Genomic DNA, 1,153,433 nt, shown 5'->3' with positions numbered 1-1,153,433 from the left:
CACATTTGCATGTTGCTGCCTCAATATAGAGGCCGTACAAAAGGGGGTGGTGATGGGCAGAGCGTCTGAACCAATCAAACACTCACACCCAGTCAACAGATCTGGGTTTAATCCATCACCGTTCTTTAGCCCACTCTGCCACCCCAGTTCAGACATGGCCATATACAAATCAGTCTGACCCTGTGCCTCATGGGAACAGTCCAGCCCGAACTGCCAAGCCATGCCTTCGCTGGACCGGAAATGAGCTTCCTAGGACCGGTTTCTGGCATTGTAGCCGTCTTCAGCCAGGCTTGCTTGAATCCAGTGGCAAAGTGATCAAGGGACTCACGTCTGAGCATATCCTGCCAACTTATAGTGAACAAAGCGGTACAAAAGGGGGTGGTGATGGACGGAGCGTCTGAACCAATCAAACACTCACACCCAGTCAACAGATCTGGGTTTAATCCATCACCGTTCTTTAGCCCACTCTGCCATCCCAGTTCAGGCATGGCCATATGCAAATCAGTCTGACCCTGTGCCTCATGGGAACCGTCCAGCCTGAACTGCCAAGCCATGCCTTCCCTGGACTGGAAATGAGCTTCCTAGGACCGGTTTCTGGCATTTCAGCCGTCTTCAGCCAGGCTTGCTTGAATCCAGTGGCAAAGTGAGCAAGGGACTCACGTCTGAGCATACCCTGCCAACTTATGGCAAACAAAGCGGGACAAAAGGGTGTTTGATTGGTTCAGATGCTCCGTCCATCACCACCCCCTTTTGTATCAATATAGAGGCCGACGGCTCTAACAAAACAGAAAATAGTAAAGGCGATAGGGGGAAATCCTGCCTTGTACCGAGCCAAATTGGAAATGTGTCAGATGTCTGCCCGTTAACGCACACGGGCCACTGGATCCGTGTATAACAACTTAATCCAGTTGGTGTAAATGTACGGCACCCCCATACGATGTAACACTGCGAACATGTATCGCCAAGAAATAGAATCAAATGCCTTTGCAGTGTCCAATAGGACCGCCGCTGCTGGTAGTGTAGGTTCTAGAAGGTGCATTACTGCAAAAAGCGTCCTTAGGTTGTGCGCCGTGGAGCATATAGGGATAAACCCCGACTGATCTGGGCAACACCATGACGGGTAATAATAATCGTAACCTGTTTGCCAGCACTTTCGCCAAAATCTTGACATTGGTGTTCATTAATGACAACGGCCTATCAGATTCACATTTATCAGGCGCTTTTCCTGGCTTCAATAATGCTATAATTAAGGCCTCGCGGAGCATGTCTGGTAGCCATTGCTGTTCATAGACTTTGTCAAACAGAGCATGAAGATGCAGCACTAATATATCAATATATTCTTTATAAATCTCTACTGGGAGTTCATCTGTGCCTGTAGCCTTGCCATTAGGCAGAGCAGTAATAGTGTCACGTATTTCATCAATCGTCTGTGGGTGCATCAGAAAGTCTTGTTGCCCTTTCGATAACCAAACCAAGGCTATATCTTCTAAGTATTGTGCTATGTCATCTTCGTCAGCAGTTTGTCTACTGCTATACATGGTTTTGTAGTATTGCACAAACGATGCAAGAATGCCTGCTGTGTTGCAAGAATTAATATCTCCCTCTGTAATAGATCGCGCCATACAATTTTTCGCCCATGGCTCTGTGATATTTGTGGCTAGGACCTGTGCCGGTCTGCCTCCCTCACCATAGTATCTGGCCGTCCAGCGCCTTGACATGTGCCTCACCTCTAGGTCCGCCAGATCATTATATTCAGTAATCTTGGAACATATTGAAGCCAGTGTAGCGCGTCATCTGATGTACTTTCATACTGCCGCTCTAGGAGCGTTAATTCTTGTTTAAGCCGTTTCATTGAACCCCGTAATGATTTAAGGACCCTAGCCTGTAGGCCTATTCACACTCCACGTATTGTTACTTTAAATGCCTCCCATAATGTGCACAGACTTTTCACTGACCTAACATTTTCAGTAACATTATTTTCAATGGCTTCCCGCACCCCCTCTCTGAAAACCTGATCTTGCAACGCTGTGGATTGCAGTCTCCATTGGAATTGAGGTGGTGTGTACGTGGGTATGAGCATAGTGAGCAACAACGGGGAGTGATTGGATAGTGTGCGAGGTAAGTGTGTAACCCTAGTGACCCATGCGTTCACATCACTAGCAGTCAGCCAATAGTCAAGTCACGACCATGACAGATGAGTATAGTAGTGACATGTGCCCTCTCGCACCTCCGAGTGTCTCAACCTCTAGACATCTATGAGAAACAAATCCTGCAATACCATTTCTGACGGCTTGCTCGGCTTGCTTTATTGGGGGTTTTGCATTGGAGTGACGATCCAATGCAGGGTTCAATACTACATTAAAATCACCCCTGCAGATAATTGCAGCCAATGGTAACCTATGTATTTTATTCCGCAACATCTCATAGAAGACCGGGTCATCTATATTAGGCCCATATGTATTGACTATGGTCAGCACCATACCGCACAATTTCCCCTGTACTATTATATAGTGGCCGTTGTCAGTAGATTTTTTAAAATTAAGATCATAACTCCCCGTGCATATGAGGAGTAGGAACATGCCAATCGAACTCCAGCCCATCTAGTGGCCAATGCTGCTGCTGCATGCTTGGTAAGGTGGGGTTCCTGCAATAAAGTCACTTGGACATCCTGACGATCAAGGTAGGCCATCACCTGTCTTGTTTTTTTTCGGATTATTAAGACCTATGACATTCTACCTTACCCAATTTAGTTTACCATTTCCAGTTGACATCATTCCTACAGGACATCAATCTATGCATTATAAACTCTGTATTGTGTCTTGCATGCATGTTATCCACAGTCTATGTATTCTGCAGTGTACAAAAGTAGATCTGAACCGTCCCAGAACCAAGACCCCCCACCCACCTCAGCATCCCAATTATGCTAAGGAACCCCAAGTCACTTAACACAAAAAACAAAGAAAACCCCCCATCCAGCTGTAAGCTGCTATTCCGCTCACAGTATGTAGCCCCAACCATTAACTGTGTGGGTTGTACCCTCATGGAGCACACCAGCTGCCCACCGACCCGCTTGATGTAGTAAGGGGGGTCAGGGCAACCACAAAGTTTGTCTTCCAGCTCATCCCATAACAATGGAAGCTTGAATGATAAACACAATGGGACCCCGTATAACCACAATGTCGACATTCTATGCGACCCCTGCATCTGAGCTATCAGCACTCCCAATATGAATTCCGAGACATGACCCATCCCCATACCTTGAAACAGGTCCCAAGCAGTTTTTACTCCCCATTTAGCCGTCCGATTTAGAACACCATTGAAAATCGGACAGAAGTGATCATATTAAACTTTTGCTGTGCACAATACACCCACCAGTGTAACCAACAGAATAACAGATTTACCAGTAGTCATGCATCCTCGCCGCTTGGTATTGCAACCTTATAACTTTGCACATGATCATACGTATACTGAAACTAAGGCAGCACCAGCTTCATAGCCTTCCCACTGAAACGTATCCCCTATGCAGAATATCGCAGACCTTGACCCAGTGATTATACCTTACACATGTGTCCCTGTGTCTTATGACTACTGAGTCAGAAAAAAAACACACGTCTGCACATAGAGAGAGAATTATTGACAATAGTACCAGTCTGGACAAGCTCATAACCTGGTGCGCCAATCTTTATTGTCCGCTTCATCCCCGTCCATTCTAGATGTTTATCGTCGCTCCAGTTGCCTTATAAACTGCATAGCATCTTTTGTGGTTGTGAAGATCCTGGGCTTACTACCATGTTGGATTCTGAGTCACGCTGTGTAAAGCATGGCGTATTGTATTTTAATTGCTTGCAATTTCTTCTTTACTTGCTGAAATACCTGCTGTGCTTGTTGCACCGCTGTCATCAAGTCTGGCAACAGCGCGACCTCCATCCCTTGGTTCTTAGTAGTGCCCATTTCTCTGGCAAGCCGAAGCGCCACCTCTCTGTCGTGATAATTGTGACGTTTGCCAATTATCGGACGTGGGGGCGCCCCCGGGACCGGGCGTGGTGCAAGGGAGCGATGTGCCCTCTCCACAACCAGCATGTTAGAAAAGTGCTCCGCTCCCAACATAGTTTTGAGCATGTCCTCAACGTAGAGTTCCATTTTACCCGTATTGGTGGACTTAGGCACCCCTGTAATACGAAGATTATTATGCCGTGTCCTGGCCTCCAAGTCCTTGTTTTTAGCTTGCATAATCTCTAGCAGTTTTCCCATCTGGGTACAGGACTCTTTATTGGACTCTACTTTGTTCCAGTGTTGGGGATGCGTTGTTCCGCCTCCGTTATGCGTACGCTATGCTTGTCCAGCTTCATTGCCATAGTATCCATGCGGAGATTAAGGTTATCAAATGTATTATCAAGTCGTGTGCAAACTTTGCTGCATGGCCAGCATCATGGCTCCAGTTTACAGCTACCACCAGCCTCCATATCCTTCTGTGTCCGATGCAGCCTGTGTGTGTGATTTTTTAGAGCGTTTGGAGTCAAATGAAAGTTTGGACTGCAACTGTTTATCAGGCTTGCCCATATTCTCTCCTGTCATGTGCCTCCAAGTGCTGAATTACACCCTCGCTCCCGACCACCAGAACAAGAGAACCCAACACGATCTCAGTGTTCCTGCAATGGGCAGAGTTTAAGCAGGGGACTCAATGCGTGATCTTCGTGTGCTGTATTAAAAAATTAGACCACCTTACCTGTAATTACCTGCTTCTCTGTATGTTTTGGTGCTTCTGTCAGTCACCAGGCCATTACTTACCACATCCTTTCTCAGGATCCAGAAAGACACCACATTTAACAATACTTACCCAAGAAAGGAATAAACATTGACAACATATAGGACCATTGCTGAGGAGCTCGCAAATAACAACAAGTCACAACACCTCCTCATCCGAGAAGGTACGCAGCAAGTCACAACACCTCCCCATCTGAGACGGTACATAGCGCATGCTCCTCCTAGCAATGTATTGGATAGAATAATAAGAATTTAGACATCCCTGATGGGAGCCGAATTCCCTCCCGTATCAACAATTACCCATTAGAGGGGAATCACCCATCCCTCTGTAAGTACTTGGTAAAAAAGGGTCCAGACCTTCCCTCACAAGTAATAAAGACAAATTATATTCTCCAAGGTTTCTTTATTACATGATAATAGGATGACTAAAGAAAGAAAGAACTAGACATCACAATAGACACTTGTAGCAATCACCAACACATACATATACATAGAGCCTGAAAATAAAAGACATAGTCAGATACAATAAGTACACATGGAACACCTCACCATGATCTTAGGCGTCTTGCCATCTGAAGAAGGGTCCGTCTCTCTTTCCCTCTCTGGTTGGGTCAGGACTCTCTGTTGCACAAACACGACTGCACGTCTGCACCGTGATGTATCACCAAACCGTCAAACCACCAGACCATTATCTCAGCATCTCAGTATCTCAGCATCTCTCCCTATCTCGGACCCCCTTTCTCTAATATAGAACTCTATCCTCTATCGAAGCTTCTGGGAGAACCCGCCTACCTTTCTCACAAGATTCCTGTACCTTTCCACACCAGGCACCCAACAGCAGCTGGCCTAGCATTTTGTTATGATGCCAATGCGAAGAAGGCACATTCCTCTTGATAAGAACTGGTCTGCTCTGGTTCACTGCCGGTGAACAACACATGTAATCTCAAATATAACCTCTCACCTACAGAGGCTTAGAAGATGGTTGCAGTTTAGAATATGGAGTTGCTCAAGCATAGGCCTCTAATACTTGGAAAGCAGAATGATGTTAGACCACGTCAAAGCCAATAGGCTAAAGTCATAATTCACCTAACACAAATAACACTATGCACTTAATCCCTCAATATCCACTATGGGGCACATGTGTGCACCATCACCAACAACACTGCACCTCGACATCCCATACCTTCTATTTTTTGGCAAGATTATTGTAATGCAAGACCACCCTACATTAAGGCTAAGGTAACATAGCACACTAAAGTCAGTACACAATGGTGGTGATCGAGGGTCATCACAGAGCATCAGACCACTAAAGTGGCTGATTCACTACACTCACCCCAGCTGGATCAGAAGGGTGCAACTTGATCAGAGCCCCCACAGTGCTTCGTAATCAGTGGCTTGCTTTGCACAGTCCAATTTTACCTCACGGGCTTGCAGCAGTCCACCCCTCACTCATTGCACGGCGCCAACGTCAGCAACCCAAGGCCCAATACAGTCAAAATGGCCTGCAGGTCATTGAAATTGTGCACGCTCCCCACGTGTTCAGCACCTCCAACAATGGTACTGCTCTTCAGCCTAGTTTTACTCCATACCTCTCTCTCACCACCGCTGGGTTCCAACAGGCACACGTCCAGCACCCGCGACCACCAAAGTCCCCAAGATGGCGGATACAAACAAAGTACCGAGTCCCCAGGCCCCAACGTGTCAGGCAAGTTCAAAGGGACACCACAGCATACAGATAAAGTTATTTGTACCAATGTCTCTGCAGCACCAGAGCCTGTAATGACCATATAAATGTCTCCTCCGTAGTGCGTTCCCCTACCTGAGTTGTGGAGGCGTTCAGGCAGCTGATGCTGACGGTATACAGAACCGCCTGTGTCCTGAACACTTTAATGGTGGAAGCAGCTGTTCTCTCTCCGCCTCTGCGTCTCTCACGTCGATCCGCGCTAGGGGTCTGACTGGCGCTCCAGAGGCCTCCGCGCCCAGTCCCTGAGCGCACCATGCCAGCAGGCTCATCGCGGTCTCCGTGCTGCCACGATCACTGCGCAACACAGCCGATCCGCTCCTCAGTCGCCTTCTGACATAAGTGTCTCTCTGGCACGACGCTAGCTAAGTTTTTCTCCAGAGACCGCAGCAATCAGCAGTCCGCGGGCGCCGCTGTTTTGACGGCGGTAAACTATAATCGGCGTTTATATTGTAAAACATGCACAATGGCCTTCGCTGCTATATCGCCTTGATCAGTGCAGTCAGGAGGTCCGAATAGGCCGTATCTGGTCACAGGTTGACTGGGGAAAACTCAGGATTTTGTTTGGATAATGGCCCGACCAGCTGAGCTGCACTAACGTGCTGCCATCTTGCTTCGGGCTCGCTAGCGCCCCCTCCAGAAAATGTAAACCTTAAACGAATAAGATGTAACCACAGGAATATAGAGGTAATATCAACAACTGCTAAAGACCTATACAACCAAGGAAAGGGCAACCAAACCCAGCCATTGGAAAGTTGGGGTAAGTTTGTCACGTCCCTTGGTGATACATTTTCAACTAGGTCAGGCCGAAACAGGGGAACACAACAGCCGCTCTAAAAAATACTGCAAAGAGTCCAGCCTCTAAAAAACTAAAGCGTACCATAAATCTAACCTTAAGGCAACTCCGCAAATCACCACACGGCCTGAGATTGCAACGTACCCTCCGCAAATCGGAGGCACTACTAAAGTGGAGGAGATGGGAAAACAAAAGAACTAAGGACTACAAACCATGGGCGAAACTCTTACATGACGCAAACCGGAATAATAGCGCCAAGTTTTGGCAATCAGTCAATAGATTACAGCGGCCTATCATCCCGGCATAAACTCTAATATAACCTATGTGGCCTGGGTGGATTATCTATTTAATCACTTGAATGACGCAGAGCAAAAAACAGTTGTCCCCCCCCCCCCCCCCCCCCCCCCCCAGTTCATACGGGGAACAAAAGTTGTTGCAGCTCCATAACGGAAGCAATAATCCAAAACCTTGCCATCTTCGAGGAAAGTAGTCACCCTGGGTTAACACAACAGCAACAGGAGATGGAACTGTTATCAGCCCTAAACTGCCAACTTAACACAACAGGGGAGCACAACCGCCCGCAGCATCGCTGATAAAGAAACAAATAGCAAGAGGAAGACCGGCAGGAGCTTCTGGCCCTAACGACATCTCATCAATGCTGTACAAACATGACCCAGAATTTTGGAGTAAGGCATTAGTTCCAGTTTTTAGACATGTGCTTAGAACTTCTATAATTCCAGAATCATGGAGAGGCTCAATCATCAGCCCAATTTACAAGCAAAGCGAGATGTCCGCTCCGAACAACTACAGGTTGATCGCCCTCATAGACACTGAGGCCAAATATGCGGGAATCATTTTAAATGAACTGGCTTCCTGGGTTTCTGAAAATCACATAATTTCAACTACGCAAACAGGGTTCCTCCAAGGACAAGGCACCTCAGCTAACATCATGGCCTCAACCATGCTCATGGATGCTGCGAAGCAGAGAAAATACCCCCTATTCCTTTGTTTAATAGATTCCTTAGAACCACGTAGATCAAAATAAGCTCTGGCAAAAATTAAACAGCTGTGGCATACCAATTTTTCTTTTAGATCAACTCAGGCACTTGCATACCGACACTTGGATTAGGATAAAGCTAGGTGCCGAGACACATCTATCCAAAACAATTCCTACTTCAAAGGGGTTAAAACAAGGGTGTGTCCTTGTCCCGTTGCTTTTTCGTCTCTTCCTTGCGGATCTACCGGGGAAATTGGACAGATGCACATCCCACGCCCCTAATCAAGGAAATATGACATTGTCAAATTTATTATACGCCGACGATTTAGTTCTGATAAGCCTGACACCCATCGGACTCTAACATCTACTGGATGTGACTCACAGCTTTTCACAACAGAATGCCTTAAAAATAAATTTTAAAAAACTAAAATTCTGGCAGTAAACTACCACAAGAAGAAGAATCTCAGTTGGTTCCTGGACGGGAACCGCATAGATCAAGCAAAAAGTTATATAAGTATTTGAGAATACTTCACGATTAAAATAACTCCTTTAAACCACAGATGGAATCTCTGCGGAGGAAGGGGGTTATGACATACTTTGCCATAAAGCCCTTGAAAAAGAAGCTGTTGGACCTAACACTCGAACCCCTGTTAAAGGTCCTACAAGCCAAACTACAGCCCACAATAACCTACAGGAGCGAATCACAGAAGGGAAAAGATGCAACAGTACTAGACAAAATAATAGTAAATTCCTATTGAACGATCTTTCAACTCCCGAAATACGTTTCCCCGGCCCAAATACGGCAGGAATTTGGACTACAAAAACAGTCTATTGAAAAAAGGGGAGCCTATGTAAAATGCTGGCATAAAATCAAAGAGGTGAGGAAGGATCCTTGAATAACCACTTATGGACTTAGCTGTTTCACCCTGAAAAATCGCCAGTCAAAGAGTACTTTTCCGAATCCATCAAGCTTCTAGGTCTGACAGATCTCTGAAACACTCCACTGGCTCACTCCTCGTTAAAAAAATTGTTACAAAGGCAACTCGACTAATATCTACCGTAGAGGATAAAAAAGCACTAGCCAAGCAAGCTCATGGCTGGGTAGTACTTAACAACTATGAATCTCATAACCCCCAATCTTATTTTAAAATGGAACAAAAATAGCCACCAAGGAAACATTTTTGAAACTTCGCTTGGGAGTTGGTCCTATCAACTCGTTTTTACCCCCTTGGGAAAGAAGATTATGTGACCAGCCCTGTCGCCTGTGCGGTTGAGCCGCGGAGGACCTTATCCATGTTATTTGTATTTGCAACAACTTAAGAGATATAAGGAATACCTTATTAAAACCAACATTCAGACAGCATGGAGTTAGGCCCTTCAGGCAGGCTGTAGTGCTGTGCTTTAATCCATCGTTAGTGCAGCTACACACCGCCTTACAAAATTCTTTGACTTTACTGCAAAGAGACAGAAAAATGTGCCCTCGCCCGCTAAGCATCATCCAATAACAAAGGATTCGGGCACCACCTGAGCCAGTCCAGCCAAATTTTATTAACAAAACTTTATTGTGACATTAGGACGATAAAACAGGCGTTATTTTAAGGTAGTCATCCTAAGCTTAGGAAGAGCACTCTGTTGTGACCTAGGCACTACTTAATTAACCCAAGTGCAATAAAAAGCCTTGTGGAGGAAATCTGACGGCTTGATTGCCCACAATAACATACTTCATTGATCCGGATACTCAACTGTTTAAGTAATCTTTGTGTAGAAGTATGTAATAACCATGAGACCATCTTTTAGTGTCGTTTTTCAAATTGTTTTATTGCAGTACAATGTGGTGTTTTTTTTATACTGCTTTAATTCACTGCATTTAGCAATCTTATTGTAATGTATTTCAAAGTATGTAACGGTTTTAATTAATCAAGCATAATAAAATGTACTTACTTATTTAGTAGTAAATTAAATGTGCTAATTGGGTGTAAGTCAATTTTACCATATTTAAAGGAATGAGCACATGCAATCTAGCATTGGTTAGCGGTGGTAAAGTGCACAGAGTTCTGAGGCCAGCAAAAATGAAATTCAGATAATAGGTGGGGTGAAGGCAAATGGTTTGGGGATGATCCCACAGAGGGAGCAAGGCCCAACATACCTTTTTACATGAAACATATATTACTGGCTCAGAGGGTCAGGCCTTGGAGAAATAATGGAGAGGTTGAGTGTATTACACTCTATATTTTGCACTCCTCAACTTATACGCTCCTAATGTGGACTGACGAGTCTTCTTTGATAGTCTGGTGCTACTGTTAGTGAGCATGCTTCAACATACTATACTTGGTGGGGATTCTATTTGTGTCATGGACACAGCAGTAGATAGGTCTCACCACCCCTTTTGCGGCACCCCACAAGACTGCCAGGGGATTTTGAGAATGGATGTTGCAGTGGGGTTTGTGGGATACTTGCAGGTCCTTCATCCCAGTAAGGGTCAGTATTCTTACTGCTGTGGGATGCATGCCCTGTATGGTGCCTATATAGTTTTTATGCAGTGTGTCCATGAAGGAGAGGGTGTTGGAGACAGAGCACTTGGCTAGGACTCGCTTGGACCACGCCACTCCTACTACTGAGCATTGGACTGTTAATCCTGTGTTGGAAATTTAATGCTTGTTAGAAGATCCAGTGCTCCGGGAAAAGGTGGGGGTGGCCATTTCACTGACAATGCGGGAACAGTGACTACCTGCCGGTAGAGTGGGAGGTGTTAAATGTGGTAGTACAGAGGAAATGCATAGCAGCTACTGCTGGTGTCTGGGCACAGTTGAACGCAGATACACTAAAGTGGGAGGAATTACTTTAACATTTGGAGAAGAATCTGGATGAAGATCCTACTGTTGAAGTTAGATTGCACGAGGAGCAAGACAAGCTCTTGGCTCTTATTGAGCACCTGGGGGGTTATGCTTACCACCTCTACTTATCTAAAGCTCATGGTGAACAGGATAAGGCCGGAAGAATGCTGGTGTAGCTGGCAAACCATGGAAAAAGGGGTTTCTCTATCTTTAGCATCAAGAGTGCAAGAAAGGTAATCGTTCGCCAGTAGTTAGAAATAAATAAAGTATTTGCAAATTACTACAAACAGCTGAAGGCCTGGGGAAGCACAGAGCATGCAAGCGATACAGGACACCATTATCAAGTTTCAGCTACAGCGGCTACCTGTTGTGGAGGCAGGATCACTGGGGGAGACCATTATAAGCAAAATGTTAGAGGGCCATAAAAGAAATGGCAAGAGGAAGGGTGTCGGACACAGATGGGTTTCCATAGAATTTTATGCGGACTCAAGATCTTTCTGCAAGTGCTGCTGGAATGTCAGTCCTGACGGACGCACTACATCATTCTCTCCAAGATGTATCAAGAGCATGTCTGGGCAGCCCCTCTGTGGTACCAACTTTGTCATCCATGGTAGTTTCGACCCCCATCGTGTCCCCCCTTTTCCCCACCAGAACACCTCATGGTGGCTGCTCCTCAAGCCCAGATTATGTCCATACACCTGTTGGTCTGCATACTTGGAGGCCCCAGTGTACGAAGGAATGTTCTACGATCCAGGTAACCGCCTTGGTTCCTGGTCTGCTCACACATCCTGCAGTATATAAAAGAAGACGAATAGGTCTGGAAGCCCTATTACCTTTTAACTTCCACCCCCCAGCCCTGGTAGTGGATCCTTATTTGCATACATATCTCTCACAACACCTTGGCCTCCATCTCCCAATCTGGGGAATTCTGCCCCAGGAGCACCCCAGATGCCCCACCGCTGTTGCGGCGCCAATTAGGAAAGAATGAGTGCTGAAGCTGGCTGGTTCCCTGCCTACTTTATGCTGCGCAATGCGCAGTACTGCCAATAACTGGAAGGCCGTCACTTTTCCACCTGAAGCATGACAGAAAATCCCCAATACAGACCTCCCCGGTATTGACATATAATTTCTTCATTCCCGTACAGGGCACAATTTGATGCAATCACTCTCAGTCAACCACACTCAACTACCCCTGCCTGCCTGATCCGTCTTAGAGCAACTCAATAAAATCCCCAGCCTCCCCTGGTCCAGGCGCACCTCCCCATATGACACCCCTATTTGCCGTGCTGTCCCCAACTACTCTGCGACCCAGAAAGTCCCTTAAAAATCCAAATCATGCATAATCGAAATTCTGACATATCAAATGAGTCATAACAGTACAATGCCAAACCCGCCAATAATTCTTGCAACAACTCAAATGTAATGGCCTCCCTAGGAACTCCCCTCCCCCCCCTTTCACCCCTTTCGTTCCCTTCCCCAACCCTTCCACATTTGGCTAAAAATTTCGTCCTTGGCTGGGTCAGAACCCAAATATGGCTTGCGGTAAAAAGAGAACCCGGCTAACTTGCCCATAATGGTCGAATGTGATAAACCCTTATCCATGCAACTTAAAACAATACTCAACGCTCCCTACACAGTGACCTGTCGCTCAAGGCTCATTGCGCTAGTGTATCGACCCACAAATTCACAAATGTGGGCCAAGCCAGTCTGTAGCTTCTCCTTGTGGATTCTGCCAAAGATTTCTCGACCATGCCTATCACCTTCATTACCTCCGAGGCCCAGATGTCGTCGGGCAGTTCGATCTTGCATTCCTTGGCTCTGGGCGCCAGTCTGCAGAATCACTGCCACTGCGAATAAGACAATGCATCAGCGATGTCATTGCTGGCCCCCGGTACATGCTTTGCTCTGAAAACAACATTAAGCCGCAAACACCAGCATGAACCTCCGCAACACCTGCAACACCCTCAGATCCCTTGCCTTTTGCCTGTTCATCAGCTCTACCAGTCATGTTGTCCACATGAAAAATCACCGTCTGGTTTTTCAGTTCTTCGCCCCAGACTGCCTTTGCCACCAATAGTGGAAAGAATTCCAAAAATGCAATACTCCATCCCTGCCTCAGCCAGTGTGTTGGCCACCTCTCTGCACACCATCGACCGTCCTAAAACAGTCCAAAAACCAGAGATCCTGCTGCATCCATGAAGATCTACACCTGCCAGGCCGTGTTCTCCTCCAGAAATTCCAATGACACACAATTGAAATCAACCAAGAACTTCTGCCACACTCCCAAATCTGCTCTGACCCTCAATAAAATCCTCACCCTGTGGTGCGGCATCAATGCCCGCTGAGTCCAGCTTGATTCCCAAAAAAGTCAGTCTGCAACTGGGCCCGGCCGTCTTCTCCTGTGCCAGCGGTACCCCAAAGGCCTGTGTTAGGCCTTCAAAATGGTGTAACGCGCGAGCACAGTCACCAGAGGCTCCTTCCCCTACAAACAAAAAGTCGTCCGGATAATGAGACACCCTACAGTGACCACAGCTTTTTGTGAATACCCACTGCAAGAACGTACTGAATATCTCAAACAGTGCGCAGGAAATGGTGAAGCCCATTGGCAGGACTTTGTCCACATAGATGGCACCTCCAATTGCATGCCTAGCAGGGGAAAACATACTGGGATGATAGGAAGTAAGCGAAAGGCAGATTTTACATCACATTTTGTCATTTCTGCTCACTGACCACACACCAGCACCAGACAAATAGCATCAACCACCGAGGTGTACAGCACCCTGGAATCTTCCTCCCCAATTAAATGATATACTGACCTCCTTCTGGCCAAGATAGGTGGTGAATCATTTTGAACTCTCCCGGCTCATTTTTTGGCACCACACCCAAAGGTGAAATTATCAAGTTTTCCAATGGCCAATCTGTGAATGAACCAGCAATTCTACACTCTTCAACTTCCTTTTCTAGCTTAGTTGCCACCCCCTGCAGCAGTTGCTTTGCTGACTTCAGGTTTTCCACCCATCTGTGCTACCTAGGACCCTGGTATCCCACCCGAAACCCCTCAATAAAATCCCACTGTAATCGCAATGCCGCTTCCTTGTCGGGGTAAATTGAGAGCCACAGGCTCATTGCCTCAACTCTATCTGGGGTAGGGGGGCCCTCCGGCCCATACTGCCTTGTCCTCTAGAGGCCTGATTTGCATATGGCTGGGTCCAAACTGGGGTGGCGTAGTGGGCAAAAGAACAATGGATTTAACGCAGATCTTTTGACTGGGGGAGAATGTTTGCATTGCCAGCATTCCATCCATCATTTGTTTGCTGTAACACTTTTCACCCTAAGTGGGATGGGTATGCCCAGACTTGGGTCCCTTGCTCACTGCGCCACTGGATTCAAACTAGCCTGGCTGATGAAGGGTGACATACCCTAAAACCGGTCCCAGGATGCTTGTTTCCGGTCCAGGGAGAACCTGGACTGGCAGTTCAGTCTGGACTGTACCCATGGGGCACAGGGTCAAGACTGATTTGCATATGGCTGGGTCCAAACTGGGATGGCATAGTGGGCAAAAGAACTATGGATTTAACCCAGATCTGTTGACTGGGGGAGAATGTTTGCATTGTCAGCATTCTGTCCATCATTTGTTTGCTGTAACACTTCTCGCACTTGAAGCATTCGTGTATGAACTTACATGGGTGCCAAGAGCAAAATCCCTTGTTAAAATCCAGCATGCCCCGTGGTGGGTCCTGCCAGTTTTGGTGCAAAACCAGACCCCCCACTCCCTGTGGAGCGAGAGCGGCTGAAAAAACCGTAAGGTCACTGGCAAGCCACTGGCAGTATCAGTAGACACTGAGGATTGGGTGGATGACATCCACTGCATCCAGAGCTCCGAATTCCACCTCGCTCCATGGTGTATCTGGGTTAATACTGACCCTGCCCCTAAATCCCTCATTATAACTCAACCAGGCGTACCCCCCAAAATGCATCTGTGCCTTACGGATAATATCTATGTATTACAACAAGTCAATTACCATGCCCAAATGCTACTCACAGTAAATGCTGGCATAAATTAAGAAAGCAGAGGTCCAGTTCTTCATGTTAATGGGCACCCTCTGACTCCTAAACTTCCACTACTCCTCTTTAGAGCCCTCCTTTGCCTGGATCTCCCTATGGAGTAGTTTGAACAATTCAACATATTGTGTTTCTAAACTTCAATTTTTTGTATTGTCTGACTCCGACAGATGTGCTCCTAATGGCATCGTCAAGCACATATACGGTAATTTTTTTGTGATGATTGTTGTCTGTTTTCCCCTCTTTCCCCTCCGCCCCAGCAGTACCGTCTATCTTGACACCAGTGCCCACTAAGCACATCTTTCCCTCTTTTTCCTTGTATGTCGCAGGCACCACAGCTGCAACTGTCTTTGCTGCCCCCAATTTCCTTTCCACCTCGTCTCCCACTCCCACAGTCTGGCAGGCCTTCCCTTTGGAACCTGTATCTCCCCCATCCCATGCGGTCCACCACACCCCATTACCTGAAAGCGCGCTATTAACTGCTTTGTCCTTGCACCGGTTGCTGTTGCTCTGCTGTCCTGTGGGTTTCGCTTTCTCCTTGGCCACACTTGCCATCTGTAATACACCAATTTTCTCAGTTACCTGCGCCGCTGCCCCAGAGCACGCCATGACCTCTCCATCCTCATCACGTAAATCTCCCTCTTCCCATTCATTGCTCTTATCATCGTACTCTAGCACCAGTTCAGCCTCACTCTGAAATGCACCACACACAGACTCCTGCACCACTCTCTTCCTTCCTTGTACAGATGTTTCCTTCCACCCTAGGCAGTCCTTCACTGCTGGTCCAATTGCGCGAGCCCTCTCTGGAGGGTAGGCGGTTGTGAACCCCCCTACTTGCACCCCGCTGGCATCTCCACCTTTCTACTGGCATCACACGCCGGTCTCGCTCGCCCCCTCCAGCCAGGCTGCACCAACCTGGGGGTCCTATGCACCACCGGGCCTCACCGCTGGGCTGGCTGTCCCTGTCACCTTCTCGGGGGTATGACTGTCCGGAACCCAGACCCAGTGGCCCCCACCTACTTGCCCATCTGCCTGTCTCCCCCCCCTCCTCTCCTGCTTGGGGGTCCCACCCACCCAGGTGAGTCAGCCACATCCCGCTCCCTTGCCTCACACAACCTGGCTCACTTCTCCTCACTGTCTTGTATTGTGCGGCTCCTCCCTTTAATTCACGCCTCCAGATCCAACCCCTCCCATCTGCTTAGCAGTGGTGGCATAACTGACCCCCCCACCCACTGGAGCCCTCTATCCCCAGGCCATCCCTCCTGACTGGGGCCTCTGCATTGCTAGTCTCTCCTTGGGCACCAGCCCATCTAGATTTTTGAATTATGGGGCCCAGTCCACCAGCTCCCATTTCCTTGTCAGCATGCGGATGCCAGTGCCAGTACTCAGCAGCGCTGGCTCCACGTAGGAATGCTCCGCCCTCCTCCTTCTTACCGGACTCATTCTGCTTGTGGAGCCACGTGGGAAGGCTCTTCCTCCTGCCCCCGTGCTTGGCTCTATTCGGCACCTTCTTTCCAGCCCGCCCCCGGTCTCCAGATGGTTTCGCAGTGGGTGGCAGATCAGGCATGCAAGCCACCATTGCTGCAGCAAACCCACCCGTTGCGAAGCTTGTCGGGCGACACATTCCAACACAGGCCTGATCAAGGACGCTGGGCCGTTGCAGGTCCGACCGGCCTGCCCTGCCCAGCACGATCAACGTGGCCCGGACTGCCTCCCTGTCCTGCTCAGCCATCGCCTCCGACCACAAAGTCAGGTAGGCCCAATATTCCTCCCTATACAGCAACAAATTCTAGCACTAACTTTTACTAACCCTTCCTTCCTGGTGGTGCTTGGTGTCTGAAAGAGGCTGGATCCTCCTCTCCTAACACCTTTATAGCCCTGCCTACTTCCGCCCTTTTCCCTAGCTATCCCTAACCCCCCACCTTGTCCTTCCGGTGTTGCGCAAAGTATCCCGGGGAAGACTGGTTTGCGACCCTCACTTACCCCGGGGGCCAGCATTCTCCCCAGGCTGCTATATTTCTTTGCAGCTCTTCTGATATCAGTTGCTAGAAAAATATTCAGAGATATTGATGTCTTACTGTTACAGCTTATCTGGGGTCCCACGGGCAGAGAATATCGCTGGTGAAATTGTGCTTACCCACTGTGGAAAAAGAGAATGGCAGTCCCGGACTTTGAGCTTTATTATCTATCGGCACTGCTGAAGTGGGCTGCGCGATGGCAGGATCTCTGGTGGGGTACACGTTATGGAGATGCCTCTGCAAACTCCACCACCACCAAAGGATACCCTGGTGTCCCTCGGGCAAATCCCGCCCACCAGGCAAGGGGATCTTGGTAAGTACTCTCTGGTAGGTGTGGACTCATGCTCTACAATGCACCTGGACACAGGCACCCTGTGCCCTCGATATTCTGCTTACGGTTCTTATGGCCCTACTGCACTTAGGTATCTGGAGTGGACTTCATGATTAGATGGTCCTGGGGTAAACACGCTTGGCGATCTCTATTTGAATGGAAAGGTTGCATACTTTGCTGGGTTGATGGGGCAGCGTGGGATACCAGCGCAATATTTCCTGTTGTATGGGGCAGTTGTAGCAGCAATGCACCAGTGGTGGCAGGCGGGAGCAGCTGAGCAATTAGTCCATGATCCACCTTCATCAGGTCCATGAGATTAGTAAGCACATTCCAAACGGTGGGCTAGAGGCTTTTCTGGAGTGCTTGGCAGTGAATATAGGTTCCTCTATCAGTGACACAGACTGGGCTGGAATACTTTTACATTCCCAAGACGTATCTCGCAATTTGTGCTTTAAGTAGGTAAAGAATTATTTCCTGCATAGGGAGTATATTACGACCAAGCGAGTGAACTTGCTGTTCCAGGGGGTACAGGCGAAGTGCCTCAGATGAGGGAAGGAGAGCGCAGAGTTTTACCACATGGTCCTATAGTACCCTCGCCTAGGACGCATATTGGATACCGTGTTGAGAGTCATTGATGTGGTCCATTGCTAGGACCCCAGGGTTATAGCTTGTTGAGGTGGTACACTAGAATGAAAGCTAATGTAGTCACATCTAGATTTACTGATTTGGCGATGATCCTTGCTAGACACCAATTGGCAATGAGCTGGAAGTTCTTGGGGAATCAGAGGTGGGGAACTGGCAAGCCGAACTCACCGAATGGGCCAGTTGCGAGAGCTCAGTATCGCAGCGGAAAGGAAATAAGCGGGTTGAGGACATGAGGTTGGATTGAAGCCTGGTAAATGATGATACAGGATTTGCAATGCTGGATAATAGAATAATCTACCCTGAGAGGGGGGTGCGGACACAGACTAGTTGAGCATCATGATGGCGTGGAGTTTTGGGGGGCGATAAAACCTGACAGGGTCTGGATCGGACTCCCCAATCTTGCATCTCTGTAGACTGGCATGCAGCTATCATGATATCGATCTTCTTTGTGTGAGGTCTCTGTTATGCACTCTTAAATATGGACTGTCTTGTCTCACCTAGGCACGTTTATATGGGCTTAAGTTTGGAACACAATGTTGCCTGATAGGTTAAAGGTGTACGTCTTCTGCAGTCAGAACAACCATGGTGGAACATGGAGGGGAGATGGACAAAGCGCACTGTGCTGACAAGGCCAGAAGGGAGTGACAGGTATGCGGTATATAATCAAATATTAGTTTTGCACTCAACTGGGGGTATGCAGCTTACTAACGGGCACAGTAAAGCAGTAATGATGTGCATTGATGTCCATCATCATGGCGTGTCTTGTAATAAATCAGCAAAGTACATTTTAACAAAAAAAATTTCTAATACCATGACACAACAAGGCCAATTTTAAGTATGAAACCGGGGAAAGTCCCAGTACCAGATATCATCATAGGCGATCTGTAGAAATCCTAGTGTGTTGTATGTTATCTAAGTCAATTATGAGCGATGCAGGCATTCCTGAATCATGGAAAGAAGCCGAGATCATCCCCATACCTATGAAAGGGGAAAAGGATAATCCAGCATATTATAGGCAAATATGTCTAAGGATAATTTACAACAACAAAAAAATTGCAGGCAAAAATTGGGTAAGCTCAGGGAATGGATGGATAAGCATCACATCTAAATTCTATCTGGCATGGATGGATAAGCATCACATCTAAATTCTACCCGGCAGGGTTTAGGACTAGGATTAGAATGACAGACTAAGTGTTTCCTTCTGCCTTCCTATGTTGGTGCAGAGATTTGGGGTTGTGGTTATGTTCTCCCATTGACCAGGCAGAAAATTAATCTGTAAAATCCTGTTTTAATTCACCTAGAAGCACGCCATTGCTTCCACTATTTTTTTTAGGTTTAAAGTAATTTTATTGCAGCATTGAGAGAAAAAGAAACAATACAAACAGACAACCACAGGTGCCCCAAAATAATTAGTGCAAGTGGTGCGCTATAGACGTGCAATCTGCAAGTACAGTGCATTGGGTACATCATTCTCCAGTTCCTGATGTTAAGTGCACATGCGGTCGGGGCAGACCAACTCCCTCTTCTCCAACTGCCCCCCTCCCACCCCACCCAAACCCCCCCCCACCCTCCGTACTGTGCTAAAGATGTCCCTCTCCCCCACCCCTGCAACACAGTCATCCTTCCCGCTCAACCGTCAACCCAGGCATTTCAGGTGGACGGAGCCATCTGGAACGTCAGCCTTAGCAGTCTGAGGTATCTAGGGCAGGTAATTTCCCTAAATTCCGATTGCAATAATGTATGGAATGGCAACCACAACTCCTCGAATATTCCCACATCCCCCGCCACCACCAGGGACATCTTTTCCATTCCTAGGACATGCCACAATCTGTGTAACCAACCTACAGTAGTGGGAAGCGTGGCAGTGCGCCAGTGGATGAGTATGTTCTGAATTGCTGAGCCCAACGCGATCGCTATCTGTCTACCTTTCTTAGATCTTAGGGGGTACATTAGGCCGTTGGGCAAACCTAACAGAATATAGGCAGGGAAGCGGGGCAACTCAATGTCAAAGCACCGGTCTATCTCATTCAACACCTCCTCCCAATAGGGATTCAGTAAGGGGCATTCCCATAGTATATGAGTGAGTGTGCCAGTCAATCCACAGTCCCGCCAACAGGTTCGTGGAATGTTATGATTCATTTCATGAAGTCTCTCGGGAGTGTGATACCAGTAAGTGGATAACTTGGTAAATGTTTCAGTGAGCCCAGTGTGATAAGCAGAATGTCGTGCCCGGTAGGAGATGTGGTCCCAGTCAGTGTGGCTCAACGATCGTCCCAGCTCTCGTTCCCAGCGTTCCCGTCCGGGATTGTAGATATGAAAGGGGGGGGGGCTGCAGGAGTTTATAGAGGTCTGAGATGAGCTTGGAGTCTGAAGAGCGTGTCGCTAGCCAATACTCATAAGGCGTAAGTTTCCGGTTCGCCAAGTCGCGTACCTGCGGCTGGAGCGCCCAGTGACGCGCCTGCATGTATCGCATGCGCTCTGTCTCGGGCAGGTCGAATTCCCGTCGAAGGTCCTGGAAGGAGACGACGCCTTCCGGGCCATACATATGAAATAGTGCAGAGCACCGAGCCGCCCGCCAGAGGGCGAAGGCTCCAGGCTCCATACCAGTGCCGAAGTCCGGGTTCCCAACTATCGGCGTAAACGGGGAAGGAAAGGTGGTAAATTCGTGTTTGTGATTCACGGCATCCCACACTTGAAGCGGGACTCGCGTGATAAAGGATGCGTAAAGATTGGGGGGGCGGTGGGGTCTGCGCAGGAAATGCACCTCCTGCAGCGTTCTGCCCGCCACTGCCTGATCCTGGAACAACCAGTGTTTATCAGATTCCCACCTACTCCATTCCACTAGATATCGTAGTTGGGCCGCTTGAAAATATTTGTGCAGGTCCGGTATGCCGAGCCCCCCGGATTCAGGCGCCAGCGTGGACAAGGTTCTTTTGAGCCTAGGTTTGCGGCCCTGCCATACGAAGCGTGCGATATCTGACTGAGTCTGTCTGAGCCACCCCTTAGGGGGCTGTAACGGGAGGGCCCGAAAGATATACAAGACCTGCGGCAGGAGGGTCATCTTCACTGCAGCTATTCTGCCCAGCAAAGATACCGTGCCTTTGTCCCAGCGGGTCAGTTCTTCCTTAATTTTCCTGTGTAATTGGCCGTGACCATGACAGGTAGAGAGGGCGCCAAAAGGATGCCCAGATAGGGCACCTGGTCCTTAGACCAGCTCAGGGGGAAGAGTCTCTGCAGATCAGTTCTCGTGGTGGCAGCCAGCGAGATATCGAGGGCCGCCGATTTCCCCAAGTTCACTTTAAAACCTGCTACAGTGGTGAAGGTGTCCAGCTCAGCAATGCAAGCAGGTAGCGACTTCCTAGGATCCTCCAGTGTCAAGATCACGTTGTCTGCATAGAGGCTAAGGGCGTGGGTAAACTCCCCCATGCGGATACCCGTCACATCAGGGTTCTGACGAATCCTCTGAGCGAGCGGTTCCATATAAAGGGCAAAGAGCAGCGGCGACAGCGGGCACCCCTGCCTGGTGCCTCTCTCTATCGCGAATTTCTGGGAGCTGCAACCATTCACCCTCACCACTGCGGACGGGAATCTATAGCAGTTGAATATCAGGTGTCGAAACCTCTCTCCTACGCCCAGTTTACACAGCACCTTCTCTAGGTAAGGCCAGTGCACGCGATCAAACGCTTTCTCCGCGTCTATAGAGAGGAGCATCCGCTCCCCGGGAATCCGGGAGGCTTTTTCTAGTATATGGGTTACCCTTTTGGTGTTATCGACTGTCTGCCTGCCGGGGAAAAACCCCGCCTGATCCGGGTCCACCAGATCCGGTAGATAGAGTGCCAGACGCACCGCAAGGATTCCGGAGTAGAGCTTCAGGTCCACATTCAGGAGTGAGATCGGGCGGTAGGAGCCGCACTCGGTCCGGTCCTTGCCTGGCTTAGGGATCACCGACACTGTCGCTTGGAGGAACTCCGGAGGGATAGCTCCCGGTTCAGAGAATGAGTTGAAAAGACGTGTCAATAGCGGTGCCAAGTCGCTGCAGAATGTTTTGTAGAAAAGAGGTATGAAGCCATCAGGCCCCGGAGCCTTCCCGTGTTTGAGTCGGGAGATAGCCGTGACCACCTCCTCAATCCGAATCTCGCGTTTGAGGTGCTGGGCTTGCTCCGGGGTGAGGGAGGGGAGAACGACCGACTCCAGATAGTCAGTCTCGGCTTGTGTCGAGGGGGGGACACCCGTATAGAGATCGGCGTAGTATCTACGAAAGCCATCTGCAATCTGGCCATCCTCCGTGGCAACCCCACCGCCGGGGACCGACAGTTCCTTCACCCGATGTTGCTGATGCTGTATGCGAAGCTTGTTCGCAAGAAGCCGGCCACACCTGTCTCCGCCAGGGTAGTACTTGTGCTTCAGGCGCAGCACTGCGTACTCCGCTCTGTCCATGTCTAGCGCGGACAGGAGCTTCCTGGCGGCCTTAAGTTGCCTCCAAACACGGGGGGCCCCTGTACGCTGATGCACCTGCTCCAGCTCCCTAACTTTGCATGTAAGCTCGTCCCTTTTCAACTGTCGGTCTCTATTCTTCGCCGAGGAGACTGCAATAAACTCGCCGCGGAGTACCGCCTTTAAGGCGGCCCATTGTGTCGCCCGAGTGGTGTCATCATTATCGTTGTGACGCTGGTATTCAGCAATCGAGTCACGTATATGTTTCACTACCGCCTGTCTGTATAACAGGGTGTCCCTGAGACGCCAGACCCCTCGCGAGGGAGACACAGGAGGTAGTCGGAAAGTGCCCTTCACCGGGGCATGATCCGATAGTGACAGGACCCCTATAGCAGAGGCTGTGGCTAGCTCGTACATCGGACCCGTCACCAGGAGATGGTCCAGTCTCGCGTAAGATTTGTGAGCGTGTGAGTAGTATGAATAGGTACGTGCTGTAGGATGGAGTCGGCGCCACATATCATGCAGATCAAGATCCTCTAGTTGGGACCTGGTCGATTGCGAGAGTTCCCCTGATTGCAGGCGTCTCTGCACTGACCTGTCCAAGGATGCGTCAAAGACCACATTCTGGTCCCCTCCAATAACAATATGTCTGTCGGGGGAGGTTGTCACCTCCTCCAGCGCTCTGTGCAAAAACTGTTCCTGATGATCGTTGGGGCTGTATATCGAGCCCACAGTGAGCACCAAACCCCCCACCTTGACTCTGTAAGCCAGAAGCCTCCCCTTCTGTTCCGTCACCTTGTGTAGGATCTCCCCTTTAAACTTCCTAGACACCATAATTGCTAGCCCCGTTGTTTTGGAATTACATGAAGAGAAGAGCTGTGTAGGGAATTTTGGAGAGCGCAGTCTATGGCAGTCTTTAGCTAGTAGGTGGGTTTCCTGCAGAAGACAAATGTCTGCCTGGGTATCGACTAGTAGGGACAGCAGCGCCTTTCGCTTGACCGGATTATTCAGCCCTTTCACATTTAAGGTGCCAATCTTAAGGGCCATCAGTGAGGAGAATACCAGTAGTGCTCAGCGAGGCGGGCTCGGTCCCGCATGGGCAGCCTCACTGATAGCAGAACGTAAGTGTGGCACACGGTGAAAGCAATTGACATCACAGCACAGTCCCTGTGTCCCTTCCCCCCCAAATGTAGGAACTTTACCCCCGGAACCCAACGCCACCCTCCCTCCCCCCACCCCCAATCAACTCCCCAAACCCCAAACCTCCCTGTTCAACTCCCTCACCCGACCCCCCCATCCCAAACCATGCATAGTACTCCATTGTCCCAGTCTGGTCCTCAGCGGACGAGTCAGTGGAAAGTTATTTAAGTGGACGTCCAGCCACAACCCAGCTCTCCCGCCACCCCTCTGCCCCCGGAACCCCCGCACCTGCAATGAAGATGAGTCTACTGTGATCTCCCCCTGGAGTACCTTCAAGCCGTCAAGGCTACCTCCTCAGCCATCGTGTTTCTGGAGGCCTCCTGTATGGCCCTGTCCATTTCTGCCCGAATTGTAGGTGAGTCTGGTATCGTGGGCGGCGGTGGGGATCGCCGTCCCCCGATCTGCTGCCAGCCGTACCTCGTGTAGCGCCTGCATCGAGGTGTTGGAGTGTCCGCATCCGTTGCGGTGATTCCCAGTATTCCGCAAACATCCTGGAGGGATCGGAGCTGGTGTAGAGCCCCATTCCAGCGGAAGATGAGATGAAAGGGGTGACCCCAGGAGTACTGCGTGTCATGATCCCTCAAGAAGTCCATAGCTATTTTAAAGGCCTTCTGTTTTTGTAGCGTTATCGTGGACAAGTCTTGATACAGAGCCACCTGATGGCCACGAAAGCGTAGAGGTTGCTTCCGTCGGGCCTCCCGAAGAATCCGTTCCTTCAGAGGGAAGTTTGGCAGAAAAGCTAAAATGTCTGGGGGGGGCGCCGAGGCTCTTCGTGGTCGGCCCACTCTGTGCGCCCTATCTATTCGGACCGGGAAGTCTTCAGATTCGCCCAGTATGTCGCGGAACAGGGCCCCCAAGTAGGCGGCCACGTCTTCTCCTTCTTCACTGGATGGAACGCCTCGGACCCGGATGTTGTTACGTCTAGACCTGTTTTCAAGGTCCTCGGCATCGGCCTGGAGGTCGATCTGCTGTTCCCTCAGTCTCAGGACTTCCTGTTGTAGGTGCGTGATCTCCTCATCTCGGGAGTGGTCAGCTTCTTCCACCGTGTTCACCCTTTCCCCGAGGGAGTCGACCTCTCTCCGGACTTCTCGAACCTCCCCGGCCACTTCCTGTTTTAGTGTCTGAAAATCCTCCCTAAGGGAGCTAAACAGCGACTCCAGGAAGGATCTGGTTACTGGAGGTTCTACACCTTCCGCGCCTCGAGAGCGCCTCCCAGCGCAGGTCAGACGCTCCACGGAACCGGTGTGAGTGCTCCACCACCGGTCAATATATCAATCCGCCTCGCCTTCAAGGGCCAGTCACTGCGATGGTATGGTGTCAGCCTCGTCCTCTAGGCAATATGTGCGTTGCACCACCCTGATCGGGCCGAGGTCGTATCTCTCCTGCCACAGAGAGTGGCGCCACAAGTTAGCTCCCCCTCTCGCTGCTCCTCCTCACCGTGGTCTCCGTTCCCCTCTTAGCTGTGCCCGTGGGCAGCCTACGTCTTCCAGGGCCCCCTGTGGTAATCTGCCGGCCACACAATCTGGTTAAAACACCATGCGGGGGAGGTGAGGGGGAGGGGGTCCACTCCCAGCCTGCTCAATTATTCCCAGTCTCAGGGCCGACAAAGTAGGTCTCTCAGCAGCAGGGACCGGATGAGGGTCAAGTTCTGTGGGCAGCGGGAGTGTCTCTGGGTAGCCTCTAGTCCGATCGGGACACAGGGCGGGGGACCGGGGTGAGTCCTTATGGTACAGGACTCGCGGCCTACCTGATCCCCAGGCTCGCGTAGCTGCTCCTCGCCGGCTCCGCCCCCTTCGCTCTCCGCAGACGTGCTCTCGTTCCGCTGGGGGTAGCCGCATCTAGACCGCACCGGAGGCTCGCAGAAGGGCCATCCGCAAGCCGCCGGGTCCCGCTGCGCCTTAAAACCTCCTTCTTGGACCTCCAGCGGTTCGCGGTCGGTGGCTCTCCAGGCCCACGGAAGCTCCTCCGTCAGCTCTCGGCGCAGGCCGGCTCCGTTGCGGCACCGCCGCCGCAGTAAGGCAGTTGGAGGCTTCGGGTCTGCCCCGCCGCGCTGTGGGGTGTTCCAGGCGTCCTACCCGCTCGATCCGGGGGAGATCAGCGGTGCAAGACGGTGCAGGATTCTCAGGGGCTCGGGAGCTCACGGTAAGAGCGACCTCTCAGCCCGCCATCTTGGCCACGCCCCCCCCTTTCACTATTTTTAGCCTTGGGCATGAACAGGATCTTGGATCTTGCCCGGCTCCGCTCTTTATCGTACTGGATCCGTATTTGGTCCACAGATGAGCTTGAGCCCCAGAATGCACGGAAAGATCGCATAGCTGCTGATACAGTTTGTGCTAATCCCTGGTTACTTCATCTAAACTCATGCCCTTGGTGATATGTGATTCAGAAAAGGGGGTGGTGATGAACAGAGTGTCTGAATTAAGCAGACCACTCTTACCCAGTCCAAAGATCAGGGCTTGATCCATCACCGTTTTTTAGCTCACTGCACCATCCCAGCTCAGAACTTGGCTAAATGCAAATTAGTCTGACCCTGGCCCAGTGCATCATGGGAACAGGGCAGACCAAACTACCAAGCCAATTCTTATACTGGGAAGGAAACAAGCTTCCGGGGACCGGTTTCTGGCATTTCAGCCGTCTTCGGCCCAGCTTGCTTGGATCCTGATGGTGCAATGAGCAAGGGACTCACATCTGAGTATACCCTTCCATGCTTATTGGTGATATGTGGGCATGCCCTGACACTATTGCTTCGGATGCAAAGAAATGTCTTCAAATTGAGTACTGGTGTTTCAGCAGAAGAAACTGGATATGTAAAGAAAGGGAAGGGGTCTAACTGATCGATTTTTAAACTTGTGTGTGCCTAAATGTGAAACTTATTTAAAAAAACCTTTACATAAGGTTTCGTCTGGGTATCTAGCTGATAAATACCTTCACAGTTTTTTGTCCTCAAGAGTTGCTTGCGTCCTCTGTAAGGATACCACTGAAACAGAGGACACGCTTGCTCTTTTGCCCAGCCTACCAGCAAATTAGAAAGCGATGGCTCATCCCTCGACGTCGGACATTGGGTATAAGACACGTTTATGAGGCATTCCATATTTCTAATGGTGTCACCAATGCGCTTACAGTTTTCGGACTCTAGATTTTTGTACATATTTTGTGGATTTTAAGAAAACGTTTGCTCTTTATTGCAACATTATGTGAATAATGTGTAATAATGTTCTGGTTTCAGACCCAATTTGATGAGATTCTATATGATTACATTGATCGAATATATTTATTATGTTCTGCAATTTATGATGTTTTATGGGTTGATGCCCGAAAAATAAACATGTATTACTTACTTGCTTTAAGACTGATTTAAGGGCCAGTCAACCATCACATTATATCTTGCTGGTCTGCACATAACAAATAGGATTTAAAAGACAGGGTTCCTCTGGCCCAATGGGCCCCGAAAAGGGAAGTGTCAAAACCGGCTTCTGACAGAATCTTTTTTACCCACCTAGCTAAAATGGGTGCAGAGACTGATATGTGAGGACTGAGAATAGGGATTAGCAGCTGGCCACAAGAGGTGATCTGAGATCTCTTGCCCTGTCCTAATCAGCACGTTGACTCTTTATCACGCGAGGCTTGGAAACTGTTGGAAAACCTGCCTGCAATATCTGTATTTTAGACAAGACTAACACCTTCCTGTGTAAAAAACCTATCTGTTAGATCCAAGGCTCTGATGCCGGACATTTCCGGTAACACGACAAACAGAGAAGCTTGATCACTTTTGCTGACACTTGTTTTCCAGATAAAGAATCATTCTTCTGCTAGTTCTGCAAAAATCTAAGCACTATGGATGCATCCCAAAGAACATGAGACCTGGATTTAGGAGAAGTAAAGCAGATCTTGTGGAGTAGTTTCAATGCTACACTGTATTCACCCATTAGATGCTCTGCTAATTTTATGTGACCTGCCGAAATGGATGATTGGTAAGAACTAACCATTTGGTAAGAAAGACTGTCAGCCGGCAGGCTGGCTAGGAAGTTGCCCACTAAATTCGTGTGGGCTCCCATGGCACCCAGATCCCATTAAATGCACCAAAATGCCCATCTATTATATGCTGAAAGGTAGCATTCGAGGGTGTTAGTTAGTGGAATTTCAACATCCTCAAAAGGAATGTATTCCGCTGGAGGTTCCTCTGCTTTGTAGTAGTGGAACTCGCGTGTCACAGCATTTGCTGCTGGAAAAGTTATCCATGAATAGAATACCTCTGTCTGTTGATACTCATGTGCCTCTACCACAAATATGACTGTACCACCTCTCGATGATACTCCATTATTTATTAGTTTGTAAGTTACGCTCTTTCTTACATTTACCGGGATGATTATTGCATTCGGGTTGTTTTGCTGAAGACTTGTGTCCTCTTCTAATAGTTGACTTGCTATTCTAGCTCTCTCCCTTTCGTCGTCACTCTCCACCATTTTGCTGACAGAAAGTTTGCAGAGTATGTTTTCAAGGAAACAAAGATTAGGTCACAATATAATACATAGGATTCTCGTCCTATTTAGTTCTGGACGATATTAACCTTTTACCCACTCCAGATGTCTATTGGAGTTTTTACGGAAAAAGGGGTCTGTGTGAAAAGCACGACTGAGTTACTGTAACGACCGGATTTTCGGACCAGATAGAATCAGCTCACCAAGACACCACCAACCCGGCCGAAACGTAACCACCTCCTTCCTCAGGACCTACTTACCACGGTACCTGGGTACCTACCTGGGGATGGGGAATTAGCAATATACAAGCTTAGATCCTCTAAAACACCACCAAATCCATAGGGATTACTAAAAACAATCACTAATTGCTACGGAATTCCATATTCTACACCACACTCATACCTTATAGTCTCATGGCAACTTAGGCCCAGACTATGCTACCCTCCTACTCATAGTGAAGGGGGCAGGTCTGATTACTTACCATTACACACTGACCACAATCAGTGCTCACACAAGCCACAATCCTGTGGGTATAGGCACTGTGTCCTCCCTATGCTCTCACTCTCTCACACAAGCCACGATCCTGTGGGTATACACAACGTCTTTTCTCAGTGCTCTCACTCTCTCACACAAGCCACAATCCTGTGGGTATACACACCAGGTTCTCCCAGGGCTCTCACCAACGTCGCTACACAACGACGATCACTGTCCTATTGATACCTTTAACTCTCTCTTTCTCTGTTGGGAAGTTTCATTATATACTACTGGGAATATCTCATATACAGTTTGATCCTTTCACACAAGATTGGCCGAATTATGATATGCAAAGGTTATTTTCTGATTCAAGTGCTCCCTGCTACCTTGCTCAGTTACCACTTACCCTGTCATGTAAATAACAATTACACAATGGTTCACTAAGAACTGGGGTCCCTTTATTACACAATAACAAATTATAACAACAATATAATACTGCAATATAACATATAGCCTGAAAAGCAAAGGAAAGAATTAGAATGTGTGTGCACGCTAATAAGAAAGGGTCGACGTCACCTTATGAGTACGAAGTCTGGACTCAGTTGTCATCTGGGTTCCCTTCTCGTCTGTGCCTTGGCTCATTTTAGGGTCACCCCTGCAGTCACGGATACACGTCTGTACCGCTATGCTCGGTCTCCTCTGCTCCCCTCCAAGTCACTGGAACCTCCCTCTTGTTCTCTGTTTCGTCTGTTTCACTCTCGCTGTTCTGCACTACTCCTCTCTCCTCTCGATCACGGACTATCTTCACCTTCCAACTTCGATCTTATAAATCAGTTTCTGCCGCTCTAGTATTCGTTCGCTCTGCTAACTTCTTCACTCTGCATGCTCTGATCTTAGTATCAAAGCTCACCAGCTGCTCCAACTAAAGTAACTTCAATCTTTCTGAGAGATTATCAGCCTTCGGTCTTTTTCGGACTTCAAAATGGCGACTGTCTGCTTTAAATTGATTAACTGCAATAATGCTAACGACTAGCTGCCGTCTACTAACTGACTCCCTGAACTCTCTGTACTTTCGCTAATATAGAACCTTGTTCATGCATGGAAATTTCCAGCCAGTAACCTGCCGCCCACCGAATTCTTGTACCACCCCGTGCCAAGGACACGTTCTCAGCCGGCCTGATTTTATGTCTTCAACACGAAGAAAAATACAGTCTTTCGATAAGGGCCAGCCCGAGCCGGTTCTCTCCAAGCGAACAACACCTTATAACTAAAACATTACATTTGACCTAAAAGCATCTCAAGCAGCCGAGGCAGAAAGAAAGATGGAGTCTCTCTCGTTCGAGGCCTACAAGGCCCGAAATAAGCATAACTCTATCAGAAATATACTAGTAGCTTTACAAAAGGACGGAATAATACTAATACTAAGGAATCTATCCCCTAACATAAACTTATAGGCCCTAGAATAAAGAAAAGAATAGGGAATTATATCAAACACCTTGTAAATAGGCCAGGTCTGAGGCTCTAATCCTTCTATTAGAATGATAGCAGGCTAAAGTCACCTTCACTCAAAAAGGGGAACAAAAACCCGGTCAGAACAGTTACTTTAGTATCTAGCGTTAAATTATCTCCTTACCAAACGTTGGGCGCCCTGTAGTGTAGTTCCTATATTCCCAATAGGCTCTGCGCATTGGAATAACATAAACGATAGTTTAGACGTAGGACTGAAGTTGACTAGGTCTCTATTGAATATGTTAGACTTAATTGTGAATGCCAGCTAGCTCAGAGGTCACTAGAAACTTTCTCGAATAAACAAGAAGGGATTAGTTTCCGACAACCATATAACATGACAACTTTGTTCCCCAAGAATAAGAAATATATCTTCAGAGTCGCGGAAACAATAGATGGCTATTTCACTCAGTCAATCGTGCATGCTTCGTTTCACCAGGGTTTTTGCAGAGAAAATAGAGAGACGGGCATTTTCAATAAAAAGGTTATTTATTGAGCAGTTTTCTTTCTCATGCAAGAGAAGTGAATTGCTACAATTGTAATACTTGCTATGAAGTAAAGTGCGTACAGTAAAAAGAGTATTATGAAATAATACTGTAAAAGCATGATATGGTTTCTAAGCCATAAGATACATAAAATAGATAAAATACATACAATGATAAATAATGACTAAAAGTACTCAACTGGTGCTTCTAAAATACGCCTACCCCGGTCTACCTAACCTAAGTCTAGTACAAGGGAAGAAGTAAGTGAGGTGTAGCTTGAGTTAAATAGTTTCTGCCAAGAATCTATCCAAGAATTCTCTAAGGGTCTAATCAGCTCCGTACCTTGGTTATAGAATGAAGGAGGTCTTGTATCTCTCTCTCAGGACTCCGTCTCCCAGTAACCCGCAAGGGTAGCAGGGAAACACTGGAGCTGGATTTCTCGGCAGGAGAAAAGACAGCGTCTCTCTCAGTGCGTCAGCTGAAGGGTCGGCTTCCTTCGGCACTCGCTACAGCAGGGCGTCGGGCAAGTAGTTAGTCGATCTGCTCCAAACCACTGTGTGTTTGCTAGGGCAGATGTTGGCATATTTATACTTGGAAGGTGCCGAGTTTGACATAAGGGTGGACATAATAACATCACTAAGAACTCGAAGTTCTTTACACGCTCCAGGAGTTCTGGGACAAATCAATACTGAAGCAGGGGGAAGTCTTGTACTCCTGAAGGCTGGTTGTCTTCAAGAACTCGTTGTACTCTAGGAGCTTAGTGGAAGTAGCCAAGCCATACTTGGACTGCATTGACTGTGTCTAAATATGGTTATGATTCTTATGCCTATATAAGGATATAATAAGTTATATCTATATAAGGGCATGAATCGAGAAAATTACACTAGAGCCCTAGATACGTTTCTAACAATGGTGGGTTATCTTACGGGCGATCCAAGGGTGGGCAGTTGAACCAACCTATGCTGCCCTGCTTGCCTGATGAGCCAAGCACTGTGGAGAACCTAATGCTTTGATTCTGAACTTGCTCACTCTTTACTCCTCCCCTGCCCACTCCTTCCCATCACCCTCTCCCCCGTTTCATTCTCCCTCCCCTCCACTATACCCCCTTTTCTCTCCGATCTTTAAACCCTCATCTTCCCCTTTAATTATCTCTGTTTCTTTGCTCTCATTGTTCTTCTAAATGCATTGCTATATCCCTTGAAAATTCTCTGCACATTGTTAATTGTTTACTATTATGTTTTACCTTCCCTGTAAAACACTCTGATACTCTTGGGTCCAGCAGCGCTATATAAAACCTTTGAAATAAATAAATAAATAAATAATCAGCGCTACCCTTATGGGGGTGATCCCCTTACTAGATCACGTGACACATTGGTCCCTTATTACTCACTCCCCTTTCAGGGCAGAGCGTAGCACGGCAAACCCCCACTTGTTCAGGCCCACGACCGCCTGAAGGATTAACGGGGCGCCGAAGTAGTTGAACCAGGACCCTCCACATGAGGTTCCTGTGATTTGGCTCTGGCACCCCTATTGTGCTCTTGCTCAGGTACCCTTCTGTACCCATCATGCTTCCAGATCGCCCTGCAACGACAAAAAAAACTTTACAACGTCCTCTGTACTTCGCCTTCCAACCCCACGCCGGGTAAGCAGTCGGGTGGGAGATGGCAGGCCAGGTGACAAAGAGGACCAAAAATGGCGGGGGAGGCCTAAATACCCTCCCCACCCCACAGCGCACCAGAAATGATGTGCCTGGCGTGCCAGGTAAGGGGACTCCTCCTGGAGTCTGACTGTAGCAAGGGGGGCGGGGCAGTGCCCAAATGCCACTAAAGAGGTCACCCTTTTAGGGTGGTCCCCTGCAGGGGCAGCCGCATTTTCTGCACCCCAATCGTTAACGTCGAGTGTCTTTTACAGTAGGAAGCTCTACATTAGAGGACAGAAAAGTCTGATGGATGCGACCGGAGCACTTTGTTTCAGAAATGTTTTAAGACATAGGCAAAGTTGCTCTGGCTTAGGGCCCCAGCCTTTCAGGGGTCTCTGATGGAATCAGCTCTGTCCTTGCCCAGATGACCTTGAATAATTTTTAACAGCTTGGTTTGAGTACAGTTTTCCTTTAATATACTTTTAACATGGATGATGTATTGGAGTCAATTACAGACAGTTCACAGAGAAATGTTTGTTTTTAACGTATGTGACAGCCATAAAACAGTGTCTTTTAAATCAAAACAGGACCTCATATATGAGAAACGGCAGGGAGCCACAAAGATTATTAGCAATAATGTTAGTGAGCTGCTGCTGAATTATAATATTGAAAACACGCTTCACCATCCCTGAATATTAAATGTAAATACATTTAGAAATTGGACCAATGTGCCTGTGCCATATCAGAGACCTGTCCAAAGAGGACATATAAGAGCTGAAATTGGATCATAACTTCAAAACTGTCCCGAACATGGCCCCCCAAAATACATTTGGCCGAGGGCCCCCAAAATCCTAAAGATGTCCCTGCCTGATTTAACCTCTTGGGACAAAGCTGCTCCAATGACAGTGGGTACCCTAAAAGGGCTGTCCCTGGTAGGGCTTTAAGTGGGCCAGGTCTCACCGGGTCGGAGCTCCAGCAGTTTTTTACAGGAGTCTTCGAAACGGGTCTCTATCGGGCTCTGTTTTGTACCCTGGCACAGCCGGTCCATGTTTTTTTCCAGACTGCAGTGGCAGCAGGCACATCGATGTGTGAGCTCTCACACTGCTCACTTATCACTAGTGGAGAAGATACGGCATGACGTCATGTCAGGTGAGCGTTGTAGGTAAGGGAAATCCTTTAAAGAGAGTCATTTTCTCTCTCGATTTCCCTTTTCTTTTTGAGACTCAGGAGCAGCAACATTGTTGTGGTGTCACTAGGGCTTTAAGTGGAAGCTTTTTCAATATTATATAAAAGGCTTAATTGCTGCCTATTTATCTTACGCAACTAACAACCATTGACAAAGCCAATAGTCCTGACTTGTTGAAGGTATGATGTTTCTTGTTGTATCATATATCTGGATGCAATGAAAGAAACAGCAAAATACAAGTCGGGCGGCACACTATGCTAAGCAAAGCTTTTTAGCTTGTGTGTGTTTTAAGCCACGCCCTAAATTACATTGCCCACGCCCCTTTAGAGACCCCCTCCCAAAAAAAAAAAGTTGAGGCCTCAAAGCACGAGCTCCCTCACAGCTATAACCGTCTTTTTCAGCTCTGAAAGGGCGCCTGAAAATGTCTATTAAGCGACTTTCTGTGGCTTGCGCGGCCATCTATTTTGGGCACACACCCTCTCTCCTTCCTCTTCAAGCAATACACCTAATGGCCTTTGTGACCAGTGGCATGGGTGGAACACTTGCTGACAGTGGCCTTAGACAGCTTGCTGAGCTCGCTGTCTTTGATATTCGTGTCTTGGTGCTCCATTGCCTGCATTGAATGAATGCCCTGCTTTTGAGAAGACCGAGGCCACTGCAATGTGAAAAGTTCTTAGAATGAACGTTAGACCTTTCAGAATCATGTCAGTGTTCCTATGTGTATCCATTCACAACTCTTCATGAAGCGTGCGCGCCTCGCGAGGAAGATGTTGAAGTGTGAGTGCAAAGTGTGGAAATGTACAAGGTTCTTGGTGTATTAATTTATTTTTGTTATAGTGGCATTTGAATTCCAGACCTCAGATGTGCATCTCTGCATGAAATAGCTCTGGCAGCTTGCAGGTTCTTTGAATTAAAGTTAATTTTTTGATAGCTGACGGATAAACAATTTGTGGATTACATTTTAACAAGCAACAGTTTGTTTGGAGCGTGCAGACAAAGTTAAAGAAACCGAAAGGAGCTAAATGAGTCTGTGGATCAGGTAACAATAAGGTAGCTCAGTGGAACAGTGTGTTTGCTGCAGAGAACTGTGTGCATTGCATGCCAGCAGACCACTCCGTCTCAACCTTGTACTGTGTCTGAGCCAACTGCCTTCCACTGAGTAGAGTAATAGCCACTTCTGATTGGTCAGGCCCCAAGTTATTTAATGTACTAGCCTGATCTTCTTATGTTGTTCAAACTCGTTTAAGTGTGCAGCTCTGTTTGCACATGCGTAGCTGTGACTGAATGTGCGCTTGTTTGTATGTGTTTGATCACTGGTACGTAGACTCAACTTTGGAGCCTATTTGTGAAATTTTTGGGTAGAGACATGTTATTACCTTTATTGATAAAAGTTGTATTATGTGATTAGCAGTACTCTCTATGTATGGGTGATGTATTCTATCTTCTGCCTGATCCTGGAATTTCTTTGTAACAGGGCGGTAATCGATAGACCAGAGTGACTTTGTATACCCTGTCTTTCTTTACTGCCTGGAATGCACAATGTTGTAGCCAACTTTTCTTGGAAATGACATTGGAAAGTTCATGTTTTTTGCCTCCATTGTGTGATGATTTTCTTGGGGAGTTTCAAGACGCCTTGGTGAAGGTAAAGCTTGCTTGGAACAGCACAAAGGTGCCCCTTCAGAACTTCTGTGTTTTTTTTAAACAAATGTATGTTTAAATTGTGTGTAAATGCCCTATTTTGCCATGTTTATTTTCCCATATGATAAGTGCAGAACCGCATTAGCTCCAAACATTCTACAAGGACTTCAGGTTCGCTCACTCCACTTGCTTACTTGTCTATTTGAGGAAGGAATTTTCACGCCACTACTTTTAAAGTTCACTAGCCGCCATTGTGTGGCACTGATGTTGTGGGGAATGTATTTTCCAATCAAAAAGGTAGTTTTCAGTGTGGATAATGTGGTGGCAGTTCATATTGTTGGCGAGACATATGGTTTTGCAATTGCTGAGAGTTTTTGTGCTGGGATGTTTGATTTATATTGAACTAGCTTACCCATCGCGCGTTGCTGCGATCTCAGAAGAAAGGACATTTAAGGAAACTTGTTATGATAACATTCAATTTACATTGTGTCATTTTTATTGAAACTTATTCATTTTAATATGGAAAACATTTTAAAGTGTTATTTTAATTCTAACCAACAAATTGCACCCACAGCTGACTACAAGTTGAGCACCTCTATCCTAAAGTCCCAAAATTATCTCAAGTTCTGTGCAAGAGGCCTCCAGGACCTGCTGTGCTTTGATCCCACTGGATTTCCAGATAAAAAGTTCCAATAGCGTGGAGGCAGCACCAGGTAAATAGTCACAAATCGAAAAGTAGGGATATTTAGAAATTTCTTTAATTTTTCTTCTTTATACGTAATGCAAAAGAAACAGTCAACGCGTTTCCTTCCTACCCGAGGAACTTTGTCAGGGCTGCAAACAGCATAAAACATATATAAATATCCATAAATATGTACAATATATACAACATTGAACAGTACGAATATATCAATAATACATAATACTTGAGGCAAAACTGCACTAACGAAAGAAGAGAACATAAAGAACATATATATATATATATATATATATATGTATATTTACAAATGAAAAGACCGAAAAAACAATACACACATTTACCAATATGTACAAACTTGATTAAACAAAGAACAACATCTTATGTATAGTACACATGTTTTCACATATAGTTACTTCCTAATATTAACTCCAAAATGGAAAAAAATGAAAGGTCAAGTCAAAGGATTTATATAGCGCGCTACATACCCAGAGGGTCTCAAGGCGCTTGACGAAGGGTGGGGAATTACTTGTCGAATATCCAAGTTTTAAGTTGCTTTCTGAATGCTAGGTGGTTCTGAGTGAGACGAAGGTGAGTGGGGAGTGAGTTCCAGGTTTTAGCTGCCAGGTAGGAGAAGGATCTACCTCCCATGGTGGTTTTGTTGATGCGAGGTACGGTGGCAAGGGCTTGGTTGGAGGATCGTAGCTGGCGGGAGGGGGTGTAGAAGGAGAGTCGTGTGTTGAGGCAGTCGGGTCCAAGTTCGTAAAGTGCTTTGTGTGCGTGGGTTAGGAGGCGGAAAGTACTCCTCTTATTGACGGGGAGCCAGTGGAGGTTTTTCAGATGACTAGAGATGTGGTCTTTACGCGGGATGTCTAGTATGAGTAAGAACACAATTTGAAAAGGAATAAAATTTATTGGCATAAACAGGGAAAGAAAAGATAAGGAATAAAGAGAGAGGTAAGGGAGAGAGATGGAAAGGAGAATAGTTTTATCTAAAAGAGGAGGGAGACAAAGTTCAATAGGGTTTACATTGGAAAAGCATATTCAACCATAGGTCAAAACAAGTGTTGCTCACCATAAGAGTATAAGAAATACACCAATTGAGGTTCCCAAAGATGATAATAACGAATCAAACGCGCACTTTAGTAGATAAGTATTTACTGTATAAAAAATAAAAGTAAAGAGATAAACATTATGAAATAAGTGAAGAAAAAAGACATGTGTGCAGCATGGTTAATATTCAATCTTGTGCCAAAAGTGCACTTATGGTAAAAAACGAATTGGTTCAAAGTGAAAAGGCAGAGAATATTGTCATAGTATGGGTCGGTTTCAACCTGAGTAGTTTGACAGAAAATCCACAGGAAAACCACAGGAAAATATACCCAAAACTGAAACGGATCATTTTATAGTGCACCCGTATAAAATAAATAAAATACGAGTCCTTACCAGAGAGTTATATATCGTGGCCAGTTTACTGAAAAAATCGCATACACTGAATATATATAGACCCCTTCGGTAAAATGGAAAGTAAGGGTCGGATCAACAGGGTCTAAGTGAAAGATAAATATAAAAATAACAAAAAGGCTGTAATCACCCAATTCCTTTGATTGGATTGTTATTTAAATTATCTCCATCCGACATACCGATATTATTTGTTGCAAAATAATTCAAGGCCACTTTATATATTGAATCACTCCAATGTAGTATACTGGTTTGGGTCTCCATATGTCACTAGTTTGTACAGAAAAACGCAGTAATCCCCTATAAGCGGAAAGAGAAAATAGGTCGGTGACAGGGCAAAGTTGAATCATCATTAACTAGCGACCTATTGGTATATGTACATATTGCATGTTCAACTTACTATATAATTCAGGGTATCGGCAGTCCAAGTTCACTTGGCAAAAGGCACAACGTTCAAGGCGGCCATAATAAGCCACCAATTTTCCCAATCTGGACAAACGGAAAACCTATATTAAGTGACAATAAATGATCGAGTATAGCATAAAACTGAAAACAAAGCCCCTAAGTTAAAGACAGGTATAACCGTCTCTAAAACTCCATAGTCGTTGGCGTGGACCCATAAACAAGTGTTAGCGAGAGCTTTCCCATTCTGAACAAACGGAAAACATATATTAAGTAACAATAAATAATCGAGTATAGCATAAAACTGAAAACAAAGCCCCTAAGTTGAAGACAGGTATAACCGTCTTTAGAACACCGTAGTCGTTAGCGTGGACCCATGAACAAGTGTTAGCGAGAACGAGAACTACTAAATCATGACCCATGCCATGCGGGTTCAGACTGTCAACAAGTTTAGTCCAATCCTGACTAAACTTGTCCACAAGTTTAGTCCAATGCCTCAAGTATTATGTATTATTGCTATATTCGTACTGTTCAATGTTGTATATATTGTACATATTTATATATATTTATATATGTTTTATGCTGTTGTTTAATTCTGTTTATTTATTCGAGTGCTTGTGGATACACATTATTTTTTGTTTTTCCGTCTGGTGCGTACACGAATAAATCAGAAGGTTTTCCGACGCGTGAGCTGGCCACATACAGTTGTCCATGTGCGAATCACGGATTCTCCAAATCTAGTCCACACACTTGCAGCGATTGTCCTTGTGCTTTGTTGATGGTCATTGCAAACGCGAGTCGCACCGTAAACTGTAAACGTTCAGTATTGGAAAGATTATGAGGGCCCTGGGAAGCTGGGGGGCCGATATTTAACAATTTATTTTGCCAGAAACCTTTGCGGGAGTGTACTCAACAACTTCCCAAAGTTTCATGCTGATCGGATGAACGGTGTAGTAATGCATAAAGGACAAACGGACATACTTTGGTTTTTATATATATGTTTATGTTTATGTTTAAGTTTAGGAAATTTGTATTGCGCACAAATACCCTGGGGTGTCTCGGCGCATAGGACTGTGAACCAGACTAGAGCACACGAAGGACTCACTGATTAAATAGCCAGGTCTTTAGTTGTTTCCTAAAGATTACGAGGGTGGGGCTACTTCTGATGGAAAAGGGGAGGGTATTCCAGAGTCTGGCAGTGGCAACAAGAAAGCGTCTGTCTCCCCAGGAGGAGGTTTTAGTGCGAGGAACTAGGAGACAAAGGGCCGTAGAGGACGGAGTGTTCTTGGGGGGGCGTAAGTGACGAAGGCATTCCTGAGAAACTGAGGCCCTACGTTGTGAATGGCCTTATATGCAATGCAAAGGGCCTTGAACTTGATCCTATTTCTGACCCGAAGCCAGTGGAGGTGGCGAATGGCATTAGTGGTGGATTTAAATTTAGGGATCCCAAGTAGGACCTTGGCTGCAGCGTTCTGAACCGACTGGAGTTTGTTCAGAACCTTCTCTTGGACATTCAGAGGGAGAGCGTTACAATATTCGATCTTTGAGAAGATCAGGGTGGTGACAAGGGTTTTGCCCGCCAAAGCCGGAAGATAAGGCATCAGCTTCTTGATTTTCTTTAGGAGGTAAAAGGAAGAGGATACCACATTATTTACCTGGTGGTTGAATATGAGTTTATCATCAACCATCACTCCGAAGTTTCTAACCTTGGGGACGGGTTGTGGTGGAGGACCCATTTCTTTGGGCCACCAGATGGACGGCCAGACGGGAGATGGATTGCCAAAGATCAAGACCTCGGTCTTATCCGAATTTAACTTTAAGCAGTTATTGGTCATTCAAGAACTGGTGGCCAACATACCTTCCTGCAATCTGGAGGCTACTGCTTCTCCGTTTCTATGTACCGCTAGGACCAGCTGGGTGTCATCAGCATAAGTAGTCAAGCTCAAACCGTAGGATTTGATTATCCTCGCCAAGTCCAAAACGTAGATATTAAATAGCGTGGGACTTAGCGAGGATCCCTGCTGCACTCCGCAAGGGAGAGCAAAGGTGGGAGAGTAGTAGGTACCCATTTTTACGGTTTGAGTGCGGTCCAATAAAAATGAAGCCAGGAGGTCCTTTGCTAGATGGTTAATGCCAAGTGTTGCGACACGGTCGATCAGAATGGAATGATCGACCGTGTCAAAGGCCGCGGATAAGTCCAATGGTATGAGCACAGCTGCTCCGCCCTGGTCCATGATTACCCTGATTTCGTCCGTGGCTTTTATCAATGCAGTTTCTGTCCCGTGGCCTTGCCTAAAGCCAAATTGGATGTTGTCTAACAAATGATTACAATCGATGTAGTCGGATAACTGCCTATTCCTAAGTTTTTCCACTATCTTAGCAGGAAACGGGAGACATGTTATGGGGCGATGGTTGACTGAGGCCGTGGGATCCAAGGATGGTTTCTTCAATAATGGTTTGATCACTGCTTGTTTCCAAGCAGGAGGAAATATCCCGAAGCGGAAGATGGCATTGCAGATTTCCATGAGCGGGGGAGTGATCACCTCTGGGATTGTAGTGTAGTTCCTATATTCCCAATAGCCTCTGCGCATTGGAATAATATATTCAGCAGTGTAGACGTAGGACTGAGGTCGACTAGGTCACTACTGACTATATTAGACTTAAGGTTTGCCAGCTAGCTGAGAGGTCACTAGAAACTTTCTTGAATAAACGAGGAGGAGTTTAACCTCCCTGGATAGACAAGAAGGGATTAGCTTCTGACAACCATATAACATGACAACTTTGCTCCCTCAGAATAAGAGTGTATCTCTAGAGTTGTGTGAAAACAATAGACAGCTATTTCACTCAGTCAATCGTGCGTACTTAGTTTCACCAGAGTGCAGAGAAAAGAGACGGGCGTTTTCAATAAAAAGGTGTAATTTATTGAGCAGTCTTCTTTCTCATGCAAGAGAAATGAATTGCCATAATTGCAATACTTAATGTAAAGTAAAGTGCGTACAGTAAAAAGAGTATTATGAAATAATACTGTAAAAGCATTGATATGGTTTCTTAGCCATAAGGTACTTTAAAATGGATAAAATATATACATACATATATACATTGACTAACGTACTCAACTGGTGCTTCTAAATACGCCTACCCCGGTGTACCTGACCTAAGCGTAATACGTGAGAAGGAGTAAGTAAGTAGCAGTTTAAGTTAAGTTGGTTTTGCCAAGAAACTGACTCAAGAACAAGAATTCTCTTTAAGGATTTAGTCAGCTCCGTACCTGGGTAATAGAATGCAGGAGGTCTGTTGTCTCTCTTTCAGGACTCGATATCCCGGCAGCCCGCGAAGGCGGCTGAGAACACCGGAGCTGGATTTCTCGGTTGGAGAAAAGACAGCGTCTCTCTCAGTGTGTCAACGAGGAGGGGCAGCGTCCGTGGGCTTTCGCATCAGCTGGGATCTCGGGCAAGTAGATAGCTACTCGTCTTCAAAACCACCACCGTGTGTTTGCTTAAGGCAACGTTGGTATATTTGTACCTAAAAGGTGCTGAGTTTGACGTAAGGTGTGGACATAAGACGTCAATAAAGATGTCACTAAGAACTGACTGTTCCTTTAGTGTTCGCAGGAGTTTAATGACAAATCAAAACAAAAGCAAATGGGGATTTCCCAAGTTGCTGGAAGTTTGGTGTGTCGAAAGAACTCGTTGTGCTTTCTAGGAATCCAAGGAAGTAGCTTCTGCCGTTGTTTGGACTGCAAGGGCTATTTACTTAAATATGGCTCTGATTCTTATGCCATTATAGGGATATTATTGATTATAGCCGTACAAGGGCATAAAATAGCAATATTGATTTAGGTTCCTAGATAAAAACACAATACCCACTCCACGATCTAATGTCCATCATTACTAAAACTAAGCAATAGTAAACATTTAAAGGTGCATGTGTATTCCAACCCACCCCAAAATAAATTTTTTGCATTTGAAATGGTGTATGCGAAATACACGAAAATGATTATTGGTACTGTACGCTTTTCAAGCAGTGTAATTATTCAGTTAAACATGATTATATATATTAGCTGAACGATTTGCGAAAATTACACATGAAATGGCTCTTAAAACAGAAAAGAAGGTCGAGACCATTCCATCACATATAAATACAGTTGCTGTAAATGTGCTAGAGGCTGAGGTAATATATTGTCTCTAGAGTTTCCTAAAAATAGAAGCTCTGTTCTTTAATAATAGTTCTACTTTAAGCAGAGTACATGTGCCAAAAAAAGGTAAATATTTTGGAAGTTTGAAAAAATAATTTCGCTTTTAGGGGAAAAAAATAGTTCCAAATGTTTTCAGTAGCTTTTGTTTATCAAAGCTGAAGGCCGAATTCAGAGTTCAGGGGAACGCTATGTGCTTGTTGCTTAAAAAGTTCATCTTTCTGTTCAGGGGAGAACATCATTTCAGACAGACTCGCAAAAAATTGGTCTACGACATCAGGTGAAAGTTCGACCAAGTTTGAAAGTGCCGCAACAGTGCATTCGTGAGAATGATTGCTATCATCGATGTCAGGATCAGCAATGCTCACAGAAGGTCGTACCTGGGTGATGCTGCTCTCATCTCGTACTTCACTGCCACCTAATCATAGTGGTGAAGTCTCAACGAATGCCGTCATCAGAATGGGTAGCCGCTGGGGACAACACGATGCATGAGCCGTTACCGGACTTAGCAAAGTATCTGTATCCAATGGTACTGCTGATGGTAGTGTAAGACAGACGTCCAATACGCATTCTTCTCCGCATAGCATATATCGAAGCACAGGGCACAGGTAGGATGCAATTTTGCCAGATAGGTCTGAATGAAAGAAACCAAGTCATATTCAGATCTCTTAGCCGGGCTAAACTAAGGACTTTAGTTATGCAGTCCCGATAGCGTATAGCTAGGATCGTTTCTTCCATCGTTGCTGGAGTCTTGTCTGCGACTTGGCTTGCCATATCGGAGCAGGAGGGTCAAAAATAAAATTCCTGCTACGAGTCCCAAAAGTAGTGGTAGGCCGCCAAAGACAGAATGGACAAAATTGGCAAAAATGCCCAGAACTGCTTCGAAGGGTGTTAACAGTCCTGAAAAAATTGTCTTAAATATATGTGGGATACCACTGGCATCAGACATATTTAGGATTTGGCTTAGCATTTCTACGAAATGCACGGGGCAATTGGTTGATAAAAGGGTATGTATCTCTGCCGTTGTCCTTGCAACTAGAAGATCATACATTTCTTTTGATGACGTTAAAGGCACGGTTGTCTGTAAAAGAACAGACTTCATTCTGCTTAAAGTATCAATTCGTATAGTAGAGATATTCAAAGAAGGCCAAATCGTCGCCTCCGTATCTGGAGAGCTGTTTGGATACAATACTTGCATACAGCAAGTGACCATGGAACTAACGCCTACGAGATAGGCTTTCCCTGGCACCATGCCACAACAGCTGTGGTCCATTATTAGAATATAGCTCCCGTTAGAAAGCCGTCTAAAGAATGGCTCTATTTGTGTTGCAGGTGTGCCGTGCTGGTGACATGAAAGGTTATTTGAAGTCCCCTCACAGGCCCCATGCAAATTAATACCTTGGTACAGGAGTATACCGCTTAGTGATAGTTTACAATTGTTACCACTAAGAAATACATTCTGTTTCTTTTCACTATAACGTGTGTGTGTAAGGCAATTTCCATGATGACTTAATGTACCCTTTACCCAACCTTTCATACTGGCCCGCTGGTATATATCTTGGCAGTATTTAAATTGGAAAGTTGTTATCGGAATTGTAATTATTCTGTGCATTATCCATTCAATGATAGGTCTTTCTGACATTGTCAATGGTAATCTCTCAAGTTTTTCAATGCTCAGAATCGTATAGTCTGCTCCTTTTTGTGCCAAACTGATTTGTTTATCAGTAAGGTTAAAGATAGAGAATAATGACGTTGTGTTTATCAAACGCCATGGCACGTAGCCTGAACGCAGATTTTGCAACGTCCAGCCTAGCTGTACAATAGAACGTAATTGGGACTGACCGTGTTGTAACATTAGTAAGTCCTGATCTATTATATCGATAGCAGATGATACAATACTGTCCAGTGAATATATTCTGGAGGACAGAGTCATTAACCCATTGTCCATAACAGAAAGTGACTTTTCCAAATTAATACGATCAATTTCTCGTATTTGTTCTGCTGTCTCAATTTGAGTTACTTTCCAAGCTTCGTTGTAAGCAGCGTATATACCGGCCACTATGAAACGTTTTTGACGCTGTTTGCGTGGTCCCATTATGAAATCACGCAAGTCAGCACCGTCTTTAAGTAAAGTCAAGTGTTGATTAATTTCAGCCAGTGTGGATGTCTGTAGCCATTCAAGGCATAGTTTCCCTACACTGTATGTTGTTACTATCCCTGGATGTTGTCTCTGGGAGTATCTAGGGTCTGGTCTGGTCATTTTGAACCCCTGTTTTTTGTTCAGGAATCTATCTTGACAGTTATTTGTGTCTGTTGGCCAGATCAACTACTTTTTCCAATCAGGATGTGTTCTGTTTTGGTGTAAAATATTGGATGCGTCTATCTCCACATCTGTAGTGGTATTACTATCAGGTATTGGCTTGGAATAGACGGTTTGTTTAAGTCTTAAATCTTAGCTAGGCCAAGACAAGTAGTCTGTTGAATGGTGTGATTCAAGAATATTATTTGTTCTGGGATCATGCAGGCTCTAAATAATGCTTCTAAACCTTGGACCTGCCAATTTTTTGTACCCCAGATGGTTTTTGTTTCAATGTTGTTGTTCCAGAAATCAAAACCAAATGTAATCATTTTTTCATAAAATGTTTCAGAATAAATCAATTTAGTATTTGTCAACATTGTTTTTATCCCTGTCTTATTTAACAGTTAAAATTAAAACATTTCTGCATCACTTGTGTTAAACCCTGAGAAGTATGGGAATTTCTCATAAAATGTTTTCGAACTACTTTTAGGTGGAGTTGCACAATGTTTTCATTGATTACACTTAAAACATTTCTAGGATGAGCAGATTTATGTAAATAGTGATGTGCAAAGTGAACGTAGCAGTACATTTGTTCATAATTCGACGAACCCTGTAAGTAATCATGTTCTGTAAATTTTGCTGACATTACTAAATCTGACATCATATTATTTATGCTTTCAAAGTCCAAATCATCAGAGAATGTAAAAGACTCGCAAATCTTTTATAACAGTTCTGGCGTCAGCCGAGCTCTGGTGTCTGTATTTTTAAGTGAATCTAGTCTTAAAAGGAAATTAATGGGACGCTGGATTTTACGTATAGATAGCCTTATGCTAACTACAAGAATGGCCATGGCAATACTACGGTCGGTTCCCTTCTGCGATCTCTGTTACAGTTTGGACAGCTCTTTGCAAATTTGTAATGTTGCAGGCTCATCCCTGGCCACCAGTATTCTGATTGTAATTCTTTCAGAGATTCCTTGATCTGTTTGTGCCTCGGACCGTCACCCATGTGTGCGTCTGCTATTAATAAGATTCTCCTGTTCGTGTTTGGAATTACTCTATCCCCAACTCCAGGGATTCGAGCAAAAGGGACGGAGTTTGCATCAATTATGTATGTATAATTGAGGTGAAAGTTCACGGGTAGTGCTGCACAGTCGCCTTTTGAAGACGTTTTTACCGCCAGCATGGTTTCCCCGTCTATGTATTTATCTGAACGCTTTTTTGTGGCTACTGAAGCCGGTTGAGTTGCTTCCGCTGTGGCTGTATTAGCCAATGAATTCCCTGCAACGTGAACGCCATCACGTTGATGACTCAATGTATGTATCACGTGAGTCTTTTGTAGTTCTTTCTGTAAAAGAACTACTTGTTCCCAAAGCGTTTTATGCTTGATTGTGCCACCTTTTGCATCTTTGAAACCGTTTTGAACCCAGTTCTGCAAGTATTCATTATAAGACAGAACGCATTAATATGAATCGCACACTATTAGTGTGGGGAATTTGCAATCAGTATTTTCAGGCGCCATCTTAAATGCTAGTAGTTCAGCTCGCTGAGCTGTACACTCTCCTAGAGATTGCGTTTTAGTGACCAGTGGTCTAAATTTTCCTTTGTGCCAATGACCTTCAACAATCGCGCACGCAGCACTGTAAGCTTGTTTACCCGAAACTGCGGGATGTGCTGATCCGTCTGTATATATTATACAGCCGTAGTGTTCTAGAGGCAGGATTTCGGTTGGCAGAGGACATTCATATTCATATTGTAGAAATTCTTGTGTTTTAAATTAGGATCAAATTCGTATACTATGTCTGTTGCAGCAAGAGAATTAACCCATTGGATCCATCTCGGATGTAGTGCTTTAGCATTTGGAATGCTTGCTTTTGTTACCGCTTCTAATGCTGGTATCGGTGTAACGATTATTATTTGTTTACCTTGTGCTAGAGCCCTTTCTTTTGCTACAGCAGTCTGAACCGCAGTTAGAATTTTTTCAGCTGAACTGAATTTAATTTCAGCTTTTGTGTACAAATGTGATTCGTAAGCTATTGGTACCGTTTCTCCCTCATTAGAGATTAGGTACGTGAATCCGCATCTTCCTGGGATGACTCGGATTACAAGGTTGCGTGTGTTGTCGCGAGTTTGTAATTTTGTTTTAGCTAACATTCTGTGTGTTTCTGAGTCCAATTGATTGGTTTAAAATCAGGTTTTATTAATTCATAGAGAGGTTTAACCCTCTCTGCATAATTTAGAATGTAAGTTCTTCCGAAATTCAGGAAACCTAGTATTGATTGTAAGTTTTTCAGCGCTTTTGGTGCTTGGAGTACAGCGCACTTCTCTAAGAAGTTGTCTGCTAGGCTTTTGCCTTCACTTGATATTTCATATCCTAAAAACAGGACAGTCAGGTGGGCAATTCGTGACTTTTTTTTTTCAAAACCGTTTTTATTGAGAGTTCAAGCAAGGTTCAGTACAGCCCTCCACAGTCAGGAGGAGACTGCCAACAACACACACAGATAAAAGCATGGCAGTGAACCCAGAGTTTTACGAAAAGCACCCCCCAATTTCCTCCCGATCCACCCATCCCCAACAACACCCCCCAACGCCCCCCAAGCTACCCACCCCTTATCCCACCCTAACCCAGTGCACGTGATCACAGGTCAGCAACATGAGATGGAAATCAGAGTCAGAGTCGGCTAATAGCCTAGGGCCCGGGATCCACATCAAGGGCCAGTACATCATCAATATCAGCCGGGGGATCGAGGTCCAGACCCCTGTAGTCCGCCCACCGCTTCCAGATTCTGTAGTGTTTCCGGGGGCACCCCCTGGCCTCAAATACGGGTAATTCTAGACCCATTAGAAAGTCCAATCCCGCCTTCCATGCACTCAGGGGGGGGGCACGTTCGCTCTTCCATGCTTGGGCCAGATCACGTTTGGCCACCACTAGTCCCAACAGCAGCAAGTGTCGTTTGTAAGCGTTACCCCCAACATTTTCCAGAATATGAAGGAGACCCAGCCTAGGAGTACGGGGAATGTCCCACCCCAATACCTCCGACAGGCAGTCCCACACCCCCGCCCAGAATCGGGTCACCCTCTCACAGGACCATACTGTATGGAAAAGCGTCCCCCTCTCAGCACCGCACCTCAGACATTCAGGAGCAGCTATGAGGCCCGCCCGCCACAGCCGCTCCCTAGTATAATAGGCCCTATGAAGGTACTTGAATTGAATAAACCTAAGACGGACGGCTATAGCTGCGCCACGGGGGGATTCAAGGGCCTCGCGCCAATCATCGTCATCCAAGGGGCCAACATCATTCTCCCAGGAGGCCTTCAATGTCGAGAGGGAGGGGGAGCAGTGTGTGACCAGGGAGCGGTATATCTGAGAGACCTTCTTGTCGCCCAGGTCGCCCATAAACAGTCTAGCCTCAAAAGGACTAAAGTCGGGGAGCTGCTCCAACCCCACCAGGCTGGGGCCAAGGGCATGGCGGAACTGAAGATACCGAAAGAATTGGGACCTAGACAGACTATATTCGGAACTAAGGTCCTGAAAGGACTTAAGTGTAGTTCCGTTAAGGACATTACCGAGGGACGAGATCCCGATCGCGTCCCAGTTGCCAAACCCGGACAAGGAGGCCAGCGCTGGTAGTAGGCCGTTATGCCACAGCGGCGTCTCGGCCGTCAGCCTGCCCCACCACCCCATACGGTGCAAAGCCTGCCGCCAGATCGCGAAGACCACCTGAGTGACCCTTGGCAAAGCCCTCCTCCGCCTGGCCGAGTACAGCAGGGTGTGGAGTGTGGCACCTCCCATCAATGAATGTTCAGTGCATAGGCCGGATCGCTACGGTCCCCATACCACCACTCGTTGAGCACTAGAAGATGTGAGGCCTGGTAATACGATAGCAGATCCGCGGCCGCCAAGCCGCCACAGTAGGTAGAGAGAAAGCAGGTACGCAGTGCCACCCTAGAAGCCCCCCCCCTGCCCACAGAAATCTGCCCAGTACCGAGTTGACACCGCGGAACCATTGCGGGTCGATTTTATATGGGTGATTCTGTAGCTGGTAGAGGAGCCGAGGCAGGGCCACCATTTTGAATATGGCCGACCGGCCATAGATATTAAGGGGCATACGCGTCCAGGTCTTAACGTCAATCTGGACCCTGTCCCACACCGGCTGGACGTTCCGATCCCACGCCACGGTAGTCGAGGCAGAGAGGAAAACGCCCAGGTACTTCATGCCATCGACCGCCACCTGAAGGGACGCAGCCCACCGGCAGCTCACCGAGGCCCCCCCCAATACCCACAGGGTTGACTTGCGAGGGTTAAGAAAGAGCCCCGACGCCTGACCGAACTCCCGCATTATCTCAAGGACACGAGGCCCTGTACTGTGTAAATCAGTCATAAAGAAGAGCACGTCATCCGCATACAAGGCAATGCGGTCCGAATGGCCCGTCCCCCGCACGAAACCCCGATAGAGCGCGTCCTGGTGCACTCGGGCGGCCATAGGCTCCATAGCTAACGCGAAGAGGTACGGGGAGAGGGGGCACCCCTGACGAGTGCCCCTGGCCACAGGAAACCGCGCAGAGATCGCCCCAGAAACGCGCACCGAGGCGGTGACATTAGTATATAGCAATTTCACATAGGAGATGAAAACAGGACCCAAGTTCAGCAGCGGCAGAAGGGCAAAGAGGTAGGTCCAGCTGACTGAGTCAAAGGCACTATCTATATCAGCCAATAACAGTGCCGCTTGGTCCCCAGTCGTCCCGATCGCGTCAATCGCCGCCTGCGCCCGCCGAATGTTGTGTCGCGTCGCCCGGTGCGGCATAAATCCCGCCTGGTCCGGGTGAACAAGGGCCGAGATGTGGGGAAGCAGGCGATTCGCAAGCGCCTTGGCCAGGAGTTTGGCCTCAAAATTAATAAGGGAGATGGGGCGGTACGACTCGTGGCGCTCGGGGGGTCTGCCCGGCTTTTGAAACACCACAATTTCGGCGTGACGCCAGTCCGGGGGGAGGCTGCCCCGCTCCCGAGCTAGTTCCAGCGCCCGCCTGTAATGCGGCCCGAGCTGCAGGTGGAATTTCCGGTAGAATTCGCTGGGGAACCCGCTGGGCCCAGGTGCTTTACCCACATTAAGTTGACCCAGTGCGTCACCCAATTCTTCAAGCTGTCAGGGGGAGATCCAGGGCATCACGGACCTCATCAGGTACCGCTTGTGGGCGGACCGCTGTGAGGTAAGCCTCAATGCAGTCGGGGAGAGGCTCTCACGAGAGGCATACTGATGCTCGTAGTAGCGCGCAAAGCTCGCTGCAAGGATCGAGGGGTCTGTAATTACTACCCCCGCATCGTCGACCAGCCCCGGCAGGGTGATCGGCTGGAAAGTCTGCTGACACAACCGGTGGAGCATGGTGCAAGACTTGTCGCCCCACTGGTACACTCTACTACGTGTAGCCAGCCACGCCTGGCGGGCCTCATCTAACAAGACCGAGGAGTAAGACTGTTGCGCTTGTAGAAGCAGCCGCAGCGTCACCTCATCGGCCGCCTCCCTGTGTCGTGCCTCCCGCCTTTCCACACGTTCCGCAGCAGTAGCAATACTTTCTTGTCGGGTCCGGCGAGCAGAAGCGCACCAGGCAATATCGATATTCCTCAGGGCAGGTTTCATGGCCTCCCATACCGTCACCGCATCAACCCCCTTGGTAAGATTGTCCTGCCAATAGTGGGCGATCGCACTGCGCAGATGCCGGGTGTAGCCCGGTTGCTGCAGGTGCCATGTAGACATCCGCCATCTGAACGGTTGGCGCGCTTTACAAAGGTCAATCTGAACCGCCACAGGGGAGTGGTCGGACAGCCCGCGAGGCCGGATCGCCGCGCCCTTTACCCTGTCAAGGAAGGCCCCCGGTACAAACACACAATCCAAGCGCGAGAGGGAGCCATGCACAGCAGACACATAGGTGTATTCCCGTCGCTCTGCATGAAGATGCCTCCACACATCCACCCATCCAAGACCATCAATCATTGCACTCAGCTTTGTAGGGGAGGTCACAGCCGCGACCCCTCGCCCCCTCTTCCTGTCTAAAGTCACATCCAACACATCGTTCCAGTCACCACCAATCACAGCCAGGGAACGGGGAAGCTCGGCCCACAAGGCAAACAGCCGCTCCGCAAGGGCCCACTGCAGCGGGGGGAGGGCATACACACTACCAAATATTACAGGCTCCACACCAATCTTCCCCTGCACAAATACAAACCGGCCCTGAGGATCGAGCCATTGACGCTCATGAGTATAGGCTAATCGTTTGTGGACCAGGATGGCCACCCCCCTCGAGCCCCTAGCAAACCCGGCATGAAACACCTGGTGGAAGCCAAACCTCTGCAGACTCAGTGCTTTAGTACCCAGCATGTGCGTTTCCTGGAGAAGGAGCACATCAGCCAAGTCCCTTTTTGCCCAACGAAGCACAGCCCCCCGTTTGATCTTGTCCAGGAGCCCCCGGACATTCCAGCTCAATATACGCATAAGAGTACCAGACGGTACAAGTCGTGGAGCATCAGCCATTGTCACGATGGGTCTGTTCCCGCAATCCCCGTAGCCCAACCCAGACTCCCAGCCCTCCAGCTGCCAACATCATACGAAACACGTGCACCCCATAGAACACAACCCCAACCCCCACTACCCCGCTAAACCCGACCCAACCCACCAGCAACCAAACACCCCAGAACCCCCCTCCCCCACCCTTATACCTCAATGAACAATGAAGTATCTGTTGCGGTATACGGTACTTCAGACCCAAAACACAGCGCCTAAAGCCAGTCATACCAATGGATCCCAACTAGACCCCCCTTAAAACTAACTAGGCACACTCCCAGAACCGCCCCCCAGTCCCACCCGGAGGAGGCAGCCCATAAAATGCGCCCCAAACCCACTCTAAGAATATAGCAACATCAGAAGCAAGGCACCACAAACAAGGGGGTACCAGACCGCGAGGGCCCATACACCCGCCAGGGAAGAAGTCAATACTGCACCAGTCAATGTCCGCTCCATCAATCAGAGCTCAGCAGCCACAGGGTATGGTCATCGATGAGAGGCAGCCCCGGCCGGCGATAATCAGGAGTCATCGCCAGGTTAATCTGTGTCAGGTTGTGTGTCCCCCAGCAGGGGATCCCGGGACAGGGACCTCCATCGGGAGCGGGATTTGTGATGACGTTTCCCCTTGCCAGGCGGGTTGCTCCGGTCCTGCGAGGAGCCACGCGGCGACCCGGAGTGCAACCCCGGCTGGACGTGCGGGCGAAGCCTGACAGTCTCATCGGTCCAACTGAAGACGGCCTCCGGTGAATCAAAGAAATAGGTCTTTGAGTTGAAGATCACCCGAAGGCGAGCCGGGTAGAGCAGCGAGTACTGGATTTTCAGACCACGCAGCTTGGCCTTGGCCGCCAGAAAGGAATGTCTCTGCTGGTGAACCAGTTTGGTATAGTCTGGGAATATCATAATCCTATGATTGTCATAGAGCAATGTGTCCTTAAGCCGCGCTTCCCGGAGAATAACATCCCTGTCATGGAAGTTGAGGAGCCTGGCGATGATCGGGCGAGGTCGCTCCCCAGCCGGCGGCTTCTGCGTCAAGGCGCGGTGTGCGCGCTCCACCACGAAGCAGCGCGACAGGGTGTTCGGGGGTAGCCAGCCCTCTAGCCACTAGGACAGGAAGACATCCATAGGCCCTTTCTCACAGTCCTCCGGGAAGCCAACAAAGCGCAGGTTGTTCCGTCGCGCCCGCCCTTCGGCATCCTCCACCCGTAGCACCAGGCCTCGTTGAGTCTGTTCCATGTCGGCAATCTTCTTCTTAAGGGCGCCAACATCTCCCTCCACTGCCGTGACCCTGGTCTCCGTTTCAGTAATGCGGGCGACTGCGTTGCGAAGGTCCTGGCGCAGAAGCATCACATAGACACCCACCGCACCAATCTTTGCATCTAGCATGTGGCGGGACTGGGTAATGGCCGTCAACAGCGCCGCGTTGTCCGGTCCAGCATTTTGGCCCCCACCAGCCGCTCCAGCACCTCCACCAGGGCCGGTGAATTTGTTGATGGGCCCAGTCTTTGTGGCGGCCGCGCCCCTGGTCATGGCGGCGCCAAAAGTAACAGGTTAGTAGCACGCACCTGTAGGGGGTCACACCGCTTGAAAGTCCTTCACCCAGGCCCCAGCCGGGGCGCCCGGAGCACAGCAGGCCACTCAGGATCCACCCGTCTCCAAGCCGCCGGTCACAGGTAGGTACCCAGGTAGCGCGGCCCCGCTAGATCCCAGCGTGTGTAAGCGCCACTCGGGGCACCTCTCCCAAAATGTCCGCCTCCTCCGCTCCGTTCCAGTGCACCCAGCGAGCCCCAACAATGGTCAGACTGTCCAGAGCCCGCAGCAACCTCCCCGGGCACAGCGTCTTGCAACTGCTCCTGCAACGCGATATAGGGGGAGGGGGGCCACACTCACAGGTCGATGACTCCCACTGCGGGCCGGTGCCCGGTCCGCACCGGGCCCACCGGCACTCCTGGCTCGGCACGGGCACTGGCCGCCCCAGTCCAATCCACCTCGATCCGCGAGGGCGGAGGGTGCAGCGCTTGCCGACAGCAGGGCGCAGCGGTCAGCTGCAGTGGAGGGTGCCGCGCCCGCCGGCAGTGGAAAGCGCCGTGTCCCCAAGGGTGGAGGGTGCCGCAGACCGCAACAGCGGAGGGTCCCAGGATCAGCGAGGATAACCTCGAGCGGGGGCCGCCAAACTCGAGGCCCCGGCTCCGCCAAGGCCAGGTAAGCCGCAGCTCCACCGAAGCCCCCCACAGGCTCGGGCCCCCACCGCTGGCAATGTGGGGAGAGATAGGGCACTCCGCGATGGTCCGCTGGCAACAGGTAGCCCTGCAGCGCCGCCAAAGAGCGGCACCGCTGGCCCCGGGTCGAGTCTTCCGGCCCGGGCACGCCAAAATTGAGGCCCCGGCCTGTCCGACGGGCACTAGGCCGCCCGCTGCACCCACTCGCCTCTCCGCTTCAGATGGTCTCGGCGCGTTGTCCCGGACACCGGACGGCTCCCAGTGTCGTCCGCCACGATCACCTCGGTCGTGGAACACTCTTCGGGTTCAGGGGCCAGGATAAAGCAAGGATAATTGTCGGGCCGGCGGGAGCTCTAGCAAGCCACGTCCGCCATGATCGCCCGCTAGGCCACGCCCCAATTCGTGACTTTTTAAAGTTGAATTTGTAACCCTCTGCCGCGAACCCAAGTATTATGGTGTTCACTCTTTTCAAGTGAGTATCCAGGTCATCATCTGTGAGATAGATGTCATCGACATAAGATAATGCCTCATCATCATACATTTGTAGTAACTCTGTTACCCTTGCTGAGAATAATCCTGGGCTATTCTTGAATCCCTGTGGGAGTCGACAGAAATTTTCTGTGACCCCATTATTGAGAAAGTGGTTAAATACCTGCTTTCAGGTACAATGTTTTGACAAAAGAATCCATTAGAGATGTCTAATGTTGTTTTGTATTTTTTGCGAACGATGTTATTCATTAGTGTTGCACTGTGTGAGTTTTGTACAGCAAATTTCTTGCAACATGAGTTAAAGTGTCTGTAGTCCAAGACTAGACGATATGAATCGTCTGGTTTGGAGACAGGAAACAAAGGATTGTTCATTTGAGAGGTGCATGTTTCGATCACCCCTTGGTATTCAAGTTGATCTAAGATCTCCCTGACTTGTTTTTTAGCTTCTTGCTTAATTGGGTACTGCCTTTGTGGAATTGGTTGACATTTTAACTGGATTTTGTGAGGAGGAGAGTCCTCATCCCATCCTACATGATTTTTATATAATGCAGGTGCTTGAGCTACTGCCCATTTTCTTGCATATGTGTATTTTCTATGAATGTGAATATGATTTGAGAAGGCAGGCATAATCATTTCTTCGCCACGAGGGCACTCCCTGACAAACTCTGGTGGCCAGTCTTTCTCAGCTAATAGGATGTCATAGCCTTTGAAAGGTTATCCCAAAACAGACCCCTTACTTTCCTAGTCTTATCTCCCTCTATACGCAATGTTATTTCGTATATTTTATGAGGTTCGCTAACTCTGGTATCTGCAGTTTCCACCTGAATGTATTCATTCGTGTCCACTGTCTCCAGATGATTCATCAGGATCTTGCGAGCTATTGTCACTTCTGCTACGCTGTCTAGCATTGTCTGGGCCCACTCTCCGTTTTTCAGCTCTGTCCTCAGTATCCTCGGCATGTTTGATTATTTTAATACTGGCTACTTTCTTTCTTGGAAATTGTAATTTTTTACTTTGAACAGGTTCCTTGTCTTTGGACTTGACGTGCTCTTCCCTGTGTTCTGACCGTCCTCTTTTTTTTGATTTCTGCAAGGAAGTCTGAAAAGATCGAGAGGGACGTGTATCAATATCTTGATATCTATCAGGCTTTTTCAAATTATCCCTATTTCTAAGGTTGCATCTTTTCTCAGAGGGCTCCCTCTGGGGAGACTTGTGTCCTTGGTCCGGAGATCTTTCTCTCCGCCGAGGAGACCTTCCTCTGGACTGGAATCTTTTTTGTTTGGGAGTGGATTGTTTATTTCCATCCCAGCTCTTTTTTGGAGTGTTTAGATTATTTTTAATAAATATCTTTTCAGGATTTTCAGTTAGTTGGGGTTTTACCGGTTTCCCACCCAAACTATCTCTACCTAGTTCTTCATAGGATTTTTCTATGATTCTGGCAAGTTCAATTGGTTAGTCTGCTATATCTGTTTCTTTCAATTTCTGGCGGATCGCACAGATGCTGGTTCTTCTTTTATGTTGGCTAATAATATAGCCGAGACCTCCTTGAAGTATTTCAGTAATTTCATACCCAGAGTTAAAGCAGGTTCTGGACCGTATTCATTTTGAATCTGTCTTAGTACATCTGGTATTACCGCCATGGACGGAACACCATGAGTTTTTGTGTAAATGGAAGCAAAGACTGTGCCCCAAGTGTCACAATCCTCCACATGTGGTGCGATCCCCATTGGAAGGCAGATAGTCAGAATTCTGTGTTTCTCACTAGGGGTAGTATTTGGAAATACCGCCTCTATTTGAGTTATCTTTTGTGCTAGCCAGAATGGAATTTGTTCCCGTTTTGCGGGTGTTTTACCAAGACATGAGTGTATGTTCTGTGGTGTAATTTTGTTTGTGTTTCCCTGATGAGGGTTCAGCTGTGGAATGTTAATAGCTGGTTGGACTGTTGAAGTCCGCACATATTGGACTAATTGTCTATGTATTTTAATTAGTACTTTTAGCTGGGCTAAAAGTTCCCGGTCTGAAATTTTTTCGATGTCTGGATGTGGTGTGTAGCTGGCTAGAACCGGCCACGTTGCTCCTGGTCTACCTAGTGGACCGAGCCTGGTGATGTGATCATTATGTTTTAGGTTAGGGTGCCTTTGAACCAGAGCAGGTGCTCTTGGTAATTTAGTGGGATTTCAACATCCTCGAAAGGAGTGTATTCATCCAGAGGTTCCTCTATTTTGTAATAGTGGAATTCGTCTGTTGCGGCGTTTACTGCTGGAAAGTTTATCCATGAATAGAATACCTCTGTCTGCCGATATTCATGGGCCTCTACCACGAATATGACTGTACCACCTCGTGGTGTCAGTCCGTTTTCTATAAGTTTAAGAGTTATAGTTCTTCTTATATTTGCCGGGATGATAATTGCACCCGGTTCATTTTCATTAAACCCTGTAACATCGAAACCCCGTTGATTTGCATCTACTGCAGCTTCACCAGTTTCGTTGTTGTCGTCGTTAACTGACATTGTTTTAATGAAAGTTTGCAGAGCAGGTTTCCAAGGAAACAAAGATTAGGTGCACAATATTTTGGAACACTGTATCCTTCAACGTTGACTAAACCAAAAACTATACATAGGAATCTCTTCCTACTAAGTTCCGGCGGATTTTAACCTTTTACCCACTCCAGACGTCTTTTGGAGTATTTACGGAAAAAAGGGTCTGTGTGAAAAAGCACGACTGAGTTACTCTAACGTCTTCCGTTAGTTTTATCGCCTTACCAAACGTTGGGCGCCATGTAGTGTAGTTCCTATATTCCCAATAGGCTCTGCGCATTGGAATAATATATTCAGCAGTGTAGACGTAGGACTGAGGTCGACTAGGTCTCTACTGACTATATTAGACTTAAGGTTTGCCAGCTAGCTCAGAGGTCACTAGAAACTTTCTTGAATAAACGAGGAGGAGTTTAACCTCCCTGGATAGACAAGAAGGGATTAGCTTCTGACAACCATATAACATGACAACTTTACTCCCTCAGAATAAGAGTGTATCTCTAGAGTCGTGTGAAAACAATAGACAGCTATTTCACTCAGTCAATCGTGCGTACTTAGTTTCACTAGAGTGCAGAGAAAAGAGAGACAGGCGTTTTCAATAAAAAGGTGTAATTTATTGAGCAGTCTTCTTTCTCATGCAAGAGAAATGAATTGCCATAATTGCATACTTAATGTAAAGTAAAGTGCGTACAGTAAAAAGAGTATTATGAAATAATACTGTAAAAGCATCGATATTGTTTCTTAGCCATAAGATACTTTAAAATGGATAAAATATATACATTCATATAAACATTGACTAACGTACTCAACTGGTGCTTCTAAATACGCCTACCCCGGTGTACCTGACCTAAGCCTAATACATGGGAAGGAGTAAGTAAGTAGCAGTTTAAGTTAAGTTGGTTTTGCCAAGAATCTGACTCAAGAATTCTCTTTAAGGATTTAGTCAGCTCCGTACCTGGGTAATAGAATGCAGGAGGTCTGGTATCTCTCTTTCAGGACTCGATATCCCAACAGCCCGCGAAGGCGGCTGAGAACACAGGAGCTGGATTTCTCGGCAGGAGAAAAGACAGCGTCTCTCTCAGTGCGTCAAAGAGGAGGGGCAGCGTCCGTGGGCTCTCGCATCAGCTGGGCTCTCAGGCAAGTAGATAGCTGCTCGGCTCCAAAATATATTTTTACCTGAAAGGTGCCGAGTTTGACGTAAGGTTTGGACATAAGACGTCAATAGAGATGTCACTAAGAACTGACTGTTCCTTTAGTGTTCGCAGGAGTTTAATGACAAAGCAAAACAAAAGCAAATGGGGATTTCCCAGGTTGCTGGAGGTTTGGTGTGTTGTGCTTTCTAGGAATCCAAGGAAGTAGCTTCTGCCGTGCTTTGGACTGCAAGGGCTATTTACTTAAATATGGATCTGATTCTAATGCCATTATAGGGATATTATTGATTATAGCCGTACAAGGGCATAAAAAAGTAATATTGATTTAGGTTCCTAGATAAAAACACAATAGGATTTGTTTGAGTATGGAAGGAGGGCATGGATCTAACGGCGACCCAGATCTGGTGGATGAGATGAGGTTCCTAATCTGGTCCACGCTGGCCAAGTCAAAGTTAAGAAACGAAGAGGAAGAAACTTTTAGGGGAAGGGAGGAGGTGGGGTCATTGAGATGGGGGTGTGTGTGGAATGATGTATAGATCTTCGTAACCTTAGTGGTGAAGAAGTCAGCCAAAGAATTGCAGAGAACTTGTGATACCTTAGTAGGCTCACTAGTTTTAGGGATAGAGAGGGCATTGACAACCTGAAAGAGTTTTTTGGATGAGTTCTGAGCAGAGTCAATTTGGGAGGAGTAAAAGATACTTTTTTGTTTAATAATTGCCCGCTTGTAGATAGACCGGGCGTCCTTATAGTTTTGTTAGTCCTGGGGTTTGTATTGTTTCCGCCAGTGCCTTTCAAGGTTTCTGCAGTACTTGCTCTGAAGCCTAAGCTCCTCAGTGAACCAGGGTGCAGAGGGGGTGGCTCGATTCGGAAACATTTTTTTGAACGGTACTACTTGATTACAGGCGTCTAGAATCCAGTTCTCATATAAGTTGGATGCCGTGTCAGGATTAGTGTTGGCCTTAAAACAGGAGTTTAGGAGAGTCTGGGAGAGTAGCAGGATGTCAGCATTGTTCCATGATCGAGTGATCTTGGGAATAAGGGCCTTCGATTGTGGTGAGTTGGGCGTATGGGTCTTAATGGAGAACAAAACTATTGCGTGGTCGGACCAAGTTACAGGAAGAACCGCTGATAGTGTAAGGCCTGGGTCATTGGTGACTACCCCATCTAGCGTGTGGCCTGCTTGATGGGTAGGGGCAGCCACTATCTGAAGAAGTCCTGCGGCTTGAAAATCAGATAAAATGTTAGCGGTGTCTGAGTGTTAATGTGTTGTGATTAGAGTAAGCTACACGGTTTAGGAAACAATAAAATTGCAGATGCGTTGTCTTGTTTGCAGTGGGAGTTTTTTGTGGCGTGGTACCAGAAGCGGAGTTGCAGAGGTCGAGGGAGTTGGAGGAGCTGTGGAGGTTAGGTTGATGAGGATAGCACTCTTAATTCAGAAATCCTTGTCAGCTTCTATAAGTAGAGCACACCATGACGCCTAGCAGGAAGCATGTTGCTGCATGGATGGTGTGGAGTTCTTGGTGGACAGAGGGATGACATGGTTTAGTTTATTATCGATTGTGCAGGCAAAGGTTTGCCCAGTGTTACCTTAGGGGGTAAGTTAGCTGGTGTGACCTTTGATGGGAAGCTCTTTTGGGATTATATGCCATCAGCGTGGGAAATAGGGTAGAGAATTTTGCAGGGGTGGTCAAGGGAGCTTCACCAATGAGGAGGCCTAATACGATGGAGTTGTTGGGTCAAGCAGCTGGGTTATTACTGGTGGTTTGAGCTGTTCAGACGTTGTTTTGTTCCCTTTAGTAATGTTATGGTTGTTCTCTGAGTTGTTTTGGCTGATAGTGAGGGACATGCTTTGTTGAGGTTGGGGTGAAGGTAATGGAGGCAATGGTAGAGATTTGATTGAGGAAGGGGAAAATGATGGGAACATTAGTGTGGTTGCGTAGTTATCTGGTCATGGACATCCGTCCTGTGGTGTGTTTGAGGTTACATGTAGCGGCAGGCTTAAATAAAGGGTGGTGGGATATTTGTGCGTAAAGATGCTTCAGGGCTTCCAGTTTCCAGTTGCTGAGAGAGTTGAGATGAGCAGTGTTGCATTTGAGCATTTTGGCATTAAAGATTGCCAGTCATTCATTTCATATAGGGGTAGTGACCGAGACAGATTTTAGGGGGTGTCGTTAGGACATCATGAAGGAATTATGGTAGATGGAGGCAGTGGCGTAACGAAACTTGAGGGGGCCCCCCTGCAAACTACATGGAGGGGCCCCCCTCCCTTCCTCGAGCAGAGAACTCTTTACCATAGTAAAAAACATTAACAAAAAATGACAACTCTGCGCATGCTGAAATCAGCACCGAGGTTTTTGCAATGTCTTGGGCCAGTTTTTCGTAGACAAAGTAGGTAGTGTTTATGAGTCCTTTAAAAGTACATGCACCAACAGGGAAATGAATGACCACATTACATCACAGACAATTGGACAACCCTTCCAATTTCACCCTCCGTCCATCGATCAGATTCTTCAGGTTGTTAGGCAAACAGTCAGGAGCCACCTCCGATCCATGTCCGATCCATGTCCACCTATATACAATGCACCTTTTTCCCGAACTATTGAGTGAACAATTAGCATTGTTTTTTAAAGAAATAATTAAAACTAACCACTTCCCGTAGGCTTGGAAAACAGCATCAGTACTCCCACTTCTAAAGAAATCCACTCTAGACCCACAAGAACAGGTAACTACAGACCCATTGCAAGAGTACCCTTTTCAGCTAAAGTCTTGGAGAAACTATTGAACAGGCAGCTGTCACAATTTCTCAACGAGAACAACACGTTGGACTACTCACAATTTGGGTTTAGAGAAGGGCATGGAACGGAAACAGCCCTATTGACGGCCACAGAGGAACTTAGGTACATACTGGATGCCGGGTGAAAGGCCGCCTTGATTTTATTAGATCTCTCGGCGGCTTTTGACACAGTAAACCACGATATCCTACTCTTCCGGCTCAGAGAAGCACGAGTGCATGAGTCAGCTCAAACTTTAATAGCCTCCTACCTGTCAAATAGGACTTTCACGGTGGAACAGGGAGAGGCAAAATCCAAACCTTTCAGTTCCCCATGCGGTGTTCCACAGGGGTCGTCACTAAGTCCCACTTTATTCAACCTATATGTGGCACCCCTGGCGGCAATAATAAGGGATTATGGCTTTACCCCAGTCTCGTACACCAACGACACACAAATTGTGGTGTCTATCACTAATAACATTAAAGAGACGGCCGAGAAATTTAAGAATTGCATGCAACACATCTCTCAATGGATGCAGTGCAACTGTTTGAAATTAAATGGAGATAAAAGTGAAGTAATGCTGATGGGGACAGACTTGCAATCTTGGTCGCAGGAATGGTGGCCGGATAGCCTGGGCCAACGTCCCTCCCCGGTCAACAAAGTCAGAAACCTGTGAGTCCACCTGGATGATAAACTCACATATGAGGCACAAACAAACAAGTTAGCTTCCTCCATCTGGTATATTCTTAAAACGATTAGAAAACTCAGATACGGTTAAACACATGCAGGCAGGGGAAGGCCATCCTCCAAATCTGGCAAATACTCCAATCCCGTTTCTACAATACGCTGATGATATTGTGGTGCTGAGCCAAACACCAATAGGGCTGCAAAGAATGATTAACAACCTCGTTATTTATCTAGAGCATGAAAGCCTGGAATTGAACAAGGAGAAATCTAAGATGATACGCTTAGTAGACCATAAAAAAATCAAACTTTAAATGGTATGCAAAAGGATCACGAATAAAAGAGGAAGCATCTTATAAATATTTTGGTCTAAAGTTGGGGATAGGACCGACCCATAAAGAACATAAATTGGACCTAAAGGCGAAAACACACTCCTTGATCTTTGCATACAGGCTACTACACACAAAATTGGATTGCCCAAAGGACATGCACCTTTTATAGGTGATGGCTTCACAGACGTTACCCACTCTGTCATACGCTTTGGTCACCTGGTGTGGTAAAGAGGCTGGGTTGTTGAACAACCTCCAAAGAAAGGTATACAAAGCAGTTTTTAACTAGCCAAATTCAGCTTCACCGGCACAGGTTCGATTGGAATTTGGGTTGCGGAACCAAAAGTTTCGGGGTATGAGTAGTTTTGTGAAATTATGCCACAAAATACGCCTGTCAGCACAAGGTACACTAGAAAGCCTTTTTTGGAAAGTAATTGAAAATCAGTTAGATCAACCCACCTTAAGTGGATGGGGAGATCATTTGTTCAGATCTTTGAAGGAGTTAGAAATTCAATCAATATGGGATACTATTTCGGACAGAACCAGCTTTGATAAAGCAATAAACACTACTGCCAAAAGGAAATCCTTTTTGGAAGATAAATCGGCAATCCCAAAACGCAGACATGGGTGGACAGTGATTAATTCATATTCCGGGATACAACCACAGGCATACTTAGAAAGTCACTTTAATATGATACTAAAGAAAAGATATATAGAATATCGGTTGGGCCTACACCTTTCGAAAGACCTTCAACCATCATGGAAAGGCGTTTATACTGATCTTCATTGTCGCTTATGCTGGTATCAAAAAAAATCTTTACCCCACCTGTTATGTGTATGCTCGGCTCACATGGATCTAAGGATATTGCTTTTAAAGGACATTTTTAATAAATTGAATATCCGCGCATGCCGGCAAGCAGTAATTCGATGGTTGGTGGGATCGTCACCCATTCTTGTTTGTAGGGGGGTTAAATATATGAGGAAAGTACACTCTCATCTACGACATGCTAAACTCTGAGAAAGAAGTAAAGTAGGGAACAGCAGCCACAATGCCTGATAGAAAATTTTATCAAAGATGGAAAACAGGTTAATTACGAGCTGGATTGAATGATTTAACTCCGATGGCTAGCTAACAACTCTTATGGACCATTGGCCTCTTACCTAGCGTTGTATAAAATAAACCTACAAAATTAAATTCATGATTTTGAATACACGGTATTGGGTAAAGTAACCCAGATGATAATTTTATGCAATATGAAGTATAAATTGTTTGAAAATTTTAAGGATGATTTTTTTATTGTGTTTTGTAATGATTTTAAGTAATCAAAAACAATAAAAATTTTGACTTTTTGTCTTTTGATTAGAAAACTCTTACCTTTCATTCCACAAGATTCGCGCAAGACAGTGGTTACTGCACTGGCACTGTCTAGGTTGGACTTTGGAAACGCGCTTTATGCAGGGATTTAGGCCAAGCAACTAACAATACTACAACGTCTACAAAATGCAGCAGCCAGGCTGGTGCTAGATATTCCAAAGTTTGAACCAGTAGCGCACAGATTAATTGGTCTTTACTGGCTGCCAATTGGCAAAAGAGTTAAATTCAAATCCCTCTGTCTGACATACAAGGCCCTCCACGGAACGGGCTGTCAGTTCCTGAAAAGTAATTTGAAATGGTACGAGCCCTCCAGATCCTTGAGATCTAGCAATCAAAAAATTATTCAGGTACCTAGATTCAAACAGGTGCGATGGGGTGGGAGAAGTTTCAGACTGCATGCAGCCAGGATTTGGAACTTACTCCCAATCTCAATCAAAAACAGACCCTCTCTGCTCTATTTTAGAAAAGAGATAAAAACCTGGCTGTTCTCTGTAAGTTTTTAACCGCAAACACAAGCTAGCTGGCCTACTATGTCATATAGCGCCAAGATGCCCATGGGCAATCGCGCGCTTTATAAATCCCAAATCAAATCAAATCCTCCGTGCCAGTCTAGAGCTCTCAGGGCAGCAACCCGCCATACTGCAGGGGATGCGGGGCTATTGTTACGCCACTGTCACCAATACAGCCATTATAAGTAACACTGGATGGTGGAGTCAAAGGTTGGGCTTAGTCTGCCCACAGACTATCATAGGTGGTGGTACATTCATTACAGGGTCCCTGCCATCAGTAGGCCGGGGCAGTTTGCCCAAGTTTAGGTGGGTTTCCTGATGCAGACTCCTGTCATGATATACAACATCGGGCCCACTCATCGTTCAGTTTTGACAAAAGTGCATCCACTGATCCTTCTCGTTTCCGTTTTAAAACATTAGACAATGCTGTATTTCAAAAGCAGATGTAACTACAAAGAGCACATTTTGATAATACATTTTTATTAGTAGACAATAGCAATCTTAAGAGGCATTGCATAGCTTCATACACACTGTGACCCCAATTCCATCACAATCTCTCTCTCTCTCTCTCTCTCTCTCTCTCTCTCTCTCTCTCTCTCTCTCTCTCTCTCTCTCTCTCTCTCTCTCTCTCTCTCTCTCTCTCTCAGTAAATAAGTCTCTCTCTCTCAGTCAGTCAGCAGTCTCTCTCTCTCAGTCAGTTAGTCTCTCTCTTTCTGTCAATCATTCTCTCTCAGTCAGGCAGTCTCTTTCAGCCTGTCAGTCTCTCTCTCTCTCTCTGTCAGTCAGTCTGTCTTTCTCTCTCTCAGTCTCTCTATCTCTCTCTTTCTGTCAGTCTCTCTCTCTCGCTCTCTCTCTCTCTCTCAGTTTCTCAGCCAGTCAGTCTCTCGGTCAGTCAGTATTCAGTCTCTGAGTCAGTCGGTCTCTACTCTCTCTCCACTCTATCTCTCCATTCTCTCTCTCAACTCTGTCCGCTCTATCTCCACTGTCTCTCTCTCTCAACTGTCTCTCTCTCCACTGTCTCTCTCTCCACTGTCTCTCTCTCTCCACTTTCTCTCTCTCTCTACTCTCTCTCTCCACTCTCTCTCTACTCTCTTCACTCCCTCTCCACTGTCTACCCCCACTGTTTCTCTCCACTCTCTCTCTCTTCTCTCTCTCTCCTCTCTCTCCCCCCCTCTCTCTCTCTCTCTCTCTCTACTCCCTCTCCACTCTCTACTCTCTCTCTCTCCACTTTCTCTCCACTCTCTCTCCTCTCTCTCCACCCACTCTATCTCCTCTCTCTCTCCACTCTCTCTCCTCTCTCTCTCCACTCTCTCCACTCTCTCCACTCTCTCCCCACTCTCTCTTCTCTCTCTCTCTCTCTCTCTCTACTCTCTTCTCTCTCTCTCCAGTCTATCCACTCTCTCTCCACTCTCTCTCTTCACTCTCTCTCTCCACTCTCTCCGCTCTCTCTCCACTGTCTCTCTCCACGCTCACTCTCTCCATGCTCTCTCCACTCTCTCTCTCCACTGTCTCTCTCCACTCTCTCAACTCTCTCTCCACTCTCTCTCCACTCTCTCTCTCTCCTCTCTCTCCACTCTCTCTCTGCCCACTCTCTCTCCTCTCTCTCTCCACTCTCTCCCCACTCTCTCTCTCTCCTCACTCTCTCTCCACTCTCTCTCCATTCTCTCTCCACTCTCTCCCCACTCTTTCCACTCTCTCTCTCTTCTCTCGCTCCAGTCCCTCCACTCTCTCTCTACTCTCGCCACTCTCTCTCTCCACTCTCTCTCTCCATGCTCACTCTCTCCACGCTCTCTCCACACTCCCTTCACTGTCTATCTCCAATCTCTCTCTCTCCACTGTCTCTCCCACTCTCTCTAACACTCTCTCTCCCACTCTTTCTACTCTCTCTCTACTCTTTCTCCACTCTCTCTCACTCTCTCTCCACTCTCTCTCTCTACTCTCTCTCCACTCTCTCTCCACTCTATCTCCACTTTCTCTCTCTCCACTCTCTCTCTCTCCACTGTCTCCATCCACTCTCTCTCCACTGTCTCTCTCTCCACTCTCTCTCTCCACCCTCTCTCTCTACTCTCTCTCTCGCCACTGTCTCTTTCCACTCTCTCTCTCTCTCTCTCCACTGTCTCTCCACGCTCTCTCTCACTCCACTCTCTCTCTCTCTTCACTCTCTCTCACAAAGTAGTGTGCGTTGTCATGGGCGTCCGCAGAAATGTTTCCAGGGGAGGGCAAATTTTTTACTTCATCACCATCCCCCTTGCACCCTTCTCCCCTCTGCCTTGCACCCTTCTCGCCCTCCCCCTTGCACCCTTCTCCCCCTCCCCCTTGTACCCTTCTCCCCCTCCCCCTTGTACCCTTCTCCCCCTCCCCCTTGCACCCTTCTCCCCCTCCGCCTTGCACACTTCTCCCCCTCCGCCTTGCACCCTTTTCTACCTTGCACCATTCTCCCCACTACCTTGCACCATTCTCCCCTCTGCCTTGCACCCTTCTCCCCTCTGCCTTGCACCCTTCCCCGCTCTGCCTTGCACCCTTTCCTTTCTCCTTGCACCCTTCTCCCCTCTGCCTTGAACTATTCTTCTTCTCTGCCTTGCACCCTTCTCCCCTCTGCCTTGAACTCTTCTCCTCTCTGCCTTGCACCCTTCTCCCCTCTGCCTTGCACCCTTCTCTCTCTGCCTTGCACCCGTCTCTCCTCTGCCTTGCACCCTTCTCCCCTCCGCCTTGCACCCTTCTCTACCTTGCACCCTTCTCCCCTCTGCCTTGCACCGTTCTCCCCTCTGCCTTGCACCCTTCTCCTCTCTGCCTTGCACCTTTCTCTCCTCTGCCTTGCACCCTTCTCCCCTCTGCCTTGCACCCTTCTCCTCTCTGCCTTGCACCCTTCTCCCCTCTGCCTTGCACCCTTCTTCCCTCTGGCTTGCACCCTTCTCCCCTCTTCCTTGCACCCTTCTCCCCTCTGCCTTGTACCCTTCTCCCCTCTGCCTTGTACCCTTCTCCCCTCTGCCTTGCACCCTTCTCCCCTCTGCCTTGCACCCTTCTCCCCTCTGCCTTGCACCCTTCTCTCCTCTGCCTTGTACCCTTCTTTTCTCTGCCTTGCACCCTTCTCCTCTCTGCCTTGCACCCTTCTCCCCTCTGTCTTGTACCCTTCTCCCCTCTGCCTTGCACCCTTCTCCCCTCTGCTTTGCACCCTTCTCCCCTCTGTCTCGTACCCTTCTCCTCCCTGCCATGCTCCCTTCTCCCCTCTGCCTTGCACCCTTCTCCCCTCTGCCTTGCACCCTTCTCTCCTCTGCCATGTACCCTTCTTCCCTCTGCCTTGCACCCTTCTCCTCTCTGCCTTGCACCCTTCTCCCCTCTGCCTTACATCCTTCTCCCCTCTGCCTTGCACCCTTCTCTGCCTTGCACCCTTCTCCCCTCTGCCTTGCACCCTTCTCCCCTCTGCCTTGCACCCTTCTCTCCTCTGCCTTGTACCCTTCTTTCCTCTGCCTTGCACCCTTCTCCTCTCTGCCTTGCACCCTTCTCCCCTCTGTCTTGTACCCTTCTCCCCTCTGCCTTGCACCCTTCTCCCCTCTGCTTTGCACCCTTCTCCCCTCTGTCTCGTACCCTTCTCCTCCCTGCCATGCTCCCTTCTCCCCTCTGCCTTGCACCCTTCTCCCCTCTGCCTTGCACCCTTCTCTCCTCTGCCATGTACCCTTCTTCCCTCTGCCTTGCACCCTTCTCCTCTCTGCCTTGCACCCTTCTTCCCTCTGCCTTGCACCCTTCTCCTCTCTGCCTTGCACCCTTCTCCCCTCTGCCTTACATCCTTCTCCCCTCTGCTTTGCACCCTTCTCCCCTCTGTCTCGTACCCTTCTCCTCCCTGCCATGCTCCCTTCTCCCCTCAACCTTGCGCGCTTCTCCCCTCTGCCTTGCGCCCTTCTCCCCTCTGCCTTGTGCCCTTCTACCCTCTGCCTTGCGCCCTTCTCCCCTCTGCCTTGCGCCCTTCTCCCCTCTGCCTTGCGCCCTTCTCCCCTCTGCCCTGCGCCCTTCTCCCCTCTGCCTTGCGCCCTTCTCCCCTCTGCCTTGCGCCCTTCTACCCTCTGCCTTGCGCCCTTCTACCCTCTGCCTTGCGCCCTTCTCCCCACTGCCTTGCGCCCTTCTCCCCTCCCCTTGCACCATTCTCTCCTCTACCTTGCACCCTTCTCCTCTCTGCCTTGCACCCTTCTGGCCCTCTGCCTTGCACCCTTCTCCCATCCGCCTTGCACCATTCTCCTCTTTACCTTGCACCTTTCTCCCCTCTGCCTTGCATCCTTCTCCCCTCCCCCTTGCACCATTCTACCCTCTGCCTTGCACCCTTCTCCCATCCGCCTTGCACCCTTCTCCTCTCTACCTTGCACCTTTCTCCCCTCTGCCTTGCACCCTTCTCCCCTCCCCCTTGCACCATTCTCCCCTCCGCCTTGCATCCTTCTCTCCTCCGCCTTGCATCCTTCTCCTCTCTACCTTGCACCCTTCTCCTCTCTACTTTGCACCCTTATCCCTTCTGCCTTGCATCCTTCTCCTCTCGACCGTGCACCCTTCTCCCCTCTGCCTTGTACCCTTCTTGGCCACCCTTGCCCCCCACCCCTGCGGACGCCCATGGTGAGTTCTAACAAGAGTGCTTACCTGAGGACACCATTTTACTGCCTCATCCCTTCTCATATATGAGCTTTGCCCTGGAGAATGCTCTCTCTTGGGGCTCCCACTCCCCTCCTGAGCAGTGGTCTGTGCTGCCTCCTGCTCTCTGGGGCCCCCACCCATTGTTTCTCTTCAGTTAGCGGGAGGGGCTCAGATCAGGCTGGAGACAGCCTGCACCTGCTTTGGAGGGAGAGAGGCTTGCTTTAGCGCAAGCCTCTCTCACAGCTCTCAGAAGAGCTGAGGGGCCCGGGGCCCCCTTCATTTACTGAGGGGAGTGCCCCCCCCGCACCACGGGGGCTGCGGGGTCGTTTGTTACGCCCCTGGGTGGAGGTTGATCTATTTTAAAAGATATGTTCTGCCGGAGTGGTTGATGATGTGGGGTCAAATGAGGCATGGTTAACTTGTTCTTTTTTCTTTCAGGTTGTGTGGCTGGTACTGATACAGACAGTGATGTGTGGGTTCAAGACCATTCATTCATAAAGTGTGCAGCCCGACAGTTGGAGACCAGGCATGGCAGGTAACTAGGTTGATAAAGCAATAGATTTCCAATAACGTGGTGGGTAGGGTGTAGTGGGAGCAGGTGTTGCCAAAGTTTGGTTACTTGGTTAAGAATAGTGGTTCTCTGGAGGTTTCAGTGATTCATGTTGGAGAGAAGGATGTGGCGTACCTGAATTATTTAGCCAGTGGTTAATTTGTAAAAAAAAACATATGGGCCGGCCGGGGCTCTCGTCAGGAGGCAGCTTTCACCAGCCCATTTCTCCTGTTAGCGCCACCTAAACAGTACCAAGTACTAATCATGAAAGTGGGGGGTATGTGGCATAATGGCCAGGGCTGCTGACTTTACAGCTGGGGAACCAGGTTCAAGTCTCGGCATCGGTCCAACATTCTGTGATTATGGGCAAATCACTTAATCTCTCCATCCCTAAATTAATGTTTCCTTAATTGGTGCTCATGAAAAGTGTCTGTGTTGATGATTAAGTGCAGATGCTGAGCACTGGAAACCACTGGCTCAAATAAAGCACTCTGCCTAACACTGCTAAAAAAATATGAAGTGTGATTTAAAGGAGCGTAAGGATTTTTTACCAGAACCTCGCTGTTGTGGACTGAGTTTATTCTAATGAGGTGATGGATAGGTGCCTTTAAGCAAGAGGCAATGGATGGATAGCGAATAGAGAAATTAGGAATATTTGTACAGATGAAGGGATTGGAAGAGTGAGGAATGGAGAAATATGTTATGGGAACAAGAAACATTCTAGGGAGGGCTGGGTACATTTGTCAATGATGGGGTTGAAGTTATATTTAATGGAACTGAGAGACAATGTTGCTACTTTGTTGGGGAGAAGTGATGGGCATAACATCGAAAGAAAGAACAGAACAAGAGGGGCAGAAAAAATCCTCAGGATGGATTTCTTTTTTTTGAGTAGTAGGTTTTTAGGCGTAGGTCACAAGCATTGGTTGGTCTTGCTACTGGTCAGGCAGTCCAGTTCCAGGGAGAAAAATACAATCTGTTTGGAATAGATTTTAAGCTTGGGGCCTGAGTTAGGGATGGGAGGGAATATTTTGAGAAGTTAAGTGAGGAAAATAATATTTTTGTGGTTAAGGGTGAGTTTGTTGGGCAGAATTACATTGTTGTTTAGTGCAGTTAATATTTGCCTGTAAGGCATCTGCCAAGTTTATACGATGTGATATGCATCTGCTTCATTTAGGCAGCCAGTTTCCCACTCATAAAAGTCTGGGTTTCGTGTCATGCGTTTTCACCTGATTGAGTTTGAGTTTAAAATATTTCTTGAGCGCACGTACACCGAGCGGTTTCATGGCGCTATAGAAGTGCTACAGATCCTGAGGGGCAGAAGAAAGGGGGCGCCTAAGGTGCAATTTAGGAAGGAAAGGCTTGGGTGAAGAGGAAGGTTTTGAGTGCCTTGCGAAAAAGAAATTACTGGGTACAGAATCTCAAGTGAACCGGGAGGGAATTCCAAAAGTGGGACCGATGGTGGAAAATTTGGAGCCGCCCCATTTTTTTCTTCTGAAACGGGGAACTACGAGCAGTTGTTGGGTAGAAGAGCGCAGCTCCCTGGAAGGAACATATGGGTGAATTTCGGATGTGATAAAGGCGGGGGCTGACCCAGATCGGGTATTAAAAATAATGCAGCCTAGCTTGAACAGGGCTCGTTCGGTATAGGGAGCCAGTGCAAGGACTTAAGAAGAGGAGTGACGTGGTGTGATTTGGGTAGATTGAAAACCAGGCGAGCCGCCTGGTTTTGAACTAACTGAAGGCGTCTCGCGATGTACGCAGGCATGCCACTATAAAGGCGCAGTTCCATAGTCCAGGCGGGAAATAACCATCGCCAGGACTATGAGTTTGAGTGCGGAGAAAGAGAAAAAGCGAGAGTCTTTACGGACGGTGCGGAGGGAAAGGAACGATGAGGAAACAACTGAACTGACTTGAGAATGGAGAGAGAGTTGGTCATTGAGTTTGAACCCTAGGGTTTTTACAGAGGAAGAAGGGATGGGGGGGGAACCAAGGGAAGAGGGCCAGACGCGAGAGGACCAGGGACTGGTGCAACCACCCGTCAGCACCAGCTCTGTTTTGTCGGGGTTTAGCTTCAGGTGGTTGTGGTTCATCCAGTCTTGGATAAAGGTCATGGCTGAGTGAAAATTGGATATTGACTGGGGGGAGGAAGAAAGGGAGAAGATAAGCTGGAGGTCATCCGCGTAATTATAAACGGAGACCTCCAGCTATTGAAGGGCAAAAATAAGAGGGGAAATGTATAGATTAAATAATAAAGGGGAGAGGGAAGAGCCCTGGGGTACCCCGCAATGAACTTTTCGGAAATCCGCAGAGTAGTCACCCAATTGCACTGCTTGGGAACGGTCGTACAGGAAAGAGGACAACCAGACCAAGGCTGAGCCCTCGATTCCCGCCGCACTGCCACGGGAAAGTAAGATGGTGTGATCAACCGTGTCAAAAGCGGCGGAGAGATCAAGGAGGACCAAGGCCTGGGGATGGTTGGTGTCCATGCCCTCTCTGAGATTGTCAAGGACTGATATGACTACGGATTCTGTGGAGTGATTGGGGCGGAACCCAGCCTGCCTAGGGGCCAATACGTTGTTCGTCTCCACAAAGGTGCTAAGAGTGCTGGTTACATGACGTTCCAGTACCTTCGCCAGGAACGGAAGGAGTGAAATGGGGCGGTAGTTGATGGACAGCGAGGGGTCAGCTCCAGGTTTTTTTTGAATGGGTAGGATGACGGCCGATTTAAGAGAAGGGATGACAATACCCTGTGAAAGGGAGCTGTTGAGAAAGGTGAGAGGTGGAAGAACACAGGTAGAGTAGATTTGTTTGAGGATATGTGCTGGGCAAGGATCCAAGGGGAAGCCAGATTTAACCAGTGGCAGAAGAGATAAAAAAGAGTCTTCTGTAAGAAGAGGAATGGATTCAAGGCAAGCTGCAGCTGGGGGGCACTGAGGGCTAACAAAAGAAGGGGAAGGAGGGGGGATGTTTGCTTTGATGGCGGCTATTTTATCGAGAAAGAAAGAGTTAAGGGAATCGCAGAGGTGTGAAGGGGAGGGTTTGAGAGTGGCCCTATCAGAATATGCGAGATCATGCACAATAGTAAAGATTTCTCTGGGACGATTTTCGGCTGTGTGGATCCTGGAGGAGAAATAATCCTTCTTAGTTGTCAAAATGGCATTTTTATACGAAGTCAGGAGAGTGACAAACTGATTCCTAAGGATAGGGCAGTAATGTCGCCTCCAAGATCGCTCAGCCCGGCGGACACAGAGTTTTTGTGCCTTCAATTCCTCAGTAAACCAGCGATTTGCGTCCTTAAGACGCCTGGATGAGATCCGCCTGAGAGGGGAGACTGAGTCGCAGCCTGCTCGAAGCCACCCGTTGATGGAGTCCGCTTGGCTGCAAGATGAAAGTCCACGGAGGTCCGGGCTGGATGTGGAGAGAGTAGCGGACAGGGAGGCCACATCCACCCGATTCCATGAGCGCAGCCAAATGTTTTTAGTGGGAGGGGACTTGGCCGCTGGGCTGAGAGATAGAGAAAAAGAGATAAGGGAGTGGTCGGACCAAGTGCAGGGGGAAATAAGCAACGAGGTGACCGGGCAGTTGAGGGACCATATCTGGTCTAGGATGTGGCCCTTGCAGTGGGTTGGGGCGTGAACAATGGAAGTGAAGTTTAGAGAGCGAAGAGTTTCCGAGAACTCTTTGGACGTTGCACATTCAGCCGGGTCAGAGGGCCAGAAATTAAAATCCCCCAAAACCACAACGGAGGAGTTGTTTACTGTTAAAGTAGCCAGCTGGTCTGAGAAGCACGAAAGGAAAGATTGGGGGGAAGAGGGAGGACGGTAAATGAGGACGCAGGTAAGTGGACATCTGAAGGAAAGTGAGCGAACCACTAAGCAGTCAGATGATCCAAAGGACGGGCAAGTTAGGGTTTGGAAGATGATTTCCCTGCGAGCAATAAGTGCGACGCCACCACCCGATTTGCCGGGGGGGACGGTCAGGTCGAAGAGCATAATAGGATGCTGGAAGCATAGCCAGTAGGGAAGGGAGGGAGCTATCGCAAAACCAGGTTTCCGTAAGAAACAGAAGATCTGGTTTGTGTAGGTCGAGTAAGACAAAGAGCTCGTGTTGATGCTTGACAGCCTTGAAGAAGAGGTGACAAGTAGGCAGTAGCAGCCCGTTCCCTGCAAAAGTGGCGGGGAGGGCTGGAGGAGGGAGGTGGGGAGGGGGGGTACGGAGACAAACAAATATATAACATATAACTTAACTGAACACCATCAACGCTGCCCGCCACATTCACTCCTTCAGTCTTCTTTTTCTAGGCACAGGCTCCCAGCCTGCACTGCGTCCATCTCTGATGCTGCATGGAAGCAGCATCAGGATTGGCCTGAGCGCTGTCAATTTGCGCTCCCAGACAGACTGGGATCCTGTGCCTGCTGTCTCCAGCCCCAGCAACGAAGCTAAGGATGGAAAGAGCTTCAGTGCACATGACAGTTTTGCCGGCCTGAGACCGCCGGCCAACCCGTAGCAGTGTCCACCACTCCCTCACCAGCAGTGTCATCCCATGTACCCGCCACCAAGACTCGTCAGAGTCCTGGAGACAGTTCCAGGGGGATTAAAATAAAACAATATTAAACAGGTTTAAAACCCGTTTTATTTGAGGTTGGTGGTGGGGGGTAGGGTAGCGCTCCTCCACCCTAATGGAGAGGCCGCCGCTCCAGGTGGGACTCTCCCCCCTCAGCTTTTTGGGTGAGTTGGAGAGGCTAAAGGGCATGCCATGTGTGTATTGTGGGGTGTCCTGGGGATGAGGCTTAGGGGACATTTTAAAGAACTTCCAGGTCCCAGGAGGTCATGTTTCTGGTAAGGTAGTGGCGCTGTTGGGGTTTCCTGCAGGAAAGGAGGGTTAAAGCCCACCACCCCTCTCTTTTGTTGCCTTTCTGATGGGTTTCAGGTTGCTATGGGTAGGTGCAGGTGGCTTGTATGACAGAAGTGCAGAGGCCAGAGGGGCATAGGTAGTAATGGTAACTACTTTGTTGCTGATGAATAGGTGCTGTTGGTAGGTTTTTAGATGCAGGTCACAAACAGTGGTTGTCTTGTTACTGGTCGGGATGTCCAGCTCGAGCGAGGGAAAGGGGCCTAGTGTTGGGTAAGTTGTGACGTTATTGTGTGTTGAAGTGCAATGTGTTGGGAGTGGTTTTTGGTCTTGGGGCCTGAGTTTGGGACGGAAATTTAAAAAGTGGTGATAGTTCAAGATGTTTAGGAGCAAAGTAACATTTGCGTGTTTAGGGGAGGGTCTAGTGAGGTGGGTTGAAATGAAACTGGGGTGCGGGTTGGGGGGGCTGAGATTTCATCCCAGACACTGCGTCCTAATGCTGGTGCCAAATAGCATATGGCACATCCCACTTGCTTGTTTTGGAAATAACTTAATTGCTGCCTCCAATAATAACATGTCTGGCTTTTTCACGACATTCTGCTCTCTGTATCACAAGGGAGCCTTTGTATGTGGGACATGATTTATCTGTAGACTTGGCAGCATGTAGAAACCCATAACATTATATGTTGGACGTTGGTCTGTGGGAGAGGTGAGAAATTGGCTTGTCAGTCAAAACCGATGTCGCATAAACAATGCTCCTCCACATGCACTAAATGAAGGAAAACCGTGTTGGCAATCGAAAATACCTCCATCCTGAAATGTTGAGGATCTCTGCCCTAAAAAAACAATCTTGTTTTGATGTCACTGGGTAGCAGGCACTCACTCTCCAGTGAGAAGAAGCACACTTGGTGTCAGTCAGTCAGTAATACATTATTCGACAATTTAAAACCACATAAAGTCAACAGCCATTAAAACCAAGTATGTTAAAAGAAAATACATAAATACGAATACAATCACATATGATGCCATTTCTTTTCATTAGCTATAAAATTATCCAAATGAACAAACATAGAGGTACCGGTTTAATTGTGAAGATTGCTCGATGTTGGTTTGTCACTTATGAACCTGGAGAAAGGTGTCTTTTTACTGACGCTCCTTGGAAATGTAGCACTGTGAATCTATGTAGTGAGGACCGCTGCTGGGAAGGAGGTGGATCCAGCCAGATCCCAGATCCGGCCGCTGTTATTGAGCCGGATCTGAGCTGCCTCCGTGAAATGTGCTGACTGCGTCCTGGTGCAATTCGCTGACACCAAATACATTCAGCAGCGCCTGCACTTGGTGTGCTTTGAGGTTAGAGCAGCAACGTCCACATGGTGGGGGAGGGCTCTTACTTTCAGCTTAAGTCAGGCCCAAAACAAATGCCTTACTTAAAGGGCCAGTGCAGCACTACTTTTGTTCAACTTACATCCTGGCCAGAGCACGCTCGTGCCTTCCACCTTGATGTCACAAGCAGTAAGGAAACAAACCCCCACATGCATCAAACTCCCGTTTTGCGATGCCAAATTTGCGATTTTTACCGAATCGCAAATATGGAATCGCAAAACGGGATGCATCATTGAAAGTGGATAATATTTGCGATTCGGTAAAAATCGCAATTTTTACCGAATCGCAAATATTATGCGAATTCAAATGTGCGATTTCGCATTTCCCATTGATTCCTATGGGCCAAAAGGCCCATAGGAATCAATGGGAATTGCGAATTCGCAAATTGGAATTCGCAAAATGTTGATGCATTTCATGGGTGCAGGGGGGGGTCCAAAGGACCCCCCCTTGCACCCCTGAAATGTTTTTTCAAATGGATGTTTCACACACACATGTCCTAAGGACATGTGTGTCTGTAACATGAAAGTGTTTAAAATGCAAATTTGAGCATTTTAAACATTTTTCGCAAATTACCACGAGGTTCCCCCTCGTGGTAATTTGCACTTGCAATCTTCAAGATCGCAATTTTTTCAATAAATGATGCATTGCATTTAAGGAATCGCAAAATTGCGATTCCTTAAATGCAATCGCATTTTCCAAAATCGCAAAATTAGCGATTTTGGACAAAAAGCAATGATGCATCCCAAAAAGCATTTTTGGAATCGCAAACAGCCGATTTTAAGGAATCGCACCGTTTGCGATTCCAAAAATGCTTGATGCATGTGGGCAAAAGACACCCAGGCTGTCTCTTCGTGGGTCTTGAAGAGATAAACACGGATTGGGGCAGGTTTTTGTAGTTTTCAATCTCTGTATGTAAGAGCTATGACTGTATTGAAAGAATACAAAATGTAGGTGTCATGGGGCCAGATGTAGCGGCCACATGCATCATCCCCGCCTTTTTGCGAATTCCAAATTGCGAAAAATAGGGAATCGCAATTTGGAATTCGCAAAATGGGATGCATGTATATTTTCGCAAATTATTTGCGATTCGGTAAAAATCGCAATTTTTACCGAATCGCAGATATTATGCGAATTCCAAAGTGCAAATTCGCAATTCCCATTGATTCCTATGGGCCAAAAGGCCCATAGGGATCAATGGGAAGGCTTTAACAAATTGCGATTTTCTTTTTGAAAATCGCAATTTGTTAATGCATTCCAAGGGTGCAGAGGGGGGTCCAAAGGACCCCCCCCCTGCACCCCAGAAATGTAATTTGAAGTGCATGTTTCACACACACATGTCCTAAGGACATGTGTGTCTGAAACATGAACTTTTAAAAAATGCATTTTTGTAGCTTTTTCAAAACTTTTCGCTAATTACCACGAGGTTCAACCTCGTGGTAATTTGCACCTCCTAATTGCTAATTCGCAATTAGAAAAACAATCATGCATTGCTTTTAAGGAATCGCAAATTTGCGATTCCTTAAAAGCAATTGCATTTTTGGAAATCGCTAAAAATAGCGATTTTCACAAAAATGCATGATGCATCCCAAAAACTTATTTTGGAAGTGCAAACGGCCGATTTTACCGATTCGCACCGTTTGCACTTCCTAAATAGGTTGATGCATGTGGGTGCAAGTGTCCATTTACCGACCGGTAAATGGTCATTTGAGATGTAGGGGCCCTTTTTTACCGATTCAGTAAATTTACCGAATCAGTAAATGTACCGAATCGTTAAAATATCAAATCGGTATTTTTACCGATTCGTTAATTTTTAAATGTAGGTGGGACTCTTCTGAGTCCCACAGGCCTTACCGAATCGGTATTTTACCACCCAATCCAATTGGGTGGTAAAATACCGATTCCAGGTGTGCATGCACATGTGTGCATGCACACCTATGGCATGTGACAGACTGACATGCCCTTAGGGCATGTCTGTGTGCCACATGTCACACATGCCTTAAATCGGGGTGCTAGAGGGTGTCAAAGTGACACCCCCGCACCCTTGCAAAAATCGGTATTTACCGATTCGGTAAATACCGATTCTTACAGAATCGGTAATTCAATTACCGATTCTTTCTACATCTCCCCTCTTCTATTTTACCGATTCATAAATACCGAATCGGTAAAATTCGGTATTTATGAATCGGTAAAATTAATTTACCTACATCTTTTACAATACTTTGTAATAATTGTTTATTACTACCTAAATTGAACAATTTTTACAGTGACGTAGCTGTGGGGCGGTCCAGCTCAGGCGGCGCTATTTTTGGGGGCGGCGGAGGTGAGCAAGATGTGCCTGTCGACTACCACCATCACCCTGCAAACAAGTCGCCTGTCCGCCACCAGACCCCCTCCACGAACAAGTCGGCCATCGGCCGCCACACCCCTCTTACCTGCACCGGGTGGCATACTTAGGGTCCGCCCCTGGTGACGTTGGTATAGCTATGCCACTGCATTTTTAGCTACCTTGCACTAACAGAAGATGAAAACAACACCAAGGTCAGGGGCGGCCTTAGGCATGTTCAAGCTGTGCACCTGCACAGGGCCACCAAGCCAATATAAATACTTAATATAATAATCCTCTGAGGATGGATACATATTTGCGTGGCTTGCGTGGCGGCCCCTGGCAGGGATTTGACGGCCTTCGGCTCTGTGTCCACTTCCAAACACCCTGACCCCCCACTTCCACTTCCAAACACCCTGACCCGCCCTCTTCACTGGCCTCTGCGCTCCGCCCTGCCCGGACCCCCTCTTCCGGGGCCCCCTACCTACGCTCCCTGCCCAGGGCCACCATGAGCCTAGAGCCGCCCCTGCCAAGGTTTTAAACTTATGCCTCTCAATTTTTATCCAGTTCATTGATGCTGGGTATTGTCATACAACCCTGCACACAGATCTCGGTTATGTTACTGAGGTGATATCCTGGAATTTAGTAAGCCATTGCAAATAGGAAATCTCTAGTTGTGATTTCCACAGTGGCGTAGCAAGGGGGGTGGTCTGCCCTGGGCAGCAGAGTTTTGGGGGCAGCGGCCTCCCCCCCTCTTACTTGAGGCCGTCACAGGGCGGCGAAAGCAGGAATTGCCAGCACCCTCTACTCTTACTTGCAGCCGCCGCGGTGCGGCAAACAGGGGCCACCGCGGGCTGCAAAAGGTCTAGCTACGCCACTGGGTAGAAATTGCATTTAGTGATTCTTTAAAGGTCTTTGTACATAGGAAAAGGCTGTTTTCCATTACTTAAAGAGGCGAAATTGCAATTCGGCCATTAAAAAATGCAATAGGCCTTTGTACATCTGGCCCTTTGTTACGAGTAGGTGAATCTAGCCATATTATGCCTATAATTATATGCCCTGTCATGTACAGCCCCCGCATATCTATGAGCCATTAGACCTGAATTCAGAGACTCTCCTATCAGCATCCCACTAGAAACTGGTCTACCAGCCTTTGTCTGCTCCATTCACCATTGTCTTTTATAACTGTGTGATTGTGTGGTGTAATGAGATATTCTCTCAACTTGGCTCCTGCACTTGTCCCACAGGATAGCTGAACAATGCCTCCATTCTGGTTTCGGAAAGCACACATAACCTGCTACTGGTTATATGTCCTTTGGTTCCTCTGATACGGAACTGCACAAGGTCATTTTACACTTATGAAGCAGGAGAGGTTGTGGCTCAACGGCCAGAGCGACTGACTTTGAAGCTGGGTAACCAGATCCGAGTCCGGCGGAAGGCTTAAACATCCTGTGATTCTGAGCAAATCACTTAATCTCCCCTGCCTAAAAAATGAATGTGTCCCTCTGTAATTCAACTGGTGCTCATGTAAAGCGCTCTGATACCTTCGGGTCGAGTTCACGCTATAGAAAACAGCAACAGCAACAACAACAAAACTCTACCGCAATTTAATGCTAAATGCTGAGGAGAGCGGAAAATCCCTTCTTTGGCCTGTTATTGTATTCGTAAGTCTCCATAGAACTGGCAAGTTCACCTTAGCAATAAGGACTGTCTTCTTAAAACTCTTCTGCACCCACAGACAGGCTCATGTTAACATACAGCAAGACCCCCGCTACATGTAAATATGTAAATAGCCATGTCTTACATGTCACCCCCAAACTTTGAAGACGTATGTCCCCACTGTGTGAACAGCTTACAAGAGCGTCGAGGTGAGGAAAATATGATGCTTTAGCCCTATGTCACTTCCATTTTGCTGATGTTCAGCGCAAATACGATTATCTAAACTTAAAGTAGTGAAGAGAAGTGACATGCCTGTGCCATGTCTGACTTTTTAAATGTGTAGCACGTGTGAACATGGACTTCTTATAGGTTCAGAGACATCACAGGAATTCGTACTACATGAAGGACATTTCTTTTTTTTTATTTCCAGTAATTTTATTATTGAATTTATATATACAAGGTGCATTGCACTTACAGGGGTAGTAGGAACATGGAAGAGAGCAGGAAATGTACTCATCAGCATGCTGCTGTTTGTGGCCCAGCCTTCTAAGGAGGCCTGGCCAGGCCTTCTCGAGGACACTCCTCTGTAGTGGGGAGAGGCGGGACAGGTGTTTGTGTGGTGCCAGGTGGGCCTCCTCAGGGCCTTCAGAACCTTGACCCTGGATGAGTGGCAAAATCCTTCTTGTACTTTCATAATTCTGCTCTTTTAGTGGAAATCCCAAACGAGTTAGTGGTGTTATATATCTCCTGAAATCCACTCTGAGCCAGCTGGGTTTCAGATCCCCTCTGAGGTCGATACAACCATTCACGGGCCCTCTGACAAATGATAGTTTCTTCCTTGGGGAAGCTGGGCACTTCTCGGTCCTCTCCTCAGGCATTTGTCAGTTTTCCTACCTACAAGAACAGCAGCCTGATGGAGATTGATAGTGTTGTGTGTGTACATGGCTCAGGATGTCCACCCCACTTCCGCCTTATTCATTTCCAAGCATTTGCAGTTGGCAGAGTAAACATTTCCTGCTGCTGGGAAATGGGAGAAACTGGTTACAATCGGGTGAGAGAGGGAGGCATTAACTCTTGATACACAGAGGTTTGCCTAGGAGGTCTAAAACAGCAACCCTACCCACACACTGCATATTGTATTGTATTGTAATTGCATTTATATAGCGCTTACTACCCTTGACGAGGCGTCAAAGCGCTTTTTCGGCATGTGTTACTGCACACACGATGTATACCTTCTGATTCTTGCCACAAACGTAGGTGTGACATGGCACATAGATGATACCGGCTGTTTGACATCTCTTTGAGAGTCCAGCCGTACCCCAGTAAGAACTTAAGAAGTAGACTGCAACCAGTATCTTGACATGAGTGTTGATGACATGGATGTGGGCTGTTGGAAATGTGAGCTCCTGCTCCCATTGTGCAACAAGCATCAATGCGGACATTGTGAATAGTCCAGTCTGTGCTTCGCTTTCGTATAGTGCTGACCTATTTGTGATTGATTGTTTTAATGAAGCGTTGCTGGTGAGGGGATTGATGCAGGTGGTCTCAATGGCCCACCCACTCATCTGGGAGGAGGTCATTTATATCGTGGCTTTCCTTTTCAGGTGCTTTTTCATGTTTGTATACTTAGCAGTGTTCTGATGTTTAATCTGTTTTTTCCTGTGTTATACGGTCAGCGGTGGTACTTGTATTTCTTTGTGTTTGCAAATTCATTTGATAGATAGAGTGGGCTTCACTCGTCACCGGTTTAATTTGTTTTTTTCTTTTGTGTGTCTGTGTGTGCGTGTGTGTCTTGTACTGGTGCCAACTCAGGGTGTGTCCACTGTTCTGTCATTTCATTTATTTATCTCCATGTGCCCCTTCTTAATGTTCCCCTTGCCCTTCATATTTTTCATTAGATTTTCCTGGTTTTTTTATCCTTCAACTGCCCACATTCACATTTAAACCTTGGCACTATTCTTTCATGAGCTGAGTTTTCCGCACTTCTGCCAGATTATTGTGGTGTAGCGGTTAGGCTTCTACTGGCAGTTTGCTTCTGAATGGGTATGTGTAATTTGCAATTACAAACCCCTTTCTGTCATTTGATTAACGTACAATTGCACGCGAACGTAAATGACAAGTGAATGGGGCCCTGTATACAAATACATGTTTTGTCTGCACCTTGGTAGATATTGTTACCTCTGTAAAATACAAGAAAATTACCTTTCTGAGCAAAGACTCCCGCAAAGTAATCTAGGAACACTTTTTATTCTCAATTAAAACAACTCGTCCTATAAAATCACGTGCTGTACTAAATCAAAATAAAACACAAGGACCCTAAAAAGTATAGCTACTAAGTGGTTTAATACTTGGAATGCTGATTCGCTAGCTGTGTGCTCGCTCACCCTTTCGGAGGCGGATCTTCTGTAGACATTGACTGTCACTAGGATCACTTGTTGACGGGCAAGATGGGCCAGGAACACTGCCTCTGCCTCTGTCACCATTACTATATTTGCCTTATCCTTCCTGTGCCTCAGTCCTAAAAAACATGAAATTGTTGCAGCCCCTAGGTTAGGAAAAGCAGAGTCTGACACTGTAGTCAGGGTCACCCCAGGTTTTCAGGTCGAGCCTAGCGTAGCGCGCATGCGCTGATCTAGGAGATGACCTTTTGGAATCGGTCTACACTTTTCGAACACTTGTGCGTGTGGCGGCATCCACATTACAGGAGCGAGCAGCGGCGCGCAGGGGCCATCTGTTTCTAATTAGTGTGGCTGCGTGTGCTTGTTTACATTTGCCTGTCTCGCGGTTGCTTTCACTTTCATGCCCTGTAGTCTATGTGCCTAAAATGTCGCTGTACATGTCCATACTCCTGCAAGTGTGGATTCTAACGAGCCCATATGCCCAAGCTCCTCATCCTAAGACTCAGCATGTTACCGATCCTATGTTGATGAGATGCAGACCATTTCTGATGTACATGCAGTTGCTAACATTTAACTTAATTTTAGTTTGTTGTTTTTCGCTTTCCACTCCCACTCGCCCGTGTTTTTTCTCCCCACCACTCCACTCCAACCATGTTACTTCTTCCCCTACTGTTCTAACTTCTGGGTCTCTACATATTACAAAACGGGAGTAAACACCTGTTTCTTCATTAAAGCTTGACTAGAAAGCACAATTTTAAGTATGCAAACGCTAACGCCGTAAAAGCAGTGTGGTGAAACACTGTGAGAATGAAAACACCAACTTTGCACGAAAATCACCACAAATATAGGGGCTTATTTACAAGCCCCTTGCGCAGCTGGTACGTCACTTTTTCCAATTTTAAAAGTGACCTACCAGCGGCGCAAGGGGCTTGACAGTAAGCCCCATAGCATTTGACTACACTTCCGTATTGATCTTAAAAAAAAACAAATACGCACATACTTACAGCACGTAATAGCAAAACACATGCATACACAAAAGCAAAGTCATGAAGGCACGAGCACACACACTCACACCCACAAACACACACTCTCTCACCTTCCCGCACAGACTTTCTCACCTTCACACACACACACACACGTGCCCGTACAGACACTCACTCAAACACGCACACAAAGTCACACACCCCTGCGCTCCCAAACACTCACACTCTCTCACCTCACCACAAACACACACACACTCTCAAACACACACTTAATCGCAAAACACACGCATACACAAAAGCAAAGTCATGAACGCACCAGCACACATACACAATATAACACCCCCTCACACTCTCTCTCACCACCCCACAAACGCACACACACAACTCCCAAACACACACTCTCGCTCACGTCCCCCTCAAACTAACACACAGAAACACAACACACATAAACACACGCACACACACACACACAAATTCACACACACACAAACACACACAGACTTCGTACAGACTCCATGTACCCATTAGGTTCTCCTCGTCTTGCGTACCCATGCCAACAGCCGACTGTAATAAAATCAAACAAGATATAGTAAAGAAACTCTCTGACAAAAATCTGGTTAGCACATAAGCTAATTAGGTTACTAATTAACTAATATGAAACGGGTATTGCGTAAAAGCGCACGAGAATCTACGGCGGAGGGACGTGCATTCTCCGTTTAACTGGAATTGCTTTACAAGGGTGAAAAGTTCAACCTGAGGCCAACGCTCCCAGCAAATAAAGGTTAAGACATTCCGAGGCTGACACCAAACAAGACGTTGATGCCCAGAGATGCGGCTTCTGTAAGCTCCCCTCCGACATTTGAAGCCTCGGTGATTCAAGGGTTTGGAGACAGCCATCGGCGCTGAAGGAGTCTGTGAGCCTCATTATTCAGGCAGAGACCCATCAGTGTTATCTGCAGCAAGCATCTCTTGTTGACAGTGGGGTCACCTTCTGTGCCCACAGTTCCTGTGGCAGGCAGCAGGCCAGGCCTTCTCAAACAGATTATGACAGGGCCACTGACTGACAGCTCCGCTCCCTCCTACATCAGGTCAGTCGTTAATTAGAGCAGTGTTGAACTGAGCAGGGGACATCACACTATTCCATAAAATGTGCATGTGTTTCCCAGCTCTCTCCTTCTTTAGCTTCTCCACCCTGCCAACTACCCCTCCCCGTGCTGCTCTCTCCCTCGTCTGTTGCTCTGTCTCTCTAGTGTGCCTCTCCCACCAAAACTCCCAACCCTCCATATAGCTCACTTGTTGATATACTTCTCCCCTTAACCCATGTTTCTCTCTCCCTCGTGTGCTGATTTCCCACCCCACAGCTTTTTTTCTTACTTTACCCCCACTCCCGATGACCCCACCCACTGGCTCCCCTTAAGGTCATTATATTTTTTTCTTCAAATTTTGGGCGGCTGCATCAACACACTTTCAGCAGCCCCTTAGCTTTACAAACAAGAATTGGCATAGCCAATAGGTCTCGCCTTTGGGACCTTATAAGTGTTTAGCCATGTAACAGTTGATGTTGTTGCACCAATGACATTGTGCTGCATTAACTAAATACTTATAAGGTCCCAAAAGCGAGACCTATTGGCTATGCCAATGTTTTTTACGTATGTCACGACTCCAGGGATCAATGAAATATCATATCACACTGGCAAGGTACTCTGAAAGTGAGGAAAGCAGGGTGGTTATATTAACCTTGCAGAAATCAGAGGAAAACCCAAGTACGTGAAAGGTCTTAGGGGAGCACAGAACAACAACCGTCAAAGGGAGTCCCGAGGAAAGGAAACCACCCCTCTGTAAAATGGGCACACAGATCGGAGACACAAGACATGCAGGGATCTCAATGTTTGGACAAACAAGAAGGGACTCTTCGGGAAGCAGATGAAGTAGACCACACTTTTGTATTATCTTTTAAAAATAATGATCTTGAAGCAGTTAGTAATAGATATTGTAGTGTGCCACCTGGCACACAGACACCATCAATGATGAAACCATGCTCGCTAATGCGGAACGTGGTGCCAGGAATGGTCACCTGAGTGCACAGGCTCAGATGACACCTGCAGAACGGACTCCATATCATTTGTAGGGTGTAAGTCAACATCACTTTCTACGGTGAAGAGAAAGTGTCGGCCGCACCAATGGCTCAAAGATCCCTTTTCCAAATTAAAGAAGTGCAGGCACTCAGTATGGAACAGTACCTGCCCATTTAAAGCACTGGCTCTGATTCAAGCCCAACACTTCCTGTGGAAACCGCAGGCATATATATGACTGACACTACTCTGTCTGGATGTCAGGATCCCACGCAAGGCCAGTGTTGACCTTGAGGCGGGGCTAGATCAAGCACCCCAGCCGCCATTGAAAGCATTACTGTGACCAGTGCTCAATTTATATTTAAAAAAAAGCATGTGCCAAGGCCCCTCTCAGGAGGCCCTGCAGCTTGCACCTCCCACTGCCCCTGCCAGCACTGCCAATGATTGAACCAACACAACCAGTAGACATCACGGTCCTACAAGTGTAACAATTCAGACTATTCCAGACCACCCACAGCTATATTGGCAAGCATTGACAAAGCCAATAGGTTTTGTCTAAGCAAAATCTAGTGGCGTTGTCAGTGTTGTTTTTTTTACATATTGCACAGCAGTTGATCTACTGTGCAATATGGCTTGAGTGTAAAAAAAAAAGCGCTGTGACTCAGTCAATGCTGGCCACGTCATAGTGCTTTTTGACTGCATCATAGCACATTTTTTTACTTTAAGCCATGTTACACAGCAGCACAACTGCTGTGCAACATGTGAAAAACATAAAGTAGGAAAGTAGGATCTGCTTTCATTGTTACGCCCACTTTTTGCCTGGTGGGTGTGTGTTTTTGACCTAGTCTGCTGGTATCCTACTATTCAGGAGCCAGCAACTGTGGTTTCTCCTCTAAATTGACTTGGTAAATTCTTTTGTGCCTCTACAATTGGCCGCTGGTGTAAACTTATAAGTCCCTAGTATATGATACTAGGCAGGACACCTCTACAAACCCTGGAGTCGATTCTACAGGCTTTATGGTCAGCCATTTTCAGAAATATAGTGGACATCAGTCTTTACAAGATGTCTAACTATATAAATAGAATGGCTGCACTGAACATGATCATATTTGGTATCAGACATGTTGGAATCATACCCCAACACCGATTCCAGTGTTGGAAGTATGATCCCATATATCGGGGTGCTTCCTGGGGGACCCCACTGTACTGCTGGTAACAGCCTTTCAGGGTCTGCCGGCAAGCTGGTGCTGCTGCCGACCACAGACACAATTTTGCCTTCCTGCAGTTGAGCCAAGCTCCAGTACGGGAAGGTAGAACAATAGGTTTTCTGTCACAGGGAGGTGTGACCACCTGCCAGACAGGACTAGTGTAGTGGGCTTGCTAGTGCCACCAGACTGCTTTGAAGGGCACAGATGGTGCCCTGCTTGCATACTCCACTTTGACCCAGTTCAGGAACCCTTGGTTCCCGCTCTAGCACAAAACTGGACTAGGACATGAGAGTATCCTCCCCTTTGTCCAGCCACTCTTCTGGGAGGGAGTACTGAGTTGTTCCAACCCTTTCCTTAGGGTACATAAGGGCTCCCCTTTGGGAGGGTCTTCAGATTCATTGTGGTACAAGACTCAACCCTGAAACAATGTTGTTTTTCAATCATCTGGACACTTTGACTTCTTTGGACTTTGACTGGAACCAAGACTTAACCTAGGAATGCTTCTGCTGCGCCTGGTCTCTCTGTTCTGCAAGTCCTCTTTGTCATATGGGTCTCTGCTTCATCCAGGGTCTTTCAACAGGCCTGTGGGCATCAAGGACACCCAATGCAATCTCCCTTAGAGTGAAGGTTTGACTCACATGCATCTGCAAACCCCACAACAAAGCTGACCTGTCTGGTGCTCCTGTCATCCTACGGAGTTTCCGGGGCCCAGCAACACATGTGGTGGTTCTGCAGCTCCCTAGAAGCCTCACCTGTGTTCTCAGTGATTTTGAGGACAGTAACGCTTGTCGGGGCTGCTGCGACCAAACCCCTGTGCACCACATCAACTTGCCATTGCCGAGGCTTGTTGGCTCTGCACTCGGGCTACAAGAAGCTCCAACCTCCAGTGTCACGTTTCGCTCACTGTGTTTTCGTGCCCGCCACCAGGGGACCGCATAGTGCGACTTTCCAGTGTTCTAATAAGCTTCCAGACACTCCCATGCATGCATATCCTGACTTCCAGCCCTTTGGACACTATTTGGAAATTGACATATATTCTCAATTCATGCCAGGTTTGGTGGAAGTCAGCCTGCTCATGCCTGAAACTCCATTACCTAGAATTCCTTGCTCACTGCTTTGTCTCCCCTCCTGTAGGCCAAGGATGGGTGGAGGATTTCAGCTCACCTGTGGCTGGCCCCTGCTTGCCTGCTCACACCTGATGCATGTGATCTTTTTTAAGCCCCAGCTCCCTTCAGCCCACCATTGGTCATTGTAGCTGTATACCAGTGATACAGACCCTTGTTTAATGAACTTTTGTTGTCCTTGTATCCAGAATTCCTGAGCTATAGCTATTCCTTGTCCCGGAATAAGCACTGCCTGCAGTGCTACCTTGTTTCCTGAGTTCAAGAGCTATAGTTATTCTTTGTTCCTGAGCTGCATCTATTTCTTGTTCCTGATTTGCACTGCTTGCAATGCTCTTATGACTCCTTTCCTCAACTGTAGCTGTTTCTTGAACTAGCACTGCCTGCCAGTGCTACCTAGATTCCAGAGCTATAGCTATTCATTGTTCCTGAATCAGCACTGCTTGCCGTGCTTCCTAGATTACTTGATTCCAGTTCTATTGCTATTTCTTGTTTCTGAACTAGCACCTTCTTCAGTGCTCCCTCTTTTCCTTGATTCCTGATCCAGCACTACTCTAGTGCTCCCTTGAGCTTCTCTCCTTCTGCATTTATCTTTTCCCTGTCCCTGCCTTTCTTCACATTACCTGTGTTCCAGTTCCTAATTCGCTGTCTTTCTATTCCTGCGGTCTTGCTTCTATTACTTTATGTATGTGTTACTTGCTTTCTGCAAAGTGTGCCCTGTGATTTCCTTCTTTTCCTATTAAGCACTCTTCCTTGCTAGCTCCTTGTCTATTGTGCTTGTGTTAAGTTCTACCCCATTGCTGTTACTGCCTTGCGTGTTTCTGTTTAATTTCCAGGATCCATGGGCACAGCTGACAACCTAGGTGGTGTTTCTTGTTCAGTGTGAGTTTTGTCTTTGAGTTAAATTTATAACATCACCATTGGTATCAGCTCCACAGACCCTGCCTCTGCATTCATATCCTATATGTCGATATATGCAGTCAGTTGTGGGTGAGGAACTTACTGAGCTTCAGTCTTACCTTGTGGAGCTGCTGAGTCCTTTACCTCACATTCCCTTTATTGTTAATGTTGTTGTGTGTGTGTGTATATATATGTCTTGCATGTCAGTTCGTGTAATAATTCCGAACACAAAATCGCCTCATGAGTGCCTCTCCTTCACGAGTCTTAGCCATCTTGTTCCTTTTTTGTGCAGGCTTCCCCTTTGGGTCCCTTTTCTCCTCTGACTTACTGTGTGATTTTGGGCAGTAATGTACTCCTCGTTCTGTTTACGTTTTCTACCCAGTCACCGATCCTTGCCCAAGTCCCTGACTGTGTCCTAGACAGTCCTGGACAGTCCCTGACACCCAGCATCTCAATTCCTGAAGAACAGAGTTCTCCCTGCATCTACTGTATATTGGGCCTTCGACTTTGGTGAGCTGCTTAAGGTCCTCTTGTGACTCCTATGCCTTTGGGTGCTCCTCAGGGTCTTCTATTGCTTCAGTGTGCTCACCTGCTTGATTGGGTCCTGCTCTGACTTGCTTACATTTGGTGAGTCCCTTGAACCTTGCTTGTCCCAAGGTTTGCTTCTTTTCATCTTCTGTGCCAGTTGCGGCTACCAAGGCTTGTTGGTGCTTTCGCCAGACACCGACATCCGAGGTGGGACAGCTTGTGAACAGCTCCTGGTCTTCCTCTATGTCACCTGGTCCTCACAGCTGCAGCAATAAGGTCACCATTGTCGCTTCGGAACCACCCAACATCTGTGGGCATTGTGTTTCTGTGCTTCTCGGTCACCCCAGAGTATCATAAACTCTGTCCTCTCTGCTTGCAGTTTCTTCACTTCCAGAATCCACTCTTCGATTCCACCGGACTCCTTCACAATCTTCTCCAGAGGCATCTTCTTTGAAGTCTTCCATTGCTGTTTAAGGCCGGTTCCGATGTCACTTCACCCCTATGCACCCGGCATCCGTGGTGCAGGTAACCTGGTTCCTGTAGCATCTACGGGTAGGGTGACTCTCCGAACTTCTGTCTTCCAAAGGGTTTCTTTGGGGCATCATGGAAGGGTGCTTCTTCTTTAAAACTGCAACTGCCCCTTTTCCATTGACTCCCAATGGGCGCTTGGCTGTGTTTCCACTCTGCACAAGCCTCCGTGGGTTCCTGGGTAACTTACGTTGGGTGGTTCCTTGTGTCCCTGACTCCTCTAGGTCTTCCGGTCCAAGTCTCATTCTCCTTTGCAGTTTGCATTCCTCTTTCTTCATATGTGATTGTTCTCTTCCTGGAGACTAATATATATTTGTACTACTTATCTGATTATTGCACAGTATTCTTGAGTTTTGTGTTGATATCTCTGGGTAGGAGATATAACAATGTGTTAGTGATAGTGTGTGTAATAAGACCTATTTTTATAAACAATGTGTGGTTTTTTTTCATCTAGCCTACACTACAGATAAAAGTTGGTAAAACAAGCTGCTTTACACTCCTTCAAGATAAGCCTGAAGGCTGCTCTCCACAGCTACCACTTTGAGAGCTTTTGAAGGTTATCAAAGGCCACTAAGATCACCATAAGGTTGTCTGGATTAGTGCAAGGGGCTACACTTACATAAGTGTGCACCATTTGCTAAGCCAGACTCCTACACACAACGTTGACAGAGTCGATAGATTTCGCATAGGCAAAAGCTATGAATTTGTCTATGCTTGTTTTTAGGTGTGTCCATGCATAATGCATAAAGCACAAAATTATTGCGATGTGGCGCCAACAAGCATTTGATATAAATACAGGGATAGATGCGCTGTTAAAGCAATCTAAACTCTACACCTTATTGCTAATTTTCTCTGTTTACGAGAATATCCCAAGTGGAACACTAAGGAGTGCAGCAATTTTATTTTATTTTAATGTTCTCCGTGTTTTTAATTTCAGTGGAAGCATCGGTCCAGAAAAGGCAGTGATTCGCAGGCCTTCCACATGATTCTTTTAATCCTTCATAACATTGCACCTCATTCATCCCTGACCTTTCATCCTCTTCCCCGCACATAACTTACACAAGGCGTCCCATGACCTGGCCAAGTCTGCTGGCTGCAGCCAGATATGATATTTTATCATATACACTCGTTAGCCGGCACCATTCCACGATCCTCCCACCGAATATAGGCTCATCATAACCCGTCAGCGTCATCTGGAAGAGAGAGAGGTCTGCCCCTCTGTCAATGAGTGAGTGTTTCGGAAGGTGTCGAGAAGACTGCATAGCATAAAGCAGGAAATAGCGAGGTACAACGGATGTGGAAGAGTTATGTGAACTAACATAGAGGAGATCATGCGATTCGCCTAGAGCTGTAGATAGTCATACATGATTATTGTGTGTAGCATTGTCAGTTCACACACATTTACACGTTCAGTGCCCATCTGCTGTATACAAACACTCACACGTCATACAAACACACAACAGGCTCACATCCTCTTTATAGTCTGTCTACTGTGAAGTTAAAATAAAAATTAAAACAAGCATTTACAATGCAATGGTATCGGCATTATTAAAGGTAGAGCTATTGGCATTGCTCATGACATTTTTATTTATTTATTTATTTATTTCTAATCATAAATAAATGGCATTGTCATTTACAATGTCAATAGCTTAGTCACTCGCAAATGCATGACCTATTGCATTTACACCCACACAGAGCCACACACACAAAGCCATCCAAACACACATACAGATCCACCGACACAATCTGCACTCTGCACTCACAATCTGCACTCTGAATCTGCACTCTGCACTCACAATCTGCACTCTGAATTCGCACTCTGAATTCGCACTCTGAATCCGCACTCTGAATCCGCACTCTGAATCCGCACTCTGAATCCACACTCTGAATCAGCACTCTGAATCTGCACTCTGCACTCTGCACTCTGAATCTGCACTCTGAACTCTGAATCTGCACTCTGAATCTGCACTCCGAATCTGCACTCTGCACTCACAATCTGCACTCTGCACTCTGAATCTGCACTCTGAATCTGCACTCTGCAGCTGCACTCTGCATCTGCACTCTGACTGCACTCTGCATCTGCACTCTGCACTCTGCATCAGCACTCTGCATCTGCACTCTGCACTCACAATCTGCACTCTGCACTCTGAATCTGCACTCTGAATCTGCACTCTGCATCTGCACTCTGCATCTGCACTCTGAATCTGCACTCTGCACTCACAATCTGCACTCTGCACTCTGAATCTGCACTCTGAATATGCACTCTGCACTCTGAATCTGCACTCTGAATCTGCACTCTGAATCTGCACTCTGAATATGCACTCTGCACTCTGAATCTGCACTCTGCACTCTGAATCTGCACTCTGAATCTGCACTCTGAATCTGCACTCTGAATCTGCACTCTGCACTCTGAATCTGCACTCTGCACTCTGAATCTGCACTCTGCACTCACAATCTGCACTCTGAATCTGCACTCTGAATCTGCACTCCGAATCTGCACTCTGCAGCCTCACTCTGACTGCACTCTGCATCTGGACTCTGCATCAGCACTCTGAATCTGCACTCACAATATGCACTCTGAATCTGCACTCTGAATCTGCACTCTGTGCTCTGAATCTGCACTCTGCATCTGCACTCTGAATGTGCACACTGAATCTGCACTCTGCACTCACAATCTGCACTCTGAATCTGCACTCTGAATATGCACTCTGCACTCTGAATCTGCACCCTGCACTCTGAATCTGCACTCTGCACTCACAATCTGCACTCACAATCTGCACTCTGAATCTGCTCTCTGCACTCTGAATCTGCACTCTGCACTCTGAATCTGCACTCTGCACTCAGAATCTGCACTCGGCACTCACAATCTGCACTCTGCACTCACAATCTGCACTCTGCACTCTGAATCTGCACTCTGAATCTGCACTCTGAATCTGCACTCTGAATCTGCACTCTGCACTCACAATCTGCACTCTGCATCTGCACTCTGCATCTGCACTCTGCATCTGCACTCTGCATCTGCACTCTGAATCTGCACTCTGCACTTTGAATCTGCACTCTGCACTCTGAATCTCCCCCTCCCGCCCTACCCCCCCTGGTAGGTGAAAACGCCTAATCACAAACGCGCGTCACCCTGTGAGGTTTTTTACTCCATTTAAATACCTAACAGCGTCAAGAAGCCAGGTCTTCGGGAATGCCGCATATCATAACTGTCAGGATCAGCACTCTGCAGGATTCGTTTGCAGCAATAAGCTCCACCTCCGGACCTCCCAAACACCCTGACTGTACATACACAGGGTATTCGAGTGATACGGTGAGGGAAAAACCCCGAAAACGGGGAAAACCCAAAGGAAGGAAAGGAGGGAACAGCAGGGAAAGGAAGCTGCAAAACAAAGGAACAGGTTAGTACTCTTCCTTTGGCTACTCTCAGTAAGGTCTCACTAAAATGAATTATCACCTGTAGTACATAAGAACCAGTCTCCGCACGACAACCTTCATCCCTTTCCTCCTATACCTAAATAACACAAGGGACACTGTTAGCACATAGGATATGGGAACACCCTACACATTCATCTATATGGTTTAGATTGACATCACATACCCCCAGAGTGGTAACACTCTTCCAAACGTAAATCCTACTGCCAATGAAGTCTTGAACAGTATGCTGCTTCTACAATCAGTAGATCAGGAATGTAAGTAAATAAAGCAAACGCTGAAGAGGCTTATTTCCTTTCATATGATAACAATTCCAGCATTGATATCCAAGAATGGCCTCTAAAGCTCCATAAACCAAATCCAACCAAACACGGTGAGGTGTAGCCACAAAGCCACTGCCACCCGCTTTGGGAATTGTAATCCAAATCCAAAAGGACTAACACTCTTCATGTATTCGTGACGGTAATGAGGAGTAGGTCCTTCCCCTTCATTCCGCCACTTGTAGGACCAAGCCAAGTCACAGTTGAAATAAGCAAATACCAGTCCCGCCCTAGCCAGGGACGTTATGTACACAAAACACCACAAAAGTAGTTCGAGTCCAAAGCGACTCGCATTGCCTCCAAAGGTGAGCGCACCGCGCCCCAAGGAATCCGAATGCAAAACAAGAAAAGAAAACGTTCTCAGCACAATACCCGAACAGGAACCACCAGAGCGTCCTTGAATCCAACCGGAACAACTCCTGGGAAGGTGCACTGGAACCGAGAGCAGCCACTCCCGCGGGGACGACCAGAATCACTAGCCCCGAGCAACCCGCCCACCAGCGCTATATTGCGAGGGCCGCAAAGGATCATGGGAATTGTAGTTCCCAGCCCATGATGGCTGGGGATTGTAGTTCGTCGGGCAGGCGCGAGGGCTAAGTCCTGACAATAACGCCATGTAGCAATCTAGTATAGCATAACATGCCAATACATAACACAGAGAAGTAATAGATAACATGCCATGCCACAGCACAACACAGTTTGCATAAAATAGTCCAGCATTCTCCACCATAGCAGAGCAGAACAGTTGCTGCTTTGCAACCTGTGCTCTGAGGGGACGCGGCGCCTCTGTAATCGAGACCACATTTCCCACAGCCCCCCAGGCAACCCGTGGCGTCTATTAACCGCCACTGAAGTGTTAATAAGCAAGTAGCTCTTTCTTTTTTGGCAAGAGGTAAAAGATAAATTGTTGATAAGTGATTACTCGGAGGGCTGTACTCTGAGTCCCACATCCATCTTCGGAAGTCAACCTGAAATGTAAAAAAAACTGCCCATTTAAAAGCCCGGTCCTCCGCAGCGCAGCTGGAGCAAGAACCGCACATCTTATTTTGCTTGCAAACTGGCCGAGCCTCTCCTTCCCCCTTTCTGGCTCTCTCAGAGCGAGTTTAAGATCCCGCACACGTTTCAGGCAGGATTCCGTGTTTCCTTAGTGAAAGATATGAACCCGACGGAATGTGTACTCAAACGCGGCCAGGGTCCGCGAACTATGGAACCTGCTTCTCGTGCTGTGAAGGGACCGTCAGGACACAGGGTTGCAACAAACAACTTCAGAGTAAGCTCGGATTCGGGGCGTGTTTTTTGCGGAGTGACGGATGACATCACAGATAAAAAGAACGCAAAAAACACGCCCCAAATCCGAAAAAGACGGGCTTGAACCGAGTGACGCCCCTCTCCTCCAATGGCTGGCCTCCGTTTAGGAAGCCAGCCAATGGAGAAGAAGGGCACTCTGAATCTGCACTCTGCACTCTGAATCTGCACTCACAATCTGCACTCTGCACTCACAATCTGCACTCTGAATCTGCACTCTGAATCTGCACTCTGCACTCTGAATCTGCACTCTGCACTCTGAATCTGCACTCTGATTCTGCACTCTGAATCAGCACTCTGCACTCTGAATCTGCACTCTGAATCTGCACTCTGCACTCTGAATCTGCACTCTGAATCTGCACTATGCACTATGAATCTGCACTCTGCACTCTGAATCTGCACTCTAACTCTGCATTCCGAATCTGCACTCTGCACTCTGAATGTGCACTCTGAATCTGCACTCTAACTCTGCACTTTGAATCTGCACTCTGAATCTGACTCTGAATCTGAACTCTTCCTTCTGAATCTGCACTCTGAATCTGCACTCTGAATGTGCACTCTCCACTCACAATCTGCACTCTGCACTCACAATCTGCACTCTGAATCTGCACTCTGCACTCACAATCTGCACTCTGAATCTGCACTCTTCACTCTGAATCTGCACTCTGAATCTGCACTCTGCACTCTGAATCTGCACTCTGAAGCTGCACTCTGACTCTGCACTCTGACTCTGCACTCTGCACTCTGAATCTGCACTCTGTACTCTGAATCTGACTCTGAATCTGCACTGTGCCCTCAGAATCTGCACTATTGTTGGACTTGGCCTGTCTGGTAGGTCCGCCCCTGAAGTTTGGTGCTTAGTATATGTGTCCGGGGAATGGTGATTCCCCCTCTGAGTGTGTGTGTGGTGAGAGAGACCTGCCTCCCATAGGAATGCATGGGGAATGTATGTGGCCCTGGTAGTTCCTGATGCGTGGGGGCGTGCCGGGTCGTGTTTGGTATGTGTGCGCTCGTGAGGTTGAATGCTACAAGATGATGTATGCAGCATGTGTGTGACTAGAAGGGAAGTGCCACTTCTAGACTTTGGTGCCTGTGTGCAGTAGGTGTGCTGGTGTATGATTGGCTGAAGCCGGCTGGGCCTTCCCCACCAGGCTGGCTCCACCCCCTAGGGTGCGTCCAGTGCCCCTGGCCTGGCCAGTAGCATGAAATTCCTTATAACCAGTTCTGGCTGGTTCTCTCCCTGCCTGCCCCTTTTGGAGACAAAGGGAGCTCCTGTATAAAAGGGGGGTGGGCCCTCTTCTCTCTCTCTTCTTCTTCCTGCCTGGGTCCCTACCTGGGTAGTGCTACTGCGTGGGCTCAGGGTGGGCTGGCCTCCCTGGGCCCTGCCCTACTCCTGGACTGCTGATGTTCCTCTTCCCCTTCTAAGAACTGATGTGCTCCCCCCTGAACTCCTGGACCTTCTGTGGACTCTGTTTTCCATGCCACTAGCCCTTGGGAGCGTTACCGGCTGTCCTAGCGCCGTGGGCGCTTCATCTACGCTTCTGGCACTCGTGAGTGTTTTCCTGCTGGCCTAGCGCCTTGAGGGCGCTTCCTTCATACCCTCGAGCTGGGAGCGCTATCCTCAACTAGACCGGTGCCCACCCGGCGTCTGCCCCGTGCTACGGAGGCTCAACAACCTCAGCGAGTGCCTACCTCGCTTTCTCCCCTCAGTGGCTGCCTTATCGAGGGAGCCGGGCCCTCGTCAATTTCCCCTGTTCTCACCGCCGCGGCCCGGGACCCCGCGTGAAGCCCCGCCCCCGGGCCGCGCTCTGATAGGCGGCTGGCCCGATGACGTTTCCCCGGGCCGCGCTCTGATTGGCCGGCGGCCCGGGGAGCTGCCCACCCAGAAGAGATCCGAGCAATGCAGGAGGCAGCGGGAGCCGACTCCGCGCCCCTGCGTCCCCACAACAGAAGTGCCGCTGACCCCCCCCGGGGCCCCCCAGGAGCGAGCGGGAGCCCCGGAGAGCGAAGAGAGACCGGCGCAACTGGCAGATGAGCGGTGAGTGCGCCGGAGGGGAGGCGGGGCATCGGAGCACATTGTCGGTGCTCGCCCCTCCCCTCCAGCGCGAGCCCACATGTGCCTGCAGACCCGCGGGCCCCCCAGTGATGCCGGGTTCCCCGAGGGGGACCCCACCTGCCCGCAATCTTGTCCCTGAGCCCCGCGAGGCTCCGCCCAGCGGTCTCGAGCCCTGAGAGGCTCCACCATTGTTCTTGAGCCCTGAGAGGCTCCACCATTGTCCTCGAGCCCCGAGAGGCTCCACTGTTGGCCCCAGTCCCTACGAGCCTGCGAGGCTCCGCCACTACCCTGTCCTAAGAGCCCCGAGAGGCTCCCACGTGGCCCCTTCCTCCTTGAGCCCCGAGGGGCTCCCCCCATTGTCCCTTGCCCTCTCGAGCCTGCGAGGCTCCTACATGATGTCCCCATCATCCCCGGTTGCCCAGCACTTCGTGGGCAGCCGCCACGTTTAGGTTTGCCCCGGGCCCCTTGCAGCCCATTATGGACATCGAGACTTTAAGGCGCCCTTGCCTCAGGAAGGCCATCTGGCCTAGGGGGCGCTACTGACTATCATCGAAATGTTGCTAGGAATTCTTATGTGTTGCCCTGCTGATGGGGGCCTCTGTGATGTGCTGTACCTTGCCATTCCTTCCCTCCTGTATAACCTTGCCTCATGTATGTCTATACTGGTTAGAGTGAGTTCTATTGCTGGTTCTATGAGACCCCGGGGCGGGACGTATTCTATGCTAAGCTCCTGGTGATTGTGTCCTAGTCCTAGTCCGAGGAAGCTCCCAGTGAATATGTGTTCTAATGCTAGATCGATCATGTGCCTACTCCTGGCAGGGGCCCCTTGGCCCTGCCCTGTTCTTTCCCCTTGTAACCCCTGCCGTACCTCGAGCCCCTTGTAAGGTGTATGTTCCTATGTGTCCTTCGTAATACAAAGACTATTTTCATATATATACTTGGTGTGGAGTTCCTTTTGTGGGGGGGCCCGGGAGGTTGTTGTTGGTGGGTGCGTGCGCAAATGCTTCACACATGTCCTCCGAGATAGGCCTGACTGCCCGCGCCGCGTTACCTAGAGGGCGAGCAGGGGTCGACTTTACATAGGAGTGGTGGTCCCTGACTGGCTGTGGCGCAAGCCCTGGCCGGCCGGGGGTCCCATTTCCTACACTGGTGGCTAGCGGTGGGATCCGGACTTGTGTTTGCGCAGTACCACAATGATAACTGGCCTCCCTACAAAACTCTGCATTGTAAATGGTCGCAAAGAAAGGAGATTATTGCTTTTAAGAGGTTACTTAAATGTCTGTTCTGTGAAAAATGTATTCTGGTACGCTATGGGTTAGGTGGCCCTAGCTCGGGAGGGTAGATCAACTCCCTAGTGCAATGGGTTTTTCTGGATTCACCAGAAGGGTGGGATCCAGTGGTGGCAGCGTAATTGTGTTCAATGTGCATGGTCCCTGTCCCTTCCCTGGAGGAATGATACCTGTGCCACATGGGTCGGGTCAGGTTGCTGAAAATGTCTGTTCTGTGGAAATGTTTAATGATTAATAGAAATACCCGTTCTGTGGAGAGTTTTTTTAAGGTTACTTAAATGTCCGTTCTGTGGAAAAATGTGTGCGTATGCACTGTGAGTTAGGTGCCCCTAGCTTGGGAGGGTAAATCATCTCCCTAGTGTAATTTGGTTTTCTGGATTCACCAGGAGGGTGGGATCCAGTGGTGGTTGTGTAATTGTGTTCAAATGTGAAGGGTCCTTGTCCCTAGAGTAATGGTACCTGTGCCCCGAGGGTCGGGTTGAGGAATCAGGGGCGGTGGAAAACTGTCTTACCAGTCTAGGGGACGGTGTGTGGATGAATGTTGAGGTGCACGGAGTAATGGAGTGTAAGTTCTCTGGGATGGGGAGCTTGCTGAATCACCGATAATCCTGTCCTTCCTTACCCCGTTGAATGTGGTTGACGCATCATGTGTTCCGTATCCCGCTGGATGCGTTTTAGGCGTCAGGTGTCGCCCTGGCTGAATTTATCTTAAGTGGTATCCCTGTTGTGTTCTAGGCGTCAGGTGTCGCCCTGGCTGAATGTATGTTAAGCTGTATCCCGGACAAGGAAGACCTGCTGGCGCGGCCGCGGCTTGCCTTGGGGAGAGCTGAACACTGAGACTCCTCTTGTTGCGTTTTAGGCGTCAGGTGTCGCCCTGGCTGAATTTATCTTAAGTGGTATCCCTGTTGTGTTCTAGGCGTCAGGTGTCGCCCTGGCTGAATGTATGTTAAGCTGTATCCCGGACAAGGAAGACCTGCTGGCGCGGCCGCGGCTTGCCTTGGGGAGAGCTGAACACTGAGACTCCTCTTGTTGCGTTTTAGGCGTCAGGTGTCGCCCTGGCTGAATTTATCTTAAGTGGTATCCCTGTTGTGTTCTAGGCGTCAGGTGTCGCCCTGGCTGAATGTATGTTAAGTTGTATCCCGGACAAGGAAGACCTGCTGGCGCGGCCGCGGCTTGCCTTGGGGAGAGCTGAACACTGAGACTCCTCTTGTTACGTTTTAGGCGTCAGGTGTCGCCCTGGCTGAATTTATCTTAAGTGGTATCCCTGTTGTGTTTTAGGCGTCAGGTGTCGCCCTGGCTGAATGTATGTTAAGTTGTATCCCGGACAAGGAAGACCTGCTGGCGCGGCCGCGGCTTGCCTTGGGGAGAGCTGAACGCTTAGTTCCCAGGTGGAAGACCAGTGGAGGGAGGAAGTTCCAAGACTGGTAGGAAAGTGTGTTCTGAGGGTGTTTCTCCTGGGAGAACGCGGAACCTCAGAAGTAGAGGTAGGGTGGGGCATTCTTGCCCGTGACCTCTGGCAAGCCTGAGGGTGCGGACCCTCGGTGGAAGGAACAGTGGTAGTCGTGGCTACCCTGAGAAAGGGAGTGGAGAAGGGCGATTGTGGGCCCGGGGTTACCACCCCCCACTTCGGATTAGCAGGGACCAGTGGTATCTGGATGGCTTAGGGCCTGGTCCTAGTCATGGACAACTCAGGAGTACCAGGTGGGTAGCCTGGTTGGGCCTATGTCTTCATTTTTTTTGTTTTGTTAATTTCTTTTTTTTTAACTTTTATTATTTTTAGTCTGTGTATGTCTATCGGTCCGGCGGTGCGAGCCGCGTCCAAATTCTATCGCCCTGCAGCAGGGAAGTCCATCACGGTAGTGATTGGTCTGCCCTGCGTTTGGGCTGGGAGGGGCATGTGTTGGACTTGGCCTGTCTGGTAGGTCCGCCCCTGAAGTTTGGTGCTTAGTATATGTGTCCGGGGAATGGTGATTCCCCCTCTGAGTGTGTGTGTGGTGAGAGAGACCTGCCTCCCATAGGAATGCATGGGGAATGTATGTGGCCCTGGTAGTTCCTGATGCGTGGGGGCGTGCCGGGTCGTGTTTGGTATGTGTGCGCTCGTGAGGTTGAATGCTACAAGATGATGTATGCAGCATGTGTGTGACTAGAAGGGAAGTGCCACTTCTAGACTTTGGTGCCTGTGTGCAGTAGGTGTGCTGGTGTATGATTGGCTGAAGCCGGCTGGGCCTTCCCCACCAGGCTGGCTCCACCCCCTAGGGTGCGTCCAGTGCCCCTGGCCTGGCCAGTAGCATGAAATTCCTTATAACCAGTTCTGGCTGGTTCTCTCCCTGCCTGCCCCTTTTGGAGACAAAGGGAGCTCCTGTATAAAAGGGGGGTGGGCCCTCTTCTCTCTCTCTTCTTCTTCCTGCCTGGGTCCCTACCTGGGTAGTGCTACTGCGTGGGCTCAGGGTGGGCTGGCCTCCCTGGGCCCTGCCCTACTCCTGGACTGCTGATGTTCCTCTTCCCCTTCTAAGAACTGATGTGCTCCCCCCTGAACTCCTGGACCTTCTGTGGACTCTGTTTTCCATGCCACTAGCCCTTGGGAGCGTTACCGGCTGTCCTAGCGCCGTGGGCGCTTCATCTACGCTTCTGGCACTCGTGAGTGTTTTCCTGCTGGCCTAGCGCCTTGAGGGCGCTTCCTTCATACCCTCGAGCTGGGAGCGCTATCCTCAACTAGACCGGTGCCCACCCGGCGTCTGCCCCGTGCTACGGAGGCTCAACAACCTCAGCGAGTGCCTACCTCGCTTTCTCCCCTCAGTGGCTGCCTTATCGAGGGAGCCGGGCCCTCGTCAATTTCCCCTGTTCTCACCGCCGCGGCCCGGGACCCCGCGTGAAGCCCCGCCCCCGGGCCGCGCTCTGATAGGCGGCTGGCCCGATGACGTTTCCCCGGGCCGCGCTCTGATTGGCCGGCGGCCCGGGGAGCTGCCCACCCAGAAGAGATCCGAGCAATGCAGGAGGCAGCGGGAGCCGACTCCGCGCCCCTGCGTCCCCACAACAGAAGTGCCGCTGACCCCCCCCGGGGCCCCCCAGGAGCGAGCGGGAGCCCCGGAGAGCGAAGAGAGACCGGCGCAACTGGCAGATGAGCGGTGAGTGCGCCGGAGGGGAGGCGGGGCATCGGAGCACATTGTCGGTGCTCGCCCCTCCCCTCCAGCGCGAGCCCACATGTGCCTGCAGACCCGCGGGCCCCCCAGTGATGCCGGGTTCCCCGAGGGGGACCCCACCTGCCCGCAATCTTGTCCCTGAGCCCCGCGAGGCTCCGCCCAGCGGTCTCGAGCCCTGAGAGGCTCCACCATTGTTCTCGAGCCCTGAGAGGCTCCACCATTGTCCTCGAGCCCCGAGAGGCTCCACTGTTGGCCCCAGTCCCTACGAGCCTGCGAGGCTCCGCCACTACCCTGTCCTAAGAGCCCCGAGAGGCTCCCACGTGGCCCCTTCCTCCTTGAGCCCCGAGGGGCTCCCCCCATTGTCCCTTGCCCTCTCGAGCCTGCGAGGCTCCTACATGATGTCCCCATCATCCCCGGTTGCCCAGCACTTCGTGGGCAGCCGCCACGTTTAGGTTTGCCCCGGGCCCCTTGCAGCCCATTATGGACATCGAGACTTTAAGGCGCCCTTGCCTCAGGAAGGCCATCTGGCCTAGGGGGCGCTACTGACTATCATCAAAATGTTGCTAGGAATTCTTATGTGTTGCCCTGCTGATGGGGGCCTCTGTGATGTGCTGTACCTTGCCATTCCTTCCCTCCTGTATAACCTTGCCTCATGTATGTCTATACTGGTTAGAGTGAGTTCTATTGCTGGTTCTATGAGACCCCGGGGCGGGACGTATTCTATGCTAAGCTCCTGGTGATTGTGTCCTAGTCCTAGTCCGAGGAAGCTCCCAGTGAATATGTGTTCTAATGCTAGATCGATCATGTGCCTACTCCTGGCAGGGGCCCCTTGGCCCTGCCCTGTTCTTTCCCCTTGTAACCCCTGCCGTACCTCGAGCCCCTTGTAAGGTGTATGTTCCTATGTGTCCTTCGTAATACAAAGACTATTTTCATATATATACTTGGTGTGGAGTTCCTTTTGTGGGGGGGCCCGGGAGGTTGTTGTTGGTGGGTGCGTGCGCAAATGCTTCACACATGTCCTCCGAGATAGGCCTGACTGCCCGCGCCGCGTTACCTAGAGGGCGAGCAGGGGTCGACTTTACATAGGAGTGGTGGTCCCTGACTGGCTGTGGCGCAAGCCCTGGCCGGCCGGGGGTCCCATTTCCTACAACTATGCACTCTAAATCTGCACTATGCACTATGAATCTGCACTCTGCACTCTGAATCTGCACTCTGAATCTGCACTCTGAATCTGCACTCTGAATCTGCAGTCTGAATCTGCACTCTGCATCTGCACTCTAACTCTGCACTCTGCATCTGCATTCTAACTCTGCATCTGCACTCTAACTCTGCACTCTAACTCTGCACTCCGAATCTGCACTCTGCATGTGCACTCTGAATCTGCACTCTGCATCTGCACTCTAACTCTGCACTTTGAATCTGACTCTGAATCTGACTCTGAATCTGAACTCTTCCTTCTGAATCTGCACTCTGAATCTGCACTCTGAATGTGCACTCTCCACTCACAATCTGCACTCTGCACTCACAATCTGCACTCTGAATCTGCACTCTGCACTCACAATCTGCACTCTGAATCTGCACTCTGCACTCTGAATCTGCACTCTTCACTCTGAATCTGCACTCTGAATCTGCACTCTGACTCTGACTCTGCACTCTGAATCTGCACTCTGAAGCTGCACTCTGACTCTGCACTCTGCATCTGCACTCTGAATCTGCACTCTGAATCTGCACTCTTCACTCTGAATCTGCACTCTGAATCTGCACTCTGAATCTGCACTCTGAATCTGCACTCTGAATCTGCACTCCGAATCTGCACTCTGAATCTGCACTCTGACTCTGCACTCTGAATCTGCACTCTGTACTCTGAATCTGACTCTGAATCTGCACTGTGCCCTCAGAATCTGCACTCTGCAGTCTGAATCTGCACTCTGAATCTGCACTCTGAATCTGCACTCAGCATCTGCACTCTGCATCTGCACTCTGCATCTGCACTCTGAATCTGCACTCTGAATCTGCACTCACAATCTGCACTCTGCACTCACAATATGCACTCTGCACTCTGAATCTGCACTCTGCACTCACAATCTGCACTCTGCACTCTGAATCTGCACTCTGAATCTGCTCTCGCACTCTGAATCTGCACTCTGCACTCTGAATCTGCACTCTGAATCTGCACCATGACTCTGCACTCTGAATCTGCACTCTGCACTCTGAATCTGCACCCTGCACTCTGAATCTGTACTCTGCACTCTGAATCTGCACTATGCACTATGAATCTGCACTCTGAATCTGCACTCTGCACTCTGAATCTGCACTCTGAATCTGCACTCTGCATCTGCACTCTAACTCTGCACTCCGAATCTGCACTCTGAATCTGCACTCACAATCTGCACTTTGAATCTGCACTCTGCACTCTGAATCTGCACTCTGAATCTGCACTCTGAATCTGCACTCTGCATCTGCACTCTGCACTCTGAATCTGCACTCTGCACTCTGCACTCTTAATCTGCACTTTGAATCTGCACTCACTATCTGCACTCTGAATCTGCACTCTGCCCTCTGAATCTGCACTCTGCACTCTGAATCTGCACTCTGCACTCTGAATCTGCACTCTGCCCTCTGAATCTGCACTCTGAATCTGCACTCTGAATCTGCACTCTGAATCTGCACTCTGCATCTGCACTCTGCACTCTGAATCTGCACTCTGAATCTGCACTCTGCACTCACAATCTGCACTCTGAATCTGCACTCTGCACTCACAATCTGCACTCTACACTCTGAATCTGCACTCTGAATCTGCACTCTGCACTCTGAATCTGCACTCTGCACTATGAATCTGCACTCTGCACTCTGAATCTGCACTCTGCATCTGCACTCTAACTCTGCACTCCGAATCTGCACTCTAAATTCTGAATGTGCACTCTGAATCTGCACTCTGCATCTGCACTTTGAATCTGCACTCTGAATCTGCACTCTGAATCTGCACTCCGAATCTGCACTCTGCAGCCTCACTCTGACTGCACGCTGCATCTGCACTCTGCATCAGCACTCTGATTCTGCACTCTGCACTCACAATCTGCACTCTGCACTCTGAATCTGCACTCTGTGCTTTGAATCTGCACTCTGCATCTGCACTCTGAATCTGTACTCTGAATCTGCACTCTGAATCTGCACTCTGCATCTGCACTCTGAATCTGCACTCTGCATCTGCACTCTGCACTCTGAATCTGCACTCTGAATCTGCACTCTGCACTCTGAATCTGCACTCTGCACTCACAATCTGCACTCACAATCTGCACTCACAATCTGCACTCTGCACTCACAATCTGCACTCTGCACTCACAATCTGCACTCTGCACTCACAATCTGCACTCTGCATTCACAATCTGCACTCTGCACTCTGAATCTGCACTCTGAATCTATACTCTGCACTCTGAATCTGCACTCTGCACTCTGAATCTGCGCTCTGCACTCTGAATCTGCACTCTGCACTCACAATCTGCACTCTGCATCTGCACTCTAAATCTGCAGAATGTCTGACATAATATCGACAGACAGAATATCGAAATGCAAAAATATCGGAGCAAAAATATCGACAGCAAAAATATCGGAATCCTATCTTCATTAAGGTAAGTACAAAAATAGCGAAAAAATAATATCGTAGTACAAAAATATCGGAATCAAAAATATTGTTTTTTTAAATGTATTAATAATAATGTAAAAATAATTTTAAAATACATATAATTTTACAACTATTAAATAAAAATATTAAAATAAAATTAAAACTAATACATATACATTTAAAATAAATAAAACACTTAATAATTTAATGTAATTTTAATTTTTTTCATGTAATTTATTTGATTTATTGTAATATTTTTTTGTTTTTACCCTGTACGCCTATACCCCAAAAACCCAAAACTGACCCTGAACCCTAAAAATATCCCTGTACCCCAAAAACCCAAAACTGACCCTGAAACCTAAAAATACCCCTTTACCCAAAAACTGAAAACTGACCCTTATCCCTAAAAATACCCCTTTACCCAAAAACTGAAAACTGACCCTGAACCCTAAAAATACCCCTTTACCCAAAAACTGAAAACTGACCCTAAACCCTAAAAATACCCCTTTACCCAAAAACTGAAAACTGAACCTGAACCCATAAAATACCCCTTTACCCATGAACTGAAAACTGTCCCAGAACCCTAAAAATACCCCTTTACCCAAAAACTGAAAACTGACCCAGAACCCTAAAAATACCCCTTTACCCAAAAACTGAAAACTGACCCTGAACCCTAAAAATACCCCTTTACCCAAAAACTGAAAACTGACCCTGAACCCTAAAAATACCCCTTTACCCATGAACTGAAAACTGACCCTGAACCCTAAAAATACCCCTTTACCCAAAAACTGAAAACTGACCAGAACCCTAAAAATACCCCTTTACCCAAAAACTGAAAACTGACCCTGAACCCTAAAAATACTCCTTTACCCAAAATTAATTAATATTATTTAATTACCAATTAATTATTAATTAACAATAACAATAAAGTAGATATATTAGCACATTTGCTGTAATTAATTTAATTTAATAATTAATATTATTTTTCCCAATTAATTAATTAAGAATAACAATAAATTATATATAAAAAATGACTATAATTAATGTAATTAAATAATTAATATTAATTAATTACCAAATAATTAATAATTATAAATATGTAAAAAATTATATTAATTAATTAACAAATTAATAGAAATTAATTACCAATGAATTATTAATTAAAATATATACAAACATATATCAATTAATTAATTATTATTAAATTACTTCCCACCCTATTCCCCTATAAACCCATAACCCGCTACAGAACATATTTATCAATTAATCAATTAATTAAAAATAATTAAAAATCATTTCTCAATTAATTAATTAATAATTCCTACTAATTAATAATTAATTTAACATAATTAAATTACTTCCCACCCTATTCCCCTATAAACCCACAACCCGCTACAGTAGTAAAAGACAATATTTAATTAAATTACATTAAAAATAAATAATAATAAATACAATATAATATACACTAAATTTATTTAAAAATTGAAATTAGTAACATCAAAGTTATTAATTTCGATATTATTGACATCGATATTTACAACTTCGATATTACTGATATCATACCAATATCGATATTAAGACTGTCGATATTACTTACCTTCGATATTTTGTCCCATCGATATTTAAACTTCGATATTTTTGTATATCGATATTTAAAAATCGATATTTTGTCTGTGTACCAAATCTGCACTCTGAATCTGCACTCTGCACTTTGAATCTGCACTCTGAATCTCCCCCTCCCGCCCTACCCCCCCTGGTAGGTGAAAACGCCTAATCACAAACGCGCGTCACCCAGTGAGGTTTTTTACTCCATTTAAATACCTAACAGCGTCAAGAAGCCAGGTCTTCGGGAATGCCGCATAACATAACTGTCAGGATCAGCACTCTGCAGGATTCGTTTGCAGCAATAAGCTCCACCTCCGGACCTCCCAAACACCCTGACTGTACATACACAGGGTATTCGAGTGATACGGTGAGGGAAAAACCCCGAAAACGGGGAAAACCCAAAGGAAGGAAAGGAGGGAACAGCAGGGAAAGGAAGCTGCAAAACAAAGGAACAGGTTAGTACTCTTCCTATGGCTACTCTCAGTAAGGTCTCACTAAAATGAATTATCACCTGTAGTACATAAGAACCAGTCTCCGCACGACAACCTTCATCCCTTTCCTCCTATACCTAAATAACACAAGGGACACTGTTAGCACATAGGATATGGGAACACCCTACACATTCATCTATATGGTTTAGATTGACATCACATACCCCCAGAGTGGTAACACTCTTCCAAACGTAAATCCTACTGCCAATGAAGTCTTGAACAGTATGCTGCTTCTACAATCAGTAGATCAGGAATGTAAGTAAATAAAGCAAACGCTGAAGAGGCTTATTTCCTTTCATATGATAACAATTCCAGCATTGATATCCAAGAATGGCCTCTAAAGCTCCATCAACCAAATCCAACCAAACACGGTGAGGTGTAGCCACAAAGCCACTGCCACCCGCTTTGGGAATTGTAATCCAAATCCAAAAGGACTAACACTCTTCATGTATTCGTGACGGTAATGAGGAGTTGGTCCTTCCCCTTCATTCCGCCACTTGTAGGACCAAGCCAAGTCACAGTTGAAATAAGCAAATACCAGTCCCGCCCTAGCCAGGGACGTTATGTACACAAAACACCACAAAAGTAGTTCGAGTCCAAAGCGACTCGCATTGCCTCCAAAGGTGAGCGCACCGCGCCCCAAGGAATCCGAATGCAAAACAAGAAAAGAAAACGTTCTCAGCACAATACCCGAACAGGAACCACCAGAGCGTCCTTGAATCCAACCGGAACAACTCCTGGGAAGGTGCACTGGAACCGAGAGCAGCCGCTCCCGCGGGGACGACCAGAATCACTAGCCCTGAGCAACCCGCCCACCAGCGCTATATCGCGAGGGCCGCAAAGGATCATGGGAATTGTAGTTCCTGGCCCATGATGGCTGGGGATTGTAGTTCGTCGGGCAGGCGCGAGGGCTAAGTCCTGACAGTACGCCCTCCTCCCAAGCGCCTCCTAGGACCAGGTTTGGAAGGACATCTCCGATGGAACGAAGCAACCGCCCTGGGAGCATGAACGTTGTCCCATGGTTCCCACGAATCATACTCACTAGAATATCCTTTCCATGAGATCAGATACCACAACACACCTCTGCGCAACTTGGAGTCACGAATGGACCGTACTTCATACTCAGGACCATCCTCTTGCTCCACGGGTGGAGGCGCCCTTCTCTGGGAGGTGAGAGCCCTCTTCAGTAATTGGACATGGAACACGGGATGTATTCTCAGGGAGCTAGGTAACCGCAGTTTATAAGTCACAGGGTTGATTTGTTTCACAATCTGATAAGGACCAATGAAACGAGGATGGAATATGCTTCTCACCTTGAAACGAATGTACTTAGTGGAGAGCCACACCATGTCCCCCACCTGAAACTGTGGACCTGGTATCCTGTGCCTGTCCTCCCATCGTTTGTATACCTCTTTGGCCTTCAGCAGGTGTTTCTGTGATTCGCTATGCACCCTCCTCAAAGTCCGCATGCGGGCCAGAACAGTGGGCTGATCGCCTACTTCAGAGGGGAGAGTAATAGGCAGGGTGTTGGCATCGTATCCGTAATTAGCCTTAAAAGGGGACACGCCGGCTGAACAGTGCCAAGCGTTGTTGTATGCCAACTCAGCCATCCATAACAGGTTCACCCAGGATTCCTGTGCTTCTATGGAATAACACCTTAGGTATTTTTTCAGGGTTTGATTTAGCCTCTCCGTCTGCCCATCTGTCTGAGGGTGGAAGCTAGTTGAGAGAGCCGAATCAATCCCTAGAGCCTTACACCACATCCTCCAGAAACGAGCAACGAATTGAGGCCCTCTGTCGGACACTATCACCCTGGGGATTCCATGTAACAGTATGACCTGGGAAGCCAGTAACTGTGCTGTTTGCCCTGCTGTCGGAAGATTTTTACATGGTATAAAATGACCCATCTTTGTCAAGTTATCAACTACCACCATAATAGCCGAACACCCATGTTCCTCAGGTAAGCCCGTGATAAAATCCAGACTAATGTTCTGCCATGGTCTAGCGGGCGTGGGCGTGGGCATGAGCATCAGCTTACCTTTTTTCTTTGTATTCTCCCCTTTTGCTCTTGCACATTCCTCACAGCCCTTAACCCACAAGGAAGCATCCTTAACCAACGTTTCCCACCAAAAGTATCTTTGAAGTAGTTTCAATGTTTTAGCTATACCAGGGTGCCCAGCCATTGGAGCTATATGGCACCAATCAAAGGCTTTCTTCCTTATCTCGACTGTGGGTAGGTACAAACTTTCACCCTGGAACGGCAGACCTTTTCTTACAGATCTCCCCGATTCTTTACGAGCCCAATTCTCCCAGGCCTGCAAAGATCGTGCATGCTGCACCTCATCCAAGAACCTCTCAGCACGAACCACACACAATACCTTAGCATCAGGAATTATGGCTTGCTGGACTTCTTCCTGTGGTACGTCTGGCATAACTTGTCTGGACAGTGCGTCTGCCTTCCTATTGTCTATGCCAGGCCTAAAGGTCACCACAAAGTTGTACTCTGCAAAGAAAAGCATCCAACGCATCTGTCTTTGTGTCAGATGCCTGGCCGAGGTCATGTACTGGAGGTTTCTATGGTCTGTGTATACAGTTACAGCGTGACGGGCCCCCCACAGATACTGTCTCCACTCTTGGAAAGCACGTTTGATGGCTAGCAGTGGTTTTTCAGCTATGGTGTAGTTGTACTCAGCAGGGCTCAATTTCTTTGATAAATATGCCACGGGATGAAGCTGTCCTGTGAGCGAATTCCTCTGAGACAACACCGCCCCTATCGCTTCATCAGAAGCGTCCGCTTCCACTATAAAGGGATGTTCCAACACAGGATGTGCCAACACAGGAGCCGTAACAAATACCTTCTTTAAAGCCTGGAAAGCCCCTTCAGCTTCTTCATTCCAGGCGAATTGCACCCCCTTCCTCAACAACCTAGTGATTGGGACGGCCTTTTGCGAGAACTGACAAAATGAAACGGCGGTAATAATTAGCAAAACCCAAAAAGCTTTGCACCTCCCGCACGTTCTTAGGGTTTGGCCACTCCTGCACCGCCTGGACCTTCCGATCCGACATCTGCAATCCCTGCGAGCTGAGATTCACTCCCAGAAACTCCACCTCATGAACCCCAAACTCGCATTTACTCAATTTCACGTACAACCTGTGTTCCTTCAGCTTGTCCAAAACTGCTCTCACTTGTTCGACATGACAGGATTCCTCCTGAGAGTATATCAGTATATCATCGATATACACTACCACAAAGCGATCCAAATAGTCCCTTAGCACATCATTAATGAAAAATTGGAAAGCCGCTGGGGCATTACATAGCCCAAAAGGCATCACCATATACTCATAGAGTCCAAATTGCGTCTTGAACGCCGTCTTCCATTCATCTCCCTCGCGTACCCTGACCAGATGATAAGCCCCCCACAAGTCCAAACGGGTATAGATTTTTGCTTCCCTCACCTGGTCAAGCACAACAGAAATGAGGGGGAGAGGATAACGGTTCCGGACTGTGTTTTTATTCAGGACGCGATAGTCCACACAAACCCTTAGGTCCCCATTGGCCTTCGCTATAAAGAACAGCGGAGAGGCTGCAGGGGAGCGGGAAGGCCGAATGAACCCCAAGCGGAGGTAGTGTTCTATATATTCTTTCAAGTGGGCAGTCTCGGGGACTGACAAAGCATATACCCTGCAAGTAGGAATAGTAGCCCCCTCAACCAGGTCGATGCGGCAATCGTACTCCCTGTGCGGAGGAAGTGTTTCTGCTTTAACCTCACTGAACACATCACTATAAGGACTGTAGACTTCGGGGAGCTGTACATCTTTTTCTGCAGCTGTAGCTGCTACGTAAGGGGTGGATAGAACGGCCACATGAACCGAAGGTCCAGACACCATGTGATCCTGACAATACTCAGGCAAAAATTCAATTGTTTTAAGTTTCCAGTTAACCACAGGGTTATGTCTACATAACCAAGGCATCCCCAATATCACCTCATACTGGGGAGCCGCTTTTATGTTCAAAGATAGAAGCTCGGAGTGAATGATACCTCGCAAAACCACCGACAACCCAACCACACTCGTTTTTTCGATGATTTGTCCTGACTTTAACGGCTTACCATCCACCGCTAGAACCTCCTCAGGGTTCTCTCTCTTGATGCGGGGTAAGTCCAACCTAGACACCAGGCCATCATCAATGAAATTGCCCGTTGCCCCTGAGTCCAACATAACCAGCACTTGATGACACTTATTCTCGCATTCCAACGTCATTCCAAGTACCAAATGGGACTCGGTTTCCCCCACCCCAACAGTCGACAAAGAGGTCAATTTCCATTCTGGTCTCTCAACTGACCCCGGATTAGCAGGTTCCCCTTGTTCATCACTGGGTGTCGTGACAGAAACCGCTACTCTCTTGAATCTACTGTTACTAGAAGTTTTGGGCTTGGAGGGGCAATCTCTCACGAAATGCCCCTTCTTCCCACAGTACATACATAGACCCTGGGTTCTCCTGGCTTCTCTCTCGGCCTTAGACAAAGGGGATCTGAGAGCTCCTATCTCCATAGGTTCTGTACTACTTTCAGGCCCTGCAGTCGGTTTAGAAGAGGTGCAATCAAAATGGTACGTACCTCTATCCCATCGTCTCCTATAATCCCCTCTTTCTGCCAAGCGACCATCTAGTCTCAACGCTAGATTGATCATGTCTACACAAGTCTTGGGCTGAGGATCCACTTGAGCCACCACATCTTTTAAGTCCTCCTTTAACCCCTGATAAAAGAGGGACATTCTCTTTTCCTCCGGCCATTCAGCCTCAGCCACCAATCTAATAAAGGAAGTTAGATAAGTAATCAACTCATTTTTCCCTGCTTCAACTCCATAAGTTCCTTATCCACAGTGAAGGAGGCGGCCCTGCGATCGAATACCTTCTCGAATTCGGCTCTAAAGGCCGCCCAATCAGACAAAATGGGATCGTTATTTTTTACCAGCGGAACTGCCCAATTCGCTGCGTCACCCACTAAATAGGAGATGGCAAAGGCCACCCTAGAATGGTTAGTAGGGAATGAAGCAGGTTTACAAGAAAAGTGAAGCAGGATCTGGGTTAAAAAGACCTGCGTCTTACGGGGGTCTCCTGCATATCTTTCTGGTGTGGCTAAAGGAATGGGCGGGGGCACTGTCACCTGCACTGTTGAGGCAGGAGACGAGGCGTTAAATGGATTCCTAGACAGCTGCTCAACCTTATCGCGTAAGGCTGCTGTCTCTGTCTTTGAGGAGGCCAGCTCCTGCTGAACCAACACCAAAGCATGCAGCACATCCTCCATGGATGCCATTATTGCTACCAACGAACCTGGCAGAGTGTAATTCTTGGGCTAGTGATTCTGTCAGGATCAGCACTCTGCAGGATTCGTTTGCAGCAATAAGCTCCACCTCCGGACCTCCCAAACACCCTGACTGTACATACACAGGGTATTCGAGTGATACGGTGAGGGAAAAACCCCGAAAACGGGGAAAACCCAAAGGAAGGAAAGGAGGGAACAGCAGGGAAAGGATCTGCAAAACAAAGGAACAGGTTAGTACTCTTCCTATGGCTACTCTCAGTAAGGTCTCACTAAAATGAATTATCACCTGTAGTACATAAGAACCAGTCTCCGCACAACGACCTTCATCCCTTTCCTCCTATACCTAAATAACACAAGGGACACTGTTAGCACATAGGATATGGGAACACCCTACACATTCATCTATATGGTTTAGATTGACATCACATACCCCCAGAGTGGTAACACTCTTCCAAACGTAAATCCTACTGCCAATGAAGTCTTGAACAGTATGCTGCTTCTACAATCAATAGATCAGGAATGTAAGTAAATAAAGCAAACGCTGAAGAGGCTTATTTCCTTTCATATGATAACAATTCCAGCATTGATATCCAAGAATGGCCTCTAAAGCTCCATCAACCAAATCCAACCAAACACGGTGAGGTGTAGCCACAAAGCCACTGCCACCCGCTTTGGGAATTGTAATCCAAATCCAAAAGGACTAACACTCTTCATGTATTCGTGACGGTAATGAGGAGTTGGTCCTTCCCCTTCATTCCGCCACTTGTAGGACCAAGCCAAGTCACAGTTGAAATAAGCAAATCCCAGTCCCGCCCTAGCCAGGGACGTTATGTACACAAAACACCACAAAAGTAGTTCGAGTCCAAAGCGACTCGCATTGCCTCCAAAGGTGAGCACACCGCGCCCCAAGGAATCCGAATGTAAAACAAGAAAAGAAAACGTTTGTTGGACAGGCCACGTGAAGGGCTTGCTTCCTCCCCGCATGACAGGGCCCGAGCCCGGCCCTCCAGGTGTTACCCACAGAACCAACCCGCACCCCGTCGCATACGGGACTCCTGCCCCCGGACATCTCCGCATCATGGGGCCGAATCACTACCAGCTCCCTCGCCCGGCCCGGCCGCCATCTTGGACACTGCACCACGAGGCCGCGTGGCCTCAGATCGACCCTAACCCTGGGCCTGGCCAGGCCCCGACATCCCGGCACCACCATCCACCCAGGAGGTGAGCGGCCCACTTGGCAGGTCAATGGGAGAAAGAAGTGTCGATGGCTCTCCCCCGCCAGGTGCCGATCGCCCCCAGCTCCCCCGGGCGCTGGCTCCACCCCCCTGCTGGGTGTCTGGACTCCCTCATCCCGGACCTCCCGACCTCCAAGTGCGAGGGTCCGGACATCAAAGGACGCCAGACCTATAACTGGGGCAGCTCCAGAGCAGGAAGGCAGTTGTATCCTGGAGTCGAGAGACACCGTGACGAACTCATCCTAGACGGACTACTGGCGCTGCCGTAGCCCTGCCTTGTGAACTACTGTCCTGCCTGCTGGCGCTGCCGCAAACCTTCTGAACCCTTCATCTTCACCGGAACCTGCTGGCGCCGCCGCGGACCGTCGCTACCTACGATCATCTCGGGACCTGCTGGCTCCGCCGCGGCCCGACCCTCTAAGAACGCCGAGCTCGAGGATTGTGAGCTATCCATCTTATCATCGCATCTACCAGATTGGTAACAAGACTTTCCCGCTACCCCCTTTCCGCCCAAGAGACTAGAATCGAGGGGACCCCTGAGTCCAGACCTCCTTGTACCATTCTACCGTACTTAAAGATTGCTTATAAAAAACGTTAAACCTTATCCTTGTGTGGTGTACGTCTGTGGGGGGGAAGTTATTCGTCTGTACGATCGCTGGAGACGGCTCTCCCCGGAGACCTCTCCTCTTGTCCTCGGCCGACCCTCCCGGTCCGTCTAACATTGGTGGCCAGCGGCGCGATCCGAATCAACGCGTAATCGTACAGAGAGTAGCTCACCCCACGACAAAACCACAATGACAACCAAAGAGAGCGGATCCACCGAGAAATTCCAGATGGAGAAATTGGAAGAATACAGCCATCGTGAGTTGAAACAATTCTGCATTGAACTAGGCATTGCTACCACCGGTCTGAGTACGAAAGACGATTTCAAGCACGCCATTGAGTCATGGGCAGAAACCGGGGCCGCCAGACCCCCGGACCAAAATGTCGCAGCATCGGAGAGGAGCACCACGGCTCCCGAGGAGCGAAGAAAGGGTCTCTCGCAGGAAGAGATCCAAGAGAGAGAAAAAAACAGACTACATGAGTTAGAAATGGCCCGGCTCAAAATGGACGGTGAACTCAAATTAGCAGAACAAAAACTGAACCTAGAACATCTGCGGCTCCGAGAAGAACGAGAAGAAAAACAGAGACAAAGAGAACTCGAAGAAAAGAGACTAGCGTATGAACACGAGCGCAAGCTAGCAGAAATAGACTTACGAAAGCAGAACAAAGAACTGGGGGTGCCCGAGCAACCGCGCACTCCCGGAGCGACAGAAAAGAAAGTACACATCCCCAAGGATGTCGTTCGAGAGTATTTCCGAGATGACGACATACAACAGTGGTTCAAGGCCTACGAGATCGCCATGACCTCCCACAGGATCGATCGAAGTGACTGGGGAGCCGGTCTATGGGGGAGGTTCGTCAATGAGGGCCGCGATGCCCTGTTACAGCTCCCAGACCATCTGATGACCTCCTATGACCACATGAAGGCTGCCCTCCTCACCCGATATGGGCTCACACCTGAAATGTACCGCCAGAGGTTCAGAGACTGCATCCGGATCCCGGGTACAACTTGGGTGGAGTATGTAAACTATTTCAGCCGAGCCTTCGAGGGGTGGATCAAGGGGAGCCAGGTAACAACCTACGAGCAACTTTTTAATCTCATGGTTTGGGAGCACCTCTCCAACAACTGCTTCGTCGAGCTCAGGCAGCACCTCCTCGACAGCAAATTGACAGATCCCCGGCAGCTCGCCGCCGAGGCTGACCGGTGGGAGATTACCCGAGTAAGCCGGAATGGGCCGCACGAACAGAACCGGAACCACCAAGGTCAGCACCGTCCCCGAGGAGGAGGAGGAGGCCAGGGACGAGGAAAAGACACCGCCCCGGCCGCTTCCGCGGCCAGCACCCCGCCCCCGGCCAACCGGGGCAACCCCCCGGTGCGCCCGGGGTACAGAGCCAATGTCACGTGTCACCGATGCCAGTGAGTCGGCCACTACGCAAATGACCCGAACTGTCCTCAGAATCAGACTCCGAGACCCCGCCAGATGGCTGCCGCCGCCCTGGGGGAAGAACAAATCTCCGAAGAGCAAGAGGAATGCGAGCAAGAACAACAGGAGTGGGAGCCGGCCGCCATGGTTCTAGCGTGCCTAGGGGGAAGAGACATGGTCCCGCGGGCTCCCCTACCCGCCAACACCAGAAAATATGGTCAGTGGGTGAACATTAATGGGCGCAGGGCCGAAGCCCTACGTGACACAGGGGCCAGTGTGACAGCCGTCCGCTGTCACCTGGTGACCCCAGAACAGATACTGCCGAACATTCTCTGCCCCGTATGTTCAGCCGACAATTCCGAGAGTCTGTGTCGGATGGCCTGCGTCCCCTTCGAATGGGGAGGAGTCTCCGGCATGTTAAAGGTGACGGTCCGAGATGATGCCCCCGTGGACTGTCTCCTGGGGAATGATCTTGAGAGTTCCCCGTGGGCCGCCGTAGAGAGAAGGGAGCACCTGGGGATGTTGGGCCTCCCGGACTGGGCGTGGGTAACCACCCGGTCCATGGCTGCCCGTACCATCCCCCGACCCGAAGAACCTGAATGGCCAGCACCTCCTCCCCCGGTCGCTCCAGTAGAAGACACCGACTGTGCCGACCCCCCAGGGCAAACCCCCGAAGGGCTCGCTCAGCTCCAGGACCTTCCCAACCTGGCTCAGTGGCGTCAGGAAGGGGGGCCCACCCAGGAACAGTTCCGTCAAGAGCAGAAGACCTGTCCCTCCCTCGAGGGACTCCGCCAGCAAGCCCTCGCCCAGAGCGCAGGGGACACCACCGGAGGCCATTGGATCTATTGGGACAACGACCTGTTGTACAGTGAACAGAGAATCGCGGAGTTAGGGGCCAGTCGAGTGCTAGTGGTGCCCCTCCGTTTTAGAGACTTCTTGCTAAACTTGGCCCACGATGTCCCCCTGGCTGGTCACCTGGGTCAAGACAAAACCTACAGTCGCCTGGTGACCCACTTCTTCTGGCCTAAGATGAGAAACGACGTCCTCAACCACTGCCGGTCCTGCCCCACGTGCCAGGCCAGCGGGAAGAGCGGCCGCAAACTTAAAGCACCTCTGCAACCCTTCCCAGTTGTCACCACCCCGTTCGAGAGGGTGGGAATAGACATTGTGGGGCCCCTGGACCCCCGTACAGCACAAGGACATCGGTTCATCCTGGTACAGGTGGACCACGCCACCCGCTACCCCGAGGCTGTTCCCCTGCGAACTGTGACAGCCCCGGTGGTCGGCCGGGCCTTGATGGGGATCTTCTCCCGGGTGGGCTTTCCCCGAGAAGTCGTCAGCGACCGAGGCACAAACTTTATTTCAAAATATATGAAATCCCTCTGGCAACAGTGTGGGGTCACCTACCGATTCACGACCCCCTATCACCCTCAAGGAAACGGACTAGTCGAGCGGTTTAACCGCACGCTCAAAGGGATGATTGGGGGGTTGGAAGAGCCCCTCCGTCGCCAGTGGGATGTGCTACTGCCGTGCCTCCTCTTTGCATATCGAAGTGTCCCCCAGAAGTCCCTTGGCTTCAGCCCGTTCGAACTCTTATACGGACACCCTGTGCGAGGGCCCCTCAGCCTAGTCAAAGAAGGTTGGGAGATGCCCCCTCTGAAGACCCCTCCAGATGTCTTCAAGTACCTCCTGACCCTACGCAATCAGACCAGGCGATTCAGAGAAATGGCGAAAGCGAATCTTGAGGCCAGTCAGGAGGACATGAAGAAGTGGTACGATCAAAATGCCTCCTCCATCGAATTCGAACCTGGCCAACAAGTGTGGGTGATGTCCCCCACCGAACCATGCGCCTTACAGGACAAGTGGACGGGGCCCTTCAAAGTGGTCGAGCGCAAGAGCCCCGTCACCTATCTCATCGATATGGAATCTTCACGGAACCCCCTCCGGGTCCTCCACGCCAATAGACTCAAACCCCACTTTGTGCGCTCGGAGCTCAGCCTCCTGATGGCTACAGACACCGGAACAGAAGAAGACTCCGAGCCCCTCCCTGATCTCCTAAGGACCCGGGAGAAAGATGGTTCCGTAGACGGGGTCCGACTCTCAGAGGCCCTCACCCCGGAACAGCGCCAAGGCTGCCGGGACCTCCTGCTGCAGTTTGCAACTCTGTTTTCCCTCACTCCAGGGGTCACCCCCTGGTGCTTGCACGACGTGGACACTGGGGACAGTCCCCCTATCCGACATCGGGCATACCGCGTACCAGATCGGGTACGGGCCTGCATCCAAGAGGAGGTGTCCAAGATGCTCACGCTCGGGGTCATCGAGCCCTCAGACAGCCCCTGGGCCAGCCCAGTGGTACTGGTCCCCAAAGCTGCCGCCCCCGGCACCACTCCAGAGCTCCGATTCTGCGTCGACTACCGGGGTTTGAACGCTGTTACCAGAACCGACGCTCATCCCATCCCCCGAGCAGATGAACTAATCGACCGCATGGGAGCTGCCCGCTACCTCAGCATCTTCGACCTGACAGCGGGCTACTGGCAGATCGGTCTCACACCCAGGGCCCAAGAACGATCCGCCTTTTCCACCCCTGATGGCCACTACCACTTCAAGGTCATGCCATTCGGCATGAAAAATGCCCCAGCTACTTTTCAGTGACTAGTGAACCAGGTCTTGGCGGGACTCGAGGAATTCAGCGCCGCCTACCTGGACGATATCGCTGTGTACAGCCGCCACTGGTCCGACCACCTCCACCACCTCCGAGAGGTCCTGCAGGCCCTCCAACGGGCCGGCCTCACGATCAAGGCCAGCAAATGCCAAATAGGTCAGGGGTCCGTGACCTATCTCGGACACCAAGTAGGAAGCTATCTGGTGGCCCCTCTTCAACTCAAGATCGCTGCCATCCAGTCCTGGCAGCCCCCCATCACACAGACAGAGGTCCGCGCCTTCTTGGGGCTCACCGGCTACTACCGGCGGTTCGTGAGGGACTATGGCAGCATTGTGGGGCCCCTCACGGGACTCACATCCAAAGAAGGTCAACTGGACCCCAGACTGCCAAGTGGCCTTCGAGAAGCTGAAGGCCGCCATGTGCTCTGCCCCTGTGCTCCAGGCCCCCGACTACAGTCGGGAATTCATCGTCCAAATGGATGCCTCCGACCACGGCATTGGGGCAGTCCTTTCCCAGTTAAACCCCGAAGGACTTGACCAACCAGTGGCCTTCATCAGCCGACGCCTTCTGGCCCGAGAACAACGCTGGAGCACCATCGAGAGAGAGGCCTTCGCAGTGGTGTGGGCCCTCAAAAAGCTCCGGCCTTATCTCTTTGGTACCCACTTCCGGGTGCAGACAGATCATCGGCCCCTGCAGTGGCTCATGCAGATGCGGGGGGAAAACCCAAAACTATTGCGTTGGTCCATCTCCCTGCAGGGAATGGACTTCACTGTGGAACATCGACCTGGGCAAGACCACGCCAACGCAGATGGCCTGTCACGCTTTTTCCGCCTCGACGAGGAGAGTCCCCAAGAGGATGGGTGACTCTCCCCGCCTTCAGCTGGGGGGGACGCATGTTGGACAGGCCACGTGAAGGGCTTGCTTCCTCCCCGCATGACAGGGCCCGAGCCCGGCCCTCCAGGTGTTACCCACAGAACCAACCCGCACCCCGTCGCATACGGGACTCCTGCCCCCGGACATCTCCGCATCATGGGGCCGAATCACTACCAGCTCCCTCGCCCGGCCCGGCCGCCATCTTGGACACTGCACCACGAGGCCGCGTGGCCTCAGATCGACCCTAACCCTGGGCCTGGCCAGGCCCCGACATCCCGGCACCACCATCCACCCAGGAGGTGAGCGGCCCACTTGGCAGGTCAATGGGAGAAAGAAGTGTCGATGGCTCTCCCCCGCCAGGTGCCGATCGCCCCCAGCTCCCCCGGGCGCTGGCTCCACCCCCCTGCTGGGTGTCTGGACTCCCTCATCCCGGACCTCCCGACCTCCAAGTGCGAGGGTCCGGACATCAAAGGACGCCAGACCTATAACTGGGGCAGCTCCAGAGCAGGAAGGCAGTTGTATCCTGGAGTCGAGAGACACCGTGACGAACTCATCCTAGACGGACTACTGGCGCTGCCGTAGCCCTGCCTTGTGAACTACTGTCCTGCCTGCTGGCGCTGCCGCAAACCTTCTGAACCCTTCATCTTCACCGGGACCTGCTGGCGCCGCCGCGGACCGTCGCTACCTACGATCATCTCGGGACCTGCTGGCTCCGCCGCGGCCCCACCCTCTAAGAACGCCGAGCTCGAGGATTGTGAGCTATCCATCTTATCATCGCATCTACCAGATTGGTAACAAGACTGTCCCGCTACCCCCTTTCTGCCCAAGAGACTAGAATCGAGGGGACCCCTGAGTCCAGACCTCCTTGTACCATTCTACCGTACTTAAAGATTGCTTATAAAAAACGTTAAACCTTATCCTTGTGTGGTGTACGTCTGTGGGGGGGGAAGTTATTCGTCTGTACGATCGCTGGAGACGGCTCTCCCCGGAGACCTCTCCTCTTGTCCTCGGCCGACCCTCCCGGTCCGTCTAACAACGTTCTCAGCACAATACCCGAACAGGAACCACCAGAGTGTCCTTGAATCCAACCAGAACAACTCCTGGGAAGGTGCACTGGAACCGAGAGCAGCCGCTCCCGCGGGGACGACCAGAATCACTAGCCCCGAGCAACCCGCCGACCAGCGCTATATCGCGAGGGCCGCAAAGGATCATGGGAATTGTAGTTCCCGGCCCATGATGGCTGGGGATTGTAGTTCGTCGGGCAGGCGCGAGGGCTAAGTCCTGACAATAACGCCATGTAGCAATCTAGTATAGCATAACATGCCAATACATAACACAGAGAAGTAATAGATAACATGCCATGCTACAGCACAATACAGTTTGCATAAAATAGTCCAGCATTCTCCACCATAGCAGAGCAGAACAGTTGCTGCTTTGCAACCTGTGCTCTGAGGGGACGCGGCGCCTCTGTAATCGAGACCACATTTCCCACAGCCCCCCAGGCAACCCGTGGGGTCTATTAACCGCCACTGAAGTGTTAATAAGCAAGTAGCTCTTTCTTTTTTGGCAAGAGGTAAAAGATAAATTGTTGATAAGTGATTACTCGGAGGGCTGTACTCCGAGTCCCACATCCATCTTCGGAAGTCAACCTGAAATGTAAAAAAAACTGCCCATTTAAAAGCCCGGTCCTCCGCAGCGCAGCTGGAGCAAGAACCGCACATCTTATATTGCTTGCAAACTGGCCGAGCCTCTCCTTCCCCCTTTCTGGCTCTCTCAGAGCGAGTTTAAGATCCCGCACACGTTTCAGGCAGGATTACGTGTTTCCTTAGTGAAAGATATGAACCCGACGGAATGTGTACTCAAACGCGGCCAGGGTCCGCGAACTATGGAACCTGCTTCTCGTGCTGTGAAGGGACCGTCAGGACACAGGGTTGCACCAAACAGCTTCAGAGTAAGCTCGGATTCAGGGGCGTGTTTTTTGCGGAATGACGGATGACATCACAGATAAAAAGAACGCAAAAAACACGCCCCAAATCCGAAAAAGACGGGCTTGAACCGAGTGACGCCCCTCTCCTCCAATGGCTGGCCTCCGTTTAGGAAGCCAGCCAATGGAGAAGAAGGGCACTCTGAATCTGCACTCTGCACTCTGAATCTGCACTCACAATCTGCACTCTGCACTCACAATCTGCACTCTGAATCTGCACTCTGCACTCTGAATCTGCACTCTGCACTCTGAATCTGCACTCTGAATCTGCACTCTGAATCTGCACTCTGAATCTGCACTCTGAATCTGCACTCTGAATCTGCACTCTGATTCTGCACTCTGATTCTGCACTCTGAATCAGCACTCTGCACTCTGAATCTGCACTCTGCACTCTGAATCTGCACTCTGCACTCTGAATCTGCACTATGCACTATGAATCTGCACTCTGCACTCTGAATCTGCACTCTGCACTCTGAATCTGCACTCTGCACTCTGAATCTGCACTCTGCACTCTGAATCTGCACTCTGCACTCTGAATCTGCACTCTGCACTCTGAATCTGCACTCTGAATCTGCACTCTGCACTCTGAATCTGCACTCTGCACTCTGAATCAGCACTCTGCACTCTGAATCTGCACTCTGCACTCTGAATCTGCACTCTGCACTCTGAATCTGTACTCTGCACTCTGAATCTGCACTCTGCACTCTGAATCAGCACTCTGCACTCTGAATCTGCACTCTGCACTCTGAATCTGCACTCTGCACTCTGAATCTGCACTATGCACTATGAATCTGCACTCTGAATCTGCACTCTGAATCTGCACTCTGAATCTGCACTCTGAATCTGCACTCTGAATCTGCACTCTGCATCTGCACTCTAACTCTGCACTCTAACTCTGCACTCCGAATCTGCACTCTGCACTCTGAATGTGCACTCTGAATCTGCACTCTGCATCTGCACTCTAACTCTGCACTTTGAATCTGCACTCTGAATCTGACTCTGAATCTGAAGTCTTCCTTCTGAATCTGCACTCTGAATGTGCACTCTCCACTCACAATCTGCACTCACAATCTGCACTCTGAATCTGCACTCTGCACTCACAATCTGCACTCTGAATCTGCACTCTGAATCTGCACTCTTCACTCTGAATCTGCACTCTGAATCTGCACTCTGAATCTGCACTCTGCACTCTGAATCTGCACTCTGAAGCTGCAGTCTGACTCTGCACTCTGCACTCTGAATCTGCACTCTGTACTCTGAATCTGACTCTGAATCTGCACTGTGCCCTCAGAATCTGCACTCTGCAGTCTGATTCTGCACTATGCATCTGCACTCTGCACTCTGAATCTGCACTCTGAATCTGCACTCTGCATCTGCACTCTAACTCTGCACTCCGAATCTGCACTCTGCACTCTGAATGTGCACTCTGAATCTGCACTCTGCATCTGCACTCTAACTCTGCACTTTGAATCTGCACTCTGAATCTGACTCTGAATCTGAACTCTTCCTTCTGAATCTGCACTCTGAATCTGCTCTCTCCACTCACAATCTGCACTCTGCACTCACAATCTGCACTCTGACTCTTCACTCTGTACTCACAATCTGCACTCTGAATCTGCACTCTGCACTCTGAATCTGCACTCTTCACTCTGAATCTGCACTCTGAATCTGCACTCTGCACTCTGAATCTGCACTCTGAAGCTGCACTCTGAATCTGCACTCTGTACTCTGAATCTGACTCTGAATCTGCACTGTGCCCTCAGAATCTGCACTCTGCAGTCTGAATCTGCACTCTGAATCTGCACTCTGCATCTGCACTCTGAATCTGCACTCTGAATCTGCACTCGTCACTCTGAATCTGCACTCTGAATCTGCACTCTGAATCTGCACTCTGACTCTGCACTCTGACTCTGCACTCTGAATCTGCACTCTGTACTCTGAATCTGCACTGTGCCCTCAGAATCTGCACTCTGCAGTCTGAATCTGCACTCTGAATCTGCACTCTGAATCTGCACTCTGCATCTGCACTCTGCACTCTGAATCTGCACTCTGAATCTGCACTCACAATCTGCACTCTGCACTCGCAATATGCACTCTGCACTCTGCACTCTGAATCTGCACTCTGAATCTGCACTCTGAATCTGCACTCTGAATCTGCTCTCGCACTCTGAATCTGCACTCTGAATCTGCACTCTGAATCTGCACTCTGAATCTGCACCATGAATCTGCACTCTGAATCTGCACTCTGCACTCTGAATCTGCACCCTGCACTCTGAATCTGTACTCTGCACTCTGAATCTGCACTATGCACTATGAATCTGCACTCTGAATCTGCACTCTGAATCTGCACTCTGCATCTGCACTCTAACTCTGCACTCTGCATCTGCACTCTAACTCTGCACTCCGAATCTGCACTCTGCACTCTGAATCTGCACTCACAATCTGCACTTTGAATCTGCACTCTGCACTCTGAATCTGACTCTGAATCTGCAGTCTTCCCTCTGAATCTGCACTTTGCACTCTGAATCTGCACTCTTCACTCTGAATCTGCACTCTGAATCTGCACTCTAAATCTGCACTCTGAATCTGCCCTCTGCACTCTGAATCTGCACTCTGCACTCTGAATCTGACTCTGAATCTGCACTGTGCCCTCTGAATTTGCACTCTGAATCTGCACTTTGAATCTGCACTCTGCATCTGCACTCTGCACTCTGAATCTGCACTCTGCACTCACAATCTGCACTCTGCACTCACAATCTGCACTCTGCACTCTGAATCTGCACTCTGCACTCACAATCTGCACTCTGAATCTGCACTCTGCACTCTGAATCTGCACTCTGAATCTGCTCTCGCACTCTGAATCTGCACTCTGAATCTGCACTCTGAATCTGCACTCTGAATCTGCACTTTGCACTCTTAATCTGCACTTTGAATCTGCACTCACTATCTGCACTCTGAATCTGCACTCTGCCCTCTGAATCTGCACTCTGAATCTGCACTCTGCCCTCTGAATCTGCACTCTGAATCTGCACTCTGCACTCTGAATCTGCACTCTGCACTTTGCACTCTTAATCTGCACTTTGAATCTGCACTCACTATCTGCACTCTGAATCTGCACTCTGCCCTCTGAATCTGCACTCTGAATCTGCACTCTGCCCTCTGAATCTGCACTCTGAATCTGCACTCTGAATCTGCACTCTGAATCTGCACTCTGCATCTGCACTCTGCACTCTGAATCTGCACTCTGAATCTGCACTCACAATCTGCACTCTGAATCTGCACTCTGCACTCACAATCTGCACTCTGCATCTGCACTCTGAATCTGCACTCCGCACTCTGAATCTGCACTCTGAATCTGCACTCTGAATCTGCACTCTGAATCTGCACTCTGAATCTGCACTCTGCATTCTGCAATGAATTTGCATTCTGAATCTGCACTCTGCACTTTGAATCTCCCCCTCCCCACACCCCTGGTAGGTGAAAATGCCTAATCACGAACGCGCGTCACCCAGTGAGGTTTTTTAGCTCCATTTAAATACCTAACAGCGCCAAGAAGCCTGGTCTTCAGGAATGCCGCATAACATAACGCCACGTAGCATTCTAGTATAGCATAACATGCCAATACATAACACAGAGAAGTAATAGATAACATGCCATGGCACAGCACAACACAGTTTGCATAAAATAGTCCAGCATTCTCCCCCATAGCACAGCAGAACAGTTGCTGCTTTGCAACCTGTGCTCTGAGGAGACGCGGCGCCTCTGTAATCGAGACCACATTTCCCACAGCCCCCCAGGCAACCTGTTGCGTCTATTAACCGCCACTGAAGTGTTAATAAGCAATTAGCTCTTTCTTTTTTGGCAAGAGGGAAAGGATAAATTGTTGATAAGTGATTACACGGAGGGCTGTACTCCGAGTCCCACATCCATCTTCGGAAGTCAACCTGAAATGTTAAAAAACCTGCCCATTTAAAAGCCCGGTCTTCCGCAGCGCAGCTGGAGCAAGAACCGCACATCTTATTTTGCGTGCAGGCTGGCCGAGCCTCTCCTTCCCCCTTTCTCGCTCTCTCAGAAGCAAGTTTAAGATCCCCCCACACATTTCGGGCAGGATCACGTGTTGCCTTAGTGAAAGATATGAACCCGACGGAATGTGTCCTCAAACACGGCCAGGGTCCGCGAACTTTGGAACCTGCTTCTCGTGCTGTGAAGGGACCGTCAGGAGACAGGGTTGCACCAAACAGCTTCAGAGTAAGCTCGGATTCGGGGGCGTGTTTATTGCGGAGTGACGGATGAGGTCACAGATAGAAAGAACGCAAAAAACACGCCCCCGAATCCGAAAAAGACGGGGCTTGAACCGAGTGACGCCCCTCTCCTCCAATGGCTGGCCTCCGTTTAGGAAGCCAGCCAATGGAGAAGAGGGGCGCGTTCAAGCCCCCTAACCAGAAGACATAAAATCTTCGGACCGAACTGCGCAAGCGCAGCCACGGTCCTCGACCTAAAAAGAGAACACAGTGAAGCCTGCGTTGGAAGGACTCTGGCCACCGAAAGCACTACTTAGGCTAGGCTCCCCAGTAGTAGGAAGACTCGAAGTCCAGGAGATAAACAGAGGCAAGGAGGTGGTGCTAACCAATAAGAAGCAAGGAAACAAGAGTGACATGGCAGTCGGGTGGGAGGAAGTCAATGGTATAAAAAGTGATGTGGGAGCCACCAATGGTAAGTAAAGGTAAGTAACAGTAAGCTCCAAGCCCCATTTAAGATTTCTTTTTTTAACTAAAAGAGCATTTGCAAGCACAGAAGCTGCGGTGGTGCTGTGCTGATGACGGAGCGGTTCCGTCATGGCCCGCTCGGAGCGCATGCGCGGGCGCGAATTCCGCGCCTGCGCTGAGCGTTCCATTGAGCGGGGCGGGCCATGACGGAACCGCTCCGTCATAAGCACAGCGCAACCGACGCTGGTGACGGAGCGGTTCCGTCACCAGCATGCGGCCGCTGTGCGGCCGCCCCGCCCCCTTAGCACTGCGGCGGAATAGCCGCCGCAGTGAAGGGGTTAATGCCGTAATTCTCTATGCAGCAAATGAGTGACCCTCATGATGGAGAGCGTGCTCAAACTATGGCCAGCCCAATTACTTCACCTTAGTCTGCCATGTAGAGAAACACCAAGGCGCCACAAGAGCCTAATGCACCACTGACTTGGAGCTGCATATGATCCTAAATATAATCGACAAAGAGCAGCCCTACTGGAGCAGGTCATACCCAGTGATGGACAGAGAAGAGGACAATGAAGTGGAAGATGTGTTCCCGATCACATTTGCAAGTGAAGGCCTGAGCCAAAAGAGAAGGCAACCAATGTATAGAGAGTGACAATGCATGGATTAACTATCATAACACTGGGGCATCTTGTTAGGTTTGAAATTCCCATTCCTACAATGCACTTGTTCCATGCCAGATTAGGTTAGCAGTGAGTGGCTAAATAGATGCCATTTGTATTCACTTTATGCAACTCGCTGAATTATCCCTGTAATGTCCAAGCTTCAGTTAGCAAGTGTGACTCCATTTTGCATTTCGCAATTCCTATTAGGCTGCTTAGACTGGGCCTGAGTTAAGCCTTGTTGCTCATGTTGCTTGCCTCAGCAGAACACTACGTTTCATTATTCTTTTTCTCTGCTGCTCAAGGCTGTTTTCTAACTTGCTAATGAATAGGGTGTTAGCTCTTCCTACTGTGCCTCTTTGTTCATGTTCAGCTCAGGCCAGTAGTTTTCCATTTTGGGCGTGGTGGAGGGTTTCATGAGAGGAATGATTATCCACCGTAGACTGCTGGAAGGCCAGTCCCTCGGCAAACATCTTAGGGTGCAGATCTGATTGGACTCCTCTGCAGAGTATTTCCAATAAACATGTAAGTTTGTATTCTCTACTGTCTGATCGAATCTTGATTCTTGGGAAGGCATAGCAGGTCGTTGTAAGTAGCCTGCGTGGCCCCTAAGGGCCACGTCCTTCAGTTGGCACCCGAATAGGAACCCCACAAGATAATTTGCAGGGTTGGAGGTGCGTTTGGTCAGTCGGGCGGATCGGAGTACCCCACACAAGACCGACCTTGGTTCTCGCAGCTGCCCCACCCGCCTGATCAGACAGCTCCTCGTCTGGTGATCACCGGCTGGGGTCGTGAGAAGGCGAAATCTGTGAAGATGATGAGCAAAACCCAATATGATTGGCTATGACCATGCCCGTAGATAACGCCCACAAAACTATGGTAGTTAGCTTACAATTGTTTGGGTCCCTTAACGCTGACGGTCATGTTCAGCACACATGTCATTCATGGGAAAAACCCGTGCTCTATGGATTTTTTTTTTTACCATCATGGGAGCAGACGCTCTGCTTAGGCACTTAATGGCAGTGGACTTAGGCTAGCTATGCTTTCCCCATCCTCAGCCAAGAAATTAAGAGTAAAAAAAAAATGTTTTCCACCTGTTCCGCTGCCTAAGATGCCTGAAAGAACTTGCTGCAAAACTGAATATATGTCTGTTAGACCTGACATCATTGGCCTGAGTCTCTCCTCCATTTTTTCTGTTTGCCTCCTCTGTTTACGATGTTTTTGCTGGTATATTGCTTTGGGCATTGTGTCACTGCTGATCAGTGCCACAGTGCAAGTGCTCCCTATATTAAATTGATATTGATTGGATTACATGTTTGGCTTATTTGGTTTACTGTCAGTGCCTAGTATAGTGCACCAGGAGTGCCAGGGCTTGTAAATACAAATGCTGCTAGTGGGCTTGCAGCACGTATTGTGCCACCCACAGAAGCAGCCTGGTAAAATGTGTCCAAAGGTCTGCCATTGCTAGACCTACGTGCAGTCTGGTACTGTCACGCGGACTACGCAAGTACACCTATTTGCCAGTCCCCAAACCTTCCCTTAACGTCATGTTAATGACCCCTATGGTAGGCCCAAGGGCAGGGTGCATTGTAAGCATAAGGTAGGACAAGCCCTGATGTGTGTGGCATGTCCTAATAGTGAATTACAGCCATATTCGTTTTTCACTATTGTAAGGTTACCTGCTCTCCATAAGTTAGAATGGGCTGCCAGCATTATTAAGCGCTATAATCCTAGCGGGCTAGGGGAGCATGGTACAATGTCGAGTTTGGTATCCCTGAACTCAGAGTTTAATAACGCATCCGTTTGGGTGGATGGTTTTTGGACTCTGGGTTTGAAAATAGCACTTTTAGAAAGTGGCTATTTTCTTGTCTGACTATTACCGGTCTCTGCTAGTTTGGTGTGTGTGTGTCAGGAGCTGGGTGGCTCCAGAGGTCTGAATGAGTCAGTGTGGGGTGAGTGAGGCATTTGCATTGAGAGTAGGGGAAGAGTAGCTCCTGATAGCCTGCCCTGCCTGACACAATGCTGGCTCCACCTCCTGCCGGGCGACTGATGGCTCTGCTCCTGCCAGTGACAATACTGGCTCCACCTCCTGCAGGGCGGCTGAGGACCCTGCCCTGCACATTGAATAGGCCAGGTGCCTCGGCCTGGCTACACCCACCACAAACCTAGGATGAGGGGAATTCGCCTGCATGGACAAAGGGATCAAAGCAGAATAGGGGTATAAGAGAAGGACCCCTAAACCAAAGAATTTAGATCAATTCTGACAAGGAACCCTGAACCAAGGACAAGAAGCCTGCTGATCCAAGGACTTGCCTACCCCTTCTGCTAGAGTGCTGTTTGCTGGGGGGAATCCTGCAGTCACTTCTTTATTTTTGCCAAGGAACCAGGAGAGAGGAACTGTGTGTGTACTCTCAAGCTTTGCCAAGGAAATCTCCAAGGGCTGGAAGAGTGCCAGCCTCCTGTTGAAGTCACAGGGCTAAAGGACTTCACCATTTGCTGAAAGTGCTTGTTGCTGGAACCTGAAAGTCCAGCACCTCTGAAGAAACCCAGCAATCCCGACACCAAAGGACGCCGCCGAATCCAGCTCGACATCGTGAGTGCAGCTCCCGTGTCTCGCATCTTCGACGCCGGCCGCTGGGCCCGATCGACGCTAGTAGCGAAGCCGCTACCGACGCCTCGACACCGAGCCCTCTCGACGCCGTGAGCGCTGCTCACTCTTGCAACATCGACATCGACGACGACGCCATATCCTGCTTCGCCTCGTGAGCGCTGCTCCTGCCAGACATCTGTCGACGCCGCTGCAGATCGCCCCGACTCTGAGGCCAGATCGACGCTGAAGACTCGACGCCGGGACACCTCGACGTCGTAGATCATCTTTTCTTCGTTTTCCAAGGTACTGTGTTGTGGGGGTCTGTTTCGACTCCGGGCTCGACGTAGCGCTCCTCGCGGTCGACGCCGAACCTTTGGATTAACTTTGCCTCGACGTCGTGTGACTCCTGTGGGGGTTACATTGTTGCCAAGAACTGTGATTTAAAGAAGAAGAGTTGCTTTTTTTACTAATGACTTTGTGCTAAGAAGAAACTACACTTGAACTATTATTATTTTCCTTCCAAGAGTATTTATTAAGATTGTGGTATATTTTTGTCGCTATTTGGTCTTGTGCTAAGCCTTATATAAACATCCTTATTTTTATAATGCTATTGTGTCGTGTCCATTTGTAGTGTATTCACTTTATTACTGTATATGGTCATAAATGCTTAAGGCACTGCCTCTGAGATAAGCCTATCTGCTTTGCCAAGCTACCAAAGGGGTGAGCAGGGGTTATCTAAGGGTGTGATCCCCTTGCCCTGACTAGAGGAGGTGAGTCCCTATTTGTCAGAAGTGTATACCTCTGCCAACTAGAGACAGCCAAATCTAGGTCAGCGGTGAGGATTTGAACTTTGCATTTATGACCCATGTGCAGTGATTAGTGTGTGCTACATAGTGAAAGCAGACCATAGCGCAGCCACAATCTATTTTTGGTAGGATATTCTATTTTTGTTCTCCGCTTTCCTGGAGCTTGATTTTTTTAACACTGCCAGTTTTGACCATGAGTGATGGCGGAGTCACTACCCTTGTTGTTGTGGAGGGATTTGATAGAGCAAAGATAAAGGACTACAAGTCAGGTCAGCTGAAATCCTTTTGCAAGCAGTTTAAAGTTCCTATCACAGGCCTCTCAAGGAAGGAGGACATTTGCAAAGTATTGGAGGCCTGGTTAGAGGCCAGAGATCCCTCTGATCCGGTGGTGGTACCGCCAGGGGAAGGGGAAGAGGAGGTGCCAGTGAATGGGCCCGAGTCCTCTCCCGGTAGCAGTGTGTCCTCTAAAGGTCTTTCTCCTGAAGAAAGAGAAGAAAGGGCGAAGGAGTGAGCATACAACATGGAAATGGCAAAACTTAACATAGAAGGGCAGTTGGAGTTAGAAAATGCAAGAGGCAGGAGAGATGCTGATCTGGAGATCAAAAGGTTAGAGTTTGAAAGAGAAAAGTTAGCTTTTGAACGTGAGAAAATGGTGAGGGAGATGGAGCTTAAAACGAAGAGTTTAGAGTTGAATCCCTCTGGTGGCAGCATCCCATCTGTGTCTGCAGAAATTAGGTTTTATTTTCCTAAAGATTTTATCAAAGATTTTCATAAGAATGAAGATATTGGCCAATGGTTTAAAGCGTATGAGTTAGCATTGTTGGCCCACCGGGTCCCTGAGAAGGATTGGGGAGCCGGGTTGTGGGGTCGCTTTGTGAATGAGGGGAGAGATACCCTGTTGGATATGCCTGTTGAGGATATGATGTCTTATACTAATATGAAAGATGCTTTGGTATGGCCTAACCCCAGAAAAGTACAGACAAGCCTTTAGAGAATGTAAGAAATTGCCTGGTACTACGTGGGTTGAATATGTGTAATTTTTTTGCAGAGCCATGGATGGTTGGGTAAAGGGCAGCAAAGTGGAAAGTTATGATGCTCGGTATGATTTTTTTGCTTGGGAGCACTTGTCTAATAACTGTTTTCCAGAGCTGCGCCAGCACCTTATTGATAGCAAGATATCTAGCCCTAGAAAACTTGCTGAGGAGGCGGACCGCTGGGTCAGTACCAGGGTCCACAAGGGTCCAGTGGGAGACTCAGCCAAAGGTGGGCAGGGTCCCCAGTAGAAGAGTGGGGGGGACAAGGGTAAACAGAGGGAGTTTCAAAAAGGGCCCCAAAGTAATCCCCAAGAGAACCAAGGGAAGGGTTCCCAGCCTCCCCCAGTGAAGAAGCCAGAGGCCCGACAGGTAAACCTGTTCATAGGGGCCCAATGACCTGCTACGTTTGTAAGCAGGTAGGACACCGTTATTATGATCCCCAGTGTCCCATGAAGAACTCTAATGCACCACCACGTGCACCCCCCTGTCAGATGGCGAGTGTAGCCCTGGGAGGGGAGGAGATGGTTGCCCCTGGTGGGCAGGGTCCCGCAGAGATGTCCCTGGTCTCTTTAGGAGACATGGAAATGGTCCCTCCACCCCGCTGCCTAGTAACACTAAGAAATATAGGCAGTGGGTTACCATTATTGGCCATAGGGTGGAAGCTCTCAGAGACACCGGAGCGAGTGTGACAGCTGTCAAGTTTCACTTGGTGTCCAGAGAGCAGGTGGTCCCTCATGCATTTTACCCTGTTATAGCTGCTGACAACTCCCAGAGAGAGCGTGAGGTAGCTCAGGTTCCCTTTGAATGGGGGGTGGGTTTCAGGTACTCTTCAAGTTGCTGTAAAGCCCGCCATGCCTGTTGATTGTCTCCTGGGCAATGATTTGGAGGACTCCCCTTGGGCTCAGGTGGAGCGGAAGGCGCATTTGAAAATGTTGGGTGTGCCAGAGTGGGTGTGTGCAACCACTCGATCGATGACAGCAAGTAAGGGTGTTGATGGGGTCCCGGAGCCTGAAAGTATGGCCCACGACCCAGCTGTAAAGAGAAGAGGCAGGGGACGTGGGAAACCATCCCCCATAGTTCCCACGGTCCAGGAGGAGGCAGACCTCGAGGGGGATGCCCTGGAACCTACAGGGGAACAAGTTGCTGAACTGGGAGCCCTGCCCGAGCTGACCCACTGGCATCAGGATGGTGGTCCCTCCAGGGAAGAATTTTGTGCAGAACAGAAAGTGTGCCCTTCTCTTGTGGGTATGAGGCAGCAGGCCTCATCCCAAACGACAGGTGATCAGTCAGGATCACATTTGGTCTACTGGGAGAACGATCTCCTGTATAGCGAGCCTAAGGCTGCTGAGCCTGGGTCAGCTCGTGTGCTGGTGGTACCCCAGCGCTTCGGAGCCTTCCTACTGGGTTTGGCTCATGGCGTTCCGTTGGCTGGACATCTGGGGCAGGACAAGACCTATTACAGGCTTGTCACCCATTTTTATTGGCCTCAGATGAGAAGGGATACAGATATCAATTGCAAAACCTGTCAAACTTGCCAGGCTAGTGGGAAAAGCGGAAGGAAGCAGAAGTCTCTCCTCCAACCTTTTCCCGTCGTCAGTACCTCCTTTGACCGGGTAGGGATTGACATTGTTGGGCCCCTGGACACCAAGACAGCCCTGGGCAACATGTTCATCCTGGTCTTGGTGGACCTTGCCAGACGGTACCCGGAAGCCATCTCTCTCAGAACAGTGACGGCCCCCGTGGTGGGACGGGAACTGATGGGTGTTTTTTCTCGCATAGGGTTCCCCAGAGAGGTGGTGTCAGACCGGGACACCAACTTAATTTCCAATTATATGAAGTCTCTGTGGAAGGAGTGTGGGGTAACTTACAAGTTCACCACTCCTTACCACCCTCAAGGTAATGGGCTGGTTGAGAAATTCAACAGGACCCTCAAAGGCATGATCATGGGTCTTGAAGAACCAATGAGGCGTAAATGGACGTCCTCTTGCCATGCCTGCTGTTTGCTTACCGTGAGGTGCCACAGAAGTCTCTAGGGTTCAGCCCCTTTGAGATTTTGTATGGACACCCGGCAAGAGGACCTTTGAGTCTGGTCAAAGAAGGCTGGGAGCAATCTCCCAGGAAACCTCCCCAGGATTTATACAGTTACATGCTGGCCTTTAGGAACCAGACTAGGCGCTTCAGAGATCTTGCTCAGGCAAATCTGGAGGCCAGACAGGAAGAGATGAAGCGGTGGTATGACCGGAATGCCACTCTGGTGGAGCTTCAACCTGGTCAGAAGGTTTGGGTCATGCCCCCTGTGAAACCTTGTGCGCTCAAGGACAGGTGGACTGGACCATTTGAGGTTGTGGAGAAAAATAGCGATGTTACCTATTTGGTGGACTTGAAGTCTCCCAGGAACCCCTTGAGGGTCCTGCATGTCAACCGTTTGAAGCCCCACTTAGAAAGGTCCGAAGTGGGCATGCTCCTAGCTACAGAGGCTGGACTGGAGGAGGAGAGCGAGCCTCTTCCTGACCTCCTGTATGCAAAAGAGCAAGATGGGTCAGTGGATGGTGTTGTCCTCTCTGACACACTGACCCCTGAGCAGCAGCAAGATTGTCGTCAACGGTTGGGACAATTGCCTGATCTATTCTCCTTGATTCCTGGTGTCACTCAGTGGTGTGTCCATGATGTAGACACCGGGGACAGCACTCCTGGGAAGCACAAGGCCTACAGGGTGACTGACAAGGTTAGAGCATACATCAAGGAGGAGGTTTCCAAAATGTTTACCTTAGGGGTGGTTGAGTCCTCTAGCAGTCCTTGGGCCAGCCCAGTGGTCTTGGTCCCGAAGGCTGCAGCGCCTGGTGCTTCACCAGAACTTCGGTTCTGTGTGGATTACCGAGGACTCAATTCAGTCACCAAGACTGACGCGCACCCCATCCCCAGAAATGATGAGCTCATAGATCGGTTAGGGGCTGCCCGGTACCTTAGTACGTTTGATCTAACGTCTGGGTACTGGCAGATCGCCTTGACTGATGGGGTAAAAGAGAGGTCAGAATTCTCCACACCAGATGGGCACTACCAGTTCTGGGTTATGCCCTTTGGGATGAAGAATGCCCCTGCCACCTTCCAGAGGTTGGTCAACCAGGTATTGGCTGGACTGGAGGATTTCAGCGCCGCCTACCTGGACGACATAGCAGTGTTCAGCGCCAGCTGGGAGGAACACTTGCGCCACCTCCAGGAAGTGTTGTTGGCCCTGCGCAGAGCAGGCCTCACAATCAAAGCCAATAAGTGACAGATTGGGCAGGGTTCAGTGGTGTACTTGGGGCACCAAGTAGGGAGCGGCAAGGTGGTCCCGCTGCACCCCAAGATTGATACCATCCTGGCTTGGGCACCACCCAAAACCCAAACTCAGGTGAGAGCCTTCTTAGGTCTCACAGGTTACTACAGGAGGTTTGTCAAGGATTATAGTAACATTGTGCACCCCTTGAATTTGCTGACTTCCAGGAAGCAGCCAAGACTTGTGATCTGGACTGACGCCTGTCAGACAGCCTTTGACACCCTGAAAACTGCAATGCGCACAGCACCCATACTCCAGGCACCCGACTTTTCTAAAGAATTTGTTGTCCAGACAGACGCTTCAGAGCATGGCGTTGGGGCTGTTCTAGCTCAGGTGAATGAAGAGGGCCGAGACTTACCTGTAGCCTTCATCAGTAGGAGGTTACTTTCCAGGGAACAGAGGTGGAGTGAGATAGAGCGAGAAGCATTTGCTGTGGTCTGGGCGCTGAAGAAGCTAAGACCCTACCTGTTTGGGACTCACTTCCGGGTTCAGACAGACCACAGGCCCCTCAGATGGTTGATGCAGATGAGGGGTGAGAATCCAAAGCTGTTGAGGTGGTCCATTTCCCTACAGGGGATGGACTTCACGGTGGAACACCGCCCTGGTACAGATCACGCCAAAGCTGATGGTCTGTCCAGATTTTTCCGCCTTAGTGATGAGGACTCCCTAGGTCAAGGGTAGTTCTCCCCACATTTCAGCTGGAGGGGACACGTGTTAGACCTGACATCATTGGCCTGAGTCTCTCCTCCATTTTTTCTGTTTGCCTCCTCTGTTTACGATGTTTTTGCTGGTATATTGCTTTGGGCACTGTGCCACTGCTGATCAGTGCCACAGTGCAAGTGCTCCCTATGTTAAATTAATATTGATTGGATTCCATGTTTGGCTTATTTCGTTTACTGTCAGTCCCTAGTATAGTGCACCAGGAGTGCCAGGGCTTGTAAATACAAATGCTGCTAGTGGGCTTGCAGCACTTATTGTGCCACCCACAGAAGCAGCCTGGTAAAATGTGTCTAAAGGTCTGCCATTGCTAGACCTACGTGCAGTCTGGTACTGTCACGCGGACTGCGCAAGTACACCTACTTGCCAGTCCCCAAACCTTCCCTTAACTTCATGTTAGTCACCCCCTATGGTAGGCCCAAGGGCAGGGTGCATTGTAAGCATAAGGTAGGACAAGCCCTAATGTGTGTGGCATGTCCTAATAGTGAATTACAACCATATTCGTTTTTCACTATTGTAAGGTTACCTGCTCTCCATAAGTTAGAATGGGCTGCCAGGGTTATTAAGCGCTATAATCCTAGCGGGCTCGGGGAGCATGGTACAATGTCGAGTTTGGTATCCCTGAACTCAGAGTTTAATAACGCATCCGTTTGGTTGAATGGTTTTTGGACTCTGGGTTTGAAAATAGCACTTTTAGAAAGTGGCTATTTTCTTGTCTGACTATTACCGGTCTCTGCTAGTTTGGTGTGTGTGTGACAGGAGCTGGGTGGCTCCAGAGGTCTGAATGAGTCAGTGTGGGGTGAGTGAGGCATTTGCATTGAGAGTAGGGGAAGAGTAGCTCCTGATAGCCTGCCCTGCCTGACACAATGCTGGCTCCACCTCCTGCCGGGGGACTGATGGCTCTGCTCCTGCCAGTGACAATACTGGCTCCACCTCCTGCTGGGCGGCTGAGGACCCTGCCCTGCACAGTGAATAGGCCAGGTGCCTCGGCCTGGCTACACCCACAACAAACCCAGGATGAGGGGAATTCCCCTGCATGGACAAAGGGATCAAAGCCGAAAAGGGGTATAAGAGAAGGACCCCTAAACCAAAGAATTTAGATCAATTCTGACAAGGAACCCTGAACCAAGGACAAGAAGCCTGCGGATCCAAGGACTTGCCTACCCCTTCTGCTAGAGTGCTGTTTGCTGGGGAATCCTGCAGTCACTTCTTTATTTTTGCCAAGGAATCCGGGTGAGAGGAACTGTGTGTGTACTCTCAAGCTTTGCCAAGGAAATCTCCAAGGGCTGGAAGAGTGCCAGCCTCCTGTTGAAGTCACAGGGCTAAAGGACTTCACCATTTGCTGAAAGTGCTTGTTGCTGGAACCTGAAAGTCCAGCACCTCTGAAGAAACCCAGCAATCCCGACGCCGCCGGACACCGGTGAATCCAGCTCGACATCGTGAGTGCAGCTCCCGTGTCCCGCATCTTCGACGCCGGCCGCTGGGCCCGATCGACGCTAGTAGCGAAGCCGCTACCGATGCCTCGACACAGAGCCCTCTCGACGCCGTGAGCGCTGCTCACTCTTGCAACATCGACATCGACGACGGCACCGTATCCTGCTTCGCCTCGTGAGCGCTGCTCCTGCCTGACATCTGTCGATGCCGCTGCAGATCGCCCCGACTCCGAGGCTCGATCGACGCCGAAGACTTGACGCCGGAACACCTCGATCATCTTTTCTTCGTTTTCCAAGTTACTGTGTTGTGGGGGTCTGTTTCGACTCCGGGCTCGACGTAGCGCTCCTCGCGGTCGACGCCGAACCTTTGGATTAACTTTGCCTAAGTGTGACTCCTGTGGGGGTTACATTGTTGCCCAGAACTGTGATTTAAAGAAGAAGAGTTGCTTTTGTTACTAAAGACTTTGTGCTAAGAAGAAACTACACTTGAAATATTATTTTTTTCCTTCCAAGAGTATTTATTAAGATTGTGGTATATTTTTTCGCTATTTGGTCTTGTGCTAAGCCTTATATAAACATCCTTATTTTTATAATGCTACTGTGCCGTGTCCATTTGTGTGTATTCTCTTTATTACTGTATATGGTCATAAATGCTTAACGCACTGACTCTGAGATAAGCCTGTCTGCTTTGCCAAGATACCAACGGGGTGAGCAGGGGTTATCTAAGGGTGTGATCCCCTTGCCCTGACTAGAGGAGGTGAGTCCCTATTTGTCAGAAGTGTATACCTCTGCCAACTAGAGACAGCCAAGTCTAACAATGCCCAACAGTGAAATCCACAGCCTTTTGTCATTGAATACTAGCTTTACATTTAAGACCGACAGTCGAGGCCGAGTTCAGAAAACTTGAGGAACTGGGAGTCATTGAAAAACTGTCAGGACCTACACCATGGGCACCGTCAAACTAAAGCATCCATGCATTATTATGGCTATCTGCCAATTCTGAAATTAGCAAACAGGACAAGAAAACAAAAAAGGCATCTCATGCTCACCATCCATGACCTTATCAGTACCCTGAATGAGGCTCACTGGATTTTGAAGTTTACCTCAATGAACAACTGACGCTGAAAGAAAGATGCCAGTATACTACTACTTTTTCTACCTATATTGATCGGAGGCTACACTAGAAGCTACAGTTTGGGATTTCCTCAGGATGGAGGTATTCCAAAATGCAATCAGAGAAATAAATATCCTTGCAGGAGTGTTGAATCTCATTGAAAGTGCTCAAGTCTACACCTGCATCAAACCAGAGCACCATAAATACATGAGAGCAATTTTGCACAGGCCAAAGGACATGGAGTTGACATTGCATAAGAAGAAGTATGGATTCCAAAAATGCAGATGCAGTTTTATTGTTATGTCTTCATCATTGCAGGGCTGCAGAATGTTCCAGACATCTGAGATGCAGCCCCTTCCAGCAACAGAAGTACGAAGTTTCCTGGGGATGGCAACTTATTGTGGGAAATTTGTTCCGAACCTGGCAACTATCTCCGGACCTCAGAAGGAGCTGGTGAAATCGCCCATGCCGTGGAAGTGGAGCGATGAAGAACAAAAAGGGTTGTAATCCATAAAAATGTGTGTCCTTCACAAGACCTAGATGCAATACTTCAACTTAGTAATCAGAGCTCATTGTCGATGTGAGTCCAGTGGGTCTTAGGGCCATTCTGAAGGCAGGCCAAAGGAAGGGCTGAGTGGAAGCACATTGTTTTAATCAGCTAATCCCTCTCACACACGGAGCAGTGATATTTACAAATTGAGAAAGAGGCTTTAGCCACCATTTCGGGTTTCACCTATTGTTATTGTTTTATCTGTAATGACACAACGTTAAAGCTGTCACTGAGACAACTCTCTACTACCACTGTTTGATTGAGCTGTGCCAAGCCCACCCACATGGATTGAAAAATGAACACTACAGTTACAAAAATATCAGGTATTGGTGTCATATAGGCTTGGGTGCAATAACATGGCAGATTATTTGTCACAGTCATCTGCCTGGATACCTCTGGCAGACCTGATGCTAGCACCGAAGCTGAAGGACATACCGAGCTGATAGCACTGAATGCGCTGTCATTAGAAGGCATTGCATAAAACACTTGACATGACTAATTCGTACAAAAAGTGAAGATTGCAGCTGAATCAAATTCGTGGAAATGCATAACAAGGGCGAAACAAGCAAATTAAACCCTTGAACACTGGGAATTCCAGAATAACCTCAGAATCACAGTAAGGGGTGTACTACTTCGGGGGTTTGCCATGTAATTTCCCCATCGTTTCTACACCGAGTGATGCAAGACCCGTGCATCAAGGACACCAAGGTGTAGTGAAAACCAATGCCAGGCTAAGAGAGAAGATCTGGTTCCAAGGGATGAATGTCCTGGTCAACCAGGTGGTAAGTGAGAGAAAGCTCATGGTGTCAAGCTGCAGGAGGTTCAGACACTCGGCTGCCTTCATCACCAATGAAGCAAACACAAGGAGATTATGGACGGAGTGCTGAAACTTTTCAGACACTCACCCACAGTTGTAGATCTTGGTTGAATCCATCATCATTCTTTAGCTCATTTCGCCACCTCAGTTCAGACCCAGCAATATGCAAGTCAGTCTTGACCCTGTGGCTCATGGGAACAGTCCAGCCCGAACTGCAAAGCCAGGTCTTCCCTGAACTGGAAACAAGCATCCTTGGACCGGTTTCTGGGTAACACCCTTCATCAGCCAGGCTGGCTTGAATCCAGTGGCAAAGTCAGTGAGGGATCAATGTCTGGGCATACCTTGCCAACTTATGGCGAACAAAACAAACGCAAGGAGATGATGGACGGAGCGGTGAAACTTTTCAGACACTCACCCCCAGTCAGAAATTTGGCTCTAATTGCGCATCTGTGCAAAACCATCCATTAATGCGCTTCAGGTCTAGTCAGGGAAATGAAGGGCTACATATAGGCAAGTAACAATATAAAGCAGAGAATCACCAAGATAGAGGTGTACTGTGAGAGCTTTTCCTAGATGTCTTAGTACTAGTAAACTAGTAGTTGTTAGAACTGGGGTCTCTAGTTGGGAGAGGTAGGTACCACTGTCCAAATAGGGACCCTTGCTTCTAGTCAGGTTAAGAAGGAAACACTCTTCAGATAACCCCTGCTCACCCCCTTGGTAGCTTGGCACGAGCAGTCAGGCTTATCGAAGGCAATGTGCAAAGTATTTGTACCAACTCTCACAGTAACACAGTGAAAACACCGCAAACTGAGTCAACAACAGTTTAGAAAAATGAAGGTATTGAATCTAAACTACACAAGACCAAAACGACAAAAATCTAACATACACAGTTCAAGAATATGGTTTCAAAAGTGTTCTTAAGGTTGCGTTAAAATAATCCACAGTGGCGTCACGTTTTAGCCAACAGTACCTTTAGATGCGCCAAAGTTCCAAGTGAAAGCTGCAGCGTTGAAAAGCAAGCAATGCGTCACTCCTGAGAACCTGGGGAGGCGATGCGACAACCCAGCTGGATGTAGCGGGCGTGTTGCGGTGACTCCGGTCTGTATGGGGAGAGATGCGATACCTTATGTCGATTCCGGTGCACAGTTTTCGGTGGAAGCGGCTCGTAAAAGGTACGATGCGACGATCTTCGGGGCGGCGAAGAAGCGCGGCTCAGCATCGATCTTCTCCTCTCACAGCCCCTTGATGCGGTGGCTCTGCGACGACTCTCGCAGGGACATGATGGGGTTCGCAAGCAAGCAGTGCGACAATCTCACCCAGTGACGACAGGCTCTGTGACGATACTCACAGCGATGGTAACCTTCCCGCACCGGACTGGTGCATTCCGCAAACGAAGGAAGCGATGACTTTGGCAACGGCAACATGCGCTGCGACGATCTCGGACTTCGTAGCGGCGGGAATTTCCTCACACTGACGGGGATGCGCTCCGCACGTAAACAATGCGATAAACTTTGCAGAAAGTTCTTTAAATCTTGGTTTCCAGCTTCCCAACACAAGTAGAACTTCCAGAGGCACCACAACGGGCCCAAGCACTCTAGGAAGGACAGAACTCTCTCAGCAGGGTTCAGGGAAGCTGGGGGTGAAGTCCTTTTGTTCCTGGAACTTCTTAACAGGGAGCCAGCTCTTCTTCAGACCCTTGGAGATTCCTTCAAGCAAGGGGACACATCACAAAGAAAAGTCCTTCCCCTCTCCTTGGCAGCAAAGCAACTGCAGGTCAGTCCAGCAAAGTGACATATTACAGAAAATATTCTATGGAGCTATACCTACCAATAGGCCCCAAAATCTGTCTTACCAAATAATCAGTCAGTTGGCAGTGAAGAAAAGTCAATCGTTTATTAAACCAATAATACTCTATAGAGGAGCCTGTCCAACGTCACCCAGCCAGTGCGCAGAGAAGACTGCCAATTCACACTCAATACATGGCATATATACTTCCATTGCGGTATATGAGATCACCGTACATGGAAAAATACTGGTTGACACAGTGGTTTAAAGGAAAAACCATATATGGTATACAAAGCTTGTTTAGAAGTCTGCCTCTGCTATTATTGGGGATGGTCAGGAGGGGTGACTCCCTTTCGTCTCGGTGCCTGGGAGCACAGGCACCGCGCCTCCAAGAATGTGCTTATCACCTCTGAGGCCAGATGCGACCTTGGGCCTTAGAACAAGAAAGAATAGTATGAATTCAGCTGTCTGCTGTAACTCAACTTAACCGGGGCCTACTCTACTGCTGGAGGATAACACATGACCGCTGTCCGAGTCTAATACATGTACAACAAAATGGCGTCTGTTTGGTTCTCAGTTCGAGTACAGAAGAATACAACGCAAAAACAGGAAAAGGAATTCCTATATTGTGGTAACTAATTATTCTAAACTAGGATAAACGTAATAGAATATATATAGGATAGATTCATCGTGCTAACAAAAGATTACGATAAGTGCAGGAAATCGATTTTATCCCTCAGAACCACCCTTTTAGCATGATGTAGCTAATCAAAGAATCAGTCCTCAAAAATACCCTTGTTAATCTGCATCACCTCTCGTATTTCTTGTTGGACCATTTGAGCTTTTACCTTAGTTGGGGATGACCTTGTCATAGAGGAAGAGATTTTTGCAGCACAAAAAGAATAGCATGCAGATCCACAGTGCATACAGAGGCAGCAAGTGAAGATAACTCCCGCTATGTCAGCTAATATCATCAAAATCTTCCAACCCCAGGTAGACAACAAACCCCAAAACCATCCAGAAAGGGACCAAGTACCAGTGTCTGCATGTATTTCAGAAGCTAGACGGTGTAGCTTTTGAATAGCCAGATGGACAGATGGGGCGGAGTCAGGGATATATACACCACAGGAGCTGCCGATCACGCGGCAAGCTCCTCCCCGATCTGCTAGGATAACATCTAGCACCATACGGTTTTGAAGAGAGACAAGTCTCGTAGCCTGAAGCTCCACAGTTAAATGAGTGAATATACCAGCTGTGGTATTTATAACCCTCTCATCTACTCTAGACAGGCGCCTTACCTCTTTACTAGTGATAATGGGCCCCCAAATAGAAAATACTCCCTTTACAATGTCAATAAAATGCTGCTCCGGAGTATCAGTCTGATCTACTTCAGATGTATCGAGTTCTCTTCTATCTCTTATTACAGGCACACTTTGTCCATCTAACCGATGATCCTTATGATAATTGGAGGGTGCTATATAAATGGGTGGATACAAAAAGGATAGGTAACAACGACCTGCCGGTCCCCGGGGAGGCCATGTGTAGGTATTCTCACCACATACAAAATAAACATTCGGAGGGGTCAACAAAGGTGGGCTACTAAAAGTACGTAGTCGATAAGTATGATTACAACGACTGTCTCCCACTAAAATATGCCCAGCCCCTTGTAAACAGAATGCAGAAGTACTATTCAATATAGGCACCGGGATAGTTTTGTCATCAGTAACATTTCAATTTGAAATTGCTGGAAGTACTGAGTGAAATTAAATTCTGCAAAGTCTAAAATTTCACTCTTTAACCACGTGACATTTTCATATTCTGTATGAGCATTAGGGTCAAGTGACCCTTCTCCGTTGTTTCCCTGTGGGTCGAATCCCTGATGTACTTCTATATAGGCCAAAATCATCTTGTAGTCCTTTTCGGAATACCGGGATGAATCTACAGTGTAATGCATGTACATCATCAACAACAATTTAAAGCAGGCCTCACAACTTCCCAAATAGGATACAGATAATGAAATGAAAAGATCATGTCTATGCATTACCGACGGCAGCAGGCCACAAACCCAACAATTTGTCGTATTGGTAGCACTATGCTTTTTTTGCAACATCTCTACAAATACATTTTTTAACATAGGTCTGGCGATGCCTTTCCTTATGAGGGCCCAAAGTAAAGAAGAAGTGCTCCGTCTATGTGGTAGGAGTACCTAGTACAGTATGCATGGGATGATGAAATTCTAAATATAAAAATACACCCATTATTAGGACAAAGAGAACTGCAATGGTAATCATAAAAGCAACTTTCACACGTGTTGTTCAAGAAGAAAACATAGGAACATAAGTAGGCATATATCGAGGAGCGAGGGGGCGTTCCTCTACTGGAATAAAATGACCAAAGGAATACATTCTAACTAAAAGTCCAAACTACACTAAGGGACGCAGTCCAACCTGCCAGAGGGTACTTCTTTCCTGTGTCCGTCTAAAGCCTCACAGGCAGGCTCCTATCGTTCATCAAAAAGGGAGCAGATCCTTGCGTTGACTTTTCCATACAGTTGCAACCCGGGCCCCCTTTTTGTTTTCTTAGTCTTTCTCTCCGCAGAGCAATACAATGTTCCAGCTCTCAACGCGTTCAGTCCAGTGTCTCGCTCAGCACCCCCAAACTAGTCTTACAAGGCCCTATTACTCAAGTCTCTCCCTATCTCCTACCATGTTCATTGGGGGTACCGTATTGTTTTCTGGGCCGCAGGTTGTATCGAACATGACCAGGTAACTCCTGGTCGGCAAACAAAACAGATGAAGTGGCATTTGTGATGCCTGACTTAACATGAACTCCTTGTGCAACAATAGGGGCAACCGATTCCGGGCCAATTTCACTGTTGATTGTGAGACCCCTTCTGTGCCCGATGCTCCTTCCTCTTGCCTTTTCTCAATTTCCTGGGCGTCAGAAAAAAGAACAACACAAGGAGCCCTCTCACTCTCCTGGGTCAAAATTCCTTCCGGATTTGGTTGATCAAAAGGAAGCTAGAAAGTTACTTTCTTCAGATGGGAAACATGGATCCAATGTTTCCGACCATTCACCTTCACCGCTGTCCGAGTAGCCAGTAGAATTTGGACTGGTTCGGTCCACCTGGGCTCCAGACTAGATTTCCGCTGATAATTCCTCACCATCACCCATTGGCCGGGTTCCAAGCGATGTCCGGGACCCTCCGGCAGGGGCTGCAGCGTATCTGACACCTGTTGATGGATAGAACAAAGGTCTTTAGTCAAAGCATACAGGTAATCTGTCATCATTGGATAATCAATCTCTCGAAAATTTCTTGGTCGAGGAATGCCCCAAACATTAGCTGGCCGTCCAAAAATAACCTCATATGGTGACAATCCTGATCAGGAATGGGGGGTGATATGTAAAGACATTAAGGCTAAAGGCAAAGTGTCATGCCATTTTAACCCGGTGCTTTCCTGAATTTTGGCCATTTTCAGTTTCAGAATTCCATTATATTTTTCAACCAACCCCGCAGACTGGGGATGTCGAGCAGCGTGAAATTTATGTTTTATGTGTAGCCCATTACAAATATGCTTGATAAGATCTGCATTAAAGTGCCTCCCGTTATCTGACCAATTCACTCTAGGTAATCCATATGTAGGGAAAAACTCCTTAATCAAGGCTTTGGCTGTCGCTAGAGCAGGGTTTTCCTTGGTGAGGTAGGCTTCCACCCATATACTGAAAGCACAAACCACCACCAGAACGTATTTCAAATTATTCACACTTTCTAACTGTATATAATCCATCTGGAGTACTTCAAAAGGTAAAGACAGGGGTGCAAAGTTTCCACTAAGAACAGGTTCCCGTCCCCCCGGATTATGTTGTAAACAAACCATGCAATGCTGAACCAGATGAGCTGCAGTATTGAGAGTATTAGGATTATTCTAAACAGGATCTAACAAGGCACAAATGCCCTTTGCTGCAACGTGCGATGTTCCATGAGTCATGGTCACTACAGCATTGACAAATGCACTGGGAAGCATCCACCTTTGTTTCTCACTTAAGTCAATCCAGCAGCCATTATCATCCAACCTCCCCACCTCATTCTCCCAACAGAACAGCTCTGCGGGGTTAGCTTCCTTCTATCTTTCTCGGACACTTTCCATGGTGTTATCAAACATATCAGTCTCCTCGACCCATCTGGCCGAACTCACGTACATGGGAGACATTGTAGATCTGGCAGTTTCCTTCTCTATTTGATCAGCAAAAGTATTCCCTTCTCCCACAGTATCCACTATTGCCTTGTTTGCACTACACTTCACTATTGCTATCTTTTAGGGCAGAGTTAAAGCAGTTAACAACCTTAAGATCAAGGGGCCATGTTGTATTCGCTGGCCATATCAGGTGAGGAATCCCCTTTCTGCCCACAATTTTCCAAAACTATGAGCCACGCTGAAGGCAAACTGGCTATCAGTGTAAACGTTTACATTCAATCCTTCACTCAATTCGCATGCTCGCAACAATGCTATTAACTCAGCTGCTTGGGCTGAATGATAGGGAACTCGAGAAGTCTCAACTACAGTGCGAAGAGTGGTAATTGCGTATGCAGCTGTCACTGTGCCATCTGGTAACTTGAAACAGGAGCTATCCACATACAACTCTTCTTGGGGGTCAGATAGGGACGTGTCTGTGAGGTCCACCCGTCCCTTCGTCTTTTCCTCAGTCCGAAATATACAATCATGTATGTCATTGTTTGGCTCGTCCGAAGGGAGGGGTAGCAAAGTGGCTGGACTCAGAGTGGCACACCTTTTAATAGTGATATGTAGAGCAAATAAAGTAAATTCATATCCAGTAAGACGTGCACTCGTACGATGCTGAGTCTTGGTTTTGTTCAAGAGCGTGTCCACAGCGTGCGGTACCATCACTGTGAGGTCAGAATATAAAACGAGTCCTTCTGACTATCGGATGGCCACCGCCACTGCAGCAGTAGCCCTCAAACAGCTAGGAAGTGCTTTGGCGACATAATCCAAAACTGCTAAGAAATAAGCACAAGGTCTTTGCTTACCACCAAATCCTTGTGTTAACACAGAATGTGAACAACTGTGTACCTCATGTACATAGAGCACAAAAGGTTTTCGGTAGTCGGGAGTTCCTAGTACAGGTGCAGAACAAAGAACAGTTTGTAAAGAATCAAAAGCCTTCTGACATTCATCAGTCCAAGGTAAAGGTTCATGCACATCCTTAGTGGTTAGGTACAAAAGAGGTTTAGTAAGAAGAGAAAAGTTAGGAATCCACTGGCGACAGTAAGAGGTTATGCCAAGGAATGCACGAACATCACATTGAGTACGAGAAATAGGCCTGTTAAAATTAGTAGACACGCGTTCAGGAGTTAGTTTCCTCCCCTCTTTCCACAGTAGATGACCAAGCTAGGTCACCTCCTGTCGACAATATTGAAACTTGGATAGAGACACTTTGTTACCATTGGCTGCTAAATGGGACAATAATTTAACTGTGGCTTCCTTACAACCTTCCTCAGTGTCTGAGGCCACTAATAAGTCGTCCACATACTGAAGGAGGACGTTTCTTGGGGGCAAAGTCAATTCGTCTAAAATTACTTTCAAGGCCTGGCTATAAATACTAGGACTCTCCGTATAGCCTTGTGGAGCACGACAAAATCTAAAGCTGCGCCCAGATAACGAGAAGCCGAAAATATGACGGCTATCAGGGTGTATCGGGATGCTAAAGAAAGCATTTTTCAGGTCTATAACAGAGAAAAACTTAGCTGTTGGAGGAATCATGGTGAGAATTGTAGTGATATCTGAAACCACTGGATATTGGGATACTACTACTTTGTTGATTTCGCGTAGGACAACTACAAAACGATAAGTATCAGCATAATAAGGGCCACTCCCTGTATGAGCCTTTTTTAATATTGGTAATATAGGACTATTACAGGTATTTGAAACCGTTTCTTCCACTACGCCTTTGTCAATTAAATCCTGTATGATCGCTAAAAATGTTTTCTCACCAGCCGATGAGATCTTATACTGCGCAATACGTGGCAAACGAGCATTTGGTTTTAAGGTGATAGAAACCAGAGGAATATTTAAAAGACCAATGTCCGTATCACTAGTCGCCCACAATGTAGATGGAATGGCAGCAAACTCAGGAGGGAGCGGTTCATTTTTCGCAAAACACTGCCGAGTATGCTGACCAGGCGATTGAACAGTTGAATATACTCCGTCAGGAGAACAATAAATCTTGACATGCAATTTCTTCAATAGGTCTAATCCTAATAAATTTTCCCCACAATGTGACGTTAACAGAAATGGGGAGACCACTGTAACTCGACCTATGGTAAGTGGGAGAGGTTTAGAAATGGGGCTCACTACCGGGATTCCAGAAAACCCGACTTGAGCAGCCCCTGATACCAGTGAACGAGCAATCAAACTATTCATTGCCCCGTGTCTACTAGAAAATCCTCGACAGTTCCCATTAATTGTCCTTTAACATAAGGTCCTCTCTGATCGACGGGTACTGACACTTGGCCCCTACTCTGTCCGTGGCTGTCCTATGCGTAGCTATACCCATCTGTCCTGTCAGTTCCATAATCGTCATTATAGTACTGCCTTCCTCTTGAATGATCAAAACAATTTCCCCCTGCCTCACCTCGTATCAACTCTTTTCTTCTCATGTCACTCCGATCAACCCCTCCTCGTCCTCTTCCTCTGCCTCTTACTGCTCCGTTTTGTGCAAGGAGTAAAGGACACTGAGCTCACCAGTGCCGTTCCTGTTTACAGTAAGCACATTGGTTTGCTCCCAAAGTAACAGCTGGACCTCCTCCTCGTCCTGCTCCCGCCCCTCTCGGGATAAACCTTCTTCCCACTCCGTCTCTGCCCGGTCCTCTAGCTACTTGCTGTAATAACACTCGGGTCTTAACATCCTTCGCCTTCTTGTCAGACTTATCTTTGCTCTCATTTTCCCTATACTCATAATATTGGGCCATACTCAGAATAACAGAAGGAGTGGAGGGGGTCCAAGTACTTTCTGCTGCCTGGAGCCGGGCAGATATTCCGGGCAATAGGTTAGTCACAAAACAATTGACGAATAATCTTATCCCACCTTCCACCGACAAATCTTGCCCACTAAAGTAAATGAACACCCCCTCAGATCGAGTAAAGAAATCAGACACACTCTCATCCTTCTTCTGTTTGCAAGTAGTTAATTTATTCCAATCTACCTTCCGGGGTGGAATTAAAGAATGCATATATGTGATAATCCTACCCGGCAAGGCTAAAATTTCTGCTCTTGGTTTATCTCCGGGTTTCCGGTCCTTGTCCCAATCTTTAATCTGATCCCAAGTTCCTCCTAACTCATTAACGGGGGGATGGTCATGCACCTGTCGCCTTACATCGACAGGAACCAGTAAACCAAAAAATAATTCTAAATCAGCTAAGGTCATCACGGCCGATGAAGCGGCCTCAGTAAGTTCCTTATAATAGGCAGTGGTATTCTTTCGAGGGCCAGGTAGCTGTGATTTCAAGGAAAGAACCTCACTTCTTTTCCAAGGGGTGTAAACCCATTGCTCTTGGAACCAGGCTTCAATGTGGGCTTGAACAATTTGATTCCCCCGAGCCCTCACCTCAGGTATCTCGGAATGGTAAATGGGATGAACTTCCCGCATGGGATGCTGAGAGTCCCAATTCGGACATTTGGTAAACAGCCGTTTTCGTTACTTCATTATAGTCATGAGATTCCCGTATACATCATCTAAACCTAATTCGAATTTATTTGCTCGGTCCACAATGTCATACAGGTCCTGCGGGGCTCTCCCATCCGCGAAACACTGTTCCCAAAGGGAGGTTAAACGATTGGCCATAGTTTCTAAAGCATATTGCTGCATGACTGATTCGTAATTCTTCATGGTCCCCCATATGTCTGGAACAGTATAGATGGCATTCCGTACCCATTGGGATGCTTGATCTAATACCATCTGCTTTTCCCGATAACCCACCGTAGCGAGGGTATACAACCGTCGGGCACCAAGGGTTCCGGAGGCATGTGAGGGGGTTAAATCTATAATAGCAGGCGTCGAAGTGGCCAACAAAGAAGGCCAAGCCGAGGCTGGCAAAACTAACGTTACCGAAGACATAGTGGGGGAGGACAGAGTGCCAGTTAATAGCGTTGCCTGTGTCTGGCACTGGAGAAGCAGGACCAAAAGTTGACCCCATAAGGGCGGGGCCATAGTAACGGCCGGAGCCGTAGCCTGTGGGGCGATCGAGGTGGGAGCCACCACAAGAGGTATCGTGGGGTATACACGTTGCGGAGCATAAGGAGGCGGAGGACGTACATCCAATAGGTCCTCTATTTCATCTTCTGGTTCGGTTCGAGCTGTGTAACTTTTATCTACCTGTAACCTAAACTGTCTGTCTATGCATTGAATGTTTTTCTCAGTTTTCTCCTTATCGTATGCTACAGCCTTCTGAGTTATGGTCTGACCATTTTATATTTTGAGCAACTTTTCTTCCCTTATACGACGGCGTTTCGCCTCTTTCTGCCATAGCTTTAAAGAATCGAACATTGCCTGCCGGCTTCTTTTGGCGAACATCCGATCCTGTAAATGCTGTAATTTTTTCTCATCGAATAACCCAGTTAAGGGCCACTGTAACTCCACATTATCCTTGGTGTCTTTGTGCCATAAATTATTAACAGTATAAGCGAAAGGCCATGTTTTACATACATATCAAAATTTGGGTTGCCTTCTGGCGGAGCAGGCTGGCTTTCATCCAATCGTCCGCTCTTACGGCGGCAACAACACCTGAAACAAAATTTACTAAAACACAACATTTTGGTTATCAACAATACACCCGCTCATCTATAGCACAAATCTTCAAACATGGCCATGTTCATTCGCACTCAATCTTTTCTCAAACAGAGTCATACACAAAAAACAAATGAACAAAACGTACAATATCTTACATTGACATGTCTTTTCCCAGAACCAGAAAAACCAAAGAGCGGAGCCCGTCGACTCTCGCTCGTGGAGAACTCGCAGATTTTAAAACACCAGACCAACAGATACCAAAAACAGGCAGTCCGAAGACTACCAAGAGGCCATCAGACAGGATTTAACCACAGACCGGCCTACAGACCATCCAGCGATCTTCCTGGTTCACCTTCTGGACTATTCTGACTGAGCCCGCTGCCTTAGTGCCGTTTCAGATGTGTCCAAAAGGCTACCCAGGTGCAACCACGGGCCTTTCCGAGAACAGTCCGGCCGGGGGCGTACCGCACGTGCCACACCTAGGCGTCAGATTGAAACCTCTTATTATTCACCAAACAAGTCCGTGGAGCATCTGCCCGTGCAGCCTCAATGCCGCCCCGTTAGACGTCCAAAGTTCTCTAGGGTACACCGACCAGTAAAAACAAATACAGTTAACTGTTTCCAGGCGCCGCTCAAACAGCGTAATCCAAAACATCAAATCAATCCACTCACCTGGTGCACACAGGTACAATTGGGTGTTCTCCACTGCCCACTCCTGAAGACCAACACGGTCAGCTCCTGGGTTACGCCCGTAGGACTCCGGCGAGGGGTCACTGGCAGCTGGGGCTCTCTGATCACGAGAGTGGAGTTCAGCCAGAATCGTTAATCAGTCCGCCCCCTCAACCAGAGATCCCCTTCATTTGTCCTCTCTCACCTCGTGTTACGGGAGGATGACCCCAAACGCGGAGTTCCACCAGAGTCGCCAACTGACGTATTACAGAAAATATTCTATGGAGCTTTACCTACCAATAGGCCCCAAAATCTGTCTTACCAAATAATCAGTCAGTTGGCAGTGAAGAAAAGTCAATTGTTTATTAAACCAATAATACTCTATAGAGGAGCCTCTCCAACGTCACCCAGCCAGTGCGCAGAGAATACTGCCAATTCACACTCAATACATGGCATATTACTTTCATTGCGTTACATGAGATCACTGCACATGGAAAAATACTGGTTGGCACAGTGGTTTAAAGGAAAAACCATATATGGTATACAAAGCTTGTTTAGAAGTCTGCCTCTGCTATTATTGGGGAGGGTCAGGTGGGGTGACTCCCTTTCTGCCTGGGAGCACAGGCACGGCGCCTCCAGGAATGTGATTATCACCTCTGAGGCCAGATGCGACCTTGGGCCTTAGAACAAGAAAGAATAGTATGAATTCAGCTGTCTGCTGTAACTCAACTTAACTGGGGCCTACTCGACTGCTGGAGGATAACACGTGACCGCTGTCCGAGTCTAATACATGTACAACAAAATGGGGTCTGTTTGGTTCTCAGTTCGAGTACAGAGGAATACAACGCAAAAACAGGAAAAGGTATTCCTATTTTGTAGTAACTAATACTTAAACTAGGATAAACGTAATAGAATATATATGGATATAACAAAAGATTACGATAAGTGCAGAAAATCGATTTTATCCCTCAAAAGCAACAGCAGGACAGTCTTCCTTCTTCAGTCTTCCAGCTTTCTCCTTGGCAGAGGTTCCTTCTTTTTTTTTAAATATATTTTTTTATTGAGAGTTCATAGACACAAATATAAGATACAGAGTACATATAAATCTCATTATAGAATTCCAACTATACAAAGTACATACATGGCAAGCTTCAAATACTCCATAATGTAAACACAGTTTATGATCGATAAAGAAAAAGATTCCTTTAAAGTGCAATGTGCAATATACAAGATCTTATTTGTATAAGACATAAAAAGAGACCCCAAGCGATTTAACTAACAAATTATGACCCAGATCATATCTTTAAAAAAAAATTAAAACATTTTATTTTTTGGAAATGTGGAAAATAATACCAGAAGGGCTGTCATTCAAACACACTCCAATATTTCTCATATTGTTTCACTGCCCCTGATCTTAATGCACATTTCTTTTCCATCCCTTGTATCTTTGATACTTTAAATCTCCATGCATTAAGAGTCGGTACTTTATCTGTTTTCCACAGTTGCAGGATAAGGGATCTTGCTACAAGGGCTGCAATAAATAAGGTTTCATCATGGGCAGAGAGAACAGAGGAGCAACCAAAAACCGCAATAGATTTGTTAATGGATATTTGGGCATCTAGTGTATTTCTGATATATTTTTCAATATCCTTCCATAAATTCCGTATTTTTGAGCACTCCCATATCATGTGTTTCCAGTTGCCCTTTTCCTCACATCGGAAGCACTTATCTTCTACTTGAGGATATATGTTATGGAGAAAAGAAGGTGTTCTATAAATCAACCATTTGGAGAAAAATTGCATCCGTTTAAAATTAGCACCTCGGAATATAGTTTTGTTATATTTATTAAATTTATCCCAGGTTGATTTATTAATCCCTATGTCTTCTCTTTTCCTCCATCTCTCCCTAATCTTTTCATACAGAGGGGGTGAGTTGTCCTCTTTAAAGATTTTTATCCAAGTACTAATCTTCCTCTGTATGGGACCATTTAGGGTTTCACTTATAGAGGGTTTGTACAATAAATTACCCATATCTAATTTGGACAATATAGCATAAAGTCTAATAAAGGACCATTTTAATATTGTGTTAGAATGTTGAAGCCCCATTTCAATTTCTTACCAGGTTTTCCAACTATACCCGGCAATGAAATCCTGGATTTTATCATATCCGTTTTCTTTCCAGAAACTCAATGTATTTTTATCTAAAATGCCCATCTCTCCTGTGTGTAAATTCACAAGTCTAGTTGAGCCGTTTATTCTTAATATGTCATAATATTTCAGGAGCTGGGCTCTTTGTTTGAATAACCATTGTAGGGTCTTATATTGTACTTTCTTAGGGTACTTGGTCAATCCTACTGGGTCAAGAATATTGAGTTCTATTAAGATCTTTTTCATTAAAAAATTGTCTGCCCCTTGGTCATCTTGAAAAAAAAAACTAAAACTGTGATGTGCAAATGTCGCATAATAGTAGTCTCTAATATTTGGAAGAGACAATCCTCCCTCCGTGACGAACAATTTAAAGTGCCAAGTGCCAACCTCGGTGTCTTATTTGCCCATAAAAAAGAAGAAAACATACCATCTATTTGCTTAAAAAAAGAAGCCTGTATTGCACAAGGAGCTGCACTAAAGAGGAAGTTAAAAAGTGGAAGAATAGACATTCTGATTAAGGCAGTCCAGCAAAGCAACAGCAGAACAGTCTTCCAGCTTTCTCCTTGGCAGAGGTTCCTTCTTGATTCCAGGATGATCTAATTTTCTGTAGTCAGGGGTCCTGTATTTATACCCCTAAAAGTCTCTGTTTACACAGGGAGCACTTGCACTTTGACGCTGATCAGCAGTGGCAAAGTGCCCAAAGCATCTAAACCAGCAAAAACGAAATCCAACATAGCGTCAAAAGTACAGGAGGCAGAGGCAAAAAGACAGGGGAAACCACGCCAAAGATGCCAGGTCTAACAGTAGTCAAGGAAGCCGGCAAATGAGTAGTATTGTGCCAATCTCCAAATCCCACAGTTTGGATAGTGTCGTGTTTAGCCAGATTGACTAACCTGGATATCCGGTACAGCAGGAGCGAGGCCGAAGCAAACTTCCTTCCTCCCTGGACACGGTACTACAGACGAGCGCAGAACTTGCACTCGCATATAGGACCCCACCCCGGGAAGGGGAAAAGTGGATAAATAAAATATAAAGATCTGGCAGCCAGAAACCATCTACAGGACTTGACAGCAGGAGAAACGCCAGACGTAGAGGTTGTAAATAGGTACCTGCACAGGAATACAAGAGCAAGACAGTTACCTTTTGCCCTCCCACTCTCTGTCTTTCTCTGTATTAAATAGGAGGACTGGCACTTACTCAATGAGGCTTCCACTCTTGCTTAATGGAAAAGAAGGCAAAATAGAAAAAATAAAAGAAAAGAAAAGAAGAAAGGATTTGCCCAGAATCCTTATATCAGGAAAGAAGCACAAGACTTCTACAGTACTCTTCAGTGATGCCACCGGCTGGTGTACCACACCATAAGATCAACAGATCCAATAAGATGTTCCAAAAGTTATACCCAAAGCAAACACCAGGTTACAAAGTTCTGGATCCGAGCCACTCAACAGCTCAAGGGAAATCCACAAAATGTTCAGCAAGGTACCTTTGCCACAAAAACAAATGTCAAAAATAGTAGTGCAAAAATAATCAGAAGGGCTTCAAAAGCACCCTTCTATCTAGCAACTGCTAGAATACATATGGACTAATGTCAATCACTGGAGTCAATAGCGCTAGAAATCAGGGCTCAACTTGAACCCCAGCTCACCCCACGGCTCCACAGCCGATATCCGTGGACTACGCTGCTTGCTTCCAGCGCGGCTCTCTGTCAGCGCGGCTCCCCGTCGCTGCTCTCTCTCTCTCCAGCACCCAGCGCGGCTCTCTGTCAGCGCGGATCCCCAACGCTGCTCTCCGCTGGTCCTAGCGTCCACACTCCAACAAAGCGAGCGCGGAAGAAAGTTTCCCGACTCCGTGTCAGCAAACACAATCCAGGGCATGCACAAGATTCACAAGGCTCGATCCAAAAGTTACGAGGAAACACAGGTGACAAGCACCGCGGCAAGCGCTGAGAAGGCATATATAGAAAACGGACTTCAGCAGGTAGAGACAGAGACAAAGGACTACAACAAGCATTCTGGGATTTGTAGTTCACTATATGGCTTAAATCGTGACAGAACCCCCTCTCAATGACCGACGTCTCGGCGGTCCACCAGGCTTCGTAGGGAATGTAGCGTGGAAACGCCTTAACAACCCAGGACAGTGCAAGTTACTAAGAGGTTCCCAAGAACGCTCCTCAGGGCCATACCCCTTCCAATCAATCAGATATTGTAAGGCTCCCCTCACCCTTCTGGAATCCAGTACGGCTTTAACTTCATACTCAACGTCCCCTTCCACTCTAACCGGCGGAGGTTTAGCTACAGCTCTTGTCCCTTGGATATAGGGTTTCAGCAAGGACACATGGAAAACGGGATGCATGTGCCAGGAAGAAGGAAGCTTTAATTTCATGGCTACTGGATTAATCACAGCCACGATGGGATAGGGACCCACAAACTTTGGTTGTAAACGTGTGTTGCCTTTCACTCTCAAGTGTTTAGTACTCAACCATACCTTGTCTCCCACTACATAGCAAGGTTCTGGGGTTCTCTTTCTGTCTGCCTGCATTTTGTCACGGTTTCTGGCTGCCTCCAATTGCTCTTTGGCTGACTTCAAAACAGATTGAAGATGGGCATGATGTTGTTGTATGGAGGGATGAGAGGAGGGGCATAACTGATCAAATGGCAAAGAATTGGGGTGATACCCAGTGAGACAAAAGAAAGGAGAGCATCCTAACGAAGAGTGAGTTGTGTTATTATAGGCAAACTCAGCCATCCACAACAACGTCCTCCACTCTTCCTCCTGTTGTAATGTAAAGCACCTCAAATACTGCTCTAACGTCTGATTCAGTCTTTCTGTTTTACCATCCGTCTGCGGATGGTAACTTGTTGATAGTCTAGCATCTATTTTCATCACTTCACATAATGCTTTCCAGAACTTTGAAGTGAACTGAGTGCCTCTATCTGTTATTAGAACAGAAGGAAGCCCATGCAACCGTACTACATTCTGTAGAAAGACTATAGCTAATTCACCTGAGGTGGGCAATTTGGGTAATGCAATAAAATGACCCATTTTGGTGAGATGGTCTACCACCACTAGAATGGTGTTGTTGCCGAAACTGATAGGCATTTCCACTATGAAGTCCATAGAAACTGTATGCCATGGATAGGGAGGAACAGGGATAAGACACAACAATCCAGTGCTTCTTTGATGTTGTGCTTTAGCCTGGATACATATGGGACACTTGGTAACGTATTCTTCAATATCTTTCCGCATGGTTCCCACCAAAAATACCGGGAGGTAGACTGGAAAGTCTTGAGTATACCTGGGTGTCCACTCAAAGATGAGTCATGGGTCCATCGAAGGACTAAACTCTGCACTTCATGGTCTGGTAGGAACAACTGATCGTTTCTGAAGAGGAGTTTATCTTTCTTTTGCCGTTGCAGAGGCTCCTTGGCTACCCAGGCTTGTGCGTCTAAAAGGCTGCTTTTGTCTTCGACTAGTTTCAGGAAATCTGCAGGACCGACAACCGCTGCTACTGTTTGATTGAGAGATGCTCTGTGTAAAAGAAAGGGGGGATCTTCCATCTCTGAAGGCTGGTTCTTTAGCACTGATTCAGGTCTTGATAAAGCATCCGCTTTGCCATTTTGTGGGCCCGGACGATACTTGATTATGAAATCAAAATCGGAGAAAAATAACGACCACCGCAATTGGCGAGGTGTTAAAGCTTTTGCACTCTTCAAGAAGAGAAGGTTTCTATGATCTGTAAAGATTTCCACGGTGTGTCTTGCCCCCAACAAATGATGTCTCCATTCTTCGCAAGCTCGCTTGATAGCCAATAACTCCTTATCAGTTATGCTGTAATTCACCTCACTAGAAAACAGTTTTCTGGAGAAATAGGCTACTGGATGCAGCTGGCCTGTATCCGGATTCCGCTGGGATAATACACCTCCGATAGCAAAATACGATGCATCAGTTTCCAACACAAATGGCTGTCTGGCATCTGGATGGCGTAAGATGGGTGCCGAAATGAAACATGTTTTCAGGGTTTGAAAAGCTTGTTCTGCAGCTTCAGTCCACTTGAACGTAGCTCCTTTCCTCAAGAGAAGAGTTAACGGTTGTATAATCCTGGAAAATCCTTGTATAAATCGCCGATAAAAGTTAGCAAAACCAATGAAGCTTTGCAACGCTTTTACACTACCTGGTGATTCCCATAGTGTGATGGCTTGAATCTTTTTATGATCCATTTGTAATCCCTTAGGGCCAATGATGTATCCGAGGAATTCTACTTCAGTGGCATGGAACAAGCATTTCTCCAATTTGGCGTATAATTCATGCCGTTGGAGCCTTTCCAATACTTCCAATACATGCTTAACATGATCCTCCCGCGTGGCAGAGTAGATGAGGATGTCATCAATATAAACTATGCATGATACATCCAATAAACCCCTCAGCACCTCATCCATAAAATATTGAAATGCCGCCGGGGCATTGCACAAGCCAAAGGGCATCACTTGATATTCGTAGAGCCCATATTTAGTGCGGAAAGCAGTCTTCCATTCGTCACCACGACGAACCCGCACCAAATGGTATGCCCCCCTCAGATCAAGTTTGGTGAAGATCGTCGCATCCTTTAGCTGATCCAATAGCACTGGTATTAATGGAAGAGGATATCTGTTCTTCCTGGTTACCCTATTGATGGCTCTGTAGTCAATACAGGTTCGCAAACCCCCTTCTTTCTTCGGGATAAAGAATAGAGGAGATGATGCTGGAGACGTGGAGGGACGTATGAAACCTGAGGCTAAGAGTTTCTTTAGATACTCCTGAAGATAAACATTTTCTGATTCTGTGAGAGCGTATATTCTGCTACATGGAATGTTGGCCCCAGGTTCTAACTCGATCACACAATCGTAATCCCGATGAGGGGGTAGTTTGCTGGCTTCTTTCTCATCGAAGACGTCTCGATATTGGCTATACACCTCAGGAAGAAAAGAGATGGCATTCACTTCGAGATGTATTCCTGCTCCTGCTCCTGCTAGAGTGCTTGCTGGGGTTTCCACGTGTATGGTCTCATGGATACAAGGGAGGGAACAATGGTCCTTGCAGTACGTGGAACTCAAGGTGATAGTACGAGCAGCCCACTTAACAACAGGATCATGCAAAGTTAACCAGGGCATTCCCAAAATTAGCTTGAACTGCGGGGCATCTATCAAATCAAATGCTATATATTCATGATGATTTTGTCCCACTCGCATCACCAACTGACTTGTATGGTAACACACTGGCCCGGAAGTTAAGTCAGACCCATCCACGGCCTTCACAGCTTCAGGGGTCTCTTTTTGGATACAAGGAATTCCAAGTCTTTTGGCATATTGCAGATCAATGAAGTTTCCTGTTGCTCCACTATCCAACATGGCATGTACCATCACAGGTTGACCGCCTGGCCATTGTATCGTAACGCAGACATTCATGTGGGGTACAGCTGGCTGCATTGTATTGGCTACGGCATGGTAGACCTCTGGTTCGGTGTCTGAGCTCAAGCAAGGGGTCTGGGACTCGCTTGAGCATTCTCGTTTCCCGCCACGTTGAGGGGATGTTCCACCACGGAAAGAGAACGGGTACCTTTGGTCTTTGCTCTACATTCTCTAATGAAGTGTCCGGATTTCCCACAGTACATGCAGAGTTTTAGATTGCGTCTGCGAGTACGTTCTTCTGGAGATAATGGTCCTCCTTCACCTCCGATTTGCATGGGTTCAGGGGTATCGGAGGTTGTAGCGCTTTCTGCAACAGCCTTAGGTTTTACCATGGGAAACCGGAAATCATACCGATGTTTGTCGCCCCTGCGTTCTTGTAATCGATGATCCAGCTGAACTGTGAGGTCAATCAATTCTTCACAGGTGGTAGGCAACGTGACTACCTGCGCCAATACATCCTTTAATTCACCTCGCAATCCTTGATAGAACAAGGAGATTCTCTTTGAGGTTGGCCAATCAGTTTCAACAACAAGACGATTAAAATTGGTAATATAAGACAACAAGTCTTGGGATCCTTGTTTCAATGTAATCAACTACCTATCTAATGACAGCATATGTGCCTTACGATCAAACAATTTACGCATCTCATCACAAAACCCCTCAAAGTCGTCTAATACGGGATCCTTCCTTTCAATGAGCGGGAATGACCAACTAGCTGCGTTACCCCCCAAATATGACAACATAAAGGCAGTTTTGGAGTGGTCATCAGGGAATACCGTTGGCTTACATAAAAAATTTAACCTACACTGACCCAGGAAGTTACCGAATTTCTTAGGGTCCCCCATAAACCGTTCTGGAGGCGCAAGAGGCAATTGAATTGGTTGTACTACTTGAATGGTAGAAGGCCCTTGCCCTCCTCCCTGTATAGTGGGGTTCTGAGTGTGCGTCGGAGGTTGGAAAGTAGCTTCTTTAATGTAATGGGCTCCTCTTAAACCAGCAGGACTGGTACGTGCCATTCCTGCTACCTCCTGACGTAGAGTACCCATCTCCTTTCTCATTTCATGATTTTCCCCTCTGACGGCATCTACCTCCACCCGTAAAGCGTTAAGGGCCTCTAACATAGATGCTAAAACATTCTCAGTCTCCATCGCTCAGGCTGTAGTAGAACGTAGGCTTGTCACTCTGTCGTGTTTAGCCAGATTGACTAACCTGGATATCCGGTACAGCAGGAGCGAGGCCGAAGCAAACTTCCTTCCTCCCTGGACACGGTACTACAGACGAGCGCAGAACTTGCATTCGCATATAGGACCCCACCCCGGGAAGGGGAAAAGTGGATAAATAAAATATAAAGATGTGGCAGCCAGAAACCATCTACAGGACTTGACAGCAGGAGAAACGCCAGACGTAGAGGTTGTAAATAGGTACCTGCACAGGAATACAAGAGCAAGACAGTTACCTTTTGCCCTCCCACTCTCTGTCTTTCTCTGTATTAAATAGGAGGACTGGCACTTACTCAATGAGGCTTCCACTCTTGCTTAATGGAAAAGAAGGCAAAATAGAAAAAAGAAAAGAAAAGAAAAGAAGAAAGGATTTGCCCAGAATCCTTATATCAGGAAAGAAGCACAAGACTTCTACAGTACTCTTCAGTGATGCCACCGGCTGGTGTACCACACCATAAGATCAACAGATCCAATAAGATGTTCCAAAAGTTATACCCAAAGCAAACACCAGGTTACAAAGTACTGGATCCGAGCCACTCAACAGCTCAAGGGAAATCCACAAAATGTTCAGCAAGGTACCTTTGCCACAAAAACAAATGTCAAAAATAGTAGTGCAAAAATAATCAGAAGGGCTTCAAAAGCACCCTTCTATCTAGCAACCGCTAGAATACATATGGACTAATGTCAATCACTGGAGTCAATAGCGCTAGAAATCAGGGCTCAACTTGAACCCCAGCTCACCCCACGGCTCCACAGCCGATATCCGTGGACTACGCTGCTTGCTTCCAGCGCGGCTCTCTGTCAGCGCGGCTCCCCGTCGCTGCTCTCTCTCTCTCCAGCACCCAGCGCGGCTCTCTGTCAGCGCGGATCCCCGACGCTGCTCTCCGCTGGTCCTAGCGTCCACACTCCAACAAAGCGAGCGCGGAAGAAAGTTTCCCGACTCCGTGTCAGCAAACACAATCCAGGGCATGCACAAGATTCACAAGGCTCGATCCAAAAGTTACGAGGAAACACAGGTGACAAGCACCGCGGCAAGCGCTGAGAAGGCATATATAGAAAACGGACTTCTGCAGGTAGAGACAGAGACAAAGGACTACAACAAGCATTCTGGGATTTGTAGTTCACTATATGGCTTAAATCGTGACAGATAGCTGTTCACATTGTTGGTCAGAAAATGGCGGCTCCCTTGAGCTCTGTTCAGTGTTTACTGATTGATAAAATAAAGCAATGGACAACACGTCTGCAGCAGAAACCTTTGGTTTTACGGTTGAAGACAGTAATGATGAGGGTTTCATGAGTATTTGTCTCTAATACCGATACAGTACAAAGCAGTTTGCAACAAAATCTGAAACTGGCAGGACTGTAATGTGTATTCATGTATTCCTTTAAACAAGTCAAACATATCAGTGCCTTCTAAAAGACAAATCAGTGGGGCTAGTAGAGCTTTGTGCATGTCTCAGTAGTGCAAGGGTCTTCAAACATTTTATTGCCACGCCCCTCTACGTGTAAAAAAATAATCGGACCTCTTAGAATGACACATGTTTTTTCACAATTATTCTATAAAATTAGCAGCTCCGAACATATTTAACATGTCAAATATTGCAGTTATGTTATCCCTTTAAAAATGCAATCATATTCGTGTTTGCAAATATTCCATTGGCAGATGGGCCTTCTTAAAAACGTAAAATCATCCCGGAGTGATCTTTTTTTTCAAATATGGGGGGTGGACTTTGAGGGTTATTTGGGGTACCCCCCTTGATGCCTATTCACAGCCAGGACGTGAGTTTCAGAAGGCATTACCCATGGTCACTGCCACTTAGTTTTGTTTTGCTTAAGACACATTAGTTTATTCAACATGGTGATGTCTCTGTTCCCAGAGCTATAATAAATGCTCCTCTTAGCCCGATCCTGGCACTCCCCCTAAGTACATTGAAGGTCCTCCAGGAGGCTCGCCCCACAGTTCGAATACCTCGGCAGCAGTGGGACATTGATGCATGGCGCCAGTCACTGCAGACATGGCATCAATGCCACCCTGATCAAGGTGAGTTAGTGAATTGCACAACCACTGCTGACATCAGCGCACGCTGAGCAGGTTGAGCTATTGAGGATACTAAAGCTTCAGCCACTAAAGAAGCACACGCTGAAGGTGCATCTTTTATGAAGGAAGCGCCACAATCCACAAGGAAGTCGTTACTCCCCAAGCCATCCCATCCCTTCCCTTCCCTCCACTTCACTTCCCTTCCCTCCACTTCCCTTCCCTGCCCTTCCCTTCCCCCTTCCCTTCCCTTCCCTTCCATTCCCTTTCTTTCCATTACCCTCCCTTCCCTTCCTTTCCCTCCACTTCCCTTCCGTTCCCTTCCCTTTCCTCCCCTACCCTCACCTGCCCTGCCCTGCCCTTCCCTCTTCCCCTTCCATTCCCTTCCCATTCCTTCCCCCTTCCCTTCCTTTCCCTTTCCATCTCCCTTCTGTTTAATAGATTTGCAAACCACGGTTCCCGAACCTTTGAAGAACGGGTTTCTTTGATCAGCATCCAAATGAACGTTAGACCTCTAGGGAAACTTTCCCACAAGGTGGTGCGAGCCACACGTAACCCCGAAGGGGGTATATATATATACATTAGAGACACACCTGCTTCTTTCTCATCGGCCTTCAAAGCACAGAGATCTTCTCTTTCATCAGCAAGGAAGCGTCTAGTTTCAAAGAGGAGACGCTGAGCAGGAAGTTTACAGATACACATTTTCATTTTAGTATCAGTGTATTATTCAACACCCCCACCCCCTCCCTGTCAATCCATCTGGCAGACCACACACCCAAAGGGCTCTACTCGGATGGTGTCAACAGCAGAATTATCATGCGACTTTGATGATATAGCAGCACTGCTCAACAATTCTAAATAAAAAATATATAGAACGCGTTATACAAATATAGAATGTTACCAGGAAACGTTTAGTGTTAATGTCTGTTTTATGCATCCCATCAAACAATGGCGGTGGGTAGGGATGAGGCAATAGCTTTTTTTCATGTAATATGATTTTTCCTTGCGCAGGATCGCATAGTTTGGTACAAATACAATACGGAAGTTGGGGGAGCTTTGACCGAAACTTCGGGTTTCATATCCCTCCCCCCACCCCCCCCCCCTTGGCAAAATATTAACTATGCAACATCTGGGAGTTGACGAATACACCCGTGTTAATCAACGGACGGTGCAGCCAGTCACATCCAATTGTTAACAGAACCCTTCTGGACACGGGCCTGATGTATAAACCACTGTTTGCAGGTATGCGACAGTGTCTTTAAAAGTACAAAGGCGCTTTTTTGCGAGTCTGAAAAGTCTTACTGACAAAAAATTAGCTCTATGGCTATTGCCAATTGCTATTAAGAGGGGGCATGAAAGTAGCAATCCCCCCAAACCCCCCCACACCCCCCCCCCGGCGATTCGGAAGGCAGTGTATTAATGTTTTGTGTGACGTCAGTTGCCTTTGAGTACCATTGAAAAGTTACCTACTCCGAAGTAGGGCTAGTAATGGATTTGGAAAGGGGCAACTCATGCACGTGAAATCACCAAAATGCCAGGGGTCGCGGAAGTGACATCACACGCCATTTGACCTTCACTTACATTCACACACACATGCTTACATAAACCACACATTCACACTTACACATGCATTTTTTACAGACCTCACCTGCCAGAGTGTGTGTATATATATATATATATATATATATATATATATATATATTTTACCTACTGGCGGTCGCCAGTAGGTAGTTATAGTTAGGATTTTTTTCAATGCAAAATCTCAAAATTCTATTTGGAATAACTTTGGGGGCGGTTGACGAATCTGCCTGAAAATTTCCTCAAATTTGCCTCGTCGAGCTCCGGTCCTTCCCTGAAAGTTTGGGGGGGATTCGTCAAGCGGGATCCGAGATAAAAGGGGGGTCCCAAAACATTTTTTCCCCATGTTAATTTCCATAGGGCGGTCAAACTCACTTTTAGCCCGAACGGCTGAATGGATTTCCACCAAACCTGGCAAAACTGTAGGGACTGGTAGCCCGATGTGTCTTTGCTATGTCTCAAGAAATGTACTCCAGTGGATTTTGAGTAATTTAGGTTCAAAAAAATATATACATCTATAAGCGCGCCCCGGTACGCGCACAGGGGCGCGTACCAGCGCGCTACGCGAGTTCGCGAGCGGAAAGCTGATTGGCTCTCGGGTGTCTGTAAACATTTCAAACAGTCTGGAGCGGCCGCCATCTTGTGTCTTGGTAGGATCGAGACACAAGAGGTGGCCAAAACAAAGGGGGTAATGACCATAAGGGGGCAGGGTAGACCCCCCTCTGACCCCCTAGGTTTGATGTGGGGGCTATAAAAGTTTTTTTTCGTTTTGCGCGGGGGGAGCGCCCGGTACGCGCACCGGGGAGCGCACCAGAGAGCGTACCATGGGGAAAAAAGAGTGACAGACTTTTCAAAAATTGTATGTTTATTAATTGTTCTTTTTTTAAAAATTTTTTTTTATTAAGTACCAACATGTAGGTACCAATGCAGAGTCTAAAATATAATATACACTGTTTCCTTTGTAGATATCTTGCATGTTGTTACAGAAGTTATTGTGGTATATGGAATTCATACCATAGTCTGTCAGGAAAGCAGAAACAACATGGAGGCAGGAGATGATAAAGAGATGTTAAATACACATTGGAGATAATATAGTGGGAGAAAGGAAGTAACTATGAGCAAACTTACTATGTAACACAAAAAAGTTGCACAGTATACTATGTCTCACTTTAAATTATAAACATTTTGGAACTACTTGATGAATTACATATAAAAATGAATAATGTTTCGAACAATTTTTGATTATTAAATATAAATTTATTTTTCTGATTCTTTTTCAAAATGTAATAAAACTTCTAACAATATATTGTCTGGAATGTCCTCATTTTCATTCTGTGATTCTATTGATTGCACACACTGAACTAATTCATGGTCCAGAGACTCATCCATAAAATCAAAGTTATCATTCTCAGCAATTTTTTCTTCAGGGTTGTTGTCCAAAACAATTTCAAAAGAAATATTCTGTTCTCCTTCCATTTTGTTGCTGTAAATTGCATAAAAAATAAATATATCACTAGAGATAGGGCACTGTTGGGTTTAAGTTCAGACAGGTAGTTTTGATTTTTTAACAGTGAAGTTATCTTTGGGCAGTGTATGGTATCAGGCTGGAATTAGAAATATAAAAAAGTGTATGTGATAAAGCCTAAGTAAATTTATAATTATACAAGAGAAACCTAACTCAATCCATAACTATAACAGAGAAGCCTATCTCAATCTATAACTATTACAGAGGGATAGTATATAACTATCAGAATATTTTTTCTCATATTAACTTAAAGTGCACAACATACTTCACTTTCCAAAATAACAACTTACCTTTGAGAAAGCAGTTGAAGTTCTCAGTGTAATTCCTTTTCAAATGTACTTCAGGAAGTAGTAGTCAAAATGGCTGTGTTTCCCTCTCTTTTTTTATATATATTCATGTACATAACCAATCAAATGTCAGGAAATAATCGTAGAAAATGAAAGTAACTTTTTAATTGTTTGTCATGTAATTTACCTCAGGATATTTAGACAGGCCTACAGCCTAAATGTCTCAATGGAATTCCACCAAATTTGGGTAAATGGTAGGGACTGCTATGTAGTAGGGCCTATTCTATATTTGGTGAAAGTGTCTCCAGTGGTTTTTCTGTAAATTACTTTCCCACCTTTTTTTAGGGAGCGCTTACCGGTGCCCGCCCCGGTACGCGCACCGGCAGCGTTTCGGGAGTCCTCCATTTTGTGTTTCGGTAGAATTGAGACACAAGATGGAGGACAAACAACGTTGGGAATGGGTAGAAAGGGACACGGTAGACACTTCTTGACCCTCTAGGTTTTCTGAGGGGGGTTTAGGAGGCCCATTTATGTCCCCTCAAAAAAAACATTTTTAAATTTTTCACGGGGGGAGCGCCCGGTACGCGCACCGGGAAGCGTACCGGGGAGCGTACTTTGGTGAAAAATAGTGAAAAAAGTTAGAAAAAGAAAATCATTATGAGTGATCAGAGGTAGGGTAGCCCTGAAAAGAGCTTTTGGGTTCTGTGGCTGATTTAAGTACCTACAAGTAGGTTCCAATGCACAGTCTTAAATTCAGGAGGAATATTCTATTTCCCTCATCTGAGAAGTGCACACCATCTCCTCTGTAGATGTCTTGCATGTTGTAACGCAAGTTATTGTTGTACATTGAACCCATTCCATAGTCTCTCATGTAAGCAGAAACAGATTTATTCACATGTTTCCGTGCTTTCTCAAATTGTGGACAACATTGGTTGGACCAGTTCCATTTCTGTCTTTGGCATATATTAGAATATTAGAATATACCAAGGCAGTTTGTGGAAAAAGTGTCATCAATTGATCAAAGGTGTCCTTTAAAAGCATTTCCAGACCAACCCCAGTCATAGTGCCCAAGTCATTTCCACCACAGTGCACTATTAAGAGGTCAGGGTTTGGCAGATGCAAAAAGGTTTTCATCAATGGTATCAATTGGTGACATCTCAATCCTCTCTGGTAAATCCACTTGATTTCCACATTTGATAAATCAAGGTTGTGAACATTTGTGCTAGCTGCATACCTTTGAGCACAGTGGATGTAGCTATGTCTAATAATCCACACAGAATACATGATGAGAGAAGGTTCTGGTGCAGTCAGATTAAGTGTGGGAATGAAATGGCAGTTGGAACAGTAGGAGTTTACAAAAAAATAATTGTGGAGTTTCTCTGCTCTTGAATCACAAGCAATGATTGGTGGATTCAGATAGTTGAAAACTGAAAGTTAGGGTGCATGGTTGTGTTGTGTGAAAGAAGCAATTTGAATGGTTAAGAAAAAGTCACTAAAAGCAATAATGCCCTGGATAAGCTGGTGTATTGAGAGGTCAAACATCCTTGCTGACTTAATTTGCAACATTGTAGAATAAACTTTTGAACCTAAGAGTTCAGTTAGGAGGGAGTTGCTATGGTAACAGATAGAAAGATCTGAGAGGTGGAAGGGTGTTGGTTTGAAAAAAGTGAGGGAAGAGTTTTGATTGGTTGAAATGAGGCATATGTGTGTAGAATTAGAGGTTTTCTCTGCCAGTCTTGGTTTCAGTGTATTGAGTGCACACCTTTTGCTCTGCTAAAGATAAATTGGTGTGTGTGTCTGACACTGTTCTTAATCTCCCAAAGCATTTGTAAAGGTAAGTAATGATTCATTTAATTTTGATAGAGACTTATTTGCTCTATGGAGAAGATTTGGAAGCAGATAGTGAAGTTTCAGTAGTAAAATTGAATGCTTGTACATAGGACTTGTGCTGTGTTTGTAAAAAGTTATTTAAAAAACGATTTTGGGGTATAAGAATGGCTTTTATTTTTTTGAGAAGCAATTAATAGTGTCTGCCTCTGTAAAGAAATATATTTGAATGTTTTAGAATTATGTCACCTGCGTTACCTCAAATTAGGAAGCAGATTGAGATTTTTTCTTGTTGGTTTGTGGCGTGTTTTTTGGAAATGCTTGATATTAAAATATGCAAGATAGAGGAATTGTCTTTTGTGAAACAGTGAGGTTTCAGTAGTGAAATGAAATGCTTGTACATAGGACCTGCGCTGTGTTTGTAAAATGTTATTCAAAAAGCGATTTTGGGGGCAAATCAATGGTATTTACATTTGGGTGTTATTTATGATTGCCTTGTGGCGCCGGTGCGTCACTTTTAACATGGGGAAAAAAGTGACGCACCGGTGGCGCAAGGCCTTCATAAATAAGGTCCTGAGTTTCTTTGCTGTTGGTTTGTGTCTTGCTTTTTGATAATGCTTGCTATGAACATTTATAAGATAGGGGATTTGTATTTTGTGAAACAGTGAGGTTTCAGTAGTGAAATTGAATGCTTGTACATAGGTCCTGCGCTGTGTTTTTTAAATGTTATTCCAAAAACGATTTTGGTGGCAAATCAATGGTATTTACATTTGGGCCTTATTTATGATTGCGTTGTGGCGCTGGAGCGTCACTTTTAACATGGGAAAAAAGTGATGCACCGGTGGTGGAAGGCCTTCATAAATAAGGTCCTGAGTTTCTTTGCTGTTGATTTCTGTCTTGCTTTTTGATAATGCTTGCTATGAACATTTGCAAGATAGAGGATTTGTATTTTGTGAAACAGTGGGGTTTCAGTAGTGAAATTGAATGCTTGTACATAGGTCCTGCGCTGTGTTTCTAAAATGTTATTCAAAAAACGATTTTGAGGGCAAATCAATGGTATTTACATTTGGGTGTTATTTATGATTGCCTTGTGGCGCCGGTGCGTCACTTTTAACATGGGACAAAAGTGACGCACCGGTGGCACAAGGCCATCATAAATAAGTCCCTGAGTATCTTTGCTGTTCGTCTGTGTCTTGCTTTTTGATAATGCTTGGTATGAACATTTGCAAGATAGGGGATTTGTATTTTGTGAAACAGTGAGGTTTCAGTAGTGAAATTGAATGCTCGTACATAGGTCCTGTGCTGTGTTTTTTAAATGTTATTAAAAAAACGATTTTGGTGGCAAATCAATGGTATTTACATTTGGGCCTTATTCATGATTGCCTTGTGGCGCCAGTGCGTCACTTTTAACATGGGGAAAAAAGTGACGCACCGGTGGCGCAAGGCCTTCATAAATAAGGCCCTGAGTTTCTTTGCTGTTGGTTTGTGTCTTGCTTTTTGATAATGCTTGCTATGAACATTTGTAAGATAGGGGATTTGTATTTTGTGAAACAGTGAGGTTTCAGTAGTGAAATTGAATGCTTGTACATAGGTCCTGCGCTGTGTTTTTTAAATGTTATTCCAAAAACGATTTTGGTGGCAAATCAATGGTATTTACATTTGGGCCTTATTTATGATTGCCTTGTGGCGCTGGGGCGTCACTTTTAACATGGGAAAAAAGTGATGCACTGGTGGTGGAATGCCTTCATAAATAAGGTCCTGAGTTTCTTTGCTGTTGATTTCTGTCTTGCTTTTTGATAATGCTTGCTATGATCAGTTGCAAGATAGAGGATGTGTATTTTGTGAAACAGTGAGGTTTCAGTAGTGAAATTGAATGCTCGTACATAGGTCCTGTGCTGTGTTTTTTAAAAGTTATTAAAAAAATGATTTTGGTGGCAAATCAATGGTATTTACATTTGGGCCTTATTTATGATTGCCTTGTGGCGCCGGTGCGTCACTTTTAACAGGGAAAAAAAGTGACGCACCGGTGGCGCAAGGCCTTCATAAATAAGGCCCTGAGTTTCTTTGCTGTGGGTTTGTGTCTTGCTTTTTGTGAATGCTTGCTATGAACATTTGTAAGATAGGGGATTTGTATTTTGTGAAACAGTGAGGTTTCAGTAGTGAAAATGAATGCTTGTAAATAGGTCTTGCGCTGTGTTTCTAAAATGTTATTCAAAAAACGATTTTGGGGGCAAATCAATGGTATTTACATTTGGGTCTTATTTATGATTGCCTTGTGGCACCGGTGCGTCACTTTTAACATGGGAAAGAAGTGACGCACCGGTGGCGCAAGGCCTTCATAAATAAGGCCCTGAGTTTCTTTGCTGTTGGTTTGTGTCTTGCTTTTTGATAATGCTTGGTATGAACATTTGCAAGATAGGAGATTTGTATTTTGTGAAACAGTGAGGTTTCAGTAGTGAAATTGAATGCTTGTACGTAGGTCCTGTGCTGTGTTTCTTAAATGTTATTCCAAAAACGATGTTGGTGGCAAATCAATGGTATTTACATTTGGACCTTATTTATGATTGCCTTGTGGTGCTGGTGCGTCACTTTTAACATGGGAAAGAAGTGACGCACCGGTGGCGCAAGGCCTTCATAAATAAGGCCCTGAGTTTCTTTGCTGTTGATTTCTGTCTTGCTTTTTGATAATGCTTGCTATGATCAGTTGCAAGATAGAGGATTTGTATTTTGTGAAACAGTGAGGTTTCAGTAGTGCTTACTTTACCCTGACCTGCACCAGGACCTCGACGCACTCGCTCCGCGGGTGCCGCATCGCCGCTTTTCGAGTAGGGCAGAATCTTTGGAGTTTGCTGGGAGTAGAAGTGAGCAGGACTTGTGGCTAAGGGCTCCAGCAGGGCTGCGAGCGTTGCAGGGACTCCATTACCCAGGAGTCCCTGCGTGACCGTGTGACAGCTTCCGGTCTGCTCTCCCTGTTGGCCCGCCCCCCACCCACTGGAGGGCTTCTTAATCTCCTCTCACTCCCTGTATTCTTGGGACATCATCTCTGTACGAGGCGCATTGTTGGAGGCGCTTACTTTACCCTGACCTGCACCAGGACCTCGCTGCACCCGCTCCGCGGGTGCCGCATCGCCGCATTTCGAGTGGGGCAGAATCTTTGGAGTTTGCGGGGAGTAGAAGTGAGCAGGACATGTGGCTAAGGGCTCCAGCAGGGCTGCGAGCGTTGCAGGGACTCCATTACCCAGGAGTCCCTGCGTGACCGTGTGACAGCTTCCGGTCCGCTCTCCCTGTTGGCCCGCCCCCGCCCACTGGAGGGCTTCTTAAACTCCTCTCACTCCCTGTATTCTTGGGACATCATCTCTGTACGAGGCGCATTGTTGGAGGCGCTTACTTTACCCTGACCTGCACCAGGACCTCGCCGCACCCGCTCCGCGGGTGCCGCATCGCCGCTTTTCGAGTGGGGCAGAATCTTTGGAGTTTGCTGGGAGTAGAAGTGAGCAGGGCTTGTGGCTAAGGGCTCCAGCAGGGCTGCGAGCATTGCAGGGACTCCATTACCCAGGAGTCCCTGCGTGACCGTGTGACAGCTTTCGGTCCGCTCTCCCTGTTGGCCCGCCCCCCCGCCCTCAGCAATTCTCCCCTATATATAGGAACGTCCCTCCCGCAGCGCAGGACGCAGCTCGGGGCGAAGACCGGGCTAAGAGCGGGCCGTTTGAGGCCGTTAGAGGCTGGGAGAGACTGGACTGGGCCACTCTCTTTGGCCCTAACCCTCGGTAATATCTGCACTGCCAGTTTGAATATCTGACCAGCCACCATGTCAACCCGTGAGTACAAAGATAGGGCAGCTAAGTCCAAACTGAAAAATGGTACACTAGATGACTTTATCACCAGGACCCACACAGCCATTGACACGGAGATTGCCAAAATGCAGCACAGAGTGTCCATCGAATTAGACGCTGCAAGAAGATTATCACAGGAGTTAGCAGCGGCCAAAAAATCTTCCCTGGGGTCTATAGCTTTCGCTAAAACACCTGACCGTCCAATTGGTCCTGCTCCTACCCTGATCTTAACCGAGGCAGATATTCACCAGCCACTAGTACTCACTACATCTATACCAAAGGGGGGGTCGCCACTAGTATCCACTAATTCTTTAAAAACTTCAATGGTCGGGGCAGATGGGGAAGAGAAGGAGGGTGAGGGCGGCCCTTTGGGAACGGCGCCAACACCCAAATCTATGGAATTGGGCGGGGAGAATTCTTGTACCCTACAACAAGGGCCACACAATAAAAGGAAGCGTAATAACATAACAGCATACGCAAGGAAAAAAGCCAAGATTGCGAAGGCACAGCTATCCACCAAGGCACCATCTTTGCTACCACTAGATCCATCCCCAGTGAGTAACACACAGCCACCTGAACTAAGACCAGAGCCCAGCCCTGAATCACTGGCAGTAACTTATGAAAATAATAATCTCGTAATAGAGAGCGAAACTAGTGGGGTTCCACTTTGCATCATAAAAGGGAAAGATGTGGAATTTTTGACTGTTGTGTGGGAAACACTCAAAAAACTGTTAATTCCCCTTGAAGTGAAACTCTCACATATAGGATCTCAGCTCTTGGAGATGGAAAAAAGTATTTCGAACCAAGACAAAAAACCAACCTATACACAAGATAAGGATCTTATGGCCAGTCTAGAGAAGCTGGTAAAAAGCATGCTGACTCCCCTGATGGAAAAAACCCAAATTATTAACCTAAAACTAGACCAACTAGAGTTCTTAACATCTAAAAATACGGCTCTACTGGAGAGTCTTGTAGATAATAGTAAACAACCTGCTGCTACTGGGGGTAATAACATTACTACAGTAAAAAAGAGCGCTAAGAAAAGCCAGCCACAATCTCAGCAACCGAAAACTGCAGTATCTGCAGATCCTAACGGTATTACCCCTCGTATAGTGCCAGCTACTTTGTCTAAAACTACTGTGGGATCTCAACTCTTTGGCGGTAGCAACACCAGTAAATACAGCTGCCCCAGCCCTGCTAAATGCTGAGGGGAAAGAAACTCCAGTTAGCAAACCCTTAGCCCCTAGTAAAACACCCCTGCCTGGTAAACAAATCTATGTAAATATACCCCCCGAGGCTGCTCCCTATATGGCAATTTTGACAGGTGTTCCATTAATCGCAGCGAATAAATATGAGAAAATGGAGGACCTTCTAAATAAAACAAAAATTTTGGCTAAATAATAACAGGCCCCTTTCCCAAGACATTGCTACAAAAATTTTAAGTGTGCGGAGGGTCCCCTGGGTTGGGCCAAGCAAGAAAGATCTGGAGGGAGATTGTATCCTGATTAATTTTAGAGACATCTGGGTTAAGGATATGATCTGCAGCAAAGCAAGGTTCGGTAGGATGCGGGACATCCAGTGTGTGGGACTTGAATATTTTTACCCAAATCTTTATCATACCATCTCAAACCCCAACCACCGCGGGCAAAGATCACACGGCAGTAATCACTCGGGTTGGGCACATAACTTGACCATGAACCAAGGCACACAAAATTATTGTGGCCCTTGGCATGAGATAAATGGCCCCTTTATGGGACCACCGAGTATGGGTCCTTTTACACAAGTCCCGTATAACCCACGAAGACCAAGGTATCAGGGTGAGGAACACCCAGGATGGATCTCAAATAATAATATCCCATTGAGAAACCGCTTTGATCCATTAATGGGTATGGACGGTGTAGATTAACCATCATCTAGGTCTGAGGGAAATGCGCCTTCCGCGCTAGACTTGGGAAAGAGTAAAAACACAGGGATAGCCCGCAATAATAACCAAGTTGCGGTGACTGGCGATTGTGATACTGTGAGTATCGGCCCCTCATGTGCAGAGAATGATGTTACTTGTGGAGGAGATACCATCTTGGGTCGTGAGAATCACACACTACCGTCTGGACAAGACCTTTCAAATACAAGAGACATCCTGGGAAGCACTCATGGGAAACCGGGGCTGTCTCTAATATCCTGGAACATTGCTGGACTTGCAGGCAGATTGGAGGATGATGCGTGGTTGGATTATGTAGGAGCCCAGGGGATCCTGTGTCTACAGGAGACTTGGACTAGGACTGCCTATGACATTGAGGGCTTTCAATCATTCAATGTTTTGGCCGTTCCATCGACATCTGGGAGGGCAAAGGGTGGCATAATGACAGCGTTGTCCATAAAACTACAGAAGTTGACAACTTCGAAACTGGTGGACACAAATTGGTATCAACTGTTGTTATTAGAGCATCTTTTTCCAGAACCTGTGTTGTTAGTCAACTGGTATCACAATATCTTTAATGGTCGTGATACATTGATAATCCAAAGTCTGGAGGACGCAGTGGGCAAAGTACGAAGCGAGCATCCTTTATCGTCTATCATTTGGGTTGGCGATTTTAACTGTTCGTTGTGCAGTTTTGGAGATTCGAATGTGTGTGGACTGGAGGACTTAAACACACAGCCCTTGATCCACTTCAAACACACACCCCAGGGGGATGCTTTGAACAATATTATTATCTTGAATGACTTGTGTGTGGTGGAACCTTGGTCAGCCCCCAACATACCGCAAATACCAGCTTTCCAGGGTACAAGGGGAGAGATGAGTACCATTGATTTTGTCCTGGTATCCAGTAGCTTTCTTAAATATGTTGAAAAGCTCGAGGTGGTGGCTAATCCCGCAAGTGACCATAACCCCCTAATGTTGTCATTGTGCCTCCCAGTACAAGAATCACCAAAGACCTGGGACCAGTCAATTAAGTACAGCAAGAATCAGGGAGTTGGTTTAAAATGGGGGAAGGTAAATACGACAAAATTGGAGGAAGATATTTTTGTTAGCTGTAAAACGGAAATGGAATCATGTCTACTCCCAGCACCTGACCCCCATAAGGTTATTGAGAGTTTTGAGAAATTGTGTGGGCATGTAGCAAAGCACCTTAGGAAACCCAAGGGAAAGGGTGGCCAAAAGGCCTTTAGATGGTTTGACTCTGTTTGTTCTGCCACACACCAATCCCTAAAACTAGCCTTGCGCCAAAAACCAAGAAACAGGGAACTTGTAAGAACTAGTAGAAAGGCTTACAAGGAGGCTATTGTAAAAAGAAAGCAGGACCTAAAAAACATTGCTTGGGAAGACCTTGAAAAGGCTGCAGAACTAAAAGACAGTAGACTCTTTTGGGAGGTCCTAAACCGCCCCCTTTTTAAGAATGACAATAAAGAAACTATAGTTATGCAGGTCACCGCTGAACAATGGGTACTACATTTTACTAAGATTTTTTATCCTAATTCTATTCCAATAACGGCAAGTTTGGATAGTACAGGGGAACTGGCGTCATCTCCCTCGGCTTTGACCCTCAGCTCTTCACTTACACTGACAGAGATTGAGGAAGCTATAGGGAAGGGTTTATCACTAAAAGCTCCAGGCCCAGATACTGTCCCCTTGGACCTTTTTAAACATAATGTTAATTTGTGGGCACCCCTATTATTGAATGTATTTAAGGCTGTTGTGGTCGGGCGCATCCCTGGAAGGAGGCAATTGTAGTGCCGATCTTCAAGAAGGGTGATAGGTGCGACCCATGTTGCTATCGTCCTATATCCCTAATAGATGCTTCATGCAAAATCTTGGGCAGGGTTATCCTAGCCAGATTAGAAAGCTGGGCAGACTCAACAGGTCTCATAGTTGATTCCCAATATGGATTTAGGCGAGGAAAGGGGACTGTCGAGCAGTGCCTGAATTTGGCACTAATTATAGGCAAGTACATGAAGGCAAAAAAGTCTGCAATACATCTCGCCTTCATGGACCTGTCAAGTGCATTCGACACTGTTTGTAGACATAACTTGTGGCAGATGATGGATGACATGGGCTTCGAGGAACCATTGGTCACATTGCTTCGGAGGCTACATGCAGCAACAACTGTATCAGTTAGATTTGGCCCTGGAGGCGAAATGACAGAATCGATTCCATCAACTGAGGGTGTGCGTCAAGGATGCATTTTGGCGCCTTTCCTTTTTTTGGTATACACAAACGGGTTAGAAAAGTACTTATTAGACCAGGGTTGCGACTTTCCAAAAATTTATGGCAAAAGTATTCCCATGCTTTCCTATGCAGACGATACCGTCTTAATGACCTTAACTGGGAATAGCATGCAAGTATGTTTAGATGCCTTTAATACTTTCATGCTGGACCTCGACTTAAAGGTAAACTTTGACAAATCTTTTGTAATGTGTTGTGGTCCTAAAGGGTCAAACATCAGGAAGTTTGTGGTAAATAATCGCACAATTGGAAAGGTGGAGAAATTTAACTATCTAGGTAATTTGTTTAATAGCAAACTATGCTGGACTCCAGTTATGAAGGTTCGAGCCCAGAGTGCGACCCGGGCAATAGAGGGCATCTTCCGTTTTTGTAGCAAATTGGGCCAAAAAAATGTTAAGACCCTCAAAACCCTCTATACATCTAAATGTCTATCGGTGGCCACTTATGGGGCAGGGGTGTGGGGGACTGAAACACCAACTGTGATACAGGTGGTGGAAAATAATTTCATTAAACGGGTTTTATCGGTCCCCAGAGGTTGCTCAAACATCTTTTGCCACAAAGAAATGGGAATGGTCAGTGTCTCTGATACTATTCGTTTGTCCCCTTTATTGTTATGGGGCAAAATATGGCGATCTGAAGACTTGCAACTTACTAAAGATATCATCATTGATTGCATGGCCTTAGAAAATTCAAAACAGATCCCTTGGCTGTCCTACGTTTGTAACATGTTTAATAAGATTGGCTTGGGTTCCTTTTATGACAATCCAGAAAAAATAGAGGGAAACCAAAAGGCGGTCATAAAGACAATGTACTGGAAATCATTGAATTCACCATCTTTGGACGATGTCAATGTTTATGTTCGTAAGCCCCAACCTCAGTTTTATTTAACATTTACTCTCAATGTTCAATGGCGATTCTTACTAACAAGGTTTAGATTGGATATTCTGCATTTTCTGCTTGCTTTCCCGAAACAAGGGGGTTGGTGTGAGAGGCTGCCCCCTTGTCCATGTAATAACAGGGTTAGCCAAAGCACCATACATGTGGTCCTCTTTTGCTCCTTATACCAAGAGCCAAGAATCCGGTTTATCAAACCAATTCTGAAGGGGCGGCAACCTTGCACTTATAAGGAAGGGTATGATTACCTGTCATCACTATCCTCTGTTGAAACCTGCTGTGCCATGTTAAATTTTATCAGAGTTTCGCTAAAGAGTAGGAAGGGCTATGGCTAGTACCAATATGTATATAATGTTCTCTGGCCAAAACTATGCACTTATATTCTTATAATGGTCCTTTTATTATGTCTTTTATAAATTTTGGTAAATTATGTACTTAAAATTCTCTTTTCTTTTAAGAGGTACGATGGTTTGTATGTTCAGTACTTTTATGATCCATTTTATGAATCGAATAAAGTTTTGAAAATGAAATGAAATGAAAATGAGTGAGCTTGGGAAAGAAGCTTTACATGCTCGATTAATTTCAAATTTGTATCCAAATGAAAACATTCTTCCAGAGAATATTTTTTTAAAAATGACTGAGAAGAAATCTGGGATATGTTTGATGCCAACTCTGCAAGAATGTTCCATCTTCAACAACAAAATGTTAAAGTTAGAAAATGAAGAAATTGTGAAACTGGAAGCAATAGATAAAATAGAGCATATGGGTGCAACAATTGTTTTGTCAAAAAATTTGAAAACAAAATTGGATTCATTAGAGAAAAGTATTTCTAAAACAGCTGGTTTTGAAAACACACTGAATGTGTGTTTAAATTGTCGTATCATTTTGAGAAGGAATTTAAATGTTGAAAGAGGTCTGGTAAATGGAGCAATGGGTTAGGTTGTTGATTTTGTGAATTATAGAAATAGAGATGGAATTGAATTTTTACAAATAAAATTTGATGGCATTGAGCAAGTACAACAAATCAGTCGTTGTTCTGCTAGATTTTTGCTTGTAAAAGACTTATATGTTCGCCGAAAACAGTTTCCTGTTTGTTTGGTATATGCGCTGACAATTCATAAATCTCAAGGTTTAAGTGTAGATAGTGCTTTGGTGAACATTGGAAGATCTGTGTTTAAAGAGGGTATGGCATATGTGGCAATATCACGAGTCAGAACTTTATCAGGATTGTACTTGATTGAGTGTGATGAGACAAAGATTTGTGCAGATCTAGATTGTGTTAAAGAATACAATAGGTTAAGAAGAGAGTATGCTCCACATTTGCCTTAATATCCTCTGTTTGAAAAACGTGTGGTAGGCCGAAAAAGAAGAAATGAGAATAATTGCAGTGAGGTAGTAGCAAAAAGACAAAAAGTAGATGAAACTGTAATTCAAAACAGAAAGAAAAAGGATTCTGATGAAAATGTTGTTGGATTTCAGTTTGAAAACAGTTCTGGTGTCAACTGCTATGCTAATGTAGTGGTTAATGTTGTTTTTTTCTTCAAACTTTACAAGAACAGATTGTTGAAAATCGGGATCAAAGATTGTGTGGTTTATTGAATTCTGTGTTTGAGAAATGTAGCAGTGATAGAGCAAAAATAGAAAGTGTAACAGAAATTCGAAATATTTTAGATATGTGTTCTGTTCAAGATAAATTTTCACAGAACATTCAGCAGGATTGTCAGGAATTTGTAATGTATATGTTTGGTGTTTTGGAAGATGAAGGTGTAAATGTAGATAATCTTTTTAGCCTTTCTTATCAATGGCAGCATGACTGCCACAACTGTAGTTCATCAAGTACTATTAGAATAGACACTGAAAGATTTATATATTTGACTTTACCAGACTGTAAATCAGTGTCATTTATTAATCTAGTTAAAGCAGCAGATCATAATATGGTGTTGTTGGACCCGGGCCTTTAGGCAGGTTCACCCCTAGACTTTTTGCTTTTTACTAGCCTGTTTCTGGAACCTGGTGGTGGTGATTTTAGGCCTCTGCGCACTTTTTCACTGTGGTACAGTGTAAAGTGCTGGAGCTCTCTGTGTATGTATGGTGAGTGACCTGCCCTCCCATAGGAATGAATGGGGAATATGTATGCCCATGGTAGTTCCTGATGTGTGGGGAGTGCAGGGGCGAGTTTGGTATGTATGAACTCGTGAGAATGAATGCTGCATAATGATATATGCGGCATGACTGTGTCTAGTCTAGAAGTACTACTTTTGGAAGTTGGCATATTTGTGTAAGTTGTTGCTGGCGTGTGATTGGCTGGTGAGCCTGGCCCAGAGTGCCTGGGCCTGCTTGCGGATTGACTGTCTGGTTTAAGTATGACAGGGGCTGGAGAGCCCAGGAGGTTGTCTGAAGTCAGCCCATGGTTGAAAGGCAGCATTTGCTGCCAGGGAAGTGGGAGGAGATGGCACCTGATAGTGAAGGGCTGTGCCTGCCTAACTACAAAGCTGGCTCCACCTCCCGCTGGGCGACTGTCACCTCTGTCCCTGATACTGAAGGGATTTCCCTATAACCAGTTCTAGCTGGTTCTCACACTGCCTGCTTCAAAGGACTTCAAAGGACTTCAAAGACTTTTCACTGCATAAGAAGGGGCTGGGTCCCCTTCCAAAAGGTTCTTGTTTCTAACTTGAATCTGCCAGGGGCATGCTGTTGCTGGGGCTCAGGGGAATCCCTGGGCCCTACCCAGCTCCTGGACACCTGATGTACTGATGGGGGACTCTTCCTGACTGTCCCCCTGCTTACTGGACTCCTGAAGGACTTATTGCTGGGACCTGCTGTGTGCTGTCCTTGCTGGGGGCTGACTGAACTCTGCCCCCTTTGTTCCAGGGGGGACTTTATTGTTGGACTTGCTGTGTCCCTGGGACCCTTCTTGATGCAGGGGTCGTTCCTGTGGGCTTGTCTATGCCCCTAGCACATTGAGAGCGCTCTTTGCGATATTACGGGCGTTTTTAGCGTCTCACGCCCGATGCGTGAGACTTGGCAGGTGCCTACCCTGCGATGCTGCCCGTATTTGGATTATCTATCCTGCGAGTGCCCACCTCGCTTATTTTGGATTTATCGTCCTCTGGCAGGTGCCTACCCTGCCAGGGACCTTGCCGCGATATTGTTTACTTTCCACGAGGGAGCCCACTCCTCGGGAAACTGTGCCCGCCTGCCTGCCTAAGGAGAAGGGCCGCTGTGCTGCCCGCAGTGACCCGGAAGTGGTTGGCCGGCCGGCCAATCCCAGCGCGGCCGGCCGGAAGTCCCGCCCCCGCAGCGGAGAGAAGGAGGGAAGCTGCCCGTGTGAGGAGGCCGCCGAGGGGAAGAGTGAAGATGGCGGAGAGCCGGTGGGTGCAGAGAAGGGGAGGGGGCGTCGGGGCACATTGCCGGTGCCCGCCCCTCCCCTCCGGTGGATCGCTCGTTGTGCTCCCGCGGCCCGGGGCTCCCGTAGCTGTGGAGAGCCCCGGGGTCGCCAACCTGGAGGTGCGGCCTGCCGGTGAGGGGGGCAGACAAAGGGGAGGGGCGCCGGGACACATTGTCGGTGTCCGCCCCCCCCAGTAGCGCGAGCCCGCGCTCCTTGGCAGTATGAAGCCATGAAGGCTTCAAGGGCAGCCCCGGTTGGCAGTGGGTCACCCCAACGTGCACGGAGCCCAGAGAGGCTCCCCGCCCCATTTTGTATTTAGAGCCCTGAGAGGCTCCGGGGGCATTTTGTGAAGTTAGAGTCCCCCGTAGGGGACTCCACCGTGAATGGAGAGTCAGGGCGGCCCCGTTTGCCAGTGGGCCGCCCCAACGCGATAGAGAGCCCAGGAGAGGCTCCAACGCTGGGTGCACAGTAGTTTCAGAGCCTGTGTGGCTCAATGTGGCGCAGTTTGTGCTCAAGGGGCACCCTTTTATTTCAGAGCCCCTGCCACAGTTTGGGATTCCCCAGCTGCCCAGCACTTTGTGGGCAGCTGCCACGTTTAGGCTTTTGTACTTTGTGACTGGCGCTGCATGGCAGCGCGCTCTGACATTGGACTCAGGGCATCCTTGCCCCACAAGGCCAGTTGGCCTAGGGACTGCCACAGGTGGTGGCTTATGTAAGTTATGCGCAATGTGATTCCTATGTTTTTAATAGTAATTGCCTACTGTGTGTTTTTGCGCTATTGACTTATGTTCTGGCACCTCTGAAGGTGTAGGTTTATGCATCATGTGTCTTTCTTTACATGCGCTGCACCTCTGAATGTTTTAGGCATCATGTGTCTTCTTGCGCTGCACCCCTGAATGTATTTTATTGCATCATGTGCTTTATTCTTAACACCTCTGAATGCTTTAGGCATCATGTGTTTCTCTTTATTACTCCTCTGAATGTGGTTCATGCATCATGGGTTATGTGTTCTGGTATACCCCTAAATGTATTTTATTCTTAGGTGGTTGTCCTTTTTAGTACAGGTGGTCCTAGTAAGGTCCTGGTTCCTGTTACCAGTGGATACTGGTTGTGATCTTTTTTTTATTACCATTTTATGTTTAGTATTTCTTATTCTAAAATTACTATATCTGATTCTGACAGTGGTCCATGTGGCCCTGTCTTGTAAATAATCCCTTATGAATGTTGCCGTGCCAGTTGGCACAATGTACATGTGTAATTTTTATCTGATATGTGTTTTTACAATACAAAAGTTATTTTTATAATAGCCTTGTGTGGAGTCTCTTTTGTGGTGTGCCTAGTATGTTGTTGCTGTTGTGCGCTGACGCAAATGCTTTACACATTGCCTCCGAGTTTAGCCTTACTGCTTGTGCCAAGCTACCAAGGGGGTGAGCAGGGGTTATCTTGGCGTGTGACTTCCTTGCCCTGACTAGAATGGTGGTTTCTGCCTGGCTTTGGCGTCAGCCTTAGCCTACCAGAAATAGCCAGTTCTAACATTGTTTGTCAGCGGTACGGATTTGGACTTGTGTTTGCGCAGTGCCATAGCGACAACTGGCTACATTACAAAACTCTGCAATTTTTTTCAGATAGTCACATGTTTGGGATTATTGTTTTGGATTTTTATTTTTCCTCAAAGTGTCATTTTCAAATGTGTTTCTGCACTTTATGTTTTGTGGCAGATGAGAGAAAGTGACAGGGCGGGACGCCAGTAGAGGGGGAGGTTCCCATAGCTTAGGAATCCCTTGCTGGGTCCAGTGTCCAATCCCAAATCCTGTCCCTGTGTGGGTAGATAGGAGAGAGAAGGGGTGTGGAGGAGAAATGGCTAGCTCAGGAGGGTGGTTGTTCCCTGAGTGTAGTGTGTGTGTCTGGGTTCCCCAGTGTGGTAGGATCCAGTGGTGGCAGCTTAAATGTGTCCAGTGCGTGTGAAGTCCCATTCCCAGTTCCCAGAGTATGGTGCCTGGTGCTCAGTAAGAGGGGTACAGGTTGTGAGTCAAAGGCAGTAAGGAACTGTCTCACCAGTCTGGAGGGGGAGCGTGTGGATGAGTGGTGTCTTGAACTGGAGGAGTTGGTGTGAGCTTTTTTTTAAGGAGCTTGCACGTGAGGTGTACCTCTGGTGGTGTGCAGGAGGTCCTGCAGAGGCACTGGACAAGAAGGTGGATGTCTGGCGGTGTGCTAGATGTCTTGCAGAGGCATTAGGAGGTGATTCTAAAAGGAGTGGCTTGTGTATCTGATGATCCTGTGAAGGGGAAGAGGTTCATGTGTAACCCAGCTAGGTCCCAGTAGTATGGTAGGGGTGTAGGGGCTCACGCCCTGTCTCAGTGGAGGTGGAGTGAGTGTGGGACGGTGTGTCCCACGTTGGCCTGAAACCCTATCTCAGGGCCTGGAGGGTTCCCTAAGGGAGCGCCAGGTCAGGGGCCTAAGCTGTACATAGGTCATTTGAGGAGGATCTTCCTGTGTCTAGAGGACGGGGAGTGTCTGTAACCAGAACTCCGGCGGTCCTAGTGTTGGGCAGTACCACTCCTAGTGGAGGGTGCAGAAGTCCTGGCTCGCTGAGCATTTGACCGTCTAGAGTGCTTGACCATTTGTGGGGCCCTTGGAGGTCGTTCCCCGAGGAGGGGGCAAAGCCAGGTTGGGGTGTGGCCTGACCTGGAAGGAGTACTGGAGGAAAGTGTGTCACTGATACGCCGCTGGCGTGTGCTCTGTCTAGCCTGGGACATACTGAGAATTACCCTGTGATAGGGAGTACTGGAGGAGAGTGTGTCGCTGATACGCCGCTGGCGTGTGCTCTGTCTAGCCTGAGACATACTGGAAGGGGGTGCAGAGGGATGGTGTCCTTACTTCTGACCCGGTGTAACCTGAGGGTTTAGATCTTAGGTTGGGAGATTAGGAAACTTCTAGGTCAAGAGGAATCTCCGCCAAAGTGGATCAGCTGAAGAGACTGAGGGGACTGCCCTTGCTGTGTGTTCTGGGGCTCACCTGCAGTTTGTTGTTTCCACTAAGGTAGAGGAAAGGGGGCTTTGCTGTGTGCTGTGTCCCCCCACTTGCTTGAAGAGGGACTGTGCTATGTGCTTTGTACCTCAGAAGTGGAATAGTTTCCAGGTGGTAGACCAGTGATGGAGTGAGGTCCTGATCTGGTAGGAGAATTGTGTTCTGGTGAAGTGCTTCTCGGTGAGGGTGCGGAAACCCAGAAGTAGAGGTAGGGTGGGGCATTCTTGCCCGTGACCTCTGGTCAGCCTGGGGGTGTGGACCCTAGGTTGTTGGATCAGTGGTAGTTGTAGCTACACTGAGAGAGAGAGTGGAGAATGGCTATTGTGTGCCAGGTGTTACTGCCCCCCACTCTGTGGATTAGTTAGGACCTGTGATTTGGATGGCCTATGGCCTGGTCTTGGCTGTGGATGACTAGGGAGTACCAGTGTGGTATCCTAGTTGTGTCAGAGAGTTATTGTTTGGAGGTAACCAGGTGGGTTCAGAGGGGTGTAAAACCGGAGGGTGTCCCTGCCGTGCAGGTCCGTGTTTTGTCGCCCAAAGCAGTGAAGCCCATCAGTGGAGTGATTGGTCTACCCTGCGTTTTGGCTGGAAGGGGGTTGTGTTGGACCCGGGCCTTTAGGCAGGTTCACCCCTAGACTTTTTGCTTTTTCCTAGCCTGCTTCTGGAACCTGGTGGTGGTGATTTTAGGCCTCTGCGTACTTTTTCACTGTGGTACAGTGTAAAGTGCTGGAGCTCTCTGTGTATGTATGGTGAGTGACCTGCCCTCCCATAGGAATGAATGGGGAATATGTATGCCCATGGTAGTTCCTGATGTGTGGGGAGTGCAGGGGCGAGTTTGGTATGTATGAACTCGTAAGAATGAATGCTGCAAAATGATATATGCGGCATGACTGTGTCTAGTCTAGAAGTACTACTTTGGGAAGTTGGCATATTTGTGTAAGTTGTGGCTGGCGTGTGATTGGCTGGTGAGCCTGGCCCAGAGTGCCTGGGCCTGCTTGTGGATTGACTGTCTGGTTTGAGGATGACAGGGGCTGGAGAGCCCAGGAGGTTGTCTGAAGTCAGCCCATGGATGAAAGGCAGCATCTGCTGCCAGGGAAGTGGGAGGAGATGGCACCTGATAGTGAAGGGCTGTGCCTGCCTAACTACAAAGCTGGCTCCACCTCCCGCTGGGCGACTGTCACCTCTGTCCCTGATACTGAAGGGACTTTCCTATAACCAGTTCTAGCTGGTTCTCACACTGCCTGCTTCAAAGGACTTCAAAGGACTTCAAAGACTTTTCACTGTATAAGAAGGGGCTGGGTCCCCTTCCAAAAGGTTCTTGTTTCTAACTTGAATCTGCCAGGGGCATGCTGCTGCTGGGGCTCAGGGGAATCCCTGGGCCCTGCCCAGCTCCTGGACACCTGATGGACTGATGGGGGACTCTTCCTGACTGTCCCCCTGCTTACTGGACTCCTGAAGGACTTATTGCTGGGACCTGCTGTGTGCTGTCCTTGCTGGGGGCTGACTGAACTCTGCCCCCTTTGTTCCAGGGGGGACTTTATTGTTGGACTTGCTGTGTCCCTGGGAACCTTCTTGATGCAGGGGTCGTTCCTGGGGGCTTGTCTATGCCCCTAGCGCCTTGAGAGCGCTCTTTGCGATATTACGGGCGTTTTTAGCGTCTCACGCCCGATGCGTGAGACTTGGCAGGTGCCTACCCTGCGATGCTGCCCGAATTTGGATTATCTATCCTGCGAGTGCCCACCTCGCTTATTTTGGATTTATCGTCCTCTGGCAGGTGCCTACCCTGCCAGGGACCTTGCTGCGATATTGTTTACTTTCCACGAGGGAGCCCACTCCTTGGGAAACTGTGCCTGCCTGCCTGCCTAAGGAGAAGGGCCGCTGTGCTGCCGCAGTGACCCGGAAGTGGTTGGCCGGCCGGCCAATCCCAGCGCGGCAGGCCGGCCAATCCCAGCGCGGCCGGCCGGAAGTCCCGCCCCCGCAGTGGAGAGAAGGAGAGAAGCTGTCCGGGTGAGGAGGCCGCCGAGGGGAAGAGTGAAGATGGCGGAGAGCCGGTGAGTGCAGAGAAGGGGAGGGGGCGTCGGAGCACATTGCCGGTGCCCGCCCCTCCCCTCCGGTGGATTGCTCGTTTTGCTCCCGGGGCCCGGGGCTCCCGTAGCTGTGGAGAGCCCCGGGGCCGCCAACCTGGAGGTGCGGCCTGCCGGTGAGTGGGGCAGACAAAGGGGAGGGGCGCCGGGACACATTGTCGGTGTCCGCCCCCCCCCAGTAGCGCGAGCCCGCGCTTCTTGGCAGTATGAAGCCATGAAGGCTTCAAGGGCAGCCCCGGTTGGCAGTGGGTTGCCCCAACGTGCACGGAGCCCGGAGAGGCTCCCCGCCCCATTTTGTATTTAGAGCCCTGAGAGACTCTGGGGGCATTTTGTGAAGTTAGAGTCCCCCGTAGGGGACTCCACCGTGAATGGAGAGTCAGGGCGGCCCCGTTTACCAGTGGGCCGCCCCAACGCGATAGAGAGCCCAGGAGAGGTTCCAACGCTGGGTGCACAGTAGTTTCAGAGCCTGTGTGGCTCAATGTGGCGCAGTTTGTGCTCAAGGGGCACCCCTTTATTTCAGAGCCCCTGCCACAGTTTGTGATTCCCCAGCTGCCCAGCACTTTGTGGGCAGCTGCCACGTTTAGGCTTTTGTACTTGTGACTGGCGCTGCATGGCAGCACGCTCTGACATTGGACTCAGGGCATCCTTGCCCCACAAGGCCAGTTGGCCTAGGGACTGCCTCAGGTGGTGGCTTATGTAAGTTATGCGCAATGTGATTCCTATGTTTTTAATAGTAATTGCCTACTGTGTGTTTTTGCGCTATTGACTTATGTTCTGGCACCTCTGAAGGTGTAGGTTTATGCATCATGTGTCTTTCTTTACATGCGCTGCACCTCTGAATGTTTTAGGCATCATGTGTCTTCTTGCGCTGCACCCCTGAATGTATTTTATTGCATCATGTGCTTTATTCTTAACACCTCTGAATGTTTTAGGCATCATGTGTTTCTCTTTATTACTCCTCTGAATGTGGTTCATGCATCATGGGTAATGTGTTCTGGTATACCCCTAAATGTATTTTATTCTTAGGTGGTTGTCCTTTTTAGTACAGGTGGTCCTAGTAAGGTCCTGGTTCCTGTTACCAGTGGATACTGGTTGTGATCTTTTTTTTATTACCATTTTAAGTTTAGTATTTCTTATTCTAAAAATACTATATCTGATTCTGACAGTGGTCCATGTGGCCCTGTCTTGTAAATAATCCCTTATGAATGTTGCCGTGCCAGTTGGCACAATGTACATGTGTGATTTTTATCTGATATGTGTTTTTACAATACAAAAGTAATTTTTATAATAACCTTGTGTGGAGTCTCTTTTGTGGTGTGCCTAGTATGTTGTTGCTGTTGTGCGCTGATGCAAATGCTTTACACATTGCCTCCGAGTTTAGCCTTACTGCTTGTGCCAAGCTACCAAGGGGGTGAGCAGGGGTTATCTTGGCGTGTGACTTCCTTGCCCTGACTAGAATGGTAGTTTCTGCCTGGCTTTGGCGTCAGCCTTAGCCTACCAGAAATAGCCAGTTCTAACAGGTGTGTACCCAATGTAAGTGTCCAATGCTATCCACATTATTTATACAAAGTTATGGTCAGTATATCATTTTAGTTTTCCAACGATTTAGACCTGATGGAACTAAATTGACAACTTGTATCAAAAATGTTGTGGCTTCTCAGTTATCAATTTCAGGAAGAACCTTTACAAATGTAGCTATTATTTATCATGACGGTCCTTCGACAACATCAGGACATTATACATGCTACTTAAAATGTCAAAAAGGTTGGAGTTATTGCAATGATTCTCATTTGACTTATAAACAACGTTTGCCTTATGACTTTAAAAATTCTTACCTAGTGTTTTTAAAACCAAAGTTTTAGTAAAGGTAATTGGCCTTTGTAGACGGAGTAGTTAATAAAAGTTAGTTAGTCTAATGTTTAAAATTATTTATCTCATATAGGTACTGTAAGTGGATCTCATAGTAAGTGATATCAGTTTTATAGGAAATGTTGAACATGAGTGATCAAAAAAGGGAATATGAATATTTAAAGATTGTGAAAATGTTATATGAGCTTTTCTTTGAAAACTTCGGGTAAACGGTAATTTCAGAGTTTAATTAGAGAAATTTAAAAAAATACTCATATATCTGACACTATTTGGCCGTAAGGAAAGTGTAAGGTATGATGTTCTTAGATCTTTTTTCATAGGAAGTTGATGAAATGGAAGTTATAGAGAACAGCAGACTTTTTTTCCACCAAAAGGACCTTCACTATCTACTATTTGGCCTCAAGGAAAAGTAAGTGAATCAAAGATTAGTGTACATATATGATTTGTAAGTTTTTATGTTTTTTTTTAAACACAATCTTTCAGATTATGTTTTTTTTCCCGCTGTTATATGATGAAGAGCTTGAACTCACTAATTTAAGTGAAATTCAATATATTCTGAGAACAGCAAAAATAAACAATGTAACATATTGTATAAGTCATTTTATAGTTTGCATTGTGTAATGTATATTGTATTCCCATTGTCTCACACTCATTTTCCTTTTCCCACCCTTATTTAGCCCTCTTTACTCACTTACACTGCCTTTCTTTCACTTTGTTTCATCGCTGTTCCTTTACTCCACTTCTTTCACAACTCTTCAATCCAATTTCAACTGTCTGCATTTCCTCTCTCCCATGCACCACTTTTCAGCTTTCTCACATTCTCTCAGTACCACTGCTTTAGTTCTCTTCCCCTCTCTTCCCTTCTTTTGCTCCTTTACTCTTTTTACTTTCTTCACTCATTGTACTGCAGTTCACTCAGTCCTTCCCTTTGTCTTTCTGTGTACTTACTTTCTCACTCCTTTTTCCTCTATCGTTCTATATTAACCTCATTCCTTTCATCCCTTCACTCTGTGACTCCCCTTCGCTCACTCTCAGTCATCTTCCATTCCTCTTTCTTATTAATGGATCCTCATTTAGACTCCTTTCTCTTTCACTCATTTTCCTTTTACTTTCTTCTCTTTCCTGATTTCTTTTTGGTATCTCACATTCTTTAAGTATCTTACTTATCTTCAGTAATTTGTTCTCCTTCTATTTCTTTTTCCCTCTTTTTTGTCTTTCTACATTACTTTATTTCTGTTTTTGTATCCTTCACTCTTGCTTTATTTCTTAGTACACTTTTTTTGATTTTTTACCTTTTGACCTGTTTCTTCTATTTTAAAATATATATTTTACTAATTATAACTTGTTTTTTCTTTTGTCTTTCACAGATACAAAGTGTAGTTTAAACATGCAAGTAAGTTTTCATTAATTATATGGTAAGTGTGACTACAAAATGTAGTTTGTCATCACCCTTTGCTTTAACCTCACTACTTTTCTCTCACCCTACCTCACCCCTGTTTCCTTACTCTGCTTCCCTCACTTATTCTTATCCTCCCTATTTACTTCTCTTTTCCTTACTTTCCTACCACATTCAACTTCTTTCAGTGCCCCTGCTCATCCACACTCCCTCACTTACCTGTTTTTCTGGTTCACTTAGTCCCTTTCTGACACTCCTTCCTTTACTCTCTCTGTTCGTTCTCTCTGTAACTCCCCATGTCTTACCCTTATTCACTTTTATCCACCCTCCTTCACTCCTCTTTACTTACACTCACTGCTATTTTCTTTCCCTCCGTCACCACTGTTCCTTTTCTCTGGTTCCGTCACTACCTGTCATTCCCCATCCTTTACTCTCCTTCCTTTTACTTTCATCACCCATTCACATTCTCCCAGAACCTCTGCTTTAGTCTTCTTCCTCTTTCTTCTCTTCTTTTGCTCCCTTATTCATTTTCCTTTTCTCAGTTACTTCCTCTTATACCTTTTCTCTGTTTTACTATCTATTACACAGTCCCTCTGTGTTTCTCCCTCTAGGTCTCTTTCTCTTTACACCACTCTCTTTGTCCCCATTCCTCATGCTCACTCCTTCATTATTATTTTTCTTTGGTGCGCTGACGGGACGCGCCCCGGTACGCGCACCGGGGCGCTCACCGGTACGCGCACCGGGAGCGCTCCAGAGTGAAATATAAAAAAAAAAATGAATATACTTTAAAAAAAAAATATTATATTAATATACAATATAGGATTCATTTTTAGAAAAACATACCTTTCTAAGCTATAGATATTTGCGAAAAAATAACCTTAGAAATTCACTAAAAAACACATAGGTATGAGGCCCTATAAAAAAGTTAGGAATTAGCAGTTAAAAAACCTACGAAATTCACAGAAAAAAACCATAGGTTTCACACCAGTTATAGTTAGGAATTAGCATTTAAAAAACCTATGAAATTCACTGAAAAAAACATAGGTTTCACACCAATTATAGTTAGGAATTAGCATTTAAAAAACCTATTAAATTCACTGAAAAAAACATAGGTTTCACATCAGTTATGGTTACCTGGAAATTTTACTGACATAAAACCATTGAAATTCCCACGTTATAGTTAGTTGGACTCACTATAACTTGCTCGTGTAATACACTGCTGATGACATCACATATTACATCACTCATGACATGGTCAATGACATCACTCATAACATCACTGATGACACCATCCTTGTGACAGAGTGACTGACCTCCTTTCACTGTAAAGTAACCCTTGAAACACATATTCAAACATAGAAACTAACATTTTCAAAAAAGTGGAGATACCTTTACCAGTTACAACAACCAATTCAGTAATTCCACCATTTTTATACACATCCACTCATTCACTAACAGTTCTATATAGTCAGTCATACATATACTCACTCATCATATGTAGTGAGACACCTATACATCCGTTAACACACCGACAGTCTTCCAAAAGTTGCTCACACACATACTCACACATGCAAATAAACTATTGAACATCCATTTTTTTGCATATACAGCTATACACACACTACCACCTTACTTCTAAGGAAACTTACACATACTTACTCTCTTAAACAATCACTTATAGAAACACATACTTATTAAAACAAGAACTCTTTCAATCTCTCACTCTCACAAATACTCACTTATATACATCAATACTCACGTATACTAGATTAAAACATATGTCGTTACTGATAAAGACACTAGTGAGACAGTCATTCACTCACTAACACACACATATACACACTCATCCACCCATACAGTTCTGCACATATGCTGTCTTCAAAACACATACAAACAGTGAGTCAGTCATTGATGCATCTATGTGCTAAGTAATACCCCCACCAAACCATACAGACACTCATACTGATACTAAAAAACATCTAATAACCCATATACACACACATGTAGCTACTCACCAACCCATGCAGCCACTTATACACAAAGTGAAACACTGATACAAACATTTAAATATTTAAACAATACTTGCTAATATATGTATTCACTATGATACACTTAATAAGCCAGTTAACCAATCAATTTTTTTTAAAAAAACATCCATTAAGACACTTATTGAAACATTTATTCTTCCATCGACCTTTACATATATATATATAAAACATGTTTATTTTTCAGAAAGACACACATTCACTGGATGGTGTCATGAGTGATGTCATGAGTGATGTCACTGACCATGTCATGAGTGATGTAATATGTGATGTCATCAGCAGTGCATTACACGCGCAAGTTATAGTGAGTCCAACTAACTATAACGTGGGAATTTCAATGGTTTTATGTCAGTAAAATTTCCAGGTAACTATAACTGGTGTGAAACCTATGGTTTTTTCTGTGAATTTAATAGGTTTTTTAAATGCTAATTCCTAACTATAACTGGTGTGAAACCTATGTTTTTTTCAGTGAATTTAATAGGTTTTTTAAATGCTAATTCCTAACTATAACTGGTGTGAAACCTATGTTTTTTTAGTGAATATATATATATATATATATATATATATATATATATATATATATATATATATATATCTCCACTATTAGTGTAATAATATACTGACAGAATACAAAGAGAGTGCAGCCCCAAGTGACGTGTTCCTGGCCCTGATTTTGCTACCTCTGAGGCCAGGGGTCTTAAAGGCAGTGCCAGGGTAGCATAGGGCAAGCCAGGGGCCGAGGCAGCGGCCTCTAAATGACGTCGATGGGTCAGAAATCTCCCTGAGACAGCTTCCCTTTTGGAATCGTATCGGACTGCCTCAAGGAGAGAAGACAATTATCCACTGATCACTTCTAGCTTCACCTTTAGCTACCCAACATTCTAAACAAAATATGTCCCTTTAACGAAGAAGGACCTCTTTAAAAAATATTCCTATTTGGGAATGTAAATGTAGGGGTGGAGGCCTGCTGTACCTTCCAGGCCGCCATCCCTGCATTCATAGGCAATCACAGCGGGTTGCACATTACAACCTACCTAATTAGTATTCATTAAGCAGATCGCTTTGCAACCTTTTATAAATGGGCATTTCGAGATACAAACCTTTAGTGCACAGATTAGATTGCAAAATGACAGACAGGTTGCAAAAAGTCATGGCCAATTTGCATCAGCTAGATGCGATCTACGTTTATCTACATTAGATCCAGCAAATGCTGCATCATTATTTGAAAATGAGCAATGCCAATATGATCATAGTGCCAGCAGGAAATTTGCAATAAACGGGGTGGGGTGTGCGGTGAAAAGAAATGTAACTTTGGGACTGATCTGAGTATTTTCCTACAGCTGCATTGTCGTGTTCTTGGAGTAACTCACTCGGAGACTGGTAGGTGCTTATTATCTTTTTTTCTTTATTTGTTGCGTAACGCAATGCCCACACGCATGTCCATGTCCTCTGCCCTCGTGTCCAGTAATGCCCTCCCCACTCCCTGACCGGTAGTGGTGTCCGGGGTCTGTCCGCACCCCTTGGTCGAGGGAGTGCAGGGTCCTTGTGCCCCTGACCCAGGTCATTACGTACATTACACACAAGCTCACAGGCAAATCAGTGGCCTGAAGGCGTTGCCACAAAGCAACTTTTTATTGAAGTAAAAAAAAAAAAAGATATCATAGCGAACAGTACTGCATTCAGACATTTTTAATTTGACATTTTTAAAATTTTGTTTTAATAATTAACCAGAAAGGTATACAAAGGGAATACCTTACATAAGTAATACTTTCATGAATAAACAAATTACATAATGCTTGCATTATTACATAACTACATATATATCCACAGAAATACAGATGAGACTTTCTTAATTCATCCTATATCTATAAAGTGCCCCGTGCCTAGTATAGAGGAGTGGGGGAGCCCATATGGTATTTAGCCAGACGGTGATTTCCGTCCCCCCAGATTTCTCTGTCGCTTTAACTTCTGGCGTTTCTTATCTCACATGTCCCACTAGCTAAATCACGTATTGAGGGGTTCCTACCATATCAACGATCTCGGGCTTAAACATATGAGTTCGAAACTGGATCCCACAGCAGACCCTTTATCCTGTCGCTTTATTTCTTAGTGATCATAGCTTAGATTTCCCCCCTTTTACCCTGTCCTGTTATTAAGCCATTCCGTCAGGGGTGCCCCGATCTTTCGTCCCCTGTCCCTAGTAAAAATTGTAAATTGATACTTGTATAGCGCACTACTCACCCGCAAGGGTCTCAAGGCGCTTGTACGAATACCGCTGTGGAACCCATCCTGGCTTTCCCTCTGAGGCGTCCACTCCTGGGCACCCCCAAGGTGGAGGCCAGGCATCCTTAGCGTTGTGGGGGCCATTGTGGAGATTAAGCAAGCTATTGCCCAGAGTTGCAGAGTGGGACTCCATGATTGGAATAGGCACCGAGGCGAGAATTATCAGGTCCGTGGAATTTTGAGCCCCAGACCTGCCGAGGTGGGGAAATGAACCCCGCCTCGGGGTTCATTTCCCCGAGGCGGGTCTGGGGCTCAAAATTCCGAGGCGGGTCATTTATACAGTTCTGTTTCTTGCCCATAGACGGTGAAGCCAAGCTTTATATGTAGGGGGATCAGCATCTTTCCATGCAGTAGTAATCAGTAGACGGGCCACAGCAATTCAGACATTTTTCTAATTACTCCTCATTTTGAAAGTTAAAGCCATTCAGGTACATATAAATAAGGCAAATATTTGATTGGTGATAGTACCTAAGTGGGCATTTAAGATGGCTTAGATTATTATAATGATATAGACATGTTATATATATTTATGCAGTTACGTCTCTTACTTTGACAGCACTCTAAGCACTTTGGGCCTGATTGTGAGTTTGGCGGACAGGCACTTCATCACAAACGTGACGGATATCTTGTCCACCGTACGAGTTCCATTATATGCGTCGGACGAGATATCAGTTATGTTTGTGATGGAGCAACCCGTCTGCCAAATTCATAATCAGTGTTTATGAATAAGGGAACCCGGTCACGTTTCAGTTCTGCCTCTTTTTTATTCTGAGCAGATTTTACACCCTAAAAATTAATCCTTGGGTGTTAATGAATATTTTTGTCGTATGCAAGTTACATCACGTTATATACTTTTGAGGTTGTCAGAGGTTTACATGTTGCCATACAAAAACAACAATTCACTACATACAATTATATATACACTTTTAGCACCAAAAAAACCCAATTGAAATATAAATATACATTGACAGTTCACATTACAATTCATACATTACACTTTCTACAAACCTATTCTAAGTTGTACCCTAATGACTAATTTGACACCAGACCTACACTGATTTATTTTTATCTAATAGAGGACTGGTCTCGCAAAGGCATGCTTCTTTTTTATTCTGTTGACTGTGTGCACCAGTAGGTATACACCGTTTTATCTGTTGCCCTCTGCGAGTTAAGTGTTCGTAAGCAAGCCGAACAAGCTAAGCCGATGCGTTTCCAAGCCTGTTTTCTTATACGTCGGGCTTTTCTTCAGGGCTATTAGCTAGGTACCTATGTAAAAACAATAGGAAACACGATTCAGTGTGGGACCTTAACCTTTCCCAATTATGTAGTGTGGATCATTTGTACACAGTGTTACCTTCTTAAGATTTGTGTACAGATATATTCTGGTTGATTGGAGCTCTTGAATGGCGTTTGGGTTGTTCTGCAGAGATAAAGAACACATAATGTGTCTAATCTTATTGTGGGGCATTATATCACTAAGTTCTTGTTACTGTTATGACATCAGGACTTACGTGTGTTAATTTCCATTAGTCGTGACTATGGCCGCTTATCGCTTTTTGTCTTCTGTTGCACAGTTGTTAAAGGAGCGGCGGGAGCTGCGAATTATTAAAAAGTAGATTTTCAATGGGTGTAATTGGTAAACTGAAAGGTCTCTGTGGGGAGTTTCTCCATTGCTGATAACCACTTACTTGGAGTTTCCGCACAGGGGCTAACCGCCGAACTTTCGTTTTAAAGGCGTCACCTCATTTCACCAAGGGTTGTGTTTGACCGCGTTCGCTGCAAAGTTAAAACAATAGTTAAAGCAATAAGTGGCCATAGTCACGACTAATGGAAATTAACACACGTAAGTCCTGATGTCATAACAGTAACAAGACCAGTCCTCTATTAGATAAAAATAAATCAGTGTAGGTCTGGTGTCAAATTAGTCATTAGGGTACAACTTAGAATAGGTTTGTAGAATGTGTAATGTATAAATTGTAATGTGAAGTGTCAATGTATATTTGTATTTGAATTGTTTTTTTTTGGTACTAAAAGTGTATATATAATTCTATGTAGTGAATTGTTGTTTTTGTATGGCAACATGTAAACCTCTGTCAATCTCAAAAGTATATAAAGTGATGTAACTTGCATACGACAAAAATATTCATTAACACCCAAGGATTAATTTTTTAGGGTGTAAAATCTGCTCAGAATAAAAAAAAAGCAGAACTGAAACGTGACCAGGTTCCCTTATTCATAAACATTGTTACGTTGTCCTACCCGGCCCCGGAAAGGACACAACCCCACTTTTTCTCTAAATTCATAATCAGGCCATCTGTGTAACCATAACCTGGAACGCCAGAGTTGTGCTCTAAATTGTGTTTTGTTTGCGTGCCCATGCACGAATTTGAAGCAAAAAGTCTTAAAAGCTAGAACTATGCACTAGATGGTAGTGTATTGATGGATAAAGAGTGTGTGAGCGCAAAGAGCCTATGTGGCAAGTGTGTTGCTTCCATCTATGGCAGAGACTGCACAAACCATATCACTGAAAGATTTTAGCTTCGCCTACATACTGATGTAAGAGACGTGAGAAAAGATGCAGTCGGGCATGCAGAGATACCTGACAATTTTCGATTTGTCTGTATCATAGAGTTTAGACTATATTAAAATGGGTATTAACAAGTGCTCATCAGTAGCCCACCTTGGGGGAGAGGTGCAATTTTGCACCAACTATAATATATGCTCCGGGGCTATATTACGTATTGTCATTGTTTGCATCCGGCGCACCTTTTGAAAGGCACGCCGGGTGCAAACAATGACATGGCGCTCTATTAGGATGTATGCGCTGCAAGTGGATGTCTGGGGGGTCTGTAATAAATGCGCATGCGCAGAGTCAAAGGAATTCTCTCATTTGCATAGGTCACGCCCCAATGGAAATGAGTGCAAGAGAAACAATTGATGGATGGAATGTTTGAAAATGCAGACATTCACCTCCAGTCACAAGGATCTGGGTTTAATCCATAATTCTTTTGCTCATCAGACCACCCCAGTTTGGACCCAGCCATATGCAAATCAATCTTGACCCTGTTCATTGTGGGAACAGTCCAGCCTGAACTGCAAAGCCAGGTCCTTCCTGGACCGTAAACAAGCATCCTGGGACCGGTTTCAGGGTATCACCCTTTCATCAGCCAGGTTAGTTTGAATCCAGTGGTGTAATGAGCACGGGATCACCATTTGGGCATACTCTTCCACTTAGGTCAACATATGCAAAAGAAACAATTGATGAACGGAATGTTGGACAATGCAGACATTCCCCCCAGACACAATAATCTGTGTTTCATCCATCATTCTTTTGCTCACCAAACCACCCAGTTTGGACCCAGTCAAATGCAAATCAGTCTTGACCCTGTTCCTCGTGGGAACAGTCCAGCTCGAACTGCCAAGCCAGCTCCTCCCTGGACCGGAACGAAGCATCCTGGGACCGGTTTCAGGGCATCACCCTTCATCAGTCAGGCTAGCCAGTGGTGCAGTGAGCAGGGACCCATGTCTGGCCATACCATTCCCACTTAGGATGATATATGCAAAAGAAACAATTGATGGACGGAACGTTGGATAGTGCAGACATTCATTTTTGCTCTCCCTAAATTGGCAGGGTATGCCCAGACGTGGGTACCTTGCTCACTTTGCCACTGGATTCAAGCTAGCCTGGCTAACGAGGGTTGTTAGACCATAACTGGTCCCATGATGCTTATTTCTGGTCCAGGGAAGACATGGCTTGGCAGTTCAGGCTGGACTATTCCCATGAGGCACAGGGTCAAGACTGATTTGCATATAGCTGTGTTTGAACTTGGGTCGCAAAGTGAGCTAAAGAAAGATGATGGATTACACCCAGATCTGTAACTGGGGGTGAGTGTCTGAAAAGTTTCAGCGTTCCGTCCATTATCTCCTTGTGTTTCCTATGCAAATGAGAGCAAGCCCCATGATGGTAGTGCTGGTGCTTTAAGTGCGTCAGCGCTATCATTATTAGTGGAGGGGACGCACAAGCGTCTGCACCCCCTTCTATAATACCAAACCTCCGTTGCGCCCCCGGGGTACTCGCCATATGGCCCCTGGATTTCACAACGGAAAGGGAGAGGAGCAATCCATAGTAACGGGCATTATGGAACAAGCCATGCTCTAAGCGATGAGGAGTCCCCAATCTCTGCCCCTAGCGGTGGTGGAGCATCTATAGGAATTGGCATTTTGTATCTAGGCATCTTATGTGATCTGATAATCCCCCCAGCAGCAGGGCCACTTATAGGAATTAGTATTATACAACCAGCTAGGCTATAGGGTCTTAGGAATCTGCCAGAGATTGGTGGCAAGTAACCCTGACAATCAGAAATCTTAGTCGGCCTTAGTGTATGCTCCAACAAGCCCTCCACAGAAGCAGGGGATGAACTCATCCAAATGACCGTTATAATCCCATCCATAGAATATGTTCTTAGGAAAACACCCAGGACTGCTGGAAGAGCAACCCAAGGAATTAGCAGACAACACGCACACATGGGCATGTAGACAGTTGTAGCTGATGGGCTTTGAAAGTAGTGGGTGTAATACTTGCCAGGAAACCCAGTGAGCGGGCAAGTAAGAAAGCCTGATTTCTTCTAGGAGTATTTGAAAGAGGATCGTTCCCTGAGATCATGGATGTAATTTAGGGGTCGCAACCCCTGGCTTGGGCCTTGTGACCCCTGGCACTGCCTTTGCGACTCCTGACTTCAGAGGTGGCAAAGGCAATCCAAAGAGCAGAACAGAAGGTAACAAGCATTTACAATGCAACAGTCTCGCCTTCGGAAAAGTTAGAGCTATTGGCATTGTAAATGACAAACTTTTTACTTATGTGTTGGTTTTGAAAACAGATAAACACATGGCATTGTCATTTACAATCCCAATAGCTTAATCTCTCTCAAATACAAGACCTATTACATTTGCACCCACACACACACACAGAGCCACACACACAGAGAGCCACACACACACACACACAGAGCCACACACACACACAGAGCAACACACACACACAGAGCCACACACACACACACAGAGCCACACACACACACACACACAGAACCTCACACACCCACACACACACACACATACAGCCACACACACACACAGCCACACACACACAGCCACACACACACAGAGTCACACACAGAGCCACACACACACAGAGAGCCACACACACACACACACAGAGCCACACACACACACACACACACACTAACAGCAGGCAGTAGTTACAACAAAGATTGCCCAATTCATCAGTTTCCCATATCATGGAAAAATGGCCTGACACAATCTTCGAGCAGCATAAGTTCTAAGCAAGCAACCAAAATGACACAGCTGCCTTAGGCTACACATAGTGCATAAGAGACCCACGCATGGGCAGCAATGGTCCCGCGCACAACTGAACGGGCATTAACACAGCACTCAAGAGGCCCCCACAAAGCGAGACACCTACACTAACCCATATGTAAGCGCAACATATTCGATACAATCATTCTGCCGCACGCGTTTTACTCGATATTAGAGAACTTGGCATGTTATGCAGTTGTCGTGGAAACAGAAGACTATTAAGAACAGCCACATCAAAATAATAAGTAAAACCTGGCACGAGAAAAACGAATTCCGGAGAACGTTTTAAAGTTCAAACGAAAGGGGGGAGAGAGAGCGTGTGTGTGAAAGAGACCATCATTCTTGTGGACCCAATCTCTCTTGAATCGCTCTGTAAACACCCTCATTGCCCATACAAAAAGTTACGGAACATGGGTACATTTGACCCGGAAGAACAGCTAACGATGAATAACGGGTTTCCTTTTTCAGGTAGAGCTGCGACTACCATTATGGTGATAACTGGCTGTAAGGCAACACTACAGCAGTTCATGGGCGCAGACTGCATATCGACTCTGTTGCCACCACTGGTGTAGCACCATCCCTGAATATGACTGTTATTCCCCATAATCCATCAAAACATATACAGCTGCCTAAAGGAGTCACTTCAACAGTGTGCCACTTCCCGCATGCAGCAACAAAGCGGCGCCCCCGTAGCTGCTCCCCAGTTCACGGACGATTCCCCCTCAACCGACTGCTCTGACTGCAGCTTAGTCATGCCCTGTGAAGAGCAGCAGACGCAGAGCATTAGACGTCACACACCCGGCACACATTTCTGAGGCTGGGCCCGCTGGCATGTTATTGCAGAAATAGGCGGGGGCCTGCGCGCCCCATGCATAAGGGGGGGAGGACACATTCACCCCCACAGTCTTACCTTTCGCCACGTCCTCATTGATCGCCCCTTTAACCTGCGAAAAGCACCACTGGAAGTCGTTGGCTCCACCGATGCCGGTGTGGGGGCAGGGGAGAGGTTAGGGTGAGCGCCGAATATACACATGCCCTAGCCGGCTTCCCTGCACCCTCCCACCCAGGACGGCAGGGGACCTCCAGCCAGCTCACCGACCATGTCTTTCCCGGCTGCTCACCTACTATGGCGTTGGGCGAGCTGCGGCAGGCTTGGTGGCGGCTCTTGGGCCCTTGCAGCACCCGCTCTCCCGCCGGATCCCCTGGTACGGCCGCTCGCTCGCAGAGACTCTCGGGCAATCAGAGCCACTCAGGCTGTTCGTGATTTTTTTTCAAAATGGCGCACATTGCGAGTGTTGGTGTTGGATAAAAAGATGTACAATCTACTATAGTCTTCGGCGGTCAATGAGGGTTGCGTTGTGCAAAACTCTTATTCTCGAGCCACAAACATTTAACAAGGAAACGTCCTTCGTGCACGCCATCAGCTCTGCGGGGGTCATGTACACGCTGACCAGAAACGCAGGTCCCAGTGACGTTTTAAGCCCCTTCCTTTTCAGACTGGGGGCGTGTTTTTAAGTGAGAGCGTCATTAGGTAGAACAAAACTAAAAAACACGCCCCCCAATCCGAAAAATACGGGCTTAGATAGTCACTGGAACTTCTTCTCCAATGGCTGGCTGCCGTTTAGGAAGCCAACCAATGGAGAAGAGGGGCAGGGTTTACCCTCGCTACTAAGAAACATAAAATCTCGCCAGCGAGACTGCGCATGTGCGCAGCCTACGCTAGCGGAGACCTAAAAAGAGCTGTGATGTGTTTACTTTCTACAGTTTCATCTGTGAACTGAGGCATTCAATTTAAAACGAACAAGGATCCAACAGTGCAGTGTATACTCTAACTAAAATTTTAAAAAATTAAATAAAAAAAAAACGTTTTTGAGCAAAATGTTGCATATTTTTCTTATTGTGAGCATAAAGAGAATTGTATGTTTAAATAAAAACCTCGCCCATGTGCTGCAGTGAATCGCAATGCCTTACAAGTGATGCTAATACTAATGCATTAAGAATGCTAAAGAATGATTTATATCAAAAACATTGCTCACATTGGTCAATATAAAGAAATATAAGTGGACAAAACCAATAATGTTTTTTAACATCTTTTCATGCTTCTTTCTATAACTTACCAATACATTTTAAACTTAAGGTATATGCTAAGGAAACTACTTAGGGGCTCATTAGGATTGCGGTTAATCTGCATCCTCCGGGCCGGCGAAAGCCACCGGCAGCCCGGAGGATGCAGATTAACCACTGCAGACAGAAGAAAGACCCCCTGCCAGATTAGGATGGCTTTTTTCCATCCGCCGCTTTTCCGCCAGCCATATTAGGATGGCGGCGGTCCTATGCCTTTCCACGGCGGCATTTCCGCAGTGGAAAGGCATACGGACTTTTCTTTGGGGGCCCGTTGTGGGCCCCCAGGGTTGAAGGGGGGTGGGGTGTACACATGGGGGGTACCATAGGTACCCCCTGCCTTTGCGTGCACGAAGCGGCAGGCACCACACGGTGCCTGCAGCTTCGTGCACGCAAAGGAAAACATCGTTTTTTAACATTGCGGCGTGTGCTGCTTCAAGCAGCACCCGCCGCAATGTTAAATATACAGGATGTGACCGCCAGGGTGGCGGTCACATCCTAATCTGCACGGAGGGACCGCCACTGCCCCTGCGGACGGTCCCTCCTACTCTGGGGTTGCGGATGGACGCAGGTCCGTCCGCCATCCTAATAGGCCCCCAAATTCGGAGTTTGAGGAGTGGCTTCCCCGTGCTATTTTGTGTTTTAGTGGCACTATATTTTCCTCTTACAAACAACAGATATTTTTGGCCAATAAAAAAATAGAAATGTGAATTGTTCCTATCATATCAGCACCCTATTCAAAATTTAAGCAGTATACAAAATCTACATTTATACATGATAGTGAATGTGTTATTATATAATTGTTCCTGAGAGGATTCAATGTCGGATCATATGATGTTGCTTACTTACTGTGATGCCATTGGGTCAAAGGGAAGTTACGTAATGTTACTTTCATTACCCCTGGCATTTCTGCGAATTGATGCCCATGTCAGAGATTTTATTAAATCGGGTCAGACATTGTATTATTCTGCACAATTGTCACATACATTTTCTAAAACACGATAGGCTCTGAAACAAAACACAATAAATATTGAGGTATTTCATGGTGTGCCAATGAGGCCCAACGCGCCTGCAATGTTGACCTGTTTCTTCAAAATGTGTCATGGGTGCCCCCCATATGTCAACAATTACCTCCAGTGAGCAAGGGCCAGCATTTTGTCACTGTCTCATACTCACTCACTCACTGTCACAATCACGTTCAGTCACACTCTCCCACTTACAAAGACGACCTCTGCCACCATGCAGGCATGCATTTACCGTGAGAGCACATTTTTCACTTACTCTCAGTTGTCTTTGCTGGTCCTGCTTTTGCTCCTCTGCTGCTGAGGCTCCATTTTGAGTTGTCACTTCAAACCATTGTCACAGGGTCCATGCTGATGCACTGCTCAGGCTCAAGCTTTCAAGCCTTTTGCTTTGTCACGCTACCTTTTCCTAAATCTGTGATGAGTTGGGAAAGGGTGGGTTGACAGGCTGTTGGTATGTAGCCCCAAGCACTGCAGGATGGAATCTTAAAGCAACCTTGCTTCCTGTCCCAGGGACACTGCAGCGTGCCCTAAATTGGGAGGCGCTGAGGCATGGCAATCCCTTGAAGCCAAAGCTGGGACTTTGCCAGCCCTGACAGTCTCTCTGGTGGCTGGTGCAGGCACCATCATGGATCTGCACCACACAGATGTGACTGCCTACATTACATTGCTGCTTGAGTCGCACCACAATGAGGGTAACTTTTTTTTATACTATACTACTTTTTTTTTATTTGGTGCATGATTACAATGTTACAAATAACACGTCACTTTTCAAGCAAATCATAAATACAGAACATACAATTATTATATCACCGCAGGTAGTTAGTATGTACCAATTATGAAAGCTACAAATCGTAAATGAGAATTCATATTAATCAGCAATTATACATCATGCACACATTTATCTATTTTAAACCTCCTTTCCCACCCTCCCTCCCCCTGGGGTTGGCACATATTTATATCAATTTGAAAAAACAAAAAAACTAAGAAAAACTGGAGTTAGCGTTAAACCCGGTGCTGTCTCTTAAACCATTTAGTCAAAAGCTCCCAAATCTTTAACCCTTTCGTACGGGATCGGATGCCTCTTTTTTCATAGATGGCCTCTCTCAAAGTTATAGTTTGCCGCTAATCGAGTTAGCCATTGGTAGAACCCTGGGGGGGAATGGATCAAGCCAAGCTGAAGCACGGCAAAGTCGGTATATCGCCATTGCTATAAAAATCAAATACTCTCCAGGCTTGCCTTGAACCTCCTGATCTACCCCATGGCAGATCAGGGAGGGAGAAAGGAGAATGTCCCTCCCTAATACTTCTTTAAGAAAGTTCATAATCTCAAGTTTTAAATTGTTTAATAAATCACAAGAGGCAAACATGTGATTGAGGTCCACCTGGTACAGAGAACAACGTGGGCAAAAGGTCCCTCTCCCCTTCCCCATTTCGCTATCTTTTTCGGAGTATAGTACAGCGAAAAGCAGGTTTTGTAACACTGGGCTTGAAGCCGTGCTGGAATTAGCAGGCTTTGTGCTAGCTCTGTTAAGTGGGAGAATAGGTCTTCGGAGATATCAATTTCCTCTTTCCACTTCCTAGCTCGCGTTACCAAATCATCCGGCATTAAAGTGTTAAAAGGGTTGTACACTGTTCCAATAGATGGATGATTCATTTTCAAATTGTGAATAATAGTTATTACTAAATCCTGCTGGACCGCCACACTTTCTTTTTAAAAAACGCGTATTTGCAGATATTTATAGAAAACTTTCCAGTCCAATTGGTATTTTTCTTTAAGATTTTCAAAAGAAACGACATCAGATGTGGAGTATAGATCCCCCAGTTTGGACAGGCTCTTATCTTGCCACTTTTTTTGAGTATTGAATCTTTAAAAATGTCGGGCAGGTTTGAATTGTTATACATCGGAGTATAGCAATTCAGACGACCCATACCTAGCATTTTGCTTCCAGATTTCATACTTTTGAACACAGCAGCCAGTGTCTTAAAGCGTATCTTTTTATAGTGGGAACCATTTAAAACCCTCCAGATCCATACCCATGCATCTTTACCCATTATAAGCTCTATAGGTGTGGGTATATCTCCCAGAGTTCTATCTGTTGGATTATCTGATAAAAAGGTGCGATTGTGAAAAAGAGTGGTTACCCAATAGGAGAGCCTTATGTTTGGAAGAGCCAGCCCACCCCTTTCTTTTGGTAGAGAAAGATATTTATAAGCTCTTCTAGACTTTTCATAAGCCTATATAAATCGTGAGAACAGGTATTCAACCCTTTTTAGACACTTGGTTCTAAATTCTAACGGGATAGCTCTTATAAAATACAGAAATTTGGGGAAAAAGATCATTTTGATTAAATTGCATCTCCCTATTATCGAAAGATGCAGATTATGTAGTCGGGTTAATTCAGGTTTGGTTTTATCAATCAGGGGATCAATATTGCACTCAACTATTTTTTCAACACTGGCCATAACTTCCACCCCTAGATACATTGCCTTTTCCACCTGTCTAGTGTCATCTCCCATATCAACATTCTTGCAGATTATCTGGGTTTTGGACGTGTTAAGGGAATATCCGGATAGGCTTCAAAACCTAGCCGCTTCTAGCTCAACCTCTGCCATGGATATTTCAGGATTAGCCGTCACCAGGGCAATATCATTGGCATAGGCCAATACTTTCGTTTCCCAACCATGTGAAATAATGGGATTCATTTTCGGGTTCTTTTCCAGCGTGCGTAAAAAAGGGGCTATGTACAATGCAAACAGGAGTGGTGAGCTCCGGCATCCCTGGCAGGTACGTCTAGTTATTTTAAAAGTATCGGTAAGTGTGCCGCTTAAAAATAATTTTGCGGTGGATCAATAACACAACATCTTAAATGCCTGTATAAATCCCTGACCTATTCCAACCCTTGACAGGGTCTCCCATAAAAATGGCCAGGAAACCCCTTCCAAAGGCCTTCTTGGCATCGAGAAGGATAAGTGCCATTGGATCTCCAGAAATGTGGGCTGCATCAAACAAAGAGATAGTCCTCCTAATATGATCTATGGTCCCGCGTCCAGGTATAAGATATTACTTTATCTATTACCCCAGCTAGTCGAACTGCCAACATTTTAGAATACATTTGCTATTCCCATTCATTAGGGTTATAGGGCGGTATGAAGCGGGATCTATTGCCGATTAAAGCTTTTTCAAAGAAATAATGATTTTTGCTTGTGACCATGACTCGGGTGGTGTTCCCCCCTTAAACACATGAGTGAATAAATGGAGCATGACCTTTTTTAATTCAGTGGAAAAGCTTTTATAAAATTCCCTTGGAATATTATCCAACCCAGTGGCTTTGCCATTAGGAAGACTATTAATGCACAGCAGGGTGTCAATCCATTGGAGGGGCTCATCAAGTTGAGCCTGGTCCTCTTGCGATAGTTGCACCGCCGGGATTTGATTTAGATGGGTGGCAATCTCATCTAAATGAGCCGTAGTCGTCTCCTAATATAAATCTTGGTAATAAGCAAGAAACTCCTTACGAATGCCCTCTGGTTCTGAGATTATTTCTTGCGAAGAGTTTTTGACAGCAGTAATAATATTCCTAGTTGCTTTTTGTCTCGCCCTAACCACGAGGTGCTGTCCAACCTGCTCACTTATTCATATGCCTCCCTCTTCCAGATTACTAATCTGTCTTCCACTCTTTTAGCGATTACCTCCATGACGACCTATTTTGCTGATATTATTCTTGCTCGAGCGCCCGCTGAGTCCTCACCTTCCCTAAGAGTGATGATTAGGTTTTCTTTGGCCTACGCCAGGAATTTACGCTTTTCTCTATTTAGGGTGAGTGAAAAGCTCAGTGTCGCACCTCTTATTGCTGCTTTTACTGCATCTCAAACCACATTAATTCCTGTGCTGCCTAGATTATCCTTAAGGAATTGTGGGATCCAGTGTCTCATATGTTTGGAATACTCATCATTTAAAAGAAGGGTTCGCTCAAAGGTCAGTCGGTAAACTCTTTATCTGCCACAGTAACCCCCCTAATTTCTACCACTAAAGGGTTGTGATCTACCACTATGCGTGGTGTCTTCTCTATTGAACACTTGTGAAGAATGGGCTGAGATACAAAGACATAATCTAGTCTTACCAACGTATTCTGCGGGAAAGAATAGAAAGTATGACCAGAATGGATGGGGTGCTGTGAGGGCCAAATATCAGTGAGTGCTTGTTCCATACATAAAGTCCTCAGGGCTTTAAAAACATTTGGTTTTCGACCACTATATGTCCAGTTTTTATCTGAGGTTATACTTTTATCTGCTGGTAGGTTAATATTAAAATCCTCGCAGATAACTAAGGGTAATGGCCATTCGGGCAATTCATTATTTAGAAAAATAAAAATTGTGGGTCAGCAATGCTTCCAAATAAGGTACATACAGTGAAAGAGTTCCCATTTTCTCTTTGACACACTGGAATGACCCACCTCCCATTTGGATCATTTAATGTACCTGTAAATTGAAGTGAGCGTTTCGCAGATAGTATTGCCACTCCCCGTATCCTGGCGTTTTGAGTTGTAACCCAGACATATGTAAAACCAAACATATCTAAAAGGTGAATCTGAATTCTTTCTATGTGTGTTTCCTGTAAGCAAAGAATATCTGCTTTCAGTAACCCTAGTGCTACAGCCGTATTACGTCGTTTCTTGATATCGTTAAGGCCACACACGTTGATTGTTGCTATGTATAATTTACTCTTTAACTATAGATACATTTCCCCATATTGCTGCACAAAACTCAGATAGAGAGAAAGAAGTAAGAAGACGGGAAAGCCTAGAATAAAAAGCAAGAATAAAAGAAGAAAAAAGCTCCGAAACAACCATCTTGGTGCCGCCCCCTTCCCCTGGCCTTACACCATCCTCCCTGGATCCCCCCTACCCGCCACCAACCACTGAGGCAACCTGGTTCAACAAGAACCAGGATGAGGACATCTGGGCAATCAGGGTCCCGTGCCCCACTCCCCCTGTCCGACCCCTTCACAAAACGAGCCATTTTATCTATGCAGAGTCAATTTATAGCCATTGACCTCTCCTAGATGCCCACTGTTAGGTGTAATTCAAGGCACAACAAATTTAAGTAGCTTAATCCTTAGCTAAGTCCTTAGCTGGGTCCAATCTCTGTCTCTATATATACAAAATCAGTTAAATCCACTGCCCTCACTGGCCTGCCCCTGCCCTCACTTAGATACCACTAGTTCAAGCATTAAAGCACAAAACTGGAGGGTTCAATCCTTAGTTCTGTCTCTTCCTGGCTCTTTAATCTCCCGCAAGTAGGCTTGGGCCTGGACTTCGGAAGTAAAGCTGTGCGTCACTCCATTAAAGATAATCTTTAGGCGTGCTGGATTCTGTAAGTAAACCGTTGCCCCAGTTTGTTGAAAAGGGGCAAAGAGTTGCCTCATCCTCCATCTTCGCTCAACTGTGGCATGGGCAAAACCAGGGCTGCTAAAAAAGGTAACACCATTAAACTCCCTCTTACTGGTGGGTCTTGCTAGATCAAAGAGTTCCTGGCATAGAAGAAAATTACCAAAATATACTAACATTGCACGAGGATATTGTGCTGAGGCCATAGGACGCTTAGAGGGAGTTAATGGGAAGCAGTGAGCACGCTGAATCTCCTTATCCCAGTCCAAGGATTGGAGCTCGAGAAATGTGCCTTTGAAGGGTGTTATCATATAAGCCCTAGGGTCGCTCCCTTCTCTTTCTTCGAGAACCCCCAGAATGCGAAGATTATTGCGGTGTGATCTATTCTCTTGTTCCTCTATCTTTTGCATTAAATTCTTTACTATGCCGTCATGCATGTCCCCCTGTCCTTTAAGGAAGGAAACATCTTTTTCCAGATTTTCAGTGTGCACTTCGACAGATGACATTCTATCAGCTATTTCAGCACATGTTCGGCCCACCTTCCTTATTGCGTCTTGAAGTTTCTGGGGAGCGTGTAGTTTTTTTCGATTGTCCAGCTTAAACTCTTCTTGAAAACTCTTGATTGAGTGCAAGACTTCGGTGAGGGATGGCTCCTGCTGATTTCTGAGGATTCCAGAATTTCCACTTCTCAAATCATACATGGTTGAGGGGTTGCCGCCTGAGCATACTTTTTGATCTGAAGGGGTTGTGAACTGAGAGGATGAATAATCCGAGCCGAGCTCTGTATCACTTCCATGATCAGTGGTCTCCCCACTCTTGTGCTCACTTCGTCTTTTTTGTTTTCTCCTTTTCTTTTGCAGTTTCTTCTTTTGCGCAATGTCTTGCCAAGAGTCCACTGAATATTTTGAGTCCGTGCTGCTGCCCCAGTTATGCCTCTCGCCATCACTGGAGGTAGAGATACCAGTCTCGTACCTCTCTGACTCACCCGTAACTGAGTTGGGCTTTTCCACTCTATCTGTGGTTTTTAGCTGTTGGGGCGCAGTACTCTTCGGGTTAGCTGAATTCCCCTGTGAAATGCTTTCAGTATTTGCGCAGTTTGGACGCTCCTTGACACCAAACTCTGTCCCACATGCTGATATTTCCTCATTTTAAAGAGAGGCGATAGGGGCATTCAGACTCTGCTCACATCTTGTGCTTTTATCTGGATCTATGGTTGCAGCTGGCCCTGCATTTTCCTTTTCCCCAAAAATCGAAATTGTTGAGGCCAATACTGATGAAACCCCCGGCGTGGGGACCGCAGGGTCTTGGAAGGACTCCCCAACCGCTGCTAAGGTAATTCAATTAGGCTGCTCTTCTGGTTTTTACCTCCATGGCTAGGCCATTATGCATTCCTCCCCCCACAATCGGGCCAAACATATTAGATATTAAAGGCTGGGAGTCGACCATCTGGGCACTGTCCGTGAGCTTAATGATTTTTTTAAGTTGCAGCCTTTTTGCTTGGTTAGCTATCCGCTTAAGCTTTTCTGTGGAGTTCCCCCGTCAGCGTGTTCCCTACTTTTTAATCACAGCATTACTGGATGCCTTGAAAGGGTTTTTGGCAAAGTCTGTTTCCCAGTTTCAGTCGTTATGGACACTGATACATGGGTATCTTTAGCTTTCTTTGCCCCCCCCATGCCCGACATCCTTAATTGCTCTCCTTTTGTTGCTGAGGAGCTTTGGAAGCAGTGTGTCATCCACTTTCAAATTTTGAGCTGGAGTCCACTGCTGTATCCAGCTCTCATCGCCGAGTCTGTGAGAGCTGTCAGGAATTCGCTGAGTGCTGATAGTGCTGCATCGGAATGCTGCGTCGCTGAGAGCAGCCACAGGGCGATGTGTAGCGAGAATGCAGGAGATGGAGCAGCGCGGCTCGTTGTTCGTGGTGCTGGAGGCAGACACCTCTTTGCTGCTCGCTGCTCCCTCTGATCTCTCAAAATGAAGATAGCGACGGCCGTTGGACTGTAATGCCGGTCCATGCGGTAAGAATTGCCCTGTAACCTTCAGTGCCTTAACCGTGATTGCTTTGCCATATAGATCCCCCTATTTGATCTGTTAGGAGTCTGTTTAGTCTGTTTAGAGGCCTGACTGGCGGAGCGGCATGGGGTAGCTGCTACTCAGACGCCATCTTGCCTCTCTTTTTATACTATACTACTAGTGAATATTAATATATTTTCCCCTATTTATTCCACATTGGAAAACAGGGCAAAGAGTAAAGAGTGTGGCGCCCCAATGCCGGTATGATTGAGTCCCTCCTGCCTGTTAGGCTCACCAAGATGTTAAAGAACCAAAGAGAGAGTGTGTTAAGCGGTTATTCTGCATTTAGGTTTCAGAACAAGAGAGGAAGGTGATCTAGCGCCAAAACCAATAATTGATCAGGGATCGATACTCAGCAACATCACTACAATGGCCCATACACATTCACCCAGTATCCCTGATGCGCTGGGGTCAATTTGTTTGTTCCATTAAATATTTCCTTTTATAGATCCCATTGGGACATCCGTTAATTAACTAATCTTGATATCAACTCTTCTTCTACTTGGTAAATGGACAAATTAGTTGAGTGGTTGGTGGCAATGATAATTACTAGCTTACCAACCATTCAGTCAATTATTACAGACTCTTGAAAAGGTTAATAATGAATTTTATCTAGAATTATACGGTCAATACTCAATTGCATTAGGTCACAATTACAAACATCGAATCGCATGAAAGGAGAAATCATGTATAACATACAGACTCTTTACGCAATGACATTATGCAATGAAGGAGTGGATAGGGTAAGAGACAAAGTTTCAACAAAAAGTTATGCCCACATAATATACCTAACGAGGGGATAGATGAAGAGACAATAGGTTCATCTAAAATAACCCATATCAATATATTGTTGACAGAGTGGATAGGTGGAGAGACAAAAGATTCAGAGATAAATACATTATACTAAGATTCTGGGAACGATATAGGCTAAATACAAATCTATTGGTCTATAGGAAAAACCATCCCCTGGACCCAGTAGATGAAGGAGGTTCCCCAATAAGGAAATCAAGGAACAAAGGTATAAGGACAGGAGCAGGATAGGTCAGGAATAGCTAGACCTCTCTGCAAACCGACGGACAGCAACACATCTCCCCTCTTCTCTCCTGTCAGCCTAAGTTTCTAAACCACACCCCTAAAAGGCACCCTAGTTATAGTCTAAAATTGACATGTCCATCCCTCAAATGTTGCATTTTACCCGCTAAATCACAAAGGAAGTGGTGGGCTGGGGAGGTGGCGTTGTCACGCCACCATGACTTCACCTTTATTCAACAACTTTATTGTGTACAACAGTTCCCATGGTATGAATCTCAGCTTATTCGCACGCTCCCCACATAAGTTACAAAATTATGCATTCTCTATTTATGAATTAAAGTTATTCGCAGAGAACATCTCCAGTCCCATGCTCAGGTACAGTAGTTGGCAGGCGACTGACACACTGGCCTTCACTCCTTTCATGTCATCTGTGTTGCACAGCGCGTCTTGCTTTCCTCGTGACAGGACAGAATCACTCCTAGTAGCTCTCCCCCTCCCACCTCGGGCAACTTATGAAAAATGAAGGCTCCAAAACCATCGATCTGATTGCAACCATTTCCGTGTCAATCATCAAGAACCCACCAGCAGTATCTGTAGATAAACGCTCAGTCACTGTGGACAATTCAAATTTTGTGTGAATTCAGAACAACTCCAATTGAGGGTATCAGTGCCCCAAAAATATCACCTACTATTTCTGAGAAACTTTCTTTTTTGTTAGTCCTTGCTTTCTTTCGTTCAGTTTATGATTGCTTCGGTCAATATGATATACCTTACGAAAAACGATAGCAAAATAACAACTTCCATACCAATGTGCAGGCAATCTATAATAGGATTTCTTGCCACACACATAGTAAATTACTGGAAAGACATGATCATGATCAGTTCCACCCTTCAATCCTCAAGCTCCAGTAATTTGGAAGGTATGTTCACATTCACTGGAACCAATTTAGTAATTATTATAATTAGTTTTAGTTCTAAGCAAACAAATCTTTCCTATCTGTGACCAGTCCAGAGACATTGCAGCGTATTTTTCGCCCTTCTCATAATTTCCTTCTCTAAAGTCCCATGGTGGTACGCTGGACTTTTGTTCAGCAGCTTTCTTTTGGAAACGTTCTCCTCTATTTTCTACCATTTCTACGAAAACATTTTCTTCAACCCTTAAACTACAGGTTAAATTATTCTTATAAGCATATTCTATGTGTAAAGCTTTAGTAATTTGGAAAAATTCTCCCATGTATCGTGCATTTTACCACTTAACACCTTGTCTAATTCTTTAGTAACAGGAATTTCAGAAAATACTAAGTCTATATTGGAGAAGTGATACTCAAGTTTCCCCGTTACATAGGACAGGCTGGTAAGTATACTACAAGACACACCATATGTTAATGGAAGGTGGTGATAAGTCACCCCTTCTGAGGCAGACAAAGGTAATTGCATGCACACGTAACACTCACTCACATTCATAGTTTCAATATACTCATAAAGTAATTTGTTAAAGATGTTTAACAAGAAATCACTAATTGATTTATCATGATTGAGAATGCTTCCATCAAAGGGTACTATATTAGTATTTGGGATATCGTTAGTGACATCATTCATTCTTTCACTTGTTACATAATTTATTGTTTCTTTTGTCAGTTACCATTAGATAGGTATAAGGACAGTTAATAACACCCACATAAATGTTAATAATAAGACACCACATAAGCAAGCTTTGATACACCTACGTTTTAGTCACTTCTGCTTCAGCCATTTTCTTTCTATTGATAAAAAAATCTATCTATACCTCTAAATTTCTAAAAAAAAATATTTCAAAATCAAAATCGTAGTGTAATCCTACACTTCAAAGCTTTTTTCTTTATTTCTTTTTCTTCAGTCTGCTTTGAGTCTTTATTTAATTTTCTTTCAATCAACAAGGTTGCATCTTTATTTATCATAGTTCTTTAAGGAGGCCTTAATTTGCTTTAATCAATTTGCCCAGTGTCAGAATTTTCTTTTTCTTCACATGGATCTGAGCTTTCAATTTCTTCCAAAATTACATAAGTCCATTCAGGTGCTCTGCATTTTCTGCTTGGAATTCTTACTCTTCGTGTTTTCCGTACTGATTCTTTTCCTGACTCTTCTTGATTTGTTTGACTTGAAATTTCATTACTTTTTCTTAACCTTCTCTTCACAAGAGTGTATTTTAGTCTTTTCACTCCACTTGGCCAATTATCACCCTTTCTTGGTTTCTTTGCTTTGACCACGTTTTCACCTTTTACCTCTGGTTCACAGGTTCTTTTGTTTGCCCTTTCTTCTGGCTGATGATTTTCTACTTGATTTTCAGTTTCTTCAGGTTCTTCTGTTTCTACAATAACTTCTCTTTCAACTGTGAACTCACTTCCTTCTGGTTCAAACACAGTTTCACCTGTTTCAGGTTCAGCTGGAAGTTCACTTTCTTCTGGATCATCAGTGAACTCACTACTGTCTGGTTCAACGACAGTCTCCGGAACCCTAGTATCTCTCGTCCACTCTACTCGACTTGTGCTTGGCTGTTCACCATCTGTTTATTCATCAGAATCTGTCACTCTAGACTAGATTCATCAGCCTCACACACTTCAGCCTCTGACCTTCGATTTTGATTCGCCAGTTGTGGCTCTTTCGGTCTTTCAGGTGGATCTAGGGTTCGTTTAGTGTGGCTCGCGTGAATCCAATTTGGCAAGCCAGCACACTTCACTGCCGTTGTCGTCACCAGGATGATTTGATCTGGTCCATGCCACATGGGGTCTAAACACGATTTTCCTACATGTTTCTTGACATAAACCCATTTACCGGGACTCGGATCATGAGCTTGATTCCGATGTATTGTTGTGACATCTTCTTCAACCTGGTGAGACACAGAACGTACCAGTTCAGCCAATCCTCTGCAATAGTCAAGCACCAGATCATCAGATATACTCATCAGTTTGTTCGCTGGTATATATGCCTGTCTCATTGCTCTTCCCAAGAGAATTTCTTGGGGACTAAAAACAGTCTTTTTGTAATGAATGCTTCTTAGACTCATCAGCACAAGGGGTAAAGCGTCAGGCCGTCTCACAGATCTGTATGCACATACTTTCCCTAACCTCGATTGTATAGTGCCATTGATTTGCTCAACTACTCCAGATGCCTCAGGTCGATAGGCACAATGCAGCTTCTGTTCAATTTTAAATGCTGCACAAATCAGCTGAATTATCTCATTATTAAATTGTGTTACTCTATCTGTCTCCAAAGTGACTGGAATTCCAAATCTAGGAATCAATTTTATCAAAAGCAGTTTTGCTACTGTAAGGCTGTAATTTTTCTAGTGGGGTAGGCTTCCGCCCAGCGAGAGAACAAGCAAACAATGACTGGTATATATTTCATACCATTGCAAGGGGGAAGCTCAATAAAATCAAGCTGGAGTCAGGTAAATGTCCTCAACTTACAACTGTCTTTCTTCCTGGATTCCGCTGCTGACATATAATACACCTCTGGCAAAGGCTCTCTGCAATGACCCTGAACTTCGGATTATACCATATCTGCTTGAAGAGTCTAATCATTGCATCTCTTCCAATATGTGCATGTCCATGGTAAACCCTGGCCTTGTGAAAAAGCAGAGAGTCTGGTAAAACTGGTCTCTCATCCTGATAATCCCATAGTTCATCATTTGCTCTTTTTCTACAGCCTGAAAGTTTCCAAATTTCCTTTTCCTCAACACTTGCCTTACCTCATCCGAAGTTTCAAATGTTGTTGTAGTTATAAACATAAGATGGCATTCAGTATTTCCCCTTTCAATTGATCTGTTCAAAGCCATTGTATTTTGTGCACAATAACATGCAATTTGGTCTGTATATATATATATTGCCTTTTGTCACATAAACATCTCCTGTTTGATGTGTGGCAAATTTGACTACTGTAATTCTTTTGGGCAATTGTTAAGCCTCCAATAGCTCTTCACAATTTTTCCATTTAGAATAGGGTAACCTGAGGAAGTCAGAAATCCCCTTTGCATCCATAGCTGGCCGAAATTGTGTACAATTCCGAATCCATATTGGCTGTCTGTGAATAATGCTACTTTTAAACTTTTGGCAACTTTGCATGCTCTAGTCAGAGCTATCTGCTCAGCTAATTTGGCGGAGTTTACTCCTTTCAGACAGGATGGTCCAATGACTCCTTCTAAGGTGCAAACAGCATAGGCGGTGCATAATTCACCTCTATCATTCCTCAAACACGACCCATAAACGAATATCTCACAATCTGATTCTTCCAAAGGACTATCTTCTATATCTGGCCTAGGTTTTGCAGCATAACTCTGTAACATCCAGACAATCATGATCTGCTTCCTTGCAATGAGAATTAGGCAATATGGTTGCCAGATTTACTCTAGTGCACCTGACCACAGTCACATTTTCAGCTCTCAGAATCACTCTTTCGTACTTATTCAGCCGACTAGAAGTGAAATACTGGGTCCTGGTGCGAGTCAAAAGAATCTCAACAGAATGTGGCACATATACTTTGATTGGATAGCCCATCACAATCGGCTCACTCTGTTCCAGCCTCATACAAGTAGCTGCTACTGCTTTCAGACATCCTGGCAATGCTGCAGTCACTGTATCCAAAGTAGCAGAAAAATATGGTACTGGACGTCATGCCATTCCATGTTTCTGAGTTAGGACTGAAAGTGCACATCCATCTCGCTCACAACAGTACAACGCAAATCTCTCATTATTTCTTCTTCTGAAAGCTCAACCTGGGTCGTTTGTTTTATTAGTTTAGCCACACACTCTTTAATATTTCCCCCCTCGGCCCCTTCCGGGACTTTCAGGAGGCGCAAATTATTCCTCCTTTGCGCATTTTTTAAGGACTCCATTTTTTCTTGATAGCCCTGCTCACGCTGTCTGAAATCTTCAAGTTTTCTAGAGTGTTGAGTAGCGAGCGCTTTGAGGTCTGTTACCGTGGACTCTAGTGCAGTAGTTCTGGCAACGAGTAAATCAAACTTTTCTTCCAGCTTCTCGCAATACAATTTTATCTCTTGCTTGTTGCTCTGTGAAGCTAGGAACCCACTTTTGACCTCATGACTGAGGGCTTGTAGCATTAATAAGACGGACTGATCCGTGGCCAATATATCTGAGGGAGTAGATAATTAATCATCCTCACTATTAGTTATTGGGATACTGGCCAGCCCTTTCAGCTCATTATCCTTAATTTCAGAACTTTGCATTGTGCTGTGCTTTAAAGCCACTGTCTGCTCCAAACCTTGATCTGATTCTAGGTCTTCCAAAAGCTGATATTTATTAGATGTTTGTAGCTCCCTTGAAGGCTCTAATGTTGAAATCCCACCAGAGTGTTTAAGTTCCAATACCAAGGGCACAGATTTAAAATAAGCCTTCAATGACTGTGGTGGTTTAACCTTTGTAACAGGCTTCTGTGTTTTAGAAGTATTCTTTTTCCCAGCCTTTTTTTATAGATTTTGCCTTAGATTTGGCCACCGCCGATGGTGGAGTATCTATACAGTTTGAGCGTGTACCCGGAAGCCTGGCTTCCTTGAGTCTCTCTTCCTGACATACGCAATGGAGATACTGCTGACACTATCTCTCCATCAACAATGTGGCTGCTATTTTTCCCGTTAAAACATTTTTTTTGTAGCCCAATGCATTGTGGATTAAGTAGTTTTGTTTGCGTAATTCCAAAGTCACCCCCAAAAATGAGAAAGTCTATATCCAGCCCTTTTCCCTTTCCTGAGTTCAGATGCCGCCTTAACCCATCGAATAAGTCCCCCTCCTGAAGTATTTTGCAGTCTTACCTTTGGGTTGGTGAAGGAAATACGTGTTGTGAGGACAGTAACGGCTTTCACCGTATCTGAGTCAGGTTTCTCCTCCAGACTGACTCAGCCTAAAAGGCACTCGAAAATGCATACAAAACCTGAATACCGCTTCTGTTTTTTTTCGTTGGAAAAACCGCACCGCGTCTGCTCTTGGATGCCAGGGCTCAGTCAGCCGCCATGCACTCCGAACCACCCAGCCCCGCCTTCCTCTGTGCGTTTGATACTGTTCTCTTCGAAGTGTGAGTAAGGGACAGTAACCCTCTGAAAAGAGTTTATTCCAGCGCAAGACAGTGCCCTCGATACTCAAAAAGACGAAAAGCAATAGAAAATTAGCTACTTCGAAGCACTAGCAACGCGAAAAGCTGTCCGGACACCCAAGCCTCTGGAGCCTCCCGACTAGCCACGTCTTCTAGCCGCCATGTTCTCCGAGCCTCTGTGTGAGTTCATAGGGATCCATTCAGACTAAATCCAAATAAAAGTAGACCTAGGAAATTTTTAGTTCACTTTTTGATTTATACCCTAAAAGAAGAGATACTTAATATGGCTTTAAAAAGTAGCTCTTTATCGGTGGATGGGTTTACATTTCAGATCAGATCGTATGTATCTTCAATTACAGCATCTAGGCAGTGGGAGCTTGGCAAACTACTCGATCCTCTTAAACAACTTGGCGCTACTGCTCAACTCAAGTTTCCCGCATCCTTAAAAGTGATGTATAAAAATAAAATGAAAGTCTTTAAAAGGCTTGATGAGGCGGAAGAATATCTTCAATTACTCACCGATGATAATAAAAGGGAGCAAGGCAAATAACATTACATTTCACAGATTTATCATTAGATTCTTAGCTATATCAACATTTAAACCATCCGGACATCCGGGGATGGAGACTCAATGGCCTGAGGTAGGCCAAGAGAAAGGAGGGGTGTTCTCTAGGGGAGCACGGGAGGGTCTGTACAGGGGGGAGGGGAGGTCAGGGCACTGGGTGGGGAGCATCTGGGGAAAAAACAAAAAAAATGTCCAAATCGCCAAATATGATACTTAGTCGTTCATACTTAGTAAATACAAAATGTCACAGGACAGGATAGCTTTGTCGGCATATATTAAGATCTTGTCATGGAATGTAAATGGTTTAAGGGTCAAACGCAGAAGAGAGAGGATATTTCAATATTTAAAAGATGCGCCTGAGTATATTTTCATTTTACAAGAGACGCATTCTACGGAACAAGAGTTAAAAGACATGTGCATTAAGAAGAAATGGATTCAGCACGTGATATCCACTTTGCAGCAAACTTCGAATAAAGGGGTTGCTATATTGATTAAATCTAATCCCGAGTTTACGTTGTTAGATTCAAGAACTGATAAAAAAGGGAGATGGGCCATAGCAAAAATAAAACACTATTCATATAAATTCACAATTGTAGGATATTATGGTCCGAATTTAGATGACACACTCCCTCTTAAAGAACTTTTGGTTGAGCTTCTGGATTTTGAGGATCCTGTGATTTTTGCAGGTGATTTTAATTTAGTACTTGATCCACAATTGGATAAATCATATAAACTGAAGCTCCCTCACAATTCTAAAACTATATCTTTATTATTAAATGCAATTAACCAGTTTGGTTGGAATGATATATGGAGGAAGAAATCAGGCATAAAAAGAGAATTTACTTTTCACAATAAGAAACTGCGTCATAAAGCCAGATTAGATTTCTTTTTAATTGCAGAACAGTTATGTGAGCAAGTGGAGGAAGTAAAACATCTAGGAGCGCATATCTCAGACCATTCTGCTGTCTCTTTAGTTCTTAAGTTGTTAGGCCCACTGTGCACCAAAAGATGGACTATAGATAGGAGTATTCTTCTGGACGAAGAAGTAACAGAGAAGTTGCTTGTTGAGTCAAATGAGTTTTTTACAATTAATTTAGGCACAGCTACACTTCCGGTTGTTTGGGACACATATAAAGCTTTTTTGAGAGGGCGATTATTGGCAGTTCAATTCGCTAAACATAAAGCATACAGGGCACAGATTTCGCAGATTGAGTCAAAAGTTAGGATCCTAGAACGGGCTTTATTTGATCCTATTTCAGCAGCAGGAGCCAATATTAAAGAAGATCTGACAGCATGTAAATTGCAACTGGAGGAGACATTAGATGAAAGACTGAGGAAACGATGGCAGGCTAGCTCTCTGGCGCACTTTGAATATGGCAAAGCTAGCGGTAAGCTCTTAGCCTGGAAGACAAAAAAGGAACAGAAGAGGAATAACATTAAAGGAGTACAGTTGAGTAATTCTGATGTGATTTCAGAGAACAGTGCTGATATTGAACAGGCTTTCTTTCATCACTTTGATGAGGTATATAAAGAGGATTTAGTTCCGCATCAAGAACTAATTCAGACATGGCTTAACCAATATCAGGTTCGCAGCTTAGATGATCAGATATCTGAGAATCTAAATAGAGAGATTAGCTTGACTGAAATAGCTATGGCAATGGACTCTGCTAAAAGAAGTAAGGCCCCGGGTCCGGACGGGTTGCCTCCTGAGATCTACAAAGTCTTAGCACCGGTAACTACACCAGTTCTTCAGAAGCTCTTTACATTTATATTCGAGGAAGGCGGTAAAATTCCCGCTTCTTGGAACGAAGCTACAGTTGTTCTTATTCCCAAGCCACTGAAGCCGTTATCGCAGTGTGATTCATATAGACCAATCTCTCTGCTTAATTCAGATTATAAGCTTATGGCAAAAATATTGGCAGAGAGATTGAATGGGGTAGCTGGTAGTCTACTACATTTAGATCAAAAGGGATTTGTTAGAGGACGTTCTATACAAGACCTTACATAAGCGTTAGTTGGTGCAATTGATGTTGCCTCTCTCCACAAAAGTCCACTGGTGGTTATTACATTAGATGCCACTAAGGCTTTTGATCGCGTTAATTGGGAATTTCTTGCTAAAGTATTAGAAAGGTCTAATTTGGGTAGGAACTTTCGTAGATCTATAGCCGCATTTTATCAGGCTCCAACAGCTAGAATATTAATAAATGGAAGTCTATCATCACCCATACAAATTAAAAGAGGCACAAGACAGGGGTGTCCTCTCTCACCCTTTCTCTTCGATCTCTACATTGAATCATTCGCTGAAAATATTAGACAAGACCAGAATATTTTACCATTTAAACATAATAACTGGGAGGAAAAAGTCTCTCTATATGCGGATGATTTGATGTTATATACATCAGATCCCATTAAGGCAATTCCTCTTATTTATAGTGCAGCAGAGCAGTTCGGTCAAATCTCTGGATATCAGATTAATCAGTCTAAATCAGAATGTATGTGCTGGAACATAACATCTTTAAACCCAATTCCAATTCTAAAACATGAAATCAGATATCTGGGAGTAAAAATTAAGCAGGACATACACCAATTGGCCGATAAAAATCTAGCAAAAATTGAGAGGGAAATTGCAGAATCCTTAAAAAGCTGGTCACTTCTTCCTTTGACCTTAATTGGAAGAGTTAACATTGTTAAAATTATGTTGTTACCTAAAATAATCTTTATATTTCAAAACATCCCACTTGCTTTTAAGGAAACCAGATTAAGTAAGATCCAAGCTAAATGGAACTCATTTATTTGGGCTTCAAAGGGCATAAGGATTGCATGGAAGAAGCTTCGAAGAAGGAAAGGCAAAGGAGGGCTATGTGCTCCGGACCTGAGAATATATGCCTGGACTTTATTAATTAAGGCGGGAATAAGGCTATTTGATTCCCCAGCAGGGACCAAAACCGACTTTATGTTTCAGTCTATGTTATCTGAGATCCAGGGAGGCACTCAGGGATTTTTGTTTAAGTTTGGTGATTCGCGTTTTTTTAAGAAGGTGCGTTTAAAGGTCCTTAGAGATATGGCATATGTGTGGGCCAGAGTAAGAAAGGTGCTAAATATCACATATTATTCTGCGATGGCTCCAATTTGGGACTCACCAGGTTCTCCAGAGTGGACTAAAGATTCATTGTCCATTCCACTTCGGATAGCAAATATTAAATCTTGGGGACAATTATTGCCGGAAGGGGCCCTATTGAGGTGGGGGGAGATTTCGAATCTTACGGATAATAATTTATCTAAATTCAAATATCTACAAATTAGAAGTTGGGCCCAGGCTATGGCAGTGGATATTGGTGCTACTTCAGCTCTGGAGGAACTCTTATTGAAGAAAACAAGAAAAATAAAAACATAAGTGCTTTACTGGACAATTCTGGAAGGAGAAGATGGAGAGTTTTGTCTCCCGGTACAAATTTGGAGGGACCAAGTTTTGGATGTTGACTTGCAGAATTTATGGCAAGTATCTTTTGATTTACTACATGTTACAGTATCACCTGCCAATTCAAAGCGAAATCACTTGTTTTCTCTCCATAGAGTATATTGGTCTCCGGCCAGGTTGGCTAAATTTTCTAAGGGGCCTACTCCATGTTGTCCAAAGTGTAACCAGGAAAAGGCAGACGACCTTCACATGTTTATGACCTGCCCTGCGCTAATGAATTTTTGGTCTGAAATAGAAGAAGGTATGAAAGTGCTATTCAACTATGATATACAGGTTAGTGTATCACTAGTTTTTTTTTGAATTGTTTCTAATTATGAGGAATTTCCTCAAGACATTAATAAGTTATCTCTTTATTTAATCATTCTTGCTCGTAGAGAAATATGCAAACTTTGGGTGAGTGCTACTGCACCGCTATATCTAGATTGGATTAGAGCAATCAGGCATACACTCAGGTTGGATAAGGTAGCTTGGAAGAGAAGTAAACATTTCTGGATTCCTTGTATTAATTGGCTGGATAGGTTATGAACAACTTTGTCCAATGATTATGCCTTTTTGCAGTATGGGTCACCCTTAGATCAGTTCAAGGGCCTGGAAAGTTGGAAGAACTGAGTTGAATATACACTTGGCAGTACCGTGAGGTACGCATTGGGTGTCTGCAAAAAGAGCATCCATAAAGATCTTCAGAGCTCCAGAAGGGGCCCCCCCTGCTACAGTGCAGGGGGTGGTTGGAACAACTTACTCTGAAAATATCTTTTTTTGGCGTATGAGGACAAAATAGAAAAAAGAAAAAAAAAACAGTACAACGCAAATTCCTTTGTATAATCTGGCATTCCTAATGCAGGTGCTCGACAAAGACTGCTTCTCAATTTTATAAAAGCATCCATACCTTCATCATCCAAAACAATTGGGTCCTTCACATCTTTTTGTGTCAACCTCTGTAGAGGTTTTGCAATCAGTGAGAATCACATATCCACTGACGACAGTATCCAACCATTCCTACAAACATTCACACCTCTTTCTGAGTTTTGGGTGGATTCATCTGTTTGATCACATGGATTCTTTCTGGGTTTACTTTTCTAACTCCCTTTTCTATTTTGTGTCCAAGGTACTGTACTTCCTGTTTACAAAATTTTAATTTTGCAGGGGACACCTTATGTCCTCCTTCTGCCAAATGGTTCAATAAGGCAATTGTGTCTGTCACACATGCTTCTCGTTTTTTTAGTTCCACCAGTAGGTCATCATATATTGAACCAAAACCGAATTTCCCAGCATGATTAGAGTCTCTAGGCATTTTTTCCAGATCTGATTAAAGATTGAGGGACTCTCTGTGTACCCTTTAGGAACTCTGCACCATGCCAAAACATGGTCTCTGAACCGGAACGTAAATAAATATTGATTTTCCGGATGCAAAGAATTGGAAAGAATGTTTGCCACAAATCAATCACTGTGTACCATTCTGCATCACAAGGTATTTGGTAAAGAATCACTGCTGGATTTGGCACGACTGGACAACAGGGCACTACAACTGTATTTATTTTTTGTAAATTCTGCACTATCCGGTACTTCCCACTGGGCTTTTTGATAACTATGATAGGTGAATTACAAAGACTGCTCATTATTTCTTTTAGGATTCCCTGTTCAATCATTTGATCAATTACTGGAGCAACTCCTGCAATCACTTCTGGACTCTTGTATTGAGGTATGTTTGGATACACAGCACCATCCTTTACTATTACCTGAATTGGATCTACTTTTGTCTTTGGGCCAATTTCCTTTCCTGTAAAGTCCCACACATCTGGATTCACTGCACTCTTTAATTCTTCATGCAGATTCTCTTCTGTGAGAAGTGAAAACAACTCATTCACTTCTGTCCCTTGCTTTGCTAGCATCGTCTTAAATTCAACATCCTCATCTGGGGTCTGAAATGCAATTCCATCTGGGGTACAATAGATGGTGCAGTTCATTTTGCATAGCAAATCTCTTCCCAGGAGATTTACTGGGCTTGAGTCACATACAACAAACCGATGCATGTCTTTGATGTTTCCAATATGAACTTGCATGGGGTTTGTGACTGGCGTTCTAATTTGCTTATTTGAGACTCCTACAACTTGGATAGTTTCTCCCGAGAGGGTTAGGTTCGGAATTTCTGCTGCTCTCACAGTAGAACGGCTAGCACCAGTGTCCACTAAGAATGTAATAACATTACCTTACACCTTTCCGTCAACAAATGTACCTAACTGATCTACTGCTAAGGATGCACCAAGTACTCACTCTTCCTCCTCCCTCAGGCACCGTCATTGAGATGAGTCTGAATTACTTCCATTACATTGCATCCAATTCTGGGGAATCACACCTTGATTATTCTTACCAAGCGGGTGTCCTCCAAGATATCCAGTGTTCACATTGCACTTCTGCACTTTAGCATTCAAATTATTTGGCATGGGAGCTTGTGGCACCTGTAACTGTTGAGTAACTATCTGCTGCTGCTGCTGTTTATTTACACCCACCTCATTCTGCATCTGTGGAATTGAATTTTGATTTCCCCCATTAATCGTTTTATTAGATCTACACTCCTTCCTCCAATGTCCAAGCTTTCCGCACGCATGACAAGGAAATTTCCTCATACCTTCTTCTTTATTCATTTTTCCCTTCCCTTTACCTCCACTGTAATTCTGTCCACTCTATCTCTGTCTATCCGTCCGACCACCTGTTTGATTATTACTGCGTTCTTGTTTCTCTGCTATCTTCACTTGCGCCCACATCATTTTCTCCTTTAACTTTTTATGTTTGCTATCAATTTCGTCACTACAATATTTTGCATACCGTAGGATTTCATCCGCTGTCTTGCTCTGCCAGCCGGTGAAATGTTGCTGTATCATGTTGCTAATCTCAGGCCTCAATCCAAACACAAAATGATACACAAAATGTCCCATGTCTTTATCTCCAATATTTTCAAAACCACTATACTGTTTAAATACTTGTATTAACCGTTCATAGTGGGACTGTACTGACTCCTTTGGTTCCTGGGTAGTTCTGTCAATCTTAACCCAACATTTTCGATTTCAGAAACATGATTACCTGATTGTACTTTTTCATCACCTCTTCAGATGGAGCACCTGTTTTAGCACCCCTCGGATACTCTTCCTTGGGCCAGTCAACCGGGATCTTACATCCTGTCCATAAATCAGCTGGAACAACTATGTCAAACAATTCATCTAAATCCTTTAACAAAACAAAACCTTTGATGCTTTTACAAACATATCTGCTTGCTTGTACCATTCAACCGTTTTTTCTCTTACCCTAGGAAAATCATTTGTGAAAGACAATATATCCTGTCTAGACCAAGGAACACGAACATATCCACCACCTGGTACTTCTCTCATCAGACACACCCTTTCAACCTGTTCTGTTTCTTTCATAGGAAATATGGATGCTCCTTTACTAGCTGCATCTTCCTTCTTTTTCGTCCATCTAACTTTCCAACGATCTACGTCTCCCCATTACTTCAGATATTGATTAACTCCCTTATCTGCAACCTTTTTCCAGATGCATTTAAACTTTCTAAATCTTTGTCAGTAAAAGCTAATCTGTATGATTTCTGCAATACTTTCTACTTTTCTATGTCTACTCCATACTCACTAGCAGCTTCCGATATTTTCTCATGTAGAATCTTAGCCCTCCAAGTAGTACTCTTACACAAAAACAGCAATTCTTCATCACGATAGGTCCCTAATCTGTCTGGATTTATTGTTCCAATAATCATTTCTTCCAAATCAACTTTCAACTGACTCACATTTCTACTCTGTGGTTGAAGTTTTGGCTTCGTCATTTCTTTTATCCAATTAATTAATTCTGATGGACCTGCTGAACTCCCTGCTATTGGAGTGACATTTGACCCTATTCTTCTTGGCTCTAACTGGATATTTCTCTGAGGGGTCTCAATGATAAACTCACTAACTGAAAGATCCAACAATGTATTATTTGCATTTGCCTGTCCATCCTCATTCGTACCACCCCTGATGCTACTTCCTGGCATGGCTAATGCATGCACTTTAGACACATTCTGTCTATCTCCGTACAATGGAACTACAGGACCAATTGTTACCGATACCGTCAATGTTTCTGCAATCAGACTCAACTGATTCAATTTCTGGACCTGTTGTAGTCTGGCCTTATTCAAAATTTTTGCTTCATTTTCTTTCATTACTTTCGCTATATCGTTTGGTTTGATAACTTTATTTTGGTCGAATAGACCATAAAAGTGCAGATAAAAACAAGACATTTCACTGAAAGTTAAAACAATAAATTACTTGTACAGTAAAACCTGAAAGATAAAATAGATTAAACCAAGAGTTATCAACACATACAGTGAGATAAAATGCACAGCATTATAAAAAACTTCTCCTTCTATGCCACATACTCAGCAGGAATCGGGATACAGCTATATCAGAAACTTGAGGAGTCAACAGAGTTCCCATTTGCGGGGCACTTGGAGTCACTACCCCTAAATTCTCTTCATATGGCGGAGGTCTTTTATTCATGATGACCTCTATCAATTCATCATCATCAGAATCATTCATATCACCTCTTACACTTGGAGTCTCTAAATGGTTTATTTTCTCCTTACATTTACTTCCAGTCTATTCATCAACTGTTAAAACTGAGTATAATCCTTCAATTACCATAGCTCTCCTCCATCTTTTCAGCTTTGCTTCCCTGCTCTCAAAAGGGTATCTGATCATCATACTCCTGTAACCTCTGTTACCAATTCTATATTTTTCTCTCTCAAATGCCTCTTCTTCCCATTCTTCTAAGTCTTCGTACTGAGTCAATCTAGGATTTGGAAATAAAGAATTCATTTGGTTTCTCAAATTCCTCAATATCCTCACATTAAATGTACCATGTTGCGGAAAATCTAAAACACCATCACCTTTCGTATACTCAATCCAATTTTCCAACCCCTGCTCCATCAGAGGTGATGATGCATTGTTTATGAAAAGGTTAAGGAAGGGGTTGAATGGGAAGGGGCATCTGAGTGTGGACCCTAACTGTCTGTCCCAAATGGGGCAGATGCCGCAGAAAAATGTCTTAACGTTTTCCATCATCTCGATGCTTGGGCAGGAGGCCATGAGAGAAGATGCTGAGGAGCTATGTGAGACAAGGTGGACATGGGGCGAGGAACAATCAGGAATCATGTGACCTCCATGAATCCATTCATCAACCAAGCACCAGTCAAACTACTAGGAAGAAAGGGGTTTGTGTGGATTCGACTCAGTTGAAAGGGGCGAGGAGAAAACGGCTAGTGAAAGGCAAAATAGACAAGGAAGGCAGAAGCAAAGGGGTGCTCTGATCTCTGTTGGGTCACTGCTTAGTGATATTAGGGAAGGGCGAGTAATGGAAGTGGGTGTTTGAGATTTCTTCACAACCAACTAAATAAAAAGGATGATCAGACATGGGGTGGTTACCAGGAGGAGGGCTAAGTGTGGTTGTCGTAGATGTTAGGTCCATATCCTGAAAAGTATGCGGCATTCTCAGCAACATTACTGTGCATAGTCAGAAAACACAACAGCTGTGAATGCAGGGTTTAGCAAAACTGTCTTTTATTTATTTTCAAAGTCTATTATGACCAGCATTGAAAGCTGTATTTTTATTTGGTTGTTTAAGTCAGAAGAACATTGTAACTTAAAACATCCCCAAGACACTCATACGCATTTTAACCCCTTCCATGCTGATGACGAACCCCAGCCGTCATGCGCTACGGTGCTCGTGTGCTGATGATGGCTGGGGTTCGTCACGGCCCGACCCTGTTCGTGTTGTTTACAGCACACCAGGGGAATCGCGGCCGCATCGAAGGGGTTAAATAAACAGTTATGGCTTTACACCTTAAACTCATTCAATAGATGTCTATTTACCAAACAGACTTCGGACTAGAAAAAAGAAAGTTTGGATCTGCATGTGTGTTGACCTTATCGAAATATTGAATCTGCACAACGGCAAATCTTTAGTTCTAAAAATTGTGTGTAGGGATCCTTGAAAAATGCATCATCTAATCTAATGTTCACTTTAAATATTTTATAAAACTAGTCAAGACAAGGTCAAATGATGTCTCTGTAGGACTGTTGTGAGAGGATGACCTTGGTGAAGCACTGTGAGGAGCCCCTCTCCTCCTTGTTATGGAAGTTCGAAGCCCGTTGTCTCTCACCGAGAGAGCTGTGAACAGCTTTTGTATGCTCTCTAAATGATTTTCTAGAGAAAAATAAACCTGGTGGCTAATGGTGTCAGGTGGGAGAAATAAAATAAGAATTCACTTGCATGCTCACGTTAACGCCTAAAGTTATTAGGACGTTCATCAATTTAAATGAATATATGAAGTAGAAGGATATTCTCAGAATGTACTTTGAATGTAATACACGTCATTGCAGAATAATAAACATAAATGCACCGGCCATTACAACTCCTTGAGTTTCTCTGGTGGAAAGACAACATTCTTGAATACAAACATTTTTACTTTGTGGCCATCCAACAATATAAGTGGCTCATTAAGTCGAGTCATTCCACTTTCTATGCTGCAAGAATTGACTCCATCAATATATCATTATGTGAAGTATTTACAATTGCAAAGGACTTTTGTAATCCTCTTACATGTTCCAATGCCCCCCCCAGGAATTATGCTCACACTTGGCTGACTTTTTAGACAACACAATCAAGAATATTTCTCTCTCTTTTGAGTTTCTTATGCCCTCTCTTTCAGATACTGAAGAGACCAGCTCTCTTTCTCAATTCTCTCCTCTGTGCATGGCTATCTCTCCTTTTTAATTTCCTTACTTCTATCAAAGTTGACCTCTGTCGTCTTCAGGTCTTGCCAGTGGCTATGGGTACTGTAAATTCAATGCTTCTTAGCCTTACTAATATTTTGCTTACTAGTTCAATGGTACTGGATGCCAGGAAACAAACTATAGTTATCCACTTACTAAAAAAATAAACCTCCACCAGCCCTTCTGTTCTCGCCAACAATTAACCGATTTCTCTTCTTTCCTTTCCTGCTAAATTTTTAGAAAAGGAAGTTCACCATACAATTACCACCTTCATTGAGAGCAGTGATCTTCTTGAAGTTTCTGACACTGGCTTCTGTTTTCCCCATGATTCTGAGACTACACGTGTGGCTGTCTCTGTTGACATATGAACCGGGGAGAGGAGTTGGCCTAACGCAGAGCTTTCCAAACTGTGTGTCCCGACACAGTACTGTGTCGCCTGCAAATGGTGGGTGTGTCGCGGGCACTTCGCACATAACTGCTGCTAATTAAGAGGCATTCCTTTGAAAGCTTTACACCAACGCAGCAGCGCTGACTCAGAGACACTCTGCTCTATGGGGGCCGGGCTATTCACAACAAAGCCTCATCAACAAGTAAATGGTTGTTTAAAGACCTGTGAAGTACTCGTGTGTGTGTGGCTGTGTGTGTGCCCTGGAAGATGGAGTGAGGTGACAGAGGGAGACAGAAGGAGACAGAGGGAGAGGGAGACAGAGGGGGAGGGAGACAGAGGGAGACAGAGAGGGAGACAGAGGGTGACAGACAGAGGGAGGAGGGCGACAGGGTGAGGTGGGAGACAGAGGGAGGGAGACATACAGAGGGGGGGGAGACAGACGGAGATAGACAGAGGGAGGGAGACAAAGAGAGGGGAAAACATGGGAGACAGAGAGAGAGGGAGACAGAGGGAGGGAGTCTGGGGTAGACGGAGGGAGGGAGAGGGAGACAGATAAAGGGAGACAGAGAGAGGAAGACAGAGAGAGGGAGACAGAGAGAGGGAGATAGACAGACAGAGGGAGGGAGACAGAGGGAGAGAGACAGAGGGAGGGAGACAGAGGGAGGGAGACAGAGGGACACAGAGGGAAGGAGACAGAGGGAGGGAGACAGAGGGAGGGAGACAGAGGGAGGGAGACAGAGGGAGGGAGACAGAGGGACGGAGACCGAGGGAGGGAGACAGAGGGATGGAGACAGAGGGAAGGAAGCAAAGGGACGGAGACAGAGGGAAGGAAACAGAGGGACAGAGAGAGGGAGATGGAGGGCGACAGACAGGGTGACAGACAGAGGGAGACAGACAGACAGAGGGAGGGAGACAGACAGAGGGATAGAGACAAATAGATTGAGACAGATAGAAGGAGACAGGGTGAGGGAGACATAGGGGGAGACAGAGGGAGGGAGACAGAGGGATGGAGACAGAGGGATGGAGACAGAGGGAGACAGAGGGAGGGAGACAGAGGGATGGAGACAGAGGGAAGGAAGCAGAGGGACGGAGACAGAAGGAAGGAAACAGAGGGACAGAGAGAGGGAGATGGAGGGCGACAGACAGAGTGAGACAGACAGACAGAGGGAGGGAGACAGACAGAGGGATAGAGACAGATAGATGGAGACAGGGGGAGGGAGACAGAGGGGTGAGACAGACAAGAGGGAGACAGATGGAGACAGAGGGAGAGAGGGAGGGAGAGAGGGAGGGAGACAGAGAGAGAGGAAGACAGAGTGAGGGAGACAGAGTGAGTGAGACAGAGGGAGACAGAGAGAGAGGGAGAGAGAGTTAGAGAGAGAGGGAGGGAGAAGAGAGAGAGGGGGAAGGAGACAGAGAGAGACAGAGAGAGGGACTCAGAATTACTCTCCCCCTTCCATACTTCCAAAATATTGTTAACTATATTGCCTGTATATTACAGCACTTAGAAGCGGAGCGCAGTCCCATCTGAGTTCAATGCGCAGAGACCAGCTGATAAGTTGCATGATTGTTTTACCACTCACAATTTCCCCTTCCTAAATGGATTTTTGTATAACTTGTACTCAGCAAGGCAGCAGGAAAACTTTGTGCATGATTGGAAGGGTTTGCAGTGCATGTACCCGCCCTTTTTGTTCCCTAAATCCCTGGGGCATGTGTCACTGTCTGCATGATTATATTCTTGATTCAGGCACAAACCTAACCTTACACCTAGTTTTGCCAGTCACTTTCTTTGTTAGAACATATACACAATTGCTTTATTAACCTTGCTGCATTCCCAAATTTGTTTGAAAATGCACCATTTAACCACTATTTTTTCAAAATTTTCTCCGGGGGGAGAACCCCCCTGCCCCGGCTCACTCGCCAGCTGACGGACTTTGTGCATGGTTGAAAGGGCTGGCTGGCCGTGAACTAGCCCTCTTTGTGCCATAAATCACTGGGGCATGTGTCAGTGTGTGCATGATTATATTCTTGCTTCAGGCACAAACCTACCCTATCACCCAGTGTTGCCAGTCACTGTCTTTGTTAGAACAGATTCACAATTGCTTCAGTAACCTTCCTGGTTTCTCAAATTTGCATGAAAATGTACAATTTGCCCACTTTTATTTATTTTTCCGGGGGAGGACCTCACGAGCCCCCCCCCCCAGGTGGTTTGGGGTTGCTCGCTCACTACACTGCCTTACTGTGTCCCAAAATGATGCATCTACAAAAACTGTATCACCAACATGAAAGGTTTGGAAAGCTGTGGCCTAACGGGGGGTCGAAATCGAATCTGGGGAACTGGGTTCGAATCTCGGCAATGACGCTGAACAGCCTGTGATTCTGGGCAAATCAATCTACCCGTGCCTAACAAAAAAATAAAAATGAATGTGTCCTCATGTAACGGAACTGGTGCTATGTAAAGCGTTCCTGGTCTTGGGAGCTAGGCTAGCTGCCACGAGGTTCTGTAGTTGGGGGCACGAATCTGCCAAAGTACTTCCGGGAAGAATGTTGGGTTGCGTTCGCAGAGGGTAGGTGTTCCCTGAAAACCTGCATCTTGAAGCGAGAGAGTGCATCAGCAGCATTATTCAAGACCCCCGGGACATGTTTAGTCTTAAACTGCATGTTCAGTTTCATACATAACAACACTATCTCTTTCAACAGGCGGAGGATCATTTTACACCGTGCTGCTTATTGGTTGAAGCATTCAACTACAGTCATGTTGTCCGACCAGAAAACCACTGATTGATTACGCACACGTTCTGGCCAAACAGTTAGTGCCACCCATATGGGAGATAGTTCCAGGAAACCAATGTTGGCTGTCACACCATTCTCCGCCCTCCACGCTGGCCAATGTTGAACCACTCACTCATTACCGAGTATGGTACCAAATTCTACACTGCCCGCAGCGTCGGTCCATAAACCTAACTACGCAGAAGTAGTGGGTGGACCAGGCCACACCACCCTGCCGTTCAAATCCTGCAGGAAAGCCATCCAAATATGCATGCCCTGCCGAACCTCAGACGACAGTCTTGTGTGATGGTGTTTTTCTTGGAGACCTGCCATGGCCTGAGAGATGGAGCGGGAGAATGGTCGTGCCATTGGTATGACTCTCAGTGCAACGTTCAACTGAGCCACAGTCTGTTGTCGCTGATGTAAGGTTACCTTATCTTTTGCCAGACATTGCTGTAATACTGTCTTAAATGTCATCATTTTTTCTGTAGGTAACCGTAAACACCCCTGTACGGAGTCTAACTCGATGCCCAGGAATTTGATTGTAGTCGTTGGCCGTACTGTGTTTCCTGGTGCCAGGGGAACCCCAAAAGCCTGCATGAGCACGCAAAATTCCTGCAATGCCCATGCACACTCCCGGGAGCCCTCTGACCCCAGAAAAAGAAAATCATCCAGATAATGCATGACGTACTGATGCCCCGTCGCCTGTCTAAAAACCCATTCCAAAAATTAACTGAATTTTTTAAGTATGCGTAGGAGACGGAGCACCCCATTTGCATGCACATATCCATGTAGAATTTGTCTTGAAATTTAAACCCCAGAAGGTGGAAATTCAGTGGGTGAACTGGCAGCAAACAGAACGCAGACTCAATATCAGATTTGGCTAGCAGGGCCCGGAGGCCCAAACCCCTTAGCATAGCAACTGCCTGTCTGTTCAAAGGAAGCATATTTCACACTATAGATTTACTCACTGATGGCGTCATTCAATGAATTGCCTCTAGAGTCTGACAGATTATGAATCAACCTGAACTCCCCTTCCTCTTTCTTGGGGACCACTCCCACGGGAGAGCAGAGAAAATTGTGTACAGGGATGCAAATAAAAGGCCCAGCTATTCTGCCCAAGCGTAATTCTTTTGCAATTTTTGCTGCTGCCACCCCAGGATTGGTCCTAACAGAGAGTTGTTTTTTGCAGTCTGGTGTCCCTATGTAATCTAGTGCAGGGATCCTCAAACCATACAGAAAACCCTCTTGCAATGTCCTAGCCATGGAATGATCTGGGTATTTGTTCAACCAGGGAGTCATAGCCGTTACCTCAATGGGTGAGTGTGTTATAAGTTGTGTCCCCACCTCACTCTTGTTTCTTCTTTCCCCTATATCCTGATTTTTTGAGGCATTTGGACTCTGGGTGAGATGGGTTAGCGCAGATAGAGTATGCATGCCTGAACCTACACATGCCTGGGGTCCTGGTGCAAGTCCGCCTATTAAAATCCCAACATGTCCCCTTTTGCCCCCCCCCCCCCCCCACCTGGACTAGGGGCAGTGCCCGTGGTTTGGGCTGGCTGAAAGGGCTGAGAAGATTGAAATGTCTGACCCCTGTTGAAGGTTTGCACTGAATTAGCAGGCTGTCTTGGCCCAAACTGATCCAACCATGAGATCGTGTCTACCCGGTCCCAGGAAAGGGATGGGTCAGATGCCCTAGCCTTCCTGAAATTTCTATAATACTCCTTCCACCCTATGCCCCTATATTTGCCATGAGCCATAATTATCCTACTCTGGTAACAAGCCATTTCTGCTTGTATGTTAGGGGAACGCTTAGCTGTTATTGCCATGAATACTGAGAAAGCCCGAATCCAGTTGTTCAAATTCTCCTCTACCCTGAATTTCAACAATTCACTACGCCATTCACTAGGAAGCATATAATCTGGGGGCGTGGCTTCGGAGCCTCCGGAGATGGCCGCGGTCCGGGTGAGCTCCGACGCGACGTGAGGTATCGGGCCAGCTCCAGGAAGCACTTCTTTGTCTGCGCTCTCAAATTTCGGTATAACCGATGTCGGAACTCTTGCTGACCCTTTTGCTGTGCTGGGAACTCTGTTTGGTGAGATTTCTGCCCTTATTTCCACTGTTTTGCTACTGCGTCGCACTGTAATGTTGCAGCCGCCCTTTTGTTTTTCGGCTGTTCCGATTTTTCCCACCAGCAATTAGTGAGATGTTATTTCCTCACAAAATTCACTCGTTCTTTGCTGTGGCACCTGTTTTTTCTATTTTTTAAACATATTAATCATCTATTAAGCTGCCACTCTTGATTTCTTTAGCATTTGAGCAAGGATTACATATTTTTTTCCCTCATACAACGCAAGGGGGTCCTTCCTTTGCTGTTCTTTTGCTGTTCTTTAGCTGCTCCCAATGGTGACATCTCGTAATAACCGCAATGGGTCTTTACCACTCAAGGAAGCGGGTTTAAAGGATTTTAACCCGTTCAATGTTTTACAAGACCCTTCCATGGAAAATATTAGCGAGACTGTTGTGAGCTCTAAAGGGTCTATCAATGCTGCTTCCTGTGTGGGCGCCAAGCAAAATAATAAACTTTTTTCTGCATCGACATCTGCAACTGGTAAACGAGTGATGGTAAATCCACCTTCTCCAACAAATTCATCATCCTCAATTTCCATGGAACTCATCCTTGATGAAATTCGTGCTCTTAAACCTCATATGGAAGAAACTAATACTCGTCTTCACAATTTGGAAATCAACTGGTCTCTTACTGAACAGAGAGTTGGAGATTTGGAAAGCCGTGTTGATCTTGTTCAAGGTCTTACAAACCAAGTCCCTCTTATGTCCAATGAGATAACTCATCTTAAACAGCAGATTGAGCTGTTGGAAAACCGAAACAGGCGTAATAATCTACGCATTTATGGCTTGGTTGAAGGTCATGAGGGCCCAAATCCAATTTCCTTCTTTCAAACCTTTTTGCCAACACTTTTGGGTCTTCCCGACAATCCGCCACTGAATATTCAACGTGCACATCGACTTGGTCCTCCTTCTCGCTCTTCATCATCTTCTTCTAAGACTAGAGGTGATATCCTATATTTCCTTGAATATACTGTTTTACTTCAAGCGGCTAAACAACGTGGCAAGATCATCTGGAATGGCTCCAACCTCTTTTTTGCGCAAGACTATGCCAAGGTAACTGTAGATCGCCGGAAAACATTCTTGGAGATGAGGCCTGCCTTGTACTGCATCAATGCTAGATACGGCTTATTCCATCCCTGCCTTTTCAAAATGACCTATAACAACAAAACGACCAACTTTGAAGATCCTGCACTTCTACAACAATTCTTGAACAGCTGTAGTGTGGATTACATGGAAGTTCCTTGATCCTAATTGACTTTATGCCAAATTTTATTCATGTGTGTTCCTTGTTCTGTTTTCATTGGCTCTTTTTCTCTCTCTTCTTGTATTATTTGTTCATTTTATGTATTCCCCTGTTTACCATGCTTTGGACATCCCCATATTTTATAGTATAAGTCTTTTTTCCTATTTTACCCTAAGTACTCTTCATTTTCCCTTTCTATTTTGTAATAGTGGTTATTCCGTTCTCCGCCAGGTCTTCTGTTTGTACTTGGTGAATAATCCTACTTTTTCTCCCAACCTTCAGGTCGCTGGTTTTGTGCTCCCTCATCTTTTACCTCTTCAATCTTCCTGGAAGTTGTCTCCTTCCTTGCCGTCTCGTTTGGAGTGTCCTGCTCTGCGTACCATCTTCTTATGTGGTTCCACCATCCCCTTTCGTCTGTATTTGTGTGGTATGTCTTTTGTTACAGTATTTATTCACTTTCTATCTTGTTTTTTATTCTCTGTTCTGTTCTTCTTTTTCTTCTTGTCTCTCCTTTCCCTTTTCTCAGCTTCTTTGTTCTCTATTGTCTTCTAATCATCTTATTTAATTCTATATATTCTCCTATCTATCACCATTTTTTCTCCCTTACTCTTCCTTTCTATTTCTCTATTATCTGGATATATTGCTTGCTTTTGTTTCAGTTACACTTTTGCTAGTTGCTCATGCTATGTTGGTTACTGTTTATATTTCTAGATTTTCCCTAGAGTATTAAATGTCAGTTAACTTAATTTCTTGGAATGTTAAAGGCTTGGGGTCTCCCATTAAAAGACAACGTGTCCTTTCCCACTTATCTCATTTGAAGGGGGACATAGTATTATTACAAGAAATTCCATATCAAAGATGTTGACATCTCTAAAATGCGTCGTAATTGGGTGGGCCATGTTTTCGCATCTCCTGGTTCAGGGAAACGTAATGGTGTTGCAATTCTTTGTCATAAACGACTGAACATTCAGCTCCTCAAACAAGATACTGATACAGAGGGTAGATGGGTTATTGTATCATTGTTAGTCAACAAAATTCCTTTAACCATTTTTCATTTATATGCTCCCACTGTACATGACAAACTGTTTTGGCCTCAAATTCTCTCTTCCATGATGCAATACACAGATGATTATTTTATTTTAGGGGGGGGGGGATTGTAATATGATTATGGACCCATTTCTAGATAGGAATTCTACTTCCCGTTTTTCTCCTTCCCAAATCCACACTCAATTCACCTCCACTATATCCCAAAAGGTCTCTGGTTGATTCATGAAGGCTTTGTAATTCTACATTACGAGAGTACACATATTTATCGCCTGTTCATTTCTCCCAATTTAGGATAGATTAAATTCTTATTTCCAAAGCTCTAACTCAACACATCATTCACTCAGACATAGGTTCCATCTTAATCTCTGATCACGCTCCAGTTTCCCTACATCTTGATTTACTTTCCCCTGTTAAAGGGACTAGAAGATGGAGATTCAATAATTCCCTCCTCTTAGACAAAGCATTCACAACTGTTTTCCTTGACTTTGCAGTACAACTTTTTTACCGACAATGAGTCTCCCCTTTTGTCTCCTCAACTAGTTTGGGACACTTTTAAAGCTGCCTCTAGAGATTTCATTATCTCCTATGTTGCCAAGAAAAGACATCACTCTAATCAGTCTTTAACTGCATTAACTTCCCAAATTAAAACGTTAGAACATTCTTATTATTCTTTTTAGTGCAGCTGGATTTATACAGGACCAACATTTTTCTAGAGAACTTTGCCAGATAGTCTGTAAGTCTAATTCTTGGTCCGGCATGTCTTTCCTCCATGTTGCTTCCGGGACTAAGAAATCTTCTTCTCCGGCCCCTATGAAAGCCCAGTACCATTTTGATATTTCTTTCTTCATGGGTGATATTTTTATCATTTCGTTTTCAAGATTCTCGTTACCCTTTTTCCTTTCTAGTAAAGTGTTAGCCCAACTGGTTAGTTGATAGTATTTGAATTTTGATAACTTGGCTTCAGTAATTACATATAGTTCGTCCCACTGTAGTGCAGTGTAGAAGCAGACCAAGACAAATGAGGTGCCTTATATAGTCAGGATTTATTTAACAGTCAAAGAGTATATACTCCAAACCAAACAGGGGAATTCTGGGAGTTGTAGTTTAAGTCCAAAGTAAACGGGGATTCGGGAACACAACTTTGTCCCACTCTGTTCTCCTTTTCAGGTTTCCAATCACAATGGAGATCCCTGGTTTTCAGGCTTGACAGGCTTCCTCGGATACCGTAAAGTAAAACAGAAACAAGAATGGTTGTCAGGTATGGGTTTTTAAATGTGTTAACCGCGCAGGAAGCAAGGGAAGTGAGGGGAAGCAATTCACCAGAACCTTCACCAGTGTGCGTGCAGCTTTCAAAACGGTCCTTCGTGCCCCGTTCTATATGCACAGTATAACCACCAGCTACTGGGTTCCACCCGCTTTCCCCCCTCCTTTCCTGTCCTCCGGTCCCCGACCCCAAGAAAGTTGAATTTTGTCTCGCACCTTGTGCAGCCACGACCCCCGGTGGCCATGGCTGGCATGCTCGCGTTGCCAGGTAGGGTCTGGCTGCCCTTCTGTTCCGGCCCTCAGCTCCTCAGCGCCGCAGGTTTCTTTGGCCGTTGTCGTCCTCTTCCCGATGTCAGGCTCCGTCCCTCTGCTCTCCGATGGCGGAACAAAGAAGGTCCTCACCGGTGTCTCCTCTTGGCTCCCGATGTGTGGTCCCTGTGACCGACGGTCTCCCTCGGCGTCTTCCTTTTTTAGAATGCTGAAACCACGTGACTCCACCAGCGGACCGGCCCAGGCACAGGAATTAAAGGGGCCGCATCCTTCAGTGACGTTCTGTGAACACAGAATGGGAGAGCAATGAGGGGAAAAGTGCCCCGAGTGGGCATCCATAGAGTCCGTATCCTCACACACCCCAACCCCAGTTTGTTCACGTTCGGGGAACAAAGGAAGGCGGGAAAGAAAGTCAGCATTTCCATTGTCAATTCCCTTCCGATGGACCACCTCAAAGGAAAAGGGCTGGAGGGAGAGGAACCACCTCAAGATTCGCAGATTGTTGCCCTTGTTGCGGCTCATCCATTGTAAGGGAACATGATCAGTGTAAAGGAGGAAATGGGCCCCCTCCAGATAGTATCGTAATTTCTCAATCGCCCACTTAATGGCCAAGCACTCCTTTTCTATGATAGGATATTTCTGCTCCCGAGGAAAGAGTTTTCTGCTGATGAAAAGGACGGGATGTTCAATGCCATCCGAAGACAATTGGGACAATATCGCTCCTAACCCATGTTCAGAGGCGTCTGTGTGTAACAGGAAAGGTTTCGAGAAATTAGGAGACCTCAAAATGGGGGCAGAGGTTATGGCCTTTTTCAGGTTCACAAATCCAGCTATGGCGCTCTCGCTGGGGTGTTGGAAGTCTTTGTTTTTAACATTTTTCTGTAGTAGGTCGGTCAGGGGAGTAGCCAATTCAGAATATTGTGGAATGAAACGTCTGTAATATCCCAGGAGCCCCAGGAAAGCCCTAACCTCTTTCTTGGTCGATGGAAAAGGGGCTTCTGCTATTGCCTTCACCTTTTCAGACTGTGGTTCGATAACACCGTTTCCCAAAAGGAACCCAAGATATTTCACTTTCCTAAAGCCTGCTCTGGATTTTTTTGCATTTATGTGCAATCCCGCCGCTTGTAGGAACCTAAGTACCTGAGTACAATGGTGTAAATGAGTTTCCCAGTCTGGGCTAAATATGACAATGTCATCAAGGTATGCGGAGGAATACTCCTGATGTGGTTGTAACACCTTCTTCATGAGGCGTTGGAACGTGGCAGATGCCCCGTGCAACCCAAAGGGCAATACAGTAAACTCATACAGGCCGGTTGGTGTAACAAAGGCAGTCTTTTCATGATCTTCGGGTTTGAGGGGTACCTGCCAATAGCCTTTTGTGAGGTCAAGAGTTGTAATGTATTGAGCCTCCCCCAGTTTCTCTATTAACTCGTCGACTCTAGGGATTGGATATGAGTCACACTTCGAAATAGAGTTGACCGCGCGGAAGTCAATGCAAAAGCGGACTGAGCCATCCGGTTTTGGCACGAGGACTATAGGAGAGGACCAGTCGCTTTTGGAGGGCTTTATGACTCCTAAATCTAGCATGTTCTTAACCTCTTCCTCAATGGCCTGTCTTCTGGCAGCTGGAATGCAGTATGGTTTTTGTTTTACTATTTTTCCAACCTGTGTGTCTATGGAATGCTCAGCTAACATAGTTTTTCCAGGTAGGTTAGAAAAAAGATGGGAAAAGGGTTTTAGGGTCTCCTGAAGGGTTTCCCTCCTTGTTCTTCAGTTAAATCAGGATTGAAAACTAATTCCTTCAGGGTGGTTTCACCCTGGGACAGGAGTCCTACGTGTTGTACATTTTGAGGGGGGGGCCCTAACCATTTTTTTAACAGGTTTATATGATACAGTTGGGTCTTTCTAGGTTTGATCTGTACCTTATATGACGTTAAACCCACTTTCTCTGTGATTTTATACGGACCCTGCCACCCAGACCGTGGTTTCCCTAGGTTGGAGGGTAACAGGACCAACACCCAATCTCCTACGTTGAGGTGGCGCCACTTCTTTCCTTTGTCATATAGGGTTTGTTGGGCTTTCTCTAGGTTGGAATCAGCGAATTCCCTTAATTTGTGGAGTCGGGAGTGGAGACTTTGTGTATACTCGAGAAAATTTTAAGTATCTTCTTCTTTCTCTTGTTCCCACACTTCTTTCGTAATCTCCAAGAGACTCCTTGGCTCCCTTCCGTAGAGGAGCTGAAATGGGGAACACCCTAGACTAGCTTGTACCTGGCTCCGGATTACATACAAAGCTAGAGGAAGTAGCTGATCTCATTCTCTGCCCTCAACAGTTAGGAGTTTCTTCAATGTCAATCTCAAAGTGGCGTTGTAACGCTCACAGAGTCCATCCGTCTGAGGATGATATACTGATGTTTTGATGTGAGATATGTCTAGAGACTTACATATTTGTCCCATCAACTTAGAAACAAAGGGAGTGCCCTGATCGGTCAATATTTCCTGAGGGAAACCAACTCTTGAAAAGAGCTCCAAGAGCTTCTCAGAAATGTTTTGGGTCGTGGGAGTGCGTAGAGGAAAGGCTTCTGGGTATCTTGTGGCGTAGTCAACCACAACCAAAGCGTAGAGGTGTCCCTTCTTGGTACGTGGTAATGGACCAATAAGATCCATACCGATTCTTTCAAATGGATTACCCACAACCGGTAACGGTTGTAAGGGAACAGCTGGTAGCTTGTAGGGATTCTTTTTTTGACACACCTCACATTCTTGGCAGAATCTAGTGACTTGGGAAAATATACCAGGCCAATAAAAATGTTGCAACAACATCTGCATCGTCTTTTTGGCCCCTCTGTGCCCTGCGAGCAGATGCGAATGAGCAAAAAAAAAGAACCTGTTCCCGAAATGCTTGAGGCACTAACAATTGGGGAGTATCCCCTTGTTTCCCAATGCGATACAACAATTCGTTTTTTATGTGAAAAGAAGGATAGCTATCGGGTGTTTGTTGCACTTGAGTCCATGCTCCTTGTAAGGTGGGGTCATTTTTCTGAGCGTATCTGAAGCTTCGGTCAGTGACCCATGGAGCTTGGGTTAGAAGAGTAGGCTGTGTTCTGGGTGGAGAAGGGACGTTCTGTAGCTCGTTTCGTAGCATGTTAAGAAATGAGGGATTGTCTTGCCCTATTATCATTTCCTCCGGCAGACTATGAACAACCCCGAGCCTGATCTTTATGGTCTTACCTTGGGGAAGGGTGACAGGGACTTTGATAACAGGATAAACCTTCACATCCCCGTGAACACACCTAATTGGTACAGAGTCTTCCAGCTCTTCAGGGAGCGGTAGCACAATGGACTGGAGAATGACTGACTGTTTGCACCCCGAATCTAGCAATGCCCTCACCTGCACACCCTTGACCTGGACCCTTACGTGAAAACTGGGTCCGAGTTCCGCAGAATATAGGATGGAACGGGGTATGCATCCGATGTCCATCGGTTCTTCGGGATGTTTCCTCCTGGGACAGTCACGTGCTATATGACCCCACTCTCTACATTCAAAACACTGAGGGTTGCGCAGGGGAGGAGGCTCTAATCGGGGTGTTCTTGGTTTTACCGTCTCTAGCGGGGGTTTCACTGGTTTCTTTTCAGGTCTTACGGGACCACTCACGTGTTTTGTGGGCCTGTTGGAGTCCCACGGTAAGGCCCTAGGTTGTGCTCTATAAAACGTAGTGAAACAAAACAGTTGCCAATGCTGAGACTGACTATTTAGTTTGTTGGATGGAATTCATGATACTAAACATGAAATTCAGCTTTAAGGATTGCTGCTTATTCAGACGTGCACTTTTCAATTCTTATTTATTTTATCGATCCACAACGTTATTTGTGCATTTCAATACAAAACGATCATAAACATTACAAAAGACAAAATATTTACACATTTAAATGTATGTATGCCATCTAAGAAGTCAACATTTGACATAGGAAAATAATTTCCTGTTCATTGAGTGAATCTTTAAAGTGTTTTTGGTTGCTTCAAATGTTAAAAAAACATACATTTAAATGTGGCAAGGAACCTTGCTTGTTCTTTGTTTTGTATTGTAGGATGGTTGTTTGTATGAATGTGATATGAATGCAAAATTGGCCGAATGTATAGAATTTTTGTGGTCAAACAATTTGGTTTAAAACGTTTTCTTTTTCAGGTTGTGTAAATATTTTGTCTTTTGTAATGTTTATGATCGTTTTGTATTGAAATGCACAAATAACGTTGTGGATCGATAAAATAAATAAGAATTGAAAAGTGCACGTCTGAATAAGCAGCAATCCTTAAAGCTGAATTTCATGTTTAGTATCATGAATTCCATCTAACAAACTAAATAGTCAGTCTCAGCATTGGCAACTGTTTTGTTTTATTATCGTATTGGCTCAGCCTTGCTGAGTTGGAGCCTAGACCCATCTCTGTTGTTAGGCTATGAAACGTAGTGGCCATTTCTACAGCCTGTTCAGGACTCAGGTGTTTGTGTTGTTTCAACCATCTTTGAATGGGGTATGGCAAGGCCTCTAAGAATTGCTCTAAATAAATCATGTCCATGATTGCATCCTTTGTTTGGGACTTTGGTCTTAGCCATTTGTCCACTGCTGCTTTTAGCTTAAAATACAGAGTTTTGGGATTATCTGCTGTGGTGCCGCGTTCTTTCCTGAACCGTACCCTATATGCCTCTGAATCCAGGCCCATATGGTCCAGTATCAAGTTTTTTATTTCTGTATAGGAAGTATTGCCATTAGGGTTAGCTACTTGGTAGGCAGCTTGCGCTTCTCCCATAAGAAGTGGGGCTAGGAAGAAAGGCCACTTAGCTTCAGGCCATCCAGATGCCCTTGCCGCCCTTTCGAAGTTAAGAAGGAAGGCATCGGGGTCTTCTCCGGTCGCGTACTTCTGGAGAGACACGTTTGGCCCAGTCCCTGCCCTTATTTGAAGTTGTGTTGTTAAGTCCCTTCTATCATCCGCTACTTTTTGCATTTGGTCCGCATGGTTAGCCATACTATCTCTCATGAGTTCTCGGTCTGCTTGAGCAGAAGTCATCTGCTTTTCCACTGCCCATTCTAGCTTTTCCTGACCTCGTATTAATTGTTGGATGAGGTTTTCCATGGTGAGGTGACTGAAATCCCACTTCTGACACCACGTGTAGCGCAGTGTAGAAGCAGACCAAGACAAATGAGGTGCCTTATATAGTCAGGATTTATTTAACAGTCAAAGAGTATATACTCCAAACCAAACAGGGGAATTCTGGGAGTTGTAGTTTAAGTCCAAAGTAAACGGGGATTCGGGAACACAAGTTTGTCCCACTGTGTTCTCCTTTTCAGGTTTCCAATCACAATGGAGACCCCTGGTTTTCAGGCTTGACAGGCTTCCTCGGATACCGTAAAGTAAAACAGAAACAAGAACGGTTGTCAGGTATGGGTTTTTAAATGTGTTAACCGCGCAGGAAGCAAGGGAAGTGAGGGGAAGCTATTCACCAGAACCTTCACCAGTGTGCGTGCAGCTTTCAAAACGGTCCTTCGTTCTTCTATATGCACAGTATAACCACCAGCTACTGGGTTCCACCCGCTTTCCCCCCTCCTTTCCCGTCCTCCGGTCCCCGACCCCAAGAAAGTTGAATTTTGTCTCGTACCTTGTGCAGCCACGACCCCCGGTGGCCGTGGCTGGCATGCTCGCGTTGCCAGGTAGGGTCTGGCTGCCCTTCTGTTCCGGCCCTCAGCTCCTCAGCGCCGCAGGTTTCTTTGGCCATTGTCGTCCTCTTCCCGATCTCAGGCTCCGTCCCTCTGCTCTCCGATGGCGAAACAAAGAAGGTCCTCACCAGTGTCTCCTCTTGGCTCCCGATGTGTGGTCCCCGTGAACGACGGTCTCCCCCGGCGTCTTCCTTTTTTAGAATGCTGAAACCACGTGACTCCACCAGCGGACCGGCCCAGGCAAAGAAATTAAAGGGGCCGCATCCTTCAGTGACGTTCTGTGAACACAGAATGGGAGAGCAATGAGGGAAAAAGTGCCCCGAGTGGGCATCCATAGAGTCCGTATCCTCACACCCACGTTATTATAGAGTTTTCTAACATCAATTGTCCCCATCTTTCAACTCCTGCTCTTTTTAGTGGTGTTGCCAGGGAGTCTTTCAGACAATCTGGAGTCCCTGGAGAATCCCATATCGGGGCCTTGGTACTGTAATACGGTATATTTACATTGTTTCTGATCTGGTTCCAAAGCCTTACCGCATTATATAAGATCTTTAGTTTTATTTATTTTTTTAATTTTGGGTGGCCAAACTTATATAAGAAGTGGTCTGTTCTGTCCGTCAAATTCTGTAGATAGTTTGGGTAAAAGTGATGTATCTTTAATAAGGGTCTAAAGTTCTTACATTGAAATGATCTGTAGTACTCATATAAATCAGGACTTGCTATTCCACCTTGCTATTTCCTCATCCTTAATTTATTCCAGGCTATTCGCGTGCTTTTAGAAGCCCAGATAAAGCTAGCTATTTCCCCCTGGATTTTTTTCAGTGTATCTTTTTTGAATTCCAATGGGATTGTGTTAAAAATGTATGTAAATTTTGGGACGATAGTCATTTTTAGGTCTCGCAAGACCTATTGTTACCGAGTTCCTTGTCAAGCGACCTAGATCTGGCCACGAGCGCCGATTACACCTCGTGGACGCGCCCCCTGGCCCCGCCCCCCCCAGCCGTGCACATCTCTTGCTCCAACTGTGCACAGCAAGGCAGCCTCTCGCCTCTCAATCACGCGCACACACACACACACACACAGGAGCGCACAGAACCCCCCCCCCACCCCACACAACTAAGCGGCACACTCAGACACATGCACACACACATTCCCCCACCAATACCACACACCCCCACTCACCTGGCTCTTTCCGCGTGTCTCTCTCCCTCCGCAGCAGGTCAGTCTCGGCATCGGCATCAGGCTCCATGTCTTCTCCGGCGATCCTCCCCTGCTTACCTGCACGCTCACGGCGGCGTCTCGAGCTCTTCAACCTCGTGCACTACTCACGCCTGAACCTGGGGAACGGGATCGTTTTTGCGGTGTCTCGCGCTGGTGCGCGTGCAGCAGTTCGTTTAATTCTTGTTAGATTCAGCACCGGCAGGACCCGGCACACTTAAATCCCTTACTTCAAATCCCAGGTTACAAAGAAACCAAGGACTGGATACGCTACTCATACATGGACCTTGGCAACGTTAAAGTTCTGGTTACAGGAGGCACAAGGTTAATGAGAGATGGAGCGTGGGGGGTATAAGAGGCGGAGAGGTTGGTAACGCGTAGGGAGGGTAAGAGATACAGGTGGCTAAACAGGTATGAGGGACACAGGATGGGGGGGTCTCACCGAAGAGCATCCAGCTGTTGTCCGACAGGCAGTCCATTGTCCGGCAGAACTGTTCCAGCACCCAGGCAGGAATGTCCAGTAGCAGCTGGGGTGCGGGTCTTGGCACCCCCGCGGCAGGAGCTGCCATCCTCTCTGCTTCGGACACAGCGCCTCCAGCTGCCCTTACGTGTGCTCCTCGGCTCTGGTCTCACTCTCTGGTCTGTGAGGCACACGGTAATCCTCCCTGTCCTGTCCCACCCTTTTTTCGTCTGTCTCTCGCGCTCTGCCTGCAGGTTTACAGGTTCTGTCACTTTCTTTTTCTCTTCGGTAGTCCTGTTTCCGTCACTCCGCCTGGAGCCCTGCCGTTTCCCGTACTTTCTATGTTTCCCAATGCAGTGAAGGCTCGGCCCAGCTTCCCTTTCAGGCCCCGCCCTCGCGGCTGACGACACGAAAGAAAGTCAAAATCGGAAACAGCTGAACTGAGAGCTCCTCTGGGACTTAGCAGCGGTTCAGGCGAGGAGAGAGAAGTGACTAATGTAGGCAGGTAGGAAGGTGTTTGCTGCGGTCGAGGATGTATGACCCCGGGGCAGGGCGGATGTCTACCAAGACAGGAACCCAGATAATGTATCTCTGCACCCCGGCGTGGTGAAGTTGAAGAACTGTATGTATCCCACTGGAGAATAACAAGAATGAAACTGATAACCAAAAATGCACCAAATACGTATAGTCAACAAATTCAGGGTAAGTGATGGAAGATCGAAAAGAGAGGGATGCAGATACATTCTATGCAACCATGATGCAAACATAATCTTCACGTAGTGCTGTGTGGGAATATAAATTCTAAGCCATAATACAAAATACAAAGCAATGAGGGAATAATATTGCAGAGTTTGAAATGGAAATGACGTATTTTTCGAGAATAAACGAGGCGCAATAGTTACAAATTCCTTAAGATGAAAAGAAGAATATTTGAGTGTAGCCTGGACTTTCAGGGGCAGGTGCTACAACTGACTTGCCCGTCGTGTTCCCCTTACTCTCCTGGGACAAGAAGGCAGAAGTAGGAACATAAACCTGCTTTTCAGACTCGTGTTTACTGCCTCTGGCATTCGCCCATGATACTGCCCTTAAGTGGGCTGGCTGCAGCAAAAAGGAGAATGCTGGCAGGCTTTGTAAAAATAAATAAAAGTGCAAGGATCATAATTTCTTTAGGAGCCCACCTCTGTCCCTGCAGGCAGCCACGTTTTGATTTCTCTGAACGCTTCTTTCTTTCACTGCCCTATACTGCTTGTATTTTAAAGTCACTCATGCAAGTCCTTTAGCATCCTAGCATTCTTGCTTTGTCACTGCTTTCTTATTTCTCCCTCACCTCCTTTCTTCTTATCTTGCCTTTTTTAGGTCTCGTCTGACACTGCACACATGCTGTCGCTTGCAAAACATTTTGTTAGCTTACAGGTGGCTTAGACACTGCTTCATTGGTTACCATTAATTGGCTTCATAGTTCCTGTAATTTCATTACTTCTCTTTGTGAGTGCGCTCCAGCTTCACATTCCTCTTCCTGCGTTTGTCCCTCCCCTGGAGACTGGCCTAAGTACTGCTTCCTAATTCAACTGTGTGTCCTTCCACTGCTCTGGCTTCCATTTGTACTTGTTTTTTAGGTCTCGCCTGTCAATGCGCTTGCGCATTGAGCTTGCGAGAGATACTGGGGCTCAACCAGAGCTTAACCATCGGGCGATTTGATTCTGTGCCCGTGAAAAGCAAGCTCAATGCGCAAGCGCATTGACCTAAAAAGCATGTGCACATCAAAGCCACCAGCCTCCCTCCCACAGGCATCCCCAAGCATGCGCTGTGCCTCAGGCATTTCTCCTCCCCTAGTTTATTCACTGCCCACGGCTTTCACTTTGACGGCCGCTAGGCCGTCTCTCGTTTCGTTTCCTCTTCTTTCTATCAACAACAGTCAGTGTCCACTTCTCTTGCTCTGCCGCTGCCCCTCCCCCTCTCTCTTTCCTCCTCTTCATCTCTGTCTCGCTCCTCCTCACTTGCTGAAAACCATTATTTTAACAAACGGCTCTTACCCTCTCATTCCTCTCCTTTCCTTGTTTAAGGACAGTTACACTCGGACACAATAACCACATCAATACAATGCATTACACCAAGTGCAGCGTTGTTAGAATGAAGCCTTCCCCAGAGTTGGTCCGGAACCACAGACAGGAAACGGACACTGGAGGTACCCAGAGTTCAGACCTGTTGGCGTTGCTAGTGCTTCTCAGCGTGGATAAGCATGCACATGAAGCATACTCTTCTATGCTGCTGTGTCAAAAAATGGCTCACTTCGACGTATTTCCATTGGTGTGACGCGCCCACTTTTAGTCCGTCTTCTCATGCGATGGAAGAAAATTGAAAACGCCCTGGCCTGTGTCACACCACCACACAGTGACCCCCGCCTCCGCTGAGTGTTGCATCTCTGACCTATCGGGCCACCCCCGCCCGTCGCTCTGTGCCCTTCACCAGCTCCTAAAAGGATGAGCACCCTCTCCAGCTTACATAAACGAGTAAAGACTTACACATCTGACACCGCTGCCTTTCATGCACGCTTTAAAACCAATCCTGCTATCAAAACTGCTTTTAGGGTCGGAGGGCGAAGGCCTGACCTCGGATGTGCACAGGGAAAAGTGCTGCAATGTGATTTATAGCACCCCGAGGGTCGATCAAAGCTATCCACAATGTGTGCGCTGATGCGAATGCCAGTTTAATGGGCGGCTCTTAGCGCGTTGACATTGGTGGTTCGGTTGCTGGCCTGCTGCGGCTTCTGTGCCGTAGGGGGCAGGAATCCCCCCGTTTGCAGACGCCCACGGCTGTCCCAGAAAGGCCGTAATCGGTTCCACAGTTGAATTCCATGATGAAGAGGTTCATTTAATGCGAATCAATGCTACCTTTGAAAACTTGCGTTTTACCAGACACCTTTGCATTGTAGAGTTAGCAGCGTTTATCCACAAAGAAACAAAAACCAGAAGCAAGGTGCTTAGCTGCCTCCAACATGCGAAATGGATGTCTGCTGACTGCACTTTAAGCAGCACTACATTTGTCATGCTGCTCAAAGGGCCCATCTCCGGGAGCACTTTGCGTTACTTCTAATTCAGTCATAAACAAAGGAGTTCTCTTGGACTCTGGATTATTCTTACCCATTTAGGTTAGCTCTGTAACCAATAATATGGGTTTTCCACCACTGTTTCTTAGAAGGAGAGGATGTGGAGTAAGCGCCAGAGCTGCCGACTTGTTAGACAAGTCGTCATCTGTCATTCATAAATATTTCACTCGTATCTCATACCGAATTCCATTACTGTTTTTTTACTGACTCCTTTTTATTATATTTATTATTATATTTACTTGGCAGTATTCTCCATCTCCTGAGCCTATTATCGACGCTACAACCCTTTATCTTCTTGTTATTGTTGGTAAGATTTCTTTTGATAAGCATGAAGAGTGAGCGATTTTTTAATATTGGGAGAAGGGTTTTACATTTACATATTATATTTGTAGGGTCATGCTTAACTACTCCTGTGGAACATTGGGTTATTATTGTAGCAGCTACGGCATATTTCTCCTTTTAAGGAATATTTCACATAGCATGGTGTTGAAATACACTATACTTGTCAGTACTTTCATTTTCTTTCGTTAATTTTTTCACAAAGATTATGTTGCATATTTTCTCTACCCTACGCAGGGGTTAGAGGACACTTGAATTGTTGAGGTTACTTTTTTTGTGTACTTGGTCCCCTGCTACCCCTCCCGCGCCCCCCACGCCTCGCACCACACTTCATTGGAATGCCTCCCTCCCTCTTCCAAGACCTGCTGACCGGCCTTCTCGGCTATCAGTCACTTCATTCCAACTAGTTTTTTTTGTTGACTCGACGTCCGTACCGCACCACCTCCTGCTGTGTCACCAATTTGATTAATTCACCTAGGCATCACTCCTTCTAAAATGCCCTCTCCATGCCCCTGCTCGAGCCCGCCAGGTTTGCTCCCAAATGTTTTGTTGAAAAACAACAACATTTCAGTGTTGCTGTCCCTCCCCCACTGGTACTGCAGCTTGAGTTTCACAAGACCGCCTGGGCCCCTCTTCCCCCAGCACCTCTTCTTCCCTCCCTCTCTCCGCTTCCCTCCCTCTTCCAAGACCACACGCTCTTCTTCTCTGCTGACCGGCCTTCTCGGCTATCAGTCACTGCAGAAATCCTGCCTCTCTCTCCCCTCCCCTCTTCCCTCTCTCCTTACTCTCCCCTCTCTCCTTACTCTCCCCTCTCTCCTCACTCTCCACTCCCCCCTCTCTCCTCACCCCCCCTCTCCCCTCCCTCTCTCCACTCCCTCTATCCTCACTCTCCCCTCTCCTCAGTCTCCCCACTCTTCTCTCTGTTCTCCCCACTCCTCTCTCCTCTCACTTCTCCCCTCTCTCCCCTCTTATCTCTCCCCTCTCCTCACTCTTCACACTCTCCCCTCTCACCACTTTTCCGTCTCTCACCACTCTCCCCTCCCCTCTCACCTCAATCTCCCCTCTCCTCACTATCCTCACTCTCCTCACTCTCTCCTCTCACACCACTCTCTCCTCTCACCACTCTCCACTCCCTCCCTCTCCCCTCTCTACCCTCTCACCACTCTCCACTCTCCCTCTCACCACTCTCCCCACTCTACCCTCCCTCCACTCTCCCCTCCCTCTCTTACCTCCCTCTCTCCCCTCTCCTCCCCTCCTCTCTCCTCCCTCTCCCCTCTCTTCTCTACCTCTCCCCTCTTCTCTACCTCTCCCCTCTCTTCTCTACCTCTCCCCTCTCTTCTCTACCTCTCCCCTCTCCTCACTATCCCCACTCCCCCACTTTCTCCTCTCTCACCACTCTATCCTCTCTCATCAATCTCCCCTCACCACTCTCCCCCTCACCACTCTCCCCTTTCACCAATTCCTCTCTCTCCTCACTCTTCTCCTCTCTACCTCCCCCTCTCTCCTCACTCTCCCCTCTCACCTCTCTCTCATCTTCCCTCCCCTCCCCTCCCCTCTCCCCCACCCCTCCCCTCTTCCCTCTCTCCTTACTCTCCCCTCTCTCCTCACTCTCCCCTCCCCCTCTTTTCACTCACCCCTCTTTTCACTCACCCCTCCCTCTCTCCTCACTCTCCCCTCTCACCTCACTCTTCCCTCTCCACTCTTTTCACTCTCCCCTCTCCTCACTCTCACCTCTCCACCCTCTCACCTCTCCTCACTCTCCAATCCCTCTCTCCCCTCTCTCCACTCTCCAATCCCTCTCTCCCATCCCCCTCTCTCCTCACTCCCTTCTCTCCTCACTCCCTTCTCTCCTCACTCCCCTCTCTCCTCACTCCCCTCTCTCCTCACTCCCCTCTCTCCTCACTCCCCTCTCTCCTCACTCCCCTCTCTCCCCTGCATCTCCCCTCTCCTCACTCTTTCTATCGCCCTCACTCTTTCTATCGCCCTCACTCTTTCTATCGCCCTCACTCTAACTATCGCCCTCACTCTAACTATCGCCCTCACTCTATCTATATATCACCCTCACTCTATCTATATATCACCCTCTCTCTATCTATCGCATCACTCAGCACCACCACCGCATCACTCAGGGGCACCACAACATCACTATGCCCCACCACAGCATCACTGAACGCCACAGCATCAATCTGTGCAACCATTCAACAACTGGTTCATATATGTTCTTTCAATGTTTCAAGCTTTATTACAAATGTCACAAAAAGATGTTAATATTTCACTTCTGTTCTTGGATTTTCGTCACAATAAAATACACTCAACAACATAATCTTCACAAAAGTTATTTACAAAAGTTTAGGCTATTGCCATTTTAAATTACAATAACTTTTATTTAAGTATTAATTATTTTAAAAAAATTAAAAGCCATTGTTATTTGTAATATCAATACATCTAAGTCACGTAAATACAAAACATTTTGCATTACAAATGCTATAGGTGCCACATTTGCAAAAGATACAATTATTGGCCTTGTAAATGACAAAGCTATTAATTTCGCTATTTTTAAAACCAACACATAAATAAAAAATGTGTAATTTACAAGACCAATACCTCAAACTTTCCTAATGCGAGACCTATTGCATTGCAAATGCTTGTTATTGCATTGGATCTTCCCAAAAAACTAAGTGGTAGTCCCGTCCAGACTCTGAGTAGTCTTCTCATGTCATTAGCAGCTCCATTCAGGTTTATTTGTGGAATGTTTTCAATTTCTTTATCCAACATAATTCCTAAGTATTTTATTTTGTCTTTGTTATATGAAACATTAGGACTCGTGTTCCAGCTCATCACCTCTGTTTTCTCCTGGTTTATTAGGTAGCCTCAAACCCTACCAAAGTTGTTTATCGTTTCTTCTATTGCCTGATTGGAGTCCTCAAAGTTGTCTGTAAATATCATAAGGTCATCCGCATATAATGCAACTTTTTTGACCAGTTTTGGTGTTTGAAAGGCGTTATTGAGTGATGTTTTCTGATGGAGCAGGCCAGTGGTTCTATGTAAAGATTAAAAAGTAATGGCGACAGCGGACAGCCTTGCCTTGTGCCCCTGTGTATTTTGATGTTACTAGTCAAGTTCCCATTAATTATAATTTTTGCTCTTGGGTTGTTATATACTTCCCTTACCATGTGGCCAAAGCTTTCACCTAGTTTGTTTTTCTTAATGATTTAATTTAAGAATACCCAATTAACTCTGTCAAAAGCTTTAGCAGCGTCATAAGTAATTATTGTTAGGGGTAATTTTTCACATGTGGCTACATCTATTGCTGTATACCATACATAGGGCATATTGGACCCCAAAAAAACAGTCAAAATTTAAAGGAACAAACATAAAGTCCTGCCCCAAATGTAGTGAGAAGAAGACGGATGATACCCACATATTCCAGAACTGCCCCGCACTCAGCTCCTACTGGCATGAGATTGGTAAGACGTTGACCACGGTATTGGGAATCCAGATAACTGTAAGTACTCCTCTTATTATCTTTGGGATATATAACATCAATGAGGTGGGCATGGGCAAGCTAACTAAAAAACAGGAAAACCTCCTATTCGTTCTGATACTGCTAGCGAGGAGGGAGATTTGTATAAACTGGGTTAAACCAACACCACCCTCACACGCAAACTGGTTAAATTCTGTAGTAAGACATAATAAACTTGACAGGAAAGGGAAAAGCTCCAAGAGAGTAAACTTCCTGGAAATATGGGAACAACACTTTCAGACGGGCCATTAACTCCTCTTGGGTCCTCTTGGGTCACCGAAAATTAAATTCCAATGATTAAAGCGATGACAATAATTCCAGGCAGAAATCATTTCTGTCGAGTAGCCAGGAAGGCTAGCTCCCCCTCCAACCTCCGGAATTATTGATGAAGATAAAGAGCATTGGTGTTAACTGATTGGTCACAATTTTCAAAGGGATAATCCCCAAACTCAGTCGAAAATAACGGGGCAGTGAAGGCACAGAACTCGGGACCACTAGACTCCTGAAGCCTCCTTTTTCACACAATCGCATAATGAGGAATAAAAAAAACAACCCCCCCCCCAAAAAAAAACATTCTTATTATTCGACCAAATCTCAATCTGATCTCTCTCAGCTCATATCCACTAAACTCTCTTTCAATAACCTATCTACTGATTCTGCCAATTTATTTTTGCTTAAATCTAGTGCCGAATATTACTCTACTCAAAATAAGGCTGAAAACGTACTTGCTAATTACCTAAAAGTCAAAAAGGAGCAAATGAAAATTGAATCGATAACTTCCTCTTCCAACACTACTCTCCACAAAGATGAAGACATTTTGGCTGAATTTACTAATTTCTTTCAAAATCTTTACACTCCAGAATCCCCTTCCTTGTCCACTGACATTGATCGATATCTGTCCTCCATTCCCTCCCCCTTATTACCTGATGTTGATTTTTCATCATTAGACAAAGATATCTGCCCTAAGGATATTTTGGAAGCCATTCAGAGTCTTAAAAAAGGCAAAGCCCCTGGTCCAGATGGATTTTCAATAGAATTTTACTCCCACTTTTCCAACTTTCTCGTTCCCAAACTTCATCAGTTATTCTCTTTCTTTATATCCGCTCAGAAATCCGAAGGCTCCTTTCAGGAAGCTTTGATTTGTCTTCTTCCCAAAGATAACAAAGATCATACCTTATGTAAGAATTACAGACCTATTTCTTTGATCAACCTTGATTATAAAATATTTGCAAACATTTTAGCTTTAAGATTAGACAAAATTTTACCCCAACTAATCGGTATAGAACAATGTGGCTTCATTAAGGGACGTCATCTTTCGGCTAACACCCGCCTTTTCTTTAATGTTCTTAGTAAATCTCAGGCTTATAATCAATCATTAGCCGCTGTTGCATTAGACGCTGAAAAAGCTTTTGATAGAGTTAATTGGACATTTATTTTTTCCACCCTTACTTGGTTCGGTTTTGGTCCAAAGTTTCTTTCTTACATTTCTTTATTATATTCTTTTCCTAGATCCTTTATTTTTGCTAATGGTCTGGTATCATCTTCCTTTACTCTTTTTCGAGGGGTTCGCCAAGGATGTCCTCTGTTTCCCCTCCTTTTCATTCTTGCGTTAGAACCCTTTTTGACAAAGATTCGAATAAATAATGATATTACTGGCTTCCCTTATGGTAAGAAACATCTAAAGCTCTCTGCCTATGCTGATGACATTCTTTTATTTATTTCTAACCCTCAGACCTCGATCCCAGCCTTTTTATCTGAAGTCTTGAATTTTGCAAAGGTATCAGGTTATAAGCGCAATGTAGATAAATGTGAAATTCTTCCCCTTAATAAGTTTTGTTTTCGTGCTGACTTTTTAACCTCTTCTTTTCATTGGAGCCCCTCTAAAATTAAGTATTTAGGTCTCTGGTTTACGTCTTCAATTAAGGTTACAGTAGCTCTTAATATTAAACATTTGCATACCACTTTACTAGACTCTAGATGTCATCCTTTATTTTTATTCTGGTGGGGAAGGTTAGATTCTATTAAAATGATGTTAGTTCCAATAATTTTATTTTTCCTCTCCACTCTTCCAGTTAATATCCCAAAAAACCTGCTACAAAACCATTTACTCAATCTTTTTTTTTTTTTTTTTTTAAATTTTTGGAAGACCTTTATTGACAAGAAGGTACACATACAATCATGCGCGCAGCCCGAAGGCTCAGGAATGCAATACAGGTCAATAAGGCAAGTCCATCAGGATCAAAGACAGGAGTATTGTGGTCTAATTTTAGATTTAAAGTCTGAAGGATAGTTGGCATCAGGATATCAAAAACAAACCATCGGTTCCGTTCTCATGAAAACAGGATTAAACAGTATGCTATGCAGAATGTCGCCAGAACCACTTCTCGCCGCAGTTAGGAATCGTCATGGAAAGGGCACAGATCAGGAAGCAAAGTGAACCACAAATAGTACTCAAAACACAATGGTCCACCTTCAAGAGGCTACAAATATAACCAGTCCGCAATGTTACACAGTGGATAACCTTCCAGATCACGCAAAACCCCAATCCCACTAAAGAAGAGTATATAAAAGAAAGAGACAAGAAAGAAGAAAAGTAGGGCCATAGAGACAAAGAAACACAAAAAACACGTTTCACCCCAACCCCCCACCCTGCATGCAGCGGAAGGCCACGGCCCACCCCCCCCCCATAGGCATGCTTGGTACCCCAGAAAACCCACAAGAGGGAATGTAGAAGAAAGACTCAACCAAGAAATGGGCCATAGAACAAAAGGAGAAAGTAACCCACAGGTCCCCAGCCCCCCACCCTGCACGTCTAACGAGGCTATGGCCCACCCCCGACTAGCGTGCCCGTCGCCCCAGAAAGGTCCCAAAGAAAGGGAAGAAATGGGGGGGGGAAAGACATGAAAAGCAAACCCCCGCTCCCCCCCACTCGCACAAAGTAGCTCAGGGTCGATCATAATTAAGCCAGCTCGTTAACAGGCAATAGCGGCGTCGCTACATAAAGCAATAATCAAGGTCATCACACTAGTCGTCCGGGGATCAGTCCTGGTTACACAGAAGGAGGGGTCACCCCTGACCCATTTTGACCCTGCCATCTAAGCGTGGCAACTGAAAGGTAGTAGTGCAGTACATCAAAAAATCAGGGTGGCAAGGCAAGCAAGGCAGAACCAGCCGCACGGGTGATCCCGCCATCCAGAGGCTGAGAAGCCAATCTTTCCAAGCGTGTAGGAACATCAGCAAAATACCAGGCCATCTCACCAAGTCACAACACAATAAGGGCAAATCAAATTCGATGGTCACAGGAGCAGTTCCGTGAACGCGATCTACCTGCGGCACAGCTTCAAGTCCCAAAGTCACACTCAAGCAGTCAGCCAGCCCGAAGCCGCCTCCATCGCTGGCCAGGGTCCCCCACAGGGCCACCCGTGAAGGCATAGTCGCTGCACCCATCTCCTGCATAGAGCTGTCTGTGGCACCACTCTCCGTCCGATCATCAGGGCTCTCATCCACCGGCGGAGCTATAATGGCGTCCAGCCGTCTACCAAGGTCTTCGGCTCCCCTTACCCAAGCAACACGGAGGGAGTCCAATGCAATCAGGATGTGTTGAATCGAGGGCTCCATCCTGCGAGGCCAGACCAAGCGCATACCCCCGCAAAGTGACGCCCTCACAAGACAGCGCCAGAAGTTGACGCTGTGCCCCCTAGCCAAAGAGCCCCTAGGGGATTCATCAAACGGGGGCCGGCAAAGCACACATTCGTGGGGTACAGGTCACCATGTCAACCACGGCCGCGAACAGGGCACTTAAACATCAAGCAGTCCATGGGAAACGCCGGCGGTATTCGCGCTTCACGGTACGGGGTCGTGATGCTCAGGTTAGACAACGCAGGAGTACCGATCCCCGTACCACTGAGATCCAGGACACACAAAGCTCAGGGCTTGCTCCAACAAACAAGTTCCACAACGCAAAGTCCGCTCCAAAATGGCGTCCCACCTCCGAGCAGTCAATCTGTACAATCAGCTTCGAGAACAAAGGGACGACCTCGCAAGCCGATGTAGTGGACTTCTCAATGTGTGCGTCCGTTTCTGGAATTGCGCTCGGTCTCCGCGCTCATCCGTGTGGCTCCAATGCCATCTGCAGCATTTCGGACCTCCGGACGTCCCGGCCTGCACAGCCGCGGTCTCCGGTACCATCCACAGCCGGCGTCCGCATCCGGCCCCTCAGCCAGCTGTCCGCCTCCGTCACGGCTCAAGCGGCAGAGAGCAGAGAAGAGGGATGCCGGTCTCGTCAAGCCCCAGGGTTTCGACCAGTTACTCCCCGGACCTTCCGACGCCGCAGAAGATCAGCGCCAAGCTGGTGCGAGCGGGGGAAGGCAGGATAATTCCAGGATTGATGCCGCGGCGAGCGGAGCTCCCAGCCTAAGCGGCCATCTCGCTTCGCGCTCGCCACATCTCCATTTACTCAATCTTATCCAAATTTCTGTGGCCAAACAAAAAGGCTAGGATGTCCTTCTCTAAATTTAAATACTCTAAACAATTGGGTGGAGTCAACTTTCCTGACTTCTCTTCTTACCATACTGCATTCTTTCTTTCTAATTCAGTTTCTTTATTATCAGATGCAATTTCCCCTCCATTGTGGGTTGAAGTTGACTCCTCCTTTTTTCATCCCTTTTCTTTTGAAGAATTTGTTTCTCTTCCGTGTATTCCTCAAAAGATGTCCCTTCCTATTCTTAAAAACTCCAGAAAGCTTTTTCTTCCTTTGCTTCTAGATGGCCTTGATGATCGCGCTCGATTTTTACAATCTCCTATTTGGTACAATCCTCTTATTACAATCAGAAATGGAACTCTTTTCTGGAAAAAATGGCAGGCGTGTGGTCTTACTGGGATACATTAACTTCTTCCTGATGGTTCTTGTGTTCCTTTCTCCTCTCTCCAGTCTCGTTTCTATCTCCCTCTATCTTTCCTTCGCAAATACAATTTATTGCGAACTGTTATTAAACTACTTATGACTCCCTCCCAACTTCCTCTTCTCGTAACACTTTCTCTACTCTTACGATTCCCTTTCTATTATCTTCCTCTTCAGCTTCACAAATGTATAACAAACTACGAGAAACTTCCGCCACGAGAAATAAATAAAAAATTGAGCAAGATTGGGAAATAGACTTAGGAGTTTCGGTGTCTATCCCTTTATGGCATCAAATATGAAACAAAATAAGGAAATCTTCTAGGGCAGCAAATACCACTCAAACACTATTTTTTATCTATAACAGACTTTTGATTACTCCCCTCAAATTACATAAAATAGATCCCTCTATTCCCTCGACATGTTGGTCTTGCTCAGCCCCACAGGCAGATTTCAAACACATGCTTTTTACTTGCCCTTTGTTTCATACTTTTTGGGTCAAAGTATGGCGGCAAATTAATACAATTTTCTCTACTCAATTTCCATTTTCTCCTATCCACATTTTTCTAGGTAGTCTTGCAGACATATGGTCTCCCATCACCTCTAATACCTCCATTATTGATATTTCTTGGGCAGTGGCATTTCAGAAAATTACTGAATCTTGGAAAAGTACATCAAATGTTTCATTTCAAGCTTGGTGGTATGGTTTTTGCTTTAACCATAGATTGGACAGGGCATATGTCCATCCGGTTTCACTTGCTATCAAACGTGATTTATTATGGTTACCCATCACTGCCTTTCTAGATATTTCAGCCCAAACTTCTCCATTACATATTCCTCGTCTTGAAGAAGTTCCCAAACCCCCTTGATATAGATTCTCATAGTTTTACTTAGTATCATATGGAACTATTTATCCCTAGTTATTATATTAATTTTTCCTTGGAGAATTTACATGTTTTTGCTTGTTACATTTTATCTATAGAGATTGTTTACTAATTTATTGCTGATTCCCCTTTTTCTTTTTCTTTTCCTCCTTCTCCTCTTTTTCTTTTTCTTTTCCCTTTCACTTTGCATTGTATTATTCTCATTTATTATTTGTTAAAGATATTTTTATTGAAAGTACAAAAAGGAAGAGGAAAGGAAGTAAGAGAAAGATAGAAACACAATAAGTGCGACAAAAGCCCTCGCAGGAGCTCACTCTGCTTGGCCAAGAAGCGGTAATATTGCTGAAGATTGTGCAACGCGGCCACCCTAGCCAGGATGATTCTCGAAGTTCGCCAGGCAACAACGTTGTCCCCAACGGGAAGTCCTTAGAAAGGCTTCGGTTCACAGCGGCATCAGTCAAAAGCCATCCAAGCCAGGGGGATGTTCAACCAGTCTGATTTGCACCTCCTCGTTTCTCGGCCATAGGAAGAACAATGCAGCGAGGTGAAACATAAAGACCCACCCCCCCTAGAAATAGACCGAACAAAAATCCCTCCCCCCAAACTCCTTCAACCCTCCAACCCCCCTCCCCCCAGTGGTGGCAGCCAAGTGACAGGCACACATCCAAATATTCTCTCACACCTGAAACAAATGAAGTGCTCGTAAAGTGGGCGGGCAGACCGCCGACGGTAAGCCTCTAGAAAGGAAGCGAACTAGTGGGCCCCACCTAAAGATGAAGTTTTTGAAATCTCCTCTGAAATCATCCGCCATTCGCTCCATTCTCAGCAGCTTCCACAACCTAGCATACCAGAGGGAAAGTGCAGGGGCCTCCTTCTTTTTCCAAGCCGCAGCCAAGGTCAACTTGGCCGCACCCATGCAAAGCCAAAGAATTTGTTTATCCGCTTTAGTCTGATGCTCCAGGAGCGGATCACGGAGACCCAAAAGAACGAAGCCTATCGAGTCAGGAATTGGGTAGCCCAACACTTCCTTGATCTGGGACAATATCTCCTCCCAGTAGGAGCGAATGACAGGGCAGTCCCACCAAATATGGCGAAAATCCCCCAAGAGACCACAACCTGGCCAACATCTATCCGACGCAGAGGGAAAAATCTCTTTCAACCGAGCCGGGTAAAGATACCAGTCCAGCATCGTTTTCATATGGGCCTCCCTGAGGTCAATGGAATGGTTAAATCTGTGTAAATCACGCCAGAGGTGAGTCCACTCCTCATCAGAGATATCTCGTCCCAAGTGCTCTTCCCACAGACTCATGTATCTAGGACGGGTCGAGATAGCCGTGGTAAGCAGAAGGCCATAGAGGAATGAGATCACCCCCTTCATGGACGTTGCGCGGGTGATAAAGGATTCAAAGTCTGTGGGAGGCCTTGTCGCTGCATCTCGTACCTCCGGTGACAGCGCCCAGTGTAGCATTTGGGCGTGCCGGTAACGCTCGGACGGTAACACCGCATAGTCCCGCATGCAATTATGGAAGGTGAGCGGCTCATAACCATGAAACAAGTGTGTGAACGCGTGGCAACCCCCCGATCTCCACCCGTCAAAGGGGCCCTCCACGAGAGCCGGTGGAAAGGCCGGATTAAAATGGATAGGGGTGAAGGGGGACGGGAAGGAGGTCCACCTCTCATCGCCAGAAACCGAGTCCCAGACCCTCGGGGTGGTACTCGTAGGGGTGCTAATATAGGCGTTACGAGGGCGATCCCCCTTTGCCTTCCAAACCAGGTCCCATATCGATCTCCCCGCCACACTCCTGTCCATATGCAACCAGTGCTTCTCCGATTCCATCTGGGTCCACTCGACCAGCACTCGGAGTTGCGCCGCCTTATAATAGAGGTGCATATCTGGGAGGCCGACCCCACCCTTCTTCAAAGGCCGTCGCAGCGTAAGAAAGGAAAGTCTGGGGCGGCCCCCTTGCCAAATATAGCGTAGGATCATGGTCTTAACCCGCCTGAAAAAGCCCCCTCTAAAGCAATAGGAAGCGCTTGAAACAGATACAAGAGCTTGGGGAGCATCGTCATTTTGACAGCATGGACGCTGCCCAGCCAAGAAATGAACATGGGCTTCCACCGATTAAGCTCGGTCTGTATCTGGGCCAGCAGAGGTGGGAAGTTGGCCGCATATAAGGTGGTAACTGATGCGGTCAGCCGGACCCCAAGGTACTGTATAGAGGAGCTGGCCCACGACAAGGGCGTGAGCGGCCGGATGCGATCCACCTCATCAGATGGTAGCGTGAGGTTAAGGATGTAGGACTTGCCGGGGTTAACCCGGAAACCCGCCACTGCTTCAAACTGAGAGAGTACCTCCTGCACCCGTGGCAGGGAGCTTCCCGGGTCCGCTAGCGACAGTAGAACGTCATCAGCAAAAAGGGAAATTTTATGTTGCTCTCCCGAAAAGGGGAGACCAACAATGTCCGGGTCCTCCCTCACCCGAAGGGCTAGAGGCTCAATGCTGAGCGCAAAGAGTAGGGGAGAGAGGGGACAGCCCTGCCGCGTACCCCGGGAGTGTGAAAAGAAGGGTGAAACATGGCCATTAACCATGACCCTTGATCGAGGACCATGGTAGTTGACCCGAAGCATATCAATGAATTTGGGGGAAAAACCAAAGGCCTCCAGCGTTCCAAAAAGAAAGTTCCAGTCCACACGATCAAACGCCTTTTCAGCGTCAAGGCCCACCAAGACCGCCGGGATCTTAAAGCGATTAGCCTTCTCGATCAGATGAATCAGCCTTCTGGTGTTGTCGTGGGTCTGGCGACCTTTTATGAATCCCGATTGGTCGGGATGGATAAGAGCAGGCATAAGGTCCTTGAGCCGTGCAGCTAAGATAGAGGAGTATAATTTAGCATCTACATTCAGTAGAGCTATGGGCCGGTATGACTCACACCTCGAGGGGTCCTTCCCGGCCTTGGGGATAATTGAAATCATCGCTTCTGCCATAGTGCCCGTAGTCTGGCCCGCCTCCCTCATGCCATTAAAAAGTGTCACCAGAAAATCCCCCAGTTCAGAGGCAAAGGTCTGATAGAAGGGTGCCGTGAAGCCGTCTGGGCCAGGCGCCTTAAGCGGTTTTAGGGACTTGATTGCAGTCAACACCTCCTCCCTAGTAAAGGGGGCCTCCAGAAGGGCGTTCCATTCCTTGGAAACCTGCGGAAGTGGATGAGCCCTCAGGTATTCCCGTTGAGCTTCCGGCTCCAGGTTATCCGCCGAGTACAGGGCGGCATAGAAGTCGCCGAAAAGCTCTGCCTTGGCCGCGTCTTTATGCTCCAAGGCGCCCGGATGCCGCCTACATATTCCCTCTCACGCTTATCGCGAAGCTGTCGAGCCAGATGTTTCCCCACTTTGTTGCCTTGTGCGTAAGGAAGACGCCGTAAGCGCAGGAGGGTATACTCCGCCCGATTATTATAGTGGGCCCTGAGTTTACCCCGCACTGCTACAAGCGGACGGAGTGTCCTTCGAGAAGGATTCTGCTTGTGCGCAGTTTCAAGTGTCGCCAGCTCCGCCTCCAACGCATCCCTTTCCTCGCGCCTAAGTTTGTTCAGGGCGGAGTTCAACGTGATGCACGTGCCCCGTGTCGTCGCCTTAAAGGCGTCCCATTGGGTGAAAACCGAGGTGTCCCCTTCTTTGTTAAACTCAAAGAATTCTCCAATGGCCGCCCTGAGTTTCTTGCACGACTCCTGATCACGTGTAAGGGAGATAGGGAAATATCATTTGCGGTGGGGGGACGTCTCCGGGACCCAAGTTAGACATACTGCCAAAAGACTGTGATCTGATACAGAGAGCGGAAATATCCTACTGTCCCGCAAATCCCCCTGTAACGACTGATTCAGAAAGATGGGATAGAGACGCGAATACGTGTGGTGAACATGGGAAAAGAACGTGTAGACCCTAGCGTGGGGGTGGAGGGCGCGCCAGCTATCAATGAGACCCAGACTGTCTATAGCATCACGTAATTCAGGGGAGAAGAGGCCCGCCTCCGTCCTCTGTTGATGCGAGCAATCAAGGCCTTTGTCCCAAACCAAATTGAAATCCCCCATTACTATCAAAGCACCCTCCCCGAAGTCTCCCACCTCCCTCATGAAAGCCTCAAGGAACCCATTTTGGCCCATGTTCGGCGCATAGAGAACCACCCACGTGCAAAGCTTGCCAAGGAGCATCCCCTTCACCATCAGCCATCTGCCCTCCTTGTCGCTTCTCACCCCCATGGGTTGAAATTGAAGGGTAGAGCGGAACAGGAGTGCTACCCCCCGGTGCTTAGTAGTGGCAGAGGATTTGTAAATCAGTGGGTATTGCCTATTCTTAAGCCTGGTTTCGTCCCTACGGGCCAAATGAGTTTCCTGCAGTCCCACCACATCCAGATGATGATCTATAATGTATTTCCACGACTTCTGACGCTTTTGAGGGGAATTGAGGCCTTTAACATTCCATGAACCTATCGTAACAGGCATCTTTTAGACGTCACCTTCCCCCATCCCTCTCCACATAGTGCCCCCCGAAGCTCCATAGACAAACCGACCGCACCCGCAATCATACCAGAACCTCTGCCACCACCACTGAGCCCGTTCCAAAGCAACCCTCCCCCAGACCAAAGGAGCCCAAAAACAACATACAAAGAAAACAGTTCCAGAACCAGAAAGAGAACAAAGAAAGCTGGACATGACCATAAGGGTCGGGGGTAGAAGACCCGGGTAATGCCCCCCTCGAGTTCAGGGTCGGGGTAACCCTCCAATGGAGCACAGTCCCTCAATGTACCTGAGGTGGTAGAGCTCCCCCAGCCCCACGGGCCCCTGTTTGGGGAGCCTAGGCTGCCGAAGAGCTATCCATCCGGCCCGGATCAGTCACCAAGGCCACCGAAGCCAGAACCTCTCCCCTCTCACTTTGGCTCGCCGAGGGAGTCGGGCCCTCCGCCACACCATGCCGGCCCACTCTCCGCCAAGCCGGGGAGCGGGAACGGCGTCTTCTCCTTGGGGAGGCGCTGGCGCCAGCCGGCGTGGTCTCCTCCTCCATGCCCAGAAGTTCCCGGCAGCCGCCAGAGATCTCACTTGCACCAGCCTGTTCTGCCACCTAAAGATGAGCCGAAAGGGGTGGCCCCAGGAGTAGGACACCCCTTGGTCCCGCAGGAAAGCCGTGACCGGGCGGAAGTCCCGCCGCTTCTGCAATGTGGAGGCCGCCAATCTTGAAAGAGCTGGGGGCTGTGTCCCCGAAATTGTAGGTTATTGGTATCCCTGGCTTTTCGTAGGATCCTCTCTTTTAATTGAAAGTCGTGGACACAGACTAAAATGTCCGGCGGTGGCGAGCGCGCGCCACGTGGCAGCCCAACTCGATGCACTCTGTCCATGCGGATTTCCGAGAGGTCCGCCTCTGCCAGAACCTGCAGGAACAGGGCCTCCACGTATTCCCGCAGGTTTTCACCTTCTCCTTCCCATGGTACAGCTCGGATCCGAATGTTATTGCGGCGGGACCGGTTTTCTAAATCCTCGCAGTGGGTCTGAAGGTCTAAATTTTGCTCTCGAAGCCTGAGCATGTCCTGCTGTAACTGGTGAACGTCACCAGTGAGGCCTAGATCGTGCTCCTCCAGGGTTGCCCCCCTTTCTCCGATGCCATCCACATCTCGGCGGACCTCGCGTAGATCGGAGGCCATCTGTGACTTCAGCTCCGTGATGTCGTCCTTGATGGACGCAAAAAGTTCAATCAGGAAGGCCTTCGTTACTGGGCCATCCCCGTCGTCCTTAGCAGGGGATTTACTGGAGCTGGGGGGCGATCCGGATGGACCCTTCCCAGGGCCGTCCTTCCCAGGCCTGTTCATGCGGTTTCTCGTCGTCATGACGAGAAGCCTCGGCTAGCCCCTGCGTACTCCGCGATCACCAGAAGCGCCCCGGGATATCAGGCCGTGCTCCCTCACACCTCCCGAGGTCTCCGTTCCACCGTCACTGGGAGGCCGGGGCAATCAGAAGATGGCAATCGCCGTGCATACACAGTGTCCGCCGAGCCGCCCCCGGGTTATAAGGGGCAGGGACGGATCAGCACCTCTTCTCCTCCCGTGCCTCTGTGCTGTCCAGCAGCCGCCAGACAGGTCGGCGCCACCTCCGTCAGGGCGACGTTAGCCAAGGTGAGCCCCAGGGCACAGATAAAGTTCGTGATGGCCCCAAGCGGGGAGTCCTGGAGTCCGATCGTTCCACACTGCAACTTGCTGTGACCCAGGGTCCCCCGGGTGATAAGCCGATGCACTCCAGGCGATGCAATGTAGGCCGCACCAGCGCAGGTGCGTCACCTCCTCGATTCCTTGGCTAAGTCCGCCGTTCTTGGTCGTAGCTCGTCGGGAAAAGGCTCAAAAGCATTCAGGGCACCTCAGTAACCCCATGAAAGTCGAGTCCGGAGCAAGGATCGCCCCAGGTCAGCTACACAAGGCGATGAAAGGCTCGGGGTGCCGGAGGAGCTCGCAGGCACGTCTTACTCCCTCTCATTTATTATTGCATTATATTCATAATGATATTATATTGTATTTTTCTCTATTGCAATTCTATCTTTAATAAAATTACTTATGAAACTTAAAAAAGGAAACATATAATCTTTCTGTTTCCTTGATTCCTCCCTCCCTTTCCCTTTCGTCCACAAGCAGAGAGAACATATTAACGTACCTTCCAGACCATATCATTTCTTTCACTTCACGTGTTACATGCCTGGCCAAATGTTCCCTCCCGGTGCGTGACTCACCCACGCCCAGTAATGGCAATGTCACTTCTTTACCTATTGGAACCACTGCAGCTGGCTCCATCAGCTTCTCCTTCCCCAGGCTGCTTACTGGCACTTCTTTGCTGATTCCTAGTGGGGGAACCTCACCAAATGGTTGGGGAAGAGCTGGGGTACCTGGCCCTTTGCCCGGCGCGCCACCAGGTGTTGCAATAAACTGTGCCACCATCTTTTTTGCCTCAGCCAAAGAGTCGACCCCTACCTCTTTTGCCCCAACTGATGTTGGCAACATCCCGCCCTCCCTAACCAAGGGAGAACCGCCGCTAACTGTGCCACTAATTCCTGTGGGACCTGATTGGCACCTGCCGGGGCACCTGATGGGACCCCACCCTGCGGGCTCACCCCTGCAGGGACCAGTGAGACAGGTGTAGGGACCACTGGGACTGGCGTAGGGACCACTGGGACACGTGTAGGGACCACTGGGATAGGCGAAGGGACCACTGGGACAGGTGTAGGGACCACTGGGACAGGTGGAGAGACCGGTGGGACAGGTAAAACCCCTCCTGCGGGACCCCCCCACAGGGACCACTAGGACTGGTACCCCACAGGGACCTTCCCCCGACGGATCCGCACCCGATGGACCGTGCATTTCCCCGTCCCCACCGAGATGGGGGATGGGCACGGGAACTCCTAGCAGAATCATCCCTTTCTTGGGCTTAGCCCGCCTGGGGATTGGATCCAATTCCACCCTAGTGCGCTTAGGTCTCTCAACCACCCCACCCTGACCCTCGACTCTCTCTCTGAGATCTGCCAGGCTCTGCCCTATTTTATCAACCTTTTTCCATCTCCTATCCACAGTCACCATTTTGCGCATCATTGTCTCCATCATGTGTTCCATGCAGGAGCGCTTCCCGCCACGTTTTGACTTACTGGCCATAACTCCTGTTACCACTTGCAGGGTTACTTATAAAGTTGCTAAACAATAACACTGCATACACAATGCTAACTGCACTTAATTACTCCTGCTATGAGAGACCCCACAATGTATCACAGGCCTGGTACCTTGTCCAGGACCTTACCTTAGTACTGTTGGAGGCACACAAACCGGCTGTAAGCACCACGCAACTGGAGCCGCGCCACAAGAGTTAACCTGGGTGTTGGGCGAGTAATCTCTAGCCTGTGCGGCCCACAGAAGCAGTGAAATGCAGGCCTGTCTGTGTCCTCTTTAGGCAATGTGTTTTTTGCCGCAGCTGACGCCCTACTGCGTTGAATTTCCTTGCTTTTGCTCTACAATGATAAACGGAAAAATGCATGTGCTGACAACACCCCACTCAGCATTCTGTTGCTGTATGTTATTGCAGACTCTATATAACACCAGTAAAGCGCTACATTTGAAAGACACACAGTATTCAGCAGGTCTAATATGCACATTGGCAGTTAATAAGAAATTGGCCCAAAGCAATGCACAATTTAATTAACTGTGCTTGTTACCTTAAACAACGGCACACACTGTTCTCTAAATGTGCCTTAGGTATCAAACAGGAGACTTGGCCCCCCAAAAACATACACAATCTCCAAAAAGAGGGTGGGAAATGACACTCACTCTCACCCCAATGCACCTAAGTCACACCGGTACCTTTTCACATGCTTCACGCGCTTCTTTAAGATGCGAGCTATTTTGCGTCTAACTTCGGCAGCGGGGGCAAACGCAGGTTTGCTTAGTGCTATAAAGCTACCTTCCCCCTTTCGCGGCCCGTTTAACTGATCTGGGGAAAACAAATCCTCCTCGCGGCACCTTCGAGAAGCTCTGTGTGCACTCCTCGTAAACCAGCTGCCTCACTAGCACCCTTCCGTGACGCCGGAGCGGGTCAGGAATCCTGTCTTCTTGCCGCCACCACACGCCCTCGCCTAACGCTGCGTCTGCAGGGAGCGCTGAGTCTCCTGAAGCCAAAACAGGACGCACGGGCGACGTACCCGATCACCCGACACCGCTCCCCTTTATCCGCCACACCTGTAGGGCAAAACAGAAACAAGGAGGGAAATACGCCACCGCCTCTCCAGCGACGCTGTTATCCGACGTCCAACCGCTCACTTGACAACGCACGCCTGTATATGCAGCATCTGCAGGACAAAAAAGAAGAGGGGGAAAAAACATCACCGAAGATGCTCCATAATCCTGCTATGTACCTGAAAAACAAACAGAGAAAATAAATTACAGCCTCTCTAGAGGCTGGTGAGGCAGGCTGTGAAGTGCGGAGTCAAGAGGCAGGCTCTCGCGCTCCTCAGCCTATTAACCCCTACCTGCCAGGCCTTCACTCCTCATGTGACCCAGAAGTGATTGTATCACTTCCGGGTCACATTCCGGGCCGGGACCAACCAGCCTCGAGGTGTGCCTGTCGTGTCATTACTGCGCGACAGGCTTGCCTCCGTGATTGAGAGGGAGTGGGGCCGATGCGCCCACCGTACTTGAGTGCAAAAAAACGATGGATTTGGGCCCAGATCTTTGGACTGGGGTGAATGTGTGACATTGATCCACATTCTGTCCATCACCTGCTTTGTTTGCAATTACCGCCATAAGTGCGCTGGGGATGCTCAGACGTGGGTCCCAGGCACTCCACACCACTGGAGTCAAGCTAGCCGGGCTGATGAGAGGTGTTACCTCGAAACCGGTCCGGTCCTCAGATGCTTGATTCCGTTCTGGGAAGGACATGGCTTTTGTAGTTCGGACTGGACTGTTCCCATGGGGCACAGGGTCAGAGCTGATTTGCATATCGCCATTGTCTAACCCAGGGTGGTGTGGAGTGCAAAAAAACGATGGATTTGGGCCCAGATCTTTGGACTGGGGTGAATGTGTGACATTGATCCACATTCTGTCCATCACCTGCTTTGTTTGCAATTACCGCCATAAGTGCGCTGGGGATGCTCAGACGTGGGTCCCAGGCACTCCACACCACTGGAGTCAAGCTAGCCGGGCTGATGAGAGGTGTTACCTCGAAACCGGTCCGGTCCTCGGATGCTTGATTCCGTTCTGGGAAGGACATGGCTTTTGTAGTTCGGACTGGACTGTTCCCATGGGGCACAGGGTCAGAGCTGATTTGCATATCGCCATTGTCTAACCCAGGGTGGTGTGGAGTGAAAAAAAACGATGGATTTGGGCCCAGATCTTTGGACTGGGGTGAATGTGTGACATTGATCCACATTCTGTCCATCACCTACTTTGTTTGCAATTACCGCCTAAGTGCGCTGGGGATGCTCAGACGTGGGTCCCAGGCACTCCACACCACTGGAGTCAAGCTAGCCGGGCTGATGAGAGGTGTTACCTCGAAACCGGTCCGGTCCTCGGATGCTTGATTCCGTTCTGGGAAGGACATGGCTTTTGTAGTTCGGACTGGACTGTTCCCATGGGGCACAGGGTCAGAGCTGATTTGCATATCGCCATTGTCTAACCCAGGGTGGTGTGGAGTGCAAAAAAACGATTGATTTGGGCCCAGATCTTTGGACTGGGGTGAATGTGTGACATTGATCCACATTCTGTCCATCACCTGCTTTGTTTGCAATTACCGCCATAAGTGCGCTGGGGATGCTCAGACGTGGGTCCCAGGCACTCCACACCACTGGAGTCAAGCTAGCCGGGCTGATGAGAGGTGTTACCTCGAAACCGGTCCGGTCCTCGGATGCTTGATTCCGTTCTGGGAAGGACATGGCTTTTGTAGTTCGGACTGGACTGTTCCCATGGGGCACAGGGTCAGAGCTGATTTGCATATCGCCATTGTCTAACCCAGGGTGGTGTGGAGTGCAAAAAAACGATGGATTTGGGCCCAGATCTTTGGACTGGGGTGAATGTGTGACATTGATCCACATTCTGTCCATCACCTGCTTTGTTTGCAATTACCGCCATAAGTGCGCTGGGGATGCTCAGACGTGGGTCCCAGGCACTCCACACCACTGGAGTCAAGCTAGCCGGGCTGATGAGAGGTGTTACCTCGAAACCGGTCCGGTCCTCGGATGCTTGATTCCGTTCTGGGAAGGACATGGCTTTTGTAGTTCGGACTGGACTGTTCCCATGGGGCACAGGGTCAGAGCTGATTTGCATATCGCCATTGTCTAACCCAGGGTGGTGTGGAGTGCAAAGAAACGATGGATTTGGGCCCAGATCTTTGGACTGGGGTGAATGTGTGACATTGATCCACATTCTGTCCATCACCTGCTTTGTTTGCAATGCCCACCGTACTTGAGGAATGGCCGATGCCGGCCCCGCCTTACTCGCACTGGAATTGCAGGGAGTGCAGCAGTGCATGACTGAGGTTCATTCTCCCAGCTGCATGTGACTCCCGGTACTAGAGTCCCAGGTGGTGCGGCATGTCGAATATGCATTGAGTGTATGTCATACCGACAGGGTTTGGAAGAAATGTTGGGTCTGCCGGAGTCTTCCAAAATCCCATTGATAAGATACATCAGAGATACCCTGAGAAAGTCTGGTAACGGGATTTTGTGGGAAGACCCGATGACAGCGGGGTCTCTTAGTAAGAATACATTCAAAGTCAAATTATGGCCAGTTCGCAATGAACCTAATGCAATCACAACTCTCCTTCAGCCCCCTGACCGACGCTTTCCTTTTGGTGAAGGATGACTTTAAGGCGGAGCGGTTCCTTGACGAGTTTAAACCAGCTGAAGCCGGGAAACTCTATCTCCAGTTTCCTTATGGCACTCTTCCTCACATTCCAGTTCATCACAGTATCTGTACATTATCAATGCCTAGGGTGCTGTTAGAAACTTTATTTTATCCTATGCACTAACACCACTCTTGTGTGCCTTTTGTGACTCGTTTTACTGAGTTTTTGAAAATCTTTTGGCTGTATTGGTTTTATTCAATATTTTATGATGCATGTCTGATCTAAGCAGGTTTTATCTCTCTTTATGGTGTATGCTTGTTTGAACTTAATGTTTTATACTATATTTTATTGCTCTTTTATGGCTTACAGCCAAAAAAAGATTTGAATACTGAATACGCATCAGCATAGGTATGGGTGGGTCTTGGAAACTACTCCCTGTAAGGTGACTGCATGAGCTGTGCACACATTTCTTTATCTGCTGCTCACCACACAAGCTCTCCAGTCATAAAAGCAGAGCAGGGCCATGGCAGTGAATTCCCTATGTTTCCTCACACTGGTGTTGTCAAAATCAGTTTTGTATTTAAGTGTCAAATAGAGGAGGCTGAGTCAATGAACCTACTACGCTGTTCCAGAGTCAAGTCAGAGGTCTGGATTGGCTGCAAGAACCAAAGCATGAACTAAGCCAGAGAAGCAGCTGTTGATCATTAAAAGTGGTTGGGCGTAATCCTTGGTTCAAATTTCAGTGAGTGAACCTGATTTATATTCAGAGAGGGTTCACTCACACTCACTTGCACAAAGTCTTACTCACTCACTCATTGTCACTCAGTCTCATTCACTTGCTCACATTCACACTTGCACTCACCTTATCTTACTGTGACTCACCCTGTCTCACTCCTTTTCACTGGAACCAACTCGGCCTCACTCATTTCCACTTACTCTCACTAAGTCCCTCTCATTCTCACTCTTGCTGATTCACTCAATCTCACTCTGACTCACTTGTTTTCACTTAGCCTCACTCAGTTTCACTCAGACTCACTCATTACCACTCAGTCTCACTCATTCTCGCCTAGTGTCCCTCAGTATCCCCCAGTTTTCCCCAGTCTTCCCCTGACTCACACGTTCTCTCTGATTCACTCAGTCCTACTCTCTCCCATTCACTCAATCACACTGTGACTCACTCATACTCACTCAGTCTCACTCGTTTTCACTGATTTACCCCTGCCTTACTCTCACTCACTCTGTCGCATTCATTCACACTCATTCTGGCTCCATCTCACTATGACTCACTCAGACTCAATCATTCTCACTCATTTTAGTGCAATGAGTCTCGCTCATTCTCACTCTGACTCACTCTATCTCACTCATTCTCTTACTCACTAAGATTCACTCAGACTGTGACTCACTCAGTCTCACAGATAGTAAGACTCAGTTACACTTACTGCCATTCTCCCTCACTCTTACTCATTCTCACTTACACTCTCTTCCCAGTGACATAATAGGTGCACTAAAAACCAAACTTCGTTCATATTTGTTTTCTGTATTAATATTTTTATTAACAAAATTGAACTTTAGGGGTTGAGTGTATGTTCCTCTTACTGACACTAAAAAAAGGGAGTAGGTTTGTAAGGGATGTACTGATGCCAACTTAAATCTAGCACCAAAAGGTGAAGATTAAGTGGGTCATTTACATTTGGCAGAGCAAGTTGATCTACTTGAAATTCATGGAGCTCCCATTCTATGAGACTGGCAGTTCCCCTTCACATGTGAAGCCTAAGTCTGAATTCCTGGATGTAGCAACTGGTAATTCCGGTAATCCAAAAACACACAGAGTATCCCACCTGGTTGCACTATAATTTTGGGCACTATTATCTTATAAAGGTGTGTCGTTTATTTCAATTGAATGCTTGGAGGCAAAACCTTTTTGTTAGATACCCCTCACACACTCTAGTAGTATCATGCTTCATCATCTGGTTCACCCTGACTCCTAAAGGTCAGGGTGGGCTCAGCCGTATTTAAGGGAGCACTCAAAAAAAAAGGCCAGGGGGTTAAAGATTAAAAAACCTCAGGAAACTCCAGGTATCCCTTTATTTTCGAAGTTTATGGGGATATTAAAAATAAAGAACAAATGGGGTTGTGAGGATTTAATGGTCCTATGACCCTTATACAATTACCAGCATGTTTCAGCCTTTTGATAGTGTCCTAGGCTTTCTTCAGGGCAGAAAAGAGAAAGATTCCCTCCCTGGTTCAAAAGTGCGTTGCTTATGTAGTGCACATAGCTGCTCCTACAGTCCCGGTTCTTGGATATACTTATCCTTGATCGGAGATTCTTTTTTAATTTTGTGTCCAACCCAACTAGGGAAGACAATCCGTATCTCTTAGGGATGCAGACTGAGGGGTGGTCCTCTAGTCACACAGTCGTCAAGGATCCCAGCCCCACTCAAAAACCTATTAGGGTCCGCATCCGATGCATGCATGCAATTGAAATAAACGGCACACCTTCATAGGAGAATAGTCCCCAAAATTATAGTGCAGCTAGATGGGATACTCTGTGTGTTTTTAAATATATAGTCGGGAGGATGTATCCCTCTTTTTTCCTTCCAGTACTGTGGAAGACCCTCTCTACGCTTCCGGCATTCAGCCAGTGTTTTTGAATTCCGGTGATTCCCCATCCCAGAGTTACTAATACAAGCGAAACCAGTAATTCTGGATGGCTGAGGTAATGGGTAATAAAAGTTGAGCCCTAATCTGCAGACAGTCTTTCATAGGTGGTGGCCTATCCACAACAGGGTTCCTGCCACCAGTACGTCAGGGAGGTTTGTCCTTTTTAGGTCTTGCCTGAGCCAGCACATGTGCTGAACTGCGAGACATTTAGTAATTGGGGTTTTCAAAGTGCTAACCCCTGTTTTTGCTGGCCTAGAGCTTGCGGTCACGCACGCGCGCAGCCGCCAGCTTTCACCCTCCGAGGTGCCATCTGGACCGTGATCAGTATCGGTTCTGTTGCTGATCACTTTCACTTTCGCGCGCGCATACAATTCCCGTTCCTGGCCGCACGTCTTGTTGTTCTTTGCAAACATTCCTCTGTGGTTTTGTATGAGAAAAACAAGTTTTTAGGGCCCCCGCTGAGTCATTTTGCTCCCTTGCCCAATCAGGAGATATACAACCTGTCAGAAAAATTCCCAAACGCCTTTTCTTTTGAACAATCTGTGCGTGATTGTAAGATAATGCGAGGAAAGAAAACACTTTTCATTATATAAGTGCTACTAAACCAAACCTACAGACTAGACATCCCTGACTATGAGAGAGAGAGGGGGCGGGGGGATGAGTAAGTGTAAAACATGTAACATTTCCAAACGTTTGCCATTTTGTCATGTGTGTTTTTAAATATATAGTCGGGAGGATGTATCCCTCTTTTTTCCTTCCAGTACTGTGGAAGACCCTCTCTGTGCTTCCGGCATTCAGCCAGTGTTTTTGAATTCCGGTGATTCCCCATCCCAGAGTTACTAATACAAGCGAAACCAGTAATTCTGGATGGCTGAGGTAATGGGTAATAAAAGTTGAGCCCTAATCTGCAGACAGTCTTTCATAGGTGGTGGCCTATCCACAACAGGGTTCCTGCCACCAGTACGTCAGGGAGGTTTGTCCTTTTTAGGTCTCGCCTGAGCCAGCACATGCGCTGAACTGCGAGACATTTAGTAATTGGGGTTTTCAAAGTGCTAACCCCTGTTTTTGCTGGCCTAGAGCTTGCGGTCACGCACGCGCGCAGCCGCCAGCTTTCACCCTCCGAGGTGCCATCTGGACCGTGATCAGTATCGGTTCTGTTGCTGATCACTTTCACTTTCGCGCGCGCATACAATTCCCGTTCCTGGCCGCACGTCTTGTTGTTCTTTGCAAACATTCCTCTGTGGTTTTGTATGAGAAAAACAAGTTTTTAGGGCCCCCGCTGAGTCATTTTGCTCTCTTGCCCAATCAGGAGATATACAACCTGTCAGAAAAATTCCCAAACGCCTTTTCTTTTGAACAATCTGTGCGTGATTTTAAGATAATGCGAGGAAAGAAAACACTTTTCATTATATAAGTGCTACTAAACCAAACCTACAGACTAGACATCCCTGACTATGAGAGAGAGAGGGGGCGGGGGGATGAGTAAGTGTAAAACATGTAACATTTCCAAACGTTTGCCATTTTGTCATGTTCTAGACAGTAACAGCACACTTGACCCTTTAGAATTAGGAGTCTCCGTTATGTTTTGCTGCATCACGCCGTGGTACTTCACGAGATACCACACTTCGCGGGCGTGATTGCTCCGGGCGAGGCTTGCCTGAACCATCAGCGAAGAAAAGGTTGCAAACCCTAGACAGTACAAGGTGGGCCATGAGTGACAAGGAAGCAAGCCACGTCACCAGCCTTGACCCTTGACTTACATTCGCTGGTTAGCATGTGTAACCTCCCCTCAGATCACTTGGGTCATGATCTCGTACTTCTGCTTTAAATAACTTCTTGCCTTTTTAACAGTGGTCAAAAACCTCCATTCTGAAATCCCTGTTCTTGAAGGTTCTGGCTTTTCTCCTCAATGTTGCAATTATTTCATTTATGGCGCATTTATTGATATCTTTCCTTGTTATTACTGAGCTCTTAATCGGGGCTACACAAACTGAGGATAATTTGGGAAACTGGATTTAATTAATGGCACGGTTCAGCTATGTATTTACTAATAAGATTGAATTTACCAGGTGCCGGAACCAAGAAGTGGATTTTTCTTTCAAATGATTTCCTCACTGATACACAAGACCATCCCTTTTACTGTACCTCATTGTCACTCAGTGGAACAATGTGACGGCTTTGGTTTTGTGATATCGATTTCAAATACTGGAGGCTGGAAGAGCTATTCTTCCATCCACTGCTCGAAGAGTGTGGGTAGGTGTCGCCTGTGAGGAGAACAGTGCTCCGACTGGCCTCGAGTGTATACCACGGGTATCTCTATCTTTTTTACTGTAGTCTAACAGTATACAATATCTGCCAAGGGAGTTTGCCTTTGCCTTAAGTAAGTAGTTTTGCATCTTCATCAGTAAACTTGCTGATCCAAAGAGAATGACCACATTCTCCTGAGATTCATGGTAGATCCTTGTGTAAAGAACACATGCTTATGGAGTGTTCTTGTTTGTCTAAATCTGCTAAAATGACTTGCACGTTAATGCAAGTGAAGATTATTCCTTAGCTACACAGTGCAAAATGCTTCCTAGCCTGGCTAGGTACGTCAGGTTTGTAGCAGACCATTCCAGGAGAGTATGATTTTAGAGACCAGAAAGGAAGAGGCAGTTTAAAGCTAAGGAGGACACTTACGCTTCAAGGAGCGTCACAGAAAAGTCAAGTGTAAAGTGCTTGCAGTAGGAAAGAAGCTCTGGGCTCTGCTTTTCTTGAGGGTGCAGAATTCATGTGGTGCTTTGTAAGGACTGCAAGGGGGAGGCATGATATATACAACATCTCTCTGTATGGGTACCATGCAACAGTTAATGTTGTTGCACCAAGGATATTGTGCTGCATAACTAAATACTTATAAGGTCCCAAAAGCGAGACCTGTTGGCTATGCCAATACTTGTTTAAGTGGGTTTCTTGATGCAGACCCCTGTCAGGGTATGTGGTGGCATTGTAATCTACCATGTGAGCATCTCAAAGTAATAATTTTAAAATATTTATAAACATCTCTAACATAGTGATCTTTATGGCAATTTACTCATTTATCCGGCCTTCACTCCCATATCTTTTAGGATTCTAAAGTTATTGATTATGCACTTTCAGATGACACAGTTATAGCGTCACTTGCTGATGAGGGATGATAAGAGTTTACCATTACCAGATGTCTGTAGACCTGGGGAAGCCATGGGGAAAGTGTTATCAGGACAGGACTCCTAAAGTTATTGAAGAACACTTGTGAAGCATACCAAGCTTGTTGATGAAAAGGTATGACTTAACTCAAAGTTTGGAGGTATGTATGCTTTTTGCACTTGTATTCTGCACTGTGTTGTAGCATCAACAGTGACTCTTCAGTAGGGTTTCATGAACACTGGCAGATTTTGTGCTTCTAAAAGGCTGTCAGGGCTGGGGTAGAATAATTTATGTGCAGGATCTACTAGGTATACGCTGCTTTGGCAAGCTGCTGTAGTGGAGTACGGAAGAAGTCTCACCCACTCTCTGCCCATATTTGTCATTAGCTTCTGTCTTTGTCCTTCGTAAATGCAGGCTTCTGATTGTTAACTGAGTTGTCTCATTATTTACAAAAAAGAAAACCTTGGCTATCTCATATGAAGGCCCTCACCACCTATGTAGGCTTGCCCCAACAATGTCAGACCCCCGAGTTGAGCTGCCCGAGGACACCTAGGGCACAGTTGCTAATCCTGGTGAGGCAGCAAAACTTACTTGCACTACAACGCTCAACAACTCAGGGCAGGCTGTCTGTTGAGTTCCTCTTAGTAAAATCTGAACCTCGGCGGGAGGAATTCCTAGATGTAGTCCGACCCCCTCTTGCGAGGAAATTATATACTCAATTAAGGAATGGCTGCCCGCCAATCAGGGCATTTACCTCAAAATGGGCTAAAACAGAAAATGGAACCTGCCCGGCATGTAATTACATCCGAGAAGATATCACCCATGTTATGTTCTTCTGCCCAGCGTATATCACAATAAGAAAATGTTGGCTGATCCCACTATGTAGAAACTTGAGCTTCAGGCATTGTGTGCAGGCGTGTAGAGTTTTAATGTACGACACCTCGCCTCCTATTGTCTTTGCTTTTTCCCATTTTTTACATGGTATGTGGCGCCGAAGGAAAGGCTTTGTTTAAAGTTAATGTTAACAATCTGGATCAATTTTTTCTTTAAAAAAAATAATCTTATCTGACTTGTCTTTTGATAACTTTTCGTTTAATTAACTTTTTATGTCTAATACTAATTGCTCATATTTATTGTTTTAACTACTGTGCCGTGTATGTATTTTATCTGCACTTTTATGGTCTTCGACCGAAATAAAGTTATCAACGAAAACCTTGCCACCTCCAACCGATTTTGCATACTTCTTAACAACAGTAGGCATTGCATGCTGGTCAATAATGGTTCTCTTTTTGTTATGACACAAGTATTTTTCTTAAATTGACTGACTCTGCAATTTGCTAAGTAATTTCTCTATGCCTATTGATGACATAGACACCTCCGGTCACCGGCGTTAGCATCGAGCGACTGCGCCTCTAAACGTGAGCACAACCGCATGCACGCCTCCCTGACCTGCACGGCAGGCAAAACAGTTAAGGATTGCGCTGACTGTAAGGTATGTTTTTTCTCGGATCTACTCACACTCTCTTAGCACCTCGGGCGAGCGTTTCAATGACCATATGTCAATCACAATGTCTTTCTCCCCTCATTTCGATGCTCTGTGATTCATTCTGCAACATTGTTACCAGTGGATAGAAGTTGATTTCCAACACAGTTTCTCCAGACACGAGCCTGCCGACTGGCAGGTATTTCATCTTGCAATTGTTTGAAGGTAAGAATTACTTTTATTTGGTGACAAATAATCTTCTAATCACCTTGGTCGGGCCAGAAATTGTCCTCCCTTCACATCATTCATTATGTCCTCTTCTCCCCTTCCTTCTTAGATACACAGAGATTTATTCCAATTGAGGTCTAATTAAATAAACGACAGCAAGCAGCATCCTGAATTTTCTCCTGTGAGTATATTATTAGCACAGGCATTATTTTGTACTTAATTAATGGCCCTTATGTTAATAAAGGATTTTTTCCTCTCCTTTACCCAGACTCCCGTAGTCTACTGATGGGACTGAACTGTGCCTTCTTACCCCTCTGACCTCTGACATAGGAGCATATGGGCCCATGTTTATATCATGATTCCACCAATTGCATGGTGGGATACAAGGTGATCATTCATTGTCCCTGGTTAAAATAATCATTTCACAAGTATGTCCATTGCCAACATTAATTTGGTTTTCTTTTACTTGTTATGTAATTGTAGGTTTCTCCCTTTGTCCTGAAGAAGACCCAGGTTTAAGGACTTAATGCACCTTTGTTTATTGATGGGGTCGAAACGTCAACTGTAATTTAATGCCTGTACTGATTATGTTGCACAACTTCGATAACAGTAATTGTGTTACTAGGTGGCTCATTACCGGTCGGTAAACCCGAAATTCAGTAAATTTCAGGCTTACCGACTGGTAATGAGCCATTTGCTATGTAGGTGAATATTCTGTAAATAACGGATCGGTATTTACCAATTCTGTATTTACTGAATCATTATTTACCGATTCAGTATTTACCGAATCGGTAAATGGCATGTAGGAAGCACATTTAAAAGTGCTTATGTGCTTTAAGGATTTGTTATTTACCACCAACTATAAGTTGGTGGTAAATACCAAATGACTTTGAAAATGCAAATCTGTGCATTTTCAACGGTGCCTTGTGGCAGACATACATGTCCTTAGGGCATGTATGTGTGCCACGTGTGCACACAAGCACGATTATGGGGTGCAACAGGGTGTCAAAGTGACACCCTGCCACCCTTCAATGTGTTCGCCCTTTTACCGAATCAGTATTTACCGATTCGGTAATTCACATTCATTCCTATGGGAGATTCAGTAATTACCGAATACTTACCGAATAAATACATACATCCCATTTACCGATTCTAAAATACAGAATCGGTAAAATTCTGTATTTTAAAATTGGTAAATCTTCATTACCTACATCTGGCCCTTAATCTATTATATGATTGTATTTCCAATGGATTTTGGCTGTGCAGGCTATCATACAGGTCTTCTATTAAAAGACACTGCAAGTATTGTATAAATACCCCCTTTGCACACTTACACACCCTCACAACGAACACTTCCTTAAGCACTATCCCACCTGGAGTTCCTGTGTATAAGTATATCTTAGATTCATGATTATAATTGATGAGATAAAAAAAGACTTGAACTTTCAAAATTGTTTCTCTTAATTCTTTATATTGGTGATGTGATGTTTGTTTACTAGGCTTTCACTGGGACCGCCTTATATTTGTACAAACATTGACCCAGGTCCGGTGGCCTTTTTGGGGACTCTCTATTGGAGTGTAACGTCTGATTGATAAATAGGCTTGTTAGTCCCTCCTTAGTACTGCCTTGTCTTCATTTGTAACCTCCCATGTTTACTGGCCCCTTTACTTCGGTTGTTTCACAGAACATCTTTTTTAGTCTTGTAAGCACTATTTTCTTCATTGAGTTTCTGTTCATGCAGGCATGACAACGTGCTTTGCTAACATTCAGCATGCCGTTTGCACTGCAAATATTTTTTAAATCTTTATTTACGTTGGTTAAAATCGCTGCACATATGTTTATCTTTATTTACTTTGGTTAAAATCGCCGCACTTGCGCTCTAACTGTAAACAACTTAAGCTAAAGCGCAGGTGCTGCGATCACAGGAAGTTGACCCCACGCTGGGATTTATTTGACCTCACCATGCCACACAACAAAAAGCATGCTTTCATGTAGAAAATATGCTTGTCATGTTAAGCGCTTTAATGTCGGCAGGGTATGTTCACGCGATATAAAGCAACCAAAAAGTACCAATTACACACTTCACATATGACTCAAACTTGCCCCCGAAGCGAGTCAGCCGCTGTCACAGACAATAGTAGTGTATTGTAGCACTGCGTTGCAGTCTTACACTTTAACTGAAAGTGGAACAGTTTCCTGCATGGCTAAATACTTACCCCCAGATGCATCAAGCATACTTTGCGATTCCTTATTTGCGAAAAATAAGGAATCGCAAATAAGGAATCGCAAAATGCAATGCATCAAGAAATTGCTAAAAAAATTGGGATTTCTTAAAACTCCTTAATTGCGACTCGCAAATTGCGAGTCGCAATTAAGGAATACCTCCCAATTCATTCCTATGGGCCTAGAGGCCCATAGGAATGAATAGGACGACAATCTCACTTTGCGAATCATAAATAGCGATTCGCAAATTGAGATTACGATTTCAGGGGTGCAGTGGTGTCCAAAGGACACCCTGTTGCACCCCTGAAATTGATCTGTGCAGATATGTTGCGCACACACATGCCCTTAGGGCATGTGTGTGCGCAACATGAAACTTTGAAAAATGCACTTTAGTGCATTTTTCAAAGTTTTTGCAAATTACCATGAAGTTGTACTTCATGGTAATTTGCATGCCCTATTAACGAAATCGCTATTTTTTAAACTTTAATGCATTGCATTTAAGGAATCTCAATTTGAGATTCCTTAAATGCAAGTAATCGCAATTTAGCAAAGTCTCAATTTGCGATTTTTGCATTTGGGATGATGCATCCCAAATGCAAAAATACCGGTCGCAAAGGGGCAGATTCTGAGAATCTGCCCCTTTGTGAGCGGATTTTTGTTTGATGCATCTGGGCCTTAGACCCCAAAGGCGATACCGATTGCATTGCAAATACTTTTTACTGTTAATTTTTTTGATGATCCCAAAAACATTGCCTGTAGCAAGCATAAATGTATGCAGTCTCCCTTACCTGGCAGAGCACCTAAACAACGTGTCTTTACAAGTTCATATCTGTCCAATTTGTATTTGTTGGCCACCTTTCTTTAGCTATCTGATTCACTAATATGACCCATGTTTATTTTGGTGCCAGGGCCTATTTTCTGTTCCAGTCTAACACTGCTTATCAGCTTGGCGTCTGGCTCAAAAGAGGTTAAATGAGGTCAGAGCCATCTTAGCGCATGGGCACGCTGGGCAGTTGCCCTGGGGGCCCCACGAGCATAGGGGCCCCAAGCAGCACATAATTTAACACAAATTTACCGTTAAACATTGTTATTCCTGTAACTGGTTGTTTAGGCAGGGCCCAGTGCACTGCTTTGCCCGGGGACTTGTAAAGCTGTTAAGAAATGCCTGATTGAGGTCCTAGGTCTGTCATTCATATCAGCTACAGGACTTTTGGCTGATCCCAAGGAGTTATTCGTTGTCTAGAATCTCATGTGCTAGGTGCAGAAGAAAGACTGTGCGATTGTTAGTCCTGCTGATGTATACCGAAAATGGAAACAAGGCACAGCTATGGAGGACAGCACAGATTGCCAGATGCTTCAATGTGTTAATGAGTGTTAAATGCCTTTTCACTTCATTAGCAGCCTAAGCTTTGGTTCAGGCCACAAATGTGGGATGAGCAACTATTCTCAGCAGAAGGGAATAATACTTAATTCTTACTCCTGGAATGTTCACATTAGCTTGTCCAATTAGAATGTTTTGAATGTTGGCATTATATTCTGTCATTGGCCCACACATCACGCCTTTGGAAGGTCGATGTGGCTCTGCTCTCCACCCTCTTTCCTCTAGCTCTCCTACCTTTTCGTTTTCCCATTAATTATTCTGTACCGGCTCAATGTGGTGTCACTGTGTGCTCCTCCCACAAGTGAGTGAGTGACCCAGCAGCCCGTGAGATTTGTGGCCTGATCTCACTACAGGTATGGGGGGGGGGCAGAGGAACTGTGGAAGACTGGGTGAGACTGTGGAGCCGAGCTGGAAGAGAGGAGGCGTGGATCAGAATGCATGCAGAAAGTGCTGGGTGGCCAAAGTGTTGGGCAGTTAGGAAGCACTAACCAAGGAGCAACTTAACGGATTACACCCGGTGCTTTATTGGAGCCGCCAACACTCAGTTTTGGGAACAGGTACTTATTTTTCTGCGTTAGACATTTTCCTAGAGCAAGCAAGGGAAAAAGACTCAAAAGACAGAAAAGCTGCCTCAAGTGGAGAAAGCCGGAACCTACAAGTGAGAGATAAAGGGCAGGGAGTGCCTGGCAGTAGATTTAATTGCCCTGAGGTGGATTCAGCATTACGCAGTCTTGGTATTCAGCTTGCGGACATTGAATTGAGAGGACTGCTGGCTTCTGAGCAGTGCTTTGGTCACCATCTCTCGCTATTTTGCAATAAGCAGTGAGTGCACCTTAAGGAAATCTACATACATTTCCAAACTCCTTAAAAGATAATTGCTCCTCAATCTTGCTACTAGAGAGTAATATCCTACCGAGACAACCACTGAGGGCAATAAATAAGACATCAGATCTGATTACCATCAGTCTCACCTTTAATTCCATTTCATGAAACACTGGTTTCAAAAACACTGGCTACAGGTTGGTGTTAATATCGCTTCATACATCCCGAGTTTTATTTCCTGAACAGTTGACAACCAGTTACAGTTGAACCTTTGAAAAACGTGTTCCTTTGATCAGCACCCAGAGTAAACGGCAGATTACAATGAAAAATTCCCCATAAGGCGGTACCAGCCAAATTTAAATGCACTCCTTACCTGGGGGCAAGCTACTTAAGAATCATGCCTGACTGAATAATTCTTCAAAGAGCAGAACTGAGCCCTTTCATCAATGACAGATCTACTGGTTTAAAGGAAGAGAACTGGAGTAGACAGTTTAGAGACACACTTTCAATGCAGCGTCAGTTACATATGAGTAATGTAGAGCAGATACAAATAATGCATTCTTCTATTTTCACATGGCTGTTTGGTAAGAGCCTTGTTAATCAACAAAATTAGCTTTGTCTTCTGATCTGGGCTACTGCACAGGTATGCAGTTCAGGGAGGAGACAGAGGTATCTGACAAATGCACAACTTGTAAACAAAAAAAATAATATTATTAAATAAGCAAGGGATTGCTGGGTCACAAAGTTTTTCATGGAAGCCTGACCAAGTCTTCATTCCAGCTCATGACTTATTCTTCCACCACTCTTTAACCACTTTACACTTCCTGTGTCTTGGTCTCACTAATGCAGTTTTTTTCATCTCTGCTTCTCACTTTGTGACCAGTTTTCCGTCTTTCTCCTACTCCTTTCTCACTTGATAGTCTTTCTTTCTCTCGTTCTAGTCTTGCTGAGTTGGTCTTGCAATGCAGATCAGTTCTCTACTCTTGCTTCAAACCTACTTGCGGTAGCCTCACCCGTAGTTTCCTCCTCCAGTGCCCCTACAGGCTCCTCCCTGGAACTGCACTTCTTCTCTTTGTCAAAACTTGTGGCAAGCCAACACATTGTCATGATTGTTCCTTTTCCGTTAGAAGGCGGATCTATTCTCAATGGAATATACTGAGTCAATAGGTCATTCCCTTTGATGCCCTCAATGACATCTCAGGAAGTGATGTCACATGAACGCTGCCCATGCTGACATTTACAGGAAGTGATGTCACATGACTGTTGCCATGATAACATCACAAGTAGTGATCCAATTGAAGTCAAAACCTAAATAAGTGCAAGATGAAACATTATGTGAAAAATTAATAAAATAACTCAACGGTAAAGGTTACAAAAGCAGGAAAAGGTCCATTTTAGTTAGCACCCATGTAGTACCTACAGGAGGCCATGATTTGCTGTGGGTGTAAGCTTAAGATTTCATTCATTCATTCAAGAATCTTTATTTTGGTTAAAACAAACCTTAAAAGAGTCATAGGCATAAAAACAATACAATCTCTAAAAACAACCAACAGTGAGTCGTGTGCATCAATACAATATCCCAAAAATATCAATTTCCAAGTTAAAACAGACCATAAGAGATTCTCTAAAGGGAACCAACGGTACCAGACATTTTCAGTTACAAGCCCACTATTATAATCAGTCCAAACTGGCTCGCACAGTGCAAGGAAAATGCAGTATTAAAGTTACAAACAAGAATAAATAGTAATAAATACCAGGTACTATTATTAGTTAATTTTACTAGCAATATTAAAAACATATTCAAAACGTCTAAAATTTAAAGGTTATTGCATCCATTGAGTATAGCAGAACTGGGATGTACGAATAGTTCAATTTAGTGCCCTCCACTAAACACAGAACCACTTTACATCAATATTATTTTAGTGTCCAATATCTTGTCCTACAACACAGATTGTTACAGTTTCAGACCTCGTCTTCTTCGCTTAAGATTTCATAGCTGCATTCATTTACTACCAAGATGCCTCCAACATATATCAGACAGTCATTGTAGTGTAGTTCCTAGTTTCCCACTAGGCCCTGCGCATTGGAATAACATAAACAGTAGTATCGACGTAGAAGTGCGGATCTTCCAGGCCTCTACTGACTATGCTAAACTTAATTGGGTTTGTTACCAACTAGCTCAGAGGTCACTGGAAACTTTCTTCTCTGCATAGGAAGTGATCAGCTTCCCTGGCACAGACAAGAAGGGATTCAGCTTTCCAACAACTGTGCAACATGACAACTTTGCTCCTCAGATCAAGAGTCAATCTCTAGGGTCGTGTGAAACAATAGACAGTTATTTTACTCAGTCAGGTTAGTGCAGATTACTTTCACAATATGTAGAGAATAGAGAGACGGGCGTTTGTCAATAAAGGGTTAACATTTATTGAACAGTCTGTCTTCTCGTACAAGAGAAATGTATTGCCACAATTGCAAGACTTGTTATTATCAAAAGTACGTACAGTAAGATAAGTATTGCGAGATAATACTGTAAAAGCATTGATATAGTTTCTTAGCCATACAATGGTTTAAAAGTAATAAAACATATATACAGTCATATATACATTAGGCTAAAATACTCAACTGGTGCTTCTAATTAAGCCTACCCCGGTGTGCCTGACCTAAGCCTAACACGTGGAAGGGGAGTAAGTAAGTAGCTTTAAGTTAAGTTGGTTTTGCCAAGGTTTGCTTCAAGAATTCTCACTAAGGGTTTAGTCAACACCATACCTCTGAATAGAATGATGGAGGTCTGGTATCTCCTTCAGGGGGTCTCGGTATTCCAGTCACCCGCAAGGGTACACCAGAAACGCTGGAGCTGGATTTCTCAGCAGGAGAAAGGCAGCGTCTCTCTTCAGCGCGTCGAGGAGGAGGAGGGGGGACAGCGTCCGCGGGAAGTTGGCATCTGCTGGGCTTCTTCGCAGAGGGACGGCTGTTCAGCTCCTAAGCTCACCACACCATCGTTCGCGCTTTAGCAGCGATAATGGTATCAGTAGCTTCACCACCAACGGGACAGCAGCAGCATCAGCGTACTGCATACAGCATACAACAGCAATGGGACACCAGCAATTGCTTAAGGCAACGTTGGTAGTATTTATACCTGAAAGGTGCCTTGTTTGACGCAAGTTTGCTGGACATAAGACGTCAATTAAAGATGTCAATAGGAAGTGATAGCTATCAGTTGCTCATTAGAGTTCCATTACTAATCAAAACACAGCAAGCGGGGATTTCCAGGTTTGCTGAGTTTTTATCTTGTTGAAGAACTCGGAGTGTTAATCTAGGAATATCAGATAGTGACTTCTGCTCTGTCATTGCACTAATTGGTTGCAAAGGAAGTGGCAGAGAACTATTCTGGAATGTGACTCTGTTCGTGTGAGGCCAGAGATGACTTTCTGAATATCGCACTTGAACGGTTATGCCAATATAGGGAATAAATGGATTTATAGCCGAATAGGGGCATAAGGTCACAGTATCGATGAGGAACCTAGATAAACACGCAACACCCACTCCACGGGTTCATGTCCATCAAATTACTAAAACTAGAGCAATAAGATGCATGTGTAACATTGCCCACCCCAAAATACAGATATGCATTTCAAATAGGCGTATATTGTAATACGTGAAAATTATAGGTACTGTACGTTTTTGAAGCATAGAAATCATTCAAAAATTATAGCATATGAAATCAATGAACGATTATGCAAAAAGAATTACACATGAAATATCTCTGAAACAGAAGAAGGGCGAGATAAATCATCACATATAAATGCATTGCAATAAATGTGCTAGAGGCTGATGTAAGTTATTATGTCTCTAGATGTGTGTAGAAATAGAAGTTTGAAGCTTCTGTTCTCTAAGAATAGTTTTTACCTTAAGCAAAGAATTGTTCGTGCCAAAAAAAGGGTCAATATTAAAAAATGTTCAATTCAAAAGAATTAATGCTTGAACGGGGAAATAGAGTTCCAACGCTTTTAGCAGTTTTTGTTGTTCAAAACTGAAGGCCGAATTCAGAGTTCATGGGAACGCTGTGTGTCGGAAAGCTTCTCAAAAGTTATTGTTTCTGTTCGGGTGAGAACATCATATCAGACAGGCTCTCAAAGAATTGGTCTACAAATTCAGGTGACAGTTCAACCAAATTCGATAGTGCTGTAACTTGGCAGGTGTGAGAATGATTGCTGTCATCGTAGTCAGGAGCAGCAATGCTCTCAGATCGTTGTACCTGGATGATGTTGCTTTTGTCACTCGCTCCACTGTTACCACTTGGTTGTAGCACAGGAGTCTCCACGAATGCCGTCATCAGGATTGGTAGCCGCTGGGGACAACACAATGCGTGAGCCGTTATTGGACTGAGCAAAGTATCGACGTCCATTGGTACTGCTGATGGAAGTGAAAGACAGATGTCCAACACGCATTCATCACCGCAAAGCATACACCGTAGCACAGGTAAGATGCAATGTTGCCATATAGGTCTGAATGAAAGGAACCAGGTCATGTTTAGATCTCTCAGCCTGGCCAATCCGAGGACGTTAGTTATCCTGTCCTGGTAGCGCATTGCTAGGATTGTCTCTTCCATTCCCATGGGAGCTATGTCTGAGTTTCGGCTTGCCATAACGAAGCAGGAGGGTCAAAAATAAAATCCCTGCTACAAGTCCCAAAAATAGGGGTATGCCGCCAAAAACAGAGTGGACAAAATTAGGAACGATTCCCAGAATTGCTTGAAAAGGTGTTAGCAGTCCCGTAAAAATCGTCTTAAATATGCCTGGGATGCTTGTGGCACTAGACATGTTAAGGAGTTGGCTAAGCATTTCTACGAAATGCACGGGGCAATTTGTTGGTAAAAGTTCATGAACTTCAGTAGCTGTCCTTGCAACTAGAAGATCATACGTCTCTTTTGATGACGTTATAGGCACTGTTATCTGCAAAAGCACAGACTTCATTTTGCTTAAAGTATCAATTCGTATAGAATAGAGATTCAGACGAGGCCAGATGGGAGTCACTGTGTCTGCAGGCCCACTCGGAAACAATGCCTGCATACAACATTTGACCATGGATGTTACGCTTACTAGATAACTTTTCCCTGGCACAAGGCCACAACATCTGTGATCCGTTCTAAGAATGTAACTCCCGTTTGCAAGTTGCATAAAGAAGGGCTCTATCTGAGTTGCAGGTGTGACTAGCTGGTGGCATGAAAGGTTGTTAGAATTTCCATCACATGCTCCGTGTAAATTAATACCCTGACACAAAAGTGTACCGCTCAGTGAATGTTTACAGTTGTCACCACTAAGAAATACATTTTTGTCGCTGTCACTATAGCAAGAATGTGTGTATGGTAATTTCCATTCTGATTTTACATATCCTCTACCTAATCGCTCATACTGGCCAGTAGGTATGTACTCAAGGCACTTTTTGAATCGGAAAGTTGTTATCGGAATGGTGATAATTCCGTGTATTATCCATTCAATGACAGGACTCTCTGACATTGTCAATGGTAATCTATCAAGTTTTTCGATGCTCAGGATTGTATAGTCTGCTCCTTTCTGTGCCAAACTGATTTGTTTATCAGTAAAGTTAAAAATGGAAAATAATGACGTTGTGTTGTTTAAACGCCAAGGCACATAGCCTGAACGAAGATTTTGCAGCGTCCAGCCCAATTGTATAATAGAACGTAATTGAGATTGGCCATGTTGTAACATTAGCAAGTCTCTGTCTATCACATCAAAGGCAGAGGATACAATATTGTCCAACGAATATATTCTGGAGGACAGAGTCATTAACCCATTGTCCACTACAGAAAGTGATTTTTCCAAATTAATACGATCAATTTCTCGTATTTTTTCAGCTGTTTCAATTTGTGTGACTTTCCAAGCCTCGTTGTACGCAGCATAGATACTGGTCGCTATGAAACGCTTTTGACGCTGTTTGCGTGGTCCAAGAATGAAATCGCGCAAATCAGCACCATCTTTTAGTAAAGACAAGTGTTGCTTAATTTCAGCCAGTGTGGATGATGTTAGCCATTCAAGGCAGAGTTTCCCTACACTGTATGTTGTTATTATCCCTGGATGTTGTCTCTGGGAGTATCTAGGGTCTAGTCTGGTCATTGTTAACCCCTGTGATTTGTTCAGGAATCTATCTTGACAGTTGTTTGTGTCAATAGGCCAGATTAACCACTTTTTCCAATCAGAATGTGTTCTGTTGAAATGTACAATTTGTGATACGTCTAACTCAATATCTGCAGTTGCATTTTCAGGTATTGGCTTTGGTATAGACGGTTTTTTAAGGTCTTTGATCTTAGCTAGGCCAAGACAAGATGTTTGGTGTATTGTGTCATTTAAAAACATCATTTGTTCTGGTATCATGCAGGTTCTGAATAGTGCTTCAAGGCCTTGTACCTGCCAATCTTTTGTACCCCAAATTGTTTTCGTTTCAATGTTATTTTTCCAATAATCAAAACCAAATGTCATCATTTTGTCATAAAATGCTTCTGAATATATCAATTTAGAATTTGTCAGCATTGTTTTCATTCCTGTTTTATCTAACAGTTTGTAATAAAACGTTTCTGCATAACTGGTGTTGAACCCTGAGAAGTATTTGAATTTCTCAAAGAATGCTTTAGACATGCTTTTAGGTGGTGTAGCACAATGTTCCCATTGATTATACATAAAAACATTTCTAGGCTGTGCAGATTTATGCAAATAGTGATCACCATAATGTGTTTAGCAGAATAATTGCTCATAACTAGATGAACCTTGTAAATAATCATGATCTGTGAATCTAGCTGACATTACTAAATCAGACATCATGTCATTAATACTGTTAAAGTCCCAATAATCAGAGAATGTACTAGGTTTTACAAAGTCACTTAAGGAAACCTTCAGTTGATGAGGATACTTCAGGATTTCGACCGGACCATATATCTCATAGTCAGTTTTCTCCCACACTACCCCACCAGGTATTGGAATTGCTGTGACATTTACTGTTGACAGTTTTCTTTTCTTCACGTGGAATGATCTGTGTGGTTTCAGGACTAGGTTGATGTTCTGACTTGCTGTGCTCATTCAATTGTAATAAACTTTCCTAAAATTAAAACTAAAATTAGGCATAGTAGGAGTATGAATACCCCTGAAATAATCCAATGCTCAATCAACGGTGAATCCAGATATAATTCTTTGATTTGTTGAAGGAGTCCTGTTGTATTTTCTTTAGAATACTTTTTTGTTTCTGGCATCACTTCGGGGTCGTTTTGATCTTCAGAGAAGTTGTCGAAGTTGATGAAATAACCAGAGGCAGTTCTGTCAATTGATGGGATTGTTCTTTCAATCTGTCTCTCGGTAGCACTTTCTGATGCCACATCATTGTAGACTGGTGTTTCTTGACGAACTGTTTCAATCTGTGTCCCAAGAGGCACGAGTTCCATGGCATTATTGCATAGTCCTTCACTGTGCACTGCAGGCTGATCGAATGTGATTAGTCTTTCAGTTTGAACCTCTTGGATTGTTGCAAGTTTGGGTATTCTGTTGTTTCTTGGAAGTCCACTGGGCCTACTGTTGATTATAGGCCACATGCTTGTGGTTTTACCAGGTCGATAGACACGACTCTGTTCTCCTTTTTACCAGCAAGGGGCGGTAGCACAACTGATCTTGTTCCGGTGACTGCCAAGACAGGTACTGCTTTTCTGTAAGAAGGCCCAAATTCCTTCTTCACCGCGATCTTTTCTCTGACTAGATCCCCAATCTTTGGAATCCAGACAGGCCTTGCTGGGGCTGTTGCTTGTGGTGCCTCGTCAGTGGTAGATGGCTGTTGCTTTAACTTTATGTTGCTTAAGGATTTTCTCGTTTCATTCAGTTCCTGTAAAACAGCCAAACGATCCTTTACATCAAAGTCTGTTGTTTTTTCTTGTACCACTGACATCTCACTATCGAGGTCCTGAATGTTCATTCTAATTCCGAACAATAGTTCGTATGGGCTGAAACCTTTTAGATAATTTCTTGGCAAGTTATTAAGACTAGTCTGGACACTTATTAAATGTTTGACCCACCCAGCGCCTGAACCTAATACCTTCGCTGTTATAGATCGCTTTATGTCTCGGTTTTTTCCTTCAACCACACTATTCCCTTCAGGGTGCGACGGACAAGAATACCGCAACCCAATTCCCATGCTAGCCATGGCCTCCTTATAAGCTCGAGAGCTTAAAGCAGGACCCTGGTCAGAATGGAACGTGGTAATTGCGTATGTGCCGATAAAGACTCGCAGATCTTTTATAACCGTTCTAGCGTCAGCCGAGCGCTGGAGGCCACATTTTTAAGTGTGTTTAGCCTTAACTGTGTACAATGGGACGCGCTTCTCTTCTGTGATTGCGCAGATAGACCGCCTTATGCTGTCTAGCAGGGATCCTGAAACTACACTGGCCTGTTCATTACTGCGATCTCTGTTGCAGTCTTCACAATTTTGAGCAAAACATTGAATATCTATGCTCATTCCTGGCCACCAGTACTCTGATTGTAATTCTTTCAGAGAATCCTAAATTGTTTGATGTCTCAGACCCAACCCCATGTGTGCTTCCAGTAAGAGGAAGCCCCTCCTGCTCCTGTTTGGAATTACTCTGTCCCCCACTCCAGGGATTCGAGCAAAAGGAACGGAGTTTGCATCGATTATGTATGCATAATTGAGTGGATAGTTCACGGGCAGTGCTGCACAGTCGCCTTTTACGGTCGTTTTTACTGCCAGCATGGTTTCCCCGTCTATGTATTTTTCTGTACGCTTTTTTGTGGCTACGGAAGCCGGTTTAGTTGCTTCCGCTGTGGCTGTATTAGCCAATGAATTCCCTGTAACGTGAACGCCATCACGTTGAAGACTCTGTGCGTGAATCACGTGAGTCTTTTGTAGTTCTTTGTGTAAAAGAGCTACTTGTGGGGGCGTGGCCAAGATGGCGGGGTGAGCGGACGCTTCTTCCCGCAGCTCCTCCAGCCCGGCTAGGCTCGAGCCCTTTTCTTCAGCTTTTCTCCCGCCGCTGATGCTCAGCGGCTGAGAGGAGTGTGGCGGAGAACCTGGTGCACGCATTGATGCCGCTTTGGCCCTGATCGCTCCGGTGGAAGCACCTCAAAAGACCGATTGAAGATCGAGAGACGACTGAGCGCCCGGGAGGCGGAGCGTATCGGAGTGCTGTCCATGCGCCACGGCTGGGCCTAGTGCTGAAAGTTGGCGATCTGGGTGGAGACCGTCCCGGCGCTCGACGGAGGTCGAAGGAGGGCTACCGGCTGGGGGGCCCGCTAAGCGGGGGACTCTGAGTGCGTGCCCTGGTGCTTGGACTTGAGGCGGTGGCCTCCTGCATGGCGAGGGCCCCGGTCCCGGGGTTGGAGGACGATCGACTTGTGACCGGGGCCAGATCTGCCGACTCTTCTAAGTGACCGAGCGGCCCCGGCTGTGGAACTTTCCGGATTGCCTGGTTTCTGGAGTGGCCCGGTGGTGTCGCCGGGCTCGGGCGATCTGCTTGGCCCCACCCAGCCGCCATTTTGTCCTCGAGAGATCGGTGTCGTTGGCCTCCTCCGGAGTCCCTTGACGGCAGTTTCCTGCACCCTCCGCCTCTGCACAGCTATCTCCCTGTGGAGCGTACTGGCCGGGGGTCCCCCCAGTGTAGGTTCCGGCTGCCATCCCGACTGGGCGCCCACGGCTTGTTGTGCCCGGACCGACCCGCCATTTTGTCGTCTGTGGCGCAGGTCCCCGGTCTTGCCGGGAGCTCCCCATAGCGAGTATTTGCTGGTGGTTGGACATTCCCCGGAGCGGTCGGGCCTGTGCCCGCTCTTCACTTGAGGCGCTTGGAATGTCTGGAAGAGGTGGTTCGAGGAAGGGGGACCGCACCCTGCCGGATATGCTTGGCAGGGCCCAGCAGCAACGGGACAGAGCACAGCCGTCGTCGGGGTCTTCCCGGGCCTCGGCGGACGCGCCCGGGGGAGAACCCCCTGTCACGAGATCTTTCAAGGAAGAGCTGTTCAGTTCCCTTAAGGAGGACTTCCAGACGCTGAAGCGGGAAGTGGCTAGTGAGGTCCGTGAGGTCCGCAGAGAGGTGGAGGGCCTCGGTGAACGAGTTGAGACGGTGGAGACGGCGGCCCAACGCCGGGACGACGAGATTGTCCACTTACAACAGGACGTTCTCCGTCTCCGGGAGCAATGCGTTGAGCTCCAGGCCCACTCCGAGGACCTTGAGAACAGGTCAAGGAGGAATAACATTCGAGTGCGTGGTGTGCAGTCTGCGGACGAAAGGACTGACCTGGTGGGCTATCTGCAGGACTTGTTCCGGGAGATCCTGGGGGAGGCCGCGGACTTTCCTATCCGCATTGATAGAGCTCACAGAGTTGGACGACAGCGCCAGTCATCGGCGCCCCCGCCGGACATCTTAGCTTTCCTGCCCGACTTCCCGCTGAAGGAGCGCATCATGTCTGAAGCCCGTAGGAAACAGCCACTGACTTTCCGGGAGCGGCCTGTGGCGCTCTATCAGGACCTGTCCGCCATCACGCTGCAGAAGCGCAGGTCCTTCAGGATTGCCACCGACTTCTTGCGCGAACATGAGACGCCGTACTCCTGGGGGCACCCCTTCCGCTTGATCTTTCGCTGGAACGGAGTGCTACATCAGCTACGCTCCTTGCAAGACATTTGCGGTGTCCTGGGGCTCACGGCTACAGAGGAGGATGGAGCCACGCCGTCATGGAGGCGATCTGAGAGAGGAGGCCGACGGAGGTCAGCGAGGAGACGATCGACGGCGAGCGCTGGGCGTCCTGATTCCCCTACCATCAGGGCGGACATGGCCAGTGCCTTGAGGGCGGCGGCCAGGGACTCGGCCGACTCCAACGGCGTGGCCTTGACGGCCTAGACTCACTCCGGGGGGAGATGAACATAGCTTCTTCGATGCCAGGTTTGGGGCTGGGGAGGGTCAGGGGGGAGCGAGTGGAGGTGAGTGGCCGGACGTCCACTTTTCTATTTTCTACGGACTTGCCCGTTTTGGGGCTTGACTGAGACAATGGGTTGTTTGAGTTGGCACTTGGCTAGTTGCCGTGGGTGTGTTTGGGGTGGGGTTGGGTGTTGTTCTAGAGTTGGGGAAGTCCCGTCCGATGTTGTCCATGCCCACGCTTGGCCTGCTCTGGCCTGTCCCGCGCGGTTGCCCCGCGCTCCCCACCCTCTGGTTCCTTGCCCGCAGCATAGCGTTCCTGGTCCCTGGGAGACATGTCGTCCCTGAAGGTGGTGACCCTTAATGTTAAGGGACTGAATAATCCTGTTAAGCGCAGGGCAATTTTGTCTCTGCTTGAGGGGACGCAGGCTGACATCTGCCTTTTGCAGGAGACCCACTTATTGTCCCGTGACTGCCATAGATTGCGCTCTGCTAAGTTCCCCACCCAGTTTTTCTCCTCTGCAGCGACCAAAACCGCGGGGGTGGCCATTCTCATAGCGAGCTCCTTCAGGGGGGAGGTGCTATATAAATATGCTGAGCAGAAGGGGAGGCTTCTGGCATATCGCCTCCGCCTGGGAGGTATAGCGTTTACAGTTGGCTCTGTCTATAGCCCGAATGACCACCAGGAACGCTTCTTGGACTCAGTACTGGTGGATGTCACTGCCTCTCCTGATCGACATGTTATTCTAGGGGGGGACCTTAATATCGTCTTTGATTCAATATTGGATAGATCGGTGCAGCGGTTTCCACAGACTGGAGAACTTTCCCAGGCTGTGAAGGCCCGGATTGCGGACATGGATTTACACGACCTTTGGCGCTCCATGCACCCCACGGATAGGGACTATACCTATTTTTCGCATGCGCACCGAACCTACGCACGGTTTGACTATCTTTTGGTTAGTGGGCCGATGCGCACCTCTGCTACGGCGGCGGACGTTGGGGTCCTGACTCTGTCTGACCATGCGCCGGTTACTGGCGCGTTTGCGTGGCCGGCGACCTCCCCCTCTCGGGGGGGTGTGGCGCCTTAGGGACACCCTTTTGCACAAGAAGACGGTGGTGAAACGTATTGAAGAGGTCATACAGGACTATCAGACACACAATAGTAATACCGACACTTCACTAGCGACACAGTGGGCTGCATTGAAGGCGGTTCTTCGGGGGGAGTTCATCTCCATCTCCTCGGCGGAAAATAGGGAGCGGCAACGGAAGAGGGATGAACTGACTACTCAGGTTCGGGAGCTTGAGCAGGTCCACCGCCGTACGGGTGCTCCGAGGGTTTGGAGGCAGCTGAAGGCGGCAAGGAAGCTCCTGTCGGCGCTGGACCTGGATAGAGCGGAATACGCTGCCTTGCGCTTGAAACATGCCTACTACACAGGGGGGGACAGGTGCGGCAAGCTCCTGGCGCATCGGCTTCGGGTCGCGCAACAGCGTAACGTAGTGAAGGAACTCTTGAGTACAGACGGAGTGGCCGTTTCCGGGGACGCGGAGGTGGCGGAAACCTTCTGCAGTTTCTATGAGGCGCTGTACGCTGGGGAGCCCTCCTCGCCGCGGGACACCGAGGAATATCTAGAGTCGGTGCCCCTTCCGGCGCTGGATCCCGTTCAGGCGGAATATCTGGAGCGGGATATTCAAGTTGAGGAGGTGATTTCCGCTATAGCTAGGTTGAAGCACGGGAAGGCCCTGGGCCCGGACGGTTACACGTCCCTGTTTTATAAGACCTTTTGCCCGGTTGTGGCCCCTGTCTTAACTCGGCTATTTAACTCCTTCTCCGACCCGGGAGCCATCCCACCGGATCTCCTGAGTGCGACGGTCTCGGTGATTCCGAAACCCGGGAAGGACCGGGCTTTATGCGGCTCGTAAAGGCCCATCTCGCTCCTAAATGTCGACCTCAAGCTGTACACGGGGATTCTGGCGTCCAGGCTGGCCCTGCACCTCTCCGGTTTGGTTGAGGCGGACCAAGCTGGCTTTGTGCCCGGCAGGCAGACGGTCGACAATACCAAGCGGGTGACGCACGTTTTAGAGAAGGCTTCGCGGATCCCGGGGGAGCGGATGTTGCTGGCAGTGGATGCTGAGAAGGCCTTTGATAGAGTTCATTGGCCGTATCTCGAGCTGGTCCTCAGGAAACTGGGAATTGTTGATAAATTCCGCACAATGGTCTTCAACTGCTATAAGTATCCTTCAGCGTCGGTGCGAGTCAACGGGTGTAGCTCCCGTAGTTTTGCTATCGAGCGCAGCACGAGGCAGGGCTGCCCCCTCTCTCCACTCCTTTTTGCTCTCTACATGGAGCCATTCGCCCAAAGGATCCGCCACAATCCGGATGCTACTGGGATCAGGATGGGCCAGTATGTCCACACGGTCAGCCTCTATGCGGACGATGTCCTGCTGACCCTGGACGACCCTAGGAGGTCCTTACCCGCCTGCATCCACGAGTTGGATGCCTTTTCACGTGTGGCCGGCTTTAAAATGAACATGAGCAAGTCGGTGGCTTTAGATGTGTCTTTGGCTGCGGACACTAGGAGGGACCTTCAGCGACTCTTCCCTATGCAGTGGTCATCGTCCCTTGTACCATACTTAGGGATCCTACTGGCACCCACGTTGCCAGCGATTGTGACGGCCAATTACACTTCTCTCAGTAAAAAGATCAGGGAGGAGCTCGGCCGCTGGAGTAAGGGCCTACTATCCTGGCTGGGAAGGATCGCGGCGGTTAAGATGACGGTATTGCCCCAGATACTATATCTTTTCCGAGCCCTACCTCTCCAGCCTCCAGTGGGCTGGATTAGACAAACGCAGGCCGACATCTCCCGCTTTGTCTGGCAAGGCCGCAAGCCGCGGATGAAGAGGGTTCTTTCCACGCTTGCCCCGGAAGCAGGGGGCCTTGGTATTCCGGACCTCCGTAAGTACTTTCAGGCAGCGCAGCTACGATACCTTGTGGAGTGGAGCAGGTGGGAGTCCGATAAACATTGGCTTTTTCAGGACCAGGCGGTGGCGGGCCGCACCCTACAGGAGGTTCCATTCTTGCGCCGTGCTCACCGCCCCCCAACCTTTACGCTTCTTTCGTTACGCGGGTTCCCTTGAGGGTGTGGGACGCAGTCTGCGAGGCCCGGGACCTTACCACTTTCCCTTCACCATTTACACCCATAGTGGATAATCCTGACTTCTCCCCGGGGATGGAGCCGGGCGCTTTCTCCCATTGGAGGACTGCGGGCTGCCGGGCGCTCTTTCAGGTCTACGGGCCGGAAGGCGTGGTTCCCTTTCAGCAGCTTCAGCAGGAGTTCGGCCTGACGGAGTTGGATAGACTACGTTACATGCAGGTCCGACATTGGGCCCTCCAGCCCCAGGTGCGGGACACCGCTGATCGTCAAATTACACCGTATGAGAGGTGGCTGGTGACCCGAACCTCTGATGCTAAATTGATTACTGATCTTTATAAGCATCTACAGCCCCCACCGTTCCACTATTATAACCCGGGGAGGGAACGATGGCACAGGGAACTGGGCAGGACACTCAGCCACAAGGAATGGGACCAGATAGCACACCGGGCAAGACACTCTGCGTACCATACCGGCCTTACGGAGACATTTACCAAGGTGTCCACGTACTGGTACTACACCCCAGAGAGACTGTATGAGATGAATAGGCACATTGATAAGGGGTGCTGGAGAGGTTGCGGGCAGGTGGGGACCCTCTCACATATTCTTTGGGATTGTCCCTTGCTGGCCGCCTATTGGAAGGAGGTTCTGGATGAGGTGGATAAGCACTTCGAAATTGAGCTCCCGCGCTTTCCGGCGTATGTATTGCTGGGCCTTCCTAATGGCCTAATGTATCCGCTGAAGTCCCGCAGGGGCAGGCAGATCGCAATCACGCTGGGGTCTGCGGTCCAGAATATCCTCATCCATTGGCGCACTACCACTGTCCCCTCTATCACGGGTTGGTTACATAGACTCTGGCACGTGTTGGGAATGGAGAAACTGTCGCTCACGGTGGCAGGGGAGATAGACCAATTTGATGAGCTGTGGCAACCCTTCCTTGCGCTGTTAACCACCGAATTCAGGGAGCTCACCTGCCCGAGGTACCTCAGGCTTCTGAGGCTGACGCCGCCGGCGACTCCGGCAGACTAGAATGAGTGGGGGGCGGGTTCTCAGTGAGGGGGGGTGTGGCTCTGGGGCGGGTAGTACTGGTAATGGGCCATTGGACGGGGGGGTTGGGGAGAGTTGGGGAGTTGTTTTTTTCTTTGGGGCGGGGGTTCTAGAGGGGGATGGGCTGTGCTTTTTTGTGTCAATTTCATGGCCTTCTTTGATCAGATTTGGGGTGCTGGATATGCGCAGAGTGGAGATATAAATTGCATTTCATTTTTTCATCTGCTATTGCTTCTCCTCTGGCCTAACGAACTGTTCCACGAGCACGCTCCTGATACTACGACTTTTCTTTTATTGTACTGTATGTAACCCTAACCTCCTGTTCCCTCTCCCCGTGTTCTTTGTCTTAATAAAATGCTTTAAACCTAAAAGAGCTACTTGTTTCCAGAGCAATTTATGCTTTATTGTGGCACCTGTGTCATCTTTGTAATCGTTTTCAATCCATCTCTGCAGTTTATTATTGTAAGAGTTGACGCAAAAATGAGAATCACACACGATAAGTGTCGGGAATTCACGTTCTGCATTTTCGAGCGCCATCTTTAAAGATCTGATTTCAGTTCTCTGAACCGAACAGTTTCTTACAGATTCAGTTTTTGTTACTTTCGGTCTGAATTTACCGCACAGCCAACGACCTTTAATAATCGCACAGGCTGCATTGTAGGATTTGCTCTCTACATTAAAATGCTGTACAAAACTATCTGTATAGATTATACAGGCATATTGTGAGAGAGGCAGAATTTCGATTGGCAGAGGATATTCTTCTTCATATTCTAAATCATTCAGTTCTTCGAATTGCGGGGCGAAATAGTATTTCACGTCTTCCGCTCCTAGAGAATATACACATTGTATCCATTTCGGATCCAGTGACACTGTAGGCAGGTTTACTGGGCTGAATAGCGCCTCGAAGGCGGATTCCGCTGTGAGGATATTAATCCGTTTGCCGTGTGCTAGTTCTCTTTCATTTGCTAATGCAATTTGCACTGCTTTCACAGTTCTTTCTGTGTGACTGAATGTTTTTTCTGCTTGTGTGTACAAGTGAGATTTAATTGAAATTGGTACCTTTTCTCCCTCATTAGAGGTTAGGTACGTGAATCCGCATCTTCCTGGGATGACTCGGATTATAAGATCGCGTGTGTTGTCACGTGTATCTAATTTTGTTTTAGCTAACATGTCTGTTTGCAGTGATCTCAAAATTTCTGTGTGTTTTTGAGTCCAATTGATTTGTTTAAAATCAGGTTTAATTAGTTTGCAGAGAGGTTTAACCCTCTCTGCGTAATTTAGAATGTAAGTACTTCCGAAATTCAGAAAAACCTAGTATGGATTGTAAATTCTTCAGCGTTTTTGGAGCTTGGAGTACAGCGCACTTCTCTAAGAAGTTGTCCGCTAGGCTTTTCCCTTCACTTGATAATTCGTACCCTAAGAATAGTACTGTCAGATGGGCAATTCGAGACTTTTTAAAGTTGAATTTGTAACCCTCTGCTGCGAACCCAAGTATAATGGTGTTCACTCTTTTCAAGTGAGTATCCAAGTCGTCGTCTGTGAGATAAATATCATCTACGTAAGATAATGCTTCATCATCATATATTTGTAGTAACTCTGTTACTCTAGCTGAGAATAGTCCTGGGCTGTTCTTGAACCCCTGTGGGAGTCGACAGAATTTTTTTTCTGCGACCCAAATGCTGAGAAAGCGGTCAAATATCTGCTTTCTGGAGCAATGTTTTGACAAAAGAAACCATTAGATATGTCTAATGTCGTTTTATATTTTTTCCTAACATGTTATTCATTAGGGCTGCACTATGCGAGTTTTGTACTGCAAAAGTTTTGCAACATGTATTAAGATGTCTGTAGTCCAAAACTAGACGATATGAATTGTCTGGCTTGGAGACAGGAAACAAAGGATTGTTCATTTGAGATGTGCATGTTTCAATCACCCCCTGGTACTCAAGTTGATCTAAAATCTCCCTGACTTGTTTTTTAGCTTCTTGCTTAATGGGATACTGCCGTTGGGCAGTTGGTTCACTTTTTAATTGGATTTTGTGGGGAGGTGAGTCCTCATCCCATCCTACATGATTTTTATATAATGCAGGTGCCTGGGCTACTGCCCATTTCCTTGCATAAGTATATTTTTTGTGAATCGGAATGTGATTCGAGAAGGCAGGCATAATCACTTCTTCGCCACGAGGGCACTCCCTGACAAACTCTGGGGGCCAATCTTTTTCAGCTAACAGAATATCATAGCCTTTTGAGAGTTTATCCCAAAATAGACCCCTAATTTTCCTAGTCTTATCACCCTCTATACGCAATGTTATTTCGTATATTTTATGGGGCTCGCTAAGTCTGGTGTCGGCAGTTTCAACCTGAATGTATTCATTCGTGTCCACTGTCTCCAGATGACTCATCAAGATCTTGCGCGCTATACTGATTTCTGCTGCACTGTCCAACATTGTCAATGCCCACTCCCCGTTTTTCAACTGTGTCCTCAGTATTCTCGGCATGGTCGATTATTCTAATACTGGCTACCTTCTTTTTTTGAAACTGAGATTTTTTACTCTGAGCAGGTTCCTTGTCTTTGGACTTGGTGTGCTCTCCTGGGTCTGACCGTCCTCTTCTTTCCGATTTCTGCGAAAAAGATCGAGAGGGACGTGTATCAATACTTTGATATCTATCAGGTTTTTTCAGATTATCCCTATTTCTAAGGTTATATCTTTTCTCAGAGGGCTCCCTCTGGGGAGACTGGTGTTCTCGAGTCGGAGTTCTTTCCCTCCGTCGAGGAGACCTTCCTCTGGACTGGAAAACTTTTTCCTTGGGAGTGGATTGTTTATTTCCATCCCAGCTCTTTTTAGGAGTGTTTAAATTATTTTTAATAAATAATTTTTCAGGATTTTCGAGCAGTTGGGGCTTTACCGGTTTCCCACCCAAGCTGTCTCTACCTAATTCTTCATAGCATTTCTCTATGATTTTGGCAAGCTCAAATGGCTGATCTTTTATATCTGTTTCCTTCAACTTCTGGCGGATCGCCACAGATGCTGCTTCTCCTTTTATATTGGCTAATAATATAGCCGAGACCTGCTTGAAGTCTTTCAGTAATTTCATACCAAGAGTTAAAGCGGGCTCTGGACCGTATTCATTCTGAATCTGTTTTAGCACTTCTGGTATTACCGCCATAGACGGAACACCGTGTGTTTTTGTGTAAATGGAAGCAAAGACTGTACCCCAAGTGTCGCAGTCCTCCACGTGTGGTGCGATTCCCATAGGAAGGCAGATTGTCAAGATTCTGTGTTTCTCAATAGGGGTAGTATCAGGAAATACTGCCTCTATTTGAGTGATTTTCTGTGCTAACCAGAAAGGAATTTGTTCCCGTTTTACGTTTTTTTTTAACAAGACATGATTGTATGTTATGTGGTGTAATTTTATTAGTGCTCCCCTGATGAGGGGTCAGCTGTTGTACATTAACAGTTGGTTGGACTGTTGCAGTCCGCATTACATATTGGACTAATTGCCTATGTATTTTAATTAGTTTTTTTAGCTGTATTAACAGCTCTTCTCTGGACATTTTTGCAATGTCAGGATGTGGTGTGTAGCCGGCTAGAACCGGCCACGTTGCTCCTGGTCTACCTAGTGGACCGAGCCTGGTAATGTGATCATTATGTTTTAGGGCGCCATTAAACCAGAGCAGGTGCTCTTGGAATTTTAGTGGGATTTCAGTCTCCTCGAAAGGAGCGTACTCTTCCGGAGGTTCCTCTATTTTGTAATAGTGAAACTCTTTTGTTGTAGCGTTTGCCGCTGGAAAGTTTATCCATGAATAGAATACCTCTGTCTGCCGATATTCGTGAGCCTCTATCACGAAGACTACTGTACCACCTTGTGGTGTCAGTCCGTTTTCTATAAGTTTTAACGTTATAGATTTTCTTAAGTGGACCCTGATGATAATTGCACCCGGTACCGTATCGTCGGAATCCTGCTGAGTTGCATTTACTGCGGCCCCAGTGGTTCCGTTGTTTTCTACTGACATTGTATAAATGCAGGTTTTGCAGAGTTGGTCTCCAAGGAGACAAAGATTAGGTGCACAATATTTTGGAACACTGTATCCTTCAACGTTGAATAAACCAGAGCTTTACACAGGAATCTCTTCCTACTAAGGTCGGGCGGATTTTAACCTTTCACCCACTCCAGACGTCTATTGGAGTATTTACGGGAGAAAGGGGTCTGTGTGAAATATGCACGACTGAGTTACTCTAACGTCTTGCGTTAGTTTATCGCCTTACCAAACGTTGGGCGCCATGTAGTGTAGTTCCTAGTTTCCCACTAGGCCCTCCGCATTGGAATAACATAAACAGTAGTATCGACGTAGAAGTGCGGATCTTACAGGCCTCTACTGACTATGCTAAACTTAATTGGGTTTGTTACCAACTAGCTCAGAGGTCACTGGAAACTTTCTTCTCTGCATAGGAAGTGATCAGCTTCCCTGGCACAGACAAGAAGGGATTCAGCTTTCCAACAACCGTGCAACATGACAACTTTGCTCCTCAGATCAAGAGTCAATCTCTAGGGTCGTGTGAAACAATAGACAGTTATTTTACTCAGTCAGGTTAGTGCAGATTACTTTCACAATATGTAGAGAATAGAGAGACGGGCGTTTGTCAATAAAGGGTTAACATTTATTGAACAGTCTTTCTTCTCGTACAAGAGAAATGTATTGCCACAATTGCAAGACTTGTTATTATAAAAAGTACGTACAGTAAGATAAGTATTGCGAGATAATACTGGAAAAGCATTGATATGGTTTCTTAGCCATACAATGGTTTAAAAGTAATAAAACATATATACAGTCATATATACATTAGGCTAAAATACTCAACTGGTGCTTCTAACTAAGCCTACCCCGGTGTGCCTGACCTAAGCCTAACACGTGGAAGGGGAGTAAGTAAGTAGCTTTAAGTTAAGTTGGTTTTGCCAAGGTTTGCTTCAAGAATTCTCACTAAGGGTTTAGTCAACACCATACCTCTGAATAGAATGATGGAGGTCTGGTATCTCCTTCAGGGGGTCTCGGTATTCCAGTCACCCGCAAGGGTACACCAGAAACGCTGGAGCTGGATTTCTCAGCAGGAGAAAGGCAGCGTCTCTCTTCAGCGCGTCGAGGAGGAGGAGGGGGGACAGCGTCCGCGGGCAGTTGGCATCTGCTGGGCTTCTTCGCAGAGGGACGGCTGTTCAGCTCCTAAGCTCACCACACCATCGTTCGCGCTTTAGCAGCGATAATGGTATCAGTAGCTTCACCACCAACGGGACAGCAGCAGCGTACTGCATACAGCATACAACAGCAATGGGACACCAGCAATTGCTTAAGGCAACGTTGGTAGTATTTATACCTGAAAGATGCCTTGTTTGACGCAAGTTTGCTGGACATAAGACGTCATTAAAGATGTCACTAGGAAGTGATAGCTATCAGTTGCTCATTAGAGTTCCATTACTAATCAAAACACAGCAAGCGGGGATTTCCAGGTTTGCTGAGTTTTTATCTTGTTGAAGAACTCGGAGTGTTAATCTAGGAATATCAGATAGTGACTTCTGCTCTGTCATTGCACTAATTGGTTGCAAAGGAAGTGGCAGAGAACTATTCTGGAATGTGGCTCTGTTCGTGTGAGGCCAGAGATGACTTTCTGAATATCCTCCTCCCTTGACAGTATCATTCCTATAAAAAATTGTGAGATCAAAAATAGGATAAAGGGCCATGCCCCATGGTACACCTCTGAACTTCGAGACCTCCGCAAAGAGTGCAAAAAGGCTGAGAGACAGTGGAGAAAAGACTGGCTCCATAGTAATAAGGACACCTACAACAGCTCGGTAAGACGCTACAAATCGGCCATAAAACTAGCCAAGGCCACATTCTATGATAATAGAATAAAAAATGCGACCAATTCTGCTAAAGAATCTTACCTGATAGTCAAGGAACTACTCAACATCCCTACAGCATCCGCTGCTCTCCCCCCTCCCCCGGATAGAAGCAAGGACCTAGCCACCTACTTTGATTCCAAAATCCTGCGGATACTGGACTCCCTCCCCTCTATCAGCTCGCTCAATCATGCTGATATTGACGCCTGCACTAACAGCCCGCGGCTGACCTCTTTCAGAGCAGTCTCCCTCGTTGAGGTCACCGCCACGCTGGCCAAAATGAAAAGCGGATCCCCCTGGACCCGCCCCCCGTCAGACTCTTAAAAACTGTGTCTCCCAGCATAGCCCCCACCATCAGGGATCTCATTAACACCTCTCTTTCCCATGGCACAGTGCCTCCCAACTGGAAGAGCGCTGTCGTCAAGGCCCTGCTGAAAAAGCCCCAATTGAACCCAGACGACATGGCCAATTACAGACCCATATCGCTCCTTCCCTGTATCAGCAAGATGGCTGAGAAATTAGTTAACGTGCAACTTTCTCAATTCCTTGAGGCTAACAAAATCTTGCGTCAGTCTCAAACAGGATTCCGGCCGGGCCAGGGCACAGACACTGCCCTCCTCTCCGTCATCGAGGAGGCAAGATGCATCCTGGATTCAGGAGGATCAGTGGCAGTTATCCTCCTGGACCTCAGTGCCGCCTTTGATACGGTGGATCACCGTGTCCTCCTCCATCGCCTGGCCAGGGCAGGAATTGTGGGAACCGCACATGCATGGATCGAATCCTTCCTATCCGGTCGTTCATTTCAGGTGTGGGACGGCAACTCTCGCTCAGACCCCCTCCCTCTCACATGTGGAGTTCCCCAGGGGTCCTCACTTAGCCCCACCCTGTTTAATGTTTACATGGCCCCAAAGAAGATGTTGTGACCCCTTACGGGATAAAAATAGTAAACTATGCTGACGACACCCAACTTGTCGTTTCTCTTTCTCACCTGGACAATCACCCAGAAAACCTCCTGAATTGTCTGCAAGATATTCACACCTGGATGTGCGAATCTTCCCTGAAGCTGAACGGTGCAAAAACCGAAATCATGCTTCTGGGTAATAAATGGTCCTCCATCCCTCCATCAGTTTGGCCGGACGCCTTTGGTGATATTCCCACGCCTAATAAAGAAATTAAAACACTAGGATTCTGGCTGGAGCAGGACCTCTCCATGAAGACCCAGGCAGCAAAGACCGCTGGTACATGCTTTGGCCTCCTGCGATCAATTCGCAAGATTCTCCCTCTCCTTCCCCCCCTATCCAGGAAACTACTGGTTCAAGGGCTTATACTAGCTCGGCTTGACTATGGTAACGCCGCGTACCTCGGCGCTCCTGAATTCACCTTGGCCAAGCTCCAACGTGCACAAAACGCTGCGGCGAGGCTCATTTTGAACCTCCCTCCCAGAGCCTCGACCAAACCGGCCCTCAAAGCTCTGCACTGGCTTCCTGTGCGCCAGCGAGTAGAGTTCAAGGCCCTGTGCACCACGCATAAACTCATTAACGGGGCTGGCCCTGCCGCTCTTAAAGACATGATCATCCCCTACAAAGCCCCCAGAAACCTTCGCTCTGACAGCGAACATCTGGCCATAGTTCCAAAATTTAAGAAGTCGCGCACCGGTGGCCGCCGCTTCTCGGTCAATGCCTCTTCAAAATGGAATGCACTTCCTCGCAATCTGCGTCTTGAACCCTGTCACGCCCTCTTCCGTAAAAAACTTAAAACCTTCCTCTTCCCCAAATAGTTCCCTGGTCTCCCTCTCCTGGATCTCACAATCATATAGCGCGGGGATGCCTTCGGGTCACCAGGCGCTCTATAAATCATAAAATAAATAATAAATAAATCGCACTTGAACGGTTATGCCAATATAGGGAATAAATGGATTTATAGCCGAATAGGGGCATAAGGTCACAGTATCGATCAGGAACCTAGATAAACACGCAACATCATCATATGCCAATACACTGCATCAAATGCCCAGAGGTGCACCGTGCCTTGGCATGGCTGGCATAGCTTTCCATACAGAGGTACGGATCCAAATGCCTCCGCTCAGCCACAGGTAAGCAGGCACCGCCCTCGGGGATTAAAAAAGGAATTCTAGCGCCAATCCCCAGCACTCGGGCACAACCCACAGTCTCAAATCCAAAGGCACAACTACAAGTAGTGGAATGTTCCACTACACAAAGACCAGGTTCAGCACGGACAGCAGCAGTGCGATTCAACTGGGCCTGATAGAGCAAAATACACGTAAACGTAATAAAGTAACTTCCGTACCTCACCTGAAAGAAATTGATATAAAATGCAAGAGTGTGCGATCCCTCTACCAAGGTTAGTCTTGAATGTCCTTGCTTCAGTCAAGTTGTTGTGTCTGTAGGCATCTGTAATAACAAAATGACGTAGCTGTCAACTGTAATTCGTTATTACAGTTACGTTGTTACATCTTAATGCCTGCTGCCAGAGTGAGCAGCTGAGGTGGGAGACAGGTCTCACTGCATATGTACAGCTGTAAGTTTAAACAACGAAAATGAGAACTGCCTTTTGCTTTTGTAGACTTGCTTTTCTAAAATGAACAGGCACCAGCAAAAAGGAGATATTTATGACTGCATGTTTATTTTTTCCATGTTACAGGTCATAAAACAAAAGCTAGTCTTTCTGCAGGATTCTACACATTCTGAGCTACAGTGTTTTTGAAATCTGATTTGCATTAAAAGGATTCTAATACCGTTTTGCAACACACTACCCTTTGATGAATTTAATGTTGCACTACACATTCTACTTGTGCTCCTCATGCCTGCAAACATCCTGCCTCTTTCATTTGAAAGAGCAAGAGAACAAGGATTTGAGCGTTTTTGGAGATGAGTGATGTTTGATCATGCATTATAAGGAATAAAATACTCTCTGTCACATGCTAAAGGGATATTGCAAGTCACCTCAGAATTCAATGACCTTATAAAGGAACTCGGTCTTTAGCCAGCCGCCGTCCATGCAGGTAAAAGCTGTGGGGCGTTGGGGCTGGGTGGGGGGAGATTTCGACAGACTACGGTGAGGGACAATTCATTATTTATTTAATTTTCCCTCGTCTGCCTCCGTCGAAATCCCACGCCCCACTGCTCTTACCTGCACGGGCCACGGCTTCCTTTAGCCTTGTTCCTCTACATGTTCAATGAACTCTTCAGTGACTGCTATATCCTGAAACTGAACGGCAGGATGTACTTTATCTCATACATAACCTACATATTCCTGTTGGTTACATATAATCCCATTTAATTAATGCAGTTCTTCCCAGATCTCCCCAAAACAAACATAATTGCACCGAGCTTCTGAAAGTCTAATTCTTTGGTGGGTGTGTCAGTCAAGATGCTCACATATCCCTGAAGTTCCCTGAAATGGTATCAGGATGAATATGCATTTCATTGCATTACTGGGCCAAGAAATTATTGTTTTTGGAATAATTGGTATGCAGCATTATGCCTGCATAAGGCACCCATGGACTGCTATGACCCTGCTGGTGCATCATAGAAGACATCCATCATCTTAACAGAACACGGCCAGTCTGCCATTGTACCTGTAAACATACTCACCACCTTTTGTAATGGCCATACCCCTACCAGAAGGCTTTCTCGGTGTGTCCTCCAGGAGAACACTGCCCCAGTGCATCCAGTTGCACTAGTGAACATTCACTGATAAACACAATTGCAAACTCACAATTGTAACTAAGAGATCGCGATACCTTTTTAAAACTAGACATTTGAAGGATTTCGCCCATTTTGAGAAATTTTGCCAAACTGACTCATTTTAAGCTCTTTCATCGACCTTTTTGCGGTCGACAGTGGTTCCCTTCAGGTGAAGGTCTAGAGAGGAGATCATGTATTCATGAATTCCCGAAGAAATAACAAATTAGTTTGATCTGCTGACGCTTTCAAAATTGACAATAGCCCCAAGAGTTCCCTTGGTCGCAAATGGAGGCTCTACCAAGGAACTCTTAAACCTGCTGAAAATTGCGATAAAATGAGTACCACTGAACTGGATAATGATTCTCCAAGACATTGAAAAATATATATTATAGGGCTTTGCTTGTTCAAACTTTGACATAGCATGACTGATATCAGTGAATGAGTACTTTTTTGGTACTTAATAAAAAACATTCAATCTGCAAAATTCAATATACTTGTAATGAAATATTCAAGCATCATTAACATTCGATTAAAACCAGTGCTTAATTTGAGTGGTGCTTTTCAGTGCTCAGCACAGGCACTTAATTGTCAGCACAACTCTAGCGACAGACCACCACATGGTGGCGCTTGCTTTTTAATTTTGAGATTAGCACAAGTATATATAATAAGTCAAAATACATAAGAGTAGCTTGAATTGCATCACTCGTAGGAGTGTAATGGTTAGTAGTTGTGTTGGTACTGTCATTGGCAGGGCTGGCAGGGTAAATGGGTGGTGCAGACTGCCATGGCCTCCTGAGAAGGGCCCTGACACTTACATGTTTCCCCCCACAAATTAAGCACTGAATTTAAAACGTGTATGCAACAGTTATAAAAGTTCCTTTTATTGATAACAGACTGAACAGGTTCAAACTTACTAAAATCATGTATTGTCCAGAGTTTTTCAGACCATGGTTATGTACTGTACACACCTCCTTACTATAATGCCTTCTAAACTGTTAAAACAGGCCCTGATTGCTACTTTACAAGTCCTTGGGCCATATGTATCAAGCAAAATTACGATCACAAACACTGAAATTCACCGAATTTCATCGTTTGAGATCGCACTTTAGCAGTGTGCAACGTATCACACAAAAACCCACTCGCAAAATAAGGAATAGCAAAATTTGCATTTCCCTGTTTTGCAAAATGCATTTAAGGAATCACAAATTGCGATTCCTTGAATGCAATGTAAGAAGCACCAAAAAAAGTGTGATTTGGCCTTAAGGAATCGCAAATTAACACCAACTTCAAGTTGGTGGTAATTTACGGTTTTCTTTAAAAAAAAATGTTTTTTTATTTTTTAAAAGTGCCATATCTCGCACATACATGTATGTGCGCAAAATGTGCACACATGCATATTTCAGGGGTGCAACAGGGTGTCCTCTTGGCAGCCTTACAACCTTGAAATTGCATTCTCAATTTGCCAATCGCAAATTGAGAATGTCTTCCCATTCGTTCCTATGGGCCTCCTAGCCCATAGGAATGAATTGGAAGGTATTCCTTATTTGCGGATCTTAATTTGCGATTCGCAAATAAGGAATATGTAGGATTCGCAACATTTTTAGCAAATTCTACATACATTGCATTTTGCCATTCTCTAATTGAGATTCACAAAAAATTGCAATTAAAGATTCGCAAAATTTGTTTTTGATGACATATGGCCCCATATGTTCATGCAGCTTAAGTGTAACGCTTTAAACTTTTAGAGTTTGCGTAGGAAACCTGTACAGCAGCTTATAGCATGAACTAGCGGTTCATACTTTTATTTAGAACATTGGCAGTTTGTGCCCTGTCTTTCATACTCCCATGATTGGGGAATGTCTTCCATATCAAATAGCATAAAACAAAAGCGAAGGGATTCAGTTTATAATTCCCAAGAGATGGAGAGTTTGTAATATGGTTGAAACGTATTTCTGCTCCAAGCTTACCTTAACCCAGTTGCTGTGGGCCTGGCGTTTAAAGATGGTGAGGTCGTTTTTTCGTATTTTGTACTTACTTCAGTTCCTCAAAAGTTTCTTAACTAACACAAATTATGTTCCCACGGTGGTTCACTATCTAGAAGCAAGGGGGCTGTCTGCCAGCTCCATAGCAAGGCACTGACTAGGAGACACATATATAAACATGAGGGAAGCAGACTTTGTTGTGTCTGTGCCAAGGCCACATTTCTAAAGAACATGAACAATGCACTGACTACCCTATCAGGAGGAAATATATTATCATCAGTGACTTCATTTTGGCTTACTATTGCAAGTAGCCATTCTTGTCCTGGGACTCTTGCATAAACTAAAATGAATCTAAGTAAAACAAGAGTAATCTCGCAGCAAAGCATATTGCATCATGGCTTCAGGTTGGATAAGGAAAGGAAAGTTTTTCATGTACGTCATGCTAATGTCGGTGTGTGCTGTAGTACAGTTTAACGAGTAGTGGCAGCCAGGGGTCCAGCTATCATTTGAGCAGCAGAAGCAGTGGCACCGGGCAGGACAGGATTGTGAGAGGCACACTGCTATGTACTGTCAAACGAGGAATTTGAGCGAAAGGGAGAGAACTGCATGCTGGTCACTGTAGTCTGCCACTGTCTCCACGGTACAGGGGTTTGGCAACTGGCAAGTAACACACCCGTGGATCACCCTAGGTGGTTGGGTCTGAGGTGACGTCATAATCTCGGGTATAAAATAAAGGTGGGGACGGGACGAGATTAGTCCTGATACCAAAAGCACTTGGTCAGCGTCACAATCCTTTCTACCCACTCGAGGGCCTGGTCGACACCAAAGGGCCTCCACAACAGTCACAGGTTCGAATCTGGGAGAGGCTATCTCAGCCAGCTTGGGGATCTCTTTGATTCTGACCCCATAGCCTCCTGAAAAGGCGACACTTTCACCACATCCAAATGGAAATATTACAGTAACTGCAAGTATTCCTGAAATGGCCACAGTGTTCTCAATTGAGCACAAACATGGAGAAATATATTCAGGGATGAATGCATTGTGTGAATTTTAGTAATACTCCTTGTTTACCCTGCTCTCCCTAGAAGGATAACTCCAAACGTTGCCTCCTGACATAATTGTAGATAAAGGGTTAACAGTCAAAATGGCTGACTAAACATTGCTGCTCAATAACCGTTCCCACAATATATTTTCTTTAAAAAATATTTGTCAATATCTTAATATAGTTTTAATAACTGCAAGTCAAGGCCAGACAAGTAAGGTGGGAACAGCTCTCTCACAGTAGAAAGGTAAGCTTTAGTGCCCACGAGATGCAACCATCTAACAAACTCTGAGCTAACACATTTCTAGCAAAGTGCACATTTGTTCAGAGTTCCTAGTTAGCAGGGCCCGTAACATCAATAGTAAGGCCCAGCAAGATGGGAGGGATTGTTCCAGAAGAAGGACAGCCATTACGAGGCAATGTGAACGCCATTGAAGCATGAGTAGTCTGATTTTCTCTAACAGTCCCTGATGGGACAAAAGGCCTCGGTGCTTTGGCAAACCGGAGTGCCAAGGGGGATTTGGGGGGCAGCCGAGCCGCGAGGTCTGCCCTCCGGGCAGATTTGGGAGGGGAAGGGGGGCGAAGTAGGAAGCGGCCATTTTGCCGCTTTTGGGCTGCCTGGGGATAACCCAAAGACAGCCCAAGTATGAGTTAGGCAGCCCAAGGGTTATTTAAGGGAAGCCCGCGTTTCCCCAGCTACCATTTTAGGTACTGTGACCTGGTGGCTGGGAGCAGACAGAGTCGTTTTTGTCGAGGCTGTTTGTGTAGTGGCGCCAGGCGCGAGGTTGAGGGAGGGTGGGGAACTGGGGGCCATGGGGGGCATGGGACCGGGGGGAGGAGCTGGGGCAGGCGTTTTTTTTTTTTCCCCATTATTGATATACTCAGGGGATAGTGAGGAGTGGGAGGGGTTGGATGTTTTCGCGTCTTGGGAGGAAGGGGTGTGGGAGGCGCATTACGGGGAGGGCGGTGAGGCGGGGCATGGGGACGAGGAGGCGGGCATGTGGGGGAGGGAGGCGGAGATGGCGGGTAGCGGTGGGGACAAGGTTTCGGGTGGGAGTGGTTGGGCATTGGGGGAAGTTCATCGGATGATAGGGGTGCGGGGGTAGGGGGGCTGATCTGGAGCGAGAATGAGGAGGATGGGGGCGTGGGGGCAGATGGGGGGAGGGGGCTCGGTGGGGAGGGAGCAGGCAGTTTCAGGGACCCAGCACACCAGTGGTTCCTTTTCTTTTGCAGGGGGAAGGCCGGCGTGGGGACGCAGACTTTATAAGGCTGGGGGCGGCCCAGCGACGCCAAGGAGAAGGGAGGGCGGAGCTTCCTGCGGCAAGCCTGGAGTCAGCAAGGGTTTACGGCGCGGCTGGCTCAAGAAGGCCCCAGGCGGGCTCGCCGGCCCCACCACCCACAGGGCCCAAGCGGCTTGAGGAGCAGCGGAGGTCATGGAACACCGGCACGGAGGACTGTTACGTTTTGAGTGGGGGGAGAGACGGAATGTGGGCCCCCGCCAGGGTGCAGTCGGCGCCGCCACCGGCTCGCCGGAGATATATGTGGGGGGGGAGTTGAATTGGTGGACGTGGGTGATGACAGTTTGGAGGATGGGGAGTTGAGGGATGGCGAGGGTGGACGGGGGTCCGGTAATGGTGTTAGTTCTTTCTTGCAGGTTTCACGGGGCCTGGGTGCTGTGGCGGCCCGGACACAGTCGGGGGACAAGTCGGCAACAGAGCGGAGAGGCGAGGATCGGCGAGGGGATACTTTGGTACCAGGTAAAGACAAGGCCGTGGCGCGCATGGTGTCGGTGGGGGTGGGGGGGTCGGCTATGCAAGGGGAAGTATGTGGTGGATCGGGGTGTGGGGCCAGATGAGACCGCGCTCACGCCCAGGGCGAAGGGATTGGAAGGGGGCCACACAGCAGGGGTCAGTGGTGCGGTGGTCCCGGGGAAGCCCGGGGCTGGCGGCGCGGGTTTGGATGGAGCTCAGGCGACAGGTGAGGTAGTGAAGTCCGAGGGCAAGGGCGGCGCGGGCAGCGTGAACACGGGAGGCCCGCCAGACGCGGAAGGCACCGCGGCGAAACCGTTGAGCAAGGAGCTGATGATCAAGCGGCTCCCGTATATGGGGGTTACAAAGCCGCTGGGAGCGCACTTAATGGCGTCTACTAAAGAGATTTGGAAAGGGGAATATGCAGAGTTGTTGAAGTTATTGCACCGCGAGGTTCGGTTGAAGGAGGAGGAGCATGAGCTGCAGAAGAGGCCGAGGGTGCCTTTGACGATCAAAAACTGGAAGGCGGCATTTCTGATATTCGCGAGTGTTTACTGTGAAAAGTTCCCGGAGCGATTGGTGTCCTTGTTCAAATACATGGACGTCATTCGGAAGGCGCAGATCACGTGGGGCTGGTATGCGTGGGCGCAGTACGACGAGGAGTTCTGGGCGCGGGTGGCGTGGGATCCCGAGGCGAAGTGGGGATAGTTGGACTGCGATCTCCGACAGCATAGGATGGTGTTGGCTGGGGCTGGCAAGACCATCTTTACCGCTAGCGGCCTCCCGATTATATATCAGCCCTTTCAGGGCCGCCCCACCCGAGGGGGGGTGGGAGCCGGTTTTAAGAGCCAGCCCGGAACGGTGGGCGCCTGCTGGGATTTCAATAAAGGTGTTTGCGCCAGAGAGCATTGCCGCTTCAAACACGAGTGCTCCGGTTGCGGCAAGTACGGGCACCCAGTGCTCCGTTGTTGTCGCCCCCCCGGGCAGCAGCACGGGGTCCGCAGGCGTCAGCCGGGAATGCGGGTTCAGGAGCCGCTCAGCCGACGGGGAGCGGCCGAAGTGGTAAGGGGTCTGGGCCGAAGGGCTCGAACTCCGGTTAGGCTGGACCGTTTGACGGTGGCCCTGCGAGATTACCCGGATGCAGGGGCCGCGGAACGGTTGCGGACCGGGTTTCAGTACGGGTTTCGTTTGGGCTACGAGGGGCCTCGACGGCGGCATTGGGCAGACAACTTGCGGTCAGCTTGGGAACACCCAGAAGTGGTACAGAGTAAGCTGGACAAGGAGGTCCAAGAGGGCCGCATGGCGGGACCTTTTGTAGATTGGCCATTGCAGGAGTTGATAGTGTCTCCCATAGGGGTGGTAACTAAATAAAGAACAGAGCACGTACCCCGCCAATTGGTCTAATGGTCCCAAAGCTGGGATCCTGATATATGAGGGGTGACAAATCTAGGAGTTGGCACTGCACCGGACAAAATATATACAATCCAGATATATGCAAGGGAGAGAGTTTTTTTCAAAAATATATGTATTTTTATTTGTTTATCTATACACCTTTAGAATTGATATAAAGAAAAAATGATTTTTTTAAAACGTACATAAATAACACATAATATTGCACAATCAGACATAAAAAGTTGCAAAGGGATAAAAATGACAAAGGTACATTTTCACTACAAGGCCTACCCAGCAACAATCCACACTTCATTCATACTTTCATTCTCTCAGATTCTCACCAAATAATTCTACCTAAAGTTCTATCACTCCACTCACATTCTTCGATACATTCCCATCATTCTGTTGTATGTCACACATAGATGGTAAATATGTGGCATAGAACAGAGTCTTATTCCAGACAAAAACTCATAGTACGGCCCCTTATTTAGTATAACATAATATGCCGTATTTCTTGAGACATGAGCCGACGCGCGTTTCGGTGTACGGGCCCAAAGGGCCACACCTTCGTCAGGGCTGGGGGTTGTTGACTGGGAGGGAAGATGATAATGATCTGAAAACAAAACACAATGCCTTAGTATTTTTCTAAATAAAGAATTCATCTCTCTAGTACAATTTGTTAAACCAATGCAATTACTTTAGACCATGATTATTCTCATTTATTTTATCTCTACGTGGTTGTCATTCTGACCGTGTGCAGTACCCAACTACCTAAGAGCACTCCCACTGACAGACTCCCAAATAGGTGAGATCTGTAAAGGCAATTAGATGGCCAGGGCTAAGTAACCAATCAGGGACACAGTTTTCTTCTTACACACATCACAATATGTCACATTATAACAAACACTCATTTTGAGACACATATTGACCATGGAAGGAAAAGAGAGGTTGTTGCATGTCACTAGAAGCTACAATTTTGAGAAGCCCTACTTTTGGCTGGAAAAACGGGAAATTTTAACCCCAGAAAAAAGAAGTAGGAAGTATGTTTACGGACATTTTTATTTAAAAGGCGAGATAACCTGAGGGCTAGAGTTGATACTAAGACACAGAACCTAATGAATAAGAAGTTTTCTGGGTATTTATGATGTTACTTTGATCTATAGCAGTAATATAAGATCAGGCCTAGTTATACGTCCAAAAATTACCATAATACAATTTACCTGATGATGATATTCACAGGGTTTTCTAATGCAGAGATGTTTTATAAGTATTTTCAGGAAACCAAAGATCTCCTAAATGGTAGAGAGTGAGCTCTAATTATCCACGGTCTATATTAGTTTATTTTAACTAAACAGTGGCAAGGGTTCGCGGTTTAGTTACCTGGGTCCTGAGAATTATATTTCAAAATAGTAGGCTCCACCATGTAGAAATTGGCAGCGGGGAGGCAACTGTAGGATCACTATATTTTCGTAGTTTTGGTGGAATCAGGCACCCTTTCCCTGGGATAGAATTACGTAATCAGTATACAAATAGGTACTCGTTTGCAGGGTAATAGAGGGTATGGTCATTAAAGATTTATACCCACCAGGAATAACAGGAAGATTGAACACTAAGTCTGTGTAGTGTAAATCCGTCAGGAGGTGTGTGGTAGACAGCAGGTTGCATACGGAAATACCTGGTGGGCAATGGGAAAAATTGCGTATAAACAATGTGTGAAATGCGTGTAGGCAATCACGGGTAACCGTTAACTATTAATATCGGGAGTCCCTTGCATATACCCACCTTTTTGGAAGCGAGTGTAAACGGCCACTAAATTTCTTCAATTTGAGAGCGGCGCGTAGCTGTCGAGGGTGCCGCCTGGATGAGAAGTTTTAGGAGTGGCGCGTAGCTGCCGGAGGTGCCGCCTAATGTATAAAAACAAACAGGGAAGGGCACATGAGAAGACGCGACTAAGCGCATTCTATTCCGAGGAGCGAGGGCGCGATAGTTGGACTGCGATCTCCGACAGCATAGGATGGTGTTGGCTGGGGCTGGCAAGACCATCTTTACCGCTAGCGGCCTCCCGATTATATATCAGCCCTTTCAGGGCCGCCCCACCCGAGGGGGGGTGGGAGCCGGTTTTAAGAGCCAGCCCGGAACGGTGGGCGCCTGCTGGGATTTCAATAAAGGTGTTTGCGCCAGAGAGCATTGCCGCTTCAAACACGAGTGCTCCGGTTGCGGCAAGTACGGGCACCCAGTGCTCCGTTGTTGTCGCCCCCCCGGGCAGCAGCACGGGGTCCGCAGGCGTCAGCCGGGAATGCGGGTTCAGGAGCCGCTCAGCCGACGGGGAGCGGCCGAAGTGGTAAGGGGTCTGGGCCGAAGGGCTCGAACTCCGGTTAGGCTGGACCGTTTGACGGTGGCCCTGCGAGATTACCCGGATGCAGGGGCCGCGGAACGGTTGCGGACCGGGTTTCAGTACGGGTTTCGTTTGGGCTATGAGGGGCCTCGACGGCGGCATTGGGCAGACAACTTGCGGTCAGCTTGGGAACACCCAGAAGTGGTACAGAGTAAGCTGGACAAGGAGGTCCAAGAGGGCCGCATGGCGGGACCTTTTGTAGATTGGCCATTGCAGGAGTTGATAGTGTCTCCCATAGGGGTGGTGCCCTAGAAGGAGGCAGGGCAGTTCCGCCTTATACAACATTTGTTGTGGCCGGAGGGCGGATCGGTTAACGACTATATAGATGAGAATGAGACCGCGGTGTCTTACTCCTCGGTGGAGGCGGCCATGGCCTTAGTGGTGGCGGCGGGACCTGGCGCGAAAATGACTAAGTGTGACATCAAGTCGGCTTTCCGGCTGCTTCCGGTCCAACTAGACGACTGGTGCCTGCTGGGGATCCAGTTTAGCGGCCGCTGGTATGTGGACAAGGATTTGCCGATGGGCTGCTCAATGTCTTGCGCGCTTTTTGAATGTTTTAGTAGTTCCTTCAGTGTTTTTTTACGGAACGGATGGGTCACCAAGGAGTTACGCACTACCTTGGATGACTTTTTCTTGGTCGGGGCCCCGGACTCCACGGACTGCCAGGTAGTGATGAACAGGTTTCAGGAGATCATGGAGGACCTTGGGGTGCCATTGGTGCCAGAAAAGACAGTGGGGCCAGGCACGGCGCTGTCATTTTTGGGTATTGAGCTGGATTCGGTCTTGATGGAGGCACTGTTGCCGGCGGACAAGCAACAGCAGATGCTGGGGCTACTGGAGGTGATGGTGGCCAAACATAAAGTGACGGTGTTGGAAATTCATATGCTGTTAGGACATCTCAACTTTTACGTGCAGATGGGTACGCGTTGGGCAGACGTTCTGTCGGAGGTTGGGCCGAGCACTGGCCGGGCAGAGGCCTCCGCAGCACCATGTGCGTTTGCGGGCATTCGGGAGGATTTGCGGATGTGGCGGGTTTTCCTGAACCAGTTCAACGGTGTTCCCTTACAGCAGGACGAGGACATGGTTTGGGACGTGCAGATTTTCTCGGACGCGGCGGGCAGCAACGGGTTCGGGCTCTACTGGAACGGGAAATGGTGTGCGGACAGCCGCCCCCCGAGTGTCTGTGGGGCGGGAGGAGCATTGCCTTCCTGGAACTTTTCCCTTTGGTGGTGGCGATATGGCTGTGGGGTGAGGTGCTGGCCCACCGATGGGTGACTTTCAACGTGGACAACATGGCTGTGGTCCAGGTGGTAAATCGCCAGTCCGCCAGAGATGAGCAGGTGTTGAAGCTGTTGCGAGTGTTTGTGTTGGGATGCTTGCGCCATAACATTGCTTTTCGCGCGGTATATGTTCCAGGAATTGAGAATGCTTTGTCTCGTTCGCAGTGGGGGAGATTCCATGGGTTAGCCGAGGACGGGGAGCGGGACCCGGCGCCCATGCCGCAGCAGATGTGGCACATAGGCAACACCGGATGTTGCAACTGGTTCTAGGATCCTTGGCGGAGTCGACCAGGACAATGTATGTGGCTGCATGGGGGGAATTTGTGTAATCCGGGGCGCGTTGGCGGCCACCGGAGATGGAGAGGCAGGAGGATGTGGTGCAATTTATGCTGTCTTTGATAGGCAAAGGTTTGTCAAGGGTGACCATAGCAGGCAAGCTGGCAGGGATCGCATTTATGGGAAAGCTGTTTTGGGGATACGCCCCATCCGCAGGGGAGCTCAGGACTCGGATGTTGGAGGGTTGGGCCCGGGAAAGTGGGCGGGAGGGGGCGGTTCGGCGGCCTATGTCAGAGGAGATGTTGGGGAGAGTGGTGGAGATTCTGCCTTTGGTTTGCAGGGACGGGCGGGAAGCTTGCATGTTTGCAATGTTGATGGTGTGGATGTTCACGGGGGATTTTTGGGTGTAGGAGTTGTTGGGTTTGAAAGCAGGCCAGGGTTTGGGGTGGTCGGACGTGCAGTTGGGGAGGAAGGAGGTGCGCCGTTGGTTGCGTAAGTCTAAGACCGATCAGCGGTGCGTCGGGGCATGGGTGGTCCTACGGGAGGCGGAGGAGGGAGTGGCGTGCCCGGTACGGTGGGGACGGAAATGGGAGGGGGAACGGCTGCTGGAAGGCTTGGTGTTTCAACACGCGAACGGGAGGGGGATAACGGGGTCTCAGATGTTGGGGGTCATGCGGAAGGCGTTGGCTTGTTTGGGGGTTGATGGTAGTCAGTATGGCACGCACTCGTTTCGGATCGGTGCGGCGTCGGAAGCACATCGACGGGAGTGCGGGCAAGGGGACAGTATGCGCCTGGGGGGATGGTCCTCCAATTGTTATCGGCGGTATGTGCGCAGCGCTGAGTTGTCCTGAACGCGCGATGGAATGTTGGGGGACACATTTACTGACATTTGTTTCTCATTTCAGGTTCGGTGGCGGGTCCCCTGGCCCGGGACATGTTGGTTTGGAGTGTGGGCCATTCCTTTGTGAAGAGGGCGAAATTGCAGGCGCAAGATAGTTATTTTGGGGACAAGCTGGGTTTCAACCCGGCAATGTTTCAGGTGCTTTGGTCCGGGAGGGGGGGGCATGCATTGGAGGAGCTGATCCCTACGTTGAACGGTTTGGTGCAAGGGGGGCGGTGTCTGGAGGTTTTGGTTCTCCACCTGGGGAAGAATGATATGGTACAGGAGACAGGTTTGGTATTGATGCGGGCGATGCGGAGGGATTTGGCGGAGGTGAAGAGGGCCTGGGCAGGATGTACGGTGGTGTGGACCGAGCTAGTACCGCTTAGAGTGTGGCGGGGTGCGGTGAAGCCGCAGGCGGTAGACAAGGCATGTTGGAGCTTAATGTGGAGATGGTGCGTTTTTTGTTGGCATCCGGGTTTCTCACGCATTTGGCACAGGGACATAAAATACGACGCTCCCGAACTGTTCAGGGGGATGGGGTTCACCTCTCCCGTATGGGGATGGATTTGTACCTGTTAGAGCTTCGGGTAGTTTTGGCCCGTTTATTGGGGGTGCGCCGTGAGTAGGGGCCGGCAGGGGAGTTTGGTGTCCGTCACTTATTGGGGGGGGGGGCAGGGAAAGGGGGAGTCGTTGTAATCACCTAACCTCCACTTTCCCTGGGTGGCCGAGTTGTTTTTGATGTTGGCCAAGTTTGGCTGGAGTTTAAGGGAAGCGCGTGTTTCCCCAGCCACCATTTCAGGTACTGTGACCTGGTGGCTGGGAGCGGACAGAGTAGTTTTTGTCCCCGCCCACCCTCCCTGGGTTTTGGGTTTTTGTGGGAGGTTTTTAAGCTAGGGGTTATTTTTGTTAGGGAGACTGCGTTGGGACAGGTGCACAGGGTTTTTTTTTCAGTGTAAGTTGTCACTTGGAACAGGTGCTGGTGGAGTTGTTTTTGATGTTGGCCAAGTTTGGCTGGAGTTCGGTTCTTTATCGTTAAGTTTGGGGAGTTGGGAAACGGGTGTGGGGAAAGGGTAAACAGTTTGGGAGTTACATTAGAGGGTATTTAGTTACAGTTGCAAGAAGGCAGATAGGCTGTAGGTCTTGGCAGGCTTTGGAGTTAGGATGTAGGGGATAAAATTGGATATTATTAGGATGTAATTGAGTTGAAGATTTGTATATTGCAGGGTGGGGGATTTTATCATGTGGGGATCGTAGGGGTGAGGGGAGGAAAAACAAAAGGGGTCGGGTAACTCGATGTTTAGAGAGGTTTTAGTTTCGTAAGGCGGTTGCCACTTTTAATAAATGTGATGTGCACTTGTTTCAATAAAGCGGCCTTTTACACACACAAAATGGTAGTCGGTCGTGCTTGCCCCCCTTCTTTCCTCCCAAGGCTCCTCACGCACAGGGCATTCTCCAAACAAAGAAAGCTCTCTGCCGGCTGAAGCCGTCCCGTCATTGTGATAGGATGACTCAGGTGCTTAGAAGAGAAGTGCAGATAAGGCCTCACTTAAATTAGGTCAGATCAGACTTAATTGCACAGGGAGAAAAGGAAAGGGGCCACTGAGGGGAGAGAGAAATACAAGTTAACTTGTGGAGATGTAAATACAGACTGCTGCTCAGAGAAAACCTGGTCTAAAATTATTTAAAAAAAACTCTACCAAATATGCACTATGCTGGCTTCGTAGCTCAAGCAATGGAAGGAGAGCAAGTCTATTTCCCCCCCATCCTGATTTATTTATTTATTTATCGAGTTTGGTATAGCATGATCTCGACCCCAAAGTATCGGCGCGCTATACAGAGTTTGCACAGCAGCAATTACACAAGTTACATATAGAGTAAATAATACATACTAACAGCAAATACAAGAACTACTTTTTTACCTGAGCTGGCATTCCGTCCTGAACTGAAAGGGTTTAATTTTACCAGGGCACCCAGGATACCTTCTCTGTACGCCAGACAAAGCAAGGGTCTCTGGGATGATAAAATAATCATTTGGTGTGCATGGACCGGGGAGGATGGGAAATAACACCAGCTGAGTCAAGTTAGTCTTGTTCATCAGGTCAGTATGCTGCCAACTGTTTCGTAGCTCAGCTTTACATGTGTGGGGGAACCCAGCCAGGGTTTGAGGGATGAACCGAGAGGGCCCGCCAACCTTCAAGAGTGTTTGGGAGCAAAATAACAGCTTGAGCAGTGAACCACTGCTCAAAATGTACCCTCCTTTAGGCCAGAATAACTTGAAACCTGGGCCTTTAATGGTAGTGTTGATTCTTCTCAATTGGTAACTCGGATTGCGAGTCCAGTCATTACCTCACACCTGAGGTGGATTTGTACAGGAGTAGGCATTATGTTTGCCTTCAAAAGGCTACATGGCCTTTTTGTTTCCATCTTTGATTAATGCTCCAATTGCTATATTGCCCATTTGTTGGCATGTTACTCATTGGCAGAAGCCCTGTGTTGCACATTTTGCCTTATGGATCACTTAGCCTTCTGTAATAATAGTTTTTTGTTTTAAAGGCATACCGCTCCCTGTTGGAAAATTCCCCTTTTGGCATAGTTTTCCCCCAATTTTTGCACAACATCTGATGCAACTTGACTTGATGTCCCCTGGGTTCCTGCCAATCAGGTTCAAAGGGCCTATGTCTATGTTCTTTCCCCAAAACTGTATCTTTGTACCCATAATTAGCACATCTCTGGTCACAGGTAAGCCCCTTGTAAACGGTACCATGGTACCAAGGCCTCTGTGACCAGGGAATGCCTCTAGGGGCTGCAGCACCTATTATACCACCCTTAGAGACCCTGTACCTTAACACCCACACCCTATATTGCAGAATGCATGTTTTGGTGCAGAGAAAAGTGAAGATTCGTCATGGTACACATCTGTGTGCCATGCCTAGGTAAGTAACCCTTCTATCAGGATGCATTAGCCCACAGGTGAGGGTACAGTGGTATGAGCCCTGTACCCCTACAGTGTCTAAGACCATTCTTAGACATAGTAAGTATAGTAAAGCCATAAGGAGTATATGGTCTGGGAGTTGGTCATTACGAACTCCACAGCTCCATAATGGGTTTACTAATACCTAGGAAGTTTGGTAGCAAACTTCTTAGCACATTAAACCCACACTGTTGACAGTGCAGGATTTAATGTAAAATACACTCAGAGGGCATCATAGTGATGCCCCCTGAAAAATAACCAGCCCTGGTGTGGTTCCTGAATGGCTGCTTGCCTTTTGCCACCCCACCACCAGACATGTTTCTGGACCCCTGAGTATAGTGCCTCCGCTCTCTGGGTCCAGAAACAAAGCCCATCTTAGGCAGAGGTATTATGCCTCCCCCCAAGAATGGGCTGGGTCCATGAAGGGGAAGCTTAAAAGGCCTGCCACATTTGTAAGCTGTTGCTGCCCCCAGCAACTGGCTTCCACCTGTTCTGACCCCCACTTTGGGCGGGAAAATTGGCGGGAAAACCAAGTTAGGAGGAGAGGTGTGCCCATCTTTGCCAACCCCACCCCTCAGGTGGGGGAGGCGAGGGGGAAGCACACATCTCAGCCCCCTCCATCTTGAATATGAGGGGACCCAGCCAATTAGAGAGAGGCTCATGCCCCACTGAAGGGTGGTATAATAGGGGGTGTACTCACCCCAAGGATGGGACCTATTGGTCCCAAACTGCATACCTTTTTTAACGCCCCTAAATGAAATATTTAAGGGCAACCGTGAACCTTGCCTCCTCAGATTCAAGGGAGAAAGGAAAAGGACAGAAGAGTTGTGCTGACCCAGGAAGAAAAGGACACCAACTGCTTTTGCCCCAGCCCTACCGGCCTGTCCAGACTCCGACCTGACTACAGCGGAAACCTCGGCATGTCGAGCAGGCTTCAGCCCCCCTGAACCTGGAGGACCTGCCCTATACCCAGCTTACAGACTTTATCACCCGTGAACCCCAGATTTGTTCCAGTTAAGACTTCTAGCACAGAACCTGGACCCAGGCGGCTCTGCGGTTCTGCACCACTCTGCACCCAACGCCAGGGCCTGTGTTTGAGTAGCCCATAACCATAAGTAAGTCTTCCCAGCAATCCTGACCTGGTATCTGGTGAACCCCGACTCCCCTGCACCTAAAGCCCCACAGCCTTGGGTGGCCCAACCAATGGTGTCCAACCATCCCCCAAGAATCCAACTTACCTCTCCAGTCAGTGGTCACCTCCAGGAAGCCTCCCTGACCGAAGCTGCAGCATCTTCACCAAACCGGAGATCTGCATTGAAATCCACAGAGCGCCCAATGCCCCCTTGGCACACGGCCGCCTCCGTGCCGCCGAAGGTGCAGCCCCTGTGCTGATTGTTGGCCCCTTCAGTACTGATCCAACCCCAGGAGCTCTGCTCCCACAGCCGAGTGGCCTGCCCGAAAGCAGTCATTGACCGAAGGCCCCCTTAGCCCCATTGGCTAACATTGGGCCACTGCATTCTGCACCCGGCCGCTCCACTGCTGGTGTTTTTTTTTTTTTCTTTTGAAAATATTCATTGTGCCTGATCCATATCATCCAGCTGTTGTTCTAAGCAAGTTAGCGTTCCTCTTAGATCTTTCAACACGCCTGCATGTTTTGAAATGCTAACTCCCCTAATGAAAGCTTTAAATGCCTCCCAAATTACTTCCCTGGACTCCACCGTTCCCGTGTTTATTTCAAAATATTAAATTATAGCCTCCCTGATTTCATTGAAGAATAGGTCATCATTCAGGGCTCTACCCGGAAACCGCCTCTGCCTTTCGAAGCCCTTGGGCCTGGGAATGCGGAGGTGTTGGACCACAGGGGAATGGTCAGAATATTCTCTGGGGAGCGTCGTGGTAGACATGTACCATGTGGCTATGCACGAGGTTTAGTGTCTGGGGCCATGGAGGAGCTGCCTATGGTAGGTTGTAACAAAAGGTTAAGGTCTCCGCCCATTAAAATGAGGTCTGTGCCCGAGTGAAGAACCGGAGTTGGAAGAGCATGAAAATATTTGTGGCTATCAGTGTTGGGGGCATATAAACATATCAACGTGACAGTGTAGCCCAATAATTTCACAGTCACTATGATGTGACGACCATCTGCATCACAGTGAGAGTTATGTAAATGAAAGGGAAGGGAAGGTGCTAACGGATTAGTATCGCTGTACTACAAGCATATGAACTGTAATTGGAGAAGAAGCGTATGGGCCCCAACTAGCTGCAAAATGAACATCTGTGGGTTTTGGGAGGGGGGTTTCTTACAGGAACGCTACATCTATGTGGTGCCTGTGCAGTTATTGAAGAACATGTTTCCTCTTTTTAATATTGTTTAGGCCCCTAACATTCCAGGTAATTAGGGAGAGGCATGTGTGGTCAACCAAGTCAGCAGGTTTTTTCATTACCTCGATGAAAGCGGTGGAGCAGTATGACAGTTGTGGAGAAATGTAACACAAAATAGCAGCAATCTTTTCTTCGCAGTGTAACCTCAGAGAAACAGACCCGTAAACAATTCCCCACCCCCTCCCCCCACCAAACCTCACACCAGTAGGCATTAGGAAACATCCAATCGAACTATAACTCCATGCATCCAGTAAACATCCTAGGTGTAATTGCCAACATACAATACAGTGCATTACCATGAAAATACAAAGCAACATGAGTAACTCTCATGGAGGTGGCAACGGCCCTTCAGCCTCCAGCATTTTAAATTTCCTGTCCAGGATATACAATCAGTCAATACAACTTATAATAAGACTGGCTTGATTAAACTGCAATTCTGAGCAAATAGGACGTTTTATTCCGTGGAGAAGAGGTCAATACTGGTGACCGACCCACTATGAGGGGGGGGAAGAGCCAGGGTCTGGTCCTCTCTGTTGACTGTTATTGTCTTTGTAGCTCTTGCAAAATTCCTGCACAGCAGTAGGTGATTCAAAAATACGAGAGCAGCCATTGATAGCTACTCGTAAGCGGGCCAGGTACAAAAGTCCATATCGGAGGCCTAGGTTTCAAAGAGTAGCTTTCACCCCGTTGTATTTTTGCTGAGTTTCTTGCACCATGGCAGTGAAATCGGGGTATGGTGCGACTTTTGAGCCCTGCCAAACAATCTCAACTCGTTCACAGGCCAGACGGAGTGCTGTGTCTCTGTCTCTGTACTTCATGAGTCTATCAATTATGGGTCTTGGCCGGCAGCGAGGATTGGTTCGCGGACCCAGGGAGCAATGCTCACGTTCTACAACGAACCCTGAGGTGAACGAGTCTTTTCCGAAGAGATCAGTGAGGAGTGACTCTACGAAGCGATCTATGCGTCCAGTGTTTGTGGATTCGGGAACTCCGAAAATGCGTAGATTATTGCACCTGCTGCGCGATTCAAGATCTTCGGTCTTTATAGCCATGACCTTGAGGATTTTTTCCATCCGGTCCACGCGTTTGGTGGATTGCACGGTGCCGTCTTCGAGATCCAATGTCCTCCCTTCCACGATGTCCAGCAGATGATCATGGGTGTCTAGTCTGGCCCCCAAGGTATCCAGCCTCTTTTTCTATTGCGTCGAATCTGCCATCTAAGGCCTTGAATCCCACCCTTAGCTCTGCGACCAGGGTTGACTGAGTGGTGATTGACGGGGTCAGGGTTGGGGGCTGCGTCCTGATCTCCCTTCACCATGGTGGCGTCGTGTTCACCTATTTTCTCCTCAGGTTTTTCAAAAGTTAGCAGTCGCTGCTTAGGGTCTTTACGGCCCATTCCTCCTAGAGCGCTTTCTTTGAGGGGAGGGACAGTGCTGGTGTGGGGAATTGCACCGGTGACACAGCCCGGAAGAAAATGGGCCTTACCACAAACTGGGCATTGGCGAGAGCACACAGGAGATGGAGCGACCACTGGTTGGCCCCTGGCAAAATCAAATATCTATATGGGTGCGCCACAGGTACCAAAAGAAGCAGCGATTTGCAGGCTGCCGCATGGCTACCCCACAATGGAGACACTCAGGGGATCCGAATTGTTCCAGGTGGCAGGTATAACGTGGCAAGGCTGGTGCTGTGTACCGGGATGTACCCTGATCCTCTCCAGGTGTACGACCCCATCCAAATGGCAGCCGCAGTGCTGGCATCTCTCGGGATGATCCAGTGGCTCTGGAACACAGTCCAAAAGGGCCCCCAGACAGGCCAGAGGTTGCAGACCCCGCCGTGTGTCTTCAAAGTGGCTGGTGGTGTGCGCCAGCTGCCACGCCATCTCCAGCAGAGCATATCAGGCGGCCAGATGGCAGCCTACCCGGAGGCCCTCGGTCCCTCTCACCGCAGGGCCTCCGTGAATTAGAAAGGCCTTGCGCGCATAGACCGGACCCAGCTGGGATCCGAGAAGCGCCGAGGGTAGAGAGTCCGATAAGGCTGTAGGGAAAGGCAACCAGGTGTCTCACTCACCAGGGAAGGAGATAGTGCAGGGGTCCCGCCGTGTCAGTCTCCTCGGCCTCAGGTCTCACTCAATTCGGAGAATTGAAGGGCGCACAAGAGAGGTTGACGGATCGTCCCACGAAGCCCCGCCTCCAACATAAACAGGCTTCTAACATTGCAGTTTTTGGTGCAGTTCTAGTACGGCAGCAGCCTCAGCAAGTCCCCCACACCATCAGAGGGCTGCGAGTTCGGTGCATAGGTGTGTGGGAGTTTAATCAGCTGTGACAGAAGGCATTTAGCTGGTATGGCCAACGGAGCTTCAGTGCAGCGTGGCCATCTCGGTCGGCTGACTGGCCACGCCCCCCCGGTGGTGCAATTTGAGTGTTATGTTATGTTATGTATTTGTTTGAGCGCGAACAGCTGCCCCAGCAACGAGGCGTCCCAGCGCTAATAACCATGAAATAACAGCAGAGGGGAATGGGAGGGAACAGCGAGATGGCCTAGGACAGAGGGAACAAATGAGTTTTAATTGCCTTCCGGAAGGCGGACAAGACAAATGAGTTTTAATTGCCTTCCGGAAGGCGGACAAGTTATTCAGGGAGCGAATGTTCAGTGGCAGGGAGTTCCAAAGTTTTGCCCCCAGAACTTTGAAGGAACGGCCACCCATTCGGCAGAGCTTCGTTCGAGGGATAGTCACAAGATGTTGACCTAGGGAGCGCAGATTGCGCTGAGGGGTGTAAGGTACTAAGAGCGGGCGTAGGAGTTCAGGACATTCTGATTTAAGAATTTTAAAAGCAATAGTGAGGGTCTTGAATTGATTTCGAGATTCGATCGGCAGCCAGTGTAGTCTTTGAATGGTAGCTCTGACGGAGCACCTACGGGGGAGGCCCACCACGGCCCTTGCCGCTGAGTTCTGTACCCGTTGCAGCCGTGCTATCTCTGCTTTATTGGCGCCTAAAAATAAAACACTGGCGTAATCCAACCGAGAAAGAATGATAGATTGAACAATTAGCTGGCACGTTTTTGAATCGAAGAAACCGAGTATCGGGTTGAGACTCCTCAGCAGGCCCACACAAGTAGCTGCCACTTTCTTTGTGTGGGTCTGAAAACTGAGCGAGGAGTCCAGCCAGACACCCAAGTTTTTCACCAGAGTTTTTGGTGAAGGGATGGGGCCCAGCATGGAAGGCCACCAGTGATCACTCCAGTAACAGGAGTTTTTTCCGAGGAGCAGCACCTCCGTTTTCCCTGCGTTCAGTTGTAAGCAGTTGCCCGTCATCCATTGGGCAACTGCAGCTAAGCCATCCCTAAATCTCGTAGCAGAGATTGAAGGGCCCTCAGTGAGAGTGATGACCAGCTGCGTGTCGTCAGCGTACGACACCAGCGTGAGGTCCCACTCTTTGGCCACTGCCGAGAGAGGCTGTACATAAAGGTTAAAAAGGGATGGACTGAGTGCAGAGCCCTGGGGAACTCCTTGGCCGATGGGGTGGGACCGGGAGATAAACAGAGGGGCTGAGACCCGGAAGGACCTGTCCTTCAAGAAAGAACGGAACCAATCAAGGGCAAGATCACTAATCCCTATAGCCTCGAGGCGTTTTAGCAAGATGTTATGGGAGACCGTATCAAAGGCTGCGCTGAGATCAAGTAGAATCAGCGCAGCACTCTGACCGGCATCAAGTATATTCCGGAGGTGTTCGGTGGTAGTCAACAGGGCAGACTCTGTACTATGTCCTGGCCTGAACCCGTTCTGAGATGGGTCCAAGATGTTATTTTGGACCATGTGGTGGGACAAGACATTATTCACATGGGCTTCTGCTAGTTTAGACACCCATGGAAGCAACGAGATAGGTCTAAAGTTTTCCAGCTTTGTGGGGTCTAAAGTAGGCTTTTTAATAATAGGGGAGACCCATGCTTGTTTCCAGCAGGTAGGGACCACAGCCAAAGAGAAGGAGAGATTAAGTAGCGTGGCCAAGGAAGGGAGGAAGAAATCTAAAGATTCAAGAAATTGGGCCGGTCTCATGGGATCTGTAGGGGAGCCGGACTTAACCTTTCTGCAAAGTTTGGCTAGGTCGTCATGGGAAATTTCAGGTATGAGTGACAGCCTAGAGTCCTTGATGGATGGATTAGAGGGGTTAGAAAGGTCGGGAGAGTCCTGTGAAAAGGCACTATACATTTTTCTCACCTTTTCTATGAAGAAAACGGCGAGATCCTCGCACTGCTGTGTGGAGGTAATGCAGGAAACTGGATTACAACAATTTTGAAGTTTTTGCACCAGTTTAAAAATTGTTTTTGTAGGATTAGTGCTAGAATTAATTTCTTTTGCGTAGAAGGACGCGCGCGCAGCACGTATGGCTTTATGATAGAGTTTTGACTTGGACAGGTAGAGAGCTTTATCACTGTCTTTGTACTCCTTTCTCCAACTGCGCTCAGCTATTTTGCACTCTTTCCGCATGGTTTTTAGAGTTTCATTGTACCATGGGTTGGAAGGGGAGTTACGTCCTTTAGTCCATTTAGCTGGTATTAGGGTGTCAAGTCCTTTAGTAATCCAGTCCTGGAAAGCAGCATAAGACGTATTGATATCTTTAGTAGCTATGGGATGGGATTCTCCTAAGGTGCCTACTTGGACATTGGGGAACATTAGTCCTAAAGCCCAAAAGTCATACTTGTAAGTTGTTTACTACTTGTAAACCGTTAACACTCTCTTTGTCATAGGAATCACTTATTTTTGCTCCTAAAAATGTTTTGTCGAGCTGAACTTTTGTATGAAATAAAAGTAACTGTATTTTAAATCTGAAAAGCCTTACTCACCTTTGCATTGTAGGATCCATGGTGTGATATCTAGGCATGTCACCCCAAGTACTTGATGTAATCCAAAAGTAATGCCAAAGTAATTAAAAGTAATTTCTATGTAATTTAAACAGTTTTCGAAGCATAAATAAACCTGCAACAAATGCAAATCCTTTCTCAATTACATTACTTTGTAAAGTTCTAGAATTGCAAGTACATGTTACCTATCTGTACCAAGTCCTGCTTGGTTCTAGAAATAACTGTGAAGCAGGGGAGAAGGCCAGAACCTGTATTTTTTGTGCGTCTTTAAATTAGCGCTAGACCAAACTTTTTATTTCATTTGATCTGGTACTTTATTTATACCTTTTCTTCAACTTCCTTTTACATTTTTTTGTTGCATATTCAAAACAGGAAGAGACAATAAAGTCTATATACAGAAAACGCTTATGTACATGTGATTAACAAAACATTGAACAACAACATTGTGTTTTTAAATACACAGTATAGACAAACATAAATGTGAAGAATAATTAATGAAAAAAATCATAAACAAATCATCCTACTATCTTAGAAGTCGTGTGTTGTCTTTAACTTCTAAATCGAGATCCTATTTCATCTATAGATAATATTTCATAGATATTCTACTAATGTTATACATTTCAACATTTCAATTAAGGATAATTGGGAAAACACAGGGAAAACATTGGTGTCTTATACGTGGGACTTAACCTCTATATATAGACCAAAAATGAACTCATAATTCCTCCATGATGAGGCTTGAATGGTTTTAACAATTATGGCAGCTTCAATAATACAATAGCTCCAGGTGTCCAGAGAGCTTCCACCCATCACATGACATCTAGCGACATCCTGCAAGCAGCTATTTGGCCCTCTACCATCAATTAGTCAGCCTTGATGCCATGTGTGCCAATTAGCACATTTCCCCACAGTCCCACTATCACACCTCTGAAGTTCAATTTTCGTTCTTATCTATTTAATGGCTGTAAGGACACATGCCCACCACCTTTGAGGAAACTGGTCCAGCAGCTGACATCTACTAACCCATCCACAAATTAAACATCCATTGGAGTAGCAGCCTATGTGTTCCCCTCCCTGACTGTACACTCCCGCCCTGAAGAAGGTGCTGCCTAATAGGGCCAACACCGAAACGCGCGTCGGCGCTATATATTGGACGGCAACTCCTGGGTCCCTATAAAATCTTTTCCCACTAGTTTCGCCCGCCCTTTCCACCTTTAATCCATGCAACCATTTTTCATCTGTTGTTGCAGGCACGGATGCACTTGTATGTGAGTGAATTTGAATGAATGAGGAAGTGAATGAATATCTTGAGTGATGATGTATATATGAAATTCTTTTGAGTGTTTGGGAATGTGAGGAACCTTTTGTGTATCATATCTATTTCCCCCATATCTTGGACAGAACATGTCTTCCCCCCAGATGTAATTGTTTTAACATGTATTATGTATCAACAGTATCTCTACTTAAGAACACCTTTGTGAAAAGACAAACCATTTTTTAAGAAATAAAAATATCATGTACTAAAAAAGGAACGGTGAAGTCTATGGCTCTGGTTTTCATGTTCACCCCATTTGTTTATTGATTGGATCCTTTAATAGGACCTCCTATATCCGTGTGGCAGGGCTAATCTTGTTCTATTTTATATACACCCTCCTGATGAGCCTAACTGCTCTGCCACACTCCCACACAGAGATCTGTTAGTGATGATCTAATTTATCCTTTGCTATATACTTGGGATCCCCTGTACTCTGTGTGTGCACACTTTACTTTACTTTGGTATAGTATATACTGAGCCAGATTCCTACACTCCCCACTGCACACCTAACTTGATTAGTGCTTTGAAGATGCCTATATGTTCTTAACATTCCCTCTCCCCACAGGATAACCCTACATGCAGCAGAAGGCAGAGAGGATGGCTGTGCCTCTGTTCACTTCTGTGTGGATCCTGCATGGTGTATAGCCTGGGGGTCGCATTTACAATATTTTGGTGCAGGGCAGTACCACAAGACTTCCTGCTGTGCTGCCGTGCATCAAAAGAAAGGGCAGGAATGCATTGTATCTAAAAGATACAGTTAATTCTTGTCCTTTTTACATAAGCTGGTGTGCAATGGGCTACCATGTACCAACACAGGCACCCTTGCACCTTGGGGCAAGGGTGTCTGTGTTGTAGGGATTCATGTTTTTGTGCAGGAGGGGACACCTTCCTGCACAACAACAATCACAAGATGTGTTCACCTCCTTCTATGTGTGCTGCAGAAGGCAGCACACATAGAAAAAGGAAAAACAAGGAGAAATAAAGGTATTTCTCTTTGTTGCACCTCCCTTACACTTTCACTGGGGAGGCGCAAGAACCTTGTAAATCTTGGAATCCATCAGGTTCCATGGATTTTGTGTGGGAACACCCACAGCAACACCCACGGAACGCCCTTTCATACAGAGTAATGCGTGAAAGAGGGCCATATTTAGAAGGCCATGAAAATGCCATGCAGGGTGGCTTTATGTGGCCTTGTAAATAGGGGCAGGCACACAGCGCCGCCGGTGCATCCAAAAAAGTTATTCACAGGTGGTGCACTGGGCTTGTAAATAGGCAGCTGAGTTTTTAACAATACATTGAGGGGTCAATCAATCAATCAAAGATATTTATAGAGCGCACTACTTACCCGGAGGGTCTCAAGGCGCTTGGGGGGGGGGGGGGGGTGCTGCTACTGCTCGAAGAGCCAGGTCTTGAGCTTCTTCCTGAAGGAGAGGTGGTCTTGGGTCAGGCGCAGGTCGGGAGGGAGGGAGTTCCAGGTCTTGGCGGCCAGGTAGGAGAAGGACCTTCCTCCTGTTGTCGTTCTTCGGATGCGGGGGACGGCGGCGAGGGCGTGACTGGCTGATCGGAGTTGGCGTTTGGGAGTGTAGAAGTTGACGCGGTTGTTGAGGTAGCTCGGGCCTTGATCGTGTAGGGCTTTGTGTGCGTGGGTGAGGAGACGGAAGGTGATTCTTTTGTTGACGGGGAGCCAATGCAGGTCTCTCAGATGTCCGGAGGTGTGGCTGTGTCGTGGGATGTCGAGGATGAGTCTGGCTGAGGCGTTCTGGATCCGCTGGAGTCTCTTCTGGAGCTTCGCGGTGGTTCCGGCGTAGAGGGCGTTGCCGTAGTCCAGTCGGCTGGTGACGAGGGCCTGGGTGACCGTCTTCCTGGTCTCGGTGGGGATCCACCGGAAGATCTTCCGTAGCATGCGCAGTGTGTTGAAGCATGACGAGGAGACGGCGTTGACTTGTCTGGTCATGGAGAGGGAGGAGTCCAGGATGAAGCCCAGGTTGCGTGCGTGGTCTGTCGGTTTGGGTGCGGTGCCCAGGGCGGGGGGCCACCAGGAGTCGTCCCAGGCGGAGGGCGAGGAACCCAGGATGAGGACTTCCGTCTTGTCTGAGTTCAGTTTCAGGCGGCTGGTCGTCATCCACTCGGCTACGTCTTTCATCCCTTCGTGAAGGTTGGCTCTGGCGGCGGCGGGGTCGTTGGTCAGGGAGAGGATCAGCTGGGTGTCGTCAGCATAGGAGATGATGTTGAGGTTGTGTTGGCGTGCGATGGCCGCGAGGGGGCTCATGTAGACGTTGAAGAGGGTGGGACTCAGCGACGATCCTTGAGGGACGCCGCAGATGACTTCGGTGGCCTCTGACTTGTACGGTGGTAGGCGGACTCTTTGTGTTCTTCCAGCGAGGAAGGAGATGATCCATTCCAGAGCCTTCTCCTGGATTCCGACGTTGCTGAGGCGCTGTACTAGGGTGCGGTGGCAGACAGTGTCGAATGCCGCGGAGAGGTCTAGGAGGATGAGGGCCGCTGTTTCTCCGTTGTCCATCAGGGCTCGGATGTCATCGGTGGCAGCGATGAGGGCGGTCTCGGTGCTGTGGTTGGCTCGGAAGCCAGACTGTGAGGGGTCGAGGGATCCATTCGTCTCGAGGAAGGCGGCCAGCTGTTTGTTGACGGTCTTCTCGATGACTTTGGCTGGGAACGGGAGGAGCGAGATGGGGCGGCATTTCTTGAGTTCGGTGGGGTCCGCTGTAGGTTTCTTTAGCAGGGCGCTGAGTTCTGCGTGCTTCCAGCTCTCCGGGAAGGTAGCGGTGTCGAAGGAGGTGTTGATGATGTCCCGCAGGTGGGGTGCGATTATAGCGTCGGCCTTGTTGAAGACGTGGTGAGGGCAGGGGTCGGTTGGAGATCCGAAGTGGATGGAGTTCATCATGCGGACGGTGTCTTCGGTGTTGATTGGAGTCCAGGCGCGGATGGTGGTGGTGGGGGGCGGTGGTTCGGTCGTGGCGAGCGTCAGTTGAGCGCTGAAGCTGTTGTGTATGTCTGCGATCTTGTTGTGGAAGTAGGAGGCGAGGGAGTTGCAGAGGTCTTGCGATGGGGTGATGTCGTTGTTTCCGGCGTTGGGGTTGGAGAGCTCTTTCACGATGTAGAAGAGTTCCTTGCAGTTGTGTGCGTTGTTGTCCAGCCGGTCCTTGAAAGCAGTTTTCTTGGTGGCGCGGATCAGTTGGTGGTGTTTCCGGGTGGCAAGCTTGAGGGGTCAGCATCTGTGTGACTTATTGATGTGCTCCATATAACATACTCCCTGCTGGACTCCACATACTATGCACTTTATGACTGTCTGAATTTTAGAATACTGATCACTCCTAAAATGGTCAGTATGCATAGCTGTGTCTTTCTCACACACTATGCACACCTCATGTTTTGGCGGTTCTTCGGAGCTGAGGAGTTCCAGTTTTCAGACCCCCTGTTTACCAACGCTACTTTGTTGCCACCCGGTACCAGTGGTGAAATCCGGACGTTTGTCGTCGTCTTCTTCCCCCCACTCGCCGAAAAAGATGTTGTAAGGAGCGAGGGTGAATACGAACCGGACACTGTTCGTTTATCAGTTCTAAATTACGGAACTAGGTGACTGAAAAGCGGGTGACTCCTTCCACCCGCCCCCTTAAAGAGAAACTCCTGAAAAAAGTGCACGCTCTTTCTTCCGGGCTATGTGGACACCGATTCGGACGACTAGATATAACGATCCACATGAAGGAACAGCCTATTTAGCCTTTGCATCCCTTCCTACTCAAGCTAACGACTGCCCCCATGAAGAGCATGTTCACCTTGTATACAGCCCCTGGAAACCTACACCACTAACCGGTGCACTTTTTGTCGACACCTGAAAGAAATCCATTTTTACCGCTTCGCTTGTCCCATACCCTTTGGTCCCTCATCGCCCTGACGAAGGTGAGGCCTATGTGGGCCGGAACACTGAAACGCGCGTCGGCGTAATTTCGGCTGGTGGCAGAATCATTAATACTTCTTATGATCCCTTCTCTATCCCTACGCCCCACCTGCCCCCATTTCCCTCTTTTGTCTATGAATTGTTGACGATTGTAACCATAGTCAAAGGTAGTGATGTACCTTGTTTTTTTCTGTATGGATGAATGAATGATTTGTGGAATGATAGCTGTTTTCTGACATGATTGTGACCATGAGTGTATAATGAGATTTGTGTGTATGGGACTATTTCTCTATTTCTGATCATGAAATGCTATTTAGTGTATTCAGATTTTAATATTTGTAAATGTTTTTGTCTCAATTTGAAGAATCATAAAATCAACTAAAATATAAATAATATTAATAAAAAACTCAAGAATGAAAAAATTATACTGTTCATGTGTTAAATATATTGTGTGGCCTTGATGGTACCCAGTGTTGCACATTCGAAAACTTTAGGATCCTGTATTAGGACCTTTTCTATATAGTCCCGGCAGGGTTCTTTTTCTAAATTTTGTGTCACCTCATGCTTTGGTGCAGCATTTTTTCCACTGCTTGAAGCATGTCTTTGAACCTTATGCGCCTCACTCAACACCTCTCACATAGGCAAGACTACATCCAACACATGGGCTTGGGAAGAGATGTGGCCTAACAGCCAGAGCTGCTGACGTTTGAGCTGCGGAGCATCCTGTGATTCTGCGCAATCACTTTAATCTCCTTGTGTCTAAAGAAAATGAATGTGGCCTTGTGTTGTGTAATCTGTTACAATCTGTTGTGTAATCTGCTGCCCAGTTAAATTGCTGTAATCCTTCCTGCCAAGTTTACGCTATAAAAAAACAGCAAAAGAAGCCAAACCTTATGAACTATGTCCGGCACATGGGTGCAGGGATCCAGATGCAAGTTGGAGTGCTTCTTAACCTTATAAAGGGCACAAACCACGATTTGAGTGCTACAATATATATAAAAAAATACTAATAATTTTTAATGCAAAAGGCTCCTCTTTCACATAGTATATGTGGAAACAACTGATGGACCTACAACCAACCTAACACATTCCTAGCCAAATTTATTTATTGTTCAAAATTCCTACTGGGCAGGGCTCTGCAGCACTTTCAACTTTAAAACGCCTGTTGTGATGGCTTTGGAGATACTACAGGAGATGGTGCCACTTTGGAGAGGATGCAAAAAGGGAGGAGGGGGCCACTGTGGAATCTACAAAATTACAGAGCAAGGTGTTGCCTCTAGCTGGATGTGGGTAAAGGTTTTACCCCTGGGTTCTTTCTATAGAGTCCATAGTCAATGCAGCCCCCTTATAATCCACCCTCTGTGCCTTTTTCCCATGTCCCGTCATATCCCTACCTATAATCTCTGGGGTTTTCTGTGTCTAATAAGCCTGTCACTCTGGCTAGGCTTTCTAATTGAACAATTACCCAATCATTCAAATTACCAATCACTAAAGATTATGAGATATGCTTAGCTAGAAAGGGTTTTGTGTGACAGGACCCACATCTATAGTCAGGCCCTCACATTTCGCAGCTACTTGTATGCAAATTAATTAAACTGCTGAGTTGGAACATTGGAGGTATAATGGCCAAAATATGTTTGGATAACCCAACTGAATTTATTAGCCTGGATGATATAATAATAAAGTATTATGACAAAATATCGAAACAAATATCGTTACTCCATAATAGCGTGTCTGAAATATCGTGATATATAAATATAATCGGTGGTAGCAGGGTGGGGGACGGGGACGAGGGGTAAATAAATAATAAAATTCAACTTATCCCCTCGACACGTACTCCCTCGCCACGCCCTACTCGTCCTGTCTCTCCTTTGGTCAGAACAAGGCACAGGAAACACCCAGGCTGAGGAGCCAATCGCAACGCTGCATTGCAGCGTTGTGATTGGTCTGAGCGCCAAACTACAGCACTCAGACAGGGACAGGGAGCCTGTAGGTGGAGAACATGTTAAGTGAGCATGAATGGTTAGCTGGCCCCAAACATTCATATGCACTTTAGGGAGTGCAAACCGCTCCTCCCCTCCCTTGCTCTGTCAGCCGAACCGCCCCGCTTGGATAGCTGCCGTGCCTGCAACAGGAAAAAATAAAATGATAATGACTTTCCGTTATTATCATTTTAGTTTTCCTTCCACTGCTGAAAAGCAATGGTGCGACACTCTGCCTTAATGGAGGAGCTTCCATTGATGTGGGCTAGGATCTCCTGACTAGATTTAGACTTGGGATCATTAGAAGTCCTCTTTGTTTTCCCATGGAACTGTATGACTCTATTGCCATGTTAATTTGTCCGTGTGATGAGTTTGTCACATTTTACATTTATTTTGGTGTTTTACTGTTCATATATGAGAAGATTTATAATCCCTACTCTCAGAAGTACCCTGCTGACAAGATGCAAGCCTGCATTGCTATATCTCCAAATGCTTAGTTCTCCAGAGGCATGTTGCAGTGTTTCCACCTTACTGAAATTCGCCCTGTGCTGTAGAAAATCTCTTTTGTTTTAAAGCTTTCTACAGAGCTGTGGTCTATTTGTGTTTTATTTATGAATTTCGATCTGTATTTTGCAGCATGAATCCTTTTCTGGATTCACATGCTGTGCATTATTCGACCACCTAGTAGTTGGGTCCCGAATTGTCCTTTTTTTCTTTCTATTTGGGTTATCGTCGATCACTATTTGCTGCTAGGTCGATCCCTTTTGTGAAGTCAGATGGCGCCCCTGAAGTTTGTGTGTGTGGTAGCCATCTGCGGATTCCTTTTTCTGATATAGGGTCTGGAAGCAAAGGGAGACACTCTGAAGTTTTGGACAAAATCCCTGAAAAAAACAAGAATTTGAAAGAAAAAAACATTGTTCGTCGAGTAATATAACACAGGAGAGGGAGAGACCTCCGGACACCTTTCCCTGTCGGTGGATCCCGACAGAACAACAACGCAGATGGATCGAAAGAGGGCAAGGTAGGTGCCATTGGAAATACCCCTTTCAAATGTTGCCCAAATTGCCACCACAAGTTTGCACAACGCAATCGACACAATGTTTGTAACCTCTGTCTGCCGAGGGTTCACAAGGATATGGACTGCGAGGCCTGCACGGTTTTCGTGCTGAAGACTCTCAAGGTACTTCGAAAGCAGAGGGAAGACCATTACACAGTCATGCTCCAAAGTCAGAAACAACCATCGCTGAGGGTCTTGGACCTTTCAAGCGACAAGGACAATGAAGGAGTAGCCACAGAATCAAGATCCTAGAAGGGGACGCCGAGAGGAGGCATACCACGAAAATGACGATGAAGGATGCGGACAAGGCAAACACCCCTCATCCATCGGAAATCAAGGGCCCTGAAAAGAAGGTGCTAAATGCAGCCCAGGCGTTGAAGAAAAGAACAGCTGAGGGTCAGCTTGACTGAAAGAAACCCACAGATCCCACACCAGGGATGCAGACGAGGGAAGATCATCGAAATCAACAAAAATAGGTTTCGAACGAGAGGCCGTAAAGGGAAAACCATACCCTCGGAGGCATCCCTAAGGAAGAATGGAAATTACCTCGACACAGAAAGCCCACAAGAAAAGGAGCTATCCAAGGAAGGCTACGCCACCAGACGACATAGCCTTCTACAACAGACTCATCAAGAGAGCAGCCGATACCTTTGGGGTCTCTTAGAGGAGGAGAAAGGAGACTCTTGCTTCCTCCTAGAAACATTAATACTATCCACCAAGGAAACACAATACTTTCCAATGCCACCAACCATTCTAAACCAGGGCAAGGAGGCTTTCAAGGAGCCTGCCTCAGCAAAGGGGGTAACCCCAATGGTTGAGAAAAAATAAAAACCCTCCAGAAATGATCCTAAATACAGTCAGGGGTACACAGTGGCAGACTCCATCATTTTCACCACAGCAAGCTGAAGGAGCAACAACATGGTGGGGTGAAAGATAGAGAAAGAGGCAGCAACACAATGGCGCATTGCCAACTCTAATGCCTTCCTCAACAGGTATGGCCGCCAACAATGGGACGACATCAAAGAACTGATGAACAAGCTCCCAGAAGAGTATAAGAAAATAGCAAAATGTATCATACAGGAAGGAAGAAACATAGCGAGCACTTGCCTGAAATCAGCTCTATATGCAGCCGATACAGCCAGCAGACAAATGTGCACAGGCACAACATTGACACTTGGCCCTGAATTTCAGACTTCAAGCAAGAGGTCAAAATCTCATTAATTAACAAATCATTCACAGGAGACACACTATGTGGAAGAGAAGTAGATACATCTCTACAACAAATAAAGAAGGGCAATTATACAGCCAGGGCTGTTGGAGCCCTTCAACAGAGGGGCACCTTCAAAAGAGGAGGATTTAACCTCAGAAGACCCACAGAAGGGGGTCTTTACAACAGGTCAACAGCAACAACAACATCAAACACAGGGCAGCGGACAGCATGCATACCAGCAGTCCGAATACCAAGCCTGGCAGCAGAAACTAAGGCAGTCCTTTTGTGGCAGAGGAAGAGGCAGGGGACAACCCTCGAATGGAGGAGGAGCAAACACAAAGTCACGTGCCCACAATGGAAGACCCCCACACAACACCAGTGGGAGGCATAATAGCATAGCACCTACTTCAGTGGGAAAACACCACCACAGACAGTTGGATTTTAAATGTGGTACATCATGGCTATTGTATAGAACTACCAAATAAATCCCCACCGAGGACATACCATGGAACAGAACTCTTACAATTAAGACTGAAAATGAAGGAACTCCTTAAAAACAAGCAAAAGAGAGTGTACCAAGGAGCAGGGCCGTTTCTAGGTGTTTTGCCGCCCTAGGCGAGAATTGAAAAATGCCGCCCCTCTCCCTTTTACTACCATCACTCTCTCCCCCTGTCATCCAGGTTAGAGAGGCACACCCTCTACTGCGGAACCCTTCTATGTTACAGTCAGTCCTGCAAGCAACCTCAACGAAAGGCCCAGGCCAGAGAGTTACGGTAGCCATACAGTCACAGAACTATGTACCCGGATGCACAATAGAGCCTTGTGTTTAAATACCACCGAGGCATCAAGTGCACCTTGTTTTCAAAACCAGAAACAACAAAAATAGTAACTTGCACCATCTTCCAAGGCCAGACCTAGTGGTTTTGCCAACGCTTGTTTTTTTCACTGAGGCACCTGATATAGTTATCATCTACCATTGCTCGGGGTGCCACACATTTGGCTAAATGAGGATCCGGGATTACAAATCGGGGTCTCCTGCTCAGCTGCCGTGATTTTACCGCATCAGCTCTCTGTAACACACCAGATTACTATAAAGAAGTTAATGTTCAGTTTCTTGTAAAAGCCAATTTTTACAGGACACTTGATGTGGAGTGCATGTGAGGAGTATTTTAGGAGCTCAGCAGTTTGTCAGGTGAAGGAACAGGGGTACTGGGATTATAAGTGGGTATCCCCAGGACCACACTGTTGATCAAACGGGAAGTGGGGTCTACTTGTTGGCATGTGGAACCCTGATGCTAGCGGGTGCAAAAGGTCTGCTTTTCACTATAAACAGAATCTAAGTATTTAAAATAATGTAATATCTGTTTAGAATCAAAGCATACAAATGTATATAAGGGCGGGTCACACTGTAAAGAAACAATCTTTGTAGTGTCCGAGTGCTAAATTTAGTCTATAACTCCTCCTCACAGCCGAATTTTTCATGAATGATTAGATGGATCCATGAATGGCTGGATAGATGGATTATTCTGTGAGTGAACAGAGGAATGTTAGAAGTGAAGAATAAACTGTGCAAATAAATTAATTCATGGAAAAATAATCATTTAAACGAGAAGTGATTGCATGGCTATATTGTGAATGCATTAACAAATGGGCCCAGGAATGAATATATGGATGTGTGAATTAACAAGATAATAAATGCATGCGCAAAGGAATTTGATGGCACGCGCTGCGCACCATAGTCCGGTTGCTGAAGAAGAGACCCTGTAGATAAAAAATAAACATTGTGCAAAAGCAAAACTATTTAACGAGACTCCTCCACCCACCTCCAGCTGTAACCTGCTTAGCTAACGGCAGCGCTCTCCTTAGTGCTCATCCCTTGTGTTCTGGTTCAGGTAGCCCTGGTCCAGGGAGTAAGGGACCACCCCGAGTGCACCCCCGTCGCAGGAGCACCACCAGGCGACAAGGGCTGCTGCTTCATGTAGGCTCTGCCCCCTAGTAGCTCCAGTGCACCGGAGGGCTGGAATAAGGCGAGTGGCAGTCCATTGCGCTGGCATGGGCAGGCGAGGAGGGCAGGGGGCTGCTGCTGCTCTCTGGCATGTATTCCCCCCGGAGGGGCAGCTGGCCTTGTAGCTGGAGCCCAGGGCTAGGGGGCATGTGGTGGGCGCAGCTGATCCCCTCCAGGCCCATGGAGTTGTAGCTCCCCGAGTGGCAACCCAGCAGGGTCTGTGCGCCTGGAAGTCGAAGGCCCCAAAACCCAGGCCGTTGACTACGCAGATTTTTGCGGCACTGCAGTGAACATTTGCGCCATCTTCAATGTGGGAGCACTGCACTGGTTTTGTTTTCATTGAAGGTAGTGGTGCCTTAGATGGTAACGTCAAGTAACGGAATGTGTATTATTTTCGGCTTCTATGATCTACGCTTTGAGATGGGCCTCTGAAATACTGCTGTGTTTCAGTTTTGGCAATGTGCATTTCAGTTCAGTCATCAGTGCACTCACTGTCACAGCGTAGGTGTGTCTGCAAGTCGGGACGTCTGTGGAGAGCAAGAAGTTTGGACATGGCAGGCTTCAGCGCCTGGCACTTGCGCCGGAAGCCACGGGGCTGCTACCGGATGGAACCCACCTCGTACATGAACTCGTAGGCTGGGTCGATGGTCCAGTAGTGGCCCTTGCCGCCTTTGGCAGCTTGATGAAGCACTCATTGAGGGAGAGGTTGTCACTTGTGTAGCACCGAGTTCTTCCAGCCCTGGCAGTCCCCGGGCAAGAAGGGGAAGCGCGCCTGCAGGAACTGGTAGATCTCACCCAGCGCCAGGCGCCGCGCAGTCACACTCTGGATGGCCATGACAATCAGCGCGATGTAGGAGTAGGGCAGCTTCTCCGACCAGCGCAGGCCGGCACACGGCTCTGGGGTGGGTGGCGGGCTCAGCAGGAGTTGCTACGCTGCTTCGCCAGGGCTGCATAGGGGTCCGCGGGGCAGGTGCTGCTGGTGCGCAGAGGCATTTCTACCATTACGCAAGACTCGGCGGCCACCTAGCTTTACTTTCGTAGGTGCAAATAAAAAAAAATCCCCCTTTTGCCGCCCTAGCCCTTTTGCCGCCCTAGGCAGCCGCCTAGTCTTGCCTAATGGTAGAAACGGCCCTGCCAAGGAGGGAACACAACAAAGGAAACTACTCACCTTCTTTGTACAAAAACAAGATCTCCTATTAAGACCTATCCAAGACCTCAGATTCATAAACAAATACATTTGCATGCAGCATTTATTTCAAAATGTCAACACTACAGGAAGTAATCCCACAGCTACAAAAAGTGAATTACATGGCAACAATAGATCTAAAGGATGCCCATCTGCATATCCCTGTGAACTAAGCACACAAGAGATACCCTCAGGTTCTTCTACGAGGAAACTCACTGCCAATTCAAGGTCCTGCCCTTGGGAATAAAAACAGCACCAAGAGTCTTCCCAAAGTGCCGAGCAGCAGTAGCAGCATCCTTAATAATAAGAAAAATCCATGTCTATCCCTACGTAGACGACTGTCTGGTGAAGACAAATTCAAAGCAAAGATGTTACACACACGTTAAACAATTGATCACAACACTGCAAAAATAGGTTTTTTCAATAAACCACAAAAAGTCATCAACCAAGCCAGAACAAGAAAATACCTTTCTAAGAGCAAGATTAAACTCCAAGGTTGCATGGGCATACCTGACCCATAAGAGAATACAAGCTAGCAGACAACAAACTCGCCTCTACCAGAAGGGTCAGTCTCTGTCAGTGAGGACTATCATGAAACTCATGGGCATGATAGCATCATGCATTCCTCTCATCAGCCATGCACGCCTCCACATGCTCCCTCTACAGGAGTGCCGATGCAACAGTTGGCCACAAGCCACAGGGAGTTGGGAGGATCTAGTGGTTACAAAAGAAAGAGGTCAGATGGAGATACAATGGTAGGCATTCAAGAACATAACACTAGGCAGACCTTTCCAATCCGAGCTCCCTCAGTGACCATCACAACAGATGTGTTCTACAAGGGTTGGGGAGCTCATTCAGGAAATCTGAGGGTACGGGGTCAATGAAACGATGCAGACTCCATAAAGCTCATCAAATTCCTAGAGATGAAGACGGTGTTCCTGGCACTAAATGTATTCCAAGCTCACATAGGAGGGAAGACAGTATTGACCCAGACAGGCAATACCACAACAATGTTTTACCTCGACAAACAGGGAGGAACAAAATCATTTACCCTAAGCAAACTAGCTCAAGAAATATGGAAATGGGCCAATTCAAGGAAAAAAACAGCCTACAGACAATACACCTGCCAGGAAAACACATCTCTGAAGTGGATCAACACAACAAAAAGAACAGCAGCTCATCTGAAATGGGAGATATAGCAAAGGAGCCTTCAACTGGGCTTCAACCTCTGGGGAACTCCAGAAATAGACCTATTCGCAACACTGAAGAACACAAATTGCCAATCCTTCAGCTCCAGGTTTCAATACCACCTATCAAAAGGGAATGCCCTGTCGCTAAACTGGTCAGGGACATTTTCATATGCTTTTCCTCTTATTCCTCCACTGCAGAGGGTACTGGGGAAAGCTAGACAACCAGGAACAAATCTAATTCTCATAGCCCCTCAATGGGCAAGACAAAACTGATACTCAAGCTTACTCGAACTGTCCAGGGGACAGATGATCAAATTCAAGGCAGACAAGAACCTTCTCATAATTCAAAAGGGTCACATTTTTCACCCGGAAACCGCACACTCAGCCTTGCAGTCTGGCGTCTGAATACAAAGAGTTCGGACATCTGAACTTACTACAAAGAACAATGGAGATACTAAAGGAGGCAAGAAAACAGACCACTTGAGAATGCTACGCAGCTACGTGGAAACAGTACTCCACATGGTGTACAGAAAACAATACTCAACATTTGATTTGCACACAGGTACATTGCTCATATATCTTACACACTTGTTTGACAGTAACATCAACTACTCAAGCCTCAAGGTGCACCTGGCAGCACCTGGCAGCAATTGTAGCCTACACCAGGGGAGAAACATGTAAATGTTTCTTCACAGCACTAGCCATCAAAAGATTCCTAGAAGGGTCCAAAAAGGATTGCACCCCCAAGAAAGGCTCCAGCCCCGATGAGGAGCTTAAACATAGTGCTAACACAACTAATGACAGAACCATTTGAGCCCATGCACAAAGCAGAAATCAGATACATTACTATATCGGAAACTGCCGATAAAACGGCGATAATGGGCTTGATAATATGCCCTTGTGAATAACCATAGCAGCCCAGGTTAACATCAGAACTTGGGCTGCTATGGGAATTTACAAGGGCCTATGGTTTTTTATTAATGTTGGGAGGGTGGGCTTGATATTACATCCTTGTTAATTGCCATAGAAGCCTATGTTCTGGTGTTAACATGGGCTTCTAAGGGAAATAACAAGGCCGTATTATCATGGTCATTATCGCTGTTTTATCGGCAGTCTCTTGCCAATAAAACGGCGATAATTGTAACACCGGTCTTTGATAATATGCACCTAAGTTTACTGGTCAAAAAAAGAGCAATGAGCCATAGTTTCCACAAAAGGCGATACATTATCGTCGTTTTTATCGCCAGGAAACTGCCGATAAAGCGGCGATAATGGGCTTGATAATATGCCCTTGTGAATAACCATAGCAGCCCAGGTTAACATCAGAACTTTGGGCTGCTATGGGAATTTACAAGGGCCGATGGTTTTTTATTAATGTTAGGAGGGTGGGCTTGATATTACGTCCTTGTTAATTGCCATAGAAGCCTATGTTCTGGTGTTAACATGGGCTTCTATGGGAAATAACAAGGCCGTATTATCATGGTCATTATCGCCGTTTTATCGGCAGTTTCTTGACAATAAAACGGCGATAATTGTAACACCGTTCTTTGATAATATGCACCTAAGTTTACTGGTCAAAAAAAGAGCAATGAGCCATATTATCCACAAAAGGCGATACATTATCGTCATTTTTATCGGCTGGAAACTGCCGATAAAGCGGCGATAATGGGCTTGATAATTTGCCCTTGTGAATAACCATAGGAGCCCAGGTTAATACCAGAACCTGGGCTGCTATGGAAAGTTACAAGGGCCTATTATCAAGCACATTATCGCCGCTTTATCAGCAGTTTCCTGTTGATAAAAGCGGCGATAATGTATCGCCTTTTGTTGATAATATGCTCCTTCATTTATATGATAGTATGTAAAGCTTACCTTTTTTTGGTGCAGCAGTTGTACTCTCTTTGCATGTTCAGCGTCGTTTCGAAGCCCACGTTTTCTTTTTCTTCAAGTTCAACAAGCAAACCTTTCTTTGTATCAGTTAGTTAATCTGTCGCTTTCTTTTACCGGTTCGTGTGTGTCATCCGCTGCTGTACTTTTGTACAGTATTGATAGTCATATTTTTTATATATTTATTTGAAAGGTAGTGCCATTTTCGTAGTTTCTCACCGTTGTTTTTATTATATCTGTTAGTTAGAACTCAGTAGTTTTCAATCCGAGTCTTGAATATCTTACTATAGTATTTCAACATTATTTTTATTGTGGGCCGTCATACCCCTCCCCCACAAAATAAAAGAAGTATGTCGTTTTTTTAAATTAACTTTTATTAAACAATAAATATAAACGAAACTCAATTATAACTATATTAGAACTGGAAAAATAACTTAAACAATATTATAAACAAATTGTGAAATGGATTCAAAAAGGTGTCCGATTGGTAATCTGCAAAAGAAAAAAGAAAATTAGAGTTTAGAATTATGTAGATGTGAGTAAATGAGCTGAAGCATTACGGGGCATATTATCAAGAACGGGGATAAAATTATCGGCGTTTCAGCGGCAGGAAACTGCAGCTAAAGCGGCGATAATGGGCTTGATAATATGCTGTTGTGAATTCCCATAGCAGTCCAGGTTCTGGTGTTAACCTGGGCTACAATGGGAATTCAGAAGGGCATATTATCAAGCCCATTATCGCCGCTTTAGCGGCAGTTTCCTGCTGCTGAAACGGCTATTATTTTAACGCCGTTCTTAATACTATGTCCCTACAAGTTTTGGTAGATGTACGGTTTCAAGTGTGCAGTGTGACTCGTACATTCCAGTTCTGTCATAGTGCCGCGTTCAAGTGGTGTCTATATGAAAGTGCCTACTGTGTTACTGACGCCCGTTATGATGACTTATTTCTAATGCATTCCTATGAAGGCTTTGTACATTTAGATCTCTGTACTTACTGTTGTATAAACTTTGTGGGTAAACTTTTCAGGCAGTTGGTGGCACAACTTATTCTGAAAAATTCTTCTACACGTCCAAGACAGCAGTGTCTGAGTTTAAGAGAGAAAGAGAAATGATGTCACAGAGAGCGAGAGAGAGAAAGAGAGAGAAAACAACATTAAAACTGTGTCGCAGAGTCTGGAATTGAGATTTTTTCTTGAAAAGTGAGATGCAGATTTACTAGCTCCTTGCATCACTTTACCCATGTTAAAAGTGACTCAAAAGTGGCGTAATAAGGTTGTGGATCTGTTTGTCAGACTGTTGTAACCTATCTGTTGTCATTGCTCAGAGGTAATTATAGATTTTATAGAGAAGGTGCTGTACACTACGCACTCTGGGTCATGATATCAAGCCTGGGCGACAAAATTATCGCCACTTTATCGGCAGAAAAGTGTCTCTAAAGTGGCGATAATGGGTTTGATAATATGCTCTATGGAATTCCAATCGAAGCTCATGTTAGATGTCCTTCACATCTAACATGAGCTTCGATTGGAATTGAATAGAGCATATTATCAAACCTATTATAGCCACTTTAGCGGCAATTTGCTGCCGATAAAGTGGCGATAATTTTGTCGCCAAGGCTTGATAATATGGCCCTCTCTCGTTTCACAAATAAAGCTAACACTACTGTTTTACGAGTGCAGTGTACCTGGTACATTTCACTTGTTATAGTGCTGCGTTCAAGTGGTGTCTATATAGAAGTGCCTACTGCGTTACTAACGCCCGTTATGCTGAAATATTTCTAATGCATTCCTATGAAGGATTTGTAGATCTAGGCCTTTGTGCATACCGCTATATAAACCTTGCGGCCAAACACATACGGAAGTAGACTTCACAACTTCACTTCAACAATTCTTCTACACGTCCAAGCAGACAGCAGTGTCTAAGTTTAAGAGAGAAAGAGAAATGATGTCACAGCGAGTGAGAGATAGAAAGAGAAAGAAAACAACATTAAAACTGTGTCGCAGAGTCTGGAGTTGAGATTTTTTATTGATAAATCGGACGGAGATTTACTAGGTCCTTGCATCACTTTACCCATGTTAAAAGTGACTCAAAAGTGGCGTAATAAGGTTGTGGATCTGTTTGTCAGACTGTTGTAAGCTATCTGTTGTCACTGCTCGGAGGTAATTATACATTTTGCAGAGAAGCTGCTGTACAGTACGCACTCTGGGCCATAATATGAAGCCTGGGCGACAAAATTATCGCCACTTTATCGGCAGGAAAGTGTCGCTAAAGTGGCGATAATGGGTTTGATAATATGCTCTATGGAATTCCAATTGAAGCTCATGTCTGATGTCCTTCACATGTAACATGAGCTTCGATTGGAATTCCATAGAGCATATTATCAAACCAATTATCGCCACTTTAGCGGCACTTTCCTGCTGATAAAGTGGCGATAATTTAGTCGTCCAGGCTTAATAATATGGCCCTTTCTCGTTTCACAAATAAAGCTAACACTACAGTTTTACGAGTGCAGTGTACCTGGTATATTTCAGTTGTTATAGTGCTGCGTTCAAGTGGTGTCTATATGGAAGTGCCTACTGCATTACTGACGGCCGTTATGGCGACTTATTTCTAATGCATTGCTATGAAGGCTTTGTAGATCTAGGCTGCTGTGCTTACCTTGTATAAAGAGTGCGGCCACCGGAATTAACCATTCGACTTGGACTCTGCTTCTGTACTTCAAAGAATATTCAATAAGTTGCAGAGAATTCCATTGCTGTTGCTCGATAGGCCGTGGTTGCTTCTGAACGATGTTTGCTGAAGGAAACAAAAGGACATTTTGATTAGTCATCGTAGACGGAGTTGCGTAAATTTCAAAAGTGAATTTTAATGTGGGTTCTTAATATTCCGTAGTTAAGACTATTGCAGCTCCAGCAAACAAAGGAAGATCGATAAGTTAATAGAGGCCTGGGACGGCCTCGTGACGCAGAAAAAAAAGTACTATCATGGACGCCCAATTAATAATATTAGATGCCTAAGCACGTAGTGTAGTACAGAAATAGGACACAGAAATTTATGCACGCATAATTTTTAAGATTAGAGGTATATAGCACCTTGTGACTTATAAAGAAATATTTCAATTATGTAAGTACAAATTAAAACCATTTAGGGGTAGGAAAGCCATATGAAGGATAAAAAAATAGCATTATGCATATACAATTTACAGTGGAGGCTGATATTGTGACGTCTTCTCTTACCTTTGCTTCTATCGTCTTTTGTCAAGTCTTGAAAGGCTGCAGTTTCGCTGAGTCTGGGGTGTTTTCGACAGTCTGTCTGTCACTACAGCAGAGGCAGGCAAAAGAGAGAGTGCTCACGTCAGTGCCCGCATTATATGGGAACCGCGGGGGCTGACCAAACCAAGCCCAGGGTCGTCATTGGTAGCGTTTTCGCGGTCTGCAAGAATGATGGCCCTGGGGGACATGCCATTGGGTAATGTATTGGTTTGCAGGCTAAATGATAGCAAGCATGCTAGGTGGTGGCATGTGGGTAGTGTGGGGGGGCGGGCACCACGCATGTGCAAGTATGAGTGTGTGCATTAACAATTAACAACAGAGAGAGATGGGGCGGTGGTATAATGTACACAGAGGCAGGCCCAGACTTGGATCTGCAATGAGTCAGCACTTCTAATCATTCTCCATAGCGCGCCCTGAGCTCTGAGTTGTCACTGAGACGGTGATCGCACCATAATTTGTACTGCTTATCATACTCAGCGTGTACCCGCGCATACGGTACGGATATGCTTTGACGTTACACGTCGCATTAAAGCTTTGGTGTGACATCATGTACGGCGTTCTGTATGCGAAAGGGGGCAATGTTTCTACTTGGTTTAAAACATGTATGTATTTAATGTACATACTAAGGGCAGACATTTGGGGTAACTATGATTTTTTTGTAATACTTGTAATAATTATATATTACTTTTAAAAAGAATTACACAAATCGCGGTAGAACATCATGCGTACTCGTATCGAAAGAGCTGCGCAAGCGCATCATAAGCGTACGCAAAGCCATGTCACTTTAAAAGGAGAGATTTGATTGGTTCATAACTTTTCCTATTACGACTGTTAAAAGTCCCGTCCCATAATAGTTATTCGACTTTGACTTTCTAAGAAGAAGCATTTGTTCTGAGAATCTTATCAAATAGAAGGAAGATCACCATAATAAGAGCAATGGATTCATCTTCCAGCAGTTCTTCAGAGGGAGATTTCAGTCCTGAAGAACGTCCAAAGAAGAGGAAAGAAGCTCTAATTTGGAAGTTTTTCACTTTTCCAGAAGGTCAAAAAAAGGTTAATGCTCCAAAAGTAACCTGTAAAATTTGCAAAACAACTCTTTCAAGGGGTGATCCATGTAAAAAATACTCCTTTGGCACAGCAAATATGGTGCGACACGTGAAGAACTTGCACCCCAAGAACTTTGCTCGAGCTGCAAGATGGAGGTTGCACGAGAACCCACCTGCTTCTGCACCAAGCACATCAACTGCGGCAGCAGCATTTTCAGCAAGCAGTCCACACCCACATATTGATTCTGACTTTGCTAAAGTTAAAATTATATGCATTTATTGCGATAAACTTTTGTGTTATGGGGAACAGTCTATAGACTTGATGAAATGCAGGAGGAAGGATCATTGCTGTCCTCGACATTAGTTGTTCTTTTTTTTATTCTTTTGTTCCGCTTGGAATTTGTTGAGAAAACACAAAAAAAATACAAAACAAAAAAAACTGTTCTTTTTAGAACTACCTTCACTGGTCAAAGAAAGAACTATATTTCTATGTTAGTGTGTAAAAGTTTGTCAGAATGAATGCGTAGTTCATAAAGGAATGAATGAATATGTTACTAGTGTATGGAGAATGTGAAAGTACAGAACTATAAGGAACTGCTACAGCATAAATCTATAAGGTGTTTATCTATAATATACTGTAGTATGTCCGAAGCACTTGAATGTATCATATGTACATAAATATGTTACAAGTCTATGTTTCAATTTGCGCTGCTGGTGAAAGTGCGTGGGTGAATTTTTATGTGTTAGGACGGATTTACAATCCCCTTGTGCCTCTTTAACACAGCCGTTTTGTCACTTTTGTGACACAGCGGTGGTGCAAAAGATGTGCCATGGTGTGTGCTATTAACAATGTGAAGCATCTGGAGGGTGTATTACATTGTAAAGCGCTGCGCCAGAAGAGGCTTTCTTGTGCAGAAGGGGGTTCAGCAAGGCCTCCTAAAAGTGACTGAGTGAAATGTATAACATTTTATTCAGTGACTTTTGAACTTATGCTGCATCAAAACCTTACACATGTTTGAAGCAGGTGTAAGGATTGATGCAGCATTGTGAGCATAGGGCCCCAAGAGAATTGCTGGAGCTGTGTTATACTTGCAACCACGTCAAGCAATAATTCATCCAAAAATTACTTTGCAATTTAGTTTTGTTATTATTTTATAATAAGAATATCAAATATTGTGGTGCGCGCGAGTTATAGTTAGCAGAACTAACTATAACAGAGGAATTTCAATGGTTTTGTACGAGTGAAATGTCCAGCTAACTGTAACAGCCCTGAAACCTGAAACCTACGTTTTTTTCAGTGAATTTCTAAGGTTTTTTAAATGCTAATTCCTAACTATAACATGTCTATATATATATATATATATATATATATATATATATATATATATATATATATATATATATATATATATATATATATATATATATTCACTGAAAAAAACATAGGTTTCAGGCCTTATATAGTTAGGAATTAGCATTTATAAAACCTTTAAAATTCACTCAAAAAAACTATAAGTTTTAGGGGTGTTTTACTTAGCTGGACATTTCACTCATACAAAACCATTGAAATTGCTCCTATATAGTTAGTTGTACTAACTATATTTCGCGCACCCGCAATCCACTGCTGATGATGTCACATATTACATCATTCATGACATGGTCAGTGACATCACTGATGACATCTCAAATGACATCACTGATGACATCACTGATGACATCATCCAGTGTATGTGGTTTGCTTTGTTATTTAAATATGCATTATATATATAGCAATTTGCATTGAAGAATGAATGGATATATAAAAATAAATATTTGGATGGAGGATTTAGTAGCAGTGTAATTGACTGTTTACTTGACCAATTTATAGTGTCTCACTAAATATAGTGGATAGTCATTAAACTATGTGAATATCTGTATCATTTTGTCAGTTGTTGTGTAAACTGGTTCTCCAGTTGGTTACTAGCTATGTGAAAGTCTGTATTAGTTATTGATTAGTTAACTGAGTATTTGTATTGGAGAGTGAATGTGTGTGTGGTTCGGTGAAGGGTGTGTGACTGCCCAAAGATGTGTGAATACTTGCTTCACTAGATATATGAAGTTAAAACTACATGTTCTAACAGTTGTTTGGGTGAGTGAATATCTTTATGGGTGTGGTGATGAGCAAATATATTTCTCAATGGTACATGTCCAACAAACTAGAAAAATAAAAGGCAGTGCATGTGTCAGTTGTTGTATATAAATAAGTATACATAAGACTCAATGATTGTGTGAGTGACTGTATGGATAACTGTATACTTGTAATAATGATTTTACAATTCACTAAGTATGACTTAATATCTAAATGAATAGATGAAGTTGTGTTTGTATAAGTGTATAGCTAAGTAAATATGTAAGTATGATCCATTGTTTGCATAAGTGAGTAGGATGACTTCATATGTGAATAGGATATGTGCTGGTGTGTAATGTCGATATAGGTGTATAAGTATTTTTGAGAGTGTTCTATTGTTCATTGACAGCATGTATGAGTGAATCTACAGGTAAGTGATTAGATGTGTGTATACATCTATGAATCACTGAGTGGTTTTTTAGATACTTGTATTGCTGTGACAATGGATTCAAATATGATACTCTGTATTTTACAAAGAGTGATGAAAGATTTTACTAGTGTATGAAAAGGTGTATGTGATTGTCACATGGATGATGTCATCAGTGATGTCATTTGAGATGTCATAAGTGATGACACTGACCATGTCATGAATGATGTAATATGTGACATCATCAGCAGTGGATTGCGGGTGCACGAAATATAGTTAGTACAACTATCTATATAGGAGCAATTTCAATGGTTTTGTATGAGTGAAATGTCCAGCTAAGTATAACACCCCTAAAACTTATAGTTTTTTGAGTGAATTTTAAAGGTTTTTTAAATGCTAATTCCTAACAATATAAGGCCTGAAACCTATGGTTTTTTCAGTGAATTCCAAAGGTTTTTTAGATGCTAATTCCTAACTATATAAGGCCTGAAACCTATGTTTTTTTCAGTGAATTTGCAAGGTTTTTTAAATGCTAATTCCTAACTATATAAGGCCTGAAACCTATGGGTTTTTCATTGAATTTCAAAGTTTTTTTTAATGCTAATTCCTAACTATATAAGAGCTGAAAGCCCACCAGGAATCTCCAGTATGCGCCAGGGGACTGCATTGCAGAGAGGTGTAATGAAGCCACGCCCCTTTTTACACCTCTCTGCAACGCAGCCCCTGGGCGTGTTTGAAGAGGGGGAACTAATTTCCCTTGCATACTGGGGTCCCCTAGGGGCCAACTAGTCCACCTGGAACCTCCAGTATGCGCCAGGGGGCTGCATTGGACAGAGGTGTAATGAGGCTATGCCCCTTGTTACACCTCTCTGCAAAGCAGCCCCCTGGCGTGTTTTCAGAGGGGAAACTAATTCCCTTGCATACTGGGGGTCCCTGGGGGCCAACTAGCCCACCTTGAACCTGCAGTATGCGCCAGGGGGCTGCATTGCAGAGAGGTGTAATGAGGCCACACCCTTTTTGACACCTCTCTGCAATGCAGCCCCCGGGCATGTTTGAAGAGGGGGAACTAATTCCCTTGCATACTGGGGGTCCCTGGAAGCCAACTAGCCCACCAGGAGCCTCCAGTATGTGCCAGGGGCTGCATTGCAGAGAGGTGTAATGAGGCCACACCCTTTTGTACACCTCTCAGCAACGCAGCCCCCGTGCATGTTTGAAGAGGGGGAACTAATTCCCCTGGCATACTGGGGGTCCCTGGGGGCCAACTAGCCCACCAGGAGCCTCCAGTATGCGCCAGGGGGCTGCATTGCAGAGAGGTGTAATGAGGCCGCACCCTTTTTTACACCTCTCAGCAACGCAGCCCCGGTAAATGTTTGAAGAGGGGGAACTAATTCCCCTTGCATACTGGGGGTCCCTGGGGGCCAACTAGCCCACCAGGAGCCTCCAGTATGCGCCAGGGGGCTGTGTTGCTTTGCCCCGGAGGGCGGCGGTCCCCGGGGCAGTGTGGGGGGGATTGGGCACCCCCCACACTTCTTTATTACTATGCCCCCGCTATTTGGTCCCCCTGGGGGGTAATTTTTATAAAAACATATCGGCTTTAAAAAAAAATGTGGGCCTTGGGGGTCCTTGTGAGACCACCTTAACAGGCCTAAGGGGTCAGGGTGTTTCTACCCTGCCCCCTTTTTGTGTTCTACACGTTTGTTTTTTTACTTTCTTGTGCCTCAGTCTAATGAGCACAAGATGGCTGCCAACACTTCCTGGTTTGGAGTGTTGACTGCCAATAAGCATGCAGCTTTCTCGGAAAGGTACGCGCACCGTCCGCATACCGTAGGCATACGTACGCAGACCCGATTTTTCTGAACATTTTATTTATTTTTTTACCTTGGGGGTCCTAGTGGGACCCCCTGAGCAGGCCTAGGGGGTCAGGGTGCTTCTACCATGCCCCCTTTTTGAGTTCTACACGTTTGTTTTTCTGCTTTCTTGTGCCTCAGTCTACCGAGGCACAAGATGGCTGCCAACAATTTCTGTTTTGGAGTGTTGACAGACATTGGCAGCCAATCAGCATGCAGCTCACGCACGCGAAGGTCCGCGCACGTCCGCGCACGTATATATAAATATATATATATATTATAGTTAGCTGGACATTTTACTCATACAAAACCATTGAACTTCCCCCGTTATAGTTAGTTGTACTCACTATAACTCGCGCGCCCGCAATCCACTGCTGATGATGTCACATATTACATCATTCATGACATGGTCAGTGACATCACTGATGACATCACTGATGACATCATCCAGTGAATGTGGTTTGCTTTGATATTTAAATATGTATTATAAATACACTACTTTACATTGACGAATGAGTGGATATATAAATATAAATGTGTGGATGGTGGATTTAGTAACAGTGTCATTGATTGTTTCCTTGACTAATTTGTAGAGTCTCACTATATATAATGTGTAGTTACTAAACTGTGTGAAAGTCTATTGCTTTGTCTTAATTGCTATGTTAAAGACTATATTTGTTATTGGTTTCTTAACTGAGTATTTGTATGGGTAAATGAATGTCTATGTGGTTTGGTGGGGGGTGTGTGATTGCCCAAAAATGTGTGAATAGTTCATTCAGTAGGTATATGAGGTTAAGACTACATGTTATAACAGTTGTTTCAGTGATTGTATATGTTTATGGGTGTGGTGGTGATGAAATATTTCTCTCAATGGTACATCTCCATTAAACTTGAAAAAAGGCAGTGTATGTGACAGTTATATCTAATTAAGTCTGCCTAAGACTTAGTGATTGTACGAGTCACTATATGGATAACTGTATACTTGTAATAGTGATTTTATAACACACTAAGTGTGAATTACTATCTATATAAATATATGAAGTGGTGTTTGTATAAGTGTGTAGGTGAGTTAATGTAAGTTTACTCAATTGGTTGCATAAGTCAGAAGGATGTCTTTATAAGTGAATACAATGTGTGCTGGTGTGTAATGTTGAACTAAGCGTATAAGTATATTTGATAGTGTTCTGTTGATTATTCACTGCATATAACACTGAATCTATAGGTAAGTGATTAGATGTGTGTATAGTTCTATGAATAACTGAGTGGGTGTTTAGAAATTTCTATTGGTGTGTCAATATGGCACTTTCTATTTTACAGTGAGTGATGAAAGATTATACTAGTGTGTGATGAGGTGTATTTGATTTGTCACATGGATGATGTCCATTTGAGATGTCATCAGTGATGTCAATGACCATGTCATGAAAGATGCACTTTTTGTGGAGTAAAATGTCCAGCTAACTATAACTGGTGTGAAACCTATGGTTTTTTCAGTGAATTTCAAAGGTTTTTTAAATGCTAATTCCTAACTATAACAAGTGTGAAACCTATGGGGCCTTTGTTACGAGCCCCTTGCGCCGCCGGAACGTCACTTTTTGTGACGTTCCGGTGGCGCAGAAGACTGAGTGATATTTATCAGGCAGGACTAAGCCACTTTTTTTGGCGTAATCCTGCCTGATGAATATCAGTCCCTTTTACGCAGTGTCCTGCATTAAGGGTGTGTGCAATAGGTGTTGCTGGGGGTAATCCCAGCAGCATCCATGGACTTGAGTAATTTATAGCATCCTCAAAGTCAGTCTTTCAAAAATTCCAAAGTATAGGACATGATAATCCAAATCCAAATGTTTCTCAAGAAAAGTCATAAACCATGTCCGTGGGTCATATCTGCCCAAACGCCAATATTCCGAACGATTGAAAATGACTTTTCTTGAGAAACATTTGGATTTGGATTATCATGTTTTATACTTTTGAATTTTTGAAAGACTGACTTTGAGGATGCTATAAATTACTCAAGTCTGCCCGAATTGTGTGGGTTAAATTGATACCTAGTCACTTTGAATAAGAATGTACTTACGTCTCGTCTAACATTTGGAATAAATATCTAGTTATATGACAACAGGATACCAACATAACATGAAGGAAATAAGAAAGCCCTGAAGAAGTTCTGTTGTACAGAACGAAACGCGTCGGCCGGCTGTGGTACATAAACTTAAGGAAAATAAAAGCATTTGAATATACACCAAGATTCAGCGCTTCAATAAGGACTCCAAGTGATATGATTTGATTGGACTTGTTGTGCAAGTGGTGCTGTGCCAAACTTTGGAATATTCTCCACTACTCTCTACTACTCACTCACTACTACTCCACTACTCTCTAATACTCACTCTCTACTACTCATTCTCTACTACTCTACTACTCTCTACTACTCACTCCCTACTACTCACTATCTATTACTCTCAACTACTCACTCTCTACTACTCTTTACTCTCTACTACTAACTCTCTACTACTCTCTCTCTACTACTCACTCTTTATTACTCACTCTCTACTACTCTCTACTGCTCACTCTCTACTTCTCACTCTCTACTACTCTCTACTACTCACTCTCTACTACTCTCTACTACTCTCTACTACTCACTCTCTACTACTCTCTACTACTCACTCTCTACTACTCTCTCTCTACTACTCACCCTACTCCTCACTCTCTACTATCTACTATTCTCTCTCTCTGCTACTCACTCTCTACTACTCACTTTCTACTACTCTCTACTACTCACTCTGTACTACTCACTCTCTACTACTCTCTACTACTCACTCTTTACTACTCTCTACTACTCACTCTCTACTGCTCTCTACTACTCACTCTACTACTTACTCTCTACTACTCACTCTCTACTACTCTCTAATACTCACTCTACTACTCTCTACTACTCACTCTCTGCTACTCTCTACTGCTCTCTACTACTCACTCTCTACTCTCTATTACTCACTCTCTACCTCTCTCTACTAGTCTCTACCTCTCTACCTCTACCTCTCTACCTCTACCTCTCTACCTCTACCTCTCTCTACACGCACACATATACACATATCTATATGCATATATGTGCATATGCATTTATATATATAGAGAGCGACCACTGTGCCTTACCTAGGCCGGGTCGCCCCCACGCTCCTCCTGCTGCTCCACTGCCGCCTTCTTCCTTTTGGATTTCGCCGCCGCTGCAGGCGACCCAGCCGCTGCTGAGCCGCCCGCATTCCTCTTCCCGCTTTCCCGCCGCTGCCTCCCTGCGGCCTCGCCCCCGCCAGCCGATTGGTCAGCCCGCTCCCGCCACCCAGCGGACCCTCCCTCCCGGCTCCCTTCTTATGACGCCACCACGCACGCGCAGTGGGCGCGCCGATTGTGCGCCAAAGGCGCGCTAAAGGCAAGCCTGTCTGCGCCCGTCCGCGCCTGGACCGCGCCCTGCGCCAGGACCCCTGGTCCCCGAGGCTGCCAACCCATCCGCCGGTCCTACGACGCCGCTACACTCAACGCACTCAACACCGGCCGAACCTCCGGATGCTACTGAGCCACCACGAGACGCTCCCACGGACCCTTCTGCTGCCGAGCCTGCAACTTCTCCTGCATCCGGACCTGCACCGCACCCGCCAAGACGAGCACCAGCAGTAACCACCTGAAGTGCATCCTGCTCAACACCCGCTCCATCCACAGACACGCCGTGGAACTCTGGAACCTCCTCGACACCACATCTCCAGACGTCGCCTTCCTGACAGAAACCTGAATGAACGCCTCCTCAGCGTCCGACATCGCCATCGCCATTCCGGACGGATACAAGATCACCCAGAAGGACCGCGTCAACCAGACTGGAGGAGACATCGCCATCGTCCACAAGAACCCCATCCGCATCACGACCAACTCCGACGACACCCTCTCGGCGGCCGAACACCTTCACTTCCAGATTCACACCGACCCCAAGACCACCCTCAGAGGCACCCTCATCTACAGACCCCCAGGACCCCGCACACAATTCAGCGAAGACATCGCCGACTTTATCAGCCCACACGCCCTCCCCTCCGCCGACTACATCCTCCTCGGGGACCTCAACTTCCACCTGGAGAACAACAACGACCGCAACACCACCACCCTGCTGGACAACCTCGCCAACGTCGGACTCTTGCAACTGGTCAACACCCCCACCCACTACGCCGGCCACACGCTTGATCCTGTCTTCTCATCCAGCAAGCACATCACCTTCAGCCACTCCATAGGACTTCACTGGACCGACCACAGCTGCGTCCACTTCAGCTTCAGAAGAACCACGACCCACCACCACCCGCAACAGGTTCCCCACAGGAGCTGGAGCAAGATCACCGCCTAACAGCTCACCACCTCCCTCAGTCAGAACCCACCCGCCAGCACAACGGACCCCACCGAAGCAGCACGCAACCTCACGAAGTGGCTGTCCGACTGCGCTGACGACCTTGCGCCACTTAAGAACCCTACCAACAGACCCAGAAGCAAGAAAGCCTCCTTGTTCACCGACGAACTCTGAGGTTCCGTGACGATTTGAACCCGTGTTTTCAATATTGTCGGAAATACATAATATTAGTATCAGCGAACCGCAAATGATCCATTTAGCATATCCTGGTGTTTTCGCTATGCTACGAGCAAGAGTACCCCTGTTACAAACACATTTCTGATCTACCCATGGCATCCATCTTAGATCATGGCAGCCATTTTGTGTTTCTTGCCCTCACATACGCAATAACCTCTGATCACTTCCTTTCGATTAAGGACACGTAGCCTTAGCCGGAGATTCACCTCTCTAAAGACACGTGCACCTTAGTACAGAACACGCTGTAGCTGCATGACTCGACAAAAGCTGCCTCCTCTGCCCGAGGCCAGCCCTGCTATACTGGTTCTCGTGTTCGTTGGCCTGATCACGATTAGGCGGCCAAAGCTGGTAGCCTTGCCCATTTACGACCCACAAACATCTCTTATCCTGCTTTTCTATCTTCTGCACCTGGCTCTGCTCCTTTCCTTCTGGGCCTTTATTAGGGGGAGGTAACGAAATTTACGATGAGGCGGTTCGGGTCCTGAATGAAAAGTTGACATGAGATTATGATGGAAAAGTGGGAACCTCTCATTCGTAATGTTGTATCATCAGATATTGTCGACGATTCCTGTGCAACGCCAAATATTTATTGTTTAGGACACAAAGATTTAGGAATGTAGTAACATGTGAAGAATTTGCCCGAAGCCCAATTTTCAGTATATAAGGAGCAGCCCTCTTTGTACAACTCGAACAGGCTCCTAGATACTGCCCATGTGTAGTTTCTGTGACTTCTGTGTCCCTGCAGTAATAAACCTTTGGTCTTTGACGCCACCATCGAGAAGCCCGTGTTTCTGTTCATTTGTGCACCAAGGCAGGTGGAACTCCGGGGTCTTCGGGTGTTGTTCCCTGACACCTCTGGACAGAACCAAAAAGTCCAGAACTCCAATTGGCGCCCCACGTTGGGCGCCAATTGGAGTTCTGGACTTTTTGGTTCTGTCCAGAGGTGTCAGGGAACAACACCCGAAGACCCCGGAGTTCCACCTGCCTTGGTGCACAAATGAACAGAAACACGGGCTTCTCGATGGTGGCGTCAAAGACCAAAGGTTTATTACTGCAGGGACACAGAAGTCACAGAAACTACACATGGGCAGTATCTAGGAGCCTGTTCGAGTTGTACAAAGAGGGCTGCTCCTTATATACTGAAAATTGGGCTTCGGGCAAATTCTTCACATGTTACTACATTCCTAAATCTTTGTGTCCTAAACAATAAATATTTGGCGTTGCACAGGAATCGTCGACAATATCTGATGATACAACATTACGAATGAGAGGTTCCCACTTTTCCATCATAATCTCATGTCAACTTTTCATTCAGGACCCGAACCGCCTCATCGTAAATTTCGTTACCTCCCCCTAATAAAGGCCCAGAAGGAAAGGAGCAGAGCCAGGTGCAGAAGATAGAAAAGCAGGATAAGAGATGTTTGTGGGTCGTAAATGGGCAAGGCTACCAGCTTTGGCCGCCTAATCGTGATCAGGCCAACGAACACGAGAACCAGTATAGCAGGGCTGGCCTCGGGCAGAGGAGGCAGCTTTTGTCGAGTCATGCAGCTACAGCGTGTTCTGTACTAAGGTGCACGTGTCTTTAGAGAGGTGAATCTCCGGCTAAGGCTACGTGTCCTTAATCGAAATGAAGTGATCAGAGGTTATTGCGTATGTGAGGGCAAGAAACACAAAATGGCTGCCATGATCTAAGATGGATGCCATGGGTAGATCAGAAATGTGTTTGTAACAGGGGTACTCTTGCTCGTAGCATAGCGAAAACACCAGGATATGCTAAATGGATCATTTGCGGTTCGCTGATACTAATATTATGTATTTCCGACAATATTGAAAACACAGGTTCAAATCGTCACGGAACCTCAGACCCTCCTTTTGCCCTTACATAGGCAATAACTCAGTCTATGTCAGAGTCTAATTCTATGCTCATCAGGTCAGTGACATGCTGTTGTATCATCATCCTTTCTCGTGCCTTTTCTCCAAACGCAGGTGGTTTCCTAAAACAGGTTGCAGCACAAAGACTACACAGAGCAGGACCACACTGGATAGTCAGGCAGCATGAGAAGAGGAATGCTAAGATGACACCAATGACCATTAGAACCTTCCATCCCCACGCTGATATCAGAGTCCAAAACCACTCCATGAAGGACCAGTTTCCCTTGTCTACATGAATAGAGTCGGAAATCTTGTGTAGCTTCGAGATCGCCTCATAGACTGTTGGAGCATTATTGGGAATAAAGACACAGCAGCTCGATTGGATCATTCTGCATACCCCACCTCGATCTGCAAGTATTACGTCTAGAACCATACGGTTCTGCAACGTCATGAGTCTATCCGCCTGAAGCTCAGCTGTCAAATTGCTAAGGGCACCAGCAGTTTCGGTAATAGTAGATTCAACTACCCGTGTTAGCTGACGTATGTTTCTACTATTGGCCATAGGCCCCCAGAACGGAAGGAAACCTTTGAAGAAGTCTCCAGCTTCCTGACCAGCGGTATCTTCCTTGCTGAAAACTCCTCTTGCTACTCTGGTCTTGTGATAATCAGATGAAGCAGTGTATGTTGGAGGCAACAATCGGGCAATATAACATGATCCTGAAAAGTCAGCAGGCAACCATGTATATGCCCTATCTCGGCAGATGAAGTAGGTACCCCTAGCAGTAAGAAAAGCAGGGGAAGAGTTAGCCGGAAACACGTAAGTCTCTACGCACTCACTCCTCCCTAGCTGAGCTCTCGGATTTCTCCCATTACCTTGCAAACAGACCTGACCTCGGTGAGGTACGACCCAGATTGGAGTTGAGCTTTTACGCTTGCTTTCTCCCAAACTAAGGCGATACTCTGAAGAGTTCCAACTCAAATATACTCGTAATTCGTCTCTAGGGTAAGATGGAGTATTATTGACGTCCTTGATCATGTCAATAATTCCCTGGACTAAAGCTTTGTTGGCAGAGTTATATTTAGTGGAACGTGGTGGACGTGGAGGATAGGTTTCAAGGGCATAAGCAAAGATGGTTTGAAGGGCCTGAAATGATCCATTATAGCTGAAAGGCAAAACCAGATAGGGAATACCTTTATCCATAGTGTGGGGTATCAAGCCACACACCCAGCAGTCTGTAGTGTTAACTACCAGTTGGTGTTGGTGCAAGAGCTGTACAAAAGTGTTATTAATGAATTCTGAGCGTCGAGCTTGCTCATGTTCAGAAAACGAATGAAAAGAGTGTATAGAAGAAACAGTAGAAGTAGCAGGATCAAGGGGAGGTACTGTAGTTACTGGCACAAAAATTAAACTCATACCGAAGACGATTCCGCCCACCAACGTTATCAAAACAATCAAAAACGTAATGGCACATTGTATCAAAAAGCATTTGCTGTGAAGAATTCTGTAAAGTCTGTTTCTGCGAACATAAATCACATTTTCTCGTTGCAGCGCAGGAAGCTCCATCTTCTACAATCCGCTCGCGACCACTGATGATGTGTACGTAGATGAAAATGCCTCTATCAGCCCTGGGAGTTCCCAGAACCAACAGAAAGATCGACCTTGTGTCAGACCCCCGCAGATTCAACTAGGCACACAGCCACGACCCTACGGCTACCCAGACGGCAAGGCAATTTTAAAAACAATAAAACAATAGCAAACTTCCTGGCTGAAGGCAAAAGTTCAAAATTTCAAAATATCACAATAGGCAGTTGCCTGCTTTATTTGTCCATATTACGAGATCGTAAATTGTATCTTTGCTTTGCAGGTACTGTTTGATCGGCAAATAGCATATCACTAGTGGTTGTTGCAGTGTTCAAGTTCGCAGATGACAGAGTTTTTTCTGATGCAGGGGACAAATGTTCAGAGTTCAAAGGAGCCTTTTCAGGAGGAGAGTCAGATTTCGGAGTGTCGGTAATCAATTCGGCATCGCTGAAAGGGATGAACTTTGGCGTTTTTTCAAATTCGGAGGCACCAATTCCTTTCTTCACCCAGTCGTCGTAAGGAAGCGGCAGAGGTACACGTTTGACGTGAGATGCATGTACCCAGTGCTTGCGACCAGCTACACGAACTGCGGTTCTTGTCACAAGCAGGACCTGGAAGGGGCCGACGTATCTGGGCTGAAGGTTCTTCGTCCTTGCGAAGTTTCGGACCACAACGTGGTCACCGGGTTTCAGCTGATGCCCTGGACTCTCCGGAGGCTTTGGCAATGCATCGAAAACCTGTTGGTGAATAAGACTCAATTTAGCAGTCAAGTCGTAAAGGTAGTCGATCAACATAGGATATTCTAGGGAACAAAACTCCTTAGGCCTAGGCACACCCCACACATTTGCCGGGCGGCCAAAAACAATCTCATAGGGGCTAAGCCCCACTCTAGAATGTACAGTTGCTCTCGTTGATAACAAAGCCAAAGGAAGTGCGTCTGGCCAGGATAAACCCGTGGATGCTTGAATTTTGGCTAGTTTTAGTTTGAGGGTGCCATTGTAACCCTCAACTAAACCAGCAGACTGGGGATGGTTCGCACTGTGGAACTTCTGTTTTATGCCCAGACCGGCACACACACTCTGCATAACTTTCCCTATAAACTCACTTCCGTTATCTGACCATACAATCCGTGGCATTCCAAACCTAGGGAAATATTCTTTGAGAAGAATTTTGGCAGTAGATAGGGCAGTATTGTCCTTTAGTGGATATGCTTCAATCCATCTGGAAAAAGCACAAACTACCACCAGGACGTATTTCAGATTATTACAGCGATCCATGTGTATGAAATCTAGCTGAATCACTTCAAAGGGGCAGGAAGGAGGAGCGAAGTGACCAGCAGGAGTTGGAGTTCCCTTGCCAGGATTATGCATCAGGCATACCATACAATTTTTCACCACTCTTTCTGCACATTTACTGATCCCATCATTCTTCCAGACTGGAGCCAACATCTTACAGATTCCCTTAGAACTTATATGCGCTACTCCATGCGCCATTGTCACCACTGCAAGCACATACGCATCAGGCAACATCCAACGCTGTTGCTCTGACAAGTCAATCCAACACCCACTCGAATCCAACTTGCCCGTACTTTCTTTCCATGCACGTTTTTCCTCCTCAGTTGCCTCTTTCTGAATCTCTTTCACACTTTCCATTGTATCTTCACACATTCCAGACTCAGCAATCCACCTTGCAGACGTAGCAACATACATTCTACTCATCATGTCTCTAGCGGTCTGTTTAGCAGTTTCATCAGCAAAAGCATTCCCACGGCCAACATCATCCGTGATTGCTTTATGAGCACTGCACTTTACAATCGCCACTTCAGTCGGCAAGGTTAAAGATTCCAACAAGTCGTTAACTAGCTGACCATGTTGAATCTTAGTCCCATGGGACGTAATGAAACCTCTTTCTCTCCACAACCGGCCAAAACTATGGGCCACGCCAAATGCGTACTGACTGTCTGTGAACACATTCACTCTCTTTCCCTTAGCTAAGACACACGCTCTTGTTAGAGCTATTAATTCCGCAGCTTGGGCAGAATTCTGACTCACTCTTGCAGTCTCCACAATCGTACTCAAAGTCGTTACTGCATAGGCAGCAGTCACATCACCATTCTCCAATTTAAAACATGACCCATCCACATACAACGTGCCATCTGGATCTGACAATGGAGTGTCTTTTAGGTCAATACGTCCTTTTGTCTCTTCCTCCGTTCTAAAACAGCAATCATGGGGTTCGGAATCACTCGACTCTTGATTAGCCGGCAACAGCGTTGCTGGATTCAATACATTACATCTTTTGATCTGAATATGACTTGCTAATAATGTCAGCTTATAACCAGATAATCTCGCACTGGTAAGGTGTTGTGTCTTAGTTCGATTCATGAGTGTATCCACTGCATGAGGAACCATGACCACTAGCATGTTGTTCATCACCAAACCAGCAGATTGTCGAATGGAAGCCGCAGCTGCCGCTGTAGCTCTCAAACAACTAGGTAACGCTCTAGCTACCGGATCTAATGTTGATGAAAAATACGCACAAGGGCGTTGTTTATCACCAAATGTCTGTGTCAGAACACTCAACGCGCAACCCTCTCTCTCGTGAACGTAGAGCGTGAATGGCTTGCTGTAATCAGGTGTACCTAATACAGGAGCTGAACACAATGCTTTTCGTAACTCAGAAAAACTCTCCTGACATTCATCAGACCATGGCACTGGACTTGGAACATTTTTCCCAGTCAAAGCTACCAACGGTTTCGCTAAAAGAGAAAAATTTGGGATCCACTGCCTACAGTAAGAGGTAATACCTAGAAAGGCACGCACTTCTCTCTGCGTGCGAGGAACACTCATCTGCGTAATTGCTTTTATTCTCTCTGGGGTCAACTTCCTTCCCTCCTTTGACAAGAGATGACCTAGGTAGGTCACTTCTTGGCAACAGTATTGCATTTTTGAAGGTGACACCTTGTGATTCAAATTAGACAAATGATGCAATAACGAAATCGTAGCTGCTTTGCAAGTTTCCTTGTCATCGGCAGCCACTAGAAGGTCATCTACATACTGTACTAGAGCAGAACCTGGAGGAAGGACAAAGGTATCTAACTGACTTTTTAATGCCTGACTGTAAATAGATGGGCTTTCACAATAGCCTTGTGGAGCGCGTTTAAATCTGAAGCTTCGGCCTCCTAGACAGAAGCCGAAAATATCTCTGCTTTCCTCGGCTATCGGAATGCTGAAAAAGGCATTCTTCAAGTCGATGACTGAAAACCAAGTAGCTGTAGCAGGAATCAATGTTAACAAGGCAGTAATATCTGGAACTACAGGAAACTGCGGGACCACAATCTTATTAACTTCTCTGAGGTCGATGACAAACCTATACACTGGAGGCTTTGTAGGATCAGTTCGTTTCAAGATAGGTAATACAGGGCTGTTACAGACATTTCCTCTAGTTTCTTCAACCACATCTTTCTTAATCAAATCTTGTACAATCAATAAAAGTGCTCGTTCACCTTCACTAGATATTTTATATTGAGGAATTCGTGGAAATTTCACATTTGCTTTCAAGGTGACTACATATGGTGGTATTTCTAAAAGGCCTACATCGTTAGGACCAGTCGCCCAAAGAGAATCAGGGAGTGAACGCAGCTCTGGCGGGAGTGCATTCATTGACAAGTACATCGGAGAGGTGATTCTTTTGCCCAATGTAAGCTGTACTCCTTCCGGAGAACAGTACAATGTCGCATATAGTCGTTTTAACAAGTCTAAACCAAGCAGATTCTCATTACAACCCGTCGTCAAAATCAGGGGTGCTTTCAATTGACACGGTCCAACAGAAATAGACAAAGGACTGGATATCGGGTTGTAAACAGGGGCGCCTGAAAAACCTACTGAAACATTTGTTGAGCCGGACAAAGGTGCGCCAGGGAGTTTCGCATGAATGATAGAACTTTTTGCTGCACCAGTATCCAACAGAAACGGTTCGACTACACCTGATGTTGCTACTGCGACATAAGGCCCACTCTGATCCACTGGAACTGATACTACTCCCTCTCTCTGCCCATGGCTGTCCTAGTACCCATTTTGCTGAAATCCCTCATCCACTTCACAATAGTCTTCAACAAGATACTGTTGAGATCTATTTTGCTGAGCAGACTGTCCATTTCGTTGATCAAAATGATTGGAAGGACGATCATTCGTCTGTGGAGGCATAGCACCTCGCCCTCGACCTCTAGAATTTTGCACAAAACCACCACGACCTCTCTGAACCGCTGCTGCGTTATTTTGCGCTAGAACTGGACATTCATTTTTATAATAACCTTCTTTCTTACAGTATGCACACTGATTCCACTGATATTGAGGTCTCGGTGAACTATAATCTGTCCTTTGATATGACCCCTGTTGCGTATTAGTCTGATTCGTGCGAGGCGGATACGCCTGTTGCAAGAGAACTTTAGTCTTTAAATCTTTCGTTTTCTTATCTGATTTCTCTTTCTCCCTATTTTCATAATACTGTGCAGTTGCAAGTATTTGCGCAGTTGTAGAGACAGCCCACGCACTCTCGGAATCTTTTAATTTATTGCATAGCTCAGGTAACAAATTATGTACGAATTTATCCACAAACAGTCTCTGTCCTCCTTCTGTGCTCATATCCTGACCACTATGATCTACAAAAGTCTCTTCGAACCTCGTGAAGAAGTCGGAGACACTTTCGTCTTTCTTTTGCCTGCATGCGGACAACTTGTCCCAATTAACACGCAATGCGGGCATCAGAGTCTTCATTAAGTCAATTATCCTACCTGGAAGATCAGCAATTAGGGGTTCGGGTTTTGCACCACCTACTTGCTGACCATCCGCTGCAATGATAGCTGCCCAATCACCACCTAGGGCAACTGGATGATTCTCTTTACGAATTTTAGCCCAAATTGGTTGCGGAACTACATTACCAAATAACATATCGATGTCCGCCAGATTCATTACACAAGCCTCAACTGTCTGTGCTAACTCCTTATAGTATCCAGCAGGATTCTTTCGCGGGTCCGGCAAGGCCTGCTTTACTGCTAACACTTCGGCTCGCTTCCACGGAATGTGTATCCACACTCTCTGGAATTGGGCCGGAGCGGCTGCAATACCACGGACTGCATCAGCTTGCACAGCATCACGCCAAATTGGAGGAACCTCCCTCATTGGATATTGGCGATTCAGCTTCGTCTTACTTTTCTCTAAATCTCTTGGTGAACGAAGTGATGGATCATTTCTATAACTTAAAATCAGTTCCATCGCTTCTTCTATATTTTCACCTACTATCATTCCTGCAGCAAACTCTTTCTGAACCTTAATTAAGTCTTCTAAATTTGATTCAACATCATCTTCTTCTAATTCCTCACGTAAAAGAGAGCACATCTCATCAAAGACATATCGTTGCGTTGGTTCCTTCCACTGCATAAATGTATCTAGCACATCTCTTGTACTATATCTCCTACTCTTCGAAATCCATCTGAGAGCCGTGGAATCTAAAATTCCCCGTTCCTCAGTACTCGGAAGCTGACTACGTCTTTGTACAGAGTCAGAAGTAGGAGTCTTAATTAAAGTTTTATAGAGGGGAGACAGAATGCTAGAGACGGAATCAGTGATTCTTCGATGAACAGAGAGCGGAGTCAACATACTGGCAGATGCAGAGAACACAGTAGAGGTAGGAACAGATAGCGGGACCGTAGGAGTATCAAGGAAGACAGCTTGTGGAACAGTAGGTGTAAGAGATATAGGTATAGGTAAAGAAGTCGGCAACCCAGGAAGAGGAGGTGCCGTAGGAACATGCACATTGACTACAGGAGGTACAGGAGCTTGATTCTGAGGGGCAGGAGCAGGAATACCAGGTTGTCCAGCAACCGGTAATTGAACATTCGGTAAAGGTGGAGCCGTAGCACCTTGAGCATACGGTGGAGGTGACTTTAACAAATAAGACAACAGAGGATCGTTTTCGGGGTCCTCCAGTATCTTAGCTGTTTTCGATGGCAAGGCAGGATAGCACTTGTCAATCGCTAAATTATGCTCTCTAATGGCCACCTCTATGGCCTTCTCGGACTCGTTAACTTGCAGCTGTTTAGCCGCTTGTTCTAGAGTCAACTCTTCTTGCTCTTTCTGTTCTTTCTTCAACCTTTTAATCTCTCTCTGTTTAGATTCTTTTCGCCAATAACGGAAAGAATCAAACATTGCCGGCCGGGCTTTCTTCCTAAACAATTTCGCTTCTAAATTATCAAGGATTTCGGGTTCAAAACTACCATGCAGTGGCCAACTAAGGACACCGTCCTTTTTCGTATAACGGACCCACACCTCATTATAAGATATAGGACCCACACCATGCTTACAGTACAAGTCATATAAGGGAGTCCCAACCGGAGGAACCAGACATGAGTCCTCCAATCGTGAATCACTGTTGCAACCAAAACAGGACAACATACAATTTCTCCGACTTACCATTTTGCAATCCGGAACACAAAACGAACAAACAAGAAACAAATATGTGCACCTGAACCAAGAACTTAGGCCTACCAAAAGCGAACTAATGTATCGATACCCAAACTAAACCAAATAGATTATCGTAACCAGACCAACTAGTGATAATCTTACGAAACCAAACCAAACCAAGAACCAAAAAGGATTTTAACAACCCTTACGAAGTAACCAGCTAGCAACCACTAAATACTTAACTGAGGCACTGAAGACGTCACCAAGGAGAAACCCGTCACGTTTCGCCGTACTAAGGACTGCACCTCGGGTCCAAGACAGGGCGACGGTCAAGGCAACGGCCCACTGCAGCCGTCCTGAGCGGGAACCCTCGTGGAAGAGAACTTCGGGCCACTTTTGCGATATGCCGGGATCGATGAAGTGGGGCGCCTCCCTCAGGAATCTTCACACGAAGTTTCTCGAACTCTTCAGGCTTTTGGACCGGTACCGAATGACGTCGCCCCACATTGGGCGCCAAGGCAGGTGGAACTCCGGGGTCTTCGGGTGTTGTTCCCTGACACCTCTGGACAGAACCAAAAAGTCCAGAACTCCAACTCAAGGACTCCAAGAAGAACTGCCGCACCCTCGAGAAAGCCTGGCTCCTAGACCAGACCACAGACAACATGACCGCCCTCAAACACGCCACCCGCAAGCACCACCAGCTTATCCGCACCACCAAGAAGAAATCACTGAAGGAACGACTGGACAACAAAACCCATGACAGCAAGGAACTCTTCAACATCGTCAAGGAGTTCTCCAACCCCAGCACCGGCAACAACGACATCTCTCCTTCACAAGACCTCTGCGACTCTCTCGCCTCGTTCTTCCACCACAAGATCGCCGACATCCACAACAGCTTCGGGGCACCATTAACGCACCCAACCGTCGAACCAACGCCCTCCACCACCACCACCCTCCACACCTGGACCACGGTGACCACCGAAGACACAGCCCGCACGATGAACACCATCCACTCCGGATCTCCGACAAACCCCTGCCCCCACCACGTCTTCAACAAGGCCGACTCCATCATCGCACCCCAACTGCGGGACATCATCAACGCCTCCTTCAACACCGCCACCTTCCCGGAGAGCTGGAAGCACGCCGAGCTCAGCGCCCTACTGAAGAAACCAACAGCGGACCGCACCGACCTTAAGAACTTTCGCCCCATCCTGCTCCTCCCTTTCCCTGCCAAAGTCATCGAGAAGACCGTCAACAGACAGCTTGCAGCCTTCCTCGAGACGAACGGATCCCTCGACCCCTCGCAGTCTGGTTTTCGAGCCAACCACAGCACCAAGACCGCCCTCATCGCAGCCACCGATGACATCAGGACCCTGCTCGACAATGGGGAAACAGCGGCCCTCATCCTCCTGGACCTCTCTGCAGCGTTCGACACCGTCTGCCACCGCACCCTAGTTCAACGCCTCAGCAACATCGGCATCCAAGAGAAGGCACTGGAGTGGATCATCTCATTCCTCACCGGCAGAACTCAGAGAGTGCGCCTCCCCCCGTTCTGATCCGAGGCCACCGAAGTCATCTGCGGCGTACCACAAGGATCATCACTCAGCCCCACCCTCTTCAACATCTACATGAGACCTCTCGCAGCCATCGCACGCCAACACAACCTCAACATCATCTCCTACGCCGACGACACACAGCTGATCCTCTCCCTCACCAACGACCCTGCCACCGCCAGAACCAACCTACACGAAGGGATGAAAGAAGTAGCCGAGTGGATGAAGAACAGCTGCCTGAAACTGAACTCAGACAAGACGGAAGTCCTCATCCTTGAATCATCACCCTCTGCCTGGGATGACTCCTGGTGGCCCCCGGCCCTGGGCAGCGCACCCAAACCAACGAACCACGCACGCAACCTGGGCTTCATCCTGGACTCCTCCCTCTCGATGACCAGACAAGTCAACACCGTCTCCTCATCGTGCTTCAACACCCTACGCATGCTCCGCAAGATCTTCCGATGGATCCCGACCGAGACCAGGAAGACGGTCACCTAGGCACTCGTCACCAGCCGACTGGACTACGGAAACGCCCTCTACGCCGGAACCACAGCCAAGATACAGAAAAGACTCCAACTCATCCAGAATGCCTCCGCCCGTCTCATCCTGAACATCCCCTGGCGCAGCCACATCTCCGGCCACCTGAAGGACCTGCACTGGCTCCCCGTCAGCAAGAGGATCACGTTCAGGCTCCTCCCCCACGCACACAAATCACTCCACAACCTAGGACCCAAGTACCTCAACGACCGCCTGACCTTCTACACGCCCAATCACCAGCTACGTTCGACAAGTCTCGCCCTTGCCGCCGTACCACGCATCCGAAGAGCCACCGCTGGTGGCAGATCCTTCTCCTACCTGGCGGCCAAGACATGGAACTCCCTCCCCATCCATCTTCGGCTGACCCAGGACCATCTCGCCTTCAGGAGACAACTCAAGACCTGGCTGTTCGAGCAATAGCAGCAGTCCCCTTCCCCCAAGCACCTTGAGACCCTGCCGGGTGAGTAGCGCGCTATACAAGTGTTATGATTGATTGATTGATTGATATATATGTATGTGTATCTATATACATACATATATAATCTGCATATCTATATAAATACAAATATAAATGCATGCATACATATACATATATGCATACATATGCATGTTATTTACATGAAAGTTTGAAAAACACTAATAAAAGCAAAGCTAAAAAGCCACCTCATTACAAACAGAATGGCTTTAACTTAAACAAGGGCGAGATCTATTGCATATGCTTGTTTACTTTGGTTCCATCAAGAAGGCATTCAGATGTGTCACACATTTGCCATAAATTCTGAATGTTAGCACTCTAGTTGCTCATTAGATCACTGTAGTAAAGCTACTGCTCACCAGGGAAGTCTGCTGCTGGTATTCAAAGTGCATGTTTCAGTCTGCATGTCAGAATTTTTTTCAGGAAATAGAAAAGGATTTGAAAAGTCACTCAAAATGTGCCCTATTTTTTCTTTCTGAAGCACTAATCATACTTTCTATGGCAAAATGAACCCCTCATTTTGTTCCTTTTTATATTAAATGTTTTCAGACTTACCACTTCATTCCAATCAAGATGGCTTCTGGTGTGCCATACTTTTGTCATAAGTAAGACTGTTAGCGCTCTAGTTGTTCTTTAGAACACTCTGGGACATTCGGTCGTTGGGCTATACTTGGGCTACATCTGGGTGATATTTGGGCTACATTTGGGCTCTTTTGTCTCTGGTGGCCATCTTGGGAGACTGCATGTCAGAATGTTTTAATGAAATAGAAGAGGATTTGAGAAGTCACTCAAAATGTGCCCTAATTTTCTTTCTGCAGCACTAATCATACTTTCTATGGCAAAATGAACCCCTTCATTTTGTTCCTTTTTAAATTAAATGTTTTTAGACTTACCACTTCATTCCAATCAAGATGGCTTCTGGTGTGCCATACTTTTGTCATAAGTAAGACTGTTAGCGCTCTAGTTGTTCTTTAGAGCACTCTGGGACATTCTGTCATTGGGCTATACTTGGGCTACATCTGGGTGATATTTGGGCTACATTTGGGCTCTTTTGTCTCTGGTGGCCATCTTGGTAGACTGCATGTCAGAATGTTTTAATGAAATAGAAGAGGATTTGAGAAGTCACTCAAAATGTGCCCTCATTTTTCTTTCTGTAGCACTAATCATACTTTCAAGGACAAAATATACCCCCTCATTTTGTTCCTTTTTAAATTAAATGTTTTAAGAGTTACCACTTTATTCCAATTAAAGTGGCTTCAGGTGTGCCGTACCTTTGTAATAAGTAGGACTGTTAGCGCTCTAGTTGTTCTTTAGAACACTCTAGGAGGCTACAGTAGAACACAAAGGAATCAACTGACAGTCTCTGTCCTTGTTGGATGTACATGTTTTACTGAGAATGTCAGACTTCATTCTCACATGACTGAGAAAGATAATGTGAATTTACAGAAAATATGCTTTCAGCTTAGCTTATAGATCCCCTTCCAAACCACTGTGGGAAAAGCATGAGATAATAGTTTTCTTTCAAACATGATTCATGATATCCCAGCAGAAGGCTTTTTCACATGATGAAATCACTTTAGAACACACCACAATTCCTAAAATGAGTATGGTACCATCAACAAATGATTTATAATGTAACTAAAGTCCTAAAACCTTCTATTAACCGCACTGCTTTTTAATGAGGTGCTATCATGTATATTGGTCCCAAGATGGCTGCCAACACTTCTTGGATGAAGTGCTGACAGCCAATCAGATCTCACGTTGAGATGTGTGGTTAGGCTCCGCCCAGATATATAATGTTTTTCCTTTTGATTTTCTCAGGAACTACTGGAGGGATTTACACCATTTAAGCAAAAGTGTGATCTGCGAACCGAACTCTGCCTCTCTGCCAAATTTGGTGTAATTCCGTTCAGATAACATGGGGAAAACACGTTTTGGGACCCCCCTTTTTTCTCAGCCCCCACTGGACGAATCCCCCCAAAACTTTCAGGGAAGGAGCGGAGCGGAGCGGGCCATCTTCTTTGAGAAATTTGCAAAGATTCATCAACCAGCGCCAAAGTTATTCCCAATAGAATGTTGCGGATTTCCTATGGAAACTAGGTCCTAACTATATATACCTACTGGCGACCGCCAGTAGGTAATATAGTAGTAGTGCTGGACATTACCAGTTTATATACGTGCATTGAACAACATCACGGCCTGAAAGCAATCAAACGCGCTTTAGATCAGCGTCAAATGCGATTTGCAAGACATAACATAATGATCCTAGAATTTGTTGAGTTTTGTCTAACCCACAATATATTTTTATTTGAAGATCAGCTGTATTTACAGAAGTCAGGGACAGCGATGGGCACCTGCTTTGCCCCCAGCTACGCGAACTTGTTCGTGGGCTGGTGGGAGGAGCAGGTGCCCAGGAGCTGCACAGTTGGACACGAGAAGGGAGAAACCGTGTGTTGGCATCGTTACATCGATGATTTATTCATCGTATGGAACGGTGGAATAAACACAGCAGAGGAATATATCAGGGTACTGAATAACAATGACCTTAACCTGCATTTCTCAGGTTCAATTAGTCCGGTGGCAGCGGAGTACTTGGATTTAAGAGAGTTTATAGAGGGAGAACAACTACACACGGCCCTATACAGAAAGGAGACTGCTGGTAATTCTACACTCTTTGCCAGCAGCAGTCATCCCCCCAACTCATCAACAGCATTCCCTATGGGGAGCTATTGAGGCTCCGAAGGAATTGCTCCAGGGATTCTGATTTCGAGGCGGCTGCCTCGGAATGCCTATCTCGTTTTAAGATCAGGGGATATGGCGATGAATTGTTGCAAAGGACTCGGAGAAAAGTGAGAAAGATCTCAAGAGGGACACTATTCACCACCAAACCGACAATGGTTGGCCGTGAGAAGGATGTAACCACAAACAAAGGGAAATTTAGGCTCATTACTCCATATTCAGCAGGCGCCAATGATCTCAGAATGATGCTCAGAAAAAACTGGCACATTCTGCAAACAGACAATGTGCTAAAAGAGGACTTACCATCTTACCCACTATTAACATTCAGTAAAGCAAGGTCAGTGGTAGACATGCTTGTCACCAGCCACCTGGAAAAACCTGTGTCCAAGACGAATACCTTAAGAGAACAAAAAGGGTTCTACCCTTGTGGCCGCTGCAAAGCCTGTGTGGGCAGTAAAAGGGTTCTATCGTACACAATATCTGAGACAGGGAAGAAAATATTCATCAAAAAGTTCATCACCTGCAGTACGCAATATGCAGTCTATTGCTTGCACTGCCCCTGTGGCCTTCGCTACATCGGTAGTACAATCAAGGAGCTGAACTTGAGAATATTAGAACACCTCAGGGCCATAGACAAAGCAGACCCGAGTTATCTGGTGGCCCGCCATTTCACTGAAGTTCACGGCCGGGACCGCAAGAAATTACAATACTTTGGCCTAGACATCGTGCCTCCAAACGTAAGGGGCGGTGATCGTTTGAGACGACTCCGTAGATTAGAGTTGAGGTACATTATAGATCTCTCTACGAAGCACCCGAAAGGCCTTAATAGTGGGGAAGAAATGGCGTTCCATCTGGGAAAATAAAGATGTAACCTATGATGTAGCCCAGGAGCAACCTACAGGTTGTAGAAACTGTGAATGTGAATACATGTAACTTTAAGCCTGTTCTCATAATGTTTGATCTACTTTTGTAATCTGTGATTTGTGATTTTTGATAGATGTTCTGGTATACATGTTTTGTAAGCAGAATACCCATCAGCTCTATATAGCAACATATATGAATCTGCCACTGATGCGGAGATGTTTCAGTATATAATTTTCTATGTATAATTTTGTAGATTTTTCTATAGTATATGATCGGTGAACTGACAATGTGAAAATGTGTAAATTTGAATTCAAGATGGATCGACTGTAGATATGATTTTGAATTGCCCGATGCATATGAACTTTTGATGGATGAAATTTGATGCATTTTATGTCAACTCGGTATAAAACAGGATATGTATCCCTGTATATATATATAAGTATTATCATGATGAAATGAAATGATAGAGGATATTAGCCGATCCACGGCTTTATGTTTTGTTTATGTCTTAAACAATTTTGATGTCATAAATACCCCCAGTCCACGTATAACAGCCCATTGGTGGGCTTTATTTGCACCTTACATGGATTTATATGGTGCATTTAAACAACTCCAAGATGGCGCGCATAGTACCTTTAGTGGGGTTAGTCCTCTGTCACTTTTCATGACTCACATAATACTTTATCAACATGCCGGTTGATGTATCTGTGTAATTCACACTGACGAAGGCAGCACGCCGAAACGCGTCTGTGTAAGCCCCCCGCAGAATAAAATCTTGCGTGGTTGATACGAACTCCTCGAGTGCTGTTTTGTTTTCTTCGGTAAAAGGAAGGAGAATTGGAGTGTTATATAATATATATATATATATATATATATATATATATATATATATATATATATATATATATATATATATATATATATATATATATACGTATATATATACATATTACCTACTGGCGGTCGCCAGTAGGTATATATAGTTAGGATTTTTTCCCTATGGGATTTTTGAAAATTCTATGTCTAATAACTTTGGCGTTTGTGGACGGAATCGGCTGAAATTTTCAGGAAAATGGCACATTTTGTTTCTGAGCAGCCCTTGAAAATTTGGGGGGGTTTTGTCGAGGGGGGGCCGAGAAAAAAGGGGGGTCCCAAAACGCGTTTTTCCCATGTTAATTTCCATGCATGGGCCATATACTTCCCCCCATCTGCGCTGCTCTTCTCTGAGAATCACACCCTGTGCCCGCCCGACACCTCCCTTTCACCCTATTCACTACCGCACCCTCTGACACTCCTCTTCCTCTGTGTCCGATTGTCCAGGCCGGACCTAGGCTATCACCTAGCCCTGCGGATGTAGTTTATGGCCCCAGCTGTAGAGTATCCAGACATGCCAACCCTCCCGATTCAGGCGTGAGACTACTGATTTCAGTGCTAGTCTCCCGCCTCCCGATTCCTGCAAGCAAAAACCCGGGGGCATATTATCAACAACTAGCGATAATTTTTGTCTCTAACTTGTTTAGAGACAAAAATTATCGCTGCACATCGGCGAATTTTATCGCACATAAACCTTGCTATTAGCAAGGTTTATCGCAAATGCGATAAAAAACGGCCGCAATGCATCAATATCGTTGAAAAGTCAGCGATATTCATGCATTATCCAGCAAATGCTCTTAGCCATGTTATCCACTTCCCATTGGATAACATGGCTAAAACTGCTCAGGGCAGGTGTTAGGTTTTGGAGATATTTGCGCTTAGCGCGAATATCTCCAAAAGTTGGTAATAGGAGATAGCGATGGTTAGGGACTGTTTCCAGTCGCTAAAATCTTGGCACGCCCACTTTGCATGTCATTAGTGATAAATATCACTGATATGCAAAGCGGGGCCCAAGATGGTCGCTATCTCCTTTTAGATGTCACTAACTGGTGTTAGCGACAGCTTGGTAATAGGGAGATAATTTTATCTCTTTTTTTTTGGCTTTTAAAGCCCAAAAAGCGGAAATAAACCCCCTTGATAATATGCCCCATGATTTCTCGGGGGTTTCAGCTGACAGGGCTTGGTATTGTGTTACGTGCTAATTCTTCCAGGAAACGTCAGAGGGTCGATGCAGGGGTTCTAGAAGGGGTGATAAACCATTTAAGCCTCATGAACAAGCGCATGGTCTTTTAAAGATTTGTGAAGTACTCGGGGCGGCGGTGTGTGTGTGCCCTCTTTCAGGAGCGGGCGGGGGGGGCACTGCCAGCAACTTGCCAGGCCAGGCAGTGTTCAACACGTGCATCACCCTTTCTCTACCTGCTATTGCGCTCCATGCTTCGGAAAGGTAAGAAAAAGAACGTGCATTTGAGTTTGAAATGTCCGATCTTGTAGCAGTACACTTGCAAAGCCCACACATGACAATAACCCGATTCAAGGGCCCATTCACCCGATTATTTAAACATATATAGCACTCCAACAAAGTTAGATTTTAAAACTTTATTAACTTTTAACTATAATGAACGGAACAAAAACTGTAAAAACATTTAAACATTTTTCACCCAAAAAAGCAACAATTGTCAGAAGCTGTCTTTTGTGCGAATAGTCCCAATCTTGGCACGCCCACTTTGCATGTCATTAGTGATAAATATCACTGATATGCAAAGCGGGGCCCAAGATGGTCGCTATCTCCTTTTAGATGTCACTAACTGGTGTTAGCGACAGCTTGGTAATAGGGAGATAATTTTATCTCTTTTTTTTTTGGCTTTTAAAGCCCAAAAAGCGGAAATAAACCCCCTTGATAATATGCCCCATGATTTCTCGGGGGTTTCAGCTGACAGGGCTTGGTATTGTGTTACGTGCTAATTCTTCCAGGAAACGTCAGAGGGTCGATGCAGGGGTTCTAGAAGGGGTGATAAACCATTTAAGCCTCATGAACAAGCGCATGGTCTTTTAAAGATTTGTGAAGTACTCGGGGCGGCGGTGTGTGTGTGCCCTCTTTCAGGAGCGGGCGGGGGGGGCACTGCCAGCAACTTGCCAGGCCAGGCAGTGTTCAACACGTGCATCACCCTTTCTCTGCCTGCTATTGCGCTCCATGCTTCGGAAAGGTAAGAAAAAGAACGTGCATTTGAGTTTGAAATGTCCGATCTTGTAGCAGTACACTTGCAAAGCCCACACATGACAATAACCCGATTCAAGGGCCCATTCACCCGATTTTTTAAACATATATAGCACTCCAACAAAGTTAGATTTTAAAACTTTATTAACTTTTAACTATAATGAACGGAACAAAAACTGTAAAAACATTTAAACATTTTTCACCCAAAAAAGCAACAATTGTCAGAAGCTGTCTTTTGTGCGAATAGTCCCAAGGCAGCACAACGTGCTGAGTTCTGGACGGCACCCAGGTGATGTCGCCTGGGTGCCGCACTGGTTTTGGTATCCTACAATGCTGCTCCGAAAATTGGCGTGGGGCGTCCCGGGTGGGGCGGGGGGAGGCCTCGTCAGTAGCGGTCTGTTGTGCGAATAGTCCCAAGGCAGCAGAACGCGCTGAGATGTTGATGGCACCCAGGTGATGTCCAGTAAACTGCCGCACTGGTTTTGGTATCCTACAATGCTGCTCCGAAAATTGGCGTGGGGCGGCCCGGAGGGGGGGGGGCGTGGGGGAGGCGGCGTGAACGGGCCTCCCCAGGTGGCGGCCATCCAGCTGAGTTGCGTCCGCTCTTGCGGCTACAGCGTCTCGCTCACCATGTAGTTGAGTTGCTCCCACTCTTGCAGTGCAGCGATAGGCGGCTGCCACATGACTCTTAAAATGGCGGACGGCTCTTCGGTTTTGGGCCTGGTCCACTGAAATGGCCCTGGGACACCTTGGAACTCGGACGCTTGCCTGCTAGGGCTTGGGCTCCATTCTCGAAAAGCGTCCCCTCAGCCGTGAAGATTCTACAAAAGTCTTGGGGGCCCCCGACTCCCGCAGGCTTCCGGTGGGGAGCGGCTGCCATGATTGCTCGCGGAATGACCACGACGGAGCTACGAGATGGTGGTGCTCTCATGCTGACGCCAGCTTTAGTCTGAAACATCCAGAAACAAGGTGGGGCTTTCATCGTTTGGGAAAAAAAAATGTTCTAAACCAATGAAAAGTGTTATTTTTAGGTCATATGACCAAGCCTTCCATCTTTAGGAAACCAAAAGTAAAATGAACCAATGAAAAGTTTTATAAACAAGTCACATGACCTGTTATGCGGCATAGGGCTACAAAAAGCGTAGAAAATCCGTTGGCACGTGAGGCGGCGTCAGTAGCGGACCGATGTGCGAATAGGCCGAAGGCAGCACAACGCGCTGAGATCCGGATGGCACCGAGGTGGTGTCCAGCAAATTGCCGCACTGGTGTGGCCATCCTACAATGCTGCGCCGAAAGACGGCGTGTCCAGCTGAGTTCCGGTCACTCTTGCGGTACAGTGAGTCGAACGCGCCGAGATCCGGATGGCACCGAGGTTGTGTCCAGCAAGTTGCCGCACTGGTGTGGCCATCCTACAATGCTGTGCCGAAAGTCGGCGTGGGGTGCCCCGTTGGCTTATGAGGTGATGTCAGTAGTGGACCGATGTGTGAATAGGTCGGAACCAGCACAAGGCGCCAAGATCCGAATGGCAAGTCCTGGATGTTGAGTGCCATAGTTGAGAGTTCTGAGCAGTGCTTGTAAGACTATCTGAAGCTTATTTGCACCTGCTGCAGCTTCACTGTTGCCCAAGGTGGTGTCCAGCAAATTGCTGCAGTGGTGTGGCCATCCTACAATGCTGCGCCGAAAGACGGCGTGTCCAGCTGAGTTCCGGTCACTCTTGCGGTACAGTGAGTCGAACGCGCCGAGATCCGGATGGCACCGAGGTTGTGTCCAGCAAGTTGCCGCACTGGTGTGGCCATCCTACAATGCTGCGCCGAAAGTCGGCGTGGGGTACCCCGTTGGCTTATGAGGTGATGTCAGTAGTGGACCGATGTGTGAATAGGTCGGAACCAGCACAAGGCGCCAAGATCCGAATGGCAAGTCCTGGACGTTGAGTGCCTCAGTTGAGAGTTCTGAGCAGTGCTTGTAAGACTGTCTGAAGCTTATTTGCACCTGCTGCAGCTTCACTATTGCCCTGGTGTGGCCAAAGGTCGCACATGACATAGGCAGCCGGCTCCCGAGGTCCGGCGGAACTTTTTTCCTTTTCCTTTCTGCTTCTTTTCCTACAATCCGTTTCATCTGAAGACACGACCAGGTCCCTGAATGTGTGCAGGGGGACGCTATTGATTGAATGAAAATGGCGGCTTGACACAAAGCTGACTCAAGCGTTGCTGTTGATGCTATACAGACAAAAATTGGTTTTCAGTTTGTACATTCTTCAGGATTTTTTTTTCCATCCAAGTCTGATTGAGAGTTTGTAGAAAAATGGCTTCAGATTTTCCACATACTACTCTTCAACATTCTTCCTAAATGTAACAATGTGAAACTCACTAGGAGAACGGCTGTTTCTGTTTCCTTTCAAAATGCTGCCAACAATATTTTCTGAATGGAAGACACCATCTTGTAGCATAAAGGGCCGAAAGGGGTTCTGGTCTGGCCGATGGTTGGTGGAGACATTTTGACTATATCTTGGACCTGCCCGGCCTCGCCCAAAATGGCGCCGGTTAAATGGGACTCGTAACTCCTTGCCCGCAAATGTATATCTAGAAAATGTTATTGTAAGTGGCCCTGTCGTATTTTAATTACAAAATGTACGTCCACCGATTCCGCAACTGTTAGACACCTTTGTTCTTGCAACCTAATGGCCCGCTCGTTACGTTCCTCTACAGTGTAAATGTCTCCTCATCATATACGATTTCAGTTTGCTCCGTGGCCGGCCCACGTGGTTATAGGCCCGTATTTGTATACTGACATTTTCACAATAAAGGTTTTTAAAACAAAACACGGTAGTAGTATTTACATTGGTAAAGTTTTTACTTTTAGTCACTGTTTTCGAATCAGTAAAAGGCAAGTGAAATAAAGCAGTCCAATTACATGACGGATAAAAGGTATAATATGTAGGAACGCAGTAAAGATAAATGGTCAAGGGCAGTTGTGTTTTTCATTTCTGCAACATAAAGTGATCGATAAGAATCTGATAATCAGGCGTATCGGCGACTAAGACAGCAGGCCGAATCTCTTTTACTCAACGGCTCCGTCATGGAAGGAAGAAACGCCCTTTTTCTCGAAAAAGGAATATATTTTACTTGCAGGACAGTTGTAAATTTTCCGGGAAAGTACATTAGCCTGGAATATTATAACATATGTTTAAAAAAAAATAATGTTCGAAAACAATAAAAAGCGTAATTTTTAGGTCATATGACCAAGCTTTTCATCATTAAAATAACAAAAGTAAAATGAACCAATGAAAAGTTTTATTAACAAGTCACATGACCTGTTATGCTTACGTTACGCGCTGCGCGCCGCGCCTCGGATCACTTCCGGGTGCGCTAACGCGGCGTGTCATATAACGCATTACGCGACAACGTAGGTCAAGAATATAGTCAAAATGTCTCCACCAACCAGCGTTCGGAACACAACCCCTTTCAGCAGTCCAAAAAGTTCTGTTAAATGACAACAGAGGGGACAGGCAACAAGAACCATCAGTCAAAGAGGGGAGGGCAAGTTCTTCTCTTCCGGGTCATGTTGGGGCGCTACCGGAACTGATCGAATTGGTAGTCTACAGTGTTTCTGGATGTTTCAGACTAAAGCTGGCGTCAGCATGAGAGCACTACCATCTCGTAGCTCCGTCGTGGCCATTCCACGAGCAATCATGGCAGCCGCTCCCCACCAGAAGCCTGCGGGAGTCGGAGGCCCCCAAGACTTTTGTAGAATCTTCACGGCTGAGGGGACGCTTTTCGAGAATGGAGCCCAAGCCCTATCAGGCAAGCGTCCGAGTTCAAAGGTGTCCCAGGGCCATTTTAGTGGACCAGGCCCAAAACCGAAGAGCCGGCCGCCATTTTGAGAGTCCTGTGGCAGCCGCCTATCGCTGCACCGCAAGAGCGGGAGCAACTCAACTACATGATGAGCGAGACGCTGTAGTCGCAAGAGCGGGCGGTAAACAGCTGAATGGCGGAAGAGGCACAGTGTAGCAAAAGCGGGCGGAATGGCAACTGAAACGGTAAAGGGGCGCCCCACTACAGCGTGTCTTCAGGTCAAACGGATTGTGGGACAAGGTCCAGAATTGAAGAGTCATCAAAAGGCAAAAAGTTCCGCCGGACCCCGGGAGCCGGCCGCCTATGTCGGGGGCGATCTCAGGCTACACCAGTGCTATAAGACTTGGGGAGGGTGTCGGAGCCAAGCGTCTTCTCCGAGTCCATGGCCATCACACCGCCCCTCAGGGGCCTCCGTCAAGCTGTTTAGGAAGGTAACATATCACATTGTTTTCTAATGCAGTCAGGTCCACAAACGACACTCACTTACTTTGAGAATAGTGAAGCTGCAGTAGGTGGAAATAAGCTTCAGACAGTGTTACAAGCACTGCTCAGAACTCTTAACTATGGCACCCAACATCCAGAACTTATGCCATTTGAGAATGGCAGTGACATTGAAGCAACTCAGGGACCAAAACCATTAACGTACTTTCACGTATGAAAATCTTACTTGGGGAGGGGGCAGGAGCGAAGCGCCCCCTCCCAGTCCGCGCCACCACACCGTATGTTGAAAATCTGAAGCCATCGTTCTACAAAGTCAACCAACCTTGGATTGAAAAATCTAGAAAAATGTACAAACTGAAAACCAGTTTTGGTCTGCATAGCATCAGTAGCAACGCTTGCTATCAGAGTGCATGAGTTTCATGCTCGATCGATTGAGCTAGCCGGATCGGGCAATAAAAAGTATAAAATAGTTATGTAAATAGTTATTTAATAAAATGTTTTACCCTGTTTCTTTGCTGGTGTGTTGTCTATATTTTTAATATTTGCATAGGGTTTGTCGTTATTTTGGGCGGGGTGGGTGACGGAGTCGAGCTGTCTTGCAGCCCTCATGGTGTGGAGCTCAGTTCATCTCAATATTTTCGTATTTCTCATGAAGGGTTGTTCCTAATATTTCTATTTTAGCGAGGTCAAAAACAGATCCAATTAGTGGCCTACTGATTTTGCTCGATTACTTTTATTTTTTTACACGATTTTTCACTATCTGCAAAGACTAAACAGAGTATTGCGACTTTGTGCTTGTTTGTAAATAGAGAATGATCCAAAGAGAACCAATTCTAAAACAGTAAATGCTTGGATAACAATCAATCAAATGGAGAGACAAGCAGGCACGACGGATTACAACGGGGGCAAAGGCCTGCGTTAACTACCGTTCACTATCTGCAAAGAGAGAGTACTACTAAGAGAAAAGAGGGGAGGGGGGGGGCAGCGTTCAAAGCACATCAGCGTGCATAAATACGAAAATGTTTTTATCTATCACGTACTTGACATTTTAAAGCTTTTCATATTTGCTATTAAAAAACCAATGAAATTCACAGAAAAAACCATAGGTTATAGTGGATATATAGTTAGGAATTTGCATTTACAAAACCTTGAAAATTCAATGAAAAAACCATTGGTTTTAGGCCATATATAGTTAGGGATTTGCATTTACAAAACCTTATTTTACTCGCATAAAACCATTGAAATTCCATATATAGTTAGATGCGCTAACTATATATCGCGCACCCGCAATCCACTGCTGATGATGTCACATATTACATCATTCATGACATGGTCAGTGACATCACTGATGACATCACTGATGACAACTCAAATGACATCACTGATGACATCTCAAATGACATCACTGATGACATCACTGATGACAACTCAAATGACATCACTGACAACATCACAGATGACATCATTCATGTGTTAATACGATGAACCTCTACAGACTCTGATATATCCTTAGATACACTCAGTGAAAACAGACACTCACAGATTGTCACTCATCCATGGAGTTACTCATACACCTAGACAGTCATGCAAAGAATCAATCACACCTCCAATTCCTCAACTATACAGTTATACACACCTTACTTATTGAAACATTCTAACACATATTTACTCTCTTATATAATCCCTAATAAAAGTTCACAATGATCCATACAGCCACTCACACATTCACTGGCTCTAATGCACAGTTATTTATATATGTCAACTCTCACATGGAGTGTGTTTTACATATGTACTTACTTTGACATGTAGCACTGAGATATCCATTCACTCACCAATACACTCATGCACACAGTCAACCGCCCATACAGCTGTTTCCACATGCACTTTTGAAACCATACATCTAGTGAATCAACTGCTCACACATCTATGCACAGAGTCACACACCTCCCAGCCACCCCCACACACACACTTACTCTCCCATAGAAATACTTAGGCAACCAATCAATAACCCATATAGTTACTCATATAGCTACTGATTAACACATGCAGCACTTCATAGAACAACAGATATAATGATGCACAAATTAATACAGTTTAATCACTAACCCATGCACTCAGTGAGACACATTTAATCACTCCCTCATACAATCAGTCATGCACCTACTAAATCCTTCATCCAGACATTTATACATCCACTCATTCTTCAATATGTAAGACATATTTTAACTTTACAGAAACATACAGTCACTGGATGTTGTGATCAGTGATGTCATCAGTGATGTCACTGACCATGTCATGAATGATGTAATATGTGACATCATCAGCAGTGGATTGCGGGTGCGCGATATATAGTTAGCGCATCTAACTATATATGGAATTTCAATGGTTTTATGCGAGTAAAATAAGGTTTTGTAAATGCAAATCCCTAACTATATATGGCCTAAAACCAATGGTTTTTTCATTGAATATATATATATATATATATATATATATATATATATATATATATATATATATATATATATATATATATATATATATATATATATATATATATATATATATATATACATATATATATATATATAACCTACTGGCGACTGCCAGTAGGTAGTTATAGTTCAAACCTAGTTTCCATAGGAAATCCGCAACATTCTATTTGGAATAACTTTGGTGCCGGTAGACGAATCTTCGCGAATTTCTCCAAGGAAATGGCCTGCTCCGCCCCACTCCTTCCCTGAAAGTTTGGGGGTAATTCGTGCAGCGGGGGCCGAGTAAAAAAGGGGGGTCCCAAAACGTGTTTTCCCCATGCAATTTTCCATAGGACCTTTAGCCAGGGCTACAACCCGAACGGCTGAACGGAATTACACCAAATTTGGCAAAAAGGTAGAGTTTGGTTCACAGATTACCCTTTTTGTTAAATGGTGTAAAATGATAAGTATATCTATAGGAGCTTACTGTAAGCTTACTGTACTCTGTACCTTCCCGAGCACGAGCTGAATGCTAATTGGCTGTCAACACTCCAAACCAGGAAGTGTTGGCAGCCATCTTGTGCCTCAGTAGAACCAATCACAATTAAGCAGAGAAACAAACGTGGAAAACGCAAAAAGGGGGCAGGGTAGAAACACGCTGACCCCCTAGGCCTGCTCAGGGGGTCCCACAAGGACCCCCAGGGCCCCTAAAATGTTTATTTATTTTTTTTAATCGCGGGGTCCGCGTACGGTAAGAGAAACCCGTGAAAAAAAAAAAACCTTGGTCTGCTTTTTTTAAACTTAGCCCCCGGGGGACCAAATCCCGGGGGCAAAATGATTTAAAAATTGTGGGGGGTCCCAATCGCCCCCACACTGCCCCGAGAACCGCCACCCCCGGGGCAAAGTAATTGTGATTGCAGGGAGGCATAGAGCCCCCCCCGCAGCCCCGGGTACCACCACCCCCCGGGGCTTCATTTTTTTATTTTAAAAAAAAATTGTGGGGGGGCTCAACCCCCCCCACATGCCCCGGGGACCGCCACCTCCCCGGGGCTGTAATATTTAATATAGGGGGTGGTGGTCCCCGGGGCCTTGTTGTTGTTGGGAGGGGTGCCGCGCGCCCCCCCTCCTGAAGTCCTTGATGGCCCTGGGGACCACCACCCCCCAGGGCCGGCTCCTGCAGTGTCCCGGGGTGCCCAATCCCGGGACACTGCTGTTTGCTGTGGTAGGGCATAGCCTTGCGGCTCCCACCCTACCACAGCAAACTGCTTTTCGTCAGGGAGACCAGCATGTTAGCTTGTCTCTATGGCGAAAAGCAATACCGGCTACCAAAGGACGTGGGGAGCCGGCTGGGACCGTGGGGGCATTTGGTCTCCCCCCACGGTCTCCAATGTTTTTTATTACCCCCGGGGGATGGGGTCCCCGGGGATTATAAACAATTTGTAATAGACGCTATTTTTTTTTTACGATAGATTTACCGTGCGCGTACGGTGCATATTACGTACGACGTACGGTGCAAAGTTCATAAGTCGTCCCGTAAGCTTACCTATTCAAGAAAAAGTAAAATATTTTTAGATATTTATGAAGTGTATGTGTTTAGATGTTTGGTGGCTCTAAAAAGAGCCCTTGTGTTTATTGGGAGATTTAAGTACCTACAAGTAAGTACCGATGCAGAGTCTAAGGTTCAAGAGGAAGACTCTGTTCCCCTCATCTGTAAAATGTACAGCATCTCTCCTATAGATGTCATGCATATTGAAGCGCAGATTGTTATGGTAAATGGACCCCATTCTATAGTCTCTGAGAAAAGCAGAAACAGATTTATTCACATGCTTCCTAGCTTTCTCGATTTGTGGACAAAATTGATTGGACCAGTTCCATTTCTGCCTTAGCCATATATTAAAATAGACAAAGGCAGTTTGAGGGAAAAGTGACATCAGTTTTGTAAAGGTGTCCTTCATAAACATTTCCAGTCCTACCCCAGTCAAAGTGCCTAGGTCATTGCCACCACAGTGCACAATTATGAGGTCAGGGTGTTGGAGATGCATAAAGGATTTTACCAATGGCATCAATTGATGCCACTTTAAACCTCTTTGTCCAATCCATTTAATGTCCACATTTGGTAAACCTAAGTCTTTGTGAATTTCTTTCTGATGTGCATACCTTTCACTCCAGAAAATATAGCTGTGTCCCACAATCCACACTGTAAGCATCTTGAAGAGAGATCTTGATGCACTCAAATGGACTCTGTAAATGAAAGGGCAGTTTGAAGTTTTTTTTTTCTAAAATGGTGGATAAGTGGAGTTTTGAAAAAAGCAAAGAAGAGAATGGTTGTTTGAAATGTTACTAGCTAAAAAAGTAAGGTGCAGTTTTCTGTTTTTTAGAAGCCTGTTATTTGTTGGTTAAGAAAAAGTGATAGAAAAGAACATTACTTAGGATAAACTGGTATATAGACAAGTCAAGCACACTTGCTGTTTTGATTTGCAACAATGTATGATGAACTTTTCACCTGTGTTGTCACTTAGGTGTTCCCTGAAGTGTTTCTATGGTAACTGGCAGAATGTGGAATGGGGGAAGGGTTGAAAGTGTTGTCAGTTGGAAAGGGTTCAAAAGTTCAAGCAATTTTAAAGTGTGTTTCATTTTAATTTAATGTGTGAATAAATGTGATTTGTAATTTATTTCTATATGTGTGTGGATTGAATGTCTAGATTGACAGGAAATGTTTGCTGTTTGCTATAAGAGTTCCTGACTTCCTTGGGTTTTGGGTTAGTTAGGGGGTTTTACAATGATTCCCAATGTTCAAGTTTTTAATTTTTTTTGTAGTTTTGTACGCTTCAGTGACGACTTACGTAATTTGCACTGTACGCGTACGGTAAATCAATTGTAAAAAAAATAGCCTCTATTACTAATTTTTTATAATCCCCGGGGATATATGTTTGCGGGGGTCTGTTTGCCCCCCCCCCCCGCAGCCCCGGGAACCGCCACCCGGGGCTTCCTTTAAATAAAAAAAATTGTGTTCGGTGTTTAAGACCTGGCAATCGGGATGTAGGTAATTTTACCGATTTAATTACCGAATCGGTATGATTCGGTAATTACCGAATCGGTATGGGTATCGATCAGGGGCCTGGAGGCCCATAGGAATGAATGTCAATTACCGAATCGGTAAATACCGATTCGGTAATTGGAGGAAACAGAAGGGTGGCAGGGTGTCACTTTGACACCCTGTTGCACCCCTCAATTGTGCATGGATGCACTTCTAGTTGGTGGTAAATAACGAATTCTTAAACCCCTGTAGCACTGATTACAGTGCTACCTACATGTCAAAATACAGATTCTGTAATTTTACCGAATCGGTATTTTACCGAATCGGTATTTTACAGAATCTGTAAAATTACAGATTCTGTAAAATTACAGAATCTGTATTTTAACATGCCCCTACATCCCAAATTCCAAATACCGGTCGGTAACGGCCGAAATCGGCCGTTACCAACCGGTCTTTGCCTTCCTACATCTGGCCCTATGTGTTTATGTGCTGGTTGGTTCTAACTAGAGCTTTTCTTTTTATTGGTACTTATAAGTAAGTACTTATGTAGAGTCTAAATATGTTAAGAAGCAGTGTTTTATAGAGTGGTGAACTTTTGATCTCTGGTGACAGTTTACAGTTGGGGGAAGGGTGGAAAGTTATGTCAGTTGGCAAGGTTTGAATTATTGAACCAATAGAAATATGTCTTTGGTTTTCAATTATTGTGTGAAGGAATTTGATTTGTTAGTAATATGTATATATGTGTAAATTAAGAGGGAAAATGTGCCATTTATTTGGTTCTGCTGCAAGCACTAGAGCAGAGAGGTTCTGTATAAGGCTATCTGCTGTGTGAGTGGCATTCTTCTTAATTTACCAATCAGTTTGAGAGGTGAGTTTAAAAGTTGTAAGGGAATGTATATAGTGCCTTTTATTTTTAGCAAAAGTAATGTGTTTAATCTTGAAAAGTTTGTAGAATTGTATTTTGAGTTTGACTGTATTTGAATAAGTATTGTGATAAAATCATTTGGTAAATTAATGTGGTTAGTGAGTCAGGTTTTTGCAGTAAAGTGCAGTACTAAAAAATGTAAAATGTGTGCAGACAGTTAAATGTTTTAGTTTGGTAAATGTGCTTTGGTAAAATGTATGGTATTAAATAATTTGACTAGAATCACACTGAGCATCCGTGTAAATTAAGGATTTATAGTTGCACCTTTTTCTATAATCTCTGCCGTTTTTCCTGACAGTCTACCTGTCTCTGCTTATACTGTCTGTTCTCTTGTGATATTTTTTCTCTTTCTTTATTTTTTACTTGTCTTTATTTATAGTGCTGCTTGTTGTCATAGTCCTTTCTGTACTCTTAGTGTCTCTCTGTCCTTATTGTCTCCTTTGTTTCTTAATAGTCTCCATTCTTTTTATACTGCCTTCTCTGACCTTTTAATGCACCGTCTCTCATCATACCTCCCTGTTAAGAATTCCTCAGCCAGAATACATAGACTGCTGCATACAGTCTTAGGTAGATTTACAAGCCCCTTGGGCCTGTTTCTTGTTTTATTGTGTCTCGGTTTTGCTTGTAATGTTGGCAAAAATATAATGCAGCAAATTTGAAATGTATTTGAAAAATGAGTCAGGATTGTCTACTGAAATGTAGTGTCCATATACATGTAATGTGTTGAGTCACTTAAACGTTTTAGTGTGGGAAATGTGTTTTGTTGAAATGTATGGTTCTAAATAATTTGTCTAGAATCACACTGAGCATCTGTGTAAATTAAGGATTTATAGTTGCACCTTTTTCCATAATCTCCGCCGTTTTTCCTGACAGTCTACCTCTCCCTGCTTATACTGTCTGTTCTCTTGTGATATTTTCTCCCTTTCTTTATTTTTACTTGTCTTTCCTTATAGTCCTGCTTGGTGTCATAGTCCTTTCTGTACTCTTAGTGTCTCTCTGTCCCTATTGTCGCCTTTGTTTCTAAATAGTCTCCATTCTTTTCATATTGGCTTCTCTGACCTGTTAATGCACTGTCTCTTATCATACCTCCCTGTTAAGAATTCCTCAGCCAGAATACATAGACTGCTGCTGCATACAGTCTTAGGTAGATTTACAAGCCCCTTGGGCCTGTTTCTTGTTTTATTGTGTCTCCCTTTTGCTTGTAATGTTGGCAAAAATATAATGCAGCAAATTTGAAATGTATTTGAAAAAGGATTCAGGATTGTCTACTGAAATGTAGTTTTCATATACATGTAATGTGTTGAGCCACTTAAACGTTTTAGTGTGGGAAATGTGTTTTTTTGAAATGTATGGTTTTAAATAATTTGTCTAGAATCACACTGAGCATCTGTGTAAATTAAGGATTTATAGTTGCACCTTTTTCCATAATCTTCACAGTTTATGTATGCACCATCTCCCCTCTGCCTGCATCATCTCTCATTTGGTCCACACTATCTCCCCTCTGCATGCACCATCTCTTCCACTGCCTGCACCATCTCCCCCTCTGCCTGCAATATGACTGTATGCCTGCACTACCTTTCCCTCTGCGTGCATCATCTCTCTCTCTCTCTGCCTGTAGCATCTCATTCTCTGTTTGTACCATCTTCCTGTTTGTTTGCACCATCTCTCCCTTTATGTGCTCCATCTCCCCTCTGCATGTAACATTTCTCCTTCTGTTTGCTCCACTCCTCTCTGCTGCACCATTTCACCCTCTGTGTGTACCATCTCTCTCTCTGCCTGTACCATCTGTGTCTCTGCCTAAACCATGTCATCCTCTCTCTGCACTATCTCCCCTCTGCCTGCATCATCTCTCCCTATGCCTGCAGCCCTGCACCATCTATCCTCCACCTGCACCATCTCACTCTCTGTCTGCACCACCTCCCTCTCTGTCTGCACCATCCCTCTCCCTCTGCCTGCACCCTGTCCTCCACCTGCTGCTATTTCTGCTCTTTTCTCTTCACCTTCTCCCCCATGGTTTGTCACTCACAGTTCTCGGCTTTTCTCAAAGTCACTGAAATAAACATATGAAATGTGCTTTGAATTTTTGCATTCACTACTGAAATAAGTTTAAATAGACACAGAGCAAAGGTGAGGCTGCAGAGCTGTGTTACATACATAGTGTAAGTAGATGGTGTCACCGTATGTGAGGGTATCACTGTGAAATGGCCCCTCAGGAGCTGACCCCGGGGACCCCGTTACGTAATCCACCAGGGCTACCGCCACTCAGACACTCACCTATCCTGGCGGATCCGTCGACAACAGCGTCCCTGACAACGAGAACCCCTCCCCTCTCTGTGTTGCAGGAACCAACCCGGAGAAACCAAGAACCGGAAGCACAACCGCCTGACCCCGGAAGTCCCGCCTCCACTCCGCCGGCTACGGACAGAAAAGACGGAAGTGGGAGAACAGACGCCGTCGGCAGATCGTGGCAGGAGATTGCGACTAGAGCGGAGGAAGAGAACGGAGAACCTGAAGAAGCAGACGAGTGGTGCGAGGACTGGTGGAGTCCCCAGGAGGAAGCTGAAGAGCGGCCGCAACTCACCCGGAGAGTTGCGGCGGAGCGCGTGAGTAACACATCTAGCCTCTTTGTTGCCCCTTAAGACCCTGTATATAGTGTAGAGTGTTTTTCTTCTTACCTAACACTGCTTAGACACGTTAACCCTGATAGCTCACTGTAAATTCATGTACAGCACCCTTATGTAAATAGCCCCGAATTACTAACCATCCCTGCCAACACTATTCACGCTGCTACTCAGCCCTATATCTTTGCCCTAACCCCGTCGTCCTGAACAACCCTTCCCTCCTTCCCTCACGGTACTTTTCAATCCCCTCACGAACCGGTGATTGGTGGAGGTAATACTGTTCCCAGTACGGTGGGACTAACGGCTCCTTTGTCTGTCTCCTCTTACTGCCCTCCGGAGAACTCCCCAGGACGGAGCGGACCTTCACCCAAGACCCGGACCTTCACACCAGACCCGGACCGTCACCCCAAGACACGGACCTTCACCCAAGACCCGGACATCCACTCAAGACCAAGACTTCCCCGCCCTCTCACCTTGTTTGAACTACGCAACCAAGACTCTCCCTGTTTAATAATAAAAACCCACTATTGCACGCTATATCCGGCCTCCTTGCCTGATTTTCCAGCCCGCCAACCGCCCACGACTACATCTGGTGTCAGAAGTGGGATCGCCTGGAAGCATGGAGGCCGCGGTGAAGAGGATGGCCGAGTCCCAAGAACAACTGGGGAAACTCATGGAGCAGTTCCTTAAGACCGCCGAGGATGACCGTGGCCAACTACACGATGTCTTGAAGGGACAAGGGGACTCGCATGACCAAGCTATGGGGAAGCTCACAGACGTCCTGGGTCAACAGAGGCCGATGACCTCCCTACCCTCTGTCGTCCTTCAAAAGTATGTTCCGGGGGAAGACCCGGACTATTTTTTCACTAACTTTGAGAGGTTAGCCCAGGCCGCTGCCTGGCCGAATGATCGCTGGGGTCAATATCTGGGCCCATTATTGACGGGAGACCTACAGGCGGCATACCAGCAGGCCAATATACAGGGCAACACGCCATATCCGGATATCAAGAAGTGTATCCTGGAACGTCTTGGTATCGATGATGAGAGATATCGGGTAAAGTTGAGACAGATCAGAGAAGGACCACAGGAAACCCCCAGAGCCCTGTCCTTTCGAGTTAAGGACCTAACCAACAGATGGCTCAGACCCGAAGTATCGACTAAGGAGGAGATCCTCGAGAAGCTGTACCTCGAGCAATTCCTGGCCTCCCTACACCCGGGCACTCAAAGGTGGGTGAGACAACACGCCCGTCTCACATTGGAGACAGCTGTGGAAATAGCGAGCGCATATAGCCGGGCACAAGAACAGCAACGACACAAGGAAGAACACCCGTTCAAGCCTCACCTCCCTACAGGCGTCCGCCCTCACCGTCCCTCTTTGCCCAGAAGACCGGAACTGCCTCCTGTTATACCTGCCCCGATCTTGTACAGGCCGACCAGTCCAGGGCCCCAGTGCTACAGTTGTGGTGGGTTTGGCCATATATATTGCACGGGTTTGTCCTCAGAAAGACGAGCCCATGGAGGTGGGCTTGGTACGCAACTACGTATGCTCTCCTCCTGATCTGGCACCTCCCCCATTTCGATGCCCTGTGAACATTAACGGACATGAAGTTCTGGCCCTAGCGGACACTGGGTGTCGTCAGAGCGTGCTTAGACCACAAGACATGCCTTCTTCGGTTGACCCTCCGTCTGGCATGGTTGCCATACAGTGTGTACATGGGGACACTAAGAGATATCCCACCACCCGGGTACATGTTCAACACCCTAAGGACCCCGGTACCGCTCTCACCGTGGGTCTCATACCCGCTCTCCCCGAACAACTCATACTGGGAAGAGACTACGCAGGCCTACCGCAGCTTTTGCAGGACCCCACCGAATCCCTGACCAAATGGTGGGAAGAAGCACCATTTCCACACAAAATGTCTCCGCCAGCTAAATACCCCAAGGTACACAAAACCCGAGCCCAGAAGAGAAAAGAAAGGAGAGAACATACAGAGGTGTACCTCACAACATCAGAAGATCACCCGTGGCAGACCGACAGAGAATTCAGGGCAGCACAACTGGAGGACCCCCTCCTGCAAGAGGCGTGGGACAGAGCCCTTGAAAACGAAGACCCCCTGAAAGTAGGTATATATTTTTTTAAAAATAATGGATTATTGTACCGTAAGGGAGGGGCCCAACAGAATCCCCAACTCCTGATCCCTGGACCCTTCCAGGATAAGGTCCTCTACCTGGCCCACAGTCACCTCCTGGGGGGCCATTTCGGTAACGAGAAGACCAGCCAAACCGTATTGGATAAATTCTACTGGCCTGGCGTTTATCAACGTATCAAAACATACTGTCAGGAATGTCCAATATGCCAGAAGCACAGTAGATACCAACCCCCTAGATCACCGTTACGCCCTCTTCCGGTGATAGACGTCCCGTTCAGCCGCGTAGGGATGGACATCATCGGACCCCTACTACCCTCCAGAAGCGGTTGTCGATATGCACTGGTGATTGTGGACTACGCCACGCGGTTCCCCGAAGCCCTTCCCCTACGTCAACCCACTACCCAGAACATTGCTAAGGCTCTCATTTCCGTATTTTCCAGGGTGGGGTTTCCCCGGGAAATCCTACCCGACTAAGGCACCCCGTTTGTCTCAGCACTCATGAAGCAGGTCTGCTCCCAACTGGGTATAAAACAAATCCGAACTTCGGCCTACCACCCGCAAACAGACGGCTTAGTCGAGAGGTACAATGCCACCCTGAAACAAACATTAAAGAAACTATTGGGACTTGAAGCCAGACGATGGGAAGAGATGTTGCCGCTTGCCTTGTTCGCCATCCGGTGCAAACCCCAAAGTAGTACCGGATATTCCCCCTTCGAACTCCTGTACGGACGTCCCCCTCGCACACTGTTGGACATGGCCCAAGAAGCATGGGAAGCGGAACCAGATCGCACCCGTCCCCTTCCTGAATATGTCGACAACTTAAAAACTCATCTATCCGTGATCCGGGACATTGTCCGGCAAAACATGGAGAACGCCCAGCTCGCCCAGAAAGGCCAATACGACAAGGGTACGAAACCCCGGGAGTTTGTCGTAGGTGACCTGGTTCTCCTGATGATGCCATCCTCCGACCAAAAACTATTGGGCGAATGGCAGGGACCATATTCGGTCCTACAAAGGGTGACACCCGTCACGTATGAACTAGAACTGGATCCCAACCGTGGCGCGACTCAGATCTACCACGTGAATCTGCTAAAAAAATGGGAAGGACCTCGCCCTGTCCTAACGGGCTCTACCACATCTCTCGCTCTCTCTTTCGACCCCTGCTTGGATCCAGACCTGACGACCACACAAATACAAGAGATACAGAGCGTTCTATACCCCTTGCGACAAGTGTTCTCCACCTCCCCCGGAAGGACCTCTGTAACCGAACACGTCATACAAACCGAACAAGGGAAAATTGTCCGCCAGCGTCCATATCGAGTGCCCGAAGCCCGCAGAGAGGTGATACGGAGGGAAACAGAACAGATGCTGAAAATGGGGATCATAGAACCCTCGGTGAGCGACTGGAACTCCCCCATCGTCCTCGTCCCGAAGCCTGACGGGTCGGTTAGATTTTGTATTGATTTTCGCAAAATGAACAAAATCTCCACCTTTGATCCGTACCCTCTACCCCGCGTCGATGAAATGGTGGAACGGATAGGGAAAGCGAAGTACATCTCAACGTTGGACCTTTGTAAAGGATACTGGCAAATACCCCTCCGGACTGAAGATAGAAAGAAGACAGCCTTCTCCACCCCTGACGGGTTGTTTCAGTTCCTCGTCTTGCCTTTCGGATTACATGGAGCACCCGCCACGTTTCAACGAGCAATTAATCACGTTTTAAGATCGCATTCCCAATATGCTGGAGCATACTTGGACGATATCATCATCTATAGCAACAGTTGGTCTCAACACCTGGAACACCTAAAGAAAGTAGTCTCCTCCTTGGGGTCTCTCGGTTTCACCATCAACCCCACTAAGACCACCCTGGCAGCCTAAACCGTGAAATATCTCGGATATCTCCTAGGTGAAGGCCTGATAAGACCACAAAAGAACAAGATCGATGCCATCCATACCCTTCCCTTTCCTCAGACACGAAAAGACCTCCGGGCCTTCCTAGGATTCTTAGGCTATTACCGAACATTTGTTCCCAATTTCTCGCAAAGAGCTGCCCCCCTCACCGATCTCCTCAAGAAAACCACCAAAACGGAAGCTGCCCTCAGAGATCCTACACCCCTACTATGGCAAGCCTTCACTGATCTAAAGAACGCCCTGACATCTAGCCCCGTTTTGGTGAGCCCCGACTATACCCAACCATTTCTACTCCAAACAGACGCCTCTGACCAAGGTTTGGGGGCTGTACTTTCCCAAAAGGACCACCAGGGGAATGAAAAACCGATTCTCTACCTCAGCAGGAAGCTGTTCCCAAGAGAGTAAAATTACGCCGTGGTGGAGAAGGAGGCCCTTGCCATCAAATGGGCCGTCGAAAGCTTGCGCTATTACTTGGAAGGCCGTGATTTCATCTTATATACGGATCATGCACGAAACAAAGGGCGAAATGACCGCGTCCTACGTTGGTTCCTTTCACTGCAGCCGTATCATTTTAAAACTCTCCATCGAAAAGGAACCCATCACGGCAATGCGGACTATCTCTCCCGATACCCCAGATCCCCTACCGGTACAAGAAAGACAGCTAGGGAAAGGGGATGTGAAATGGCCCCTCGGAGCTGACCCCGGGGACCCCGTTACGTAATCCACCAGGGCTACCGCCACTCAGACACTCACCTATCCTGGCGGATCCGTCGACAACAGCGTCCCTGACAACGAGAATCCCTCCCCTCTCTGTGTTGCAGGAACCAACCCGGAGAAACCAAGAACCGGAAGCACAACCGCCTGACCCCGGAAGTCCCGCCTCCACTCCGCCGGCTACGGACAGAAAAGACGGAAGTGGGAGAACAGACGCCGTCGTAAGATCGTGGCAGGAGATTGCGACTAGAGCGGAGGAAGAGAACGGAGAACCTGAAGAAGCAGACGAGTGGTGCGAGGACTGGTGGAGTCCCCAGGAGGAAGCTGAAGAGCGGCCGCAACTCACCCGGAGAGTTGCGGCGGAGCGCGTGAGTAACACCTAGCCTCTTTGTTGCCCCTTAAGACCCTGTATATAGTGTAGAGTGTTTTTCTTCTTACCTAACACTGCTTAGACACGTTAACCCTGATAGCTCACTGTAAATTCATGTACAGCACCCTTATGTAAATAGCCCCGAATTCCTAACCATCCCTCGCCAACACTATTCACGCTGCTACTCAGCCCTATATCTTTGCCCTAACCCCGTCGTCCTGAACAACCCTTCCCTCCTTCCCTCACTGTACTTTTCAATCCCCTCACGAACCGGTGATTGGTGGAGGTAATACTGTTCCCAGTACGGTGGGACTAACAGCTCCTTTGTCTGTCTCCTCTTACTGCCCTCCGGAGAACTCCCCAGGACGGAGCGGACCTTCACCCAAGACCCGGACCTTCACACCAGACCCGGACCGTCACCCCAAGACACGGACCTTCACCCAAGACCCGGACATCCACACAAGACCAAGACTTCCCCGCCCTCTCACCTTGTTTGAACTACGCAACCAAGACTCTCCCTGTTTAATAATAAAAACCCACTATTGCACGCTATATCTGGCCTCCTTGCCTGATTTTCCAGCCCGCCAACCGCCCACGACTACAATCACCCAGTGTGGTCTGCACACTCTGCACCCCTCTAGTGACACCACTGACAATTCCCTTGGGCCTGTTTCTTGTACTATTGTGTTTCACTTTTGGGTGTAATGTTGGCAAAAAAATAATACAGTAAATTTGAAATATATTTAAAAATTGAGTCAGGATTGTCCACTGAAATGTAGTGGTCATATACATGTAATGTGTTTAGTCACTTAAAAGTTTTAGTGTGGGAAATGTGTTTTGCTAAAATGTATGGTTTTAAATAATTTGTCTAGAATCACACTGAGCATCTGTGTAAATTAAGGAATTATAGTTGCAGTTTTTTCCATAATCTCCCCAGTTTCTGCTGACAGCCTACCTGTCTCTGCTTATACTGTCTCATCTCTTGTGATATTTTCCCTCTTTCTTTATTTTCACTTGTCTTTTGTTATAGTACCCGCTTGTTTTCACAGTCTCTTCTGTACTCTTAGTGTGTTTCTGTGCTCATTGTCTCCTCTGTCTCTTAATAATACTCCTTCTTTTTATAATCTGTTGTCTGATCTTTTAATCCTCCCTCTCTCATCATACCTCTCTCTGCCTGCACCTTCTCTCCTCCGTCTGCAGTTTTTCTCTCTTTGTCTGAATCATCTCCCTTCCACCGGCACCATCTTTCTCTTTACCTGCACCATCTCTCCCTGTGCCTGCACCATCTTCCCGGTGCCTGCACCAACTCCCCCTCAACCCGCACCATCTCACCCTCTGCCTGTACCATCTCCCTCTCTGTCTGCACTATCTCCCCCTCTGTGTGCTCCATCTCCCCTCTGCATGTAATATTTCTCCCTCTGTTTGCACCATTTCCTCTCTGCTGCACCATCTCACTCCTTGTGTGCATCATCTCTCTCTCTGCCTGCACCATCCGTCTCTCTGCCTGAACCATCTCACCCTGTCTCTGTACCATCTCCCCTCTGCCTGCACCATCTCTCCTTCTGCCTGCAGCCCTGCACCATCTATCCTCTGCCTGCACCATCTCCCTCTCTGCCTGCACCATCTCCCTCTCTGTCTGCACCATCCCTCCCCCTCCGCCTGCTGCTATTTGAACTGTTTTCTCATCACGTTCTCCCCTTCCTACCCCATGGTTTGTCCCTCACAGTTCTCGACTTTTTTTAAAGTCACTGAAATAAACATATGAAATGTGCTTTGAGTTTGTGCGTGCGCTGTTGAAATAAGTTTAAATAGACACAGAGCAGAGGCGAGGCTGCAGAGCTGTGTTACATACATAGCGTAAGCAGATGGTGTCACCCCATGTGAGGGTATCACCCGGTGCGGTCTGCACCCTCTGCACCCTTCTAGTGATGCCATTGACAAGCCCCTTGGGCCTGTTTCTTGTACTATTATGTCTCACTTTTGGGTGTAATGCTGGCAAAAAAATAATGCAGTAAATTTGAAATGTATTTGAAAATTGAGTCATGATTGTCCACTGAAATGTAGTGGTCATATACATGTAATGTGTTTAGTCACTTAAACGTTTTAGTGTGGGAAATGTGTTTTGCTAAAATGTATGGTTTTAAATAATTTTTCTAGAATCACACTGAGCATCTGTGTAAATTAAGGAATTATAGTTGCAGCTTTTTCCATAATCTTCACAGTTTCTGCTGACAGTCTACCTCTCTCTGCTTATACTGTCTCCTCTCTTGTGATATTTTACCTCTTTTTTTATTTTCACTTGTCTTTCCTTATAGTGCTGCTTGTTCTCACAGTCTCTTCTGTACTCTTAGTGGGTTTCTGTGCTCATTGTCTCCTCTGTCTCTTAATAGTACCCCTTCTTTTTATAGTTCGTTGTCTGATCTTTTATTCTTCTCTCTCTCATTATACCTCCCTCTGCCTGCACGTTCTCTCCTCCGTCTGTACTATCTTTCTCTTTGTCCACACCAACTCCATTCCGCCTGTACTATCTCTTTCTCTGCCTGTACCATCTCTCCCTGTGCCTGCATCATCTCCGCCTCAATCTGCACCATCTCACCCTCTGCCTGCACCATCTCACTCTCTGCTTGCACCATCTCACCCTTTGCCTGCACCATCTCTGTCTGTGCCTGCATCATCTCCTCCTCTGTCTGCAGCATTTCCCCTCCTCCTGTGATATCACTACCGCTGTCTGCATCATTTACGCTTTGTGTATGTGAATGCTGGGAGATACCACAGGTACCTCTCATGTGCACTCCTAATTACTCTTTTACTCTGGGGGCGTGCAAGGAGCCCACACAGTAAAGACCGCATGCATTTCTGTGACGGTATTGCTTGTACGGAAAGGCATCTGCAGAGGCCCATTATGATATGGCTGGCGGTGTGTATTAGACACCACTACCATGTTAAGCCCTTTCCGCCCGGTTATAAGGTGACCGGGGCAGAAAAGCGGTGGATGGTCTTTGCCACTGCTGTGGAGCTGTCAGCCATGGCGGGGGGTCATTCTGGTTGGGGGTCATTCTGGTTGGGATTGCAGGTGGATTGCCCTCACCAGCCTGGCTGTGGGTATTGCAGCCTGGCAGGGGCGATCTGCCCCCCATCTTAATGGGGCCGTTAGTGTCTCTCTGTCCTCATTGTCTCGTCTGTCTCCTAATAGTCACACTTCTTTTTATACTCCCTTGTCTAACCATTTTTTATACTGCCCCCCTGTCTTCTCATAGTCTGTATCTTTCTTCTTATACTCTTCCTTCTCTCCTCATACTGCTACCTTTCTCCCCATAATCCTCATTATCTCTTCATATTTTCCAGTCTTTTCATACTCTATGTATCCCCTTATACTGCATTGTGTGCTTATATTCTCTTTTCTATTTATATTTCATATTGTCTTGTGGTCCTCTCTCTTGTTGTAAGTCCTTCTATTTTCATATTCTTATGTTTGTTGTCATAATCTCTCCTGTCTTCTTATAAGTAATGTAATAGTGTATTTGATATAATTTATTTTTCTAAAGTGATATATATTTTTTATAATAGATTCTTTTGGTCACCACTGAAAAAAAATCATCATGCCTACTAAAATTGAGAAGAAGAAAGGACGAAAAAAAGCAGTTTATTTAAAGAGGACTCATCTACAACATTTACCTGAAGATCAATGTAGTAAAAAAAAGAAGAAAGTCCTGGTAAGAAAACGAAGACTTTTCTGCAAAGATTGACAACCGCTAAAAGTAGTGTGCGCAAAATAAACAATACTGTGACTGTTTCTGCAACTAAGAGAAAAAACAAGAGTCATGGAACAAATTCAGAAAAAAATGTATATAGTAAAAGTAGGATCAATCAATTTAACGATATAAGAAGGAAGATGTTTTATAGTAGAATTTTGTTCAATTTAACTAAGTTAATAAAGAATTGTAAGAAGAAAACCCCATTTTATAAGAAGAAGAAATGTATCTAAAATGTAGTTGAAAAAGCTTTTGAATTAAAAAAAAAACTTTTTGTTTTAGTAATCAATAGAATTCGATCACTAGATAAGCCAATCCATTTAACGAAGAGCAAAAGTAAGTGGAGAAGAGTAATTAACAGAACTAATTTTGCAGAAGTTTTTTTGGGTGAATGGAAACATATTTCAAGTTCTGAACCTTTTTTTAATGAGGAGCGTTATCTTCAGAGTAATGACTTGTTGCATGCAGTTGACACTAAAGGTCGTGCTTATGAGGTTAAAAATGGTTGTCCTATTGAGAAAGAGAAAATTGTTCAAAGAAATGCAGAAGAGGTGTTAGCTGATGAGGTATTAGGGAGAAGGCCTAAAGCTCCAGTGTACCTTGGAATTGCAGTAGTATTTGTAGTGTACGGCAGGGATCTATTGATTTTTCTTACGTAACTATACTAAGAAAAGTGTTAAACAAAAGATTAAGATGTTGCAAGGATTAGACCCTTGCAGAGTGAGAGAAAATACTGGTTTGCAAGGACATTCTTTGGCTTGTCTTTCTAAAAAAGTTTGTAGAAGTGTTTTTCACCATTTCAGGATGTGTGCAGTACATCATACTGAAATGAGGAAATTAGTCAGAAAGTTGTATTATGCAAAATGTTCAGCTCTAATGTTAAAGAAGTTGAACAGTGCTCTTTTGCATGGATTTGTGTCAGATGTAAAGAACGTTTGTGATGAAATTCAGGTTAGTTTCTTTGGTGCAGAAGAAGATAGTGCAGAAATTGATACGTTAGTAGAAGGAAATGTAGAACAAAATGTACAACATTGCACTACAGAAAAATTTTAGCAAGAAATTTCAAAGTTCAAGGTGGTTTCAAGTGAAACACCAAATTATTCTTGTATTTGTTGTCGACGTACTCATTATTAAAATCAGACTAGGACTGTTGATCTGTATTTAAAAAGTGAAAAGGAAAATAATAAGGAGTGGATGGAATTTGTAAATTATTTGTAACTTATTTGTTAGTCGAGAAAACTTTTGATTTGGGTTGTGATCAGCGTATTTGTAAATATTGTTATAACAAATTAGACGAGAATAAAACGCCTGCTAGAGCTGTGCATAATAATTTTGAGTTGGTAAATATTACTTCTGAACTGGTGGATTTAAATACTTATTCAATGTGTGCATCCTTTTCAGGCTTTAGTACGTATGGAGCCTAAGACAGGGAAATTGTCTCCTTCAGATTTACAGAGAGGATTAAAGGGAAGAGTTGTGTATTTGCCATTAGATTTAACGAAAAAGATTGAAACAGTTGGTGTAGAACATGTAGAAGATGAACCTTTAGTTATTATTGTTAATGGTGTTCCTACTAAGAGTAAGAAAATCTGGCAGGAATTAGTGGATGTTAGGAAAGTGAAAAAGGCAACGTTGTATCTGATAAAAAATAATCAATATTATAAAGATGTGTTTATGAGTGAAGAAGAAATAACTGTTGAAGAAGATAATGACTTACCATCTGGACAAATTGAAAAAGTGGATGTGTCCAGAACTGAAGAAATCTACGAACATTACAGTGTTCATCCACTGCATTCCAAAGAAGTGATGGGGAATACTATTGAGTTATTCCAAATGAAATAAGCATAGGGAAGTCTCATTAGTGTATGGGAAAAAAGCTTGGAAGCTCGTTATTTCTCTCATTTGTTTCCCACAGGAAAAGGAGGACGATATGATGACCGACCTGTGCAGATTCCTGCATCTGAATACCGGACATTAAGATTGTATGCAGAAGATCCAAGATTACGACAATGTATTCCGTATTTGTTTCATCTTTTGTTTGAGAGTGATTTGTCTGGACTTTCTTATGCAGTAAACCATATATTGAAAACAGGTGTACATCTGCAAAATGTTTCGGCAAAGGAATTTATGGATCAAGTACACCAGAAAGATAATGTTTTGGAATCTCAGCTAATTAATCTCATGGCATGTCAGCGTGGTACTAATGAGTACTGGTACCGTCGTCATGGAGAACTTAAATGTATGCTAAGGAATTTAGGAACTCCTACATGGTTCCTTACTCTAAGCTGTGCTGAATATTCTTGGGATGATTTACTTCAATTTCTTCGAGAGGCAAATCCAAATATACTAAATATTGAATACAAGACACCTGGAGAATTGTGCTCTTTGGATACAGTTAATGTTTGCAGATATTTCAATCATAGATTTGAAGCTATGATGTCTTTTATCACCAATAAAAAAAATCTTCCTCTTGGAGAGGTTGTGGACTTCTTTTGGAGAAAGGAGCATCAAGCAAGAGGTGCTCCTCACATACACATGCTAATATGGATCAAAGATGCTCCCAAATATGGAACAGATTCAGATGATACTGTGTTGTCTTTTATTGAAGAATACGCTACATGTGATATACCGAAAAGTACACAGGATAAGGACTTCAGACAACAAGTCTTACGATTCCAAAGACATCATTGTGGTAAATACTGTCGTCAAACGTACAAATCTAAGGACAAATTCTACACCAAATGTCGTTTTGGATTTCCACGTCCAGTAATATCGAAAGGAAGAGTGATCAGTTTTATGTCATCTTTGCAACATACTATCACAAGAAAGAATCCTAAAAATGCTTACAATTTGAGAAGGAATGAAGATTCAAAATACATAAATGACTATAACCCAGTCATTTTGTCCATTTGGAATGCTAACATGGATATTCAAAATGTTGCAGACAATTCCATTGCTGTTGCTCGATATGTAACATCGTACATAACAAAATCAGAAAAGACAGAATTGAAGGAAATGTGGGAAGAGATTTCCCACAAGAAGAGTCTAAGTAAGAAATTATATACTTACAGTTTAAAGATGTTATCTCATCGAGAAATTGGAGCGTATGAATGCTCGGATCGATAATCATCTGCAAGTCTAAACTCCAAATCTAGAAGAATCATTTGTGTGAGTCTAGGTCTTGCTGCAACACGAAACCGAGCACTTAAACCTGTACAAGAAATTGAATATTTAGCTGAAAAGGAGCCAGAAAGTACAGATATTGTGAAAACAAATATGTTGGATACATATTATCCAAACAGAAGTCATCATCTTGAGAACATTTGTCTCTATGAAGTGCTGCAAAACTATATTTTTAAACAAAATATTACAGAAAACATCAATAATGGTATAAATGCCGTGTTTGGTTCTGAAGGATGTCTGGTGAAACAAAGAAGAGGACATTTAATTAATCACCGTAAACTGAGTTGCGAAACACCTGACAAAAGGGAATTTTACTATTTAGCTCTTTTGCAACTTTTCAAGCCATGGCGTTCAGAATTAGAATTACTTGGAGATTTCAAGAGCTATGAAGATTCCTTCAATGCAACTAAAGATACTATAGAATGTCCTGTTTTTACAAATTATGTGAAAATGTTGAACGATGAAATTGAGCAAGAAGCTACAATTGCAGCTGAGATTGCTAGAGATAGTTCTCAAGACAGTCAAACTTCTGCTTCGTTAAGTCAGGACCCACTAGGAGAATCAATTGTTCAAAATGAAGCAGGAACTGCTATGGAAGAGGTGGAATCAGCAATGTATCAAGCTCAAGAAGAAACTTAGGAAATTTAGAAGAACAATTAAATGTTGAGCAGAAACAAATATATGAGCAAGTGAGAGAGAGTCTTGAAGAAAATGAAACTTCTCTTTATTGATGAGGTAAGCATGGTATCAAACTTAATGCTTGCCTTTGTGCATTTGAGAATGCATCAAATTCTTAAAACAGTGTATGACATATTATTTGGAGGAAAACACGTCATAGTTTTGGGAGATCTACTACAACTTACTCCTATAAAAGGACAACCAGTGTTTAGAACACTGGCACATGAAGATACCAGAAAGTCTTTGGGAAGTTTGGAAATGTTAACATTTGGTCATTTTTTCAATATAAGGAACTTATTAGAAAAATGCGACAGGCAAATGATGCTGATTATGGAACTATTCTTCAAGATATAAGAATAGGAAAAGTGACAGAACATGGCAAACAAGCTTTACAGAGACAATTACTCCCAATTTGTTTCCAAATGAAAATATTGTTCCAGAGAAAATATATATGAAAATTGCAGAAAACAAGTCTGTTATTTGTCTAATGCCAACACTGTGTGAATGTTCTGTATTCAATGAAGAAATGTTAAAGTTGGAAAATGAAGAAATTATAAAATTGGAAGCTATTGACAAAATTTAACATGAAGGAATCACTATTATTTTGACTGAAAAGTTGAAGAAGAAATTGGATTCTTTAGAGAAGTCAATAAGTAAAACTGCTGGTTTAGAACAGAATTTGTATGCATGTGTAAACTGTAGGGTAATTTTACACCGTAATTTGAATGTGGAAAAAGGTTTAGTAAATGGAGTAATGGGTACAATTGTTGATTTTGTTAATTATGTAAATAGAGATGGGATTGAATTCTTGAAGATCAAATTTGATGAAATTGCAGAAATACAAGAATTTAGTCATTGTTCATCTTGGCTCTTGCTTGTAAAAGATTTGTATGTACGCACAAAATAGTTTCCTATTTGTTTGGCATATGCGGTGACCATTCATAAATCTCAAGGTTTAAATGTAGATAGTGCTTCAGTAAATATTTTAAGTACTGTGTTTAAAGAGGGTATGGCATATGTTGCTTTGTCCCGAGTCAGAACTTTATCTGGATTGTACTTGATTGATTTTGATGAGACAAAGGTTAGTGCAGATGCAAATTGTGTCAAAGAGTAGAATAGATTAAGAAGAGAATATGCTCCCAGTTTAGGTCAATATCCAATATTTGAAACGCATGTGGTAGGTAGTAAAAGAAGATTTGTGAATATCTGTAGTGAAACTGTAGAGAAAGAAAAAAAACAAGATGAAACTGTGTCTGCAAGCAAAAAGAAAAAGGACGGTGTTGAAGAGAATGTTGGTTATCGGTTTGAAAATAGTTGTGGTGTCAACTGCTATGCTAATGTAGTTGTTAATGTTGTTTTATTGCTTGAAAGTTTACAACAGCAAATTGTTGAAAATTGGGATGAAAGATTCTGTTCGTTGTTGTATTCTGTTTATGATAAATGTAGTAGTGATAAAAGTAAAATACAAAGTATTTCTGATATTCAGAATGTTTTGGACATATGTTCTGGTTCTACTCAATTTACACAGAATATTCATCAAGATTGTCAAGAATTTTTAATGTCTATGCTTAATGTACTGGAAGATGAAGGTATAGATATTGAACATATTTTTGGCCTTTCTTATAAATGGCAACATGACTGTCAACATTTTTGTTTACATGTAGCACTAATATAGACACTGAAAGATTCATATATTTGACTTTACCAGACTGTGAATCAGTGTCTTTCAACAATCTAGTTAGAGGAGCTACTTAAAACATGGAGCATAGCCATGTAAATCAGAAATATCATCAACATTTTTTATACAAAGATATGGACAGTATGTTATTTTAATGCTGCAACGTTGTAGAGCTGATGGAAGAAAATTGGAAACTTTAATTAAAAATGTTGTAGCTGGTCAAGTTTCAATATCAGGAAGAACTTTTGTAGCTGTTGCAATTATTTTTCATGATGGACCTTCTGCAACATCTGGACATTAAATTGAACTGGAGAGAGAAGGACTCATGTTTTTGTCCCTGCTTTTGTTATTTTTGTGCATGTCTTGTAACAGTGTGTATGCCTTTTTTGTTTCCTGTTTTGCCAAATTGAACGACTGTCACTATTTAGGAGAATTTTGTCTAATTCCCTGTCATGCTGTGAGTGGTCTCTTTTATGTTAATTAAATCCACTGGGGCGAAATTAGAGAACTACTATTAACCATATATAAATGAATCAGTACATCTACCCTGTGAATATCAGATGATGTGTACATGCAAGTTAATATTTATTTAAATTGAAATGCTTTTGAATGAATACTTTCTTGTACACTTATCTTTTTGTTTTCAAGAGGCACTTATTCACATTTCATTTTCTTTAGAGGAGCATAATTATGCTGAAATGTGCAGGGAATGTACCAATATATTGCTACATACCTTGGATTGTTATGATTGATATCAATATTGGTGCTACATGAATTACATATATATTGCCAGTGTCAGCTCTCGAAACGCAAGTGTGTCTCTACTATAAACTTTACTGTGTGTATTACTGGGTTCATTATTTATGATAAAAGGAATTAGAGCTCACTCTTCTTTGACAAAGGGTCATGGGAGCCAAAACGCATCAGCTTGCTGTTGTCGAATAAAGGATTTTTGGAGTCTACACCCTGGTGGCTGTTTGTAGTAATTGTTTTTATATTTTAATGCAGGTTCTTGCACCTGCAATGGAGAAACAGCCCACCTGATGGACTAGGCCACACCGCAGCAAGAACTGTAACAGTATATACCCATAGAGCTACTCACACATCTACTCACTCACCCATACAGTCAATCACACAGCTACTTACTCATACTAAAATGTACTCACTCACCTAAACAGTCACTAACACAATCACTCACTCACCCATACAGTCACTCATATAACCATCACTCACCTATACTGCCTTTCCCATATGCAGTTACTCACCGATAAGCCACTGACACATTCACTAACTGAGACAGCCATACAAACACGCACCCAAACAACTCCTCACACAAACACTCACTAACCCATTCTGCCACTGACTCACCAACTCACTCATCCACACATCCCTCACCCACCCACACAGACTCTTAGAAACAGAGGTAACCTCCTGTTACCTCCATCTCTGGGTCAATTATGGCCTGGGGACCCCATCCTCAGGGGCCTGGTTTTTTCTTTGTTTTTAAATTTTTTTTTTTAATAGAGGAAAGTGGGCTGGGTAGCTGATTTTGGCCCTGGGTATCCCATCCCCCAGGGCCTGCCCTTTTTTTTAAAACCATAGAAGTGGGTGCCGCATGACCCCCCCCCCCCCCCCCCCCCCCTCCTAGGCCGATTTTGGCCCATAGACTCCATCCCCCAAGGCCTGGCATCTATAAACCAGGGCACCCAGTCATTTTCATTTGAGACCACGGGGAGAGCCTGAAGGCCCCCATGGTCCCTGCCAGCCCCCTGCATCCTGCAGAAGCTGACATTGCTTTTGGCAATGGCAGCTCCCTCTGTCCAAAAACAATTCTGCTCTGCTTTCAGCAAGCGAGAGCATTTTACATGCTCTCGCTTGTATGAAGCAGGGCAGCATTTGCTATGGCTTGGCAGGAGCAGTGCCAAGCCATAGCAAACTGCAATGTTTGTGGACCCCCCCATGACATTGCAGCAGCCGGCCCTGGGGAGGTGGCTGTGTCCCTAGGCCCATTATTGGCCCCCTCCTTTGTTCTAATTTGCCCCATGGACATGGCAGTCCCCGGGGCAGTGGGGGAACCGCATTGCCCCCCACTACTTTTCATTAAAGCCCTGGGGAGGTGTTGGTCCCCGGGGCTGCGGGATTCCATGTGGCCCTGTCACATCAATACCAATTGAAGCCCTGGGGAGGTGGCAGCAACTGGACTGCGGGAGAATCTGTGTGACCCCCATACATCAATTACATTTAAAGAACAGGGAGGTGGTAGGGCTGTGTTATCTCTTTCCCCTTGACATCATTGAATTGCGATTTTAACTGCAGGTACATTTTTCATTTTCTGCTTTATATACTCTCATGCTGTTTATGCACTTTTTACACAAATAGTGCATTTAATGTAATACACGTATATTTGTCCTGTTGCAGCTCTGAACCCCTCCTTAACCGCATCGCTGCTGCGGCGTTTTTTGAGCTGTGCGGCTTTTTTCATTTTACCGCGTTACATGACGAGCTCAGCTTGTCATCAGCACACGCCACCCGTGGCTGATGACGAGCTGAGCTCGTCATCAGCAGCGAAGGGGTTAAATAGTCACCGGCTATTATGCGCATTTGCATCAACGTATAAAGAACATGTACTTCTGACCAGACAATTTACAGGCAAAACTTGTCATGCACTCCTTAAGTCAGATTTAAGCCATCATTATAGGTATGCCAATTGAGTGCATTTGAATATACCTATGGAATTATATGATCCCCTACACCAGCAGCTAACAAACTGGTTGTATTCTTCCTCAGCTCTCCTTTGGTGCTGTCAAAATATCGTGTGTCACCAATGATTGACCCATGATCTACATTTGTTGTTACAATCAAATATTTTCAATATCCTAGAGGTAAGACAATATATGTAGGTCCGTCTGCTTCTAATCGTTAATAGGATAACTATAGATGCGACATGTTATTTAAGAATTCTGCCACAGATTACAATATTAAGGCACTATAGATTGTCACTATAGGTTCCCCAAACCTTGTTTGCAACAGAGACGCGATTTTTGACTTTAGAGAGCATTAAATAGTTATCGGTCCATAAATTGAATCAAAAACTTTATACTAAAAGACCTTCTAGACTACGTTGGGATTCTATTGTTCAATCTAACATTATACAGTCACTCACTGTTTTTTAAGCTTCTGCTCCCTTTTGTGTACTTTAATCCTTCATTTATTAATCCAGCACTATATATAAGAGGACCATTAAAATGTGCTTGTTCAGTCTATTTTCCCTCTTTTCTATCTTCTATTTTTGCTTAAGTTCTGGGATAAATGATCCATTGTATTGTGATTTACATATTTATGCTCAAACTAATGTATTACTGTACTATTTTCTATGTTTACTATAACATCAGCTCACACATATACCACAATAGCACACAATATAGCGGTTAGTTGAATATTGTTATCTTATTTTAGGCAATGTATGATGCAATGAGTTTTATCTCTATATGCACTTTATATCTTATTGTAACTGATTTTATAAATATTGTTCACTCACTTTTAGATTCAATATTTTAGATGGTATTTTCCTGAAGAAGACACTTCCGTGTTGAAACGCGTCAAAGAGGACCGTCTTTTCTCTATATTGATCTGTATATTATGAATTGTGTTGACTATACAGTGTTGACTTTATGTATTGAGATATTTTCTGTGTTTTTTTACTATAGATATCAAGAATCATTTTTATCCAATTTTAATGAAATTTATTAAACTGAGTACTCTTACAATTTAAAGTGTATATCTGTTCTCTTTGTTTGCCTACATTGCCGCTCTCTTTATTTTGCCTGGGCTTGTTACTTGTCAAAAAAAGGGCTGTGGGGGGGTCCACGTGGCCTCTCCTGTATTTTGTAAACATCAAGCCCCGGGGAGGTGGCAGTCCCCGGGGCTGGGGAGGTACAGGAGGCCCCACCATGGAAAAAATATAGAAGCCCCAGGGAGGTGCTGGTCCCAGCGAGGAAGGCCATGTGGGCCTCTCGTGCATTTTTTGACAAAGAAGCCCGTGGAGTTGGTGACCGCTGGGCATATTAAGACCCAGGAGGGGGTCCGTGCGCCCCCCCCTCTTTTAGCTGCATAATGCCCCTGGGACCTGGCTCATCCAGGGGCTGATAATTAATGAAGCTTTTTTTTACCCTGCGGGTTTCAGTGGAAACCCCCAATAGGTCTAGGTGTTTAGGGTGTTTCTACCGTAACCCCTTTTTTTCTATATTTCAATTTTTTGTGGGACTCGGCTTCAAGCCAGTCCCAAGTTGACTGAAAACACTTACTGGTGGAAGAGTTAGTATCCAATCACATTTCAGTCAGATTTCAGTAGGATTTTGGGCTCCCAGATATCTATATTTTTTTTCACTTAAATATCTCTAAAACTACTGAATGGATTTACACCAAATCATAAATGTCATGCTTTCTGGACCAACATCTAGCTTTCTGCCAAATTTGGTGCAGTTCAGGCTGTAGACATGTTCAAAAAAGGAAAATGTTCTGGGACTCCCCTTTTTTCTAGCCCCCCCTTTGAGGGATCACCCTGAAACTTTCAACATAGCAGTGGAACCAAAAAGAGGGGGGGTTGAAAATGTAATGAAGATTCGTCAAGTGGCCCTACAATAATTGGCAAAAGAAAAAACGCTTTTCCTATGGAAACTTTGAAACTAATCATAACTACCTACTGTCTATCGCCGGTGAATATATACATATATAAATATGTCACGCTTCTATTTGCATCACAGACGGGGCACTGCAAAGGCGGGTGCCGGTAATGCGGAGATGCGCCGCATAGGAATCTTCACGCTCTAGCTTTCTCCCATTCGTGGACAAAGCAAACGGCACTCACAGGGTCAGTTTCAGAAGCAGCAGTTTATGTACACAGACGCGTTTCGGAGAATTTCCTTTGTCAGTGTGTACAAGAGCACGCTGACGGACGCCATATTTCAGAGGTACATTCATGGACATGAAAAGGGGACTGGCGCTAAAGGTGCAAGGATAGCACGCGCCATCTTTAAATGAGTTAAATTCATTTATACAAACCGATCATGTCAATGTTCATACAACATTACACAGAGTCAGAGCATTAAATACATTTGACCACAAGAAATATATTTTCAATTATCCTGTATGTGGCATGAAAGGAGTATGATAAAATCTCGCACTGGATCGGCAAAGGCAACCTACAAAGCTGGTTGCTGGCAAAATCCCCGCATTTCCTAAATTGCGCAGTGTATCGGCTATAATTAAACGTCCTTTGAAAAAGGAGAAAAGAAAAAGAGAAGGAAATATACTCTGCATAAAACTCACTATTTCTATTTCAATTGACCCTCATCATCTTCTCAGTATGTAAAAAACTCAGTTAACCTAAATGTACCGTTACTTCCTCCCCAGAGTTCAATCCATTGGGGGACCTAGGGCCAGATGTAGGTAACCAAATACCAGTCGGTAAAGGCCAAAAATACCGAATTTCGGCCTTTACCGACCTGTATTTGGCTTGTGAGATGTAGGGGACACAAAAACATCTGAATCGGTAAATTTACCGAATCGGTAAAGTTTCCGAATCGGTAAATATTCTGAATCGGTAAATTTACCGAATACGTGAAGTTTCCGATTCAGTACATTTACCGAATCGGTAAATTTACTGAATCGGAAATTAAGAAATGGTAAAAATGACTATTGAGATGTAGGTAACCTCTTAAATACCGAATTTGCATGAAATTCGGTATTTAAGAGTCTATATTTACCATGGATTGAAATCAGGTGGTAACCAGGTGCAGGCTATAAAAAAGGGCAACAAATGCAACAGTTTCACCAGAATGGCGGCATTCTACGTGATTGTGAGGCTGCTACGGCTAGAGGCAGAAGGAGAGAGGGTCTGGAGAAGGGAGGAGCAGGTGTACAGGCAGAGGATCACCCTATTCCAGCTAACTGTGCCAGAAATCCTACAAAGGTACAGGTTAGACTCCAAATCATCCTGGACCTAATCAGGGACCTCCACCCACTGTTGGACCACCCAACCCCAAGGGTGCACGCCATCCCACCCCATGTGCAGGTGCTGTGCAGCCTACACCTGCTTGCATCTGGGAGTTACCAGAGTGTGGTTGCTGCGATAGGTGGGGTGTCCCAGAGCTGCCTGTCACGTTTCTTTAAGAAATTCCTAGACGCTATGTTGCAGAGAATGCATTACTACATCAGCTTCCCTGCAACGCATGCAGAACTGCTCAGGACCAAGACTGACTTTTATCAGATGGCGCATTTCTCCAACATCATAGGCTGTATTGATGGCACCCACATACCGATATGTCCACCTGCTGCCACAGAGTACATTTATAGGAACAGGAAGTCCACCCACGCCATAAATGTACAGGTGATCTGTGATGCCAAATACATAATCACGGACATAGTAGCCAAATTTGCCGGGAGTACCCACGACTCTTACATCTTCCAAAACAGTGGGATCTACGCACGCCTGACAGCGGGGGAATTTGGCGAAGGATACTTGCTAGGTAAGACACTGTGTAAAACTCCCTTGATACATATTGCAGATGGATGTGTTTGTGTGCATGTGAATAATGTTTTTTCTTGTTACTAATAGGGGACAGTGCATATGCCCTCCAGTCCTTCATCCTCACACCCTACCTCAACCCTTCAACACCCAGCCAGAGGAGATACAACAGGGCACACAAATCTACCCAAAACATTGTGGAGCGCACCTTTGGTCTGTGGAAGAGCAGGTTTTGCTGCCTACACAAAAGTGGAGGGGCCCGCCAGTACACACCAATCACCTGCTGCAAGATGTTTGCAGCCTGTGCAATGTTGCACAACCTTGCGGTTAAGGAGGTCACCGAAGTGGATATCTCTGATTGTGAGGACCATGATGACGAGCAAGCAGTGCCTGAACCACACACATCTGGAGTTGCAACACCAACTGATGGCAGACACAGACGGGAAGAGATCACACGCAACTTTTTTAAAGTAAGTAAAGACACACAGACTGGTGGAGTATGCACCCAACGTAGTTTAATTGTGTCATTACGTGGGTTTCTAAAGCACAAATGTGCAACACAAATTATTTAAATTGGATTATGTGAGTCCTGGGTCACTTCCACATGAACTGTAATAGTCATTTGCGTCCTCGCTTCCCAGTGCCAGTTGTATGGTGCTCACTGTGCTCACCTTCTGTTTGGTCTGTAGCCTCAGCGTGGCGCCTGCTGCTCCTCCTGGTCTCTAGGACAAGGGAGCTTGCCATGCTGCTCCTGCTTGTGCGCTCTTCACTCTCTGATAGGGTATAAGTACCTTCAAGGGATTTTTTTATTATGTATTTCAGACAAAATTTCAAACAGTACTTGACAGCCTTGTACACATAAGACCAATAGTGCAAAGCAACAATCACAAATATTCAGTCAATTTACGTAAGTCACTTCAAGTGATCAAAATGGAAGAGAGGGAGAGGGTGTGTATGAAAAATTGTATTTAATACTCAAAAATCGATTGGAGAAAAGGGTACAGAATAAATAACAATGTTATAGGAAGAATATTTCAGAAATAGCAATCAAAAGAAAACTCTCTATAACAATTGTATGCGCTTATCCGCCTGTTCACAGTTGATCTATTAGTTAAGCAGACAAAGCGTATATGTCGACGTTTCGGTCTCTAATCTTGAGTTGATGAGACCATCCTCAGGACATATGAATCATATCTTAAAAACCCTAAAAGACAGAGTTATAATTAAAAAACAATCTCAATCACCTATATTGGGACACAAATAGTAATATATACATATCACACCAAACCTCTCTATATCAAAGACAGTAATTCCCAGTCTGACTCAATTCAGATATGCATTAAAGCTTCAATTTGGGACACTTAGTTCAAATTTACATTGAAGCTTTGATTGAGAACTATGACATACAACTTAATTTCAAAGATCTGTACATATATCACATATTTACATCACATACTGAGTATATACATCCTAGCAATCATTTGTGAAACAGCCCTTTTTAAATATTCATTTATCTGAACATTGTATTCAAAGGGTGTATCTTCTCATTTTGTAAACACTAGTAACTTTATGTGTTGCAACATAATCAGTTTTGCTAAATCAGTAAACCCCTAAAGTTCATACTTAGAAAGACCTTTAGCTAAATAAAGTGGATTTTAAAGCCACACTTATTCATTTTACATTTAATACCGTCTCGATCGCACACTATATGTGTATATCTAACCATCATTTTGACAATTTTGCAAAGGGCTAGATGACACAAATATACTTATATCATGTCCTAGCCTGTATGCGAAGATATGGTTATAATGACTCTCATCTTGCTCAGAGACTTCTTAATTAACTAACGCTACAGGGAATAGCGATATTCAAAATTATTGGATGTTCTTGTTATTAGACTAGCGCTAGAATAGAACCTATGCGTTGTCATCAAACATTTAGATGAATATACCTGGTAGAATGAAGTCTTGTTGTCTTCAAAAAATAATGGTGTTTAAAAAGGCGATCAATGATGCCCTGTGTGAAGATCGAAACACCTCAGTAAGCGCTATTAGGAATTCAAAGATACTTGGGTTAAAAGTAAACTTAATTGGACTCATACCTACTGCACAATAAATATCACAGGAAATCTTCAGCTTAAATTAATTCCGGTAGATTCGACTCTTGGTGTTCTCCAAGTTTAATATAAATAATTGGTAAATGTTGGCCTGTATAGAGAAAACAACTAGGTCAACACTATTTGTGATGGAGAAACAATGAAGTTTGTAAGCTACTTAATAAATCAATACCTACTGCGCAAAAAGATGTTGCAGAACGTCTTCCGCTTTAATTTAATTCTTTATGGGAGACGAAAGATCTGTAAATGAAAAAACAACAGAGATCCATAAGAAGTCTGTTGCAGCATGCATGGCGCCTGATTTAGCTAAGTCTCATTTCAAGCTCTCACCTGCATGGAGAAGTCTTAGAACCGTCAGCGTAACCGCATGCACCCAAAGTGAAGCAAGGATTCAGTGCAGCTAACCGCCATGGGGACATCTGTTCTTAACGGAGGCACTGGGAGGCAGACGGTGTGTGTCTTAGCAAACGGACCCTGCAAACCGGCTCAACATCTCGCCGCACCCGCTCCGCGGGTGCCGCTTCGGCCAGGATTTCACAGCGGGCGCTGAGGAGGCTTCTTAAGGCGGCTGGGCGAGAGGCTCGGCGGGGCTGCGAGCGTGCAGGGACTCCAGTAACCAGGAGTCCCTGCGAGACCAGGAAACAGCTGACGGTCCGCTCTCCCTGCTGGCCCGCCCCCCGCCCATTGTTGGAGGATAAAGGCCCGCCCTACCATCTACCTGTGGGACATCTGTTCTTAACGGAGGCACTGGGAAGCAGACGGTGTGTGTCTTAGCAAACGGACCCTGCAAACCGGCTCAACATCTCGCCGCACCCGCTCCGCGGGTGCCGCTTCGGCCAGGATTTCACAGCGGGCGCTGAGGAGGCTTCTTAAGGCGGCTGGGCGAGAGGCTCGGCGGGGCTGCAAGCGGGCAGGGACTCCAGTAACCAGGAGTCCCTGCGAGACCAGGAAACAGCTGACGGTCCGCTCTCCCTGCTGGCCCGCCCCCGCCCATTGTTGGAGGATAAAGGCCCGCCCTACCATCTACCTGTGGGACATCTGTTCTTAACGGAGGCACTGGGAAGCAGACGGTGTGTGTCTTAGCAAACAGACCCTGCAAACCGGCTCAACATCTCGCCGCACCCGCTCCGCGGGTGCCGCTTCGGCCAGGATTTCACAGCGGGCGCTGAGGAGGCTTCTTAAGGCGGCTGGGCGAGAGGCTCGGCGGGGCTGCGAGCGTGCAGGGACTCCAGTAACCAGGAGTCCCTGCGAGACCAGGAAACAGCTGACGGTCCGCTCTCCCTGCTGGCCCGCCCCCCGCCCATTGTTGGAGAATAAAGGCCCGCCCTACCATCTACCTGTGGGACATCTGTTCTTAACGGAGGCACTGGGAAGCAGACGGTGTGTGTCTTAGCAAACGGACCCTGCAAACCGGCTCAACATCTCGCCGCACCCGCTCAGCGGGTGCCGCTTCAGCCAGGATTTCACAGCAGGCGCTGAGGAGGCTTCTTAAGGCGGCTGGGCGAGAGGCTCGGCGGGGCTGCGAGCGTGCAGGGACTCCAGTAACCAGGAGTCCCTGCGAGACCAGGAAACAGCTGACGGTCCGCTCTCCCTGCTGGCCCGCCCCCCGCCCATTGTCGGAGGATAAAGGCCCGCCCTACCATCTACCTGTGGGACATCTGTTCTTAACGGAGGCACTGGGAAGCAGACGGTGTGTGTCTTAGCAAACGGACCCTGCAAACCGGCTCAACATCTCGCCGCACCCGCTCCGCGGGTGCCGCTTCGGCCAGGATTTCACAGCGGGCGCTGAGGAGGCTTCTTAAGGCGGCTGGGCGAGAGGCTCGGCGGGGCTGCGAGCGTGCAGGGACTCCAGTAACCAGGAGTCCCTGCGAGACCAGGAAACAGCTGAAGGTCTGCTCTCCCTGCTGGCCCGCCCCCACCCATTGTCGGAGGATAAAGGCCCGCCCTACCATCTACCTGTGGGACATCTGTTCTTAACGGAGGCACTGGGAAGCAGACGGTGTGTGTCTTAGCAAACGGACCCTGCAAACCGGCTCAACATCTCGCCGCACCCGCTCCGCGGGTGCCGCTTCGGCCAGGATTTCACAGCCGGCGCTGAGGAGGCTTCTTAAGGCGGCTGGGCGAGAGGCTCGGCGGGGCTGCGAGCGTGCAGGGACTCCAGTAACCAGGAGTCCCTGCGAGACCAGGAAACAGCTGACGGTCCGCTCTCCCTGCTGGCCCGCCCCCCGCCCAAACACCCTCCCTATATAATAGACGCACACTCCCGCAGCGCGGGACGCAGCTCGGGGCGCAGAGCGGGCAAAGAGCGGGCCGTTTGAGGCCGTTCGAGGACTGAGCGGACTGGACTGGCCCACCCTCTTTCGCCCTTCATATCATACCAAGCTCTCACTCAGGACTACGAATTATCGCTACCTGTTTACCTTCTCACTTTTACTGCCCACTGGTTTCCTCCTTTCCCCCAAGGTATGTGTTCTAGGATAACCAGGAGCAAAGCCTCTAAAGGTGGTCATCCAATTAGTGGCCCCATGGATGACTTTATTACCCGCACCAACTTTGCTATAGATCAGGAAATATCTAAACTTCAAGCCCGGGTATCCTTAGAGTTGGTCGCTGCTAGAAGATTGTCGGAGGTTATTGCTACTTCCAAAAAATCCTCCCTAGGCCCTATAGCTGTCGCGGTTACTCCAGAGCGAACCACTATTCCCCGATGTGTAGTCACACAGGTCGAGGTCCATCCGACCCCGCTCCCACTCACCCTTACTCCGCCCTCCGTCCAACCACCCAAACCAAACAAAGTGAGTGTACCTGCCATTTCCTGCACCCAGAATGTTATTTCTAATTTCCCACCCCCGGTGATATTTAATGCCTCTAGTGTAACCCAACCCAAACGGAAGCACCGCTCTCGTTCCGCTTACTCTCGGAAGAAGGCGAAGATTGCGGTCTCACATGATTTGGCAATGCCGGAAGGCCCGACTACTATCACCCAAGGTGTTCAGGTTCCTGTGGTACAGCCCGCAATGGAGGGAGGGGGGGTCGGGTCAACTGCCGAGCCAGCCAACTTGATCTTAGAGGCTGAGGGCTTGCAAGTGGAGGGGTTGGGCAAGAACGATAGAGAATTCATAGATCTGGTGTGGGAAACTCTAAAAAAACTCCTCTCTCCCCTAGATCTCAGACTCTCAAGGATCGAAAATAACCTACTCGAGATGGAAAAGAGCATTATTGCTCTTGCCACCCTCGGCCTGAGAAGTCTTGAGAATAAGGGTGTCCCTGGCGCTGACTCAACACCTTTAGCTCCAACACCACAAGCCCATCAACCTCTCCCCATAATTCCTACTGCACGCCCGGTCCCCAAACCAAGGACTGTGGCTGTGGATCAAATTCCAACTACTACAAACCCCAAGGCCTCCAAACGTGCCCCCACACACCCCCCTGCCAACCCCAAACCTGGAGTCACCCCCAAACTATATCCTGGCGATTCGGCCTACCAGCCTACCCAGGATCTTCCAGCAAAGAACAACTTTAGAGGGGGTTACATTGACCTCCCACCGGAGGCCAATGACTTTGTGGTTGTCCTGACGGGTGTTCCCCAGATCTGTAACGACCAATACGAGAATCACTGGTCCCTGAAAAATAAAATAATGCATTGGATTAATGTCAATAGACCCATTCCCAATGGCCATAGAAGTAGAGTCCTAATGGTGCGCAGAACCCCATGGGTGGGCCCAACGAGGAAAACCAATCCTGGGGATTGTATAGTTGTAACATTTGACGACCCTCACACGGCGCAGCATATATGCTCGTGGCCCTGTAGTGAAGGGTCCTCTGTTATCCCCAGGCCACTGTCTTTTTTCTATCCTCCACGCCCCACACGCAACCAATCAAACAATTGGTCACTAGTTCACCACCAATCTAGGAGAAGCCGCCCTAATAATCGTGTGGATCCTTATTCACACTGGAACGGCTTCCCTACTTCAAATAGATTTGGAGGCCTAGAGGAAGTAGATTGAATTTCCAGGCACCCTGGATACCATACACTGGGGAGTTTACTACCATTGCAAGTTGAAGGGCCCTGTGAATCTCCCTGTGTCTGTAAGGAATCCCTAGTTACTGACCACCCTCTTGACCCGGCCAGAACATCAAACAGTCCACCCCTAGAGGGAGGGTTGATAATTCCGAGCAAGGTAGTTCCAGCTGATCTGATCGCTCCAGGTGATTCTTGCCCATATGGTAGGGAGGTCCAGTTGGTTCCTTCACATATCCCACCCATGTCATCCACCCAGGCCACCTCAGCACTGAACTATTCGTTGGAGGATACTATGGCCCCTAAAAATCCCCAAAATGAGCCCCTAGAAAGGCTTCCCTCAGTGGCTGTGTCCTCTGCATTCGAACCTACTCACTCCGTCACTCATTCTCCCATAGAGGTACCGCTGCTAAAGATTGTAAGCTGGAATGTGGCAGGGCTTGTTCGTAACCTTGATAACCCAGAATGGAATGCGTTCTTAGAACCTTATAACATCTGTATTCTGCAAGAAACTTGGTCTCAGGAACCAAAACATAGGGTAGGTTTTGCAACCTACTTTGTTCCAGCTCTCCAGCAAAGTGGATCCAAGGGCCGCCCGTCCGGTGGCCTTTTAATATGGGTCAGCATTGCTCTGGGCCTAAAAGTAAGCCATAGGCCCTCCAAATCTCCTGACCTACAGAGGATCTCAATCCACTGCGATGGGGGAAGGACGTTAGAGGTTTTCAATCTGTACTTGAGAGGCGCTAGAAACGGGTCATCAAGTCTATCATCGACAGGCCTAAGTAACGACCTAGCTGCTTGCAATATCGACTCTTATGTTCTCCTTGCAGGCGATTTTAACTGTTGTTTCGAACCACTGGCAAAGGAGGATATTTTGGAATCTTTCGATGAGGACACAAAAAGAGGAATCCCGATCCTGACTCTCGATCCAATTCCAAAATGGACGCAAAGTGCGATAGACATCAATGCACTTTGCATGGAACATAATTTGCGTTCTACGAATGGTCGTTCCAAATCGGATCGTAGAGGTGCCCATACATATAATAGGACGGGCCACACCTCCAGAATTGATTTTATCATGCTGAATTACAACCTTTGGCCTCTCCACCAAGACATGGAGGTTATTGTGTCTTCTGACAGTGACCACAACCCCCTTTCCCTAACCCTCACTTCCCCGTGGCAGATGAAGAAACAGGACAAGTCTCTCCATATTTGGAAATCATCCCATAACATTGCACCGACAAATTGTGGCAGGCGTTTGAAGTGGGCTAAAGTCAAAGCAGACGAGGCTAGACTGATGCAAGCTGGGACCATCTTGTCTGTGGTGGAGCCCCGGCTTGACGCCTTATGTTCATCCAGTACAAATGTGTTAACATTATTTACAGAGACCATAGCAGCTCTGAGCGAACTGTTTGTTATTCCTCAACCCAAGGTCAGGATTGTAGCTAATAGTGTCCCCAAGGTTAGAGATAAATGGTATTCCGCCAAATGCAGAGCTGCTAAGGGGGAGCTCATCTCTGCAGTAAAGAACAGGGATCCAGTCACTATTAGATCCGCAAGGAAATTCTACAAAAAAGCGGTGACTGAGGCGAAGGAGACTTATGAATATCATTTTTGGTGTGAGCTAACTGAGGCAAGTAACAGGAAGGACTCAAAGGGGTTTTGGGATCTTTTGAGAGCAAGGAATAAGCCTATTGACCAGCAGATAACCTGTAACATTCCTGGCGATGTTTGGTTTGTCCACTTCTCCAAACTATACTCTGTTACACCGGGGGTATCTCCTTTATGTCCAGGCTCCTTGACCAGCCCAAGAGCTAACCCTCTTGTCATTGACGACCCTTTCACTAGCCAGGAAGTCGAAAGGGCAATTGGTGGTATTGTTTCCAACAAGGCTCCAGGCCCCGACGGGATTCCAGGTGACCTTTTGAAGTCCTACCCAGCAGTATGGAGCAGATTAATTGCTACACTTTTAAACGAGGTTTTGCTGGGAGGCTCCTTTCCTGACTCTTGGAGGGGCGCTGAAGTTGTGCCAATCTTTAAGAAAGGCAGCAGGGACGATCCAGCCAACTACCGCCCCATCAGTTTGCTGGATTCAACCCAAAAGGTGGCAGGCAAGGTGGTACTGGGTAGGATTCTGCAGTGGGTTGACGAGGAAAAGATTCTGTCCGACTTCCAGGCAGGTTTTAGAACAGGGACAGGCACCATCGAGCAGACATTCCGCCTCCTAATGTTATACTGGAAAGTGGTGGTACTGGGAGGGGGCAGTCTGTATCTAGTCTTTATAGACTTGCGTACTGCCTTCGACCTGGTCCCACGGGCACTACTTTGGAATGTCCTCGATGGATTAGGCCTACCCCCCTACTTGCTGTTCTTGCTCAGAAAATTCCATGAAGACAATTTCGCCCAGATCAGATGGGGTGTCCAGGGAGAAAAAACATCTCGTATCCTAGTAGACAGGGGCGTCCGCCAAGGGTGTGTGCTTGCCCCCACTCTGTTCTCTCTTTATGTTAACGGAGTGGTGGAGCATCTTTTGCAACATCCTGCAGATGCACCTACCCTGGCGGGCAGAAAAGTCCCAACGCTCCTGTTTGCGGACGACACCCTTCTGATATCCAAATCACCAGCGGGCATCCAGAAATTGCTCACTACCTTTAAATCCTTTTGTGACTCCAAGGGACTAGCAATAAATATAGGCAAGACAAAATTCCTTGTCCTTAACCCCCCCAAGAAATCCGTTACCCCTCCTGTCTTAGACTCTATCCCCCTTGAAAGAGTCAAAGAATTTGACTACCTAGGAATACGTCTCAGCGATACCATGAGTTGGAAAGCACACCACCAAAAGGTATTCCTGACCCACAAAAGGGCCACAGGAGCCTTGCTCAAAGAACAGCGAGCCTCATCTCTAAAACCAATTGGGGCATTGATTGATATCTATAGAGCAAGGGTTGTAAGCGCAGCTCTGTACGGGGCAGAACTATGGGGTTTGCAGAGAGTTGATACCCTGGCCCATCTTGAAAACAACTTTCACAAAGACCTGATGAGGCTACCCCACAGTACTCCTACAATCCCTCTTCTGTTAGATACAGGCACTCGTCCAATCTGTGAGCAAGCAAAATTGCGTCCTTTGCTACTCTGGTCCCGGATATGGAACGTCCCTGAACTGTGTAGCTACGCTGATGCCCTAAAAGATCTTCTGTCGCTTCCAGGTTGTAATAAGGTACCCTGGTTGAGGGAAGTCAAATGCCTGCTTTATGAGCTGGGTCTGGGAGACGCCTGGGTCAACAAAACTGCACCTCCCAAACAGTTCCTAAAGAAGGTGTATTGGCTATGGGTAAACAATAAGAGAATGTGCAATTCCAACCATTGCAAATCTGTCGCCCAGTTTCTTCTAGTTAAGGAGTTCCCTTACAGGGAACCCTATCTGGACTTAATTCATAATTCTGGAGACAGATCACTGTATTTCAAATTTAGGGTGGGTGTTCTCCCTTTAGGATTGTTTACTTCCTCTTGGAACCCTCCACTCCAAACGCTTCCGTATTGCCCGTTCTGTGTTACAAGGGTTGAGTCTGTCGCCCACCTATTGTTTGAATGTAATATCTATGCAGCACCTAGATCAAAATGGCTAAAGCCCTTGTGTAGGAGCCTGGGAACAAGATCACACCTAGAAGCCCTACGTATATTGCGCTCAGATGCACGTCCGTTCTTTGCATGTTGTATGGCAAAATTCCTAGGTTGGGCTTGGCGCATAAGAACCTCAAGGAAGCTGCTGCTCCAGTAAAGTGCCCCTTGATGAATTGTATCTCATACTGGTGTATATATGTCGAATGATATCTTTACTTGCACATTTGCTCTTATTGCTTTTATTTTTAATCCCCAAGGTATTTTTATACTATGTATTTTGTACTGTTTTTATTTGATGTTGTATTGCTTTTATGATATGTACTGTATCGAAATAAAGCTATTACTACTACTACTGCTAACCGCCATGGTTATAAAGCCCGTCGTTTGGAGATCAAAACATGACTAACGTTATGTTATTCACACACCTATCACTCGGATAGGGAGAATTGGACCGCCATCTTGGAGTTAGCAAATTATTATAACTTACGACGGATTTTAACTCACTGGAAGCCTCAAGTGTAGTTAAAAAGGGGGAATTACTAGTTTATAAAGAGTTTTCTTTTGATTGCTATTTCTGAAATATTCTTCCAATAACATTGTTATTTATTCTGTACCCTTTTCTCCAATCGATTTTTGGGCATTAAATACAATTTTTCATACACACCCTCTCCCTCTCTTCAATTTTGATCACTTGAAGTGACTTACGTAAATTGACTGAATATTTGTGGTTGTTTCTTTGCACTATCGGTCTTATGTGTACAAGGCTGTCAAGTACTGTTTGAAATTTTGTCTGAAATACATAATAACAAAATCCCTTGAAGGTACTTATACCCTATCATATCCTTTGCCCAAACCCTCAAGGGTATATTGGGTTGCTCATTTCTGGTTACTCTTCACTCTCTGGCACATCCAGAGCAGCAGTATGTGCAGTTTGGGCATTTAACAGCGCCTCAAGAGCACTGGTCATCCTGCCCATGCCCCTAGTGACCTCATTGCTGTTTTGGGTTAGAGTCTCCTGCATGTTTATGCTTCTCCTGCATAGCAGGGATGTGGCTTGGCCAGGCGGTTGATTGCTTTGTTTTGTTGATGCACACGCTGCCTTTCCTTGCGCCTTGATGCTAATTCATTGTCCACTTTGGTGCATAGCAGCTGCACCGATTGTGTCATCTCGTGAATCCCTGCAGCCAAGTTTTTGTTGACCTCTACTAGTTCCCTGATGCCCTTTCCTATGTCTCCCATGTTGTTGTTCAGGGACCTCATTTAGCGTTGGCAAGACAAGATGGCTTTTCCCTGCATCCTCTGGATTCTTACCATGCTCCCCTCCAAGCCACTGAACACACTTGGACCCTCAACACGTGCAGATGCACTGCTTTCTTGGACTCTGCGGCGTCTTGCTCCAGTATGGGCCACCTCTGCACTGGTCTGCTGTGTGGCAGAGCTACCATCCACAGGCAAGGTGTGTGTTTCTAACCTCTCCATGTCACCTGCTGATGACTCCATTTCTAAAAGTGGGGCCACGACATGCCTCTTGCTTGGTTGTGATGCAGGTGTTGTCTCATGCAGTGATACTGGCATTTCTGGGGATGACAGCAACAGAGGGGATTGTGATCGTTCAGGGGATGCTGGAGCCATTTCTGCGTCTTGTGCAGGAGGCTGGCTACTTGGTGCACCTGTGTCCTGTGGAACGTTCTGTGTACTTGGACCTGGCTCATGACTCTCCTCCCTCTCTGGTGCCGTGCCTTCAGTCTCCTGGGAACGCCTGCGAGATGTGTCACCTGTGGACATATGAGCGTACATTAGCTAAGCGCTACTGTCTCACAGTGACTACAATAAAATATTTCTGACTTTAGCTTTATTCTCTCTGCAATCCTTTCCCTAACTTGCTGGTTGCTGTGCTGTATGAATGGTCTTACATTTCCTAACTACATGTACCATGATGCATTGCTCCTGTATAGTGCTAGCAGTACTGGACTGGGGTTCACTTGGCCACAAAGGGTAAAGGTAAGGATGATTGAATGGGGGGGAATGCTGTGCATGCGTCTTACCTTTTCTGCTTGCAGCTCTGGCTGAGATGTCTACTTCTCCCAGTCCGCAGACGCTGTCAGGTTAAATGGTTGAGGCCACCATCTCCTCAAGGTCAGTTAGGGGGGGTGCAGAGTTCTTGCCTCCACCAGTTTTGGTTGCCTGCTTCTGGAGTTCAGCCAATTTTTTTTAGTTTGGCTCCTGAGGTCGTAGAATCTCTTTTTCAGGTCCTCTGTGTCTCTGGTTGTCACTCCAACTGCATTCACTTTATCTAGTATGTCCAGCCAGAGTTTCCCTTTGGCAGATTCTGCCACAGTGAGGGACTGCCTGCCAAACAGTTTTTGGTGCACCTTCACCACCTCCTCAACAAGGACCTGCAGCTCCATGCTGCTGAATTTCATTTTCCTCCTCCTCTCTGGCTGCTCTTTTTCTTTGCTGCTTGCCATTTTGCAGTTTTAAAAGTGCACAAAACTCTTTCTGCTGCTCAGGAACTCAGCTCAGCTCCAACTGCCTCTCCAGAAGCTTCTAATTAGTTGCAGCTGCCTGTGTAGCCACTTCCTGGTAGGGAGGGGGAGGGTGGTAGCACCTGATTGGCTGCCTACTTAAGTTTCACTTTTGTTTTTTTTCCTATTCGGTATTTACCGAATCGGTATTTCCCATTCATTCCTGTGGGCCAAAAGGCCGATAGGAATGAATGGGGAATACCGATTCGGTAAATACCGATTCGGAAAATACCGATTCGGTAAATACCGATTGTCCGATTCCGAATTTTACCGAATCGGTATTTTTTACCGATTTTTTTTATCTACATCCCATTTACTGATTCTAAAATACTGATTCTGTAAAATTCGGTATTTTAGAATCGGTAAATTAGGATTACCTACATCTGGCCCCTAGTCTGTAGGTCTAAGATGTAACGAGACTCTAGTCTTCTTAATTTCAGGACTCTATCCCCCCCCTCTAACATTAGATGGTACACAGTCAATGCTGAAGTATTGTAACAGGTCCCTGTTACTACCATGTTTAATAGCTGGATTTAGGATGTAAAACGGCCGGCCCGGTCGTGGGAGAGCCCCGCCAAGCAGTGATGGACCAGGCTGGAGCTACCTTGCAGCCAGCTGTTGGACAGGAGGCGTGTTCCAAGGGTCATAAAGTGCAACCTGCTTTGAAAGAACGATTTACAAACACCCACTGTAGCTTCCATTGTTTAATTATATTTATTGGCGCAACACAAAGCGTCTCACTTGAGTTTAAGCTGACATTTGAGGTGAGCAAATTTAGAGTGTCGCTGGTGTTGAGGGTGCTCTATACAGGAGCTGCCTTCCACCTAAACTTGGGAACTACCCAGAGTTCTCTCCTTCTTTTTTGCATATATATATTACCTACTGGCGGTCGCCAGTAGGTATATATAGTTAGGACCTAGTTAACCATAGGAAATTCCGAACATTCTATTGGGAATAACTTTGGCGCCGATTGAGGGATCTGCCTGTAATTTTCCTTAAATTTGCCTCGCTCCGCTCCGTTCCTTCCCTGAAAGTTTCGGGGGGATTCCTCAAGCGGGGGCCGAGAAAAAAGGGGGGTCCCAAAACGTGTTTTCCTCATGTTAATTTCCATAGGGACATTCTGACAAGGCTACAGCTTGAACGGCTGAACGGAATTATACCAGATTTGGCAAAATGGTAGGGACTGGTATGCAGCAGTGCCTTTTGAATCTTTGGTGTAAATCCCTCCAGTAGTTCTTGAGAAAATTGAATTTGAAATTTTTCAAATGTCATTTTCTAAGGGACCTTTAGACACGGCTACAACCCGAACGGCTGAACGGAATTACACCAAACTTGGAAAAATAATAGGGACAGGTATGCAGTAGTGCCTTTTCTATATTTGGTGAAAATCCTTCCAGTATTTGTTGAGAAAATGAATTTGAGCAAATTATATATCTATATGCGCTCAACATTCTATTGGGAATAACTTTGGCACCGATTGAGGAATCTGTGTGTAATTTTCCAGAATTTTGGCCAGCTCCGCTTCACTCCTTCCCTGAAAGTTTCAGGGGGATTCGTCAAGTGGGGGCCGAAAGGGGGGTCCCAAAACGTGTTTTCCCCATGTTAATTTCCATAAGGGCCTTTAGACACGGCTACAGCCCGAACGGCTGAATGGAATTACACCAAACTTGGCAAAATGTTAGGGTCTGGTCTGCCTTTGCTATGTTTGGTGAAAATCCCTGAAGTAGTTGTTGAGAAAATTTAATTTAATCAAATTATATATCTATATGCGCTCACCTTACGCGCACCGTACGCATACGGTACACGTACCGTACGCGTACGTGCGCGTTCCCTTATGTGCGCGAGCAAGTTTCTGATTGGCTGGCAGTCAACTGTCAACATTCCAAACTGTCCAAACCATCTTGTTTTTCAGGAGAACTGAGGCACAAGAGAGCCCAAAACAAGAGTGGAAAACACGAAAAGGGGGCAGGGTAGAGACCCCTCAACCCTCTAGCCCTTCTCAGGGGGTCCCAAAAGGACCCTCAAGGGCAAAAAAAAAAAGAAAATCACGGGGTACGCGCACCGCACGCGTAGGGTACGCGTACCGTGCGCGTACCCCGCGATTTAAAAAAAATAATTTGTTTTTTGCACTTGGTGGTCCTTCTGGGACCCCCTGAGAAGGGCTAGGGTGTGTATGGGGGTCACAACCCTGCCCCCTTTTCGTGTTTTCCACTCTTGTTTTGTGCTCTCTTGTGCCTCACTTCTCCTGAGAAACAAGATGGCTGCTCAGGTGGTCCCAGAAGGATAATAACATATATAAACGTTATCCGCTAATAGTATTAGCATTTACAAAACCTTTGAAATTTATTGAAAAAAAATATAGGTTTCACGCCGGATATAGTTAGGAATTAGCATTTAAAAAACCTTGCAAATTCACTGAAAAAACCATAGGTTTCAAGCCTTATATAGTTAGGAATTAGCATTTAAAAAACCTTGCAAATTCACTTAAAAAACCATAGGTTTCAGGAATTATATAGTTAGGAATTAGCATTTAAAAAACCTTGCAAATTCACTTAAAAATCCATAGGTTTCAGGCCTTATATAGTTAGGAATTAGCATTTTAAAAACCTTGCAAATTCACTTAAAAAACCATAGGTTTTAGGCCTTATATAGTTAGGAATCAGCATTTAAAAAACCATTGAAATTGCTCCTATATAGTTAGTTGTACTAACTACATTTCGCGCACCCACAATCCACTGCTGATGATGTCACATATTACATCATTCATGACATGGTCAGTGACATCACTGATGACATCACTGATGACATCTCAAATGACATCACTGATTACATCTCATTTGACATCACTGATCACATCACTGATGATATCATTCATGTGATAATACGATGCACCTCCTCACACTCTAATATAACCTTTGATACACCCAGTATTAAATACAGACTACCATTCTTGAAACCATTGACACACCAATACCAGTTACTACATACGCACTCACTGATTCCTAGGTCTATACACACATTCACTCATTCACCCATAGAATCACTCATACATACAGTCACTCATCAATACAACACTATCATATGCACTCATACACCTATACAGACACTACACTGTCAATCATCCATGTAGTTACTCACACACCTAGTCAGTCATGCAAAGAATCAATCACACTTCCATTTCCTCAACTATACAGTTATACACACAACACCTTACTTATTCAAACATATACTAACACATACTTACTCTCTTATACAATCACTGATACAAGTACACAATGATCCATATAGCCACTCGCACATTCACTGGCTCTCATGTATAGTCATTTATATATGCCAACTCTTACATGCACTGTGTTTTACATATGTACTTACTTGCACATGTAGCACTGAGATATCCATTCACTCACCAACACACCCATGCACACAGTCAACCGCCCATATAGCTGTTTCCACATGCACTCTTGAACTCATACACCTAGTGTTGGAAGGGGGTGACCCCAGGGGTCAAGACTGCTCTCCTAACCACCCGAGACCCTCCTCTCCCACAATTCCTGCCGAGTCTTATCGAGGGATGGTCCCCGCCGGGGAGGACTGATCGTACACACTGTCGACACACCACACTTACGAACGGACACCACACCGTGAATCTTTATCAAGTATGACCTTTATCAAAGTAAAATAGGTAGCAATACACAGCGATTAAGGGATCGCGAAGGTCTCGTGAAACAAGGGAACAGGGAAGCGGGACAGTCTTAGAGGGCCAGCCAATACGTAGCGTACCCTGCGCACAGTTCTCAATCCTCGAACTGGGGGGTACGGGGGCTGGCGATGGTACTTGCTGTCCTACTCACTTCGGTTCGAGGTTGTCGTGAGGGTAGCGTTGATGGTCCAGCCGGAAGAGAGGTTTCTTCGAGCCGCGACGAGGTCAGCAGGGCTTGATCCGGAGTGCACCGTAGTGCTCGTAGTTCAGGAGGAGCCGCAACAGCGTCAGCAGGGCTCAGGAGGGTAGCAGGAATCTCTCGTTCTCAAGAGTGGGCCGCGACGAGGTCAGCAGGGCTCCGATGGTTCAAGTCTTACTCTTCGAGAGGGAGCCGCGTCAGCGTCAGCAGGGCTCGGTGGTTCAGTTCCGTAGCTTCGAGAATGAGCCGCGACAGCGTCAGCAGGGCTCGGTGGTTCAGAGTCTGTTCTCCTCAAGGTCAGCCGCGATCAGATCAGCAGGGCTTTCTTGTCCAGGATACAACTGCCGGCTGGATGGGAGGCAGGCTGTCTTATAGGCCAGGAGCCCTTTGATGTCCGGGCCCTCAGAGGCAGGAGGCCGGTGGTCCGAGGGCCAGGCGGCCGATTGTCTGGGCGGCTGGTTCTTTGATGCTTTGGACCGTACATCCAGGGGATCCCAGACGCCCATCAAGGTTTGGAGCCAGCTCGCTAGGAGGCCAAAGGCGTGATCAAAACCAGCCCCCAGGGATAGTTCAGAGGTGTGAGGGGAACCAGTTCCTCGGAAGGGGGCCGGAGGTGTGATTGAAGTCTTGGTTTCGGGTACTTGGTGGGTCTTTCACCCCCGGGCGGGTCCGGGCGCGCCGGATGCGCACGCCTGGCTGCAGCCTGGAGCGGCCACGGGCTGCCGAAAGGGAAGAAGGCGGCCGGCCGGCCGGAGTGGCCAAACATGGAGTCTGATGGTCACGTACACGGGTGCAGGCACGCGGTCTGGAGATCGGCTCAGGTCCGGGGTAGAGGCGTCATGTACAGTTCTGGGTGGACTGGGGTCAGGTCCATCAGTAGTTCTTGGGTTGCGGGGATCAGAGAGGACCACGCCATGAGGCCGGGTCCATTACCTAGTGAATCAACTGCTCACCCATCTATGCACAGAGTCACACACCTCCCAGCCACCCACACACACACTCAGTCTCCCATTCAAATACTTGGGCAACCAATCAATAACCCATATAGCCACTCATATAGCTACTGATCAACACATGCAGCAGTTTACACAACAACAGACATACTGATGCACACATTCAGAAAGTTTAGTCATTAACCCATGCATTTAGTAAGATACATTTAATCACTCACTCATACTGTCAGTCACGCACCTACTAAATCCTTCATCCAGACACTTATACATCCACTCATTCTTCAATATGTAAAACATATTTAAACTTTACAGAGACACACAGTCACTGGATGATGTGATCAGTGATGTCATCAGTGATGTCAAATGAGATGTCATCAGTGACGTCATCAGTGATGTCATTTGAGATGTCATCAGTGATGTCATCAGTGATGTCACTGACCATGTCAGTAATGATGTAATATGTGACATCATCAGCAGTGGATTGCGGGTGCGCGAAATATAGTTAGTACAACTAACTACATAGGAGCAATTTCAATGGTTTTTTAAATGCTAATTCCTAACTATATAAGGCCTGAAACCTATGGTTTTTTAAGTGAATATATATATATATATAATATATATATATATATATATACCCCATGAAAAGCATACAATTGGACTATAATATCATTGTAAAATACACACTTGTAACCATTTGAACGTCTGTCGAATTGTAAATAAATTGTAAATATGTAATCAAACTACATATCCCATAATGCCCCTAAAAGGCAGAATTGAGATATAAGGTAAACATAGATGATGACTCACTTACCGTGAACAAAGCCGAGGTTCGGCTGAGACGCGTTGGTTCGAGTTCTTGCTAATAAATCAAGCTAAATGTCACCCAAGTCTGGGGTGCCGCATCCTTGGTGTAAAATTGTTTTCTGGGCCATGATCCGGCCCCTACGCAGAGCACCAGTAGCTGAGCGCATGGAGGTCTGAGGGTCACATTGTATACAAATATATATTGATATATATTATATATATATATTACCCTGGCGGTCGCCAGTAGGTAGTTATAGTTAGGACCTAGTTACCATAGGAAAATCGCAACATTCTATTCCAAATAATTTTGGCGCCGATTGACGAATCTTCGCGAAATTTTCAAAACTTATGGCCCGCTCCGGTCTGCTCTTATCTCAAAGTTTTGGGGTGATTCACCAAGCGGGGGCTGAGAAAAAAGGGGGGTCTCCATTCAATTTTCCATAGGAAACTTTAGACACGGCTACAGCCGAACTGCTGAACGGAATGACACCAATATTGGCAAAAAGGTAGCCCTTGGTTGATAAAGAGACCTTTTTGTTAAATGGTGTAAATCCGTTCAGTAGGTGCTGAAAAAAAAAAATTTAAAAAATGTATACATCTAGAGGCGCCCAGGAACCGTGCACCCTGCAGATTAGGATCCGCGCACCCTGCCGATCAGGAGCTGCATTCTAATTGGCTGTGAACACTCAAAACCAGGAACTGTTGGCAGCCATCTTGTGCCTCGGTAGAAGCGAGGCACAAGGAAACAGTTAAATGAAGGCAGAAAACAAGAATAGGTGGCAGGGTTGGAACACCCTGACCCCCTTGGCCTGCTTAGAGGGTCCTACAAGTACCTTCAGGGCTAAGAAAAGCATATTTTTTCTTTAAATGCTGAAATACGCGCTGGTTGCATGGATCCAGCCGTGAAAATGGGCCAAGTTCCGGTGGATTTTCAAAAATATATGTGCGGGGTCCCAGGGGGACACCCGCAGCCCCGGGGACCGCCACCTCCCCGGACTTTCCAAAAATATTTGGGGGGCAGACACAGCCCCCTAGCCCAGGGGAGCACCACCCCTAGGCCTTTTTTTTTTAATGGGTGGGGGGCCTCCAAGGCCCCCCAAGCCCCGGGGGATGCCACCCCTGGAGCTTTTCTAAAATATTTGCAGGGGGCTCACGGCCCCCGCAGCCCCAGTGACTGCCACACCCGGGGCTTTTTAAATGGGTGGGGGCCTCCAAGGCCCCCAAGCCCCAGGGAACGCCACCCCTGGGGCTTTTCTAAAATATTTTCGGGGGGCTCACTGGAGCCTTCGATGGTCCTGGGGACCGCCACCCCCCAGGGCTGACTCCTGCAGTGTCTCGGGGTGCCCACCCCTGGGACACTGCTGTTTGCTACGGTAGGGCAGGAGCATATCTCCCGCCCTACCATAGCAAACTCTGCATGATGACATCACTGATGACATCATCCACTTGACAATCTGATACCCTCATCACACACTATTATAACCTTTGATCACTCACTGTAAAATACAGAGTACCATTTTTGAAACCATTGACACACCAAAACCAGTTTCTACAAACCCACTCACTGATTCCTAGGTCTACACACACAGCTACTCACTCACTCATAGAATCACTAATACTTGCTGTCACCGATCAATAGAACACTATTAAATGCACACATACACCTATATCGACATTGACACACCAGCACTCATCCTAGTCGGTTATGCAGCCATCCTACTCACTTATGCAATCAATCCCACTTACATTTACTCAGCTACGCACTTAGGCAGACACCACCTCATTTATTCATAGTGTCTTATAAAATCACTATTACAAGTATACAGTCACTCACACAATCACTGACTCTTACATAGTTATTTACATACAACTGTCACATACACTGCTTTTTATTTTTCTACTTCGTTGGAGATGTACCTCTGAGAGATATATTTTCTTATCAACACACCTATAAACACACTCACTCACCCAAACAACTGTTTCCACATGCACTCTTAAACTCATACACCTAGTCAATCAACTACTCACACATCTTTGCACAGTCACACACCCCCACCCAACCACACACACATTCAGTCTCCCATACAAATACTCAGCCAACTAATCAATAACTAATATAGACACTCATGTAGCTAGTGACCAACTGATTCAGCAGCTTACACAACAACAGACAGAGTGATACAGACATTCACACAGTTTAGTCACTAACACATGTATTTAGTGAGACACTTTTAATTACTCACTTAAATAGTCAATCACACAGCTACTAAATCCTCCATCCAGACACTTATACATCCACTTATTCTTCAATGCAAATTGCTATATATATATAATACATATTTAAATATCAAACAAAACAACATTCACTAGATGATGTCATCAGTGATGTCATCAGTGATGTCACTGACCATGTCATAAATTATGTAATGTGTGACATCATCAGCAGTCCATTGCGGGCGTGCGAGTTATAGTTAGCAGAACTAACTAGAACGGAGGAATTTCTATGGTTTTGTACGAGTGAAATGTCCAGCTAACTATATACGTAGGCTGTAAATGGAATTTAACAAGGCTGCCTTGACAGCCTACGCGTGGATGCCATTGTTTGAATAAAATGTGGAGTAAACTGATCCCCTCAGAGTGCTGGATTATTTCTGCGAGAAGTGAGGAAATTGGTATTTTGAATATATATATATATATATATATATAAAAATATAAATATATATATATATATATATATATATTTATATATATACACATACATATATACACACATATATTTACACACACATGTATATATATATATATATATATATATATATATATATATATATATATATATATATATATATATATATAAATATATATTACCTACTGGCGGGTAGTTATAGTTAGTACCTATTATGCATAGGAAAGCTGCAACATTCTATTCCCAATAACTTTAGCGCCGATTGATAAATCTTTGTGAATCTTTCCACACTTTTGGCCAGCTCAGTTCCGCTCCTCCCTGAAAGTTTGGGGGTGATTCATCAAGCGGGGTCTGAGAAAAAAGGGGGTCCCAAAACGTGTTTTCCCCATGAAATTTCCCATAGGAACTTTAGCCACAGCTACAGCCCGAACGGCTGAACGGATTTACACCAACTTTGACAAAGAGGTAGTCCTCAGTTCAGACTTGTGCCTTTTGCTTAAATGGTGTGAATCTTTTCAGTAGTTCCTGGGAAAATTACAGTTAAAGTCATTTATATATCTATGAGCGCGGGGGGATCCTCGTAATGTGCGAGGCTTGTCATCGTACAATAAGCGCACCCTTCTGATCACGAGCTGAATGCTAATTGGCTGTCAAGTGGTCGTCAACATTCGAAACCAGGAACTGTTGGCAGCCATTTTGTGCCTCGGTAAAAGCGAGGCTGAGGAAGTCAGTGGAATATGTGTACAAAACGTAGAAAGGGGGCAGAGTAAAAATAATTTTACCCTCTAGACCTGCTTAGGGGGTCCCAGAAGGACCCCCAGGGCCCACAATTTTTTTTTTTTTAAAACAAGGCAGGTGCGTGTAGGGTGCACGGACTCTGCAGTAAAATTAAAAAAATAAAATGGAGTTTTGTTTTTAATTAGCCTCCGCCCCGGGGATCGTCACTCCCGGGGGATAAAAAGAAAAAATGGTGGGGGAGGGGTCCAAGGTCCCCAAAGCCACGGGGACCATTACTCCCCGGGGCTTTATGTATTGTGGGAGGGGGACTGCCTGGCCCCCCTCTTGGAGCACGCAAGGGCCCCATTATCCCCCGGGGCTACAAAAAAAATGGTTGGGGGGCTGCAAGGTCTCCAAAGCCCCGGGGACCACCACTCCCAGGGGCTTTATGTATTGTAGGAGGGCCGGCTCTTGCAGTGTCCTTCCATAGCAAGGAAATCTGTTCTCTCTTTCAAAATCTAAATGAGATTGCTTTTCCACATGGGGAGCTGCATGTTAGTAGCTCGCCATGTGGAAAAGCAATGCTGGACCTCAATGCGTAGAAGTTGTGCACGAAAGGTGCTGGAGTCGTGCCTCCTACAGATTATGAGTTGTGCATCTAGCGCGTGCACACCAGGGAGCCGCACTGAGCACTGCGCTGGGTGTGCGATTTTTTATTTTACCTTAAAAAAATAGCTCCTATCAGTAATTTCTAATATCCCAGGGGACCCTATCCCCCAAGTCTTATAAAAAATGTTGGGTACCGTGGGGGGAGCCACAATGTCCCCACGGTCCCGCTGGCTCCTCGCGTCCTTCGGGAGCTGGCATTGCTTTTCCACATGGGGAGATGCTAAGTTGCATATGGAAAAAACAATCTGGTTTGGATTTTGAAAGTGAGAACAGATTTCACTGCTCTGTCTTTCAAAATCTAAACTAAGTTTGAAATGGGAGGGGGGAGCCGCAAGTCTCCCGCCCTCTCTTAGCAAATAGCAGTGTCCCGGGGGTAGGCCCCCCGGGACATTGCAGAAGTCGGCCCTTGGGTGTGGAGGTCCCCTGGGCCCTCGAGGGCCCCAGGTGGAGGGCCACGCAGTCTTCCTCCCACAATGCACAAAATCCTGTGGGTGGTTGTTCCCGGGACTTGAGGGGGGTCGTTGAGGTCCCCACCCTTCTAATTTTGCAGGGGGGGGCCTTGGAGCCCCCCACAACCATTTATTTTATAGCCCGGGGGGTGGCTCTCAGTCTTGTATAGGAAACAGCAATGTTGAGAAAATATTCCGGTAAGATAACAAAGGATTTAGAAGTCCATTTTCGGTGTTTTTGTTGTACTTTGCAGGAATTAAAGCGACGACAATTTTAACTCTGTCTTTGTAAATATGCCACTATGTTTTGTAATGTCGACAATCTCGTCTTCCATGTAAATAGGCACGAAGTATTTATTGAAGTTCATTGTGAATCGTGAAACAACACTGTCTAATTGTGATTGATAAAGAAGTGAATGAGTTCTGTACATGCTTTGTTTGTAATGTGGATAAGGGCAGTTTTACAAGTTCATTGTGTTACTATTGCATTATTTTTAAGATGGGAAAAGTGACGCGAAAGTGGTGCAAAGATGTTGTAAATCTGGTTTGGATTTTGAAAGAGAGAGCAGGGTGCATCTGTAGGGTAAGAGCACATTATTGTAGGGGTAACAATTACTATTCTAAGTCCAGGGGGGTGTATCTGTAGGGTAAGTGCATGTTAGTGTATGGGTAACAACTACTAGTCTAACTCCAGGGGGGTGCATCTGTACGGAATGTGCTGGATAGTGCATCATTAAAAAAAATATTCCAACCCCAAGGTGGTGCATCTGTAGGGTATGTGCTGGATAGTGTATGAGTAACAATTAGTATTGCAAATCCAGGGGGTTGCATTTGTGGGGTATTTTCTGGATAGTGTATGAGTAACAATTACTATGAAAAAGAAAGGAGTTAAAGAGGAAGGAGACACGCACTTTCACGGTGAACCTGGAAGAAGAGAAAGTGACGAGAGATGATTTCCGACGTGTTTAGGCTTGAGAACCTGGTTAGTCATTAAATGGGGTCTGGCAGATAAGTGCGTACTTATTCTGCAAGAAGCCTTTCGTGGTCTTGTGAAAGCAAGTCATCTTTAATAATTGCGTCTCGCTGTGTGTACTTGCAAGGTTATCTGATTTGCTCGTATGTTAAAAACAGAAACTTTCTACACTTCTTTTTCATTGGTTGTGAAGCATTGTAAGAAGACGTATTACCGACCAATCCCTTTCCTTGCGCAGATTTTGAAAAACATTTTCTTGGCTGTTGTGTGGTTAACTCTACCTTCCTGATCCTAATGTTGATTGGCTTGTTTTTTCTATGTGACATTACGATACCCTCATCATGTACGTAGCCCATTTTGTGATTCACTTTATTTTACAATGCGTTTCAAAAACTAGTTGTGATAGGGTGTTTTTAACTTAAACTGTGTACTCTGTTTAAGAGTTTGTTGATTGTGAAGGTATTTAAAAATATTATATTGAGGAGGAGCTACGCTGGCAAACAAGATGGCTGCTTAGGCTCCCGGCTCCGCTGACCTCCGTATCCCGCCACAAGATCCTGTACATTATCCTGATTTTTTTACGCCTAGCCTCTGTGTGAATGAACTGTTCCGTACTCCGATGGTGAAATCCGGAAACTTTTATCGGCTGGTTTGACGAAGTTGCATCGAGTTAAAGATTGTGGCCTAGTCCAGCAGGGAAGCCGGGGCCTCGAGTACTTTCACAGCCGGGCTGCAGTGCAACAACAGCGGCCGGGAGACCTAGGCAGGGTCTGGTCAATTGGAGTGGAGGCTTCTGTTAAGCCCGAATTTAGCGGTGATCGTTTCTATTGCTCAGCATTGATGGAGGAGTGACTTTGCTTGCTGTTGACTGTGGGTGGAGGTCCCCGTCCCGCAGACCCGGTGTTGGGCCCCGCCGGGGTTCGGTAGGTCGGGGTCTCTGGCCTGCGGCGTTAACCAGGTTGACCGTGGCTGCAAATAAAGACTGGTCACCCTCCGCATCTGCTCGTTCGTTATCCTGTTTGTCCCCCCCAAGGATGCCAGATTCACCGGGGGAGGTGATTGTGATTGGTGTCGGGCGTTAGACTATGGATCGAACGGTGCTTTAGCCATCGCTATGGTCAATATTGGCCGAGATTTGGGCGTTTCATTCACATGTGGATGTCTTATTGAACAAATTGGATACGCGCCTATCTGAGATGCTCCTTGTGGAACTGGACCCTGCCTCACTGTTGGAACAGCAATCTGCAGCCAATCAAGCCATGGCCATTTTGACTCCGTGCGAGGACCCCGTGAGGAAGCAAGTATTGGAACCATCGGATAGTGCCCTGGAGGACGGTGTTCCCGAGGTCGTCAGTGTACGGCCGAACCTTCCATCACTATCAACTTTGGAGGTATCGAAAGGCGTTCCCCTCCCGGAGACTTTTGTTGTTGACTTTTCTTTCATTTTATGGTCGTCTTCTCCTTTCTTGGTGACTTAACAACTCCGGGTCAAGATACATTGGGACTGTCCATCTAGGAGAGAGAGTTGTTCTGCGTTTGAAGTTCTTGTGGACTCACTGTCTACGAGATGCCATGAATTGATTCTTGATGACTTCCTTCTCCTCTATGACTCCTTTGTGTGCCTTTGGGTCTCGCTGGGGGGGGTTCATGTGCTGGTTCGGAAGGGTCAAGGTTAAGATCAATTAAATCGGGACGGATTGGAGTGGCTTTTATGGGTGTTCGACCCGCAACTGTTTGATCTACAAGGCTGGGCGGTGTATCACGGTGCCCCCTAATTGCTCCTATAAGTGTTGTCATACGTTGGTCTTTTTGCGATAGGGGGTGTCTGTTTCTGGCGGGGGGACTAAAGGGGATGGGAGCCCATACGGATAAGCCCTCCTCCATTCTTTTTCCTACTTTTAGGGTTTTAGTTACTAGGGGGGACAGGCACGCTGCTAGTGTGGTTAGGCTGTAGCCATTTGCAGGGGTGCAGGGTGGGGGGTTGGAGGGGTTTTTTATTTTGCCTTTTTTTATTTCTATGGCCTTTTCTTCCTTCCCTTTTTCTTCCTTACAGGATCAGTATAGCTTGCGAATCATTCAGATTTTTATATTGTACTTGTATTTAGTGCTCATGCTTTTTACGTTATTCTGATTCCCGGGTGGGCAGGCCCTGAGAACTGGCACTCAACATAGAATGTATATTGTATTGTCGTTTACACCGATCCATATGCTTTGGCGCCAATGTTCCATTATAGCTGTTATTACGTGCATATCCTGTCTCTTGCCCTATCCACCGTATTCTTCTGTTTGATTGTATGGCGCCTGATCCTTTCTTTAAATAATATAAAATGAAACCTTTGTCTCATCCTGTTAATTAGTTGTGCATTCTAATACAAGTTCTATCCTGAATCACTGCCGACCCCAGGGTTGTCGGCTGATGAGCTGTGTCGTACCGCAATATAGTGGGTCTTAATTTTGTGTAGCGGCCGGCACCTGCGATTGTAGGCCCATGCTTGTATTTTTTTTTAATGCTACAATAAAGGTTTTAAAAAAAAATAATAATAATATTATTCTATTTTCTATTGTATCATAATTGTGCTGACTTTTCTCTTTTAGCGTGGAGTACTTTGTCCTTTCATTAAATGTATAATTCTTCAAAGAATCCTTGAAAGAAAAATGCACAAGTTTTCAAAATATTTTTATTGAGTCTTTTACATTCATCAAATGGGTGAAATGCTACATCTTTTTTTCATTCATTGGTATCACGCGTTGGACCACATTTTTTGTTATTTTATCACAACAGCACTCATTCCTTAAGTTTACATTATATAAGTGTTGCCCCATCATTTTATTTTAATGTTAGGGCTTTTTTTACTTTCATATAAAGTAGAATAGAAGTGCTACGACAAACACTGCCTCACTACTTCAGCTTTCTTTTTTTATGTACATTTCATATAATTATTACATTTTACAATCATTTTTAAAAATTGAAAGCATTAACATTAACATTAACGTTTGAAGACACAATTATATATTTTTTTTCAACAAAAGTGCTTGCGAAGATAATTCTCCTGTTCTTCATGAGTGAAAATTGGTAAAAGCACTACTCAGTATAAATACTTTTAGCCCATTTTCACTCAAGAAGATAACAAGTATTCTCCTTTATTCCAAAGTATTTCGTTTTTTCATCAATAGTTTATTTATACTAAATTTTTCAATCATTAAGAAATACTTGCATACTAAAAAAATATTATTTATTATTGTTTGAAATCCTCTGTTGAAAGTCATCCAACTCTAGTTGAAGGATCATAAAGTTATATATAAATTAAAATATACATTAACAATATGATCCCTCTATGGAAATGAAAGATAAATTCAAGATAATGACATCGCTCCTAATCATTACTTTGCACATAGTAATTCCTTAATTAACCTATATTTCTTGTAATGGTTCTTTCGTCAACTCGTTATTATATTCCATTTCAACTTAATCATACCACATTCTATAATCATTGAAATATTTTTGCTTTCTTTTGAAAAAATATCAAACATATACCCATTCAGATATTTTACCTCGCTTCGATATTCTTTCCTTCCTCTGTTGAAATTCATCCAACTCCTCTGGAAGGAAGATAATGTTTAATGTATTTTTAAATATACATTAACAATATGTTCCCCTTGAGGAAATGAAAAGATATTCTCAAGATGCTTCCGCAGCCCCGAATCATTAGCTTGCTCGTAGTTTCTTCACCCGTATTGATTCTCTGAAACAAAACTAATTATCCCACAGGTGTGGTTTATATACTTTTTGGTTACTTAACACTCTATGGGATCAACGTATTACTCCTCCCACTTTTAAGTCACGTTTTTCAGTTGACAGGTGTTCTCATTTCCACTGTTTTAGTGTGTCACATGTTTATGTAAACGTGCCTCTTTCCATACTTTTTAACTTTCGTATAATTTCTAAAATGCTTTATTTAAACTCGTTTTTCTTATTAAAGCATTTCATTAGGTTTCTTTTTTTTAATAAGAGTATTAACATTCATTCCTCTTTTTTTTCGGACTTATTATTGTAGTAACTTTCCTTTTTTTGTAAAACTTTTTTTATTATTCTTCATTACCTTAAACCCCTATTTTCCCTTCATCCCGTGCCAGAGATACTCTCTATTAAACTTTGAGTATTCTAATCTATATCCGAATATTAATTTATTTAATTCCATTACTGCGAGTTTTAATACATTTATTTATCTAATATTTTTAATCTTTCTTTATACACTGCAAGGGATACTGTTATTTGTCTAGAATCACACTATGAATCAGTGTCCATTTGGCAAAATTGAGAGAGAATGATTTGGTTGGTTGATGTGTTTGTAGTTTCATAAGTACATATGCTCTTGCAGTAAGCCACGCTTTAGGGTGAGCAGTTCTTCAAACTCCTATGCATTATGCATGTAGTGGTGTAACCACCTTCACATTTGTGCTTCAGACCTACAATTCCCCAGTCACTATCCATATACTCCAGCAAACAGTGTGACTGCTGTTGCAATTTCATAATGACTCTTTCACTACCATGTAGTAATTCATTCACTAAAGTAAAAGTCAACCAATTGAGAATTCGCCCAGTGTCTTTACTTATATTAATGTAATCATTCAATCAGTAAGAATGTACTCATGCAGTGAGCCAGGCTTTAGGGAATGGAGTGATTCAAAGTGCTATGTATTATGCATGTAGTGGTGTAATAACCTTCACATTTAGCTCAGGAGCTACTGGTAGCTCACCAGCACCCTGAAAGTAGCTCTCAGAGGTGAAGCCAAACCAAGTCACTCTCAGAGATTCTGTGTATATTAAAGAAGGTAGCACTGCTCATTTCACTACCCTTAAGAGTTAGAGACAGCCAAACCAATGGCAGGGCCTGTTGATAACACTCAAACACACACTTTGATGGCATATCAATCAATCAATCAGGGATGTATAGAGCACACTACTCACCTGTGAGGGTTTCCAGGCGTTGGGGGAGTGTGTGGGGGGGGATTCGTGCAGCTTTGGTCATTCGAAAAGCCAGGTCTAATGGCTCTTAGTTAATGCTTTCAGTGTGGGGCTTCATCTGATGCTGAGGGGGAGATCATTCCAGGTTTTGGCCATGATGTAGGAGAAGGTTGTGCCTCCTGTCCGGTTCCGTAGATACAGAGGATTTCGGCCAAGGCCTGGTCAGCGGAGTGGAGGTTTCTTTTGGGGTGTAGAAGGAGATTGAGGTATTGGAGTCCGGTGTTGTGGAGGGCTTTATAGGTGTGTGTAAGCAGCTTGAAGCTCACTCTTTTTTAGACGGGGAGCCAGTGGAGTGCTCGTTTATGCTGGGTAATGTAGTCTTATCGTGGGATGCCAAGGATGAGTCTGGCTGCGGTGTTCTGGACAGTCTGAATTTTGTGGAGTAGAGATTTGTTGATTCCAGCATAGAGGGTGTTCCCGTAGTCCAGCCTGCTGGTGATGAGTGCATGGGTGATGGTCTTCCTTGATTCGGGGGGTGGGTCTATTTGAAGGTCTTGCTGAGTATGTGGAAGGTGTTGAAGCATGTGGAAGCTGCAGCCTTGGCCTATGGGTCTGTCACATGAAACATGTTTATCTACTTTAAATATAAGTTGGGGAGACTTACTGCTGTGGTAATACCATTTGTGGCACGCTGCTTGTGATGATTTGAATTTTACTTGATTAGAAGCATTTAATATTGATAAACGTTTTCCTAGAATTCTGCTGATAACTTCACCTGGAATTTTTGGGTGGTTACTACTGATAATTGTGCTTAGGGTGGTCATAGTGTAATGTTAATACATACCCCCAGCACAACACCTGCACTTCACGAACACCACTACACTACCCTAAACCCTAAAACACTACCCCTACAGTAGACGTACACCACTGCACTATACTAAACCCTAAAACAGTATCCCAGCATGACCCCTACACTACAGAAACACCACTGTACTACCCTAAAACCCTAAATCTACCACCAAGACAACTCCCTACTCTACACAAAGACCAATGCACTACCTTAAACCTTAAATCTATCCCCAGCATAACCCGTTCACTACACAAACACCACTCCACTACCCTAAACTCTAAAACACTACCCCTAACACTTATACAAACAACACTTCATTTATTCATATAGATAGTAACTCGCACTTTTAATTACTCACTTAAACAGACAGTCAGACAGCTACCATATCCTCCATCCAGACAGTTATATATCCACTCATTCTTCAATGCAGATTGCTATAATATAATACATATTTAAATAATAAACCAAACTACATTCACAGGATGCTGTCATCAGTGATGTCATAAGTGATGTCATATGAGATGTCATCAGTGATGTGATCAGTGATGTCACTAACTATCTCATGAATGATGTAATATATATACTTGAAGAGCTGCGTATGAAGGGGCTGTATTTAGAAGGAAAGGAAAAGTCACGCAGGGTAACTTTTTCTCTCTTTGTAAATATGGAGGAGCCACCTGCGCAACCAGTACATCACAAAAAGTGATGTACTGGTGGCGCAGAGAGCTTGTTTATATGCCGCAGTATTGTTTTAATTTCTGCTCATTTTTTTCTTCCATTATATGCTACAATGCACAGCATACATTGTAGGAGAAAAATGCCTTCACTGGTTGTTTTTGTACAGGAAGGTGTGTCTTCCGGCACAAAAACAAACTCCACATGACACAGATATTCTTGCACCATGGTGCAAGGGTGCCTGTATCACCACATGCCTGCAGTTTAAGTACCAGTGCAGAGGGAAGGACAGACTTCCAATATATTTATGTACATATGTTGCATCTCTGTGCTTCAGAAGTAGCTCAGCACGCTGTAGCTAAAGAGCTTACAGTGTCATGCTACAGCACTTCCTTATAGTTCTGCAGTCATACATTCACCATATACTACAAATGCATTCTTTAGTCAATTACGCAGTACGTATATATTTATGTAAACTTTCACACACTGGCATATACATTTAGCTCTTTTTTTAACCAGAGTAGTTAGTTCTGAAAATAACTTTTTTTTGTTTTTTGTACTTTTATATTTTGTTTTGATTTTTTGAACGTTTTTTTCATTTTTTTTCATTTTTTTTCTTTTTTTTAAAAGAAAAAAAAGTCAACAGGACGAACAAAACCATTAACTTTGAGGGAATAAAAAAGAAAACTAGAATTGATGGTTATCAATTGCTCTGCAAACTAGGTCTACTGATTGCTCCCCAGAACAAATTAAACGATTGCTCTTCACGCAGTGCATTCTAACTTTCACGAATTGAGGACGTATGTCTGGTGATGATTTTGAAGGTGATGCCGCAGAGGTACTTGGTATTGCCGGTGGTGGAGGTGCATTTTGGCGCAGTCTTCTACATTCTTCGTGAGCATAGTTCACAGGATACATGGATTGGAGGTGCTTGCGCATACTAGCAGTGCCACTGGAGTATTTCTTGTTTGGATCTCCTCTGGACAGCACTGCCTGGCAAATCTTGCATGTTATTTTGGTGGCATTATATTTCTTTTGCCCCTCCGCAAAAGTAAATTTTTTCCATACAATGGATGTGTATCTTTTGGGAGGGAGAGGTTCTGGTAGAAATTGTTCCGTAACATAATCATCAGAATCAGATGATTCTTGCAGTGGTGTAGCCATTTTTTACTCCAAAAAAGAAGTTCAGGTTTCCAATTAACAAAAAGTGACGTTCTTTTCAGGATAGATCTTCTCCTAAGCAAGGTCTAAAAAAAGAAATTGAAATGGGTGGAGTTCTTCAATAGTTAGAATAGTAAGTGTTATAAACCAATGAAATCTCTTTCTTTTGGTCACATGGGATCCGCGTTGGGTGCGTACACGCAGCACGCATCTAGCTCCACTTCTCTAAATTGCATTTAAAAGTAATATAAGTTTATTGGAACTAAAAGAATATTATTTTTCCCCTTAAGATTTATATTAAATACATTTATATATCTTTTTTTGTATCGAAAATTTTTGCGGAAGTCGTGCGCCCACCACGTTGAACACGTACATGACGTCATGCGGAAACACACGTGCGGTGTGGCATGATACGTATATGTTGCGTATGCACTTGAAGTCACGTACGGGTCGCATAGCAATCGCGCATGAAAATACGCACCCATTGCACAACCTGCGCGCATCCTACAGAACAATTGTAAAATGGTATACGTTTCGCACAGCAATCAAGAGAGGTGCGCTTTCGGTGTGGGACTGCTCAAAAAATTGTTAAAAAAAAGAAAACAGAAAATATAAAAATATAAAAAAATATAAAAAAATATATATATTAATTTTTTTTAAAATATATTAAAAATGTGTAATGTAATCTAAGAAATAAGATATCTAAAAATAAATGTATTTTAAAAAAATGTGTAAATCAGTATCAAAGAAATAAATATAATAATTAATACATTTAAAAATTGTTATTGAAAAAATCTTTCAAAATCACTGAAAAAACAGGGTTTCAGGCAGGTTATACTTTGGAATTATCTTTTAAAAAAACCTTCAAAATTCACTAAAATAAACATAGGTTTCAGGCAGGTTATAAACCTTAGAAATTCATTGACAAAACCATAGGCTTCAGGGGTTTTATAGTTAGCTGGACATTTCACTCATACAAAACCATTGAAATTCCTCTGTTATAATTAGTTACTAACTGTAACTCTCGCGCCCGCAATCCACTGGTGATGACGTCATATATTACATCATTCATGACATGGTCAGTGACATCACTGATGACATCTCAAATGACATCACTGATGACATCATCCAGTAAATGTGTATTTCTGTAAAGTTTAAATATTTTGCATATATATCTATGCCAAGGTGTAATGAAGAATGAGTGCATTTACAAGAGCCTGAAGGGATTATTTAGTAGGTGCGTGACTGACTGTATAAGTGAGTGATTAAACGTTTCTTACTGAATGCATGGGTTAGTGACTAAACTGTGTGAAAGTCTGTATTAGTCTCTCAGTTGGTGTGTAAGCGGCTGCATGGGTTGGTGAGTAGCTACATGCGTGTGTATATGGGTTATTAGTTTGTTTTTTGAGTATCAGTATGAGTGTCTATATGGTTTGGTGGGGGATATTACTTAGCATATAGATGCATGAATGAGTGACTCACTGTTTGTATGTGTTTTGAAGACAGCATGTGTACAGAACTGTATGGGTGGATGAGTGTGTGTGTATGAGTATGTTAGTGAGTGAATGACTGTCTCAATAGTGTCTATATGAGTAACTACATACGTTTTAAACTAGTATATGTGAGTATTGATGTATATAAGTGATTATATGTGAGAGTGAGAGATTGGAAGAGTTCCTGTATAAATAAGGCCGGTCACACCACGCACCGCGCACACTCTCTGCGAGTGAGCCCAGGCTGCCCGATCCCGCCGAGTGCCGCCGCTGCCCGCAGCTGTGATCCTGCTGTAATTTAATTCACTCTGTCTATGCGCTATTCCCCGTTGTAATTCCTTCGTTTGTCACTGCGCTCTAAACATCATTGTATTGTATTGTATTTTCCTCCGTTGTGCCCCTGTCCTCTGATTTGCGTTTTGTTTTGTCACTGCGCTCTTAGCATCATTGTATTGTATTGTATTGTATTTTCCTCCGTTGTGCCCCTGCCCTCTGATTTGCGTTTTCTGTTCCCCCTCTGGTGTGGCCAGCCCCGGTCGCGTTTCCCGCCCGCTCCCCGCCGCTGCCCCCCTGCGGCCCCGACCCCTTCCCTCTCTCTCCCTTCCCATTCGCCGCCCCGCTCCCGCCTCCCAGCTGCTCCTCCCTCGCTCTGCCCCCCCCCACTCTCCTCATATGGCATAGTGGCAAACGCGCAGCATTGACGCGTAGCGGGCGCGCCAAAGGTAAGCCCGTCTGCGCCCGTCCGCGCCTGGACCGCGCCCAGCACCCGAACCCCTAGCCCCCGCAGACACCAGCCCCCCCACCGGACCTACAACACCACCGAACTCAACGCACTCAACCGCGGCCGGATCCCGGGATGCTACCGAGCCACCCCAAGACAAACCCACGGACCCTTCGGCAGCCACTCCTGCAAGTTCACCTGCATCCGGACCTGCACCGCACCCGCCAAGCCGAGCACCAGCAGCAACCACCTAAAGTGCATCCTGCTCAACACCCGCTCCGTCCACAGACACGCCGTCGAACTCTGGAACCTCCTCGACACCACATCCCCAGACGTCGCCTTCCTCACGGAAACCTGGATGAACGACTTCTCAGCACCCGACATCGCCATCGCCATCCCGGACGGATACAAGATCACCCGGAGGGACCGCGGAAACCAGACCGGAGGAGGCATCGCCATCATCCACAGGAACACCATCCGCATCACGACCAACACCGACGACACCCTGACAACCGCCGAACACCTGCACTTCCAGATCCACACCGACCCCAAGACCACCCTCAGAGGCACCCTCATCTACAGACCCCTGGGACCACGCACACAATTTAGCGAAGACATCGCTGACTTCATCAGCCCGCACGCCCTCCCCTCCGCTGACTACATCCTCCTCGGGGACCTCAACTTCCACCTGGAGAACAACAACGACCGCAACACCACCACCCTGCTGGACAACCTCGCCAACCTCGGTCTCAAGCAGCTAGTGACCACCCCCACCCACTACGCCGGACACACACTCGACCCCGTCTTCTCATCCAGCAAGGACATCGTCTTCAGCCACGCCACCGGACTCCACTGGACGGACCACAGCTGCATCCACTTCAGCTTCAGAAGAACAACGGTCCACCACCACCAGCAACAAGTTGCACGCAGAAGCTCGAACAAGATCACAGCCGACCAGCTCGCCGCATCCCTGAGCCAGCACCCCCCCACCAGCTCAGCGAACCCCAGCCAGGCCGCCGACAACCTCACAAAGTGGATCAGCGGCTGCGCAGACGACCTCGCCCCTCTGAGGACCCCGCCTTGCAGACCCGGCAGTAAGAAAGCACCTTGGTTCACCGACGAACTCAAGAGCTCCAAGAAGAACTGCCGAGCCCTCGAGAGAGCCTGGCGCAGAGACCCAAAACCAGACAACATGACCACCCTCAAGCTCGCCACCCGAAAACACCATCAACTGATCCACGCCACCAAGAAAACCGCATTCAAGGAACGACTGGACAACAACGCACACAACAGCAAGGAACTCTTCAACATCGTTAAAGAGCTCTCCAACCCCAACGCCGGAAACAACGACATCACCCCATCTCAAGACCTCTGCAACTCCCTCGCCTCCTACTTCCAGAACAAGATCGCTGACATTCACAACGGCTTCAGCACACAACCAACGCTCCCCACGACCGCACCTACGCCCCCCACCACCACCCTCCGCCACTAACCCTGATCAGCACCGAAGACACCATCCACACGATGAACACCATCCACTCTGGATCTCCAACTGACCCCTGTCCTCACCACGTCTTCAACAAGGCCGACGCTGTCATCGCACCCCACCTGCGGGACATCATCAACACCTCCTTCGACACCGCTACCTTCCCTGAGAGCTGGAAGCACGCCAAACTCAGCGCCCTACTGAAGAAACCATCAGCTGACCCCACCGAACTCAAAAACTACCGCCCCATCTCGCTCCTCCCGTTTCCGGCCAAAGTCATCGAGAAGACCGTCAACAAGCAGCTGGCCACCTTCCCCGAGACGAATGGATCCCTCAACCTCTCGCAGTCTAGCTTCCGGGCCAACCACAGCACCAAGACCGCCCTCATCGCTGCCACTGATGACATCCGAGCCCTGCTCGACAACGGAGAAACAGCGGCCCTCATCCTCCTGGACCTCTCCGCGGCATTCGACACTGTCTGCCACCGCACCCTAGTGCAGCGCCTCAGCAACGTCGGAATCCAGGAGAAGGCACTGGAGTGGATCATCTCCTTCTTTGCCGGAAGGACACAGAGAGTCCGCCTTCCCCCGTTCAGATCAGAAGCCACCGAAGTCATCTGCGGCGTTTCTCAGGGCTCCTCGCTCAGCCCCACCCTCTTCAATGTCTACATGAGCCCCCTTGCGGCCATCACACGCCAACACAACCTCAACATCATCTCATACGCCGACGACACTCAGCTGATCCTCTCCCTCACCAACGACCCCGCCACCGCCAGAGCCAACCTACACGAAGGGATGACAGACGTAGCGAGTGAATGACGACCAGCCGCCTGAAACTGAACTCAGAAAAGACGGAAGTTCTCATCCTGGGCTCCTCACCTTCCGCCTGGGACGACTCCTGGTGGCCCCCCGCCCTGGGCAGCGCACCCAAACCGACAGACCACGCACGCAACCTGGGCTTCATTCTGGACTCCTCCCTCTCCATGACCAGACAAGTCAACGCCGTCTCCTCGTCTTGCTTCAATATCCTGCGCATGCTACGTAAGATCTTCCAGTGGAACCCCACCGAGACCAGGAAGACGGTCACCCAGGCCCTCATCACCAGCCGACTAGACTATGGCAACGCCCTCTACGCCGGAACCACCGCCAAGCTCCAGAAGAGACTCCAGCGGATCCAGAACACCTCAGCAAGACTCATCCTCGACATCCCCCGACACAGCCACATCTCCGGACACCTGAGAGACCTGCACTGGCTCCCGGTCAACAAGAGAATCACCTTCCGTCTCCTCACCCACGCTCACAAAGCCCTACACAACCAAGGCCCAAGATACCTCAACAGCCGCCTCAACTTCTACACTCCCACCCGCCAGCTTCGATCGACCAGCCACGCCCTCGCCGCCGTCCCCCGCATCCGAAGAGCCACAATAGGAGGTAGGTCCTTCTCCTACCTGGCCGCCAAGACTTGGAACTCCCTCCCGACCCACCTCCGCCTGACCCAAGACCACCTCGCCTTCAGGAAGCAGCTCAAGACCTGGCTGTTCGAGCAGTAGCGGACCCCCCCACCCCAGCGCCTTGAGACCCTCTGGGTGAGTAGTGCGCTATATAAATGTTTTTGATTGATTGATTGATTGATAAGTATGTGTTTCTATAAGTGATTGTTTAAGAGAATAAGTATGTATACGTTTCTGTAAAAGTAAGTGTAGTGGTGTGTGTATAGCTGTATATGCAAATAAATGGATGTTTGATGGTTTATTTGCATGTGTGAGTATATGTGTGAGTAACTCTATGGATGAGTGTCAGTGTGTAACAGGATGTATAGGTGTATGAGTACATATGATGAGTGAGTACATGTATGAGTGACTATATAGAACTGTTGGTGAATGAGTGATTGTGTATGTAGATTTTGGAATTACTGAATAGGTTTTTCTAACTGGTATTGGTATCTCCATTTTTTTTAAAATTTTACTTTCTATTTTTGAATGTGTGTATCAAGGGTTATATTACGCTGAGAGGTCCGCCACTCTTTCACGAGGATGATGTCATCAGTGATGTCATCAGTGATGTTATTTGAGATGTCATCAGTGATGTTATGAGTGATGTCACTGACCATGTCATGAGTGATGTAATATGTGACGTCATCAGCAGTGCATTGCGGGTGCGTGAGTTATAGTTAACTATAACGGGGGAATTTCAATGGTTTTGTATGAGTGAAATGTCCAGCTAACTATAACACGTGTGAAACCTATGGTTTGTACAGTGAATGTCTAAGGTTTTTTTAAATGCTAATTTTTAACTATAACATGTGTGAAACCTATGGTTTTTTCAGTGAATTTCTAAGGTTTTTTAAATGCTAATTTTTACCTATAACGTGTGTGAAACCTATGGTTTTTTCAGTGAATTTCTAAGGGTTTTTAAATGCTAATTGTTAATTATAAAGTGGGAGAAACCTATGGGGTTTTCAGTGAATTTGAAAGGTTTTGTAAATGATAATTCTTAAATGTATTAATTATTTTAAAAAAATCTGTTTTTATTAAATTTCCTAATTTTTATAATAAACATTTACATATTATTTTGTTTTATTTATATTTCATATTATAATGTAAAACAATAACAAAACTAAATACAAAAATATATTGTTTTATTAATTAATTTTTTGGTACAAATATAAAAATTTAATTTTATATTATTCCTTTTTTTTAAGATAGTCGCACCGTACTCGTACCGTAAACACACCGTCATTTGTACTGTAAATTGTACTCAGCGCACATGCACACGTCACAAGTGCGTTTTGACGTTACGCAGCGCATCAGCGCTTCGGTGTGACGCCATCTACGTTTGTACGAGCCCCCGTAAGCGCACCTCCGAAAGTTTTAAAATGTTAAAAACAATATATTTATATATTTCTTATCTGGGATAATCAAGAAAATGTTTTTTTTTAACTTTTAAGAACCGTATATTACTTTTTAAATTACGAACATCGCGATCGTATGTCCAGCGTACACACACCGTAAGAGCTCCGTAAGCGCACCGTAAGAGTACGTACAGTCATGTGACATTAAAAGAAGAGATTTCATTGGCTTATAATACTTCCAACTCCAATTTGTTCATTCTACTTGGACTTTCAGACAAGCAGGATCTTTTCTTTCAAGGTGAAGTTCTGTGCAACTCTACTTCATTATTATGGCTGCTCGGTCTCCATCACCATCAGACCACTCTTCTGATGAGAACACTTATCTACCTGAGCCTCCTCCTCCTCAGAAGAAGGAGGCTTTCATCTGGAAATGATTTACTTTTCCAGATGATCAGAAGAAAGTGAATGCTCCAAAGGTCACTTGCAATATATGCCAAGTGACACTGTCTTGCGGTGACCCGACCAAAAAATACTCATTTGGGACTGCGAGCATGGACAGGCATGTAAAAAACTTACACCCAAACAACTACGCGAGGACGAGCACCTCCACTGCACCACCATCTGGAAGCACTCCAACGCATGTAATTGTTCACCAGTTTGCAGAAATAAAGTTCCTGTGCAAACATTGCAACAAACTATTGTGCTATGAGGAACAGTCAGTGGACCTGATAGTAAGGAGGGCTATACCGGCTATTAAAGGCCCTCTCCAGCGTTAAAGGCCCGAGCCGAAGGTGAGGGCCTTTCACAAGGGAGAGGGACTTTAGTAGCGGTATAGCCCATCTACGAAGGGCTATAAGGCTATTAGAACATTCTGTCACTAGAGGACAGAATGTTCTAACAAAAAAAGCAAAGCCTTTTGGGAGCGCGAGGGGATTGGAATCCCCTCAGGTTCCCTGAAGCCTTTGTTCACAGCCAGAACTGTGAACAAAGAAACATTGGAATGTTGGAGCTCCAGGCTTGTACCAGCCATTATAAGCCCAGAGCACTCCATTGTTTTCAATGGAGCTCCCAACATTCCAATGTCCTAATATAGCCTTATAGCTCACCATAAAGGGCTATACCGTCTATTAAAGACTCTCTCCAGCATTAAAGGCCTGAGTCGAAGGTGAGGGCCTTTAACAAGGGAGAGGGACTTTAATATAGCCTTATAGCCCGCCGTAGCGGGCTAAACCGGCTATTAAAGGCCCGCTGAATCGTTAAAGGCCGAGCCGAAGGCGAGGGACTTTAACGAGACAGCAGGACTTTAATTGCCGGTATAGCCCTACTACGAAGGGCTATAAGGCTATTAGAACATTCTGCCACTAGAGGGCAGAATGTTCTAACAAATCAAACAAAGGGTTCTCGAAGCTCGAGGGGATATAAATCCCCTTGAGCTTCGAGAAGCCTTTGTAGAACATTGGAATGTGGCTCTGCGGGCCTTTACCTGCTCGTAGAAGCAGGGAGCACTCCATTGTCTGCAATGGAGCTCCCAACATTCCAATGTTCTAATAGTTTATAGACAAGCACATAGTGCTGTATGGCTCAATACAATACTGAAACAGTAGAGTGAGAGTGAGAGTGATTGATGAAAGTGTAATAATACAGACTGGAGAATTCAATATAGCCTTATAGCCCCCCGTAGAGGGCTATACCGGCTATTAAAGGCCCTCTCCAGCGTTAAAGGCCCCGAGCCGAAGGCGAGGGCCTTTAACAAGGAAGAGGGACTTTAATAGCGGTATAGCCCATCTACGAAGGGCTATAAGGCTATTAGAACATTCTGTCACTAGAGAACAGAATGTTCTAACAAAAAAAACAAAGCCTTTTGGGAGTTTGAGGGGATTGGAATCCCCTCAGGTTCCCTGAAGCCTTTGTTCACAGCCAGAGCTGTGAACAAAGAAACATTGGAATGTTGGAGCTCCAGGCTTATACCAGCCATTATAAGCCCGGAGCACTCCATTGTTCTCAATGGAGCTCCCAACATTCCAATGTTCTAATATAGCCTTATAGCCCGCCGTAGAGGGCTATACCGGCTATTAAAGGACCTCTCCAGCGTTAAAGGCACTGAGCCGAAGGAGAGGGCCTTTAACAAGGAAGAGGGACTTTAATAGCGGTATAGCCCTTCTACGAAGGGCTATAAGACTATTAGAGCATTCTGTCACTGAGGACAGAATGTTCTAACAAAAAAAACAAAGCCTTTTGGGAGCGTGAGGGGATTGGAACAAAGCTGTGAACAAAGAAACATTGGAATGTTGGAGCTCCAGGCTTATACCAGCCATTATAAGCCCGGAGCACTCCATTGTTTTCAATGGAGCTCCCACCATTCCAATGTTCTAATATAGAAAACACTAATTTGTAGGTACATAGAAGACTGTAAGGATAGTCTATGGAGGTTTAAAGCAGTCCACAGCCTAAGACGTACTGTCCTCCATGAATATTTGGATACTGACTAGATGATTACAGTTCTGCAAGCAGACTGCCTACTGAATTTTAAATAACTTCATTTTTAGCACAGTGCATACTGAAGGATATTCTGTTGAATAGCTCTGTACAATACGGAATCACCAATCACAGAGACTTTGCTGTAAGTCAAAGGATATACACCTGGTAATAAAAATTATAACTCAGTACAAAAATTGGGAACCAATTGTGGACAATGTTTAATGGGGTCCAGTGTACTTGTCCAGTCAACTATTAAGCAAAAGAATACAAAGTTCCCCAGAGACAGTTAAAGAAGTATGTGTTTGGATATGGAGATAGAACGAAAGCAGGGAACGGGGTGTTCCCTTGTTGGAGCTAGAAGACCTCACACACCCAGAAGCCTAGGTGTCATGCTTCGGTGGTTTGAGTGCGTGTAAGGGGTCTGGTGAAAGACTTTCACCAGATCCCTTACACGCATTCAAACCATTGGCTGGAACAAAAGATCTCCAACAAAGAGCGCCTACGGTGCCCGTCAGACATTGCAGCGCCAGTCTGACGAGGAGCAGGAGACCAATGATGAAGCATGACACCTAGGCTTCTGGGTGTGTGAGGTCTTCTAGTTCCAACAAGGGAACACCCCGTTCCCTGCTTTCGTTCTATCTCCATATCCAAACACATACTTCTTTAACTGTCCCTGCGGAACTTTGTATTCTTTTGCTTAATAAAAATGATAAAACACAAGTTTGCTGGCGCATAGAACAGTACATACATAATCTATAAAGGTTTGAAGCAGTCCATGCCCTAAGACCCAGTTTGTACCATGATAACTTAAATACTAGCTGAATGATTACAATTCTGCAAGAATAGTCTCCCAAAACATTCTTATTTTTTAATCATACATTTATTTTTGTAACATTTCATAATTTAATAGAACTTCCAGCATGATTTCGTCTGAAATTTACTTTTCTTCATCATGAATTTCAAAAGTCATATCATGAAACTCAATGTCGTTTAACGCTTCAAGAAAGTTCTCGTCTAAAGTTTCATCTAAAAAATCGCAGGTAATATCTCCTGCACCAATACTTTATTCTTCATTCTCACTCTCCATGAAAGGTATATTTAACTCTAACATAAGAGTTTTTAAAATTCAAAACTCTGTTCCATATTCTTCTGCTCCTCTTCCATAGTGAATTTTATTATGTTGTTGTTCCTTGCAGAAAAATATAAACACTTCATTTAATCATTTTCCCTAATACATAATACAAAATTAGCTTTATCAACTATTTTGCTCTTCAGAAAATATTATGCGAAAACCATTCTCAACTACTTTATATGATTATATCTATAAAATTTGCTTATATGAATTTTTGGTTATAAAATGTCCTTACATTTTCAAACCAGTCACTCTTTATCAGTATAAAAAAACTAAGGCTATTATAATAACATGCAGTACTAAAAAAAGTAAAAAATATCTATTCAGCTTACCAGTTCCAAAGTAGTTGAAAATACAAAGTACACAGGTACACTCAGTATATATTTTTTTACATTTCTTCAAATGTGTTTCAAAGATACAAACCGTCTTTACAAACTTTTGTACACCATAGACGTTCTGTTACTTCACCTCTGTAGAAGTACATTCCATCGATTATTTTTGACAGTTAGTTATACTTACCTTCAAAATAACAAATAAAAAAATAATTATTACAAATTTAGCACCTGTAGAAGACAAAAAAATAGTTACAATTTATCTTTTACAACACAAAATCATTTCTAAAGCATTTCATTTGCCTTTTTTGCTGTTTTCAGAATATATTGAATTTCACTAGAAACAGTGAGTTCAATAGTACTCATCACATAACAGCGGGCAAAAAAAAGACAATTAAGAAGATTATTTTAAAAAAAAACAAACAACAATCTCAATAACAATCTTAAATGTTTTTTTCTAAGACCAACTTCTTACGTAACTATGAGGTATGTCAACCAATCCTGAAATAACAAAACACCATCATTAGTTTTATTCTATTATAAATAATGTTACTTACAAATATATGCTAACAAAATTTGGAACAAAGAGTTATTAAAGGTTACACATACTTTTCCGCATGGCCAAATAGTATGTGTGAAATTCTTAGTTTGAAAGTTGTTCAATACTAATTCTGAACATCTGCCTTCCAGTCTTCTGATCCAAATCCACTGATATTATTTGCACAGTCCCCCAGTGCTAATCTCTCAGCTCAACGCTATTCAACATCTTCATGACCACCCTCACACAAATAGCCCGCCATCTCAACCACAACATCATCTCTTACGTCGACGACACCCAGCGCATCCTCTTGGTCACCAAGGAGCCACATACCATAAAAAACAACCTCCACAAGGTAATTAAGGACATCACCAAGTGGATAAAGAGCAGCTCTCTAAATCTGAACTTGCACAACATGAAAATACTCATCCTCAGACCCACCCCTCAGCTTCAGATGACTCCTGCTGGCCAACTACATTGTAAACAGTACCAACACCTACTGTCCATGATTCCAATCCCCTCACGCTCCCAAAAGGCTTTGTTCTTTTTGTTAGAATATTCTGTCCTCTAGTGACAGAATGTTCTAATAGCCTTATAGCCCTTCGTAGATGGGCTATACCGCTATTAAAGTCCCTCTTCCTTGTTAAAGGACCTCGCCTACGGCTCGGGCCTTTAACACTGGAGAGGGCCTTTAATAGCCAGTATAGCCCTCTACGGCGGGCTATAAGGCTATATTAAAGGCCCACTGCAGCGTTAAAAGCCCGAGCCGAAGGCGAGGGACTTTAACAAAGCAGCAGGACTTTAATTGCTGGTATAGCCCTGCTAGGAAGGGCAATAAGGCTATTAGAACATTCTGCCACTAGAGGGCAGAATGTTCTAACAAATAAAACAAATCATTCAGGGAGCGCAAGGGGAACAAAATCCTCTCAGGCTCCCTGGAGCCTTTGTTCACAGCCAGAGCTGTGAACAAAGAAACATTGGAATGTTTGAGCTCCGGGCTTGTACCAGCCATTATAAGCCCGGAGCACTTCATTGTTTTCAATGGAGCTACCAACATTCCAATGTTCTAATAACATTTAATTTGAACTTTCACTGACCTTCACCCGAAGCTGTAATTTTTAAACCGTAGTCTTTTCCTCCATAGATGTCTTCCTTGGGTCAGTTTGAACCTTTTTATCATTTCCAATAATACATTGAGCACTTTCCCTTACGATGACTAGTTCAAGTGGGTGGTCTAAACTTTTTTTGTCCTATGTGTCCACTAACTCTCCAAGATAAAAGCGTGATAGCTGATTTGACATACTGGTGGCTTGCCAAGGGTAAGCTCCTGTTCATGTATAAACAATCTGCCGCTATGCTTTGTAAAGTCTGCTCTGCGGTAGCTCATAGAAATGAAATATACTTTTTACTGGAGCATCACAACCTGGTAATATTTCCTCAATAGTAATCTGGTTGACCCCACAAAGTAACCCTATTTTGGATGATGGGTATAAAATAAATACAGACTGATTATGAAGATAAATGAGAGAGGCTTGGTTGCTGTTATATTTTGAGATACAATGATAGTGAAAAACAAAAAGCCCACTACAATGCCTTCATCTTGACAATCTTGTCCTATTTTATGGGACTGACCAGTCATAAGCCACGTTTAGTCTAATATATCAAACCTCTCAATCACCATTAGCTCCTCTGGACCGTCTCTATGAAGAAATAGAGTCCTACTGTCTCTGGAAGGTAAATTTGATTTTATGATGTGATTTAAAATTTTGGCTAAATGACCCGTTGATCATGTGCTGAATTTTTAAGGCACCCAGGGACAGATGTACGACCTGACAGTTAGTGAGCGGCAAATTGCGGTGCCTATGCGACTCGCAATTTGCGACTCGCTGATTGGGATGCACAACAGTGTCTGAGACATTGTTTGCGATTCTCAATGGGGTCGCAAGTTGCATGCCTCATACATATTAATGAGGCTGTTGCAATTTGCTACCCCATTGGGAATGGTTGGCCTCCCAGATATGGTGGCTTGCTGTGGTCAGCAGACCTTCATGTCTGGGACTGCTTTTAAATAAAGCCGTTTTTTTTCCAAATGCAGCCCATTTTTTTTTTAACAAACTTTATTGCATACCCTTGAACTGTACACCAGGCAATATAACATATATCATGGCATGTACATTTTGTTTTTTGTTGAAACATTTCCATTACATATATTATCTCATAGAATGTTATAGAATAGATTGCGATTCATGAATCAACATGATATAGGTTGATCATATGTCCGGTCAATATCACTTGCCTGAATATCACGTAGGTATTGCCAATGACAGTTAGAAGTGACATGCAATTAAAACTAGTACTTTTCCCAGAACAACCCTACGCCCACCCCCACTCCCGGTCCACATCTCAATGTTGTATCCTGTAACCCTTTACTGTATCTCTATCTAGGATCTCCAGGTTCTTGTTGTTGGAGCCGCGTTGTCTGGGCGGCAAGAGAACCTCAATCAGTTAATTAATCAGTTTGCGTCACGTCTGTTGAGGCCATATGAGTGCACTATGGTGTAGGCGTGATGGGCCCTAGTGTAAGATCTAAATGTCGAAACTCTTCGAGCATACGATCCTAGTCTAATGAGATTGGGTGTTTTCTGATCCCTCTCACCTCCTCAAGTCTAATAGCCGCACTCTCCGCTCCACACCATCGCACCACATCGTCCTGCCATAATGTTAATGGAGGGCAGTGGGGAGATTTCCATCTCATGGTACCCCCTCTCACAGCTAAGATGAGAGCTAAATCAAGAAAGCGGAACTGCACTTTAAGGACGCTAGTTCGTTTGCGCAGCCCTAGTGAACATTCTACAGCATTGTCATGTATCGTCAACTGTGTAAACCCCTCCAGTGCCCCCTCGGATTGTGCCCCAGTAAGCGCCGAGATGGGGGCAGACCCACGGCATGTGAAGGAATCCTGCCTCCTCAGCCCCACATCGAGGGCAACTATTCTGGGTCTCAGGGAACATACGCTGGATCCTCCTCGGCTTTAAATATGATCTACGTAACACCATAGTTTGTATGAATTTAGTGCGGGCATTCCGGGACACCCGTTTGGGATGCTCCAAAATACTCGTCCATGCCTTATCAGTTATGGACATGCATATGTCATCCAGCCATTTAGCCCTGAGAGTAGTGAGTGTTATAGAGACCTGTGCCCTAATGCCAGCATATAGCCATTTCACTAAGTGTCCTCCTCTGCCCATGTAATAAAGTATGTGAACTAGTTCGTATTGAGGCGGGTCAGTGCGCTGTGGTGCCCATGTCTCCTTAGTGTAATGTGCTACAGAAGCACATAATAAGTAATGACGATCTGTTGTGCCTGTGGTCTGCACAAACATATCATGGGTCAAAAGGGTGCCATCCCCAAAGAGCGTTCCCACCTCTTCCACTCCCACCTCCTCCCAATCGTGTAGTCTTGCCTGAGTCAGTCTCCCATCTGGTAACGGTATACCTAATAGTGGGATGTTGCTCGCATATGGGACTGCTCCCGATGTGTATTGGATAGCCTTCTACCAACGGTGGGAGTTTGACTTTAGGGAGTAGGAATCTGTGTAGTGTCCCGCTTTCCAATTCCCTGGGGCCATATCCAATTTCCTGCAGGTTCCTACCCGCCATTCAGAAGGATAGCCATTGTAGTTGGCATGCATAATAGTAGGCCCTGAAGTCTGGGACTCCCAATCCTCCTTTGCGGGGTTCCAACTGTAATTTCTGGAGGCTAATCCTGCACCTACCCTTCCCCCATATTAACTCAGTAGAAGCACATCCAGCATTCAGAATATCGCCTACGGAACTATTAGGGGTAGATTAACAAAAAAGTATAATAGACAGGGAAGCATCACCGTTTTGGAAATGACAATCTGACCCATTGCCGATAATGGGAGAGAGTTCCAAAAAGATATACTTGACCGTATGGCAGCGATTGCTCTCATTAAGTTGCCATCTTATTGATCAGTCTGTGCCCTATACACTCGAATCCCTAGGTATTTCAAAGTGTCGTGCGCAACAGGTAAGCTATAAGTGCCAAAGCAGAATGTATCAGGATGCGGTCCCACTATGAAGTAGAAGGTACTTGACTTACCTTTGTTTATGGGTAGCCCCGAGACCCACTCAAAGGTAGAGAATATGCTGGGAAGGGGTTCCGCGCTGGCTAACAGATTGCGTAGGTAAATAAGGATGTCATCCGCATAAATCGAAATTATGTGTGCTGTACCATCCAGCAGGATCCCTAGTCTGTCAGCTGACTGCAGCAGCGCAATCGCTAGGGGTTCAAGCGCCAAGACGAATAGAATGGGGGAGAGTGGCCATTCTTGACCTGTACCCCTATATGTGCTATATTCGCGGGAGATATGTTTCCCGGTACAAGATCTGGCGGTGGGATCAGTGTAGAGAAAACGTATCCAACGGAGGTACCCCGCAGGAAGCCCGAATTGACTCATGGCTGTAAACATATATTCCCAAGTTATAGAGTCGAAGGCCTGCCGGAGATCTAACGCTATGCAGCCCGCATCAGCGTAGTCTGGCGGTGTAGCCGCCATGACATGATGTAGTCGTCTGGTGTTCAGGGAAGTACTACGGGCCGGGAGGAATCCACATTGGTCCCTATGTATTAGGGCATTTAGGGCGGGTAGAATGCGGTTGGCCAAGGCCTTACTAAGAATCTTGTATTCGGTCGCTAGGAGCGATAGAGGCCTGTAGCTAGATAAATCAGTACCATCTCGTCCCAGTTTGAGTAGGGAAACAACCTACATGGTAGAGTGTGGGAGGTGTCCAATTTCTAAGGCCGTACTGTATAATTCCTCAAGTTTAGGAACCAGAATGTCAGAGTATGTTTCATAAAATTCTATGGGCAAGCCATCAAGCCCGGGGGATTTGTTCCGATTGAGGCCTTTATTTGCCACTCTTATTTCCATTTGTGTAATGGGGCCTGCAAGTTCCTTCTTAGCGGTGTCTGAGATAGTCGGGAATGGCAGTTCTTTTAAGAAGTCCTCCAATAGCGGGTCTTCATTGTGAGTGGGGGCTGCATAGAGTCTGCTAAGGTAACTACAAAAGGTCTCGTTAATCTCATTCTGCGTATGTATCATGTTCCCGGTAGAGGCCATAATACTGGTGATAGTAGGTAGGACAGGGGTATCCCTCAGGATCCGAATCAATAATGTGCCAGACTTGTCGGCCTCTACGTGCTTCCGTTGTGTGAAGGCTTGATAATCTATTACTCTGAGATCCTCCAGTACCTCCACATGCCGAATACGGGCTTCCTGTAAGGATTCCCGTTTGACTGGGTCTAATACAGCCCCCTGCTCCAGATCCGTCATCTGGGCTTCAATCTCTATGAGACGTTCATGTGCTTCCTGTCTAGCCCCCACAGTGGCTCCAATCACCGAACCCCGAACTACCACCTTAAGAATAGAGAATAGAAGAGGCTGTGTTCCGGTTTTCAGCAAAATAATTTGTGATGGTCATAGACAGAGTTGGACAGAACGGGGTATCTTCCAGAAGCTGAGGCCACATTTTCCAAGTGGGGACTGTGGTGGGGACCGTACCCCATGTGAGTGTGATTTCTAAAGGGTTGTGGTCGGAGAAGGTCTTAGCTAAATAAGTGGAGTGGTGAATTTGTGTGAGTAGTGTACGGGACCCCAAAAACCTGTCAATCCTGAGTGGAGTTGGTGGACCGGTGATTAGAAGGAGTATTCTCTATGTGTAGGGTGTAAGAATCGCCAGATATCCGTCAATCACCAGCCGCTCAGCCAGGTGTTAAGGAGATCTGCTTGTTTGCGTGTGCCAGCACTGTGCAATGGTGGATGTGATCTGTTCAAGTCCACTTCAAGGACCGTGTTGTAATCCCCCCCTAGGAGCAGGGAAGTGTATCCCACCCCACTAGAGCCATGCTCAATCGTTGGAAAAAAAATTCTTGATCAAAGTTCAGGGCATAGATGCTCCCTAACACTATCGGTAGCCTATCTAACGTACCCTCCAGTAGTATGTACCTGCCTTGATCATCTTCTCAGCAATCTACTTCCGTAAAGGGGACCCCATGCCGAATCCATATTGCTGCCCCATGTGCAAAAGCAGAGTAGTTGGTGGAGAAGACTTGCCCCCGCCATTTTTTGAGAGACTTTAACACCTTCCATGCTCATGACAAGGTCAACTCGTCATGGGTGTTACCTGCCCTGTGCTTATGACGAGTTGACCTTGTCATGAAACTATAGTATTCATAAATCATCAGCACAGGAGGGGAAAACCCCCTATTAGCCAAGGTGTTAAGGCTTCAGAGGCAGTGAGGTGTGATTCTTGAATGAAAACAATATGGGCCTTCCATCTGAGTAAATAAGCATGGACGCAATGCCTTTTATGAACTGCACCCAGGCCGCGTACATTCCAAGTCAACAGATTATAGGAACCCAAAGTAGTAATATTATTGGGCATAATTGAGCAAGGTGGATGGGACTCTCCTCAATTCGGAGTCTGTTAGTGCTTGCAGACTAGGAGTACCCTTTCCCCATCAAACCAACAATACTCGGCACAGCCATGGAATAGTGCTGGGCCAAACAATTAACAACAACATTTCTAAATAATTCTATTGTGCGTTCGCAGTGAGGGGTGTCGGCGTCACCAGCCATAACAGTAGCGGTCAACTCTCGAACTCCGGCAGCTCGACAGAACCAGAGGGAATAAAATGATTAATAACTGTATATACGTTGTCCTCTAATGGGGGGGGGGGGGAAAGGCCCCTCCTTAGGGGCATACCTGCAAGCGGTGGGCTCCATCCCACGCAATGGTCAATTATCTGTATCAGTATCAGGCCAGGCAGAGTCCAGCTATATAACATTGGGGAGGAGCAATACCTCATGACAAGCCATAATCTCATGTGTGGTTCTAATTTTCGACACATGGCATAAAGGACTTAAGACCAAAAAGGATACAAATACGTTGTATAGTCCTGCCACAGTCTATGTATGATTCCTTCCATCTTGTTCCGACGAGTCGATGTATTGGGCGTCGTTAGTTATCTATCAGACCATCCCCGGTTTGGGGTGAAACAGAAGGGAATAAGGTGATACTATGTTCAGAGTCCGAATGTATGGTATTACTGTCTTCCGAGTCTGATAGGATCTTGGCGGAATATTCCCTGAAGAATCCAGCTAATGCCAGCGCATCCGCTCTTCCCGTCAGTCTCTGATCACTTGATGGGCCCACCATCCCGGAGCCTGATTTGCCCGTTGCACGGCGCTACGTACCACTTTTCTGTGATTGTGTGAGTCCACGCCTTGAGGAGGCGGATTGTCTGTCCTTGCTGGATTCCAAGTCCATTACCTCTAGCCATTCCACCGCATCCGATGGTTAGTCGAAGAAATATGTCTTCTGGTCGTGGATGATTTACAATGTTGCCAGGAGAGGAGCGTGTATTTGAGTTGAGCCTCTTGCAGTTTCTTCTTAACCGCATTATAGGAGGCCCGCTGATGTTGCACTAACGTAGTATAGTCAGGGTAGAGAGAGATTTTCTGATTCTCAAATTGAATTTGTTGTTTTTCCCTTGCTTTTTGCAGGAGTACATCACGATCTCTATAATTAAGTATTTTTACAATAAGCGGTCTGGGGGGCACTCTCACCCTTGGGTCTCCAGTAGGAATCCTGTGTGACCTCTCAACACAGCAGTACGGAGAGAGACCGTCCTGGGCCACATAGCTTTGGAACCAAGTCTCCATATAATCTGCCGGTTTCGTACCTTCGCTGCGTTCTGGTAAGCCAATCAGGTCTATGTTATTGCGTCGATTTCTTCCCTCTGCGTCCTCCACTCGTTCTTGCAATCCGGTCACTTGCTGCTGCAACTGTGTCATTTGTGTATCATGTTCTGAAAGTTTAAACTCAAGGGCGGACAGTGTTCCATTCTGATCTTGGACGGTATCAGCGAGTTTCCCATGGTCCGCCCGGAGTAAAGTGAAGCCTTTTGTGAGTGACCCATTCTGCTGCTCTATTGGCCTACGTGAGTCTCTGGCTTCCTGCAGAATCAGGTCAAGCTTGTCCGGGGCTGGTGCGCCCAACTCAGAGGATGAGGCGCCAGGCAATGGGGGTCGAGCCGTGGCCCCGTTCGTTTCAAGGGACCCCCCTGTAGTCATGTGAGTATCTTGCACCTTCCCTTTAAGTCGTCTCATACTGGTTATCAAGAGGCAATGGGTACCGTTAGCACGTGAGGGGCGACAACAGCAAAGAAGACACAGGCCACGCAGCCCCAATCCAATGACACAAACCTGTCAATGGGATCCCTGAGAGTGGAAGTTTGCTGTTCATCACACACCTCGTGTCTCTAAGGTTGGCGGCCTCGGTGGCTGATAATGGCAGGCCCAGAGGTCAAGGGCGGTCCAGTCAGGCAGGCAACCCCCTATGTGCAGACCCACCTAGAAACTGTTCGCAGTACTGCACCAGGCCACATACCCACATTAGTGTCTTTAGGAGGAGGCGATTTAGAAAAGGGGGTGGTGATGATTCAAGCAAGCTGGGCCGAAGACGGCTGAAATGCCAGAAACCGGTCTCCGGTAGCTTGTTTCCTTCCCAGTGTAAGAATTGGCTTTTGTAGTTTGGTTTGCCCTGTTCCCATCATGCACTGGGACAGGAACAGACTAATTTGCATACAGCCAGGTTCTGAAACTGGGATGGTGCAGTGAGCTAAAAAATGGTGTTGGATCTAGCCCTGATCTCTTGACTGGGTGAGAGTATTCTGTTTAATTCAGAGACTCTGTCCCTCACCACCCCTTGTTGTAAATATTTTTGTCCACCCTAAGCATGGAAGGGTATACTCAGATGTGAGTCCCTTGCTCATTGCACCATCAGGATTCAAGCAAGCTGGGCCGAAGACGGCTGAAATGCCAGAAACCGGTCTCCGGTAGCTTGTTTCCTTCCCAGTGTAAGAATTGGCTTTTGTAGTTTGGTTTGCCCTGTTCCCATCATGCACTGGGACAGGAACAGACTAATTTGCATACAGCCAGGTTCTGAAACTGGGATGGTGCAGTGAGCTAAAAAACGGTGTTGGATCTAGCCCTGATCTCTTGACTGGGTGAGAGTATTCTGTTTAATTCAGAGACTCTGTCCCTCACCACCCCTTGTTGTAAATATTTTTGTCCACCCTAAGCGTGGAAGGGTATACTCAGATGTGAGTCCCTTGCTCATTGCACCATCAGGATTCAAGCAAGCTGGGCCGAAGACGGCTGAAATGCCAGAAACCGGTCTCCGGTAGCTTGTTTCCTTCCCAGTGTAAGAATTGGCTTTTGTAGTTTGGTTTGCCCTGTTCCCATCATGCACTGGGACAGGAACAGACTAATTTGCATACAGCCAGGTTCTGAAACTGGGATGGTGCAGTGAGCTAAAAAACGGTGTTGGATCTAGCCCTGATCTCTTGACTGGGTGAGAGTATTCTGTTTAATTCAGAGACTCTGTCCCTCACCACCCCTTGTTGTAAATATTTAGGAGGAGGCAGCATCAGGGGCCAGTGGGACTCCGGTCAGCAACCCCCCGCTCCATAGGGTTGGGCCACCCCTGTACCGTTCACTCCAACCTCTAATTTGTGGTTGCAACTTCGCTGAGCCCAGCTATAGCATGTATAGGCTGGTGTGCCACGCAAGTTATGTCCCCCAGGCGACACGGTACTCACAGTCTTCACCCAGCAATTCTTTGTTGGATTGGTCTGTGGTTTTTGCTGGCTGTACAGCAATGTCTGTGTCAACATTTGATCCTGGCCCAGTTATTGTCAATTTTAATAGTTTATCTCTGTCTATTGCCTTGCTTTTGAGAATAGCTGGATCAATGCATTTAGCAGTATAACCCCGTTCTAAAAATATCTGTTTACTTTCTAGTTGGGCTTTTTTCAATTCACTTTCGGTACTACAGATGTGCTTTATACGTACGATTTCCCCATAGGGGATGCTTTGGACCAGGAGCTATGTATGGAGACTGTTTGCATGTAGAACTGCTTTTACAGCAGTGGTTTTCTATGCATTTTAGTTTCCATCTTACCTCCCTCTATATATATTTCTACATCTAGAAAGAGGACCCTGTCTGCACTGATTTCTGATGTGAATTGTAAATTGATTTAATTTAGGTTCAACTCATGAATAAATGCAGTTGCTTCTAATTCCGAACCATGCCAAATTAAAAACTCAATTTACATCCGACTGAGCTCAATAATTTCTTCCCAATATCACTTCTACTTGTTGATTCAAGTTATTATAATTTTTGAATTATTGCGTGTGGGAAGGTAGAATCTGACTGTATAGTTACCCCCACGTTTTGCTGGTTTTTGACTAGTCTGACTGGGATCCTGCAAATCAGGACCCCAGTCTATCTGCTTTCTCCCTAAATTAGTTGTGTTATGTACTTTGGTACACTCCAGATTGGATACTGGGGTACCCTTATCAGTCCATAGTATATGGTACACATGTACCCGGGGCATAGGTACCTCAGAGGCCTCCCATGGGCCTAAGCATGTATTATGCCACCCATGAGAGGCCATGCTAAATGGAACTACAGGTCTGCTATTGCAAACTGTATAAGTTGGTGCTTGCACCACTTACTTTAGAAATAGGTTCCCTATATCTATAGGTCCCTACACGTACAACATATAAGTCACCCTTATAGCAAGCCTTAACAATCCTGAAGGCAGGGTTCTGGGTTTTACGTGAGAGGGTGCCCCTGCATGAGCAGAGCCCCTCTGCAGCCTGGGAGACCATTCTCCTGGGTTGTCTGTGACTCAGCAAGACATATAGGTAGAGGTGCATTATAACCTCGCGGTAAATGCTATCTAGAAAACGGCTGAAATAAAACATGCCATGTTTGGTATCAAACATCTTGGAATCATAACTAGTGTGGGAGGTATGATTCCACCCTTCTGAAGTGAGCTTCATGGATTCACTGGTCTGTCCGGTGCCAGCCTTCTCGACCCGGTCAGCACAAAATGGATGCTGCCGATCAGAGACACATTTCTGCCCTCTTACTGCTGAGCCAAGCTCGAGCAGAGGAAGGCAGCACAATAGGCATCCTGTCACAGGGAGGTGTGACCACCTTCCAGACAGGATTTAGTGTATGGGGCTGGGTGGGTGCACTCTGAGAGTGCCTGAAAGTCTGCACCTGGGGCACATTTGGTGTCCCTTTGCATAGTCCAGCTCAAACCAGTTCTGGGAGACGTTAGCTCCTGCTCTGGTGTGAAATTGGACAAAGGACATGGGAGTAAACTCCCCTCTGTCCTGACCCTACCCTAGGAGGGTCCCCCGAATCTTTCCAACCCTCTCCCGTGGGTACAAAAGGGCTTACCTGACTGTAGCTCTTTAGATTTTATGTTACTTAGATATAGTATACCTATATCTATCTATACATATAGACACATAGTAACCTATAAGTCACTCCTATGGCAGGCCTTGACAATCCTGGAGGCAGAGTGCTTGGTTTTGTGTGAGAGGGTGCCCTTTCATGAGCTGAGCCCCTCTGCAGCTTTCAGAACCATCTCCTTACAGCTGTTCTATGATATAGCCATACCAAATACTCTTAAGTTCATTATAATCCTTGCGGTTATTGCTAACTTTCGTTTGGCTTTATCAAAATATGTTGTGTAAAGTGTAAAACACTTTGGAATACTACCCCCCCCCCCCCCCCCCCCGGCAGTTCTGGTGGCGGGGGTAGTATTCCACCCTTCTAGAGGGAGAAGACTTGTAGTTACTGGTTTACCCAGTTAAAGTTAAACAGAGCCCCAACATCACAAAATGGATGCTGCTGCCACAGACACGAGTCTGCCCTCCTGCTGCTGGACGAAACTCCAGTAGGGGAGGCCTGGACAATAGGTTTCCTGTCCAGGGAGGTGCTAGCACCTCCCCAGACAGGCTTTAGTGTATTGGGGCAGGGTGGGTTGCATTCAGTGAATGCTTTTCAGACACTGCCTGGGGCACACAAGGTGCTCCATGCATTTCCCAGTTCAAACTAGTTGCTGGGGCACTCAGCCCCAGCTCTGGCGTGAAACTGGACATAGGAGAAGGGGTGTAACCACCTCCACCCCAGGTCCACCCATAGGAGGGGGTAAATATCCTTTATTACGAATTTTTTATCACGCGGACTTTGACTCCGCATACCATTACTCCGCATTTTTTTTACATCGTATGTACATTTATCACGCATGCCTTTACAACAAGAATCGTTGTAAATGTATGTACGGTAAATGCAAATACGATGTAAAAAAAAGAATTTGGGCGATCCACGTCGTTGTGAGGAATCAGGCTTTTCTGTTTCCTCACATCGACGTGCACCGCCCCTGACAGAGAGAGGACGTTATTGAGGAAGCAGAAACAGTGAGAAAATACGAGAAGAAAAAGAGAGAAACCACAAGGAGACAGAGGTAAGGGGGAATGTGCCTGGGGTGGGCGTTAATTTTTAACGGATTAGGGTAGTGTTTGTGTAGTGTAGAGTAGTGTATGTGTAGTGTAGTGTTTTAGGGGTTAGGGTAGTATTAGTGTTGTGTAGGGTAGTGTATGTGTATTATAGTGTAGTGTTTTAGGGGTTAGGGTAGTGTTGTGGTGTGGGTGTAGTGTAGGGTAGTGTTTGTGTAGTGTAAGGTAGTGTATGTGTAGTGTAGGTTAGTGTTTTAGGTTTGTGTTTGTGTAGTGTAGGGTAGTGTATGTGTAGTGTAGGGTAGGGTTTTAGGTGTTAGGGTTGTGTTTGTGTAGTGTAGGGTAGTGTATGTGTAGCATAGGGTAGTGTTTTAGGGGTTAGGTTAGTGTTGTGGTGTGGTGTGGGTGTAGTGTAGGGTAGTGTCTGTGTAGTGTAGGTTAGTGTATGTGTAATGTAGGGTAGTATTTTAGGTTTTAGGGTCGTGTTTGTGTAGTGTAGGGTAGTGTATGTGTAGTGTGGGTTAGTGTTTTAGGGTTTAGGGTCCTGTTTGTATAGTCTAGGTTAGTGTATGTGTAGTGTAGGGTAGTGTTTTAGGGTTGTGTTAATGTAGTTGTTCAATCTATACGTGAGACCGTTGGCTGATGTCGTCAAGCAGTGGGGCATGACCATGGTCTCATATGCTGACGACACTCAGCTGGCGGTCACGCTCAGCGGGGACTCTCGCTTGGATGCCCCTAGGTTCCAGAATGGACTTCGGGCAGTTGCCAGCTGGATGAATTCCAACTGTCTCCAGCTGAACGCAAAAAAAACTGAGATCATGATCATCGGCAAGCAGGCGGAACTCTGGGGCGACATGTGGTGGCCTCCTGAACTTGGGACCACCCCGACTCCGGTAACAGAGATACAAAATCTTGGGGTGTGGTTAGATCCTGCCCTTAACTTCGTCTGTCACACTAAGAGAACTGCTGCATGCTGTTTTGGCATTTTTCGAGGTCTAAGACCAGTCTTGAAATTTTTTGACGCCTCGACCAGGCAGCTTGTGGTGCAGGCAACGGTAGTCTCTCGGCTTGACTACGCCAGCTCCCTCCTGGTAGGGGTTAACCAGGCTGAAATCATACGTCTGCAACGTGTTCAGAACGCGGCAGCCAGAGCATTGGTGGGTCTGCCCAGGTTCTGTTCCGTTGCTAACACCTTGCGTTCCCTTCATTGGCTGCCAGTTAAGCAGAGGATTCAATTTAAAGTGCTTTGCCTGTCGTACAAAATCCTCAAGGGCTCCTCTGCCCAGATTCTTACTAACCTTTTGTCTCCGTACGTTCCCGCCCGTTCTTTAAGATCTTTGGGCCAGGAACTTGCAGTGGTTCCTCGGTTTAAGCTTAGCTGAGCTGGAGGCCGCTCATTTCGAGTGCGGGCTGCGGTCCTGTGGAACTCCCTTCCTTTAACGATCCGTGCGCTGGATGATCTTCTCTCCTTTCGTAGGGCCATTAAGACCTTTCTATTTCCTTAAGTCTGCTGGCTCTTTTTTAGTCTGCTGCCTTCTTAGTTGTGTTGTGTTGTCTACCTTGTCAAGCGCCAGGACGCTCCTTTGCTGGAGCAGCTGTGCGCGATATAAGTCCCCATAACATAACATAACATAACATAACATAACATAACATAACATAGTGTAGGGTAGTGTACGTGTAGTGTAGGGTAGTGCTTTAGGGGTTAGGGTAGTGTTGTGGCGTGGATGTAGTGTAGGGTAGTCTTTTTGTAGTATAGGGTAGCGTTTTAGGGTTTATGGTAGTGTTTGTGTAGTGTAGTGTAGTGTATGTGTAGTGTAGGGTAGTGTTTTAGGGTTTAGGGTAGTGTGGGTGTAGTGTAGGGTAGTGTATGTGTAGTGTAGGGTAGTGTTTTAGGGTTTAGGGTAGTGTTAGTGTAGTGTAAGGTAGTGTAGGGTAGTGGGTAGTGTTTTGGTGTTGGTGTAGTGTAGGGTAGTGTTTGTGTAATGTAGGTTAGTGTTTTTTGCTGGGTACTCTTACTTACCTTTAAAACTTTTGCAATGAGTATACCTTTACCATGCATGCCTTTGCATTGTAAAGGTATGCGTGGTAAAGGCATACTCGTTGTAAAAGTTTGCGTTGTGTTAATTTGCGGAGTTATAGTATTTGCGGAATCATTTTTGCGGAGTTATGGTATGCGGTGTATTTGTATGCGGAAAAACGTCACATATTCATAGGAAGGACCTTAGAGTTAGTCCAACCTCTAAACTTGCTATAAGTATAGAACCCCATTCCCTAGGATTTAAGATTACCCTGGACGAAACTCTGCAACATATATCCTGGACCTTTGACATTCCATTTCAACTGGAAGACGGAAGAAATCTCCCTTGTGGTCAAGGAGTGACCACCCTGTTCAAACAGGCACCAACAGCATCTTTGCCCGTCTGCATTTTTGTGGCTCCTGCCGGACCCTGAAGAATCTGCGACACAGGACATGAACTTCCAGACATCTCTTACCCCGACCTTCGCTCTCAGCAAAGCTGAGACCTGTGGCGGACACGAGAGACATGGGACCGGAACTCCTGGACATCCTGCATTTTGCTACCTACATCAATTTCCTAAGGTATCCCGAAGTTGTGCATTGGGGTGCTTGAAGCCCCAACCCGAGCACCTTTTGCACTGAAGCTCAGAGCCCCACACTCCACGAGTGTCCCGTGGGCCTGCTTTGTGCATTTCTGCTTTATGCGTCTTTGCGGTTCCTACCCTGTTAGCTCATGAGCCCACAGGAAGACCAATTTTAAAACTACTTTGCTTTCCTGGTTGCTCAGATTTGCTCCAGCTTCCCTGCAAAGGAGAAGTGCCCCAGACCTTGCTGGTCTGCAACGAAGCCAATCTTGACATGTTACGTGGATTGCATTTGCCAAGGCTTGTTGGGTCCAATCCAGATACCAACACCGCAGTCAACTAGATCCTTTGTGGGACAGCTCGAATCCAGCTCCTGGTTGTCGTTGATGCCTCCTGGTCCTCATGGCTGAAGAGACAAACTTAATCTTTTCACCTGAAATCACCCGACATCCGGTGGCATCTTCCTGTTGCCGCCCTGGTCACTGGCTAGTGGCTCAGACTCTGTCTCCTCTGATTTCAGGTTCTTCACATCTCCGATCCATCCTTGGATCCACCCGGACACTTTTCCTCTGGTCGCCTGCCGCACTTCTTCGCAGCCCTCCATTGGAATCGACGACGAAACCCGACACGAAAAGACACCAATGCACCCGGCTTCCCTGGGTGAGATAACACGAGTACTCCGGTGCTCCCGGGGGTATTGATTCTCCAAGTGTCCTAGTCTAAAAGGGTTCCATCGCAGTTCACCTCCTTGTACCCTTAATCTTTAAAATTGTAACTTGTTCGTTCTCCATAGAAAGTCAATGGTAACCCGCGGTGTGGTTAGACTATGCACGAGTCTCCCGTGGGCCTCCAACATCCTATCTTTGTTCCAAGAAGCCCCGGTGATTCCCCAGTCCCTAGGTCTGCTTTCTATTCCTCATGTGGTTCTTATACCACTATTTTAGTATATGGTTTGTGAGGCCCCTAGGGCAAAACGTATACTGTGCAACTTATCATATGCTAATTAAGTTCCTTGTATTGTACTTTTACCTCTGACCTCATAAAGAGTGCAGAGGGGTTGTGTTTAGAATAAATACATATATATTTGATTATTTTTTTTTTAAAGTAATTTTTATTGTAAACACACTTTACACAGGCCAATAGTTGCACATATTCAGCATCATTCACAGTGCCACAGTCTGGTTCATCAACTTCTCGTGTACACAGCCTGCAGGCCCACATCCCGGGGGCCGGGCGGCGGCAGTAGTTTCGCACCCACATGCCTGGTTGTTCTTCCTCAGGAGTATGGTCTCGGATTTGTGTGTGTGCCTACTTTTCCGCCCTCGCCTAATGAAACCCTGAACTCCCCCCCCAACTTTCCCCCCAGTCCTAAAAACTTACCCCCCCCCCCCGTTCCCTCCTCCCACCCCATCATCCGCACGGGAGCCTTCCGTTGTGTATCTCTAACCTTGGGCTTCAGGCTTTCTCCTCCGCCGGTTCTCTTATCTCCAGATTACTGTACTGTGCTGACCCCGGCCAAGTCTAGGTCCTCCCCGTCATCCACTATTCCACTATCTCTGAGGCCTTGTACCATTACCTCCCAGGCCGTTGCTTGTTCTAGCGCTCTCTCATTAGCGGTTCTACGCGCCATCTGATACCTATGCGTGCTATCGCAGGCCGCCCATTTCAGAAATTCGTTGTACCACCTCCTATACGTCGGGCTCGCCCTTGCCTTCCAGTTTCTAGTTATCTCACGCTTGGCTACCATTAATCCCATATCTATGAACTTGCTCGAGAGCTTGTTTTTGGGGGTATGTGGGAACCAATGCAGGATGCACGCCGCTGCATCAAAGTCAACAGTCCGGTCCGTCACCTCGTTCATGGATTCACCCACGGCCCGCCAATAGTCTGATAGGGCCGGGCATGACCAGAGCATATGCACCAGCTCGGCTCCGTCTGCCGCGCAGCGGGGGCACCTCGCATCAGTCGCGCCAAAGTACCTCAGGATTCTCCCAGGGGTCATATACGCCCTGTGTAGTATGTAATAATGGATAACTTGAAAACGAGCGTTCCTTGTACTATTACGCGCCCTTCGCACCAACTGTGCCCACGTCGTGTCCGGGATGGGCTTACCCAGGTCAGTCTCCCACTTGAGTTTCAGTGCATCGAGGGGCGGCAGGTGCTCGTGGAGCATTCTGTTATATAAGCAAGATACCGCTTTCACCGTTCCCGCCGCCATCATGGTGTATTGGCACGCCATGGCCGTCTCCGGCTCCGCCAGTCCCAGTCCCCAGTGTTTCTGCATTGCTCTCGTCACAGCTGCATGAAGGAGATAGCCCCCGCGTGGGAGATCAAAGCGTTCCTGGAGGGCCGAGTACGGGAGGAGCTCCCCGTTTTCGAAAAGGTCCCCTAACACCTGTATTCCTACCTCCTCCCACTGCAGCAGGCGGGACCAATCGCCTCCATGGGGCAGTGCAGTCAACATGCCCAGTGGCATCTCCGGGGCGTAGGGGTGCTGAATCCCTGCTTGCTTCTGTGCTCGGTTCCAGCAGCGCCGAAATGTATCCTGTTCAAGGGACAGGTCCCGGGCCGCGAGTTTCTGTCCTAGCGCGATGTAGGCTAGTATGTGTCGTGGCGTACCCCGCAGTCGCTTATCTTCCGGGCCTCGGTAAACCCGAGCCACCTCTTGCGTAAAGATCTGCAACTGGGCAGCGAGATAATAGAGCTCATAGTCTGGGAACGCCAAGCCGCCCTCATCTTTCGGGCGGGTGAGTGTCGCCAGCGCCACTCTACATCTGCCCGTCCCCCATAGGAAGGAAGTGAGTTGGGATCTAAGTCGGCGGAAAAAGGAGCTGGGGATCCAGATCGGAAGCGTTCGGAAGTAATACAGCAGCCGCGGGAGGGCCACCATTTTTAGCAGTGCTATCCTACCAGCTATTGACAGCGGAAGCGTGGCCCAGAATGCCATGCTACCCTTCACCCCCTGACGCATCTCTCCACATTGCCCTCGAACAAAGCCGTCGCTGTGTGATAGACGTATACTCCAAGATAGTGGAGACAAGTTGGCTCCCAATGAAGTAGCGGTCTGTGTTCTGGGCGGGCCGCGTCCTCCTTCAGTGGAAAGAGGCTCGTCTTCGCCCAGTTAACCCTTAGGCCCGAGAGGTCGCCAAAACGTCCCAGCAACTCCTCCGCCCCCTCGAGCTCAGTTGCGTCGTTGTCCAGGAACAACAGGAGATCATCGGCGTACAGCGAGATAAACTGTCGCCCATCACCAGTTTGCACTCCTGCGAAGTATCGCCCCCTGCGGGCTTCCACAGCCAGCGGTTCAATCGCTAAAGCGAACAGTAGTGGGGATAGGGAGCAACCCTGCCGGGTGCCCCTCTCCACTGGGTACTGTTGGGACACCAGGGATCCAACCCGCACTCTCGCTACCGCCGCCGTGTAAAGCACTTGTGTCCACCGGATATAGTCTGCGCCCAGCCCGAAACGCGCCATGACTGCATATAGATAATCCCACTCCAGACTATCGAACGCTTTTTCTATATCGACCGAGAGGGCAAGTGGAGTTCCACTCCCCTCCCGCAGTTCTTCCATGAGTCGGATAAGCCTTCTAATGTTTAACGTCGTGTTCCGGGTAGGGATAAAGCCGTTCTGGTCCTCGTGGACCAGAGTGGTCATGTGCGGTAGGAGTCTCGATGCTAGTATAGAGCTTAAGATTTTATAGTCGGCTGTGAGCATCGAGAGCGGCCTATAGGAGGCCGGACTACTACCTTCTCTGCCTGGCTTCAGTAGCGGGATGACTATCGCTTCCCGCATCGATGGGGGGAGGCGACCCGTGGTTCTTGCTTCTTTGTACACAGCCAAAAGCCGCGGCGCTAAGGCGTCTACATATTTGCCGTAAAATTCGATGGGCAGGCCATCTATACCCGGCGTCTTATTGCGGGCCATGGACTTAATAGCTGTTCGAATTTCCCCTAAGTCGATGTCCCTCCCCAAATCCGTCGCCTGCTCGTCTTCTAGACACGGTAGAGTGAGGTCATCCAGGAAAGCCTCCGCCTCCATTCCTCGGTCGCCCGGGGTGCTACTATAAAGTGTCTCGTAGTATCTCTGAAAGCCGTCCACTATGGCCGACTGGGTGTAGGACAGATTACCCCCCTCCCCGGCAATTTGCAAGATAGGGGAGCAGCATTTCGTGGGGTTAGAGAGCCACGCCAACAAAGTGCCCGACCGGTCGCCTTCTACATGAGATCGCAGCGTGTATGCCCGGTGATCGTAAGCCCGTAGCCTTTCCACTTCAGCCGCCACCGCTTCCCTGGCCGAGCTAACCGTGCCCTGCAGCTCCGGCCTGCCTGGTCGGTCCCTCTCCGCTGCCCTCAGTTTGGCGTCTGCCCTCTCTAGGTCGGTCAGCAGCACCCGCCTCGTGCCTACGAACTGTGTGATGCACTGCCCTCTCACTACCACTTTGAAGGCATCCCATTCCACTGCTCTAGAGCTCGTGGAACCCTCGTTATTGGCAAAGTATTGTGTCAACCCCTCCTCCAGGGCCGCCCCGAATATCGGGTCCTCTAAAGTCTCCGGCCGGAGCCTCCAGGTTGGCACCCTAGGCTTTTCCGTCATCCAGTCTAAGTGGATTAAAAGCGGGTTGTGGTCCGAGACCGTTCTCGTTAGGTATTCCGACCAGGCAACCTGCGTCAGCACTTCTCGTGTGCACAATATCGCATCCAGCCTAACGTGGAGTTCGTGTATCCCGGAGTAAAACGAGTAGTCTCGGTCTGTTGAGTGCTGCGCCCTCCATGCATCAGTTAACCCCCAGCTCTCTTGCCATTCCTGCCTACCCTTAGCTACGCGGTACACCGGGGAATCTCTCAGGGGCGGGTGGGACCTATCCAGTTGCACATCCGCCACGGAGTTAAAGTCCCCTCCCATGAGTATCGGACCCACCAGGAAGTGCGCCAGTGTCCCCGACAAGCTCGCATAAAAGGTTAATTGGTCTATATTCGGGGCATATACACTGCATAGAACTATATCCTTACCCCGCAATCTGCCCTCCACTACTACAAATCTCCCCTCCGGATCTATCAGCTGTCTAGTCATTTGAAAAGGCGTCCCCGCCCTCACCCAGATCAGAGCGCCCCTTGCGTAGGCCGAGTAAGAGGTGTGGAAAACCTGCCCCCGCCATCTCCTCTGTAGTGCCACCCCTTCCTGCTTCGTGATGTGTGTCTCCTGTAAGAGCGCTATATGGATCCCTCTCCTCTGTAGGTAGGCATGCACTTTATGTCTGCGCTGCATCGTGTGTAGCCCCCTTACGTTCCAGGTCATGCATTTCAAAACATTCGAGTTAGCCATTGTCCCATAAGTCACGGTTTTTCTCCCCCTCCCTATTCACATTCCTGCGGATGATGGTCCCTCCCCGTCCCCAAACAGAACCTCCCAACTGTTCAACCCCTAAGAAAGTCAAAGTCAGCGTCTGCAGAATCCCCCCATCACCAAACCCCAACTGTGGTGTTCCCCCTCCCCCCAGAACAGGCCCCAATATCAAGATACCAGACCCCATCCAAACTCCCTTAACTCAGAACCCCCAGGTATTTAGTTCACAGCCGGAGCTGCAATCGCCTTAAGGGCGTGCGGAGCGAGGCCTCGCCCAAGAGGGGGCTGCATGACCCAGGCCCGCTGCCATCCCCCCACTACGGAGAACAGCGCATAGCCAGTCACCCAGCGCCCATGCCTGGAGCCAACTCTCCCGCTAAGCGGGTGAACCCCCCTCAAGGCCCATTCCCCTTACCCAACAGGTCCAAGTCAGATGTTCAGGATTTCTTCTGCTGTTTGCGGTGTTACCACCGGATCCTTGGCATCATGGACCCCCGACAGGTCCGACTCCGAGCCCGAGGCCGATATGATCGTCTCTGTGTCCGTGCCTCGTGTAGATTGAGGGCCTCCCCCTTTTCCAATGGTGACCACTGCTTGCAGCGCGGCTTTGCGCTCGGCCTCCGTTTGCGAAGCGGTCGGTCTCCCGGCTCCGCGACGTCGCTTGCGCAGTCTCTGCGATTGGCGCGGCCCCGCCGGCGCTCTTTCCCGTTCCCTTTCCCGCTCCTCTCGAACCTTGGCGCCATCCGTGCCCGCTTTGTAGGATTCCCACCAGTCCCAAGCGTCTGCGGCCAGGTTGAAAAACATTGTTTTGTCGTCCACCACAATTCGAAGTCTGGCAGGGAACAGCAAAGAGTATTGGATGCCCTCTGTGCGTAGCTCTTTCTTGATCGACAGGAAGGAAGCCCGCTGCTTCTGCGTTTCGAACGTGAAATCCGGGAACAGCGTAACCCTACTGTTCGCGATTTGGAACGGGCCATCGTCTCGGGCCCTTTGTAGTAGCAGGTCCCTGTCTCTGTAGTGCAGCAGTTTAGCCACGATAGGTCTCGGTGGCAGGCCTGGTTTGGGTGGTCCGGACGGGACCCGATGAGCTCGCTCCAGGGTAAAGAAGGGCGACAGGCCCTCAGGTGCCACCACAGTTCTTAGCCAGTTATCGCAGTAGGCCACCAGGTCCGTCCCCCCTTCGCTCTCCGGCACACCTACGATTCGCACGTTGCTGCGACGGCTTCTGTTTTCCGCATCCTCTGCTCGACGCTCTAATACCTGAATCCGGTCAAGAGCCTCCGTGAGTTTTCCCTCAAGAGTTTTGTGGGCCGGAGCCAGGACTTTCAGGGCCCCCTCAGTCTCTGTCACTCTGTCTTTCAATTTGTCGTGGTCGGCACGGAGCAGGCCGAGCCCCGACGCCACCTGCGCAATGTCGTTATGCAGCGCTTCTCTCGTTGCTGTTATGGCCTCCAGGATTCGATCTTGTAGCCTCTTCAGGTCCGGGGGCTCCCCCACGTCTCCTTCCGCCGCTCCCGAAGCCGTCGCCTCCTCTTGCTTGCCTTTTGGCTTCCCCATAGTGGCCTGCGCGTGGTCTCGGGGCTCGGTTCAGCACCCGCCCTTCTCACTACTCCGTCAGCGTGGTGCGAACACTCGCAAAGCAAGGCCACCCACCCTGTTCAGGCATCCAGCGTTGGCAGTCAGTGTCGCTGGGTAGGGGACAGACACGAGGGGGTATGTGCGTAGGGCCCCGGGCCGTGAGTGGTGGGGCTCCGATGTCTCAGCGCCGCCAAGGTCAGGTTTACTCCCAGCAGTCGTCCGCCACTATCCGGGGCCAAGGCTCACTAGCCCTCGTGGCGGGAGCCAGCCAGGGCCCCCCAGCAGGCAGTCCCAGTCACCCCCTGGCGTGCTTGCCTCCTTCGTGATCAATTCAGGACGCTCCTGATCGTTGGGCTCTCTCTCCCTCCCGTGCCTCTCGTGCCTCTCTCAACCCCCCCTGTGTGTCGCTCAGTTCTGTGGCTTACCGCGTAGTTCAGGGGGGGGGGAGGGGGGGAGCGTTCAGGATTCCTCCGGTACGCCGGGCCCCAGCCGCGTCTGTCCGGTCTCAGGGTGTCCGCAGCGCTCTCCCCGCAGCCTTCCCGGGCCACTCGCTCGCGGCCGCTCCGCTGCTCCTCGGATCTACCGGGAGAGAACTCCTCAGGGCCCCCGGGGGGGGGGAAGGGGCGTCTCCCCACCGGTTCCGATCCTCGGCGGGTCCCGGCCGTGTCCCCAGGCGTCGGCCCACAGTTCAAACAGCCGGACGTTTCGAGTCCGTCGCTGCGGCCGCCATTTTGGGCATTCCTCCGGCTCGGCTCTGGCGTCTCTACAGTGCGGCGGAGGCCGGTCCTCTCAGCGGCCCCCTGATCGCTCCGCTATCGCTCCATCAATGCCCACGCTCGGCCCGATGCTTTCCAGGCACAGCGCTGGGCTCCCCGCAGCAGCAGACAGGATTAGTGTGGGGAATAGGCGCGGAGCTCCGGGCTCACGCCGCCATCACCCTCAGCGTGCAAGCCACACCCCAATACATATATATTTGATATATGCCTTGTGTGGTGTGCTTTCATTTCGTACTCAAGAGATTATAAATGGTAAAACAACTTGCTTAACTAGTCTCCAAGTCTTAGCCTGAAGGGCTGCTCTCCACAGCTACCCCCAGAATAGCTTTCTATAAGGTTGACTTTATAACCTACCATCAATAAGGGTCGATTGGACTGGTGCAAGGTGCACACTAGAATGGTGGACATCATATACCAGGCCAACTTCTCACATTGGTGTGCAGCGTATGGTATAAGAGCTTGCACTTGTTTTACCAAATAATCTTGAGAATATAATTTGAAAAATCAAATGAAGGTACCTGTAGGTACATATAAATCAAGACTTATAATACATAAGTTCTACTGAACTTAGCAGTTGTAGGTGGTAAGGGCTTAGCACACCCTGACTACAACTCCTAGAGAGGTTCTAGTAGATAACAAGTAGTGAAGGTAGGTACACACACCACACCTCACTAGTCATGGCTTTAAAGGCAGGAGCTAGTGTCTCTCTGCCAGATGTCAGCAAAGAGTAGACATCTAAATATGACACATTCATTTTCCAAGAATTGTGAGGATTGTGTGCCATAAGAAAATTAACGCAAGGACAGAGTCCCACCACCCAACACCTGAAAGATATTTTAGTGGCAGATGACTTAGTAAAAGCATCAGATCCAGATACTCAGGCTAATAGGGATGGGGGCCATCCATCATCAGAAGAGGATCCTCGTGGGGCTCCCCACCAGGACTCTGATGATGATGATGATGATGATGATGATGAAGACCAGAATGTGGTTCCTGAAACCCATCTGGAAGACACAGGACTACCTCGAAATATGGATGGCCATAGTGGGCCTTCCTTCATCCCCCCAAGTAGGCCTACTGGTGTGCGTAGAAGACAGAGATCTCTCTCAGGACAATCTCACCTTCTGCTTCATCAATAGGGTCCTCTGCCTCATCCCACAGGAGGAGAACATCCCCTGAGAGAAGGGAGCATGAAGCTAGAATGAGAGAAGTCAAGCTTATGATCAAGAGGCAAGAAGTTGCCCTTGAAAAACAGACCCTAGCTCTTGAAAGAGAGAGAACATTGTGTGGGCTAGAGCCCACTGGTAGCAGCAAAATCCCTAGTGGTAGGGATAGGTCTTATGACCATAAAAACCTAAGCAAGATTGTCCCTCCCTACCAGAGTGGGGGTGACATCCACGAATGGATAACTGCTTTGGAGAGGGCATGCAAAGTACATCAGGTACCCCAGAGTCAGTGGGCAGCAATCTTGTGGCTCTCCTTTGCAGACAAAGGTAGAGACAAGCTCCTCACTGTCTGAGAAGAAGATGCTGACAATTACAATGTCCTGAAGAGTCCGCTAATAGATGGGTTTGGCATAACCACTGAGCAGTATAGGTTGCTGTTCAAGGACACCCAGAAGACACAGACTCAGGGCTGGACAGACTTTGTAGATTGTGCTACTAAGGCTCTGGAAGGCTGGTTACTGGGCAGTAAAGTAAGTGACTATACAGGACTGTATAACCTTATAATGGGAGAACAGATTCTTAATAATTGTCAGAACCAGTTATTGCATCAACACCTGGTTGACTCTGATTTGACCTTTCCATAAGAATTGGGTAAGAGGGCAGACAAATGGGTCAGAATCAGGGTGAAGCAGAAGGTACAGAACCAAGGTGGTGACCAGAAGAAGCAAGACCAAAAGGGTGGGGAGAAAGCAAAAGACCAGAAGTCTTCTCAAGGTCCCCAAAAAGCTTCTAATGGTGGGGGTCCTCAACAATCCAAAAAGAAAGAAGGTCCAAAGAAACCCTGGTGCAATATTTGTAAAGTTAATTCTCACTGGACCAGTGATTGCACCAAACAGGAGACAGCTCCAACCACCATTGCCCCTAAGGCAACTTTTCCCCGTAGTTCAGCTCCAAGTGGTGGTTCTCAATAGAAGGGTGTAGTAGGGTTAACCCTGGGAACTGAGATGGACTCTGGCCTAGTCAGAGTACCAACACAAGCTGTTTTGATCTGTGTTAGAGGCATGGATATGTCCTTCCCTGTGAGTCCCAATAACTTGGGCAAGTACAGACAAACTCCTTTAGTCAATGAGAAAGAGGCTCGGGCCTACAGGGACACAGGGGCTAGTGTCACCATGGTGATACCTGACTTTGTGGACCCTGGACAGATCATACTAAGTGAAACTTACCTAGTGACCAATGCTAGCAATGTCACTACCACACACAGTATGACAGTTAATAATTTCTTCTGGGGAGGGGTAACTGGCCTTAAGAAGATTGTTGTTAGTTCAGACCTCCCTGTAGAATGTTTGCTTGGCAATGACATAGAGACTTCAGCCTGGTCTGAAGTGAAGTTTAGGACACATGCAGACATGTTAGGCATCTCAGCACATGTTCTTGCTGTGACTAGGTCACAGGTCAAAAATTGCAACACTGAACAGGCACTGGATTCTGGAATAATGGACCAGTTGCCTACCAGAAAAGGGAGCAGTAGGGTTAAGGCTGTGCCTTCCCCCCTGCCTCAGGATGAGGGTCAGCTTTCTGAGAAAGCTGATTGTGAGCCTGAAGAAGGAAGTGTCTTAGACGAGCTTGAACCTCATCAGGTTGAGTTTCTCAGAACAGGGGGACCTTCCAGGGCAGATCTGAGGCAGGCGTAGTTTAACTGCCCTTCTCTTGAACCCCTCAGACAGCAAGCTGCTGCTGAGGCTGCAGGGAATTCTAGTGGAACCCTTAAAGTTTACTGGGATGAAGGGCTCCTGTATTCAGAGGCTAGAGACCCTAAGTTTGGTGCTTCCAGGAGGTTGGTCATACCTTTGGCATTCAGGGGCTTCCTTTTGACACTAGCCCATGATAATCCCCATAGCAGGACATCTTGGCCAGAACAAGTCTTGGGACAGGCTTGTCCCTCACTTTCACTTGCCCCACATGTCAGAAGACAAAAAAGAGTTTTGTCGCTCCTGTGTAACCTGCCAAGCCAGTGGCAAAGCAGGTGGCACTACAAAGGCCCCCCTTATACCACTACCTGTGGTGGGGGTTCCCTTCGAAAGAGTTGAGATTGACATTGTTGGAACAATGGATCCCCAAACAGCCTCTGGGCACAGGTTTATTCTGGTGGTAGTGGATCATGCCACCAGATACCCAGAAGCTATACCACTTAGGACTACTACAGCACCTGTTGTGGCAAGAGCTCTCTTGGGAGTTTTCTCAAGAGTGGGTATCCCTAAGGAGGTTGTATCAGCCAGAGGTGCAAACTTTATGTCTGGTTACTTAACTGCAATGTGGAAGGAGTGTGGAGTGAACTATAAGTTCACCACACCCTATCACCCACAGTGCAATGGACTAGTTGAAAGATTTAACAAGACCTTAAAGGGTATGATTAAGGGTCTCCCTGAAAAGCTCTGGCGGAGATGGGATATCCTGCTACCCTGCCTTTTATTTGCATACAGGGAGGTTTCTCAGAAAGGGGTTGGCTACAGCCCATTTGAACTTCTGTTTGGGCACCCTGTCAGAGGTCCATTGTGTCTAGTGAAGGAAGGATGGGAGTTACCTCTCAAACCTCCTAAACCGGACATTGTGGACTATGTACTTGGTCTCCGCTCCCAGGTGGCTGAGTACATGAAAAAGGCATCCAAAAACCTTGAGCCTAGTTAGGAACTGCAAAAGGCCTGGCATGACCAAAAGGCTGTACTGACTATTTACCAGCCAGGACAGAAAGTGTGGGTGTTGGAGCCTGTGGCCCCAGCAGCTCTCCAAGACAAGTGGAGTGGACCCCACACTATTGTTGAACAAAATGGAGAGGTCACCTATTTGGTGGATCTAGGAACTCCCAGAAGCCCTCACAGGGTGCTTCATGTCAACAGACTGAAACCATATGTTGACAGGGCAGACATGGGCTTGCTCATGGCTACTGATGAAGGACAGGAGGAAGAGAGTGACCCTCTCCCAGACCTGCTCTCTCCGAACCCTGATGATGGTTCAGTTGATGGTGTAGCCTTGGCAGGCAGCCTCACCGACCAACAGCAGAGTGACTGCAGACAAGTTCTGCAGTAATACCAACATATTTTTTCACTGACTCCAAGTCAGACTACCTGGTGCACTCATGAAGTGGACAGTGGGGACAGTCTGCCTGTTAAAAGTAAGATTTACAGGCAACCTGATCATGTCAGGGACTGTATCAGGACAGAAGTCCAGAAGATGTTGGAATTGGGAGTTATTGAACCTTCAGATAACCCTTGGGGTAGTCCAGTAGTCCTGGTGCCAAAACCTCACACTCAAGATGGTAAGAGAGAGATGCGGTTTTGTGTGGACTACAGAGGTCTCAATGCTGTCACTAAGACAGATGCCCATCCAATACACAGAGCAGATGAGCTCATAGATAAGTTGGCCTCTGCCAAATATCTGAGCACATTTGATCTGAGAGCTGGATACTGGCAAATCAGGATAGCTGAGGAGGCCAAGCCAAAAACAGCATTTCAACCCCTAGTGGGCATTATCAGTTTGTGGTGATGCACTTTAGTCTGAAAAATGCACCTGCCACATTTTCAAAGGTTGGTGAACAAAGTCCTCTCAGGCCTGGATGACTACTGTGCAGCTTATCTTGATTAATTTGCTGTCTTTAGCTCCACCTAGGAAGATCACCTGATCCACCTGAAAAATGTTTTGGATGCCCTGCAAAAGGCATGCCTAACTATAAAGGCTGCTCAGTGCCAGATAGGGCAGAGTCAGGTTGTGTACCTGGGCCGCCTTGTAGGTGGAGGCCAGGTTCAACTATTACAGAGCAAGATCCAGACCATAATGGACTGCGTTGCTCCAAACACCCAGACTCAGGTTGGAGCTTTCTTGGGCCTGACTGGGTACTATAGGAGATTTGTCAAAGGGGTATGGTTCCATTGTTACACCCCTGAATGACTTAACTTCTAAGAAAATGCCTAAGAAAGTTCAGTGGACAGTCAGCTGTCAAAAGACATTTGATGACATGAAGCAGGCCATGTGCACTGCTCCCATTCTGCAAAGTCCTAACTACTCCAAAGAATTCATTGTTCAAACAGATGCTTCTGAGTTGGGGGTAGGGGCTGTGCTATCACATTTGAATGATGAAGGTCAGGACCAGACAGTAGCTTTTATTAGCAGAAGGCTGACCCCTACAAAGAAACATTGGTCAGCTATTGAGAGGGAGGCCTTTGGTGTGGTTTGGGCCCTGAAGAAGCTGAGGCCATACTTGTTTGGTATTCACTTCACAGTTCAGACAGACCATAAGCCCCTCTTGTGGCCAAAACAGATGAAGGGTGAAAATCCCAAACTCCTCAGGTGGTCCATTTCCCTACAGGGGGTGGACTATACAGTGGAACACAGACCTGGGAGTAACCATGCCAATGCAGATGGATTCTCCAGATATTTCCACTTAGAGCATGAAGACTCAACTGGTCAAGGTTAGTTTAATGTCCCTGCGTTTGGGGGGGGGGGGGTGTAGGAGAGTAGGGTCTGCTTCCTATGGTTACCCCCACTTTTTGCTGTGATTCTCTAGTTTTTCGACTTCAGTATGGCTGTGGCCCTGCTAATCATGCGCACAGCCTATCTGTTCTCTCTCTAAATTGATACCATGTACTTTAGGTACATCCCAGATTGGTTACTGGGTCACCCTTGTGTGCCCCTGTATAGTGTACCATAGGTACCCAGGGCATAGGTGCACCCTAGGCCTACCAGGGGCTGCAGCATGTATTGTGCCACCCCTGGTTGGCCTTCCAAACTGACACCACAGGTCTGTACTTACAGCCTGGGTAAGGTGGTTTAATCACCCCTTACTTAGATATAGTATACCTATATCTATATATACATATAGACACATAGTAACCTATAAGTCACTCCTATGGCAGGCCTTGACAATCCTGGAGGCAGAGTGCTTGGTTTTGTGTGAGAGGGTGCCCTAGCATGAGCTGAACCCCTCTGCAGCTTTCGGAACCATCTCCTTATTGCTGTTCTATGATATAGCCATACCATATACTCTTAAGTGCATTATAATCCTTGCAGTTAATGCTAACTTTGGTTTGGCTTTATCAATACATGTCGTGTAAGGTGTCAAACACTTTGGAATACTACCCCCCCCCCCGCCAGTTCTGGCGAGGGGGGGGTAGCATTCCACCCTTCTAGAGGTAGAAGACATGTAGTTACTGGTTTACCCGGTTAAAGTTAAACAGAGCCCCAGCATCACAAAATGGATACTGCTGCCACAGACACAAGTCTGACCTCCTGCTGCTGGATGAAACTCCGGCAGGAGAGGCCTGGACAATAGGTTTCCTGTCCAGGGAGGTGCTAGTACCTCCCCTGACAGGCTTTAGTGTATTGGGGCAGGGTGGGATGCATTCAGAGAATGCTTTTCAGACTCTGCCTGGGGCATACAAGGTGCTCCATGCATTTCCTAGTTCAAACTGGTTGCTGGGGCACTCAGCCCCAGCTCTGGCGCAAAATTGGACAAAGGGGAAGGGGTGTAACCAACCCCTCCCCAGGTCCACCCATAGGAGGGACCTTAGAGTTAGTCCAACCTCTAAACTTGCTATAAGTATAGAACCCCAGTCCCTAGGACTTTAGATTACCCTGGATGAAACTCTACAACGTATATCCTGGACCTTCGACATTCCATTTCGACTGGAAGATGGAAGAAATCTCCCTTGTGGTCAAGGAGTGACCACCTTGTTCAAACAGGCACCAACAGCATCTTTGCCGGTCTGCATTTTTGAGGCTCCCACCGGACCCTGAAGAATCTGCTACACAGGACATGGACTTCCAGACATCTCTGACCCTGACCTTCGTTCCCAGCAAAGCTGAGACCCGTGGCGGACACAAGAGACATGGGACCGGAACTCCTGGACTTCCTGCATTTTGCTTCCTACATCATCTTTCTGAGGTATCCCGAAGGTGTGCATTGGGGTGCTTGAAGCCCCAGCCCCGAGCACCTTTTGCATCGAAGCTCAGAGGCCCACACTCCACGAGTGTCCCGTGGGCCCGCTTTGTGCATTTCTGCTTGACGCATCTTTGCGGTTCCTAGTCCGTTGGCTAGTGAGCCCCCAGGAAGACCAATCTTAAAAATACTTTGCTTTCCTGGCTGCTCCAGGCTTGCTACAGCTTCCCTGCAAAGGAGAAGCCCCCCAGACCTTGCTGGTCTGCAACGAAGCCAATCTTGCGTGGATTGCGGTTGCCAAGGCTTGTTGGGTCCAATCCGGATACTTAACACTGCAGTCAACTAGATCCTTTTGGGACAGCTTGAATCCAGCTCCTGGTTGTCGTCAACGCAACCTGGTCCTCGTGGCTGTAGAGATGAACTTCACCTTTTCACCTGAAATCACCCGACATCCGGTGGCATCTTCCTATTGCGGCCCTGTTCTCTGGCTAGTGGCCCAGACTCTGTCTCCTCTGCTTTCAGGTTCTTCACATCTCCGATCCATCCTTGAATCCACTGTACACTTTTCCTCTGGTGGCCTGCAGCACTTCTTCGCAGCTCTCCATTGGAATCGACAACGAAACCCGACACGAAAAGACACCTATGCACCCGGCTTCCCTGGGTGAGGCAACATGAGTACTTCGGTGCTCCCAGGGGTATTGACTCTCCAAGTGTCCTAGTCTAAAGGGGTTCCATGGCAGTTCACCTCCTTGTACCCTTAATCTTTAAAATTGTAACTTGTTCGTTCTCCATAGAAAGTCAATGGTAACCCGCTGTTGTGGTTAGACACTGTACGCGTCTCCCGTGGGCCTCCTACATCCTAACCTTTGGTTGTTCCTAGAAGCCCTAGCGATTCCCCAGGCCCTAGGCCTGCTTTGTATTCCTTACGTGGTTCTTACACCACTATTTTAGTATATGGTTTGTGAGGCCCCTAGGGCAAAACGTATACTGTGCAACTTATCGTATGCTAATTAAGTTCCTTGTATTGTACTTTTACCTCTGACCTCATAAAGAGTGCAGAGGGGTTGTGTTTAGAATAAATACATATATATTTGATATATACCTTGTGTGGTGTGCTTTCATTTGGTACTCGAGATTATAAATGGTAAAACAACTTGCTTAAATCGTCTCCAAGTCTTAGCCTGAAGGCTGCTCCCCACAGCTACCCCTAGGATAGCTTTCTATAAGGTTGACTTTATAACCTACCATCAATAAGGGTAGAATGGACTGGTGCAAGGTGCCCACTAGAATAGTGGACATCATATACCAGGCCAACTTCTCACAGTCACACCTTCCTGTGGCAGGATGCCTATTGTGCTGCCTTCCTCTGCTCAAGCTTGGCTCAGCAGCAGGAGGGCAGAAATGTGTCTCTAGTCGGCCGCATCCATTTTGTGCTGACCGGTTCGAGAAGGCTGACACCGGACAGACCAGTGACCCCACGAAGATCACTTAAGAAGGGTGGAATCATACCTCCCACACTGGTTACCAGTGTGGAGGTATGCAGAGGCTGCAGAGGGGCTCTGTTCATGCAGGGGCACCCTCTCACGTAAATACCAGCACCCTGCGTTCAGGATTGCTAAGGCCTGCTATAGGGGTGACTTATAAGTTTTAAGTGTAGTGGCCTATAGATATAGTAAACCTATATCTAAAGTGAGTGGTGCAAGCACCAGCTTATACAGGTTGCAGTAGCAGACCTGTAGTTACATTTTGCATGGCCTCTCATGAGTAGCATAATACATGCCTCAGCCCATGGGAGGCCTCTGTGGTACCTGTACCCTGGGTACATATGTACCATATACTAGGTACTGATAAGGGTACCCCAGTATCCAATCAGGAGTGCACCAAAGTACATAACACAACAAATTTAGTGAGAAAGCAGATAGACGGGGGCCCTGATTAGCAGGATCCCAGTCAGACTAGTCAAAAACCAGCAAAACACCAGGCAAAAAGTGGGGGTAACTATGCAGTCAGATCCTACCTTCCTACAACGGGTACAAAATTAGGTTGAATCTAACTCCGTATTAGTGTCCCATCAAACAGGATTCTGTACAGAACTTATGATAGGTCTCAGTTCTTTATGGCCTTCATAGATTGAAGGATTTCAGGGGATCGGGTGCTTCTGTCCTCTTGGACATCTCAGCAGAATTTAATAGTATTGATCATAGCATTCTTATCACTAAACTAACAGAAATTGGACTGAAGGGGGTAGTTCTGTCATAGAATGCATGAATCCAACAATTAATTTCTTGTCCGTCCTTGTACTATCAGCGGAGAAAAACACAATATGGAGTCTCACATGCATTGCTTAGTTTGAGCTGGTGTTTTCCGGTTCTCTGCACTTAGGACAGTCTGCCACATAGCGGCCCTTCTCATCTAATTTAAAGATGAGTAGAACAATGGTTATTTATTAATACAATGTACATTAAAAATTACCAATGCCTGTCTAACCAGCCATTCCTTTAGCCTTGGAGACCTGGAATAATCTGGACTGTCGCAGTTGCAGGTGAGAGAGATGGTTAGTAGCTATTGCATCGATGACCAGGGCGATGGCTGGTGCAAGCTGCAGTGGCCTCCTGGTCAGGACCCTGGTACTTATTATTTCACATGTTAAGCACTGCCCACATGGATCGATTCTGCCACAAACACTCTTTAAGATAAATATGTATATATGCACCCTTTAGCACTCCTACATCAGATGGGTGCAAAATATTTATGTATACAGGCGACACCCAAATAATCTTTGACTTGTCACCCACTCAAATTTAACTACAAAGTTGAATCTGCTTTGATGGTCATTCAGTTTAGGTATACACATAGACTACAACATGCAACAGTTGTGGTGACCATTGTTGCAAAAAATACTCCTAAATAATAGATTTTTTCACTTAGAAAATGCTCTGTACAATCCTTCCTATTCCAAAACAAGCAATGGTCTCTGCATTGTTAAAGTTAGAGCCATTGGTATTGCTCATGACATTCTTTTTTTAAACATAAATAAATGGCACTGTAATTTACAATGCTAATAGCTTAATCGCTCACAAATGCGAGACCTATTGCAATTGCACTCACACAGAGCCACACACACAAAGCCATCCACCCACATATAGGGAGCCACCCACACAGAGTCATTCACATAGAGCCACCCACCCCACGCACAGAGCCACCCACAGACACACACAGAGCCACCCACACACACACTCAGAGCCACCCACACACACAGAGCCACCTACAAAAAAAGCTACACACAGAGCCACACACACAGACAGAGCCACCCACACACACACATAGAGCCACCTACAAAAAAAGCTACCCACAGAGCCACCCACACACAGAGCCACACACAGACAGAGCCACCCACATACAGACAGAGCCACCCACACACAGACACAGCCAGCCACACACAGAGCCACACACACACACAGACAGAGCCACACACACACACACAGACAGCCACCCACACACACACACAGAGCCACCCACACACACCCACAGAGCCACCCACAAACACATACAGAGCCACCCACACAGAGCCACCCACACACAGAATCATTCACATAGAGCCACCCACCCACACACAAAGCCACCCACACAGAGCCACCACCCACACACAGAGCCACCCACCCACACAGAGAGACACCCACCCACACACACAGAACCACCCACACACACAGAGCCACCTACAAAAAAGCTACCCACAGAGCCACACACACAGACAGAGCCACCCACACACACACAGAGCCACCCCCCACACACACAGAGCCACCCACACACACACAGAGCCACCTACAAAAAAAGCTACCCACAGTGCCACACACAGACAGAGCCACCCACACACAGACAGAGCCACCCACACACAGACAGAGCCACCCACACACAGAGCCATACACACAGACAGAGCCACACACACACACAGACAGCCACCCACACACACAGAGCCACCCACACACACAGAGCCACCCACACACACATACAGAGCCACCCACACACACATACAGAGCCACCCACACAGAGCCACCCACACAGAGCCACCCCCACACACACACAGAGCCGCCCCCACACACACAGAGCCACCCACACACACAAGCGAGTGGAGGGGGGTGTTAAGGTTGGCAGAGGGCACAGAAAGGACAGCGGTGACTGGCACCCACATTCCAAGCGAGTGGAGGGGGGTGTTAAGGTTGGCAGAGGGCACAGAAAGGACAGCGGTGACTGGCACCACGCTCCAGGCGAGTGTGGCGGATGCTAGGGTTGGCAAAGGGCACAGAAAGGACAGTGGTGACTGGCACGAGTGGTGGAGGGAGGATGCTAGGGTTGGAAGAGGGCACAGATGACATTAAGGGGATGTATGTGTGCGGCTGGGTATGTGGGACTCGGCCTGGTGACTCTGCCAGTGGCCAGCCCCCTCCGGCCTCCCTCGTGCCACAGTTGGCAGGCACACACTCTCCTTCCATCCTCCCCTCACGGTCTGGTTCGGGCCGAAGGAGGTGTCGACAGCCTGCGCCGTGGGCGTGTTTGGAAATCAGGTATGTGCACGCTGCGTGGGACGTGCTGTCACACACTGGGTCAGCCATAGGTGCTTCTGTGCGTTATGCATAGCGCTTCTTGAATCACCTCTAGGCACGTCTCCAAGGTGGCTGTGCCTCACATATGATCTTTTCTACTCGCCGTCTCGCTTCATTTGTGCACTGTATTTACACGCTGATTTTTTTCATTGTGTGCTTTTAGTTTTGTGTAGCACTTTACTGCCTAGCTTCATTGCTCTTTGTGAGTTGTTAATAGCACATCCAGAATCGTCCGTAAAGTGTGTGATGTGTCTTGTAAAATTGCTAATCATCCTGCATGAGTGAGCTGTCGTGCACAGCGCAATCAGCATTTTAGCGTTTTAATGAGAGGGCTGTGTTTTGTAAAGCGCACTGAGAAATAATTTACATCTAGGCACTTGAATAAGTGGATTGTGCTGCGCAGAAATATCGACATGTATACACATGGGTGTTGTGGGTTGTAACTCACACAGTGAACTGTGGAGCACCTCTGGGCTCTATGAAGTGTTTCTGCTCTCGGTGTGTTGCACGTTCAACAGGCGGAACCGGGCGGTCTGTACGCCACGTACAGGATGGCTCTGGTGCGGCGCGGCCTCGGATTGGGGGCCACGGTGCGAGGCACTTCAGTACGCTCCTGGCGTATGGATCGCACTTGGGCAGCTAGGAGCGGCCTCTTGGCAAAAGGGGCCTGACGTACGGGGCCAACAACAAGAGCGGTATGGCTCCAGGCGGCTCAGCTGGCGGTGCGAATTGGTACGCTCGGTACCGCTTCGGGGCAAATTGCAAGGGCAGCTTGCGGCGGCTGTCGGCGGTGCGGCTCAGGCCGTAGAGGGACAAAGCGAGGCAGGTGCAGGGCGGCCCTGGGGTGACACGGTGCAGCGGCGGCGGCTGCAATCAGCGGGGCACACGGTGTCGGGCCGAAGGACAGAAGGGCTGACTCACAGATAAAAGCGATCTCATGCCACGCCACATTTATCACTGAATGCTCCTTAATGAGTAAACATCACGCGAGGGACACGGGTGTGCTCACGCTGCCTGCACGCACCAGTCGGCCCTCTCATTAGTTAATAAGGAACACCAATCAGAGGGCCGACTGGCGCGTGCAGGCAGCGTGATGAGGAGCGTTCTCTCTCCCGATGACGTCGGGAGAGAAAGAAGAGCAAAAACACACCTCTCTGTCTCAAAAATACGGGGCTTAAATGGAGTGACTTCCCTATCCTCCAATGGCTGGCCAGCATTTACGAGGCCAGCCAATGGAGAAGAGGGGCGGGTTTAAGCCCCCAATACTGTAAACATTAAATCTCGGCTGCGCGAACACTGCTGCGCAGTGTAACGCTAGGCCGAGACCTAAAAAGTATTTGAGAATCCCGTTGCTCTGATTAAATCCAGAACAGATTATGGGAATGCTATCTTTCTGGGTGTCGTCAAAATCACCATTCCCCACCTTTAATGAATACAACATGCAGCTGTACGCCTTTTCAGTGACCTTAAAGAAAAATTGAGTCCATTACTCTGACCCTGAGGAACCTTCATTGGTTACCTGTCCACAACAGGATCAATTTTAGGGAAATTACAATTGTTCGTGGTACAATTTATTCCAACACTCCGGAGTTCATGGCAAACAAATGCATGTGGTATAAGACGATTCAGAAAAGAAGGTGGTGATGGACAGAGTTTCTGAATAAAGCAGAATACTCCTACCCAGTCAACAGATCAGGGCTTGATCCATCACCGTTTTTTAGCTCACTGCACCATCCCAGCTCAGAACCTGGCTACATGCAAATTAGTCTGTCCCTGGCCCAGTGCATCATGGGAACAGGGCAGACCCGGAAGCTTGTTTCCTTTCCAGTAAAAGAATTGGCTTGGTAGTTTGGTCTACCCTGTTCCCATGACGTCCACCGGTTGCCGGATGAGAAACGAACAGGAATTTTTACCGCGCTGCCCGTATTTTGACGGCACCTCATGGTGAAATCGCCGCTTGAGCTGTGCTTCTAAGGGAACGCGGATGTGGAGTACGAGCTACCCACTGCCTGAGCACCTTGTTTTATAGAGGAGTAAAAGCTATGGTATCATCTAAACTATAAAACGCCATCTAGAAGGCAGAAGGTGACCACCGACTCGAACCTGTCTATATACCCCGCTTCTCGTCCACCTAAAACATATATTTAGGACCTAAGGAAGGTGTTAAAAACGTGCAATCTATTGAAAAGGATTGGTCCTCATTTTTCTACAGCAGACTACACGTTGATTTGTTTTTGAATCCAAGAGTGCCTGGATATCAGAAGTATCTATTTTATTGTTGAGTACAACCCCTCCTTCCCCTTTCCTGCCCTGACGAAGGTGCGGCCTATCTTGGGGCCTGGCACCGAAACGCGCGTCGGCGTTGAAACCATCTACCCTGAACATATCACCTTCTATCCCCGGCCTATGGCTGAGAGGAATATTCAGGATGTTCTCAGAGCAATTTACCTCAAATCCCATCTGAGTTGAATGTTTGAATGAGCCTTGTATGAGTATGATTGGCTGTGATGTATGAATTTTGTTGAAGTTTGAATGCTGGAATGGGTTGTGTATATACATATATGTTTTTACCTTATTATCATGAAACTTTTCAAAAAAATGACTTTGTATAATTGTGTTATATTTAAAACTATATGAATTAATTAAGAATAAAAATGATATATTTTCTATAAAAGTGCCTCTGTCTAAATTGTATATGGCCTTGAGTAATTGGTGAGCGCTAAAATGGGTGACTTTTGAAGATTTTGGACTCTTACTGAGCCTATATTTGATCAAATACGGGGCAGATCTACTCTCTTCTTTATGTAATTTTCTGTTCCCATGATGCACTGGGCCAGGGACAGACTAATTTGCATGTAGCCAGGTTCTGAGCTGGGATGGTGCAGTGAGCTACAAAACGGTGATGGATCAAGCCCTGATCTGTTGACTGGGTATGAGTGTTCTGTCTAATTCAGATACTCTATCCATCACCACCCCCTTTTCTGAATCGTTTTGTCCATCATAAGCGTGGAAGGGTATACTCAGATGTGAGTCCCTTGCTCATTGCACCATCAGGATTCAAGCAAGCCGGGCCGAAGACGGCTGTAATGTCAGAAACCGGTCCCCGGAAGCTTGTTTCCTTCCCAGTATAAGAATTGGCTTGGTAGTTTGGTCTGCCCTGTTCCCATGATGCACTGGGCCAGGGACAGACTAATTTGCATGTAGCCAGGTTCTGAGCTGGGATGGTGCAGTGAGCTAAAAAACGGTGATGGATCAAGCCCTGATCTGTTGACTGGGTATGAGTGTTCTGTTTAATTCAGATACTCTGTCCATCACCACCCCCTTTTCTGAATTGTGGTATAAGACCACAAGACATCTATGATCAGTCCAACACCTTCTCGCAATAATCAACGTATAATATAAATATATATAGTCATTTTGTAGTTATGGTTCAGATGCACTTTCCATTGAAAATGCATTTCTTGATTTCCCTATAATGTTGTCTCCCTTGCTTGTATCTGCACCAAATGTGGCACTCGCTTTAAATATATAGCTACCATCCAGCATGCCAATCTTTTGTCCCATTCTGTGCAGGGAGAATAAAGTTAAGGAATGGGGAAAAAGATGTGTTTTCCCCTTTTACCTCCCAAGTGAAAACTTTCCTCATCACTACAACTAAAACCACTGACAGATTTACACCAGCCATGGCATGAATGGAGAACTTTACTCAGATACATGTGTTTCTTGGTTAGCTATAAATCCATCATATTTTTGTTCAGATATTAGCATTTGGAAGAAGTGCCTGGTAGACTTCAATTAGTTAATTCTTTTGCACATCTTGGCATGTGAAAACTAATGTTTTGATTTGTTTATTCCATCAGCACTGTATGGTGATTATGTAAGACATTTGGCAGATACTCAGCAGACATAGCCTACTCTTGGTATTTATTTCAAACTCCTACAGATCCACCAAGGAAAGGACTGGGTAAAAAATGGGAAACAAAACTAAAGGTTGAACCAAAGTGGTCATTTGGTAATAATGTTTAAATTGCGTGGTAAATCTGCATAAACCTTGGGAGAACTTTACAGGGAATCATTTTTTATTGTCGTTTCATTTTATGCCAGTCTTTCAAGGAAGACCTTAGTTAAAGGTGGGGTGCAATGACATTTTAATTAGCTAATACGTTTAGAAATCTGACAGGCAAGAATTGGCTCCACTAATGCACGTTATTAGCATAAGTGCAGTTGTCGGATGGGTATCGATATAAAATGTGTACTGACCTGCGTGAGAATTAGGTCCTCCCTTCCAGGAGTCTGTGGGTGGGTGCCATTAGGCAGGAGATACTAAAAAAGACATAATTGTTTTGTTGCTCGCAAGTTAAACTAATATATTTGAATGGTAGTCACAAGCTCTTAGATTTTAAATTTCTCGATCCTCTGTGCTACACCTTGAATTGATGTCAGGGGAGGCCTGCATCGCTCGATGTAGGGGGACAGGTGCGGGGACTGCGGTGGTGTCGTGGAGGTTTCGTGAGGAGGGGGAGCGGGGTTTAGAAATATTTTTTTTTTAAACTTACCTCAAGGCCGGGTCCCGCGTCTTCTATGCTCCTGCTCTCCTAAGTCCGCTTCCAGGAAGCAGGCAGCCGGGCTCCTTTCCCTAAGCCAATCTCAACGCTGCAGTGCTGTGATTGGTCTGAACTCTGTGACACTGCGCTCAGCCAGGGACTGTAGGGGTGGGCATAATTTCAATGCTGGCTGTAATGCAGCCTGCATAGAGAACAGGGAAGTGCGCATGACTGCTTTGGGCGGCCTGAGAGTGCCGACCAAACAGTCATTGCGCACTTGAGTGGGAAAACCAATCCGCCCCTGTCCTGGTCATTGAGCAGTGCAGCCCGCCCACCCTCCCACAAAGGACACATAACATGATAATAACTGAAAGTTATTATCATGTTATGTTTCCTCTTCTCGCACTGCTTGGAAGCAGTAGGGTGACGCTATTACGCCATAGTGGAGGAGCCGCTACTGATTGTTGTGTACATTTGATGTTTCTATAAGGGCAAAATGTTGAAGGGGTCCCATTAATACAGCACGTTTCTTGTACTTGGCTTGGCAGTGCCTAACCATATCTGCTTTTTGGGAGGAGATGAACGGACTGCTTGTGGATATTCTGGATTATCCCATTAAACTTTACCTCTGGTGGCATTGTTGGGGTCTGTGGCGGCTATTTCTCAAGCTGGTGCTAAGACTCGTATTCCCTTTGTTGCTGCTGACCAAATGCAGAGAGGCTGTGGCTTGGTTAAAGCACCCCTCAACACTGCCCTCATTAGCGATTGGATGCAGGATGCAGACTTTTGCAGTGACTGCATTATGCTCAGATGTATTCCAATACATGGCCACCCCAGGGCCTTTGGGGATACTTCTGGACTTATCGTTAGAGATGGGTGTTGACTGAATTACAGTTGTGTTCTGCGCCAATGATAGACTCAATGGGATTGATCTGGCCTCGTTTTTCTTAGGCCCTGATAATATGACACTTTATGTGATGGTCGATGGGGAACTTTATTGCTTTCTGCAGTAAATGGGACATGTTATGCTGTCTGATCGCCATTGATAATTGAGTTGTATGGTTACACTTAAAATACTAAATAAAGGTTTACACAATATTACAGGCAATCAGTTAGTCATGCAGTCTCAATAGAAGTGGCAAGCTTAAATGGTGATGTATATTTTTGAATCGTGAATACCTTTGGCGCAACTTGATGGATCTCCACGAAATCTGGCAGAGACATATCATGTTTAGCTGACTCTTTGTATTTCTAAATTCATGCAGGTTCCTCAAGGTGGGGCACATTTAGCCACATGTTCATTTATAATAAATGTGGCACGGTTTGCAAAATCCACCCAAAATTTGACAGACATTTATCACTTTCCACTTTCAGTTGATATGTCAGATTGAGCAAAACCGACTCAACAAAGAATAAAAGGTAAGTGTTCACACCAGACTATAACACAACATGAAAAACAAATACTATCAGCATTGCTGCTATTGTATATTAGGGTACAGCCACCATATACCAGGCCTTATCCCTAAATAGCTAAGTGATGGTGAAATATTTCCTGGGTGCTGCCTATAATGTCAGTGAGCTTTTCAAATAATCCCAGATTCTGCTAATTGAATGACAATTATTGTGATAACCTGCCAGATGCAAAGGCGTTTTAAGGAATGGGCAAAGTGGGCAATTGCCCAGGGCCCCCACCTTCCAAGTGCCCCTGATATAGTGAGTGGATAATCCAAATTCCTGCCAAACATATGATTCCTTATAAAAAAGCTTTTTTTTCTACTTTTACAACCTAGCATTCTTAACAGAAAGTTATGCCCACATTAACTAAAGATTTGCACCAGAGAAAAGTTACACAACGCAGCACAAACTCTTGCAAGCTTGTTTACATTTCAAAGCAAAAGCAGTTTTGTGCAGGGAAGGTGCCCTTGTCTCAGCGCAAATAGCACTTTGCTCTGTTTTGCATAAAGGGAGCAATACTTGAGTGGATAAATGCAAGGACCCATGTTCTTTTTTAATTTTCATGCTAAGCCTGATCTCCTAATGTAGTCAGAATGGATTTCGCATCACAAAATAATGCCTCCTCGAAGCAGGCACAAGCAAGGAGAAAGTTTACATTTTGTTGCGAACATTACACACATTCTATGTGTGACGTACTGTTCAAGTTCAAAAGACCTTTATTCGAATTTCATAAAATTCATAAAAGTACCGATAACAGCAACAATTCATTTAAATATATATAAAAAGAATGTTATACAGAAAAACATTTCATAATATCATAATATTAAATTCCATACAGTGACGATACAGTGCATTTCATGTCATTATATTATTTTCATTGTAGCACCATTAAGACTAATTTCTATATTCAGGGATTGTCCATCGTTTTGCGTGCTCGTATGGCCGATCTTAGAAAAGTGCTGGTGCGAAAAGTTAGTTCATCGGTGTCCAGAGTAATCAACATTGTATATGATTCTTTAAGTGTGAGTGGTCTGTGTTTTTTGAAATAAGGAGTTAAAAACCATTTAATAAATCTAAGATAAAATTTGCAGAAAAATAAAAAGTGCAGATCATCCTGTGTACTCACACCATCACAGGGGCATGGAATGAAATCAGCACTATGACGATACCCCAGAGGAAAAGACAACAAAAATTTTACAGTACCCGCCCTTAAGCGAAACAATAGTGATCGCTCCCAACTGGACATAGGAAGGGAGAGATAGGGCGGCAAAGTTTGTCTACACAATTAATTTCCTATATATTTCATAACACTTGATTTCTGTGATTCACTTCCTATCCGTGTATTACTGTAAAGTGCATATAGTGCATTTTTAACCTCAGCTTTATCCTTTGTTTCAATTGTCATAGGATCGGTAAACAAAGTACCTCTGTCAACTTCATTAAGTGATTTAAAAACTTCTAAGAGCCATGGAATCTCCATTCCATGATCACAATTTAAACAGTCCTTTATAATATTTTGTGTGAGGACAGCAGCATCATTCCTCCACATTCTAATCCAGAAAAGTGCTGGTCTTGCTCTAATAAAATCACTTATATAAGGAAGATTTAATTCACTAAGACAGATAAAATCAGATGAGGAGATCGGTGCGCCCAACACTTTTCTACAAAAGCGATTTTCCTCCCTTTGAATGCAAAGGCTGCTTACCGACCCCCATACCTCCGCTCCATACGTGGCAACAGGTGAGCACTGCAATTTAAAAATCTTTCAAATAGCCTTAGTGGCACCAATTTTCTTTGGGCGAGGGAGGCTCAAAACAGAATTGTTGGCTTTCGAGAACTTGCTCGTCGCGTGGGCCAGATGCCCACTCCACGAGCCGTTCGCAGCGAAAACCAACCCTAAATAGGGGAATTTAGGAACAGATTCTAGTTTATCTGTACCTATCTGTATAGTATTGAGTTTCCTTTTGCCAGGGCCACAGGACATAATAAAAGATTTTGTAAAATTTACCCTCAAATCCAGACCCTCCATAAAATTGACAAAACTATATACAAGCAGACGAAGAGCGTTAGGAGTGCAGGCCATAAGCACCGCATCGTCTGCGTATAAAAGCACTGGTAGGGGTTTCCCTGAAATTATTGGAACATCTGTGGTGACTTTTGTCAGACAGTTAGATAAACCATTGATATAAATGATGAACAGCAGGGGTGCTAAAACGCACCCCTGTCTCACCCCCTCCCTATGTCAATGGCTCCTGAGACCTCTCCACCCATCCCAATACGTACCCGTGCTTTCAGGTCAGTATGGAGATAGGCTAAAAATCTTACAGGAGTATCATCAAGGCCATTGAATGAAAGGATTGTCCAGAGTTTGGATCTGTTCACAAGATCGAAAGCGGATGAAAGATCCATAAAAGCAAGGTAGGTGGGAGATGAGCGAGCAACACTATATTTGTCAATTATTAATTTCAAATTTAAACATTGCTCCACTGTTCCTATCCCACTCCGGAACCCCATCTGACAAGGGTCTAAAAAGTCTGTGTCCACCGCCCATTCCAATACTCTATGGTAGATTATACGGCCCAAAACTTTTAAGGTGTTATCCAAAAGGGAGATAGGGCGATAGTTCGCAGGATCTGACCTGTCTCCTTTTTTATAGATTGGGACGATAATACTGGTTGCCCATGTGGCCGGCATGGCTGCTTTTGGAAGACTATTGAAAATATTAAGAAGTATTGGTGTCCACAGATCAACGTTATGTTTAATAATATCTATGGGAAGGCCGTCGGGTCCGGGCGCCTTATTTCCCAAACTCTCTTTTATGGCTATTTTAACTTTGTGATCCAGAATCTTCAGGCCACCTGATTGTCCTAAATTAGAGAGAGGATGCTCCTCAGAGGGGGCTGCATAAATTCTAGAGAAGTGGGTCTCCCATACTGCGCTTCTTATATTACAACTAATTTGGGTGAGCTTCTTTCCCATTTCCCTCATTTTTCTGACAGCGGACCAAAATGGGCCACTGCCACCCAAATTTGCGCTGATTACCAAAGAGTCCCACTGTTCAGAGAGTAAATTAGCCTTCCTTTCAGATATTTTGACTTTATAGTTTTTTCTGGCAGATTGAACGGTAGCTTTACACCTAGGTTTGGCAGAAAGTGCCTTTCTTAGCTCCCTATTTGCCAAGGAGCAAGATGAATCAAACCACCTTGGCTCTTTGCCTTCCTTGGGTAATGAAACTGACAGGAGGGTTTTAATGGTTAAGCACAATACTTCAAAATCAGCAATTAATTTGTCATGGTTACCACTTGGAGACAAACAAGAATCAATCAAGTGTGAGTGTAACGTTTGTACACTGTCTAGAATGGCCCCACAGTCAACTCCCCTCCATTTTAGTCGAAGGCTGTCAATTGACGGTGTGATGTCCCTTGCACCATTTAAATTCATAAAGATCGGACTTGGTGCGAAATTCAAGATTACAACCAGTGGATTATGATCACTAAAGGATGTTTGCACCACAGAAGTTTTTACTATACAATCTGTTAGCAGTGGTGACGTGAATACATAATCAATAGTAGAACTGCTATCCCTGCTAATAAACGTGGGGGCGTAAGGGGAGTTGGGGTTATACCCTACTCTCATAGCGTCAGCAAGGTCAAATTCGGTTAATATTTTAGACAGTTCCGAACCCCTGCGTTCCGCTAGATCAAAATAGGTCTGATTTTCAGACCCATGACTCTCTGTTAATTTCGCATTAGAATCACCCCCTATTAGAATACCTGACTCAGTGTCTGCTGATAAGAAACATTCCAGTTTACTTAAAACCTTTGATTTTTTATTTTTTTTTAAATGTGTTTTTATTGTTGCATCATAATACTTGGGTACATAGAGAATCAACTGCTGGCGTGGCTTCAACATTCAGCCACGGTCAGCCATGCGCGCAACTTTTCTGTGAGCAAACTAATGAATCTATGACATTTCTTCTGTGAAACAGTACAGATTGGCTTGATACAGTCTCAGGCTGGGATCCTATTATCGTGCTCCATAAGGGAGAAGGGTGGATACTAGAGGATATATGAATGCCCGCCTTGATGGCGTAGTGTCAGAGTCTGTACAGTTCTTATGATTGCATTGCTGGTAACTGGGGAAACACAACTGGGGAGGGGAGCATATAGGCGTTAGCAGGTGCACGGTAGAAGAGGAGCAGGTGTCGGATGTCGGGAGACGAGGGGTTCCCTCAAAGTGCGTCTATATCAGGGCAGTGTAGTCAGAGAGCGGGGGCATTCCATGTTAGAGCCTAGTGGGATTACAGTGTGGGGTCAGGGCCTTGGACAGGAGCTATATGTTCACTCGGGAGAGGGAGTGGGGGTGAGGGGGGGGGCGTAGGTGGGTCTTCTGTGCGCAGGGACTGCCGGAAGCTGTAGAGGAGCATGGCCCATTCCATGGAAATGGGATGTTTACGCGCGCCCTTGGCCTCTTCCTCCCTAAGGGTGTCTTCCTCCGCTGCCGACCATTTACAAACTGCTCCTGTCCAGGCTGCTATAGGGGGACCCTCCGGAGATCGCCAATGCATAGCTATGCATCTGTTTGCCAGCAGCAGCGCCAAGGACACGAACCGCCTGTGTACAGGTTCCTGTTTAGGGATGTGTAGGATGCCCAGTGCGCTGGATTCCCAGGAAGCTAGTGTTGTGAGGCCTGTGAGATCCGCCAGTGTGTCGTGCACAGTTTTCCATAGGGAGTGTAGGCCGGGGCAGTCCCAGAACATGTGACGGAAATCTGCATCGGGGGAACGACATCTGGGGCATAGGAATTGTGTGGATGGGTAAAACCGTTGTAGGCGCGCCGGCGTGAGGTATGCCCTGTGTAGTATGTAGTATTGGATGTTTTTGAATCTGGCATTTCTGGAGACGCGTTTCGGGGCCTCGAGCGCCTTGGTCCACTCTGAGTCGTGTAGTGCGCGACCGATGTCCTCCTCTCATGTGGCCCGCAGGGCCGCCAGGGGGGCGTGTGAGAGTTCCTGGATTGATTTATACAACCAGGTGATCAGGTGGCGACCCACTCCCATGTGTAGGATAGTGTGCACTACTGGGTGCGTATCTGGTTCCCCTGCCCTAAGATTATGGTAGGGACGGAATCCCTCAAGCAGCTGTCGGTGCCTGAGGAATTGACCTGGGGGGAGGTCGTATTCTGCGGCTAGCTGAGTGATTGGTTTCAGTTGTCCTTCCTCGAAGAGCGACTCCATATCCATGATAGTGCAACAAGTCCACTCAGCTAACATTGGCGCCGAGAAATAGGAGTCTTGTCTGGGGCAGCCCACCAGCGGTAGCAGTGGGGAGTATGGGGTCCTACTAGGGGCCATCCGGTGGATCCGCATCATACATTGGCGCGCTATCGTGACTTGTCGGGGGTATGTCCGTCTGGGTTTGGTGCCCGGGAGAAGGAGACGGATGAGCTCCGGGGTCGGAACTCTGCCGGTCGGGGTAGCGGACTCCAGGGTGTAGCGGTCCGCTGTCCAATACGATAACCATTGGAGCTGTGCCGCCAGGAAGTAGGACTCGAAGGAAGGAGCTCCAAGTCCGCCTTGTGTTGTGGGAAGTTGGAGGGTTTTCAAGGCCACTCTGTGTCAATTCGTGCCCCAGATGAGGGTGCCTAGCAGAGAGTTGAGGTCCCGAAAGAAAGATCTGGGCGGCACCACCGGCAGGTTTGTGAAGTGATAGAGAAGTCGGGGGAGCATCACCATTTTTGCCAGGGCTATCCGTCCTATCGGGGCCAACGGGAGCTTGTTCCAGAAGGCTACAGTCGGGCGTAGATTAGCAAGCACCTTTCGGTGATTGCCGTCAAAGATGTCCGCCGGAGAGTGGTACAGGCGGACACCGAGGTACCGAGGGGCCTCCGCGGACCACGAGAGCTTGCGGGTTCCCAGCTCGACGTCTCGAGGTGGTAAGTGCGGGTGGAATGGGTAGACCGTGGATTTGTCCCAGTTCACCTGGAGTCCTGAGGCGTCCGCAAACTCTGTCAGCGCCACCCCTATGGGGGTTAGATCCGCCTCTATATCTCGGACATATATCAGGAGGTCATCTGCGTACAGAGAGACGCAATGCGTATCGTCCGCGAGCGGGATGCCCCAGTGGGTTCCCTCCTGACGCAGTCTAACCGCCAGCGGTTCGACGGCCAGGGCGAATAAAAGGGGTGATAGGGGGCATCCCTGTCGAGTGCCTCGGCGGACCTCGAATGCAGAGGATATGTGTTTCCCAATCCGCACTCGCGAGGTTAGGTCGGTGTATAGGAGGCGAGTGTATGCCATGAGTGTCGGGCCAACGTTGAGACGACTCAGGGTCGCGAATAGGTACGGCCAGGTGAGAGTGTCAAACGCCTTTTCCAAGTCCATGATCAGGCAAGCGGCGCGCGGGAATCTGTCCCGAACCTGATCCTGTACATGGAAGACACGGCGGATGTTCTGTGAGGTGTTCCTGCCCGGTACGAATCCACATTGGTCAGGGTGGACCAGTGGGCGTATGACCTGGGTGTACCTGTCAGCCAGGATCTTCCCGAGGACCTTGCAGTCCGCCGAGAGGAGCGTGATAGGACGATATGACCCCAGTTGGAGAGGGTCCCTGTGAGGTTTGGGGAAGGTCACGATAACGGTTTCCCGTAGTGACTGAGGAAGCACTCCCAGATGGAGAGCCGCTGCGAACATCCGAGCCATTCGGGAAGCTAACAGGGCAGAGAACGTCGAGTAGTACTCCAGTGGGAAGCCGTCGAGTCCCGGGGCTTTATTCCGGGAAAGGGCACGTAGTGCCTGAGTGACATCCGAGGGTGTTATTTTGGCGTCAAGCTTGCGCTTGTCAGCGTCCGATATCGTGGGCAGCGTCAGCGAATCGAGGAAGCAGTCCACACATGATGGAGCGTAGCGGGTTGGGGCCTCGTATACCTGTGCGTAATGGCGTTGGAACGCTAGGAGAATCTCGGCCTGGGATCGCACCAATATGCCTTCCGGATTGATAATATCCGTAATCGGCTTGGTCTCGGCGTCCTGTCGTGCCATCCAGGCAAGTAGTGCCCCCGTTTTGTCCCGTTCTTTGTGTACTCTGGAGGCATAGGCGCGAAAATTGTACTTCCGGAGATCGGCGCAAGCGGCCTGGTATATCGACTTCGCCTCGGCCGTGAGCGCAACGCTCTCTTCCGAGTCATCGGTTTGTTTCGTAAGCGTAGCCAGACGCCGTTCCGACGTGAGGAGTGTCTGTTCTAGTGTGCGACGAACCCCTGCAATTTGTTGTATGCATTCCCCCTGCGCCACCACTTTGAATGCATCCCATTCCATTAACGCCGATGATGCTGTATCCGCGTTGTGTAGGAAGTAATCCTGGATACTGGTTTTGTGTGTGTCTCTGAAGACTTGGTCTGACAAGCAGTCCTTAGGGAGGCGCCAGGTGGGGACCGGCGGGCGTGGGGGGCGCCAGGTCAGGCGTAAAATGTGAGCATCGTGGTCCGAGAGGATCCGACCCAGATAGTCCGAGGACGTGACCCTTGGGAGGATAAGTGCAGAGCATAAGAACCTGTCCAGACGGACCCGAAGGTTGTGTGGAATCGAGTGGAACAAATAGACACGGGCCAGCGGGTGTAAGTGTCGCCACGCGTCGGTGAGTGCCCAGTGTGTGGTCCAGGCCCTGAAGAGTTCCGCCTGTCGGGGGGCTGGGGAGCCTGTGGGAGGGGGGTGTGATCTGTCTAGAGCGGGGTTCAGCGTGCAATTGTAATCACCTCCCAAAATCTATGGAATGGCAGTGAATTGGGCCAGGACTACTGTGAGGTGATCCCAGAATTTATCTTGTTCGGTGTTAGGGGCGTAAATGCTGCCCAGGAGGACCCCTTGCCCGTCTAAGATTCCCTCTAACAATGCGTATCTGCCCTCCCTGTCAACCACCCGTCTAAGTGTCCGAAAAGGGGTGCCTGGCCTAACCCACACTAAGGCGCCACGAGCGAATGCTGAGTAGGTCGTGACGCAAAAGGTCCCCCGCCATTTGGCCTGTAATCGGGCCAGCTCGGTAGCGTTGGTGTGTGTCTCTTGTAACAGTGCTACGCAAGCTGACATGCGTTTAATGTAAGAGTAGACGGAATAGCGTTTGCTAGGTGTGTGGAGGCCCCGTACATTCAGCGTGAGGACGTTAACATCTGACCGTGGAGTCGCCATTGCTGTGGTTTCGTGCTTGCGAGTGGGGAACCCTTGTACCTCCCAAGGACCGTGTGGGCCCGTGTCTCGTATGTGCTCCTGCGCGCCATGCTGCCATATGTGTGGGGGAGGGTCTAACGGGGGCTACAACGTGTAGAACCAAAAGTGGGGAACAGTCCCAATGCCGGGGATATATCACCAGAGGTGGCATATCCAAACTAGTGTCCCACTAGGGGAGAAATATAACAAAATGTTATGGGGGTGGTAGCGTGCGTTACTGCTGGGCTATTCGCAGATCGGGCTGTTGTAGGAGAAATGGCATTCGCGCGTGTGTATGTACAGCCAGCTAACTATGCCTCTTCGGCGCGCAGTCTACGCATAGCGTGATCAACAGCCAAAAGGAAAGAGGATACAGCAATCGTCCAATTGTTCATCCTGAAGAGGTGCCTGGTTGACCTGCATGGGTGGTGTCCGTGGTGTGCACCGCAAGGAGGGGAGATGAAATCGGACCAAATCCTGACATTGTGCCATCACTATCCCGGTCCTTCTTGGGGGTGAACAGGTGTGGTTGGTGTTCCAGGTCCGAAGCTGGAGGAGAAGTGTGTAGTTCAGTCACTGCCCGTAGGGCGTCCCGTCATTCCTGCATAATTTGCGTGAGATCGGGTGAGGATGCTTAACTCTTGGAGTTGTCTGTTCGGGTGCGATTCATGCCTCGCCTTCTAGAACGTCGTGAGTCATTGTTTTGTCTCCGCTGGGGACCGGGCTTAGGGATCAACGGACAGTGGAATTCCGCCCAGTCCTGTGCTTCCTCCGCCGTGGTGAAAAATATGGATTTCCCGTTATGAAGCACCTTGAGGCGGGCCGGGAACAGTAGGGAGTACTGAAGACCATTTTCACGGAGACGCCTCTTAACTTCCAGATAGGTCGAGCGTTGCTGTTGTACCTCGCGGGCATAGTCTGGGAACTATTACACACAAAGAAGGTCCCAGGGGTAAGTTTATAGACCCTACTGTTAAGCCCCCTGTATATAAGTGACACCAACCTAGAATTAACAGAGAGTCAAGAAACAAACAGACAATGTACCCAAATAAAGTTACACAGGAAATAGTTATTAAACTATGCGAGTTCCCATCAGTCCACCAACGAGACCGCCCTTCATCATCTGGGATCTCTGGTGCATAATTTCTGTCACATTAGAGGGTAAAAAACCTGTGCTGGCAGATGACTACACCAGGCACAGGAAAAACCACAGTGATATTTACAGATGTGAAACAGAAAGGCGTATCTAGAAGGGAACTAAGTAGCAGTGCGTGAAAAAAGATGTGTGTTGTGAAAAGAAAGAGAAGAAGCTCTAAAATTAGGTAGTGGTCGGGAAAAACAATTTAATAACCACCCTCACACTCCTAAATCAATAAAAACAGTGCAATAGTGGTTTAACAAATAGCCACTAAAGATGAAAGGTCGACATGTTTCTGCAGACGTATGGAGTCTAGTGATCTCCTGCTGCTTCTTCGGGACCATTAGTGCTACTGCTAGAAAAAATAAATAACAAGAACCATATCACCTGAAAGTGTATGTATGAACATCTTCTCATCCTAAAGATAGGGGAGAAAATTATAATATAAGGGTACAAAGTCATGTATACATGTGAATTTTAACGTGCACGTTTAGTGCCATCATTATTAAATGCTGGGCATAAGCTAATATTGCCCAGCACTCAGACTAACAGGCTCAGTCACAAATCACCAGTTCAGTAAATTTGTAGATAGGGTTCACTCACCCACTTGATGAGAAGGAACCACTCCACCTCACCTGGCACGAGCTCAGGTAAATGGACCCGTATCTCATTGACAAAATACAGCTCTTGTGATTGTTAAACGGGCATGTTGGTCACTACAGTAGAACTAGATCTTTGTTGGGGCTGACAAGGTAACCCGTTCTGGCACACATGAGAGTTTACATACCAAGCGATTGCACTATGGTGTTGTATGATGCTCTGGTGCAGAAGATGATTTTGGCCTTCTTCGTTGTCGGTCTACACATGTCTAGTTGTCTATCTAGCGGGATGATTAGCCTGCATGGATTCTCAGCATGGATTCAACCATATTATTCAGCAGCCTTTATCATATCGTTTTTCTTGCTTAAAGAATTCAGGAGAAGGAAACTGTGGATAAAATTTTTTTTTTCCATAGTAGGGTTAAGCTTCAGCATCGTCATAAAATGATTATAAATCAGCAAGGGTGATTATATGTTTTGTACGCAGTGTATTTAATACCAGACCGCGTTCATTGATATCACCCCTCGTTAAACATCAGATAATTACTGAATATACCTCCCATTAGAAATGTGGGGTCTTTTATCACACTCTGTCTGTGCTACTGTGCTTTGATGATACACTGGGCAAGAGGCACCAGGGAGCCAGTATTGCGGAACAGACAGAGCTCGGGAACTACATTTCCCATCAAGAAGAGCGCATCCAGTGGCGAGTAGGCGCATGACGTCACCACGCACAGGGGGCGTCGGACATCATTGCGCATTGCATGCGGAAGCGAGAAAAGTATATTTACCTCGCCAGTGCACCGAGTCGGTTCCTCCCTACGATAGAGCTTAGAGGGACGACCGGTGCACCGACGGAGAGGTAAGACGGGTGGCAAGCATGTGTGAGTGTGTGAGTGAGAGGGGTTGTGCTCCTTTTGGACATCAAAGATCGCTCGTTTGGTATTCCGTCATTTTTAAGTTAAGTGCAGACGCACGCTGACATGTGTTGGAAACAGTGGTGACTTTTTGTAGCGTCGTTACCGACCTGTAACTATCCATTTATAATATATAGCTAATCGACCAGGTGCTAATCCATGGCACTGGTAGGAATGTGATGCTTGGTTTGGAGCATGCTTAGACCGGTCAGTTTAGGAATACATTTAGATGTGGATACATCTTTTGATTTGTTGTCTTCTTCTAGTGCGGTGCATCCATTTACCTGAGCTCGTGCCAGGTGAGGTGGAGTGGTTCCTTCTCATCAAGTGGGTGAGTGAACCCTATCTACAAATTTACTGAACGGGTGATTTGTGACTGAGCCTGTTAGTCTGAGTGCTGGGCAATATTAGCTTATGCCCAGCATTTAATAATGATGGCACTAAACGTGCACGTTAAAATTCACATGTATACATGACTTTGTACCCTTATATTATAATTTTCTCCCCTATCTTTAGGATGAGAAGATGTTCATACATACACTTTCAGGTGATATGGTTCTTGTTATTTATTTTTTCTAGCAGTAGCACTAATGGTCCCGAAGAAGCAGCAGGAGATCACTAGACTCCATACGTCTGCAGAAACATGTCGACCTTTCATCTTTAGTGGCTATTTGTTAAACCACTATTGCACTGTTTTTATTGATTTAGGAGTGTGAGGGTGGTTATTAAATTGTTTTTCCCGACCACTACCTAATTTTAGAGCTTCTTCTCTTTCTTTTCACAACACACATCTTTTTTCACGCACTGCTACTTAGTTCCCTTCTAGATACGCCTTTCTGTTTCACATCTGTAAATATCACTGTGGTTTTTCCTGTGCCTGGTGTAGTCATCTGCCAGCACAGGTTTTTTACCCTCTAATGTGACAGAAATTATGCACCAGAGATCCCAGATGATGAAGGGCGGTCTCGTTGGTGGACTGATGGGAACTCGCATAGTTTAATAACTATTTCCTGTGTAACTTTATTTGGGTACATTGTCTGTTTGTTTCTTGACTCTCTGTTAATTCTAGGTTGGTGTCATAGTCTGGGAACACCATGACCTGCTGGTCTTCCACTTGCAAGGGGCCCGCCATCCGGGCCGCGCGGAGCACCGCATCTCGGTCTCGGAAATGCAGGAACTTGGCCAGCATAGGGCGTGGGGGCAGGCCCGGTTTGGGTTTCCGGGCTGGGACCCTATGTGCCCTTTCGATGGAGAAGAAAGCTGACCGCTCCGATTCGGGGGTAAACGACCTGGTCCATGATTCCATATAGGTCAGCGGGTCCGAGTTCTCAATACCCTCCGGCAGACCCAGGACGCGGATGTTGCAACGTCTTGAGCGCCCTTCCAAATCAATGGTGCGCTCCTCGAGGGCCGCCACTCGGCGCATGACTTCCTTCATGTCTGCTTCTTGCGTCTTCACCGTGGGCTGAAGCGCCCCCACGTTTCGCTCTCCCTCCTTCACTCTATCCACCAGTTTGCGGTGATCGTCGCGTATTAGGTTGATGTCCGTCGTCAGGGCGCCTAGACGTTCCTCCATAGAGAGCCGGGACATTTCGATAGCCGCCAGCACCTGATCCAGTTTCGCCGATAGCGTGGGATCAGCGTTCAGCGTGTTTGCCTGAGTCCATGTCCTCGTGTGCGGCATGTTCTCGATGGCCGTTTCAGGGACGGCGGTCACCTGCGTGCCCCTTGGTTTCCCCATTGGGCTGTGGGAGAGGGCGCCGCGGGGCCTCGGGGTCCGGGGCCACGGGTAGTTGGGTCGAGGGTCACTCCTGTGTGGGTCGAGCAAGCAGGCTCTTGTGGCAGTCAGGGCCCCCCGGGGTTCGCTCGGGGTCCCCCGGTTCGGTGGTGGGGCCTGCGCCGGCGTCTGCGGGTCCACGGCAGCAGGCTATGGACGTGGTATAGGGCCAGCTGCACACCCCTCCCCCCGAAGCCGTGAACAGTCCGTGGCGGGCGTCGAGGTAAAGTGTGTTGCTTGGAGGGTTCCCGTGGGACCGTGGTGGTGAGGCGCTGACCTCGTCGCGGTGTGTCTCCGCCGTGTCCCGGAGGGCGGGTCACCGCCGTCGCTGCTGTAGGGAAGCCCGGGCCAGGCCCGGTGCCTAGGCCCCTCCGGGCGCCATGCCGAGGTCAGGCAGCTCGAGGAGCAGTGCTGTCCGCTGCGCCAGGGGGGTCAATGCAGCCTCGGACCCCGGCCCACGGCGTGGATGTGGGATGACCGCTGGGGGTCTCAGGGGGGGCCCGGAGGTCGCTGTGGAGGTAGTGGTGGGGGCCCCCAAGGGGGAGGGGGGGAGCCGGCACTCACCACTCGTCAGGAGCCGCTCCGCTGCAGAAGGATCCGGGCGCCGCGACGGTCTTGCGCTGGCTGGCGTCCCTCAGTGCCCAGCGGCCAGACCGGCAACCAGTCGGGCAGAGGTGCAGGCGGGGCGAGGCTCTGGGCTGGCGTCCACCATCTTGTGCGCCGATGCGCATTCGCTGCGGCGAGTTCAGCGCCGCGCAAGCCACCCAGAGTCAGGGACGCCGACCTGTTGGGATTTCCGCCGCCTCGATGTGTGCGCGGTCCCCGGGGTCTCCGGACCGGCTGCGGGGGTGCGGACACTCAGGGTCTAGGTGGCCGGGGGCGCGGCCGCCATCTTGCGGTCCGGCTCCCCGCCCCGGCAAATAAAGCTTCTTCCTGTCGATACCGCACTTCAGCAGCGGTCACGACTCTTTCGGGTGAAGCCCCTGGTGCTGCCGCTTCCGTCAGTTGCCGTTTCTTTGGCTGAGGCTCACGGCGATCCCTAGGAATGGGCAGGATGCAAGCCCGATCGCGGAGCCTCAGCAAAACACGGCCGCCATCGTGGCTTACCAAGCCACGCCCCCCTACTTAAAACCTTTGATAATGCCAAAAGATTCTTGTTCGGTACATAATAAAAATCATTATTATAAAAATTGATTAAATAAACTGTGGTCTTTGACTTTAACTTGTATTCAAGAATTTGAATGTTGGGGATATCAGGGTTATCACTCTGCAAGTCTCTAATTGTACCACCTGCCAGGATCTTAATCCCAATGAATAGGCCACCCACTGCTCGGCCAAAACTGGGTTTAGGTGATGTTAAAATAAAACAGTGATAGCCCTCTATGTACAGATTCCCAACAGCCCATGTTTCTTGAAACATAAGAATATCCACATCATTAATTATCTCAATCCATGCAGGGTCCAATAACTTATATTCCAGTCCTGCAACATTCCAGCTTAGAATTGATAGACCGTGGGTGGTGCAACGTTTACCAGGCCTACTCCCAGTACTCCCTGTTTTATCATAGATTGTGTTGACAACAACAGGCAAAATACTGTTAGCGGGCATGATTTCCACAGGACCATTCAGATCCTGACAATCTACAACTGGTGCTGGATGTCCCTCTGGTTTACTAACTGTGGCTTGGCTGTAGATATTACTTTAAGCCATTGTGTCCAGTCAGTCCTGCTCATCTAAATTGGAAAAATATTCAAACCGATTATGAGTAGGGATGTTAAATATTGACCTAGCTTCAGTTATCGGTGTGAACTGATGGGGATCAGGGACAGGGTAAGACCTATCTCTATAGTTATATTGCATAGTTGAGAATTGCGGGTGATGCAGGGGATGGGAAAAAGGTACTGACATTGGGGCCTGATTCCGCCAATTACGGCCATTCATATGATTAAAATTAGAATCCTGGTTTTGGGTAAAGAGCGTGATTTAATCCTTGCTCCAAAATTCAAATCTTGATAAGGAATTATGGGGTGATTCGCCATAGCTTGTTTAGGGGGTATCAAATGTCTGTAAAAATAGCCTAGTGGAAGGAGTGTAGTATTGAATTCCCATGGTGAGGGTAATGGGGCACTTGCTAGTGTTTTCTCTGCCCATTGGGGGTTTTTAAAGTTTATTGTAACACAATCACCCTCAAACTTTTTCCTGAGTGGGCCTATCCAGCCCACTCTCTGGGTGTTGATGATCTCCCTTGCACCTTCTATAGGAAAATTGCAATTTGCAATTAACCAATGTAAGGTTTTATTTTTGAGGGATGTGGGAGTTTCATCTTGGTCCTTCCTTAATTTAGAAACATTAACTAGGACCAGCACATATGCCCCGCATTCCGGTGGAAGGTTAATGCGGGAGGGAACTTGCCTAATTGTTTTTTGTGGCGGTTGAACCATGGGGAAACTACTTGCGGGATTCGAAGATTGACCCACAGTAGTCCCATTCGATTGTTTAGTGTTCTGGTCCTTCCTTATATCTGAGGCTACATTATTAGTACTAGGGTTAGCTGTTAGCTGGCTAGCAATTGTCCCTTTAGGTGGGACTGATGGGGGTTTAGGTACAGTATTTGTATTTGTAATTGGTGCTTGAGAGGTGTTGGGTCTGGTGCCTACTATTTTAGTGGAAGTAGGTTTAATTGCACCATTTACAGCACCTTCTTTGGATAGACTCTTAATGGGGATGCCTAGTTCGGCTATTTGCTTTTCTATCCGAGTGAGCCTACTTTCAATGGGAGACAAATAGATACTAAGTAGCTCACCCAACCTTTCCAGCATGCGGTCGTTTACAGTTTCAGTGTTGTCATTAATTTTACCATCCTTATCTGATATCCCACCCTGCTGCTCCTCCTCTCTTTCGTCCTCCTCAATAGTCTCCTTTGTCCTGCTCATGTTTTGATGGGAGTTAGAGTTTGCACCTTTCTCAGTTTTCCTTTTGGGCGGGCCATGTTTTCTGACCTTTGTAGACCGGGGCTTCGATGCATATAGTTTTTGTTTTTGAATGGCACCCTCACGTCTACCTCTTAATTGCCTCGTGTTATCTACTGATATTACTTGAGGGGTAGGGTTAATATGCAAGTCTGGGGTCTTCTCCAAATCCATGCTAATATCTGTCTCAGAGTCTATCAGAGGGATTGAGGCAGATAAATTTACCTCACTTGGGATGGTATGAATATCAGCGCATACATTTACTAAAGGTCTAATATTATTAGTCATAACCTGGGTAGGTGTGGTAGCAGAAGCAATAAGACCAAGGGATGAGCATTTGGCATGGGCCAGATCTTGTGAGACCCTACGTTCTAAAAGAGAAATACCCTGGTTTATAGCATTGTTGGCCTTAATTATAAAATTATCAATAGGGCCAGTTACTGAACCACCCCCAACAGCAGCTGTTCTACTGCGACTGCCCCTTGGAGACATATTAATAATAGCAGGTAATATACTAAACCAATCACAGAGTGGGCTCAAGTATCAGATCTATTGGGCAATTCAATGAACAGAACAGATGCGTGGGAGAAGAGATATGTTGCCACACAAAATACAGAGCAAAGCAAAACAGATAACTAGATATCAATATGTTGATGCTCCCAACGCAAATATAGAAAAATAGTGTCAGTGATCCTCAGGGCATCTGCCCGGGCACATAGTCAGGTAACAATCAGGTACCTTGGAGTGGAAATGTTAGGGGGCTGCGCCCGTCCCGTCCTCCTTCGGCCTCTGAGGGCCACAGAGGGCCCGCCCTTTGCCCGGGCTTAGCCCAGCGCGGCCCCGTGCGCTCCCGCGACGCGGGAGGGGCAGCTGGAATTTAAGCGCCTCCGGGCGCGGAAGTCCGGGGATGAAGGCGGCGTCCCAAGGAATCCTGGGAAGTGTAGTTCCCGCTCTGCGGCCGCGTTTGACTGCGACGGCGGGGAACCACACAAGCAGGCAGCCGGTGAGTCAGTTAGTAAAAATGCCCCCAAAGGTTTGCTGGCAAGCCCCGCTCCACCGGAGGGGCAGCTGGAATTTAAGCGCCTCCGGGCGCGGAAGTCCGGGGAGGAAGGCGGCGTCCCAAGGAATCCTGGGAAGTGTAGTTCCCGCTCTGCGACCGCGTTTGACTGCGAAGGCAGGGAACCACACAAGCAGGCAGCCGGTGAGTCAGTTAGTCAAAATGCCCCCAAAGGTTTGCTGGCAAGCCCCGCTCCACCGGAGGGGCAGCTGGAATTTAAGTGCCTCCGGGCGCGGAAGTCCTGGGAGGAAGGCGGCGTCCCAAGGAATCCTGGGAAGTGTAGTTCCCGCTCTGCGGCCGCGTTTGACTGCAACGGCGGGGAACCACACAAGCAGGCATCCGGTGAGTCAGTTAGTCAAAATGCCCCCAAAGGTTTGCTGGCAAGCCCCGCTCCACCGGAGGGGCAGCTGGAATTTAAGCGCCTCCGGGCGCGGAAGTCCGGGGAGGAAGGCGGCGTCCCAAGGAATCCTGGGAAGTGTAGTTCCCGCTCTGCGGCCGCGTTTGACTGCGACGGCGGGGAACCACACAAGCAGGCAGCCGGTGAGTCAGTCAGTCAAATGCCCCCAAAGGTTTGCCGTACTGTAGAACACACATACAGTGTGTGGCATGTTTAAGAATTTGCCTATGCCTAGTATATTTTACTGCTAGGGTATGTTTCCAGTACAAATCCTATGCTTGACAGCACACACCCCTCTGCACCATGGTGCAAGGTTGTTCACTGGCATAGCGGTAGTGAGCAGCAGTCGGCAATTTTTAATAATATAACTCTGTGCTGCTATCTTCCCCTGGAGCATCTCAGCACCGAAAATTTGGTTTCTGCCATGAGTTGCACAAAAATAATCTGCCCCCTTGTATGCATCCGTGGCCTGCCCCTCCTTAACCCTCGCACTATCAGGTCTTTGGTGGCTTTCCATGTTGTTTCTCTCTTCTTACTTCACCTCACCTTATCTCCCTTAACCATGTCTCTTAACTTTTCTACCACCACTTCTCTATGTACCATCATCCTCAATTTCATCTTTCTCTACCCACCTTTGTCTTCCTCTCTTCTCTCCCACAATATACCCAAAAAACCTCACTCAACGTCACCACTGCTTCTCTCTCATGACCTGCTCCTCTCCCTATCACTCTGTGCCTTTGTCTCCATCCATTACTCCCCACCCCCCTCTCTCTACCTCTGCTCTCGCTAGCTTACAGTACTTATTCCATCTGACCCCCTTGCATCTCTTCTCCATCTACTTCACTTCTAACACAACCTCATTTATATCTCTAACTCGCATAACTCTCCATGTCTCTACCTCTCTCTGTGCCCTTTCTCTACCTCTCCGTTCCACCTCACTTCTGTCTCATTTTTTATCTACCACACACCTCCCTCACTACCTCACCTCTCTACACCTCATTTTGCTCTCTCTCACTACGTAACCTTTCAGTTTACCTCAGTATTAGTTCACTACCTCACCTCTCTACTTTAAATTTCTCTTGCTTTCATTCTTCCTATATTCCCTTTCCATCCCTTCTCTAAATATCATACTCCTTTCTGGTTTCCTATATTTCTCCACCTCTTTTTCTCTATCATAGGCTCCTTTGCCTCTCACTCTATCTCTCACACACACACAAATACATATCTCTCTCTGGACCTCCGTCTCCATTTCAGCTCCCTCCCTCCACCATAATGATCTCTTTCACCCTTTATCTTTTCAGATCTCTCCACCTTACCATAACGTCCTCTTGCTTTATATCACAACTTTCACCTCTGTTCCTCTTTGTCATGTTTCTCAACCTCCTCTTTTCACTCTACACCATGTATACTCGCAAACATTTTCACAGAGGCCACAAAGTGTGGTCTTTGGTGTGCCCAAGGGCTGCATTGATGCCAGGAGGGTGGGAGTGGGGCTTTGTGGGTGGGGGTGGTCATAGGGGAAGCAAAGCATGTACATGGTGTGGCTAGTTAGTCATGGAGTTAAAAGGTTAAAAAGTTCAAAATTAGCTTTATTCGATTTTTTGTTGCAAAATCATAAAAGCACATATAAAAACAGTCAATAAAAAGTTAAAAGGGTTTAAAAATAACAATCACAAATATTTTCACAGGGCTAAAATTGATCATGTTTGACAGCAATCAAATTGTCTCCTACAGATCAAAATTTAAGAGAATAATGATAAAAACATGCAAATATGAGCGTCCTTACAACTGTCATTTTTTGTTTTTTGAACCAATGTTGAACAGTGATAATTAATTACATAAAATGTATGAGTATTTCTATAACAAAGATGAATTAAAAAGGAAAATACAATGGACTACGCATAAATCACCCAAATCACATGGTGTTCCTCAGGCCGATGAGTATCCTCAAATAGGAGGAGACTGCTTTTGTAACAAATTCAGCTCTGGTACCCCAGTGAGTACTATAACATAGGGTACCGCCTCCGGAGGGAGATCTATTTGCTGAGCTTGTCCTTTTAGGTTTTTATCCAAATGAGATCTACTTACAGTATTTCCATACTCATGAGCTTGCTTACTTGCTTGCCTTCTGTCCCTTACTTCCCTGATTTTCATAGGCTCAGGAACTGTATTCATGATTAGGGTAGCCGTGATATTATCACCGACAGGGGGTAACGGATCAGTGCTCATTGCAAAATTAGTTGTTTTCGGCACTGTCACAGGCACAGTGGGGATCGGGTCACGTCTGTTAACTAACAGTTCCTTAAGTAGGTCTGTATTAACATTACTCGGTTCTTGAATAGACCCCACTTGCTCTGCCATTCTCTTTACCCTCTCAACAAGAGATAGTAATAAGGATTTAACCAATTGCTCTATATTTCTCATTAGGTCTTGATAACAATGAGAATGTATGCACCGAAGACACCATCCACACGATGAACACCATCCACTCCGGATCTCCAACTGACCCCTGTCCTCACCACGTCTTCAACAAGGCCGACGCTGTCATCGCACCCCACCTGCGGGACATCATCAACACCTCCCTCGACACCGCTACCTTCCCTGAGAGCTGGAAGCACGCCAAACTCAGCGCCCTACTGAAGAAACCATCAGCGGACCCCACCGAACTCAAAAACTAACGCCCCATCTCTCTCCTCCCGTTTCCGGCCAAAGTCATCGAGAAGACCGTCAACAAGCAGCTGGCCGCCTTCCCCGAGACAAATGGATCCCTCAACCTCTCGCAGTCTGGCTTCCGGGCCAACCACAGCACCGAGACCGCCCTCATCGCTGCCCCTGATGACATCCGAGCCCTGCTCGACAACGGAGAAACAGCGGCCCTCATCCTCCTGGATCTCTCCGCGGCATTCGACACTGTCTGCCACCGCACCCTAGTGCAGCCCCTCAGCAACGTCGGAATCCAGGAGAAGGCACTGGAGTGGATCATCTCCTTCTTTGCCTGAAGGACACAGAGAGTCCGCCTTCCCCCGTTCAGATCAGAAGCCACCGAAGTCATCTGCGGCGTTTCTCAGGGCTCCTCGCTCAGCCCCACCCTCTTCAATGTCTACATGAGCCCCCTTGCGGCCATCGCACGCCAACACAACCTCAACATCATCTCATACGCCGACGACACTCAGCTGATCCTCTCCCTCACCAACGACCCCGCCACCGCCAGAGCCAACCTACACGAAGGGATGACAGACGTAGCCGAGTGAATGACGACCAGCCGCCTGAAACTGAACTCAGACAAGACGGAAGTTCTCATCCTGGGCTCCTCACCTTCCGCCTGGGACGACTCCTGGTGGCCCCCCGCCCTGGGCAGCGCACCCAAACCGACAGACCACGCACGCAACCTGGGCTTCATTCTGGACTCCTCCCTCTCCATGACCAGAAAAGTCAACGCCGTCTCCTCGTCTTGCTTCAATATCCTGCGCATGCTACGTAAGATCTTCCAGTGGATTCCCACCGAGACCAGGAAGACGGTCACCCAGGCCCTCATCACCAGCCGACTAGACTATGGCAACGCCCTCTACGCCGGAACCACCGCCAAGCTCCAGAAGAGACTCCAGCGGATCCAGAACACCTCAGCAAGACTCATCCTCGACATCCCCCGACACAGCCACATCTCCGGACACCTGAGAGACCTGCACTGGCTCCCGGTCAACAAGAGAATCACCTTCCGTCTCCTCACCCACGCTCACAAAGCCCTACACAACCAAGGCCCAAGATACCTCAACAGCCGCCTCAACTTCTACACTCCCACCCGCCAGCTTCGATCGACCAGCCACGCCCTCGCCGCCGTCCCCCGCATCCCAAGAGCCACAACAGGAGGTAGGTCCTTCTCCTACCTGGCCGCCAAGACTTGGAACTCCCTCCCGACCTACCTCCGCCTGACCCAAGACCACCTCGCCTTCAGGAAGCAGCTCAAGACCTGGCTGTTCGAGCAGTAGCGGACCCCCCCACCCCAGCGCCTTGAGACCCTCAGGGTGAGTAGTGCGCTATATAAATGTTTTTGATTGATTGATTGATTGATAAGTATGTGTTTCTATAAGTGATTGTTTAAGAGAATAAGTATGTATACGTTTCTGTAAAAGTAAGTGTAGTGGTGTGTGTATAGCTGTATATGCAAATAAATGGATGTTTGATAGTTTTTTTGCATGTGTGAGTATATGTGTGAGTAACTCTATGCATGAGTGTCGGTGTGTAACAGGATGTATAGGTGTATGAGTACATATGATGAGTGAGTACATGTATGAGTGACTATATAGAACTGTTGGTGAATGAGTGATTGTGTATGTGGATTTTGGAATTACTGAATAGGTTGTTCTAACTGGTATTGGTATCTCCATTTTTTTTAAAATTTTACTTTCTATTTTTGAATGTGTGTATCAAGGGTTATATTACGCTGAGAGGTCTGCCACTCTTTCACAAGGATGATGTCATCAGTGATGTCATCAGTGATGTCATTTGAGATGTCATCAGTGATGTTATGAGTGATGTCACTGACCATGTCATGAGTGATGTAATATGTGACGTCATCAGCAGTGCATTGCGGGTGCGTGAGTTATAGTTAACTATAACGGGGGAAGTTCAATGGTTTTGTATGAGTGAAATGTCCAGCTAACTATAACATGTGTGAAACCTATGGTTTGTACAGTGAATTTCTAAGGTTTTTTTAAATGCTAATTTTTAACTATAACATGTGTGAAACCTATGGTTTTTTCAGTGAATTTCTAAGGTTTTTTAAATGCTAATTTTTACCTGTAACGTGTGTGAAACCTATGGTTTTTTCAGTGAATTTCTAAGGGTTTTTAAATGCTAATTTTTAATTATAAAGTGGGAGAAACCTATGGGGTTTTCAGTGAATTTGAAAGGTTTTGTAAATGATAATTCTTAAATGTATTAATTATTTTTTAAAAATCTGTTTTTATTAAATTTCCTAATTTTTATAATAAACATTTACATATTATTTTGTTTTATTTATATTTCATATTATAATGTAAAACAATAACAAAACTAAATACAAAAATATATTGTTTTATTAATTAATTTTTTAGTACAAATATAAAAATTTTATTTTATATTATTCCTTTTTTTTAAGATAGTCGCACCGTACTCGTACCGTAAACGCACCGTCATTTGTACTGTAAATTGTACTCAGCGCGCATGCACACGTCACAAGTGCGTTTTGACGTTACGCAGCGCATCAGCGCTTCGGTGTGACGCCATCTACGTTTGTACGAGCCCCCGTAAGCGCACCTCCGAAAGTTTTAAAATGTTAAAAACAATATATTTATATATTTCTTGTAAATTTTAAAAGTAGACATTATCTGGGATAATCAAGAAAATGTTTTTTTTTAACTTTTAAGAACCGTATATTACTTTTTAAATTACGAACATCGCGATCGTATGTCCAGCGTACACGCACCGTAAGAACTCCGTAAGCGCACCGTAAGAGTACGTACAGTCATGTGACATTAAAAGAAGAGATTTCATTGGCTTATAATACTTCCAACTCCAATTGTTGAAAGACCCCTTCCATTTTGTTCATTCTACTTGGACTTTCAGACAAGCAGGATCTTTTCTTTCAAGGTGAAGTTCTGTGCAACTCTACTTCATTATTATGGTTGCTCGGTCTCCATCACCATCAGACCACTCTCCTGATGAGAACACTTATCTACCTGAGCCTCCTCCTACTCAGAAGAAGGAGGCTTTCATCTGGAAATGTTTTACTTTTCCAGATGATCAGAAGAAAGTGAATGCTCCAAAGGTCACTTGCAATATATGCCAAGTGACACTGTCTTGCGGTGACCCGACCAAAAAATACTCATTTGGGACTGCGAGCATGGACAGGCATGTAAAAAACTTACACCCAAACAACTACGCGAGGGCGAGCACCTCCACTGCACCACCATCTGGAAGCACTCCAACGCATGTCATTGTTCGCCAGTTTGCAGAAATAAAGTTCCTGTGCAAACATTGCAACAAACTATTGTGCTATGAGGAACAGTCAGTGGACCTGATAGTAAGGAGGGCTATACCGGCTATTAAAGGCCCTCTCCAGCGTTAAAGGCCCGAGCCGAAGGTGAGGGCCTTTAACAAGGGAGAGGGACTTTAGTAGCGGTATAGCCCATCTACGAAGGGCTATAAGGCTATTAGAACATTCTGTCACTAGAGGACAGAATGTTCTAACAAAAAAAACAAAGCCTTTTGGGAGCGCGAGGGGATTGGAATCCCCTCAGGTTCCCTGAAGCCTTTGTTCACAGCCAGAGCTGTGAACAAAGAAACATTGGAATGTTGGAGCTCCAGGCTTGTACCAGCCATTATAAGCCCAGAGCACTCCATTGTTTTCAATGGAGCTCCCAACATTCCAATGTCCTAATATAGCCTTATAGCTCACCATAAAGGGCTATACCGTCTATTAAAGACTCTCTCCAGCATTAAAGGCCCGAGTCGAAGGTGAGGGCCTTTAACAAGGGAGAGGGACTTTAATATAGCCTTATAGCCCGCCGTAGTGGGCTAAACCGGCTATTAAAGGCTCGCTGAATCGTTAAAGGCCGAGCCGAAGGCGTGGGACTTTAACGAGACAGCAGGACTTTAATTGCCGGTATAGCCCTGCTACGAAGGGCTATAAGGCTATTAGAACATTCTGCCACTAGAGGGCAGAATGTTCTAACAAATCAAACAAAGGGTTCTCGAAGCTCGAGGGGATATAAATCGCCTTGAGCTTCGAGAAGCCTTTGTAGAACATTGGAATGTTGCTCTGCGGGCCTTTACCGGCTCGTAGAAGCAGGGAGCACCCCATTGTCTGCAATGGAGCTCCCAACATTCCAATGTTCTAATAGTTTATAGACAAGCACATAGTGCTGTATGGCTCAAAACAATACTGAAACAGTAGAGTGAGAGTGAGAGTGATTGATGAAAGTGTAATAATACAGACTGGAGAATTCAATATAGCCTTATTGCCCCCCCGTAGAGGGCTATACCGGCTATTAAAGGCCCTCTCCAGCGTTAAAGGCCCCGAGCCGAAGGCGAGGGCCTTTAACAAGGAAGAGGGACTTTAATAGCGGTATAGCCCATCTACGAAGGGCTATAAGGCTATTAGAACATTCTGTCACTAGAGAACAAATGTTCTAACAAAAAAAAAAAAAGCCTTTTGGGAGTTTGAGGGGATTGGAATCCCCTCAGGTTCCCTGAAGCCTTTGTTCACAGCCAGAGCTGTGAACAAAGAAACATTGGAATGTTGGAGCTCCAGGCTTATACCAGCCATTATAAGCCCGGAGCACTCCATTGTTCTCAATGGAGCTCCCAACATTCCAATGTTCTAATATAGCCTTATAGCCCGCCGTAGAGGGCTATACCGGCTATTAAAGGACCTCTCCAGCGTTAAAGGCACTGAGCTGAAGGAGAGGGCCTTTAACAAGGAAGAGGGACTTTAATAGCGGTACAGCCCTTCTACGAAGGGCTATAAGACTATTAGAGCATTCTGTCACTGAGGACAGAATGTTCTAACAAAAAAAACAAAGCCTTTTGGGAGCGTGAGGGGATTGGAATCCCCTCAGGTTCCCTGAAGCCTTTGTTCACAGCCCGAGCTGTGAACAAAGAAACATTGGAATGTTGGAGCTCCAGGCTTATACCAGCCATTATAAGCCCGGAGCACTCCATTGTTTTCAATGGAGCTCCCACCATTCCAATGTTCTAATATAGAAAACACTACTTTGTAGGTACATAGAAGACTGTAAGGATAGTCTATGGAGGTTTAAAGCAGTCCACAGCCTAAGACGTACTGTCCTCCATGAATATTTGGATACTGACTAGATGATAACAGTTCTGCAAGCAGACTGCCTACTGAATTTTAAATAACTTTATTTTTAGCACAGTGCATACTGAAGGATATTCTGTTGAATAGCTCTGTACAATACGGAATCACCAATCACAGAGACTTTGCTGTAAGTCAAAGGATATACACCTGGTAATAAAAATTATAACTCAGTACAAAAGTTGGGAACCAATTGTGGACAATGTTTAATGGGGTCCAGTGTACTTGTCCAGTCAACTATTAAGCAAAAGAATACAAAGTTCCCCAGGGACAGTTAAATAAGTATGTGTTTGGATATGGAGATAGAACGAAAGCAGGGAACGGGGTGTTCCCTTGTTGGAACTAGAAGACCTCGCACACCCAGAAGCCTAGGTGTCATGCTTCGGTGGTTTGAGTGCGTGTAAGGGGTCTGGTGAAAGACTTTCACCAGACCCCTTACACGCACTCAAACCATTGGCTGGAACAAAAGATCTCCAACAAAGAGCGCCTACGGTGCCCGTCAGACATTGCAGCGCCAGTCTGACGAGGAGCAGGAGACCAATGATGAAGCATGACACCTAGGCTTCTGGGTGTGTGAGGTCTTCTAGTTCCAACAAGGGAACACCCCGTTCCCTGCTTTCGTTCTATCTCCATATCCAAACACATACTTCTTTAACTGTCCCTGGGGAACTTTGTATTCTTTTGCTTAATAAAAATGATAAAACACAAGTTTGCTGGCGCATAGAACAGTACATACATAATCTATAAAGGTTTGAAGCAGTCCATGCCCTAAGACCCAGTTTGTACCATGATAAGAGAATAAGTATGTATACGTTTCTGTAAAAGTAAGTGTAGTGGTGTGTGTATAGCTGTATATGCAAATAAATGGATGTTTGATAGTTTTTTTGCATGTGTGAGTATATGTGTGAGTAACTCTATGCATGAGTGTCGGTGTGTAACAGGATGTATAGGTGTATGAGTACATATGATGAGTGAGTACATGTATGAGTGACTATATAGAACTGTTGGTGAATGAGTGATTGTGTATGTAGATTTTGGAATTACTGAATAGGTTGTTCTAACTGGTATTGGTATCTCCATTTTTGTGAAAAATTTTACTTTCTATTTTTGAATGTGTGTATCAAGGGTTATATTACGCTGAGAGGTCTGCCACTCTTTCACAAGGATGATGTCATCAGTGATGTCATCAGTGATGTCATTTGAGATGTCATCAGTGATGTTATGAGTGATGCCACTGACCATGTCATGAGTGATGTAAAATGTGACGTCATCAGCAGTGCATTGCGGGTGCGTGAGTTATAGTTAACTATAACGGGGGAATTTCAATGGTTTTGTATGAGTGAAATGTCCAGCTAACTATAACACGTGTGAAACCTATGGTTTGTACAGTGAATTTCTAAGGTTTTTTTAAATGCTAATTTTTAACTATAACATGTGTGAAACCTATGGTTTTTTCAGTGAATTTCTAAGGTTTTTTAAATGCTAATTTTTACCTATAACGTGTGTGAAACCTATGGTTTTTTCAGTGAATTTCTAAGGGTTTTTAAATGCTAATTTTTAATTATAAAGTGGAAGAAACCTATGGGGTTTTCAGTGAATTTGAAAGGTTTTGTAAATGATAATTCTTAAATGTATTATTTATTTTAAAAAAATCTGTTTTTATTAAATTTCCTAATTTTTATAATAAACATTTACATATTATTTTGTTTTATTTATATTTCATATTATAATGTAAAACAATAACAAAACTAAATACAAAAATATATTGTTTTATTAATTAATTTTTTGGTACAAATATAAAAATTTTATTTTATATTATTCCTTTTTTTAAGATAGTCGCACCGTACTCGTACCGAAAACGCACCGTCATTTGTACTGTAAATTGTACTCAGCGCGCATGCACACGTCACATGTGCGTTTTGACGTTACGCAGCGCATCAGCGCTTCGGTGTGACGCCATCTACGTTTGTACGAGCCCCCGTAAGCGCACCTCCGAAAGTTTTAAAATGTTAAAAACAATATATTTATATATTTCTTGTAAATTTTAAAAGTAGACATTATCTGGGATAATCAAGAAAATGTTTTTTTTTAACTTTTAAGAACCGTATATTACTTTTTAAATTACGAACATCGCGATCGTATGTCCAGCGTACACGCACCGTAAGAGCTCCGTAAGCGCACCGTAAGAGTACGTACAGTCATGTGACATTAAAAGAAGAGATTTCATTGGCTTATAATACTTCCAACTCCAATTGTTGAAAGACCCCTTCCATTTTGTTCATTCTACTTGGACTTTCAGACAAGCAGGATCTTTTCTTTCAAGGTGAAGTTCTGTGCAACTCTACTTCATTATTATGGTTGCTCGGTCTCCATCACCATCAGACCACTCTTCTGATGAGAACACTTATCTACCTGAGCCTCCTCCTACTCAGAAGAAGGAGGCTTTCATCTGGAAATGTTTTACTTTTCCAGATGATCAGAAGAAAGTGAATGCTCCAAAGGTCACTTGCAATATATGCCAAGTGACACTGTCTTGCGGTGACCCGACCCAAAAATACTCATTTGGGACTGCGAGCATGGACAGGCATGTAAAAAACTTACACCCAAACAACTACGCGAGGGCGAGCACCTCCACTGCACCACCATCTGGAAGCACTCCAACGCATGTAATTGTTCGCCAGTTTGCAGAAATAAAGTTCCTGTGCAAACATTGCAACAAACTATTGTGCTATGAGGAACAGTCAGTGGACCTGATAGTAAGGAGGGCTATACCAGCTATTAAAGGCCCTCTCCAGCCTTAAAGGCCCGAGCCGAAGGTGAGGGCCTTTAACAAGGGAGAGGGACTTTAGTAGCGGTATAGCCCATCTACGAAGGGCTATAAGGCTATTAGAACATTCTGTCACTAGAGGACAGAATGTTCTAACAAAAAAAACAAAGCCTTTTGGGAGCGCGAGGGGATTGGAATCCCCTCAGGTTCCCTGAAGCCTTTGTTCACAGCCAGAGCTGTGAACAAAGAAACATTGGAATGTTGGAGCTCCAGGCTTGTACCAGCCATTATAAGCCCAGAGCACTCCATTGTTTTCAATGGAGCTCCCAACATTCCAATGTCCTAATATAGCCTTATAGCTCACCATAAAGGGCTATACCGTCTATTAAAGACTCTCTCCAGCATTAAAGGCCCGAGTCGAAGGTGAGGGCCTTTAACAAGGGAGAGGGACTTTAATATAGCCTTATAGCCCGCCGTAGTGGGCTAAACCGGCTATTAAAGGCCCGCTGAATCGTTAAAGGCCGAGCCGAAGGCGTGGGACTTTAACGAGACAGCAGGACTTTAATTGCCGGTATAGCCCTGCTACGAAGGGCTATAAGGCTATTAGAACATTCTGCCACTAGAGGGCAGAATGTTCTAACAAATCAAACAAAGGGTTCTCGAAGCTCGAGGGGATATAAATCCCCTTGAGCTTCGAGAAGCCTTTGTAGAACATTGGAATGTTGCTCTGCAGGCCTTTACCGGCTCGTAGAAGCAGGGAGCACTCCATTGTCTGCAATGGAGCTCCCAACATTCCAATGTTCTAATAGTTTATAGACAAGCACATAGTGCTGTATGGCTCAAAACAATACTGAAACAGTAGAGTGAGAGTGAGAGTGATTGATGAAAGTGTAATAATACAGACTGGAGAATTCAATATAGCCTTATAGCCCCCCGTAGAGGGCTATACCGGCTATTAAAGGCCCTCTCCAGCGTTAAAGGCCCCGAGCCGAAGGCGAGGGCCTTTAACAAGGAAGAGGGACTTTAATAGCGGTATAGCCCATCTACGAAGGGCTATAAGGCTATTAGAACATTCTGTCACTAGAGAACAAATGTTCTAACAAAAAAAAACAAAGCCTTTTGGGAGTTTGAGGGGATTGGAATCCCCTCAGGTTCCCTGAAGCCTTTGTTCACAGCCAGAGCTGTGAACAAAGAAACATTGGAATGTTGGAGCTCCAGGCTTATACCAGCCATTATAAGCCCGGAGCACTCCATTGTTCTCAATGGAGCTCCCAACATTCCAATGTTCTAATATAGCCTTATAGCCCGCCGTAGAGGGCTATACCGGCTATTAAAGGACCTCTCCAGCGTTAAAGGCACTGAGCTGAAGGAGAGGGCCTTTAACAAGGAAGAGGGACTTTAATAGCGGTATAGCCCTTCTACGAAGGGCTATAAGACTATTAGAACATTCTGTCACTGAGGACAGAATGTTCTAACAAAAAAAACAAAGCCTTTTGGGAGCGTGAGGGGATTGGAATCCCCTCAGGTTCCCTGAAGCCTTTGTTCACAGCCCGAGCTGTGAACAAAGAAACATTGGAATGTTGGAGCTCCAGGCTTATACCAGCCATTATAAGCCCGGAGCACTCCATTGTTTTCAATGGAGCTCCCACCATTCCAATGTTCTAATATAGAAAACACTACTTTGTAGGTACATAGAAGACTGTAAGGATAGTCTATAGAGGTTTAAAGCAGTCCACAGCCTAAGACGTACTGTCCTCCATGAATATTTGGATACTGACTAGATGATTACAGTTCTGCAAGCAGACTGCCTACTGAATTTTAAATAACTTCATTTTTAGCACAGTGCATACTGAAGGATATTCTGTTGAATAGCTCTGTACAATACGGAATCACCAATCACAGAGACTTTGCTGTAAGTCAAAGGATATACACCTGGTAATAAAAATTATAACTCAGTACAAAAATTGGGAACCAATTGTGGACAATGTTTAATGGGGTCCAGTGTACTTGTCCAGTCAACTATTAAGCAAAAGAATACAAAGTTCCCCAGGGACAGTTAAAGAAGTATGTGTTTGGATATGGAGATAGAACGAAAGCAGGGAACGGGGTGTTCCCTTGTTGGAACTAGAAGACCTCGCACACCCAGAAGCCTAGGTGTCATGCTGCGGTGGTTTGAGTGCGTGTAAGGGGTCTGGTGAAAGACTTTCACCAGACCCTTTACACGCACTCAAACCATTGGCTGGAACAAAAGATCTCCAACAAAGAGCGCCTACGGTGCCCGTCAGACATTGCAGCGCCAGTCTGACGAGGAGCAGGAGACCAATGATGAAGCATGACACCTAGGCTTCTGGGTGTGTGAGGTCTTCTAGTTCCAACAAGGGAACACTCCGTTCCCTGCTTTCGTTCTATCTCCATATCCAAACACATACTTCTTGAACTGTCCCTGGGGAACTTTGTATTCTTTTGCTTAATAAAAATGATAAAACACAAGTTTGCTGGCACATAGAACAGTACATACATAATCTATAAAGGTTTGAAGCAGTCCATGCCCTAAAACCCAGTTTGTACCATGATAACTTAAATACTAGCTGAATGATTACAATTGTGCAAGAATAGTCTCCCAAAACATTCTTATTTTTTAATCATACATTTATTTTTGTAACATTTCATAATTTAATAGAACTTCCAGCATGATTTCGTCTGAAATTTACTTTTCTTCATCATGAATTTCAAAAGTCATATCATGAAACTCAATGTCGTTTAACGCTTCAAGAAAGTTCTCGTCTAAAGTTTCATCTAAAAAATCGCAGGTAATATCTCCTGCACCAATACTTTATTCTTCATTCTCACTCTCCATGAAAGGTATATTTAACTCTTCCATAAGAGTTTTTAAAATTCAAAACTCTGTTCCATATTCTTCTGCTCCTCTTCCATAGTGAATTTTATTATGTTGTTGTTCCTTGCAGAAAAATATAAACACTTCATTTAATCATTTTCCCTAATACATAATACAAAATTAGCTTTATCAACTATTTTGCTCTTCAGAAAATATTATGCGAAAACCATTCTCAACTACTTTATATGATTATATCTATAAAATTTGCTTATATGAATTTTTGGTTATAAAATGTCCTTACATTTTCAAACCAGTCACTCTTTATCAGTATAAAAAAACTAAGGCTATTATAATAACATGCAGTACTAAAAAAAGTAGAAAATATCTATTCAGCTTACCAGTTCCAAAGTAGTTGAAAATACAAAGTACACAGGTACACTCAGTATATATTTTTTTACATTTCTTCAAATGTGTTTCAAAGATACAAACCGTCTTTACAAACTTTTGTACACCATAGACGTTCTGTTACTTCACCTCTGTAGAAGTACATTCCATCGATTATTTTTGACAGTTAGTTATACTTACCTTCAAAATAACAAATAAAAAAATAATTATTACAAATTTAGCACCTGTAGAAGACAAAAAAATAGTTACAATTTATCTTTTACAACACAAAATCATTTCTGAAGCATTTCATTTGCCTTTTTTGCTGTTCTCAGAATATATTGAATTTCACTAGAAACAGTGAGTTTAATAGTACTCATCACATAACAGCGGGCAAAAAAAAGACAATCAAGAAGATTATTTAAAAAAAAAAAAAAACAACAATCTCAATAACAATCTTAAATGTTTTTTTCTAAGACCAACTTCTTACGTAACTATGAGGTATGTCAACCAATCCTGAAATAACAAAACACCATCATTAGTTTTATTCTATTATAAATATTGTTACTTACAAATATATGCTAACAAAATTTGGAACAAAGAGTTATTAAAGGTTACACATACTTTTCCGCATGGCCAAATAGTATGTGTGAAATTCTTAGTTTGAAAGTTGTTCAATACTAATTCTGAACATCTGCCTTCCAGTCTTCTGATCCAAAACCACTGATATTATTTGCACAGTCCCCCAGTGCTAATCTCTCAGCTCAACGCTATTCAACATCTTCATGACCACCCTCACACAAATAGCCCGCCATCTCAACCACAACATCATCTCTTACGTCGACGACACCCAGCGCATCCTCTTGGTCACCAAGGAGCCACATACCATAAAAAACAACCTCCACAAGGTAATTAAGGACATCACCAAGTGGATAAAGAGCAGCTCTCTAAATCTGAAATTGCACAACATGAAAATACTCATCCTCAGACCCACCACTCAGCTTCAGATGACTCCTGCTGGCCAACTACATTGTAAACAGTACCAACACCTACTGTCCATGATTCCAATCCCCTCACGCTCCCAAAAGTCTTTGTTCTTTTTGTTACAATATTCTGTCCTGACAGAATGTTCTAATAGCCTTATAGCCCTTCGTAGATGGGCTATACCGCTATTAAAGTCCCTCTTCCTTGTTAAAGGACCTCGCCTACGGCTCGGGCCTTTAACACTGGAGAGGGCCTTTAATAGCCAGTATAGCCCTCTACGGCGGGCTATAAGGCTATATTAAAGGCCCGCTGCAGCGTTAAAAGCCCGAGCCGAAGGCGAGGGACTTTAACAAAGCAGCAGGACTTTAATTGCTGGTATAGCCCTGCTAGGAAGGGCAATAAGGCTATTAGAACATTCTGCCACTAGAGGGCAGAATGTTCTAACAAATAAAACAAATCATTCAGGGAGCGCAAGGGGAACGAAATCCTCTCAGGCTCCCTGGAGCCTTTGTTCACAGCCAGAGCTGTGAACAAAGAAACAATGGAATGTTTGAGCTCCGGGCTTGTACCAGCCATTATAAGCCCGGAGCACTTCATCGTTTTCAATGGAGCTACCAACATTCCAATGTTCTAATAACATTTAATTTGAACTTTCACTGACCTTCACCCGCAGCTGTATTTTTTAAACCGTAATCTTTTCCTTCATAGATGTCTTCCTTGGGTCAGTTTTAACCTTTTTATAATTTCCAATAATACATTGAGCACTTTCCCTTACGATGACTAGTTCAAGTGGGTGGTCTAAACTTTTTTTGTCCTATGTGTCCACTAACTCTCCAAGATAAAAGCGTGATAGCTGATTTGACATACTGGTGGCTTGCCAAGGGTAAGCTCCTGTTCATGTATAAACAATCTGCCGCTATGCTTTGTAAAGTCTGCTCTGCAGTAGCTCATAGAAATGAAATATGCTTTTTACTGGAGCATCACAACCTGGTAATATTTCCTCAATAGTAATCTGGTTGACCCCACAAAGTAACCCTATTTTGGATGATGGGTATAAAATAAATACAGACTGATTATGAAGATAAATGAGAGAGGCTTGGTTGCTGTTATATTTTGAGATACAATGATAGTGAAAAACAAAAAGCCCACTACAATGCCTTCATCTTGACAATCTTGTCCTATTTTATGGGACTGACCAGTCATAAGCCACGTTTAGTCTAATATATCAAACCTCTCAATCACCATTAGCTCCTCTGGACCGTCTCTATGAAGAAATAGAGTCCTACTGTCTCTGGAAGGTAAATTTGATTTTATGATGTGATTTAAAATTTTGGCTAAATGACCCGTTGATCATGTGCTGAATTTTTAAGGCACCCAGGGACAGATGTACGACCTGACAGTTAGTGAGCGGCAAATTGCGGCGCCTATGCGACTCGCAATTTGCGACTCGCTGATTGGGATGCACAACAGTGTCTGAGACATTGTTTGCGATTCTCAATGGGGTCGCAAGTTGCATGCCTCATACATATTAATGAGGCTGTTGCAATTTGCTACCCCATTGGGAATGGTTGGCCTCCCAGGTATGGTGGCTTGCTGTGATCAGCAGACCTCCATGTCTGGGACTGCTTTTAAATAAAGCCGTTTTTTTCCCAAATGCAGCCCATTTTTTTTTTAACAAACTTTATTGCATACTCTTGAACTGTACACCAGGCAATATAACATATATCATGGCATGTACATTTTGTTTTTTGTTGAAACATTTCCATTACATATATTATCTCATAGAATGTTATAGAATAGATTGCGATTCATGAATCAACATGATATAGGTTGATCATATGTCCGGTCAATATCACTTGCCTGAATATCACGTAGGTATTGCCAATGACAGTTAGAAGTGACATGCAATTAAAACTAGTACTTTTCCCAGAACAACCCTACGCCCACCCCCACTCCCGGTCCACATCTCAATGTTGTATCCTGTAACCCTTTACTGTATCTCTATCTAGGATCTCCAGGTTCCTGTTGTTGGAGCCGCAGTGTCTGGGCGGCAAGAGAACCTCAATCAGTTAATTAATCAGTTTGCGTCACGTCTGTTGAGGCCATATGAGTGCACTATGGTGTAGGTGTGACGGGCCCTAGTGTAAGATCTAAATGTCGAAACTCTTCGAGCATACGGTCCTAGTCTAATGAGATTGGGTGTTTTCTGATCCCTCTCACCTCCTCAAGTCTAATAGCTGCACTCTCCGCTCCACACCATCGCACCACATCGTCCTGCCATAATGTTAATGGAGGGCAGTGGGGAGATTTCCATCTCATGGTACCCCCTCTCACAGCTAAGATGAGAGCTAAATCAAGAAAGCGGAACTGCACTTTAAGGACGCTAGTTCGTTTGCGCAGCCCTAGTGAACATTCTACAGCATTGTCATGTATCGTCAACTGTGTAAACCCCTCCAGTGCCCCCTCGGATTGTGCCCCAGTAAGCGCCGAGATGGGGGCAGACCCACGGCATGTGAAGGAATCCTGCCTCCTCAGCCCCACATCGAGGGCAACTATTCTGGGTCTCAGGGAACATACGCTGGATCCTCCTCGGGGTTAAATATGATCTACGTAACACCATAGTTTGTATGAATTTAGTGTGGGCATTCCGGGACACCCGTTTGGGATGCTCCAAAATACTCGTCCATGCCTTATCAGTTATGGACATGCATATGTCATCCAGCCATTTAGCCCTGGGAGTAGTGAGTGTTATAGAGACCTGTGCCCTAATGCCAGCATATAGCCATTTCACTAAGTGTCCTCCTCTGCCCATGTAATAAAGTATGTGAAGTAGTTCGTATTGAGGCGGGTCAGTGCGCTGTGGTGCCCATGTCTCCTTAGTGTAATGTGCTACAGAAGCACATAATAAGTAATGACGATCTGTTGTGCCTGTGGTCTGCACAAACATATCATGGGTCAAAAGGGTGCCATCCCCAAAGAGCGATCCCACCTCTTCCACTCCCACCTCCTCCCAATCGTGTAGTCTTGCCTGAGTCAGTCTCCCATCTGGTAACGGTATACCTAATAGTGGGATGTTGCTAGCATATGGGACTGCTCCCGATGTGTATTGGATAGCCTTCTACCAACGGTGGGAGTTTGACTTTAGGGAGTAGGAATCTGTGTAGTGTCCCGCTTTCCAATTCCCTGGGGCCATATCCAATTTCCTGCAGGTTCCTACCCGCCATTCAGAAGGATAGCCATTGTAGTTGGCATGCATAATAGTAGGCCCTGAAGTCTGGGACTCCCAATCCTCCTTTGCGGGGTTCCAACTGTAATTTCTGGAGGCTAATCCTGCACCTACCCTTCCCCCATATTAACTCCAGTAGAAGCACATCCAGCATTCGGAATATCGCCTACGGACCTATTAGGGGTAGATTAACAAAAAAGTATAATAGACAGGGAAGCATCACCATTTTGGAAATGACAATCTGACCCATTGCCGATAATGGGAGAGAGTTCCAAAAAGATATACTTGACCGTATGGCAGCGATTGCTCTCATTAAGTTGCCATCTTATTGATCAGTCTGTGCCCTATACACTCGAATCCCTAGGTATTTCAAAGTGTCGTGCGCAACAGGTAAGCTATAAGTGCCAAAGCAGAATGTATCAGGATGCGGTCCCACTATGAAGTAGAAGGTACTTGACTTACCTTTGTTTATGGGTAGCCCCGAGACCCACTCAAAGGTAGAGAATATGCTGGGAAGGGGTTCCGCGCTGGCTAACAGATTGCGTAGGTAAATAAGGATGTCATCCGCATAAATCGAAATTATGTGTGCGGTACCATCCAGCAGGATCCCTAGTCTGTCAGCTGACTGCAGCAGCGCAATCGCTAGGGGTTCAAGCACCAAGACGAATAGAATAGGGGAGAGTGGCCATTTTTGACCTGTACCCCTATATGTGCTATATTCGCGGGAGATATGTTTCCCGGTACAAGATCTGGCGGTGGGATCAGTGTAGAGAAAACGTATCCAACGGAGGTACCCCGCAGGAAGCCCGAATTGACTCATGGCTGTAAACATATATTCCCAAGTTATAGAGTCGAAGGCCTGCCGGAGATCTAACGCTATGCAGCCCGCATCAGCGTAGTCTGGCGGTGTAGCCGCCATGACATGATGTAGTCGTCTGGTGTTCAGGGAAGTACTACGGGCCGGGAGGAATCCACATTGGTCCCTATGTATTAGGGCATTTAGGGTGGGTAGAATGCGGTTGGCCAAGGCCTTACTAAGAATCTTGTATTCGGTCGTTAGGAGCGATAGAGGCCTGTAGCTAGATAAATCAGTACCATCTCGTCCCAGTTTGAGTAGGGAAACAACCTACATGGTAGAGTGTGGGAGGTGCCCAATTTCTAAGGCCTTACTGTATAATTCCTCAAGTTTATGAACCAGAATGTCAGAGTATGTTTCATAAAATTCTATGGGCAAGCCATCAAGCCCGGGGGATTTGTTCCGATTGAGGCCTTTATTTGCCACTCTTATTTCCATTTGTGTAATGGGGCCTGCAAGTTCCTTCTTAGCGGTGTCTGAGATAGTCGGGAATGGCAGTTCTTTTAAGAAGTCCTCCAATAGCGGGTCTTCATTGTGAGTGGGGGCTGCATAGAGTCTGCTAAGGTAGCTACAAAAGGTCTCGTTAATCTCATTCTGCGTATGTATCATGTTCCCGGTAGAGGCCATAATACTGGTGATAGTAGGTAAGACAGGGGTATCCCTCAGGATCCGAATCAATAATGTGCCAGACTTGTCGGCCTCTACGTGCTTCCGTTGTGTGAAGGCTTGATAATCTATTACTCTGAGATCCTCCAGTACCTCCACATGCCGAATACGGGCTTCCTGTAAGGATTCCCGTTTGACTGGGTCTAATACAGCCCCCTGCTCCAGATCCGTCATCTGGGCTTCAATCTCTATGAGACGTTCATGTGCTTCCTGTCTAGCCCCCACAGTGGCTCCAATCACCGAACCCCGAACTACCACCTTAAGAATAGAGAATAGAAGAGGCTGTGTTCCGGTTTTCAGCAAAATAATTTGTGATGGTCATAGACAGAGTTGGACAGAACGGGGTATCTTCCAGAAGCTGAGGCCACATTTTCCAAGTGGGGACTGTGGTGGGGACCGTACCCCATGTGAGTGTGATTTCTAAAGGGTTGTGGTCGGAGAAGGTCTTAGCTAAATAAGTGGAGTGGTGAATTTGTGTGAATAGTGTACGGGAACCCAAAAACCTGTCAATCCTGTGTGGAGTTGGTGGACCGGTAATTAGAAGGAGTATTCTCTAAGTGTAGGGTGTAAGAATCGCCAGATATCCGTCAATCACCAGCCGCTCAGCCAGGTGTTAAGGAGATCTGCTTGTTTGCGTGTGCCAGCACCGTGCAATGGTGGATGTGATCTGTTCAAGTCCACTTCAAGGACCGTGTTGTAATCCCCCCTAGGAGCAGGGAAGTGTATCCCACCCCACTAGAGCCATGCTCAATCGTTGGAAAAAAATGTCTTGATCAAAGTTCAGGGCATAGATGCTCCCTAACACTATCGGTAGCCCATCTAACGTACCCTCCAATAGTATGTACCTGCCTTGATCATCTTCTCAGCAATCTACTTCCGTAAAGGGGCCCCCATGCCGAATCCATATTGCTGCCCCATGTGCAAAAGCAGAGTAGTTGGTGGAGAAGACTTGCCCCCGCCATTTTTTGAGAGTCTTTAACACCTTCCATGCTCATGACAAGGTCAACTCGTCATGGGTGTTACCTGCCCTGTGCTTATGACGAGGTGACCTTGTCATGAAACTATAGTATTCATAAATCATCAGCACAGGAGGGGAAAACCCCCTATTAGCCAAGGTGTTAAGGCTTCAGAGGCAGTGAGGTGTGATTCTTGAATGAAAACAATATGGGCCTTCCATCTGAGTAAATAAGCATGGCCTTTTATGAACTGCAACCAGGCCGCGTACATTCCAAGTCAACAGATTATAGGAACCCAAAGTAGTAATATTATTGGGCATAATTGAGCAAGGTGGATGGGACTCTCCTCAACTCGGAGTCTGTTAGTGCTTGCAGACTAGGAGTACCCTTTCCCCATCAAACCAACAATACTCGGCACAGCCATGGAATAGTGCTGGGCCAAACAATTAACAACAACATTTCTAAATAATTCTATTGTGCGTTCGCAGTGTGGGGTGTCGGCATCACCAGCCATAACAGTAGCGGTCAACTCTCGAACTCCGGCAGCTCGACAGAACCAGAGGGAATAAAATGATTAATAACTGTATATACGTTGTCCTCTTATGGGGGTGGGAAAGGCCCCTCCTTAGGGGCATACCTGCAAGCGGTGGGCTCCATCCCACGCAATGGTCAATTATCTGTATTAGTACCAGGCCAGGCAGAGTCCAGCTATATAACATTGGGGAGGAGCAATACCTCATGACAAGCCATAATCTCATGTGTGGTTCTAATTTTCGACACATGGCATAAAGGACTTAAGACCAAAAAGGATACAAATACGTTGTATAGTCCTGCCACAGTTATGTTATGTTACGTGGATTTGTACTGCGCACAGCTGCCCCAGCCAAGGGGCGTCCCGGCGCATGTCAAGTTAACACGCAACAACCACAGGGAACACAACAGCTAAAAGAAGAGAAAAGGTTAAAACAGAAACGTTTTTATCGCTTTCCGGAAGGAAAGAAGGTCTTCAAGCAGCCGAATCTCCACCGGGAGAGAATTCCAGAGTTCGGCCGCTTTGACCCGGAAGGAGCGTCCACCAATACGGCACAGCTTATATCGTGGAGTGATGGAAAGAGCTTGGCCCAAGGATCTCAAATGTCGCGTGGGGACATACCAGGACAGAAGACCCGTAAGAGTTTGAGGGGCCGTGCCTTTTAGGATCTTAAAGGCCAGGCATAGCACTTTAAACTGAATTCTTGCTCTGACCGGGAGCCAGTGCAGCGCTTTTAGAGTACTGGAAACAGGGCAAGATCTGGGAAGACCAACAATAGCTCTGGCGGCAGCATTCTGCACTCGTTGGAGGCGAGTGACTTCGGCCAGATTAGCGCCAACCAGAAGAGAGCTGGCATAATCCAGGCGCGATGTAACAGTCGCCTGGATTACCAGCTGCCGCGTATGAGAGTCAAAAAACTTCAGGACTGGACGCAGAGCCTGGAGAATTCCAAAACAGCAGGCTGCCGTTTTCTTCGTGTGTCCCACAAAACTGAGAGTGGGATCCATCCACACTCCCAAGTTTTTTAGTTCCGTCACAGGAAGAGGGGCCGGCCCAAGCTCCGAAGGCCACCACCTGTCCCCCCAGAGATCCGCCCTTCTACCGACGATCATGATCTCGGTCTTCTTCGCGTTGAGCTGGAGGCAGTTGGCCTTCATCCAGCTTGCCACCGCTCTAAGTCCACTCTGAAATCTGGGCGCATCCTGGTCCGCATCCCCGCTGATGGTAACCGCTAGCTGGGTGTCATCGGCATATGACACCATTGTCATACCCCACTGCCTGACAACCTCAGCTAGCGGTCTCACGTAAAGATTGAACAACGTGGGGCTCAGCGAGGATCCCTGCGGCACTCCCTGTTTCAGAGGATGGAAACTGGACTGGAACGGCGGAATCGCAACGCTGAAGAGACGACCATCGAGGAAGGACTGGAACCACTGGAGGGCAGACCCCCCCACTCCAATCTCCTCCAGGCGGTGCAACAGGATAGGATGGGAGACAGTATCGAAGGCGGCGCTAAGATCTAATAATACTAGCGCCGCCGTCTGTCCTGCATCCATCACTGTGCGAAGATGTTCAGCCATGGTGAGAAGGGCGGTTTCCGTGCTGTGCCCAGCCCGGAACCCGTTCTGGGTGGGGTCTAAGATGTTGGCACAAGTGAGGTGGTCGGAAAGAGCTTTATTCACGTGGGCCTCCACGACTTTGGTCAGCCAGGGGAGCAGGGAGATAGGCCGGTAGTTTTCCGGCTTTTCCGGGTCCAAAGAGGGTTTCTTTAAAATAGGAGAAACCACAGCCCGCTTCCAGCTTGTTGGAACCGTACCCGAGGCCAGCGAGATGTTAATCAGGGAGAGTACCGAAGTACGACCCACAAACAGCTGGTCTCTGAAAAGGGCTGGCTTGATCGGATCGGCGGGCGACCCGGATTTCACCTGCTGCGCCAAGATGGTAAAGCCCTCGGGAGACAACGGGGGTAGCACATGAAGCAGAACATCTCCGCCAAAATTGCGTGGAGTACCAGCCGGTGGCCTAGTGTCCGAAAAAGTAGAATAGATGTTCTGAACTTTTTCTAAAAAGAACCGGGCAAGAGCCTCACAGTGTGCGATGGAACTCGTTGTAATGGCCGAGGCTCGCTTTGCCACAAGGTCCTTTACCACTTTGAAGATGGTTTTGTAAGGGTTAAGGCTATTGCCGAACTCCGCAGCGTAAAAAGCTGCCCGGGCCCAACATATAGCACGGTGGTAAGTTTTAACGGCAGCGAGATACACAGCCTTCTTCCCGCTGTCGTACACCTTCCGCCACTCCCTCTCCGCTTGCCTACAACTGCCCTTGAGTATACGTAAGGCACTATTATACCAGGGACTTGACTCTCTAGAACTGATTTTCCTAGTTGAAACAGGAATCAGGGAATCCAGTGCCTCAGTGACCCAAGAGCAGAACCGGTCGTAACCTGCATCCGCGTCCTCCAGAGGTCCCAACGGCACTGCCGCGAGGGCCTGATGAAGGTCCTCGAGACTCAGTTTGTTCCAGTGACGTGTGGAAATCATCCTCACAGGAGCAGAAGAGGGAATTCCCGGCAAGGGAACACGAATGGCCACTAAAGAATGGTCTGACCAGCCGAGCGGGGTAACGGCCGTTACTGTGGCCTCCGTCAGGTTTGTAAAAAACGGGTCCAACGTGTGGCCGCCTACATGAGTGGGATGCGGCACTATTTGTTGGAGTTGAAGAGCCTCCAGGTCGGCTAAGATACAACACACCGTAGAGATGTTCTGATTCTCAAAGTGCAGATTGAGGTCCCCCAGAATAGAAAAGTTAGCGCACCCCAGCGCCAAAGAACTAACCGCGTCTGGGAAGGCAGCCCTGAATGCCACTTCGCTACCCGGGGGGCGGTAAACTACCATCCCCGAAAAAGAGAACTGGGGATTGACCTGTATTTTGAAGGTGGCACTCTCGCAGCCTACGATGTTAAGGGCAGACCAACAGCACGAAAGGCTAGATCTAACTGCGAGAGCAATACCCCCTCCCCTAGTTGATCGATTCAAGGTGAAGACCGAGAAATCTGAGGGGAATGCCAAATTAATAATGGCCGTGTCATCATCCTTCAGCCAGGTTTCCGTAATAGCCACAATATCAGGGGCTTCATCACGCATCAAGTTCCTAACGGCATGGTGGTGTTGCACTAGAGACCTCGCGTTGAAGCTCAAAATGCGCAGAGCAAGGGCCTGACGGCCACAGTGAGCAGCGTCCATTGGAATCTTCTGATAAATTTTAGCCGGAAGATCCAGTGCCCACTGACCACAGGCGCACTGATAAGGGCCACAAAGGGGGTGTATAGGTGCATGTATACACCTCGGGACAGAACGTCCTAAAAGCCATAGCATGGCTGCAGAATAGACAATCATAGCGTAATCCCGTGTCGTTGGCCTGAAGATGTTTAAGTTCCTAAAGGCCGGCGCGCCCGGCGCGTCCTTCGCGCGGACGGGCGCAGACGGGCAGGACTCAGACACGACTCCGGCTAAGCGACGGCGTCCCACTGCGCGATCCCGCTGCGCGGGAAAGGACGACTTTAAATAGGCGAGGCGAATGGCACCACGAGCGAAGACACGCTCCAAGATGGCGCCCGTGCAAAAACCTACACAGCCCAAGGCAAGATGGCGCCCACCGACCCAACCCCGGGACCCGGACCCGCCAAAGGCGGTGCTTTAACTCTTTAAATGCAGGTAAGAGGGCGAGGGACTATTCCCAAGTGAGAGCGCCTAAAAACAGGGGAGAATCAAATTAGAACAAAGCAAATACAAAACAGGTAGTTTAAAAGAGCAGCGCGCCAGCAGCGCGACCTGCAGGAAGCCAGTACCTTGACCAAGTGACAAAAGATAAGTCCGCCTTAAATAGGCGAGGCGAATGGCACCACGAGCGAAGACACGCTCCAAGATGGCGCCCGTGCAAAAACCTACACAGCCCAAGGCAAGATGGCGCCCACCGACCCAACCCCGGGACCCGGACCCGCCAAACGGCGGTGCTTTAACTCTTTAAATGCAGGTAAGAGGGCGAGGGACTATTCCCAAGTGAGAGCGCCTAAAAACAGGGGAGAATCAAATTCGAACAAAGCAAATACAAAACAGGTAGTTTAAAAGAGCAGCGCGCCAGCAGCGCGACCTGCAGGAAGCCAGTACCTTGACCAAGTGACAAAAGATAAGTCCGCCTTAAATAGGCGAGGCGAATGGCACCACGAGCGAAGACACGCTCCAAGATGGCGCCCGTGCAAAAACCTACACAGCCCAAGGCAAGATGGCGCCCACCGACCCAACCCCGGGACCCGGACCCACCAAACGGCGGTGCTTTAACTCTTTAAATGCAGGTAAGAGGGCGAGGGACTATTCCCAAGTGAGAGCGCCTAAAAACAGGGGAGAATCAAATTAGAACAAAGCAAATACAAAACAGGTAGTTTAAAAGAGCAGCGCGCCAGCAGCGCGACCTGCAGGAAGCCAGTACCTTGACCAAGTGACAAAAGATAAGTCCGCCTTAAATAGGCGAGGCGAATGGCACCACGAGCGAAGACACGCTCCAAGATGGCGCCCGTGCAAAAACCTACACAGCCCAAGGCAAGATGGCGCCCACCGACCCAACCCCGGGACCCGGACCCACCAAACGGCGGTGCTTTAACTCTTTAAATGCAGGTAAGAGGGCGAGGGACTATTCCCAAGTGAGAGCGCCTAAAAACAGGGGAGAATCAAATTAGAACAAAGCAAATACAAAACAGGTAGTTTAAAAGAGCAGCGCGCCAGCAGCGCGACCTGCAGGAAGCCAGTACCTTGACCAAGTGACAAAAGATAAGTCCGCCTTAAATAGGCGAGGCGAATGGCACCACGAGCGAAGACACGCTCCAAGATGGCGCCCGTGCAAAAACCTACACAGCCCAAGGCAAGATGGCGCCCACCGACCCAACCCCGGGACCCGGACCCACCAAACGGCGGTGCTTTAACTCTTTAAATGCAGGTAAGAGGGCGAGGGACTATTCCCAAGTGAGAGCGCCTAAAAACAGGGGAGAATCAAATTAGAACAAAGCAAATACAAAACAGGTAGTTTAAAAGAGCAGCGCGCCAGCAGCGCGACCTGCAGGAAGCCAGTACCTTGACCAGTCTATGTATGATTCCTTCCATCTTGTTCCGACGAGTCGATGTATTGGGCGTCGTTAGTTATCTATCAGACCATCCCCGGTTTGGGGTGAAACAGGGGGGAATAAGGTGATACTATGTTCAGAGTCCGAATGTATGGTATTACTGTCTTCCGAGTCTGATAGGATCTTGGCGGAATATTCCCTGAAGGATCCAGCTAATGCCAGCGCCTCCGCTCTTCCCGTTACTCTCTGATCACTTGATGAGCCCACCATTTGCCCGTTGCGCGGCGCTACGTACCACTTTTCTGTGATTGTGTGAGTCCACGCCTTGAGGAGGCGGATTGTCTGTCCTTGCTGGATTCCAAGTCCATTACCTCTAGCCATTCCACCGCATCCGATGGTTAGTCGAAGAAATATGTCTTCTGGTCGTGGATGATTTACAATGTTGCCGGGAGAGGAGCATGTATTTGAGTTGAGCCTCTCGCAGTTTCTTCTTAACCGCATTATAGGAGGCCCGCTGATGTTGCACTAACGTAGTATAGTCAGGGTAGAGAGAGATTTTCTGATTCTCAAATTGAATTTGTTGTTTTTCCCTTGCTTTTTGCAGGAGTACATCACGATCTCTATAATTAAGTATTTTTACAATAAGTGGTCTGGGGGGCACTCTCACCCTTGGGTCTCCAGTAGGAATCCTGTGTGACCTCTCAACACAGCAGTACGGAGAGAGACCGTCCTGGGCCACATAGCTTTGGAACCAAGTCTCCATACAATCTGCCGGTTTCGTACCTTCGCTGCGTTCTGGTAAGCCAATCAGGTCTATGTTATTGCGTCGATTTCTTCCCTCTGCGTCCTCCACTCGTTCTTGCAATCCGGTCACTTGCTGCTGCAACTGTGTCATTTGTGTATCATGTTCTGAAAGTTTAAACTCAAGGGCGGATAGTGTTCCATTCTGATCTTGGACGGTATCAGCGAGTTTCCCATGGTCCGCCCGGAGTAAAGTGAAGCCTTTTGTGAGTGACCCATTCTGCTGCTCTATTGGCCTACGTGAGTCTCTGGCTTCCTGCAGAATCAGGTCAAGCTTGTCCGAGGCTGGTGCGCCCAACTCAGAGGATGAGGCGCCAGGCAATGGGGGTCGAGCCGTGGCCCCGTTCGTTTCAAGGGACCCCCCTGTAATCATGTGAGTATCTTGCACCTTCCCTTTAAGTCGTCTCATACTGGTTATCAAGAGGCAATGGGTACCGTTAGCACGTGAGGGGCGACAACAGCAAAGAAGACACAGGCCACGCATCCCCAATCCAATGACACAAACCTGTCAATGGGATCCCTGAGAGTGGAAGTTTGCTGTTCATCACACACCTCGTTTCTCTAAGGTTGGCGGCCTCGGTGGCTGATAATGGCAGGCCCAGAGGTCAAGGGCGGTCCAGTCAGGCAGGCAACCCCCTATATTCAGACCCACCCAGAAACTGTTCGCAGTACTGCACCAGGCCACATACCCACATTAGTGTCTTCAGGAGGAGGCAGCATCAGGGGCCAGTGGGACTCCGGTCAGCAACCCCCCGCTCCATAGGGTTGGGCCACCCCTGTACCGTTCACTCCAACCTCTAATTTGTGGTTGCACCTTCGCTGAGCCCAGCTATAGCATGTATAGGCTGGTGTGCCACGCAAGTTATGTCCCCCAGGCGACACGGTACTCGCAGTCTTCACCCAGCAATTCTTTGTTGGATTGGTCTGTGGTTTTTGCTGGCTGTACAGCAATGTCTGTGTCAACATTTGATCCTGGCCCAGTTATTGTCAATTTTAATAGCTTATCTCTGTCTATTGCCTTGCTTTTGAGAATAGCTGGATCAATGCATTTAGCAGTATAACCCGGTTCTAAAAATATCTGTTTACTTTCTAGTTGGGCTTTTTTCAATTCACTTTCGGTACTACAGATGTGCTTTATACGTACGATTTCCCCATAGGGGATGCTTTGGACCAGCTGCTATGGATGGAGACTGTTTGCATGTAGAACTGCTTTTACAGCAGTGGTTTTCTATGCATTTTACTTTCCATCTTACCTCCCTCTCTATATATTTCTACATCTAGAAAGAGGACCCTGTCTGCACTGATTTCTGATGTGAATTGTAAATTGATTTAATTTAGGTTCAACTCATGAATAAATGCAGTTGCTTCTGATACCGAACCATGCCAAATTAAAAACTCGATTTACATCCGACTGAGCTCTAAAAATTTCTTCCCAATATCACTTCTACTTGTTGATTCAAGTTATTATAATTTTTGAATTATTGTGTGTGGGAAGGTAGAATCTGACTGTATAGTTACCCCCACGTTTTGCCTGGTGTTTTGCTGGTTTTTGACTAGTCTGACTGGGATCCTGCAAATCAGGACCCCAGTCTATCTGCTTTCTCCCTAAATTAGTTGTGTTATGTACTTTGGTACACTCCAGATTGGATACTGGGGTACCCTTATCAGTCCATAGTATATGGTACACATGTACCCGGGGCATAGGTACCTCAGAGGCCTCCCATGGGCCTAAGCATGTATTATGCCACCCATGAGAGGCCATGCTAAATGGAACTACAGGTCTGCTATTGCAAACTGTATAAGTTGGTGCTTGCACCACTTACTTTAGAAATAGGTTCCCTATATCTATAGGTCCCTACACGTACAACATATAAGTCACCCTTATAGCAAGCCTTAAGAATCCTGAAGGCAGGGTTCTGGGTTTTACGTGAGAGGGTGCCCCTGCATGAGCAGAGCCCCTCTGCAGCCTGGGAGACCATTCTCCTGGGTTGTCTGTGACTCAGCCAGACATATAGGTAGAGGTGCATTATAACCTCGCGGCAAATGCTATCTAGAAAACGGCTGAAATAAAACATGCCATGTTTGGTATCAAACATCTTGGAATCATAACTAGTGTGGGAGGTATGATTCCACCCTTCTGAAGTGAACTTCATAGATTCACTGGTCTGTCCGGTACCAGCCTTCTCGACCCGGTCAGCACAAAATGGATGCTGCCGACCAGAGACACATTTCTGCCCTCTTACTGCTGAGCCAAGCTCGAGCAGAGGAAGGCAGCACAATAGGCATCCTGTCACAGGGAGGTGTGACCACCTTCCAGACAGGATTTAGTGTATGGGGCTGGGTGGGTGCACTCTGAGAGTGCCTGAAAGTCTGCACCTGGGGCACATTTGGTGTCCCTTTGCATAGTCCAGCTCAAACCAGTTCTGGGAGACGTTAGCTCCTGCTCTGGTGTGAAACTGGACAAAGGACATGGGAGGAAACTCGCCTCTGTCCTGACCCTACCCTAGGAGGGTCCCCTGAATCTTTCCAACCCTCTCCCGTGGGTACAAAAGGGCTTACCTGACTGTAGCTCTTTAGATTTTATGTTACTTAGATATAGTATACCTATATCTATCTATACATATAGACACATAGTAACCTATAAGTCACTCCTATGGCAGGCCTTGACAATCCTGGAGGCAGAGTGCTTGGTTTTGTGTGAGAGGGTGCCCTTTCATGAGCTGAGCCCCTCTGCAGCTTTCAGAACCATCTCCTTACAGCTGTTCTATGATATAGCCATACCAAATACTCTTAAGTGCATTATAATCCTTGCGGTTATTGCTAACTTTCGTTTGGCTTTATCAAAACATGTTGTGTAAAGTGTAAAACACTTTGGAATACTACCCCCCCCCCCCCGGCAGTTCTGGTGGCGGGGGTAGTATTCCACCCTTCTAGAGGGAGAAGACATGTAGTTACTGGTTTACCCAGTTAAAGTTAAACAGAGCCCCAACATCACAAAATGGATGCTGCTGCCACAGACACGAGTCTGCCCTCCTGCTGCTGGACGAAACTCCAGTAGGGGAGGCCTGGACAATAGGTTTCCTGTCCAGGGAGGTGCTAGCACCTCCCCAGACAGGCTTTAGTGTATTGGGGCAGGGTGGGTTGCATTCAGTGAATGCTTTTCAGACACTTCCTGGGGCACACAAGGTGCTCCATGCATTTCCCAGTTCAAACTAGTTGCTGGGGCACTCAGCCCCAGCTCTGGCGTGAACCTGGACATAGGAGAAGGGGTGTAACCACCTCCACCCCAGGTCCACCCATAGGAGGGGGTAAATATCCTTTATTACGAATTTTTTAATCACGCGGACTTTGACTCCGCATACCATTACTCCCCATTTTTTTTACATCGCATGTACATTTATCACGCATGCCTTTACAACAAGAATCGTTGTAAATGTATGTACGGTAAATGCAAATACGATGTAAAAAAAAAGAATTTGGGCGATCCACGTCGTTGTGAGGAATCAGGCTTTTCCGTTTCCTCACATCGACGTGCACCGCCCCTGACAGAGAGAGGACGTGATTGAGGAAGCAGAAACAGTGAGAAAATACGAGAAGAAAAAGAGAGAAACCACAAGGAGACAGAGGTAAGGGGGAATGTGCCTGGGGTGGGCGTTAATTTTTAACGGATTTGGGTAGTGTTTGTGTAGTGTAGAGTAGTGTATGTGTAGTGCAGTGTTTTAGGGGTTAGGGTAGTATTAGTGTTGTGTAGGGTAGTGTATGTGTATTATAGTGTAGTGTTTTAGGGGTTAGGGTAGTGTTGTGGTGTTTGTGTAGTGTAAGGTAGTGTATGTGTAGTGTAGGTTAGTGTTTTAGGTTCGTGTTTGTGTAGTGTAGGGTAGTGTATGTGTAGTGTAGGGTAGTGTTTTAGGTTTTAGGGTCATGTTTGTGTAGTGTAGGGTAGTGTATGAGTAGTGTAGGGTAGGGTTTTAGGTTTTAGGGTTGTGTTTGTGTAGTGTAGGGTAGTGTATGTGTAGCGTAGGGTAGTGTTTTAGCGGTTAGGGTAGTGTTGTGGTGTGGTGTGGGTGTAGTGTAGGGTAGTGTCTGTGTAGTGTAGGTTAGTGTATGTGTAATGTAGGGTAGTATTTTAGGTTTTAGGGTCGTGTTTGTGTAGTGTAGGGTAGTGTATGTGTAGTGTGGGTTAGTGTTTTAGGGTTTAGGGTCCTGTTTGTATAGTCTAGGTTAGTGTATGTGTAGTGTAGGGTAGTGTTTTAGGGTTGTGTTAGTGCAGTTGTTCAATCTATACGTGAGACCGTTGGCTGATGTCGTCAAGCAGTGGGGCATGACCATGGTCTCATATGCTGACGACACTCAGCTGGCAGTCACGCTCAGCGGGGACTCTCGCTTGGATGCCCCTAGGTTCCAGAATGGACTTCGGGCGGTTGCCAGCTGGATGAATTCCAACTGTCTCCAGCTGAACGCAAAAAAAACTGAGATCATGATCATCGGCAAGCAGGCGGAACTCTGGGGCGACATGTGGTGGCCTCCTGAACTTGGGACCACCCCGACTCCGGTAACAGAGATAAAAAATCTCGGGTGTGGTTAGATCCTGCCCTTAACTTCGTCTGTCACACTAAGAGAACTGCTGCATGCTGTTTTGGCATTTTGCGAGGTCTAAGACCAGTCTTGAAATTTTTTGACGCCTCGACCAGGCAGCTTGTGGTGCAGGCGACGGTAGTATCTCGGCTTGACTACGCCAGCTCCCTCCTGGTAGGGGTTAACCAGGCTGAAATCATACGTCTGCAACGTGTTCAGAACGCGGCAGCCAGAGCATTGGTGGGTCTGCCCAGGTTCTGTTCCGTTGCTAACACCTTGCGTTCCCTTCATTGGCTGCCAGTTAAGCAGAGGATTCAATTTAAAGTGCTTTGCCTGTCGTACAAAATCCTCAAGGGCTCCTCTGCCCAGATTCTTACTAACCTTTTGTCTCCGTACGTTCCCGCCCGTTCTTTAAGATCTTTGGGCCAGGAACTTGCAGTGGTTCCTCGGTTTAAGCTTAGCTGAGCTGGAGGCCGCTCATTTCGAGTGCGGGCTGCGGTCCTGTGGAACTCCCTTCCTTTAACGATCCGTGCGCTGGATGATCTTCTCTCCTTTCGTAGGGCCATTAAGACCTTTCTATTTCCTTAAGCCTGCTGGCTCTTTTTTAGTCTGCTGCCTTCTTAGTTGTGTTGTGTTGTCTACCTTGTCAAGCGCCAGGACGCTCCTTTGCTGGAGCAGCTGTGCGCGATATAAGTCCCCATAACATAACATAACATAGTGTAGGGTAGTGTACGTGTAGTGTAGGGTAGTGCTTTAGGGGTTAGGGTAGTGTTGTGGCGTGGATGTAGTGTAGGGTAGTCATTTTGTAGTATAGGGTAGCGTTTTAGGGTTTATGGTAGTGTTTGTGAAGTGTAGTGTATGTGTAGTGTAGGGTAGTGTTTTAGGGTTTAGGGTAGTGTGGGTGTAGTGTAGGGTAGTGTATGTGTAGTGTAGGGTAGTGTTTTAGGGTTTAGGGTAGTGTTAGTGTAGTGTAAGGTAGTGTAGGGTAGTGGGTAGTGTTTTGGTGTTGGTGTAGTGTAGGGTAGTGTTTGTGTAGTGTAGGTTAGTGTTTTTTGCAGGGTACTCTTACTTACCTTTAAAACTTTTACAATGAGTATACCTTTAACATGCATGCCTTTGCGTTGTAAAGGTATGCGTGGTAAAGGCATACTCGTTGTAAAAGTTTGCGTTGTGTTAATTTGCGGAGTTATAGTATTTGCGGAATCATTTTTGCGGAGTTATGGTATGCGGTGTATTTGTATGCGGAAAAACGTCACATATTCATAGGAAGGGCCTTAGAGTTAGTCCAACCTCTAAACTTGCTATAAGTATAGAACCCCATTCCCTAGGATTTAAGATTACCCTGGACGAAACTCTGCAACATATATCCTGGACCTTTGACATTCCATTTCAACTGGAAGACGGAAGAAATCTCCCTTGTGGTCAAGGAGTGACCACCCTGTTCAAACAGGCACCAACAGCATCTTTGCCCGTCTGCATTTTTGTGGCTCCTGCCGGACCCTGAAGAATCTGCGACACAGGACATGAGCTTCCAGACATCTCTGACCCCGACCTTCGCTCCCAGCAAAGCTGAGACCTGTGGCGGACACGAGAGACATGGGACCGGAACTCCTGGACATCCTGCATTTTGCTACCTACATCAATTTCCCAAGGTATCCCGAAGTTGTGCATTGGGGTGCTTGAAGCCCCAACCCCGAGCACCTTTTGCACTGAAGATCAGAGCCCCACACTCCACGAGTGTCCCGTGGGCCTGCTTTGTGCATTTCTGCTTTATGCGTCTTTGCGGTTCCTACCCTGTTAGCTCATGAGTGCACAGGAAGACCAATTTTAAAACTACTTTGCTTTCCTGGGTGCTCAGATTTGCTCCAGCTTCCCTGCAAAGGAGAAGTGCCCCAGACCTTGCTGGTCTGCAACGAAGCCAATCTTGACATGTTACGTGGATTGCATTTGCCAAGGCTTGTTGGGTCCAATCCAGATACCAACACCGCAGTCAACTAGATCCTTTGTGGGACAGCTCAAATCCAGCTCCTGGTTGTCGTTGATGCCTCCCGGTCTTCATGGCTGAAGAGACAAACTTAATCTTTTCACCTGAAATCACCCGACATCCGGTGGCATCTTCCTGTTGCCGCCCTGGTCACTGGCTAGTGGCTCAGACTCTGTCTCCTCTGATTTCAGGTTCTTCACATCTCCGATCCATCCTTGGATCCACCCGACACTTTTCCTCTGGTCGCCTGCCGCACTTCTTCGCAGCCCTCCATTGGAATCGACGACAAAACCCGACACGAAAAGACACCAATGCACCCGGCTTCCCTGGGTGAGGTAACACGAGTACTCCGGTGCTCCCGGGGGTATTGATTCTCCAAGTGTCCTAGTCTAAAAGGGTTCCATCGCAGTTCACCTCCTTGTACCCTTAATCTTTAAAATTGTAACTTGTTCGTTCTCCATAGAAAATCAATGGTAACCCGTGGTGTGGTTAGACTATGCACGAGTCTCCCGTGGGCCTCCAACATCCTATCTTTGGTTGTTCCTAGAAGCCCTAGCGATTCCCCAGGCCCTAGGCCTGCTTTCCATTCCTTACGTGGTTCTTACACCGCTATTTTAGTATATGGTTTGTGAGGCCCCTAGGGCAAAACTTATACTGTGCAACTTATCGTATGCTAATTAAGTTCCTTGTATTGCACTTTTACCTCTGACCTCATAAAGAGTGCAGAGGGGTTGTGTTTAGAATAAATACACATATATTTGATATATACCTTGTGTGGTGTGCTTTCATTTGGTACTCGAGATTATAAATGGTAAAACAACTTGCTTAAATCGTCTCCAAGTCTTAGCCTGAAGGCTGCTCTCCACAGCTACCCCTAGGATAGCTTTCTATAAGGTTGACTTTATAACCTACCATGAATAAGGGTAGAATGGACTGGTGCAAGGTGCCCACTAGAATAGTGGACATCATATACCAGGCCAACTTCTCACAGTCACACCTTCCTGTGGCAGGATACCTATTGTGCTGCCTTCCTCTGCTCAAGCTTGGCTCAGCAGCAGGAGGGCAGAAATGTGTCTCTAGTCGGCCGCATCCATTTTGTGCTGACCGGTTCGAGAAGGCTGACACCGGACAGACCAGTGACCCCACGAAGATCACTTAAGAAGGGTGGAATCATACCTCCCACACTGGTTACCAGTGTGGAGGTATGATTCCAAGGTGTTTGATACCAAACACAACATGTTTTATTTCATCCGTTTTCAAGATAGCATTTACCGCGAGGTTATAATGCACCTCTACCTATATGTCTGGCTGAGTCGTGGACGACTTGGGAGATGGTCTCCAAAGGCTGCAGAGGGGCTCTGTTCATGCAGGGGCACCCTCTCACGTAACTACCAGCACCCTGCGTTCAGGATTGCTAAGGCAAGCTATAGGGGTGACTTATAAGTTTTAATTGTAGTGACCTATAGATATAGTAAACCTATATCTAAAGTGAGTGGTGCAAGCACCATCTTATACAGGTTGCAGTAGCAGACCTGTAGTTACATTTTGCATGGCCTCTCATGAGTAGCATGCCTCAGCCCATGGGAGGCCACTGTGGTACCTGTACCCTGGGTACATATGTACCATATACTAGGTACTGATAAGGGTACCCCAGTATCCAATCAGGAGTGCACCAAAGTACATAACACAACAAATTTAGTGGGAAAGCAGATAGACTGGGGTCCTGATTAGCAGGATCCCAGTCAGACTAGTCAAAAACCAGCAAAACACCAGGCAAAAAGTGGGGGTAACTATGCAGTCAGATCCTACCTTCCTACAACGGGTACAAAATTAGGTTGAATCTAACTCCGTATTAGTGTCCCATCAAACAGGATTCTGTACAGAACTTATGATAGGTCTCAGTTCTTTATGGCCTGCATAGATTGAAGGATTTCAGGGGGTCGGGTGCTTCTGTCCTCTTGGACTTCTCAGCAGAATTTAATAGTATTGATCATAGCATTCTTATCACTAAACTAACAGAAATTGGACTGAAGGGGGTAGTCCTGTCATAGAATGCATGAATCCAACAATTAATTTCTTGTCCGTCCTTGTACTCTCAGCGGAGAAAAACACAATATGGAGTCTCACATGCAGTGCTTAGTTTGAGCTGGTGTTTTCTGGTTCTCTGCACTTAGGACAGTCTGCCACATAGCGGCCCTTCTCATCTAATTTAAAGATGAGTAGAACAATGGTTATTTATTAATACAATGTACATTAAAAATTACCAATGCCTGTCTAACCAGCCATTCCTTTAGCCTTGGAGACCTGGAATAATCTGGACTGTTGCAGTTGCAGGTGAGAGAGATGGTTAGTAGCTATTGCATCGATGACCAGGGCGATGGCTGGTGCAAGCTGCAGTGGCCTCCTGGTCAGGGCCCTGGTACTTATTATTTTACATGTTAAGCACTGCCCACATGGATCGATTCTGCCACAAACACTCTTTAAGATAAATATGTATATATGCACCCTTTAGCACTCCTACATCAGATGGGTGCAAAATATTTATGTATACAGGCGAAACCCAAATAATCTTTGACTTGTCACCCACTCAAATTTAACTACAAAGTTGAATCTGCTTTGATGGTCATTCAGTTTAGGTATACACATAGACTACAACATGCAACAGTTGTGGTGACCATTGTTGCAAAAAATACTCCTAAATAATAGATTTTTTCACTTAGAAAATGCTTTGTGCAATCCTTCCTATTCCAAAACAAGCATTTACAATGCAATGGTCTCGGCATTGTTAAAGTTAGAGCCATTGGCATTGCTCATGACATTCTTTTTTTAAACATAAATAAATGGCACTGTAATTTACAATGCTAGTAGCTTAATCGCTCAAAAATGCGAGACCTATTGCAATTGCACTCACAATGAGCCACACACACAAAGCCATCCACCCACATATAGGGAGCCACCCACACAGAGTCATCCACATAGAGCCACCCACCCCACACACAGAGCCACCCACACACACACACAGCGCCACCCACACACACACTCAGAGCCACCCACACACACAGAGCCACCTACAAAAAAAGCTACACACAGAGCCACACACACAGACAGAGCCACCCACACACACACACAGAGCCACCTACAAAAAAAGCTACCCACAGAGCCACCCACACACAGAGCCATACACAGAGCCACCCACATACAGACAGAGCCACCCACAAACAGACAGAGCCAGCCACACACAGAGCCACACACACACACACAGACAGAGCCACACACACACACAGACAGCCACCCACACACACACAGAGCCACCCACACACACACACACAGCCACCCACACACACATACAGAGCCACCCACACAGAGCCACCCACACACAGAATCATTCACATAGAGCCACCCACCCACACACAAAGCCACCCACACAGAGCCACCACCCACACACAGAGCCACCCACCCACACAGAGAGACACCCACCCACACACACAGAGCCACCCACACACACAGAGCCGCCTACAAAAAAAGCTACCCACAGAGCCACACACACAGACAGAGCCACCCACACACACACAGAGCCACCCCCACACACACAGAGCCACCCACACACACACAGAGCCACCTACAAAAAAAGCTACCCACAGTGCCACACACAGACAGAGCCACCCACACACAGACAGAGCCACCCACACACAGAGCCATACACACAGACAGAGCCACACACACACACACAGACAGCCAGCCACACACACAGAGCCACCCACACACACACAGAGCCACCCACACACACATAGAGCCACCCACACACACATACAGAGCCACCCACACACACATACAGAGCCACCTACACAGAGCCACCCACACAGAGCCACCCCCACACACACACAGAGCCGCCCCCACACACACAGAGCCACCCACACACACAAGCGAGTGAGGGGGTGTTAAGGTTGGCAGAGGGCACAGAAAGGACAGAGGTGACTGGCACCCACATTCCAAGCGAGTGGAGGGGGGTGTTAAGGTTGGCAGAGGGCACCGAAAGGACAGCGGTGACTGGCACCACGCTCCAGGCGAGTGTGGCGGATGCTAGGGTTGGCAGAGGGCACAGAAAGGACAGTGGTGACTGGCACGAGTGGTGGAGGGAGGATGCTAGGGTTGGAAGAGGGCACAGATGACATTAAGGGGATGTACGTGTGCGGCTGGGTATGTGGGTCTCGGCCTGGTGACTCTGCCAGCGGCCAGCCCCCTCCGGCCTCCCTCGTGCCACAGTTGGCAGGCACACACTCTCCTTCCATCCTCCCCCCACGGTCTGGTTCGGGCCGAAGGAGGTGTCGACAGCCTGCGCCGTGGGCGTGTTTGGAAATCAGGTATGTGCGTGCTACATGGGACGTGCTGTCACACACTGGGTCAGCCATAGGTGCTTCTGTGCGTTATGCATAGCGCTTCTTGAATCACCTCTAGGCACGTCTCCAAGGTGGCTGTGCCTCACATATGATCTTTTCTACTCGCCGTCTCGCTTCATTTGTGCACTGTATTTACGCGCTGATTTTTTTCATTGTGTGCTTTTAGTTTTGTGTAGCACTTTACTGCCTAGCTTCATTGCTCTTTGTGATTTGTTAATAGCACATCCAGAATCGTCCGTAAAGTGTGTGATGTGTCTTGTAAAATTGCTAATCATCCTGCATGAGTGAGCTGTCGTGCACAGCGCATTCAGCATTTTAGCGTTTTAATGAGATTGGTGGATTGTGCTGCGCAGAAATATCAGGCGACATGTATACACATGGGTGTTGTGGGTTGTAACTCACACAGTGAACTGTGGAGCACCTCTGGGCTCTATGAAGTGTTTCTGCTCTCGGTGTGTTGCACGTTCAACAGGCGGAACCGGGCGGTCTGTACGCCACGTACAGGATGGCTCTGGTGCGGCGCGGCCTCAGATTGGGGGCCACGGTGCGAGGCGCTTCAGTACGCTCCTGGCGTATGGATCGCACTTGGGCAGCTAGGAGTGGCCTCTTGGCAAAAGGGACCTGACGTACGGGGCCAACAACAAGGGCGGTATGGCTCCAGGCGGCTCAGCTGGCAGTGCGAATTGGTACGCTCGGTACCGCTTCGGGGCAAATTGCAAGGGCAGCTTGCGGCGGCTGTCGGCGGTGCGGCTCAGGCCGTAGAGGGACAAAGCGAGGCAGGTGCAGGGCGGCCCTGGGGTGACACGGTGCAGCGGCGGCGGCTGCAATCAGCAGGGCACACGGTGTCGGGCCGAAGGACAGAAGGGCTGACTCACAGATAAAAGCGATCTCATGCCACGCCACGTTTATCACTGAATGCTCCTTAATGAGTAAACATCACGCGAGGGACACGGGTGTGCTCATGCTGCCTGCACGCACCAGTCGGCCCTCTCATTAGTTAATAAGGAACACCAATCAGAGGGCCGACTGGCGCGTGCAGGCAGCGTGATGAGGAGCGTGCTCTCTCCCGATGACGTCAGGAGAGAAAGAAGAGCAAAAACACACCTCTCTGTCTCAAAAATACGGGGCTTAAATGGAGTGACTTCCCTCTCCTCCAATGGCTGGCCAGCATTTACGAGGCCAGCCAATGGAGAAGAGGGGCGGGTTTAAGCCCCCAATACTGTAAACATTAAATCTCGGCTGCGCGAACACTGCTGCGCAGTGTAACGCTAGGCCGAGACCTAAAAAGTATTTGAGAATCCCGTTGCTCTGATTAAATCCAGAACAGATTATGGGAATGCTATCTTTCTGGGTGTCGTCAAAATCACCATTCCCCACCTTTAATGAATACAACATGCAGCTGTACGCCTTTTCAGTGACCTTAAAAAAAATTGAGTCCATTACTCTAACCCTGAGGAACTTTCATTGGTTACCTGTCCACAACAGGATCAATTTTAGGGAAATTACAATTGTTCGTGGTAAAATTTATTCCAAAACACTCCGGAGTTCATGGCAAACAAATGCATGTGGTATAAGACGATTCAGAAAAGAAGGTGGTGATGGACAGAGTTTCTGAATAAAGCAGAATACTCCTACCCAGTCAACAGATCAGGGCTTGATCCATCACCGTTTTCTAGCTCACTGCACCATCCCAGCTCAGAACCTGGCTACATGCAAATTAGTCTGTCCCTGGCCCAGTGCATCATGGGAACAGGGCAGACCCGGAAGCTTGTTTCCTTTCCAGTAAAAGAATTGGCTTGGTAGTTTGGTCTGCCCTGTTCCCATCATGCACAGGGACAGGAACAGACTAATTTGCATGTAGCCAGGTTCTGAGCTGGGATGGTGCAGTGAGCTACAAAACGGTGATGGATCAAGCCCTGATCTGTTGACTGGGTATGAGTGTTCTGTCTAATTCAGATACTCTATCCATCACCACCCCCTTTTCTGAATCGTTTTGTCCACCATAAGCGTGGAAGGGTATACTCAGATGTGAGTCCCTTGCTCATTGCACCAGCAGGATTCAAGCAAGCCGGGCCGAAAACGGCTGTAATGCCAGAAACCGGTCCCCGGAAGCTTGTTTCCTTCCCAGTATAAGAATTGGCTTGGTAGTTTGGTCTGCCCTGTTCCCATGATGCACTGGGCCAGGGACAGACTAATTTGCATGTAGCCAGGTTCTGAGCTGGGATGGTGCAGTGAGCTAAAAAACGGTGATGGATCAAGCCCTGATCTGTTGACTGGGTATGAGTGTTCTGTTTAATTCAGATACTCTGTCCATCACCACCCCCTTTTCTGAATTGTGGTATAAGACCACAAGACATCTATGATCAGTCCAACACCTTCTCGCAATAATCAACGTATAATATAAATATATATAGTCATTTTGTAGTTATGGTTCAGATGCACTTTCCATTGAAAATGCATTTCTTGATTTCCCTATAATGTTGTCTCCCTTGCTTGTATCTGCACCAAATGTGGCACTCGCTTTAAATATATAGCTACCATCCAGCATGCCAATCTTTTGTCCCATTCTGTGCAGGGAGAATAAAGCTAAGGAATGGGGAAAAAGATGTGTTTTCCCCTTTTACCTCCCAAGTGAAAACTTTCCTCATCACTACAACTAAAACCACTGACAGATTTACACCAGCCATGGCATGAATGGAGAACTTTACTCAGATACATGTGTTTCTTGGTTAGCTATAAATCCATCATATTTTTGTTCAGATATTAGCATTTGGAAGAAGTGCCTGGTAGACTTCAATTAGTTAATTCTTTTGCACATCTTGGCATGTGAAAACTAATGTTTTGATTTGTTTATTCCATCAGCACTGTATGGTGATTATGTAAGACATTTGGCAGATACTCAGCAGACATAGCCTACTCTTGGTATTTATTTCAAACTCCTACAGATCCACCAAGGAAAGGACTGGGTAAAAAATGGGAAACAAAACTAAAGGTTGAACCAAAGTGGTCATTTGTTAATAATGTTTAAATTGCGTGGTAAATCTGCATAAACCTTGGGAGAACTTTACAGGGAATCATTTTTTATTGTCGTTTCATTTTATGGCAGTCTTTCAAGGAAGACCTTAGTTAAAGGTGGGGTGCAATGACATTTTAATTAGCTAATAAGTTTAGAAATCTGACAGGCAAGAATTGGCTCCACTAATGCACGTTATTAGCATAAGTGCAGTTGTCGGATGGGTATCGATATAAAATGTGTACTGACCTGCGTCAGAATTAGGTCCTCCCTTCCAGGAGTCTGTGGGTGGGTGCCATTAGGCAGGAGATACTAAAAAAGACATAATTGTTTTGTTGCTCGCAAGTTAAACTAATATATTTGAATGGTAGTCACAAGCTCTTAGATTTTAAATTTCTCGATCCTCTGTGCTACACCTTGAATTGATGTCAGGGGAGGCCTGCATCGCTCGCATGTAGGGGGACAGGTGCGGGGACTGCGGTGGTGTCGTGGAGGTTTCGTGAGGAGGGGGAGCGGGGTTTAGAAATAATTTTTTTTTAAACTTACCTCAAGGCCGGGTCCCGCGTCTTCTATGCTCCTGCTCTCCTAAGTCCGCTTCCAGGAAGCAGGCAGCCAGGCTCCTTTCCCTAAGCCAATCTCAACGCTGCAGTGCTGTGATTGGTCTGAACTCTGTGACACTGCGCTCAGCCAGGGACTGTAGGGGTGGGCATAATTTCAATGCTGGCTGTAATGCAGCCTGCATAGAGAACAGGGAAGTGCGCATGACTGCTTTGGGCGGCCTGAGAGTGCCGACCAAACAGTCATTGCGCACTTGAGTGGGAAAACCAATCCGCCCCTGTCCTGGTCATTGAGCAGTGCAGCCCGCCCACCCTCCCGCAAAGGACACATAACATGATAATAACTGAAAGTTATTATCATGTTATGTTTCCTCTTCTCGCACTGCTTGGAAGCAGTAGGGTGACGCTATTACGCCATAGTGGAGGAGCCGCCACTGATTGTTGTGTACATTTGATGTTTCTATAAGGGCAAAATGTTGAAGGGGTCCCATTAATACAGCACATTTCTTGTACTTGGCTTGGCAGTGCCTAACCATATCTGCTTTTTGGGAGGAGATGAACGGACTGCTTGTGGATATTCTGGATTATCCCATTAAACTTTACCTCTGGTGGCATTGTTGGGGTCTGTGGCGGCTATTTCTCAAGCTGGTGCTAAGACTCGTATTCCTTTTGTTGCTGCTGACCAAATGCAGAGAGGCTGTGGCTTGGTTAAAGCACCCCTCAACACTGCCCTCATTAGCGATTGGATGCAGGATGCAGACGTTTGCAGTGACTGCATTACGCTCAGATGTATTCCAATACATGGCCACCCCAGGGCCTTTGGGGATACTTCTGGACTTATCGTTAGAGATGGGTGTTGACTGAATTACAGTTGTGTTCTGCGCCAATGATAGACTCAATGGGATTGATCTGGCCTCGTTTTTCTTAGGCCCTGATAATATGACACTTTATGTGATGGTCGATGGGGAACTTTATTGCTTTCTGCAGTAAATGGGACATGTTATGCTGTCTGATCGCCATTGATAATTGAGTTGTATGGTTACACTTAAAATACTAAATAAAGGTTTACACAATATTGCAGGCAATCAGTTAGTCATGCAGTCTCAATAGAAGTGGCAAGCTTAAATGGTGATGTATATTTTTGAATCGTGAATACCTTTGGCGCAACTTGATGGATCTCCACGAAATCTGGCAGAGACATATCATGTTTAGCTGACTCTTTGTATTTCTAAATTCATGCAGGTTCCTCAAGGTGGGGCACATTTAGCCACATGTTCATGTATAATAAATGTGGCACGGTTTGCAAAATCCACCCAAAATTTGACAGACATTTATCACTTTCCACTTTCAGTTGATATGTCAGATTGAGCAAAACCGACTCAACAAAGAATAAAAGGTAAGTGTTCACACCAGACTATAACACAACATGAAAAACAAATACTATCAGCATTGCTGCTATTGTATATTAGGGTACAGCCACCATATACCAGGCCTTATCCCTAAATAGCTAAGTGATGGTGAAATATTTCCTGGGTGCTGCCTATAATGTCAGTGAGCTTTTCAAATAATCCCAGATTCTGCTAATTGAATGACAATTATTGTGATAACCTGCCAGATGCAAAGGCGTTTTAAGGAATGGGCAAAGTGGGCAATTGCCCAGGGCCCCCACCTTCCAAGTGCCCCTGATATAGTGAGTGGATAATCCAAATTCCTGCCAAACATATGATTCCTTATAAAAAAGCTTTTTTTTCTACTTTTACAACCTAGCATGCTTAACAGAAAGTTATGCCCACATTAACTAAAGATTTGCACCAGAGAAAAGTTACACAACGCAGCACAAACTCTTGCAAGCTTGTTTACATTTCAAAGCAAAAGCGGTTTTGTGCAGGGAAGGTGCCCTTGTCTCAGCGCAAATAGCACTTCGCTCTGTTTTGCATAAAGGGAGCAATACTTGAGTGGATAAATGCAAGGACCCATGTTCTTTTTTAATTTTCATGCTAAGCCTGATCTCCTAATGTAGTCAGAATGGATTTCGAATCACAAAATAATGCCTCCTCGAAGCAGGCACAAGCAAGGAGAAAGTTTACATTTTGTTGCGAACATTACACACATTCTATGTGTGACGTACTGTTCAAGTTCAAAAGACCTTTATTCGAATTTCATAAAATTCATAAAAGTACCGATAACAGCAACAATTCATTTAAATATATATACAAACAGATAAAAAGAATGTTATACAGAAAAACATTTCATAATATCATAATATTAAATTCCATACAGTGACGATACAGTGCATTTCATTTCATTATATTATTTTCATTGTAGCACCATTAAGACTAATTTCTATATTCAGGGATTGTCCATCGTTTTGCGCGCTCGTATGGCCGATCTTAGAAAAGTGCTGGTGCGAAAAGTTAGTTCATCGGTGTCCAGAATAATCAACATTGTATATGATTCTTTAAGTGTGAGTGGTCTGTGTTTTTTGAAATAAGGAGTTAAAAACCATTTAATAAATCTAAGATAAAATTTGCAGAAAAATAAAAAGTGCAGATCATCCTGTGTACTCACACCATCACAGGGGCATGGAATGAAATCAGCACTATGACGATACCCCAGAGGAAAAGACAACAAAAATTTTACAGTACCCGCCCTTAAGCGAAACAATAGTGATCGCTCCCAACTGGACATAGGAAGGGAGAGATAGGGCGGCAAAGTTTGTCTACACAATTAATTTCCTATATATTTCATAACACTTGATTTCTGTGATTCACTTCCTATCCGTTTATTACTGTAAAGTGCATATAGTGCATTTTTAACCTCAGCTTTATCCTTTGTTTCAATTGTCATAGGATCGGTAAACAAAGTACCTCTGTCAACTTCATTAAGTGATTTAAAAACTTCTAAGAGCCATGGAATCTCCATTCCATGATCACAATTTAAACAGTCCTTTATAATATTTTGTGTGAGGACAGCAGCATCATTCCTCCAGATTCTAATCCAGAAAAGTGCTGGTCTTGCTCTAATAAAATCACTTATATAAGGAAGATTTAATTCACTATGACAGATAAAATCAGATGAGGAGATCGGTGCGCCCAACACTTTTCTACAAAAGCGATTTTCCTGCCTTTGAATGCAAAGGCTGCTTACCGACCCCCATACCTCCGCTCCATACGTGGCAACAGGTGAGCACTGCAATTTAAAAATCTTTAAAATAGCCTTAGTGGCACCAATTTTCTTTGGGCGAGGGAGGCTCAAAACAGAATTGTTGGCTTTCGAGAACTTGCTCGTCGCGTGGGCCAGATGCCCACTCCACGAGCCGTTCGCAGCGAAAACCAACCCTAAATAGGGGAATTTAGGAACAGATTCTAGTTTATCTGTACCTATCTGTATAGTATTGAGTTTCCTTTTGCCAGGGCCACAGGACATAATAAAAGATTTTGTAAAATTTACCCTCAAATCCAGACCCTCCATAAAATTGACAAAACTATATACAAGCAGACGAAGAGCGTTAGGAGTGCAGGCCATAAGCACCGCATCGTCTGCGTATAAAAGCACTGGTAGGGGTTTCCCTGAAATTATTGGAACATCTGTGGTGACTTTTGTCAGACAGTTAGATAAACCATTGATATAAATGATGAACAGCAGGGGTGCTAAAACGCACCCCTGTCTCACCCCCCTCCCTATGTCAATGGCTCCTGAGACCTCTCCACCCATCCCAATACGTACCCGTGCTTTCAGGTCAGTATGGAGATACGCTAAAAATCTTACAAGAGTATCATCAAGGCCATTGAATGAAAGGATTGTCCAGAGTTTGGATCTGTTCACAAGATCGAAAGCGGATGAAAGATCCATAAAAGCAAGGTAGGTGGGAGATGAGCGAGCAACACTATATTTGTCAATTATTAATTTCAAATTTAAACATTGCTCCACTGTTCCTATCCCACTCCGGAACCCCATCTGACAAGGGTCTAAAAAGTCTGTGTCAACCGCCCATTCCAATACTCTATGGTAGATTATACGGCCCAAAACTTTTAAGGTGTTATCCAAAAGGGAGATAGGGCGATAGTTCGCAGGATCTGACCTGTCTCCTTTTTTATAGATTGGGACGATAATACTGGTTGCCCATGTGGCCGGCATGGCTGCTTTTGGAAGACTATTGAAAATATTAAGAAGTATTGGTGTCCACAGATCAACGTTATGTTTAATAATATCTATGGGAAGGCCGTCGGGTCCGGGCGCCTTATTTCCCAAACTCTCTTTTATGGCTATTTTAACTTTGTGATCCAGAATCTCTAGGCCACCTGATTGTCCTAAATTAGAGAGAGGGTGCTCCTCAGAGGGGGCTGCATAAATTCTAGAGAAGTGGGTCTCCCATACTGCGCTTCTTATATTACAACTAATTTGGGTGAGCTTCTTTCCCATTTCCCTCGTTTTTCTGACAGCGGACCAAAATGGGCCACTGCCACCCAAATTTGCGCTGATTACCAAAGAGTCCCACTGTTCAGAGAGTAAATTAGCCTTCCTTTCAGATATTTTAACTTTATAGTTTTTTCTGGCAGATTGAACGGTAGCTTTACACCTAGGTTTGTCAGAAAGTGCCTTTCTTAGCTCCCTATTTGCCAAGGAGCAAGATGAATCAAACCACCTTGGCTCTTTGCCTTCCTTGGGTAATGAAACTGACAGGAGGGTTTTAATGGTTAAGCACAATACTTCAAAATCAGCAATTAATTTGTCATGGTTACCACTTGGAGACAAACAAGAATCAATCAAGTGTGAGTGTAACGTTTGTACACTGTCTAGAATGGCCCCACAGTCAACTCCCCTCCATTTTAGTCGAAGGCCGTCAATTGACGGTGTGATGTCCCTTGCACCATTTAAATTCATAAAGATCGGACTTGGTGCGAAATTCAAGATTACAACCAGTGGATTATGATCACTAAAGGATGTTTGCACCACAGAAGTTTTTACTATACAATCTGTTAGCAGTGGTGACGTGAATACATAATCAATAGTAGAACTGCTATCCCTGCTAATAAACGTGGGGGCGTAAGGGGAGTTGGGGTTATACCCTACTCTCATAGCGTCAGCAAGGTCAAATTCGGTTAATATTTTAGACAGTTCCGAACCCCTGCGTTCCGCTAGATCAAAATAGGTCTGATTTTCAGACCCATGACTCTCTGTTAATTTCGCATTAGAATCGCCCCCTATTAGAATACCTGACTCAGTGTCTGCTGATAAGAAACATTCCAGTTTACTTAAAACTTTTGATAATGCCAAAAGATTCTTGTTCGGTACATAATAAAAATCATTATTATAAAAATTGATTAAATAAACTGTGGTCTTTGACTTTAACTTGTATTCAAGAATTTGAATGTTGGGGATATCAGGGTTATCACTCTGCAAGTCTCTAATTGTACCACCTGCCAGGATCTTAATCCCAATGAATAGGCCACCCACTGCTCGGCCAAAACTGGGTTTAGGTGATGTTAAACTAAAACAGTGATAGCCCTCTATGTACAGATTCCCAACAGCCCATGTTTCTTGAAACATAAGAATATCCACATCATTAATTATCTCAATCCATGCAGGGTCCAATAACTTATATTCCAGTCCTGCAACATTCCAGCTTAGAATTGATAGACCGTGGGTGGTGCAACGTTTACCAGGCCTACTCCCAGTACTCCCTGTTTTATCATAGATTGTGTTGACAACAACAGGCAAAATACTGTTAGCGGGCATGATTTACACAGGACCATTCAGATCCTGACAATCTACAACTGGTGCTGGATGTCCCTCTGGTTTACTAACTGTGGCTTGGCTGTAGATATTACTTTAAGCCATTGTGTCCAGTCAGTCCTGCTCATCTAAATTGGAAAAATATTCAAACCGATTATGAGTAGGGATGTTAAATATTGACCTAGCTTCAGTTATCGGTGTGAACTGATGGGGATCAGGGACAGGGTAAGACCTATCTCTATAGTTATATTGGTGCATAGTTGAGAATTGCGGGTGATGCAGGGGATGGGAAAAAGGTACTGACATTGGGGCCTGATTCCGCCAATTACGGCCATTCATATGATTAAAATTAGAATCCTGGTTTTGGGTAAAGAGCGTGATTTAATCCTTGCTCCAAAATTCAAATCTTGATAAGGAATTATGGGGTGATTCACCATAGCTTGTTTAGGGGGTATCAAATGTCTGTAAAAATAGCCTAGTGGAAGGAGTGTAGTATTGAATTCCCATGGTGAGGGTAATGGGGCACTTGCTAGTGTTTTCTCTGCCCATTGGGGTTTTTTAAAGTTTATTGTAACACAATCACCTTCAAACTTTTTCCTGAGTGGGCCTATCCAGCCCACTCTCTGGGTGTTGATGATCTCCCTTGCACCTTCTATAGGACAATTGCAATTTGCAATTAACCAATGTAAGGTTTTATTTTTGAGGGATGTGGGAGTTTCATCTTGGTCCTTCCTTAATTTAGAAACATTAACTAGGACCAGCACATATGCCCCGCATTCCGGTGGAAGGTTAATGCGGGAGGGAACTTGCCTAATTGTTTTTTGTGGCGGTTGAACCATGGGGGAACTACTTGCGGGATTCGAAGATTGACCCACAGTAGTCCCATTCGATTGTTTAGTGTTCTGGTCCTTCCTTATATCTGAGGCTACATTATTAGTACTAGGGTTAGCTGTTAGCTGGCTAGCAATTGTCCCTTTAGGTGGGACTGATGGGGGTTTAGGTACAGTATTTGTATTTGTAATTGGTGCTTGAGAGGTGTTGGGTTTGGTGCCTACTATTTTAGTGGAAGTAGGTTTAATTGCACCATTTACAGCACCTTCTTTGGATAGACTCTTAATGGGGATGCTTAGTTCGGCTATTTGCTTTTCTATCCGAGTGAGCCTACTTTCAATGGGAGACAAATAGATACTAAGTAGCTCACCCAACCTTTCCAGCATGCGGTCGTTTACAGTTTCAGTGTTGTCATTAATTTTACCATCCTTATCTGATATCCCACCCTGCTGCTCCTCCTCTCTTTCGTCCTCCTCAATAGTCTCCTTTGTCCTGCTCATGTTTTGATGGGAGTTAGAGTTTGCACCTTTCTCAGTTTTCCTTTTGGGCGGGCCATGTTTTCTGACCTTTGTAGACCGGGGCTTCGGTGCATATAGTTTTTGTTTTTGAATGGCACCCTCACGTCTACCTCTTAATTGCCTCGTGTTATCTACTGATATTACTTGAGGGGTAGGGTTAATATGCAAGTCTGGGGTCTTCTCCAAATTTATGCTAATATCTGTCTCAGAGTCTATCAGAGGGATTGAGGCAGATAAATTTACCTCACTTGGGATGGTATGAATATCAGCGCATACATTTACTAAAGGTCTAATATTATTAGTCATAACCTGGGTAGGTGTGGTAGCAGAAGCAATAAGACCAAGGGATGAGCATTTGGCATGGGCCAGATCTTGTGAGACCCTACGTTCTAAAAGAGAAATACCCTGGTTTATAGCATTGTTGGCCTTAATTATAAAATTATCAATAGGGCCAGTTACTGAACCACCCCCAACAGCAGCTGTTCTACTGCGACTGCCCCTTGGAGACATATTAATAATAGCAGGTAATATACTAAACCAATCACAGAGTGGGCTCAAGTATCAGATCTATTGGGCAATTCAATGAACAGAACAGATGCGTGGGAGAAGAGATATGTTGCCACACAAAATACAGAGCAAAGCAAAACAGATAACTAGATATCAATATGTTGATGCTCCCAACGCAAATATAGAAAAATAGTGTCAGTGATCCTCAGGGCATCTGCCCGGGCACATAGTCAGGTAACAATCAGGTACCTTGGAGTGGAGATGTTAGGGGCTGCGCCCGTCCCGTCCTCCTTCGGCCTCTGAGGGCCACAGAGGGCCCGCCCTTTGCCCGGGCTTAGCCCAGCGCGGCCCCGTGCGCTCCCGCGACGCGGGAGGGGCAGCTGGAATTTAAGCGCCTCCGGGCGCGGAAGTCCGGGGATGAAGGCGGCGTCCCAAGGAATCCTGGGAAGTGTAGTTCCCGCTCTGCGGCCGCGTTTGACTGCGACGGTGGGGAACCACACAAGCAGGCAGCCGGTGAGTCAGTTAGTCAAAATGCCCCCAAAGGTTTGCTGGCAAGCCCCGCTCCACCGGAGGGGCAGCTGGAATTTAAGCGCCTCCGGGCGCGGAAGTCCGGGGAGGAAGGCGGCGTCCCAAGGAATCCTGGGAAGTGTAGTTCCCGCTCTGCGGCCGCGTTTGACTGCGACGGCGGGGAACCACACAAGCAGGCAGCCGGTGAGTCAGTTAGTCAAAATGCCCCCAAAGGTTTGCTGGCAAGCCCCGCTCCACCGGAGGGGCAGCTGGAATTTAAGCGCCTCCGGGCGCGAAAGTCTGGGGAGGAAGGCGGCGTCCCAAGGAATCCTGGGAAGTGTAGTTCCCGCTCTGCGGCCGCGTTTTACTGTGACGGCGGGGAACCACACAAGCAGGCAGCCGGTGAGTCAGTTAGTCAAAATGCCCCCAAAGGTTTGCTGGCAAGCCCCGCTCCACCGGAGGGGCAGCTGGAATTTAAGCGCCTCCGGGCGCGGAAGCCCGGGGAGGAAGGCGGCGTCCCAAGGAGTCCTGGGAAGTGGAGTTCCCGCTCTGCGGCCGCGTTTGACTGCAACGGCGGGGAACCACACAAGCAGGCAGCCGGTGAGTCAGTTAGTCAAAATGCCCCCAAAGGTTTGCTGGCAAGCCCCGCTCCACCGGAGGGGCAGCTGGAATTTAAGCGCCTCCGGGCGTGGAAGTCCGGGGAGGAAGGCGGCGTCCCAAGGAATCCTGGGAAGTGTAGTTCCCGCTCTGCGGCCGCGTTTGACTGCGACGGCGGGGAACCACACAAGCAGGCAGCCGGTGAGTCAGTCAGTCAAATGCCCCCAAAGGTTTGCCGTACTGTAGAACACACATACAGTGTGTGGCATGTTTAAGAATTTGCCTATGCCTAGTATATTTTACTGCTAGGGTATGTTTCCAGTACAAATCCTATGCTTGACAGCACACACCCCTCTGCACCATGGTGCAAGGTTGTTCACTGGCATAGCGGTAGTGAGCAGCAGTCGGCAATTTTTAATAATATAACTCTGTGCTGCTATCTTCCCCTGGAGCATCTCAGCACCGAAAATTTGGTTTCTGCCATGAGTTGCACAAAAATAATCTGCCCCCTTGTGTGCATCCGTGGCCTGCCCATCCTTAACCCTCGCACTATCAGGTCTTTGGTGGCTTTCCATGTTGTTTCTCTCTCCTTACTTCACCTCACCTTATCTCCCTTAACCATGTCTCTTAACTTTTCTACCACCACTTCTCTATGTACCATCATCCTCAATTTCATCTTTTTCTACCCACCTTTGTCTTCCTCTCTTCTCTCCCACAATATACCCAAAAAACCTCACTCAACGTCACCACTGCTTCTCTCTCATGACCTGCTCCTCTCCCTATCACTCTGTGCCTTTGTCTCCATCCATTACTCTCCACCCCCCTCTCTCTACCTCTGCTCTCGCTAGCTTACAGTACTTATTCCATCTGACCCCCTTGCATCTCTTCTCCATCTACTTCACTTCTAACACAACCTCATTTATATCTCTAACTCGCATAACTCTCCATGTCTCTACCTCTCTCTGTGCCCTTTCTCTACCACTCCGTTCCACCTCACTTCTGTCTCATTTTTTATCTACCACACACCTCCCTCACTACCTCACCTCTCTACACCTTATTTTGCTCTCCTACGTAACCTTTCAGTTTACCTCAGTATTAGTTCACTACCTCACCTCTCCACTTTAAATTTCTCTTGCTCTCATTCTTCCTATATTCCCTTTCCATCCCCTCTCTAAATATCATACTCCTTTCTGGTTTCCTATATTTCTCCACCTCTTTTTCTCTATCATAGGCTCCTTTGCCTCTCACTCTATCTCTCTCACACACACAAATACATATCTCTCTCTGGACCTCCGTCTCCATTTCAGCTCCCTCCCTCCACCATAATGATCTCTTTCACCCTTTATCTTTACAGATCTCTCCACCTTACCATAACGTCCTCTTGCTTTATATCACAACTTTCACCTCTGTTCCTCTTTGTCATGTTTCTCAACCTCCTCTTTTCACTCTACACCATGTATACTCGCAAACATTTTCACAGAGGCCACAAAGTGTGGTCTTTGGTGTGCCCAAGGGCTGCATTGATGCCAGGAGGGTAGGAGTGGGGCTTTGTGGGTGGGGGTGGTCATAGGGGAAGCAAAGCATGTACATGGTGTGGCTAGTTAGTCATGGAGTTAAAAGGTTAAAAAGTTCAAAATTAGCTTTATTCGATTTTTTGTTGCAAAATCATAAAAGCACATATAAAAACAGTCAATAAAAAGTTAAAAAGGTTTAAAAATAACAATCACAAATATTTTCACAGGGCTAAAATTAATCATGTTTGACAGCAATCAAATTGTCTCCTACAGATCAAAATTTAAGAGAATAATGATAAAAACATGCAAATATGCGCGTTCTTACTACTGCTATTTTTTTTTTAACCAATTTTGAACAGTGATAATTAATTACATAAAATGTATGAGTATTTCTATAACAAAGATGAATTAAAAAGGAAAATACAAGGGACTACGCATAAATCACCCAAATCACATGGTGTTCCTCAGGCCGATGAGTATCCTCAAATAGGAGGAGACTGCTTTTGTAACAAATTCTGTTTCCAATTGTTTCAACTTAAAATAAGCTGCTCTGCATCCCCTTATTCCCCATTTAGTAAGGATCAGCTTCAAAAACCTTTTCCTAGGGGTAACATAAAATTTACAAAATAGGATGCAGTGAATATTGGTGTGGTGGGATAAATCATCGCATGGGCACTTCGCTAAATGTTTAGACCAATCATTACAATTGGGGAATGTCACCAAACGGAAATAAGTATCCACCCTAAACCTGGTCAGCAGCATTCTTGAAAAAGCACTAGAATCTAGCAATAAATAAGGCTGTATCCCTACATGAGAAATGAGTGAGTGGTTCGCCATGGCGGTTTGCTTACCCTTTTCAACTTGCCACCTTTCCTTATCTAGATGTTCCAAGATCAATTTTTTAAGCGTGCGTCTTGGAACTTTTTCTTGACATGTAGGGTTATCAAAGAATTCTTTGTGCCCTATATCCGATGCCATGGTTTTGATATAATTTAACCGTTTAATATTTACATCTCCGTCTAGCGATAAACAATCTAAAACGACATCTCTATTTAAGGATGTTTCTGGGGTTACCCGAATGTTATGCCATAGGAGAAGTGGGGAAGATTTAATCGTGTCCTCGATGAATGGTAGCCCAACTTAACTATGGCTGAAATAAATAGACATGGATTTAGGGGCTGCCAATAAATAACGAATGAAATCGTTTTCAGTGCGTTGCATCTGCTCCACTTTGACAATCCCCCAAAGCCCAGCCCCATAACTGCCAGTAGGAACACATTTTGTTTTATAGATTTGAATAAGTTCACGCACTGGTCGCCCACCTAATTTACTGGAAAAGTTTATCAGGGCACCATTTGCCCTGCTAAAGGCCAATTTTCTTGCAAACACTGCCTCTTTCCAGCTCCCTCTACTATCAAAGTTAACTCCCAAGTAAGAAAAGCTACTGGTGTTTTCGATCTTATTTTTTCCCAGAAAGATTGCCTTGCTTGATCTTGTCGAGGTGCTACATGTCATGGAATATGTTTTTGAGACATTAATTATTAGCCCACGGGTATATAGTTCGAAAATTCAACCACAGCCCTTTGTAGGCTGATGACAGTACGTGACATTATTGCTGCGTCATCCGCATACAAAAGGATGGGGATGGGTTTTCCTCCCACAGCAGGATAATCAAACTGAAAATCCTTGAGATGTTGTCCCACACTATTGATATATATGGTAAAGAGAAAAGGCGCCAAAATGCAGCCTTGTCTCACACCTCTTTTTATGTTGAATTTATCAGAGCAGACTCCCACCCTCCCATACCGTACTCTGGCCCCTGCATCCCTATACAGTTCCTTAAGAAATATTAGGATCCGTTGGTCTGTTCCTATATCGCTCAACGTCTTCCATAGCATAGAGTGGTCCACACAATCAAACGCGGAACTTAAGTCCACAAATGTAATACATAGACTTCCTCTCTTGGCTTGGGTATACTTGGCAGTCAGCAGTGCTAAATTTAGGCCCTGTTCAATCCTGCCCTTGCCAGTACGGAAACCATATTGTAGGTTAGTGATAATATCTTTTTCCTCTGCCCAGACCTGCACCCTATTAAGGATTATCCTGCCCGCCACCTTCATTAAGGCGTCCAAAAGAGAAATAGGTCGATAACAAGCGGGGTTATTCCTATCCCCTTTTTTGAAGATTGGTATAACAACTGCTTTTGGCCAAGTTGAAATAAACAAAACAGGTGATGGACCGAATGTGGATCAATGTCACACATTCATCCCAGTCAAAAGATCTGGGCCCAAATCCATCGTTTTTTTGCACTCCACACCACCAAGTTGAAATAAAGCCAGAAGCATTAGTGCAATTTAGGGCATTTGTTAACAGGGGTGACCAAAGAGATAACTCAGATTTATACAGGTCAATCGGGACACCGTCCGGTCCCGGCGCTTTCCCCGAAGCACTATCCTTAATTGCCTTGATAACCTCCGCGTGCTCAAATACCACCCCCAATGGGAACGTCTCTGATCGCTCCGTCTCTACAAGTGACACTGTCTGATTATCCATGACGTTCTTAATCTCAGGTACATTAGGATTCTTATATAAATTAGAGAAGTGCTTAACCCAAATGTCCCCTGGGACAGCTATATCAATAATATCTGTTTCTTTAGCTGACACGAAAGGGGCGTTTACTGCTCTCCAAAAAGCCATATTATCATTTTTCAAGCATGCCTCATGAAGGTTCTGCCAGATTTCATTTTTTAACTCTTTTTTCCTTCTGGCTAAAGCTGCCCGGTAAGATCTTCGAGTCTGTCTTACCAGCTCCAATGATCTGGGTGTTTCATGTAAGGCGGATTTCAAATCTTGGTGTGCCTTTGAACAAACTTTATTGAACCAACCCTTAACTTTATGTGTGCGATTTTTATACTCTCTTGTCAGCTGTTTTTTTAATTTTGCACGTGATTTTACCGAAGGCAGCAAGAACTTGATGATTACCTTCAGATAGAGAGAGGCAGGTTAACAGCTGGTCATAGACTTTGGTAACCAATTTTTGCATAAAAATTTCAGGATCTACTTTTGCCCATTTAATGGAGTAACCATTAGTGCTTGCCAGATTGATCGGGGCATTATAAGTAACCTTATTATTTGTTTCAGGTCCCTTTGCTTTCAAACAGAATGAGATGGGATAATGATCGCTCAAGGCGGCGTCTAATGTCTCCCATGACAAAACCAATGAGCGGTATCTAGCAGATAGAAGGGTAAAGTCAATTATAGAGTTTACCCCTCTCCCATTAAATGTTGGTTTAAACCCCTCCACTGGTGAACATCTTTCGTTGATATAACCCAGATCAAATTCGTATATCAAAGAATTTAACAAATCCCCCAACCTGGAATGAACAAAGTGAGTTGATGCATCCTCCCTGTTCCCCGTCAGGGGACAAATACCAGTAGTGTGACAGTTACAGAGGAAACAATTAAAATCACCCACCCATAAAAGTGCCAAATCCCCATCCCCTGTTTTTTCTAAATCCCTTAGCGATCTTCTAAGACTAAAGATGGTGCCTTCCCATAAGGAAGCATGAGCGTTGTTGTAGAAGTTTACAATGGCCATGTTCTTCAAGCCCGGCCAACTGACTAACAGGATCTGGTAACATTCTGCTGAGATGAAATTGAAAACGGTTATCTCTGATGTATTTGAAATATAGGTACATAAACCCCCTTTATTTCTGCCATGCTGACTTACAATAGCAGGTGTGTTAAAGGTTTGATATCCCAGTAAGTTCATCTCTTTGGCCGTCTAAGTTTCTTGAAAACACAAAATATTGTATTTATTTACCATGTCTAGCCAATCTAAGCGGTCCACTTTATCTTTTAAACCCGCTAGATTCCAAGACATAATCATCTGACCTTTGAGGATATTCTTATCAGTAGTGTCAACCTCTCCCACCTTAGATATTATATCAAGTGAGCCTTCCTCCCTATTTGTCACATCGTCAGCAATATATGCAGGTGACTCGTGATCCCTCACAATCTCTACAATCCAGCTTGGAAGTCGGTCTACCCCCTCCAATCCGGAAAGAGAGGCGAATCGGTTAAGGGTGGCAACGTTAAAAAAAGGATCCGCCATGGACCGATTATTCGGGTACCGTGGTCTAGAGTGGTTTCCTACCAGAGCTTGTGGATAAAAATAACTTAAATCACGGGAAGATATACATCCCCCATAACTCTCAGGGTACCAGTCTCTGATGTGATTAGTCCCCCTACGATCCCTGAAGTTAATAATGATGATATTCCCCTGTACGTCCTTCGGTCTTTGTCCCACCCAACCTAGTCTTCTAACGTGTAAGATTTCACCATCTATGTTGGGAGGTAATGGCCTGTTCTTTCTCAGCCACTGCACTACCTTATTCTTAAGGTCCTGGTATCCTTCGGTTTTCCCCGCTAACAGCTCTGGTACCCCAGTGAGTACTATAACATAGGGTACCGCCTCCGGAGGGAGATCTATTTGCTGAGCTTGTCCTTTTAGGTTTTTATCCAAATGAGATCTACTTACAGTATTTCCATACTCATGAGCTTGCTTACTTGCTTGCCTTCTGTCCCTTACTTCCCTGATTTTCATAGGCTCAGGAACTGTATTCATGATTAGGGTAGCCGTGATATTATCACCGACAGGGGGTAACGGATCAGCGCTCATTGCAAAATTAGTTGTTTTCAGCACTGTCACTGGCACAGTGGGGATCGGGTCACGTCTGTTAACTAACAGTTCCTTAAGTAGGTCTGTATTAACATTACTCGGTTCTTGAATAGACCCCACTTGCTCTGCCATTCTCTTTACCCTCTCAACAAGAGGTAGTAATAAGGATTTAACCAATTGCTCTATATTTCTCATTAGGTCTTGATAACAATGAGAATGTATGCACGAGTGATCTTGGTCAGGTTTACTTTCTACGGGACCTTTATTATTCGAGGGGCTCATGACCAATTTAGATGTTTTTGCTCGTCTTCCTTTTTGTCTATTCCCACCTTGCTTTCTTTTAATTGCCGATCTTAACCCTGGTGTTTTAGTCGGAATAATCTTCTTAATGGGGGACTTACCAGATGTCACTAATATTTGTTCCTCAGAAGAAATTTCAGTTTGTGATCCTATACTGATATCTATGAGGTTAGGTTCCCTCCTTCTCATTGGTGATTCTGATAGATCTTGGAGCTGTGGGGGAATACCAATATCGGTTAGTTGTTCTATAACAGTGCCATGATGGGATGGTGTAGTCGCTAACTGGATGAGCCCCAGGGAAGAGCATTTATTCTGCAATTCAGAGGATAGGCGCCGCTCAGTGAATGCAATTTCGCATTCTAGCACTGGGGCGGCCCTTGTAATAAACTGGTCTAAAGTCCCTCTGACAGACCCACCCACCAGAGACTTTCTACCTGTACTAAGCCGGGTATTCATGTTATGAAGTGTGGTTATGGTTAAACATACAGATATGATGACCAAAAACCTTTATATTAACACATATGGCGGGCAATAGATGTATGCTCTTACTATAATGTCCAGTGTCCCGGATGACCAATGCAGGAGGGGTGGCCCAGCCAGCCTTGGCCAGCCCCGGACGGCCACAGACGGCCCGCCCCTGTCCAGGGCTTCTCCCGGGCTTCTCCCGGCGTCGCCCGCGCGCGTCCCGCGAGGTGGGAGGCGTTCCTCAGTTTTCAAGCGCCTCCGGGTGCAGCAATGACGTCACACGTGCGCCGTGGCCCCGGGGCACCTGGGGATTGTAGTCCCTGCCCTCGCGGCGATGGTGTGGCCGGTGGAGCAGCCATTCCCCTCATGGCGGTAGTGGGCCCAGGATTAACGAGCCGTTCCCCTCACGGCAGGATCACAAAGGTTAGCACTCTAGTCCAGCGTCCAGAGAGGTCACCCAATGAGCGCTCGGTGCTCCTCAGTTTTCAAGCGCCTCCGGGCGCAACAATGATGTCACACGTGCGCCGTGGCCCCCAGAGCACCTGGGGATTGTAGTACCTGCTCTCGCGGCGATGGTGTGGCCGGTGGAGCAGCCGTTCCCCTCACAGCGGTAGTGGGCACAGGATTAACAAGCTGTTCCCCTCACGGGAGTATCACAAAGGTTAGCACTCTAGTACAGCGTCCAGGGAGGTCTCCCTCTTGGAGTTATTTTGAGGGTTTCTTTAAATGCTGTCTTCCAAATTAAGCCCCTAGTCTCTAGAAGAGTCACAGATTTGACAATACTCTGTTATGCTGTCTCTGAAACACCATCTTTCTACCGCAGTTTGGGGTAAGCTGTCTGTTTGATTTAATAAATTATGCGGTTGTCCAGGTCTAATACCACCCAGGCCACCCAGAGGATTCTACGCGACAAATGACTAGCCTCTTAGCTCACTATTGGCTTCATTGTCAGTAGAAAGAGGCATGAACGTTTCTATGCTTATTTTTTAAACTATCACATTAAAAAAATACTTCTCAATCCATTGATAGAATCTGATGTACTAAGGTGCAAAGCTTCTGTATGGCAATTGAAAAACACACTTTTTTGATTTTTGAAGAGACTTTATCATATTTTTATATATGTGTTGCAACATTTCTTAAAAATGAATGTGTTCCTAAAGTTAAGAAGGTCAGAACAACGTATTTGCTTATTTTCTTTTACTTCAATTAGCATGTAAATCAACGCTTGCCCATTTATTTAACCACATCGCTGCTTGAGAGATTCCTCTGCTGTGCTGGACAGCAATAAAAACGGGTGTGGTCATGACGAGCTCAGCTCGTCATGAGCAAAGGAGCACTGTACTGCATGACGAGCTGAGCTCGTCATGAGCATGGAAGGGGTTAACATCTTTCTGAATGTTTATGCTCTCTGTAAACAGCAGCCCAATGCAATCCTTCAGCAGGGAGCCACATGTAAAGGTCTGTGGTGCCGCCAGAACCCCCTCAACCCTGGCAGTACATTGAGTATCACTGCTCTACATCAAATTTCTCCTCCTATTCTTCCCCCCTACTCTCTTTACCTGACCCGTTTTTCTATGTCTATTTTCATTTTGCCCTCTCTCTACCTTTCATTGCTGTTTTGCTCGTCTCTGTATCTACATCAATCAATCAATCAATCAATCAATCATGGGCATTTGTATAGCGCGCTACTCACCCGGAAGGGTCTCAAGGCACTGTTGGGGGGGGGGGTCCGTTACTGCTCGAAGAGCCAGGTCTTGAGGAGCTTCCTGAAGGAGAGATGGTCCTGGGTCAGCCGGAGGTGAATCCGGAGGGAGTTCCATGTCTTGGCTGCCAGGTAGGAGAAGGATCTTCCCCCGGCGGTGGCTTTGCGGATGCGTGGTACGGCGTCGAGGGCGAGGCTGGTCGATCGTAGCTGGCGGGTGGGTGTGTAGAAGGTCAGGTGGTTGTTGAGGTACTTGGGGCCCAGGTCGTGGAGGGCCTTGTGTGCGTGGGTGAGGAGCCTGAACTTGATCCTCTTGCTGACAGGGAGCCAGTGCAGGTCTCTCAGGTAGCCGGAGATGTGGCTGTGTCGGGGGATGTCCAGGACGAGTCGTGCGGAGGCAGAGATACATCTATCTCTTGCTGCCTTTACCTCTCTCTAATTCACCCTTTTCAACATTACCTCTCTCTGTACGCCATCCTTCATAGTTCTGTACTCCTCTGCCTCTTTCTACAGTTCTTTCTCTATATCTATAACTTTCTCTACCTCTACCTCACTCTAAAACCTTACCTAATTCTCGTCCTCTCTTTTGCTACATAGATCTTCCTCTTTCTACCTGTCCCTGTCTTTCCTTCTGGATAACTCACCTTTGTTTTTTCTACTTTACTTTCCTCCCTGCTCAGTATATCTTTCTAAGTCATCTCTAGCTAGGATGGCCAGAAGTTTAAAGCAAAGAAACAGGACATTTCCCAAAAATAGAAGAAGGACTACAATATTACTTCAAGACAGTGCACAGAATGACAGTGCTCCTTAGCAGAAACTTACAGAAAATGCAGTAAGAAAATACATAAAATGCCATTTTTAAAGCCAATTTCATGCCTGTTGATTAAATTGCTTTCCTATAACATCTGCTAACTATCCCTGCTTTGCAAAACATTAAAAAAAAACTCCCACCCTTTTCAGCCGACCCTCTCAAAAAACCAGGACATGCGCTTAATTTCCTGAAATCTGCTGGGACAGCTGTCGAAAGACTGGGACTGCCCAGGCAAATCCGGAACGCCTGGTCACCCTATCTCTACCCCTTCTCCATATTCTTTATTTCTCTCACTATACTGTTCTTGTATTCTGCTCTGTTCTATTTCTCTTCTTCAGCAGGCGTGTCTGTAATTGCCTAGCCAAAGATGTGCACACATATTAAGAAGAGAAGTGGGACTGGGCAGGGGACGAGAAAGGAGGAGAAAGTTATTAGATTTTTACCAATGAATTGTGAAAATTCTCAGAGCAGTATTTCGATGTTAACTGTTGCCACAAGAATCCAATTAGTAAAGGGAGATATGTTTGTGATTACAAATATTCAGCCAATTAAAGCTAAAATGTCAAGAGCTATGTGCATATGTCTTAATTCAATATAATGCATTAGTCCACTAAACCACTCACAAGTCAATCATAGCTTGCTTTCCTACGAATAACAAGCAGGTTGGACAGTAAATTCTACATAAAATCTTGGTGTTGCCAGTAAAAAAATGTATAGATCCATACTAAAAGAGAAATGGCTTTTGTCAATGCTTTTCCAAATCAAACCAAATATATTGTATTGTTTTAGACCTTCTAAGAGATCAATAATATAAAAATTACAGTATATGCAATTAATAACATTATTTATACATTTGAAATCTTTAAAACAGTGGTAAAAAATGTAAAAAGAAAATGTAAACAGATTATAGCATTCAAATTCATTTGGTGAAATTCTTGTTAGGTCGGTCAAATTATTAATTATTGAAATATTGAATCTAGGTTTTATAAAAGAGCAGCGAGCTTCAACCAGGAGTTCGTTTGTTCAGACGTATAAAACATGTGCAATGTCTTGAATACCTCTTTCACACAGATCACAAGAATCTGATTTGTCAATTGTGTCTCCCCAGTTTTTAGTGAAGACTTTTAGCGGTAGGGTCCTTAATTGAAGCATCAATATGCAATGTCATACTCTATGGTCTAATGTGAATCTAAGATATTTTGGACTCACTTTGTATTCTACATTAGCTCTATAGGGCCTGTAGTGGGATAACTGTGTGCAATGTGCCTTATCAAGTTCGAAACTCAGTCTGGTAGTATATTTTTTCAGAAAAAAACTTCAAAAGTGCAGGTGACCAAGACTGGAATAGTTTAATGGAGCATTGGAAATGCGCCAGAGCAATCTCAAGATTTAAAAAAAAAGTTTTTTCATGGACTTACTTGAAAGGTTTCCTGGCTCAATAGATCTCGCAAGGAGCCTTCAGGTGCGTGAAGTAAATTATAAGCCCATCTGATAAGGTTTGCCAAGGCTCTCCAGCACGCAATGACTATTGTTAGTTCTAGTCGTAATACTTGAACGAGTATAGCTTGGCCTGTGGTAGTATTGTTATGCAGTAAGTTCCTTTCATTAGGATATAAGGTATACCACCTTTTTATGGGAATGTACTCTAATGCGTAAGTGAAAATAGGCGGGATCTTAGCACAATAGATTTCAAGGAGGGCAAAAAAGTGCTGACTCCCCGAAAATGAATACATTTCTTAAGCTGAGCTGCAGCCTTAAGTTCAGTGTGCTGAAAATGGGGAGGAGTTCCAAGTGTCTGAGAAAAGACCCTCCCCAGGTAGGTGTACTTTGGTTCTCTACCTCGACTGGTCTTCCTCAGAACTTCCAGGCAAAGTGGCTAGAATTTCTCCTTCCCCTAAACGGTACTACTTTCGTTTTTGAGATGGTTACTTTTACAATGCTTGATCAAGCTTTCTTTTAGAACAGTTGGGCTGGAGGTCACCAGGCAACTAAAGCATTTGGCTTTTTTTACATGCTCCAATTTCTGAATGTTTCACATATAATTCAATATTATTTGGCATCACGAGGGCTTGCATGAGCCGATATGGGGTAAAGAAATTCAAAGTTGCTACAAAAAGAGGACACCAAAATATATCTTCCCCAGAGACCCAGAAATCCTAAAGATGACCCTGGCAGGATGCTTCTCAACTATACAGAGTGCTGCTGAAATAAGCCAGAGTTCTATTAAGTGTGCTTGTCCAGTCAGGATTGTTGAAGGTAGCAGATTACACTCAGATTATAAATTGCCAGTTTACCCTGGGCGTAGTTCGCGTAGTAGCACTATGCGAAGTGCACTACGCAAGCTGCGTAGTACGGTAGGGAAAATGCTGTTTGCACTGATTGCACAGTGCCGGATGCTTGTCCGCACTGGGAAATCATTGCAAATGGCATCTTGCACAGTGCAAGCGGTCGTTTTCTGCCGCTTGAGTAGATTTTTACTCGAGCTGCAGTTTTCTAAATGCGGACTGGTAGTTTCTCATCGCAAGCGGTCGCGAGCATACGCGACCACACGCAATGAGAAACCTGACCTCCCTGCATTGAGAATCTCGCTGGGAGGTTTATTTTCCAAGCTCGCGATCGGCAACTTGATGTTGCTGATCGTGAACGAGAAAAAAGGCTCGCCGGGATGTCATTTTGCTCGCTCGCGGTCGCCAACTTGACATTGAGGACTGCGAGCAAGCAAAAAATGCCCGTTATGCTACGCGTTTTTGCACTGTGCTACATGCAATTCCCGTAGCGCGAAGTTGCGCGCACTACACAAGCGTAGCGTAGTCCTACGCCCAAGGTTATTGCCAGTATCCACGTCTCCCTAAATAAGACCCATTGCCATACAATTTTTCATATTATTGCAAAGAAGTACAGCTTGCTGTGCGAACTTCCACATGGCCCATGTAAGAACACTGCCATGAGAGCTGTCACATTGGCTCAGTTAGAGACACTCTGCCAAGAGCGTTGATGCCCAGATTAAGCACATTGCCTTTCAATTTTCAGCAGGATTATCCAAGTCAGCGTGGTCAACTTGTAACACAGAGGTCAGGTTTGTTAGCAACTGTGGCTTATAAGAGTAATTCCCAAACAATATTTCTGTAAGACCACTTCCACATTATGTCTTCAAACAGCTAAAGCCCATGATATAACATGTAACTCAGAGGGATCCTTGGACCCACTTCTATAGGATTTCCCAGGGGATTCAGTTGTTTGAAGTAAAGGTTAAGACACACATATGGCTTTTGTTTAGAGTTTGGAGAGAACTGAAAATCCTTCAAGTACTAGAGGAAGTAATAAATATTGAGAATATTTAATCAGCTGAATTTTCTCCAATTATTATTATTATTTATTTTAAGCATTTATAAAGCGCAGCTATCACCATTGCAGGCATCCTGGCGCTAAGAGATAAAATAAACCAGAGGAGGCGGACTAGCAGGGGAAAAGCCAGGTTTTTATCCTTCTTCTAAACGGGAGGAGTTCACCAATATGCCTAATCTCGATGGGCAGAGTGTTCCATAGTCTGGCGACAGTCACTTCAAAGGATCTGCCACCAGCTCTCACCTTCCTGAATCTGGGAACAACTGCCAGTTTGGCGTCGGAGGATCGAAGCTGTCTAATAGGGGAATACCAGGCAAATTTAGATTGCAGAGGAGCTGGGCCAACTCCATGGAGAGCCCTGAACACTATACAGAGGGCCTTAAATTGGATCATCTGCCTTATAGGAAGCCAATGCAACTTTGCCAGTGCGGTTGCTCCATGAGAGCTTCTCGGAAGCCCCAGGGCCAATTTAGCAGCCGCTGATTGGACCCTCTGGAGCCGATCCAGCAGGAAATCAGGGGTCCCAAGCAGGAGGGAGTTACAATAGTCCAGCCTGCTAAGGATGGTGCATCTAACCACTTGCGCACGGGCGCAAGTAGGTAGGAGGGGCAGGACTTTCCTTAGAGAATGGAGGATGGCAAAGCAACAGGCAGATGTTTTTTGCACATGTGTCTCCATGCTAAGTCTCTGGTCCAACATGACCCCTAGATTCCGAACAGATTCCACTGGCCGTACCAAAGTCCTGGTTTCCGGGGGCCAGAAATTAGATGGAAAAGGTAGAGGAATCCTGGTGCCGGCAGTAAAGAGCACCTCCGTCTTTCCAGCATTAAGCTGAAGGGAATTGTCCTTCAGCCACCTAGACGTTTCACACAGACAATTATGTAAAATCTCTAAGGAAGATGAATCCTCACCTTCCAGGGAGAGAATCATCTGTGTGTCGTCGGCATAGTTCACAGTTTTGATGCCAAAACTTTTGATAAGAGAGATCAGAGGTCTAAGATAAATATTAAAAAGAACGGGGCTGATAGCCGAGCCCTGAGGGACTCCATGTGATACCAGGGAGAAGGCTAACTGAAACGGTGGCATAGAGACTGCCTGCTGCCTATCCTTCAAAAAAGAATGGAACCAGAGTAGCGCGGTGTCTCTCACTCCTGCCTCCCATAGCCGCTGCATTAGGATTTTATGGTTCACCGTATCAAAGGCGGCAGACATGTCGAGCAGGATCAGGAATGCTGCCCATCTTCTGTCTGCATGCCTTTGAAGCTCATCCATAGCGGTGATGAGGGCTGTTTCGGTCCCGTGAGCAGGCCGAAAACCAAATTGGTCCCCATCCAGTAATAGATGGCGTTCGAGATGGTTGGAGAGGGAGTTACTCACCAAACGCTCAACTATCTTAGCGGGGAAAGGCAGCAAGTAGATCGGCCGATAGTTCTTAGAGCAGTCAGGGTCCAAAGAGGGCTTCTTTAACAGAGGAGAGACTAGCGCCCGTTTCCAATGGGTTGGGACAGTGCCAGTAGCCAAGGATTGGTTGCAGATTTGTTGTAGGGGACCGAATAATTCGTCCTCAAATTCCTTCCAGATCTTGGGGGGCACCGGATCCAGAGGAGAGCCTGAAACGATCCCTCTAGCTACCTCAGTGAAGGCTTCATAAGTAAATGGAGGGAACGCATGTAGCAGTCCACTAGGCTCCGAGACGAAATCGTCGGTCGTTCGGCCGGAGAGACAGAGCTCAGAACAGGTGGAGGGATACACTCTGGAGGCATGTCCAAGTCTTTAAGGATAAGCTCGATTTTTCCCTAAAGAATGTAGCGAGATTGTCACACAGATCTTGGGACGGGACAATCGCATTCATGGATCACTCCGGATTAGTGACGCTGTTTAGAATGTTAAAGATACTCCTGGAATTGTTGGTAGTGTTGCATATTCCAAGATATTACCTTGTTATGGAGTAAATTCAGGAAATGGACCCTGCATTGTATTTATAGTTAATCTTAGAAATTAGAGGATTTTTGGTTCCCTCCCAATCCTAGATGACATGCGTAGTCTTCCCCAATGTACATAAACCTCAAAGCCTTGTAGTTCGCAGTGGACAGATTGTACTCAGGATATTGTACCCCAGGATTCACCCAAGAGGCGTCCAGCAGCCACTTGGCCAAAGGGGCAATTGAACAGCAATGGGTGGATTATTAAACTATAACTGAAGGAGATCATGTACCGTTAGCACAAAAAAGATGAAAGCAACAGTCCTGAAATCAGCACAGTCGCGCCCACACAACAGAAAGCACCCAAAGGTACTAGCTGAATTACCATAATATTTTTGTGCGGCAGATAGATAAGGCACATGTGTAATGAAGTCAATGGTATGTTCCTTCACCACTGAAGCAGGGTGTAGCAAAGAAGGGAATCCTGTATCTTCCAATCCACGCTACCAGTCCACCACTGAGATCAGGTGCTTGACGAGGCAGCTGCAGATGTGCCGATGTCTGTGGCAGAGCACTAAAGGCAGCTGACCAAGAAGATGTCCTCCACTCTCAATCATGTGCATGCCTCTATTCAGATTGCTGGTATTCTTGCTTCTGGTGTCACTGGGCACGGAGTCCTGTAATCTTGGGCAGACTCTTTCTCCATGAGAAAGTTGCCACAGCAGGTCTCTCTGAGATGCGTATCAAGTATGGTGCACAATGTAAGTTGGGGTACTTCTCTAGTAAAGTCAATCCATCTCTTTTATTTCATAGCAGTGTGCAGCTTTAGGATTAATAAATTCTCTGAGCTCCACAGCAACACAAGGTCTTCCAACTAGTCCATGCCATCCTCATTGCACGTGCAGAGTTTCTTCAGGCACCTAAAGAGGAACTCCGGTTCTGGGTCGAGTTTGCCAGTAAATATCCTATGTTGTGGGCATCGGAGGAAAAACCACACCCTAATCACGGCAGCTGCCACGCGTAAACTTCAGATGGATGTCCTGCTTTTTCCTTCTAACTGAACCTTGAGATCTCTTGCAAAAGGTCAGCAGGAGGTCCCCACGATTAAATGTGCTACCCTGTGGGGCAATGTCGCTCAAGTTGCAAAGGTAAAATGGCAGGCTGTTCTTCCTGTACATCTCCAAATTAAATGTTGACCTGTTCCAATCCAAGAGTAAGCTGAAAATATATATTTTTATGTCCTGAGCATTTGTCAATTTCCTGACATCGTTCTATTCTTGTTGCACATAGATATCCATTGTATTTTTCATTTATATTGCGAGTTGACATAACATCTGTCCAGGACTTCCAAAGAGTAAACAACGTGTGGGGAAAGAGAGAGCACCACAGGAATTGGGTAACCATTATGTGCACATGTTCCAGATTAAGAGTAGTCACAAACATTTTCCCAGGGGCCAAAGAAGCATGATCTCAGGCATGACCAAAGGTCTCAGTGATGCCAATAGGTGGAAGGTCAGGGAAGGTGTAAGGTGGGCATAGGGGAAGCAAAGCATTACATCGTGTAGACAGGGAGTCGTGAAATTATTTTGATGGTTAAATCATGTCCATCCTATACCTTTGCCCACTTAATTGCCATTATGTAAGCTAGATGCCTGCCTCTGGCTCAGCTTGAGGTTTTCTTGGATCTTCGAGCCCAAAGGGACCCAAGCTTTCATGTGGTTTCTGTCTATCACCCACCCTTCAACTTCATGCACCAGCAATTAAAGACAAAGCAATAACTTGATTTAAACCATGTAAAGGAAAACGATACACATCTAGAGGCTGAATGGTACAATGCGAAATCAGAAAACCTGGGCTCAATCTTAGGTACCCCACTTGAGCATATTGAGTGATCCCAGGCAATAGTTTCGTTCATTTTGCCTCGTTTTTCTACATTATCACATTTGATAACATCTTGAAATATATGAGTTCAGGATATGCAGTGTACAAAAGCTCTTCTTTTGTATAAGTTTATTAACTAAAATGTCGACTCAAGTATGACAATAACCTAGGTACCCACAGAGTGCACATGATAAATGTCTTCCCTCTTGGTTCATTAATGGCATTGTAGGTAAGGTAGGAATATTTCTAAGTTTATGTCTGAAAACCGTCACTTCTCACAAATGCCTCCAATGCAGTGAAACTAGGGTGACAACGGTCTGCATGTTAATGAAATAATTGTAAGGTTTTTATTTTAGAGGTTTGGTCATATTTCTACATTTGTTGCACAATGTTTAACATTGATCTTCACATGCAGTTGTCAGGAGGGCCGCACTTTGAGTATCCCTGTTACAGATGGCCCTTAGTGGAGGTTCTTATTGTTGGGCAAATTCACAGGCGGTAAAGGCTACAACCCAACTCAGAGCTCCAAGTACCTCGTGGCATAGGACCCTTATTTAATCATCTACGGAAAAGAGCTACACACGTTTATGTTTTTCTATCCCTGCCTTTTCTTTTTTCAAGTCTTGCTAGTTTTGACTGCATTCTATCATTTCAATACGTTCCCCCTTGCCATTTATCTTTCTGCTGATTGCACCCTCTATTCATTCTTTTTCAATTTCTCTCCACTAAAGTTCCTCTTCTCTTGATGTCCCTTTTGTTCTTCATTTTCAATGATCCCCTGGAATAGTTTCTCACCGCCTGTTTGTTTCTGATGTTTGTATTCATTTTCTATTGTTTATGGCCATAAAGGGTAGTTTCTCCACAGATGCAGTGGACCCTTGAAAGGCTGGTAGTGGTGGTCAGTTTCAGTAATGTGTCAGAACTTAGTGGGCGTGCAGTCAAAGCTATTTAAAAAAAAAAATACTATTAAGAACAGAAGCTCAATTTTTTTCTTAGATGCTCACCACCAGCAATGCTGCATGTTGGGGTTGGCACATACCAAGGCTGTCTTGTTTCGATCCACCTCATGCCACTTTGTTCCATCACCCTACCCTTGCAGCCTCTTCGTCTCAGTCTCGCAGATTCCTTTGCATTCCTCCTTTTTTCCATTTTGTCAATGTTTTACCTTTGGTGTTTTACGTTCTCCCATTTCCACTATACACTTTCTCTGTGTCGCTCTTGGTCGAAGCTTGGTAAAGCAAAAATAAGTTATGGTCCCCACCACCTGCAAATATCGTCACAAAGTAGGTACTGGGGCTAACGCCAATGAGCGAGGGTTAGTCAGGAACAACTCTAGTCACTCGTGTTTAAAACTGTCTGCCGACAAGTCTCTTATATCACCCTATTTACTGTAACCATCTGAGGTCTTGCCACATCAGGAACTTGAGAAACCTTGCTCAGGCACACAGGGCAGTCAGCGTTTTAGGTGTGACATTAGGTCGCCAAATGGACAGATGGGCCTGGATATTCACGCAATGACACTCGGCAAATTTATTTCCTTAACTTTATTTTCTTCAGGTTAGTTCTGCGGCTGCCCATCTGTCCCGGAGTTCCTGTCAAAACAGGTGTCTGAGGTATTTTCGTGCCAGCCCTTCCTCCGAGGCTGGCAAGTTCACGGACACCACGTGCCTTATACCGGAAACCACGCACTTACTGTCCGGAAAAGTGAGCATTCAGAAACTGACACACCGGAACGAAGGGAGGAAATCGTCTGTCTCCGCAAACCGCTCCGTCGCGTGGCCTGCTGCCTTTGCTCGAGCTTTACTCTTACGTCACTCAACTCGTCCAGGGGCAAAAGAGTCCCAGACACGTGTTTCCGGCCACCGATGAAAAATGTCTCTAGGAATTGTTTCAGGGCTAATGATAAACGCCCTGGACTGCTGCCATGATAAGATCACACTGATCGCAATTAATAATGTAATTGCATTTGTCCATTTCCAGCCGTCACCTCGTTCTGCCCGTCAGTGACCACAGCGTGCAACGTCCGCCTTAGCTACAATTGCAGGTTCGCATCCTGCCGACGGTGAGCACATTTCTCTCTATCAGTCACCGGGTCAGACTGCTGTCTTCAACCTTCAGCTGCTGCCGCGTTCGCCTTGGATATCTGTTAAGTATGAGTTTATTTTGTGCATGATATTGTCAGCATGATAAAACCGGACGTTCACTTTTCGCTCTCTTAAAGGGTATTCTTGTTATTTGCGGGCTTTCGCTAACCTCAGGACCAGAAATATAGGCTCTAGAATGAGATAGTTGGGATGTATGCCAGTCTTAGGATAACGATGTTGTTTGCAGCTTATAATAGTATATCTCTAGATCCACTGTACATGGTCTCTCATACTTACCAGGGGGACTGACAGCAGGACCCTGGTATGATTTCCAGCTGACAGGAGTGACGTCCACGTGTGTATTTACTAAGTAGATTGGGACATCGCTGTAGGACTTCATACCAGCCTGTGATATCACTATAGGAACTATATAATACTAAAAGTCTGCACATTCAAACCCTTTTTTAGGTCGAGCAGACCTACCCTCAATGCGTGAGCATTGAAGGTGTCTGCTTCAGACCTATTGTGGCCCGTTATTGAGAATGATGGGAATGAGGACACCAATCTGTTACGAGCTCGCAGTTTTCACCGCGGGAGCGCGCTTCTGACCCGCGCATGCGCAGAGTCCCCGCGCATGCGCAGAGTAACTCACAGCCCTTGCTCACACAGACGCAGGCAGGCAGCCCCCACCCCTCTGCATGCACGCACGCACGCACACACAGGCGAGCGCATGCACACGCAGGCACACACATACAGGCACACAGACACTCGCTCACACACACACACCCCCCTCCCCCACAGTCACACACACGCACGCACTCATACAAAGCCCGCCCGCCCGCCCGCACTCGCGCGCGCACATGCTTTTCCCCCGCCTCCCCCCTCCCCCGCTCAGCAACCCACTCACCGGCTTCCTTCGTGCGGCGGCTCTCCTCAGCTGCAGGGCCCGGCAGCAGGACTCTTCTTCCCTCCTTCGGCACCGGGGCGCAGGGTAGGCTCCTGCCTGCTCCGGTGCTCCAAACACGGCGGCTCCGTCCAATCGCGGCTCTTCCGTGGGAGGCGGGGTAGGCTCCCGCCCTCCTACTTCCTGTTTCCTGTTGTCGCGCCGGCCTGCCTGACTTCCTGGTCGCAGGCCGGCAGTGATTTGCGGTATTTATTTTTTAAGCACGAAATCAACACAAAGGTATTGGAGCGTTTTACACTAGCACCAGCTACATTACCCTCGCCGCAGCTGCTCCGTCGTCATTATTTACACGAGCACTACTTACATTCCCAACCCCTCGCCAAAACTGCTCTTTTTGACCTGCCCTGAACTCCACGCAAAGAGGCTGTACATATCAGAGACTAACTGCCACCTCACTCGGTTCTTGTCCACAACACCTCAGGTTGGGGCACTTTTCGCTGCTCTGGGGCTATCCCAGTAATTTAGTTTCCTTCTGTTTTTACGTCCGGTTTCATGTGTTGTTGTAGCCTTGGCTCACTTTCTACGTCTTCATGGACTTGCACCATGAGCACACAGTGTGCGCCACAGGTCCTCGTGTATACATGCACTATTGTGACTCTCAGAGCTGCACTCCCATCACATCGTGGCGCATGCTCCACTTTTTTTTTTTATGACTTCCCCTCAGCTCCAAAGTCGGCAGTCTGGCTGTGAGACTACATCCTCTCCCCAAGGCATGGTTCTAATGTGAGCATGGAGCCCGTGTGGCTTTCATTTTAACACAACATCCCTGTAGCTTAGATTTCATAAGCACGGCGCCCGCTTCATGGATGCCGCGCATTATCTTTCGGCTTTTTTCTAATCAAGAAGGTAGCGTGTGTGATTTGGCCGGTTGCACAGTATTTATTTTAGCAAAACTGCATCTGTGTAACTTTTATTAGCATAGCGCTGCTGCACAGACGCCTTGTGTTAGGTTTCTGTTAATTTTTTTTAATAAATCAAAAAGGTATACATACGGATCCAATCGTGCTAAGGTTTTCTTTGAAGCAAAAAACCCCCTTCGCCTCCCCCCTTTCTGATTATACCCATAGGTTTTTGTGGTGCCAGTCAGCCTGCCATTGAGATCGTGATCCCTACCTGTTTACAGTGGAAAAGAGTGGCCCCTGCACTGTGGTCTTATGTAGCGAACTAGGTGCCGTTCAGTGAACAGTTTCTCCCCTGCATGCAGCCCTTAGTGACTTGTTTTTATTTTTTATTTACATCTTAAATAATGGCGGTCAAGCATCTAGTCCTGTGCGGCTTGTTTTAAATTTCTCACACTCTGTTTGTGATCTCCCTCCTCCCTCTCTCCCCCCCCTGCTCTGCCCTCCTAGTATTAACCCCCCAGGACGAATGTTATCTCCATCTCTGATGGTGCCAGAGACTCTCGAGCAGACTGTAACATCTGGGCCGAGCATGCAGTAGCCCTCCCTCGGGAAACTGAGCCCCTTCTCCGAGCCACAGGCCCGACCCTTCACAACCCCCCACACACACACAACCCCCCCCACCCACACACAACTAACCACACACACAAGTCTTCAGCAGATACACGCAACCCCCCACACACACAACCTCCCCCACACACACAACCCCTCACACACACAACCCCACACACAACCCCACACATACGCACACAGACAACACCCTCACACACAACCCCACACAGACAACCCCCCCACACACAACCCCACAAACCCGCTACAGCAATGCCGAGAGCTTGTGCTATGTGCGGGGTCATGACATTCCCTTTAAAGTTCCAGTTTCACGAGTCACTAGAAGGCTTTAGTTTTCCATGTGACCTATGAGCTGGCTGTGACTTCTCAGAATTTCTTGCATGAGTGCCACCACATGAGTATTTGGCGGCTTTCAGCTGCTCATGTAATTCTCAGAGTAGACATGCACTCTTACGCAGCGACCCTCATGCTCTCTCGTTTTAAAATGAAGCAATATTCCCCGGCTGCATTTGGCTTCCACAGGACATGGGAGTACTTCATTTGGAAAGAAAGCTGTCTTTAGCAAGTCGATGTGCGCCATGTCTCACCTGTTTTACACATTTTTTAGGTTAATACACATTCATTTTTTATTTCAAAAATGTTTTCTAACACGGAGCGTAGACACTGCTGACTTCGACTTCCAGAAAGTAATGGGTGATTTTTAAACAAGTGGATAAGATAAGAGGTTCTTGGCAGATCAATGCGATTTTTTTCCTGCAGCCTTCCTTTTGCTATGTGCGGGGTCATGACATTCCCACACACACAACCCCCCCCACACACACACACCCCCACACACACAAACACACAACCACACACACGCAAAACCCCACACACAACCACACACTCACAACCCAACACACACAGCCACACACACACACACAACCACACACATACCCACACACACCACACACACACACAACCACACACACACCCACACACAACCCCCCACACACACACAACCCCACACCCACACAGCCCCACACACACACAACCCCACACACAACCGCACACACACACAACCACACACACATACCCACACCCACACAAACACAACCCCCACCCACAACCCCACTCACACACACACAACCCCACACACACACACAACCGCACACAACCCCACACACACACACACACAACCCCACACACAAACACAACCCCACACACAAACACAACCCCACAGACACATAACCCCCCCCACACACACAACCACACCCCAGAATAGCAAAACATAGCACAGCAACACAAAACATAGCATAACAAAACAAAGCATAGCATGGCATATCATAACAAAACACAACACAGGATAGTAAAACAAAACATAGCATAGCATAACAAAATAAAGCATAGCATATCGCAACAAAACATAGCATAACAAAACATAACATAACAAAACACAACGAAACATACCATAATAAAGCACAGCATAACAAAAACAAAACATAGAATAACATAAAACATAGCATAACAAAACATAGCATAGCAAAACATAGCATAACAAAACATAGCATAGCATAACAAAATAAAGCAAAGCATAGCATAATACAACAAAGCATAGCATAACAAATCATAGCACAGCATAACAAAACAGCATAGCATAACAAAACACAACAAAACCTAGTATAACAAAACATAGATTAGCAAAACAAAACATAGCGTAGCATAACAAAGCACAGCATAACAAAACAAAACAGCATAGCATAACAAAACACAACAAAACCTAGCATAACAAAACATAGCATGGCATAACAAAACAAAGCATGGCATATCATAACAAAACACAACAAAACATAGCATAACAACTTTTGCACTCACTCTATCTATCGCCATCACTCTATCTATCTATCTATCTATCTATCTATCTATCTATCTATCTATCTATCTATCTATCTATCTATCTATCTATCTATCTATCTATCGCCCTCACTATATCTATCTGTCTGTCTATCTAACGCCATCACTCTATCTATCGCCCTCCCTCACTCTATCTATCGCCCTCACTCTATCTATCGCACTCACTCTATCTATCGCATCACCACAGCATCACTCAGGGGCACCACAACATCACTATGCGCTACCACCGCATCAGTCTGTGCAACCATTCAACAACAACTGGTTCAAATATGTTCTCTCAATCTTTCAAGCTTTATTACAAATGTCACAAAAATAAGTTAATATTTCACTTCTGTTGTTGGAATTTCATCACAATAAAATACACTGAACATAATCTTCACAAAAGTTATTTACAAAAGTTTAAGCTATTGCCATTATAAATTACAATAACTTTTATTTAAGTATTCATTCTTAAAAATTTTTTTAAAGCCATTGTTATTTGTCATATCAATACATCTAAGTCACGTAATTACAACACATATTGCATTACAAATGCTATAGGTGTCACATTTGCGAAAGTTATAACTATTGGCATTGTAAATGACAAAGCTATTAATTTCGCTATTTTCAAAACCAACACATAAATAAAAAAATTGTCATTTACAATACCAATAGCTCAAACTTTCCTAATGCGAGACCTATTGCATTGCAAATGCTTGTTAGTTTTGGCTTTAGTGGTGGTTTGGTGTTATAGGTGTGCTTATTGCTTTAGCAGCACCAGACAGTAAGCAAGTGATGCTGTACACAATCCTGCATGCTGGTGTGTGCATCAGTGAATGTGAGAAGTGGGCCTGATATGTGGTGTTTCCAATTCTGGAACCACCTTGTATCAGTCCAAACAATCCCTTATGGTGTCTGGTTGTAAGTCAACCTTATTAGACAAGCTATCCTAGGGGTAGCATGGACTAAGCAGCCTTAAAGGCTTACCTTAAGAGGTCGTGTTAAGCGAGCTGTTTTACCACATACAATCCTGTAATACCAAATGAAAGGACACCACACAAGTATATATTATAAAAATATATGTGTTTATTTCTAAATTAATCCCCAGTACTCTTTATGAGTAAAGGGGCACAAGCGTTAAATCAAAAGCACAGTATAACATATAAAGTTGCACAATTATGGATGAGGGCGGGTGGCCACTCAAACCATATACTAAAAAAATGGTATAAGAGATACCAATCGAACAGTGGTTAGGCCTTGGGCCTAGAGAATCGCTGGGAGCAGTCAGGACTAGCAATGCTGAAGTCGGGAGAAGCCCGCAGAATTCGGTTGCAGCACGTAAAGTGCGGCTTGCACCAATGCAATGTCACTGGTGCGTAAAAGTTACACAAAGTTAGTTTAAGGGTACTTCCGCTGAACCTAGAGGAACAAAACTTAAGACACAGACCCTAGAGGTGTGCACCAGTGTGGGAACACCGGCGTTGCAATGTTACCTCACCCACAGGAAGCGGGTGCACAGGGTCGAAGTGGCGTCGGGTTTTGACACGCAGGCTCTTGGTGCTTGGAGCTGAAGATGCTGCAGGCGATGGGAAGCAGAAGTGTCCGGTGTGATCCAAGGGTGGATCGAAGTCGAAAAGTATCTGAAAGCAGAGGGGACAGAGTCTGGGTCACTCAGCAGTGACCAGGGTGGAACCAGGACGGAACCAGGCAATGTCGGGCGCAATCAGATGGTTGTCGAGGAGCTTCTCTCCGCTGTCACGTGGTTTTTGGGGCATCTGCGACGTCCAGGAGCAGGTCACGATCTGTCCCACGCAGGCTCTCACCGTCAGTGCCGTCGGCTTCAAGATTGGAGCAAACAGCACTTGGCAAAAGCAATCCACAAAGAACTGGGAGATTGCTTCTCACTCGGACCAGGAGGGTCAGAGCGGGTGCTCCTTTTCACAGGAGCTGGTGCAAATCTGGAGCAACCAGAAAAGCAAGTCGGTTTAAGGTTTTCGTCGGCACAGGGGCCACAAGCCAGCTGGCAAGTGACCGGGCCAACGCGTCGAGCCAACACAAGCAGAAGGGCCCCACGCAGCACTCGTCGAGTGTGGAGGGGGTAGCTTCGGTGCAAGAGTAGCTCAGGGTTGGGGCTTCTCAAACCCCGGTGCACAGCTTGGAGGGTCACTCGTGGGCTGCGCAGTCAGCGTCTCGTGACCTTTTCAAGATGGCATGCCCCACGCTTCCGGTCGCCTCCACGGGTCTCAGCTCTGCAGGGACTGTGGATCGGGCTGGAGGAAGGCAGGCAAGCTTGATCTCGTTGATCTCTGTCGCTCGAGTTCCGGCAGGAACTGCAACAAAGCAAGGGTTGAGGTGCTGGATGGTGCCTGTTTGCATAGGGTGGTCACTCCTTGACCACAAGGGAGATTCTTCAGTCTTCTACGTTGAGTAGGGTGTCGAAGGGTCCAGAGTTTCATTTCTTATGTTTCTTCAGGATAATCTGAGTTGCATTGGCACTGCTCCCACTCTTATTCGAATCTGGTTGGCTGGACATCCTGCTAGGTCCCCTCCTATGGGTGGGACCCAGGAAGGGGGTGGATACACCCCTTTCCTTTGATCCAGGCCGCGCTGGGACTGGGGCTGGTGTGCCCCAGAACCGGTTTGGCCGGATTATGCAAGGGGCAGCCTTGTGCTCCCCAGGCAGTGTCTGGTTTCTTTGAAACCTCCCTGCTACAATCCACTATCTCCTGTCTGGGGTGGTGTAACACCGCCCTGCGACAGGAAACCCTTTGTCCAGGCCACCATTTGCTGAGTTTCGGTCAGCAGCAGGAGGCCAGACCCGTGTCTGTGGCAGAGGCATCCATTTTGTGGATCTGAGGCTCTTTTAAAATCAACCGCGTTTCAGTAAAGAAACATGTCTTCTCCCTCTAGAAGGGTGGAATGCTACCCCGTTGCCAGAACTGGCGAGGGGGTAGTATTCCAATTTGTATGACACCTTACACGACATGTTTTGATAAAGCCAAACCAAAGTTGCTATATAACAGCGAGGATTATAAGGCACTTAATAGTATATGGTATGGCATTATCCCGGATCAGCTTAGGGAGTTGTTCCCGACAGCTGCAGACAGGCTCAGCTCATGCCAGAGCTCCATCTCACATTAAACCACGCACTCTGCCTCCAGGATTGATAAGGCCTTCCATAGGAGTGACTCACAGGTTTATATGTGTCCAGATATAGGTTTAGATATAGGTATACTATATCTAAGCAAGGGGTGATTACACCCACTTGCCCCAGCTGAGTGATCAGCCAGTTGTGTCAATTTAAGAACCAACCAGGGATGGCAAAAGATATGCTGCAGCCCCTGGTAGGCCTTGGTGGCACCTATGCCCTGAGCACCTATAGTGTATGGTACAGGGACTGACAAGGAGTCCATTTCCAATTGTGGTATGTACCTATAGCACATGTATTATAAATTTAGAGAGAGAACAGCAGGCTGGGGGTCTGATTAGCAGGCCCACAGCCTCAGTAAGTCGAAAACCAGTGAAGCAAAAAGCAAAAATTGGGGTGAACATAGGATAGCAGACCCTACTCTCCTACAGTGAAACTGGCGCGTTATTATTGCTTGATTTATGGGGGGACTTCAAGAGTGAGCATATACCGGCTGCGAGTCATACTAATGTCCTAATTACTTTCTACTAGTCTTCCTTACTGAAAGACATGCTCTTCTTCCTGACAATGGCGCTAGTATGTGGGTGGTCCACTGAAGAAAACAAAACAATTGATAAATGGAATGCTTGAATTAATCCCAACCACTTTGTAATTACTCAGGCTGCATCCGATCCATCAGTTTTTGCCCAGCATGCCACCTCACAGAGACGGTACACCAATCAATTTTGTTACTGCCCAAATAGAAACAGTGCATCCTTAACTGACAGAATATGTCATATCTGAACGGGAGTACAAACAACCCTGTGCCTTTTTTGGCCTATTTGAGGCTCTTCAGTGGGTTGGAAAGCTACCCAGAGCGATTGGCAGTGGTTTTGCTTTTTGCAAGTGTTCCTCTCATCACCTTTTGTGCAGGTCACCAACTCCTCAAGAAAAGCATGTTGTTAACTCACACATAAGGAAATAAACCCTGAACACTGTTTCCCCTGCTATGTTTTTCTTTCTTTCTTTTCCTTTACTACTCTCCTTCCTGGAGGAGATTAAAAAACGGGCCCCTTCTATGATCACAACTTGCATAATCTACCACTGCAGTATCACCAGTGACAAAATGTGATGGCAGCCACTGGGAGGCAAGAAGGAAGTAGAAGTGTGAAAATACTTAATCATGGCATTACCACTTTATCCTTTTTCCTTGTCGCAGTTGATATGATAGAAGTACTGAATAGGCAGTGATCGAGAATTTTGTCACCAACAAACACTGACATCATACGAAGCTGCAACCATCTATGTTTAATGTCACAAAGAGAATCTACAAAGTATCTGATCTGTTAACTGACAGGCCAAAAGTGGCACAAACAACAAGGTGATGGAAGGAATGATTAAAGTATTTCAAACAATGTTAGTCACTTAGAGTCACATTCTAATCAACTGTTTTTCATCCATTAGTCCACCGCAGAAAGATCAGTCATATGTACATCTTGGTCCTGCTCCAGTAGGAACAGCGCAGCCTAATTTCCCTTTAAATGGGAAAACAAGCAATCACCTCCTTAGGCCTTATATGTTAGGCGAGTCTGGGTGTACAGTGACCATGGGGCCCATATCTGGGTATACCCATCACACATAAGACTTGTACAGTAACAAACAGCTAGGTGGTGGAAAGACTGCTAGAACTAATTTTACACACTAGGAAGTGCTCGGGCTGCATTCCGGTGCATCTGTTTCATCCACTGTGGCACTGTAGATGGTGACTAGTGGCAGCAGAGAATTCCACATGAACATTGAAGGAGGAAGGTAAGGTATAGGATGAGGTACAGTCACCGCACAACTGATACCCTCCATGAAACCCCATGGCGCTAAAACTAAGAATCAGCAGTACAACACATAGAATGTCCGTACGCTGTAACAGGTAGGATCAGAGCCTGCTTTTACATTATGGACTATTTACAAAAAGGGGGTGGTGAGGGACAGAGTCTCTGAATTAAACAGAAAGCTCTCACCCAGTCAAAAGATCAGGGCTAGATCCAACACCGTTTTTTAGCTCACTGCACCATCCCAGTTTCAGAACCTGGCTGTATGCAAATTAGTCTGTTCCTGTCCCAGTGCATGATGGGAACAGGACAAACCAAACTACAGAAGCCAATTCATTACACTGGGAAGGAAACAAGCTCCCGGGGACCGGTTTCTGGCATTACAGCCGTCTTCGGCCCGGTTTGCTTGAATCCTGATGGTGCAATGAGCAAGGGTCTCACATCTGAGAATACCCTTCCACGCTTAGGGTGGACAAAAATATTTACAAAAAGGGGGTGGTGAGGGACAGAGTCTCTGAATTAAACAGAAAGCTCTCACCCAGTCAAAAGATCAGGGCTAGATCCAACACCGTTTTTTAGCTCACTGCACCATCCCAGTTTCAGAACCTGGCTGTATGCAAATTAGTCTGTTCCTGTCCCAGTGCATGATGGGAACAGGACAAACCAAACTACAGAAGCCAATTCTTACACTGGGAAGGAAACAAGCTCCCGGGGACCGGTTTCTGGCATTACAGCCGTCTTCGGCCCGGTTTGCTTGAATCCTGATGGTGCAATGAGCAAGGGTCTCACATCTGAGAATACCCTTCCACGCTTAGGGTGGACAAAAATATTTACAAAAAGGGGGTGGTGAGGGACAGAGTCTCTGAATTAAACAGAAAGCTCTCACCCAGTCAAAAGATCAGGGCTAGATCCAACACCGTTTTTTAGCTCACTGCACCATCCCAGTTTCAGAACCTGGCTGTATGCAAATTAGTCTGTTCCTGTCCCAGTGCATGATGGGAACAGGACAAACCAAACTACAGAAGCCAATTCGTTACACTGGGAAGGAAACAAGCTCCCGGGGACCGGTTTCTGGCATTACAGCCGTCTTCGGCCCGGTTTGCTTGAATCCTGATGGTGCAATGAGCAAGGGTCTCACATCTGAGAATACCCTTCCACGCTTAGGGTGGACAAAAATATTTACAAAAAGGGGGTGGTGAGGGACAGAGTCTCTGAATTAAACAGAAAACTCTCACCCAGTCAAAAGATCAGGGCTAGATCCAACACCGTTTTTTAGCTCACTGCACCATCCCAGTTTCAGAACCTGGCTGTATGCAAATTAGTCTGTTCCTGTCCCAGTGCATGATGGGAACAGGAAAAACCAAACTACAGAAGCCAATTCTTACACTGGGAAGGAAACAAGCTCCCGGGGACCGGTTTCTGGCATTACAGCCGTCTTCGGCCCGGTTTGCTTGAATCCTGATGGTGCAATGAGCAAGGGTCTCACATCTGAGAATACCCTTCCACGCTTAGGGTGGACAAAAATATTTACAAAAAGGGGGTGGTGAGGGACAGAGTCTCTGAATTAAACAGAAAGCTCTCACCCAGTCAAAAGATCAGGGCTAGATCCAACACCGTTTTTTAGCTCACTACACCATCCCAGTTTCAGAACCTGGCTGTATGCAAATTAGTCTGTTCCTGTCCCAGTGCATGATGGGAACAGGACAAACCAAACTACAGAAGCCAATTTGTTACACTGGGAAGGAAACAAGCTCCCGGGGACCGGTTTCTGGCATTACAGCCGTCTTCGGCCCGGTTTGCTTGAATCCTGATGGTGCAATGAGCAAGGGTCTCACATCTGAGAATACCCTTCCACGCTTAGGGTGGACAAAAATATTTACAAAAAGGGGGTGGTGAGGGACAGAGTCTCTGAATTAAACAGAAAGCTCTCACCCAGTCAAAAGATCAGGGCTAGATCCAACACCGTTTTTTAGCTCACTGCACCATCCCAGTTTCAGAACCTGGCTGTATGCAAATTAGTCTGTTCCTGTCCCAGTGCATGATGGGAACAGGACAAACCAAACTACAGAAGCCAATTCTTACACTGGGAAGGAAACAAGCTCCCGGGGACCGGTTTCTGGCATTACAGCCGTCTTCGGCCCGGTTTGCTTGAATCCTGATGGTGCAATGAGCAAGGGTCTCACATCTGAGAATACCCTTCCACGCTTAGGGTGGACAAAAATATTTACAAAAAGGGGGTGGTGAGGGACAGAGTCTCTGAATTAAACAGAAAGCTCTCACCCAGTCAAAAGATCAGGGCTAGATCCAACACCGTTTTTTAGCTCACTGCACCATCCCAGTTTCAGAACCTGGCTGTATGCAAATTAGTCTGTTCCTGTCCCAGTGCATGATGGGAACAGGACAAACCAAACTACAGAAGCCAATTCATTACACTGGGAAGGAAACAAGCTCCCGGGGACCGGTTTCTGGCATTACAGCCGTCTTCGGCCCGGTTTGCTTGAATCCTGATGGTGCAATGAGCAAGGGTCTCACATCTGAGAATACCCTTCCACGCTTAGGGTGGACAAAAATATTTACAAAAAGGGGGTGGTGAGGGACAGAGTCTCTGAATTAAACAGAAAGCTCTCACCCAGTCAAAAGATCAGGGCTAGATCCAACACCGTTTTTTAGCTCACTGCACCATCCCAGTTTCAGAACCTGGCTGTATGCAAATTAGTCTGTTCCTGTCCCAGTGCATGATGGGAACAGGACAAACCAAACTACAGAAGCCAATTCTTACACTGGGAAGGAAACAAGCTCCCGGGGACCGGTTTCTGGCATTACAGCCGTCTTCGGCCCGGTTTGCTTGAATCCTGATGGTGCAATGAGCAAGGGTCTCACATCTGAGAATACCCTTCCACGCTTAGGGTGGACAAAAATATTTACAAAAAGGGGGTGGTGAGGGACAGAGTCTCTGAATTAAACAGAAAGCTCTCACCCAGTCAAAAGATCAGGGCTAGATCCAACACCGTTTTTTAGCTCACTGCACCATCCCAGTTTCAGAACCTGGCTGTATGCAAATTAGTCTGTTCCTGTCCCAGTGCATGATGGGAACAGGACAAACCAAACTACAGAAGCCAATTCTTACACTGGGAAGGAAACAAGCTCCCGGGGACCGGTTTCTGGCATTACAGCCGTCTTCGGCCCGGTTTGCTTGAATCCTGATGGTGCAATGAGCAAGGGTCTCACATCTGAGAATACCCTTCCACGCTTAGGGTGGACAAAAATATTTACAAAAAGGGGGTGGTGAGGGACAGAGTCTCTGAATTAAACAGAAAGCTCTCACCCAGTCAAAAGATCAGGGCTAGATCCAACACCGTTTTTTAGCTCACTGCACCATCCCAGTTTCAGAACCTGGCTGTATGCAAATTAGTCTGTTCCTGTCCCAGTGCATGATGGGAACAGGACAAACCAAACTACAGAAGCCAATTCTTACACTGGGAAGGAAACAAGCTCCCGGGGACCGGTTTCTGGCATTACAGCCGTCTTCGGCCCGGTTTGCTTGAATCCTGATGGTGCAATGAGCAAGGGTCTCACATCTGAGAATACCCTTCCACGCTTAGGGTGGACAAAAATATTTACAAAAAGGGGGTGGTGAGGGACAGAGTCTCTGAATTAAACAGAAAGCTCTCACCCAGTCAAAAGATCAGGGCTAGATCCAACACCGTTTTTTAGCTCACTGCACCATCCCAGTTTCAGAACCTGGCTGTATGCAAATTAGTCTGTTCCTGTCCCAGTGCATGATGGGAACAGGACAAACCAAACTACAGAAGCCAATTCTTACACTGGGAAGGAAACAAGCTCCCGGGGACCGGTTTCTGGCATTACAGCCGTCTTCGGCCCGGTTTGCTTGAATCCTGATGGTGCAATGAGCAAGGGTCTCACATCTGAGAATACCCTTCCACGCTTAGGGTGGACAAAAATATTTACAAAAAGGGGGTGGTGAGGGACAGAGTCTCTGAATTAAACAGAAAGCTCTCACCCAGTCAAAAGATCAGGGCTAGATCCAACACCGTTTTTTAGCTCACTGCACCATCCCAGTTTCAGAACCTGGCTGTATGCAAATTAGTCTGTTCCTGTCCCAGTGCATGATGGGAACAGGACAAACCAAACTACAGAAGCCAATTCATTACACTGGGAAGGAAACAAGCTCCCGGGGACCGGTTTCTGGCATTACAGCCGTCTTCGGCCCGGATTGCTTGAATCCTGATGGTGCAATGAGCAAGGGTCTCACATCTGAGAATACCCTTCCACGCTTAGGGTGGACAAAAATATTTACAAAAAGGGGGTGGTGAGGGACAGAGTCTCTGAATTAAACAGAAAGCTCTCACCCAGTCAAAAGATCAGGGCTAGATCCAACACCGTTTTTTAGCTCACTGCACCATCCCAGTTTCAGAACCTGGCTGTATGCAAATTAGTCTGTTCCTGTCCCAGTGCATGATGGGAACAGGACAAACCAAACTACAGAAGCCAATTCTTACACTGGGAAGGAAACAAGCTCCCGGGGACCGGTTTCTGGCATTACAGCCGTCTTCAGCCCGGTTTGCTTGAATCCTGATGGTGCAATGAGCAAGGGTCTCACATCTGAGAATACCCTTCCACGCTTAGGGTGGACAAAAATATTTACAAAAAGGGGGTGGTGAGGGACAGAGTCTCTGAATTAAACAGAAAGCTCTCACCCAGTCAAAAGATCAGGGCTAGATCCAACACCGTTTTTTAGCTCACTGCACCATCCCAGTTTCAGAACCTGGCTGTATGCAAATTAGTCTGTTCCTGTCCCAGTGCATGATGGGAACAGGACAAACCAAACTACAGAAGCCAATTCTTACACTGGGAAGGAAACAAGCTCCCGGGGACCGGTTTCTGGCATTACAGCCGTCTTCGGCCCGGTTTGCTTGAATCCTGATGGTGCAATGAGCAAGGGTCTCACATCTGAGAATACCCTTCCACGCTTAGGGTGGACAAAAATATTTACAAAAAGGGGGTGGTGAGGGACAGAGTCTCTGAATTAAACAGAAAGCTCTCACCCAGTCAAAAGATCAGGGCTAGATCCAACACCGTTTTTTAGCTCACTGCACCATCCCAGTTTCAGAACCTGGCTGTATGCAAATTAGTCTGTTCCTGTCCCAGTGCATGATGGGAACAGGACAAACCAAACTACAGAAGCCAATTCTTACACTGGGAAGGAAACAAGCTCCCGGGGACCGGTTTCTGGCATTACAGCCGTCTTCGGCCCGGTTTGCTTGAATCCTGATGGTGCAATGAGCAAGGGTCTCACATCTGAGAATACCCTTCCACGCTTAGGGTGGACAAAAATATTTACAAAAAGGGGGTGGTGAGGGACAGAGTCTCTGAATTAAACAGAAAGCTCTCACCCAGTCAAAAGATCAGGGCTAGATCCAACACCGTTTTTTAGCTCACTGCACCATCCCAGTTTCAGAACCTGGCTGTATGCAAATTAGTCTGTTCCTGTCCCAGTGCATGATGGGAACAGGACAAACCAAACTACAGAAGCCAATTCTTACACTGGGAAGGAAACAAGCTCCCGGGGACCGGTTTCTGGCATTACAGCCGTCTTCGGCCCGGTTTGCTTGAATCCTGATGGTGCAATGAGCAAGGGTCTCACATCTGAGAATACCCTTCCACGCTTAGGGTGGACAAAAATATTTACAAAAAGGGGGTGGTGAGGGACAGAGTCTCTGAATTAAACAGAAAGCTCTCACCCAGTCAAAAGATCAGGGCTAGATCCAACACCGTTTTTTAGCTCACTGCACCATCCCAGTTTCAGAACCTGGCTGTATGCAAATTAGTCTGTTCCTGTCCCAGTGCATGATGGGAACAGGACAAACCAAACTACAGAAGCCAATTCTTACACTGGGAAGGAAACAAGCTCCCGGGGACCGGTTTCTGGCATTACAGCCGTCTTCGGCCCGGTTTGCTTGAATCCTGATGGTGCAATGAGCAAGGGTCTCACATCTGAGAATACCCTTCCACGCTTAGGGTGGACAAAAATATTTACAAAAAGGGGGTGGTGAGGGACAGAGTCTCTGAATTAAACAGAAAGCTCTCACCCAGTCAAAAGATCAGGGCTAGATCCAACACCGTTTTTTAGCTCACTGCACCATCCCAGTTTCAGAACCTGGCTGTATGCAAATTAGTCTGTTCCTGTCCCAGTGCATGATGGGAACAGGACAAACCAAACTACAGAAGCCAATTCATTACACTGGGAAGGAAACAAGCTCCCGGGGACCGGTTTCTGGCATTACAGCCGTCTTCGGCCCGGATTGCTTGAATCCTGATGGTGCAATGAGCAAGGGTCTCACATCTGAGAATACCCTTCCACGCTTAGGGTGGACAAAAATATTTACAAAAAGGGGGTGGTGAGGGACAGAGTCTCTGAATTAAACAGAAAGCTCTCACCCAGTCAAAAGATCAGGGCTAGATCCAACACCGTTTTTTAGCTCACTGCACCATCCCAGTTTCAGAACCTGGCTGTATGCAAATTAGTCTGTTCCTGTCCCAGTGCATGATGGGAACAGGACAAACCAAACTACAGAAGCCAATTCTTACACTGGGAAGGAAACAAGCTCCCGGGGACCGGTTTCTGGCATTACAGCCGTCTTCAGCCCGGTTTGCTTGAATCCTGATGGTGCAATGAGCAAGGGTCTCACATCTGAGAATACCCTTCCACGCTTAGGGTGGACAAAAATATTTACAAAAAGGGGGTGGTGAGGGACAGAGTCTCTGAATTAAACAGAAAGCTCTCACCCAGTCAAAAGATCAGGGCTAGATCCAACACCGTTTTTTAGCTCACTGCACCATCCCAGTTTCAGAACCTGGCTGTATGCAAATTAGTCTGTTCCTGTCCCAGTGCATGATGGGAACAGGACAAACCAAACTACAGAAGCCAATTCTTACACTGGGAAGGAAACAAGCTCCCGGGGACCGGTTTCTGGCATTACAGCCGTCTTCGGCCCGGTTTGCTTGAATCCTGATGGTGCAATGAGCAAGGGTCTCACATCTGAGAATACCCTTCCACGCTTAGGGTGGACAAAAATATTTACAAAAAGGGGGTGGTGAGGGACAGAGTCTCTGAATTAAACAGAAAGCTCTCACCCAGTCAAAAGATCAGGGCTAGATCCAACACCGTTTTTTAGCTCACTGCACCATCCCAGTTTCAGAACCTGGCTGTATGCAAATTAGTCTGTTCCTGTCCCAGTGCATGATGGGAACAGGACAAACCAAACTACAGAAGCCAATTCTTACACTGGGAAGGAAACAAGCTCCCGGGGACCGGTTTCTGGCATTACAGCCGTCTTCGGCCCGGTTTGCTTGAATCCTGATGGTGCAATGAGCAAGGGTCTCACATCTGAGAATACCCTTCCACGCTTAGGGTGGACAAAAATATTTACAAAAAGGGGGTGGTGAGGGACAGAGTCTCTGAATTAAACAGAAAGCTCTCACCCAGTCAAAAGATCAGGGCTAGATCCAACACCGTTTTTTAGCTCACTGCACCATCCCAGTTTCAGAACCTGGCTGTATGCAAATTAGTCTGTTCCTGTCCCAGTGCATGATGGGAACAGGACAAACCAAACTACAGAAGCCAATTCTGAAATGCCAGAAACCGGTCCCCGGTAGCTTGTCTCCTTTCTGGTAAAGAATTGGCTTTGTAGTTTAGTCTGCCCTGTTCCCATGATGCACTGGGCCAGGGACAGACTGATTTGCATATAGCCAGGTTCTGAGCTGGGATGGGGCAGTGAGATAAATAACGGTGATGGATCAAGCCCTGATCTTTGGACTGGGTAAGAGTGGTCTGCTCAATTCAGACACTCTGTTCATCACCACCCCCTTTTGTAAATCGATTTTGGCCACTATAGGTGTGGCAGGGTATACTCAGACATGAGTCCCTTTCTCACTGCTCCATCAGGATTCAAGCAAGCCGGGCCGAAGAGACTGAAATGCCAGAAACCGGTCCCCGGTAGCTTGTCTCCTTTCTGGTAAAGAATTGGCTTTGTAGTTTAGTCTGCCCTGTTCCCATGATGCACTGGGCCAGGGACAGACTGATTTGCATATAGCCAGGTTCTGAGCTGGGATGGGGCAGTGAGATAAATAACGGTGATGGATCAAGCCCTGATCTTTGGACTGGGTAAGAGTGGTCTGCTCAATTCAGACATTCTGTTCATCACCACCCCCTTTTGTAAATCGATTTTGGCCACTATAGGTGTGGCAGGGTATACTCAGACATGAGTCCCTTTCTCACTGCTCCATCAGGATTCAAGCAAGCCGGGCCGAAGAGGCTGAAATGCCAGAAACCGGTCCCCGGTAGCTTGTCTCCTTTCTGGTAAAGAATTGGCTTTGTAGTTTAGTCTGCCCTGTTCCCATGATGCACTGGGCCAGGGACAGACTGATTTGCATATAGCCAGGTTCTGAGCTGGGATGGGGCAGTGAGATAAATAACGGTGATGGATCAAGCCCTGATCTTTGGACTGGGTAAGAGTGGTCTGCTCAATTCAGACACTCTGTTCATCACCACCCCCTTTTGTAAATCGATTTTGGCTACTATAGGTGTGGCAGGGTATACTCAGACATGAGTCCCTTTCTCACTGCTCCATCAGGATTCAAGCAAGCCGGGCCGAAGAGGCTGAAATGCCAGAAACCGGTCCCCGGTAGCTTGTCTCCTTTCTGGTAAAGAATTGGCTTTGTAGTTTAGTCTGCCCTGTTCCCATGATGCACTGGGCCAGGGACAGACTGATTTGCATATAGCCAGGTTCTGAGCTGGGATGGGGCAGTGAGATAAATAACGGTGATGGATCAAGCCCTGATCTTTGGACTGGGTAAGAGTGGTCTGCTCAATTCAGACACTCTGTTCATCACCACCCCCTTTTGTAAATCGATTTTGGCCACTATAGGTGTGGCAGGGTATACTCAGACATGAGTCCCTTTCTCACTGCTCCATCAGGATTCAAGCAAGCCGGGCCGAAGAGGCTGAAACGCCAGAAACCGGTCCCCGGTAGCTTGTCTCCTTTCTGGTAAAGAATTGGCTTTGTAGTTTAGTCTGCCCTGTTCCCATGATGCACTGGGCCAGGGACAGACTGATTTGCATATAGCCAGGTTCTGAGCTGGGATGGGGCAGTGAGATAAATAACGGTGATGGATCAAGCCCTGATCTTTGGACTGGGTAAGAGTGGTCTGCTCAATTCAGACACTCTGTTCATCACCACCCCCTTTTGTAAATTTACATTATGGACATCACCAGCTGCACAGATCCACTAAAGATAGTAGTGGAAAGTTTAGTCCATTGTGCACATGACCATAAGAAACAAAGGGAATGGAAACCAGGTAAGGAGAGGAGTTGGCCTAACGTCTAGGGCGGTCGACCTCGAATCTGGGGAACTGGGTTCGAGTCTCGGCAATTACACTGAACATCCTGTGATTCTGGGCAAATTACTTAATCTCCCCGTGCCTAACAAAAATGAATGTGTCCTCATGTAATGCAACGGGTGCTCTGTAAAGCTCTCTGATACCCGATTCGGGTCAAGTTTGTGCTATATAACACTCTGTAAAATAAAATAAAATCCAAGTATGCCTTCACCGCCATCGAGGTATGGCAACTGAGCTCCCGCCACTAAAGACGGATGATAGAACAATGTCCTAATTGAAAAAAAAATTTGCCTTGACCTTGATGACTACAGATGGATAAGGATGAATGAAAATTTAAAAAAAACTGTTGTTTCCGTCAAAGCATTTCTGTCAGCTTACCTAAGGAGTATACATAAATGACTGCCACCTGGGTATGGTCTTTTGCAAAACAATCTTCCATGGGCACAAAAGGGAAAGGCTAGAGAGCTTGGAGAAACAATCATTGGCAATGCATTAGGTCGCGCATTTTAGAAACGTTGACCTATTGGTATTGTAAATGACAATTACTTTTATTATTGAAGGTTTTTTTTAAGACATAAATACATGGCACTGACATTTCCAATGCCAATTGGTAAAAATCTTGCAATTGCAAGACCTATTGCATTGCAAATGCTTGTTGTTTACAAGCACCCCATGCTGCTCTCATACAGCATGCCTCACAGAGCAGAGCATGCGCAGCCCAGGCTCGACCTAAAAACTTAGATGAAAGCGGCTGTCTGTGGGGGGTTGGCTGCTCTTGGGAAAAACAGCTCTGGAAATAGAGTATCTAAGAAACAAATCCTCGCAAAGTAACCTTTCCCAGTGGAGGTTGAGAAGTGAGAGCATTACACAATAATAATCACTTCCCAGATGATAACGGGCGTCTCTTCCAACTACAATAATCTACAAAGGAGGGGGCTTTTAAACCTTCAAGCGACCGAGAATACTTGTGCATTGTTTTAATTCTAGGAAAAGGTTGCTTAAAAAGCAGCTAGGTGTGAAGAAGTGAGTGAACAGGCTCAAGTTGATGATCACATGTGTCGATCTCTGACTAAGGAATTCATTTCTCCCATTTCACACAGGAACAGAAAATATGACGCAGTTCGACTGGCACCCACTCCAGAAACAACATGCGCTCTGACTTGTGTTCAATCTTGGTTTTAAAATGACGCATTAATATTACTTCCTAATACGTTGTTTCCAATAACAACCGTGCATAAATGCTCCCAATTAAGCGTTGTATGAAGCGCTTTTACCAAAAAAACCTTTGTTTGTCAAGTTGTCAAATGCATTTTTGTGTAAAAGCACCCTATGAAAGCACACATGGCCCGCTGAACGTTGCAGGAATGCGTGTTGTGCCTGCAGTGAGAGAAACTCATTAAAGAAAATAGTGCTTACAGACTAAATAACAAGTACTATGTAACAACCGAAGTAAATGGGCCAGTCCTCATGGGAGGTACACACTCAGAAACACTGACTTTAAAAACGCTCCCCGGCAGAGGCCAAATGAGAACGCCGGGAGACGCAGAACCTAAATCGGTTTTTATGGGGCAGGACCTTTGACAAAGTAATTCGGGACCGGGTGGTTTTCCTCACGGACAGGAGGAGCACATCTTTGGCATCTTTTACATTGGCAAACCACACCTGATACATGAGTAATGAATCCATGTGTTTTTCTCTCCTTTTGTCTCCCACTCAACTTGAACTTACGTTAATCGCGTCACAGAGTGTGACTAAAAAGCTACCCTTATTACCGCTCCCCTTGAGATATTTGCAATCCACCATAATTGGGTAAGAACAGCGTGGTGTATGAATTACCAATGATGAATGAATAGTGATCTTAACATGATGTGCATGCGTATGGATTGTCATGGTATGATTTTGTGATTATATATATGTTTAAACGTGGAGCTTTCTATAATTTGATGTTCACGGATTGTTAATAACGTGCAGGCACTTTACGCACGCCGCATAACCAGATCAAATGGGACAAATAAGTCCACTATGAGGGCACCATGGGTGACCACAAATCATCACTTGTGTTCAGAATGAGAGCACTTGATGACACCCGGTATGTTGTTACTACATGGGTGAAAATATTATATATCAAGTGTAATATATAAAATGTTTTTGTTCGCCTTTCTCTTACAGACGGATATAAGACATAAGAAATGGAATGGAAGAAAAGTATATCTTCCATACCAGTTGTTCAGAATGTAGCTTTCTGCTTTCTACATTCGAAAGGTTAAGGAAATCCCTTTTGGGTACAACCAGGGAAGAACCTCTATGTGCCCTGAGGAAAGCCCGGGACCTAAGTGGCAAGGCACTAGGGCCATAGGACCATTACCGCCTGAAGACCCATGGTATATATATATTTTTTATCCCCTACGCCTCCAACAATAAAGGGATACCTGGAGACGGAGACAAATGTTTATCTTTAGACCCCATGGCCTATCTCTCCTCAGTGCTCACTTGAATACGTTTGAGCCCACCCTGACCTTTAGGAGTCAGGGTAAACCCTATGATGAAGCATAGAAACAGTTTACAGGAGTATAACCCGTTAACCCAGATGAGACCGGGTAAAGTTTGTAACATACGACAATGTCTCAACTGGAAATCATTTAATTAGGACAAAGACAAAAAAAGTGTTGTAGATCACAGCGGGAAGGGGAGAAAGGAAGGAAAACCACAACGGGGATGGCAAGGAAAGAGATGTATTATTTGTAAGTAGTTATAACAGCACTACAGTACATATTGATATACAGTGACCAATAACACACAAAGTGAGCACTGGACAGGCTAGTGATTGTGAGCGGCGCAGTGACACAAGGGTGAGGATAACAGCATAAATGGCGAAGAGAGTGATAATAGTACTGTGGTCAAAATAATGTAAATGGGGGTTTTTATAAAGTGTAGATATTTAGCATTCAAGACAGGTAAAATTACCACATTAGCGCCAATGTTTTTACACAATTACATTTATCGAAAGATGATGGTGCCAAATTTTGTAATGATACACACATGGTTATTGAACTTCTTCAGGGCTCTTCAATTGTATAACAATATGGGCATCATACAGTTTGTTTTGGGATTTCATTCAAGTTGACATAGGAGGACAGCCTGGCCTGTAGGCCTGGGAAGATGGGTAGTTGTAAATCAGAGCTACAACTTTCCATAGTATTGCAGTGGTTAACTCTTCGTTACTCTCTGGTTAACTAGTAATTTTAAGGTGCCACATTTTAAAACCATCTTTGAATTTATTATACACCTCTAAATATGACAGCAGGTTGTCTGATTCTCTCCTTCCACATCGGCCACCATATATTACTTCACCAAGTCTTTACTTCGAGGGGTGTCCCATGGGTCCTCCTTAAGCCATACTTTGTTCAGTGTTTATATGCCCCCCCCTGGCTTCTTGAGTTGAATCTTTCTGTATCAAAGTGGTTTCCTATGCAGATAAAATTCAGTTCCTACTTTCTTTTGAGTGTGACTCGTCCTCCATGCAGGAACCTATCACAGCTTGTCTTTCTGCAGTTTTGAATTGGATGCTGGACTGTCACTTGAAATGTAATTCTGAGAAAACTGAAATCGTTTTGTTTGGTATAGGCCACAGGTTTCCAAACTTTTCATGTTGGTGACACACTTTTTCGACATTCCTGATTTAGTGACACAGTAATGCGAGCGAGCGTAGCGAGCGAACCCGAACACCTAAGGGGGATTAAAAAAAAAATAGTGGGCAAATGGTGCATTTTCAAGCAAATTTGAGAAAGCAGGAAGGTTAGTAAAGCAATTGTGAATCTGTTCTTAACAAAGACAGTGACTGGCAAAACTGGATGTAAGGTTAGGCTTGTGCCTGGAAGACGAATGTAATGCACACATTGACACATGCCCCTGTGATTTACAGCACAAAAAGGGCACCCCCACAGCACGTGGAGTGTTGGTTTTGACAAACGTTTCTTCTTTCTTAATTACTAAAAAGAAACATGTGAATCAAGTTAGAATAATTCCCAGTTAAAAAACACAAGGCAGTACATTAGATTGACTGTCAGTTTGGTTGTGGAGTTTTTGTTTCGCCTTCTTATCAAAGTAAAACCTATTTCCTGTATTGGGCCAAATATTAAGTTGCTGGTGAGCTATTATATTATAATCAACTTTAAGCATGTTGGCCTTGTTTGTCACATTCTATCCCTTTTTTAGGTCCTGTCTTGGCTGAGCATGTGCTGTCTCAAACAGCCATGTTGTTTTCAATCTGTGGGCCCTAGCCCGCCCATAGGCTTACCACTTGTTTGCTCCATCGTGCTCTCATATTCTTTGTTCCCGTTAGTCCATAGCATAAAAGCGTCTTGCTTCTTCCGGTGTTTGACCCTCCCCAGAACATGGACAAAGTGCTTGGGTCCATCCACTGCTCCTGTTATAGGAGCTACTTTTTTTTTTGTCTTTAAGCACTCCACACTAGTGTTGGTATTTTTACTTGCTCCATCTCCTCCCGCCCGCCCCAACCCTGTTGATTCGTTTTCTTTGTAGATCGGCTTTATTATTCACCACACTCGCTGAGCCAACAACATGATAAGTGATGTATACTTACCCCTTTGAGCTTATCCACTTACGCACAGATCAAGAATATAAATGGCCTTCCTGCTAGTTAGGAGCTTGGGCCTCAGTTTTCTAAATGCACCTGTTTTAACTAGCATATTGTTAATTTCCTAAACACCGCTTCATGGCTTGTTGTAAAGGAAATGTACTATGTACCTTTGTACTAACGCACACTGCAAAGATCTCTTGCCCTCGCTTTTCAGTATTAGGGCACACAGGTGAACTTCATCATTACTAAAATGAGCAATAGCTGCTACATAACGCCAAGAGACACATATGCATCTCTTGGCACTATGTAGTAGACAGGGTACAAGTTCAGGGTAGACTGCGTCTATCCACTCTTCTCACAGGGTGATCGCAGTCTACCCTGCCAAGAGATTGGGCCCCTCAGAAATATGGTAAACTTGTCCTGGTGCAATATTTAGACACTGGGACACATTCAGCAGTGCCTGCGCATTGTTTGCTTTTGTTCCAAGCTGCAATGTACAGTCGGGGAAGGGCCTTATCAGATTCCAGCTGGGCCTATAACAAAGGTCGAAGTTAAGGGGCCATCAGGCTTCCTTTTTTGGAGTAGCCTGGCTGGGAGCTATCAGGAGCCTCACATCTAAATGAAATGGAGGAGAAACAAAGACACACAACTTATCACATCACAGGTGCTTAAGAGGCAGTCATGCTTTTGACTTTGTTCATTCCTTTTATATGAGAGATATGCATGTGTGTAGGAATGTCAAATGTGTTAGTCTGTCCCGGTAATTACACAAACAACAATTTAAATGGCACTATTTTGTTATGTTTCTTTTACTGCGCTATAGTGCTACTAATCCCATTGCAGAGTGTCAGGGCTCTTTATATGTACACCTTATACATTGACAATAAATGAGGTGTTTAAATCAAGGGAGTGTTACATAAAACGGGAGAGTTACAAGGTGTAGGAGCCACATGTCCTTCTTTGCTCACTGTGCTATATTAGAAGAATTACAATTTGTGAACTGCAAGTAACAAAAGGATCTCTGTGTTCAAAGCACTAACTCACTTGCCCATTTACATACAATAAAATTCTGTCATCTGTGTTACATAATATGCTTTTCAGGAGACCTATTGACCCTCAATGCTACTTTGCTTTGTCTGGTTATTACCTGGTAAAAGTAATACAGTTGTCCGACTCATTGTTCACTGGGAAATGCCTGTGGTTTTAGTTCAGCTCTTTATATACAGCAGGGTGCAGGGGTGGGAGTTTTGCCTGAAGCAGCTTGCAGCAGTGACTGCTAAAGAGCAGTGAACATGTTGCATTAGCCGCGCGTTAGGGATTGTTTAATGACATGTCTTAACCAAAAGAGTTGGGGTGTCGGGTGTGTGTAAATGAGAGAGGGATATGGAATAAGGTAGAAGAGGGCTGGTAAAAATGGCCCCACGGCCTGCGACCTCATATTTAAGTATCCGTGATCATGGACTCCTCGTCAACCCCCGGTAATATTACTTCCGCAGCATTGAAAGTAGGCATTTTTAAAACCACCCGGTTACCTACATTTTGCTCGACACAGTCACCGGCTGGTGTAAGTCAATAAATACGTCATTGTAAAATTATCTACAGCATAGTTCAGATTTATTCTTTCACTTTAAAATGCTGCAGCACACTCGCCACTTAAGCAGCGTCAGCACGGCTCTCTTTCTCTTTCTCATATCTGCTTCAACTTATGTAGGGTGGGCAAAATTTCCACAAAATCAACCTTGAGGTTTTTCATTTTCGCTAATGAGTGATGGATGATTAATTTTTTTTTTTTCTTCAAATCTTTGCACTGCTCCCACTTGTTTTAGTTAAACCCTGCAGCACTGTCTGTAATGTATCAATGTTTCCATTTCACCCTGCATCTGGATCGCCATCTGTACCAGAGGAATCAATGACCTTTTCACCTCAATCGACTGTAAATCAATACTGTTCAATAAAGGATGACCGATGTCAACAGAACATCGGTAGGAGGCGTCCCAAATGGAATGCTGTGCTGCTTGTCGCATAGTTGATTCTCTAGGTCAGGGAGAAGGATTCAAAGACGGCTGACGGCCATGCATCTTTGTCATTTGAGGGTCGCCTGGCCCCCTCTACCCCCGGCACCCTTACACAGCAGCAACAGCTTGACCTCCCGCGCCGCCTTCTCGCCGTTCTCCCGCAGGTCGATCATCTTGGACCGCTTTATCCTCGGCGCTTACCGTGCAGCCCAACCTGCGCCTCGGCCCCCACAGCTTCCTGCTGGACAGGGGGCCAGAGCTCGGGACCAGCAGCAAAGATACCCGCAGAGGGGAGATCCCGCCAGACTTTTCCAAAGTATGGCACACGAAAATGTATGTACGTCTTATCAAGCATGTATGTCTGTCTTAAAGATTTAAGACAGACATGCTTGATTAGAGAGTACCATCGCGCGACACACCCACGCATGTCAGGCGACACGGTACTGTGCCGCGACACATACTTTGGAAAGCTCTGGATAGGCCATTCAAGGTGCTGAGCAAACTGCTGGTCCTCTTCTCTACAGCCCTTTCCCAGTCTACTTCTGCGGTTAAGAATCTGGGTGTAAGGTTTGCAGCCTGATTCATCAAGCTGAAATCGGCTCGCAAAGGGTCAGATTCTGAGAATCTGGCCCTTTGCGAGCGCTATTTTTGCATTTGGGATTCATCATCCCAAATGCAAAAATCGGTAATTGCTAATTCGCTAAATTGCGAGGAATTACATTTAAGGAATCTCTATTTGAGATTCCTTAAATGCAATTCATCAACCATTTTTAAATTGCTAATTCGCAATTTCGGGCCGCTATTTACCGAGAGGTCAGACCTCTCGGTAAATAGCAAAAACTTAGAAAAATGCTTTTAAAAGCATTTTTCTAAGTTGCATGTTGCGCACACACATGTCCTTTGGACAGGTGTGTGTGCAACACCTGTGTGAAATTTCATTTGAGGGGTGCTACAGGGTGTCCTGTGGACACCCCTGGCACCCTTCAAATCGCAATCTTATTTGCGATTAGCTAATTGCTAATCGCAAATAAGGAATACTCCCCATTCATTCCTATGGGCCTTTTGGCCCATAGGAATGAATGGCGAGTTATTCCTTATTTGCGATTAGCAATTAGCTAATCGCAAATAAGGAATTGTAAGGAATCGCATGTTTATTGCATATTCCTACATGAATCCCGTTTTGCGAGTCCTTAATAGCGATTCGCTATGAATCGCTATTAGGGCCTCGCAAAACGGGAGCATGATGAATCAGGCGGTTGGTTCTTAGCTTTGATTGCATCCTCAGATATCCTCAGAAGTAGAATCCTGTGTTGCTGTTTAGTGTCCACTTTTGAAAAATTGTGATATGCGCACACATTACTTGTAGATTGGACTATGCCAATGCTTTGTAGTTAGGCTTTTTGGAGCAAGTTATTAGATGGCTGCAAGTGGTCCAAAACGCTGCTGAATGTCTGATTTTGATATTCCCCCAACGAACCCAATCTCAAATATCTAAGTTGGCGGTCAGTTGATTAGTGGATTCTCTTTAAAACCTTGCTTTTGACTCTTAGGGTCTTGCATTCCATGGGACCACATTATTTGCTGATAAGATTCAGTTCTACCATACATTTAGAGCACTCCATTCTTCTCATGCTGCCTTGGCTGTTGCTCCCAAAATCCAATCATCTTGAAGCGGGGGCTGCTTCTTTTAAGGTCTCGACTATTATATTCCGCAGGGATAAATAGGCGAGATTCTAGTAAGCGGTTGAAAAGTCTGCCAAACTACTGCGGATCACGTCCAGTTCTTGTGAGGCAGTCGTGTGAAGCAGGCGCGTGCACATCAAACACCATCGGCCTCGCATCAGACATCAAAGGCTGACGCTCCCCCCATGCACATCGCGCACCACCATTTGTCTGTGCCATTTGTCTGTGCCTCTGCATCAGAATTCAAAGGCTGCCACTCCCCGCCCCCCCCCCACAGCAATGCCGACAGCTTGTTTTATTAGTCCCATCCTGCTCTCCTTTGGCCGCCACCAGCTTGTCATCCAGCAGCACAAGCGGCGACAGCTCCACGTTGGACGGGCTCTGCCTGCTAAACTCCAGCGCCTCTAGCTCCTCCAGTATTGCCTTTGATAGAGTAAGCTTGGATTCGCAGTGCCAAATTGGTGGGTTTAGGGACTGCTTTTTGTTTAGGGCATATAACTTTGCTAACCACGGGTGCCGTCCAACATGTTTTAGCACAGCGCCCTCTTTTGTGATTCATTTTGTGCATATATTCATTTATTCACAGTGCATACTGTAGGAAGGTGGATATCTGACTATGGTTACCCCCAACTTTTTGCCTGGTGTTTTGCTGGTTTTTCGACTTAGTTGACCTGGGACCCTGCTATTCAGGGCCCCAGGCCTACTGCTCTCTCTGTAAAATGGATTCCATGTACCTTAGGTGCATACCCAATTGGATACCGAGCCACCTTATCAGTCCCTGTACAGCATACCTTAGGTATCCAAGGCATAGGTGTACCCAGGGCCTACCAGGGGCTGCAGCATGTATTATGCCACCCCTGGCTGGCCGTCCAAATCTGACACAACTAGCTGCACGACAGCTGGGGCAAGGTGGTGTAAACACCCTTTACTTTAGATATAGTATCCCTATATCTAACCCTAAAATGGACACATATATTCCTATCAGTCACTCCTATGGCAGGCCTTATCAATCCTGAAGGCAGAGTGCTTGGAATTATGTGAAATGGTGCTCCGGCATGAGCTGAGCCCGTTTGCAGCTTGCGGAACCAAGTCCTAATAGCTGTTCCATGATAACGCGTACCATATACTCTTAAGTGCATTATAATCCTCGCGGTTATTTGTCAACTTTGGTATCGCTTTATCAAAACATGTCGAGTAAGGTGTCATACGAATTGGAATACTAACCCCTCGCCAATTCTGGCGACGGGGTTAGCATTCCACCCTTCTAGAGGGACACGACATGTATGTAACTGTGAACTCCGGTTAAAGTTAACTCGAGCCTCAGCATCACAAAATGGATGCTGTCACCACAGACACAAGTCTGACCTCCTGCTGCTGGGAGTCCTTCCAGCGAGGAGAGCTCGGACAAAGGGTTTCCTGTCAGGGGCGGTGCTAGCACCATCCCAGACAGGGTTTTGTGTATCCCAGGTAGGCAGGGCTGAGAGGAAGGTGACTGCAAGTGGCACCCCGGTGCTCACTGTGCATATGCCGGCTCAAACCAGTTCCAGGGGCACCCCAGCCCCTGAGCTGGGGAAAGTCCGGACAAGGAAGAGGGGTGTAACCACCCCCCTCCTGGTCCCACCCATGGGCAGGACCTAGTCGCGTGCCAGACCCTTTTCTTAGGATAAAGGTAGGAGCGGGCCCCCTTCCCAAATTAGATCATCTTGAATCTTGAACTACTTTCCACGAAAGGAACTCTTGACTTTCTTTGAAGACTCTCCCTTGTGGCTAAGGAGTAGCCACCCTGCACCCGCAGGCACCACCTAAGCATCGCGGTTTGCTGCACGTCCATCCTCCGGATCAAGACTGACCAGCTCGACGAGACCCGGATTCCCTGGCATCTCTGACCTCTACCTGCATCATTAGCCCAGCTGAGATTCGTGGGTGTGACGAGACCTGAGGGACCGGCCATCTTCAAAACCTGCACGACGCTTAACCAGCACGACCTCCGAGGGACCCTCGAGTGAGTGCACGTGGGTTTGAGAAGCCCCAACCCTGAGCAGCTCCAGCACCGAAGTCCAGCCCCACAGCATCCACGAGATCTGCGTGGGGCCCTTCTGCTCTTTGCTGCTCACCGCGATGTCCGGTCACTTGCCCGTTGGCTAGTGGCCCTCCTGACGATGTACCACGACGATTTCACCGCTGGTCTGGTTGCTCCAGACTGGCCCTTGCTCACTTCCAAAAGAGGAGCACCCCGGACCCTCCTGGTCCCCCCAGCATGAGGCTTCAATCAACCCTTAATCCAGGGGTCGAAACGTAGACCGGATTGTACTTACTCTCTTAACATAGGAAGCAACCCATTGATTAATACAGATCCTATGTCAAAGAGTTAAACGGAACTAATGAACAAAATTAGTCTGTAAAGGTTGCATTGATTTCCACTGTGATTGTAATAAGGTCACAACACCCTTTACCCAGTCCTCACCTGTACCCAACCACACCCATCCCTCCTAACTGTCTCTTTTTCTTGTCACTTTGAGCGCATTGAAATGCTTACTATGTAGAGAACACATGAGAACTGTACCCACAAGAACGTTGTTGTATATGAACTCAATTGAGACTTACGTCCTCCAATTTCTGGTTGATCCAATGAAGTAATTGGTCTCTTGCCTGTTATATTACTTGTGGTACTTATTCGAACAGTACGAAGCACACTATCATTAAAATGTTGAAATAAATGTTTGTGTACTTCATAGAAGTAATCTCAAAATAATTTATCAATATAAAGTTTTCCATGATAAAATTCTTGGTTATAATCAATAGACCCTGACCACTGTATACGTACCAACCCATCTTGGGTCCAGCATCGCCGACAGCAGACACCTTTGTGGGACAGCTCGCACCTCCAGCCTGGTCGCCGACAACGTCTCCTAGCCCGTGTGACTGCAGAGTCCAGCGTCGCCCACTCACCTGGTCGAGGTGACTTCATCCGGTGCCATCCTGGTGCCCTCTTTGCTTTTTAATTTGATTTTGATAATATGTGCAATGAAATGTTATAATTAAATGTTGTATTTTACTTTTTTCAAAGAAAACTTTCTTTGAAATTTTTTTAAACTGTGTTGTAAAGAGCTAAACTTTTTTTATGTACATGTTTTTTATTAAAATTAGACTGTGAACGTTCCAATTTTGTTGTGGAAATTAATATTTAGTTTACTTAGTGTACTGTACCAGTATTCCCTGATAAACTGTGAATGTTAACCCAAAGTGGTATGAAAATACAGTGAGTGTGTACCCAGGGATTCCTATTTGACTTGCCCTCCTGGTGCCCACACAATCACTGGCTAGTGATTAAGAACTGAGTCCCCTCTGCTTTCAGGTCATCTCCATCACCGATCCAGGCTTGGATCACACCGAACATCTTCACTGGTCGCCTGCCAGCAACTTCTTCTTTCAGGCTCCATAGACTACAACGAGGATTCCCGACGTCTTTTGAACCCTATGCAGCCGCAGCCCCTGGGCTAGGTAACCCAAGCATTTCGGTGCTCCAACGCAGGTTCACTATCCAAGTGTCCAGATCCTTTTTCGTTTTAAGTCTACCTAGTCGGATTCGTCCGAAAACAGTAACTTTAGAAATACTAGCCTCTATAGACTTTGTCCCGCATCTTGCGTGAGAGTGCACACTCTGCACCCGATCTCCCTAGGCCTCCTGCTCCTAACCTTAGAGTTTAGTAGTGTAGTCCTAGCGATCCTGAAGCCTCTGGATCTTGTTACTTACCTGCTAGTATTTCGCATTCCACTTTTAGTGTATATGGTTTTTCGTGCCCCTCGGGCATTGGTGTAAATTGTGCAACTTGAAGTATTTTCGTAAGAGTTTTGTATTGTGCTTAGCTCCCTGACTCATAAAGAGTTCAGGGTAGACTTGTTATTAATAAATATCCTTTATTTTTATAACAACTTGTGTGGTGTCCTTTCACTTGGTGTTCAAGGGGTATATGTGATGTTAAAACAGCTGGCTTAACACGCCCTCTAGAGTTTAGCCTAAAGACTGCTTTTGTCCATGCTACTAGGATAGCTGGTCTATAAGGTTGACTTACAACCAATCATCAATAAGGGTTGTTTGGTATGATACACAGTGATCACTAGAATAGTGAGCACTACATATCAGGCCAACTTCTCACACATACTTTTACAGTGATGCATCAGGCATGTGCTTCTTATGTAAAGTGCATGTTACTTATGCTAGGTCATGCATGTGTACTACTTTAAAGATACTGTATGTTGAGTGTGCATTTCAGTTGTTACTGGATACACGATGACCCTTCTTTGTGGTGCAACTTTCTTTTCATACAGGAAGCAACTGCGTCTTATGCATATGTAGTTGTCTAGGTTTTTTTTGCTAGGTCATGCATGGTTTCCATCTGTGCTTTGCAAGTTTACTGTGCTATTTTGCGCACACACTTTTGGTGTTAGTTCAGTTGATGCTAACTTTCCTGTATTATCTCATGCAAATGCTCACTGTTTAAGGTAACAGGTCATGAAGAGACTACCTGTACCGTGCACGTGTATCTGGTGATAGGGTATGCACTCCATGCTCAATAGGGTACACGTTTACTGTGATCAGCAGAAGTTCCCTGTATACAGGGTCCATGTTTGATAATCCAAATCCTTGCTCCGTGTAGACAGAACCCATGTTTATATGATGACTCAAATGCTGTCCCCGTTTTATACAGTGTCCATGTTTTTCGGTAACAGGCCATGCACTAGCTCACTAGGTAAGGTGCACACCTTTCTGGTGTGATGCTCCCTGTGTACAATTCCTATATTTCCTATGAAGAATAAAAAAGCAGGTGGAAGGTTTAAATTAATCACAGACATATTTCCTCTGAGCGACCATTTATTTGCTTCCTGTGTGGAGTGCCAATGTTTTCTGTGAGCACCCCTACACTGACACCCTGCGTAGAGTGCTTATGATTCCTGGAAATTGTCCCTTACATGAGCAGGTGCAGTCATGGTACATAGTGCCTGCCCTTCTTCAACTTGGCAGGGGAAGTATCAGCACCACATCACTCAGGGACACCACCACATCACTCAGGGACATCACCACATCACTCGGGGACACCACCACATCACTCAGGAGCATCACCACATCACTCGGGGACACCACCACATCACTCAGGGACACCACCACATCACTCAGGGACACCACCACATCACTCAGAAACATCACCGCATTACTCAGGAACATCACCACATCACTCAGGAACACAACCACATCACTCAGGGACACCACCACATCACTCAGGGGCACCACTCAGGGACACCACCACATCACTCAGGTCCACCACCACATCACTCAGGGACACCACCACATCACTCAGGAACACCACCACATTTATTATTTATTTATTTATTTATTTAAAGTATTTGTATAGCGCAGCTGATACCTTGCAGGTTTCCTGGCGCTGGAGAATACTCTAAACTGAGGAGAACAAGAACGAGTAGCAAGCGGGAGGAGTTAGGGAAATAACCAGGTCTTGATACGTTTCCGAAAGGGAAGGAGTTGTGAAATTTGGCGGATGTCGATGGGCAGACTGTTCCATAATTTAGCCGCTGCGACCCTGAAGGATCTGCCCCCAGTTCTGACTTTGTTGTATCTGGGCACTTTTACCAGACAGGCTGAGGCCGATCGCAGGGCTCTGTTAGGAGTGTACCAAGAGAACAGGGCTTGCAGAGGTCTGGGCCCGACTCCATGCAGAGCCTTAAAAACAAGGCAGAGGGCCTTGAATGCCACACGCTGCTTCAGAGGTAGCCAATGTAGCTCGGCTAAGGCCGCTGTGGCCGAGGATCTCCTAGTCCAGCCGAGAGCTAGCTTGGCAGCGGCCGACTGAATTCTTTGAAGGCGATCTAGCAGCACAACTGGAGACTCAAGTAACAACGCGTTACAATAGTCGAGGCGACTGAGAATAGTGCACCTGACTATCAATGCCCGAGCTTGTGCAGGGAGGAGTGGCATAATTTTACGCAGGGAACGTAAAAGGGCTGAGCAGGTCCCCACTGTTTTTGTGACCTGGGTTTCCATACTCAGCTTGTTATTGAGCATGGCTCCCAGGTTGCGGACCGAGGTTACTGGCTGTGGTTTGTCCCGTGTTTCTGGAGGCCAGAAATCGCTCGGGAACTGGCGAGGTATTTTGTTTCCAGCGCAAAACAGAACCTCAGTTTTAGAGGAGTTAAATTGTAAGGAATTCTTGTGCAACCAACCAGCCGTCTCTCTTAGGCAGTCGTGGAAGGAAGTTAAGGAGATGGAGTCTTCTCCCTCCCAAGAGAGAATGAGCTGGGTGTCGTCAGCATAGTTGATCGTTTTTATCCTGTGGGACTTTATTAACGTGATCAAAGGCTTAATATACACGTTAAAAAGGATGGGACTGATGGAGGAGCCCTGGGGAACTCCCTGGGGCACGGGTGCAAATGCGGATTGGAATGGGGGGAGGGATACAGCCTGTCTCCTGTCCCGCAGATAGGAATGAAACCATAACAGAGCAGTGCCATCCACACCGGCCTCACCGAGTCTCTCCAACAGAGTCCTGTGGTTGACCGTGTCGAATGCGGCAGACAAGTCCAGCAGTATCAAAGCTACTGGCTGGCCCCTGTCTGCACGCATACGAAGATCCTCCATGGCTGTCAAGACAGCTGTTTCGGTGCCGTGGGCTGGACGGAAACCGAATTGGAGGTCATCCAGGATGTTGTTCTGCTCCAGGTGTGTGGAGAGACAGGAGCTGACCCATCGTTCGGCGACTTTTGCTGGAAATGGCAGGAGGGAGATGGGCCGATAGTTTGACAGACAGTCAGGACTCAAGGAGGGCTTTTTCAGAAGCGGGCAACGAGAGCCTGCTTCCAAAGGGTTGGAACATATCCGCAATGCAAAGATTGGTTGCATATTCTGCGCAAAGTGCCGAAGAGTTCGGTTCCAAAGCTTTTCCAGATTTTTGGAGGAAGAGGGTCAAGAGGGGAGCCCGAGGTGATTCCGAGCGCCAGTCTTTCAAACTTGGATTCTGGAATGGGGGGGAATTCCCGCAACCTTGCCGTAGGGATGGAACCTGAGGGCGTCGAGTCATGGATGATGGTGCTAGCTCCCGGGCTGTTGGGACAGCCCAGCGAGGTGGAGGTCTTCAGATTGTGGATGATGGTGTTAATTTTATCAATAAAAAATGCTGCGAGATTGTCACAGAGTGCTTGTGTAGGTGGCAGAGTTCACTCGGGAACACCACCACATCACTCAGGGACACCACCACATCACTCAGGAATACCACCACATCACTCAGGGGCACCACCACATCACTCAGGAACACCACCACATCACACAGGAACACCACCACATCACTCGGGAACACCACCACATCACTCGGGGACACCACCACATCACTCAGGGACACCACCACATCGATCAGGGGCACCACCACATCACTCAGGGGCACCACCACATCACTCAGGGGCACCACCACATCACTCAGGGACACCACCACATCATTCAGGAACACCACCACATCACTCAGGGACACCACCACATCACTCAGGGTCACCACCACATCACTCCGGGACACCACCACATCACTCAGGGACACCACTGCATCACTCGGGGACACCACTGCATGACTCAGGGACACCACCCCATCACTCAGGGACGCCACCACATCACTCAGGGGCACCACCACATCACTCAGGGACACCACCACATCACTTGGGGATACTACCACATCACTCCGGGACACCACCACATCACTCAGGGACACCACCACATCACTCGCGGACACCACCACATCACTCGGGGCCACCACCACATCACTCGGGGACACCACCACATCACTCAGGGGCACCACCACATCACTCGAGGGGAACCACCACATCACTCAGGGACACCACCACATCACTCAGGGACACCACCACATGTAATGTAATGTAATGTAAGGGACATTTCTACCGCTCAACTTCCACTCCAAGGAGTATCTTGGCGCTCACACAACTCAGATGGAGGAGTTGGAAAGGGAAAAGGATGTCCTGATTTCTGCACACACATTACACTAAGGTCCTGCACAAGGCGTCAGGCAAAGAAAAGATCCAGGTTTTCAATGCCTTCCTGAAGGGAGCTTCTTGGGAGAAAGACCGCAAGGAAGGGGGAAGTTTGTTCCAGGCTTTAGTTCCCTGTACAAAGAGGGATTTGCCACCCTTTGTGGCCAGTTTGAAGTGAGGTAGAGTAAGTAAGTTCTGGCTTGCAGATCTCAGACAACGCGCTGGATAATATCTTTTAAACCCATTTCGTAAATAGGTTGGGCCACGTTGGTGGAATGCCCTAAAAGTGATTAAGAGAAGTTTGAATAGAATTCTTTTCCCTATTGGCAGCCAATGTAGAGTGTTTAAGGCTGCTGAGGCTGATGATTTACGGGGCAGATGTAGTACGAGGCGGGCTGCCGCATTCTGGACCATCTGTAATTTGTGGAGAACGGTTTTATTTGCTCCGACATATAGTCCATTACAATAGTCCAGCCTAGAACTTATTAGGGCTACTGCGACTGTTTTCCTCGCCGATAAAGGGAGAAGGTCAAAGAACTTCCTAAGTGCTTTTATAATTTGAAAGCACATGCCTGCTACTGCTACAGCCTGGGGTTTAAAAGATAGGTGGTTGTCAAATTTAACGCCCAGATTGCGGGCGGATGCAATTGTGTTGGGTGGCACTTCAGCATCTAATGGCCAGCATGCTGTGGGGGAGAAAAGATTGTGGTTCCCTAAAGGTAGAATTTCGGTTTTTCTGGCGTTGCACTTTAAATGGTTGTTGGTCATCCATTTAAAAGTTGCTGCAAGACAGTCCCTAAGGTCTTCCTCGGCACCTGGCCGTTCCCTATCCAACACCAAAATCAGTTTGGTGTCGTCAGTGTATGAAATAGAACTGATCCTGAATGACGCGATCAGATTCATCAGAGGTGCCATATATAGGTTGAAAAGAACAGGGCTCAAACTAGAGCCCTGTGGCACCCCCGAGCTGACGTTTTTAGCCTCAGATTGATATGGGCCTAGCACTGTTATTTGGCGTCTGTCGGTAAGGAAGTTCCTACACCAGGCCAACACCTGTCCTCCTACCCCTGCGGCAGCCAACCGGTCCACTAAGATGTTATGGGACACGGTGTCAAAGGCTGCCGACAGGTCAAGTAGGATAAGGACGGCCTGTTTTCCTTGATCCATTGCTGCCCTTAAAGTTTCTGCAGTGTATAATAGGGCTGATTCGGTAGAGTGTTCTGACCGAAATCCTGACTGATTGGGATGGAGAACGTTATTCTTCTCCAAAATGTTAGTCAGTTGACAGTTGACAAACTTTTCAGTCAGCTTAAATAGAATGGGTAACAAGGAAATCGGGCGTAGGTTGGAGAGGGTAGTGGGATCGGCAAGGGCCTTTTTTTGGAGTGGCTTAACAGCTGCCAGTTTCCAGTCATTGGGGATACTTGCTGTTGCTAGAGAGGAATTGATGATATTGTTAATCATTGGATTAACCATCTCTATTAAGAAATGCAACACCGGGGGGGACAGGGATCAAAAGGGGAACCCGATTTGCTGGCTAAGATGGCTTTGGCAGTATCCTCCAAGGGTACTGGGGCGAACTCATCAAAGTGGGGGGAGGAAGTCGTCTTCACTATCTCTTCAACATCCATCGTTGCAGTAGCTCCCGATGGGAAAGTCTTTGTGATGGTCAGGATTTTGTTATCAAAATAGTCAGATATCGCGTTACAGAGATCTTGCGATGGAGGAATCTCTTGCGATAGAGCTGAAGGATTCATGAAATCCTTAACAATCTTAAAGATTGCTTTTTGTTCCTGGCCTGCTATAGAGATGGCCTGTAGATAGTGTATTTTTTTTGCTGATTTTATTCCTGCGTGATACTTCCGTCTCGCTGCTATATAGATGTTACGTGCAGCGGTGTCGTAATTACGACGCCACCTCCGTTCTAGTGTTTTCACTTCGCCTAGTTCAAGCTTCAGAGTTGATGAAAACCAAGGGACATTTTTTTTTGTCTTCCTAGGTTTAGAATTCTCATTTCTAGATGGTTTAAGCAGCGTGCCCGCTCCAGCAATCCAATCACAGAAGATCTGATAGTCTAAGGAGGTACATTCGGCAGAGGCTGGTAAACTATTCTTAAGTTTTTCAACAATATCAGGTCTGCTGACTAGTGACTTCCAGTCCGGAATGGATTTCATAGGAGGTTTATCATTGCATTTTAGGGGGTTTATAGTGGGTTTCCAAATCCCAGCTATATTGAAAGGAATTAGAAAATGGTCTGTCCATACCTGAGGACAAGGGGGTTTGGCTGTCAGGCTGGAAAAATTGGAACAGATACAATCTAATAGATGTCCTGCCTGGTGGGTGGGTTCCCGATTCACAAGAGTAAGGCCCAACACTTCAATTGTGTCCAGAAAACAGCTAACTCCGGGATCATTTGGGGACTCAAGATGCAGGTTGAGATCACCCAGTACCGAAAAATTGGAAATCCTGAGTGTTAAATCACTCAGCACGTCACCTACAGAGTCCAAAAATTTAGTGGAAGGGCCCGGGGGGCGATAAATGAGAGCCCCAGAAAAAACAGAGGAATCATGGATTGCCAAGGAGAATACCAGTGATTCTGCTTCTTTTATTTCCGTCAGTTCTTCTATGGAGCATTTGAAGGTGTTTCGGTAAATAATTGCAAGACCCCCTCCCCGTTGTTCATGTCTATCCAACCGCTGGATAAGGAAGTCATGAGGTAGGGCTATGGCTAAGGCCGGATTACACCACGGCTTTAGCCACGTTTCTGTGACAAAAAGACAGTCCAACTGAGATTCAGTGATTAGGTCATAAACATTCTGAGCATTTTTCGCTAAGGAGCGTGCATTAATAAGCCCGCCCCGAAGTAGAATGGCGTTTGTGGGTGTCTCGGTTGGCGGTTCAGGGCTTAGAGTCTGATGACAGTGGTCACAGCTGACCGGGCCATACCAGTTTTGCGGGACTATGGAGCAATGATAAGGAGCTTGAGGCCCTTGAAATGATAGAATAAAATCACGTAACATACCTGGGTCAGGAGGTAGCGTGAAGACAGCCGGGGGGAATGCTCAGAGTCTCCCGCCTCTCACGCCTCCTTAGCGCTGACGGGCGCAGACGGGCAGACTCTGGCTTGACTCAGGCGCGAGTCAGGCGCTCCCGCTGCGCGTCACCGCTGCGTGGGAGGTGTGAGCATTAAGTAGAGGCTCACATAACTCAGGAACACCACCACATCACTCAGGGACACCACCACATCACTCAGGCACACCACCATATCACTCAGGGACACCACCACATCACTCGGGTACACCACCACATCACTCAGGGACACAACCACATCACTCGGGGGCACCACCACATCACTCAGGAACACCACCATTTCACTCAGGGACACCACCACATCACTCAGGGGCACCACCACATCACTCAGGGACACCACCACATCACTCAGGGACACCGCCACATCACTCAGGAACACCACCACATCACTCAGGGACACCACCATATCACTCAGGGACACCACCACATCACTCGGGTACACCACCACATCACTCGGGGACACAACCACATCACTCGGGGGCACCACCACATCACTCAGGAACACCACAATATCACTCAGGAACACCACAACATCACTCAGGGGCACCACCACATCACTCAGGGGCACCACCACATCACTCGGGGGCACCACTCAGGGACACCACCACATCACTCGGGGACACCACCACATCACTCTGGGACACCACCACATCACTCAGGGGCACCACTACATCACTCGGGGACACCACCACATCACTCAGGGAAACCACCACATCACTCGGGGACACCCCCACATCACTCGGGGACACCACCACATCACTCTGGGACAACACCACATCACTCAGGGACACCACCATATCACTCAGGGACACCACCACATCACTCGGGTACACCACCACATCACTCGGGACACAACCACATCACTCTGGGACTCCACCACACCACTCGGGGACACCACCACATCACTCAGGGACACCACCACATCACTCAGGAACACCACAATATCACTCAGGGACACCACCACATCACTCAGGGGCACCACCACATCACTCAGGGGCACCACCACATCACTCGGGGGCACCACTCAGGGACACCACCACATCACTCGGGGACACCACCACATCACTCTGGGACACCACCACATCACTCAGGGGCACCACTACATCACTCGGGGACACCACCACATCACTCAGGGAAACCACCACATCACTCGGGGACACCCCCACATCACTCGGGGACACCACCACATCACTCTGGGACAACACCACATCACTCAGGGACACCACCATATCACTCAGGGACACCACCACATCACTCGGGTACACCACCACATCACTCGGGACACAACCACATCACTCTGGGACTCCACCACACCACTCGGGGACACCACCACATCACTCAGGGACACCACCACATCACTCAGGAACACCACAATATCACTCAGGGACACCACCACATCACTCAGGGGCACCACCACATCACTCAGGGGCACCACCACATCACTCAGGGGCACCACTCAGGTACACCACCACATCACTCGGGGACACCACCACATCACTCAGGGACACCACCACATCACTCGGGGACACCACCACATCACTCGAGGACACCACCACATCACTCAGGGACACCACCACATCACTCAGGAACACCACCACATCACTCAGGGGCACCACCACATCACTCAGGGGCACCACTCAGGGACACCACCACATCACTCGGGGACACCATCACATCACTCAGGGACACCACCACATCACTCGGGGACACCACCACATCACTCGGGGACACCACCACATCACTCGGGGACACCACCACACCACTCAGGGGCACCACCACATCACTCAGGGACACCACCACATCACTCAGGAACACCACCACATCACTCAGGGACACCAACACATCACTCTGGGACACCACCACTTCACTCAGCCCAACCACATCATCACTCAGCACCACAACAGCATCACTCAGCACCACAACAGCATCACTCAGCACCACAACAGCACTGTCCTTGCTTGCTACCAACAAGCATTGCCATAGCCAACAGGACTCACATTAGGAAAGTGTAAGCTATTGGCTTCTTGAATAACAATGCTATTAATTTATATATTTTCAAAGCCAACACATATTTAAAAAATGTGTCATTTACAATACCAATAGCTCACACTTTCCTAATGCGAAAACTATTGCATTGCAAATGCTTGTTGTTTCTGGCTCCTAGTGCATGGAACTGTCTTCTAGTAGAACTCTGCACATTGAAGACAAAGTCACTGTTATGGGGCCTCATTGAAAAAGGTAAACGTAGTCTTTTGTGTAGGTCTTCTATTTTTGTTTTGCAATTCAGCAACTGCAAATTAATAGTTGGTTTACGACTGCAGAGACTCCGCAGTCAGTGGGGAGAACTCCGCACATAAAAGATAGGACAGTCCAATCTTTTTATGTGCAGAGCTGTCACTGAAATGTCCACCTATCTATAACTTCACTTTAACCTCTGTTTATTCAGTGAATTTCTAATGTTTATTTTAAAGGAAACATAATTTTATTACTATTTTAAAAAAAAAAAGACGTGGATCCTATGCGGATGCACTCGTGCAGAATCTGTGGATCCAGCACAAAAGCAAAGCCCTGATTGGCTGACGGCAACCTGAGACAAAAGTTGCAGCCGCCATTTTCTTTCTTGCATAGGGCTGGGGAGGGGGGGGGGCAGAAAATACAATGAAAACTGACATGAGTGGTCAGGATACTGGTATCCTGATCTCATAGGAGAGATGGAGGGGTTGGACTCATCATGGGCAGAGCTTTTTATCACACTAAACTATAACGTTACTTTAACCTTCCATTTTTCCAGTGAATCTCTAGGTTTTTCAAACGTAAAGTAATAATTTAATTATCATACGTAAATGCAGAACCCCTGACTGTGCGGGGAGGGACTGGCATCTCCTTTCGGACCCCTCTCTCAGATGATGGATGTGCATAGTATGGTGTGGGGAGGGACTGGCCTCTCCTTTCAAACCCCTCTCTTGGATGATGGGGGTGCATAGTAGGGTGTGGGGAGGGACTGACCTCTCCTTTAAGACCCCTCTCTCAGATGACAGGTGTGGTAAGTAGGGTGTGTAGAGGGACTAGCCTCTTTGAGACCTCTCTCTCAGATGATAGGTGTCCTTAGAAGGGTGAGTGAGGAGGAACTGCCCTTCCATTTTAGACCTTTCTCTCAGCTAACAGTTGTGCATAGTAGGGTGTGTATAGGGATTGGCCTCTACTTTCAGACCTCTCTCTCAGACAATGGGTGTGAGTAGTAGGGTGTGAGGAGGGAGTGCCCTCTCCTTTTAGACCTCTCAGATGATGGGTGTGGGGTACAACCGTTACAACGCAACTATTACAACGGACTACTTTTACAGCACAACTACTACAATGCTTGATCTTTTACAACGAATGCCTTTACCACGCATGACATTACATCGCAGATGCTATTACAACGCATGCCATTACAACGTAAGTATAGGTAAGTATATCATTTTATTAAAACATTTATTTAATTAAAAATGTATTATTTAATTAATTAAATATTAATAATGTAATAAATATTACAAATGAAAATAATTATTAATAAAAAAGTACTTTAAATAAATTAAATAAATGAATTTAAGTAATTTTAATATTAATTAAAAAAGTTCTAAAAATAAAAAAATATAAGTAAGTTTTTACCCCTACACTATCCAGCACTTACCCTACTATTACACTCCCCTGGAGTTAGAATAGTAATTTTTACCCCTACACTATCCAGCACTTACCCTACTATTACACCCCCCTGGAGTTAGAATAGTAATGTTTACCCCTACATTATCCAGCACTTACCCTACTATTACACCCCCCTGGAGTTAGAATAGTAATTTTTACCCCTACACTATTCAGCACTTACCTTACTATTACTCCCCCCTGGAGTTAGAATATTATTTTTAAACACCTACACTATTTTTAAAATATATATATATAAATTTACAAATACATTTTAAAAAAATGTAATTAAATAAATTAAATTAATAAAATATTTATTAATTACACATTTTTTTAAAATTATATACTTACCTATACTTACGTTGTAATGCCATGCGCTGTAATAGCATCTGCGATGTAATGTCATGCGTTGTAAAGGCATTCGTTGTACAGGATCCTGCGTTGTAAAAATTGCGTTGTAATGGTATGCGTTGTTAAAGTATGCGTCGTAACGTCATACATCCGATGGGTGTGCATAGTGAGATGTGTGGAGGGACTGGCCTATTTGCTGAAACCTCTCTCTGCAATGATAGGTGTGCATTGTACGGTGTGGGCAGGGACCGGCCTCACCATTTAGACCTCTCTCGCAGATGACAGATTTGCATAGTAGGGTTTGTGAGGGACTGGTGTCTCTGCTGAGACATCTTTCAGTAATTACATATGTGCGTAGTAGGGTGTGGAGAGAGACTGCCCTCTCCTTTTAGACCTCTTTCTCAGATAACAGATGTGTGTAGTAGAGTGTGGAGAGAGACTGGCCTCTCTGCCTAGATCTCTCTCTGTAATGATAGGTGTGTATAGTAGGGTGTGGGGAGGCCTGGCCTTTCTGTTCAATCCTCTATCTCAGACGATTTGTGTATGTAGTAGGGTGTTTGGATGAGCCCTAACTCTACTCACAACTCTTCTCAAACCAATGAGCATAAATAGTAGAGTCTGATAAGCACCATCTCCAGTAAGACAACAGCAGCAAGTGTGCATAACAGAGTATATTCTATGATCATTTACTCCTTTCTACGGTTCACAATCCCGCAAGAGTCTTGCAAGATTGTAACTTTTTTCACATAAAAATAAACCATCTATTCATCACAGTACTTATCTCTAAAACACTTGCTTTCAAAAACAACCACCACAATATGCATTCCTGGGAGAGTCCCGTAAGGTCGTAAAAATGTTTTAAAAACAATATACATATACATTTATTTTATTCAGAGTAGTTATCCCTGAGACGTCTCCTTTCGAAACTTCGGGGGATAGCATGCCTTTCAGCTGCCCCCTTATATAGCATTTTTATTTCATTTCCACAACACCTCCAACTTTTCACAGTAAAAGGAATGGCGGCCATTCCATTTCTAAAATTCCAACAGCCAGACAATCAGAGCACTCACAGGACTCTTGGGAGCCTCTTGCTCCTCCGAGAGCGTGAAGGCTCATGAGAAAAACGTGCCTTTCGACCAATCACAGGGCTCCATTTTTTATTTTGCTCTCTCACGGGATGCCCACAAGACTCTCATGAGCCCAGCTGCCAAAAAAACTACTGTTTTTTACTCTTAATGTCTCAAAAACTACATTTACACCAAATCACAAAAAAATACACAATCTGTGAACCAAGATCTAACAAAGGCCCTGCCAATGGAAAAGCAGACCTTACTATAACTACCTATTGGGTACCACCAGTAGGATACATATATATATATTCACTGAAAAAAACCATAGGTTATAGACCATATATAGTTAGGAATTAGCATTTACAAAACCTTGAAAATTCACTGAAAAAACCATAGGTTATAGACCATATACAGTTAGGGTTTAGCATTTACAAAACCTTATTTTACTCACACAAAACCATTGAAATTCGCATATATAGTTAGTTGCACTAACTATATATCGCGCACCCGCAATCCACTGCTGATGATGTCACATATTACATCATTCTTGCCATGGTCAGTGACGTCACTGATGACATCACTGATGACATCATCCAGTGACTGTATGTTTCTGTAAAGTTAAAATATGTCTTACATATTGAAGAATGAGTGGATGTATAAGTGTCTGGATGAAGGATTTAGTAGGTGCATGACTCACTGTATGAGAGAGTGATTAAATGTGTCTCACTGAGAGCATGGGTTAGTGACTAAACTGTCTTAATTTGTGCATCATTATGTCTGTTCTGTAAACTGCTGCATGTGTTAATCAGTAGCTATATGAGTAACTATATGGGTTATTGATTGGTTGCCCAAGTATTTGTATGGGAGACTGAGTATGTGTGTGGGTGGCTGGGCGGTATATGACTCTGTGCATAGATGTGTGAGCAGTTGATTCACTAGATGTATGGGTTCAAAAGTGCATGTGGAAACAGCTATATGGGCGGTTGACTGTGTGCATGAGTGTATTGGTGATTGAATGGATATCTCAGTGCTACATGTCAAAGTAAGTACATATGTAAAACACAGTACATGTGAGAGTTGACATATATTAATAACTGTGCATAAGAGCCAGTGAATGTGTGAGTGGATGTATGGTTCATTGTAAACTTGTATCAGGGATTGTATAAGAGAGTAAATATGTGTTAGTATATGTTTGAATGGATGAGTGACAGTCTGTAAGTGTCTGTTTACACTGATTGTATCTAAGGTTATATTAGAGTCTGAAGAGATTCATTGTATTATCACATAAATGATATCATCAGTGATATGATCAGTAATGTCAAATGAAATGTCATCAGTCATGTCATCAGTGATGTCATTTGAGATGTCATCAGTGATGTCATTTGAGATGTCATCAGTGATGTCATCAGTGATGTCACTGACCATGTCATGAGTGATGTAAAATGTGACGTCATCAGCAGTGCATTGCAGGCGCGCAAGTTATAGTGAGTCCAACTAACTATAACGTGGAATTTCAATGGTTTTATGTCAGTACAATTTCCAGCTAACTATAACTGGTGTGAAACCTATGGTTTTTTCAGTGAATTTAATAGGTTTTTTGAATGCTAATTCCTAACTATAACTGGTGTGAAACCTATGGTTTTTTCAGTGAATTTAATAGGTTTTTAAATGCTAATTCCTAACCATAAGTCTCACTTTATAAGTAAGACTGTTAACGCTCTAGTTGTTCTTTAGAACACTCTGGTACATTCTATCATTGGGCTATAGTTGGGCTACATATGGCTGATATTTGGGCTACATTTGTTTTTTTTGTCTCTGGTGGCCATCTTTGGGCTACATTGGGCTACATTGGGCTACATTTAGGCTACATTGGGCTACATTTGGGCTACGTTTGGGCTCTAACATATACAGAGCCCAAAGTAGGACAATATATATTTTTTCAAAGTTAATTTTCGTAAAAACCACTTGAGTATAGCAAAGGCACATCGGGCTACCAGTCCCTACAATTTTTCCCATTTTAAAAAAAAAATTATTTATTTATTTATTTTATTTTTTCCCCTTGGAGCGCTCCTGGTGCGCGCCCCGGTTAGCGCCCCGGAGAGCGTACTCGTTTGAAGCGCCCCAGTGCGCAAACCGGGAAGCGTCCCGTTAGCGCCAATGTCGCGAACGAAAACATGATTGTGACGTATCGCGTAGCCGCGTCCGCGTGATACGCACGGCGTAAATGCACCCGGAAGCATTCAACACGCTTACGCGACGCGCCGCTGGGCGCGCCCCGGGGCGCGTAGCGTAAGCGCGTCGGGTCATGTGACCTGAAAATAACACTTTTGATTGGTTCACAATTGTTTTGTTTTCCAAATGATGAAAGACCCCACCTTTTTTCCTCATTTTCACTTTGTTGTTTGAGTGAAGAAGACCTGCATTCTGTGAGAAATGGCTTCACTGGTAGCAGCTGCAGGTGCATCTGCACCACCACCACCTCCACCACCACCACAAAGACCACCACAAGACCACATTGGTGGTCATGAAGAAGAGGAGGACGAAGAGGAGCAGGAGGAAAGGCAATATCTGCCTGAGGACAAACCCCCATACAAACCCAAAGAACATTTTATTTGGGAGTTTTTCAAAATGCCAAGGGGTGCCAAAAAAGTAAATGCAGCAAAGGTGACTTGCCTTATCTGTGACCAAGAACTGTCAAGAGGGAACCCAAACAAGAAATATTCGTTTGGGAACCACACGATGATAAGGCATATGCAGAGGAAGCACCCAAACAATTATTCAAGAGCAGAAGTCAGGCAACTGACCAAGAACCCTCCCCATCCTTCTTCATCAAGCACCTCCAACCAACCCACTCCATCGGGTGCAGAGGCTAGGGAGATGGTCCCTAATGTCCAAAATTTTCAAAATTTAAATTTGTTTGCATATATTGCAACAAAACAATATCATATGGTGAGCAGAGCATCACTTTACTTAATCCAGCTGCAGACAACCATCACTGCAGCAAGCAACCTTAATTTTTTTCTATTTTTTTGCTCCAGTTGAGCTGTTTGCAATTCCCTGTCTTTTGTTTCACCCCAGAAAAACTACAAAAAAATATAAAATTGTTCTGAAAATCCCCCCAAAAAAATGTTCCAAAAAACAAAAAAATATATAAAACAACAAAAAGAAAAAAAACAGTTCTTTTAGAACTACCTCAATTTATATGAAAATGCTACATTTTTTAAAAACTGTCTTACTTTTTTCCCCCATGGTACGCTCCCCGGTCCGCTCCCCGGTGCGTGTACCGGGCGCTCCCCCCGCGAAAAAAGAAAAAAAAAATTAATAGTTTTATGCCCCGCGGGGCCCTTTTATGACCCCCACATCAAACCTGGGGGGTCAGGGGGGTTCTACCCCTGCCCCCTTATGGTCATTTCCCCCTTTGTTTTTGCCAATTCTTGTGTCTCGATCCTACCGAGACACAAGATGGCGGCCGCTCCAGACTGTTTGGAATGTTTACAGACACCCGAGAGGCAATCAGCTTTCTGTGCGCAAGTCGCGTGGCGCGCCCGGAGCGCTCCCCGGAGCGCGTACCGGGGCGCGCTTACAGATATATATATTTTTTTTAACCTAAATTACTCAAAATCCACTGGAGCACATATCTTGAGACATAGCAAAGGCACATCGGGCTACCAGTCCCTACAATTTTGCCAAATTTGGTGTAAATCCATTCAGGCTAAAAGTGAGGTCGACCGCCCTATGGAAATTAACATGGGGAAAGCGCGTTTTGGGACCCCCCTTTTATCTCGGCCCCCGCTTGATGTATCCCCCCCAAACTTTCAGGGAATGACCGGAGCTCGACGAGGCCATTTTGAGGACATTTTCAGGCAGATTCGTCAACCTGCGCCAAAGTTATTCCAAATAGAATTTTGAGATTTAACATTGAAAAAAATCCTAACTATAACTACCTACTGGCCAGTAGGTAATATATATATATATATATATATATATATATATATATATATATATATATATATATATATATATATATATATATATATATATATATATATATATATATATATTCACTGAAAAAACCATAGGTTTCACACCAGTTATAGTTAGGTGGAAATTTTACTCGCATAAAACCATTGAAATTCACACGTTATAGTTAGTTGGACTCACTATAACTTGCGCGTGCAATGCACTGCTGATGACGTCACATATTACATCACTCATGACATGGTCAGTGACATCACTCATGACATCACTCGTGACATCTCAAATTACATCACTGATGACAACATCCTTGTGACAAAGTGGCAGACCTCCTATCAGCATAAAATAACCTTTGACACACACATTCAAAAATAGAAACTAACATTTTCTTAAAAAAGGAGAAACCAATACCAATTACAACAACTTATTAGGTAATTCCAACTTCTACATACACATCCACTCATTCACCAACAGTTCTATATAGTCACTCATGCATGTACTTACTCATCATATGTACTCATACACCTATACATCCTGTTACACACTAATACTCATCCATATAGTTACTCACACACAAATTCACACATGCAAATAAACTATCAAAAAACCATTTACTTGATTATACTGCTATATACACACCACTACACATACTTCTACAGAAACGGAAACATATTTACTCTCTTAAACAATCAATTATAAAAACACATACTCACTAATCCACCCATACACACAATCATCCACTCATACAGTCTTGCACACATGCTGTCTTCAAAATGCATACAAATAGTGAGTCACTCATTCATGCAACTGTGCTCTAAGTAATATCCCCCCAACAAACCATACAGACACTGATACTGATACTCAAAAAAACAACTAATAACCCATATACACACTCATGTAGCTACTCACCAACCCATGCAGCCACTTATACACAAAGTGAGACACAGATACAGATATTTAAATATTTAAACATTACTCGCTAATATATGTATTCACTAAGATACATTTAATAAGTCAGTTAACCAATCAATTTTACACAAATAACATCCATTTAGACATTTATTTACCCATTTATTCTTCCATCAACCTTTAGATATACATATATAAAAAATATTTATTTTTCAGAAAGATACACATTCACTGGATGATGTCATCAGTGATGTCATTTGAGATGTCATCAGTGATGTCATGAGTGATGTCACTGACCATTTCATGAGTGATGTAATATGTGACGTCATCAGCAGTGCATTGCACACTCAAGTTATAGTGAGTCCAACTAACTATAACGTGGGAATTTCAATGGTTTTATGCGAGTAAAATTTCCACCTAACTATAACTGGTGTGAAACCTATGGTTTTTTCAGTGAATTTAATAGGTTTTTTAAATGCTAATCCCTAACTATAACTGGTGTGAAACCTATGGTTTTTTCAGTGAATATATATATATATATATACATATACATATATATATACATGTATATATATATACATATATATATATATATATATATATATATATATATATATATATATATATATATATATATATATATATATATATATATATATATATATATATATATAATTTCTATGGCAAAATGAAACCCCTCATTTTGTTCCTTTTCAAATTAAATTTATTAAGTGTTACCACTTTATTCCAATCAAGATGACCTCAGGTGTGCCATACTTTTGTCATAAGTAAGACTGTTAGCGCTCTAGTTGTTCTTTAGAACACTGGGACATTCTGTCATTGGGCTATAGTTGGGATACATCTGGCTGATATTTGGGCTACATTTGTTTTTTTTTTGTCTCTGGTGGCCATCTTTGGGCTACTTTGGGCTACATTAAGCTACATTGGGCTACATTTGGGCTCTAACATATATATAGCCCTAATGTATTATATTTTTTCAAAGTTAATTTTCGTAAAAACCACTGGAGCATATATCTTGAGACATAGCAAAGGCACATCGGGCTACCAGTCCCTACAATTTTGCCAAGTTTGGTGGAAATCCATTCAGCCGTTCGGGCTAAAAGTGAGGTTGACCGCCCTATGGAAATTAACATGGGGAAAACACGTTTTGGGACTCCCCTTTTATCTCGGCCTCCGCTTGACGAATCCCCCCCAAACTTTCAGGGAGGACCGGAGCGCCGCAAGGCAAATTTGAGGAAATTTTCAGGCAGATTCCTCAACCAGCGCCAATGTTATTCCCAATAGAATGTTGAGATTTTGCATTGAAAAAAATCCTAACTATAACTACCTACTGGCGACCGCCAGTAGGTAATATATATATATATATATATATATATTGTCGCTCCAAGGTTGTCCACCTTTGAGTAGCACACGAGCAGCAGCTTGATTTATGTGTAGATGAGGACGGTGATCCACTTATAGATGCCGCTCCGTAATGGATCTGCCCGACGCGTTTCGAAGCTCCATATGCTTCTCTTTAGGGGCTTTAACAGAAGCGGTGTGCGCAACCGCTAACCCACTTCTCCATTTTCCATATGACACACCCACCAATGGGAGGCTCAAATGAGACGGTGTATTATGGGAAGTGTGGTGCGAAAAGCACACAATCAAGTCCTGTATGGATCCCGCAAGTGGGCCCATCCTCGATCCCGTGTACGGCTGCTGTTTCACTTCCGTGACCCCCAAGGATGAAGGGGTGGTGCATACTCCGTGGCTGGACGGCCGCGTATAAATTGTCGCTCCAAGGTTGTCCACCTTTGATTAGCACACGAGCAGCAGCTTGATTTATGTGTAGGTGAGGACGGGGATCAACTTGTAGATGCCGCTCCGTAATGGATCTGCCCAACACGTTTCGAAGCTCCATATGCTTCTCTTCAGGGGCTTTAACGGAAGCGGTGCGCGCAACCACTAACCCACTTCTCCATTTTCCATATGACACACCCACCAATGGGAGGCTCAAATGAGACTGTGTATTATGGGAAGTGTGGTGCAGAAAGCACACAATCAAGTCCTGTATGGACCCCGCAAGTGGGCATATATCTATATATGTTTATATATATATATATATTTATATATATATATATATATATATATATATATACACACACATATATATATATATCCTATTATCCATATGAAATCCGCAACATTCTATTTGAAATAACTTTGGCGCCGATTGACAAATCTGCTTGAATTTTTCCAAACTTTTGTCCAGCTCCGGTCCGCTCCTATCCTGAAAGTTTCACAATGATTCATCAAGCGTGGGCCGAGAAAAAAGGGGGTCCCAAAACGCGTTTTCCCCATGCAATTTCCCATAGGACCTTTAGCCGCAGCTACAGCCCGAACTGCTGAACGGAATTACATCAAATTTGACAAAGAGATAGTTCTTTGTTCAGACTCATGCCTTTTGCTTATTTGGTGTAAATTCATTCAGTAGTTCCTGAGAAAATGACAGTTAAAGTCATTTATATTTCTACGGGCACGGTGGATCCGCGTACCAATCCGCGTACCCTAAGCGCAGCCTACGCGCACCCTGCCGTACACAAGCTGTATTTTAATTGGCTGTCAACACGCCAAATCAGGAAGTGTGGGCAGCCATCTTGTGCCTTGGTTGAACCGAGGCAGAAGAACCCCCCCAAAAAACGCTGCAAAACGTGAAAAGGGGGCAGGGTAGTCACACCCTGACCCCCTAGGCCTGCTCAGGGGGTCCCACAAAGACCCCCAAGGCCCAAACACATTTTCTTTTTTTAAATCGCTGGATGCGCAAAGGATCTTCGCATCCCACTGCTGACAAAAAAAAAACAAAGCGCGGGCTCCCGCGCTTTGAAGGTTATTAGCCCCCCGGGGGGGCCAAATCCCGGAGGTATTTATGAAAAATAGTGTGGGGGGGTCCCAATCCTCCCCACACTGCCCCGGGGACCGCCACCCCCGGGGCTCTAACTAAATATAGGCGGGGGCTCATGGCCCCGCCACAGCCCTGGGGACCGCCACCCCCCCCCCCCCCCCCCGGGCTTGTTTAAAATGGGTGGGGGGCTCTCAGGCTGAGATGTAATGTCATCAGTGATGTCATCAGTGATGTCAGTGACCATGTCATGAATGATGTAATATGTGACATCATCAGCAGTGGATTACCGGAGCGCAAGGTATAGTTAGTTCAACTAACTATAACGGCGGGAATTTGAATGGTTTTGTACGAGTGAAATGTCCAAATAACTATAACACCCTTAAAACCTAGGGTCTTTTTCAGTGACTGTATAAGGTTTTTTAAATGCTAATTCCAAACTATAACATGTCTGAAACCTCTGTTTTTTCAGTGAATATATATATATATATATATATATATATATATATATATATATATATATATATATTTCCAAAACAAGGTTGCCCCCAAGAAGATGCCTCACAAGAAGGGTTGCAAAAACAACAAGTGATGGACCGAATGTGGATCAATGTCACACATTCCCCCAGTCAAAAGATCTGGGCCCAAATCCATCGTTTTTTTGCACTCCACACCACCCTGGGTTAGACAATGGCGATATGCAAATCAGCTCTGACCCTGTTGCCCCATGGGAACAGTCCAGTCCGAACTACAAAAGCCATGTCCTTCCCAGAACGGAATCAAGCATCCGAGGACCGGACCGGTTTCGAGGTAACACCTCTCATCAGCCCGGCTAGCTTGACTCCAAGTGGTGTGGAGTGCCTGGGACCCACGACCAAGGGTTGCATCACAAATCATCACAGGCAGCAAGCACTCCACCAGAAAGCCAGCCTCCCAATAGCCATACACGTTTCGAGCAGTCTCCGTGCTCTTGTTTACTGGCAAACTGACACACAGGCAGGCTGAGTTAGAACAGTTAATTTATTTTGTTATAAGTCCCGCCCACATGGCGGCAGGCATTGTGGTACTGATAGTCCTAAATACAAGCTTATGACTTCAATGTTCTTTTATCCAAGTGGACACCAAGGCTTGGTCAGTATAAATATATACCGTGTTAGGTGAGAGCGCTGCCTTCCATGATGTAAACTTGCCAATATCTAACTGGGACTAAGGCTCCCTCCTTTCCAACGAGCGCCCGTAGTTCACGGCACTCAGGCGGCCAGTCGGGCAGCGGGGCATCTTCATGACCGGGCCGGCCGCTATTGTATTTCCAAAATAAGGTTGCCCCCAAGAAGATGCCTCACAAGAAGGGTTGCAGCACAAATCATCCCAGGCAGCAAGCACTCCACCAGAAAGCCAGCCTCCCAAATAGCCATACGCCTTTATTATCACGTTGTCCCTCGCATGGGAACGGATTCCATTTAGCAAAACAGTCATGAAATCCATTTTTGACCTGCAGTGTTGATCATTGCACATGAACTGATAGCCCATTTGTTCACATGGGTAATGTGTGGTATGAGCTGGTTCCCAAACGGTGCAAAATGCTGGTTTAGACTGGATGTGTCCAGCTCCAGGCTTAGCACGTACAAACAGCAAAGAAATGCAATCACTGGATGGCACAAGGGTACACAAATATTGTGAAAAGAGACAGTAGACATATCCTTGCATTGCGCGCACTATTCTCCATACCATAAATCCAGTTATTTTCAGGGATTAAAATTGAAGTACTGCCTATGCAAGGCTTCCATCCTCCATGCCCCACACCTGCGCCAAGAAAAGTAATGTAATGGGGAGCCATGGCCAGCAGTCAATTGGTCAAGGGAGCGGTGGGTAGAAAAAGTTTGAGAACCTCTGCCTTTGGAGCATAGTTAACTGAACATTTAGGTTTTTGTAGCAGTAATCTGTTTGGACATCCGGTTTAGGCCACATGGGCAAAGTCAGGCTGCGAGCTTGGTACGTCTAGGCCACCTTCCGCTGGGCCTCCGTACTCTGCATGCCCGTTGCACAGTCGGTCCTCACCCGCCCGCCCTATACGATTCCAAGCTCAGTCTGTGTGAATCACACCAATCACCTCGCCTACCGGTGGTCCGTAGGAGTAAGTTCTGTAGCTCCCAGGCTCTCTGGGGCCACAGCACTCCTTCCAAGGGATGGAGACTCACACCCAGGCATCAGTATCAGCAAGTCCCACAAGTCACCTGGGCCTCCGTAGTTCCTCTCCATTAGCTCCCCCTCCACTCTGCTTTGTGCTGTGGGGGCTTGCCGCAAACATATGTCCGGATGGGACCGAATCACGGGTCTCCCTGCAGAGCATCGTTAAAGCGCCTGCCCATCTTGCTGTGGCTAGTCACACCCCTAATGTGCAGCACTTGTAACAGCTTTTTCGTTGCCTTCTTTCCATTCTTCTTTGTTTATTTCTTTCCATTTTCTTTCCTTCTTTGTTGCTTCCTTTCTTTTATTCTTCTTTCATTCTGTCATTCCTTTTTCTTTTTTGGTTTTCTCTTTTTTTCATTCCTTCTTCCCTCCTATCTTGCTTTCCTTTTTCTTTCTTTCATTTCTTCTTTCTTGCTTTCCTTTTTACTTTCTTTCCTTTTTTCCGTCTTGTTTGCCCTTTTTCTTTCATTGCTTCTTTCCTTTTTCCCTCACTCCTTCTTTTCTTTCTTGCTCTCTCTCTTGCCTTCTTTCTTTCTTCCCTTCCTTCTTCCTTAACTTCTCTTTCTCTTGCCTTCTTTCTGTCCTTCTTTCTTGCTTTCATTCCCTTTTATATCTTTCTCTCGTTCCTTCTTTCTTGCTTTTATTCCTACTTTCTTGCTTTCCTTCTTTCCTCCCCTCTTGCCTCTCTCTTACTTTCTTTCCTTCTTTCTTGTTTTCTCTTTTTCTTTCTTTTTCACTCTTCCTTTTTCTTTCTCTTTCCTCCGTTCATGCTTGCCTACTTTTTTGCTTTCATTCCTTCTTTCTTGCTGTCTTTCTAGCCTTTCTTTCTTTCTTTCTTTCCTTTCTGTTTGTCTTTATAACCTTCGTTCTTACCTTTCTGTCTTTTCTTTCTTCCCTTCTTACTTACTTTCCTTCTTGGCTTCTTTTTTTTTTTTTTGCTTTTTTTTCTGCTTTCTCTCTCAAATGAAAGAGGCTGGCAGCCAATGGCACGATGATTGGCATTTTCAGTTCTGTGTTAGCCAAGACCTTTTGATTTTACTAAAATTATGTGTATGTATGGATGCTTTTCGCTCATCGCGAGGGGGCGCTAAGCACTACAAATACTGCGACACCGGCTCGGTACAGACATGGAGCGCAGCACATCGGACTGTGGCAGACGGACACGCGCAGGTAAGGGCTGGTAGTGGTACCCTTTCCTGCGGGGCACGCGCTGCCTTGGTATTTGTCCGTTTCTACGCCCTCGACCGGCGCGTTGAGCCCTGCCCCCCGAGCCAAGTGCGAAAGAAGGAAGATTAGATACTTCCAGCACAGCACCGAGTCCCTGTAAAGTCCGAACCCGGGAGAACATGTCACCGAGGGTTGTGCGCAACGAGAGGTAGAGGGGCAATACAATTTTAACTCCGTTCGTTTTTCGGAGCTTTAGGGCTTTACGGTATAAATAACCAGGTACCTTCTTTTGGAGACTTCGGAACCTCTAAATAGCTGCAGTTAATTCGCCCGAAGCTGATTAGGTGTCACCCGAGCTGCGCGCGCGCGCGCGCCACAGTGAGCTTATGTGGTACAGGCACCCTCCTCGCGCCGGGTCCGGCTCAGCCTTTCACTATTTCTGAAGTCAGTAGGTGTGAATAACGCGCGCCTTATTCTGTACAGTGTGTCTGACAGAAGTGCTTGCTTTATAACAATTTGCCACTAATAATAACACATTTTTACTGTTAGCTGTTTCTACAAAAATCTTGTTATAGTTGTTCTATAGTTGGCATTGTAGATGGGGCTGTGATATTTTTTATATGTCTTTTACTAAGCACTGTGCAGCCAGCATAAGCATGTCGCGTATTTGCTGTCTGCCAATTCCCGAGCTCTCTAAGCAACAGGTGTTACTGTTATCTATATAACGCCACTGACGTAACCCCCTCGGAAGGATGGAAGTCTGAGTTGGCCCTCTTGTGATTCAAACTCGTAAGCTGCAGATCATCACCAGCAGCTGACATACACCTCATTGGGCTTTCCTGCTACCTAGCTTCTAGGCACTCTTTAGGCACTATTGTGCGCTACATCAGTCCCTCTTCCAATGGTATGTCCCTTTAAATAGGTCTAAGTTTACTACAATGACACACTCAACACTGGTTGTCCCTGTTTTTGATCTCCTATGCTTACATGATGGATATACCTGTGGTTCCCTCTCCACTCCCTTTATTGTACGTTGCTCCTGGTTCAGGTCCATATCCCTGCTTCGCCCTTTCAACTCTTCCCTTGTAGACAGGTGCCTCCTGTCCTGTCAGCGAGGAAGAGCCTACGGTGAATGAGGTGAGGGGTGAAGACCGTGGTGCCCTGATAGGGGGCGAGGAAGAAGACGGTGAGGGGAGAGGTACAGGTTCACCGAGTCATTGTCCAGTTCCTTCTTTCTCAACCTGTTTTACCTTTTTACCTCCTATCTCCCTAAACCACGGGGGCAATTATTTTGGGTTCAGGGTTTAGTCTGATGTATGCAAAGTTTTCAGCAAGGCATTGGTGGAGCTGCACAAATATACAGCATCAGAAAAAGTAGTGCTTGAAACCCAGCAGTGGAAGCAGCAATGCCAGCCAATCAAAGAGATTGTAAAGGTGTCATTCTACATAGGAGAGACAAGCATAAGATTAACAAGCTGGAAGACCAACAAGAAACAGGCAAATGAGTGACAAGGAAAGCAAACCAATGAGTGGGGTCCGAGACAATCTAAGTTCTTGATAAACTGCAATATGCCACGCAACAGAGAGCACATGTTCAGTCCAGTACGCTCAACCAAAAAAATGCTAAATCATCTTGAATCTCTGAGTAGTGATGTAGATCTAATCTTATGTGCAGTAAAAGTAGTTCACCTAAAGGTTTACGCAATGGCAGTGAAAATAACAGTGACCCATTACCCACAGGTTATATAACACCTGTAGTAGGATACACACATTCACACTTTTATTACTGCAGTGCAAATTTCCAAATTCTAGTTTATTACTCCACCGCACAAAAATGGTATAAGACGAACACTTTTTACTACATCACAGATTACAGATATCAACCACTTTACTAAAGGAAACAACTCTCTAAATAAATATACGTCTTTACAGTGTGATTTTACCTTTCTGCACAAATGTAACCCCTTGAATCCTGCTTTTGTTTAAATACCTCTTGTTAAAACAAAGATACATGAAAATGCCATGTCATAAACCATATATGCAGATGCAGAGAGCATAATATGCTATTTTGTTTAACCATTGGTGAGGGAGGGGAGAGGCATCATGACTCACTCTAGGTTTCATCTTTTGTGAGTCATGACACTTCCTCATACTCAACGAAGGTAATGGATAGCATATTGCCCTCTGCGCATTTGTATATATACTATATGTTCCATTGTAGTCAGCAGCAGCGCAACAGATAGGCACTTATAGGATATCAATGTCTCCCTCAATGTATGTTGACAGACTTGCACACTTTGAAAATAGACTGTGTGACAGGAGGAGATAGGGCCTTTGATGGGTGGGTCCTGGAGTGGGAGTGAGGCTCTGAACCCATCACTTCCTGACCAACCATGGGAGGGGGCAAGGACAGAGGGTGGGGCTAACGGTCTGCCACTGCCTGAGCAGGTCTTCCCAACCTTTCCAAAAAAACGTTGCAAAGGCTTCTGAGGCTGCCACCAATATTCTGGGAAGTTGCAAAACCCCGGATGGATGTCTGCTGTGCAGCGCCTCCACACCTGAGCTGAAAACCTGCCCTACAGGAGTTTCCAGCACACTTACTGCGCAAATGTGATGTCAGCTCTTGGCCGAGAGACTCTGAGGAGAGCTGATAATGCCTGTCACGCTGTGGTACAGTGTGAGTTGGCGGGTCTGTGTTTACATCAGGTTGGAGTGTGCAGCATTGTGCACCATTGGCCTGGATGACCACTATTACACGGTTCCATCTCAGTCCATTTTCATCCCGGGGCGTTGAATAAGTAACTTGGTTCAGGAGGGTGGGACCACCAGTTGTTACAGTCATGTGCCAGTGATCAGTTTTGAGATCGTCCATTCTGCTTTTCTCAATCAAACTGTGTCCTCAAAAGGTAGATTCAGTGCAATCAAAGCCTGGAAAATGCCCAGTCTTTTTTAGATCTGATCTACAGATAGGTAAACTGCCTTGCAAGCCTAAAATACTGCAAAAAATCATTAACATATATGCATGCAAGCTAACATAGATGGGTTTGATGAGCCTCTTCATCCATAGGTCTGTTGAGTTGACACTGGCATAAGTCACCCTTGTGTTTAAAGTAGGTTTTCAGGTTACAGAAACTCAAAGATATTACATTTTCTCAGCAATAATTAGACCCCCCTTTTTAAGCACTGTGCGTTAAAACTAAAATGGATTTTCTATACCTCTTCCAAGTACACCTGCCTGCTAGGAAGCATGTGTTGTGTCGTGGAGCCCGTGAAGGGCGGTAGATATGAGCAGGAAGGCCAGTATGTAAATGCGGGCCTATCTTGCGCAGCGTATAAGCACGCTTGCGCTAAATCACTAAGACCACACCGTTAGACCGTTGAATGTAATCGCGGGGGTCTTGCTACTGAACCCGCCTCACGATCATGCACATTTATTTAGACCGCTCACCTAATGTGGGCTCAACCAAACTCACACACGCCATCGGGGTGAGCCTATGAACTGCCCCTGGCAACATTACAACAGTATGCTCAGCCTGACAAAAGTATTGTGACAGGCGATACTACGTTCCTCCCAAAATAAAAATTGAAAAATACTTTTAATCATGTCACCGGTGCATAGACCACCAAGATCTCATAATGTTCCACCACTGCAGGTCACTGCCAGGATCTCTGTTCACCAGTGTACTCATCTAGCAGTGATAGTCGCTCGGCCTGCTGGACGGCTGGGGGTTGTGTCTCTGTCCATACTGTGTCTGATTCTCACGACTGCCCTCTCTGGCTGCATCAGGGGTCACAGGCGATACTGAGAGTTCTTGGCTGACTCCGGGGCTCCTTCTTAGGAGAACAAGCGCCTCTGGGTCAGCTGCTTTAGCTTCGTCTTCTGACCATTATTCCCCATCCATTTCATCCCTGTTCACATCATTGCTCTGGATTGTTAAATTTGGACCAGGGTGGGACCTCTTGAAAGCCGAGACGTTCCTCCTGATGGGCTCCAGACCTTTCTGGGCCATGACTTGCGTGCCTCTCAGGATTGTGATGCGCCACAGATCCTTCTCAAACGGCAGCCTGAATTTACTGCCAGGGTGCCGATCTTGGACAAGTACCAAATTTCCCACCTTGAGATGTGATCTCTGTGCTCTGTGATGCTTACTGACTTGTTTATTTGACCTTTTTCTCCGCTTGTCCACAGCTTGGTCATCAGTGGCTTCAGGTGCTCACCGTGGGTGATGAGGGTTGGAGTCATTGACTACTCTCCCCATTGAGAGATGACCAGGGGCACGACCTGTTGTAGCATGTGGCGTTTGTCTGTAATCTCTTAGGAAGGAGTAAATGGATTGTTCAGGAGAGTCACCATTGCCAGAAGCAATTCTGATCACTTTGTTCAAAGTTCTCATGAAACGCTCAGCTTCTCCATTGGCTTGCGGCCATTTGGGAGTGATCTTTCGGTGGACAATCTCCAGCGAGGCTAGATATGAAGCAAATTCCTGCACCTGGAAGGGAAGACCGTTGTCAGTCCTTAGTTCTATGATTAATCCATGGGTGGTCATTAATTTCTCCAGCTTCGGTATTACTTCCCCGGCGCTCAGGGATGACAGCACTTCAACCTCGGGATACTTAGAGTAATCATCGATCACCACCAATGTGTGTTTCTCATCAGGAAGGTATCCGAAATCCATGCTGGCACAGATCCATGGGCCTTAGAGGCCTTCATTCTGCCACAGTCAGTGCAGGAGGGTTTGGCTCCCCAGTTGCTTGACACCATGAACAGGATCGCACTGCATCCTCCACTTTCTTGTCCATCAAGAGGAACCACACTTTTGTTCGAACATGGCCTTTTGTCTTCATCATTCCCTGATGTCCAACATGGGTTAACTGTATTGCTCGATCTACTAATAACACCGGGAAGACCAGGCGATGGCCCCTTAAAAGGCACCTGTTGGGATCAGCACTCAGTTCTTGTCTCACCTGGTACAGACTCTCTGGCACCCTCCTCACGTTGGGAGTGAGAATAGCCCCTTGGCTTTTGAGATAATGCCCCTTGTTTGTTTTTACCGCCTCAAGGGTTTTCTGTAAACACTCACCCTGACCATTGTCCTGACAAATATCCCCAAGTGAGACGGGCAAGGGGCGAGACTGGTCCACCACATAGTGGACATACTCCTCTGCGACCTCCATTTCGCTGTGCGTGGCGGCTCAAGTATGACAGGACAGATAGTCTGCCAAATTGCCTGTTCCTGGGTGATACTCAATTCTGCAGTTGTACTCTTGCAGCTGGAGCATACATTTCTCTATCCGTGGTGGAGGCTTTGATGCGGTCCTGGTAAAGAGTGGAATTAGAGGCTTGTGATCCGTAGTGACAAGGAAGGGCTTCCCATATACATACAAATGGAAGTGGCTGCACCCCCAGTGTATCGCAATGGCCTCTTTTTCAATCTGGAAATATCTCTGTTCCGTGGCAGTCAGTGATCGGCTTCCTAAGGCCACAGGAGCCCACTCATCTTCTTCACTGGGGCGTTGCATCAGGACAGCTCCTACCCCGAGGGCCTACCTCCACCGCTATTAGAGTGTGTTGCTACGGGTCAAAGTACCTAATTGTGGTGGAGCTTGAAAAGGCATTTTTGGTGGCCTGAAATGCCGCTCCCTGGTCGGGCCCCAATGACCAGGGGAGTGAGGCCTTTTATGAATGGCCACAATAGTTGAACATGTCAAGAAAGCTGCGCTTCTCCGTCACATTGGTGGGTGGGCACGGGGTATCTTTAATATCCCATACTTTCTCTTGATCAGCGGCCACTCCTTCTGTAGAAAAGATGTATCCAAAGAACTGTAGTTTCTGCTGTAGGAACTCACATTTGTCACGATGGAGGGTAAATTAGGACTCTTGGATACTTCGCAGTACTTGTCTCAGCCGTGTGTTGTGTTCTGGTATTGACTTTGCATGGATCAGAATGTCGTCGCTGACATTAACCACTCCAGGGAGGTCAGCGAGAAGTACTCTGATGGTGTTCTGGAACACCTCTGCAGCACTGGATTTTCCGAAACTCAACCTCTGGTATCTCCGGAGGCCGACATGTGTGGAGTATGTCGTTATGTACCAGGACTATTCATTCAGGACCAGTTGGCGGTATCCAGACCAGAGGTCGAATTTTGAAAACCAGATAGCCCCACTTAGTTCACCAATCAGATCGTCAATTGCTGGGGTCAGATGTCTTTCCCTCTTTATCGCGGCATTGGGGAGGCTCATGTCCACACAGATTCTCACCTCCCAGGGTTGCTTGGGTTTTCGCGCAACCACAATGGGCTAGACCAAAGGAGTTGGTCCTTTTACCTTTTCAATGATGCCTGCCTCTTCCAACTTGTTTAGCTCCTTCTTCACTAAAGGTCTGAGATGGAATGCAAGGTGCCTTTGTCGAAAGCTACCAGCTGTGTGGAAGGATCGATATGCAGATGTGTTAGCTTTCCTTGCAGGCACCCTATGCCATTGAACACTTGGGGAAACTCATTAAGGATGTGACTAATCTCTTCTTGGTGTATTCTGAATGTGACAGTGACTATGCCCAGAGCCTCTGCCGACCGACATCCTGTAAGCATTCTATGACCCTCGTCTGTCTCATACACCAGAGCTTTGACCGCCTTTTGGTCATAGGTGATGGTGGTCTTGAATTTGTATCTGATAACAAGAAGTTTTGGTTTGTCCATACGCAAAGACCTTGATTTTGGCTGGGCCAACTGTGGTGGTGAGTTCATTTTACCATAGACATCGGAAGACATGATATTTATAGTGGCTCCCGTGCCTATTATCTCCATGGAGGAACGCCCTCCGACTAGTTCTTGGCACTCTGGTAATCGACTCGGTGTTTGGGATGCCGACCCTACGGTGAAGAAAGAGTGGACTATGTGTTCTCTTCACTGTCATCCATGTCACTTCTTCTTTCCTGGACCTCTGGGATCATGTTAACATTGGATCTCATGGTCCGTCCTTTGCTGGAGTGACATACTTTCATAACGTGGTACATTTTTCCGTACCTCGTTCACTTCTCACCCTTTGCTGGTCACTCCAGGCAATGAGACAGTCCCCCACAGTATCCAAACATCCGCATCTTTGGGCTCCGCACCCTGCTTGACTGCGACGGGTGTTTGGGGCGACAGCATTGACTGGCTCTGTCTTGATAGGTTTTTGCAGAGCAGCCTCCATGTGTGCCGCCTGCACAATTGAGAGTTCTTTTGTTTGCTCCAGGGTGAGAATATTAGCTAGTGATTTCTCTGACTCCTCTAGAATCTGTTCTCGTAGCTTCTCTGAAGCACACCCTTGAATAATCTGGCCTCTAATTTCTTTGGTCTCATCTTGAAAACCACACTTGCTGGCCAACTCCTTTAAGCGTGCATGAAATACATTCAAGGACTCCTCTGGCAGTTGCCTTGCCTGCCTGGAGATGAACCTTTCATAATCTTGATTGGCCATGGGCTCAAAATGTGCATTGAGAGCCGCAATACATGTGAGGTGTGTTGTGGGTGCTCCTTCCACCACTGTCTTGGAGATTTTGTAAACATCTCTCCCTCCTAGGTGGAGTAGCATAGCGCGCTTTTGGGCATTATCAACTTTCGTGGCTTAAAAAAACAAGAGAACTCGCTCTACCCATTACTTCCACCCCAGGGCATGTGCTAATGGGGACCCTTCTACAACAAAAGGTTCTAAAGCAGGAATGCGGGCCATGGAAGCTGCATGCTCTATAGTATCCCTCTCTGTGCTGAGCGTAGCTTTGGTTCTAGTTAGCGGTTTTGTTGCCTGTGTGTTGCTGCTATCCTTTAGTGTGCAATGTCCCAGTTAAACACCACTCACGGTTGTCTGCCTCATGAACACGACCTCTTGCACAGATCTGTGGGAGCTCAGCAGGCCTCATCTTTCTGCCACCACGTGCTGGTGCGATCTTCTGGGTGTGTTCAACTTCTGCTCGATGCATACCAGCTGTGGCCTATCTTGTTGCCGGCAGCCGCTCTAGGGATGCTTCTGGGTGGTCAGAGGGCACGGCTTCCGATGGAGCACGAGCATCGCATACGTGTGGAGATGGTGCATGGCCGCTGCAGAACACTCTGGATGAGCCGGGCCCCACTCGTCATCAAATGTTGTGTCGTGGTGCCCGTGAAGGGCGGTAGATCTGAGTAGGAAGGCCAGTAGGTAAATGTGGGCCTATTTCACACAGACGCTAAATCACTGAGTCCACACTGTTAGACATTTGCACGTAATCGCGGAAGTCTCACTACGGAGCCCGCTTCATGGTCATGCATGTTTACTTAGAACCTAACTTGGGCTCAACCAAACTCACACACACACCGTCGAGGTGAACCTATGCAGACTCGCAGGCAACATTATAACAATATGCGCGGCCTTACAAAAGTATCGCGACCGGCGATACTACAGCATGCATGCATGCTGTTTTACTAACATTTTATGACATTATTATTATGTTTAATAGCTACAATTTTGATTGCAAGCATATGACTGCCATGTTTTGTCCTATTTTGCTTTTACTTTTTGTCATATGCGTGCAATAAAATAATAAATAAAAAAAACAAGCAAACAAACTGTAGCAGCTTGCCAGGTTCAGACCCATTGGATTTGCCAATGCTTGAACATTCTTGGGGAGTTGACTGCGTTCATGCACAGTGCTCTTCTTTCCAGGCTTCTCGCCATTTATCGGTCTCCAAGTACCAACACGTTCAAAGAGCGCTCACAGTCCACCTCTGCGTGACTTGCAGCCTGTATTAGAATGGCACAAGGGGGGCCTGGAAAGTTATTAACTCGTATACATTATGCAAAACTTCATAGAACACAGTGTGCATGTATATTAAAGACGAACAGTGGGTTGAACATTTTGGGAAAATATATTGCCACTGGGACACCAATAGATGTGACACTGATCAAGAACCGTCGCCTTATCCACTTTCTCTCCAGTTCAACTTACACGAAGTGGAGCTGCTATTAATAAAAGCGCCTCTGATAAAGTCCGGGGGTGGAGGGGAGTCCTCATGGACCTATATAACATGGATCTTTGGGCCCCATTGATTGTGCCTGTTCTAAATGCTGCATGCATAGCAGGCCTCCCTCCGTCATGGCATTCTGCCTTAATTGTGGCAGTCTTTAAAAAGGGTAACCGTAGCAACCCTAATTATTACCGACCAATTTCCCTCCTGGACTCTACAGTAAAAACTGCAGGAAGAGTAGCTCTAGACAGAATTTCAGAGTCGAACATCCTCTCGGAGTACAGAGGGTTTTAGAGAGGATTTTGGAACACTTGAACAATGGGTAAACTTGCCTTTGTTAATAAGTAATTATACGGTAGCACAATTTGGGGGGGATTCATTTGGCATTCATGTCCTGCTAGTAACTTCAACAGTGTTTTAATAGATGTAAACTGTGGGGTGTACTTCAGAATATGGGACTCGCAAGTGAGTAAGGCATGGGGACGAAGGCGAATGATATGTGGTGGTTCAGACTACATCGGGGGTTGAACCCGATCTTGATATTCTAAGACATATTCTGGAATAAGTACTTATAAACTTTAGTTAGGGCATTATTAGCTGTTATCTGTCTTTTCTATCAGGACAATACAAAACAGTCTCAGTCTGTATTCGTTCCTGCTCTGAATTATCACCACAATCAGCGTTCCATCTTACCTTTTTTTGTAACTATTATGAGTCTTTTATGAATAGTCATTAGATACCTCTTTTGAAATGTCTGGGTTTTGATAGATGAAGACGGCCTTATGATTTACAAGTGTTCTCCACTCCTGCGGTCTGTTTCCAAGTTGTCCTTTTGTTTTTTAAAACCCGCCATCCGGCATTGTAACTGTGTTCTTTTATAATAGTGCCAATCTTACGTTGCCGACCTTCACTGAAATGTAAACCTAAAAATATTGTATTGGTATTTATATAATCCTGGTTTAACTTATTGCTTTTACGTGCTATTTATTGGCATTTTCTGTGCTTTTATGTTTTTTTTTAAATATTCGAATAAAGGTTGATTGAATGGCAATATTAGAACACTCACAGAGCCCTAATATCGCACCCCTATCTTTTGGAGTTTGCTCTGACATATATTTCTGCAGAGACCCTCACAGCACTCTTGAAAATGCATTTCCTGGAACCCATTTCAGGGGTAATTTGAAGCACACCCTTTTTTAGGTCGAGCGTAGCGATGGACCTTTTGCTGGCGTGTCTGGGGGAATGTGAGACAGCGATCGCCCACGCGCCTCGCTGTCTCAGATTCCTCCTCGAGGGCGCGCACGTCGCCGTGCACATCCCCTGCCTTGCATTCACATTCTCTCTCAATCACACAAAGTCACGCATGCGCACACACATTCCCACGCGCACACACTCACCCCCCCCAGGCATACACACAGGCAGGCACCCACGCACACACACACACACACACACGCGCACGCACGCACACGCACGCACCCCCTCCCCCCCACCACTCACGGGGCTCACGCGCACACACACGCGCGCACACACACAGACACACATATCCCCCCTCCACTCACCGTGCTCTTTTGTCGAGTCGCCTTGCTGAGCTCTTTTTCTCCAGACGCGGGGCACTTATCTGGATCTTCACGCTACCTCGGGGCTCTCCCTCCATGATGGGAGCCCCGCATCAACACGCAACACCGGCCTCTTCCGGCCGCGTCACAGGCCCGCCCATGTCACGGGCAAGGATGCCTGACTTCCTGGTTTCGCCCCTGCCGGCAACTCTGCTTCATCAAAGCGTGCAGCAACCTAGACCGGTAACTTGTTGTGTAGGCTGTTGCATTGCATAGTATGATTTTGTTTTATTTGTTTTGCCATTGAGTGTGTTGTATCGCATTGCATTTAGTGGATTGCAGTGTGTCAAAGCGCATTAGATTGTTTTGCGTTCAGTTGCACTGCACAGCTTTATTGTGCCTCGTTTACTGTACTGCAGTGTCCTCTTTCATATTGTACTGTTGATTTTTTTAATATTTGAAGGGGTGCTGTGGTGTTGGTTGTTGTTTGTTATTTGACGGAAACTTTGTGTTATGGTGCTGGTTCATTTTTGATGTTTAAAGAGATTCCAGTCTGCAGCTGCACGTGGGCATCGCCCAGTGTGCATGTGGCAGGTTCGTGCTCCAGGGGTGTTGGTAGTGTACGTCACTCGATAAGTCGAAGGATTAAAGTTTACCTCTCTGGTGCTTTGTTTGTATAGCGCGGTTTGTAGTTGGTGGTCTGTGTGTGCGCTGGTTGGGGCAGCGCCCTCACTGCACCCGAGTCATGCAGTTTTCAGCTCACGCACGCACCTTCCCGCCACGCCCGGTATCTGTGTGCGTGTACATACCTGTCGAGCTCCAGGAGTAACCAGGTGGGGCCAGTAAGTCAGTGATCCTCGCCGTGAACCTCCAACCCCCCGGACATAGTCAAAGAGGAACGTGACAGGCCCTCCCCTTCCGTGTAAACAAAAGCATGTGTGCCCTATTCCTGCCGATTCTTCTTTCTCCCGCCTATTCTCCAACAGCTTGTTTTTCATTGAGGCTTGACCTCCTCCCTCCGCACCCTCCATCCCCCATTGCTCCCCCGGCCCCCGCTTCCCCCACGATTTCTGTTATCTTAGGATGCAGCTAATACTGACAGGGATTTGGAGCGAGACTGCCATGCCAATCAAAGAATGCATGTCAAAAGGAGCAGGCTAGCTCAGGCCTTCTGGATAACGCCCTGCCTGACTCCCCGCCGGGGCCAAGCTCCCAGCCTGAGGAAGGGCGCACTCACCCCGCGTGGACCCGCATTACCATATCATCCTCAGACATCCAAAAGTTACCACCATCACTCTGTCTCCCCGATCCATTCTCCTACTAAAAAGGTTCTCCCATCCACCAAGCCACCTCCACTCCGAGCAGGATTCCCCTTCCCTACACGCCACTCTGGGGTCAGTGGCACCCCTATCTGCCACCATACTCCTCGGTCTGAATGAATCTCCTATTGCCATGTCTCTCCCTACAGCCGACAGGGAGTCAGATCCCCCACTCCCCTTCTCTCATCCCCACACCCCCCACAGGTAGCAGAGTGCACCCTGTCTCCCTACCGCCACCCTCGATCCTAATCCCTCTGAATCCCCACACACCCTGCGGAGAGCAGGGATCACTCTTTCTCTCCATGCAAGTCGATACCTAATGCTCAATTATGTACATAAACCCCAGCGGATGTGGCGTAAGAACCAGATTTGCCGACTTTGGACCTGCTGAAGTCTCGGCGTTGGTTCAACATCCTGTGATTCTTGTGGTAAATCACTAATCTCCATGTCTTCCAAAAAAGTAAATGTGTTTTTTACGCAAATTAACTGGTGCTCATGTAAAATGCTGCAATACATTTGGTCGAGTTCATGCTATATAAAAGTGCAAGAAAAAAAACTTTAGGTTGCAGCTGACAAATGCCCTTGTGCAAGTAATTGTTTCTTCGCTAAGTTACGTCCCGCAGGTAACTTATGTTTCAGAGAAGAAATAGTTATGATGTGTTTTCGAAACCTTTTTTCAGTTCTGACTAATGTAGTAACGCACTGGGAAGCTGCTTTAGTCCCCCCTTTTTGTGTTTTTTAAACAGTCTTTGTGCCACAGCCAAGCTGCTTTTGCACGTTGCACCAGAATGGTACACACAGTGTGCGGCTTTGGGGGATGCTTTTATGTACCCGTGTCTGTGTGTAAAGAATAACAAGCATTTGCAATGCAATAAGTCTTGCAGTTACGTGAGTTATGCTATTAGCATTGTAAATGACAATGCCTTTAATTTATGTTTAAAAAAACAAAACATAAATAAAAGGCATTGTCATTTACAATGCGAATAGCTCAAACTCATCTCAATGCGAGACCTATTGCATTGCAAATGCTTGTTTTCTGATGAACTTACTCCGAGGTTCAGGCACCGCCTGCAGGGGACTGTATAACCTACAGCTATGAATACTTAATGTGGCGACTTTTCGTTCGATTAGGTTGATAAAGGACCACTAAGTTGAGCATTAACAGCTTTTTTAATATTTGGAGTTTTATACAGTGCTGCATCAAAACATACATGCATATTTACAAAAACAAGATTTGGGTAAGTTACAAGTTACATTTTTAGAGAAACTAGGAGACATTTTCCTAATTAATATAAACGCATCTTTGGAAAGATATGTTGAAATTAACTCTCTCTTACAGCAAGACCTAAGTAGGACAGTTTTGTCTTTAAAGCAGCGATAGTCGAGGTGCTACAGTCGGTGGTATTTATTTATTTATTTAATTTATATAGCGCGTTATAACCCAGGGGTCTCTAAGCGCTTATATTTATATTTATATTCTAGACATTTAAAGATTATGTGGAAGGAATTGGTTGTGTTGCCGGGCGGGGGTGGGGGGCTTCGGGATTAACCCCTTCGCTGCTGGCCCGTTTCCGCCGCTGTGCGGTAAACAAAAGAACAGGGGCGGGCCATGACGAACCCCAGCCGTCATCAGCACACGAGCACCGTAGTGCATGACGGCTGGGGTTCGTCATCAGCATACAAGGGGTTAAGGGGTAAATGTTAATATCACAACTAAGGTGCAGAACTGCAAAGTTGATTTTAAGTGGGGTTTTATTGCTTAAATAAAATGATTGTATTAAATTCAAAAATGAGATGTGTGAAGTGGCACTCCTCAGTTCAGGATGAATGTTATTCGAGATTCTGGGTGCTGCGCTTTAGAAGCAGCTGTGATGGGCCATATGTTATTAATAGAAAAGGAGCGCTTAGAAGCACTACTGATAGAGGGGTTTTAGCTCTGCCCATTTGTGGATTTTGTCGAGTTCAATATTTGATTGGGAAGAAATGTGCTTTCGCTGAAAGAATATTTTATTGCATGTTTTGTCTTGTGGGAATCCCTATGGACAGAACAGCGGTGCTGAGGTGAAACAGCGTTTACAACGCATCATTTACCACACAATAGCTTCACTACACACCCTTTACAACGCATAGCATTTAACACGCATTGCCTTTACCACGCAAATCTTTATTACGCATATGCCGACATTTTGGTATTCTGTGGTAAGGGTGTTTTTAGGGTTTAGGGGTGGGGAAGGGTATTCGGTGGGAAGGGGTTTTTAGGGTTTAGGGGGGGATAGGGGTATTGAGCGGTAAGGGTATATTTAGGGGGTTGGATGAGTTTAGGGGTCACTAAGGGAATTTATATATCAATATGGACCCCACGCATATTCAGAATGAAATGGTTCCAATATATTTCAAACGCTGCGCTATATATTTTCAATGTGGTTACATTTGCATATTCAGAACAATATGTTGGCTGCACTGAGCAGTTTTAGTATTGTGAACTTTTCTACGATTGGTTGGCTGTGGAGTGGTGTGGTGTGGCTCACTGGTTAGATGCAGCAGACCCAGAAGCAGAGGTCGGCCCGGGACCAGGGTTCAATTCCTGACGCGGCAGGGTGTTGGGCCAATGTCAGCGGGCTCGATAAATCTCGCCTTCGGTACCACTCTAACCATGGGTCCCACTCAGCAACTCTGGGCAATAGCTTGTTTAATCTCCAGAAACGGCCCCATCAATGCCGGGGATGCCTGGCTTCACCTTGGGGTGCCCAATAGGGACCATCTCACAGGGAAAGCCAGTACGGGTTCCCCAGCGTTATACAGCGCCAGGAAACCTACGAGTAGCAGTGCGCTTTACAAGCTCAAATACATTTACATTTTTCAGCAGCTTGTGTAGTAGTATGCTTTCCATTTCTATGCATTAGGCACTATATAATCAATGTATAACATGGCGTCTGTCAGATTGATAAAGGCTGTCAAAGCCGAAACGCGTCTCTCCTTCACATGCTGGGTCGTGAGGGGCCCTTTTATTAAAAGAAGCTGTAAACATACAACCCTTGTGTACGTACCTTTTTCCTGCTGGAGTAAGGATTGTGTGTATATGTATGTATGTGCATTTTACCTTTCTTAATGTATATCTTGGCAGTCCGCTGCTAACTAGTGTGTTATTAGCATTAGTGTGTGAAGCGCTTAAATCATGTGACAACATCGATTGGTATTATATTTTGTTGGTTACTCTGCCATCTCACTCTGAATTTGTATGTAATGCATTTTGTATCACAGAAGCTTTCTTTATTGAATATTTTATAACAATGCTATCCATGTTAAAATGGCCGCGCGCTCTACACCTTTTGTTTACTTTAGGTTTCACTGTGTATTGGTAGTCCTTCTTTTATGTCTAGTAAGGACGTGTATAAGGATGTGCAAACTGATCTGCTTCTCAGAGTGACCAAGACGAAAGTCGTAACGCGTTGCTGTGCAGTCTTTGTATTACATTTCCTGCAAACCCATTCAAGGCATCAGGGAGATTTTTCTATAGTGGAAATTGCTGTTGGTGATAGTGTTCAGGGCTGCCGGTGCCCTGATCACGGACCGCCCTGTGAGACGGCCTCTTTCATAACCGGAACTGCTGTTTTATATATATATGGCGGATGGCTGGTGTGATTGGAAAATAAACCGATGAACTTTGCACGTATTCTGGGCTCACTCTCGTTATTCTTGATGAATGGCGTTTTCGTAGTATATATATATATATATATATATATATATATATATATATATATATATATATATATATCGCTCCTGGTGCACCAAACTCACGCACTCATACACGGGTGCTGTATGCGGGGGGTGCTCCCGCAATAAATTCAAAGATGGGGCCCACACAGTGTAAGGAGGACGGCGTTTGAGAAAGGCACTGACCGAAACTAGTTACGCCGAAAAGCTTGAATAAATCATATGCAAATGAACCACCAGTGTCTCTTGAGGTCTCTTTTGATGTGAGGAGAGAAACACATTGATGTCTACGCAGTTCCATTAACGCGAACAAGAGACCCCCTCAGTAAGTGGCCGTGACAACATTTGGAATGTTTTGAATTGTTGCTGAGGGGTCGGAGGATTGCACGGCCCGCCACAAAAGCCTCAGAACACCATCTAGCAGCAAGTGACATCGGGGCGCGAACAGCACGGAATGACTCTGTTGCTGTTTTGTGCCCATACATGCTGTGCAACGTCTGGAGCAGTGGCTGGGGGAAAGGACTTTGCAAGGTGCCACATGGCATTTTAACAAGTGTAAACCCCATCGTCCTGAAACAGACTACAAGCCCGCTGCATTCTGGGACCAGGAGTCCCCAATACAGAGGCGAGCTCCAGTAATCCACTCCAGGTGAGCCTTCCACCACATGGCAAGGAGGAGCTTAAAATGAAATTCAAAGATGGGGCCCACACAGTGTAAGGAGGACGGCGTTTGAGAAAGGCACTGACCGAAAATAGTTACGCCGAAAATCTTGAAGAAATCATATGCAAATGAACACACAGTGTCTCTTGAAGTCTCTTTTGATGTGAGGAGAGAAACGAATTGATATATATATGTACACACAAACTTGGCACTATGGAAAAGGGAAGGTTTGATAAGTAAGAAAGAGTTTGAGTTCCTTAAGAAGGATTTTCCTATCACTCCTACATTATACTTATTACCCAAGATCCATAAAGGTACTACACCTATACCTGGGCGACCCATTATTTCTGCCTAAAATGGACTCCTGGAACCTTTATCCAAATATGTCGATTATTTTCTTCACGACGTCATGGAGGCCCTACCCAGTTATTTGAGAGACACTGGTGACCTCCTTACTAAATTGAGAGACATTGTGTGGAACCCTAATGACATGTTTTTAGTAATGGATATTACTTCCCTTTACACTTCCATTAATCACAGTGATGGTTTAACCGCAATTGAATATTTTCTGTCAAAAAGAGACATTAAGTACTTTGGACACAGCAAAATGCTCATTACTATGATTGATTTGTGTCTCAAGAACAATTTTTTCCTATTTAACAATGAGGTCTACCAGCAGTTGCGGGGCATTGCCATGGGGGCGTGCTTCTCCCCCAGCTACGCATGTTTACACGTGGGCTGGTGGGAGAGGCATGTTCTTGGCGGGCTCCGCGACTGTTTGCGAGACAGCGAAACTGGCATTGTTAAAATGTGGCGTTTTATTGATGACGTTTTTATAATCTGGCAAGTTTGTAAATCTTCTGCTGAGGAGTTTGATAACCTCTTAAGTGCGGCGTCGGGGCGTTGGCTGACGGCAGCACTACCTCCCCAGTGCTGCGCACGACCATTGGACGTCCATTCAGCACTAGTTCCAATGAACAGCGCAGCACTGGGGAGGGATATTTGCGCCGCATCTAAGGTGTTAACAATATTAATAACAATTCTTTGAACCTTGAATTCACATCTAACATCAACAATGTGAGTGTAGACTTCTTAGATGTAGAGGTCTACATTAAGGACAATAATATTATGACCAGGATGCATAGAAAATCCACGGCTGGAAATTCTATTTTACATGCACAAAGCAGCCATCCTCACCATCTTATTAAAAGCATCCCATATGGGGAATTTTTAAGAATCAAACGTATATGCAATAATGAGATTGATCTGACAATATGTCTTAATGGTTCCTTTGAGAGATTTCTACGTAGAGGTTATGATAAAAACACTCTCACTAGCTCCCTTAAAAAGGTAATGTCTAATCTGATTGTTGCTTCCCTGAGGAGACAGAGACAGACACTCTGAAGGTGGCTTCCACCAAGAGTGACAAACCCATTATTCGATTGATCACCACCTTTAACAATCAAGAAAAGAGGATCAGACAAATAATGAAATCCAATTGGCCCATTTTAAAAACAGACATTACTTTAGCCCACTTTTGGAGGATATGCCTAGCATTACTTTCCGTCGAGCACCCTCTATGAGGGATGCTCTGGTAAGAACCAGTCCAGAGATCAATATTAAACCAAATTGGCTCTCCAATAGGACTGGATTTCGGAAATGTAGTTCTTGCAGGGCATGTAAATTTGGAGTCAACACCATGGAATTTGTTGATGGGTTGACTGATGCTGTTATTAAAATCAACAGTCTTTACACTTGTAAAACTGATCATGCGGTTTATGTTTTAAAATCCACGTGTGAGCTGCAATATGTTGGCAGCACAAAACTACAGGTTTATAACCGCATTTTACAGCATCTCCATGCCATAGTCAACTCTGACTCAAACTACCCTGTGGCACGTCATTTTAAATTGGTCCACAATAACAATCTTAATGATTTACAATACTTTGTTATTGATGCGGTCCCCTTATCTAAAAGAGGAGGGGATAGAGAAAATAAATTAAGACAGTTGGAAAGCCATTATATAGTTCGGCTCAATAGCAAGATTCCTAATGGCCTTAACATGGGGGAAGATCTTCATAACTTTTTGTAAATATTTTACTCCATTATTTGCACAGTATTTTAAAAAGGGTTTTAACCTATTTATAAGGTTTTAGCTATTTTTATATTGTGCTGAGGATGATCTTATGTTTGATGAATTATGAGGTTTGTGGTTTTTCTGTTGATAAGCGTATGCTTCTGTACATTTATTATGAGACTGTTTTAACTTTGATGCAATTGGGTCCTTCTCTGATCAAGTTATTGGAATTATTTGCTAATATTTGTTAATCTATTGCTTATAGAGTACAGTATTTTTTGCACTTTCCCTTATCTAATTCCCTCCCTGTATATGCATATATTTGCCGGTGATTTGCACTTTAAGGCACTTTTGCACTTTTTTCACTTTATAATATCTTGCGATTTGCTGTAGATAATTAGCTAATGTTAAAAATTATCTTGCTCTTGTCCATTATATGGATTTAATTTTTTGCACTATTTTTGCACAACTTTAGTATGTGGTTTTTAACGTTTTTGCTGGTTTATACATGATGGCCCTCAAGCAACTAGACATATTATTTAACAATTTTCATGTTCACTTTGAACTGGCTGACTATGAATTTGGGCACTTGCCCTATATTTGCATTTTGTTAATCAATTTTATCGCTGTATAGGAAATTAATAAGGATTTATCTGTTTTTTTTTTAACCTGGTCCCTTTATTTTGAAAGTAATTTTTTTCCTATTTTTGCGATACAGATAAACTTGTCAATTTGTATACTTAATTTCATTTGTATACTCTGATTAATTCATGATTCTTGCCAGCCGTGTTTATTGTAAATAGTATTTTTTCTATGTCTTTGAGGCTATGGGAGGGGCCATATGATAGCACTGCCAGTATTTAACCACATGTTTCTCTGGGTCTGTCATGTGATCAAGTCCGGGTTCCCCGGACGAAACACGTCATGTTGCCGTTCCCATCGATGGAATAAAGCACTTTATTCACCTGAAAAAACCCTTGTTGTGGTCTGTACCTGGTTTGTGTTCGAGCTTGGTTGCTGGCACTTCAGGATTGTGAATTCATATATATATATATATATATATATATATATATATATATATATATATATATATATATATATATATATATATATATATATATATATATATATATATATATATATATATATATATATATATATATATATATATATATATATATATATATATATATATATATATATATATATATATATATATATATATATATATATATATATATATATATATATATATATATATATATATATATATATATATATATATATATATATATATATATATATATATATATATATATATATATATATATATATATATATCCAAAGAACAGCGTTTCGATTCCGTAGGCTAGGGGTCCCCCTCTCACCACAGATCACGCAGACACGGACCAAATTCAGTGCTATTTTCTTATTTATTCAGTGCAAGCACGCCGTATGACGTTTTGGCTCCGTGGAGCCTTGTTCACAATATATATATGTTGCTCCTGTTGCACCAAACTCACGCAATCAGAAACCACGGGCTCAAATGAAGCACTGCTCGCCATAGGGGGTCACAGCCTGGTTTGCTATCACCATTGAGTCCTGTGATTTCAGAGGTCAATTACAAGATTTTCCCCAATTGACTTTCAGCCCAGAGGAGGCACCAAAATGGTTCAGCATCAACATATTTGGGGCAAGAGATGCATTCATGTTCTTTATTTATGTATTAAAGTACACCATCTGCATATAGTGAGCTATTATGACAGACGCCTGCAGCCTTGGTAACTATTTAATTTGCTTTTTGGACTTCCTGATAGGCCAAGGGCTTCTTGGCCAATGCAAAGAAGAGTGTGACAGTGTGCACCCCATCTCGTACCTCTACTCACCGGCCAGTGGTATAAGAGAACCTCCCCGATTCTGAACCTCATGGTGGATTTGGTGAACATTAGATTGATCCATCCCACATATTCCCCTCCCAAATCATATAGTCTAAATTCTGATGTAACTGGTCCCATCTCAGAGAGCAGAATACTTTTTATGTGTCCAGTGATGCTACCGCTGAGACATGGTCATTGTCTAGCAGGGTTGTGATCAAATGGGTCGGTCTCTTCAAGTTTAGGGAAGTATATCTGCCCAAAATAAAGCTGTTTTGATAATGATGAACAAGGTCTGTGTGCAAAAGGGTAACGATCTAAATGCTAGCACTTTCTCCAGGGTCTTATAGTCTAGGTTAAGCATAGAAAGGGGTCTACACAAAGTCCTATCAAAACTATCACAGTCATGTTTCAAAATCACTACTAGGATATCCTCCTGTGCCATTTGTGGGAGCAAATGTGAGGTTCAAGCTCGGTCATAGAGCTCTAGAGTCAAGGTTCAGTAGTCTTTTGTATGCCGTGTAAAATTCGTCTGGAAAGCGTTCCAGCCATGACATATGGCCTCTAGACATCACTTCTATGGTTTGCCTAATTTCAGCCAGGGCTATTGGTGTCTCCAGAAAAGGTTTCGATTCTTTGATAGAAATAAAGAGCCCAATTCCCTAAGAAGAGCACCAATATCTCCCAAAGGCAGTGGTGCATACAAGTGGTGTAGTAATTAAGGAAACTTTTATTGATGTCAGTCTAGGTAAAGTGCACAATTCGAAGCACCTCCACTGACATTCAGGCCCTTCTGTGGCTAGGATGTGTGCCAACATCAAGCTTGATCTATCACCCTCTGAGTGTTACCTGCCTGTGAATACCTTAAAATCTAAGCAGATCACTCTGTCTATGAGCTAGCTATATTTTTCCATACATGTTAGCAGTATATCTTTGCTCACTCTGTCAACCACAGAATTCCTGGAAAGAGCATGCATGACACATACCTCCCTCTCTAGCATCATTCTAGCCCCGTTACTTTCCTAATACACACACTGCCCGAATTACTAGCTTAAACACTATCAATTCGCTAAACGTGCTCCCTGATGTTCCTTACTTTCCCTCAAATAGTCCACATTGGCATCTTTCATACTACAACTCCCACACCACATCAAAAGCTGCAGTGCTGCCGGCCTGCATGTTCTGTGTGGGAATGCTGATGGTCAATATACCTCAATTCGTTGAGTTGTATTTTAGCTTCCAGGTAAGTTCTCCTTGGTTGTTTTACTCCCAGAGTGAAATCAGGAATAATCAGTCCCTGTGAATCGCCAGTTGTGTATGGGCCATCCAGGTAGGTCAAACGCTTTTGTGGGCCATGGGGCAAAAAATTAGTTCTGGTAATTTGACCCAAAGAACCTGGTTTCAGCCCATGCTAGCATGACGAAAGCAGTAGACCCTTGGCAATTACTTTTCTTTGCTGTAATTATTTTTCCATGCTCATTACATTTATAAGCACCTTCAAATAATTAAACTCACAATACACACAGTACAAAAACCTCTCTTATATGCGGTTCTATATTTCATAATTTTGCTCCTTCTAAAACAACATTAAAGCCTATAAATGACACAAAAATCAACTTATTGTGAGGGCAGAAGAGGGAAAGAACGCGATGCCATCCAGTGGTTTAATAGTGCAATCCGTAATCAGGAAACCTTGTTTCAACGGTGGCTTCCCAGCTTGACCAAACTGTGTGACCCTACTTAATTACTTTTTTTCACTGTGTCTCCTTTTCAACGATTATCACATTTGAAAGCACATTGAAATCGTTCAGGTCAGGATGTACACTGCACAAATACCTGCCTTGTATATTGTTTAATAGACCATAATGTTGCTCCATCTGTAACATTAAAGGCTAATCTAGGAGGCACAAGACAACTTACTTCACTCCAGAGTCATTATTAACATCATCAGGCAAATGGTGTGTGATTGACTGTTAAATCTAATAAAGGCATTCCAGTGCAGTGATATAATCTAGTGTGCCGAAGTAAAACAATTCAAAACTTCATTGTTTTGTTTAAAATGTCATATCTCAGCTATGAACAAAGTGACAGCCAGTGGCACTTACAGAAGGCAGGACAAGAGCTGTAAGATCCAGGAGATAACAGCTATTCCCTTCTTCTGTGCTCTTCTTCCAAACAGGTTGCAGACTGGACTACAGAAAATTGTGGAATCTGTCGGCGACTCACTACAACTGCCCTGCTTGCGCTGACTGATAATGGGTGGAATATCCTTGGCTGCTGGGTGTAGGTCCCATGGATGTCTACCCCCCACATGCTGTCATCTGCTAGCGTGGCCTGTCTCTCAGGATGGGCATGGGCCTGCTTCATGGCATGGGCTTTGTTTAGGGACCTGTCCGTGCTGCCAAACATGCTACGCGAGGGCGGACAGCGTCAACCATAGCCTGGGGTAGAACCTCTTCAAGGAGTGGGGTCCGAAGATAATTACCCCTTCTGCCCTTCTTTTGATGGTTCTTGGGCGATCTTGCCTAGCACACTGCAGAATGACAATGCTGTAGTTTAACAGGTGTTGCTACCACGTTTTGTGTGCTAGTTCAACTGAGAAGGACTTGGTTAGGCGACGGGTGCAACTGTTGTTCTCAGTCACTCTTAAAAGAAAACAGCTCAGAGCTCTTGCTCTGAGGTCTTTCCTGGAGGTCCACAATCTGAATGCTTTGCTCATAGCACTTGTGCTGCATCTCTGGCCCATGATCCAGGACTCTTATTTGGTCTTGCATGTCCTCAAAGTGTTCCTCAGAGCTCACATTGCAGAATTCACTGTTGTCAGTTATGTTTGAGCTTCTGATACGAAACCTGTCAGTTTTCTTCTGATTCCCCCTCTGATCACGCTTTCCCACAACACTTCATCGACAACTAGAACGCCACTCTTTGCTTCTTTCCAGTGCTACATGGATATCATGTGTAGCCAGCAATATGCGATTTAGTCTGTCAGCAGTGTCCACTGTTGCAAGACCCATTGTGGCAACAGTCATAGATGTTACAGTGGTATGTGACTGGCTATTAAGATTTTCCAAGAGTGTGATCTATGCAGATGCTTAGGGGTGATTTACCTTATCCTAATCCTCTTTGGTGTCTGAATCATGCTGTAATTAGACAGTACTGACAGAGGAGTGACACTGCCCTCTGTTCCCACTTGGCAGGCTGCCCATTCTATAGTTCTACTATGCCACAATATTCATCTCTTACAGAAACGTGTATGTATAATTAGCGTTAAGTAGCCTCAGGACCTTATGGGTTGCACTACCATGCATTAGTGTGGTGATACAGTAGTCTTACAATATCACAACCATACGCTCATTGCAGCAATCGATTTTTTGCACAGTGGTGACCAGCTTATAATAATAATAATAATAATAAGGAAGCTTATAAAGCGCCTGGTTATGCCCATGGCGTGTCCCCGCGCTGTAGTAAGTGGGAGAGAATAGAACCCATGCCTAGACTAGTGACGCACAGGCCTATTAAAGAAGGAACAAGTACATTTTAAGCTCTCTTCTAAACCTGATCTCAGAGGGTTCCAGCCGAAGCTCCAGAGGGAGTTTGTTCCAGCTGTTGGCCACCAAGAGCCGGAAAGATCTACCAGCCATCCTGGCCCTCTTGACTTTAGGGACAAGCAACAGGCCAGTCCCACTAGATCTAAGGGACGGTGCGGGTCTGTAGACGGTAATGAGACTCTGCAGGTACCTGGGACCTATACCTTGGGTGATGCGATGGCATGTACAAAGGGCCTTAAACACAATTCTCTTCCTGAAAGGGAGCCAATGAAGAGTGTCTAAGCCCTTTTTAGAAGCAGCCCTTCTCGGTTGCCTGAGGACCAACCTAGCCGGCGCATTTTGCATAACCTGAAGCCGGTTAAGACTTTTGGCAGTGGCACCCAAATACAGTGTGGTACCATAATCTAAGCGTGAAGTAACAAGTGCATGCACCAGCGTCTTCCTGGCCTCTACAGGAAGGAGGTCCATCATTTCGCGTAGACCCTTCAGGACACCAAGGCAAGTACCCACTACACGTCTGATATGGGGTTCAAATGTGAGATCAGAGTCTACCGATACACCCAGGTTCTTAGCCTGGGTGCACGGTATAGGGGCTTGACCTAAGCAAGGTGGCCACCATGCCGATGACCACACTGACAACCCCCACCCCTACCACGAGCACCTCTATCTTGCTGCCATTCAGCTTCAGACAGTTGTTAGCCATCCACGGGGGAAGCTACTGCATGCACGCCCTAAAGTTGGATGCCGCCAGCTCCAGTGTCCGTGATAGCGAGATGACCAGCTGCCTGCCATCGGCATCTGACACAATCCTAATTCCATAACCCTCAGCTCTGCTCGCCACTGGGGATACATATAGATTAAATAAGGTGGGGCTCAGGGTAGAGCCCTGAGGTACACCCTGATCCAGTTTCATAGCTTTGGAGTAGTGGGCGCCCTGTCTGACCTGAAAGCTATGCTCCTTCAGGAATGATTGTATCCATTTTAGAGCCGAGCCTGAGACACCGCCCTTGTTCAAACACTGTAGCAATGTGTAGTGAGGCACAGTGTCAAAAGCGGCGCTCAGGTCCAGAAGGATGAGAGCCATCGTTTGCCCTTCATCTGCTCCCTGCCTAATAGCTTCCGCTGCCATTAGTAGAGCTGTTTCCATAGAGTGAAGTGACCGAAATCCAAATTGAGTGGGTTGCAGGAGATTGGCTTCTTCCACATATGCCATGAGCTGAAGGTTAGCAACCTTCTCTGCCACTTTCGCCAGATACGGTAACAGCGAGATAGGGCGAAGATTTTCCAGTTTATCAGGACTGATATTAGGTTTCTTCTGAAGTGGAAGAACCACAGCCCTTTTCCAGGTGTCAGGCACAGTATGCATACTGAATGATACATCTAAAAGATGGCTGATATAAGGCTCAAGAGTAGAAATACTGGGAGGAGGAGCTACGTCAGCAAACAAGATGGCTGCTTAGGCTCCCGGCTAAGCCGACCTCCGTAACTCGCCACGATATCCTGTACATTATCCTGATTTTACTCTAGTCTCTGTGTGCATGAACTGTTCCGCACTCCGATGGTGAAATCCGGAAACTTTTATTGGCTTGTTTGACGAAGTTCCATCGAGTTGAAGTTTGCGGCCTACTCCAGCGGTGAAGCCGGGGCCTCGAGTACTTTCACAGCCGGGCTGCAGTGCAACAACATCGGCCGGGAGAACCAGGCTGGGTCCGGTCAACCGGAGTGAAGGTTTTGTTTAAGCCCGAATTTGACGGCGATCGTTTCTATTGCTCAGCATCGACGGAGGAGTGCTTCTGCTTGCTGCTGGCTGCGGGTGGAGGTCTCCATCCCGCGGACCCGGTATTGGGCCCGCCGGGGTTCGGTGGTTCGGGGTCTCTGGCCTGCGGCCTTAACCGGGTAGACCGTGGCTGCGAATAAAGACCGGTCACCCTCCGCATCTGCACGTTTGTGATCCTGTTTGTCCCCCCCCCCCCCCGAGGATGCCAGATTCACCCGGGGAGGTGATTGTGATTGGTGTCGGGCATGAGACTATGGATCGAACGGTGCATGAGACATCGCTGAGGTCAATACTGGCAGAAATATGGGCGTTTCGCTCACATGTGAATATCTTATTGAGCAAATTGGACACGCACATATCTGAGATTCTCCTGGTGGAACCGGACCCAGCCTTACTGTTGGAACAGGAATCTGCAGCCATTCAAACCGCTGCCATTTTGACTCTGTGCGAGAACCCCGTGAGGAAACAAGTATTGGAACCATCGGATGGTGCCCTGGAAGACGGTGTTCCCAAGGATGTCATGGTATTGCCGAACCTTCCACCACTATCGACTTTGGAGATATCAAAAGGCGTTCCCCTCCCGGAGACTTTTGTTTGTGACTTTCCATTCATTTTGTGGTCGTCTTCTCCTTTCTTGGTGACTCTACGACTCCTGTGCAGGATACATTGGGACTGTTCATCTAGGAGGGAGAGTTCTTCTGCGTCTAAAGTTCCTGTGAACCCACTGCCTGCGAGTCGCCATGGATTGATTTTTGATGACTCTCTTCTCCTTTATTACTTCTTTGTGTGCCTTTGGGCTCGCTGGGGGGGGTTAGTGTGCTTGTTCGGAAGGGCCAAGGTTAAGATCGACTAGGTCGAGAAGGGTTGGAGTGGCTTTCACAAGTGTTTGACCTGCAACTCTTTGATCTAAGAGGCTGGGCGGTGTATCCTCTAATTTCTTCTATAGTGTTGTCATAAGTTTGTCTTTTAGTGATAGGGGGTGGCTGTTTCTGGCGGGGGGACTAAAGGGGCTGGGAGCCCAAATGGATATGCCCGCCTCCATTCTTTTTCCTACCTTTAGGATTTTAGTTATTAGGGGCGACAGGCATGCTGCTAGTGGGGTCAGGCTGTAGCCATTTGCAGGGGTGCAGGGTGGGGGGCTGGAAAGGGTTTTTTATTTTGCCTTTTTTTATTTCTATGGCCTTTCTTTTCCTTCTCTTTCTTTCCTTAAAGGATCAGTATAGCTACGAATCATTCGGATTCTTATCGTGTGCTTGTATTTTGTGCTTATGCTTTTATGATATCCTGATTTCTGGGTGGGCAGGCCCCGAGTGCTGGCGCAACATTGAATGTATATTGTGTTGTCGTTTGTACCGATCTATATGCTTTGGCGCCAATGCTTCATTATAGTGGTTATTACATGCATATCCTGTCTCTTACCCTGTCCCCCGCATTCTTCTGTTTGATTGTATGGCACCTGATCCTCTCTTATATAATATAAAATGAAACCTCTGTATCATCCTGTAACCCAGTTGTGCATTCTAATACAAGTTTGATCCTGAACTGCTGCCGGACCTCTGGGTTGTCGGCTGATGAGTTGTGTCGTACTGTGATATCGGCGGTCCTAATTTGTTTAGCGGCCGGCCCCCGCGGTTGTAGGCCCATGCTTGTATTTTTATTGAATGCTAAAATAAAGGTTTTTCAAAAACAAAAAAGAGTAGAAATACTCTCCCCCAGCAGTTTGGGTGAGGCAGGATCCCTAGGTGAGCCAGACTTTATAGTTCGACAGATCTTGCAGAGCGACTCGGGGGTGGGGTGATAAAACTATCCAACCTCTGGCTTTCCCCAACCCCTCCGATCGGTTCAACAAATTCTGAACCCTTTTTTCGGCTCCCGGAAAAGAAGAATACATTTTCTCCACTTTCTCTGCGAAAAAAACTGCAATACGGTCGTATGATTCCACTGATCCTTTCACGGGGATAGCAGACGCTGTTAATGAGGAAATCTCCTTATAGATCTTAAATCATTCCTTACAGGAGTTTCCAGCTGCTCCAATTCTCTCTGCATAATACGCGGCCTTAGCCCGTCTAATAAGGCCATGGTACTTTTTTCGCTTTTTTAGATATTCCAGCTTGGCCTGACTAAGAAAGCCTTTCCGCCATTGTCTCTCCAGATGTTTACACTCTGTCTTAGCCAGGCGCAAATAATCATTGTACCAAGGTGCAGATTTCTGTGCTCTATTCAAAGTTTTTTTCTGTAATAGCGGGGCGACACTATCTAGAGCTTCTGTTATGCGTCTTTCAAGATTGAAGCAGGCAGTGTCAGCGTCGGTACCCCCGTTGACCCCCCTCGGACCAGAGCGTCATTGAACTTAATCTGTGAGAAACCTGCCCATTTACGACACGGGTGGTTCAGGGTATACGAGTGGGAGTGATAACTCCGACTCCCTCCCAATTAGCGAATATTGGACCCAGTAAATGGCCATTTTGATGGGTAGGGGCTTTGGATTTCAGGCCTAATTGCAATGACTGTAGTTCCTGACACAAGTCTAAGGCCCCCCCATTGAGGGAATTCTCCAGATTAATATTAAGGTCACCTAGCAATAGGAATTTATCATTCCGTAGGGCTGAGTCCATAATTCCTTCCAATAAGCTAGGCACAAACCGTGTATGTAGGCCAGGGGGTCTATATACCACTACTTACAATTGCGGCAAGATCATTCTTTGCTATTCTCCCGATAAGATTTTCATCATGGGACAGGAAGTGTCGCATCCTTCTGTCTCGTTCCCCCAACCATTTTTAGGTTGAGTCTAAACAGCGTGTGCACAGTCGCTTGGCGACCTGTTGTATTTGGTTTGTGGAGTTTAACTCTGCCCATTTCTTGACAATTGCTTTTCATATGTCTATGTCAGTGTCCTTTAAAAAACCTTGCTTGCTAGTGGTCGATCCTGCTTCTTTGTCCCTCCTTTTACTCTTCCATTCCTCTCACGAAGCAGGGACTGTATCATTACGCTATGTTTTTTTATCTGTTCTATGGAGGACTATTTTTTTTCAAGGTTTCCTGCTCTGTTACAGTCTGCCTGTGTTTAGCTTCGGTGCCATGGCTGCTTTACATTTTAATATAGCATTCCTCCCGCCCCGTTCTTTTAATGCCCACATTTGTGTTAGTGCTGCCTCCTGGTCCGTTGCTTGTATTTGTTTGGTGCTTTTTTTACACTTTTTGCAAATTTTGATGACTATCAGTTGTGCTTTTTAGGTCTCGCTAGAGTCAGCACATGCGCTGTGTGAGAAGTTAGCCTGGCATATGGTGTCCACTATTCTAGTGGGCACCTTGCACCAGTCTAAACAACCCTTATTGGTGGTGGTTGTAAAGTCAACCTTATAGACAAGCTATCCTAGTGGTAGCATGGACCAGCAGTCATAGGCTAAGACTTCAGAGAGCATGTAAAGCAAGCTGTTTTACCAATCATAATTCCTTGAATACCAAATGAAAGGACACCACACAAGGTATATATCAAATATATATGTATTTATTTCTAACACAACCCCTCTGCATTCTTTATAAGGTCAGAGATCGAAGTACATCACAAGTTACTCAATTAGCATATGATAAGTTGCACAAATACAGTTTTGCCCGTGGGGCCTCACAAACCATATATTAAGTAAGTGGTATAAGAACCACTTCAGGAATGGGTTGGAGGCAGTTCCCGATCGCACAACTCTGGGATGATATCCTGGGGTCCCTACAGGGGGAAGGCGTGGTCAGAGGGCTCACATAGAGACCGCTAAGATGGGCGGGTGCCGCAGGGGTGACAGCTCAGTAGGCAGAACTACGCATCGCATCCCCCCCCGAGCATGACACCGGTCCTCAGACGCGCAGGACATGGACACAGCCAGCCACCCACACGAGGGCTCTCTAGCTTACGTCGACTCGAAATCTGCCCCCAGCACTTCCCCTCTGACACCGCTTCCACGAGTACACTCCCCCCCCCACTCTTTACCCCTTACATCTCCCCACGTGTACGGTTTCGGACTCCTGCTTTCCAGCTGTAGCCACAACCCCCTTCCACGCCACGGTAGAAGGATGCAACTAGCCACGTGTTCGGCCGCGAGACCGGGCGCGGGCAGCATCTGCCGAAACCGCAGCTAGGCTACTCCATCCGTCTGCTAAGCGCACCACACACTAGGCCGACAACCGGTGAGGCCCTACTGCTCACCGAGGCTGTCCCTCATCAGGCCTACGGCAATCTGCGCATGCACACCACTGGCCCCCCATTCCACTAACACACTCTCAGTGTACACTGCACCGTTTAGAGGGTTTTGGTGCCATGCATGCCGGAAGGGCACGAGGCAGCGCAGCCACAAAAAAAAATGGGACACGCCGATACGAACTGTTCTGTTTTGTTTGCAGAGTTAACGGTTTACTTATAGAAAAAATGTAAAATAAGACGTCACTTTCAGAAATAATTGTGTGCTGAACAAGAGTGATATGACCAAAATACTTGAAGACTAGCTCACTGGAGACAAGTGAGGTGCAGCAGAGCACCTTCCCCTGTAAACCTTTACCCTCACGATCCACCGCCTTGTTGCAGCCGGCCCGCAGGGTTGTAGGCTTTGCTATATGTACTGCACTTTTGAACAATAATAAACGTCTTTAAAAAAAAAATAAAGAACCACTTCAGGAATAGTGAATAGGCCTAGGGCCTAGGGAATCGCTGGGACTACACTAAACAACCAAAGGTTAGAAAGTAGGAGACCCACGGGAGACGCGTGCAGTGTCTAAACACAGTCGCGAGTTACCATTGGCTTATAATGGAGAACAAAGAAGTTACAAAGTTACTGTTTTAGGGCACTTCCGGATGGACTACGACAAAACCCCTTTAAACTAGAACACTTGGATAGTCAATACCCACGGGAACACCGGAGTACTCGAGTTACCTCACCCAGGGAAGCCGGTGCATAGGTGTCTTTTCGTGTCAGGTTTCGGCGATGCTTTCATTGGAGATCTGCAAAAGAAATGCTGCAGGCGGCCAAAGGAAGAGTGTCCAGGTAGATCCAGGGGTGGATCAAGAACTGAAGAACCTGAAAGCAGAGGGGATAGAGTCTGGGTCACTAGCCAGTGACCAGGAAGGAACCAGGCGATGTTGCGATGAAATCAGGTGAAGAGGTGAAGCTTGTCTCTGCAGCCACGAGGACTAGGAGGTGTCGACGACAACCTGGAGCTGGATTCAAGCTGTCCCACAAAGGGTCTAGTTGGCTGCGTTGTCGGTATCTGGATTGGACTCAACAAGCCTTGGCAAACGCAATCCACGCAGGAAGTGAAGATTGGCTTTGAGTCAGACCAGCAAGGTCAGGGGAGCTTCTCCTTTGTAGGGAAGCTGGAGCAAGCCAGGAAAACAATTTAGTTTCAAAGGTTCGTCTTCCGAGGGCTCACTAGCCAGCGGGCTAGCAACCGGGAAGACGCGTTGAGCTGAAATGCAAGAGCGGGACCCACAAGGCACTCGTGGAGTGTGGAGGGCTGAGCTTCGGTGCAAATGGCACTCGGGTCTGGGGCTTCTTGTACCCCAATGCACAACTGCGAGGATGCGTCGGTAGTTGCACAGTTAGAAAAATGCAGAATCTCCAGGGTGTCCGGTCCCACGTCTCTTGTGTCCGCCACGGGTCTCAGCTTTGCTGTGGATCTGGGTCGGAGTCAGAGAAGTCTAAAAGTCCAGTTCCTGAGACGCTGAGTCTTCGGGATCCGTCGGAAGTGTCAAGAAAGCAGACTGGAAAGTTACTGGTGGTGCCTGTTTGCACAGGGTGGTCACTCCTTGACCACAAGGGAGATGTCTTCAGACTTCTAGTCGGTATAGAATGTCGAAGGTCCAAGAGTTTCATTTCAGAGTTTTGTTCCAGGATAATCTAAAGTCCTGGAGACACAGCACCTATCTTTATACTAAGAAAATGGGCTGGATTACCTGCTAGGTCCCTCCTATGGGTGGACCTGAGAAGGGGGTGGTTACACCCCTTTCCCTTTGTCCAGTTTCGCGCCAGAGTGGGGCTGGAGTGCCCCAGCAACTGGTTTGAACCCGGCTATGCATGGAGCACCTCGAGTGCCCCAGGCAGTGTCTGGAAAAGCATCTTTCCATTCAACCCACCCTGCCTCAATACACTACAGTCTGTCTGGGGAGGTGCAAGCACCTCCCTCGACAGGAAATCTATTGTCCAGACCTACCTTGCTGGGGTTTCGTCCAGCTGCAGGAGGTCAGACTCGTGTCGGTGGCAGCAGCATCCATTTTATGATGCTGAGGCTCTGTTTAACTTTAACCGGGTAAAGCAGTAACTTACATGTCTTTTCCCTCTAGAAGGGTGGATTGCTACCCCCGCCGCCAGAATTGGCGAGGGGGGGTAGTATTCCAAAGTGTTTGACACCTTACGCAACATGTGATGATAAAGCCAAACCAAAGTTAGCATTAACCGCGAGGATTATAATGCACTTAAGAGTATATGGTATGTCTATATTATAGAACAGCTATAGAGACATGGTTCCGAAAGCTGCAGAGGGGCTCAGCTCATGCTAGGGCACCCTCTCACGTAAAACCAATCACTCTGCCTCCAGGATTGTTAAGTCCTGCCATAGGAGTGACTTATAGGTCACTATGTGTCTATATATAAGGCAGATATAGATATACTGAATCTAAGAAGGGGCGATTACACCACCTTACCCAAGCTGAGTGATCAGCCTGTGTTGTCAGTTTGGATGGCCAGCCAGGGGTGGCATAATACATGCTGCAGCTCCTGGTAGGCCTTGGATGCACTTGTAGTGAATGAGCCACTTTAGTGGTCTGATGATCTGTGATGACCCTCAATCACCACCATTGTGTACTGACTTTAGTGTGCTATGTTACCTTAGCCTTAATGTAGGATGGTCTTGCATTAGAATAATCTTGCCAAAGAATAGAAGGTATGGGATGTCGAGGTGCAGTGTTGTTGGTGATGGTGCACACAGGTGCTCCATAGTGGATACTGAGGGATTAAGTGCATAATGTTATTTGAGTTAGGTGAATTATGACTTTAGCCTATTGGCTTTGACATGGTCTAATATCATTCTGCTTTGCAAGTATTAGAGGCCTATGCTTGAGCAACTCCATATTCTAAACTGCAGCCATCTTCTGAGCCTCTGTAGGTGAGAGGTTATATTTGAGATTACATGTGTTGTTCACCGGCAGTGAACTAGAGCAGACCAGTTCTTATCAAGAGGAATGTGCCTTTTTCGCATTGGTGTCATAACAAAACGCTTGGCCAGCTGCTGTTGGGTGCCTGGTATAGAAAGGTACAGGAATCTTGTGAGAAAGGTAGGCGGGTTTTCCCATAAGCTTCGATAGAGGATAGAGTTCTATATTAGAGAAAGGCGGTCTGAGAGATCCTGAGATGCTGAGATGCTGGTCTGGTGGTTTGGCGGTCTGGTGATACATCACGGTGCAGACGTGCAGTCGTGTTTGTGCAACAGAGAGTCCTGACTCAACCAGAGAGGGAAAGAGAGACGGACCCTTCTTCAGATGTCAAGATGCCTAAGATTATGGTGAGGTGTTCCAGGTGACCTTATTGTATCTAACTATGTTTTTTTTTTTGAGCTCTATGTATATGTATGTGTTGGTGATTGCTACAAATGTCTATTGTGATGTCTAGTTATTTCTTTCTTTTGTCATCCTATTATCATGTAAAAAATAACAATTGGAGTATATAATTTGTTTGTATTCCTTGTGAGGGAAGGTCGGGACCCTTTTTTACCAAGTACTTACAGAGGGATGGGCGATTCCCCTCTAATAGGTAATTGTTGATACGGGAGGGAAATGGGCTCCCATCAGGGATGTCTAAATTCTAATTATTCTATCCAATACATTGCTAGGAGGAGCATGCGCTGTGTACCCTCTCAGATGGGGAGGTGTTGTGATTTGCTGCGTACCCTCTCGGATGGGGAGGTGTTGTGATTTGCTGCGTACCCTCTCGTATGGGGAGGTGTTGTGACTTGTTATTTGCGAGCTCCTCTGCAATGGTTTTATATGTTGTCATTTATTCCTTTCTTGGGTAAGTATTGTGAAATGTGGTGTCTTTCTGGATCCTGAGAAAGGATGTGGTAAGTAATGGCCTGGTGATTGACAGAAGCACCAAAATATACAGAGAAGTAGGTCATTACAGCACCTATGCCCTGGGTACCTATGGTACACTATACAGGGGCTCACAGAGGAGACCCAATACCAAATCAGGTATGTACCTAAAGTACATGGTATCAATTTAGAGAGGAACAGCTGGGCTGTGGGCCTGATTAGCAGGCCCACAGCCACACTAAAGTCGAAAAACCAGAGAATCACAGCAAAAAGTGGGGGTGACCATAGGAAGCAGACCCTACTCTCCTACACGCTGCTCTTGTGAGAAATTTAGTAGGTGGTTTAAAAGTACTACCCAGGCTGACCACCAGCTTCCTATTACGTGCAGAGCACTTTTTCCCGTCGCGCGTGCTTGCACACAACTCGCTTCACCACTCGCGTTTTAAACATTTTTTTATTTCATTTTGCAGCCGCGCTGCGTTACTTTTATGGCCGCGCGGCCAATGCTTGTGTTTCAGAAGCAGGCGTGTGTTTTTCAGACTGGCCCCAGCAGGGCCCTTCTTCACCTTCCCCTACATCTCCATCTCTCCCCCCGCCCCTTCAACAGGGACCAGACCGGAAACATTCTGTTCCTCATAGTCTATGCGTGCGCCCTGTAATCACGGCAGGCACAGATGTCACCCTGGAGATAGGATGATTAGCCGCCCGCAGCTGCAGGTATTGCAATTACTGGCTTTGGGGAGAGTCTGCATCTTAAGGCGACAGGCACACCGCCCACAGGGGGTTCGGAAGGTACATGGGACACTGGGAGTATATCTATTGAGTTGTATACATAGCGCTTTAAGCAACGGGTTAGTGTTCTTTCGCACAGCATGGACGCCTTCCTTACAATACAGAGACAATTTTTCATGTAGCGCCACTGTGAGGTGCTTTGGATTAAGTTGATCATTTCAGGCGACGCACCGAGGGTGCTGGGGACTATATCGCCATGATAGCGCCAGTTGCTCACATTCCTTTCCAGTCAGAGCCTCACACGTGCCCTCTCCAAGCTTTTCACATGTCCCACGTGCCCCAAGTGCTTCATCCTAGCCACGTGACCCAAGCTTGCTGAGCTGTACCTAAGTGCACCTGTAACCTCACACAGGCTGCCCAGTGCACCTCTTCTGTGTCTAATATTCCCCACACTATATTGGCCCCACTTACTGACGTGTATTAGGCCCCAGACTCCCCAGACTATCCATGTGACATCAGGGCTTCATTCTGTCCATACTCCACAAAACCCCCTCGCTGACTGTGTGTCCCAAGCCCCTCTCTACTGGCAATATACCCAAAGGTTGTCACGCCCCAATGTGCCCCAAGCTCCTTACCTGTCCACGTGCCCAAAGTTTGTCACAATGCAAAAACGTGTCCCATATTCCTCGCAGTTTGTGTGCCCAAAGCAGGGCTCACTGGAGGCGTGGGAGAGTGGGGGTTTCTCTGCAGGGGTGGATTTGGATGAAAAATCGACCAGGGCACACCAAAAAAAGCATTGGCATAGCCAATAGGTCTCGGTTTTGGGACCTTATAAGTGTTTAGCCATGCAACAGTTGATGTTGTTGCACCAAGGATATTGTGCTGGATAACTAAATACTTATAAGGTCCCAAAGGCTAGTTGGGTAGGATATTGGTTTGGTTTTGGGCTTCCTTTTAAGGGAGATTATGCTTGTTGAAGTCTTGTTTTTAGTTGTGACTGAGACAATCCTAAAAGGGAGGCGGTGTTGCAGCAGGACAATTTGAGCAAAAACTATGATAACATTGGGTTTTACCTCACCACACTAGTATTTAAACTTTATCCACCTAAGGCATTACTTTATCTAAATTGTTGTGTACACGAGCGCTGCGCTTCATGTTTCTGCACGGTGCCCGCTTTCATATTTTTTATGTTACGATCATTGTGCCTGTAGTATGCGCGCTTACTGCACGCACAATGTCTTGCCCCAGCACGCACTCACAAAGTTCGCATATCACTGATACCGTTTATCAGCCGCTGGTTTAATCTTTTTTCAATTTCCAATTACGACCGGCATGTGAGCTTTTTAGGTCTCGCCTGTCAATGCGCATGCGCATTGAGCGAGACTATAGGGGCTTAAACAGACTTTAACTAGACTGGCGATTTGATGCTGCGCCCGTGCGCTTTTAGGTCAATGCGCAAGCGCATTGAGCTAAAATGCGCGTGCACATCATCAAATCGCCAGCCATCTGTTCCCCAGCTTGGCGCCTCCGCTCCTGCTCTCTCCTGGCTGCTCCTCCCCTAATTATTCACCTCCGGCCGGCCGTACGTTCACTATTACGGCCGGCAGGCCGTGATGCCAAGAGCTTTTTTTATTTTTATTTCACCCTTGTTTATCCCCACCACGTTATTTTCCTTTCTGTTTATTCTTGTTACTTATTGCAATCTCTCTCCTTAACATCCAACCATCCATCGTGCAACGGCCTAAAATGTTATCAGAAAGTCCTCTAGGAATGTGGGCAAGCGCTCGACTGTCTGTTTAATGTGCTGTTCTCTAGTGCCGTTTACGATTCCACTTCTCACTCATCTCTTAAAGCTGTGGCTTTGCGATTTTCTCACTCTGACCTTGCGGAAACTGTCTCCTCCTATAAATTGGTGTACTTCACAGCTTCAGCTTCTGCTGTGGATGCCACCGCACGTAGTATTTACACCTCTTAATTAGAGTTCTAGCATTATCCTTCGCAGGCTGTTCAATTTTCTTGCATTTTTAGCAGTGTAAGCTTTTGAATGGTGTTTGACACTGCGATGAGTAACCTGGTACATAAGAGTCGCAAAATGCTGTTTCTGCATTGTTTTTCTGCTGATAGACTAGGGAATTTCCTTATGTTAAAATTTGGAAATCGAATAAATATTTTTTTCAAATTTTTAAAGTATGAAAAATGCTACTAGGATTCCCTTGTTGGAACTGGTGCATGCAGATGCCTCCCAGACGTTTTTGGTTCTCTTGGTAGAGCAGCGGTGTAACTGAATGGTGCAGAGTCATTTCAAAACCACCATCCACACTTCTCTCCCTTCTGTTGCTGTCCATTTGTCTTGCTTGTTGTCCCCTTATCTTTCTCTGACCCTTTCTCATATTCTTTCTATTTGTGTCTGCTGCTCATTCTCTCAATGTCTTGCTGTCTCTATATGTCTCTCCCGCATCACCTCCCTCCCATCTTTCTATTTCTCTCTCTTTCTCTGTTTGTGTCCTTCTCCATCTCCCTTTCTAGATCTCATTCTTTCTAATTGGAATACTGGTGTGTTTCATGAATGCCCTTTCTGAGCCTTTTAGAAAATGTTAAAACGTGTTTTAGAATGCTCTATTTAACCCCATATTCTTACAAATGTTCTGTGGGGATAACCTTTGAACTATCCTCGAGTCTGGTCACACTTGCTTCGCTCACCCTAGATATTATGTCTTTCCACATCGCAGAATCTCATCCTGACCGTAACATATCCGCAAATGACCTCATGTGAAGTGGCCTTGAATTTACTTCTCCTTATGTTCGTAACATTAAATTAGTCCGTGTATTGTCGGAATGGTGCCAACCCCGTAACGCACAGATCCGATGTGAGGGACTGCCTACTGGATTATAGTCATCACCCACCCTGTTCTCCTTATCTGGAAAAAATTCCTTCATTTAGATGGCCTCCCCCCCCCCCCATTCACCCTGTAACCAGACCCCCGCTATCTCTTCTTTAGCTGCCTAAATTACTGCCCACGGCTCCCCCTGCCGCTTTTTTGCCTCAGTCTAAACCCTATCAGTTCCCTCTATCCTGCCTCCTGATCCTCCCTCCAAGCGCTCCCCGTGACAACACAGTTCAGCAAACAGAAATTAGCTTCCCTGCATCCCCCATGCTTAGAATTGGCTTTAATGGGTGTTTTTGTTTTACATTACCCACTCTCCCCTATTCTCCACACTTCCATTCCACACAGTGTGTCAATTGCCGATCTGCCACTGATTTTGTGTATATCGGGAGGGCAGCATGACACAATGGCCCCAAGTGTGAACAGACCAATTAGATGCATTTCATATATCGGAGATTCACGTGCAATCGTTTTCTTGAGACTGGTATACAACAGCTTTAGCACACAATTCTAGCATTCTTAAACTCAGTGGACTCCCGTTTTATAATAACGTGTCTTACAAAGCCCAGCACCAGTTAACGTAAGCCGCATGTTCAGCTTCAGGTGTCTTGGCGTTAAATTAAATAACAGATGTTTGCAATTACCCAACTCAATGCACTATGTTTGGCCGACCTATGAAGGATAATGGTCAAGTGGACCATTACGGCAACCCCTGGAGCGAGAAATTCTGGCCTGTGGGGCTGGGTGTGCCACCGAAACCGGCGACCGCAGTTAAAAGTCTGGGCCTGTACGTGGATGATAAACTATCCATGAAAAAACAAGTCACTACGGTAGTGGGTACCTGTATAGGCCTGATGCGACAACTGATGAAGATCTCTGCATTACTCTCATTTTCCACCTTGAGACACGTGGTCTCAGCCACAATCCTGGCTAGGCTGGACTACGGAAACTCCCTGTATATAGGTCTACCCCAGCGGTTGCTGGATAAGCTACAGGGGGTTATGAATGATGCAGCCAGGCTGATCTATAAGATACCCAGGAATGCCCACTCTTCCCCTCTGATGCAGGAGCTACATTGGCTCCCGATTCGGCAGAGGGTTGTATTTAAAGGATTGTGTATCGTACATAAGGCGCTGTATGGTAAAGCACCAAGATATTTGAAATCCCGCCTATTCCCATATATACCGGGCAGGACTTTGCGCTCGTCGGACGCTACCCTCTTGTCCCAATCCCGTTTCAAACTGGCCACGGTGGGGGGACGTGCTTTTTCCAACACACTCCCAGCTTTGTGGAACAAACTGGCCCCAGAACTTAGGAAGGAATGCAATCTGTTATCCTTTAGAAAGAAGTTAAAAACTGTATTGTTCAAGCAAGCATGGAGCAGCCTCTAGGCGCACTGCTAAGATCAAGTAAATGCCAAACCCCACCACGTAATCTGGACAAACAGCGCTTAGAGACCCCGGTGGCTATAACGCGCTATACAAGTTAAATAAATAAATAAATAAGTGGACCCACAAGGATTCAAGCCTGTCACCATGAAACAAAACACATCGCTCCTTGCAAATTTAGAACACATTAGGTCTCTAAAGTATTGTGTGTTTTAGTGTTTAGACGCACTGACTTGCCCTCACTTACATGCGCCTTGTCTTCATTTCGCGCCAATTTTTTTGCAGGCTGTGTCTCTCGTTTTTTGCATTTAATTACATACATACAAAACATGTTGCATTACAAATGCTATAGGTGTCACATTTGAAAAAGTTTAAAGTATTGGCATTGTAAATGACAAAGCTATTAATTTGGCTATTTTCAAGACCAACACATAAAAAAAAATTGTCATTTACAAAAACAATAGCTCCAACTTTTCTAATGCGAGACCTATTGCATTTCCAATGCTTGTTTTGGTAGGATTTTGTTTAGTTTTGGGCTTCCTTTTGAGGGGGATTGGGTTTGTTTACTTTAGCTGTGACTTGCATGGATTTAATTCCGCAGCAACGTAAGTGCTTAGCTATAACTGTGCTCGCTATAGGTAATCAAGTGCCACCTTAACTAGGGCACCATAGTTCAAGGAAGTGATGTACCTTCAACTTGTTTTTCTTGTTGGCTTTGGTTCCAGGGCGGGGTTGTGAACACTTAACAATCTTAATTATCACTGTATTTTCATGATGAGTCTCATAAACAAAACTCCAGTAACACCTATGAAGGGCCTGCTACAGAGCACGGCATGTTTACTATTTCATTTAGCTCTCACAACACGCCTCAGTAATGCAAACTGTAGTGCTTTCTAATTAGCATGAATCTAACTTGTAATTATACATCATGATATTAACTAAGAGCACTTTCAGCCCACTCGGACACTTATTATTAGTACTTTTCAATTAACATGATGAACGGATTACCATGAAGATCTGATGCACAGAGATGGTGTTTTAAGTGCGAGTTCTGCCTAATCCTAGGAGCTATGAAGGGCTCGCTTCTGGGCGCTACATGTTTAGTTTTAGATTGGGGTTTAAAAGTGCACCACTGTATTGTAAACTGCAGTGCATTATAATCAGCATGGAATTCACTATTACATTTACCTCATGGTATTATCTTGAAGCTCGAAATGCCACTGCTTTTTAAATTCACACAGCAACAGATGTAACCAACAGCAAATAATCCTCCTCCAGGACAGCAATAAATATAGGGCTTTGAAGCCTGTAGACTTACAAGAGACACTATATATAGCATGTGGACGTCCTTCGTGAGAGGTAATAAAGCAGAGGCAAATTCAGCGATATGCAAAATATTCAGAAAGTAGGTTAGTCATCTACATTGTTTCTGGTAACCTGTGGACTTGCACTCATTTCACCACTATCAATGCTACTTTATAGGCCACTGAAGTCGGCGTACAAGCAAACTGTGCTTTTTAGTACGATTTCTGCGCCAGCTTGATTTCTGCACAGGAGTCACTGTAGCTACCAAGACCCCTGTGAAGGACCTGCTTATGGCCATCGTATGTGCAAATATAGATAGTGTTTTCACAATACGTTTCAGCAACACCCAGTGCAGCACTCTCTATGTTACACACATTTCACTATTACTTTGTATTGATTTCTGCACTTTCCGCATGTGCGGCTACACACGTGCAGTGTGCTTGCAACAACATGGACAATTGATGGACTGTCATAGTGCTTTTAAGTAGCAGCCCAGAAGGGCCTGCTTCTTGTTCTAACATGTTTATTATTTGACTGCGTTTTCAGAACTTGCCCTGGTAATGTAAATCGCAGTGCTCTCTAATTAGCATAGATTTTGCTTTTAGATATACATTGTGATAAACTAGACCTTTCTTTCTGTTTGCTTAACATGGAGATCACATGAACAGAGAGGGTGCTTTTAAGTGTGGTTTCTTGATAATTCTGGCCAGGCAGTTGTGGTTATAAGGTCGAAGCCTACCTTAGGATTGGCATTGTGTTTAGTCATTCACATATGCTCCTTTCTGTTCACTCGCCTTATTTGCATTTTCACCCGTCCATCTTGTCTTTGTTCCTCCCTACCTCCCCATCGAGCATTGCCTCTGTATTTTTAACTTTTTGATTCACAGCTTCAGCTTAATAAATAAGTGATAATTTTTCGACAATTCTTTTTATTTTCTTTGCTCTTAAAGTGCTTTATGAGTGTGCATGTTTTTCCACATGTCTTCAATTTGTGATTCTCTTGTCAACCCCAGCACTTCACATTATTTTCCCTCCTATGCGGGGCTGGAGTGGTAAACCATGCATTCAAGGTGGTAGGCCAGTGGCTGAGGCAAAATTGTTTTTTCCAGCTTTTTTTCGGCAGAGCAGAAGGGCAAGGTGGTTGGTGTTGATTATTTTAAGGTGTATGAGGTTGATCCTCCAGGCATTTGTTTAAAGCAAATTCCATTGAACTCTGTTCTTTTTTTTTATTGTTAAAAGACATTATAATTTACAACGCCAAAAGCTCTAACTCTTGCAAATGCGAGACCTATTGCATTGCAAATGCTTTTTCCTTCCAGCCTTCCTTCAGTAAGCAAAAAAAGAAAGATGTCATCAGATCCCGCAGGGCGAGCTGTGCTCTCTGGTTACAAGACTTCATTGGGAGTAATATTTGAAGCGCTGGCCGCTGACCTAGAATCTTATTTAAAGTGTGGCAAATGTGCTGGAGATCTGCCAAAAAGTGGTGCATCGCATGTTGGCCATAGTTAGAGAGCCATTGACGTCAATGTACTACTAATATGGCGTTCGGGACATTCGCCACTTTTGAGTGGTTTGTCCTGCATCTGAATAAGCCCCATCTTGCGTTTAAATACCCATTTCAATAGGAACAAGCATTTACAATGCAATAGGTCTCGCATTATTAAAGTTTGAGCTATTAGCATTGTAAATGACAATGCCTTTTATTCATTTGTTTTTAAAACCTGCAATCGGTGCATAAACACGCACTTTGAACGTACAGTCCTTGCTTACGATGAGCAAGGCTGGCAGTAAAAGAAACTACCAGCCTTTCTTCTCATAAGCATGGGCTATAAGTACAAAGTGCTTGTTTACGCACCGATGCAAATGAATAAAAGGCATTGTCATTTACAATGCCAATAGCTCAAACTTTATTAATGCGAGACCTACTGCATTGCAAATGCTTGTTGCACTTTGCCCAGGAATCCTTTGTACTGGAAAGTAAAACACCCTTTGCAGACTTTGCGAGGGTTTGCATGACTTTGCAGCGGTGCAACGCCTTAGTAAGTCTAGACTCAAATGGCAAGTGAAGCGCATGCAAACAAGGGTGCACGCGGGGTTTCGAATGCGTAACATACGAGTGGTCTAAGCTTTATGTGAAAATACAGTGCTGTGCAGCACAGCTTACTCTCCTGGGATTGTTTTTACACAGAGGTTTGGAATGGGCAGACCTGCCAACTCCGAATGAGGAGCCGATTTCACATGAGGGACACACAATTAGCTGGACCCCCCGGCAGAGAACAGGTTTCCAGGTAATTGTTTGGAGGTTTAGCAGTGCAGATGTACATGAGAGGTGTGAGACTCCCACCCCCCCCCCCCCCCCGACATCCGCAGCAGCTTGGAAAGCTTAGACTTTCGTTTTTGGAGGAGGTCAAGGCGGTCGCCCTGAGGCCCAGGGCTTGTTGTGGGAGGGGTGGAGGCTTGTCGTGGGAGGGGGACTGTGGATTTACAAGTGTCTCGGGCTGTGCACTAAGCCCCGCCCCTCCGGGCCACGCCCCTCCTCACGTGGCGAATAAAATCACAGTTGGCAGGTGTGAATGGGTAGACATATTTCTAGTCCCTCTGGGTGGTTCATGTACCATGCCCGAGGGGGTGCTGGGTGAAAAGCCCTCTTCAGTACCGGAACAGCCGACGGCCTCATGTGCACACTGTGAATCCGGCCCTACGCTGGTTTCCACCTTCACTGCAGTTTTTACAGTACACCATTGGCTGAAGGCCTGTGAACCTCGGCCTTGATGCGCACTATATGCATGGGCAATATTATGTTCAAACTGGATGTGAATTGTATGGTTTATTTGCAGGCTGCTCGTTCTGGTCGGAATCACTGCTAGGTGTTCACAAACGCGCTGCCTCTGTTTGTACAGGAAGGACAGTGCCTGGTGTATAGTTGGCATGCAGGCGCTAGATTTAAAGGTGTAAGTACCCATCAGACTATACAAATAACATGGCCATGGGACCCGGCGCTATGCAAGAAATCTTTCAAGAATTGAACTGGGCAAATCTAGAGAGAGATAATCCCAAAAGAGACCAGACCGAACAAGAGAATGAATATTGATGACAGCCCACACTGTGGGAGCAGCGCTTGGACACCCCTGGGTGGGAGCATAGGCTAGTACTGTGGTTGGTGCGGGCAAGGGCAAGTACCAAGGGGGCGTGGCCTTGGCACATATGGCTGGGTGTACGGGCCAGTACTGAGAGGGGTCTTTGGACAGAAAGAGGCCACAGCCAATGGAGCACAAGAGGGCGGGCGCACAGGTGGGGAGTGCTCAGGCCAAAGCTGTGAGGTGGGGCTGATACACCTGGGGTGGTGGCACAGGCCAGGACTGTGGGAGGGGCTTAGTACAGATATGTGGCGTAAGTCACTACTGTGCCAGGAGGCGGACACGCATGGAGTAGGGTAACAGATCAGTACTTTGTGGGTGGTCTGTGGGACAGACAAGGCAGTACTGTGGGTGGGAGTGGGTGAAAGCCCATGGGATGGCGCACAGACCAGTACTGTGTGGGAAGTCTTTCAACAGACGTAGCACAGGTCAGTGCTGTGAGAGCGGAACTGGAACACACTCGAATTGGGGGGTCCAGGCCAGTACTGTGGCAGGGGCCTTTGAACATCATTGAAGGAACAGGCCAACCCTGTGGGAGCTGTACTCTCGGACCCACATAAAGTGTGGGCGCTGGTACTTATTGTAGGTGGGGCTGGACACACAAGGGCGGGAGCATAGGCCAGTACTGTGGGGCGGTGCTCGAACGCACATAAAGTGGGGGTACCGGTACTTATTGTAGGTGGGGCTGGACACACAGGGGGAGGGGCACAGGCCTGTGGGAGGATGCTCCTTGGATACACACGGTGTTGGATTGAGCCGTCCCCCCTCCCTCTCAGGCTCTGCCCCCCCCCCCCTCCTCTTGCAGCCTCACCAGTGCCAGCCTCACCCCTCTCTCAGAGCCGGCTGGTGCCCTGGAGGGATCACTGACATAATATAGAATGACAAAATATAGACTTACCAAAATATAGTCACCAAAATATAGAATGCCAAAATATCGAATTCCTATCTACAAACAGGTAAGTACAAAAATATCGAATCCAAAATATAGTCTGTAAAAAATATAGTCAGTCAAAATATCGAATTTTTTTAAATGTCTTAAAAGTAATTTAAAATTAATGAAATAATAAATATAATTAACTAAAACATACTTAAAAACACTCAAATAACCTTAAAATTAAGATATAATGAATTTAAGTTATTAATAAAAAATGTACAATATTTTACCGTAGGATAGCAGGAGGGTAACATTTAATATTACCACTCCAGTGAGTGCAACAGTAGGGAAAGCGTTGGATAGCGTAGGGGTAAAAAATACTATTCCCACTCTAGTGAGTGCAACAGTAGGGAAAGCGTTGGATAGCGTAGGGGTAAAAAATACTATTCCCACTCCAGAGAGTGCAACAGTAGGGAACGCGTTGGATAGCGTAGGGGTAAAAATTACTATTCCCACTCAAGAGAGTGCAACCGTAGGGAACGCGTTGGATAGCGTAAGGGTAAAAATTACTATTCCCACTCCAGAGAGTGCAACAGTAGGGAACGCATTGGATAGCAGGAGGGTAAAAAATACTATTCCCACTCCAGTGAGTGCAACAGTAGGGAAAGCGTTGGATAGCGTAGGGGTAAAAAATACTATTCCCACTCCAGAAAGTGCAACAGTAGGGAATGCGTTGGATAGCGTAGGGGTAAAAATTAATATTCCCACTCCAGAGAGTGCAACAGTAGGGAAAGCGTTGGATAGCGTAGGGGTAAAAAATACTATTCCCGCTCCAGTGAGTGCAACAGTAGGGAAAGCGTTGGATAGCATAAGGGTAAAAATTACTATTCCCACTCCAGAGAGTGCAACAGTAGGGAAAGCGTTGGATAGTGGGAGGGTAAAAATTACTATTCCAACTCCAGAGCGTGCAACAGTAGGGAAAGCGTTGGATAGCGTAGGGTAAAAATTACTATTCCCACTCCAGAGAGTGCAACAGTAGGGAAAGCGTTGGATATTCAAAGGGTAAAAATTACTATTTCCACTCCAGAGAGTACAACAGTAGGGAAAGCATTGGATAGCGTAGGGTAAAAATTACTATTCCCACTCCAGAGAGTGCAACAGTAGGGAAAGCGTTGGATATTCGAAGGGTAAAAATTACTATTCCCACTCCAGAGAGTGCAACAGTAGGGAAAGCGTTGGATATTCGAAGGGTAAAAATTACTATTTCCACTCCAGAGAGTACAACAGTAGGGAAAGCATTGGAAAGCGTAGGGGTAAAAATAGCGTAGGGGTAAAAATTAATATTCCCACTCCAGAGAGTGCAACAGTAGGGAAAGCGTTGGATAGCGTAGGGGTAAAAAATACTATTCCCACTCCAGTGAGTGCAACAGTAGGGAAAGCGTTGGATAGCATAAGGGTAAAAATTACTATTCCCACTCCAGAGAGTGCAACAGTAGGGAAAGCGTTGGATAGTGGGAGGGTAAAAATTACTATTCCAACTCCAGAGCGTGCAACAGTAGGGAAAGCGTTGGATAGCGTAGGGTAAAAATTACTATTCCCACTCCAGAGAGTGCAACAGTAGGGAAAGCATTGGATATTCGAAGGGTAAAATTTACTATTTCCACTCCAGAGAGTACAACAGTAGGGAAAGCATTGGAAAGCGTAGGGGTAAAAATTACTATTCCCACTCCAGAGAGTGCAACAGTAGGGAAAGCGTTGGATAGCGTAGGGGTGAAAAATACTATTCCCACTCCAGAGAGTGCAGCAGTAGGGAAAGCGTTGGATAGCGGGAGTGTGAAAATTACTATTCCCACTCCAGATAGTGCAACAGTAGGGAAAGCTTTGGATAGCGTAGGGGTAAAATTTACTATTCCCACTCCAGAGAGTGCAATAGTAGGGAAAGCGTTGGATAGCGTAGGGGTAAACAAATACTATTCCCACTCCAGAGAGTGCAACAGTAGGGAAAGCGTTGGATAGCGGGAGGGTGAAAATTACTATTCCCACTCCAGTGAGTTTAACAGTAGGGAAAGTAATGATTTAATATATTATTAAAAATTAATTAAATATCAATCCCAATAAAACATTAATTGAAATGAATAACCAATTTAATATTATGTAATAATTAATTAGAAATACAACTACATATTAGTTTTTAAAAATTAATAACCTAATCATAATTATTTAACAACTAATTAATTTTCAATAACAAAAACTAATTAATAATACAAATTAATACCAATAAAAAATTAACAGTAAATTAATTATCAATACACAAAAAGTATTTTTAACATGTAATTAATTACAATTACATTACTTCCCACCCTATTCCCCTATAAACCCACATCCCACTACAGAAAATACATTAATACAATTATCATAATTATCAAATATTTAATTAATACAAAATAATTACTAATTAATAAAAATGTATTGCCAATTAATAGAAATTAATTACCAATTAAAAATTAATTAACAATAAATTAAAATTCAATACCAATAAATGAAAAAAATTATTTACCTAATTACAATTAAATTACTTCCCACCCTATTCCCCTATAAACCCACAACCCGCTACAGAAAATAAATTTAGAAAATTAACATAATTAACAATTAATCAATTAATACAAATTAATTGGCAATTAATAAAAATGAATTACCAATTAAAAAATAACAATACATTCAAAATGAATACCAATAAATAAATAAAAATATTTAATTAATTACAATTAAATTACTTCACACCCTATTCCCCTATAAACCCACAACCCGCTACAGAACTAAAAAGCAAAATGTAATAAAAAATTATTCATAATTGCTAAAAATTAATATTTAATTTAATATAATTAAATTACTTCCCACCCTATTACCCTATAATCCCACAACCCGCTACAGAATTAAATTACGCAAAAATTAAATAACATAAAATTCATTACTTAAAATACATTAAACATACATTACAAAAATTAATATACACTTTTCACACATATACTAACATACAAAACACTTTTAAAAAATTGATATTATTAAAAAATCGATATATTTAATGCCTATATTGTATACTTCGATATTTCGACTTCTATATTTTGAAAATCGATATTACTTTACCTTAAATTCGATATTTTTAACCACTATATTGTGTCCATTCGATATTTTGTTCATTCTATATTTTTACTTCGATATTATGTCCATTCTATATTTTGGAATCGATATTATGACTGTTTACCGCCCTAGAGCCCAGGAGCCATGAGCCGGGGGTGGGCTGTACCAGGGGCAGCCTGCTTCTTCCAGGCCCTTTGGAGGAGGGAGAACAGCAGGATCGAGTACAGGGCAGAGCAGGCCCCGCCCGCCCCCAGCAGCTCCCGGGAGAGTCGGGGGGAGCTCCGGACCACGGTGTGCGCCCTGCGCTGTAAGTACAGGGGGGTGGAGCGACGCGGCGGGGGAGAGGGGGAACACTGTGAGTACAGGGGGGGAGCGAGGCAGCGGGGTGAACACTGCGAGAGAGCGTGTTTAAGTGTCTTTTGCATGCCATTCTTGATTTACATGTAACAGTTTAATTAACAGGACACATCTTTTATCTATACCAAAACCAAAAAGTATCAACTAATGCCTGTGCACTTGGGATAGTGACCACGTTATCTGTAATTTAGCTTGTTCATATTACTAGGTTAATTTAAGTGATTTTGCTACGTGAACTAATACCATTTGTCCAGACTCTCCATTCTTGGAGAGCAAAGGAAATCAAAGATGGAATACAAGGTGTAAAAAAAGGCCGACAACTAAATCAGAAATAGATATCTGGACTAAGCTCGGCTCGAGGCTTCTCTAGCTCGCCTATATGTAGAAGGGGTGCTTTGTTGACAGATGTGAGTCAATATTATATTTCATACTTCCATGTGCATTATGCAAGGCCATTGGAATTGTGTGATTCTGAGGATTTGCCACATTTCCCACTTAATCCATCATCAGCTGCACAATCTTCAGATTTTAACAAAAAATGTGATCCGAGCTCAATCGGATCAAAAGTTACTAAAACAAGGCAACACGTGTTGCTGCGCAGTGGAATCCCTTTGTAAAGGTTGACTGGTCATCTATCAATTGTATATTACTACATTTGGTCTTTAAACTGGTACTAATGAGATAAAATGTTTGCCCAAACCAGGTGTTAAAAAACATAAAAACACTATATATATATACATATATTACCTACTGGCGGTCGCCAGTAGGTAGTTATAGTTAGGATCTACTTTCCATAGGAAATCCGCAACATTCTATTGGGAATAACTTTCGCGCCGGTGGACGAATCTTCGCAAATTTCTCAAAGTTCGTGGCCCGCTCCGCTCCTTCCCTGAAAATGTGGGGGGATTCGTCAAGCGGGGGCCGAGATAAAAGGGGGGTCCCAAAACGTGTTTTCCCCTTGTTAATTTCCATAGGGCGGTCAAACTCACTTTTAGCCCGAACGGCTGAATGGATTTCCACCAAACTTGGCAAAATTGAAGGGACTGGTACCCCGATGTGCCTTTGCTATGTCTCAAGATATATGCTCCAGTGGTTTTTACGAAAATTAACTTTGAAAAAATATATATTGGGCTACATTGGGCTATATATATGTTAGAGCCCAAATGTAGCCCAATGTAGCCCAAAGATGGCCACCAGAAACAAAAAAAAACAAATGTAGCCCAAATATCAGCCAGATGTAGCCCAACAATTTGCTATTAAAAAACCTATGAAATTCACTGAAAACACCATAGGTTTCACACACGTTATAGTTAGGAATTAGCATTTAAAAAACCTTTGAAATTCACTGAAAAAAACATAGGTTTCACACACGTTATAGTTAGGAATTAGCATTTAAAAAACCTTTGAAATTCACTGAAAAAACCATAGGTTTCACACTAGTAATAGTTAGGAATTAGCATTTAAAAAACCTATTAAATTCACTGAAAAAACCATAGGTTTCACACCAGTTATAGTTAGCTGGAAATTTTACTGACATAAAATCATTGAAATTCCCACGTTATAGTTAGTTGGACTCACTATAACTTGCGCGCCTGCAATGCACTGCTGATGACGTCACATATTACATCACTCATGACATGGTCAGTGACATCACTCATGACATCACTGATGACACCATCCTTGTGACAGAGTGACAGACCTCCTTTCAGTGTAATGTAACCCTTGAAACACATATTCAAAAATAGAAACTAAAATTTTCAAAAAAATAGAGATACCCATACCAGTTTCAACAACCAATTCAGTAATACCACCATCTATATACACATCCACTCATTCACCAACAGTTCTATATAGTCACTCATACATATATTCATTCATCATATGTATTGAAACACCTATACATCCTGTTACACACCGACAGCCATCCAAAAGTTACTCACACACAAAATCACACATGCAAATAAACTATTGATCATCCATTTATTTGCATATACAGCTATACACACACTACCACCTTACTTCTAAGGAAACTTACACATACTTACTCTCTTAAACAATCACTTATAGAAACACATACTTATTTAAACAGAAACTCTTACAATCTCTCACTCTCACATATACTCACTTATATACATCAATACTCACATATACTAGATTAAAACATATGTAGTTACTCATTAAGACACTAGTGAGACAGTCATTCACTCACTAACACACACATATACACACTCATCCACCCATACAGTCCTGCACATATGCTGTCTTGAAAACACATACAAACAGTGAGTCAGTCCTTGATGCATCTATGTGCTAAGTAATACCCCGGCCAAACCATACAGACACTCATACTGATACTAAAAAATATAAAACAACAAAAAAGAATTAAAAAAACAGTGACACCATCCTTGTGACCGAGTGACAGACCTCCTTTCAGTGTAATGTAACCCTTGAAACACATATTTCAAAAATAGAAACTAAAATATAAAACATATTGATTTTTCAGAAAGACACACATTCCCTGGATGGTGTCAACAGTGATGTCATGAGTGATGTCACTGACCATGTCATGAGTGATGTAATATGTGACGTCATCAGCAGCGCATTGCAGGCGCGCAAGTTATAGTGAGTCCAACTAACTATAACGTGGGAATTTCAATGGTTTTATGTCAGTAAAATTTCCAGCTAACTATAACTGGTGTGAAGCCTATGGTTTTTTCAGTGAATATATATATATATATATATATATATATATATATGTATATATATATATATATATATATATATATATGTATATATATATATATATATATATATATATATATATATATATATATATATATATATATATATATGTATATATATATATATATATACACTGCTGTCACTGAAACTATGATGGGGCCGGATTTTTCTGGAGAAAAAAAAACTAGAAGCGGGCTTGGTCCATTACCAGCAGGTGCTGCTGTTACTCAACTGTCTTTCTTTTTTTGGAGCCCTAAATGATGATGAGCTGGTCCTTTTGGAAGCCGACGTTCTCACCTGCTAATTACATACATATCTTTGCAGCAGAAATATGAACTTTTTAAGGTGTGCTACTTCTTGGGTTTGCAGCTGGGGCTCAGATCGGCCCTGACCTCACTGCTTACATTTCATTTAAAATACACAGCCAGGCGAACTTTCATCCTCGAGTCGCCATGCCTCCATGACTGGGAAAAGTTGAGCTAATCGAATCTGTTATCTCCTCTCGCAGTTCTTTGACTAACCTTTGGCCCGCGTCCCGGAAGGTGCCTTCCCCGGAAAGCCTTCCTTGCTGTCAACGGGAGCCTGGGGCGGAGTCTGACTCTTGTCAAGACAGTGTCTCTGAACAGCCAGTTGGACTGGCGCAGAGACCGTCACACATCTGTTCCGTCTGTGCTTGGGTGTAAAGACAAAATTCACCATACAACTCCGACACAATGACACCACCATCGGCTGTGGAGACATCTGCGTCACGAACACTTCAGGCAAAGCATTAAAGGGCTTTCCTAGATCCCCGTAAATGTAATATTTACCATGTGGGCGTTCTGTTTCCTCTAACAAAAAGGCCAGTTTGATGGCCACTTGAGCAGGATGGGGAGACGGATTAATGCAACAACATTAATGTACCACATGCCTCGATGACGCACATAAACACTAATTAACCCAGTGTAGGGAACACCCCAGAGCCATTTAAGCATGCCTTATATACACTAAAACCAATTCAGACTAACTCTTGCAGACACCTTGATGACCATTATGTAGGCCTAAACGAAAAGGAAAACTTTCAAAAGCGTTTCACTCTGGTTTGAGTCACCGTATTTTCCTGCTTGTTAACCATAATTTTAAAATCAGCAAAACAAATACACTTAAGAAGTTGCTTTACAGTTTTGTAACTCAAACAAAAAGGAAGCACGAGGCAAGGATGTTTATTATTTGGATTAAAAAGCAAGTAAACACGGTATGCAGAGCTTATGCAAGAATTGTCTATTTCCAGTCCAAGCTTACATTTTCTGCACGCACGCCATCTTAAGTTTTATTGTGTATGTCACTGTCCACTGCTTAGTACATGTTCACCTTTATGATATAATAGGCTTTGGCCTGACACCTTATCAAAAGGCCAATAGAGTTACGAAGAAACGGTCACCGGCCTTCAAATCCGCACGGTGCAACCTAAGAAACTTCCTGTTAGTATCACACTGGCCAGCCTGGTGCTCCCTAGCCGTGTTGAGAAGGTTGTGAGTGCAGGAGGGCATCTGGCTTTTTACAATCTTGTATAAACTGTATTTTTGTGTGTTTGGCCTTGTTGAAATAACTGACATGCTTCTATAGAAACACTGAACATCTTCAGTTCGGAAAGGATCCAGGAACAGTTTCCAAACCCGAATTAACTACTTGACAAGCATTTGTAATGCAATAGGTCTTGCATTTACGTCAGTTTAAGATATTGGCATTGTAAATGACAATGCGTTTCAAAAACCAAAACATATATAACAGGCTTTGTCATTTACAATGCCAATAGCTCAAACTTGCATAAATGCGAGGTCTGTTGCATTGCCGATGCTTGTTTTCACGTGCGACTCTGAACTGATGCGGACCGCACTGCAAAATAATTAAATAAAGCAGCATGGCCGCTAAAGTGAAAGCAGACCGTGCTGGAATAACGAAAGACCATTAAAGAAAATAGTGCTCTCCCACTAAATAACGGAGACTGTGTAACGAGCCAAGTAAAAGGTCCAGTTGTTATGGGCAGTAACAAATGCAGACAAGGCGGTACCAAGGCGGGACTAAAAAGCCTATGTACGAATCAAAAGCCAGCATTTTCGAAGGTCAGTGACATAAGCCAATGACAAATATGGGTGGAGAGTGGGCGGGGCTTTCAGTGCATACCCAAATACAGCATGCCTTGCAGAGCGAGCAGCGCATGCGTGCTGCAGCTAGGCTCGACCTAAAATCAGACACTGTGCGCATCTGGCCTTAGAAAAATGAAGAAAAAAATCAAAATGCCTAAAGGCAGATAGGCATAGTTTCGATTTTTGGCTATTAATTGGATCTCATAGTTAAATGCTAGGTATTGTGATTTTTCTTTTAATATTCTATCATTTAACTGAGAAATCCAATTAACAACCTAAACAATAACTAAAAAAACTCCTAAGTAAAAACTTAAATATTCTAATACCAGGAAAGTAAAATAAAAGTACTAGATAGGCATAATGAATCTGGATGCTCGCAGAGACCCATAGAACTGTGTTGTGGCTTATGGCTGCTAGCGGACCTAGGCATCTGATCCCATGGGAAGATCAAGTATTCCAGCATCCCGCATTAAGTTTTAGATACTCTGTATTCATTAATCAAACTGGGATGCAGAACCAAGTTGCAAGTAAGTAACTTATTCCCTCCCTTTTCCGAATCAGCCTTCAAACTGACCAACTATGCAAGACCTCGAGAACTGGAATGTAGCTGCAGATGTTCTTGCTAGAATTTTGCAACTTGTTTTTCTTCAAAGATGTCTGAGTCTCAAGACCTCTTGTAACCCTTACCCTACCCCCAGTCCACAAAGCAAATGATTTTGGATGTTCAGGAACACTGCTTCGTTATTGTTTGGAAACAAAGCTCAGGTATTAATGTGTTCTACACTGGGTTTATCAGTTCATGATGCTTACCCTTGAACCCTGTGATGAAACCTACGTTATCGGTCCCCAGAGAGCATCTGCCCTCGACGCCGGTATCTCGGACCCAGCGATCTCTGATTTGACCCACCATGCCTTTGGCCTTCACCCTCGACAAACATTAAGCCTTCTCCATCATTTCTGAGAGAATGCAACTAGGACAAGGGCATGGAAAGAACTCCCTTTCGATTCTGCCCTACATGTAACAAGATACCCCTGGAGTAAGCAGCAAAGTATTTGAAATCTGTCTTTCACCATATCATGACGAGACCCACTCGGAGGCCTGCTTCACCTTCCGCTGCAAGAACATTCTCAGATGTCTGTGAGAAAGAAGGATAGCTTACCACCAGAAGCAGAGGCAAGCATTGTCGGAGTCACTGGACATCTTCAAAGACCTGCCAGGCATCACAGGAGAGGAAGCCTGACGACCAGGCATTCCAGCATGTCGAGCAGGAGACCTATATTCTCTGACGCTGAAGAGAAGGAAGAGTTCCTTGAGTCTGAAGTGAAGCACACGCTGGCCCTTGGGCCCAAAAAAAACAGGTCGACTACATGTGCCTCAAAAGAGCCTCACAAGGTCACTCTTGAGCCCCAAAACACTGAGTTGAGCTGGAAATGGCAAAAACCTTTAGGCTTGGCTCCTCTGGGACTGGGATGCCACAGACTCGAGATGCTGAGTCGAAACTAGTGATGAACCATCCAAAGGCATTGAAGTGTGTGACTCATTGACAATGTCTCGACCCCAAAGCTCTAAAAAGCTGCATTCTGGACTACTTTGATGCCACCGGCATCAAAATCTGCGACAAAGTCCAGAGAGGTTGATCTTCAAAGCAGTCGGCGGTCCTGGATGGAAAAAAAAAAGAAACTTTTAACACCCAGACAGATTCTTGCTAAACTTCAGGTTCCAGAGCTCATCCAGATCCTAAAATAATGATGGCTAGCTTTTAAGGAGGATCAACGCTTCGACTCCTCGAGGCCACCTACCCCTGAAAGGGTTAATGACTCAGCCACCAGCCCAACACTGTTCACACCCTTACCCACAACACTTCAACCACCACACTCTCATACCTCCGACCCTCAGCACACTGCTTCAGATCTTGGCAGCCTCTTCTCCTCGCAAGGCCCCTATGATGAGTCTTCAGGCCACGTTAGGGAGACAATCCATGGAAGCACTATATGTTACCTAATATGATCCCAACCTGGAACCCTACCCTGCTACGCCATCACCACCCAATCACACTACCACTTATGATGCATTAATACAGCGCACAACACCATCAGCTAAAGATGCACACAGTGAAGGTGGAGGTTGACTTCTTGCTTGCCACCCTGCCTAAAACTGAATACACAGTACATTACCTTCCCATGCAAAAGGGAATGCTCTGGCTGCCGCTGGCATCTTTGAAGAAAAAGTCCAGTTTAAGAAGATGAAGGTGAGGGACCTTCAACTCTTCCCAAAAATGCTGACAAGAAAGAGTGTGCCAGAATAAGGGATTCACCACAGGAACATCCCCAAAAAGGCCCATAAAGTTCACGATAAAGGACCTGCGGACAAAAGCCCAGCCTTAAAAATAGACATAAAAAAGACCATTGTTGTACCTCCGCACGACCAGAGAAGATCAGGCCCGTGCCTTCTATACCCAAGGTAATATTAACCTCTGAGATGAAAAGGGCGCCATCAGATCCCTCATCCAAGAAGAAACGAACGGCAGGGATATTGACATCTTCATCAGCAACGGTAATGATGATAACAATAACGTCGTTGAAGACATGATCGACTGTGGTGTTGACAACATTGTTGAATACCGTCTTGTCTATGGAGAAGATACCAACAACTAAATCAATGTCAACGATAGAGACATTATAAACATTCTTTTGACACAGCAAGTAACCCTCAACTAACCTGATGACACTGTCAACAAAGAACAAGCATTTGCAATGCAATAGGTCTCGCATTTGCAAGAGTTTAAGCTATTGGCATTGTAATGACAATGCCTTTTATTTATGTTTTAAAAACCAACACATACATAAAAGGCATCGTCATTTTCAATGCCAAGAGCTCAAACTCTCGCAAATGAGAGACATAATGCATTGCAAATGCTTGTTTACACTAACTGTTCTAATTGTTCTTTCTTGTGGCCCCGCCCCCACCTTCGCAGATCTCACCCCACTGCACTCATCGTAGCTCCCATAATTTTTTGCACTTCAACCTCTAAAGTTAAGATTCACAATAAGGAGCTGAAGTGAGATGTGTGAAAGGAACTGGTGGGCATAGACTTTGTATATGTCAATCAACTTGGTTTCTTTATACTTTGGAATGAATGTTAAAAATAAATACAGGTTTTTATGCAATTTAATATATAGCGCAAACTCGACTCGAAGGTAGTGGAACCCTTTATGTGAGCACCAGGTCACATCCTTGTGTTTTTAGGCACAGGGAGATTAAGAGAATTGTCCAGAATCACAGAATGTTTAGCGGCGCCGAGAGTCACACCTTGTTCTCAGTTCCAAATTGGGCAGCCCTGACCGTTTGACCACCCTCCCCCAGTGGGTGTAGTTCGAAGTGTTTCTCTTTTTTTTTATTTCAAAAGATTTTATTAAAATATAAAATTGCATATCAGAAGATACAAACAGTACAGAGCTAATGCAGGGGAGGGGGTTGCAAAAATGATATTTTTTTCAGTGACATTGCAGTGTGTTTTCTCTGAAGAAATGTATTTGTGCAGATTATCAGAAATTTGGCCTGCCTTTAGTCATTTTACGATACAGAAGCTGCAGGGGGGGGGGGGGGGGGAGACCCCAGCTTTGCGGTTAGAGAGGTGGAGGAGCCAAAGGGAAGACGAAGGTTGAAACACAAGGAGGACTCTGTTGAAGTAAAATCACTGCCTTACAGAGTGTTTATTAACCGTGAGTATTTTATACAAGATACGTCTGGTGCTAAGAAAATCAGTGTTTCTCCAGGAGGCCAGAGGGTTGATCTAAACACCTATATCTGGGTACACGACTGACTCCGGGGTAACACTTCAAAGCGCTCACACTCAACTTGGACTGCCCCCGTGTCTCGCAGGGGCAGCACAGACAGCGTGATCAGGGGCGGATTGGCAAGGCGGGCATTCGGGAATGGGCCGAAGGGCCGGTGCATCAGTGCCCTCTGTGGGCCGTTTTTTTTCTCCCCTGTCCCAGTCCACAGAGAGTGGACTAGGAAAGGGGAGGAAAAAAAACCGGCCCACGGAGGGCACGAGACAGAGACTGAGAAAATGAAAGCAGCCTCGCTGTGCGGCCAGACAGCGATTGTCAGCTGTGAGCTCTCCTTCACCCCTGCCCTGCCAAGCAATCAAGCTGAGGCTGGGCTGGGGAGGGGTGATTGTTCGCAATAATCGGCCTCCCTGGGGGTCAGGTGTTTCTCAGGCCTTTTGCACCTCGGCCCCCCTGGGGCCCATGCAGCCCAGAAACGGTGTTAGTCTTAGCACCTCGCCCACAGCCCTTCACATTCAGGGCATAGTGGGCGAGGAAGAATGGGTCTTGCTGTGGGGGCCTGGTGATGTTTGGAATTTTTTTGTTTTATTTATTTATTTATGCGATTTTATATAGCGCGGACTTTACCCGAAGGTGTCAGAGCGCTTCACACTAGGAACTGCAATAATACATGAGGAGAAAATTATAAATGGACAAATTACAAAAGCAAACATTAAGTTACATGAATCAAAAGTGACAATAGTGAGCAACCAAAATACAAGAGGAGCAAACGATACATTACAGGAGGAAAAAGAGATATGTGTGCAGGTTACAAAAGCGTACAAAGTACAAGTAGAGGTATAATACTGCAATTAATGGCAGACACTCCAGCACAAGAACAAACGTTACGTAGGCAATGGTGGCACTTGTGCAAGTATCTAAAGCAAACAAAAGTGAGAGGTAGCAAACAGTGTGTTACAAGAGAAAAGTGACTTGTGCAAGTTACAAAAGGGTACCATACACAGGTACAAGGGTAATACTACAGTAAATGGTAAACACTCAAACTGCCAGAACACACTGGGAAGGCACTTCCCATGCACTAGCTTCACCTCAGCCTCCCCCTGGCTACCTGGCTACCTTGGATGACCCAGAAAGCTGTGTTTTGTGCTCCCCTGCCAGGACACTTTCCCAAGGCCTGGATGGTTGATTAATTTACTAATTGCAGGGGCCTTACCTCTGTTCATGTGCTCCTGAGCTGAAGGTCTGGGGAGGGCTGAGTAGGTTAGTAATAGCAGGGGCTTTGCTGCTTTTCAGGTGCTCCTGTGCTGGAGGGCTGGAATAATTTTGTGACAGAAAGGGGCCTTGCTATTTTTTTTAGTTGCTCAGCATGTAGGCCATTGGCACCTTTGCCCTGTGTCGTGTGCAAGAATAGTATCCTCCCACTTTCATTCATTGTCTGTGCAAATGGTGTTTCATGAAAGGGCACGCCCCTTGAATGTGGGCCACACCCCTTAAATATGGGCCACGCCTCTTGAATGTGGGCCACTTTTTTCGTCAGTGCCCGGGCCGAATTGTGATCCCAATCCGACCCTGAGCGTGATCACCCCACAGAGGGTTTCAGAGCCCCCTCCTCGGTCTCCATTGCAGCACTGCAGGGTCGCTCTCCTCACCTCTCACTAACAGTCGGACCTCCATCTGCAGCCCTCTGACAGCACACACGGCCCGCACAGACAATATAACTGCACAGTAAATATGTCAGCCGTATGAAATTACTGCGCTCGGTCCAAAAATCGAAATTGTATTAGTAAAATGTGATATTGTATCCTGCCATTCGGTTGCTGTACTTCTTTTTAGTAAGTCTATTCCCTAACATACAAAAACAAAAAAATAACCTCCACACAAACGCCCTCCACACAAGGTATAACTAGATTGTGATTATAGATTGTACTTTATTTTTAGCCTAGAATACTTCACTAATAGTGCAACAAAGGAGTGGATAATCAACAAATATTATTTTAAAAGAGGAGCTCCATTACAAATGTTGCATTTTGAAGCTGCGGTCTTTGTTGCTGTGCCAGCATGAAGGGGCGGTATACTTTTACCCCTGAATATACCAAGAAAGTCTTCTGGTTTTATGGAAAAGTAAAGAAAAGCTCAATTTCTCAGGGTGAAGACAAAATAAACAAGGCGGTGGGACCGGAAAGGCGAGCTGCATCTGCAAGCAGTGAATGGGCGCCTTTCTTTGACGGCGGGGGAGCTTGAAAAAGCCCCCCTCGCTCCCCGCAGCCCTCCTCGCCTTTGTGCGGGCCTCTCCTGGGAGCCTCGGCCAGGCCGGGGAAAGGGAGGAGGCCCTGTGGCTCCCAGAGCCGAGCGCAAGGAAGGGGCTCTCCCTTGTGAACGGTGGTTAACGCTGCTCAAGGAGTAGTATTGTTCGCTGCTGGATCTTGAAAGCGCATGCGTGCAATCACACGCATGCGCACTAAACCGGCAGAAGAGTGGAGAGCTTAAAAATACATGCGGCCAAGACATGGACCATAGTGCGGCTGCGCATAATAATGCCCATGCGTGGAAACACGGGGGGGGGGTAAAGACAGATGGGGCCTATTGATAGTACACCGGCACCAAAGCGGAAGTCCCGGGTCCCAGGAGGGGGCCCGAGTGAAGACAAGCGGATACCACTGCGGGGCTCCCATGCCTAAGGGAAGAGCCCCGCTGTGGCTGCAGAAGAAGCCCGGGGTCAGAAATGGCATCGGATGAGGCTGTCGATGCAAGTGCGGGGCACCCATGAGTGAGGGAAGCCCGCGTATTCCAGGTAATGCGTGTGTGTGTCTACGCGTTCAGAACTTGCTCGTCGGGGGGGCGGCGTGTTTGTGCTCGTGTGTCTGTGTGTGTGCGCGGGGGGCGGCGGCATATGTTTGCTCGTGTGTGTGTGTGCGTGTGTGTTTGTGTGTGTGCGTGCGCGCGTGTGTCTGTCTGCGTGCGCGCTCCATTGTGACGGGGAACAGCATGCCGCAATCGGGGCGCATGTTCACGAGGCTGCGCGTGCACAGCTGTTGTCTCCTCTTGCTTCCTTGTAAGTAGAGGCGATGACAATAGGGTCTCGCTGCGACAGGGCTTTCGCCCTGTGTCGCAGGTGCGAGACCTAAAAAGGACGTTATTTACTTTACTGAGAAGGGTATTACTGTCCCTATTATGCTGGAACAAACCTCACCAAGTAAAGTTTCTCCTCAACCACCTGAACACCTTCTGGAGATTTCATCCTGCCCTGAAAGGGGAGGCGTGTCTCTAGCACACAGATTTAAAATACATATCTTTTTTGGGCGTTTTACTTCTACAGCAATTTATGGGAAAATGAAGCTATATTTATTTAAATTCTATTAACCTAGTGGTGATGGTAGCGTGTGTGTTACTGGAATTCTCATGGTCTCCAATGATATTGCAACAACAAGCAAATAAGGCTAGTTGTTTCTAGAAGATTGCATGCAGTCTTAAAAAGCCTCCACAATATGACCAAATAGGCATTTGCAATGCAATAGGTGCGTCCAAGCTATGACCCTGATCATTTCTCGCCAAAGCAGGCCATTGTGCCGCAGGTCAGAAGCAGACCATGCATGGTAAAGGCGTCTGTGTGAGGCATACATCCCTCTCAGAGATGTGCAGCAGCATTGTGTGAGAAGTTGGCCCGATATGCAGCGTTCGCTATTCTAGCGACCACTATGCATCGGTCCAAACGACCCTTATGGTGATTGGTTGCAAGTCAACCTTAGACCAGCTATCCTAGTAGCGTGGATACGAGCAGTCTTCGGGCTAAACTCTAGGGGGCGTGTTAAGCCAGCTGTTATACCATCACATACCCCTTGAACACCAAGTGAAAGGACACCACACAAGTGTTATGAAAATAAACAGTATATTTATTAGAATCACAACAGCCCTGTACTCTTTATGAGGACAGGGTACTAAGCACAGAACAAAACTCTTAGGAAAATACTTCAAGTGCACAATTAAAACAAGTGCCCGAGGGCACGGAAAGTTCTAGTGGTCTCGGGCGGACCCGATAAGGCAAGTCGGAAGCGAGGGACTCGGGACCCTTAAGTAAGGAGGCTATGCAGGCACCGTAATGCCGAAGTTACCTAGCCACGAGGGCTGCGGCTGCACAAGTCTTACAGGCGTCGGGGATCTTCGCTGACGAGCCAGGAGCAGGAAGAAAAGGAGTTGCTGGCCGGCGACCAGTGATGAATAGTTCGTAGAGATCCAAGCCTGGATCAGTGATCGATGATACCTGAAAGCAGAGGGGACCAAGTTCGTACTACTAGCCAGTAGTCAGAGGGTACCGGGAAGACACCGGATGGCCGTCACCTCGACTAGGTGAGTGGGCGACGCTAGGCTCTGCAGTCTCACGGACCAGGAGGCGTTGTCGGCGACCAGGATGGAGGTGCGAGCTGTCCCACGAAGGTTGATGCTGTCGGCGTCGCTGGGCCCAGGATTGGGGCAACAAGCCTTGGCAGATTTCAGGGCCACGCGGTGGGCCTAAAATGGCGTCTTGAGTGGACCAGGAGGGTCCGGGGTGCTCCTCTCGTAAAAAGGAGCAGAAGGCTAGTCTGGAGCAACCAGACCAGCAACGTTGGTTGTCGTTCGTCGTCACAGGGTCACAAGCCAGCGGCTAGTGATCGGACAACGTGCTGAGCAGCGGCAGAAGGGCCCCACGCAGATCGTGGAGATGCTGGGAGACTGCACTTCGGTGCTGGAGCTGCTCAGGGTCGGGGCTTCTCGGACCCCAGAGCACTCACCAGAGGATTCCTTCGGTGGTCGTGCTGATTTAAGAAAGCGTGCAGGTTTTGATGATGGCCGGTCCCTCGAGGTCTCGTCGCACCCACAGATCTCAGCTGAGCTGACGATGTGGTTAGAGGTCAGAGGTGCCAGGGAAGCCGGTTCTCATCGAGCTGGGTCGTCGGATTCCTGAGAAAGGACTTGCAGCAAACCGCAGAGTTCTTAGATGGTGCCCGCTGGTGCAGGGTGACTACTCCTTAGCCACAAGGGAGAAATCTTGAGAAGAGTCTCGAAGTCCTTTCGTAGAAAGTATTCTTGATTCAAAGATGATCTAATTTGGAAGGGTCCCCGCTCCGGCCTTTATCCTAAAGAAAGGGGTGGGTACATGACTAGGTCCTGCCCTAGGGGTGGGACCAGGAAGGGGGGTAGTTACACCCCTCTCCTCTGCCGGACTTTCCCGAGGTCAGGGGCCGCGCGCCCCTGGAACTGGTTCTAGCCGGCAGATGCGTAGTGAGCACCGGGGTGCGACTCCGCAGTCACCTTCTCGCAAAGCCCTACCAACCCAGAATACACAAAACCCTGTCTGGGATGGTGCGAACACCGCCCCTGACAGGAAACCCTTTGTCCAAGCTCTCCTCGCTGGAAGGACTCCCAGCAGCAGGAGGTCAGACTCGTGTCTGTGGTGGCAGCATCCATTTTGTGGAGCTGAGGCTTCAGTTAACTTTAACCGGGGTTCACAGTTACATACATGTCGTGTCCCTCTAGAAGGGCGGAATGCTAACCTCGTCGCCAGAATTGGTGAGGGGGCAGCATCCCGATTCGTATGACACCTTACTCGACATGTCTTGATAACGCTATACCGGGGTTACCGATATGGTACGCGTTATCATGGAACAGCCATTGGGTCTTGGTTCCGCAAGCTGCAACCGGGCTCGGCTCGTGCCAGAGCCCAATTCACACGATTCCACGCACTCTGCCTTCAGGATTGTCAAGGCCTGCCATAGGAGTGACTGATAGGAACTCGGGTGTCCATTTTAAGTTTAGATATAGGGATACTATACCTACAGCAACGGGCGAGTACGCCATGTTGCCCCAGCTGTCGTGCAGCCAGTTGTGTCAGATTTAGATGGCCAGCCAGGGGTGGCATAATACATGCTTCAGCCCCTGGTAGGCCCTGGGTACACTGATGCCCTGAGTTACAGGGTCTGACAGGGTGGCCCAGCTCCAATTGGGTAATGCACCTAAGGTACACTCATCAATTTAGTGAGAGAACAGCTAGGCTGTAGGTCTGATTAGCAGGCCCACAGCCCGAGAAAGTCGTAAACCAATGAAACAAAAGCAAAAAGTCCGGGTGATCATAGGATTGCAGACCCTACTCTCCTACACATTGTAACTAGTTTCTCAAAGATATTCAATGATCACAGACGTCAAAGGTGGATTTAATGGGAAGTGAGATCCCGGATCTCTCAGGAATACGTAATTCTTGCGGGGGGTCAAGGAGAGGCCAAGCTGTTGCTAATCTGTGAGTCTGATAGTATGGTCACGGGCGCACATCAGTGGCTAACGAAAGTTGAGAGGGCCCCCTGCAAAGTATATGGAGGGTCCCCTCCCCCGGACCCAGTCTGGAGCTTTCGGACCAGGGACCCATAGCCTGTGAACAGTGCCGAGGGAGCCCCTGGAGCTCGACCGCCCCACACCGCATGGGCTGCGGGGGATAATGTTACGCTACTGGTCTACATATCGGGGAGACCTGGCTTTTTACCTCACTTTCTCTTTTCAAAGGTGCTCCTCATACCCCTTCCTTGACCCACTTGTCCATCTAGACTCTACAAGTCATTCATGGCAGTAGCTGCTGCTATAGCCGCCAACTTACAGCTATAGCTCCTCATCAGGGAGAGATTACGTAACTGGTCCCCGCGTGATAGGAGCCTATATTGCTATCGAGATTCTTTGGCCTTATGGTTTATACATATCCCCTGCACCCTGAACATGCAATATAGGACAACATTACATGTTACTCGTTGTGTATTTTCATACTACATGAAGTATTCTTTGGTTTTAGTAGTGTTTAGAAAGGTTTGAGGCATTGACCTCTATTTAGTATTTATTGTTTTTCCTAAGACTGGAGTTATGTCGGAGGAATATGTGTTTTTGTTGGAGATACTAATATTTAAAATATATTTTAGGCAACAATAAATACTATTTAGAATTGGAAATCCAGTTTTAGATGCAAAGCGCATAATAAGGAAATTAGAAACATATTCTAAAATGTGATTTTCTTCTGTAGTTCATTGACTATGTAGAGTAGTTTTAGCCAGACCTATATAAGGATAGAAAACGAAAGTGCAATGTGGAAAAGTGGAACTCTTTGCAGACAGGGTTTTGTTTTTACAATGTTTATCACCGGGGAGGATTTATTGGTAGATGCTTGCATGAAGGACAGGTGAGCAACTAATGGTCTGCACTGTCATTGTTGAAGTGTTTTTTTTTACCAACACTGCAATGGGGTTGGGAAGCTAAAAATCCACAAATGAATTATGTACAATGAATCTTGGACATTATTCACAATTAGGTCTCTTTTCTGTGAGATAAGAACTTTGAAACCACTGACCAACAATCAACAAGAAAGCTTACCCCTGTAATTAGAATATATGCACATTGATCACCTTGTCTACATATTGATGATGACCAATTTAGTGATCTAGCTCTTGGTTTATTATTCACACGCACTGTTATTACCCATCTCAATAGCACTTTACATAACTGTCTGAGGAAACACAGTGTCACTCCTGTATGTTACACAGAGATCTCTGCTGCAGTGGCCTTTACCCTCTGAACCTTCATTTCTAATGAGGCGACTGAAGGCAAGTGCGACCTCACAACTGGCTGCTGTTGAGAAAACCAGAAAGGTGTGCTTTCACCTATGAGTCTCGAGGCCTCTGATTATGAGAGGTTTAATTAATGGAATGGTAGCTTTCCAGGTTCTGCTAGTTCACTGAGGAGGCTTTGGCCTGCTTTCCGGAAGGAGGCCCTCTGGAGATCAGGCGGAAACAGCCCTGTGTAAGAAAGTGCTCCTTTTAGATGGTCACTCCCCACTTTTTTCTCCAAATGCTGCTGGTTAAGTCTGCTGCCTAGACCCCAGTGACTGTGCTTTCTCCCAAAACTGTTATGTTCGACTTGATAATACCCATAGGCAAAGACTTTACCCCCTTATAAGTTCCTAGTATATGGAACCAGGGGTACCCAGGACATAGGCGGTAAAGGGGTCATTAGGGCTGTAGCAGGGTCTTGTGCCACCCTGGGTGAGCCAGGCAATCTAATTACAGCAGGACTGCCATGGCAGACTGCAGTGACAGTGCAAACTGCTCAAACTTGACCATGTGTGGCACAGTCGATACACTATTTGTAATATATCAGACACCCCCTAAGGAAGGCCTCTTGAGCCCAGGATGAAGGGTGCAGTATATTAAAGGTGAGGGTATATAAGTAAACGCCTATTTGCCCCTATATTGGTGTTTCCCACTGGAAAGTACAATAAGTGAAAGCGGCCCATAGGATAATATGGGCTGCCACCAGGGCAGTCTCAAGGTTGGAAGCCCCATTATGGTACTGAAGAAAGACGTCATGCTTGGTATCAAACTACACACCTTCTCCCCTCTGACACAAATCTCGTGCCCTGGGTGATGTTGCATGCCCCCAAGTGGCAACCTTAGAGGTTGCCTGCCTAGTCGCCCCAGCTTTTATGTGCTCTGGTTGGCAAGCCTGTGTTTCCTGCACCTACTGCTGCCAAGACAGGATTCTGACCTCCTGCCAGGCAGTGTGATCACTCTCAGTAGTCCATAACAAAGGCTTGGGCACGAAGCAGGTCACACATCCCTCCTCCCAACAGCCTAGTGATGTGGCACATCAAGGCGGTGAGCTTCAAAGGCTACATCACCCATGATATGCATCAAGCTAACTCCCAGTGGAGGAAACTGCCCTCCCCCTGCCCCAGGCACATTTGCACAGGCAAGTAGGCCATTACTTATTGAAGCAGGTGTACACTCCTCCTTCCTTCCTGACTTGTCACACTTTCAGGGTGAGCAGACTGTTCTGTAAACAAAAATTTGATTTTGTCCATCTTTAGGTGGCAGAATAGGTGACCCACACCCGAATGTGGTCACCTTAGGAGCGGACTAGCTGCAGGGACAAGCTGCCCATTGGCTACTAGCTCCTACACACCTAACACCCTCAGACACCAGAAACTTATTTCTGAACAACCTGCATCGAAGAGGACAGAAAGAGAGCCCTGCACCAGCTACAACAAAACTTCCCCAAAGCAAAAGAGGCATACCCTGCACCTGTGGCAACACTCTTGGAACTGTCTGATCAAGACTTGTCCTAGGCTATTTCTCGGTTCTCCCAGCCAGAGGGACCCCGTGGAAGCCTGGAGCACCCTCAGACTCCCCAGGACTAGTGGCATGTGTCTCCTGCAAACTGCAGGTACAACAATGCTCCAGATTCGAAGAATCGCTGGAAATCGGGTCCTTCGAGGGATCACCCAAATCCAGATGGACTAGTGCACTGTGGAACTGTAGTCTTGCCTTCCACAAAGTCACAGGTAGCTACTGCGTTCCTTTGGGAGACCGGACATCGAAGTTACTTTCAGCACTGCTTACCGGTGCCAAGGTTTGTTGGTCGCCTGTCAGGCATCTGACCCCATTACTCAACATTGCATTAAGAGGGAATGCCATCCGACCTTCGACCAACGTCAGCAACCACACCGTTGTTGTGTTTTTGCTTCTTTTTACACAGCAGCAGCGTTTCAGTGGCAAAAGTAGTTCTCCCGCGGTTCCTGTTCAGGACCAAGGACAGCCAGGACAACTCTGCTCCCGGGCTCCTCGGGCCAAGTAAAATGTAACTGACTGTTGTGGCTTGGTCCTGTGACCTGCATCACCTTAACTCTGAAAGGGTTCAATGCAACTTGAACTGCAGGTTACCGATTGTCACTTGTATTTTTTTCTCAATGACTGCAATATTAACTTTTTACTGTATTATTTTGCACTGATTTTGTATTGCTTAAAAAATCTATATCTCCAGTTATATGTATGTTATTCCGCTCATTTTGGAGTCTAAATTAACATAAAAATACTCTCTAATTTGATAAATTGATGTCAGATTTCTCTTGAGTCATATCAATTAGTTACCATCCATATTGGTACTCTGAGATGCGCAAAACACGTTCCTCTAGAAAGCCTGACTGCTTTTTGCCACACTACCAGGTCTGAGCTAAGGATTTATTAGTGTGAATCCAATGACCATCTTTGGGGTATCGTGATAGTATTACATGATGAGGACTTACCCTCCCCACACCACATAATACTCCACTTTCCTTCACCCTATTTGCACAAGAGAGAGAATTACTGACCTGGTCAGAGATTCTGAAAGACCATTAGGCCTGGGGAAGAGTCAGTGGCTTGTCAGTCCAGTGCCCCTGAAACGAGACTGGGCCTGGGGCAGAGGCAGTTAATTGTCAGTCCAGTAACCCGGAAAGATAACTGGGCCTAGGGCAGAGTCAGTCGCTTGTCAGTCCAGGGCAGCTGAAAGATCGCTGGACCTAGGGCAGAGTCAGTCACTTGTCTGAAAAACTGCTGGACCTGGGGCAGAATCAGTCCCTTGTCAGTCCATAGCAGCTGAAAAACCGCTGGATCTGGTGTAGAGTCAGTCGCTTGTCAGCCCAGTGGTTCTGAAGTAGGACTAGGGAAGAGTCCGTCCAACACAGATCAGTGCAGTGTGCGTTTGGATATGACATGTGGATGTGTATGTGGGAGAGGTAGAGACTATGTACGAGAATCAATTATTGAACCAAAGTAATATTTAAGGACCATCTCCAAAGGCAATTGTATCAACTATTGCATTAACGTCACTTTTGGAGGTGATTCCTTCATACTCTGGGACAGAATCCATGAGGGGTGCCGAAGTTATAGAACATGAGTGGGATAGGGAGGTGACTGGATGGTGTTAGCAGTAACTTGACATGGAGAAGTCCACAAGCTTTGGGGATAAGGGCTTTCTCTGTGCAAATGTTTTAGTTTTTCCCATTGGAGGAAAGGGCCAACAAGTTGTCCCAATAAATCACCAACACTTTAGCTAGAACTAACTATTATTTACAAGGAGGGTCATAAAATAAATAACTGAAGCATGGCTGAAAGATGAGCGGTAAAAGCCAATGAGCGGGCTGCAACTGAGAATGATTTGCATTTCGAGCCAGAGGGATAACATGGCGGCTAGCTGAGAGACCTGGTTGTGAGCTCTCCCTCTCTGGTGGGGAAAAGTGCATGTGTTGGAGCACAAATGCAACACCTTAACTTGCCACGGCAGGCTTCAGTGTAACCCTAGGCTGTTTTGGCGGCTCAGTATTAAAGGACTTTTGTACACTCTCCGTAAACAGACATGATCATATAAGAAATAGAAAGCTCCTTAACCAAAACTCAATGAACCTCATACTAAACTGGATAGGACAAACCGACCTCAAGATCAACCCATCAACATTTGAGATTTCCCCCTGGTTTTACCATAAATTGAATCTCTGGGACAACTCTTTATGGCCCTGCAGTATGCGTGACAGCCCCATGCCTGTTCTGAAGGCTAGAGACTTGGGCATCACTCTGGACACCAAACTATATTTAGATAACCAGATCTTCAGTGTCACCAAAGCATGGTTTCGTCAAATGAAGCTATTGGAGAGAATTATGCCCTTACTGGCCTTCCCTTATAAAGTAATGGTAGCAAATGCATTTGTCCATGCCAGACTTGACTACAGCAATGCCATATTAATGTCCTTAATGTTCAGAAAATCTCTTACAACCTGCCGTTTACCCAGTGCTGCTTTCATGCTCTGCTGCCTGTGAGAGATACTAGTGCCAAAATACTCCTTTTTAAGTGGTTGTTTCGCTAAATAAAACCCCATAACATAAACAAACTCTTGCAAGAAGCAGCAAGAACCAAAACCAATTCTGGAATTCCCATATTATTATCTACTGATATAGAGTGATGAACCCTCATCTACCTAGTGTGGTATGCTTTGTCTGTGGGTTCTACGCGTAGCACTTGGGAAGCATCCAAAAGTATTGAGATTCACTAGCTGTACAATCTACTAGTTGTGGGTTCCCTAGTTGAGTGAGATAATGTCCCTTACATTAATGTGTATGTTCCCACTTTGATATACCTATGTTAAAATTGTGAATGGGTGAACTAAGTTTTTTTTTAATTTTTTACTAATGTCTCCCTACCACAAGAATAAAAACAGGACGGTAAAACGATAGACTCTGGTTCTCTTTTGTGTCAGCACGTTTCAGCGCCTTATGAGTTGAGGTGACTTTCTTAGGAATATAGGTACCTTACATTAAATATTGTGAAACAGTCCCTGGTTCATAGGGCATGCTATTCAAATGCAATAAATATATCTTTTGTTTTTTTCAAAACATGGGGTAACCTCAATGGAAACACCCCCTTCTTCATTGTAGTGGCACACCTAAGTCGTAAACAGTGCAAGCTTTCTGAATTACAGGGCAGGTGCAAATCAGGCAGCTGCGGGGCAAGCTTTGCTTCCTCACACAACACGTACATCATGGCAGTTGCGAAGCACATTTCCCACTCACACAGAATACAGCAAATGCAGTCTTCGATTCCACGCTGAATAGATCAGCAGGGAAGCTGGTAAAAAGCTTTTTCGCTCATAGAATGCATACTTTCTGATGAATATTTATAACTGCAGGTTTCTCACCTTTAGAATATCCCCTAGGTTTAAGACTGGATCAGGAAGATTTTTCAGCATAGGACCTGTTTGCCCGTAGGTGGATCTGCGTTGCTTTGCGTCGACTCCGATCTTCTCTGGAAGTGACTCTGAAGCTAACTATATTGAAGCGACCCAAGAGCACCCTCAGTGCAGTCTGTGCCTCCTGAACCCGCATTGGGTTCAGCTCTGAGTTCAGTGCCGAACCCATGCCCAGCACCACTATCCATGCCGGTTCCTCCCACATCTCTGCTGGCCCCAACGGGGGAGGAGGACGTCAATCTCATTGTCCTGTCCAACTCCGAACTGTATCTATCCACTGCACACTCACTCATCTCTCTGCATCAGCAATGCACTATCCCCAATAAGTGGGCCCCTTTTGAGGCATCACTAGCGATTTTGCTTGGGTAGCACATCGTCCGCATATAAGGTCATTTTATATTTCCCAGAGTCCAATTTAATGCCTGGCGAATCTGGCAGGCACAACGATCTATAAAAGGACGAACAGCCATGGCAAGAGGGACACACCTGTCTGGTGCCCTATAGTAACCTAAACACACCAGTTTTGAGGCCATTTAGTGCAATTCTAGCTATTGGGGGCTGGGGGGGGGGGGGGGGGGTAGCACGAAAACACCATCTTTAGAAATGGTGATCCAAACCCCATTTGCTGAAGAATCAGACCAATCCATTCAGTCAAAGGCCTTCTCTGCATCCAAGGATCTGGGAATCACAGGTATGCCCTTCAGTGAGGCCTTTTCAACCAAGTGCATTGCTGCCCAGTTGTTATCATGGGTCTGGCATCCCATTACAAAAATGCTCGGGTCCGGGTGAACCAAGAAGGGCAATACTTTGTCAAGGTGGGAGGCCAGTATTTTTGGATTGAGTTTGGCATCTATCTTAAGGAGCACCTTTGAACCATAGGAGACACACTGACTTAACATCCTTATCAGATTTTGGGAATAACTGTACAGGTAGCCTCGCTCATTGTATGCGTCGTGGCACCCGTACTTGCAAAATAATTAAAAATTAATTAAAGAAACCAGACATGTCCTCCCCGCAGGGCTTTAAGAGGGATGAAAAAACTGGGGGGTCTTTCAAAGGGGCGTGGTCAATGTAATTAAGGGCGTGGCTTAAAAACACGTAAGCTAAAAATCTGTGTTAAGCACAGTGTGCCGCCCGACTTGTATTTTGCTGCTTCTGTCATTGCATCCAGATATATGATGCAACAAGTCAGATCATACCTACAAGTCAGGACTATAGGATTTGTCAATGGTTGTTAGTTGCATAAGATAAATAGGCAGCAACTATGGCTTGTATAGAATATTGAAAAAGCTTCCACTTAAAACCCTGTGACACCACGACAATGTTGCTGCTCCTGAGGTTCAAAAAGAAAAGGGAAATCCAGAGAGAAAATGACTCTTTAAAGGATTTCCCTTCTAGAACACTCACCTGGCATGAGGTCATGCCATAACTTCTCCACTAGTGAGAAGTGAGCACGCGCACATCATGTGCCTGCTGTCACAGCAGTCCAGAAAAAAACAGGCCGCCTGTGCCAGGGCACAAAACAGAGCCCGATTGAGACCCGTTTCGAGGCCCCTTAAAAAACACTGCCGGTGCTCAGACCCGGCCCACTTAAAGCCCTCCCCCCCGTATATAACTGGGAGTAAAATTGTCTTATAGAATCCGCAATTAAAGCGTGTCCCGTTGAGGTTTGAAATGTTTACATATTCTTTCTCCGAGCCTTTTTTTCACGACAGAAAACCAGTTTTAAAAAATGTGCGGAATTCACAGTTGCCAGCAGCACCACACACTGTCAGGAGGCGGCCAGGCCCCTGCTATCGGAGGAAGATCAACAGGTGTATGCGAAGGAATGCCGGGAATGAAGGTCAAGGCCTCGTAAACTCGCTCCTCGCAAACTCGCTCCTCGCATTCCACCTCAGCCAGAGGTGCAGTGCTGAGAGGAATGTAGGCGCCGCGTCATTTGTAAAAAAAAAAAAAAAAAAATGCGGCGATCTAAGTTTTCCTCATGAGACTGCCGCCTGTAAAAGGGGGGGGGGGGGGGGGGGCAGACGTCTTGGATTCCCCCGGACGGTCCCGGTTTCCTGTGGTCTGTTCCAGTAGTTATAATTAAAAATAATAAATGTCTGGGTTTTGAGGGTAGGGTCTTGAGCGTGCATGTTCGTTTTTAAATACGAGTACAGGTCCCCTTTCCCCTCTCCTGTTACATCACCAAAGATAAGAGTGACCTGTTCTACACTAGTTCTAAAGAATCCCCTGCTGTGCTGCAGTGTTTCAGTGAAGTGGCCGCATCAGCATCTGGAAGACCCTCAGCTGTTGCCCAAGCTTTGCCTTTAACTTTAGCACAACTTGTGCGAGAGAAGGAAAGGGCTGATTTATTGAAAACTCTTCTTCGTGCTGTTTTCATTTGAACTGTAATTGGGGTTAGCAAAACTTTCATGCTATATCACGTTTTAAAAAGAGGCCCTTTTATGTTTTCTGTCTAGTTCCATATTGTAGCACACATGTTTTGGACGGATCCTTGTGCATCCCTACACCACCTTCCCTTCTATCTCGTAGGCGCCTTTGTACGCTCGTCAAGTCCTGGCTTTCTGGCACTTTCAGTTCTGTGTTTACCTTTTATAGATGCAAAACTACAAGTCCCAGAAAGCAACTAGACTGAATGAGCCACTTATGGGGCAACATGCCATCTCTATAATGTATTTGGTTTGTGGAACAAAGGGTACAATGCCTAAAACACAGATTTTGTTTGTCTTGCGAACCTACAGCCTTCTATAGGTTTGTGGGATGTGCCAATGTAGTCCTTATAGGGCACTCATTGAAATTGTTACATTTCGGCAGGTTTGACCTGCCAAAGTTTAGCGGGCCTTGAGATATTAAACGAATCTGATTATTGTATATGGTAAAGACCATTTAAGTTGTAATTCCAAACCGTGTGTAAACATTGATTTATGCTGGGGTCAGAATACATAGGCCACATCGTAATCAGAGCCTGTATGTAAATGTTCTATTTAATCATTGGTAGCTAGTAAGATAGGGGGTGGTGAGGCGAGGGTGGTCGAGCGTTTTGAATTAAAAAAAAATAAAATTCCTGATCTGCCATGTCTTTCCCGTGTCGAGTGAGTCTCTTCCAGGGACAAGGAAGTACCCTGGCTCCCCACAGCAAATCACAACTCTGCAATGCAGCGTTGTTATTGGTAAGCACCCAGGCTCCCCTGAGCCATTCACAAAGCTGCAATGTAGTGTTGTGATTGGTCTGAGCGCCGTGGTTCGGTGCTCAGCCCGGAAATGGGGCCTGGGGATGTTGTCCATGCAGGCTGTAATGCAGCCTGGGCGGAGAACATGCAGAGTGTGCATGACCTCTCAGGCCGGTCAAACATTCATGCACACTTTACAGAGTGCACAACCACTCCTTCTCCCCGACGTCTGGGGGGCCAAGCCTGACCATGTGAAAAATAAAATGATAACTTCAGGTATTACCATTTTATTTTTTTCATCTAAACTGCTCCGTGAGCGGAGGAGCCGCCACTACATTTAATTCCTCTTAATGCCATAATGTCTCTCTTTCCTATGTGTCAGTGCTTCTCTGTCCCTCAGACCATGCAAAATTAAACCCTACTGCTCCCATGTTTGCGTGCCGTCCAGGTTTTCAGTTTTCAAAATCTAAATGTGGTCACGCTACCCACCGGTCCTGTAGCCCTGTGTGAACGGAAGACAAGCCGCCTGCTTCTGCAGGGCCGGCCAACCAACTATCCTTGAACTTCGTCCACTCCCAGTGACCTTGAGAAGCGGTGACGTGCCTCCAGCTAGGACAAAGGTGAAGCCTGCACTGAACAGATAAGGGTCCGAGCCTCTAACGGCTTCCACAGCCCCAGCTGCTGCCAGATGTGCCGGAACTGCCCCTGAAAGGAGCCCATACCAGACGCTGCAGGAAAGGCGAGTACTCTGGGGCCTGACGGAATGCCATTACTTCGCAGCGAGGGCATGTTTAAACTGTAGCAGCCTCCTGGTCGCGTGCAGTGCGTGTGCGGGAGGGGGCGGGGCGTTAGCGGGAACTCTTTAACTGCCGAGAGGGAAGAAAGAAAGCCCCCCACCCCAGATCCTCCTGGAAAGGTGACAGGCGACTACTACGGCGCCTGCTTGAATGCCAATGTTTACTGTGAGGTCCGCTAACGGGCCCTCTCTGTGTGTACTCGGGGGCCTGCTCGTATCATTTACATTTGAGGATAAGTTGTTTCATAGGGAGTGCGGCAGAGGGGCAAGGAGAGCCCAGAAACACTGGAGGAGAGGGCAGAGGGGCGAGGAGAGCCCAGAAACACCGAAGGAGTGGGCAGAGGGCCGTTCAGAAACACTGGAGGAGAGGGCAGAGGGGCGAGGAGAGCCCAGAAACACTGGAGGAGAGGGCAGAGGGGCGAGGGGAGCCCAGAAGGAGGAGAGGGCAGAGGGGCGAGGGGAGCCCAGTAACACTGGAGGAGAGGGCAGAGGGGCGAGGAGAGCCCAGAAACACTGGAGGAGAGGGCAGAGAGGAGCGCAGAAACACTGGAGGAGAGGTCAGAGGGGCGAGGGGAGTCCAGATGGAGCAGAGGGCAGAGGGGCGAGGGGAGCCCAGAAACACTGGAGGAGAGGGCAGAGGGGCGAGGGGAGCCCAGAAACACTGGAGGAGAGGGCAGAGGGCGTTCAGAAACACCGGAGGGGAGGGCAGAGGGGCGAGGGCATTCCAGAAGGAGGAGAGGGCAGAGGGGCGAGCGGAGCCCTGAAAGACTGGAGAAGAGGGCAGAGGGGCGTGGGGAGCCCAGAAACACTGGAGGAGAGGGCAGAGGGGCGAGGGGAGCCCAGAAACACTGGAGGAGAGGGCAAAGGGGCGAGGAGAGCCCAGAAACACTGGAGGAGAGGGCAGAGAGGAGCGCAGAAACACTGGAGGAGAGGTCAGAGGGGCGAGGGGAGTCCAGATGGAGCAGAGGGCAGAGGGGCGAGGGGAGCCCAGAAACACTGGAGGAGAGGGCAGAGGGGCGAGGGGAGCCCAGAAACACTGGAGGAGAGGGCAGAGGGCGTTCAGAAACACCGGAGGGGAGGGCAGAGGGGCGAGGGCATTCCAGAAGGAGGAGAGGGCAGAGGGGCGAGGGGAGCCCAGTAACACTGGAGGAGAGGGCAGAGGGCGTTCAGAAACACCGGAGGGGAGGGCAGAGGGGCGAGGGCATTCCAGAAGGAGGAGAGGGCAGAGGGGCGAGCGGAGCCCTGAAACACTGGAGAAGAGGGCAGAGGGGCGTGGGGAGCCCAGAAACACTGGAGGAGAGGGCAGAGGGGCGAGGGGAGTCCAGAAGGAGGAGAGGGCAGAGGGGCGAGGGGAGCCCAGAAACACTGGAGGAGAGGGCAGAGGGGCGAGGAGAGCTCAGAAACACTGGAGGCGAGGGCAGAGGGGCGTCCAGAAATACTGGAGGAGAGGGCAGGCACTGCGGCAGGAAAGACGAGGTAGAAGCAGGTACTACTGCTTGAAAGAGGGGAGAGAGCAAGGACTGTCTGGGAAAGAGCAAGGAATGCATACTGCTATGGGACAGAGCGGATAGAGGCATTAGGTAAAGGGATTACACACAATTACAGGATGAATAATAACTATACTCGATAAACTCTATCTGTGGCTGAGTTCGTTCCATATTTCAAGACTCACTGCCTGATTTAGTGGAGGGTAATTTTGCGTACAACCCCCCAAAATGCGTTATGTTACTCATAGTCTCCCCTCTTCCCAATAAATGTGTTCCGATGGGTACACGTGGGGAGTAAGCTGTCTAGGCTTGAATTGAGCCAGGCTAGTCTAGGAGACTGGAAGCGTTTTTGAGTTTGTATCCTTAAATCTTAAAAGGAAGGACACCACTACCCTTATTACAGGTGGCTCAGGGATACTGCTCCAGGTCATTCTAACTTTCTCGTTACGCATGGGCCTAGAATTACTTTGTCCGCAAACTCCAGACCAGGTAATAGGAGCCCAGAGACACCACATCTGGTAGCCACTGTGCTGGTCTTACAGGGGCTATTACTGGTCTGAACAGAGCTTTAAGTGGGATGAAAAAACTGGAGGGTCCCTCAATGGGGTGTGGCCAATGTAATTAAGGGCGTGGCTTAAACACTTTTTAAAAACACTTCAACTAAAAATCTGTGCTTAGCATAGTGTACCGCCGGACTTGTATTTTGCTGTTTCTGTCATTGCATCCAGATATATGATACAACAAGTAACATACCTACAACAAGTCAGGGCTATTGGCTTTGTCAATGGTTGTTAATTGCTTAAGATAAATAAGCAGCAACTATGGCTTCTATTTAATATTGAAAAAGCTTCCACTTAAAGCCCTGGTGACACCACAACAATGTTGCTGCTCCTGAGTTTCAAAAAGAGTAGGGAGATCCAGAGCAAAAAATAACTTTTTAAAGGATTTCCCTTCCCCTACAACTCTCACCTGGCATGATGTCATGCCGTAACTTCTCCACTAGTGAGAAGTGTGAGCACACGCACACCGATGTGCCTGCTGTCACTGCAGTCCTGGAAAAAAACAGGCCAGGGCACAAAACAGAGCCCGATAGAGACCCGTTTCGAGGCCCCCTTTAAAAAACTGCCGGTGCTCAGACCCGGTGAGACCTGGCACACTTAAAACCCTTGGTCTGAATATTATTCCCCTAGGGAAAATAGCTCATAATCCCCGCATTTTGATACATGGATAGCTGCATCAATCGGAAATTCCAGCCCATCCAATATCCCCAACAAAAATATGGGAAACTGGTAATGAGGGCCTCAGACACTATCAAGGGTGGAAAAAGAGATTTGCTCTTGCGCAGGAGCAGTGAGTTCACCATTCACTTTGCAGGAGGCCTCTGTGTACTTTGGCAATGTTGGAGAGAGGATGGAAAGATTCAGGACCTGGACAACTTCTTTAGCATAGCAGTCAAATGGAAGTTGGATATCCAAAGTTCCACGTATACAGCAATGCAAGGGCCTGCGTATGTTCTTTAATCCCAACCTCGCACATTGGCTACTCCTGCAGGGGAAGCACACACCACTCTGCAAATGCACCCCCCATTTTAACCCTGCAGCATCTCCTGTTATATTTGTTCTGCAAACCAAACAAAGCTCTGTATATATGCCTCAGTCCTACCCTGCAGCATAGCTGCCATTCCTGTAAAGGGACCCACATTGCTTTACCAATGCTCTTCAACATTTACATGCAAACACCTTCTCTGGTGCATCTACTGGGAACACTCCAAGCCTGTGGGTGAATCTCAGTCCTATCCTGTAGACTTTAAGAGGCAGCTCTAGTAATACTGTTTTGTTTGGGGCGTTACACCAGCGGCCAAAGTTGAAACTCCTGAGGCCCAAAATGGACAATCATAAAGAGGGAAAGATTACCCTACATGTGTGTGTATAAGTATATTGGACCAATAAATGTAATTTTGGAAAGATAAATGATTGGATACAGATTTACACATGTATTACAATGGTGCAAATGTGCTATTACAACAGTAGAGTGTAACTTACTTGAGAACATACACATTAATGCCTCACAAATGCCATTGTAGAAAAACATTTTAGAAAAATTAAAATAGACCCCCAATTCTTATACCAGATACATTATGCTATTTATAACCACTTTCGAGTGAGGGAAGGGGCAAAGATACCCATAAGGGCTTTGCCTTTCATTAATCTTGCCCCTCCCAAAAATGAACAATAAAAATAAACAGCATATTACACTCTGCACATCCGCATATTTATTCACTGTACTCACACTTTTATATAGACATGGTTATGTGGTACATGAGAACCAGCAGAACTCGCCTGATATGCTCCTTTATTACTTACCGATAATGACATTACTCCTAGTCCATCTCCCTCGCCATCCTTCATTTTCCCTCCCGCCCTCCAGGTATGAAACAACTGAGTTTCTGGTTCAGCTTGTTTATGTACAGGAGGAAGGGGGGATGGGAGGAGCTTTTATTTGTGGGTAGGGGATGCCTGATTGGAGGCAGAGAAGTCTCATTTGTATTGAAGTATGGCGACGGAGGGACGCGGAGGTAATGCAAGTTATCCGACCTTTTGTAACATTATAGATGCTAGTCTCCCAATCTGTCTTTGTGCCTGTACTATGCTATATATCCAGTTGTTTGAAATGGTCATTATGCCCCGACGCCTTGATGTACCCGGCGTACAGCCATTGCTTGAAACGTTATTCTTCATGGCCCCATCCACCCCAGGGAGCGGTCTAGTTGCAGCCTTTGGTATGGAACATATTTACTTCAGCAACACTAGGACTGGCAGTGGCGGCCACCCTAAAATGAAAATGGGGGCCGTACGGCCGTGGGGGGTGGGAGAGAGGGGCAGGGCTGGAGAAAAGACTGACTCTGACGCCAGCCTTGGTGCTTTCTTAGCAGTCTCTTGGGAAAGCACGCTCCCTACCCAACCCAGACACAGTGGTGTAACGAAAAGTGAGGGGGCATCCCTGCACGGTACTTAGGGGGGCCCCCTCCGGGCTCAATCAGGAGCTCTCTCGGCCAGAGTTCAGTGCTGAGGGGGCCCCTTGGAGCTAGGGGCCCCCCAGCACTGCATGGGCTGCGGGGGCCTGTGTTACGCCTGCTCTCATGATGGTCTGCCACTCGGACAGTCCCTAGGAGCTTGCAGCTTTTCTCCAAACCGGCTGTAAACACAGCTGGGTTGGAGAAATAAAAATGTCCATGTCCAGGGCCGGACTGGGAACCAAAACCGGCCCTGGCAAAGTGCTTAGCCGGGCCCCCAAGGGATTGGGGGTGCAGCCAAGCTGTTTGCATGGGCCGGTTTCGGCCGATTTTGTTACAGAGACCGATTTTGCAGCTATGCTGCAAATAATGTCCCTGTAACAAAAACGGTCCCCAGGGGCCCAAACCTGGCACCCACCCTGGCGGCCCACCAGGGAAAAGCCCAGTGCCCGCTACGACTATGTAGGCCCTGCGCAGGTCTGTTTGACTTGCCTAAGACCAGCCGCGTAGCTAGGGGGGTGCGGGGGGGGCCGTCCGCCCCAGGCGGCACCATTGTGAGGGCGTCGGTCACGGTGACATCGCTGCACTAGCCCGTTGCGGCGGCCTTTATAATTTATTTGGGGACACTCACTGACTACTACTGTCAGTCAGTGTACCCAAATAAAATATAAAGGCCGCAGGAACAGGCCAGTACAGCGCGGCCGCCCAGCCGTTTGAAGTGCAAGTCAAGCGCTGCGCAGCAGCACCGCACGTCACGTGGATGCGCAAGCGCATACCTACCATCTGAATCATTGCCCTGACAGGCTGTGGCTTTCCTTCCCAGGAAACAGAGGGGGTGGGATCATCGCTGCAGGAAGCAGGACGTCGGGGGGAAAATTTAGGGTGTGTGTGAAAGGAGCGCGAGGGCAGGGCCCGGCAAACTGGATTCCGAAGACCATGGAGGTAAATTGATGGATGTTTTTGAGATTGTAGGCCCAAAATGACATCATCACATAATCCTGGACGATCGGAATGAATGGCAGTGCGGTCATCTAGACCAGAGGATATTACGAGGAATAAAAGATTTACTTTTTTGAAAACGGCGCCAACACTGATCTCATTAATACAAATCACCCACAAGCCTATCAAAGTGGTGTGATGTTGTCAATCAGTAACCCCGGTTATTCTATTTACATTCCCAAGCCCTATATTCCGAAGCTAGCAAATCATTTTCTTTTCTTGGCAGCCTGTTCCGCCTTCGGTGGTGAGTGTGTAATTTACACTGATTTCCCAAAAGCTATATAATGGTTCCAACAAGCAAGCAGGCTGAAGTTGAATTGAGGGCAGTGGCATACCTCCTGTGGGGGCTGTGTTACGCCCCTGATTGGGCGGCTTTTCTGTGTGATATTTAGTCGTGTTTCAATTGTGAGGCCAGAGGGAAGGGTCCTCTGTTTGTAAAACCTGTGTTGTCGAGAATTACTTTAGCCAGAACTCAAACATAACATGTGGGGTTTGAAAACATTCCCAAACGTGTCGAGGTACTAAGGCTGCTGTGACAGAGAAAATCGCCCTGTGCCAAAATGAACACCTGCCTATACAGGGAATTAACTCTGCATTCATGTCTTGTGCCTGTGTACAATTAACCCACTGCTCCATCGGGGATTAATGGCTGTGATGCGCCCCGCACGAGGCGGTTACACTCCAGGCACAACCCTGTCCACGTCGTGATGAACGGACTGTTCCAGACTTAACATATCAAATGTCCGTGCGCAGTTTGAGGTGTTTTCAGTGTTTCAGGCGCACCTGCTGGCCTCAGGTTGCAGGATCCCAGAGGGAATGACACCCCTCTTTCCAGACCCCTGCACTCCAGACATGAACGTTAACTGTTTCCCTGCAGTTGTCATGCCAATGAAAAGAGACGGATGAACACTAACGAACTCTTGCTGTAGAGTTTCTGCCGTGGATTAGCAATATACAAATACAACGCTGCTAATATCTTATTTACTGGTACTATATTTACCTCCCCCAGAAGGAAGATAGGCTGAGCCAGCTTTGCTGGGGTTCGATCTCAACTTTTGGTGTGAGTGGACCACGGATGTCAGCAGCGGGTGTTTAACTCATGCAAAGTAACACAAAATGTCCCTTAACTTGACGCATGTAGGGAAAGAGTTAACTTTTATTTGCACTGTTAGACACCGTTAGCACAAAGTGTGATGTAAAGCGAAGTCACTAGACACTCGAGAGTCGAATCACAAAACGTTGTGGCGGGCGCTACCACTACTCCTTGGTAGTAAACAAAACAGTGGGAGCCCTAAACGCCTTTCACCCCTGTACCATGACATGTGGGGTTATTGGGGGTAGGATTGTGGGGCAAGCTTCCATCCTTTTTTTAAAGCGCTCTGATATCCTTCGGGATCTTGTTTGCGCTATATAAAACTTTATAAATAAAATAAAATAAATTATTATGTGTATCTCTCTTGACAGCATGATTTCCTACCTGCCTATCCCTTGACGCCTGTCCCAAGCTATCTTTTTCTGTCTGTATGCCAGCCCACCTCTATGCTTCTCCATTTCCCCCCTTTCTGTCTATCTTTTATCTCTGTCTCACTGTTTGTATTTTTTCCTAGTTGCCTTTCTTCTTCTTCTACTGTTGACTGCCTGTGTCTGCCATCTCCACTATCTCTTTCCCTCTGTCTGCTTACTTTCCACCTGTCTGACTCCCTATCTGTCTTTGTTTCTGCCCCTTTGTTTCTGACTTCCTTTCTGCCTGTCTCCCCCTCTCTAGTTCTGTCTGTCACTGTCTCTGATTATCTTTCTGTCCATCTCTTTCCCTCTAAATGTGTCCCTCAAAATGTGTCTATCTTGCCTCCACTCTGACCACTCTTTCTGTCTTCCACCTGTCTGTCTTTAGCTACTCTGCCTGCCTCTCCCTCTCAGTTTATCTGTACATGTCCCCGGTATATATCTTCAACCTCTGTCCAACTTTATCTGATTCCACTGTTCGCCTCTCCCTGCCAGTCTGCCCCCTCTTTGCTTGTATTTTCTTTTTTATGTTTGAAAGCTTTATTGAAGTAAATAATCAATCCAACAAGGTAACACCAGCATATATAAATGAGGAAGAGGGAGTATGATAAAAGGATAAAAATAAAGCTGATGGTACAAATGAGGAAAAAAGCATTTTAAGCATTTTTAAGAGGGGGGGGAAAGGAGGGAGGGAAAAAAGGGAGGGGGAGTGAGAAAAAACCTAGCAATAAGTCATAAACGGAAAATTGCAGTAATTATGAACAACAAGCATAAGAAAGTACAGTAAAGGCACCAATGACTATAAATAACGATAAATATATGATCTAAAAGGCATTAAATAACATATTATGAAGTATAAAACGGCATAAGTGAGAGAGTAAGTAAAATGAGTAGGTATTGGAGTATACTTATTCAAGGGGGCTTAAAGTTGGCAGAGGAAAATGTAGAGGGTTTGGTCTTGGCAGCTTGATCCAAATGTAAAGTTAAGGGCAACCAGTATAAGTCAACATTACGAGAGGGTTTGCACATGGCTGCGAAGGCTACGTCAAGCCTATGGGAGTGGCAGAGTAAGTTCCACCAACAAACCATGGAAAGTTTGTGTAGAGACTTCCAGTTGGAAGAAATGTGTTGGAGGGCAAGGGCAAGCATGAGGTCAAAGAGACCTCTCGAGTGTGGTGGGAGGTCAAGAGAATCAGACAGACTGCCTAGAAACACCAAGGAAGCTGAGAAAGGGATAGAGAAGTGAAAGATATGAGAAATACGGGTCCACACCTGTGTCCAGAAAAGGCGGACGGAAGGACAGAGAAAGAAAAGGTGAAAGGAATCTGCATTGGCAGCTTTGCAAGTCCAGCAAACAGCACTAGAAGAGGGCACGAAACGGGATAAGGAAAGAGGAGAAAAGTAGAGTCTATGATAAAAGAAAAAGAGAGATTGAGTCAGAGAGGCATTGCGGGAGGTTTTGAGAGATTTAGCCCAAATTTTATCCCAAAGAGAAATCGGCCATATAGAATCGAGATCTTTCTCCCAAGAGAGTTCTAATTTCGATTTGGGGCGGTCAGGGTCAGAAGCAGAGAAAAATCGGTAGATAAGGGAGGCCTTAGGGACAGCAGAAAGAAGGGTAAGTAAAGAAGAAGATGATGGAGGTGAGGCGGCAGAATCGAGAGAGTAGTATCGTTCAAGGACAGTTTCCATAAGAATGAAGTATTTCTTGTATTTTCTAATGTCTGTCTTTCAACCTCCATCGGTCTCTCCCCATCTCCGTCCCTCTCCCCATATCTGTATGCCTCCTTCTCCCTGTTTCCCTGCCTGTCTGCTCCACCAACCCCACCCCCACCTCACCATCCCTGTTTCTCCCCTCTGCCTGTCATTCATTCTTGTCTAACACAGTGCTTAATTTGAGCCGGAGATTTCCGGTGCACTGCACTGCACTTTATTCTCAATACTAGCTCTAACAGTGGTGGTGCTGTTTATCAAATGTTGAGATAAGCAAACAGTGTTTAATAGTTGAACATATATTAAAAATGGATAATGTCGGCCACTAGTGTCATTCGTATACCTTTGGGTGGCCTCGAGTATTCAGAATGTTGACGCTTGTAGAAGTGAGAGGGTTATTAGTTGTGCTGGTACTGTCACTGGCAGCACTGGTGGGGCAATGGGTGGTGCAAGCTGCAGGGGCCCACCGTGAAGGGCCATGCTACTGACAGTGTACCCAAATAAATTATAAAGGCCGTCGCAACAGGCCAGTGCAGCGCGGCCGCCGTTTGAAGAGCAAGCGCTGCGCAGCAGCACCGCACGTCATGTGACTTCCTGCTGCTGCCCGATGCGGCATCAACAGGTGTCTGCAGTGCCTGAGTGAGACTTAAGTTGGGGAGGCCCCAGGGGCAATGAGCGCGCCTTGCACCGCAGGAATTATTTTCAAAGGTAACTATTAGCGATGATACTACGTGTCTCTCGGACCTCTTTCAGGTGCTCGCCATCCTTTTTCCCCAGCACCCCCGAGGGGGGCGGCAATCTGAAGGAGAGCCCCGGGCGCCACAAGCTCTAGCTACGCCCCTGCCTAAGACGTCCGTCCAAACTTACATACGCACTTCTAAGTGCCCAACACTCATCCCGGCCTGCCCTACACGCATGCCTAAACCAGTCACAGAAAAATAAAATGATGTTTTATTATCATTACAGAGGAGCCACCCCTGGCACTGGATGAGCTCCCGGAGGGACTCTGGACTTAGGAGAGTTTTGGAGTCAGCGGGAGAGAGTACCATAGACTTTTGACTCGCAGTAACCTGGAATGCTCCTGAGTCCTCCTGACAGAACAAAACAGAGCACAAAAAACGTAGCCGGAAGACTGACAATAAAAGAAAAAATAATATTAATATTTTATGGCGTACATAGCCCTCAATAAAGTGTCTTAAATAATAGCCGAGCATCTTTTCAAGGTAAACGAATAAGTACCGCTCCCTTTCCTAATGGTAACTTTTGAGTCCCTCCTCCAGTGGTCCTTAATCTACTGAGCTATCCCCCCAGAAGATACTGTATTTGTGCAAAAGGACTGAACCCCACCAAAGCTGCGCGTTTCAAAGGAAGCGTATGAGTCAGTTACTTCTCAGAAGGGGCCCGGAAGCGGAATTAAGCCATTTCCTCGGCCCAGTGCCTGTTCTCACACCCCACCTGTCTGTGACGGCGCTTCCGGGAGAGCTGACTGCTGCTGGAAGTGCGAATGGAGCACTTCCTTATACCTCAAAAGCACGATCGAAAACACATTAGCGAGTACTCTCAAAGCCAGTAGGTCTGGTGTTGTCTGCCTGCTTTGTCAATGTTTGTTTTGTTATGACATGATTTTATTTTTTACATTACTTTGTTGTTGGGGGATCTGCTAGCCCTTGGCATTGTTTAAAAAATAAATTGTTTGCTGAAAGACAAAATACATACTTAGTTTAAAAAAGTGCACATTGCTATAGTTGTCAACAGTCCTAAAGTGAACTGCTTTGCTTATTATGGATGTGCTTTGCGTGAAAGGGGAGGATGTAGTCGCTCATAGTGAAGTTAACCAATGACTAAAGTAGGCTGACCCACCGCCGGTGTTGCTGTAGTTGGTGGAAGAAAATATGAAGGACACCAAAAACGGAAATTGCAAGAGTTCCCTTGAGTCTAAATTAATTCAGGTTTACATGAACATACCTCAAAATACACAAAGTACAATCATATTATACACCAAAGATTGAAAGTTAAAAGATTATTTATTATGTATACATTGAAATAAAAACAACAGTGTAGGGCTAACTAATCTAATGCCCTGATCTAAAATAAATAAAACGAACAAAACAATCAATTATGGCCTGCACACTTGAGGCCAGAGACAGAAGGAGTAAAACATAGAAATTGTTAAATACAGGTTGTACATTCGGACTCCTTGTACTTCCACCAATGTTTTGCTACTACAGAATCTGTGCATCAACATCAATGTCGGAGTCTTGAATTATACCAGGAATTAGCGTTGACGCGTTTCGGTGGATTCTAGTGATAATGGCCACCTTTATGAAGACTTTCTGTTTTTCTGTCACACCAAGGGGGTCAGTTAGATCTCCCTATAATAAATATACATACAGTTAGAGTGATGCGTAAAATCTTTTATGCTTCCTCATTATTAGAGAAATATAGGCATAAGCAGCTAACATCAACCACATCTTTAAAGCCAGCGGTGACCCTAACTTGATAAGTCAATAGTACTACATTATGACACTTTACTGTGTTCACAGTCGATTAGATTTCCCTCTGCTACATGTACATACAATTAAGCTCACACATGCAATCCTTACACTTCATCCTTCTTAGAGAAAAACAGGCAATGGCGCTATCATCTATCCCATTTTTATTGCCCATATTATCCCAACTCAATACAACAGTATTGCTACAATATAACATTTAAAAATTGTTCTCGTAGATCCATCCTTAACTCAAACGGATGTATTTGATGTACCAGATCTTAAAAATCTGCTGGCCTATGTCAAACGGGGAAGAGCGCTCGTTAACTTAATTCCTTATGTTGACTATTGTGCCTGAGAGCCAGCTGATGGGGGATCTTGTTATAATATACTCTTACCCTTGTTTGACGGGTAGCTTGTATTCTAGATATCAATCTCTGCAACCCTTATTTCCAAGTGGTCTAGTGAGAGTCGTCGAATCTGTGGAATCAGTTCTCTGCCCTAAATGGGGGCTATGCAAAAATCATAATCGTAACTCGCTAAATTGCATTGTTGTCCCATTTCGTGAAACTAGGCTGTTAGTCTAGAGCATACCTGTTGTGGGACGAGAGACACTGAGGCAAAATATTGCGCTGATCCAAGTTAAAACCAATTCTTGTTTAAAAAGAGTTTTTCCATGATATGGCTAATACTCATGTCCCTGTTGACCTAATGGGGGAGAAAGGAGAAATGAGGCTATTATTCATAAAACATGTTACTCCTTCTTCCCTGGCTCTCTATCAGAGAAATGCTCTATGAGAGAAGCATACCTGCAGCGGCAGCTGTTTTTGATAGGCTTCTCCCGCCTAGCGTATATAGCTGTGGGTAGATGCCGTCTCTCTCGCTGTCAGGGGTCAGGGATGCTGCAGCTGCCTTCAAAATTAATTAGCATAGTGCCGCGTTAATCTAAATCTTACAGCAAGGAAAGTTGCATACTTCCAAACTATCGGCGTAAAGTCCGCGACTTGTCCTTACCTATAAAGCACTGACTGCTCCGGCATCTTCTGGGGTTCCGTAGCGAATGCACGGATGTTTCGCGCCGGCCCAGTTTAAATTCCTATCTAAGGTCTGTAATTGGTCTATTGACCGCGCCCTAGTGGGCCTATCACGATCGGACTATTCAAGTGTGCGGCATTAGTATAGAGCAGCTGAGAATTTTTAAGGCTGATTCGTCATCACATAATCTAAGCCTCGCCCCTCATGCTCCCTGGATGTGTTCCCTTTCTGGTTCGGATCTAAATAATTAGTTAGGGACGGCACCTAATCTGACAGGCCGTTCCATTGGTCTTCAAGAGTATCCTATACGCGTTCACCAACGGGATGTGTGTTTAAAGCAGAGTTACGCTGTATGTTATGGGTACCCCATTGGATGATGCTAATCTCTACTATGACGGTATTTTAAACCCTTCCTAGTGGGCACGTTTTGCTAAGGGACGCAATTTTTCATACATCGATGACACCAAAAACGACCAATGGATGAAGAGGGCAGACTGAAAGCCCCTATAAGTATACCTATGATTAATACAGACACATATGGCGATTGCTCGTAGGCTCGAGACGGCAAACTTCTGGGGTTCCCATTCTCCATAAAACTATTTCTGACCTCCCACGGGTGCAGATTTGTGCCTTTTTGGAATTTACAATAGCATTCCGGGTTATGCTTAAACATCTGTAATAGTTACAGTTTGTAGAGATGTTCTCTTCCTCTTTTGGGAAACATTTTATTTCTGGCCTTGACAGGACAACAGGTCTAACTTATTACCTTAGGAAGGAAGCCAGGGAGGAGTTTGTGACTACCCTCAAACATTTAGTTTGGCGGTATTGACAACCTCACCGAGCATTCCTGTCCTATAATGGCCTTTCACCAGTGCTTTAAATGGGCAGGTACTGCCCTCCAGTACTGAATACGTACACTTCTTTAATTTGAATGGGCAAATGCCTACACTTCTCAGCACTGCTGCAATACGTTTAATGGGAGAGCACCGGCACTTCTCAGGAGCAAACAGGTGCTCGAAATAGAATCCACTCTTCCATATTTCCATTGAAAGCCCTGCCACGCACCAACCCACTTCAAAGATATTTTCACATGAAAATCTCTGCAAGCATTAAAACACCGTTCTCAATTTCAAAAGTATTTTTTTCACTATTATGATAGCCTATTTACACAAGTTTGTGTGGTTCACATGCAAATGGCGTACACAATTGAGCCATGTGGCTAGTTTGTGTCAGTAAAGCTTTGCAGGACATGCATATCCACCTATTGGGTGGGCAACGGGAATTATGAGATTGCACGGTTGCTGGGTTTTATGCCTAATTATGGTTTTGCCGCACTTCTGGATAATTTGCAGATTTTAACAAATAATGTGTTTCTTGCTTAGACAGAATCAAAAGTTACCAAAATCGTTGCCACACCTGTTGCCGCGTAGGGGCAGTCTGTTGTATGGTGGCAGATTACCTTCGAGTTTATTTAGGCATTAAGCTGAGGCTAATGAGCTTGGTGGACCAGTCATTTAGGCAGGTTTAAGAGGGGCCATTAAAGACCTGTCAGGAAAAAAAATCCCGGGAACCGATAGACTATATGTTGAGTTCTACCAGAAATATGCTGCACTGCTCACCACTTGTTGGAACCGTACTAGGAGGTAGTAGATTGGGGCCCGCTGCCTGCCACCTCCTGGGAGGCTATCATTGAGTCTACCTGAAACCGGGTATGGAGTCTGACTTATCCTCAAATAGGACTTTATTCATATTAAATCTGTTGCATAAAATGATTAGCGACATTTTGGCAGACCGTCTCTACTCACACCTCCTGCTGTTGATACACGAAGTTCAGAATGGCTTCATCCCTTAGCAAAATACTTCTCTAAATATTAGGAGGCATTTTAATGTACTTGAGGAAACACCTGCAGGATTGTATTCTGACCCAGTTATTCTCTCATTGGCCTTGCAAAAGGTGTTCGATACGCTCAAGTGGAGCATCCTGCGTGCAGTGATGAAGCACATGGCTCTATGGGTGGGTACATCGTAGTGTGATAATCTTATCACTAAAGAATGAGCTCATTCAACTTGAAACATGGGGGGTTTCTTCTCTAGATTTACAATTTTCAAAAACACGTATTCTGTTATTTCTGCAATGCCTTCTTTAATGAGCAAAAGGCTTATTCTTCAAGTTTGATTCTTTCATATCATAAATCACTTCATCATAATGGATTGATAGTTTACTATACTATACCCAATGCATTTCGGGTCTTCTACAATGCCCCTTCGTCAGGGGTCTGTTAAGAAGAAAACAAATACAGGACCTTAGCATTCAGATTTGCATAATACATTAAATTCACTGTGGTGCATTCAAAAACGTGGACCTTATACGAGGAAATGTGCGCTAGAATAGGTGATAGAGGTGAAATAAGTGAAAGAGATACTTTAGGACTCGTGGAGGTGACGAACACAGATGCTGAAACTTGTGGCACGAAGATAGTGCTGGTGGTAGGGGATAAGTGCTCGAAAGGGTCACAAATATCACAGAACAGTGCCTGTGCTTCCGAGGGCTCAAACGAGTGAAAAAGTGAATGCTCGAAAAAATTAGAGGCTTACTGCAGTGAGCGCGTGTGTACGTGGTGACGATAAACACTGCTTCCGTGTTGGCGAAGTTGCGATAACCTGCCCATGCTTTTTGCTCATTAAAGAAGGCATTGAAGAAATAACAGATTACGTGTTGTTTTTGAAAATTGTAAATCTAGAGAAGAAACCCCCTATGTTTCAAGTTGAATGAGCACATTCTTTAGTGATAAGATTATCACACTACGATATACTATGGAAGGCACTGACAGACACAGTGTGACAAGAATAGCGCTAAGAGGAATCTTTGAATCATCGTGTGTTAATGAGTGCACGGAGATAACATATGATTTATCTATGGGTGGGTACCTCACAACTAGATGAATGCAATGTGCACCGAAGCAGGAATTCACACTGTAGGTGATTGCTATGAATAGTGGAAGTTCAGTGAATTTGAAATCATGGTTGACAATGACTGACTACCGGAATCCCAGGTCTTGGTGTACACTGCCCTGCGGAGGTCTCTGGGGGCTCTGTCGAGAGGACCATCACACTGAATCGCCAATGCATGAGACACTGCACGTTTTACTCACCTTTGTGGTTGGTCGTAAATTGATATCATGGCTTTATAGATCCCTGCAATCCATGAATCATCCATGACTAGGAACATATTGACGAAGTTGATAACCTACTGGGAGGGCGAAGTGAGGAGGGAGTTGAGGGACAAGGAATGGGCTGTTGTGCTGGACCATTCACATCCGGTATCTAGGAACTCCAGGTTCATCTTCCTGCATCCTGCCTGCCTCAAGTCATGGTTGGGACTGACAATAAGCAATGTCCTAGGTGTGCACTGATAGATGTAGATTTCTTCCATATGACATGGACTTGCCAACAGTAGCAGCCTTCTAGCACGTGGTCACTCTTGAGCTAGAGAGGACAGTGCGGAGGATGGACTTTGTACTTTTTATATATGCCTGGTGGGCTTGTATGCACATCCTTGGAAGTAAAGGTTGAGCTCCAGGTTTCTGGATCTGGCCTTGGTACTTGCGAGGCATGCCATAGCGATGCATGGGGATCTCCGAGGGCCCACATAGGTGCAGGTCGAAGTCAGGAAGTGGGCTACAGTGGAAGGTGTGGCATTGCGTGACTAGGAACAGCTGGTGCTGTGTAAACAGTCAATCACCAACCTATGGTTATACCTGGTAACCTCATTCACTGATCCCCTGAGTAAACATGGTTGTCATGGCCATCAGGTGCACTTTCATCACTGGGGAGGGCATGAACTGGCATTTGAGAGACTTTAGATGCAAGTGCTCATGTGGAGGCGGGAGGAGATATCCAGAGGTAGTAGCATCAGGTGAGAGATGAATACTGCACTGGGCTGAGCCAAAACGTGATTGACAAAGTCTCAAGCCAGTAGTTGAAACAGGCGAATTCAAAACCTGCATCTTGTGTATTGTTAGCAGTCAGTCTATTTTGTAGCTGCACTGTAAAAAAAAAATATTTGGAAAAGGCAATGAACCTTAAACTAGGATGAGTTGTAAGCAGGTCCACTGAAATCATGCAATTCTGTGGCCACAGCTCTTTGCCCATAATTAAGGATTTGCCGCATTTGACATAATCCATCATTTTCTGCATAATCTGCAGATACAAAAAAAATATTTGTAGCTCAAATGGAACAAAAGTTACTAAAAACAGGGCGATATGTGTGTGCGCATGTAAAAGACCGTTTACAAAGGTTAACTGGTTATATTTTGAGATGCTTATTTATTAATTTGGCGGTTAAACTGATACTTATGGAATGAAATCTTTGCCCACACAGTATTATCACCCGTAAAAATGACAAAATATGGAGGCATTACTATCAGAAAAAGGTGCTGCATTATGCCCATAATTAGCTTTTTTTCATGTCACATAAGTTAGTCAGCCCTGCCGCATAACTTGGTTCTTCCTGCCGCATATTTGCAGTGGCCCTGCTTGTAAGTGAGTTATCGTGTTTGCTCTGGTTTGACTCAATTTAGTGAAGATACCAAAACACACACCTCGCCAAAAGCTGAATAGTTTGCACGTCAGAGCATGCTGGAACTGAGGAAATAAAGGAACTCCATGTAAATCACTTGAGGTTCAGTTATAACCTTTAGATAGTTAATACTAGAAGCATGTCCTGCTTTACCAAATTCCACCAGGCCTCATTGCGGACTGAGCCATTACTGAAGCAATGGCCTGCCGAGGTAGTGCTCAGTATCTTGTATCTGGTGGTCAATCAAAACACAATTCATTGGCGTAACGAAACCGGAGCGGGCCCCCCTTCAAGGTACGTGGACCCAATCAGGAGCTCTCAGACCAGAGTACTGGGCTGAATGGACCCCCTGGAGCGTGTGGACATCCCCCCCCCTCCCGCCCGACCGCGGGGGCTGCGGGGGCCTGTGTTACGCCACTGATCCAATTGTCCAGAGGGGAATCTTCTTGCGTTCAGTTCAATTCTCAGTCAAACAAGGGTGACACACATTGTGGTGAAGCGGTGGACTCTCTCCAGCTAGGCACAATGCCAAAGATGTCTAGCAGAGTCCAAGACTGCTGAGAGATAACTAGCTTCTGGGAGGGGTGACCGCAAGGCCGCAGTATCAGTGTGCAGGAAGCTGCAGTTACAGTAATAAGAGCTTAGTGTCTGGACCCAGGCCAACCCTTGAGCTGCAGGCGAGGGGGGAGAATGTGTAATGGAAGTGATACAGTGATGTGAACAATATATCCAATGCAATTTAACATATGACCATGTTATTGTATCCATTGCATTGTATATTTTTGAGGAATGACATATGTTTGATGCTCTGGCCAGGACCCAAGGTCCCGTGGCTAGTGGAGGTCACCTGAGAGAGCTTTGGAAGCGTACAGTGATGTGATTGGGCCGTTTGACAGGGATGTCCAACCATGGTCCAGCATCCGATGTCCTTATCATTCCTATGCACTGGCATAGATTTTAAAAGTGTCTCTATGGCTAAGCTAGTGTGTTAGTCGGGGTCTTATTATATTAGGCAGTGCACCCAGAAGCCAACCGTTGGTGTCTGCAAGGGTCTTGTGGGGATTGGGATACTACCAGAGCTCGGTATGTCTTTCCATCATGGCCTTGTTCAGGGAGGTATATGTGTACACAGCTGTCTGTGTAGCCATGTCCCCTCAGAATGCCATGTGTTGAAGTGGAGTTAATGCCTGTTTCCCTAGCTTTGAGCTTTGAGCAAGATGCCCCTACTTGTTCTGGGTGCATCATCATTCCTGAGGCCCACCTGGCTAGGACTGAGGTGGCCCCTAATAAAAGCCTTCGGAACAGCATTATCCACAACCACATTGGGCCTTCTATGCACTCCCAGGACTGGGAAAAGCCACATGAAGGGCCGTGGGGCTAGGCGTACGCTGATAAGGTCTCAAGCACCAAGAGAACCTGTTGGGAAGTGGGAGCTATGTAGATGTCTTATGCTAAGCTAGCATCCCTCCCAAGTTGGCAATTCTCCTTGTGTGGCTGAGCGCCAGCTCAAAAGCCATGTTACCTACTTTCAGCACTCCTCAGCTATGGTTGAGGGGAGGGCAGGGCTGGGTAGGCACAACTCTGCTCACACCTCTACCCATAGGAGCACATATATTGTGGTCTAGTGTGATAGACTCAGGGGGCAATTAGAGATCTACCTGCACTGTGGCAGTAATAGATTTAATACAGGATGGCAGAAGGATGTGTGGATCCATCTGCCCATTCTGTTCGTAGTAGGGTTTCCACTACAACCCACAGATAGAGGAGATCTTTTTTAGATGGAGACAGTTCATACCACATAAAAATAGGCGCAGACTTCTCTTTGTAGCTCTTATTCTTGTCCTGTGCCCTCTTTCAGCTGGTATTATGATATTCCTCTTTGCAAACCGATTTTGGACTTTTATTTGACAACTTTTTGCTGTCTGTGAGTTTCAGCCTTGGTTTGCTCGAAGTGCACCTTTGGACTAACACACCTAATAAGAGGTCATTGTGAAAAGAAAAGCTGCAACTGGAAAGTGGTGTTCGATGATATGGAGTCATGTGGTCATCCTATTCACGAGGCAATGCAAGGCTTCTGTGATTTTTAAATCAGGACTGGCGTAAAGTCTTGCTTTTGAAATTAGATAATTGGACAGCTTTACATGAATATGATTAAACTACAAAGGTCTTCCTTTGGGCGTCATTAATTTAAAGAAAGCCTACGAGTGTCATTCGTAGAATAAACCTGTTGCTCTCTGGGCTCTAGGTTCACATTTCCTGGAGACTTTTCTGTGCTGGACCAACAACATTAAACCTATCTGTGCCTTCCACTGTTGTCAAGGCTAGCAATATTACAATCTCAAATAGGTACCTTGTGGGTGATAGTGTGCTTTATAAATACACATAACATAACCTCTGTAGGTTCATGATTGGGAATGATCCTCCTGCGTTAACTCTGGATGAATAGCTGATCACTTTTGCCTGATTGTGTCTGTTAGAACTGGTATTCCCGTTTGGGCTGAGGTATGCATCGAGGCCAGGTACTAATCACCACTTAAGTCAGGGTAAGCTAGCTACACACTAAAAGATAATCTGTGTTCACCCTCTGGGAGTCAGGATTATCTAAAGAGGCAATGTGCCAATGTTTAGAAGTTGAGATATACAGCCTGATTCATCAAGCCGAAATCGGCTCGCAAAGGGCCAGATTCTGAGAATCTGGCCCTTTGCGAGCGCTATTTTTGCATTTGGGATTCATCATCCCAAATGCAAAAATCGGTAATAGCGATTTTGCTATTTTGCGAGGAATTACATTTAAGGAATCTCTATTTGAGATTCCTTAAATGCAATTCATCATCCATTTAAAAATTGCGAATTCGCAATTTCGGCCCGCTATTTACCGCAAGGTCAAACCTCGTGGTAAATAGCGAAAACTTAGAAAAATGCTTTTAAAAGCATTTTTCTAAGTTGCATGTTGCACACACACATGTCCTTTGGACATGTGTGTGCGCAACACCTGTTTCAATTTGCATTTAAGGGGTGCTACAGGGTGTCCTTTGGACACCCCTGGCACCCTTTAAATCGCTATCTTATTTGCGATTAGCTAATTGCTAATCGCAAATAAGGAATACTCCCCATTCATTCCTATGGGCCTTTTGGCCCATAGGAATGAATGGGGAGTTATTCCTTATTTGCGATTAGCAATTTGCTAATCGCAAATAAGGAATGTGTAGGAATCGCAATTCTTTTTGCGATTCCTACCTGAATCCCGTTTTGCGAGTCTGTAATAGCGATTCCCTATGAATCGCTATTATAGACTCGCAAAACGGGTCTTTAATGAATCAGGCTGATAGAGTTTTACGTATTAAATCTTTTATTGAGCAAAAATAAGCGTACTGCACCTCTCAACATCGTCCGTGCCGGCTCCGACATGAGGCAGCCTAGTTCCGGGGCACCACCGGCGCCCAATGCGTCCCCATCGGGGTCTACGTCTGTTAACACAGCAAGCCGCCTACAACCCATCAGGGCCGGCCGCATCAAAAGAGGTGCTTCAGAGGTGCAGGCTATGCCAACAATAATGCAAGCGTAAACAGGAATCCCCAACTCAGGACTGAAAACAACCCCTAAGTACCCTTCCCTCCCTCTCCCTCCCCTCTCCTTGTCCATTAGTGAAGTATAGGCAGTAGGTCGTTGCTGACTCTCTACAAGTCAGGCGGCGCTGCACGTGTTGGGGCCTTGCGCTTGTGCGTGCGTGTCTTGGGCTCCGGGAGTGGGGTTTCTGCGAGGCGTAACAGACGCAGATAGCGGGGACAGCTCACCTCTCTGAATTCCCCGGTCAGTAGGGTAAGGAAGGGCCGCCAAAGCGCTGCAAAGTCCGCCCCCCTCCCTGCTGAGGCTAGTGACAGTTTCTCCATCCTCAGTATTGCCCAGAGGCGGTGCAACCAACCCAACTGTTGCGGGGCGTGGACGGCCCTCCAGTGGGCTACAATGTTCTGGACTGCCACCCCCAGGGCCAGTGCGATCAGTTTCCCCCTCCAAGATTTCAGGGGGTACATGAGGGCGTTTGGGAGGCCCAGTATGATGTAGGCTGGGAATCGGGGTAGCTGCGTGTCCGGATGGGAGTCTATGAGATCCAGGATAGGAGTCCAGTATGAATGGAGCACGTCGCAGCCCCACAGCAAGTGTTCTAGTGTCCCTAGTTCCCCGCAACCCCTCCAACATCTGTCGCTAACCCGGGCGTCCCATTGGTGTAACCTCTCGGGTGTATGATACCAGTACGTGGCGACTTTGGTTAGTGTCTCAGTGAGACCCGTGTGGTGTGCTGAATGTCTGGCCCTGTGGTAACCCCCCTCCCATTCTTTCCTTGTGAGTTGTCGCCCCAGGTCTCTCTCCCACCTAGCCCGCCCAGCGTTGTATGTGTGAATGTTAGTGAGGAGTAGTTGTTGGTAGAGGTCGGAGATCAGTTTTTTATCCGAAGTGCGGGTCAGCAACCATTTCTCATAAGGCGTGAGGTGTCGTTGGGCTCCCGATTGGATTGAGGGGTGAAGCACCCAGTGTCGCACTTGCAGGTATTGTAGGCGGTCTGTCTCGGCAATGCCATAGTCTGCTTTAACTTTGTGGAACAGAAGGACACCCTTGAGGTCAAACATGTGACCCGCATCTCTACAGGGAGTCGCTCTCCAAGCTGCGTACGCTCTAGTGTCCAGGCCAGGCGTAAAGTCCGGGTTGTCGAAAATCGGGGTCATCGGCGAGGGAAAGGAGGTCAATCCCTTTGTCACGGCCACCCTGTCCCACACTTCTAGGACTGTGCTCGTGATTTTAGAAGCGTAGAGGTTGGGGGGTCTATGCCGGCGTGGCAGGAATGGTATACCTTGCAGTGTGCGACCGGCTACCGCCTGATCCTGGAAGAGCCAGTGTTTGCCCGACTCTAATTGATGCCACTCTACCAGTGTGCGCAACTGTGCCGCCTGAAAATATAGCGTGAGGTCGGGTATACCAACCCCCCCGTGAGCAGGAGGCAGAGTGGCGATAGCATGTTTTAACCGCGGTCGACGGCCGTTCCAGATGAACCGCGACAGCTCAGTTTGGGTCTGTTGAAGCCACCCGTTCGGCGGTCTCAAGGGGAGCGTCTGGAACAAATATAGAATCTGGGGCAGCAGCGTCATTTTGACTGCTGCGATCCGACCCAGCCAAGATAACGTGAGAGGCTTCCAACGCCGTAGCTGCTCTCGGAGCTTCTTCGTGAGCGCCTCATAATTGGCCCGTGCTGTGCCCTGCACCGTCGGGGTCAGGAGGATACCCAGATAGGAGACGGAGGCGTCTGACCACTGCATTTTGAACTCCGCTTTGATCTCCTCCAGTGTGTCAGGCCGCAGTGAGACATTCAGGGCCTCCGATTTCGCCTCGTTAATTTTAAAGCCCGACGCCAGTGCGAAGGCATGGAGTTCCGCAAAGAGTGCGCGTAGTGACTGCATCGGGTTGGTGAGGGACAGTAGGATATCGTCTGCGTATAGACTAATTTTGTGTGTATCTGCTCCGAATGGAATGCCAGAGATGAGTTTGTGGTGCCGCACTCTCTGCGCCATCGGCTCCATGTAGAGCGCGAATAGGAGTGGAGAGAGCGGGCAGCCCTGGCGGGTGCCCCTGCTGATGTCAAATCTCGGGGAGGTATGGCCCTTAACTCGCACTGCTGCATTGGGTCGGCGGTAACAGTTGAAGATGCGGTGGCGGAGAGTTTCCCCAAACCCGAAGTGTCGCAGCACTTGGTCAAGATAGGGCCAGTGCACCCTGTCAAATGCCTTCTCAGCATCGATAGTGAGAAGCATACAGCCCGGCCTTGTACGCGACCCGGCCTCAATGAGGTGGAGCACTCGCCGGGTGTTGTCACTGGTCTGCCTTTGGGGGATGAAGCCTGACTGGTCAGGGTCTATCAGTTGCTGCATGTACGGTGCTAGGCGACCTGCGAGGATGCCGGTGTAAAGCTTCAGATCTATGTTCAGCAGAGAAATAGGCCTGTAGGAGCCACATTTGGTTGGGTCGCGGCCGGGTTTGGGAATCACAGAGATGGACGCCTCGAGCAGGTCTGGGTGTATGGCACCGGGTTGATCAAAGGTATTAAACAGGTCCCGCAGGATGGGGGCAATCTGTGGGCAAAAGGCCTTATAGAAGGCCGCTGTGTAGCCATCTGGTCCCGGGGATTTCCCCACCTTGAGGCGGGATATCGCCGAAATGACCTCCTCCAGGCCTATGGGCCGATCTAGGAAGTCCGCTTGTGCCTGATTTAGGGTGGGGAGTGCTGCGCCTCGCAAATAGTCTATTCCGGCGTTCGGGTCCAGGCGGTCCGCATCATAGAGGGCGGCGTAGAAGTTACCGAAGGCCGCTGCTATGGCCGTGTCCTCCGTGATCTGGGTGCCACAAGCCGATTGGAGGGAGCATACTTGCTGCCTCTGAGTCTGCGCCCGCAGTCTACTCGCCAAGAGTTTCCCACATCGGTCGCCCCCGGTGTAGTATGCGTGCTTGAGGCGCATGGCGGCGCATTCCACCACATCCTGATCCAGGGCAGCCAGCATTTTCCTTTCGGTGCACAACTGGCGCCACGCCCGCGCGGCCCCAGTGCGCTGGTGCATCTGCTCCAGTTCAGCCACCCGCTGAGTGAGTTCGGCCCGTTTCAGCGCCCTTTCCTTATTGTTAGCGGCGGCGAAGGAGATGATTTCACCGCGGAGGACCGCCTTGAGGGCCGCCCACTGCGTGGCCTTAGTTGTGTCCTCGTTCGCGTTATGTGTCAAGAATTGAGTGATCGCGGTTTTAAGCCTGTCTTGGGTGTCTGGTAGCTGCAGAAGTCCGTCCCGCAGCCTCCAGTGTCGTTGGGGTGTCGCCGTGGGCGCCATTTGAAAGGTCGCCACGACTGGTCAGTGGTCCGACAGCGAGGCCGGGAGTATCTCCACGTCCGTGGCCTGTGCCACCAGCTGGGAGGAACACAAAAAGTAGTCCAACCTTGGGTAGGTCTTGCGTGCCGCCGAGTAGTATGTATAGGCAGTTGTTTGTGGATGAGCGTGCCTCCATAGGTCGATGAGGCCTAGATCTGCAAGGTGCGTGTGCCCTGATGTCGTGAGTGCCCCCACCGGTCCGAGTCTCTGACCCGAGCGGTCTGCTGTGTTGTGGAACACTAGGTTAAGATCTCCACCAATTAGTAAGTGTGGGTGTGTGGTAGTAGTGGCTGACTCTAGTGCTGTGTGTAAGAACTTTTCCTGTCCTTCGTTCGGCGCGTAGACAGAGCCCACCAGTAGTGTTTGGCCCGCAACCTGGAAACTGTGGAGGAGGAGCCGCCCCTTGATCTCAGCTTCTTTCTGTATGATCCTCCCCTCGAAGGACTTGGCTACTAAGATTGCTACCCCGGCCACCTTTTTCTGGGAGGAGGAGAAAAACTGCCAAGGGAAGGAGCGCGATTTAAGCCTGTGTTGGTCTTTAGTGACAAGGTGTGTTTCTTGGAGGAGGCATATGTCTGCTTTCGAGCGTTCCAAGAAGGACAGTATCGCTTTGCGCTTGATTGGGTTGTTGAGGCCCCGCACATTAAGTGAGAGTATAGTCAAGTGACGTGTCATGGCGGGAGCAATAAGAAAGGTGCTGGGACCCGCCACCGGGCTGTGGGCGTGAGCCATAGGACAATGTCATGCACAGCGCGGGTGTGTCCGCCGACCCCATCTGCTAGGTTAGAACCCCCTGGACAAGGAGAGCCCTCCCACCCCGCCCCCCCTTCTCAACTCCCCCCCAACCCCAACTGGTGCAACTCCCCCCTCCCGGCCCTCCCCCCATCCCTTCATCCAAACCATGAAAAATGTTCGATCAAACATAGTCCCAGGTCCAGGTGGTAGTCCGCTGGACCCGTGGTAAGGTATTCCCTTGGTATGCGGGCAATGGCAACGGTGTTGGTGGACAGAGTTCGTCCCCGTCTGCCGCCGTGGGCAGATCGTTAGGGTTACAGCAGGGAAAGTGTGCAGAGTCTGAAGCCTCCGCCCCCCGCCGGTGCAAGCAGTCCCGGCTCATCGAATCCGCCTAGGTCCTTGCATTCTCAAGTTGGGGGTCAGCCACTGTCCGGCTTCACTAAGCCCTGCGCGACGGTCTCCACCGCTGCCCGTTGACCCTCCTCTATCTCCGTTGCTGCGGGGCGCCGCGGTCTGTGGCACCGTCGTTGCTGCTTCCATCGCCCGGTTGAGTCCTCACCGGTAGTGCCCCCACTCGTAGGGCCTTCGTCCACTGTCGGCTCCTCGATGCCCAGGAGGCTACAGGCCTCCCTGAGGGAACGCAATTGGTGGAGGTTGTTGCCGAGCTTGAACACCAGTCTAAAGGGGTGCCCCCAGCTGTAGGAGATATTGCGCTTACGTAGTTCCGCCGTGACCGGCCGAAAGGTGCGACGCTTCTCCAGAGTAAGGGCCGCGAGGTCCTGGTACAAAGCTGGGGAATGTGTGCCAAAGGTGACTGGCGCCATCTGACGTGCCTTGTTGAGGATCTCTTCTTTGGTCCTGAAGTCTTGCACACACACCAGAATGTCTGCTGGGTGGGCCGCGTTAGCTCTAGGTGGGCCCGTCCGATGTGCCCTGTCCAGACCCAGGGGGGAATCCGCCGGCCGGCCCAGGATGTGGTTGAACAGTTCCCGGGTGAATTGAAAGAGATCCTCCGTGTCTGGGGACAGCTTCACTCCCCGAATTCTAATGTTGTGCCGCCTGGAGCGGTTTTCCAAGTCCTCAGCATGAGTTTGGAGGTCTACCTGCTGATCATGTATGCGTACCAGTTCTTGCCGTAGTGTCTCGAGCTCTGCATCCTGCGTGTCGCATTTCGTCTCCAAATCCGCAACTCTCTCCCCAATGGCGTCGGTGTCGCGGCGCACCTCCTTTATTTCCTCCTGGAGTTCCTTCTTCAGGGCGTGTATGTCCTCGCGCAGACCAGTAAAGAGGGACTCTAGGAAGGAGCATGTGACGGGGCCCTCTGGGTCCGCCTTTCCCAAGGACGGAGAGTCCGGGGCTTTCTTCTCGGAGCCCACCCGGTGGCTGGTCGTCGCGACGTCCGTTCGCCTCCCCATAGTGCTAGGGGTGAAGAGCTCTGTGATGGTGCGATCTTTCCGGGTCCTCCCGTTGGACATGACCCTGTGAGGCCCTCCCCGGTGTGCTGATCGGCCGCCACTAGTATCGGCGGCTTGCGGGCCCCCAATCCTCAAGCGCGCCAAAGCCCTACAGCGTCAGGCACGTGGGCAGCTCGGGGATCGGCGAGCCGTTCGGGGGCGGCAGGCGCAGGCCCGGGTCCAGGGATCAAATGGCGGGCCAGCGCTGAGGAATCTGGGCAGACACGGGGCAGGGAGCCACCGAGTGAGCAGGAGAGGTGCTAGGTGCGTGGTCTTTGGTCGGCCTCCTGCCACGTGCTTGTGTTCTCTGTGCAGGTCGGGCCGCTGCTGCCGGTCGCCCACAGCTCGGTGTGGGCAAGTGTCTGGTGTGGTGCCAGCCCCCAGGGGGGTAGTGTGGTGGCAGCAGGCGATGGAGAGGGGGAGCGCAGGCCCACCGAAGGCGCCGGCCCAGGTGCGATGTCAGGCTTCCCAAAATGGCGGGCTGTCGTGTTGCTCAGCCCCCGCTGGGCGGAGGGGAAAAGCGGGCGCTCTGCAGGAGGGGGGGGGCTCAATGCCACTGTCTCATCCCCCCCTCGATCACCCCCACTTCGCCGGGGGTCCGATCGTCCTCCACCCGCACCTCACCTCCGGTCGCTGGAAGGGCCTCCCAGGCGCCACCGTCGTTGTCCCCGGTGCACACCGACAGCTCCGGCAGGCAGCAGGGCGGGGGTGGCTCCGATGCCCGGATGGGACAGCAGGTCCGCAGAAGCCTCCGCCAGGGGTGCGGGAAGCCTCGCGCGATGCCGCGCGGGCCGGACCTGTCGCCACTACCGCCGCCCCCTCAGGGTGTCTCCAAGGCGGCCTTCGGGCTCCGCCCACCACGGCCTCGCTCTCGCCGCTCCGCGCGGGCCAGGCCCCAACGGCCGTGATAGCTTCGGCCAGTCCTGGTAGAAACTAGGCGCCCGCAGTCGCCAGCACCCACCACAGGCGTTTCTGCTGCAACAGCGCCGGTGTCAGGCGCTCCCTGAGACCCCCCGGGCCGGGATCGGTGCTATATCAGTGCTAAATTCGGCAACCGGCGGCGGGAGCTCGGCAGAGCACGTCCGCTCACACCGCCATCTTGGCCACGCCCCACGCTGATAGAGTTTTAAAGGAATAAATGCAATAAAGCTCTTGGAAGCAAGTAGCGCTAAAAAGGTTATTTTGGGTCTCCATGGGCTGGGGCAAAGTCATAGTTTGGACCGACCACAATGGAGAGCCCACCGGCTACAGGACCCATGCAGGCCCCGGTGAACAACATACCTTTCCTGGTCGCAAACAATGAGATGTGTCTATCTTCTCCATGCAGTGAAGACAATGTGTCAGTTCCGAAGACTGATGCCGGAGTCAAGAGGCGTCAAACGAATGCTCCGGATTCTGCCACACAGTTGAGGGGCTGCGCCAAACTCACCAAACTGTAGTGGCGGTGATTTGCTGTCCGATGCGTCGTCTCTGGTTCCGATTTGATAAGTCCATTTTACTCTCACTACTGGGTCAATGCGCAGGTTTTACTACACCCAGACTGGAGATACCACAAAATCCATGTTGCAAGTATCTGGGCCACTTCCAGTGAGCTGGGGTAGAGACTTTGATATCCCTGAAACTCAAGGAACCGGGGGCAAGCAACAAGCCCTTGTAGATCACTTGGAGGTAAGGCAGAGTCCAGCTCTCCTTCAGTAGAGTCAGAGAGCAGCAGGGCAACAAACAGAAAAGCAGGCCTTTCAGATTAGCAGTCCAGTTCAGTCCTTTCAGCAGCACCGCAGTTCTTCTGGCTGAGCTTCAGTTACAAGTCCAGTAGTGTCTGCTTTTAGTGGGTCAGAGACCCAGTACTAGTACCCAAAAGTGCCTTTGATGTGGGGGTGACATGAAAGCAGCTCTCTGAAGTGCGCAAATATCCCTTTCAGCCCAGTCATGTCTACCAGGCTATCTATGGGGGATAATCAGTTCTTGGTTGGGGACAGGACACAGCTTATTCAAGTGAAGTGGTAGCCCCTCCCTTGCATCCTGCCCTGGCATGGCCATCAGAATACAGATGTATGTAGATGGGTACTCAGACACACCTATCATTCCTGTGTTGTGGCTGTCTATGTTCTGTTATGTTATGTACTTTTTAGAGCCCGAACAAATACCCAAGGGTGTCAAGGTGCTATCACAGTGGGAGAAGAAACCACTAGTAAAGTAAAATTACTTAGGGAACAACCATGTTTTTAGGTTGTTCCTAAACTGAAACAGGTTCGCAATAGACCTGGAAAGGGAGAGTGCGTTCCATTCCTTAGCAGTGGAATTCACAAAAACTGTTCCTCCCCGTTTGTTTGTTTAATCCTTTTGTCAACTAGTTTACTGGTGCCTGAAGACCTTAAGCATCTTCCTGAAACATACCATAGAAATGAATGATTAAGAAACTAAGTGCCCATTCTGTGTAAAGCTTTGTGGGCAAGGCAGAGGGCTTTATATTGAATGCGCTGCCTGACAGGCAGCCAGTGGAGATGTTTATTAGCTTGTGCAGCTGGCAGATGTTTAGGGATTCCAGTTAACAATCTGGCCGCTGCATTTTGCAGGATTTGCAGTTTGTTAAGATGTTGCTGCTGTATGTTCAGATATGGAGAATTGCAGTATTCCATTTTGTAAAGTAGGAGAGCAGTGATCACTGTTTTTTGGGAGTTAAGTGGAATGAAAGGAAAAACCTTCCTAATCATATTAGGACATAAAAGGTCGAAGAAGTGACCGCAATAACCTGTAGTCCAAAAAAGTCAGCTTATTGTCCATGATCACTTTCAGATTTCTGGCCTTGGACGCAGGTGTAGGAAGGGAACCCAAATATTTTGACCAACAAGACGGTGTCCATAAGGAAGGGGAGTTACAAACATAATGACCTCAGTTTTCCCTGAATTTAGTTTTAGGCAGTTCAGGCTCTCATCCAGTTTCCTACAGTAGTCGATACAGTCATGACAAATGGAACCTGCTTGGCTGTTTAAAGCAGACAAAGCCACCAAAATCTGGGTATCGTCTGCGTAAAATGTAAGATTGAGCCCAAATGATCTAATGAGGAGGCAAGAGATTTAACATACATGTTAAACAAAGTGGGGCTGAGTGTGGACCCCTGAGGGATCCCACATGGTATTGAGAAGAGAATATACAAAGTGTAGCTGTCACCCACCCCAGACGTGTTTTAGAGACAGACTGTCAGGCACACAGAGCAGTAAGTGCAGCGAAATGTCCACTTTCTAAAGGTTGAATTTCTAAAACAGCAATGATAAATCCAAATTCAAAAGTAAGGGGGATTTATCATTATCATTCCAAACATATGAAACATAAAAAACTACTTCACTCTGATCAAGAATTACGGCTTAAAAGTGCACTAAGGAATTCCCAATGCTGGCTTATGAAAGGAGTATGTGTCAAACAAAGAGAGAGTGTCATGCGCAAAGGGAATTGTATCCCTTTAGAGAGCACTTTGGAAATCTCCTAGGGATTGTATGGAAGCCCTCACTCACCAACCTGATTGGTGACATGCTTCATCATCGGGCCCACCAGGAGAAGCCGAATGCTTCCCTGGTGTGCTACAACGCCAGGTTACTGCGGAGCTGGTTGTTGTGACAGTGATGTGAAAAAACGTGATTAAAAATGTCTAAGCTGTACCAAACAAAAAATTTATTCACTGGTCAGCTCGACATGGATTAAAAGATATGTGTGGGAGAACTACCATAGATTATGATGGGAGTTTCCACTTTATAGTGGGGTCAACATGTTTCTGCCCTTCTAAGTGTTTGATTTACCGGGCATTCTTCATGACCCTGTAGCGTGTACCTTGGTGGTATAGGCGCGCTAAGGCCCACCCTAACCAAAGGACGTGAAAGTTAAAATAGTAGAAACTAGTGTAAAAATAGGTGCAAGAAAAACAAACCACAAGGTTTGGGAATTACCTCAGTTATGAGTTTGTTTTTTAAAAAGATCCACACCCCATAGGTCTCGGGAGGGGGTGGAGGCGACTGTCAGGCCTTGCGACGTTACTCCTCAGGATGGGTTTGATGCTGATAGGGGGCCCACCTCTAGATCATCCCAAGTCTGGCTCTTTAGACCACAGACTGTTAAGGAGATCAAGCGGGGGAAAAAGATAGGTAGTCCGGAGGGGAACCGCTGGGCAACTGGTGCAGGAACCTGTAACATATAAAACAGGGAATCAATGGAAGAGCGGTGCTAACTCTATCTCTTCTCTGTGATCAGTGGTATATCTGCCACCCACCTGAACAGTCTTGTAAGTGATGAGAAAACGAAGAGTGACAGGTAAGGCGTCTTCTCAATTCTCAGAGTGTCCTGTGCAAAAGAGATAAAGAAGACCATAAATGTGCCCCCTTGGTCCCACCACTAGATAAAGGGTTTCAATCTTCCCCTGAGTTAAGGAAAACCATTCACCACCTACCCTCTGCGAACAGGAAGATGACCTAAAACAATACTGAGGGTGCCCTTTGCTTGTCACTGTGTACATAAAATGAAAGAACGTTCCCCTCCGATAGTTTGGTTACTGATTAGTACCGGCAGGTACTTCAAATACCCTAAGTGTATCTCAACCACAGTAAACGGGAGTCAATTAGGGTACTTCCATACGTGAATACAGCAACTGAAATAATGCCCAGTTAAAGATAGCACCAAATGAATGAAAAGCACTCCTCTGCAGATACGTCTCTGCAAGGAACAGAAAGTTTCCAATGTTGCCCACGGGAAAACAAAAGCGTCAAAATCCTGAACCCTTCAGACTCAGCCGAGTCGGAAGGTAACCGGGTTAATAACCCCTGCAGTTCAAACAATAAACAAACGTTCCCCTAAACGCGGGGAAAACCTGTAGCTGGCACACTGAAGATGAAGTGGGCGCTTCCGAAGCCCCTCCAATGTATCCACCCAGGTTTCGACGGATCCGGAGTCCCCAGAACACGAACAATCAGCAAATGATGCGGGCGCTTCCTAAGCCCCACCTGTTAATCCAAAGGCTCCGCACTTCTGTCCGACGCGAGCTTAACCACAGCCCGCCCGGAACGAACACCAAAGCACAGAACGAGTCGCACAACCACCAAGCCAAAACAGGAAGGAATAATCGGCAAAGTCCCTTCCGCTACCGCCAGGATATCCCGTTTCCCAGGCGCGCATCGTCATCTGACGCGCCGCGTTAGGAAACATGGGTAATGTAGTCTTTGCATAAGCGAGTTACTATCACCATTGCAGGCAGTGATTTACCGGAGGCCGGGAATCCTGACAGAACACCCCCCCGTACAAGATTCACTGACTGCCTCCAGGTTTACCAGGATGCGACAAATGAAATTTCTTAACCAATCTAGGAGCATGAACAGCACCCGCAGGTTCCCAAGAGTCCTCCTCAGGCCCATAGCCCTTCCACGCCACCAGATACTGGAGCTGACCCTTCACCCTACGTGCATCCAGAATACCCCTCACCTCGTATTCAACGTCCTGCTGCACTCTCACGGGTTCAGGGCCTTTAGCTCGAGGACCCTTTGCGGGCTTGAGCAGGGACACATGAAAAACAGGGTGGATCCGGAAATGTCCCGGGAGGCTCAGTTTCACAGCCACAGGGTTGATGTGACGAATCACCTGGTAGGGGCCAATGAACCTGGGGTTGAATACACTGTATTTGCGGAAGCGAATATTTCTAGTGGACAGCCATACCCAATCTCCCTTGGCATACTGAGGACAAGCCTTCCGATGTTTATCGGCCTGCGCCTTGTACTTCCCCTTAGCCCTCTCCAGATTCACCCTTGCTAGCCGTACTGTTTCCCGTAACTGGACCAACCTAGACTGCAACTGAGGGATCGGGACCTCGGAGGATGAAGCGCTCAAAGGGGTGAATCTAGGGTGAAACCCGTAGGTGCAGAAAAACGGGGTATACGAAGTCGAAGAATGAACAGCATCATTGTAAGACACCTCCGCAGTCCACAACCAATCAACCCAAGCCTCAGTAGTGGTATCCACAAAGCATCTCAAGTATTGCTTGAGTGTTTGGTTTAACCTCTCGGTTTGCCCGTCGGTTTGTGGGTGAAAGCTGGTGGACAAGGAAGGGGCAATGCCCATCCTATCACACCACACTTTCCAAAACCTAGCAGTGAACTGGGCTCCCCTGTCTGACACTATGACTTTAGGCAATCCGTGTAACCTAACTACATGAAGGAGCAATAGGTGAGCAAGTTGGCTGGCAGTTGGGACCCCTTTGCATGCAATAAAATGACCTAGCTTAGTCAAATAGTCCACAACTACCAATACTGCCGTCATCCCCCGATCTTTGGGAAGACCCACCACAAAGTCCACAGAAAAGCTCTCCCAGGGACTCACAGGAGTAGGCATGCTTCGCAAAAGTCCTTGTGTTGGACGATGATCACTCTTGGCTTTAGAACAGGTGTCACATCGCTGAACCCATGCAAAGACATCAGGACGGATGGTAGGCCACCAATACAGACGTAGCATCTTCTCCAAGGTTTTCTTTCCTCCTGTGTGTCCAGCGCACGGTAGATCATGACACCATTGAAAAGCTTGTCGTCTTAGAGCTACCGTAGGCAGTAATATCTGGGTTCCTCTTCTCGGCAACCCTTGTCGAATTTTCCACTCCGGATGTAGACGAATCCAGGTCTTCCAACTAAAGGTTTGCATCCCCCTCTTTACTTTGTGGAGAAACTCGTCAGTGTGTACAGTCCCTATCACTTTCTTGGGGTCAATGATGCTTTTTTCTTGTGCCACTTCCATGGCCGAGCTGTGTTCCTGACGCGAGAGTGCATCAGCCTTCCGATTATCACAACCTGGACGAAATGTCACCGTGAAGTGGAATTCTGCAAAAAACAACATCCAACGTAGTTGTCGAGGAGTAAGGTGCCTAGCAGCTCGCATAAACTGTAAGTTGCGGTGATCGGTGTACACCGTGATTTGTTGTGATGCTCCCATCAACCAATGCCTCCATTCAGCGAAGGCGTCCTTAATTGCTGGCAGTTCTTTTTCCGCAATGGTGTAATTACGCTCTGCGCTGTTTAGTTTCCGAGACATGAAGGCAATGGGATGGAGATGTCCTGTATTTTCATTCCGTTGGGAGAGCACCGCACCAACCGCTACTTCAGAGGCATCTGCTTCCACCACAAACGGGAGGGTCGGATCGGCGTGGGTTAGCACAGGAGCAGTCATGAAAGCTGTTTTCAAGCGTTCAAAAGCCGTCTGTTCCTCCAAACCCCACACAAAAGGAGTGTTCTTCCTGGTGAGCTTAGTAAGCGGAGTCACCATGTCCGAGAAGTGTGCAATGAACCTCCTATAAAAGTTTGCAAAACCAAGGAGTCTTTGTATGTCTTTGATGTTGCGAGGGCTTGGCCATTCCATGATTGCCCGTACTTTTCTGTCAGCCATAAGTTGCCCGGAGGGAGTGAGCATGACTCCAAGAAATTCAACAGTAGTGACGTGAAATTCGCACTTCGTCAGCTTACAATATAGATGGTTCTGTTGCAAGGCGCGAAGGACTTGGCCGACATGTCTTTGATGTTCCAGCACTCCATTCGAGTAAATCAGAATGTCATCGATGTAGACAACCACAAAGATGTCTAAAAAGTCTCGCAAGACCTCATTCAAAAAAAATTGAAATGAGGCTGGGGCATTGCAGAGCCCGAAGGGCATCACCAGGTATTCAAATAGTCCGTACCGCGTTTTAAACGCGGTCTTCCACTCATCACCGCTTCTTACTCGTACCAGATGGTAGGCTCCCCTGAGGTCCAGTTTGGTGTAGATATTGGCAGATCGTACTTGCTCCAGTAATACTGGTATCAAGGGGAGCGTGATGTAAATAATTAATTTACTCTCTTAATTTCTATGCAGGTAAGTACTTAATCAATAATAACTCAATCGGAAAGAAGGAAAACAGAGTCCGTGGTGTAAGAGTTTCTAAGGGTTTTATTCCTCATAAAGGAATCAGGATATCATGTTCTGACCACCACACAGGATGTCAGAAGGGATAGATGAGCGCGCCGTCGTTTATTGACAATACATAGCTTATATACTTGATTTACATCATAATGTTCAATGTAAGAGGCGTAACAGCTGAGAGAAGACAAGATAACAGTATACACGTGGTGCTAGTACATCATCAAGAGGCGTAAACTAGGCGTGTGTGCTAGAAACGTCACTGATAGGTGACGCAAGTGGGTGGCACCAAGGGGTGGTGCTAACAGAATGTTGCAATGTCAGCAGAAATCGGAAGCTTGGATGCGCGCGCAGCTGCATGACGTGTGATAGACGGGGTGCAGGGGACTTGACATTTACACTGGCGGAAAGAGACAGAAGTCTGGCATGTCAGATCAACTTGTGCTTCTATCATATCCGATATCTGATGTTTAGGAACTAAGCTATCTGGGCAGGAAGGTCTCTAGAGCAGAAGCTATTCTATACTTGCTGTGAGTGCGTGTATAAGCGCCTGAGTGTCTGTATGAGAAGCGTGGGGGCATGGGGCCTTTCATGGAAGCATGGCAACAGAGGCTATGAATTACTTGCATAAAGACAGGTCGGCCCTTTAGCCCTGTAGCTGAGGAAGGATGTTTACTGAAGCTAGCAGGCCGGAATGTATCTTCGGGGAGGAAAACAGATAACTCGAAGGTTATAGTCAATCTTGGCAGGCAGCAGGCTGAGCTGAGCACGGAGGGCCGCGCTAGAAGTAAGTCAGAGTTCACGGGTACGGGGGCTGCTTGGGCAGAGGCCCTCGCAGTCAGAAGCCAGAAAAGAGGCTCGGTGGCAGAGATTCAGGGCCTACTTTCAGCCAGGCTGAAAAACGTAGGAGTACACTTCAAAAAGACGTTGGCATAGCATACTTAGGAACGGACCATCAAACCCATTCATGGTGGGTCTGAAAGAGGACAAGTTAACGTTGGACGCAAATGTATTTGCGTCTTCATAGCTGGTACAGGAGGGAAGTTACATGCACTTTTAACTCGTACATGGAGTCGGTGGGGTACTCGCTAGGGAACACAACATGACCATAAAATTTATATTACCTCATTCCCTCCTTGTTCCCTACGGACCCTTCATGATATATCGATCCTCATAAATCGATCAGTTTGTTCTTGTAACATTATATGTTCGTCTTTCTTTCTTTGACTGTTTGAGAGGCAACTGGAATGCTCAATGCAGGATGTGGCACACAGTCCACATATCGCTGGCCCACACTGCAGGCACAGGCAACAACTGAATACTATAACAAGGCCAATGCCTAGGAAGGATAAGATCTTCCATCCCCAAGCCGTTAACGTAGTCCAGAACCAACCGGACCAAGTCCAGGTGCCTGGATTCTGATGTATCTGATTTGCAATTTTATGTAAACGGGTGATAGCTTGATAGACAGATGGTGCGTTTTGTGGAATGAAAACACAGCAACTTGACCCGATGACCTTACAAGCTCCACCTCTATCTGCCAAGATGACGTCAATCACAAGACGATTTTGAAGGACAACAGTCCGTATAGCAGACTGCTCCTCTGTTAAGTTACCTAGAGCGGAGGCAGTTTCGTTCACTACTGCTTCGAGTGTTCTCGTTAATCTGCGTATTAATTTACTGTTTTGGACAGGTCCTAGGAAGAAAAAGAATCCTTTATTGAAATCAGTGTACTGTTCCCATGCCGTTTCTGTGTAGTCGACAAGGGGAATATCTCTTTTGGGTCTATTCGGTGCTAGATTCGTATTTCTATGGTAATCAGGAGGAGCTAGGAAAACAGGTGGCAGAAGGAAGGCAATGTAACAGGTACCATCCCAATCTGGAGGCAAACGTATGTATGCGGTATGACCACAAACAAAGTAGGAATGACTGATAGCTTTAAAGGACGATTTACCATGGTCACTGAACTCGACCACAGTAGTGCATTTACTATGACCTACGTGTACTGAACCTTTCTTGCTAACCCATAATTCACCTGTGACTGGTAGTACTAACATATGGGGCAGAACTGGAGCAGTTTCAGATTCAACAGTGAGGATCATAAGGCTAATTGTGTAATTACCTAATCCATATACTTCATTTTCTAGATCAGTTCCTATTCGAGTGGGAAGTCCTTCTTGATCAGGATAACAGACGTTGAGCAGGACTAAGTTCAAGTTCCCCCAAACCCAGCCCCCATCGAAAACAGCAATATCAGGATCTAAAGAATTAATTATTTTAAACCATGCTCCACAGGAGCCATTGTGAGTGAATGGGTACGGAAAGAGAGGCAGAGCTCCCTTGTAATTCTGGTAGGGAGGGAGTCGGCCACATATCCAACAGTCTGTAGCATTATTTGTCTGATGGGAATGGTGTAACATACTAATGAATGTATTGTTGCGCAGCGCAAGTCTGTAAGAGAGTTCATGTGCAGGAAGTTCACTAAAAGTGTGTTCAGCAGAGACATTGTAAGCAGATTGTTCACGCCTGAAAATAGGCCAGTACATAGGAAGCAGAATGCTGGCAATAATAATTAGAATACTCAGAATAAACATGATTATTAGTGTCACTATGCAGTGACTACGAAGTGATTTGCAATATGTTCTTCTCTTTTCCTCTCTCTCTCTAACTCGATCTAGGGGATACATGTCAGAAACTATTTAACCGATTCACCTAAGGGAGGACTTAAACAATTAAACTGTCTGACTTGCTAGATCGAAGCTTCATTCGGTAAAGTTCTTGAGGAGTCTTTTCTCTTTTAGGCACAGTAACGTCTTGTGCTTCAACACAGTCTTTGGTGGGGGTGGACGAGTCAGAGTCCTGTTTCAGTCCGTTTTTTAGTTCATTGCATAGTTTGATGTGACTCGTGTGGACCCACCCCTTTCTCCCCTCGATTTTCACGGCGGTCCTAGTGGTAAGCAGAACGGTCTTTGGAGACTTCCAGCGGGGCTCCAGCGGACTTTTCCGGTCGAAATTCCGGACGACTACCAGGTCACCTGGGCGGACCTCATGCGCCTTTACATCGGTGTTGTCAGGGAAGGCTGCGGCAACCTGTGAACGACATGATTGGAGTGCAGACATCAAGGAGGCAAGGTAATCTGTCAACATGTTACAATCAATATCAGTGATCTTTTTCGGAACGGGCGTCCCCCACATATTCGGCGGTCTGTCAAAGACCACTTCGTACGGGGATAGCCCTGATCTCGAGTGGGCGACCATCCTCATGTAGAATAGTGCCACGGGCAGGGCGACTATCCAGTCGACCCCTTTTTCCTGACAGATCTTGGCAAGACGGATTTTTAGTGTCTGATTATGCCTTTCTACAAGGCCAGCTGCTTCGGGATGTCGGACACAGTGGAACCTCCACTGATATCCTAGCAAGAGGGAAACTTGTTTCATCAACTCGGACGAGAACGGCTGTCCGTTATCTGAGTACACGACACGGGGCAAACCGTACCGTGGGAAGAATTCACGAACCAACTGTCTGGCAGTGGTCGGAGCAGTGTAGTCTGGGACTGGGTATGCTTCGGTCCAGCGGGACAGAGCACAAACAATTACAAGGACATACTTAAATCCTCTACAGCTATTCATCTGGATATAATCCATCTGGAGGACTTCAAAAGGGTGATCGGGAGGATGAAATCCACCTTGCTCAACAGGGACGCTTTTACCTGGATTGAACTGACAACAGATCATGCAAGTACGCACTTTCTGTTTTGCTGCTGCTCGTAAGTGTTTGTTGTACCAGAGATTCTGTAAACTGTCTAACATGGCTTTCTCTCCAAGATGGGCAGGACTATGTGCTGTATTTATCATGACTTGAACCATTGAGTCGGGGAGAAACCATATAGATTTTCCCTTCGTCACCCAACCTTGATCTGTCTGAATCCCTCCTAGTTCAGTCCATTTCTTTATCTCCTCTGGAGTAGCATGTGTCTGGATATCAATTACATCTAGGGCGGGATCTCTAACTGCCATACACTGGGTCTGGACTATTGTCTTTGTCACATCAGTAGTCTGGGTGTAAGTCAATGCTGTATGTTTTGCTGTCTGGTCTGCCAGGTCGTTACCCTGGGAAACGGAATCTGTGACTTTAGTATGTGCCTTACACTTCATGACTGATATGCCCGAGGGCAAATGTATTGCTTCTAACAGTGCTTGAATGAGGGGGCCATGTTGTATCTTGGCCCCATGGGAAGTCAGAAAACCTCGTTCTTGCCAGAGGACTCCGAAGTCGTGTACAACTCCGAAGGCATAGCGGGAATCTGTGTATATGTTAACATTTCTGTTCTTGGCTAGAATACAGGCTCGAGTCAGAGCGATGAGCTCTGCTGCTTGAGCAGACAGGGTGTCAATACGATGTGTTTCTTTAATTTCAGTTTCAGTGGTCACGGCGTACGCGGCCACTAATTCTCCTGTACTTGTTCTCATGCATGAACCGTCCACATAAAGTGTCAGGTCTGGATTTGTCAATGGGACATCTGTTAAGTCTCGTCTAGGCTTAGTTACTGCATTAATTATTTCTATACAATCATGCGGAGCTGGATCTGTCATAACTGTAGGTAACAGTGTTGCTGGGTTCAGGATGCTGCAACGTCTGATTTCTATGTGTGGCTGGAATAGTGTTAATTCATAACCTGTCAGTCGTGCTATAGTTAAGTGTTGAGTCTGGGTTCTGTTTAACAAAACCTCTACAGAATGTGGTACTTGAACTGTTAACTGATGACCTAAAACAATTGAATCACTTTGTCTTATTGCTAACGCTGTTGCTGCTACTGACTTTAAGCACGCAGGGAGTGCTTGAGCTACTGAATCCAATGTACTAGAAAAATAAGCACAAGGCTTATGTGAACCTGCTTGGTCTTGAGTGAGGACAGACAACGCTGTGCCATCACGTTCTGTAACAAAAAGTGTAAACGGTTTGCTGTAACATGGTGTCGCTAAAACTGGTGCTTGGCATAAAACTTTCTTTAATTCTTCAAAAGCTTGTGTGTGTTCCTGAGTCCAAGGGAGGACAGTCGAAGTCGCTGCCTCCTGTGTCGTTAACTGGATGAGTGGTTTAGCTAGAAATGCATACTGGGGAATCCATTGTCTGCAGTACGAGGTGAGGCCTATGAAGGCCCGCACTTCCTTTTGTGTCTTGGGTTGCGGCATGTTCACAATTAACTGAATGCGATCGGGAGTGAGCTGTCTCCCCACTTTGGACAGCAAGTGACCCAAGTACACAACTTGCTGAACACAGAATTGTAGCTTCGAAGGAGACACCTTGTGTCCCTTGTCGGCCAGGAAATGTAAAACTGTCAGTGATGCTTTTTCACATTCGGGCTCACTTCGTGCGGTGATCAGCAGATCATCGACGTATTGTAGTAAAGCGGTGTTAACTGGCATTTGAATACAATCTAGTTGTCTTTTCAGTGCTTGACTATAGATGCTGGGGCTTTCTGTGAATCCTTGAGGTGCGCGCGAAAATTTGAAACTGCGTCCATTTAAACAGAATCCGAAGAGATATTGGCTCTCTGGATCAATAGGCACGCTGAAGAAGGCGTTCTTGAGATCAATTACAGTAAAGAACGTTGCTTCTGAATCAATAGCAGTCAAGAGAGATGATATATCGGGGACCACAGGATACTGTGGGATAATGCATTTATTCAATTCTCGAAGATCAATCACCAGCCGATATACTGGCGGTGCATTGGGATCAGTACGTTTAAGAATCGGAATGATGGGTGAATTACAGATATTGGAGTCGGTCTCGACGACCACTCCTTGGGCAATGAGCTCTTCAATGATTTTCAGTAAAGCCGCTACAGCATCGGGTGGTAACTTGTATTGTCTGATTCTGGGTAATACAACACCTGCCTTGAGGGTAACGCGGTATGGTGTAATGTGCATACATCCTACATCAGTTGGGCCTTTTGCCCACAAGTAATCAGGTACATTTTTCAATCTGACGTCAAACTCACGAAGGACGTAATGACCCTTGAAATCCCGCAGAAAGAGTCTAACTCCCTCCGGGGAGCAGCATATTATAGCCCCTAGAGCCTTCAGTGTTTTAATTCCTAACAGATTTTCCGGACATGATTTTGTTAGTAACAGGTCTGTAACGCGTGATAATGGACCCACAGCCAGGGGAACTGGTTCTGAGACTTCATTTACAATAGGTTGTCCTGAAAAACCAAGGGAAACATTTTGTGAGCCTGAGAGGGGTGCCCCTGGAACTTCGTCATGACTTATTGTAGTGCGACTTGCCCCTGTGTCAATTAAAAACTTTCTATCTTTCCCCAATACTTGACTGTGTACATAAGGACCTTCTTGATCTACAGGAATCTCGATAAGAGGCAAGCCACCTTCCCTCTCTAGGCTGTTTCATGTATATCGGGAATATTCGGGGTAAGCAGACTGGGCATACTGGTACATCTGTTGTGAGACTTGCTGAGTTGCAGCAATGGGCTGTGGCTGTGGTACTGCTACGGTCTGTGCTGTCTGTGCGGATGCATGCATGGGCTGTGTATTCTGTGTAGACTGATGCTGGTTATGGTCTTGTCTAGGCGGATGCGGTCTCTCTTTAGTTTTACCTGTCGCTATGTTATGTTTCAGAACTGCACATTCGTGTACGTAGTGACCTGGCTGCTTGCAATAATTGCATGTCCCTTTAACAGGAGCTGCAGCGTGACTTGTCTGGGTCGTACCTTTCCTGTGACTGTCGGATGGGACCGTCTGGGCTACTAACATTTTCATTTTCGTATCTTTCATGCGCTTCTGTTCCTGATCTTGTTCTTCCCTAATTCTATTCTGGTGATATTGTAACATTTGTAACATCTGGGATGGCGTATTTGCTTGCCATGTACTCTCGACTTTATACACTCTATTTTTAACTAACGGTAGGGAATTCTCGACTAACTTTGATACAAAAAGATGTGGGTACGACTCGCTACTTGGCTGGAGGCCACTATTGATAATAAAACATTTCTCGAATCTTGAATAAAAGTCGCTAGTATCTTCATCATGTTTCTGTTTACAGGACGAGATTGCATCCCAATCCTCCTTTCTAGTTGTCAATAATCTGGGCAGGACCTGTACTATTAAACCTGGTAATGCTTTAGTTTTGTCCCCAAGGCCTAACCCTGGAACCCGTTTCTTTTCTTCATCCTCTATTTCTGCCCAGGCAATCTTTGCGTCTCCCACCTCCCAGTCCTTTTCCTTTAATTTCTCGAATATACCCGTAGGCAATAATACTTTCAACATTTTCATGATATCATCATATGTGTAGTCCCCCATCAGTAACATGTCTTTGAGCTCTCTATGAAAACCTGCAGGGTCTTTATCATGGCACGGTACTAATTTCTTCATTTCTAACAGTTCTAATTTAGTTAGAGGCGTGTGTACATACACGCGTTTCAAAATTTTATCCTCACCCATAACAGGGTGCACTTCTCGCAAGGGGTTCTGACTTTCAATACCACCCCCGCACTGCATATGGTACATTTTCCTTTCTGGAGGTGGGGCGGGAACATATTCAGGACTTACAAAGGTGTCATATCTGCGTCGTTGTTCTAGAATTATTTGAACTAATTTAGTGCTTAGGCCTCTCCATCTATCCATCAGTAGTGCTTCTAGTGTCTCATGTAAGGGACCTGGATCGGAATAATGTTTTCTGTACTTAATGAGAAGGTGCTGAATCATATATATACCTGCTAATTTCTGTTCGTCGGGGGAGAGGTTCAGAAATGTCTGTGCTACGGTGTCATCATTATATATGTCTGCATTTTCGGCCCATGATACCGCTGATCGGGCTAATTCTTGTTCATCCATAGAATTGAGTACATGGTACCCAACTCGATCTCGAAGCCGTTTATCAGTTTCCTGGAACTGATGTTCAGCAGAATTCGGATTCGTTAAGGCAGAGAAGAAAACTCTCTTGCTTTCTGGACGGATACCCTTCCTAAGATAAGTTCCCTTACCTACATATGCTATAGTGCTTGTAGTCGGTTCTAGTTCTTCAGATTCTTCTTCCTCCTCGGAGGGAGCCTTTTCTTTCTCTTTCTCGTGTACTGCTATCACTGCTTTCTTAATCTTTTTATACATGGCCTCTATGCAATTTTGTCTGTCATGTTTTCCATCGGCTATATTTTGACCCCACTTGTTCAATGCATCCAATTCACTCTGCTCTGTTCCGGGCCTGTCTCGTTCTCTTATTAGACAATTTATGAAAAATCGTAGTATCAGTGCTTGCATGGTAACTTTCTGTTTCTCCAGGGCATCCTTAATACTGTCGGGGTCCTTTCCCGTTTGAACGAACTCATATATTCTATCTAGGTGCTCCTTCATTCCTGCATAACATAACAAACTATCAGTAGCAGATCTTAACCGTAAAGACGCTAATATCATTAAGTCGTCCTGTCCAGGTTCTGGATCATATCTACAAACTGACATATTTTCTTTTAGTGCATCAAGACGGGATGAATTAGAAGAACGGGGGGATCTGTGCGTAAAAGGACTCTGCATACCTCTGAGATTTAATCTGTGAGTCGGTGGCGGGGTCTGGAGACCCGCGGTCGCACCTCCTGAAGCGGAAACTTGGGCATTATCTCTGTGTGTAGTCAGTATCTGAATTTGTCTTTTAGTAGGATCTGATTGAAGTGGTTTCGGCAGATCAGTTTTAGGTGAGGGAAGTGGCGGAGCTGGCGGAACGGGACTAGTCTTTTTCGGTGTCGGCTGAGAGTGATCTTGGGGGGCAGTACCACCCCCGGCCCTGTCAGTAGGCAGGGCACGAACAGGCAGATTGGTGTAAGCTGGCGCTACATCTTCGAGATATGAATTTAGGAATATGTCTTTAGTAGTCTTATGCATTACTTTAGTTGGAACTAATGGTGACGGCAAATTTTTCGGTATTTCTGAAATGGCGTCAGGGGTACCATCGGCCAAAAGATACATGTTGTTCACTTTGCCATTTAGGATACGATCTATTTGTTCTACTTTTACTCGAATTCCCTCAGTAACTAATTCGTTTTCTTGGGCCTTTTCTGATTCTTTAAGCCTGTCTTCTCTACGGAGTGCTCTATCAGCACGCTTACGTGATTCCTTACGCCAAAATTCTATGGCGTCTTTCTGAGATTGTCTAGCTTTCTTTTTCCGTAATATTTCTTCTACCTTTATGATGCACTCGGCATCCCATGTTCCGTTAACTGGCCATCGGTATCTTTCCTCTAGGTGCTTGGTATAATCTGTCCATAACTCTAGATACAAGATGGCGTCTATGCCATGCTTATTATACATGAAATTACCTGGAGTGTCCCTAGGGGGGATTGGAATCTCTTCCTCTAACATCCCTTTCCTAGTTCCTATCTGCTTTAATTTGTTAAAAAACGGCATTGTGCCTACTTGATACTGAAATGCTTGATCCTTTATACTTAATTTCGCCTGTAACTATTTAAACAAAAAAACACTATAACACACAAGAACAATCACATTCATACCACGACATTAATCACATGAAACATTTAAAGACATAGCTAACTTCCCCCTACTCTGAATGTACCGCTCAACGATACAGATACACTGCTGTAACAGTGCAGAAATTCGGAATACTTTATATACTGCTAAACAGTACAGATACACTGCCTAAAAACAGTGCAGACCGGACTTGCGTACCCAAACCCGTCTAGATACGACCCAGCAATGGTACTCACCGGGAAGCACGGAAAACAGAAGGCCTCGGAAAACTCGACTGGGCTCGACTCGGAACTTCGGAAAACTTCGGAAAACTTCGGAAAACTTCGGAAAACTTCGGAAAACTGGTGGGCCTCTTCACACCTCGGACCTTGCTTCCTTCGGCTGGGCTCTGGTCGGGATCCTCCGCACTCCTCACCGCCTCGTCTGGGCACTGATCGCAGTCTTCGTCACCTCCGTGTGTCAGAGGGGGATGCAGGAAATCCTGCCAGTACACGTGTTGTCCGTCTAACTGATGGCAGGGGACACGGATTGCAACGCACCTTCCGGCGCGTGAGGTGGGGGAGGGGTCCCTATTCGGGCGCCAAAATGATGTAAATAATTAATTTACTCTCTTAATTTCTATGCAGGTAAGTACTTAATCAATAATAACTCAATCGGAAAGAAGGAAAACAGAGTCCGTGGTGTAAGAGTTTCTAAGGGTTTTATTCCTCATAAAGGAATCAGGATATCATGTTCTGACCACCACACAGGATGTCAGAAGGGATAGATGAGCGCGCCGTCGTTTATTGACAATACATAGCTTATATACTTGATTTACATCATAATGTTCAATGTAAGAGGCGTAACAGCTGAGAGAAGACAAGATAACAGTATACACGTGGTGCTAGTACATCATCAAGAGGCGTAAACTAGGCGTGTGTGCTAGAAACGTCACTGATAGGTGACGCAAGTGGGTGGCACCAAGGGGTGGTGCTAACAGAATGTTGCAATGTCAGCAGAAATCGGAAGCTTGGATGCGCGCGCAGCTGCATGACGTGTGATAGACGGGGTGCAGGGGACTTGACATTTACACTGGCGGAAAGAGACAGAAGTCTGGCATGTCAGATCAACTTGTGCTTCTATCATATCCGATATCTGATGTTTAGGAACTAAGCTATCTGGGCAGGAAGGTCTCTAGAGCAGAAGCTATTCTATACTTGCTGTGAGTGCGTGTATAAGCGCCTGAGTGTCTGTATGAGAAGCGTGGGGGCATGGGGCCTTTCATGGAAGCATGGCAACAGAGGCTATGAATTACTTGCATAAAGACAGGTCGGCCCTTTAGCCCTGTAGCTGAGGAAGGATGTTTACTGAAGCTAGCAGGCCGGAATGTATCTTCGGGGAGGAAAACAGATAACTCGAAGGTTATAGTCAATCTTGGCAGGCAGCAGGCTGAGCTGAGCACGGAGGGCCGCGCTAGAAGTAAGTCAGAGTTCACGGGTACGGGGGCTGCTTGGGCAGAGGCCCTCGCAGTCAGAAGCCAGAAAAGAGGCTCGGTGGCAGAGATTCAGGGCCTACTTTCAGCCAGGCTGAAAAACGTAGGAGTACACTTCAAAAAGACGTTGGCATAGCATACTTAGGAACGGACCATCAAACCCATTCATGGTGGGTCTGAAAGAGGACAAGTTAACGTTGGACGCAAATGTATTTGCGTCTTCATAGCTGGTACAGGAGGGAAGTTACATGCACTTTTAACTCGTACATGGAGTCGGTGGGGTACTCGCTAGGGAACACAACATGACCATAAAATTTATATTACCTCAAGCGGGTACTGGTTTTTGATCGTGATGGCATTTAATGCCCTGTAATCGATGCAGCATCGGAGTTCCCCGTTGGCTTTAGGGATGAAAAACAGCGGGGAAGCTGCTGGGGATCTGGAGGGACGTATGAAACCCAATTTAAGCAGGTCATCCAAATACTCCCGGAGGTGTGCCGTTTCAGGTTGTGATAAAGCATAAATCCTACCACAAGGAACCACAGACCCTGGCGTCAAATCAATACGGCAATCGTATTCACGATGTGGAGGGAGGACTTCTGCTTTTGCTTTGCTGAATACCTCTTCATACTCCCTATAACACTGAGGTAACTCTACTTCCTTCTCCGCAGCCGTGGAAAGGTAATGAGTAGTGGCTAAGGTCAGGGAAGGTCGAGGCGTCTCTCTCAGGCAATGGTTTTGGCAATAGGTGGAATGAAACTGTACTGAATGATCCGTCCAGCTAATAGTGGGCTCATGTTTTTTCAGCCACGGGAGTCCTAAAATAACCCCGTAGGTCGGGGCATGAATGAGGTTGAAGGTGATGTTTTCTGTATGGTCATCTCCATACCACATTTCATATTCAGGCGTATGTTCAGTGATTGGGCCAGACTCCAGTTCATGTCCGTCAACCGCCAACACAGCCTCCGGAACAGATTTGGTAACAGGAACTACCCCCAACCGCCGGGCTTCCGCTAGGTCCATAAAGCATCCAGTGGCCCCAGAGTCTATCATCGCTCGAATGGTCTTGGGGGTGTTGTCTATCCACAACTCCAGGGTCAGGAAGAACAGGCGGTTTTCTACATCTTCTTCTTCGGTTACTGAAGGGATGAAGTGAGTGCTCGAGTTTCTCCCTTCTGCTAAACTCAAGCGTTGGAGTTTTCCGACCCCTTCTCCACTGTGGATACTGCCACCTGTCCTGAACGATAACGACCGCCCTTAGGTTTCACAGGGCATTCCCTTAAGAAGTGTCCTTTCTTCCCACAATAGAGGCAGAGCCCAAACTTACGACGATGCTCTCTTTCATTCGGGGTTAATGATGCCCGCACAACCCCAATCTCCATGGATTCTACCTTCCCTTCAGATTTTTCCCCAGTGGCGGTCTTCTCACCCAAGAGGACTGGGCGGTCCTTTCTGCCTTGTTCTCCTTTGCGTTCCCGGAGACGGTGGTCCAAGCGTAGAGCTAAATCAATAAAAGCAGCGCACGTCGTAGGCTGGGGTTCAACTTGAGCGATAACATCCTTAAGATTTTCTGTGAGCCCCTGGTAGAACAGAACCATCTGTTTTGCTTCAGGCCAATCGGTTTCAGCGATTAACCTCCTAAAGTGGTTAAGGTAAGTAACTAAATCAGAGGAGCCCTGTTTTAGCACAAGCAATTCTTTATCCGCTGAAAAAGTTTCAGCCCTCCGGTCAAAGGTCTTCTCAAACTCAGATCTAAATAGATCCCAATCATATAGAATAGCATCATTATTCCTCACTATGGGAACCGCCCACTGAGCTGCCTCTCCCCCCAGGTACGAGATCAAAAAGGAAACCCTGGATTGGTTAGTCATAAAACACTTCGGTTTACACGTGAAGTGCAACAATACTTGAGTCATGAACACTTGTACTTTTTTCCTATCACCCAAAAACCGTTCAGGGGGGGCCAAGGGAACCGGAGAAGGCATTTCCACCACCACTGAGGCAGGTTGAGAGGCTGAGGCCCCTGCATCAAACGGGTTACGCTGTGCGGCGTCAAAACGAGCCTGCAGGGCGGCTGTTTCTTGACGGGAGGTGGCTAGTTCTGTTTGCACTAAGGCCAGTGCCGCTAGAACATCATCTAAGGTGGCCATCCTATTATTCAATCCCACCAGGAGGAGAAGAACTCGTGGGCCGATTATTCTGTCAGGCCTTGCGACGTTACTCCTCAGGATGGGTTTGATGCTGATAGGGGGCCCACCTCTAGATCATCCCAAGTCTGGCTCTTTAGACCACAGACTGTTAAGGAGATCAAGCGGGGGAAAAAGATAGGTAGTCCGGAGGGGAACCGCTGGGCAACTGGTGCAGGAACCTGTAACATATAAAACAGGGAATCAATGGAAGAGCGGTGCTAACTCTATCTCTTCTCTGTGATCAGTGGTATATCTGCCACCCACCTGAACAGTCTTGTAAGTGATGAGAAAACGAAGAGTGACAGGTAAGGCGTCTTCTCAATTCTCAGAGTGTCCTGTGCAAAAGAGATAAAGAAGACCATAAATGTGCCCCCTTGGTCCCACCACTAGATAAAGGGTTTCAATCTTCCCCTGAGTTAAGGAAAACCATTCACCACCTACCCTCTGCGAACAGGAAGATGACCTAAAACAATACTGAGGGTGCCCTTTGCTTGTCACTGTGTACATAAAATGAAAGAACGTTCCCCTCCGATAGTTTGGTTACTGATTAGTACCGGCAGGTACTTCAAATACCCTAAGTGTATCTCAACCACAGTAAACGGGAGTCAATTAGGGTACTTCCATACGTGAATACAGCAACTGAAATAATGCCCAGTTAAAGATAGCACCATATGAATGAAAAGCACTCCTCTGCAGATACGTCTCTGCAAGGAACAGAAAGTTTCCAATGTTGCCCACGGGAAAACAAAAGCGTCAAAATCCTGAACCCTTCAGACTCAGCCGAGTCGGAAGGTAACCGGGTTAATAACCCCTGCAGTTCAAACAATAAACAAACGTTCCCCTAAACGCGGGGAAAACCTGTAGCTGGCACACTGAAGATGAAGTGGGCGCTTCCGAAGCCCCTCCAATGTATCCACCCAGGTTTCGACGGATCCGGAGTCCCCAGAACACGAACAATCAGCAAATGATGCGGGCGCTTCCTAAGCCCCACCTGTTAATCCAAAGGCTCCGCACTTCTGTCCGACGCGAGCTTAACCACAGCCCGCCCGGAACGAACACCAAAGCACAGAACGAGTCGCACAACCACCAAGCCAAAACAGGAAGGAATAATCGGCAAAGTCCCTTCCGCTACCGCCAGGATATCCCGTTTCCCAGGCGCGCATCGTCATCTGACGCGCCGCGTTAGGAAACATGGGTAATGTAGTCTTTGCATAAGCGAGTTACTATCACCATTGCAGGCAGTGATTTACCGGAGGCCGGGAATCCTGACAGCGACAATGGCACACCGCCCGCAACGCCTGGCACCCGCTCAGCACCAAGCTTCTCCTTCTCCTAGCTTCTCCTACTACCGGACCTCGTGAATCCACACCCCTCCCGAGACCTATGGGGTGTGGATTGTAGGGAATTCCACGCAGGTTTGGATGAATTAAAAGGGTTTATTTCAAGTAAGCACAGCAGTAGTAAAAAGGTGCTGCTGGATCTTTTTAAAAAACAAACTACACAGGTTCCTCATAACCGAGGTAATTCCCACAACTTGTGGTTTGTTTTTCTTGCACCTATTTTTACACTAGTTTCTACTATTTTAACTTTCACGTCCTTTGGTTAGGGTGGGCCTTAGCGCGCCCATACCACCAAGGTACACGCTACAGGGTCATGAAGAATGCCCGGTAAATCAAACACTTAGAAGGGCAGAAACATGTTGACCCCACTATAAAGTGGAAACTCCCATCATAATCTATGGTAGTTCTCCCACACATATCTTTTAATCCATGTCGAGCTGACCAGTGAATACATTTTTTGTTTGGTACAGCTTAGACATTTTTAATCACGTTTTTTCACATCACTGTCACAACAACCAGCTCCGCAGTAACCTGGCGTTGTAGCACACCAGGGAAGCATTCGGCTTCTCCTGGTGGGCCCGATGATGAAGCATGTCACCAACCAGGTTGGTGAGTGAGGGCTTCCATACAATCCCTAGGAGATTTCCAATGTGCTCTCTAAAGGGATACCTCTTTCTAGTCTCTGCTTAGTGTTCATACACAATTCCCTTTGCGCATGACACTCTCTCTTTGTTTGATACATTTAACCCAGGGGGACCGAGAGTGTCTCTTGCCCTCTCTCTCAAATTGTTTTCTAAAATTATGAAAGGAGTAGGCATCACAGTAGTGGCAAATGAAATTGGCTGTTTGTCTCTACCGGGGCATGCAGAACATAAAGGTATGAGTCCTACCTTTTACATATATATCTCACCATCCTTAGGGTAATAGGCCTACCTTAGGGGTGACTTATATGTAATAAGAGGAGAGTTTGAGGCTTGGCAAGTAGTTTTAATTGCCAAGTCGAGGTGGCAGTAAACTGTACACACAGGCACTGCAACAGCAGGCCTGAGACTGGTTTGAAAGGCTACTTCTGTGAGCGAACACAATTAGTGCTTCAGCCTACTAGCGTAAACACACGATGACGATTTAGCCTGGAGGAGATGGACGCATAACCTCAGTATTTATCTCGAGGCAAACAAATTAACGGATTGGGCTCCAGAACCTGTTGGATCTTCCAACTGATTTATACAAGGACACTTCCATCTATAGTTGGACACGACAACGCCATTATGCTATTCATTACACTTTAAAGCCCCATCTAATTCTTTGACAGATTAATTGTGTTTGGTCCTGAAGAGAATCCTTTGAATTCACTAAGGATTCGAAACGCGTCGACCAAGGTGTTAGTTGGTTGTGGTGCCATTCTTATGGCTGTATACCAACCCCTGTTTAAACAAATTGTGAAGTGAAAAATATTTTGAAAATTATTTGGTCTTGGTTACTGTTTTGATGTTTTAAGCTCATTTATTGTATTACACCACCCCTATGATTGTAAATAGGACTTGGGTTCATCTCTTAATTTGAATACAGTAACGCAGTTTTCTTGAATCAATTGATAAAACCACACCACTAACTATCACCGTCCCCCAGTAATTGTCTGATGTACATCCTTGTCTTGCGTATAAGTGTTTAGTGTCTACTTCTGTGTTAAATGTTTGTCTAAATCACCCCCACAATTACTTCCTTTGTCTCTTAAAAAGTTTCACTCCTCCATTTTTCAATAACTGTTTTTAAATAACGTTTATTGTTTGATGATGTAAATAAGAAAAAATCTTTCAAAAAAACCCCAAAAAACTAACTAAACCCGTAAAAATTTAAATAACAATAAAAATATTCAAGTTTTCTACCATAAAGTTCGACTGAAAGAGTGGTCATTTTTGAATTAGCGACTAGGAGCTTTTTCTTCTATTATCTTGAAAAATTACTGCACAGTACTGGCAATCTGTTTTGGTTATTTTCTAAGTGGCGTAGCCTTACTGTGCCTTTCGCCAGACCCTCCCAGCTCCTCAGCCTACTAGTAGCATTTGAAGTACAGGCTCTAGGTATATGTTATTCCACTTTACAAGGGACTTACCAGTACAACAAATATACCGAACGGGTATACACAAATTATATCATGTTTAGGATAGAAGCACATTCACTTTCGCACTGATTAGCAGTGGTAAAGTGCACAGAGAAGTGGAGAAGTGTGGCTCAATGATTAGAGCGGCAGGCCCTGATGCAGAGGTCTAGCCCAGGACTAGGGTTCAATTCCCCGCCTCGGCGCGTCTTGGGCTCAAAAATTCCACGGACCTGATAATTCTCGCCTCGGTGCCTATTCCAATCATGGAGTCCCACTCTGCAAATCTGGGCAATAGCTTGCTTAATGTCCACAACGGCCCCCACAACGCTAAGGATGCCTGGCCTCCAGCTTGGGGGTGCCCAGGATTGGACTCCTCACAGGGAAAGCCAGGATGGGTTCCACAGCGGTATTCGTACAAGCGCATTGAGACTCTTGCGGGTGAGTAGTGCGCTATACAAGTATCAATTTACATTTTACATTTACAGAGTCCTAAAGCCAACAAAAAAAATCAGTAAAAACAGGAGGTAAAAAAGCAAAAAGTCTGGGAAAAGACCACCCTAAGGATGACAGGGCTCACAGTGTTCATCGATCTTACGATAGACATTGAACTCTATTGACATTTGTGACAATAATTTCTAATTAAAGAGTCCCTGTGCTGAAAGGTTGAAATTCTAAATGCATATATGAGATTGGATAAAATACTTGGAATACATTGGAAAGAACATATACTGGTGTAATTTAAGGTATGTATAATTTAATGCAGGCTCTCAAATCAGATTGACTTTATAAATAATCAGGACATGTGGGTTGCTGCCAGATATAGTCCTACACTTTAAGTGGAAATGCTGACTCTCTGAAACATTTTCCAGCATATCGATTGATTTCTGTTCAATACACAGGGCAACACATAACTGTGTTTTGACTTTGAATATGTCCTGGAAAGTGCATATTGTGGATGCACGCATTGGTGCACAACGTAGTCCATAGTCCACAGAGCTGCAGCAGCTGTTGGCTTGGTGTCTATTTCAGGCAGCATGTTAAGAAAGGTAGGGAAGATAATTTGGCTTTGTATAATGTGTTTACAATTAGTTTTTTGCATGTTGATGGCAGTGACTTATTAAACTAATGTTTATTTCAGCTTTAATAGCATTTAATTTCTGAATAGTACTTTTTCCATGGCGTGCTTTGAAACATAGTTGTTTGCGCACAGTGAGAATAGTAATGACAAAAAAACTCACATGGGCGGACTTCATCAGCCTCTGAGGTGGATCGCTGAGTCAGCCCTGCCAGGGCTCAAACATTTGGCTTGTGTGTGGCAAACAGCTTGCTGCAGCAGGCTCATTTACCCCATGAGCAGCTGACTGTATGCTATATTATTCGTTGTCCTCTCGAAAATGGATGTCTTTTCCCTCCATTCTGTTACCCACAAGCAGAAACAGTATGTGGTCAGTAGCCAGAACATGCGCCTGATTTTTCTAAAATCTAGGTACTGAATAACAAATAAACAGGATCCTCGTTATCAAGGGGTGGGGGTGACTTTCGTTGGAGTCTGCGCATGGATCAGGAACACAAAGCCAATGAAGACTAGACAAAAGTCTAAAATAAGAGGTGACATCCTCATCTCCTATATGTCATATGCCAGAGCACAAAAATAGTGTCACTCCAGTTAAAGTGTGGTGTTAGTGGCCACGAGATGATATGATCGTCATAGCAGAGGCGACGGATATGGCATAAGTCTGTAAAGTCTGATCTGTCAGATAATTAATTACCTGAGTGTCTGCCTTATTTGATGAGTGCATGGGTTCTCCAACCCCTTGGATTATTGTCCTGGATGCAAAGTAGTTAATTGTGGGTAATAATAAAATAACAACATCACACTAAGACAGAACACAGCATAATACACAATACCGTATAAGATGGCTATAATACATCAGATATTAGACCAACACAATGACACAAAAGACAGCACAATCACAACACCAAAAACACAACTCACACATAAGAACACAATAATCAACAACAGTGCAATACAAAAAAAACCCAAATTAATAATACAGAAAAACAAAATATGAGAACGTGCAACACAACAATAAAACACAATGCAACAGCAAAACAGTAACTGACAAAAACACAGCAAGCACCAAGGTTTCAAACATACACAATATTTCAATAACGCTAATAAAAAACAGAACACTGATGAATAACAACACAATAGCACAGCATAAAGGAACACAAAAAAGCAGCAAGTCGTTGCGCAATAACAAACACAACTGTATCCACCAAGATAATTAAAAAATAACACTAATTATCTCAACTCAGAACATTATTACATAATTACAAAATTAAAACAAGAACACAGCACACCAGTACAAAACAAGATAACAGAACAATACAATTGTGTTGTGTTTTTGTGTTGTGTAGTTGCTTTGTGCTAGCATGTTGCTGAGGTTGTGTTTTTCTAGTGTGTATATATTGTAATTTACTGTCATAATGGCATATTGTGTTATTATTCTACATTGATGTCAGGGGCGGCTCTAGGCTCATGGAGGCCCTGGGCAGGGAGCGAAGGTAGGGGGCCCCGGAAGAGGGGGTCTGGGCGGGGCGGAGCGCGGAGGCCAGTGAAGAGGGGGGGTCAGGGTGTTTGATGGAACAGAGCCGGAAGCCGCCAAATACCTGCCAGGGGCCGCCACACAAATATGTATCCATCCTCAAAGGATTATTATATTAAGGATATATATTGGTGTGGTGGCCCCTGGGGTTTGGTGGCCCTGTGCAGGTGCACAGCTTGCACATGCCTAAAGCCGACCCTGTTGATGTTTGATGTGTAACTTGAGTTTCAATTGATTGTACTGGCAGAAAGGCCCTGGGCCCAGATGGGGTTCCCATCGATCTTTTCTTAACACATCTGGACTTGTGGGGCCCCCTGCTAACAAATGTGTTTGAAGCAATAGCCAGAAAGGGCCCTTTAGCTTTGTGGAACTCCGGTTTAATTATACCGATCTTCAAAAAGGTGACAAAGAGAACCCCCAGAATTAAAGACCAATCTCTGTGCTGGATACCACCGCAAAGCTTATGGGTCGCCTATTGTTAAACAGGATGGAGGAGTGAGCTAGGGAGAAGAACATACTGATCGAAGTGCAGTATGGTTTCCATAGCAGGAGAGGTACTATAGACCAGTGCCTCAATCTTAGTTTGACAATCAATAAATATTCTAGAACTAAGGGAGGTCAGACTTATTTGACGTTCATGGACCTCACTGCTGCATTAAATTCTGAGACCCATTCCAAATGATGGAACCTAATGGAGAGTATGGGGATTGAGGCGCCAATAATAAACATTATCCACCAACTGTACTCTAACCCAACAGCCTCCGTTCGTTATGGGAAAAATGGGGAATACACGCTCCATTTTAAGATCACTAGGAGGTGGGTAAGACAAGGATACGTCCTCGCCCCATTTTTATTTTCAATCTACACAAATGGGGTTGAGGCAGCCCTTGGGGAAGCAACACTAGACGTTCACGTTTTTGCTAACTTTAAAGTACCAATTTTTTGGTTTACGCGGACGATGCAGTTTTGTCACAATAGGGTTGGCCCTTCAGCACCTAATGAAGGAATTTGCAGCCGTTATGTCCTCTCTCGACCTAAGGGTTAATTAATCCAAATCCTTTGTCCTTATAACAGGGCCTCCTATAACCAAAAGAACATCACAATTCCATATTGGCGCTCAAAGACTGGAGGTGGTAGAGTACTTCCTGTACCATGGGTTCACGTTTGACAAAAATCAACTGTGGTCGAGCATGGTAGAGAACCGGGGCCCTGGAGATGGAGAGGAGTTTGGGTGCAATTTCGGGCTTCATTAAGAAGATGAGGCCAAAACCGTTAGCTCCAATCCAAAAAATGTATCAAGCAAAAACTGTAACAGTTGTCTCCTATGGGGCAGGTGTGTGGGGCATGGTCCTGGTAGACGAAATACAAACATTGGAAGATAGATTCTTTAAGGGCATTGTCTCACTTTCCAGGTCACTCCCAAACCACATTTGCCATACATTTGCCAAAGCTGGGACTGCCATACATATCAGCTTGTATTAAGTTAGCTCCGATCATTTTTATGACACTCCATATGGCAGAGGGACACGGTCAAACTAACACAGACCTAAATAAATAACTGCTTGAAATTAGACAACTCTCATAAAATCACCTGGCTACAGTATGTGAAATTAACCATGACCTCACTTGGGCTAAGGGAATTGTTTGAGCAACCTAGTTCATGCCGGAAGATCTCAAAGCATGAACTAAAGACCATTCATTTTTATAAGGCTGCTTTTGATTGTTAGTAAGCTAACCGTTTAAAGAAATCAGTCACATTTTTATTAACAAATACACACAATACCAGTGGGGGAGTACTCCTATTTAGAAATTACTAAAATAACACAGCATAGATACATTTTATTGAGATTTCAAAGTAATTGAATCCCTTTGATGTTAGGCTTTCCTGCAGGGAAATGTCACCCTGCCCCTGTGATAAGGATTCAAATCAGTCTGATCTCCACATAGTTTTCTCCTGTGGTTTTTACAAGGTAGCACGGGCAAGATTTATCCTCCCGACTCTTAAAACGTTTTAATTTCAAACAATGCCGTGTAGCACTTTATTTTTAAAGAGACTTTCCGATCGATTTATGTGTCGTTCAATGGATTCTTTTTTATGGGCTTGTTCTAGAAGAAGGAAAATTCTGCATCATAGCACTTAATAATTTAGTATGTTGAATTGTTTTTGCCCGCTAGTCATTATGGCCCTACTTATTATTGTACTGATTATATTTGGGGCAATTTTGAGCTTCTTTTGCAGGGCTTCTGTATTCTGAAATGGACTCTGCACCTAGAAAGGAATTCTGTGATAATATGTTTACATATTTATTTTTACATTTGTATTTATGTGCACTTTTGTACTTTTATGATCTGTATTTTAATTGGATTGAATAAAGAATGTGATGGTGATGATTATTGCTTGTACGTTTTTAAATGTTATGTTGAAAAGAAGTGGTTTGAGTTTTAACCTTTTGTGGAAAGTTCATATGAGTGTTTTGCTACAGAGAGTTTGTTATGCTGCTCTGTCCTTGATGTGTCTTTTTGATGGGCTCTACATCATTCTTTGCATTCATGTGTAGGTGACTCTGACAAGTAATATCTGTATGAGCTACCCTGTATTATGTGTAATACAGGCATTTATGGCATAATGTGACTACCCATAGCAACAGGTAGGCCCTGGGTATGTCACTGTTACAACGCAACTTTTACGTCGGAATGCTGTTACAACGCAGCTTTTACAACGCTGGTTCCATTACATCGGATGCCATTACAACGCAGGATATTACATAGCAGATGCTATTACAACGCATACCATTACATCGTAAGTATTGGTAAGTATATACATTTTTTTAATTTTTTTTAATATTATATAATTAATTTAATCATTATTATTGTAAATAAATTAATTTATTTATGTTGTTTAATATTATAAATTAAATATATTAATTTAAGTAATTTTTTAAATAAGTATGAGTATAGGAGTATATGTTTTGGGGTACTGAGGTATATGTTTTGGGGTGTTTGGGTATTTTTAGGTTTTAGGGTAGGGTTTGAGTTTTGGGGTACAGGGGTATTTTAGGTTTTAGGGCAGGGTTTGGGTTTTGGGGTACAGGGGTGTTTTTAGGTTTTAGGGCAGGGGTTGGGTTTTGGGGTACAGGGGTGTTTTTAGGTTTTAGGGCAGGGTTTGGGTTTTGGGGTACAGGGGTGTTTTTAGGTTTTAGGGCAGGGTTTGGGTTTTGGGGTACAGGGGTGTTTTTAGGTTTTAGGGCAGGGTTTGGGTTTTGGGGTACAGGGGTGTTTTTAGGTTTTAGGGCAGGGTTTGGGTTTTGGGGTACAGGGGTGTTTTTAGGTTTTAGGGCAGGGTTTGGGGTACAGGGGTGTTTTTAGGTTTTAGGGCAGGGTTTGGGTTTTGGGGTACAGGGGTGTTTTTAGGTTTTAGGGCAGGGTTTGGGTTTTGGGGTACAGGGGTGTTTTTAGGTTTTAGGGCAGGGTTTGGGTTTTGGGGTACAGGGGTGTTTTTAGGTTTTAGGGCAGGGTTTGGGTTTTGGGGTACAGGGGTGTTTTTAGGTTTTAGGGCAGAGTTTGGGTTTTGGGGTACAGGGGTGTTTTTAGGTTTTAGGGCAGGGTTTGGGTTTTGGGGTACAGGGGTGTTTTTAGGTTTTAGGGCTGGGTTTTGGATTTGGGGTAATTAATTAATTTAATTAATTAATTAATTAATTAATTTTAAATCTTATATAGCGCGCAGCTACCCTCGGGCGTCCCGGCGCTTTAAGACAACATCGGATGGTAAGGAAACAGCATCAAGGCGTTATGCTGGGAACAGGAAGGTTTTAAGACCCTTGCGGAAACGCAGTGTGCAGGGCTCAGCTCGGAGTTTTAGAGGAAGCGAGTTCCAGAGCTTTGCCGTGTTAAATGAAAATCTTCTCCCACCAGTGCGGGCCTTTTTGACTCTGGGCACCATCAAGAGATGTTTTGTGTCTGACCGCAGCGTTCTGCCAGCTTTGTAGGGAGTCACTAGATTTTTTAGAATAAGGGGACCTTTGCCTGCAAGAATTTTATGAGCGGTACAGAGTGCTTTAAAAGTCACTCTCTCCCGCACGGGGAGCCAATGCAGTGCCTTCAGTGCTGGTTTCGCAGATTGTTTCCTCGGAATGTCCGTGAGCAGCCTTGCCGCTGCATTTTGGACCTGTTGAAGAGTCTTAAAGGTTGATTCAGGGGCGCCTAAGAAGATGGCGTTGCAATAATCGAGTCTAGATGTTATGAGGCCCTGAATCAACAACTTCCTCGATGTTACCGGAAGTAGGGGGAAGATTTTCCGAGCCGACCTGAGCAGGGCATAACATACTCCTGCTGTTTTCTTGGCTTGAGTACGGAAAGACAGGTCTGGTTCCAGCCAGACTCCAAGGCTTTTGATCGCATCCTTGGGAGCCGGGGGATCGCCCATACATCCCGGCCAGCTGAGCGGCGGGAGAAGGGTAGTTTTACTCCCCATCAGCAGTATTTCCGTTTTTGAGCCGTTTAACTTAAGGGAGGAATCTCCCATCCAAGTATGAACATCTGCCAGGCAGGAGTTCAAGATGTCAGGATTGTCGGCCAGATGTGATAAGGAAACCACTAGCTGCGTATCGTCAGCATAGCTGACGATTTTGATGTCATATGGGGATACTACGTCCTCCAGGGGGGCCATATATACATTAAATAATGTAGGGCTCAATGACGAGCCCTGTGGCACTCCACACTGGAGGGGAATGGATTTGGATCTCTCGGGGCCATCCCACACCTGGTAGGAACGATTCGAAAGAAAAGATCTCAGCCACTGCAAGGCTGCCCCGGAGACCCCTACCTCAGCCAGCCGTCGGATCAACACCTGATGGTTCACAGTGTCGAACGCCGCGCTTAGGTCCAGGAGGATCACCGCCACTGACCCTCCTGAGTCAAGGATGCATCTTGTCTCTTCGACTACTGCCAAGAGGGCCGTGTCTGTGCCCTGCCCTGGGCGGAATCCAGTTTGTGATGGTCGAAGGAGTCCATTCGACTCCAGAAAGGCTGACAATTGCCTGTTGACCAGTCGTTCCGCAACTTTGCCGAGGCCCGGCAAGAGCGAGATCGGTCTAAAATTCGCCAGATCTTTGGGGTCCAAATTGGCCTTTTTTAAAAGAGCCTTAACAACGGCCATTTTCCAGGTGGGTGGCACCACACCCTGAGCGAAAGAAGCGTTCATAAGGTCTGTTATGGGAGCTGCGATGGACGCTATTGCCTGCTTGAGAAACTTCATGGGGACCGGATCCATGGGAGAACCACTTTTAATCGACGATAAAGTTTTGGCAACGTCGCTCACTAATACTGGACCAAAGGTGTCAATGTGTGAGGCATTCCCTCTGGCCCGAAGTCCCACATCCTGCTTGGAAATGTCCTGAGATGGATTTGGCTGGGGCAGAGAGGTTAAGATCTTCTCAATTTTTGTGTGGAAGAACTCAGCCAGTTGTGTGCTTTTTTGTTTATCATGCAGCACATCCGGCTCCGGAACTTTGAGCAGTTCTTTGACCACTTTGAAGCTCTCCCTGGAAGAGCTTGAGGCAGTTTTAATGCGCTCCTCGAAGAATAGGGCTTTCGCGCTTCGCAGGGCGGACTTATAGCCCCTAATTGCAGCCCTATATTCTTCTCTCCTAAAAACTTCCCAATTCCTCCTCCATAACCTCTCCAACCTTTTACATCCCTTCCTGAGGGTGCGAAGTTCTCCTGAGTACCACGGAGCCGAGCCAACTCGTTTGTCCCTCTTAGGGACTCTCTTTTTAGGGATTAGAGCGTCCAAAGAGGCGGAGAACCAGCTGTTGATATTGGCGTCGTCCTTAACAGGATCCGATTCAGGAGGGGGAGGCGAATTTTCCAATATAGAGGTCCAGTTATCAACTGATAATCTGGCCCAGGGGTGTTTTTAGGTTTTAGGGCAGGGTTTGGGTTTTGGGGTATAGGGGTGTTTTTAGGTTTTAGGGCAGAGTTTGGGTTTTGGGGTACAGGGGTGTTTTTAGGTTTTAGGGCAGGGTTTGGGTTTTGGGGTACAGGGGTGTTTTTAGGTTTTAGGGCTGGGTTTGGGTTTTGGGGTACAGGGGTGTTTTTAGGTTTTAGGGCAGGGTTTGGGTTTTGGGGTATAGGGGTGTTTTTAGGTTTTAGGGCAGGGTTTGGGTTTTGGGGTACAGGGGTATTTTAGGGTTCAGGGGTAGGGGTAGGTTTGTGTTTAGGGCTAATTAAATTATATTTACCATTTTTAAAATAATTAAAATATATTTATTAAATTTAATTAATTATATTACATTAATAACATTTTTTAATTAAATTAATTAAATTAAATAACTTATTTTAATTAATTTAATTAAATTACATTTTAAAAAATATTTAAATTAAATTAATTTCATTAGATTATTTAAATAAAATTAATTAAAATTTTTATTAAAATTAAATTAAATAAATAGATTTTTTTAATTAAATTAAATTAATTACTATTTTAAAATGTATTTTAATTAAATTAATTAAATTAAATTAATAAAATTAACTTAATTACATTTTTAAAAAAAAGGTATACTTACCTATACTTACGATGTAATGCCATGCGTTGTAATAGCATCTGCTATGTAATGCCATGCGTTGTAATGGCATCCGATGTAATGGATCCTGCGTTGTAAAAATTCCGATGTAACGGAATGCGTTGTAAAAATCCGCGTTGTACTGACACCAATCCAGGCCCTGCCATAATGGTGCTGGTTCTTCATAAACTGTAAACATCTGTGACATGATGGTACACATATATGCATAATGCAATGCTGGCCCTAGCATAATGTGGTAAGTATTGACAGATTGTGGACATCCATCGCATATTCATACCCACCACCCATTGCAATGCTTCACATGGTATAATGCCTTTAAGTTAACATACTATGGACCACCAGGCATGATGGAGCTGACTATTGTGTAATGTACATGCAGTGGCATAATTGTGTATTTTCCTATAATGTGAGTGTTAGTGAAACAATAGTGTATAGCAGTTGCGTAATGAAACATGAGGGGGACCCCCTGCAAAGTATATGGAGGGGCCCCTTAAGGACTCCCTCAGAAGCTCTCAGGCCAGGTTACTGTGCTGAGGGGGACCCTGGAGCTCGCGGACCCCCCTGCACTGTGTGGCTGCGGGGCCTTTGTTACTCCACTTGAAGTAGTACAACAGGAGTACTCTTTTACAAACTCTGACCCCACATTATGAATCAGCTCTAAAACATCCAACTTCCTATTGGTAGAGGAGACGTTTTTAAATATGGGAAAAGTGGGTTCTGGCCCAGGGCCTTTAAGGGGGGGGGGCCTGATAGAACCACCTCTGTTCTGCAGTCTTTTCTTGATGGCACTGATTGATTCTTAAACATATTGTTTTAAATACAACATTCCTTTGCTTTATTTTAAATGCGGGTGATATGTCCTAGAGTTTGAATTTAACAAAATGGAGCACGCCCATATATGTGGGGCAGGCTGTTGGTGGTAGGCCCCTGAACAAATATGATACCAAAGGGCCCCACACAAACCAAACATTTTTGAAATCATCTAAGAAGATCCCAGTCATCCTTTCCATGGTGAGAGCATGCCAAAGGCGGGCATGCCATTACATGATTGCCGGAGCCTCTTTCTTTTTCCATACTGCCGAGATAGTCATCTTTGCGGTGCCTAGGTATAGCCACATAATGGCTTTGTCATAGTGTGTCTGTCTCATGATGGTGTAATCACATAATCCCAGGAGCGTAAACCCTACTGTGTCTGGAATCGGTTAGCCTAGTATGTCTTAAATGTGTGCCAATATCTTGATCCAGAAGGGTCGGATATGTGGGCTTTTCCACCATAAGTGGCGAAAGTCTCACAAATACCACATGCCCTCCAGCATAAGTCGGAGGTTGTAGTGAAAGTTTTCTTCATTCTAGTAGGGTACAAATACTAGTCAAATAGTATTGTATAGTGGGATTCCCTCAGACCTAATGAGCAATTATATTTCAAGATATCTTTCCATAATGTGTGCCATTTTCCATCAGCAACAGTGTCCCCTTAGATGCGCTCCCAAAATGGTAAATGACGTGTCTTTAAGAAGCAAAAGACGAGATGTACGACACATTTTACCAGTCGCAAATGTCTGGTTGAGCCATTTGCGACCGGTAAAACAAATGTTTCTATGTACAAGCCCTATTTCGCAAAATGGGGTTTGTGAGTCGCTATTAGGAAGGGATGTGCCAAGGGCATCCCTTCCTAAAAGCGAGTCGCAGGGGTATGTACAATTTTTTTATGACTGGAATGCGGTCTCAAATCAATCGCAGTTTACCACCTATCTCAAGTAGGTGGTAAGTCAGTCGCTAATGGGAAGGAAAGGTAGCAAAACATTTTTTAAGAGCAGGCACTGGTCCCATGGGCCACTGCCTACCCTTAAAAAATTAAACAGGAATGTTTCATTTTTCTTTTTGATACACATCTCGTTTTCCTCTAAAAAAAACTGCCTGCATTTAAAAAAAAGTTGCTTCATTAAAAAGCAAATACAGGAATGGTGGTCTGCTGTTCCCAGCAGGTCACCATTCCTGGGTTATTGCCTATTACCAATGGGTCACAAATTGCCACCTACCTCAAGAATATTGATGAAGCAGGTCCATTGCGACCCATTTGGGAATCGCTAATGAGCCTGAGACACATTAGTACATTTCATTTTGTGAGTCTCTAATTGCGAGTCCCCCAAAAAATCGCAATTAGAGACTCTCCAAATTAAATGTTCGTACATCTAGCCATAAGAGTAGTGATTAGCAAGAAGTAAAGGAAGGAGATGGTCCCACTGGAAGCACCCGCTTTACGAATTAAAAAATTAAATGTACGTTAAGTCTCTTGTGGCTTATGCTTTCTGTTTCCTGTCCATGTGAAGTTACTGTTTATCTGATTCATGGAGGGACCTTTCGGAGATAACACATAGTTGGGCAGCTTAGTGGTAGGGACGGAAATGCAGGAAGGCAAGGCCACCAGATTCCTTTGGTAGTCATAGGGCACCTCACTTTTGTGATTAGGCCTAATGCCTGCGGCAGGAAACAGGCCAAAACACAACATGGACACATCACATATTTCTACTGAAAACGGACTCTTTTTTCCCTAATGTGGGTAGCTGTAGATTTTGGACCCTAGATCAACCAGCACCTAGGGAAACCTAGCAAACCTGTACATTATTTAGAAGTAAGCACTTAAGAGTATGCGGGGTTGGGTGACTTGCATTGCTCACACCAGGTTTTTGTTTTACTCAGAATCCCTTGCAAACCCAAAACTTTGACTAAAAAAACGAATTTTCCTTATAATACTATGATGAAAAGTTCTGGAATCTGCTGGGAGGAGAAACATCCTTTACTCCACATGCTTTACTCCGCATACCATTACCAAGCGTTTTTTACCCCACAAAATCGTTTACAACGCAGGGCTTCACACCGCAAAGATGTTACAACGCATTCCCCAAAGTAACACCCCCCTGGAGTTAGTATAGTAATTGCATTGGAATGGGGAATGCGTTGTAACGGATTGCGTTGTAAAGCCCTGCGTTGTAAAAGTTAATGCGGAGTAAAAAATGTGTGGTAATGGCATGTGGAGTAAAAAATGCAGGGTAAAGTGTACTATTCGTAGGCTTACTACCTGTGACACGAAACCCCCAAAACACAATATGGATTCATCACATTTTTCCACTCGAAACTCGCCCTATTTTTTGCATGGTTGGTAGTTGTGGATTTTGAACCCTAGGTCAGCTGGCACCTAAAGAAACCTAGCAAACTTGTACATTTTTAAAAACTAAACACCTTGGAGAATCCAGGGTGGGGTGACTTGCATTTTTTTTTACCCAGAATTCCTTGCAAACTTCAAACCTTGACTAAAAAAACACATTTTCCTCACATTTCAGTGATGAAAGTTCTTGAATCTGGGGGTAGCCACAAACTTTCTTCCACTCTGCAATCTCCCAAGTCTCCCAATAAAAATGGTACCTCACTTGTGTGGGTAGGCCTAATGAGTGCTATAGGAAACGGTCCAAAGCACAACATAAACGCATCACATTTACCCACTGAAAATATACCCTTTTTTCCGAAGTGGTTAGCAGCAGATTTTGGACCGTATCTCAGCCGGCACCTAGGCAAACCTAGCAAACCTGAACATGTTTGAAAAGTATAAAAGAAGGGAGTCCAGGGGTGAATGACTTGCATAGCTTTCAGCAGTTAATTTTAATGAGAATCCTGCGAAAATATCAAACTTCGGTAAGAAACACACATTTTCCTCAAAGTTGTGTGACAAAAGTTTTGAAACCTTTGAGGAAATACAAATTCCCCACACGTCTCCCAATAAACACAGTACCCCACTTGTATGGGTGCGCCAAGAAAACACAACACAAAAGGCCCTTCAACACTACGTTGAGAGATAAGTAATGGGGGTAGCTGCTGTATTTAGGGCTGTGCTTTGGCTCCATCCATCCAAACCTGTAAACTACAGGCATTTGTGAAAACTAGACAACCAGGGGATTGCAGGGTGATGTGTCTTGCTTGAATCCCAAACGGTTTTGTTACTCACAACTGTCTGCAAACCTCAAACTTTGCCTGAAACAATGCATTTTACTTCCATTTCCTTGATGGAAACTTCCAGAATCTGCAAAATACCAACCACCCAGCAATACCCCACTTATGCCGATAAAAACACTGCCTCACTTGTGTGGCTAGGCCTAGTGCCGGCGACAGAGATGGATCACACCAAGGTCAATGGGAGTCTGTGTGAATCATATAGGTTTAAATTCCGGCAGTGCTGTCACAGCTCACTGAGTTGGCTTACACCAGTGTAAGTAGTGTTCTTTGGGCTCTGTGTGCTCTACCAGGAGCAACATAGAGAGACCCCTTCTCACCAAAGGAATAGGGTACTAATAACAAGTAAAAAAAAATTGTCTTCCTTTGATAACCTTAATACTCTGCACCACTCTCATTCAAACACCAGGCCATATAGTGCTCAATTTAATTCAGCACAAGTGAGTCTAGTTGGCAACTCAAACCAGTACACCAAAGATACGTCAATAGTAGAAATTATACATGCCTTTTTAATAACATCGTTAAAAACAGTGATAAAGATTAAAACAGAGTTTAAAAAATCGCAATATATTAAATCACATACATTTCATATTCCTATAATGAATCATCAATATTATAGCAGCAAGTAGCAAGAAAGTTTGCTATCACATATAGAATCAACCAATCCAACAAACAACATTGAAGACAATGAGAGTAAGAAAAGACAATACACTTTGTCATGTAAAGCACATGCGTGTAAAAGAAACGTTAAGACTGGAACCCGATATGTTGAAAATCGTTGAATGTCTATGGTCCCAGCAACCAACACGAATTGTGTGCCAAGACTGGCACACAATTCGTCTGTGTGCTCTGAACAGGAAGCACTGAGCATGCCTCTCTGCTGTGACCCTCTGGTCGGTCGGTTGCTCTGCCAGGTCTGAGCACTAATTGCCTCAAAGTGCTCCATGTGCAACTCCATGAAGCACAGCCTGTATTTAGGAGTCTGTGATCCTTTGCCACGATGAAAAACAAAATGCTTTTAAAACATTCCTTTCCTTGCCAGGCATGACTGACACGTGGATGGAAGGTAATAATACCACTGCATACGTCCGGAATGCGGATGATCACTGGGTTTAGTCACAGGAGACGGCAGGGACTACCTTGCCTCTGGTGTAGTTGGGGACACATAGTCCTTGCCTGAACGCACACAGTAGCAGCAGAAGAATCCGTGTCGAGGTAAGGGATCCTCGCTGTTCTTAGACTTGGGAGGTCGGGCTGTGTAAATCATTTGCACTTTCTTCAAATCCCTGGCTCTTTCTAGTTCCATGTTGAGGGAAAGGGACCAGAGAATGTATGTGTATTTTACAAGCGTCTCGCTGGACTTAGAGCAGAAAATGACGATTTAGAAAAGTGACCTAGATTGAATATTTTGCTATCCTACAGGTTTCTGAGATTTTCGAACTGGAAGAGGAAGAAGCAGGTGTTACATTGAAATGTTATGAAATCTGCCATTTTAGGATATAGGTTTTGGACAGCTTGTATTCAAACCTGCAGTTCTTGGCATGGAGGGTTTCAGATAGACCTGCAGGGATTTTCTTCTTGTGAGGTACAGTGTGCACTGCCGCTTTGCACCTCGGGTGAATTTTGTTTTGTGGCATCAGTGCTGGGAAAAGTGAAGATTATTCTTTCGAATTCCAGTGGCAAGGAACTGGTCTACAGATCAGCTCAATTGCGGCGGCAGTAGACTGGAATGTCGAGTAGGGAATATTGTGGTACCTAAATATCGTAGCCAAAATATTGAGGGCAAAAATATGAAAATCTAAGTGTGTATAGGGAAGTAAAGATTTCCTTTTCTAAACTCCACATCTACGTAGCTTGAGGATTATATATTACTAGATTTTCAGGTACATATATGTAGAGTTAGGTACTAAAAATCTATACATACTTACCTGTCGATATGTTTATCCTTGATATTATGGCTGGGATAATAAGGTATAACAATATTCCTTACTCAGTATTCAGAACCCACTCCGGTTACTCCACCTAAGAAATGTAACTTCAGTGAAGGACTCTTACCAACTGACTGTCACTTAGGTGAATTCAGGAGTGATTGCCTTGTGAAGGTGATTAGGCCTCCCTCCTCCTGTCAGTCTCATAGGGTCTGATGCCCACATACAGATGAAAGGTACAATGCTTGTCCCCCTGTCTCTTGAGGTCTGTTGGTAAAGGTTAAGGTTGCAGCAGTTGTCTCCCCTGACGAAGGATGGGACCCCTAAAGTGGAGGATACCTTGCCTTAGTGCCATGTTTTTCTGCAAGTCTGAGTTTTAGTGATTGTGTTGCTCGAGTGCACAGTGTCTCAGGTCAATTCTGGGTGGGTTTCATTACTGAACTGATTGTCTCCTCGGGGGGGGGGGCAAGGGTGCATGTGTATTTCCCCTGTACTTGATTATTAGTGTCTTTCTCTCCTGGGCGTGGATGTGAAGTCCCCTGAAGGTAAGTATGTATCTGAAAAGGGGAGAGTTGTGTGCAGAGTTGTGAAATCACCTGCAGGTGATAACTGGATTAGTTGTCTCCCCTGAAATTGCAACAGAAGTCCCCTAAAATAAATCTGGGAGGTAAGAGGTTAGATTGATGTGTCCAGGTGTGACATCCCATGCCAGTGAGAACTGAAGAAGTTGTCTCCCCTGACCGTCGGTGTGAAGGCGTCCTAAAGGTAAGTATGGAACTTGTTGTCTACAATGGCGTCCCGCGCAAGGCATCGGATACAAAAGGGGATGATGGACGGAGCGTTTGAGCAAATCAAACACTCACCCCCAGTCAACTGATCTGGGTTTAATCCATCACCATTCTTTAGCTCACTCAGCCTCCCCAGTTTAGACATGGCCATATGCAAATCAGTCTGACCCTGTGCCTTATGGGAACAGTCCAGCCCGAACTGCCAAGCCATGTCTTCCCTGGACCGGAAACAAGCATTCTGGGACCGGTTTCGGATTCATAATCCTCATCAGCCAGGCTATCTTGAATCCAGTGACCAAGTGAGCGGCGAACAAAGCGATACAAAAGGGGATGATGGACGGAGCATTTGAGCAAATCAAACACTCACCCCCAGTCAACTGATCTGGGTTTAATCCATCACCATTCACTTGTTTTGGAGGCAGGGAGTGGTTGTGGTGTTATCAGACCTGCCGACTTTGGAACTGAGGCTGAGGTTCGAGTCTCGGCGTCGGCTCAACATCTTGTGATTATGGACAATCACTTAGTCTCTCCCGGCCTAAAAAACAAATAAAAAATGAATGTGACCTTGTGTAATGTAAGTGGTGATTGTGGAAAGCACTCAAATAACTTCAGGGCAAGTTTGCAATATGGAAACTACAAAAATAAAATCACTCATGGCTAACTTGCGCATGCTGGTATTGCTCTGGTAAATAGGTCCTATTACCAAGAAATGCTTACGTTTGCATATGAAAGGCTGTCACTGCGCTCTCACCTCCTGGGCTGTTTCTCTGTGTTTGCCTAGAAGAAAAACAAGCATTGGCGAATACAAAAGGTCTTGAATATGGACGAAGGATTGACTTTGTGAATCGGGGGTAGTTGAGAATGGGAGGTTGAGTGGGTGTGATGAATGGTGAGGTAGGTGGTACTAGTGAGCAGGAGGGCAAGTGGGTTTGGAGTTTAAATTCCGTTGATTTTGGAATACATATCATCATATCTAATAAAGCACTTAACGCAGCTTGTTAATACTCGTTTACTAGAAGAGAAGATGCAGCATATTTTTCTGCAGTGTTCCTTTTTGTTTAAATTTTTTTTAAGTATCTGAAATAAAACCTCACTACACATGGTACATTTTTAAGTATGAGTGAACTAAAACCATACAACACATGTAAGTGGGCAAAACGCTCTACAGACCACATATATAGCTGAGGGTTATATGTGGAAGGATTGAATCCTGAGTCAGAGGGCAGTACTTCCCTTATCTCAAAGAGACAGAAAGAGTTAGTCACTGGCTTCTCAGCTTGTAAAGACTCTGGCTAAGTCATCAAACAGAGATTTAGTGATATCTGGATAACTTTTGGCAAAGAACCTTGTTAAAAAGTCTCATACACCCTGCTGTCCCCGAGCCTTTTACAATGCAACTCAAGAATCAGCAGCACATGCTTGACGAGGCGAAGTATTCGCTGTACGACAGGCAGGGAATGGGCAGAGTGTAATCGAAAGCTGCTGGCTCATGATGTTGGCACTGCTACAGAAGAGAGCACCCAAGTACCCGCTACAGGTGCATTGCATATCCGTAACTTCAAATAGGAGATTGTGACCAGACTAACCCGAACGTTTGTAATGTCTATTTCACTTTGGGCTTGAGTCCATTCTTATTTCACATATGCAGTACGGGTATAGTAACGCACAGAGATCGACATGAATGAACAAGAGGCGGTTTGCTTGGGAGCGACATTGTCCCAGTAGTAGGACTTGGAAACAGTAGAAGAGCGGGTGGGCGACCAAAATGAACCAGGGGCAAGAAGTCACAGACGTGGGTAGGTGGGGGGAGGAAAAAGAAGCAACATATGGTAAACAGCCTGAAAACACAATCACTCATTTGGAGTGCTTGAACACAAACAAAAAAAGTAGGTCTAAAAACGGGAGCAGTGAAAGAACACAAGGTACTTGGCCCATGCTCCAGGGGAGGGTCAAACCTGAGAAGAGCATATGATGCAGGCATGCTGAGACAAACACGGACAAAGCAAATTAGAGTGATGTGGGGCTAGCCAATGGTAAGCTATGGGCTAGCTGCAAGCCCACTAACAGTGAACAAACTGCCTCGAAGGCACAGTGCATGTGCTGTTTCTGCGAGACCCAAAATGGGAGAAAGCCAGGCATAAACTTCTATTTTGCATTTTGAATCTCTGCGCTTTGGCGCTAGGACAGAGGATACAATCATCCGTTGTTTTTTTTTTAATCAACAGCATGTTGAAGTTTTTCTTTTAACAGATTCATTATGGGATCAAACCCCAGCATGCAAAGTGCTGTTGGCTAAAATGCCAACATTGGCTGGAAGTGTTACAGATGACATGGATTCACTTGTCAGCTGTCTTTTAAAATTTTTAGAAATTCAGCTTCTCCATTTGAAAAACTGTTTGTTTTACTTGTACAACCAAAAGTAAACTCCCCTCAGATATTTTGTAACAGTTCATGCTTTCTCTTATATCATGCATTTCAACAGCATTGGGATGTTTTTTTTTGTCTTGAGTGAAAAGCTTTATACCGCGCTTCTTCACAAAATGATAACACAAATAATAAGTAAAGGACAGGTGGCAGCATTAAAGAGTACATCACATGATTCTTTTACACATATAGAACAGATACAACACACGTAACCAATGCAGTAAAGAGTGAGTCTGAGGCATTAAAAAGATAAACTTGTATAATTTTCGTACACAGATATAGACATACAGGAATTTCAAAACTCCTGCAAGAAATAGCCAAACCTATTATTGAATTACCACACATTCATGTACTCATACATGATCTTGTAGCTTTAGCAGTAGGTTCCATATCTTTCAAAGGGCACAATGAAGAGTACTAGTGTCCACTGGTTGTACAGTTCCCTAGTTATGGGCTTCCTAGTTTTAGTGAGGTTTTGTCACTTATGTCGTCATTTATGTACTCCCTTTGCTAAACTGCCAAACCAATACTAACATTTTATGTTGGTGAGCTAAAAATGTTTTACCGGGGTCCCCCTACCTCATGCTTGAAAACAAGTGGGCTGAGCAACAGGCTCTACTTTTCCTGCCCATCAACATGTTTTGGTGCTTTGGGCCCAGGCAAATTCCCCAGGAATATAGTTGTTAGTATGAAGCATTTTCCCAAGGGCGAACCATTGTTATCATAGTCTGCACTATGAAACAGACTGTGCCCATATTGCCAAGTTCCACTCCCAATAAAATGGGTGTGGGTAGTGGGATTACATGAGCCTTGAGATCCCGAACTAGACGCAAAACACCAAAGCATTTCATTTGCTGCAAACACTAGGAGGGTAGTGGTAGTGATGCGTGATCATCGAATCCCATCATTCTGCGCAGCCTCATCTGTGTTGCATCCTGTCTGCAAAATTGAACCGTGGAGGCTTAAGGGGGCAGTTTGTGGCCCAGCCTGGAACCCCCACTCTTCTGCAAATGTTAGCAACTGCTACTTTATTTATAACTTAGCTGAGAACTTTAATGGGAAAAAAGTGTATTTTGGATTGTTTCACTTTAGCACCCTAGATAATATCACTGCTTGAAGTGGTCTTTATTACAATTAGTGAACCGCACCCTTTCTGCTGTGACAATTGTACTAATGGCTGAAGTGGCAAAGCAGTGGTCTTGTATCCTCCTATATAGGCATTTTATTTTTATAGATGGAGCAACATTATGTTCTATTAAACCATACACTAGAGAGGATTTAGTACAGTGCACATCCTGACCTAAATTAACACTGACAATGCTTCTGTAACCTCCCTCCATAGAGTGGTGACCAGATATTAACCTAATTTGATGTGTTTTAGTTGTGGGATGCTGCTATCCCCATCCCATCCGTTTTAGGGATTTTCCCGGTGAGTCATCGTCTACAGATGATTTGTTTATGATGTTGCTTTTTCTTTCCTATTCACTGATGAAAATATTTGTAACACTGTTATTGTTTTGTTTTGCATTAGTTGAGCTTTTATGTACACTTGTATGGTTTTACTAAAAATCGAATAAAGTTATGTGAAATAAATATAACAATATTTGTGGATCACCATATTTGTGTGCCATGATATTTAATTTCTGATAGTTTTGTCTCCCAATACTTTTAAACGGATATTTTCTCAAAACACCCAATCTTTCATTTCCTCAGAACAAATCCAACATTGCAGAGTTGTGCACGTTTTCACCTCTCACAGAACATGAACGGTTAAGGAATGACGGACATGCATACCAATGTCTGAAACAGGTGTTTAAGTCACTCAGAGGAATGTGGATGAGTGAGTGAGAATGTGACTTCTGACACCATTCTTACTTCAATGATATTCCACGTCAACACCCTGAAAATCCTGTTGCAGTCACTCTGAGATCTGTTTGTATTGTTTCTTTGTTTTTCCAAATAATGAGAATTGTAGTAACCTAGTAATCAATGCTGCTTGGAACACAGGTGTCTACCTCTTAAAATGGGTTTGAACACATGTGCATCAGGCTGTGTGCAATCCCAGCATTGATGCTGCATCTGTTGCTGTTGTTGAGGGCCAGCAGTGGTTGTCTCCTCTATGGTAAGGGTGAATGTTCCGTTCCAGTGGAAGACTTGGTTGCAATGTCTACTTATCAAGTCAATACTGAGTGGTTGGCCGGGCATAGCGATGAATGTAATAACATTGTGAGGCTTGTAGGGTACTTGAGTTGTTGTTCCCTCCGAGAAGTACAGTTATCTGCATTTGTGAAACTAAGTTCAGCGAAGGGTTATGAGAGTGTTCAGAAATATGGTGGCGCTCTACAGGTAGTGGTCTGGGGGTAGTTGTGGGGTTTAGGTGGTTGGTGCTTCTTGATCTGAGATAACCCTAGTCTCAGAAAAAAGGAAGGGGGAGAGGAACTCAACCTTCTGTATACATATAAACAATGTCAAGCGCACACAACCTGAGTCAATTTATCGGTTGAGTCTTGTTATCATTCAATGAAAGGATAAGATCAAACTCCAATGTTTTTATCCTATTAGGTATTTATTCTTCCGGTGTGAGAGCCCGGAGAACCGACAGACTTCGTTTCACTTCCTTACGACGGCAACAAGCTCACAAGCAAGGGCAAGCGGATTGGCTTCCCTGCTCGATCCGACCGCGTACCCGGCGGCGGAACATTCTACCCTTAACACGCCACCCTGACGCATTAGAAGCACTTCCTTCTCGCGTCTTCCCTTATCTATACGCGACTAGGACCGGGTTGGAATTATCACCGGTCCCACGACACTGCTTTCAGCCTAAAACTCCACAGCCCTGAAGAGTCACGGGTTTACCCCGGTATTGACGAAACACGTGTCGGCTGGTTTTCTTGTGAAACAAATACTCACACCGGAAGAATAAATACCTAATAGGATAAAAACATTGGAGTTTGATCTTATCCTTTCATTGAATGATAACAAGACTCAACCGATAAATTGACTCAGGTTGTGTGCACTTGACATTGTTTATATGCATTTGTGAAACTATTGGATGCATTTCATGTCCTGGGTTTTACAAATAGCTCACCACTACATGACAAGTGCCAGCCGATAGGAAATGTATTAGATCTCAGGGCCTATCATTAAATAAACCCTTGTTAATGCTGGTAAGATGTGCTCTGGGGTGACTCTGCCCTCACCAAACTGACCTTTTTGCACCCGGCAGTCTCTGACTGTTTGTCTGCTCTGTGCCTCGTCGCAAACATTTGGACGGTGGCCTCTGGTTACATGGTTTAAGGCGAGTAGTTCTTTCCTGATGTTAGTTCCTATGCAAGGTGAAGAAATCTGTACTTTTGTGTTTTTGGTTTTTCTCAATCTCATAGCAATACTTATATACCAAATCTCTTAGCGGAATAAGAACAGGAGACAGCCAGTTTTGCAAGTGCAATTGTTGGCTTTGTGAGTGGTTGAAATGACAGTGTCTAAAAACACAAAAGTACAGATCTCCTCACTGTCCTTTACGCACTCACAGATCTTGTGATAAGGCTTTGTTAGGCATTCCTCGGATTCATGCCTCTAGATATGGTGGCTTAGCTTTCTCTTACACGTCTCTGAGGGCATGGAATCAAATTCCTGTCCATCTGCGCATCTGAGTGGATTTCACCCAGTTCAAGAGACTTATTAAAACCTGGCTATTTTAGTGATTGTATGTTGTACTTGGAATAGGCTGAGCGCCGAGATACACCTTTGGGTGTGATTCGTTGAGCTGTATAAGGGGAAACAACATCTTTGCCATGCATATGCCTTTACCAAGCAAAAACCTTTACCATGCATATACCTTTACCATGCGTGCCTTTACCATGAAAAATGTAAGTATTTCGCGGATAAGTCCGAGCTGTAGGTAGTCGCCAGTAGGTAGTTATAGTTGGGACCATGTTTCCATAGAAAAAGCATTTTTTGACTTGCCTATATCATTGGTGCCGTTTAACGAATCTTCACAAAAGTGTCCAGAAAAAGTGGCATAGTGAATCTTGTTATACATGAAAAGTTTTGGGTAATCTGTCAAGGGGTGGCCGAGAAAAAAGGGTAAAAACAAAACTAAACTATTTCCCATGTTAATTCTCGTAGAAGCTTTGAATACGACTACAGCCCGAACTGGTGGACGGAAATACATCAAATTTGCCATGAAGGTAGAAGTTGGTTCACAGATCATGCTTTGAGTTATCCATTCAGTAGTTGTGGAGAAATTTAAGGGAAAGCTAATAGGGATATCTGGGCAGGAACCCAGGCACAGATCTCATGTTGAGATTTGATTGACTGCCAACACTTCAACCAGAAAATGTTGGCAGCCATCAGCCGAGTCCCCCAAAAAAGGTTCCCAAAAAAGAAAAGGGTGCAAGGTAGGAATACCCTGACTCCTTAGGTGTGGTGGTGGGCTCCACCCCCCCCCCGTGACCCCAAAAGGGTAAAATATCTCGTAAACAAAATTCACACATATATATAAAGGCATAATACTTACCTGCTAAATACTTGGGTTGAGATAATGACCGTGTTATAAAGCTATGTGTTGTAATTGCATGCATGGTTCATCATTCAACCTATAAATAGATACACAGGATTCTCCAGGGAGGACCTGGCCTGGCAGTTGGCGATGGATTGTTCCCATGGGGAGCAAGGTCAAGAATGATTTGCATATGGCTGTGTCCAAACTGGGGTGACGTGGCGAGCGAAATAAAGATGGATTAAACCCAGATCTGTGACTTGGGGTGAGTGTTTGAAAAGTTTCAACACACCGTCCATCATTTTATTTTGTGATGTTGCTATACGCCTGGGATAGGCGTGTGTTTTAAAGACATGCGTGGTAAAGACGCATTCGAGGTAGTGATCGCTTTGTAGAGGCATACGTTGTAATGGCATGCTTGGTTTTGTTACACAACCTTTAAATAGATATAACATAATATAAGAACGTACTGGAAGTCATTTTAGCTTCATCTCGATATTCTTCAATTGTCATCTGCTGTTTTCATTGCCCTGGTGCTCTGGAGCTTGTAGGGGGAAAGTTTTTTTTTAATGTCATCAAAACATTTGCCTAGCAAGGGGTAACAAGGTCTTCCCTTAAAGGGGAGTTCTCTTTCATTCCGTTTCAGCCATTGCATTGATTTATTGTATGGGACCGTTTATCTGCAAAAACAAAAACAGCAAAGGTTTTGACAGCCTAGAAAATTATAGAAGTGGATAGTATCATCTACTTTCTTGCAAAGTGACTTTTTACGCCATTTATTCACTTAAAAATGTGTTCTAAACGTCAAAAGTATATTTAGTGTAGAAAATGGAACTTGGGAAGGGTTCGTGCAGGAAAACTGCAAAAGATTTACACAACTAACCAATGTTAGCCACGGGTTTTTATTTAGGAAGCCAGTGCATTCTGGGAGTTGTAATCTTTGGATATTTGAGCCCATGCACACAATTTTTAACAAGAAATTCCATGAAGGGATATGTTTCTAGGGTACATTTGATGGTCTGGCGTCCTAACACACACTGTGTGTTAGCCCTAGAGAGATGTGCATAGTGAATTACAGTACTACATATGGATGACAAAAAAGCCAAGGAAGGTATGCGCATGTAAAGAGGGCAAGGAATGGATGGAAACTGAGTCTGATGTTTTCCATCACGCTGTACAAGTGATTTCTCCAAGTTGAAGCCTAGGATTGAATGGGCGTTGATGGTCAACTGTTGTCTTCTGTACAGGGGTTAAACATTAACTGCACATAAAGCCTGTATCTCCACAGCATTAATGAACCATCTGGCTACCCTCCTGCTCCTAGATTTTACTCCTTCAAGGGAAAATGGCAACTCTGCCAAGTAGCTGAAAGAGTGTTAGACTCTCTTTGAAATATGAGATGTGAAATCAGTTGAAGACCTCTAGACCCAGCCGGTTTACTCATTCCCTTCTGGTTCATGCTGCACATGCCCCCCATGAAGTAATGTAATGTTGTCCTAGCTGATTTTTCAATTTCCAGATCATACATGAAGCACAATAATGTGGTCTTCAGCTTTACCTTAGCCTTCTCAGTTCTCTTGTTCCCATGTTTAACAGTATGTAAATATAAGAACAAGTAACTATCAACTGTTGTCATCATCAACATTGTCCGCGGGACAAAGAGCATATAACAAACATATATCAGATTTGGAGTATTTTACATAAAACAATATCCAAGATCGAGTACCTTACACCTACTCCACCCATGGGGTTCATATGCAGTGAGGTTATTTCCCATGGACAAGCTAAACAGAGGTGGAGTCAGCGGAGTCCCCCTCCCCAGCCGAAGAGGGCAGCCATGAATCCCCCGGGGTCTACAAAATCAGCCAGCAGCTCTCCCCAGATCTCAAGGTCCTCTTCCAGCTTATCATCCTGCCTGCACATTTTCAGCCGCAACTCCAGCGCTGCGGCCCACTAGGCCACATCGCCCACCCAGTCGTCCAAATTACGACCCGCCTTTGCCATCCAGGTTATCGCTACTCGACACTTAGCCAACAGTATTAACAAATGTAGACACTTAAACCCCATTTTCTGACCCTTCTTCTGACGGATGTCCCTAAAAGACAAACAGCAGGTTCTGCAGCATATGGGATTGGTACCACCGCATGCACCCTAGTAATTACCACCGTCCAAAATGCCTGCACTGACAGGTGATTCCATGCATGCAAATGTAAAAAAGAAGCTGCAGGACACTGGCAGCGGGGGCAGTTCGGTGGGCGAGTCGGGTCCATTTTATGCAATGTCAAACTTTTTTTTATTTTTATTTTTATTACATTTTCTGATTCATACAGCCGCCAGCAGGGTACAAGCAATCTTTAATATGCACAGTAAAGGTACATTATCATCAGCAATTCTCAAGGCAACATTTACTTGAGCACTCTACTCGGCCCTGAACCTTTTTCAACTGAGACTCGCCGGTTATGTTCTTGGTACAACTATGATCCCATGCTTCGGTACTTTACGACTTTTTCGTGTGTATTATTTTATTTATCCCATGCTTGTTCTCTATTATGTGTCTTGCTATTCATTATGTATAATCAACTTTATTCATTGTAAAGCGCTCTGATATCCGCAAGTATCTTGTTCGCGCTCTATAAAACCTTGCAAATAAAATAAATAAATAATAGGCAGTTTAGAAAAATGCAATCATCAAATAGCAAACTGTGTCATTTAGCGTAGGTGGATGTCAATGAGCAACAAAATACATAACAGGTAAATAACAGTACTATGATTAGCGATGGCAAAGCATTCTGTATAGCTTATCTCAAACAACACAACGGGAGGGAACTTCCACAGCAGGCTTCACAGCCACAGGGGGGAAGGGCATATCCCAATAACGTTCGAAGCAGGCAGACTTTCTGAGTCAGCAACGACTGGGTGTTTAAGGAAGTACGTCTGCAGCGGGCCCCATATGTCGCGGGGCCGTGAGGAAATGGGAAGTAATTCAGCGTAAGTGCAAATTTGATCTTGCCAAAGGATCATGTCGCCTAGCCACTCCTTAAATTTAGGTGCACAGCCACGGCCCAACCTACAGGCCACGCGGCGCTTGGCCAAAACTAAACAAAAGGACACAAACTGTCTGTACGTGGCAGGAATGTGTTCAGTATAGCCCAGAAGTGTAATAAGTGGTGATCTGAGGATAGATGTGGAGGTCCTGGAATCAGGGGCCGCAAGGACCTGGTGCCAGTAGTCAAATACCCCAGGGCAATTCCACGCTAGGTGTAGGAAGTCTGCATGTTCCGCCCAACATCTAGCACATCTATCTGAATCGCGCAGCCCATACCTGTGGAGCTTAACTGGGTGTAGTAGCTTCGGTGAAGAAATCTGTAATGGATGACACGCAGTCTGCTATTCGAGGAGACCTACTCAGTCTGCTTGCAGCAATAAGACCATTGGTCGTCGGTTAAGTCCTGGTCTAACTCTGCCCCCCATTTAGCACGGGAAGTGCAGGGCGGGTAGTCTCTATCTACGTACAACTGTGGTAAAGTGTAGATACTAAGGGGCCCATTATGATGGCGGGCGGATTGCCCACGCCAGGCTGGCGGTGGCCACCGGCAGCCTGGCGGGGGCAATCCGACCGCCATTATCTCTCGTTTCCCCCCGCCACATTAGTATGACGGGGGGACCACGGCGGACGTAAAGACCGTCAGCCGCTTTTCCGCCCCGGTCGCCTTGCGGCCGGGGCGGAAAAGGAATTATAAGGTGGCAGTGTCTATCAGACACCGCCAGCCATATTATCATGGGCATTTTTTAATGCCTTTCCGTGGCGGCCACGGAAAGGCAGGCAGACTTCACTCTGGGGGCCCCGTGCGGGCCCCCAGAGTGAAGGTGAGTAGGGGGGTGAGCACGGGGGGTACCTGTTGTACCCCCTTCATTTGCATTCACAAAGCGGCAGGCACCGCCCGGTGCCTGCCGCTTTGTGAATGCAAATGATGTAAAGCATTTTTAGCATTGTGGCGGGCGGTGCAGAGAGCACTGCTTGCCAAAATGCTAAAAATACAGGATGTGCCCGCCACTGTGGCGGGCACATCCTAATACCACCCCCGGGACCCCCGCCCTTATGGCGGGCGGTCCCATTCCCCGTCAGGATGGCGGGCGAGAAAAGTCCGCCCGCCATCCTATTGACCCCCTTAGTGTGAAGCGGAATCCACCCGCAAAATTTGATGTAAAGGTGTCAAGGTGGCTGGTTCAGAGGGGAACGTGGAGTGACAAGCCTGTACACCATGACGTAGATGAGCATACAGAAAAGTGTCCATGGTAGACCGCGGGCGATCACAACATAACTGTGAGAGTGTACGGAATTTGCCCCAACATACAGGTCCCCCCAGTTTCGGATATTCCGAGTACGTGCCATGTTCCTAAATATGCCTTCCTGCAGAAGTGCCATATCAGGGTGGTAGGTGAGCGGGAGAAGAGGGGAATATAGGCTGGGTGCTGCTGAGTGTTCCAAGATGTGGGGGCAAGCATTATGTGTGCAGTCTACAGAGGTCGGGCTACGCCCCCGGCATTCAACTCTGGAGAGTATAAAGCCATCCAATGGGATCGGTCTGAAAGCCAATGTTCAGTGGGGACATGAGGGGTGTAACGGGGGAAATGGAACCGTAGTGAGCGAAGTGTGCCTGCGCACTTATATAGTATAACTCAAAGTTTGGAATGTCCATCCCTCCTTGTGCATAAGGTCGTGTCAAAGTGTCCCAATGTATGCGAGGCTGCTTGCCAAATGCAAGGTCAAACTTGGTATGTATGTGCAGTGCAGAAAATGAAAATGGGTTAGCTTGAATCTAGCATTACTCTAGATGAATTTCACCAATGCACACATGCGATTCCCCAAATGGGTCTTCAATGTGGAGAGAATGTAGCCTTACGGCTAGAGCGGTCGACCTAGAATCTGGAGAACCGGGTTCGAGTCTCAACAATGACAATGGTCATCCTGTGATTCTGGGAAAATCACTTAACATCCCTGCGCCTAACAAAAATTAATGTGTCCTTTTGTAATACAGCTGGTGCTCATGTAATGCTCTCTGATACCGGATATCTTCAAGTCGAGTCGCGCTATATAAAACACACAAAAAATGTAAAAAAAATGTGTGCCCTTAGTTTGCCGCACACTCTGGGTAAGAGTATGGGTCCAGTCAGCTGTCATGGCTTTGTGGAGTAGGGAGGCCAGATGTCGCCCTTACCCCAGTTCTGGCAAGCCCTGGAAAACATGAGAAGAACTTATGGCTGTGGGGAAAGATGTCCACATCTCCTGAACAATAGTGGTGAGGTTCTTGTGTTGCAGAAACTGGCTCGCGCCTAAGTTGAAGCTTCTCTTGGCATCTCCGCATTAGATAAATTCCTCATTGGGGTATAGATCCCCGCGCAACTCACAACCACCCTCTGACCAAGAGGACATGTCCATCTCTGAGTACCCTAAAGGCCAGCAAGTCTCAAAAGGAAAATTCTCTGGTAAATTAGGCTGCTTTAAAGCCTACTTTCATTGCTTGTTCCCATAAGGAAGCCTTGTATTTAATAAGATAGGATATGTGGCCCACACCTCTGCCACCTGCCAACAGGGCCTGAGGGAGGGAGAAGCTAGTAGTTGAGTCCTCCAGTAACCTCAGCTCCCAATTACTTCTCTCTGTGAGCCAACGTGTGGCGTACTGCAACTGGGAGGCCAGATAATATTGTTCCAGGTTGGGGACCGCCAGTCCTCCCTCCTTTAGTGGTAGAAAAATGTGGTCCTTTGCAACCTAATACTTCCACCTGACCAGTGCCTAGATTCCCCAAGGGGTGAATAGCCACGCTGTATAAATACTGCTGATAGATTGATTGAGATTAATGATGTAATCAGGGAATTAAGTTACCTGAACACTTCCTGAAGGAGTCTTCCAATGTAGTGTTGCAGGGAGTAGAGATACCGCTGCAAAAACTCTATCTTTAAAATGGCTATGCACCCCAGGAGGCAAAGGGGAGGGCTGTTACGGGGCTGAATGGAGGACCAGAGCCCTCCTGTGATACTGGTGCTATTGTATTGTATGCGTTTCTGTACCATATGTACCATGGTCATGGCAAATAGCAGAAGCTATCAGTCTCCCACCAGAGAGGTAGCTCTGGCAAGGTCTCCGGGGCTCGTAAAAGAAGTGTTCCTAAGAAGAACACTAAAGATTTATTGTCATTAATATGGACACCCAAAACCACCCTGAACTTACCCAAGTGCCCCAACAACAATAGTAAGATAAAAAGGGTGTCACCCACCTTAATTCCCCAGTATGCCATCTCCTGACGGATCCAAACGGCCAGTGGTTCCAATGTTATGGTGAATAGGAGCGGTGAAACAGCTCTGTCGCATTCCTCTGCTAACTGGCCAACTATCCGAGCATAAGATATCCATCTTCACCCTAGCCTTGGAGCTGGTGTACAGAAGCCTCACGCAACTTCGAAATTGTGGACCAACTCTTGTGGCCTCCAGACCCGCATGAGGTACCGCCAATCTACTGTGTCAAAGGCCTTGGCAATATCAATTGAAACAATGGCAAGCTCCTCGTCCCGACCCTCTACCTTGTGAAGGACATACATTAACTTCAGAATGATTGTTCATAGTTGTGTTACAAATGGGGGTTAACCCACATTAGTCCTCATGTATTAATTGTGTAATTACCAGGCGTAATCTAAGAGACACCTTACAGAGCACTTTCATGTCTGTGTTGAGTGGCCGATGTTACGATGGGTCGGAGATATACGACCCCGGATTTAGCATTCTAGAGATGCAACCCTCCCACTTGAACATTCAGGAGTACACCAGTGTCTTCGGCTTCTAAATAAACCTCGAGCAAGTGCTGAGTAACAGAGGGGGAGGAGGTCTGATAAAACTCTGCAGGAAAGCCGTTGCTGCCCTGCACCTTTCCCTTGGACAAGAGCCAAAGCACTGCCCAAATCTCTTCCAGATTGGCCTCAAGGTCCAAGACAGCATCCTGTTCCAGCCGAAGAAGGGCCACCGCTGTCAGAAATGCAGTTATGCAGTCTGGGTTAGGAGGATGGTGGTTGTTGTTTACTTGCCCCAAGTGGTACCCGAACACGTTGAGTATTCAATCTTGGGTAGATGTATCTCGACCCTGGGAGGCTTAAGATGGAGTTCCGGGGAGAGAGTAAGGTCTCCTGCCTGTGGATCCATGCCAGTATATGTCGAGAGCTATGACTACTCCTTATACATAAGTTTGCTATAGGATTTCAATGTGTAAGTATCTTGTCAATTCCAGACCTCCGCCACCTGTCGCAGGGCCTCTGGTTCTCTTTCTCTCCCCACCAAAGCATCTGGAGGAAGTTGTTGAATACATGCTAATTCATCTTCCTTTCGAGTCAGGTCTGCCTGCAGCACACTCCTAACTTCACATGTGAGTCCAGGGCTGGGCCCCACATCCCAATCTTCATTGCCTTCTACTCAGTGGACCTATGGCCGGTTCGAGGACCAATTGATCTTAAAAAAAATCTGCCAGTTCCTCTCTACCCTCCGCATCCTGGATAATCTCAGGTCGGAGTCTACAGATCATGGGTGAGTGGGCCCGGTCCCAAAATTTGACCTTGCAGTGTACTGGCATGTGATCCAATAAGTATGTAAAAATGTGGGCCAAAAATGTGGACAACCTCCCCCTCCTAATCACTCCAATAAGAAGAGCTAATCTAATCTACTGTACCTATTATGCGTGGGGCAATAGCAACTCAACTCCTTGACCGAGAGATGGGTATTTCTCCATATGTCGCGTAGCGCCAGGTTGGTGATGGTTTCCTGCAGTGACAAAGCCAACCTAGGCTTAGGTTTCTGGTGTGCCGGATGCTTATCTCATTTCCCATTTAAGATGCAGTTAAAATTACCCACCCAAAGAATGCAACAGCCCAGTGCCAGAGATACCATATCTTGCACTTTCAAAGAAGTGGGATCTTCCTGCTGCTATAACACAGAGTTTTGCTGGCTAGAGTGGCATATACTTAATGTTTATCTCCAGCAACTTCTTTTCCAGCTAGGATTGAGGTGCTCCTGCACTTTGTGGGTGTAGTCTGGATAGATCGCACTGTTGTGATTTTCAAATTGCGGGTTTGACGTTTCTCTGGCAGCTCTCAAGATAGTGTTTCTATTCCTGTAATTAAGAACTCTAGAAATTAGGGCACGCAGTAGTGCACCCGGAGGAGGAACAGGCTACAGGCACTGTGTGCCCTTTCAATGACAAAGAAGACAGACAGGTTCTTAGGCGTACTGTGCACTTCACCCAGGTATCAAAGAACTGCTCTGCCGAGGGACCCTCTCCTCCCTCCTTTGAGGGATTCCCAGGAGGCATATATTATTTCAATGTGATCGTCCTTCTGTTTCCTCCACTCGGCTTTCCAATGTTTTTGTAACCACTGTCATTTGGGAGGCCTGTTGTTTAAGAAGACGCACCTTACTTTGGAAAAACATCTCTGCATTGTCCAATTTATCTGCCACTTTCCGGAGATCAGCAGGCAGCAGGTTTATTTCAAAGGAGACCCACACAATTTGCCACTCCGGTGCTGCTGTAGAGTCCTGTGTAGCCTCTAGAACGCTGCAAAGGAAGGCTCCCCCAGCCGTGAGAATCCTGGAGTCACTGACAGGACCTGGTGAGTATATCTAAGTGTAGGATGTTGTGGGGGGTTCACTGACAGAATATCGATGTACAAAATACAGTTGTTAAAAATATTGATGAAAAAATATAGAATGCAAAAATATTGACTTCCTATAAATAAACAGGTAAGTACAAAAATATAGAGAAAAAATATTGATGTAAAAATATAGTTGTACAAAATATAGATTTTTATATATATATAAATAAAATAATAAATATGAAATATGTAAAATAATAAAATTAATATAAAAATAAAGTAGATGTAATATACATTTTAAGAAATATAACAAATAAACATAATTAAAAAGACGTTAAACACATACATAATAATTAATATATATATATATCACTTTAACCCCTCCCATGCTCGTGACGGAACCGTTCCGTCACGAGCCTCGGGTGGGCTGTGCTGGTGACGGAACGGTTCCATCACGGCCCTCTCGCCGCGCCTGCGCGGCGTGAATTCCGCGCCTGCACTAACGTTCTCTAGCGCGGGCGGGGCCGTGACGGAACCGTTCCGTCACAAGCACAGCTCACCCGCGTGCCGAGACGGAGCGGATCCGTCATGAGCACGGGACCGCCGCGCGGCCACCCCACCCCCTTAGCACTGCGGCGGAATAGCCGCCGCAGTGAAGGGGTTAAAACAATTAATAAACTATTAATTTAAATATATTTTATCATTTTAAAGTTATATAAAATTTTACAAATATATATATATATGTATATGTACCAATAAGAAAATATAATAAAAAACATTCTGATATAAATTAAAACATTTAACTATTTAAAATCTTTACACTTAAATTTCCCACTCCAGTCGAATAGCAAAGGGGTAAAAATGACTATTGCCACTCCAGTGAGTGCAACAGTAGGGAAAGTGTTGGATAGCAGAGGGGTACAAATTACTATTCCCACTCCAGTTAGTGTAACAGTAGGGAAAGTGTTGGATAGTTGAGGGGTAAAAATTACTGTTCCCACTCCAGTGAGTGTAACAGTAGGGAAAGTGTTGGATAGCGGTCGAGAAGGTGTTGGATAACGGAGGGGTACAAATTACTACCCCCCCAATCCAGTGAGTGCAAAAGTATGGAATGTGTTGGATACCGGAGTGGAAAAAATAACTTTTTCAAATCCCGTGAGTGTAATAGTAGGGAAAGTGTTGGATAGCGGAGGGGTGAACATTACTATTCCCACTCCAGTGAGTGCCAAAGTAAGGAAAGTGTTGGATAGTGGCTGGATAAAATTGACTATTCTTACTCCAATGAGCTCAACACTAGGGAAAGTGTTGGATTGCGACGGGGAGTAACAATTAATATTCTCATTACAGTCAGTGCAAAATTTGAAACAAACAAAATATTAACGACAGCAATTGTTTTTAAAACAAAATAAATAAAAATATATATAAATGTTAAAGATAAAAATACAAATATATTTCATATTAAAACAATTTCTAAAAATATATTATAATGTTAAATACATGTGACAAATACCTACAAATATTATATTACATTAAAAAAAATTCAAACAAATATTTTCAATTACAAATTATTTATTATTACATTAATTTACTTTACTTTTGATTTCCTACCCTATAACACCGCACAATTCACAAACAACATCTAAATTTTAAAGAAATGTACTTCCATAATCAACATAATTAATTATCAATAAAAGAAATATTATTAATTAAAAAACAAATTACAACTCAGAAAAATGTATTAACTTCCCACACTTTACCCCTATAATAACTCACAATGCACAGCTTAAAATTAAACTGTAAAAAAGTACTTACAAATTAAAATGTATTTTTAATTAAAAAACTAATTGTATTTAACAACTAATTATAAAGTAAGAAAAATGAATGTACTCCCCTCCCTTTAACCCTATGAAAGTAAAACAAACACCCACAAAAATATAAACAAATACCTTAATTAAATATCCATAATTCATTAATAATAATGATCAACTAATTATTAATTGATTAAACATAAGTTACTGCCCACCCTTCACCGCTATAAATCCTACAGCCCACACCTAAAATTAATTATGCAATTTCCATATTTAATATTCAATTAATGAATATTAATTAACAACTAATTAATCATTAATTAAAAAAGACATTACTTTCCACCCTTTATCCCTAAAAACACCACAACCCGCACCTAAAATTAATTACACAATTTCCATAATTATTTTACAATCAATTAATTAATAGAATTTATCAACTAATTATTAATTAAACATAAATTAATTGTGCTATAAAACCCACAACCACACCTAAAATTAATTACACAATTTCCATAATTTTCAATAAATTAAATAATATAAATTAACATCTAAGTATTAATTAATCAAACATTATTTCCCACCCTATGTTCCTATAAACCCCAGAACCCACACCTAAACAAATTACATAACTACAATAATCACCAATTAATTAATAATAATTAACAACCAATTAACAATTAATTACAAATAAATTTCTTCCCACAATTAACACTATAAAATCTCAATTAAATATGAATAAATACAATAATTATTACTTTATTATAATTTAATTACTTCCCACCCTATTCCCCTATAAACCTACAACCAGCTATGAAACTAAAAAAATTCCAAAATGTAATTAAAATAAGATTGATAACTACTTAAAATGTAACAGGTATATTAAAAAACATAAACAATACTTATACAAAAAACATACATTGCATACATTTAAAATATAAACTAAAATACATAACATTAATTAAAAAATCGATATTTTAAACTATATTTTTGGAAACAATATTTCTTACCTTAAATTCGATATTCTTGACTACGATATTCTTGCTGTCAATATTTCTGTTTCACAGTATTTCCAACTCGATATTTGTGTGGGTCGACATTTCCAACTCAATTTTCTGTTTCAAAACCGTTGTGGGGTAGTATACTGCGTAATGTTGTTATCCTGTTTGTGCAACTGGGGCCTATCTTTCCCCATATAGTAGGAGGGAAAGCAAGTCATACTAGTACAGTAGTTCAGAGCCAATAGGGACCAGTGGCAGGAGGAGAACTCCTGGTGAAAATCTGAAGTTAGTGGGTCTCTGTCTCAGGGCCTTCAGAAGTATGATGGAGGGTGTGAGTGACCCCTAGCGCTATATAAAACTTTTAAAATAAATAAATAAAATGACTCTGCTATGAGGCCCACAGGTACCTGAGCTAGTTGAGCAGGGCTCCCGCTCTAGGGCACACCCGCACTTGTCACCACGAGGCCCAATTCCCAGTGGGGCACCTCACCCCCAGCCATGCAGGACACTTGTCACTCCGAGGCCCAATTCCCAGGGGGGCACCTCACCCCCGGCCATGCAGGACCTGATGTTCTCCACCGGTTCACTGCAGGCTGAGAGAAGTGTGAGCTTCTGTCCCCGCTCCCAAACTTCTGGCAACAGATTTTGTGCGGTACTTCTTCATGCTCTGCCCAGTCAGGTACAGGCAGATGTCCATGGCCCTCCAAGGCCCCAAGGAGAAACAAGCGAGTAGGCACCCTCCTGCACAGTACGGTGGGGGCCCCAAGCAAGGTCAGGCCCCCAGTCCACTCACTTCCAGGGCACACCTTGTGGGGAGGACTTATTGGGAGTGGGCGCAGGCAAGGAGCCCCATTCCTCTACAGAATGGTGCTGGACTAATCTCGTCGCTTGGTGCCTAGGCAGCCGGCAATCCAACTGGGAGCCACTCCAAGGGCAGCTGGGCCTGGTCTCTTCACCACCAGGGGAGCAGCCCTACTCCCCGAATCCCAGCGACAGGACTCCCATGGAGGATGAAGGTGAGGTGAAAGGTTAGTGCCTGGGCCCTCCGCAGCCCCACAGGCAGACTCCTCCATTTCCTGCACCAGTGGTGCCCCCCCCCCCCCCACGATCCCAGGGGGCTTCGCAGCAGCCCGTGAAGGCCCAGCGGCAAACCAGGGAGACCCCCTAAGCAGGGCCTCCAGTCTCCACAGTCCCAGGGCACCCCTGTTCTAGTCACCATGGGGGAGGGAGTCCCCATTAGGTGGGTGGCAATATTTCGGGGCAGTGCCATGCCGAAGAAGGCTGCCTCGCCATTCATGTGGACCCACCCACAGGACCCCCGGGGGCAAAAGCAGGGTGTTGGCAGGGCACGTCCAGCAGTGGCGGTGCCCGCAGCCATTTCCACTGCATGTCCCCGTCAGGCCCACCGAAAGAGGCAACTGGCTCCCTGATGCATGCCACAGCCGAGTGACGTCCCAACACTGCGATAGCCCTGCGACAGGCCACCGAGCAGGCCTATGGGCAATCCTGGACCTTCATACCATAGGGAGAGGCCACCACTTGGCAAGAATCCCCCACCAGCAAATCTAGGTAGGATGTGGCATATGGATGGCTCGGTAGTCTGGAGTTAGGTGCCGGATTATTACAGGATCAATCGGTGAGGAGGCAGAGCTCCTCAAGGGCACGTCCTGTTGGCCATCTTGCCTGGCCATGCCCTGGGAACACATTACGCTTTAATGCATAGGGTATTCTCAGATTTGGCGCCATCACACGGTTCTAACTCCAGTAAATGATATTCTATAGTGAATAAACACCGACTGGGACCAAGTGACAGGCTCTGCGACTCTAAGGTAGCCTGATCCCATGCTGATGGCTTCACTACTTCTGGGTCTTTACAGAAGTATCCCCGGTCATCTATAAGAGCCTGAGATTCCGTGTGTAGTGTGTGACTCCATGTGCGTCTGTCTGTTCATGTGATGTGTGTGCGTGCGTGAGAACCTTTGTGTTTTGGTCAGGGTGCCTGTAACCTCAGTGTCCTTGTGTGTCAGGGTCTTTGTTAGTCTTTGTGCACATGGATGTTTGCAGGTTTGACTTTCTGTATGTGTGTGTAGGGGAGCCTCTGTGTTTTGATCTGTGTGCAATCCCTGCGTGTATGGGCTGGTACCGGTATGCATGTGGTCTGTGTGCGCCAGAGTCTGTGTGCATGAGTGTGTGCAAGGTGTGTGGGGTAGAGACTTTGGGCCTGATTTACAGTTTGGGATATGAGATACTCCCTCACTAAAGAGATGTCTATCTCACATATATGGACTTTACCATTCGCCAAACTATGAATAAGGCCCTTTGTGTGTTTGTTATATGTGCTTATATTCTCTGTATGTATTGGACTGGTCTGTTAGTCTGAAGTTCGCTGTCAGTGGTTTTATTAGTTTGTGTGTGCATATGTCTTTGACGGTTGCTGTGTGTTCGCGCGTGATGCTTGTATGTGTGTTGCGGTGTCTGCATATGTGCATGTCATCTCCCATGGCTTAGTTGATGCACAAAACACGGAGCTATTGGCTTTGTCAATGCTAATGTATGGATAGAGTTTAGCTTCTAAAAAGCATTTTGCACAAGTTTGTCCGACTTTTGACTCCTTCCGTGTTTCTTACACAAATGGACGGGTGAAAGAAACAGAAATAAAATATATTTAATGTATTGTTAATTGCCTCTTGTATAGCGATCCATCTGCCAGTTGTGTTCCGTTGCCAAACTTTGTACTTGGCGCTGTTACTGAAGCTTCCAAACTTGACCCCCCTTTTCTTTCCGAGAACATCATTTAGCAACAAGCATTTACAATGCAACGGTTTCGCCTTCGGAAAAGTTTGAGCCATTGGCATTGTAAATGGCAAACTTTTTATTTATGTGTTGGTTTTGAAAACAGATAAATAAATGGCATTCTCATTTACAATGCCAATAGCTTACTCTGTCGCAAATGCAAGACGTATTGCATTTGCACACACACACCCACACAAGAGCCCCCCCCACACACACACACACAAGAGCCCCCCACACACACCACACAAGAGCACCCCACACACACACACAAGAGCCCCCCACACACACCACACAAGAGCCCCCCACACACACCACACAAGAGCCCCCCACACACACCACACAGAGCCCCCCACACACACACACAAGAGCCCCCACACACACGCAAGAGCCCCCCACACACACACGCAAGAGCCCCCCACACACATACGCAAGAGCCCCCACACACACGCAAGAGCCCCCCCACACACACACGCAAAGAGCCCCACACACACGCAAAGAGCCCCAAACACACGCAAAGAGCCCCACACACACGCAAAGAGCCCCACACACACGCAAAGAGCCCCACACACACGCAAAGAGCCCCACACACATGCAAAGAGCCCCACACACATGCAAAGAGCCCCACACACATGCAAAGAGCCCCACACACATGCAAAGAGCCCCACACAGAGGTCAGGGGTGGCACAGAAGCAGAGTTTCACCAGCTGAGGCTCGCATGAAGCCTCTAGCATGAAATAGAGGGAGGGTAAGGGAGAAGTGATGAAAGAGAGGAGGTAAACAATGAAGGGAGAGCTCCATACGTGGGGCGGGGGGTCGAACTTGAACAGAGGTGGAGGAGGTGTACCCCAGATTCGAGTGACTGCCCCTTCCAGCAATCTCGGAAGCTCTTTTCATGAGAATTTGTTTGAAAAAGCAGGTGGAGCAAGTTGTTCCAAGGGGAATAGCTGTTTTTATTATTACTGCTGATAAGTTATCTGTGCCGCCTGCTCTTGTAAGTTTTAGCATCTCATCCTACTCAAATTGTAAGAGTCACACGTTCTGCTGTTTTGCTTAAAAATTGTGGATGTTGAATAAAAGGAGCGGTTGTGAGTACCAAACCATTCAGAAGGAGTTAACAGAGAAAAAGACGCTTGTTTATGATAGTGAGAGAAGTAGTTGTATTACATGGGATGCAGGTGTAGAGGTAAAAGACTTTACTTCTGGCAGTGTTACCACACATTCCATGTATCAGCCTGATATTCAAATTCCTGAATGTGTCACTGTAAATTATATGAATTCATCTCAAACTCACACAGAGTCAAGTTACCAGGAAGCGAGTGATGAGGTTGAAGAATCAGTGATCTTAACACTAATGTTTCTAATTCTTCTACTTCTGATTCCACTGGCAATGGTACTAGAAGGATAACTGTGTTGCCTGTAAAATACAATTATTATTTGTATTAGGTGATACTGTGTATTCTCCTTTTTCACTGTATCGCTTTTGTTTTTACAGCTTGGTTTGAACATTTCTTATCTTATGGTGTATGTATTCTCACTCTCTTGTTTTGTTAAGAAAGGGAGATATATTGGGGCTTTGTATTATTCATATGCAGGTGTTCCTTATGTGCACGTGTCTTCTTACATGTTTACTTTTGGATGTGGATTCTGTTGCCCTGGTTGCTGCTGTTGGTCCATCTGACATCCCAACTTGATGATAGGCCAGGACAGCAGCGTTTCGAGAGGCTCCTGTCTGCTCTTCGTGGGCGTTATTATTGGACAACTCTCGACCACACAAATAAACCTTGGCAAAGCAACGTGCGGGTCCGAGTCCTGGAAAGGCAGAGGCATTGCAGCTCAGGAGTGGGTATCTCAGCAGAGCAGTGTGTGGGTCCCAGTACTGGAGCAGTCGCGGCGCTTGGGCTGGTCTGAGAGGCACTAACAGAGCTGTTTGGGACACATTACTTCGCCAGCAAAGGGTGGTGCAAGGAAACAGCAATGTGCGGGTCCTACTCCTTTGACAAGGTCAGGACTGAGGTGGTTCACTTGTTTAGAGTTTTCTAAACATGTTGAAAAATGATTGACCCAACAGGTACAGCCACATCTTACAGCCAGTGGCCCGAAAACTCAAATGTGCACCCTAGCATCATCCTAGTGTCAGAGCTGATTATACTAGTTGAACAGTCAAGTAGTTTCTTCCGCCGAAGGAGGCCGCAGATAGCAGTAGCATGTTTCCACCACAGGAAGAGGCATATCAAGTTGTGTCTTATTTAGGCATCAAACACTCCTCTATGAAAGTCTGCTATTTGAAGGGGGCAGACAAACGCTATATTTTGAAGGAGTGGTTTGATTGCGGCAAAATAAGGAATCTGGAATTTAATGAGAAGGAATAACACCACAGGCCTCACACATTCTACCATCTCCAGAGCAGCCGCAGCAGGCAAGAGCAGGGGAGCCAGCTGGGGGATTTCGAGAGAGGACTACAAGGGGAAATTAAATAAATAATTAATTTTCCCTCTTGGTCGTCTCTCCAAATCCCTCCCCTACCCCCCTTCCCCCTCTTACCTGCAGCGGCTGCTTCAGAGACTCAACTATTTCTGGATGCTCAGCAACACACATCAAAATTCCTAAAAACTCTATTATGTCGCAGCAGATAGGTTTTTAACCAGCAGTTTGTATTTATTTATTTTATAGGAATAAAAATGCAGTACGGAGGCATGGTATTGCTTTAAACATGGTGCAGTGGACGCCACTGGGAATAGACATGATGTGTTGGAGAGAGGGTGAGACTAGACACAGCAATGCATACCTACTACTTTACAAGTGGTCAGAATTTTAAGGCTGACCTTGAATTCACATGGAACCTGTTGTATGAAGTACACCCAGCACCGACAAAGACCCAACCAATGGAAGCACTGTTAAAAAGCCAGGATGTAAATATCATGTGTGGTCTACCCAGAAGAAAGAGCCACACAATCCTAGGAGGTATTATTAACCAACATGAGATAATACACCCTGTGAAGGTCCTATCAGAAGCAGCAATTCCTGGAGCTTGGAAGAGTGGCGAGGTGTGGCGTTACGACCTAAGATGGAGGCTGCAATCTAAATTCACTCCATGTCATGCTGCTTAAATCCTAAAGAAACCTGTCAGTGCGTTGTATACCACCACTGGTGCAGGCAATGTCAAGTCATCAGAGAAGTCGTATACCCAGTTGATTATCTTCTAGGGACCCAGGGAGGCTCCGCAAACTGATGAGAACACAGATGAGGCTGAATGTCTGAAGTGTCTCCAAAGGCTGCAGGGATACATGATAGGGCTAGCCATTAATATACGGGTAGGTGAGGTACACCTGACCCATGCTGAGAAAGTGGGACCTTAAAGGAGGAGGCACCCAACCAGGCCTGGTCTTACAGCAAGTACAACAAAAGGTGGATCCCTGCAGGCCGAATTCGATCACTGTCTAACAGAGTGGTGAGGCCAGCTGAGGTGCATGAGAGGGGTGGCAGAGTGACCCACACTGAAGGACGACAGTCAGGGTCCCTTGTTTACTAGTGTGCTTACCGCGTGGCTCATGCTGGGCGAGTCGGGCTTCCCTCCTCCGCTCTCGGCTGGCAGCAACTCAAGCACGCACCCCGATCCGCCGCCAATGCTGCTGGAGGAGCCCGGGAGGAGGCGCGGCTTCTCCCCCTCCCATGGAGTCCCGATGGCTGAGCCTGGCCGCCATACTTCTTGTGGGCCGCCGTCTTCCTTCTTCCCCCGGGCGGCGGGGGGGGGGGCGGGCACTTCCGGCCGGTCGCGCTAGGATTGGCCGGCCGGCCGGCTGAAGAAACCCTCGAGCAGGCCCTGGGTCCTAGTGCCTCCCACAGGGCTCGTGGCTCAAATAATGGTTACCTGTTGTCCTTCATGCGGCCCTGGGTCCTAGTGCCTCCCACAGGGCTCGTGGCTCATGCTGGGCGAGTCGGGCTTCCCTCCTCCGCTCTCGGGGGGCGGGCGGGAGAGGACGAGGGGGGCGGGAAAGGACACGGACGTCGGGAGGGAGGCGGGAAACGTGGGGACGGCGGGAGGAGGGACACAAGGCAGGACAGCAGCAAGCACTCTCGGGGGGCGGGCGGGAGAGGACGAGGGGGGCGGGAAAGGACACGGACGCCGGGAGGGAGGCGGGAAACGTGGGGACGGCGGGAGGAGGGACACAAGGCAGGACAGCAGCAAGCACGGCCCGGCCGGAGGAGACTCGGGGGCGTTCCCGGCGTCGCGTGACGTCGGCAAAAGCCAAAGAATCTCGGGAACGCCCCCGTGTCTGGTCCGGCATTGATGGACAGGCCCCTCGTCCAATGGCTAGGCTCCATTTATGGAGCTAGCCAATGGGACGGGGGGCGTGTTCCAGAGTGCCTTACTGTACTCAATAGATTTCTCTGGAGGAGGAGCCTAACGGCTCCGCCCCCCAGCGAAACCTAAAAAGTGGGAGTTCATCTCGTGCTGCCCTATTTTACAACTTCCAAACTGCAAGGTTTATCACAAAGTTACGGGACTGAGAAGCGATAAACTTCACAACGTGGGTGTTTTATTACCCTGTGCCCAAGTGCGTTTTATCACTTTTAGGACTCAGACTCTGAAAAGGCTAATTGTATCGGCATACTGGCCTTCTGCTAAATACTCGACCGAATCTTCGGTCGTGACTGAAAACTGTAATATACTATTGGGAAAATAGTAGAGGGCGGGGCTGAGGAAGAGGCCCTGAGCTCTGTTTGCAGTTAAAGGGGGTGCCTGGCAGGGGCTTTACGGAGGCCCGCGCAGCCCTAGTGGTGGTGTTGGGGGCCGAGAGGGGGCACAGGGTTTCTTGTTCTGGAGGCTGCCCCCTCACCCTCTAAGCCATGCCATTGCCTGCCTTTCAGAATGCCTGCAATGGCATGGGATACAAAATAGTTAAGCGCTCGGGAAAGCCACTCTGCTTTACCGAGTAGACCCCTGCAGTGTAGGTGACCCCAACCGTTCAGAGGGCCCCCATGGAGCCCATTCTGCAGGGGGGCGTCGTTTTGCATTATGCCACTGTGCCTGCCCTCCGGGTGTTTTTAATCAGTGCAGGTTGTACATCTGTGCCCACTTAGTTATGTTACTTCCCATTACTCTTTGTAATTCCTGAGCACGCAGAGAGAGGCTTCACGAGCACCAGGGGACCACATCCCATTTCTACCTTTTTGGCACATTCTTGTGAAACTCCTTGATACTGGAAGTGCATCTCTGAATGGTGGTAGAAATATTTGCAATTTTGACCATGATTTAGTAAAACAAGTTTCTTCATAGATGGAATTTCTTGATGTATATTTACCCCACCCCTGTAATAGACTTGTTTCTGTTGGTGCTAGCATATGGGAATTATTGTCATGTTTATGGCATGTGTATGTGGTTAGGCTGTGGGGCTGGAATGGTTTTCAGAGTGGAGGCTCTTGCTATCAAAATCACCTCAATAAAGGATTTGGTTTGTGGAAACTCTACCTACTTCTTAAAAAGTCTTCGTGCCAAATGGGAGTGATCCCATTCTATGGCGCATTTGTGGGGCAGTTGGCAGCCGAGTAATGCATTTTGGACTACATTGTCAGAAGTATATGAATTAACTTAATGTGGTAGGGCAGCGCTATTTATAGGTAGTATATACTAAGTAAACATTACTTTTTGTGCAAATGAATCCCCCAAAGCTACCCTTGAACCAGCATCTTGGTTTTGAATTTGGAAAGAGCAAAGCTTTAAACACTTTAATTACTTCTATTTGTCTGTTTTAAAGACAGACCTGAGGAACCATGGTGTCTTAGCATGAATGGGCACTTTACTAGGAGGCATTCCACCTATATGTGAAGGAGTATTGTTTTTCGAGTTAAATAAATACTTTTTAATGAATTCCCCATATTGACCATAAGGAGAGTGCACATACTGGGCAAAGAGCTTCGCATGCTGAAGTATAGGGAAAATTAAAAAAGTTTATTAGTCTTGGAAACGTTTGTAAGAATATTTTATGTTAAATTGTAATGTAAATAATGTTATATTTATTTTAAATGTAGAACCAAAGGAAAAAATGCTACAGCACTATTATCTTAATTTTGAATTAAACCTTAATTAATGTAAATAAATGTATTTTCCAAAGTTTAAATTAAAACATTAATTCCCACCTAAACTCACTTTTTTATTATGCATTAATGTCTATTAAAAGTGGTGTAAATAAGTAATTACAAGTACTGCAAATATATTTTAAGAAAATGCACTACATTCATGTGTGGTGTTGGATATACCACTGTTTTTATTCAGAGGTAATTTACACTGGTAAGTTTTGCTCCAGCCCCCCTCCACACTTTTCAGTGCCTATGCATTCAGATCTTGTGAATGGCCAAAAGTAGTAAAGCTACTCAAAAATATAATAGCAAGTTAAAAGTGTAATTTACATGTGTGATTTGCCCCCTAGCTGTGTACCAGGGTCCTATTTACTCTAGAGAGGCTTTAGGAGGAGGAAAGGAGGAAAAACAGAAATTAAAGTGCCCTAGTCACAGAGGTAAGTTTGCATGTGTAGATTTTCTCACATGTCTGTTACACCTGTAAATCTCCTCAAGGATGGAATTCCAAATTTTCATTTTTAGATTTACACCTGATGCAGACTTAAGAGCCTCTATCCCCACAAATGAAGGACTGGAGACTCCTAAAATTGAATTTATGACCAAAAAGTTACTATTACTAACTTTTGCCTCTTTGTGTAGATCTCCACCACCACAAGGATATCACCCAATAGAAAGTAATAGGGAACTGTAAGAAAATACGGAAAAAATATATTTATTATGAATAATAACACACATTTCCTAAACTCTTATTCACCAAGAAATACAAGAGGAATGGAGAAACATACCTCCACTAAAACTTAAAATATGACTCCATTTTAAGTTAATGAAATTATTTTATTTTTATTTAAAGAATGTTATAATTATATTAAAATAAATCACAATCTTGGATGCAAATTATGCATTATTGTATTTATAATATAGTTAAAAATAAGTTTTCGTTTACATGTTTTATGAAATTGTTATGTTTATTAAAACAATACCTTTTGGAAAATATTTGATAATACATTTAAATAACGTTTAATTTAAAAATTATATAATTTTTCACTATGTGTTACTGTCATTGCCTGCCTCTATTGATTAGTATAGGAGTGAGTTGCAGTAATAGGGATTGGCCATGTGAGGATTTTGACCTACTCCAAGGCTGGACTGCTGTACATCAGAGCCTATTTTGTCAGTAGCAAAACTGCAGTAAATTTAAAAGAGTATTTTGTGAGTTGCAATTATCTTACATGTGAGTGCATGTTTTGTATTAGAATGTCCCTCCCAAATCTCCTTCACTTCCCATTAAGCCTTTCCTTTTTGTAGTAATTATTCACAATTTTTAACCACTCTCTCTTATCCCTCCCACTCTTAATACGAACTATAGGTGAAGACCTCAGCCACTAGCACGAACCTGATGATACTTTGGTAGTCAGAATATAAAAACCCTCCCATTTCAGAAGAACACTCGCTGCTTACACATAAGTGATGCCATGCAGCCACGTCTCCAGAGATAAATTTATTACAAAGTTAGGCATCTCTCATCAGCCTTGGGGTCTTGCAGCGTCCACAGCAACGCTGTACCATAGATCAAGGGTACAATCAATAAGCAAAAGTAGTACTGGCCACCCACTACCAGTCAGCTTCCGAGATCACAAGGCCGTTGTCAGCGATGCTCACTCGCCATCAGGTTTTACTTTCTAGCCCATAGCTGTTGCACAGAACACATTAGTGGTACAGAGACTGCACTTAGCATCTGCCACAATGCCACTATGCCTTTCAACCACTTATCGCCCCCAGACGAGACCACCATGGCACAATTCTCTGTGTGAGGCCCATGCACACTAGAATTTCCCAGCAACCAGTCACCAACATTGCTCCCTCCCCATCCAGTGCATCTGGCACACACAAATTGCTACACCTACCATCAACTCCCTGGCCACCGATTCCCAACCACCAAAGTGGTGATCTATGACCCACAGCCCTATGCCCATCTACAGCACAGCCTGATCCCAAATCTCAAAGGTCGCTAATTCCTACCTTGCCATCACTTTGTCTCCCACCATCAAATTGCCATTTGGTCCAGAGGACCCGCAGAGCAGCAGAGTGAGCCACCATCCTCTACTCACCCATGATTACCAGTCTCTGCTCTTCAGCAACACCCTCAGCTATCCCATTCCATAACAGCAACCCCACTGCGAAAGGGAGCCACAAGACTGTACGATCCATGCTGGGGAGGTGGAAAAGGAACACATCATTAGTGATTATCCTTGAGGAACACAGGATTAAGCAATACAATTGCCACCACACAACCTCTGACTATGCCAGATACAAGCAGTAGTGGTTGTGCATCACCTCTTATGAGGCTTCCAACTGGCCTTTCAAAACAGAGGTACGAGAGGGTACTAAAGTGGCAGAGTGAGCAGGGACCATTCCCACGATAAAGAATAGGAAGCCTCTTAACAGAGACCATGAAAATAGTGCTAATAAAAGCAGAATTAGGAAGCCACTTGCAGGTGAGACCAGTTTTAGTGGGAAACACTCTATAGAGAAGCTGGCAAATATGAGAAGATAGGATAGAGAATGAGGCTGGTTACTAGCGCAACATAAGAGCTCCTCTGTCTTTATTGGCACAGTACCACCATCGCGGGATCCAATTATTATCCTGCCTTAGCGAAGACCAGGATACCTGACGGATCAGCACAGAAAACGTAGAAAGAAAAGTGTGAATATCCAGATTGTGCAAGAGTGGGTGCAGGGGAATTGACCCCGTGCTTAATTTGAGTTGGCGTTTGCAGAAGGGACCCACCGGCACTCATTTTTGGGGACTGACAATTTTTTGTGCCTTAACCGACTTGGAACCAGAGCGAGAGAGATTGAAACACAAAAGGGGTAATGAAGGTAGAAGAGAAAGAGGGAAAACAAGGAGAAAACATGGATGTACAGCAACCAGCTGGAATGAAATGGAAGGCAGGGACTGTCTGATGGTGAATTAAACAGGCATGTGGTGAACTCAATACTATGCAGTCTTCGTATTTGACACACCGAACTTTGGGGCTGATTCCGATGACGGAAGGACCGCCACCCATGCAGTGGCGGTCCTTCTGCCATCGGACCGTGATTTTCCCCCTGCCAAATTAGGATGGGGGTGGAATCCGACTGCGACTGTGGCGGTTGCAAAGACCTTCCACCACAGAACCGCCGCAGGCAATCGATCCGATTGCCTGGCGGATGGTCCACATTGTGTAAAATGATGGCGGTGCCTAGCAGGCACCATCCGCCAAATTACAATGCGGGCTTCAGCCAGCCTTTCCATGGGGGTAAACTGCCATTGAAAGACCTGTGGAGATTGGTTTTGGGGGCCCGTTGTGGGCGCCCCTTGTGTTGGGGTGCACTGGGGGTACCCATGGTACCCCCCTACTTTTCACTGCACCAAGTGGCAGGCACTGTGTGGTGCCTGCCACATAGTGCAGTGAAATGCACAACATGCACTTTTAACATCGCGATGGGTGCTGCTGTCAGCAGCACCCGCCGCAATGTTAAATGCAAGATGCGACCTCCATGGGAGCGTCGCACTCTTATTTGGTGTGCGGAACCGCCGTATGTATTGCGGACCATCTCGGTCACCACCACAATGGTGGACAGACTCCAGTCCATCCGCCATCGTAATCGGCCCTCTTGATAGCAACGGGCGTGGACTTCTGAACAAAATTTTGGGCCATGGCACTTGTTCTTTCTCAAATTAAGCACCGGGTTGTTAGGTGAAGGAGATCAGGGGATTCTTTGGGAAGTTTTTGGACAGAGGGCTTAGAGATTCTTAGGATGTGTAAAATAAATGTTCTGCTCATGTCAATGAAAATAGTGGGTGTGTAATCTAGGTACATCTCCGTCTGCATGGAGTGGTGGGTTTGCTGAAGTCCATACCCATGGAGTGGTGGAGGCTTAGCTCAGGAGCAAGTCAGTTATGCAGCCTCCACATCACATGCTCACTGAGGAGCAGCATACCTGGAGATCCGTGGGTCCCAACGGAAGTAAATTCAGTATACATTCTGTATGGACAGAAAAAGTCAGTCATAATTGGGTTGTAAATGGCCACCTACACACTTCCACTCGAATGCAATTTTATCTAGCGCACTAATGATAGCTACTCTTATGCTAAAAGGATAGCCAATTAATATTGCCAGATGGCATCTCTTTTCCCAGCTCTCTCTCTGCCTCCTGATTCTGAGCTCCGAGGTCTGCCAACCTCTGAGCTCCTCTACATTAGAAATCATACTCAATTGGGGTGGAGCTGCTGAGCCTACAGCGATCAGGCGTCCAAGACATGATTTATCAACATTTTGTGGACAATTACAATAGTTTGTTTGAACAATTTTTCTATGCTTTAAATTTCTAAGCTCTGGATTGCCTAAAATCTTGACATGTTCAGTAGAGATTAGCTTTGTGTTGGACCAAGTGGTTGGAGCGTGTCTAGAATCGGTTATACCTAATGTTAGCAGTAGCAACAGGGTTGGTTAAAAGTCCAGCAACCTCATAATTATTGAAACAAATTATTGAAAAAGCTGGATGGTGGAGAGGGCTTGACTGTGGGCAATATGCCTACATTCACTGCACGTGATCTAAGGACTCATCTAGATCCTACCTGCAACAATCAACCGCCATGTAAAGGCATATAGAAAGGGACTTTTGGGGACCCTGGCAGGGCTCCCGTCCTCCATGGGCCTCTTCTATGGGGCCAGGGGGGCACATGTGGTGCCCCCCGAACACATGCCTGGCACACTGTGCATGGATGTTTGTGAACTGCCCTTTTCCACTGCGGCTTGTGCTGCAGCCCTTTTCTAGGGCAGCAGCACAAGTTGCAACGGGAAAGAGCAGTTTTCTGACTGCCTGCACAGCGGCCGCATTGTAATTGGGCAGGTGGGACTGCCGACATGTAGTCGGTCGGACACCTGCCAGATACAATGCCATCATAATGAGCCTCTAAATTGTAATGTAAAGTGTAATTATTTTGAATATAATAAAAATATTTTTCTGAAGTTTACATATAAAAAAATCTCCCCCAAACTGAACACAAAGTTTTTTCATATTAATAAATATTATAAGTGGGGTACATGAATTTAAAATAATGTACATATATTTGATTAAAAAAGAATGTCACATTCATTTTGAAATTCAATAAAGGTTATTGAAATATATTAAAATGATCACATTATTTTTTGATGTTTTCATAATAAATTGCATTTGTTTATATCTTTAGCTACTTTGAATAAATGACTTTATTTTACCATTGTTTCCTCTGGGTTATATTTCAAGCCCCTATAGCCATTATTTTCAATGGGAGACAGTTGCAGTTCCAGTGGTTGGCCAGGTGTGACGCTTTAATTACTTCAGCTCTGAGATGGAGTACATTTACTACTCTTTTTGGCCAAACAGCCTAACAACTCACCAGGAGCAGAGACGCTATCACAGCCAGCAGAGCCTTGCAGGAGCGCCATCACCACTGCCGCGGACCTTGCCGCAGCTCCGTTGTCGAGTACCTCCCCCCCCGCCGCAGCCTCGCAACAACTGTGCTGCCGCCGAGTGGGGGTGAGGGAAAGACTACACCTCCCAGCAGCCTCCGCGACCGGAAGTCGCGTCGAGGCGGAGCGCGCCAGGAGGCGCTTAAAAGCAGCCCTTAACTCACAAAACGCTGGGTAACAACCAAACAGCCTAACAACTCACCAGGAGCAGAGACGCTATCACAGCCAGCAGAGCCTTGCAGGAGCGCCATCACCACTGCCGCGGACCTTGCCGCAGCTCCGTTGTCGAGTACCTCCCCCCCCGCCGCAGCCTCGCAACAACTGTGCTGCCGCCGAGTGGGGGTGAGGGAAAGACTACACCTCCCAGCAGCCTCCGCGACCGGAAGTCGCGTCGAGGCGGAGCGCGCCAGGAGGCGCTTAAAAGCAGCCCTTAACTCACAAAACGCTGGGTAACAACCAAACAGCCTAACAACTCACCAGGAGCAGAGACGCTATCACAGCCAGCAGAGCCTTGCAGGAGCGCCATCACCACTGCCGCGGACCTTGCCGCAGCTCCGTTGTCGAGTACCTCCCCCCCCGCCGCAGCCTCGCAACAACTGTGCTGCCGCCGAGTGGGGGTGAGGGAAAGACTACACCTCCCAGCAGCCTCCGCGACCGGAAGTCGCGTCGAGGCGGAGCGCGCCAGGAGGCGCTTAAAAGCAGCCCTTAACTCACAAAACGCTGGGTAACAACCAAACAGCCTAACAACTCACCAGGAGCAGAGACGCTATCACAGCCAGCAGAGCCTTGCAGGAGCGCCATCACCACTGCCGCGGACCTTGCCGCAGCTCCGTTGTCGAGTACCTCCCCCCCCGCCGCAGCCTCGCAACAACTGTGCTGCCGCCGAGTGGGGGTGAGGGAAAGACTACACCTCCCAGCAGCCTCCGCGACCGGAAGTCGCGTCGAGGCGGAGCGCGCCAGGAGGCGCTTAAAAGCAGCCCTTAACTCACAAAACGCTGGGTAACAACCAAACAGCCTAACAACTCACCAGGAGCAGAGACGCTATCACAGCCAGCAGAGCCTTGCAGGAGCGCCATCACCACTGCCGCGGACCTTGCCGCAGCTCCGTTGTCGAGTACCTCCCCCCCCGCCGCAGCCTCGCAACAACTGTGCTGCCGCCGAGTGGGGGTGAGGGAAAGACTACACCTCCCAGCAGCCTCCGCGACCGGAAGTCGCGTCGAGGCGGAGCGCGCCAGGAGGCGCTTAAAAGCAACCCTTATCACCCGCGTCGCGGGAGCGCGCGGGGCAGCGCCGGGCTAAGCCCGGGCAAAGGGCGGGCCCTCTGTGGCCCTCCGGGGACCGAGGAGTCCGGGACGGGGCCACCCCCCTGAGATCTCGTCCAGCTGTTATCAAGAAAGGTAAACGCCTATTAACATTTTATAACCTCAGCACCCACGATATCTTCACCTTCCTACATAGTGCCACTGTATACAACTGACACAAAACATCGTGAGGATGAGTAAAAGTCGAAATACCCCCGTTACTACAAGATCAGCTACTAGATTGAAAGATGTATCCAACAGCCCTCTACCTACAATAACCGCCATAGACTTAATGCTACAAAAGACGATCAACGTCGTGGCGGATGCCATTCAGGACTCAGAAAGACGACTCTCACTTACTCCAGATTTATGTTTCCCCGACCTTTCTTTACACACTACCGGTAACATTAATATTCTGGATAACACCATAAACTCTGAGGAGTCTATTCTAACGCTGTCATTTTCTGGGCTTCCCAGTCCTCAAACAAGAGATAACACGCAAACAGCCCTGCTTATCTCACCTTTAGGCAACAGTAGGAACAACAGTTCTGTACCTACCGGTGAAAACGGCAGTAGCAATCGTATTTCACCTATAGCTCACTTACACCCAGCAGCCCCTTCAGCGGGTGGTTATACATCCACAACGACAAAACCGGTTACCAGAGTCAGTCGCTTGACAAAGAGCAAAATTAGGACAACTGGCGCACGAGGTAAACCCAAGCCATCTACTACAAAAAAACAAAAACCTCACTCCAAGGCCAAACATCCTAGCTCAGCTAAAGATGTTTGGTCTACTTTTAGACTGGCTAAATCTGCCCCAGAGAAGGGGACTTTGTGTCCCTTCATAAGCAGTCAAAACCTAGACCTGATCTTGAATAAAGAGACGACAGCACCCACAAATATGCCTACACACACTACAATCGGGGCTGAACAAACGATGTTAAATACAAAATCACTTCTGAGTGACCTTGAAAGTTTGATTAAGTCCCTTCTGCTACCTATCAGTGAGAGAGTCCTCAACATTGAGAATGCCTTAGGGAAGTTTGAAAGGGCCCAAAACGATGCAACATCGACCCTGCTAAAAACATTGAAGGTATCACAATCAACCTCTACCTTCACACCAGCCAGTAACTCTCTTACTCTGAATAGTAACAAAAATCCCAGGACAAAAAAAGCCATATCTAACCCTATCCCAGCCAGTAAGCAAAACCAGCCTAAGACTCCTCTAACCACCACAGCGACAACCCAAGACAGCGGCTCCATTATATCCCCCCCAGTGGCAGCCACACCAAGTAGCTCTCAAACCTCACAAGATGCAGAGACAGAAGATTGTGAATGGGCCGCAGAAAGCTCCCCAGCCAAAATTGCAACTACCCAGGTAGAACAAACGAGAACAACCAAATCTCCTAAACATGGCACATCCTCAAAACAAATAGGTACCACCAAGGCAAAACCGACGGTAGTAAAGAGTCCACCCCATGTTAACCTCCCGCCTGAATGTAGCCCGTACACCATTGTAATGATTGGGGTACCTAAATTAACAGGGGACAGGGTGGAAACTCATGGGGACCTAAAAAATAAGGTGAGCCACTGGCTCACAACTCACAGACCGATTCCTAAACATATCACTGGTCATATTGCACAGGTAAGAAGAGTAGACTGGGTGGGAAACAGATTTAAATCGACTGAGGGAGACTGCATAGTGGTAACCTTTAGGGATAGTCGTGCTGCCAGCTTTATAAGCAGCTGGAAAAGCGGTGTGACAAGCAGCTTGATCCGTACCATGGCTTTAAACTACTTCTATCCAAATAACCATGGACAACATCGTACTCATGTGCAGTCAGTCTACGGTCAGGAGGGGCTGCTTGAGCCCATGGTTGATAATCAATCAGGGCCCTATACACTGTCAACTGACCCATATATTCGAACAAACCACACTGATTATAGGCACGAACAACCGTGGCAGAGCAGACCTAACAACCATCACGGTAGATACCAGGAGAGAAATGAGCCTTTTACCCGTCCACAGCAGCAGCTCTACTCACACCCCCAACACTTAGATACACAATATGGGGTACCTATTTCTAACAGGTATGACGCTTTCTATAACATCGACTATTTAGATGAGATAGATTGACAAAGTGTATCTTCATCCCCTTACCTTATCCCTGCTGAACCCATAACTAAGGCAGCTCCCCTTCACAGAGTATCAAGTATTCGTCTAGAGTGCACAAGTGTTTCATCTTCGGAGATCAGTGAAGTGCTTAGGACAGCTCCTCCAGTACAATTTAAAGAAATCACATCAAATGCGAGTGGGTGTAGCTATCTAAGTGCCACCAGTTTAATCCAGTGCACAATGCACAGTGGTGTACAAAACCCTCTAACTGTTAGCAAGGCACCGCAAGAACACCGAACGATAGATCATGGGGTTCAAGCAATTTCTACTCCCGCTGACCAGGCCCTGACAACAGGCTTGGGTCGCACCGAACAACGCTCCATACATCTTTTATCCTGGAACACAGCCGGCCTAGCCGCTAAGGTTAACGACCCTATGTGGTTAGCCTATGTAAAAAATTATACCATCCTATGTTTCCAAGAAACCTGGTTAGCAGATACAAATGCACATATTGAGGGCTTTCAAAGTTTTTTCTTACCAGCTATCCCATCAAATAGCGGAAGATCTAAAGGGGGCCTCGCAACCTACATAAGCCTTGCACTCAGTTGCCAGGTTTCAATCAGAGCATCGGATAATAAGCATACTCAAATCTTAGTGCTCAGGAATGGTAAAAGGGCACTGACACTCATCAACTTTTATAATGCCGTGTCACCAAATAAGGAGTGTAATATTCTCAAACTACAAAACCTCTTAGAGACAAAAGCGGATAGTCTACCTCGAAACATTATTATTGTTGGAGACTTCAATGCTTATCCCTGTGGCAACCCTGAAACGACACCTATTGGCCTCTTAGGTTGCAACAGGAGATCTGGCTTTCATTTTGATCATTCGCCTCGAGGCACCAGTACCAATAACTTAATAGATGGAAAGGACTTAACCGACGCAATGGCCACAATGGAGGACTCATACCAGTTCAACGTCCCAACGTTTAAAGGTCACGGCAAAGGTTCCTACATAGACCACATATTCCTTTCGAGAGACCTAGTTGATTTAGCCACAGACTTTGAAATCCTAACAAGCACTTTCAGCGACCACAATCCTTTATCAATCAAAATCGGAGGTAACCTTTTTGATCAGAGGAAGCCACGACCTGATCACGGTGTTTTAAACCCCATCAACGGAAATCGTCGCTTGAAGTGGTCAAAGGTCAACAGCGACTCTTTGTATGATTCAATTGCCATCAGCTGTAGTAATGACCTAGATCTTTGTGTTTCTCCATCTACTTTGCCCGAAGCAACTCTGACTGCCTTTGCTACTGTTGTTGAGAAAATTGGCCAATTGTTGTCAGTTCCAACAAAGGGACGTTATGAACATCAACCAGGGTGGTTCGATCAAGCCTGTTCAAAGGCTGGCCGAGACTTAAAAAAAGCTCTCAAGGCTACCCCAAGAGATCCTGTTCTTATTAAGACACTGCGATCTAACTATAAGTCAGTCCTGGCAGCCCGGAAAAAAGAAGTAAAAGCCGGTGTCTGGGAGAAACTATGTGATCCTGCAATTCTGGGCAATAGCTCCAAGTTCTGGAGCATTGTAAACAAACCTTTGTTTGATGTCACCTTAAACACTAACGTTGGGACTAATATACCTGAGGAAGAGTGGGTATTACACTACAGCACAATTTTTAAAAGTGACAATTTACAAGCAGACTCTGTTTTTAATTCCTTTGATGAAAATGTATTGTGTTTCACAGTGGGGGAGGTAGAAAAGGGGATAAAAGGATTAACCTGTAACAAAGCACCCGGTCCCGATGGTATACCACCTGACCTATTTAAATCAAATATTTTTCTATGGGCACCAGTCATCACCGCAGTTGTAAATGCAGGTATCCTGGCTGGGTGCCCAAAAGCCTGGGGGTCTTCCACCATAGTCCCTGTCTTTAAGAAGGGTGACCGTGGTAGCGTTACATGTTATAGACCCATATCCCTGATTAACTCAGTCACAAAGGTGGTGGGGGGTATTATCCTAAACAGATTAACAGCCTGGGCCAATGACAATAACATACTGTCCCCAATACAATATGGGTTCAGACCAGGCCATTCCACGATTACCCAATGTCTGAACCTATATTTAATAAACAGTAAATACACCCTAGCAAGAAAAGGGACGATCCATATGGCCTTTATGGATTTATCGTCCGCGTTTGACTGCGTAGACAGATCTAGGCTATGGGAGGTGCTGTTAAAAATGGGGGTGGAACAAAACCTGGTCAACTTTCTTGTTGACCTCCACTCGGACACAAGAGCAAACGTCCGTTACACCCATGATTTAAAAGTAACCAGAGACTTTAAAATAACCCAAGGAGTCAGACAGGGATGCATCCTTGCCCCTTTTCTTTTTAATCTTTATATTAATGAGTTGGAGGAGCACCTACTAAAAACTGGTACAGACTTTCCTTATATTGGCAAGAAGGGCATACCGGTCCTATTATATGCGGATGACGCCGTGTTAATATCTAGAACGGCGCTTGGTCTTCAAATCCTGCTAGATTCTTTTAATGATTTCATGAACTCCCGTGGTCTGAGTATTAATAATTCTAAATCCTTTTCAATGGTGGTAGGTGTACCCCCAAAAAAAATATACCCTCACTTTGTAAACGGAGATAGAATACCCACCACAAAGACCTTCTCGTACCTTGGTGTTCTCTTTGATCACAAATTAACTTGGGCACCAGCAATACTAAAGAAAAAGGGCGAGGTAGTGCGGGCCAACGCAGCAATACTGGACTTTACTAGAAAAATGGGCAATAGTCCGGTGGCTGCTGTCTTGAAGTTATATCAAGCCAAAAGCACCGCTATTGCGCGTTATGGAAGTGAAATTTGGGGATCAGAATCACTAGGCGTCCTAGAAGTTACTGAGAATAACTTCCTAAAAAAGGTACTAAGGTTACCCAGGGGGACGGCTAACTTTCCGGTACATGAGGAACTTGGCATTCCATATCTAAGTGACAAGTTGGCAGTAAACCCCTTGTTATGCTGGCTGAATAGCTGGCTTAACACAGCCATACCTCTTACCAGAAATATCCTTCAAGAGGCACTACTGTGGGATGGTAGGCTCAAGATCCCATGGATAAAATATGTAAGAACGTGGCTCTTTGATTTAGGCCGACCAGATCTATTTCTATCCCCCGAAACCATAACAAAAACTGATGTAACCTTTGTAAAGAACACGTTTATGCTGTATAGGTGTATGACACGGGAGGAAAATGAATATAAAAAAAGCAGTGTGAGACAGTATGCCTTAACCAAAACTTGTTTATATATGGAACCCTACCTGTCCTGGCCCATGTCCGGTTATGACCGTTTTTTATTAACAAGGTTCCGATTTGATATGTTCCACTTTATATTAGCTGTCCCAAGCGGAGCGCACAGAGGACAAGTGTTGCCAGCTTGCGGCTGCGACAATAAGTCTCCGCAAGATCTGGCACACTTTTTATTTTTCTGTAAGTTTTATACACTCCCCCGAAACCTGTTTTTAAAACCTTTACTTAAGCATCTGAACTTCGTACAATATAGACCTGCTTTGTGTCACCTTCAAATGCTAAACAGCGAATGCACTATGTTTGTATGCAATTTTTTAAAACTCGCAGTTAAATTCAGAAAAAGCATGGAAGGGTAACCAACTCAGCTATTGATTGTACTCTCACTTTTAATGTATTTTAGCCCTTTTAACCATATTACTGTGTATATGCTTGTGAATGTCTTGCTGTAATACTACTCTCACTATCTTTTATTATTGTATGGATTATTGTGTATGAAATGCTCTTTTATGATTGTACCATGTAAACAATCGAATAAAGATTTTCTACTCTTTTTGGCCCTTTTTTGGGTCCGGTATATTTTTTGAAGTGCAGTGTGTAAATAGGAATGGCCTTACCCGTTTGTCAGTGGGTGCACATCCCGTCCCTTATTTTCCTCATTACTATTTCCAAAAGTCGTGCCCTTTGGCGGTAAGAATTCTTACCACTTACATCTGTCTGTACCACATTTATTAAACTACAGTGTATATTTACATGTGCCCAGACTTAGCAGTCGGGCGGAGATCTCTGCACAGAAAAAGATAGGCGAGGCGGAGGCGCAATCTCTGTGTGTAGATTTGTGGATAGCGCTTTGTAGTATGTTAGTGGTACTATGAAACCTACTAGAAAATACGGTTTGTGAATATGTCTGCCAGTGCGGGCTTACAATCTCCAATGGGACAAGGTTTCATATTGTGATTTCATTCTTGTATTTTTGCATTTTTTTTAGATATAGGCACTGTTTTTAGAAGAACTTAAATGCAAGTGTTTAATTCAGGGTAGTTTGCTAGCTCTTAGTGTGATAGCACCGACAACAGTCATACAAGTAGAAAAAAAGATTTGAATCATTGAATGTGACTGCTAAAGAAAGAATTCTATAACTTGCAGGTTTTAAGTGACAATTAAAAAGCTCGGTGGATTAATGCATCTTCTTTACGGATTAGGGTAGAAACTTCTGTAAATTACATTCTCAAATCCAGGATACAAATGATAAATGGGTCCATTGTCATTCAGACAGCTGACCTTTTGCGAGGAGCCTGCCTGTGCTGGAAATGGCACCCTGTGATCTGGATAGGGATGATAACTTGATATCCTTCTGCTCTGTCACAGTTTGTCCTTTCAGGCGATTGCTAACTCCCTCCCACGCTACAAAATAAATGTGATGTATTATCTCAAAGACTCTGGTGCGGATTGTGTGTTCTGGTGTTTAGTGAATGTACACCTGGGCAGGGTTCCCATTCTTGCACAATGCCGTGGAAAAGGCGAGGACAGGTCTGAGGGACCTGGCTGTGCACCGCAGGGGGAAGGAGACGGGGGTTTAACAGGGTTGGAGGGGAGGGTCCCTCATGGGAGGGGCCCTGCTGCTTTGTAAGCAAGCGCCCGAGTGTTTCCTCACTCCCTTTGGCAGCTTGGCTCAGTGCATAGTAAACTTTACAGGTGGCGAGGAGCAGCAGGCAGCTGCTAATGTGATGAAGGAATGAAATGCCTGCAGTAGAGCTGGCCCACAGGTTGGCTCTTGATGTAGTGTACCACCAGGAAAAAATCTATCTATCTATCTATCTATCTATCTATCTATCTATCTATCTATCTATCTATCTATCTATCTATCTATCTATCTATCTATCTATCTATCTATCTATCTATCTATCTAGCTAGCTATCTATCTATACCCTTACATATATACACATACATATATGTATATATACACACACACATATCTATATACATACACATACAAATATATGTTGTCAAAGACTAATGAGGCCTTTTTTTCATGAACATTTCCCTTTTCCACATAACATTTTTTTCATGGAAAGTGTATTTCAGCATTTTGGCATTCCTCCAATATGAGGTTTCCTCAGCCTGATTTGGCTAGGCTGACATTCTTTATTTTGAAAGACTTCTACAGAGCGTATTCCAGGATAACAGGAGCCCAAAATCATACACAGAGAAGGGCTGTCTTTAAAATTACTCCAAACGACAAGATAGACAGACAACACAATAAACTGCTCTCTGCTTCTACACCACACTAGAGAAGAAGTCTTCACTGTCCCAAAAGCTCCCTAACACCAGGGATGAAAATGACTAGAATGGCATAGTGGCAGCCTTAGAAGCTGATTCCGGATAACAGCATTTTAGGCTAAGATTGACCCAACAAAAGGAAGGTTCACCCATTGATAAGGTTTATTCATCACTGTGGGAGCTTGCAAACATCTGCATAGATGGTGACCATGCAAAGGAAGTATGAGCCAAGATTATCCAAGGGCTCTTTCTGCGTCATCTAATGTTGCTCCAACCTAGAATGACTCCTGAACAGTCTTGCTTTGTGAGGTTGAGTCCACTCTGGTAGTATTATCTCACAAGGGTGGGATGAGGGAGCCAGTATTGAAGCATAGCACGCCACACACCGCGGGCAAGGCTTTCTCATCCAGAAATTCTGGATTCAGGATTAGCTCCAAGGATTATTTTACGCAGGACACATTGTCTTAGACACAAGTTCTTTTGCTCCATACTCCTTGTGTTAAGAAACACATTTAGCCTATCAGGAGTTTGTGAACACTGTGTAGAACTTTAAAAACAGCAAGTCTCGAATTTTGACTCCTATATACAGGCCTTACACATACAATGGAAGTCGGATATCTGTAATCTGATTTAGAGGTAAAATTAAAAAATTTATAAAAAAGGGCAAGGGGAACTAATGTGTTTGGTTAATACTACAAGTCCTGCGTCAGTAAATCTTACACTGAATTCCTTATAGCAGCATTTTCTCCAAGGATAGCGGTCCTGGTTTCAGGCTAAACGCATCCAAAGAATTACCTGAATGTCCAGCTGCTTCAGTGCTTAATTTGAGGCTGTGGTTTCCGGTGCTCAGCACCAGCGCTTAATCGTCAACCCTGGCGTTTGTGACAGTCTGCCACAAGGTGGCACTGTCTAGCTAATTATTTAGAGGACCACAGCAATAGTTCATTATTAATTCAATATACATTAGAAATGACTATTATCTGCAGCCCAAGGCATTGTTATAGCTTTGACGCCTGAAATAGTACAAATTGTCACACTTGTATGTGGGTGATGGTTAGTGGATGGGTTGTTATTATCATTGGTAACATGGCAGGGGCAATGTGTGGTACAAGCAGCAGTGGCCTCCTGACGAGAGCCCTCAAACTTATTTTTACAAATTAAGCACTGAACTTGCCACAGTGAATCAGTCCCAAAGAATAGCAGCATAGATCCAGAAGATAAAAGAGCCTCAAACCCAAAGACTTTCCGAAGAGGGTATGCAGTTAAAACACTGAAGCACAGAAAAACAGAGTGAAGATGATGTCTTCTTAGTGCCGATTGCAGTTGCTGATTCTTCCCACTGAGGCTTATGATTAAATGCATGTTTTAAATACACAGCCTTTCACCCAGGAACTGCCACTTTATAGAGAAAATTCGGGTGCATACGGAGGGCAAACATTGTGTGGCAAAAGGAGTGTCAGGTCAGGAAGAATTCTGCTGTGGCAGGAATGGTGAAGTCATATTATCACCAGGAAAGAATCATTGGACAATTCATTGTGCTTTTACAACAGTGATGCTGTGGGCATTCGTGAGAGAAGTAGATTTCCCTGCTGCTTGAGTTTGTGAGCAATAACAAGCTGTTCTATGCATTGCCTGAAGCTGTGTAACTTTGAATGTGTACACCCCACCCCCTCCATGGAGATTCTCATTGTTAAAGCAGTTGGAAAACATGGAAAAGAGAAGGCAGAGGGATCTCTCTCTCTCTCTCTCTACATATATAGGGAGAGGTGGGGTGCAACTGCCAGAGCGGCTGACTCCAGAGCGGCTCACAGTTCGACCCCGACGGCAGCACAGGTCAGCATCATGTGACTATGGGCAATTGCTCACTTAATCTCCCTGATGGCCCCCCAGGGCCTGGATACTCTTAAGAGTGATACGTTTGTACTTTGCAAATGTGGAATTATTATCTGTCTGCCTGCCTGTCTGCCTGTCTGTCTACCTATCTATGTATAAATATATAGATGGATAAATATATAGATTCTATAAAGGGTGATATCGCTTTCCAGCTACACGTGGAAGACCTGGGTCTTAATGGCTGTGGTCAGTGTGAATTGGATTTATTCATCAGGCTCTTCCTCCCTGCAGTCTAGTGTACCCTCGCCGTCAGAACAGAGAAGGCTTTGACAATAGGTGGTTCTTGCAAGGTATATAGTAAAATAATAGCCAATTTGAAATTACTAACTCATTCTTTTTATACTGCCTGTAATATAGCCTTATAGTCCGTCATAGTGGGTTATACGGCTATTAAAGGTCCGCTACCGCGTTAAAGGCCCGAGCTTAAGGTAGCGGGACTTTAATAGCGGGTATAGCCCTGCTACGAAGAGCTATAAGGTTATTAGAACATTCTGCCACTAGAGAGCAGAATGTTCTAACAAATAAAACAAAGGCCTCTCGAAGCTCGAGGGGATTTAAATCACCTCGAGCTCCGAGAGGCCTTTGTAAGACATTGGAATGTTGCTCTGCGGGCCCTTACCGGCCCGTAGAAGCAGGGAGAACTCCACTGTCTTCAATGAAGCTCGCAACATTCCAATGTTCTAATAGTAATTCATTCTATTTATTTTATTTTACTGAGTTTTATATAGCGCAAACTTGACCCAAAAGTATGTTTAGAATGGTTACTTGCTTCTTAAGGAATGTGATCTAGCAGCATTGCTGTGGAGGGTCAGGCGTGCTTGGTAGTCAATGAAGTTCCTGAGCTGTTTCTTGAAGGCCCCTTCACGATCAATCATGTTTTTGCAAATAGTATGAAGAGGTTGCTGCACAAAGAGCAATAGGGCACAATCTTTTTAAATTGCTCACTGGACAAAACCTAGTGACAACTACCCTGGAAAGAGTTGTTTGGGTTGTGTTTTCGCTTGGTGCAATTTGGAGATGGCATTTATGGCCCACCATTTTTAAAGTTCACTATCCACAACTGGTCTATTTTCAGGGCTCACTGGATGTCTCAGGAGGGGAGATAATTTACCTGTTACAAGTCAGAGCAGAGGTACATTATGAGAGCTTTACAAATGTCTCAAGACTGGGATATCAGTGCAGGGCACAAGACAAAACAGAGGGGCACTCTGAGAACTACATGGATGTGCCAGTGGACACGTAGCCATACATGGTACGGGTCAGGATAGAGGTACATCATGAAAGCCTTGGTCATTTTCTTTGGACATATGTATGCTTCCAGTGGTGAATACATATATTTGCAATACTAGATATAATTGTTTGTATATGGTACATATTTTTTTCACAGGCACAAACATACATGATTCACTGCTTTTGGGACATAATGCTCCATGGGATTGTGGCAACTCCAAAGTAAAGCAATATTTCAGTATTCAGCACTTCATGACTGCTTGTTATTATAATCACCTGTTAGCCAATAGTTTTTAAAGGTATGCTGTAAAACTCTTTCTTTTGTACCCCAATTTAATGAAAAAGAAATGTGTGGTTAGAACTTTGCCAAACGTTGAGGGAGAGGATGTGGCATAATGACCGGAGCTGCCAACTTTGGAGCTGGGGAAACACACTTGAGTCGGCGTCGACTCAGCATCCTGTGATTCTGGGCACATCACAAGGCCGGACCGGCCGTTGCGCAACGGGCAATCCCCCGGTGTGCTGCAAGGGTGGGGACCGGTTTTGGGCCCCTGGGGGGCATTTTTGTTACCGGGCCGTTTATGCAGCATAGCTGCAAAATCGGCCCTGCAACAAAATCAGCCAAAAACTGGCCCCGGCAAAGAGCTCAGACCTCCACCCGGGGGGCCGGCCGAGCACTTTTCCCGGGCCGGTTTTGGTTCCCAGTCCGACCCTGGCACATCACTTAATCTCCCTGTGCCTACCAAAAATTAATGTGTCCTTGTGTAATGTAATTGTTGCTCATGCAAAGTGCTCCAATACCTTCGGGGCGAGTTTGTGCTATATAAGTCTGTAAACAAAAAGTATGTTACACGCGCTCATTCGGTGCAATGGTGGCCCAGAATGAGCCTTTCCCCGATCCGGTCCCAATCTAGCCTTCATTAAGCACCATTCATCCTGGGGAAAAGTAACACCTGTCAATCATTGGCTTAGAAATGCTAAAACTGCATTTATTTGCGCTCTGTTAAAAACACGGGGCCTCATTTATGAAAAGTGACGCATCGCTGCGTGAAAACAGCGATGCGTCACTTTTCACTGCGCACTCCTTGCGACACCAATGATGCGTCATATTTAATGTATGACGCATCATGTCGCAAGGACTTACAGATACGTCAGTATTTCTGACGTATCTGTAAGCGCAAAAGTGACGCATTGCTGGAGTGTGTCACAAAAGTGACGCAACTCCAGCAATGCGTCCTTTCACATGGGGAAAGCCCCATGTGAAAGGGCTTGCGTCAGTATTACGCCTGCTGTGAGGCAGGCGCAAGATTTGACGCAACAGCATCCTAAAAGTGACGCAGTGAAATCTCATAGATTTCACTGCATCACTATTACGAGGCTTTTTGCGGGGGAACGCCCCCTCTGCATACATTATACCTGACGCAGGTATAATGTGGCGCAGGGGTTTAAAAAGTGACGCATCTACCTAGATGCGTCACTTTTTAAATATGGCGCAACAGGGCGCATATTTTACGCCGCTGGTGCGTCACAAAAAGTGACGCACCGGTGGCGCAAAACTGACGCAAGACCTCATAAATAAGGGCCACGATATTATTGCAGTGAGCACAAAAGTCAACTACATCAACCTGTGGTTTTGAGGCTTTTGTGCTTCTTATATCAATATAACATTAGGCAAAGATCACATGCTTTTGACAATTTGCGTAAATCAACTGTCAGTGCAGCGTACTTTGCGATTTACCTAATTGTTTTACTCTTCGTAAGAGTACCTTTTGTATGTGTTTTTAAATTGTTGCTCCAAAACTATCGAACAAAGGAAAAGCATCTGCTTGCCCACTTGCTGATTAAAAGACATTCTTCTTTTTGTTAGGAATTTAGACAGGTATTTCCTCGTGTTTGTTCAAAAGTTACATTCCACTAATTCTGAATTCATATTATTTTTGTTACAGTGAAACACGATCTGATGTGGTCGGCTTTCTTTTGCAATACAAAGATGCCCTCTGTAAAATAATGTTGAAAGCGTTCTCTTTCTAGTAAAGGTTAACACAGTTTACTACTGGAAACACGATTGTGTTTTTTAGGGCTCGCCTGCTGTGCGCATGAGCACAGCTGGCGAAGCTCTAAAGCGGCTTATCCAGGGCTTACCAAGCACGATTCCACTGGCGATTTCTTTGAGTGCACGTGCTTTTTAGGTCATTGCGCAAGCGCAAGCCCTAAAAAGCGCGTGCACAATGCCACCAGCCGCCTGCCTGCCTGCCTCGCATTACCACATCAAAGGCAGCCCAGCCCCTCTCCCACAAGCTTCTCAGCGTGTGCTCTGCCTCAAGCCGGCATTTCTCCTCCCCTAATTATTCACTGCCCAGGCTGCTGCTCCCCATGCGTCTTGTTTTTAGTCCCTCCATTTGCACCGGCCTCCTTTGTTGAGACAGCCTTCCCAGGCTTGAATATGTGATGTATTTTCGGTGGGAGATGGGACAAAGGAACTTAATTGTATTTCACCCCTGCTTAGCAAATATATAAGGGATGCAATTTTTATGTTTGGTTAATTAACAAAATGTGGCATTTTAGTTATGCGTTGGCTTGCGCATTTGTTAAATTTTGGGACAGTATGACTGAAAGATTTTGCTGAAAATAAAAGTCCAGTGGCTCAAGGCTGCTGCGGTCGTGTTCCGTGAAGCACCGCTTGTATTCAGTGTTGTGTATACTTGTGTAGTCTGCACTTTGAATGAAGCTGCTTTTTAATTTTTTTAGCGTTTTGGTAGTTGAGAGGTTTCTTTTCAGAGTACATGTGAGGAATTACCCGACTACAAAAGTATGCGAGTTTGATATTTTTGACCATCACACCAAAAACACGTTTTTATTTTTGCGGTGGAATGTTAGTCATTGTTGTAGGTGGAGTTGGTGTCCGTGGCTGTGGTCCCTCCACGTGTTCAGCCATCTATTGCAAAACGTGACTGTGCCGAACGAATGGTCACCTGGTACCTAAATAACATTTCCATAACCCAAAAGGGACATTGTATTAAATTAGGAACGAGGTAATGCTGGAGACATGTAGATTGCACACAGACCTGCAGGGAGTGCTCAGGGCCGCAGTTTTCCAGTTTCGTGTCGGCCTACAACAGGTTGTTTTCTTTCTGTAGTGCGGTTGTTTTCATGCTCGGTAGTGCTCCCCAGAGCAGGTGGTGTCTCCCTTTCTGCAATAATACAGGGGTCCGGCGAGGGAAGTTAGTGTAGGTGAAACCGAGGCCCCAAATCCAGGACCATGGGCTCAGTCCCCCCTTCCTGCTGTGTGCAAGTGGAAATCAGCAGACTTCGAGGCAGCAGGCAGCGGCCACACGGAAAGCAGGCTCTTGAAACCAGTGCCAGGCAGTGCTGGCCGCCTGCAGTCTGTTCCTGTGCAGGGTCACACTCCTCTCTGCCTCCACTGTTACTTTACTGCTTGTACTTGCTCTGGGAGTTTAAATGCAGAAAGTGTGCCTCTGTGTTTGTCTGCAGCCCAGGTAGTTTTTGTACAGCCAGCTGAGCCAGGCGGCGCTTTGCCTGTCCCCGTGAATGCTTGTCCGAGCTCTGTGGGATCTCTTAAACCTCCTTGTTATGCTAATGTTTATAGTTGCTTTCAGTGAGGTGTTGACACTTCCCAAATAGTTCTGATTGATTGCTATTACCCTTAACTTTGTCCTTTTCCTAAGAAAGATTTTTTTTCGTGACATTGATGCAACTTGGAATTTACTGAAAAAACTGTGCAAATTACTCGCAAGATATAAAAGCCCAGAGCTTTGTCCTTGGTGTGAAATATTAGAGATTTAAGTGGACAGCCACACAATGCAATGTTTGATTCGGGAAGTGGAGATCACAATCCCAGCTTCCTGGTTTGATCAGAATGTGTGATTTTAGGCAAATCGCTTTACAAGGCTGCACTTTTCAGTACCATCGCAATTGAGAGCAGTTTGAAGTCATTCAGCTGAGGGCGAGCACTAACAAGATTTATTAGACAATAATATTACTACCATATAATAAAATGATTCTAAATATTTAGTCATGTGGGCATTCCAAAAGGACATGTCTCCTTGTTAAACTAATGGCGTCATCAGGAAGGCATGATGGGCTTTGTGAATTTTTCAGGTTTAAAAACAATTCTCTTTATTAAATGTAATTTAGTACCTCTGTATGATCTAATGTACTGGGAGATGGACAGGGAACTCAAAACAGTTTGCAGCAACATAACACAGTGAGCAAGCCTGGCATTCTCAATCTCATCAAAGGTGATAAAAGGGTCTCTTCCCAGGAAGTGTAGAGAAGAGTAGGACAACACCGTGCATTTTCAGCACAGTCTTATACAAATTATATATGTCACTAAAACAATTGTGTGCCTAGTACAAAACACGTGAGGCACAAATTAGGATTATATATTGTGTGCACGCGCATTGGATCACGGGGCGTGTGCAACTCTCACAATTCCTATTTCAAGAGAAATTGCTCCAGTGTTTCTCAAATGATCGAGGTGCAGCCACCTTCGTAATGGTTCTACACAGATATTCCAGTTTCTTCTCAACATGTAAGACCTACAGGTGAAATGGGTGGTTTCGGGCTTTCAATACCCTCTAGATACTGGTTGTAATAATTTATATCGCATAGGTGGAAAAATGAGATACTCTCATACGGACTTGTGTTATGTCTCAGTTGCACGCACCGCTCAGAAAAGTGTTCTCGCAAACACTGCATGGCCACACACACCAAGAAAAATAAAGGAAGGGCACTTTTAGCATTCAACATTCAAGCATGAATTCATACCTTTTTTGGTTAAAAAAAAAAAACATGCTTAACTGTAGTAGTTGGAGTTTCATTTGTTCACAAAACTCCAAGTAATTATGGATAAACAGATACAATTATCAAACATTTAATATCGGTAAATCCAGATGGAAATGTCAAAAAATATATCTTGGAACCCAGAGCCCTGCTTGTATGTTTAGTCAATCGGACTATCCTCCTTTCTCTAAATAGGAAATTCTGCTATTATCTTATCTTTTGTTTTCTTAACGTTTGGTTAAACCTTTTTCTCCTTAGCAAGAATTGAAGGTTCTATATTTTTTTCATTATTTTTTTCATTTATCTTTTTACAATACCCCTCGCTGAAGCCACCTAACAGTTTGCAGACTACACAATACGACTCCTTCTGTAGATATAAAAAATATTCTTGTGGCAGGATGATGTGGGGCTAATTATTAGTAAATTGCATATCAGTTTACCAACAGCGTTTGGTATAGCCGGGTGAGTCTGAGAGTTGTTTTGTTTTTTAAACAATTGCTGCTCCTCGGCAGTAAATTAACTTCCATCGGTGTTCTTTGCTGCTAATTGCTAACTTGTTACATTTTAAATAACTGGTCTCCCTGCGTCTGTTTTTGGGGGACGATAGTGAAGTAAAGTATATATTTTTTCTCCCTTGCCTCCAAACTTGTTATGGGGTTTATTTTATATTATAAATTATTTTTTCATGTTTGGTACAAATGCCCTTCAAGTTGATTTTTAGGTCTCGCCTGTCGATGCGCATGCGCATCGAGCAAGGCGAGAGTATTGGGACTTATCTACTCTTTATCCACACTGCAAGGAATCGTGGCGATTCCTTGCAGTGCCCGTGACTTTTAAGCTCAATGCGCATGCGCATTGAGCTTAAAAGCGCGTGCACGTCCGTCTTGGTTTACCCGCTCCGCCCCCTCCCCTTCCCGCCGTGTCGCATTTCTCCTCCCCCCTCCCCTCTCTTCCCTCCGTCTTGTTTAACTCGTTATCATAAACCACGACCTCAGACTCGGATGTGACTTTGCACGTATTCCTGGTTTGGCGTTCCTATTGTACGACGAGGCTAACATTTCATTCTTATTTGCCAGCGCCTTAACCAATAGCGCGGGTTTACACACACTGTAGACCAATCACGAGTCGTTTCACAACTGACAGACTTTTTGCGAACATCGCATAAATTAATCATCGCTCTCTCCCATTTGGTCCCCCATGGCCTCAATCAACATTGCGCAGCGCCTCCGTGGACCATTGAGTATATATAATAATAATTTTCTTTACACTCAGTTTTGATTACGACTCTGTTCGTAATTCCGACTTCGGTACCACATAAACTAAACAAGAAACACACCACGATAAAAACGTGACTTTGCCGGCGCAACTGGGTTTCCATTGGAGGATGAGACTCATCCTTCATCCCCATTGGCCAGCGCTCTAGCCAATCATGACTGCTTACATGCGCTGTAACCCTATCATAGGTCGCTTCACTTTTACCGGACTCATCGCGCACAATGTTTTGCTCTCGGTTCGCGAGAGTGTGCCTGGAGTTTACCATACCGAGGACGACCCGGTTTAATTGATGTTCCCCACCAGGTCAGCCGAACCTGTACTTACACGGACCTCCGTGGTCCATTGAGTATATATAATAATAATTTTCTTTACACTCAGTTTTGATTACGACTCTGTTCGTAATTCCGACTTCGGTACCACATAAACTAAACAAGAAACACACCACGATAAAAACGTGACTTTGCTGGCGCAACTGGGTTTCCATTGGAGGATGAGACTCATCCTTCATCCCCATTGGCTAGCGCTCTAGCCAATCATGACTGCTTACATGCGCTGTAACCCTATCATAGGTCGCTTCACTTTTACCGGACTCATCGCGCACAATGTTTTGCTCTCGGTTCGCGAGAGTGTGCCTGGAGTTTACCATACCGAGGACGACCCGGTTTAATTGATGTTCCCCACCAGGTCAGCCGAACCTGTACTTACATGGACCTCCCTGTCCATCGAGTTACCTTCCCCTCGACTCAGTAGGGGGTTGAGGTACCGAGGGACAGGTGAGTGTGCTAGAGACCTACAATAGATACCTATACAGCGAGGCGGTTTACAATCTTACAAGTGATTTTAAGAAGGCTAGATTTTATTTCTCTGCCAATTTTTAGTAGCAAGCTAACAAGAAACATAGCTACCTTGACTTGCAGTTTTTCATCTTCGTGATTTGTTATCTATATGTGTGCGGATTCCACCCACCCGCCCTTTGTTATTCAACCCAACAATAGTCATACAGGCTATTGAGCCAAAGGGTTGGCCCTGTTTGCTAAACAACTGCAGACGCTAGTCGTCTTTTTCTCTCTCACTATCTGAACTTAATGACTGTTTTCACAAAATTTAAAAACCTTTTCAACATCGGTTTACTAAGTCAGCGAGTACTGCTGTTCTGCATTTTTGCCTTTTATAAGACACCAGGAGATTGATTATCCCGTAACAGCCCTTTCCTCTGAGAAGCTAAAACCATGTTTTCCTTTTTTGTTTGCTGTGTGAAAACCGTGTCCTGGGGCAGGCAGATCCCCGCAGACCGACTCATTACTGGCGCATTTCAAGCAATCTTTGGCGTCATTTCTTTGCGTTGCTTGAGCCAGTCGTTCCTTGCCAACCGTGCTTGTGGGGTGCTACGGTTGACTTGATGGCACATACATACCTGTGCTCCCGGAGCCACGCCTCTTAAGAGGCCTGACAGAATTCATATACGGCCCGTCGGCAGGGCTTTACGTGGGATGAATAAACTGGGGGCTCAAAGGGGCGTGTCTGATGTAATTAAGGGTGTAGGTTAATAGCACATAAGCTAAAAATCTGTGCTCAGCATAGCGCGCCGCCCAACTGGTATTTTGCTGCTCCTGTCATTGCATCCAGATGTATAATACAACACGTAACATTGCACCTACAGCAAGCCAGGTCTATGGACTATTGGCTTAATCAATGGTTGTTAGTTGCATAAGACAAATATGCAAACACTATTGCTTCGTTGTATATAACGCGGAAAATGCTTAAGTTCTGAAATGATGGGCCTGTGAAAGAACTATAGCGACTCTCGTTGAAGTCTTGTTTTACCCGCTCCGCCCCCTCCCCTTCCCGCAGTGTCGCATTTCTCCTCCCCCCTCCCCTCTCTTCCCTCCGTCTTGTTTGGTTGTTTATTTTACCCGCTCCGCCCCCTCCCCTTCCCGCCGTGTCGCATTTCTCCTCCCCCCTCCCCTCTCTTCCCTCCGTCTTGTTTGTTTATTTTTTTAAAATCCCCACTTCCCCCTACCCCCCATCAATGCCAACACTGACGCCGTGCTAAAGCCCGCTCTCCCTGCTCCGCCCCCTGCTCCGGCCGAGACGCATTTCTCCTCCCTCCACCCCCCCTCCTGGGTCAGGTTACCCTGCTTTCTCTTTCGCTTTTTTTCAACCACATTCCACCATGGACTGGGACTTGGAGGAAAAAGAACTTCCACTACAGGCACATTCAGAAATATCTTGCCACCCTCACTCACCCTCACTCACCCTCACTCACCCTCACCCTCAACCCCTCACCCTCACTCACACTCACCCTCACCCTCACTCACCCTCACTCACACTCACCCTCACCCTCACACAGTGCAATAGTTCTCAGACCATTTCAGTTAGAGCTTTTAGAAATGTTTATGGCTTTTTTTATTTGTAATACTTTAGCATTGGCTACAGGAAACAAAAATGCTAAACATTTACAAAAAAAACCCATAAACAATTCTAAAAGCACTAACTCTAATGGTGCGAGACCTATTGCATTTTTATCACCAGTCACTATCAGCACACCCAATATTGCGCAACCCGCTGGACTCTCCAGGGACATGTACTTGCATGGCCTCCCAAGCAGTAAACAACACAAAGTTCAAACTCATGCTAATGGTTTAATCAGGGCTTTAAGTGGGCCGGATCCTGCCGGTGGCTCATCAGGTGGTGAGACGGGTCCCTATCGGGCTCTCCATTTTTTCCCTCACCCTCAGGGTGAATAAAATCTTACCCACCCTTCATTGTCTTTGTAATAGTTCTTTCACCGTCTCCTCATTTCAGAACTGAAGCATTTTCAATAGTATATACAACGAATCCATAGTCGTTGCTTATTTATCTTATTCCACTAACAACCATTGACAAAGCCAATAGTCCTGGATTGTAGCAAGCAAAATACCAGTCGGGAGGAACAGAATGCTAAGCACAGGTTTTTAAGCCACTTTAAGATACCGATCCCACTCCCCCACCCCCAGTTTTTCCTCCCACTGACCCACCTAAAGCCCTGAGTTTAAGGATATGAATGCGGGTGCCTTTTCTTCCTGTTAACAAACCAGCACACACTGCATCAGAGCACCCTTTAAAATACGGAGGCGAGGTTAATGCTTCAAAATCCTGGGTTACCATAAGCGTCGTCACTTCACTACGAGAAGTTTTCATTCTGACCGCATATAGCCAGCTCTTGCTGAATAGGCGTGTTGTCGGCGCATGCGCACGCTGCAGAACGGGAACCGGTCGTTGGCTTGGCACGCACATGAAACCTCACGATAATAACTGTAAACAGCTAGCTTGCACGTGAACACAAACAATAGGAGCTCTTTCTGCTGAACCTAAAAATAAATATTCTTTAAGAATTGCTTTTTGAATAGCTTTATATGTTGGATTATGAAGTAATCTATATGCTTAAACGTTAGCATTCAATCCAATGGATTGGTTGGTTTTCAACTAATACATTGTCTGTAGCCCTTGGTTCACTGCACAAGCCACATTGCTGGTGCTGTGTTTTAAAGTAGAGAATATCCCAAATACTTACTCCTAGGCCTACTCTTACCCGTCCCAGTTATTACTTATGAGGTGATCCCAGTTCACTGTGACATGAAAACATAAGGAATACTAAAAGTGAAAACTTGACCACTCTGCTGAGTGCCATAAAGAGACTCTCATTCCCAGCTAAGGGAACATTCTCTGTAATATCTCCATTTTGAAGTGGATCCCCTTGACCCACTTATTCACATGTTCGAGATTGATTATCATTATGACCCCCCCCCCCCCTTTATGGGCATCACAAAGATTGTGTAGTACATTACCTTCCCTTTTTCAAGTATTGACGCAGGAATCTCGGCCTTCTTCAAGCAAGATCCTGAATGGCCTGCACAAAGACAGTCCTTTTCTCTAAACACTTAGTCCACAAAGTTTCCATAACCCCTGAGTCCGGGAGATGAGTCTCAAATTCAAGTATCCACTCCTGATTATTTGGGAATTAACTAATCTAAAATGGATTCTTCATGGGTTACTTTGAAGTACTGAATCCTCACTGTAAAGAGGCCACTATTTGCCATCTCCAGCATAGTCGGGATTTCTGTGACCTATTGGCTCCTTGTTTCTTTTTTTGTGGTTATTTTCTTTGGAAATCTTTCCCAAGAACTTTGAAGGAGGGCTGTTATTGTCTTGATTAATGATGAGTAGATTTGACTGCTGAACCTGCTAGTCTGAAGAGACATTTATTGAAGATTCTGATGTAAATAATTAATTTACTCTCTTAATTTCTATGCAGGTAAGTACTTAATCAATAATAACTCAATCGGAAAGAAGGAAAACAGAGTCCGTGGTGTAAGAGTTTCTAAGGGTTTTATTCCTCATAAAGGAATCAGGATATCATGTTCTGACCACCACACAGGGTGTCAGAAGGGATAGATGAGCGCGCCGTCGTTTATTGACAATACATAGCTTATATACTTGATTTACATCATAATGTTCAATGTAAGAGGCGTAACAGCTGAGAGAAGACAAGATAACAGTATACACGTGGTGCTAGTACATCATCAAGAGGCGTAAACTAGGCGTGAACTAGGGTGTGTGCTAGAAAACGTCACTGATAGGTGACGCAAGTGGGTGGCACCAAGGGGTGGTGCTAACAGAATGTTGCAATGTCAGCGGAAATCGGAAGCTTGGATGCGCGCGCAGCTGCATGACGTGTGATAGACGGGGTGCAGGGGACTTGACATTTACACTGACGGAAAGAGACAGAAGTCTGGCATGTCAGATCAACTTGTGCTTCTATCATATCTGATATCTGATGTTTAGGAACTGAGCTATCTGGGCAGAAAGGTCTCTAGAGCAGAAGCTATTCTATACTTGCTGTGAGTGCGTGTATAAGCGCCTGAGTGTCTGTATGAGAAGCGTGGGGGCATGGGGCCTTCCATGGAAGCATGGCAACAGAGGCTATGAATTACTTGCATAAAGACAGGTCGGCCCTTTAGCCCTGTAGCTGAGGAAGGATGTTTACTGAAGCTAGCAGGCTGGAATGTATCTTCGGGGAGGAAAACAGATAACTCGAAGGTTATAGTCAATCTTGGCAGGCAGCAGGCTGAGCTGAGCACGGAGGGCCGCGCTAGAAGTAAGTCAGAGTTCACGGGTACGGGGGCTGCTCGGGCAGAGGCCCTCGCAGTCAGAAGCCAGAAAAGAGGCTCGGTGGCAGAGATTCAGGGCCTACTTTCAGCCAGGCTGAAAAACGTAGGAGTACACTTCAAAAAGACGTTGGCATAGCATACTTAGGAACGGACCATCAAACCCATTCATGGTGGGTCTGAAAGAGGACAAGTTAACGTTGGACGCAAATGTATTTGCGTCTTCATAGCTGATACAGGAGGGAAGTTACATGCACTTTTAACTCGTACATGGAGTCGGTGGGGTACTCGCTAGGGAACACAACATGACCATAAAATTTATATTACCTCATTCCCTCCTTGTTCCCTACGGACCCTTCATGATATATCGATCCTCATAAATCGATCAGTTTGTTCTTGTAACATTATATGTTCGTCTTTCTTTCTTTGACTGTTTGAGAGACAACTGGAATGCTCAATGCAGGATGTGGCACACAGTCCACATATCGCTGGCCCACACTGCAGGCACAGGCAACAACTGAATACTATAACAAGGCCAATGCCTAGGAACGATAAGATCTTCCATCCCCAAGCTGTTAACGTAGTCCAGAACCAACCGGACCAAGTCCAGGTGCCTGGATTCTGATGTATCTGATTTGCAATTTTATGTAAACGGGTGATAGCTTGATAGACAGATGGTGCATTTTGTGGAATGAAAACACAGCAACTTGACCCGATGACCTTACAAGCTCCACCTCTATCTGCCAAGATGACGTCAATCACGAGGCGATTTTGAAGGACAACAGTCCGTATAGCAGACTGCTCCTCTGTTAAGTTACCTAGAGCGGAGGCAGTTTCGTTCACTACTGCTTCAAGTGTTCTCGTTAATCTGCGTATTAATTTACTGTTTTGGACAGGTCCTAGGAAGAAAAAGAATCCTTTATTGAAATCAGTGTACTGTTCCCATGCCGTTTCTGTGTAGTCGACAAGGGGAATATCTCTTTTGGGTCTATTCGGTGCTAGATTCGTATTTCTATGGTAATCAGGAGGAGCTAGGAAAACAGGTGGCAGAAGGAAGGCAATGTAACAGGTACCATCCCAATCTGGAGGCAAACGTATGTATGCGGTATGACCACAAACAAAATAGGAATGACTGGTAGCTTTAAAAGACGATTTACCAAGGTCACTGAACTCGACCACAGTAGTGCATTTACTATGACCTACGTGTACTGAACCTTTCTTGCTAACACATAATTCACCTGTGACTGGTAGTACTAACATATGGGGCAGAACTGGAGCAGTTTCAGATTCAACAGTGAGGATCATAAGGCTAATTGTGTAATTACCTAATCCATATACTTCATTTTCTAGATCAGTTCCTATTCGAGTGGGAAGTCCTTCTTGATCAGGATAACAGACGTTGAGCAGGACTAAGTTCAAGTTTCCCCAAACCCAGCCCCCATCGAAAACAGCAATATCAGGATCTAAAGAATTAATTATTTTAAACCATGCTCCACAGGAGCCATTGTGAGTGAATGGGTACGGAAAGAGAGGCAGAGCTCCCTTGTAATTCTGGTAGGGAGGGAGTCGGCCACATATCCAACAGTCTGTAGCATTATTTGTCTGATGGGAATGGTGTAACATACTAATGAATGTATTGTTGCGCAGCGCAAGTCTGTAAGAGAGTTCATGTGCAGGAAGTTCACTAAAAGTGTGTTCAGCAGAGACATTGTAAGCAGATTGTTCACGCCTGAAAATAGGCCAGTACATAGGAAGCAGAATGCTGGCAATAATGAGTAGTATACTGAGAATAAACATAATTATTAGTGTCACTATGCAGTGACTACGAAGTGATTTGCAATATGTTCTTCTCTTTTCCTCTCTCTCTCTAACTCGATCTAGGGGATACATGTCAGAAACTATTTAACCGATTCACCTAAGGGAGGACTTAAACAATTAAACTGTCTGACTTGCTAGATCGAAGCTTCATTCGGTAAAGTTCTTGAGGAGTCTTTTCTCTTTTAGGCACAGTAACGTCTTGTGCTTCGACACAGTCTTTGGTGGGGGTGGACGAGTCAGAGTCCTGTTTCAGTCCGTTTTTTAGTTCATTGCATAGTTTGATGTGACTCGTGTGGACCCACCCCTTTCTCCCCTCGATTTTCACGGCGGTCCTGGTGGTAAGCAGAACGGTCTTTGGAGACTTCCAGCGGGGCTCCAGCGGACTTTTCCGGTCGAAATTCCGGACGACTACCAGGTCACCTGGACGGACCTCATGCGCCTTTACATCGGTGTTGTCAGGGAAGGCTGCGGCAACCTGTGAACGACATGATTGGAGTGCAGACATCAAGGAGGCAAGGTAATCTGTCAACATGTTACAATCAATATCAGTGATCTTTTTCGGAACGGGCGTCCCCCACATATTCGGCGGTCTGCCAAAGACCACTTCGTACGGGGATAGCCCTGATCTCGAGTGGGCAACCATCCTCATGTAGAATAGTGCCACGGGCAGGGCGACTATCCAGTCGACCCCTTTTTCCTGACAGATCTTGGCAAGACGGATTTTTAGTGTCTGATTATGCCTTTCTACAAGGCCAGCTGCTTCGGGATGTCGGACACAGTGGAACCTCCACTGATATCCTAGCAAGAGGGAAACTTGTCTCATCAGCTCGGACGAGAACGGCTGTCCGTTATCTGAGTACACGACACGGGGCAAACCGTACCGTGGGAAGAATTCACGAACCAACTGTCTGGCAGTGGTCGGAGCAGTGTAGTCTGGGACTGGGTATGCTTCGGTCCAGCGGGACAGAGCACAAACAATTACAAGGACATACTTAAATCCTCTACAGCTATTCATCTGGATATAATCCATCTGGAGGACTTCAAAAGGGTGATCGGGAGGATGAAATCCACCTTGCTCAACAGGGACACTTTTACCTGGATTGAACTGACAACAGATCATGCAAGTACGCACTTTCTGTTTTGCTGCTGCTCGTAAGTGTTTGTTGTACCAGAGATTCTGTAAACTGTCTAACATGGCTTTCTCTCCAAGATGGGCAGGACTATGTGCTGTATTTATCATGACTTGAACCATTGAGTCGGGGAGAAACCATATAGATTTTCCCTTCGTCACCCAACCTTGATCTGTCTGAATCCCTCCTAGTTCAGTCCATTTCTTTATCTCCTCTGGAGTAGCATGTGTCTGGATATCAATTACATCTAGGGCGGGATCTCTAACTGCCATACACTGGGTCTGGACTATTGTCTTTGTCACATCAGTAGTCTGGGTGTGAGTCAGTGCTGTATGTTTTGCTGTCTGGTCTGCCAGGTCGTTACCCTGGGAAACAGAATCTGTGACTTTAGTATGTGCCTTACACTTCATGACTGATATGCCCGAGGGCAAATGTATTGCTTCTAACAGTGCTTGAATGAGGGGGCCATGTTGTATCTTGGCCCCATGGGAAGTCAGAAAACCTCGTTCTTGCCAGAGGACTCCGAAGTCGTGTACAACTCCGAAGGCATAGCGGGAATCTGTGTATATGTTAACATTTCTGTTCTTGGCTAGAATACAGGCTCGAGTCAGAGCGATAAGCTCTGCTGCTTGAGCAGACAGGGTGTCAATACGATGTGTTTCTTTAATTTCAGTTTCAGTGGTCACGGCGTACGCGGCCACTAATTCTCCTGTACTTGTTCTCATGCATGAACCGTCCACATAAAGTGTCAGGTCTGGATTTGTCAATGGGACATCTGTTAAGTCTCGTCTAGGCTTAGTTACTGCATTAATTATTTCTATACAATCATGCGGAGCTGGATCTGTCATAACTGTAGGTAACAGTGTTGCTGGGTTCAGGATGCTGCAACGTCTGATTTCTATGTGTGGCTGGAATAGTGTTAATTCATAACCTGTCAGTCGTGCTATAGTTAAGTGTTGAGTCTGGGTTCTGTTTAACAAAACCTCTACAGAATGTGGTACTTGAACTGTTAACTGATGACCTAAAACAATTGAATCACTTTGTCTTATTGCTAACGCTGTTGCTGCTACTGACTTTAAGCACGCAGGGAGTGCTTGAGCTACCGAATCCAATGTACTAGAAAAATAAGCACAAGGCTTATGTGAACCTGCTTGGTCTTGAGTGAGGACAGACAACGCTGTGCCATCACGTTCTGTAACAAAAAGTGTAAACGGTTTGCTGTAACATGGTGTCGCTAAAACTGGTGCTTGGCATAAAACTTTCTTTAATTCTTCAAAAGCTTGTGTGTGTTCCTGAGTCCAAGGGAGGACAGTCGAAGTCGCTGCCTCCTGTGTCGTTAACTGGATGAGTGGTTTAGCTAAGAATGCATACTGGGGAATCCATTGTCTGCAGTACGAGGTGAGGCCTATGAAGGCCCGCACTTCCTTTTGTGTCTTGGGTTGCGGCATGTTCACAATTAACTGAATGCGATCGGGAGTGAGCTGTCTCCCCACTTTGGACAGTAAGTGACCCAAGTACACAACTTGCTGAACACAGAATTGTAGCTTCGAAGGAGACACCTTGTGTCCCTTGTCGGCCAGGAAATGTAAAACTGTCAGTGATGCTTTTTCACATTCGGGCTCACTTCGTGCGGTGATCAGCAGATCATCGACGTATTGTAGTAAAGCGGTGTTAACTGGCATTTGAATACAATCTAGTTGTCTTTTCAGTGCTTGACTATAGATGCTGGGGCTTTCTGTGAATCCTTGAGGTGCGCGCGAAAATTTGAAACTGCGTCCATTTAAACAGAATCCGAAGAGATATTGGCTCTCTGGATCAATAGGCACGCTGAAGAAGGCGTTCTTGAGATCAATTACAGTAAAGAACGTTGCTTCTGAATCAATAGCAGTCAATAGAGATGATATATCGGGGACCACAGGATACTGTGGGATAATGCATTTATTCAATTCTCGGAGATCAATCACCAGCCGATATACTGGCGGTGCATTGGGATCAGTACGTTTAAGAATCGGAATGATGGGTGAGTTACAGATATTGGAGTCGGTCTCGACGACCACTCCTTGGGCAATGAGCTCTTCAATGATTTTCAGTAAAGCCGCTACAGCATCGGATGGTAACTTGTATTGTCTGATTCTGGGTAATACAACACCTGCCTTGAGGGTAACGCGGTATGGTGTAATGTGCATACATCCTACATCAGTTGGGCCTTTTGCCCACAAGTAATCAGGTACATTTTTCAATCTGACGTCAAACTCACGAAGGACGTAATGACCCTTGAAATCCCGCAGAAAGAGTCTAACTCCCTCCGGGGAGCAGCATATTATAGCCCCTAGAGCCTTCAGTGTTTTAATTCCTAACAGATTTTCCGGACATGATTTTGTTAGTAACAGGTCTGTAACACGTGATAATGGACCCACAGCCAGGGGAACTGGTTCTGATACTTCATTTACAATAGGTTGTCCTGAAAAACCAAGGGAAACATTTTGTGAGCCTGAGAGGGGTGCCCCTGGAACTTCGTCATGACTTATTGTAGTGCGACTTGCCCCTGTGTCAATTAAAAACTTTCTATCTTTCCCCAATACTTGACTGTGTACATAAGGACCTTCTTGATCTACAGGAATCTCGATAAGAGGCAAGCCACCTTCCCTCTCTAGGCTGTTTCATGTATATCGGGAATATTCGGGGTAAGCAGACTGGGCATACTGGTACATCTGTTGTGAGACTTGCTGAGTTGCAGCAATGGGCTGTGGCTGTGGTACTGCTACGGTCTGTGCTGTCTGTGCGGATGCATGCATGGGCTGTGTATTCTGTGTAGACTGATGCTGGTTATGGTCTTGTCTAGGCGGATGCGGTCTCTCTTTAGTTTTACCTGTCGCTATGTTATGTTTCAGAACTGCACATTCGTGTACGTAGTGACCTGGCTGCTTGCAATAATTGCATGTCCCTTTAACAGGAGCTGCAGCGTGACTTGTCTGGGTCGTACCTTTTCTGTGACTGTCGGATGGAACCGTCTGGGCTACTAACATTTTCATTTTCGTGTCTTTCATGCGCTTCTGTTCCTGATCTTGTTCTTCCCTAATTCTATTCTGGTGATATTGTAACATTTGTAACATCTGGGATGGCGTATTTGCTTGCCATGTACTCTCGACTTTATACACTCTATTTTTAACTAACGGTAGGGAATTCTCGACTAACTTTGATACAAAAAGATGTGGGTACGACTCGCTACTTGGCTGGAGGCCACTATTGATAATAAAACATTTCTCGAATCTTGAATAAAAGTCGCTAGTATCTTCATCATGTTTCTGTTTACAGGACGAGATTGCATCCCAATCCTCCTTTCTAGTTGTCAATAATCTGGGCAGGACCTGTACTATTAAACCTGGTAATGCTTTAGTTTTGTCCCCAAGGCCTAACCCTGGAACCCGTTTCTTTTCTTCATCCTCTATTTCTGCCCAGGCAATCTTTGCGTCTCCCACCTCCCAGTCCTTTTCCTTTAATTTCTCGAATATTCCCGTAGGCAATAATACTTTCAACATTTTCATGATATCATCATATGTGTAGTCCCCCATCAGTAACATGTCTTTAAGCTCTCTATGGAAACCTGCAGGGTCTTTATCATGGCATGGTACTAATTTCTTCATTTCTAACAGTTCTAATTTAGTTAGAGGCGTGTGTACATACACGCGTTTCAAAATTTTATCCTCACCCATAACAGGGTGCACTTCCCGTAAGGGGTTCTGACTTTCAATACCACCCCCGCACTGCATATGGTACATTTTCCTTTCTGGAGGTGGGGCGGGAACATATTCAGGACTTACAAAGGTGTCATATCTGCGTCGTTGTTCTAGAATTATTTGAACTAATTTAGTGCTTAGGCCTCTCCATCTATCCATCAGTAGTGCTTCTAGTGTCTCATGTAAGGGACCTGGATCGGAATAATGTTTTCTGTACTTAATGAGAAGGTGCTGAATCATATATATACCTGCTAATTTCTGTTCGTCGGGGGAGAGGTTCAGAAATGTCTGTGCTACCGTGTCATCATTATATATGTTTGCATTTTCGGCCCATGATACCGCTGATCGGGCTAGTTCTTGTTCATCCATAGAATTGAGTACATGGTACCCAACTCGATCTCGAAGCCGTTTATCAGTTTCCTGGAACTGATGTTCAGCAGAATTCGGATTCGTTAAGGCAGAGAAGAAAACTCTCTTGCTTTCTGGACGGATACCCTTCCTAAGATAAGTTCCCTTACCTACATATGCTATAGTGCTTGTAGTTGGTTCTGGTTCTTCAGATTCTTCTTCCTCCTCGGAGGGAGCCTTTTCTTTCTCTTTCTCGTGTACTGCTATCACTGCTTTCTTAATCTTTTTATACATGGCCTCTATGCAATTTTGTCTGTCATGTTTTCCGTCGGCTATATTTTGACCCCACTTGTTCAATGCATCTAATTCACTCTGCTCTGTTCCGGGCCTGTCTCGTTCTCTTATTAGACAATTTATGAAAAATCGTAGTATCAGTGCTTGCATGGTAACTTTCTGTTTCTCCAGGGCATCCTTAATACTGTCGGGGTCCTTTCCCGTTTGAACGAACTCATATATTCTATCTAGGTGCTCCTTCATTCCTGCATAACATAACAAACTATCAGTAGCAGATCTTAACCGTAAAGACGCTAATACCATTAAGTCGTCCTGTCCAGGTTCTGGATCGTATCTACAAACTGACATATTTTCTTTTAGTGCATCAAGACGGGATGAATTAGAAGAACGGGGGGATCTGTACGTAAGAGGACTCTGCAGACCTCTGAGATTTAATCTGTGAGTCGGTGGCGGGGTCTGGAGACCCGCGGTCGCACCTTCTGAAGCGGAAGCTTGGGCATTATCTCTGTGTGTAGTCAGTATCTGAATTTGTCTTTTAGTAGGATCTGATTGAAGTGGTTTCGGCAGATCAGTTTTAGGTGAGGGAAGTGGCGGGGCTGGCGGAACGGAACTAGTCTTTTTCGGTGTCGGCTGAGAGTGATCTTGGGGGGCAGTACCACCCCCGGCCCTGTCAGTAGGCAGGGCACGAACAGGCAGATTGGTGTAAGCTGGCGCTACATCTTCGAGATATGAATTTAGGAATATGTCTTTAGTAGTCTTATGCATTACTTTAGTTGGAACTAATGGTGACGGCAAATTTTTCGGTATTTCTGAAATGGCGTCAGGGGTACCATCGGCCAAAAGATACATGTTGTTCACTTTGCCATTTAGGATACGATCTATTTGTTCTACTTTTACTCGAATTCCCTCAGTAACTAATTCGTTTTCTTGGGCCTTTTCTGATTCTTTAAGCCTGTCTTCTCTACGGAGTGCTCTATCAGCACGCTTACGTGATTCCTTACGCCAAAATTCTATGGCGTCTTTCTGAGATTGTCTAGCTTTCTTTTTCCGTAATATTTCTTCTACCTTTATGATGCACTCGGCATCCCATGTTCCGTTAACTGGCCATCGGTATCTTTCCTCTAGGTGCTTGGTATAATCTGTCCATAACTCTAGATACAAGATGGCGTCTATGCCATGCTTATTATACATGAAATTACCTGGAGTGTCCCTAGGGGGGATTGGAATCTCTTCCTCTAACATCCCTTTCCTAGTTCCTATCTGCTTTAATTTGTTAAAAAACGGCATTGTGCCTACTTGATACTGAAATGCTTGATCCTTAATACTTAATTTCGCCTGTAACTATTTAAACAAAAAAAAACACAATAATACACAAGAACAATCACATTCATACCACGACACTAATCACATGAAACATTTAAAGACATAGCTAACTTCCCCCTACCCTGAATGTACCGCTCAACGATACAGATACACTGCTGTAACAGTGCAGAAATTCGGAATACTTTATATACTGCTAAACAGTACAGATACACTGCCTAAAAACAGTGCAGACCGGACTTGCGTACCCAAACCCGTCTAGATACGACCCAGCAATGGTACTCACCGGGAAGCACGGAAAACAGAAGGCCTCGGAAACTCGACTGGACTCGACTCGGAACTTCGGAAAACTTCGGAAAACTTCGGAAAACTTCGGAAAACTTCGGAAAACTGGTGGGCCTCTTCACACCTCGGACCTTGCTTCCTTCGGCTGGGCTCTGGTCGGGATCCTCCGCACTCCTCACCGCCTCGTCTGGGCACTGATCGCAGTCTTCGTCACCTCCGTGTGTCAGAGGGGGATGCAGGAAATCCTGCCAGTACACGTGTTGTCCGTCTAACTGATGGCAGGGGACACGGATTGCAACGCACCTTCCGGCGCGTGAGGTGGGGGAGGGGTCCCTGTTCGGGCGCCAACATGATGTAAATAATTAATTTACTCTCTTAATTTCTATGCAGGTAAGTACTTAATCAATAATAACTCAATCGGAAAGAAGGAAAACAGAGTCCGTGGTGTAAGAGTTTCTAAGGGTTTTATTCCTCATAAAGGAATCAGGATATCATGTTCTGACCACCACACAGGGTGTCAGAAGGGATAGATGAGCGCGCCGTCGTTTATTGACAATACATAGCTTATATACTTGATTTACATCATAATGTTCAATGTAAGAGGCGTAACAGCTGAGAGAAGACAAGATAACAGTATACACGTGGTGCTAGTACATCATCAAGAGGCGTAAACTAGGCGTGAACTAGGGTGTGTGCTAGAAAACGTCACTGATAGGTGACGCAAGTGGGTGGCACCAAGGGGTGGTGCTAACAGAATGTTGCAATGTCAGCGGAAATCGGAAGCTTGGATGCGCGCGCAGCTGCATGACGTGTGATAGACGGGGTGCAGGGGACTTGACATTTACACTGACGGAAAGAGACAGAAGTCTGGCATGTCAGATCAACTTGTGCTTCTATCATATCTGATATCTGATGTTTAGGAACTGAGCTATCTGGGCAGAAAGGTCTCTAGAGCAGAAGCTATTCTATACTTGCTGTGAGTGCGTGTATAAGCGCCTGAGTGTCTGTATGAGAAGCGTGGGGGCATGGGGCCTTCCATGGAAGCATGGCAACAGAGGCTATGAATTACTTGCATAAAGACAGGTCGGCCCTTTAGCCCTGTAGCTGAGGAAGGATGTTTACTGAAGCTAGCAGGCTGGAATGTATCTTCGGGGAGGAAAACAGATAACTCGAAGGTTATAGTCAATCTTGGCAGGCAGCAGGCTGAGCTGAGCACGGAGGGCCGCGCTAGAAGTAAGTCAGAGTTCACGGGTACGGGGGCTGCTCGGGCAGAGGCCCTCGCAGTCAGAAGCCAGAAAAGAGGCTCGGTGGCAGAGATTCAGGGCCTACTTTCAGCCAGGCTGAAAAACGTAGGAGTACACTTCAAAAAGACGTTGGCATAGCATACTTAGGAACGGACCATCAAACCCATTCATGGTGGGTCTGAAAGAGGACAAGTTAACGTTGGACGCAAATGTATTTGCGTCTTCATAGCTGATACAGGAGGGAAGTTACATGCACTTTTAACTCGTACATGGAGTCGGTGGGGTACTCGCTAGGGAACACAACATGACCATAAAATTTATATTACCTCATTTCTTAAAGGAGGATGAATTTTTTTATCCTTTGACAATTTCCTTATCTTCTACCTTCTGGTCAAAGAGATGTGTTCATTCAAAGGGCATACAAAAAGCTGAGGTTTTCTGTGAAAAGTCAGTTTGCCAATCTCTCAGAAAGAAAGTACGTCTGGCAGCTAAAGAAGTATCCCCAATCAAAGCATTAGATCTAACAGTATTAAAGGATATATCCAAAAGGAAGTCAATTTGTCTTTCCGTCACATCCAAAAGACCAGAGCATTCTATTCCATATTTTTCTGCTTTTGGCAGTTTCTTACAATTTGGTATTAGGGAATGGGAAGTCTATGCACCATAGATGCCAGCTCTTAAGGCTCAATGGGAGCCAGAAAGTACCTTAAATGCCTAGTTTACTTTCTTAACTGCTGCACCTTTAAGGATCGCTTATTCTGTCATACAAGTTCTCTCTACCAAGCTCCCCACCATTGAATCCACTGTAATATAGTCAGGAATTATTCAGTCCATCTCATTTATGGGGTAGTCGTGTTGTATGAATTTTTCTAGCAGATTTTTTCTTTTTCGCCGTACCACAACTATGACTTGCAGATTGATTGGAAGACCGAGCTGTGGAGAATGGACAAATTGCAGAAGCAAAGTCTTTGTAGTGGTGAATTACCAAAATATTGCTGAAAAAAATCCTGTGATACACAAATATTGTGTCTAAAATATTGTGAAATCAAAAATACCATGGTAGAAAATATAGAAGGTAGCAAGCAATATTGTTTTATGCCAACAGTATTGCCTTTTAAATATCGTGTATAATATTGTTTTATTGAACATAATTACATAAAATATTGTTTTTAATTCATTTGATAAATATTAGCTATTGTGTCATAAGGTATTTGTATTATCGTAATATGTGACTTTACATTTTTAGTATAACTTGTAATTTTTAATGTGAAATTTTCTTTTTGTAATGTATTAGCAGCTGCTTGTTGAATTTCTAGGGGATTAGTGTGGGAAGTTATTTAAAATGTAGATTGTTTTCAATTTATAATTATTTTTATGTAATTTATTATTGATACATTATTTGTTATTCTAATTGTTTTTAATTATTTGTCAATTGGTTGAGTTTATTTAATTAAATTGTGTACATTCATTGTCTATTTGTTTCAATTATTCTTTTATTTATTAATACATTCAATAATAATGTTTCCTTTTTATTTTATTTTTTAATTTCAATTGTTGGTGTCTGTTTTTGAGTAGTAAGGAGCTAAGTATTTATTTGAAATATTTCAAATGTTTCTATATTTCTAATTATATTTATTTGTTTTTATTTTGTTCTATAGTTAGTTAAAAAAAAATCGAAGTTGGGATTGTAAATCTGACCCCACCAACGTCCATCACTTTACCTACTTTTGCTAGCGCTGGAGTGGGAATAGTGAAAATATTAAATCTAACTGCTCCAAGTCCCACACTTTCTCTACTGTTGCTCAAACTGGAGTGGGAATATACTGTTGCTCAGACTGGAATGGGAATATTACATTTAACCCATCCAAAGTCCAACACTTTCCCTGCTTCTGCTTACATTTCAGTTAGAAGAGTAAATGTAACCCATCAATGTACAACACTTTCCCTACTATTCTTTAGATAGGAATATTAGTATTTCTTTATATGCAATGTTGAAATTATTTGTAAGATTAAATAATTTGCATTTTTATGTATATTTAAATGTTGATTTTTAAATTATTTTTTAATGTATTTGATCTATGTTTTTTAATCTTTATTAACAATTTAAGTAATTTTTTTGTTTCAATATTTCAATATTTGTTTATAATTTATTATTATTTGTATTTTGCAATATATATCTTAAATATTTTAATATTTTTTTTAAATTTTACTATTTTAAACTGTAATATTTAAAATATATTACCTACAATGCTATATATATATATATATATATATATATATATGCAAAATCGGCTCCACACAACTCGGCACAGCACAGCACGGCGTGACGCCAGAAGGAAGGAGACGGACCATCCAGGTACAGCAGGAATATTACTTTATTTCACGAATACAGCAACGCGTTTCGGGCTTACTCGCCCTTTGTCAATATATGTATATTTCAATATACTTACAGGCAGAACACAAAAGGGTCGAGGCAAACTACTGCACCTCTTAATATAAGTGGCTTGATAGTTTAGTGATGGTGCTCAAAAAACCAGGAAGTACAACCCTCTTTACTTCCGATTGGGCAGGAGCCCAAAACACAAATGAGAAGAAATTGGAATCAGCACCCATCAAGAAATAACATGGCTTTCCTTTTGCATTAAGTAATTCAAAGAAAGTGATACAGAAGCTGGTCCAGAATCCACTGATGGTCGGAATATCAGTGGATTCTGGACCTGCTTTCTGTATCACTTTCTTGGACTTACTTAATGCAAAAGGAAAGCTATGTTATTTCTTGATGGGCGCTGATTCCAATTTCTTTTCAATATACTTACCTACTATTTCTTGATTTTCGTATCCACAATAATAATTTCAATATTTTTGTATTTACAAACAGCATAAGTAAACATGATATTTTGGTACCTGATATTTTTGTCACAATATTTATATATCACAATATTTTGTTCCTGATATTTTACCATATACACCTTTGTAGTAGTGCAAGGCTCCTCTGGGGTTGGGAATCTCATATTTTTTTAATGAGACACAATCGCTGGGAGTAATACTTTGCCCACATACTTGCTACCTTGATACTGAGAGGGACTTTCATTGCCATCATTTCTGATCTAGAAGCCTCGGAATCTGAGAAACACAGGAGAATTCTTCTCTTTGTCATGACCAGAGACCCCTTTCTTGTCTATTTCTGTTATAGTCTCCAGAACGAATCTTTTATTTATGTCATTCTCTGATTCCCTGGTTACAGATTTAGTCCTCGCCGACAGTGAGGAAGAATATCTTGACCTAAAACTGCCCAAAGAGGAAGGAGAGATTGCTTCCTCTTTCTGTCATGCTTTCTCATGGTCAACAGCAAATAAGGCATCTAAAACAAATCACCAGCCTCAATCCTGATAGTCAAAGGTTTGTAAAAATGCCTCTCTCTATCAATTGTAACCCTTCATAGGACCTATTTTAATTGTTCTCCTTGCCTGGGCTGCAAAATGAAAGTGTGTGCATGCACGTTCACTTTCTGCCTTACTGCTAGTGCTCCTGAGATCCTTTCCTCCCTAGAACAGAGATGTGGAGCTTAACACAGTCAACATGATCCTAACTCCATGATCCTCAATAAACCTCGAGGTAAAGGTCCACAATAACATTAAACAAACACATTCATCTGCTGTTCTTTTGCAGAGCTTCCGGAAATAGCTAATAAAACTGGCCAGGAACTGGTGACACGAGTCCCTAAGAGTAGCACACAAGATACTATACTGAGTGGGTAAAAAACACTGGCATTCCTTACAAACTGTGGAACGTGATCACTCCTCCTCCCAAGCCCAGCGGGGAATCAATCAACCAACCAGTATTTGTATATTGCGCTTATCACCCCGGGGGTATCCAGGTGCTGCGTGGAGTCGGGCTAATCGAACTTGATGAATCATTCCAAAATAATCCATAGAGATCACTGCAGTCTTTGTCTCGTTTGAGACAGGGGGAGCAGAAGAGGATGCTGGGAATGAAAGCCTCTTTATGGAACCCATCAGGGTGGGAGGGTTTTCATTTTCAGTATTCCTGGATTTTACATGTCTCAGTGAGGTGGGATCACCTCATAGGTAATATTTGGGACTTTCACATAGCAGTAATAGTGCATAGACAGTCAGCTTCGGGCGACTGCAAGAGCATGAGAAGCTCTTTTATTAACTGTGTTACACCACATCTGACACCACAGATGCTCGCTCAAGGCATGTGCAGACACTCGTGACCGTTCATAAATGGTCCACATCCTTGCCGGGAACTGTGGACATTAAATATCCCTCAGAAACCAGCCTCCTTACTCCATATCCTCTGGTTGAGGTCTAGGTTTTGGTTTTGTTTACTTGTTACAATTGGGTTGCTTCACAGTGTCTGCATCCTTTGTGAGGTGAATGACGTGTTCTTAGCTGTACTCAACGGTGCTTTGCGGCATCGTATAATAGCATGCGCCATCAGTTGTTGTAGTCTTCCCATGTCATTGTGACCTCAGACCACTTCCCTTTACGGCGTGTGACCTGCACCTGAAAGCCACATATCTCTCACAATCACTCACGTTCCTCTTCGTGGTTGTCTAACCCCTTGCGACTCTCACAGGCCTTTTTAGTAACATGAAACGTTCTGAAGGATCTTTCTCGTGTTTGCGAGAGCCCAGGTTGCTGATAGTGATGCATCAGAAGACTTCTTGGCATAAAGGCCAGTGCCAACAACCGTTCAAAGACAACCCCCTGTGAAAAGTCTCACAGTTTCAGCTCCAGGGTTATCTTGCTAAGTGCAGCAAACATTTTTGTTCAGGTCACAGGTCTTAAGTGGTGGGGGTAAATGCTATGCTGATTGACACCACAATGAGCTACATCACAGGAAAGGTTGATTATGAAAATGATGCCACAATCTTATCACTCTCTCACTTTGATGGTAATACGCTTTATTTTCAAAGTTTAATACAAAGACACACATATATATGAGTTTATGAGTTATATATTCACTGCATTAATAACTGTGTATGTATATGGTATTTCTATAACTCAAATGTATCCAAAAGACAGTGGACCACTGTACATGGTCAGACAAGTGTGAAGTCAATGAGTAATATAAGAGGAAGCTGAGTTGTTGATGGTTAATGCATTTTAATGTATTGTTCTTTAAAGAGGCAAGTCTCCAACTCACCTTGAAGCACCTTCAATTGAACAGCATTGGGGAGGTCCTGGTGGATTTGGTGATATTGTTCCAGATTCTGGGTGCATAGATAAAAAAGTCCTGCTGTCTTGTTTTTTTCTTTTATAAACTTCTTAGTCTGCAGTATGATGGTGTTCTTGCTGCAGTTGTCCCGAGATCCACCAAAGATGATTTTTTGGTTTTATATACCACAAACCCTCCCCAAATCAGCAACAGAGAAATTTGTAGAGGAACCCATTATATGAACCACCAAAAAGATACATTCAATATACATTTACAACATAATGTATTGTGTCCTGGTGGTTGTTAAAATAGTAAATACCACTAACATGATATATCATATACATATGCACACTGACAATAAATCATATCATCCCTACATGTGGAGTCAACCAACCTAGGCATTCTTAAGGTACAGGTGGTAAGGAAAGATGACTTAGGAATAACAAACATTTCACCTCTCCTGAGATCAAATTCAGGTCACAAAACGTAAGGAGAAGTGATGTAGAAACAAAAGATATTGCAGCTCTCTTTTGAAGTGTTCATAAGCTGAATTCATTCTAATAAATAGTAGAATGAAGTTCCAATCTTTGGGTGCCTTTCCAGAGGCATACTGTATGTTCTTTTCTTTCTGAAGGTTCAGTGTTCAACCAGAGGGGTGCCAGAGCTTCCAACGGTCTCAGGCCACCTGAAATGACCAGTCTGTGGGATAGCTAGATCAGAGGTTTGAGGATAATAGAGGTGAGCTCGAAAACACTCTGTCGTCTGTAGTTAGCCACTTCAGTGAGATCAACATTAAAGTAATGTGGTTGTACTTTACGGAGCCAGTAACGCTGCTTTTAAAGCCGCTTTGAGAGAGTCTAGGTGTACGCTAGGAATGCCAGTGAGTAAAAAGTTGCTGCAGTCCAGGTTCCATAGGATTGGTTATGGAACCACTTGCTTAAATTATTCCTCAGTAAGGGATGGTTTAATTCCTTTCTGGAGTCTGTGTGTCTCACTTTGTATTAAATTGATTCAGATTCCTGAAGAGAAGAAAGCCCAGAGATCTGGAGTGTTCAACAGCAGATGGTCAAAATTCCAGTGTGATTAGCGAGTTCAGTCAGGAATGTGCGTATGTGGAGAATCTCGTTGAGTAAATAATTCATCATGAGATCAGTTTTCAGAGAAAAGGGATTTTCTTCTAGGAGTAAGAATTTGCCAGTTTTGGCCATTTTTTAAATCAAAAAGACATGTATTTTATTTTCATATTACAAAAGTACAAAACAGATTTATGATCCAAAATTCATTAAAAGCTCTAATTTATATTAATTGTTTTCATTGATTTGAAATTAGGGGTTGGCGGAATGTTTTGTTCCACCCAAGAAATGGGTAGAGATTTGGTCACACCGTGTTACTCTTTAATGTGGAGTTCTAGCCAAATACAACAAATTGCCATCTGGCGAAATTTTTCTCCTGCGAGACTCCAGAAAATGCAAGCTGGCAAGTGTGAGCAAGATTTGGCATTCCCTAGCGTGATTTTCTAATGCAGGCAGTAGCGAGTGGTCGCGAGCGGTCGTGGTTACAGAGCTACCTTTCGTGTAGATTTGCATCTGCTCGAGTAGATTTTCTACTCGAGGGACAGCCAAATCAGCTTGAATGGCTGTGCGCTCTTGCACAACGCATGGTGCTGTTTGAGCTGATTTCCAGCACTGCTTGTGCTTCTGGCGCTAAATTGTAATGTGGACTGCATATTTTCTGCCCATTGGTGGAACTCTGCTGAATCTTGCAGAGTTCTTAAGTAACTCCACAGAATTCCACTGGGTGAAACTCCACTAGCTCTACTCATCCAAATTTGAAATGCCTTTACATAGTTTCTCTTTCCAGATCACAACTGGTTTCAAAATCACCACATTTAGTGTCCTCTATTCAAGTCCTTTCATTCGGTTATAGGCCATTGAGTCACAGATATTTTCACAGCCATGTATTCATTCTGTTCTTTTGTTGGCCATTAGATCACACTTAATGTCACACCTGTTTCAAAGAATCCTCTGCTTCTTCAGAGCTGTGGAATGGTAAAACAAATATAAATAATGACAATGTGTGTAATTACTTTAGCATAAATACCTACTACATTACATGCGAGTACCACACATTCTCTAATAGAAATATCTCTGAAATCATCCTAATAATTTCTACAAAGCATTAACACTTCCTTACCCAGATCCTGAAAACATGAAAACCTGGATGACTCAGCCACACATCAAAGTAAACCGTCTGAAAACTGATAACAATTTGGATGTATTTAAACATTCATGGTCCAGAGCATCTCCACCAGGAGAATGACAGAAATCTAACACGTATAAGCATTCACACAAAAAAGTTGTTTACTTTTGGGAAACAAATGCTAGTCTCCACATTTTAAATGAAAAATACACTTATTTTGTTTTAGTCCTCATGTTAATGAGGACCTTTGCTTAAGTCAGTTGTTTCCAGACTCAGCTATGGTGGAGGTTTTCCCCTTGTTTAAAAAAGGCCCCGAAAACGGAGCAAAAAAGTTGGAAATTAGAATGTGTTAGCAGTAGCATTGGAATCTGGGGTGACGGTGGTTCAAATTATATCACCAAATTGGTTGATATGCAAAGACCAGTCCCAGGTTCTACCAGGTCAAACAAGCAGCTTAAAGTAGAACCTTCATCAACAGTCTAGCAGGGTGCTATAAAGAAGCATAAAAACAAAAAGATCAGAAGACTCTCTAAACGTAAACAGAAAAAATTGAGATTCCCTAGCTGTTACGCAAAGGTTTCTAATGTGGAGTTGTGAATGGCATTTGGGGGCAATACTTTGTGCTCTCCATCCTAAATTTGCATCCTGACCTAAGTAATCTTAAATTGGATGAGAGAGCTGAAGCAAATTTAGTCGAAGTCCTTATTCCTTCTGTTGTGTTTCCGCGTTTCCAATGTCTTCCAAATACTGGATTGAATGCTCCAGTTGCAAGGACGTGAGTTCAACTGAAAGTATGGTACCTTCATGGACTCCAGATGCCAAGGGGTCATGTAGATTTACCTCGGCTCTATGACAGGGATAATCTTAAACAATTTAAAGAGAATCTGGGTAACTTGGTTAATCAACCCCTGTGTACTCATAATGAGTATGAACAAGGTACCCTAGCAGCAGTTTCTGATTATATTAAAACTTGTTCCTCGCTCAATTTAGGAGCTAGTGTTTTTGTTCAGAGGTCGATTGACCGATTAAGGAGGAGTGTAGATCGTAGTCCTTGTGAATTGATACTCTAGCAGAGATTAGAGTTTACTACTTTAGATTTTATTATATTATTTCGCAATGAGTCACTCCTGGTTGAATAGAGGCCCTACCCTAATTTTTTTTCAGGAGAAAGAAGCATTAAGGTTAGTATTAAGTAGTGACATCAAAAATGTGTTTATTCACTCAACGGCATCGTTGCTATACTGTAGAATCACCTTTGGCTCATTGGCTATTGCAAACCTGGTTCTGTAAAATAGTGATTTTTTTCTTAAAAGGAGGGATTGATGTTGAGCAAGTTGTAGAGCGTTTAGAGCCCCAGATGCATCAAACCAATCCACCTAATAAATAAGTCAATGGTGGTTACTGCAATGCGTGCCGATAATGGTATCTTTCAGGTGAATCCAAATGATAAAATTGCCTCTTTGGGGAAGAGAGAGCGAGGGCTAAAAATTATGGAGGGCCCGGCTGTCAACCCCCAAGTAATGGAGTTGAAGGATGATTTATCTAGGTGGAGTTGGGTTGCAGGATTCCTGAATAGTGGCTATCCTATGTTAAAAAATGTCAAGTCACTGAGGTAGCTATTGTGAGCTTGTTTTGTCCTGGAACATGGCTATATTGGGACACGATGATGCGAAATTACATTTTTTGAGGTTTTTTAAACCATTTATTTTACGTTTACATGAAACCTGGTCTGCCACTGACTTTATATGTGGTGATTGTTTTGTAATTTCTTGGAATGCCAGACATTCGGAAAAGGGGAGCTGATAATTTTAGTTAAGAATAGTGTGAATTGGAATCAGGATTTTTTTATCAATTCTTCACATCTATGTCTCTGCCTGAATTTGGCCTGCCAAGATGCAAGAGGTGATCCATCCTTTGACTTGTTAGTTAACATGTATATTCATCTGGGTAAATCCTATGACCATTTGGTGAGTCAATTCTTTACTTTTGTCTTTGATATAAGTGTGACTGAAGATTGTCCACTGGTAATTATCATGGGTGACTTAAACGCAAAGGTTTCAAATTCTGCTTCCACTATTTTTGCTAATGCAGAAAAAGAGAAAGTGTGAGCTAGTCCGGGGATTACTTTTCTGAAAAAATTAGAACAGATAAATGTGTCTCTCTTTTACTTGAAACTCTTAGAAAATATGATTTGGTCATCTTGAATGGTAGGCTTTCCAAGGTGAGCCTGCACCTTATACTTTCTTCTAGGCAGAGCTTACTTGACTATTTGATGTTTTCTTATGAGTTTGCAATTTACTGTGTTTCCTAATGTTTTGATTGACCATAGCATAGTGGGTACAGCAGTTGTTTTCAACCTTTAGGAAGTAATACCTGGGAACCCTTCAAATGGTGAGGTTGGCCTTAATAGAGCTAATAGGCGCACCTTTTAGGTGGCCAAGAATATAGAGTCCGTAAGCTTTAAAACTCAAAGTGTATTTGCTAAATCCAGTGATCCCAACTGATGCAACCCTATATCCTCCTTTGAAACTCATATAGATGCTATGTGAAATTTAGGCTGTAGGGGGAAGGCCATAGACAGTTAAAAAATGGCAATCTGAAATTTAAGATGTTAAACCGGGAAATAAATGTCCAAATTAGGAGTCAGGATGTGCGATTTTCTTTTCTAAGACAGCATGAAATCTATTGCCTTAAACGTATTAGATTAAGATATAAGGTGCAAGAATATAGGAATGAATGTAATGCCAAGAGGGTGGCCGCATATTCTGGGGACTCAAGGAAGCACTGGTGTTTGGTGGCAGAGTATTGTGACTCTGGGTGGCACCCCACGCTATTTCCATTCCTGAAAACTTTTGGGTGGGGTATATTTCTAACTTATACTCTAGCAATTCTGGGAAAGCTGATCCCATAGTGTTTAGCTTAGATGAAGGGATGTTTGAAGGATATAATGCTCCTTCCCAAGCAGAGATTGTTCGTTTTATAAAAAATGCAAGAACCTCTGGACCGTTGGAAGCCTGACGAGATCCCAATTGTGGTCATTAAAAAGGACGCTATTGAATGGGGATTGTCCACTCTTTGAATACTGTTATCGGGTGGGATTAATCCCTTGCTCGTGGAAGGGTAATATCCTCAACCTGCTGTAAAAAAAGGGCCACCCATTTTCTCCAGCTAGTTTCAGACAGATTGCATTATTGGATTTGACAGGTAAACTATTTTCTAGAAGTTTACTTTCCCATCTTCAACAATGGGTGCAAAAAAAGAATATTATCTTCCCCGAACAAGCCGTTTTTAGGAGAAACAATTGCACTATTGATGATATCGCTTTTCTTCAAGCAATTATTGTGAAATACTCTCTATCTCGGGGTATGCCAGTATATACCACCTTTATTGATTTCTCCACAACATTCAATAGAGTAGATCGATGAACGTTGTGGAGAAAGCTTATCTGTCTGGGTGTCCTGCACCATCTATTAAGGCTCATCATTGAACTTCATTCTGATACTTGCTGGTAGATTTTCTTGGGAGGAACTCAAAGTCTTGAAACGAAAGAATACAACTCATAATGGTCTGAAGCAGGGCTGCTTGTTGACTCCCCTGTTGTTATATATATATGTGATCAAGGCCATTGTTTGGCTGAAACGCGCCATGGGCATCACAAGCACAGAATAAACTTCTCAATTTTGGCACAGCTTACTACTGAAGTCCGTTGCATCTATTGGCGCTTCCATATGGGTTGGATGCGTGTTTGTTTATATATATATATCTCCTGCCAGGCATTTTAGGTCAGGTGCAGGGGGGGTGCTAAAAATTGGATATATGTCCATTGGCTGTTTTTGTATCCTGATGATGCGGCTATTATGGAGTTAAGCCCAATTGGCCTACAACATCACCTTATCGCTTTCAAGTTAGCAGAAGTCCACTTTCTAAAAATAAAAATATCTGAAATCAAAATATTGATCTTGTGTAAGAGAGGTACAAGAACAAGAGGGACGTTTAATTGCTACCTGGGGGAAGATAAATTAGAGGAAGTAGACTTGTACCTGTACTTGGGTAGAATCTTATCCAGTATGGGCGGGATGACGATCATGTTAATCGTTGTTCGATTAAAGCCAACTCCATTTGGTCATGCTTTGTCTGTTTATCAGGTTAAAATTCCTTCTGCCCTAAGTTACGCCTGTGAAGTGTAGGGTGTGAGTTACTGGTGCTCTTTTGAGGCAATAGAAAGTCGGATTTTTCACCAGATTTGTGGTTTGAATACACTGACAGCCCCCACATGCTCTACAGCTGGAATTTGACTTAAATGTTGGTTCTGGCTGCTGTTTTGAGATGGGGAAATCTGTTTTCGGGCAGAGAAGCAGGCACACTCGTGCATGCCTGAAGTGTGTAATATTTGCCCTTCGAAAAGAAAAGAGTGCCTTTAGGTTTTTTGAATTGGCCAAAGAAGCCTTAAGGTTAGACTTGAATGAAGGCTCTTGTTACCCTAAATCTCTTTTGAAAAGCCATGTAAAAAATGCTTCTTTTACAATATAAAAAATTAGTCAGGACAGAGATATTGCCCTGTGTCACTTAAGGGTGCACACTCTGGTGGTACTGGAGAGCAATCTTGGGCTCAAACCTCAACCATCTGAAACCTGGAATCTCTCTCATGGCTGTTATTACTGGAATGTGGGCTAATGTGCCAAAGGAGGAGAGACTCTTAGAATTATGTTCAAAGTTTTTTTCTGTTTCCCCTGCTGTTATTACTGGTATGTGGGCTAATGTGCCAAAGGAGGAGAGACTCTTATAATTATGTTCAAAGTTGTTTACAATGTAATATTTGCAGGTCCTGTGTTGCACAATGCACGTCATCACTTTCCAAGGCCGCTCTTTCTTAAATATAATATTCACTCAGTATTGGAGGCCCATTTGTGCTAACTATACCATCAATAATAACGATTATGCGGCACTTTATTTTATTGTTCGGAACTTTGCATGTCTACGTATTGCTCATGAAAGGAATAGTCATTATACATCATATACGTTAAAAACGTGATATGGGACATGCTTGTAATCATTATGTTTGATATGATTTGATACACTTAATGTGCCTGCCCCTGTTAATACTCCTCGCTCGTAGTCGCTACAGTGACTCTGCCCTCTGAGCCGTTTCTTTGACTGGAGAAGTATTGCCCCTGGTTCTGCCTGTGACTCTTGGGGTGTTTGAGACAACCGCCGCTGAATTGCCGAGTCCGGGACTGCGAGGCCCACAGGTCTTAACGCTCGTCACAACACGCGCACGTGTTGCCTCTTCCCGGACTCCTCCTCCTCCTCTTTCACCTCGATAACATTACCTTCCCCTCTCCGCGTTAGCGGGACGCGTGCGAAGGGTGGGCCGTTTGAGGCCGTTCGAGGACTCGAGAGACTGGACTGGGCCAGCCCTCTAACATTTCTCCCAACTATTTATCTTTTTGCCCCTTTTCCCTCTCCTGCAAGATATGCAAACTAGAGGAAATAAATAGAAGGCTACCGGGAGTTAGGGAAAACTGCTAGGTCCAATGGACGACTTCATCACTAAGGCTAATACTTTTATAGATCAAAGTATTTCATTGATGGAGGAAAGAGTTTCCCTGGATCTAGCGTTCGCCAAAAGATCCTCTATGGGAGATCTGGCCGACGCTTGAACCCCACTACCAGGTAATAACAATGAAGGGCAAAGGGCTCTTGGGGAGGGTAGGCGTAGCTTACAAAACAATGTGGACCTGTCGGCTTCTCAGCTCTCAGATCTACATTCAAGCTCAGACCTTGAAAGAACACCTGACCTTTTGCCACAAACCCTCCCGCAAATGACATCAGGCGATAGAGAGAAAGCGAGGGGCATGAGGGAAGGAGCCATAAGAAAAACAAAGCCACATTCGAGAAAGTCTAGATCCAAGGAGACAGATAACATCCCTAGTACACCACAGAATCTACCATCTACCATAGAACAGCTAGTAATTCCCGTGATGGTGCATCACCCTGCTCACGATATCCCTACTCCTATTAATTTGGAATCCCCAATCCTTCTATCTAGCAGCAAGGAACTAGTGGATAGTAATAATCCCCATTTGTTAAATAAGATCGCCGAGCTTTTTAAACTTCTTTGCAACCAGTGGAAGCAAAGCTCGTGCAAATGGAGACCCAACTATCCAAATTGGTTAATCTTTCACAGCAAAAACAACCGTTAGGGTTACAACAAATGGGGGGAGGTAAGCAAAATAAACAAGTTCCAACCAAGCCCGGGAATACTCTTCCGAAACCCGTAACTATCCAAAAAAACCTACCTTTAGCCATAACTCCTGTACCTATGAAAGGAAAGCCCACAGTGATCCCATCCACTAACACCACGACCTCGATACAGGGAAACCCCATTTCAACTACAACACCTGTTCTGAAGACAGTGGTAAAAAATAAAATAACATCCAAAACACCGGTAACACAAATTCCTGCTTCCAATCCTTCGATTCCTGTTTCTAACAGAGATCCTACTAGTGTACCCACTGAATTCAGATTTCCAACAGATCTGCCTCCGGATGCATCCCCCTATGTCGTGGTAATGACTGGAGTGCCCGAACTGGTAGACCACAGCACGGAACCTATGTGATCCCTGAAAAATAAGGCACAACATTGGCTACATAATAACCGTCCTATGCCCCCAAACTGGTATGGTAGGATTCTGACAGTACGTAGGACCCCATGGGTGGGAAAAGGTAGAAAAACGATCCCAGGAGACTGCATCGTGATCACTTTTGAAGATCCCCGAGTTGTAGACTTTATCTGCTCTCGGGATCATCCGAAGCCAAATGGAGGGATTGATATTAAACCCCTTTCCTTTTTCTATCCCTCCAGACAACCCTATGGATCCTATCATGGTCACGAATTCCCCTGGAATGCACCACCTCCACGTCACATGGACTTTATTAACACAAGACAACTTGGAGGTCCTCGGTATGGCGACCAGGATAATTCCTGGCACCTAGTGGGTCCGCGTCATCAGGGAGGACGTTGGGATGAATGGGGTCCACACACGTTGAGGTCGACCTATAGAGAACCGCCTCACTGGGACAATTGGTATACTATTCCGATGAGCAATAGATTTAGCGGCCTCGAAATGGTCGACTGACCATCAACGGAAACTGATTCTAATAACTCAAATTCATCACAATCACTGCCAAAAATAGACATCTCATTGGCAATGACAGAACCCGCAGTAATAATCTCCGACATTTCCTCCATATCTATCCTTGTCTGGAATGTGGCGGGTTTACACCCTAAGATAGAGGATGGGACAGCCCTCCATTTTTTGAAACCATTTAAAATAATTTGTCTTCAAGAGACATGGACCACAACTGAGCTCCATCTCATGGGATATAAAACGTATTTCGTTCCAGCCGTTTGCAGCACAGCAGGTAGACCTAAAGGCGGGTTAATAATATATATCGCAAATACCTTAAAACTTCTTAGAGTGACTAACGTCTATTCTGATATAAATTTTCAAATCCTCTCGCTCTCCTTCGAAGATAAGGAGACGATTCTCTTGGTCAACTCCTATAACAATTTAGAAGATGACCAATTTTTGAGTCTCCTATGAAATGTCCAAGAGAAACTAACCCAATCTCATTGGCTGAAGCAAGGTATGGGGTAACTCTACTTCTATGGGGAGGGGACTTCAATCTTCATCCTTGCCCGCTGATAAATTCAGCTTGTTGTGGGATTGTTGACGAATTTAACGTACCACTAGTGCATTTTACCCACACTAAGGTGGGAAATGACTTGAATAATTTGCTCTTTGATCTGGATCTTGAAATAGCTAATACTTTAAATTCAGATCAAAATACCCTCCATCCTACTTACATGGGCAGGGGTCACCAAACGACAGTTGATTACATCTTCCTGTCTCCCGGACTGTCGCAGACAGCTAGAGCCTTTCAGGTCATCGCTAACTCTCTGAGCGATTATTTTGCACTGAAGATAGACATTAGTCTAAGCGATTATAAGCCCCAAAAAACAATAATAACAAAGACTCTTGCACAGAACAAGCTATCTCTGGGCAAACGTAATGGTTATACCATAAAATGGGGAAAAATCGATCCAAATGAAATCATAAAAAAACTTGTTGTTGAGGCATATCCCAACATTAATAAGTGCTTGGACTTATCGGCCACCCATGAAGAAGTCTTAAATAACTTTGGCCATATACTAGAGAAAATCAAGGGACTACTGACAGTCAATTCAAAATCCAAGACCCCTAGGAAGAACGGTTGGTTCAATCACAGCTGTACAGCAGCCCTTACTAAATTAAAACTTGCACTACATACCAAACCTAGAGATGTGGGGCAGATCCAAATCTTTAGGTCCCAATATGTAAAGGTACGCAAATTAAGAATTGAGGAACTTAAAAAAAAACTATGGGAAGATCTCCACACGAGTGCAGTTGCTAAAAACAGTGAGGCCTTTTGGCGAACGGTTAGAGCCCCTTATCTAACCGATAATAATAGCCCAAATATTGAAGTGGCCATTGACGAAGAAACCTGGGTGGCTCACTTTACAAACATCTTTAAAAACACCTCTACTACCATCAATCCTATTAATATCTCTCCAATAGTAGAATACCCAATCCCACTTCATTTTGACATCCCGACATAGTGGTGGCCTTAGATTCAAGTAAGAGCGGAAAAGCTCCTGGCCCAGACGGGGTCCCAGTGGACCTCTTTAAATACAACGTCGAGCTCTGGGCCCCCATCCTTATCAGAGTGTGCACAGCAGCTGCCAATGTAGGTCTCCTGAACTCCTGGACTAAGTCCATTATGGTCCCCATTTTTAAAAAAGGGGACAGCCAGGATGTGAAATGTTATCGTCCTATCTCATTGCTGGACTCGCTGGGAAAGGTCGTTGGGAGAGTAATACTCGAGCGACTTCAGCAATGGGCGGACGATAGAGCCATCGTTTCGGACCTTCAGTTCGGTTTTCGAGAGGGGTTCGTAACTGTGGAGCAGGCCCTAAATCTTAGCCTGATTCTGGGGAAATACACGCAGGCAAAGAACAACATGGTGTACATGGTTTATGTAGACCTGTCCGCAGCTTTCGACTGTGTTTCGCATACGAAACTGTGGACGGTCTTAGGGCAAATGGGTCTGGATTCCCCTCTTTTAGATTTTTTGAGGGAACTCTATTCTAGAGCCTCGGCTAGAGTGCGCTTTGGTCTGAATGGAGAGCTGACAGCGTCTTTCAGCGTGGAGCGTGGAGTCAGGCAGGGTTGTGTCCTGGCCCCCTTCCTCTTCTCGTTGTATACCAACGGTCTTGAGGCGGATATGTTGAGGGGGGCCAAGGACCTCCCACGTGTAAAACAGCGCCTGATCCCCGCGTTGCTCTACGCTGACGACGCTGTCATCCTCGCACGCACACTGCGAGAATTACAGCACTCTCTGAACAGATACACGGCCTTTATGGGCGGTCTTGACCTGAAAGTGAACGTCAAAAAAACGTTTGTCATGACCACTGGTCCTAGAAAAAAACGAGTAAAAGACATCTACCTCGATAATCAAAAACTTGAGGTCACTTCCCAATACCCATACCTCGGAATTATGGTAGATGAAAAACTGTCGTGGAGGCTAGCAGTGGAGGCAAGATGTCATTTGTTCAGAAGATCCACAGCGGCCTTAATGAGTTTCTCCCAGAGACTGGGGAGGAGGGCACCAGTGGAGCTCCTGAAAATTTATAGTGCGAAGTGTCAGGCCATTGCCTTGTATGGAGCAGGAGTATGGGGACACACAGACACTAGTCCACTCCAGGTAGTGGAAAATACTTTTTTAAGATTCCTTCTAGCGACCCCGAGAGGAACATCAACCTACGCTTCGCACCTGGAATTAGGAATACCTTACTGAGAAGATCTGATAAAGATCCAACTACTGATGTTGTGGAGACGCGTTTGGATCTCGGTCAAAAACGCCCTTACCCAGTCAATTGTAGCTGACACCATGGCTCTTGATCAGTCCCAAAAAGTAAAGTGGCTCAGCTATGTTAGAAATTTCCTAAAAGATCTTGGCCTAGAGAACTATTATCTCCAACCAGAAACATTGGTTAACCTTCCTAGGAAGGTTCTAAAGAACTTAGCACTCAGTCACTTAGAGTCATTGAGACTGATGTCTGAGGCGACAAAACCTTCGGTTTTGCATGCAAATATGGTCCAGATAACATATTCCATCCAGCCGTACCTAACTCTCCAGCTCTCTACATATGAGAGGATGTTACTAACAAGATTCAGACTGGACACTTTTTTTAGACTGGTGACATTCCCCGAAAGTAATAGCTGGGACCAAACTCTCCCTTTATGTCCTTGTGATGGGGAATCGAAACAATCTAACATACATGTTATCATGTTTTGTAAATTTCACCACTCACACAGGAGAATCTGGATTTTACCAACATTGAGGCGATGGGGTCTTAGGCAATATCGCCCTGCAATGCTCCGCCTCCAAATGCTTGACTCTGAATCTGTCTGTTACATCGTTTTAAATTTCCTGAAATGTATTAGGAAACATAGAAGAAATCTTTAAAAAATCACCTGGGATTACTTTTAACTTAATTAATTGAAATGATCATTATGAATGCTTGTGTATGAATTTCTTTGGAACAATGAATTGTAAATTGCATGTTTGTGTAAATATGTGTAAATGTATTTATAAATGTTCCTTTTATGGTTTTCCAATGTGAAAAGCCGAATAAAGAAATTTATATTATATATTAATACGCCTAGCGATTCCTGACTTTGTGGGCCGCTTTTAAAACACAAAATACAATACATACAATCGCACAGGAAAATGTCAAAGAAATGTTTTCGATTTCCTTTTTACTTTCCTTGAATCACATGCATGTTTTCAATGTACAAAGGGGCACTAGAGTTCAGAATGACTCCTAGAGATAACTTCTTTTGTACCTGGCTGGTACATTTATAAACTGCTGAATAAATAAAATGTGCTGACTGACTGTTTTTTTTTTCAAAGAGATAATGGTTTGGTGCTAAAGGACTTGAGACTTGCTGGTGTTTTATAACCCGAGTAAAAGAAGCCTTATATATGCCCTCCGGGCTAAGCAAGTGTAAGTGGTGGGCAGCGCCCTCTGCAGATAAGAGGTCTTACTAGAGACGAGTGCAGCAGGACTGTTCTCAGATGTACAGAGGGGCATTATTTTTTAGTGGTGGTTGAGGTTTAAACCTAGCCCAGTAACACATGCAGCCTTGTGCTGTGCTACAAGTGAACTTCAGCTCTTTTTATGATAAGGTTCCCAGCTTCCACTCCTTAATCAGCTCAAAACGCCTCAGGCACTTTACTACGTGGGCTCAGAGGACTGTGTAGCGTCTCCAATAAAATGTAGAGGTTGCCACCTTGTTGCACCAATCCTCCAAGAGGTTCCCGTGTTGAAGGTACGTCACTTCCGGCTTGTTCTAATCAACCATATCACAATTACCTATTTACTAGGGTGTGCCCCGTCATGTGTGTATTCATGATATTTTTATATAGGGGTGTTGCAGTTTCATAGCACTATTCAGAACCTGTCATACTGCTATGCCACATTAGTGCTAAGGGTGTTATCTAGTTCTGAAGGCTGGGCGATGTCAGTGACCTGTGAGGATTCAGACCTGTGAACTGCACAAAGGTTTCAGCAACAGGCACTTAACTCCCCGAGATTACCTGATTTTGCTGTTTCAACGGAATGTCTATCACTTTTCCTGGAATGTACTGATAAGAGGGTCATTGGACACTCCCAGGACAAAAATGCTCATGATTATACGATAACATGAGGTAACGGGCCCCTGAGGAATACTCTGTGTCGTAATCTTCATGGGCTTTCAAAAAAGTGAAGGATGAAATGCTTGAATTAATCTCAGCTACTGGTAATTACTCTGGGCCGCATCCCATTCCATCATTATTTTGCACACTATGTCACCTCAGTAGGGACCTAGCTATATTTCATCATCATCAAACCACTTTATTCGGTTATATTTAAACCATAAAAGTACAGCACACACATAAAAACATATAAGTGCAAAAATACAAAATACAGTGCCAACAATATAACGTAATCCGTCCACAACAGTCTACGTGCAAAAGGTGCAATACAGTACTGGTCAAATACAGTGCATTTTAGGGCAAAAGTGACAGTGCATCCAAATAATTCAATATACACAACATAAAAGTTTCGACCGTAATTAAAATAGTTTAGAAAAGATTAAAAAGCAAGTAATCTAAAACTCTGTTAATTATTTATGGGCTTTCCTCACAGCTATTCCTCAGTCTAACAGCTGCCACAAGAAAACTGGCTATATAAAAAAATCTCATTAGGATCTTTCAATAACTGTAAGTACAATAAGGCTGGCTTTACTTGAATAAAACCCTTTCTTTTTAGTATTGGGAATAGAAACCTCTTTCTGATCTCACTATAAAAGTCACAAAACATTATGAGTTGCATTGTATCCTGAACTGAAAAGTTATCGCAGGTACAGGTCCCTAACTCTTTCAGTCTGCACCACCCCTTTGAGTTTCCTAGAGAGAGGTAAATTAAGTTAAAACGAAAACGTGTTAAAAGCATGCGGTGAAAAGGCCTAGTAACGATTTTTAAATAGGGTTCCAGCGTGGGTGAAGTCTTTAAAAGGTAATGTGCTTTTACCGTTACTTTTATCAACTCCAATTCTTCCTGTTGTATGTCCCATACATTTAAAAACTGTTTTTTCACCCAGCTAGAATCTGTTCTTGTAATTTTCTCAGGGTCTTCAAAAAGGTCCTGTCGGCCAACTGTTGCCAAAGTTTCCTTTACCTAAACAAGCCACCTAATCTTATGTACATTATCCAAAATGAGACAATCCCTGATTAGTCTATGATTAAGATCCAATTCAGGATTAAGCCATAATTTAAGCCAAAAAATAACTGGAGCCAGCCTAAGTTTATCTGTTATATAGCCCATCCCCAATTCCTGATGAACAGCATAGGTGGGTGTTGACTGGGGGACCGGTAATACTCCCCGTAGAAATGTATTCTCCTCTATCTGTAATCCCTCCATTGGTCTGTACCCCCAAATCGATGAACCATATTTGGCGATTGCAATACATTTTGATTTATAGATGTTCAACATTGCCTCTACAGGTTTGGCCCCCAGCCGTTTTGAAAACCCATTTACGGCCGCAATTGCCCTAACCATACCATTAACCTTAATTTTATGTTGAGCAGCCCATGTACCATTCTCATCGAAAAGAGGTACATAAAAGAGGTTACCCTGGTAACTTCGGAGCCTTCACAATAAAAAGGCCTACAATTTCTTTTACTCTGGCGACCTATACTCATCACATGTGATTTAGCTATGTTTACCCTTAAATCCAATAATTTCATAACATTTCCAAATCCCTCTAGCAGCTTCTGTAGGCCGACTGATGTGCGCGATATCAAGACAGCATCGTCGGCATACAGAAGCACAGGGCAACGCTTCTGGCCAATTTTGGGGACATCTAAACTGACTACATCTAAATACTTGCCTAAATTATTAATATGAAGAGTAAAAAGCAATGGAGCTAAAATACAACCTTGTCGAACTCCACGACCAGAACTAAAGTGCCTAGTGCAATTACCATCTTGATCAATCCGTACCCGTGCAGAAAGGTTCTGATGCAGGTCAGCTAAAAAATAAACACGTTTTCCATCCCCATCTCTAGAAGAACCTGTCAGAGCTTTGACCTGTTTACCAGGTCAAAAGCTGACGATAAATCCATAAACGCCAGCTAGAGTATTCCCCCTTTGGCTAAGGTGTATTTACCAATTAACAGGGATAAATTAGGACACTGGTCTTGGGTCCCCCTGCCACTTCTAAAACCGTATTGAAAATTCGATACTACCTTATTCTCGTCTAACCATCCCATCAATTTTCCTAAGACCACCCGCCCCAGAACCTTTAAAGCAAAATCGATTAGGGAGATCGGTCTGTAACGGATCACTGACATAATATCGAGGGACATAATATCGACTATCAAAAATATCGTTGACAAAATATCTACAGACAGAATATCGAGTTTGTATCTACAAACAGGTAAGTACAAAAATATCGAGTTAAAAATATTGTTTACTAAAATATAGTTTATCAAAATATCGACTTTAATAAAAACAATGTTAAATTTAATTAATATTAAAAATTAATTACTAAAATATACTTAAAAATACTTACATTAACTTATAATAATTAAATAACTAATGAAAGTTATAAAAAAATGTTTGACATCATATTTGTTAAAACATATATATATAGTAACATAATATAATTAAATAATATCCAATATTATTACCGTACAATAGCGTAAGTGTAAAAATTACTATTCCCACTCCAGAGAGTGCAACAGTAGGGAAAGCGTTGGATAGCGTAGGGATTAGGGATAAAAATTACTATTCCCACTCCAAAGAGTACAACAGTAGGGAAAGCGTTGGATAGCGTAGGGGTTAAAATTACTATTCCCACTCCAGTGGGTGCAACAGTAGGGAAAGCGTTGGATAGCGTAGGGGTAAAAATTACTATTCCCACTCCAGTGGGTGCAACAGTAGGGAAAGCGTTAGATAACGTAGGGGTAAAAATTACTATTCCAACTTCAAAGAGTGCAACAGTAGGGAAAGCGTTGGATAGCGTAGGGGTAAAAATTACTATTCCAACTCCAAATAGTGCAACAGTAGGGAAAGCGTTGGATAGCGTAGGGGTTAAAATTACTATTCCCACTCCAAAGAGTGCAACAGTAGGGAAAGTGTTGGATAGCGTAGGGGTAAAAAATACTATTCCCACTCCAGTTGGTCTAACAGTAGGGAAAGCGTTGGATAGCGTAGGTGTAAAAATTACTATTCCAACTCCAGTGAGTGCAACAGTAGGGAAAGCGTTGGATAGCATAGGGGTTAAAATTAATATTCCCACTCCAAAGAGTGCAACAGTAGGGAAAGTGTTGGATAGCGTAGGGGTAAAAATTACTATTCCCACTCCAGTGGGTGCAACAGTAGGGAAAGCGTTGGATAGCGTAGGTGTAAAAATTACTATTCCAACTCCAGTGAGTGCAACAGTAGGGAAAGCGTTGGATAGCGTAGAGGTAAAAATTACTATTCCCACTCCAGTGGGTGCAACAGTAGGGAAAGCGTTGGATAGCGTAGGGGTAAAAATTACTATTCCCACTCCAAATAGTGCAACAGTAGAGAAAGCGTTGGATAGCGTAGGGGTTAAAATTACTATTCCCACTCCAAAGAGTGTAACAGTAGGGAAAGTGTTGGATAGCGTAGGGGTAAAAATTACTATTCCCACTCCAGTGGGTGCAACAGTAGGGAAAGCGTTGGATAGCGTAGGTGTAAAAATTACTATTCCAACTCCAGTGAGTGCAACAGTAGGGAAAGCTTTGGATAGCGTAGAGGTAAAAAATACTATTCCCACTCCAGTGGGTGCAACAGTAGGGAAAGCGTTGGATAGCGTAGGGGTAAAAATTACTATTCCCACTCCGAAGAGTGCAACAGTAGGGAAAGCGTTGGATAGCGTAGGGGTAAAAATTACTATTCCCACTCCAAAGAGTGCAACAGTAGGGAAAGCATTGGATAGCGTAGGGGTTAAAATTACTATTCCCACTCCTGAGAGTGCAACAGTAGGGAAAGTAAATACTTCATATATTATTTAAAAAAATATAAATTAATATCTATAAAAAATTAATAAAAAGTAATTACCAATTTAATATAACATAATAATTAACCTATTAAAACGACTAATTAACATTAATTATTACAATTAGTTACCTAATAATACAAATTAATTACAAATTAACAAAAAATTATTTAACAATTAAAAATTAATTAACAATTAATTCAAATTAAATACAATTAAATAAATGTAATTATTTAATTAATTATAAATTAATTACTTCCCACCCTATTCCCCCATAAACCCACAACCCGCTACAGAAAATAAATTAGTAAAATTAACATAATTAGCAATTATTCAATTAAATTAAATTAATTGGCAATTAAAATTTTATTAATTACACATAAAAACTTAATTAACAACTAATTCTAAATAAATACCAAAAATCATTTTTACATATTTAATTAATTATAATTAAATTACTTCCCACCCAATTCCCCTATAAACCCACAACCCGCTACAGAAAATAAATTAGTAAAATTAACATAATTAGCAATTATTCAATTAAATTAAATTAATTGGCAATTAAAATTTTATTAATTACACATAAAAACTTAATTAACAACTAATTCTAAATAAATACCAAAAATAATTTTTACATATTTAATTAATTATAATTAAATTACTTCCCACCCAATTCCCCTATAAACCCACAACCCGCTACAGAAAATAAATTAGTAAAATTAACATAATTAGCAATTAATCAATTAATTAAAATTAATTGCCAATTAAAATTTAATTAATTACCAAATATAAATTAAATAACAATTAATAAAAAAATATTACCAATAAATAAATTTACATATTTAATTATTTATAATTCAATTACTTCCCACCCTATAAACCCACAACCCGCTACAGAATTAAATTACGCAAAAATTTAAAAACACAAAATTCATTATTTTAAAATTAATTATAACATAAATACACACTTTTCACACATATAATAACATAAAAAACACTATAACAAATTCGATATTACTAACATTTCGATAATTGTAATAACCTATATTATATACTTCGATATTTTAACTTTCTATATTTTTAACATTCGATATTACATTACTTACCTTAAAAACAAAATTTTTGATGTCCATTCGATATTTTGTCCAATCTATATTTAAAACTCGATATTATGGCCAATCGATATTTTGGACTCGATATTTTGACAGTTTACCGTCTGTAACATTGGGCATCTCCTCTACTACCCTTTTTAAAAATGGGGACTATAATAGATGTAGCCTAAGAAGGTGAATGGTTTCCCTTTGCTGCAGTATTAAAGATTTTAGTCAGAACTTTTGCCCAAAGAACGGGATACGTTTTGTATAAATCGGCTGGAACACCGCCTGGGCCTGGCGCCTTATTACTGGACATAGCCTTAATGGCCAGTACTACTTCCTCCTCATTAAAACTCATAGGCGAGGTTGAGTCTCTTGAGACAGCACAGGGTACAAAATCTGTAGATGGGGGAGTCTCATATATAGCCTCAAAATGTGCTACCACTGTGCTTCGGTGATGTTACATTCTGCCACAGTATTACCACTATCAGAGAAAAAGGGCTTATTGGTGATTTCCCAAAAACTGCGACTATTTTTTAGAACGTCAACCGACATCAAGGCCTCCCAAGCTTCCTTTCTGATATCATTCTTCCTGGTTTTTACTGCTAACTAGTAGTCCTTTCTGACTATGGCCAATTTAATCCTATTTTGTGGGATCTGTTTTATAGCACTCATTAACTTGCTATGTGCCCGTGAACATGTGGTATCAAACCATTTCTCTGCCATTTGTTGCCCCATTTTTACCTGGGCCGTTAGATTCAAGGATATTTGTTTACAGATGGCTGTAAAGGCCTCAATAACCGCTGTGCCCACAGATGTTACATCTAAACATATATGCAGCATGTCATTTACCATCAAGAAAAGTGTATCCAAAAAAATCTCAGGAATAATCTTTGTCCATTTCAGCCTTCTGCCCTGATCAGTGGGTTTAATACTGACCTCCACCCTTGTGTGACTCGTGGGTCGCCCCAAACCGCAATCTTTATTTAGTTCCAAAATGACCGGATTGTGATCACTAAAATGCGAATGTTTCGCACTATAAAAATAAACACAGGACAACAGGAGGGGGCACAAGAAAATGTAATCAATCACAGTAGTACAGCCTCTGACTGTAAAAGTGGGGATCCTGTTAATTGATTTGATTGTACTGGCTTCATAGAGATCCACCTGTACTGGCTTCATAGAGATCCACTGTACTGGCTTCATAGAGATCCACTATACCTAGCTATATACAAATCAGACTTGACCCTGCTCCAATGGAACAGTCTAGCCTGAACCGCCCGGCCAGGTCCTCCCTGAACCGCCAGGCCAGGTCATCCCTGAACTGGAACACAAACAATTTAAGACCAGTTTCACTCTTGTTATGGGCTCATCAGCCATGTATAGCTTGGTTCCAGTGATACAGTGTGCATGTGAGCCAAGTCTGGGCATACCCGTTCCACTTAGGGCGATACACTAAATTATAGATAAAAGGGATGGATGGAATGCTTGAATTAATCTCAACCACTGGCTCAGTCTTTGTATACTTCAGTAATCTCTACTGGGCAGGTATCTCTCGTAATCACTTGGAACTAGGCTTAAACTAGGCTTTGGAGAGAGGACGTGGCGTAATGCCCAGAGCTGTTGACTTTGGAGCTGGGGAACCAGGTTTGAGCATCAGCTTCGACTCAACATCCTGTGAATCTGGGCAAATCACTTAATCTACATGTGCCCACAAACAATGAATGTGCCCTTATGTAAGGTAACCTGTGCTCATGTAAGGCACTCCAATACCTTCAGGTTGAGTCTACACTATACAATAACTGGACTAAAAAAAGTGTAAATTCTTTGTTAACCCATCACAGGTGTTTCAGTTTACATGCAAGCCTCTCTGCTCCAGCTGTTCAACCGCTGGGTCTTAAAACTCAGGCAGTACGTTTATTTTCCAATCAAGTTACCCCACACTTACTCTCTAAACCCACACTTACTATCTAAACCCACACTTACTCTCAAGTCCATTACCAACACAGACCACTCCAAACAGGCATTATTAAAGGCAGTAGGTGTGGGGTTGACTGCCTGCTTTTAGGCTTTGTCAATGCTTGTTTTGCTTCATTCTTGTGAAGGTTTTTATAGTGGGGGAGCTGCCAGGGCCTCACCAATAGAAAATAAAAAAATGTCTAATAGCAAAAGCATGTTCTGGCCTCAAATAGCACACATTGCCATAATAGCCCCTGGCAAAGAAAATAACTACTTTTTTGTGAATGAGTTGAATGTGAAAGCTCAATACTGTTAGCCTATGGCACTAGAGGGCAGACTCACTGCCCCATGCTATATGGCGTGGGAAAAAAATGGGAATGAAAGAACAGACCAATTGATTTTATTTCTTTTTACAGTTTTGTCTAGTGCAAACTGGAGCGCAAGGTATTGGAGCCCTGTACAAGAGCACCACTTACATTCCTCAAAGTCACATTCATTGTTTTTGTGGGCACTGTGAGATTAAGGGATTTGCTCAGAATTTCTGGATGTTGAGCCTGGGCTTGGACTCAAACCTGGTTCCCCAGTTCCAAAGTCGGCGGCTCTGGTCGTAAAGTAAGCTAATATATATATCGTGAACAAGGCTCGCTGAGAGCCGAAACGTCATGCGCTAACTTGTACTGAGTAAATAATTTGCACTAAATTGGTCCGTGAGACGCGGTGTCTTGGATATATATATATATATATATATATATATATATATATATATATATATATATATATATATATATATATATATACATATATATATATATATTCACTGAAAAAACCATAGGTTATAGACCATATATAGTTAGGGATTAGCATTTACAAAACCTTAATTTACTCGCACAAAACCATTGAAATTCGCATATATAGTTAGTTACACTAACTATATATCGCGCACCCGCAATCCACTGCTGATGATGTCACATATTACATCATTCATGACATGGTCAGTGACATCACTGATGACATCTCAAATGACATCACTGATGACATCACTGATGACATCATCCAGTGACTGTGTGTTTCTGTAAAGTTTAAATATGTTTTACATATTGAAGAATGAGTAGATGTAGAAGTGTCTGGATGAAGGATTTAGTAGGTGCGTGACTGACTGTATGAGTGAGTGATTAAATGTGTCTCACTGAGTGCATGGGTTAGTGACTAAACTGTCTTAATTTGTGCATCATTATGTCTGTTGTCTGTTGTTCTGTAAACTGCTGCATGTGTTGATCAGTAGCTATATGAGTAACTATATGGGTTATTGATTGATTGTCGAAGTATTTGTATGGGAGAGTGAGTGTGTGTGTGAGGGTGGCTGGGAGGTGTGTGACTCTGTGCATAGATGTGTGAGCAGTTGATTCACTATATGTATGGGTTCAAAAGTGCATGTGGAAACAGCTGTATGGGCGGTTGACTGTCTGCATGAGTGTATTGGTGAGTGATTGGATTTCTCAGTGCTACATGTCAAAGTAAGTGCATATGTAAAACACAGTACATGTGAGAGTTGACATATATAAATAACTGTGCATAAGAGCCAGTGAATGTGTGAGTGGCTGTATGGATCATTGTGAACTTGTATCAGTGATTGTATAAGAGAGTAAATATGTGTTAGTATATGTTTGATTAAGTAAGGTGTGTATAACTGTATAGTTGAGGAAATGGAGATGTGATTGATTCTTTGCATGACTGACTAGGTGTGTGAGTAACTCCATGGATGAGTGACAGTCTGTGAGTGTCTGTTTACACTGATTGTATCTAAGGTTATATTAGAGTCTGAAGAGGTTCAGTGTATTATCACATAAATGATATTATCAGTGATGTGATCAGTAATGTCAAATGAGATGTCATCAGTGATGTCATCAGTGATGTCATTTGAGATGTCATCAGTGATGTCATCAGTGATGTCATTTGAGATGTCATCAGTGATGTCATCAGTGATGTCACTGACCATGTCATGAATGATGTAATATGTGACATCATCAGCAGTGGATTGCGGGTGCGCGATATATAGTTAGTGTAACTAACTATATATGCGAATTTCAATGGTTTTGTGCGAGTAAATTATGGTTTTGTAAATGCTAATCCCTAACTATATATGGTCTATAACCTATGGTTTTTTCAGTGAATTTCAATGGTTTTTTAATAGCAAATATCAAAAGCTGTAAAATGTATTCTTATTCTAATTCAAAAATATATTTTATATTTTTGTAATATTTTTTTTATTTATTTGTTAGCTTAATAAGGTTCCGCGACCCGCTCCACGAACCGGTAAACGTTCCATTAGCACAACCACCGCGTTAGAAAACGATATCGTGACGCGTCGCGTAATCGCGACGTATTGCGTTACCGCGTAATACGTCTTATGACGCGCCGCATTAGCGCACCCGGAAGCGTTCTGGAACGCGAACCAAGGCGCGAAGCGCAGCTACTCGGAAGCGATCCGGGTCGCGTTACGGGACGCGTAACGTAAGCATAACAGGTCATGTGACTTGAAAATAACACTTTTTATTGGTTGATTTCATTTTTTATTTCTGAATAATGTAAAGCTAGGTCATGTGACCTAAAAATTACGCTTTTCATTGGTTTAGAACATTTTTTTTCTCCAAAATGATGAAAGCCCCCTCCTATTTTTCTCACTCTGACTTTCAACTTTGTGAGAGAAAGAACTATTATCATTATTGGAAGATGGCTTCAATTGTAGCTGCAGCTGGTGGACCCCCACCACCACCACAACCTCCTAGGAAGGATGGACCACCTCCCCAGTTTATTCCCAACCCTGAAGAAGAGGAGGAAGAAGAAGAACAAGATGTACATCAAATAAAAATTTTCCCTGAAGAGCCCCGGAAATCACACCGCAAGGCCAATTTTATTTGGCAGTTTTTTTCATTTCCTGCAGGCCAAAAAAAGGTGAATGCACGTTATGTTACATGCCTGATATGTAAAGAACCTCTGTCTCGAGGCACGGATAAAAAGTATAGCTTTGGAAACTATACAATGCATCGCCACATGCAAAGGTGGCATCCTATAAATTATAGTATGGCGGAAGTGCGTAACCTAAGTGAAAATCCACCAACTCTTGTGGCCACCACCTCATCCCATGAAAGTTTTTCGGGACCAGAGGCGAGGGAAATGGTCCCCGCTATTCAAAATAATTTTCAACATATCAAGCTGGTGTGCATTTATTGTGGGGGTTTGCTTTGTCACGGCGAAATGAGCTTTCCATTAATGAACAGAGCATTTGAAAATCACAAGTGCTCAAAACGCCCCAGAAAGTGATTTTTTTTTTGTTGCTCCTGTTGAGCCGTTTCTAATGCCTGTTTTTCGTTCTTCCCCCTGAAAAAAAACCCCCAAAAATATAAAACCGTTCAAAAAATACAAAAAAAGTATAAAAATGTTCAGAAAAATAATTTAAAAAATTAAAAACAACAAAAATAATTAAAAAAAGTTCTTTTAAGAACTACCTTCCCTTTATGAAAAATTACTAGAATTCTAGAAGTCAATCTTTCTTGTTTCCTTATAGTACGCTCCCCGGAACGCTTTCCGGTGCGCGTACCGGGCGCACCCCACGAAAAAAAACTATTTTTTTTTTTTGCCCCTCGGGCCCTTTTAAAGCCTCCACATCAAACCTAGGGGGTCAGGGAGGATCTACTATGCCCCCTTATGGTCATTTGCCCCTTCGTTTTGTCCTCCTCTTGTGTCTCGATCCTACCGAGAGACAAGATGGCGGCTGCTCCGGACTGTTTAGAATGTTGACAGACACCGGAGAGCCAATCAGCTTCGCTTCGCAAAGCTCCGTTACGCTAAAAGTACGCGAACTGGTGCGCTACCCGGGACGCTGTCACAGATATATCTGTTTTTTTAAACGTTAATTTCTCAAAATCCACTGGAGCACATATATTGAGACCCAGCAAAGGCACATCGGGCTAACAGTCCCTACAATTTTGCCAAGTTTCGTGCAAATCCATTCAGCCGTTCGAGCTAAAAGTGAGGCCAAACGCCCTATGGAAAACTCAATGTTAAAAACGCGTTTTGGGACCCCCCTTTTTTCTCGGCCCCCCCTTGACGAAACCCCCCCAAATTTTCAGGGGCTGCTCAGAAACCTAATGTGCCATTTTCTTGAAAATTTCAGCCGATTCCGTCCACAAACGCCAAAGTTATTAGACATAGAATTTTCAAAAGTTACATGGAGAAAAAATCCTAACTATATATACCTACTGGCGACCGCCAGTAGGTAATATATATATATATATATATATATATATATATATATATATATATATATATATATATATATATATATATATATGATTTTAGTTAAATCAAAGGGCTAACTTCACACCTAACAACAACGACAGGAAGCTTGGTGAAATATATAAGTAGCCTCAAAACCAAAGACCCATTGCCTCTGCGTCAAAACGCCTCACACTTTTCTCTGTTAAGATATGAATGCAATTTCAAAATATCAGTTTGCAGCAAAAATGTTGAAAGCAAAGGCTATAAATGAACCCAGGGAATGCTTGCGACAGATGGAGGGAATCTGTGGTGCCAAGAAAATCTAGCTAAATTCGAGTAATGCCCGTATGTGACATTGAAATGTTTGTTCCCTGCTGAATCTAACACTTCCTCCTCTTTCCCCCCTGCAGATGGCAGCCAGACGCAATCAGGTGTATCTGGTGACTGGTGGCTGTGGGTTTCTGGGCTGGCATCTGGTGAAGATGCTGGTAGAACGTTCCGAAGGTGAAATCGCTGAGGTGCGAGTATTTGACCTGTACCTTGATGACAAAATGATGCACCTTGGCACAGGTAAGAGTTGGAAAGCCATATCTGCTTGTTTTGTTATCACTCTGCTGCCAGACTTGCACTTATCTCTTTACGGGTAAAGTGATAGCATAGAGACACATCAATATTGCATGCCGTTCTGGTAGTACTTTTTTGCTATGAATCAGTGCTTGGTTTGAGCCGGTGGTTTCTGGTGCTCGACACTGGCACTTAATGGTCAACACCGGGACTTTTGACAATCTGCCACATGGTGGCGCTGAATATCTAATTTAGAGATGAACCCAACAGCAGTTGTTTATTCATTCAATATACAGTAAAAATGACTAATACCTGCCACCCAAGCCATTCTTATAGCATTGGGGGTCTAGAATAGTCTGAAATGCCACACTTGTAGGAGTGTGATGGTTAGTGGTTGTGTTGGTACTGTAACTAGCAGTGCTGGGAGTGGCAATAGGTGTCACAAACTGCAGTTGCCTCATGACGAGGGCCCTGGCTCTCTTTGTTTTTTTAAAGATTTAGTACTGCTATGAATGCAGTCCAGGTCGGTGTCCAGTGACACCAGGACTGTCTAGGTAGGGTCCTGCGTATATAACTATTGAACACAGCAGAGGCAGCAGTGGCGATGAGGAGAAGACGACATTGCAGGTAGTGCTGTCCACAGATGAATGACATCCCCTCTGCATCAACAACAGGCAGAGCTCGAAGTAGACAGGGGAAAGAGGGATCGACGTTTCTAATATTTACCAATTTGACTAAAACTGTTCCCATACTTTTATATTTAAAAAAAACAAAAACATTCCCGAGCAGTTAAATTGCTGCAGGTTGAAAGGGGAGAAGAATGGACTCCTTTAACTGTGAAGTGAGAGGCATAAGACACAACTAAAGAAAAAAAACTTCTCCCTAGGGTGCCTGCTACCTCAAAACAACTTGTATGTGTGCAATCGGTTAGTTGGTAAATCTGAAGGCTGTTTTGGGAGCCAGCATAGGTTTTAATAGACTGATAGAATCTGGAATATGTCATTTTAAAGGAAGCCTATAAAAAAGATTTGCAGTAGCTACAATCAGTGCATTACTAAAGTCATAACTTTTGAAAGCACTGTAAATATTTAAAGAAAATATTTTGCGACCGCCTGTGTGATTTTTTGATTGATAGCTTTATTTCGATATAAAAATATCATAAAAGCGTATACAATAAATAAGGGACACAGCATTTACAACAATCAAATTCCAAATATACAAAAGGAAAAAACAGGAAGAAAAGGTATTAAAAACAGTTAAAACAAGATTAAATTGATAATGAAAGCCTTCTTGCACGAATCAACCAACACCACTTTAAAAATTTTGACACAATACAAACAATCAGAGTTGATGTGTCAGACATTAAAATACGTAGCGCCACTTTATATTGACGGGTGCCTAGAAGTCTACATAAGGGTTTAAGCCATCGCCTCCTAGGTGCACAATAATCCGAACATTCGAAAAGAATGTGGGCTACCGACTCAATACGAGTGGGACAGCGCACATAAAAGGGAGAGATCTGATAAGGGGTTTTCCAGCGGGCAACTAATTCACCTACTGGTAGTGTTCCTACTCTGAACTTAAAGTACAGGGTACGGTCAAAAGGGATGGAAATCATGTCTAAGTAGGGTTCATAGGCCACCACAGCTTTAATCCCCAAAAAGGCTAAAGTGGAATTGCAATGGCTTGGATCTGAGAGTAGTTTTGAAGAAACCCAATCCCAGTACAATTTCTTAATCGTAGCTTTCAGAGGGGCAGATCTCGATGCCCAAGCCTCGCCTAGCCCTATCTCCACTAGCAGCCGTTTTACGTCCCTCAATCATTTAATCCTAGACCAGCCTACCATTGCCATTACCTCTGATAGTGCTTCTGCATAGGAGGCTAATTCTGGCACCCGCCACAACCGAGCCCAGAGAAGCAAGGGGCGAAGTTGTGCATGGTCCTTGATCGATTTACATCCTAAATCAAGAAACACTGGGACAGTTGGAGTACTCGACGGGAAAGCCAACAGATCTTTCAAAAATTTGCTCTCTGCTTTTCCTAGTACATCTAAGTTACAAGTACCCCACAGCTCAGCCCCGTAAAGGGCAGCGCTAACCTCTCTAGCTTTGTAAATCTCCATCACTGGGGCTATAGGTTTACTTGTGGAGGAGCGTTGTTCCTTGAGTAATGTTCCGCCCACCCTTTTGTGACCAAGGAGCATTTTATTGATATGTGGATTCCAACTAAGAGAGTCATTAAGGCGGATAACCAGATAATCAAACTCGGAAACCCTCTCCAATGGGGCAGAATTTAAGGTCGGCGGGCGCCCCGGGTTTTTGGGGGGATTCATGATCAAATACTTAGTTTTGTCAGTGTTGATTACCAACCCCCTCAGCGAGCAAAACTCCTGGAAGTTATTCAGGAGGCTCTGAAGGCCCATGGGGGACTTTGAAATAAGAAGAGTGTCATCTGAAAAAAGCAGTGTAGGAATCCTTTTGCCCGCCAAGGAAGGAGCATCAGAGGGATGTCTTAACAAATGCTCAACCACTCCGTTCACGTAAAGAGAGAACAGAGTGGGAGCTAGCACACATCCCTGGCGGACACCCCTTCCTACAGGAATCCTATCGGTTTTTTCACCGTTCGTGCCCCATCGCACCTGTGCAAAATTACCATTGTGTAGTCTCACAAGGAGGGATAGAATATACGAAGGGAGCCCCAATTCTGATAAGACCTTCCACAACTCCTCTCTAGGTACCAGGTCAAAGGCAGTCTTAAGGTCTATGAAGGCCAAATATAGACTGCCTTTGCCCAGCACCACCACCTTCCAGTACAAGAGAGCCAGTCTAAAGGCCTGTTCAATGGTCCCGGTTCCAGAACAAAAACCGGCTTGGAGGTCTGACAGAATATTGTTATCGTCCACCCACTGGAGTACCCTTCTCAAAATCACCTTCCCTGCCACTTTTTGGGAGGAGTCGATAAGACTTATTGGCCTATAATTTGCTGGGTTGTCCCGACACCCCTTTTTGAATATCGGGACAACTTCAGCCCCCTTCCAGGAGTCTGGTACAGGCGCACCTCCATTAATGGCATTGAGTAAAGTGGAAACCAACTTCCCCCACTCCTTAGGGCTAGCCCGTAACAAATCGCCCGGTATGCCATCCGGCCCTGCTGCTTTAAGAGGAACCAATGATTTAATTACATCTTCCACCTCTCTAGCGGTAAAAGAAACATCCTCACTACCCCCTGTACAGTCGGCTATAGAGAAAGTGGTATTAGAAGCCTCCCCAGTAGGGGTATAGAGAGATGAGAAGTGGTCGAACCAGTTCTGGGCAGGGATGTTGCAAGTCAGCAAAGTGCTATCTGGCCTATCCCTAGATCTTATTAGGTTCCAGAAGCTTCTAGCGTCCCTGCCCTTGCTTGCGTCCATAAGATCAGCCCAGAACCTATCCTCCCATTCTCTCTTGGCTGCCGCGATAGTCCGGGAGTACTCTTTCCTGGCCAGTCTGATTGCAGGCTGGGATTTGCTTTTAACAGCACTAATCAGGGCATTTTTCTTCCCCCTATATTTTTGAGTATACCAACCCGGTGGGTTCTGCAACTTTTTGCTCTTACCAGTTCATGAGGCCTTGTGTGGGATAGTGAAAAGGTTGCTCAAGGCTTTGGTTGTATCACAGAATATCACTGTGACTTCCCCTAACAGGGGAGTCAACAAATCCATTTTGGACTGAGCTGTGTCTAAAAGTGCCCCAATTGCTTTCACTTTCTCTTCGTCCATAATAAGCCTGCTCCATTTCAAGCGTCTGCCACAGTTGGAAGGATATACTTCCTGAGTGGTAGGCGCTGAAGGAGACATGAGTGCCCCCTGGCTCCCAATCCACAACGGGCAGAGAGCAAGAGAGAGGAGATTGTGATCACTCTCGACTGAGGGGAGAACCTCCATATCCTGCAGAAAGGGCCAAAGTTTTACGTCAAGGAGAATATAATCTATCCTGGACGTATGGTTCACCCTATTGTAGGTATGGGCTCCAGAAGGGTCTGACAATGACCTTCCGTTGACAGCCCTAAGGCCGAATTCCATATTTAAGGAGTTAATTTGGATCACCACTTTTGATCATCTCCTAAAGGGGGGTATAGTCAAGGGTGGTATCCCTCTCCGAGTATCATCCTCTGTAATTCCCAGGGAGTCCTCCAGGCCGAGGGGCTCAAACGTACAGTTTAGGTCTCCTGCGACCAAGACATAAGAACAAACGGGGCGCTGCCTAAGCAGGGACTCCAAACCTGTTACTATAGGTGAGTGTGAGCCTCCCTTCGTGCCCCTAGCATAAATATTATAAATGTCTAAGATCAGTCCTCCCCGCTGCTCTTTGATTGATATACCCAATAGATCAGCAGAGTTAGACACATGCTGAGTAACTTGGCACCCAAGGGAGATAGCTACCCATATAAGGAGGCCTCCTGAGGGGCAGCCCCTCCCTGAGGGGGGGAACTCTGCGGGTACAAAGAAGGATGAATAACCCACCTTGTGGCAAGGCTGCCTACTCCAAGTTTCTTGGAAAATGCAAATAGAGTAGCCTTCCACAAGGGTGTTGCAATCAGGAAGGGCCAGCTTCCTCAGAATACCCGCAACATTCCAGCTGAGAATCCTTAAATTTGGATCCGCCACAGCAGGCTCGCTGCGGGATTCAGGGATAGATAACTCCTCCCTCTCTTCGTGATCAAAGTGAAGTAGTGTGGCTCACTGGTTAGAGGCGGCAGACCCGAGAGCAGAGGACGGCCCGGGACCAGGGTTCGATTCCCGGCGCGGCAGGTTTCTGGACCAGGGTCAGCGGACTCGATAATTCTCTCGCCTCGGTGCCCACTCTGATCAGCGATCACACTCGGCAACTCTGGGCATTAGCTTGCCTCATCTTCACTAACGGCCCCACCAGACCGCCGGGGATGCCTGGTCTCACCCTGGAGATACCCATTAAGGGACCATCTCTCAGGGAAGCCAGGAAGGGTTTCGCAGCGGTCGAAGCGCCTTGGGACCCTACGGGTAAGTAGTGCGCTATATAAATGCCAATACATTTACATTTACATTTACATCTTTCTCCTTGTAGACTCCCAACAACCGGGGTAAAATCGTTAGATGGAGGGGTGCATAAAACAGGTGTAGGTAACAGGTTTTCATCAGCAAGGCCAGGAACATGTGGCTCTGGCACAAAACCCGGACTCAGGGAAGATGGAACCACCCCAGGAAAAATATAATTTCAATATCCTGGCATCCTCCCATATGGCCCTACCCATGCTACTGACTGAGGAGGTAAGGGGATAAAGTGATTCTCGCGGGGGATAAAGTTGTGCATCCGTCTTCCTCCTGTTTGAATACCACATAAATTGCCTGCAGATCTCGGGTAGAAATAGGTCAAATCGACTACCCCAATTCCAGCACCACCGGTCCCCGGATTTTGGTTGCAGATTGTTTGGGCAACCCTGACATCCTTAAAATTAACCACCACACAGTCACCCTCAAACTGCTTGTGCCCGTAGCCTACCCATCCTACCCTTCTAACACCTAGGATCAAACCATCAAGTTCTCTAGGGAGGGGTCTATTTATTCTTAGCCAATGCATAGTTTTGTTTTTTTAGCATTTGATAGGATTCTAGTTGATCAGCCTTCAAGGGTGATACGTTTGTAAGAATGGCAACATAGGGCTGACAGTCCGGTGGTAAATCCATAGGAGGTCTTCTGCGAGCCTCTTTAGATGGGGGCACATTAGGCTGGATACCAGGTAAAGGAAAAGAGCTAGCTCTTCTAGGGTTTATTCGCTCTGGTCCATTACTAGTGTCAGGGATTCTGGGATTGACAGGGCCATAATTACTAGGAGCCTCAGATCGCATACGCTTCGTAGCAGGGGCACTACTGATCTTTGTCTTATTTGGATGTTCTGTAGCATTCATAGTAGGTGGCCCAGGGTACCGTACACCCTCATTAGTGGTCACATCAGATGCTGCGTGGGTTTTTACAATTGACACCCCTTTGGCCGAACCAGTTGCAATAGATAGATCCTGTAGGGAAATGGAGGACGCCCGACCGGTAGAATCCCCCCCTGATTCATCCTCTCTAATTCTAGAGTGAAGCTTGATAAGGGATTTTATGGAGTAAAAGTTATCCAGGGTTGCCTGTTCGAACCTATCCATCCGTTCAGCCAACCCTTTAACTCTCTCTAAAACCGGGAGAAATAAGGATTTCAGCATTTTCTCTATTATGGTGATCGAAAGGATCTCATTGGGAGGGGGCTCCACAGGTACTATAGTCGGGACAACCGGTGGCTCTATGACTGTATTGTCTAATAACTCGCCCTCCATAACCTCATGAGGACAACTTGCAGCACCCCCTACTCCCTTTTGGGACACACCCACTCTGGTACCAAGTCTCCTGATTTTCTTACAGACTTTGGGGTGACAACCTCTGCGAGGGCTAGTGGTTCTCTTCCTTTTACTATACGCTGTTCTTTTTGCTGCCGGCGGTACCAATACTGGTAAGGGTAATGTATCCCCTTGACTAGGAGTAGTGTTAGAGGGGAGCACGGGAACAGGAGCATTGCCAGGCCGTAAGTCTGAAGCATCAACTTCAATAAGTGGGACTGAGACTGCCGTGCTCTCCAGCCTGGCAGGACTGGCCCCTGGAGCCGCAAACCTTGTGTGGTCCAAGGAAAGGGAAGCAATCACCACAGGGTCAGTTGTGCCTGCTGGAGTAAGGACTTGCGCCAAGGTGCCCGATGACAGACTCTTCTCAGGGAGATTTTTAAGAAGTTCGATGGATAAGCGACGCTCGGCACGTCTCTCAGCCAGGGCGATTTCTCTGTCAATCTCCTGAGTAGCCCTGGCGAAGTACTTATCTAGAGGACCTAGTATTGAGACCCCTACAGAGGGGGGTAAGGGGTTAGGAGAACACGAAGTCATGCTGTAGGGAACAATCAATCCTAAGAAGACTAGACAATGAGACCACTGAATAAGGAAATCCAAAAGAATAATAGGCCTTTAGCACCAATAGTTAGTGAAACCGGTAAAACGACTCACTATGTCGTAGTCATTGAGCCGGAAAAGGGCCAGAGCCAGATGTAAGAGGGGGGCCCAGCCCAGCCTCCTGCAGCCCCTGAATGCCCGCCCTTTGCTAGGGCTTCGCCCGCGCGCGTCCCGCGATGCGCGGGTATAGGTTGGACTATATAGGAGGAGGCGGGGCGGGAAGAGGCTCCAGCTGCGGGGAATGTCAAAGCGCTGGGGATGCTGGACCTCGCAGTCCTGCGCCCGTCCTCACAGACTGCAACCAGGTGGGGGAAACGTCAATGTCCTTCCCGGTCCTTCCGAAATAATCTCACAAGTGTCCCAAGACAGGAAAAGCTGCACCTCGATCCACGCACACCAAACGGCTAGCGAGCAGCTCCCGCGGAGCGGGGTCCGCGAGCTGTAATGAGTAGCAGGGAGGCGGGGCGGGAAGAGGCTCCAGCTGCGGGGAATGTCAAAGCGCTGGGGATGCTGGACCTCGCAGTCCCGCGCCCGTCCTCACAGACTGCAATCAGGTAGGGGAAACATCAATGTCCTTCCCGGTCCTTCCGAAATAATCTCACAAGTGTCCAAAGGCAAGAAAAGCTGCACCTCGATCCACGCTCACCAAACGGCTAGCGAGCGGCACGGACACCGCCTGTGTGCAACCTGTATTATGCTGCGTGTAATACGTTTTAATCCATTGACTTTAGTTCACTTTCCTTTCGGTCACAGGCTTGGACCTCTTACCACTAAAAATACCTCACTATTTCCCTAGGGCGCCAACCAGGATTGATATCACTGGCCCACAGATATCTGAAGTGATCCCATTGGCCATCGAACTGTCCTACCAGAAAAACGTGTTTCCCACAGTTGAATTCAAGTTACATTTGTTTTTTATTTGTGGTGGGTTTATTTTATTTTATATGCAGTTACCTGTAGCTCAAGGGTTAAAAAAATATTTACAATATATTTTGTTCTTCTAGCTAGCAACATCTCCAATCCCACACTCTGGCCACGCCCCCATCGTACTCAGGATCACCGTTCCCATACTTTTCTTTACGCACTTCAACGCTCATCACCAGGAGTTCCTTTAGTTACACATCCTTTGGGCTCCTCTCCTCTGCAGAAGTGGCTGAGTGAGTGTCAGTCAATGTTAAGCAGTCAGAATACATTCTGGGAGTTCCTGCCCTGCACAGGGCTGCTGCAGCCCTGAAACGCATTGATGGGGCTGTCCTTTGTGTAAGTCAATTTCACTGAAGGGTCTGACGTGACATTGAATATAGAGGGCTGTCCCCAGGGGGATAATAGTGTGGATGTGATAATGTGAAGTGTTAAAAGGGGGACTTATGCAGTTTCTGTCCCCCTAAAATGATAGTAGCCTTGCTAGGAAGAGCGCGTTACTCTTTGACAAAAAGCGTAGCAGAGAAAAACGACAAGCGATGGGTGGAAGAGCTGGAATTAAACTAAACCACGGGCTGTTAACTAGTCTGGTGCTTTCATTTCCATAATTTGCTGGTGACTGAGATTACAGCATAACTACTAAGAGATCAGCTCGATTCAAAACATTTCCATAATTTTTCCCCCTAAGTGAGTCACTTCTAGCAGTATGGGTGTGCCCCAACGTGGGTACCTAGCTCACAGTGCCAGAGGGAGCCAGTCTATATCACACTGATGAGACCTGACTAGACTGACGTGTCCCCGGTTTTGTGAAGGACGTTGTCTTCACGGATGTACGTTGTTACAACGCATGCTTTTAGCACGCATGCTGTAACAACGCGGTTTTCATAACGCATTCTTTTACAACGCATAATACAAAGGGGTGTTGGATAGTGAATATTTTAATTTACGATTCCAACACCAGTCCCCGTTGACACTAGGGAAGGTGTTGGATAGTAAATTAAAAGTATTCCCTATCCTTGAGCGCCTCCCAGAGTCATGCGTTGTAATAGAATGCGATTTAAAAACCGTGTTGTAATAGCACTGCGTGCTAAAAGTTGCGTCGTAAACGACGTTCCCCTGTCTTCACAGTTCGAGCTGGACTGCTCGCAACGGGAATGTACCAGGACTCATTTGCATTTGGTCGTCCTCCTTCTTTAATGGCACATAAGATTTAAAAGCGATGGAATTTAATACTCATGGAATAAATAATTCACTGTTACCGGTTCTGATTAATTCCCTAAAGGGCATGGATATGCACAGTGGTGCTAAAGCGGTGGTTGGTGGCAAATCACATCGGAGGAGCGCAAAATACACATAATATACACAATAATGTAAATATACACATATAAATCACTTACCTTCCACTGCTGCTCGATGTTCTGCAATATGTCCTCGTTGTTCAGAAGCAGGTCTTTGGAGCGTGAAGTCCACAGCCAATTTTCTCATCCAATCAAGACGCAGTTTTAATGCTGTTAAAGGAGTAGGAGTGAAGCTTTTCGATTGGCTGGAGTAGGCATGCTATACGGCCCTAAAGGCACTGTGGGTCTGTGCCTGCTCTCCAACCCAGCTGTCAAAGTCAGCCGGGTTGAGAGGTTTGAATTGTACATGTCGGTTTGGTCGTAGAAAAGTAGCCTACCAAACCAACATTTGCAATGCAAACTTAACCCCTTTGCCGCGGCGTGAATTCTGCTGCGGTGTGAGGGGGTAGGGGGTGGGCGTGGCGCGGGGGTGCTCATGACGGCTCCCGGTCGTCATAAATCACTGTGGGCGTGTGCTCATGACAACTGGGAGCCGTCTGAACTCCGCCCACTAATCAATTCGCCTGCACAGGTGGGGAATTAATAGCGCATGTGAGGAGCGGCAACGTTCGGACGGCTCCCGGCCGTCATGAGCACACGACTTCCGTGACTCATGACAGCCGGGAGCCGTTATGAGCACCGAAAAGGTTAAGTTGCCACTCCTCACTGCTACCATTCATTGGCAGCACTTGCCCCACCCTGCCCTCGCACTACGTTTGCTGGCAGAGAGCAAAAAATAAAATGGTAATAAAATCATTATGTCACCATTTTATTTTTAACGCTTTCTGCACAGCAGAGTGGGGCGAGGGGGTGACGCTCCTCCTTTCCCATCAAGCAACCACTGCTGCGCACATTTGGAGGCTGAGAAAAATTTGGGCTAGCATGATGCCTTTTCAGTGTGGATATGTCCTTGCAGTTTGAGCTGAACACTCCCTTTGTCTGTGGGACCTTGTGGATTCCACAACCCCCACCCTCCTGCTGTAATAGCTCAGACAACACAAGAATCATTTTATGCTGTGTAAAAGTGCACCATCCCTCCTGAAGCACTGGGAAAGTCAGGTTAGCATATTTTGGTACTTCTTAGAAAGACTGACTAGTGTGAATATAGCAGTCCCATTGAAAAGTGCTACTAATGTGCATACGCTTGCAGCAACCTTCCTGAGAAGGGTTGCAACTGTCCATTACTAGAGTAGCTTCACTTATGCAAAATGCTGGTAATGTATCATAAGAAGTATGGCAGCTGTGTTGACCTGACGGACCCTAACCTATGTTTCAACTGGTCAGCCCATGAGCTACCTGCCATTATTGCCTGTTCCCTCCACACGTCTGCCTCCAGCATCCCTCTCCACTACTCCCTCACCCTACTGGCCACATGGAGTTCCCAGGGTACTAATTTTTCAGTATCCTCAATGCTGAATATTCCTTATTGGATGTAGTTATATAAATCAAACTAAATCATATATATTATACACACTATGGCCTTGAAAACAAGGCTGGTGGTCCATGGACTGCCAGACGCATGGGGGCATGGCTGTGGCGGTCTCCCACCCGCCCTATCACAATTCGGGTGGTGGGACTGCCATTGCCCTGCTGCAGCTGTCAGGGAACCACCATTCCCTGGCAGTGGAGCAGTGGTGTAGAGGCAGTAATATGCTTGGAAGGACCACTGTGAAAACCGTGGGAGAGAGTGCACCCTGGATGCACACGGGGGGCACAACATGTGAATGCACATCAGTTCTTGCATGGCATGGACTTTACATTGTGGTGCCAATTTTCAGGGCACCGCCATGGGAAAGCAAAAAAAAGCCCAGACAGTAAGAGACTCCGAATCTGGCGGGAGGCCTGACCACGGCTTTGGCAGTGCGGCAGCGGAGCGGACCCCGCGCTGCACCGCCAAAGTCGTAATCAGGCCCTAAAAGTGAAAAGCTGAAATACTTGAATATTGATTTATTTTATGTTGAACATACTGGTTTACATTAGATACATGAGTAAGATCTTTCAAAGTTTAACCCTAGCATGAGACATAGGTTAAAAAAAGGCAAGGTATATCATTTGTGCACAATTTTTTTGTTCACCGTTTTGAATGCATTTCAAGATTATATTGTTATTTCCACTATAATTAGTTTTAGGGATTACATGTTAGTAATCAGGATTTACACTCCTAAGTAGCCAGTTGCTCGGGAAAAGATGCCCTTCAGCATTATGCCAGGTGCCCAATGAGCTGTTAGCAGCTTGTTGAAGGAAGTGACTCGATTAGGGTCACCCGGGACCACCTCTCAGCCCTCCATACAAATGAAGAGTCGGTCAGATAAAAGAGAATACAAACCAAAGATATTTATTGAAAGTACACTCGAGTGGAGTCCGGTCTGACCAGCCTCCTTAGATTGCGGCAGAGGGACTGACTTCAGTCAGCATGGCAAGGCATAAAGTACATTTCCAACACCCCTAAAGACACGCCCGGACTGGAATTTTCCAGTTAGTAGCTGGTGAAGAAAGGAGATACTAAAAGGGTCGGTTGCAATCCTGAGACCGGGCACACATTATCTTACAGTCAAGGTTTCTCTGCCTACCCTCGCCGCTCTGAGCGGTGGGAGCAGGCCTCTCTAGACAGAAAGGTATGTGATAAAAAAAAGGTCTATTCATTAGCACAGCAAAACTCAACCTTTGAGAAATACGTAAACAGGGAACGCATTGGCAGCTGCTTTTCGGTGAGGCAGACACAAAATGAGATAGTGCTTAGTTTCGATCATTGCTCAAAACGGCGGCTAATACAAAATGGTGCAGCGTATGCTTACTTAAATCGCACAGTGCATATAGAATTCGGCGAAAGTATTTTTCCAGTCCAACATTGTCTCATTACCATGTTTGGGCCAGCTGCCATTCTTCCTCTCCTTTCAGCATGAGGGGAGCCCTGCAGAGAGCCCAGTGTTTGAAGGTGCACGGAACTTGAACTCCTCAACACACCCTGACCACAATTCTTCCAGAGAAGGGGCAGAAGAAATTAAGACTTTCCCTTGCTTGCTTTTAAAAAAAAGTGCAATAAAACCATGCAGCTTTTATACATTTCTTCCTTTTTGCCTTAACAAATGTGACAACTGATATTGCCGAGGACTGTAATGTCCCACCTACCAGCCTAACAGTCCAAAACTTGCATAACCAGAATACTTGCAAAATCATCTACCCCAAAATATGTACCTACACTGCAGTTTCTGGTGGTTATTTGACACTTACATCAGGCATGGTTTTGAACAGCAGTCTCTTCCTGACTAGTTTTTTTAAGGCGGGAAGGAGGTGTGCATGACCATTATTCCTTGGAATTAGGCCAGAATCCCTGAAACTCTGGCTCAAGCACTTGGCAGTTTCCCTATTGTGCAGCTTCAGTACACAGGCTAAGAGATGACGTTTCACCCCCTCGCGACTAGAGCAGTCATGGTTTATTTAAAGAGACAGAGGAATGTCAATACTGAGTCATGTGTTATTTGTCAACCACACTATGCTTATGCACGGCTTCCAACCCTGGGCGTTACCACAAGCTGCTATTATAAACACCTCACTATTCCAGGACCCTTTCGGACTTTGAAGCCTGAGAGCAGTGGCCAAAGTGCATAAAAACATATGAGAGCTGTGATGCTGCACGCAAAGGGAGGAGAGTAAGCTTAAAGGTGGGGTCAAAGGAGTGGCTACAAAAACCAAAATATTCTGTGACTTTTTTCAGTCTGTCACCATCAGGTAACTACGTATGAAATAAGGCACACCTTAAATTAAAAAAAAAGGCAAGTTACGTTATTCTGTGGGGAATGCACTACCATACATTATGAAATCTCTATTAGTTAATGCACGGTAGAGGTCTGTGTCTTTACCCAGAGAGCCACATAATTCAATCCTGGTTGGTGCAGGGGAGTATAGTGACTTGTGTATATTTAGTGCTATGAGTTCCCATTCTGTGACAGAAAGCACAGTGAATAGGTAAGTCATTATTTTAAACTTGCATCACACACAGTATAAGGTTGCCTGCTACAAAATGTACAGAAAGGTTTAAGATAAAAAGGGCTCAAAAAATAGATTTTAGTAATACCCGTACTCTACATGGTGCAGTTTTCTTTATAACTGTCCTTTAAAAGCGCACACTTCACAGCTCAGCTGGTAACCCTCTTGCAATACCACTCAAAAATAATGAATCTATGTCACCAGGAAGTTTCAAGTGATTCCATCAATTAAACCAATACCGGCTTCCAAGCACCCTTTACATTTGCAGATTAACTATTTATTCACTAGGAGTGGGCAGAATTCGTGGAATTCGATTCTGCGTAATCACTGGGAATTACATAAAAATCCCACCAGATTCCTCTTGTCTTTAGATATTAACTAAAGGTCGTCGAGCTTAGGCGGAAATATAGGGAAGCCTTGGCACTGGCAAGGTCGGAATGGGATTGGAACAGATGGCAGGACCTTTCCCTAGCGCTAGAAGCGAGGGATTCCAGAAAATTTTGGACTTTGGTAAATACTGGCACAGGAGAACCCAAAGCTGCGGTGGAGCCAAACATTGCATCTTTTGTCTGGGAAGACCACTTTGGCAAATTGTACCAAGATACCTCTGAATTTGCCAATGATGTGGCCTCTGATGCTATATCCATTCCTGTAGCCGAATTGGAAATTACCCTCGGCGAGGTGGTCAGTGCAATAGAGAGACTGGCGAAGGGGAAGGCCCCGGGACTTGATAGATTGCCCGGCGACCTCTTTAGACACCATCCAGAGATATGGGGCCCGTACCTCCTCATTCTTTTCAATTCCATCGCGGGAGGTATGAGATCCCCTGTACTTGGCTGGGGGCGGAGATAGTGCTGATTTTCAAAAAGGGCTCTCCTCTTCTTCAGCCAACTACAGGCCGATCAGCCTCATAGATGTCCCCCAAAAACTATTTTCCCGCCTTCTCTTGGACCACCTTCTAGACTGGATGGAGGAAAATGAAATTCTGAGTCCCCTCCAGGCTGGCTTCAGGAAAAACACATCCACCATGGATCAGATTTTTCGCCTCGTTCTCCTCTACTGGAAAACTGTGAGGATCGAGGGGGGGAGGCTGTACATGGTGTTCGTGGACCTGAGGCCAGCCTTTGACCTAGTCCCCCGTAAGAAATTGTGGGAGGTCCTAAAGGAGCTGGGTGTTCCTACCCATTTATTGCATGCCATAGTTAGGCTTCACTCCAGCAATTTTGCACAGGTTAGATGTGGGAAGGATGGAGCGTTGTCATCTAGGTTCCCAGTTCTTAGAGGGGTAAGACAGGGTTGTGTCTTGGCGCCAACCCTGTTTTGCCTCTTCGTTAACAGTGTCATATCCCCCCTGGACAATGTTAGGGACAATGACGCTCCTCTTTTGGCAGGCAGGAGGGTACCGGCTATCATGTTCGCCAACGATACCCTCCTGCTTTCCAAATCCCCGATGGGGATCCAACGGATTCTAGATGGATTTGGCCTTTTCTGTAGACAACATGGTCTTGAGATCAATACAGAAAAGACCAAATTCATGATATTCAACCCCTCCCCTAAAACTAGACCCAACCCAACATTGGGTTCAGCAAGACTGGAAAGGGTTAAAACGTTCCAGTTTTTGGGTGTAACCCTACATGAGAACTTATCTTGGGACCCCCAAATAGCAAGATCCAGGCTAAAGCTGTCCCAACTGTCGGGGGCAATTTTGAAGGGTGCAAACACTTCTACTTTTAAACCCATTAGCCCGGCAGTAGAAATGTATAAAACCCAAGCTAAAGCGGCCGCTTCTTATGGTAGTGAGCTATGGGGGCACAAAGCAGGGACAGAACTTGTCAGTGTAGAAAATAATTTCCTCAGACGTCTTCTAGCCCTCCCCCGTGGCACACCCCTGCTCCCCTTGAGACTAGATGTGGGTCTCCCCTCCATAGATGAGGATCTGGAATTGAAGCCACTATGATTCTGGCACAGGGTCTGGACCACAAGCGAGCTTGCACACTATAGGCAAGACCTCATTCATGTAATGAACGTGAACAAGAGCGACAGAATTCCTTGGTTGGCCTTTATAAGGAAAGAACTGTATCGCTTGAGAATCCCCGAGCTATGGGAGGTTCCTGAACAAGTCTGCCAAAGGGTCTCTCGTAAAAGACTGGTGGAAATATACAAGGAGAATAGTTTAGCTACTCTGGTATCTGCACCCAACAATGGCATTTTAACTGACCGATTTTTGGATTCCAAAAATTCTTATCAATTTGAAGGTTTTATGGACATTATTTTCCCCATCTTAGCACGAAAATTGTTAATCCAATGGAGGTTAGGCACCCTGCCTTTTAAAACCTTTACCTGCAAATGGACAAAGAGGGATGATAAAATCTGTCCAGGGTGTAGTAATCATGATGAGGAGGAAATTCATGTTCTGTTCTTCTGCCCAGCCTACAATAGACCAAGGAAATATTGGCTTGCGCCATTATGTAGGAACTTGGGTATAAGGAGCCACCTGTACTCGTACAGAATACTGAAAACAAGTACTCTGCCCCACATAGTCTTTGCAGTTGCCAAATTCATAATGGCCATGTGGCAGATAAGGAAAAAACTACTAAAAGACTGAACATTAGTATGAACTGTAATGTTACTCCCACTCATGAATAGACTCCAAAGGAAATTAATTTTTATGAAATGTTTTTTACCTAAGTGAATGTCTTTCAATGTTGAATGTTTTTATTGCATCTTTTATGGTCTAAACGACCGAAATAAAGAATTTTTGGATTGGATTGGATTGGCTATCCGTAGAGGCCAATGCCTAGTGGATTGCCTTTTTAAACTGATGACTTTCAGTGTCTGTTTTCTCTCTTAATCCAATTCCTCTTTCCCCAGGGCTACGGTTAGCTCGCATATTGCTTCTGTGTGAGGGTAGATCTGAATATTGAAAGTGCAGAAAAAAACATCACTCCTACTTGATCAGAGCAACAAGTTTCGTGCTTTCTGGCCGAGATCCGAGTGCTGTTCGCATGCTGCCATTGTGCACACATTATTTGGGGATGGGATCTGTCATCACCATAGCTCTCGTCCAGGACTTGCAAGACCACAATTATTGTCCTGAATTCTTACAGGCCATCTTCATTACTTCCAGTCCTAGTCTTCCTTTTCTCGATTGTTACCTGCTTGGCGGCTCCCCCGACGTGCATAAGGATTGCGATGCGGAAGACGGATATGGTGGTAATAGGCAGCACTAGTAGTAAGACAAAAGTTACCATAAAGCAGCAGTGGTTTTATCTGATACCGAGGCACCGCCGTAGGCCAGTGATTCCTAGCGTGAAGAGGTGCCCATTTGCCCACTTCAGGTAACAAAGACGGCTCACAGAAGGATGATCAGTTGCCCTTTGTTCCATAGATCAGTTAGTGGTACTCCAATTAGCGCCTTTTGACCAATTTTGGTAAAAAAGGCGCTCTACTAATTTATCTATTGATATAGGGTGTGTGGAATTGTGGAGGATTTTCCCAGCAAACTTTGTGAAGGCTTGTTTTTTTCAAACTTGCTAAAAGTTTAATAAAGGTGTTTTCGGAAAAATACTGCTGAAAGTTATGTGCAAAATAAACCTCCCTAAAAATACATTTACATAAACTTTCTTCTGTAAATGATGCAGCGAGTTTCAATTGTAGAAGTGTACAGGAGCAATATATATGCCTCACACCCCTGGTTATTACTATTGGAAATATTCAGTGCAATTGTTTTCATTTTAGCAGCTTGCAGAGTTAGGTCTTTCCTGGCTCTTTGTTGCACCTCCTTTGCACGGCTTGCCTGAGTGATTCCCGGCTCCTTAAGTAGGTGTGCTAGCTGTTCTCATCAGACAGTCTGCTGCCCACCTCACCTTCTGTCCTTCACTGGTTTCTCACAGCCACACTAATCCAATGTAACTACTCCTGCTCGTTAGTGCTTCAGCTTGCTTGTAGGTGGATGCCATCGTGATCTTGAGTGAATGTTTTCCGATCTGCATTTGGACAACTGTAAAAGCAGTTTTAGGATCCATGGGTGTAGATCTTTTCCCTCTGCATTAGTCATTGCGTGGTTTTGCCTGCAGCTCACTCTGGGTGTTTCCTGTTAATAATGATTCTGAGCATAACTTAACTCGTGAAGTTTTCCATGCAGCTTGTTATTCCTATTGAGATTTTTCCTCATCTCTGGCTTGACAGCACAGCTGTCCTTGACCTTGTGTGATCAACAGAATAAGAGCTTTCAGAAGTACTACTAAGTGAGGGGCTTTAGCTCTGCCCGCAGGGTCATTTCTATGAGGACAGAATTTGATTGGACTGGAGTTATGTGCTTCCGCTGAAAGAGTGCTTGCGTTGCCCTCTTTTGCCTTGTGGAACAATTGATGACCATTACAGCAGGACTGTATTTGTTATGGTGGCAAGCTAATCATCAAGGGTATGAGATTCAAATGATTATTATGAAAAGTTATGACAAAGGCAATAGACCTGATGTATTTATTGTGAAAAACATATGTTAAATCCGTACTCATTTAAAGGTGGATTATAAATAGTCTGGGGCAGTTTTCTGCATGGAAGGGGCACGCAATGGTTGTTGCTCTGGGTGTTCCACCTCAACACCTATTGCTTTTTGACGCTGACCCTGATTTGCAAGGATCTGTAAATCTGAGGTGGCGTCAAAAACAAACGCCATGCAAAAGCAGGCGTTAGATTGGTGCAGCAAGGAGAAATACTTTTTTTCCCATAGTTTTTTGCTTTCTGCAGCAAAAGAGCAAAACGCCATTAATGACTGTTTTTGTGCAGGAAGATGTCCCTTCCTGAACAAAAACAATCATTAGATAATGGGTGATCTGTTACTGCTATGTGTTCTGCAAAATGCCGCACACATAGACGTACCTAATCACCATTATTAATTGTTCATGTGCAGTAGGGGGCACCTTCCTGCACATAAACAATCATCCCTGCAATTCAGGCACCCTTGCACTATGGCGCAAGGGTGTCTGTGTGGGCGCTAGGCAGCTATTTTTAGCACCAGCAATGGAGAAAACACAGAGGTGCGCTGTGTTCTAGTAAATACGGCACATCCCTGTGTTTTTGAAATGACGCAGCACGATGGTGCAACATTTGCTGCAGCTCTACGTTGCTGCATTTCCTCATAAATATGTCCCCCTTTGTAAAGCCTGCAGAGAGGTATTTTGGAATTTCACAGATTATGGTAGTAGACAAATATTTTGGCATTGGTTTCACCCTCTGTCAAACCCTGGGGTTAAAAGATTTGCACTTTGATAATCTTTGTTAAGCCCTCTAGGAGAGATAGTATTTTGTGTTGTCAACTGTAATTTTGTATACATTTATAATTTTAAGACTGGAAGCATTATGGTTCACTTGGGACGGGGGACCCTCATGCTCAATATAGTAGGTCTGAGTGTGTTATTGTGAAAAGTCAGTGATAAAGGATATGGGCCTGATTGCCATAAATTTACATAATAAATAGATTAGACCAACCTTTTCACCAGGAAACAAAGGAATAGGCCTGGCTTATATATTGTGAAAATATTTGTCAACCACAATAGGCCTTTAACATTATACTGTTAATAAATTGTGTTATAGGCTTTATGAGGAAATCAGTGTATTTGCTGTGCTATCTCACCACGTGATAAAGTTACAAAACTGACTTGTGTCCACTCATGCTAGTTTGCAAAACCTTAGCTCCTCCCTGGTTAGCTGTGGCTTCCAGCAATCAGGTTTTTTCAAAGAAACAAGTGAAAAGGACTTAGAAGTACCAAAACAGCTCAATAAGATGGAAACACAACACAAAGGAAATCAGACACCAATTTAAAAACCAGGTCTTAGATTTATTAATTTTTAAACCTCAAAATGAGCAAAATTCACCAGAGGGTTCCAGAGACATAAATTATTAAGGAAATAATAAACTGCTGCTTTTCATTCAAATCGCAAAGCATTGGCAACTATTATGGTTAACGGTTACTTTGAAAACTTTTGTAAATTTGTAAACTACTATGCCATCCAAATTTGGTGATCAACTCTGGCAGGGAGAGAACCGGAAGGGCCAATGAGACTTCCTTGGGCAGTTACCTTGCAGTCAAAGCAGTCTCCAGTCCAGTTCCAGATTCTATGGGCGCACCGCCATAGACTTCAATGGAGTAGTCCTGATGCAAGTGATATTGGATGCTGTTCCAGTGATGGGGTCTTCCTGTGGTTAGTCCTCGGTCGATGGTTACGTTGGGTGACTTTGGGATCAACATACCTCGATGTCCAGTTGAGGTCCAGACAAAAACAAGTTGCCACTGATCTACCCGTCTCTGGTTCCAGCAAACTCAGCGGTTCCCTTTAACTGCTGATAACTCCTAGCTTGGGTGACTAAACTACACTCTGATGACTCTCCCAGGTCAAGCAGGCTCGAGTGCAATTTTTGAGGGTCGGGATGCGATCTCCCAGGCTGCACTGTGATGATCAGGCAATCTTGGCTATCAACTCACCAAGGCATGCTTTTGTGGCACTGTAACTGTAACAGGAAGTCAGCCTACTGACTCCTGAAGTCACTTCTACTGTCCGAGGGTCGGAAAAGACTTTTCCTCAAGCAGGTCACCACAGCCACAGTCCTTTCTCTGCTAGCCCAAGGTGCAGCAGGTGCAGTCCAGTAAAGGTGCAGCCTCTCTTTACTGGGTCAAGGGAATAGGAGGGTAGTCCTTATTTGGTCCACTCTTCAGTGCAAATGTAATCTGAGGTCTGAGGTGTGGGAACTTGCCCTCGTGGGATGAGGTGGCTACTAGCCAATGACCTTCCAGGTCCCCAACTGCCTGATAGCAACTTTCTGCAAAGAGTGGCATCTAGCTATCCCAGAGTGCAATATTCTGCCTACCCCCAAGATGGCAGAACCCTTCTCTTGGTGTGTGGAGCTTAGTAGCCCACCCTAGAGGTGTAGCTACCTAAGGGCTTCATGCCTTCAGGAATAAGGTTTGGCAACTGATTCGCCCTCTCTGTCCCCAACGTCAGCCAGTCTATCAGAACAAAAGAACAGCCCCCTCGTGTGTGTCCAACATTTGCCCTTCAAAGGTGGCTTCCCCTTTGAAGCTCGCCTTTTGAACTTACTCCCTGTTTGGCCTTCCAGCCAGGGAGAGGTAACCCGTCTTCCAATGCCAGGCCCTTTGTGCTCCTTCTTGGGTCGTTCTCACCTCCCCCTCAAGAGGGCAGAAGGCTGTCTTGTGGCCAGCAACCATAAATGGTCACTGGAAAATGTTTAGCAACAGAGCTGGAACTTTTCAAAGTTGCCATTCACACAAAAGTTACATTAAATTCGACTTCAGTATCAGCTTGCATTTAATGCAAAAGTTCTTTTGATACCTCAGAGTACCAACGTTAGTAGTTCCATTCACAAGTTAGCACAGCTGAGTGGTTAGCGTATAACCCTGAACTCCCCAATGGGGCTACAAGCCTTTCTACAGTAAAAATGACCATTTGTAGAAATACATTAAGCACATGCTACACTTTTTAATAAACAGCACATTTCCTTAGGGCCTGATAGGTCTGCCTTAGGGGTGACTTATAAATATATTAAAAAGGAAGGCCTAGACTTTGTCATTATGTTAAATCGCAAAGTCGTGTTAAAAGTTTGAAAACTGCTCTGCCAGCCAACAGTGGCATGCTGGGAGCCATGCTTTGCTTTGTCACACTCATGATGGCACAAATAGTACTGCAGTCCTCGAAGGACTTTAATTTACAGGCCCTGGATACCCCATGTCCCATATACTAGGTACTTATATGTAAGTTAACATATGGCAATCGTGGTTGAACCAATCAGACATACACCTTTTAATGGTCTGAGCACTGGCACTGAGTTCTGGTTAGCAGGCCTCATTGCACCTTCAGAGTCAAAAAACCAGCCGCATCGGTCCAGAGAATCATGCAAAGAGAGGATTTCCTTACAGGCTTGTAGACCGCTACTTTTTACTTGTGTCTCACAGATGACCACAGTAAGCAGGGGCTTTAGTGGTGTCCCTCCTCTTTGACAAGCCCTAGATGTAAACGATTTTCTCTGTAAGAGTTCTTCTTAGGCCGTTTGAGAAAGGTTGTATACTGTTTTGCCAGCTGTAATATTTGTACATATTTGTTATTGAATAACGGGGTGCTAGCTTAAGAGCAGGTCTGTAGGTCTGGCTTGTTTATGATGACAATGCCTGTGATAAAAGCGATAGGAATGATTGGTTCATTGGGAAACGTTATGGCAGATGCAATAGGTCTCATCTTTTTAATATGAAAACTTATTACAAAGGTAGGAGGCATGATTTTGATATTATCAAACACACATGTTAAAGCCAATAGGCCTATAAGGGAGGATTGTTATTACAATATATCAAATCCTGCAGACATGTGTTTTGTCACCTGGAATTAGTAGGCAAGGTAAATGGTGTTGATTACCCTCTTTAACCAGCTTGTCCCATATCTATCAAAAATAGACTGTCTGTTGCATTTCCTGTGGCGTCTCCTGGGATAAATGAGGGCTCATTCTTGCTATCAGTCGCCCGAGCCAAAAAAGTAGTGATGCTGGGGGGATTGAAAACGTGTCATGTACTTTGGGACATAACCACCGAAAAGAAGGTGATAGTAGACCTAGGGAGGATACATGCTCAGTTGTTATAGGTCCAGATGAAGTGATTAGGAGCCCAACAGCTGCTGTACCTGCCGTGCTCCATGATACGAATGAGGGATCTTCCCTATTTACACTCGTCTCATGGAACACTGCGGGGGTGCTTGCAAAATTGAATGATCCCGACTGGAACGCATACATAAATACTTTTGACATCTGTGTGTTGCAGGAAACTTGGGCCACAGTACAACTGCACAGGGTTGGCTATAAAACCTACCAAATAGAGGCTGTCCCTTCCTTGAGAGGTCGTGCATCTGGAGGCCTCTTAGTATGGGTCAATGTTTCCATTAAATTAGCTATCAAAATGATCAACACCGACTCTTTAGACATTCTTTGTCTAGAAATAACAACAGTGGATAATAGGGCGTTCTATTTATTTAATGTTTACAACAGCCCCCAATCTTCCCACAAGGAATCCATGTGTATAGGGAAGTTGGAGTCGCTCATGCATTCACTAAAATCAGAGTCAGGTGTTATTCTATGTGGAGACTTGAACTGTAACTTTGAACCAATCTCAGGGATAGCCATATTGTTTGAGGAGGAGGATAACGCCAATGCAATACCTGCCCTGAATGAGAATCGCATGGTTGCCGGTACAGCATTGGCACTACAAATCACACGGTTCCAGACCTCACACGGTCTGAGAGCATGTAATGGCCGTATGCCTTCAGACAGCCCTAAAGCCCCTACATTTAAGAGAGGCAATTACGGGAGTAAAATAGACTATGTTATAGTCTCCCTTGATCTCTGGCCCTTTACAGTGGACCTAAAGGTTAAAGAAAGATACGAAAGCGACCACTACCCTTTAGAAATGAGTTTTCTATTAAGCATGGTTATGGAGCTTGATAACATGGAGGGAGGTCATAGTATAGCAACCTCAACAACTGCTGATAGTATTGTTCTTAGTAACAATCGTAGGGCGGTCAAATGGGTATTTGTCCTAGAAAAAGAGGATTTACTAGCTAATATTTATTGCATCTTTGCAGATACCCTGGACCAATATTGCCCCCTTAGCTGCACTCCTAAAGAATTTTTCGATTTACATAAATCCCTCTTCAGCCAATTATTAGAAATTCTTACTAAAAAACCTAAAAGAGGTGCAGGTAGGACTAGTGCAAAATCTGTAGGCAAACCTTGGTATAACAAGGAATGCCGCCTTGTCAAAACTGCACTGATTAACGCTGTTAAAGGGGAAAGTCCGTCAATAGTCAGAGAGAAAAGAAAGGCTTATAACAAAATAATATTAAGAGCTAAATCCTCATGGGATGAGGAATTGTGGCTCAATATGTTAACAGCCGCTAAAAACAAGGACCAGAAACAATTCTGGGAATTGGCAGCTAAGGAAAATAAACGAGAGAAAGGTTCCAGGGAGGTCTACTTAGATGAAGATACTTGGGTTAAGCACTTTTCGTCATTGTATGCAGCCAAAACCCCGATCGAGGCAGCAAATGATGCACCCCCGCTCATACCACCAGCTAACACTCACCAGGTAGCGTTTACTTTACAAGAAACAGAGGCAGCAATTATCTCAATTAAGAAAGGGAAGGCGCCAGGGCTTGATAGAATCCCTGGTGACCTGTATTTGTATAATATTGATGTCTGGGCACCCTATTTAAATCATTTATTTAACATAGTAGCGGCTAGTGAGCACATTCCGGATACTTGGAATGGCGCAGAAATCATCACCATTTTTAAAAAAGGGGATCGTGGTGATCCAGCAAATTACCGCCCCATTAGTCTTTTAGATATCACGCAAAAAATATATGCTAGGCATATTCTAAATAGAATAAATTCATGGTTGGTGGAGGAGTCAATTTTATCTAAATACCAGGCGGGATTCCGAAGCAAAACAAGTACTATTGATCAAGTATTCAGGCTATGCTGCTTGTATTGGAAGTATGTCATCATTCGCAAAGGTCACTTGTATGTGACCTTTGTTGACCTGCGAGCAGCATTTGATCTCATTCCACGAGATCTACTTTGGGAAACCCTGAATAGGCAAGGGCTGCCTGGCGACTTATTAAAACTTGTAATAGGATTGCATCGGGAGAATTACGCTAAGGTTAGATGGGGCCCAAATGGGGAACTCACAGACCCGATCCCGATAAAAAGGGGAGTGCGACAGGGCTGTGTCCTGGCCCCTACTTTATTCTCCCTTTATGTAAACGACATTGCAACCTACATGGAAAATTGCGATAATGATTCTCCTCGACTGGGTGGGGAACGAGTTGCGTCCCTCCTCTTCGCGGATGACACAATCCTAATATCGCAAACGCCACGTGGCCTACAGATCCTATTAGACAGGTTCCAACAGTACTGTATCAATAAAGGATTAGAAATCAATATAAAAAAAAACAAAATATATGGCATTGAACCCGCATAAAACTTTTAAAAAGAACTTAATGTTAAATGGGCAAAGATTAGATTACGAGCACAGTTTTACTTACCTGGGGGTCTTGATGGACTCTGCAATGGGATGGGGCCCACAATTGGAAAAATCTAAATTGGTGTTTAAACAAAACTGCTTCCCAATAACACAGAGATACAACAAAAGTGTGAATAAAGCAGTTACTCCCGCGATAGAGCTCTTTAGATACAAGGTACAATCTGCCTCCTTGTATGGGGCAGAAATTTGGGGGCCAGTATGTAAAAAATCTTTTGAAGTATTGGAAAACAAATTTGTCAGGGGTCTATTAAAAGTTCCAACCAACACTCCCCTGATACCCCTATTCTTAGATCTTAACATTAAACACACAGATCAGCACGCTATACTGAGACCATTGCTGATGTGGGTCAGATTATGGACAACCTTGGAACTATCTGACTATAGAAATAGGCTGAAGGAAGTATTAGAGCTGGATAGAGATAACAAGATCTTCTGGTTCAAGCATGTAAAAAACTGGCTTACCAAGCTCGGATTATCACACTTTTGGAACGAGCCTGAATCTCTAAACCTAAATTCCCAAAAAATGGTTAAATTAAGCTTCTGGTCATATGTGAATTATGAATCTGTGTATTCAAGAACCCATGGCCCCCTTACTGAAAAATTTCTTATGGCAAAAAATGAGGCTCTATTCGAACAATTTCTAGATGAAATTCAACCTCCACTGGCAAAATCTTTATATCTAAAATTTAGGTATGGAACGTTGAGGATAAAAGTAACTGAGAAAAGATGGGGGAAGACTGATAAAGAACATTGTACCCTGTGCACCAATAACCAAAGGGAGGACATTTTCCACATATTGTTTTTTTGTCCTAGTTATGACAAAGCCAGGAAAAAGTGGATAGTCCCCTTGTGCCGTAACATTGGCTCTACTTCCCATAGGGAAGCTGGCAGAATCCTAAGTATGGACACCAGTCAAGTGATCGTGTTCGGCATTAGCAAATTTCTATTGTCCACTTATTTTGTTAGAAGGAAATTATCTCTTTCTTTTTAAACTAAGAAAGTTGTTATTTAGACTCCCCGGAACCATGAACAAAGCCAATGCATTGCATTTTAATCCTGGTTGTAAACTCAATCTAATGTTTAATGTTTTTTTAACTTTTCTACTCTTTTTAAACATTTTAATATTTATTTGATACTGTGTCAAACTGAATTATAAATCATGTGCTTTATTGATGAAATACTAGCTAACGTGTTAAAATTGATGAAATGTAGAAGTAATGCAGTACTAGGGTGCCCTTATAATGAATGTTATATTGTTGTACATTTTATATGAACTGTATATTTTATTGTTATCTTTTGTGTTGCAATGCAACGAAATAAAGATTGAATTGAATTGACACGCAGTGTCTGGTCATTGGAAGAGACGGCTGAGTCTGTAATAATGTTTTCAGGAATCTCTTCAAATGTCCTGACAGACTTAATTGCTTACCAGGATACTTGTAATCAAAAGGTTAATTAGAAAATAGACATATAGAGAAGGGCTTTGTGACAGCTCTCTTTTGCCATTGGTCTGTATAAGTATAATGTCTACTACGCTTCCACGCATGACAGCATACATCATGTACCAATGGGTCAGCCCCCTTCAACTACTGGCTTTATCACACACTGGGTGATGGCATTTATTTGATTACATGGGTACATCCACCTGAAAATAAGTGTGCTTTAGTGCCAGGGCTGGTGGGAACGTCTTTTAGGTTCGCTGTTTTCTCCCCATATACGCATCCTCTTTCATCTTTTTTCTTTTCCTCTTTTAATTGTCATTGTTTTAGATCATACTGCAGCTTCTCAGACAGGGCTAACAGGGAGCTTGGTTGTTATTAATTTAATCTGTAGCGCACCACATTCAATGCGACTACTACCTCTAAACCGGGTGACCATGACGAAGTGGTATTGGCCATCTTGAATGGTAAAAAAGTGACACAATCACTGTCACACGCCAAAGTTCCTTTATCGGTTTAGGGTGACTGTCAGTATCTCCTTCCTCAATCACTTTTAGTATAGGCTGTAGGGTGCCAGCAGTATTTCCTTACTTTATGGATTTCAGTAAAGGGTGTAGGGGGTTGAACAGTATCACTTTCCTCTATTGCTTTGTCTGTAAGTTGTAAGGTGATAAACAATATCGCCTTACTCTATCACTTTTGGTACAAGTTGTAGGGTGATGAGCAGTATCTCGTTCCTCTATGACTTTCAGTACAGGTTGTACTGTGACAGGCAGTATTATCTTCCTTTCTCACTTTCAGTTCAGGTTGTGGGGTGATGGGCAGTATTGCCTTCATGTATCTCTTTCACCACAGGTTGTAATGAGACAGGCAATATTGCCTTCCTCTGTTGCTTTCAGTACAGGTTGTGGGGTGATGAGCAGTATTGCCTTCCTCTATCGCTTTTAGTACAGGTTGTAGTGTGGCGGCCAGTCTCTCCTTCCTCTGTCGCTTTCAGTACAGGTTGTAGGGTGATGAGCAGTATCAATGAGGGAGGATGAGGGAGGATGCAAGGACTGCTCGTGAACTAGTAAGTACGGCATAGCCGCATTAGGGAGCCTTATGCCTAGACTTTCAACACCTGCTACCATGACTTTACTCTAAACCATGGCATGCCCCACTTTTACTTTACCAACAGATGGAAGTTCCATGTACCCCTCTTCCAGACCAGCTCATTGGGCACTGACTCCTATTTATTCCAGTATGTATTCAGTCCTCAGTCTTTTAATTTTACAGCTCACCAGGGACTTGTACAGAACTTCACGACATAGAGAGTGTGTTTTATGTTAAGTGTTGGTTTTGTCTTGTAGTGTTTTTCCTTTCACCTACAGGTCACAGCACCTAAGTGTAACTTACCGGCAAATCGCAAAGTCACCTTATATGCCACATCTTTCCTTCCACAGGTGATATATGAACGCGCATTGGGACGCGGAGTAAATACTTACATGCTCTATCTTTATCTTTGCAGGCCCACGACTCAGAAATACTGACAGGGCTATAACTGTTCAATATTGAATGCCATTTTGCAGTTGTATAATAATCTATTTTCTATTCACTTGTATATACATATAGCACACATTGTTGCCAACCTTAGTGAGTGACAGAGGGATCTGACCCCGTCCTGACAAAGAGGCAGTCAGCCTCGAAACATGTTGACAACACCAGGAGAACTAGCCCATTGTTAAGCTAGATTGTCTCCGCCACACTATTTTTAACGATACCAGCCTATGACTAATAAAGAATTTTTTGCTTTCATAAGGCCAGGTATTCTTTTAAATCTCACTTTTCCATATTACTCCTGACCCTACTCACACTCACTCAATACACTTCACATAGCACTTACAATATCTAATTGCTCCAGCGTAGTCGCTAGTCGTAGCACGCCCCGTCCCGCAGCGGGGCGGGAAGACGCCGATGATGAAGCATGACACCAAGGGCCCTTTTGGTGTGTGAGAGGTATTTTAACAAATACTGTGTATGCCTGATATACTCTGGCTCACAGGAAACCTTCTAGAGGTGGACCTTGTTGTTTATATATACCATTAACTGGAGGAGGGTGCGCCCACCTGAGTGCTTTCTAGCACTACCTCTTCACTCCCCCTTTTGATTCTTTGATGAGCAGTATCGCCTTCCTCTGTCGCTTTCAGTACAGATTGTGGGGTGATGAGCAGTATCTCCTTCCTCTGTTGCTTTCTGTGCAGGTTGTATGGTGATGAGTAGTATCGCCTTCCTCTGTAGCTTTCAGTACAGAATGAAGTGGGATGGGTAGTGTCGTCTTCCTCTGTGGCTTTCAGTACTGGTTGTGGGGTGATGAGCAGTATCGCCCGTCCTCTGTTGCTTTCAGTGCAGGTTGTTGGGTGACGAGCAGTATCTCCTTCCTCTATTGCTTTCTGTGCAGGTTCTATGGTGATGAGTAGTATCGCCTTCCTCTGAAGCTTTCAGTACAGAATGAAGTGGGATGGGTAGTGTCGTCTTCCTCTGTGGCTTTCAGTACTGGTTGTGGGGTGATGAGCAGTATCGCCCGTCCTCTGTTGCTTTCAGTACAGGTTGTGGGGAGATGAGCAGTATCACCCTTCCTCTGTTTCTGTCACTGCAGGTTGTAGGGTGACAAGCACTATCTCCTTCCTTTGTTGCTTTCTGTGCAGGTTGTATGGTGATTAGCAGTATCTCCTTCCTCTGTCGCTTTCAGTACAGGTTGTGGAGTGCTGAGCAGTATTGCCTTCCTCTATGGCTTTTAGTACAGGTTGTAGTGTGGCGGGCAGTATCTCCATCCTCTGTCGCTTTCAGCACAGAATGTAGTGTGACGGGTAGTGACGCCTTCCTCTGTTGCTTTCAGTTCAGGTTGTGGGGTGATGAGCAGTATCGCCTTCCTCTGTTGCTTTCAGTTCAGGTTGTGGGGTGATGAGCAGTATCGCCTTCCTCTGTTGCTTTCAGTAATGGTTGTGGGGTGATGAGCAGTTTTGCCTACCTCTATGGCTTTTAGTACAGGTTGTAGTGTGGCGGGCAGTATCTCCGTCCTCTGTTGCTTTCAGCACAGGTTGTGGGGTGATAAGCATTACCGCTTACCTCTATCGCTTTTAGTACAGGTTGTAGTGTGGCAGGCAGTAGCTCCTTCCTCTGTTGCTTTCAGTACAGAATGTAGTGTGAGAGGTAGTGTCGTCTTCCTCTGTCGCTTTCATTACAGGTTGTGGGGTGATGAGCAGTATTGCCTCCCTCTATGGCTTTTAGTACAGGTTGTAGTGTGGTGGGCAGTATCTTCGTCCTCTGTCGATTTCAGTACAGAATGTAGTGTGACGGGTAGTGTCTCTTTCCTCTATTGCTTTCAGTACTGGTTGTTGGGTGATGAGCAGTATTGCCTTCCTCTGTCGCTTTCAGTACAGGTTGTGGGGAGATGAGCAGTATCGCCCTTCCTCTATTGCTTTCTGTGCAGGTTGTATGGTGATTAGCAGTATCTCCTTCCTCTGTCGCACTCAGTACAGAATGTAGTGTGCCGGGTAGTGTTGCCTTTCTCTGTCGCTTTAAATACAGGTTGTGGAGTGATTAGCAGTATCTTCTTCTTCTGTCGCTTTCAAGACAGAATGTAGTGTGACGGGTAGTGTCGCCTTTCTGTGTTGCTTTCAGTGCAGGTTTTGGTGGGGGTGATGAGCAGTATTGCTTACCTCTATCGCTTTTAGTACAGGTTGTAGTGTGGCGGGCAGTATCTCCTTCCTCTGTTGCTTTCAGTACAGAATGTAGTGTGACAGGTAGTGTCGCCTTCCTCTGTCGCTTTCAGTACAGGTTGTGGGATGATGAGCAGTATCGCCCTTCCTCTTTTGCTTTCAGTGCAGGTTGTGGGGTGACGAGCAGTATCTCCTTCCTCTGTTTCTTTCTGTGCAGGTTGTATGGTAATTAGCAGTAACTCCTCCCTCTGCCACTTTCAGTTCAGAATGTAGTGTGACTGGTAGTGTAGCCTTCCTCTGTCACTTTCAGTACTGGTTGTGGGGTGATGACCAGTGTCTCCTTCCTCTGTCTCTTTTAGTACAGGTTGTGGGGTGATGAGCAGTATCGCCCTTCCTCTTTTGCTTTCAGTGCAGGTTGTTGGGTGACGAGCAGTATCTCCTTTCTCTATTGGTTTCTGTGCAGGTTTTTTGGTGATTAGCAATATCTCCTTCCTCTGTCGCTTTCAGTACAGACTGTAGTGTGACAGGTAGTGTTGCCTTCCTCTGTCGCTTTCAGTACAGGTTGTAGGGTGATGAGCAGTATCGCCTTCCTCTGTTGCTTTCAGTGAAGGTTGTAGGGTGACGAGCAGTATCTCCTTCCTCTGTAGCTTTCTGTGCAGGATGTATGGTGATTATTTGTATTTCCTTCGGATGTATGACGGTACAACGCGTGGTAATACCACGCGTACCGTTACAACGCAGGTTTTACAACGCAAGTCGTTACAACGACTTGCGTTGGGGGGCGCTGGATAGTGAATAGTTTAATTTACTATTCCAACTCCAGTCCCCGTGGATAGTAGGGAAGGTGTTGGATAGTAAATTAAACTATTCCCTATCCTAGAGCGCCCTCCAGCGAAAGTCGTTTTAACGGCTTTTATTGTAAAACCTGCGGGGGAACATCACTTACAACGCATTTTTTACAACGCACTACCATTACATCGCAACCATTACAACGCAAACCATTACAACGCATTGCGCTGGGGGGCGCTCTAGGATAGGGAATATATTTAATTTACTATCCAACACCTTCCCTGCTATCCACGGGTACTGGAGTTGGAATAGTAATTTAAATAATTCACTATCCAGCGCCTAAAAGCATTATGCGTTGTAATGGACTGCGTGGTAAAAACCATGTTGTAAAGGCATGCGATGTAAAAGCATGCGTTGTAGTGACACCAATCCAACCTGCGTTGTAATGGTACCACGTTGTTACAGTTTCCTTGTAAAGGATGTTCCCCATTTCCTTCCTCTGTTGCTTTTAGTACAGAATGTAGTTTGACGGGTATTGTCGCCTTTCTGTCGCTTTCAGTACAGGTTGTGGGGTGATGAGCAGTATTGCCTTCCTCTGTCGCTTTCAGTACAGAATGAAGTGTGGCGGGTAGTGTCGCCTTCCTCTGTTGCTTTCAGTACAGGTTGTGGGGTGATTAGCAGTATCTCCTTCCTCTGCTGCTTTCAGTACAGAATGTAGTGTGACGGGTAGTGTCGCCTTCTTCTGTTGCTTTCAGTACAGGTTGTGGGGTGATGAGTAGTATAGCCTACCTCTATCGCTTTTATTACAGGTTGTAGTGCGGTGGGATGTATCTCCTTCCTCTGTCGATTTCAGTACAGAATGTAGTGTGACGGGTAGTGTTGCCTTCCTCTGTCGATTTCATTAGAGGTTGAGGGGTAATGAGCAGTATCGCCCTTCCTCTGTTGCTTTCAGTACAGGTTGTGGGGTAATGAGCAGTATCGCCTTCCTTTGTCGCTTTCAGTAGAGGTTGTGGGGTGATGAGCAGTATCGCCTTCTTCTTTCGCTTTCAGTACAGGTTGTGAGGTGATGAGCAGTATCGCCCTTCCTCTGTTGCTTTCAGTAAAGGTTGAAGGGTCTTGAGCAGTATCTCCTTCTTCTGTTGCTTTCTGTGCAGGTTGTACGGTGATTTACATCCTGCCTCTGCTGCTTTCAGTACAGAATGTAGTGTGACGGGTAGTGTCGCCTACCTCTGTCGCTTTTAGTACAGGTTCTGGGGTGATGAGCAGCATCGCCCTTCCTCTGTTGCTTTTAGTACAGGTTGTAGGGTGACAAGCAGTATCTCCTTCCTTTGTTGCTTTCTGTGCAGGTTGTATAGTGGTTAGCAGTATTTGCTTCCTCTGTCGCTTTCAGTGCAGAATGTAGTGTGACGGGTAGTGTTGCCTTCCTCTGTTGCTTTCAGTACAGGCTGTGTGGTGATGAGCAGTATCGCCTTCCTCCGTCACTTTCAGTACAGGTTGTGGAGTGATGACCAGCATCGCCTACCTGTATCGCTTTTAGTACAGGTTGTAGTATGGCAGGCAGTATCTCCTTCCTCTGTTGCTTTCAGTACAGAATGTAGTGTAACAAGTAGTGTCGCCTTCCTCTGTCGCTTTCAGTACAGGTTGTGGGGTGATGAGCAGTATCGCCCTTCCTCTGTTACTTTCAGTGCAGGTTGTAGGGTGACAAGCAGTATCTCCTTCCTCTGTTGCTTTCTGTGAAGGTGGTATGGTGATTAGCAGTATCACCTTCCTGTATTTCTTGCAGTACAGATTGTAGGGTGATGTGCAGTATCGCCTTCCTCTGTTGCTTTCTGTTCAGGTTGTCGGGCTCACCTTCATCTATCACTTTCAGTACAGTCAGCTTCGTAACTGAGGTCATTATTTGCTCCTCTGAATGTTCTCCCTTTATTTTATGAACTTTATGTGAGTTTAACGTCACTGTTCTTTATTCTAAGAACGGTCTTACTAAGGTCGAGCAGCACAAAGCCTGAAATACACAGTCTGTTAGGTTCTCTGTCTTTGTCCCTCATTGACACACACAGGGCCTGTTAGAAATTGGGTTTCTGGTTGACAGAGGTATGCTCCCTGTCCAAGCTGGAACCACAATCCTAGTCAGGTTAAGTCAGATACACACTATAAATGAACCTGTGCTTGCCCTCTGGTAGCTTGGCACAGAGCAGTCAAGCTTAACTAAAGAGGCAATGTGTAAAGTATGTGTGCAACACTTCAAACAGTTAAACGCCACACAGAACGATACCACACTTAGATAGAAAAATAGAGCTTAATATTGTGAACAAAACAAGACCAAAATGACAAGAATTCACTAAGTAGAACAAAAGGTATGAATTTTTAAAGAATAAACTGAAATGCAGTGCTTAGAAGCATAAAGCGTCAACCAGGTCTTTCTGGTTGCACTAGACTGGGTCAAATCCAAATTTCAGGCCAACCACGATGGAGCGCTGGTCAGATATGGGGCCAACCTCGTCCCACTGCAAAGTACCTTGTTGCATCTTTGACGAGGGCCCGATGGGTGGAGCAGAGGACGCAATGCGTCGTCGCCGATCCCTTTGGATGTAGTCGATGCATTGTTTCCGAGCTACCCAAGTCAGTGATGTGTCATTGTTGAACTACAAGATGTAGATGATGCATTGTTGTCGAGGGAGAAGCGCTGGTTCCAAGACGCACAACAACGGCAATGCGAGGATTTTTCCTGAAGCAGCATTTTATACCCACTTCCAAGGGCACATGATTGGATTGGCACCACTTGGCCTGGAAGACTCTCAGATGGCAGAGTCCAGCTGCTGTAGGTGGATGGTTGGAAGTCTTTGATGTCCCTAAGACTTCAAAACAGAAGACAATCGGACAAGCCCTTTGAGTCACTTTGGTTCTGGGTTGGAGAGATGCAGGTCCATTCCTTCTCACTTACAGGCAAGAAGGCAGCAGACAGAAGGACAGCAGAGCAGGAGTCCAGCAGAGTAGCAGTCCCTTCAGCAGCACAACAGCCCTTCTTCCTTGCAGAGTATTCAAAGGTCTAGAAGTGTGCTGAGTTGATAACGTTAGAGGTCCAGTACTTATACCCAGTTGTGCCTTTGAAGTGGGGGAACATTCATAGAGAGGCCTTTGAAGTGCACAGAGTCCTTCCCTGGCTCCAGCCTCACTACAAGGAGGCATGTAGCTCTTTGTGTGGGAACAGGACACAGCCTATTCAGGTGTATCAGCTAATCTCTCCCTTCCTGCCCAGGATGGCCCATTATGATGTGGATGGCCCATCACTCACACCTAAGCTCCCTTTGGGTGTGGCTGACCAGAGGGAATGCACAAAGCCCAGCTGTAACTCACCCCAGATGTGTATTTAGAGACAGGCAGAAGGCACCAGTTGGTGAAAGTAAGAAAACACCAGCTTTTTAAAAGTGGCATTTTCAGAATTACAATTTCAAATCTAACTTCACCATAAGTTAGGAGTTTAAATTGTGATTCCAGAGACTACAAACTTGGAGGGGGGGGAGGGGGGGGGGGGGGTTCATCTCTTCCCAATTGGAAATTCCATTTATAAGATGTAATAAGGTAATCCCAATGTTATCCTATGGGAGAGATAGGCCTTGCAATAGTGAAAAACTGATTAAAGAGATTTCCTTTACTACTAGGGCATGTAAAACTTTAAAATACATGGCCTACTTTTAAAGTACACTGCACAATGACCTAAGGCTGTCCAGGGCCTAACTGAGGGGTGATATATGTATTAAAGCGGAAGGTTTGGGCCAGGAATGACGGTTAACCTGCCAGATCGACTTGGCAGTTTAATACTGTACAAACAGGGTCTGCGGTGGCAGACCTGAGACCGGTTTAAGAGCTTACTGAAGTGGGTGGCACAATCAGTACTAGAGGCCCACTAGAAGCATTTAATTTACAGGCACTGGGCACATGTAGTGCACTTTACTAGTGACTTGTAAGTAAATTAGATATGCCAATTGTAATAGGCCAATGTTACCATGTTTAAAGCAGAGAACACATGCATTTTAAGACTGGTTATCAGTGGTAAAGTGCCCAGAGTCCTAAAAGCAGCAAAAACAGGAGGTCTTAAGGCAAAAAGTCAAGGAAAACCACTCCAAGGATGCTAGGACTAACAGATCCCAAGCTGTCAAATCTGTGAGCAGGTTCTTAGCATATGAAAGGTTGTTACTGCCTAAGACGTTCATTAAAATGCATCATACCAGGATGAAAGGTGGTGTGTATTTTACATCGTGTATTCATGTTGTTCAGCCTCTTATTGACACTGCTCAATTTAATAAATTAACCCTTCGCTCGGCTTTGCTGCATTTGATTTTCCTGCTAAGCATGTTGCTGGCTCTGTGCGTCTGTGTCCACCAATGATGTCGTTTGTGAACCATGCACCTCAAAAACATTGCTGGACTCTGACTTCTAGTGTCTCAAGTAGCTTTTTTCAGTGATGCCCTGGTTCTGTCCTGCTGCCAGTGTTTGGTGCCAGGAGTTTAATATAAATTGGGCAAACAACCACAATGTTTGTATATATATATGTATGTATGAAGAATTGTGTAGCACGAAGCTATCCATAAAGCAACGAGCCCTGCAAAGTAACTCTTAATAATGACTGCCTGTTTTACAGCATTATTTACTAGCAAAAGTGTGGAACGAGTTTTTGTAAATGCATTATATAGTGCTTCATTCACAATTGCGAGGTGTCGAAGCGCATTATCGGACAGACAGAACCATGAGGTGGGGCGCCAAGGGTCTCTGGAAAGTGTGTGTGTGGGGGGGTGGGGAGGGAAGGGTGCACATATTTTAGCTCCAGCCCCCAAAAAAGTGTCTGTGTGCAGTTGAGGAATATAGAGAGACATAAGTGTGGCCATTTTATATTTATATAACGTTTTTCATGGGGGCTTCACCAGTGCTGCCATTACCATCAGTTGACGCAAACCAAAATTCTATTTTAAATTCTTTAGGGAGGTGGTCGCTTTCGAAGCGATGATCAATTTGAAATTACCTAACAAGAGAGAATGATTTACTGTTTATTAGGCTATAGTCTATGATTGAACCAGCTTGACTGGCTAAGAAAATTGTTGCTGCAGTCTTGTCTTGTTTGAAGTTACCGATTAGAATTTTTAAGCCTTGATTTTCTAGCTTTTTACGAACGCTCGAATTTGACACAGTTGGGTTTTGAAAAAGTCTGATGTTGAAAACACCTGAGACTATTAAGTGAGAATTTTAATACAAGTTTTGCAAGATTTTGATTAGTGTTGGCAGGGTGGAGATCCTCTCTTCCCTCTTTGATTTGCTTGGTGTATTTATGATTCAGGAGAATAAGTGCTTTCCTGTGTCCGTACTGATCTTTGGTTTCTAGCTTGGTGACCACTAGCCGCTCGAACCCAGGTCTATGTTTTCCTGTAACAATTTGTATTTAGTGGATATAAAGGTACATGGGCTGCCATAATGGGAAATCCTCACTGCAGGGATGTGGTGTTCCATGTACCCAGTAACTGATGTTGGTCGAAGACTCCAGGTTTCCTGTAATAATAGGATTTAACATCTGTGTACGTAGTCCTGTGTGTCTTTATCCAGGGGCATTTTACTAAACCAGTTTACATTCCAGCAACAGATGTTAATACAGTCGTTCTCAGGAGGGTCTTGCTGTTTATCTAGGCCAACTAAGGTCTAATGCTTGTGGCAGCCAGGACCATTCGTGTTTGCTTCTCTAAGGAATGAATTGTAGAGAGCCTAATGGAGCATTTCTCTGTTTAGTTCACTATTGTTAAATTTGGTAGAGTGATAGATGAGAACCCCCCCCCCCTCCCAGGGCACCCCTTAGGACAGTGTGCTCACTAGTTGAGCATGTTGGTCTCGCCTGTCTTAAGGGCCAGTTAAGGTCAGGCTGGTTTGTTGGTAACAATGTGCCTGGATCTCTTGGAAGTTTGACTCTACTTAACTCAGTCCCTCAGTTTTGAAAAGCTTCCTGGTGACGAAAAACTTGGTTTGTTATATTGCTTTTGGCCCAAGTTACTAAAGTGGCTTCCTGCGCTCTTAGTTGAGGGTGTGGAAGGAATGCATTGCTTGTAGCTATGATGATTTAAGGTACATTAGTGCTCTGATTTCCTTTGTTAATTTTAACACCGCCCCTCTATTTAAAGTATTGAATGCTCATCTTGATTTAAAGTTTGGGGTTAACATTAATTTTCTGGGTGGTGTTTTGTGGCTGACCCCTTGTCAGGGATCCCCCTGCGGTTTTGAAGGAACCTGTGCCATATCCTGGTAGGGGAACATTCCATTAACTTTTAGGACCTCCCTGGTTGATATGTTTCGATCTGATAGATTTTGATTCGATCTTGCTTAAAAGGTAACCTTCTTCTGAAGTGCAAAGATCCCCTTTCAAAGAGTAAAGAGCCTGGAAATCCTCCTGGCCTGGCCGAATTTTTTCTGGGTCTGGGAGAATATATTCTCGCCGGATGATTCAATGGGCACAGAATTTTGGTTGCCTTGTGTCAGCTGCAGATTATCTTGACCTTGCACCATGGCTACTGGTAGGATTCTAACAGTCAAATGGATAAGGTGGGCAATGCACTGCGTTGCTGGGATAGAAGTGTTTTTAGAAAATATTTAAGATAAATCGTTATTTTAAAGGTGCTCCAACTGGTGGCGTAACCGTCCGTTTACGCCAAAATGTAAACCTTAAGTATGTGTGAACACGGTCAGTGCGCACATCCCAGTATTTGGGCACTCCCTCTGGTTCAAGAATGAGTAGACTCCGTTGAATTTCCGAAATTTATTTGATTTGAAATAATCTTTTCATAAGTCTTTCATTAATGGATTAATTTCATCCAATTTATGTAACTTTACACAAAATCATCGTCGCTCCAATGCATTTCGGGTACATTACCCTTTCTCAAGGAGCTCTGAAAATAAGAACGATCAGCATTTGTATCGAAATTGCATTATCAAAAAATAATATACAAATTCAAGCATATCCCAATGGTGAATTTAAACAAACAGAAGTCTGTGAAAGGAGGTATAGGGGAGACCGGTAAATGTAAAATAAAATGCCAAGGTGACTCGTTTGTGTTGGAGAGTTATGGGCTCACCCAGGAAAAGTGAAAGGGATCTGTGGGCGGGTGGCGAGTAACAACAGTGGGAAAGATAGAGTCTAAGAAATGCTCACGTGTACATGGAGCTGTAACGCGGTACTGTAAGAATCAAAAACGGAAGGATTAGCGGTTAGGAAAACACTCCATATGTGAGTCTAAAAATAGCGGAGGCTGGCTGGCAGGGGCTAAACTCGGCTTACCAAAACGGGATTCTGTGGGGGGACTGTCGAGGTCTCCAGACGGGTTAGCTGCTGCGTGAAGTCGCCGGGTTGATGTTAGGGCTCGCTAATGAAACTGACTCGGTAATAACAAAGCACGGGGTTGGCGGTGATGGAAGTCAAGGAAGGACTAAAGTGCGTTGAAGGTGGGGGCCATGTTGGAACGGGTAAAGAAGGTGGAACCTAAACGGGAGGGTGATCAGCAAAGGTGTGAAGAGGAGATAAGATAGCGGAAGTGTCAAAGGGTAGATGTGCTAAAGCAAGAAAGATGTATTGCCACTAGTGAGGTGGAGGAACATAACAAAGACAGGTAGATGTTAAAGGTAAACAATAGGCACATGACATCTCAATAAACTCGCATAAGATGAAAGTGTCCTTGTGTACCCAGCCGGGTATTTATAGGAAGCAACTTAGTTCAATACGGTCATTCAGACCAAAAGGTTTGCAAGATTGCAAACGGTAAATCCATGAAGTTTCTCTTTGGAGAAGGAACTTATTGTTGTCCCTTCCTTCCTTTTTATCAACAGTTTCAAGGACCATAAATTTCAACTGTGCCACGGTGTGGTTGTTTTCCATGAAGTGTGCGGCCACGCTGGATTTTGTCTGCTTGGTCCTGATATTAGATTTGTGCTCGTTCAATCTGACCTTTATTTTACGCTCTGTTTTTCCTATGTAGATCTTTCCACAAGGACATTTGAGTAAATATATGAGGTTGGATGAGTCGCACGTTGCATTAACTTTCACTTTGATTTCTGTGCCTCTCATGGGGTGATTAATTTTACTGCCAGTGATGATATTATTGCAGTTGTTGCAATTAAGGCACGGTTTTGTACCTCTGTAGATGGTTGGGCTTGGTGTTTCTTTTGAAAGGATCTCCTTTAAGTTGTTTGCTCTGGTGTACGCAAAAATTGGAGGATTTTTGAACATTTCTTTAAAATCTGGTTCAGATGCCAAGATTCTCCAGTGTTCTAGGATGATTTTCTTGTATCTTCCACTCAGTGTGGAATATTTAGAGATGACTACCATCCGGTTTGCCTCTTTTTTGGTTGTCTTCTTTAAAGCTGTTTCTCGGTCAATCACGGATACTTTATTTATGGCTTCCTCCGTGGTTTCTGGCGGGTATCCTCTAGCAATGAATCTTAGGTTCATTTCATCGATCCTTTGAGCATATGTATCTGGGTTGGATACTATGCGTTTTAGTCGCAACATTTGGCTATAGGGAAGGTGACGTTTCAGTGAATGTTGGTGGAAACTTGCAAAGTGCAACGTGTTATTGCGGTCAGTTGGTTTCCTGTAAAGATCTGTAGTTAGGCCGGTGTCAGATCTGGTGATTGACACGTCCAAGAAGTTGATTCGAGAATCGTCAAGATTCCATGTCAGTTGTATTCTGTGGTCTTTGGTGTTTAGGTTGCTTAGTTCATCTTCCAACATGGTTCTGGTGCCTTTCCACAAGAAGAATAAGTCGTCGATGTATCTGACGTACATTAATAAGTTGTCGGTCCAAGCTGGATTGTCGTAGATATACTGTTGTTCAAAATCAGACATATAGATATTAGCATACGCTGGCGCGGCGCAATTGCCCATGGACATGCCAGAGGATTGTTGAAACCAGTAGTTGTTGTGACAGAAATAGCTATGATAGAGGGTGTAGATCATAAGCTCCATAAGGAAAACTTTCATGGCTTCTGGAATGTTGCTGTGTGCTAGAGTTTTCTCAATGGCTTCAATGCCACCTCCATGCGGAATGGAGGTGTACAAACTGTTCACATCAGCTGTGCAAAATATTAGATTGTCGTTTTGATTGATCTCAATTTCCGATAATTTGAGTATGAATTCAGTTGTGTCTTTCACATAACTTTTGAGTTCCTTAACGAATGGTTGAAGATACCGGTCTAAAAATTTGCCTACGGGCTCATGCAGAGATCCCTTGGTGGACACGATTGGCCGCATTGGCGGGTCCATTAGGTTTTTATGTATCTTCGGTAGTAGGGTCATAGTGGGACTTCTTGGGAAATCAACCAATAGGAATTTTTTGGTTCGCTCATCAATGGTTCCTTTGTCATGAGCTTTGTCGATGATCGATGCTAATGCGGCTTTATATAGGTTGGTAGGATTAAATTCTAGTGGAATGTAAGTGTCGGATTGGCCGATATGTTCATTCATTTTTGCGTTGTACATACTAGAATTCATGACGACGAGAGCCCCGCCTTTATCAGCCTTTATGCATTTAATCAATTTATTGTTGGCGATCTTTCTCAATGTGTCGTTGTCTTTTTGTGTTAGATTCGTGGTCTTAGTTTTTTTCTTAAAGTTTATTTTTCCCAGGTCCTGTTTGACCAGTGTCTCAAAAGTGTCTATACTTTTATGGCTAACCGGTGGTATGTATGAGCTCGTTGGGCGTAGTCCGCATAGTTGATCCGGTTTTTGATCAGATGAAGGTGGAATCACGTTTTCAAAAAAATGTTGTAACCTTAGTTTCCTGGTTAGCTTAAATGTACTGGTCTCCAATTCAAGTTGATTGGTAAATGAGGTTGGAATAAATGAAGTGCCTTTTTGTAAAAGCTCGGTCTCATGTTGCGATAGTTCAATATCAGAGATGTTAATGACTAGCGATTCGTCTTCTTTTTGTCCTTCTTGGAGCCTCTTGTGTTTGGAACTTCTGGTTCCTTTTCTCTTACTTCGCCTGGGTCGTCGGTTTCTTGGGGGCCTTTCTCTAAAAAAGGACCGCTGTCAGATGTGGAAGCACTCTCATCCGCTTGTGTTCTGGCTTGTTGTTGGTTCCTGTTTGTTTCAAAAGTTGTCTTTCTTGGTTGCCTATTCGAGGTGTCGCTCCCGGAGGAGGAGGTGTCAGTGTGTTGGCTTGACGGTTTGTTACGACGGCGTTGGGCGTAGATGTCAGCCCAGGTATAGACCTCATCCAATTGGTAATCCAATGTGTCACGTCTGAATTTCCTGAGTTTCCTATCATTGATGTCCTTAGTATGTTTTTCTAATTGTATTTTGACATCTTCTAACATTTGAGAAATGTCTTCAGTTGATTTAAAGGCCTCAAGTTCTTTCTCTACTTTCTTGATTTCGTTGGTTAGTACAGTCAAAATGTTGGACAATTCTTCAATGATAAGTAATATCAAGTCTAGACTACATTTGTTGAGGATGGCGTCCATTTGGCTTGGAAGTTTTTAGAGTTCTTACACAGGGACGGCTTGAGTGCAATTCTGAGTCCACGGGGATGCGGAGAGCTTGGTGGTATTTTACTAATGTCTTGGCATGCAATTGCTGGTTAATGCGGCGTTTGGATAGATATAAGAGATGTTTGACACATTGTTCTCTTGTGCGAGTGCTGGATTCCTGTGATACGTCATCCTGGATTAATGCGTAGATACGTTCTTTTTCATCATCTCCGTATGCTAGGAGGTCCGCTCTGGCTTCTGTTGACTTTGAGATGGTCTCGTATTGCATTTTGAATGCGTGCTATTGCCTTTTGGGCGGAGAGAGGTAGAATCAAATGGATAAGGTGGGCAATGCACTGCGTTGCTGGGATAGAAGTGTTTTTAGAAAATATTTAAGATAAATCGTTATTTTAAAGGTGCTCCAACTGGTGGCGTAACCGTCCGTTTACGCCAAAATGTAAACCTTAAGTATGTGTGAACACGGTCAGTGCGCACATCCCAGTATTTGGGCACTCCCTCTGGTTCAAGAATGAGTAGACTCCGTTGAATTTCCGAAATTTATTTGATTTGAAATAATCTTTTCATAAGTCTTTCATTAATGGATTAATTTCATCCAATTTATGTAACTTTACACAAAATCATCGTCGCTCCAATGCATTTCGGGTACATTACCCTTTCTCAAGGAGCTCTGAAAATAAGAACGATCAGCATTTGTATCGAAATTGCATTATCAAAAAATAATATACAAATTCAAGCATATCCCAATGGTGAATTTAAACAAACAGAAGTCTGTGAAAGGAGGTATAGGGGAGACCGGTAAATGTAAAATAAAATGCCAAGGTGACTCGTTTGTGTTGGAGAGTTATGGGCTCACCCAGGAAAAGTGAAAGGGATCTGTGGGCGGGTGGCGAGTAACAACAGTGGGAAAGATAGAGTCTAAGAAATGCTCACGTGTACATGGAGCTGTAACGCGGTACTGTAAGTTGCCAACCCCGTGCTTTGTTATTACCGAGTCAGTTTCATTAGCGAGCCCTAACATCAATCCGGCGACTTCACGCAGCAGCTAACCCGTCTGGAGACCTCGACAGTCCCCCCACAGAATCCCGTTTTGGTAAGCCGAGTTTAGCCCCTGCCAGCCAGCCTCCGCTATTTTTAGACTCACATATGGAGTGTTTTCCTAACCGCTAATCCTTCCGTTTTTGATTCTTACAGTACCGCGTTACAGCTCCATGTACACGTGAGCATTTCTTAGACTCTATCTTTCCCACTGTTGTTACTCGCCACCCGCCCACAGATCCCTTTCACTTTTCCTGGGTGAGCCCATAACTCTCCAACACAAACGAGTCACCTTGGCATTTTATTTTACATCTACCGGTCTCCCCTATACCTCCTTTCACAGACTTCTGTTTGTTTAAATTCACCATTGGGATATGCTTGAATTTGTATATTATTTTTTGATAATGCAATTTCGATACAAATGCTGATCGTTCTTATTTTCAGAGCTCCTTGAGAAAGGGTAATGTACCCGAAATGCATTGGAGCGACGATGATTTTGTGTAAAGTTACATAAATTGGATGAAATTAATCCATTAATGAAAGACTTATGAAAAGATTATTTCAAATCAAATAAATTTCGGAAATTCAACGGAGTCTACTCATTCTTGAACCAGAGGGAGTGCCCAAATACTGGGATGTGCGCACTGACCGTGTTCACACATACTTAAGGTTTACATTTTGGCGTAAACGGACGGTTACGCCACCAGTTGGAGCACCTTTAAAATAACGATTTATCTTAAATATTTTCTAAAAACACTTCTATCCCAGCAACGCAGTGCATTGCCCACCTTATCCATTTGATTCTACCTCTCTCCGCCCAAAAGGCAATAGCACGCATTCAAAATGCAATACGAGACCATCTCAAAGTCAACAGAAGCCAGAGCGGACCTCCTAGCATACGGAGATGATGAAAAAGAACGTATCTACGCATTAATCCAGGATGACGTATCACAGGAATCCAGCACTCGCACAAGAGAACAATGTGTCAAACATCTCTTATATCTATCCAAACGCCGCATTAACCAGCAATTGCATGCCAAGACATTAGTAAAATACCACCAAGCTCTCCGCATCCCCCGTGGACTCAGAATTGCACTCAAGCCGTCCCTGTGTAAGAACTCTAAAAACTTCCAAGCCAAATGGAACGCCATCCTCAACAAATGTAGTCTAGACTTGATATTACTTATCATTGAAGAATTGTCCAACATTTTGACTGAACTAACCAACGAAATCAAGGAAGTAGAGAAAGAACTTGAGGCCTTTAAATCAACTGAAGACATTTCTCAAATGTTAGAAGATGTCAAAATACAATTAGAAAAACATACTAAGGACATCAATGATAGGAAACTCAGGAAATTCAGACGTGACACATTGGATTACCAATTGGATGAGGTCTATACCTGGGCTGACATCTACGCCCAACGCCGTCGTAACAAACCGTCAAGCCAACACACCGACACCTCCTCCTCCGGGAGCGACACCTCGAATAGGCAACCAAGAAAGACAACTTTTGAAACAAACAGGAACCAACAACAAGCCAGAACACAAGCGGATGAGAGTGCTTCCACATCTGACAGCGGTCCTTTTTTAGAGAAAGGCCCCCAAGAAACCGACGACCCAGGCGAAGTAAGAGAAAAGGAACCAGAAGTTCCAAACACAAGAGGCTCCAAGAAGGACAAAAAGTAGACGAATCGCTAGTCATTAACATCTCTGATATTGAACTATCGCAACATGAGACCGAGCTTTTACAAAAAGGCACTTCATTTATTCCAACCTCATTTACCAATCAACTTGAATTGGAGACCAGTACATTTAAGCTAACCAGGAAACTAAGGTTACGACATTTTTTTGAAAACGTGATTCCACCTTCATCTGATCAAAAACCGGATCAACTATGCGGACTACGCCCAACGAGCTCATACATACCACCGGTTAGCCATAAAAGTATAGACACTTTTGAGACACTGGTCAAACAGGACCTGGGAAAAATAAACTTTAAGAAAAAAACTAAGACCACGAATCTAACACAAAAAGACAACGACACATTGAGAAAGATCGCCAACAATAAATTGATTAAATGCATAAAGGCTGATAAAGGCGGGGCTCTCGTCGTCATGAATTCTAGTATGTACAACGCAAAAATGAATGAACATATCGGCCAATCCGACACTTACATTCCACTAGAATTTAATCCTACCAACCTATATAAAGCCGCATTAGCATCGATCATCGACAAAGCTCATGACAAAGGAACCATTGATGAGCGAACCAAAAAATTCCTATTGGTTGATTTCCCAAGAAGTCCCACTATGACCCTACTACCGAAGATACATAAAAACCTAATGGACCCGCCAATGCGGCCAATCGTGTCCACCAAGGGATCTCTGCACGAGCCCGTAGGCAAATTTTTAGACCGGTATCTTCAACCATTCGTTAAGGAACTCAAAAGTTATGTGAAAGACACAACTGAATTCATACTCAAATTATCGGAAATTGAGATCAATCAAAACGACAATCTAATATTTTGCACAGCTGATGTGAACAGTTTGTACACCTCCATTCCGCATGGAGGTGGCATTGAAGCCATTGAGAAAACTCTAGCACACAGCAACATTCCAGAAGCCATGAAAGTTTTCCTTATGGAGCTTATGATCTACACCCTCTATCATAGCTATTTCTGTCACAACAACTACTGGTTTCAACAATCCTCTGGCATGTCCATGGGCAATTGCGCCGCGCCAGCGTATGCTAATATCTATATGTCTGATTTTGAACAACAGTATATCTACGACAATCCAGCTTGGACCGACAACTTATTAATGTACGTCAGATACATCGACGACTTATTCTTCTTGTGGAAAGGCACCAGAACCATGTTGGAAGATGAACTAAGCAACCTAAACACCAAAGACCACAGAATACAACTGACATGGAATCTTGACGATTCTCGAATCAACTTCTTGGACGTGTCAATCACCAGATCTGACACCGGCCTAACTACAGATCTTTACAGGAAACCAACTGACCGCAATAACACGTTGCACTTTGCAAGTTTCCACCAACATTCACTGAAACGTCACCTTCCCTATAGCCAAATGTTGCGACTACAACGCATAGTATCCAACCCAGATACATATGCTCAAAGGATCGATGAAATGAACCTAAGATTCATTGCTAGAGGATACCCGCCAGAAACCACGGAGGAAGCCATAAATAAAGTATCCGTGATTGACCGAGAAACAGCTTTAAAGAAGACAACCAAAAAAGAGGCAAACCGGATGGTAGTCGTCTCAAAATATTCCACACTGAGTGGAAGATACAAGAAAATCATCCTAGAACACTGGAGAATCTTGGCATCTGAACCAGATTTTAAAGAAATGTTCAAAAATCCTCCAATTTTTGCGTACACCAGAGCAAACAACTTAAAGGAGATCCTTTCAAAAGAAACACCAAGCCCAACCATCTACAGAGGTACAAAACCCTGCCTTAATTGCAACAACTGCAATAATATCATCACTGGCAGTAAAATTAATCACCCCATGAGAGGCACAGAAATCAAAGTGAAAGTTAATGCAACGTGCGACTCATCCAACCTCATATATTTACTCAAATGTCCTTGTGGAAAGATCTACATAGGAAAAACAGAGCGTAAAATAAAGGTCAGATTGAACGAGCACAAATCTAATATCAGGACCAAGCAGACAAAATCCAGCGTGGCCGCACACTTCATGGAAAACAACCACACCGTGGCACAGTTGAAATTTATGGTCCTTGAAACTGTTGATAAAAAGGAAGGAAGGGACAACAATAAGTTCCTTCTCCAAAGAGAAACTTCATGGATTTACCGTTTGCAATCTTGCAAACCTTTTGGTCTGAATGACCGTATTGAACTAAGTTGCTTCCTATAAATACCCGGCTGGGTACACAAGGACACTTTCATCTTATGCGAGTTTATTGAGATGTCATGTACCTATTGTTTACCTTTAACATCTACCTGTCTTTGTTATGTTCCTCCACCTCACTAGTGGCAATACATCTTTCTTGCTTTAGCACATCTACCCTTTGACACTTCCGCTATCTTATCTCCTCTTCACACCTTTGCTGATCACCCTCCCGTTTAGGTTCCACCTTCTTTACCCGTTCCAACATGGCCCCCACCTTCAACGCACTTTAGTCCTTCCTTGACTTCCATCACCGCCAACTCCGTGCTTTGTTATTACCGAGTCAGTTTCATTAGCGAGCCCTAACATCAACCCGGCGACTTCACGCAGCAGCTAACCCGTCTGGAGACCTCGACAGTCCCCCCACAGAATCCCGTTTTGGTAAGCCGAGTTTAGCCCCTGCCAGCCAGCCTCCGCTATTTTTAGACTCACATATGGAGTGTTTTCCTAACCGCTAATCCTTCCGTTTTTGATTCTTACAGTACCGCGTTACAGCTCCATGTACACGTGAGCATTTCTTAGACTCTATCTTTCCCACTGTTGTTACTCGCCACCCGCCCACAGATCCCTTTCACTTTTCCTGGGTGAGCCCATAACTCTCCAACACAAACGAGTCACCTTGGCATTTTATTTTACATTTACCGGTCTCCCCTATACCTCCTTTCACAGACTTCTGTTTGTTTAAATTCACCATTGGGATATGCTTGAATTTGTATATTATTTTTTGATAATGCAATTTCGATACAAATGCTGATCGTTCTTATTTTCAGAGCTCCTTGAGAAAGGGTAATGTACCCGAAATGCATTGGAGCGACGATGATTTTGTGTAAAGTTACATAAATTGGATGAAATTAATCCATTAATGAAAGACTTATGAAAAGATTATTTCAAATCAAATAAATTTCGGAAATTCAACTGAGTCTACTCATTCTTGAACCAGAGGGAGTGCCCAAATACTGGGATGTGCGCACTGACCGTGTTCACACATACTTAAGGATTCTAACAGTGCAATAAGAAGCCACTTGACCATCAATTAGATATAACATTTACAGTATAAAGATATAGGCCAAAAGAACATGGATATAGAACTAAATATTGTATTTATATTCACACATAATATAATAAGTCAAATTACTGGTGGGAATCCTGCTTGCTCGTGATTAATAACTGTTGTTATGTTGTTTCCACCCGCGTTTTTTGGAGAGGATCCAATTTGCTCATGGTAAATATCTGTTATTATATGGTCTCCACCCCCTTTTTACAGGAGAATAGATGGCAAACACCACATTGTTGTTGAACTTTTTGTTTTTTCGGAGATTTCCTGGATCTTTTCTTTTCTCTTTTAGTTTGGGTGGCTCCTTTGCTAATGGACTCCGCCTGGCGATGCGTTTCTTGTCGTGTATCAGCCATTTGAGGTTTGTCTGTCTTTATATCCCCTGATCTCAGATGCATTGACTCGTACTTTGCACTTGGAGAAGATGGGGGTTACTTGACTGAGGCAACTGAGGCTAGTGTTTTGATTGAAGGTTTCCAGCTGCCCAAAAGTTTGCTGGAGCACTGTTTAATTGAATGTAACTTATTTCAAGATTTCGGACGAGATGCTTGGCAAATTCTGTAACTTATTTCACAGAGAAGAGCATTGACATTGGGTATACTGTATGTAATGATTGTCCTGGGCCTTATGAATCACATCATTCAACAACTGCAATTTGCAATCCATGCCAGATACATAGAAGGCAAGCGTGTTGAGAAGATCTGCATGCATTTTCAGTTTGTCTGATTGAAAGCGGAAGGCCGATGATATTGCCTCCATTGTGTTTAGGAGAGCTATCCAGGTCGGGGCTGCAAAACTGCCATCGTTTATGGGAGAAGCATGAGGTGTTTAAAACAGTGCCATCTTCTCCACCGCTATCTTAGCAGGACTCTTGCTCAAGTTTGGATTTGTACTGCTAATGGCCCTTGCCGAAGTATTGTTGCTGTTTAGTGAAGAGTCATGGGATGCATCACTTAATTTCAGAGTTTTGAAGTTCACATCCGATGCTGTTAATTTAAATGGGGTTAAAGGAAGTTTAGCATCACTCCGAAGACTGAAATGAGCGGAGGGTTACGTCCCTGAGGATAGAAGGGCCTCAGGCTGGTGATGGTGAAGTCAAAGAGCAACCTTTTTTTAGGTGATGTAGGGGACGTCTGTTGTTGGACTAAGCTTGTGCCTTCCCTTTAGGTATCTCGTGGGTGGCCCATAAATTCTATCAAGGGACTGGCCTGTGGTTCAAAATATTTAAATTGATTATTGGTGCCCAGACTTTTGGAAGAGCTGAGGAGGCCCAGAACTTTCATTGCTATGGGGGAACGACTGGAGAGAAGATTGCACAAAGTTGGGCTGTGAACCTGGGCTTGTACAAAGTAGAATGTTTGGTCAATGGAGCCCCTCGACTGTCACAGTGTTTGTCTGTTGCTTGGTGAGTCCGACCCAGTCTCTTATGTTTTCTGACAATAAATTTGCTGTACCCTCAATGCAAATTGGTATTGCTTTCAGAAAGTCTGTTATTTGGGGTTCTAGATGTTTTTCTTGCTTTTTTGGTGAGATGAGTGTTTACTTCCATCCAGGGTTTCCCTTTTTTTAAGTTCAAGTTTATTGAAACCAAAAGCATAGAAAGGGTATAACATGGTAAATATAATCAATGAAAGACATGAAAAAGTACAAGTATATAATTAAGGGAGATATAATAAAACGGAGTCAATAAGCACCTATGTTGTGTTGGGGGTTCCCAGACCTTTTGGTGGCTTTCTTCTTATCTAGCCCTGGGTCACCCCTTGCTTTCCCAGACTTCATATCTGCATCCGCTTGGGGATGTTCTGTTTGCAGATTTCTTTTAATACAATTTGGGTCTGTTTGGTCTTGCTTTGGCAGCTAACATTGGGGTGAAGAGGGCTGGGCTGTGGTTGATTTGGCACGTTTGCAGGTCTCACAACAAGCTAGGTAGTGAGGATCGAAGAGGAGCTATGGAGCGGAAGGTGTTGTAAGGCAGATGTTATTTGAATTACATGGTGATTAGTAAACTAGTGCGAGCTGGAGGCCGCAAGCCGGACCAAGACCTATCTTGGCTGCATTTGCAGCACCTGGGCGCACCTACCTTCAAGCCTAGCGCCTGCACCTACTTACTAATGGGTCATGTTATCAGCCTATGTCAGCCCGTATCGCTGCGTTGCCGCTGGGCAGATGAACTGGCGGGAAGGCAAGCTGTGGCAGGCAATAGCTGTAACAGTACGGTGACAGGGTGGGCTGGTGAACTGGTGGACTGGTGGTCTGGTGGGCCGGCTGGCTGGCGGGTTGACTAGTTAGCAAATTGGCTTGTTACCTTATCAGGAGAGCAGACGCGGAGGACTTATCTCTCCCTTTCTTTCCCGTGATGCAGCTACTGCTACTCCCCCTATGTCTGGTGCTCTGGTTTAATCTCAATGGCACTATAAAACACCAGGATCCGGAGTCGCACCAGGCTACAGTGACTCCAGTGCACAAAGGACCACTTGTCCGCTCCACCCTGTGTCTGCCCCTGCTTCGCTCCTGATGCCGCTGCTACCGCAACCTCCCTGCTTGTGGGACACAGCTCTCAATCTGTTTCTTATGCCCCCTGCTCTGCTCTGCTCAGCCGCCCGCACTTCCTGCCCGCGGCTCTGACCTTGTAGCTTCACCCGTGGCACTCGGCAAGTAGCTCTGGCACTCTGTTTGCGGCTTCGTGTTCACCGCTTGGGTAGCCGGTACGCTTGCTTGCTCACTCATCATTGCATCACATCACTTTCACTTCTAATCACTCGCCTGTTAAACTGCTGTTTATGTTACATGGAGGGTGGTGTTTACTTTTCCTTTTATTGATTGCAAAGTGAGGGAATTTTGTAATGTGAACCAAGAGGCAATCGTATGGGCACAGGAAGTATGAGAGGACCGAATACAGGTTATCAGATGTTTTCTAAAACAGGAGAATTTGAACACTTGAGCCCATTTAAATGAACTGTATCAATATTTCAAATGTTATCAGCAGCAAGAAAAGTTCAAATGAGTCTTTTTTTCCAATTCTGATGTGTGATGGAAAGAACGATTTTAATAGTTTCAGCAAAAACCAAGACACTTTGGGCCAGATGTATCGAAGGGTTTTGCCCATTCTGTGTCTATGGGGAAATGTGTTGATACATATGGCCATGGGCATCCGCAGAAATTTTCCCAGGGGGGGGCTAACCTGGCAAATGAAGGGGCGTGGCTAATGTTAACCAAAAGGGGTGGGGCTAAAATGGCAGACAATCAGGCCAAGCTGAGAAAAGAAAGTGGTGAATTCTGCATTTGAAATTGGACAACAATTACAGCACACATAAACCCTAAAATTACCCCCCTGGCCCCTTAAAACTCATACATTCCCTGATCCCTAAAATTAGCCCCATGGCTTCCCATAACCCATACCCGCCCTGACCCCTAAAATTGTCCCTCTGGCACCCAAAAACCCATACCTGCCCTGAACCTGAAAATGTCCCCCCTTGCACCCCAAAACCCATACCCACCCTGAACACTAAAATTACCCCCCCCCCCCGGTACCCCAAAACCCATACCCACCATGAGCCCTAAAATTATCCCCCTGGCACCCAAAACCCATACCCACCCTGAACCCTAAAATTACCCCTGCCCCCCCAAAACCATATCCTCCCTGGACCCTGAAATTATCCCCCTGGCCACTTAAAACTCATACCCGCACTGCACCCTAAAAATACCCCCCTGGTACCCCAACACCCATACCCACCCTGAACCCTAAAATTATCCCCCTGGCACTTCAAAACCCATACCCACACTGAACCCTACAATTACCCCCTGGACCCCAAAACCCATACCCACCCGGAACCCTAAAATTACCCCCTGGCACCCCAATCCACCCTGAACCCTAAAATTACTCCTTGGCACCCTAAAACTCACACCCAACCTGAACCCTAAAGTTACCCCCTGGCACCCCAAAAGCTGAACAATAAGAGCTTACACTACATTTGCATATTCGGAAGGGACTGTCCTTGACGTTTCCACGCATGTAAGTCTAGAACACTGTTCACTTAGAGTAACCTAGATATGCACCCAGTAGGCAATGCTGATGCTGTAGAATGCATTAAAGTTACTTAAAAACTGCTGCCTGCTCTTCTGATACTATTCAGTGGAGTCTGGCTGATCAGCAGCACTGTCGTCCTGGCATCCAGCCCCTCCTGAAGGTCTCACTGTGTAGATAGATGTGGGTCAAATGTCTCCTGGTTTCTCCTTGCCAGGGCCTCCTCTACTTCTTCGTCGGTGCCCTTGGATGCAAAAAGAGACAAATCCATGGCACTGTTCACCATTCATCTGGTGAGCAGCGCCGTGGATGTGTATTCCATACACATGCACAGACAGCAGGGGGAAAGGGATGACAGTGCAGGTGACGCTTTTCCTTTGAAAAGTAATTCCTGCTGGTGTCATAGCCCAGGGTTTGATGTCTGTGCACCTGTACAGTATACACATCTATACAAGTGCACAGACAGCAAACCCTGGGCTATGACGCCAGCAGAAATTCCTATACGAAAGTAAAGTGTCACCTGCACTGGCCATCCCTTTCCCCCTGCTGTGCACATCTTCCAACTCCCACCCCATGCTCATATTCACAACACATCATGTGCTTAGGTGAAATCCCTGCCTTCAGGCAAGGCTATCACCTCGGTGGCACCAGGCTAAAAGAAAACAAAGGGTGGGGGCAGGGAGGGTCGCTGAAACCGTTCATAGGCGTGCTGGCTCGGGCTGGTTCTGGGCCTCTCAAAAGGGGTCATAAAAATCACATTCTCGGATGCTTAGCATTCAACCATGGCTCGTTCTTAGCACCTGGTGGTGGCTCAGATCAAAGTAGGCGCTTTACAAGCGTAATATGCTACACGGAAAAAATACAGAAACACAACATCCGGGAATAATAATAAGGACCCATTGCAAAGTCCTCTGCGATCCGGGGGACCCGGCCCATTTAAAGCCCTGGCTGAGGGGTCACTTCAAAGTGAGATGAAGATCGGCAACAAAAGGGCCCCCACATGCAGAAGATTTCTTGAGAAATCCCTGTTCTGGAATGGGGGCTGAGCAGGACGTTTGTGGCGGGGAAGGAGGCTCATGGTTCCTGCGCGGCTTGTTGCGTATCTTTTCCCTGCTAGTGGAGGTGCGTGCTTCAGTTATGCTTCTGGGCTTAAGTCCTGTCCAGATCTGCGCATCCGAGCATTTCACATTGTAAGTACCATGAATGCGTTGGTGAATGCTTTGCAGACACGTTCGGGTGAACTCTGACATTTTGGTGACGTCATGTGTGAACGCTGCGCCCCGAAGTGAACTTACAAGTTAATGTAGGGTGACCAACTGACATGGTCGCAAATTCAGGATGGTAAGTGTAAAAATTCAGGACAAAGGGTCAAAATTCAGGCCGAAAATTCAGAACAAAAATTCAGGACAGAAGGTCAAAATTCAGGGCAAATCTTCGGAACAAAAGGTACGTTTTACAGACACATCAGAGGAAGTTGCGCAATAGTATAAAAGTAAATAAATATACAACCACTTAAGTACAAGTCAAAATAAGTTTACATCAGGTTGAGACAATCGTGCACTTCACGTTTTTTTGGTATGCGCACCGCTTTGAGCAACAGTGCAGCTCTTTTTGAGGTATTTCATATGATAATAATCTATTTATATGGTTACCCGCCTTGGTTATCCAGTCTGATATTTTGTTTACAACTCATGGTCTTGAGCAGACATGTATGGTGAGAAAAGTGCTCAGGAAGGTCTGCTCGGATAGACTTTGTTACTAGCATCTCATATCTGAGTGCCATTGTGAGATGTAACGTGGCAGGCAGAGGTGAACCAAAGGGAGGATTGCTGTGATGAACCCTCTACAGGGAAAACATTATGGGTGTTTAAGCAAATGGAACTTAAAATATGGAATCTGACTTTGCTTATGGGGGGTTTGCAGAGAGTTGCACGAGCTGACGGAAGTCACAAAGGTGCTTTTCCCTGCAGCTTTTATAAAGAACGCACTGTCAATAGACTATTACATAGTTTATTTTTGACACCTTGCCTATTGTTACAAACACAATATACATCTCAAGAACAGCTTATGGTACTCTGAGGCTCTCCCTAAAACCTTACACCTAAAACAAAGCAAACATTTACAATTACTAGTGTAACATTCAAGTAGCAGTTGGGTGTCACTCGAAATGTCGTGTTCATGATGAATGGATCCCACACATAAGCACACAGCAAATACAGAATAGTAATACAAAGGCAAGGGAGTAGCCAGAAAAGTGAAATACTTCCCACTTTGTACTAAAGCTCTTATGGCACTGAGAAAGCGAAGTAAGTCATCACAACCCTCCCCAGAAGAGCTCTCTTGTTCAGGGATCTAGCTATTCATCCTTCGATCAAACCCCTGACATCCACCATTTCAAATGTACTTTATGTTATTTTTTTTTTCCATCCACCATTCAGTCTTTCACCATTCATTCTGTCCTTCCATCTGTGTTCCCATCCATATCCAAACCTTTTCAACCATTTGCAAACCTATCCAACGTCTATTCTTCCATCCATCATTTCACTTATCCATCCCTCCATCCACCCTTTCACCCAATCCATCCATCATCCATCCACCCTTTCACCGAATCCATCCATTCACTCCTCCATCCACTCCTTCATCCAACCACTTACCCTTTCACCCATCCAGCCACCCTTTCACTTATCCATCCATCAACCATCCACCCTTTCACCCAATCCATCCTTTCACTCATCCATCATCCATCCACCCTTTCACCCAATCCATCCTCTCACTCATCCACCCACTCTTCCACTCATGAATTCCATTCACTTATCCATCCAACTATTTACCTTTTCACCCAAGCTACCCTTTCACTCATCCATCCACTCTTCCACCCATCCATCTATTCAGTCATCCATACATCCATTCATTCACCCTTTCACTTTTTAATTCATTAATCCATCCATCCTTTCTCTCATCCATCCACCCATTCACTCGCCCATCATCCACCCTTTCACTCATCAATCCATCCTTTTACTGATCTATCTTTCATAATTGGTGGTGTGAAGGGTGGGAACCCCCAGGACAGCACACACATGTGCACATTACTGTTCTTTCACATCCCCTACCTTTCCAATCCCAATCCAGGTGAACATGGCACAGAACATGAGGCGCTGCAAAATACAGTGAAGACAGCTTGTGTTGCATCTCATAAAATCAAGGGCTTCAGCTGTAATGAACTTACCACAATCACACTCTGGGCACACACCACTCCCGGTACCTTGGAGATGAGATTGCAATGTTTCTCAGGGACTCTGGGGCTCGACTGCGGTATTGAAATGCAGCCTTACGAGGTTGCAGGACAGCAGTGGAGATCGCGCTGCTCCTCCTTTACAGTACCTTTAAAGTGAACCTAGTTGATCTCCTTCATGCCCCGAGTTTCGGCGCTCACACACCAGTATTGTGCATGCCTGCAGGAGTGCGAGCTCTTCAAAGGCTCGTCACGATCAGCTGGATTGGCCCACACACTTAGACAAAGATCAGGTTGTTAGCAAGGTGCTTTCTCAACTCAAACTGACCATTGTCATTCTGTACGGGATAATCAGCCACAGACAGAATGACAATGGGCGGGAGGGGCTGCGAGGAGGAGTGCGAGGCGCCCCATCAGGGAGTTGAGGCCTCGGGCAGGGCACAGCTCTGCTCCCTGCAGGTCCTAGAATTATAGACAAAAGGCGTCCGGGAAAGCATGGGCGTCTGCAGGGGGGGGCAAGGAGGGTGCTCCAGGGGGGGCAAGCGCCCCTCCTTGCCCCCCCCCTGCGGACGCCCATGCATATGGCCCTTTAATTGTGTAATTCACAATTGATAAATATTCAATATATTCGAAATTTGAAATATTTGGTATTCACACATTATCGTTTCTGCGTTAAATAGATTTAGCAGTAAAGCTGCATCACATGCAAATTTAGTGGCCATTTCAATGGAAAATGCGTTCTTGGTAAAATGCCGAACCTTAGCAAATTCTGTTTTAGTCATATATTTGGGTCAATGTGCACCAAAAATACACCTTTGGACATACACTTTTCATCTATCATTCTCCTGCTGAATGACCGTGGCTCACTCGTCACACTTTGTGAAAGAGTTGGGGGCTATTCACAAAGAAATCTACACATGAGAACATCTAAATATGTAAGTTTACTCTTATACTTTGTGATATTTTAATACTTAAGACTTTTCACCATTTAGTGTAATTTTACTACAAATGAAAGGCTTTCATGTCTCCACTCCGTACCACTGGGGCCGGGGGAAGGAGAGACTAATTCACAAATGTAAATTTTCTACTTGTAGCTTTCACACTTGTGCAGAGATCACCCCCATTGGGATTGAGATCTTTCAAGTAAAGTATAGGAAAAAGTTTATTAAAGTTTAGATAAAATTAGTAAAACATCTTTCAGATAATATATATATATATATATATATATATATATATATATATATATATATATATATATATATATATATATATATATATATATATATATATATATATATATATATATGTATATATATTACCTACTGGCGATAGCCAGTAGGTATATATAGTTAGGATTTTTTCTCTATGGAACTTTTGAAAATTCTATGCCTAATAACTTTGGCGTTTGTGGACGGAATTGGCTGAAATTTTCAGGAAAATGGCACATTTTGTTTCTGAGAAGCTCCTGGAAATTTGGGGGGGGTTCGTCAAGGGGGGGCTGAGAAAAAAGGGGGGTCCCAAAACACGTTTTTCCCATGTTAATTTCCATAGGGCGGTTGGCCTCACTTTTAGCCCGAACGGCTGAACGGATTTCCACGAAACTTGGCAAAATTGTAGGGACTGTTAGCCCGATGTGCCTTTGCTAGGTCTCAATATATGTGCTTCAGTGGATTTTGAGAAATTAACGTTTAAAACAAGATATATATCTGTAACAGCGCTCCGGGCAGCGCTCCGGTTCGCGAACTTTTCGCGTATCGGAACTTTGCGAAGCGAAGCTGATTGGCTCTCCGGTGTCTGTCAACATTCTAAACAGTCCGGAGCGGCCGCCATCTTGTCTCTCGGTAGGATCGAGAGACAAGAGGAGGCCAAAACAAAGGGGGAAATGAAGGAAAGGGGGCAAGGTAGACCCCTTCTGACCCCCTAGGATTGATGAGGGGGATATTATAGAGCCACGCCGGGCCCCAAAAAAAAAAAAAAAAAAAATCCGATTTTTTTCGCCGTAGAGACGCGTCTTGGTTCGCGAACCGGGCAGCTAACCGGGCAGCTAACCAGGAAGCTAACCGGCAGTGTAACCCCAAAAAAAAAAAATCCGATTTTTTTCGCCGTAGAGACGCGTCTTGGTACGCGAACCGGGCAGCTAACCGGGCAGCTAACCGGGAAGCTAACCGGCAGTGTAACGGGAGTCTGAGGAGTAGCTGATTGGCTGTCAATATTGTAAACAGTCCGGAGCGGCCGCCATCTTGTCTCTCGGTAGGATCGAGAGACAAGAGGAGGCCAAAACAAAGGGGGAAATGAAGGAAAGAGGGCAAGGTAGACTCCTTCTGACCCCCTAGGATTGATGAGGGGGATATTATAAAGCCACGCGGGGCCAAAAAAAAAACAAAAAAAAAATCCGATTTTTTCGCCGTAGAGACGCGTCTTGGTACGCGAACTGGGCAGCTAACCAGGCAGCTAACCGGGAAGCTAACCGGCAGTGTAACGGGAGTCTGAGGAGAAGCTGATTGGCTGTTATCATTGTAAACAGTCTGGAGCGGCCGCCATCTTGTCTCTCTGTGGGATCGAGAGACAAGAGGTGGAAATAAAAAGGTGTAAATGAATGAAAGGGGTAAGGCAGACCCCTCCTGAACCCCTAGGATTGATGAGGGGGCTATTAAAGTTCCCTGGGGGGTGAAAAAAAAAAAATTTGCGATTTTTCGCGGTAAAGGTGCTTCCTGGTACGTTAACCAGGCAGCTAACCGGCAGCGTAACGGGAGTCCGACATATTGTGTTTTTTGAACGTTTGTGATATGTGCACGTGTGGATTTTGTCTAATTAAGGTTAAAAAAATATATATATATATATCTTTAAGCGTGTTCTGGCGCGCTTACGTTTTGGGTTTGGTTTGCGCTGCAGAGACGATACGTCACGGTTATGCGATGCATCATGAGGCGTCTCACGGGCTACGTGATACGTCACTTAATAAAGAATATATTTTACAGCTATAGATATTAGCTTTTAAAAAACCAGTGAAATTCACAGAAAAAAACATAGGTTATAGACCATATATAGTTAGGAATTTGCATTTACAAAACCTTGAAAATTCACTGAAAAAACCATAGGTTATAGACCATATATAGTTAGGGATTAGCATTTAAAAAACCTTATTTTATTTGCACAAAACCATTGAAATTCCATATATAGTTAGTTGCACTAACTATATATCGCGGACCCGCAATCCACTGCTAATGATGTCACATATTACATCATTCATGACATGGTCAGTGACATCACTGATGACATCACTGATGACATCTCAAATGACATCACTGATGACATCACTGATGACATCTCAAATGACATCACTGATGACATCACTGACATCTCATTTGACATTACTGATTACATCACTGATGATATCATTTATGTGATAATACATCTTCAGACTCTAATATAACCTTAGATACACTCAGTGTAAACAGGCATTCACAGCTGTCACACATCCATGGAGTTACTCACACACCTAGTCAGTCATGCAAAGAATCAATCACATCTCCATTTCCTTAACTATACAGTTATACACACCTTACTTATTCAAACATATACTAACACATATTTACTCTCGTATACAATCCTTGATACAAGTTCACAATGATTCATACAGCCACTCTCACATTCACTGGCTCTTATGTTCAGTTATTTATATATGTCAACTCTCACATGGAGTGTGTTTTACATATGTACTTACTTTGACATGTAGAACTGAGATATCCATTCACTCACCAATATACTCATGCACACAGTCAACTGTCCATACAGCTGTTTCTACATGCACTTTTGAACCCATACACCTAGGGAATCAACTGCTCACACATCTATGCACAGAGTTATACACCTCCCAGCCACCCACACACATACTCAGTCTCCCATACAAATACTTGGGCAACCATTCAATAACCCATATAGTTACTGATATAGCTACTGATTTAAACATGCAGCAGTTTACAGAAGAACATAAATAATGATTGCCAAATTAAGACACTTTAATCACTAACCCATGCACTCAGTGAGACACATTTAATCATTCTCTCATACAGTCAGTCATGCACCTACTAAATCCTTCATCCAGACACTTATACATCCACTCATTCATCAATATGTAAGACATATTTTAACTTTACAGAAACATACAGTCACTGGGTGTTGTCATCAGTGATGTCATCAGTGATGTCATTTGAGATGTCATCAGTGATGTCATCAGTGATGTCACTGACCATGTCATGAATGATGTAATATGTGACATCATTAGCAGTGGATTGCGGGTCCGCGATATATAGTTAGTGCAACTAACTATATATGGAATTTCAATGGTTTTGTGCAAATAAAATAAGGTTTTTTAAATGCTAATCCCTAACTATATATGGTCTATAACCTATGGTTTTTTCAGTGAATTTTCAAGGTTTTGTAAATGCAAATTCCTAACTATATATGGTCTATAACCTATGGTTTTTTCTGTGAATATATATATATATATATATATATATATATATATATATATATATATATATATATATATATATATATATATATATATATATATATATATATATATATATATATATATATATATTACCTACTGGCGGTCGCCAGTAGGTAGTTATAGTTAGGATTTTTTTCAATGTTAAATCTCAAAATTCTATTTGGAATAACTTTGGCGCCGGTTGACGAATCTGACTGAAAATTTCCTCAAAATGGCCTCGCGGCGTTCCGGTCCTTCCCTGAAAGTTTGGGGGGGATTCGTCAAGCGAGATAAAAGGGGGGTCCCAAAATGCGTTTTCCCCATGTTAATTTCCATAGGGCGGTCGATTTCACTTTTAGCCCGAACGGCTGAATGGATTTCCACCAAATTTGGCAAAATTGTAGGGACTGGTAGCCCGATGTGCCTTTGCTGTGTCTCAAGATATGTGCTCCAGTGGATTTTGAGTAATGTAGGTTGAAAAAAATATATATATCTATAGCAGCGGCCCGGTACGCGCCCCGGGGAGCGCTCCGGGCGCGCCATGCGAGGTGCGCACGGAAAGCTGATTGGCTCTCGGGTGTCTGTAAACATTTGAAACAGTCCGGAGCGGCCGCCATCTTGTGTCTCGGTAAAATCGAGACACAAGAGGTGGCTAAAACAAAGGGGGAAATGACCATAAGGCATCAGGGATAGACCCCCTTTGACCCCCTATGTTTGATGTGGGGGCTATAAAAGGGCCCTGCGGGGCATTTAAATTTTTTTTTTTTTCGTTTTGCGCGGGGGAGCGCCCGGTACGCGCACCGGGGAGCGTACTATGAGGAAAAAAGATGACAGAGTTTTTTAAAAATGAAGCCTTTTTTAGAAATTGGAGGTAGTTCTAAAAATAACTTTTTTTTCTTCTTTTTGTTGTTTTATATTTTTTTGTGTTTTTTGAACATTTTGTACTTTTTTTGGCTTTTCAAAACAGTTTTATATATATTTTTTTTTTTTAGGGGGAGAAACAAAAAAAAGGGAATTGAAACTGGCTCAACTGGAGCAAAAAAAACAAAAAACCCAAAATATTACTTCTTTTTGGGGCACTTGTGATTATCACCTGCAAGGACGATGAGCTTTACGCTTTTTTCACCATAGGCGATAAGCTTGCCACATGCAGAACAAGTGATTTTAAAATCAGCAAATCGTGGCTGAATACAAGGCATCATCTCTGATGTTTCTGGTCCCGATGAAGTGGGTTCGTTTCTTTGGGAGGTGGTCCTTGAAGACTGGGGGAGGTTACTGGCCAGTTCCCTGAGCTCTGCACGAGAATAGTTGTTAGGGTGCTTACGGGTCATATGTCGAATCATGGTATAGTTACCAAAGGAATATTTTTTGTTTGGGTTGCCCCTTGAGAGTTCTTCCTTACAGATTAGGCAAGTTACCTTGGCCGCATTCACTTTTTTCTTGCCCTCTGGGAGTGAAAAAAACTCCCATACAATGTGTGACTTGGGCTTGTATGGGGTATTTTGTTCAGGCAGCCATCTTTCATCATCCTCCTCTTCCTCTTCCTCCTCCTCCTCTTGTTGACCACCAATGTAATCTTGAGCTGGTCCTCTTGGTTGTCGTGGTGGTGGTGGGGCAGATGCACCAGCTGCTGCTGCTACTGAAGCCATTATAAAGATCAAAAAGGTACAGAGAGGTACAAACAGGTCTTCCTCAGTCAAAGGACAACGTCAGAATAAGGAAAAAAGGTGGGGTCTTTCATCATTTGGAAAAAAAAAAAATGTCCTGAACCAATGAGAAGTGTTATTTTCAGGTCACAAGACTAGGGGCTTCATCATTATGAAACCAAAACTGTTATGAACCAATGAAAAGTGTTATTTTCAGGTCACATGACCCGACGCGCTTACGCCCGGGGGCGCGCCCCGGGTCGAGTCTCGTAAGCGCGTCGGATGTTTACGTTGCGCGATCGTATTCGCTCGAGTATTTCCGGGTGCGCTTACGCCGTGTGTATAACACGGACGCGGCTACGCGATACGTCACGATCATGTTTTCGTTCGCGATATTGGCGCTTACGGAACGCTCCCCGGAGCGCGCCCCGGGGCGCTATATAGAAGTACACTCTTCGGGGCGCTCCCCGGGGCACGCACCAGGAGCGCTCCAAAAAAAAAAAATGGGAAAAATTGTAGGGACTGGTAGCCCTATTCTTAAGTGGTTTTTACGAAAATTAACTTTGAAAAAATATGTATTGTGCTACATTGGGATATATATATGTTAGAGCCAAAATGTAGCCCAAATGTAGCCCAATGTAGCCCAAAGATGGCCACCAGAGACAAAAAAAATATAGCCCAATGACAGAATGTACCAGAGTGTTCTAAACAACTAGAGCGCTAACAGTCTTACTTATAAAGTGAGACTTATAGTTAGGAATTAGCATTAAAAAAACCTATGAAATTCAATGAAAAAACCATAGGTTTCAGACCAGTTATAGTTAGGAATTAGCATTTAAAAAAACCTATGAAATTCACTGAAAAAAACCATAGGTTTCACACCAGTTATAGTTAGGAATTAGTATTTAAAAAACCTATTAAATTCACTAAAAAAAACATAGGTTTCACATCAGTTATAGTTAGCTGGAAATTTTACTGACATAAAACCATTGAAATTCCATGTTATAGTTAGTTGGACTCACTATAACTTGCGCGTGTAATGCACTGCTGATGACGTCACATATTACATCACTCATGACATGGTCAGTGACATCACTCGTGACATCACTTATGACATCATCCTTGTGACAGAGTGACAGACCTCCTTTCACTGTAATGTAACCCATGAAACACATATTGAAAAATATAAATTAAATTTTTTTTAAAAATGGAGATACCCATACCAGTTACAACAACCAATTCAATAATTCCACCATCTATATACACATTCACTCATTCACCAACAGTTCTATATAGTCACTCATACATATATACACTCATCATATGTAGTGATACACCTATACATCCTGTTACACACCGACAGTCATCCAAAAGTTACTCACACACATACTCACACATGCAAATAAACTATTGAACATCCATTTATTTGCATATACAGCTATACACACACTACCACCTTACTTCTAAGGAAACTTACACATTCTTACTCTCTTAAACAATCACTTATAGAAACACATACTTATTTAAACAAGAACTCTTTCAATCTCTCACTCTCACATATACTCACTCATATACATCAATACTCACATATACTAGATTAAAACATATGTAGTTACTGATAAAGACACTAATGAGACAGTCATTCACTCACTAACACACGCATATACACACTCATCCACCCATACAGTCCTGCACATATGCTGTCTTCAAAACACATACAAACAGTGAGTCAGTCATTGATGCATCTATGTGCTAAGTAACACTCCCACCAAACCATACAGACACTCATACTGATACTAAAAAAACATCTAATAATCTATATACACACATGTAGCTACTCACCAATCCATGCAGCAACTTATACACAAAGTGAAACACTGATACATATATTTAAATATTTAAACATTACTCGTTAATATATGTATTCACTAAGATACACTTAATAAGCCAGTTAACCAATCGATTTTTTTTTTTAAAAACATCCATTTACACACTTATTTAAACATTTATTTTTCCATCTACCTTTACATATACATATATAAAAAATATTTATTTTTCAGAAAGGCACACATTCACTGGATGGTGTCATCAGTGATGTCATGAGTGATGTCACTGACCATGTCATGAGTGATGTAATATGTGACGTCATCAGCAGTGCATTACAAGCGCAAGTTATAGTGAGTCCAACTAACTATAACGTGGAATTTCAATGGTTTTATGTCAGTAAAATTTCCAGCTAACTATAACTGATGTGAAACCTATGGTTTTTTTAGTGAATATATATATATATATTAATTACTATATCACATTTAAATATTTTTAAAAGAATAAAATGCAAATCCCACCTAATGTATACAATGTACATTTTGTAATAAAAATGATACAAAGTTATGTATAGAATTAATTTATATTAATTGAATTCTTTCTTTTTAAGTTCGAGAAGAATTTTATTAATCATAAAATATGTCAGCAATACATAATAAAGCAAGAAAAATGAGGGAGAGGAGGGGAGGGGAATGGGAAACAGAAAAAGAATAATCAGGATATACTTACAAGAGATTAAATAGCAAAAGACTTATCATGGGCAATAAGAGTAAAAAGAAGGGATACAATAATTATACATCAGAAACAAGTGCGAATGAGGACAAAACAGATAAGAATGCAGAAAAATAAAGGAAATGAAAAGGGTATCAGGGTGGTTTGGGAACCTCCTGCTGAGCAGGTTGTGGGCAAAAAGAACGAGTCACACAATTATCCAAATACACCGTAACAGGAAGCCATAGGTCTGCACGGTTGGCTGCCAATTGGGCAGGAAAAACAAAAGCATTATCAAGCCTGTGATTATGACAAACATTGTACCACCATGCTTTAAAAGAAATGTCAGAAGAAGTCTCCAGTAACTAGTAATCTATTGGAACGCAACAGCCAAAAGCAAGTCAACAATGCGAACATGTAGGTCTGGCTCCTTCCAACAGGGAGAAAGGCTCCCTAGAAAAAGATGAGTATGAGACAGGGGAATACACGTATGGAAAATTACGTTAATTTGAGCCAAACCTGCAACCAAAAAGCATGAACATGTTTGCACAGAAATAGCATATGAAACAGAGTAGCGTGTGGTAAGGAACAGGACCAGCATACGTCTGAAACAGTAGAGAACCGTTTGTTAAGGGTAAAAGGAGTATGGAGCAACCTGTTGTAGATGAAAAATAAGGATTGCGTCAAGGACGCCACTCTAGACGTTTTACGAACCTTTGTCCATATCCTGTCCCACAGGGGTATTGGCCAAGCCACAGCAAGATCCTGTTCCCACTGCTCCTCCACCCTAGACTTAGGTCTAGTAGATGTTTGAGCATGAAGATGCTTGTAAATAATGGAAGCTTTCTGAGCAGTATGCAGGAGAGAATGAAGTCGAAGAGCAGGGTCAGGAGAAATGGAGGGGGATGGTGTCTGCATGAGTCGTGTGTAGATCTCCATGACCGCTGCCTTAAGCAGAAGTTATTTGGGGGCAAAGGATGAGGGCAAGTCAAAGGAGGAACAAAGAGTGTGAAAAGGCAGAAAAGTGGAATGTGAGAACAACTGTGAAATCCAGAGCAATCCTCTGGTCCTCCAGGATTTCCAGTAAAAGGGTCTATTATGAATGAAAAGATACCTGTTATGCCAAATGGCGGACGAGAGAAAATCAGCAATGGTCGTAGGGGGAGGAGGATTGGAGAATAAAAGGAGCTTAACAGTAAATTTATGAATGGGAGTGGGAATTGAGAAGGGTTTACGTGAGAAAGAGATATACTCAGCGAAGGAAAATGGAGAAAGGAAAAGGCGCTCAACCTTAGTCCACAAAGGGCAGGGGGTGGCGGGATCTTGGAGCCAAAATGAAGCTTGGCGCAAGAAAAAGGCTTTTTGATAAGCTGGAAAGTCCGGAAAATTGACTCCACCTTCAGAAAAAGGACGGATTAGTCTAGCAAGGGACATTCTGGGTTTCTTTTTATGCCATAAGAAGGAGGACAGGATCAAATTGACTTTCTTAAAGAATTTGGCAGGAATGGAAACAGGGATATTAGAGATTGTGTAGGGAACTATAGGGGACAACATCATCTTAATGGTGTTGAGACGGCCCCACCAAGACAAATATAGAGGATGCCATCTAGCTGTAAGGTCAGATAGTTTCTGAGAGCATTTGGTCAAACAGAGGGAAATGGTGTCTGAGATGGAGGGGGTGATGTGCAAACCTAAATATTTAATATGGGAGGGACTCCAGGCAAAGTTGGAAGCACTGAAGTCAGGTTTAAAGGTAAACTTTGTCAGGGGTAAAATCTCACACTTGTCATTGTTAAGCTTATAGCCAGAGATGAAGGAGTAATTCTGCACTTCCTCTCGGAAAGCAGGAATGGAGTCTGTGGGATTAGAAATGAAGAGTAAGATATCATCTGCATAGGCAGCAAGTTTAATGGAAGATTCCGCAGTCTGAAAGCCATGTATGTTGGGATTCTGGCGAAGCTTGGACAAAAAAGGCTCTAAAGCGAGATTGAAAAGAAAAGGTGAAAGGGCGCAGCCTTGGCGAATGCCTCTACCAAGATCAAAGTAAGAGGAAATCTGACCATTCGCATAGACCGCAGCCCGTGGGTGAGAGTACAACAGTGAGACTAGGGAAGTGAATTTAGGGCCAAAGCCAAACCATCCGAGAGTGTGGCAAAGATGTGGCCATTCGACCCTATCAAACGCCTTCTCGGCATCTAGGGCGATCGCTGCAAGGGGATGCTGGAGGTGGGATGATTTCGACAATATGTTGAATAAAAGTCTGGTATTGTCAGTAATGTGTCGACCCTTAACAGAACAAGACTGCTCTTCGCCCAAGAGGTCAGGAAGTAAATGGTCCAACCTTATCACCAACGCCTTAGCGAATATTTTGTAGTCAATGTTGACAAGGGAAATGGGTCTGTAATTTTTACAATGCTTCGCATCCTTTCCTTCCTTGGGTATTAAACAAATATGTGCGTCAGAGAAGGTTCCTGAGGAATTACCTAAATCAGCAAAGGTGTTGAGGAGAGAGTGTATTTTCGGGATTAACAAGTTGGAAAAGTGGAGATAAAATTCAACGGTAAAACCATCTGGTCCAGAGGCTTTATTAAGTTGGAGATGCTGGAGTGCGGTAATCAGCTCCTTCTGCGAGATGTCATTCTCCAAGCAGGAAAGATCAAGAGGGAAGCGTGCAGGCTTTTGGATAGTAGAGAAGAAATGTGTGAAGGAATGAATAGAGGGTTGGGTTTCGGAGGTGCATATGGTTTTGTAGAAGCGGGAGAACTCAGTAAGGATGTCAGCGTCCTTGTACTGTAAGTTAGAATTGGTGTCATAAATATATTCAATGTTCAGTCTATTGTGTTTGACCTTTAAATAATTAGCAAGAATTTTCCCAGCTTTGTTTCTCCCACCATAAAACTTAGCACTAGACTTTAGCAAATATAAGGAGGCATCTTCTGTTGACTTCTCATAAAATTTCATCTTGGCAGCGACAAGAGCCGTCAGACTATCTTTTGAATGTGAGGTGAAGTAGACATGTTCCAATCTCTTAATGTCACAGAGGACATTTTTAGTGCTTAGGCGTGCAGTCCTGCGCTTCTTTGCGACATACCCAATAATAAAGTCACGCGCTGCTGCCTTAAAAGCATCCCAAATGGTGTGTTTCGGGAGGGAAGGGGTATCATTGAACAGGAAAAATTCATCAAAAAAGGCAGTAAAGGAAGCAGTGAATTTGGGATCTAAGAGGAGGGTATTGTTAAAGCGCCACCTCTTAGGCCCATCAATCTTAAGAAGCACGTCAACGCTGATTTCAACAGGGGCATGATCCGAAAGGAAAATCGGACTAATTTCAGCAGCGGTGAGTCTTTGAGCAAGAGTATGAGAGACAAAAATATAGTCGATCCGCGACTGGGATCGGTGAGACGGTGAGTAAAAAGTGAACTCCCGCAAGGTCGGATTACACAATCGCCAGGAATCGACAAGCTTATGCTGGGAGATGGCTTGAGTAAAAAGTCTGTGCGATTTATTGGGAACGTAAGTGGCGTCGGAATTCCTATCAATAAAAGGATCTAGGGGATGATTACAATCTCCAGCTAGGATAAAATGGTCATCCATAAATTGGGTGATACGTTGAGAAAACTCAGCCCAAAATAGAGGTTCACCATTGGTGGGAGCATAGACATTAAGGAGGGAAATTGGAACACCTCTAAGCGATAGTCTGACATGTGTCCATCTGCCATTAGTATCCAATTCTTGGGAAATAATTATTGAGAGGGAGAAATTTACGACATAAAATTGCTACACTATTACGTTTACCATCACCTTGTGAATAAAAATCTTCACCCACCCAACCTCTCTTGAGTTTCGCAGATTCCATGTCGGAGAGGTGGGTTTCCTGAAGGAACGCAACATCAACATTCAATTTGGCAAGGTGTGACAAAATACGTTGACGCTTAATTGGAGAGTTAATAACCTTAACATTCCACGATACTATGTTCAATGACATACTATAAACAATAATCCATAAAATATATCGTAAGCATAATTAGGATAAAGACCCATGAATAAGGATAGACAAAAAGGAGGAAGATATAAAATAGAGACTAAGAAAGGAAAAAGAAAGAAGAAATTGGTGAAAACAAAAGAGTATGCAGAAAGAGAGAGCAAAATAGAAACTAGAGAGAGGCTCAGGAAGGTTAGAATATGAAGAGAGAGAATATGATGATAAATACAACCTGAGAAGAAAGAAGTTATGGATCCTGCACAAACAGGGAAGCTGAAACAAGGGTAAGAAATAAAAAATACAAAATAATAGGAGGAAACAGAGGAAAAACATACCTACAAAAGGAGAAGACGAGAAGGAGTCGGCGGGGGGAGGGGACCACATAGGCAAGGCATCGCATCCGAAGCAAGCTGGGCAGGAGGCTAGGGAGACATCATCAGACGGAAAAGGATTCCTGTGGAAGCAAAGAGGGAAGACACAAGAACGAGTTATAAACACGAGAACGAGTTATAAACATAAGTCAAAAGAGAACATGGAACAGTCAACAACACTGCAGCTTAAGGGGAGTAACAGTCAAGAGAATAAAACAGAATAGAAAGGCAAAACATGGCCAAAACATGAGCATCATAATAACAAGAAAAGGCAGGACATCAACTGGATGAGAATAGGAAGGTCCAGAGGAGTCTAGCTTTGTGTGCATTGATGAAGCTCTGCAGTCGTACTGGTTCTTCATAGGTAGTTGTCTTGTTGTTGTAGGTGACTTTAAACAGGCATGGATGATACAAGCCATATCGAGCACCCATGGAGCGAAGGACATCTCTCATGCCTAGAAAAGCCTTTCGGCGATTGGCCGTCGCCCTTGCGTAGTCCTGAGCGAACAAAGAGGAGCCAGACCATGTTAATTTTGGAGATGCCTTGGCAGCCGCGAGAACCTTCAGAAGATCAGTATACTCCAGAAAGTAAAGGATGACACCTCTTGGTCGTTGTGACATGGAAGCAGATGTAGGTAGGCGACCTAGTCGATGAGCACGCTAAATGTTAAGAGTCGTACCTTCTGGTAGGTGAAGCAATTTTGGAAGGAAGGACTTGAAGAAAGTGATGGAGTCCGAACCCTCAAGACCTTCCACCAGGCCGTAAATGCGGAGATTGTTCCTCCTATTCCTAATTTTCAACTCCTGCACCTGCTTCTGAAGGGCGTACATCTGTGAGGTTAGATGGGAGACCTTGGTGTGAGTTTCCTGAAATGAGGCAACGGACTGTTCGACGGAAGAGACTCTTGTTTCAATTTGTGACAAATTGTCTGTAAGAGCCTGAAGCTTGACATTGGTTTCCTCCATGAAGGGACGCAAGGTCCCGATTTCCTCCAAGAAAGGGCGAAAAGATCTTATCTCTTCCAGCAAGAGTTCCATTGAGACAGGCGTGGACTGTTTAAGGGGTAAGGGAGGATCTTTTTTGAGTCTCTTGGTGTTAGATTTCCCCAATGAAGACTGAGGAGGTTCCGTGGCAGAATCAGAGCCAGACGAAGTGAGAGAATCTTCCAATTTAGAAAAAGCTGAAAATACTTTGGAGTTTTTCACAAATGCCACCTTTGTCGGCGTTTTGGAAGGTATACGCGACATAGATTTAAGTCGTCCCATAAGAAACGAATGAGAATGAAACAAACTACACAACGTGCGATATCAACACAGCATGGTGGAGAAGGACACAAGGAGGCACAAGAGAACTGCGGAAGAAACCTCTGGAGAGAAGAAATAAGCAGTATGGTCGTTGAGAAGAATCAAGTGTTGAAAATGTCAGGCATAAGGTGGAAATGGGCGACTGACAGGAAAGAGTCCAAGACCAGCAGGTGAAAATTGTGGTACTACACAGAGTATAAGGACGCCATTAATGGGTGCATCTCCATAAGTAAACATGCGCAATTAAACACAAAAAATCGCATAATGGAGATGAAAAACGGCTCCTCTGTAGAAATATGTGCAGGATACCATGAAGCTTAATATCCAGTAAGGTGAATGTAGGCTAAGTGGCAGGGTAGAAGCGTGCCATCATAGTAGAAGACCGAGTAGTAAATCACCCAGGTACAAAACAAGTGACGGCCAAAACTCTGCAATAGTTTATGAGGAAAAGGCAGCTGCCTTCAAGCCCAGGCACTCCCACACCATGCCGGTAAACAACGTAAGAGAAAGTTAGAAGCCTCACACAACGGTGGTCGGAAGCGTAGGAAAAAAATCAGCTGGTCATTTTAAAACTGAGGTGAAGAGATAACTTGTGGGACATATAGAGAAAAATGTGGGCCATATAGAGAAAAATGTGGAAAATTCAGGAGAGAGGCGCAACTGTCTCAGAAAGAACCACATGAGGTGGCAGGGAGGGCTGGAAGTGCGCAGCGTCACAAAATGGCGGCCGCGCCCGTACCTGAAGCGAGGCTGTGCATTGCGGCAGATTCCTCAGTCCCAGGGCATCTCAGTGGAGGTTCAGCGGTCGCGCCGGCATCCAGGAGTGTTCCGACACTGGTGGGAGCCTTCCAACAGGAAAAGAGAAGCTGTTGGCGGTACGTCTCGCGAAGTTCAGCAGAGCTTTACATGGGCGCCGCCATTGCCATCGGGCGCCAAGTCACGCCCCTGAATTCTTTCTTTAAATTGAAGTTTTCAGTAAAAAAAAAGTAAAGCCTAACATAATTTTTTATTAATATATAGTTTGTGTGGCATTATATTCAGTGAATTTTTATTTTTTTAAAGTTAGAACAAATTAATTCAACATGAGTTCCTCTGGGTTCCTCTGGGCTTTTATTTTAAGTCAATAGCTCCATTATTTTGTATGTGAAGGTGCTACAGTACCTCTAGTCTAGCTTTGCTCATTTCACATTGTCTAGCTCCCTATACATTTTCCTGCTTGTTAGTATACTTGGGAAAATAGTCCATCATGGCGGCCATTGTGGTGTGTGCAGGGCCTCGCAGTAGCACACTGGAATGTATCAGTTGTTTGTGGGGGGCCGAGCGCGCAGGCTGTTGCGCGTAAACCAGCACATCCAGCGAGAGACCAGTATTCATATTATTTGCAGTGCCCATGTGGCGCTGCAATTAACATAAATACTCAAAAAAATGCACGCAATCTGCCCTGCAGCCACGCTCTATAAACAAGGAATGCAGCAACTCTAGAAGCACACGTGCTTTCAGAATCACTAATGTATAGTGCTTCTAGACTTGCTGTATTCCTTGTTAATAGAGTGCGGCTGCAGAGCAGATTGATTACCTGCCACAGACAGGCGGGTGTGAGCGAAGACTTCTGCTCAGAGCAGCTCCCTGGCCGCACTGCTTTTGCGAAGACTGAGCTTCCCAGTATGTCCACAAGTCCCGGAAGAAGACATATGTCTAGGGTTTTAGCAGGGGCAATGTGTGGTGCAAGTTGCAGTGGCCTTCCTGATGAGGGCCCTGGTTCTTATATATACATATATATCTATTTATGTGTGCAAATGAAGCACTGGGTCACGTGACCCCATGAGAAGCGTGAAATGTGGCTCTAAACAGTGCTGCTATTAGCTATGTTTGAAGTTGTGCTCTCTAAAGCTTTCTCTGGATGCAGGAATTCCCTTGAACAAACAGGAGGAAGGATTCTTTTACATGAGCCCTAAACACTGGAACACACATGAGTCGAGACTTGCAGCTTCGAAAAGAGGGGTACTTCGCAGAGGGAGACCAGGAGACATGCAGCTTTGGTAGTACTCTGCAGAGGGAGACAAGAAGATATGCAGCCTCGAAGTGAGGGAGTACTCTGCAGAGCGAGGCAGGGTGCGTCTGGCAGGCAGTGCAAGACTCCTCGGAGTTTCCTTGCTATGTTTTATTTTTATTTGATGTTCCGTCTGTCCATGGCGTATCCCAGGGGTTGCACCAGAGTGAACCCCCGAAAGCGAAGTAACCATGTGTTACATTTCGTACTGTTTTCATTGCGGATGTCCATAGGCAAGTAGATTTTTTTGTAGTTATTTACTCTCTGTATTTGCAGTTTTAGCTCTATTATTTGCATTTCTTCATGTATATTTTTTATTAGCGTTATATATAGTACTGCATGCACTGAGAGATGCTTCAGAGCTCCTGTAGTAAAGTAATCACTGAGAAGGGAGTTTTACTAGCATGACCCGATGTGATACTCTTTTGGGGTAACTGACATATGATGCCCCCCCTTCGTCTGGGTCCCCAAGAAAACTGTATGGCTCAATTTGTGCTTCAGTGCTAAGCGATAAAGGGAGCAGTGCGGCTCTACTGCGAGACAGGGGGCGACTCCTCATATCTTTCATTGTATGGAGGACAGGATGACTCCGGTGTGAGTGCCCCTGTACCTGACCCCTCATTCAAGTGCTTTAATCTTTGAGGCTCAGAGGAGGGAGAGGTTGAGCTGCTGTGGAGGCAGGAAGTCAATAGAAGGAACTGGGGATGAGCATCCTTTGGGATAGAGGGCCATTCCAGTGAGGTCTAACAGAGGCATGTCTCCTGTTTGGAGGGTGCAGATGACTCCAGTGAAGGCGTCATCTTCCAGATGTGGTTGAGTAGAGAGGTATGTCTTTGTCATCTGCAGATGGCCCACTTTTTTCCTGCGGCGCCAAGGGCTTCCTGTATTAAGAAGCGGGTCTATCGGTACATGCAGTGTAAGACAGTATAAGACATGGTCCTGCTCAGTCCAGGTGCCTTGTTGCATCCTTGACCTAGCTCTTCGGTGCCTCGTACTATGTGCCTGATTTCAAAATTTGAGTCAGGCAGACTCTGCGCTAATTCCAGGGGTTTTGCCTTCAGGTTTAACCTAAATAAAATATTGTGGCTCAAACATCACAGACAGAGGAATACCACAAGCCACCTACGTTTGCAGAGAACATTCTCTGTATTAGTGCACATTATGTCGAGAGAATGTGTCACCGTAAGAAAACCCCACACAGGGAAACAGCGGTACCAGGAGGGAGTGGTATTTCCAGGTCTTTTTGCACCAGTTGTGAGGGTGACTCGCTTGGGACCAGAGGCTTCACATTGCCCATTTGGCTCAAAAGATGGCAGGGCCAAGTATTTTCAGTCTAATTTGAAACTTTATGTGCAGCAAATGGTGGCAGGATGACTGTGTGTTAAATGCTCGCCACTTAGACATGTTGTAATCTGAGAACCAGGTGTACACCACCAGCAAGGTAAAAAAAAAGCCTTCCATCTTTATGAGGACAATCAAAAGTTAAGAGTGATATTTGCACTGATATGTACCACTGCACCCACACGCGCGGCGAGTTCTTGGCTGACGTAGCCTTGGCTTAAGCAACCAGAGACCCTACACTGCTGCACACAGAGGAAAAAAATGAGAGGGAACATTGGTAGAGAGTATACTCTCCTTAACATCTTTGGCCCTATATCCACGACTTCTTTAATGGATTTTTTACTTTCTTCTCAGAGTGGGTGATTCAATAAAACAGAGATTCTTTCTCTTCATTTTTCTGGTATGCTCTCTACTTATGACTTGAATACTTACATAGGTACCATGTTTACCTACTTTTATTATTGGCACCATGTACTTTTGCATTCTTTCCTTTTCACCGTTCCACTTATGATGGACAGGGTAAATACTATGGTAAATATTTTTTGCTGTTTCTTTGGTCTCGTTACTCTTTTGTATTCGACATATTGGGATGGTCTAGGGAATCCATTCTTAACAAATGACATGCACTTTCTCTTTGGAGTTTCTTTCCTGGCATTCTTTGGGTGTAACTTGGGAGCAGGGTTCTTTTATTCCTTGTCTTTTATGTTGCTCGTTAATGTTATCAGCCTTATATATGCATCGCAAATATATTTTCTTCCAGCCCTTAAGAAGACAATTTGACGAAACACGTGTTGGCTGTATCTTTCCTATGCATTGTGTGTGGCTGTATCTGCTATGCCTATTAAACCAAAATTTGATGTGTAATCAAGATGAACATGTGACGGAGACTTCGAAAGGTCACTGTACTTACTGTACTCTGCTGACATATAGGACAGCATACTGTTCCTCTGCTGTTAGATTAACTATATTGCATATTTGGCTGTATTTTAATACATCATCTTTGTACACATAATTGTGTGGTCTACTGTATGCCTTAAGTTTTAAATCTGAATACATTTTACCATTATATGTGATATACTGTCCACATAATATTGATGTGTGCTCCAGATAAGTCTGTGTTTTAACACCTCTAGTTGGCCATGTGATGCTGGACTTACTCCAACTTTAATCTTGATTGCATCTGGATTGTTTCGGGTTATTTTTTGGCTGCAGTAATATAGAATTGCAGTGGTGAATAGCGATGGGCTAACGTTTTGTTGGTGGATGCATTTCACTCATTTAACATTCCGCTAGAACTACATAGCCCCACCTTACTCTCCCATTTATTCCTAATGATTCTGCATTTTTCAGCCAATCCCCCGTCCCTAGAGAGCAACAAAGATTGTACAGAGTTCCCCAAAAAGGATTTGACTAGATTAACTCATTAGAACCTCTCTCTTAAAAGGTGTGATTTCTATCACACCTTTTAAGAGAGAGGTTCTAATGAGTTAATCTAGTCAAATCCTTTTTGGGGAACTCTGTACAATCTTTGTTGCTCTCTACGTTATAGGACATGTACATTGGACCCCGTTAAAAATTGTCCAATCCCTGTTCCCCCTCTTTGATATAATTAATCCCCCGTCCCTCCCAGATTTACCCCTAAAACATATACTTAAGTGTACAGAGATCTCCGCAGTCGGTCAGATATCTCTACACAGACAATGTAGTAGAGGTGGTGGGGTAGACTTCTGCACGTAGGTTAGTGAATAGTATTTTTAATGTGTTAGTAGTAGCTTTGTAGTATTACAAAATGCAGTTTGTGCCTATGCCCCTTGGAGTATTCACAACCCCTAGGACTTCACTGATGGACAATTGATGGCAGCAGCCCCGCTCTGAAAATCGTTCCAGCACCACTGCCCGTTTTGTCACATTTCTAAAGAGGACGCTGCAGCCAGACAGTCGCTGTTAACGTCAAGCGAATCCATGCAGAAGGAATTAGAGAGCTGAAAACGCTGCCAGGTCAGATTCTTGCCAATTAGCATATCTCAATCCCTAAAAACACCTCGTTTTCGTCAGTGGCTGCATTTGTCAGAATGCAGTCAACTAGTGTATTTCATTTACTAAAAATGCGCTGTTCCCACAGTTATCCGAATGAGTTCCCAGAAGGAAGCAAAGAGCTCTGTTGACGATTAAGGAAATAAGGGTCACATGATCTCCTGAGTTCCATTTCCTCTTTGGACACCCAATCCCTACATTACTGTAAAGATGACAGCTAGACATAACGGTTGCAAATGTTTCATCATTGTGGGAGAGCAACGTCTGTTACGTTCCCCTCAACTACGCTGGCTCTACTCCCCCCATATCAAATACAGCCACTCCACCATAGAATAAACACAACAGCACATGCACTTAAGATGGCACATTGTTAATGTGGAAATACTATTAAATGCTAATACATCAGTACAATTACCCGTGATGTCCCTGTATGGTGCGTCATTGCTTGTTTCAGGCCTTTTCGCATTACCTCCTTTTCTCCTTACTCGTCCAATTACTTGCTAAATTAATTGTATAAATGAGCCTATTTACTGACCCAGGATCACTCTTTCCTAAAACTGTACTCTTTCCTTTATACAAAGGTAGAACCCGCCCATAAAAATCACCCTCCCAAGACCTCCTCCTGTATTGGGTTTGTGTCTTTCTAGTCATAGGGCTGATGGAAGGGTGCGGGAGCACCTTCTGGTTATAGGCTTTTGTTTGTTTGAGGATGCTGGGGGCCTTCAGAACAGGGTGAACCGCAAATTTTGGAGTTAAACAAGGTAGGTCTTGTTTTTATTTCTCTTAATGTGTCCCCGTGGTGCAGGAGGGCAGCAGGACTTTTTATTGTAGAAGTCGACCTTCTCTCAATCTTCTCCCAGTGCAGCAGCCTGGGAAACTTTATTTTCTGTCACAATACCTCCTTGCTTCTGGATATTCAAGAGCGCACCAGTTCAGTATGTTTTTGTTTTTCTAAAGCAGCAGGCCTACGATCGGGTGCCTCTTGCCTCACGTGGTGCAGGCGGTCCACATTTGCTTTGCAACAGAGAGGACTGTTGCAGTGCAGGGCCCCACAACTTATTTTTAGGGCTCGACCTCTGCCAATGCGCTTGCGCAGTGCAGATGTCGAGACATATTGGGGCTTAACGAGAGCTTAACCAAACTGGCGTTTTGATGCTGTGCCCGTGAAAAAAGCACGTGCACGCATCAAAGCCACCAGCCTCCCTCCCACAAGCTTCCCCCAGCGTGCGCTCTGGCATTTCTCCTCCCCGAATTATTCACTGCCCACGGCCGGCCGGCACATCAAAGGCTGCTGCTCCCCGTGCGTCTCGTCACCCTTACTCTCTCCTATTCTTCCCATCTTGCCTCTCCCCGCCCCCCCCCCCTCCCCACCACAGCAATGCAGAGGGCTTGTTTCTTTCTCTTCCGTTTTCTCTTCTCACCACACCTCATCAAGCATTCTTCCTATTAGTCTCTTTCACGTATTGCCTCTTCTCTTTAATTCCTTTCTTTAGTGTGTCTGCGTTCCATTCCCCTCCTCCCTGTTCCTTTTCCTCTCTGTTTTATTTCCATGACCTTTTCTCTAGTCGCCCCTCGTTTTGCATCATTTCCTTTAATTTTTTTTCTCTTTTCATCCACACTTCCCTAAACCTAACTCCCAGTCTCATTTCATTCGGGTAGACGTTATCATATCTTCTCTCCTTTCATCTTTCTTCTGTCCACCCTCTTTTCATTCTTTCTTCCTCCCCAGCCCCCTTCTACACAACTCTTGCCTCGCAAACTCCTTTTACAACCTCAAGTGATTTCCTTGTGCACACAAGTGATCTGGTCTTTCCTGTGCTAGAGGGGTTTTCGTGTAGAAATCGACTGAAAGCCCAGTGTCGTTCACAATCATGTGTTGGACTCCAGTGCCTGAGGGCGTTTCATATGTAGACGCTATAGAAATCTATGAAGACGGTGTGCCAAGCTTTTGACAGCCCCATGTCACCGGGGCACCTCCAGCCATATCTGCTATATTTTTCACCAACGCGAAGCATGCTGGGACTTGTAGGTTTCTATTCAGAATGAGCGAAGCTAAGCACTGGAAGCGAGTGCACCATCAATAGCAGAGGGTCGGTTGGCCACACAGGAACATGGGCACATGAGGCCACTATAAGCCCCTCCTATAGAGATAGGAGAAGCAGAGGAGCATAAGCACACAACCGCTAGGGTTATCCATTTCTCCAGTCCTAGTTTTTAGCGACCAATACTTTTCATTCTGGGACTTGTAGTTTCGTTATACTACTTATAGGCCGAAAAATCTATCATGCCAAGCATAGTTGGTTTAAAGCCCAAGACCGACTGAAGATTTCACACATCAGCTATATTTATCCTTCCAGTTTCAGTAATCAGTGTAACCAGTTTGTAATTTCACATTTTCTGGGACTCAAACCGAAGATCTAGCTTCTTTTTAAGTCTACTTTTTTCTTATAAGTAAATGAAACACGAAGTGGGCTTTAGGGTGCAGGCATGCCGCGAGCGCCACTTCCACGCTGTTCCCTTACAATGGGCCAATTAACAAGTGTTACAAGTAAACAGACCAGCGGAGTCAGGAGAGCAATAACTAAACATTACTCCTCCTTTAATCCTGCATCCTTTTGGCGGGGCGCGCAACACGCTCTCTCTCTGTTGCCACATGCATGACACTTAGTAGGCAGACCACACCCTCCTCCCTATGCTCGCTCGAGTTGCAGGCAGCCCACCCCCTCCCTGTCTATAGGTTGATCGACTTTACTTTTAGCTTCGCCGCGTGTTCTCACTGGCTCCTATCTGACCACGTATTCCGGCTTTTACATTTACTTCCATGGCCCATAATTTACGGACAAATAGTCTTTCTTATGTTTTGCTATGCTAGCATTTTGCAGGTGCTTTACATTTGTTTACTTACAATACGTTTTTTTAAAAGTTGTAATTTACGCAACAAGAATAGTTTCTACTTGTTTATGTAAACATGCTCACATTCACAGTCACCTTTTACAAATCACTTTCTCAACAAACATCACTCTGGGGCAACACTCATGGCCAACACCACATTACTTAGGCACACCCTAACCTCACTCATGGACACCGGCACACTACATAGGGACACCCCCACGCATCAATAACGGACACCACCACATCACTCAGAGACACCAACACATCACTCAGGGACACCAACGCATCACTCATGGACAGCCACACACATCACTCAGGTATATCCCCACCCAGCCCTCAGGTATATCCCCACACAGCACTCAGGGACATCCCCACACAGCACTCGGGGACATCCACACACAGCACTCAGGGACATCCACACACAGCACTCAGGGACCTTCACCACACATCACTCAGGGACACCGCCACATCACTCAGAGACACCACCACATCACTCATGGACAACCACACACATCACTCAGGGATATCCCCACACAGCACTCAGGGACACCAACACACATCACTCAGGGACACCAACACACATCACTCAGGGACACCACCACATCACTCAGGGACACCACCACATCACTCAGGGGCACCACCACATCACTCTGGGACACCACCACATCACTCTGGGAAACCACCACATCACTCAGAGACAACAACACATCACTCATGGGAAACCACACACATCACTCAGGGATATCCCTGCACAGCACTCGGGGACATCCACACACAGCACTCCGGGACATCCACACACAGCACTCAGGGACACTACCACATCACTCAGGGACACTACCACATCACTCAGGGACACAACCACATCACTCAGGGACACCACTACACCACTAAGGGACACCACAACACCACTCAGGGACACCACCGCACCACTCAGGGACACCACTGCATCACTCTGGGGCACCACCACATCACTCATGGGCACCACCACATCACTCATGGACAACCACACACATCACTCAGGGATATCTCCACACAGCACTCAGGGACACCACCACATCACTCTGGGACACCACCACATCACTCTGGGACACCACCACATCACTCACAGACACCAACACATCACTCAGGGACAACAACACATCACTTATGGACAACCACACACATCACTTTGGGATATCCCCACACAGCACTCAGGGATATCCCCACACAACACTCAGAGATATCCCCGCACAGCACTCAGGGACATCCACACACAGCACTCAGGGACACCAACACACATCACTCTGGGACACCACCACATCACTCATGGGCACCACCACAGCATAACTCAGGGGCACCACACATCACTCAGGGACACCACCACATCACTCAGAGACACCACCACATCACTCAGGGACACCACCACATCACTCAGAGACACCACCACATCACTCAGGGACACCAACACATCACATCACTCATGGACAACCACACACATAACTCAGGGATATCCCCACACAGCACTCAGGGACATCCACACACAGCACTCAGGGACACCAACACACATCACTCAGGGACACCACCACATCACTCAGGGACACCACCACATCACTCAGACGCACCACCACACACCACTCAAACACACCACCACATCACTCAGGGACACCACCACATCACTCTAGGACACCACCACATCACTCTGGGACACCACCACATCACTCAGAGACAACAACACATCACTCATGGGCAACCACACACATCACTCAGCGACATCCACACACAGCACTCTGGGACATCCACACACAGCACTCAGGGACACTACCACATCACTCAGGGACACAACCACATCACTCAGGGACACCACTACACCAATCAGGAACAACACCGCATCACTCTGGGGCACCACCACATTACTCATGGGCACCACCACATCACTCAGGGACACCAACACATCACTCATGGACAACCACACACATCACTCAGGGATATCTCCACACAGCACTGAGGGACACCACCACATCACTCTGGGACACCACCACATCACTCTGGGACACCTCCACATCACTCACAGACACCAACACATCACTCAGGGACAACAACACATCACTCATGGACAACCACACACATCACTCAGGGATATCCCCACACAGCACTCAGAGATATCCCCGCACAGCACTCAGGGACATCCACACACAGCACTCAGGGACACCAACACACATCACTCAGGGACACCACCACATCACTCTGGGACACCACCACATCACTCATGGGCACCACCACAGCATAACTCAGGGGCACCACAGCATCACTCAGGGGCACCACAACATCACTATGCGCTAACACAGCATCACTGAACGCCACAGCATCACTCATCGCCACCACAACATCACTCAGCGCCACCACAGTATCAATCTGTGCATCCATTCAACAACAACTGGTTCAAATATGTTCTCACAATGTTTCAAGCTTTATTACAAATGTCACAAAAAAATGTTAATATTTCAACTTCTGTTCTTGGATTTTCGTCACAATAAAATACACTGAACATAATCTTCACAAAAGTTATTTACAAAAGTTTAAGCTATTGCCTTTATAAATTACAATAACTTTTATTTAAGTATTAATTATTTTAAAAAATGTAAAGCCATTGTTATTTGTATTATCAATACATCTAAGTCATGTAAATACAAAACATGTTGCTTTAAAAATGCTATAGGTGTCACATTTGCAAAAGATAAAAGTCTTGGCATTGTAAATGACAAAGCTATTAAATTCGCAATTTTCAAAAACAACACATAAATAAAACATTTGTCATTTACAAGACCAATAGCTCAAACTTTCCTAATGCGAGACCTATTGCATTGCAAATGCTTGTTTCTTATGGTGATGTGGCCCATTCTTTTCATTAAAGGGCTTACAGGGTCCTTCTTGGAGAACTCACTTTTAGAATGTCGTCTGGCCACTGCAATCACTCTGTATGCAATCCTAACGTATCTAGGTATTGCAGGAGGAGTGCTCCTTTTTACAAAAAAAGAAGTCCTTAAGCTGTCAGATTTTATGTTAAAAAAGAAAAGAAGAAAGAATGGAGGGTGAGGACGGAAAGTAGAAGAAATTATGGCACTTAGTTCATTTTTACAATACACTGCTTCTGCAGGTAAACTTGAGCTGTGATTTTTCCCCATTCTTTTCAGGCAATGTTTGGGGTCTCCTAAAAGTAAAGGCCCCGTGGGCTGTATATAGAGTCTCCTCCTTGCTGGCTTGTTTTTAATTTGTATTCCTGACAATTGGCAGCATAGGGATTCACTCACAGAAGGGACATCATACTTCTCCCTCTTTTCCTGGGAGAGATACCTTCATGAAGTTAGAAGCCGTGTGCCAAGATCTCGATCTCCTCCAGTTTTGGAGAAAGATCTTCAGGAGATGGCTGGATCTTTATCTAAAGCTTACATTCACCAGTGTGTTAGGAACTTTTCCTTTCAACTGCCTCCTCCCGAGCAGGGATTCTACTTATCAGTTTCCTCTCCTTCTTCATGGACATCTTCTGATTTTGATGAGGAGGGAATGGATTTTGCTAGTGACCCCTCAGATCTAGGAAGAAAATATGTTTTGTTCAAATCTGTTTTTATTGTGAACACAGCGATAAGCCTACAACCCCTCATCGGGGCCGGCCGCGCAGAGAAAAATCAGTACGAGGAGTAGGTAACCAGGGGAGGTGGAGTCTTTAACACAGCGCCCTGCCTACAACCCCCGGGGGGGGGGCGGCCGCGTGGTTTAAGGGAGCAGAAAGCAAGAGGTAGCCGTGTGCTGGCAATGTGCCATAGTACGGGGGAGGCGCGTATGAGAAGGAGAGCAGTGGTGTCACATTTTCAAAGGCCCAACAGGGACCAAACTGCCCCAAAGGGGGGCGGAAGCCAGAGTGGTAAGGCAAGAAGAAAGCAAAAGTCGGAAAAGGGAGAGCAGGGGTGGGGTGAAGAGGGGCCAGGGAGGTGTACCTGCGGTCGCCTAAAAGAGGCCGAAGCCGCAAGTCAGCACTGGGGGGAGCGACTATGAGCTTAGCCTGCTTGGGTCGGCAGGGATGAGGGCGTCCTCAAACAATTGCAGAGCGCGGAGTCTGGGAGGCATGCGGCGGGCATAGCTGATGGAGCACAGGTGACGCACGAGAGGTTCCCACACTGCCTTGAATCGCACCCCCCTTGATTGTATCCGTGCCGTGAGCAGCTCCATGGTCAGGACCTGCCAGAGGCGCACGAACCAGGAAGCTATCGGCGGTGGCTCAGCCCGCTTCCAGTACAGAGCGATGAGTTGTTTGGCAGCGCCTAGCATGTGGAGGGTGAGGATCCAGTCGCTGCGCGTGAGTGCTTTAAGTGTGGGGGGGTCGTATGCCCAGCAGTAGTGTGCAAACCTCCTCGGGGAGGGGGAAACCCAACACCTCCTTAATGTGACTGAGGACCTCCTTCCAAAAGACAGCCAGGGCAGGGCACGACCACCAGATGTGTATGAAGTCGCCGGTCGCAACGCCACACCTCCAGCACAGCGGTGAGGAGGCAGGGAACATTTTGCTGAGTCGCAGGGGTGTGTAGTACCATTGCGTTAACACCTTGTAAACGTTTTCCCTCTGCGGGATGCTGCGATAGGATTTGGGGATGTCGTTCCAGAGCCTAGACCATTGAGACGGTGTGATGTCCGTGCCAGTTGCCGTCTGCCACTGTCTCTGGTAGGGATGTGCAGGCGGAGCGGTGGGATGCTGCAAGATATTGTAAATTTGGGAGATGAGTCGTTTCAGTCCCCCAAGGGAACGCGCCAACTTCTCAAATGGAGTGTGCTCCCTGGAGGCAGCCTGGTACATGTCTTCTCCCGAGGTCCAGTGGCGCAGCTGCGCATACTGTAAGCTGGCAGTTAAGGGGAGGTTGAATTCGTCCCTGCAGTCCAGCCACGATTTAGGCGATCCACCAAGAAAAAGATCTCCTGCAACCCTGCAGTCACCTTGGGTCCAGCTCTCGAACGCCCGGGTCTGGGCAGCAGGGGGAAAGTGCGGGTTGCCTGCAATGGGGGTGTGCGGAGAGGGGAACGTGGTCAGACCTTTGGACACCGCCACTTTGTCCCATACCTCAAGAACCGTCCTCGTGGGGACCGCCATGTATGCACTTCTGGAGCGCGCCACCTGCGGTAGCCAGGGCAGATCCCATATGGTGCGCCCCGTAACCACTCGGTCCATGTGGAACCAGTGTTTGTCGCTTTCGCGTGCACCCCATTCTATCACGAACCGGAGATGTGCCGCCCAATAGTAGTGGAGGAGATTCGGGCAGGCGAGGCCGCCCCTGTCTCTCGGCTCCATGAGGACTTTCTGTGAGAACCGGGGCCGTTTGCCTCCCCATATGAAAGACGTGAGGTCGCGTTGGAGGTGCTTAATGCAGTGAACCGGTATCGGGGTGGGGAGGCACTGGAAGACATACAGAATGCGGGGGAGGACCGACATCTTGACGGCATGGAGCCGCCCCAGCCAGGAAATCATCAGGGGCTTGAAAATATGTTTTGAAGGAAATTGTCAAGCTGGTGATCTCCAGTCTCTCCTCTAATCGACAGTTTCTAGTAGAGATTTTTTTTAAAACATCTTTTTATTGATTTTGCATCATACAGTTAGCACATAGCATACATTTGTTATCATGTTACTTATACAGGAAAACAAGATTCAATAGGTATCAGTTCTGTGTCCATCATACCTTGACATGTTGTAGTTGGCACTGCCCAGAGTCAGAGCCTTACTTGAAACTATTTCCCACACTGGTCAATTTGAGTGCACTGATTACCACCCTCCATTTATCTAAAGGCCTTCCAAGGTTCCCACACTTTCCCCCACTTTCTTGGATTCCTTGCCCTTTGTATAGCACTTGTTCTGCGTTCTGACAACATTCCATGTCTGACATCCATTCCCTTAAGAATGAAGGTTCTGATTTGTCCCATGCCCTGGCAATGTTTCTTTTTGCCACTCCCAAGGCTCATATACTGCGATACCTGGGCATAGGCTCATCCCCGGATATATTCATCAGAATTTCCTTTGGATTTTTTGGAACCGTTTCGGCCTGTAGAAGAGCTTAAGCCTAGCACTAGTGGGGAATGGTCCATTCAATTCCAGAGGTCCTCCTTCCCTAACGTTCCTGAAGCTCCTGAAGATAGAATGGAAGGATCAGATAGAGTTTCTGTTCTCAGGTTCATTGACAGGATATACTCTCTGCATAGGGAGAAACTGCGCTTCTGCAATCATTGGTGGTAAATCGTCCTCCGGAGAACCTGGTGGGTAAACCCTCGCTGCAGACTGAAGACTATATAATGACAGATCCTGTCGATAAGCCGGCTGAAAGTGCTCTCAAAAGATTTCCATGCTGGTCCTAGTCTGGCTATGCGATCTGAGATATATATATATAGTCTATGCCTCCCAGTTCTTGATAAACGACTTCCAGACCTTCTATTCCAGTCTTCAGGAGAGTGAGGATATCTCTCAGTTGTAGGGATGGATGGACACCATGTTTGATCATTTTAGAACTTCTGCTGTGGCCTCAGCTGGGTTGGTTGCTGGTAGGCGCCATTTACATCTGAGGAATTGGAAGGTGAAGATACTCCAGAATTACTTCTTTTTATGGATGCCATATGTATATTCTACACAAACAGAAGGGATGTGAAAGCGGCAGAAAGCGATCTGAACTCTATGAAAAGAGGAAAGCTGATTTCTATCATAACAACTCTAATTTTCTGCACGGATGTCATTTAGAGTTCTCCAGGGGTTGCAATTGTGACCCGTAGATTGCCCCTTGCGACCCGTGGCACTACCCTAGCAACCCCTTTCCCCGGAGATCCCTACAGTAGTGTCAGGAATAGTAAACAGGGCTTTCCCGAGTTTTTTGTATTGTTTTTAACTCGCAGCTAACATTAACATGATGCCTGCCATAAAAAAAACATTCAGCAGTGTAACTACACTGCACTGAAACAAAATGTTACTATTTGTGGCCAGTGGTACATGGGCTGAGCTGCTGTGCTCTCCAGCAAGAAACTAGCATTGTGGTAACCAAAGCTAACACAACTTTGCAACATAATGCAAGAAACTAGCACCGTGGTAACCGGAAAGTAACACAAGCATTTGCAATGCAATAGGTCTCACATTAGGAAAGTTTGACAAATTTTGTATTTATGTGTTGGTTTTGAAAATAGCAAAAGTAATAGCTTTGTCATTTACAATTCCAATAGTTTTAACTTATGCAAATGTGACACCTATAGCATTTGTAATGCAATATGTGTTGTATTTACGTGACTTAGATGTATTGATATTACAAATAGCAATGGCTTTTATTTTTTAAAAATAATTAATACTTAAATAAAAGTTATTGTAAATTATAATGGCAATAGCTTAAACTTTTGTAAATAACTTTTGTGAAGATTATGTTCAGTGCATTTTATTGTGACGAAAATCCAAGAACAGCAGTGAAATATTAACATCTTTTTGTGACATTTGTAATAAAGCTTGAAACATTGAGAGAGCATATTTGAACCAGTTGTTGTTGAATGGTTGCACAGATCGATGCTGTGGTGGCGCTGAGTGATGTTGTGGTGGCGACAAGTGATGCTGTGGCATTCAGTGACGCTGTGGTAGCGCATAGTGATGTTGTGGTACCCCTGAGTGATGTTGTGGTGCCCTGAGTGATGTTGTGGTGCCCCTGAGTGATGTTGTGGTGCCCCTGTGTGATGTTGTGGTTCCCCTATGTGATGTTGTGGTGCCCCTGTGTGATGTTGTGGTGCCCCTGTGTGATGTTGTGGTGCCCCTGAGTGATGTTGTGGGGCCCCTGAGTGATGTTGTGGGGACCCTGAGTGATGCTGTGGTGCCGCTGAGTGATGCTGTGGTGCCGCTGAGTGATGCTGAGTGATGCTGTGTTGATGCGATAGAGTGAGTGCGATAGATAGATAGAGTGAGGGCGATAGAGTGAGGGCGATAGAGTGAGGGCGATAGAGTGAGGGCGATAGAGTGAGGGCGATGGAGTGAGGGCGATGGAGTGAGGGCGATGGAGTGAGGATGATAGATAGTGAGGGCGATAGATAGTGAGGGCGATAGATAGAGTGAGGGCGATAGATAGATAGAGGTGTAGAGAGAGATGTAGAGAGAGAGGGGTATAGAGAGAGAGGGGTGTAGAGAGAGAGGGGGGTGTAGAGAGAGTGGGCTCGAGAGCGAGGGGGTGTAGCGCGAGGGGGGTGTAGAGAGAGGGGTGTAGAGAGAGGGGTGTAGAGAGGGGTGTAGAGAGAGAGGGGTGTAGAGAGAGAGGGGTGTAGAGAGAGAGGGGTGTAGAGAGAGAGGGGTGTGGAGAGAGAGGGTTGTAGAGAGAGAGGGGAGTGGAGAGAGGGGGGTGTGGAGAGAGGGGTTGTAGAGAGAGAGGGGTGTAGAGAAGGGGGGTGTAGAGAGAGAGAGGTGTAGAGAGAGGGGTGTAGAGAGAGGGGTGTAGAGAGAGGGGGTGTAGAGAGGGGGTGTAGAGAGGGGGTGTAGAGAGAGAGGGTTGTAGAGAGAGAGGGGTGTGGAGAGAGAGAGGGGTGGAGAGAGAGAGGGGTGTAGAGAGAGAGGGGTGTTGAGAGAGAGGGGTGTGGAGAGAAAGGGGTGTGGAGAGAGGGGGGTGTAGAGAGCGAGGGGGTGTAGAGAGCGAGGGGGTGTAGAGAGAGAGGGGTGTAGAGAGAGGGGTGTAGAGAGCGAGGGTGGTGTAGAGAGAGAGGAGTGTAGAGAGGGGTGTGTAGAGAGGGAGGGGTGTAGAGAGGGGGGTGTAGAGAGAGTGGGTGTAGAGAGAGAGGGGTGTAGAGAGAGAGGGGTGTAGAGAGAGGGGGTGTAGAGAGAGAGGGGTGTAGAGAGAGAGGGGTGTAGAGAGAGAGGGGGTGTGGAGAGAGGGGTTGTAGAGAGAGAGGGGTGTAGAGAAGGGGGGTGTAGAGAGGGAGAGGTGTAGAGAGAGGGGTGTAGAGAGAGGGGTGTAGAGAGAGGGGGTGTAGAGAGGGGGTGTAGAGAGGGGGTGTAGAGAGAGAGGGTTGTAGAGAGAGAGGGTTGTAGAGAGCGAGGGGTGTGGAGAGAGAGAGGGGTGGAGAGAGGGAGGGGTGGAGAGAGAGAGGGGTGTTGAGAGAGAGGGGTGTGGAGAGAAAGGGGTGTGGAGAGAGGGGGGTGTAGAGAGCGAGGGGGTGTAGAGAGAGAGGGGTGTAGAGAGAGAGGGGTGTAGAGAGAGGGGTGTAGAGAGCGAGGGTGGTGTAGAGAGAGAGGAGTGTAGAGAGGGGTGTGTAGAGAGAGGGGGGTGTAGAGAGGGGGGTGTAGAGAGAGGGGGGTGTAGAGAGAGGGGGGTGTAGAGAGAGGGGGTGTAGAGAGAGAGGGGTGTAGAGAGAGAGGGGTGTAGAGAGAGAGGGGGTGTAGAGAGAGGGGAGTAGAGAGAGTTAAGGAGGTCCTTTATCTAAGATGACTTATTCATTACACATCCTTAATTTACCAAGAAAATGCGAGAATATGTCTTCACATTACCAGACATTGAAAACGTCTTAAAGTATGTACTTGCAACAAAGTGTAAACAGATCAGTGGAGTGTTTGCTCACACTACAGATTTTAAGTTTATTCCGGATCAAAAGCAGCTGGGGTGTTGTGTGTACTTATAGGAATAGGAAATGTGTTAATTCCTTAACAGGTGTTCACGCAATTCATGTCAGAATTGTGGAATAATTAGCCAGAAAAATAACCCTGTGTCAATACAGACGGTTGAGAAATAAATGCTTGAGTGTATACCTTATCAACGATCACGCTTGGTATGCAAAGTGAGATTCAGTACCATCATCTTCCAAAAAAAGCTCTTTACCATTATCAAAACCGCTATTAGTGTTTAGGAGCATTTTTACTCAGAAAGAAACTCAAAAATACTGTCTCATGGACCAATAGTTTAGAAAATCCCTTCCGTAGATCGTCTTGGGGAGATCACTGATCGAGTTTGCTAAAGTTAACACTAAAGTGAGCGAAATCCCCCCAGGAAGGATCACAACTTCACCTAGAGGGCTTGGGGAAAAAAATAATATTTAAAGTTTAATTTTTAAAGATTTGAAAATATATAAAAAGGTTCCTTTGTGAGAGATTTGTAGTGGTGCCTAATGATCCACCGACTTGTGAATGTTTATACATGCTAAATATTTATTGATCGTGACATTCTATACTTGTGTCTGCAGCCACGTCGGTGTATTCTTGAATGTGTGTGTGTGTAAGAAGCTTATGTAAATGCAGTATGTATGCACACATTAACATATACATTATATAGCTATAGATCAATGCACCTGAATACACAGAAACCTGTATGTATGTACATATAAATAATGTCTTGACCTATACGTGGAAGAGATGACGAGTTCTGTGTTCCCAAGACAGAGTATTCAGTGTAAAATCGCCATGAGCACTTCCTGATTTTTGTGCAACATTCCTGAGTGAGGGGAGGGGAAGCTGAGGTTTTGTGAAAAGTAAGGATAAAAAGAATGAACGAAGCAAATTGGCCGCATGGGGATCGGAGGTTCGGATAGAGATGGGCTGAGGCAGAGAGGAAACGAAATAGAGAAGTACACCGGGACAGAGAGGGAGCGATAGGTATATGCTGCTGCAAAACAGAGCCAGAAGTAGGAAGGATAGACAGACAGCGGATGGATGGATTTAGGAAGCGAGCGACTGGGAAAGAGGAGATAAAATATGCAGAAAGGATAAAGAGGCACGAGAAAGATAGCATGTCAACTACAGTGGTGGGAAAGACATTGAGACAGAGGGATGGGGGAGGAAGTGTGACTGAAAGGCAGAGGGCGAGTGACTGAGACATGAAGGAAGCAGATGAGAAGAGATAGAGAGAAGGGAAAGCAATCTAGCTAGAAGCATGGAACAGGGCACGAAAGGCCTAGAGATGCGGCGAGAAAGAGAACATACAGAAAGAGTATGGTTGGAAAAAGGAAAGGGTTGAAAAGGAAAGTCTAAGGGAGAGGGAGGGAAAGATAGAATGAGACAGAGCTTGTGTTTTTAAATAGTAAAAGTTCCTCACTGAGGAAACAAACAAGCATTCACAGCTCGATGCTGTTTGGGAGGTGGGAGGGGAAGTAGGAGAGGGGGAAGTGATAGGGATGAAAGCGCTAGCGGCAAATGGTGACCTGCAGAGCGCGTGAAAAACAATCACTTCAGAGCAGCGCATTGCTTTGAAGTCTCATGGCGGGGGGGCGGGGGAGCAGCTTGGGAGGCATTCCATTGAAGTCTGGTGCTGCGAGGCTGATGGGTTTGACGTGGACGCGCGTCTCACATGAGTGCATCACATGAACTGCAGGGAATCCGATTGGTCAAGAGTTTGTTTCCCCTACTATATGTTCGAGCTATTAATCCCTGCGGGATATAATAGCTCAACCTAAAAACTTTGCAACATAATTTATTGGTGTGGATTGAGAAGGCCATGCAAAAGGTGCCTCCATGTCTCTTGCTGTCTCTTGGCATATCAGGGAGAGGGGAAATAAGCAGAGAAGAGACAAGAAATGTTAATAGAGGAACGAGGGCACAGCAGAGGAACCAGTAGAGGAAGATGAAACAACACATAGGTGAGATACAGAACCAAAAGTGTGTGTGTGTGTGTGAGAGAGAGAGAGATACGAGAGAGAGAGAGAGCGAGAGAGAGAAAGAAAGAAACAACTCAGAGAGATGGAAAGATAATAACGAGATATATTTTTAGAGATGGAGATAGAGAGGTGTGAGAGACTGAGAGACAAGAAAAAGGTTTAAGACAGACAGACGAAAAGAAGAGAGCTGACAGAGGAAAAGACCGAGACAGACACACAAGAAAGATACAATAGAGACAAAACAATATATGTCTGAGAGATAGAGACAGGTGTGAGAAAAAGACAAGAAAGACTTTTAAAGCAGAGTGGCGAGAAAGAGCCAGCTGACAGACAGCGAGAAAGACAGAGATATGACAGGCATATAAATGAGAAAGGTACAATAGTGATATAGAGGGGAGATCGGAATGAGAAGGGGGCTAGAAAATTGGCAGGCCTTCCTTTATCTTTCTGCTGTATCTCCCCCCCACCCCTTTACACTTACCCCCTTCCCCTCTACACTCCACTTATCTCATTCTCTATGCTCTTGTAATTGTTCTTCTAGCAACTGTTGTAAATTGAAACTGATGTAATCTTGTAATTTTAAACCTCATGTAAAGCGCTCTTATACCTCCGGGTCTAGCCAGCGCTATATAAAACTCTTTAAATAAAAATTAATAAATAAAGATAGGTGAGAAATAAGTGCCTAGGAGACAGTTTAAAGAATCAGGGAGTTGGGGGCAGGTGTTAGAAAGGTGATATACAAAGACTAGTGTGAGAGAGCTCATATAGAAAGGTGGTGCAGTTGGGAGAGAGGGAACAGAAACCACTGAGCAGAGAGGGAATGGACAGGTGACAAATAATTCATAAACAGACTGCTGAGAGACGGAGGAAATAATCTAGAGAAGTGATAGAGAGGTAACATGCAGATGAGAGAGAGGTTGGTAAAGGGACTGGTGCAGGAGAGATGATATAGAGAGACAGGTGAGAAAGGGAAATAGATTGGTGAAGTAGTGAGAGGTGTAAGAAAGGTGGGAGAAGTAATAAGGAGTCAGGTGAAAAAAACAATTAAGAGAAGGATTGAAACGGGAGACACAGGTGGGGGAAAGAGGGAGACAGGTGGGAGAGTGACAGCTGATAAAGAGATAGCAGCTTAGATACGAATAGCTGAGAGTGGTAGGAGGGATTAACAGGTGAGATGTAGATGACAGACAGCTGCAAGAGGGGAGAGCAGAAACATAAGTGGATCAAGTTGAGAGAGAGCTGAGGGGAAGATGTGGGTGCTTTGATAAAGAGGCAGATGGATGAGAAAGAAACAGCTAGATGAGAGAGAAGAAGGTAAGTAGGTACCTAACCTCTTTGTCAGCCATGCACTTATGGCAGGGTTTGTAACTGCAGTGATGTCCCTTCTCATCATGTCACCAGAGTAGAATGTCATGTGACATCACTTGCTAGAATGATATTAGGTGAAGGTTTGCATGATGTCACTTCTTGTGATGTAACTGGGGTGTTCAAAGGGCAAGGAGAACCAGCTCCCCGGCTACAGCGCATGGGTAGGTGTCCAGCGCTCGTGCGATCGAGGACAGGACAACCATAATTGAGGTGTCTTACGCCGGGGAGACGACTTAAGGAAGCACTTTTTATAAGTCAGGTTCCAAAGCCTTGGCGGGACCTCGTGCTTGCATATTGATTTAGTGGTATGTAGGCACGCTCCAGCCACAACACTTAGTTTAGATAGTAGATTGGTCCTGAAGAAATGCACTGTATCACTTAGAACACTATGCATGAAACATGTCGACCACTGACATAGAGTAGAGACTTGCTTCGCTGGACCCTTGGGCCAGATAGCATCCACTCTGTCTGTTTTTAATAAGGTGGGTTACCACTCTATTAAAGTTCCCCTGTGAACTACCCAACCTTTTTTAACCACCCACACACATCTACACACCCCTATTCGTAGGTCCCTCACACCCACAGCACCATACGGCAGGAACAAAAGATCTCCGCTAAAGAGCCCCTTTATGGGTGTCCGTCGTGTATTGCACCGCTGACCCGACGAGGAGCGAGCCCATATGATAAGGCATGACACCTAGCTTGCTGGGTGTGTGAGGACTCTAGTTCCAACAAGGAGGATTCCGCTCCTGTGTGCCTTGACTCACTTTGGTTCATCTTCTCTCCCCCCTTTTTTTAGACTGGGGAACTGCGTACTCTCTTTTTGGTTTACTGTTGTTAGGGCATGTACGCTGGACCCCGTAAAACAGTCCTCCTTGTCCCTCTCTTTGTTAGGATCAGAGTAGAATGTCATGTGACATCACTTGCTAGGATGATATTAGGTGAAGGTTTGCATGTCACGTCTTGTGATGTAACTGGGGGTGTTCAAAGAGCAAGTCTTGTCACATCCGCTACCCTAGGGATTTTGGTGAATTGACGTCCAGTCACTCCCCTACATCCGCTGGCACACCATCATGACTGACCGGTCTGCTGCTCCTGAGCTCCTACTGTCTCCAAAGGCTCCAGCAACACAGGAGGTGGGTTTCTATGTCCCTCGAGGTCTGAGCTGCTTTCTTACCAAGTTTGAGGACAGAATCCATCGTGGGGCTGCAATACCTGTACCACTGTGCACCTTCTTCATTTGCAAGTACATATGCTTGTTGGCATTTCCTGAGCAAGTGCATTAGGCTCCAAGTAGCTCCATATTGTGGCACCATTTTCTACCAAGATCTCCGGCCTCCGAACACCGAGTGCTCCGTTGGCTGCTGTTTGGTGAAACCGCTCGTGGTCCTCTTGCGACTCCTGTGCCTCCTGCCTGTGAATACCCTTGAGGGTAAAATGTGCTTTTTTGGGCACCCCTGGTTTCTCCAGGCCTGCCCTGACTCCCCTTGCTTTGGTGAGTCTCCTGGACCTTGCTAGTCCAAACCGTAACCTTCTTTGACCTTCTGCATGGGTTGCTGTTGCCAAGGCTTGTTGGCACTCCCACCGGACACCGACCCCTCAGCAGTCGACATCCTTTGTGGGACAGCCCATGTACAGCTCCTGGTCATCCTCGACATCTCCTGGTCCCCATGGCTGCAGAGCCAAGAACCCCATCAACGCACCTGAGGCACCCACAATTGGTGGGCATTCGTCTACGGAGCCCCTTGTCCCCTCTACTTTCAAGTACTCTTCAACAAAAATCCACCTTTGGATTCCAATGGACACTTTTCTCACTTCCAGCAGCGGCTCTTCTTCGAAGTCCTCCATTGGGTTCGACATCGGTTTCCGATGCCACTTCCGACTTATTCACCTGGCTTCCCTGGGATAGATAACTCTGGTACTATGTTATCCACGGGTGGGGTGGCTTTCCAACCTCCTGACTTCCACTGGGTTTCTTCGAAGTCCACTGGGAAGGGTCCTAAAACTTCAACCGTGACTTCTCCGTAGAATTGTATGGAGCATGCGGTTGTGTTCCCACACTGCACCCATCCTCCGTGGGGTACCTACGTACTCACCTTGGGTGGTTCCTTGGGGTCCCAGTGATTCTACGTCCTCTAGACACTGTCTTGATTCAAGTCATGGTTCTTCTACCACTATTTTAGTATATGGACTGGTCTCCCCCTGGAGCCCACTGTGTATTTGTGCTATTTATATTGTTTCTGTGCTATAGTAATGTGTGCTTTGTGATTATCTCCGTGTAGGAGATGCTTTGTCATACTAGAGAGTGTTATATTAATAAATACATGTTTTTATAACTACTGTGCGCTTCTCCTTTCATTTAACCAATACTATAAGGTTGCATTCTGGTACAACAAGCTGCTGAACATTCCTTCAAGATGAATCCTGAAGGCTGCTCTCCACAGCTACCACTTGGATAGCTTTCTAAGGTTATCTGTAACCTCTTAAATCACCAAAAGGGTTTTTTGGACGGGTACAAGATGCCCACTTTAAGTAGTAGACAGCATATACCAGGCCAACTTCTCACAGGATACTATAAAGCAAGCAGCAGTCACCTTGCATTCACTTCTGAAAGGATGAATCAAGTTAACTGGGGAGAAAGCTGTCTTTAAGTGTGTTGCTTGAACATGTAATACCTTGAAAAACAAGAGGCATTTGGCAAAACAGGATCAGTTCATTTAATTAAACAGTGCGGTCGGGAAAACATTTACAGGCTTAGGGTCTGAGGACTGTCACAACTTACTATCAATCTGGACTAGGTTTTATAGAATTCATTGAATGCCATAAATTAGTTCCAGCTATCCTTTTTGGTAAGGAAGTGAACCTCTGTCTTTGGAACCATAAATGAATGTACTCGATGAGGCATCCAGGTGGGCCTCAATCTTCCATGGACACAATGCAGCCAGCGGGTAACGTTTCCAGATGTCCGGCATTGGAGCGCATGATTACTGCGTGTACTGTGTTTGTTGTGTCCTGGTTGGCTATGTGTTCCTAACTTCATGTAGCATCTTACTTTATGGTGTTTTGGGAAGACATGTACCCCTCCGCCCATGTGTGCTTTATTGGGGCCAATCTCCCTGGACCTTTGTGCTGTTGCTGCGCCTATCTGTGGGATTGATCTGAAGTTGCCTGTTTGCGCAGTTGTCTGTCGACTATGTACCTCCCCACCTGTGACATCTCAATCAGTGACCTCAGGCCTGGGTCTCAGCGCCTGCCTAACTATGTATTACTGAGTTGGGGGGGTGATGTGTACTTCACAGTGGGCGAATTTGTCAATAAAGAAGTGATTTTGTTTTCATTCATGAATGTATTGTTATTCATATTGACATCGACTTTCTCAATATTATCAAGTGCATTGGTGTAAGAGAAGTGGACAGAAATGAGAAGTCTCTTTCACTACAGAGTCCTACAGTACAGAAGAGTGCTAGTAATATGGTTTTAAAAAACATTTTGTGGTCCGTCTCCTGTGGAGTCATATAATATTATGTATTCAGTGTCCTGCTGTCTTTTTGTCCAGGCGAGTACAGTGTTTATTGAACTCCAGTTGGAAACAGTTGCTCAGAATTCTTAGGTGGGCTGCTTTGTGGTAGTCCCTGGCTTAAAGCAGTCCCAAGCCACATGTCAAAGTGCCTTCAGGAATGTAGTTGATGTGCGGGGTTAGGTTTGCAAGGCCTTAGAAAAACCGTCTTCTCAGTGTGAAACAGGAGGGCCTGAAATACTTAACACAGTCATGCAATAACATTCATATTAATAGCTGCAATATGCCCAATCCTTGTTATGTTCAGACGTTGCTACTGGGATAGTCTGTCTTGATCTCTTGTCACACTGCTGGTATATTCTCTTTATGCAGTCTGCCAAACAGAGATGTACAGTTTATCCCTGGACGCTGCATTTATTTTGAATGCACTCTAAAAGGTACAGAGTTACCCAAGAAGATCATCTCTATTGTGGAACATTCACGGGGAGAAGGGCTGATTTATTCATTATTATAAATCACTCGTCAGAAGCGGTCGCTCCTCTTCACGCTGCCTCCCCGACCTTCACTGTGGTATCGTGACCTGCTTTCAGCTGCGCCCGATTTGCAGAATTATTTATTTACATAGCGCTCCATTTGTCAAGGTACGCTCCACAGGATCCGGATGGTGAATATAAGGCCCACCTCCAAACGTCACAAACACTCTGATATATATATATCAACAGAGGATTTGAGCCATTAGGCGAGGGGTAATTGCAAAATAATAAACAGGGAAGGGAAGGAAGGGGTCTGCTGGGAAGAGATGTACCTGCAACGACAGAACATACAGAGGTAAGAACACCATACACCCAACACATCCAATAAGCCACCAGCACCCCTTGAAACTAAGTACCTGTGAGAAAAAACATAAACTCGGCAATTGGGTGATCTCGAATTCCCCCTCTGAGGATATACGCTTGAGCCCTATAGAAAATAGGCATACGTTAGGAAACCATCACATACATAAGCTCACACATATGAAGTCATCAGGGAGCTCCTTATACCTTAGTGAAACCTCAAGCTATCCGAAATAAGGAGTTCTGGGTGAAGGCTTGATAAAAGAGTAACTGAACACAGGGAAAATTATAAGTAGAAGCTGTAATGTTAACCCAACAGATACGGTAATGCGTGGGAAGCAAGAACCACAGCACTCCGCTCTGTTAAGTCGAAGCACACCAGCCCCTGTTAGACACACAGGCACTTGAAAGTAACTTTCATGAAACTTATCGGTTTGTTTGACCAGTACGAATTACTATGATACTGTGTCTGCACAATCTTGATATTTCCTCAATGAGTGCTTGCCACGGCAACACGCAGTTGAGACCACCGCCGTGCTCCGCAAGCGTCACTAGTATCCAAAGATAATATAAAACACAAGCGCTTGTTCTGGCTACACGGAGCAGCTGCTACCACCGTGCACCACCTACTCAAGGTAGAAGAAAACAATAGAACGTAACCAAAAGAGAGACGGCAGCGTGTGGCTCCTCTCACCACTACGCTCCGCTCTAATGTCCTGAACAGCCAACACGGACTATTAGCCACAACACAACGCTTGTCCCACGGAGGCGAGAACTGCTTCACTGCGCCTCACAGCAAACGGAAAACAACAACGAAAAACAAGCGCCGCAGTTCCTTCACTGCGCGCTGGAATCACGGCAACGCGTGGGAGCCCCCACAGCGCTCCGCTCAATGGCGGTCACGAAAGGGCGGGGAACCGCTCCTACCTGGAGGTGAATTAACAGCGGACCAGAAACCTCCCTGCTGGTACACGATTCTCCGACACCTTCCTCCTTCACTCAACGCAAGCAGCAAAGCGGAATAACACGCAACAGGATGCGTGTCACAGGAACTCAAATAGGCTTACCCGGGGCTTCTGGGTAATGTAGTTCGCTCAGCGCCCGTTTTCATTCACTGCACCTCGTTCCCCCCCAGACACAGTAATGCAGGCGCAAGTATAGATTCTGACAGTAGGTCCTCCTCTCAGCGCCTACTAGGCCCAGGCCGCGTAGGAAACCTCCGATGGAAGGACCGGATAGCATCAGGGGCATGGATGTTGGATACCGGTTCCCAGGAGTCGTCTTCCACCGAATACCCCTTCCATGACACCAGATACCACAACACACCCCTCCTGTACTTGGAATCCTTGATGCTCCGCACCACATACTCAAAACCCCCATCACACAACACAGGAGGGGAAGCCCTGCGTCTGTCTGAAAATGCAGGTTTCAACAAGCTACAATGAAAGACAGGGTGTATGCGAAGGGAACCAGGCAGCTTCAATTTGTAGGCCACCGGATTGATCTTCTTTACCACTACATATGGCCCAATGAACCGGGGGTGAAAAATGCTACGGAGTTTGAATTTGATGTTCCTGGTTGACAGCCATACCTTGTCACCCACTGCATACGTTGGTCCCTGTTTCCTGTGTCTATCTTCATAGATCTTATACTCTCTCTTAGCCTTGGTTAGGTGAAACCTTATTTTCCGGTGAATGGCTTGAACTTTCCGCATTTGACCCAAAACTGTAGGCTGATTGTCTATTGCCTCAGGGATGGAAACTGGAAGGATCCTAGCATCATAACCATAGGTAGCGCAGAACGGGGATACCCCCAGAGAACAGTGCCAAGCATTATTGTAGGCTACCTCCGCCATCCACAACAAGGAAACCCATGAATCATGTGCCTCCGCAGCATAGCACCTGAGATATTTTTTCAAGGTTTGGTTCAACCGTTCCGTTTGTCCGTCCGTTTGCGGATGGAAGCTGGTTGAAAGGGAGGAACGGATGCCTAAGGCCTGACACCAAAACTTCCAGAATCTGGCGATAAACTGGGGACCCCTATCTGATATGATGACCTCGGGCACCCCGTGTAGCCTAATGATGTTAGACAACAGTAGTTGTGCCGTCTGTCCGGCCGTGGGCAGATTCACACAGGGAACAAAATGACCCAATTTGGTAAGACTGTCAATCACAACTAATATTGCAGTCATCCCTTGATCCGGAGGCAAACCCGTGACAAAATCTAAGCTAATGGTTTGCCATGGTTTTTTAGGAGTCGGAAGGGGAACCAATAATCCTTTCCTTTTCCCGGTCTCATTCTTGGCCATGGCACATTCACTACACGATCGTACCCAGTCTACCACATCTCTCTTGACTGTGTCCCACCAAAAATACCTCTGCATCAGCTGTACTGTTTTACCCACCCCTTGATGTCCTGCCAACTGTGAATCGTGGCACCAGTTGAAAGCAGTCCTTTTTGTAGCATCATCGGGGAGGAAAAGTTTGGTGTTTTGAAAAGGAAGGCCTTTCTTTATCGTGCGGCCTCTTCCCTGGGTGGCCCATGCTACCCACTCTCCCGGGGTTTTTGCTCGGCTGACGCGATCCAAGAAAGTATCAGCGTGTATCACACACACAACCTTGTCCGGATCCACAATGGACTCAAGTCTGGGAATCTCTATCGAGTCCTCCCCCTGATGTTGCCTGGAAAGTGTATCAGCCTTTCTGTTGTCAGCCCCAGGACGAAAAGTGATCACAAAGTCATACTCAGAGAAAAACAGCATCCATCTCATTTGTCTCTGAGTGAGATTGCGTGCTGTTTTCATGTACTGCAAGTTACGATGATCGGAATATACAGTAACAGGGAACGCAGCACCCCACAGATATTGGCGCCATTCCTGAAATGCCTTTTTGATGGCCAGCAGTTCCTTCTCGGCTATAGTGTAGTTCTTCTCGGCCATACTGAGTTTCTTTGAAAGGTAGGCTACTGGATGGAGTTGCCCCGTGAGGTGATTCCTTTGTGATAAGATAGCCCCCACCGCTTCATCCGAAGCATCCGCTTCGACTATGAAAGGATGTTCCGGCTTAGGGTGGGCCAGTATAGGCGCGGTGGTTAAAGCGGCTTTTAGTGTCTGAAAGGCTCCATCAGTGACTTCTGTCCACAAAAAGGGAACACCCTTTCTAAGCAATCGGGACAAAGGGGCAGCCACCTGAGAAAACTGAGCAATGAATCTACGGTAGTAGTTGGAGAACCCTAGAAATCTTTGCACATCCTTCACACTCGCCGGAACCGGCCATTCCTTTACTGCCTTCACCTTTCTCTCTGACATCTGCAAACCTGAATGACTCAGCATCACTCCAAGGAATTCCACCTCACACACATCGAACTCGCACTTGGATAATTTGCAGAACAGTCTATTCTCTCCTAGTCTCTGTAATACTTGAGACACCTGTGCATGATGTTGTGTGGTGTTGTCCGAATAAATGAGAATGTCATCTATATAGACAACCGCACATATGTCAACGAACTCCTTTAGAACATCATTCAGGAAATACTGAAATGCCGCCGGGGCGTTACACAACCCAAACGGCATGACAGTATATTCGTAAAGGCCATATCGGGTCTTAAAGGCCGTCTTCCACTCATCGCCTTCCTTTACCCGGACCAGGTGATAAGCACCTCTTAAATCAAGTCGAGTATATATTCTGGCATCCTTCACCTGATCCAACAGGACTGATATTAGAGGCAAGGGGTATCGATTCCTGACTGTGTTTTTGTTTAACACCCTATAATCGACACACGCTCTCAACTCCCCATTGGCCTTCTTGATGAAAAACAAAGGAGAGGCCGCAGGGGACCTCGAGGGGCGAATAAACCCAATCTCAACATAGTGGTCGAGATATTCCCTTAAGTGCGCTGTTTCCGGAACTGAGAGTGCATACACACGACAGGAAGGCAGAGTAGCCCCATTGACCAAATCTATTCGGCAATCATAAGGACGATGAGGCGGTAGTTGTTCCGCCAAACGTTCACTAAACACTTCCTCAAAACCCTTATATTGCGAGGGCAAGACCACCTGTTTCTCAGCAGCAGTGGCTACTATTAAGGGTAGGAACGACACAGCAGTGGTCGTTCCACAAGAGGAAACCACATGCTCTCTGCATTCCTCGGAATCAAACCGGACCTCCTTCGTTCTCCAATCAATCGTGGGGTTATGGTGACTTAACCAGGGCATACCTAAAATAACCTCATATTGAGGCGCCTCGATAATGTTCAGGATCAGTTCCTCCCTGTGATATCCCTCTGACATGTCCACGGACAAAACAAGCTTGTCTGTATGTTCCGTGATCTTTCCTGACTTCAAAGGTTTCCCATCTACGGCTAGTACGTCCTCAGGAACGTCTCTTGGCACTCGTACTAAGGACAGAGCAGTCACCAGCCCACTGTCGATAAAATTCCCCGTGGCTCCTGAATCTATCATCACCTTCACCTGATGACTCTGTGACTGACTCTCCAGATACATGGGAAGGAGTATGTGAGCCTCTGTTTCTAATAGCGTCAGCACAGACAATGATGGAATCTGATAGAGGGGGGCCCTGGTTTCTAGGGGAGGGTCTACCTTCGCTTCTTCATCCCCAGACCCCCTTACAGCAGTAATGGCTAGTCTTTTGTTACGATTCCATCCCCCGCTCATCTTGGGTTTAGTAGGACAGTCCCTAACATAGTGGCCCTTTTTCCCACAGTAGAGACACAGACCCAGGGCTCGACGGTGTTCCTTCTCTTCTTTGGACAGAGGGGTTTTTACAGCCCCTAACTCCATGGGTTCGGAACTGGACTCGGGGGACGGTAGTGCCCTACGAGGACTGTAATCGGACCCAGAATAACCCCGATCCCAACGTTTCCTGTCACTCATTCTACCATCCAAACGTAAAGTCAGATTGATCATGTCTTTACAAGTAGCTGGCTGAGGGTCTATTTGAGCTATGATATCCTTAAGCCCCTCTCTTAATCCTTGATAAAAAAGAGACATCCTCTTTTCCTCAGGCCAAGCCGTTTCGGCTACCAGCCTATTGAAATCCGTCAAATACGATATTAAATCTCTTTTTCCCTGTCTCAGCATCAGGAGCTCTCTGTCCGCACTAAACGTAGTGGCCCTTCGGTCAAATACGCGCTCAAATTCCGCCCTGAATGCATTCCAATTGTTTAACACGGGGTCGTCATTGCGAACCAACGGCACTGCCCAATTGGCCGCATCACCTATTAGATATGAAATGGCAAAGGCGACTCTGGAGTGGTTGGTCGGGAAGGAGGCCGGTTTGCACGAGAAATGCATCAAGACTTGTGTCAGGAATATCTGTGTCTTAGCTGGGTCTCCTGAATACCTTTCTGGATTTGCAAGGGGAATGGGAGGTGGTACCGAGACCTGTATTTGCGAGGGAGAGGCATCGAAGGGGTTTCTGCTTAGCCTATCTACCTTTTCTTTCAGAGCAGTGGCCTCAGCCTTAGAAGCAACCAGTTCCTGTTGCACCAACATCAAGGCCTGAAGCACTTCATCTAAGGTAGCCATATAGTCCCCACCCGGATCGGGTGTAGCTTGTTATTCGTGGGCGTGTTATTCTGTCAAGGTACGCTCCACAGGATCCGGATGGTGAATATAAGGCCCACCTCCAAACGTCACAAACACTCTGATATATATATATCAACAGAGGATTTGAGCCATTAGGCGAGGGGTAATTGCAAAATAATAAACAGGGAAGGGAAGGAAGGGGTCTGCTGGGAAGGGATGTACCTGCAACGACAGAACATACAGAGGTAAGAACACCATACACCCAACACATCCAATAAGCCACCAGCACCCCTTGAAACTAAGTACCTGTGAGAAAAAACATAAACTCGGCAATTGGGTGATCTCGAATTCCCCCTCTGAGGATATACGCTTGAGCCCTATAGAAAATAGGCATACGTTAGGAAACCATCACATACATAAGCTCACACATATGAAGTCATCAGGGAGCTCCTTATACCTTAGTGAAACCTCAAGCTATCCGAAATAAGGAGTTCTGGGTGAAGACTTGATAAAAGAGTAACTGAACACAGGGAAAATTATAAGTAGAAGCTGTAATGTTAACCCAACAGATACGGTAATGCGTGGGAAGCAAGAACCACAGCACTCCGCTCTGTTAAGTCGAAGCACACCAGCCCCTGTTAGACACACAGGCACTTGAAAGTAACTTTCATGAAACTTATCGGTTTGTTTGACCAGTACGAATTACTATGATACTGTGTCTGCACAATCTTGATATTTCCTCAATGAGTGCTTGCCACGGCAACACGCAGTTGAGACCACTGCCGTGCTCCGCAAGCGTCACTAGTATCCAAAGATAATATAAAACACAAGCGCTTGTTCTGGCTACACGGAGCAGCTGCTACCACCGTGCACCACCTACTCAAGGTAGAAGAAAACAATAGAACGTAACCAAAAGAGAGACGGCAGCGTGTGGCTCCTCTCACCACTACGCTCCGCTCTAATGTCCTGAACAGCCAACACGGACTATTAGCCACAACACAACGCTTGTCCCACGGAGGCGAGAACTGCTTCACTGCGCCTCACAGCAAACGGAAAACAACAACGAAAAACAAGCGCCGCAGTTCCTTCACTGCGCGCTGGAATCACGGCAACGAGTGGGAGCCCCCACAGCGCTCCGCTCAATGGCGGTCACGAAAGGGCGGGGAACCGCTCCTACCTGGAGGTGAATTAACAGCGGACCAGAAACCTCCCTGCTGGTACACGATTCTCCGACACCTTCCTCCTTCACTCAACGCAAGCAGCAAAGCGGAATAACACGCAACAGGATGCGTGTCACAGGAACTCAAATAGGCTTACCCGGGGCTTCTGGGTAATGTAGTTCGCTCAGCGCCCGTTTTCATTCACTGCACCTCGTTCCCCCCCAGACACAGTAATGCAGGCGCAAGTATAGATTCTGACACCATTACCTTACTAGTTGTGCAGTTTGTCATAGCAGCGTAGCGCTAGTCCCAATTGTACTAATTAGCATATTAGCATAGCGCTAGCCCTCCATAGCGCGCTGTAACGCTCAGCTTTGTTTGTGGTGCCTGCATTTCACTATTTTGATTCTTTGTGCCCAAATACAAGTATCTTAGCGTGTTATTCATACTCTGTGCCCCAACACTGCATAAAATTTGGCCGACTGCCATCTTGTTTATTATCTTGTTGTTCTTTAGCCTTCCCTCCCCGGATCTCCACCCCGCCTCCCGCCTCCCAGCTGCTCCGCCCTCGCCCCTCCCCTTCCACTATCTATATATGACAGATGCCTTTCCGCGCAGCGTGATCGCGCCTCATGCGCGCCAAAGGTGCGCCAAAGGTAAGCCTGTCTACGCCCGTCCGCGCCTGGACTGCGCCCAGTGCCAGGCCCCCTGGTCCTCGCAAAACCCACTCCTCCCGCTTAACGTATGACGCGGCCACCCTCCTAGCCCTTAACCCCGGACGCACACCACAATGCTGCGAAGCCACCCCAGGACGTACCCACGGCCCATTCGCCTGCCTCTCCTGCAAGTTCAACTGCTTCAGGACCCTCACCAAATCCACTTCCTCCATACACAGCTCCGACTCTAACCACCTGAAGTGCATCCTGCTTAACACCCGCTCGGTCCACAGACACGCAACTGAACTCTGGGACCTACTCGACACTGCGTCACCGGACATCGCCTTCCTTACAGAAACATGGATGAACACATCATCAGCACCCGACATCGCCATAGCCATACCGGACGCTTACAAGATTATCCGAAAAGACCGCACCAATCAAACAGGAGGAGGCATCGCCATCATCCACAGGAACACCATCAAAATCACGACCAGCTCCGACGATAATCTTGCAACCGCCAAACATCTCCACTTTCAGATCCACACCGACCCTAGGACCACACTTAGAGGCACCCTCATCTACAGGCCTCCAGGTACCCGCACTCAATTCAGCGATGACATCACGGACTTCGTCAGCCCACATGCCCTCGCCTCCGAGAACTACATTCTTTTAGGAGACCTCAACTACCACCTTGAAAACAAACACAACAGCAACACCACCACCCTTCTGGACAACCTGGCCAATCTCGGACTCAAACAACTTGTTGACACCCCCACCCATGTAGCCGGACACACGCTCGACCCTATCTTCACCTCCAGCAAGCACATCTCCTTCGATCGCACCACAGCTCTCCATTAGACGGACCACAGCTGTGTTCACTTCAGCTACAAAACCACCCTGACCCACAACCGCCCTCAACCTATTCCTCGGAGAAACTGGAACAAAATCACCTCCGACCAACTCCTCACATCACTCAACCAAAACCCTCCCACCCTCTCATTGGACCCAAACCAAGCGGCCACCAATCTCAAGCAATGGATCACCCACAGTGCTGACGAATTAGCACCCCTGAAAAAGCACCAGATCAAATCAGACAGCAAAAAGGCTCCCTGGTTCAATGATGACCTTAAAAAATCCAAGAAGCTATGCCACACCCTGGAGAAAACATGGAGAAAAAACCCAACCACCGACAACATGGCCACCCTCAAGGCAGCCACCCGCAAACACCACCAACTGATTCGATCCGCCAAGAAATCAGCATTCAAGGATCGTCTCGACAACAACACTCACAACAGCAAGGAACTTTTCAACATCGTCAAAGAATTCACCAACCCCACCGCAGCATCTAACGACATCACTCCCTCCCAAGACCTCTGCGAAGCGTTATCCTCCTTCTTCTACAACAAAATTGCCGACATCCACAACAGCTTTGAGAATACTCCCAGCGATCAACCCTCCCCACCCCCCTCAGATCCTACTCCGCCAACTAACAACCTTAGCGCCTGGAACCCAATCACCACTGAAGGCACCATCCGCCTAATGAACTCAATCCACTCTGGCTCGCCAACCGACCCCTGCCCCCACCACATCTTCAACAAAGCTGACTCCATCATCGCACCCCATCTCCGTGATGTCATCAACTGCTCGTTCAACTCTGCCACCTTTCCAGAAAGCTGGAAACACGCCAAACTCAGCGCCCTTCTGAAGAAACCCACAGCAGACCCCTCTGAACTTAAAAACTACCGACCCATATCCCTTCTCCCATTCCCGGCCAAAGTCATTGAGAAAGCCGTCAACAGCCAGCTCGCCGCCTTCCTTGAATCCAACAACTCCCTCGATCCATCTCAATCCGGGTTCCGAGCCAAACACAGCACCGAAACCGCCCTCATTGCAGCGACTGACGACATCCGAACACTACTGGACAATGGAGAAACAGTGGCCCTCATTCTACTCGACCTCTCCGCCGCTTTCGACACAGTCTGCCATAGCACCCTTATACAACGCCTCAGCAACATCGGCATACAAGGAAAAGCCTTGGACTGGATCATCTCATTCCTCGCTGGGAGAACTCAAAGAGTCCGACTTCCCCCATTCAACTCAGAGGCCACTGAAGTCATCTGTGGCGTACCACAAGGATCTTCACTCAGCCCCACCCTCTTCAACGTTTACATGAGTCCACTCGCCTCCATCGCGCGTCAACACAACCTTAACATCATCTCTTACGCCGACGACACCCAGTTAATCCTTTCCCTCACCAAAGACCCTAACACCAGCCAAAACCAATCTTCACGAAGGCATGAAAGAAGTAGCCGAATGGATGAAACATAGCCGCCTAAAACTCAACTCAGACAAAACGGAGGTGCTCATCCTAGGATCTTCCCCCTCGGCCTGGGACGACTCTTGGTGGCCTTCCGCTATGGGCACAGCACCCACACCCACAGACCATGCACGTAACCTTGGCTTCATCCTAGACTCCTCTCTCTCGATGTCCAGACAAGTCAATGCTCATCCTCCTGCTTCAACGTATTACGCATTCTCAAAACGATCTTCCGCTAGATCCCCCTCGAGACAAGAAAGACTGTCACCCACGCACTGGTCACGAGTCGACTGGATTATGGTAACACACTATACGCCGGAATCACAGCAAAATTACAGAAAAAACTCCAACGCATCCAAAACGCATCAGCGAGACTCATATTAGACATCCCTTGCCAAGATCACATCACCGGACACCTAAAAGACCTCCACTGGCTTCCCGTCAACAAAAGAATTACATTCCGCCTTCTCACCCACGCACACAAGGCCCTCTACAATCTAGGACCCGAATGCCTCAACACTCGACTGTCCTTCTACAAACCCACCCGCCAACTAAGATCATCCAATCAAGCCCTCGCCGCAGTCCCGCGCATCCGAAAATCCACCATGGGTGGCAGATCCTTCTCCTTCCTTGCTGCCAAGACCTGGAACTCACTCCCCACTCACCTCCGGCTTACTCAAAACCACATCTCCTTCAGAAAACAACTCAAAACCTGGCTATTCGACAAATAATGAACCCATTCCCCAAGCGCCTTGAGACCCTCTGGGTGAGTAGTGCGCTATATAAATGCCTGAACTTGAACTTAAACTTGAACTTACACAATACTTGTTTAAATTCCTTCAAGATCCCTAGAAGTGGCAGGGTCTGACTTGTGGTTCTGTTATAGCAAAAACAGATTTGTGGTGTTCTGAGACTTCATATCCGATCCTGCTAATGCCATATAACATGACATGATTTTCTTGGCTAAAGGTTCAATGAATAAAACAAAGTAATGAAACATTGAGCAATTCTTCCTTGTGCCTCTGTGCATGTTAAAAGGTGAATAGAAGACAGTCCCCCTTTCAACATAACACTGGCTGGCTTTGTTGTCTAACCTGTCATGGCCATAAAAATATTATTTAGTCAAGTTGACATTCTTTAGTATCTTTCAGAACAAAATCCTGCTCAACCTGTTGAAGGCCTTTCCACGCCAAGCACGATCACTGCAACTATGTACTTTTTTTCAGTTTTCAGCAAGCTGAGGTTGTCTATTATTTTACATGTGTGGAAAGCTCTGAATTTATTTCTTAATGTTACATACAATGAAGGCTTGATGATAGGCTGTTTGTGCTGTTGTGCTGTAAATGTATTATAGTGTTGCTAAAGTGCAGGGTGCCCTGCTCATCTAAATAATGCAGCTAATAATATGTGCTTGATTGCCATACTTTTCTTAGACTCGCTCAGGCCAGAGAATGGAAATTACAATTCTCTGATACTCCTTTACAAAACTGGCAGTGAAAATGTGGCTAAAAGAAGACGTGACCTTGTGAGTTCCCTGTTGTAGTAAGAAGGAAGAAAGCTAGCAGTAAGATTCATTGTTCACTCTCCTGCTTAACAATGCAGGAGCCGAGCATGCGTTGACCCATCTTTGCACCAGAGGACACCATGTATATGAAAGGTATAGAAGATACAGAATGCAGGGGTTCGGCACACAGAGTGATTGCTGAAGAGATGCTGTAATATAATGTCAGGACATCAGCCTGTTCACATAATAAGGCACTTAGGGAGGGTTTTTTAAGATCTTGCGTAGTATGATACACTAATGTTTTCATGCTGCTAGACCTCATGTTAAAATTTAGGTAGGGTTTTAGACTAATTGATTCGGAATGCATGATGAAATATGATTGAGGCTTATCTAACCTTTACACTATTAGGTATAATAATTTCTGAGTTCCTCACATTTACCATCATATATAAATCACATGATTTGCAGGTGACTAGTGTATAATAAATAACCATATTGTGTAAAATAACAACTACTGTATGTACATACTATTTTTGGGGTGTGGGACGGGGTATATGTGCTATACGCTGAGGAGAGATTCTATGGCCAATTTTGTTTGACTCTTAAGACTCTTACCTACTCGAGTATAGCTCAGTAAAGAAGGAGTGAGAGACATTTTTCTTTTGTGTGAAGATATCATACATTCCTTTTGGGACTTTAGAAATCTACTTAGTGTGAACCTAATAATTTAGGGATAATGCAACATTGTCAAATGAGTCTCTACTTACAACAAAGCCTGGTGGAGCTTTGTGTGGTAGATCAGGGGTGATTAGAGGCAGTCTATGAAACTGGACATTTGTGTATATTTTGGCATCAACATTTAACAATGCTAGTGGTTAGTCTTAGGAGCACAGTTGAACAAGTTACTTGGTAACAATGTATCTGTAAGAAGCATATGCTAGTTATAGATTATTTACCTTAGAATTACCCCCAGGTGTCAGACTGGATTCTGGAGACTTTTTTGTTAGCACTACCCCTGCCTGTCGGTAGGTGGTTTCGGTCGACTCTGTGTCCGTTGTCGGCATCGTGGTTGCTGGGATGACATTCGGCACCTACATAGACGCCGCCCCTGCACGCTGAGGTCAGATCTGACACGACTTTCCACACCAGAAGCACAGAGCCATGAAAGACACTGATCACTGGTGCGCCACAACTAGGGCCTTAAAAAGGAGTTCCTATCCCTAGAAGTCAGTTTGCAGAGTGGGGAGGATTGGTGGGGCTGTAAGGAATCTATAACTACCATATTTCTCTTACAGATACATAGATACTGAAGGTAAGTACCTTGTTCATTGAAAGAGACTGTTGGTTATAGATTCCTTACCTTAGAATAGATACCCCAGCAATACCAACCCGGGAGGAGGGTCTGCGAATGGGCAAAATAGCCATCCCTCTGGAGTTGGCTTTCCAGGCACTAATGTCTGCTGAACATGTGCAAGGATGCCCACATGGCTGCCTGGAAAATGTCAAGAAGTGGAACTCCATGTGCTAATGCAGTAGTTGCTGCCAGAGCCCTAGTGAAATGAGCATGCAGCCCCACAGGAGGTTCCTCATTTGCTAAAGCGTAACAGATTTTAATACAAAGGACAACCCATCGAGAGATGGTATTCTTCTGAACAGCCCAACCTTTCTTCGCACCTACATAGCCAAGGAAGAGTTGATCATCCACCCGGAAATCTTTTGTGCGGTCAAGGTAGAAGGACAAAGCATGTCTAGGGTCCAGACGGTGGAGTCCCTCCTCCTCCTTGGAAGGGTGCGGAGGTGGAAAAAAGGTGGGCAAAGTGATGATTTGTCCTATGTGAATTGGTGTTGCCACTTTAGGAAGGAACATGGGCCTCATCCTAAGCACCACTTTGCCCGGATGCACAGAGATGATGAAAGGGGGCTTAGAAGACAGAGCTTGAAGCTCACATACCCTGTGAGCAGAGGTGATTGCAACAAGGAAGGCAGTTTTTGGAGTGAGGAGCCTAAGAAGACAGTTGTGAAGAGGCTCAAAGGGAGCACTCATAAGATATGTTAGAACAGGATTCAAGTCCCACTGGGGCATTATGAAAGAAGATGGAGGAAAGAGATAAGTAATGCCCTTAAAGAACCTATTTACAATAGGACACTTGAATAATGGTGGCTGATCTGACAGCCGAAGAAAAGCAGACATAGCAGCAAGACAGCGTTTAAGAGTGCCCAGAGCAGAGCCTTTCTCAGCCAAAGAAAATGTAAAATAGAGAACCTCTAAAAGAGAGGCAGAAAGGGGATCCACAGCCTTTGTTCAACTACAGGTATATACTGTTTTAAGTGGAGGGACGCCTTGCTGCCAAGATGACATTACAGACTTCGGGTGGAAGGTCAAACGCTGTTAACTGTCACCGCTCAATCTTCACGCAAGGAGGTGGAGGCTAGACAGGTTCAGGTGAAGAACCGTCCCCTGTGATAGAAGATCCTCCCGAAGGGGTAGTCTGATAGGAGGATCGATGGCCATGCTCAGGAGCTCGGGGTACCAGACTCTTCTTGCCCAGTCAGGAGCTACATGAATGACTTGGGCCCTGCCGCGCTTGATCTTCTTCAGCACTCGGTGCAGAAGAAGATCTTCTGCATGTTGAATGTAAACCCCAGCGAGTGCAGGAGTTCCGCTGTAGTCTGGAGGTGAGAGACGAAAGGATGGCGCAAGATAGGGGAAGACAGAAAACCCTGATCTGCGCAGATGAGCTGCAACCACTGCCATCACTGTCGTGAACACCTGAGGGGCACTGGTAAGGCCTAAGGGGAGCACTGTAAACTGAAAATGCCTATGGACTACCGTGAACCGTTGCGTGCGTCTATGGGCTGGCTAGGCAGGAATATGGAAATTGGCATCCTGCAAGTCCAGCACCACCATTCAGTCTCCAGGGTCGAGGGGAGACAGGACCTGAGCCAACATGAGCATTTTGAAATTATCCTTATGGAGGAATCGTTTGAGGGTCCGGAGGTCTAGAATAGAACGCAGGCCTTTGTCCCTTTTGGGCACCAGAAAGTCGCGGAAATAGCAACCACAATCTACATCTGACGCAGGGACCCTCTCGATAGGTCCCTTCACCAAGAGAGCTGAGACTTCCTGACAGAGAAGCATCAAATGATCCTCTGACATGCGATCGAAAGACGGTGGCATGGAGGGAAGGGTAGTCTCGAAGGGGAGGGAGAGCCCTTCGGGCTATTTGCAAAACCTACCTGTCCAATGTGATGGATTACCAGTAGGATAAGGTGATGGCAAATCCTGCCGCCCACTGTTCGTTAATGGGCCTGAAATATCAGACTAGGAGGTTTTGGAGGCTGCAGCAGGGGGTGGAAAGGGTGGACTGGCCTACCCGCTGGTTCACAGACCTGGAGGTCGCTGGGTCCCACATCTGCATCCATACAGAGGCTGGACGGCTTGCGCGAGCCAGTGGCTGGACTGGGACGGATGTTGCTTGGTATCCCTTCCATAGCCACAAAAGGGGTGAAAAGCAGACTGGAGTGGTCAGGAAGGCGCAGCGAGGCCCAAAGATCTGGCCATAGCACAAGAATCTTTAAAACGCTTGAGCAGTCTGCTTTGTAGCCAAAAAGAAGAGGTCTATCAAAGGGCATATCTAGCAAAGTTGATTGGACATCCCCCAAAAAGCCAGATGTCCTAAACCAGACTCAGTGCCTAAAGACTACCGATGTGGCAATCGTTCTGCCCAGTGAGTCGGTGGTATCCAGTCCGCATCTTATTATGAATTTGGATGCATCTCTCCCATCCGCCACTGCCTGGGAGAGAATGGCCTGGCCCTCCTCTGGGCACTGAGGCAGCACCTGCGCAACCGTATCCCATATGGTGTGGGAATATCAGCCCAAGAGACACACAGTATTCACAGACCAGCGCCAAGCTTGAGGAAGAGAACACGCACTTCCCAAGGTGATCCAGGAGGAGCACAAGGGAATGCACGATGTAAAGAAGAGGCTTGGACCACCAAGTTCTCGGGGGAAGGGTGTTGGGTGAGGTAAACTGGGTCACCTGGGGCTTTGCGGGGCAGCGGGCAATCGTCCTTTCCACAAGAGCCCCTGTGCTGGCCTTGGACTAGGTGCCCAGGAGGACGTCAGTGAGGGCTTCGTTGATGGGCAGAAGGGGATCAGAGGAGGATTTCACAGGCTGAATGCACCTGTCAGGCGGTTAGTCCTGACTGCCACTGAATGGAGCTCAAGGCCCAAGACCTCAGCTACCCTTCGCACCACCACAGTGTAGGACGCGCCCTCCTCCGTAGCCACGGCAGGGGAAGAAAGCATGCCAAGGTCTGGAGAAGTGTCCAGACCACTGGCGTCACCCAGGTTCTCTCTCCAGTCCAGTTATTCCAGCTGGTTAGCTAAAGGGCCCAGCGACCCCTCCCAGTCCTCATCACCGCCTTCTGGGCAGTAGGGAGCACCAGGGATGAATAGGGGAACAAAATTACCCTAAGGCGTTGGCACCGATGTTGACCTGCGTCGGTCCGGCTCCAGGTCCATCTCGGAGATGAGGATGGGTATGGGGGGGGTACGACCGGCGCCGGGAAGGTCAAGTCAGATTGACCGGGGTTGATCCGGATCCAGGCCTGGATCCACAGGGGCCTTTCGGAGCCGGTGCTAGAGCCCTCGATATTGAAGGTTCAGGACTCCCGACCAGCTCTGCAGGGCCCAAAGGTGTGCCAGCGGAGTCGGGCTACCCAAAGACAAGGTGAAGGGCCTTGTTGAACTTGTGAAGTTTTACAGGGGATGCTCTGGCTCCTGGAAACAAGGGGAGGAGCGGAGTCGTCCCTAAAGTAGGCACCAGGGACAGAGCCTTAGAGCGACAACGTTCCGAGACCCGTGTCGGGTCAGACGACCGATATGCGAAGGCGAAGAGCGCTGGTGCTTCTTCACCTTGTTCTTCTTGGACTTACCCAAAGATGTGGAAGACTTAACGTGCAAAGAGATATGGGGCTCTGCGAGTGGTCTCGAGACTGAGAACGATGCAGTGCCAGACACCAGGCCTCCAATAACTTTCGTGCCGCTCCCCAAAGACTTTGGATTCATGGTCCGACAGTTGGAGCACGACTTCACCTTATGGTCGCTCTCCAGACACCAAAGGCACACGAGGTGCGGATCAGTCACAGACATCAGCTTGTGACAGTAATCGCAAGGCTTAAACCGGGTCTAGCTTTTGACATCCCTCCTGTACCAGGAGTCGTTTGGACTCGAAAAGAAGTTGATAAAATGTTGAAAAAAGTTAGTCAAAACGTGACTAAGGGGTAGCTCTCTCTGCATCTGCACTAGGCTAAGAAAGGACTGACGTCAGTGCACAGGGGCAGCATCTATGTAGGCACTGCAACGTCATCACTGGGTCTGGTGGCTCAGTGGACTAATGTGTCTACTGCAGGGGCCTGTGTTTGACCTCATGGTCACAGGTTCAAATCCCGGCGAGTCCACACAGCCTTTCATCCATCTGATGTCGATAAAATAAGTACCATTGAGTTGGGTAACAACAAACATCTGTTATTCAGCGCCAAGATACCCGTAGTGGTGAATGTGCGCTTTACAAATACACATGTTGTGTTGTTATCCCAGCGACCACGACGACGGCCACAGAGTCGACCAACGCCACCTACCGACTGCTAAGAAAAAATTCTCCGGATCCAGTCAGATGCCTGGGGGTAATTCTGAGGTAAGGAATCTATAACTAACAGTCTTTTTCTGATGACTATTTTTATCAGCCTTGGGAATCAGAGATTGAAGGGGGCCCATCCTTTCCGATGAGGTGAGTGATTTGAACATTCAAGTCAGTAGTGGTGTGGAGACATCCCGGTAGCAGTCCTCAATATACCCATCTGAGCCCATTGTCTGATTCGATTTTGTATCATTAATGATGAATAGTTCTTGTGAGTTCTCGTTCAGTGACTTTAGTTCTGATCTCTGCTCTTTTGTTGGAGTCGCAAATGCAAACCACCACTAGTATGTGAAGAATGGTAGAATCTCAAAATATACTTGCATTGCATTAAGTATACTAGAAACTTTTCCAACCTTTCAGAATCAAAATAGCAACTGGAGCTTCTCCTTGGTTTAGGACACACCCAGACACCTTCACACACAGGTTTTCTTTTATTGACATTTCCCCAAGATGTTCAGCATCTGAGATATTGGTTATTTTTAACATGGTGTTATCCAGTCCTTGAAGTAATGGCACCTCTGAATCGGTAAAGACCTATGTCCCGCAAAGTGGAAAGTAATGCCCCAGTTACTTACTGGTAATCTTCATTACTCTGAGTATAGTCTTCCTCACCACATGCTTTACCTAGTGAGCTTCAGCTCCCCAACAGAACCCTCTAAGCAATTTAGTGCTCTAGTTCTGACTTCCCTCCCTAACATTGCCAACCTCCTTCACCCCTGACCCATACTAGAGGAGGCACAACCCACCCACCCCACTTCCTGTTCAACTTCCAAGCCACAGCACCCAACAACATGAAACCCATAGTCAAAGTCAAAAGTCAAAAAGAGCTTTATTCGGTTTTCATTTCATAATTTAAAAACCATAAAAGCACAACTTGTAACAACATTAAAAAACTCATGAGACTTTTACAATATAGTTAAAACAATTCAATTAAAAACCGCTATAAAAGGTTATTCTATTTCATCATAGTTATGTTCTCAGGTTGATAACATTTTATACAATTAAAACAGGATTGTTAGATCAAAAAATAACATTGTTAATAACAATGGGCCTAGAAATATACACTTCTAAAAAGCATTTTTCAAAGAAGCTTTCTACATTTGATAGCGCTTTTCAGAAATTGTGCCAAGTTTCTCGTTACACATTCTAAGTCCATAAGCTGTAAGGCAAGGTAAGCTGGGCGACATTGTCTCAACCCCCATAGTTTCAGAATTTATATGATCCACTTTTTCCTATGTTCTTTATCAAATTTACAAAACAATAAAGCATGCATTGATCACAAGGCATACATCACAAGGGCAATTGGATAGATTTTTCCCCACTCATTCATTTCTGAAAAGCTTACCACACTATGAAATATGTTCAGTCTTACGCTAATTAGTATGAATCTATCATAGCCACTTAGTGATGAAGTTAGATATTGTTGGATACTAAGGGCCAGATGTAGGTCGGCAAATACCGGTCGGTAACAGCCGATTTCGGCCGTTACCGACCGGTATTTGCTAATGGAGATGTAGGGGCCTTAAAATATACAGAATCTGTATATTTACCGATTCGGTAAATTTACCGCTTCGGTATTTTTCCGAATCGGTAAATATACCGATTCTGTAAATCCATATGTAGGTGGCACAGTTTGCAGTGCCACAGGTCCTTAGGAATTCTTAATTTACCACCCAATCCTATTGGGTGGTAAAATACCAAATTCCAGTGTACATGCACATCTGTGCATGTACACCTATGCCATGTGACACACAGACATGCCCTTAGGGCATGTCTGTGTGCCACATGGCACACAAGCCTGCAATTGCGGTGCTACAGGGTGTCAAAGTGACACCCCGTTCCCCCTGCCAGGATTCGGCCCATAGGAATCAATGGAAAATACCGATTCGGTATTTACCGAATCGGTAAATACCGAATCCTACAGAATCGGTAATTGTAAAAGTAAAATTACCTACATCTGCCTACTTCCAATTTACCTACTCTTAAATACCGAATCAGTATGATTCAGTATTTAAGAGTAGGTAAATCGGAATTACTTACATCGGGCCCTAAGTGTGGACCTCATCATTTGGTTTCTTTGCACCGTGGGTTTTTGTGCTTCGGAGGCTAATCTAATCTCCTCCATATGGGTTATACATTGTTTTTAAAGATTTTTCTTGTCTTGGTATTGACCCAATCAATGTGGGGTTTGTGTAGAACTCAGGTAGGCCTATATCTGTCAAAAAATCTTTTATATATTTAAGCCACCCAATTCTTTAAGCTTTTTCTAGCTTAAGGCTATCATTCAATACATTTCGATTAAAAATTGTTTTAGGAGACGTCCATATTCGGTGCCATGATCATACTGGTTGGATTTTTATTATATCAGCAATGTGAGGTATCCCTAGCTCATTATGGCATATGAACGTTGAGGTACTTTGTGGGACTGCCAGCAAATATCTAAGAAAGGCATTCTCCACTTTCTGAATTTCATCCACATTACTGTGTCCCCAAACCCCTGCACCATAGGTCGCCGTGCTGACACATTTAGCCTGATAAATTTGGAGCATCTCCACTGGGGGTCTCTTACCTAATTTATGTGAGAAATTCACTAGGGCCACTGTAGTTCTCATAAAGAGCAATTTCCTCTCTTTGATTGCTTGATGCCAAGAGTTCTTGTTGTAAATTAATATACCTAGATAGGGTTAGGTTAGTGTGTACTCCACTTTTTTATTCTCTATATAGAGGTCCTTCTGCTTTATTTTACCTGTCCCAAAACTCATTATAAAAGTTTTAGAGTTATTTATTTTTAATCCTAGATCTTTCATGAACTCATTGTAACAGTCTATTGCGCTCTGTAAGCCCAGTGATGTCTGCGCCATAATTACTGCATCGTCCGCGTAGAGTAGAACGGGTATAGGGCGTTTATGTAGTTGTGGTAAGTCCCGGCAACCTATCAACATGACTTGTTCCAAGCCATTTGTGTATAGTGTAAATAGAAAGGGTGCTAGGACGCAGCCCTGTCTGACCCCACTCTCCACTTGGAACGACTCGGTGCACTCTCCGTTCTTGCTGTAGATGACTCAGGCTTTTGCGATTTATAGAGTTCTCTTAAGAAATTAATTATAGTCGTCTCAACCCCTATTGCCTCCAAGATACTCCACAGTTTAGCATGACATACACAATCAAACGCTGCTGTACGATCAACATAGGCATGGTACAGTCTTCCTTTTCTTGCCTTTACATATTTCCCCATCAGGATAGTTAGATTAAGGCACGGTTCGATTGTGCCCAACCCTTCCCTAAACCCAATTTGGAGATCTGATAGAACGTTGTTATCCTCCGCCCATTGCTGACGGTGGTTAAGGACTATACGTCCTGCCACTATGCCCACTAAATCCAGTAATGAAATAGGGCAATAGCAAGATGGATTCTGCCGGTCGCCCTTCTTAAAAATCGGTTCCATTATGGACTTCGACCGTGACTCTATCAGTCCTTCTGTGCAGCAAGCTCCTAGCACTCTCGTTAGTAGGGGGCTCCATAGTTCCAGATTGTGCTTAAAGATGTCCACTAGAACACCATCCGGACCCGGAGATTTCCCCCCTTTACTCGCCTTTAAGGCACCTTCAACTTCCGCTAGGGTAATATCTAGATCTAATGGGAAAACTGTTGAAGGGGATCTGTGGCCAGGGCTTGTAGTCTTCAGTAGTGTATTATTCTCCTCATTTAGTTGACCAAAGATCTTAGAAAAATGTTCCACCCAGTGTTTTTCGTCTATTGCTATTTCTATGGTGGGAGTGTCTTCCGTCGCTAAAAATGAGGATTTTACTACCCGCCAGAAAGCAGTACTGTCTTTATTAACACATGCCATATGTAAATCATCCAAAGTCTTTTTTCTTAGTTCTCTCTTCCTTAATTTCACTGCCTAGATATATGCATTTCTTCGTTGAATAATCTCCAGTCTATCCCTTTGCTTTTTATTTTGGACACGTTTTAGTTCTCTATAAGCTTTTGTACAATTTTTATCAAAGCACCCTGTGTTCTTCCCAATCATTTGTTTAGCTTTGTCTGTCAGTGTTTCACTGATTGTTTTCGTAATTTCTAAGTACATGTTTATAACTTCCTTATGCGTAGTACGGGGATCTAAATCTAATAGAACTGAGGGCTTTTTTAACTGCTTTTTTTAGTGAACTCCTGCAGGTCAACTTTCGCCCATTTTAATGAGTACCAATTCATTTTATCAATTGTTGGGTTTTGTGGGCCGTATACCCTTCTATTCTTTGTTCTAAAACTTTTTGTGATAAAAAGTAGGTACACACTCATTGGGAAATGATCACTAATGGAATTCTTATGGGCTTTGTACCTCAGCAGGGGAGATGCGTGCCTATTCGTAATTAATATGGAGTCTATGATTGAGCTCAGACCCTTCCCATTGAAGGTCTGTGAAAAAGGAATTGGTGGGGAGCACATTTCATTTGCAAAACCAATTTCCAAAACAAAGAGAATCTTGTTTTGAGAGTCTCTGTATGCGGTGTGAGGGAAATGAGTTAAATTACAGTTTTCTTCATCCACCAGGCCACATGTTATATTTTTATTAGTCGTACATAGGGTCATATTAAAATCCTCCCCATATAAATAAAACATTTTGTCTGCTGCCATTCTGGATTTGTTGTAGGGTGTTTCTAAGTTGTTTCAAAGTATTGTTCAGTAAATCCTTCTGTATGTTATTATAGAAGTTTGTCAGTACGAACATGTTTTGATTATCCATGTCCAGGGTTATTATTTGGTAATTAGGTTCAGTTTTTACAAGGGAGATTTTTTTTATTATTACCAAGTTTGAAACATATATACTCAGTCCACCCTTTGGTCTCCCTGAATTGGATGGTATGGCCTTTGAATGATAAGTCTTGTATCCTTCTATATGGATTTATATATGGACCAAGTCTCTTGAAGAAAAAATACATAAAATTCCTTAACAAAATTATGCCATATTTGATTTGTTAATTTATTGTGTAGGCCCGCTATATTCCAATATATATGGTGAGGCTATTCTCATTGCCTATTGAATCGCTGCGGATGTCAGGTGGAGAGGAACCATTAGAGCAGGTGGATGGAATCATAATCGACTTTGTTCCCGGATCTGTCACTACGTTGTCATTATGGGTAACACCCGTACCAGTAGAACTGTTTCTACATTTACGTTCTGTGAGCCTGTTATGTTATGTTATGTCTTCCCTCATGTACTCCAATCAAAGTTTGGTTAAATTCTTGGATTTGGTTCACATGTTGGGGTATAGATACATAAGAAGTTGCCACTTTCTTTTGCTTTATTTCAGATAGGTGGTCCAGTCAGTCTATCTCATCCAGGGAGGAGAGTAATGCAAACCGGTTTTCCACTGGTATGTTGTATACAGACATATTTCTTGCCTCAATATTTCTAATCCTCCATTCTCCTCCCTGCATAGCTGAAGGTTGATAGAAGAAACCCAGCTGTAGTACGTTAATACCTCCCATTTTCAGTGTGTTGTTTCCTGCCTTCCATAAAATGGTTTCCACTAGCCGGGGGGTTTTAAACGTTAAGACCAAGCAATCACCGTGTAATGATTTTCTACCTTTCCCCTCCCATTGGACTCTGCGCGCCATCTTAAACTCCATAAAGAGCTGTTCCATGTAACCAACCTTCGTACCTAGCCAATGTAAGGACTTATTTCTTAATGTAGCCCAGGATTCGTTTTCTAAAGGTCTCAACCTGGGTACATTGGCTAATACAACTGTATATGGTGTGACTGCTGGTGGTAGATCTTGATAGGGTTGTACCTTAGGTGATTAATTCGTTGTGATAGAATATGGTTTTGCTTAGGTCTTCTTTAGACTTCGTAGTACCTTTCCTCAGACTGATTGTGTTTTTTGCCCTGATTGGCCGACTTAGGAATTCTTGATACAGTTTTCCTTGCGGTTTTTATACTATCTACTACTCCCTCACTTCCTTTGCTCGATTTATCTATTGAGGTCGGTTTTTTTGCCACTTCTGTGGTGGTTGTGAAAAAGTGTCAGGATCACTAAGTATTGTTTCTTTGGTTATATTCTGGACACACTCTTTCTGGATGTTTTGTCATCAGCTCCACCTCACGCAGACTGCCAAGGACCGGAGGGAAAGTTCAGGCTACAATGTATCCAGTGACAGTGTTCAGAAAAAGGCTCCCCATAGTCAAACAGGGAAAGGAGGGATGGGAACTCATGTGCCGAGGAAGAATATTCTTAGAGTAAAGGATATTACCCTGTAAGTAACCGGGGCATTACCTCCTCATATAGTCTTCCTCGCTACATGCTTTACGTAGTGAGCATATACCAAAGCCAAATCGGCTTCATGGTCACCAAATGAAAACCACGGTCCGTAGCTCCCAGCAGCTGGACGATCCAACACTACCTGATAGTGGTACATGAACATGTGAGGAGAGACCCACAATGCGGCCTTGCAAATATCCTGAATCAGAACACCCTTGAGAGAAGCCAAGGAGACAGAAATACCCCAGGGTGACCTCCCCTGAAAGCAGTACAAAACGGGGTGGTGATGAATGGAGCATCTGAACCAATCAAACACTCACATCCAGTCAACAGATCTGGGTTGAATCCATCACCGTTCTTTAGCCCACTCTGCCACCCCAGTTCAGACATGGCCATATGCAAATCAGTCTGACCCTGTGCCTCATGGGAACAGTCCAGCCCGAACTGCCAAGCCATGCCTTTATTATCACACTTGCAAAATGCCATGGTCTGCTCCAGATACACCAACACCACCCTCCTGGCATCCAACAGCGGGAGACCAGCATCCACCCCAGTACCTGGGCAGAAGGTGGGCAGAATGGCTTCCCTGGAACAAATTGCAATGAAGGGGACAAGAACTTAGGATCGAGGCGCAGTACAACCCGACCTGGCAAGACACGCAAGAAAGGAGGGGACTGCAAAAATGACCTCAACTCCCCAATCCGACCAGCGGACACAATAGCCACCAATAACACCACCTTCATGGTCAAGAACTTCACGTCCACTGACCCCAAGGGTTCAAAAGGAGCCGCCTGAAGAGCATGCATCACCAATGGGAGATCCTCGGCCGGGGCAGGACAAATCACCAGAGGACTCTGAAGAAAACAACTATGCATCAACTGGGCCACCAAGGGATCCATCTCATTCAAAGGAGGACTATGGAAAGACTGCAAAGCCGCCCACTGCACTGAAAGTGTAGATAGGGTAAGGCCCAATGCAAAACCATGAGACAGTAAATCCAGGATCCTGATTGGATCCATCTAACCAGAGTCAATTCCCTTAGAGAACACACCACCTAGAAAAGAACCACCAATGCCAGGCATGAGATCGAAGAGTTGCCTCACATCTGGAACCCTGAAGCAGGTGCACCACTTCCGCGGATCAGCCACTGGACAAGAGGCTCACCCTCTCAAGAGCTAGGCCTGAGCATGGAGCCACCGCAGAACCACCGCAGGAAGATGCAAACCCCTCAAGGATTCAGATGGTCAGGAATCGCCCAACACTCCTAAACTGCAAGCTCCCTTAGAAGAGAATACCAGGGGTGGCACACCCAGCACGGCATAAGCAACAGAACAAATGCCTTCTCCAGGCCACAGTCTCTTGCACAGGACCTTGGCAATCAAAGGGATTGTAGGAAATGCGCAGAGCAGGGTGTCCGGTCACCTGAACGACATCACATTCACTCACCACGTATCCGGGCAGGGAGTAATCATGCAGAGACAGGGCAGCAAAGCGTTCTCTCTGGCCGAAAACAAGTCCACCGTCGGACGCCTAAACCTTGTCTGCAACATACGGAACACCTCCATCGACAGAGAGATTGAACTCATAGGGGGAAAACCCTGCTCAGGTGGTCTGACGGACAATTCTGTCTCCCCGGGAGATGCACCACCAGCAGAGACAACACAGTGCCCTCTGCCCAGGCCAGAATCTCCTGATCCAGGAGCCACAGAGACAGAACCTTGCAGCCCCCCCCCCCCGGTGATTGTGATATCCCATCACAACCTGTTTGTCTGTCTGGACCAGAATATGATGCCCCTAGAAGGCCGACACAAACTCCAGATGAGCCATCTGTACCGCCTACAGTTCCCGGAAGTTGGATGAACAACCAGCCTGCAGGCGATCCCAGAGACTCTGCAGAGACTAGGAATCCAACATCACTCCCCAGACCAACTGGCTGGCATCCGTCATTAGCACCCGGGAGGAGGACACCTAAAGTGGAAGACAAGTCGAAAGATTGGACTCCTCCACCCACCAACCAAGAGCGAGTCGAATCTGAGGGCATACCACTACCTGGCGATCATAAGCAGTGGAACAAGGGGACCAATGAGACAGGAGATGGTTCGCCAATGGTTACAGGTGTAAACAAGTCGATGGCAGCACATTGATTGCCTCTGACATCAAACCCTTTAACCTCAACCACTGATGCACTGGGGCAGAACCCAGTGCAAGCAGACAACCCAGGTCCCTCCTCAAGGTCACCCGCCTGTCCACTGGCAAGAACAGCAGCCCCTTCACCATGTCCAGGTGACCCCCGATAAACACCAAGTCCTGGGTGGGAGCCAGATGCAACTTTTTGTGGTTGATAAGGAAGCCGTAGACACCTGAACCCCCTCTGTGTGGATGAGCCCAACCAAGGGAGCCAGGACCTTAGTGAAGACCCTCAGGGCAGAGGACAAACCAAAAGGCAATACCTGGACTGGAAATGCTGGAGCTCCACCCAAAATCTGAGGAACTGCTGGGATGCCAGGTGAATTGGCACATGCAGATATGCATCAAACAGATCCAAGAAAGCCATCACATCTCCCTGAACCAGCACTGGACGAATGTCCTACAAAGACAGCATCTTCAGCTTAACATGAGGGAAAAACAAGTTCACCCATTTCAAATCCAGTACAGGATGGAAGTCCCCTGAAACTTTCCTTACCAGGAAAGGGATTGAGTAGACCCCTTGACCCATCTGACAGGCTGAAAGTGAACAGAAGGCTCCTTTTTCTAGAAGATCCTCAATTGCTGCTAAAGGCGCCTACCTCTCTGACGCAGCGGATGGCAAAGGAGTGTGAACAAAAACACTTTAGGGTGGAGAGTTGAAGACATTGTGTAACCCTCCTTGACAATTTGCAGGACCCACTGGTCGGAGATTGACCCCTCCCAAGTCTCCACGAAATTCAACAACTGACCCCCCACAGGGAGCTGACCCCACGGATAATCAGGACTTTGAAGAGGGGCAAAACCACCATCCGACTGCTGAGACCGGGACAAGTTTCCACTAGGAGCAGAAGACTGACCAAAGGACCTCTTGGTGCCAAAGAACCTCTCCCTAGAAGGACGGATAGGAGCCAACAGTTTCCTATTCACTGATTTTTTCTCCGTCTCCTCCATGAGAGCGCCAAACAGTTTAGAAGGACCAATTGCGTAACCAGACCTTGCGCCGGGCCTGAATAGCAGCACCTGCCGAAGCTGCTGAGGCCTCCAAGGTATATAACAAAATGTCTGCCAACAGCCTCGTCTGCTGGTCCATGACTACCAGGGTAGACATGCTGTCTACCCCCTGCTCCATAAGTTCAGCAAGAGACTAATAGTCTTTCAAAATAGACTGAACGGTGTATAAGAGGTAAGAAGATGCCCTAATGGAGAAGCTGGCCATGGCGTAAGATCTTTTTCCTGCAGCCTCCACCCTCTTTTCCACAGGGTCCGAAGGAGTGTCATTCTCTGAAATGATGGACCACTGAGAAGTCAAACCAGCCATCAGAGAATCAACCTTCACAGCAGCAGGAAAGCCCTTAGCATCATTCATGAATGGCATAGTGCTAAGAGGATAGCATGGAAAAGACTGTTTGTCTACCTCCTGTCACTCATTGGCAATCACTTTCCTGATAGATAGGTGCAAAGGCAGAGACTCAGGCTCACGCTTCTGATACTGCATGAAAAAATCATCTGCATCCTCCTCAACCAGAGGTACTGAAAAGCCAAGTTTTCCTTAATATGCTGCAGGACTTCCTTCAGCGCTTGCCTCTGCACATATCTGCGTTGGAGGTCATCATCCTCCCCATCTGCACTAGTGGAAGGCTCAATACGCAGCTTTTTAGGGGAAGAGGGTCCCTCATGCTCCTTAAATGCCACAGCCACAGCAGCCTGAATCATCTGCAGGATGGCCTGCATGGAAGGCGCCTCAGCAGGAGCCTGCACACTAGATCCTGCCTCCATGTGGAGCTCCTCACCAGGCTCCATTCTGAGGCACACTGATAGGAAAGGCAATATCTCCACAGCAACCAGCAGAAGAAGCGTGCCATGTTGCAAAGAAAGCATACACCGAAAACCCTGCCCGGATGCCAAGCAACCTCAAGCCAAAAGCAGTGTACACGCTGTCAGCGCGATGCAACGTCCGCATTCCCTAGCAATTGCTGGCATGACAGGAATGCGTGACGTGCCACAAATGCAGCCAAGCTGGATCGTTTCAAAACTGCCAACCACCCTACTGCAGTACCTCCAAAAAAAGCAGCTGGAAAAGACTTGCATTGGCCCATAGTCAAGCCGGATCAGTATTGAACTCTCATTGGTGCCCACATGAACAGAGACTGAGGCCGCCGAGCCGGAGGCACACCAGACCAGCAGCCACAAAGTACAGCGCCCCCCCATATGAGCCCACTGAAACAGGGCCTCCTTCCACAATTAAAAGCCCGTTCCGCAGAGCTTCCAATAAACGCCGAACCAAAAAGAAGGTGCTAACAATGAGCCCGCTTAGAAGGGCCACCATCCCGGGCATCAGGGCCTGCTATAGCATGACCTCACCTCACTTACCAGAAAACTTGCGCTCGGAGAGTCTGCAGGGCAGAACCAAAAAAACAGGAAGTGGGGTAGGTCGTGCCTCCTCCTCTATGGGTCAGGGGTGAAAAAGGCTGGCCATGGTAGGAAGGGATGGTAGGACTAGAGCGCCAAATTGATTGGAGAGTTCTGTTAATGAGCTGAAGCTCACTACATAAACCATGTGGAGAGAAAGACTATATGAGGAAGTAATTAACAATTCATGATGACATCCCCTCTTGTAAATACTACCAATGGTCTTTCGAATGGTGCTGTAAAAAAAACGAACTTGTGTCAGGAATCAAGGCAGACAAAACACATAGATTACTCATCAGCTGGAGAAGCCAAGAGTCTGGGTCCACGCTATGGCAAGGACCTGAAAAGGAAAAGCTAAGGCATGAATTCAAAGAAGGAAGAATTAAAAGGAGTAGAATTAAAAGGAAAGAAAGACTAAAGGAAGAAACCGGAAGGAAAAGCTACCAAGGCAGGAAAGAGGAAGGACAATAAACTAAATAAGGGGAAGGTTAAGAAGGATTTTTGTTCGGGCAGGTAGAAGACACCAGTGTACGTCAGCGTGAGGATGTTCACAAAACCAAAGGGACACCAGTGCTTTTTGGAAAATGTAACATGCACCAAGAACAGCCCTTGGAGGACGGGCCACATCTCACCCCTACATCGAGGGGAAGCAGGGGCCTGACACTCGAACCAGAATAGGGCAAACATGGAAGATAGAGAGAGAGAGACCAGATGACAGGGACGGACCTGTAGAGCAATGGTTCCCAAACTTTTTAGAACCATGGCTCCCATTTTAGAACAACAAAGTTTTGTGACCCACCTACCTTCAATGGACATAAGGTGGGGGGATTTTTTTTATGTAACTAAAGCTTCTTGTGGTAGTGCATTGTCATTTACAGACAGTGCATTTTCCATTGAAATGGCCTTTAACTTTGCCCAGACAGACAGTTTTACTGATAAAACTATATAGCACACGAATTATAATGTGTGGAAATTGGGGTTCTGTGAATATTTATCATATGCTTTATCACTAAGTAAAGTGTCTTGATTTGTTATGATCGTTTTAAAGTACCTGCTTCCGGCACACTTCAGAATTACAAAAAAGTGCTTCATGTTTGCTTTCCTAACTACTGAATGCATACAGTTCATTTACAGGTATTTATATTTTGCTGTGTGTTGCAAGAAAATCAAAAATACAACAGCCTTTCCTTTCACATTCCCTTTACTTCAACGAGACTGTCACATAATTCACTATTAAGACTTCTCAAACTTTGCAGTCAGAGAAAGAGAAGTAATCACCAGTCCCGCAGCCATTTGTCAGAAGCCATAGTCTGGCATTTGACCTCTGTCTTTGAAGCACCTGCAAATGTTACAAGTTAAGTGCAGAATTTAAAAGCCCTTTATTTATTGCTAGGACTTTCCTGACCTGCCAAATCTGGGAAGAGCTGCTGTAGAGCACCTTCATCACAACTATGTAAGCAGAAAAGTGTGCGATGTGCGGGGAACATAGGAGAGACCGTATCAAGAAAAGAAAGTATATTTTGAAACTCCACAATTAGGCAGTTTTTAATTTTATTTTTTGAAACTGTTACCAATACAATGGATATGTTTTTCCCAGCTAAAGATTCCTGTGTAGATGCCAGAAAGGTGGGAAAAGAAAATATAAATCGTCTTTTTTCGTTTTTAGGGCGAAAGAAGGCAAAGTAAAACAAGCATTTGCAATGCACTGGGTCTCGCATTTGTGAAAGTTACATCTATTGGCATTGTAAATGAAAATGTTTTTTACTTAACGTTTTTTTTGCATTGGAGTTATTATTTTAAGAAAAAAAGTGCTTGTGGTCCTGTTGTGTTTATGTAAAGAGGTTTTACACTAAATATGGAAATAATGTGTTTCCTTTCAATCTGTATATTGCCATGTTGGATGGTGCTTTCGTGCACATAGCAGCAATAAGCAATGCCTAGCTCTCTAGCTGTGGCTACAGAGAAGCATACAAATAGCACCTTTGGTACTCCAATCTAATGATAAACAAGACTGGTCCTCAACCTGCCAAGCCACTGCCACATCTCCCAGCACCTGCGCACACTCCACTGGCTCCCCGTCGAAGCTAGAGTTACCTTCAAGATGCTAACCCACGCTCACAAGGCCCTCCACAACACCGGACCAGCATACCTGAACAGTGGACTCAAATTCCACGCACCCCAAAGGACCCTACGATCTGCCCAGCTCTCCTACGCTGTGTTGCCCCGCACCAGAAAGACCATATCGGGAGGCCACTCCTTCTCCTTCCGCATGGCCAGTGCCTGGAACGACCTTCTGCTCCACCTCAGACAGATAACATCGCTCCCCATCTTCACAAGAAACCTTAAAACCTGGCTCTTCGACAGACCCCCTTCTTGATGGACTGGAACCTGTGAACCCCAACCCCCAGCGCCTTGAGACCCTTACGGGTGAGTAGTCGCGCTTAACATACACTTGATTTGATCTTTGCCAATGCAGCATAAATCATTTTCTAGCCAGAAGAGATGGCTTTCTCTCGGGTACCTCACTGCGGACTGCCTGATATAACAAGCTGAATACAGAGATCCACAGTATATTAATTCTCAACAGCAGGTAACTCTCTTCTTTAGTTGTGAGTAGAATTGCTACCATTTAGACACTTTTCATGCTGTGGCTTATATGCCCGTGCTCCTACTACATTCTCCAGAATGCAGTGTTACGTCAACTATTGTTTGAGCGTGTGATCAATAATAAGGTGCCCTGGCGCTGTTAACTGCTTAAAAATTAGTTCTTTATATAGATATGGATTTAATATTTTCATGAAGGTCAGATGATTATTAATTACACCTAACTGTATCGACAAATCGTAAAGCAACTTTAATGCTGGATAGGAGATGAAACACTACAATGTCTCATTCTTTTATTAGGTTGAATTCCACATTTGTGCGTGAACCTCTTCCCCCCCCTTCCCCCCACCAAGTTGTACCTACCGGCTGCCACTGGTGATAGATACACTCTCATAACTGTAGCAAATTTGAGAGAACCAAAGTGCCAACACTAGTATCACTTGAGCCAACAAAGTGTAACGAGCATCTTAGCCAAAGTCCACAGAGTGGGTAAAAAAGCACAGAATGACAAATGCAGTGCACATCACATAAATGAAGAACGTTAAAAAAAAATCACCCTTTATCTACCTTCTGTAGGAGAAATGTGTCATATAGCATGTCTACTAGAAGCGACAGACAACTACCAATAGGCAACTACAACAAAAGGTATCAATTATACTGAAACGTGCAGAATTCTTTCTCAGAGACCATCTATGCAGCAGAACTTAGGGACTGGACAAAAACCATAAGAACCCCTACAATCCCTGTATGACTCAGCAAGCTGCTGCCCTCTGAGATGCAGAGAAGTAGGCACAGTACCGCTTTCCACACGTATCATTCTGTGTCACACCAAAGCGGTCATCCCAACATGAAAGAATATATCTTTTGTGGTTAGCTAACTTGGAACTGAAACATTTAATAATAGACTGAATGGAGTCGGGCTCGCAGAGTATATTAACCCCTCCGCTGCGCTGAACGTTCCGCGCTGGTGCCGAACGTTCTATTGCGTGAGCGGGGCCGCGACGTTCAGCGGACGTGCGCAGCACTACCGAGGTAGTGCATGCGACGTCCGCTGAACCTGCGCCGCACTTAACGGGTTAAACATGGCATTGAGCAGCCTGAGAAAATATTATTCTTTGACACCTAATTGCTCCGAGGGTTCTTAAGCTCAGGGTAGCAAATGGATCTAGAGCTTGCGTGATACAAAGGAAGGAGATTCCAATTGACACTGCTCCAAAGAGCACACATTGCCTGACACAAGGAAAGACAAGCGTCCTTTCAACTCCATTTTTATAATACAAGTTAAACATTTTCCAAAAACAGGATGCCAATTCTGCATTTAATGCTTTTTTTTCTCTTTTTTAAAATCCTCCATTAAAAGTTCAGATGCTTATGTGTTGCGTGAAGTCCCCATCCAACCTGAACACTCACGGCTGGGAGAAGGTCAGCAGAGGAAAAGGAGTTCACCCAAACAACAAATAACAAAGGCCAGTGCCAGAAAACTGTACTTTGCCAGTGCTCCTCAGCCATAACCCGAAGTGAGCCATTGGCTGCACAACGAGTGCGTAGGCAGCAGAGCTGAGTGATGCTAGATTGAACCTATCGTAAGCTGCAGGCGGACTACAGTCATTTTATTAAGTCCAACAGGTCTTGCAGACAGTGCATGCGCGCTGTAGGCTTGACCTAAAAAAAGCCTAAAGAGGACATAATGAAAAGAAATTAATGAAAGAAGTCATGAAATAGGAAATATAGAAGTAATGAAATATTTAGGAAGGAAAGAACGGGTGAAATTATGAAATTAAAGAAAGAGACTATGGGGCTGATTAGGATGGAGGATTTTCCGCATCCTCCGGGCCGGCGGAAGCCACCGCCGGCCTGGAGGATGCGGAAAATCCTCTGCGGACCCACCAAGACCCACTGCCACATTAGGATGGCTTGTGGGTCCTGGTTTCCGTCCGCAGCTTTTCCTCCGCGGTTGGCTTACAACCGCGGCGGAAAAGCACTAATATGGTGACGGTGTCTCTCAGACACCGTCAGCCAGATTAGGATGTGCTCAGAAACATGCTTTTCCGCGGCAGCTTTTCCGCCGTGGAAAAGCATCTGTAACGTCACTGCGGGGGCCCGTTGCGGGCCCCCTAGGTGAAGGGGGGGTGGGGGGTGCACATGGGGGGTACCTATGGTACCCCCCTGAATTTGTATGCAGTAAGCGGCAGGCACCGCGCGGTGCCTGCCACTTTCTACATACAAATGCAATGCGTGCATTTTTAACATTGCTGCGGGTGCAGCTTGAAGCTCCACCCGCCGCAATGTTAAAAATAGAGGATGTGACTGCCACCCTGGCGGTCATATCCTAATCTGCACAGAGGGAACGCCACAGCCCATGCGGACGTTCCCTCCTACTCAGGGGTCGCGGACGGACTCATGTCCGTCCGCGATCCTAATGACCCCCATAGTTTGGTTTTCTTTATGTATTCTTACACTATTTTTAAATCTGTAAATAAAAGGCAAGATTTATCTGAAAGTCATTAGTAATAGACCTAATAGAATAAACTGTTGTCTTACCTTCTTATCAAACCTTGACTTTGAGGAAATTATGTACGAGCCCAGAAGATAATTAGACCACACTCTGGTACTTACTTCGGAGCGTGCCACATTCATAAAAGTTACACTTCGCAGGGCAGGGCCTAGCAACTTAGCCAAGAAGCTGTTCAATGGCTTTAGATAACTAATAGTACATGTAACTCATTTAAAATAACTTTAAAGTATTTGTTATCTACTTGAAAGTCTTGATAAACTCCCACTATCACAGTACTCCTGCACAATATCCTATTCTTTGCCCAGATATGGTAAGTTCGCATTCTCCAATAGTCATAATCTTCTGTTTTTTACATACACATTAGAATTCAAACAAAGAACTGTTTGCACATACCCTATGTGAACAATGTATCTTTTGTTGACTCACAGTGGTATGAGAGGACGTGATGAAAAAAAGGGGTGTAACTTTAAAATCTAGTAAGGCAAACTAAAAAAACATTCAGCTGTGGTTTGATTCAAGTATGTATGTCTGATGACCTAGTGTGTATAAGGATTTGACTCATTTAATAGTGCACTTGTGGGTGAGGTAATAATTATGGCTCGATGATGAGCTATCATAATGATGAATTTGCTGACTGATAATGTTATTGGCACCATCCCTTTGCATGTGACCTCCTTGTGTACCTAAATGGTCTTGTGCAATACATCTTAGTGGTTATGGAATGCATTAAATGGCTCAAGAGGGCAGTGTATCCTCCTTATTAAGCTCACCCTATTTGGTCAGTAGTTCGTCCCATTGGTGTGATACTGAGGACTTCGAAGGCCTTAATTTCTTCTTTATGCAGTAGGATATATTTGTCATCTGTCCATTTTTGGAGCTCTATTTACCAAAAACCTTGATAGAGGGGGACGGCGGTGGCTTTCCACTTCATCAGAATCATACGTGTTGCTAGTAGGAAACCAAGGTCCAAGAGCCTGGAGGTGGTTCTACCAGCCACAGGGTGTGGAAACTATCCCAACAGGCAGCACTCAGGTTTATTTATATTCAAAAGTCTTGGGACTCGAAGTCAGTGTGTGAGTAATTTGTGACCAATATTCGGTTATGTCTGGGCCTTTCCAAAACATGTGCCAGAGGTCAGTACCATCTTGAAAACATCTTGGGCATATCGTTGTAGTGTGTCGAGCTAGATATGCTGTATGTTGAATTGTATGTGTTTCCAATGTGCATTTCTGGAGGTGAGGTGGATGAGCTAATATGTGTAATTCCACTCCTTGTCACGGACACATCTGTCCAAAATAATGTTCCATGTATCTCTTAATTTGGACACGTTATTACACTTTATCTTCAGCGGGGCACCATATGACCAATAACACTGCCTCCCTGCAATGGAAGGGATTCAATATCTATAATGTCCCAATATGTCCTTAGGGCATCAGTAAGGCTGTGATTTTTATGAATTGGCCTTTGCATATACTGAATGTAATCATTATTGAGTCAAACGACAGAAGCCGACCATTCTCAAACAGGTTGCCAATTATAAATATACCTGCTTTGACCCACATCATTAGGTCTTTATACTGAAATAACATCTTATCTTGGAGGTATAGAAAATGACCATTGGATGTCTTTCTGTGATTTCGGGCTAATCACATTCCAATGGGCAACCCACCTAAGATTAGGAAGTAAGCCTATGATTGTGTGTTTACTATACACATCATATTAACACCTTAGCAGCTATGGAACGTCCAGCTCCAGTGCTGAACGTTCCATTGCGCAGGTGAGGTTCGAACGTCCAACGGCCGACGGCAGCACTCCTGAGGTAGTGGTGCCGTCGGCCGTTGGACTAGGCGCAGCACTTATGAGGTTAAATAGTTTGCCATCTGTTATGGATTCAAGCGGGTATCCTGTTTTGTTGATGTTACGCCCAACTAGCCAGTGTGTTAGGGCCATATGTATCAAGCAAATTAGCATTCACAAAGGCCGAAATTCGCAGAATTTCGGCCTTTGCGAATGCTAATTTGCTAAATGGTATGTATGAAACATTTTGGCAGCAAAATAAGGAATCACAAAATTTGCTATTCCTTATTTTGCGATTGCACTGAAGGAATCGCAAATTGTGCGATTCCTTAAATGCAATGTATCAAAGGAAAATTAATGCAAAAATGCCCATAAGGAATCCCAAATTACCACCAACTTCTAGTTGGTGGTAAGTTGCAAATTCTTTTAATAAAACAATTTATTAAAAATCCAAAGGTGCCATATGACGCTCATACATGCCCTTAGGGCATGTATGTGGGCCATATGCCCACACATGTCATTTTCAGGGGTGCAGCAGGGTGTTCTTGTGACACCCCTGAACCCTTGAAAATATTCCTAAATTGCGATTATCAAATTGCTAATCGCAAATTTCCCATTCATTCCAATGGGCCTCCTGGCCCATAGAAATGAATTGGAAATTTGCGATTAGCAATTTGCTAATCGCAATTTAGGAATGTTAAGGAATCGCTAAAAAGAAGCGATTTCCTACATACATACAATTTTGCGATTTCTAAATAGCGGTCCTTGAAAATCGCTATTTAGAAATCGCAAATGGTCATGATGATACATATGGCCCATAATCACTGAAGTTGGGATGCTAAGTAATATTCCATTTCTGGTGCCTCCAGTCGTCCTTTGTCTGTGGAAGCTTTTCATCTGAACAGGGCAACTCTTTTCCTCACATGTGTCCATATCAGTTTCCCCAAGAGGCTCTCTCATTCCTTAAATATAATTTGAAGGCACCAGTGCTGGTAAATTAATGAAGTGGTAGAGCAATCTTGGAAGCATGACCATTTTTGCAATAGCCACAAGGCCCTCTGGGGCAAAAGGTAATCTTTTCCCCAAACAATACCTGGGGTCTCAAGGAGGCAATTGAGGCTCCCATGTTTCCCTTCTGATCTATATCTCTATCTCTGTGACAGATTGTAATCCCCAGATATCTAAATGTATAAATATCCCATGTTATAATTACCAGCCTATGTATGTATGCCTATATATGTATGTATATATGTTATATGGTATTTCTGTAGCGCAAACCTAGCCTTAAGGTAGTGGAGTGCTGTACATGGCCAAAGACAGACAAGCATGAAGTCAAAAAGTAAAAGGAGATGGAGCTGGGTTGGGGAGGGGGTACTGCATCTTGATGTAGTGTTCTTTAGAGAGATTAGTCTTCAACTCTTTCATAAATTGGAACAGTGTTGTGGCGGTCCTGAAGGATGCAGGTTGTCGTCATGGGTGAATAGGTCTGATGTCTTCTTTTTTTCTATTTTACACTTCTTAGTCTGCAGTCAGATTGTGTCCTGGCTGCGGGTGTGCCAAGATCCAGAAATGGTGAAGTTGTCTACAAGATAATTGAGTGTTCTGGTCGCAATAGCTTACAATTGATGCAGCTGTTTTGAAGATGATGCGGGCCAACAAGGAAAGCCAATGGAGTTCCATCAGTTTCGGGGTGATGTGATCATGTTTCTTCAGGCCCTGTATGAGACGTGCTGCAGCGTGTAGGATGCCCCTAAGGGGTTTCAATCTCGCCTCTTGGAGACCATGTAGTAGGCATTACCACCATGCAGATGCAAGAGTAGAGAAGAGGGAGCTGGTACCGGCTGTTTTATCTTGTTAATGTGTGTTACTTGAGGGTGAGGTTGGTATCCTGGGTGAATCTAAGTGAATAATGTGAGAATGATTAGTGCCCTCTACACTGGAGTATAAACAGGATTTAGACAATTCACATTCAGTCCAGTCAGATTTTTCATTTTGTGAAGAACTTATAGGGTCTAATTTCATTCCTACATCTTTGATAATTATCACCATGCATTCTCCTAAGAGAGGCCTAGTATGCCCCATTCTCTTAGGGGAATGGCCCATTCTGCTACAGTTCTTTTTAGAGGCTCAGCAAATGGCTCTTCAGCCAGTGCAAACAGAATGTGGGATGGAGGCACCCCTGCCTTGCCCCCCCTTTCGATATTATATTGTTGCAAGATGGAACTGTCATTTTTGGCTATTGCAAAGGGCTGAATATATCGATTGGAGCATGTGGTCTCTTATGCCAAATTTGCATAGTGCTAAGAATAAATATCTCAATTTTAAGGCATCAAAGCTCCTCTCTTTATCCAGTGTGAGTATGACTGAGTATGGATATGATTGGAAAACTCCTTGTATCACACAAAACAGGTGTTTGATTCTTAATGATGTGTCATGGTCCGGTATAAAGCCATTGTGTTCCACGCGAACCACCCTGAAAGCAATCCCGCAGAAAGGACCCTGTTTAGCAGTTTATAATCTGTATTAATATTTGAAAGAGGGTTATACAATGCCATTTCAAGTATGCTTAGGTAAGGTGCCAACTTGAGCCTCACGCGTAGTAGGTTGGAGGCAGCCCAACTCAAGGGAGGATCAATATAGCTCCTTCGGTTTGGGTGTCAATAAATTACAAAAGGTGGGCTCAAATTCAGACGGGAAGAAAGTTGGTTGTAATAAATAGCATCTCCGTGCTTGACTTTTGCAATGGCATCTACTTTGTGCTACCTTGCAAAATGCTGAACAGCCTGAAGCCTCGACAGAACCAGAGACATTTTAAAGCCTAGGCAAAGTGGACAATTCAAGATTGTTTGGCATTGTACAGACTTGAATTAGCAGATAATGTCTAATATAAAAGATGTTCCAGACATGGGGCACCAAAAGATATCTTGCCTGGCGACTCAAGATCCTTAAGATGAGAGTGCCCAGAACTGTGCTACTCTCTGGGTTACTGCTTAAAGTGTCTGACTATATCTCCACGGTGCTGAAAACTCCACACAGGCTGCCGGTCAAATCACCATGCTCTGCCTGCCTCAAAAGCCTTTCGGTCGGGAACTCCCTCCCGACCGACCTGCGCCTGACCCAAGACCACCTCTCCTTCAGGAAGAAGCTGAAGACCTGGCTGTTCGAGCAGTAGCGGCACCCCCCCCCCCCCCCCCCTCCCCCAGCGCCTTGAGACCCTACGGGTATGTAGCGCGCTCTATAAATGTCATTGATTGATTGATTGATTTGTGGCCTGCTGTCTCCTGCCTCAGCATAACGCTATTATGTTCTACTATCTCATCAGACACTTTAGATCATAAGGTGAGCCTTCTAACGCCTGCCGGTCACCCACGGGCAGAAGTGCCTGCCTTGTGGGTGATCGATGCCTTTCCTAGTATCAGGGCTCCTCCCTCTGGAACTCAGTGCCAGTACATCTCCTTCAGGACCCACTCCGCCTGTTCTGCTGTGCCTGAATTGCCTTGGCCTTCACTCCCTGTTACTCCATCACTTAAAACTTCAGCCTATAAGTAAGAGCCACACCACATTTTTATTTTTTAAAGCGGAAATAAAATATACTATTTACTCTCCTGATGGGACATGTGTTTTAAACCGTCCACAATTTTGTTTTCTCTCCTAACAGTTTTCTGTGTCTTTTTCTCCTGCTGCCACGCTGCCTCGTTTCTTTCGCCCACCTTATAGCCGGCCCCACCCTCCCCGCCGTCCATTTCTATGCCGGATTCACTCATGTCTTCTCTTTCATTCTGTTGCTCTTGACGCTATTGTCTGCCCCGTGAGAGCTGATCCAGCAGAGGCATCCATCCCACCCACTGATCTCATGCAAGGCTGCACGTCATGCACGGAGGCCCCCGGTTGCTGGGCTACCAGCAGCATGGACATGGAACGAACGCTGAGCAGGGAACAAAGGCCAGGGCGGCTGGGTTTTCCAAACACGGCACAGGCTACCGACATAGTGGTAGGATTAAAAGTTGTGCTCTCTTCCAAATAATGTGGAGCTGCTAGAGTATCAATCGCAACCTGACTTAGAAGGACGGCTACGTGGTCGTATGCCACAAACTTATAATGCAGCCAAGAAGTTAGAAAGACAAAACTCTTGTTCCATTTCAGAAAGTTCTTAGTTGCCCGAGGAGGAACTAACAGCGAGGTAGCTGAGTGATCCTAATTTTTCCAGTACCATCGATTATACTGGCATCCACGGACTTGTAGTTCTGCATTTATGAAGGTACACACGAAACTACACGTACAGTAAAGAACAAACTGAGATCTGGGTGTTATTTTCTTGAATACGTGTTTTTGCAAAGTGTAGAGATGTATTCAGATTTGTGCTATGACTTATTTGCATTCCCCATGCACGGAACCAAAAGAAAATGTGCTGGGCCAATGTTTCAAACTCAATAGAGCATTAGAAGAGTGCTAAACTCTGTTGAATGCCCAAGGGACCCTGCAAAAATAATGTTATACTAACTAACCCTCTCCATCCCCCATGATATGATGAAGATCAGAGAGGAAGGTCAGTGAAACGAAACATTAGCTAAGAGTGCCCTCCAACGCCGATTCACCCCTCTTAAATCCGGCTGTGCTGCATGAAGGAGGTGAAACAGGCAAGGAATATGGGTGTAGCCATCAATAATAATAATAATCCACATTTGTAAAGCGCGAACACTCACCCGTAAGGGTCTCTAGGCGCTGGGGGCCGTTGGGAAGAATAAGCAAGCTATTACCCAGAGTCACATGGTCGCGGCGCCACACCTCTCCCCTGTCAATGGTGCAGCATGTGCAGTGACAGCAGGGCCCAGAGGCCTGAGGGGTCCACCCAATCCTGATTATTGTTGAATTTTACTAGTCAACCATCAATCACAGAGTTGCATTTTCCATGCTTGCACTAGGGCCCATGATACCCTTGCTAACCTAATCCACTGGCAAGGAGCCAAGTATTTTAACAATAAACTTGTGTGCACAGTTTGATCGAACTATCGAGTGTTTCTGTAAGTGTGAACACGCTCAAAATTGGAAGTGATGCGCATGCTCGTCCGACCCTCTCTCCAATGTAGTAAAAATAAAAATAAATGTAAGGAAGCCTGGAAGACGTGGAAAAACCGGGGCTGCCGGGCAGATGTAAACACGCATGAGTACTCGTTTGCAGTTTTAGTAGCACCAGTTCCCTGTAGTGTGGACTCCTGAACTCCCTCTCAGGATACACAAACTTAACACAGAGTGATCAAAATGAACACAGAGTGGCGTAAAAGCAATGAGTACCCCACCTTTCGGAAGGCATTATGGGGGAAATGGCAGTAGGCATTACACAAATGCACAACATAACATAATAAGCATTGGTAAATGCATTAGGTTTCATCTATGTGATTAATAATAAGCTGTTGTAAATTGTAGCTTGCTGAGTAGTTGTACAATATATGTTACAGAAAGTCTGTTAAAGTTTTATGACTTAATTATGTACAAAAAGGCAATATATTGTGCAGTTACTAGTGGTATAGTGCGGCTAAGTAATAGAAAATGTTTGAAAAATCAAATGCACGAGCATTCAGGTGCAATCATGCGTGTCACTCAAAATATCAAAACATTCTAAGATGTGATGACGTGGAATAATTGAGGCATGCTCCCTGAACCAGTGCCGCACTTGCGTGTAAGTGAAAAACCATTCAGTAGGAGGAATAGCAGGAAACCTACCTTGTGGGACCCACAGCGTGGTCCTGAATACACTTATAGACCAGGACACACTATAAGTGTATTCAGAAGAACTCCCAATTTACATAACTGGAAGGTTGAAGAAGGGGAACGTGAGGTGGGGAATACTGAGGCAGATGAGAATTACAAGGCCAAGTAATCAGGGAAAAACAAACCTGAGTATGCTGCAAAGATGGGCAAGAAGGATGTACCACAGGCCAATTGGCCAACACTTGTGTTAATGAACCAATAATAACATTAGTCCAAGGAGAGCGATGGGACTAAAAACAGAGCGGGTATTACCACCAGAGAAAGGACAGACGAGCAGTGCACAGGCAGCGTAAGTGAGTCTTGTCACAATTATCTTATGGATGGAACACAGAGTTTCTCAGAGGGGCTAGTTAAGTGGCCTAAAATGAAAAATTATGGGGGTAAGCAAGCAATATAGCAGAGACATGGTGAATACCACTGGAAGTCGCAAGAGCCACTTACCAGAGTTGCCAAAGTAAACACGATGACCCGTGGCTGGGAGCAAGTGACTTGTGGAGTGGCCGGCAAAAAGTACACTAAAAGGATTGTGTGCGCATCTGCACAAGGGGTGTGCTTATTGGCGGTCATGATGGGGAAATCGGAGCGAGTACTGGTAGGAATTTGTGGCGGCCATCATACAATGGTTCTGCATTCGATGGATGGCAATACAGCGAGATAAAACATGAGGTATAATGAGCCATACAGAGACAGGAGAAATCAAGATCCTTATGTCATAGAACAAATACAATGGTATATTTTATTAAAGTCAATGAAATTGTATAATCGCAGTTAGTTAGCAATCAAAAGTGTGGCAGCCATGTTGGAAAGGTACTGCTACCGAAAACATGTTGTATTTTTGGTGCATACCTGGGTGCATACTGTATTGAAAGGTTCTGAACCCAGGGACCAATTGATTATCAGTGTCATCGAGTTGAATTGAAAAAGGAAAAGCAAATAAGTATATATTTTATTTTCCCAATCGTTGCTTTAGACGCTTAAAAGAAATTCCACCAAAGCGAATGAACACAGTACTTTGCAGATGGGAAGCTATTAAGAGAAACACACATGTAAGAACAGGTAATAGAATGCCTACAACCAATAGAAATGAGGAAACGTAAAGTGACAAGCAGAAGAATCAAAAAGAAGTGAAGGTGGGATACAAGTCCATTTTAAGATATATTTAATACAATAGATTTCACAACCACAGCACAAGCACTGTGCAGGCAAAACCTAAAAACTCGCAGCAAGTTGTATATTATCCAGTGAATGTTTAAACCCAGTCCTTACATAATTTAAAGACTCAATTATGCTCGAGGTAGCACTAACATGCAATGGGTTATGGGCTGATTTGCACCGGAAACGTTGGCAGATTGCCAATACGAGCAAAAAGCAAACTTTCATTGCCACAGAAAAGGTCAATAGTGCCACCTAGAGCATGTAATGTAATATGGTTTATAGGCAGATGGCCATATGGACAGTAGACCACGCATTGCCTTAACCATGCATAAGCGTAGTTAAGGGAAGCCTGGTTCCGCTTGCTGGGAAATGGCAACTGTGGCTCAGCCTGCGTTGTAATGGCCATTTCCCTACACGTTATAGCCAACATTGTCTTATACAAGATTTTCTGTTCAGTGATCTACACACTTGTATGATTTATTGAGTCTGTGTGTGATGTAAAGTGATCTGACACCCTACACTGGGATGAGTAGCGCTATAAAAGAATAAAATAAGAAGAAATAGTTTATTTTTGTATTTATTTTTTAAGTTTTATATAGCGCGAACCAGACCTTTGCGGGTATCAGAGAGCTTAACAGGGTAGGTGACATTGTTACATAAATACAAAAAAAATATCATAGGGTTCAATGTTGGTCCTTGATGTTAGAACCTACTATCATAGATAGATACATGGGTATTAGATGCAAAAAAAAACCAACAAACTTCAGTGCATAACAAGCAAAAATATAGTTACAGTATCCAGGAGACCAGACTGGCCAATATATAATAAAAGGATCTGTGAAGAAGAAATGTTTGTACACACATAGAGGGGTGGAGAGAAAAGGCGGTATTAGGAGGGTTGTTTTGAGAATCTTGACGTTTCTCTTGGAAACACTACCCATCCTTTCATTTCTTTTAATCCTGGTTGTGGAACCTGTTAATAAAGTTTTTGTTTGGTATCCCCAAACCAGTTTTAAACACTTTCCCTTTAACTGCACGTGTTGTGGACCTATTCCAGTCACAGGGTGATATCCACTGATCACTATTTGATTTATTTGTATATATGTTGTTTGGTCTTGTACATTTGTCTTATGGTCTTTTTATGTTAAAACCCCTCTCCCTATGCTCCGTCCAGAGTGTGGCTACACCTGGGCGTATTGTAAGCAGACCCGATCATGAAGCATGTCACACACTTCGGTGTGTGAGTGAGGGCAGTATTTTCAAAACAAAGGATTTTTTGTTTTGTGGGATGTATAGGGGTTTTCTTTTTTCTTTTTGTTTTTCTCTCCACCCCTCTATGTGTGTACAATTATAACTTAGGGGGTTCGGGTGTGAGAGTTTTAGATACGATTGACCCTCTCCCCTTACCTGTGTTGAAAGAAGAAATGTTTGCCATTTAAATCATTATTTGTGTAAATACACCCAGATATACTTAGCATTCTTACACTGCATGCACATCACTTACATAGGCGAGATGAACAAAGTTAAAAACCTGCCTCCAATAGTTTCTTTTAAGTTCCTGTGAAGTAATAACAATTTGTGCACATTGGTTTCTTTCCATTGCATTTGCGTCTAGTTGATGGGTTTGATATGGCTTCCAGCCAGGATGATACTTCAAGAAAGGAAAGGTTGGTGGCACTTTAATTCCGTCTTTTGTTTGGGGCCTGCAGGAAGTTAAAATAATGATAATTACACACTTATATAGCGCACGACTACCCAGAGGCATCTCGGGGCTTGTACGAATACCGCCGAGGAACCCTTCCTGGCCTTTCCCTGTAAGAAAGCCCCTTCCCAAATGCAGGTTGCTGCGTCGAACACACGGACACCATCCAACGCAACATGGGTACACTGCCTAATTGAGTCCTGGTTTCAGAAAATGTCATCATGACAAATTCAGCATATTTAGCATATTTCCCTGGGATGGGCAGATCGCAGATCAGGCCCAAAAATAGCTGCTGGATCCAGGATCCCCCGTTTCCCTCTACTTTCCATCACTGGCCCAGCCAGTGTTGTAAATAATGGCACATTTCTCCAATCATACACCAATAATCTTCACCTTCTCATCTAGTATTCTTATATATGTTATTCTATGCGTGGAACAATGATGTGTGCATTAGTTTCCTTGATGCGCTTATATACCTGTGAGACCAGCGGTGGCTTTGCAGCAAAATACGTTTTTTCAGCTTTCACCCACTTAATACTTCCTCTAGTGCATTGTTAGCTAATGGGGATGGACTGGCGAATCGAGCCCCATCATACAAAGAGAAAACAAATCCTGGCGCGTATTAACCCTTTGAGCAGTGCTTAATTTGAGCCGGTGATTTTGTCAGCAGCTGTACTTATTTTTATTTTTTTACTCAGAGATGAGCATAATAACTGTTGTTTATTAATTCAGTATACATTAAGAATGACTAATACTTGCTGCCAAATCCATTCTCTTAACTTTGGGGCTCTGAAATTGTCAGAATTGTCACACTTGTAGGAGTGTGACTCATTTGTTATGCAGTTACTGTAATTGACACAAGGAGATGATGGACGGAGCGCTGAAACTTTTCAGACACTCACCCCCAGTCACAGATCTGGGCTGAATCCATCGTCGTTCTTTAGCTCACTTCGCCACCCCAGTTCAGACACAACTGTATGCAAATCAGTCTTGACCCTGTGCCTCATGGGAACAGTCCAGCCCGAACTGCCAAGCCATGTCTTCCCTGGACCAGAAACTGTAATTGACAGGGGGCAGCGCAAGCGTAAGTGCGTAAGTGGCCTACTGATAAGAGCCCTGGCACTTATTTTTCTACAAATTAAGCACTGCTTTTGATAAGCCATTGTATGTTTTTTACATGCATGCGCCTTTAGAGCCTACTGTGCTGGGAACCAGGCAGTCTTCCCACTGATTCCTCAGAGAAACCAGGCTGGTCTCTTGAAGGCCAGATCCCCCTTGAATGTAGTAATGTCATCTTCCTCATAACCAGGCTACAGGTCCTAAATGAAAATGACTAATTTACATAACCAATGTGCAATTACATAGCACAGTGTGAAATCAATGTTACACGCTGTGATGTCACAACCTATCATATCCCTCACTTTAAAGGGAATGGGCATATTTGTCAGTCAAAGCTGTGATATGTACACTGTTTTCTATATAGGATGTTTGAATGCCAATGTGTTTACAAACTATGTATTCAAACGTAACCATGTATACATCTACAGTGAATGCAAAGCAGTAAATATTTTTGGCAATACTCAAACCTAGGTCAAAATAATACTGCATGCATATGTAAACCATCATTCATTTGCATATTATGAGATAATGAACTCTCAGCATCACGTGGTCTGAAATGCTACAGCTTGCAATATCCCTTAATGCCTGATCTTCTTTGGTGTGCCGCCATCTTTGAGCATCTGGCTAAATTGCACCTATTGCACCTTGCACAACTCTCATTTTTAAATAGCCTTAGAACGTGTCACAAAGAAATTACTGGCCAATGGTACATTTGTCTGCAAAATAACTTTTGCCAGAATGTCCCATCTAGGAGACCGTGATTATGATCAGCAAAGTTATTACTATATCCCAGGATTTGGTTGTGCCTCTTTGGATGGTGTGTGTGTCCTGTTTTTTATGACAACCAAAAAGAGGAACTTTGTCATTTTTCTGTTTGTGCAGTTTATCATTTTGTCTTTCAGAAATTGCTGAAAACTTGGTTGTATACAGTCCAATTTACCTTTCAGGGCTAGCTGTTTCACTCTTGACTAGCGCCAGGACACTGGTTTGTGTATTTGCTTGCTAAACAAATGCATTAAATAAGTAAGTTGTATTGTATTGTATTGAAGCATTTATATAGCACTGACTACCCCTATATGGGGCACTGAAGCACTTACATGAGTAGCACACAAGACCATGTAGGGTGTGTGGTTGGAAGTATGCTGTCTTTGTTTTGATCCTATGTGCAAAGTGTTTTCATGTTGTGCGTGATGACCACTGATGTGTGGTTATGATGTTATGGGACACAGCATGTAGCAGTGTGTTGAGTGATGAAGTGTGAGAGACATATATTCAGTTTTATGGTTTCAGTATGCTGGAAACTTTGAACAGCTCTGCAGTCCACTTTTATGTATTTTGTATGATATTGCGTGCTTAGCTGGCCACTGCACAGGGTTGTCCAGTCTGAGATTGTGTGTATAGCTGTGGTACAGAAAGGAGTGGAGAGATCTGCTGGGATGTGTATTTTTATTTAAAATATAGGGTAGTACTATAGTGAGCTGTCTATTCTAAAAAAGGGAAAGGGAAAGGGGAAAGAAGCCAAAGGGCACAACCTTGTTGTGGACGAAAACCCTCACTCACCCGAGGGTGACATGCTTCATCATTGGGTTTCTCCAACAAATGGGGACCGCAAGGGACCCTGTGTGGGCTACGACTTCACCCAAGGGGGAAGGAGCAGGAGTGCAGAGCACATGTTGGTTCTACCAACTCGATATGGTAAGAAGGGGCAGAGTGCAAAATAATAAGTGCAAAAAGTGTGTTAAAAACGACCTACTTAGGGGTAACAACTTTATTCTTCCTTCCTATGTGGTAGTAGTTAAAATGCAAGTGAGTGTAGGGTTATAGATTTATGCCCTATCTAGTGATCAATATGTTTCTGCCATAGCGACAATAATGTTCAGGGCATTCATCAGGATCAAACAACAGTCACTCTGTTGTATCAGGTGTGTAAATAAAATGTGATACTTAGGCCTCTATTTCTTGACCTTCACACGCATATATTGATCAATATGATCAGTCAGAAGGCTCTGTAAAACAATAATAATACAACACAACTTAACAATAACCTTTCACCAATGTATATAAACACCCCTTTTCCCGTCTATGATTAATATATCAAAATAACTCTTACCTAAGTGTAGTATGTATGTGCCAACTCGACCTTCTACCGAGTATCACACCATGTCCATTATTCGAGTAAAGGGTTAAAATAATTATATCAACACATGACATAATTAACTTGCCAATTGCAGACACCTCAGCATCACAACACCTGAAACATAGCTATCACTCAAAATTACAGGTCCCTGATATGTATATATACTTGAAAGTATTGATAGTGCGGGGTGCCTCTAGTCATCTAATTTGTAAGATACCTATTTATTTAGTGCAGGTTGTTTAGAGAGTTATTATCTCTCTCAATTGTCTATATCAAAGTATGTGTTCTGTAATAGGTAATTTTATTATTTAACCCATGGATCCACATTGGTTAGTCTTCATCTTAAACTTGCCCCGACTAGCAGCTAGAGATTCCATTATAGCAGGACCTTAACTAGGTTGAAATGGACGAGCCCTAACAAGAACCCCTCCTGTGTAGCCAAACTTTAAATTACCAAACAAGGACAGGTACTACCACCGATTTTCAAATACAACGACCTACTCCGGCTATCGGCTCACCTCGTAACAACGCACGTTCTCGTCTTTTGTACTCGGGAGGGAGCAAAAAACTGTAGTGTGTACCAAGTTAAATGCACGGAAGTGGAACCGCGCGAGATGCACTACGTACGTGTCACGTGCTCGCGGTCACCCGTAGCTATGGTAACGGAGTGAACATACAACTCCGATGTCGGCCGTATGTCTGTGCCTTCTTCCCAACTTAAGTGTCTCCAAGCGGTATTTCTTCTGCGACATTCCTCTAGTTTTTATTTTAAATAAAATTAAAAGTAGACGAGTATACACCAGGGCACTCGTTGTTGTTATCACCCCCAAGTGAATATCCGGGAACCGTGTGCCGCCTAAAGGGCGTACCACGTGATGCCGGTCACGTGTGTCATTACTAGGGAATCCTAACAAAAATGAGCTACTATCGTACCACCTTGTCATTATTCTATTATCAAAGTGTGAAACTCGGATTCACTACTAATTCTGGGGTCCAGTAGTTGAAAATCAATCAAAAATCAGCAGTGTGCTGAAATAACTCTTTAGCATAGAGAAATACGTTTTTAAAACCTGGATTCTTTTAATACGGCCCCTAATCACCTATGCTAAAAACACTTCTCTGAAAGTGCATGGCTAAGCAGCCTTAACTACTATTTAGCCATTGTAACACAAGAAGTATAATATGTATAATAAGGGTAGCAAGGTATCAATAAAGATCCACCATGCAGCCGCATGGTGTATAACCTACCGCTTGTATATATAGGTATTAATGAGAGCCCAGAGCACACCAGGGTATATCATTATTAAGACCTTTATGGTGGCTACCCAATCTGAACACCCATCTTTGTTCTCTGCGGAACAACACGGATTCCAAAGGTCCCATGTCTTTATGGTAATGGGGTTTGTCCAAAACCACCCATCTAAGGTCTCCCTCTGTATGTCCCACATCAAGGAAGTGCCTGGTGAGTTTAGCGTTAGATTTCTTCTGTTTGATTGAACTCTTATGTTCTATCATCCTGGTTTTTACTTTCTGGGTTGTCATACCCACGAAGTACAACTTACAAGGGCACTGTATGAAATATGTAACCGCCTCTGAATTGCAATTTGTGTGGCTAGTTAATACCCAGGGAGTTTTTAATCCCAGATCAATTTGGAGCGTCCGTGTGGTCAAATGACAAACCACAAAGGAACCACAAGGAAAATGGCCCTGGACCGGTACACCAGTATGGATAGTCCGTAACTGGTTTGTATCGTGTAACACTCTAGGCCGAGTGTGTACCAAGATGTTCCCAAGATTCATACTCCGTTTAAATGCAAAGAGAGGCCTCTCACTGATTTTTTTGCCCTTATTCAAGATATGCCAGTTGGAATTAATGGCTTTCTTGATCGTAGTGCTGAGATGGCTGAAAGTGCTGACACATTCCAAGCGATTAGTGGGAGGTTTCACATGTGTCTCTAAGAGTGCCTCGCGGTTGTTATTCTTGGCTCTCTTCTTCTCATTCTGTATCAACCGTGTAGGATATTGTCGAGTGTGGAGATGTGCACTAAGAGTAGTTGCATGTTTATGATATATGCAAGTTCAGTACAATTTCTCCTCAACCGTAGGAATTGTCCTATAGGAAGATTGTCACGGAGAGCACGAGGGTGGAAGCTTGTGTAGTTGAGGAGTGCATTACATGCCATTGGTTTTTGGTACAGTTCTGTGAATATCTTCCCGTCTTTCGGATACAATCTCAAATCAAGAAATGGTAGATTCTTATTACTTGCTTCACAAGTAAATTTCAGGTGTATGTTGAGGGTGGTAAGCCAACTAGAAAATTCCAATCTCGAATTTTGATCCCCTTCCCAGATGACTAGAATGTCATCTAAATAGCGCTACCACAGCAATAATTTGCTGTAGAAGGGATTGCCATCTGGGTAGATGTATGTAACTTCAAACCAGTGCATGAAAAGATTAGCCGTACTGGGGGCACAGGTAGTGCCCATCACTTGCCAATACAGTTGATCTTCATAGGTGAAAAAATTCTCTCTCATAGCTAGATTGGCGCACTTCATCACAAAGGACGTCGGCATCTGATCACTACGAGGGTTTTCTTCCGACAGATCTTGAATAGTCCGAAGTGTTTCTTCTTGGGGAATATTGGTATAAAGAGCCTCAACATCAAATGAGGCCATGAGATGTATCACCGGATCAAAATGGATCGTAGTCAGATAGGACAAGACCTGTTTGGTGTCCTGCAAATATGATGGCATTTTGGCCACCAAGGGTCGGAGAAACCAATCCACAAATTGTGGCAATGGTTCTAGTAACGAACCAATGCCAGAAACTATAGGCCGGGCAGGGGGGCCTCTGATGTTTGTGTATCTTCGGCAAGATGTAAAATGCAGTGATCTTCGGATGTGTGGGTGTCAAGAATTCCGCTTCATTTCTGGTGATCCATCCAGCTTCAAGTGCTTAATTAACAAGATTACGAATGGTATTCTGTAATCTCGTAGTGGGGTCACGCATGATGGGTTTATAGTATTTGGTATTTTGTAGCTATGGTAAAGATTCAGTCCGATAAGCCAGTGCATCCATCACTACAGTTGCCCCACCTTTGTCGGCTTGTTTGATAACATTCGACGGATCGGAACCTAGTTAAAGTGCACAACGTTCTTCTGCTTTATTCATATTGAAAAATGGTTTAATGGCTCTCCTTTTCTCTTTATTTTTATTATCATCCAATATCTGATTGTCTTTGTGAGACGTAAAGAAGCGGTCATATATATATATTTTTTTAGAGTTTTATATAGCGCAAACTAAACCCGAGACATTGGGTATCGGAGCGCTTTGCATGAGCACCAGTTTTATTACAGATAAACACATTCATTTTGTTAGGCACAGAGAGATTAAGTGATTTGCCCAGAATCACAGGATGTTGAGCGACGATATTGAGACTCAAACCCAGTTCCCCAGGTCTGAGGTCGACCGCTCTAGCCGTAAGGCTACTTCCTCTCCCCAAATGTATAGATATTTGGTACCTGCTGTGGTAGAATACATTAAGTCTTTTAAATTGTCCAGCAATGTGTGACAGATCTCTTCAGGTATTCCATGCGTGTTCATTTGGTGCTGTTTTTTTGACTGGACAGTGCAGATGATGGACAACCCTCATAACAGGTATGTCTTATGTGAATTCAAGAGGTATAAGTTACAATTTGTTGACCATTAGCATTATGGTTTTAGTACCATTGGAATGGAATGGAAAGAGAATTTATATAGCGCAATACTGCCACCCTACGGGTATCCTGGCGCTTGGTTAGAATAACATCAAAGACAGCAAACTCAATTGTCAATGTCCGGAGAGCTAATAGGTATTCCTTGGAAAGAGCCAGGTTTTCAGGCTCTTCCTAAACCCTGTCAATGAACTTTCTTGCCTAAGGTTCAGAGGCAGCCTATTCCAGATATGTGAGGCCAGTATTCCGAAAGCTCGACCCCCCTTCCGGGATTTCTTAAATCTGGTGGTTGTAATCAGATTGGTATTTGACGATCGGAGCTGCCTACTTGGATTATCCAAGTAAACATGTTTTTGCACAGGGATAGGACCCTGCCCATGTGCTGCCCTATACACGATGCTGAGAGAGTTAAAATAGATTCTCTCCTTAATGGGCAGCCAATGGAGATCTTTTAACGCCAGTGTCTTATAGGACCCACGTTGTCTGTTTAGCGCCAGCTTTGCTGCCACTGCCTGCATCCTCTGTAGCCTCTGCACAATGTATAATGGTGCTCCCAGATATAGGGAGTTACAATAATCTAACCTGCTCAGTATTACACTTCTCACTACGAGCGGTCGAGAGTCTTCTGGGAGTAGAGGAAGGATCTTACTCAATACACGTAGCAGAGAGAGGCACACACTGGCAGTTTTGTCGGCTTGTATGTCTATTTGGAGATTTTCGTCAACCATAATTCCCAGATTGCGTACTACTTTAGCCGGGACCAAAGGTTCATTCTCCGGAGTGAGTTTAAATTCTATCGGCAGAGGTCGGGACCCTCTGGTAGCTGGACAGTACACCACCTCAGTCTTTCCTCTGTTCAGCTGTAGGGAATTTTTCCAGAGCCAACTTGCAGTTTGACACATACACTCCTGGAAGGTGTCCATAGACACCGCTTGCTTCCCCTCCAGGGAGAATATCAGTTGAGTGTCATCCGCATAGTTGACCAGGTCTACCCCAAAGGACTTTATAAGAGGAAAAAGAGGGCGTAGATAGATGTTAAACAAAATTGGGCTTCTTGACGAGCCCTGTGGCACCCCGTGGTGTACTGGGGACATGTCAGAGATAAACAGTGTTAAAGATACAGCTTGTTGTCTTCCTGACAAGTATGATCGTAGCCACTGCAAGGCTCGACCTTTAATCCCCACGCTTTCCAGTCTCTTAACCACCATGACCCGGCTCACCGTATCAAATGCGGCTGACATGTCCAATAATACAAGGACCGAGGAGTTACCATTGTCAGCGCGCATTTGCAGATTATCCGTTGCCGTTACCAGCACTGTCTCTGTCCCATGTCCCGGGCGGAAGCCAAATTGATCCCTATCCAGCAAGAAGTTGTGGGCCTTTTTAACTGTTCTATATGTATGTATGTATTAAACTCATTTTTTCCAGTTAAATAAATAACCATAAAAGGTTCAAAAACAAGATAAAAGCATTAAAGTGCTTTGACGCCTTGTCAGGGGTAGTAAGCACTATATAAATGCAATTAGAATTACACTTTGATCGTTTCTCTGAATTTTATGCTTTGTGCACTTTGAGTTTTGTCATCATGCCTGTATCTGTTTTTTTATTCTGCTTTTATCTTCTTTTATACCTTTTTATAGGTATTTATTTAACCAAATGGAGAGTTTAATGCATACAACTGCTCTATATAGAAGTACATAACTATTTAATGTCACGGCGACTCATATGTCAGCTCTTTTTTGCTTACCAGCATATTGGAAGCAGTTTGCTGGTTGATGCAATTCGTGGGTTGTACGCTGAGGACTGCAGTTGAGGGTGCAACTTTTTGATGTGTTCTGTTGCCAGGATGTGAGTTGTGCAGTTAGATAAGACATAGCTATGTTTTCAGTTGTATTTGGAAGTGTATATACTCCTGAGTGCTTCTAATGCCGGCTGGTAGTGAGTTCCAGAACTTTGCAGCTGGTACTGACAAAGCAGTGCCTCCTAATGGTTTCTTATGGTAAGGTGGTATGGTATGGTAAGTGTTGCAAGCCTGGAGCGCTGGGCTCTCTTTGGTATATATTGCTTGAATTCAACTTGTATGTATAGCAGTCCTTTTTCTTGGGAGGCTCTGTGGACAATATGGAGTGCCTTTAACATTGCCCTTCTAGCTATAGATAGCCAGGGGAGCAATTGCAAGATTAAACTCATGCATTCTCTTGGATGAAAGCATGGAAGAAGTCTTTTGGCAGCATTTTCGATGAGTGGGATTATGCATATAATGAATGCTGGCGCGCCATGGTATGGGCTGTTGCATTGTCAGTCTTGGAGATTATGAGCGTGAGACTGGCTTGCAGTTTTTGTTGGTGTGCAAGGTATGTGCCATAGTGTTTTCATTGTGTAGAAGGCACTTTTTATGACGGTGTAAGCATGTTGTATCAAGGGTAGATCTGAATCCAAGGCCGCTCCTAGATATCTAACTTCTCTTGATGTTATTGGAGGAGCTTCAAGTTCATGAGGCCATATGGCGGTACAGTGGTAGGTTTGTCATTGTCTGCAGGTCATAATCTCTTTAGATAATGTGCGTTCCAGCCATACAGTTAAACATGAATTAATGAATGCAGAGATTGCTTAAGAATCTATTGTGTAAAAATCGATGGACTTTTGCATTTATCTTTCATATTTTTAACTTTTTGAGTTGATACGAGAGTTGATACATCAAATCAAAATGTACCCCCCACCCCACCCGCATCTCATACGACGCCTCCACCCTCCTAGCCCTAAACCCCGGCCGTCCCCCCAACTGCGTCCAAGCCGCTCCCGGACACATCCATGGACCCTTCTCTTGCTACTCCTGCAAGTTCGACGGCACCAAGAACGACTTCTCATCCAAAAACACAAAACAAATATCTGACACCAACCACCTACAATGCATCCTGCTCAACACCCGCTCAGTCCACAGGCACGCCATCGACCTCTGGAATCTACTAGACACCATCTCTCCAGACGTCGCCTTCCTAACAGAAACATGGATGAACGCCACATCAGCCCCAGACATCACCATTGCCATCCCGGAAGGCTATAAGATCATCCATAAGGACCGTACCGACCAAACAGGAGGAGGAATCGCTATCGTACATAAGAAATCCATCCGCATCTCAACCAGCTCAGACGTCAATCTCGCCAACACTGAACACCTTTACTTCCAGATCCACATCGACCCCAAGACCACACTCAGAGGCACCCTCCTCTACAGGCCACCAGGACCCCGTGCACAATTCAGTGAGGACATCACGGACTTCATCACCCCACACGCCCTCCCCTCCGAGGATTACATTCTTTTGGGAGACCTCAACTTTCACCTTGAAAAGAACAACGACCGCAACACCACCACCCTTCTGGACAACCTCGCCAACCTCGGACTCAACTTGTCACTACCCCCACCCACATCGCAGGTCACACACTCGACCCTATCTTCACCTCCAGCAAACATATCTCCTTCAGCCACACTACAGCTCTCCTTTGGACGGATCACAGCTGCGTTCACTTTACCTACAACAAGACCACTTCCAACAACCATCCTCAACCCACTCTGCGAAGAAACTGGAACAAAATCACCATCGACCAGATCTCCTCATCGCTTCTTCAAAACCCCCCCGCCCACTCCTCAAACCCCGACCAAGCAGCCATTAACCTCACCCAATGGCTATCCAACAGCGCCGACATCCTAGCACCGTTAAAAAAACGTCAAATCAAACTAGGCAGCAAGAAGGCCTCCTGGTTCAACGATGATCTTAAGAAATCCAAGAAACTCTGTCGCTCCCTTGAGAAGGCCTGGAAAAAAGACCCAAACACCAGCACCAAGGACGCCTTCAAAAACGCCACCCGTATACACCACCAACTGATCCGGAATGCCAAGAAAGCCGCTTTCAAGGACCGACTAGATAGCAACGCCCACAACAGCAAGGAATTATTCAACAGCGTCAAGGAATTTACCAACCCCTCAGCCAACTCCAACGACATCACCCCCTCTCAAGCCCTCTGCGACTCCCTAGCCTCATTCTTCCACAACAGCTTCGACAACCGACCCGAAGACCAACCCACCCTACCCTCTGCAGAACCCCCACCCGCCTTGAACATCCTCAATGACTGGAACCCAATCTCCAATGAGGACACCATCCGCCTGATGAACTCCATCCACTCAGGATCCCCCACAGACCCATGCCCTCACCACATCTTCAACAAAGCAGATTCCATCATAGCACCACATCTCCGAGACGTCATCAACTGCTCCCTCAACTCCGCCACCTTCCCGGAAAGTTGGAAACACGCCGAACTCAGCGCCCTTCTGAAGAAACCCACAGCTGACCCCACCAAACTCAAAAACTACCGCCCCATCTCGCTCCTTCCATTCCCGGCCAAAGTCATCGAGAAAGCTGTCAACAACCAGCTTGCCGCCTTCCTCGAAACCAACAAATCCCTCGACTCCTCTCAGTCCGGCTTCCGAGCCAAACACAGCACTGAGACCGCACTCATCGCAGCAACAGACGACATCCGAACTCTGCTAGACAACGGAGACACAGTCGCCCTCATCCTCCTCGACCTCTCCGCAGCCTTTAACACAGTTTGTCATAGCACCTTAATACAACGCCTCAGAAAAATCGGAATCCAAGGAAAAGCACTGGAATGGATCACCTCGTTCCTTGCCGGAAGAACTCAGAGAGTCCGCCTTCCTCCATTCAAATCAGAAGCTACCAAAGTCATCTGCGGCGTGCCACAAGGATCTTCACTCAGCCCCACCCTCTTCAACGTATACATGAGCCCCCTCGCGGCTATCGCACGCCAACACAACCTCAACATCATCTCCTACGCTGATGACACTCAACTGATACTATCACTCACCAAAGACCCTAACACCGCCAAAACCAACCTACATGAAGGAATGAAAGAAGTAGCCGAGTGGATGAAGTACAGCCGTCTAAAACTGAACTCTGACAAAACTGAAGTCCTTATCCTAGGTACCTCCCCCTCCGCCTGGGATGACTCTTGGTGGCCAGAGTCCCTTGGAAAAGCACCCATCCCGACGGACCACTCACGGAACTTAGGTGTCATCCTGGACTCCTCACTCTCTATGAACAAACAAGTCAACGCCGTCTCATCTTCTTGCTTCAATATTCTTCGCATGCTCAAAAAAACATTTCGCTGGATCCCCACCGAAACTAGAAAAATGGTCACCCACGCACTGGTCACGAGCCGCCTGGACTACGGTAACACCCTATACGCCGGTACCACCGCAAAACTCCAGAAAAAACTCCAACGCATCCAAAACGCCTCAGCCAGATTCATACTAGACATCCCGCGTAAAGACCACATCTCTGGACACCTGAAAAACCTCCACTGGCTCCCCGTTAACAAGAGGATTACTTTCCGCCTCCTAACCCACGCACACAAAGCACTCTACGAACTTGGACCCGAATGCCTCAACTCACGACTTTCCTTCTACACCCCCTCCCGCCACCTACGATCCTCCAACCAAGCCCTTGCAACTGTACCTCGCATCAACAAAACCACCATGGGAGGCAGATCCTTCTCCTACCTGGCAGCTAAAACCTGGAACTCACTTCCCACTCACCTTCGCCTCACTCAGAACCACCTTACATTCAGAAAGCAACTTAACACCTGGATATTCGACAAGTAATTCCCCACCCTTCCTCAAGCGCCTTGAGACCCTCTGGGTATGTAGCGCGCTATATAAATCACTTGACTTGACTTGACTTGACATACATTACACAAGTATCTGCAATGCAATGGGTCTCACATTTATGCGAATTTGAGCTATTGGAATTGTAGATGAGAATGCATTTTATTTATATTTTGGTTTTTAAAACATGAATAGGAGACATAGTCATTTACAATGCCAATAGCTTAAACTCTCGCAAATGCAAGCCCTATTGAATTGCAAATGCTGAAGGCATCGCTGAGTTTCCCCCTTCTGTCTCCCATGGCACCTGAAGAGCTCCCTGTTTGCTACAAGTTAAATAAACAAGCTGGTGGTCACAGCTGCGTACTAGAGACCATCCTGCAGTAAGAAAAACGTATTACAGACTAAAAAACACGTACTGTGTAACAACGGAAGTAAAAGGGCCAGTCCTCATGGGAGGTTAAAAATGAAGATGAGGCGGTACTAAGGAGGGACTAACTAACCTAAAAATCAATCAGAAGCCAGCATTTACGAAGGAGAATGACGCAAGCCAATGATAAATATAGGCGGAGAGTGGGCGGGGCTTCAAGTACATACTCCAATACAGCGTGGCTCGCAGTGCAGCGCATGTGCTGCTAATGCTCGACCTCAAAATGTGAGTTTGTGAAATAAGACTTGTAATCATGTTCGTTTTTTTAATCGCTCTGAAGTGTCCTCCTCACTGCATGAATGCTTTACTAAAATATAATCACACATCAACATGTGAAAAGATACTTTTTTACGAACTTTACTTTTTGTAAATCATATGTATGCGTTCCACACATAGAGGTTGTTGAGCTTAGAAATACCAAAAAAACACGCGCCCATATGAACCGATGCCACATAAGCGCTTCAAAGGTTCCCAGTGTGGCCTGAGTCAGATGGCTGAAAATCTCTTCAGTTGTGGTGGCTCTATTTTGGCGGGACCTGGCAGGTTAAATCTAGAGGACTTCCTAGCAGAGGACTCGAGTGCATTTGTGTGGATGAAAGAAGGAGAGGAACCTGGAGAAGGGGGCGAGTCCCCAGTCACCATCTCGTTAACACAATCTCCTCCTCGTGTGCATTGATGGGTCTGATTGTAAGTGCTATTTTACACCTGTGAAGTCTAGTCCTGCGTATAGTCGTTTAATAAAAAACAAGGGATGGCCAGCGATGCTGAAAGAAAACTTGTTTATTTTGAATAAAACCCTTTGATGTGTACAATGTACTGGGAGCAGGCTACAGCAAAGATGAGACAAGAATAAAATGCGATTGATTTAATTATTCAAATTGAGTTTAATTGTTTGAAAGTATATTTAAAAAAAAATTCAAGAAATGTAAGCACTTATTACTTACATTTAAAAACTGTAGTTTTCATTTAATAAAACTAATTGAAAGGTGTTGGTGTATGTTTTTTTCAGAAGCTCTTTGGTGTTCATGCGGTTGTTACTTGCTGGTTGGTTTAACCACTGTCAAAATAGTAATGCATCACATTCCCACATTTCCACTGCTAATCTAGTCCCATAATGCTTTGCAGGGCCTTTGGTTGGGATTGTATTTTTTCCCATAACTGTGCTTGGGGTGGTCCTCAGAGGATGGGACCACCACGGAATCATTCAGCAAGATGTGCTCTTTGTTTTCAAGGCATCTGCTTGGTTCTCTCCCTAGGTTAGGGAGGATCCCAAAATCATCACCTCTCTCACTGCTTGCTATATTTTAATTTTGACTTTTGTGAAATTACTTTATGCATTTTAGCATGTAAAGACCAGATACTTGTCAGTTTACCAAAAGTATAAGAGGTCTCTGTTTTATTAATTGGGAGTCAGATGGAGAGAATGTGCGTAATTCACGGACTCCGCCAACTACACCCACCCTTAGTCAGGAGGAAAAAATATTGTGGGACCAGCCTTGTTTGTCTTGTGATTGTTAAATTTGCCAATGAACCTTAAGTTGGGAGTTTACCCGATTCACCCCCCCAAAAAAACACAACATGCCATAGTTAAACAGACCTTTTTTTTCACAGAGGACGTGAAGGTGACGCTGAGACAAGGAAACATAGCTAACCTGACTGAGGTCATGGCAGCCGTTGAAGGTGTGGACGTCGTCATTCACTCAGCCAGCATCGTTGACGTATGGGGGAAGGTTTCACCGGACAAAATGAAAGAAGTAAATGTCAAAGGTAAGGCACTGGGGTGAGGTTTTGCGACCGAAGTGTGTGTTTGTGTAATACAGGCCCAAAGGCAGCTACGTAGTCATATAAACACATTTGTCAACATTGTCACATGCAGTGTTATCAAAGACGTGGTCATACACACAGTCAGCGTTGTTAATGTCTTCAAACGAGAAGATGCGTCCACAACATCATCATATTTACTCTGGTATTGCCAGCATTTTCAATAACGTAACCAATATGGCTGACATAATCATCCACACAACTAGCTGTGCAACGTCATCCGATTACCCGCCATCATCATCATTCATGTGGCCAGCACCATCTACATTGTCACTCACACATCTAACTTCACTGCAAACATGGCCGTACTCCTACCCCCAACTAGCCATGTGAAAACTGATTCAAATATTTTATAACATAAGACATACAGAACATTTGAGGCGTGGCGGAAGGTTGCATCAACGTCCACATGCCAGAATGCTTTCGGCAGCTCCACATGCTATATTGGGAAGACTCTTACGGGGCCACTGTATACAGTGAGTATTTCAAGAGTGAATAGTTTATAGAGAAGTGTTCTGTGAAGGGCTGCAAATACAGAATAAATACGTTGTATAGAGAGAGTGTTTTTCAAAGAGGAGCTATATATGGAAATGTATTTTGGAAAGTTATGTTGAATGAGGGTCTATTGTAGACGAGGAAACAGTCTGCAACAGCATTCTGTATGCAGGACATGCTTTGTGAAGGCATAATACCTACATAATAGTACATCTTCCTAAATGGGCATGTATAAGTAGGCAAATGTCCGGTCAAGATCAATCGTTCACAGGGATTAATTCTAATACTTATGCAGTCCTAGGATATATGTAAAAATTATATTGGGCTGTTGCTGTAAATTGATACTTGTATAGCGCACTACTCACTTGCAAGGGTCTCAAGGCGCTTGTACGAATACCGCAGTGGAACCCATCCTGGCTTTCCCTGTGAGGCGTCCACTCCTGGGCACCCCCAAGGTGGAGGCCAGGCATCCTTAGCATTGTGGGGGCCGTTGTGGAGATTAAGCAAGCTATTGCCCAGAGTTACGGGGTGGGACTCCATGATTGGAATAGGCACCGAGGCGAGAATTATCAGGTCCGGGGAATTTTGAGCCCAAGACCCACCGAGGTGGGGAATTGAACCCTGGTCCCGGGCTAGACCTCTGCATCAGGGTCTGCCGCTCTAACCATTGAGCCACTCTTCTCCTGCTGTAGGCATGTTGGAAAGTAAAGGCATAGTCGCTTGACAGATTTTCAGCACGAAAGGACAAAGGTGATTTTTGCCAGGGCTCTCCGAACTAAAGAAATGGAGAGATTTGCCAGATCATTTTGAGGTAGCAGGAAGACCTAACCATGAGCTGGCTTTTAAATATGCGACAAATCTGATCCCACGAAGATGCCAATGTATTTAACTGTTTTATTAATTTGTGCTGGCACATTGGGCGGCTTACCACGGTAGATGATGGTGGGAAGCAGTTTGTTGCAATGAAGGAGTATTTTTTCTTGTCTGACTTGAGTATATAATGGTCACGGAACATGTAATATATAATTCTATGCAGGCGTGCACTATAGGGTAACTGTAAGTGAGGGACTTTGTGTTGACCTCAGGGGCGACTTGAAAGTCATCTGGCAGTTGTACACAGGGAGATGGAAGGATCAGATGATGGGTGGAAGTGGAGTGATGTTTGCATTTTTTGTGAAGGAGTAATAGAGTAAGGAACTGTGCGGCCCTGCTAAACTACAACTGTGCTGCGAAGCTGAATGGGTTAAACAGACTATTTGTCCTCTTTGTTAGAGTAAGGATGATATATGGCCTATACCATGCTTCTGACTCCCAAGGGATGTCAGCAATCTATCAGTATAGAGTGGTTTACAAAAGACTGAGCAGTGTTGCAAAAGATTGAGCTTGAGATGATTGTTGAACATCCAATGTTTGACTGCGAAAAGTCTTGGTTTATTGAGGATGTGTCCTCTCGGGAGGCTTTGCTCATTTTAAGGAAGCTGTGTGTGTCGCTGTGCAGTTGTAGTACGTGGGTTGGAATGATGAAACAGTGGATGGAGGTCGAATAGATCATGCTTGAAGAGGAAGGATGTCATTGTAGAGCTGTGTTGGGAACTCCTGATGGCAAGACAATGCCTAATTTGTAAAAGAACGAGGGCAGGTGTCCAAATTGCTGCTCAGAAGCCTGCGGCTGGCGCTATTACGTGTTGGCATGCAGAACACCAAGACTGCATAGTTTGGATTACACCTCATGCCTCTTTAATCCCCTACCAGGCACTGCCTGCCCTTTAACTCACTCTTGCAGGCTCTTGCTTGCTTACTTTCTTTGTCACCGTTTTTCCGAGTTTCTCGTCCTCCTTCTGTTCCCTATGTGCGAGTTTCCCTCTTCTACTTTTGGTGTGAGGGAAAATAAGTGCTGACCCTCGAAAATGGTCCCCACCACCAACAATCGACTCAAATGAAGCCGTGTGGCGATCGTATTTCGAGGCAGCCTGTCTAGAGCACAACTCCCATTTGTTGTCAGTCAGGGTGGGGTGGTGCACAGTCTGAAAGATCAAGGACTGTGAGAGCATGCTGCTTCTAGAGGTCATTCCAAATGGGGGGTCACGACTTCTCTGGACGGCGTTACCATGGCGTGGCCGTGAGTGACTATGGGTTTCATGGGATTCCTGTAGTTTGGGTGGGGTTCATGTTCTATGAGGCAACCAGATGTTCCAGACTGGCTTGTACCTGTTTGGATCTTCAGGGTCCTTTGTGGTTTTCTTAAGTAAAGTTTTGCACAAGCAGGTTGTAGTTATCAGGCCATGCAGGTATTTTTAAAGGTACATGGTTTCTAGAGACATCCGTGGCAGCACTAAGCGGGATGAGCTCCATATGCCGCTACCCACACCTTCCACATCCAGGGGATCCACAGATAAGCGATGCTGTGCTAGCTACAAAGTGTGCGCGACGCAGATGCCACACACTATAACATTCTGTGATGTCATACTATGTCCACCTTCCGAATCAGTGCAATATTATAAGAACAAATCGTCTGCAAACCCATCCATCCATAAACCATCCCTCACTCATACACAAAAACATACACATCTCAATCATGTGTCTATCCATACAGCATGGGCCCATCGACCAATGGTAATCGTTAAACGTTTGGAAAATACTGTAAACACAGTAAACGCATTACTGTAGGTTTACATTGATTCATAAATTACTGGTAAAACATAACGTTTCAGACACTGCCCTATATATTGTATAGTACAGAGTCGAGACGTGACCTCGTGCATGTCTTTGATGCCCTATCAAGCTCTGCCTGTTTCTGTCTTCAGGTTCCTCTTGGCGTTCCCACACCTTCACCCCCCACCAATGACTCATTCTCAGAGGTCAATCCTCTGCATGAAACAGGGACTGTGGATTCTCACCACAGCCCAGACGCAACCCCCCACCCACCCTCACAAGAAGCACCTTTCTTTGAGGTGTTACTGTGCACATGTGGGTGACTCATTTTTAGTAATCAGGTCACAAAGGCATGTTTACAAGGTAGGATGTTGCTTAGAAACAACCCCAACAGCATTAGCAGTAAACATTTCCATTGCATTGATGAATTAAAACACTTACAATACATTAAGGAAAACAATATAAGCCGAGTTCTTTCAAAGGCTGCATTTCGCTACAGAAATAGGAGTAAAATAAAACCTTCCACATGTAAATAAGAAAAAATGCTATGATTAATGTCTGTGACCATCAACACGCCAGGTACAGTCATCATAATATTCAAATGTTAGAATAAGTGTCAATGATTGTTATCTACACCAACACAAATTGCTGACTAACTTTTCATACTAATGACACATGTAATCACTTATCCTACAAAACGGCCAATGCCCGGTGTACAGTTCTAATGGACAATCTTTGAAACCAGGGCGGTAACATCTGATACTTACTCTCATGCAGTCAAGAAAGGGTGCAACAAGAGCAACCATTGCAATTAATATCTGTTCCTGTCCTGCAGAGGAGGCAATAAGGCTCCACACAAAACAGAGAGTGATTCGGGACCATGGGCAGCCTCTTACCCGAGTGTGTGTGGTGGAAACAGCTCTATCCTCCCCTGGCGCTCCACTAGCCTCTTCTCTAGCAGCAGCGGGACGCAGATGGATGAAGGCCTCTGCCAAATCAGTTGACATTGTTCTACTTTTCTTTGGTTGATTGGGCTTCCCTCGTGTCAAAAGCAGAAGGAGGATCCCTGACACCGTGTGTGAACCGGCAGCTGCAGGAGATGAGACTGGGGGGTCACACAGGGGGCTGGAGCCCTTTTCACCTTGACATTCAGGTGAGAGGCTTCTCCTGATCCGACAATGCTTCCTGTTCGCATGAAGTGTACAGGAGGGTTGGTGGAGTCCAGCCACAGAATGCTTCCTTCGTCGGCCTCTGGAAACTTCCACCAGACTCCTACTTATTCTCATCAACCGCTTCCTTGATGGAATGCACCTGTTGCATCCAGGGCTTTAAGTGGGCGGGGTCCTGGCGGTGCTCAGAACCGGCAGTTCTAAAACGCAGGGCTGAGACCGGTCCCCATCGGCTCTCCATTACTGTCCACAGGGTGAAAAATATACCTGACCTCTGCAGCAGTACCAGCCTTCACTGCCTCTTAGGTGACATGAAAGAAACTCGTTGTGCTTCTTTCAGTCTCATCATTTCAGAACACAAGCATGTTCATTATTATATCAAACGAAGCCATAGTTGTTGCTTATTTATCTTATGCAACTGATAACCATTGGCAAAGCCAATAGTTCTGGCTTGTTGTAGGTGCAATGTTACTTGTTGTACTTTGTACCTGGATGTAATGATAGAAGCAGCTAAATACAAGCAGCACACTATGCTTAACACAGATTTTTAGCTTGAGTTTTTTTAAGCCGCGCCCATAACTGCGTCAGCCATGCCCATTTGAGAGACCCCCCCCCCAATTTTTTCATCCAACATAAATCCCTGGTTGCATCACTGGAGGCTTCGTCACCTGCTCTGTGTACCGTGGCATGGCTGAGAACCTCATCTTCCCTTCATGATTAGAAATATAACGTTGAGCTTCTTCACAGCGGATTGCCAGGAGGCAGGTAGGGTAGTGCACCTGCTGCAATTTTCTACGCACTCTAAACATACTTAGTAGGGAAGGCATTCATTTCGAAGTACAAAGAGATAGTGCTACCAGCCCTTTTTCGTTGAAAGTGTATCATTTTACCAGGTAGGAGGTTCACTCACATCAGGGCGAAATTCCCCGCCAATATATACATAGACACTACTGCAGTCCACTGCCACCAAGCCTCTCAACATGCACCCATTCATTTTGTAGGTCAGGCCAAGACATAGACATTGCTGCCTCTCCGGCCTCATGTGTTTGGAAGAATTTATCAACAATATATTCTTACACATAGTGGACATCAGTAAACTCTCCTAATCCATTTGTTTGCTCACCGGTCATTCACATTTTCCTTACGCCCACCATAGCATGCAGCATGGGGCAATAGGCTATCCCACTTCAGCCTTTGAACTGTGAGTAACACAATTGTACCTCATCACATCTGCACACACGCATGAAGAGGAGTGCACTTCAGAGCCAGGTCTGGCGTCCCCCTCGCAACGGCTCGAAATATTGCCTTTGCCAATGTTTGTTTTCAGAATGTGTAGTGCTTAGCCTGCTGCCTGCAGCATAGTGTGCCTGGTCTTCTGTGAATACATTATTGCATTTCTTTACTATTTCTCTTGCATTTCTTTACTATTTCTCTTTTCATACAGCTATGTTTGTGACCAGGGATTCTTGTGCTAAATATTGTTTACAAGAAAACACCCTGATGGGGAAGGAAAGAACCCCTTTCACATTACAAAAGAAGTTACAAAAGTCCTAAGAATTATAGCAATAAGGGACACAATAAATAATACTAGTGCGCCATCACACCAGCCCTAAGGGCACATAGAGTTCTGTAGGGACCTACATATATATAACGAGCTGCGTTTGCAGCTTCTAGGGTGCAGACCGGGCAAATTTGCTAATGCACAGATCTACAGAAGGTGAACATCAGTGATGTCATTTCAGATGTCATCAGTGATGTCATAGACCATGTCATGAGTGATGATGTAATATGTGATATCATAAGCAGTGCACAAGGGGGTGTAAGTTATAGTTAGTTCTAACTGTAACTGGTGATGGTGTTTTTTTTTTAGTTCAAAACGTTCATGTTGTCACTGACATATTCACCTAACTATAACTTTTTTTAACCCCTTCCGTGCTCATGACGAGCTGAGCTCGACGTGAGTTGTGCCGCTCGCATGCTCATGACGAGCTCAGCTCGTCATGTAACGCGGCTTTTTGAAAAAAGCCGCACAGCGCAAAAATAACCGCTGCACGCATGTGGTTAAGTGAATTTCTAGTTGCTTTTTTTCAAACAAAAACAAATCTTTTTATCACACCTAACTGTAATGTTACTTTGACGGATGTACGTTATTACAACGCATGCTTTTACCACGCATGCTGTAACAACGCATGTTTTAAAACGCATTCCATTACAACGCATTACACTGGGGGGTGCTGGATAGTGAATATTTTAATTTACTATTCCAACACCAGTCCCCGTGGACACTAGGGAAGGTGTTGGATAGTAAATTAAAACTATTCCCTATCCTAGAGCGCCCCCCAGTGTAATGCGTTGTAATGGTTTTCGTTTTAAAGTCTGCGTTGTAATAGCACTGCGTGCTAAAAGTTGCGTTATAAAGGTTGTTCTCCTACTTTGACCTTTGTTTTTTTCAGTGAATAACTTTTTTTCTGCAAGGTAAAATTTTATTACCATACATAAATCTCAACCATAACAAACCAGGCCCTGCTGCAAACTGCCCACAGCTCTCCAACCCCACACGGTGCACGCCCTTTTGCCATGCGCAGCAGGGGTTCGGCCATGATGCCTGGTCTGCGTCCCCATGGACCCAACTCCTGGGATCATCCTTTCATTTTAAAGGGGAGAGGGAGCGCATAGCTCTTGTCACAGAGCCTCATTAGACCCTGGGGACCCGATTTCCCAGGGCCATATTTTTTTTAAAGGCCTGGGCAGCATTTTGTTTTACAGTTGAGGGGGGCTGCATGAGCCCATCCCCCAAGCCTCATTAGGCCCTGAAGACTCCACCCCCCAGGGACGTATTTATTTTAGAGGGTAGGTGGGCTGCATAGTCTCCCTCCCGGGGGCTCATCAGTGTGGGCAGGGAAACTGATCAAAAGTCCACTCCCAGCAGACGAGAGCATTTTTAAATCTCCCACTCACTGAGAACAGACCAAGGACCTGATTATGAGTCTCGCTGTCCACGGACCGCCAGACTCGTGGTGGCGCGGCAGTGGCAGTCCAGCCACCGCCGCACGGGAGATCCGACAAACCCATTACAAGTTGGGTGGTCAGACCACCCTGGAAGCGCCACCAGGGAGCCACCATTCCCCAGAGGTGGTGCAGTGGTAAGAGGTTCAATAAGCTTGGTGGGACCTCTACGGTGACATGCAGGTTCCTCTTTGATGCCAAACCCGGCGGAGAGGAAACAAAGGCAGCCCTAGAGGGCCCAATGTGCCTCCTCCGCTTGTGCGTGCACTGAGAGGGACATAGTATGTGCCCCCCTATGTGCATGCAGAACTGTTCCTAAATGGCATAGACTTTTCAGTATATGCCGTGCAGGAACCTTGTGAGGTGTTCCTATTGCTGAGCTTTTTTCAAAGGCACTACGGCCTTCGAAAGAGGCACCACCCTGGGAACGCTATGCCTCCTGCAAGACTACAAATAACTTGCAATCTGGTGGGTGGGCGGCGGCGAGTCTCAGCGTTGTGGGGGCGTGGTGGTGGGGTACAACCCACCATCTCACCTCTGAAATTTGTAATCGGGCCCTTAGTGTTTGCTCCAATTTGGTGGAAGTTTTCAAAATACTCCCACTGAGCAGGAACAAACATAAGTTTCTCTGCCCACGCCGGTGCGGGCAGGGAAACTGCTGGGTCCTGGGATGGGCTCCCCGGGTCACAGTATGTGAGCCGTACCCAGAGAGTGGGATCCCCGGGGCCAAAATTGACTCAGGTAGGGGCCGCGTGCCACCCGTCTTTTGGCATATTTCAGCTCCATGGTGGGCTCCCCATGGTCTATAATGGTTCAGGGAGATTTGTGTCCTCCCTCTCCAGGTTTATTAGAATGGGCCCAAGGGTATGAGGTCCCCAGGGTCGAGGGTGGCCTTGGGAGGGGGACATGTCCCCCCCTGTAAAAGAAATACTAGGTACGTTGGGCACCCCGGAAATAGCAGGAGCCAGCCCTGGGAGTCGGCTGTCCCCAGAGCCATGCAGGGCTCCAGGATGGGACGCTTGGCTATTCTCCTATTTGCACAGGCTGCCTAAGGGAGATGGAGGTGCCTGGGTCAGAGATTGGCCCAGGACCCGGGGGCCACATGGCTCCCCCTTTATTATAAAACGCAAAATCCCCAGGGAGATGGTGGTCTGTGGGGTGAAAGGGGGCCATCGCTGCATCCCGGAACAAATTCACATATGTCCCAGGGAGGTGGTGGTCCCAGGAGAAGTCTGTGTGGTCCCCTGCACTATTTTTATAATTAAAGACCCAGGGAGGTGGTTGTCTTCAGGGCCAGGGGGGGTGGGGGGGGGGGGTATGTGCTGCATTAACCCCGGAACTTGGTGATCCTGGTGCATTATGAAGCCCATGGAGGGGGGGGGGGGCCTGATGTATCTCCCTCCATTTTTTTTAAATGAACTCTGCATGCCCCTGGACTTGGTCCCACTGGGGGCATTGGTATAAACAAAAGTGCAAGCCCACACTGTTTTTTAAAAAACGTTTTTGCTGCAGATTCGCACCTCCGTCGTGTTTACACAGCAAAAATAAAAAGCACTTTTTGTCCCTGCCCGGGCCACAGGTGGACCCCAGGACTACAGTTAGGGGTCAGGGTATTCCTACACTGTCCCCTTTTCTTTTTTTAAAACTTTTTTTGTGGGACTTATCTGAAGCTGAGTCCCAAGATGGCTGCTAACACTTCCTGGTTGAAGTGTTGACAGCCAATCGGTTTTCAGCCACAGAGACTGTCAGATCCTTGTAGGATCTGTCGCTATATATACACAAATTTGTTTTTATTTCAATATCTCCAAAACTACTGAACGGATTTACACCAAATAACAAAAAGCACTCTTTCTGGACCAAGAGCTAGCTTTCTGCAGATCTGGTATAATTTCGTCCAGCGGTTCAGTCTGTAGTCATGTTCAAAATGCCTATAGATAATTAACATGGAAAAAAATGTTTTTTGACCCCCATCCCCCACCCCCCCTTTTTTGGCCTCTTCTTGACGGATACTCTGGAAACTTTCCATGCACAACAATATTCACTGGAACACTTTTTGGGAAAAGTTCATGAAGATTTGTTAAATTATCCCATGATATAGGCAAGTCCAAAAAAGCTTTTCCTATGGAAACATGGTCCTAACTATAATATATATATACAAACACATACAAAGTCTGATTTCATCTTTGAAAACAAACAAATCTGCTTTTCATTGAAAGGTTGTTGGAGAAATATTTGTGCATCGAGGTGCAGTGTTTTTTTTGTTCTGTGTCTCCCCTACCACTTTCAACTGCCATGATGGTGGGGTCCAAGGAAGGGCATGACAAATAGAGCTGGAGCACAGGCCTCATCTGCCTCTAAAGGTGCCAGTGCAGGACAAGCCTAAAATCGCCATAAATGTGCCTCATCAAGACCAACTGTATTGAGTGCAATTCCCAGAATAGGCCAATACTTTCTATGTGGTCCTAATTGCAAAACCTTAATCCTGCTGCCACTAATCATAGAAGACTGGAGTGTACCACCTTCCTCAGATTGTACCTACTGGAACAATAATACCAGGGCAGCCTATAATCAGGAAGGCCCTAGGGAGCACCTAAACACTCATAGGGGACCTGCATAATAACTCATAGCAGCCAAGTAGGACTCATGCACCATAGCAAAATGTTTCCCACATGGACCACACAGCAAATACAACATCCTTCCACACAAGTAATATGCTTTGGGGCCTATAAAGGGTGTAGAGGAACTAGTTGATTGTAGATGCATTTACAAATGGGTTCATACCGTAACCATGAAATGGGGTGCAATTGTTCAAAGAGGTACACTGAAAACTCGACTGTTTCACAGTGCTGCAGACTGCAGTGATTTCTGGGCTCTTCCCCTAACTGTACCTCTTATTTGTACCTGCTCACCGACATCTGAACGCGTTCTTGAACTTGTGCTCCCTCCATCACTACCCCTTTTATACAAAGCTTATGAGTCAATTGTGTCGAATTTAGAATGAGGTGGGCTGGATCCATGTATACTTCCTGAACCATTGCCTATTTAAACGAAGTCCATTAAGATTTTTTGTAAATATTGTTCTTACGTGGATACCTTGAAAATCTGATCCGTATCGGGTTGTCCTGGACCTTTGCGAAGCATCCCTGATAAATTTAATGCAGATAAGGAGAGCGAGTTTCACATTTTGGTCCTTAAATCTTATCTTTATTCTGCTTTCTACTGAGATCTGACTGCTGTCTTTCCATGATGCTTTGTTGCAGGAACAGAGAACGTGATTCAGGCATGTGTGGAGCATGGGGTACAGTACCTGATCTATACCAGCAGTATGGAGGTGGTGGGACCCAACGTGAAAGGGGACCACTTCTACAGGTGAGCCCATAAGGAGATAGATTAGCCTACTGTTGAGCCCTTCTTGCCTCTTATGCCTCTTTCCATTCACTTGCTCTTATTTCTGTGTCTTTTCTCTGTTACTCCCTCAGTTACTATTACGTCTTCTTGCCTTACCTGCACTTCTCTCACTGTTGCTTCTTTTTCATGGTTGTCACTCCCTCCCTCTGTTGTTCATATCCCTTTGTCTTGCACTTGTTTTCTGGCAGAGTTTCTTCATCACTTACCGTTATTGGTGTCTCTTCCCACTTCTTATCTTTATTCATCCCTATGTTGGTATTTTCCTTTATTGTGTGATGTTCATGACGTTTCTCCCTTTCTTCCAATTAGTTTTGACTGTTTTACATGTCCCGTTCTCTATTTCTGCTACTCCTCAATGCTTATTTTCCAGGTTCAGCTTCTAATGTCCAACTTCAATCCCCCCTCTGCTGGAGTTATTCTTGGTTCTTCTTTCTAGTTATTGTAATGTTATGGTATTTAAAGTTGTATTTATATAGTGCATTAACTTAAGACTTCTTTTTGTCGAATACAAAAAAAAAATTACAACTACTTGTGAATAGACCTGAAAATGAGTCTAGAGAACGCAAAGCTAGGGTTGGGGCGGTTTTACTACATTTCAGAATGGACTGTTGCACACACAAAGACAAAGTTAAAGAATACATATTCTGGTCACAGCAACAGAAGAGGCTCTGTGACCTTGTGTACAATACTAAAGTTGTGTTCAATATTTATATCCTTGAATTGAACCCCCTTCGAGATGGGTACCTAGTGCACACTGTAAAGTTGCACAAATGTGATCCCATGTGCTCAGAAGTCTTGCAGCCACAATTTGAAGCAGCTAAAGATGTATTGATTTCTTCTTACCTTATGATCTGTCACTGGATGGCCCGGCTTCTTGCAGCTTCAGTTTGCATTTCCTCAGCTCTGACAGGCGGGATCCTGGCATTTTTGGGCACCATCTTGCCCTCTTCCTTATTTACTTAATGAATTCTGCAACTTTATTTTTTAGAAGACCTGGAATGAAATGCCATATAGTTTATTGTTATTGACTGAATTATTGTTTATTTGCTTCCTGGTCACTTCTGATTATATCACATCTTGTTTATCTCTATATAAGTCATCCAGTTACATTGCAAGTGTTCTTCCTTGATTGCTCGCTCCCTGTATTCTATGGATGTTATGCTTTCTCCAGTTTCTGCTTGATCATTCTTTCTATTCATCTGGTCAGCTGAATGTTTCTGCTCTCCAGTCTTTTTTTAATTCCTTTTGGGTATTATATCTTGAACAGTTACATCGTGGCATCTGTAGCGAATTCTAGGGCTAGTGGGGCCATTCCTATGCACGTAGAAGTCTCTCCAAACGTTGCAAAGAAGACCTGCTCTTGACAGAAGATAGTCAAAGATTTGCTCTGCTAATTCGAATGATTTACTATTCCCGCAGTCAATCCTAGATTGTATTAGGGTGGGTTGGGGTTTGAGCCAACAATTGGCAGAGTGCAAGATTTTCAAGTGCTGAAAGTGGAGCTGAGAACAGAGGCAACCTGTGGATCCATGGCTGAATACTGTCCTTTTATTACGCTCCAGTGACTGATACATTATTGTAACATCCTTTCCAAACTTGAGTCCTTCTGATGCCCCAATTATAATGTGCTCAGGATTTATGTTTTTTTTCATGACTTTATCACTCCACTTTAGAGCCCTGGGAAAGATCATTGGCTATACAACCTGAGTGCAACACGGGTTGGCTGGAGCACAAACTTAAATCCTAAAAGAATTTAAACACTTTATGCCACATGTGGATTAATGATCTTTATTTTACCTGCATTTCGAGTGCAGATTCTTCCTCATTAACTAATCTGATTCATCCTGCGAAGTATGGTTCAATGGAAGTGATTTCAAGCCACCATCCTGTACGAAGAATCTATATTGTTACAACAAACAAAGAGGAGAACTGAATCCACCTCTTTACCAATAGGAACCCGACATCTATCCTCCAACCTGAGGCTCCAAGAATAATTTATGATCAAGTGTTAAGTCCAAGTTTTTCCGCTGTGTTTATAGGGATCGGGCCAACTCCCATGGACGTAGGTCAATTAATGGAAGTCCAGTATTGGTGTTCGGTGTCAATCAAGAAAACCTTTGTGTTCAGTTATAAGTAGGCAGTTGATTTTCACCATCACACTTCTCCTGATAGTAAGGTTGATTAATTGGCTTAACATCATGTGGATATTTATCTTACTAGACAAGATGAACATGTCCAGTGTATCATCTGCATACTTCTAAAAGACAACTACTAGAATGCACAGAAGACATTTCAAAAACTGCATGTTCATATTAAATGGCAGTGGGCAGAAAATCATCGCCATCTGGGGGATATCCTTCTGTAGCTTCCAGGGATCAAATGCACTGTTTGGGTCTTGTCTATCAGGAAGTAATTTAGCCAGGCAAGCATTTTACCCGGCAGACAATATCTTAGCATTTTAGACCAGAATGATGCAAAGAACAACCAGTTGGTTCTTTGGTCTGCCTAAACCGGTTTGAAAGTCATTACAGACTATTATCCATATCAAACATCTGTATATGGCCATTACCAACCTCTCTATAACTTTTGCAAGTGAAATAGTATGGAGAAAGGGCCAAGTTTGGTTACTCCTTTTGGGTTAAATTTCGACTTTTGTACGAAGCAGAGATACAGTTACTGTCTTCTATGCTGTAGAGGACATTTCAGCATCAAATGAGCTGTAAAACAGTATAAAATGTACATTAGTTGAGCTGGGAGGGTCGGTGTGACCAGGTGAGCCAGACAGGATCGCTAGGAGAACCACAGGGTCAAATAGGAGCGATAATGTTTGTAACGTCAAGTGCCTGGTCGGGGTAAACCACAATAATGCACTGTCTTGCAAAGGTTTAAAAAGATTTTCTGGGCAGGGAATGTGCCCCACTTCAGACACTGTTCCAATGTTGGTCATTGCACAATTCCAGATAAGGTTGGAGAGGGGATTGTTGTACTGAGGGATTCAATAATGGAGAAATTGTTCTTAAAAGCTCATTTGAAATATAAAGGTGTGTGATCTGGTGCTGCAATACCTATTTTAACCTCTTGCAACCCAGTAGTATATTCTTTAAGCTTCGTTGTATATAATTGACCAGCCCCTGTGGAGTAGGCTATTCTCCTGGTCCTCTCGGGGCCCTTTGTAGCTAATTTAAGTTCGATCAGTTCGCTGAAGAACCAGCTGTTGGTTTGTGTCCCTTTTCTGACATGTTTAGGGGCTAGTAGACTTATGTAAGGTCCTCCATGAACAGGAGATGCCTTGATTTGTTGTTGTGATGCTCCTTTGCCAGTTTTTCAGCCTATTTGGAATCTCTCTTTCTTCCCCTGTGTGCCTTATTCATTGCTTCTATTGCTTTCGTAGTTTATTTCCTACACCTCCTCAATAGTGCTGTTCAGAGTTCTACTTCCTTGATTCCTCATCGGTTTCTCTTACTTACTCATAATTTTGGTGATTCTTGCCTCTTTTCCACATTTATCCCTTTGTTGTTCTTATCTCTTGCTTGCCTGTTTAAGATGTCACCACCTCCCTACATAGTTTGTAGTCCTGAGTCTTCGGTTTGTTTTCATGCTCACCCCTCCGTCATTTGTTATTGTTCCTGATATTTCTTCCTTTCTTGCCTTACTCCATCCCTCTGTTGCTCTTGTTCCTGGTTCATTTACTTGTTTCCAGGCCCAATCACTCTATCTCTTAGTGTTATTTGTGATCCGTCTTCCTCTTTCTTGTCTTCCTCCATTACTCTGTTGCTTTTGTTCCTGGGTCGTCTTAAAATTTCCTTGCCTGATTTTTACAACTCTGCTTTACTTACACTAGTATGGTAGGCGTCGGGCTGTATGTCTATGTAAGGTGTTGAAGTGCTGGGTTCGCAGGCAACCTACACCTTAATAGTTGCCGCAAGCAGGTCTAACCATGCAGTGTATCTGGATGGAGGCAAACTGCAAAATCTCCTGAGCAGCGCAAGGATGCATCGTAGGAGAGAGAGGATTAGGGAGTCAAGCAGTTTTGTAAACTGACGGCTTTTGTTGTGATTTAAGAACGTAGGCTTCATCTATCATGGAGTCCAATTTCACATGGATGTTACAAACTAGTTGTACCTCCTACATCAGGGGTACCCTGTTTCAAGTAGATTTTTGGGGATATATTGTTTTAGTGTAATTCACCACTTTAGGCTTTAGAAACAGATTATATGGATGGCATACGAGCCTCATGACTTGTTTAACGTATCTAATAATCAGCTTCTAAAGTCTAAACTAGTGAAATATCTTGAATCAACAAATAACATTGCCTAATTCCTGAATATATTCAATCTGTGTGAACCTAAAGGTTAGCTCTGCCATCTAAGCCATGGACAATATGTAAAAGTTGTGTAATCTAACCGACAACTGTTTTAAAAAAACAGAGCCAGTAAAATCTATGTAACCTATGAGAAAGCTCTGCTTTCTGATGTCTAAGTCTGTAAGATCTTTGTTACGTAAGGGTTAGCTCTGGTTTCTAAAGCCTGAACCTGTAAGAACTGTGAAAGCTAAGGGTAATGGCTAAGCATGTGCCTTCTATGTAACCAAAGTGATAACCGTGATTTCTAAAGTCTGAACCAGTGAGATCTGTGAATCTAAGGGATACCGCAGCTGGCTGTGTTGCGATTCGCCGGAAAGATCTGTGTACCCTAAGGATTAGCTCTTCTTTTTAATGTCTGAGCTTCTAAATCTCTGTAACCTATAGAATAGCTCTGCTTTCTAAGCCGGAACCAACAAGAACTGTCCGTCTTAAGGATAGCCCTGCATCGTGAAGTATGGGTCACTAAGGTAGGATAGCCTGAACGATCTGTGAATCTACGGGATACCCACGCAGTCTGTGGTCTAGTTCGTCTGTAAGATGTATGTAACCTAAGGTGTAGCTCTTCTTTTTAATGCCTGAGCCTCTAAATCTCTGTAACGTATAGAATAGCTCTGCTTTCTCACCCGGAACCAGAAATATTTGTCCAGTTTAAGGATAGTCCTGCATCGTGGGGTATGGGCTTGAGCTTATAAGGTAGGGTGGGCTATGGGGTGGCGCTCCTTTCAGAAGTTTGCACCTGTAGGACTGATCCAGCACGGCTCTCAAACAACCCTCACAACTCATTTCAAATTTACCCAGGAGCTAACTTACTTTACTCATCAGTGGGGCCCATTGCACCGTGAGTTACACATTCACACACCACAGTGCCCCCGGATCAGTGAGACTAGAAAGCGAGCTTCTGGACAGTGGAGCACCCTATTAAACTAAATTTATTTTTTATACATTATATACATATGCATACATGAAGGATTTCTCTTTCTCTAGATTCTTAGGAAATAACATCAAGGCACCCCACTGTTTCGGCCGATGGACCAGCTAGTAGAATTTTGTTGATGGAAATCAAGACCAGCTTAATTACAATTTCCCATTAATCTTTATTTATCTATTTTGTCATTACTTTTATTCTTAAACGAGCACCTAACTCATTTACTTGTATTGAAAACATGTATCTAAATTATTAGTCAAGAAGGAAAAATAACTTTAAATCAAATTTTGATATTTATTAGTACATTCAAGGAAACAGAAATGTAAAAATTATATTACCAAGTTTTGATAGAAGAAACAGGATTAAAACGGCACAGGTTCCCAATGCTGACTGCCTTTCTATCCTCCTTGATGTCTACCTCTCATCAGGACTCCGCATTCAATTGTTTGCCCCATCAAAATTTAAAGTAAAATAAATATTTCAAAGTCTTTTGAACCAAAAATCAACCAGTCCTACAGCATGTCGTGGTGCAGAATAAATTCAGGAACCAACCTTTTTCTCTCTTTCATACAGGCTCTTTTTTACCCTTTTTCCCTAACTATCTAACTAAAATTTGAAACTTTAGGGTCCGCACTCATTTCTCATTGGTCCAGTAGAGGGGTGGTGAAGATCACCTCATATCCTCATTGTCCAAACTTGCAATGTCATCTTCACATATTCCCATACAAAACAAATTGTCCATTTTGCAATTTGTCATCCTGTCCTTGTATCTTTTATACATCATGAAGTTACAGCATGCAACTTTCCCAGGCTCTCAAACTCAAGCATCTTTGGCACAGCTCTGGTGTCTTAGGCCAAGCTGACCTTGAAATCTTTAGTCCGAGCATAGGTCGTTCAAGCACTCTCGCGTACAGTCGCGCAAGCGTAGAGCCATACTTTTCGAAGTCTTGCATAAGCAGCCAATTTCGAACTAGGCTGCACGGGCCTCATTGGGAACTAATATGAAAACAAACAAAGCAGACATTAGATTTTAGAAATATAGCCCTTCTGTTTACCTCCAGCCATACTAATTTCCCATTTTAGATGTTACTTAGCAAAAAGCGACATAAATGCATCGTTTACTTACCAAATGTATTCGTTTTGACACGAAAATACTCAAACAAAACATAAATGCATAGCTCTATTTAATTTTTTTAACCGTTACTGCACTATTTTAGTATGACTTCTTCGCCTTATTAATACATTTGTGTTTGCTAATCAGCCAGTTAGTATTCCCATGTGTACCTTTTTCAGTGTATGTTTTTTTGTTGATTAATTATCATGCTCCACACAGTTAATACATTTTATTGTTTTGAGAACTTAATTTCACAAGAGGTACACAAAAATGTTTGTCTCTCCCCTGCTCCATCAGTGTTGGATTGACTGGAAGAGTTCTGTAATTGCATCTTTAGTTTACTGTATGTCTTGATAACTAATCTGCATGTTTCCTCTATAATGAGTGTGATCCATGAGATACATCTATCAATATCATAACCCCCACTACAGTGTCTCTACTACTTAAACTGACCACTACAGTCTCTCCGCTAAATCACAGTGCATCTCAGTGCCAAAGGTCCTCATTAAAACAAAATCACGGTATGGGTTATTTTTCAGGTTTATGGTAAGCATGGCCGTTAATTACAGCTGCGACCCCTGTCTCTTTCCCCTTGGTACCCTCGGCCATGTTTGTGTGACCCCTGACCTCAGAGGTGGCACAATCAGTGTCATTAACATAGTGTCATCTCTTCCTTGTGGACATCGGCTGGGGCTCCACTCTTTTTGTTTTCTTTCATTTGTATTTCACTAATAGTGAATAATGTCTCATTATTCACTATTGGTAAAAAAAAAAAAAAATAGGTGTACAATTAGCTAGACTATGACCTTCCCTGGCAGCTGACGTAAGTAAAACAAATACTTTTAAATGTATGTTGTGTGGGTTCTTGTGGGTGAGTGTGTGCTTACGTGAGAGTGTAAGTGTGTATAATGTAAGCAGGTGTGTGATGTCACTTCTGCTCACCCAATCCTTTTGCTGAACTAACGTTTATGATGTCAAGGCAACCTTTATCTTCGCGAGACAATACAACATCCTCATAATGTAATGGAGGCGATGTGGTGGGACACAATGAAGTATTGTACAGCCAGCAATATGGGGTCTGGCTTCCGATACACCAGAGGATGTAAACTAGGTTGTGATGGGCCAATAAGCTCTAGGGAGTCTAAGATGTACAGTCCCCTAAAGGGAAGAAATAATGCCTACACCAGCTTCCTGTTGTGTTTCATTTAGGAAACTACATTTGCGCTTCATTGTAAGGAAGTGCTAAATATCATTTACAACAAGGTTTAAACATCAAATGCCATTACAACGCAGTCATTATAATGACCGCATTGTTACATTGCATTCCACTACAATGCAAGTTGTTACAACGACTTTCTATAGGGGGTAGAAAGTGTTGGATTTTAAATTCAACACCTTCACCACTGTTGCACAGACTGGAGATGGAATAGGAAATGATACTATTCCAACATTCAGCGCCCCCTACAGTAAGTCGTTGTAATGACTTGCGTTGTAATGGTCTGCGATGTAACAACGCAGTCGTTGTAATGACCGGTTGTAATGGCATGTGTTCTAAAAAAGCATGCGTTGTAACGTGGCCTATTCTAAGGAAGTTGATGTGCTTCTAGTAAGGACATATTCACCGACTGTAGATTCACACTCAACAAGGAGGCCTTCATTCACCACTTCCTTTCATTGGTCCCACCCTGCTACCGCTGAACCTCCTGAGAACTCAAGGCTAGGTACTTCACGCTTCAGTATTTAAATAATCAATCTTTAAAGGCCCTCCTTTAAAGTGTCCCGATAAATACAGGGTCTGAGCAATTTTATGTTGTGGTGCTTCATATAGCTATTTCGGGTGCTAAAAACTGTCGAAATCACTGCGTGGAACACATTCCTGCATGCTATTTCCCCGTTTTTTTTTAATCCTGAATATTTCCCCTCCAGTGGTTTTACTGGGACCTCGGTTAGTGGTAATTCCGGAAGTGGAGTGAAGATATAGCAGGGATTACTAACGGATAATCAGGTGGAAATTCAGCGTTATACTGCAACATGTACAACACAGAAGAGTTCAACATCAATTACCAATGTCAACAGCATAAAGCACTGTCTGTGAGGTATGTGGAACAATAAGTGAATAAGTGTCTCGGCTGCTTTAAGGCAGCAGTGAGGGGCCATCAGTTTTTACTGACATGACACAAGAATATACCCTGGTGATAAGGGTATCTGTTACAGACGTGATTAATTATCTCATAGGTAGGTTGGCAGCTTAGTTCAGCGGTGCCTTGAGTGATATCAGACATCAAGGGTGGATGTGGCTTTTGGGGCCAGTACCGGCCCCGCTGAACGGAATTAACCATTGAGAGTATGGGGGAAGCAAAGGGTCATTTACGGTAACTAACATATGGGGCCCCTGTGTCTGGTAACTCACTTGGTATCGAGTGCATTAATCTGAGATGAACAATCTTGTCCTATTTCTGGGTTGAGGAGAACGTAGCCCGTTTCAGAATGGTGCCATTCAACTGCAAAAAATATGCCGTTTGTAATAGTAAAGCCCATATATGTGGCCGATCTGCAGTAGTATGTAAAATATGCTGGTTGAAACTGTTGTTCTGGCCCAGCGTGTGTTTCTTCAGGTGCTTGAGGGTCGTGTGTGGTTCTTCCATTCCTTCACATCTGCTGTTCTTTAATTTATTTTGCATACACGGAAAATGGGACTCATAATAACATCTTTAAGTACTTTTGCACAGACTTCACATTCCTGGCCGAGGTGAGCGTCGGGAGACAGAACACATTTTCCATTTCTTAAATTCCTGTTAAATAAAATTAGAACTCGAGCTCGGAATACACTAGTCTTTGGCCAGCTCAGGCAGAAGAATGTGCCACCCGAACTCCAGAGGAGAAAACCTGCGCAGTGGTACCATGCACATGGCATGATGGCAGACTTAATTATAAACAGAACCTGTTTTGGAAATCGACATCCATGCCTCGAGAAAGTCCCATGCCTGTACCCCATTTAAAGGGGTGGAACACATGTTGGCTAAACATCTGTGAGCCTGCCAGTATGTAAACAAGCATTTGCACTGTAATAGGTCTCGCATTACTGCAATGTTGAGCTGACAGCGTTGCAAATGATAACGTTTGTTAGATTTTTTTGTCAAAAAATATCCCAGCAGTACCATAACTAATAATATAAAATCCACAAAGAGACTCATATTAGCAACATAAGGTACTGCACCCTTAATGCAATTATAAAAAAAAGATTTCAGCTGAGCTTACGTTTCCATTTGTGTTTATTGGAAGTGTGCTTAATTTAAATCTTTCTTTTTATAATTGCATTTACAGTGCAGTATTTTATGTGGCTAATAGAGGTCTGTTTACAACTTCACAGGGACACCTAGTAACAGCCTGTGGAACTGCACCCTTTACTTGCTTTGTGGATTTCTTGTATTACTTATGGCACTGCTGGGATATTTGTTGACAAAAAATGAATCTGTCAAACATTATTATTTGCAACGCTAATAGAGCATAAGATTACACAATAAACTGCCATTAATAATCCTTTAACTGGCTTGCAATATATCTGTGCAACATGACAACTAGGAAGAAAAAAACTGAAAACTAGAGTGGTTCCTATTAAATAATTTGAACATATTATCCAAACTGCCATTCATACTGTAATGGCTGGTGCATTGTTTTACAAAACTCCTATAACGTTACTCCAGGAGCCAAATGGGTTTAGGCTGGCTGTCAATTATCTGAAAGTCGCTGGGCTGAAGAAAAATGCCCCTTGTTGTCAGTAGATACAAAAACTTAAAAATTGCGAATTCAGACAGACTATTTCTCTAATGTGGTGGAGAGAAGGTTTTCTCTAGCAGCTGGCAGTGTATGGGCTCGTGATGTAATGAACAAAATAGCATCCTGACTGACTTCTTAAGGACATGCGGACTGCATAATCCCGTCCAGCATATAGGTTTAGTAAAAGCCCTTCCCGGGACAGTGCATGCATTTCAATAACTGGAAGACATGCCGCAGCTTTCACGAGATCTCCATCCTAACATGGGTAGGAAATGTACCCACTGAGTATAGCTGTGTACACCAGTGAAACTCTGCAGTCATTTTGGTGCTTGCTGACCCCTGCCTGCCACAGCACCGCACAACAATGTAACACCGGGTGACATCAGTGCAATATTCACCAACCAACCACATTGAGCCTGACAGCTGCTCCCTTAAAGAGACACAATGGCGTCACTGCACTTTTACTGTAAATTAAGTAAACAATGGCGAAATGGAAATAAAATTACAAATTACGATTATGAGGAAGAAAAGCCCACATCAAAGAACCAGCAGGAAATAAAATAAATACTCCCCAAAGGAACATATATAGACCTACAGCGTAATGAAACTGTAGTTGGCCGGTGCTCCCAAACGAAAAACGGAAGTGATGTATTGGGAACATCAACCAAAAAGGAGCCAGCAAAGAACACCAAAGCAGGAGTGAACCAATAGTAAGGAGCAGGTGGGATTTCACTCGGTAGAGTGAATACAACAGGTCTTGCAGACAGTGCAAGTGCTGGTGCTCGACCTAAAAATGGTGGACTGAAGCAGTCCAGTTGAGATGGACCCACTGTTGCCTGATGACGAACAGGACAGTGGTGCCATACTCCTTGATTGATGTGTGAGGTTTGACTTTCCCTCAAAAAAAAAGTACACCTTGACTGATGAATGTACCAAGGCAGCACAGGTTTTTGTTAAAGTACATTGCCCATTTAGTTTAAGTATTGACAAAGTTTGCTTTGGTGGGAGTTTAATGGAATACGTAGATGCTGCCCAAAACTTTGCATTGTACCTACAGTGGCTCTTTGGAGAAGTGCTATTGCTACAGCGGGACTCCAAAAATATATTCTAAATCACCATGGCCATTTCCCCGAATTCTCAGAAACACACATATATTCAACAATGGGGCCCATTACACTGCACACTTACTCTTTTCATTAATTTGGCTTCACAGATTTGGCCAATGAACCGGGAGTCCTACTATAACATTGGCGGAGTGTCTAAACCTATTTAACTATTTTATTTACACCTGCAATGTAAAGCAATTTACCATGGTTCCATTTTAAACACCATTTTATTCAGACACACCACCATAATGGCAATGGAGCTGCTAGAACGAAAACTAGGTGTAGGAAAAAACAAAGACCAGCTTTTACTTCTCCATTTATCTAATTTTTATTCAAAGCAAATTTTAAGTATGTCCGACATTTAGACATTTATTTCTTTCTTTATTCAATAAGAATCTTTTAACTTTATTTTCAAAAATTATCATTTATTTTAAAGCTCAGAAGTAGACATTTATTTCAAAGTTCAGTAAGAAGTTTAGCAAAGAACAGATAGTTCCAAATTCACTCTCTCCTAACATACCTAGTTTACACCCTCATCTTATCCTAACAGACCTGCGAAGAAAAATAAACAGTCAGTAAGTAAAGTCTTACATCCAGAAATCGATCTTCAGTCCGGCAGCATCTCCAGAGGAAATGGACAGAGCAACCCCTTCTAAGCAAAATCAGGGGTTTTTATACACTATTTCCTAGCTTAATCTATCTAAGAAGTAACTAACATCACAAATTCGAGTTCTGATTGGACAAATTTGGGGTAGATGAGCACTTCCTCATCATTACAGCATGTTTTTCACGATGAATCAGCAGAAAAAATAAAGGGGCTTTGTTTAGGACAGTTTGTGGCCTAGGCACTTCCTTCACTTGAAACATAGGGAAAAGTTCTCAGGCTCTGAGCATTACATCGTCCATGCTTGGCACCCATCCTAGGTTCCGGGGCAAGGCGTCCTTGAACCTCTCATCCAAGCACAGTCAGCTCACTCGTGCTTGCAGGCTTAGGATGCACATGCGCAGACAAAAACTTGCTCATAGTGAATCAAAGTGGCCATTTTCAGTATAGGCCTCACGAGCCACATTTTGGAACTATCATAAAAACAAACACAAATTCATGTTAATTATGGTAATGAAACCCTTCTGTTTACCTCCCACCATTCTAATATTTCCCTATTAGTTGTTACCTAGCAAATAAGCCACATAAATGCGCTTTATACTTACATATCCAACGACTTTTTGGTACAAAACTTGCACAATAAGCTCATTTAAATTGCGCTTGTTTATAATTAAGCTGTGCATTAGTTCACATCACAAAAACAACACATATTAGCTAATTTAATTGCATCATGCAAGCAAGATTAATATTCCCATATGTTCGTGTATGCATATTACTCTAAGGTTGGTTATTCAAGCACATCACACCATTAGTGAATGTTAACGTTATGGATGATCTCGAGAGGGGTATTCAAAATTTTGCTTTTACCCCCTTGCTCCATCAATTCCCTCATCTGGTGATCCTATTACCAAACATCTCTAAAAAATTTGGAAAATTTAGCAGAACATGTGTAGGAAGGTGGCTACCTGACTATGGTTACCCCAGATTTTTTGCCTTGTGTTTAGCTGGTTTTCGACTTAGTTGGCCTGGTTCCCTGCTAATCAGGGCCCCAGGCTATCTGCTCTCTCTGTAAAATGGATTCCATGTACCCTGGGTGCATAACTAGATTGGCTTGCCCTCGCCTGCCGAGCCCTCGAGAAAGTCTGGAGAAGGGAACCTACACCGGACAACAGGACCTCCTTCAAGCTCGCCACCCGGAAGCACCACCAGCTGATCCGCGCCGCCAAGAAAACAGCATTCAAGAAACGGCTGGACAACAACGCACACAACTGCAAGGAACTCTTCAACATCGTGAAAGAGCTCTCCAACCCCAGCGCAGGAAACAACGACATCACCCCATCGCAAGACCTCTGCAACTCCCTCGCTTCATACTTCCACAACAAGATCGCAGACATACACAACAGCTTCAACAACCATCCAACGCACACCATGACCGAACAATCACCCCCCACCACCACCCTCCACGCCTGGACCCCGATCAGCACCGAAGACACCATCCGCACGATGAACTCCATCCACTCCGGATCACCGACCGACCCCTGCCCTCACCACGTCTTCAACAAGGCCGACGCTGTCATCGCACCCCACCTGCGAGACATCATCAACACATCCTTCGACACCGCCACCTTCCCTGAGAGCTGGAAACACGCCGAACTCAGCGCTCTACTCAAGAAACCAACAGCGGACCCCACCGAACTCAAGAACTACCGCCCCATCTCGCTCCTCCCGTTTCCAGCCAAAGTCATCGAGAAGACCGTCAACAAGCAGATGGCCGCCTTCCTCGAGACGAACGGATCCCTCGACCCCTCACAGTCCGGCTTCCGAGCCAATCACAGCACCGAGACCGCCCTCATCGCCGCCACCGATGACATCCGAGCCCTGATGGACAATGGAGAAACAGCAGCCCTCATCCTCCTAGACCTCTCCGCGGCCTTCGACACGGTCTTCCACCGCACCCTAGTACAGCGCCTCAGCAACATCGGAATCCAGGACAAGGCGCTGGAATGGATCATCTCCTTCCTCGACGGAAGAACACAGAGAGTCCGCCTACCACCGTACAAGTCAGAGGCCTCCGAAGTCATCTGCGGCGTCCCTCAAGGATCATCTCTGAGCCCCACTCTCTTCAACGTCTACATGAGCCCCCTCGCGGCCATCGTACGCAAACACAACCTCAGCATTATCTCCTACGCCGACGACACCCAGCTGATCCTCTCCCTGACCAACGACCCCGCCTCCGCCAGAGCCAACCTGCACGAAGGGATGAGAGAGGTAGCCGAGTGGATGACGACCAGCCGCCTGAAACTGAACTCGGACAAGACGGAGGTCCTCATCCTGGGCTCTTCCCCCTCCGCCTGGGACGACTCCTGGTGGCCTCCCGCCCTGGGCACCGCACCCAAACCGACAGACCATGCACGCAACCTGGGCTTCATCCTGGACTCCTCCCTCTCCATGACCAGACAAGTCAACAACGTCTCCTCGGCGTGCTTCAACATCCTACGCATGCTACGGAAGATTTTCCGGTGGATCCCCACCGAGACCAGGAAGACCGTCACCCAGGCCCTCGTCACCAGCCGACTGGACTACGGCAACGCCCTCTACGCCGGTACCACCGCCAAGCTCCAGAAGAGACTCCAGCGGATCCAGAACGCCTCAGCCAGACTCATCCTCGACATCCCACGAACCAGCCACATCACCGGACATCTAAGAGACCTTCACTGGCTCCCCGTCAACAAAAGAATCACCTTCCGCCTCCTCACCCACGCACACAAAGCCCTACACGACCAAGGCCCGAGCTACCTCAACAGCCGGATCAACTTCTACGCACCCAAACGCCACCTCCGATCAGCCAACCACGCCCTCGCCGCCGTCCCCCGCATCCGAAGAGCGACTACAGGAGGAAGGTCCTTCTCCTACCTGGCCGCCAAGACCTGGAACTCCCTCCCGACCGACCTGCGCCTGACCCAAGACCACCTCTCCTTCAGGAAGAAGCTGAAGACCTGGCTGTTCGAGCAGTAGCGCCCCCCCCCCCAGCGCCTTGAGACAAGTGTCACTGATTGATTGATTGATTGATTGGGTCACCTTATCAGCCCCTGTACAGAGCACTATAGGTGCCCAGGGCATAGGTGCATCCAAGGCCTACCAGGGGCTGCAGCATATCTTTTGCCACCCCTGGCTGGCTATCTAAAATTGACACAACTGGCTGATCACTCAGCTGGGGCAAGTGGGTGTAATCACCCCTTGCTTAGATATAGTATACCTATATCTAAACCTATATCTGGACACATATATAGCCTGTAAGCCACTCCTATGGAAGGCCTCATCAATCCTGGAGGCAGAGTGCGTGGTTTTATGTGAGATGGAGCTCTGGCATGAGCTGAGCCTGTCTGCAGCTGTCGGGAACAACTCCCTAAGCTGATCCGGGATAATTCCATACCATATACTCTTAAGCGCTTTATAATCCTTGCGGTTATATAGCAACTTTGGTTTGGCTTTATCAAAACATGTCGTGTAAGGTGTCATACGAATTGGAATACTACCCCCTCGCCAGTTCTGGCGACGGGGGTAGCATTCCACCCTTCTAGAGGGATAAGACATGTTACTTTACTGAAACGCGGTTGATTTAAAATGAGCCTCAGATCCACAAAATGGATGCCTCTGCCACAGACACGGGTCTGGCCTCCTGCTGCTGACCGAAACTCAGCAAATGGTGGCCTGGACAAAGGGTTTCCTGTCGAAGGGCGGTGTTAAACCACCCCAGACAGGAGATAGTGGATTGTAGCAGGGAGGTTTCAAAGAAACCAGATACTGCCTGGGGAGCACAAGGCTGCCCCTTGCATAATCCGGCCAAACCGGTTCTGGGGCCTTCCAGCCCCAGTCCCAGCACGGCCTGGATCAAAGGAAAGGGGTGTAACCACCCCCTTCCTGGGTCCCACCCATAGGAGGGGACCTAGCAGGATGTCCAGCCCACCAGATTCGAATAAGAGTGGGAGCAGTGCCAATGCAACTCAGATCATCCTGAAGAAACATAAGAAACGAATTCTGGACCCTTCGACATTCTATTCAACATAGAAGATGGAAGAATCTCCCTTGTGGTCAAGGAGTGACCACCCTGTGCAAACAGGCACCATCCAGCCCTCGACCCTTGCTTTGTTGCAGTTCCTGCCGGAACTCGAGCGACAGAGATCGACGAGATCAAGCTTGCCTGCCTTCTCCCAGCCCGATCCACAGTCCCTGCAGAGCTGAGAGCAGTGGAGGTGACCGGAAGCATGGGGCACGCCATCTTGAAAAGGCCACGAGACGCTGACCGTGCAGCCCACGAGTGATCCTCGAAGCTGTGCACCGGGGTTTGAGAAGCCCCCACCCTGAGCTACACTTGCACCAAAGCTACCCCCTCCACACTCGACGAGTGCTGCGTGGGGCCCTTCTGCTTGTGTTGGCTCAACGCGTTGGCCCGGTCACTTGCCAGCTGGCTTGTGGCCCCTGTGCCGACGAAAACTTGAATACGACTTGCTTTTCTGGTTGCTCCAGATCTGCACCAGCTCCTGTAAAAAGGAGCCCCCACTCTGACCCTCCTGGTTCGAGTGAGAAGCAATCTCCCGGTTCCGCGTGGATTGCTTTTGCCAAGTGCTGTTTGCTGCAATCTTGAAGCCGACGGTGCTGACGGCGAGAGCCTACGTGGGACAGATTGTGACCTGCTCTTGGACGTCGCAGATGCCCCAGAGCCCACGTGACAGCGGAGAGAAGCCTCTCGACAACCACCTGATTGTGCCCGACATTGCCTGGTTCCGTCCTGGTTCCACCCTGGTCACTGCTGAGTGACCCAGACTCTGTCCCCTCTGCTTTCAGGTACTTTTCGACTTCGATCCACCCTTGGATCACACCGGACACTTCTGCTTCACATCGCCTGCAGCTTCAACAGCTCCAAGCACCAAGAGCCTGCGTGTCAAATCCCGACGCCACTTCGACCCTGTGCACCCACGGCCTGTGGGTGAGGTAACATTGCAACGCCGGTGTTCCCACACTGGTACACACCTCTAGGGTCTGTGTCTAAAGTTTTGTTCCTCTCGGTTCAGCGGAAGTATCTTTTAACTCACTTTGTGTAACTTTTACGCACCATTGACATTGCATTGGTGCAAGCCGCACTTTCCGTGCTGCACCCGAGTCGCGTGGGCTACTCCCGACTTCAGCATTGCTAGTCCTGACTGCTCCCAGCGATTCTCTAGGCCCTAGGCCTAACCACTGTTCGATTGGTATCTCTTATACCATTTTTTTAGTATATGGTTTGAGTGGCCACCGGCCCTCATCCAAAATTGTGCAACTTTGTATGTTATACTGTGCTTTTGATTTAACGCTTGTGCCCCTTTCCTCATAAAGAGTACTGGGGAGTAATTTAGAAATAAATACATATATTTTTATAATATATACTTGTGTGGTGTCCTTTCATTTGATTACAGGATTGTATGTGGTAAAACAGCTCGCTTAACACGACCTCTTAAGTTAAGCCTTTAAGGCTGCTTAGTCCATGCTACCTCTAGGATAGCTTGTCTAACAAGGTTGACTTACAACCAGACATCTTTGGGGTTTGTTTGGACTGATACCAAGTGGTTCCAGAATTGGAAACACTACATATCAGGCCAACTTCTCACAACATGTTTCAAGTTCTTCATATTAGTATAATCTATACTCTAGTATCCTTCTCCTTTATTTCTTTAAAAATCTTTTCTCTGACTTCTTCCATCTCTATTTCATTCTTTTCTCTTTCTCTTGCTTTTCTCTCTTGAATTGTCTTCTTTATTGTTTTTCTAAAATCTCTTCTACTTTTGCATATACAACATAGTCTTATCAGAAAAATCACTATTACTATAATTGTTATTGGAATTAGTATTTTACCTATTATTGAACTACCTATCTCCTGAAACCAATGCTTAATTGCTGTAAGACTTCTACCTAATTTCTCAAGAACACCTTCAACCTCCAGTGGTTCAATCTCTTTATGTAAATTTGTAATGTTTGTGATATACCTTTCTAAAGTTTGGCTTTTATCTGGAATATAAGTACAACAATGTTGCACTTTCAATATTCCACAGACTCCTCCCTCTTTTGCTAAAATTATATCAAGGGCAATTCGATTTTGCATTACCATTGCTCTCATGACAACCATTTCAGTATCAACCATCAGGAAACTTCCTGCAGTATCTGTTGACAATCGATCAACTATCGTGGACAATTTTCGGATTCTATTTGCATTGAATGAAATTCCCACTGCTGGTATCAGTGCTCCAAAAACATCACCTATTATTTCTGATACACTCTCTCTTCTTTTTCTACTAAGAACTTTGCCTATCTCATGTTTACCATTAGTACCTCTATCTACATGACATTTTTTAGGAAAGACCAATCCCACATAAAAAGTTCCATACCAATGGTCAGGTAACTTATAATAAGCTCTATTCCCACAAATAAAATAAACAACTAGGAAAACAGGTTCTTTTCCTCCTTTAAATGCCCAACCCCCTATAATTCTATAAGTTTCTTTACATTGACTTGCACCCACAAAATAATTGTCATACACAGTATTGTCTCTTCTTATACAAAATTTCCCTAACATTAGTGTATCTATGTTTATAGCTACATTCACATTCTTATCATCCAGATTTTCATAATTAAATGTCCAATACTTTGATTTTTCATGTTTTACTTTCTCACTTCTTTTGTAAGCAAGTCTTCTCTCTTCTACCATATCTAGAAAAGTATTTTCCTCAGTTCTTAATTTACATGTCAAATTATGTTTAAAAGCATACTCATGAGTCAATTCCTCTATTTCTAAGAAATATTCTCCCATAACTTTTCCAGGTCTCTTTTTGTTCAATGAATTATCAATTCTTAATTTAGCAAAAATCTCATCTACATTGGAATAATGGTATTCCAATTTTCCAACCTGATAAAACAAACTTGCAATCATACTACAGGTTACTCCATATGTAAGAGGAAGGTGATGATATGTCACACCTTCTGACTCTGATGCAGGCAATTTTACACAAACATAGCAATCATCAACATTCATGGTTTTGATATACTTAAGAAATAGCTTATAAAATGTGTTTTGTGAGAAATCACTGATAGACCTATCCTGATGCAACTCTGGTTTATACACATGAGTCTCATGAACTTCTACTTTCTCACTTGGCTTATTCAAACTCCCATTTGATTTTAATTTTGTTAAATTATCCTGGAAAGGAATAGCAATAGCTAAAATTATCCATAATATTATCAATAATCCCATACAAATGGAACAACATCTACACCATTTTCTAAAAATAGAACACTTTGTTTTATGATTATTAGTTGGTATTTTCCCTAACACAATTTTTTTCGACCTTATGTCACCTATAGATTCCACAATATTAGTTTACTAGCAGAGTTTTCTTCGGCCTTGTGTCAATTCTATTCTAATCTATATTATAAATTATTTCTCTAACAAGTTTTTCTTTGACCTTGTGTCAACTCCGACCTCTTCTATATTTACAATATCCGTCTCACAGGACTACAGGCTTTTACTTAATATCATAAACTTTGGATAACAATCAATTTTCTCTTAAGCTGACTTCTTTTACTCACATTTCCCAATTGCTTTTGGACAGTACAAGTTTTCTTGACTACTATTGACTTCAGCAATCGGTTGCAGGACTATATAAGTCCACTCAGGCGATTTGTATTTCTGATTTGGTCGTCTTACTCTTTTTGGCCTTTGAGCATCTTCTATTTTCTTTCCCAGTGTTTCTCTCTGGCTAGTGATCTCATTCACTTGCTCATCTGTCTCTTTTGCTTTGTTCACAAGTTTGAATCTCAGTCCACCAGTTTCTTTTGGCCAATTATCTCCTTTACAGATGTTCTTAGTCTTTGGCTCTATCGTGTTATGCTCCACTCTCCAAGCTCTTTTCCTTGGGCTTTTCCTTCATATAATTTCATCTGAACTGTCATCAGTTTCACTTTCAGTATCTTCAACTGTGTCATTGATGATGATCTTTACAATGTCTTTGTCTTCATCAGATTCAGCTTTCTTTTCTGTTACTCTGTTAGGAACACCTTCATAACTGGTACTTGGAATCGCATCCTTTTCGTGAGTCACTTCCTCTTCCCCAGTTTCAGGATTTCCGTTCCCGCCTTCAGAGTTTCCAGATTTCTCTTCAGCTTTTTCCACTTCAATGACCTTGTCTTCACTTGCTTTCGCGTCTTTACTGGTTTCTGTCTTTACTGATTCTTGACCTTCAAATTGATCTTCGGAATCTGGTATCTCCACAATCTCCCTTTCACCTTCACCTTCAGACTCAGAACTGGCTTCTGATACTTCCAGATGTCGACGTTCCTGTCGATCTTCAGTATCTGGAGTCTCTTCTGATTCAGCCTCAGAATCAGATTCAGTTGTACTTTCACCGTCGTATGGGTATTCAGGTGCAGGCACACAGATGGTGTGGCTGGCATGTACCCACCTCTTCAATCCAGCACACTTGACTGCAGTAGTACTGACCAAGATTACCTGTCGTGGCTTCTGCCACCGAGGTACCAAACAGTTTCTTCTGCGATGTACCTTCACTCGAACCCAGTCTCCAGGGACTAGATCATGAGCTGGATTTTTCTCTTTAGAATTTGACTCAGTTCCCACCTGGTGGAGCACAGACGTTACCACATCAAACACATTTTCGCAGTAGTCCAATATGATATCATCATTTATCGTTAGCAATTTGTCAACAGGTACATAAGCTTGTCTCATTACTCTGCCCATCAAAATCTCATGTGGACTTAGTCCAGTTTTCTTGTCAGGAATACTTCTCAATGTCATCAGGACAAGCGGCAAAGCATCTGGCCACTTAAGTCCTGTCGCCAAACACATCTTTGCAATTCTGTTTTTAATAGTTCCATTTACCTACGCTACTACCCCTGAAGCCTCAAGTCTGTAAGCACAATGCAGCTTCTGGCGAATGTCCAGAGCTTCACAGATCATCTGCATCAACTCATTTTGAAAATGTGGTCCACGGTCTGATTCAATGGACACTGGGAATCCGAAACGCGGTATTATTTCTCGTAAAAGCAATTTGGCAACAGTTATTCCGTCATTACTCCTTGTGGGGAATGCTTCAACCCATCGGGAGAACAAACAGATTATCACAAGAACATATCTAAGCCTGTTGCATGGGGGCAATTCCACAAAATCCATTTGAACCCTTGTAAATGGACCACCCTTCCGTCCTATGGTTCCCAAACTCACAACGGTTCTTCTGTTTGGATTAAACTGTTGGCAAACTAGACACCCTTGGCACAAACTTTCAGCAATCATCCTGAACTTGGGATTATACCAAGTTTGTCTGAAAAGACAAATCATGGCATCTCTTCCAATATGGGCTTGACTATGGTACATTCGAGCCATGTCTGAAATCATGCTATCGGGCATTACTGGTCTTTCATCTTTGTAAACCCAAATGTCATCTTCTTCTCTCTGTCTACATCCTGACTTTAGCCAAATATCTTTTTCTTCTGATTCTGCCTCCTCCTGTATCTGCTTCACTTCCTGCCATGTCTCAACTACAGTGGTTAGCATCAAAGGACTCGGAACATGTTCTTTCGATTTATCTCGATTGATTGAAATTAGATTTTTCGCACAATGCTTTGCAATGCCATCCGCATAATTATTTCCTTTAGAATTATAATCCTCATTCTTTTTGTGTGCTGTACACTTTACCACAGCTATTCTTTCAGGAAGTTGAATTACATCAATTAGTGTCCTCACAAATTCAGCATTCCGAATGGGTGTTCCTGCAGAAGTTAAATAACTTCTTTGAGACCAGAGTTGTTCCCTAATCATGAACAACTCCATAACCATATTGACTATCAGTCACTATGGTTACTTTCACCTCCTTTCCCAGTTCACATGCTCGTATCAAAGCAATCAACTCGGCTACTTGAGCAGAATGAATTCCTTTCAAACAAGATGCTTCCAACACTTCTGCTACTGTACAAATGGCATAAGCAGCACTCAAAATGCCCCTGTCTGTTCTCAGACACGATCCATCTACAAACATCACATAATCTGATTCAGGTAATGGTTCATCCTTAATGTCTGGCCTGGGTTTTGTGCAATACTCAAGAACATCCAGACATTTATGATCACGCTCACCTTTCTCTTCCGCTTCAATAGTGTCAGGTAATAATGTAGAAGGATTAACATTCACACATCTGGCAATAGTCACATTTTCAGCTCCCAAAATTACGTTTTCATAACGGGACATTCTGCTGTTGGTCATGTATTGTGTTTTCGCTCTTGTGAGGAGAATCTCCACTGAATGAGGTACATACACCCTCACAGGAAATCCCATCACAATTCCTTCACTTTGCTCCAGACTTACACTGGTTGCTGCTACTGCTTGCAGACATCCTGGCAAAGCCTTTGCAACTGGGTCCAAAACAGCTGAGAAATACGCAATCGGTTTTCTCATTTTTCCATGTCTCTGAATTAATACTGACACTGCACATCCTTCTCGCTCACTGCAATACAGTTCAAACTCTTTTTCATAATCCGGCATTCCCAATGCTGGTGCTTCACATAATTTTGTTTTCAGCTGTTCGAATGCTTCCATTTCAGTTTTAGTCAAAACTATTGGGTCTCTGATGTCTTGTTTTGTCAATCTTTGTAATGGTTTAGCAATCAATGAAAATCCACTAATCCACTGTCTACAATAACCTACCATTCCCAGGAACATTCTCACTTGTCTTTGAGTTTTGGGTGGTTGCATTCCTTGTATCATTCTGATTCTTTCTATAGAGATTTGTCTAATTCCTTTTGCAATCTTATGGCCTAACTATTGTACTTCTTTCTGACAAAACTGCAATTTGGATGGAGATACTTTTTGTCCCTCTTCTGCCAAATGATTCAACAATGCTACTGTGTCTGTTACACATGCATCTTTTGTTTTTGATGCAATCAAAAGATCATCTATGTATTGTACTAATACAGACTCTCCATGCATGTTCAATCTTTCTAATGATTTCTTTAGCAATTGGTTAAAAATCGATGGACTCTCAGTGTACCCTTGTGGAATTCTACACCATGCTAGAATACAATTCTGGAATCGGAACGCAAAAATTGGCTGACTTTCTGAATGTAATGGGACAGTAAAGAACGCATTGCATAGGGCAATCACTGTGTACCATTCTGCATCATGAGGAATTTGGTACAAAATCACTGCTGGATTCGGAACAATTGGGCAACATGGGACAACAATTTTATTAACCTTTCTACAGTCCTGAACAATTCTAAATGTTCAGTTTGGCTTTTTCAATCCCATGATAGGTGAATTACAAGGGCTGCTTTCTATTTTTTTAAGAATTCCTTGCTCAATCATTTTGTCAATCACTGGAGTGATTCCCTCAATTATTTCTGCAGTCATCTTATACTGAGGTATATTTGGGTAACTTGCACCTTCTTTCACTGTAACTTTTACAGGATCAACACCTTTCATCAATCCTATATCTTTTCCAGTAAAATCCCATACTTCCTCTTTCACTACTTCTTTCAATTCAACAGGAATCTTTTCTCGATCAAAAACAGGAAATAACTTGTCTGCTCTGCCTCAATCATGAGCATCATCATTTTGTACAGACTGTCTTCATCTGGGGTTTACAATTCTATGCCATCTGGTGAGCAATATATGGCACAGTTCATTTTACACAGTATATCTCTCCCCAACAAATTAACAGGACTACTGTCACACACCACAAATCGATGCATATCTTTGTAACTTCCAATTTCTACTTCAACTGGTCTGTCAAAGGGGTTTGTATCTGTCTATTTGCTACACCTACAACTTGGATGCTCTCTCCTGAGAGAGGAAGGTTTTGAATTTCCACTGATCTAACAGTAGAACGGGTAGCACCAGTGTCCACTAGGAAAGTTATTTCTACATCATTCACCTTTCCGTTCACAAATGGACCAGACTGATCTACCTCAAGAGTGACTCCAAGCACACACTCTTCTCCCTCTCTCAGGCATCGTCATAAACTTTCATCCGACTCACTGCCACCTTCTTCTTGTAACCAATACTGAGGACATGCATTCACTCTTTGTGGTCTTTTTACCTGTTCACCTCCGCTGAATCCTGTCTCTGCACTGTATCTCTGCTGGTTTACACTGTTTGGCAGTGGCGGTTGTGGCACCTGACTTTGCTGATTTGCTATCTGCTGTTGTTGCTGTTGTGGATTTACCTCAAACTGCACCTGCCATTTCAATGAATTTTTTTCTGCATTAACTCTTGGTGGACATTTACACTCTTTCTTCCAGTGCCCTAACTTGCCGCAATTAAAACAAGGATGCTTCTTCTTTAGTTTATCTATGTTTCCCACTAACTTTGGTTTACCCTTAAAGTTTCCTTCTTTCTCTGCATTCTTACTTTCCATTTGCACCACTTCCTGTTCTTCTACCTTTACCTGTGCCCACATGGCTTTCTCTTGCAGCTTTTTCTGTTTTGCTTCAATCTTTTCACTGCAATATTTCGCTTTTCTCAAAACATCATCCACAGTACCTGACTGCCAACCTATCATGTTGTGTCGAATCATGTCTCCAATCTCTGGTCTTAATCCATACACAAATCTGTATATAAAATGGCTCATATCCTTCTCATTTAATTAATCATAACCACTATACTGTTTAAAAACTAACAGCAATCTTTCATAAAATGAATGTACAGATTATTTTGGCTCCTGTGTGGTCTATTTTTACCCAATCAGTTTCTTTTGGAGGTAGTTTATTTTTCAACCATACTATCACTTGTTCATATTTCCGCATTACATCTGGTGACGTAGCTCCTGTGACTTTGTCTCTGGCAAATTCTTCCCTTGGCCAATCTATAGCTATTTTACATTCTGTCCATAAATCTGCTGGCACTACTATGTCAAACAATCCATCTAAATCAATCCATAGAACTTTTGACACTTTCACAAATCTGTCTACTTGTCGATACCACTCTACCGGTTTCTCTCTCAATCTTGGGGAATCATTAGTAAATGACAATATATCCTGTATGCTCCAAGGAACATGTACATATCCTCCTCCAGGTATCTCTCTCATAGGAAACTCAGTTGTTACTGCCCCCTTTTCCAAGACCGGAAAAGCTAATGTGGATTTGTCACTATTCGCTTCCTTCTTCTTTGCCCACTTAAGTCTCCATTTATTTACATCTCCCCATCTTCGCAACAGCACAATGAGCTCTTTTATTTGCAACTACCTTCCTGCAGTATTCATATTCTCAATGTCTCTTTCTGCAAAATCCACTCCGTATGATTTCTGCAATGATTTGAATTTTGAAAATTCCACTCCCAATTCACTTGCTAATTCCTCCAATTGATCATACACTGTTTTAGCTTTCCATGTAATTCTTTTACACATAAACATAAGTTCATCACCCTGATACTTTTTTAGTCTATCTGTACCAATTGTTCCAATAATTAATTCTTCCATATCCACTTTTAGTTTTGCTACATCCAGTATTTTTGGTTCATTTTCTCTTAGTTTCAAAGTTTTAATCCAGTCACTCAATTCTTTATCTGATGGTCCTACAGGAGTTTGAATTAAATCTATTTTATCCAGGCTTTTCTCTGGTGTTGCAGAGTCAGATTCTGCACCAATCTGGTATTTGTACAATGAACTTTGGTTAAAAGTCAATTCAGGTGGATTCACGTTAACAATTCGCTTTATTTCTGACAAATCAGGATAAATATTTTCTCTTACTTTTTGCAAACCTTGTTGTAACGGGATTCTTTTGCAAACCTTGTCAAGCTTGGTTCTTTTATTTTCTGATTTTCAAATACCGGTATTACCGGCCCTATAATTATAGGGACAGTCACTACTTCCATGTTTTTAGTAAGGTTCTGAATTAGTTCATGTGCAGAACGTTCATAATCAGAAATATTTGGTTGCACATCACTTCGATTTTCACTACTGTGCACACATCTGTGTGAATCATTCCTTGGTACAGGAGTACCTGTACTTCTAGTTTCCACAACAGGTGTATTTGGAACATATCTAACCTCTACTCTGTCTGGCACATCTTTTAAACTTGAATATGGTCTTGGGGTTTCATTATTTCTTTCCTCTATTACCGGAGCATTCGGAGTAGTCCATAAAGAACTTGGCTGATATGGTGGTGGTCTCCTATTTAATATTTGTTCTAATACAACATCTTCTGATTCACTGTCACCGTAACTTTGATTCGCTGTCTCTATATTCTTTTTCTTTTCTGTACATTTCCGACCCTCATATTCATCCACTAACCTAACTGGATACATACCATCAAACATATTACTGTCTCTCCATCTACACATTCTGCTTTCATGGGTTTCACCTCTACCTCTCGGTCTGATATGTCTGCATAGCCTTTCACTCTCTTGCTCATGCATTTCATCTTCCCATTCAACTAAAGCTTCAAATTGTGTCGGTCTAGGTCTCGGCTCAAGCTTCATCATATTGTCTCTCAAATTTCTCAAAGCTGCCAAATCAAACGATCCTTCTTCCAGAAAAGCTAACACACCATCATCCTGAGTATACCTTGCCCAGTTCTCTAACCAAACACATGTATGGTATCCATATTTTGATAACATGTAAGAAGCGGGCGTTTTCGGTGGAGGAAGTAATTTTCCCTCTCTAGTCACAATTTCTTTGTCTTTTGAAAATACATTCTTTAATTTCTTAAACCATGAAGGTTTCTTCTTCTCTTCTTCGTAATAAAAAGACATTTCTCTGATAATTCTCTGTCTTACAAAAGATCATGCACTTCCCTCTTTGCAGTTCCGTACACCAACTTATCACAGCGCAGTTTACACTGACGCACCAATTAGAACAAGGCTCGTCTTTTTAGTGCTTAACCAATCACTTTGCTGCTTTTTCGTGATGAACCTATCAGCTCCTACTCTGTCTTGGTCACGTGGACCAATCCCAGCGCGACACTTCCGACGTCACCAGCGCTCCGGCTTCTGCAGCGCCGACTGACCCCTCCTTTACAGGGTTTTTCAAGAAGCCGTATTTACAAGATATTTTACAAAAATCAGTTATTAACTTACAGAAAACAATACCATTTGTCTGTTTCGCTAATAAAGTGATAGAATTTTTCTCAATCACACAAGTATTCTGTAACCGGAGTAGACAACGCTTATCTCCTCAGAATTTTAGACTTGTCGATAAAGAACACTACTGGCCTTACCTTTCTATCAAGCAATAACAAACTCGTTTCTCCAGGAAACTGCATACAGAGATCTTTTTCACCCTCTTAGAGACAATCCCAGAGTTTCACTTGAACGCGTATTGCAATTTCATTTACACACGTTCATACAGAAATCCCTTCCCAAATCTACATGAACTCTGTATGACCAGTGGGTAGCGCTTACTTCTAGCCCACCACAGAATTCCTCTATCGTTAGTAAAGTAGACGCCAGTCCTTTACCCTTCTATCAAGCTCGGGTTAAGTCCTACTATTTTCTTCAGCGATAAGTTTTAATCAGGATACGCAATGATCCCTATGCTTGAAAGCTCAGATTTCATAGACTGCCCTCACTATACATTTATCCTTTTACACCTAATGTCCCTAAACAGTGATATGCGACAATACCACCACAGTATTAGACGATACTACTTCTTTGAAACAGACCAATGCACTGTGCGACTTTAGTTGCCACACTTCCTCTGCCTGCAGAAAGAGGCACTAGCTTCACACAACACTTGGAAGCTTTTCTGAACTACTTATAACGTAATACGAACTCAACAGATGTTAGTTCATAAATCTGTACAATTTAAACTCTGTATAGTGCTTTCTACCTAATCCTAGCTAATTTCCTTAGAAACCACTACTCTGCTACCAAGTAATAACTGCTACAGCGGGACTCCAAAAATATATTCTAAATTACCATGGCCATTTCCCCGAATTCTCAGAAACACACATATATTCAACAGTGGGGCCCATTACACTGCACACTTACTCTTTTCATTAATTCGGCTTCACAAATTTGGTCAATGAACCGGGAGTCCTACTATAACATTGGCAGAGTGTCTAAACCTATTTAACTATTTTATTTACACCTGCAATGTAAAGCAATTTACCATGGTTCCATTTTTAACACCATTTTATTCAGACACACCACCATGATGGCAATGGAGCTGCTAGAACGAAAACTAGGCGTAGGAAAAACCAAAGACCAGCTTTTACTTCTCCATGTATCTAATTTTTATTCAAAGCAAACTTTAAGTATGTCCGACATTTAGACATTTATTTATTTCTTTATTCAATAAGAATCTTTTAACTTTATTTTCAAAAATTATCATTTATTTTAAAGCTCAGAAGTAGACATTTATTTAAAAGTTCAGTAAGAAGTTTAGCAAAGAACAGATAGTTCCAAATTCACTCTCTCCTAACATCCCTAGCTAACACCCTCATCTTATCCTAACAGACCTGCAAAGAAAAATAAACAGTCATTAAGCAAAGTCTTACATCCAGAAATCGATTTCAGTCCGGCAGCATCTCCAGAGGAAATGGACAGAGCAACCCCTTCTAAGCAAAATCAGGGGTTTTTATACACTATTTCCTAGCTTAATCTATCTAAGAAATAACTAACATCACCAGTTCGAGTTCTGATTGGACGAATTTGGGGTAGATGAACACTTCCTCATCATTACAGCATGTTTTTCACGATGAATCAGCAGAAAAAATAAAGGGGCTTTGTTTAGGACAGTTTGTGGCCTAGGCACTTCCTTCACTTGAAACATAGGGAAAAGTTCTCAGGCTCTGAGCATTACATCGTCCATGCTTGGCACCCATCCTAGGTTCCGGGGCAAGGCGTCCTTGAACCTCTCATCCAAGCACAGTCAGCTCACTCTTGCTTGCAGGCTTATGATGCACATGCGCAGACAAAAACTTGCTCATAGTGAATCAAAGTGACCATTTTCAGTATAGGCCTCACGAGCCACATTTTGGAACTATCATAGAAACAAAGACAAATTCATGTTAATTATGGTAATGAAACCCTTCTGTTTACCTCCCACCATTCTAATATTTCCCTATTAGTTGTTACCTAGCAAATAAGCCACATAAATGCGCTTTATACTTACATATCCAACGACTTTTTGGTACAAAACGTGTACAATAAGCTCATTTAAATTGCGTTTGTTTATAATTAAGCTGTGCATTAGTTCACATCACAATAATAACACATATTAGCTAATTTTATTGCATCATGCAAGCAAGATTAATATTCCCATATGTTCGTGTATGCATATTACTCTAAGGTTGGTTATTCAAGCACATCACACCATTAGTGAATGTCAACGTTATGGAACATTGATTTCGAGAGGGGTATACAAATTTTGCTTTTACCACCTCGCTCCATCACTATCACACGAGGTGCTGTACACTCCGCTTCATCTGCCAGCATTATTGTTATTGCAATTTCCATGTCTTTCAACTTAAATAGCTCTGAGCAAGATACTATCTGCATGATGTGCTTAAACCTACTTCGTAGAGTTACTAAGGTGGTGTCTGCCAATTTATGGTAAGCCAGTGATCAAATACTAGAAAGAGCTTGTGATGCTGTTGAGCAACAAACATAAAATGGAGTAAATGATGGTCTTATGAGCTACTTCTTACTGCGTAGTCCTTCTCTATACAGACGAGATGTCGAATCAGGCCTATAGACCTTCCAGAGTAGCAGATAGAAGGAGGATTGCACTGGTAACTTTGGCATCTGTGACAAATGGTTTCCTAACATTATTCTCCCTTACTCTTTGTTTAAGCATGGGTGGATTGATGGTAAGGTTCGCCCACGCCTTCCAGGAGGGACAGCAATTACTGATGTAAGAGCGCTCCGGGTAGGATTTATTTGGGAATGTAGGCCTTGCTACTAGGGTGTCTGTAGGGTTTAGAGGAGGTCAGAGGGCTTAGAGGAGGTGGGAGGGCTGTAAAGAATTGTGCAAAAGAGTTGGCTGTGGGGGAGATGTAGGGAATGGTGCAGTCTGCTCGGTGTGAGGAAGTAGCAAGGAATAGTGCAGGACCGATCAGTGTGAGGGAGTAGTGAGTGTACAGCCAGACCAGAATGGTGCAGAACTGTTTAATCTGAGGAAGTGTTATGGAATGGTGCAGGACGGGGAAGGTGGTGGAGTAGTAGGAATATACAGGACTGCTCAATGTGAAAGGGTAGTAAGACGTGTGGCATGACTGCACAATGTAAGGGTGTTGTAAGGAATGGTGAAGGGCTAATCAATGTGAAGGGGGTAGTAAGAAAAGATGCTTGACTGCTGCTAACTGGGAGGTACTTCTAGGGTTGTATTGTATTGTATTGTAATTGCATTTATATAGCGCTTACTACCCCTGACGAGGCGTCAAAGCGCTTTTTCGGCGAGTAGCACGCTACTCCGGGACCCATAGAGGATTAGTGTTGAATTAGTATAGTGAAACATGCAGGTACATTTTAAGTGGTGGATAGGTTAGTCAGGTATTTGGATTTGGAATGATAGCAGAAGGATAGAGGAGGACAAAGGTTTGGATTTACATAGCGCTTGTTGACGCACGTTATTCAGGAAGCCTATAAAGGAATAATTGTGAATTAATATGGTAAAACATGAAGTAATTTCAGGGGTGGATATTAGTCTATTACTAAGAGTGAGAAGGACAGCGAAGGGATAAAAGGGGAAGAAAGATTTGCATTCATATAGCACTTGTTACCCCTGATGGGTGTTGAATCACTTTTCTGGCAAGAAGCACGCCACTCCGGAACCCATAAAGGATTAGTGTTGTAAATTAGTATAGTATAAATATGAAGTAATTTGAGTAGTAGATATGTTATTCAGTTGTTTGGGTAGTATATTAGTATATTTGAATATGGAATTTGAGAAGTAAACATGTTAGTCTGTTAATTTTGATTGAAAAGGATAGTGGAGGGATAAAAGAGTGAAGGATTTAAAAAAATATATATTTTTTTTAGTTCTTAGCAGTAGGAGGAGGCTTTTAGGTGAGTAAAAAGGAGTTTTGGAGGGGACGAGTCAGAGGGAAGAGTTTATAATGGGTTGTTTTAGGGGATCGGTATAGTAAAAAGAGGTGTTAGATGATGCAAGGAGGGGTAGAGTAGGAGAGAGTCTAAAAAGGGTTATTTTGGCGATCATAGTAGTGGTATGGGGTTTGGGATAAATGAGAGAGTGGATGTAGAGGATATATTGATAGATGTATAGGATGAGAGATAGGGCAGTGCATTGGAAGGAGTAGTAGAAAAAAGTTTGAGATGAGTCAGAAAGTTGGGCTAGAAGATATATTGAGCGAAGTATAGGCTGAGAAATAGGGTAGGGCGTTGGAAATGCTAAATTAGAAGTACATTGAAAGTATAGTGATACATAAAGGAAGTAAGTATATGTAGATTAAAGATATTGATAGAGGCACAGGATGCGAAATAGGGTAGTGCATTGGATATGCTTTTTCAGGAGAAAAGTAACAGACACAGAGATCCAATTACATGGAAGGTACATAGATGCACAATGGAAGTATGTACATGTAGATCAAAGATGATTTTTATGTATTTATTATTATTATTATTATTATTTTCCCTTAACAACATAATTATTTTACATGCTTATACAAAGTAATACACAAAGATAGGTACATATCTATAGTGGAAACAAATGCTTATATACAGAGGGATATTCCTGTTTGCGTATGGTGCTTATGTGGGGAAGAGCAAAATCTTGAGTAGTTTTCTGAAGATAAGGTGGTTGTCAGTGGACCTTATGTTGGGGGGGGTAAAGAGTTCCATAGCTTGGATGCTTGAACAGAAAAGGATATGCCACTCATGGTTTTTTTCTTGTATGGTGGGATTTTGATTCGAGATGCTCCTTTAGAGCAGAGGTTCCTTTGTTGAATGTGTTTGGTGATTTTATTCTTGATGAAGAGTGGTTCTGTTCCATGTATTGCTTTGTGGGTGATACAAAGCAGCTTGAACGTGGATCTTCTGGCAACCGGTAACCAATGCAGGGCTTTCAAGGCAGGGGAGATGTGGTCTCGCGGTTTGATATGCAAGAGTAGTCTGGCAGCCGACTTCTGAATCTGTTGTAGTCTTTTCATGGTCATTTAAGGTGATCCGTGGTAGAGCTATTGGCGTAATCGAGTTTGGACAGAACAATGGAGATGGTAGCTTGGACCTTGTGTGGAAATCCCAAATGAGGGAAAATTCGTTGCAGCAAAGCTTGATCTTGCTAGTTTATCCACTTGGGAATTCATCGACAGCTTGGAGTCCATGGTCATTCCAAGGTTTCTTACTTCCTTCGATACTTTAGGCAGTGATTCCAGTTCATCAGGCCATGCGGCAAGCGGGTTGTAATTTTTCCAATCGTCACATGTGAGTATTTCAGTTTTTGAAGCATTCAATTTGAGATGGCTCCCTGTCATCCACTGATCCACGGCTCTGAGACAGCTGAAAATTGGTGATTTTCCAATGTCTTTGGGGCATTCCAGTTGAAGGAGTATTTGAGTGTCATCTGCATAGTTGTAGCACGTGAGGTAAAATGTATTGATCAGTTCTGGTAATGACTTCATGTAGATGTTGAAAAACATGGGCGAGATGATAGAACCTTGAGGGACCCCTGCTTTTGTGGAGTATGGTTTGGACGAGAAAGGTGGGGTATGGATGACATTAGTTCTGTTTCGAAGGTAGGAGGCGATCCAGTCTAGAGCAGTTCCCTCTATGCCGGCTTCATAAAGTCTTTGTTTCAAAGTGTCATGGTTAACCATGTCAAAGGCAGCTGAGAGGTCCAAGAAGAGTAGCGCAGCAACCCCGTTGTGGTCAACTGTATTCTTAAGGTCATGCCAGATGGCAAGGAGGGCAGATTCAGTGCCTCTTCCCGGACGGAATCCTGTTTGGAAGTCTGAAAGTATGTCATTCTCTTCAATGAATTGTGACATCTGGGCGAATGCTGCTCTTTCTATCAGTTTGCCCAGGAAAGTTCCATTTGTAATGGGTCTGTAGTTGTCAGGGTTTAGCGGGTCCAAGTTTGGTTTCTTAAATAAAGGTGGTATGTATGACTTTTTGATTTCTTCTGGAAATTTTCCAGTAGTTAAGGAATCGTTGATGATTCTTCTTACTGGAGTGGCAGCAGAGGTTGCTAAAAGAATTGTCTTGAAAGTTTGTGGCAGACAGGGGTCAGATGGGCTGCCGGCAGGCCTGCTTGCTTTGACCAGGTCCATAAATTCATTGTGTGAGATGTATTGGAAGGAATGGAGAGGCTTGATTAGAGCATTATTGGATTGTTATTTTGTACAAGGGTTAGTGCTGGTGCTTTGTTTCTGTTTTAAGTACGAGTCCAACGTGTCTGCTTTGTCCTTGTAATGATTTGCCAGTTTGTCTGTGAAATCTTGAGTAACAGGATGAGTTCCTTCTAGGCAATTTGGTTTGCAAAATTCATTGAGTATTTTATAGAATTCTTTATTTGCACAGTTAGCGTTTTGAATTCTGTCTGAATAGTACCTTTTCTTAGCTTTTTTGATAGCAGACTTGTATAATCTGTTAATTTTCTGTAGGTGAAGTTTGTCTTGTTTGTTGTTTGTTTTGAGCCAGGTACGTTGCAGCTTTCTAATTTGTTGTTTTATGTCTTTTATTTCTATGTTTCTCCAAGGCGCTTTTTTTCTTTTGTTCTGTTGTGTGGTTTTGAGTGGTATCAGGATGTCAAAAGCTTCCTGTAGCCCCTCATATAGATTTTGAACCGAATTTTTAGTTTCCAGATTTGTACTGGATGTTAGTTGTGTTTCCAAGTGTTCCAAATTGAGTTTGTTCCACGGCTGATTGGTGGGTGGATGTAAGGTAGTTTTAGGTGAGTCGCTGAGCGTAGTTTTATGTTGGGAAGCAAGCAAGTGGTGGTCTGACCATGTGACTGGAGTTATAGTTTGAAAGGTAACTAGTTCAGTATTAGCAAAAATGACATCTAGGATATGTCCAGCGGTGTATGTCGGATTGTGGACAATCTGATGCAGGTTCAATGCGTCTAGGCCGGTGATTATAGTTTTTGGATGGGTCATATTGGGCTTATCAAACCAAATGTTAAGGTCACCCAGAACGCATATGTTGGAGTGTATTGTTATCAGGTTTGAAACTGTGTCTAGAAGTGCTTCTGGGAATGTTGCCTTGCTAGGTGGAGGTCTGTAAAGTAGCAGGAAGTTACAGGAGGAAGACGGTGTATGATTGCATCTTGTTAAAAGAGGCTCACAATTCTTTATGAAGATGTTGTCAATTTTAGTGATATGTATTGTTTGCCTGAATACAACAGCTAGACCACCTCCTTTTTTGGCTATACGATTTTGGGTGATTATTTGATTGCCTAGAGAAATGGCTTCAAGCAGGACTGGAGCCATATCCTCTCCCAACAATGATTCGGTTATGAATAAATAGTATATCTGGTTTTGCATCGGTGAGAAGGTCGTAGATGTGATGCTTGTTTTTAGAGAGGGATCGAGCATTTATTAGTAGACACCTTGCTCTAGTTAACATTCCATTTCATAGATGGCTTCTGGTTAAGTTTAGGTTCAACCAGATATACTTGGTACTCTGTGATAGACAGGGTTGGTGCAAACTTGAGGATGCACCAGTATGTGAATGTGACAACTTTTCCATACAAGACAATATACACCTTGTGTTATTTTGCCCATTTTATCAAGTTCCAAGGAGAAAGTATTTGCTACCCTTATTGAAGGAGAAAGCGTTCCTGCAAGCAAAACCCGCTTTACTGTTCCTACAAATGCTTGATTCTCCCTTGGTAATGTTTAGTGTGGCAAATTATCTTGTGGCTGCTGTTCGAATTAGGAGGAGGAAAGTACAAGCCCAACAACGGGGACTGGGATGAATTAAGTATTTCTGGCTCTTTTGCACATGAGTCTTTTATGACCTTTTATAGTTTAAAATTGAATTGTACCATATGGAATTTTTTAAATGTGTTTTTAATTGTATTGTATTACATGAAATTGCAAAATGTGTAATGGGAATGATTTTATATTGTTGTAGTATGCTTTTATGATTTTTAACAAAATCGAATAAAGTGGTTTTTGACTTGACTTGACTTGACTAGTAGACAGTGTAGAGAGTGGCCTTTGGTGATAGTGGGACTTTGTTTTGTAGAAGAGTGATCAGTATTGTGTGGGTTTGCAGCAGGTGTGTTTTTAGTGGTGGTATTAGCTGTATTAGAATAACAATCGTGTAGCTGTTCTGTATCTTGTTCCTCATCCAGCATGCTAAGAAGGCATTTTGATGGGTCTGTGTGTGTATGTGTTGGAGATGGTGTTTGAGAGTGAGTTGCAGTGCTGTGTTGCTTTTGTGGTGTAACATTGTTGTGAAGTAGACATGGGGAAGCAAAGTTGTGAGGTGTGGCATGTTGCTTATATTTTTTGCGTGTGTTTAAGACGGAAGGGGTTTGAGTCAGGGGAGGTGGTGCAGCATGTGAAGAAAATTTTCAAATAATAAAGAGCCTCACCAAACCCCCTCCTCCCCCGCGCCCACTGGTAAATCGGCGGCCCATTGTAACGATTTGGCAGAATTATTTTTTTTAAAAGTGCACCAAATCAATGTATCTTGCACAGAGTCGGACCTGGCTCCTGGTACCCAGGAACGGCTAATGCCGTCAGCAGCCTCCCCTCAGGACCTAACAACCTTGGATCATTTCCCTTTATTAGAACAGGAGACCCTTGAATCACTAGCATGGCAAGTAAAGTCAGGCTCCCCTTGTGACCCAGCCCCCCCAGATGCATTGATTGCGGTAATTCATGTCGTTCTCCCCACTATTATGAACCTTCTTAATGCCTCCATATCCTCCGGCATAGTCCCTTCCACCTGGAAGCAAGCCATGGTGCGCGCACTTTTGAAGAAACCAAACTTAGACCCCGGCAACTTCAGTAACTATCGCCCCATTTCCCTGCTCCCTTGGGTGAGCAAAATTCTCGAGAAACATATTAACATAAACCTCAAGGATTTTCTCGAGAACAATCAACTGCTTGACGTCACTCAGATGGGCTTTCGCCCTAGACATGGGACTGAGACTGCCTTACTGGCAGTCACTGAGGAAACCAGAAGATGAAGGGGGATCAGTGGCAGTGGTCCTCCTTGATCTGAGCGCAGCATTTGACACTGTAAATCATGATACACTGCTGTGTCGTCTTTCTGATCTGGGAATATCAGGGAGGGCAATAACCTGGCTCACATCCTTTCTGAGCAACAGGACCTTTCAGGTCTTTGAGGGAGATACTGTCTCCTCTAGTAAACCCCTGAGCTGTGGCGTACCGCAGGGCTCATATTTGAGCCCTGCGTTATTTAACGTCTACATGAGACCACTGGCTGAGGTCGTTCGTCCATTTGGTATTAAGATCGTCACATATGCGAACGACGCTCAACTAGTGGTCTCCCTTGCCCAGGAGGACGGCCAATTGGTACAGAGTGGGCTAATGAAATGTCTGGAGGAAGTAAAAAGCTGGATGACGACATCCTGCCTTAAGCTTAACCGGGACAAAACTGAGTTGATGTTTCTGGGTCCCCCTACAGCAACCAACATCGACTCCCTATGGCCCCCAAGCCGGGGTTCACCACCTATTCCTAAGGATAATATGAAAAGTCTGGGGGTACGGTTGGATAAGTCCCTGACTTTCAATACCCAGGCGACCAAGCTGTCTGCAACTTGTTTTGGTCTTCTTAGGATGTTGAAAAAAGTCCTTCCACTTTTATCTTTGGAAGCCAAGCAGATAACTATTCAAGGTCTGATCCAGTCTCGATTGGATTTTAGTAACGCTCTGTACCTGGGTGCGCGCCGATTACACACTACGGAAAATGCAGATTATCCAAAACTGCGCTGCCCGCACGTTGCTCCAGCTTCCACGCAGAATGTCAGCAAAACCTGGACTCAGGAGCTTACATTGGCTCCCGGTGCGGGAGAGAATCTCCTTTAAAGCAATGTGTATCTCTCATCAAGCCTACTGGCAAAGGGGCCCGGCAATCAGCCATGAGCTGATTATACCGTACCATCCTAGCAAACAACTCCGCTCAAGCCAGGCCTTTTTGGCCACAGTCCCCAGATTCAAGAGAACTAGCGCTGGTGGCAGGATGTTCTCTTATAATGCCTCCAAGTTGTGGAACTTGCTTCCCCTTCAGTTTAGGGCTAATCCCAATCTGCTTACCTTCCGCAAGCAACTAAAGATTTTTCTTTTCAATGCAAACAACTAGCTCTCTGAGCTGACCGTTTTCAGCAAGTAGCACCATTCTTTTGTAGCACTTGGACGCCCCAGGGCAGCAATCGCGCTGTATAAATCCCGTTTTCATTTCATTTCATGTGGGTCATGTAGTAATGTTCTAAATTGTCCAATGGATGAGAGGCGGTTAGAAGAGAGATGTTGTATTGCTGTATCTGTGTTAGGTGTGGTGGAAGAGTGAAAGCTTTGCATTGGAGTTTGTTCCTTTGTGTGGTTTGAAAGGTGGTTATATGTTTGTATTTTGTGATGGTAAGTATTATGAGGTTTTGCGCTTTGAAGATCTTGTTGTGCTGGTATGTGTGATATTACTGTGTGAGGACTAGTGAAAAAAGGTGCTGATGTATATGTTTCATGCACTGGATTTGGTTGTATTGTATTGTTTGTGAGAGGAGGTTGTGACGTAGAGGGGGTGGTGATGTGTTTATGAGTAGAGTGTATGTTGTGTATAGGAGGGAATGAAGTAGAGGTGAGAGTGTTTATCTTAGACTGGTTTGTTGCAAGAGTTACAAAGTGTGGTGGTGTGCAGTGTGTATGTTGTGTCTTAGTGTTATTATGGTAGAAGGGAGAGGAGGGTGTTTGTTGGACAAATGATGGAAGGATGAATATGTGTTTATTAGTGATATAAGGTGGTCTGTTAGATGTAATTACAGCCGGGAGAATGTGTCTGAATGGGATGTAATTATGTATGGTGTTGATTGGCGTTGTGTTAGTGATCAGAATTCCTCGCCATCATGTCCCTCAGTCAGTAATTGATTAGTCAGGGGTTGTACCGCATGAGCAACCCCAGAGTTAGCGTGGGTGGAAAAGGCAAAGTTGCAGGTAAACTAGGTCACCCCTGGGTAAATGACCTTGCAATTCATATTACGAGTCATCTGCAACACAGACAGGCTTGCTGTTAGTGCGCCAGCTGCATGCCTCTGACCAGCCCCCTGCCCCTCCCCTGCAACTGGCCCGTGGACCGAGTCAGAAGTGAATAAAATGCACAACTGGCACATAGATGTGGTGGACAAAGGAAGGAGCAATGAAAACTAAGTAAATAAAAAAATGCAAGCATATGATGCGATTGTCGATAGATGACGAAAAGGTACTTGAAGGGCCATATCGGATGGCTGTCCTCCCAAAGACAAAAAAATTGGTAGGGAGTTTGGTGGATGGGTCTAGCAGCTGTACTCAACAAATGACCAGAGTGTAGGTCAATGATAAATACTGGCAGGATGGGTGTGACGTGAAGCACTGGTGAGAGGCCTGCACTGGGGCCAGGTTTGGAAGAGGCTATCTCCTTATAGGCAGATAACCTAGTACTGTATTGCATTTGGCAGAACCTCAATCCAGCTCGAGGGCTTGTGAAATGATTAACACATTTGTTAACTTGACAAACATTAATTGGCCCAAATACGGACTTACTAGGTGGAATCCACCATACAATGTACACTGACTCCTTCAATATTTGGCTCTGAAAAACACTAACTGGAAGAAATTAAAGGAGTGAATGTGCCAACAAGCGGTAGCAAACACCAGAACACTGCTAAATGTTCAATAAATTGACTCAAACGTGTATGTCTATGGAGGTAGCATTGACTCAATTTGCACTGCAAGGATGAGAAGTTTGTGTCTATGCTGTTCTATTGAAATAGACAGGAAATGCCAATGAGGTTGATCAGGGAGGTAGATCTGCTACATGTACACGGAAATTAAAAATGAATCGGATAGGTTTTCAAATAGGTTCTGCAATGCAAGATCATGTGAGGCTATCTTAGTAGAGATTGCTTTATGTTCGGATCGCTGCTGAACCTAGAAGAAGGGAGAGCGGGGCATGGGATGAATCCAGTCTTTGTTGCCAGTGTACTGTCGGACTGGCAGAGCCTAATGGCCTTTGTAGTGAGTTTGCAAGAAACGACATGCAACGGGTAATGACTGTACTTCTGGTGCGTGACTGCCTACGCTAGCTATGCCCATGTGCTTTTATTACACTGCGCATGGAGCACAGGACTCAACCAAAGCCCCCACTTATACGGGTGATGCACAACAAGACCACCCGCAATGTTTTACGAGGTGGTACAGTACATTTGTCACATGCACTTCAGACCTTCATGAAGCGAGCGTCTGGTTGCCTGACCGTCGCTAAATGAAACTCTGAAGCAGATTTTCATTGTTCATCATATAGTTTATTTGAACGCTCTGTCAGAGTTACACTTTAAAACTACAACAGTGGTTGTAAAGCGGGTCGGAGAGGGTGGGGCCTCAGAGCCTAATGAAGAAATTACTATTTGTCTCTTATCGACACCGTAGGCCATATATGATCATGCCCTGCTCTGTCTAAAACACAGACTAGGGTCTACATTCTGCCCCAAGACACCTAATCCAAATGCCACTGTTGAGGAGATATGAAGCTGAGGTGGGCATTTTCCTTTGTACCCTCTGACATATAGAATGAACTCCCTGAAACAGTTTTTAGTTAGATCTGCTAAAATGCAAAAAAAAGAATGTTGAAGAGCCATCTCTTTCAATCATGTGCTCATCAACATGCAACATCAATTATGAACTGCTTGGATACCCTTACGCTCAAATGAACATCATGTAGAAAACTCAACTTCAACTATATCTGTCAGTAAAATTAACAGTGCATCAGCATTACAGCAGAAACCCAACTATCGTACTATCACATAACTAAATGAGCCTCTGTGGCACTTAAATTATCATCCTGAAATGTGTGAAAGGCAGATTTGCCCTTCCATTGTGCAAACTAGTCATTTCTGGTTCATATATGCTGAAAGGCATGGTGGCATCGGTTTAAAGTCCGCCGTTATGGGACAGATTCTCGGCTGTCCTGCAGTTCCCCCGGGGCACAAGCAGGCACCCACCTTTGTTATTACAGCTGATTGCAGCAAAAAGATAGAGGTGGATGCCTGCCCGTGCCCCGGGGGGACTGACATAAAAAAACAAGCGTGTGTGCCTCGCGCTGGCAGCAGGGGGGGGGAAGAGAGGAGGGGCCTGCGCGATTCCCTTTTGGGAGCGCAAACCATATGGCGCCACCATATGGTGCTGCGCGCTCCCTCAAGGGAATCTCCTGACGTGCACGCGTTGCCATTGCAAGCAATGCAACGGGTGCACGTTTTTGCCCCCAAAGCTGTGCCAATGGCATTAGGTATCTCTCCTATGCAGCACATACGCGCTGCATAGGCGAGACCTAAAAACTAATTTTGTGGCCTAACAAGATGACCGACTGCAAAAATGTACAACTGGTCATCAATTTGTCAAATTTGAGACTACATGTAAAAACAGTAAAAGAATAAACATTGATTTGGTAGGAAACGGATCAAGGTGTGAAATAAAATGTCGGCATCTGCCTTTCCAGCCTGACTCCCTGGAAAGTGGGCTCTTGCTATTATGCGTAGCGGCGTGCGGTCTTTACTGGCAGAATTTCACATTTTTCCAGGGCCTCTGGTCATGGACTTACCAGGTCTGCTAATTCTGGGCAGCAAGCATCTGCTGCACCCACCCTAGTCCACCTGCCCGCTTAATGTAGCACGGAGGAACAGCTAAAACTCCAGACAGATATAACAACCCAGTATACTCGCTCTCTCTCCCCTCCTGCCCCTGCACCATGGCCCTAAATATAGCTTCTGCACACATTTTCCACCTGCAGATTTTAGCTTGTATTCTCCTCTAGAAGGTGGAACAACACACAGATTTGGACCAGATATTCACAGGTCAAGCGCCTGGATAACCTTTGGTGATAAGCGTGCTATACAAATCCTCATAACATAACGGGTTCATGTGTTATTACCTGTTCTGGGGGAAATTACTTGCAATCCCCATATTCAGCTGTAGGAGCACTCCCAGAATCTCCAGTATCCTTGCACTCCAATCTGGGGACTTCATAATTAAGCCCTTTGTAAGCATTGTGGAAGTTTTTTTTTTCTTCGTTTTGTATAACATGGACTTCACCAAGTAGGTTATGAGAATAGGTGAATGTGAAAAAAGCCAGGAGGAAGTCAACCATGTGTTAAGTGGAGCCATACAAAACCAAATATTTTAAAGGTACACAATGAAATTTCATTGGGTGCTGGGTCAACAGGTTAGTGAAATGCAGTGTATATGCAATATTTAGGGCGCCCGATGTTATGATATTTATTTTTTTAACATTTCCGTCTGTATTTATCCATATTTATTTTTATCATTTTGTCTGTATATATCTGCATTTATTTTTGCCGCAAGCAAGATAAAACTCCGGACCTAGCATTTTTCCGCATTTATTTAAATAGGCAGTGCACACGGTTGTTATAGGTTTGGCTATATTTATATATACGCCAAATTAAGTGAATACAATACATTTATGAGCTGCTGCTGTTACCATATTGGAAATACTGTCACTAGCCAATATTATAAGATGCAAACACATTTAGAATTTAGACAAGTGCACCAGTGCACTGTCAGTGACCTGGTCAAAGAGGGCATGAAAGAGCTGACAGCTTTCATGATAATTTAGATATGTGGGTGCCTTGTTGCTCTTATTGCCAGTTCCATGCTTCTCTCTGCAGCATTCTCTGTGGTGCAAGTTGCTGTCCACAGCTGAGCGAGCAAACAACCTCCTTTAAGGCAGCGGGTTCTTATTTCTGACCACCAAGATCTTTAAAGTGTCAAGCCAACACCTTCGTCCCATCTCCGCCTTTCGCCATGGTCTCCCATACGGCTAGGGCAGTCTTGAGAATAAATTATCCACCTGGTGTGGGAATAAAGTTGCACTCCTCAGAAATGAAGGCCCTGCGTTAGTCCTGCCGGGGTCTATTTCACTCACACTTCTGAAGCCTAAAATAATGAACTCCCACATGAGCTGGCATCATTTGAATCACTTTTTTTCAACTAATTCCTTCGCTAATGCAAAATACATTTTGCAGAAGGGAGAGACAGTCTCTGCATTGAAGAGTCTGGGCCTTAGGCGTGTATCATTTGCCTTCTTTTACTTTTTACTGCCTAGTAGCATTGAACCTTTTACTTAATTTAGAAGACAAAGTTATGTTTGTTGAAGACTTTTTTGGTGCATTAGTGCGCTATATCACACAGTGTAACTGTGGCCACAGTGGAAAAAAACATGATTTAACTTTGAAAAGAGTTTACAGATATGCCCTGGCTGTCTCTGGCAAGATGCACCTCGCAGGCATGTTTACATTCTGCTATTGTTTTCTTGCTGTGTTTCTTCATGCCAACAAAAGTCAGGGTGGAAAGTTTTTTTTATGGCCTGCAAGAATCCGAATGTTAATACGACCAAATTTCCCCACATGTGTTTACGCTGCCGGTCTTTTAGCCCTTTTCAGGTCACATTCAAAAGATTTCTTTTTGTTTCTCAAAGTGACGCGGTGACCATTTGGTTAATTACTTATTATTGCCACACGCTTCCAATAAGCAGTTTAAAAAAAAAGAAAATAACTGAAGCCACAGGTAAGAGAAAGGATTGAAAGAGTTTTTGAATGCTTTGTCACCCTGCTGATCCTCACAATCTATCCTGCAATCAACATATTTCTACTGGTGTTACATTAGCCACTTAGCACGTCCCCGTCTACATAAAGAGCAAACAGTGAAACAAAAGGGTTATGGAGGGCAGGCCAGAGGTCAATACAAAAGCCTCATAGGAAGGAATTCCCCATGCATATCCAAAGATTAATGGTCCAGCAGGTATTAATGTGGGCAGGCACACACTGAAATCAGGAAGAGCGGTGTGGCGAGGCAACCACTTGGCTGGAGCACCGGTTTGATCGTATTTTTCCATTTCTATTTATAAATACAGACGGAAAAAAATATTTTTCCTTTTGTATTTATGTGTAAAAATCTGATTAAACAGAAAACCGGGAGCCTTAGCAATAATGTATGGGTGGCAATAGATTCTGGCTCTAATCAGGCAGCCATGTCAGGGTTGTTGTGGAGACCCATCAACTGGCAGCAGTCTCTACCAATAATCACTGCTAAACTGTTTCATTGGGTCTCTCTCGGTGTCAGCAGATGTTAATGCGAAATTAGAATTCCTTTGCTAGTAGTGTATAAGGTGTGACTTGACTAGTCTCCTGTGGGACTCTGCCAAGTAGTACATATAAATTATACTTAAAGGGGGTGCATCAGTTCATTTATTTCAGTCTGGCGATCTATAGTGTGTTGGAAATGGCTGGGCAGACATGTTTGAGCAGAGAATTTTTAATTTAGATGACCTCTCTATACCTGTACACTACTGAAAATAAGGGATGGAATGTATTACCAACAGTAGGACACCTAGAACTAAGCAAAGTCTTTCAAATTGACTATAGGTGAGAAAGTATGGTGTCCAACTACCATTAAACCAGCAATTCACTGCCTCCAACGATGACCAAAGCCAGTCTGAACCAACTGAAGGTTTAAATTTGAAAAGATTGCATTCTGATTGCTACCTCAAACCTTCTACTTGTACACTTCTATCAGTCATATATAAGACTGAGGGAATCCTCACAGGAGTCAATAATTGTCACCTTGCTAGAGGATGTTCTTGACACTCTTCATCCTAAAGATCTTGTGATACTTGGAGTTGACTTCAATTGTTGCTATGAGCCATTGCAGGGAGTAAGCATGATTATTGAAGAGCGGGACTTGGCAATGGGTATTCCTTTATTGAAGACAGATGAAATTCTGAGACCGTCTGTTTCTGCACTTCAATTGTTCAACTTTACCATTGAGAGGGGATTAAGATCATGCAATGGCAGAAGCCAGTTAGACCCCAAATGCTCACACACTTTTTTAGAGGGTCATCCTCTTCATGAATTGACTAATTAATGATAAGTATTGGCCATTGGGACCTTATCCATCGATTTAAGGTAGATTGTAGCAGGAGGGATAGTTTGGATATCATGGGGAACCCATTCATGCTACACTCTCCCCTTCGACTAGCTAGGGCTCCAGATGTGCTCCAACCACAAGCTTCCAATAATAGGAGGGCATTAAAGTGTCCATCCATCTTGAGTAATACTGAGCTCTTAACACAAGTGTACAACATTTTTGCTGATTTAGTAACACACTTTATAGAAAGGCGTTCATGTGGCCAAACGATAACTCGAACTCATCAAACTTTGATGGAGGGTATAAAGCCCCATTTAACTAAACCTGTTGTTAAAAACACTAAAATTAAAACCAACATGGGGCATCCTAACTCTTGGTTTGACTCTGACTGTGCCCTTGCAAAACAGAATTTATCAAAAGCTCTGGACACAAAAAACATTGTCTTGATTAGGGAAGTGAGGGGCGCATACCATAATGCCCAGAAAGTTGTGCGCAGGAGATGGGATGATGATAACTAGGATGAATTGCTATTAGCTTCCAAAAGAAATGATCAATTCCTGTTTTGGAAAATCATAGCGAATGGCACTAAGGCAAACATCCCGTCCCAAAATTATAACCTGGATCCCAAGTCTTAGTATAATCACTTCGCCCGTCTTTATGCCCCTCCAGCCCATACAAACGAAGCCCCCTTAGCCACTGTTGATACATCTATGTTATTTATCAAGGCTCCCCCCCTACAATTTAGCATGGCAGAGACATTGAGGGCAATTGCTGCTATAAAACCTTCAAAAGCACCTGGTCCTGATAAGATCCCGGGGGATCTATTTAAGCATGAGGTAGATGTTTGGGCCCCCTACATAAATCTCCTCTGTAATGGTATTGCCAATGGTCAGCCCATTCCTGATTCATGGAAAGGAGCGGAGATCATCCCAATTTACAAGAAAGGTTCTAGGGACGATCCCGCAAATTATAGACCTATCAGCCTTTTAGATATACTGCAAAAGGTTTATGCAAAACATATTCTAGATAGGCTAAATGATTGGATTATGGATATCAATGTACTCTCTCCCTGCCAAGCTGGCTTCAGAAAGAAAATAAGCACTATAGACCAAGTCCTGAGGCTAATAATCATCTCATGGAAGTATACAAATCTGTGTGATGGTCATTTGTATGTAGCCTTCATAGATTTGAAGGCAACATTCGACTCTACTCCTAGAGATTGTCTTTGGGCCAGCCTTTTACATCAAGGGGTTCCGAGCAACATTGTATTTCAGTTAGTCAGGTTACATGAGAACACATACGCAAAAGTGCGATGGGGAAATGTGTCCTGGCGCCAACCCTGTTTCCCCTATACGTTAATGATATGGTTATGGCCCTAAAAAATGTAACCATGATTCCTCGAAATTGGGTGGCAAACACATCTGCACGCTGACCTTTGCAGATGATACCATCTTACTTTCTCAAACTCCCAGGGCCTCCAAAACCTCCTAAATGCACAAGATGTGTATTGTAGACAAAAGGGGCTCGAAATTAATCCGATAAAAACAAAGTATATGACCATCAGACCCCATAAATGTTTTAAAAATAAGATGCAATCAAATGGAGTTAGTCTGGAGCGTGTCTCAAATTGCGTATATTTGGGGGTGACCATTGATTCTAAACTTTCATGGAATCCTCAGATTGCGAAATCAAAATCTATTCTTAGTCAAAAAGCAGCTCTAATTGTAAAAACCTTTTTTCGACATCATCAAAGGCAATTACTCCAGCATTATTAGTTTATAAATCCAGGGTCCAACCAGTCGCATTATATGGTTCTGAGCTATGGGGAGGGGGGCACTCTGGCCACTAACTTTAGGGGAGAATAAAATCATGAGGAGACTTACTGCCCTTCCACAAAACACTCCGGTGATTCCTCTGATGTTGGATTTAGGCATTAAGCGGATCGAGCATAGGGCCATATGGATGTCGCTCTCACATTGGATTAGAATATGGACAACGGAAGAGTTACATATATATAAGCAGGCATTAAGTGAATTGATTGCCCTTGATACTTTCGTCATTTTTCCATGGTTGATTCATATCCGTAGGTGGTTTCTGAATCTGAGCTTGACTAGGTATTGGGAACACCCGGACCAGCTTACCCCTGATTCAAAACAGGAATGTAAGGCCATATTTTGGAATTTTATTGACTAGAGTGTTACCTTAAGCCTTAGACATGGTTCATAGATTAGTCAGTTTTTAAGTTTTAAAACAAGCCCCTCCTTTGAACCATTTCTGGATGAGATTCAGCCCCTACTAGCCAAAATACTCTACCTAAAATTTAGATATGGTACGTTACAAATTAAGAAATTTACATGTAGGTGGGGTAAAAAGGCTGGCGAGGATACTGATTGTATCTGTACCGAGTGTTCCCTTGGAAGAGAAGAAGATATTGTCCATGTCTTATTCTTTTGTACACATTATGAAACTCCAAGGAAAAGGTGGATACGACCCTTGGGCAGGAATCTCGGTATCAGACAGTATATCGAAATGTTGCGCATCTTGAAAATGGATACCTCTAGATTGGTTGCATTTGGAGTAAGTAGATTTTTACTGTCAGCCAACTTTAATAGATTAAAGCGAGGTTTAAAATTCTAATAATTGAAAGAATATGTCAAAGCATGATGTTAGTGTCTTGGTTAAGAATTGGAATCCTATTTATTCACCTGTACTTGTATATTTCGGCACTAAATAGCCTATAGTTAAAGGTTAAAACTATAGTTGATGAAACGCTGTAAGGCTTATGTACTTTATACATTTATAGTCCTGTCATTTATATTCATTCTTGATGTTGAAGAATATCTTTTTCTGATGATTTGTGAACTTAAAGTGTTATAATCATCAAGAGTTTGCATGACTACATAAACGTTTATTTTTATGCTGCTAAAATTAACAAAGTTGCACTTTTGCTTGTATGTGAATGTCAGGGAATTGCACTCTACCAACCAATGTATACCTTGCTAAAATATTGCACTTTATATATATTGTCTTTTATCCTATTTATGTACTTCTTTTAATGGAAATTATGTGTTCTTTTTTACTGCTTTGATGATTCTGTGAATCGAATAAATCAATAAAGATGCTATATTTACTTTAATCAGTCGCTCAGTCTTATATCCTGGGCTCCTTCAAAGTGAACTTGATTAAGGGGTTACATTGTTTCACCATTGAAAACAGTATTGGAGGGATGGGAACACTGCCAGAATAATCTTTAACGATGTATTAAAATGTAGCCAGAGGAGGAAGCAAGAGAATGTAAGCTGTATGACTTCTCTTTCTAACCATTACTTGCAAATTCCTGATAAAATAACAGAGCAGATAAGTGTTAAATATCATGTACCTGTGTCAGAACCACCCGTGAATTGGACACACCTGCTCAAGTGTGGAATGTTCCACTTCATATCCAAAATTTCTTTCAATAGCATGGTCATGATGGTCCCTAGGGGCAAAAGGATGTATTTATTTACTTCTTTGTTTGTGTTCGAGAAAGATGTCATCTTCTTTTAGTTTTTTCGCAGCTATGAAAATGAGACAAAGTCAATTTCGGAAGCTGTTACAGTCCCATCGCCGGGACATTTTCTTTACCATGTTCTTCAGTGGCGAACATTAGCTTCAAATGTTTGTTGTACACCAGTTCCAAGAGTTCTGGTTTCAGCTGCTATCTGAAGCGCCTGTAAATTGGCTTGGCTTTCCCATTTAGTTTCATACAATTCCAAAGATTAGGGGCCATATGTATGAAGGTAGCAATTAGGGATTCTGTAATAGCGATTTTTAAGAAATCGCTATTTCAGAATCGCTAATTGCTATGTATCAAGAAAATCGCAATTTTATAGCGATTTCTTGATATTCCTTAATTGCGAATTCGCAAATTGCAAATTCGCAATTAAGGAATACTTCCCCATTCATTTATATGGGCCAGGAGGCCCATAGGAATGAATGGGAAATTTGCGATTCGCAATTTGCTAATCGCAAATTGAGAATAGTTTCAAGTCTGCAGGGGTGTCCAAAGGACACCCTGTTACACCCCTGAAATATGCATGGGTGCACATGTGGCGCACATACATGTCCTAAGGGCATGTATGTGCGTCACATGGCACTTTGAAAAGGAATTCGCAACTTACCACCAACTAGAAGTTGGTGGTAATTTGCGATTCCTTAAGGCCAATTTGCGCGTTTTTTTGGCTTTTTACATTGCATTTAAGGAATCGCAAAATTTGCGATTCCTTAAATACAATCGCAAAATAAGGAATCGCAAATTTTGCGATTCCTTATTTTGCAAGCAGATTTCCTTGATACATACTATTAGGCCAAATTGCATTAGCAAACGCCAAAATTCTGCAAATTTCGGCGTTTGCGAAGTCAATTTGGCTTGATACATATCAATCCTTGGGAGTCCCTAGACTCCCAAGGATCTACCTACTTGTTTGAGCCATTTGAAAACATGTTAGGAGATAAAATGTGCAGCCAATGAATTAAACTTCATTGTTGGTGTGTAAGGGGGGGGGGGGCAAAGAGATATGTTTGCATTTCCCCATTAGGATTTGAAGAGAGTGCAGAGGATTATGGCACCATAGTGGAAGGGACACTTCAGTTGCATCATTTGCTTGCCGACGCTTTATCTCCCTGTGCCTCTCCCTCACCGCTCCCACAACACTGCTTCGGTTGCATCATGTCTCTTAATCTCCCCATGCATCCCTCAACACTGCTCGCAGGCCCCCACCACCCCTCCAAGGCTACTGCTGTTTTACTGTTTTTTTTGGTTACTTTACGCATCATTTGCAATCCAGTGCCCGTTTTTATTACACTTTGACGTCTACCCCCACCCCCTGCACAAAACTGCTTGCCCGCCCCCAAGAACACTGCACTGAATTCTTATGTTACTTTACGTTAAACGCTTTCATTTATACAGGGCACCTAAACCATGGGCTCGGGGGGAATTAAACAATCAGCCCATTATCACAGGATGATGACCCGACAGCAGGTGGTACTGTTAAAATTAAGAAGCTTTTTAGACAGGGACTACCTTTTGTCTGGCCTAGATTGATACTTAGGAAGAAAGATTATTGAGGTACAGCTTTGTCATATTTCATGCTGCCGAGTTTTCAGATGCTCCTGCATTTAGCCAGCCACATTCTGCTTGCTGTGACAGCAATCACATTACACAAATCCTGTGTCTGCACGACAGCCTGAAAATTACATTTCAAACAGGACCTCCCCAAAAGAGTTCCAGGACCTTAGAGTATCTCTACAAACCCTTTCAGGAAAAGTAGTATAGATGTGGGACCCGAACCACTCCACTTAGTTCATTTTGTAAGTCCTCCATGGCTCCGCAGTGAGCTCCAAGAGCTGCTGGGTGACCAGGGCAGGACATCCACAGTCCCAAAGGTGATGCAGATCGACTGACATCTTTGCAACTTGCTTGAGAAGCTCAGGGACTACCTAGCACTTAGAAGCCTGACGGTATGCTTAGAGAAGGGAGGAGGGGGCTTGCTCAACAGGAAGAGAGAGACTGTCCATGAGGATCTGCCATATCTGTCCATGGAGTGAAGACGATTTAAAAGCAGCTTAATGCTGATTATATGTGTTTCCCATACTCCCAGTGTGGTTCCAACAGCAAACCTTGCAATAAAATCAAGAAGGAATTCAACCCTGTGCTGTTCAGAACCCATACAGCTTGCCAAATTTGTGTTTCTGGTGAGGGAGTAGTCATCGCTACAGAAGCCCTGTACTTAGACCGAGGGAACAACTGCCAAAGACAAATACTCACTTGAAAAAGGCCCAAAGGCAGCAATTGCTGAAAAGGAGCCCTTAACTGAATCTAGCCTTAACCACCGAAGACAAGCACCAATCTCATCCCAGCCTGAAAACCACACTTGCCAAAGATGAGGTGGCACAGAGCAGGCCTGACGCACTGCTCCATCCCCAGTGATCCAGGTCTAGCATAAGGCTGCCACCATGGTTTCACATCACTTTGGCTAACTGCAGGTGCTATGCGTGCACCCACCAGCACTGCAAAAGCTGCATCTCTGGGCATGTAAAGGGCCTAAACATGAGCAACTGAAAGACTGAATTGATTACATAGAGGTAAATCGGTCATGAGAACACCAACTTTAGCCGGGTGACCTCTTTTGGCAAAAACATCTGCTCATTTGTTGCATATCTTTTGTATATTTGGTAGCTCAGGAAGTTTGGTAAAATATTTATTACTATCCTCCTTATCTTAAGAAAGTCTGGCCAAATGATGTAGGAGGCTAACGAGAGTTTGAGCTACTGGCAATGCAATAGCTTAAACTCTTGCAAATGCTAGACCTATTGCATTGTAAATTACTAGAGCCCATGCGGCACTTCCACATTAATAGAGGCCGCGCCCCTTCCTTTAGACAAAAGTGAAACAGCGGCATGGGGCACCTCGACAAAAAAAGCATCTGCTTATCAAGTTGACAAGCAGATTTTTCCCTGTAAAAAGCACCCAAGCCGCGCCTCCACTTTAATAGCAGACGAGCACCTTTCTTTAGACTCGGCTTGTCTAAATAAAGAGGCGCCACCTCCACGAATGCGAAAGCGCCACAGGGGCGCCAGTAAACAAACCATCAATAAATAAGTGTGGCCACTACACTTAAAGAACCGCGCTCTAAAATAAATAAAGAAATACAGCCGCTATAGTCAAAGCGGACCGCTATTAATAAATAAAATAAAAGCAGGTGGCGTGCTGCAACGTAGTGGGTGGTATAGGGGCAAGTCATTAAACAAAATAGTGCTCACAGCCAAGATACAGCATACCATGTAAAAAGCAAGTAAAAGGTCCAGTTGTTATGGGAGGTAAAAAAAATGCAGGTAAGACGGTACCAAGGAGGGACTAACAAGCCTAATAACAACTCGGAAGCCAGCGTTTACGAAGGACAATGACGCAAGCAAATTAAAACAAGCTTTTGCAATGCAATAGGTCTCGCATTAGGAAGGTTTGAGCTATTGTTATTGTAAATGAAAATTTTTGTATTTATGCGTTGGTTTTGAAAATAGCGAAATTAATAGCTTTGTCATTTACAATGCCAATAGTTATACCTTTCGCAAATGTGACACCTATAGCATTTGTAATGCAATATGTGTTGTATTTACGTGACTTAGATGTATTGATATTACAAATAACAATGGCTTTTAATTTTTTTAAATAATGAATATTTAAATAAAAGTTATTGTCATTTATAACTGCAATAGCTTAAACTTTTGTAAATAACTTTTGTGAAGATTATGTTCATTGTATTTTATTGTGACGAAAATCCAAGAACAGAAGTGAAATATTAACATCTTTTTGTGACAAAGCTTGAAACATTGAGAGAACATATTTGAACCAGTTGTTGAATGGTTGCACACATTGATGAGGTGGTGGCGCTGAGTGATGTTGTGGTGGCGACGAGTGATGCAGTGGCGTTCAGTGATGCTGTGGTAGCTCATAGTGATGTTGTGGTGCCCCTGAGTGATGCTGTGGTGGTCCTGAGTGATGCTGTGGAGATGCGATAGATAGATAGAGTGAGTGCGATGGATAGATAGAGTGAGTGAGATAGATAGAGTGAGTGCGATAGATAGAGTGAGTGCGATGGATGGAGTGAGTGCGATAGATAGATAGACGGAGGGGGATAGATAGAGGGAGGGAGGGCGATAGATAGATAGACGGAGGGTGATAGATAGATAGAGGGAGGGAGGGCGATAGATAGAGGGAGGGCGAGAGATAGATAGAGGGAGGGTGATATATAGATAGATAGAGGGAGATAGATAGAGTGAGGGCGCCAGATAGATAGATAGATAGAGTGAGGGCGATAGATAGATAGATAGATAGATAGATAGAGTGAGGGCGATCGAAAGATAGACATATAGAGTGTGGGCGATAGATAGATAGAGTGATGGTGATAGATAGAGTGAGTGCGATAGATAGACAGATAGAGTGAGGGCAATAGATAGACAGAGTGAGGGCGATAGATAGAATGAGACGAAGGGATAAAGAAGAAAATGCAATGACACAGTGAACGAAGGAGAGAGAGGAGCGTGTAAACGGTTCTAAAGGGACGTTAGTAAGAGAGACAGAGAACAACAGAAGTTAGTGGAAGGCAGAATGTTGAGAGGAGGAGAGAAAATAGAGAAATATGAGGTGTTAGTGGGAGAAGACGGGAGGGGACAGCAAGGCAGAAAGAAGGAAAGAGGAATACAAATGGAGCACGAGGAGGCTGGAGAGAAATTGTAAATGGGAATGAAAAGACATAAAAATAACAAGCTGCAAGTTTCCAAACATTAGAAAGAATACAAAGCAACCAGTCACATTTTGTTTAACAGTGGTAGTTGCGCTGGACAATTTTTTAACTGCGTGTACTTGAAGGTTTGCGCTTATAAATTGGCTTGACCTAAAAAGATGAGGAGGAAGTAAAAACGCGGAGAGCGAGGAAGAAGTGGAGCTAAATGAGGAATAGGAGGAGAAGGGGAAGCAAAGAGACATGATGAAGTGATATGTAGAAAGATGGAGCAATACAAGTGATAGTTGAGAAAGCAGGGCAGTGAGATGAAGGGGAGAAGGGAGATAAGTGCAGAGATTATTGTTAAACTGTGACATGGAGACAAAAGCAGTTAATAAAAAGAGAGCGCATTACATGCCACAAACAGCTTTAAATTACTCTGCGTTTTGCTAGGCGCGAGCAGGCAGGAGAGGTGTGTGGGGAACGAGAAGGGGTGGCGGGGGTGTGAAGGAGTGGGCAGGGGAAGGAGCGGGGGAGAGAGGAAGGGAAATGTATTGGTACAGAGGAAGGGGAGAATGGAGGAGGGGAAGAGAAGGCAGAGAAGAGAGGAAGTGGGGAGAGAGGGTCAGAAAATGAAGGTGCAAAAAAGGCTGCAACTGTGTAACCCCACCCCCCTCGCCGTCCTACCCACCGGCACTGAATCAAAGGCATTAGGGTAAATAACAGAGGCGGCAGGCCAGTGCTAAACTGCCAGGCTGGGTGCTCCCTGGGGCAGCTGAATAAAGCAATTAGCAGCTCCCCTGGAAGCCGCGCGGCTGATGATTGTCACGTGCATGCCTCAATATCATTATCCGGTCAGAATGTTGGCAATCGGTGCTTGCACACTCTGCAATTTCAAGAAAAGAAAATTTAAAATATGACTTCTGTATGTTGCTGTAAATCTGGGGTAAAAACTACATGGGTCAAAACGTACATTCAAGATATTAAGTAAATATACAATACATTACTAAGTAAATGATGCCTTCGACTCGAGTACCGATGAGGGAGCACTGCAAATGACAATACAAATGCATGTCTCTTGTCGGATCAATACAAGTACAATCACTACTAACTAGGCTCTTTCTTTCTGAACTTGAATGCAAGAAAAAAGTGTAGCTAAAAGACCACTTAGTAATGCAGGAAACTTTAAAAAACAAGGCATGTGGCATAGAAGGATGCTGGTAAAAACAACAAGCCCTCGGCATTGCGCGCTGGGGAAAATTCACGCTTGAATGCCTGAAGTCGGAAGGGTGGGAGGGAACCTTTGATGTGTGAAGCTCTCGGCATTGCTGTGGCGGGTCTGAAGCGCGTGCACGGGCACATGAACTGCATGTAATCCGAATCCGCGCTTGGTTCAAAGAGTTTGTTTCCGCTACAATAGATCGACATCTGCAATGCGCAAGCGCATTGGCAGAGGTTGACCTAAAAAACAAGCTCTCGGCATTGCTGTGACGGGAACGCATTCCTTTGAAGTCTGATGCGGGGCGGGGGAGCGTCAGTCTTTGAAGTCTGATTGGGGGGAGCGGCAGCCTTTGAAGTCTGATACCGAGGCACAGACAAAATGGGGGTGTGTGACGTGGCTGGTGTTGTGCACGCGCCTGTCTCACATGAACTGGGTCTAATCCGCAGCTTTGTTAGACTTTTCGAGAACGCTTACTAGAATCTCGCCGCAATGCTTACGCTTTGCTTCAGCGAGACCTAAAAACAAACTACTCTCGAGGAAATTCCACTAGAACAGTTTCACAATTACTTTACAGGATTTGGTGGCTGTGTTTGAGTTTTTGGTTAATATGGGTTCAGCCAAAAAGAAAAAAAATCCATTGTGCAAAATTAGACACAAGTTCAAAGACAATCTTTCTTCGATTTGCACTCACAATTTGGAACACACTCTTAATCAGTTTAAGAAGTGCCCAATATTTTTTACTTCAGCAAAAAAAAAATCTCAAGGCCTACCTATTCACAAGATACCTCAGGTAAGAACTTTCAAGAAAAGTTACTACATCTCAAGGAACCATGAACGCACAAGAGATATACACACACACACACACACACACACACACGCACATTTACAACTGCCCAGTATGGTAAGTATGTTGCAGTAGCAGATGTTACATTAGTGTTTCTACATAAGAATCGCCATGTCTACCTTCCTACCACAGCAGCCGTCCCTGCTGATCTGCACATTTGGTAGATTTTATGTTGTAGCTGTTGTAAACTGATGCATGTAAAACAGTCTAACACCAACTGGTGAAATGATGCTGTAGAAAACAGCGTAAACAAAGAAGACACTAATAACCAGGAAAAGGTTGTAAATGTAACCAACTGATTTTGGCCTCAGAAGTTCACGTGTCCACAATTCCAGATTTCACTCACTGGATCAGGCTAAAAGAATGAGGAGTGAGACAACTGAAACGCCCACACAGTAAGCTGCAACACAAAGCCAAAAGACACACAGGCATTTGAAGTTCTACGACATGTTTTCAGGAGTCAGCAGCCAATTGAAAACACATTTATGCAAATATTCAAAGAAAACTTCCAATCTCGCATCTGACCTTCGGTAGCACGAACAGGAAGAAGAAGCCATAGCCAGACAGGACTTGCAGTGTTTAGAAACAAAAGTCTGAAAGGAACTGGGGGAGGGGAGGGGGGGGCCTGGAGGAAGTGAAAGGAATTGTCACCCATCGGAAGAAACAAAGAATTTGACATCAGTATGTAAGTTAGGGCTGGCTTTACACGGGGCTGTCACAAAAGTGTCTGTCCACAGAGCAAGCAAACAGCCATTCCAAGGAAGTCAAATTCAGCAAATAAAACAATTAATCTGGAGAATTTCAGACGGAAATGTTAATAAGAGAAGCACAGGATTTGCAGTAGACCAGTTATTAAATTGTTGATCAAGAGAGAATATACAGTACGCACGTGAGACTCCAAACCTTGAGGACTCGAAACATAAATAAAGCACCTTATTTAAAATACGCACAGTTCAATTGAGAGAGGGACTGAGGGCCGGGCAGTCGCCGAAGGGTTCTAGCGCTCTGACACCAGAGACTTACCCGAAGAGAGCTCAGAGCTGACTGACAGAGTTTCATACTTTATGGGATTTTACATCCTGTGAAACGAGGCGAAGCTGTATAGGGTTCTACGCTGCACTTACCCTATGTGAGGGTTGACCGCACTCGGATGGCCGCTCTACGTGTTCACACTTCAGCCTAATTACAGGCTTTGTAAATGCTCGCTTCCCGCGTCTGCAGGAGTCCAGCGAAGCGGTGCTCCGGAACTGTTTTCCCTTGGCACAAATGAAATGCTTTTATTGCACCGAGTACGGCAGCTAATGCTGCTTTCCGGAAGCCTGCTGATAGCATCTTGTCAGGAGGCAATGAGCTGAACGAGCTGCAATGTTAAATAAAGAGGAGTCACTAACGTTTATAGGCCATGAAAGGTGAAAACGGATGTGCTAAAGTTATTATTCCATACATAAATATTTTATATTAAAACAATAAGTGCAATCGTCAAAAACTTAGTGCCGTTTTGTCAATGCCTGTCATAACTACTTGTTGCAAATCAGTACCACACTTTTTTACATCTTAAAACACAATTCTTTCCTGTGGAGCCCCATAAACCATAAAGCCAACTCGATTTAATAAAAATCATTTGGAAGTGGTTAGATGGAATTTCCACAGTCCTGGCTAGTCAGTTCCGTATTGTAGTGTAGTTCCTATTTTCCCAATAGGCTCTGCGCATTGGAATAACATAAACAGCAGTGTAGACGTAGGACTGAGGTCATCTAGGTCTCTACTGACTATGTTAAACTTAATTTAGGTTTGCCAGCTAGCTCAGAGGTCACTACAAACTTTCTTGAATGAACAGGGAGGAGTGAACTTCCCTGATTTAGACAAGAAGGGATTCAGTTTCTGACAACCGCAAAAACATGACAACTTTGCTCCCTCAGAATAAAGAGTGTATCTCTAGAGTCGTGTGAAAACAATAGGCAGCTATTTCACTCAGTCAACCGTGCATACTTAGTTTCACCAGAGTGCAGAGAAATAGAGAGACAGGCGTTTTCAATAAAAGGTGTTATTTATTGAGCAGTCTTCTTTCTCATGCAAGAGAAATGAATTGCCACAATTGCAATACTTATCATGAAGTAAAGTGCGTACAGTAGAAGTAGTATTATGAAATAATACTGTAAAAGCATTGATATGGTTTCTTAGCCATATGGTACTTTAAAATGGATAAAAAATATACATACATATATACATTGAATAACGTACTCAACTGGTGCTTCTAACTACGCCTACCCCGGTGTACCTGACCTAAACCTAATACTTGGGAAGGAGTAAGTAAGTAGCAGTTTAAGTTAAGTTGGTTAAGATTGTTTTGCCAAGAATCTGCATCAAGAATTCTATTTAAGGGTTTAGTCAGCTCAGTACCTTGGTAATAGAATGTGGGAGGTCTGCTATCTCTTTCTTCAGGACTCGATCCCCCAGCAACCCGCAAGGGTGGCTGGAAACACCGGAGCTGGATTTTCTCGGCTGGAGAAAAAGACAGCGTCTCTCTCAGTGCGTCAAAACGGGCGGGGCGGCTTCCGTGGGCTCTCGCATCAGCTGGGCTCTCGGGCAAGTAGATAGCCGCTCTGCTCCAAACCACCGTGTGTTTGCTTAAGGCAACTGTTGGTATATTTATACCTGAAAGGTGCTGAGTTTGACGTAAGGTTGGACATAAGACGTCACTAGGAACTAACAGTTCTTTCTGGACTGCAGGAGTTCTTGTTCAAATCAAAACAAAAGCAGGGGGGATTTCCCGGGCTGCTGGAGGCTTGGTTTGTTTAAAGAACGCGTTGTGCTTTCTAGGAGTCGATGGGAGTAGCCGTGCTGTGCTTTGGACTGCATGGGCTATTACTGAATATGGATATGATTCTTATGCCTTTATAAGGATATTATTGATTATAACCACATAAGGGCATGAATCGGGAATATCGAATTAGGGTCCTTGATAGAGACACAACACCCACTTCACAGATTAATGTCCATCATTACTAAAAAAACTAAGCAATAGTAAACATATAACGATGCATGTGTGTTTTCCAACCCACCCCAAAATACATATTTCGCAGTTGAAATGGTATATGGTAAATACACGAAAATGAGTGTTGGTACTGTACGCTTTTCAAGCAGTGTCATCATTCAGTTAAATGCATATATATATCAGCTGAATGAATTGCGAAAATTACACATGAAATGGCTCTGAATACAGAAAAGAAGGTCGAGGCCATTCCATCACATATTTATACAAAATGCTGTATAAGTGCTAGAGGCTGAGGTAAAATATTGTCTCTAGTATCTTAAAAATAGAAGCTCTGTTCTCTAAGAATAGTTCTACTTTAAGCAGAGTACCATGTGCCAAAAAAATATAAATATATTGGAAAATGGACAAAAATAATTTCCCTTTCAGGGAAAAAATAGTTCCAAGTATTTTCTGTAGCTTTGTTTATCAAAAACTGAAGGCCGAATTCAGAGTTCAGGGAACGCTGTGTGCTTGTTTTAAAATTTTCATTCTCGTTGCTCAGGGGAAAACATAATTTCAGACAGACTCGCAAAAAATTGGTCTACCACATCAGGTGAAAGTTCGACCAAGTTCGAAAATACCACAACTGTGCAGTTCTCTGCATGATTGCTATCATCAATGTTAGGATCAGCAATGCTCACAGAAGGTTGTACCTGTTTGGTGCTGCTTTCCTCTCGTACCTCACCGCCACCTACTTGTAGTGGTGAAGTCTCAACGAATGCCATCATCAGAATAGGTAGCCACTGGGGACAACACGATGCATGAGTCGTTACAGGACCTAGCAAAGTATCGATATCCATTGGTACTGCTGATGGTAGTGTAAGACAGACGTCCAATACGCATTCTTCTCCGCATAGCAGACATCGAAGCACAGGTAAGATGCAATCCTGCCAGATCGGTCTGAATAAAAGAAACCAGGTTGTACTCAGATCTCTTAGCCGTGCCAATCCGAGGACCTTAGTGATACGGTCTCGGTAACGTATTGCTAGGATCGTTACTTCCATCGTTGCTGGAGTCTTGTCTGTGTATTGGCTTGCCATATCGGAGCAGAAGGAACAAAAATAAAATTCCTGGCACGAGTCCCAAGATTAAGGGTAGGCCGCCAAAGACAGAATGGACAAAATTCGGGAAGATGCCTAGAACTGTTTCAAAGGGTGCTAACAGTCCCGAAAAAACTGTCTTAAATACATGTGCGATGCCACTGGTATCAGACATGTTTAAGATTTGGCTTAATATTTCTATGAAATGCACGGGGAAATTTGTCGATAAAAGGGAATGTATCTCTGCCGATGTCCTTGCCACTTGCAGAACATACGTTTCTTTGGATGACGTTAAAGGCACAGTTGTCTGTAAAAGAATAGACTTCATTCTTCTGCTTAAAGTATCAATTTGAATAGAAGAGATATTCAAGGAAGGCCATAACGCATCCCCCATATCTGGATTGCTGTGTGGATACAATACTTGCATACAGCAAACAACCCTGGAAGTTACGGTCATTAGATAGGCTTTTCCTGGCACCATGCCACAACAGCTGTGGTCACTTATTAAAACGTAACTGCCGTTAGAAAGTTGTCTAAAAAGTGGCTCTATCTGTTTTGCAGGCGTGCCATGCAGGTGACATGAAAGGTTATTTGAAGACCCTTCGCAGGCTCCATGCAAATTAATACCTTGACACAGAAGTGTACCGCTTAGTGATTTTTTTACAATTGTTACCACTAAGGAAGGAATACCTCCATTTTCCCTTCACTATAACATCTGTGTGTATAAGGTAAATCCCAGCTTGATTTGATTTATCCTTTACCCAACCTTTCATACTGGCCTGCTGGTATATATTCTTGGCAATATTTAAACTGGAAAGTTGGGTTTTGGAATTGTAATTGTTCCGTGTATTATCCATTCAATGACAGGTCTCTCTGACATTGTCAATGGTAATCTCTCAAGTTTTTCAATGCTCAGAATCGTATAATCTGCTCCTTTTTGTGCCAAACTGATTTGTTTATCAGTAAGGTTAAAGATACCGAATAATGACGTTGTGTTGATTAAACGCCATGGGGCATAGCCTGAACGCAGGTTTTGCAACGTCCAACCAAGCTGTACAATAGAACGTAATTGAGACTGACCATGTTGTAACATTAGTAAGTCCTGCTCTATTATATCAAAAGCAGATGATACAATACTGTCCAGTGAATATATTCTGGAAGACAGAGTCGTTAACCCATTGTCCACAACAGAAAGTGATTTTTCCAAATTTATACGATCAATTTCTCGTATTTTTTCTGCTGTTTCAATTTGCATTACTTTCCATGCTTCGTTGTATGCAGCATATATACCGGCCGCTATGAAACGTTTTTGACGCTGTTTGCGTGGTCCCAATATGAAATCACGCAAGTCAGCACTGTCTTTAAGTAAAGTCAAGTGTTGCTTAATTTCAGCCAGTGTGGATTTCTCTAGCCACTCAAGGCATAGTTTCCCTACACTGTATGTTGTAACTCTCCCTGGATGTTGTCTCTGGGAGTATCTTGGGTCTGGCCTGGTCATTTTGAACCCCTGTGTTTTGTTCAGGAATCTATCTTGACAGTTATTCGTGTCTGTTGGCCAGATCAACCACTTTTTCCAATCAGGATGTGTTGGTGTAAAATATGGGATACGTCTATCTCCACATCTGTAGTGCTATCACTATCAGTTATGGGTTTCGGAATAGACGGTGTATTTAAGTCTTTTATCTTAGCTAGGCCAAGACAAGTAGTTTGTTGAATTGTGTCATTCAAGAATATCATTTGTTCTGGGATCATGCAGGCCCTAAATAATGCTTCTAGGCCTTGTACTTGCCAATCTTTGGTACCCCAGATCGTTTTTGTTTCAATGGTGTTTTTCCAAAATTCGAAACCAAATTTAGACATTTTGTCATAGAATTTTTCAGAATAAATCAATTTAGTATTTGTCAACATTGTTTTCATTCCAGTCCTACTTAACATTTTAAAGTAAAACGTTTCTGGATCACTGTTATTAAACCCTGAGAAGTACTGGAATTTCTCATAAAATGTTTTCGAGCTGCCTTTTGGTGGAGTTGGACAGTGTTCCCATTGGTTATAAGATAAAACATTTCTAGGCTGAGCAGTTTTATGCAAATAATGATCACCAAAATGATTATGATGCACGCTGTCATCAGAGCCGACCTGTGACCAACCTGTAACCCATTCCGCTTCCCTCCCGCCGCCGCACTCTTGTAACCTGTGTGGCCGCCGGGCGGAGGGGAGCCAGGGCTGCTAGGACTACTGGTCCCAGGCTCCAGTGCGGGCGGAAGCATTGCCGCTAAGGATCACCTCCGATTGTCCGCGTCGCGGGAGCACGCCAGGGTTAAACCGGGGCAAAGGGCGGGCCGTCTGGGGACAACGGAGGACGGGACGGCCTACCCCCCTTTCGCCTCATAAGGAGCAGCAGACTGACTACCGATATACACCCCAAGGTACTATTATTAATAAGTGGGCCAAACAACAGCTGGGACTAGCGCCTGAGATTTGGATATTGCTATCTCGTGTTTTCAGTCAACAGCATGAGCAACAGGGGAAAAAAAGCCAAAATGCTTGCCACTCGATCAAACACTAAACTGCAGCTAGCAGAACCCCAGCCTTTACCCACTTTGACTGCGATTGGTAAAATGTTGCAGCAAACGATCGGGGTGGTAGCCTCTGCTATCGAGAACACCGAAAGAAGGCTGTCACTAACCCCATCATTCACTCTCCAAAACCAGGGAGGGAACACCTCGACCACCATGACTGATGCCCTAGAGGCTAATTCCTACTTATCATCATCTTACGTAGACCTGCCTTGTAGCCAGGTACCTCTAGAGACTTCAGCGGAGGCCCTGGACCCGCCGATCATTTTAACATCCCCATCCCCAGTAAAAATACTGGAATCCTGCAAAGCACGTCCCAGGAAAAAGAAAGAGCATATCCCAAAGAAATTGGGCAAAAGCAATTTGGTAAATCACAACTTGGTGACCCCAATCGCCAACCCATTAACAGCGTCACCAGGCATTCCCTGTTGGGTCACCAATATGGTGGCTGACCTACAAGCATGCCTTCAGAGGACTATTGTGGCCCAACTTAAACCCTTGGTCTCAAAACTTGACAAACTAATCTCGGTCGTAAACGCTAAGGGGGCTGGAACAGCAGAGACAGCCAAACGACCGGGATGTGTCGCATCTCCAGCACCTTGCACTAAATTCAACAATACTCTCAAGCGCGGGGAAGTTGGGGGGAAAATTCCTACACCACAGACCATTAACACAGGAGCCCCGTCTAACACTCCCAAGCAGATACAAGCCACACCTCGCCCCCTGCCCAATACCACCTCCCAGGGCCAAGCATGCCAAGTTGCGGTAAACTTGCCCCTCGTCAGGGACAAGTCTGCCACACTTGCTAAAGAGAGTGAAAAGGGAGGCAAGGCTAGCCCACCAGAGACAAGGAATGCTACACCAAGATCTGCCCCCAATCAGTTGCCAACAATAAATCTACCCTCAGAAGCCCAACTGTAAGTGGTAGCACTTGCAGGTGTCCCATCCTTAGTCGAGGGGAAAAGAAAAAGTGAGAGCAAGCTAAAAAACAAGTGCATTCAATGGCTCAGCGTTAACAGACCTCTCCCGCCTAATGTCTCGGGTGAAATCTTATCAGCTAGGAGAGTAGGCTGGGTTGGGAGGGGCCCCAAGTCAGTAGCAGGAGATGTTATAATTTTGAATTTTAGGGACGCCACTGCTGTTAAATATATCTGCAACGCCCCTCTTCATAGTTTTAATACCCAAATTTGCCCACTACACCTTTCCTATTTCTACCCTACCCCTAGCCTGGAGCAATTCCACCCCAAAAGAGGATACAATAACAGGGGCCGCTACCCCCCACCCTGTAATATGCCTTATCGATGGTCAACCAGAGAGGGCCCGCCCTTCTGTAGTCCTTTCTTCCCGCTTACACCACACTGGAATAGGTTCAGTGTGTTGGAAGAGGTGGATTGACTCAGTACCAAGGGAAGCTCCCCCCCACAAGAGGACAATGAATCTCTGAGCAAGGCAGGGCGAACTGAGGAAAACCCCCCACTGCCCCCACCCAGGGAAGTGTCAAAAATTCATGTTGCATTGAGGGAGAGGTCTACCACCAAGGCGAGCAAGGAAACAAGCGGTCCTGTTAAAACATCCGATGGGAGCTTGAAACTAATCTCCTGGAATATAGCCGGGTCAAAAAATAAGTTACTTACTCCAGAATGGGAATCCTTCATGGCGGAACATGACATATGCCTGATGCAAGAAACCTGGGCACTGGAGGAAAGCAGTAGCCAGATTTTTGCAACATTTGATGTCCTGGCAGTGTCCCAAGGTAGAGGCCGGCCTTCGGGTGGGTTATCCATCTGGATTGGACCCCATTTGGGTATTCAGGCAACTCAAGTTGCAACTAACTCTCGGGATATCCAGTGTGTCTTATTAAAAACTCCCACCAACTCCCAAGTAGCTATAATAAACGTCTACTCAAGGCCCTCAAGGAATGGGCAAGAATCTAAAACGATTACAGCCCTGAATTCCTTTATCCAGGTGTTAGACCCCTCCATTGCAATAATCCTCGGCGGAGATTTCAACCTCCAATACGAGCCGCTGGGCAACTTGGAGCTGGGTGAGCAGGACGAAGTGGATGCAATGTGGCACATTCCCGAGCTTAATGCCGCCCCGCTTAGGGCATGGACCCCGCTGGCCCTTCAAATAAAATCCCTTACCCTTGTAACGTCCTTGCGGGCGTGCAATGGAAGACTAGACCCAGACCGCCCAGGCCTAGCTACCTATAATAGGGCAAGGCAAACTTCCATCATTGACTATGTCATGGTGGAGGCAAGCAACTAGGACAAGCTGAAGGAATTTAGGGTGGTGAAAAGGCACGACAGTGATCATAATGCCCTTGTCCGAACCCTAAAACCCGGGTCCTTTGGCCTAGCCAACCCTGCTCCAAACTTTGACACGGCACCACCTCAATTGGTAGTATCTAATAATAGAAGAAGGGTTAAATGGCCACACCTAGCTGAATCAGCTTCACAGCTAGCAAAAATATACCAGCTTGCAATCCCTTTTATAACGCAGATGGGTGATTCGACGTTTGCTCAGGACCCAGTAGACATACACAGGCAACTAGCAGTGGCTTTGAGGGAAGTGCTTTACCCTGTAAGTCGGAATAAGCTATTAGTGCCAATGACACATCCCTGGTTCAATGCTGCCTGCAAGAAATTAAAAAATGAGCTCCTTGCGGCAATCAAATCCGGTGATCTAGTCAAAACCAGGGCAATCAGGCCGCTGTACAAAAAGGAAATCAGCAGGGCTAAGAGGGAGTGGGAGGAAGACAGGTGGGAAAAACTGAGAGGCGCCTTGCAGGTAAGGGACGCTAAGTTATTCTGGGCAATAGTAAGCTCTGGTGCGAGAGGGGGAGGGGAAATTTCTCTACCAAATATCGCCCCCTCTGTCTGGGAGGCGCACTTTGCAGCACTCTACTCAAGCCCCGAGCCTGACACCCCAGAATGTACAAATAGGCCCCGGACAATTGAGTTCGACATTGTCTCCCAGCCTCCTCTGGCCCCAGACCCCTCGCATGAGTATCGACTGGGGGGGATCTGCGGCAGGGACTGTCTGAGGGGCGAGAAGGAGACTGGGACAGAGGTAGGCCCTGGAAATATCTAGAGCATCTCCCTCAAAGATGTAGAATCGGCCATTGCCAGGCTGCTTCCGAATAAGGCCCCAGGTCTCGACAGGCTGCCAGGCGATTTATTTCGCTCGCAGCCAAATATCTGGGCACCGAACCTCGTTGTATTGTTTAATGCGGTTCTTGGCGGAGCCAACCCCCCGGATACTTGGTTGGGTGCTGAGATTGTCCCCATTTTTAAAAAGGGTTGCCCTCTAGCCCCAGCAAACTATAGGCCAATCAGTCTTCTGGATACTTCCCAGAAACTAATGGGCCGAGTCCTCCTAGATCGTCTACTAGGGTGGATGGAGGACTTTGAAATATTGACTACTCTCCAGGCAGGTTTTAGATCGGGAATCTCGACCCTGGATCAAATATTTAGGCTCCAGGTCCTTTTCTGGAAGACAGTTTTGGTAGAGGGTGGCAGCCTCTCCCTCGTCTTCGTGGACCTGCGGGCTGCTTTTGATCTTGTGCCCAGGGCAAGTCTTTGGCAGGTTCTGAAAAGTCTTGGCCTCCCGTCTTACCTATTAGACGTCTTGTCACGCTTGCATGTAGGGAACTATGCCCAAGTGAGGTGTGGCAGGTATGGAGACGTATCCCCCCGCTTCCCAGTAATGAGAGGTGTCCGGCAGGGCTGCGCCCTAGCCCCGACGCTCTTCAGCCTGTATATTAACGGTCTGGTGGGGGATCTACTTAAAGTCAGGGATAGTGATGCCCCGTGGTTGTCCATAGGCCGGGTGCCCGCTCTGATGTTCGCCGACGACACCTTGTTGCTTTCGCGAACATCAACGGGCATCCAGCGGGTTCTAGACGGGTTTGTAACATTCTGCGCCTCGCGGGGCCTGGAGATCAACCTGGGTAAGACCAAGTTCATGATCTTCGGCCCCCCGAGGCGCAACCGCCCGGTCCCCATGCTAAATGGCACACGGCCAGGGTTCGATTCAACAGGGAGGGGGGGCTGACTGATTCTTTTCCCTGCATGAGCGGAGTCCGGCAAGGCTGTATTCTTGCCCCTTTTTTGTTCTCCCTTTATATTAATAATTCGGAGCAGTTTCTGTTAGATCTAAAGGTAGATTACCCAAGGGTGGGGTCGCGTTATATTCCCGTTCTGCTTTATGCAGATGACGCGGTCCTGCTTGCACGCACACCCAGGAGCTTACAAATCTTGATTGACGGATTCGTCAAGTTCATGGGTGCCCTAGATCTTTCTGTTAACCTGGGCAAATCCTATGTGCTCCTGGCCGGTAAAAAACCCTCCTCTAAATTTACCTACACAATAGGAAGTCACATAGTAGAAGAGGTTAAAACGTTCCCTTATCTAGGTGTAACTTTTGATGGCACCTTACAGTTTAACTCCCTGGTTGAGGAGCGTTGCAGTAAAATGATAGCTTCTAATGGGGCAATAGCAAGCTACGGCAGGAGGTTAGGTAGATGGAGCCCGGAACAGGTGATGAACTTGTACAGCTCCATATCCTGCTCTAAAGTAATTTATGGGGCAGAAGTATGGGGCTTTGTTAATACCACGAGAATCCAACAGGAGGAAAACAAATACCTAAAAACTATCCTGAGGGTACCCCCAAGTACTGCTGGCTTCATAGTACACAGGGAATTAGGGAGGCCGCACCTAGATGATTTGGTAAAACTCAGGCCAATTGTGGCCTGGTTAAAAATCTGGGTTAATCCTGATGCGTCTCTAAGCAGAGAAATTTTAATGAATTGTTTAGAGAGGGACAAATGTATGCGAATACCCTGGCTCAATTATGTAAAGAACACCCTAGAGGAACTAGGCTTTGGGAATCTCTTCACCAACCCTGCAACAATTGTAGCCCAGCATAAGATGCAAGTAAAGAAAACTTTCTTAGAGCTGAAATGCCAATGTAGAGCTGAGGCTGAAGGGCTTAAAAAGACAGTGAGGGCCCACAACCTGGTTAAGAGCGTTGAGGGAATGGAGCCATATTTGTACCTTATGCACAATGCACAGGACAGATTTTTGATGTGCCGCTTTAGACTTAACCTACTTCCATTTATATTGGTATCACCAGCAGGGTTTTCAACATCAATTGAACAGAAGGGATCCTGCGGCTGCGACAATAGGTCTCCGCAGGATTCCCTTCACTTTGTTTTACTCTGCCCTTTTTTTACAATGCCCAGGCGCAGATTTCTAGTAAAAGTTTTAAAACAAGCCAAACTGGAACATGCTAGGGAGGCACTAGTTTTCTTACAAAAAGCAGCGGACCCTTTCACACTGTGTAGTATAATGAATTTTATCAAAGTGGCGGTCCGTTTAAGGTTAACCAGGGGAGATGAATGATGTGTTTCTGATTTCCCTTCTCTTAATGTTGTACCTTTTCTTGCCTTGTGTCCAATGTTAATATTAATATTTTAGTATCAGGATCTTGAAAATGTTTAATGACTTTTTATTCATGTAAATATGTATGTGCTTTTATGGTGATTTTTAATCATCGAATAAAGATTCTTTGAATTGAATTGAAATGGCACACCGCTTGAACGGGTAAAAACTTTTGTCTATTTGGGCATCACCCTAAATGAAGATTTTAGCTGGGGCCCACAGGTTGCTAAATCCACCTTGAGACTCTCGCAAATCAATGGGGGCATTGGCAAGTTTCAAAAAACAACTTTCTTTAAGCCAGTTACCCATGCCCTCGAGATCTATGGTGTTCAAGCAAGACCAGCCGTAACATACGGAGCGGAACTCTGGGGTCACGCGAACACGCGAACCTTGCTCAAGGTAGAGCAGACCTTCATGAGTAACTTGGTGGGTCTCCCTCAGAGCACTCCGTTGACACCCTTGCGATTAGATCTGGAAATTGAGCCCATTACTGAATTACTTTCTGCACGACCGCTGCTGTACTGGAGAAGGCTGTGGACTGTGCCAGAGCTTGAGGACTACAGAGCGGAATTCTCAGCTGTTTGGGCTCACTTGAAGAGCAAGCGCATACCATGGCTATTGCATATCAAAACCCTTGCTCAACAAATTGGCCTCCCCCAACTGTGGGAATCCCCGGAGGTGAGCTGCCCAGCGGTGCAGAGAAAAGAGTTGCTGGCCACTGTGAGACATTTCAACCTAAGCTTATTATGTAGCTCGGCAAGTATGGGCAGGCTGTCCAAAGAGTTCTTACCGGTAAAACTGGTGCCTCAGAGGGAGGAATTCCTAGACTTAATACAGCCTCCACTCGCGAGAAAACTGTATATCCAATTAAGGCATGGCTGTTTACCCATTGGGGCATTGACATCTTCATGGGCAGGGAGAGAAGATGGATCCTGCCCAGCCTGTGATTGTAGCAAAGAGGACATTGCCCACATTCTGTTCTTCTGCCCTGCATACAGCAGAATACGAAGGTGCTGGCTGGTGCCGCTGTGTAAAAACTTGGGACTAAGGCAATGTGTGCAGGCTTGCAAAATGCTAAGGCACGGCACTTCCCCTCCCATCGCCTTATCGGTCTCCCGCTTTTTATATGGAATGTGGCGAAGAAGGTCTTCCCTGATTAATTAATTAACTAATCATTTTAAAATTGTGATGTGCACTTCTGATAACTTTCAATTTAATAACGTTTTAACTTAAAGTCCTCAATTATTTATGCATTTTATTGCTATTTATGTACATATTTTATCTGCACTTTTATGGTCTATGACCGAAATAAAGTTATCTTAAAGTAAGTATAACTCTTCATAATTCGATGAACCCTGTAAGTAAACATGTTCTGTCAATTTGGCTGACATTACTAAATCTGACATCATATTAATAATGTTTTCAAAGTCCCAATCATCAGAGAAGGTACTTGGTGTCACAAAGTCACTTAATGAAACCTTGAACTAGTGTGGATATTTCAGGAGTTCCACCGGGCCAAAAATGTCATAATCAGTTCTGTCCCATGCTACCCCACTGGGTATTGGATTGGCTGAGATGTTTACTGATGACAGTTCTCTTTTCACAATGTGGGAGGATGTGTGAGGCTTTAGGACCAAGTTGATGTTCTGACTTGCTGTGTCCATTGTACTATATTTTCCATCTATGAATTTTCCCAAACATAGAACCATGATGAGCCAAAGCAGGAGAGTAAGTACACCTAACACAATCCAAAATTCAATCCATGGTGAAATCAGATATGTTTCTTTTAGTTAGTGAAAAAGTTCAATTACTTTGTCTTTGAAAGTTTTTGTTGCAGGCGTTTCTTCATGCTCGCTTGGATCTTCAGAAAAGTCGTCGAAGTTGATGAAGTAGCCAGATGCAGTTCTGTCAATTGTTGGAATTATTTCCGGATTGTCATTTGCTTTTGCATTTTTATTTGTTTCATTAGCATAGTCAGAGGCTACATCATTGTAGACTGGTGTTTCTTGACGAACTGTTGTAATTTGGGTTTCAAGAGGCACAAGTTCCATGGCATTATTGCATAGTCCTTTGTTATTCACTGCAGGTTTATCAAATGTGATTAGTCTCTCAGTAGGAGCCTCTTGGATTGTAGCAAATTTTGGTATTCTGCTATTCCTTGGGAGTCCACTGGTCCTACTACTTATTATTGGCCACATGATTGTGGTTTTACCAGGTAGATGGATACAACTCTGTTCTCCTTTTTACCAGCAAGGGGCGTTAGTACAACTGATCTTGCTCCGTTGACAGCTAAGACAGGTACTGCTTTTCTGTAAGAAGGCCCAAATTCCTTCTTCACCGCGATCTTCTCTCTGACCAGATCCCCAATCTTTGGAATCCAGACAGGTCTTGCTGGGACAGGTGGTTCTTCTTCAGTGGCTGTCGGCTGTTGTTTCAACTTTATGTTACTCAGGTTTTTTCTTGTTTCATTTAAATCCTGTAAAACAGCCAAACGGCCTTTGATATCAAATGATTTTTCTTCTACCACTGAAGTGTGACAATCAAGATCCTGAATGTGCATTCTAGTACCGAACAATAGTTTGTATGGAGTGAGACCTTTTAGAGAATTTCTTGGCAGATGATTAAGACTACGTTGGACACTTGTTAAATGTTTGACCCACCCAACACCCGAACCTAATACCCTCGCCGTTATAGATTGTTTTATGTCCCGGTTTTTTCTTTCCACTACCGCATTTCCCTCAGGATGGAAGGGAGAAGAGTACCGCAATGCAATGCCCATGCTGTTCATGGCCTCTTTGTAAGCTCGAGAGCTAAACGCAGGACGCTGATCAAAATGTAGCATGCCAATTGCGTATGTGACGATAAAGACTCGCAAATCTTTTATAACTGTTCTGGCGTCAGCCGAGCGCTGGTGTCTACATTTTTAAGTGAATCAAGTCTTAATAATTATGGGACCGCATTTGTCCAGTCGGGCGTCTGCGCATAGATAGCCTGATGCTGTCTAATAGTGGTGTCTGGGCTGTTGTCTGGTCCGGTTCATAACTGCGATCTCTGTTGCAGTCCTCACAATTTTTTGCAAAACTGTAAATGTCTTCGCTCATTCCCGGCCACCAGTATTGTGATTGTAATTCTATCAGAGATTTCAATATCTCTTGGTGCCTCAGACCCAATCCCATGTGTGCGTCTTCAATCAAGAAAACTCTCCGGTTCGTGTTTGGAATTACTCTATCCCCCACTCCAGGGATTTGAGCAAAAGGAACGGAGTTTGCATCAATTATGTATGTATTACTGAGTGGATAGTTGAGAGGTAATGCTGCAAAATCGCCTTTTAACGACGCTTTTACCGCCAGCATGGTTTCTCCATCTATGTGTTTTTCTGAACACTTTTTTGTGGCTACGGAAGCCCGTTGAACCGCTGCCGCTGTGGCTGTGTTAGCCAATGAATTCCCTGCAACTTGAACGCCATAACTTTGATGACTCAGTGCGTGTATCACGTGAGTCTTTTGTAGTTCTTTCTTTAAAAGAACCACTTGTTCCCAAAGTGTTCTATGCTTTATTGTGGCACCTGTGTCATCTTTGTAACCGTTTTTATTCCATGTCTGCATGTCACTGTTATATGACTTGACGCAGAAATACGAATCACACACTATAAGTGTGGGGAGTTCGCGATCCGCATTTTCAAGCGCCATCTTTAAAGATCTTATTTCAGCTCGCTGAGCTGAACAGTTTCTGAGTGATTCAGTTTTGGTAATCATTGGTTTGAATTTACCACAGCGCCAGCGACCTTTGACAATCATGCACGCTGCATTGTAGGATTTTTTCTCTACATCATAATGGTGTGCAAATCTGTCCATGTAGATCACACATGTATATTGTTCGAGAGGCAGAATTTCGATTGGCAGAGGATATTCTTTTTCATATTCTAGATCATCTAGTTTTTTCATTTTCGGGTCAAAATAGTATTTCACGTCTTCTGTAGCAAGAGAATTTTCCCATTGTATCAATTTTGAATCTAATGCCACTGTTCTCAGATTCGGTGGATTTGTTAATGCCTCAAGGGCCGATTCTGCTGTATAAACAGTTATTCTTTTGCCTTGGGCTAGGGCTCTTTCTTTTGCTGCAGCAGTTTGAACCGCTGTCAGAATTTTTTCAGTAGAACTGAATTTAATTTCAGCTTGAGGGTACAAATGTGATTTGTAAGCTATAGGTACCGTTTCTCCCTCATTAGAGGTCAGGTATGTGAATCCGCATTTTCCTGGAATTACTCGGATTACAAGGTTGCGTACGTTGTCGCGAGTTTGTAATTTTGTTTTAGTTAACATGTCTGTTTGCAATGATCTCAAAATCTCTGTGTGTTTCTGAGTCCAATTGATTGGTTTGAAATCTGGTCTTATCAAATCATAGAGAGGTTTAACCTTCTCTGCATAATTTAGAAGGTATGTTCTTCCGAAATTCAGGAAACTTAGTATTGATTGTAAATTCTTCAGCGTTTTTGGTGCTTGGAGTACAGCACATTTCTCTAAGAAATTGTCAGCTAGGCTCTTGCCTTCACTTGATAGTTCATATCCTAAAAACAGGACTGTTAGATGGGCAATTCGTAACTTTTTAAAGTTGAATTTGTAACCCTCTGATGCGAACCCAAGTATTATGGTGTTCACTCTTTTTAAGTGAGTCTCCAGGTCATCATCTGTGAGATAGATGTCATCGACATATGATAATGCCTCATCATCATATATTTGTAGTAACTCTGTTACCCTTGCTGAGAATAATCCTGGGCTATTCTTGAATCCCTGTGGGAGTCGGCAAAATTGTTTTTGCAATCCCTTTATTGAGAAAGCGGTCAAATACCTGCTTTCAGGTGCAATGTTTTGACAGAAGAATCCATTGGAGATATCTAATGTCGTTTTATATTTTTTGCGCACAATGTTATTCATTAGTGCTGCACTATGTGAGTTTTGTACTGCAAATGTTTTACAACAGGAGTTAAGGTGTCTATAGTCCAAAACTAGACAATATGAATCGTCTGGCTTGGAGACAGGAAACAAAGGATTGTTCATTTGTGAGGTGCATGTTTCAATCACCCCTTCATATTCAAGTTGATCTAAGATCTCCCTGACTTGCTTTTTAGCTTCTTGTTTAACTGGGTACTGCCTTTGTGCAGTGGTCTGATTTTTTAACTGGATTTTGTGGTGAGGAGAGTCCTCATCCCACCCTACATGATTTTTGTATAAAGCAGGAGCTTGGGCCACTGCCCATTTTCTTGCCAATGTGTATTTTTTATGAATCGGAATATGATTCTAGAAGGCAGGCATAATCATTTCTTCGGCATGAGGGCACTCCCTGACAAACTCTGGTGACCAGTCTTTTTCAGCTAACAGGATGTCATAGCCTTTAGATAGTTTTTCCCAAAGGAGACCTTTTATTTTCCTAGTTTTATCTCCCTGTATATGTAATGTTATTTCATACAGTTTATGGGGCACACTAACTCGTGTGTCTGCAGTTTCCACCTGAATGTATTCATTCGTGTCCACTGTCTCCAGAAGATTCATCAGGATCTTGCGAGCTATGGTCACTTCTGCTGCGCTGTCTAGCATTGTCTGGGCCCACTCTCCGTTTTTCAGTGTGTCCTCAGAATTCTCGACATGTTTAATTTTAATACTTGCTACCTTCTTTCTGGGAAATTGTGATTTTTTACTCTGATGAGCAGGTTCTTTGTCTTTGGACTTGACGTGCTCTTCTCTGTGTTCTGACCGTCCTCTTCTTTCCGATTTCTGTGAGGAAGTCTGAAAAGATCGAGAGGGACGTGTATCAACATCTTGATATCTATCAGGTTTTTTTAAATTATCCCTATTTCTAAGGTTATATCTTTTCTCAGAGGGCTCCCTTTGGGGAGACTTGCCTCCTCGGCCAGGAGATCTTTCTCTCCGTTGAGGAGACCTTCCTCTGGACTGGAAACGTTTTTCCTTGGGAGTCTGCGCATTGGAATAACATAAACAGCAGTGTAGACTTAGGAATGAGGTCATCTAGGTCTCTACTGACTATGTTAAACTTAATTTAGGTTTGCCAGCTAGCTCAGAGGTCACTAGAAACTTTCTTGAATGAACAGGGAGGAGTGAACTTCCCTGATTTAGACAAGAAGGGATTCAGTTTCTGACAACCGCAAAAACATGACAACTTTGCTCCCTCAGAATAAAGAGTGTATCTCTAGATTCGTGTGAAAACAATAGGCAGCTATTTCACTCAGTCTACCGTGCATACTTAGTTTCACCAGAGTTCAGAGAAATAGAGAGATGGGCGTTTTCAATAAAAGGTGTTATTTATTGAGCAGTCTTCTTTCTCATGCAAGAGAAATTAATTGCCACAATTGCAATACTTATCATAAAGTAAAGTGCGTACAGTAGAAGTAGTATTATGAAATATTACTGTAAAAGCATTGATATGGTTTCTTAGCCATATGGTACTTTAAAATGGATAAAATATATACATACATAAAAACATTGACTAACGTACTCAACTGGTGCTTCTAACTACGCCTACCCTGGTGTACCTGACCTAAGCCTAATACTTGGGAAGGAGTAAGTAAGGAGCAGTTTAAGTTAAGTTGGTTAAGATTGTTTTGCCAAGAATCTGCATAAAGAATTCTCTTTAAGGGTTTAGTCAGCTCCGTACCTTGGTGATAGAATGTGGGAGGTCTGGTATATCTTTTCTTCAGGACTCGATCCCCCAGCAACCCGCAAGGGTGGCTGGAAACACCGGAGCTGGATTTTCTCGGCCGGAGAAAAAGACAGCGTCTCTCTCAGTACGTCAAAACGGGAGGGGCGGCTTCCGTGGGCTCTCGCATCAGCTGGGCTCTCGGGCAAGTAGATAGCCGCTCTGCTCCAAACCACTGTGTGTTTGCTTAAGGCAACTGTTGGTATATTTATACCTGAAAGGTGCCGAGTTTGACGTAAGGTTGGACATAAGATGTCACTAGGAACTAACAGTTCTTTCTGGACTCCAGGAGTTCTTGTTCAAATCAAAACAAAAGCAGGGAGGATTTCCCGGGCTGCTCGAGGCTTGGTTTGTTTAAAGAACGCGTTGTGCTTTCTAGGAGTCGATGGGAGTAGCCGTGCTGTGCTTTGGACTGCATGGGCTATTACTGAATATGGATATGATTCTTATGCCTTTATAAGGATATTATTGATTATAACCACATAAGGGCATGAATCGGTAATATCGAATTAGGGTCCTAGATAGAGACACAACAGTATGTATGATGCAACAAGCCTTGTCTAGGTCACAAAAAGAAACAAGGCATGTGGCATAGAAGGATGTTGGTAAAAAAAACAAGCCCTCGGCATTGCGCGCTGGGGAAAATTCACGCTTGAATGCCTTCACATTGCAGAAAATAGGATTATTATTGGTGCAAAAAAAAATTCTTGGCTTTGAATTACTGTAACATGGAGACATTTAAACGCACTAGGGTGACTAAAGATATAAACAAGGCTGAAGAATGGATAAAGTATGACAAAAAAGCACTGCCAAAGTAAAGCAATAGCATACCAGATTTTGCACGGAAATGCACTTCTTTTTGGGCGAATGTGCACATGAAATCAAACAAAATGTTGCCACTCTCCGTGAAAGAGCCATAGCTTGAAGTGGGCGGACTCATTGCCCCATGCCGTAAGGTGCAATGGCGGACGTAAAATCTGAATGACATTTGAAAAAATCAATGATGAAGAGGGCCAACCCAAAGCCCTTCTCTGTATGTATTTTTGTTTCACTGTTTACAAAAACAAAAAAATGAAGAGAGACTGGTCAGACAGTTAAATCTGTATCATGACCTCATAAAAACAAGCATTTACAATGCAACGGTCTCGCCTTTGCAAAAGTTAGAGCTATTGGCATTGTAAATGACAAATATTTTATTTATGTGTTGGTTTTGCAAACAGATAAATAAATGGCATTTTCATTTACAATGCCAATAGCTTAATCTCTCGCAAATGCCACACACAAACACACAGAGCCACACACACAGAGCCACACACACAGAGCCATACACACACACACGGAGACAGAGCCACACACACAGAGCCACATACACACACAGCCACACAGAGCTACACACACCCAGAGCTGCGGCAGGGATGAGTAAATTATGCGGCAGGCAAAGCCACATTATGTGGCGTAATGCAGCACACTTTATGCTAGTGTTATGCCATTATCTTGTCATTTTTACACTTGCTAAAACTACCTGGGCATTGGTTGCACCTCATTTTTTCAAGTTTAACCATCGAATATAGCAATAAGCAACGAAAGGTGAACAGTCAAGCTCTGGTAGGGGTCTTTCATGGAGCAGCAACATGTGCTGCTCCACTTTTAGTAACTTTGGGAACACTGAATTGTAAAGGTTGCCTGGACACAGAGATGATGCAGTCCGCCTGTAGGGCGCTATGGAGATCTGGTTAAAGAGATCTGGCCCAGTTTCAGGGGTGGAAAATGTGGTCTGGTGTGAAGAGATTTAATGGGGACTCATTAGAGAGGGGGTTAAGGAGGCATAGATGCCGGAGTTGTCTGGAGTAAAGAGGGGGTCAAGGTGGTCTGATCTTAAGGGGCACAGAGGCCGGGTAAATCGGTTGTTACAGACGGGTTAAAACCTAAAGCTAGTCTGATTCGTTGGTACAAGAGGAAGAGTTGAGGTGGTCTGGCTAAAGGAGCCTGGTTTTAAAGGGGTCTACAAGGTGGTCACATTGCAGGTCCAGCTGAAGTGATCTGGTTGCAGAGGGGTTAAAGGGGGGTCTGTGTAAGGTAGCCTGTTTATAGGGCGTAAAAGGGGGTATAGCGGTGTGGTTACAGATGGGTTAAATAGGAGGCTGATTAAGGAGGTCTGCGTCTACGTGGCTAAGGCGCCCTGGTTAAAAATATGTTGTTACAGACGGCTGAACGAGGGTCTGATTATGGTGATGGGTCAGAGGGGGTGGGGGGTTGATGTATAGATGAAATGTTCTGCATGCATACGCGCCCCTGCACACTTACCTCTGGATAGCAGTCCTTGGCCAGCAACTGTAGCATGGCTGTCTTCCCACCATGCACCTCTCCCACGAGGACCAGCTTACACCTCACAACTGCGGGGGCCTGGGGGCTGCACCTTTCTTTCATACTCTGGATGTGCTAAAGGCAGGGGCCCATCATGTGCTGAGGCTGGCCTCCTGATGGTGGTATCCCAGACTCTGCCGAGGCCTCTGAGGGTCCCGAGGCTGCAGTAAAGTGTGGAGGAGCTGGAATATCTGCGGGTCCCCCGGCTGTCCCGCTGCAGTGGGTCCTGTCTGAGGGGTGCTCTGACTATGCCACTGGAGCAGCGCGCCGAGGGCTGCCCGGCTGCTGGTGTTTGGGCTGTGCTACCTCTCAGGCCTGCCCCAGGGCGCTGGAGCTGCTGAGGCTGGGGAAGCTAGGGCAGCACAGCCGCAGCACAGGCTCTATGGGGGCCGTAGGGGAGCTGTGCAGCAGTCAGTCAGCCCTGGTTGTTCTCCGGGGGCATGTGTATGTGCTGTTGTAGTGACTCAGGCACTGTTTCGTGGGTTCTCCTGGGGGGTGGGGGCGCTGCTGACATGCACAGAGGAATGTGGCGGCTGCAGCTGCAAGAGGAATCCAAAAAGGGCTCTAGCCAATCCGGAAGCAGTGACAGGCAAGGGCACCGGCCAATATGAGGTGCGGGCTGCCCCCCTCCATTAATGCCTCGATTGCACACCATGAGACCAGAGGTGCCGCCATTCTTTTGTTTAGAAGTGTCTCGGGCACTAGCTGAGGTAAATAATTGTACCTACAGTAAAGGCAAAACGGACGTTATCTCACCAGTCAGCGTGGGATCATAAATCCCCCATACCACACATCCCACAAACCGAATAACCCCAAAAGTAATTTAGCCCCCAAAGAGCTCAGTGGCATTACTGCCCCTAAGACAATGTACCTTCAACAGTCTTCAATGGTAACCCCAAATTCCAAAACAAGCAAAGTAAACGAGCCTCTTTGAAATGTGTGAAACGGCGCTACGGAAACATAAACAAGCGCTCGCCATTTGTCTGTAAGCCCCGTCCTTTTCAGTCTGTGGGGCGTGTTTGTTTGACTGTTGTTTACAGCCTAGAAAGAAAGTCAAAAAACATGCCCCCCCAATCCGAAAAGGACGGGGCTTAATTTTCATGGAGCAAGTGAAAATTTAATTCCACTCTACTGGGAGGGATCCAAGAAAAATAAGGCCTGAAATCTCTCCGTGCAGTTGGCAGTACAAACAAATTCTCAGGAGGCCCATCTAAAAGAGGATCTCTGCTCCGCAGTGGCACTCCCCCGAAATAAGAGTCCGATGCGGAAGGAGGCGGAGGCCTGCTGCGCCACCCGGCCTGCTATTCTGCAGGCGCGGGGTAAGGGCGTGCCTTAATGCTGGCAGTGGATACAAATGATGGTGCCCGTCCTCTCTGGGCACGGGCGGGGTATCTATCACCGAGCAGGACCACGCAGGCTGGGGAGGCACATCAACACGGCCCCCGCGCGGGAGAGGTCGCCCTCTGACGGACAGGGCGAGTGGCGGCTTGCGTACCTGGTTGTGTTTGCATTAACAGAGGATGTTGTAAGGCAGCTGAAAGTCGATCCGTTTCTGCTGGAGGTACTTGCCTGAAAAAAAAAAATGTGGACAGGTGGCGAGAACATTTCCGACACACTGTTCCAAGTGGCTGTTTCAAAGGAAAAAATACACAACTTCATCGATTTTCGTTTCGCCATTGTCTGTAAGCCCCGTCCTTTTCAGACTGGGTTTTTTTTTTTTTTTACTGTTCAGCCAATGGAGAAGAGGGGATAAACAAAGTAAAAAAACACGCCCCCCAATCGGAAAAGGACCGGGCTTAGATCGAAAGAATGTCGTCACTGGGACCAATTCTCCAATGGCTGGCCACCGTTTAGGAGGCCATCCAATGGAGAAGAGGGGCGGGGCTTAACCTCGCTACTCCAAGTCATTAAGTCTCACCAGCGAGACTGCGCATGTGCGCAGCCTACGCTAGCCGAGACCTAATGACCAATATTACCAGCATTAGAATTATGCTTTAATTTCAAAGAGAATACTCCGTGTGTATATCTTGAATTAATACCAATGAAGAGTGTTGGCTTCATGGCAAACTTTGAAACTTGAGGCCAGAAGAGATAATTAACAATTTGAAATCAGAAAGGCAGCCAAGACTTGGCTTCCTAAACCCAAAACACCCTTAGCATAAAGGTCACCAAACAAGTGCTAGACACAAACTACATACACAATCAGTCACCCACACAAAGATAATAGGTATCAGAATACAAGATTATCTTGCACCTCTGCGCTTCACTTCACGCTTAAAACACAGATACAAGTTAATTGCCACGATAAGAGAACGCATAGTCTGGCCCTCGTGCACACCACCACAACTCTTCTCACATAAGCAACACTGAATTTATACTCTACCAACCTCGTAAACAATGGAAGTAGACTGCTAGTCACCTATAAGAAGCAAAACAGGGTTGCACCAGGGACATGTGGTACAATACAAATGCCACTACAATACAACTGGGCAAAATATACTAGCCGTGTTTGTAAACAAAGTGTTATCTAGTTTAAATTGTGAATCAATTGAGATTAGCACAATATACACACCCTTGAACATATAAAGGATGGACAGAGGGAACAGGGGGGTGGAGAGAAGGATCCTCTTGGCATTTCAACAACTCTTTAACTACTTGCAAGTGCATTTTTTGGGACATAAAAGTTTTAGGTGAAAAGGAGAAGCTCGCTGTGGCTCTCATTTCAATGCCTCATCAGGGGTAGTAAGCGTTATATAAATGCCATTTCATTTAAATGCTTCAAGCAGCACACATATACACAGACAGTCAAGCTAAACTTCGAAGAATGAGATAAGCGCCATGGTGATTTTAATAATGTTCGCTTTTTGTCCTTTCTTTAGACCTGTCATTCAAATGGAACCCATTTCAAATTACTTTTCTACTTCGGTTAATGTATATCTCCAAGTTTTATTCACGAAGCAAAGGGACCCGAAACAAATTATGTCACAATATTGGGGAGAAAAAAAGTACACTTAATTGCACTGAAAACCTGGAAATCTCTCGGAAAAGGAAAAAACAAACTTTCCACCTATGCCATCAGCTGATGATAATGGCCATGCAAAAAGTTAAAATAGAATATTATCATGCACAAAACAAGCACTCAAAAAGCGTATGTTTTTAGATACACCTTAAAGTTAACGGAGTGCATAAACATGCCAACTACAGTGACAGTGGGGTGACTTATAGCTTTCAATTACACACGAGTGAAGTTAGCAAGCCTCTGACCTTGTATACACATCACTATTTATATTTACCCACTCTGCTGTTCTCTTTGTACCTCTATTAATCTTCCCAGTTTGCATCCTTCCTGGGTCCATGTTTTGAAATCCTGCTTATTCACAGTTCCCTATCTTTTGTCAGGCCTTCCTTGATTTTTGAGCTTGGCCATTTAGGACTGCGTGCATAGGCTTGGTGTCGTTTCCTGATATCACAGGATATTGGGAAGGATGGGAGCGTAAAACCAGTTTTCTCCACCATATATCGCGGTACTTATAAGTCCCCATAGTCGTTTATTTTCATGATTTTAGTTGTTTCTCCAGGAGTAGCAGAATGTTGCACTGGTACCCTGCATGGGAACCCTGCGCCGTCCCTGTCGGGGAACAAGCCTATAGACCGTGTTCACCCTCCACCATACACGACCGCACAGGCCTAGTCTGTCACTTCCCAGTGATCAGGGCTTGTAAGTTTGCGTGCACCGCGTGCACTCTCCAGTCTCCATTACTGCTCGGCGCGCGCCTTCAAGTATGTATGTATCTTGGGATTTTGGCTTTTTGTCTGACGTCTGTTTGCACACATGTGCGGCCAAACGGGCTTCCCCGGCACGAGACAGACGGAAACACGCCGGGGGAATCCCACACCCACCCTCGCACCATGGCAACCCCAGTCACAGAACAGCAACAAACCTTTCGTTTGACCGCTAATGTGATCCGGCTGCATGGCGGGTTCCGATGTGCAGTTAAAAATGAATGGAGTAAACCAAACTAAATCTAACACGACAGGGCGTTTCTTAATATTCCTGTTTTTGCATTCTGTGGTTATTTTTTTGTTTAGAGTGAGTCAGCTGTGTCGAGTCTTGTTGCTAAGTGTAGAACTGTGTTTATACACTTTCGATGCACCTCAAGCCAAACTTTTTGGACATTCTGCAATCTGACCACCTAGGGCCCCTTACGAACTTGATTTGGTGCAGAGATATGTGACCGGATGACAGGAATCAGTTATTGGCCCAGAATTGAGATTAATTTTTGAACCCATTTCCACATGTTAAATTAGATTATTGCCCTGTAACAAACCCTTTTTCTTTCCCTTTCAGTCCCATCAAGTTTCCCAGGTCCTTGCATGATGAATTTCCCCAGTCCCTGTCTTTTCTTTGAATTCTTTGACTTCCAATCTTGTTTGTTGCATTATGAAACAGGACTACAAGTCCCGGAATTCAAAGAAAAAAAACCTGAACTGGACCAACACATCGCACATGGACCTGGTAAAGTTGGCAGATATACCACTTACCACCCTCTTAAAGCGGGTAATAAATAGAATTGTGGCGATTGATGCAGGTCAGGGGAATGGTAAGTAAGCAAGTAAATGTTTATTGTTTTTAGGTTTAAAAACCGTTACAAAAAATGCATTAAAAACAAATCTCCACAAGAGAAATTAAAAGAAAACCTTTAAAAACAAGAATTTTGATTAAAATAGTGGCAAAGATAAAAGACAGTAAAAATACAGATGGGGTATATTGTTCGTGGCAACTTGGTCCTAGCCCGAGATTTCCTCTTAGCCAAGTGCCTGGGTTGTTTGTTTCTGTTCTGCTAGTTTCAGGTATTTCACCAGCTTCCCATTTAGTGGCGGGAGACCAGGATCGAAACAGGCAAGGACGGCTTGTCTGCGTGAGCGGACTCCTAGTTCGTTAAAGGCTGTTTTCAGGGGAATGGGGGTGAGTGGTTGGTTATGCGACCAGAGCCTGAGGAGGCATGTATGAGGAGGAGGGGCCATTGCTGGGGAGGACAGGTGGGCACAGGGCTGTGCTTCTGCCCATAGCTCGTGGCACTGTTTAGCTGCACTTTTACTGGGTGCAGATCTGCATCCGGTAAAACCTGGGCCGTTTGTACCGACCTGGTCAACTCTGGTCAGGAAACACTGAACCACTCATAGTATTAAGAGGAGAAACACCTCCACCATACTCTTATTGAGGCCATATGTCTACACAGAGCTCTGTGAAGTCACGCCTGACCTGCGGTCCCTCCCCGCTCAGTCTTTTAAGTCTCGAAGGATGATGAAAGCAATTGGCTTTGCAGGATGAGCCTTTAAAATCAATGGAGATTCATTTATTCCCTCTAGCGCATGGGAATTCACAAACATTTCCCCAGGGGCCGCTAAGTTTAGTCTATGGTGTGACCAAGGGCCGCACTGATGCCAGCGGGGGTGTAAAGTAGGTGTAGGGGAAGCAATGCATGTATATTTAGTGGCTATCTTTAAAAATGAAGTTGTTCCTAGAGTTAAGGGCCTAGTTACTTCCTTTCCTTAACTGCAATTATCCTTTAAATAAGTATTTGCTGTATATTTAACATTTTTCATGTTAGCGCTGAGTCGAGTAAACAGCAGCCCTGTGCTGCTGCTGTCCAGGGGGCCACATGTAAAGGTCAGGAGGGCCGCATGCGCCCCCCACCCCCCGGGCCGCACTTTGAGTATCACTGCTCTAGCGGGATAAAGGTTTCCAACTGCGGGCAGGGCTGGCTTTAGGGCAGTGCAATAGGTGCTGCGGCACTGGGTGCTGACGGGGGGGGCGGGGGGTGGGGGGTTGGTGAAGCTGACCTCAGGTAGGGTTTAGCAATAACTTACAATTTAAAAGCAGCGGATGCAGACTTCCTTCTGTGCCCAGATATCAGGCAGCAATAAAAATGTCAAGATAAATTGTGATTAATGTTCCTGCTAGAGAGAGAGATCAGAGTTTTGTCTAGTGGCTGTTTTCACTTGCCATAAAGTAGCGCAGAGGGTTAATATGCCTGCTGCAAAGAATAGATCTGTTTTCAAAGTAGATAGCTGAGTGGAGTAGTAAAGCCAGTTTATACAAACGCTTTATAATCAATTAAATGTATGCAAGAGAGGGACTATGAAGAGATGAGGGGCCTTTTTGCTGGGTGGTAGTGAGGGAATCTGAGGAGGAGGTCATGGTGGAGGTGCTAAAAACGAATGTTGCGCTGGGCGCCCCTGATTCTAAAGCCGGGCCTGGCTGTGGGCTGTTCTATTAAACCCTCTCGGAGGTATTCTATTGACTGGAGAGGTATGAGCTTCTCCTTTACACACCTACGTGAAGTTAACGATTTGTGTCTCAGTTCTTATTTTCTTTCTGTCTTGTAGGGGGAACGAGGAAACTGACTACAACATTAACCATGTGAAACCTTACCCCCAGAGTAAGGCCGCAGCAGAAGCACTAGTGATTGCATCCAATGGCAAACAGGTAAAACTGGCACAGTGTTTTGATAGCATGATTTGCTGGAACAGTCTTTTCCCCTTTTTTGCTGTTTTGTATAGCATGAACTCAACCTAAAGTATTAGAGCACTTTAGGAAAGCACCAAATACATTACACAAGGACACATACATTTTTTAAGCACAGGGAGATTACATGATTTGCCCATAAATTCAGGTTGTAGAAACCTGACACCTAGACTCAAACCTGGTTCCCCGGTTCCAAAGTCAACAGCTTTGGCCGTAACATCACATTAGGTTTCGCCTTAGTATCTGTTTGTGCGTGTATTTCATGTTGGTAAACATTGTCAAGTAAGCCATTTTGTGCCTCAAAGTCAATACATTGTAGTCCTACTTCTATGTTTGCGTATTGCCCTGTTGTTTTGTTTTTCAACATCAGGTCACTCTATTTTGACCAATCAGATATCTTCATGCCTAAGCTGGCTCTCAAAGCCTGTGCCTCAACCGTTTTAGTCTATTTTATTTGAGGTATTTATACAGCATGGACCTGGTATTGTGGGGTTACAGACTCCTTACATAACAATGGAGTCCTTCTTTCATCTTACACAGAGGGTCACAGACTCCTCTTCAAGGGGCATTGGTTGAAAGGTTCCATGCCAGTCACTATAAAGTCAACTTTCACCCATAGTCAATTGCTGCAGATCCAATGATGGGAGGTAGCTGCTCTTGTCTGTGGGTAGGAGTACACAGTGCATAGAACCACTGCAGCAGATATATCTGCTCTGCAGATGAAGCCAAGCAAAAAACACACAGAGCACTTCCAGTGGACTAACAAATGGTGTGACCACCTCCCAGCCGAGCCGCTAGAAAAAACAAAAAAGTGGTGCATTTATGAGCACAGTGTGAGTAGAACATTCAACTCTACTCTACATCACGTAACCCTGAAACTTTGTAAATGACTTCAAGCACATCCTGCGACAGTGCATGTCTGATTAATGTGGTCCTTTATTTACTGGAGGAGTCATGTGGCATCTGTGTGGCACACATTAACCAAGAGTACTCATGTTGATGGTTTTCATACCATCAATCACTGTGATTATAGCACAAGATGGAGGCTCGCAACCTTTTTTGTTGTTGTTAATATACCATACTTCCCCTAGCTTCCATTTATGGCTCAACTTGGAGGGTTTGAAAGATTCATATTCAGTCTGACTAAGGCCCTGCTGTAGAACAATGGACTGACTGGAACTATTTTGACTGCTTGGCGTCTTTTCCTTCATGTCTGTCCCTTGTGATGTTTGGCTTGCACCCATCTTATACACACGGTAAAGCCATTTGTAGCTGTTATACCTGCTGCTCCTCCAGAGTGACTGTGGTGGTGGAATGTTGGTGATTGAGAGAGTCAGTAGAAGGATGGGCTGAGCAGCAGGAAGGCTGCTCCCTGGTGGGGCTCTACTTGATAACATCTATCCTGAATAAATCTACTTGCTTAATTTACATGGACTACGAGACATCCTTATTACAACAAATTTTGGCGACGATTTAAAGTGGAACCTGTACGTGTGAACTTGAAGCAAGAAGAAACCATGGAACCCAAATCTACAAAAAAGAATAAACTCTACTAAGAACTAGAGCTTAAAGAGACTGCACAAGTATGAACCATCAACAAAGCTTATGGTATGCGGTGTATCGGACAAACCTGCTGCCCTGAGCCACACCATTGACCTCATGACCGGTCGACCCCAGCACCGCCTGCTTGATCTGTTTACAGCTGAATACACCTTTAAACAGATTTGATTTATAGTGCATTGCGTACAACCAGCGACAAGCTATTTGAAGTTATTTTGGAGGACAGGACATGGCAGTAGTTGGTGACGCCAGCAGTTTTCTTAGGATGGTAGACTCTTTCAAGAGTGAAGAAGTGTTTCAGTGACATTATACACGCTTAATGAATAAAATCTAGCCGAGACTTTAATGTGTTGTCAGCTGTATGGCGCTGATCTGTAAAGCGAAAAGCAGTGCAACTTAGGTCTGTGAACCGGATGCAGGACTTGTGAAGTGTCTTTGGATTTATTTATTTTGCCCGCATATCTATTTTTGTGGATTGCGCTGGGGACATTGCTGTGTCGTTGCGTACTGGCAGTTGTTAAAGTGACGCAGCATTTGAATAGGCCGCGAGGTGTAGCACGCATGCTCTTACCTTCTCCAAAGTGTCGGGTGAAGGTGTCCGATGGTGCTGCATTGACCTCGGCAGTGTTCTCTTTATTGTTGGCATAAACACAGCACCCTGAGTAGCATCAACGTGCCCGGAGCCATTTGGTGTTCTTCATGTCGGCATGAAGCCTTCTTACTTGCTGCTTGGTGTTTATGTATGCTTCTCGTTGGCCACATTGTGTACTCCGTGTTACGGAACAGCAGCAAGTGTTCAGCCGATAGTCCCTAACATTGAGGTAGTAATGTAAGTCTGTTCCCATTGAGCACGCATGAATGACGGAAATAATGAGGCAATGCAATCCGAAGGAGTTACCCTGAGCTGGCATCATTTTCTTGTGAGGATGTGTTTCTAAATTACATCTGAGTCAGTGCCAATATGCAAAGACAGGATGATTTCAGTGAAGACCCACATAGTGGGAAAGAGGCAAAAAGTTTTTTTTTAGATGCTGCTCCATGTGATGACCATATCTCTGGGAAACTCCATATGGAGGCTAAGAGGGGCCCGGGTCTCATTCAGTCTCAGGAGCCGCAGGTATTTGGGGCAAGTTAGTTCCCTGAATTCCGATGTCCGCAAGGTTAGGAATGGCCCCCATATCACAGAGAATGACCCACTTTAGTTAGACAGGGAGAGGGAGATTCGTTCCATTCCAAGAATATGCCATAGCCATTGCATCCAGCCTAGATTTCGAGGCCCACTGGAGGGGGAGTGTGTGATTTAGAGTTTCGAGCGTTTGTGGACGCAAGGTAAGATTGAGGGCTTGTGATTTATTAACATTTATTTTGAACCCCGACGTGAGTCAGAATGTTTCTAATTCATCAATCACTGCAGGCAAAGAGGTCAGAGACTCCTCTAAGGAATCTATAACATTGTCCGCATAAAGGCTTATAAGGTTCCTCTCCCCCACCTAATTGGATACCTTTTATCTGCGGATTGGTACAAACTTTTTGGGCCATAGGTTCCATGTAGAGGGCGAACATCAGGGACGACAGCGGACACCCCTGCCTCATACCTCTACTGATGTCGAATGGAGTGGAAGAGCAAACTTTAACCTGAACTACAGCTTCCAGCTATCTCCAGATTCTGAGGGGGTTGCTGTTCTCTTGTGTATGCGCTCGAGTTCCAGGACTTGACGAGACATTGTTCCCATCTTGTACCGGTGAAGTTTATTGTCTGCCGCTGCTATTACTATAAACTCCCCTCTAACTACCACTTTCAGAGCATCCCATAAGGTAGAGACTGTGACCTCTGGAGTGTTCTTAATCTCTAGGCAATCTTTAATTATCTTAGTGATTTGGCTACCACCTCAGGGCGCTGGAGCAAAGCGTCTCTGAGTTGCCAAGTTCTGGAATAGGGGTTAACTGACCGGATTGCGAGAGTCAGCGTCATTGCGGAGTGGTCTGATAGGGATTGCGGTTCAACATCAAAAGATCGAACCAAGGCAGTGGTCTCCTGGTTCCCCAATAAGTAGTCAAGTCTGGCATACGTCTTTTGGCCATGAGAGTAGAAGGTGAAGTCCCTATAGATCGGATGAGACGCTCTCCACAGATCCATCAGTCCCCTGTCATTCAACCAGTTCAGCTCCTTTAGAGAGACAGCCCCGGTCTGGCCTTAGCACTGCGTGGATCTATCCTGGTCATTATCGAACACTAGATTTAGGTCTGCATCCAGCAGTACCCTTCTATCTTGTTGGCCCAGGACCTCAGTTACAGCTGTACGGAGAAAGGACTCCTGCCCTTCATATGGGGAATATATGGTGCAAACTGTGATGCTACAGGATCCCAAGGTTAGGGAGTATGCAAAAAATCTGCCCTTAATCTCTGCCTGTTTGGGACCTACTCTCACCCGAAATGACAGAGAGATTAAAACTGCTACTCCCGCCGTCTTGGATGGGAGGGATGAGAAATACTGATGTGGGAAAGCCTTGGATCAAAGTCTGTATTGGTCCTTAGGGAGAAGGTGCGTCGCTTGTAATAAACATATGTGGGCTCCCAAATTTTCTAAGTAAGAAAGGACTGTGCCCCTTTTCGACGAGTTGTTGAGACCCTTAACATTGAGGGAAACAATCCATAATGTGTTTGTCATAATAGTTACAATGTGGTGTCATGCTTGTCCTTGCCATGTAGTGGGTTGTTCCGCCCTTACAGTGGCCGGATGTAAAAAGGAAAAGTTCAGATGCACAAAAGTAGGGAATAAAATATTGCACACGAGTAGTGACCACATCCAGAAAAAAAAAAAGACCAACAGGCCCAATAAAACATTAACAATATGGCAGGCAAGAAACACTGTTCAAGATACGTATCTCCATACAATGTTGAATGACAAAGGAGGTAGTAGTGACCTTGCTCTTCGCTCCCTGCCCAGCCCCCGATGGTGCTAAATGGAGAAAGGAGCAATAAGGACTTGGAGACTTGCAAATGTTTTCATCATATTGCTGATGGCACAGCAGAATCTCCAGCTCTCTAACAGTAGTCTCTGGATCTGGGCGACAGCCAGCTATGGGCGACCGGCCACCGCCATGATTTGCAGATTCTTCGCTCACAGGGTCAGATCGGCCTTCCCGGAAGTGTTCAGGAGCGGATTCCTGCAGATCAAGGAGGCGGCTCGCTTCTTCCACCAAATGGATCTGATGCAGTTTCCCCCCCTGGTTAAATACGATTCTGAAGGGGTGCTACCATGAATAGCCAATCCCTTTTCTCGGAGGCATGAATTAATAGGTCGGAAGGCCCTGCGTTTTTGCAAGTGGATGCTGCTAAGTCTTGATACAGGACCGGGCACTGACCCTGGAACTGGATGAGATGTTTTCCCCTGGCGCATTGCAAAATGTTCTCCTTCAGGGGGAAGCCGTGGACGCAAGCCAAGCTATCTGGCGGAGGACCCTCTTGGGATCTTCTGGGCCCCACCCGGTGGGTGCGTTCAATCTTGGTCTCTGTGCTTGGAGGAGCTTCCAGAAGGGCTCTGAACAAGTCTTGCACAAACGTGGTGATGTCCTTTCCCTCCGCCCTGGGTGCAACACCTCAGATGTGTATGTTTTTACACTGGGATATATTCTCTAGGTCCTCTGTGTGAGCTTACAGATCTAAGTGTTGGTCCCTAAGGCAGAGGATCTCTTGTTGGAGCTGCTCGATTTCTTCATCACGCCTGTGCTCTTGGTTTTCCAGCGTGGAGACACATTCGCCTAGCTCATCAACTTCTCGGGTGGACCTCTCGGAGTTCTCCAGCCAGGTTAGTTTTAATGGATCGGAGGTCTTCGAGCAAAGAGGCTTCTAGATATGGGTGTGTGTGCGGCTCCTCTGTGTTCGTCATGTCTATGAGCTCCTCCGTGGGCCCTAGTGTGTCTGTGTCACCCGCCTGTGCCCCTGACTCTTGCAGAAGCATGTCTTTCACGTTTCTGTCCCTCTTGCCTTTACTAGAGGCCATGATGGTAGGTAGACGCTGTACGGGGATCCCCCTTTTAGCAGGAGTAGCAGTCGTTGAGTGAGGGGGCCCAAAATACAAAGAAGAGACCACCAGGAGTGATTCTCCTCACCAGAGTCCTGAGTGCGATACAATTCGCTGAAGTACGGCACTGAGGAACCCACACCGCACGGATCAGCAGGAGGAGGGATGTGCAAGAGTGTGCAACGTAGTGGTGCTAACTGGAGCCTTATCTACACTTTTCTCAGGGAGCAATGCAGCCTGTGTGCTGATGCAGGAGCTGAGGCCGCCCAACCACGGGACCGAAGATGGCGTATTGCAGGAGCCCATCACTGCTTCTTTGGGCAATGGGGAAACGACGTTGGAAGCGAGGGGAGGCGAGCATTGTAAGTGCTACAGTCCTCCTCCTCGCCTTCTTTGCGTCAGTGGTCCAACATAGAATAAGGGCCACCCAGATCTTCCTCTGCGGTCACTGACTGGGCCAATGGGAACAGCAGGCCCTACGGGGAAAGAGTCTCACAGGAGACGTGCCTCTTTGCAGCTCAGCCATCTCCGGTCTGCGCTGCAGAAACTCAGCTGTGGGTCCCCGGGAAGCACGGATCTCCATTTGTTCTGGCGGGCTTCAGTAGCATTAGCCAGCTAGTTGTGCGCCGCCTATGCCTCTTGCTGCGGCCCGATGGCGCAGTCATCACGTCGTTTCAGGGAGGTCAGAGAGGCAGGGTTGTTGCCCCGGCTCTCACAGGGCGATTACCCGCCAATCCGCCCCCTTAGGGCCCGCCAATTCACAGCAGTCTAAAGGGGCCGTCCATGCGCAGCTCCGCCAGGTTAAGCCAATTCAGGTCAGGCGGCCCTCTGCCCTCCTCCGTGCTTCCCGGGGTATCCAGCGACCATATGGTCCCCAGAGCCAGGTAAGGAGTGGGGAGCCTCTCTCCTTCTGCGTGGGTCCTGCTGCGGAGAAACGACTATTCAGGCTGTTAACAATCCGGGCCTCAGCGGACCCCCTGCAGCAGCCCAGGACTCGGCAGCCAAGAACTCCTTCCTGGGTGTGCGCAACACCCTCTGAAGGTTCAGAGCTGCATCCGCAGGGGCAATAGTTATTGGGCCTGGCGGCAGGGAGCAGAGAGAGCCTAAAGTGCTATTCACTCGTCCGCCATCTTGGCCACACCCCGTTTATGCATTTTTAGTGCAATACCCTGGGATATAAGTGGTAGTAACAGGACCAACAAAGTCTACACCCTGGTAAGAAATGATTGCCCGAGGACACAGAGAAAATACATCACTCATAATTACAGTAACACTAGAGACAGGCGAAGGAATTATAATGGAACAGACAGAGGGCTGCTTATTTAATGGAGGCCAGGTGGTAGGAGACAGGAAAAGTGAGCAGAGGTGGGTTCTAGTTGTAACCTCTTGATGACGGTGTGACTTGTGTTATCATGAGCTGCACATGGAGTCACTTCTTGAACACGTGCAGGCTGGCTTCCTACTGGAAGCAGTGTGTTTCCTCTCAATACTTTTGATATGTAAGTGATGTCCTTGTAAATGTTGCCGCCATGTCCTTGCTACTCATGAGCCTTTATAACTTCTGTTACTGGAAATTGTACAACCCAGAGAGCTACTTCTCACTCCTTGTGGCTGCATAGCTTATGAAAAGACATTCTCTGCATGGCATTAATATCTCTCTGCCTCCCAGGTATTTGTATAGAGTGTGTAACTGTGAACTCTGTGGCAGGCTCTTTCTCACTCTCTGGGTAGTTTGACCTCTATTAAATGCTTTCTTCTCAAAGCTAACTCTTGCCTTGTGCCTTACTAAGTAACTCCTCTGTCTGTGCTTGCCCCCCAAAGGTGAAAGATGGAAAACAGCTGAACACATGCATTCTTAGGCCTACAGGCATCTACGGGGAGAAGCACGAGTTGATGCGGACGTTTTATGAACAGGGCCTGAAGATGGGGCGACGCGTGTTCCGTGTGATCCCAGCATCTACAGAACATGGTCGTGTGTATGTTGGTGGGTATACAGTATGCACAAAAAGCCATCCTCTATTTTCCTCCAGCAAAAGATGTATTGCCCTTTTTCGCACATAGTGCTGTCCATACCCCCAACGTTCTAACCAGAAGCACCTACTGCTATTGCATTACTGTGGGCTATAAGATAACTCTGCAAATGCACAGCCATCCTGGCCTACATGAATCTTTGCCAATAATTCCAGTGTTAGAAAACCCGAGCAGTTCTGCCACTTCAAGTCAATCATGTACTGCCCTTGAATTTCAAATCTATGTAACACTGATTTCAGCTACTGTGTGATCACAAGTCTTTTTTGTTTGCAGGTAATGTGGCCTGGATGCACTTGCTGGCTGCCCGAAAGATCCAAGAGAGTCCATCAGCCATTGGCGGCCAGGCTTACTTCTGCTATGACAATTCACCATATCTCAGTTACTATGATTTTAACATGGAATTCTTGGCTGCCTGTGGCTTTCGGCTAATCGGCTCCCGTCCGCTCGTCCCTTACTTCATCCTCTTCCTTGTGGCTTTCTTGAATGAGCTCCTGCAGTGGCTGCTTCGCCCCTTCTTCTGCTACGCCCCCCTACTAAACAAGTACACACTGGCTGTGGCCAGCACGACGTTCACTGTGCAGACAGACAAGGCTGAGCGACACTTTGGATACAAACCACTGTACAGCTGGGAGGAGAGCAAGGCTCGCACCATCAACTGGGTTAAAGCCTTTGATGGTGAACACAGCAAAGAGCAATAGTAAAGCTGAACTCAATAAGTGTTTCAAGTCAGTTCACCCATGAACTTTTGAAGAACTTCAAACATAACTTCCACAGCAAGTAGTATGGAAGCTGGTTTGTCAGCTGGTACAATACCCTAATCCATACACACCATCTCTAAATGCAACAGGAAGCAAGTCTACCTGCCAGTTCAAGGCATTAAACACACACAGGAGGGTGGGGGATGCTTGCAATAAGTCTAACCACTGCAAAGCATTTGACCATAATCAACCACAAAAGAAGCAATATGCACACAAGCACATCTACTTGTATAAAACGTTTGGAAAGTCAGCTGGTATAAGTCCTGTGACCAAATCCACAACTGCAAGAAACGCTGGCAAGCTCATCTGTCTTCTGGCTTGGTACCTTTAACCAAATTCACACCAAGAAGCAATACATAACCATGCCTTTCAAATTGGCAAAGGTTTGGACAATAATCTCCAAAGCAAGACCCAGTTAGGAAGCTGGCCTCATTAAATTTTCTACTCAAAGCTCATCCACTGTGTCAAGATCTTAGATAAAGGCCACCACATCATGGAACAATTAGGCATATCTGCAGGTGAAGCCCACCACATCAAGATAAAGTAGGGAAGATGCCAGTACACTGGTTCAAGACCTTTGATGATGACCACTTCTGTAATACAGATAACATCAGCACACATACAGGGCCAGTGCTATCTTAAGAGGTTTTTCCCTCATTTTCACAGGGGCAATGCCCCATGCAGATGAGAAAAAACACTTTGCCTCTGAACCTACACTGTATTATGAAAGTGGACCCTGAGGCAAAAAGCCAGTCAGGAGGCACAAAAAAGGTGACAGTCGGTACCCCCACCCCCCTCCCCCCCCCCCCAAGGATGCCCGTTTAGAGTTGGAAAGGGGGCCCCTGCAGACATTTCCCTACAGTCGGATGCAGTCATTCATTGCTCCCCCAGCTGTGGTCTTTGTCAAAACCCCAGTTGAAGTGCCACCTGCACAGTGAATGATGGAGGCGCTGTTTCAGTCAGCCATTTAGTCTTTCAGTAATGCGCTGCCCCAGGGGCAGTGCATTGATAATGGGGCACTCTGTCCCAGTTTGCACATGGTACACCTGTTTGAAGGTGCGCTGTGGTGCAAATGGGGACAGTGCAACTGTTATGTAATATGTGCTCAGGAGGTTAGAGTTGGGAACAGATTTACCATTTGACCATTTGACGGCCTGTACTCTGTCAGAGTGGCTGAGCACATTATCTCATGATGGACTACAGTCTATCAAAATTAGAGATGACCACAGGCCCAGTGGTCATCTCTGTACATTGAAAGAACCCGCCCCCCAAAGTGTAAAAGCTTGTGTGTATGAAATAAAAAGTAGGGAGTACATATTCTGCGTAGAGCTGAGGTGATTTCGCTGAGGTGAGTTCTTAACTAGCATAAAACAGCAAAGGTGTCTTGTGTTTGTCGTGCCAGATTACCTCAATGTGGTTTTGTTCTGGGTTCCTGGGTACCATTTTGGAATCCTTATAGGAGGTATTATCCAACTCTGGGGAGCTCAGGAACATCTTGTCTGTTTCTGGACATCAGGACTAGTGTGCACATCCTGAAAGTCACATCTTGAGAAGATTTCCAACAATGGCATGTCTCCTGCAGTGGGAAGATGGCCCTCTCCCCTTATTTACCTGAGTGGATGGAACTCCTGTCATTGCAGTCTCATTACTGCCCAAGTCTAAATTAGGCCCTAGCCCTCTGAAGTACATTGCTTGTACAGATGGGGTGTTAAACCTATACCATCCTCTACGTTGCTTCCTCCTTTTTGTCTTGTATGGAATCTGGCTCCTCATCGCCTACTTTTCTAGCTGTGTCCCAAGTAGGTGTTAATGCATTCTAATGAACCAACTGTCAAGATAACGCAATCTCAGTTCACTAATTATGTGTTTTTTGCTCTAATGGTTTGGCTGAAATAGCTGAAAGTGGTAAATATGTGTCAATTTACATGTGATCTGGGGGCAAGAGTGGGAAGAGCGTTCTATGAAGTCATAACTGGAGGGAAGAATCAGTAGTAAGAGATCTTAATATCAGACTGGAGCGGTGGACTGGTGGAAGATGGCATGCCTGAAGCCTTGAAGAGGATCACAGAATGAATGGGTTATTACTGGAGCCTAAAGTGGAGGCTCATGATTAGGGGCCCATTGCAAGCTGATTGATAAATGACCTGGTATTTACCCTGCAGATGCCAATGGCTGGCACATTAGTGGACCAATGGAAGGAATGAGAGCACGAACCAGCCCTGGGAATGTTTTTAATCCCATATCCAAATAGCATTAAGAGAATAAACATCGCAAAGAAGCCCGGTCCTCTCTACTGGAGTATGGGGTTGGTCCTCAACACAATTTTGAAACTAAATAGTGGGCCAAATGGTGTGTTTTAGAGCACTGTTTGTCAAATATATTATCTCTTCAGCATTAAACATTACAGTCAGTTTGGAAAATGAAGGCGCTAATCCCAAAAAAAGTATGTAAAACAGCATAGTTAATCCTCTTCAACATTGTCCCAGCTTTTAAAGCACCACTATCAAGCCAGTGCCCTGGAATGTAAAACACTATAACCATGAAGACTTGCCCTGGTGTAAAAGGCCCAGTATAGCCAGTCAGATTCAGCCAGGCCCAGGTATGCAACACCTCAGTAAGTGTTGGGGATTAGTGAGGCAAGTATTCACTACTTCTGAAGCATCATCACTAGACCATTATCCATAATACCCTACTATGAAAGTGTCATCCACAGCCCAATATTCATAATGCCCTAATATGGAAAGCACCATTGCAGGCCAGTGTCTAAAAACACTTGCAGTATCCACTGGCCTCAGGTCCTGTCCCCAAACTTCAGTGTGTGAGAAGTTGGCCTGGTATATGCTGTCCACTAATTAAAGTGGGCACATTACACCAGTCCAAACAACCCTATGGTGATTTAAGAGGTCAAAGATAACCTTAGAAAGCTATCCGAGTGGAAGTTCTGGAGAGCAGCCTTCAGGCTTAGTCTTGGAGGAATGTTAAGCAGCTTGTTTTACCAGAAGGCAACCTTATAGTGTTGGTTAAATGAAAGGAGAACCAACCAGTAATTATACAAATATGTATTTATTAATATAACTCTATCTAGTACAACAAAGTATCACCTACACGGAGATAATCACAAAGCACACAATACTGTAGCACAGAAACGATAGTAAATAGCACTTATACACAGTGGGCCCCAGGGGGAGACCAAACCATATATTAAGAAAGTGGTATAAGAACCACAACTCGAGTCAAGACTGTGTCGAGAGGACGTAGAACTGCTGGGACCCCAAGGAACCACCCAGGTGACTTAGCAGGGATCCCATGGAGGACGGGTGCAGTGTAGGAACATGACCACGTGCTCTGTACAATTCTATGGGGAAGTCGTGGTTGAAGTTTTAGAGTTTAAGGACCCTTCCCAGTGGACTCGGAAGAAGCCCTGTGGATCACAGAAGGTTGGAAAGCCACCCCATACCGGAGTACCAGAGTTGCCTATCCCAGGGAAGCCGGGTGCATAGGGCTAAAGAGGCTTAGGAAACCGCCATCGATCTCAATGGAGCATTTAAAAAAAGTGTCACTGCTGGAAGGAAGAAAAGTGTCAGTTGGAATCCAAAGGTGGATTCTGGTTGAAGGGTACCTGTAAGGAGAGGGGACAGAGTCTGGGTCACTCAGGAGAGGCTCTGTAGATGAATACCTCCCGATGTCAGGTGCTCCAGGTGCGTTGAGGGAGTCCTTGACTCTGCAGCTACGGGGACCAGGAGATGTTGAGGACAACCAGGAGCAGGATAGGAGCTGTCCCACGAAGGATGTTGAGTGCTGAGGGTTCGGTGGCTGGCGGGAGCACCAACAAGCCTTGGCAACGGCAACCCACGCAGAAGGTGAAAGATGGTTATGGTTCGGACCAGCAAGGTCCAGGAGACTCACCACAGCAAGGGGAATCAGGGCAGACATGGAGCAATCAGGGGGGCCAAGAAAAGTAAAGATATCCCTCAGGTGGACTCACAGGTCGTAGGTCCAGTAGTCACAAGAGGACCTCAAGTGATTTCACCAAACAGCAGCCCACGGGGCACTCGTTGCGAGGAGGCCGGAGTTTTTGGTAGGAAAGGGTGCTAGAGGCTGGGGCTACTCAGAGCCCAGTGTACTTGTTCAGGAAACGCCAACAATAATATGCACTTGCAAATGTGCGCGGTACACTGGGGTTCAGTTATTGCAGCCCCCACAAGGCATTCTGACCTCAAACTTGGTGAGAGGGCAGCTCAGACCTCGAGAGACATAGAAACCTACCTCTTGTGTTGCTGAAGCCTTTGGAGTCCATAGGAGCTCAGGGTCAGCAGACCAGACAGCAGTGTTGTGGTGCCTGCAAATGCAGGGGAGTGACTCCTTCACTCTAGGGGAGATATTTTTGGTTGTCCTTGATGCTCCACAGGTCCTGCATGGAGTCTGTATGGTGCACAGGCACAGACAATGCTTCAGACTGAGAGGGAGACAAAGTCAGGCCTAAATGAAGTCCAGCGAAGCCCAGAATGTCCAGATGGTCAAAGTTCAGTGGCTTCTGGTTCAGAATCTTTTCCACGTTGATTCTAGAGTCGTACAGCCAGGTAAGCTCTTAAGTACCCACAGGAGATGGTTGGACAGATTCAGGGGTCCATCCAGGGAAGGGTTTGGACAGTGGGGTGGTTACTCCCATGTCCTTTGTCCAGTTTCGTACCAAAACTGGTTTGAACTGGACTATGCACGGTGACACCAAATGTGCCCCTCATACAGACTTTTGGTCGCTGGCATGCACACCCACTCAGCCCTTATACACTACGTCCTATCTGGGAGGTGATCACACCTCCCTGTGACAAGATGCCTATTGTTCTGCCTTCCCTTGCTCGAGCTTGGCTCATCAGCAGGAGGGCAGAAATGCATCTCTGGTCGGCAGGAACCATTTTGTGGTGTCCGGGACTAGAAAGCTGATACCGGACCCCACGAAGCTCGGTTCTGAGGGGTGGAATCATACCTCCCACACCGGTTACCTGTGTGGGGGTATGTTTCCAACATATTGGATACCAAACACTACAGGGTTACGCGCAGTCGTTTTCTTGATGGTCATCACATGGTCGCATAATGTACCTCTACCATTTATGTATTATGACTGCTATACTAACAATCCAGGAGAATAGACTCTGTAGGCTGCAGGGGTGTCCTGCTCATGAGGTGGCACCCTCTCTCTTAGAACCAAGCACCCTGCCTTCAGGATTATTAAGGCCTACTATAGGGGTGACTTATAGGTTCCAAGTACTGTGAGTCTTAGATATAGTAAACCTACATCTTAAGTCAGTGGTGCATGCACCAACGTACACAGGCTGCAATGGAAGACCTGTAGTTCTATTTTGCATGGCCTCTCATGGAGCCCATGGGAGGCCTCTGGGGTACCTATGCCCTGGGTACATGTGTACCATATACTAGGGACTGACAAGGGTACCCCAGTATCCAATCTGGAGTGTACGAAGGTACATGTCGTAACAGTTTAGGGAGAAAGCAGATAGGCTGGGGTCCTGATTAGCAGGATCCCAGTCAGACTAGTCAAAAACAGTATTACATTTAGCAAAAAGTGGGGGTAATCATAAGAAGCAGATCCTACTTTCCTACGCGGTGTTTAGCTTCTCCAGCTCCACTTGTGAGGTATAGTGCAGCCTGCCATCAATCATGGTGCTTGTTGAGTGTGCTGAGTGTCTCTCTTTCTCTTTCCCCTTCTCTTATCTCTTGCTTCTTTTTCTGTCCTCTTATTCTTTCACTCTTCTACTTTATCCTGTGTCTCACTCTCCCTTTGCTTCAGAACTACCATTTTCTTTCATTCTTTTCAGTGCTTTAAATGAGCAGGTAATGTACGGTACTGAGCACCTGCACTTCTTTAATTTGAAAGAGGAGTAGCTGCACTTCTCAGCACTGCTGCAATACATTTAATGGGAGAATACCTGCACTTCTAAATTTCCATTTAAAGGACTGGTTCCATTCCTCCGAATACTGCCTCTCTTTTGCATTACTCCTTGTCTCTCCCATGTCTCTCTTGCACACTGTTCTCTTAGTAGTCTTCAAAGATTGTTTCCCATTGTACATATGAACCTTTTTTAGTTGACATAAAGCACTGTTACAGAGAAGATATCAACAACACATTTCTAGCTTGTGAAGCCTATGTGACTCCACAATAAGGACCAGGAATGACCAAATGTGGTTAAAGGATTTTATTTTGGATTACCCAAAGTAAGTTCAAGTGATAAAGCAATACCGCAGAAATCTGAAATATCTCAGTAGATTGAGTCATGATAAAATGAGATACATGATTGTGACAGCCACAACAATAAAGAAATAGATTAAAGCAAACAGGTGTCCCATTACAAAACTTCCCTTCTCTCTTCTAAGCAAACGTTAAATATATTATCATCTACTAAGGGTCTCTATTTAGGGGGCAAAGAAGGTGTCATCATGATCAGACTTCAGTAGAAGTCCTGGAAAAAAGGAAATAAGTGTTTAGCATAAAGCTTCACACTTACAAGAATCAGGCAATCAGAGAGGTCTGTACCTCTCAATGTCTAAAGGGAATCTCTCTGCCTTCCAACTGAAAGAACACCAAAAGTAACAGGAGATTCCCAAAATCCTTATCTCGTTTCACGTCAACCGGAACAAACCAAATTGTCACTAGATGTGGGCGGAACTTGCAGAGTTTCACTCCGTGAAATTTCACGGAGTTACGTATAAACTATGCGAGATTCCATGAAACTCAGCGAGCGGGAAGAATTCTGCATGTTGCGCTGATTTTTAGTACTGGGAGGTTGTTCCACGCTGTAGAATCAGTGCGAACAGCACCACATGGTGCACCAGAGGGCGCTGCTGCATTCTGCTGCTCGAGTATATTTTCTACTTGACCGGCACCTTTCTCAATGCAAACACAACCTGCTGCGACCACTCGCATTGAGAAATCTCGCCGGGGGGAATTCTAGCTCCCGAAAATCATGCTAGAGGACAAAAATGTTCACTTGTTCCCGCCAACTTAACATAATCATCTGTGCTTTTGGTTATAGCACATTTATTTATGCAAAAATAATTTATGTAAAACTTTAAATAATTTATAGAACATATAAATATGCATATAAATTGTGATCTATCGGGGTAGCCGTGGGTGGGTTAATATTTTAGAGGACTGCAGTCAGAGTGCTGAAACCTCTACCATGCATGCCAGTGGGTGCGTGGTAATTCAGTGGCTAATCTGATAGAATTTTTATATATTGAATTAATTGTGCATTTTTGCAACAGTGCCTGTAGTCATGCTGAGGACAAAGGAGGACCTTGCAACCCTCTAACAAGGCCGTCTCTATGGTATATTATTCTTACATTGTAAACATTGTGTGCACAATTCACTCTGAATGAATTCAATAAAATGATGTCTTTGATTTTTATGCGTGACAGGTTCCTGGACTTGCCTCAAACTTAGCTATATTCTCTATTTTTCTCCACACAAAAACCAAACACAATCCACGACACCCAAGCACTTAAACACATCCAGTCCATGACGAATTACATCTTAGAAGCTGTACCACAACCACTGCAATAAAAAAACAATAAAAGTGACAGAGTTCAAAAAAAGAAGGGGGGCAACACCAACATTTTTGTAAGACCTTCTACAGTGCTGTCCTTTTTGTGTGCCATATTTCTTTACTCAAATGTTTAAGGGTGAACTTATACATATAAGTGCTGCACATCATCATGGACTCACAGAAGGCTATTGATAATGCAAATATTAATATGCTATTAAAGAGAAAAACTACATAGAATAGAAGGAAGAAAGAAAAAAGAAAAGATCAAGTATAAGACAAGGAGAAATTGGCAGAAAAAGGAAATATTGTGTATAGTATATATATATAGTAATCCAAAACTATCATTGCTCATAGTCAAAGGATAAATTAAATAGGGTGAATCATCGGTGTGAGGAGAATATGCGGAACTACAAAGTATTTCATATATAAGAGGGGATGGTCACTGAGGGTGATGGATAGTCATGAATGAGAAAGATTGTCGTCTCCTACCAAGAGGAAGAAAGAACAGGAAGAATAGGAAAAAAGGGGAAAGGAAAAAAGGAAAGGAGAGAGGGGAGGGAAGGAAAAAGAAAAGGTAACGTATACAAAGCGAGTAAAAAGAGAAGGGGAGAAGGTATAGGGGATAAGGGGAGGAGAAAAGAAAAAAAAGAAATGTGGAGATGAATAGGAGAGAAGTAGAGGGATCGAGAGAAGAAATGGGAGTGAGGATAAGGAGGAGGGGTAAGGGCGAAATAAGGGGAAGAAGGATAAAAACAAAACAAAAAAAATTAAGGAGTCACGAAGAAAAGGAGCCCATGCTTTTTGGAACATATCCTCTTGATCTTGTATTCGTTATATTACAAGTTCATGGGATGCCGTCTCGATCATCGCTACCATCCAAACCTCCTGTGAGGTGGAATTGGGTCATTGCCACTTTCTTAGGATACAAATTTTGGCTGTAGAGAGTGTAGTGTGTAAAAGACATCTTTGTGGGCGCGCAATGCAGGTAAACTTCCAATATCCTGCAGCAAGATGATGGGCTGGGTAAAAGGAAGTCGTTGGGGTATTTCCTACATGAGTCCAAAAACATTGTACAGAAGGACATTCAAATATTATATGAAGAATGTCATAGTTAGCTCCTGCACATCTCCAGCACTTGGAGTGTGACAGTAGTCCTGCACCTCGCAATTTCAAAAGTGACCGGTACCAATCATGTAAAGTTTTGAAAAGACAGAATTTCAAACGCGCTCCTCTAGCACCCTTGGCTAGGGCTTCTAATATGTCCGGCCAGACATCTTCAATTATAATATGCAGGTGTTCCTGCCATTTCTGTCGGAGGGCATTAAGGAGTGGTTGTGAGTATAAATGATTAGTTAACACACCATATAATCCCCACATCACTCCCTTGTGTCGCCCCCAAATAAGCAGATAGTCCAATATCTGTGAAGATTTTAACGTCCAGGGTTGGGGACCAAAGCATCGCCTCAAGCTATGCTGTCATTGCGGATGCCAAAAAGCCTTGTGTATTGGGAGATCGAATTCTTCACGGAGCATGTCAAAAGATCTAAATTCTCCGTTCAATATTACTTGGTCTAGTGTCTGACTTCCTCTCGATCTACAACTGTGCCAATAAAGTACACAACCATTTATCCGGATGCTCTCGTTATTCCAAAGTGAAGCTTTAAAATGCAAGCGATAAGCAATCCCAAGAAGACGGTGTGCTTGTTGCCATTTTTGATATGTTGCTTGCATCACTGGGTGTGGAGGGGGCATTTGTGGGTAATGGATTCCGTACAGTGTTGTGTAGTTCCTATAAAACCTATACAAGATCTGCACGTTTAGACAACATACACTGCAAACTTGGTGTCCAAAATGATTCCAGACACCCCCACTGGGTTTGTTGATCTGTCTACGAAGTAGCTCACAGTGCCACTAGAAACTCCGCTTACCAAGGAGAGAATAGTTCTTGGCAACTATCGAACATGACAACCCTGATCCCTCAGAACTGTGGAAACAGTGAAACACTTTTTGCCCAGGCACTCGTGCTCACTTTATCTCAGAGAGATACACAGAATAAACAATATGGACGTTCTCCAATAATTATTTATTGAACATTCGTCTTTCTAGTATAAAATAGGTGTGCTGAAACAATCACTAGACAGAAACAGATATAAATGATTAGAAGCACTAAAAAGGTAAACGGATGGTAGGTTTCTACTGTCTTGCTTTAATCATGAATACAGGCAAGTATATAAAATACATGACAATAAAATGCATAATCCTACAATGCTACCCTGACTAGATGTACCTAAGTGTACCTAGCATGTGTGTAGGTGTTAAGCCAAGAATCCCTCTGGGATAAAGTCAACCCCATTAACTGAAGTGAGCGACTGTAGGACCCTGTCTTGGTCTTGAGCTGGACACCCCAAAAGGGATGTTAGATCACTGAGAGCTGGAGTATGAGCATGCAGGAACCTCAGCGTCCTGCGTCAGTGTGTAATCATGGAAGTCATGATCTCCTCTGACTATCTCAGCAAGATTTGATGTTTATATACCCGAAAGTATCCCCAGGGGTTCTACCTTACTGTGCCACTGTCAGACTTAGGATGACGTCGAGAATTAATCATGAACATAGATATTATGTAGGAGATGGTAGTCCTGCTGAAGTTCTAAGAATCCAAGGATCCTCGTGCATAATGTATGATACTATTGTTCAGGGTAAAGAGTCAGTCCTAGGAGCCCATTATGTATGTAATGTTAAGACGAATATAGGTGAAAGGTTTGGATGTTACCCAGGCCTGTATTGGGGTACCTATATGGAATATAACAATAGAAATTCAAGGCCGTTATCACGATTAATTAGTGAGTCTTCTGTTATGACCCACTGTGGATGGACAGTCGTACCTGGGAGTAAATAAACTAATTGTGAGAGGTGAGGGCTTAAGAATAATGTTCCAGAGATGGTAAACCTAAACCTCCATGGGAGCGACAAGCCATTAGTTTGGCAGCAGCTAAATGAGGATGCATAGCTCAGCAAACAAAAGCCTGTATGCGGGTCTCTACTCAACGAAGTGTAGACAGATGCAATATTATCGGAAGCATTCCAAGAGCATAGGTAAAGTGCAGTAAAGTGACCATCCTTATGGCTTGGACTCTTCCCCATATGGAAAGACCCAGAAGAGACCATTTGGCAAAATCAGTTTCCATTTGAAGAATAAGGGGTGAGATATTATCTGATATAATTTCTTCTAAACCTCGATTAATCAGAATTCCCAAGTATTTTAGTTGCAACAATTTCCAACAAAAGGGATATATCAATTGAAGCTTTTGTGGTGCCTGAAGAGAGTGGAAAAGCCTCACTTTTGTCCCAGTTTACTTTATTACTAGAAAGGCCTGCAAATCTATTGATATTCTCAAGCAAGGCAGGTAAAGACTGAGGGAGATCTTTTAGAGTAAGGAGGATGTCCTCTGCATATTGGTATATTTTGGATATACATCCTGCTATAGGAATACCTTGGATCTGTGTTGAATGGCAGATAAGGTAAGCAAGGGGTTCCATCGCTAGGAAGAATAGAAGGGGAGAGAGGGGGGCAACCTTGCAGGGTACCTCTTTGGAATGCAGAAAGGTTCTGAAATAAATCCTCCACAAATGACCTGGGCTACAGGATTGTCATATAGAAGGAGGACTTTGGAAATAAACTGATCACCTAGGCTGAAGAGCTTCATGGTTGCAAAAGGTAACCCCAGTCAAAGCGGTCAAACGCCTCTTCCACGTCCACGGGGAGAGCCACTGCATCTTCCAACATATCTTTTGCAGTCCATAAAGTATGGGCTAGTGTTCAAAAGTGATTTCTGGAAGAGCAGCCTGGGACAAAACCAACCTTTGTGTGATGTTTAAGGGATGGAATGACTTTGCGAATTCGAACTGCAAGAATACTTGCAATCATTTTTACATCTCCATTTTTAAGGGAGATGGGTCAATATCTGCCGCAAGCAGGCGGATCTCTGCCCAGTTTGGGAACGACCACAATCAACGCTCTGTTGGAAATAGATTCAGAAAAGGGGGTGGTGATGAACAGAGTGTCTGAATTAAGCAGACCACTCTTACCCAGTCCAAAGATCAGGGCTTGATCCATCACCGTTATTTATCTCACTGCACCATCCCAGCTCAGAACCTGGCTACATGCAAATTAGTCTGACCCAGGCCCAGTGCATCATGGGAACAGGGCAGACCAAACTACCAAGCCAATTCTTATACTGGTAAGCAAACAAGCTTCCGGGGACCGGTTTCTGGCATTTCAGCCGTCTTCGGCCCGGCTTGCTTGAATCCTGATGGTGCAATGAGCAAGGGACTCACATCTGAGTATACCCTTCCACGCTTATGGTGGACAAAAACGATTCAGAAAAGGGGGTGGTGATGAACAGAGTGTCTGAATTAAGCAGACCACTCTTACCCAGTCCAAAGATCAGGGCTTGATCCATCACCGTTTTTTAGCTCACTGCACCATCCCAGCTCAGAACCTGGCTACATGCAAATTAGTCTGACCCTGGCCCAGTGCATCATGGGAACAGGGCAGACCAAACTACCAAGCCAATTCTTATACTGGGAAGGAAACAAGCTTCCGGGGAAGCTTGTTTCCTTCCCAGTATAAGAATTGGCTTGGTAGTTTGGTCTGCCCTGTTCCCATGATGCACTGGGCCAGGGTCAGACTAATTTGCATGTAGCCAGGTTCTGAGCTGGGATGGTGCAGTGAGCTAAAAAACGGTGATGGATCAAGCCCTGATCTTTGGACTGGGTAAGAGTGGTCTGCTTAATTCAGACACTCTGTTCATCACCACCCCCTTTTCTGAATCGTTTTTGTCCACCATAAGCGTGGAAGGGTATACTCAGATGTGAGTCCCTTGCTCATTGCACCATCAGGATTCAAGCAAGCCGGGCCGAAGACGGCTGAAATGCCAGAAACCGGTCCCCGGAAGCTTGTTTGCTTACCAGTATAAGAATTGGCTTGGTAGTTTGGTCTGCCCTGTTCCCATGATGCACTGGGCCTGGGTCAGACTGATTTGCATGTAGCCAGGTTCTGAGCTGGGATGGTGCAGTGAGCTAAAAAACGGTGATGGATCAAGCCCTGATCTTTGGACTGGGTAAGAGTGGTCTGCTTAATTCAGACACTCTGTTCATCACCACCCCCTTTTCTGAATCGTTTTTGTCCACCATAAGCGTGGAAGGGTATACTCAGATGTGAGTCCCTTGCTCATTGCACCATCAGGATTCAAGCAAGCCGGGCCGAAGACGGCTGAAATGCCAGAAACCGGTCCCCGGAAGCTTGTTTGCTTCCCAGTATAAGAATTGGCTTGGTAGTTTGGTCTGCCCTGTTCCCATGATGCACTGGGCCAGGGTCAGACTAATTTGCATGTAGCCAGGTTCTGAGCTGGGATGGTGCAGTGAGCTAAAAAACGGTGATGGATCAAGCCCTGATCTTTGGACTGGGTAAGAGTGGTCTGCTTAATTCAGACACTCTGTTCATCACCACCCCCTTTTCTGAATCGTTTTTGTCCACCATAAGCGTGGAAGGGTATACTCAGATGTGAGTCCCTTGCTCATTGCACCATCAGGATTCAAGCAAGCCGGGCCGAAGACGGCTGAAATGCCAGAAACCGGTCCCCGGAAGCTTGTTTCCTTCCCAGTATAAGAATTGGCTTGGTAGTTTGGTCTGCCCTGTTCCCATGATGCACTGGGCCAGGGTCAGACTAATTTTCATGTAGCCAGGTTCTGAGCTGGGATGGTGCAGTGAGCTAAAAAACAGTGATGGATCAAGCCCTGATCTTTGGACTGGGTAAGAGTGGTCTGCTTAATCCAGACACTCTGTTCATCACCACCCCCTTTTCTGAATCTGTTGGAAATAGGACCTAATGAGGCTGTCTGAACAGCTTCATGAAAAGCAGAGTGTAGAGTGTCAATTGATTCCTCCCCACACCATGTATAATATTCCACAGGAAATCCATCTTCTCCTGGAGATTTGTGGTAAGGTAATCTAACAATGGTTGCAGCAATTTCTTATTTGCTGATGTCACCATTAAGCACATTTCTACATTTGTCTGTAAGGTTAGGAAGGTCATTATCTGCAAGATATGCTGATAATTGATCTTCAGTTGCAGGAGGTACAGGGATATAAAGGGGCATATTAACAAGGAACAGGGAAAATTAACGCTAAGGGCGCTTAGCGTTAATTTTTTTAACGCCCGCTATCGCTGGATAATATCGCCTGGTTATCGCGTTATTAACAACGCTAACCGCCTAGGCGATAAAAAATCCAGCGATAGCGGCATTTTGGGAGATTATCGCTGGTAATGCAGCGATAAAAACTACAAGGATAGGGATATAGTTGTTGATAGCCCATGGTGGATTTAGCCATGTAATCCACCTCCGATTGGATTGCATGGCTAAGTCTGAAAATTAGCAGACGTAAAAAAGCAGCGTTAACCGTAGTTAGCGCTGCTTTTTTTGTCTCTTACAAGGTTAGCGTGAAGCTTGATAATAGGAGAAATGTTGCTTAGCGACATTTCTCCTATTATTTTGCTCTGGAACCCCCCCTTTGCATCTCATTAGAGATGCAAAGGGAAGCCTAGTGAAAAAGGGTGCTAACATGCGATTTTGCATGTTTGCACCCTGTTGTTGATAGGGCGATGTTTTTATCAGTGCTTCTTTGGCTTTTAAAGCCAAAAGATCAGAGATAAAGCCCTTGTTAATATGCCCCAAAGTCTCTTATAGACTGGGTGCCATGAGCAGAAGAGAGGAAGGTATATTCCTGATCTGCGAGTGACAAAGGCGCCATTGCCATTGCTCTACTAGTCTGCCCTGCCGCACTCCGCCAGCTACAGTCTGCCAGATCAGCGCACAGAGGCTGCTACCGCCGCGGCCGCCTCCTCCTCAAGGCGAGAGACGCCTGGGACTCAGAGTCCCCGAGGGCGCACACCAACAGCGTCACCGTTTTGCGCCACGAGGCGCTACTAAAACCCTGCAGGGCTCCCACAGCGCGGGTCCCTGCCAACGTTGCTCCTGCTGCCCTGCCGCAGTCCGCCAGCTACAGTCTGCCAGATCAGCCCACGGGGGCTGCTACCGCCGCGGCTGGCACCTCCACGCGGCGAGAGACGCCCGGGACTCAGTTTCCCAGTCCCCGGGGGCACACACCAACAGCGTCCCCGTTTTGCGCCAGGAGGCACTACTAAAACCCTGCAGGGCTCCCGCAGCACGGGTCCCTGCCAACGTTGCTCCTGCTGCCCTGCCGCACTCCGCCAGCTACAGCCTGCCAGATCAGCCCACGGGGGGCGGCTACTGCCGCGGCCGCAACCTCCACGTGGCGAGAGGCGCCCGGGACTCAGTTTCCAAGAGTCCCCGGGGCACACCAACAGCGTCACCGTTTTGCACCAGGAGGCACTACTAAAACCCTGCAGGGCTCCCGCAACGCGGGACGCACGAGTGGGCGTGCCCGGGCGCTGCCCAGGCAAAGCCCGTCCGTGCCTGTCTAAGCCCGAATAAGACTGGACTGGGCCACCCCTTTTGAAAATTCAGTTCCCGATCTCCTCTTGACATTTATTGAATTTCTGACTGGTAAGAGAACTGATTTATTACAATGTGTGGTTGCCGCCATCTGGAACTTTGTTTATTGTAATTGACTCTTTGTATTTTGAAATCTATTATTATAGGTTGTGTGGCCCAATTTGGGATAGGTGGGGACTTTTACAACTGTACCCTGAGGATAGTTGTTTAGAAGTTATAACAGCTTGATATAACTATTTTTGTGCATTCACTAAGTGAAACACCTTGCTAATGTTCTAACCACCCCTGGTTGAGTGCCCTGAGTCTCAATAGCCAAAAGGGGCTGTGGGTCTTGCAGGATTGACTCTCTTATACTGCCATCTTAGATTGCATCTATCCCCCTGGAAGAACATTAGAGATGGGGAAAAGAAAAGCTGCAGAAATAACTACCGGTAGGGAAAAAATCGCGAGGACCCAGAAACCCCCAAAAACCACAGCTGATAATTGTACATTGGCGGACATTGACAATCTCATAGAAGAGGTTGAGAATATTTTAGCTGATGGCAAGGAGCACATGACCAGAGGCAGAAATAAAATGTCATCCTACTATAGCAAGAAGAATAAATTCCCAAGCAGGGAAGTTGCTAGTGATGTAGTTATAGTTCACCAGACAGTTGGAAAAGCTTCCCCCCTTGCAGCGCCACTTCCTCTGTTGCAAAAGATATTGGCTCCAATAAGTAATCCTGACGCTCTAAACAATGAACCAGCACACAAACAGCCCACAGATACTGATATTCAAGATGAAATTGTAACTATTGAATGTTCCAATCGATTTTCTGTTTTAGCTGAAAACCAAGAAACTTGCTCAGAGCACTATCTGGCGGGTGGACAAACATCTAATGGGAGCTTAAATAACCCTCCTGTATTATATCCCCCCAGCACCCTGATCTCACTAAAACTCACAGTTTGATAACTGCACTGACCCTCAAACTAACTCAGGTTGAGGAGGAGATCAGCGTGATTAAAAAAATGATAGAAATGCTTACTAATAACATTCAGTCAGGTGAGAGGGGCATTACTTCTAATTGCAATGGGATTAATTCATGTGAGCCAAGACCAGAAAATAATGCTATTAAACCGGTTGAGTGTTTTCACCAAACAACTGTCCCAGTTAACCCTCAGTCTTCCAGTACTCATGGGCTCTACAATGTTGACCGCAGAAGTGAGTGTCAACAAAACCTAGGTTTTCAAGCATTAGCTCGATAGGAACAGCATAGCCTATATAGACGGGATCAAATTCCTCCCCATATGAGAGGGCCCCCGATAGTCTACCACCTGCTAGCTCACGCGGGTGTGCACGTGTACAGGTGAACCACCAGAGAAAAGTGGCAACTGATAGTTTGCCACCTGCTAGTGCACGCGGGAGTGTTCGTGAATGGACAAACAACCGGAGAAAAGATGTATACCAGGAGTTGCCCCAACAAGCTTAAAACAGGGACCTTCTCATTCTGTGCATGAGGGACCGATCCAATCTCATGTTTTTCTTACAAATACCCCTATACTGAAGCCAGGAACTAAGGAGGATTTGGATTCTTTAGCTAATAAGGTTATACACTGGATAAGGACTAAGCGTCATTGCCTTTCCATAATTAAATCTGACATTAAAAATGTTGAACGGCAACAGCAAGAAGGAGGGGACCTAGATGACATTAGGGTAACCTTTTATTCGAGGGTAATAGCTGAGAATCTGATAGCCTTTAACTTGAGAACCCATGGATTTTTTGAGTCAAAGATGGGGATTAGACATAATAAAACAATAGTGTTCAATACTAGCATCAGGACGAATCCCATAGGGACAGAGCTTATTCCTACCTACCCAGTAATTGCTCTGACTTCCAAAAGTGATCTTGAATTAGTGGATTGACTAACTGAGCCTGTTAACCCGTCATTGTCAAATTATGGGGACCAGTGCGATTATCCAGGGTCCCTAGGGGAAATAATATCTGCTAAAGAAAAAGAAGGACCCTGTAGGAGGATGGACTGATGTTCTTCCTGTTAATCTTAATACCACTATGGAAAGTGGGCAGATTCCAGCAAGTGATAGTGCCCCTATAATAAGTAATCTTAATATCTTGTCCTAGAATATAGCAGGCCTAGCAAAAAAGTTACTGGAACCGGATTGGCAAAATGATACGGATACATTTGATATATGCCTCTTTCAGGAGACGTGGGCCTTGAAATCATTATTTAAAGTGGGCTATCGAACATTCAGCATTGCAGCAACGCACCATAACAAAGGCAGACCTTCTAGTGGTCTCCTAATTTGGATTAGGAACCAAATAGACGTTGAAATAGATGAAGTATGGACTGGTTCACATGATATCTAGGGATTACTTTTAAAATTTACCAACAAATCCAGTTCTCTACTCCTTAATTTATATAGAAGACCATGTGACCCTGCTAAGGAAACTCCGCTAATTACTCAGTTAACTGGGATCATTGATTCTACTATTAATGATGGTCCTATCCTAATTTGAGGTGACTTTAATTGTTGCTATGAACCCCTTCGGGGCATGTCAACCATAACTGAGGAAGAAGAACATGCACTAGGTACCCCACAGTTAAGCACTGACAAACTAGCAAAGTGCACTGCTTCAGCCCTCCAGATTTTTAATTTTACCATAGAAAAAGGTTTGCGGGCATGTAATGGCAGGTGCCCATCTGATATTGAGCGAACAAATACTTTTACAAGGGGCCAAGCGTTTTCACCAATAGATTACATTATAAGTGCTACACGTTGGGGATATGTGATTGATTTTAGGGTGGAGGAAAGGAGGGAACGTGACCACTTCCCCCTGTGCCTAACGTTAGAAGCCAAATATATCCAGCCCAGAACTGCGTAGGCATGCAGGTACCACAGCCTATGCTGTGCAATAACAGGAGGGCTGTTAGATGGCCAACAATTCTAGGGAAAATTGAACCGTTGACTGCCATTTATAATACTTTTAGCGATCTTTTATCTTTTTTTCTTTCTAATGATGCTACAAATCTCATTGTAATTACTCAAATCCACTCCTTGTTAGTAGTAAAAATTTAACCATTCCTTACTAGAGCAGCAATAGGGAAATCTTGTCCCAAGAACAAGTTGAAATTAGCTAACCCCTGGTTTAATGAAGCGTGTAGAACTGCCAAAAAAGTTTTAATTAGAACTTTGCGCTCCAAAGAACCAGCCTCAATTAGGCAAGCAAGGAATAGCTATGGTTGGATTTTAATGATAGAGCGCAAACCCTGGGGGAATGCAGGTTGGGAAGATTTGTTACTCGCAGCAAGGGCGAGAGACCACTCATTATTTTGGCGGATCATTGCAAATGGTATTAAATCTAGCAAGCCCGCCCAGGACTAAAGCTCCAGGGCCCGATAACGTCCCCGGGGACCTCTTTAAACATGATCCAGAAGTATGGGCACCGAACATGAATCTACTGTGTAATGCGATAAGCAGTGGCCAGCCCATCCCTGCTTCATGGAAGGGGGCGGTGATTGTCCCTATAAACAAGAAAGTGCAGGGACAATCCCGCCAACTACAGGCCGATCAGCCTGATAGACATTACCCAAAAAATATATGCCAAGCAGCTCCTGGAAAGGTTAAATGACTGGTTAACAGAGAGTGACATACTGTCCCCTTACCAAGATGGGTTCAGAAAAAGAATCAGCACCATGGATCAGGTGTTTAGATTGTTGACCATTGCCTGGAGATATACCAAATTAAGATCGGGTAGTCTGTATGTGGCCTATATTGATTTTAAGGCCGCATTTGACCTAGTTCCAAGAGATCTGCTCTGGGCAAATCTGCTGAAACAAGGTGTCCCCAAAAATATCCTGGTGCAGTTGATAAGACTTCACCAAAATAACTATGCAAAAGTTCGTTGGGGTGTAGGTGGGGAACTAACTGAGGAGATCCAGGTGAGCAGAGGTGTGCGCCAGGGATGTGTGCTGGCGCCAACCCTGTTCCTCCTTTACATCAACAATATGGTAGACTCTTTATTGAATTCAAAACATGATTCGCCTAAACCAATCATACCAAAAAATACCCCTCACACACCAAAAGGGTCCTTTTGGTGTGTGAGGGGTATTTTACAACACAGGGTGTTCCCAACCAAAGTTAGGGAAACCCTTCCTATAGTGGATTCCTTTTGTTTACAAAATACCTGATGGTTAAACCCGTCCCTTGCTTTGAGGTTTTTCTTGACCAAATAGAACCTCAACTTGCAAAAATATTGTATTTAAAACTAAGGTATGGGACCCTTCTAGTTAGATCCTTTACAGCCAGGTGGGGAATTGCTTGTAACGGGGAGGAAGACAGTAAGTGCAAAATATGCCAGCTGTCTACAAAGGAAAGCTTAACTCATGTTCTCCTATTTTGTCCTACTTACACGAAAGCTAGACAGAAATGGATTGCACCGTTAGGAAGAAAGGTGGGTGTGAGAAGTTATATGGAAATGTTGCGTATTTTAAAAACCGATAATACCCAGCTTGTTGTTTTTGGAGTCTCGAGATTCTTATTGGCTGCTAATTACATCAGAATGAAGAATGGTCTGAAATTTCAAATAGGATTTTTGTTTTAATAGATTTGAAAACATCAAGATAGTACCTTTTCTGGTTGTACTTTTTAATGTTCATAGTATTTATATTTTATTATAAAATATATGCTTAGTAATTTTTTTTCCTCTTTCAGGAAAAATATTTTACTTAAAGCCATTGTATTTCATATTCTGAATTGTATTTTTTGTGATTAGTTGGCAATTGCATTTTAGTCCGTATCTTGCATATTTGCACAAATGATGGTCCCTATGAATTAGTAATTTATACCTGTGTCTATTATTATAATGGATTCCATGAATGTGTTCGCGCATGAACTGAATGGATTGCTACCCAAACTTGCTCTGTATTTATGTATAAATGTAATACTGCACAAACCGGCATTCTATAATTGTGAATGCACTTTAAGTTGGATTTGTTGGAATATTTTATGATTTGGCTCTTTTATGATTCTTTGAATCGAATAAAGATATTTTGATGATGATGCTGATGACTAGTCCGTGGTCCGATGTTATGTTTCCCAATAAGGCTCTGTCTCCCTCATTACACCTGTCCAAAGGGCCTGTTCTGTCTCAAACTGCATCATGTGCCAACTTCCAGTCTCCGCCAATGACATAACTGGAAGTTCTGATTTTTCTAACAAGCGGTTCAGGTTGAGAAGATAGGAGCTTTGGCTCCCGGAGGAGCATACACTGAGCCAACACAGAAGATCCTGTCTCCTATTTTTAACTTAGCAAAGGCATATCTGCTGTCTGGGTCAACCCAAGTCTTGATGATAGTAACATGTATGGATTTGTGTAAGAGAAAAGCCAATCCACATTTCCATGGATGATTCTCCTTGGAAGTAGGCTGTGTTGCCAGTCATAATGAATGACTTTTCCCACCCAATCTCGCCGTAGCTTGGATGATTCTAAAGCATCTAAAGGTGTCTCTTGCAAAAGGGCTATTTCAGCTCTTTTCGTTTCAAGATATGAGAGTACTTTCTTACGTTTAATGTAATGCATAATATCATTGACATGCCATGCGATAATGTGAAGTAAATGACAGGGAGAAGACACATTCATTGCCATGTACAAGTTATAGCTGAAAAGAGGTTGGTTTTGTTAAGGAATAGCTGATGGAATGAAATAAAAGTATTAGATTATGAAGGGAAAAGCAAGGAGGGAAGTAGAATAGAGATGAAAAGCTGTGTAGATAAGTAAAGGGGGTATCAGAAATGAATGTGGAGGGGAATAGGGGGAGAAATATACAAGGGAGAGAAAGTGGAAGAAAGGAAGAAAATAAAGGGGAAGAGAAGAATAAAAACTCCGGGTAAGGAGAAAGACAAAGGACAATGTCTCACACAAATAGTTTCTAGGGGATTGAAGGGTTGTGAAGGAGAGATTAAAGTATCACTTGTGTATATGTAAAACAACAAACTAAAATAATGGCAGAGTTTTAGAGAAACTGGAGGGAAAACTTAGAAAGAAAAGGGGTAAATGTGCTGTACAGGAGAGATACAATACTAGAGATATAGGACTGTTCTCTGTGGGTCGAAAATTTAAGGCTATGCACGCAGGAAGGAGCTCCATCCATCAACAGGGTCACTAGGAAAAACACCTATTCCATAACATAACACCAACACTATTTAGGTTTAGAACATAAGAGTGCTCAGATATTCAAATATTCGGCTCATAAAATAAAGGCCAGATTGAAAAGTCGGAAAGATAGGGGTAAAGGACAAGAATCATGAGTGCAGCATTAAAGGAGACCATGGGAGGGGCATAGGGAAGAGGAAAAACGAGAGAAAGAAGAAGGCCTCTGTCATTTACAATTTATTGTATGTAGAGTATAATAAAACAGTTTTTGAATAATATGTTAATGATAAGTAAATATTACCACATTTGAATATTATCATAGCTAAATATTATTATAATTAAATATTATCATAAATAATATTATCGTAAATACGTATTGTTAGAATTAGGGGTCTCTAGTTGGCACAGGTAGGTACTTGTGACAAATATGGACCCTCTACTCTAGTCAGGGTAAGGGGGTACACTTCTAAAATAACCCCTGCTCACCCCCTTGGTAGCTTGGCACGAGCAGACAGGCTTATCTCAGAGGCAGTGTGTAAAGCATTTGTGAACACATACCGAGGGATAAAAATTAATTAATGCAGATTGATGAAGGAATATTTGAAGATTGAGCAGCTTTAGTTAGCTACATCATGCTAAAAGGGCCGTTCTGAGGGATAAAAATTAGATTTTCCCTACATGAGGAGTATCGGACATATATTATGTTAGCATGATGTATCTATATACCCTCTTTGTTTGATATGCACATAACGTAACTTGTATATGCGTTAACTGGAAGGAAAAGGTTTATTCTTTTCCTGTGTTTCTAGTACTAACAGGGTAGGCCGAGAACCATACAGACGCCATTTTCTTTCTTCTGACTCGGACACGAGCTGTGATCACGTGTCACTCACCAGTAGTTGTCAAGCCCCAGTTCATTTGAGTTACTGAAAGCAGCTGAAAGTAAACTGTGTTCTTTCTGTCCTGGGACTCAAGGTCGCATCTGGCTTTGGGTGCGATAAGCACATTCCAGGAGGCGCCGTGTCTACACTCCCGGGAACCAAGATGAAAGGGAGTCACCCCTCCTGACCTTCTCAGTAATAAATAGTAAAGCTTTGAACTAATCATGTGTGCCATATATGGTCCTTCCTTGGGGCCCCGGGGGCCAAATGGTGTTTTACTTTTACAGTGATTCTATGTGTTGAACTGAAAGTATATAGCCTTCTGTTTGAATGTAAGCCAGCAGTCTTCTCCCCGCACCTGATGGGTGAGGGTTGGAGAGGCTCCTCTATAGAGTATTTTGCTTAATAAATGATTGAACTTTCTTCACTGCCAACTGACTGATTATTGGATAAATGGGGATTGGGTTATTGCTAGGTATAGCCCGTTATAGTATTTTTGTAGTACTTCAGTTGGCGACTCCGCCGGGACTCCGTGATAGGGTCGTCCTCCTGTAACCGGGTAGAAAGGACAAAAAAAGGGGAGCTCTAGTCGAGTGGGTGGACTGACTGGAAAATTTCGACTTACTCCGCTCTCGCGATCAGGGTGCCCCAGCTGCTAGTGACCCTTCGCCGGAGTTCTACGGGCATAACCCAGGAGCTGACCGTGTTGGTCTTCAGGAGTTGGCAGTGGAGAACGCGCAATTGTACCTGGGTGCACCAGGTGAGTGGATTATTTTTGGTGTCTTTTGGAACGCGCTGTTGAGCAGTGCCTTTGGAGCAGTTAACTGTATTGGATTTGGTGGTCAGTGTACCACGGAGAATTTTGGGGGTCTAACGGGGCAGCATTGTGGCTGCACGGGTAGATGCTCCACGGACTTGTTTTGAGAATAATAGAGACGCCTATCGGACGCCTTGGTGTGGCTCGTGTGGTACGCACCCGGCCGGACTGGTCTCGGAAGGCCCCTGGTTGTACCTGGGTAGCCTCTGAGACATATCTGAAGCGGTGCTAAGGCATCAGGCTTAGTCAGAATAGTCCCAAGGGTGAACCAGGAAGTCCTCGGGATGGTCTGTAGGACAGTCTGTGGTTATACCTGTCCGACGGCCTCTGGGTAGTCTTTGGACTGCTCATTTTGGTATCTGTTGGTCTGGAATCTGAATTGATTAATTCTCTATGAACAGGAGTCGACTAGCTCTGGTCTTTAGTTTGGAAAGGAGAACATAAAAAGAGACATGTCATTTTTGAAAATTTTTGTACCTGTATATTGTTCTGTGTGTGTGTTTGAGTCGGAGAGTGGGTGAAAATATTGGGAGTGTTTGAACATGGCCATGTTTGAAAGACTGTTTCTTGAATGAGGTATCACTGTCAACAATCATTATGCCGTGTTTTAGCAAATTATGACTTGGATGCTGTTGTCGCCGAAAGGGCACGCGCTTGGATGAAAGTCAACCTGCCCCAGCCGAGGGCAGTCTGAGTTATGATATGTATGTTAAACATGGTATTACACCCATTTTGTTTATTACCCTATGGCATAAATATACTAAAGACAATGTGGAGTTGCAATGGCCCTTAACCGGGTCTTTTGATGAGAAAAAGATACATTTTTTGCAGAATCGATTGTTTTCTAAACGAAGTCGGCAGGCAATGTTTGATTCTTTAAACATGTGGCAGAAGGAAGCGAAGCATAGACGTATAAGGGAGGAGAAATTATGTAAAATAAAGGAAGGTCAGACGATTACGCAGAAAGCCATGGCTTATGATAAAGCTCAAACCGAAAAGGGAATTGATTGTGCAGACAGACAATTTAGATTACAGGTGGATAAAAGTTATGTGACCACGACTGAGGCGGAGGATGAGATGGAGGATTCCTCCCCCTTATGCTCCGCAACCTATATATACCGCTGTCCCTTTAACTCCATCACAGGTCCCTGTGGCCTCTGCTCCAGTTGTTTCGTCTTCCTCTGTCCCTTCGGGAACGTCCTCTATTTCATCTCCCTCCGCATTTGGGACGGCTATTTTATGGTCCGATGCGTTGCCGTCTTCTGCTTTGTCCACAGTTGTTTTGTTCCCCCCTACTTCTGCCTGGGCTTCTCAGTCCTCGAGCATGACCCCAACCCTAGCTGACCCGACTCCATCTCGTGCTCTGGGGGATCTTGGTGCATGGAGGTTGTTTACTCGTTCGGCGGTAGGGCGAGATGAGAAGCAGATGATTGCGAATCAGTCATCCCAGTGGATGCGCCATCCTATTTATACTCTAACTGATATATGGAGCACGCTTCAAGACTATGAGCCTGTCATACAGCAATATGCCCTGAAACACAAGGCCGCATGTCTTATTTCTTTATGGGAGCAATGTTTTCTGGGAGGGATGGCCCCCCAAGTGATGTATGATATTCGGGACAGGGCCCATAAGTCTGTACTAGGACCAGAAGACGTGTTCAGGAATGTCGAGGTTTTGTTAAATTATCGAGGGCAGATGCATAAGGAATGTCCATCCTGGAACTCTCAGCATCCTATACAAGAAGTCCATCCTATCTTCCGTCCTGAAGTGCCGGAATTAAAAAATGATCAGGATGTGGTAATTATACCTCGTGTGGAAGCACGAGTACAAGAACAATGAGTTTACACCCCCTGAAAGAGAAGTGAGGTCCTCTTGCTGAAATCACAACTCTCTGACCCCCGTAAAAACCCTATGGCTTATTATAAGGAACTCACAGAAGCGGCCTCCTCAGCTGTTATGACCCTAGCTGACATAGAGCTATTTTTTTGGGTTACTAGTCCCCGTTGATGTGTGGCGTCAGGTGCATGATCAGGACCATGCTCAAGAGTTTGGTGGAACTTGGGATAAAATAAAGGGTTGGGATAAGGATCGAAAGCCTGGTGATAAACTGAAACCTGAACTATTGGCTTTATCGGGCCGGATTATTACTTACATGCATTCCTTAATTCCGCCTTGTAAGGTGGATTGGGATAAATTGACCGCGTGTAAGCAGAAGAAGGACGAAAGTGTTTCTGATTTCTTCACTAGATTTGAAGGTGTATTCATTAACTTTAGTAGACAGGTTTTTTCTGTAGAAGGCGGTGTATGATTATTTGTTAATTGTTTCGTGTCTAATCTGTTGCCGGAAATCTCCACGCGGTTACAAGCCGCTGAGAGTACCTGGACCACTTCTATGCCCTCGGTAATATTGAGTATGGCCCAATATTACGAGCATAGGGAAAATGAGAGTAAGGATAAGACAGAAAAGAAAGCGAAGGATCTTAAGACACGGGTATTGTTGCAACAAGTCATCCGAGGATGCGGCAGAGAGAGAGGCGGTAGAGGGTTTGTCCCGAGGGGGGCGGGAACTGGACGAGGCGGAGGACCAGCTGTTACTTTGGGACAAAACCAGTGCGCTTACTGTAATGAGGAAGGGCATTGGCGATTTTAGTGTCCACTATTGCTGGCTTAGAATGGGGCAACAAGAGGGAGAAGAGGAGGTCGAGGTGGTGTGGATCACAGTGATATGCAATGAGAGGAGGCGATGCACGGCGAATCAGAAAATAATTATTTCGATAATCCGAGAGGTAGGCAGTACTACAATGAGAACTTTGCGTTAGATGAGATTGAGGGGTATGCTTACACATAGGACAGGCAAGGACAGATTGGCGGCCAGGTGTCTGTAGCCGTTGATCAGCAAGGTGCTTATATAAGAGGGGGGTTGATGGGGATATCTGAAAAGTTTCTAGTTGATACGGGTGCGATGAATAGTTCTATTTCTCGTTCGCTGGTCCCAGGGGCTGCTCTGTCCGGGCAAAATAATGTTTCGGTGGGATTTTTGGGAATTCCGGTGGGGAGCCCCATTTCCAAACCTATTCCGTTCACAATTGGCTCAGTTACGGTAGACTCCCCTTTTCTGTTGACATCACATTGTGAAGAGAATTTTTTGAGATTGGATTTGTAGAAGAAATGTATTTATTTATTTATTTATAAATTTATAAAGCGCCTGGTGACCCGGAGGCATCCCTCATTGTTCCACCGATGGTGTTTATTTGACTATTCAATCCCCGGGTAAGCATACTTTGCAGTGTTTCACTAAAAATGAACCCCTCCCTCCTGACTTTGCTGCTATCCCTAGCGACACTATGGGCTACTGGAGACACAGAGGTAGGATTATTAAAGATTCCACCTGTTTCTATTACTTTAAAACAGAATGCTCGGTTACCAAGTATACCTCAATACAAAATTTCTCTGGCAGGTGAGAAGAAAGCTTTGCTCTCCATCATACAAGATCTGATCGAAAGGGGTGTGGTGTAAGAGACGGCTGCCAATATATGCAACAGTCCCATTTTACCGATTTTGAAAAAGGCCCCTGCCTGGAGCGATCCTAATTACGTTGATACTTACCGTTTTGTGCTTGATTTGCTTGAAATTAATAAAATAGTGGTGCCCCAATACCCTGTGGTTTCTGACATCACTACTATTCTTACTATGATTCCTCCCACTGCTAAATATTTTTCCGTGATCGATTTAAAGAATGCTTTCTTTAGCATTCCGATCCATCCTGATAGCCGTCATATTTTCGGCTTCTCCTTATCTGGTCGCAGCTTCCGGTTTTGTCGCGCTCCCCAGGGGTGCAAAGAGAGTCCCAATTTTTTATAGTCAGGCTTTAAAAGCAGTGTTGGATGATTTGGTCCTGCCCCCTGGTAATGTGCTTTTGCAATACGTCGATGATCTGTTGGTGGCTTCTGACACTGAGGAGGGTTGTTAAGAAGCCACTCTTAAATTATTGTCTCATTTGGCGGCTAATGGTAATAAAATATCTCTTTACAAATTCTAATATTGTTGACAGGAGGTGATCTACCTTTGTCATCTACTGTCGAAAGAGGGGCGGGGAGACTAACCCCTGAGCGTGTGACTACCCTTTCTAACATGTCTGTACCTCGTACTCAGCGTGATGTTCGTGCATTTCCCGGCATAACTTCTTACTGTCGCCAATGGATTCCTAATTTTTCTCTTCTTACTAAACCTCTCCTGTACTTAACCACTAAAGATGTGCATGAACCTCTACCTTGGACAGATGATTGCCAAAAAACTTTTGACTCTTTGAAATCTGCGCTTTGCTCTGCACCCGTTTTGGGTACCTCTGATTACCGAAAACCTTTTGTGCTTTATGTACACAAGGTGGATGGTTGCTCGCTTTCTGTGTGGACACAAGGATTTGGTGGTAAGCAGAGACCTTGTGCCTATTTCTCGGCGGTGTTGGATAATGTCACCAGAGCACTTCCTAGCTATTTAAGAGCTATCTCTGCAGTTGCGGTGGCTATTCGACAGTTGGAGGGGCTTGTCCTGAAGACTGACCTCACAGTGATGGTACCCCATGCTGTGGATACATTATTGAACAAAACGAAGACCCAGCACCTTACGAGTGCGCGTCTTACAGGTTATGAATTGACTTTGTTTGCTCCCCACATTACAATTAAACGATGTGCCACTCTGAACCCTGCTACGTTACTACCCCTCCCTTCGGACGAAAAGAACAATGATGTTCATGATTGTATATTTCGGACGGAGGATGAGATGAAGGGATGGGTAGACCTCACAGACATTACTCTAGCTGACTCCCAAGGGGAACTGTATGTCGATGGCTCTTGTTTTAAATTACCAGATGGCATGACAACTGCTGCATATGCGATAACTACTCTACGCACCGTAGTTGAGGCTTCCTGAGTAACCTATCAGTCAGCACAGACAGCTAAGTTAGTGGCATTGCTCCGGGCTTGTGAGTTAAGTGAACAATTGAGAGTAAATATTTACACGGACAGCCAATACGCCTTCGGCGTGGCTCATAGTTTTGGCCGACTGTGGGCAGAAAGGGGTTTTCTTACTTCCCATGGACAGCGAATACAACATGGCCCTTTGATTTTACGATTACTGACATTACCAAAAATGGTGGCTGTAGTCAAATGCAGAGCACTTAAGACAGTGGTGGATGCAGTGGGTGAGGGTAATGCCTTTGCTGATCAGGTAGCTAAAGAAACTGCAAAATCTAAAATGACCTCAATGTTTGTGACTACTTCTGCTAGGTGGGTGGCAGAAACAGAAATGTTCGACAACACTATGGAGAGTGTCCGGGAAATACAGAAAGAAGCTACCCTTCTGAATTGGCTCGTTGGGAAAAGGAAGTGGGGAAATTAAATGCAATGATGGCTGGATTGACTTGACAGAGAAACAGCGATCATTGTTGCCCAATGCATTAGTGAATGCCGTAGTGACCATGGCACATGGTTCAGCACATATCGGGGTAAAGGGTATTTGTGCCTTATAGACCCTGTGTGGAATAATCCTAATATCCAAAGAAGCTGCTCATTTGTAGCAATATTGCATGGTTTGTTTGCGACATAATCCTGGGCGCAGGGGACCTGTTTTGAGTGGAAATTTTGCACCATCATCTTTGCCTTTTGAGATGCTCCAAATGGATTACATCCAACTGGAGCACGTGAATAATTTGAAATATGTTCTTGTCGTGGTGTGTGCTTTCAGTAAATGGGTGGAAGCCTACCCGACCAAAGAAAATACTGCTTTGGTCACAGCAAAGGCTTTGATAAAAGAATACTTCTCACAATATGGATTGCCTCTGGTGATCTGGAGTGATAACGTGGTGCACTTTAATGCAGATCTTATCAGTCACATTTGCAATGGATTACAGATTAAGCAGAAATTCCATGCGGCTCGACACCCCCAGTCCGCTGGGTTGGTCGAGAAGTATAATGGAATACTGAAACTCAAACTAGCAAAGATACAACAAAGTAATGGGTTAAGGTGGCCAGATGCCTTACCACTAGCATTGATGTCAATACAGGTTACCCCACATTCTCGTTCTGGCTTGTCTCCTTATGAGGTTATTTTTGGGCGCATTGCCAATGTTTGGGGTGCCCGAGACCCAGAGCATTTTGTGATATTGAGTATCCTACGTTGACAGACTATCTGTATGCTTTGACTGAAGATCTTCGTTCCATTCATCAACAGGTCTCAGCAGTCTTGCAGCCCCTGCAGGAGGGTCCCGTACATCTTTTGGAGCCAGGACAGTGGGTTCTGGTCCGTAACTATCAGGGGAAATCTAGCCTGGATCCCCGTTGGTCTGAGCCACTTCAAATCCTATTTGCCACGCGGACGGCGGTAAAAGTGAACGGCAAGCGACATTGAATACATGTATCGCATGTGAAGAAACTACCCCTCCCGCTTCCTTATGATCAGTGCATCCAGGAAGGAGTTTTGACCCAGGAAAGTGAACGAGCCCCTCGCTTTGTCCCTTTTTCTGATGACCAGGAAATTGAAGAAAGGAGTACCGGGCTCGGAAAGCGCTCTGTCATCTGCACAAGTGATTGCCCCGGATTCTGTTGCCCCTGTAGTTAAACGAGAGGCTCGTAGTACCCCTGCTGTAACAGATTCACCATCCTCTGTTTTGTTCTCTGATCAGGAAGCTCCTGGCCATGTTCAATACAACCTGCTGCCCAGAAAACAACACAATAACCCAGGTGAAGATGGTAGGAGATAGGGAGAGACTTGAGTGATAGGGTACAGACCTGTCCCACGAATGTCTGTTAGATGCACTTCTGGGGTACTGAGCGAGACACTGGACTGAATGCGTTGAGAGCCTTGAAAATTTGCTTGATCTGTTCAGAAAGAAAGACTGAATTTCTTGTGTAAAAAGTCCCAGGTAGTGTTTTCTTCAAGAGTTGTGAGAGAACATAACTCCAACGTGAGAAGATTGTTTGGTTTCATTTGTGATGAATGATAAGAGCCTGCCTGTGAGGATCTAAAGGGACACAGGAAATAAGCACCCTCTGGCAGGTTAGACTGCATTGCCCTAGTTTATTTTTTGACTTTTAGCTAGCATGTATCCCTTTGCTCGTTTTGTTCCCGAAAAGGAACGCCCTTATGCGCCACATTATTTTCCTGTAAATATGCCTGTCTTTTCTAGTTGGATTCAACGTGTTAAAATTGCATTTGTGGTCATTATAGCGACATTGCTAATCATATTAATGGGAGTATTCATATATCTAGAATTTTGCCATTCCATGCATACAGTTTTAGGAACCACTACCCCACCTCCGGAACATGTGTTTTACACTTTGGTACCACATAAGGAAAGGCACCGTCAGATTTATACGAAAAATGTATTTGTTGAAATGCTTCATCAAACACATAGCGCTGCTAATACTACGAACTGTTGGGTTTGTGGCCTTCTGCCCTCTGTTATGCACAAGCATGATTTATTCATATCCTTACCTTTGTCTTATCTGGGAGGTCGCGAAGCATGGTTTAAATTACTTTCGATGATGTATATGCATTATAGAGTAGACACTCAAAGATTTTCAGAAAAGGATTATGAAATGATTTTAGCATATATTGAGGTTCACCAAGGATTTGACCCAGGTGGAAAATGTTGATGGTGCTGGCAGGTGTAGCCGGTATCATATTCACCTGTTGCCTTTGCATCCAATGTGGACCTGCATGTTGCTCTTATTGCGCAACTAAACTCATTTCCTCTGTGGCTTGTCCCGCCCGAGCAGTGGTAAAGGCCCAGTTAGTACAGCAGGAGGTTAAGGATTTAATGCAGATTGATGAAGGAATATTTGAAGATTGAGCAGCTTTAGTTAGCTACATCATGCTAAAAGGGCCGTTCTGAGGGATAAAAATTAGATTTTCCCTACATGAGGACTATCGGACATATATTATGTTAGCATGATGTATCTATATACCCTCTTTGTTTGATATGCACATAACGTAACTTGTATATGCGTTAACTGGAAGGAAAAGGTTTATTCTTTTCCTGTGTTTCTAGTACTAACAGGGTAGGCCGAGAACCATACAGACGCCATTTTCTTTCTTCTGACTCGGACACGAGCTGTGATCACGTGTCACTCACCAGTAGTTGTCAAGCCCCAGTTCATTTGAGTTACTGAAAGCAGCTGAAAGTAAACTGTTTTCTCTCTGTCCTGGGACTCAAGGTCGCATCTGGCTTTGGGTGCGATAAGCACATTCCAGGAGGCGCCGTGCCTACACTCCCGGGAACCAAGACGAAAGGGAGTCACCCCTCCTGACCTTCTCAGTAATAAATAGTAAAGCTTTGAACTAATCATGTGTGCCATATATGGTCCTTCCTTGGGGCCCCGGGGGCCAAATGGTGTTTTCCTTTTACAGTGATTCTATGTGTTGAACTGAAAGTATATAGCCTTATGTTTGAATGTAAGCCAGCAGTCTTCTCCGCGCACCTGATGGGTGAGGGTTGGAGAGGCTCCTCTATAGAGTATTTTGCTTAATAAATGATTGAACTTTCTTCACTGCCAACTGACTGATTATTGGATAAATGGGGATTGGGTTATTGGTAGGTATAGCCTGTTATATTATTTTAATAGTACTTCAATACAGTAATTAAGTGACAACACCACAAATAGACACCACACAGGTTGTATATTTATAAAAATAAGTATCTTTTCTATAGATTTACTACAAGACCAAAAACGATATGAATAATCCACAGTACTATTAAAAATCAAGAGTTCATGTTAAAAATGCTTAAATTAGAGTTCTTTGCAAGTCTAACAAATCCAGCGGACCGCGTCCGTCTGGGCCCACTCAAATGTCGACAGACTCAGTCACAGTACCTTTACTTGAGGTGTTTGTTACCGTGCAGAAAAGAAAGCGTTGCAGGACGCGTTGTCCCTCGATGCAGTGCAGGCCCGTTGACTGAGTCGGTGGGTCCAAGGCATACGTTGCACGGCGAGGCAGTGCTTCGTTGCGGTGCTTGCAGCTTGCGGTGCGGCGACAGAGCTGGAGTTCGGGAGCTGGCGTCGATCAGCCCAGACAGCGGTTGGGCGGTGGGTCGCGAAGTGTGCGAGGTGGTGCCCAACTCCGATGCGTTCACAGGACTCGAAGTCAGCAACAGTGACTGTGTCGGTCAGACCAGTGCGAGTCAGTGTAGCGAGGCGTTGCACGTCACGGTGTCCACAGGTTACGGTGCAGACAATGACTCGGTGACGCCGCCAGGAAGGAGTCTGTGAGCTCAGAGCTTACGTTGCAAGATGCAGACGTTGTTTGATGCGGTGCCTACAGGACACCGGGCCGATCGTGAGAGTCAGACACAGCTCCCTGCCTCTGTAGCCACTGATAAGCTAAATAGATAGAAGATGGCGACACTCAGGGTGTGTAATGTTCATCAAGTTGGTAAAGTAAACCTATGGTAAGTATTTTTGGGTGCCAGGAAATGGTCCCTTCCGGCCGGTAGGGACTGGAACTTGAACAGAAAGTGAAGGAGTGCAAGGGGGGCTTGCACTGTTTCCGGGGGCACTCCGGTTGGAGAAAAACTCCTAGATTATGATTTCATCAGTGCATATCATATAGTTCAAACAAGTGTAATCGTGGTAATCTTTTTTGAAGGGTCGTTTATTTAGTGGGTCACATATTAAATCTTCATAGTAACTCCTTTGTGAAACGAGACGTTAAGGAAAATGATTAACAACATCCATAGATCTATGCTGCATCCCTATGCATTTCGGGCGGGGCCCTTCGTCAGGGGATAGCAAAGAATCTGTAAGTAAATAAATCGATATCAGGAAGGGGAGCACGCAACCACAGGTTAACTAAAACGTTCTAGGTGGGAAAAATGGAAACAAGCAAGTGTTAATTAAAGGCTACGAAAAAAGAAAAAAAAGGTGCAGAAAATAAATCGATGTCGACCATACCGTGCTATCGAAAATTGAAGGAAACCTCAGAGGGGTAGAAGTAAATCACCGTGTCATGGAAGAAGACGGGAAAAGACCTGATAGAACCGAGACCCATTGTGTGCACGTGGAGCTGGTAACAAATAGGAACGCTGGGCTCCAGAAGGTGAAGTCTTAGCGAGGCACCAGTTAAAGAAATGGCCATGCGGGTGGGGGAGAAACGGGAACAAGCTTACCGATGGGTCGAAGTAGCAACGCGCCAAACGCCGTGTTGCCGAGGGTTGGTGTGCAGGCGGGGGTAATGCGGAAGTAAATAAGCAGCAGTGAAAGTAAAAAACGGACTAGCGGATGTGGGGGTGGGTGAAAATATCGTATCAGAAAATACTCTATCGTGTTAAACACCTCACGGAGTACACAGGAAAATATAGTAAAACATTGAAAAACAAGCGTTACAAGTAAAGAAAAACTGGATATTTGCGTGCGCTTACTAGACACTCGAACGCGAGAGTGGCGGCCATCTTAGAGTGGGCTCAGATGGTATAGATACACAGTAGTGGCATTACTGATATAACGATAAATGAATGAAAAACTTACAGGAGGTAGGAATAGATAGTAAATGGAGAGAGAAAGAAATGGGAAAATAGCTGAAATAAATATCAAAGACCGGAGGTTAAGGAAAATGATAAAATTAGGAAAATTGTACCAGAGAGATAATAGACAGGGAGAGAATGAAGTGTAAAAGAACCAGCACAACGTGAGCCAACTGAAGTTCCTTGTCTTGGAGGTTGTCCCACTGAAAGCAGGCGTTGATAACAAGAAACTACTACTCCAAAGGGAAACAGTGTGGATCAAGAGACTGGATGCCTGCCAGCCCAAGGGGCTTAATGACAGACTGGAATATAGTTGTTTCTTATAGAGAATTGTTGTCCCAACATATATACATTCACTTGAATTTCTTTTGATGCTACATGGGTTTATTTTGTTGTTCCTAGTCTCCACCATCCCTACTCTTTCTTCTTTTTCTGTTCACGTGGTTTTCCAGCTGTAATTTTTTGCTTCGCCTTCTAACTGGTTCTTTTACACTTCATTCTCTCCCTGTCTATTATCTCTCTGGTACAATTTTCCTAATTTTATCATTTTCCTTAACCTCCGGTCTTTGATATTTATTTCAGCTATTTTCCCATTTCTTTCTCTCTCCATTTACTATCTATTCCTACCTCCTGTAAGTTTTTCATTCATTTATCGTTATATCAGTAATGCCACTACTGTGTATCTATACCATCTGAGCCCACTCTAAGATGGCCGCCACTCTCGCGTTCGAGTGTCTAGTAAGCGCACGCAAATATCCAGTTTTTCTTTACTTGTAACGCTTGTTTTTCAATGTTTTACTATATTTTCCTGTGTACTCCGTGAGGTGTTTAACACGATAGAGTATTTTCTGATACAATATTTTCACCCACCCCCACATCCGCTAGTCCGTTTTTTACTTTCACTGCTGCTTATTTACTTCCGCATTACCCCCGCCTGCACACCAACCCTCGGCAACACGGCGTTTGGCGCGTTGCTACTTCGACCCATCGGTAAGCTTGTTCCCGTTTCTCCCCCACCCGCATGGCCATTTCTTTAACTGGTGCCTCGCTAAGACTTCACCTTCTGGAGCCCAGCGTTCCTATTTGTTACCAGCTCCACGTGCACACAATGGGTCTCGGTTCTATCAGGTCTTTTCCCGTCTTCTTCCATGACACGGTGATTTACTTCTACCCCTCTGAGGTTTCCTTCAATTTTCGATAGCACGGTATGGTCGACATCGATTTATTTTCTGCACCTTTTTTTTCTTTTTTCGTAGCCTTTAATTAACACTTGCTTGTTTCCATTTTTCCCACCTAGAACGTTTTAGTTAACCTGTGGTTGCGTGCTCCCCTTCCTGATATCGATTTATTTACTTACAGATTCTTTGCTATCCCCTGACGAAGGGCCCCGCCCGAAATGCATAGGGATGCAGCATAGATCTATGGATGTTGTTAATCATTTTCCTTAACGTCTCGTTTCACAAAGGAGTTACTATGAAGATTTAATATGTGACCCACTAAATAAACGACCCTTCAAAAAAGATTACCACGATTACACTTGTTTGAACTATATGATATGCACTGATGAAATCATAATCTAGGAGTTTTTCTCCAACCGGAGTGCCCCCGGAAACAGTGCAAGCCCCCCTTGCACTCCTTCACATTCTGTAGCCACTGAAACAGCGTTTACAGCAGCAATCCACAAAGGCTGGTGAAGACTACTGGTCCTGAGACTTTGGTCAGGGGGCAAGCTCTCTTCCAAACCCTTGGAGATCCTTCACAAGTTGAAAATAATGTACACACAGTCATTGCTCCTTTCCTTGGCAGTCAGGCAACCACTGCAGGCCAATCCCCCAAGTAGCACTTCAGCTTAGGGATAGTCTCTCCTCGGTTTCTTCAGGTTCCTCTCCTCAGCAAAGGTTTCTTCTTGTAGTCCAAAAGTGATCTAATTTCTTGGGATCAGGGTCCCAATATTTATACCCCAAAATCCTTTGTCCTCTGAGGGTAGAGGGGCCTTTGCCCAGTCCAAGCCAGTTCTGGAGCACTCTGTTTACAGGACTCCTTCTTTCCTTTCACTGTGCAGGGCAGAAACATCAGACATCCCACAGGAGGTGGAGCCAGCATTGTGGAGGGAAAGCACAGCCCTGGAGCACTTTGTTGACATGATTCCTTTTCTTCTTTCACAGTGCAGGGCAGAGACATCAGACGCACCACAAGGGGTGGAGCCGGCATTGTGGAAGGCAGGCACAGCCCTATTAAGGTCCCAGGTGCAACTCCTCCCACTTATCTAGATGCAGATCTCTCTATTCACCACTGGGCTGACTCATTCTGTCTCCTGGTATCCCCCAGCCCTGTCACTCACAAACTCCAGACAATGAATACACAACATAGCAGAGGCAGGCTTGGAAAGTTAGACAAGAAAATACCTACTTTCTAAAAGTGGTATATTTAAACACAGAATGTTAAAACCAACTTCACTAAAAGGTGTATTTCATCTTTCTGAGTCAGGCATACTAAACTCGAATTTCTACCATGTTCCCTGAGTCAGTTAGGATTATAAAATGTAATAATCTAACTGCCCATTCTGGCCTATAGAGAACAGGTAGCCTTGCAATAGTGAAAAACGAAAATGGCTGTAAATCATTACTAGGACATGATGCCACACACACCAGGGCATATCTTACCTTATACTTACAATGCACCCTGCCCTTGGGCCTACCATAGGGGTGTCTGATATGAAGAAAAGGGGGGAAGGTTTAGGGATTGGCAAGTGGATACACTTGCCCAGTCAGCATGGCAGTACCAGACTGCACACAGGTTCTGCAATGGCAGGCCTTAGACACATTTTACAAGGCTCCTTCTGTGGGTGGCACAACCAGTGCTGCAAGCCCGCTAGCAGCATTTGGTTTACAAGCCCTGGGCACCCCTGGGCACTTTACTAGGGTCTGACAAGTAAACCAAATCAGCCAATCATGGAATCACAAATTAATACATTAATTTACAATAGGGAGCACTTGCACTGTGGGTGGCACTGGACAGCAGTGGCACAGTGCTCAAAGCATCTAACACCAGCAAAAATACATGAGGCAACAGCAAAAATGGAAGGGAGACCCACTCCAATGGTGACAGGTCTAACACGTATTAAAATAGAAAGAAAAAGGAAAAGAAATGCATGAGGAGAACAAAAGAAAAAGAGCATTATATAGCATATAGTACATACTAAGTAAGCAAAAATTCAAGTATATAACCAACAATCCCAATAA

General features: G+C 45.5%; 2 protein-coding genes and 1 pseudogene across 4 annotated transcripts; 1 reads left to right on the top strand and 2 right to left on the bottom strand.

Annotated features, from left to right (window-relative positions):
• Window positions 1-235,315: 235,315 nt before the first annotated feature.
• LOC147703696 (uncharacterized) lies at window positions 235,316-237,673 on the bottom strand. The gene is made up of 2 exons (XM_086929541.1): window positions 237,012-237,673; window positions 235,316-236,261 (listed from the first exon to the last, which is right to left on the bottom strand). The coding sequence occupies exons 1-2, from the start codon at window positions 237,671-237,673 to the stop codon at window positions 235,316-235,318; spliced, it is 1,608 nt and encodes a 535-aa protein (XP_086785667.1).
• Window positions 237,674-333,247: 95,574 nt separating this feature from the next.
• LOC147703695 (forkhead box protein F2 pseudogene) lies at window positions 333,248-382,869 on the bottom strand (annotated as a pseudogene).
• A 244,338-nt stretch (window positions 382,870-627,207) lies between these two features.
• HSD3B7 (hydroxy-delta-5-steroid dehydrogenase, 3 beta- and steroid delta-isomerase 7) lies at window positions 627,208-1,124,149 on the top strand. Of its 3 annotated transcripts, none has more exons than XM_086932049.1 (7): window positions 627,208-627,270; window positions 863,240-863,399; window positions 1,015,412-1,015,567; window positions 1,026,204-1,026,312; window positions 1,108,217-1,108,316; window positions 1,115,761-1,115,923; window positions 1,116,244-1,124,149. In XM_086932049.1, the coding sequence occupies exons 2-7, from the start codon at window positions 863,240-863,242 to the stop codon at window positions 1,116,666-1,116,668; spliced, it is 1,113 nt and encodes a 370-aa protein (XP_086788175.1). In that variant the 5' UTR covers window positions 627,208-627,270; the 3' UTR covers window positions 1,116,669-1,124,149. The 3 variants fall into 3 exon arrangements, with proteins under 3 accessions (XP_086788175.1, XP_086788176.1, XP_086788177.1); XM_086932050.1 differs by lacking the exon at window positions 627,208-627,270 and adding an exon at window positions 699,654-699,788; XM_086932051.1 differs by lacking the exon at window positions 627,208-627,270 and adding an exon at window positions 764,564-764,671.
• The last annotated feature ends 29,284 nt before the right edge of the window (window positions 1,124,150-1,153,433 follow it).

Source organism: Lissotriton vulgaris, chromosome 7 (assembly GCF_964263255.1).
Source record: "Lissotriton vulgaris chromosome 7, aLisVul1.2, whole genome shotgun sequence".
In the NCBI taxonomy this organism is placed as follows: Eukaryota; Metazoa; Chordata; class Amphibia; order Caudata; family Salamandridae; genus Lissotriton; species Lissotriton vulgaris.
Note: the sequence above shows the minus strand (reverse complement) of the source record. Positions and strands in the feature narration are given on the sequence as shown.

Excerpts from the sequence above, each read along its gene's own strand:
- HSD3B7 (XM_086932049.1), top strand. The coding sequence starts at position 863,240 with ATGGCAGCCAGACGCAATCAGGTGTATCTGGTGACTGGTGGCTGTGGG. Across the intron at positions 1,108,317-1,115,760 it reads TTGCATCCAATGGCAAACAG|GTGAAAGATGGAAAACAGCT; the intron begins GTAAAACTGGCA and ends TGCCCCCCAAAG. Across the intron at positions 1,115,924-1,116,243 it reads ACATGGTCGTGTGTATGTTG|GTAATGTGGCCTGGATGCAC; the intron begins GTGGGTATACAG and ends TTTTGTTTGCAG.
- LOC147703696 (XM_086929541.1), bottom strand. The coding sequence starts at position 237,673 with ATGGAAAACCTCATCCAACAATTAATACGAGGTCAGGAAAAGCTAGAA. Across the intron at positions 236,262-237,011 it reads GAACAGGCTGTAGAAATGGC|CACTACGTTTTATAGAGCAC; the intron begins CACTACGTTTCA and ends ACTGTTTTGTTT.